Source organism: Polypterus senegalus, chromosome 7, assembly GCF_016835505.1.
Source record: "Polypterus senegalus isolate Bchr_013 chromosome 7, ASM1683550v1, whole genome shotgun sequence".
NCBI lineage: Eukaryota > Metazoa > Chordata > Cladistia > Polypteriformes > Polypteridae > Polypterus > Polypterus senegalus.
Window position 1 is genome coordinate 68,023,815 of NC_053160.1, and position 1,134,632 is coordinate 69,158,446.

Consider the following 1,134,632-nt stretch of genomic DNA (forward strand, 5'->3'; position numbering starts at 1 on the left):
ATATATATATATATATATATATATATATAAAATTTGTATATTGTGCGGTGGTCTGGCGCCCTGCCCAGGGTTTGTTTCCTGCCCTCAGTTGGCTGGGATTGGCTCCAGCAGACCCCCGTGAACCTGTAGTTAGGATATAGCGGTTTGGATAATGGATGGAAGGATTATATATATTGGGTAACAAGTTATTTAGTTATATCTAGTATTTTGTTGATCTATCTGTAGGGATGACAAATATGTTTTAGAATCTGAACATACACAGTGATTACCTTTGGGGTTTACAACCCTGTACATTGTAATCCAGATAAAACCGGTATAAATTGAAGTTATGTCTGTGATACAAATCTTCAATTCAGGTTTACATTTTAGAATCATCTGTAAATACAGAATCTATCCTGTAGTCCTCAAATAACTTCCCACAGGACAGCTAATCTCTATATGACCTGCTGTCCCCCTAAATGTGCTCAGTGTTAAGGATATCATATTCATGAAACAAGCAATCCTTAATTTAATTTAAAAGATGACAGTAGGAGGATTTAGACAAGCGAATACTTAAAACCAGAATTTGGGTAGATATATTGCAGCTGATTTGTCCATTTCTTACTCCCTCATCTGTTTGTTTCCCAGATCTGCTGCACAGTACCATAATAAATGTTCATTAATGGTGTGACAAAAGAACTCAGGAGCCAGCAGTCTTCCTTTCATCCCTTCAAGCCTGAATAATTTCTGTTGTGCCTTTTGAAAAAGTTCCTGAAGCCTTGCACAAAACCTCTTTGCAGGTTGTATTCTGCTCTTTAGGTGTAACCTTAGGCCTGGAAACACCTCAGTAGAGTCATGGTAAAATTGCAATTACTGACTGCTAATGCTACAATACTCTCTTTTTATTGAAAGTTACATGACAAGTGTATTTGACTGCAGTACTCATATATAACTTTGAATGTGATGTGGAACTTTGCAGAGAAGCATTTTATAGAGGCATTAAAAAATGTTAAGCTCCTAGAAGAGTTAAATAGTGCATAGAAATTAAGAACTATAAAAACAGTCTTGAAAAAATGAGCAAAACAATAATTCCTCCCTATCTAATTAAGTAATTATGCAAATATATTATGTTTGAGGTAATGAAATGCCACATGTTTGTAATGGAAAAACAACTAACGCTAGACAGCCAGTCTCATTATAGCTTCTGCTGGTCCTGCTACTTAGAGGTAATGTACAATAAATACAAAATCCTGTCCCCAAATCAAATATGTTCCATAGCAGAATGTTTTCTCCATTTTTCCACACAGAGAACCGTTAATATATATTAAGTTATGGCACTTTTTGGTATCTGAGGGGATGAAGGGTGTGAAAATCTATGCAGTCAAAGGTTTTTGCTCCTTATATCATTATTTTCTTGCTAAATATACCAATAATTACTTTTTTCTTTTGACACTGTGGTATATGTTCTAAAACAAAGTCTCACCATCAGTACTTTTCTGTTGTGCAGTACAACTTTAACTATTATATAGTCAGTCAGTCATCTTCCAACCTGCTATATCCTAACACAGGCTCACAGGGGTCTGCTGGAGCCAATCCCAGCCAGCACAGGGCACAAGGCAGGAACAAATCCCTGAGCAGGACGCCAGCCCATCACAGGGTACACCCTCTAGGGACAATTTAGGATCACCAATGCACCTAATCTGCATGTCTTTGGACTGTGGGAAGAAACCAGAGGAAACCCACACAGACACGGGGAGAACATGCAAACTCCACGCAGGAAGGACCCGGGAAGCGAACCCAGGTCTCATTACTGCGAGGCAGTAGCGCAACCACTGCGCCACCGTGGGCAGCTTTAACTATTATATAAATCTTTTATATCTTGTTTTCTATTATGCAGTATCTTCATATCTTTATCAAGCTATCTATCACAGTGGAACCTCTCTCTCTATCATAAAATGCTTATCATTTCAATGTGAAAATCATACACTGTAGAAGATTCCACATGTGTTTTTTTGACTGTTGATGGTGGTTGTGGGGTGTTGGAGGATATTCAGTAAACCAGCATACCCAGTCTATTGCTAAATCCATCCCAGAGTTTGAGTCATTGAATACTTAACAATCAATAACTGTTCCACAAATCACTGTCAGAAGCCGTAGGCAGTTAAAAGAGATGTCTCATCCTTGGATATACAGGCTGTTAATTTAGTACTTGTAACAAAATAAATGTTTTTAACATTCTTTGGGGTAATACCTCCAGTGTCTTTGTCCCTGGTTACCAGAGATAGGGCCCATCCAGCTCAACTTTGGTTGTGGTAGAAAAATATTCTTATCTTGCTGACTGGAAGTGAACAGACCTTTTTAGTCTTGTCCCAGTTTTATACTGTCCTCTCTACTTGCAAAAGAAGTGGTGCTGCACTTGTTGTGGACTTTATGGGGCATGGTCCACTCCCTTGTACCTCCATGGACATTAGTGGGCATGTCTTTCTTCAGAGACTTTCAGACCTCCTAAAAACAAAGAGAAGGACATGCTTTGAAGCACCCTGAGCTTTAAACTCACAAGGGAGTTTTCCTGTCCTCCAGACTCAAACATAATGGAAAGGTACAGCTGACTGTGACACTGTATGCTATATCTGTCTATCAAAGTGTCTTTCATTTTTATATCATATAATGTCCATCCTTTATTCATAAAATACATTTTATACCTGCCTTGTTATTTTTCATGCTTTTTTATCTTTTATGTAAGACCTTTAACATTCATCTGTCATGTCACAGACATTATACTTCTCTTGTGTCATTCCTATCTATATATTATTCATACACTTCCTATCTATATATTATTCATATAAGATTAATATTTTTAATTACAATATGAAAATATTTATTTATATGCAGGTGACTCATCATGAGCAAGACTGTCATATTGTGCCTTTCCCCTCTTATCTAATTTGTAAATCATTTTAAACTTCCCCTATCTATCTATCTATCAAAATGTGCTTTGCACTTTAGGTTCATATCATATGGTCTTTTATATCTGTCTGATTGCCTACCATATAGTGTCATTTACTTTGTATTTACCAACCATTACTCCTTTCTGGGTACTGTATTCTACCTGTTATATAGGACATTTCTGTCTTTCATGTCATACCAGCGTATCATTTGAGTCCTTCCACGTCTAATTTAATGCGCCTTGCAAGTTTCTGTTGTATAGCGCCTTTCATTTCTTATCTGTGGATCATTCATATAATTTTTTTTCAACCATGTGTCAGTCTAACATATCTTTGTTTTCACTTTTAACTTGATCAAAGTACACGATATATTGTAAATTTAGGAGTGAGTAGATAGAAATGAATCCGGAACGAGGAAGGCATCTGATCGATGTAACCTTTTGCTCCGTACACCGCAGGTACGAGTTCGCCTCTCTCACATTCCCAGTGCGGTTCCAAATCGGGCGGCGTGCGTCAGTCGCACACAATGGTCTTCCTGCTTACTGGCCGACTGCACCGCTGGTCCCCTTGCTGACAGCATTTGATTATCTAGAACAAGTGTCGGCGCGCACACAAAGCGTCCGGTTACCTCTGGCACAAGACAATTCTTCCCCTTTATCCGCTGGGCTATTTTTGGTTGTCGCTGCTGCAGCTGATTGCAAACGTTTTATGGCCCTCCCTGAATTTTTGGCAAGCTCGTTCTCTTGTTCGAAGCTTCTCACTTGAGAGAAGGCAGTGGAAAAGCTGCTATCTGACCAGCGCCGAGTATAAGCAACGCTTTCCAAGGCACCCTCCCTTCGTCCCACGCGACGTCGGATACGACAGTGGATTGCCGGAGAAGTCGCGTCGCTAATCAAGATAGTTCGCCGTTTCGCTTCCAGAGAGGACTAGCTTACTCGCTTGTTTGCAGGTCCGCTTGAGGGATCCAGAGGGGCGTGTGCGCTCAGCTTGTCAAAAAGCTCAGGACGCAGCGGCAGTGGTGCCGAGAAGTAGAACATCTGAAAGGACGCTTTTCTTTTAAGAGTCAACATGGATATCACCCCCATCCCAGTGGTCACGGTGCAGACATCTCCGTATGACGACCAAAGACCAGGGACCAGCGGTCTTAGGAGACGAACGGTGGTCTTTGAGAGTAAAAGGAATTATTTGCAGAATTTCGTCCAGAGTGTCCTTTCATCCATAGACCTGAGAGATAGACAGGGCTGCACGATGGTGGTGGGAAGTGACGGTAGATACTTTAGCCGGACAGCAATTGAAGTAATCGTCCAAATGGCAGCAGCAAACGGGGTAAGATGTCCAAATTCGAGTTTCTTTTGAAGAGGCTTACTGTTTTTTCAGTACGTAAAGGGGCGATCCAAAGTAGTAGCATGGGTGTAACATTTGTAGGCTGCGCCAATTTGTTTGTATCCGCTTTTTTGACATTAGTGTGTGTAACTTCAAATAAGTCTGACTTGATTATCCGTATGGTCATTTTAACACAAATCACAATACTGTATGGTTTTGCGATCCGAGATTTAAATCCTGGGTCCCATCGTCGGATGTAAGGATTTTGCACGTTTTTCCCAGTGTTTTTCTCGTTTTCTCCCTAGTTCCAGAGGCTTACACTTTAGCATATTTGGCGATTTTGAACTGGCCACGGGTGAGTGTGAGTGGATGCGATGATAGAGTGGCATCTCCGACCGGGATTGGTTCTTACCTGGTTTCTTATGCTGCCAGGATAGGCTCCACTCCCTTCCGCACTTGAGGAAACCGTTTTGATAACACCCATTCGCGTTTGTGTATGGAGTTTGTGTGTTTTACTGTAACGTGTGTGTCTGAGTGGATGTTTAGATCATGTCTAGAGTATGTATGGGCATTTGTGTCGGAGTGTTTGCAAATGTATGAGTATTTTCCTCTGTGTGTGTGTGTTTTTTGTGAGTTATTATATTGATTAAAGTTTACATTTGTCCTGAATTGTAGTTTTAGTGTGGTACTAGTAGCAGCACCTGGCACAGGTAATAATTTTAAGGTGAAAATATCTAACATTTATTTTGTGGCTGGAGACATTAAATTAGTTTATTTCAATTCATTTAATTTATTTTTGGCTCAAATATGGGAAAACACACTGTAGTGAAAAGGAACCCCACTCCAAAGTACCCCCAGGGTCAACATTTTAAGTTCCAATGTCTCTTCCTTACAAAGTGGGATATGTGTGAAAAATTCTGTTGAGATTGGACCGAAGGGATGGAATTGTATAAGGAACAAACAGACACACCCACATTGAGCTTTATATATAAATACATGTGTATTTTTTGTGTGCCAGTGACCATGTATCAATCAATGTATGTTTTCAACTGCAGTTGCAACTTGAGTGTGGTTTGCTTATCTTGGCAATTCCAGGTCCAAGCAAGTAGCCAAACCCATACAGGATACCCATGCACTGTGGTGGGTTTTTGTAACTGGATTATCGGCTTTGTGAATGCATCCGCATGTCTGTATGATCTTTAAATAAGAGGGTGTGTTAGTGTATTTTTGTGACAGTGTGTCAGTCTGCTCTTTGTTTTCATGAACAGTACAAGCGTGGGTAGTTGTGTATTTTAAGTATGTCATTGCGTATTTGTGGGTGGGTGGCTGGGTGTTCAAATGACAGAGTAACTTATAGTGTAATGTGTACACTTCATACAGTGTGTTGCTGCACATTGTTTCTCACCATTTCTATCTCTAACTGTGCAGCTATCACAGGATTTTTGTTGCAGTATGTGTCTGTGTAGATTTGTCTGTGTGGGTGAGTGTATGTGTTAGAGGGCAAGAGGCTATGAGTAGATCCTAAAATGGATGCACATATTTTATTAGCTGGGCAAAATCGGTCCATACAAGTGCAATACTGCAAAAGTAACTGCTCTTTCTAAAGAAGCCAAAAGTCCAAACATGTTTCAGAAGTTGTCCAGGATTGATGACAGAAGCTTCTTGTGTTGCTGGTTTTTGGTTGTGCATGATTGCAGGGGGAAGATGACCAACAGTGACTATATGATTAGGAATGTCCTTTGAGGTCCTTGCATGTGTTTCTATATCACTCTGGAGATAAGTGTGGAGAAAATGTTCTCCCAGGGTGACTTAAAATACACATATGTTTAGTTGTTTGCCAGCTCTTTTCATTTTTGAGTTTTGTTTGGGGTGGAGCTAAAAGTCATAAACAAAAGATGAAACCGGAGTCTGTGAAGAGTCTTTTGTGAAGTGTATGCCACTTTACAAGCTACAACAGATACAAAAGTGCTGAGATGGTGTAATCTGGCTTGGCACAGTGATAACCACCAGTACCTTGCAGGAGCCTGGGTTTAATCCAAGCAAGTAGCCAAACCCATACAGGATACCCATGCACTGTGGTGGGTTTTTGTAACTGGATTATCGGCTTTGTGAATGCATCCGCATGTCTGTATGATCTTTAAATAAGAGGGTGTGTTAGTGTATTTTTGTGACAGTGTGTCAGTCTGCTTGTCAGTCAGTGTGTCAGGTGGCTTCTGTCTTAGTGGAGCTTGCATGTTCTCCTAGTATTCATATGGGCTTTCCTTGTGGGTGCTTTTGCTTTCCTCCCATATTTCTAAAGGTATGTGTTTCTGCATAACTGACACTGTATAAGAGAATGTGGGTGTGCTCTTTAATAGAATGACACCCCATCCTGGGTAGGGGCTTAGAATGGACTCTGGTTATCTATGAACCAAAAATGGAATAAGTGGGTTTACAAAATGTAAGGATGGATGGAAGTGTCATCTGTTCATTTGAATTACAATTTAGCCTGTGATAGTGTGCTGAGAAGTACCAATAGATTGAAATATTCAACTCCTAAAGTTTTAGATCTATCCATCCATTATCCAGCCTGTTCAATCAGACACTTCACTTTCACTTTGTTTATGCTGATGTGCAGAGCTGGCTTTACTAGGTGATTTCCTAGGTCAAAGTTTTCATGTGGAGGCATGTTAAGTTAAATAGACATAGCTGTTGGTGTTGGGAGGAGGTAGCTTTGAATGATCTTTGGTGCTGCTCAGCTCCTGATTTTCCCACTGTCTTCGTATGACTTATATGAATTTCTAAGGGGGATACTGCCAGTCCTCTCCCCTACCTAGTCTTCGATATGACATTTGTGAACAACTCACATGAATCTACAAGAGCCCGCTCATCTCTTCGTTAAAACTTCTGTGTACGACTTTCAGAAATCTAACTCTTTAATAGAACATTCAGGTGCAACCCCATTCGGCCTTCAAGGGAGGAAGTCTCACTATTAGATCCAACATATGAGTGTGACTCACAGGTAACACCAAATAGGAAACGGCTCAATGATATATAGGGTTTGAGTGTATTATTTTCAGTTTGCCTAGGTCTGTAAAAAAGTTAGAACCGTCCCGGCTGGTGAGAGACACAGTGGAAGCTTGTCGTGTTGGACAGGTCCACCCTGTCATCAGCATTCTCCTTTAGCTGCTAAAGACTACTTCCTAGAGAGAGAGAGAGAGAGAGAGAGAAACCCTCTAAGATGTCCTAGTTCTTCTCCCAGTGGGCCATGCCCTGAATACCTCTGATTAGAAGTGCCAAGGAAGCCTTCTAAGTACATTCTCAAACCACACCAACTCACTGTTTTAAATCCAGACAAAAAATGGCTGTACTCCAAAGTCCTTTTGTATTTCTGATCTCCTGACCCTATCAAGAAGTGTGAGCCAACAACCCTGCGCTGGAACCTTAATTTCAGCCACTCATGCTCACAATCTCATTTTTAGATCACTACTCACAGTTCATGACCATAAATGAGAATACTGTGTTTATCTTGATAATGATTTATAAAGAGGTACATCCAACTGTCAAAGGAAGCCTAATGCTCTTAATTGCAAAGTGGGATATTGATGCCTATTTTTAGGCTTTTTTTTAATTTTTATTATTTTCTAGGTCAGTATCAGTGTAATAAGTCAGACTTCCTTATCTCTTACATTTCATGGTTTGCTTTTGTAGTTGTATTGACCACAATATTAAAAAGGAACTTAAACCCCTCTTTGAAAATCCATACTTTGTAAGTGGTGCTCACCCAAGGTCATGTAATGAGGAATGTTATACAGAACATGAATTGCCATAAATTTAATAATGATGGTGAGGCAACACCATTCTACGCCAGAGATGCAGTTTGACTAATCAGCTGCCAAGGTGTGAATTAACATCCTGAACTCTGAGCACTTCTTTTACTGGGTCTTTCTTTCTCTCTCTCTTTCTTTCCTTGTCTAACTACTGTCACAGGGAATTTAAACAAAGCGGCACAGTAATGAACAGGAGGGCAGCTTATCTCAGGGTACACTAACTTTCAGCTCATATCAAACCAGTATACTAAACCTACAGATTTGAGATGATGGAGGAAACTAAATTGCTCACTGAAAAAAATACAATGTTGACAGAACTGGCGATTGAGCTTGGATTTCTGGAGACGTTAGGCAGTAGCACTAACCATGGTGCCTTTATTCCTCCTTGAATAGATAATATTCTTGCAGTGTAGACTTTGAGGTAGTTGCCTTTTTTAAATAAATGATTTTCACTAACCCACTTAATCTAGTTTAGGGGTTTTGGATGCCCAAACTTTCCCCAACACCTTTGAGCACAAGGTAGGAAACACCTCTGGATAGAGCGCTAGTCATAGACTTTTTAAAAATAATTTCAGAACATATTTGTTAGTAATGAGCTGACTGGAATGGACACAGTGAGTATAACTCTGAAAGGATGCAGCATGATGACCCAGTAGTTAGTGCTAATGCTTCCTGAATCCAGCTTACTATTGTGTGCTACAAGTTTCCTGTGGATTTTTCATATTTTCTTTGTGCCTATATGTGTTTTCCTCTGAATATTTCAGTTTTCCTTCCTCATTCTAATGAAAATGTAGATTTGGTTGATTGGTGATTCCAAATTGGCCCTGTGCTGTGTGGGTGTATGTGTGAGCATTGCTTATAGGGTCTGGCCCTCGGTGCCCTAGATTTGGATTAAGCAGGTTTGAAAATGAATATATGTAACACAGAAGGAAGTCGGATGAAATACCGCAAAGTTAGTGATATTGGACAGCCCCAAGCATGGCAGAGTAAATCTTCACAACATCTCCCCTTTCTACCAAAGGAGGCTGTCATGTTAGTGTTGTTCAGAGGGTTATGTTTAGTGACCCTGGCCTGCCATCCTATTTGAAGATTTTGTAATAGGAAGAGCCCTCAAGGCAGCCACCCTCCAGTATAAAGGATAAGAAGTTTTGTTTTGTTTTGATTAATGTCTGCTGTTGTCATTTTGTTTTTATTATCAGGATCTTATTAGTGACCTAATTGTGTTACCTGGATACAGTTTTATAGGAAGCTGGAATGTTTGAATTGAAACAGGTAATCTGTTGGAATAATAGGAGTTTTGGATATAAATATAACTTCTCCTGTAGGACATTCTGTAAAAATAGTAGCTTCAAATAAATTTGAGTGTAATGCTTTGATTTGTAATTTTGTACTGTTAGAGTTTTAGAGGGTTTAGATAAAAAGCAGTATTGAATTCAGTAGTTTAATTCAGCAGTTTAATTCATTGAAAGTGGTGTGGGAACCAGCCTCAACACAGACAGACACCACGACAGCTTTTATCCAAAACGCACACATTTTTATTATCTTTAACAAGTACAGTGCACTAGGCGCTCACTGTCCTTCCTTCTCTTAGTCTTTTATGGCCGCCTCCACTCCTCTCTCATAAGCTTCGTCACGCTCCCTCCCAACTCCGGCTCCTCCTTTTATACAGTACCCGGATGTGCACCAGGTGCTTCGTGACAATCTTCCTGCAGCACTTCCGGGTGTGGCAGAAGTGCTGCATGAGCACCCGGAAGCACACTGGGTGTATTGGCCTCCTGGTCTTGCAGCACTTCCTGTTGTGGCAGAAGTGCTGGAGTCCACGTCTCCTGGAATGTCCGGGTAGACCCTGGTGGTGGCCACGTGCCTCAACTGGGTGGAGCTTCTCAGCTCCGAACGTGTGGCCCACCAGCAAAACAAGGAGGTTGCCCTCTCGTTTCCCAGGGGAGGTATTAGTCCCCTCCCAGTCCTTCCACCTTCCAGGCCTCCCAGCTGTGCAGATGCCCCAGCCGTCTGTCACAGTGGTGAAATAAAAATTGCAACCTATAACAACTGAAAAAAACTCTAAATAAGCATAAAAATCGCTAAAATTGAAAATGATGCAAAGTCAAATAACATACAGCAAACTGGAAATATAACCTTGCAATGCCCATTGGTTATGTAGAAAGCCAACTGAACTAAAATCAGCTTTAGATGTGGGTTTTTACTGTGTTCACTCAAGAACTTTTTTTTTTTGTGTTTCAGTAGTTGCATGTCCACCCGGGGTGTAGGGGATGCAGTACTACAGTATAATATTATGATTATTAGATGGTTACAATTTTCATTTATTTATGTTGTTCACTCATGAATTTGTTTTTTTTCTTGTATCTGGAAGCATCTGTTTGTTTTAATTTTATTTGTGTGGTTTAACCCCGAAAACCATAGCCAGATACTGAAGATCTAACACTGTATTGTGTTTTACTTTAGCTTATTTCAAGCAGCAATGACATTTATTGACTGCAGATTTATATGGCCCATGCAATGAATTGAATGTTTTTATTTTGGGGTTGCTTTGTCTCTGTAAATGTATTGTAGTTATCTCTTTGCAACACCTACACACACAGCCACAGCAGTTGTCACCTGGACTCGAGCATTATAGCACGTCTTACTTGAGCTTCATTAAAACTTTCCTCTGCCTACTCTCAACTCCATATATCATGACATGTCCTTTTATTTCTTCACTTTTCCTTCCACCCTATTGGTCAGTGCCACTTTTTGTGTGCACCTCTTATCCCTTGTATTGGCGGTCTTTATTTTCTTAAACTGGAAAGCCACAAACAGCAGTGTGACACTGTTTCTGTCACAGCTTTGTCTCAGCACTTAAAAAAAATGATGCAGTGCTTTAGTACACTGTGCTCAATACAGTATTATTAATGACAAATAAAAAAATATGTCAACTAATTTTCTTTCTTCTCTAATGTCAATCAAATCAGTCAATTTTTTTTTTAGGTTTTGGGATATTTTAGTTTTTATATCATTGGGGTTGTTTTTAACCCTTAAATAGTGATGTATCAGAATGTCCCTTTTTTACCTGATTCCTACTGCCCTAGATGTGCCATCCAGCTAAATTTCAGCTTTTTATCTAAACAGTAAATAATGTTTTTATTGATGATTGTGTGAGTCAAGTTTGCTTTTTATATTTATAGATGTTTGTATATTTATATACTATGTATGTGTGTGTATATATACAGTACAGTTAGGTCCATAAATATTTGGACAGAGAAAACTTTTTTATTCAGTGGGTTGAACAAAAAGATTGCATAAAAATGTGAGGCAACTAAAGTATTTTTTAACACAATCCCTTTATTTCAGGGGCTCAAAAGTAATTGGACAAATCAAATAACTGGAAACAAAATACTTGGTTGAAACCCTTTGCTGGCAATGACAGCCTAAAGTCTTGAACTCCTGGACCACCAGATGCTGGGTTTCCTCTTTTTTAATGCTCTGCCAGGCCTTTGCTGCAGTGGCTTTCAGTTGCTGTATGTTTGTGGGGCTTTCTGTCCTAAGTTTAGTCTTCAACAAGTGAAATGCATGCTCAATTGGGTTAAGATAAGGTGACTGACTTGGCCATTCAATAATTTTCCACTTCTTTGCTTTAATAAACTCCTGGGTTGCTTTGGCTGTATGTTTTGGGTCATTGCCCATCTGTATCATGAAATGGCGCCCAATCAATTTGATTGCATTTAGCTGAATTTGAGCAGACAGTATGTCTCTGAACACCTCAGAATTCATTCGGCTGCTTCTGTCCTGTGTCACATCATCAATAAACACTAGTGTCCCAGTGCCATTGGCAGCCATGCACGCCCAAGCCATCACACTGCCTCCACCGTGTTTTATAGATGATGTGGTATGCTTTGGATAATGAGCTGTTCCACGCCTTCTCCATACTTTTTTTCTTACCATCATTCTGGTAGAGGTCGATCTTGGTTTCATCTGTCTAAAGAATGTTTTTCCAGAACTGTGCTGGCTTTTTTACAGCAGATGTTCTTTACCAAAGTCCAATTTAGCCTTTCTATCCTTGAGGCTTATGAGTGGCTTGCACCTTGCAGTGCACCCTCTGTATTTACTTTCATGCAGTCTTCTCTTTATGGTAGACTTGGATATCGATACGCCTACCCCCTGGAGAGTGCTGTTTACTTGGTTGGGTGTTGTGAAGGGGTTTCTCTTCACCATGGAAATGACTCTGCGATCATCCACCGCTGTTGGACTTCCGTGGACATCCAGGTCCTGGCTGAGTTCACCAGTGCTTGCTTTCTTTCTCAGGATGTACCAAACTGTAGATTTTGCCACTCGTAATATTGTAGCAATTTCTCAGATGGGTTTTTTCTGTTTTCGCAGCTTAAGGATGGCTTCTTTCACCTGCATTGAGAGCTCCTTTGACCGCATGTTATCTGTTCACAGCAAAATCTTCCACATGCAAGCACCACACTTCAAATCAACTCCAGGCCTTTTATCTGCTTAATTGATAATGACATAACGACGGACTTGCCCACACCTGCCCATGAAATAGCCTTTGAGTCAATTGTCCAATTACTTTTGAGCCCCTGAAATGAAGGGATTGTGTTAAAAAATACTGTTGCCTCACATTTTTATGCAATCTTTTTGTTCAACTCACTGAATTAAAGCTGAAAATCTGCACTTCACCTGCATCTGAGTTGTTTCATTTAAAATTCATTGTGGTAATGTACAGAACCAAAATTAGAAAAAAGTTTTTTCTGTCCAAATATTTATGGACCTAACTGTATATATACACACACATACATAGTATATAAATATACAAACATCTATAAATATAAAAAGCAAACTTGACTCACACAATCATCAATAAAAACATTATTTACTGTTTAGATAAAAAGCTGAAATTTAGCAGGATGGCACATCTTGGGGAGTAGGAATCAGGTAAAAAAGGGACATTCTGATACATAACTATCTAAAATTAATTTTAAAATTAATTTAAAATTCATTGTGGTAATGTACAGAACCAAAATTAGAAAAAAGTTGTCTCTGTCCAAATATTCATGGACCTACTGTATTTATATATATATATATATATATATATATATATATATATATATATATATATATATATATATATATATATATATGTGTACAGTTTGAAAGTTTGTGAACCCTTTAGAATTTTCTATATTTCTGCATAAATATGACCTAAAACATCATCAGATTTTCACTCAAGTCCTAAAAGTAGATAAAGAGAAACCAGTTAAAGAAATGAGACAAAAATGTTATACTTGGTCATTTATTTATTGAGGAAAATGATTGAATATTACGTATTTATGAGTGGCAAAAGTATGTGAACCTCTAGGATTACCAGTTAGTTTGAAGGTGAAATTCAAGTCAGGTGTTTTCAATCAATGGGATGACAATCAGGTGTGAGTGGGCACCCTGTGTTATTTAAAGAACAGGGATCTATCAAAGTCTGCTCTTCACAACACACATGTTTGTAGAAGTGTATCATGGAACGAACAAAGGAGATTTCTGAGGACCTCAGAAAAAGAGTTGTTGATGCTCATCAATATACAATACAATACAGTTTATTTTTGTATAGCCCAAAATCACACAGGAAGCGTCGCAATGGGCTTTAACAGGCCCTGCCTTTTGACAGCCCCCCAGCCTTGACTCTCTGAGAAGACAAGGAAAAACTCCCAATAAAAACCTTGTAGGGAAAATGGAAGAAACCTCGGAAAGGCAGTTCAAAGAGAGACCCCTTTCCAGGTAGGTTGGGCGTTCAGTGGGTGTCAAAAGTAGGGGGTCAATACAATACAATACACAGAACAGAACAATTCCTTAAGACAGCATAATAATACAAATTTTAGAAGTACGGTTTAACAGTAGATGATATGACATAATTAGGTAATTTTTAGAGTCCTGGAGACCTCATCCATCTAGCTGCCTCCCCATTTGGCCATGCCACGGCTGAAACGTTGTTCGATGAAAGGACCCTTTTTCCCATGATTCCTGTGATCCTCCATCAGGGATGACTTTACCATAGGCAGGCAAACAACTTGGCAGGTGGGCCGTGGCACCATTTGCCACATTTGGGTACCAAGAAAAGAAACAGAATAGGTGAGGGTTAGTATTCAAATATAATTATCATGTTACTTATGTTATAGTGCTAATGACTAACAACAGAGATGCAGTATGTACAGTTAATCAGCAGCTCTAGTCAGTATATGCTAAACTGAAGTAGTGAGTCTTCAGCTGGGATTTAAAGGCTGAGACTGAAGGGGTATCTCTTATGGAAGCAGGAAGACCATTCCACAGTTTAGGGGCCCTGTAACTAAAAGCTTGACCTCCCACTGTTATTTTATTAATCCTATGAATCCTAAGCAGACCGGCATCTTGAGATCTTAATGTGCGCTCAGGTTTGTAAGTCATGATAAGTTCAGACAAGTAAGCCGGACCTTGGCCATTTAATGCTTTATATGTTAAAAGGAGGATTTTGAAATCTGCTCTAAACTTAACTGGGAGCCAGTGTAAAGATTTAAGAACTGGAGTTATGTGTTCATATTTTCTTGTTCTTGTAATAATTCTTGCAGCAGCATTTTGGATTAACTGGAGGCTGTATAGAGAACAGTTTGAACAGCCAGTGAACACCGCATTGCAGTAGTCAATCCTACTAGAGATAAATGCATGAATTAATTTCTCACAATCCTGTTTATTTAGAAAGCGCCTTAATTTCCTAACATTTTTAAGATGGAAAAAACATGTTTTGGACGACTTTGTAATATGCGCTTTAAATGACATGCTAGAGATCTGGGATCTTATATTTTTAATTTTCTCATTGAAGAAGTTCATAAAGTCTGTACTGCTAATATCTGATGGTATTTTGCACTGTTGATCTGAATTGCCATTTGTTAATTTAGCCACTGCTCTAAACAGTACCCGAGGATTTTTATTATTGCTATCTATTAATGTAGAATAGTATTCTGAGCGAGCTTTAAAGAGGGCTTTTTTATATTTATTTACACTCTCTGTCCATGCAATTTGAAAGACATGTAGCTTTGTTTTTCTCCATCTGCGCTCCAGTTTTCGACACTCTAATTTAAGAGCTCGAGTGTTTTCATTAAACCAGGGAGAGTTTCTATGTGCTTTGATCACTTTTGTTTTTAGGGGAGCCACTGTGTCCAGAGCATCCCTCAAGGTCACATTATAATGTGATATTAGCTGATCTAAATTGTTTTCCATGTTTACATCTGATGTTAACTGATCTAAATGGTTTTCCATAATTACACTCGACTTACTCAAGGTATCTAAAAATTTTGAAGCAGAATTACAATCTAGATGTCGCACTGTCTTTGTTTTAATCTGCGAGTGCGTTGGCATGGGCAGAACTAAATCAAATGTAATTAAGAAGTGATCTGAAATAACTACGTTTAATGGAGTAATATTTAAATTTTGAATTTCAACTTTGTAAGTTATAATTAAATCTAATGTATGGTTATAATTATGAGTTGGACCTTTGACAATCTGACAAAATCCTACTGAATTTAACAAATAAGGAAAACATTTGCTAAAAGTGTCAGTTTCCACATCAATGTGTACATTAAAATCCCCCATCAAAACTACGTGATCATAATTTATAGCCAAATCAGACAGAAGGTTGCTAAATTCAGTCATGAACAATGAATATGGCCCTGGTGGTCTGTAGACTAGCACTATAATTGTGTTGGAATCTGTTTTAATATTTAAAATGAATGCCTCAAAGGATGTAAAGTTGCCTAAATTTTTAGGAGTGATTCATCAGGCTGGAAAAGGTTATAAAACCATCTCTAAAGAGTTTGGACTCCAACAATCCACAGTCAGACAGATTGTGTAGAAATGGAGGAAATTCAAGACCATTGTTACCCTCCCCAGGAGTGGTCGACCAACAAAGATCACTCCAAGAGCAAGGTATGTAATAGTCGGCGAGGTCACAAAGGACCCCAGGGTAACTTCTAAGCAACTGAAGGCCTCTCTCACATTGGCTAATGTTCATGTTCATGAGTCCACCATCAGGAGAACACTGAGCAACAATGGTGTGCATGGCAGGGTTGCAAGGAAGAAGCCACTGCTATCCAAAAAAACATTGCTGCTCATCTGCAGTTTGGTAAAGATCACGTGGACAAACCAGAAGGCTATTGGAAGAATGTTTTGTGGACGGATGAGACCAAAATAGAACTTTTTGGTTTAAATGAAAAGCGTTATGTTTGAAGAAAGGAAAACACTGCATTCCAGCATAAGAACCTTATCCAATCTGGGAAACATGGTGGTGGTAGTATAATGGTTTGGGCCTGTTTTGCTGCATCTGGGCCAAGACGGCTTGCCTTCATTGATGGAACAATGAATTCTGAATTATATCAGAGAATTCTAAAGGACATCTGTCCATGAACTGAATCTCAAGAGAAGGTGGGTTCATGCAGCAAGATAACAACCCTAAGCACACAAGTCGTCCTACCAAAGAATGGTGAAAGAAGAATAAAATTAATGTTTTGGAATGGCCAAGTCAAAGTCCTGACCTTAATCCAATCGACATGTTGTGGAAGGATCTGAAGCGAGCAGTTAATGTGAGGAAACCCACCAACATTCCAGAGCTAAAGCTGTTCTGTACGGAGGAATGGGCTAAAATTCCTCCAAGCTGGTGTGTAGGAATGATCAAAAGTTACCAGAAATATTTAGTTGCAGTTATTGCTGCAAGGGGGGTCACACCAGATACTGAAAGCAAAGGTTCACATACGTTTGGCACTCACAAATATGTAATACTAGCAAAATACCCGCGCTTCGCAGGGGAGAAGTAGTGTGTTAAAGAAGCAATGAAAAAGAAAAGGAAACATTTTGAAAATAACGTAACATGATTGTCAATGTAATTGCTTTGTCACTGTTGTGAGTGATGAGTGTTGCTGTCATATATATATATATATATATATATATATATATATATATATATATATATATACATATACATATATATTTACACACACAGCTATCAGTGCAATACGCTGCTTGTTAAAACGGATGACTCCAGCTCTTACGCAAGTCTGCGTGGATATTATGAACTATCATATTTTTTCAAGTTCTATTTAAATTTTAAATAGAAGGAATTTTTATTTAGTCGACAGAAATATCTTTGGTAGGAATGGTAAAACAGACAGGAATATTATTCTGAATAAATCAACTCAAACCTTAAACAACTTATAATATTTTGCTCTCCATAAAAATATATCCTGTCTAAATTATACAAGTTAGAAATAAAGTAAACATTAAAAGAACAAACATTCAAATTTCTTTACTCTTATGTAATTTTATATAAAAATAAACTTAGATTTTAAATATCCCAAAAGATTTTGCTCTCCATAAAAATATATCCTGTCAAAATTATACAAATTCAAATATGAACATGCTGCATAACAAAACCTGGAAATATAAATAAAATGTGTTCCTTTCAGCAATAACAAATCAAATCATTCAGTTGTCTTTGCTCATATGTCATTTTAGAGCTGGACGCCTGGCATCTTTTTTTGGCAACAAGTTCGTTTCTGTTTGGTGTGAGGTTCTGTGTTGTGGAGATTCTCAGGATGGATTGCAGGTGCTCATCAGTGAGGCGACTCCTGTGTGCTGTTTTGTTAGTCTTTATCACTGAGAAGAGCTTCTCACACAGATATGTGCTACCAAACATGCACAAGGTTCGAGCCGCATGTAGACGGACTTTTTGTTCTTCAAAGTCACCAAAGCGCCGTGCAAACTCAGTGCGCTCAGTTTATCAGCAAAGTGCGATTTGGGAACACCGTAGTGACGACTTGGTTTAACATTACTTGGCAACAGGGAAAGTGGGGCAAGTTGCACTGGTGCATTTGTGTCTCCCATAAAAGCAGCTTTACTTGAAATCACTTTGTGATTGTGCACGGGTAAAAACGTCCGCTGAAGTGTCAGATTCTTATTTAATTCTTCTGCTTTCTGTATCTTCTGCATTGCATTCAGGTCTTTCAGGTTACCCTGATGTTTTGTCTCATAGTGCCGTCTTAGATTAAATTCTGTAATTACAGCCACATTAGCTCCACAAATGAGACACACGGGTTCAGTAAACATATACTCAGCCTCCCATCGGTTTTAAAGGCTCTATTTTCAGAATCAACTTTTCTCTTCAGCATCGTGTGAGCTAGCTTCGCAATAACTTGCAGCATCATAAGCTAGACTTGATTAACGCGGTAAGTGTTCGGCAAGGCAGCTGAAGCGCTGCATTATGGGATCTGTAGTTTATTGTGTTACCGGCGCTTCATATACCCGGGCCATTAATAACAATAATACAGTATATAAAATGATCTCGCGGGCGGATATAATTACACGGGCGGATGTGGCCCGCGCCCTTGAGTTTGACACATATGGACTAAATAGAACTTGAAAAGATATATTTTTTCAAATGTGATCGCGCAATTCAGATAGAGTTGACGCATACTACAGCCTGCATGCCTCAATAAGTCATCCTCCCTCGCTCTTACTTTTTACCGTTCATCTAATGAATACACTGAGTATGGCTTTACCAAAACAATCATTGATGGCGAATAAAGTATCCATTATTCGAGTATGTAGATCGGGATATATATATATATATACATATATATATACCCGTGTATCGCAGCGGAGAAGTAGTGTGTTAAAAAGCTAGAAAAAGAAAAGGGAACATTTTAAAAATAACGTAACATGACTGTCAATATACAGTATTTGTTTTGTGAGTGTTACTGAGTGTTGCTGTCATCAAGGATTTGATTATCATTATTTCTTTCAATCAGGTTCGTATTTATAGGATGTGTTGTGTTCAAGTTACATTCCGTGTTTGTCAATCGTTGAATCAATAAACAGCTCGTCTTCTTCTTTATCTGAGACCTGACACACTGCATGCACGTTTTTTTTTTACACTGTCTTCCTTTAGCGGGACATTGACTTTTTCCACCGTGTGCTTTGTTTCCGCAGTAGCTGGATTTATGAATATGCTTGTATGTATCAGACGCTTCATATTTTTTGCTGCCTTTTCAATTGTGTAATTCGGTTTTGTTCAGCTCTTTGGAACTGTTGCTTTTATCTGTGCACTGTGTCAGTTCACGTGAGCCGCTCGGTGTACATGCATCGAAGGTTCCCAGCTGTGCTGGTGCCATCTCGTACTATGTCCATGGCTGTATTTAATGTTACCTTAGTCCTGGCACTTAAAACTTTCTCTCGCAGTTTTGCTGAGTTTGTGCCAAACACCACCCTAACCTCATCTTCCTCTGCATATTTAGTGGGAGTTTGCTATTCGATTGCCGCTGACGGACGGCCTTATATGGGCAGGCACTAAATTACAAACGCCAGCGGCAGCCTGTCTATGAACTTAATTTAAAGTGTAGGTTTACATCGTGCTTTGTTTCCGAAGTAGCAGAACTCATGAATATGGTTGTATATGTCACTCGCGTGCTTCTTATTTTTTCGCTGCCTTCTCAATTATATAATGCATGTTTTCTTCAGCGGTTTTTGGAGGTCTTCCTGGTTTTCTATGTACTGCGTGATTACGTGGGAGGCGTGATGATGTCACACGAAACTCCGCCCCCACGGCGTTCAAGCTCATCTCCATTACAGTAAATGGAGAAAAACAGCTTCCAGTTATGACCATTACGCGTAGAATTTCTAAATGAAACCTGCCCAACTTTTGTAAGGAAGCTGTAAGGAATGAACCTGCCAAAATGTCAGCCTTCCACCCACACGGGAAGTTGGAGAATTAGTGATGAGTGAGTGAGTGAGTGAGGGCTTTGCCTTTTATTAGTATAGATTTGATCATTTTCCTTAACAAATAAATGACCAAGTATAATATTTTTGTCTCATTTGTTTAACTGGTTTATCTTTATCTACTTTTAGGACTTGAGTGAAAATCTGATGATGGTTATGTCATATTTATGCAGAAATATAGAAAATTCTAAAGGGTTCACAAACTTTCAAGCACAACTGTATATGTACAGTATATGTGTATATATTTACAGTATATATGTATATACGAGGTGCGATCCAAAAGTTCCCGGAATGAATTTATTTAAAAGTATACACACCAAATAACAATTAATGGTGAGCAGTTCCTTCAAAATAGTCACCCTCTGAGTTGATACACCAATCCCAGCGAGATTTCAACCTTTCGAAGCACCTCTGGAAGTCGTTTTTTGTCAGTGTGTTCAAGACGTCGGTTGTTACCGCTTGGATGTCCTCCACCGTCTCAAATCTTCGTCCCTTGAGTCTCATCTTCATCTTAGGAAATAAAAAAAAAATCAGACGGCGCTGAATCAGGGGAGTACGGAGGGTGGGGAATGGCAGTAAACTTTGTAGAAGCCAATAATTCGCGCACAATCAGAGATGTGTGAGCTGGTGCATTGTCGTGATGCAGAAGAAATGACTTGTCAGCCCACATCTGAGGACGTGTTCAGCGAATTCGATTTCGCAAAAGCCTGTAGAATGCTCCATTCACCATCTGTCCTTGTGGCACAAATTCCTTGTGGATGACACCCTTCACATCAAAGAAGCAAATGAGCATTGACTTGGTGTTGCTGTGAACTTGTTGAGCCTTTTTGGGTCTTTCAAATCACTCATTTTCACAAACAATCCTTCACAGACACAACCGAAGCTTAAACGAGAACTGCGGCTTGAAAAACAACTGCGCTGACGTTATAACGCGTGATAACAGCTCTCAAGGACAACTTGAACTGCTATCTAGTGGCTATTGATATAACCAAACCCTTCTGGCTGCAGAATAAATGCATTCTGGGAACTTTTGGATTGCACCTCGCATGTGTATATGTATGTATATGTTTATATATGTATATATTTGTATATGTATGTATATATTTATATATGTGTGTATATTTATATATGTATATTTATACTAAGAAAAGGCAAAGCCCTGACTGACTGACTGACTGACTGACTCACTCACTCACTCACTCACTCACTCATCACTAATTCTCCAACTTCCCGTGTAGGTAGAAGGCTGAAATTTGGCAGGCTCATTCCTTACAGCTTACTTACAAAAGTTAAGCAGGTTTCATTTCGAAATTCTACGTGTAACAGTCATAACTGAATCCTACTTACGTACATATATATGGTCATAGCCTGCAGCTCTGTCACCGAGTTGTGTCCCCCATCACCATGCCTCCCACGTAGTTGGCTGCCTGCCTATATTGCATCCCCTATACCCACACCTCGCATGTACTTAAGTGCCTGCCCATATAAGGCCGTCCATCAGCAGCAATCCAATAGACACGCTGCCGCTAAATATTTGCAGGTACATCAAAAAGTTAATACCGGGAATGCCTGTTAAACATTTTAGATTCACGAGTAGCGATTTGGGTGGTGAGATGTCTATCGAGGTGATCACTGTAATATTTATATGTCATTGAAATGTATTATTATCAGGCATGGTTTAGGCACCTATGTCATCAGGAAGGCACCAGAAAAAGGGACCTCAAGGTTACTATTATGGAAGTTAATTTAGAGCACGGATGCCGTGAATATAAGAGCTGTAATAAATAAAGTTCCCTTGCTTACTTTAAAAGAAAGTCTCGCCATCATTTAATTTTTCACAATTTGTGAAAACAAGACATGGTGTCCAGAATAGAGGGCAGTCATGGATTTTGTTGGAGTTCCTTCACCACGAATTGACTAGGATTCTCTTAACCTGCCGGGAGAATGGAAAAAGTTCCAACAGCACGTGGAGCTGATGTTTTCTGGCCCGCTAAAATCAAAGACGAGAGTGAGAAATGCAGCTACCTGCTCCTGTGAACTGGTTTAGTAACAACTACACTTTGAATTTGACTACAAATGTTGAATTACATTTAGGTTATAGTGAAAGCATTTTTGGACTAATGTGTATCTGACCTCTGCCTGTTGAAAGATATTCTTTTCAATTCACCCCAAAAAAATACACTTTTTGTCTTTACTCATATCATCAAAACGTCCATCTGGAACAACACTTAATACATGAAAGACGTAAATACAGGGAGAACACCACTGTGCCTATCAAGTAAAAAACAGGAAAGTGTTGACTCTATTGCTGCTCTGGGCTTACATCTGCAGTTGTTTATCTTGTCAATCTGTGGGGTGGCATCATCCATTTGCTCACTTTCCAAGTACAGCAAAGTATGTTTTTCTCTTCCTGATCATTTTCTGTGTGAAGGTTTCACATTTTCAGAGTGTCTTTATTTTGTAGTCCCACATTTTTCTGTGAGATCACAAGGATGTGCAGCTTAGGTTAGGTTAATTTGAAAACATTGTAAATGTGTGTATCATCAAGTGTTGGCTCTTACCATTCTTATTGGGTAAACTTCATCTCTCTGTGACCCCTTAATTGACCAGGCAAGCTCAGAAAATGAATTGAATGATGGTGAGAGAAGTAAAATTTGAAACTGTTCCAGACCATTTTACATCACTGGAACAAAATACAGTATAAAGATCATTTTCATATTTCACCTTTTCTTGCAATAATAATAATGTGAGAAACAGGATATTGTGCGCTCCAGTAAATTGTCATTTTTCTGCCAAGTTTTGTCCCTTTCCAGTTGGCTAACAGCATCTTTCATGTCCGATAAATCTAATCTTCAGCCAACTTACTTAACCGTCTCAGCAGTTATTTTATTTGTGGCTGGTTTGCTAGCTCATATGCTGAACTGCTGTAAAAGTCTTGATACCTTTTAATGAAACTAGGTCTGGCTAAAAGATGAAATGAAAAAAGAAGTGTACAGGAAATTATGCTTACTTTCAATTTCAGATGAAAAGAAAAGAAATACCTTCAAAAAAGCTTTACAGGGCTGAGCTTCCTAGGTTGTCTTGCTTTGTATAAAATCTTATCTTCCTTGTAGTATTGACAGGGAGAGGACAGAACAGGTCAAGTAAAATCTAAGGATGCTTAGACTATTTACTCAGTGTGCAAAATGTTGAAGGGCTATACAGTACACTGATAACTGTAAGCATCAGGCTGAATCCTCCAAAGTGCTATATGGACATCAGCAGAGTGGCACTGAGTTTTATCATGGGAAGGCTTCTGGGGACGTCTCGCCTCTACCTGTACAGAATCTTTTTGATGTGGACTCAAAGTGTAATATCTAACATCTGTCTCTACTTTAGTTTGTCTATTCTTACACTTACCAACCATTGGTGATATACATTTCTCAATTGTTGTACAGTTTCACCCAGGACTATAATCATCTACCTTTTGTCAGCAGCTCCTTCAGACTTCACCTAGGTGCGACTGTCATTGTGGTCTACTGTTGGTAGCATTGTCCCTCACCCATGAATGACCTTGCTAAACACGAAACTTAGGTCCCAGGCCACATTGATAGAATAGAGAAAATCTGTATTCAGTAAGTAGGCACTGTAAGCTTTAATCTTTAAGCATTTTTAAAATAGCTAGTGCTATAAATTGAAGCAACAGTCTGGAAATTCATACAGTGCATTCAGGATTGTGGTGTAGTTCTGTGAGCAGATGAAGATGAGCTATTATCATTATTATTATTATTATTATTATTATTATTATCTAATATTTTTGCTGGTATCCAATGGTGCTTATCTCATTGCTTGAAGTCTCAGCAATACCTTTAAATATTTTTCAGTATGGCTCTGATCAGCTAATTTGTCTGGTCTTATATAACTACGGTATACTTAGTGTGGTGCTGTCTCTAAGGCAACTTTGACTTTACCTGGAGCTCATAAAGCTAAAGTCCTGTTCTAAAAATTAGTCTGTTTTTGAAGTCCACGCTTCTAGGACACTGTGTGGCATGCCTGTGTAACTTGGAAACAGCTTTTGAAGCCATAAACAATGTATATGCTTTGTGGTAACTGTTTTTATCTCTTATCATCAAAAATGTTCACAGCCAAGTAACATCCTTACATAGCAACATTCCTAAAACAGTAGACTTTAATACTTTTCACTGAATGTAGTTAAGTAAATATGAAGGTAATTCTTATCTGAATTTAAACCAACAAAGTACAGTTTTCATATAAACTAACAGAGTGTTTTAACAAAGAAAAGGAATAATGTAAAAAAAAAGTGCCATTTAAATGTTACAAGAAAAGTTATACCCCTTTTTCAAAAGGTTTTGCTCCTTGCTCATACAAGCACACACAGGCAAACTTTCATCATTCATTGATAATATGACTCAGATTGAAGAATGCTTTCTGGTTTAAGAGTTGGACAGGAAAATTAAATCAATAATAAATATCACACAACAAATAAGCTGTCATGACGTGAAATAAACTGAAAAGGTCTTAGATTAAATTTTGATTGGATCTGTATTTTAGCAAGAGATTAAAGTTACTAAACTCTAGGTATGCTTGATGTTGTATACCTCATTAGGGTCATTACAAGACTTTGCGTTAGTTAAAGTTGTCAAATTTGAGGTGGAATAAAAGCCCATATCATTTTCTAAATAAACGTCTTGTTCTGGATTTATATTTATCTTAGGTGATCTTTACACAATGAGTTCATCTTGTCATGTCAACATTGTGACATAAAACCTCATATGACTATCCCACACGTCATGGTGGCCATCTTTTATATGTTGGTGTGCAATTATATACATAGCAGCAGCATGACTGACAAGAACATTATTAAATAACCAGCAATGACACATACAGTACAAAATGAAACAAAAAAGACAAACGAAATACATTTTTTTGACAGCAGAAAAATATTGAAATAGAACTTATTTTGGATTCAAGAGTCTCATTCTTATTGTTGGCCTAGTGTTTCTATAATGTTTTCAGTATATATTTGTGTCAGCAAGGTTGTGATATCAAACATCCTACGTATAAGAGCAGTTGCATTAGCGTCTGACACAGTTTGGGCTGGGAAATTAGGTCCTGCCCTTTGATCTGTTCCAGAACTTGCTGGTATAAGTGAAGAGGACTTATTCTACTATTATTCAAAATCCTTTATTCACACTTACCTTTACTGATAAGAAAATTAAGGAATATTTAAATTATTCCCGTGATCTCAAAAGGGATTAAACAAATTAAAAAAATGGATGAATTTAGTGAATTGTCTCAACTATAAATTCTTTATTTACATGAAATTTAATTTTCCTCCCATTTTAATTGTGAAAATATTTAGTTTATTTTTGCGTCTTAGTCAAACTTGCAAGGAAATTTCTACCTTAAAGGAGTACTACACGTAAAAATGATTTTTTATGCTATTTTCTCTATGTACTTTGTAATGGTGGCCGGTGAGAAATGCTCAAAGCATGCAAAACATATGTTTTTTTTGCTAAAATATTGTTAAATAGTTACATTCTGGAATGATCAGTGCAAATCATAAACAGGAAAGTAAAGCCTTCTAGAAACTTCTTGAAGACCCACCTCCCTCTTTTATTTGCAGATTGAGGGTCCAATTGTCACATACTGTACATAAGGTACCCTCAGTGTTCAAGCGTGTTTTGTCCAAGAAAGCATCATTACTCTGCAGTTTGTGGAAGGTTTTTAGTTTAGCCAGATATTTGGGATGTACAATGTATGGGCTTTGCACATTTTAGTCCCAGTAAGGGATTCATGGAGCATTCCTACAATGAATTTGAGTCCACATTCCCATCCTGATGTATGGTCACAAATGTCTTTGGAGTGATGGAAAGAATGACTCTGTAATTATAAGTGACCACAATGAGACTCCTGCACAGTGCTGCTGCTGTTCATTATCTGCGATAGGGTGAGGACCTCTGAAATACACAATGACCTCTGTAGAACCATTGCATTTCCAGATTAAAAAGAATTGGTTGAGATACTTTGGTAATGTTACTAGGATGTATGACCCACTGGGAGAAAATCAAGGACATGGTGGAGGGGTTCATATCTCTTGATTGGTCCAGAAGCATCAGATAATTCCTTTTCAGGAGCTAGAAGCTGGCCTGGTCTATTCGGTTTAACAAACTGCTACCATGCCTCTCTCTGGTTAGGAAAAAAACACAAAAACATCAAAAAGTGAATGAGGAAGAGAAGGATTACAAGTAGTTACAAGTGTTTTGTCGCTATTTACGGGCATTATGAATTCTATTAAATAAACACTATAGAGTGGTAGGGGAAGAGTGTTGCATTTTAAAGAAACATCCCATGGGGTGACACTTGGGGCAAATAGCAATGTGGAAGAATGCAAATACTATTAATAGTCTATATATTTCACAGTGCCTACATCAATAACAACATTCATTAAGTAAATGTCCACAAAAAAGGATGAATATCATCTACACACTGTGACTCAAATTCTTCTCGTTAGATGCCCAGTCTCTAATGTGGTAGTTGATCGAAGGCTTTCTGAAAATCAAGATAAATAATATTGTATGCACCTCTTTGATCATAAACTTTTGTTGCTTCCTCACAGAGTTCCAGCAAATTAGTGAAATGATTACCCTTGTCTGAACGTGGTGTCTGTTCATTAATACACCTATTCTTGTCATGTGATGCTGGATCTTTTCTTTAATTGAGTCCATTAATTTACAAGTAATATATGTTAAGCACCCTGGTCTATAGTTACTTGGATCAAGCTGATCACCCTTTTTATACTTATATAATGGGATAATATTTACTAGCTTTGACTCCTGAGGAATTTCTCCAGTTTGTTTTGATTTTCAAAATATATGTGTGCATCAAGGGTTTATACATGCAATCATTAACTTCCTTAAACAATCTAGAATAGACATTATTTGGTCCTGTCAATTTGTTTTGAGTTTAGCTTTTTTAACCCAAGGGGCATTTTCCTTGTACAATTTCCAAAAATCACTTAGTACCTCCTTCCCAGTCCCTGTTACTAACAGGAGGTTATCGACTTCTCCTAATGTACACTTCAGGAAAACTGTAAATTTAGATCATTGTCTCTTACACTGTATATTTTAATTTGTCTGTAGTGTTCCGGATATACTTCAAATTCTCCTTGACCATTCTTTTATTGCTACAATTCTTAAAGAATCTCTTTGGTTCATCTTTCACTTTTTCTGAAATATTTCCAACTGCATTTTGTCTTTTTTTAATATCCTTTTTAACCATTGCTGTCATGCTTCAAACACTGTAGGGTCAATACTTTAGTTATTTGTATCTTTTTTACTTCCTCATTTATTTGCAGCAGTTTTCTTTAACTTCTTACTGCTTCTAAATGTTAGGATGAACTTGCCCTACATTATCTGTAATACATTTTTAGATATACTTCTTTTGTCCTCAACTGTTTCCACACTTGAAAGTTTTTTCCTAGTTTATTTCTTTTAGGCTTTGCTTGAATTTTTTCCTAACTAAAGCTAAATTTAACTTGCTTTAACTTTGCATATGCTAGAACACTGTAAAATGTATCATACTATGGTCAATAGATCCTAATGGTTCAATCACATCTAGCTCTGAATTCTAGCCTTATTATTGCACAGTACTAAACCTAGACAGTCTTCCCTGCTCCTTGGTTTTTGACATACTGTGTTAAAAACCAGTTACTGATTACCTTCTAAAATTCTTCTGTTGTGCTCAACTATTTATAGAGTTAGCCCAGTTAATATCTGGGTAATTTGAATTCCATCATGACCATAGCATTACCTTCAAACTTGCTTTTTAAAGATTATTAAAAAGACTAGCAAAATACCCGCGCTTCGCAGCAGCGAAGTACTGCCTTAAAATTTTTATTAAGAAGAAAATTAAACCTTTTTAAACTGAGGGAAAATATGCCAATAATTATTTAAGGATCTCTTTGTATACCACATTGTGAGTTCAGCCCTCCGGTTGTAATATGACCAAGCTGTGCGCTGAGCTTACTCTTGAGCATGCAACATACAGTTGGCCATGTGAGCAGTAATCTTGTTTCAAATCTCACAGCTTGGATTGCTGCTGTCATAATCGGCTTGAGTTTCATGGTTTGCTTCAATTACGACAGTATTTGCAGGACTTGTGTTAAAGTGACATTCGGCAACTGTCAAGTGTTGTAAGCATACAACCAGTTTCATCGATAACTTCACATCCAGCTTTTGAGAGTTTAAACATCCATAAACATCAAAGTGTCCACTTCTGAAATCGTCACCTGTGAATCTAAGATGTTTAAGAGGCATTGGCGGTTGTTGAAAGGTGTAAAATATTTGGCCATTTCGGTACACTTGAAAGCGACAACCGAACAATTCAGCGGAAGCCATGAACTCGCATGCAGAACCATAGGTGAAGGACTTAAGCATTTCACTCTTATAGTGCTGCTGTGTAGTATAATTATCTCTTGTACCATCATCAGTCCACACCTTGAACCTGTCCCAGTCATTCAATACATAAGACACAATGTTCCTCCGGATATCAAGAGTGAGCCTGATATGGCCGTGCAATATGTAACACAGAGAATGGAAAATGTAGGTGCCATCTCCGGCCATGGAAACCACTCGGTAAGTGACAGTTCTTTGATCGATGGTGATCACCTCTATAGACATGTTAATGGGGGTACGGTTGAAACGATAAAGGAAATGGGTACCTGAACAATGTAAAGTAAGTCTAAAATACCTACACAATAACTATCATTGTAATAAAGGAACAATAAAACAGCGGAGAAGCCGTGGATTAAATAAAAAGGCTGTAGTTATCAGCAGAGAGACGAATCCCGTGGCTAAGCAAGGAAGGGAATATAGAGACCGGAGCGACGGGCAGCCTTATATAGGCAGGCAGCCAACAACGTGGGAGGCGTTGGGATGGGGACCCAACGCCGCCACACACGGCGACCGAGCTGCAGGCTATGGACGTATATATGTACGTAAGTAGTATTCAGTTAGCGTTGGGAACCGGCGTACCAAATTTCTTGAAGATAGGCCCATAAGTAACAAAGACCGTTGGAAAGTTCAATATGGTGGCCGACAGTGGCGTCATACCACCGAAATAAGTACGTACATTGGTTTCGGTTAGCGCAGGGAAGCCGCCTACCAAATTTTGTGAAGTTGGGGCCATAAATAAAAAAGTTCAATGTGGCGGACGTTGTTGACTGTTATGACCATTACGCGTAGAATTTCGAAATGAAACCTGCTTAACTTTTGTAAGTAAGCTAGAAGGAATGAGCCTGCCAAATTTCAGCCTTCTACCTACACGGGAAGTTGGAGAATTAGTGACATTGGAAAGTTCAATATGACGGCCGACAGTGGCATCATACCACTGAAATAAGTACGTACATCGGTTTTGGTTAGAATAGGGAAGCCACCTACCAAATTTTGTGAAGATGGGGCCATAAATAAGAAAGTTCAACATGGCGGACGTTGTTGACCGTTATGACCGTCACGCATATAATTTCAAAATGAAACCTGCTTAACTTTTGTAAGTAAGCTGTAAGGAATGAGCCTGCCAAATTTCAGCCTTCTACCTACACGGGAAGTTGGAGAATTAGTGACGTTGGAAAGTTCAATATGGCGGCCGACAGTGACATCATACCACCGAAATAAGTACGTACATCGGTTTCGGTTAGCGCAGGGAAGCCACTTACCTAATTTCGTGAAGATGGGGTCAGCCTTCTGCCTACACGGGAAGTTGGAGAATTAGTGACGTTGGAAAGTTCAATATGGCGGCCGACAGTGGCGTCATACCATCGAAACAAGTATGTACATCGGTTTCGGTTAGCACAGGTAAGCCGCCTACCAAATTTCATGAAGTTGGGGCCATAAATAAGAAAGTTCAACTTGGCGGATGTTCTCGACCGTTATCGACTGTTTTGACTGTTACGTGTAGAATTTTGAAATGAAACCTGCTTAACTTTTGTAAGTAAGCTGTAAGGAGCAGTCTTCTACCTACACTGGAAGTTGGAGAATTAGTGATGAGTGAGTGAGTGAGTGAGTGAGTGAGTGAGTCAGTCAGTCAGTCAGTCAGTCAGTCAGTGAGGGCTTTGCCTTTTATTAGTATAGATGCATATTGGTGCTGTTGTCTGCCCTGAGGAGTCTATTAAACACCCCCAATTACAGGCTCAAGTGCTTTCTAGTCAAATCTAGATGTCCTCACTAAGATGTGGTTTATCCTCCAAGTAAAGAAGACTTGTATTCAAATTCTCTTTGACATAAATAGAACCTTCCTCCGCAGACTTTTTGCTTTCCCTATCTTTCCTAAAACGTGTGTATTCATTTATATTATAATCATTCTGATTGTTGTTATTTCACCAGGCTTCTGCTATGGATATAATATTATAATTACTGTATGTTCAGTTACATATCACTCATATAACAGTTTTATTTTTGTTTTGAAATCTGAAAAAGGACCTACCACCTTGTTTTACGCACAACGCAAAATTTTCATGTACAGTAGGTCTTTTCCAGAGTAGATAGTGACTAAAACTATAATAAATTTGATTTAATATTTGGAAAATTCCTTGACCCATGGAAAGAGTAATACCATTCTCTGGACTGCAGTCTGAACCTAATCCATACCACCAGGACCACCATGTATGTGTAAAGTTGTTATTTAACTTGTGTTTCAAATTCATGGGGCCACAGTGACCTGAATTAACTTTTATTCTTCTTAAAATAATTAAGCTTTTAACCTTTATTCTTGTGTGCTATTTTGGCAACATCTGTTGCCGACGGTAATGTGACTCTCCCTCCCCTGTATGTTTAAGAGAAAGTTCTGTTATGACTTCAAAATAATCTCTACTTACTTTACTTTTAATCATTCATAAATTATTTTATTGAATGTTTTCTCCTGCTTATTATTTGGGAGTAAAAGAGCCCAGGCTTGAGAAGAGCGAGAGACGAAAATGAAGGGAGTTCTCTGGTATTACTTTGAGGTGGAAAAGTGACACTCCATCAAAGCAGACCCATTGAAAATGCAGCATATGGTGTTTAGATTTGTCAACTGTTTATATGTATATACATACAGTATATATTAAAAAGATGCATATTGGTGCTGTATATATACAGATGTCTTTCATTACAGCACTTTTTTAAGTAAGATGTACTGTATCTAACTTCATTATGTAGAACACTCTGCAGGCATAAACTACAGTAATTTTAGCTGTGATCAGCCCTTTGTCGTCAGGCGCAGTCTGTGTTTTATGTCTCCGCTTAGCATCTGGTGGTGTTTCTTAAGTAGCCGGATGGGAGTGATGAACTGTGTTCAGTGTGGAATGCTCCATGACGAATACTAGAATGGAATCTAGCACCCAAATAGGGTGCCTTGCTGACTCAATATGTCAAGCCTTGGCTCCAACCCCTCCTTCCTGAGACAAATGCACAAATTCTTATTTGGTTAATCTTGCCCTGTAGCTTACCTTATGGCTACTGCGAAAGAAGTTTATGTAATATATAAAAGTCCAAATTGATAATAAGAAAGGTCTTTGACAACTCTAAGCCTTGAATGTCTCCTGAGATGTGCTTTAGATTGTTGATAATAAAGATGGCATGTGCTCATGTTGATGCTTACAGAGGCAGGATCAGTGAACAATGGCACAGGGGGGAGGAATGGAGCCACTGCAGTCCTTTGGCTCAGATGAGGAAAGATGAAGTCAGACACTTGCTAATATTAGAAAGACATGGAGCACACCAAATTTTATGAGTCATGGAGCTGAAACAAGCAATGCTTTGCAATGTAGCTAAGAATCTTGCACATTCCTTATAAATGAGCATCACTTGACTGTAAAGGGGAAAAAAATGCAAACTAAGCAGGCTTGTTGTGATGATGGTGATGATATTGCTGAGGGCAGAGAGAGACAGAAGTGTCATAATAAATTTTACCGAATCTTCCTGGAGAGCCTTGTTTTTAATTAATTTGTTTATTTACCACATTCAGTGTTTTATCTTGTTTGGGAATTTTGTGTCAGCTCCAAAGAAATCCATATAGTCTAATTTTATGGAAGTCTTTCCAATCTTCTTAAAGTTGGCATGAGGAAGAGCATGGTGCAGAAATGTTTAGGCATAGAAACTGGCAGCTGAAAGAGTGTAGGACTGACATTTTATTACAACAAAATGAGAACAATTAAAAAAAAAATTGGTATTAAGTAATTTGTGGTCTTCACACAATGAGGCAAAGCACAGACTAGGCAATAACACTCTCTAGAACTGCTTTGCTTATAATATAAATCAGGCACTACTGTGTAATTCCCAATAAGAGGCCTCAGATGGACGTGAGGTAGTATATGCATATCAATGCCAAAGTTCAGCATCTGCCCTTTAAGTATTTGAATAACAGCACGTAACTGTGAAACTAAAGCCATGTGTTACCACTGTGGTTTTAATTGTCCTCCATTCAAACAGTGCTGAAGATCACGGTCAAATGAGCTAGGGACAAGTTCAAAGTGCTTAATTTTAGTTTAACTTTTTCATACGGTAAAAGATATTGCATTATTTGGAGATCAATTAGCTGAAAAGAAAGAAAGTGCTTTGAGAAAGAAGGTGCAGTTAATCTGTTTTGGGTTCATGCCTAGAATCAATTGACCTTTTCAAAGAGTAATATGATTTTGACACACTATCTGACTGAAACTCCTCAAAAAAGAATTGAGGCTGAAACATTAGTAGACAATAGGATAAGCCTGGGAAGAATACCTTTCCATCCACCTGATTCCTGATTCTACTTTCCAGTGGCATCAACAATAGAGAATAATGCACTGTGAAAATGGAGAAATTATATGAAATCAAACTCTATCATAGTAGATTATGGCAGTATCCATTCTAAAGATATAGACAGTAAAATTAAGTCTTGACTGCAGCAGCATTGCGAGACTCAAAATTCATGTGTCTTTCAAATCTATCACTAAGGCTTTTTACCAACCATGACCCAAAATTCAATGACTTGAGTCAGACTTGAAGAGAAACATCTGTCTTGTTCAGAGAGTTTGTATTCCATGCACCAAGGCAGGTAGTGAGGTCCTTATACATAGAGTATCTGGCAGATGTGCACCAAGAGCGATATTCGAGTAAAGTTGAAAGTCATCAGTATATGATGATACCATGAGCCAGTGTTGACCTACAAAGTATTCTTATGGAACTATGCCAAAACTTTGGTGCAGCAGCCCAGACATCCAGTCTTCACTTTTAGGGAAGCAGGCTGTCTCTTTTAATCAACCTCTGTGCCTAATAAAGTGACCATATATAAAAGAATATTTATATACATTCAGCTGAAATATATAATTAACTAGATGAATATGTTTAACTGCAAAAAATGCAAATTATGATTATTTGTTAATTTTGTTTCCTTTTACCTTAGATTGGTCGTCTGGTTATTGGCCACAATGGACTTCTATCAACCCCAGCTGTTTCATGTATTATTAGGAAAATAAAAGCCATTGGAGGAATAATTCTTACAGCCAGCCATAATCCAGGTGGACCAGGAGGTGATTTTGGGATAAAATTCAATGTAGCAAATGGTGGTAAGTGATAATGTGATAGCATATAAATTGGGTTTGAAGCTTAAAATGATAAAGTTATTTATTCATTTTATAGATTTTTATTTTTTTTGTGTATTTATATTTAATATTTTTTTATTATGTACAATGGATTTGACTTTGCCGTAGCTGAAATCAAACAAAACAGATAGAAGAACACTGTTGTCTTTCTGTTCCTGCATATAAATTCAGCAGACCTTTGTGGTATTGCAGAAAGTGGACCATTTTTAAACTGCCCAAATTTAAATTCATGAGTGTTACACACAATAAATGAGAAATGGAGAATGAAAAAATTGTTACCAAGGCTGCACTTATTACGTCTCATTGTAGTTGTGTTAATTGAACATATTTCTCATTCTTCTCTGGATTAGGCTTTTTTTTAAGCATTTTCTATTTAAATAAACTACATAATATTTTAATGTCTTAGCGGTTCACACCTGACCACTGAAAGAATGACATTAAATCAATTTAGAAGATAAGTTTTATTAAAAATATCGTACTTTGGTATAAATGTCCAAACTTTGAAAGAGTGACTGTTTTACTCTTCTAGGTTATTATATGGAAGAATGAAAGTGTGTGCTTCTGTTTTATGCAAGCATTTACAGTAGCTGTACATCAAAGGTTGCATATTCAGCCCATGATTCCTATGATTTTGACTTGTTCTGTCACCCTGAGCAAGTCACTTAATCTGCCAGTGCTACAGTTGTTAGAAATACAGACAATTGCATGATATTTCTCTGGTAGTTTAGTGTACCAATCAAAGGAAACCATTTACCCATACAATACCTCCCTCTTTCCTAAAACTTGCTTCATTAGGAATCCTGCAAAAGTAAAATGATTGTGTGAACGTTATTTGTCCTTGATAATGACAACGTCTTTGCCATCATTGATGTCCTAGGGATTGTAGGCTGCTCTTCAGATACTAAAAAATTTCTATAATCCACCACTTACAGAAATTATCATCACCTGGTTTGGAAACGGCACACAGCAGGACAGTAAGGTTCTGATCAGTGGTATGGTTAGGCTGAATGCATCATTGAGTGTACGCTCTCTAACTTCCAAGACATCTATACCAAACAATGTCATACCAGAGCAAAGAAAATTATCAGAAGATACCAACTATCCCAACAATGTCCTCTTCTCTGTGCTGCATTCAGGGAAATGTTACCGCCGTTTGAACCAGTCCAGAGAAACTGAGGAGAAACTTCTTTTGACAGTCCATCCGCATCCAAAACAAGGACAGTACCTAGAGCTACATGATGCCCTATTGTTAATTTTACTGTATTTATTAAATTACTTACATATTATACTGTATACTTTTATAATCTAATGTGATACTGTCAGCCTATATATTAATATTTATAGAGCTAAGTATTTAACATTTTTTTGTCTTTTTTAAATTCTTTAAAGTCTTGGAGTTTAGCATCTAAGCATTTCACTACATATTGTACTGTGGAAGTGAAGGTCTGTGATACAGTTTGCATAGCTGTAACTAGTAATCCACAAAGGGGGAAAATTAATCTCCTATCTTAAAATAGTTTTTTTATTCCTAAGCTTTCAACAGCCTACCAGGTGTCTTCATCATCAGAGGAAAATGATTAGACATACAGGAATCAAAGGCAATATATAGCAAATAAGGTGGATGCTATGGGAGGGGGATTAATGAGGTGGGATTCAGAGAGTGTTCGTCATAAAGGTCTTTTTTATTATTTTAAGAGTCTTTCTTTTTAAGCTTGCACATGTTGGGTTCATGTCCAAATGTCTGTTAATGGCATTTTCATTTAAGTGCTATGATTCAGTGACAGGTAAATTTGATTTGATTTGGTATGATTTAAAAACAGCTGTGGATGACATACTACACATATGCCCACTGGACCAGTTTAGAGTCAGAAATTAACCTAACTTGCATGTGTTTGATATTGTGCCTGCTTTTTAAATTGTTTCATAAAATGAATACTCCATAATGTCAAATAACAATATAAAACCATAATATATAGATTTCAAGTACTGTACAGTGTACAAAACAAACACAGTTTTTTCTCAGTCTTGTCCTTGATGTATATAAATGCCATTTGGGGTGCAGGAAGTGTATAGGAGAGCGGGAGAGCTGCTTTTCATATCTGTCAGTTACTTTCAGGTGCTCACTTACTGAGCTCCTCCAGTTCAAGTGTATAATGGAGCATGCCTTCCAGTGTGCTGTCAGTACCAAATCATGTACAGTATATGCCTAAAGCTTGTACACAGTATTTGTTAACCTTTACTGTAATTTTGTATGGTTGCCCTGAGTCATGTTCTTGTATTGGCACATCCAAAAATAACATGTTTAATTAAACTAGGAGTCTAATTACAGGCAGGAATTGGCCTCGGATTGATACATTTTCTGTATGGAGCAGCTGGTACTTCAATAGCTTGATATCTGATATTCATATGCTGTCCCAGCATTGGTCAATAAAGAAAATTGCTTGCAAATTGGTCTCTGAATGCAGTTTTCACTCTACATCACAGCATGCATCAGCACATATTGTGCTTGAGACAGAGAGAGTCAATTGTTTTCTGTGCTGTACTTTTCGCTGCTGCTTTGGCTCCCAGTTAGAGGTCTGCAGTCCTACTGAAATCCGGCAGGTACTGACTGAAGTATTAAGAGTCGTGAGCGGAGGCAAGTGATCAAACTTTATTCCTTTGGTTTGCACCGGGAGGTCAGAGTGCACATAAACCTCTAAGAATATTCCTCAAAAATATTTAAACTACATATACTGTATATTACTTGTTTTACTATTACATATTATCCTCAATGTTATCAATACTGTTTCACTGTAAAAGTGCATACAGTCAGGAAAGAAGAATATGGAAGTGTTTCCTTTTTAAAGAGTTTTCAAAGAATCATTTTAAGCATTGTGGTGCCTTCTAATTAAGCAACTGGTTTGGAACAAAAACCTGCAGCGACTGTAGCACTCCATGGTCGGAGTTGGCCACCCTTGAGTTCTATCTATTATTTTTTGAAAACAATATCAACAGATCAGGTCAGACTGTACTAAGAAAAAGAGAAAAACAATGTCATCAGCAGATCTAGTCTCATCTGTCATTCTCCCCTTATAGATTCTGCTGTTGTAAAAATTCACTTAGGCTATCTGCCCAATTCAACAGCCTTTTAAAGGAAACAGTAGGAATGTGACCAGGAGTAGAATAGAACCTTTAGTCGGTGCGGGAGAAAGTAGGTGGAAATGATACAGAGTTTCTTTAGAAGCAGCTGGGAAAGAAATGAATAAAATAAAATGAAAAATAGGTATCGTGCAGACTTCTATTCCCAGTGACCCAAAAACAAAAATGGCAAATATAGAAAAAGGATGGATGGATAGGTTTTATTTCTAACATTTAGGCTAATGAAGTGTTTAACTTAAAAAAGCTGCTTGTGTTTGCCTTTCTTTTGACAATCAGTGACAAACCAGAAGCTAATCCACAAAGGTCTACATACTTACCAGAATATAATTAGTTATTATAGATAGAATTTATAGTTGCATCTAAAGTGATAGCAACAATTAAAAAGAAGCTGAATGATTACTCACTAAATTTGGTATTACATTACATGATTAACATATAGTTTATGAAAGTTTTACAATCTTCCTAAAATACAGGAAGAGAATGCAAAATGAACAGTTTTTTGTAATTTATTGCGGATCATTAAAATACAAATACAATGTGTCACATAGTGAAATATACTAATAATAATTCCATCCATCCATCCATTTTCCAACCCGCTGAATCTGAACACAGGGTCACGGGGGTTTGCTGGAGCCAATCCCAGCCAACACAGGGCACAAGGCAGGAACCAATCCCGGGCAGGGTGCCAACCCACCGCAGTACTAATAATAATTATTTACTTGAAATATTTGTTTATTTTTAATTTTTAATTTTTTTTAATTGGTCCATTTCATTAAGTTCTGTGTGGTCCATGGTTAAATTTTTCTTTTTCATCAATGTTTCTCATCATTCACATCATTGTTTTGCTGGAGCTGCGCCTCTGGCTTCACCTTGTTTTCCTTTTTTTCTTAATAATTTAATGAACAGGTTTCTTTTTAGTTATTTTTTTCCTCCTTCCAATTAAGAATGATGCACCATTATGCTCCAATTCTGACTCATTGTCAGATGACATTCATAATTTAGCACAGTCACCTGTCAACAGAGCATGGATTTTACCCACAGTTCTTTGCTATGTTATTGGCTTGTACTCATTTTAGGTGTAAGGCTCATTGTTTTGTTGTTTGTGTTTTCTGGACTTGGGTTTGGATATTGTTAATCAGGTTTAGACATTGGTGGTTTAGATTGTTTGTTTTTGCTCTTTGGGTTCTCTGAGTTTATTCTTAGAGTTTCTGTCTTGGAGTTTTCTTAATTTTAATTTTTTATTGCTTTCCTTGTTCTTACTTTATTACAATTTTTAATTCTTCCCTTCTCTCCCAATCTTTATTTTCTTCCTATTTTTTTCTAGATTTAGTTGTGTTTATTGTACATTTTAACTAATTTCTGGATTTATTGTTTTAGTTTTTCTTTTTTATCTGTTTCCTTTTTTGTTTCGTGTGATGTAATTCTTATTCCAATACATGATTCATTTTCTTACTGCTTACTTCAGGTATGATTAATTTAGGGATAAAAGGGTTTTTGGGGTTGGTAAAACATTCATAACCGCACTGGTCATATAATGTAATAGAAATTGATTTTCAGGTTATCAAGATAAGAAACTGAAATCTTCCTACTTCCAGCACTCCCATTTTTCACAAGGAAGAGCACTGGCAAATTTTGTTTAAAGGCCTATAATATATTTTGCTAATGTCTTGTCATTTGAGTATTAGCTACGGTTTGTGAAGTGGCTATGATAAGGTTTAGCATCTCCAAGTCTGTTCTGTCTCTAAAAGGAGTTGATTGTTCACTCCAGGTGACAGGAGAATAACTTTCCTTAGCAGAGGAGTTAATTGTCTCAGGATCTTTTTTTACTTGTGACAGAAAAAGCGAGCATGCGATCGACAAGTGGTCTGGATTGGTGATAGTTGTTCTGTGGACGCTCTACCAGTCTATGGTATTGAAGCAGGAGCTTAGTCTAAAGACAAAACTCTTGGTTTACAGGTTGATCTACATCTCTGTCCTCCTATGGTCATGAGCTGCAAAATTTTTTTCACGACGGTGACCTGGTTCAATGAACAATTTCTTGGAAGTCTGCTTTTCCCAGTGCCCCATGATGCTTTGTGAGAGCAACAGCACAGAGCTGTAGCATTCATGCACTGAACTTTCATGCATGCATACTATAAGTTCATTGCAAGCTTCTCTCAGGATTCATGATGCCACCACCTGATCATTACTCCAGCCTTCCAATGCTTTGGAAAAATAAAGTTCAGTATTTTTATTTAAGGGGAACATTAGTTGACCATAATGAAAATTTTGTGAATACTGTCACCAGATATATAACACTGATCCCTGTGTGCTAGCCATGCAGCATGACATGGCTAATTTGTATTCATAATTAACCATGTCCAGGAGCTATGATTAAACAAGCCTCCCCGACCCCGAGAATGAAAACACATATGACACTGTGAAATAATAGTAATAAAGAAAGATTTAATACTGTTTACAAAGCGTTCATGGAAGAAAACAGTGTAAATGATCTGCACAGAGAACGGAAACAAAACAGAAATGCAGTTGTACCTAGTGTTGCAGCTTCAAACAATGAAACAAGCCAGCCTCATGGGGCAGCTTTGTCGCCCATGTAATGCATTGGTTCTTGGAAAGAACAAGGATATTTATTCCTTGAATCTTCCCCCTGGGAGGCCAGTTTAATGGAAGGACAGTTGGTGACCAATTGTACAGACAAATTGCCTCCTCAGAACAATAGGTTGCAGTCCTCCTGGACTGCGTTGCCTGCATGGATATCTGCGGGACTTGAACCCTCAGATCAAACTCCAGACACCGGGTAAAAGTCCAATAAGTTGACTTTTTATTATTCAACAGTGTATACAAAGCACCCTCCTCTCCACAATACTCATTAAATATAATCACTAATCAATAATAAACTCTCCACCACTCCCAGACACGTTACCACCCTCACACCCAGCTCAGCTGTCGTCTGGGAGTTCCCACAGTCCTTTTATAGTTCCTGACCCGGAAGTGTTTCCCAACCCTCAGTCCATGATTCCTTATCACTTCCGGGTCAGATAAAAAGTCCTTTTCTTCACCCCGGAAGCATGTCATTCCTCCTGTCCATGTGACTCGGATGTACTTCTGGGGCGTAAGGAAAATATTCTTTTCTCCTCCCTGCAGCATCCTCTAGCGGTCCCCATGGTATCCAGCAGGGCTGTGGATAAAAACTCCATTGTCCAGGATTCCCTGCTGGACTTTGGGGCACCTCCATGCTGCAGGGAGGGCTCCATCTGGCAGCCTGGAGGTATTGGCCGGGATGAATGGCCGGCCATGGACCACAATATATACAGGTCAAATCTTGTTATAGTGAATACTGAAGTAATGACATTTTCAGAATAACAAGTATTTTTTGTTGACCCAAACAAACGTTCATACAACTTCATGTTTAATGAATTTTGTTTTATTGAAGTGTAAATTTCAGTGTAACGAATGTTTGTTTTTTCAAACAAAAATGACCACCGAAGATAATAATGCAATGCAAAAAATACTTAATACCGCACCTACACTCAGGAAACTTGCAATAAGCTGTTTCTTTCTTTTTAGACCAAAACAAAGAGACAGTCTGTTGTGAGAGTCTAGGACATTCTTCACAAGAGTGTAGGCGTGACATCATATAGGTATAGCTGAATTCTGAGTCAATGCTCACCGAGTGTCCGTGTAGGTAGTTGTGTCATGTGCGGATACAAAAAAACTTCTTGTGTTCATTCTACATTCATACCTGTATTCCTATTAAAAAAAAAGTTGTATGTAATGTTTCATTTTGAAATAAAATATTTTTTGAAGTTTAAGAAGCACGTTTTTTTTATACAGGTATTTTCAAGCTTGGGTCACAGTTGCAGGAGAGATAGGATGGTGAGTCCTAGTTTTCAAGGAAAATAAAGTTACTTTATTACTGTATAGAGAATGCAGTACAGTCTGAAGACTTTATTCAAAATAGAAGCTGTTACTTCTACACTTGAGCACATGAGATAGGAGCCATGACATGGTAATTTTCCTGTTTTAGCTCCCATCTCCAGATTAAAAGAACACCAACAGTTCAGAATCAGCACTGTGGCAGAGAAGAGAGATCAGGAGAGTGTGAGGAAGCGCAGGTCAAAGCCTGGTGTTAAATGTTCTAAACATTGTACGACATGCATGTTATGTGGTAAGCCTGATTCTGCAGAGGACAACCAATTGCTTTTTTCATTTTTTACTGTTTACCAGACACAACAGAGCAGCTCTGGAGCTGTCCTTGCGCTGCTGCCATTAGAGATGGTGAACTGCTGGCAACCCCAGTCACAATACAGGTATACAGTACATATTTTCCCCATATTCAATATAATGAAATTTCAGCATAATTAAATATTTTTATGGTTGCATATAAAATACATACACATGTTTTTTTTGTGCTTGCTTCTAGTTTATGGCCATTTTTCATATTTTGTTTGTGGTTATCGTTCCTTCTGTGTCTTGTGTTGTTTGAGGTGTAATGGCACAATGGTTAACATTGCAGCCTCACAGCTAAGATCATATTTTTAGTCACAATAATCAGTCCAGCAAGGTTAGCAGATGCTTTCCAACCCCTTAGGGACAATTAAAACACCATTGTACTATTATAAGCCACTCACTAGTTCAGCTCTTCCATCCCCATTGACTTCAATGAATTTTGTGGTGTTTGGCAAGAGTTGCTATTAATGGCAGGCAGTGTGTTGTAGGGACTAAATCCTGCTACTGACACTGTGTGACCATGAGCAAGTCACTTCACCTGATTGTGCTCTAATTTGGAAAAGCATTAAAAATGTAACCAATTGCATCTTAAATGCTGTGTCTTAAATATTGTAGATCACCTTGGATAAAGACATATTTCAAATAAAAAGTACCAACATTATTACATCACTGGAGCTTCTTATACTTGAACATGCTATACACAATTGATGATGAGTAAAACATTCCTGCATTAGGTAAATTCCTGATTTTTTCTGCTTTTTCTAGTGACTTTGCTTTTGTTGATGGTCATTGCAAACCCAATTTTACAGGAACAGGAACGTATATTCTTTTGAACTCAAACAAGTAATTAGCTATGGTCCCTTTAAGCTGTGGCCGAACACATTTTTTCTGGGTTCCTTGCAGCATTTCTGAACTGCCAAACAGCTGTTATCATGCCACTCACTCCCTGTCCTGCATAGCAGCTGTTATCGCACCTTCCACCCTTTGGTAATGCACCCATGGCTCCTAAACTCCACAGGTAAACCCCTATACCCCAACCCGTTGTCTTTTATGTTTTGATGCTTCAAAATGGTCAATATCCCAAATCCTTCATGGCACTTTGACACTTCATGGGGCTCTGCTTCTTGTTGTTCATGTAAGAATGCTTTAGTGCTCGATACTTCACACTCGGAAGTTGATGGAGTGGCATGGATAACCAAAATGAGAACCAGTATGCATCTAAGAGTGCTAGTAGTCTGCAAAAACAGTGCTTGCTAGTCCTGTTCTCAGTCACCCATCCACCCTCATGGTGACTGGTCTTATTCACATGGTCCATTAATCACTACTGCTGCATCCTTAATTTGTATAAAGCACACTCTTAGTGCAGCGCTGAGCATGTAAGCTAGCATACTATTAATAAATATCACCAAATTTCAATCAAATTTGCAAATTGGAGTATTTTGTTTTTCTATTGTGCAGAGTTTTCCCCCTAAAAGTTTATATATTAAATTGTCCTTTCTTAGCGGGCACTGACTCACTCGGATGTATCATCTTGCCAAATTTCATCTTTTTAACTAAACAGTTAAACATTTTGCACGCAGTTTGTGTGAGGAAGTTATGGACTTGGGTGCGACTGCCCATCCTAATGTGATGTGGGAGACCTTCCATGACAAGACCCTGAAGGTTGCTGAGGGTTGTGTTACCAGTGTTCCCAGTAGGAGGTGTTTCATCTCGCTGGGCACTCTGGATATCAACGACAGGAGTTGCAGTGCAAGGCTTGATGGCAACTCTGGTCTGTACCGGGAACTGAGAAGGACGGCTGTAAGGGCTCTGACTGCATATAAGGAGGTGTTTATTAGAGGAAGTGACACACCATCTGTGGTCTAGTGACTAACGTCATGCTTACAGAGGAATCAAACCATTATGCACATCTGAATCTGTTTCTGAGAGTCACAGTTAGGGCGCCTGATGGATGGATGGATTACACTGCAGTTGTGACCTGCTAGACTGGCTACTGTGAGAAGCTGTTTAAAACTAATCCTCCGGCCAGGATACTGAATATCTTTGGGTCCATGGTTCTTGAGATTGATTCTCCAATTAGCTGTGCGCCACCCAATCTCACTGAGATTGCACATGTGGTGAACCAGCTGAGGGTAGGGAAGGCTACAGGGATCTGTGGTATCTGGGGTGAACTTCTCCAGGCTGGTGGTAAGGCTGTCTTCATGGCATTGCAAGCAATCTTTGCTTCCATTTTGGAGACTGGCGTCACCCCAGCTGACTGGAAAACGGGACTTGTCGTCCTTATCTGGAAAGGGAAGGGTGATCGCCTGGATTGCAGCAACTACCGGGGGATAACACTGCTCTCAGTGCTGGGTAAAGTCCTTGCTAGGGTCATCCTCAATAGGATCAGTGATCACTTGCTCATCTACCAGCAACCGGAGTAGTCTGGTTTTACACCCAAGAAGTCTACCATTGACCGCATCCTGGCACTGAGGGTTCTCATAAAGCGCAAATGCGAATATAGGCAGAGTTTCTTTGCAGCCTTTATTGATTTTTGTAAAGCGTTTCACTCAGTTGATCAAGGTGCCTTGTGGGAAATCCTGAGACTTTGCAGGATCCCCTTTGCTGGATATCATGGCCGGCCTGTACACTGGTACTGTATCTATGCAAAAGGACGAAGGTCCAAGTTTTTAGAGTCCTGGTACTTCCTGTCTTGCTATACGGTTATAAGACATTGACACTATTCAGCGACCTGAGTTGAAGACTAGATTCCTTTGGTACTGTGTCTCTTAGGATAATGCTTGGGTACCGCTGGTTTGACTTTGTGTTGAATAGGTGGTTGCTCACAGAGTCTTGAATGAGGCAAATTACCTGCTTTGTGAGGGAGCGTCAGTTACGGCACTACAGCCATGTGGTGCGATTCCACAAGGGTAATACGGTTCACAGGATCCTCATTGTTGAGGACCCGAATGGCTGGACCTGGCCAAGGTCATGCCCACGTAATGCCTGGCTGTGCCAAATAGAGGTTAATTTCCAGAGGGTGGGACTGGACCGCGTGTCTGCTTGGGGGGTTGCCAACCAGGATCCCGAGCTGTTTCGTTGTGTGGTGGGTGAGGTGCTGCACCAGTGCACACTCCCTAACCTGACTTGACCTGACTTAACTAAACAGAAAATAGTATTTTTGTTGATGAGTAGTGAGTACAGTACTGTAAGTGATTGAGAGTGAGTGACTGAGTAAACTGGGTAAACAGCCAACTTTGCATTATATATACTACTAGCAAAATACCCGCGCTACGCAGCGGAGAAGTAGTGTGTTAAAGAAGTTATGAAAAAGAAGAGGAAACATTTTAAAAATAACATAACCAGCGGTAAAGCAAGGAAGACTCGATAATAAGGGCAGTTGGGTGCACGTAAAAGAGGTACCTGCTAACCTAAAAGGAATATTCGGAGCTCACGTCTTTACTTGCATGTTGTGGAGGGGGCGTTGGCCATGGATGGACGCCAACAGCGAGTCACTCGGGTGAGACGGACTTCATTCTTCAATAAAGGAACTGTCGCCGAGCCTGTGAGATCACTTCTTTACATGTAAATTAAGTAAACCTGTCCGCGGTGCACATCAGGATTGGTCGCTGGATTCACTGCAGACTTCCTAGGCCGTGTGATTATAAACTTTTAAAAGAAAGTTCAGATAAAGGACTGGGGAACATGTGGAGATTGTGTGTCTGGGTGTCTAATTTATATGTGTATTTAGCAATATAGGTTTTTTACATGTGAATATATTTGCAACATTTATAAATAAGATATTCTTTCAGTTTCTTTACCTTGCTTTATTTCTTTCCTGCTTTCTTGCATTGTTTCATTTTTGGCAGCGTCTCTATGAAGTTGTGGATTTGTCTGCGAGTATTTAATGACAGCGTGTCTATTAACCTGTGGATTTTTCTGGGAGTATTTAGCGACAGCGTCACAAAGTTGTTTCCGTCTAGCTGCATCAGAAAATGTACCACAACGTCTGACGCGCCTCCTTTTTACTTCCAGTTTCTTTACCTTGCTTTCTTTCTTTCCTGCTTTCTTGCATTCTTTCGTTTTCGGCAGCATCTGTATGAAGTTGTGGATTTGCCTGCGAGTATTTAGTGACAGCGTGTCTATTAACATGTGGATTTTTCTGCGAGTATTTAGCGACAGCGTCACAAAGTTGTTTCCGTCTAGCTGCATCAGAAATTGTACCACGACGTCTGAAACGCCTCCTTTTTACTGTTTCCTCACAGTTTGGATTGCTGCTGATGGATGGCCTTATATGGGCAGGCAGTCAATTACGTGGGAGGCTTGGGGATGGAGGACGTAATATAGGCAGGCAGCCAACTACGTGGGAAGTGTGGTGAGGGGGGACGCAACTCTGTCTTACATGGCGACCGAGCTGCAGGCTATGGCCATATATATGTACGTAAGTAGGAATTAGTTATGACCATTACGCGTAGAATTTTGAAATGAAACCTGCTTAACTTTTGTAAGTAAGCTGTAAGGAATGAGCCTGCCAAATTTCAGCCTTCTACCTACACGGGAAGTTGGAGAATTAGTGATGAGTGAGTGAGTGAGTCAGTGAGGGCTTTGCCTTTTATTAGTATAGATTTAAATTTAAAATCATGACCTTTGCAATGATTTTCACTCTTCTGCTGAGAATACTTGTAATTTCATTACCAGTTATTCTATGGTATGGAGAGCAAGAATTGTCCGGGTCATGTCTAAGCAGCTCAGTCTGTAAAAGTCTTAACAGAGTTAGAGACTCATATGTCTACAATTATGAGTCATTTCTGTTATTGTGAGTGGAAAGGCAAAATAGTATTGAGTTCTGTTCACTCTCAGCACCAAGAGATTGAATCTGAATAACACCCTGGCACTGTCTGTGTGGTGCTGGCATATTCTCCCCATGTTTAGATGCAGATTTAGTGTAAATATACCTAGTGCAAATATGTTTGCCATGTGTATAAGTGTGCTTTTCCATGGACTGGTGCCTTATTGGGGGTTGGTTTCTGCTTTAATAATGTTTTACCAAGAACCAAGAATTACCTTAAGTTGGTATACCAAATGGATAAATAGATTTTCTTTTTAGAAATACTACCCTAGTACTTGAGTATTTGTGGTTTATTTGGCTCATTCAACATATCTAAAACCTGTTCTGTTTCCAGAAGGCCTTTTCCCATCAGAATATGTATTGTTTTCCATGCGTGTTTAAATAGGGCTGGAATCTCATTGTGTGGCATGAAATCCTTTGTCTCAAAGAGAACTTGAAGACAATGTTCCTTCTGTAAAAACAATTTGCTAACATAAAATTTTATGCTGTTTTGAAAATAATTAAAGAATTGCTTTATTGGTCCCGGTCTGGGCTACATGTGAAAGTAATAGTAGAAGTAACAATATTGTCACTTGTACAACATAGAGTCAAATTCTTACATGTTTGCCTACCCAACATGCAACACATCACAACTTTTCTATGCCATAATAAGTCAGAGGAAGATTAATACTGAATTAAGAGAAAGACAATGTGGATGTGGAAGTCACCATTATTTTTCCCGAATCATTCTTTATCTCATCATTATGCAACTTTTACAGTGATTTTTAGTCATAACCTTCATTTAAATAATCTTAGCAAGTTGGAGGCAGGGGAAATGTGCTCCTGTGATCCAATCGCATAATATGAAATGCCCAGTGACTCACTCCAACTAGCCCATGACTCGCTCTGACAAAATCAAATTTGTTTGATTTTGTCTTTAGTTGTAGGTGCAGGTTTGTGTGCATGAGAGCTGACAACCAAAGAATGGTCATTTGGAATTGCAATGCATTTAATGTAGTTACAAGGATCAAGGATAAGAGGTGACTGACTATTCTGTCCTACCAGATGGTGCTGTTGTGCAGATTTTAATGGTGTGCAGATAAATAACATATGCCAAGATTTCACTGTTACTTTCAACAACAACAACCATCAACATTTATTTATATAGCACATTTTTATACAAAAAGTAGCTCAAAGTGCTTTACATAATGAAGAAAACAACAACATTAGTTAACATAGAAAAGGAGTAAGGTCCGATGGCCAGGGTGGACAGAAAAAACAAAAAAAAAAAAAACTCCAGATGGCTGGAGAAAAAAAATAAAATGTGCAGGGGCTCCAGGCCACGGGACCGCCGAGTCTCCTCTGGGCATTCTACCTAACATAAATGAAATAGTCCTCTTTGTAGTTAGGGTTCTGATGGAGTCACTTGATGTTGAAGGTCATACAGACTTCTGGCTTTTAATCCATTCATCATTGTTGGAACATCACAGTGTTTTGAGTAGATGCGCCACCACCAAAAGGATACCGGAAAAGGAAACAGAAGAGAGAGTAGGGATTAGTACAGATTTTAGAGCCACCATGAATAGTCATTATAATGAGTTGGATATACAGAGTATCAGGATTTTAATTACAGTGAAGTTATGATAAGGCCATGTTAAAGTAATGTGTTTTCAGCAGTTTTTTAAAGTGCGCCACTGTATTAGCCTGGCGAATTTTAGGTGCATAACAGCAGAACGCCGCCTCACCACTTCTTTTAAGTTTTGTTCTTGGAATTCTAAGGAGATACTCATTTGAGGATCTGAGGTTACGATTTGGGATATAGGGTGTCAGACATTCCGATATATAAGATGGGGCAAGATTATTTAAGGCTTTATAAATCATAAGCAGAATTTTAAAGTCAATCCTGAATGACACAGGTAACCAGTGTAGTGACACCAAAACTGGAGATATGTGCTCAGATTTTCTTTTTCTAGTTAGGATTCTAGCAGCTGCATTCTGCACTCGCTGCAAACCATTTATGTCTTTTTTGGGTAGTCCTGAGAGGAGTGCGTTACAGTAATCTGGTCGACTGAAAACAAACGCGTGAACTAATTTCTCAGCATCTTTCAGTGATATAAGAGGTCTAACTTTAGCAATGTTTCTTAAGTGAAAAAATGCTGTCCTAGTGATCTGATTAATATGCGATTTAAAATTTAGATTACAATTACCCCTAAGCTTTTTACCTCTGTCTTGACTTTTAATCCTAATGTATCCAGTTTATTTCTAATAGACTCATTGTATCCATTATTGCCAATCACTAAGATTTCAGTTTTCTCTTTATTTAACTTGAGAAAGTTACTATTCATCCATTCTGAGATACAAGTCAGACATTGTGTTAGTGAATCAAGAGAATCAGGGTCATCAGGTGCTATTGATAAATACAGCTGCGTGTCATCAGCATAGCTGTGGTAGCTCACGTTGTGCCCTGAGATAATCTGACCTAACGGAAGCATATAGATTGAGAATAACAGCGGACCCAGGATAGAGCCTTGTGGAACACCATATAGGATATCATGTGTCTTTGAGTTGTAATTACCACAACTAACAAAGAATTTTCTCCCTGCCAGCTAGGATTCAAACCAATTTAAGACACTGCCAGAGAGGCCCACCCATTGACTAAGGCGATTTCTAAGAATATTGTGATCAATGGTGTCAAATGCGGCACTCAGATCTAAGAGGATGAGAACAGATTAATGGCCTCTGTCTGCATTTACCCGCAAGTCATTTACTACTTTAACGAGTGCAGTTTCTGTGCTGTGATTTGTTCTAAAACCCGACTGAAATTTATCAAGAATAGCATGTTTATTGAGGTGGTCATTTAACTGCATAATGACTGCCTTCTCCAGAATTTTACTTAAGAAAGGCAGTTTAGAGATGGGCTTAAAATTTTCAAGAGCCGAGGAGTCGAGATTATTTTTCTTAATTAGGGGTTTAACTACAGCAGTCTTAAGACAGTCTGGGAAGACCCCCGTATCTAATGACAAATTTATTATGTCAAGAACATTATCAATTAGCACGCCCGATACCTCTTTGAAAAAATTTGTTGGTATTGGGTCAAGGATGCAGGTGGAGGGTTTCAGCTGAGAAATTATTTTATGTAAATCAGGTAAATCTATCCTAGTGAAAGAGTTTAATTTGTTTATAACAGAATGCTGGGGTTTAGGAGGGTGGGTTTAGCAGACGATCAATCGTAGAGAATAAGACTCTGGGATACTAGCATTGTTATTTATAATCTTAGAGAAATAGCAGTGCCTCTCAAGACGGACTGTGTTATTGTATTCTGTTATTTTAACTTTTAATATTTCATAGTGGATAGTTAGTTTAGTCTTCCTCCATTTACACTCAGCTCTACGGCATGTTCTCTTTAAATCAGACACTCTTTGGGTCTTCCATGTTATAACAATGCTAGAAGATTTTTTAACTGTCTTTTCAGGTGCAACTATGTCAACAGCAGCTCTCACTTTAGTATTAAATCTTTCCACCTTACTATTTACATTATCCTCGCTATTATAGTTGGCACTATATACGGACTGATTGCTTAGAATGTTTGTAAGTTTTAAAGCTGCTGATGAGTCAAAGAAGTGTTTTTTAACAATATGCTTCTCATGGGTGTTTTCTATCATTATTTTAATATTAAAAAGTAGAATAAAAAGGTCTGATAGACCAATATCAATGATCTGCTTTACATCAACTTTTAGTCCTTTAGTAATCACTAAGTCTAACGTATGACTGATTAACGAGCTGTCTCAAATTAAAAGAGCCCAGGAGGTTCATAAATTCTTTTACTTTTTGGTCACACTGATTATCTATATGAAAATTAAAGTCACCGATTATTAAGAGTGTGTCATAGTTCGTAATTAAAATTGACATTAAGTCAGAGAATTCCTCAAAAAAAGACGCGTTGAATTTTGGAGGTCTATACATGGATAATACTAGAACTTGAGAATCTCCATGGATAAAACGGCGAGATACTCAAAGGACTTGAACTTACCAAAACTGACATCTTTACATTTTAACCGGCTCGAGTAAATGTTTGCCAAGCCACCACCTCTTTTTCCTTTGGCGATCTGCACGAGTAAAATTGTAATCCGGAGGTGAAGATTCAATTAAAACAGCCGCGCGGTCTGAGTTATGCCACGTTTCACTTAGTGCAATAAAATCTATTTTTTTTATCACTAATAAGATTGTTGATAAAAAAAGTCGTATTAGTTAAAGCTCTAACATTTAATAGTGCCATATTTAATGTTTCGGAGGGGCAGAGATGAATACTATGTGCGTTATTGATATTTGGAACAGGAACTAAGTTATTTTTATTAGCGTATAGCTGTGTATTTTTTGTTTAATCTGTAATCTGTTTTTATAGTTTTAATACATTGTTCCTCTAAAGTAGTAATTTTAATAAAATTTTCGGTGTTTATGCCGTATTACCTAGATTTTCTACGTGCATTGAGATTGGTTATTACAGTATTAATGCTGTGCACTTTTACGGAAGATTTTATTAAACAATTAACATGTCCTAGCACAGCAGTAGCATTTCGGAAGGGGTTAACAGCAGAGATAGATGGTCAAGATAAATGAATTACCTTAGATATGTTTTCGGAGAGGACCCGGGCGCCGAAACTGTTCGGATGCAGGCCATCTCGCTTGAAGAAACGCGGTCTTTCCCAAAAGAGGTTCCAGTTGTTGATGAACCCGATGTCGTGCTTCTTGCAGAAACCCTGCAGCCAGTTGTTTAATTCTAGCAGACAGTAGTACTCGTTTGATCGTCTGACGAGAGGTAGTGGACCCGAAATGAAGATCTTCACCGATGGGGTCCTCTCCTTCATGTCTTTAATTAATGCTGCAAAGTCAGCCTTGAGGATTTCCGATTGTCCGTGCCTTATATCGTTTACGCCGGCATACAAAACAATTGCTCCAACTGCCCTGTTCTTCTACTTCCCGTGGATTGCCGGCGCACATCTCATCACATCTCAGACACGAGCACCGGTAAAACAAAAAACAAATGATTTTCCATTAGGGCATGCGATATTGAGGTTTCTAACAATAGAATCACCTACCACTATTACATCACCAGGGGCTGAAGGCGAACTGGGGACGCGCAGATGGTCAAACAGGTTCTGAGTTAAGATGCTCGCCTGTGCCGATGGAGGTGCTCTGGCCTTGAACCCAAGCCAAGCCCCTCCCCCCCGCATAGCTGAAATCCACCAAGGTCATCAGCGGTGACGCTTATACGAGACGCAGGGGGTGAGGTTCACTTGAGCGGCACAACACAGGATTGATGTTATGCCGATTATAGATGGCAAGGACGGTTTATCCAGTAGCTGGGCCTTCAGATCTCTAAGGTATCTTCGTCGGAACAGGAGTTTCTGAATCTGTTCGTCGAGTGCCTGGAGTTCTTCTACTATGACTGCAACGTGATTCACCTCACTGTCGGCCATTGTCTGCTCCTGCTTCCACTTCTGCTTCGTGCCCTAGGAAGAATGAGAGAGAGAGAGATTGGTTAGATTGATTAACTACAACAGAGCACTTGATTATCAAGTATTCACTGTCTCAGTAGATGATTGCTGTGATCATTAGCCTCAAAAGAGAAGTGTGATACATCAACTAATTTAACGCCAATGTATGGAATGCCAGTCCTGATTGCTCAAGCACAACGCCAGTCTAGATAAAGTTGGAAATGACAGACAACATAATGGGCACCTTCAGCAGAGTTCCATCTTACAACAATGGAACAAACCCGAGACAGATGTTTAAGGTCTATGGGTCATTATCTGTCATGCTCAGCCCTTAGTCCCTTCTTTTTCCTGCATTTTGTCCATTGCCCCTCCTGTCAGTGACTTTCAGTCACGCAATGGGAGGCATAGTGGAAATTAAAGATTGAGTCTAACTAGATATCTTTGCTCCTGTCCACATGAAACCCTCTAGTTAAGTGCTGTTAAGTTTGGTGTTTTAGTATTTTGCTTTTTATGACTGTGTGTTTGTTCTGGGACCGTGTATTTTGTTTTGAGCTTTTCATATTTATTGCCTGTTTTTTTTCTTGTATGACTTCTTGAACTTTAAAGAGTTCCTATTTTTCAACATAACTTTTGAATTGTGGACTTTGATAAAATATCTTGTGTTTTTACCTACTTGCCATGACTTCAGTCATACTTACTTGTGACACACCCCAGTCCAGCCTTGTGCTTCCACTAGTTCCTAACATGAGACTTTATTTGTTCCCACTAAATTTCAAGTTTGGCTAGATTTTATTGGTTTTTGTTTGAGTGTTCACTGGGGACCACATACAAATTAATTCTTTTAAGAGACAAAACATTTGGAGAAGTAGGATATACTGTACTCTAAAATGCCCATGCATCCCATCCATTGTAGCCTCCAGCAATGAGCCTGAAGCTGTTAGTATAGGTTTTGGTCCCCACCACCCTAAAGTTAAATCATGCAGGTGTAGAAAATTGGATTTAGCTGGTGTTTTACTTTTTATCTAAACCCAACTTATCACAACCTAAGGTTCTGCCACACACAGCAGTTTGGACCATTTAAACCCAACGCCCTCAACTGAGACACATCAGCAGTAACTCAAATCCATTTAGACTTCTAATTCTTATTAATAGTAGTGAGCCTGTGCAAATTTTAGCCTCAGTTGCCTGTTCTTAGCTGACAGGTGTGGAACCTGGAGTGGTCTTCTGCTGCTGTAGCCCATCTGCTTCAAGGTTTGTTGTGTTGTGAAATCAGAGATACTCTTCTACATACCTCAATTATAATGAGCCTTTCTATCAGCTCAAACCAGTCTGGCCATTCTCCCCAGACCTCTGGCATCAACACTCACTGGATATTTTCCCTGTTTCAGACCATTTTCTGTAAACCCTAGAGATGGTTGTGCATGAAAATCCCAATTAGTCATCAGTTTCTGAAATACTCAGACCAGCCCATCTGGCACCAACAACCATGCCACGTTCAGAGTCACTTCAATCACATTTTTTCCTGATTCTGATGCTCAGTTTGAACTTCAGTAGATCGTCTTGACAAAGTCTACATACCTAAATGCATTGAGTTGCTGTCATGTGATTGGCTGATTAGATGTTTGTGTTAGCAAGCAGTTAAACAGGTGTATCTAATAAAGTGGGTGTTGAGAGTATATTACATATATGGATATGTTATTATTATATGCTGCGGTGGGCTGGTGCCCTGCCCGGGGTTTGTTTCCCGCCTTGCTCCCTGTGTTGGCTGGGATTGGCTGCAGCAGACCCCCGTGACCTTGTAGTTAGGATATAGCGGGTTGGATAATGGGTGGATGGATGGATATTATTATATGTTATATATATGAATGTTTTAGTTAACAATGGACAAGTGCCAAAATAAATTAACCAAACAATTTCTAGAATTAGAATAAACACTTACAAATAGGATTATTGGACGGTAGAGAAAAAAAAAAACAGAAGAGCGAAGCATAGCTTTAAAACCTCTTAATTGAAAGTGAAGATCTTAACGAAGGAGACAGAAACAAAAATTAAAAGCAGCCAGACTCGTATCTAGCAGCTGAGCTCTGACGTAAGAGCTCCCCAAGGCACACTCAAAACCTGAACTAAGATTCCTCCTGTGGCTTGCGCAAGTGCTAGCAACTCTGCAGAACAAGACATTAACTTAGACATGAAATTAGAACTGTCAGCTAACAGGGGGATACAAGATAACAATGCTTGAAAAATACTATACTTTATAGCATAAGTCCCTACCTACAGTATTATGTAACTGGTACATAGCCAGATCAGACTCCGACACAGGCTCAGGGCAGGAAGCCTGAGAGCCACCCTTAAAATGGTTAAATGCCATTGCTATAAAAAGCAAATTGGCAGAATTGCCTGAGCCCAATTTGTTTTTTAGGCAATAGAAGCTGGGGTCATGACAGACAGAAGTTAACAAGGAGACATACGATAGTACAGTACAGTACAGTACATGCCATCTATCCATCCGTCAATGTATTCTGTGGGCCAGTCTTTTTGCATGACAGGGCTCCAGCCTGATGGAGTTTATACCAGAAGCATAGTGTGCAGGGTGGGAATCGAATTAATGGAATATTACTCAATCACAGGACACACTAAATCACTTAGCAACAATGCGTCACAATGAGGCACTTTATAATAATCAGTCACTTGTATGTTTTGGGGAATGTTGCTAAAAGTAATTGAACTTTGGGGAAAAAAAACAGATGGTTTTTAAAAGCACACACCATGACCAGCTGGAAATACAGCTAAAAGCCTAAGAGTAGGCAGTTTCTTTTCTGCAGTAGCAGAGATAGTAGCGTTGGACCAGAGAGACCCAACCTGGCTTGGTACATAATTTTAATAACTGTGGGTGGGAAAAGGTGATTAAAGAATGAGATACATATTAAATTAGAGTCTTTAAAAACATTTCTTTCAGTTTTTAGAATACATCTGAATTATTGTTTTTAAGTTAATCGTTGCTGCTTTAGGCAATCTGTGCCAACTCAGTACACAATTCTCAAAAAATCCAAAAACGTTTTAAGAGTCAAGATTCAAACACAGCAAGATCAAGAAGAGCACAAGAAAGTAGCTGTTGCAAAGCCAAGAATGGAAATGGCAGAGTGAAGCCCACATCCTAGACTCCAGTGTCGATGTTCCTAGACCCTCCATCATGTGACTGCATCACATATTCCCTAGCAATGGACTCAAATAGGAAAGACCTTGGAGGATATAGCAGATAAATGGAAGGGTTGAGGCAGAGCATTTGAGCTCATTCCTGATGTACTGTAGCTTAAAATGACCTGTACTGGCCATCAGCTGTTACTTTTTCTGTGACTTCTGTGGTTAATGTTTGTATTTATCAACATCTTCTATCTTGCTGCACACCTAAATTTTCTATACAGTACAACTAATTAATATTGTACATTATTTGTCCTCTAAAAGTTATTTTTTTACATTTTTGCCTGGCAAAAAAGTAATATGAAGTTATGAAACCAGTTAATTCAATTCTGGATCATGAGGGCTAGAGCAAACTTATTGAAAGTTTTCTTATTTTATTAGTGTTAGGAAGGTAATAGAGCCCTGGAAAAGAGACTTGTGGTCTCAAAATATACTGTCATATTTCTTTTAGTATCACTTAGTCTTCCATTGTAGTTTCACTATGAGAGTCTGAGATTATTTGGCCATTTGTTATCTTTTTTTATACATTGTAAAGGCGAGCCCTGACACAGACAGACGTGGGACACAAGTTCAAAGCACACAGGGCTTTTATTTTCTTTTTTCCTCTCTTGTGGAAACATCTTCCCCATTCCCTCAAGCACAACAATACAGTCCCAACACCAAAACACAATTCTCTTCTTTTTCTTTCTCCTCCAGCACTCCTCCTGGCAAGCTTTGTCTCCCTCCTCCCGACTCTGGCTCTGGATTAGTATCTGCTGGCTCATTTTATAAGCCACCCGGAAGTGCTTCAGGTGTTTGATTACTCGTTTCCGGTTGCACTTCCAGGTGTGGCAGAAGAACCACCCACACAGGTCAGGAGCCACCGCAGCACCCCCTTGTTGCACCCCCGGACCCCAACAGGGGAACTCCATCTCCCATGGGGAGCAGCGGGTATCCGAGGCACCACTGCCATTCAAGGGGGCTGCCATCTAGCGTCCCGGGGAAGGTATTGTACAGCCCATGCTTATTCCTCCAGACTATATGCAGAAGAGGGGCCCCCGGCCGTTCACCACAACATACACTTCAAATATTTGAATTTCTTAGTTGAATATAGCAGCGTGATTTGAAATTTTATACTGTAACTCTTATAAGCTAGTAAAAATATTTTACAATTGATATGTGTTAATTGTCTTAATATTTTCTGTGGTCAGTACGTAGATTTTTAATTAGTGTTTTTTTTGTATTACACAAGACTTTAGCTGCTACTTGATTAGAATTTACAGAGCCTCGTTTGATTTATTTATTCATTTTTTTCTGGCTGTTCCACCTTAATAAAAGAACACGTATCTGTTTGTCCGTGTATCTGTATGTCTGTCAGTTTGCTACGTCACAGTGTCTGACTCAAAGAGTGCAGCATGCTTGGTAAATTAATAATAATTTACAATACATTTTTTCTTGTACAATTTAAAGTATGACATGAAGCCAACTCATTTCATTGAAAACAGCCTTGACAAAAGTGAGAGAGAGGGTTGTGATGGGGGGTTGGATTTTGCGATGCTGCAATTTACTTGAAGAGGTGACGGAATTCTTAGCCTATATGGAGGAAGCAGAATATTTTTCCTGTTTCTTTTGGCAAGACCTAATCTCAGGAAAAGGCAAAGTCAGCACCTTGTCATTTTGAGTCTGTTTATAATTGCTGCTGCTGGTTTAATGTAAAAATTATGAGTCAACTCCTGTTATTTGGTGTCATAAAAAGCAATGCTTCAATGTGTTATTTTATATTAAAAATCTTTATAAGTGATCTGAAAAAGCATGTGGCAATAATCAAGAACAAGGGTGTGGAAGCAAAAGTATCTGAAACATTTACAGTAAAGATACAGGCACAAGCCTATCAGACTCGGCATCACTCTGTACCTTTTCCATCCATCCATTTTCTAACCCGCTGAATCCGAATACAGGGTCACGGGGGTCTGCTGGAGCCAATCCCAGCCAACACAGGGCACAAGGCAGGAACCATTTCTGTACCTTTTATTAGATGTAAATCATGGATGTCTGTGGTTTATAGAAATGATAATATGAAGGTACAAGATATCCTCAATGTGACAGAATTGGTTCACAAGTAAGAGCTTTCTGCTCAATAAAATGCTGATGTTTCTAATGACAGATGCAAAGTAGCGTGAATAAAATGTCTAAACAGGGTTGTAGGAGACTAGTCTGGAGCATTTCGGAATTGCCTTTTATTTTATGAATGTGCAAATGTTCTCTAAACCAGTTTTATGGGTGTACTGACTTGAAGTTGTAAAGGTGGAGAGAATGTGAAGGAATAGTGGAGAGAATCTCCACTATTTATCCAAAATTATTTATCTCCAAGTGAGGGTTATGTGCCTTGAACCAAGTATGTTTTACTCCTGGCTCTGTTTCATATTAAACAATTAATTTCTGATTAATAATGCAATTTAAGCTTAATCAGAAAAAAACGTCTATTTGGGCTGCACAAAGGAGATTTCAGGATCCTGCTGGTTAACCAGTTCTGACTAGTTCCTTCTTTTGCTGCAACTTGTTTATAAAAAAGTATATAATACCTTTAAATCTGTGATAACTACTGATAAGAAGGTGACCGCAAAATTAATCCGTTTTCTGGTCCTTGCCAGGTCCTGCTCCAGATGTAGTCACTGACAAGATTCATCAGATTAGCAGGACCCTGGAGGAGTATGCTATCTGTCCTGACCTCAGAATTGACCTTTCCAGGCTTGGAAGGCAAGACTTCGACTTGGAGAATAAATTTAAGCCATTCAGAGGTACTGTATGCTGCATCTGTGAAATAGTTTTTTTTTGGTTTGGTTTTGTTAAACATTCTCAAAAATGTTAATAATATACACCTTGTATAACAAGGAGTGGCAAAAGATTCCTTTAGTCAGAAGTGATCTGCAGAGGTTTATTGTAGGACCTTGCTTGAAAAAGTGAAAAGAAACCTAACCTATTCACTCCTGAAGTTGTATTTAATGGGAATGTCCTTTGTATTAGGGCAAATTTAGGTGTCCCGACTAAAAACAATATTTAGTTAACACCTATTTTAGTCATGAGTAATTTCTGTATGCAGTAACTTTTGAGCCATTTCACTGTATCTAATATTGTACTCAGCTCCTGGCTAGATATATAATTGGGTTATATCATTTCTGTTCAATAAAAGACAAAATTTGATTAGTGTGATGTCTTGTGACTGTGCAGCTTGTATGTTGGGAGCTGTGTTAGTCAATACACACAGTACCTACAAAGCTTATTTTAGCCATATATGCACTCTGCAAAAGAAAAACACAGTCATTGCAAAGAGAATAACTTGATTTAAACTTCTTAATCTTTAAGTTACAACAGCATCTGAAACAAATCCCAGCCACACTGAGTGTAGGAAGAAAACAACTGTGGGTAGAGCACCAGTCCTTCATAGGACCCACTCACACATACATCCGCACAGGGTCAATTTAAAATTTAACATGCACAGATTTGGGATGATGGAGAAAAACAATGAGTACCTTGAAGAAAACCTACATAAACGTGGGGAAAAGTATACAAACTAATCCACAGAGACAATGAGACGGATCTGAACACAGTGACACTGTAGGTGGCATTACATGTGAGCAGTGTTAATTTTCTCAAAACATATTGTTTTGCATTTTTAATTTCAGTAATATGAAAATTGTACTAGAAGATATAATTACATTTATGAATTATTATGAAGCACCCAATCAATCCTCCACCAATACTTTACAATCTCCCCCATTCCAAATTGGTGTTGGGACAATCTAGTTACAATCATTACTGTCATTTAATACAGCAAAGTAAATGTTTCTCATTGTTTAAAAATATAGTTAAAAATATAATTTTATGTTCTATAGATTTCCTTTCCTTAACAGTATTATCAGTATTAATACACTGTAGATTATGTGAGAACCTGAAGACAGATAAAGACAACAGGGTGGGTAACGAGCCAGGTCAGGATTGGCAGCTGAAAGACTTCCTAGGAGGCATAATGCCAGATTGAAACACAGCACACCTCAGTTATATGTCTGTCAATAATATTCTTTCTCCACATGTCTCTCTGTCAAGTGAAGTCTATTCCACCTACCCCTCAGATGTTCCTCAGATGTTTTTTAATCAGAAGACCTTTATAACTAGGTGTAGGAGAGACAAGTCTAAAAGATTGGGTCCTTTGTTTTATTTCCAGTTTATGTTAGTAGTAGACTTTAATTAGACTTGCAAAGTTGTCAATACTTTTGGCAGCTTTTGAAAAGGGATCTTTCAATCACAACTTCAAATAAAGAATAAAGATTCAGTAATGACTAATTTGGATTGGATTAGATTTGAAAGATATTTGAAAGACCAGAGAAATTATAAGGAGTCTATTGGTTATGGCATTATAGAATGGGATACTATGAGGTTTATACTCCTACCACTTTTTACTTAATGCTTCCAAACAAACAGTTTTTTTGGGGTTCCTTTAGATATAAATCTGTAATCCAGTGGTAAACTTGGATTAAATAAAATAAAATCCTACTAGAACCAGTGTTTTAAAGCCTGTCTGCAAAATGTAATTAACTGTCATTTCTCAGTCAGCATTTAGTCAACATATACTGTATTAACATTACTGTAAAAACAAGAAAACAATTGATAAATATTAGCAACTTTTAATCAATATAATTGAATCAGTACCTGCTAATTCTTTGTCAAGGTCATGTCTATATTAATAGTAGTTTCTGTACAATATTCCCATCAGAAAATACCATGAAGAAAATGTGACAAAGGGATTAATTCACCTGTCAACCCCATGAGTCAAAATTGTTTCCCATATCAAATTTATCTGTTCAGCCCTCTGGTTGTAATATTACCAAGCTGTGTGCTGAGCTTACTCTTGAGCATGCAACATACAGTTGGCCATGTGAAAAGCAATCTTGCCTCATATCTCACAGCTTGGATTGCTGCTATCATAATCGGTTTGAGTTTTATGGTTTGTTTTAATTACATTAGTATTTGCAGGACTTGTTGTGTTGAAGTAACATTCGGCATCTATCAAGCGTAAGCATACAACCGGTTTCATTGATAACTTCGCATCCAGCTTTTGAGAGTTTAAACATTCATAAACATCAAAGTGTCCACAACTCAAATCGTCACCTGTGAATCTAAGAGGTTTAAGAGGCATTGGCATTTGTCCAAAGGTGTAAAATATTTGGCCATTTCGGTACACAAAGTGACAGCCGAACAATTCAGCGGCAGCCATCAACTCACATGCAGATCCATAGCGAAGGGCTTAAGCATTTCACTCTTATAGTGCTCCTGTGTAGTATAATTATTTCCTGTACCGTCATCAGTCCACACCTTGAACCTGTCCCAGTCATTCAATACATAAGACACAATGTTCCTCCGGATATCAAAAGTGAGCCTGATATGGCCGTGCAATTTGTAACACAGAGAATGGAAAAGACAGGCACCATCTCTGGGCATGGAAACCACTCAGTAAGTGAGAGTTCTTTGATCGATGGTGATCACCTCGATAGACATGTTAATGGGGGTACGGTTGGAACGATAAATGAAATGGGTACCTGAACAATGTAAAGTAAGTCTAAAATACCTACACAATAACTATAATCGTAATAAACGAACAATAAAACAGCGGAGAAGCCGTGGATTAAATAAAAAGGCTGCAGTTATCAGCAGGGAGACGTGAATACCGTGGCGAAGTAATGAAGGGAATGAAGAGACCGGAACGACAGATGGCCTTATATAGGCAGGCAGGCAGCCAACAACGTGGGAGGAGTGGGGATGGGGGACCCAACACCGCCTCACATGGCGACCGAGCTGCAGGCTATGGACGTATATATGTACGTAAGTAGGATTCAGTTAGCGTTGGGAACCCGCGTACCAAATTTCTTGAAGATGGGCCCATAGGTAACAAAGACCGTTGGAAAGTTCAATATGGTGGCCGACAGTGGCGTCATACCACCGAAATAAGTACGTACATCGGTTTCGGTTAGCGCAGGGAAGCCGCCTACCAAATTTCATGATAATGGGGCCTTAAATAAGAAAATTTAACATGGCGGACGTTGTCGACCGTTATGACCGTTACACTTAGAATTTCTAAATGAAACCTGCTTAACTCTTGTAAGTAAGCTGTAAGGAATGAGCCTGCCAAATTTCAGCCTTCTACCTACAAGGGAAGTTGGAGAATTAGTGATGAGTGAGTCAGTCAGTCAGTGAGTCAGTGAGGGCTTTGCCTTTTATTAGTGTATATATATATATATATATATATATATATATATATATATATATATATATATATATATATAATATACTGTATATGCAGTAATGTGAGGCAGCCATCAGGTGGGTAGGATATGAAAACTGGAGAAAAAGAATGCTATAGTTACTCATTTGGACCACAGCTCACTTTAAAATCATAGGCAATGCAATAGTCCAGGGCTGAGGAGAAGCTTTTGGACTCTGTGTTACCACCCATCATTTCACATCATTTCATCAGTTTTTTCTATTAATTTTACATATTATGTTCCAATCTCCCTTTCCCTATTACCCACTATTATAAACTCAAACTTTGTATCTACAGTATCTTTAGGCATCTAATGCTACTGAATAATGTTTATGGTCAAATAACCTGTAACATTCAAAAACAAAAAGAGGCCAATGTTGTAAGTAAAAAATACAAAACCGTATGTTTTCTGAGGTTACCAATCCCTTGAATTATTTTCCCATTTTTAAAGTTATATTTTAAAGATGGACAAGGAACTAGAAATGGACATGATTGTTTAACTAGATAAGGATAAATTGTTAACGAAGTATAAAAATGAAGTAAAATAAATGTAATTTTGAATATGAAAGTGGGGTCTGAAGGTACGTCTTGAACAGATATCTGGTGAAAGGTTGAGTGAGGCTAGTTATAATACATAACTTATTATGTATATATTTCTAGAATCCTTCATTGAATAATAAAGCAAAAACAATAATTTCTGATTTATGTTCTGTTTCAGTTGAAATAGTTGACTCAGTGGATGTTTACCTCAGCATGCTTCGCAGTATTTTTGATTTCAGCAGTATCAAGGGACTCCTGACTGGGCCAGAACAGCTTAAGATAAGAATAGATGCAATGAATGGAGGTATGTGAATCAATCTTTTGTTATGTATCAGAACAAAAAATGGAAGCAGTGTGGGTATGGTTTGGGGTATTCTGGGTTAGCTCCTACAGTAGCCGCACTCTAAGGGATTATGGAGTAAAAAAATCATACTGAAGACAGAAGCATGATAAAATGTCACAAATGTGTTTATTACAAAGTATAAGACATATATTTGGATTCAAGGAAATCCAGGAGCCTTTGCATTACTATCCCAACACACAGAACAGAGTATACGGTGGCAATATAACTGAATATGTGGTAGAACATGAACACTTGGATGTTTGCCCCATGTACTGGTTGAAAATCCAGTAACAAGTGCCAGTCTTTGTTACACTTTTGTGATATTAGTCAAAAGTGTTTTTAAGAGCTGTCAGTGTGATGTAAGTCGGAGAGTATTGTGTTGGTGTTTTTGGACAACAAACAAGCAGCCACCCTTGGAGTAATATAGGGATACTGTAATTTAAAGTTTGTTTCATAAAGAGCAGCATTATTGTGTTTTTATTGTTCATATACCCTGCTCTTGTATATGAGAAAAACTGAGAACAATAATCTGTTTACTTTATGCATATATAATACAATTTCAATCAGTATCTTAATATTTACAGTTGAATGCTTGAATGCTGTATTATAATAATAATAAGGTATATACTGTACTGAACAGTTTAACAATTTCTATTATAATATGTATGAATTTATGTGTGTGTATGGATATGTTTTCTCGCTTCTTACTTAGGATATACTGTATAAAGGAAGGTACAATCTACCAGCATGATTACAAGAACAATCTGATACATATAGAACATATGTTGAAACCACCAGAAAAAAACTCAATTTCCATCTGTTTATTCTGGGTTCAACTCTAAAATTTCTTAATATTTTCAACCTTCACATAAGAAAAGCATTGCAAATGATATGAAAATGTGGTACTTTTTAAACTATTGTAGATATTTCCATGAAGCCTTCTCATAATAGGTATGCCATTTAGATAACTTTATTGTGGTAGTAATGGTCACATGGGTTCTCTGGCTTTGATGCTATATACAAATGTAGACACTTTAGAAAACCATAACATATAAGTGGAAGACCTCCATTCAACTATGTTGATTTATTACATGAGTACTCTGTACCAATGTAAATTTTCATCAATGTCAGATGTGCAAGTATTGTGGGTTAATTTCTTTAAAATTCATAAAGCTGGCATTGGAAATATTAAAACAAGAATGGTAGTATTAATATCCTGGCCTCAGATGATGCTCAAAAGTATTAACTGTAATCAAATAAATTTTAATGCTTGCAGGATGTAAATGACTACCAATTAGTGTAATATATATATATATATATATATATATATATATATATATATATATATATATATATATATATATATATATATATATATAAAATGAAAAACATATAAGCTTTTTATTTTTGTTACAATTGTTGTATATGTGCAATATACAACATTTAAGTATGTACAGCAACTTGAAAAATCTAGTTTCCAAGAAAACCTGCAACAGAAAAAGTGAGTTTTGAATGTGGATGAATGGGTGAAACAGTGCAACTGTCAGTATTTTGTAAAGTTTTTAGCAAAGGTTAATTGACATTCAGTAAGTCCAGTTGCATACACATGTTTCTGTTTTCTGTAGTGATGGGTCCTTATGTGAGAAGAATTCTGTGTGATGAACTGGGAGCACCAGCAAATTCAGCTGTAAACTGTGTACCCTTGGAGGACTTTGGAGGACAGCACCCTGATCCTAACCTGACCTACGCTTCTTCTCTTGTTGAAGCCATGAAGGGTGGCGAGTATGGTTTCGGAGCTGCCTTTGATGGAGATGGGGTATGTTTAAATGGTGTCATTTTACATACTGTATGAGATTGGTATGAGACTGTATGTATAAAGTCCATCTACTGTATTTATTCCTCCATTCAGCTAACGTCTGCCTCTGTTGCACTGGTTGCAGCAAGTTCATCCCATGTTGCACACATACCTACACTGACTTATACAATACCAGTTTAAGGTCTCCATTTAAATTAACAAGCATGTTTAGTAACATGGGAGGGAAAGCAGGTTATTTAGAAGAAAACCCATTGTGACAGAGGCCTGTTATGAATCAACAATAGCAACCATTTACACATTAATTCCTGCAGTAAATTTATAAATTACTAGCAGAATACCCGCGCTTCGCAGCAGAGAAGTAGTGTGTTAAAGAAGTTATGAAAAAGAAAAGGAAACATTTTAAAAATAACGTAAGATGATTGTTAATGTAATTGTTTTGTCATTGATATGAGTGTTGTTGTCATATCTATCTATATATATATATCTATTGTGGTCCCAGGAGGACTGGAGGAGGGCCTGTACCTCCACCAGACCATGAGGGGGTGTCCGCCCTGGTTATGTTGGTGGCCTCGGGTAAGGGGCATGGAAGCCCAGCCCTGTAGGGGTCCGTGGCCACCGCCAGGCGGCGCCCCACTGCCTGAACAACCCTGGAGCCTAGCACTTCCGCCACACCAGGAAGTGCTGGGGGGAAGACGACAGGGGACACCCGGACGGCTTCCGGGTGCGCAGCCGGCACTTCCACCACACAAGGGCGTGTCTGCGGAGGAGTGCCGGGAAGCAGCTGGAGCCCATCCGGGTTCCCATAAAAGGGTCCGCCTCCCAGCAGTCGTAGCGAGAGTCAGGAGGAAGCAAGACGGAGCTGGAGTGAGGACTGGTGGCAGCCAGGAGAGAAAGACAAAAGGACTGTGTGGCCTGGACTTTGGGGGATCGGTGCAGGAGGCACTGGGGTTGGTAGTGCACGAAAACTGTAAATATTGTATATAATAAAGGGTGTGTGGTGAAACTATGTTGTCCATCTGCCTGTGTCCGGGCCAGCGTTCACACTATTTATATAAATATATATATAGCAAAATACCCGCGCTTGGCAACGGAGAAGTAAAAAGAAAAGGAAACATTTTAATAATAACGTAACATGATTGACAATGTAATTGTTTTGTCATTGTCATGAGTGTTTGAGTGTTGCTGGCATATATATATATATATATATATATATATATATATATATATATATATATATATACACACAGACACACACACACATATATATAAACACATATATACACATCATATATATATATATATATATATATATATATATATACATATACACTCGTACATATATACATATACGCATATACAAATATAGACATATATATATCTATACTAATAAAAGGCAAAGCCCTCACTGACTGACTGACTCTCTCACTGACTGACTCACTCACTGACTCATCACTAATTCTCCAAGTTCCCGTGTGGATAGAAGGCTGAAATTTGGCAGGCTCATTCCTTACAGCTTACTTACAAAAGTTGGGCAGGTTTCATTTCGAAATTCTATGCGTAATGGTCATAACCGGAAGGTATTTTTCTCCATTTACTGTAATGGAGTTGAGCTTGAAAGCAGTGGGGGGCGGAGTTTCATGTGACATCATCACGCCTCCCACGTAATCACATGAACTGACTGTCAACGCAGTGCATAGAAAACCAGGAAGACCTCCAAAAAGCGCTGAAGAAAACATGCATTATATAATTGAGAAGGCAGCAAACAATAAGAAGCGGCGAGTGACATATACTACCATATTCATGAGTGCTGCTACTGCGGAAAGAAAGCAAGGTGTAAACCTAAACTTTAAATTAAGTTCATAGACAGGCTGCCGCTGGCGTTTCTCATGCCCACGGGTAATGCGGGATACAAGTTTAATGAGAGGACGCAGGATATAAACGAGAATTTTGATCACTTTGTAACTAAGTGCAGGTGAAGGGGTGTGCTTATGCAAATTCCGAGAGACTGTGTTTGTGAGGGATTGACAGTTAAGGCGGGTGGGGGAGTCACGTCATCATCTCTTATCCCATTTACCTCATTTCGCTCTGAGCTGAGCTTTGCGGCTAACGCCGTCTTTCAAAGCAACTTCGTCACACTGCCACCAAATACTCACAGAAAAATCCACAAGTTAATACACACGCTATCTCTAGAGTTTCTCCACACTGAATCCTCCAGGCACTACTTACAAAAGGTTACATTGACAATCGTGTTACGTTATTTTTAAAATCTTTCCTTTTCTTAGCACAAGCACAGCTGAGAAGCTTCATGCATGTGCTCCATAACGCTAAAAATAATGCATTTAATCACACTTTGCATTACAAGCAAAGGGGAACTTTTGTCAATGCATGATTTCCTGGTACAACGATTACTTTGATCAGCGCATCCCTATTCATTTTACCCTCACACCACCTTGGTTTGAGAAGAAGTATGAAAAAATATGAGGTTAACACAGAAAAACAGATCACCAATTCAAGCTTTATGAATAATCGATTCGCCATTAATAATTGTTTTAGTAAAGCCATACTCAGTGTAATCCTCCTTCCATTTTATAATTTTTCCACCACTAGCCATGATTAAATGAACGGTAAAAAAGTAAGAGCGAAGCGAGGGTGAGTTATTTAGGCAGGCATATATATGACAGCAACACTCATGACAATGTCAATCATGTTACTTTATTATTAAAATGTTTTCTTTTCTTTTTCATTACTTCTTTAACACACTACTTCTCCGCTGCGAGGCGCGGGTATTTTGCTATATACATATACATATACATATATATATATATATATGCAAAAACTGGGGTCTCCTGTCCAGAAAAAGTCGAGCAGCTGGCGCGCGAGCATAGCTGTGCCGGCCTTTGAGATGCTGACTGCGCTTCTGCCTTAAGTCAAAGTGAGCACTTTTAATTTTTTTCATCCTTCCCCTGAGCTATAGCCCAGACAAGTTCAAACACGGGATCCCTTTTCTACACCGCGGCAAACTAATATTAAGGCGATTCGCAGTTTCTTTTGCACGTATACGGTTATGAGGTCGTCAGCTCGGATTATGAAGACGCACACACGAGTGGAGGACTGACAGTGCCATCACAGCCGATTAATGGCAGGGACGTCTCACCAGTCTACATAAGACCCACCGCGACTGTCCGCAAAAGGCGCTCATATCGTCAGTGAAGACATCTCTCTACCCTATATAAAAGAAAAAGGCAACTTTCCTTTCTTTACACCTTTTTTCCTTTTATCCCAAACCAAAGCCTTTCTCTCTTAACACTGCAGAGGACACAAAACTAATTTTCTTTAAATGCCGGTAAGGCACATTACCAGAGGCAGAAATTTGGACATTCACATAGAAAATGTAATTTCTATACCACAGCCGTCGTGTAGCGCCTTTCAAAAGGGATCAACTACCGAGAGATGATCCATATACATTTTAGCTGCTGTTAGTACTACTTATCTGTTCTGTTACACCGTCTTTAAAATGTAGTTTACCCACAACCACTCCAGTAGTGCTCAATGTAGCTTTACTTCTTAAAACTTTAATGTTTTACTGTTTAATTACTTATAGACTACATTTTATTATTTTTCCCTTGCACTAAGTGACCAAAGCTATACACAGACATATAGACACATACATATATATACACATATATATACCTGTGTGTATGTTTGTATGTATGTGTATATATATATATACACACACACACCTATCTACATTATATATATATATATATATATATATATATATATACACACACACACACACACATACATACATACATACATACATACATACATACACACACACACATATATATAATTTGTGTGTGTGTATGTATGTATGTGTGTGTATATATGATGTAGATAGGTATGTATATATATATATATATATATATTGTGAGCTGGAGGGCTGATCGCACCCCAAATAGAGACAGACGCCCCTGGGAAAACCACAAACCCTGAAACACTGACTACACATTGCTCCTTATCCTTGCACTATAACGCGTAATACAAGCCTCGCGGTACTCCGCCGACTTATAAGCCTTGCAGCGCCTGTCAGTTTGGGAATTGATTGTTTGCTTTTATCTCTCTCTGCTCCTAGCGGAACTGTTATATCTGACTTGTCATGGAGCACGTTTAAGCTCATGTGTTTGCGGTGTCTGAATAAAAATCCTTCTTTTTCTACGACCTTCTGTGTCTCTGTGCAAATCTGTGACCCAAGCGTGACAAGTGGTACCAGGAGTGGTTGCACAGATGGATGCCAAGACTTATTTCAGAAGTCTAAAACATTTGCACTTAAAGACTGGAAACTAAACATGGATGACCCAATCCGCGCAAATTCAAGATTTGATACATAAAGTGCACTGTTGGTTTGAAGGAGACGTGATGGAAACAGTTGTCGTGAATATATTACTGGCGGCATACCTGAAGTTCTTCGAGATGAATTTCTACGCCATGATATTAAATCATTAACGATTATGTCCAGACGATTAGAGGGTTCACAGTCCACTTGGAGAAAGAGCGGTGGATTTCGTGCTGCGCAACCTGTGAACGAACGCCCAGGACATTCTCGCCGCCGATCGACAAGCTGCAGGACCTGAAAATCTAATGGGGTCAGGTAGGACCCCGGGAAATCCAGTCGTAGATGGGACGCCTGTTTCTGGGGAGACAGCGGCAACAGCGGTCGACAGACCGTGGAGGCTACAGAGCACGCCGACGTGGGCGCCGCAGAGGATATTTCGAAACGGAGCCGACCGTAGATGTTTCCGATGTGATCAGCTCGGCCATTTGGCAAGAGATTGTCGCTTGTCTCCAGCTCATTCAATGGGATTGGACTGGCGAGATTTGTTGCTCAACTATTACATATCCGGATGGAAAAGATGGCTTGTTGATCCCGGTGAAATTGGGGACAGAGAAATCTCAGCATTGTTAGATTCGGGAAGTGACCTTTGTATTGTGAGACGAGACTGTCTTAATGAACAATGCCTTAGAGACTGTGAGACTGTAAAAATACGCTGTGTACATGGTGATGTTAAAGATTATCAGACTTTACTTCTTCCTTTAACTTATAGGGGGCGCCACTTTAAGGTTTGGTCTGCCGTTTCGACTCGTGCCCTTGGCCATTACTCATAGGACGGAGAAATGCCCTTTTTCCGAAACTGATTAATAAATGTAAGGGACCAGTAGTCCAGTCCACTAATGAACTTGGTGGGGGGGGAGAAGAAGAAGAAATCCAAGACGAAGAACTGGTAGCGGCCGGGAAAATCTAGAGCCCAACTTAGATATTGAACCCGATCTCTCCAGCGAGACGGAGGAGGTCACCCCCGACAATCTTCCAGAATGGGCTGCTCCTTCTACATCTTCCCAGATTGCAAACGCCCAACACAAACCGAGTGTTAACGAACAATCAGATTTTGTGCGTTTGCAGCATACTGATAGCTCATTAGAATATGCATTTAAACAGGCTCGCCCTGCTAATGACTCTTATTACCAAGAGCGTAATTCCGGGGGTGTGAAAACCCCACACTTTATAGAAAAGGACGGTTGCCTTTTCAGAGTGATCTCAGATCATTTGGAGGGGGAATTTATTGAACAACTGGTGGTACCTGAAGCACATAGGGAAACTGTTTTGCATCTGGCACATTCACACATCTTGGGGCACCTCGGTGCCGACAAAACTAGAGACCGGTTATCAAAACGATTTTATTGGCTTAATATGGGAAAAGATGTTGAACGATTTTGTACTTCATGTCCAGACTGCCAGATCGTCTCTGCTTATAAGCCTCCTCGGGCTCCCCTTTGTCCTATGCCCATATTGGAAGTTCCCTTTCAGCGTGTGGGATTAGATATTGTGGGACCATTACCTAAGACTAAGGATGGGTACCAATATTTGCTGGTGTTGGTTGATTATGCGACACGATATCCAGAAATGATCGCTGAAAAGGCCAACTCTTCGGCTGTAGCCAAAGCACTATGTGAAACTTTTACTCGTATTGGTATCCCTAGAGAAATCTTAACTGATCAGGCACACCTTTCACTTCTCGTGATGAAACAATTGTGTGACAGCTTTGCTATTAAGAAATTGAGTACTACTGTTTACCATCCTCAAACGAATGGTTTAACCGAGCGATTTAACAAAACATTGAAACAGATGATCAGGCGAGTTGCTCATAATGATCCCACAACATGGAACACTGTCCTACCGTTTGTTTTGTATGCGTGCGAGAATCACCACAGGCGTCCACTGGCTTGAGTCCCTTCGAGTTGTTATTCGGCAGGCGGCCGCGAGGCATCCTGGATGTGGTACGTGAGGAATGGATAGGAAACGAGAGAGCAGCTCAAGGTCGAAGCTTTGCAGATCGACTAATTTCGTTGCAAGACAGAATTTCTATGCTTTCCTCTATTGCTGTGGAACACCAACAACGAGAACAGGAAACTCAGAAGCGTCTTTACGATAGGCGCAGCAAGCTCCGTGAGTTCAAACCTGGCGATCGTGTTTTGGTACTGGTTCCCTCGGATCCACACAAATTCTTAGCTAAATGGCAGGGCCCGCCATTATTGAGGAGCGTATGAGTCCGTAAATTACAAGGTTAGAATACCGGCGGCGCAAACCATTCCAGATTTTACACATTAACCTCTTGAAGGAATGGCACGACCGACAAGAGGTTAACACTTCCTTGGCTGCTGTTTCTCAGTCCGATGTTACCATTGGTAACGATCTTACTGACACGCAAAAGACAGAACTGTTATCTTTGATAGAACGGAACACTGATGTCTTTTCAGATTTACCAGGCAAGACTAACATTACAAAACATAAAATTACCACTGACCTGATGTTCGCGACAGATGCGCCGCTCGGATACCGAAGCGCGAAATATTGTGGCGAAGAGGTAAAAAAGATGCTGACACTGGGTGTAATTCGTGAAAGTAAAAGTGACTGGTGCAGCCCAGTCGTATTAGTCCCAAAGCAAGACGGTTCGGTTCGGTTCTGTATCGATTTCAGACGCTTGAATAAGGTCTCTAAATTGATGCTTATCCCATGCCCCGTGTCGATGAACTGTTGGAAAAACTGGGTCAGGCGAGCTATATCTCCACGCTAGATCTCACGAAAGGCTATTGGCAGGTGCCTTTAGAGGCTAGCAGTTGTGAGAAAACGGCATTTGCGACTCCTGACGGACTCTATGAATTTACAAGACTCCGTTTGGTCTTCACGGGCACCTCTAACTTTTCAGCGTATGATGGATCAGATCCTACGTCCTCACTCTGAATATGCTGGGGCATACCTTGACGATGTCGTGATTTTTAGCAATGATTGGAAAACACACTTAGAGGGCTTCAAGCCGTTCTTGAAAGCTTGAGACAGGCTGGCCTTACTGCTAACCCTAAGAAATGTAAACTAGGCATGTCCGAGACTCATTACTTAGGCTATTCTATGGGCAAGGGTTTACTTAGGCCACAATTAAGGAAAATAGAAGAAATGCTTGTTTACCCGAGACCTGAGACACAGAAACAAGTACGCCTTTCTGGGACTCGCTGGTTACTACAGAAAATTCATTCCAAATTTTGCACATAGAGCTGCTCCTCTTACAGAACTTACTAGAGGCAGAAAAACCGACCTGTCCTGTGGACAGAAAATTGCAACGTTCTTTCAACGATTTAAAAAGCATTGTCTTCTTACCCGGTTCTAAGGAACCCGGATTTCACAAAAGATTTTATCTTGCAAACAGACGCAAGTGCATTTGGTGTGGGCAGTCCTGTCACAAATTTTTGATGGAGAAGAACATCCAATCACATATTTGAGTAGGAAATTACTTCCTAGGGAACGCAATTATTCTACAATTGAGAAAGAATGCTTGGCAATTAGTGGGCTGTGGAAGCGCTTCGCTATTACTTGTGGGGACGAAACTTCACTTTGGTAACTGATCATGCTCCACTCCAGTGGTTGTACCGACAGAAAGATACAAACTCGCGTCTAATGAGATGGTTTCTGGGTTTACAACCTTACAGTTTCACAGTAAAGCACCGACCAGGTTCTGAACACGCCAACGCAGACGTATTATCACGACTAAATGAACCTAGTACAGAGAGTCGCTTGATTCACAGGAATGTGAATAAAGCTGAGGGGGAGGGTGTGAGCTGGAGGGCTGATCGCACCCCAAATAGAGACAGACGCCCTGGGAAAACCACAAACCCTGAAACACTGACTACACATTGCTCCTTATCCTTGCACTATAACGCGTAATACAAGCCTCGCGGTACTCCGCCAACTTATAAGCCTTGCAGCCCTGTCAGTTTGGGAATTGATTGTTTGCTTTTATCTCTCTGCTCCTAGGAACTGTTATATCTGACTTGTCATGGAGCACGTTTAAGCTCATGTGTTTGCGGTGTCTGAATAAAAATCCTTCTTTTTCTACGACCTTCTGTGTCTCTGTGCAAATCTGTGACCCAAGCGTGACAATATATATATATATATATATATGTGTGTGTATATGTAGATATGTATATATGTATATAGATATGAAGATATGTATGTGTGTATATATATGTATATATGTATATATATATATATATATATATTTATACATACTGTATATGTAGACTCAAACCCATTATGACAGCAGCAATCCAAGCTGTGAGAAAACAGTAAAAAGGAGGCGTGTCAGACGTCGTGGTACATTTTCTGATGCAGCTAGACAAAAACAACTTCGTGACGCTGCCAAATACACAAAACAATTACTTTGACAATCATGTTACATTATTTTTAAAATGTTTCCTTTTCTTTTTCATAACTTCTTTAACACACGACATTGCTGCGAAGCGCAGGTATTTTGCTATGTATATATATATATCACAGCGACACTCATAACCGTGACAAAACAATTACATTGACAATCATATTACGTTATTTTCAAAATGTTTCCTTTCGTTTCTCTTTCCTTCTTTAACACACTACTTCTCCGCTGCCAAACGCTGGTATTTTGCTATAGATATATATATATATATATATATATATATATATATATATATATATATATATATATATATATATATATATATATATAGATATGAGAACAACACTCATATCAATGACAAAACAATTACATTAACAATCATGTTACGTTATTTTTAAAATTTTTCCTTTTTTTTTCATACCTTCTTTAACACACTACTTCTCCGCTGCGAAGCGCGGGTATTCTGCTACATATACATATATACATACATATATATATATATATATACACAGTTATATATAAACTGCTCAAAAAAATTAAAGGAACACTTTGAAAAGACATCAGATTTAAATAGGAAAAAGAAATCCTCCTGGATATCTATACTGATATAGACTGGGTAATGTGTTAGGAACGAAAGGATGCCACATCGTTTGTTGGAAATGAAAATAATCAACCTACAGAGTCCTGAATTCAAAGACGCCCCAAAAATCAGAGTGAAAAAATTATGTGGCAGGCTAGTCCATTTTGCCAAAATTTAATTGCAGCAACTCAAAATTGTACGCAGCACTTTGTATGGCCCCTGTGTTCTTGTATACATGCCTGACAACATCGGTGCATGCTTCTAATGAGATGACAGATGGTGTTGTGGGGGATCTCCTCCCAGAACTGGACCAGGGCATCACTGAGCTCCTGGACAGTCTGAGGTGCAACCTGGTGGCATTGGATGGCTCAAAACATAATGTCCCAGAGGTGTTCTATTGGATTTAGGTCAGGAAAGTGTGGTGGCCAGTCAATGGTATCAATTCCTTCATCCTCCCGGAACTGCCTGCATACTCTCACCACATGAGGCCAGGAATTGTCGCGGCACCAGGAGCCACTGTACCAGCATAGCGTCTGACAATGGGTCCAAGGATTTCATCCTGATACCTAATGGCAACCAAGGTGCCTTTGTCAAGCCTGTAGCGGTCTGTGTGACCCTCCATGGATATGCCTCCCCAGACAATCATTAACCTACCACCAAACTGCTCATGCTGAATGATGTTACAGGCAGCATAATGTTCTCCATGGCTTCTCCAGACCCTTTCACTTCTGTCACGTGCTCAGGGTGAACCTGCTCTCATCTGTAAAGCACAGGGCACCAGTGGTGCATCTGCCAATTCTGGTATTCTATGGCGAATGCCAATCGAGCTGCATGCTGCTGGGCAGTGAGCTCATGACCCATTAGAGGACATGGGGCCCTTGGGTCACCCTCATGAAGTCTTTCTGGTTGTTTGGTCAGAGACATTCACACCAGTGGCCTGCTGGAGGTCATTTTGTAGGGCTCTGGCAGTGCTCATCCTGTTCCTTCTTGCCCAAAGGAGCAGATACTGGTCCTGCTGATGGGTTATGGACCTTCTATGGCCCTCTCCAGCTCTCCTAGAGTAACTGCTTGTCTCCATTGAATCTCCTCCATGCCCTTGAGACTGTGCAGGGAGACACAGCAAACCTTCTGGCAATGACACGTATTGATGTGCCACCCTGGAGAAGTTGGACTACCTGTGCAACCTCTGAAGGGTCCAGGTATCGCCTCATGCTACCAGTAGTGACACTGACTGTAGCCAAATGCAAAACTAGTGAAGAAACAGTCAGAAAAGACGAGGAGGGAAAAATGTCAGTGGCCTCCACCTGTTAAACCATTCCTGTTTTGGGGTCATCTCATTGTTGCCCTCTAGTGCATCTGTTGTTAATTTCATTAACACCACAGCAGCTGAAACTGATTAACAACCCCTCTGCTACTTAACTGACCAGATTAATATCCCATAAGTTTCATTGACTTTATGCTATACTCTGATTAAAAAGTGTTCCTTTAATTCTTTTGAGCAGTATATATATATACATATATATATATATATATATATATATATATATATATATATATATATATATATACACGTATACATATATATATACATATACATATACAGTATATACATATAAATATATATATACATACAGTATATACACATATTGTGGCCCAGGAGGACCAGAGGAGGGCTTGTACCTCCTCCAGACCGCGAGGGGGTGTCCGTCCTGGTTACGCTGGTGGGCTCAGGTAGAGGGCATGGAAGCCCAGCCCTGTAGGGGCCCGTGGTCACCGCCAGGTGGCGCCCCGCTGCCTGAACAGCCCTGGAGCCCAGCACTTCCGCCACACCAGGAAGTGCTGGGGGAAGACGACAGGGGACACCCGGACGGCTTCCGGGCGCAGCCGCACTTCCGCCACACAAGGGCGTGTCTGCGGAGGAGTACCGGGAAGCAGCTGGAGCCCATCCCGGGTTCCCATAAAAGGGGCCGCCTCCCTCCAGTCATGGGCGAGAGTTGGGAGAAAGCAAGACGGAGCTGGAGTGAGGACTGGAGGCGGCCAGGAGAGAAAGGCAAAAGGACTGGGTGGCCTGGACTTTGGGGGATCGGTGCTGGAGGCACTGGGGTGTGATTGCACGGTAAACTTGTAAATATTAGTGTTAATAAACGGTGTGTGGTGAAATTATGATGTCCGTCTGTCTATGTCCGGGCCAGCGTCCACAATATATATACACACACATATATATACATATATATACACATATACATATCTACATATATACTGTATATACACATATATATATACAAATCTACATATATATATCTACATATATATATTAGGGGTGGGACTCGATTAAAAAAATTAATCCAATTAATTAGAGGCTGTGTAAGAATTAATCTCGATTAATCGTATGTAATCGCACACGTAAATTTGCCCCAAATCGCAAATGTTTTTTTTAATTTAAAAGGGTTTTAGTGGGCGACAGAATCAAATAATAGACATGGACATGAATATTGTAAACTCAAGCTGTTTTCATTTCTGAAAAAATGCTTTTAAACTGCATTTGAATTCAAAACAGAAACGAAAATATCATCCCTAGTTAAAATTGGGCAGACTTAAAAATAAAGTGGTAGTTTAAGTACTTTAAGTACATTTTCAGAATGGTATTGTCTTTAAATAATAATAGCAAAAATTTCAACATAAAGTGCAGTTTTTCTTCTTAAAAAAATAAGTCAGAAACATAAAAGGTAATTTGACCAACTTAATCTTTAAACTCTGAGTAACTTTAGCCAAAATTATTTTGTACATTAGGCTAAAACAGTGTGATCATTGAACATTTTGTAATTAGATGTAATTAGAATTACTAACGGTCACGGAAGTCCAATGATCCCCAGTAAGAGCCACAAAGTCCGCTTTCTGTAATGCATCTAATTTTGCTTGCTTCTCAGTGTACACAAAACCATGCTTTTATCAAGGCTTCGCTCGGATAGTCTTTTGAAATGAAATTTTCCTCCGAAAAGTCGTAGGAATGCGCTTTATTCCGACTCTAACATTTTTGTAGCTGTGATGTGTGCATCAGTGTAATCGATTTACCAGGAAATCATACATTGACAAAAGTTCCCCTTTGCTTGGAATTGAAAGTGTGATTAAATGCGTTATTTTTTATCGCGTATGGAGTACATGCATCGAAGCTTCTCAGCTGTGCTTGTGCTAAGAAAAGGAAACATTTTGAAAATAACGTAACATGATTCTGTGTCAACCGCATATGTTTTCATACGTTCCAAACCAAGGAGATGCGAAGGTAAATGAATCAGGAAGCGCGCGTACATACTCAGTGCATCCCCTCTCGGGAATCGAACCTCGGATGTTGGCCTCTACAATTGCGCCACGGGGTGTGGCTTGTCTATTTGAGGGTATGTAGATCGGGGTATATATATATACATATATATATATACCCGCGTATCGCAGCGGAGAAGTAGTGTGTTAAAGAAGTTATGAAAAAGAAAAGGGAACATTTTAAAAATAACGTAACATGATTGTCAATATACAGTAATTGTTTTGTGAGTGTTATTGAGTGTTGCTGTCATCAAGGATTTGATTATCATTATTTCTTTCAATCAGGGTCGTATTTGTACGATGTGTTGTGTTCAAGTAACATTCCGTGTTTGTCAATCGTTGTAAAGATAAGAGGTTTCATTTATCGATTCGTTTCTTACTGCATCAATAAACAGCTCGTCTTCCTCTTTATCTGAGATGTGACACACTGCTTGCACGGGTTTTTTTTTACACTGTCTTCCTTTAGTGGGACATTGACTTTTTCCACCGTGTGCTTTGTTTCCGCAGTAGCTGCACTTATGAATATGCTTGTATGTATCAGACACTTCATATTTTTTTGCTGCCTTCTTAATTGTGTAATTCGGTTTTTGTTCAGCACTCTTTGGAACTGTTGCTTTTTGTCTGTGCACTGCGTAATTTCATGTGAGCCGCTTGGTGTACATGCATCGAAGTTTCCCAGCTGTGCTGGTGCCATCTCATGTGATGTCCACAGCTGTATGTAATGTTAGCTAAGACCCGGCACTTAAAAGTTTCTCTCGCAGTTTCGCTGAGTTTGTGCCAAACACCACCCTGACCGTGTCATCTTCCTCTGCATAAGCACAGTCCTTCACCCGTGAATATTTATAGGCAATGTTTCTATTGGATTGCCGCTGACGGACGGCCTTATATGGGCAGGCACTAAATTACAAACGCCAGTGGCAGCCTGTCTATGAACTTAATTTAAACTTTAGGTTTACACCGTGCTTTGTTTCCGAAGTAGCAGCACTCATGAATATGGTTGTATATGTCAGTCGCTTGCTTCTTATTGTTTCGCTGCCTTCTCAATTATATAATGCATGTTTTCTTTAGCGCTTTTTTGAGCTCTTCCTGGTTTTCTACGTACAGCGTTGATAGTCAGTTCACAAGATTACGTGGGAGGCGTGATGATGTCACATGAAACTCCGCCCCCCACGGCCATCCAGCTCAACTCCATTACAGTATATGGAGATGAATAGCTTCCAGTTATGACCGTTACACTTAGAATTTCGAAATGAAACATGCCCAACTTTTGTAAGTAAGCTGTAAGGAATGAGCCTGCCAAATTTCAGCCTTCTACCTACACGGGAAGTTGGAGAATTAGTGATGAGTCAGTGAGTGAGTGAGTGAGTCAGTCAGTGAGTGAGTGAGGGCTTTGCCTTTTATTAGTATAGATTCATTATATTCAGTATAGTATACAGTGGTGTGAAAAACTATTTGCCCCCTTCCTGATTTCTTATTCTTTTGCATGTTTGTCGCACAAAATGTTTCTGATCATCAAACACATTTAACCATTAGTCAAATATAACACAAGTAAACACAAAATGCAGTTTTTAAATGATGGTTTTATTATTTAGGAGAAAAAATCCAAACCTACATGGCCCTGTGTGAAAAAGTAATTGCCCCCTTGTAAAAAATAACCTAACTGTGGTGTATCACACCTGAGTTCAATTTCCGTAGCCACCCCCAGGCCTGATTACTGCTACACCTGTTTCAATCAAGAAATCACTTAAATAGGAGCTGCCTGACACAGAGAAGTAGACCAAAAGCACCTCAAAAGCTAGACATCATGCCAAGATCCAAAGAAATTCAGGAACAAATGAGAACAGAAATAATTGAGATCTATCAGTCTGGTAAAGGTTATAAAGCCATTTCTAAAGCTTTGGGACTCCAGCGAACCACAGTGAGAGCTATTATCCACAAATGGCAAAAACATGGAACAATGGTGAACCTTCCCAGGAGTGGCCGGCCGACCAAAATTACCCCAAGAGCGCAGAGACGACTCATCCGAGAGGTCACAAAAGACCCCAGGACAACATCTAAAGAACTGCAGGCCTCACTTGCCTCAGTTAAGGTCAGTGTTCACGACTCCACCATAGAAAGAGACTGGGCAAAAACGGCCTGCATGGCAGATTTCCAAGACGCAAACCACTGTTAAGCAAAAAGAACATTAGGGCTCATCTCAATTTTGCTAAGAAACATCTCAATGATTGCCAAGGCTTTTGGGAAAATACCTTGTGGACTGATGAGACAAAAGTTGAACTTTTTGGAAGGCAAATGTCCCGCTACATCTGGCGTAAAAGGAACACAGCATTTCAGAAATAGAACATCATACCAACAGTAAAATATGGTGGTGGTAGTGTGATGGTCTGGGGTTGTTTTGCTGCTTCAGGACCTGGAAGGCTTGCTGTGATAGATGGAACCATGAATTCTACTGTCTACCAAAAAATCCTGAAGGAGAATGTCCGGCCATCTGTTCGTCAACTCAAGCTGAAGCGATCTTGGGTGCTGCAACAGGACAATGACCCAAAACACACCAGCAAATCCACCTCTAAATGGCTGAAGAAAAACAAAATGAAGACTTTGGAGTGGCCTAGTCAAAGTCATGACCTGAATCTAATTGAGATGCTTTGGCATGACCTTAAAAAGGCGGTTCATGCTAGAAAACCCTCAAATAAAGCTGAATTACAACAATTCTGCAAAGATGAGTGGGCCAAAATTCCTCCAGAGCTGTAAAGACTCATTGCAAGTTATCACAAACGCTTGATTGCAGTTATTGCTGCTAAGGGTGGCCCAACTAGTTATTAGGTTCAGGGGGCAATTACTTTTTCACACAGGGCCATGTAGGTTTGGATTTTTTTTCTCCCTAAATAATAAAAACCATCATTTAAAAACTGCATTTTGTGTTTACTTGTGTTATATTTGACTAATGGTTAAATGTGTTTGATGATCAGAAACATTTTGTGTGACAAACATGCAAAAGAATAAGAAATCAGGAAGGGGGCAAATAGTTTTTCACACCACTGTACACATAAAGATACATATAGTATTTGTTTAAAATACAGTGAAACAAAGCATTTCCAAACTGAGTACCATAAAAGGAACCTTGCAATATATGTCCATTAACAATGGACAAGAGTTTAAAAAAAATGAAAACAATCAAATGTCAGTCGCATCCCTGGAAAAAATAAACCTCTGGGCGTGTCCATATTGATTACAGTCAAAGTCAAAGACAGACACAGAGTCCAGGAGATCTAGGCAAACTAGCTGTTCACCCTCTCCTGATCGTTCTATAGTAGAGTCTGTGTGGGCTGTTAAATGTGATGACAGAATCTTTCCATCCATTGATTCCAATGCTCCCAGTATTTCAGATGCCTGGGCAGGAAAAAGCCTAGAAGTAGAGCAGTAGCACCAAGTGCTACAGCAGGACACTGAGAAGAGACACAGAACTGGAGAGGGTTAATAACAGTTCATAATTATCTTATTACTTATATTTTTGTACAAATGTCTACCGAACAGAAATGCAATGTGCAGAGCTACTCAGCAGTTGTAGTAAAGGTATGCTAAATTAAAGTAGTGAGCCTTCAGCTTGGATTTAAAAGCTAAGGCAAAGGGGCATGTTTTATATAAATAGACTGATTGTTCCACAGATTTCTGGCCCTATAGCTACATAAAATCTTGACCACCCACAGTTATTGTCTTAATCCTTGGACTCTACGAGCCGAGCCTGTTGTGATCCTAATGTGTGCTCTGGTTTGTAAGAAATTGCAATTTCTGACAGGGAAGCACAGACTTCAGTGCAAAGCCTTACAAACTGAACTCATGTGGTTGCACTTTTTAATTCTCGTAATGATTTTTAAAGCAGCATTTTGAAATATCTGGCACCTGCAAACAGAACAGATTGAGCAGGTTGTGAAAAACACATTTTGATATACTGTCCTACTAGAAATAAATGTTTGATTAATTTTTAGTATCCTCCTTATTTAGTAACTGTAGCTCTGTTTTGACAAAATGACCAAAGTTCAGCAGCTCTAGCATAAAAATGGGATTCAACAAAAGCCTGACACGCTGAAATGGTTCCACAGACAAAATATCTTCATTTTTAAAAGTTTTAGTTAAAATTCAAAATAAAATAGTTTATACAAAAAAGAAAAAAATAAAATAGCAAAAAAAGAAAGGTTCTTATTAATAAAAGTTCTCTTCAAAGCTTAAATCTTGTTACATTTCAAATCGTTACAAATCACTTTAAAACATTTCTGAACCATTTCAAAACTGTCAGAAAACTGTATGCCTGTCCCATTTCTAAGCTGAAAATGGATATTTTAAGTCCCTGTTTACTGGGACCTGTTCTAAACAACAACTGACACAATTAACACACTGTATCTCAGTTATAGCAAGAAAGTTCTATCTCTTATAACTTATAGGGGGAAAAGACTATACCATTGTCTATGACTAGGAAAGAAATTTATATTCTATTGAAATTAAGCAAACACTAATATGAGTTTAACTCAAAGCTTTAACTTGCTAAGATTGACTCTTACAGTAACCATCTTATTTTTCTGAGAGAAAACAGGTTTTGGATTTTTAATGTGTGTTTTAAAAGCATACTGGTGTCGAAGACAGATAGATCTTTATTGTCTTTGTCACTTTTACAAAGGAATAATGCTTAAGTTGCATGCTGATTCAGTAAAACTAATGTTTAGAACAACTGAGTTAAAAATGACACAATATTGTTACAGTTCTGAATTGTCCCCCCACCAATAAATAACAATTATGTTTTTTGAATTCAGAGACAAGTAGTTATCCTTCTACTCTTTATATTCACTGACACAATAAATTAAGACACTATAGGAGAAACATCTTTTGGACTAATAGAAAAGTATAGCTGAATATCACCTGCAAATGAGTGAAAATGAATGTAATTTTTTAAAATTATACCTCCCAATGAAAACATGTACAGTATAATGCAAACAGTAAAAGTCAGAGTACTGAGCTCTACAGGATTTACAGGATTTTTCTACAGGATTTCTATATTTAGCTTCTTAGTATAATGAATGATTACTGTCAACACTTTTAAGTACAGACTAAAATCAATTTGATAACTATGAACTATGTTATGCATGAATGGGGAAACCCCAACATAATTTTCCATCCTATGGAATAGAACTGAGGCATCAATGGTGTCAAAGGATGTACTTAAATCTAAAAACATAATTACATTGGAATTTCCTTCATCAGAAGATAATAGAATGCCGTTTACAATACGGGTTGGTGTTGAAGACAGTACCTTGTCGGTAGCTGCACTGATTATTAAGGAAGTACCTAAAGATTTTGAGATAGCAGACAGAGAAATGCTGAAAAGAATGAAATGAAATAAATTGCAAAAACCAAATAATATTTATGCTAAACTGCGGTGGGTTGGCACCCTGCCCAGGATTGGTTCCTGCCTTGTGCCCTGTGTTGGCTGGGATTGGCTCCAGCAGACCCCCGTGACCCTGTATTCGGATTCAGCGGGTTAGAAAATGGATGGATGGATGGATATTTATGCTAAAGTAGAATAAAAGCATTTGGTCAGAATGTGCATACAGTAACATTTGTCTTAATTTTCAGAAAGCTGTTGATATGATAATACATAAGAAATTAGGGGTGTCTGTCAGGAATCAGTATTATGACCACAGCTTTTTTTAAGATCTATAAATGATTTTGCAAAAACCATAAGTAACAGGCTGTTTACATTTGCTGATGACAGTGAAGTATGGAAAATACTCTAGAGTCAGCAGAATTAGTACAGGTGGACCAGGACAAAATTCAGACAGGAGAAGATATATGACATGTGAGGTTAGTGTAAATTAACTTTGAAAGTAAAAATATAAGACTGAATACACAATTGCTGCTACTACTACATAGTCTGTTCTTCAGGGTACAAGTTGATAGAAGTTATACATTACACAGGATTACTATGTACAGTTTTTGTCTTCACATTACAAAAAGAACATAGCGGCATGGGGGAAAATCCAGAGAAGTGTGACTAGGCTGATTCTGAGACTAGTATGTGTGAGCTATGAGGAAATATTAAAAGAGTTGCCTTTTTTAATTCATTTGAGCACAGGTTAATTTGAGACATTTTCAGTATTTAAAAATTTGATTGGAATTAGTATATTGGATACCAGATGATACTTTAAAATTTGCTTTACAGCTAGAACCTGAGGCACAGATGGAGATGTGTTAGTGAAATTATATACACATGTTAGAATTTTCTTAATTATATAGAGAACCACAAACAAATGGAATAAGCTACCAGTTTATGTGGTGGATAGTAGTAATTTGGGGATATTTAAAAGTCAACTGGACAGTATTTTCCAAATAGTAGGTGAATTGAGATGTTGGACAGAATGTTCTGTTCTCGCCAAAATTGTTCTTCTGTTCCTTTGTAAATATCTTTTTAAAATACTTTGCCTTAAATTGAACGTGCATCCTGGTTCTTAAATTTAAACGTGTGTGTGATGACTTCATTTTTTCTTTTGTCTACTTAAGTTTCTTCTCTGTGTTCTGGTTTTCTCCTACATCTATAATCATGCATACTATATTAATGTGGTGCCTCTGAATTAGCTTGGTTTGAACTCTTATGGGTGTGTATACTTAAATGTATCTTGCATTGCATCCCGGTTCTAAGCATTGTAAGTGACATCATCTTCCCTGGATATTTCTTTAGATCAACATATTAGAATCTTACTGTTGTGAGTATTTGGGAAGACTGGATGGTGTAAGGTTGTGAGCTTGTTTGTCATTGGGTACAAACTGTTGGCATATTTTAGAAGAATCTTTGAATTATGTATTCCTGCCTTAATAGTTGTGTGACCCTTTCAACTTTAAGGAGAGTATAGAGAACGTGTTCTAGAAACTAATATCGTATTAGAACTGTGAATTTGGCAGTTGCGAGTACTTCAGCTGACAAAATTAATACATCCACAAAATTCCCAAGAGATATAACTCTTCATTAAGTCTATATAAAATCCTGTGTTGTTATAGGTTAAAAAGGTCTGTGGAAACAATTACTTTGGTCTTTTTTTTCTCTTTAGGATCGCTATATGATTCTTGGTCAGAATGGATTTTTTGTGAACCCTTCAGACTCTCTGGCTGTTATTGCAGCAAATGTATCATGCATTCCCTACTTCAAGCAGATGGGTGTCAGGGGATTTGCTCGAAGTATGCCAACCAGCACTGCTTTGGACAAGTAAGCTTTTCTGACTTTTTATACAAAGTTCTCTTTTTGTTGATAACCTCAGCTGAGATGCAGAAACTATAGCTTTTATTTTAAAAATAATTTGGGGAAAGCAGTCTTTAAAAGAGGACAAACAGCAATTATAACTTTTTTATCAAGATTCCTAGGCTACCCTTATTGTAAGTGAAATCCTGTAACACTCGCTGCATTGTTTTTCTGGGTGCCTTTTCTGCTAAGCAGAACATTGGGGCATGTTTGGGGCTGGTAGGTGGTACCACTGTATAACTGCTTTAAGGTCTGCTTTGCCTTGTACAAGTATATGACAATTTGTGAGCCACTAAATTAATGGGTCAAGACATGATTTAGGACAAGGACTTATAGGTAGCAATAAAGTGACCAGAACAAAAGAAAAAATAAGAGTATTATGATGGAGGATGAGTGTTCAAGGCAATCACTATGACTTTATTAAGACAATTCAAGTGAGGTGGGAAAATAGTTCTCATTTCTCATTTAATTTAAGGATTATGCTACTCCCTTGTGTTCATCTGAATATGCTATGGAGAATTCTGACTCTTCACTGGCTTTCTACCATTTTTTCTAAAGGGTGTAATGACTGTCAGGTGGCAATAAGTGTCCATCATATAATACAGTATACTGCTGTATTTGTATATCGTGGTGTTCCACAAAAGATTTGTTTTTTCACACATCTGTTATGACAGGTTCATTTGTACAAACATCAACATTTTTTACATAAAGATACCATGCTGTTTTGTGTGTCTGCCCCTTAACCTTTCCATATCTTTATTCACACATGTAAGGAATACTAATAAAAGGAATTCAGCTAGTTGTTGACCTGGAAAAGTGACGGGTCAATTTTGTTTGGATATGTGATGAGGTTTTATTAGCAGATATCCTTGACTTGGCAATTTACCAGTAAATTCTTGGAGCAGTTTGCATATGTGAAATTAGCTAATGGTGCTAATGTCATGGGCAATGAAATTAAAAATAATAATGCATCACAGAATTTACAGTGAAATTCTTTTTTTCTTTTGGATTTGTTTATTGTTTTATTATAAACACACTGTTGCCTATTCTGCAAGATTCTAAGTGAACATATTCCATTCAGCTATTTTTGTGACTTGCTCAGTAGAACTCTCTTTTAAGTCCAGTGTAACATTGCATTTGAATGCACATCTCAGAAGTCCAGTGTAGCTACAAGGATGCAATTCTTTACAGGACTACCACTACAGTACTTTAAAATTAGTTTCTTTTGATCAAAAATATTTACTTCATTTTATTTTTGTCGTTTGGATGACTCCTTTGAGTTTTTAGGAAACTTGCTATCTGCTCTTTGTGTTTGCAAGGAGCAGTTATGAAGAGGATCAAGAAGGAAGGAAGAGGAATAAATGGAAGTACAAGCAGTACACATGAATGAAACTGTGATTGAAACACCAAATTCACTCCCTTCTGGTTACCTTAGATGCCAATTTATTGCCAGTACCTGAACAGTGTGTTTCAGAGTCGGCTTAACTCATATTTGTTTTACAAGATGTACCAGACAGGCATACAGTAGGTGCCATTTATTAGGGCGACATTGGTCAATTGAAACCCAGTAGCAAAGCTGGGGAAGAGGGCAATGCTAGAGAAGAGTCTCACTGGTAACACTGAGTTGATAACTCCATACCAAAATACTAAATACTAAATATTGCTACATGCTGGTTCTGCTTCAGCCTCACTACAAACCAAGATTGAGGGAGCTACCTACAACCACACGCTCATTCAGGAAGTGGTCCCCTGAGGCAGAGCAGGCTCTGAGAGACTGTTTTGGAACTACAGACTGGGATATCCTGCAGGAGTCACATAGTGAGAACATTGAAGAGGTTGTTGACTGCACTACTGACTACATCAACTTCTGTATGGACATTGTAGTTCCAGTAGGAACAGTATGCTGCTATGCTAACAACAAGCCATGGATTACAAGTGACATCAAGGGCCTTTTGAACCAGAAGAAAAGGGCTTTTAAAGGCGGTGATCAGCATGAGCTCAAGTGCGTGCAGAAGGAACTCCCAAGTCCAGCTCAGGGCGGCGAAGGAGCAGTACAGGAGAAAGCTGGAGCAGAAGTTGCAGTATAACAGCATGAAAGAAGTGTGGGATGGGATGAAGATCATCACTGGCTGCAGCTCGAAGCGGGATGTCACCATCGAGAGAGACGTGGAGAGAGCAAACCTGATGAACAACTTCTTTAACAGGTTTGACCACCCTAACCCACTCTCACCTCAGAGTACTGCATCCTCCAACCATCCTTCTGCTGATATTAGCATAGGAGAGAGTTTCCTCCCACCCACAATTACAGCAGCCCAGGTAAGCAGAGAGCTGAGGAGACTTCGTGCCAGCAAAGCAGTGGGTCCAGATGGAGTATCACCACGACTGCTGAAGGCCTGTGCGTTGGAGCTGGGGAGTCCTCTACAGTGCATCTTCAACCTGAGCCTGGAACAGGGGAGAGTCCTGAGGCTTTGGAAAACATCTTGCATCACCCCAGTCCCAAAGGTATCATGTCCCGGTGAGCTGAATGACTTCCGACCTGTCGCTCTGACATCACATGTGATGAAGACCATGGAGCGGCTGCTACTTCACCACCTGAGGCCACAGGTCCGCCATGCCCTAGACCCTCTGCAGTTCGCATAGCAGGAGAAAGTGGGAGCGGAGAATGCCATCATCTATATGCTACACCGATCCCTCTCCCACTTGGACAGAGGCAGTGGTGCTGTAAGAATTACGTTTCTGGACTTCTCTAGCGCCTTCAACACCATTCAACCTTTGCTCCTTAAGGACAAGCTGACTGAGATGGGAGTAGACTTACACCTGGTGGCATGGAATGTGGACTATCTTACAGATAGACCTCAGTATGTGTGTCTCGGGAACGGCAGGTCTGACATTGTGGTCAGCAGCACAGGAGCGCCGCAGGGGACTGTGATTTCTCCGATCCTGTTCAGCTTATATACATAGGACTTCCAATACAATTCAGAGTCCTGCCACGTACTAAAGTTCGCTGACAACACTGCTATTGTGGGCAGGAGGAGGAGTATAGGAACCTAATCAAGGACTTTGTTAAATGGAGAGGCACAAACCACCTACACCTGAACACCAGCAATACCAAGGAACTGGTGGTGGATTTTAGTAGGCCCAGGCCTCTCCCGGACCCTGTGATTATAAGAGGTGACTCTGTGCAGAGGGTATAGACCTATACATAAATGGGAGTGCAGCTGAATGATAAATTGGACTGGACTGCCAATGCTGATGCTCTGTGCAAGAGAGGACAGAGCCGAAAATACTTCCTTAGAAGGCTGGCATCCTTCAACATCTGCAATAGGATGCTGCAGATGTTCTATCAGATGGTTGTGGTGAGCACTGTCTTCTACGCGGTGGTGTGCTGGGGATGCAGCATAAAAAAGAGGAATACCTCATGCCTGGACAAACTGGTGAGGAAGGCAGGCTCTGTTGTAGGCACAGAGCTGAACAGTTTGACATTTGTGGCAGAGCGATGGGCGCTGAGCAGGCTCCTGTTATGAAGAATCCAATGCATCCACTGAACAGTATCATCACCAGACAGAGGAGCAGCTTCAGCAACAGATTGCTGTCACTGTCCTGTTCCACTGACAGACTGAGGAGATCGTTCCTGCCCTACACTATACGACTCTTCAATTCCACCCCAAACATTAACACTACACAAAATTATAGACTGTTATACCTGCCTCACACTCTTCCCCCTTGCATTTTTTTTAACTTGCACTGCACTTTTATTGCTCTTTAATTAATATTGTTTTTATCAGTATGCTGCTGCTGGAGTATGTGAATTTCCCCTTGGGGATTAATACAGTATCTATCTATCTATCTATCTATCTATCTATCTATCTATCTATCTATCTATCTATCTATCTATCTATCTATCTATCTATCTATCTATCTATCTATGCTACTTGTTAAGGCAGATCTGTACTTGATCCGGTAGCTGAAGTTAAAAGCAAATTCATCATCTTGCCAAAAGCAGCCCCTTAAAGTGTAAATATACATGACTCAAAAAAATTAAGGGTATACTTAAACATCTCAGTCTAACACCAAGTCAGTTAAGTTGCAGAGATATCACTCTGTCCCATTAGGAAGCATAAGTGATTGTGAATCAAGTTTACCTGCTTTGGTACAAATGAAAGTGACAACAGGTGCACTGGAGAGCCAACAGCAAGACAACCCCAAAAGTTGAAGATTTTTACAGGTGGTTGCCACAGGCAATTGCTCTCTCCGTATCCATACGGACTGATTATTCTCTAGTTTTGCAGTTTTCTAGTGTCCTTGTCAGTACTGGTAGCATGAGGCAGTACCTACAGCCAATTCAGGTTTTACAGGTAGTCCAGCAGGATGGCACATCCATAAGTGCCATTGCAAGATGGTTTGATGTGTTTCCCAGCGCAATCTCAAGAGCTTGGAAGAGATACCAGGAGATGGACCAAGTCAGAGTTTGACAGGGCCATAGAAGGGCATCAGCCCAACAGCACAACCAGGAAGGAGGAACAGCAGGAGCATTGCCTGAACCCTACAAAATGACCACCAGCTGGCTACTGTTGTTCACGTTTCTGACGAAAGTGTCAGAAACAGACTCCATGAATCGTGGCAGGAGGACCCGATGTCTTCTAGTGGGACCTGTGCTCACAGCCCATCACCTTGCAGCATTTGTCAGAGAATACCACAGTTGGCAGCTCCTCCAGTGGTACCACGTTATTCCACAAGCAAGAGCAGATCATTGAGCACATATGATGGATGTGAAAGAGTCTGGAGACCCCATGGTGAATGTTATGTGGCCTGCGACATCATCCAGCATAACCAGTTTGGCAGTGGGTCAGTGATGGTCTGTGGAGGCATACCCTTGGTGGGTCACACAGACCTCCATGTGCTAGGCAACAGTCAGCCATTATCAGACCTCACTCTGGTGCAGTGGGTCCTGGGTTCCTCCTGGTGTAGGTCAATGCCTAGCCAAAGTGTGTTTTAAATTCCTGTATGACAAAGCCATTTATGACAATGACTGGCTTGCATGTTCCCTGGACCTAAATCCAATTGAGAACCTCTGGAATGTTATGTATCAGTGCATTCAATACAGCTAAGTACCACCACAGACTGTCCAGGAGCTCAATGTTGCCCTGATCCAGGTCTGGGAGAGGATCCCTTAGGACACTATCTTATCAGGAGCTTCCCAGATGTTGTCAAGAGTGCATACAGGCAAATGGGGGTCATGCACACTACTGAGTCACATAATGAGTTGCTGTGATGAAATTCACGCTAGTTGGATCAGCCTGTGATGTCAGTTTTTGACTCTGATTTTCAATGTGATGATGAACCCAGCCTTCAATGGGTTGGTGATTTTGGTTTCCAATGACTGTTGTTATAGCAGTTTGCTGTAAATGAATTACATAGCATTAGTAAAGATTTTCCACTTTTTGAGCAGTGTATATTATAACACATCATGGTATGGACAAATATAATCCACACGTAGTCTAAGCAAGGTGCATTTAAAAAACAAATCATAAATTATAACTATATATTTAAGAAACCTTAATGCCCTTAGAGGTCCTTTCCTGTTTTTAATAGCAACAGGAAATACATCATAAAAAAGATACTACTGGGAACTAGGCACAGCTACTCTTGAAGACAATGCTGGTCATGAAACACTGCCAGTATCTCTAATTGTCTTCCCTCTGTTGTGGTTTCTCTCTGCAATCCACCAAATAATATGTTCTATCTTCTGCATGTGGCTAGCATTTCTGCCTGGCGTTATTCTTCAGAATCACCTTTACTTGTAGAATGCAGCACAAATCATCTTGACACTTTTGTAATGCTGTATTTCCAATCCTTGTGGACCAGGTTGCTTTTCCCTCAGGCATCCTGTCCACCCATGTTCAGGGCAGTCTTCTCGCTAATATTTAATTTCCATCCCCGAAATGAACGGATTAATCCATTATTGTGTAATCAAAAAATCTGATGCAATTGAAATTTAGTAATCATCTTTAAACATTGACCCATGTTTCCTCCTTACTGTGTCCATTAAATGCATGATGTCAGAGACTCTGACTATAGCAAACTTTGTAGGGAACAAGAAGCAAATGTGAACAGTGTCATCAATGAATTCACAGATGATAGTGGATAATGGAGGCTTTCCACATTTCAATGCAGGCTTTAAAAGTAAACCTTTTTGGTAGACTTTTATATTAGGAATGAACTCAAAACATAGTGTTATAGTTATGTTGTCATGTTGATAGTTTTTTTGTGTGTTTCTGTTTCCTGTGATATTCCATGAAGCTTGTTTATGAAATTGAGACCTGGCTCAGTAAACCTCGCTTGAATAAGCCTTGTTTTTCAGTCGAGGCTTAAGTTGGTTCCATGAACGCAAAGTGTTTCTCATTACTTCGAGATGGACTTGGTTAATCCACGATTATGTATACTATCATGAGATTTCAGCAGCCCCAAAAATAGATTTTTCATAACATCTGTCATTTTTTGGTAATCATAGAGGAGAGTGCAAAATCTTAAGACTGAGTACCTGTGACTTTAATCATTAACTTGATGGGATGCATGATGTATAATGGGACAGCTTGGAAAAGTTTAGAATTTTAATTGTCAAAAAACAGAAGAACGTGTAACAGGGAGAATTAAGTCTTTTTAACAGTTGATCAAGAAATATTAGTTGATCTATAATATCTCAGAAAAGATTTGTGTTCACTTTTTCACTGACAGAGGCAGTGTGGCAATACAGTACATAGCAGACCCATTTCGAAGAATATTATGGTTTTGAATTTCTGTATCGAATAATTAAATATTAATGTTATTTAATTTTTTTCAGCTTCTTTTGAAATGCCCAGTTTTATTGTAAACATACTTGTTTGTGATCAGCATACTTCAAACACTTAAAACAAGTTAAGTATTCAATAGCAATAAGAAGTGCATTAAACAGCAATTGAAAATTACAGTATATACAAGAACATAAGTTATTTCAGAATTGCTAGAACAGTACATTTAATTTATGCAAATGTACAATGCACATTTAGCAACCAAAAAGAAAGCTGCAGCTTCTCCTCCAATGTCACTTCTGCTAATGGAATTTGCCCTCATCAAAGTGTCTAATTGCACAGCACTCCTGGGCAGTGTCGTTTAAAAGTACTGGCCTGTGCATATGAATGATTTGCATTTTACAACGTTGTACATATGCCGACTCTAATGAGCTTGGCTCTGTTGTTATTCACACGTGAGTGTAGTCTATTGTATCCATAATGTTTGGGAATCCTAAATAACATTATTTAGTGTCTCTGATATAACATTGGATTAAACCATATTACAGAGATTTACTTACCACACTTCACATTTTATGCTTTGAATGAATCCACAAACTTCTGTATGAAAATCATCATCACGAGTACCAGACAAGAGCTGACAGTTTTTATAATGAGTTTTTCTCATTTTTTGGCATATTGCAAAATATTTTGTATTTTTGATATCTTACTTATGAAAAAAAGATGATATCTTGACAGAAGAGGTCAATTTCATTTAATTATTGAAATGTGCAATTGAATCTATAACATAATTAATATATGCTATTTTTTATTATTTTACATTGTACATACAAATACTGTCATTACATATCAAAAATGACAGGGGGCTTCCTTTCTGGCTGGTGGCTGATAAGTTCTTTGTTGTATGAGAGGACAAGTGCATACCAGTGTTGATCCTAGAAGGTCTTGAAGTGTGGCGTTTTCTTGTCCATTTCATTACTAGAAGTGTCATTGCACTACTTTATTGTTGGAGGTTTACTAACTTAGAATTGGTGTTTATTTTATAACAGATGATTTTAAACTTAGAAAACGCCACCTTTTCAACTTTTTTTTTTAAATTATTGTATATTTGCTGAAAAAAGGGCAATTGTGAAGAATGGGATAATAATTTAAACATGATATATTGTTAATTCTTGTCATTTTTCAATAAATGGGTTTACCATCATGCAATGAATATCAGATTCATTTAAACAACTAAGGCTGTAACAACATTCAATATACTACAAAATCTTGTCATGGACAAAATTAATGGTAATGAATTACATAATTTAATTGCCATTTATTTTAAATTGATAGTTTATGGTTATAATGCTTCACCAATTTGTAATGAACATATAAGTTTAGTTTAAATGAGAATTCAGCCATGTTATATAGACTAAAAAAATTCCCCAAACCTTTCTCTGAGGTTTTGTTTCTAATCGAGTGGGAATATCATGAGTTCTCAATCCACAACGCTCCACTAAGCTTCATCAGGGTAAGACATGATGCTCAGTTGCCTCAGTTACCAAGTGCGACTTGCCTTAGTTCTCTGTAGTGGAACTGAAACTGTCTCAGGAAAGCCCGGCATATCGATTTAAGTGAGGCTTACTCGCAAATTGCACTTTGTAGAATACCCTCTACAGTATTTCTTTTGCAGAATTACTAATATTATTTTTTGTGTTTATTGTTTTTGTTTCGTAAAACATGAAGCACTAAAAATACAGGCAATGATTTGCACCTATCTTGCTTTTGTTTCCAATAGCAAAAATGTTTTGTATAATTCAAGAAAATTCACAATAGCCTAAAATCCCTTTCAACAAGTATTTAAACATACATTATGCTTTGTCGAGTACTGAAGACCAGGCTTCTCAAGCATGGCAGAGTGTTTAATGTTTTGTTTAAGTAAAAGCTTTACTGTGGTCTACTGCTGCTGAATGACAAATGAAGAATCTGTAAACACAAGTAATATGTGCTGTCAGTGGTAGGTTATTAAATTCACTCATTTATTATTGCTGTAGCCTAAAATTTCCCCACTCCAACTTCCAATGTTTTTTGTATGTTAATGCCAATTTCACACAAGTATGGAAAACCATTCATAAATAGTAAATCTGGCTGTGGAAAAAGAAACACGGCAAAAATTAAAAAAGACATGAGTGAACCAATTCGTTAAACTGGATAGTTAACTACTCTGTTATATGTGAGAGTGGTGGTTGCAATCAGTACATGAAGAATTAATTAAGATTCCCAAGCAATGAGAACAATGAAGAAAAGCCATTGCATTAAGAAAACGTACTAATTGGACGGACTGGAATCTTCATAGGGTGTATGGTACTCATGTTCTTCTTAAGACAAAGGGAGTTCTGTGATGAGCAAATAAACAAAGGGAAAGTTATTGAGACAGGAAATTAGCTAGCAAGACAAACATTTCCCTTAGTCATTAACATACAGTTTTCCTCTTTGCTTTCTGGGCCATGTGTAAAAATACTCCACCTGCAACTGGCCCTTGTGTTTGAAAAAGAAATGAGAGTTTAGAATAATGTGGTTTAATTAAAAGGTGAATATTTTTTTGGTAGATTTTATTTAAAGGAATTAACATTCCATATAATCAAGACTTAATTTAACAACATAGAAAGTAACATTGCATACAATCAAGTCAAACTTAATAAACCTAAAATCAAACCTTGCCAGAGAGAAAGAAAGGAGAGCCAAAGACAAGAGCAATCCTTTTTAAAAAAAAAAAAAAAAAAAAAATTTAAGAAAATTTTTGAACAAATCCTCTAAGTGAGAATTTATTTTTTTCCAACTTCAAATTGTTTAGAATATTAGATACCTACTGACTTTTAACATACAGGCTGGGATTCTTTCAGTTGAGCAAGATAAGCCTGCATGGAAATAATGTGGTGTAGGCGATTGCAATCAATTTGTTCTTCTCCACTTTGGTGTCCTCGCGGATGGGCTTAAACATAGCTGTTAATGGGTTAGAAATGATTGTGACACTAAGGCTGTCTGATAAGCATTCAAAGACTTTTGTCTAGAATGATGTTACTTTTGTGCACACCTAATACATGTGGCGCAGTGAGGCTGGAGTTAGATTACAATGCTCGCAAGTTGGATCTTGACCTAGATACATTTTGGACAATTTTAAATGAGATAAATGTGCTCGATAAACGATGTTGAGTTGAATGATGGAATGCTTTGTACATATGGAGCTAGAGTGTATACATGGCTGTCTTCCATTCCTAAGTGAAAGATCCTTTCCCATTTGTACCCTGGGATTTTTAAAAGGAAGGGACTTTAAAATATATTTATATATTATTGAGATGCTGTCTGAGTCTTCAAGTCTGATCGATATTTCTTCTGGAAAAGAATTGGGTTGTAGGTAAAGAAAATTAGGCAGGTTCCTTTTAACAAAGTTTCTGATTTGAAATATTGGACAAATTGTGTTGATAGGAAGTTAAATTTGAAGCATAATTGTTCATAAGATGCAAAGACATTATCTTTATACAAGTCTCTAAGTATTTTAATCCCAAACGATTTGCAAAGGTTAAAAACTGTTTAGATTTGAGAGGGTAGAAAAAGGTGATTATCATGTAAAGGTGCAACATAAAAGCTTCTCTGTCTTAAAGTGCTTCTTGAATTGGTACCATATTGAGTGATTGATGGGCAATTGGATTATTAGTATATTAACGATAATTTGTGTTTACTGGGGCAAAGAGCAAGTCATTTAAAGAATTTTATTTGTATTGCAGACCAGGCTTGGGTATGATCATCCATCACCATGACATTTCGCCATGCAGGATCAAATACTGTGCCTGATGCTACAAAAGAGATTGTTTTATGTATTAAGACACCTCTAGTTTTCTTTCTGTAGCTGTGAAAAATTTGGCCAGTCCGATCTTTTTGCAACTGGAATTGGTCCTTACTTGTTAAGCGAGTCTACTGTAAAAAAAAAAATCTTGGCATTTATGGCTGATAGCTGAGAGAATACTTTTTTCTCTCTTTAGATCTTGATTGAGACCTTTGACATTCCAGCTAACAAAGTTCGCTGCTTTGTAAGAGAGACACTTCATTCTGAACTTTTGAGGACATTTTGTAATTTTATGTAAAGGTAGTACATTGTTTCATACAATAGCTGTGATCTTAATTTCATATTATTGCCAAGTATTATGGCTAAGGAGCCTATGATGTCGACACTTACAGTTGTTTAGGTAAAAATGATAGATAAGAATTAACTTGTTCTCCTTCTCTCCACTACCCCCTCAGGCCTACCCTAAATTGCCTCCTCAACTGAGGGCAGACCACGCTTCACGAAGTCCCAGTCCTTTGACATGCTAAGAGACAAAGCACGTCCAAAACAAACCATGAGCAACATTGTAGAAAGGTTTAAAATTAAAACTCAGATATCATATGGTAGTACAGTCCAAATCCAATAAACCCAGGATACAATGTTAAACAGTCTCCTTTAGGATAAGGAAAAAAAATGAGATGTCTTATAGTTGCAAAGTCAAACGCTGAGCCTGGAGTATGATGATAAACAGTCCCCTTAGGGAAGATAAAAAAAAATATTGAGAGGTCTTATGATAGTGCAGTCCAGAAGCAAAAAACTACAGTATAAAATTAAATAACCCCTTAAGAAATAAGGAAAAGTAAAAAAAATCTTAATGGTTACCATAGTATACATATATTTAATAGAATTATTTTCAATATGGCAACTGAAAAAGAAAAAAAAAAAAGTGGCCAAAAAAGGAATAGAAAGGAATGGAAATAGCATGTACAATTACAACAAATGTTGCATTTCAGATAGACCAAGTAGTGAGCAGAATCTTCTTTGCATGACCAGGACACAACCTGACTCTTTCACATTACAGGCAATGTTGGGGTCAGACTTTTAGCTCTTTTTCTTCTTCTTCTGGAGAACTATAACTGTAGAATTGGCCATCAGAAAAAACTTTCAATCTGTTTGGAAATGAGGCTGTATCTGATTTCATCTTTGCATACACGCTGTTTGATGCTATACAATGCAGCTTGTTTAGCAACTACTGAAGGGGAAACGTCTGGGAATATATGAATGTTGTTATTTCAAATATAATCTCCTCCTTCTGTCTGAGAATTGACATCAAATTTTCTTTGACATGTAGTTTGTCGAATTGGACAATCAAGCTTCTCGGTTTTGAGGCATTCAAACCATTTATGTGATAAGCTGCAGCAATCTAAGAATCAAATTTAAAGTCTTCTCCAATTATTTTAGAAAGTCATTTAGCTATGAATTTCACTGGGTTTGGAGTTTCATGGTTTTCTGGGAGACCCTTGATTCTGATGTTGTTCCAACTGAGCTAATTTATCATCAAGCACTTTGCATTTGAATTCTGCAGCAGTTGCTTTTTTGTCAACAAAAGTTGACAACTGTTCAACTATTTCTATATGAGTTGTAAATGTTTAACTCATTCCAGGTGATCGATGACTTTTCTTATCTTATTCTCAATTTTGCTCATATTTTCCTGTATTTTATCATCAGTTCTTGCTTAGAATTTTATTAAGTTATTCATCAGATTTATTGTTTAAATATACCTCCTGACCTTTTATTTCCTGAAGCAGCTTGTCCATTCTGCTGTTGATTCTGCTGTCTATTCTAATAGCAGTTCTGTCTGTTCTCTTGTGTATATCATCTATTTTCCCACAAATATGGTAATCATAGCCTTCAGCTCAAATAGCTTGTTTTGAAGTTCTCTGTGCTCCATGAGCTGATGTATGTAACCTGTTGGAGTTGATTCCGCTGGGGTTCTGGAAATAGTTGACAACAAGATTAAAGAGGCCTTACTTGGTTTCAATATCCCGCCTGAGATCAGTGAATTCTTGTTGCCTGCCTCACTTGCTGTTTTGCTTCCACAGTTATTATCGACTAGAGCAGATGCTACAGCGTGAGGTCCTGGCTAACCCATTCCTTCACCTGTCTCTTCCAACTCGGCTTCTGACAGGCTGTATCTTGAACTTGAGTCTGGCTTAGACTTTGATGAGACTTTAACTACTTTTTTTCTTCTTTTTTTGACCCCTTGGTTTTCGCTCATGTTTTTTAATACACTTGTAGTTCAATCCATCTGGGTCGACTAAATATGGGATATCTCAGATATATAGTAAAAAAAAGCCAGATAACACCACTGCCAACGGATGAGACCAACTCCTAATGGTGAATAATTTTCCACGGTGAAAATTGTGTATCTATAGAGACATTAAGTAAAGCTGTTAACTTAAGCTACGGGTTTTGAGTCTGTGGAAATGTATACTGTTTGTATACATTTTCTATCTCGTTTTCATTCCAATTTCCTTCAAGCATGTAAAGAACTGTAAAACTTTCAGTTGGCTATAAAATTTCCAGTTGAATTTTTCAATTAATTTTTCTACACCACATTGGATATCATTAATAGACAACAAATGGAAAATTGCATAGTGGTCTCAACCATTTATGAATCATCACACTTTTTAAGCAATTCCATTATGCATTTGATTTTCTGTTTCTATCTGTTGTCTTCTTAGTTAGTAGAGTTTCACTTATACTTAGGAAAAAGACTATTGTTTTATGTAGTCTGGTACTAACAGGCTTCTTCTTTTGCTGATCAGAATTTAGGGGTAAATGTTTGAAAATTATTATTATACTTTGATTTCATTGAATTTTCTGAATATATATGGCTTGTCATTTTATTTCAGGGAACTTAATTTAATATATATGTGTATGGTCACTACATGGTAGATTGTAATTGTGTTGTCACTATATCTGTGATATACCTTACCATGTGGTTCTTCGCTCGTGTCCACAGGTTTTTACAGGCAGAGCTGTCACTTATAATTCTGCTCAAGGCAACTCTGAGACTAGCAAATTTGCAGACATTGTACACTGTAAATAATTTGCAGTCTACATTTTAAAAAATACTTAGCCTGGTCCTTTGTTGTACAGTATAATGGAGGTGAAGGGTACAGGATCCTAACATAAAGGCAAAAGCGTTAAAATATGCAAAATATGTCCATTATTCAATCCAAAAGTGTTATCAAGATTTAATCTGTGTCTTGAGATTGCACACTTTTTGCAAAACAATGTATCCATACTGTTTTAGAAAGTAAAAAAGCAAAAAGCAAACCATTGTTGTGAGATTCGGCCGTTTTAAAAGGAGTGTTAGCTTCACTTTGCTGCTTGTTTTTCCTCTACTTTTAGCCCCGGGGCCACAGTTTCTTCCAGTATCCATTTCACCTTGAAAGTTGATTTTTAAGCACTGTTATTGACATTACTGAATGCTGATATCCAAATATGAATTGTTGTATCTGTTCAGTAGACAACTAGAAAATAACAACTGAGTAGAGTGACACCAATGATCTCTCACTGTCTTTCCATACATAGAAGCTTATTTTGTTATTTAACAAAGATATTGTCTACTGCTTCTTAGTATTATCATGTATGCTTGTGCTTCGGCGGTCTAGCAAGAGAAAGATTGAGCACATGTGTAGCATGCAATCAAGTGAGAAGAACAAAATAAGCATTGTAGTCGTACATTCTCTGTATGTTTGAGATATCTCACCAAAAAATCAGACTTTGCAGACAAATTCCCTTGTAGAATAAGTGTGTGAAATGTTAACAGAATTGGTCCATTGGGAGTCAATTTACAATATGCGGACATATAGACATGACAATGACAATAGATGCTTTTCGAATTGTATGTAAATGCACCTTAAAAAGAAAAGCAGCTATGCAAGTGAACAACATTTATACTTCAAATTGTATGTTGCATAATGTATTGTCTTTTGTACAAATGTTCTTTTGATTTTGATTAGGTATAAACAAATCACGTGAATTTCCTTTTCTTATTGTCTCTCCTAAGAGCTGTCTGCCCATTTACCAGGGATAACACCTTATCTGTGTGGCTTCTCCACACCCCCATAAACTAAGCATTCCCACAGACACTCCTCTCAGACATCCTAGCCTGAATCACTGTATGCTTACTTCTCTCACAGTACGCAGAATAGAGCGATGACAGGCAAGCGCCTAAATATCGCTTAACTTATTTATGGCCTTATGTGTTTAGTATCAAGTAATATAGATCTGACACAATTCAACAGAGCTCTAAACGTAACCAGCAACAACAGTTATATGTTTAAGGATACCTTCCAAAAGGATATACAATAGTCATGGGAGAAACAGGACCCCAGCATCACCAAGCGGTGTAGCCCTTTAGAGCTATTTTGCATTTCTCTTGAATGCAGTAGATTTTGGCTGGTGATTCCCAAACATCACCAAGATGCTGTATTGTTAACTAGATGAGTCTTGGTCATCTCTCTCTCTCTCTCTCTCTCTTTCTTCTGCTATAGCAAAGTCCACGCAGTTGGTGCCGTGAGTCAGCCCTTTATACAACATATTTTCATTATGCTAAAACATACCGGTTTACATTAATTATTATTGGTTACAATATGTTTATGTTAGTTTTTCCATTATCTATTATGTGCCATCTGGTCTTTTTGCTGACAGAGGGTGATAAAGGAACTGACGTTTATCAAGTAATCAAGCTTTATCCTCTTACCACTTTCTGCTCGGATTGCAATTTTTTCTTTTTGGCTGTCATCTAGCAAAACAAACAAGACCAGTCTGGACTTTCTTGGCTTTCATGTCAGCACACATTGGCAGCAACTATTGACTTGTAATAAAGAAATTAAACCAGAATAAGATGTAGCAGCCACTGTAGCCTACTAGGACTGAGGATCCCATCCTATGATCAATATTTAGTATCTTTCTACTGTGACAGATAGGGGGACGCTCTCGCTCCCTTTAACCCCTGTCCACGACTCCAAACACCAGGTAAAAGTCCTCAAATTGACTTTATTAAACTTCCGCAGTGCACAAAGCACCCTCTCCTCCACAATACTCATAAACACACAATACTACAATAATACACAATCCTCCAGCTCCCAGACATGTTGCCACCCTTCCACCCAGCTCAGCTCGCCGTCTGGGAGCTCCCACAGTCATTTTATATCTCCTGACCCGGAAGTGTTCCTAATCCCTAGTCCATGCGACTCTCAATCACTTCCAGGTCAGGTACAAGTTCTTTTCTTCACCCCGGAAGCACATCATTCCTCTTGTCCCCATGTGCTTCCGGGGTGTAGGGAAAATATCCATTATTCCTCCCTGCTGCGCCCACTAGTGGCCCCCATGGCATCCAGCAGGGCTGTGCATAAAAACTACATTGTCCATGATGCCCTGCTGGTCTTCTGAGGACCTCCATACTGCAAGGAGGGCTCCACCTGGCGGCTTGGGGGTATTGGCTGGGATAAACGGCCGGCCATCCATCACACTACATATGACTTATGCAGATTCTCAATGTAATGTCTTGTTTTCAAGTTTGACTACTGTAGAAATTTGATTCTGTGGGGTGGGGTGGCTTTATTGTGCCAAGTTTGTCAATGCTCTCTCCCAACTTAATGTACTGAAATTCATTTTATTACCTTAGTATCTGTGTGTGGAGATATTTTTTATCAAACATCATTTTTTAAAAGGTTTCTTTAAAGAAGAAAAATAATAATATAGAGATGCATCAGAATGCAATTGAGAAAGGAAACCAACAGAAGGAGAAAGGTAGCTCTCTGCTGAAAAAATAAAAAAGTACAAACATGACTTTTCAGCTGTTGGCAGGTGTGGGACTGACTTAGTAACATTCAGTAATTTTCATCCGTCTGTTTTCTTGAGCACTTTTTCCTCACACAGAATCATAGAGAACCATACATTTTTCAGCTTGAATCTGCTGCAAAGCAGGAACTGACTCTGGAGGGGATGCAGTTCTGCCTCCCCACCCAAACTTACTCAGGTAGTGCTAACATGAAGTCACTTTTGAAGCCACTGTAGAGAAATTTGTAGTAGGGAGTGCAAAGTTTTGGTAAAATTGGCATTAAGAACTTGTTTAAGGTCCTTATGAGTTATTCTGCTGTATTTTGTCTTTTGCTGTGTTGGTGTCATTATCTTCATAGTTATTTAATTTTATTGTTGTTTTTAATGTCATCCTGGTTCCATGTTGAGATTAATTTGCCTTGTATGTTCTACGCTTTTCTGTTGGTTTCATATGTGCGGCTATATTGTTGGCAGTGGTGTACACTGTCAGCATCTGTACACATTACCGCATACTACAATGATAAAAGATGGCAAGACACTCAGACTAGTGCCCAAGCTTTGAATCTTTCAGGTAAAAACAAACTAATTCTAGTGTAGTGGAGGAAATGGATAAGAAATTAGTAATAGGACTTTTGATTGTGCTTCTTTTTGATTAGTTTTGATATTGTTAATCAGATGCTTTGGCTGTTGACTATTCTTTTGGTTTCCCCCCTATGAAAGTCCATCGTTTTCCAAAGTTCTTAAAATTAAAGTCCTTTGGATTTGCCATTTTCCAACTTGGTCACAGCAGTGAGGATAAAATGTTAGTACCATAAAGACAAAGATGAGGTAGAGATTATTTCCTGATCCAAGGAATACTGTGACTGAAGCTAGTCAGTTAGTTTTCTATCCTTTGGTAACATCATTAGGTTATTTTTAGTCTTATTAGTTTTCTTTTCTTTAACTTGCTTGTCAGTTTTCTAGAATTTTTGTTAGTGCTGCGTATCTATACTTGATTTGAAGGATTAAGTTCAAGGAAAAGCTAAAGAAGCCACAAACAAAGAGTCAACATTGCCAAGTTTTTGAAACTTTGAAAATTGATATATATATATATATATATCTCAATGATCCATATAATATTTGGTGGATCCAATGCTCTTAATGCACGGTCAAAGTAAAGAAAATGAAACATTTGACAAAACAGAGTAGTTTCTCTGTGCTTTTATGGATATATGGCAGGAAATTCAAATGACAAGGAGGAAATGAAACCAAAGGCGGATGTGATGTTAATTGAAGAAGCCGGAGATGATGTCATAACGGAGGGATGGATATGAAGTCATTAAGATGAGACAAGTAAGTAAGTGAGGTAATTCATGGGAGCCATAACTGAAGTCATCTGTGGCAACTGAAATGAACGTGCACACGTGGGCGTTACGTAAGGTAGGACCATTTTAGTCTTTCATCTTTCTGTTGAGGAAGGGAAAGAAGGGTGTTAATACTCCTTTCAGATCCCTACCTTCCATTATTTTGTGTCCTATCAAGCCCTTTGGCTGTCCCGTATTTGTGCATTTGTGACAACGCCCTTCCCTGGTGGCCCAAACTAAGAGGTCGAAAACATGGGAAAGGGCAGCGTATTAGCCTGTAGAGTACCTTGGCGATAAACCACCTTGAACCTATATGGCTGCAAGTCGAAATACCATCTGGTGACCAGAGGGTTCAATCCCTTGTGCACAGCCATCCACTGAAGAGCCGTGTGATCCATATCCAAAGTGAACTCTAGGCCCCAAAGATAGTACCACAGTTAGGTCATGGCCCATTTGATCGCCAAGGCTTCCCATTGTACCACCGCATACCTGGTCTACCAGTCCAGCAGTTTCCGGCTCAGGTACATCACAGGGTGTTCAGAACTGTCGATACTTTTGCTCAGCATGGCACCAAGACCTGTGCCCGAAGCATCGGTCTGGAGAATAAAGGGAGAAGAGAAATCAGGAGTTCTCAATATAGGTGCTGAAGTAAGGGCCTCTTTTAAGGCACAAAATGCAAGTTCAGCTTCCTTATGCCATACCACATTAAAAGTAGCCCTCTTCCTTATAAGATTAGTTAAGGGCACAGCTGTTTCTGAGAACCGAGTTACAAACTTGTGGTAGTAGCTCACTAATCCCAAAAAAGCTTGTATCTTCTGCTTTGTGATCAGATCTGGCCAGTTTAGAAACACTGTGATCTAACAGTTCCCCTACCCACCAGATAGCCTAAATATCTGGCTTCATTCAATACGCTCTAGCTAGTGTCAGAAAAATCTAAAAATATAGACCCACATGTGCTTCCCATGTGACAGAATAAATGACAACTTCATCCAAGTAGGCGGCACTATATGAACTGTAGGGTTTTAGCACTCTGTCTACCAGATGTTGATAGGTTGCTGGAGCCCCGTGTAATCCAAATGGGAGTACCTTGTATTGCCAGTGTCCATTAGGGGTGCTAAAGCAGTTTTTTTCCCTTTGTGGACTCTGTTAAGGGAATTTGCCAGTATCCCTTTGTTATATCAATAGTAGTTATATATTGTGCATTCCCTCCGGGCACTGGGTATACATCAAATTTAGAGACCTGATTGAGTTGTCGGAAATCATTACAGAACCTCTAACTCCCATCAGGTGTAGTAACCAAGACAATAGAAATGGACCAAGGGCTGTGGCTTTCTTCAATCACATCTAGGTCCAGCATTCATCTGATCTGTAATTCTACCTCATTTAATTTTGCCTCCGGGAGGCGATAGGGGTGTTCCCTGACGATCACCCTGGGATCAGTGACAATGTCGTACTGAATGAGTGAAGTCTGGTCAGCAACTGACTAACCACTTCTGGGACAGACAGGATAGCTGATTCGAGCTCCTATTTTTGTTGATGGGGTCAAACTTGGACCGAGATTAAGAGATGGTTTTGATGAGAAAAGGGAGCTGGGTTGACTGGAGGGGAGGTCCACTTCCCTGTCCTTCCATAGTTTCAAGAAGTTGATGTGATAAATACGTTCACTCAACCAACAATTTGGCTGTTTAACCAACTAATCAACGAGAACTTTTCTGTCTTTAATCTCATATGGGCATTGCCAATGAGCCAACAATTTTGAATGAGAAGTGGGTACAAGTACCATCACCCGATCCCCCAGAAGGAACTCCAGTAGGGCAGTGTTTTTATTATAATTCCCGGCTTTCACTGATTGAGCTTTATCCATATGTTCTTTTAAAATTGGTCAGATCTTTTCTAATCTACTGTGTAACTGCGTGATATACGCCAATATTTTAGTAGATGGGAGAGCCTCTCCTTCCTATCCCTCATTTAGAACATCCAAAATGCCTCTGGGTTGTCGCCTGTTTGATAATTCAAAAGAGAAAAACCCTGTCAAGGCTTGTGGTACCTTCCGGTATGCAAAAAGGAAGAAGGGAAGTAACTGATACCAGTTCCTCTCATTCTCGCTAACTACCTTGCGGAGCATCTGTTTAAGAGTCTGATTGAACCTCTCTACTAATTTGTGGGTTTGAGGGTGATAAACAGATGTTTTAAAATGCTTAATGCGGAGTAACTTGGCAACCTTCCTGAATGTCTCTGAGGTGAAAGGAGTCCACTGGTCTGAAAGGACTTCTTTTAGGATTCCTACTCTTGAAAAGACCCCTACAAGTTCCTGTGCAATATTTCTTGAATTAGCAGTGCACAGGGGAACGGCCACTGGGTACCGAGTAGCGTAATCTACCATGACGAGTATATACTTATGACATTTAGCTGAGGGTTCCAGGGGACCAACAAGATCAATGCCGATTTGTTGGAAGGGGACATCTATTAAGGGAAGGGGAATAAGAGGAGCACAGTCCCTACGGGGAATCTAACAAAGTTGACACTCTGGGCAGGAGGAACAAAATTGTTGGACCTCCTCAATTATTCCTGGCCAAAAGAATCGGAGCTTAATTCTCTCCAGTGTTTTATCGGTCCCTAAATGGGGGCCTAGAAGTTGGGTGTACACTAGTTCACAAACCTCCCGCCGGTAGACTCGGGGTACTAGCAGTAGTGACCTCATCTCCGCCTTGCGTACCACTACTCAAATCAACAGACTATTTTTTTAACACAGAGTGAGGCCCTTGTAGAATGGGATTCTGTGTTGGTTGCCCATCAACTGACACTATCACATTTCTAGCAAATTTGAGGGAATCGTCATTCCACTGTTCTCGTTTAAAAGATGGGGACAGCCAAGTCTTGGGAATCCCCATCCATTATAAGACCCAATTTCTCATGAAGAGTGGTTATTTCCATACCACGTTTATTATTAGACGTCCCATCCCAAAATCACTGGGAAAGGAGAGTTAGGCAATACAGTGACCAACAGGTTTTTTGGCGTGCCTTCCCAGGTTATGACACACTTGGCAGATCTGCAATATCTAGTCTCCTCATGTATACATGTTAAACTAGTCTTCGTTCTTTTAAATTGTCGCTGTAGGATAAGACGGCAAGCAACAACAGACATGTTACTCCCGGAGTCTAACATAGCAATGCCCATTTACGAGCACCACTCCTGTATTTGGAACAGACAGAGGATTGGACAGAGAACAATACCTTTCCCTCTTTGCCCAGGAACAGTCCATTGGCTCGGTAGAGAGTGAACATGAAGTTATTATGTGTCCCAGTTCCCCACACTTAAAACAGCAGGGAAGACCGGGTACTTTTCTTTCAGTTTAGCTGGAGGCTCAGTTCTGCATCAGGTGGGGGGCTTAGCGCTAGAGTCACGCACCCATTGGACTAAGCAAATGGACCGTTCCGATATCTTCCTTAGAAGCTGCCCAATGGCGCTTGATTACCTCATTAAGGGTGTCATGCTCCTGTGAGGTTCCCTTTGGACCTGATGGGTGAGGTAGTCTGGCAGTGCATTAGCTAGAGCTTCGCAAGAAATCAGCTCCATGACTTGCCCGGCATTATTCATGTCAGGCTGTAGCCATCACCCCATTTTTCCCCAGATCTCAAACGCTTGGGCGAATTGTGAATTTGTCTGGGTCATACTTTCACTGCCTCCATTCCCTCTTCTGCCGGTCTGAGGTAACGCTGTAGCATTTATAGATCTCTCCCTTAAGGATGTCATAATTGGCAGCCTACTCCTCGTAAAGATCACAGTAAGCCCACTGTGTGTCGCCTTTCAGGTACAGTGCGAGTATGTTCACTCACTTTGACCTCAGCCAAAGATTGCACAAAGCAGTTTGCTCAGATATTAATAAATAAGACTTGATGCTGTCTCCTTCCAGTAGTACAACTAACGGAGGAGGAGGAGATTGAGCAGCCTTCAGCTTTACTGCTTCTGCGGCGGCACATTGAGCTTCTGTTTCTGCCAGTTGCGTCTGGGTCTCTGCCAGCTGTAATTTGACAGTCTGCAGCTCTGTCAAAATGGTCCCTGGCACGATGTTGAGATCTTGTTCTTCGGTCATCTTTTAAACAATCAATCCTGCTGACTATGCCAATCTGTGACAAAATAAGAACACAAACAGAAGGTCAAGAGTTGGGGAAATGCCCCGTATAATGTTTAGTTGTTCCGTTACTCTTAAATCACGGTTAAAGTAATGAAAATTAAACATTTGATAGAACAGAGTAGGTTTTTGGTGCTTTTATGGACACATGGCAGGAAATTCAAATGACAAAGAGAAAATGAAATGAAAGGCAGATGTGATGTTAATTGAAGGAGCCGGAGATGACATCATAATCGGAGAAATGGAAGTTAAGTCATCAAGATAAGACCGAAAATGAGGTAATTCAGGGAAGCTGAAGTCATCTGTGAATGGATGTGCACACACATGAGTATTACGTAAGGTAAGACCGTTTTAGCCTTCCATCTTTTTGTTGAGGAAGGGAAAGAAGGACGTTGATACTCTGTTCCAATCCCCTACCTTCTGTTCTTTCGCACCCTATCAAGCCCTTTGGCTGTCCCTTATTCATGACTCTCTCTCTCTCTTTTATATATATAAATAAACACAGTGCCCATAACATCTATATCTATTGCATTGCCTCTTGCACCCCTTACATCTACAGTATACATTATATACGAAATGAACAGTTTCCATTTAAAGTCCTCCAACTATTTAAGCTTCCCCATTCTGAGAAAGTGTACCTCTTGGCCCTGCTACTTAGAAACTGTTGTTGGCACTTGCAGTTTCTCCTGTATTGCCATTTGTTTTACATTATGGTTCAGCTTCAAACCCATACTTGGACAACAGTGTCCCGTTGTGGAAACAGCTCCATCTGCCAGACCACCCAAGAACTTTTATTTTTTATTAAATCTGTTAAAATATGCCTTTAGTAACTGGGTATTGTGGTCAAGAATCTGGACTCAAAATCACAAGGCCACACATTTAAGTACCATTATTGGTGATTCACTAATCAATATTTTATTGCAATTGTATGGATGTCCTTTTAATTGGCTTGCTATGTAGCATGCTATGGATCTTGGCTTATTAGGAAGTGTGCTGTGTAAATGATTGCATGTTTTTATATATTTTATATTACAGATTATAGATTTATCTTTTTGTAATGTATTGTTCCATTTGCTTGTAAATCAGTTCATTTATTGACAATTTACATTATACAGCAAATAGGCTAAATCAGTTTTGTCTGTTTTTCTTTAATGAAATAAAAATGATAATGCTAGAAGTAAAGGTTAACTCCCTTGCAATTCTGAATAAACTGTTCATCCACCATCTAGCTCAGGTTAAAGTAGAATATCTAACAAAGAAAAAAGGCCTTTTTTAGTTAGTTTCTTTATTTCCATCTGTCACAAAAACAATTAAATTCTTTTTTTTATTGTTTTCAGTAAAACCACCAAGCATGCAGTATCATCCACAACACAGATTTCTTCCCCCCCAAAAAACTCAGCAGCATAATGAATGAAATGTACTTGATTCAGCAGTCTTTTAGGACTGACTGTAATGTTTCTGCTTGGCAAGGCCCAGAAGCAGAGCACAGAGTATCATGCAACAGTGTTGGTTATTGGAGCTTGTCTAACCAGGGATTTATGGATCGGCCATTTGTTTTTGACAGTGAAGGTTGGCTTATTATTCATTCAAATTTGGGAGAAATTACACCCCAGTTTTTATGCCAACTACCAAAATGACAAGACAGAGACAGACATGTGCTGCAGATTAGATGATTCACAGGCAGAGCAGTGCATGTTAAAAGTCAGTAGAGGAAAGTGCCACCTGCCAAGGGCTCCATGTGACTTGTTTCTGTTTAGAGACATTTCCAAAAAAAGTATTTTGTTTCTTATTTATGTTGCATTTCTCTCTATCTCACTTTCCCTTTCTTCTCCCTCAGTGTCTGCAATAAGCCCTTTCTTTGTTGATATTCTGAGTCAAACTGGGTGAGGCATAGACACTCCCAATTAGATAAAAGCAAGTGGAGGATCACTTTCCACTTTCTGCAAGCCATAACCAAGTCAAGGAGAGCTAATTGCAGTCATTGTCTCAGAGATTGCTGAGCAGCATATAAAATTGGTACCTTTTTGCAAAAAATACCTAAATGCAAATACCTACTGTATTATAAGACATAGACCTATTATGATTTTGAGTTTTTATCCTACATTTTTTTTTATTTCTAGAAATTTATTTGTACAGTTTTGGCACATAGTGATTTTACTTTTCTTGATTTTCATTTTTTTTTTGTTTTGATTGTGCTATCACTGCATCACTGTTTTGGGTTCTTTTTGTCTGATGTGAGTTTGGATCCAATTAGAAGAAGGTTTTCCTTATTTCTTGGTTATGACTACCATTTAAAAAAGAGAATTATCCTCGTACAGTATCAAATTTCAGAAATGCAGCCAAAAGCAGGGGGCACAAAGGTTGTCCTCCTTCTTTATTGGATCACATATTGGATCACAGTGCAGACCACTGTGTTAACTGACACACAAAATCTTTACACAGCAGCCTAATGTACCATATTATTTCACATGCAGAACACTTCAAAATAAAAATTTTATTTACATAGCATTTCATAATAATACTTTCCACTTGTAATTCATTATAGTTTGTAGGGTTTATCAAACTTCACCAGATTAAAATATTGATGCCTTTATCATAGTCTGTGATTAGTACAGGGAGTCTTCGGGTTACAATGTCTCGACATACAACATTTTGAGTTTACAATGCTCACTCCAATAAAAACTGTGTTTCGGCTTATGCCATTAGCGTTGTACTTACAGACTACGTGGGCGAACTAGTTTGGTTGTGTGCAGCGGAAGAATACGCAGTAACGGAGCGTATGAGTAAGGGAGTTGGCGAACTAGTTTGGTTGTGCTGTTTGTGTGGCTTTGTTTGGCAACTTTGTGGCCCTTATCATGGCTCCAAATTGAAAGTTAGAGTCTTCAGATGGTAGTGCTTCGAAGAAGAGGAAAGCCATCATAATGGAAGTGAGATTAGACATTGTAAAGAGATCAGAAGGAATAAAGGTAAGGATTTTTTTACACTAATTTTTTGTCATTTTTCTGTTACTACAGTACAATGTACAATACAGCATATTAAATGTCCTTTTCCTTTTTCTGTGGCTTAGTTGTGTTTTTACGTTCTAGATTATGAGTTTGCAAATGTGTTAGGATAGGTAGCTGACTTAGGTTAGGGTGTGTTTCAACTTACACCTAAATTCGGGTTACATCACTGTTGGAGGAACGGAATTGTGTCGTAACCCAAGGACCCCCTGTATATAGTAAAGATGATTATAATTTATTTATAGGTAGTATAAAACTGTGGTTAACTTATATTGGTAAGGAAAGAAAACCCTCTTTTTAGATAAGCTGCTTAAAGTATACATTTTATTATTCAAATCACGACCCTCTCTTAGCATAAGACGCATTAAGTATAAAAGCAAACTGGTCTTAATACATATTGAATGTGCCAAAAGACTACTGGCCAGACACACATTACATTTTTTTTACAAATAATTTTATCAATTCATACATCTATTACCAAATCCTTTTAATCCGTTTCAGAATTGTGGGGCTAAGTGTATTTTGTCAGCATGAGGCTTAAGGTTAGAATTCTCCCTATACTAGATGCTGAAAATCGCAAGGTCATCACCATTCATTAAAATTTAGCCACAGTGTCAGACTGAACACTATCACATAATCTAATATGGGTAAAATTCTAGCACATCTATGACTTTCCAAAGACATTTCAAGTTGGATGTCAACATCATTTTATTTTTGCTGCTGTTCTAAATACTTTTTCATAATAATGGCAAGGACTTTTTTTGGCATGTGTAATGTTCCAAAACTGGTAAATACTATACAACCCATAGTTTTACAGTGTCACATACTTCTATAAGGAAGATATTATGTTTCCAGAATATGTTCTTGTTGAAATATTCCGCACTAATATGTCCAAGAAAGTATTTATACAATGGTTTTTATACATCGGATATTTATTTTTATGCAATCCTGTAGTAGAGTTGCACCTTTAAGTGAATTCTCTCTTTGACAAACAAGACATCATACATCATTAACTCGTGTAAGATCTGTAAACACATGGTGCAGTATATAAGTAACATATGGTATGATGAAGTATATTTCTTTTGTTCATTTGTTTTTTAGGAAGCACCTCCTCATTAAAACACCTTGGTGCCCCTTCCAATTTGATTTGGACTACTGCCCATCATAAGCATACTGTATAATTTCATGTGGGGCAAATAAAATAGATTTAGGGAATAAGTATAGCTGACCTATTACGGAGTTGATGCTAATTTTCCTGCTGGATAGAACATGTAGTCCAAATAACCTGGACTTTTAGCTAAGAAGATTTGACACTTAACAGCTGTGTGCTGCAGGTCTAGCAGTGTCCATGATGAGTGTGGCAGTGGTTTGTATGATTTTTTTGGCAAGCAGACTTGCTCAAAATCAAATATTGGACTATTCAGCTTTATGGTACTAAATCCAAATAAATATCTCTATATCTTAAGGTGACATGAGTGCAACTTTTGAAAATAATTTTTAACTTTAAAGTACAAACTCTTAATTAGACCCAGCATGCAGGATTTTAAATTTGTTGCTAGGCTCTGGCTAAGATATATTTTATGTACAGTAAAAAACAGTACGCCAGTTTGTAGGACTGCAAAGTAACTAATATTACCTCATTTCTTTTAGGGCTGGCAGGGAATTAGGAAATGATCTAATGCCTCTCTTTAAAGTCAGGCTTCTTTGTCATTACCATGCCTGACGTAGGGTATTATCAATTTGTACTGTTCTTCTGCATGTTGAACATGTTGTAGTACAATGGTATGTCAATATAACTTTTGTGTTAAAAACATTCATTTTCCTAAAATGTTAACTGAACTGTACTCCCCATAGCCAGTAATATAGGGTGCTACTATGGTACCCCATCCAGTGTTGGTTCAAGCCTTGTGTCTGATAATGCTAGGATTGGCATCTGCCACTGTGACCCTAAGCCAGACTAAGAAAAGTTTATTAATGGAAAGGATGGAAGAGAATAACAAACACTGATTTACACTCAGTTCAGTGTAGTTTATTAATAGATTGTATCCAATACAAAAGTCAGATATGAAGCTCTTGCTTTGATTGCTTTAATTACCAAGTTTAAATAAACACTTACATACTTCGCCTTTAAATATTGGAGTTTTTAAAAAGCCGAGTGCCATTGAATTAAGTAAAAAGTAAGCAAAACTAAGAGCAGTGGGACACAAGGTGCTGGCAACTCAGTTGTTGACAGACCCGTTTGATAGTGCACAGCCACATACAGTTTCTTTTTTTTCTGTATTTCTAGCAGCATTCTGGAAGTGGGGCTACAACAGTTGGACACTGTTATTTAAAGTAGGAATTAGAGATTCCATTATGTGCCACTAAGGGTGGTTGTCTTTTCCACTTGGTAGACATCGACAATGGAAATCATGATAGGCAAGTAGTATAGGAGCAGTACTGATTGCCTAGCTTTGTAAGGAGATGCTTGGAAATAAGACTGCAGTATGTCTAGACACCACCCAAGGGCACCATGACTAGGTGAAACTCAGGCCAGCGCAGAACGTTATAATCCCAGGTATCCTAATGAGACTCCAGTTTAACTAAATCACAGCATGAGGACAATCATGGTTAAAAAACAAACCTTGGAATCACAAGCATCATTCATGCAATAAGCAGGCTGTTTTTCTGCACACTCCTTGCAGCTATGCAATGCCTTATATTATGTTACACAGACCTTTTTCCTCTAATTAGCTGGAAATATGCAAATATCAAACCAAAATCCATTTACAGGAGTAACATCATACTTAGTGGAAAAGATGAATCTTCCTCATTTTTGAATCTGATTTAAAATAAAGACAATTTTTCTCCCCTTAAAGTTCTTTTCTATTCTCTCTAATATAAAAAAAACATCTTGGAAGGCTTGGAAGGAGACAATACATGATTTTCTTGGAGATACTTTAACGTCCCACAAGACAAGGCTGTGAGACAAAAGGACAGCTGCTGTACAGGCTTTTAAATGATTGATGCACAGCGCGACAAGCAGCAGCAACACGCAGCTCGGCAGCAGCAGCAAGCCAGCAGCTGATCTGACCGCAACTCCTTAGCGTGCGTTCAGCCCCGTCCCCCCTTCACGACGTGTGGCAGAGACGCAAACTGGCTGGTGTGTACCGTGCCCTGGGGAATGGGTGGGCGAGCAAAGCAAGCAGGCCCCCTAGTTTGCTAAATATTCATCTCCTGTAGCTTTTGAATCCTGTCTAGATTTGAAGGAGATCATAACCTATATAGGCAGTCTCCGGTGCAAGCAGTATGTCAGGTCACCTCAGGGTATGTTCTGATACACACTCACACTCACTCGTATTGTGACACCTGACCTGCATGTCTCTGAGATATGAATTCCCCCATTAAAAAACTCACATGGAAACTGAGAGAATGCAGATAGTACCCAGGTCAACAATCAACCCCAGATCTCTTGAGCTAAATGACAGTATTGTTAATGAGTGCACTGCTTTAGCACCTACCTGCGGCACATCTATATATATAATTCACTAAGGCAAGACTCCCATGGAAAGCACGCCGGAAGGGGCGTGGATTTACTAAGCCGCTGACAAGTACGACACCTATGGCGCACGCAGGAAGGAGCCACGCCCACCAACTCCAAGACCATTGGATACGACGACAACTCGCAGAGCCACGCCCACCAACTCGGACACGACGACACAGAAAAAACAGCGTCATTTATATTCGTCTGTTATAGAGGCCGCATGCACCTCCGAGCCACGTTGACTGTTAATAGAGGCATGTTTCTCGTGGAGATGAATCGACATATGTAGCGTGTAAAACGGCTTGCGAAGGGTATTCCATGGGATCCTTAAAACAATCCTTTACAACTGAGGTTAAAACACAATGAAGTAAGCAGTCTTTAAAAACCGAGTTTTCGGTTACAACGCACAACCGCGTGCACCATAGCAAACTGTTTTACACGCTACATACAGCAATTCACGCTACTACCGTGGTCGGGTATCTTGGTGGATTATATATAGAAAAGCAGCCAAAACCGCACAGAGCAATGAAAAGTCACAGGTGCGTGTGGACTGTGCAAAGGCGATAACGACTCAAGTGACGAGTTGGAGGTGGGCACATGAGCAGGCAGGGCGCGATGGTGGCCCGCCAGTTTTCAGTCACGGACGATTGTGTGGTGGTTCATTCCATACATTGTTACAATGTTGCTTTTCTTGCTGATTTATTACATTACCGATTTTTCAAATGTTATTTTTCTCCCCGTGCTTAAAAATCATTAAAAAACCAGCCTGATTATGTGGCGTATGGTATGCGGTTGGCTAGTATCTTTTAATTTGCAAATTATATTAATTTATGACCTGTCAGTACGTGCATTTAAGAATCATGCATTGCAGGAAATATCTTATGAATAACAGGGATTTAATTATTAGGATGCTGGGAGATGCACTTAAAGGCACTACTGTGGTCACAGCTACAGTATGGGGAAGAGTTTGGGTAATAGTTGTATTGGCCACATAGTAATGCCTGGAATATACACACTCTTCATATTTAATTTTTAACATGACCCTGTGAATGTCTATGGAGAATACAGTGCTTTTGTGTTTGCCATTTTAGCTCTTTCTGTTGGAAATCAGTTTTTTTGTGTTTCATAGCACTATTCTTTGTCGGTGTAACATCACCCTACACATTACATAAAGTCATTTTTCTATTATGGTTTATCAGAACAGCTGATGATAAAAAATGAAGAGTAGAAAAGATTGCAGCTAAATATTGTGGCTTACTTTAGGGAAAACGTTTAAAAATCCAGAGCTAAAGGATCACCTCTCTTCTATGGTGAGTCCAACATGTTCTTAAACCTGTCCAGTGTGAATTAGTTATGTATATTTTAAGGGTGCACTCCAGTGGTTTGTAACTTTTAGTCTCAAGAAGATATGCTGACATTTTGCCCTCTAGCACTTGTGATATATACCTGTCTGGTGTATCCCTCACAGCTCTTTTATCTTTTTATCCTTCTAACATGTCAAGCCACCAATGAAATCATCCCACACCTTCTATGATACTGTGTTAAATAAATCTGTTTTTTAGCATCACGTATGACAAGAGACAGAAATCAGAACACTTCCAGAGCATTAATCGTCCCTTTCACTGATGCATGACCTCTCGCACTGTTATATTTTAACCTGTCTCCTCACTTATCATTCTAGCAGTGTATACTGTAGCAGTTTAAACTGGATTTGCACATTTTATGTTTATTTGCTAAGTTCCTAGTTTAAACACATGGCTATCACATGTGCTTTTGATTATGTTAGTACTGCATACGGGGCAAACATAAATTGCGTCCTTTGAAAATCTGGGCTTGCTCCCAAATAAAAAAGTTAGAGACAGAAATGTACTTGTAGCAAATCTGGCATGGGATATTCTGGAGCTACAAGAGTGTTGTTATTTTTTAGTACAATTTCATTAGCTGCAGAGTTCGTACATCATATAGTATATCCATATGCTGTACATTGTATTGTATGTGTAGTCAAATTGTGACATGGCCAAGAAGTATAATTATAATTATGGAGTCAAAATGAGGAAAAGACTACACAAAATCAGAGGAAAGAGACAGAGCACAGTCCAAATATGTAATATCATTGAACCAAAGACGCTGTCAGGGAAATGCACTCCTTGTTGGTGTATATTAGCTTAGCGAAGGTTGACCCTTATTATTTGCCCTGAATGGACTGCCACAAAACCTCCTAACTTAGACAATATGTTAGGAATCTCTCGAAAGGCTAGGTTTCATCCACCAAGTCTTTAAGTGAAAGGAGGGAGCTAATGATGCATGGCTATTTATTTGTAATTATAGGTTTAAGAACTCCAAGAGAAGTACTAGTTTCTTTGGCTTTTATGCATGCACTTGTACTTAGGGGTTAGTTGACAACACTCAGTGATTGATTTTGAATGGATGCTTGAGTGGAGACCGGATTGGTTTCTGCCTTGTGTCCGTTGATGCTAGGCTCTGGCTCCATATGACCTTAACTTTCAACTAAGTGATGTCAGCATATGGATGATTAGAATTATAGATACATAGATACTACTTAATCTGTCACCAAGGGGAACTTAACATTTTACAGAAGCTCCAAAATAAAATAAGATAAAAACAAATAGCAACTTTCCCTAATCACACATAAAACATCTGGATTACATACAGCTGCTACTGTCAATAACAGGCTTGTAGGTGACAGTAACATTAGGTCAGACTTGCTTGGATTATGCTACAGGTTTAAATTTGAAGGCATTAATATTTGGATAACGCAGTGTCCATGAAAGAAACATGATTCATTATAAATACATTGGTACAGAGTGAATCATTTCAACTAGTCAACTAGGATGATGTAACTTACTTTCCAGTGACATGGACCAATTCAGTTCGCAATCACACATTTAGTATACAGTGGAACCTTGGTTTGCGAGCATAATTCATTCCAGAAACGTGCTTGTAATCCAAAGCACTCGTATATAAAATCGAATTTCCCCATAAGAAATAATGGAAACTCAAATAATTCATTTCACAACCCACAAATATTTATATAAAAATGGTTAATACAAAATGTCCACTCTACCGTAAATAACAGAATCCCTGCTATCTGTTGGCTCACTGGAATCTTTTTCCTTTTTTTGTGACTTTAACAAGGAAACCTATCCAATGACAGTTGCTTTTGCCTGAAGAGTTAATACACTTGGGCATTAAATAAAAAAAAATGCTTTACGCACAGTAAGGTTTCTAAACTCTTTTGGGATTCCTCCCCCCCTTCCCCAATGGGACAACACGCAAAAGAGAATCCCAAAGCAAGCAACCACAGGCTCCCAGCACTGTAGCAGTTCGCCGTAAAAGAGAATCAGAAAAGATTGTAGTCAAGCTATAAGCGCCTGCCGTTGATAGGTGATGCAAGGAACATTATAAATGTGCAGGGCACAGGATTACTTAGCCACTAACCTGGTAACGACCCTGCCTGATTGCTGTGTCTCTGTATAGGAGAGCGGTAGATCCTGCTACAATAAATAACCGTGCTGTTTCTGTTTCACGTTGAATAAAGCTGGTTGTGCTAAAGTACTGAGACTCAGCCTCGGAATGCATGACAAGGACTCTCACATTACAGCACACACACATGGTCGCCATGCTATAGTAAACAGTATACTCTCGTATGGATGTTGACTATATGAGTGAGGCAAGCCAAATGAAAACAAGCATGGGAGACGATTACCCACAATCCCCAAGTGACGCTCGGCGGGCAAAGCATATATGTACTACTCATATTGCAAGACCTCAATTGTTTATCAAGTTAAAATTAATAAAAAATTTTAGCTCGTCTTGCAAAACACTCACAGACCAAGGTACTCGCAATCCAAAGTTTCACTGTACTGTGTTCCCTTTGTCATCACTGCACTTTCACAAACATTTTCCAGTCTTCCTCCTTTTTTCACTCAGTTTGATGAAACCCATTCAGCATTAGAGTATTGTCTGAAATATGAGGTGTAAGCCAGTTCTCTGCAGTACCCAAATACCACAGTACCTGTACTTGTCATAACTCAGTATGGGATATAACAGTGCAAACAACTTACCAGTATATTAAAGCATTTAAACATTTCTCAATTAGTGTAGAACTTTCAAAATGTTATAGAGGAGCAGTCTAGTAAATTAAAGAATACAAAATTTATTCCACAAATTAGACATAGTAAGAAAATAACATTAGGAGCAGCATTCTTTACTGTTTTTTTATTATAGGCATGATAAATTATTAAATTCACTCAATTCAAAAACCTGCTTATTCTAAAACAGGATCATGTGTCTAAACACAATCTGAGGTGCTGGATAGAACAATGGAAGTGCTAAAAATCAACAGATAAAATTATTTTTAAAAATGGAAAAAATTAAAATCAAAATGGTTAGAGGACAGTTTTCCTGCTTTAGATTGATTATTAACATAAGATCTTTATTTTTTTTCCTTGATGAGGATCATTTGAAATTCAATTTGTTTTAGGAAAGAAATTAGATATCATAAGATCATTTCTTCAAATGTTGTTGTTAACACATAAATTAATCTGCCTGAAAATATAGTCTCATTGTTGGATTTTTATATGGTCATAAGAGAGTTGTATGCCTTAGAGCAATGTTTTTGAAGCCTTGTGCTCCTTTAGTGGAGTTAACCTTACAAATAAAATTTAGAGGATTAAATATGCCCAAAATAATACAAAACCCAAATTGTCATGGTGGCTGAAATGAGAAAAAGAACCAGAAAGAGGAATACCAGATAGCAACACTAATGTCAGAACTGCATGCCTTTCCGTTTCTACAGTATATTTGGAGAGCAAGAGCTATATTCACTTTCTTGGTGTTAAGTCATAGGTTTTTAAAACAAGTGTAGAACTCAGAAAGGGTGAGCCCGGTTTTCACTCCTAATCAAATTGCAGTTCAGGCTTGCAGAACATCAAGTTTGGAAATCAGGGGTTTGCTGTTTGGCTGATTGATGATGATGAATCCCAACTGGACTCATGTGGATAGAATCTGCAGTAGATGGATGCAGTTCTAGCATTCCTACAGGTGTTGTAACAAAGCATGGTGGTGAAAGGGGAGCAAAGTTCTTGAATAATGCTTCTGATTTACTAGCAAGTCTTGGGTTGTCTCCCAAATTGTGATATTGCAGAAATAAAACAGGTTTCTATACAGGTTTCTTGGCTCACTCTATCTGTCTTGCCAATAGTTAGTAGATCAAGTAAAATTGATGCCCATAATGCACCTCTCATAACAGATGTATTGGGCATGACCACTGAGTGTATTCCTAAGACACACTGTTGTACTGGTTTTATATCCATCTTCATGACTGGAAATACAAAGGATAACATACAATCAAATGGAGAGTGTGGAAATAGGGACCCCCTGGTCTTCCTTGATTTGGGTTGTGCTACCCCAGTGTTTGGCAGAAAGAAGTAGTTTTAAAAGATGAACACATTTATATTTTGATTATGAAGTTTTTGCCCTTGCTATACAAATTATGCAGTAGATTTCCTAAATGCCTTCAGTCTACTGATTGAAAAGCAATCTGTCAATGAATGGAGCTTCCTTGCAACATACACGTCTTAGGACTAGTAACTCAACTGGTAAATTACCTGAGCATTTGATAGAGAACCATTATAATGAAATCATTTGGTAAACTGGTCAACTGAAAACTAAATAGGATGAGAAATGGTAAAACATTGAAGCACATAAAATGTAATCCACAAGGCTACTGGTTTAAGTCAGCTTCCTTGTTGTGTAACCCTGAGCAAGTCTCCTTATCCTTCCTCTCTCCAGCTGCAGACAAAAATATTGTTTAAACAGTTACAGTTTTGGGATTTACACAATGTTAGCTAAATAAATGTAAATGTCCATTTGTTAGAGTTGCCATTATTGGTGCCTTCAAATAAAATAAATATTAATGCAAAAAAAATCTTGTGGTGTTCTGCCCTGCAAAATTAAGAAATACTGCAATTCTCATTGTGCTCCTTTCTAGATGATAGGTAGAGAGCCACTGTAAATACTAGGTTTACATTAGGTGTGGTTTTCATTTTCAGTTTTTGACTATTCTGATTAAAGCATTGTTTTTTAACATTTTTATATTTATATTGTGGTGCTCTTAGGAACCAAGTAAGATGCTTTGGGTCATTGTTTGATCACTCAATTTTCTACTTTGGAAAAGGACATGGAAAGAAACTTGAGCTTTTAAATTCCTCTGCTTAAGTATAGGAAAAACTCACTGCTGTTGTTCATATAAAGTAGAACAATATGGGGGAAATATTTTGACAAGTTCTGAATTACAAGTGAATGGTTACAGTGTACGTGTTTGTGCCGACCTATATTAAGATCTGCACTTTGGGAGAAATTAATTCAACTCAAGAGGAAACATCTGCTTCAGGAAGCCTAAGAACTTGAATCTTGTTTATAAACCAGCAGGCTCACACTAGATATTTTTGTGCAAAAATTATTTGCAAGTTTTGTGTTTTTTACTTTGCAGCATATTGCATTTTAGCACAAAAATATCTTGAATGAACATTTATGTTTTATAACAACTTACTAGTACTAAGGTTAACTTGATATATTCTGTTATAATGCATACCTAGGTCAACATTAATTTTCTTCATATTTTTGTTCTGCATATACAGATTCTTTAACTTATTTTTCACACCAGGTAATTTCATACGCCTTTTTTTTTTTCAAAGAAAAACAGTACAGTTAGAACGGCTAAGTGTTGCAAACACTGCTCGTGATATTTATGACATATGACGTTCACAGAAGGGAAACCCAATAACGCACAAATAATGATTAACTGCAAATATTTTTTTCTTAATTTATTAAAAGCAACTAACATTCCATACAAACAAGTCAAACTTAACAAAGCTAAATTCAATGTACTCTTTTATTTAACTTATATTTCATATAAAACTGGTGTTTAATGATCACATGCATGTTTATTACTATACCAAGGGTGACCACACATTTCCCATATTTCTGGGAAAAATCCCACGTATCATGTCCAGTTTGAATATCCCTTATTTGTTGTTAACTAATTGATTGATTGATTAGTCAATTGATTCATTAATTAATTTTATTTATTTATTTATTTTAATATTTTATTTGTTGATGTTTCTAATCTCTCATTGTGAAAAATTATTTAACTTATGCATGTTTTTGCACATTACCAGTTGTATATAAGTAACATTACATTTTATCACCATTTATACCAGTTCTATTCAAACCAGACAAGATCAGACCAACTTGATATTCTACAGTATAATTGCATGTATGTAAGCCTGTGTGCTAATGGGTTCATACCCTTTGAAATATAATTCCCAGAGTCTGTGGTCAGGGGTTTGCACCCTTTTTCTTTTTTGTTATCATTTTTAGTTTGACATGTTTAAAACGTTTTGTGCAGTGTACCAGTAACATATACTATGTGATCAGAGGCACTGTGTAGGGACTCCTTCTAGCTTTGTTCTATGTGTAAGTAGTGTTATATTGCAAGAAAAATATGCACTCTAATGCTGACATTATAGTAGTCAGTTATAAAATATGAACGAGATGTAATTAAACCGATTGTGCCTACCTGGTGAAGAGGTTGAAGCCCTACAGACCCCTTACTTCTGGCATCAAGCACTTACCCAGGCGCAACCCACTCTAGAGACTGTGTCTAATAGTAATTTTCACAGAGGTTGTACATCTGTGGCATAGCATAGATGAGGGTATAATATTTATAGTGATCAGATTAACCAAAATTTTGCTATCTCAGCCTTGACTTAAACCAAATGCTGTGGACACATTACCCCATTGTTGGCTCATCTGCTCTATTTTCCTGTCAAAAATCAAATCATCTTCAAAAAATCTTCCAAGACTCTTGAAAACATTTTTAGGAACCCTGAAAAAAATTTAGTGTATCTGCATTTGACATAGGTGTCCATTTCATATTTGTTGTCTGGTAAACATAATGCAGAGACTGTACAGCATGGACATGTTTAATTCTGTTTGTCAGATTAAAAGCACAGCCACATTTCAATATAAATTATTTGCCAACACACTAATTAAAAGTAGATAAAATTAATTAGTGTTGACAGCTGTTATTTGAATCATACTTATTACACTTAAGTTTGTAGCTCCAGAGAGGTAAGTATTAATTGGGAGCACTCACCCAGGTGTGATCTCCTGTTGTTGGTCATTAATATACTATGGTCAAATGTATCTGTGACCATCGCATTTACATTGTATATTAGGTGTCAGATGTCGCAAGACTAAACTGAAATCTTATTCTATAAAAACAAGGGTCAAATGGTTATTAAACTTTTAATTCATTAAATGATGAACCATAAATTGTTACTCAAGAGTTTTTAGTTGAAAACAAAAACTTCTAAACACTAGTTCTTAAATAAGCCATATTTTATATGTCATCATTTTATGTTTTCCCAGCAACTTGAAGCTAATCAAAAATGTCCATGTGTTATGATGTCTTGTACAAAGAACTTTATAAAGGGTTTAATATCACTAGTCAGACCTTAAAAATCAAGGAGGACATAGAAGGACAATACAGGATTGGCTGTGAAATTCAAAGCAGGTCTTGAACTGCACCCTCAAATGACTAAACCTCTAAAACGGAGAGGGGAACCATTATAACCTCTGGCCAAAATTGAAAAAAAAAAAATACAATACAGTAAATAGTTAATATCTGATGTACTAAATCAAACAAGGAAATTTTCAAAATAAGCCAAGAATTTAACAAGCCAGCAAAAAAGAAAAATTCAAAAACTATACAAAACCTAATAAACAATTGTATTAAAAAATTAAACAAATGACTGAGACAATCAAGTAGCATATTGTATAGGGTAGGACTGGTCTCACCTAAAAGCCCTCAACACATAATTAACAGGACATGGGCCATGGGAAAAATAAGACAGAAATGTGAATAATGTGAATAAAAAGAAATAGAGTTGTGGGGAAAAATGTAAGGTTACAATTCCGACACAATGTAGGTGACCTATGATGTGAAACATAGAAAAATGAAGATAGTAACAATAAAAGAAAATAACCAACATTTAAAATGAATGCTCAAAGTACATTCAACACCATCAATTAATCTACCAACTTAAAACCTTTATTTTGATTTGGCTTTTAAGTAATGGGTATGGCAGATTGTGCCATTAATGCAACAACATTAAATGGATGTTATGTACTGTAAATTATTCACAATTAAAGTGAAAACTTTCAGGAACATTACCATGCTAAATTAAATGCATATCTACACGGTCTCACAGCTTATTGCGCTTTGTGATTCATAAATATAACACACAAATGCTGTAATAATTTATGGCACTCTGTAGGACAATAATGGATAAAACACATTTCGGATAGAACATTAGAACACTCTAGACGAGAACAGGCCATTCAGCCCAACAAAGCTCGCCAGTCCTATCCACTTATTTCTTCCAAAAAAACATTGAGTCGTGTTTTGAAAGTCCCTAACGTCTTACTGTCTACCACACTACTTGATAGCTTATTCCAAGTGTCTATCGTTTTTTGTGTAAAGAAAAACTTCCTAATGTTTGTGCAAAATTTATCTTTAACAAGTTTCTAACTGTGTCCCTGTGTTCTTGATGAACTCATTTTAAAATACAAGTCTCGATCCACTGGACTAATTCCCTTCATAATTTTAAACACTTCAATCATGTCACCTCTTAATCTTCTTTTGCTTAAACTGTAAAGGCTCAGCTCTTTTAATCTTTCCTCATAATTCAACCCCTGTAGCTCTGGAATTAGCCTAGTCGCTCCTTTCTGGACCCTTTCTAGCGCTGCTATGTCCTTTTTTGTAGCCTGGAGATCAAAACTGCACACAGTACTCAGGATGAGGCCTCACCAGTGCATTACAATGGTTTAGCATAACCTCCTTGGACTTGTACTCCACACATCGTGCTATATAACCTAACATTCTGCTAGCCTTCTTAATGGCAACTGAACACTGTTGGGACGTTGATAGCTTAGAGTCCACTGTGACTCCTAAATCCTTCTCATAAGGTGTACTCTCGACACCCATTGTGTATTCAAACCTAATATTTTTACTTCCTATGTGTAATACTTTACATTTACTGACATTAAATTTCATCTGCCACAAATCTGCCCAAGCCTGTATGCTATCCAAGTCCTTCTGTAATGATATAACGGATTCCAAATTATCTGCTGATCCGCCTATCTTGGTATCATCTGCAAACTTAACCAGCTTGTTACTTATATTCCTGTTTAAATCATTTATATATATTAAAAATAGCAGCGGCCCTAGCACTGACCCCTGTGGAACACCACTCTTAACATCGGCCAGTTCTGATGAGGTTTCTCGCACCATCACCCTCTGCTTCCTGTGTCTGAGCCAATTCTGCACCCATCTAAAAACATCACCCTGAACTCCCACGTCTTTTAATCTGATCCCCAGCCTCTCATGTGGCACCTTATGAAATGCTTTCTGAAAGTCAAGATAAATAATATCATAAGCTCCACTTTGATTGTATCCTTTTGTTGCCTCCTCATAGAATTCCAGCATGTTAGTAAAACACGACCTCCCTCTTCTGAACCCATGCTGACTGTTCAGAATGACTCCTGTCCTTTCCATGTGTTGCTCAATCTTATCCTTAATAATTCCTTCCATTAATTTTCCTTTGATGCATGTTAAGCTTACTGGCCTATAGTTGGTTGGATCTGCCCTGTCACCTTTTTTATATAATGGGATGATATTTGCCATTTTTCAGTCCTCTAGAATCTCTCCAGTGTGCAGTGACTTCCTAAAAATGTGTCAAGTGTTTATATATGTACTCACTAGCCTCCTTAAGAACATGAGGATAAATATTATCTGGTCCTGGTCATTTGTTTGATTTCAGCTTATTTAATCTGAGCAGCACTTCTCCCTCTACAATTTCCAAATCCCTCAGTACCTCCTTAGTAGTCGTGTTTACCTCTGGGAGGTTATCCACTTGCTCACTTGTAAACACCACAGAAAAATGTAAGTTTAGGGAATCTGCTATTTCACTGTCTATCTTTTAATTCCTTTACTATTTCTGATGCACTTGACCTCCCCCTTGACTTTTCTTTTACTGCTAAAATACTGAAAGAATCTCTTAGGGTCTTCTTTCGCCTTATTTACTATATTCCTCTCCAACTGTCTTTTAGCCTCCCTGATATCCTTCTTAATGGTTGCCCTCATGTTCTCATATGCTCTACGATTAACTTTGCAGTCATTAGTCTTATATGCCTTATAAAGCAGTTTTTTTACTTTGCAACTTCTTTTTTAAAGACAATTGGCTTTGAAGAGAGGTGTAGAGGCCATTGTTAAGGGGCCAGATCTGCGACACCCACTGTTAGCTACTTACAATGATGCTATTGCAACCTTACCCCCTCAGTTTTACCCCAGTTCATGTGCTTAGTCAAGTAGCAAGTCTCACATGATTGCTGTGTGATCTCATTGAGACACTGGTGTTCAGTTACACAGAGAGATTAAAATACTGGTAAATTTCCCACTGTTCAATTTTTTCGATCTTTAGATGAGAGGCAGAGTTTTCAAGATTACATTATAATTCCACTTACCTTTGACTTACAAGATATCTAATGATCCTGATGAATGAAAATCCTTGCAGACATAAAACAGAAATGTTTATTTAAGAATATGATGGGTGATATGACATGTTCATTTAAAGTTCATGAAAAGATGTTTGTGTCTTCTACCAGGTGACTTTTTTTTCTGTGCTTGGAAATGTGAAAGACAATATTGTACTGTAAAATAACATTACCAATCATGGAATAATTCTGCTTTTGATGTGTGTTCTGAACTCTGCTGGATGTCAGATTAGTTAGCCGTTGCTTGTTCTGGCTTGCAATCAGCAAACATTAGCAAAATGTTTAAGGTCACAATTTCCATTTTATTGCTAGTGTGCCAAGATTCAAGAGCATTGCAGCTAGTGAAGGGTAACAGCCAAATATTCTTATTTGGTAAGGCACCTAAAATAAACAACTTCATAATTTAGCTCTCATAGTGAAACTGGGATAGCAACAAATCCATACTCCCCCCAGTTTTCAAGGATATTGCTCAAGGCCTGCATAACATGACTCCGGCTTTCTGTCAGATCTACAACAATCACAGTTTTTGTGTTTTAGTGTTATTATTAGTAAATCTTTTTCAGATTATGATAAGCAGGGCTTCAGGCATGCAGTGCATGTTTCTGATCTGGTAATGTTTTGAAGTAAGCTTCAAAATCAAAATGAAAAACTACCCATTCCTTTACACCATAGGGATCTCAGACCTATTGCTGTTTTGTGATATCTGTTTTTTTTTATGCTCCATAGAGAATATAATAAAACAGACCTTACTAGGGAGTGGCATCTTCTTAGGTTTCCATTCAGAGGCTGGTTGTGTTCCTGGGTGGTGACCAACTCTTTTTAATTATTCATTGTGCCTAACAGCTGTTTCCATGATGGGGTGGGAACAGGTTGGACCAAGGCAGGGCATTTTGATGAGCCATGGGGTTAGTGGCTATGAGTACTCTTGTATTTGTCTTTGAGCCTTAGACATTTTACTTAAGGAGAGAGTCCTTTCTCCTGTCTTCTTAGGGTGAGCAAGATTTCATTCACTTTCCATCTACAGTACATGTCCACCTGAGGTTTGGGATGCTAACAGTCTGAAAAGATCAGTCTAGACCTCCTAATGCCAAGCAGTAATTTCCAGTTCCATAAAATAATATTCTCAAAGCAGCTTAATTCAGTTCAGGGTTTCACCTTTTGAGGAAGTTCTCAGACACCCAGGCCAAGTATGAAACATGAACCCTCCAGTGTTTGCTGAAGCATGTTAAGCATGTAACACTGTACTGTGATCTCAAACCAGTACAAGTACAATGCATTGCCACACATGAAGTAAGCACGCCACTTGGGAGGTTGGACCATAGCATGTGCAAGGACAGAAAAAGAAATATTACCAATCAGCATGGTTAATGGCAAAGCCTTTCGACAGCTCATCAGTTACCCTGAGCTTGAGTAGTGCATTCCTTTTAGATGAACTGTCAACTGTCGTATGGAAAAATATTTTACTGGAAAGATTCGAGGTGAATACCCAGCCAGCCACAGCTAGTAAGTTCACACTGTCACAACGTAGACGCTTGGTTTCGCTGTTGCTCAGCTTTACCCCAACAGACAAACACTAGACACAGGTTAAAAGTGCTAAGAATATTTTTTACTTTCTTCTCAATAGTTCACCTCCACCACAACAAACAGGCAATAACTATAATAATACAATAATTAAACAATTCTCTCCTCCCAGCAGCTCCGTTACACTCTCTTCCAACTCCAGCTCTCTTGCTGGGTCTCCACTAGTCCTTTGTGTAGTCCTTGACCAGGAAGTGCTTCTGTCCTTCCGTCCATGTGATTCACCAGCACTTCCGGGTCAGATGGAGACTTGTATTTTCTTCAGCCCGGAAGTACTTCTGTCCTTCTGTCCCCATGACTTGGGAGTACTTCCGGGCTATATTGGAAACAGAAGTCCCTATGTCTCCCTGCAGCATCCCCTGGCGTCACCCATTGTACCCAGCAGGGCTGTGAAGATGAACTCCATCTCCTATAGTGCCCTGCGGGAATCTGGGGCACCACTAAGCTGCAGGGAAGATGCCATCTAGCGTCCTGGGAGTTTTGGCCAGGTTGAGCTGCCAGCCGCCCATCACAACACTTAGAACTGACTTCTGGACTGCACTAAGAACTGAGAATTGTATCACAATAATGTGCCATTATTTAAATGAAGAATGATAGATGAAATCAGTGCTGCTACACACACTAAATGTTCCAGCCAGACATAAAGCTGAAAGCCATGTAGAAACAAAGAAATGGAGATGGAGACATGCAGGTGAAATGTTGTTTTTTTATGTTCATGATAACAGACAAAACATTATGGCTTCTGAGTTATATAACCCAATGAACTGAGCCACGGCAGCACATTTTGCTCATACATTGAAACTCACTGTCACTCACAGATTTAACTTTATCTTAAATGTGGGCAGAGACTGCCAAGGCATACCTGCAACATCAGTGATATATAATAGGTGTTCTTGGATGCCAACCTGACAGTTAACAAGGCACATAATAATCCCCCCAAGAATGTCGGTATTCCTAAACAAAAATGCTTAAAAAAATTTTGGCAAGGCAAATAGACAGCTTGTAATGCATTATAACATTAAAAGAAATTCTTATACACATAATACAGAAATTAAATCTTTTCTATTATTTTGTCCCTGAATTATTCTCTATGTTAATAAGCAAAGAGTCATTTTTAATGATTGACAATTAATAATTGGTCAAAGATGTTGGATATTGATTGTGTAACATGATCAGAATTTGCATATCTATGCCCAACTATCACTATGTAGTTGTTTCAGCATACCTTATAAGGTGAATTATTTAGTTTGAATTTATTTGCCAGTTACGTCCTGAATCGTATTTAGATATTTATTATCTCAGTTTATGTTAAACATAGCTTTTACCCACAGTATCAAGATAAATTACTTGATATTGGCAGATATTTTGTGGATGCATTACACTGTATATATTTTACTATGGTAACTAAGACAAAATTTTTTTTTTGAAATTATTCTCATTTTATATTCTCATTTACTCTGGTGAAGGTTCCAATGACCACTGGATAGGTTTATTTGACCTCACTAACCCCCAGCAACTGTCTCTAGCTTCTTCTGGGACATTTCCAGATGCTGTCAGACCAGCTGTGAACAATAATCTCTTCAGTGTGTCCAGAATTTTTCCCTAGGTCTCCTTCATCTATGCTATGCCTAATACACTTCCTGAGAGATGTGTCTGGGGGTAAACCCAAAAAATTTTCAAACCACCACCACTGGCTGCTGTCAATCCAGCAGTTCTGTTCTAGTGTCCACCTGTATATTTGAGCTCCTCATTACATATCATAGAGAGTGAGCCTCTTGTGATGGCAGTCTTTTGATCACTAACAACAGCTCAAGACAATAAGTGAGAATGGGGATGGATATTAAGGACTTCACTCCTGCTTGGTTATTCTGTTCAAGTAAAACCCCGAGAGTACTGTGGCTGCAGAATGTGTTGATCAGTCTCATGATTACCACTGACTCCTATGTGAGTAAGAATTGAAGATACTTTCTCCACTTCATCTGGTGCAGTTGCTCTCCCTTCACCTGAAAAGAGAAAACCACTACTGCTGGAGAGGAGTACAACCTCAAATGTGGGGCTGTTGGCTGTCATTACATCTGCATCATTTACACTTGTCTAATATCCCAGGTACACATTAGAGATTGTAGTCAGATGAACAACATCATCTTTAAAAGGCAAAAAGTACAATTCTGAGGTGCCAATTCCAAACATTGGCTATGCATTGATATCTTGTCCATGAAAATTACAAACATGAGAGTAGGCAGGACACATTATTTGACAGAATTCCATATTAACTTTCAACAGATTTGACTTAATGCCATATATGTCAACTCATCTTTTCACTTTTCAAATATTTTGACAGAATAGATTAAAGCAGATACCCTAGATCCTTATAATCTTGCATCACTTCTCACATGATAACATGTGGTATGGAGTCATAATTATCTGGGTTCCCTTAATCACATATAGATAAGATCTTTCTTCTTCTCCCAGTCCAAAAAGACTAAAAATAGACGAGATTTGTAAACATCTCTCAAATATCATTGCAATGACAAAGAAATTGTTCCCTGTTTCCTGGCCCAGGGCAAAATCCCCATTATTCCTTCTGTATCTGTGATTCAATTATTAGTCTCTGCTCGAACACCTCAGTATAATAAGAAGCACATCTCCCTAGACAAACACTGCTGATGGCTGTGCCTAAGAGGTCATTAAAGGCCTGGATCTTGGTTTTTATCCAGGACACTTGCAAGCCCAGACACTCTGACTCCTGGCTCAGTCTCTCGAGAGCCCCTATCAGAGCCTCCATTGGCACCGCAAAGATCACAGCATCATCATAGAGTAAAGATCAGTGAATCTTTCTTCACCAACAGATGCAATGCAGCCGCTGGACCCAATAACCCTGCCCAACACCCAGTCAATGCAAGCATTGAACAAGGAAGGAGCAAAAACACCCCCCTGATGAACCCAAGAATCAATTGGGAATAACCCAGAGGTTCTGCCTCCACTCTGCACATTACTCACAGTGCCAATGTACAGGCTGGCCATGATATCCAGCAACTTCAGGGGGATCCTGCAATGTCTCAACAACAACAACATTTATTTGTATAGAATGTTTTCATACAAATGATGTGGCTCAAAGTGCTTTACAGATGTAGAAAGAAAAAAGAAAAGAAGAAAAATTGGGCAATACTAATGAACAAGGAATAAAGTAAGGTCTTTTTCTCCAGAGGCCTGGAGAAAAAAACTAAATCTTCAGGGGTTCCAAGGCTATGAGACCGCCTAATTCTCGCCCCATTCTACCTAACACAAATTACCTCAATCAATCCTCATGGTTTTCAGGGTTCACGTGGAAGAATTAGACAATAATGGTCATGTGAACCTCTGGCCTTCAGTCTAGCAATGTAGGGACTGTACAGTGTTTTGATCAAGTGGTGATGGCACAGATCACCATCACAGAAAACCAGAAAAAGAACAGCAGAGAAAGTAGGGGTTAGCACGGATTTTGGACCCATGGGAATAAAAAAAGGCAGCTTGATCAACTGAATCAAATACTTTACGAAAATCCACAAAGTTTGCAAAGAAACTCTGAAACGCTGATATTCTTACCCTTGTAATATTCCATATATATTCTTGCTATATTCTCTACTGTTGCCAAGGCTGTCACATTTTGGACTTTTGGTACTTCTTGTCAAAAAGCTTTTTTTTTTTTTTTTAAGTTGGAATCTTTCTGCATGAATGGTTTTCCACCAGTGGATCCTACAATTATCACCATTAAAGATACCATTACAAAAATCTTTGCATTTGCCTCCAGAGTAAGAAAAGCTCTTCTTTCAGTTCAACTCAATGCAGTTTATTTTTGTATAGCGCTAGTAACTGAGTGTAGCTGCAGAGTGCTGTCACATGTTCTCAGGTAAAATGCAAGTATACATTTTTCAAATTGCTAAATACAGAATTATTACACATAAAAGCACATATTGGTTTAAATACACAGGAAAACAAAGTAGTTTTAATACATTTATTAACACTAATGTAGACCAGCAATGTCTGTCCATTATTTAACTGTTTTGTACCCAGTTGAGATGCAAATTAAACTTATCCTGATCAGAGGCAATTTGCAGGATACCTGTACTATATTTTTGAGTCTTCTAGATCAGATCATTTGGTAGCTTAGTGCTTTTCCCTATCTGAGCATTAAGAGCATGTAGCCCATGATCAGTTGATCACTGAACTTAGCCTCCAAGTACTCTTACATATACCAAGTGTTTTGTAAGGAATATGTTGCCCAAACAGTGTTCAATGTGTCAATCCTGAACTGGCACAGAAATCCAATCACAGATCAACACTTCAGACTCGTTTACAGTCATACTTCCACCCTCAACCCCCCCAGTATCTTCCATAAGTAAGGACTAAAATTTCCCTGCAGGTCTACAGAGTCAGTAGGAACTACTGTACCATTTTGAGCTCTGACTCAGTTGGCTCTAAAGAAGCTGACTGCTAAGAATACTTCGGTGTATACGCACTAACAGTTTTCCGCAGTGAATCCTGCAAACGCATTAATGCCAAACCTCTCATTCATTATGAAAAAAAGCTAAAAAAAAAAATTACATTAAATGTTTCAGAACTCGGCTGAGGGCCTCTGAGCATCCCCCAGCCTGCCGGGCTCTCTCCTGTGGTGATTTGGGACAGTAGAGAGACCATCTTCAAGTGAGAAATCTTGATCCAGAGACAAAGTTTTTAAATAAAGATGAAAAATAGTTTGCCTATTTCTGGCTTGTATTTTTTATCTTCTTACATAAGCTCTGGTTGCTTCTTTACTACTGAAACTACATTCTCTGTCTTGAGCCAATTTCCACTTATAAATCCTAGTATTTTTGGATGTGTCCAATCCTTAATTCTCATATTATCATCATTACTTCTGAAGTTCATCCTTCATGGTGTGTTTATTAAATTCATATGGTGGGTACATGTGACTGCTTTCCACTTACCCTCTTTAGGCTACATAGGTCTCATGCTCTTGCTAACAGACAGTATGCACAGGTCTGGCTCCTGTAGTGGGTCTTGATTTCCTGTTTCAGGTGAGTTTTGACTACATTTATTTAGAGCCCTCATAGGAGCCTTATTTTCCCTTTACCTAGCCCATCCACCTAGACCAATGGGAAACCCTACCATGTGCAAAAGTTTCCCAAGAAGAATCATAATTCTTAAAATTAGTCATCATTCTCCATGGAATTAAAAAAAATGTTATCCATCATGGTGAGTAATTACATGCAAATTGTATAGTATACTAATGACAGGCCAATTAATTCAACCTTTTGATTTTGCTTCCTGTATGTGGAATCTAGCTTAATTTGAAAAATGCAGTCTTTGAAATAAAACAAATTTTCCACTTTACCAAAGTCATATGTTCCCACAGTCTCCATGTTAATCATTTATAGTCGTACAGGTACATCTAAAATACATACTACATATATTTCAGTCATGCCTAGGGACTAACAGGTTGAAATTGGAGCAATTTAGACATACAGTTGACAATTTTTCTGAATCAAGGGTACAAATTTATTCCTGCTGTACTTAATTTTAAAAATTGTTGTTAGTTTTTGCTTAGAGGCTGGAGTATTATCCACTCATTAAAAATATGTAAAATATTTCTTCAGGCTAGCTGCTTGTCCCTTTGCTGCTAGTTGTACATCTGCCTTATTAATAGGTATATTTGCTATGACATCTACAGTATTTGTTTTATGCATAGAACAAACCATTCCAATGCAGATATAGCTCTTTAGATATTTTTTTACATTTAAAACACTGGCAGGTCAAGGGTCTTGCTCAGGATAACACAGTAGAGCAGAAGTGGGAAATTAGCCAGCAGTTTTGTCATTTAGAGTCTGGTTCCATATCTTACACCACACTCGCAACCTTGTGCCCCTGGTAATCGCTTCAATTTTCATTTTGCACAACATAAGACTCCTCAAATCTGTCTTCAGAGGAAGGTCTTCTTTGGATTGTTTAGTGTAATTTAAAATTGTATGCAAGCAGTCAGTGGTGCAGTAGTTAATACTGTTACCTCCTAGATCTAAAGTCCTGGGTTTGAATCCTGCATCTAGTCATTGTCTGTGCTTATGAAAAAGGATGGACGACTGTCTCGATAAATCATAAAGTATTGCTTCTGAACTCCAAAGGTGATTTTTCCATCCATCCATTTTATAACTTGCTTAGTTCAAATTCAAGGTCATGAGTGGTTGAAAACTATCCTGGTAGCACTTACATACACACCCAACATGGCCAGTTTAAAACACAGTTAACCATACACAGGCACCCAAACACTCATGTGTTTGGGATCTGTGAGGAGAAATGGAGGACCCAAATAAAAACTCACAAGGATCTAGTAAAAAAATGGAAACTCCATAGAATCAGTGCCTAGTTTAGGATTCAAACCACTGACTCTGGACTGGAATCACTGGAAGGTAGAACAGACATCATATTTAAATGTAAATCTCAAGTGTAGTGATTAATAAAATATGATTTTATATTTAATCATACTTCCTGCAGTTCTTTCTCCTTTTTTCAACCCAATAATGAACAGTGCAAGACAGAATCAAGAAATTTAACTTAGAGGCTATATGGTAACAGGCATTTATTTTGTTAAACTGACTACATTGAAGGGAATCCAGTAAACAAGCACAGACAAATGTATAATTCTTTTATTTATTTTATTTTTCACATGCCATGGAGAACATTAACTGTGCGCTCTGAATTTCCATTAGTGGCAAAATGTGTTTGAGTATGTGAGGAAATGTTCAATCATTAGGGAGGAAAATGATTGTTTGGGCATTTTTCCTACCATCAGCCCTAAATCACTTATATGTAGAAAAGAAAACAATGTGCATTCCAAGAAATCATCAGCTGATGACCATTTGTATGGAATGTTCCTTAGTAAATGCAATTATGTCAGATTAATTCAGTGTAATCTGTTTTGCTTTCCATGTACTACATTGTATTTTTTATTTGGTTGTTCTTTTGGTTTATCCTTACTGATAAAACAGTTTTTTTGTCATTCCATAAGGCTCCTATAGAAGCCCTTATTTTAAACTTTCATATAACAGGAAACTGGAGTCTATTCCAGCTGCATTACCCACAAGGCAGTAATCAACTACCAGAGATCGCTCTCCTGTCCCGATGCTCAGTATAATTTGTGTGTGTTATACGGATGATGTTATTTGCTAGGCTATCTTTTAGTACTGAATCTAGTATTTTACTCTGGTTTATTGTCTTTTATTCTGTTTAATGCCTTTGTTTATCCTGTATCTATCTGTTTTAATGTTCTACTCAGGAAGCATCTGTATCCAATGTCACATATACCTGCTGTTTCTTTATGAGACTCTGTGAAGTGCCTTGAGCATGGGAAAGGTGCCTTATAAATACAATTTATTATTATTATTATTAAATTTATTTATTTATTATTCCTTCACTCTGGGCCATTTTGGAACCAACATGTAACCCTCTAATGCGCATATCTTTGGGATGCAAGTAGAAGCTGGTGCTAGTTGAAAGACCCCAAAGGGAATGTGCAAACTCCATACACACAGTGACAAGTCTGGCTACTGAACTCTGCATCATTAGAATGCAAAGGGGATTTATAAACTACTGTATCACACTGAGTTCAGCCAACCCAAATACAAACTTAACGTTTAACATGTTTTTATTGTTAGGTATTATTTTCAAGGGTTATTCAAGAAATGCACATACTTTATATACCAAAAACACTTTATATAATTTAGTCAAACTAACAGTAAATATCTGCAACTTATTCAGTGGTTAAGTGAAAGGTCCCACTTGCTACTACAGGGCCACAGAACAATCTATTTTCTGGAGCAGTTAGCCATCAAAATGACATTGTGCTCTGATGACTTATGCATATAGAATATTTAGGAGAATTATGGTTAGTCTCAGCTTATGTCTTCTACAGACCTACGGACATTAAACTGGTAGACATCCAGCTCAGAGCTTATTAAAAACACCGTGGGGAATTTGAACAGTCAGGAATTTCAAAATGACACAATCATTGGGCAGCTACACCCATCACTGCACCTCGATTCTAGTTTGTATTTCATGGCCATTTTGCTGACTTATTTTCATCAGGTCCCCTAATCCTCTGCTGCGCTCTAGGTGTGTTTCTTCTGGCTCACAAGAAGGAAGCTGAGGGTTGAAAATGGAGATTTCATATAACAGGACATCTTTGTAATGCTTACCTGAATGTATGTTTAACATATAAACCTTTGCTCTTTTTTGTTATAAAATCTGTGTTGTAAAACATTTCCCGGAGTGTTTTTTAAGGGACGCCATGGTGACCCACCTGGACACTATGACACCACCTCGATGTAATTGCCTTACCTGTAAGCACTGGCTAGTTTTAAATACATCAGTTGTTTAATGCTTGTTACTCTGCCATGTACCATCATTCATTTAAGAAAACACAATGACATGTAAATAATGTGTAATAAACAAGGTAATAATTGAGATTACATAATATATATAACCAACATTCTAAACATTACCCTTTTCCCTGTAGCCTTAATTGCTACAGGAATAATAAATTATGCAAGGCTGTAACTCAGCTTCCATACTAAGGATAACATTGCTTTAGAAATGTGTGAACTAAAGGCATATCATAAGTGTTTGTTATAAACTCCTAACAATAAAAAACAATATGGTCATGGTAAAAAAAAATATGCCTTTTCATGAGATACAATAAAATAAATAGGAACCTTTACAGCAATCTCAGGTATAGTTCCTGTAATGTGTAAATAAATGAAAGTACATCTCTAACATTTTATGGCATAATATCTTTAAATGTGTCTGAACTTACATTTACATTTATTTGCTCGGCAGATGCTTTTATCCAAAGTGACCTACAAAAGAGAGAAACATAATCAAGTAACATAAGCTTAGGGCCTGTTTGATCGGCAAGCGTAATAGGACAAGTAGCAAACATTGATTGCCACAAGTGAAAAGATGTAATAAGTAATAATTTACAATCATAGACTACAATCAATACAGCAATTAAGCTTAAACAATAAATTAGCCAACAGTATAAAATAGCACAGAGCATTTATTAGAGTTTTATTCTCTCAGTTCGACAGATATTAACTGAACAGATGGGTCTTCAATTGCTTCTTAAATACAATGATGGAGTCAGCAGTATGGATGGAGGTGGCAGCCCGTTCCACCAACTAGGAACTACACAGAAAAAGAGGCTGGATTGAGAGTTGCTGCCACGTAGAGGTGGCATCACCGGTAGACCTGAGTGGGCGAGCAGGCGTATAGCACCTAACCAGTGTCTCCATATACTTGGATGCTGACCCACTGATCACTCTGTAGGCCAGCATCAGGGATTTGAAGTTAATGTATGCTGCTACAGGGAGACAATGTCGTGACCTGAAGAGAGGAGTGACATGTGCCTGTCTTGGCTGGTTATAAATACAAGATGGGCTGCAGCATTCTGTATCATTTGCAGCAGCTAAATAAAATAATAAAAACACTAAAATAAAGACTACAGGAAATCAAACTTAAGCTCCCGAAGCAATAGCAGTGTGCCCCCTTCCAGTAGTGAGAGTTTACCACATCACTTAATGAATAGACTGGCAGCTAGTGATTACAGGGCAGGACCCTAAGGTCGTAGTCCATCTTGGCACAGTAACATTGGAAACAAAAGTACATATGCCTTGCAAAAGAAATTAGAAAACTAAATCAATTATTTTTTCTGAAGCTCTTCCAGCCTCTAGGAAAAAACTACCTCATCAGAAATTAATGTTCAGTCTTAATGTATGGCTGAAGGCATGAGCTGAAGAAGAGGGCTTTATTTTTTTCAGCCACTGGAAAGTCTTACACCTAAAACACTTCCTTTCACAGGAGACAGGCTAGAAAAAGGACAAGTCTTATAACAATTATCAATTATCATTATCTAGATGATGTGGGGTCAGAAAAAAGAAGATATACAGGATCAGTCAGCCGAATAAAAATATTTAGTCAGAAGTAATGTTTGCTCTTTTCAAATTCTTACTCCTTAATGTAAGGAGCTTCAGATCTGGAGGCAAAGTGTTGACTTATCATTATGATATTGTCAGAATTACCAAATTATGGCTAAATGAAAGCGGTGGACATTAATAGCATATAAGTGGTATTCGTTATTCAAATAAGGAAAGAAGGAGGTATAGCATTATGCTGTATATCGAAAATAATATACCTGTAAAGGCTCAAAAGTTTGATATCAAAGAAGGGAACGTCAGAATTATGGAGGGTCAAAAATTAAGAAAAAGAGTCAGAGAAATGATGGATTGGAGTTTTTCAGGCCACCAATTTTTTTTTATTTCACATTACTTAACCAAATAAAACATATGTGTGATAAAGAGTCCTCTTAAAAATAAAAAAAGGAACCTGAAATGGTACTGATAATGACAAATTACTCTTTCCTTACTTAGTTTGTCTCCAGCCCAGCAAAGGGTAATGTGTCCTACTTTTTCTGTGCTTCCGATCACCAATCAGGGTGATTCACACAGCAGTATGGGTAAAATTCTTAAAGGTGTATGCTCACTTGTTAAGCATAGGTCAGATCCAAGCACAAAGACTTTACATTTAAGACACTTCTACACTGAAAATCGTATTTCCGATTTTCTTTTGCATGTACATATTTTCACATTTTTGTGCTTTTATTTAGCAAATGTGCTTGATGGGGGTAGTGGAGGTGCTGAAGAGAGAAAAAGAAAAAGACAGAGAGCCACATGTGCTTTATTACTGTGGTTGTGGAGTGGGAAACACTTGCAATTAAAGAGTATCCAACAAATAAATCCCCATGTTTACTGGACTTGTGTCTAAGCCTGTTTATGTGGGGTGTTTGGGGGGGCTGGAGTGCTGCCTGGTGGCCACAGTTGATATAGGCCAAAGTCAGTACTATTGCTTACATCCAATTATTTGTCCTCTAGTTAGGACCTCATTTCTTTGCAGCATTTCAGGTCAGGCTTAACACTTGCCTTTTTTTCTGGATTTCTTATCACTAATATGTAACATTTTGTCTTATCCATTCTTCTTTGATGGACTCCATTTTGTTAACTTGATTCCATGCTTTTATGTACATTCTGTGATTTTTTATTTCGGGATGTTAGATTTCTGTAAAATCTTATCACACAGAGAGCTTAATCTAGCAGTTTTATAATTATTTAAACATATAGGTACAATACTTAACAGTAGCTAGAATGAAAAATAATATTTTTGTTGAGTGCCATTTCTTAAGTTGGTTTAATATTTTCTTTTGTATTTTTATCTAGAAGATGATGGAGTGATTTGCACTTCTGCCTCATAGTGCAAGGAGCTTGGATTTATATTACAACTTTTTTCCTGTGTTCATCTGGGCTTTCTCAGGGTACTTTGGTTTTCTAATTCCATATCCCAAAGGCATGCAGGTTCAGTCGACTGGCTTTCCCTCACTGGTGCTGTCATTGTGGGTTGGTGCAGAAGTATGACTTAGGATGAAATGAAACTCAGTACAAGGTTGTTTTGTTCATTATAGTTTTATAGATTTACTTTGTCATTATTGTCACAAGTACATTGACACTTTATTGTTTGTGCCAATTGACACGTGACAGGAAACAATCCCTGTAGAGCATACCTAATGATGCCATAACCTTACCAGCTAAATGAAAACTTTTCATTTTTGAGGGGACATTCAGGCCCTATGTTTTTTGCAGCAGGATATAAGTAGACCAGCTTCCTCTTAAGGCTAACTGTAGTGCTCGAAATTGGAACCAGCCACTGGTACTTTTCCACTTGTTGGCCAAGGACATAAAGGTCTGCAGGCGGAAATTCAAGCCTCTTAAATAACAATATGTCATATCAGAATAACAACCTGACTTAAACAGCCATGCTGATTCAAACCTTTAAGCAGGATACAGGAGGTTAACATTTAATTTTTTTTCCTTGAAGCAAGGTTATATGTCAGATTCTGACAACTGCATACACATTGTCTCTAAGCAAAAGACACATTTCATGACCCTTCTGGAAAAGCTCTTTAAAACTGATTGCATAAGGAGTGACTATCACATGTCTTAGCCTTTCAGCCACCTACTGATATACTGAAGAACCTAATTTTATGTGAGGGATATGTCTCAGAGCATTGGTGAAATAGTGGAATGACCTTAGACAACCCCTATATTGCACCTAAAATAAAGCTTTAAAACCAACAACGAGAAATTATATATACTGGCTGTTGTTATACTGGTAAGAATACGAAAATTAAGATCAAAAAGAGCATTTACTATATCCTAAACTTGAAATCCAAAATCTAAGACTGAGAACCGAATAACACAAACTGGTGTTTATGTCTTAGCTTTTCATAGAGTCCAATGTTTGGGGTCCCACCCCATTAGGTTAAAAATACAGTAAACAAAGAAAGTCCCTAGTAGAATCAAAATGTGACAATAGTACAACATAATTAATTAACAAGAAAATGCTAACTAAAAAATATATAAAAAGCAAGAAAACAAAAACTATCTCAACAAATGTAAATATTAATATATGAACAAAAACTCAAAATAAATTAATGCAAAATGGCCAAAACACAGCATGCATCAAGTAAATTGAGTTTGCCTAAATAGAGTTCTACTGTATACATCAAATTAAGTTGTTATGATTTGTTTCCTTTTTCTGATTTTAGTTACCTCATCAGTTCCTATGATTTGACACTCATTTTGGGTGGTTTTGAGTCACTGAATTTAATTCTGACATCTTATTGTGGCAATTCTTCATTCTGCTGGCTATATTTTTTTGGGCCATTCCACACTTTATTTTGAAGTTTCTCATGGAAAAAATTAAACAAGAAGTGACTAGATGGTCAACCTTCCACATTACGTTAGCAGGCAGAATCAAAATTGTTAAGATGACCATATTTCCCATTTGCATTAACAAATATTTTTTTAGAAATTAGGCTCATTCATAACTTCATTTATTTGGAATTCGAAACATCCACGCATTCAAAGGGTGACTCTACAAAAACCAAAACAGAAAGGGGCATGGCACTACCCAATTTTATTACTGGGCAGTAAATATATAGGCCATAAAGACCTGGACATCAAATTAATGAATATCCACAAGCCTGGTCTGCCACAGAAATAAAATCTTGTAGTAATTCTTTATATTCCCTGTTCTGTGCCCCAGTTAATACAAACTACCGTCATTACACTAAAAATCCAATTACCCTTCATTCTCTTCAGAATATGGAACCAATGCAGGAAGCACTTTAACACTAGAATTACCAGAGCCTATGAAAAAACCCGTAGATTCATCCCACCTTAAAACGTTTCGCACCTTTCCGTCAGCGTCTTTTGTCCTTTAAATGTGTTGATAAGCAGTAAAGCAGTCTGCTATCACATCCCCCACCCCGCACAGTCTTCTCAGCTCAAGTCTGTTTACCTGTGTGTCAGTTGCTGTATAGAGTTGTATAGAGTGAGAAGTCAAGCAAAATGACACATTTTATAAATACTGTATCATTTTTTAAAACATTTGCATTTCATGTGTGTTCCGTGTTTACAACGATCTATGCACAGTAAACACATCGTTAAAACAGAAACGTTTTTCATGTTTTTAGTAATAATTCACAAAATGTAGACATGAAGTGTATAATGTGTGAAACGTGAATTCCAAATATCAAAGAAACACTTTCACAAAAGATACAAGTATAACAGAACAAATGCGCTATTTTCCAAGATTATAACCGAAGACAAAGAAATCAGGTTAGTGTTGCTTGTTGTCCTGACGTCTCGGGTAGTGTACTGGTTAGAGCTCCTGACTCCAATTCAGAAGGTTCTGGGTTCGAGTCTTAACATCTCCCTAAATAACAACAAAAAAAATGTAGTGAGCTGCTCTTATTGTTAATATTCCCCATGGGGCAATGCTGATAACTGCTGATTATTGTTAATATTATACAATAAAAACACACATTTGATTTGCATCTGTAACAGCCGCTATAAATTTACTTTTCAAAGTTAGCGTCTTTTTTTAGTTTTATTCTCACTCACGTTCATGCTCCCACAACACCTCCCTAAAAATCCCTGATCTGAAGCTGTTTTACAGGGAATTCTCAAATGTCATTATACCTAAGTATAATATATTTTTTTTGTCAGCGTGGCTTTGACATCATGGATCAGAAGGCGCATACTAATTCATCATGAGCAGAAACACTCAAGAATAAAACTGAATAAAAAAAATTCACATCCACAGTCATTCTCAGTCACGCACAACACTCACATCTACGTCCACAGTTTTCCCAGTCTCGTTCGCACACAAGATCTGACACGGTTTTCAAATAAAGACGGGGTGTAACAAAAAAAGTTTGTACCACATCTTTATTTGAAAATGGCGTCAGATTGGAAGGAGGGATATGTGTCTGGAAGCTTGAATGTGAATCAGACAAAACTGGGGGGCTGCACTGAATAAGCTCCAGTTTTATTCTCTCAATGATGATCAAGCTTTAACACCACCCCACCTCACCTGATCTGACTCTAAGTAACAGTGCCAGCAAAAATTCACACCCGATCTGACACTATTCGTTTTCAAATAATATTGCAGTAGTGCAATGATGTTTTCTGATTAATTTTATACCCAATATCTCATATATTTGTACACGATCTGACACTGCTGTTTTCAAATAAAGACGCGCTTTAACAGAGGTGAACACAGATCGGAGAAAACAGAAGCCCTCCCCTCAAGAAACGTTCACTCACATATAAGAACAACGCAGCTGCACCAGGCGTAAAGGCAAAAGTCTGGCGTCATCCTGCCAATCACCTGTCCTTCAAAGAAACAGCACGGCTTACTGAGCTCACCAACACTACACCGTCCAGATCTAAACACTAGCATGGTGTATGTGCCCAAAAAAAGTCTAACTGCATTCTCGTACCATTGCTCGTGTACTAAAGTGTCAGCAGATATTTTTCGTGGCGTTACACGTGTAATTTGTGAGCATGCCCTTGACGATCAAACAGAGGAAGCTCTGCAGTATACTTGTGACTTTATGCTGTAGGAAGATAAGTAAATAAAGTAAAACTAAAAAATAGACTCTCACCTTGACATCTACTATACATTTACAGCGGCTGTTACAGATGCAAATCAAATGTATGGTTTTATTGTATAATATTAACAATAAGAACAGTTCACTACTCAAAACGTTTATTTTGGGAAATGTTAAGACTCAAACCCAGAACCTTCTGAATTGGAGTCAGCAGCTCTCACCAGTACACTACCCGACAAGTCAGGACAACAAGCAACACTAACCTGATTTCTTTTTCTTGGTTATAATCTTGAAAGAAGCTCATTTGTTCTGTTATACTTGTATCTTTTGTGAAAGTGTTTCTTTGATATTTGGAATTCAGGCTTCACACATTATACACTTCATGTCTACATTTTGTGAATTATTACTAAAACATGAAAAATGTTTCTGTTTTAACGATGTGTTTACTGTGCATAGATCGTTGTAGACACACATGAAATGCAAGTGTTCCAAATAACAATATAGTATTTATAAAATGTGTCTTTTTGCTTGACTTCTCACTCTATACAACTCTAAGCAACTGACAACGCAGGTAAACAGACTTGAGCTGAGAAGACTGTGCGGAGAGGGGGATGTGATAGCAGACTGCTTGCTGTTTGCTGCTTATCAACATATTTAAAGGACAAAAGACGCTGACGGAGAGGTGCAAAAGGCGTTTTAAGGTGGGACTGATCTACGGATTTTTTTTTGTAGGCTCTGGTAATTCTAGCGTTAAGACAGAAAAGCTTTTATCTACTGCACCTCTACATAAGAACCAACTTTTTCCTACCTCTCAAACATATGCACTATTCAATGTCTGGAAAGTATCCAGGATTAAAAGACTTAGACTTGTACATAGATAATGTCTGTGCAACTTATGAACAATTACGCTTCAAATACAACTTGTCATCAACACAATTTCTCCACCACTTTCAAACTAGAAACTTTGCCAAATAGAAAATGGATTTCATCACCATCTGCCTTGTTCTATTCCAGAAGAATTATGGTTCAGTCTTGAACACTCAGATAGAATCTCTATAAAAAAAATTTAAATTGTCTTCCTTTCAAAGACCCCAGAGTACAGTACATTGGGTAAAGGATCTGTCACTCAATATTTCAGAAAAGCAGTGGAAGATAGCAATGCACAGAATACACTCAAGCTCTATAAATGCAAAGCATTCAGTCATTAAACTTAAAATCTTTTATTAAGCTCGTTTATCTTGATTAAAATTGTCCAAAATGTTTTCAGGGCAAGATTCAACCTGTGAACGTTGCAATCTAGCTCGAGCCTCACTGGGCCACATGTTCTGGGCTTGCATGCCTGTCAGACATCCTTGGTGTCACAATCACTCCCAACCTATTAACAGCTGTGTTTGGTGTACTCCTAGACGGCCTTAAAGTAGAGGAGGACAAACAAACTGTAATTTCCTTTACTACACTACTAGTATGTAGACTAATCTTGCTAACTTGGAAGAATCTCACCCCACCACTCTTAAGTCAATGGGTAACCGATGTTCTTCAAAACTTCAAATTGGAAAAAAATCTAATTCTCACTTAGAGTATCTGTTCAAAACATTTTTAACATATGGCAGGATCTAATCATTAACATTTTAGAATAAGCTTCCATTTTCCTTTTATAGAGTAGCTTTGGTTATTGGCTCCTCTCTCTTCTCTTGGGTGGGGGTTGAGTTTTGCTTTGATTTGCTAAATTAGACTTGACTGTATGGAATGTTATCTGTTTCTAATTAAAGTCAGTATTAAAAAAAATGTTGCTGTTGCCATACCTTTTCTGTAATATCTTCTGTTGGTCATTTTGTAGAATAACCTGGGCAGCTGTTTCACAGTTTGTAGAATTATAGCTGATGACAATGCCCTTAGTGCCCACAGTTGTGCCCACCTTCACTTGCTCCCTGGAGAGGCTAGAAAAGTGGTGTCTGGAATATTAGCTTCACTCAAGCATTTGTAGTCTTGCCCTGGTGACTGCCAATTCCTACAGCACTTCTTGATTTTCGATGTTTTACAGAGTTAATGCGTAACACAGTGGTCAACTCTGTTAATCTTGTCAGTGGAGGAGCTGGTACACTCTGGCCACACTGTGTATGCTTGAGTATGCTGACTGACTTGTATACCTGACAGAAGCTTGAGGATGCATTATGCACCAGTCTTTTTATCTTGCGCCTGCTGCATAACAAAATGTTGCCTTATAACAGATTTGGGTTAGAAATAAAGGGAAGAGCTGTGGGATGGAGCTTGTTTAGCAGTCCATTACCTTATTGTGTCATTACGACTTGGGGTTCTATTTGTGCCTTCATTTTAATATTTTTACTGTAGTTTTGTGCTCTTTGTCATTTCATTTTGCTTACTTGCAGGTTTTGGAGGGCGGTGATTAATTTCAGGTACTATAGGCCGGGTTAAGTGAAGCCAGCTCTAGTGAGCTCATTTATAGTGGACAGACTAGGTTGTTGTTACTTTTAGAGCCCAGTTAGTATAGAACACCATTATTAGTTTTTTTTGTGATCGAGTGGTTTTCCTCAGACATCCCAAAATTATTCCATTTTTCTTCACTATACAGTGTGATCTTCACTCAGTGTGGGGCTGTGACATATGCCTGATTTTTATATTTTTTAATTTGATGCTGAATCATATTTACTTTATGCTGCACTATTTGTTAAATTATTACACATGTATTGCTGTAGCTTGTTATGTTTATTGATGTGGCTACTACACTATGTTGCTGTACCACATATAATATACCTACGCCTGTGGTGCCTGTAACAAATATATTTCATTGTACCGTAAAACATAATGACATGAACCTGAATTTGATGGAAGAAGGGATCTAACCATGGGGTGGTGCCAGTCTGTTACAGGACATCATCAGTCACCCATCCACATCTGCTCACAACAGGGTAATTACCATAAAATGTATGCTTTTGGTAAGTTGGATCAAACTTCATGCAGAAACAGGGAGACCACATTGACAATGATTGGGGTGGAACTCAAACTGTGGAGCTGTAGGACAGCAGTCCTCACCACTGCCTGTCCATGCTGTACATATAATATATGGTTTTATGGATTGCTTTTTTAGCTGTTTGTGTAAGTCTCCATACTAAATAAAGACGATAAATACTGATATAAATACAGTATGTGAGGCTCTCTCTGCTTTTCATGAAATAAACTACTAAAAATATTTGTTTTAGTCCTCTTTCTGAATAGGCAAACTGGCCAAATGAAACAAGGTGTGTCCTTCTAAATGAACTAGCCATTATCTGATACTCTCCTTTGATTGTCTTCCACAGGGCACAGTCATGCACATACTCACAAAAAGCCCATTTAGAATCATCAGTTAACATAACAAGTTGGGATGTAGAATGAAAACCCAAGTAAAAATGGACATGATGCACGCACATAGTGCCTGAGCTAAGATTCAAACTTGATTTCATGAGGATGTGAAACAGCAGCACTAACATACTCTGCTGTTGTGCTGCTTTTACCTGATACCTCCTTTTTTTTTATAAACCTTTCAAGTAAGTCTGCCTTTGCAGTACTTGCTAGTAGAGGAGAGTATGTGGGGATGTTTGATTTATCATCTTGTCCTTGTTCCCAATTTATGATCTGATTGTACACAAGCTCTGCATGAAGATCACTCCCAGCTGTAGAGCAGCTATAAAAATCGCACCCCTTATTCCCAGCCGGCAGCTACACCTCCAAGACCTGTGGCCTGGATAATTGACTGAGAAACCTTTCCTGTCAAGCCGTACTCCTACACAGATAAACTTTCCCCACAATCGACGGTTTGAAATGCAAAGACAATACGCAGAATGTAAAATTAAACAGGAATAAATGTATTAAATGGGACAAGACACGCCACAAGACAAATGTACACCCAAATATTCCTCCACCCCAACAATCCCAAAGCAAAACGGACAATATATATATATATATACACAAATCCCCTCCCTTGTCCACGTAACATATAACACACACCACACAAACGACAAATGACTGGCAAACAGAATGATCATGAACTTTAGTCCGATACGTGAATAAATGTCCTGAATACGGGTGCTGATTAGTGGCGATTGTAATGGTTGTATTTCCCGGCGTTTGGAACAACCTCACCGTGATTCCTCGGCGTGCGGCGAATGATGATTCGACCCCGGGGTCTTCAGCGGCAAGCAGGTTGACAGGCAGTCCGGATTAATGAAAAAAAAACTGGATGAAAGCGCAATGAAATGAAACGGCAGGCAGGTTGTAATCGTGAATGCGATATTGGTTGTTCTCCTTCTCTCTCCCTCGTGCTGGTCTCTCCCCTTTCGTCTCCTCCTCTGCTCCTTAAATAGTCAGTGACGGCAGTAATTGATTAATTGATATACAGGTGTTTTCCAGATTAGTGGTTGTGAACTCCTCCCATCATCCGTCCTCCTTTACGGGGACAACATTAACTGATACACATACACGCAGTCAATGGGACAATGAAAACGAGACACACACAGCACTGACATTTAAACACTATGTGGCACCGCTACAGTATGCCAACCTCCTACAGCTAAATACTAAAAAATCTGAAATGTTTTTGATTTTCCTCACAACACAGAAACTTTAAATACTTAAATACAAAATCTCACATTTATCTTCTGTCATCCACCAAGGGACCATGATCAACAGTGCTATGAAATTTTAGTTCTTTATTCTATTACATACAAAATATTGCCAAAGTGCAACTTTATCTGACTATTTTGAAATTAGAAGATTCTTAATTAGATTAACTTACCCAGCATTCTGGACATCAACTTGTTCACTTACACTAGCTTCCTTTCCAATATTGAATCATCTTAAATATTTTGCTACAAATGCGCACATTTGAACTCCCCACAATACCTGTCATCGCTACTTTGCTCATTTGAGCCTGTCAGATACCTGAGATTCTCTGGCTCTGGGTTTGTCAACCTCATGCACTGCTCTTTACAAACACTTAATTTACTTTTTATCTCCTACTCAGTAAAACATTCTGCCTGCATTGATGTGTGAGGCCCCATGTATTAGAACATTTTACATTGTATTTAAGATCTTCCATTTCTGTTTTTACTACCACACCTCTTGTTTGATTCTTGTGGGCATTCGGCTCATTGATTTATGATCCCAGACTCTTTTCTGTGACATTTCATTTAATTTCTGTTAACTAAAGGTTCTTAAGTGCAAAATATTTAAGCATGTCTACAGGGGGTGGGAGGCAGGAGCTGTCAAAACCTCATCTAGCTACCGATAGGACAAACTTTGACTCTTTATAAAGAAAAAGTTTATTTTTTACAACAAATGCTGTGTGGCACACCATAAGACCAGGGGAGCACAACAGGCCAAAGGTGCTGCCAAAAAAGGCAAACCAGGTGTCAAAACACAAATCCATAGAGTAGTCAAAAACAGAGCACAGAGGTAAAAAAAAAAAACAGTAACTTAAAAAAAATCCATCCATCCATTTTCTAACCCGCTGAATCCGAATACAAGGTCACGGGGGTCTGCTGGAGCCAATCCCAGCCAACACAGGGCACAAGGCAGGAACCAATCCTGGGCAGGGTGCCAACCCACCGCAGGACACACACAAACACACCCACACACCAAGCACACACTAGGGCCAATTTAGAATCGCCAATCCACCTAACCTGCATGTCTTTGGATTGTGGGAGGAAACCGGAGCGCCCGGAGGAAACCCACGCAGACACGGGGAGAACATGCAAACTCCACGCAGGGAGGACACGGGAAGCGAACCCGGGTCTCCTAACTGCGAGGCAGCAGCGCTACCACTGCGCCACCGTGCCGCCCTCTTAAAAAAAATGATAATCAAAAATCCAGCAAAACTCACCAATGCAAACTCATTAAATGAATCGCAAGGGACTAAGGGTTTTCCTCAGCCCTTTATAGGACTTATGACAGTCCTTTGACAGTGATGAACAGGTGCCCTCTTCTCTTGGGGAACTACCACATAACACATGGTACATTAACAAAGATACTTAACCAGATAATCAACAATGCTGACGTAAAAAATGAGCATCAGAGACACAAAAAAGACATTTGAACCTCAGTTGGGATTTGGGGGGAGAGAAAGAAAGCAGTCCTTGTAATATGATTAATATGAGATTTGAAAGTTAATTCTGAATCTGTTTAAATACCTAGGTTTTTATTTCTGACTTAATATTTAAGCCCAAGTGAAAAGTTAATTTCTAAAGTCCTCACTTTTGTATTTGCTGCCAACAATTAAAACTTGTTTTTTTCCTCATTTAACTTAGGAAAGATGAATCCCAACCATTTAGCCACTATTCAGTGATGTTAGCAAAACAATGGTTAAGATGGCTAAGACCCTGTGTTCCATCTGGTACTATAAAAAATAAAGCTGTGTATCATCAGCATTACTGTAATAATTCACAATATGTTTTGAAATAATATGAACTAAGGGGCACGTGTAAAGTGAAAATAACTGTAGGCAAAGAATGGGCCCTATGTGTTATACCATATTCAATATCATGGGCCACTAACATAGCTCTATCACATACAATATATACAGTATACGATTTAAACCAACGTGACACATTATCAGAAAGGCCAACCCACATTCTAAGGCGATTAATTAGAATACCATGGTGTATGGTGTCAAAAACTGCACTCAGAAGAACAGAGATATTGTTGGCATCTGCATTACTGTGTAGATCATTAACTATTTTGATTAAGGGAGTTTTAATACTATGATTGGTTCTAAAACCTGATTGAAACTTAACAAGGATAGAGTTTTGGTATAAGTGGTCACTTAGATGCTAAAAGCAGCCTTTTCTATAATTTTGCTCAAAAAAGTTAGGTTGGAGATGAGTCTGAAATTGTTCATATCACGGCAGTCTAAGCTGTTCTTTTTAAGCAAAGGTTTAACTAATGTAGTCTTTAAAGAAGCTGGAAACATACCAGCATCTAATGTGCAGTTAACAATATTTAGTACCCTGTCAATCAATACTTCTGAGACTTCTTTAAAGAATCTTGTTGGAGTTGGATCATGCGTTGCATGTAGATGACTTAAGCTGTGTTATTACTTTCTGCAATTTAGACAAATTTATTAAAACAAAGATGTTTAACTGACTACATTTCAAACAGGGCTGTTTCTGGGCTTAGGCTGAAATTCCTGTAAAGTTTGCACTGAAGTGTGATGTGATGGAAACATTCTAAATATATTTTTTATTGTGTTAATGAATGCAAATAAAATAAATATTCATAATCAAAACTGTTTCTTATGAGTTTAATTTTGCAGACCTGTGTTGTGTAGCAGCACTAAAAATAATTTTAGTCTACAACAGTTACTGATTAAATGAATAATTTGAAACAAATGATTTGAACAATAATTTACAATTTATTCCTTGTTTTGTTTTGATAGCTAGCTTATTAGTTTGGCAGGAAAGCACCCTTTACTTGCCCTTTAATTGAAACTCCACTGCATAATTTCTAATTTATTTATATTTATTTATACATACACATACAAAATATGCTGAAGATATATTTTCAGAATTCACTGTTATATTCAAGTTTGACTATAAATTTAAGTGTCACTTTATATATTCAGATGCTGACTTTATATATATTCAGAATTTGATTTTATCTATATGCCAAATTTGACTCTGCATAATTCAGGTCATGAATTTACATATTCAGAATTCACTCCATACATAATTAACTTCACTTGACATACTTTATTCATATTTGACTTTATACAGTATATTCAGATGCTGAATTTATATAATTGACTTTATTTATACTAAATTTGACTTTATATATTATGATAATAAATGAGTCCAGTCATTATAAAAAGGTTTGGGGCAGCCACCCGTATAATATCCCTGGCTGCAAAAGGCTTTTTAGTAACGGAGATGTTCACCAGACTGAGTCCAAAACAGAACTGATTACATGTAGCAAAGATGGCAGCTTTAAAAGCCCATATAGAAAGTGACATCATCAAAGGGGGACGTCTTCGGAGGTGCCAGAACTTTGCAGGATTTCCTGGGAAAGGTCTGCAGGGAACTGAGAAAGACAATCAGTGCACCCCACCGCCCCCATGTCGGATGTTTTATTACAATTATGTAAGCCCTTTAGCTGCCTCCTACACGCATGTGTGTGACAATACAGAATGGACATTCTGCACAGCATTCAGATGCTCACTTTATATATTCAAAATTTAACACCAGACAGTGAAATTGTATGTTTAACTCTGACTATATATTCAGACACCAATTAATTTTCATCCTTCAGATGCGTCACTACCATAATTTAATTCTACATTACTCGGACTTGCGGTGGAACATATAAAATAATGAAAAAAGAGTGACGAAATTAATTGCACAACCTGGATGTTTTTATATGGGGGGGTTTGTTAATTTTTATACTGTACTGTAAAGTAAAAGTTTCCGCACATTCAGCTTCACAAACTGGTGATGGTAACGTAAGAAAATTGAAGATTGGGCAAGAGCAGTGAGCAACGAGTAGCATCCGGGCCGTTTTTCCTTCATATTGTGAGGTTTCTGAACTCTTTTGAGACCCCTCCCCCACTCCCCACCCAACGGGAACGACACACTGAAGTGTGTCCCGAAGCACAATTGCAGCATCTGTGGAAGACTGTTTGTCTGTTGCTGGGACAGGGCAACATCAGGCTCATAGCGCTGCAGTGAAGCGACACAGAAGCAAATCATAAAAGATCAGGGTCGCGCTATAAGTCCCTGTCTTGCACCCCAAAACACGAGACTTAGTCTCAGTACTTTAGCAAAACCAGCTTTATTCAGCTTGAAACAAGAAAGGCACACGTATTTATTATAGCGTGATCTGCCACTCTGCTATACACAGACACAGCAGTCAGGCAGGGTCGTGGCCAGATCAGTGACCAAGTAAACCTGTTGTCTGCATTTACAATGTACCTTACATTACTCAGCGATACCTTTTTTGTTTGCTTTGGCGGAGAGACACACCATAGCTGAGAGATGCAGCATAGCTTTGAGCCTGCTGTTACCCCGGCAACAGATAAACAGTCTTCCATAGACATGTGGGAGGTTCCAAGAGAGTTTACAAACCTCACATTTTCTTGAGTGAGTGTCGCATTAATAGGAATGTTAGAAATTGATGCCTGCAACACACTCCAAAAAAGTTGGGACAGAGGCAAAGTAAAACTGTAAAAGTTATACAAGTAACATTCTGTAAGGTTAGTCAAGCAGTAGGTTAACTGGTAACAGGGGGTATCAAGTTTGGATATAAAAGGAGCATCCACCAAAGGCTTAGTATTTGCAAGCAAAAATGGGTCATGGCTCACCACTTTTAGCTGAACTTTGTGAGAGAATTATCTGTTAATTTAAAAAAAATATTTCTCAGCACAGGATAGCAAAGAATTCAGGTCTGTCACCATTTACAGTTAATAACATTGTGAAAAGATTCAGGGAGTCAAGAGAAGACTGACATTGGCTCAGGAGTACTTTGGGAAATCCTTGTTGTTTAACACATTGCACTGCGGCATCAAGAAATGCTCCCTAAAACTGTATTATGTAAAGAAAAAGCCATACATCAATTTTGTCCAGAAACGTTGGTGAGTTCTGTGGGCCTAAGTTTATCCAAGATGGACCAAAAGACAATAGAAACATGTAATGTGGTCAGGTGAGTCCATGTTTCAGCTTGTTTTGGGGAAAAATGGATATCGGATTCTATATGCTAAAGATGAAAAAGACCTTCCAGACTGTTAGCAACAAAAAGGGGCAAAAACAACACCAGTGATGGTATGGGGGTGGATCAGTGCCCATGGCATGGGGGATCTAAATATATGCGAAAGCACCAATGATGCAGAGTTTTACACTGGAATTTTAGAGAGACATATGCTCCTGTGAAGACAATGCCTTTTCCTAGGAACTACATATATATTTCAGTAGGACACTACCAGCCCTCATTCTGCACAAATTACAAAAGTGTGGCTTTGTAGACATAGAGCCCTGTATGCTTGACTGGCCTTCCTGCAGTCCAGATCTGTCGTGCGCATCATGAAGAGAAGAATCAGACAATGGCATCCACGGACTGTTCAGCAGCTCAAGTCTTGTATACAGCAGGAATGGGCAACAATTGGTTTCTTCCGTTCCCAAAAGAGTAAGAAGTGTAATTACAGGAAAAGGGGACATGACCCAGTGGTAAACTTGCCACTGTTCCAATTTCTAAATTTGTTTATTTTTAACAAATTGAATTATTTTTTTGGTGAAAACACCGGAAATCTTTTCTTTATCCTTTTGCATGTTAAATAAAGGTTCAAGTGATTTGCCAAATTACAGATTTTAGTTTTTATTTTTAGAAAGTGTCCCAACTTTTTTGGAAGTGGGGTTTGTAAATAAGTTATTAACCTGTGTTAGTAGCATATTGTGTGTGTGTCTGTGTATGGTGATGTGAATGGGGGTGTGGGGACAGATTTTCTTGCCTGCGACACCATATAGTTCAGAAATATATATAGTTCAGAAATTTCCCTGAATACAAAGACCATGGTCCTGCATGGTTTATTTTCTTCTCTTTGCATTATTGCTATTATTATTAATACTTCTTCTTGTTTTTTTTTTTTCCTGTGATGCAGAAACATCACAATTAACTTTTGATGTCTGTAAAGTGATTTCCAATGTGGGAAATGGGTTTAACAAATAATTATTATTTAAGGATAATACTGTTTTATTAATGAGTTTAGAAAAATAGCATTGTCTTTCATGCTGTGCAGTAGTGCTTAAATATTTAGCTATATTATCGTTCAAAATTTTATAGTGTAAGGTAAATTCATTCTTCCTTCATTTTCTCCCAGCTTGATGGCATTGCCTTTTAAGCTTGCAAGCTGTTGGAGTTTTCCTTCAGGATCTTCTCCATTCATCTATCCAGTCAACATTTTAATTACTTTAGTTTTTGACTTATGGGCCAGAAAAAAAACAAAAAATGGGCTGAAACTCAAAAATGTGATAATCTTTATAATACAATTAATTGAACAAGAATAATGGGTGAGAGGAAAACTGATATATATATATATATATATATATATATATATATATATATATATATATATATATATATATATATATATATATATATAAGTGAAGGTCTGTGATACGGTTTGCATATTTGTAGTTGGAGATCCACAAAGTGAGAGAATGAATCACGTATCATAAAGTAGTTTTTATTTATGACCAACACCCTCCTAACCACACCTAATTATTCCCCGACCTAATTTTCCTATATATTGCCTTTGATTCTTGTATGTCTAATCATTATCCTCTATTGACAGTTGTAACAAAAATGTCAATTTAATGCAATTCTTTATTTGTTACTATAGTGCTTTCTTTAACTTGCGTCCAGGCGTTTGCAATTATTTCAATATTTTTTTTCATGTTAATTTTAATCTCCTCCTGCCTACAAGTTATGCTGATGAGATTTTTTCTCAGCATTTCCTTGCAATAATACACTTTCAGGGTGCAAATGATGCCCAAATCCAATGGCTGAAGCAACTGCTGTGCAATTGGGTGGAAGGAATTCAACGCAAACATTATCTAAATGTAGAACCATGTTGTGGGCAGCACAGTTATTCATATTGTGAGGTTTCTGAACTCTTTTGAGACCCCCACTCCCCACCCAACGGGAACGACACGCTGAAGTGCGTCCCGAAGCACGATTGCAGCATCTGTGGAAGACTGTTTGTCTGTTGCTGGGACAGGGCAACATCAGGCTCATAGCGCTTCAGTGAAGCGTCACAGAAGCAAATCATAAAAGATCAGGGTCACGCTATAAGTCCCTGTCTTGCACCCCAAAACACGAGACTTAGTCTCAGTACTTTAGCAAAACCAGCTTTATTCTGCTTGAAACAGGAAAGGCACACTTATTTATTGTAGTGTGATCTGCCACTCTGCTATACACAAACACAGCTGTCAGGCAGGGTCGTGGCCAGATCAGTGACCAAGTAAACCTGTTATCTGCATTTACAATGTACCTTACATTACCCACCGATATCTTTTCTGTTTGCTTTGGCGGAGAGACACACCATAGCTGAGAGATGCAGCATAGCTTTGAGCCTGCTGTTGCTCTGGCAACAGATAAACAGTCTTCCATAGACAGTTGGGCGGTCCCAAGAGAGTTTACAAACCTCACATTTTCTTGAGTGAGTGCCGCATTAATAGGAATGTTACTTGAACGAGCATCAATGAACCACATAAAAACTGTTTTTTCAACGTCTTCAAATGCAGCAGTTTACATACATTTGCAACCCAAGATTTTTCTTCATTTTTTGTTCGGTCTTTCAAGAAAGTTGACAGCGTCGATGGCGAAATTTCAAATTCACTGACAACATCTTTTTTGTTTTTGCTGCAATCGAGAGCTGCAAAAATGTAATGTAAAGTTTTTTTTCTAATATGAGTTGTTATTGTTTTTTCGTGTCTGCTGTTTCTATAGGAGGGTTACAATGAGTTAAATTTCAATGGATGTTTTTCAAATGTTGATGAGCAATAAGCAAAAGGTATCGTTGAAAACCACCGAAAACAAACACGGCAAAAAAAAAAAAAACAGTACGAGGAAAGTTCGAAGAAAGAAAGAAAAAAAAAAAAATTTCAATGTTTCTATTTGGGGGATCTTTGTGCACAACTGAGCTGCGGCCACAGAACTAACTGCTCTGTGGATGATTCATTCAGGCATTTCAAGGTTTTTTGGGCACTTCATTGTAATGAAAGTATCTGCTGAATGTACTTCATAGTAATAAGATTTCCATAGACTCGCATCAAATGGGGAAACTGTCGGGACCATAAAAATACTTCATTGCAATGAAAATTTGCAAAGATATTCGTTGTAACAGAATTTTACCTGTACAGTATATATATATATATATATATATATATATATATATATATATATATATATATATATATATATATATATATATATATATATATATATATATATATATACTGCTCAAAAGAATTAAAGGAACACTTTTTAATCAGAGTATAGCATAAAGTCAATGAAACTTATGGGATATTAATCTGGTCAGTTAAGCAGAAGAGGGGGTTGTTAATCAGTTTCAGCTGCTGTGGTGTTAATGAAATTAACAACAGATGCACTAGAGGGGCAACAATGAGATGACCCCAAAACAGGAATGGTTTAACAGGTGGAGGCCACTGACATTTTTCCCTCCTTATCTTTTCTGACTGTTTCTTCACTAGTTTTGCATTTGGCTACAGTCAGTGTCACTACTGGTAGCATGAGGCGATATCTGGACTCTACAGAGGTTGCACAGGTAGTCCAACTTCTCCAGGATGGCACATCAATACGTGTCATTGTCAGAAGGTTTGCTGTGTATCCCTGCACAGTCTCAAGGGCATGGAGGAGATTCTAGGAGACAAGCAGTTACTCTAGGAGAGCTAGAGAGGTCCATAACCCATCAGCAGGACCAGTATCTGCTCCTTTGGGCAAGAAGGAACAGGATGAGCACTGCCAGAGCCCTACAAAATGACCTCCAGCAGGCCACTGGTGTGAATGTCTCTGACCAAACAACCAGAAAGACTTCATGAGGGTGACCCAAGGGCCCCATGTCCTCTAATGGGCCCTGAGCTCACTGCCCAGCAGCATGCAGCTCGATTGGCATTCGCCATAGAATACCAGAATTGGCAGATGCACCACTGGTGCCCTGTGCTTTTTACAGATGAGAGCAGGTTCACCCTGAACACGTGACAGAAGTGAAAGGGTCTGGAGAAGCCATGGAGAACATTATGCTGCCTGTAACATCATTCAGCATGAGCAGTTTGGTGGTGGGTTAATGATTGTCTGGGGAGGCATATCCATTTAGGGTCACACAGACCGCTACAGGCTTGACAAAGGCACCTTGGCTGCCATTAGGTATCAGGATGAAATCCTTGGACCCATTGTCAGACCCTATGCTGGTACAGTGGCTCCTGGTGCACGACAATTCCTGGCCTCATGTGGTGAGAGTATGCAGGCAGTTCCTGGAGGATGAAGGAATTGATACCATTGACTGGCCATCACACTTTCCTGACCTAAATCCAATAGAACACCTCTGGGACATTAAGTTTTGGTCCATCCAATGCCACCAGGTTGCACCTCAGACTGTCCAGGAGCTCAGTGATGCCCTGGTCCAGATCTGGGAGGAGATCCCCCACAACACCATCTGTCATCTCATTAGAAACATGCACCGATGTTGTCAGGCATGTATACAAGAACACAGGGGCCATACAAAGTGCTGCGTACAATTTTGAGTTGCTGCAATTAAATTTTGGCAAAATGGACTAGCCTGCCACATAATTTTTTCACTCTGATTTTTGGGGCGTCTTTGAATTCGGGCTCTGTAGGTTGATCATTTTCATTTCCATCAAACGATGTGGCATCCTTTCATTCCTAACACATTACCCAGTCTATATCAGTATAGATATCCAGGAGGATTTCTTTTTCCCATTGAGATCTGATTTGTTTTCAAAGTGTTCCTTTAATTTTTTTAATATATACATATATATATCAATATATATATATATTGTAGCCAAGGCCCGTCTTCATACCAAAGGGCACAAAGCAGGAATCAATTCCAAATACAATGCTAGCACATCATATCACAGACCCAAGTTCGCAGCCACCAATTTATACTGTAGACTGGAGTAGGCTACTCTGGTCCACTACATTAACTTCTTCATGCTATCATTTTTGCCTTCAGATGCTCAATAATTTTTATGCCACAATAGGGACACGAAAGAGTGCTGCTTCATATCTTTATGGACATTTGTTTACATAGCTGTCCTTACGTCACTATGGATTTTGCATGTCATCCTGGATTTTCTCCGGGTTCTGAATTTTGTTTTTACATCACAAAGACATGTTTGTTTGGTTTGTTGCTATCTTTAAATTGGCTCAATGTGATTGAATGTGGGTTTGTTATTTGTGCATCCCATGATGAACTGATATCTCATACTAGGTTGATTCCCACCTTGTGCCTGATGCTGCAAAGGTAAAGCCTAGCCCCTTTGACCATGTAAAGGAATCGACAGAAATGAAAAATCAATTATTGAAGAATTGGACTGATGATATTGAATATGAAGTAAAGTGCTAAAAATTCAGGAGTATCTAAACAATGGAATAAAGCACAACACAGTTAAAACTGTATCATTTCTTGCCAAATGATTTTTGTTCCTTCATTAGAATGAATAATGTTCAGTTTTTATTTTTCAGACATATCTTTTACATTGTATGTGTGATTTCTACAGTTATTCTGTGGGAGCCACCGGGTTGTGTTCAGTGCTGGAATGCACTTATTACAGGGTCTGGCCTTTCAAGATCCAGCCTGTAATCTTTTGTGTAGAAAGTTTTTATCTCTGCTGTGAACTGTAACCAGCTTCTGCCTCACCTCTTGGTCAGGAGTCAAGAAGTGTAAATTTTGCTTTGGGTTTAAGCAGATTAATTGATTGAAATGCATTCCAGACTGAGAAGTAAGACCTTGAAAGTCAGTGGCACACTTTTAGATTCATTAATGGTTCAGTAATATTGTCTGCTTAATAATGCATATGTTGCTCTTGTGATTTTGGCTGTAATTTCTTTGTCTGTGAAAGGAAACAAAAAAGTAATAATATTATAGGTGGATTGTATGCAAGACGTTTCACTAAACCAGAAGAGTTCAATTAGACATTGCAACTACAAAATACCTTGGTTGTACTGCATACCTTGGCTTTCACGTTAAAAAAAAAATCTTTACACTTCATTTGTCACTGCAGATTTTCATTCTAAAAAAGTTCTGCATTTCACTGGTCTTCTGCTTTAATTAAGCATTCTGACACTTCTCAGTTTCTACTTTGTTTTAAACCCAGAAATGACAAACTGAGCCTAATGTTAAAAAATAGGCCTAATGAGCCTAGTGTAGCAAACATTTATGTGTTATTTAAGAATCCATTATGTTAATTTATCTTATGTTAAAGATAAGAGACTTAAAACCAGCAAAGAGTTGGGCTCCCAGGTAGGAAAATCTCTATGTAATGGCAAGTAAAGAGAGGTTTCAGCATTTGAATAGCATCAGGACAACAACACTGCAGCCTTCAGCATTTGTCTTCTCAAAAGAAATCTTTGTAAGGTCTTCTTGCTCCTGGACTGAGAGCCCTTTGGTGGAAGGATTAATGGAATGTAGGCACAGTTACAGGTTTTTGTCCGGGTCACTGCAGAGAGGAAAAGGGCATGTGAATCTGTTTTTCATCTTAAATAATAGTCTTTTATCAAAGGAAGACATGACATGATATAGGAGGGGAATTTACTCTATGGCGTAAAAGTTTTTCAGCCAACAAAAGTAGTCCATAGTCAACTGCCTGTTTATAAGCAACAGAGATTGTGTAAACAAGTTTACAGTGGTGCTTGAAAGTTTGTGAACCCTTTAGAATTTTCTATATTTCTGCATACATATGACCTAAAACATCATCAGATTTTCACTCAAGTCCTAAAAGTAGATAAAGAGAAACCAGTTAAACAAATGAGACAAAAATATTATATTTGGTCATTTATTTATTAAGGAAAATGATTGAATATTACATATTTGTGAGTGGAAAAGGTATGTGAACATTTGCTTTCAGTATCTGGTGTGACCCCCCTTTGCAGCAATAACTGCAACTAAACGTTTCCGGTAACTTTTGATCATTCCTGCACACCAGCTTGGAGGAATTTTAGCCCATTCCTCCGTACAGAACAGCTTCAACTCTAGGATGTTGGTTGTGTGAACTGGGACCCGGACACAGGCAGATGGACAACATAGTTCCACCACACACTTTTTATTTACACTATTTACACAAGTTCACGTGTACCACAAACCCCAGTGCTTCTTGCACCGATTCCCCAAAGTCCAGGCCTCACAGTTCCAATACCTTTCTCCTGGCCGCCTCCAGTCCTCTCTCCAGCTCTGTCCACTTCCACCCGATATCCACTAATGACTGGAGGGAGGCGGCCCATTATATGGGCTTCCTGGCTTTCCCTCTTGGACACACCCCTGTGTGGCGGAAGTGCCAGCTGTACACCCGGAAGCCGTCCGGGTGTCTCCTGTCTTCTTCCCCCCAGCACTTCCTGGTGTGGCGGAAGTGCTGGGCTCCAGGGTTCCTCAGGCACCTGGGCGCCGCCTGGCGGTGGCCACGGGCCCCTACAGGGTTGGGCTTCCAAGCCGTCTACCCATGGCCCCCAATACAACCAGGGCGATCGCCCCCTCGCGGTCTGGAGGAGGCACAAGCCCTCCTCTGGTCCTCCTGGGTATCCACACGGGATATTCTGGCACCGGGGCTGGCCACGGGTCCCTACAGGGCTGGGCTTCCAAGCCTTGTACCCGAGGCCCCCAACATAGCCTGGACGGACGCCCCCTCGCGGTCAGGAGGAGGCACAAGCCCTCCTCTGGTCCTCCTGGGAGCCCGGCCGGGGACCACAGTTGGTTTCCTCACATTAACTGCTCGCTTCAGGTCCTACCACATAAGGTCAGGACTTTGACTTGGCCATTCCAAAACATTAACTTTATTCTTCTTTAACCATTCTTTGGTAGAACGAGTTGTGTGCTTAGGGTCGTTGTCTTGCTGCATGACCCACCTTCTCTTGAGATTCAGTTCATGGACAGATGTCCTGACATTTTCCTTTAGAATTCTCTGATATAATTCAGAATTCATTGTTCCATCAATGAAGGCAAGCCGTCTTGGCCCAGATGCAGCAAAACAGGCCCAAACCATGATACTACCACCACCATGTTTCACAGATGGGATAAGGTTCTTATGCTGGAATGCAGTTTTTTCCTTTCTCCAAACATAACGCTTTTCTTTTAAACCAAAAAGTTCTATTTTGGTCTCATCTGTCCACAAAACATTCTTCCAATAGCCTTCTGGTTTGTCCACGTGATCTTTAGCAAACTGCAGATGAGCAGCAATTTTTTTTGGAGAGCAGTGGCTTTCTCCTTGCAAGCCTGCCATGCACACCATTGTTGTTCAGTGTTCTCCTGATGGTGGACTCATGAACATGAACATTAGCCAATGTGAGAGAGGCCTTCAGTTGCTTTGAAGTTACCCTGGGGTCCTTTGTGACCACGCTGACTATTACACGCCTTGCTCTTGGAGTGATCTTTGTTGGTCGACCACTCCTGGGGAGGGTAACAGTGGTCTTGAATTTCCTCCATTTGTACACAATCTGTATGACTGTGGATTGGTGGAGTCCAAACTCTTTAGAGATGGTTTTGTAACCTTTCCCAGCCTGATGAGCATCAACAACTCTTTTTCTGAGGTCCTCAGAAATCTCCTTTGTTCGTGCCATGATACACTTCAATAAACATGTGTTATGAAGAGCAGACTTTGATAGATCCTTGTTCTTTAAATAACACAGGGTGCCCACTCACACCTGACTGTCATCCCATTGATTGAAAACAGCTGACTCGAATTTCACCTTCAAACTAACTGCTAATCCTAGAGGTTCACATACTTTTGCCACTCACAAATATGTAATATTCAATCATTTTCCTCAATAAATAAATGACCAAGTATAATATTTTTGTCTCATTTGTTTAACTGGTTTCTCTTTATCTACTTTTAGGACTTGAGTGAAAATCTGATGATGTTTTAGGTCATATTTATGCAGAAATATAGAAAATTCTAAAGGGTTCACAAACTTTCAAGCACCACTGTAACTATTGCCTCAGAGAATCAGTATTATGACATCCCCGGAATACAGAGGCCAGTGAAGCGCAAAGCTGCCTAGGAATAAAACATGAAACCTTCTACTAAAAAGAACATTAGCGATCTCACTATGGTATTATGCTGTTTTATAGGTTACCATCATTTGAGTTTGTTTTCAAAAGTAAGCTATCATTACGGTATTTAGACTATTAAGCCATTTAGAGCCATATTTTGCCTTAATGTGTCCAGTGTAGTCACTAGCGGGAAAGATTTAACAATTTCAGAAAAGCTGCAATTTGTACAGAGCACATTACAGAAAGCATGTGCCCCCTCCAGATACTTGTGCAGCTGCGTTTGTCCCAAATTACCAAACTTCTGCAGCTTATAGTTTGCTTCATAGGACAGCTCAGGGAATAGTGTGACGCTTGTTCAAATAATTCCACAAACCAAATATCTTTGTTTTAAAAGTTTTAATAAACATTCAAAGCAAACCAGTTCACACAATAATACACTGTAGAGAAAACATTGAAAGAAAGAAAGGAAAAGTTGTTGTTTAAAGAAAGTTCTGTTTAAGGCTTGTTTATCTTGTTTCGTTTCTCTCTAAGTTTGGTCATATGGTTATACTTTGAAAATGTTCATATCAAAAACGTTATGCACGGACAGAAAACTGTATGGCAATCTTCTATTTGCAAACTTAATTAACAGTCCATACTAGCAGTGAGACTGTTTCCTAGCTGGCTTAATTAACACTCAGTTTTACAGATACAGCAAAGAAAGTTCTATTTCATACTAACTTACAAGGGGTAAAAGACTATACCATATTCTAAGCTGCTATGAGAAACTGATATTCTTTTGAAATTAAGCAAACACTTAAGTGAATTTAACATTAACGTTGACTTTCTAAGATTGGCCCTTGTGTTATACTGTATGTAATTTTCATGCCTGCGTGCTGCAGTCATTGTTTTTGGGGCTGGAGGTTTAAAGAGAACAGTATTTAAATCATCAGCTTGTGTGGATTTTTTAACGCAATAAAGATATAAAGTGTGAAATAATACAATATATTTTGTATATTATAAACAGAAGTCTATTTAAAAACAGGAATTGGCTTGAATGAACACCTACAGCCACAGTGTCCTACAAGGACTGGAAATGACCCTCTCTTTACTAAAGAGAGCACTTTGAGCTACTTTAAACACTTTGAGCTACTTTTTTGTATGAAAATGTGCTATATAAATAAATGTTGTTGGAAAATATATGCTAGCAAATTTGTGTTTGAATCTGTCTGTCCAATTTCCAAGGAAAGTGCAGCAATATTTCATATAGACCAGTGACACAGTTGACTTCCAGATGAACTAGAACTCCAGGTTTAGAGATATACTGTACATATAGATATAAATAAGTGTACTGTGTGGTAAAAATCAGGCCTTCACGCAATAAAGAGGTTTTGGGAGCTTCCCGTATAATTGAGAATTGGCTGCTGATGCAAAAAAAAGTTTAATGCAATGGTCTTTATAGACAAGAGTCCACAACACAACTAAATAGTTTAGGAAACATGGTTGATATATAGTTGAGAACCAGGATGAGGAGGGATCTTGTGACCGAAACTGGAAATTAGATCTTCGGTCTGCAACTTCTTGGGATGTGGAAATTACGTTATTAGGAGATGGGCTCTTCTGCTGCTCTGGAAGTGATGTCTTCTGAGGCCGAACCGGAAGTGACGTCATGGGAGCCAGATGGAAATTCCCACATTTGGTCTGCAGGGAGATAAAAGAAAGGATTAGTGTACTCTGCCACCCCCTGGTCTGACCGGGAATTACCTTCTCTTGAGCCCTTTTGCTTACCATTGGAGTGTGGTCCTCCTTGCTAACACAAATGTTAACATGCATACCCATTGGTGAATCAAGCACAAACATCAGTGTGTCAAGCACAGTCGTCGAAGGTTGCAGCACACTTCATGACACACTTCAAAAATGTAATTTTCCATTTGTTTATTTTACTATGCAACTTTCACATTGTGGTTGGTTATTTAAAATAAACATACAGTAATCCCTCCTCGATTGCGGGGGTTGCATTCCAGACCCCCCGCGATAGGTAAAAATACGTGAAGTAGAAACCATATGTTTGTATGGTTATTTTTATATATTTTAAGCCCTTATAAACTCTCCCACACTGTTTATAAATATTCCCCGCAGAGTTATACAGCATAATCCCTTTGTATTGTCTTAGATATTAGGTAAGATTCATTGAAATTATGTATATAAACACACTGTTTATATACAGTAAAACCTAAATATTATTTTAAAGATATCGAGTGTCTCCGATATCACATGTTACAGCCATTATGATAGACAGGCCACCAGCAATAAATACGTACAATGCAAGAAAAATTGTATACAGTAAATGTGTGTACAGTGACACTAAACGTATGTACATGTACTAAGTACTGTAAGTAGAAAATTAATTATGGTTACTCACCAACAATGACGCGATGACTTGTCTGATAGCAATGAGTTTAATTTTACTGCACAACAAAGGAGAGCGTTACAGTTCTTCCAAAGTAGCCACTTCAGGCGATTGTGTAGCACTGCCGTTGTTCTTCTTCTGGCAGTCTTCAATCCAAATCCCTAAAGCAGATTCCATCCACACTACTGCCTTATTACATCCACTTACAACTCGTTTTGCACCGTGGTTAAAAGGACACTGCGGCAGAGATCTTATATTCCTTTCCTACTTTTTAAATAAAAAGAATCGTAGCCTCATTGATGCTGTAATGGCGTCCTACAGCGGTGTAGCTTTTCCCTTCCTTCAATAAATGCAAAATGTTTACCTTTTCGGCAATCGTTAACATCTTCCATTGGCGCTTGGGCACGGCCCCTGAAGCAGTAGCAGGAGCAGATCGTTTTGGAGCCATAATGAAGGGCTTGACTATGCACAAAGATAAACACAAAAGAGCACAAAAGTTAACTCTTTACACAGCGAAACATGTTGATGCTGCTTGAGCGAGACGAGACTTCCTGGTTAACACTGCATTCAGCACAGGAACTTAACTGCGTGCTCTGATTGGTTAGCTTCTCAGTCAGGAGAACTTAACCGCGTGCTCTGATTGGTTAGCTTCTCAGTCATCCTCCAATAGCGTCCCTTGTATGAAATCAACTGGGCAAACCAACTGAGGAAGCATGTACAGGAAGTAAAAAGACACATTGTCCGCAGAACCCACGAAGCAGCGAAAAATCCGCGTTATATATTTAGTTATGCTTACATATAAAATCCGCGATAGAGTGAAGCCGTGAGAGTCGAAGCGCGATATAGCGAGGGATTACTATAATGAATGCACCAACTGTATATATGAGATCTTTGCTGTTGCATTTTAACCTTTTTCAATCACTTTTTTATGTAATTCTTTAAATTTTTCAATTCAATTGATAAAAAAATAAATATGTATATTGCAAGATTTAATTAACTACCATATCATTATAGTTAATCAACACTGCTGCAGCACAACTTTCTCCTAAATAGATCTGTACACAAAAATATGGCATTACATTGGAAATGGAAATGCTAATGAAAGGTGGCCATATATACTGTACAATGCAAGTTCAGTCCTGTGGCCTTATGTATAAACGGTGCGTACGCACAAAAATATTGCATAAAAACGTTTCCACATTCAAATCGCGATGTATAAAACCTAAACTTGGCGTGTACATTTCCACGGCAGCTCATGCCCTGTCGTACGCAAGTTCTGCGCTCGGTTTTGCAGACTGGCGGCACCAAGCATTAAAACAGTGCTACTGTTCCTGTGTGGTTACCCTTTCTTTTTTCAGATTCACATCTCTGACGCGGCTTTATAAATACACTGAAATTAACTGTATATTGTTTATTAGTTTAATGCATCTGATTGTAATTAACCTGTAACAATATAATGGTCCACAGAATGGTCAAAGTATTCTAAATACAATAGCTGCTTTAGCGTTGTTACTCTCACTGCACCTTCTTCTTCTTCTTCTTTCAGCTGCTCCTGTTAGGTGTTGCCACAGCGGATCATCTTTTTCCATATTACTCTCACTGCACCACTCGAAGTATTTATATCACAGCTGTACAGCAGCTGATCAGAAAGAGAATTATTGGTATACAGCATCAAGCACATGCTGCCTCAGCCATGCTGTCTGTTGAACTGCTCTCACACAGCAAATGCTTCAGAGCCTTTCCTGTACTGACCTCACGGTTCAGAAACAGTTTCATCCCAAGAACTCTAAATGCACTCAATCACTCCATCAAGTGCTCCTTGTAGAATGCTTTGCACTTATAAGTACAATTACCTCACTGTAAACTTGCAATACAATTATAATATTGCATAACCTGAGTCACTTTATAAAGCGAGTCTTTACATACATCATTTAAATAATCTATATTGTTAATAATTAAACATGTGAGGACACGGTGCCGCAGCGCTAGCAAGTCACTGGTGCTTCGTTCACGGATTGTTCCTGCCTCTCGCTGTATTCTTGCTGGGGCTGGTGCAACACTGGAAGGATAGATGGATAGAATAATTTAATATGTACTATGAAGATATTGCAGTATTCCTTAAAAGTTTTGAAGAATCTGCGTTTTAAGCTTACAGATGGCTTAACGTCTATTACAGAGCTGATTGTGTGGCAATTGGGTATTTGGAGAAAGAAAAGTAAGGACAGGAATTGGGGGATAGTATGTTTGAAAGAGTCAGTACTGCTACAATAAAGTATTTCATCGAAGGTTGCGCATGGTGCAGCAAGCATCTTGCGTGAGACATAAACAATCACTGCGCCACCGTTTTCCCATGTTTAATAACATGCTTTAACTCCTATCATCATGATAATTATATCACTTATACATCTCAGTATTTTAATTATTCAGAGAGCTGTAATATCACGAATGTAATTGATTCTGTGTCCTGTCGGAGGAAGAAAAAGCCCGGAAGTACGTAGTGATTCACACACATAGAGCACATATGCAAAACAAAGCATTTAACGTGCTACTTTAGTTACAATAGGATTTGAGAAACTAGGAAATTAAACGATTTTAAGATGAAGTTTATGATGTTCTACTTTAATGACAAAATAAACTACGTGATTAAAGTTAAAATTTAGAGATTAAAGTTGACATTTTGTGGTTTTTTCAGACTGTGTGGCTTTTTTTTCTCTGTACCCTAATAAGCTTTCATATGACACTCAGACAGTGGGCTTTTTCACGGCAACTTTGATATGTGACAACTTCTTTTTTATTTCGGGTACTATGCGACTTTGTGAACTTGAGCTTTCAAGTTTCTCTGACACTTTATGTCACTGGATCAACTTCCTTTTGTTGTTTATACCACTGTTTAAACCAACAAATAGTACGTTTTTCCTTGCCTCCACTCGGTATTCGCTGAAATTCTTCTATTTTCCCTCCAGCTTTTGTCATTGCCTTTTCACAGGAGGCTGAACTTAAGGGCTATTTATATTGATGTGCATATTCAAAGGAGGAGTATGGGAGGGGACAGCAGGCACGTGCACGTGCGTTACTTTTCACGCTGACTGGGATTTATGTAGAGGAAGAACGTGGAAGTTGTCGAACACACATATTTATGCATCTGGATTTTTTTGTGCATAAGCACATTTCCGCTTTTGTCCACATGCCATGTTATAGTGTGAATTCTATGCACGGCGTTATGCATGAGGCCCCTGGTGATCTCTGTGGATACAGATTTTTATTCCAGTTTATCCTACTTTTTAAATAGATTTTACATTTATTGTATCAGTCCAAAAGTTCTTAACATGATTTGATCACCTTATTATGTGTGCCTTTTACAAATATGGATGTAAAGGGCACTTTGATCTTGCTTTTTAAAATGTTGCTCTGTGTTTTGTTAATTGTTACCATGTTAATGAATATTATGGAAGGAAATGTCACACAAAAAATTAATTTGGGAGAGGAAAATCAAAAAGAAATTTATGAGTATTAAAAGATATTACAAAAAATACCAACTTTTTTAAACTTGGTGCCAAATTAAAATACCACATTGCAGTCTATTTTTGAATACTACCATAGTAGAGTAGAAAAAAGAAGTCAGCTAATTCAATTAGCAATTTAACCTAACAGAGGAAAGAGTGACAATTATAAAATAGTTAGAACCTGAGTTTGTCTTAGTGTGTTACATAGAATAAACATGACATGAAGTGAACAGGTGGAACTGGGTAATTTTGCAGTGTGTATTATGTTAACCTGGAATAAGACCCAGGAAGTTATTCCTACAAAATAAATTACAGAAAATTCTTCCTCACAAATTAGGCTTAGAAAGAGGGTGCGACTTGTGTTCCTGGTTGCTTACAGATCTTTAATTTTCCTAAGGGTGGCAAAGGCAATGAAGGTGGCACTCTACGAAACACCTACAGGCTGGAAGTTTTTTGGCAATCTAATGGATTCTGGTAGATGTTCACTCTGCGGAGAAGAAAGCTTTGGTACTGGTGAGTATTATCCATTTTGATATTATGCGACTCTCCCACCCTGAATTGGATTAATAGGCAGGTGGATGGGTTATGAATACCTCTGTTTTGACAACTTCACTTTCCAAGTTTGTCAAATGTATTTGATGCAGCAAAATACCGTTGGATGACATTAATATTGTATAGATATTTCCTTAATTAAGAATTGCTTATCATGAGCTGCTTATTTTTGTAATGTTGTTATGTATTGGTTGAGTTTTTTAAAAATACTAAATTTTAAGACTATATTATTATAAAGTCCGTGTGACTTTTACTTGTGCTTTATGGTGGCAGGGGTTAACTATGAATGTGTATGATTGTTGTGTTTTCTAATATAAGAAAATCATTTATAGCTGGATGGTCCCCCACTGTCCAAGAATAAAAAAAAGACATAAAATTGTCTTTATGTAACATTTGTGTATTCTAGACATTTCAAATGTTCAGTATACAGTCTGAGCCTTAAGCATGATTTAAAAAACTTGAAGCACTGCTTTTTGTAGCTTATTACCATCATACTATGCTATTTCTTTTTCTCAAAGTCAGTTTTTATTTTAAATATGGTTTGGTATTCTGCTCAAAGTACTGTATTTTCTTTTACAAACTGAAATGTGATATATTTGTTTTACCAGGTAATGAAAAAAACAATCAATCAATCAATCAATCAACATTTATTTATATAGCACATATTCATACAAAAAAATGTAGCTCAAAGTGCTTTACAAAATGAATAGAGAAATAGAAGACACAATAAAAGATAAACATAAGTCAACATTAATTAACATAGAATAAGAGTAAGGTCCGATGGCCAGGGTGGACAGAAAAAACAAAAAAAAAACTCCAAAGGCTGGAGAAAAAAATAATTAATTCTTAATAATTAAATTAATTAAATCAACATTAAGTCTTATCATGCTTTTCCTGTCTTTTTTCATTCACTAGCCAATTTACACTTTTTCTATATTGTTTAGCTTTCTATGATAAACACCATTAAAGTTTTAAGATGGTTTCTATAATAGAAATGGAAAAGAATTTCAAAATGTGTTTTTATTCACAATGTGCCATGCCAAATTTTATGTGAGCTTTGCTTTGGATGCCGAAAGTAAAACTGTGTACTGTCACAAGAATGAGACATTGACAGATAAAGAGTTGGGGCAGCCACCCGTATATTGTGGTATCCTGGCTGCAAAAGTCGTTTTCTTTTAACAAAATACAGAGCACTGAAGTGCACACAACCGAGTCCAAAACAAGACTGAAGAAACAAAGGAAAAGGGGCAGGTTTTAAAGGGGAGACAGGAAGTGAGGTCGTATGGATCCGGCACGTGGTCTTCCACCATTGGCTCAGAGCGGAGGTGACATCAGAGGGACTGGAGCTGGTGTGGCCGACTTCCATTGGCTCAGTCCCGGAAGTGATGTCAGGTGATCCAGGTGAAATCCCCCGGGGATGGTCTACAGGCAAGGGAGAAAAAGAGTCAGTGCACTCTGCCACACCCCGGCATGCCTCGAACTGCCTTCACTCAAGCCCTTTAGCTGCCTCCCATGCGCACGTGTGTGACAAGGCCCCCTTAGCCCAGACCCGACGGGTCGGGCGACCCTAACCGAGAGGTCGTGAACCCGAGAAAGCGCATCAGCGTTGGCGTGGAGAGCGCCCCGACGATGAACGAGCGAAAACTTTTACGGCTGCAGGTCAAGAAACCACCGGGTGACCCGCGGATTCGACTCCTTGTGGAGGGCCATCCACTGTAGGGGTGCATGGTCCGTGACAAGGGTGAATTCCCGGCCCAACAGGTAGTACCTCAGCTGAGTAATCGCCCATTTAATCGCCAGAGCCTCCCTCTCCACCGCAGCATACCTGGTCTCCCGGTCCAACAGTTTCCGCTCAGGAACATGATGGGGTGCTCCACACCATCGACGCTTTGGCTCAGCACGGCGCCCAGGCCTGTGTCCGGCGTCCGCCTGGAGGATGAAAGGCAAAGAAAAGTTAGGTGCCATCAAAACAGGTGTGGACGTAAGGGCCTGCTTTAAGTCACCAAATGCAGCGCTGTTTTTCAGTCCATACCACAATGTTCGGGCCCTCTTCTTTGTTAAATCAGTCAAGGCGCCGCTCTCTCCAAAACCGGGTACAAACCGGCGGTAGTACCCGCTAACCCGAAAGGCTTGGACTTGCCGCTTGGTTCATGGACGGGCCATTTCAGAATGGCATCAATTTTGGAGCACTGTGGCCTTACGGTACCCGACCCACCAGGTAGCCTAAATATTTGGCTCGCTTAATCCAAGAAGCATTTCTTGGGATTAATCCGAGCCCGCCTCACCAAGTGTCCGTAATACCGCTTGGACATGCTGTAGGTGTTCCTTCCATGTGCTGGAATAGATGACCACGCCATCCAGGTAGGCAGCACTGTATGAGTTATGAGGCGAAGCACTTTGTCCACCAGACGCTGAAAGGTTGCTGGAGCCCGTGTAACCCAAATGGAAGGACACGATACTGCCAGTGTCCGCTAGGGGTACTAAACGCGTTTTTCCTTCGGAGTCCGTTAAAGGAACCTGCCAGTACCCTTTCGTCATGTCAAGTGTGGTCAGGTATTGAGCCTGTCCAAGCCTCTCGAGGAGGTCGCCCACGCGTGGCATTGGATAAGCATCAAATTGGGAGACTTGATTGCCGACGGAAGTCATTGCAGAACCTCCAACTTCCGCCAGGCTTACCGACGAGCACAATGGGGCTGGACCAGGGACTATAACTTTCCTCAATCACACCTAGCTCCAGCATGCGCTTGATCTCAAGCTCCACTTCAGCCTTTTTTGCCTCGGGAAGACGATACGGGCGTTCTCGGACAACAACCCTGGGCTCTGTCACGATGTTGTGCTCAATCAGAGAGGTCCTTCCAGGGTTCTCACTGACTACCTCCCGACGGTCCGGATAACTGTTTCCAGCTCCTGCCGCTGTCTGGGACTTAAGTCCGTGCGAAGTTAAGGTCGTGTGTGTGGCGAAGAGTGAGCGGGCTGGCCGGAGGAGGGATCGGGTCCCTGTCCTTCCACGGTTTCAGCAGGTTCACATGATAAACCCGCTCCTTTGGCCGACGCATTGGGTTGACTCACCAAATAGTCGACCAGTCCCTTCCTCTCCTTAACTTCAGGGGCCCTGCCAGTGGGCAAGCAATTTAGAGTGGGAGGTAGGCACTAGGACCATGACCCGATCTCCGGGCGGAACTCCCAAGAGACGTGCGCGGTTGTAGTACCGGCCTGTGCTGCTTGAGCCTCCTCCATGTGACTTTTAAGGACAGGCGAATTTTTCCAAATCTATCGCGTAACTGCGCGATATATTCCAGTATGTTTGTGGAGGGAAGAGCCTCTTCTTCCCAGCCTTCTTTCAAAATATCTTATATGCCCGAGGTTGTCGCCCGTATAGTAGTTCAAAGGGGAGAACCCGTGGAGGCTTGTGGGACTTCCGATAGGCAAAAGGACGAGGGGGAGGAGCTGATCCCAGTTCCTTCCATCCTCGCTGACCACCTTACGCAGCATTTGCTTGAGAGTTTGATTAAACCTCTCTACTAATCCGTCGGTTTGAGGATGATACACCGAGGTCTTTAAATGCTTTATTTTCAGTAATCTGGCAGTCTCCTTGAACGTTTCCGAGGTGAAGGGGTCCCCTGGTCTGTCAAGACTTCTTTGGGGATCCCCACGCCAATACCCCTAGTAATTCCCGTGCGATGGCTTTAGAGGTAGCTGAGCTCAACGGAACAGCTTCGGGGTATCGTGTAGCGTAATCCACGAGGACTAAAATGTACTTGTGTCCTCGGGCTGAGGGCTCCAGGGTCCCACCAGGTCGACCCGATTCTGTGGAAGGGAACGCCAATCAGTGGAATAGGAATGAGAGGAGCACGGTCCCTCCTAGGAATTTGTCGCAGTTGACACTCCGGGCAGGAAGCGCAAAAGCGACGAACCTCCTCATTAATTCCTGGCCAGTAGAAACGGAGCTTGATCCGCTCCAGAGTTTTTTCGGTGCCCAGGTGGCCACCTAGGAGGTGGGCGGTGCTAGCTCACAGACCTGCCGCCGGAAGGTACGCTGCACTAGCAGCAGCCTCGTCTCCTGCCCGCCATGCATTGCTACACGGTAAAGGAGGTCATTATCTAGCACAAAGTAGGGGCCCTGTGGCATCGACTGATTAGTGCGCTGGCCATTGACAAGGACCACTGCATTTTTTACAAACTTCAGGGAGTCATCATTCCATTGCTCCCTTCTAAAAGAAGCCGGCGTTTTTAAATTGGAACCGCAACACGGAGAGAGGGTCAGCGTCGACCTCAATGGGCGTGGTTTCCTCCGCTCCGCCCGGCGTTGGTGGATGACGTGTTAGCCCGCGACGCCCGGAGTTGCCACGCCAGTCAGGGCGACTGCTCTCTCTCTGCCGGCTGATTACACGGCGTGGAGGCAGCTTGAGACGGGTTATCTCCGTCCATAACGAGGCCCAAATTAACCCCGGGAGTGGTATGTGTCTCACCGCTTTTGATTTTAGACCAGTCCGCCCTAGTATCACCGGGTGTGGAGGATCAGGTAGGACGGCTACGGTGAGCTTACGAACTGACCCTCCGTAACTGATGACACAGCGGCGGACCTGTACCAGCGGATGTCTCCGTGGACACAGGTTATACCGGTCTTAAAATTTAGCCACTGTTGCGGTTGCACAAAGCGGCGGGCAACAATTGAAATGTTGCTGCCGGAGTCGAACAAACCTGTGGTCTTGTGTCCGTGGCGATCACCACGCCAGTATGTGGGACCGCCAACGGATTAGCCAGAGCACACCAACCCCTCCTCACCCTCCACCTGCATTCCTCCTTGCCTCCAAGCGGTTTGCGCGCCCGCGGCCCCGCGGACGCCAATACGGGCTCCGGATTGTACAGGGTGGGGCTAGGTCTTGGAACGTACCCCGGCTGAGTTTGACATGAGGACGGTTCTGCTCCCCTGAGTGTGAGGCCCCCCTCTGCGTCTCCATAAGCTCTATGAGCTCAGCCATGTTCTTGAACCGCCGCCCCAAACCGGCTGGGTGAAGCCACGGGAAGCGCTTCCAGGAGCAGATAGCAAGCTACCTGCTCTATTATTTGGTAGGGCGTGTTTTCAAATGGCCGTAGCCAATGCCCTACCATTGCCCATAAGGACCAGGCTTGTTTGTTGGTTGGCCGTTCAGGGTCCAACCTCCATGTTTTTATTTTATTCACCTGCCAGTCTGGGGCACCCCTAGGTGGTAAATGGGGCTTTGGTTTCGCAGGGAGGCAGGCACTCTCCCCCAAGAGAGCATAACGAGACATTGACAGATAAAGAGTTGGGGCAGCCACCCGTATATTGTGGTATCCTGGCTGCAAAAGTCGTTTTCTTTTAACAAAATACAGAGCACTGAAGTGCACACAACCGAGTCCAAAACAAGACTGAAGAAACAAAGGAAAAGGGGCAGGTTTTAAAGGGGGAGACAGGAAGTGAGGTCGTATGGATCCGGCACGTGGTCTTCCACCATTGGCTCGTAGCCGGAGGTGACATCAGAGGGACTGGAGCTGGTGTGGCCGACTTCCATTGGCTCAGTCCCGGAAGTGATGTCAGGTGATCCAGGTGAAATCCCCCGGGGATGGTCTACAGGCAAGGGAGAAAAAGAGTCAGTGCACTCTGCCACACCCCGGCATGCCTCCGAACTGCCTTCACTCAAGCCCTTTAGCTGCCTCCCATGCGCACGTGTGTGACAGTACATTAAGTTCTCTTTTTATTACAGCATGGTACATAACGGCATAAAAGTTTCTTTCTGGAATGCCCCTTTTAAACCATTTCAGGCTTTATGACTTTCAGCATCTACAATCAAAATCATTTCTAAGGTGTATAATATTTTAGGATGTGGTCTGCACTTTGTCAGATTTAGTGAAGTTATGCATATACTTTATTTTCCCCCTGAAGCTGTGTGTTATTGTAACAAATCCTGGCATTACACCATACAATATGTTTTTTGCAGAACCTTCCTTTGTAAAAGGGCCTACCCTGACAGAATCAAGTACAAGGCAGGAATCAGGTAAAGAAGGAGTATTGGCACATCACAGGACATTTTCAAGCTTACTGTACACAGCCTCACACACACACACACACACACACATATATATTAGTGCTAGACAGAGATTAAAATTTTTAATTGTGATTAATCATGATTACAATTACATTGTTATGTGCAAAATTCAATAATGAACTCAAAAGTAGTGTATTGCGTGTATTTGGTTTACAAACACTAAACAAATAAGGTGCTTTTTAACAACAGTATTCCCTTTACATAGTAGCAGTTAAAATATTTCTTGTAAATCTCAACTTAAACATTAATGTAATTAAATCAAATATAAAACCAAAGCTATTTGCCACTGCCAGGGCATTAATGTTTTATCTAGTTTGTTATACAAAAACAAGTTACCCTCAGAGTCCAGAGCCACGATCATAACATTATAACGGGCACCTTCCGAGCAACAGCAAGTTAACATTTATAAATCTGTTTTCTTTTTTATCAGAACAGATACCAGCAGAAACATTTTCTTTTATCAGGGAGCAGCATAAATAGTCTGTGCTCAGTAGAAACTCTTTGAGGGATAATATTTTTTCTGAAAAGTGCACAAAGCAATGGTTTCACACATAAATCAACATAAAACGTCTCTTTGCACGGTGGGTGGCTGCCTGGCTGTCTTTGTGAGACAGGTGCGCTGGGGTGGCAGTTGCAGTGAGACGCAATATGGTTTGTACCTCCTGTCATCGTAAGTGTCTGTCCTCCCAGGTGAAAAAAGCCATAGCTGCATCAGCTACACGAATGTGTTCAGCACCACGATCAGCTGGTGACCGATCTACTGATGCTGGTACCTCACTTTTTTTTCAATCTACATCTCCCGATCACTTGCGTCAAAATCAGAGTCCGAAAAATCAGAGTCTGATTCAGCGATAATACAAAAACAGTCATACCAAAATGGGTAATGCCAATCTGTTCTAAAGCACAGAGGTTAGATTTTACTGGGCCTATGGGACATGAGATCAATTCATTAATGAAAAACTTTTGAGTCAAAAGGAATTTATGGAACACAAGGACATTTTCATAGCAGATACAGGTGACTAGTTTTGTAAAATAAAATTTAGGTTTTGCAGTCTTTTAGATTAAAATCCAGCAATTGGCAGTTGCACACTAACTTGAGATGCTTCTACAAGTGCAAACATGCTGGGGAACTGTGGTGCACTGCTCCATTCAGTAAAGTGTGGCTGACTATATGCACTATTTGTATTTGTGCAGATCATGTAGTCCATAGAAGGAGTATATATCCATCCATCATCCAACCCGCTATATCCTAACTACAGGGTTACGGGGGTCTGCTGGAGCCAATCCCAGCCAACACAGGGCACAAGGCAGGAAACAAACCCCGAACAGGGCGCCAGGCCCAACTCAGGGCACATACACACACACACCAAGCACACACTAGTAGAATCGCCAATGCACCTAACCTGCATGTCTTTGGACTATGGGAGGAAACCGGAGCACCCGGAGGAAACCCACGCAGACACGGGGAGAACATGCAAACTCCACACAGGGAGGACCCGGGAAGCGAACCCGGGTCAACCTAACTGTTAGTAAAAAATAATGAATGTTTATTTAAACAAGTTCATAATCCACATAGCAAAATCAAATAGATATATATAATGAACAAATCACAAAAGATCAAAAGAGGGAAAATAAGAGGAAGGCCAAGAATAGGAAATCCAAAAGGTAACAAAATTATTTGACAATGTTCACAAAATCCATAAACAAAACCAAAGTTCAAACCACTAAAGTCAAGAAAACCTCCAGAAAAAAGTAAATGCAAACTGATAAACAATGGCGTTCAGACATGCTGTTGTAGAGGTATGAAATTGAATGCATCCATGTTCCCCTTTTTATGTTGTGTTCTCCTAGAAAGCAGATGCCTTCTATGTATTTCTCAATGATGTGGATTTTTTTGCATGCTTAATGAGTGTGTTGCTAGTCTCCATCCTAGTACCTAGTATAGAACACGTAATAGAAAAATCAGCCAAATGGCAAAGTTTTTTCACCCTTACTCTAGTTATGGAATGCTGGCATGTATCCGAAAAAGCAATATATTGCATATGTGAAATAAAATGCAATGTATTGCATATGTATATATTGTATAAGAATTAAAGCCTACAGGATAAACTCTTGGGCTATACAACATAAAAATAAAGAAACAGGCATAATCCTGTCTCACACTGCGACTTTGAACAAGTTGTTCCATTGTTTGTGGAAATATTAAACCTGTGCCTGTAAATTTATTTAAGGTGTTATTGAATATGAAAAGATTCTATATAGAGTATTTTGCCGGTAAATAGTTGTATATGTCAAATAAAGCTGAATGTATATGTAGGTATTTGTATAAAATAAAAAAAGAAATAACATCATAGAGATTAGATGTATTAGTGTGCAATAAAATGGGAAATAATGTATCTGACAACAAAAAATGCAATTTCATGTCATGAGTTCCTCAACCCTGTGTCATGGTAAAAGGTGAGGGGGCAAAGTCTATCCAGTTAGCATGGGGTTACAAACCAACCGGGATGTCAATTCATCAAAGGGACAGTTCAGTTCCAGTCATTTACAAATTGAAACAAAACTATTAAAATGATATTACATTGAAACAAGCAAACAGAATACTGTGTTAAAAGATGCTGGTGTTTTGAACAGATTTGCTTGAAAATCATTAACTGATAAACTGATCTTGGCAGGTCAGGTAACATGTTTATTGTAAGGCATTACATTTTCTAAAAGAGAAGTGTTTGTTTAGATGTTTCCACTGACAGAGTACTGTCTTCATAAAGATCTACTTACCAAACAACAATTATTTTCTAGTGGAAAACTGAATTTTCTTTCTCATTAGAAAAATCATTTTAGGAATTAAATTATGTGCCAGCAAAATTCTATTAAGCGTTTTTTTTTCCTACTTGATTAATTATTTGCGCAATATTGTATAATTAATCTAATTCGTTTGTCAGCATTCATACCCAACCCCTGCCCCCAAAAACCTATTTCTGCTGTGAACAAACGTTGTTACCTTCTTCTATGAATCATTTATCATGACTTACTGGATCTCCCTTCTCTAAATAAAAATCATTCTTCTGCTATAAAAGGATGAAAACTTGTAAGCAATCTCTTTAAGGCATCTACTTTACAGGCCGCCTTCTTGGCAGGTGGTCAAGAAAGGGAAACTGCCACACACTAGCAATTCATTGAAATACTTGATAGGGAGTTGCAGGCAGAAGAATTTCATGAGAAATGTCATCCCCATAAAGCACAGCCCTTTTACGGTGAGTGAAAGTAACTAACTGCAACACAAATTCCTTGATGCATAGCTACATAGTTTATTTCATAGAAACCAACTTTCCATCCAATTTTTTTTCACATTCCAAGTGCTCTAAATCTGAAGGAAGTGGGGATTAGGAAATAACAAAGAACACAAAGCTTTTTTCACATAGAATAAATAGGAAATATTGCCTGTGCTGGAAATTTAGAAAACATTCAAATCTATAGTAACAAACAAATCAGTTAAGTCTCTCCTGATAATTCTGAATAAATCTCTACCAGAGCCTTGTTCCTAGAACACGCTACTAGAGCCAGGCCTAGTTCAGTTGGGCTGAGAACAAAGAAACCACATCAACCTCCCATGAGGGTTCAGTTCTTCTTGGGAATGGGCACCAGTCAAGTGACAGGCATAGGTGGGATAGATCTAGACACTCTAGATTATGACAGTAGAATCAGACTCTTGACGTGTGGAATGCAATTTATTTCAATCTTTTAGGAAACCGAGCAATAATAGAGACCAAGAATTTGTCGTTGAAAGTGCATAGCCTGCTGATGCTGTAGGATTACTAGGAGATTTCCTAATTCATGTTGAATCAATTGTGATACATGAAGGAGTGTGACTGAGCAAAAACATACATCATATAAATCCAAATAATAAAAGCACATAGTATGTGCCTTGACACAAATTGCTAAACCTGCAATTCCTGTAGCTGTGAGGTGCCAGTTCCAACTCTTGTGTCATTATGCAGCTATGCAGCTCTGAATTGCTGCAGTCAAAATTAAATATATATAAATACTAGGGGACTTCGCCCACTGCTTGCTTCATTCGCCAAACCCCCGGTCTGCGCTACGCGCCAGCCACTTCACATCTCTGCCGCTCTCGTATGTGGAGTTCACTTTCAACAAACAACAAATCTTTTAATTCTCGCGGATACACCTTTTCATTGGGAAGAAACACTACTTTTCCCTGATGGCAACACGAATTAGACGATATACAAGTCTCCGACTTATACTTTAAATCCGAACAATATATTCAATCTCTTTTCGCTATTCTGTTATTCCACCGAGTAATAATTTCCATTTGTTAGCGCTTATGTGATCATTACTCTTATTTTGAGACTTTCGAATTTTAGTACTTTCATTATCTCTAACCTGCTCTGTATGTGTATCACACCAATATTTTTGAATTCTTTATGACGTTCTACTTTGTCATCTACTCTTTTATTTCCTGCCTTGGGCATGGATAATTCTCTTGACACAAAGTCTCGTCTTACGGGACATAAAAGTATCTCTCTGAAAAAGTCATGTCTCGTCCCTGGTTAAAAACTTTTGTTTCGTCCAAGGATTTTTTTATTATAATAGAGAGGTATAAACACAAACATTGTGTGTATATATATATATATATATATGATATGTATATATATATATATATATATATATATATATATATATATATATATATATATATATATATATATATATATATATATATATATATATATATATATATGCATATATATAGCTAAAGAGGTGGTGAGATTTGTAAACTAATTAAAGGGTCAGCTGTCCCACTTACACTTTAGCTCTGCCATGACAAACTTCCTCCTCCATGTCTACTTTGACATACTTTTTATTTGGTCTGTCATTTGCAATCTCCCAAAACAGTCCCTGAAATCTACCTCAAACCACTTTGTAGTGTCCTTTTGGTGTTCAGATATTATGCCAAAATATTGCAGCCTGTATGAGATTGTGCCTTCTGGTGGCTCCTGGGGTACTACACCCCATGTTCCCATCTAGCCTTGTTTAAATGCTTGGGCAAGTAGACCTCTTTTTGGATTGCTTGCCCACTTTCCAGCTGCACAAGAACCTTGTACTTTAGGTAGATAGAGCAGAGCAAGGTCTGCTTGTGCTGTTTTGAAAAGCCACCCATTACTCTTTCTGCATGTGTAGCTTTAAACATCGATTGAAATCACCATATAAGGGTGTTAAAGTAAATATTAACAAAAAAGATTACAGCTGTTAACTTTGCAGGACATTTTGAATAAAAAATACATAAAAAATATATCAGGATCTGGACATTGATGTATATTGCTTATTTTAACAGCAATATGGCAATATAATTGGGTCTTCGTTTTCATTAACATATACTATTCTAAAAGCATGCTTGATTCAGTCAGGTCACTGGGGGCCAGGGCCTGTATTGGCGGTATCAGGCACAAAACAGTAAGGAGCTTTCAGTGGAGTCCGCTGCAGATTCCACTCACACATATCCACATGTACATATACTTTTAACAAACTATAGCATGTCTGTATTTTGAGACACCTCCTTTAGAGTATATAAGTACAAAATATAAGCATTTCATGCACTGATTTAGAAAGTTGTTAGTGAGGGCTGCTGTTGTATAGCTGCAGATGACAGCAGGCACTCATCACCCATCAGCACAGCACAGTTATCTCCGCCCGCCTCCTATCACAAGACAAATATAGCAGTGAATATTTTTGTGCCAGCACATTTTAGAGCTTAAAGTCATAGAGCATAAAGAAATAACTGAGAAGTGAGAATTTTAAACATATATAGATCTTTGTGTGGCCTTTATTTGTTTTCTTAAATTTGGTTGGATAGACAAAAAGAAGGAAAGCACAATTATACTGCATATTTAAAGGTTTTTTTATATAAGATACTTGTACTAATTGGTAACATAACAGGTTGCACAATAGCCAGCTTTCTGATAAAATTCAATACATGAACCAGATATTTAAAGGAGTAACAGACACAAAATCTCTACAGTCACTACACAGCTGTTTTATGCTTACCATCAATAATATATTGAAACGTGAAAGCACCCAGAAATTACAACATGAGAGGTGAAATGGAAGATAATGACTTTGCCATAATGATGAAATTGGAATATGAGAACAAAGCATCAATTAAAAATGGGTAAAAGATATTGCATTTAAGGAGTGGATGGATGGTATTTTGTGACCGGTTAGCTAACCGAACAAACATGAGGGACTGAAAAATGTCTTGTGTCATTGTGCAATGTCTTTACAGTGAAACTCGTAGTGCCCAAGAAATCAAAATGAACACCTAGGAATGAATAAGTTAACATTTGGACACAAGTCAATTTTAGGATCTCGGAGGGCTGGAGCCTGTCTCAGCAGCATTGGCCCAGAGCTATTTTTCTTGTCCGCTCTTTATGTCTCACTCTCTGCTAGTGTGGAGTACCCACAGGTGATCTGACCATACAACGTTTTGGCTGGGTAGTGGTTGGTAAACATTTTTTTCAGTGTGCAAGAGTGGCTCAGAGTTTTTGCTGATGATATCTAGAGCAAATACTTCTTAACTCTACTTTGCTGAAATCTATCTTCAGGAGTACAGGTAAAAACGGAAAAAAACATGTTCAAATGACAACTCATGTTCAAATTGCATGGCGTTTTCAAATAGTGACATTTTCATGTATAAATGTATGTGTGCATGTGCGAGAGAGGCAGAGAGATTCAGTCTCATTCAAGTAGTTACTGAAATATAAAATAAACACTTTCACAAAGGTATAACGAAACAAGTGTCCTTTGATTCAAGAATAAAACTGAATAACAAAAAATTCAAGTGACAACAAGATACCAAGAAAACATGACTCACCAGCATTTGTGTGTCTAATTATATCCCTTCAGCAATATCTTTTACAGGTAGTAAAACTTTACACCAGCTGTTACAGACTGAAATCAAAGCCTTCTTTTTGGGCGCATACATCGTCAGCATGCCGCTGCCAGATCTAAACACTAGCATGGAGAGTTGCTTGTGTACTAAAGTACTATAGCTGCAGGTGGAAGTCCTATTTTACTTATGGTGCCAAGCAGAGTTGTGTCATTGTGCAGCAGTCTATTAACCAGCGAAAGCACTGTGAAGAAGCTATCTGTTGTTACGGTTCTGCCTTTGTTCAGAAACAGCTCCATAAGCTTTATGACTACAGACTCGGAAAGTCTTTGCCCTGGGTTGTAACTCAAAAAACAGATCTCAACAAAACGTTGCCAGATGTCCGAGATCGCAGCAAATGTGTCGTTTTTCACATATTCTGCACTGGTGTCTTTGTTGTCAATGCTGCGTGATAGTCTGATAGTGGTCATGGGACATTGTATCTTTGATTGCCGGTACAACAAATAGTACTGAGCAGACATCAATTACCGCACCAACTGTGGAAATCACTGCTCTTGTGAAAAGAATGGAGATAAACGCCATCAACTTATAGAAGAAGAGGCAAGTACGTTATACCACATGAACATCACTGAATAATAAAAACAAGCGCTAACTTTTACAAGTAGCCAAAATGTACATGGAACACACATGAAATGCATGTATTCCAAATTACAATATATTATTTACCCTTTACAACTCCAAGCACCTCACTCCCAGATAAAGAGACCTGAACTCTGAGAATTTTGCGACTGACTTCAGCTCTGACCATCGGGGTTGGGAGAGATGAGATAACAGGCTGCTTGCTACTTGTGCTGATCAACACATTTGCAAAACAAAAGACGCTGATGGAGAGGTGCGAAGGAATTTAAGGTGGCCCGGGATTTATGAGTTTTTTTGTAGGCTTCAGGAAATTTATTGTTAATACTCCAGATCAGTTGAATTGTCTGTACACGACTTGCTTTTACCTGATAATTATGTCTGGTCCATATGGCGGACAGAAAAACTATCTAGGTGGATGGCAGTATCTGGTGTTTGAAGGTTTGTCCTTGTTTCTGAGAAAATGAGAACAGCTTCTGATGTTTTCATTGAATCCAGTCCTTTCCAAATATTATCTAGTTTGTTATCCAATAACTAAACGTTAGCTTGAAAAATTGCATGTTTTTTACTCACCTGGATACCACCCAGACAACGCAAGAAAAAAAAATGTTTTGACTAATGGATCATACTCCAACTCTTTATGCTTGCTGTCTCTCTATTTTACTATATATACAGTGGTGTGAAAAACTATTTGCCCCCTTCCTGATTTCTTATTCTTTTGCATGTTTGTCACACAAAATGTTTCTGATCATCAAACACATTTAACCATTAGTCAAATATAACACAAGCAAACACAAAATGCAGTTTTTAAATGATGGTTTTTATTATTTAAGGAGAAAAAAAAATCCAAACCTACATGGCCCTGTGTGAAAAAGTAATTGCCCCCTGAACCTAATCACTGGTTGGGCCACCCTTAGCAGCAATAACTACAATCAAGCGCTTATGCGATAACTTGCAATGAGTCTTTTACAGCGCTCTGGAGGAATTTTGGCCCACTCATCTTTGCAGAATTGTTGTAATTCAGCTTTATTTGAGGGTTTTCTAGCATGAACCGCCTTTTTAAGGTCATGCCTGCCATAGCATCTCAATTGGATTCAGGTCAGGACTTTGACTAGGCCACTCCAAAGTCTTCATTTTGTTTTTCTTCAGCCATTCAGAGGTGGATTTGCTGGTGTGTTTTGGGTCATTGTCCTATTGCAGCACCCAAGATCGCTTCAGCTTGAGTTGACGAACAGATGGCCGGACATTCTCCTTCAGGATTTTTTGGTAGACAGTAGAATTCATGGTTCCATCTATCACAGCAAGCCTTCCAGGTCCTGAAGCAGCAAAACAACCCCAGACCATCACACTACCACCACCATATTTTACTGTTGGTATGATGTTCTTTTCTGAAATGCTGTATTCCTTTTACGCCAGATGTAACGGGACATTTGCCTTCCAAAAAGTTCAACTTTTGTCTCATCAGTCCACAAGGTATTTTCCCAAAAGTCTTGGCAATCATTGAGATGTTTCTTAGCAAAATTGAGACGAGCCCTAATGTTCTTTTTGCTTAACAGTGGTTTGCGTCTTGGAAATCTGCCATGCAGGCCGTTTTTGCCCAATCTCTATCTTATGGTGGAGTCATGAACACTGACCTTAACTGAGGCAAGTGAGGCCTGCAGTTCTTTAGATGTTGTCCTGGGGTCTTTGTGACCTCTCGGATGAGTCGCCTCTGCGCCTTGGGGTAATTTTGGTCGGCCGCCCACTCCTGGGAAGGTTCACAACTGTTCCATGTTTTTGTCATTTGTGGATAATGGCTCTCACTGTGGTTCGCTGGAGTCCCAAAGCTTTAGAAATGGCTTTATAACCTTTACCAGACTGATAGATCTCAATTACTTCTGTTCTCATTTGTTCCTGAATTTCTTTAGATCCTGGCATGATGTCTAGCTTTTGAGGTGCTTTTGGTCTACTTCTCTGTGTCAGGCAGCTCCTATTTATTTTCTTGATTGAAACAGGTGTGGCAGTAATCAGGCCTGGGGGTGGCTACGGAAATTGAACTCAGGTGTGATACACCACAGTTAGGTTATTTTTTAACAAGGGGGCAATTACTTTTTCACACATTGCCATGTAGGTTTGGATTTTTTTTCTCCCTAAATAATAAAAACCATCATTTAAAAACTGCATTTTGTGTTTACTTGTGTTATATTTGACTAATGGTTAAATGTGTTTGATGATCAGAAACGTTTTGTGTGACAAACATGCAAAAGAATAAGAAATCAGGAAGGGGGCAAATAGTTTTTCACACCACTGTAAACATAAAGAGTTGGGGTTTCCACCCCATATACTTGTTAAAAAAAAATAAACAATATGTTCTTTACAGACTTGTGCCGAAAACAGAACTGCAAGATAACAAGAACATAGCTGTTATATATTTGGTAGGCAGGTAGAGGAGGGACCATAAGCGGACCGTAAGGGAAAGTGATGTCTCTAGGAAGGAGGTTCAGGGAGTTGAACATTATCCCAACATTATCCTAACATTATCCCAACAGCAACCAGCCTAGATTGGGGCAGCATTCTTTCACAGGGAAACATGATTTAAAACATGTTTAAGTGATTTTGATAAATGTTATGTTATGTTATGTTAAAAGCAGTGGTCACTTGAAAGAACTTATTACAGTATAAATGTATTTTATGGTATGAGGAGTGAAGAAGTTTGAAGTTCTGCTGATTGTTATTCTGAAATTGATTTGATTATTTTTTCCATTGCTAAAAATATTTCTACCATATTGCAAATAATTTTATTCCCAACATATTTCTTTAAGGTAGCAGCACTGCAGAAGGTTAGTTAAAATAATTGTGTAGACCATTCATTTCAATTTAGAAGTCTTCAGGGTATTATTTTAGTAAGTGGCAGAGATAGTTTTTAAAGACATTTGAAACATCAATTGAGTTCACTTCCGTTATTTTTAGTTAACTCTCCCATGCTTGTGCATTGATGAGCACAACACTGGCTAATATAACTAAACATATCCCTCACAAAGCACTGTTTAGTGTAACAGACTATGAAATTAAATACATGCCATCAGCCAGGATCTATTTATCTATCTCTATCTATCTATCTATCTATCTATCTATCTATCTATCTATCTATCTATCTATCTATCTATCTATCTATCTATCTATCTATCTATCTATCTTTCTATGGAAATTACTGTTACAAAGGTTATGCAAAAACAATTGCTAAAGCAACCCTGTAAGAGGGGGATACCATACCCTTTTTAATTTGCATCATGTGACTGCTACATGAGAGGTGTTGCCAGGCAACACAATAAAATGACCATGTTTAAGGGCCAGCAAAACATAAAAGGAGGAGTTAATAACAAAACCCAAGCTCTTGCCAACTGCTTTCTGATGGGCCATTTTGTCTAACAAGGCAGTGGAGTACAAACTTTACGTAGGGACTTTAACATCTGGATGTTGTTAAAGAAGTACCATCTAAAGAAACATGTGTTTTAGACTAAAGCAGTTGGTCAAAGCTTTCCTGAGTAATTGTAAGATCAAGCTTTGTTCTGATTTTAATTTTACTTTATGCAAGAAACAAAACATAATAACAAAGCACAACTCAATCAAGTGAAAAAAGCAAGTACAACAATATGTTTCAAAGACACTCCATGAAAATCAGCAATCAAAACCCACCAAACAAATAAAGCCATTATGATTACAGATCCCCATCTAAAATACCTTTATATTGAATACAATAACAAAGATAAAGAAGACTGAGTATAAGCCCAGCATGTTTACTTTAGAATTAGATTAATGTGTTCTTGCCAAGTTCTGGAAAAAATCTGAATGAATCCTTGTAGTGAACATTTGATTTCTTCTAATTTGAGATAATACAAAACATTGCTTTTGCATTGTAATTTTTTTCTTGGTATTACTCCAAACATTGATGTTATTGTGTTAGGCGTTATTTGAAATCCAAGGCTATCTGATATATGCAATGAAAAAAATAGTATTGACCCAAATAGTTCAGGTGTAGGATTTTCAAAGAAAATGTGGAGTAACAAGGTACTTGATAAACATTACTCACAGGTTGGATCTGTGAATTCATTTTAGACAAAACATATGTGAACTATACATAATTTATAACTTATGTATGTTGTACTTGTCAAATATTGAACTAGAATGTTTTTTTGGTCCAAATACTATTCTCTTTCTATTTTCATGCAGGTTAAAATCCAATTGTTCCTACTAAGCATTTGCTGTAGTTTTTTCTTTCATTCGTCCCACCATCTGTGCAACTGTATGTTGTGAATGGCTTACAGTAATTCCATTCTTTTTCTGACATTTTAATTGAGAGATCCCTTTCCAATCATTCCCTTAGATCATTAAAGGTGTAAGGTCTATAAGGTTGTTTTTAATATAGCCTAGAGATGCTGTCTGTATCCACATTCATGGGAACCAGTATCACCTCAGAAATGGATATAATTCAAAGTTAATTAAAGTTGGGTAAGTAGCTTGTAGTAAATTTTCAAATTTAAAAAAAGATATAGTATGTTCCAGAAGATTACATTTAGAGTGTAATAGTTCAAAAGAGGCAAATACATTATCAATATGCAGAGTTCTAAATGTCACAATCTGTAACGATTAGGCTGATTATCATATATTGAGGCAATAGATAAGAGATTCTATGCCTTAAAATGTGTACTACATTGGTTCCATGTCATTAGGGAATGTTGAACCATTGAGTTTCTGAAAAATTGATCATAATATGTGGTGCCTGAGTCAGAAAGCAAAGCATGCAAAGAATCCTTAAACCAAAAAATAATTTCTATACCTAAGTATGTGTAATTTCATGGAGTTCATAATATATATATATATATTATATATGTATGTATGTGTGTGTGTGTATATATATATATATATATATATGTATATATATATATATATATATATATATATGTATATTTCAAGTTTTGTGATAACTGAATGAAGTAAATAAAAACATGTCAAATGTTTCAGATTTTAACTTATTCGCCCAATGCATCAGGTATGATACGGCAAGCAACTGCTATTTTTAAATAAGACTTATTGTTACAAAAATATCTAATAAATAAACATGCGATAACTGACTCTAGGAAAAAGTAAATAAAAAAATGTGAAATGTTCAGCTTTTAACCTGGTCGCCAAATGCATCAGAAATGACGTGGCAAGCATACATCTTCTATCTTGTTTATTAATGGCCGGTGCTCCCATTCCACATATGATCGAAGAAGAATTGAACAACTCTCTGATCTAGACTTTGTGCATCTCACTTATTTTAATAGCTACCATACAACTACAACTAAAGTACAAATTGTTTGTAATTAAGCACCAACATCCAGGGGTCGCTTGACGTTTAGAAGAATTCTCGTCCCACCAGAAAGTTTTTTCCTGAATTGTGGCCCCACTCTATTTCAAGTTTTGTTTATCTATTACAACTGTGCGTGTTCCATGAATGTGGGTTTCATTTACTGGCAACTTGATAATGTTCCATGTTTAAAGTAATTTAATAACATAACAGAATGCAATGCCTAGTTTTTTTATTGAAACTCTTCACTTTGAGGATGTATTTGTAATTTGTTTCTGGATACAACAGCATGCAGTTTACACTGATATACTGTATTGTCATTTTCATCAACATAATTTTTCATGGTCATAGTGCGTTTTGGCAATAAATATTAATGAATACAGAAAATTCAAATAAATGATAAGTGCCACTTTATTTAAATTTCTTTTTTTAATTAATAAAGTGAATAGACAGTGCAATGCAAAAGACTGGAAAAGCAAGTTAAAAATGGATGGATGAATGCAGTAAGGTGAAAGCTGCTAGTTTGCTGCTTCTGATTATTGTTTTAGTAAGTGTTATTTTATGTTTTTTATATTAATTCAAAGTATTGTAGATATAATCTAATTCATGAATTAAATAATTCAGTTATGCCAGTTTATATAAAGTATGCAGTTTTTAATTCAAAGGTTCCTGTAATTAAAGTAAAAACATATTTTTCTTGCAGGAGGGTTATGACAAGGTCCATATGTACTGTATCAGTGTATATTTGCTGTCTGTCTGCAGTGGTCACCAGTATGACATGATCAAGACAATGCAAATCTTATTTGATTTGAGTGTTTGTTTTTTGTGAAGTGTTACCAGGAACTTGATAAGTAATAAAAATATTAACTTCCTTACAAAGTGATGTAGAAGGTACACTGACCTTCAAGAGGGTCACATCCTGTAGTCTTCAGAAAATTGTTTATAGAAGACTTTGCCCAGAGGTTCCCATGATCAGCATGGTATTCTTTGACCTTTGGAGCAGTTTGATGGCTTTTTCCTCATCTTGAGCAAATGATGCATCCCCAAGAGTGCTTTTTCTCTTTATCTCCTGTTGTCATCTGGTATTTTCTCATTAATTATATTTTTAGGTTACCACAAATTACACAGCTGGAAATATTTTTCTTGGTGCCAGAATTAGGCCCCAGAGTCTCTTACAGCTTAACACTATGCTTAAAAGACAGACAATATCAGAAACTGTGTGGAAATAGCAACAGTGGTAAATTCTTCCAGAATCCGTGACTGTCTTAAGTGTTGTTTTATGGGTGTTGTCAATAGCAGTTGTGAATAATCATTTTTAATGCATCAAGAGTTTCTGATTGCGGGGTGGCAACACTTTGACCAGATTGTAGCCTGGAGTAAAAAGGGAACCAGGGGAGATGCCAGAGTGGAACATCAGTTCAGGAAGAAACTGGTGGGATGAGAACTCTTCTAAATGTCAAGTGGGTGTGGGAGCTTAATTACAAAAAATTTCCTTCTTTCATATGTGGCATAGGAACACCTACCATTAATAAACAAGTTAGAAGATGTATGCTTGCCGCGTCATTTCTGATGCATTTGGCGACTATAGGTTAAAAGCTGAACATTTCACATTTTTTAATTTACTTTTTCCAAGAGTCAGTTATCACATTTTTATTTATTAGATATTTTTGTAACAATAAGTCATATTTAAAAAATAGCAGTTATAATAAAATTTAATTACATGTGTTAGCAGACTTAAATAAATATGTGCTTTTTAACAGCAACTTACAATGAAGTTAAAAATATAAAGCCTAAATAGGCTTGTGGTGGCCCAACAGATTTGATAACACAGCAGGTTCCAATTCAAGTGATGTAAAAATGGCATCAATTGATGGATGTTAGAGGTGGAGGGTCTGTGACTAAGTGTTGTTCAGTTTTCTTAAACATAACATTTTTTAAAGCACACACAATAAAGGAGTAACCAGTAATTACCAAAAGTAAAAAATATTAATGCAAAATAACCAATACTAGCATAAAATCATTTTCGGTATCAGCTTATGAAAGGATAAAAGCTGCTGAAATAAATTGCCTATTTAGCTGTCAATATTTGTTATAACACAGACAGCCATTAAAATAATGTATAGCATATACTCACGTAATAGTCAGGTCTTGAAACCTGAAAAATCGATCATAAAGTCAGACCCCGACTTAAACGCCTGTTCAGAAATGCGACACTTAATTTTTTTTTTTTTACATCTTCTTGTCTCCTCCAAGTTTCGCATCACTTTCTCAGTTGCATCGAATTTTGTTGCAGCAGTGCAGTTACCAATTTCTTTCACTACTTCAATGACGTTTAATTTAAAACCAGCTTCATATTTTCCTTTGATCAAATGCTCCATCATAGATAAGGGATGCTCTTACGATAAAGGTGTATGAGGGTGTGAGATACAAAAAACACAAATCAGTGCAAACGTTGCTTCGGTATAGTTTGGGTATTACCATGTGGTCACGTAGGCACAATAGAGAGAGAGAGAGAGAGGTTAGGAGCACACGCTGATACAGTGCATTGCTGCACCCACATAGAAAAGAAAGCAGTGTGCTCCATGGTTACTCTCTCAGGTGGGCATTAGCATATCATAATCTCTTGGATCAATAGCGTGAGTTTTCTAAATTTGAATTATATGACCGACATTATAAAATACCAAAAAATATACAGTGAAATCAAGTCCCAACTTATCCGCAGGAGAACTTATCCGTGAGTATATATGGTAAATATCTAAGAATTTAGTAAGTAAATGATTTATTTTATATCAGGAATACTAACAATACAATACACAAATCAAAAGCAGCTGTTCAGTCACAGATAATCTGTAATACATGCTTAATCTGTTGTATATTATAATGCTAAGTATCTATTTCATTGTGTGAAAACTGTAATCCTGCCCATCCTTGATATTTGCAGCACTATCAGCCTTTTTGTGCACCATAGAAACTGTGCACCACAGTATAGTTCTTGTTGACAGTTCACAGATCACCTGCAGTTCCCTTTCTAAACCCTTTCTATGTTTATATCACTTAGGGGAGCTTCACTTTTCCAGTGTAATTAATTAGTTCAAATGCTGTTCAGCTACAGGTTGATAACATTGTTTTTTTATAATATTAATCTGCTGAAAAAAAACAAGGCTACCCTAGACATTTCAGTTTTTTTTACAAACAAGCCATTCTGGATACTGTACATTTCTTTTAATGAGAAAGAAGATGTTTTCTCTCTTAAATTAAAACAGGGAATTGTGTATGTTTTTGTGAGTTTTAAGCTGTTTGGTTTAAGATGAGTGACAGTCCTAGAACAAAAACTCTGATGTTGTTCTAGGATCAACCGAAACGGAGGATATTGGAGCATCCATGAACGAAAGTGTTTTTACATGACCAGGTTATTATTAATTCAGACGATGCTTATTCATACATTTTGAAAGCCACAGTGTTGCATGTGAGTCATATAGTGGTGAGAGTCGGATTTGTGACTTCAGTAATCTGAATTCACCTGTTTAGCAGCTAAACAGCATTGCTTGTCCTTTGTACTGCAGTATGCACTATACTAATTAAAGAAAATTTGTCCACAACAAGAAGACAACAGGAAATTCGTGGTACTATCAATGCTTTGTTGGCTAAAATAAATTATATCTGTTATAATAAAAGTGTTATAACAAATCAATCAGACATAAAATGCTATAAAAGTACAGTATATGAACTACAGTCCAGCCAGCATTAAAATCAATTCAACATTTCAAAGAGAAAAATAAGGCACATTTAATCATAAAATCCCACTCTGCCAGGTTCAAAAGTTACTTATTTTTTAAGTGAAATTTATAGAAAGAACTCACACCTATTGTTTTCAAGCATCCACTTTTTTAGTATAAAGAGACACTGTATGTGACAGCTAGGGAACTGAACTTGAAAGAGCAAGGATGTATTTTGAACTCATGATAACTGTGACACACTGTGTGGAACCTGAACATAACACCCAGAATGCTGCATAGTAAGCTACTGGGTCATAAACATCTGAGGACTTACATGTTCATGTTATAGGCATATACATATTGTCATATGTACAGAGTAGAGTGAAATTCTAACTTCAACATGCTAATCAACATTCAACATATTGTCACTTTCTGGCACCATGATTAATTAGCATACGAACCTTGCCTCAAAAAATAGTATTTTCCTTAGTTGTTTCTACTCCTATAGGCATTCATATTGTATTGTCAGTCTTACTAATACATTTATCATGGTCACGTGCCATCCTAGGAAATAGCCACAACCCAGTTTGAACGCAGCTGTTGTGTACTGGCCACAAGCCTCTGAAATAAAGTAATGTGTTTGCGATGGATCAAAACAGAAACAATCAAATTGGTTTATAGGGTAATACATAACAAATATGGTATCTTATATGTAACCTTAACAATGTCATACAGATTCCTAATTTTAAAATGTATGCCTAAATTATTTATGCACCAGTCACAATTATATTTATTTGTTCCATTAGGAAGTTGTGATTTAATGCATATAATGTAAATTGTGAAAAAGGCTGACTGGTCCGCATCAAAATGAATTGTCTGGATAATGTGAATGGTACTGCCAAATCATATTTATATTAGTGTTCAAGTCAGTATATTGTAGCTATATATTTATAAACCTTTAAATAGATTTATTTCACTTCCATTTATAATTACTGCTAATTGCTTCTAAGGAGACAGATCCCCACTGTATATCAACATTCAACACATTATCTTACCATTATCAGAGAGGTACATTAGTATGTTTACTCTGCAATTGCCCCAAGGGAAATATTTGTTAAAGCTTGTATTGCACTATAAGTAACTTTGATTCACCGGTTTCAGGCTCTGACCATATCCGAGAGAAAGATGGACTGTGGGCCGTGCTTGTCTGGTTGTCTATAATGGCTGCTCGAAAGCAAGGTGTGGAAGAAATTGTAAGGGATCACTGGGCCAGACTGGGACGCAACTATTACTGCAGGTAAATGTTCAATTCACTTATCCTGTGTGTTTAGTAATGTATACCACTTACAGCATCACTTCTGGTCATCCTTTGGTGCCATGAATATTCCAGGAACATCCATGCCTCTTTTTATCGACCCAGCCATCCATTTTCTGTCGCTTTTCCAGGTCTAGGCCACTGGGGAAGAAATCTAAACAAAGATGTCCAGACATTTATTTTTATCTGCCCCTTCCTTCAACTTGTCCTGGGGGATAACAAGGTGTTCCAAGGCAAGCCAAGAGATGAATAGTAATCTCTCCAATGTGTCCTGGATCTGCCTTGAGGTCTCCTTCTGTTTGGACATGCCATCCCAGGGAGGTGTCCAGAAGGTATCCTAATTAAATGCCTGAACCACTTCAACTGGCTCATTTCAATGCAGAGGAGCAATGACTCTACTTTGAGCTCCTCCCAAATGTCTGAACGTACCATGCTGTCTCCAAGGCTATGCTTAGACAGCCCTGCAGAGGAAACACATTTCTTCCACTTGTATGCACAATCTAGTTCTTTCAGTCACTAGTCAGAGTTCATGAACATAGATGAAGATAGGAATGTAGATCTACCAGTAAATTTAGAGTTTAGCCTTTTAGGTCTTCTCCCTCTTCTCCTTGACTCACCGGTACAATGTCACCATGACTATGAACACTGCTCCAATCTGCCTGTCGATCTTCCATTCCCTTTTTCCCCCACTCGTGAACAAGATCCCAAGATACTTAAACTTCTCTGCTTCATGCAGCAATCTCATCTTCAACCCAGAGAGGGCACTCCACACTTTTTCTGGATGATAACCATCTTTATCTATGTTCATAATGATGGTGGAATTAGAGGCATTGATCCTCATCCTAGCCACTTCACACTCGGCTGCAAAGGTTACAGCTCGATGAAGCCAGTGAGACCACATCATCCACAAAAAGTGGACATGTGATCCTGAGGCCACTAAACGTGACACCCTCTACTCCTTGGAAGCACCTAACATTTCTGTCCATAAAAATTATGACCAGAACCAGTGACAAAGGGCAGCCCTGGTAGAGTCCCACAACATCTGGGAATGAGTCTTACTTACTGTCAGTAATGAGAAGCAAACTTTCACTCCAGTTGCACAGGGACCAAATAGCCCACAACAGCTGGCCCAGTACCTCATACTCCAAAAGCACCCCCCACAGGAAACCCCATGGGACATGCTCGTATGCCTTTTCCAAATTCACAAAACACATATAAACTGGCTGGTTATAGCACATGAACCCTACAGTATCCTTATGAGGGTAAAAAGCTGGTCCAGTATTCCACACCCGGAATGAAATCTGCATTGTTCTTTCTGAATCTGTGGATTGACCAACAGCAGGATCATCCTATCCAGTACCCTGGCATAGGTCTTCCCATGGAGGCTGAGGAGTGTGATGCCCCTAAAGTTGGAACACATGCTCCGTCCACCGCCCAACTATATCCCCAGGTGAGGTCAGCAGCACTCCATCCTGGCTATAAACTGCAAAGGTGGAGCGCTGTTTCTTTCCTCTGAATTGCCTGACAGTTTGCCAGAATTGCTTCAAGGCTGACCGAAAGTTATTTTCCATGGCTTCATCGAACTTCTCCCATATCTGAGTTTTTGCTTCCGCCACTGCCATTGTCACAATCTGCTCGGCCTGTCGGTACCCGTCAGATGCCTTTGGTGTCTAACTAGCTAACCAAGTACAAAAGTACTCCTTCTTCAGTCCAATGACTCCCTTTACCACTGACTTATACCACCACTTTCAGAGATTACTGCCACAACCAGCAGCAGTGACCTTATGTCCACAGCTCTGTGCAGCAGCCTCAACAATGAAGTCTCAGAAAATGGTCTATTTGGGTTCAATGTCCCCAGCCTCCCTTGGAATGCAAGAGAAATTCATCCAGAGGTGTCAGTTAAAGATCTCCTGAAGAGAGGCATCTGCCAAATGTTCCCAGCAAACTTGTATATGTTTATGTCTCCCTAGGCTGTCTGACATCTTCCTCCGCTATACATCATCGACGTATGACCTAGGGCACACAGGTGCCAAGTGCACTAATGAACACCCTTATGTTGGAACATAGTGTTCATTATGGGCAATAGCAAAACAATAGCAAAACATCACTTGGGTTCAGATCACACCCTTCAGGTTTTACTGTCGTTACCCATATGTGTATTAAATTCTCCAGTGGGAACATGTTCCAGCATTCCCCACAAGGTCTTCAAAAAGGCAGAATACTCTGACAAGAGTCAGAGTCCCCTACCAACTCAAAGTCACAGGGAGGCGACCCTCATGTCCACCTGGGTAACGTCCCAATGTACAGTCATTGAACCGGGGGCCATAAGTAAGACCACACTTGCAAGAAGCCTCTCATCCTGGACAACCCCAGAGTGGAATAGAGTCCAGCCATTCTCAAGGAGTTTGGTTTCAGAACCTGTTCTGTGCATTGATGTGAGCCCGACTATATCTAAGCATAACCACTCTACCTCCCACACTAGCTTCTTCCTTGTCACACAGATCACATTCCATGTACCAAGAGTCAGTTTTGGTAGCCAGGGATCAGTCTACCAAGGCATCTGCTTTCAACTGTCACCCAAGCCACAAGCCCCTCTGTGAATGACATCCATATTTTGTTGGAGTGGTTTATGTGTCCCAATGATCCAAGGAGCTGATGTATGTTGTCTCAGGCAATTCACCAAAGGCAAATTGGTCATAGGTGAGAGGCCAGCTTAAGTGTAATTTACATTGACCCCTGGAGCCAGGCCTGGTCATATATAAGTACATCTGAAAACCAAAAAAGCCACATTCACAATACAGAAAACTCTCTTTGTCTGACTAATAAACTTCAAATATTGGTAACATTTTTATCATTCTACCCAAGAGAGTTGCAGAATGCTAACAGCTGGCCATCCTTTTGGGAAAAAGTGACCATATTCAAGTATCAAATTGGTCTTCACATGACATTTAGACATGTTCTAAAGTGTCCCAATTCATTCCTTTTCACAAAGCAGGCCTCATTATTGGTGACAGATTTTTGTTTGAATTAGGTGCTACATTATTCTGTACTATCTTCAACTACAATTTCATCATTTGTAACTAAAAATATGAGTACAAAAATACTTTTATTATACCCAGAAGTTTACTTAATTTACCAAGTACAATCTGCGAAAAAATGATTCAGCCTTTACAACTGGCCAACACATCTGATTCCTCCACAGCCAGACCAAACAGCATCTTGTAAAATTGACCACAGAACGGCTTGTCTCTCGAGCCATATTGGAACTCTTCCACTTTGAAGATTTGTTCATAGATGCTCCATAGTGCAGGCATCTATGAAACTAAACAATTAATAAGGGTTTTTATTGTGACACAAAGAAGAGTAGTTAAAAAGCATATTATTATGACTATTGTACATTTTAGAGAGAAAGAGAGAGTAGCTGGGAGAGGGGATTAAATAATTTGCTCAGGAGATCGTAGCTGTGCCTGTTTGAGACTAATTTCAAATCTGCAGGCTTTGTGAAATAATAAAAAGATATAATAATAAAAGCGGCTAACATTTTGTTAAATTTCATGATGCAATGCTTAAAAATGGAACTATCCCAGAAATGGGATGTCTGGTCAGCCTAGGTATAATTCATACCAGTAATAATGAAAACATTTCATAGCTGATTTTATGTAAATATTTCCTCTGTCTTGCTGTATCAATCTGATGTTTGAACCAGATTCAAGTTTCTTGAAGTCCTTATTTAAAGCCCAGAATGTTTAATTTCGCTAGATATATCTGTTGTCACATCTTAGTGCTTTCTTTGTCCAGCTAAGCCTTTATAAGATGATAATCTCCTATGCACTTGTGACAGTTTACTATTTTTTTAAAGCAAACACATAATGGGATATGTTATGAAAAAACTTAGGTCATTGGAGCCAGGCTGGTGACTTGTCACAGTTGTTCCTACTTTAGATACTGGTTTAACTGCAGTTTCTATTGACAGATGGCCAGAGTCTAAGCAAACATCAGGCTGGTCCTGAGAAAACAGCTCCATTGCTGCTTTTAGTCACTGTGAACATGCAAAAGAAAGTGTTGTAAGATGGAATGATGTTGGAAAATGCATCACCAGTAACCAACTTCAAAATGAACAGAAACCACTGTATACACTCAACAAAACATCTGCACTACTTGAGGTGTTCAATTTAAAAAAAATACATTTTCAGCTAATAAACAAAAAGCATGATACAATGTTAAATGTGGTGTGGACGCTAGCTGTCGCTGTTGCCCTGCTGAACCCGCCAGACAGATGTCCAAGACACACTTGTAAAAGCACCAGAAGAATAATCTTTAATAATTCTTGAATAAAGTGCAAAAAGCACCACACCCTCCACAATTCTTCAATAAATAATCAATAATCACAAATAACAACAATACAGTCCTCCACTCCCAGCAGCTTAGTCACCCAACCTCCCAACTCCGGCTCTCTTTGCTGGGTTTCCCAAAGTCCTTTAAATAGTCTATAACCCAGAAGTATTCCATCTTCTCTTCCGGGTTAATGCCACATCGTCATCTTTATGCAGTCCAGAAGTACTGCAGGCTTCCATCCTTGTGATTCCAAAGTACTTCTGGGTTATCGTAATAATAGGAGTCCCCAGGTCCTTTGTGAGCTCCCCCTGGTGGCACCCACAGCACCCAACAGGGCTGAAGAAATGAACTACATATCCCAGGATGCTTTAATGGGATCCTGGGAACCATTGCTGTCCAGGGGAGCTGCCATCTAGCGTCATGGGGGATGCAGTGCCCTGAAAACCCTGTTCTTCCTCCTTCTTTGCTTTCAGGGACATCCTGGCCATACTAAACCTCTGTGCAACCTTGACAATGGTAATTCTCGAATTGTGATTTTCATGTAATAAAATTCTTTGGTATCTTTTCCCTTCATTCACCTCTTTGATGACTCTTAAGCACATATCTCAATCTTGTTCAAGGACATTCTAATCCTGTCCCCAATTCTTTCCAATGGAAGCAAAGCTTACACTATTATGCAGTGATATATGTGGTCTTAAAATATACAAATTTAACTTTAGGTGAATTTCACAAAAATCAAGGATTCTTCACAGGAGATCAGACTTTTGTACCAATAAAATGTTTTAGAGTTGCAGAGAACTGTAATCATTACACCCATTCCACTATTTTCACATCTTACATATCAATATCAAAATTATTCTTGCATTTTGTTTTCACTTTATGTCATTCTTACCAGCATAAATTGTAATCCAATTACAATGTTCACAGAAGTTAACTAGTTAATCAGACTGAATGATTAATCTTTAAATTATGTTTTTGGTTTTTTTTAACTTTTTATGGTTATGCTGTTCAGTGGGGTACGGATCTTATGACTGAGATTGCACACTCAGTCTTTCTCTTTTATGTTTTTGACTCTGGGAACTTTTTCCCAATACACCAAAAATATGAATGTTAAGTTAATTGGTGTATCCGAATTGGCTTGTTGTGCATGAGTGTGGGTGTGTGCATATGTGAGTAGCACTAGCAATGATGTTGGCTCCTAGGGGCCTTCAGCTGGACAAGAAGTTACAAATAAATGGGGTAATGATATGAAAATTACACAGCATTTAACTTTTCACACAATTCATGTTTATCATTTAGTCTATTTGTGTCTTGTTGTCATTCATAGGTTTGATTATGAGGGAGTGGACCCCAGGGCTGCGTTTTTCATGATGAGAGACCTGGAAGCAGTCATTACTGACAAATCTTTCATAGGACAACAGTTTGCTGTTGGAAACCATGTATACAGTGTGGAAAAAACAGAAAATTATGAGTATATAGACCCTGTGGATGGCAGTGTTGCCAAAAACCAGGTCAGAAATTTAACATATCTTACTCCAATTCGCAAGGGTCTCTGAGAGAGGGTGTAGTGTGTGGAGTCAATGTCCTTTTAAATCTCAAGAAGACTATATAAACTTGATGTCTGAAAAGAGAAAATACAAAACAAAGCCAAACAAACTATTTTTTTCCTTTCACATTGGATTATATAGCCTTAGTATTACATGCCTACTTCTGTGCATAATTTTCATTTACATTTCTTCAAATACATCTTTTCTCTTATACTCCAAATGTTATATCACTTGCTTTCAGACTTAGATTTTATTAGGTAGTAATTTTTTCTCACTCCTGATAGATCTTCAGATTTAAGAATAGGACAATAATTATCCAGAGTGACAAAGAAGCTAAACTAAGGTAAATGAATCACATTGCTATGCAAGTACTCCATGACAGCTTTGTAAAATGGTCAGAAAAAAAACATTTTAAGTTTGTTTTTATTTCAGAAGAAAACTGAAATGTTCTTTGTGTTTTTCTGTATTTGTCATTTTAAAAGTAATGATATTGATGAGGTTATAAATTTAACAACAGTCAACAACACAGATCGTCTTTTTTAGTAGGACAGTTTTTTGAGGATTGTAAAAGGTCATCAACATCAAATTTAATCCAAAAGATAATCCTTCTTGATTTTTTTTTCTAGTCTTTATGTAAATTGCATAATGTAAAGATCCATCATCACAACATTACTGTAAAAGTTTAAGTGTAATTCATCCCAAACACACAAGTCTTGTACTGAGACACACACCTTTAAGTGCCATCCAAATTCTTCAACCTGACAATTTCCCTAGAGGAGTTTTAACTAAAGTTAAATACAAAGTAATGTTAATATTCAACTGCATTGAAATGAACAGGCATCATTTATGTAAAGGCAGAAACCATCTGTGAAAAGTTAAGACTCGGCACTCCGTCCTGATTTCTAATCTTTCTGTAGTGTAAAAGTGCCCAGCCAGGTTGCAGGTAGGTTGATCTGGGTTAGAGGCTAATCACTTCACATGTGTTTGTGTTAATCTGAGATGGTGACATGAACTCCAGGATTTTGAAATTTCACATATGTTGTTTTTGTGGTGCATTTCTATTATTTCAAATGTCAATACGATATTTATTGTAAATAATGTTGATTACATGCGTTAAACTACAGAGAATAATTTGCAACTGTCACCTACTCCTCCTAATTTGTGGAGTAACCAGCCAGCCTGGGTGAACCCAAACAATGTGTGATAAAGTGACAGAAGGGAGGGTGAGAGGGAGACAGAGTAAGAGATGCAAGGAAATAAATGATGCAGTCCAGAATCTGGATTTTATTTAACATAATCATGTGACAACTACGTGAACCTCCAGCATGTTAAAACAATCTGTTCAGATAAAAAATATAGACAAATAGAAAAATGCCTGATTAATGGGTTCATTACACTATTGATATGTGGTTTGATTTCTTAAATATGGAGTAAAGCTGTGTAACTAAGACAATGTGCTAGTGTGAAGATGAGTGAACTCAGCAGACATTTACTTGCTGTTTTTCTGTAATAGCAACATTTGCCATTAATTTATTTCAAAGTTGCTGCAGCTTTACTGTACATCTTCTACTCAATTAGCCCAAAGGTAAGCTTCATGACATTAAGAAGCATTTAATTTTACTGACATCATAAATTAAGGTCTAGTTTTTAGTAACTAATTTATGTTCACTGTAATGGTTTTCAAGAGATGTAAACCGTTGTTACTGGTAAGAAGATGTCAACAGCCCCATTGGTCCAAGTATGGTGATGTCAGTACTTTGTGAGTAATTCCATGGTTGGAATGAAATTACTGAAGGAGTCCTTGTTGTGGAGCTTCTATAGGTGTGTTGTACCAAAGGAGTGGAAAGAGTACACATTAAGAATAAGTGTTTCAAAAACACTTTGCAACAAGTGGCCCTTCATTATGATATCCTAAGAATATCCAAAAACATCCCTTTAATTTTTTTGAAAAGAGATGGGGGCCTTTTTCAATGTATGCAATGGTTGCAGCCATTCTTCTACCTATAAGAGCTGAAAGCAGAGACACAATGCTTTTGTCTTCCAAAGTAAAGAATTCAGGTATATATATCCAGTCAATTTTAAATATCATTAGTTTTATATATTACTAGCTGAAATGAAAAACCTGGAGTTGCCCGGGAGGAAAATAAAGTGTTTTTTTTAATTGTTTGAAGAAAACATAATTAAAAAAACAACTTTAAAAATAAATTAACAAATAATGAAGACTCACCAGTTTTGCATGTCTTGTGGTCTTGTATGTATATATTCATCCAGCTGATGCTCAGAACTGGCCAACTCTATTTAATTTCAAAAGTAACAAAGGCATGGTAGTGCTCAAACATAAAGAATGCTGGCAGTCACCTCCAGTTCACCCTCTGGTGGTCATTCCGAATGTCAACTGGATGATAACAACTATACAAGACTGCAACATCACCCCCCACCCTACCCAGAATGGGATGGGTTATAGTTAATGTCACTCTAGAGTACTTTTAGTTGATCAGTGAGAAACATGTGTACCAAGTTTCATGAAAATCGCTCCAGCATTTCAAAAGTGATGCTGGAACATACATACACACACACACATATTTTGACTTTTATGTATATATATATAACTGGTCAAAAAATTAAAGGAACACTTTGAAAACACATCAGATCTCAATGGGAAAAAGAAATCCTCCTGGATATCTATACTGATATAGACTGGGTAATGTGTTAGGAACGAAAGGATGCCACATCGTTTGATGGAAATGAAAATGATCAACCTACAGAGCCCTGAATTCAAAGACACCCCAAAAATCAGAGTGAAAAAATTATGTGGCAGGCTAGTCCATTTTGCCAAAATTTAATTGCAGCAACTCAAAATTGTACGCAGCACTTTGTATGGCCCCTGTGTTTTTGTATACATGCCTGACAACATCGGTGCATGCTTCTAATGAGATGACAGATGGTGTTGTGGGGGATCTCCTCCCAGATCTGGACCAGGGCATCACTGAGCTCCTGGCAAGTCTGAGGTGCAACCTGGTGGCATTGGATGGACCAAAACATAATGTCCCAGAGGTGTTCTATTGGATTTAGGTCAGGAAAGTGTGGTGGCCAGTCAATGGTATCAATTCCTTCATCCTCCAGGAACTACCAGCATACTCTCACCACATGAGGCCAGGAATTGTCGTGCACCAGGAGCCACTGTACCAGCATAGGGTCTGACAATGGGTCCAAGGATTTCATCCTGATACCTAATGGCAGCCAAGGTGCCTTTGTCAAGCCTGTAGCGGTCTGTGTGACCCTCCATGGATATGCCTCCCCAGACAATCATTAACCCACCACCAAACTGCTCATGCTGAATGATGTTACAGGCAGCATAATGTTCTCCATGGCTTCTCCAGACCCTTTCACTTCTGTCACGTGTTCAGGGTGAACCTGCTCTCATCTGTAAAAAGCACAGGGCACCAGTGGTGCATCTGCCAATTCTGGTATTCTATGGCGAATGCCAATCAAGCTGCATGCTGCTGGGCAGTGAGCTCAGGGCCCATTAGAGGACATGGGGCCCTTGGGTCACCCTCATGAAGTCTTTCTGGTTGTTTGGTCAGAGACATTCACACCAGTGGCCTGCTGGAGGTCATTTTGTAGGGCTCTGGCAGTGCTCATCCTGTTCCTCCTTGGTCCTGCTGATGGGTTATGGACCTTCTATGGCCCTCTCCAGCTCTCCTAGAGTAACTGCTTGTCTAGTAGAATCTCCTCCATGCCCTTGAGACTGTGCAGGGAGACACAGCAAACCTTCTGGCAATGACATGTATTGATGTGCCATCCTGGAGAAGTTGGACTACCTGTGCAACCTCTGTAGGGTCCAGGTATTGCCTCATGCTACCAGTAGTGACACTGACTGTAGCCAAATGCAAATCTAGTGAAGAAACAGTCAGAAAAGATGAGGAGGGAAAAATGTCAGTGGCCTCCACCTGTTAAACCATTCCTGTTTTGGGGGTCATCTCATTGTTGCCCCTCTAGTGCATCTGTTGTTAATTTCATTAACACCACAGCAGCTGAAACTGATTAACAACCCCCTCTGCTACTTAACTGACCAGATTAATATCCCATAAGTTTCATTGACTTTATGCTATACTCTGATTAAAAAGTGTTCCTTTAATTCTTTTGAGCAGTATATATATATATATATATACCGTATTTACTTGTGTACCATGCGCCCTCGTGTAAGACACACACCCTAATTTTTACAAAGAAAATCGCAAAAAAAGCTTTGCCCCGTGTATGACGCGCATTGTGATTGTATAGGAAGCATTTAGAGAGAGAGCGCTGTCAAGTGAGAGCGCAAGTGAGCGAGCAAGCGAGCGAGAGAGCGCGAGTGAGCGAGCGAGAAAGAGCGCAAGTAAGCAAGCGAGCGAGAGAGAGAGAGAGAGCGCGCGAGTGGGCAAGTGAGAGAGAGAGTGAGCGAGTGAGCCCACACAGAAGAAATACACATTACAAAATTACATTTCCTCGTGTATGACGCACACCTGATTTTCTAATGCTAATTTTTGGGAAAAAATGTGTGCGTGGTACACGCTTAAATACGGGACGCCTTGATGGACTGGGAGGTGGCATGTATGTCCTCTGGGCCATGAGGGGGCAACCGCCCTGGATCAGAAGAGGAGCACGGGAGAAGAGCAAGGAGGCTCAAACCCATTGGGGCCCGTGGCCACCGCCAGGGGGTGCCCCGAGTCTCATAGGGCCCGGGAATTGTCTACTTCCGCCACACCCAGAAAGATGGAGGAGGATCCCTCCAGGGACGCCCGGAGTGCTTCCAAGTGCTCTCCTGACACTTCCACCACACCAGGAAGTGTCGTCAAAGGGAGCATCTAGAGCATATCCGGGTGAGAATAAAAGGGCCCGCCTTCTTACAGTCTGGAAGTTAGAGTCGGGAGTGGGAGCAGGACGAGGTTTCCGTGGAGAGAGGAAAGGCGGCCCACAGACATTCGGAGAGAGGCCCGGATTGAGGATGATTAGCACAGGGAGCACTGTGTGCTGTGCGGGACTGTTCAATTTAACTGTGAATAAACGTGCGGTTTATAAAGATGTGGTCTCAGTCTGATGGTGTCCGGGCTTGTCTCACTATATATATATATATATATATATATATATATATATATATATATATATATATATATATATATATATACACACTGTATATATATATATAGATAGATAGATAGAATATATCCTTCTGTTGACTGAATCCTTGATCTCTGTTTTTCCAGAGCTAGGGTGAATTAAACATCATAAGACAGAGCCAATCTTATACAGTTCATGTAAAATGGCATTATCTTAAAATAATATAAAATTAAACAAAAATTATTTCATATATTAATATTTTATATGAAAACCAATCCCCCAGTAAATGTCAAATTTTTGCAGTGGTCTTCATTGTTATCATCATGGGTCAAAAGCTCAAGTGGCTGCTTTTGCAGATATGTTGCTATATGTAATTTAAGTGACTACTCTTCTACATTTGAGCAGATGTTTTTCTCCTTGGCCTGATCTTGTGCCATCCTATTCATTTTAGTGATTTTGTTTGGTTCTTCCTTTTACTGTATATATATTTTAAAGATGAGCTTTCAATGCCCACACTTTTGTTTGCCAAGTCCCTCTTCTGCTTGATATTGAGCATACTTTCTAAGAATGTTTCCTTGCAGCATATGGTCAGTCCAGGTGAGCTGTCTAATGTTTTGAAGAGCACCTCCCAATCTCCATTTTTTTTAGATCCCTACATTTGTTACATGATGATTCACTTTAATCCAAGTATAATTTATTCATGGTTGCAAAACTAACAAAGCCCTTCCTCTAGATAGCTGAGATGACTGACTGCCATAAAGAAGTACAATAAGGTAGGAGTCCTTAAATATTCAAGTGTCATGTTCAATTTAGATGTTGTTGGAGCTCCAGATCTTCTCAGATTTCCAGAAGGCATCCCAAGCCTGTCCTAGGTGGATTCTGATGATGGCATTAGTGAACTGAAATATTTAAAATCTTTAAATCTTTTGATTTTACTGCTGCCACTATGGTCTTAAGTCAAGGTTATTTCTTATTTATAAAGGTTTATATACTAAGCTTGGCCAGTAAGCAGGAAACATCTTCCAAATCTCAATCATAATAATATTGAATATATAGGGAGGGGAGGGAAGTGCTCATGTATCATTTGAAATTCAACCAGGAAAATTTTACATGCAAGACATTTGAGATAGTGCACATGGCCCGATGATTCAGTATGTGGACATTTTGCCATCAAATAAATGCCACTGAACTCATTTGTCAGATATTACAAAGCTACCCTACTTTAATCAGAAATATGCAATCTGGATCAGATTATGGAAAGCTATTAAGTTGTTCTGATAATTTCAAGTTAATTAAGTAATTATTCTAATTAAAAATGATATAAAATGCCTTTGTGAATTTTGCACATGTAGTATGTACTCTTCTGTTCAATTTTGATTTAGTGTTTTAGATTTATTCTTGTCATTGGATGAAAGTTCTCTATGAAACCTTTTTCACACTGTGTACTTGAGCTAACAGGTTGCATTCTCTTAAATTTTAATACATAATTTCAAAATGACCAAAAGTTTTTATTTTTAAATTTTATCATTGTCTACAGAGCTGTGATCCCTGGTTTAATTTCTAGACAGTGACACCCTGTTTGTGAGGTCTGTAAATTCTCATATTTGACCAATTTCTGCCTCACACTTTACAGCTGCTTTTCTTTCACAGTCCAGCACACTTTGTCAGGTGAATACGCAGATGAAAAGTTCTTGTCCTGTGAGACTGTGTGTGATCATGCACTCTCATAGCATTCTAATACCATCTTTGCATCTGTGGCCACTACTGCTGTGTTTGATCACTTTTTTTTAGGGGAAAAGTAAATATACTGTATATACAAATTTTGTTATCATTATAATTTCACTTTTTGGTTATTGCTGGTTCGCTTCCCGGGTCCTCCCTGCGTGGAGTTTGCATGTTCTCCCCGTGTCTGCGTGGGTTTCCTCCGGGCGCTCCGGTTTCCTCCCACAATCCAAAGACATGCAGGTTAGGTGGATTGGCGGTTCTAAATTGGCCCTAGTGTGTGCTTGGTGTGTTTGTGTGTGTCCTGCAGTGGGTTGGCACCCTGCCCAGGATTGGTTCCTGCCTTGTGCCCTGTGTTGGCTGGGATTGGCTCCGGCAGACCCCCGTGCCCCTGTATTCGGATTCAGCGGGTTAGAAAATGGATGGATGGATGGTTATTGCTGTACTTTTCTATTTTCAGTTTGATCAATTTTCTCTTATATAGCAACTAGGAAAGAGCACTCACCAATGTAAATTTGTCCTGCAAAGTTGTATATTAGGTAACTAAATATTTTGAAATGCTGAACAATGATAAAACTGTTTTATGTTGGATAATTATGTTTTAATTAATTACGGTAATTTTTGCTAACTTCACAGTTATAACATTGTAATATAATGACATTCACTAATTTAATATTATGAATTTCACCGAGGCATAGTGATTAAGTTGATTATCTTATGTTAATTTTGCATTTTGTACATGTGCCTACATACATTTTAAACCTTGTTTGGGTGGTCCAGTTCTCACTGACATCCCAAAGACATGTAAGTCAGGTGTGTCCAATAACATACTGGCGTCATATGTACAATTAATTCCTGCCTTAACCTTCTAAAGTAGGCATATCCAAGGTTGTTTCTCGCCTTGTGTCCAGCGCTGTCAAAATGGACTTCATCCCCAAATTACCCTGAAATTGGATTAAGATTATGTTAGATTATCTTCAAGAAAAATTGAGAAAGAGTACAGAGAGTTACAGAGAAAAAGTGTCAATAAGAACCCCATGCAGCCATTAGTTCTTACATTGGTCAGTTGGTTCATGGCACACAATTGCCTTAATCTACTGTACATGATGAAATAGCCATTTTAGCATTGCACACAATGTCTAAGTGCATATGTCTCATGAAAAATGACTTGGAACCTTTGTGAGTTTTTGTTATTGCTTGTTTACCATGGTGACAGAGAAGTTTACCTTGAGAACACAAGTTTTGAAGGCACACTCATCTTGTTTAAAGAAATTAATAAAAGGAGCAGGTAGAGTATAGTAAATGCTTTGTTAAAACATCTGAAAGGAAGTGCATCTTCCTTGTGCTGACACCTTTAGCTCCTTGAAATGTCAGCTGTGCTACAACACTTTGAAATTCCAGACAGCAGAGAATGTGTCAGCTGTTGGTCCTTCTCTGAAGTGCCTGTTTGCTGGTCACCAGCTGTCCCTGACAGAGGGCTGTAAGATCCAAGGGAACACATGCCTTCAGAAGGCACAGCTAGATATTCTCTGTGTGGCATGGTGCTATTTTATGAGTGGTAAATACCACAAGATCAAAAGATTGTGGAAATACTGTATGTCTCTTAAGTAAGTTTTGATTCATCTGGGTCAATTCAAACAATATAATACATGTTTGATTAGTATGATAACTGTTACACTTGACTCCCAAATCATAAATTAAAAAGTGTCTATGGTAAATATTCCTAACTTTCATTACATTTTCTTCCTTTAACATAGTGCTATTTCATTAATGGTTAGGTCCTTCACATGAAGCTTTGGCACCATCTACTGGTAACAGTGAACAGTTTTGTTTTGCCGGGAATAAATTACACTGTCAATGGAAAATAGGTTTTAGGATTTTTGGAATTTTTCTTAGTATAGCTATTTTGAAATAATCTGTGTATGATTTATCCAGTAATTATTAGCCTTGTTGCATATTCTTATATTGTTGCTGTCCACTATTTTTTCACTTAAACCATCATTGGATACACCTGATAGTTTGTTTTTCTTATGTATATGTTGTAACATTATGTGAAACAGCGTTTGTGGTCCTAAATTTCTCGTTGCGTAGAGATCTATAAGAAACCTCTTTTGTTGCATCTCATCATGTTACTGATTAATAGAGACTTGGAACAGAAAGAGTAGACTGCATTTGTGAATTCATTTTTATATCATTAGATAATTGCTCATAAATGATCAGAAGCGTCTCTTGTCTCTGCCTTTGTATGTTAATTTGCAAAAGTAATGAGTCGACCTATAACCATTTATCTTGGAGCAGAAAAGTAGGATCAGGGAAAGGTGGAACTTCTGACTGTTTATCAGATGTTTCCTCTGAAGAGCAGAAAAACATGGGGGCACAAGGGAAGGTTCTAGGGGAATAACTCTGAGAGTACCACAGGGCAGTTCTGAATCCTGGAGGTATTTCCCAACATGCTCTCTGTCAGTAGTTCCTGGCTGGGGTGTAAAAATCACATTTTGTCCTGGCTATCATTGAAGGTGGAAGCAGAAATTGAGCAGGACAAGATTTCAGCTGGTGGAAGGACAAGAGACCTGAGAGTTGAAAAATGATTTGACAAAGGAAGAGAGCTGGTATGGTACCGCGGTGAGAGCTGGACTGGCAACCCATGTGAGAGATTTAGGTTTAACGTATAGCATACAGACCCTGAGGAGTGATAGGATTTGTGTGTTTGGGTACTGACTCTTACTTCTTTAGTTTAACACTTACTTTTTGTAACTAAGTTGGTCTTCTTATTGATATTCTTAGAATGTAACAGTTCAAGAGTGCCCCATCTAGTACTACGCCCAATGAATAATTAGAATTTTTCTTGTACTTTAATAAACTATTTGATTTTTTAATTAGTAGTCACACTAGTGATGTTTCCTATTCTCCTTTATGTATAATGATATTTTTATTTGAATATATTTTCTCTAATGATTTAATTTATAACTATTGTATTTCTATATGTAAACTAATATCCTCTCATTTCCCTCGTGTTTTGTGGGTGCTACTCAAAGAGGTGGCCATCCCCAAACCCAACATCACCACTCCAGATACTCCCCTCATGCTATTTAAGCCAGTAAGAAGGATCATGTTTCTTTGGTTGGAATTATTGACTTTCAACTTTTTCTGTTCTGGGCTTCAGATTCTATTTATGAATTGTGTTTTTAGGACTGTTCACTTTAGAATTGCCTTGGCGTCAATTCGTTTTGCTCTTTGAGCACTTTTGCTATGTTTTTTCATTGTTGATAAATCTTTTAATTTATAACTTTATTTTGTATATGGTTTCTCAAGCCAAATGGGTGCTGGTATGGTACCATTGTGGGATCTGGACTGGCAACCCACTTTGTAATATTATAGATATGGGTACTTTCTGTATTCTTCTGAGTAAAGCTTTTGTCAGAATCATAACATAATTGTTCAGTAGGGAGACTGATCTAATAGATGTTTATTCTTTGTTGTAAAAACAGCAATTGATGTACAGCATAATGTCTCTGGTAGTATATTAGCTTACCTTGCTTCTTTAAAAATAGCTGGCATTCACATACAGTAGACAGCTTTTCTTAGAAATCTGGACATCTACCTGGGTGCTGAGTGTTTCCCAAAGTATTCCCCTGAATAATTATTGAGAAATTTTAGTTTGTATGACAATATTAAATTGTCTGAAATTAATTTATTAAAACCTTTTTTTTCTTTGGTCTTGTCCATTTTGGGAGATGGAGATCTGAGACTGAACTCTGTTAACAGCAGTGTTATTTTACCTTTTTTTTTTATAATCCTGAGGTATCCTGTATTTATTCAACCCACTGGGCTTTAATTACAGTATAGGCAAGTATATACACGCATGAACAGCAGCAAAAAAGGATCAGAAGGAAATGGAAAAGACAGCTAAAGCTTAATCTAATTCTAAACGGGCCTCAAGTTCATGTTCAAAGTACGGCCTGCCAGAGACTGACCTGGACCAGATAGGCAAAAGAACAGATCTCCGGGGACCTGACGGTGCAGCATCAACTCCAGCCGAAAGAGAAAGTGGGAGGGAAACAGCAAGTGAGTTGGGCCAGGAGAACTATTTGATTTTAGAAGGTGCGTTGGAACTGAGCATGAGCTTTACTCTCTGTGCTGTCAACAACCCCCTGCAAGTCAGTGGCACCGACTCCAACCGGACTTGCTACTCCACCCGTGGAGCACAGAGAAGACTGAAACGAACAGTCCAAGCTGAAGGTAATGATCACCACAATGATTGCCGCGGTAGCTGCCTCTCTCGGTGGGGACATGAAGGAGCTAAAAGAGTAATATAAAGAAGGTTGCAAGTGAGACAAACGATATAAGGAAAGATATAAAGGACTGTGGTGGGCAACCGGGTCCCATGCCCAGCCAGGACGCCCCTTCTGCATATGTTCCAGGGGAGCAGCCATGGGCTCCTCAGCACCTCCCCAGGATGCTTAGTGGCAACCTCCCTGGCTGACGTGGATGCCTCAGTATCCCACAGGGCTCAATGGGAGATGGAGTTCTCCACAACCCTGTGGGGATCTGGGGTGGCCACCAGGTGGTGCTGCTTGGATCCCAGAGCCCATGTGGACACCTCTACAGCCCCGTCCGGAAGTGCAACTAGCCACAGGTGATCAAGCACCTGGAGCACTTCCGGATGGGCTATAAAAAGGGCCAGCATCCACCACTAAGGAGCCAGAATCAGGAAGAAGAGGACAAGGTTACCTGGGAGGAGTGGTGGTGGTGCCAAGGTGAAGAGAAAAGTCTCTGTGAGCTGCCTAAGTGCGACACGGGGAAGACGTGCTCCACGGCTGAAGAGCGAAATAAAAGCCTGTTGATTTTACACGTGCCTCAGTGTGAATCTGTGCCGGGTCGGGCACCTATATAGCACCTTTCTCACAGGACATAAATATGACAAATGAAAAGCTGCTTCAGCATATTAATTATAAGTAATTGCTTTGAGACAACCTTTAAAGGTATACTAGGACAAATTGAGGAAAAATACAGGAAAATGCAAGTAAGTTTGAGAATAAATTTAGAGCACTTGGTGCTCAGTTTGAAGACATTAAGCAAACGTTCATGACTCATATTGAAATAGTTGAACAATTGGCATCCACCACTGACGAAAAAGCAATGGCTACAAAATCTGAAAGCACAGTGCTTGGAAACAGACTAACTGAGCTGGAAGGTGGATATAGAAGAAATGATATAAGAATTGAACGTCCAAACCTAGTGAAATTCATAGTTGAACTATTCTCTAAAATAATTGGAGAGAACTTTAAATTAGACACTGAGATATCAGCAGCTTACCGTGTACGTGGCTCACATGCCTGAATACCTGAAAACCTTATTGTTCATTTTGACAAATTACAATCTAAAGTAAATTTGATGTCAGTTCTCAGACTGAAGCAAGAGATTATATTTGAAAATAACCACATTCATATTTTCCCTGATTTCTCACCTTCAATAGTTGCATTTTAACTGCATTAAACAGTGCTTTCACAAAACCAAAATCAGATATGGCCTCTTGTATCTTGCTAAATTGAGAGAGGAGATTCAAGGCAAGTTCATCATTTTTAGTACTCCACACGAAGCAGAAAAAGAGCTAAAAAAATTCATCCTGGCACTTTTTGAAATTTTATCGAGTCACATCGTGTCCTGGCAAGGCAAAGAAGATTTTACCTGCAATTTGGTCCATTCGCCACAAGACTTTTGACATAATTATACACTCTATTACCTTCTTGGCTACTTTTATGTTTTTTTCCCCCAAAGGGGATTGTTTAACATCATACCCTTGGTTTACTGCATTAGGATTGTACTATCATACATTATCTGCTTCTCCATGGGTACTGTTTAAAATCATTCCCTGGGTTTATTCTTTCAGGACTGTTTAATATTATATTCTGAGTTTATAGTATTTGGACTGTATTGCCAATAAATATATATCTACTTTAACCTTTCTACATCGCTGCTGGGGGGCTTGTTTTGTTTGGGCATGTTCTGTCTCTAGGCATGTCAGAGGTCTGGGACTTTGTGAAGTGTAGTCTTGCCTCACGTGGGGAGGCAAAAAATCTTGGTCGGGAAGAAAGAGAGAAAGCTATTTCTAATCTATCCTTTTTACCCCATTGTAAGTGCCAACACAGCAATAGGCTTCATAGCCCTAACTCCTGGCAAAACTGGAAATTAAGGTTAAAGATAGATAGATGGAGAAGCTATCTTATGTAATAATGTACTACCCTATTTATGTCCAGATCTTGCAAGTACGACACTATTGTTATCTCTGACCATCCCCCTCTGATTATAAAACTCAAATCACTACACCCCAGCATCACTACGCCCCATCATCTCACAGATGCCATCTCAACCCCCTGTTATTAGTAGACCAGAACTGTACAGAATTTATATCCAAGCAAACTAGTTGAATGGGACTACCTATTCACTACATTGCACAAATTTGGGTTTGGCCTGAACATATGTGCATGGATCAAACTACAACATACCAGTCCAGAAGCTTCAGTTTATATTAACAACATTATTTCAGAGTACTTCAAACTAGAACGTGGTACAAGACAAGCTTAAATAAACAGTTGCCCAGTGCACTATGCATCCTTATAGCTTGGATGGAGAATTTCGCTGTAGCATAAGTGATTTATGTATTTGCTTAGAATGTGACATGACAGAGGTGATCAAAAGAAGTGTTTTTTTTTAAATTAAATATTGAGAGAGGACTTCCCACCTCCACTCTCCCCAACTGTAACCCATAAGGCTAATGTCATGAGGATGTACGTTGGGATGTGCTGTCCTTGTTTCACATATCACCTTAATGAAGTCATTACTTCTACAACAGCATATGTTCTATAGCTTAATAGAGAAAAACTGAAGGTACCCCTGCTGCCTGCAAAAAAGGTTGCGAAAAGATGAGCGATCACTGTCTCTCCCTGTACCTGGTTTTAACATTTCAGTTGCGATTAAATTGAACAATCATTGTGTTATGCTAGATTCCATACGTTCCTTTAAATTGTATGTCAAATTGTACTGTATGTCATGCATTATGTAGTTGTGTTATATCAAACTATTACTAAATCAGCTTTGTTTTACCTGATAAATGGATCCAGGCTCCACCATTTTCTGATGCATAGTCCTGTTGAGATCCTCGTCTATGCCTTTGTTACATTAGAATTGGATTATGTTAATCAAATTGGTGTTTCAACAAGGAAATTTAGAATATTTACATACTAAGCCGTGCTACCCATCTATGATGGGTTGAAACCAACGTTTGTGGTGTACTATCTGTTGAAATGTACTTTGTAATAAATGTAATGAAATCATTAAATTTTTCATTCCAACAGATAACGTGTCACAAACATTAGCTCAACTTTTATGAATCCCGTACCAAATGGCATATAACAGAGAGACAGATTTTGTGTTGTTAGAATTCATTACAGGATCTTCATCCAACAGTATTGTCCCTCCATGCTGCACATATAATTAAATATTCTACACTATGCTGTTCTGAGTCAAAACTTTTTTTTTCTTTAAGAAGGAACAAAATATTGACTTGGAAACTGTCTTCATGTTGTTGTAAAGATTTACGCAAGAACTGTGTGGAAAGCAGTTTTCAAATTTACACTTAAGGCAGTATGCAGAAAAGCTTGTTGTTCAATGTTTTATCTGTTTTCTTCTAGGGATTAAGAATTTTGTTTACTGATGGATCCAGAATTATATTCCGGTTAAGTGGTACAGGCAGCACAGGTGCCACTATCAGAATCTATGCTGAAAGCTACGAACGAGACCCAGAAAAACACAGTAAAGAAAACCAGGTAAGGAAGAATTACTGTCTGTTTGTTGTTTTGCATCACTAAAATTTAGTCCTTCTCAGTGACCAAGGGGATTCTTACTTAGTCTTATAATCCCCATCGAAATATATGCCAGCCTCTGCTATAATCAACAATTTACATGACTGCTGGCTGGAAAAAGGTTTAGGGATAGCCAACCCATATTCTGAAAAAAATCACCAAAATAAAAGTAGCACGTCTTTACAGCTCAGCATTCTCAACTGAACTGAACTAATAGAGTGAGTCTGTTCTATAAGTATGGTGAATAAAAGGAAGAGGTGGAGTCAGGATGGACTGAACTGGAACTGATGTGGCAGGAAGGTGAATTGTGGAAATGATGTCATCAGTATTGGTGAGGTCTCTGAGAGGCTGGGCCTTCGGCTGAACTGCAGAGGAACAAGAGGAGAGAGAATCAGGTGAGCATGCCAACCCCCAGTCTGGCTGCTGAATAGCACTATTTGACTCTGTAAACTGTCCCACGTGCGCAAGTGTGTGACACGGCCCCCTCTTAGCTCAGTCTTGTCGAGTTGTGTGGCCTGAACAGAGAGGTCATGAATTCGAAAAAGAGCATCAGTGTTGGCTAGAAGAGAGCCCCGGTGATAAAGGACAGAAAACTTGTAAAGCTGGAGGTCTAAAAAACAACAAGTGACACATGGTTTAGACTCCAGAGCGGCATGTTCAGTGACCAGAGTAAACTCACGGCAAAAGAGCTAGTACCTCAGCTGTGTTACTACCCATTTGATCGCCAAGGCCGCCTGTTTCACTGCTACATACCTGGTTTCCCTGGCCAACAGTTTCCAGCTCAGGAACATGATGGGGTGTTTGACACCATCAACTCTTTGACTCGACACAACACCAAGTCCTGGGTCCAAAGCATCAGTCTGGAGTATAAAAGGCAGAGAAAAGTTAGGAGCCATTAGAACAGGTGCCGATATATGGGCCTGCTTTGTGAAATAAAGCAGCAGCTTTACTATCACATACGACAATGTTAGGGGCCCGTTTCTTCATTAAATCTGTCAAGGGTGCCGCTTGCTCTGAGAACCAGGGTACAAACTGGCGGTATTACCCGACCAAACCAAGAAAGGCCACTTGGTTTTTGGATGGGGCCACTTCAATATGGCATCTACTTAGGAACACTGTGGTTTGACTGTACCACCACCCACCAGGTAGCCTAAACATTTAGCCTCACACCATCCAAAGAAACATTTCTTAGGATTGATACTAAGTCCAGCTTTTCCAAGTGTCTGGAGCACAGCCTGAACCTGCTCTAGGTGTTTCTTCCATGTGTCAGAATAGATAACCGTGTCATCCAAGTAGGCAGCACTATAGAAATTCTGGGGCCATAGCACTTTAGGCACCAGAGTTTGGAAGGTGGCAGATGCCCTGTGCGATCCAAATGGAAGAACCTGATATTGCTAGTGTCCACTAGGGATGCTAAACACTGTCTTGACCTTTGTAGGATCTGGACTGACCTCAGTGGGCGAAGCATCTGTCTGCAACAATAACAGCCCTGATATCAGGGGATCGGGTGTCCTCACTGCAACTTCCATTGCATCACATTGGGTAGCCATGTGACTCTTTTTTGCCAGCTGTGTACACGGTGTGGGAACAGTTTGGGACAGATTCTCACCATCCATTTCCAGGCCCAATGGCTTGAATGGAGGGTTTTTATGATACCGCTTTTACTCTCTGACTACTCTCTGCCCAGAATCATGGGAAAAGGTGGATTTTGAATTACTGCCACCTGTAAAGCCCTTTTAGAGCTGTCAAAGCTGATGATGCAGATGGCGGAAAAATACCACCAAGTCTCCCCATGAATACAGATTAAACTGATCTTCCCTTTAAGCCATATATATATATATATATATATATATATATATATATATATATATATATATATATATATATATATACTGTATATATATATATATAGGTGTTAATGAGGAAAATGACCTTCACATGTAAACCTAACTTAGCCAATCTCTCCATAAACCACTCTGGAGCCTCAAAGCTTTACCATTGCACACAGCTCCACACATGCAGCCTAAAGGCACTTGTTTTATTAAAAATGTATTCACTGCTATGGACCCCTAATGCCCAGCACCACAAATAGACCCATCCATTGCTGTCTACTAGCATATCTCAGTCCATCCCTAATCCTCCTCACCACCCCTCTTACCCAGCTTCCCAAGGTGCTCTTCTTTCTTTTGCACCCATTACACAAACATGTACTACTGGCTTTTTTCAGTACCAGTTTTACTACATGGATTTTGTGATGGATTCTTTAATCAACAGCATAGTCACTCCTCCTTCACCCTGACATGTTTTCTACCCCATCCTGCATTTTCAAGTATTTCAGTCTGTCAAATTTAGGTGTTAAAAAAGGGCTATGTTAGAGAAGGAAAAATAAAGAAATAACTAGTTAAAGCAAAACTAAGTAGCAGAGGAAGGTGATTGACAAATGGCACCTGTCAGACCAGTGTGGTGTGGCTAGTAACACCAAGACGCACACAAATAAAGACGGTAGACTGAACTGGCATTAATTAGCTCTAGTTGCTGCTTTCCATGCATGACTATTAGGATAATCAAATTCAGCTCAGATGAGATTGAGTCCTGACAGTCCCATTGACACCACTCGTTTTTTTTTTTTTAATTCCTCAGTGGTCTTAGCATACATAAACATACATCAGTAACATCAAAAATGACCCCATTAGGCCTAGCTACATAAGGTGTCTTAAGGGCTTGCTTGCTCTTATGTTCACTAATATGCTCTTGAACCCAGCAAGTGCATAAAACTTTCGGAGATGATTTGACTAGCAGTGATTAGGTTGGGAAACTATAGAAAGAGTTGCACTTTGGATAAGAAATTACATTTTCTGTTTCTAGTAGGTTCAAAGTTGCATACTAAAGATTACTTTATATACAAACTCTTACAGACAAAATGAGCTGCCACTGACTGGCATGTTTCGTTAATCTTTTTTGACTTTGAAAATGTGTATCTTCACACAGAAGGTTTAAATAAATTCATTTCATTTTCATTAGGGCCAGCAGAGGTGGACACAGGTTGACAAGGCAATTGTCTGAGAATTGTTTTGTGTTTCTGCATCCCAAGAGGCACACTCTCATCCTGGAAGCAGCTGTCTCCATCTAGCCACAGTGGAAGTGCTTAATCAAAACGAATGCCAATCAGACTGTTGGCATTTAATGTTTCTACAGACACTCAGGGCTTTGTGGCACATTTAGAAACATAGGCCAGGACAGCTGGGACCACACAAGAGGACAGCAAATGCTTTATTTCCCTTTCTTTGAACCTGTTGCTTCATATCCCGCTTGTCCATTTGACAACTTTTTTTAGTCTACAGTAAAGTTATAAATCTTAGAACTTCTTCTTTTTGTTTTTTTGTTTTTTTTTACCTTCATTAGCTTCAGCTGGTGTGATTCATCTTGCCTATAGCTCAACTTGACCTCTAAAGGTAAATCATGGGAGCAACATTTTAAACGAGAATTGGAAGGACCAGTAAGAAATATATACAGCAGTCAATTTTTATTTCATAAAACACTTTTCGTAGTGAATGCCACATCAATGGGCAGCCCAGTATTTATTACAGACACATACATCCTCAAATCTGCTTACTCCAATTCAGGACTTATCCTTATCCAGGCAGCACAGAGTGTCAGGACCCACTGAAGCACACATTCAGGTGGCCGATTTACAACTGCCAATAAACGTGACCTGTGCATTTTTGGGGTTAAAAAGAAAAAAAATACATGCATAGAGAACATATAAATTCCACACAGATGAAGACTGGGTGCATGATTCAAACCCAGAACACTGTGCTAGCCTCAAAAGTCATCAGGAATATGCACAAATAGAATCTGAGTAAAATAAGATAAGATAAATAATCAATTCCTGAGTCAATGATGGGTGTTCAAGTTTTTGCTGTGTGGATTCCACTTATTTCAGTACTACACTCGTACAAAAATGTCATATGTGGCCATGGTGAAAATGGACATTGGGGAATTTTGTTTGCACACAGAGGAATACTGTTTTTGTTTGTAGCTTAAAAGTATTATAAACTTTCCCAAGAGAATTTTTGCTAATCTGACTTTATACATGATACTCTGGCAGGGGTAAAGGACATTATTCTTATGAATATGCATGGAAGAGCCTCTACCGCAAAATACGGTGTGGTTGATGCACAGTAGTTTCCCCAAGTAAAAAGAGTTTGTGTTTGAGGATTTGTTTGCAGTGCAAGTGGTTGGCCTTATTCTGATATGAACATAAGAAATTTGACAAACGAAAATACGATTCAGTCCATCAAGTTTGTTGGTTTAGCTAATAGCTTTACTGTCCCAATATCTCATCCAGATGCTTCTTAAAGGTTGTCGAGATGTCTACTTCAACTAAATGTCCCAGCAATTTCTTTCAGATTCCCAGATCTCCCTAAGTAAAGAAGTGCTTCCTGGCTTCAGTCCTAATTGCCGTTCACTTTAATTTCTACTGGTGTCCTCTAGTGTGTGATTCTCAGTTGAACGAATTCTGCTGGGTCTACTTTATCAGTGCCTTGAAAGGCTTAAGAAGACCTGGATTAGGTCCCCACGTAGTCTCACCTGCTCGAGACAACAGGTTTAATTCTCTGAGTCTGCTAGAATAAGACAGATCTATAAATTGGAAATCATTTAGTTGCTCTCCTCTGCACAGCTTCAAATGCTGCTATGTCTTTCTGTAGCATGGTGACCACAATTAAACACAATGTTCCAGATGGGGTCTCACTGGTGTATCATACAATCAATGGCCTGTAGCGTCAAATCCCCTGCACAGGTAGCCTTTAGAGCTAAAAGCATGTTTGTAGCATTGTAGGGTCATTACTGTCACATGTAAAGCATACTTGCATGTTCTATTCAACATTTCGCCACTCTCTGGCGCCTTAATTAGCGAGCGTAACTACCTTACCCTGAAACTTCAAATCACACATTTGAACAGAACACATTTGTCATTACCAATGCAAATTAAAACAAACAAGACAAGAAAACACCAGTATAAAGTACATTTTTGAACAGATATACATTATTAACCAGGAATTTAAAATTATCCCCCAAGTACATAAGTATGCCATTAGTACTATGTTACGTGTACTGTACATGAATAATCATGACATATATGCTGTCAATGTTTAAAACGAGAAACACGTATGTACTTGCAGTATGAGCTGCTGTTGAGCAGCCATTTTACCTGCCATGTAAACTGTCTATTTATCTTGTGGTTGCAGCTTCAAATGGATGTCACCATCTCCATACTTAAGGAGATTAATCATCTTTTACTGGAAGAAATATTCTTTTTATTCAGCAGGCTGACTGGCTTTTTTCCAATTTGTAGGTAATATTTGTCAGTGTCATATCATAAATTCAGGACCCAGATGACACTAACCTGCCTTCAGCAGTTGATAGTTCTTCCCATGGATGGTGAATTTAGGGAGATATTCTAGCAGAGTTAAAGAGTGAGCCTGTTACAGTGGTGGTACCGTGACTTAGCTGTATTGAAGAGCAGATATCAGCTCATTTGCTTTTATATGCCCGTGTCAATTTTGATGTCTAATGGAAGAAATCAAACTGTTCAAACATGTATTCTACACTCTAGGGTTGCATCACTGCTTTTTATATGTTTCACCATTTGGTTAATTTTCCTTATAGAAGCCTATTGCCATGAAATTCTGACTTTTAAGTTCTTTTCTGGTACAGTATAGGAAAATTTCATTTTCTGAGCTGGTGTTATATGTATTCAGGGGATGAATACATTTCAACAGGTTAATGAAAAAAAAATTACAGCAACAACTGCAGAGAGACTGTCCACTAAATAGTACAAGAAACCATTCTGTTTAAACTTAAACATTCTTTCAAACCAAACTCAGGCAAGAGATGAAAGAGGCAAATATTAGTAGCTTCCTGAAGTAGGGTAATGAATGGTAAATAATTATGGGCCAAAATAGGGTAAAAATGGAAGAAGCTGGACTTTCAGGGATTGAGAATTAAGAGTTACACTTAAGTCATTGGTTCAGAATCCTGTTCATTTAACGCAAAAATATTTTCCATCTGACAGACAAGAGACACCAAGAAATATTCTGTGTCAGATTTTACAATAACATAATAGATTAAGACTCCTTTATCGATTTATTCATTCATATGTTTGTACAAATACACATACTGCAATAAAGAAACATTATTTGTACAAAGTGTTGAAGATCTCCTCAGACCTTAGCAGTTTAATACATGAATGCAGGAGTGTCCGCTGCACTGCCAGAGAAAATAGCAACAAGCTGGATGATTAGAAAACAAAAATAAATGCTGATTATGTGATTCCTTTTTGAGTTGGACACCTCAGTTCATTCTCCTAGGGGGCTTGTTTCACACCATTGTAGTAACAGAAAGCAGTTGCAGGTTTTGTTGGGAAGCACATAGTTAATTCCTGCTTCTGGTTTTTGCATTATTGCTCAGACTCATCTTATAATTGGCTCTTGTCTTTACAGGCAGTGCTGGGGCCTCTGATTGCCATCGCATTGAAGATTTCAGAGATTCATGAGCGGACAGGGCGTAAAGGACCTACAGTCATCACTTGAACCCAGACACATCAACTCAAAAGGGGCCAAAGACATACTGTGCTTCCATTTGACCATTGCTGCCAAAATATTAATCACCGTTGTGCCTTTTACAAGAGTTTTGAAATTCCATGTTCTGTTTTACAAGTCCTGTTTTTCAAGCCACAGTAGCCTCCTTAGCAGTATAACGTTTATACAGAGCAGTAATACTGAATGGGAACCATAGGCTCTGGTTGTTGTGGAAGTAATGTAGCCAAGACTTCAATTACTAAAGGGTTACCATACCTTAAACAATAGATCAAAATTTTGCAAAATTAACATCTATGTCTGTCATACCCTATTTTATACTAATTAGATTCATTATTATGGAACATCACCTTGAATCTGAAAACACAACACAACACTACACTTTGCTCAAGCACTCTGTTCTATTGTAATTACTTATTTGAAGTATGTATTTTTGTGAGTGACAACATTTTAACACCTTAATCCAAGACAATGCAGATTTTAGTTCTGAAAAAGCTAATGTTGATGAAACTACATACCGCTGCAAAAATAAAAAATCTTTATAAAAATTCAGCAGGTTTTCTATCAGAGTTAAATTATGCATAGCTTTATACTTTCTGCATTTACTTTATGAAGCGTCTGGACCTCCACTACTGCTATCACTTGCAAGTCGCTTTCCAGACATTTTGTTTTAAGGGTTACACATTTAAACCTCCAGAAAAGTAAATTTTGAATCCAGTAGCTCTTTCTTTTCACAATTGTCTTTCTTTTATTGAAAAGTGTTTATGCACATGTGTCAACTATGTAACCACTTCTAATCACTTCTCACGCTTTGTCCACTGTACGACACACTGTCTAGGCATAAACTTGTATGGTCTGAAATAAACAGCACAAAAATCATGCACTTACTGTACTGTACATATATATTTATTCTAATTTCTTCCAAAATGTATTAAGCATTAATTTTATGCACATTATTTGAATGGCAGAATTTATTACAGACATTAAAGTTATTTTTGTGAAAATCTTATAATTGATTTTCCACTTATCAAGCAATATAATATAAATACAATTCCTATTACAGGACTGACACCAGAGCTGCTTTTTAACCACCATGCATTTTTCCTCAGGCACTTATTCATATTTACGTTTGCTTTAAAAGCACGTACATCTTCAAAAACCTCTGAAGATATATACACACACACATCATTTACTGTAACAGAAAAAAATAAGATCACTTGGCAGCTAAAACTAAAAGAATTGCTTTTGAAGGATGGAAGACACTCTGGCTAAATGAGAGGCAGTGATACTTATGACACTTTACCAAATGGTCCTCCAAGATCTTTTTGACAAAACACAGTCTTAAATAAAATAAGGCTGTGTGTAACTACTTTAACATCAAGTTGATGTATACATTTTAATGCCTCTTTTCATAAAGCTGGTGTGATAAAGATCACTTTTACGTGCTGTGCTCCATTAGAGGTTTTTTTGTCCTGTTCAGAATGTGCTACAGATGGTAATGCAGATAACTTGGTCACCCTAAAGTGAGGCACCTCTGTTTAAAATATTTTTGCCCTGTAACGACACATTAAGTAAAAGAAAAAAATTGGTGATATACAGTACAATTATTTGGTTCACTTTTGTTGGCTGCCACTGTATTTGGAAAAAAGGCAGTTAAGGTCTATAGTAAACATAAAAAGAGTATTTGATACACAATATTTATTTTATTATAGCCTATGTTCTTTAAAAAAGTGAAAGTGAAAACACAAGATTATGTTATTCAAAAAGTGACATAACAGTGTAATCAGGATATTAAAATTAAATCCCAGAAAATCAAATATGGAAAAAAATAACCAGAATGAATACAACTAAATTTTATATGCAAAGGATCATGACGATATTCATATATAATCTAGAACTCGGTCAAAGTAATCTACATCCACATGAGATCATTAATCTAACTTGTTACAGTGGTGCAGTGCTGCTAAAAGTACCAAAGTAACACTTTCAGACTCTGTTAACTCATTTTTATATGTAGAATAAAATATTTTTGGTCAGCTACTTTATTTCATATTCCTACCCATGCATTACCTGAAAAGCTTAAAGACATAAGGGATCACTTTTGGTTCTGAAAGTGTTACTTGAGTCCATAATGTTTTATCAAGAAAATACAACATACAGTGGCAACAGCGTTTCAGTGCTGACAATATAAACAATATGACATCCGGAAAAACCCTTAGAAATATTTCCAAAATAACCTACTGCACATAGCACACAGTAATATATTCCAATGAATTCTCCATATGTGCGTAAAAACCCTTAGATAACTCTGAAAATAAAGAACGTAGAAAAGATAATAACAAATGAAACAAAATTTAATCATAACACCTTTACATGATCAGCTGCAGCTGATCAGAAATGAACAACATAGTGCTGACAATTACGTACTGTAAAGTAAAAAACACGTACAAAAGCACAATAACAAAATATCCTGTGCGCAAGCAATGCACAGAACGCACAAAGAAAGCTAAAAATGCCTTGGTATTTCTAAATCCCTTTTATGAAGGACATGGCCAGTGCATGCACATTGCACTCCAGTTCTGCACACACGCAGGCACTTGAGCCTCACAATGTGCCCAAGATCACTACAATGGTGTCATTCTATTATAGTCACATTTTAATCCTGCAACAAAAGAAAACAACAGCACATCAAAAACACAAGAGCTTTCTTAACAATTTACATCACATTGCTTACATTTGTAAGTTGCAAGTCCTTTCCTCCTGTGTTTCATTTTGTTTTTGTTTGCTCATTAGTTCAAACCATATAGCCCACAATGTAAAGCAGTCCCATCCACCATCACACTTCCCATTCAAACTTTGTCTGGAAATCACATAACCATTGTCATGCAGAAATGTAGATTGTTAAAATTTTTCACTTTTCAATTTCTACACCACTTTTCCCTTATAGTCTAAAGCAGGGGTGTCCATCTCCAGTCCTGAAGGGCCGCAGTTGCTAAAGGTTTTCATTCTAACCATCTTCTTAATTAGTGCCCAGTTTTTGCTGCTAATTAACTTCTTTTGCCTTAGTTTAATTAATTTCACTCAGACTGCTAAGTTGTTTCTTTTCCATTAATTAGCAGCCAAACCATAATGAGACACAAAACAAGCCTCCACATCAGCTCACCTGTGGCCATCATGCAATATCTGAAAAATAAGAAAAGGTGAAGGTCTCAGTAAGTCTGATCTGCTCAGATAACCAAAACACTTTGACGGTGTTGATAGAAAAAACAGAAAATCGACAGTTTTGGAAATGTCTGCTGTGGCAGAATGAGAGTGGCAGCAAGCCATGGAATAAAATGACGGGTTTAATTAGCAAAAAGAATTGGCCACTCATTAAGTAATTACTCGTTGTTTGTGCCCTGCCTTAGCTAGTCACCTGTTGGCTCCCTGGCCTCACATTAATGAAGAAGAGAATCAATTCAGAGGACTGAATCTTAAAAACAAAGCTATTAAAATGAAGGGGAAAGGAGTTCATTAGCAGTAAAAACTGGTCACTGATTAGGAAGATGGTTAGAATGAAAACCTGCCACCCTCCAGGATCAGAGTTGGACAGCCCTGGTCTAAAGTGACTCTTGATGTAACGATTTTCAGCAAAGGAGAGAAATTAACAAACAGGGAAATGAAGGTGCCAAATGGGATAAAGCAAAAGAGTAGACAAAATGTCAGACAGGAGTTGTAAACGTGTCAGAAAGAGACTATGCACCAAAATCAAATGTTAAACAAAATTGAAAGTCAAGAAGGAAATTAGTCAAAGTTGAAGAATTTTATGCGATAGGCTTTTCTTGGAAGTGCTTTTTAGTTTTTGTTGCTCTACAGGTAGTCTTTCTTTCTTTTAATGAAAAAAATGTTCAGATACACTATATTTTATAAGTCGATGGCATCAATTGTGGCAACACTAATAAAACAAAATGTCACAAGAATAACAAATGAATAATAGTAAAGGTAATAATGAGTTCCTAAAACTTGATTTCTGTAGACATTGTGTTGCAACATAAAGTGAACTAAACAGGTAATATTTTTAATTGTCCCCTAAACTGAAAACAAATTTAAGTAGGCCTCTAAAGTAAAGTGTTCCTGGTGGATGTGTGACATATTTTCCCATTTTTACCAGCAGACTACTGGAATTAATTCAAGAACATTAAACCAAAAAAAAATTCTGCAATAATGTATTAGTACATTTAGTAATGGCTTTGTAGTCTGTGCCAGTGGTGACACCCTTATTGCATGCATTGTGCAAAAACCAGTCAGAGATAGGTTACGTTGCTTATCCAATTATGTGTATGGTTTCTGTTGAAAAGATATTATTATGAATTCTTCTTATGCATTTTTCTTAATTTGTTTAAACTTGCCTTCTTCTTTTCTTTATTCTGAACTTAAATGTGTTTTTTTTAATTACGTCTAGATTAATTAACACAGTCTTATTCAGAAAAGGTCTAAAACATTCTGCTTGATATAATTGTTTTATTACCAGTATGTTATTCACAGTAAAAGTAATAAAGTAAAACATTGTTTGCATGAATTAGATTAAATGACACATTTCTGAACCCATGATTTTTTTAGTAGCTGTTTTGACTTATGTTTTTTGTGATTTTTAACTAAATAAATACTTGTATTTTTTTGCATTGTTTGTTGCATGGGCAGCAAAATAAATAAATATGAAGTGTGCAACACACATTACTGTGCTTGGGATGAGTGTCAAGCAGTGGTTCAAAATAACCCAAGAATGGAACATTAACCTGCTACCACTGGCAGACATTTGATCAGACTCTTCATATCTTTGCCACTTAACATCACCACTATGTCTAAAATCCAATTTAGTACGTCTGTTAATCCCTCTTCATTGCAATTGGATTGTTTATCTAATGATTGTGCTTTTCATTTGAATGCTGTTTGGAAAGAAGAAGCCTGTTACCTGCAAGAAAAACAATTTGATGGGAGATGGTAAGTTAAAAAAAAAAACGTCAGTGGTGTCTTCAGTACAAAAGTAAAGTGAAGAGAAGCCTTACTGCTCCCTCTTTGAGTGTTCACTCCCACCCTGGAAAACCGTTCTTTTATCACCTGACGGCTGGTTGCTGACCCACACATGTACCACTTACACAAAACGTTTGAACATTAGAAAAAAATAACGCTTAGCTTGACATTTAATGACCATTTAACTCTTTGAAACAAACAGCTATGAAGTCTTAGGAAAGCCAGCACATCACAGTAATAGTCTCTAGTCCAGCAGTGACAACATGAACATAGTCAAGCTTCTTGTAAGTGGCTGAATTATTGGCTTTTCAGCTGTACCCAGGTGGCTTTATTTAAAGAAAAGGTCCCAAAGCGGGATGGTTTAACACTAGAATTACCAAAGCCTATGAAAAAACTCGTAGTCCCAGCCTACCTTAAATCCCTTCGCACCTTTCCATCAGCATCTTTTGTCTTGTAAATGTGTTGATCAACACAAGCAGCCTGCTATCCCATCCCCTCACTAACCGCCATAGCTCAATTTGCAAAGAAGGTTCTCAGTGCTCAGTGTTTATCTTGGAGTAAAGTGCTGGAGTTGTAGAGGGTAAATAATATATCGTTATTTGGAAGGCATACATTTCATGTGTGTTCTGTGTCTACAACAATCCATGTAAACACGTTTTTCATGTTTTAGTAATAAATGCCAAAATGTAGACATAAAATATATAATGTGTGAAATCTGAACTCCAAATATCAAATATACACTTTCACAAAAGGCGCAAGTGTAATACGACAGCTTCCCTGGTGCAGCGGTAAGAACTGCTATCTTGTAATAAAGAGGCCACTAGATTGATCCTGGCTACCTCCCAAATTTACCATTTTGAGTTGCTCTTCTTGTTAATATTATACAATAAACACACACATTTGATTTGTGTCTGTAACAGCTGGTGTAAATGCATAGCTCTTGTAAAAGTTAGGTTTTTTTTTTTTACTTTTATTCTCTCAGTTACAATCACGTTACAACACCCAGCCACCACCACCCCGGATCTGACGCTGTTAGTTTTTATTTGAAACTGGGAATAACTATAGATGTGAGTGGTGTTTTCAGACAATGGAACTGGAAATTCTCCGATTTGGGGGCATGAAAGCTGACACACAAACACATCTCACCGTCACTTGAATTTTTTTATTCAGTTTTATTGAGTGTTCCTACTCATGCTGAATTAGTATGCACCTTATGGTCCATGATATCAAAGCCACAGAGACATAGGTACAGTATATATGATATTTGGAATAACTCTTTTTATGACCTGTATAGTACATTTCGGAAAACATTGTGGCACTGATACAACATTAATCATATTATTCATATTCATTCGCATGCCTTTTTGCACTGTAATGAGTGACCGCATTTTTTTGGGTTACTTTTTTTTAGATCTTACCCATTCTCTATATTTTGGTGCCATGGTGGTGTTTCTTTGTACTCCAGGACATGCAGAGGAAAGAATAGTACAGAGAGGTCAGTCCCGCGCTATATGCAATCATCAAATTCAAATGTTAACAGTTCACACACACACAAGGACCATCCTTCCTACATTTACGACATGTGTACCTGTTGCAATGTACACACTTCTCTCTGTGGTGTGGATCCTAGTACACTGAAGGGGCATCTGACACTGACTGAGTTTGCTTTCCTGGGGGAAGCGGCGGTCTTGGAACAGAAGCTTCTCGATGTTGCATCCTCTTTTTCTTTTTCCATTGCCTTTTCTTGTAAGAAGCGACAACAAAGTTCCTCTGCAAAGTGAGCCAAGAACGCTCTTCTTTTCTCAGTGGACCCCGTGCATGCCTTGCACAGTACATCTGCGTTGATCGCCGCCAGGTCAAACTTGTTGTAGCACACAGCAACCGGCCATCTGCATGCACCTGCTCACACTGAATAAGGTCACTCCTTCCGGTTCATGATGTCAACGCAGCACCGGTAAAAAAAGAAAGAGGCAAATATATGTGACCTTTTGAAGAAATAATTTTATGACCTGAATAGTACCAATCAGAAAACATTGTCACACTAATGCAATATTACTTGAAAACAAACAGCGTCAGATTGGGTGTAAATTTATGGTACTTGTAAAAGTTAGCTTATTTCAGTGTTATTCTCTCGGTCATGTTCACGCTCTCCCCTCCCTATCCCCCCGGATCTGACACTAACTATCAGCGCCAGCATAAATTTACACCCGATCTGACGCTGTTTGTTTTCAAATAATATTGCATTAGTGCGATAATGTTTTCTAATTGCACAGATTTCAATCACTAAGTACAAAGTATGATGAACTCTCGTATCACCTTTTCTTAATGCTATGTTAGATAACATCTACATTTGGAAATCCGCATCATAGCACAGAGCTCCACAGAACAAACACTGCAGAGCTTTTCTACACACTTCTCTACCAGTGCCATTCAATGTGATAATGACATCATATTTACAGTGAGAAGCATTAGACTGAAAAAAAATACATAAAGGTGGGAACAGACCAACATTCCCACAATGTACATGGCCAAATATGTACAATAATGTGAACACAAAGCTACCACTGCTGCACTATACATAACCGATAGTTCCTTCTGAGCATGTATATACACTACTGCCCATGTAATATTGTCCAAGCAGAACATCAGAAGGTGTAATAATGCAGTCTGTTCCAACTCTGCTTTAAGAGAGACAGAAGTTTTTGAAGTAATCAACAGAAGTTGAAACATCTGTGCAAATTGTTTGCTTCAGTTTGAATGGCTTAATTTACTTTAATTGCTGCAGAACATCTTTACAACAACAACATTTATTTATATAGCACATTTTCATAGAAACAGTAGCTCAAAGTGCTTTACATAATAAAGAATAGAAAAATAAAAGACACAATAAGAAAACAAAATAAACCAACATTAAGTAACATCGAATACGAGTAAGGTTCAATGGCCAGAGGGGACAGAAAAAACAAAAACTCCAGACGGCTGGAGAAAAACTAAAATCTGTAGGGATTCCAGACCATGAGACCGCCCAGTCCCCTCTGGGCATTCTACCTAACATAAATGAAACAGTCCTCTTTGGATTTAGGGTTCTCACGGAAGGGCTTGATGAATGATGGTCACGTAGACTTCTGCCTTTTAATCCGTCCATCATTGTTGGAGCATCATGAAGCTTTGAGTAGGTGGAGGTGGCGCAGGCCACCACCACAAAGAAACCGGAAAAAGAAACAGAAAAGAGTAGGGGTCAGTACGGATTTTAGAGCCACCATGAATAGTTATTATGAGGAATTGAACATATAGAGTGTCAGGATTAAGTTAAATTAAGTTAAATTGAAGTTATAAAAGGCCATGTTAAAGTAATGTGTTTTCAGCAGTGTTTTAAAGTGCTCTACTGTATCAGCCTGGTGAATTCCTATTGGCAGGCTATTCCAGATTTTAGGTGCATAGCAGCAGAAGGCCGCCTCACCACTTCTTTTAAGTTTTGTTCTTGGAATTCTAAGGAGACACTCATTTGAGGATCTGAGGTTACGATTTGGAATATAAGGTGTCAGACATTCCGATATATAAGATGGGGCGAGATTATTTAAGGCTTTATAAACCATCAGCAGTATTTTAAAGTCAATCTGAATGACACAGGTAACCAGTGTAGTGACATTAAAACTGGAGAAATGTGTTCGGATTTTCTTTTCCTAGTTAGGATTCTAGCAGCTGCATTCTGCACTAGTTGCAAACGATTTATGTCTTTTTTGGGTAGTCCTGAGAGGAGTGCGTTACAGTAATCTAGTCGACTGAAAACAAACGCGTGAACTAATTTCTCAGCATCTTTCAGTGATATAAGAGGTCTAACTTTACTTATGTTTCTTAAGTGAAAAATGCTGTCCTAATGATCTGATTAATATGCATTTAAAATTCAGATTACAGTCAACAATTACCCTAAGCTTTTTACCTCCGTCTTGACTTTTAATCCTAATGTATCCAGTTTATTTCTAATAGCCTCATTGTATCCATTATTGCAATCACTAAGATTTCAGTTTTCTCTTTATTTAACTTGAGAAAGTTACTATTCATCCATTCTGAGATACAAGTCAGACATTCTGTTAGTGAATCAATAGAATCGGGTCATCAGGTGCTATTGATAAGTACAGCTGTGTGTCATCAGCATAGCTGTGGTAGCTCACGTTGTGCCCTGAGATAATCTGACCTAACGGAAGCATGTAGATTGAGAATAACAGCGGACCCAGGATAGAGCCTTGTGGAACACCATATTGGATATCATGTGTCTTCAGTTGTAATTCCCACAACTAACAAAAATTTTCTCCCTGTCAGGTAGGATTCAAACCAATTTAAGACACTGCCAGAGAGGCCCACCCATTGACTAAGGCGATTTCTAAGAATATTATGATCAATGGTGTCAAATGCAGCACTCAGATCTAAGAGGATGAGAACAGATAAATGGCCTCTGTCTGCATTTACCAAAATCATTTACTACTTTACGAGTGCAGTTTCTGTGCTGTGATTTGTTCTAAAACCGACTGAAATTTATCAAGAATAGCATGTTTATTGAGGTGGTCATTTAACTGCATAATGACTGCCTTCTCCAGAACTTTACTTAAGAAAGGCAGGTTAGAGATGGGTCTAAAATTTTCAAGAGCGAGGGTCAAGATTATGTTTCTTAAGAAGGGGTTTAACTACAGCAGTCTTAAGACAGTCTGGGAAGACCCCCATATCTAATGACGAATTTACTATGTCCAGAACATTATCAATTAGCACGCCTGATACTTCTTTGAAAAACCTTGTTGGTATTGGGTCAAGGACGCAGGTGGAGGTTTTAATTGAGAGATTATTTTTGTAAATCAGGTAAATCTATCCTAGTGAAAGAGTTTAATTTGTTTATAACAGGATGCTGGGGTTTAGGAGGATCCTTAGTGTTGGAGGGATATACTATGTTATTTCTAATATCATTAATTTTTTGATTGAAAAATACAGCGATAGCCTCACAGGTTTTACTGGAAGAACTTTGGAGGCATTCCTTTGAGTTACCTGGGTTTAGTAGGCAATCAATTGTAGAAAATAAGACTCTGGGATTACTAGCATTGTTATTTATAATCTTGAAGAAATAACAGCGTCTCTCAAGACGGACAGTGTGATTGTATTCTGTTATTTTAACTTTTAATATTTCATGGTGGATAGTAAGTTTAGTCTTCCTCCATTTACGCTCAGCTCTGCGGCATGTTCTCTTTAAATCAGACACTCTTTGGGTCTTCCATGGTATAACAATGCTAGAAGATTTTTTCACTGTCTTTTCAGGTGCAACTATGTCAACAGCAGCTCTCACTTTAGTATTAAATCTTTCCACCTTACTATTTACATTATCCTCGCTATTATATTTGGCACTATAAACGGACTGATTGCTTAGAATGTTTGTAAGTTTTAAAGCTGCTGATGAGTCAAAGAAGTGTTTTTTAACAATATGCTTCTCATGGGTGTTTTTTATCATTATTTCTATATTAAAAAGTAGAAGAAAATGGTCTGAAGGCAGAGACACAGAGCAAGAGGAATGTCTCGTTGAAGGACACAAAGGGTCTCAAATGAGATGCAGGCAACACTAGTTGACCATGGCATCAACCATGGCTTGAACATGAGAGAAGCAAGTCAACATGTGTGCATGTGTGGGCAAATGTGTTGCATTTTACCGTGGCTGGCATAATGTAATAATTTGGAAATGAAGATGGGTATAGTAACTGTGGCCTCTGCAGTGCAATACTTATAGAACCTGTAGATTTAGATATGATACATGTGACGATGCCAGTCCCCCTACAGACTCCCTCTTCCCACAAGGGAGTCTGTTGAACCAACACCATCGATATTTATGACCGAGATGAGCTGACAAATGAGGACAAATCTCATTGAAGCCAGGGGATGGTGTAAAATGCTCAGGTGCTTTTATTAAAAGAAACAATCTAAAACAAAAGTAAAACCAAAAATGTCCATTGTGCAGTGTTAAAAAAAACATATCCATAGAATCAGTGAAATGTGGAGATAAAATCCATAATAAAAAAATCTGTTAAAATAGAGGTTAAAATGCAGTCTCTCTTCACCCAATCGCAGCCCACCACCTTCTGTCACGCCGGCTCACACATCACAGACATTGCCGGCGGAGCCTCTGCAGCACAAACTCCTTTCTGTTGATCCCAATCTTGGCTGCCACCAGACTGTGCAGCCAGACCATCTGAGGTCGGTACACCTCCTGTCTTCCTTCACGCTCACGCAGTCGCTCCTTGGATCCACTGGGAGGTTTTACGTCTCGCCCGCCCCACTCTACACGCTTAGTCAGTGGGGAAAACCAGCCCCTAGAGCACTTCAGCCTGTGCCCCCTTCCGGAGCCCCCGCTCGAGCTGCCTTCTCCATACAGGTGGCCTGATCGTCTCTCTCTGACTGCCTTTCACCATCTATTAACCTCCATCATCCGTCCCGTTCTCTCCCCTCTGTTTTTTTTACATCTTTTATCTCTCTCTCTCCCCTTGTGCCGGCCCGTATGTATACACCCATCTTCCTCTCTGGTTTCCTCTCACAGTCCACAGATAAGCATGTTACTTGGATTGTTGATGCTAAATTGTCCCTTGATGTGTGTGTGGCTGGTGCCCTTTCCAGGGATTGTTTCTTGTGCCCAAGACTTTCTGGAATAGACTCCAGTTTTTCTGCATTTCTATTCTGGATAAGCAGGGTTAAGGATTGATTTCAGGAAACACTTGTAAATTAATGACTTACCTAAAGATTACATTTATGAGGTATGGATGGTGGCCTAAGAAGTGTACTGGTGCCAATTTTTAAGAATAAGGGGGATGTGCAGAGCTGTGGTAACTACAGGGGGGATAAAATTGATGAGCCATGGGATGAAGTTATGGGAAAGAGTAGTATAAAATAGGTTAAGATGGGTGGTGATGATCAGTGAGCAGCAGTATGGTTTCATGCCAGGAAAGAGCAACACAGATGCGATGTTTGCTCTGAGGGTATTGATGGAGAAGTTTAGAGAAAGCCAGAAGGAGCTGCATTGCGTTTTTGTGGACCATGAGAAAGCATATGACAGGGTGCCTCGAGAGGAGTTATGGTATTGTATGAGGAAGTCGGGAGTGGCAGAGAAGTACGTAAGAGTTGTACAGGATATGTACGAGAGAAGTGTGACAGTGGTGAAGTCTGCAGTAGGAGTGACAGCTGCATTCAGCGTGGAGGTGGGATTACATCAGGGATCGGCTCTGAGCCCTTTCTTATTTGCAATTGTGATGGACAGGTTGACAGACGAGATTAGACAGGATTAGACAGGAGTCCCTATGGACTATGATGTTTGCTGATGACATTGTGATCTTTAACGATAGTAGGGAGCAGGTTGAGGAGACCCCAGAGAGGTGAAGATATCCTCTAGAGGGGATAGGAATGATGGTCAGTAGGAACAAGACAGAATACATGTGTGTAAATGAGAGGGAGGTCAGTGGAATGGTGAGGATGCAGGGAGTAGAGCTGGTGAAGGTGGATAAGTTTAAATACTTGGGATCAACAGTACAGAGTAATGGGGATTGTGGAAGAGAGGTGAAAAAGAGAGTGCAGACAGGGTGGAATGGGTGGAGAAGAGTGTCAGGAGTGATTTGTGACAAATGAGTATCAGCAAGATTGAAAGGGAAGGTCTACAGGAGGGTAGTGAGACCAGCTATGTTATATGGGTTGGAGACGGTGGCACTGACCGAAAAACAGGAGACAGCTGGAGGTAGCAGAGTTAAAGATGCCAAGATTTGCATTGGGTGTGACGAGGATGGACAAGATTAGAAATTAGAGGGTCAGCTCAGGCTGGGAGGTTGGGAGACAAAATCAGAGAGGCGAGATTGCACTGGTTTAGACATGTGCAGAGGAGAGGTACTGGGTGTATTGGGAAAAGGATGCTAAGGATGGAGCAACTAGGCAAGAGGAAAAGAGGAAGGCCTAAGAGAAGATTTATGGATGTGGTGAGAGAGGACATGCAGGTGATGGTATAACAGAGCAAATGCAGAAGACAGGACGATATGAAAAATGATGATCCACTGTTGCAACCCCTAACGGGAGCAGCCGAAAGAAGAAGAAGAAATTATGGATGGTGACAGAGCATGGGGTCATCCAACAGGAGACAGACTGTACAGTTGTAGAAGTGACCAGAGAGAAGAATGCATGAGATGAAAGGCCAAAAAAGAGCAACACGTTGTGAAATTGTATTCTCTTTTGAATTTGGAGGAAAATCTTACTTTATTACAATCTTAATAAGAAAAACGAAAAGCTACTGTGTTTGTCAAATATTCATGTAGCATACAAGAACTGAACCCTGGCCCCCAAATTAACAACTGTGCTCCCTTTCCACTATGCCATTCAAACTGGCATGTTTGTGAACATGGAGTTGTGAAAGTAATCACTGAAGAAGTCAAAATCATGCAGAGGAGGATGGAAGAATGTTATAAGAATACTATTTCTTGATCAACTGCTTAAATATTGTCTTCTAATATATGACAATTAAATAAAGCTGTAATGTTTACCAAGATGTACTGTAATACAATATGGATTCCCGCAGCTTGACACTTAAAGTCTCAGGTATTTAATCTGAACATATTGCACTTTGCTGTGCTTTTCAAACTATGAGAGATATTGGTAATGATTTGTTCTTGTGGCTTATCAATATGAATATCAGGAGTGTACACATAAATGTGGATTGGTGAAGCCTTTAATGAGGTAATGAAGAACATATTTTGTGTGCGGAATTGACTAAGCCTTGACTGGAAAACAAAACTTAATCAAAAGAGACAAAGAAAACCTAAAAAAAGGAGTGTCATGGAGAAATGACAAATATGGATGAGGTATTTTTTTTTATTTTAAGTATAGACAAAGTTGTCAGTTATCTGTGGGAATCGAACTCAGAGATGTTGGTTCATAGACATGTATCCCATCCACTATGCTGCCGTTAAAACTGATCAGCAGCTCTTTCTAAGTTGATACTGTACATTATACTGTATAATTAGAACAAAGAGCATTACACCGAGATGGAAGGTAATAATGTACTGTTACCTTATATATATATATATATATATATATATATATATATATATATATATATATATATATATATATATATACAGTATATATATAATAAGTTGTAAAAGTCACTTTTCATTAATTTTTGGGAGCAGGTGGAGGGCACCATGTGATTGTCAAGAAATAGTAAAGTTTCATCTGTACCAATAATTCACCAACAATTTGTGGTGTAGTGGTTGGCATATCCTTCCTTAAATGTAAAGCTATGTGGTCAAATCCTGCCCACAAAGGATTTTTATTTCAAAATCTGTCATTGGTTGTTTTGTATGTGGGTGGGGTCATAGTTTCTCAGGCATTACCTAAAGTTGCTTGGGAAGCAGGTACAAGGTGGCAGTATGAAAAAATGGCTTTTTGCACTCATGAATTATGAGAGATATAAGCTGACAAGCAGTGGCAAGCAATAATGACAGGTATATGGAAATAAATTAAAGGAAAAAGTATAGGTGATAAATGGGAATTGAACTAATGTAACCTATTGATTGAGAGGCATGCATGCTAACCGCTACACCTCCAGTAAGCCCGGTCTACAGCTCTTTCTCAATTAATACTGTATATCAGACTGTATTATCTGAACAAAGAGCAAGAGATAGAGGTGAAAGGAAATAATGGAACTGTGCCTCATATATGGATTGAGTTTTAAAATTCACTTTTACTCTGTTTTGGAGGCAAGAGGAGGACATTGTTTCACTTAGAATAATTAGAAAGGTGTGAAGTCTCTCTGAAAAAACTGTGGTGTAGTGGTTAGCATTAGTGCCCTGAGAAGAAAAGTTTTGGGTTCAAATTCTGGCCATGATGTGTTCATTTTTATCATTATGAAATATTTCCTAATGTATAGTTGCATAATTATATTTCCTCAGGTATTGCCCATTGTTATTTAGGGAACAGCTTACAAGGTGTCAACATGAAAACATTTCAATATCCTGGTGACAAGGAGTATTGTGTTGAAATCTTGATTTTCAACATGTAGTTGTGATTCTGGGCCTTAAAAATTGGAAATTTTGAAATTGGTATGTGTTCATTGATCTATGGTGTGTTTCTGTGAAAATAACAAGGAACTGTAGCTGTGGGAGAAATACAGAAAATTCAATTGGTGCTGCCACACTCGGACAGATGGTGTAGTGGTTAGTGGTAGTTGTGTGTTAATAATTTCTGTGATGTCACCCTGCGGGTTCCTGAGTCATGGAGGAGCAGTAAATTGAGGTAACCACACATATCAAATGCTTCTTCGTGAGAGTCCAAAAAGGATCATTTTATGCATTCCTCCGACATCACTAGACTCGTATGCTATGCAATTAAACTCAACAGCATGGAAAAAAATAAAAATCTTTTTTTTTTTTCTGCATAGGTAAAATGTTCCACCTTGTTATGAAACCTGCAATTTTTTTGCATTGCCTGTGTGGTAATAAATTGTCAGTGCAAGTGCTTGGGTGACTAGTATTACTGTTTGTGATCACTGGTGTTGATCGGACAAATTCTTCAAAGTGTTTCTCACAGCAAATATGCCATGTTTGCTGGTGACTTTGTTTGCAGAGTAATTTCCTGAAAATTCATTGTGAGGCCAGCTTAGACTCATTATTATCTCCTAATACCCCATTGTGATATAACAGAGCTTTAACAGCCAATGTTGATGTTGGATGGGACAGCCCATTTAGTATCCTGATAATTGAGTAAATATAGGGTAAATATAGTGTAAAAATAGTACATTAATTTGAGAATCCTGAGAGTACACTAAAAATTTGCAAAACATATAAACATAAAACCTGCAATCACAGGGCAACTGGAAATGTGTCGGTGTGTTTGCGTCTTAAAGGTTGTGTCTTTTTGTATGGACTTGTATGTGAGCTGTGTTGAATATGCATGCCTACCCGTTTAATAGTATTACCCAGAGTGCTGTTCAGTTGATCAAACAGGAAGAAGTGAAATTTCCACATGCTTTAGTGTTGTGCCTATTTGGTAGCAGCAGCAGTGAGCGAGCAAATCTATAAGGGAAAACCAAACAAACTGAATGTTTGAGTTTGAGAGAGGTGAGTACCTGCTAACAAATCTGTCAAGGGTATAACTTAGTGAATTCATTCTTCCTGCCCTCATGAACTTTTCCTCTTCTGAAATTAAATTCTATCAATTTTATCTCTAGGGGTGCCTGGTGGCACAGTAGTTGGCACTGCAGCCTCACAAGTCAGGTCACATTTTTGGACACAATTTCTGGTCCAGAATAATTTGCAAACACTTCTCTAGACTTTAGAAACTCTTTCAAGATTATTGCACCTTCATAATCCACTCAAGTTCAATTTCTTCTTGCCCATTGAATTCTGCAAAGTTCCCGAACATTTCCCCAATTTCACCGAACTTAAGAAAAAACCAATTCAGCCAGGCTTGCTCATCACTAGTGAGCACAAACAACACATTGCTGATGCCAAACAAGCAGAATAAGTACAAACATATTGTACTAAAAATGCAATATGAGATGTATATAAGAAGGATTTGGCTCCTAGAACAGCTTAGTAAAGAAACTAAGCTAATAATTTTCTTGAGACTCCTTTTGAGGAACAATCGGCATAATGATATCACACTTTTCATACCCATTTATCCAGATGGCATGTCCGGTCATGGTCATTGGAGCCTGGAAGATAATAGGAGATCCCCAGACAGACAGAAAAATGTGAAAAACAATGGTAATCAATGACAACATTTTGTAAATTTGAACTCAATTGTTTTTAGAACTAGATTATTTTCAAAGCAGAGAAAACTAGGACTCAATTTTGTGCCAGAAGTAAGGTGTCTATAAGTTTGATTTTTTAATTTAGCATGGATGTGGAGGTCCCACTTGGAGTGTAGAGCATCGTGATATTCTTACATTAAATTGGGGTGGAGGTTTCTCTCCCTTAAAGTTTCAAGCACAAACATATATGAGTGCTTCATGTATGGTATTGTATTTTGTATCGGCTTTGACTCTGTGTTTAGGTTTGTGCGTCCTGCTTGTCCTGCTTTGTGCTGCTTGCTTTCTGCGACAGGCTGCAGCTGCCCCGTGACCCTGCCCTGGAAAAGCTTAGGAAGCTTAGGTTTGGCAGAGGAATGGATGGATAAATGGAGGGATGGATGTTTTGGTAAAACTAGATCCCACTCACATAGCAACTATGATCTCTTAACCTATGAACAAAGTAGACAAAAACTTCAGTTAACAGAAGTGACCAGAATTCATGGAGAAAAAAAACCTATTGGGATTCCATGATTGGTTATGTTAGGAGAAATGCTCCGTAAATAAAGAATAGTCATGAGCTGCTGTTAAACATGAATCTAAAGATGAATGTTCTTGTGTTACTTTAAAAAATGGTGCCACTTTGTGGTCTTGTTTAGTGCAGCATGGCAGACTCACTTGTCTTAACAGAGCAGCCTCTTTTACAAGTTGGGTTCATTTACATTGCACAGCTATAAATCATTTTCATTACACTAATCAAAGAACAGATAAATGGTATGGTCTTCAAACAGACCTATCTCTTGAATATTATCTCAAAGTTACAAATAGTTATACAGAATAAAACTCTGGTAAATATATGGTTCAAAGAATAAGGCTTCTAGCTATTATTTGCTTATTTGTAAACTATTTTGTAGCTTTGCCTGGGATGTTTGATAAGAGAGTGGGTGTTAGTTGTAGTGCTGTTTAGCAGATATATCAGAATTGCTGTGTAAGTAAGAACTTTTCTTTATGCAATGTTTGTAGATTTTGTTTTTTATTTTTACCATTAGGCAAGCATTATTGCTTCTGCGTCTACTTTTCTCTTCCTCCCTTTTTTGCTTCTAGTGAAAAAATGTCTACACTCACAACCACAGCACCTGGCACCATCACTGGAGCTTTACAGTGAGTACTAACCTTTGAGCTTTGTGTCTTCCTTGAGCTTCCCTGATTTTTGTCCTTCTATTTCACACCTCACTGCACATGCCAATCATGATCCTGTCTCTTTATTCCTGTCCGGAGCACTGCCCCCTTCTTAGTTTTCATTTCAAACAATTGGTTAGTGGTGCTATTTAAGTGGCCTATCCTTCCCTTCATTTGTATGGATAGGCCCATTCTAAATTTGGTACACGGGTTCCCAACGCTAACTGAATCCTACTTACGTACATATATACGTCCATAGCCTGCAGCTCGGTCCCAACGCCTCCCATGTTGTTGGCTGCCTGCCTATATAAGACCGTCCGTCGCTCCGGTCTCTACATTCCCTTCCTTGCTTCGCCACGGGATTCACGTCTCCCTACTGATAACTACAGCCTTTTTGTTTAATCCACAGCTTCTCCGCTGTTTTATTGTTTGTTTATTACAATTATAGTTATTGTGTAGGTATTTTACACTTACTTTAAATTGCTCAGGTACCCATTTACTTTATCATTCCAACCCCCATTACCATGTCTATCGAGTTGATCAGATTGCACGGCCATATCAGGCTCACTCTTGATATCCGGAGGAACATTGTGTCTTATGTATTGAATGACTGGGACAGGTTCAAGGTGTGGACTGATGACGGTACAGGAGATAATTATACTACACAGAAGCACTAGAAGAGTGAAATGCTTAAGCCCTTCACCTATGGTTCTGCATGTGAGTTGATGGCTGCCACTGAATTGTTCGGTTGTTGCTTTCAAGTGTACCGAAATGGCCAAATATTTTACACCTTTCGACATCCGCCAATGCCTCTTAAACATCTTAGATTCACAGGTGATGATTTCAGTAGTGGACACTTTGATGTTTATGAATGTTTAAACTCTCTCGGTTCACATGGCCAACTGTACGTTGCATCCTTAAGAGTAAGCTCAGCGCACAGCTTGGTCATGTTACAGCCGGAGGGCCGAACTGACAACATGGTATACAAAGAGATCTTTAACAAATAATTACTGGCATATTTTCCCTCAGTTTAAAAAGGTTTAATTTTCATCCATCCATCCATCCATTTTCTAACCCGCTGAATCCGAATACAGGGTCACGGGGGTCTGCTGGAGCCAATCCCAGCCAACACAGGGCACAAGGCAGGAACCAATCCTGGACAGGGTGCCAACCCACCGCAGGACACACACAAACACACCCACACACCAAGCACACACTAGGGCCAATTTAGAATCGCCAATCCACCTAACCTGCATGTCTTTGGATTGTGGGAGGAAACCGAGCGCCCGGAGGAAACCCACGCAGACACGGGGAGAACATGCAAACTCCACGCAGGGAGGACCCGGGAAGCGAACCCGGTTTAATTTTCTTCTTAATAAAAATTTTAATGCAGTACTTCGCCGCTGCGAAGCGTGGGTATTTTGCTAGTATTAAAATAAAAATGACATTAAAGTTTAAGAGGTGGACTCTGCATGTTCACCCTTAGTGTTCATTAGTGACATTTAGAAAAGCATTTTTCACATGAATATGCAGCATTTTACGGAGACCTTGTTCATTAAATATATTCCTGGAAATGCATTGTGTGGCCGGTGTATTCAAACATTTTTTTCCAAGCGTTCTTGGTGTAGTTGATGGCAGTTGTGTTATGAGGATGCCTCAATGATGGGCCATTAATGAGAACAGATGCCACTTGCTGTTGGTTTGGCAGTTATTGTACTGGAGAATTGCGTGGTGGTTCTAGTGGAAAAGAGGGAAAATTGCACACCTCAATAATGAAATGCATTCAAGCTCATTATTATTTTAATAATAGTACATATAGCTTTCTTTTGTCAGTAAATATGATCTATTTTGTAATTGAGGATTTGCCTGTAAAACTGAAGATCTCATTCCAAAATAGGGAAGTGTGGTCTGGTACTGGCAGAGATGACTTTCATACAGATGGCTCTGTTTACATAAAATGCATAGCAAATCACATTGATGTTGAGAGCCCTGTAGGATTGTGCATGGTCTGCACCATTTCTTGAAAATCCTTGAGGAATCTTAGACTGTCCTTAAGAAATATTGTTACAGTCATGGAAAATCCCAGAAGAAGTGGCGTGGAGTAATGAGAAGTATATGTAAGGTGATTTTTTATTTATGAAAAGTTTATCAGTCGTGGATGGGAATTGAAGTTATACTTCCTGGTTGAGAGACGTGTATCCTATCCACTACACTACCATACCTGGCCTGGATTCCTGTCTCAGTTGATCCTGTTGTATTTGAACAAAGAACAAGAAGAGATTGAGGTGAATGCTAATTGGTGAACTTTACCTCATATTTGTGTTAAGTTCTTACTCAACTGTCTTTAAGTCTGTCTGAGATAGACAAATAGAAATGTGTTCATACAGCTTAAAACCTTCACATCCCAACCCACCACTGTTTCTTCTGGTGTGCCCCAAGGCTCTGTCCTGAGGCCTCTTCTTTTTATTATTTACCTTCTTCCCCTTGGCAATATTTTTCGCAAATATAACATTAATTTTCACTGTTATGCTGATGACACCCAGCTCTACCTTGCTGGTAAACCCACCTCCTCTTTTCCATCACCCTCGCTTATTGACTGCATTTCTGAAATTAAATCCTGGTTCTCTAAAAATTTTCTTAAATTAAACAGTGTTAAAACTGAGGTTCTCCTCATTGGTTCAAAATCATCATTATCCAAAACCAATAATTTTTCTTTTATTATTGATAACTCTATTGTTTCCCCATCATCTCAGGTCAAGAGTCTGGGTGTAATCCTTGACAGTACTCTATCTTCCAATGTCACATTAATAACATCACCCGGTCTGCTTACTTCCACTTACGTAATATTAATCGCATTCGCCCCTCCCTCACTCCTCATACTACTGCCATTCTTGTTCATAGTCTTGTCACTTCTCGGCTGGACTACTGCAATTCACTCCTCTTTGGTCTCCCTAATAAATCTCTTCATAAGCTTCAGTTAGTCCAGAATTCTGCAACACGTATCATCACTGGAATCCCATCTTTTCACCATATTACTCCGGTCTTGCAGCAGCTTCATTGGCTCCCGATCAAGTTTCGTATTGATTTTAAGATTCTGCTACTAACATTTAAGGCCATCCATAACCTCACACCTCCATATCTGTCTGACCTTCTACATGTTGCCATTCCCTCCCGTAACCTTAGATCCTCTTCCTCCACCCATCTGACCGTTCCTCCCGCCCGTCTAACCACCATGGGGAGCAGAGCTTTCAGCCGTTCTGCTCCCAAGCACTGGAACTCATTACCTGCGGATCTCCGAAATATCAAATCATATTCATCTTTCAAATGTAAACTTAAAACACATTTGTTTAAAACGGCTTTTTCTTCTTCCTCCTGATTATAGTGGTTTTGTTTGGTTTTAATTTTTAGATTTTCTGATGTTTTAAGTTGTTTATAATTGTGTCTTTTATTTATTTATTTATTTATTGTTTGTTCGGTGTCCTTGAGTTCTCTGAAAAGCGCCTTGTATAAATAAAATGTATTATTAGATGTATTAAATATCCCAACCCAAACCTCAATTGAGATGTGGTGTAGTGGGTAGAATTCCTGCCTTTAAAGTAGTGGCAATGAGGTTGATTCCCAGCCATGATGTTAAAACTTGTTTTGTTTAAGACGTTTTCACGATTGTCTGTATTATAAGTGAGTAAGGCCATGTTCTATCAGGAATTACATATCGTTATTTGTGGAGCAGGTATGACATTTCTTCATATCATTGTAATCCTTTGGATACTAGGCAACTAAAGACTAAATTTGTATCACTTGGATTTTCAATGGAATCTCTGTGATCCTGGACTATTATCAAAATGTGACATGAAAACTGTGACATGTGCTGTGTGCTTTAATGTTTGGTGTGCTTCTCTTCAAATTACATTAAATATACTTAATAGATATGGGAAATAGTGAAAAATCATGGTGTCCAGGTCAGGTGGTGTACAGGGAAGTGGTCGGTGATTCTCAGTGATTCATGCAATCTCATCCCACAGGTTCAAGTCCAGGAGGTGTGATTCCTGGAGGCCTGGAAGAGCAGAGGAGGGTAAGCAGAGACAAAAGACTCACTCCACAGTTGTGTTTGACAATGAAAGTTTTTTGTAATAGGTTGTACCATCAGAGTATGCATACACATATATATATATATATATATATATATATATATATATATATATATATATACTATATATATATATACTGTATATATGGGGCAAAGCCACATAATGGATGAAGTAAACATGCTTGTCAATGTAAGTTTTCATGGGACTAATTCTGCGGCCAAACAGGCACTAAAAGCTGCATAACATTTAACTTAAAATGTGTTTCCTGTTGATGTAAACTGTACATATATTTTTCCTTTATTTGCTGGATGTCTCTGCATGGCTGTAGCTGTTTCCTGAACGGTTTGTTTGGATGTTGCAGTTGTTCTTCTTTGCACACTCACTGGTCCTGCATATTGGCACTCAATTGTCAATAGTTAGAGCTCAGTGGTCTGTTTCCTAAGCCAGTGGCACAAAACCCTTAATGCACATCCAGCAGTTTGCACTTCCTGTGCAACACATCACGCAGTGTTTAATTTCTAAGCACAAATTTCATGATCAACTCTCATATTATATTTTCATAATGCTAAGTTAGATAATGCTAACATTTGGAAATCAACAAACTTAACACAGAGCTCCACTGAGCAAACACTGCAGATCTTTTCTCCACACTTCTCTACCAATGCTATCCAATGTGAAAATTGTATCATATTTACAGTTAGAGGCATGAGACTGAATTAAAAAAAAATATATGTTAAGGTGACGAGAGGAGGGACTGAACCCATGACCTCCAGGCTTACAATGTACCCATCCAAATATTGACAGTGATGTGACTGCTAAGCTACCCCTAGAGCACTGCATACTATAGATTGTACTGTCAGAGTATACATACATATATATAAGGAATGGATGAATTAGTCATGCCTTTCAATGTAACTTTTCATGGGGCGGCAGACGTTGAGGTTTGGTTTCTGGAACACCCAACCTTCTCTGTTGTAGCCGTTCCACCATATTCTCCCTTTCTGAACCTCACTGAGGAGATATTTTCCTGATATCAATCAAATACAGTAAGGGGCATTAGAATCAAGTAAAAAGAATTGACCATAAAGTGTCAGAAGATGGGATTGAACTCATGACTTCCAGGGTCACAATGTACATGGCCAACCATTCTTAAAGTATGCTGACTACTAGGCTACAGGAACTGCTGCTACAAGCCCTCTATCATAACAGAGTGTATCTTTGGAGTGTATATATACAGTATAAGGGGAAATGGCACACAATGGATGAATTAGACACGCTTGTCAGATAGGGTTCAACCAATGTGTTTCCACATTGTTACTACACTTGAGCATTCAACTGAATATAAAAGAAACTTTTTTTTACAGTATTTAGTTGACTGCTACACAATGGAGCACCATTGAGGCAACCAATGGTGTCGGCGAGGAAGGGGAGAGAGAAAAAGGATGGATGGATGGATGGAAATCCATTCAGTGGTAAGATTCAAATAGTGATTGTGCCCTTTGTGAAGTTTGCATGTTTTCCCTGTGTCGGTTTTCTCCAGATTCTCTGGTTTCTTCTCACAGTCCATAGACATGCAGGCTCGTTGAACTGTTGATGCTAAATTGTTCTTTGATGTGTGTGTCCTCACTGCAAAGCAGTGTGTAACTCTGAAAAAATATAAAGGTGTGATATATATTTCAAAAGAAATATCAAGAAGTGGTGGTGTAGTAGTTAGCATAAATGCCCTTAAAGGAGATGTTGTGGGTTCAGTTCCTGGGCATGATGTATGTATATTCTATTTTGTTTTTGAAGTATATCAATTTCTATAGTAAATTTGTATTGCTCTTTGTTATCAGGCATTGCCTATTATTCTAGCGTGAGCATCTAAAAGGTGTTTGGAATGCCAAGAGACAAAGTAAAATATTGAGGTAAATATTAACATTTGGAATGTAATCAGGGTTATAAAAAAATGGAATGTGTCCATTGATGTACAGTGTACTTGTACTGAAATTTACAGTACAGTACAGTGAGTGATCTGTAGAAAAAGTGAAATATCATTTGGGTTTGCAACACCAACTCAGATGTTGTAGAGGTAAGTGCAAGGTGAGTCTCAATAAATCATGTAATCTCATTGTACAGGTTCAAATCCAGGAGGAGGATATTCCTGAAACATGGAAGAGAGAAGGACTTAGTTCCTGAGGAACAAGAAAGATGGAGGAGGAGAAAGTAAAACTGCAATAACAAAGAGTGGTAAGTAAGAGTAGTGAGTATAAATGAAAGAGACTAACGGCCTTACACATTCTCTTTAGCCCATTAATCTCTTCTGAATCGGTTTGTTGTTTGTTTAAATCCAGTCTTCCCAGTTTCTCTCTCAAAACTAATGACTTACTGTGTAAGCAGTATGTTCTCCATTTTCATGCCTTTTAGTCCACTTAATGTTTGCATTGTGCTGGACACTTGCCCTGCAAAGCAGAAGCCTAATCTAGATGGGGTGCACACACACTGTCTTAATCATACTGGTCCAGTTTGTTACCTAATTCTGATTATCTTTGGGATGTGAAAGGACCCACAAGCTTCATTGATTTGTCTTTTTAAGCACACATACTTTCAGCAAAGTTTTGAAAAAAGACCCTCAAAAGAAATTCATGCATGTGATGCCTATCACAAAGTAATCAGAGTCACCAGGTTTCATCACAACAAGTGACCATGCATAAACATTTTAAAGGCCCAGAGACATATATGATTATCATGTGGGCAGCTGTTAAGAGCATCTCTGCCTTAAAGTTTGTCCTAAATTTTTTAAATGGATGGTAGACCATTGGGTTGCTGGTAAACTGATGGCAATTTGTATTAAATGGAGCTCATAGGAAAGCATGCAAAGAGGATTTAAAAAAAAAAAGTTCTTTCTGTTCGCTAGCCAAGCTGGTGAGCTTTTGTGCCCCCTTCCAGACTCTGCAGCCTACTAATAGAACTGAAAGTTAGGTAGTGCCGTCCCATCCTCTGCTTGAGGTCTCTTAATTTGCTGTAATTTTGAATTCAGATAAACAAGGTAACCACTGGGATTTTTTTTTTACTAAATCCACAATCTTGGGTTTTAGAACTACAGTAGTGCATTACCATCTTAAATACCTTAAAGATCTCACGCAATGCCACTTCTTGTTATGTGGTAGCAACTGAGTTCTACTGTCCCAAACAACAATATGGATGTCACTGTCAAAAGGTGGTAGTGTGAAACTTAATAAACATAACAATAAAAATTAATAATAAGAATAAAATGGACAATTAATTACAAAAGGTTCACAAAAATGACATTCAAAACTCCACAAACATAATAGATAGATAGATAGATAGATAGATTGATAGTGTGACAGTAGGGGGCGCTATCGCTCCCTTGAACCCTCAGGTACCACGCCAGACACCAGGTAAAAGTGCAATAATTCTTTGTTTTATTATAATAATTATGTGCACCAAGCACCCTCCACTCCACACTACTCATAAACCAAATACACACAATAATAAATCAATAATCAACAATCCTCCACTCCCAGACGTGTTGCCCTCCTACCACCCAGCTCAGCTCATTGTCTGGCAGTTACCGTAGTACTTTTATACTCCCTGACCCGGAGGTGTTCCTGCCCAACAGTCCACAAGTCCTTATTCCTTCCGGGTCAGGGTAAATAGTCCTTATCTTCACCCCGGAAGCACGTCGTTTCTTCCTGTCACGGAATTATGATGTACTTCCGGGTTATAGGGCATACACGAGTCCATGAGCCTCCCTACAGTGACTCCTTGTGGTCCCCAAGGTATCCAGCAGGGCTGGGTATAAAAACTACAGAGTCCATGATGGAACTCGGGACACGTCTATGCTGTCGGGAGAGCTCCTCCTGGCGGCCTGGGGGTGAAGGCCGGAATATGAAGCCGGCCATCCACCACAATAGATAGATAACTGATCAAGAAGATTTCTTGTACCTCAAACAATGGCATTAAATGAAAACCTCAAAAGCGTGTAACTCAGACTGTTGCATCTCAGGGGATACCTGCACTAAGAAAAGCCAGAAGAGACACTTATGAGATCTGCAGCTGAGTTCGCAGTGAGATGAAGCAAAGCAAATGTCTTTGTTAAGCTGCTGTTTTCTCATTTTCTCTTACAAAGCTACAAATTCCACAGGAGTGTTTTTGCATTTTTATAATTTTGTTTCCAAAAAGTATTTGGCCAAGTAAGTATACATGCTTGAAATTATTAATATTAATTATACTAATATCCGTACACATTTACATTGTTAATAATATTGTATAGCCTTTCTATTTAATAGAAGCATAGAACCAAGAATGAATTTGTATTTAGTACCATGCAGTACTTCATCATTATCTTACCTTGACTTCCTTAATAAACCTTGAGCAGCTGAGTGGTGTATTATATTTCAGAGAAAGTAAGAATAAGAAAATACACAAAAGAAAGACACAGATTGTAGCTGTAAACTGACTCAGTTATAGTAATCTTCTGTTTGGAAACATGAAAGCCTCTGTCATTACCTTTTAACAGCCTCACTGACATCTAAGTAAGACAAAATGACACTCTGTACAATAATTTTCTTTAGCTGGAGGTTTTACTTGTTGACATGAAACACAATCACCTGCTGTACATTTTGTGCTAAAGCAAGTTTCCTGGGGACAAACAAAAACCTTTTTAAAAATGCAAAGGAATTCAACACAAACTGTTAGTAGTATGGTGTGATTAACAACTACATTAACAAGTTCCAGAATGTTAACCCTGTAACAGCACAAAAAGAAAATGAAATAATAGCTAGGTACCTAAACTATTTAATAATTTGAACATCAAAAGAAGAGATTCAATAAAACCTCCGGATTACTAAAACAAATTACACAGAAACATCAACTAAAAGATAGTTTTAAGGAAGGTAATGGTAGAGGACAAGGGTATACATGGAGTGGCAGTAAAGGGAAAAGAGAGTCACATATACCGTATATCTTCCAATAGTAGCCCCGGCATTTAAAAGAGACCAGCGGTTGTTGGGGACCGGCTATTATTCACCTCGCAGACGGAATGGTGATGGGTAAACGGGGTTCATTTGGCAGTAAAATACAGTATGGTACCGTATTTACGGTCACAAAATGTAGGCAACAACACCAGATAAACATTTCAGGATTTAATGAAAGTATCAGTACAGCAGTACGGTCTTATTAAAGCAGTATACAGTACGGTACTACCGTAAGCAAGAAAAACAGGTACGGTAGACGTCAACTTTCTTGCCAATGATGCCACCAGCACTGGCCTGCACCAGTCCGAATTTCGCACGCGCGCTCATCAGCCCGACAAGTTCCCTGCGGAACATATGGAAATGCAATAAGCTCCAAACTCACACATATACGTATACATTATGACATGAGACTGGATAAGATACAATAAAGTACAGTACTTACCATCTACTCGTCGTCTGAATAGGTAATGATTGCTTTGTTATTTGCAAGTTCTTCTTCATCTTCCTCTTCTTGTGATGGCAATACAGGGTACTCCCATTGCTTGTTGTCGCGCAGTAATCAGTTTTATCAGGATTAACGTGTCAAAGATGGCATTTTCATGTTCTTCCCACCACCTCTGCCCTCCCTGTGGGGTTATGATTGACGTGGAGACGAAAGGGAAAAATGTACACAAAGAAATCTCTTTTTGACTTTCTCGCTTCCTCGATAGCATCCAACGACAAAACATTTTTGACACGAAAAGGTACTTACCGTATGATTCACTGCAGGAGGGCGGTAGTGCAGGTGGTACATAAAGAGGATCAGTGTACGAAAAGGCGGTGGGTCATTGGAGATCGGCGTTTACTACAGACCGGCGCTTAAAGGAGACTGGCTACTATTAGAGACCGGCGTCTATTTGTCACGACATCTCTTCAAACCCGGCGTTTATTGGAAACGGGAGTCAATAAGAAGCCGGCCACTACTAGAAGATATATGGTAGATTACATTCTGTTTACCAAAGAATTTTAATTAAACTGATTTTTTCAAAACAGATTGCTACAAAGCATATAGTGAATGGTGGTACTTAACAAAGGTAAAAATTAGAACCTTTTCCCAGAAAAAATTAAGTTAAACAAGAAAAGAACAACAAGAAATGATGGTCAAATTACAGGATGAACTAGAAGGTTTGTGTGAGCAAAGGGGTAAGGAAGAAGAAATATAAAAGATCAAGGTTATCTATAGACCAGTGTTTCCCAACCGTTGTGGTGTCATGACCCAGTTTTTCACATACCAGAGTGTGTGTGACCCACCTTGACTGAGGCTGATGTTCCCCTCAGTGATTTTCACATGATCGTCTTAGTGGGTGTGTGTGGGGACTCACATGATCATCAGAGTGTCAGAGCATTAGATGAATCAAGTGTGATTGTCAATGCTTTTTCTCCTTGGTGAATCAAACCCAATCGTCAGACCGGGAATTAGGGTGGTCATCCAGGATCAGCCGTGATCCACCTGCAAGGCTACTGGGAACTGCAATCCCAATAGTCAGAATGATTAGGAGGATAGGGGCTGGGAAACATTGCTATAGACAGAAAGAAGAACAGGTAAAATTTCAACCTAGACTCCAGGAGAATGAAGGGAATGAAAAGTACACACATTTCTTCTTTACAAATTTGAAAGATCAACAGAAAAAAGTTATAATGAGGTGTTAAGGGATGTAGGAGATAAAGAAAAAGGAGAAAAGAAGGGAATAATCAAGTCCTTTTACAATAAACTTTATGGGAAAGGAACCAAGAAGTAGGAAACATTTTTTGAAAGAAAAGGGAGGAGAAAGTAAGGAAGTGCATGGAGAAGAAAAGGAAGAAGGAATAGGTTTGAAATAAGTAGAGAGGCTCTAAAGCAAAGCCCATAAAACAAAACACCTAGGATATATGGGCTCCCAGTGTAATTCTACGCCACCTTTTGGGAGCAAATACAATTAGACCTCTTAGAAGCCTTTAAGGAAGTAAGTAGAAAGGAAAAAAAAGCCTAGAGACATGGAAGAAAGGGTTGATATCTCTGTTCCTGAAAAAGGAGACCTAAAGGAAATAAAAAAAAAACTGGAGGCCAATCACCCTCCTGTGTATGGACTGTAACTTTGTAGTAGAATACTGGCAAGAAGATAATAATAACAATAACAATAATAGTAAATGGAAATCGCTCTAAAGAAATCCAAATTAAAAGAGCAGTGAGTCAAGGCTGTCTGATGTCTGGCAGCCTTTTTGTTCTGTCATAGAACCATTGCTGCAACTAATTAGACAGGAAAGTTAAACAGAAGGTTTTAAAATGCCAGGAAGACAAGAAAAAGAAGCAAAAGTTATAGGCTATATGGATGACATAAGCTTTATGTAAATAAGTAAGGTTTATTTATAAAGCGCCTTTCACAGACAAGAATTCACAAAGCGCTATACAATAAAAGAAAGAAAAAAGAAAACGAAATAGGCAAGACACATTAAGATAAACAGTAGAGTAAAACTAACAAATGCATTAAGTAAATTAAAATAAAAATAAAATTAATGACAATAGGACTCTAAGCAAAAGTCCAGCTAAACAAGAAAAGTTTTAACTATTTTTTAAAAGAGTCTACAGAGTCAGCCATACAAATATTGCTCCAAATCTTCGGTGCACATGATTGAAAGGCTAAATCTCCCTTTGTTTTTAATGTCATACATAGAACAACAAACAGATTTTGAACCTAAGATCTAAGTGTGCGAGAGGCAGTAAGTTTGAGAAGGAAATTGAATAAATAGACTGGATCTTGTCCATTCAATGCTCTATAAACAAGTACTAGAATTTTAAAATGAATCCTAAAATCCAATGTAGAGAGTATTAAACAGGTGTAATATGATCTCTCTTTCTGTTAGCAAGCTGGCCTCTGCATTTTGTATAACCTGAAGACACGAAAGGGATGATTTGTCCAAGCCAGTAAACAACGCATGTGAAGGTCAAGGGGCATCAGTGAGCCCCAAACACGAACACATAGCCACAATGATTTAATACTATGTTTCTATGTTTCTGTTCTTTCTTTCTCCATCTCTCTCCACCTCAGTGCTATCTCTCCAGTTGAGTGCTGCCTATCTCTGCTCCGAGCTCCGACTCAACCAGACAAGGCAATGTGTCTGAATGGGTATTATCCAGGGTCGCTGCCATCCAGTGTATGATGGGGAGACAACAGGCAGAAATTACTGCTGTCCCTTGTCCTTCCACATTATGGGCATCAAATCTAGGTACAGATCCCAAACCAACTCCGACTTCCGATGGTCCATCAATTGTTTTATACTGGCTGATCAAAGAGGCTTCTTTCTGTCTCACCAGCCAATACAACATTTGTTCTGTACTGACCTCCTGTCCGGGTAGTAAACTAACCCTTTGCCCAGCCAGGATGTCTGTCTTTCTCCTACATGGCTTCCCCCTCAGGGGTGCCCTGCAGTATTCAGTATCCAGCCCCACAAGGGTCACATCATTATTCCAGGGTGTTTGGTTCCACAGGGGTAAGTAGCAATGGGTCTGTTCGTGCCTCTTACCTATAAAAGAAAAGTGAAAGTCATTCGGAGAGTCATTGTTCCTTCATATTTGCCCACTTTTTCCCAAAATTGTATAAGGGCATTCTTAGCAACGCAACTTTACGTTTGGCACATTTGTCTTGCGGGCATCGAAACATGAAGGAAGTATCAGTCCTTCTTCCTGGTTCATGGTGTCTGACTCATCACTCTGAACCCCTGGGGTCAAGCCAAATGGGGCACATGATTCTATGGGTTTCCAAGCAGTACTGTCAGGAGGCATGGACTTTTTCAAAATCTTCTTCTTTAATCTGGTGAAGTAAGATAGGATGTGTTACACTGCTAGATAAGGAAACAACCTATGTAGTCTGAATCCCCTTATCTTTGCATTTATCCATCATTTGTTTTGTAGGTGGTTGAGCAGTTTGGATGTTGGCATGAGTAGCCGGTCCATCATATCCCATCCCCAATTTTCGTCTCTGCCTTGAGTTTCTGTGTCTGGGTATGGGCTTCTTTGAAGGAAGGCTTACAGACTGGGAGGCCAGTTATTAATTTTTTATGAGTGGTAGGAACAGCAACTACAGGATTCATTTTCTTTGACGTACATCCAGAATCCTTTTCTTCATCATTCTTGTTTCTTTTCCCAGCATGACCGCTACAGTCTGTGTAGAAGCCTGTAAGACTTGTGGTTCAGGCAGGGGAAACTTTTCTAACATGTACATTGTATTTTTTTGAGCAAGTGTTACTCAGTTACTTCCTGTCACTTTAAGTTATCATTTCACACTTCATTCCCTTATGCTGTGCCATACCAGAAATGCTTACCTGTATGGCCAAATCAAAGCCAGCCAGAGTTCCAAAGCTCAGATGTCGAAGATATTCATGCACAGCATCTAGTGGAATTCTTGCCAAGGTCTTCATCTCTTTAAAGGTATATTTCATTGAGGTAAGGACCGATTGAAGCGTCCTCACTGGCTGCAGTAACTCTTCAAGCTTCTCCAGGTCAATTGGCTGGTCTGGCTTTTCCGTTGGTTGTTGGTGGGGAATTTGGGTATTTCCATCGACAACTCCTGTGTCATACAGTACATCACCTTCTGCCTGAGGCTCCGTCAATGACTGTGGTGAGATCTCAGAGGGTAGTGGCTTCTGACAATTTCAGACAGGACTGCTTTGTCTTGGCAATAGGAATTTGTTGCCAGGATCAGAACATTCGTCCTGCCTCATCCAATCGACCTTAGGAGAAACCGAAGAGACTGTTGCCCATTTTTCCCCCTTTGTCGCTTACGACCTTCAAACAGGGCCTGATAGTTCAATAGCCCAGTTGCCATCTTGGTTTACCCAAGGATCCTCAGAATTGTCCAGATAACTATCTTCGTTGAATAGGAACCCAAGATTTACTATATACAGTAGCTAAATTGGCTGGACCACTCACCATTGCCATCTTGTCCAGGTAGGCCATTACATAATGTGCTAACAAACACGTTTTCAGTGCTGAAGAGGTAGGAATCTGAAAAATAATTAATATGATTCCTTAGCATGCCAAATGCAGTAGTGGCACATACCTCTGAATCTGAGCTTTCGTCATATTTCTTATAGAGGTTGTCCTTTGTGTGTCTTTTCCATCGGCAGTTCTGTCTTTGATGAGGTTGTAGTTCTACATGTAGCATCGCTTCACTGCCCTCTTTGCTTCCCACCAGATAGCTCCACTGATGAACAACGCTTAACAATTTCTGGCTTCTTCCGGGTTTCCCGTTTTTTCTTTCTGAATTTACTCCCCATTGTAGCAATTATGACAATCACAGTAAACAATGCAAAAATTGTGTTAGTGTGTCCTTCCACAATTAAATTTTATAAAATAGGTTTCTGCCACACAGATGGCCAGTAATCCTGCCAACTACGCCAATTGTGAAGGCCAGGAGTGCCAGTGAGCCCCAAACACACAATCTTGGGTTCAAATCAAAGGGGTTTTTATTACACAAGTACAGTGTACAATGATTAAATACTAAGTTTCTCTCTCTCTCTCTCTCCACCGAACAGCTACTCCTTCAGTAGAGTGTTGCCTTTCTCCGTTCCCAGCTCTTATTCGCCTCGACAAGGCAGTGTGGTTCTTTTTATATAAAACTCGGAAGTACATCCGGTGTCAGGGATTCGGGTATCGATACGCAGAATTGCTGCCATCTAGTTTATGGGGGGAAACAATAGGCAGAAATTACTGCTCTCCCTTGTCCTTCCACATTATGGGTGTCCCATCCAGGTGCAGACCTCAAACCAACTCCAACTTCCAGATGGTCCTTAAATTATTTTATACTGGCAGGTCACAGAGGTTTCTTTTCATCCCACCAGCCAATTCAACGTTTGTTCCATCCTGACCTCCTGTCCAGGTAGTAAACCAATCCTTTCCCAGCAGGGGTGTCCATCTGTCTCCTAAAGCATTTCAATCAAAGCATGAGGAAACAAATGCATGAACAATTTATACCAGATTTGATGACGAAAATATAGATCACACTTTTGAAGTGTTCTTTAAATGAAAGTAAGAGGAACGAGAAATAGATTTACAGTAACATGCAAATGAAAATTCAGAGAGGAATCAAATATAACTCCACAGTTTCAAACAGTGAACTTAGCAGTCATGCAGAAAGATGCAAGTGCCAGATCAATTGTAGGATAAGTGTCTATGGAAGCCATAATCATGGTTTCTAAGTACCCGTTAGAGTGGCACTCATTTACCTGTGAAACACAATCAAATAAGGTGGACAGGTTATTGATTTGGCATGGTTTAAAAGAAATATACAGCTGAATATCATCAGCATAAAAAAAGCAAAAACGCTATAGTAGCAATAGTTTTTTTATCCACTTTTGAAATAAAAAAATAAACATTTTGCTCTTACATCTGACCCAGGCATACTTCAAAATGCATTAAATCAAAAAACATTTGTTTCCCTTTTGAAATATGAGATCCTCCCCCAATTTAAAGAGGTGCTCATGACAAGCAAGGGATTTTACTTTTTTATAGAACTTAAACTATTTCATTCACATGCTTTTAGTTACTCACATGACAGAGGTGGAATTTGTGCTCCACAACAAAGCCTTTCCCGTGGAACTGAAAAAAACTACCTGAGTAAATGTTTAAGAGGAAGGCTGTACGTGTGGCGTGAAAGTGGATTGGTTCATTTATTTTAATGATTTGCCTACTATTATCCTAGCATTTCCACCCATCTGTTATCTTGGGCGTGGCCGGTCGGGTTGGTGCCGACCCGTGTCCTAAATCAGCCTCCCTCAACCCTCAAACATTTTTTTATCATCCAGTTTGTTTCCTTACCTCTTGGTTACCTTGTTAGGCTTCCTTATCCATGAAAAGATTTTAAAATTTGGTTTTAAAATTTTTGGTGTGGCCCTCTGAAGATGAGACGTATGATGTCAATAAAATGGCCCAGTCCAAAAAAATTGGTAAAATAAACCTCAGGAGAATTATACAAATAAATCAAAGGTTTATATGTTACCTGACTATTACTGAGGGGTATTAGAACACAACTGTAAAAAAAAAAAAATTACAATTTTTTATTTTAATAATATTACTATCAATATCAATATTATTAATATTAGTAACATCTGTGGTGTTAGGGTCAGTTTTGACCCATATATATTTACTTCAAGAAGAAGGCAAAAGTTGAACTTTAATTCAATCACAAAGACAAAGCCAAACAAGTAAGACAAAATAAAATACAAAATAAATTACAAAATGTAGATCAAACAAACAATCAAACCAATAGAATTAGTAGTACGGTGGTAGGGTGGTAGCTCTCCAGGAGCAGGATTGCTACTGTATGTTTACACTATGTGCAAGTAGGACAGTAAGTGACATTTTTAGTGTGCTCCTTGCAAATATATTTCTTGCATTTGGCACACATGGAATTGGTTTTCTGTCCTTGCTGCTTGGGCAGACCTGACAGCGCTTTCTTTTGGAATCCGGCAGCCTCTCTGGGCCTGGGTCTGTGGCTGTGGCAGGGCTGGCTAAAGGGAAGAATGCTGGTGCTGAAGCTCTTCGTCTTCCTGCTGACGTGGACGGAGTGCTTGCCGTGGTCTGCAGCTCTCTGACCACAGCTGCAGCAGCTGGGTCTCGGGGGACCCGTTCCCTTTTTTGAATGTGTCCCTTTATAAGAGAATCCCCTAGTTCTTGGAGAAACATTCTTCGCCTTTGATTCTTCCCTGCATTCCACCCTTGGTGGATTTGGGTCCACAACACAAATCCGTTGTAGGCTGACACATCCAGCATATTGTAGAACAATACCACTGGCCATCTCCTGGTCATGCGCTGGCATGTATAGGTGGCAGTCAGCTTGTCCAGGTTGTCCACCCCTCCTTTGTTTTTATTGTAATCCAAAATAATGATGGGCTTTTTCTCTTTTGCTGATGACACAGCAGTGTCCTTGTGGAGTGTGGACATGAGTATCACACTCCGGTTTTTGGACAATATGACACAATAGTGGTTGTGTCTGTAAAGGCAAATTTTGAAGACAGTGGTGCCCTGTTCTTCAAATTCACAATTTCAGCGGGCAGCTCAGGTTTATTTTTTTTGATAGTGCCCACCATGGTGAGCTTTCGCCTCAGAGGTTCCTGTCCAAGATCAAAACTTGTAAAAAAATTGTCACATGTAATATTGTGTCCGCACAGTCCAGTTGTCAAGTCAAGGACTACACGTCTTCCCTGGTTCCTCTCAGGGATGCCACTTTCAGGTTTTCCTGTGTAAATTTGCATGTTCCAAGCATAGCTTGTTCTTGCATCACAGGCTGCCCAGATTTTTATCCCGTATTTGGCTGGCTTATTGGGCATGTATTGCCGGAAAGGGCATCTTCCCCGGAAAGGCACAAGACGCTCGTCTAACCTCTGGCCCTGGATTGAACATCAAAGGCAGGTGCTGCGCCCATCTCTCCCAGACATCCCTTATGGGAGCAAGCTTGTCACGTCTTGCTCTCATGTCTCGGTTGTCAAACCTGAGGACTCTCGAGATCATGTGGAAGCTCTTCAGTGACATCGTGGCCCGAAAAATATTTCTGCCTGTTGCTGTGTCCCAGAGACTGGCTGTGGCCTCATTGCTGGATCGGTATACTCCAGCAAGAAGAAGAATTCCAATATAAGCATCCAGGAATTCTTCATCAAAGTCAATCCATGTGTCTCCGTAGACTTTTTGTCCTTCTAGGTTTGTCATGTCAAGTATTATTTTTTTCAGCGATGATGGCATGAACTGTTCAAAACTTGTTTTGATGTCACTTATCCTTGTTATGGCAAACCTTGTGACCCCAGGAGTCATTCTGATGATATTTTCAGCAGCTGCCCTGCCAGTTGTCCTGCAAGTCTCGTCAGGTGGTACTAACCTCCAGGAGATGCTGCCATTCTTGGACTGTAGTACTTCAGCTGGTGGGGAAACTGCTTCAGAGGTGATCTCCTCCTCAGACTCTGTGTCTGTGTCTTCTGACTGACACTCCACAATGTCTTCCTCCTCTGAGTCCACCTCATCAGTGTCGCTGTGCCACTCTGGAACTTGTCCTTCAGCTAGGATATGATCCAGAGCTTGGAGTGCTGTGAATCTGGCCATTTTTACCTCTGCAAATTAGATGCTTTCTCTCCAGTCACAATCACCAAACTGAACTGGTCTGGGTCTGTTTTGTCTGGGCTGTCTCTGTTTTTTTACTCGGGGGAGGTGTGAAGAGATAAGCCCCTGACTACAGCTAGGGGGATGGGAGAGGCCTGCTACCTGACAGAGTTGTGTGGGGTGTGGGGCCAGAGTGAGCTGAGAGTGTGTTTATACTGTAACTTAAGTTTGGCCAGTATTTATTGTTTTATGATCTCTTATTGTACCCTGGGCGTGGCCGACCCGGTAAGACCACAGGCAGTGAATTTCTGATTAGAGAAATAATTTACCTTTTTTTTTTTTTTTGTTTAAATGGAAGTTTCAGAAAAATGGAAAAAGCCTTGATGCAGTAAACAAAATGTATGTGGTACTTTTATGCATTTAAAACTTGAAAACGGGTCGGTACCGACCCTAGGGTAATAGTAGGGTTAATTAAAATGTCTTTGTACAGTTCTTGGATGTCAAGTAATGAATTATTAATTATAATTATTACTATTATTATTTTTTACTAAATCTTATTTTCCATGTTTCTTTGTTGACGAGCTCCCGTTGAAGAATTTATTGGCAACAGAAAATATCCTGCGCATACCAAAACAAGTGAATTAACAACTAACAAAGTGACATTTTTGATACCATTTTAACAACGTTTATTGTCCGCCATCAATCACTGAGCAGTCTAGTGAAACGACAATAATACACCTGCAACCTTAAAACACAGACGTCATCATTAAATTCCAGTACGTGATTTAACAGCGGGCAGGCAGTCACTCGTACATATTTACTGCTGGCATTTTGCATGGAGTATGCGACAAATCAAAAGAGAAACGGCATGCAAAGATGCACAAACACAAGGAGATCGGTGACAATCACACCTTAGTGTTTCTGTGTGAAATCAGAAGGGACAACTGAATTCCACTGGGCACAGGTATCTGCATAACAGGGAACCTATATGATGGGCAGAGGAATTTCAAATGCATTGCATGCCTACCTTTTGTTTTGATGACTGGTTGTGTCATATTCAGCCCCTCGTTCATTACTCTGGCACAAGCGTAACCAGCCTCTCTTTGAAATTCACGGTTCTGTACTTTTTCCAAGTCTGATGTCATTTTCTCCTCGACCCCCTCGCACCCAGCGTGAAGTATAAAACAGCCTTTATGCGGCTCAGTAATTTGCAGAGGGGAGCCCGTACCCACACATCCACTCAACAATAAAAAATGGCCTTTTGCATCTGTTACAATATAAAAGTTTAAAGTTTCAATGATTTCATTCGCCACTGATTGCTCCTCTTTCTGCACTTTTAAATCTCAACTGAAAACTTTCCTCTTCTACAAACTTTTGTCTTCTGTGTAAATTATTTTTTTAATTTACTCTGTATGTAAGGCGACCTTAGGTTTGTGAAAGGCACTCTATAAATGTAACTTATTATTATTAAAGGTTTACAAGTTTACTAAAAATCAAACACTGAAATCTGTCATTCATATACGTATTCAGACCCTTAAGTCAATGATTAGTAGTAGCCCCTCTGGCAGCAATTACAGCGTCAAGTCTTCTTGGATATGTCTCTACAAGCACACCTGGATTTAGGCAGTTAATCTCATTATTTCTGGCAGCATTTGGATTAGGTGGAAAACATCTGTAAACTGCCATGGTAAGGTCTCTCCACTGATATTCTAAGGGGTTTAAGTCTGAGCTTTGATTGCACCACTCAAGGAGTGTCAGACACTTGTCCTGAAGTCACTCTAGCTTTGGATTTGGGTCTTTGCCATACTGAAATGTGAACCTTTGCCCCAGTCTGAAGTTGCATGTTCTCTGAAGCAGGTTTTATTCAAGGAATTTGACTGCATTCATCCGTCCCACAACTCTGACCAGTCTCCCTGTCACTCCTGCTGAGAAATGCCTTATAGCATGTCACTGCCACCCCCATGCTACATTGTATAGATGGTATTAGGCAGGTGATGAGCAATGGTTGGTCTTCGCCAGACATAGTTCTTGAAGTTCTGTCCAAAGTGTTTAGTTTTTGGCTCATTACACCAGAGCAAACTCCAAGCCGGCTCTCACATGCTTTGCATTTCATATCCCATTTAGGGTAGAAAGATAATGTATGGACTGATGAGACATTCTATCAAGAGCAATTCTTTTCTCAATACGAGATGTGGCAGTGCTCCCCTGGCTTGGTCCCAGTTTTGACACCCACAGGGTTGCTTGGAACTTGTAATGCAAAAGTGCAGCACTGTTGGGGTCCTAGAGTGCCGCCACTGGGCGCCGTGAGGAGAGGACCTCCCAGTTCTCTGCAGTTTCCATATTACCCAGAAATATTTCCCTCATGTGGTTCTATGGCACCGGAAGTACTACCGTGTCTGGCATAAAAGTAGCTTCCGAGGAGTCCGAGTCAGGAGGCAACAGACAATGCTTATGTGGAGGAGTGGAAGGAGAAAATAAAATTATCTGTGGTGCCTATACTTTGGCTGTGGTTTTCCAATCTTGAAGGTATTGTGTAAAATGAACAACCTTTATATGAACATTTTAATTGTGTCTGGGGGGGGGGTTTGGGTGGCTCAGTGGCTCCCCCTACTGGTTACAATGGACAAACAGATGGATGAAATGGAAGGAAAAACAGCAAAATTTGTGGATGGACAAACAAAAGGATAGATGGATAGATGAACTGAATGACAGATCTGTGGCCTACTATTTCCATCAGGCTTCTCCTCTGTGACCTAGTCTGTTTCATGATTCATATTTTCTATTCTTTCATTTGATAAAAATCTGACTATGCCACATTTTGTATCCATCCACTGGAAACACTATATAAAATATATATTATTGGAGCATTCTTTTTGTGAAGTTTAATGGTGATTTTAAATAAGGTCATACAGTTGTTTGTATCATGTGAGCCACATAAAGGAAACACCAGCCTGTGACAGGTCAGATGTCTGTCATTCACACACAAACCATCAGGTTTTCAGGCTGAGAGTGGACTTTTCATTTTAGATTTTATTTATAATGTCTCTTGTTAATTTTCTTTATTGTTATGGAAGCTTATGGGTGGCTTTGTATTACACCCTTGTTTGCTGAATAAGGCAGTTTGTGGTGATGGTCATCAAAGACGTTAGAAAAGCAGTTGAGACTGTTGTGTTCAGTAGTTTGCATGTAGCATTAAAGTATTGAACTAAATGATCTTTTCCTGTCATAAGTCTGGAAAACATGACAGTGGGCAAAATGGAGATTTGATTCTTTGACTGCATGCAGTGGAACCACACACTAGTTACCTCTGAATTACACCGGTCTCTGTGTTACACTTTTAGTTTATTTAAATAAGTTACTCCTAAAATGCTTAAAAAAAACACCAATCAATTCCATAAAAGTTTGTATTATTATTATAAAACACTGCTCCACAAGATTGCCTATAACAAATGATAACAAACAAAAGAAATTGAAGCCCACCAGACTAAATTGGTTTCTGCAGCTTCATTTTGGTAAATTTTTGTGTCATTACTGTAATACTGTAATGAAGTTAGATTTAAAATATCTGAAAAATAAATAAAAGCAAAAAAACCTCAGTTTTCAAGAAAATTAAAAAAATTCTGCTTAAGTTTTGTTTTCGCCATGACCTAGCAATCAACATGTTTTTCAGTACCAGCAGAAACATCGCCTACTTGTGCCTCTCACAATATTTTCATTAGATGACAGAGCCTAAACATGTGAAATACAGTGACATGGAGGGCTGCCCTATTAATTGATAAAATACGATCTGTAGAGACAGCCTTAGCTTGTTATAAAAAGCCACTCTGCTGCTTTGATCCTGTTGGCTTATGAGGCAGGCTTGATCAGTCCACAGTCCATGGCCTTGCCGAGGCAGCTGCGGGCGACATCAATCGCCTCCTGTTTATGAGGATCGTCCTCCAGTTTAGCAAGGACAGTAAGAATCTCCAACATCTCGCTTTCAATTAACTTTCTGGCCAGCTCGTTGTCTGCGTTGATCATGTTGAAAACAATCACAACACCTCGATGCTGGACCTCTGGCTTTTCATGAAGACAAAGTCTCTGAAGAATCTCCAGCCATTGTGTAGTCTGCAATGATACCAAATTTTTTTTTTAAATACCTCAGAATCATCATTGGAATACAGTGTTCAACTACTGAAAAATCTGCTTGAACAAAATGATTAAATTTTTTTTTTTGTGGAACACAATTATCCATCAGGACTACTCAACTACAGAACTAGACTACTGCCTCCCATTGAACTTGTTGATACTTAGATACCTCATTTCCCAGTTTTTGAAAGAGCTTTGCTGAAGTGCTTACGGTTTTTTAATGTTATTTACAACATTTAATAAACTATAGCTGTGATCAAGAATCTCTTCCCTCAACTTAGAGATTCCACAAGGTGTGCCAGATAGGGACTGTACGTTAAAAACAGTGGTTTTCAACTCCTGTATCCAAACATGAATGCACATAAATAATGCAGAAATGAGCTACTAATTCATTGTTGCTGTGTAGGGTCCTTCAAATCTTGACTTAGTATTTTTTTTTGGATAATCTAGCTGTATAGCATAGATGAGCTTATTGGGCTAAATAGCCTATTCCTGTCACAATTTTTCTAATGTTCTAAAAAATGAAGTTGGTGCCTGATCACATGAGAATTATATGTCAGTATTTTCAAAAAGCTCTATTTTCCTCATCCACACTGCTATACTAGATCCACTGTTTTCAAGTGTACATTCTTCTAAAATTACTTTCGAATCAATACACTTTTGGTGGCTGAAAACACAGTTTCAGTAAACAGATTCCCAAAATGAATAAAAAAAGATGTAAATTCCACATCAAAGATTAATTTTGAATTGTATAACTAAAGAACTACGTAAGTTACAATTTAGGGTCCTATTTTTAATAGTTCACAATAGGCACAGCACACTCTTTGATAATGACTAAATCCATATACGGTGTAAGTAAACTTAAGCTTAGCAGAAAATAAGACTTTAAGTAGACTTTGTCCAGAGTAGCAATTTGAATCAGTCAGAATTGGTTTGATCATGATTTCTCCAAAAGGGTCATAACTTTATACTGGGAGCCTTAAATGAATGAAGAATCATTAAAATCAAAAGCTGTTGATGATTGTCTACCTAGGGCTATGCTCCTATCTCTCCAAAATCTCAAAAAGGGTTGCAGGTCTCAAAATTCACAAAACACCACACCGGTGCGCTGTACAGTCATGTGACCCAGGCAAATTATAACAGTCAAGAATTCCCAGTTATGATTTGATTTTGGTTTATCTTTTATTTTTGAAAACTTTAGTCACCGTTTTGTTTTCCTGTTCCTTCGGCACCACCATTTTGTTTTACTGTCAAGGTAATAAACACTAATCACATGATCAATGACACGTGTGACATCATCACCACACACTAATAAACATGGTGGTGTGGTAAACACAGTATCCAAGTATTGGGATAATGCTGAACGACTTCTAACTGCATTTATTTTATAACTTTGTTTAGCAGATTTTTAAATCTTACTTTCACTTGTTTGAGTTTTGTTCAACAATTTAATTTTGTTTTTCTTGATTGTTGTTTTCTGTTTTCTCTGAGGCTAGGGATCTGCACTGGCAATCAGATGGTTGCCGGTTCGAATCCCGTAAATGCCAAAAGGGACTCTGCTCTGTTGGGCCCTTGAACAAGGCCCTTAACCTGCAATTGCTGAGTGCTTTGAGTAGTGAGGAAAGCGCTATACAAATGCAAAGAATTATTATTACTATTATTTTCCTGGTTACTAACTTATCACCTGCTTTTTTGACAACTCTTTTGTCTTTTCCTTCATCTCCTGGTTGCCTTTCCTTTTAAGACAAAGTATAATTTTCAGCACAAAAAAACGGGCTCTCTGTTCTCTGTGTTGCTGTGTGTCTTTGGCTTTTGATTTATTTTTGAAATTCCACAACATTTTCATTTACTCGTTTACTCAGTAAGAGACAGATGATTGTAGGCAGGTGCTCATTTCTGTGCAAATAGAGAAAAGTGAACAAAGCAAATTCTTCAATAAAGTCCTCATTTCTTTTGTGGGCTCAAACTTTTAGGGTTTTACAGTTCATACTGTTTTCTTTTTTGTTTCTCTGTTGCTGCATTAGAACTCAGTGGTTTAGCGGTAAACTAAAAATCACAGATATGTGCTACATCAGATGTCTTCTTTGTTATATCTCATAGCTACTCAATATTGCATAACTTTATATTCATTTGTTTATCTAATAAATTCATCCAAAGCATTTTAAAAATCAAGTACAGGTATTTTTAGATTTTTACGAGAGTGATGAGGGCTGAACTGGCAAAGTGAAATAACTAAATCAGCTCGTGTCACTTCACACTTGAAAACAGAATGACCATTGCAAGTTTGAATTGCAGCATAAGGATATGAAAGTTTTAGAGCCACTTGGTTTTAGTGGGAAGGTTCATGATGTACTTACCACTTCCGTAACCTTAGTACATAACGTCTTTTGTGCAGCTGTTAGCATTGCCAGGGCCCCTGCTGCTGCTCTCTGAACTTTAAAGTCGTCTTCTCCACATAACAAAACCAGGAGTTTGAGGCGATCGTTGCCCTCAGCCATGAACCTTTCTTGCACCTGTAAAATGTGTTCCCATCACCATCATTCAGATATCATTTTCTTCCTTAGCTCTAAACCCCCAATGCCCTTGTAGATTTTTAAGGTACATTGTTTGTAAAATCATTTTTCAATAAATACATGCAACCATGTTAATGTAACATAAGCTATTTAAAGTGCCATTTCCTTTAAAATAAGTCCATCCCATTGAAAATTTCAAAACTCAGGCAGGAAGACCTTTAAAACAGCTATGCCCCCACCTCTTAATTTTTTCAAAGAAAAATGTTTCCCCTGTCTCAGAGTCTCTCATGTGCCTTCCCAGTAAACTGAACTCAAGATCTGATAAGGACTTTGTTCTAACAGCTTCCATTTTGCCACTCTTCTATGAAGCCCAGATTTCTTAAAGGAGAACTACACCCAAAAATAATACTTTTTATATGGTACTTCCCTCAAGGTTTGTAGTGATGGCTAAGAAAAGTTTTTAACCTAACATTTTCATACAGAATGGAGGTAACAACAGTTCTGATAGAAAACATGTCAATGGTCAGTAACACCGGACTACTTTAATTTTCCGTAGGGAGGTGGAGAGCAGCATGGTGGACCGTCTGTCTGACTGACACTGGGTTTAAGAAAAGCTATGGTCCCTTGAACGGGTGAGATAAAAAGAAGGGCGGGAGGATTCCTGAAGGATTTGACTTCAGCAAGAGAAGGTGGAAGGTGAGGGGAATTGTAGTGGAATGGAAGCCAGGTGTGTGAGAGAAAGTTCTAAATAGTTGTAGGGCATCTCTCATGGCCATAACAATGAGTGGTTCATATCCATCCATTTTCCAACCCGCTGAATATGAACACTGGGTCACGAGAATCTGCTGGAGCCAATCCCAGGGCACAAGGCAGGAACCAATCCCGGCCAGGGTGCCAACCCACCACAAGACACACACACCAAGCACACACTAGGGCCAATTTAGAATCGACAATCCACCTAACCTGCATGTCTTTGGACAGTTGGAGGAAACCCACGCAGACACAGGGAGAACATGCAAACTCCATGCAGGGAGGACCTGGGAAGCGAACCCGGGTCTCCTAACTGCAAGGCACCAGCGTTACCACTGCGCCAGCGTGCCACCCTGAGTGGTTTATTGTTAGGAGTAAATAGTTCCTGAGTAATTTCCTTTATAGTTGCTTTGCATTTGCTATTTTTGAATAAACTGTTTCTTGCAACCATTTTCCAAACCTAGTATGTGGGGTCGCTACAATATCCATCCATCCATCCATCCATTATCCAACCAACTATATCCTAACACATTGGTCACGGGGGTCTGCTGGAGCCAATCCCAGCCAACACAGGATGCAAAGCAGGAAACAAACCCCAGGCAGGGCGCGCACACACCCACACCCACACACCAAGCACACACTAGGGACAATTTAGAATCGCCAATACACCTAACCTGCATGTCTTCGGACTGTGGGAGGAAACTGGAGTACCCGGAGGAAACCCACGTAGACACAGGGAGAACATGCAAACTCCATGCTGGGAGGACCCTCGCTACAATATTTTAGCCAAAAATGCATTGGCTCCTATTCTATCTAAAACATTGTTACCTCCATTGTGAATGAAAACATGACATAAAAAATGTTTCTTGGTCATCACTACAAACCGCACAAGGTCAGTAAACATTTAAAAAAAATAAATTCTTGTTGTGATGTTTTTTTAAACAGCTGAAAAAATGTACAGGCCATCAGGATTTGGATGAAATGTGGATTAATTACACACTCTCACTGTCATTTTTTTAAAAAGCTATTATTATGAAATTATCATTGTATAGTTTATTTTTGCTTTTTTGTGGTTATTTAAAGACACTTTCAGCCTTTATCAGTTCCAGACATCATTGGCTAGAATGCCACATTGTTTCTGCAAGAAAGAATGAAGAATATTGGGCTATCTGCCACTGGTCACCTGTTTTTGTACTGAAAGTCATATATAAATTAAATAAGGCCAAAACTCAGAAAAAAGAAGAGAGTAGGACAGAAAAATGACTACTGTCTTCTGCCTGACCCACTCAAGTATGCAGTACCTTTACCAACACCTAATTACTTTGCCTATTCCAAGCAAGTCCTCAAAGGGATGCCAAGCAATCACAGGCCATACTGACACTTGCACATCAGCCCAGGACCAATTTACAACCATCATGCACATCTTTAGGTTATAGGAGGAAACCACAAGATTCCAGGGAGGATATATCTACTCCACACAGACAAGGACAGACTGGGATTAAAACCCAGGTCTCATTAAGTTTCTGCAACTCAATCCCACCCACTAGATGTTCAGACATTTTTGAGACATTTCATATAGAGGACTTATAGGTCTCACCACATAACTGTGTCTGCATTGTATGACTTAACTGCAAAAGGAAAACAACAAGGCATACAGTATTGGCGTAAAGGGTTATTATGGGCATATCTGTATTTACAGAGTACAGTCATGTGTTGATTTACAGCTCCCTATATCAGTTTGGCCATATGTCAGTCACAAAGTATGTAGACCATTGAAATTTCAATGGAGGTCTTGTGGAGGTTACTGGTAGGCATATTTTAACTGCTGGTACAGAATCGTACAAACTGATCTATCTGTTTCTCAACTACTGGATGGAGCCACTGGTAGGTCACGGGGCTCACACTGGGTCACCTAAGCCAGTGTTTCTCAACCAATGGGTAGCAACCATAGTTGCTGTTGTTGATTCATTAGTGGGTAGCGGTGGGTCTCCTAAGCAATCTGCAGCGCTGGATGATATGTTTCCCTGTTTTTAAGTGAGGGGATGGTTTGCAGTAGCTGCTAGTGGGTCTTCAATGAATGTAAAATGGCAAAACTGGTGTTCGGGACCACATAGGTTGAGAAACACTGGTGTAAGGAAGGCAGTACAGGCTGAATATATAAAAAATAGCCACAAAGAGCAGCACTGATCAAAACAAACGTTAAAGGGCCCAAAAAGAGTCAATTATAATATGGGACCTTGTGAAATAACGCTAATAATAATGTAAGATTAATTACTGCAGCTAGCTTTGTCAATTTCTAGAACATTATTGCCATATTGTTTTCCTAAGGCCCTCACCATAAATTCAAATCGCCTCAACTCGGTCAGCTGTAAATTGATGAGTGACTGCAGAGTTAAACTCTTACTTGCATGTGTTAATCAACATATAACATGTTGCTACTCCCTGGTTCCATAATTAGTGAGCATAACTATCCATCCATTTTCCAACCTGCTGAATCCGAACACAGGGGTCTGCTGGAGCCAATCCCAGCCAGCACAGGGCAGGAACCAATCCAGGGCAGGGTGCCAACCCACCACAGGACACACACAAACACCAAGCACACACTAGGACCAATTTAGAATTGCCAATCCACCTAACCTGCATGTCTTTGGACTGTGGGAGGAAACTGGAGAACCCAGAGGAGTCCCACACAGACACGGGGAGAACATGCAAACTCCACGCAGGGAGGACCCGGGAAGCGAACCCAGGTCTCGTAACTGCGAGGCAGCAGTGCTACCACTGCGCCACCATGCCACCCAGTGAGCATAACTACCTTACCTCAAAACCTATGTCTGTCTTAACTGAAAAATCTCAGGCAAGATTACATTTCGCCCGTAGAAGGGGCCTGAGTTGCCTCGAAAGCTTGCATATTGTAATCTTTTTAGTTAGCCAATAAAAGGGGTCATTTTGCTTGGCTTTTCTCTGAAAAATCTCAGAACACAGTTGATAACACTGTGTTTTATTAGGAGACATATCCCCAAGTGGCATGGCAGCAGAGTGTTTATCACTGCTGTGTCTGGGTTCCAGTTATCCTTATCCCGTGTGTCTATGTGAGTTTCTCCAGCTAGTCTGATATTCCAGCCACATCCACAAAACATTCAGATTACGTTATTTGGCGTCTCTAAGAGTAGGGGTGCAGTTTTGTGTGTGTAAGTATGTGTATGTTTGTCAGTGGGCCATGCTATGGGGTTGGCTCTAGCATTGCACCCAATTCTGTCTCCAGTCTTTCTGAGTCTAAATTGGTTGAATATGCAAGTTTGAAAATGTTATTGTCTTTATACCTGAAGTAAGCTACTTGTATTAATGTGCCTAATCTTTGGTATTACCTTTTTTCCAGCTTTCATTTGCTGACTGATAGCCTGTGGCTGTTCTTCTCTTTTTCTAAAAACAGTATGGCTTTGACAGTAACAAGTTTAGTAATGTAAGTCTCATGCATGTAAAATTGACATGTAATGATATGCTGTCAATTAACAGTCCTATTTTTAAGTGGAAATTATCAATTAGGACTGTAGACAACACCTACTTTTATTATTACTTAACTGTCACGTGAAACCCAGCCCACCAAAGCCCCTGTGGTCATATAGCACTTTAATCTGTAATCATCAGGTGCTGCGTGTAACACCATTCATATACTGACCTCTTTGCAAACAGTGAGATTGCACATACACTCTGTGGCTGCCTGCCGGATCTGGTCATGCTCCTCAAACATGTAATTTTCAATATCCGCCAGAGCGTTCTCTTTAATGATCTTCTTCCTATAATTTAAAATGTTTGGCATAAATTAAAAGATTTTATAGTAATACAGCTTACAACTTGCCCAAAAAAACTATAAAAAGGCAATTTGTACCAGGTAGGTATGTGGCAGCCTACTGGCGATACTCCCAACTCACAAACTAACAACATACAACATAAAAACAGCTACAAATGTATTCAATATTACGGAAATGTATTAAACACATCTAGTGTGAAATTCCACAAATTAAACAACTTAAAACTTACTACTATAGGTGTTTAAAGTATTTAATTTTATATATACACGTAAGTTGGAATTTGCTCTGAGAATATTAAGATAACTATAGCAGGCGCGCAGTGGTTAGCATCATGGGTGAAAATCTGTGTGGATTCTGTGTGTTTTCGTGGTGTCATGCAGGTTTTTCTTCCAATGGTCTTGGTCACAAATCTGACTTCTGCCTTCTGCTGTACAGCAAAATTTATTTTCCTGTAAGTCACACTTTGACAACTCTTATTATGCAGGGTGAGCCAAAATTAAGTATCACATTTCTCAAGGTCATTGCTTGAGGTAGAGGCAGCCAAGTGGGTTGGGGTGGGGGTCCTTTGATAAGCGATCCCTTGTAGTTTTCAGTCGGCAACATGCTTTGGTCCGGTGTGCACCATGCTTTCACTATCAAATCGTTCTTCAAAAACCACAAATCTATCATCACTACACAACATGCCTTCTGAACACACTTCAGAATTTCTCCTAACGGTGACGTCCCAAATGGGAAAAAAATTCTTCAGTGGTTGGCTAAATTTAGACAGATGGGTACAACATTGAACAGAAAATCTCCAGGTCGTCCTTGGACCGTACAAATGCCTGAAAACATCCAAGCTGTAAGGGCATCAATTTTGCAGTCTCCAAGAAATGCTTCTGCCTTAGGCATTTTCAACATATCTTTAAAGAGGATTTTGCATGAGGACCTTAATTTCCATCCATGATGGTAGTGCAGGAACTCATTAAGGGCGACTGGGACATTCTGCAAAACATTCACCAAGGTGCCATCATCATGCAGCAACAAGGCACAATTCCATTTGAATGGTTAAGTAAATAAGCAAAACTTTTGCTATTGGACTGAAACCAGCCCTTGTGAACTTCATCAGAGACACCTGCACAGTAAGCGTGTTACAGTTTGGTGAGCCGTTGCAGAATTTGGCATTGTATGCCCTTACTTTTTTGAGGAGGGGGGAGCAATGGTCATCATCGCTTCAGAACGTTACAATGAAATGCTAGAGGATTTTTTTGCGGCCCCAACTGGAAGAAATAGATATGGTGGATGCCAGCTCATACGGTGTGGAGATCCATGCAGGTTTTGCAGGAGATGTTTCCAGGGAAGCTAATCTTCCTGCACTGTGATGTCAGGTGGCCTTCACGTTCACCTGATCCCACTCCATGCGATTTCTTCTTGAGGGGCTATCTCAAGTTGAAGGTATACATACACCGACCTCACAACTTTGAAGCCCTCAAGGATGCTATTTGATACAAAATCACCGCTATTACCCTTGAAATGACAGAATGAGTCATGCAAGCTTTCAGAAATTGTCTCAAAGAGTGTATCGCTTATGATGGCCACCACCTTGAAGACATCATTTTTACAACACATTGAAAAAAAATCCATTTTGTATACCCTTTCTTGTGTTGTAATGAAATTTATTTTATCTTGTAGCATTTTTGTAGAATAAACATTTGAAATATGGTATTTCTTTTTGGCTCACCCTGTACAAACAGTATATTATTCAGTAAGTTAAAAATGCTCACATTTCTACATTCAATGTTCTTTTAAAGGCTAAGCATTTTTAATTTCAACCAAAGAGTGTGCATATTATGTACATTAAAGCTTAATTATAAAATTACAGTAAATTCTGGTTTGGTAAAGAATAATAAACAATTCACTAGGTACTGTATTTATCATCCGTGAGTCACTCCTTAAACTGTATTTCATTTTTTTTTTAGCCGATTAGATTTTAGCTGATTTGTGTTGTGTGCACAAACAGACACGTTTTGATAACTCACCTGAGTTTTTCACTCATTCCTGAGAGATTTGTAAGTGACAAAAGTGCCTCGTAGTTTTGCAGACCATCTTTCTCTGTGTTCAGAAGGCTAACCAAAGGTCGCACGACTTCATAAATCTTGAGAAAAGACACATATATACAATCATTAAAGATTTTTAGACCTGAATTTTGTAAAGAAAATTCCTTATAGTTTATGGGATTTTTTAATCCTTAAACTGTTAGCTGATTAACAGAAGTGACAATAATATGATCCTTAGAGTGTATACAATCTGACACCATGGGGACCAGCCCTTCTGCTTTACTTTATTCTCCTTTGTGTACTTTATTTTCACTAAATGTTTTCTTTTTATATTGGCATCATTTTGTGAGCTGGGGGTCTCTATAAGGCCACGCTGACTAAGAAAATAACATGCTCACATGTTCTTAATAGAGAGGCAACATTACACAGTTCTTTATAACTATTTTTTCTGTTAAACCAGTTTATGAATGAAGATTAATATTATTGCCTATTATTATTAATTCCTGGCATTAACAGAGAGCTCCTAAAAACACACAAGCTCATTTTCTGAGGCACTGAGCCTTTACACATTGAAATGTGCTGCACTTTTAGCTGATGCATGCATTCTGAAGTGCTCAACCTGAATTTGCTATAGCATGATTTGACATAATGTGGGCAATGGAGCCTTGAATGGGCTTGTGGAACTGAACATGACAGTCCAGTGAATATGTGACTAATCTGCAAAGCAATCTTCCTCCCCAATTTCTAAAGAAAGAAACTCCATTACTTTAAAAAGAAATTGAGAATAACATCAATTTACATAATTTAATTACAGCATTTCTTTTATGCAAGAAGCTAAGAAGATGAAACACACATCCCTGTGTAACACCAGAGTTCATTTATATGAACTTCACTTCACTTTCAATAAGGAGGAAGTGATTCATTCATTAACACTTTCAGTTATGGTAACTAGCAATCATCGTTATTTAATGCCTAATAACTAGCTATCAGACTTTTTAGTGCAGTGTGCCTTTATACATTACCACATACATGTGAAGATGAAGAAAAGGTCCTTTCATGTGATATAAAAAAGAACTGAAATGCACTTAAAGATGAAATCCTAGCCAAACAGGTTATTAACATTTGAAAATGTGTGTTAGAAGAAGGGACAAAGCTCCACAGAATAAGTTAAAAATCATTTTCTTTTTGCACTTATGTTTCTCAGTACTTTGATCTAAAGATATAATAATATTCCATATCTATCAGCTGCAATTTGGTGGTTATTAATTTTTTGTCTTCTTTGTGAATCCAATCTATCTTACATTTAGTGTTCTCATTACTTCTACTTTTCATTTCAGGTGTAACTGCCACTGCAGATTACAGAAACGCCATGTCTTAATATGAGATGTAAACGTACTGCACACATGAGTAGAAGTTACTCTTTGAAACGTTCAGTTTTGCATATGGCGTGACTGTGCATTGAACTGCATTCTGTCCTGATTTGGAGGCAAGTGATTAAAAACGATTCCCCTCACTTCCATGCAAATGACTTCCATTAACATTGCCAATTGATGGTATCATGTAGGTACATCCCTCTGGAGTTCCATTTTGGTTTCCTTTTCTAAAGCCAGACCCCTCACTTTATGATATAACTATTTAAACAATTTAAGTCAAATGGAACAGCGTCATTGGGTGTGCAGGTGTGTGCATGAATGGGCACTATGATGGACTGCTGTACCCTCCAGGGCTGGCTCCTGCATTTCGCCTGATGCTTCTGTGATAAACTCTGGACTCCCATAAACCTCAGTGGATTAAACAGATTTGAGATTCTTATGTTTTGCAACATCTATTGAAATGTTGTGCATAATGTACAGTATACTGAGTAAAAATGCAAATAACAAACATTCATACTGTTTCTGCATGAGAGATGCTACAAATAGTATGTTAGGATAGTTCAATATTAGAGTGACCAAAGTAATAAATAAATGAAGTAATATTGGAGCCATATAATAATACTCAAAATATTTTAATGATACTGATAAAACTATTATCTATAATGTTGATAAAGTATGCAGCCCTAATTGCAATAGTCCCTACTTAAAAAAATTGAACAAACTCAATTAAAACCTTGTCATGAACAGATTAAATATATGTGTATATGATCATATATTGCAGATCATTTCCGCCACTTCATATACCCTTGATGTTCCCCTCTAATAATCCCAAATTGATCAAAGCTGTAATTCTCAGTATCTGGAATCAGTTTCCTCAATGCTTATTAGATTTCATAATTTTAAAATCCTCTTTCCTTCATGTTAATATTCATTTTCATGGACCAGGCTCAAAAGAGAACATAACCTCAGATGGCATGGCAGTCAAGAATACACACAACAGGTAAATCAGGCTATCTTTAGCATGAGCGATGAAACCAGAGACTCCAGGTAAAGGCCACACAAGCATAGTATGCGACTAAGTGGCAATTCAAACCTGAATCTGTGAGGTAGCAGTGCTAATGACTGTGCTACCAAGACTCCTTACTTATAAATTGTTCATATAAAATAAATTTGTCTTAGTAACATTTTTTAAAGATATCAGTTACTCTATGCACAGGAACCCCTCCCATGACATTAAATAGCACAGGGACTATCTATTGATAATCTGTTGAACAATTAGTAACATCCTGCATTATTATAATAATTTACAACAAACCACTTCTTGACAGAAACAATTTGGAAAGATGCGTGCATTCTTTGGGACCACAATACATGATTAAAATGTGCCTACTCTCTCTCCAGGGAAGGCAGTTTCAGGATTTGAAGATGCAGCAATCTTTGCCAGAGCATGAGATGCCTTTCCCTTGCCAAGTTCTGTGCCCTCCAGGGCCAAAGGAATCAGCGCCTGAATAAAACAAACACAAAGCTCTTTAGTTTCTGCCTGTGTTTACAGCAGAGAAACTCTTTTAACATTTGTATATGCTGGCTGAGCACACAACACAAGCAAAGAAGAGTCTGCCCTAGAGGGGAGCACACATCTGCAGCTAACAGGATTATAAAACAAAAAGAGAAATGCTGTCTATGTTGCTTCTACACTCAACAGATTAATAAACATGCCTAGTATCTTAAATATATTTTTAAAGATATATGACTCTAAAGGGAATCTCTTTTTTGCATAAATATTTTCCCAAAGTCAAGAAATACTTGTTGTATTTGTTGTGACAAAAACCTTGCTTATCCCACTTAGGGTAAATTCTAGTTTTTGTAGATTTCACAAATTATAAGCCCCTGATTGTCATTTCTGCTTAGAAATTGATTAACATGTGTCATCCCTGGTGCTACAGAAATATTGATGTCTTAAGCAGGACATATTATACATGAAAAATTAGATAAGCAAAACCAGTCACATTAAACTGAAGATGCTCTTGAGTGAAAAATGATGACTTTCAAGGGTAAGTCAAACTACTGCAAATATTTTACATTTTTTTATACAATTGGCTGTGCATATGTGTGTAAGTTTTCTTTACGTAATATGCTCTGTTACTGGTCCAGTTAACTGTTGTCATGATATACCATTGTTAACATGGCTGCCTTCACCCATTCACACTACGCTGTTGTTTTTGCCTTTATTCCATACTTCCCAAAAAATGGTGACTTTTGAAAACACTCTCCAGTTATATACTTTTAAAAATATAGTCTCATCACTGCAGTGTGGACAGGTGAAAATGCAGATTTCTGAAAATACAGATTCAAATCACTCTCTGATTGGTCTGTGCTTTTATGTGGCCTTTCCCTGATTGGATCCTGCTCATTACGATGTCTTATTACCTGATTGGTCACCCTTCATGGAAGAAAACCACACTCCTACACAGCGGACATAGAGGAGTTGGTTTCAGTGGTGCTTGCTGTGATGCTTACCTGTATGCATGTAAATTGTATTATGTACAGTTTGAATGCTGCAACCATGCTAAAAATGTATATAATTTATCGGTCGCTACAGTTTTACAATAAATCCCGTGGACCATGGTATTATCGCCCCTTCAAGATTTTCTCTGCTGTTCCGTGCCGGCTCAGTGTATGCAAATGGCTACTGTCACGTCTCTGCCTGGATTCCCTGGCTGGGATTCAAATTCATGTTTTATTTCTCCTTTGTTCATTTCTGATTTTTTTGATTTATGATGATTATGTTACGATTACTTTTTTGATTACATACACTATTCTTTTTTTTTTATTTTGTTTATGTATATAAAATGCCTATGTTATGTTCCATGTGTTTTTTGGGTGGTCCTTCACATGGCAGGCCCACCAGCCCGTCATCACCAGGAACTACCCTCTGGACATCTCGCAGTCCCTCAAGCTCATTCCCTTAAAGCCTGCTTATTTCTGAGACATCTTGCACACCTTGTGTCCATTTTTATGCTTCCAGTCTTTGAAGGCAACCCTCTCACCATGCCCCCTACTCCTTCATTCCTACTTGTGCGTCACATACTTGCATTTCCTCTTTCAATCGCATCACCAAAGCCAAATTGACCAACCAGATTGCTCTGTAGGACTGCACATATAGTAGATTATTACTGTCTGTGAATTAAAGTTCATTGCATCTGGCTACAGTAGCTTTTGCTTTTGTTTACATTTTGCATATCAATTTCTTTCACGTGTTGATTGACATCCCTATTCAAGTTAAATATCCAACAACAAGTACAGTTTAATGAAAATAAATATGCAGTTTTACAAATAAGAATATAAAATATTAGGTATTGTAATTGCATAATGGCTGATTAAGACTTAAAGACATGTTTTATGAGGAAGCATCACAAGGTTTATTACACTCATTTACTTCTGCAACCAGAGAGTGCACAGGAGTGATTTAGAAGGCAGATGTTAGGATTTTTAGTTATATAGCATGCTGTGCGAAGTTCAAGTTAAAGGGGGTAATTCTTAAGGTGTGTATTGCATTTCTGGGGCCTCATCCACCTGGAACAAGTTTTGAGTATTGCTGTCCATATTTCATAAAAGTGTAGTAAAGAAAGTACAGAGATTATATATCTGTTTTATATCTTGGCAGGGCACACCCTTATGTGAAAAACATCTCTGGGAGAATCTGGAGAAAAACCCATGCCCTGCATGGAATGATTTGGGTAGCTAGGATATAAAAGTTTTTTAACATTTTTAATAGAAAATTAAATATACTTTATATGTTGTTTTTACAATTGCATTTAATAGATTCTTATTTATTATGGCACCAAAGGGTGGTGACATGTTACATGACTGAACATGCATAAGAATTTCACTGTATTAATTAAAATATGACAAAACTACTGTTTCAGAACCACAGCAAATGTGTGAGAAAAGAATGAAGACGCTGAGCATTTTTTGAAAAATTCCAAGGGATACGTTTGGCATTTTTGCCATAAATATTTTTTCATAATTATGCGATTCACTCATTTGACTTAGGACTTGCACAGTCCACTTCTATTTTTCAAGAAAGTAGGAATGAGCAACAAACATTGGGCTGAATGACCGGTCCTCATCAACAAAAACACTGTCTTTAAAGAAATTGAAAACTTTAGGCACTGCATCTCACAAAATTAAGTTAGAACTATTAAAAAACTTTGATTTGATTGTTGTGTCAATCTTATCTTTTATTTGCTTCTTGGATTTTCATATTAGAAATATATTGTTGAAGTCTGCATTAATGGACCTCTAGTTTTGAAGTTTTTACTGTTTGGGTACATGAATTTGGTATGGACATAATTTATAGTGTTTTAGTGTTATACTAATACTGTAACTTCATCATGGCAACATTTTGAAATGTGTTCCTGTTAGCACCACTGTTTTGTATTTTATTCTGAAGGCTGCACAAAGGTTGTTTATAAAAATGAAATCCGCTGAAAATCATTTAAAGAGACAGCCTAGTGACGTCATCTGACAACCTCTATTTAAGGACAACAGTATAAATGATCTCCATATGTTGGATTGAAATATGAAAAACAAACCTTATGTTCTATGTTGCTTAGGGGCAAAGCCAATAGCTGCTTACGATCTTTAATTTGACCCAAAATCTGATTCTGTGTTTAGACTTTGATGCTCATTTCTTTCCCAACTCTTGCCTGTGTCTTAAACCTTGATTCTGTCTACTTCTTTCTGGTACTTCCACTGCAGTTGATCCCTGTTGTATCTGACAGCAGACATGTTCTCTTTCTTGATCTCTTTTAGTACAGATGAAGGCATTTGACACTTCATGAAGATTTCAGCTCAGGGCTGTCCTTTTTGTCTTTATCCTATGTCCCAGTTGCTACATTCGTCTTAGTGTTTCTGACAGATTCAGTAAGTATTTAGCCAGGCCCTTCTGACTTCTAATAAAATGAGACTTCACAATCTATCACTGTACTCTAAATTAGTAAATAAAATTATATAAACATAGAAATTTTCTAAAATGTACTATGAAGTGTCTGTCAAAGTTCAGAGAGTAAGTCTCATTTCAATTTTCATAGTAAAAAGATTTTCATTACCTTTCCCCCTCCTTGAGCCACAATAAAGCCACGGTCTTTGGGATTCTCACTCAGAGCAAGGAAAACCCTAAATTCAAATACAGAAAAACATTTCAAAGAGTGAGAATTGCATCTTCCTGTTTTGTCCAACTATGATCAAATAGTGCTTTACTTTGCACGTTTTGCTGCCTTTTTAAAATGTATTCACCTAATAAGACATTAATCCTCCTTTAACTCATGAGCTTTATAAAGAATGTTATTCTGACACAACCAATTAAACCTTCTCCTTATCTGTGACAATGTCCTTGTTATTATGAGGTTTCACAAAAGAAATTGATCATCAAAATTCAAAAGAAAGATATATTCAACAAATTATTCAAAATTAAAACCATTACGGAATCACATAAAAATTCTTACCTAATTCACAGTTCTTTTATAACCAGTTGTCATGGTCAGCTGTGGGTCTTTGTTTTTTGCTTTCTGTGAATTTGTTTTTATGTTCTTTGCCTGTTCTGTTTTAGCTTTCTTTCAGTTAAGTATTTTTGTAATTGTTAATTCTCTTTGGGTTCTTTTTTTAGTTCAACTGTTCTTCTCTTTGTTGTTCTTTTATAATTGTTTTTGATAGATGAGTGCAATTCCTGGTTAAGCAACTGGCCCAGTTGCATTAATGAATTTCACTACAGCACCTGACTCTGTAAGGTTCTTCCATTTACTGCAGAATTGCAGCGGCATTTGTTAGGGTCCCTAGTATGTTCTCCAGAAACCTTTTCTTTTGTGAATTTATTGTGGTTTAGTGTGGTTATTTTACATTCAGGTTTGGCTTTTTGTCCATTGAAATGTTAGCACTATTTGTGCAATTTGTATTTTTTCATTTTGATTTTTTGATCTTAAACTTATTTTCTTTTTGTCATGAATAAGGAGGCACAAAATATGCAACTCCCAAATTCACTTCTAAAAATGACTACTAGGGGGAGTTTCCCATCAATCCCCAGCTAGATATTGGGGCAAGCGCAGAATCTTTACTAAATAAAAATATTTATTTTTCATAAAACTTGCTCTGTAATACTCTGAAGCTCAAGAGCACATTCACAATGAATCGCCATGAACTGTGAGAGACTGAATTTATAGGGTGGAGGGCAGTCGCTGGTGGTGTTTGGCAGGTGATCCCACCTCTTGGGTGCGTGGGAGTGATGAGTTTACTTGTGCTTTATTGTACCTTTTGTGATTTACAGATTTTTTGATTTCCAGCTCTTTTCCTCTTGATTATGTCTTTTGATTCTGTATTGGGAATTTGTTTGCTGAGATTGCTTTGTGTTTCGGGCCATTCCTTTTTATCTTTTGTGTTCCACAGAGTTTCATAGAGATTGGAATAAATTGTTTCAAAGAATATATCTTTTATTTTATAAAGATACAATACTTGACCTTATTACTAGCTAGGGTTTGATGATGATACTTCCCTCTGGTGGGCATTTTTGGAAGTGCTTTTAAAAGTTATCAGGATTTTTCTGCTTTGAAACAGCTAGTCGAAAGCAAGCTATAAAGACTTCTGTAGTTGACCTTATTGCTGCTTGTTACTGGCATATTCTGGTTTAGTACTCCATTGTGTCTGTGCATGACCTACTCTTCTGTCCAGCTCTGTGATGTGTGTGCTCTTTGGGACCACAATAAATGATGATTTACTTGCTCACAGGAGCTAGTTATTGGGGCTAGGAACCTACTTAGGTGAATCAGTCGTATAAGCTCCTCTGATGGATTCAGATGAGGTTCTTTTTTGGGATTTAATATTTTATCTGACATCTCTTGATGTGGTAGATTCCCTCACTCCCCTCCCAACAATTCTGCCACCCTTGTACACTAATAGGGTATTGGGCAGAATAGTCAGTCAGTCATTCTCCAACCTGCTATATCCGAACACAGGGTCACAGGGGTCTGCTGGAGCCAATCCCAGCCAACACAGGGTGCAAGGCAGGAACAAATCACTGGGCAGGGCGCCAGCCCACCGCAGGGCACACATACACACACACCAAGCACACACTAGGGACAATTTAGGATCGCCAATGCACCTAACCCGCATGTCTTTGGACTGTGGGAGGAAACTGGAGCACCCGGAGGAAACCCACGCAGACACGGGAAGAACATGCAAACTCCACGCAGGGAGAACCCAGGAAGCCTTCCTCTACAACACTGGGTGCATTATGGGAAGAGATCTTGGACTGAGTACCTAATTATCACATTGCACATTTAGTCCAATACCCACACAAACACACAGAGATATGTTCATTCACTAATATAGATCCAAACCAGTCAGTAAGGCTGATATTGTGCATTTATTTGCTGTGTGGACTGAAACCAAGAATACCCCAAAAAAATATTCACTGCAACAAGGGGAAGTGCAAACTCCACACAAGACAGTGATCAGGGCCATCATCCTGTTCTAGGCCTTCACCATCGCTTGTGTATCCATACTTGCTCTGCTGCTAAACTATCTGGGTTAAGTGAAAACAGAGGACTTGTGAGAGGACTAAGAGATGAATGCCACAGGTGACACTCATTAATGATACTGTACTTTCAGTTTTGCAAGAGGCATAGTTGGATGAAGCAGAGAAACAACTGAGCAAGCAGAAAGTCAGTAGAGCAGACAAGTGAGAAAAACAGAAAAAACACAAAAAAATGACTGATTAACATTTGAAAAGGGTTGCAAAGTATAAATGTAAATCCTGCCTTCACACTAATTTTCAGTCCAGCCTTATAACATTCCTGTCATTATAGATTTTATTATTCTTCTGCCTACCGTGCTAAAAGCTCCTTTGTCTGATCAGTCAGAATTGTGCTGTCGGCTTTTACCATGCAAGCCAGTGCTGATGTAACCCCAGCTTTCAGTAGACGTTTTACACGTTTCTCCACAAAATCCTTTTTGTCCTAGAATTGAAAGTGGAGTTCTAGTTAATATTTGTTTTTCAATGAATAACATCAGCCTGTCAAAATGATGATTGAACCATTTCTGATTATTTCCTTATGTTCTTGTCATAATGCATTCCATGTTGCACTGAATTTAAGGACTCAGCTCTCTGTGGAAAGGCCAGACAGAACCAGAGAGACCAGACAGGCCAATTTAAGTTTAAAAATAAATGTGCTGCTGGCTGAATCCAAGCCAGTGATTAAATTTCCTAACTCCTTACCTTGGGGTGCTGCTCAGGCACATGCTGCTTGGAAAACTTTGCCAGCTGTACCAACTCAGGAATGATCTCCTTCTTCTCATAACTGTTAGTGCAATTCACCAATGTGGAAGCCACTGCATACAGAATGGTCTTGTCTTGAGACTGAAAAGAAAATAATTGATGCACAGTTATTACAATCAGCCTGACTTAAAACTCTAATTTCCTAACTTCCCTAAAGATTAACAGAACATCCTAACCATGTAGGGCTAAATTTCTAGGGCGGGCTAAAGAAATTAAATCTATGCAGCTTGGAAAAGAGTCCATAATGTGGGTGTTAGTAGAACCTATAAGCATGATAAAGCTAGGAGCCACAAGAGGAGATACTAGACACAGTTATGGAAAGGCAGGTTTAGAATGGGGCATGGAAGAAAGTGTTGTTAACAATAAGAATTTACTATTGAAATAAGTTCTGATCAGATTAGGAAGAGGCTGGATTTATCATTTATACCAAGCAATGAATTGAGGTAGCCAAGTTGATTCTTGGATTACAGACTTTGGAGTAAGGCTGATTTTGCTTTCTGTGCCTCATCTTAGAGTCCTAATATTTGAGTAAAAACGAATTTTGATTTTCATCAACCCCGACAGACTGTAACAATGTAGTATTCTGTGTAAGCTTGAAATGTTTTTAGTAGAAACAGCTAAGCATTTTTGCATTTGTGGGTTTGTGGAAGTATGGAAATAGTTTGATAAACTGAAAAGAGAGTTAATCACTAAGAGTTTTGCAAGAGTCTTTTTTTGTCAGCTCTAACAGCTTCAACATCATCCATATTTGTGATATCCTTGGTTTAAATTGCCTTTCTGTCTATAGATATGGTAAGATGCTTTTTGATTTTTCTTTTTCTTCTAATGCATCATATCCACAAAGTACCTTACAGAGCTCAAACATTGCCCTCATTGCAAGTTCATCTTCAACAAAGTCATCCTTCACGTCTGCATCCATTGTCAAATAAGCTAACCCTTCCACAGCCCACTTTCTGGTGCGTACATCAATATTTGGATTACATAACCACCTAAAAAAAGAAAACAGAGTTAGCATCCTGTTTAAATAGCACATTTCATAACATCATGACTGCCTGGGTGTTTCTTTGGGTTCTGTGGTTTTTCTCTTATACTTCATAGACATGCATGGTAGGTTAATTGGTGCTACTGGTAGTGAGTGATGGTATGTGTGTGTTTATATCTTGCAATGGCCTGGCTCCATACCCCAGGTTGATTGTTGCCTTGCACACAATACTATCACATAATGGAGAAACACATCAATTAATTGACTATACTGTTCTGTGAAGACGTTTATGCCAGATGCCATCTACCTAGAACATCAATGAATGTGTAATCAAGAATACATTTGTATCTGGACCTTTTCTTATATCACAAGGTGTTCTTTATTTGCCTCATATATAGCATAGTACTTTAGAGAATCTAAGTCTATTGTTTGTTATGGGCCTCGTGTTGAAATTATCTTTTGCAAAGTCACAAGTACAACAAATATTCATTGCAAGCAGTCCTTAAATAATGATTATTCTGTTACTTATTGAACTCTTCGTTTAAATACACTTCCTGTTTTCTATGGAAGGTGCAATGGTTCAGAGTCCTGGGTTGGCTTCTAAGGCCCAGTCACTATCTCTATGAAGTCTGACTGTCGTCCCCATTTCTACATGGATGTATATGTTAGATTAATTGGTGGCTCAAAATCTGACCAGTTTGGATGTACAGTATATGTGAGTGCTCCTTGTGAAGGACTAGTGTGCCATCCAGGGTGGGTGTCTCTTATGCTCCGTATGCTATTGTGGTACGAACTGGCCCCTGTTATTATGACCTGAATTATGTAGTTTTGATGTTGGACAGAACACTGCCCATAAGACATGAAACAAACCTGTACAGGAAAATGTTCCACTCAAGTGTAGACCCCTACACACTCACACTGGAGCCATCTTGGAGTCACCAGCTGGTACTTTAGTGAGCTTATGGCACAATGTCAATCACTATGCCACCATTCTGCTCTTTTGGTAAGATTGTTCTAAGTCTAAGTTATGCAGCTCACTGAGACACCAATGCAAATAACAAAATATGTAGAACAACCATCCCTTTGTCTATCTGTTATTAGGAGGTTAATATCAACAACTCCATTTCCAACAATTCTTATAATCTCTGAATCTACACATATTATCACTTTTTTAAAAGACTAAATAAAAGCTTGGTTAAAAACTGACTGCGGACAACTTCACAACACTGGCCCTTGCTTTACTAAATCTGGTAAATTAATTCTGAGTTCCTCGATTGAGAACAAAAACAAGGAAACTTAAGTAAAGACTTAAGTTACAACACGGACAGACAGACAAACTTGGTTTAATGCAATACTGTAATAAATAAAATGTTAAGAAATGGTAAACTGTGTTTTGTCTCTTAAAATACCTATACCATAATATGTTTTATTAATATAACAATAAACTCACTTGCGACACTGTTTTGCAAGCTTTTCAGTGGAGCCTTCTGCAAACTGCCGTAGGCTATAGTCATCCCCACCAGCAGACCCTAGTTTACAAAGACCCTGTAAAGGATAAAAAAGTAATTATTGCCCCATATACATAATAATCACATTCGTGTTTATAGAAGTGTTCATGTTTTTTCTGAGTTTTATAAGACAGCCATTATCTTCCATATTATGTCACCCATAGACAGGACTGTCAGTTGCAATATTGATGCTTGGTGGTGATTTCATGTAACGGGAATTCTTTAAACATCTTCAGTATTTGTACATTTGTTTTTTTATGTATTTATGTACTGAGAAAGAATCATCCTTGTTGAGTCTAATATTCTGCCTGTGCTGACATGTGTTACACATCTATGTAAATCAGTGACACTGTACAATAAGCAATTTATGATCCAGTGACCCAAAAATTCCCAGAATTGGTTAACAGCACAGGAGTAGGGTGTAGTTATCGAATATGCTGGAAGGTATTGTATGCCTACAGTCTGGTCGATCAGTCTGCTGAGTGGTATTAAGTCAACCAAGTGCAGATTTCTGGCATTTACTCTATATTTGTATAGGTGACTTGGGCAATTTTCTTTTCTTCAAGACACCATGACAGATTTTCAAAAGACCATGATGATAATTTTTTTCAACACTGAAAAACTTGGTTATAAAGAGTTTATTCTCCATTAACAGCCTGTTAATCAGTGACATTACATTGAACTGCCTAGCAGAGCCATACAACACAGCTTGGCAGTTAGAAAACCTTACATAAGAACAACAGTCATGCCTGCTTACCAGGCTGTGCTCTGAATGAGCATTCATTGGTTTTCAGCTCTCATACACAAAGAACTAGCTCCTGAGACTAAAGACATAATCAAACCTGTTTGATTTTATCAGAGCAAGTTGCAGACAAGTTGGACTGAGTTACTGGGTGTCTCAAATAACATAACTGGCCTTCATGGAAGCTCTCTGCCAACTGCTAAGATTATGTCAATGAAGGCTAAGACTGAAAATCGCTGGAAAAGTCATCTGTGATGGCATCGCTTTAATAAGACTGTTATCAGTCACATGATATGAAAGTCAAGTGACCTATTATATCATCATATCCTACAGATTCCAGATGGTGATCTGCGCATTTGCTTTGGATCAAAGACCTCTTAACTACAAAAAGGCACTTCTTAGAAGACTTTAATGTTACTTTAGTTTGTTGACTGGAATTTAATTCTCATTTTGCACTTTGATTTAGTTGCTTTCTCTTTTTCCTCCCTGTGTTATGACACTTAGATTTTGCTTTATCCCTCACTATGTGTTTATCTCCCCATCTTTACTACTTCTCAGTGCACCCCCTTTCTTCAAAGTGTCCAAAACAATGGTAGTGATAGAAAGACAGAAGATGTCTGGTCAGAGTAGACTTTTTTATCAAGTATGAGTTTCAGCCCCTCTCTGAAAAATGCTTGATTTGTGAAATCTGAATGTAAATCTGAATGTGAGTTTGCCTGGGATTAAGTACTTAAATCTGTGCCACCCAAATTAAACAAAATAAAGAGATATAACAATCAAAAAAATAATTATGCCTTTTTGGTGTTGCAACCTACTTTTTGCCATGTAAGTGTCTTCTCGACCCACCGAGGGGAAGTTGGGTTTGCCTCTTGGTGAATTGAGTGCAATCGTCAGGGTGACTACATGCAGCAATCAATCCGTAATCCATCACAACCCACTACCATTTAAACAACAGTGGTTGAGAAACACTGACTAGAGGGTCATTATTGTCATGCGTACAGAGTAAAGAAAGATTTTAACTTCTATGGGCTTATCAAAATATAACCGGTAAAATCACAAAACATATTGTACTTTACAGGAGACAGTTTATCTGTGTACTTCTGCTCCCTTTTGTGCTTTTGCTCTTACTATACTATGCTAAGATTTTATGTTCTTTTGAATATTGTCATTTTGGCTTTCTCTCTAGTTGTTGCCAACTTGTTTTGGTTATTTTTGGATTGCCTTTTTCTTTTTGTTTAGTATTTAGTATTTAGTTTTGCCATTTTTGAAAATGTAATCTTTGTTTAGGGAATTCTTGTTTTTTATTTTGAAGTATTAAACATTTTTGTTGAATTTTTCTTTATTTTATTTAATATCTGAAACTAAATAGTAAAGTCATATGTATTTGCACCAGGGTTTTTGCTGTTTCCCCTTCCTGATTTGGTCTTTTGGTTTTTTGAGTTTTAGAACTTTGGTCTCGTTTGACCCATGAGACGTAAATCACAAAACACCTTTGTTTCCATCTTTAGCCCCATTTGAAGAGTACCGCACAGTGTTGGTAAATTTTACCATGGATTACCACTACAGCGATAGACATGCCCTTCTATCGGTACACAATGCTGTGAGGTCAAAACAGCCACACTTGTTGTAATTTTGTAACTATTCCTCCTCCCCATAGCAAGCTCTAGTGTCCAGAAACACATCTACTTGGCTGATGTAGGGACAAGTTTTCCAACCACCTAAATTTATTCTGCCAAAAACCTCTAATATCCCAGGGGAAAGGCCATTTTCACAGGAAGTGACATAATTTTACTGTAATGCTGATTTGCTCAGGACTATTGAAACTATTTTTTATAAACTTTTTATAGATGGTAAAATACTCCATAATCTTTACTAAGATGTAAAAGTGCATTTTTTAAAAAATAACATAAATGATTCAGACAGAGATAAAATTAGAGAGTAATTACTTTACCCCTTCTCCTGATGCAAACCTAATCCGTCTAAATATGACTTTTATCTACAAAGCCACATGGCAAGGTTACTTGTAGTTTGTGGAGACAGATGATGTTTTTTCTTTTGCTTTTTCATTGTTTGCTCAATGTTTTAATGTTTTATTCTCAGCAATAGTGAGGTCAGATTCATGTTCAATTCATACATAAGAGGCACCTGTGAAGATTCTGTTTATGATCTCTCTGACCATCCTGCAAGTGACTTCTGCTTTCTTTGCCTTGTACTAAAATGCATGTCTTCAGTAAATCAACAAATTGGACAGAGGGACTGCTCTTTAGCTTCCTACATAAACCTTTTGTTTAGGCATTGACTTTGATTATTATTTAGTAAATTACTCTTTATTATTAAGTAAATGATATATAATTTATGAAATTAATTTGAAAACTCTTTGGTTTTCCTAAGAACAGACTTTTTAACATGTAAAGTACAAAACATGTACATATTACTGTATGACGAGAACTTACTACTAAAGCTCGGATTTTGATCTTCTCATCCTTTGTCTTCTTGTATATGTCCTTTAGTAGCGATACTCCATTAGTAATAATGAAGGAAGCTCTACTCATTTTGGTGGATGCGTGAATTAGAGCTTCAACTGCCACTAGTTGATCAACCTCTCGCTCTGAGCCACATAAGGCCACCATCATTTCCATCACACCTTGCTTTCCGACGATCTTGTTGCCAACGTCAAAAGGACCTTGAAGCAAACCAGATACAGTCTGGATGGCATGTAGATTCTTATCCATATCTTTTGGATCAAATTTGCCCCTTAAGTCAATAAAGACATAAGTAAAATCATATTAGACATGTGCTAGTGAAGAAAGGAGTTTAGGGAAATACATGAGCATCATTTCCACATTGGTGAGTACTTAAATATCTGGTTATAATAATAGAGTTTTGAGATGAGTGCTTTTTGCCTTTTTCTAGCTATAACACTTATTCATCTTCCTAAACTATAAATATACAGTAAATCCACAGTTACAGAACAATATAGTTTACAGGTGCTATAGTCCAGTTGCTGGTGCTATGTTATTTTACACCCTAGGCCAAGCTTATTAGTGCACTAACTAACTCTTTGGTAGCTATGCCACCTCATGATCTGCACCATAGGTGAATGCCTAATTCACCTTAATGGTGGCGCCGGCCCTATTTTAAGGATAGGACAGAACAAGGTCTTATACATGAAAATAAAAAGTCATGAATGAATTACGATAATCAATGACTGGATTTATTTAGAAGACTTTGATTGACTGTGAAGATTATGAAAAGTACACAGAAACATAGAATATGAATATGAGTGTATATAAGCCAAGGCTGGCTCACTAAGGAGAACAGATCTTCATTGCTTTTAGCCATGATGGCGTTTACCTACAGAGTATGTAGACAAACAGATGGATAATGTACTGTATAATAACACATAAACAATGTATATTAAACATAATTGGCATATTTAATATATCTTTATAGAATATAGTTGTTAGTACTAAAAATACATACTATATGTATGAAGCAGTTCAACTGATTTGAATGTCAGACTTTTGTTCCCTCAGTAAACAGACAACACTTACAGTATGTACTCTTCACAGATCTTGAAATAATTTTCTCTTTCTGGATCACAGCGGAGATCATCATAGAGCTTATTAAGAAGAATGCATGCTATCATCTGAGTGTTTTCAGATAGAGGCAAATGTTTGGGTAGATCTGGAACTTGCCCGACCACTTTCAAGATTTTTTTCAGTCCTGATGGAGTTAATCATACACAATAGTCATTTTTTTTACAAACAGCAATAATGACTCAGCAAGACACATCCATTCCTACATATTCATCTTTATAACTAGTACTTTTTGGATAGACATTCACTACCCACCAAGTTGAACTGGATAACAACTGGTTTACAAAATGGATGGCAATGTTATTGTAAGAAAAAGTAATAATAAGAAAAAACATATACAGCATGAAAGTATTCCCTATAGAAAATTAAATTCTATTAATTTAATTTTTCTATGGTGCTCATCACGAAGTGCAGGAACAGAGCACTGTAATAAGTTAACAGGTAAAATACAATTATAAACTTTAAATTACTAATTACATACTGAATACACATAAAGGTACAAATACGCTTAAACACGCAGTATACACAATATATAAATTGATCCAACAGACATCACATTGTTGAATTTGCTTAGTCCATTAAAAGGTCACAAAGTCTAGGAGGCTATAGCAGTAGTGACAGATGTAAGGCCAGAACAAGGCATTGCAGGGCACACGTGATGTGATACATCCAAAGCAAACATACTGATGTTTCCAATATGCACCTCTGTGGGATACTTAAGAGCAAAGTAGAGCGCTCAGGAAAATAAAATATCACTAGTAAGTGCAGTGGCACAGGCAGGATTTTGAACCCTGGTCTCTGAATTGCTGAGGTAGTAGCCATTATTATAATAATAGTGCTTTGCTTTTCGTTCATAGATCCTAGTAATATAAATTTGGTGCCATTATATACTGATACCAAGCCTCCATTGTATGTACTTCTTTTTATAACATAAATTCAACTGATTTAACAATTATTTCTGGCATCACTTTAAAAGATATGACATATTATTGAATTTTTATCAAGATATTATAACGTGTTATTCTTGTAAACTAAGAGTTTGAATTCATATACAGTATATTCTGAATACTTTGCTATGGAATACAATAGACTATTCTGTTGAAGAAGTCATTTCTTTGCTGACTTTGAAAAATTTAAATATAGCTTGTTCAGTCCTCTTTTTGTCTATTTTTTTCCATTATTTAGACTTATCAAAATTATACTTTGCTGCCACCTTTATCTAATTCTAATGCAACATACAAGATTAGGGGCTTGTTTAAATAGATTTTTTACATTTTGAGTCAAGGCTGGCTAAGTGACATGATCAGGGTGGCACAGTGAGGTCAGAGCCAGGAACTGAAATAACAACCTTGAGTTTTAAAGTCCAGTGCCTTGGCAACTACACCCAAGTGTATATACTTTATAATAATAAAATGTTATCATGTCATTTACTAACTCACTTAGGGACACGGGTGGTACTGGAGCCTATCCCGGTATCACAGTGTGCAAGTTGGAACAAACCCTGGAAAGGGCTTCTGTCCATCACAGGTGAAAACACACACACACACACCAAACACACACTAAGGCCAATTTAGAGTCATCAGTTCCCCTAACCTACATGTCTTTGGACAGTGGAAAGAAACCAAAGAAGCCGGAGGAAACCAACACAGACAAGGAGGAGAACATGCAAACTCCATACAGGGAAGACCTGGGAAACAAACCATGCTCTCCTTATTGTGAGGCAGCAGTACCACCACTGCGTCACCATCCTGCTTACAATAATAAAATTTTGTTTCCCTTTTTATTTTTTTTTTAATGTATAGTATGCACTGTGTGTATCCTGCATGCAAAGTTTATAATTAAACATGCAATGATGTGAAAAGTAATAAGTGCACAATTTATCCTCTTTGGAAACTGGTTAAGGAGTCAAATGACACAGCTAGTAATTTTCAATGCATCATTGTGTGTAATATACAATAAAAACAGAATACAGACTTTTATTTTTTAAACTTTGCATTTAGATTCCCCTGGGACAGAACACTCCTAGAGAGTGTCTCCTCCGGGTGGCAGATGGAGGAGGTCCTGGAAGTGGGACTGCTGTGAATATTTATAATAAGCAGCCATGGACCAAAGCTCACTTGCCCCGAACTAAGGGGACCCTTTTCTTTGAGCTAATCACTCACACATGATAAGAGTGATTCAAAGACATCAAAAATGAATGGTCTAAATGGTTAAGAACTGTGGCAAAGAAAATTTTAAGAACTGGAATATGAAATATAACATTGTTAACTGGTAAATGAAAGAGCGATAGAAGAAAAAAACAGAAAGGTGCAAGAACCAAATACTATGAATATCTGAAATAAAAAAGAAGGGTCGTAGAATAATAAATCCAAAGGATAAACCTTCTTTTTGGGATCTCCAATTGAAAGCAGTGCATGAGTTGAGACAATTATAAGCAGTGAGATAGAAAAGATGATAACAAGATGGGAACCTATATATCCAAGACTAATGACAATGAACTATAAACTACAGGAGAAATTAAGACTGATACAAATGTTTTCACTAACAGAAAACAGTATAGCAGGTGAAAAGAATGCATTTAATGGAGATCAACAGCAGGCTTTAGAGAAACTGCAATCCAATGTCCAGCTCATAAAAGTACAGGGTAACTGGCAGCCAGAAAGAATAGGGACATGGAACAATGGGAGAACATGGCTTGGAAGGAGAGGTGAATGAGAATGGGTGGTGAATGCTAGATTGGTGTAAAACTAATCAGATGCTAATTGGAAACATCACAAAAAAGTTCAATCACAAAATAATTTACAAAATTGCTTATGAAGCAGAAGAACTGGATCATAAAAGCATGAATAACAACATTACCTATGCAAGAGGCATGCAGTGCATGATGTCAAAGCAATCAGGGGAGCAGGTCTGCATACCAAACATAGATTTGTCATAACAGATTTGAAAACCAGTTAAAGATGGAGGAAGAAAATACTTAAGAACTAAATTGGAATCATTAGAGAAAAAAAAAACAACAAAAAACAGGAATATGCAAATAGACCTACAAAAGACAAGAATATGCAAATAGGCCTACAGAAAAATTAGAAGCTGCAGAGGAAAATTAAAATGATAGCAAAAAAAAGTGGACCATAAATACAATGTGGGTAAAATTTAGGAAAACATTATTACAAACAGCTAACAGACAACTACTGAGCTAAACTAGGACCTTGTGCAAAAAAAAAAAAACAAAAACAAAATGGTGGGATAATGAAGTGAAGACCAAGATGGAGGAGAAAAAAGAGACATAGGGAAAATATTTAAAAACAAAAATTGAGGAAGACAGGACAATACACAAAATAAAGTTAGAACAGACTAAACTGTTTGTGAAATCAGAAAAGAAAAAAGAGCCAAGGAAATTTAGTAAGAAAATAGAGGAGAATTATATTGAAAACTAGCAGAATACCCGCGCTTCGCAGCGGAGAAGTAGTGTGTTAAAGAAGTTATGAAAAAGAAAAGCAAACATTTTAAAAATAACGTAAGATGATTGTTAATGTAATTGTTTTGTCATTGATATGAGTGTTGTTGTCATATCTATCTATTTATATTATATATATATATATATATATATATATATATATATATATATATATATATATATATAGCAAAATACCTGCGATTGGCAGCGAGAAGTAAAAAGAAAAGGAAACATTTTAATAATAACATAACATGATTGACAATGTAATTGTTTTGTCATTGTCATGAGTGTTGCTGGCATATATATATATATATACACACACAGACACATATATAAACATATATATACATATAAACATATATATAAATATATATATATATATACATCTATACACATATATACAGTTATATATATATACATATACACACATACATATATATACATATACAGTGGTGTGAAAAATATTTGCCCCCTTCCTGATTTCTTATTCTTTTGCATGTTTGTCACACAAAATGTTTCTGATCATCAAACACATTTAACCATTAGTCAAATATAACACGGGTAAACACAAAATGCAGTTTTTAAATGATGGTTTTTAATATTTAGGGAGAAAAAATCCAAACCTACATGGCCCTGTGTGAAAAAGTAATTGCCCCGAACCTAATAACTGGTTGGGCCACACTTAGCAGCAATAACTGCAATCAAGCGTTTGTGATAACTTGCAATGAGTCTTTTACAGCTCTGGAGGAATTTTGGCCCACTCATCTTTGCAGAATTGTTGTAATTCAGCTTTATTTGAGGGTTTTCTAGCATGAACCGCCTTTTTAAGGTCATGCCATAGCATCTCAATTGGATTCAGGTCAGGACTTTGACTAGGCCACTCCAAAGTCTTCATTTTGGTTTTCTTCAGCCATTCAGAAGTGGATTTGCTGGTGTGTTTTGGGTCATTGTCCTGTTGCAGCACCCAAGATCACTTCAGCTTGAGTTGACGAACAGATGGCGGACATTCTCCTTCAGGATTTTTTGGTAGACAGTAGAATTCATGGTTCCATCTATCACAGCAAGCCTTCCAGGTCCTGAAGCAGCAAAACAACCCCAGACCATCACACTACCACCACCATATTTTACTGTTGGTATGATGTTCTTTTCTGAAATGCTGTGTTCCTTTTACATCAGATGTAACGGGACATTTGCCTTCCAAAAAGTTCAACTTTTGTCTCATCAGTCCACAAGGTATTCTCCCAAAAGTCTTGGCAATCATTGAGATGTTTCTTAGCAAAATTGAGACGAGCCCTAATGTTATTTTTGCTTAACAGTGGTTTGCGTCTTGGAAATCTGCCATGCAGGCCGTTTTTGCCCAGTCTCTTTCTTATGGTGGAGTCGTGAACACTGACCTTAATTGAGGCAAGTGAGGCCTGCAGTTCTTTAGACTTGTCCTGGGGTCTTTTGTGACCTCTCGGATGAGTCGTCTCTGCGCTCTTGGGGTAATTTTGGTCGGCCGGCCACTCCTGGGAAGGTTCACCACTGTTCCATGTTTTTGCCATTTGTGGATAATGGCTCTCACTGTGGTTCGCTGGAGTCCCAAAGCTTTAGAAATGGCTTTATAACCTTTACCAGACTGATAGATCTCAATTACTTCTGTTCTCATTTGTTCTTGAATTTCTTTGGATCTTGGCATGATGTCTAGCTTTTGAGGTGCTTTTGGTCTACTTCTCTGTGTCAGGCAGCTCCTATTGAAGTGATTTCTTGATTGAAACAGGTGTGGCAGTAATCAGGCCTGGGGTGGCTACGGAAATTGAACTCGGTGTGATACACCACAGTTAGGTTATTTTTAACAAGGGGGCAATTACTTTTCACACAGGGCCATGTAGGTTTGGATTTTTTTCTCCCCAAATAATAAAACCATCATTTAAAAACTGCATTTTGTGTTTACTTGTGTTATATTTGACTAATGGTTAAATGTGTTTGATGATCATAAACATTTTCTGTGACAAACATGCAAAAGAATAAGAAATCAGGAAGGGGGCAAATAGTTTTTCACACCACTGTACATATATATACACATACTGTATATATAACACACACATATATACATACTGTATATACAACATATACATATCTACATATATACTGTATATACACATATATATACAAATCTACATATATATATCTACATATATATATATTAGGGTGGGACTCGATTAAAAAATTAATCCAATTAATTAGAGGCTGTGTAAGAATTAATCTTGATTAATCGTATGTAATCACGTAAATTTGCCCCAAATCGCAAATGTTTTTTTTTAATTTAAAACGGTTTTAGTGGGCGACAGAATCAAATAATAGACATGGACATGAATATTGTAAACTGAAGCTGTTTTAATTTCTGAAAAAAAGCTTTTAAACTGCATTTGAATTCAAAACAGAAACAAAAATATCATCCCTGGTTAAAATTGGGCAGACTTAAAAATAAAGTGGTAGTTTAAGTACTTTAAGTACATTTTTTTCAGAATAGTATTGTCTTTAAATAATAATAACCAAAATTTCACCATAAAGTGCAGTTTTCTTCTTAAAAAATAAGTCAGAAACATAAAAGGTAATTTGACCAGCTTACTCTTTAAACTCTGAGTAACATTAGCCAAAATTATTTTGTACATTAGGCTAAAACAGTGTGATCATTGAACATTTTGTAATTAGATGTATTTAGAATTACTAACGGTCACGGAAGTCCAATGATCCCCAGTAAGAGCCACAAAGTCCGCTTTCTGTAATGCATCTAATTTTGCTTGCTTTTCAGTGTGCACAAAACCATGCTTTTATCAAGGCTTCGCTCGGGTAGTCGAAATGATCAGTCGTAGGAGCGCTTTATTCCGACTCTAACATTTTTGTAGCTGTGATGTGTGCATCAGTGTAATGGATGTACCAGGAAATCATGCATTGACAAAAGTTCCGTTTGCTTGGAATTGAAAGTGTGATTAAATGCGTTATTTTTAACGTTATGGAGTACATGCATCGAAGCTTCTCAGCTGTGCTTGTGCTAAGAAAGGGAAAATTTTAAAAATAACGTAACATGATTCTGCGTTAACCTAATATTTTTCATACGTCCCAAACCAAGGAGATCGAAGGTAAAATGAAGCGGTAGCGCGTACATAGTCAGTACATCCCTCTCGGAATCGAACCTCGAATGTCGGCGTTAGAGCGAAGACTCTACAATTGCCACAGCGTGTGGCTTGTCTATGCTAAAGTATGTATTGTAGATCGGGTATATATATACATTTATATATATACCCGTGTACCAGTGGAGAAGTAGAAGTTATGAAAAGAAAAGGGAACATTTTAAAAATAACGTAACATGATTGTCAATATACAGTAATTGTTTTGTGAGTGTTATTGAATGTTGCTGTCATCAAGGATTTGATTATCATTATTTCTTTCAATCAGGCTCGTATTTGTAGGATGTGTTCAAGTTACATTCCGTGTTTGTCAATCGTTGTAAAGATAAGAGGTTTCATTCATCGATTAGTTCCTTACTGCATCAATAAACAGCTCGTCTTCCTTTTATCTGTGATGTGACAAACTGCATGCACGGGTTTTTTTACACTGTCTTCCTTTAGCAGGACATTCACTTTTTCCACCGTGTGCTTTGTTTCCGCAGTAGCTGCACTTATGAATATGATTGTATGTATAAGACGCTTCATATTTTTTTGCTGCCTTCTCAATTGTGTAATTCGGTTTTTGTTCAGCACTCTTTGGAACTGTTGCTTTTGTCTGTGCACTCGTCAGTTCACGTGAGCCGCTTGGTGTTCTTGCATCGAAGGTTCCCAGCTGTACTGGTGCCATCTCGTGTAATGTCAGCTAAGACCCGGCACTTAAAAGTTTCTCTCGCAGTTTCAATGAGTTTGTGCCAAACACCACCCTGACCATCTCATCTTCCTCTGCATAAGCACAGTCCTTCACCCGTGAACATTTACCGGCAGTGTTTGTATTGGATTGCGCTGATGGGCGGCCTTATATGGGCAGGCACTAAATTACAAGCGCTAGTGGTAGCCTATGAACTTAATTTAATATAAACTTACGGTTCACGCCGTGCTTTGTTTCCGCAGTAGCTGTACTTATGAATATGCTTGTATGCATCATTTGCTTCATAATGTTTTTCTGCCTTCTCAATTGTGAAATGGCGTTTTGTGCTCCATCGCTGTTTGGAGTTCTTCCTTGTTCTCTACGTACTTACGTAGGAGGCGTGATGCTGTCACACGAAACTCCGCCCCCCACGGCCATCTCCAACTCAAGACTCCATTACATTATATGGGGAAAAATAGCTTCCAGTTATGACCCTTATGCGTAGAATTTCGAAATGAAACCTGCCCATCTTTTGTAAGTAAGCTGTAAGGAATAAGTCTGCCAAATTTTAGCCTTCTACCTACACGGGAAGTTGGAGAATTAGTGATGAGTCAGTGAGTGAGTGAGTGAGTGAGTGAGTGAGTGAGTGAGTGAGGGCTTTGCCTTTTATTAGTATAGATCAAAAGCAGTTCTGTAGAGGTCAAAAGGTTTAAGGAAAATTGAACACGAAAATCAGAAGCACAAAAAACTCAAAAGGAGAACTGCAGACAGAGGTAGCTGGGATTTTTAAAGAATGAAGAGCCCTCTATGCAAAACAATTTGAGGAAGAAATAATGAAGGGGGAAGAACAACATGAAAAGCCACTAGAGGAGAGAGAGATGAATGAAGATGAAGCAGAAGAGCAGGGAGGAATTACAGAAGAAGAAATAACAAATGCCCTAATAAAATAAAAAATGTCAATGCGGCTGGGGCAAATGAGATAACAGCTGAAATGTTAAAGTATGGAAGAGCAACAGTAGTTAAATAGCTCAAGAAAATCTTCTGGCAGGAATGGAACACAGAGGGAATACCAGAGGAATGGGAAAGAAATATAATTGTACCACTGTATAAAAAGATCATTTGATCATTTTAGAGCAATATGTTTGTTATCAGTCATATTAAAAAATACACTATATTCATGAATGAAAGAAAGAAGGTTGAGAACAACAATTGAGAATAAACTACAAGAAGCACAATCAGCATATAGACCAGGAAGACAAACACAAGATCATATCATTTAAAAGCAGCATCTGATGCAGTACCATGAAGATATATATGGGAAGCATTAGACGCCATGGAAGTGTGTAATCATAGTGAAGATAAAAAGATAGGTGAAGAAATCATAAACAGAATAAACAAGGCAAATAGAGTGTACTATCAAATTAACAACATCTTAATAGGAAAGAAGTATAAAGACGAATATGCATCTATATAAAATCATGTATGTATCAACAATATTATACTCTACTAAATCTTGTACAATACTGGATAAACAAAAATCTAAAATACCATGTTAGGTAAAACAAAAAGAGACAGAATAAGAAAAAAAGAATTAATAAAAAGCTGGAAAATGCAGTAAATCATGGAAAACATAGAAATAAAACAGCTAAATCGGTATGAACATATAATAAGGACGAGTAAAATAAGGTATCCCAAAAAAGGAAATGAAAGGTGAAAAAAAAAAGACAGAGGAGAAGACCTAGAAGGGTATGGGAAGAAAATGTCAAGAAGTAGCCAGAAAGAGAAGGAAGACTATGGAACAAGTGAAGATCCTGGCAAAGACAGAAAAAAATATAATCAATAGCTCAACAACCCAACACAGTAAGGTATACATTTGAGAAGATAAAGTAACTAAGCATTCAGATTAAGAGAGAAAGCTTCAGGGTAGCAGGGGGCTGCCCCAGTACCCTCAAGCGCAGTGTTGGGACCATGGGGCAAAACTCTGTGTTTGTCCCATGGTTAATTCATATGGGGCACGTTTAGAATCACTAGTTAACCTAAGCCATCCATTTGGCATATGGGAGGAAAACCAGGGCTCCTGGAGAAAAATCCAAAAAGAAACCAGACACGCAGTTCAGATCCAGGACACAGCACTTACAATGACACACATTTTAGAGACATGATTAACAACTTGTAATAATAAGGCATTTATAATTATGTTTGCAGGTGATTAAAATCAAAACCATTTGTTTAATTTTAATGTTTGATTACATGTATTAAATCTTGCATCACATGAAGCCTTTAGAAGCGTACTCCTCATATTTTTCCGCAATACATAGTCAACCTTTAATTAAGTATTCTGACACAGCTCGCTGGCAGTTTTTAAATATTGGCATTATTGCTTTTAATTCACTTACCGTGGTCAATGGTGAAGATGGTTTTGGAATGGTCAGGGTCCTTTAAATTTTTTCTGGGCACATTCTTGCTGAGAAGGTTTAGAGCTTGGTCACGTCCATATCCTGATATCCTGTCGCTTGTTAACATTTCCAACAGAGTTAAGAGAATTGACTTCAGGGGCTGCGTTGTATCTGCACAAATCACATAAAAGAATCAGCATCTCACAAACTCACAAAATTAACCAGCGTGACAAAGCAAATTCAAATAGGCATGGGCCATAGTGTTGATACAGTGAATATCAAAAACAGACAACTTATGGTAAATAAATGATGAATATGCAGTCTTGTGAATGGAGGAATAGATGAATAGCATACAGTTTAAAAAGTGCACATGCCTCTCGACCAGATTTATTAATTTAAGAAATTTATGTAATGCTCAATATCGAATAAACCATGGAAATAAATTAATTGTCCCCATGGATTCAATTTACTAATAACACAGACTTTAGCTGCTACCAGACCATTCCAAAACTCTACATCTTCTTTTCTTCAATTATTCTAAGTGTTATGGATTAATGTTGTTATTTCCACTTCAAACAGAGCAGGATTCACAGTTTCTTCAGTAATAGCAAGTCCTTCACATGCTGATGTAGCAAAGCTTCCCCGGAGCACAATAACAACACCACTACCATAACTGAGTGTTGATATTAAGTTTTGACAGCAGAATGCTCTTCAGACATAATAGGGCCTAAATCAGACAAAATTAACAAATTCAGACACATCTCTTCATAGCATAGTTACTCAGAAAGTCTGAGTGTCATCGAGATGCATTTTGGCAAAACACAAGGTGAGCCTTTCTGTTTTTATTAATGAGTGTCATAGTTCAACCAGAGTTTTATCCCTTGTTCAGGTGTGCTTTTTATTTATTTATATTTATTTATTGTCGTCTTCTACGTAATATTTTGTGAATGTTATTGATTTTGACCATGTTTCCTTTTTTATGTTGCATGATTTGATTAATAACGTAGTGTCTTGACTGTGTAATGATTCGTCTTTAAGTGTAAGTGACCGACACAGCATTTGCTTTTGGCATTTGGCAGTTCAGAGATTATCAGCCTGCAGCCTATGCTGCTTAAAGGAAGTGTGTAGTTCCATGCAACCAATGAGGTTCACAGGAGATGCACCGTGTGGCTATCTTTGCAAAGAGACAAAAGGTTCAAAAAAAGTAGCCAAGCACGTGGAGCTTGAAACAAACAGGATAGAAAAGGTGAAAAGTGTAAAAGTCATGGTGATTAAATGGCATGCTTCAAATTCTACTGACATTTCTGAATAGTCCTGTGCAGAGATTCCAACTGACTGCATGACAAAAAAAGTTTATTATTATTTAGATCAGTAAGACTGAGGTTGACTTGCTTGCCAATTCATTTATTATACAAACTGCAGTAAGTCAGCTTGAAGACAGAGCATCAAAGACTAAGAGCAATATAGTTGTCCTGATATTGTGTAGAAAGCTGCATATTACATGAAAGGGATATATCAATGACTAAGGAGGGAGAATAAAAAAAACTATAATAAATTCAATTATCGACACAAACGTGTAATTTTACAATCAACTTGATCACAACAAAGATATAGAATAAAAATGTAAAATTGATTATTAATAACCTGGGTTACTCTATATAATCAATGTCTTGTTATTTTGGTTAATGGGCACTAAAAAGCACACAGACAATGAATTTACTTTTAATGTAAGGTTCAGTGGATTGGTAGCTTTGATGACCTTCTGAGGTGTAAGACTCTCACCAATAGCAAGCCTGTAAATCATGGATGTACTATAGACAGTATACATTTTTGTTCTTCTCAAACCTTTTGCCATTAAACAAGACGCACTTTGAAAATAAAACACTTGATTTATTGATACTAGGTGCCAGTACTTTTGACTGTAGCCTTTCCCCATTAAGTTTTGATAGCAATGGAATGGCATTCAGCTGCAAGATTCTGAACTTTCCCTGACCACTTCAAAATGACAAAAATACAGGATGATCAAAAAGACAAAATTCTTTCCTCACCAAGAACGAGAGCGCCTTCTTTCCCATAGTCTCTCTTATCTTCCCCAGACAATGAGTCATAGATATTCTGTAACAAATTACTAGTCGCCAGTGCTATTTCTTCATGGTCAGTGCCCATGATGGTGCAAATTTTTTCAGGTCCAAGCAAATGAAGGATGGCTGTTGCCTATGAAACAAAACAGCTGTATCTCAGGAGACATCCTCTTTCATTGAATTAAACTGTATAATAGTTTTCAATCAGAAGCTTTTATTAATATTGTGAAATCAGGGCAAAGAAACTCTGCAGACCAGTACCACACAGAAAAAAATATAAAAAACAGATATGAAGATCTTGTTAGAAGAAATGAGACCCCTAGCCTGGGGTGCCTTTTGGAACTGACATGTAAATAAATCAATAACCAATACATTGCTGTACAGTAATTATGAACCTAAATGCTGTTCATATATGGATTTACATAAATATACAGTACTAGAAATTAAGCCCGTTACAATAACGAGCTCTAGAACAGTAGTGCATAAACATTAGTAGGAACAGTCTATATTAAATGTCAAGGGACCTTGTATGTGGCTGTAATATGGGTCACTGTATTGTGTGCCTTTAATTTTCTCGCCTGTGTGTGTGTGTGTGTGTGTGTGTGTGTCTGTCTGTCTGTCTCGCGCGCGCCTGTGTGTGTGTGTGTCTTTCAGAAAAAGAAAGAAACTTTTAATTTCCAAAACATAGAAGTTTACAAGTTTTCCAGCATGTGAGTAGTTTCTCATGGTGCAGGACTGTGAAATAAAAGGTAGACCATTCATCTCTCTGCTCAACAGAAAAAACCCACAGAAAAATATATGATTAGTTAAAAATGTATTCTTCCATGATTATGTGGACATTGGATAATACAGAACTGTGTAAATTATTCTAAAACAGGCATCACATCCTAGAAAACTGGGGCTTCTGCCATATTTGTGAAGAATACTTTTTGCTTTATTTAACAGAACAGAGACAACTGTAAGGGAAACCACTACTATGATGCTGAACTGTTCTATGAGCTTTTAGGGTTTAAGCTAGCATTACAATAATAAGCTGCTTTTTTATTGTTATATTTCTTTCTCCACCATGGGAAAATATATTGCCTTTAACATAGGCTTCAGTCCTATAAAAACACATTCCATATGATGCTTGCAACAAAAATCATCCAACATTAGACTTGTCTGTTTTGTCGTTTTATTCTTCATTAGGTAGCTCATAATTGCATAATCATAATTAACAATTATAATTAATTATATATCACAACAAATGTTTCAGAAGTTTTTAGATACAGTGGTGTGAAAAACTATTTGCCCCCTTCCTGATTTCTTATTCTTTTGCATGTTTGTCACACAAAATGTTTCTGATCATCAAACACATGTAACCATTAGTCAAATATAACACAAGTAAACACAAAATGCAGTTTTTTAAATGATGGTTTTTATTATTTAAGGAGAAAAAAAATCCAAACCTACATGGCCCTGTGTGAAAAAGTAATTGCTGCCTTGTTAAAAAATAACCTAACTGTGGTGTATCACACCTGAGTTCAATTTCCGTAGCCACCCCCAGGCCTGATTACTGCCACACTTGTTTCAGTTAAGAAATCACTTAAATAGGAGCTGCCTGACACAGAGAAGTAGACCAAAAGCACCTCAAAAGCTAGACATCATGCCAAGATCCAAAGAAATTCAGGAACAAATGAGAACAGAAGTAATTGAGGTCTATCAGTCTGGTAAAGGTTATAAAGCCATTTCTAAAGCTTTGGGACTCCAGCGAACCACAGTGAGAGCCATTATCCACAAATGGCAAAAACATGGAACAGTGGTGAACCTTCCCAGGAGTGGCCGGCCGACCAAAATTACACCAAGAGCGCAGAGACGACTCATCCAAAAGGTCACAAAAGACCCCAGGACAACGTCTAAAGAACTGCAGGCCTCACTTGCCTCAATTAAGGTCAGTGTTCACGACTCCACCATAAGAAAGAGACTGGGCAAAAATGGCCTGCACGGCAGATTTCCAAGACGCAAACCACTGTTAAGCAAAAAGAACATTAGGGCTCGTTTTAATTTTGCTAAGAAACATCTCAATGATTGCCAAGACTTTTGGGAAAATACCTTGTGGACTGATGAGACAAAAGTTGAACTTTTTGGAAGGCAAATGTCCCGTTACATCTGGCGTAAAAGGAACACAGCATTTCAGAAAAGAACATCATACCAACAGTAAAATATGGTGGTGGTAGTGTGATGGTCTGGGGTTGTTTTGCTGCTTCAGGACCTGGGAGGCTTGCTGTGATAGATGGAACCATGAATTCTACTGTCTACCAAAAAATCCTGAAGGAGAATGTCCGGCCATCTGTTCGTCAACTCAAGCTGAAGTGATCTTGGGTGCTGCAACAGGACAATGACCCAAAACACACCAGCAAATCCACCTCTGAATGGCTGAAGAAAAACAAAATGAAGATTTTGGAGTGGCCTAGTCAAAGTCCTGACTTGAATCCAATTGAGATGCTATGGCATGGCCTTAAAAAGGCGGTTCATGCTAGAAAACCCTCAAATAAAGCTGAATTACAACAATTCTGCAAAGATGAGTGGGCCAAAATTCCTCCAGAGCTGTAAAGACTCATTGCAAGTTATCGCAAACGCTTGATTGCAGTTATTGCTGCTAAGGGTGGCCCAACCAGTTATTAGGTTCAGGGGGCAATTAATTTTTCACACAGGGCCATGTAGGGTTGGATTTTTTTTTCTCCCTAAATAATAAAAACCATCATTTAAAAACTGCATTTTGTGTTTACTTGTGTTATATTTGAGTAATAGTTAAATGTGTTTGATGATCAGAAACATTATGTGTGACAAACATGCAAAAGAATAAGAAATCAGGAAGGGGGCAAATAGTTTTTCACACCACTGTAGATAGTGGATAACCACTTTAGCCACCAGCAATGTGTTGCCTCCACCTGGATGTTGCAACCACAGCCATTTTGCACCAGTACATTCACATCTACAGAAGCACAGGATAAGTGCCCTCTGGTGACCTCACCAACACCTCATCCAGCAGCAACCCAAGCTCCCATACAAGTACTGACCTGACCTAAACATGCATAGCTTCAGGTATTGTGATTCTTGAGAGCTCCCAAGCACAAAGTCCCAAAAACTTTATCAACTATTTTAAAAAAAATATCAACTAGTGGGAGAAACCTTCAAAGCCAGCTAGGAACAAGGGTAGGATCATGATCTTTATAAAATAAAAGAGTTATTTTTCCAAAAAAATGCCCTGTGGCAAAGAAGCTCTGTGGAACAAAGGAGTTGCCTAAGCAATAAGGGAATCCAATAGTGAACAAGTCCCAATACAGAATTCAAGCGGTGAAGTCAAAAACAAAGCACAGGTTCTAATATCCAGAAAAATCACATAATCACAAGAGTAAACACAAGAGAACTAATACACCATGAGTGTCTTGAGAATGAACCACAAGAATCTGCACCTTTTTAGGGCTGAGGGCACTCTTGGGAAACCACTCACAAAACACAAGGAACATAACACATGCATCGGGAATAAAGCAACTAATTAACAAAAGTAACATTAACATAAATTAATAAACTCAAAAATACAGTAAACAAAAAGTATGTTTATCATCATTTGATTGAAAAATGAAATCATGCTTACCCTTGCTTTGTGACCAGTGCACATGCCTGAGAAGGTCCTCACTGCTGCAAGGATCATTTCTGGGTCTTTAGTCTCAATCAACTGATAGAGCAAAGTCACTCCGTTGTTCTGGTAAATTTTGTCCGCTCCTGCATCTTCTCTTGCAAGAACAATTAAATTGTTTACAGCCTTTAAAAAGAAAATGTTACAAAAGAAATGTTCATATTTCAATTAAGACAGGCTGTGCTCTACTTGTAACATATTTCAGGAAAATAAAGGACATTGCAGGGTATTTGAGGGCACCTTTACTGTAAGTGAATACATTATTTCTTTATGTTTAAATTAATATGCAAACTGAAAAAGTATTCTGTCCCATTTATATAGTCAATGAATTACAAGAACACAATGATTCCTAGCCAACACTTCTGTATAAGAAATAAAATGAGTTAGCGTCTCATTCAGGGAGAAACTGCTGTTACAGCCTGTCTCCAAGTCATCTTTTGTGAGGGGATGTCTGAGTGTGTTTGTAGTTAATCTTGACCTGGGCAAATAAGGCAAGTGGAAATAAAGAAAAAGACACTTGTGTAAACCTTTACACTATGTCCATCAAGGCTGCACTCCAATTTCTATTGCAGTATCTTTTCTATAAGAAAACTGGGCCATAGGCATGGAGATTATGGAGCTGAGCATGAAACCATAAGATTCCAAGTTAGAATGCAACTCCTAAATCCCAGTTTAACTTCTGAACTTTACTAGTTTTATATAAGGTTTCCTTTTCTTAACTGTTGGTTCTGGTTCTTATTAATCCTGACTGCTGTCTCATTTCGGCAGTACAACAATAACTCCTAATAGGTTGATAGGAGGAAAAAAACTTCTAACTGCTTCAAATAGATGTCTTGGTGAATCAAAAGTGCAGCCAAAACATGGGGCCAAATGAGGCTAGTGCCTTGTAACACCACATGAAGGTGGAATCTAATTTGATTTCATATTGTAAATATATATTTTGTAGATGTATAAAAGAGAAAATGGCAAATGCACATTGGAGCAAGGATAAGAGGACAGGGTTGAGAGAGAGTAAGTGTTAATGTAAGCGCTTGACATTGCCCAAGAGTTGGATTAATTGAGGAGACACACCACCAAACAAGATGTGATATCTATATTATGAATTAGGTACTAGGTGTGTTCATTTTTACTTATTGTAATAATTGTTTTCTTTATGGGATATTTCTTAGCTGATTAATTTTAATTTCATTTTATGGGTTATTTCTAAAATGTGCACATTTTGATTGTTTATTATTGTATGTTTTCCCACAATGACATTTTGTTTTTGGCATGGAAATGGCAATTTTGCACTGCCATTATTAAGACATGATGATGCCTTGCTAGGGGGTGGTTATTAGGAGCCGTGTTGACTGGCATCATCACTGCAGTGGCATTTACACTGCCATCACACTGAAATTTTGAATTGTAAAACAATTAATTTTGTGGCAATTTTCTGTTTATCTTGCATTTACTATAAAAAAAATAGGTAAGGCATTTTTAACTTTCATTAATTGAAATCATTTTGGCTTGGTTTCTCTTCTTCCTGCTTTCAGCTTGTGTCTGGCTCTGATGCTTATTGTTGGTTGGCTCATCATCTGGTTTTTCCTTTTTTATCATCTCTAATTCAGTTCGTACAACCTATATAGGAAGGCTCACATATGCAAAACGTCTTCTTAATTTGCCTTGGCCTTTTCTCAAATTCCTAGGATTTACTAAAAAATCAAAGTACCAAAAGAAAGCCAACGTGGACTCAAGGAGACAGCATAAACTCTAAACAAAAAGTGACCAGCCAGATATTCTGTCAAAAATTGACTGAGGGTCTTCCTTCAGTCCCTCCTTTACTCGCTGTTCGCCTTTCTGTGTCTTTTGCTATACTACATTTATTAAATAGATGTGAGATGATGAGAGGGTAAGGAAAAATAAAAAGGGGAGCCTTAGATGGTGGCATTGCTCAGACATTGTCTACCTTTGTGCCACTGCAACAGCCACCAATCTAAGATCCTCTGTGTTCTTGTCTTTTAGTGTTCTAGATTCTTATGGTTTGTTTTACTTATTCACCATGTCCCCTTTGTGTTATAATAACATATAATTTTTTATGTATATAATTTGTTTTGTTTATTATTTATGCACCATAATTAATGAGTCATGTGACTGTTATTTTTCATGTTGATAATGTTATTGGAAGTGCTAGAATATATAGGAAGTTTCCTACAGTTGGATAAAGAACAAACCTCTTGTCATCAGTTCATTTTTTTTCAAGCAGGCCAATTTCATTTTAGGTTTTCTGATTCTTTTTTTCAATTTCACTTGGATATTTGCCCTATTGCTTTATTTACTCAATTTATTTTGATCTCCTAGTCTGGACCTTTTGCTTGGCACAGACTACAGTTCGGTTTAAAGTTATTATCTTCTGTTTTTTTCAGTCACTCATAATAACACCAGAGACCCTATCTTATATCACATTGAAGTTTGCTCATCTCTGTCTGCACACCATACTTTATAATGCAGTATGCCATGCTGTAGTCTTTCCTCATGAGGCTGCACTTCTTTTGCTCCTCCTTCTGTGGATGCTTCTGGTCAGCATACACTTCACAGAGTCAAACTAAGGTCCCAGAGGATATAAAAAACTATTTACCACTGTGCCAACCCGTGACAGAATTATACACAGTGATTATTACTAATGTCCTGGTAATTATGTTGGGTACATAGATGAAGTCATTGCTGGATTTTTTTGCTTTGTTGCATTAAGCTGACCAAAGTCTAAAATTTTTTAAAGAACCGCAGACATACTGTACAACTACAAACCTTCTCTTTTCTTTCTTTATCTGCATTTTCATCAAGAAGAATTTCAAACATTTTCTGAACTCTGCAATCAGTAGAGAACTGAATCTTCAGCTGTAAAACAAAGGATAATAAATTTAGAGAACTCAAAACAAAAGAGCAAGAAAACGTATTGAAAAAAAAAAGAAAGAAATGCCAGGCATTGTTCTTGGGCTTTCTTTTCCTTACCATTTGTATCTGTCATCATTATACACCATTATAGGTCGTCTTATTTTATATTGTTCGTTGTTATATTCCTCTGACTTTGCTAAGTGATGCACCTTTGAGTGAAAAACTCCTACTTTCAAGTTTTCTCCTGCCTTCTATTTCACCACCTGCACAATTACTTTTTATATTATTCAAAACTGACATTTATGTGTGGGTTGATGGGTGCTTTGCCTGCTAATTTCATAGAAATAATCTATGCTTTGTCACACAAGGGGGGGTCACCTTCTCCTGAATATCTGAACCAAGTCGACGTAGAGTTTCAAGGAACGACTTATTTCTTGGTTCAATGGTCGCACATCTCTGGACATCCTTAAATGCTTGATCCAACTTCCCCAGTTTTTCAAGAGCTTGGCATCGTCGGTAGAGTGCTTTGACATCTGCTGCATCAACATCAATGGCTATGTGGAAAAGTAAAATTTAGCAGTTATATAAAAATATATAAAAAGCCAGCAAAAATATATATGCATATACTGCACGTAATAGTGTCATGCCATGGCCTACCCAAACCCAAAGTATCATTACATTAAAAGCTCAAGCCTTTAATTTGCAACAGTAAATCTCCTTCTTTGGTCATTTTTCTTCCGCTCTTAGCTCATCAACAAATGGCTAGCCATGTCTCCTTCCCTTATGCTGAGTTCCTAAATCCTTCTCTTTTTTATACGTTCGCTTATAATGCACTAGGCAATTATTGCGAAAGCCCGTGTTCGTCTGTCTGCCTGTCCGCATGAAACAACTCAGCCACCCATGGACCCGTTGTGTTGAAATGTGGCACACTTATTCTTCAAGGAAACTGGCTTAGGCGGTTTAAATTTTGTTCAGATATCCTGAACAAAACACGCAGTACACAGTTTTAAATTTTCAAAGTCTCCCATTGAAAAGCATTGGAGAATTTACAAACTCATCCGTCTTAAAATGAAGAAACAATCTGTGTGACTTCAACTTCAAATGAGTTTAGTGTTTGATTTTTACCTTGGCAGCGGTAACCCTAACTTTTATGTTTGTATAGTTTCCTCTTTTTCACACCCGATATCAGGAAACTGCGAGCGCAGGTATGAAGTTGGTGTCACAGGCTGTTTGCGCATTTGCCGTTGCAATCGACAAGATGAGATGGGCGGTTGCGGGAAAACAACTACATCAGCACGTTGTTTCTGCTTTATGAAGTCTGCCCAAGGCTTGAGCGCAAACAGAAGAGGGGAAATGCATCAAATCTCACTCCTCTGCATGCCTTAAGTCGTAGCAGGTATGTTAAACGATTTTCCTTACCGTAAAAGTGTAAAATGCAAGCACGGAAGACAAAAAGCATCTACATATGAATGTTCGACCCAGTGGCGTGCACGCCGCGGTGCACACAGCAGATAAACGTTTAGTCATTATTTACCTTGCGAAACCAACCCAACAGCTCCAGTATCTGCAGTTTATAACGTTTAACGATTTTACTGACTCTGTAATTTACGAGGTTGTCCAGACGTCCCGGTGAAAGCGACAGTCCTGATTTCAAGCTATGCGTCCCAATAAATAACTAAAGAATATCAAAATGTTACGGCTTTAACAAACTGTCCATCTAATAATACATTGCTCTCCCAACACACGCATCTACACAATACATGTCTAATATATTTACGAAAGTTTCCAAGAGAGTGAATGAAGTCAGAGGTGCAACGTTTTAAATTGCTGGCATCGTGAGTCCAAAACAGATCCGTTTTTTGCTGTTTGCGGACTACGCAGATGCATAGGGCCCCCGGAGCCACTAGGGGCCATCGAGCTGCAAGATCTGCAATAATATATTTGGGGACTTTTAAAATGACCTGTCTGTTTGTAGCCAGCTAAGCCCCATCATGTGTTTAATGAGTGCTTAAATGTTTAATGTAGAATATAAGCAAAACTAAGTTGCAGTGGAGAAGCTTTGGCTTGCGTTTATGGGATAATCAATTAAATTCAATGATTATCACTAGGCTGTCGTGTCGTGTAATGAGAGACGTCTGCCGACAGGTATGATGGGATGTCTCACTGACAGCCGCACATCACGTCAGGAGAGAAAGACAGACATGTTTTCCAGCATGTGAGTAGTGACTGTAAAATAAAAGGTAGACAATTCATCTCTCTGCTCAACAGAAAAAACCCACAGAAAAATATATGAATAGTGAAAAATGTATTCTTCCATGAGTATGTGGACATTGGATAATATAGAACTGTGTCAATTTTTCTTAAACAGTCATCACATCCTAGAAAACTGGAGCTTCTGCCATATTTGAGAAGAATACTTTTTGCTTTATTTAATAGAACTGAGACAACTGTAAGGGAAACCACTACTATGATGCTGAACTTGTCTGTGAGCTTCTAGAATCGAAGCTAGCATTACAATAATAAGCTGCTCTTTTATTGTTATATTTCTTTCTCAACCATGGGAAAATACATTGACTTTAACATAGGCTTCAGTCCTATAAAATCACATTCCATATGATGCTTGTAACAAAAATCATCTAACATTAGACTTGTCTGTTTTGTCACTTTATTCTTTATTTGGTAGCTCATAATTGTGTAATCATAATGAATAATTATAATTAATAATATAGCACAACAAAGGTTTCAGACTTTTTAGATATATAGCGGGTAACCACTTCAGCCACCAGCAATGTGTTGTCTCCACCTGGATGTTGCAGCCATAGCCATTTTGCACCAGTACAATCACCATACATTACCTATCAGATGGTGAAGGGGTGAGAGGGATAGATAGCCAATTAGAGACAGGGGATGATGAGGGGCCAAAATGGATGAAACTGTGATGGGCAATCTTTTCAAAAGATGCCTAAAGATCTTTATGACCAGAGAGCGTCAGGACATTGGTCTTACATCTCATCCAAAAGACAGCCCCATTTTTACAGCACAGTGTACCGTCATTACACCGGGGTGATGGAATCTACATACAGAAGCACAGGGTAAGTGCCCTCTGCTGACCTCACTAACACCTCGTCCAGCAGTGACCCAAGCTCCCATACAAGTACTGGCCTGACCTAAACATGCTTAGCTTCAGGTATTGTGATTCTTGAGCGCTCCCAAGCACAAAGTCTCAAAAACCTTCAAAACCAGCTAGAAACAAGGGTAGCCTCCTGATCTTTATAAAATAAAAGAATTATTTTTCCAAAAAAAAAATGTCCTGTGGAGCAAAGAATTTGCCTAAGCAATAAGGGAATCCAATAGTGAACAACGGTAACGAATTAACAGTAGCGAAAGCCATAATGATACCTAAGATGTCATCAAAAAGACATTATCCATCTGGTGCTGAAAAATGTAAAAAGCAGAAAAATGAATAAAGGTAAAGCATTTGTTGCAATTGATCAGAGGTCGGAAGCAACAAATTAAAATAACTTTGTTGCTGCTCTTAAGTAGAATTTTCATGTAGGCTATCTGTATCTTTACCTGAGTATTTTGTTTGAGACTTTTTACTTTAACTCACTACATTTTAAAGGAAAATAATATATACTCCCTACAATAAAAATATCTGTTACTATCTTGCCAACAAGTTTCTCCATATGAAAAACATGGGAAACTAGGTCAGATAATTTTATTAAATTATTTGCATATGTATGGCAAATTAAGGAACTATCCTGTTATATATTTATTTGCACATTTTACATTTTTGATTTCTTCGTATACAAAACATTAAGCGTGCAGGAGAGAAGCAAAAAGAGCAGCACAGGCAGGAACTACGGTGATTTAAACAGTGAAGATATGGGCAAACCAATGTCAAGCAATGCTGGACATATTAATTAAATCGATAATACAAATAGGTCACAAAATATGCCCCATTTACGTGGTTGGCACAAAAACAAGCCTTGGCCTTTTGTGCCAGCCATAAAAATACGAGGGGATAGCTTTCAAAATTCACTTTCCGATCTTAAAAACATACAGAGATAAGAGTGCTCACATGAATTTTTGTTTGACTTGCCGTTTCAATATATTTATTATTAAAACAATAACTAAAAATCAATTTAAATAAACTATGAATATTAGAGAAAATGAATTTTCAATGACATTAGGATAGGCTACTAAGTTAAGCTAAACATGGTGAGCGTGTAAGCATGCAAAACAGATTTTTAGTTACAGACACACACACAGGATAATATTAATAATGATATTAAATGGCAGAAATAATTGCCTGGAATGGAATTCTAAGAATAAGATAAATTCAAGCCCAATTAATTTTAATATTAAAATTAAGTTTAATAGTAATTAATTCAAGATTAGTTATCAGATTTATAAGTAATTTATAAGACTTCTTGACAGATTTTTGTGACTAAAGCAATTAATGCATATTTGTTTTCATTGTATTCCTCATGTGGGTGGCACGGTGGCGCAGTGGTAGCGTGGTTCGCTTCCCGGGTTCACCCTGCGTGGAGTTTGCATGTTCTCCCGGTGTCTGCGTGGTTTTCCTCCCACAGTCCAAAGACATGCAGGTTAGGTGCATTGGTGATCCTAAATTGTCCCTAGTGTGTGCCCTGTGTTGGGCTGACGCACTGCCCGGGGATTTGTTCCTGCTTTGCGCCCTGTGTTGGCTGGGATTGGCTCCAGCAGACCCCCGTGACCCTGTGTTATGATATAGCAGGTTGGACAATGATTGATGACTGTCTGTATTTCTTATTATGACTCTTCACATTTACCACTTGAAATAAATAATTGTTTATTAAATACTAGCCATGTGCGCCCAACTACGTTGTGCGTGTTAAAGTTGTCTGTGAAGGGCTCCCTGTTTAAACGCGGCTGCCAGTCGTGAACTGGGCCCTTCGTCGCACAGCATTATGATTTTTTATAAGGGAAACAAAATTACAAAAGAAAACCCTTGGACATTGATTCGATAGGAACGGCCTACTCGGAATCACTGTCTGAATCGTAATTATGTGGTGGTGTAGGAGCATTTCTGCTTCTGTCCATTCACAGTCCGTCTCATTTTCACTACGCTGTCATTTCTTCTCATGATCTCTACTCAACCTTTCTCCAATCTCGCAGGTTGCTTGGTGGCAATCCAAAGAGTAAGGCAATATACACGGAGCAATGGTTATAAAAGGGGGACACATAGGTATCCAGGCTCTTTAAAGCATAAATAGGGATCACTTCACTGACATGTGAGCAAGCCACGGTACAACTGTGAGACGCGCAGCACTCGCCGGCAACAACGTAACAATAATAATTTCCGGAACGTGCTGTTACGTTGTCATTCATTTTACCCACTGTCTTAAATTCATTCATATGTTACATAGGCACGTACCTTTTATCTTTGGCAACCTCATTCTCTAACCAGGCCTCAGAAGCTAACCAGCGTAACACTGTCCACCACCCCTTTCCTTATTCCGGCACATTGTTGACATCCGTGAGTAACGACAACGTACTAAACTGGAAGGTGGTCTACGCATGCGTGGAATTCGCGGACAAACAAAGATCAAGATCTAAATGAAGATCTCTTTAGTTAATTTAAAGCACAACAATTTGTTTAGTTTGAATGTCTGTGTTTTGAGGTGTGATTGGAGTACTACAGTCTTCAGTAGTATAAGCCTGGAGGAGATTCTTAATGCAATGCCTATGTTTTAGCTGTCTCTCTACTGCCATCTAGTGCTTCTTCTTCTAATTTATTCGCGGACAAACAAAGATCAAGATCCAAATGAAGATTATATATAGAGATCATTCTTATACCTGATTTTTTAATCAGAGCAATTTTTAACTAAAATAAATTTTTACTTTTATACTCAAAGTAAATTTAAGAACATGTACTTTTCTACTTTTATTTGAGTAGACTTTTGACATTTACCAGAGTGTTTTTATAGATGAGGACTTGTACTTCTGTACTTCTGCTACCTCTGCAATGGGTAAATCATTAAATTGTAAGCTGTGCATTGCCTTGATACTCACTTGTATGTCTATCTGTCCTTCTCAATCTCTCTCTCTCTCTCTCTGATTGCTGATTGCTGCCATCATAATGATTCTCTCCCTCTATATTTCTCTGTATCATTAATTTACTCTTATTTTCATTACTTTAAAGAGATAAAAGAAATCTGAATGTAACAACTTTGAAATTGCATGAATGCTTTAAAAGGACACTGTATATTGTAATGTTTAGTTATATTTATTATTGTTTATACAGAATCTTGCATGGGGCCCCCAACAAAAGCTAGAAAAGGCCCTGCTCCAAAAGCATTTTCATGTATTCTATGAAGTTTTTTTTTTGACTGCTGGCTAGTATTTGTTTCACTTCTTGGTCAGCATTTTGAACTTTGATAAAAGTAGGACTGATTCTCTGGTATCGACCCTTTCTTTTGATTTGTACTGTATATATCCTCTGGCCGCTAAACAGCATATTACCTGCCTTTCTCCTTATAGTAGTATAGCAATCATAAGACAGATTTAAAACCTCATCCACAGTTGATCTCTGTCTTTTTCTCAAGTTCTGTTGGCCCATGACTTTTGCTAGCAGATAGCAGATATAGAAAATTGATGATTGTTTGTTTGAAATGTGTTCTATCAAGGTTGATAATTCAGACTTTATTCATTTGCGGAACTTTATTTGTAACAATATGTGTGGTACCTCCTTATTCATATAGTATTAAGAAGGATTATGTATGATGAAGACAGTTTTTTGAAAATAATATGTACACCAACAGGGATGGGCTTTGATAATAAACAATTTATGCAGAAGCAGTGCACAGTTTTTTCTTAAGTCAATTTGAATCTTGGAATATTTGTAGATGTTTTCTAAAGAGCCTAACAGTTTTGCAGAGGAAATGTGTAATGCTATCCACAATTAAAAAGATGAAAAGAGTAACATAAAATAGTTTGCTTATGCTGCTTTAGTTTCCAGCTTGGTCTGGTTTTACTCAGACACCAAATTGTTTATTTATAATAAGATATTTATAATAGGACTACAACAAAGATTGCTATAATGGAAAATATGGTTTATAAACAGCTAACACAGTGGAAGAGCAGTACTTAAAGTCGGTTCTGCAAAAAGGTAAACTGAGGCCTGTGACTGATGGCAAAATAGTGCTGAGCAGAACAAAGATCCCATAATAAACTTGAAAACTTAGAAAATAAAGCCCTGTATCAGCACTTGAGCGCTTCAAAATGGACATATTTCAGGTCAGATTCTTTGCCATTCCATATGTACTGCATTTTGAAGTGAGTACATATCAGTTGTCATACAGAATGGGCAGTGATGTGAGGAAATCAGGAAGCAAACAATATTAACACAAAATGCTATGCTCATTTTAATGGTTGCAACATGAGTACAGAAGGAATTTGTGTTGGCTAGGGATGTTATGAAAAAATGTGTTTCATTAGAGATTAGCCAGTAGTTTTCATAATGAAATTAAACTTGAAGAGTGATACAAAATTTGGTACATGACGACTTTAGAAAGAGTCGAATAGCACTGGTTCCATACCTGCATGGAGGTTGTGTAAAGTAGATCATGCATTATCTGTTTGTTATAAGCTATAATTTGTACAAAATCATCTACCAATTTCTGCAGTTAAAATAATTCAGTACTCACTGGATTTTTGGCGAAAATGAAGGAACTATTTAAGAGGATCCCTTACCCAGTCGGGATGCCATAACGGAGGGATAGAAAAAGTAGGGGCAATACCCGGCCGGGACTCTTTACTATTCCTGTCCTGATCAGGATGCCCAAAGACTATAGAAATGGACAGGGAACAGTCCATCTCCCACCATTCTAAGTGGCAGTATCCCTCATATAGAATCCCAGTCTGGACACCCATAGGGAGTTAGAGTCCAGGAGTGCAGCCCTGTAGGGATCCTGGGAGACAATAAAGGGAATTGCCGGTGGGGGGGACCTCCCTGGCTTGTGTATAACCCAAAACTACTTCCAACAGGCCACGTCACATTACTGGAAGTGCTCCCGGATCTTTTAAAGGGCCATGTGCTGCTGTAGCTGGAGGAGTTGGAGTCGGGAGGCAGCAGGTGAAACTCAGCAGAGGTGAAAAAGGAGGAAGAATTGTGGAGTAGTAAATGTTTATTGTATAATGGCTTGTTGTTGGGAGTGGAGTGGTGAAAAAGTGCCTGGAAGGAAAATAAAAATCTATTATATCATTCTATTAATGTGCCCTCTATTACTTGTTCTGTGGTTTGGGGCTCTCTGGCACCCTTGTGTGGTCACTATATATATGATATTTAACATGTGCTGGTGTTTAGTGGGAAAAGATTAAGAGGAAGAAGAATATGCGCTGAACTTAAGGCATTGAGAAATTCAAAGACTTTAATATTTATAAACGTACTTAACTCCACGCTGCCAGTTTATATTTGTAGAGTTGATTCAGGAAAGAAGGCAAAGGTTTATGTGTTTTTAAATGTGACCCGGATGTTACTGTTTGGTATTCCATCTGTTACTATTAGGTATCCCATCGATCATCCACACTGCCTTTCTATCAATGCTTCTTCTCTTGTGAGTTGAGAATTTGTTCTTTTCGGGTCCAATTGGATTCCAGAATTGCTGTAACTCCTTGCTGAGTTGTAACCATGAACGCTGCCATGTCTGACTTATCCTCTTAATTCAAGTTGTACAATTCATAGTGTTTAAATTATGAAGAAAAGCCAACAAATTAAGAGTTAAACATCAATCCTTTCATTCCCCTTTGTGCTGTACTGCACTTTTATTCTTGGTCAAGCCTCACCCAACACCTCCTTGAAAAAGCACGAAATACGCATATTTATATTACAGTAGGTAGAAGAAGCACACGTTGTTACCCGGGTAAGTAATGTTAAGCACCGGTCATTTTGTTTGCTAGTCAGACTTCAGTCTGTTTGGATGCTTCACTTGCTCGGAGCCAGCAAGTGGCATGGGTGTGCAAACTATACACACAAGGAAAAAAAAACACTGGATACCCAGAGGGTCAAATCTTGGGCTATAAAGTAATCAGCATTATCTGTATGTTCCTAGAGAGTAACCATGCAAAGATTGGTCCAAATCAGTCAAAGGGTGTAAGATTTTGTAGGAAGCACACAGGCAGACATTGTATTTTATATATACTGTATACTGTATAGATTTGCTTCTTTTGAACAACTTTGACACATATTAAATTTATCACAAAATACTTCTTTCATTATATTAGAGTCTAAAACAGCTTTACTGACTCTCCTTGTCTCCCTACCTTATCCACTGGAAAACTTAAAAAGAAGGAATCTATATCAGTGCTTCCTCAATTAGAAATCTGCATATATTATGAAACAACACTAGAAGTAGGACATTACAGTACAGTTAAATTTTCAGATGGGAGTTTAAGTCAAAATACATATTTCCTCCATCTGTGTGAAATTCAGTCTATGATGTGCACTTCACATGCTTTTCTCCTGACTTAGACTGGCTTAAATATACCCTGGACCAGATCTGACTCATCAGCAATGCTTTCAAGCACACTGCTCTCTTGGCCACATGTTTTGGCTTTGTCTTCAATTTAAATGTTAATGAATTATAATTTTTACCTACTCACTGAAAAATCTTGAGACCAGCGTAAAACCTCATTATTTAATTGATATTTTTGGGTTAACAGTGAATAAAACACATTTAGGTAATGACGACTCATGATACCTTCCTACACTGCTCGTCATCACATTTCATTCAGATAAAAAAGGCTAACCCATTTAATATAGTGCAACATGTTATATTACTTAACAGTCAAGAAAATAAAATGTATGAGTGAAGAATTTAAAAATATCACTATAGCCAAGACCCTCATTAACACTTCCTTAGTTCTTCTAACTGACTACCATTTATTGGATTCTTACACTTTCTTGCTTGGTGCAGAAAGGGGTTTTGAAGATGACTTTTGGATTGAGCACTTATAACTGTATCTGACTTTCTGATGTATTAGTATGAATTATTATAAGTGTGTATTAGATTGATATTTTATAACAAAAAAGGGTGTGTGCGTGTCAATTCCAAGTATGTATAAAGTGATGTGATTGAAGAATTATCTAAGAAGTGAGAAGGCTTAGAAAAATAATTTCATCTTCTTTATGATTTGTGTATGTATTCATTGTGAGTCTGAGCTTTGGAATTGACCATCTTTGTTTCATACTATATTTAAGTTTATTTTACATTGTGCACAATTTTTTTATGTGCATTTACCATGTGGTTGTTTTATGTCAGATTTCAAATAGCAGCTTTTAACCTGAGATTTGATTAGAAGCTAAAGATCTGCTCTGTAAAGGATATACTTTGTTGATAGTAAAAGCATCTTTACAGAACATCATTGTCCATATGTAATATTTATTGTAATATTTATTGAAATCATGAATGTCACGTAAACTTTCAGCACAGTTTTAATTACGTGTATTTATTAAAATTTCCTATGAGAAAGAAGTAAAAAAATGGCAACCTGCCATTGTTGAGAAAAAAATGTTCCACTGATCCATGGCTGCCTGAATTAGAACCATTACAGTCACTTATTTTAACCTTCATGTTCTTTTATGTGTTTTAATTACTATATTTTCATTTTACAGAGGTCTTTATAGCAATACCGCCAAATAACTAGCTGCCATGGGTTGCCACTAAAATATTACAACATAAATAAAAGATAATAGAATAACTGCAAGAACCTTAAACAGTAAAGCAAGGTGATTTTATATATTTAATATAAGCAACTGTTGGTAATTTCCTGTAATATTCAACAATTGGAAAAACAGAGATTCATGGAATTAACTAATTGAGTCATTCTGCTTAAATATACAAATTTTGTGAAGACATTACCTCTGGATGCATCAGATGCCGCCTGCACATAGTTTTCCTGAAAAATACAAAATAGTTTGTGTCATACAAAAACAATAATATTTTTAAACCATCTATCATGGGTGGGTTCTTTGGTAACAATGTGCTTTCTCTGTTATTTTCCAGGTAAATGATTTTCAGCAGGGCAGCACAGTGGCACAGTGGGAGAGCTCTGGTCTCTATAAGGAGACCCCATTTGGAGTCCTAGGTCCTTCCTGTGTGGAGTTTGCACATTCTCCCCATGTTTGTGTGGGTTTCCTCTGGGAGCTCTGGTTACCTTCCACAGTCCAAAGACATGCAGGTTAGGTGGATTGGCAATGCAAAATTGAGCCTAGTGTGTGGTTGGGGTGTGTGTGTGCGATGAGCTGGTTCCCTGTCCAAGGTTTGTTCCTGCCTTGCGTCCTATGCTAGCTGGGATAGGCTGCAGCCCTATTCAAGATTAAGTCGGTTAGAAAATTACTAATTGACTGGTTTTCAGCACTCTGAAGTCCGTAGTGACAGCTCTGTGCAGGTTCTCACCCTGCCCTGGGTGAGATGTTAGTGAATTGCATAGCTGAACCAGACATGCTGGCCCCATAAATGTGCTGATCAGCATGTTGGCGTGTTATTCCTCTGTGGGATAAACCAAATGAAAATAGAGAGAATATGAAGAAGTCGGGAGTCGAGCCAGTGCTCAAGTGTTGTGTGGCACAGATGCCATGCTCTGTATTAATAGGTCCTGCATTTGGAAATAAAACCAAATAGGTATTTTCATTAAATTAACTTTTAAAGTACAATTTGAAATATATTGCCCCTTATTTACAAAATGATTTTGCAAACAAAAAATTACTATTGAACAAAGCAAATGTTTAGTTGCATTTTTCAGCATTTAGTAATTCTTTCGCTCTCCTATTGGGATTACCGTTACTGGGACTTTCAGATTTCAGTATCAAAGGAAATCAGTGAGTGGTGGGAACTGCCTTCACGTGACCTTTGCTTCTGGTGTTTGACTTTCCCTACTGAAGGTTTCTTGACCTACTGTCCATTTTTGGACTGCTCTTAAAACCTTTCCTTACTAGTCTGTGCATTGCATTTTGCTTTATATCATTATGTTAGTGTCCACAATAACATCTCTGAAGTCCATTTCATTTCTTTGGAGTCCTGCTGACACTAGTGTGCTGGACACATGAAGACTATGGTATGTCCAGGAAGTAATCATAACAGAGCTCAAATCAGATTGAGAATCATTCTTGCTAGTGGTCAGATGATCCAATGTTTAGCAGGGTAATACAACTACAGCTTGTCAGGTTGGATATGTTACAGGCACAAAAGTAATACTGAGTCCTATTTTGTATTAGAGGTGTAGACAATATTGTAGTAACACCTGCTTACAGGAATTTTTGCTGTCCCAAAATATCAAGCTTAAAAAATACTGTATATTCAGGAAAAAAAGTTAAAACAACAAAAAAGAGAAAGTATATAATTGGCAATAGGAATCTGTTAGTTATTGAAAAGCACACAGTAGTCTGCAGTCTGTCTTAGTGCTGCTAAGTCATATAGCATACCCTTGTGTTATTAGTGAGTAAATGAGGAAATGAACAGGGGAATACACTCAGATCCTGATGGAAACAGCCGGGGAACTTTTTTGTTTTTCTGCTTTGGCAAAATGTTTTATGAAAAAAGCAATAAAGATTCTCTATGAAGCATACACTATATGGAACATGATGCAAAAGGCCATAAATATGTCAGAGATTAGTCAATTGTTACTATTTAGCTGTGTGTTGGGCATTTCAGCTAGCTTTTGAAGTACCCACATTCAGTTCAAAATAATCGTTTTAAATAACATATTACTTAACTTCCTCACAACACTGCCCACAATTAAGCGGATTTACATTTGAATTACGATTTTTCCTTTTCTCTATGTAAAAGATACATACATAATCAAACCCTCCTGATTCAGCACTTAATGTAAAGCAGGAATGAACCATGGACAGACTGCAAGTCTGTTCCAAGGCCAGCTCAGGTGCACACTCACTCTCACAACATAGCATTTAGAGTTGCCAGCTCCTTTAACATGCTCATCTCTTGGGGACATAAGAGGAAAACCAGTGTACGCAAAGGAAAACACAAACAGACATTGTGATACCATAAACACTCAGCATAAAAAATGACTGGGCATGGGATTGAAACCCAGGGTGCTGGGAGCAGCACTTATCACTGTTCCATTGTGCTGCCCTAAACCAATTCTTCCTCAGATATTTTGTTCTAATGTCAAGTTCTTTTTTCATAACATATGTGGACATATACAGTGTGTTTTCTTGCTTTTTTTCTTTGTTGCTGAATCAACTAACGGACCTTCAGCTTCCCCAAGAGGACTCACCACTTACTCCTTTGTCCTTGCTCTTCACCCTCTCAACCCCATCATCTCATGCTTTCTCCAGGTTAGTTCTCCAGAGCCGTCCTTGGCTCCATCAAAAATATTCCTACCATTTGGGGTTGTTCATTTTTAAAGTTGGCATTATATTTCACTCATTATGAAGCTCCTTTAGTTTTTGATTACCCTTACCATACCCCTCAATGTTCTTAACATTTTTTCTCAATGCATCTTTTAATTATGGTCTTTTTTAGGGTGAAATTGGCAATAGACCAGCACAGTAGCAGGCACTGGTCATTACCACTTACTGTAGATCCTGGGTGTTATTTTTTTTCCAGCATTTTTCAACTGGTATTGTTCTTCGAAAGAGAAGTCCGAGCTATTGATCACTAATTACTTGGACATTACAGTAATGAGGCATGGAACTGACACCAACTACCTGAGGCTGGATATGACATCATTGTTCAGAAAACAAAAAAATGTCATCTTATAAAAGGCATGTGTTAGGGAGGCATGGTAGCAAAGTGATGAGTGTTACCCACTTCACAGGATCCTAGTCCCAGTCTGGTTGCTGTATATGTAGAGTTTACAAGTCATTTTTTTCTCAGGGTTCTCAAATCTTTCTCCCTAATCCCAAAGATATTGGTGTTCATTTACTTTGTGATTCTAAGCAGATCCAGTGTGCTCTTCAAGTGATGTCTGTTATCTGCTTCCCAGTTCTGTTACAATCAAATGACCCTATAGGTGGAAACAATGTGTGTGTACATGTGTGTGTGTGAATAAGTTTGTTCTTTTTCAGACAAAGGGAGCTAAAGTGTTTCCAGCCAGGTGTGAGGTGTGAATGAACTTGGATAGAAACCAATAAAGTGCACAGCAGACTCTTGGACTCTCCCACACCCATGCTTATTCACACCTGGCTAATTTAGAGTAACCTGTCAATTTTGTGCTTATTTCCCTGGAATATAAGTAGCAGCCTGATCACTCACATTGAAACAAGGAGAACATACAGATATCATAGTGATAAGACTTCAACTCAGTATGCTGAAACCAAAGGTAAGCACTACACTAGCCATTTTTCTTGTGTGATCTGTGATTTAACATAGTATAACATAACATTTTCAAAGTCTTCTTTTGATGCTCTTGTAGTAATGTAAGCTTTGTTCTGAGATTTTTCAGGTAAGGAAGAGAAGTTTCACAGTAAGGTAGTTCTACTCACTAATGACTGCATTGGTGAGTGGACACATTCTGCATTAGCTTGTGCAAATAAGAATTTCACTGTACATCTATAAACCAAGACCCACTTAATCCAATTTGGGTCTGGCAGCATTGGGAGTAAATTATAAGGCAGATCTGTATGAGGTGCCAGGTTATCACAGAGGACACTCATGTTGGGCCAGTTTGCAGTCACCCAAGAACATAATTCACGTGCTTTCCATAATGCGGGAGGAAAACTAGAGTAATTGGAGGGAAAAAGCATGTGATGTATGTGTAACGTCAACACACAGACAGTGACCGGAAGTGGGCATCAACAGTACTGAACACTGTGACACTGTGCTGTCGTTAACAATTGTCTGTAACAATAATAGTAGGTTTAAATGATGAAAATCACTCAAATTAAGAACCATACCTGCTTCAAGTGGCATGCAGCCCTGTTGCGGTAGAGTACAGCCCCAACCTTCTTGTCTTTGCAGAGCTGGAGAGCCTTGGTATAGGACTGAATAGCATTGGTATAGTCATTAGCCTGGAAGTATTTGTTGCCTTCATCTTTGAGTTGGATTGGATCTTCCATCTAAATTCAGTAAGGTCATGAACATGTTAGATTATTGCCAATACACAGACATTATATTTTCAAATATGAAACTGCATTCTGAACACCTTTACAAGGCCTTATTAACATCTACAGTATTATCATAGCTGAACTTTGTTTCCTTATAAAGACTCTGTTTGTCAATGTATTAATAATCACCTTTCAGTAGACATAGACTGTTGACAGAGTACACTTTAATGAAAAAGGTGAGGTCTATTTTGTAACAATGAACTCAGTGATTCAAGGGCCAGAAGGCCTTGCAGACAGTCAGAAAGCACTGCCCTGTGAAAATCATACTGTATTATAAAACAAGCAGCCGTAAAACTTAGTTTCAAAGAGTGTTGATAAAGTCACCAAAGGTCATCCATCACTAATTCAATTGGATTCTGTAAGATTTGGTTTAAATCTTTTTGCATGCACAAGTATACAATAATGAAGAAAGCTAAACATTTCATGATTTCTTACCTTTCTTTTTCAGTCTGGTGAAATGACTCTGGTCTCCTGCAGAGAGCTGGGTAAAACTGCTCAAGCACATGTTATCTCACACTTTACTTTAAATGCTATGTGTCATACCTTATTTGGGCAGTGCTGGAGTGCCAACTGTGTCCTATCACTGATAGACGGACAGCCAGGAAGCTTGGTGGAGGCCAGCTGTTCGACTTCATCTGATATGCAATTTCTGCATTACATACACACTTTATACAATTACAAGCAGATACAAAAATCTGTATACTTACTTTGTAAATAAAAAGAATTTCCTCTAGGTTATTTGAATCAGTGTGCCAATGCTGCTTAACAGAGGAAACCAAAACAGTGTCGGGGTCTAAGATTTGTCCCCAGGGGCTGTCCTGCACCATATATATCTCAATGAAGTGAGCAGCAGTTAAGGAGTGGGCTGGTCCAAAAGAGTACGGGGGGATTTGAATCAGCATAACACAAAAGTATACATTTGTAATCCTTATACATGATAAAATATGGAAAAGGCTGCATATAATAAAATGTAGTTTAATCAGTGCACCCTGTATATTCAATAGTTTGAGGACATAATAAATGCATCTTAAATATTGCTATGAGTAAGCACCCCTGTATAAACTGGTGAACCCCCATTCTGACGGTTAAGGACTAGTCTTGACAGCTGAGAATCTGACAACAAATGTTTTGGCCACCATTTGGGGAGCAAGTACTGCCAGCAGTGCTAGTAACTTCTAGAAAGTAGCTTCCTGCTGGCTGTCCATTAGCATATTCAGGTCTCAAGCATTTGTTTGCTTAGGTATTTCTAGAACATTTGTTGCTGATTGCCTCACTCAAGATGGTACATTCTATGCTTGGTTTTAATGTGGATCTAAGAAATGGAAGATTTTGCAATGTGAATTTCAAACAAGTGATATGTTACATCTCTTTAGGTATAATTTAGGTATTTTCCAAAATAGCAATCGATTCAAATCCACAAAAGAGGAAAAATTAAGTAATAAAAATGCAGATAAAAGAGTAATGGAAAACCAAAGAAAAAGTCAATCTATCAATGCAAATTAATAATGTTCAGTGTGTCACTATGGGCTGTATATTTAATATTTGACATATATCGACAAGTACATATACAGATGTCTGTGATAAGTTTGCATATTTGTAGCTGGAAATCCACAAAGAGAGCAAATGAATCTTTTATCTTAAAATAATTTTTATTCGTAAGCTTTCAATTCCTACCAGGAATAGACATCAGAGGAAAATGATTCATTTGTTCCCTTTCCAGCTACAAATATAATTTTTTTTCCCCATAGGTCAAATGATGAGTCAAGGTGAATCTAAGAGCAAATGGAGTGCCAACTGGGCAAAACTCTGTTTAATTATAACAAAAAAGAAAAAATTCAAACAAAACACACGCTTGATGGTGCCACAATGACAGGCTACTTGCCTTTTAATTGACGTTTAATTTTCACAGATTCCCTCTCCAGCAAGGTCAAGTCCAGATAAGACACCACCTTCTAGGAGCATCTCCCATTTATATGCATGCGTGGCAGAAGATCGTCTTCTAGACTTACCTAAGGTTTATGGTACCACCCAGGGACGAGAAGGCAGGCTGTCACTAACAGTCTTATCTCCTTTTTCCCTCAAAGCCTTGAGAAACCAACCCATGAGGGCAACAGAGCCAAAGAAGCCCTTCTTCATAATATCTGAGAATGTTATGTGACGTTACAATGAATGTGGTTTTAGACTTAAATGTAGTCTTAAATCTTGTGGTTCAAAGTAGAACCATAATTTGATTACCGTATCACCTCAGCTGACAGCCCCCACACCTTAGCTCCTTAGGCTTGAAAATGAAGCGTGGTGCTCAGATGCTTTATCAGCACGCCAACCAAAGGTTAAGCATTACTTGCTGTTCTTTATCAATTTTCATAAACACCATTTCCACTGCAATGTTACAGGCAGCCACAGTTGTCTTGCCTGCTAGACAGAAACCAGCCTTGGTACAGACCTACTATGACACCATTTAAACAGAAAGTGCACCTACATCCACTCATAGTGGGTCAATCTGGAACTAACAAATGAGCTGACAATACATATTTTAAAGGGGTCAGTGACCACATTGTCTATAAAATACATATCAAGAGAACATGCATACTCCAGACAGCCAGTAACTAGAATGAGAAATGAGCGCAAGTTGTTGGACCCATGAAACAGAATGTTTCGTCTCAGTATCTACAATTATGTAAATTCTCTTCAGCATCTGAAACATATTTAAGTCTCTATGTGTTTTTTAGAAATAAATAGTTCTTTTCACCTCCTAAATTGTAATAAACGGGTTCAGGAAGTAGACAGAGGCATGTGTGGACATACTGTACTATAAGTAGCCATCTAAACACTGTGGAATTAAACACCTTTTAACTTAATCTCAACATCTGACATTGTTAATCACTTTATAAATCTCACTGAGAATTGCAAGCTAAATTTGCATTTTCACACATTAAATGGTATTATAGAGACAGGCTAAGATCTTGGACTGTAAACAGCATGACTATCAGTTCAATTCAGTAACCAATTTAAAACCGGGTGGAAAGAAGAAGAGTTGTACTGCCTTTAACACAATGTTTCTGCTCCTGTTCCCTGGGACAAATACCTCCCCTCTGATAACCAGTGTTATTGCATCTATTCCACCCTGTCTCTACCCCTTTCCATAAATGAAGTCAGCATCAGTTGACCTATTAGAATGAATCTTATCTATCTATCTATCTATCTATCTATCTATCTATCTATCTATCTATCTATCTATCTATCTATCATTTCCTATTGAAATGTGGTTAAATCCCTGACATATTTACCCATCACACTCAGTAATCTCTTTTCCAGGCTTGGCACTGGTCTCCCTGTTTAGCCTTGCCCTTGTCTGCTGGCTTATTTAGGAGTGGCAGTCCAATATTGATGTTCACTGAGACCTACAATACTCTGTACACCTTTTGATGCTGAAACTTATTGTCCTAAACTGAACACAGAGTGTCTTTCTTATATATTTCTTTAAAATGCAATTCTTGATTTCTTCTTAAACATTTGGTGTAAGTCGAAACACACTCTAGCCTAAGTCACTTACCAATCCTAAAACATTTGCAAAATCATAATCTAGAACATAAAAACACAAAATCTGAGCCACAGAAAAAGGAAAAGGACATAAATATACTGTACTATACACTGTACCGTGGTAACAGAAAAATTGAGTGTAAAAAAAAAATCCTTACCTTTATTCCTTCTCATGTCTCAATTTTGTGAGCATTGTAAACTCGAAACGTTGTATGTCGAGACGTTGTAACCCCCTGTAAACAGATGTATTGCTAATGAAAGGATCTGAACCACTGCTGTCATGCAGAGATGCTACATTACATTGGACTTTTCCAAGTAATTCTGCTAATTGGAAGTTTATATTACCATATATTTACATATTCCCTTTTTTAAATTTACAGTTAGTTTTTGTTGAATTCTGCCATATGTTTCATAAAACAATAAGTGGCTTAGGATTTTACTATTAAATATATTTTAAAATTTATTTGTTATATAGAAGTTCCATATTACAAAAAGACTTATTAACTGCTAAAGATATTATAATAAACTTGAATGTTTTGAGAATTTTCCCCAAAAATGGGGGGAACATACAAATAGTGTGGAACTTGCATGTTCTCTCATAGGTACTTCTGAAGAATTCAGTTATCTTCTGATGTCTAAGAATATGCTATGAGTGAAGTAGACTGGTGACTGTAATTTGCCCTGTTATAATTTTGTTGGTCTCCGTATTGGTGTGTGCCCTATGGTGGACAGGTATCCCATCCAGAGTCATATCCTGTCTCATATCCTTTTCATGACAGCATAAGGGTGAATTGTAGGATGTTGATACTGTAAATGCAAGTATCTTAGGTCCACTTTCTATACACATCTGGTTGTTGTAGTATTAGTATTCACCTCATGGAGTAATCGTCCTGTCAACCTGTATTGTACATGGTGCCTTCCAACAACAAAAACAACATTTATTTATATAGCACATTTTCATACAAACAGTAGCTCAAAGTGCTTTACATATTAAAGAATAGAAAAATGAAAGACACAATTATAAAACAAAATAAATCAACATTAACATCGAATAAGAGTAAGGTTCAATGGCCAGGGGGGACAGAAAAAACAAAAAAACTCCAGACGGCTGGAGAAAAAATAAAATCTGTAGGGATTCCAGACCATGAGACCGCCCAGCCCTCTCTGAGCATTCTAGCTAACATAAATGAAAACAGTCCTCTTTGGATTTAGGGTTCTCACGGAAACCCAATAATGGGTTATATTCCAAGGTGCTTAACAAGCTATAGAATAATAGTATTCATAAATGTATTACATATAGTGGGAGCACACATAGGTTAAGTGGCCCTTTCAGGCTCATACAGCAAACAGCAGGTCTGAACTGAATAGACAGTCTTGTGATTACAGTACATTTCCTCAACTACTGGGCCGCACTGCCTCTGACATTTGTACAAGATCTGTAAGACTAAAAAACTAGTGAAAACGCAATATATCTGTAGCACAGAATGGATAGTGGCAAGCGGTAGCACGTTAGGGCTTCTGTGCTGAGTTAGCCTATGGAACAGTAAACTGAAAGTGACTACTCAGTCCATCACTCTCACGTCCTTCATCTGCCTGTTTGGTCAAATTTGTTGTGCTTGTTGTTGTTTTAAAACGTTAATAGTCTGAAAACATCAGTTGCATTTATTGTATTTGGTCAGCAAAAACAGTACCAGATTGTAAATGAAGCTTAAAGCATTTTATCAAGATCATGTACAATAAACAGCAATATCTCGCAAAAATAAATAAAGCACAAAACACTTATTTGCAATTAGTCGAGAGTACAAATTCACTCTGTAATCATACAGTTTCATGTTCAGATCCTTAGCCACTAGGCTACACTGTTTTACATGATTAAGAAGTATAATAAAAATAGTCTCCAGAGGTTTCACTTTGATGGTGGGGTACAGCAGTTGAACTGGCAGTAGTAAAGATTTAACATACCTACAAATGGCAGGTCAAACTCTTTAAATCCTATATGTGCTGACATAAATTCACCAAAATGAATGATTGAACAGTATTGCACAGTATACAGGTATTTAATTTGTGATTATGTGTGAGGCTGTATTCCATTATGTATGTTCCATCCATCCAGCCAGCCAGCCATTTCATAAACCAGCTTTATCCAGAGCAGGGTGACAGCCCAACCCAGCAAGCGCAGGGCAGGAGCAACCCTTGGACAAGGAGTCAGTCCAGCACAGGACAAGCACACACTCACACACTAGAGCCAATTTCACATCAACAGTTCACCTAACCTTCATGTCTTTGGACTGTGAGAGGAAACCGGAGCACCAGGTGGAAACAGATGTGGACAAGGTGAGAACATTCAAACACTCTGATCTACTTACTGCAATGGCAGTAGTGCTGCAATGACTTTTCCTTTGAAGCATTTAGAACAAATTAAGTAAAAGACTCAGAAGGTCTAATTTGCTTTGGTCCATGAAACACCTTTAACATCCTCAGAAAAGCAATGTCTTAAAAAGTCATAAATTCCTGACAAGACAAGCTAGGAGCATTAAGGAGGCACAGAATTTAAAAAAAAACTAATTAACAACAGAAACTGGTTACTAATGTGGTGATTGGTTGTAGTGAAAATTGGAACCAATGCAGCTTTTCAAGGCCAAGGAGTCTCCTGGTCCAAAGTTTTTGAGTGCATTTTTTTTGCTTTATATGCAGTAACATATGGGCCATAATAAGATGTAGTTCTGGGCAATGGAGAGTAGAGCTGACAAGAGCAGGAATGCATTTTACTTAATGAGGCATGATGAAAACTGAAAATGATGTACACATTGACAAATATTTTATCATAGTTAAAGCAAATGAGTTTGTGTAGAAGACACTGAAACTCAGTGATACTCTGGGAAAATAAGCTGATATTACAGAAGGGGTTGAGTCCAGCATGAATGTAAGGAGTCCCACTACCAAAAAAGGCAAGTTTTAGTTGATTAAATGAGTTTCCATAATTACCATTTGATGTAACTCAGATGAACTGCTCAGTATGCTACATATTTTGCTCTTCTCTTTATGAATATAGGAAACCACAATGGTGACTGGACCCAAATGGGTAAAATAAGATGGCATATATAGTATGTGATTAAGTGGTGGCCTCATTTATCAAGCTTGTGTATTCACAAAAAGAGGCTCAAAATGTATATTTACCCAAACTCTGACCCATGCGTACACAACATTTCAGAGAAACCGGGAAATGATGGCATCATTGATCAAGCACAGAAATGCAAGCAGACAAGCTAAATGTTGACTCGCACGCATAATAATTAATTTTACTGAATCATTATTATTATGTGTGTTGATGTAACAAACATATTACACCTCAAAAGTGATGAATATGAGGCACTAAATGTATTTTAGCTTCCAATCAGGATCAGGAATATCTCTGTCAAGCTTCAGTCCATCATGCCTGCTGTACAGGAAGCCAACTGGTGAGGCACTACATCCAGTTTTCATATGGTGTGGGTGCACATACATAAAACATAACATGTTTATGCCAACAAAAAAGTCACCTTGCAGCAATGTCTAGTTCTCCTAACGTATTCAGAGCACTGTACTGCAGTCATATTGCAATAATGGCACCTAGTGAGAATGAAGTGGCTCTTGTTAACCATAAGTAGTTATGCTGTTTTAATGCACAAGTTATCCAAGATGTAAGTGTCAGACATTATGGCTCAGTGGCCTGAGTCTGCCCGTGGTTCATTTATTTTGAGGCAAAGTAGCTTTGACAGATGTGACGGTACTGAAGGTTGTGGATGGTTGTTGGTAATGTAACTGACACCTTACACCTTTCCAGGACCCCCAGAGAAAAGAGAAGAGGAACTATAGTGCCACGCATGATTTTGTACTCTCAGTAGTAGAGTACAGTCTGATACTCTTGAATGTAGGTGAGGGGGTCTGTATGTGTCAGGTGGGAAGTTGGTCTACCAGGCAGTGAAGTTCTGCAGCGTGCATATGTATGAGGGTGATTAGCAGGCGCCATATATGGATGTTTCAGGGTGGTGTGTGAGGCGTACGCATATATACATATTTACAAGGTGATTGTGATTTATAAGTGATGAATTGCATATACAGTAAGTTTGGTCTTTATAAATCTGATTTTTTTTGGTGTACTCATTTCCTTGTTTTTTTGGCGTGCACGTATTTTCATGCTTCAATCCCCACAGTTTTATAAATGAGGCCCTAGATGTCACAGAGTACTGGTAGAAGGCCAGAAGAACTAACCAGAAATAGCTGTTATAGAATGCAGCCTGGTAGTTACTTAGGTTTTTAGGCCCTTTAACTAAAAATTAGGGTTCAGGCATATTGGGGTACCTGGGACCACCAAGGAAAGATCAAGAGAAAGAGAATGCCTCTTAACATCTGAAGGGATTTCATGGCACTAGTAGATATTTTGGTTGTGCATTTATACAGGCCAGTGGCTAACCAATCTTGATGTCAGAAGGTAAGTTATATAGTCTGGTCTAGGAGGGCCCATAGGGCTTGTTTAGTGTTGTACATTATTAATACTTTTTGTTCTTCTTGTACTCCTCCCTTTGTTTATTTCTGGTTTAATAAACCTGAATCACAATGTTTGCAACTGTATGTTCTCAAAAAGATGAGCCAATTCTTGCTGCAAACTATAAAAATGAGTAGGTACGTCTACTATTCATAGATTTTGCAGTTGATCGTTTAATAGGTATCAACAACCCCAAGGTCTTCAAGCTGTGGCAAATCATATCTAGCAGAGGAGGTGGACCTCATGCTGTGAAGACTGCACTTGGATGGATGGTCGATGGGTGGACCGTATATTGTAAGGAAATAGAAGACTTTGCAAAGCACAATAGTAAGCTGCCTCAGCATTACATCAATCATTTGTCAATAACAGAAATACTGTAGAAGAAATGTTGCACCAGCAGTACATTTTAGACTTTCCAGAATGCAGCTGTAAAGAGAAAGAAGAAATGTCACAGGAGAACATCAACTTCATTCACATAGCCTCAGAATCTGCAAGACTGATAGGTGGCCACTATTGTTTAAATATGCATTTAAAAGATTGCCAAACAATCGCTGTATTGCAGAACAGCATGCTATTGGGCTCAAAAGAGAACTAAGCAAAAATTGAGGTTTCCACAAAGATTATAAATATAGATACATTCCACATCACAGTGTGAATAGTCCAAAGAAAAATAAGATTCAAGTGGTCTTTGATTGTACAGCCACCTACCATGGAACATCACTTAACCAACAATTACAGAAAGGCCCTGACTTAACTAACACATTCATTGGTGTCCTTACAAGATTTAGAGAGCAGCCAGTGGCATTAACCTCAGACATTACATCAATGTTCTACCAAGTAAATGTTCCAGATAAAGATATGGTTTTTGTGGTGGTCTGAAGGTAATCTAAGAAAAGACTTGTAAGAATTTAAAATAACAGTACATCTTTTTGGTGCTAATTCTTCATCCAGCTGTGCCTCTTTTGCTTTGTGTAGAACAGCTGAAGATGCAAGAGAAAAATTTCCTGAGGAATCCGTTAACACTTTGCTCCATAATTTCTACATAGATGACTGCTTAAAGTCAGTGGCGACAGAAGAGAAGCCATAAGGCTGGCGAAGGATCTCCAAGCTCTATGCTTCAGAGGGGGGATTCCACTTGACCAAGTGGGTGAGTAACGCAGAGCAGTTTCATTGTCTATTCCTGAAGATGACAGAGCTCTTGAACAAAAGGATTTACACTTGGAGCCACAAATTGATCCCAACAGAACATGCCCTGGGTGTCCAGTGGTGCATTGAAATTTGCAGTTTCAAATTTCAGATAAAGTTGCAAGACAAGCCTGCTACAAGGTGTGGTATTCTATCTGTTGTTCAGTTTATGATGCTTTCAGATTTGTAGCACCCACTATGCTGCCAGCAAAGCTTACCTTGAGAGACTTGTGCAAATTAGAAATATAGGTGGGATGAAAAATTGAAACATATTCAAAATGGAAAAAATGAATAGATGACTTACAGCTACTAGCAAACTACAATGTGCATAGATGCATCAAACCTGCATGGTTTGGAACCATAAAGTCAGCACAATTGCACCATTTTGCAGATGCCAGTGAAGATATGGTACTGTCACATACCTCCTTTTGAACAATGAAGAAGGCAAAAGGCATTGCTCATTCTTAATGGAGAAATCAAGAGGTGCACTGGTGAGGCATGTCAGACTTCCAAGACTGGAGCTAACATCAGCCGTAGTAGCAGTCAAAAAGGATAAGATAAGATGCTAAAAGGTGAACTTCAAATACCACTACAGGAATCTGTATTTTTGACTGACGGCACCACGGTGCTCAAGTACAAACATTCCATTCAAGACCTTTGTTGCCAACAGAATCACAGTGATCAGGGATCATTCATGACCTTCGCAATGAAAATACGTCACATCTGCCCTGAATCCAGCAGTCCAATCATCAAGACTGAATGAAGACTTTGCTGAGCAGTTCAATAGACTTTCACAAAGTACCACCTCTCCAAAAGCATGAAAGTAGTATAAAAGACCTATAATAACACTCCAAATGCCCAGTAGGGAAGTGCTAAAATGCTGCCTTGCTCATGCAAAACCAGTTAAAATAAACAAATATACCACAGAGATGTCATAGTCAGGACATTATTTTCTGAAAACCCTGAAGAGCAATTTCACAGTTCTCTGTGAAGAAGTGAATGCAGCACTTTGGAGGCTCATAAACAGTTACATGAGTGTACTGGGAAGATACTTTTGTTAAGATAACATTTATTAATACTTGCCTCAAGCCAAAACAACAATCCACCATCACCATACAGTATGTAGATTTTAAATATTCTACTAAGAATGCTGTTTCCTAAGTATGTATTTGCATAGGAGGTTGGGCCGCTCTCCCTTTAGTTCTCCCCATCTGTATTGCTGTCCTTTCTGGTTGTTTTCACCATTGGCTAACTCGTCTGCAGAGAAAGCTGCCTGAAATTTCTGAATAATTCATTTTAGATTGATAGAAGACAGCATGACTACATTAGTGATTTTAGGAGCACATGTCCCTACGCTTTTTTCTGTCATCAGCATGTAAACTAATACACAAGCAATCAGGCTCTATACTATAGTTCTTTTAGTACAGGGGTCAGTTTAATGAGAATTCTTTTAATTTTTTTTTTTTTGGTAATTTTATCCTATTCACTTATGTTGGTCAAAATATCTCTGCCCTTTCAGTGTATGCTGCAATCACTGAGCAGACATGCTTAATATTTCTTTCTGCTCCATATTTCATCTAATATACAAATGCTCTTCCATTGTTAACTTATACAGTACTATCACAAATACTGTCACAAGTCCAAATTGCATTAGGAATGCTTCTTTAAATTTTCAAGGCAAGTGTGGCTGTTAGTAACTTTCAGATGCTATAAAATGTGCCCCCTAGGTGATTATGCTGACATCCGTAATATTGCTGTGAATGAGTTTTTTGAGTGTAGATGCTTTTCTAATTATATACATTTGTGAAGATTTTTGAAATGAAACGTTGTCACTGTGCAATTGTCATACTGCCCACTTAGTCAAGCAGCTAAGGTTTGCTATTCATGATATGTTCCACCACCACCCACCCTGTTTGTGGGAAAATGTTTTAAGGCCTCACTTACAAATTCTCTGTAAAGTCCAAAATGCATGGGATTGTAGTTTAAGCGAACAACAGCATTAACCTGCATTCTTTATCACAAAGGGCTTTTGTGTTTTGGCACCTGAAATGTGAGTACCACTCTTACAAGATATTCTTGGCCTAGTATGCTGGACATCTTGTAAAATGTAAAATGACCCTCAAGCACTTTGTAGAAAAATATGACTTTCTGGAATTGTTTTCTTACAGATTTATTTCAGGGAGTGTCCTCAGCATTTCACATAACAATCTTAAACCCAGCCACATAATCCAATGCAGAGTTTGTGTCTGGGGAATCAATCCCAGGAGCATCAGGCTCGAGAAAGGAGTCAACACTGAGTGTGGTACCAATCGATTACAGGGCACACCCATCCCTGAATTCATGGGCCCAACATTGTTCCATACATTTTTTAAGACAGTAACAACTAATGTACATGGCTGGTGTCTGTCCTGTCTGCAATCATACAGAACAATGAAAATGCACATTAATACCTCAAATGAATTACTGAATATCAGTCAAACGCAAAACTAGTTACTGCTATGACTGCATTTTTTATAAGCAAGGGATCTCCAAGTTTATTTTTAACTAGCCAACCCACGGCGTACCATACGCCGCATAATCAGGCCGGTTTTTTAATGATTTTTAAGCACAGGGAGAAAATTAACATTTGAAAAATCGGTAATGTAATAAATCGGCAAGAAAAGCAACATTGTAACAATGCACGGAACAAACCAACACACAATCGTCCGTGACTGAAAACTGGCGGACCGCCATCGCTCATGTGCCCACCTCCAACTCGTCACTTGAAACATTGTCGTCTTTGCACAGTCCAGATGCACCTGTGACTCACGTAGACTTTCCGTATTCCTGCAGGGGCATCTAAGAAGACGCATGTTTGTCGTGGATGCGAATTGCCGTATGTAGTGTGTAAAACAATTTGCTATGGTGCATGCGGTCGTGTGTTGTAACCCAAAACTCGGTTTTTAAAGACTGCTTACTTCATTGTGTTTTAACCTCAGTTGTAAAGGATTGTTTTAAGGATCCCATGGAATACCACTCGCAAACCGTTTTACACGCTGCATATGGCTCTTTCCTTCGTGCGCCATAGGTGTCTTACTTGTCGGCGGCTTAGTGAATCCACGCCCCTTCCGGCGCGCTTTCCATGGGTGTCTTGCCTTAGTGAATTATATATATAGATAATATAGGAAAGAATTGTGTCCATTTAATAATTCAGCATTTGCTAGTATCTTGTGTTAAATTATAAGAGTACTAATTGTGCTACTTGTCTAAGATAGATTGAAAGCTAAGTATTCAGTGAGTGTCGACCTTAGTGTATTGAGCTTTAGTGTTTGCAGTGAACCATCTATTGGAATATATTTTGTAATGCATATAGTAATAAAATATAATGCATTTTTCATTCCAACAGATGGTGCATCACAAGCATTAGCACTGTTTCACAAATCACAATGGCATACCAAATGGCATTTAACAGAGACATAACAACCAGGCAGACACATAGATATATATATATATATATATATATATATATATATATATATATATATATATATATATATATATATATATACTGCTCAAAAGAATTAAAGGAACACTTTTTAATCAGAGTATAGCATAAAGTCAATGAAACTTATGGGATATTATTCTGGTCAGTTAAGTAGCAGAAGGGGTTGTTAATCAGTTTCAGCTGCTGTGGTGTTAATGAAATTAACAACAGATACACTAGAGGGGCAACAATGAGATGACCCCCAAAACAGGAATGGTTTAACAGGTGGAGGCCACTGACATTTTTCCTCCTCATCTTTTCTGACTGTTTCTTCACTAGTTTTGCATTTGGCTACAGTCAGTGTCACTACTGGTAGCATGAGGCGATATCTGGACCCTACAGAGGTTGCACAGGTAGTCCAACTTCTCCAGGATGGCACATCAATACGTGTCATTGCCAGAAGGTTTGCTGTGTTTCCCTGCACAGTCTCAAGGGCATGGAGGAGATTCTAGGAGACAAGCAGTTACTCTAGGAGAGCTGGAGAGGGCCAGAGAAGGTCCATAACCCATCAGCAGGACCAGTATCTGCTCCTTTGGGCAAGGAGGAACAGGATGAGCACTGCCAGAGCCCTACAAAATGACCTCCAGCAGGCCACTGTGACTGTGAATGTCTCTGACCAAACAACCAGAAAGACTTCATGAGGGTGACCCAAGGGCCCCATATCCTCTAATGGGTCCTGAGCTCACTGCCCAGCAGCATGCAGCTCGATTGGCATTCGCCATAGAATTCCAGATGCTATTTACAGATGAGAGCAGGTTCACCCTGAGCACGTGACAGAAGTGAAAGGGTCTGGAGAAGCCATGGAGAACATTATGCTGCCTGTAACATCATTCAGCATGAGCAGTTTGGTGGTGGGTTAATGATTGTCTGGGGAGGCATATCCATGGAGGGTCACACAGACCGCTACAGGCTTGACAAAGGCACCTTGGCTGCCATTAGGTATCAGGATGAAATCCTTGGACCCATTGTCAGACCCTATGCTGGTACAGTGGCTCCTGGTGCACGACAATTCCTGGCCTCATGTGGTGAGAGTATGCAGGCAGTTCCTGGAGGATGAAGGAATTGATACCATTGACTGGCCACCACACTTTCCTGACCTAAATCCAATAGAACACCTCTGGGACATTATGTTTTGGTCCATCCAATGCCACCAGGTTGCACCTCAGACTGTCCAGGAGCTCAGTGATGCCCTGGTCCAGATCTGGGAGGAGATCCCCCACAACACCATCTGTCATCTCATTAGAAGCATGCACCGATGTTGTCAGGCATGTATACAAGAACACAGGGGCCATACAAAGTGCTGCGTACAATTTTGAGTTGCTGCAATTAAATTTTGGCAAAATGGACTAGCCTGCCACATAATTTTTTCACTCTGATTTTTGGGGCGTCTTTGAATTCAGGGCTCTGTAGGTTGATCATTTTCATTTCCATCAAACAATGTGGCATCCTTTCGTTCCTAAAACATAACCCAGTCTATATCAGTATAGATATCCAGGAGGATTTCTTTTTCCCATTGAGATCTGATGTGTTTTCAAAGTGTTCCTTTAATTTTTTTGAGCAGTTTATATATAAAGGGGGTCCTCAGGTTACAACACAGTTCCGTTCCTACAACAGTGATGTAAACCCGAATTTTGGTGTAAGTCGAAACACACTCAAGCCTAAGTAACTTACCTATCTTAACACATTTGCAAAATCATAATCTAGAACATAAAAACACAAAATCTAAAACTCAGAAAAAGGAAAAGGACATAAATATACTGTACTGTACACTGTACTGTAGTAACAGAAAAAATGAGTTTAAAAAAATCCTTACCTTGATTCCTTCTCATGTCTCAATTTTTTTAAGTTTTTATGGGAGGGAGAGTTGTAAACTCGAAACGTTGTATGTCGAAACGTTGTAACCCGAGGACCCCCTGTATATACACACACAGACACTTTTCCTTGGATAACAAACCCCTGCAGCATCTGTCAGGGTTAGGAGATATTTAGGGGTATGTAAGTATATAACATACAGTTAGTCTATTTAGCATATATATATAAATGTTAAGTGGACTAACTGACTGACTGTCTCATTTATTTGCTCATCAACAAAAACTTTATTTCCTGTTTAGGTAAAATCTGAAATTTGCCAGGAAGTTACATGTACATTAGTAGGTATTTGCTAATAAATTAAATTCTCAGATGATTCTGCACTTATTGGGGTGTATTGACACAGGGATGAGAACATTGTTTTTGGCGTAAAAACAATTTTCTCCAACTTAACATCAGCAAAACCAAGAAACTGTTTATTGATGCTCGCTATGCCAAAGAGCCTCTATGTCTAGTCACTAGTCAAGGTGTGGATGTTGAGATGGTCCACTCCTACAAGTACCTGGGAGTCCACATTAATGACAGGTTGGTCTGGTCTCGAAACACAGAGGGCAAAGCAGGCTCTTTTGCCTTAGAAACAGTGGTGTAGCTAGGGACAGGCGGAGGGGGTGGTCTGACCCGGGCAGCACATTTCTGGGGGCGGCATTATTGGCCAAAAGGCTCAGTACAATTTGTGTGTAAGCAGCAGGGTTCGGAAAAATATCACTCATGAAAAAAGTTAAATTCCCTGATTTTTATCCATAGTTCTAGGGTGTTGTACCATGTTAGCCATTATGAATGTAGTGAGAAGTCAAGCAAAATGACACCTTTTAATGGCTAAGTAAAAACATTACAATATGCAAGCTTTTGAGGCAACTCTGGCCCCTATCCACAAATGCTTCAAAAATAATTTTCAGACTGTCCTGTGATGGCAATATCAAAAATAAACATAAACATTACACCGATAATAATTAATAGGAAGATAAACAACTAATTTAGTATTTAGAATTTTGTTTCATTATCAATCCAAATGCATTCTTGGTCTGTGGAGAAAACATTCCCACCTATCACATTTCACAAAATGTATCTTAAGTTTTCTCTATACATCATTTTAATTTTCTGTTTTAATAGGTTAACATATTCAGGTATGTTGCAGGGCGGCAAATTGAAGCAACGCCCCATCCCGCGCGGCATGAACTCTAGCTACACTACTACTTAGAAAACTGTGTGTTGTTTTAATGTGGGTAGTGACATATTTCACATCTTCTATAACTCTATGATGGTCAGTGCAATTTTCTATTATGTAGTGTGCTGGACTGGTCACATCACTTCAAGAGAGGACCATTAAATCAACAAGCTAATTAAAGTGGCAATTTCAATTAGAGGATGCTTTTAATACAAAACTGAGTGTCATTATGAACAATGCTACACATCCTCTCTTTGACACACTAATACTGGAGACTTGCAGCCAACTAATTATTAGGCAGAAGTGTGTCAAGAAATGCAGCTGGATTCCTTTATGTCAACAGCAATACGTCTGCACAATGCCTCACTGTGACTGTGACAGACGTGTATTTTAAATTTTCTTACTTGACAGATGACCCGCTGTGGCAACCCCTGACGGGAGCAGCCAAATGAAGAAGATAGTCATTGTGGTGTGTGTTCAGACTATAGACTATATTGACTCTATCTATCTATCTATCTATCTATCTATCTATCTATCTATCTATCTATCTATCTAAGAAATTACATTTTGATATATTAATATTTAGGGGTAATCCTGGACAAGAAAAAAGATATGATCAAGTTGTGAATGGAAAGAGAAAGTTCAGTGAAGCTGAAGAAAGATGCAAAGCTCAGTGGTTATCAAGCACAGTTTCTTTCTTTTGACTACCAGCATTTTCATTTTAGTTATCTGTATCAGTATAATACCACCTTTTTCTACTGCATCGACCTTCTGGTATGAGGTATGGAGCACTGAAAAGCACTAACCCATAAATTATAACTGGGGTTAGGGTTGAACCATGAGGTTTCATTGGGGCTTTACCCAAGGTTGAAAGGCACAATAATACACATTTCTTCCAAATTATGTGGAACGGGAATAAGTGGTGCAGTAACAGCGACGTACTCGTGCAGCTTAGAGTGACCATAGCTGATTACCATTTTCAGTTCAAAAGAATACACTTTCCTGTAAGGTGTTCTTTTGTGATGACCATCGACAAAAGCCAAGTCACCAGGGGAAGCAGCAGGAATCGATCTATGGCAGGAATGTTTTACTCTTGGACAATTGTGTACAGCATGTTCAAGAGTAAGCAGCTCCAGTTACGTATTAATGTTATTACTATTTATTATTTGACTGATGACTTTAGGCAAGGCAACTTGTAACATTTGAGATACTATTAATTACATTTCTTTCGTATGTCTATTTGGAGTTCAGGCAGGTGAAGTGACCCATACTCACACAGTGTCACTAGAAGGATTTGGGCCCCCAATCTCAGGGTTTGAAGTCCTAGGAACAAAGCCTTAACCACTTTGCCACACTGCCTTCCAATAATAGTAACCCTTGGTTAAAAACAAAATCATAATATGTATTGTGTACAGAAAAGCACTTAGGTACATAGTACTTCTGATACACCCAATTAACTGACGGCACGATAATTAACACCCATTGTCTTAGGAAATCTCCCTAGTAACACATTTAGTGTGATGATACATCAGACGTTTATCGATTGCAAAAGTCAACAACATTAGCAGTGCTAATGTGAGCTGACACCATTTCATAGATAGAATAGATTGTGATTATAGTATAGAAACACAAGCAGCAAAGAAATTGAAAAGCAGGGAAAAAGTAAAGCATTTAAAATTTTAACTTAATGCTTGTTAATTTCTTCACATTAAAGTACACCATGGTTACCCACAGGGAGATGTTAATTATCGAGAAATTCTCCCCATGTGGAATATCCTCAAAAGCTCTTCATGCTGACAATAAGTGGTCAACCTACATAGTATTTGCACCAATTACAAATGAACTACTTTGACTTTCAATGTAAGGTTTTGTGGATATTGGTAACAGCCTGAATCATTCACTCCCTGGCAAACTAGAAGTCCACCATCAATTCCTTGTTTTGGCAATATTCAATTCCAGGTAATTCTTCCTACACCACATAACAATCCATCACATTTCCGCCATTCCAGATTTCCTCCATTTATGACATAGTCAGCAACATAGGAGTCCTCTAGGAGCCTTTGTAGAGTACTTAGCAATACTTAGAGTTGTTTGTGTAGAGGGTGAAAGGAAAGGGAGACAGAACAGCTCCCTGGGGTCCCACCCGTGTTGCTAACTCCTCCATAATAACTTTATTATGAAAAATGTTATTAGACAAGACCATGGAGACTTCTGTTTAGCTGCTTGCAGCTGTATTTATTTTGTGTTTTTCCATTCTAATTAAGTATTAAAAGAAGAATGCTGTTATATTTTAAATAGAAACTAAAATCTTATTTTACAATGCCACTAAACAAAAAGTCTAAAACATACAGCTGTTTATTAAGAAAACACCAAATGAAAATTTTAAAATAGTTCAAAAGGACATTCAAACACATTGCATATCATTCAGTACCAACTTAAACTGCCTCAAACTTTGTAACTGACAGAACAAGTGTACTTTCTAATTAAGGATCAAATTACCATTCAGTTGCAGCCAAGTTAATGTTATACAAAAGAAAATAATACATACTTACACCGGCATGGATATGGTTTCCATTTAGCAGACAAGGTGGCTGCATTGTAAAATGAAGTTTAATTGATTTGTGTTCTTATTCCTGGCCAAAACAGAAGGTTTTTTTGGAATACTTCCTTCTAACCAAATGCCATTGCATAATGTAAAAAAGAAAAAGAAGATTGCCTTGGAATTTAAAGAAAGAAGGAAAATAGAAAAGAAAAGAAAGAAAGAACATCCAAACAGAAGACAGTTCTAACTACTTGTTAAAACTACTTAAAACATTACTTAATTTTTTAAAAGCACTGTATGCAGCATATTTTTGTTTCTTGAACATTAGATTAGATAAATAATTGTTACAGTCTTCTTATTGTGTTTACTTAATAATATTGCTGGACAAGGCTAATGTTATAGTCATTCTTACCCAAAATACAGTGTTTCGTGCTTTAAAAGGACATGACTTGTTAAACCTTCTGTTATATGAAAGCTACTCCTCTGATCACTCTAGCACCATGCTAATGCTTACCTTCACATTACTTTAACAGTACTAGCCTTCAAAATATGGTTATGTAGTCATCAGATGGCAACAAAGAAGTCATTCATTTGTTTTGATAAATTCTATTGGCAATTTATCAACACAGAGCAAGTCAAAGTTGGTAGCAGACAGAATATGAACTGAGCTCATGAACTGGTCATTCCTGAAGTCTACAGACGTAACAACTAATGAAGAGTGTACATGCCTAATACAAAAATCAAATATTGTATGTTGTAAAGCATATATCAGGGTGGCTGGTGTGCTCCACAAGGCAGGATACTTCACTTTGGGAAGAAGTTAAAGAGATATAAAGCTGTTACAGCATTGATACTGTGACATCTTGAATACTTCCTGGAATAAAGGTTTGAAAGTCCCCAAAGTCCTACTGTCTATCACACTATGTGGTAACGTCTTCCATGTGTCTGTGGCTCTTTATGTGAAGAAAAACTTTCAAATGTTTGTGTCATATTTACTCTTAGCGAGTTTTTGTCTGTATCCCCATGTTCTTGTTGAAGTACTTAGACAACTATGTTAATATTCGTTCTTCCATTACACTATGATATATAATTCTAAAGTGTGCATGTTTAAAGCTTTTGCAGAAGACGTATCAGTCACTTGTCATACATAATAAGCTACACTTTGAATATTAAGTTATTGTGCTTTAATTGATGAGTCTCAGCAGTGCGCCAGCTATCCCATGGTGTTTGGTTTGGTTTACAGGACAGGATACACGACAGATTACCTGCTGTTTACAGTAGCTGTATCATTCAGATAATATGTAGTTTGTTATTTATGTCTGGGAAAATGTTTTCATTACATTAGCCAGTATGACTCAAGGAAATAACTCCCTAAAATGTACTCTGCCTGAGTTAGTATCAGCAGTGAGCTGTTCACACCATGGCAACAAATATCAATGGATGTTATTTTTTGTACATACAGTATATTGCATATTTATCTGTCTATTTTTCTATCCAGCTAATCCAAATGAAGGGCCTACTGGACCAGATAAGGGAAAAAAATGGACATAAGGTACACTGATGGGCAATTCTGTTAATCTCATGCTGCAAAACACTTTTGATTTATTATTTAATAATATTTAATAGGGCCATACAGAAAAAGCTAAATCAAAATGTCATAATAAAATACATAATGATCACAAGGGGGTGCCCCAGAGCCATAAACAACAGCCCCAACTCAGCCAAACACAATTTCATGGATAAATAAATTATATTTATTTTGCAATAATCCCTTCCCAAGGTTTAAGTCTTTCCAGCACAGTATTCATCCCCTACCACTATTCTTCTACAAGCTTTGTCCACCTTCTCCTGACTCTGACTTGTGCTGTAGCTGAGGTGCCTTCTGTTGATGGTGGACCCAGGAGAGCTTTTAATGTTACGGCATTTCATGATGGAAGCCCTTCCATGTCACACAGAAGTTCCCTTAAAGTAGAAAGGTCCACTACTCACAACCCTAGTGGCACTCAGAAACCTTGACAGGGATGCCCTTCCACACTGCAAGTACCTGGCAACACTACATGTGTCCAAATTGGGACCCAGTAATATAGCAGCTGCCACATCTCGTGTTGGGGGTCAAATTGTTCATCGAATCCAGTTGTTCCTTGTCCATCCATTATTTGTTCTTTCTGACTGGGGTAGAAACCGAGGATCCATTATGGCCTCCCAGTTGACAAAGGGCCATTATCCTCAACCTGAAGTGGGATGCTAGTCCACCAGCTCTGGCATCTAAAGTATTACTTCTCTGGATTTTTCATTTTTCACTTTTTTTTTTGATGTATTTTGATGTCATCATGTAATGTTGAGTAACACTAATTTCTTCCCTTTAAACAGTGCTGTGTTAAGAGCATCCTCTAATCATTTTCTTAATGGATGCCGGATTATTTAAATTCAAGGAACTGTGGAGTCTCCTTTGTTGGAACATTGCTTTAAAAACTAAAGACTCTGCAGGAAGTAACAAGGGTTGGTTCCTGCCTTGCACCGATGCTGCTGGGATAGTCTAGAGGCTGTTGTAACACAGAACTAGATTATGTGGGTTTAAGGCTGTTATGTGTTTTGGACCTTTTTTCATTAAAACTTGAGGCGGTTAAATGTTCACTAAGATAACAATTAAGTTTTCTAACTGATATACCTGAAACTTCATTTTTTCTTATATAGTTTTCAGTATTCCTTTATCTTTTATTCCTCCTTGTATATATCAAGAGTTTCCAGATAAAAGTAAATCAGATATGGGCCTTATGCTGTAGATACTGTAAAGAAAAAATCAGTAAAATACAGAACTGCTGTATTTTTTGCCATGTCATTTAATCAACTCACCATCTGTGAAAATGTAGAAGCAATGCATTTAATTTGTACTTGCATAGGAAAATGCATTGTTTGTACACTGACATAGATTTCACACTGATAATGTTTACCCTGCTGTAGCAAAAATGTCTGCTGAAGTCCCTCATCATATTTGGCTGTTTTGCTCACATGTGCTTTTTGGGAACTTTGTCACACTTTATTATCCCATCTGCTAACCTTAAAATGGTTTTAACAGCAGTCATATTCCACTCTTTAAGGGAGTTACAGTATATGGTCCATATTGTCACATGTACTGAGTACAGTGAATTTCCTGCTGGAATTTGCTAATTGACATGTACCGTTGCCACTCCAGTACTGTGATTAGTGAATAGAACTTTTTTATCTTGAAGTCTCCATCTCCTTTACCTGAGAAATCTTAGAACATAATTATTATACCTTTGCAACCAGAATACTAATGATAAGACTGTGCACCTGAAAGTTCTCTAAAAATTACAAAATCTAAAATAGGCTGTAAATAAATAACAAATAAACAGTATACATTGTAACAGAGGACAGAGACAAAGATTTGGAATGATACTCCAACCCCACTTATTGTAGGCAAAAATAGTAAAGATTTTCAGCAAAAGGGATGTCTGTGAGGACATGGGTCTCAAATTAGATTATACAAGATGGTGACATGTCTGGTTAAACACAGGCCAGGTAGGAAGAGGTGGGTCCACATCCATTCTGCAGAGGAAGGAAGAGAAGAGGCATTAGAATACAGCGCCACCTTGTGTATCAATGAGGAATTACCACCACCAGAGCCATTTAGCTGTCCCCAAGGTGCACAAGTATGACAGCATCCATCAATTCCCTAAATCATTATGTTACTAGCAGGAAACTCAGATAATTAAGAAGAAACAAATACAAGGTATATAATGAATTACAATTCATCTTCATTTCATTTAATTTGTTTTAAATTCACCATTACATTGAAGTGCAGTGGTGTTTAGCACTGCTGTGCACAACTTGTGCCTTCTCCCTGTGTATACATTGGTTTTCTTCCAAGCACTCTGGCATTCACTTCAATTCAATTCAGTTTTACTTTTGTAGATTCACTGAGTGTAGGCTCAGAGCAGTGTAACACATTCAGATGTACATGCAATTGCAAACTTTACAAATCAATTATTACAAAATGAGTACACATACAGATACAGATTTGTTTAAATAAACCTTAAATAAAGGAGTTTCAAATTGACAAACATAAACAGAACCTAATCAAATCCGTATTAGTTAATCATTGAACTGTGGCCAGTTCCTCCCTCATTCAAGATAGCTGCAGGTTAAGCTAATCAACTATTCTTCATTAGCCCAGTATAAGTGTTCCTGTGGCTGTGCACACAAGTAGGCTTCATGATGGATTGGCACCACTTCCAGGTTTGGTTCTTGCCCTGTGCCTGTTGCTGTCGCTATAGCCACTGGATGCCCACAATTCTGAATTAGAAGTGAGTTACATCAAGTTATATTACTTACTATAAATAAGCCCAAAGTGTTGTGTGTTGTGTCTATGAAGTACACAGTTTCACATTTGCCAGAACGCACTTTACTTTACAGTCTCAAAATCACAACAACCAGAAAGCATAAAGCATAAAAACATATCTCACACATGCGCAAACACATATGCACTCACTTTCCATGTGCATATGCAATTATTATTACAAACATTATACTATCCAACATTGTTTACATTTACAAATGCAGTTAAAGGAAACCTACAGTAACATTCAAGACAACACAAAATGCCATGCAACCATGCACATACAGTATATGTATAGACATTAATTTGTGTATGTGATCTTTTAATAGTTGTTAGTAATTTTTAGAATAAATGGAGAAATATAACTGTATTAAGTTAAGATTGGCTGGTAATGGTGGGAGGGAAACATAACACCACAGTCTGCATTGTCACACCTGTGTGTCAGAAGGGTGCCTTCTGGGCTCACCAGTGGTAAGCACTACCGCCCTGGGACATGATGGAGCGCTGTCGCTAACTGTCTTGTCTGTTTTCCCCACCCACAGCTCAGAGTAGACGTCTAGCAAGGGCAACTGACTCCACTTATTCCAATCCAAAAACTATGAGAGGAGGAATGTTCCGGATAGAGGCGTCTCATTTGGGAACAAGCAACCCGCTGGACTGAGCTCCATCCTGAAGCCTAACCATTCTTCAGAGCCTTATCTCTTCAGCTAAAAGCAGGCACTATTTTTGTTCTGTTTTGTGTCATCGTTTGTCTGAGATTTTGTTTTAACTTATTATTTCACTGAACAGGGTGACCCGGTTAGCACTCCAACATTTTCTTTGAACTTGTGTATTTCTCTCGGTCTATGACAGCATATAATTTAGGAAAAATCAGTATGGAAGGGTCCATACATTACTAAAGAAGCTGTACAGATCAAGCATATTTATAGAATACAAGTACAAAAAAGTACAAAGTAATCGAACAGAATAAACTGCTATTTCTATCAATGATGCACATACATACAGAACCTAGAAATCATAGTCATCATAGTATTAATGCACACAGCACTTGAATACAAACATTAGTTGGTTCACATTATTTTATAGATCCAGTCCTGGATATGATGTCAGTCCATCCCAGATCACAATTGCATACAGACATACTGGAAGCAGTAGCATCACTGAGGAGAGTGTGGACTACATCGGGTGACGCCATCGGAGGGAGTAACACTCAGATGATTGTCTATAAAATTTTTGTATAGTGTTTTAGGCTGAAATCATTAAGGACCACATCCCAATGCTTGATGAAATCATCAAGTATCAGTGTGCTGAAATCATCATGGGGACCCCACCGCCATTTTAACGGTTGAGTTTCTGCACACCATTAATAGTAGGAATTACAGTGCTGCATTATAAATGGCTGAGTGTGTGCTTGCAGTATTGTTTAAAGTTTGATCAACACTCTGTTAAAGAGCTCTATTCATCAAGTTACCCAGGGGCATTGGTTACCACACTGAATGACACCAACCCTAGTTACACCATTGGCTGGAAGGCAACTGGACTACCTGGAGAAACCCCACACAATACTGTTTACAGACAGCAGACAGGCTGGTCACTTGTACCAACTGTTCTGATACAGACGTTTCTAAACATTCAGAGTAGCATATTTTTGTGCTCATATAAAAACATGTCTAGATTGTTTCCTTACAGATTTTACTGTTCCCTTTTAGGGAATGATCAAAGGAAAGAAGATTACATTTTATAAGTTTAGACATAGCTGCTTAAACCTGGTATGGTTCCCACCCTAGCCCCTTAGATTTCTCACATCCTCCCTTTGTTTGCTGCCTCTGTAGACTATCTATGGACAATGGGGTCAAATAGCCTTGCACTACATCCAGGCAGTCTCCCACCCAGGGTTATTCATTGAAATCACAAGGGAACACTACTGCTTTTTGTCATTATGTATTTAGCCTTTATTTATACTCTTCAAAAATGTATCTAGTCAACTAGTGTAGGTTTCTGGGTTTACCCACAACAAATCAAGCTAGCATACAGTGGCATTTTAACCACATACAGTGGTATTTTAGCAAGGAAATTTCGATGGAGCCATACCAGAATTTCTTATATGTGTACAGACTTCTCAAACTTAACTATTAATGTGTGTCCCTCTTTTCCTTATGACTAGTGAAAAATGCATGTTCATGCACCTTTTGCATCACCAAAAATAACCTTCTAGCAATGGAATGCTAGTACATGGTCTATCTCAATTGGCATCATATCACTGTGATAACCTCTGACATTGTCATCACCTGGCAAAATGAAACCATATAGATTTAAACTCTAAGTAAAATGGAAGCCTTGCAAACACTTGATGCAGAAATTGAAACCTAATTTGAAAAAGCTGTGTTAAGAAGACTAAGAAATACTGGAAGTGCAAATGTGCAGTTCAAAAACAACAGGTCATCCTCATTTTAATAAATGTGGGGAGTGATCTAAACTGAAAGTTCAGGTTGCATGTATACACACACAAGGGTACAGAGACCACTGCAGGGTCAATTGGCCACATCCCTCAATTGGAAACAGGTTTGCAGCTAAATATAAATAGTTACATTGAGTATATTATAGAAAATTGGGAAAAATTTGCTTAAGTAGACAAAGCTAAGGGTTTTTATAAACATTTACTATAAAGTTAAACTACTGAGGGAAGTGAATTACCTATTTTTCAGAACATCTGGCAGGGTGCTGCCCCACTAGCTCTTAATGCAGAAATGCCATTGTATATTCTTTTTTACACTAGGCAACCTTACATATTTTTAAATAAAATACCTTGTCCTCTGTATTAGTGTGATGAATGTCCAGTTCTCCCAGCTAACAGCACCCAACACACACTCCTTTATTTACTTCAAAGCTGGACATCGGCTTTCAGTCATTCTGTTTTTATGTCTCATGCTGATTCTAATACACTGAAAAGTACTACATCTACCACCACCATGACCAAATAGTGTCTGCTCAGGAACTCTGAAAAAAAGAGAGACCTCCTTTTTTATTTCAAAACATACCAATATACATTAATAAATCGTTCTTTAAGCAATTAGATTCAACAATAACCTCATTTATTTGGAATTCTAAACATCCACGCATCAAAAGAGCGACCGTACAAAGACAAAAGGCAGAAGGCAGCATGGCTCTACCTAACTTCCAGTTTTATTACTGGGTGGCAAATATACAGTCGATAAGAACCTGGACACAAATAGAAGAACATGCACAGGCTTGGACCGCAATAGAAGTAAAATCCTGCAGTACTTCTTTGTATTCCCTGCTCTGTGCTCCAATAAACGCACGCTATCGGCAATATACAAATAACCCAATTGTGCTCCACTCACTTAGAATCTGGAACCAATGTAGAAAGCATTTTAAGACGGAGAAGCTTCTATCTGTGGCACCCCTGCAAGAGAACCACCTCTTTCAACCTTCACAAACATATGCAGTTTTAATATCTGGAAAAATTTGGAATTAACTTGCTTAGAGATCTTTATATAGACAACGTCTTTGCATCCTATGAACAATTACATTCCAAATTTAACATTCCAGCTACAAATTTCTTTCACTATCTTCAAATCAGGAACTTTGTTAAACAGAACCTTCCAGATTTTCCTCATCTTGCACCCTCATCCACGCTGGAAAAAATATTGCTCAATTTTGAGGAATTAGACTCCATCTCTACAATATATAAAATCATTTTACAATCCCTTCCTTTCAAAGATCAAAGAGGACACTGGGAAAATGACCTCTCAATTAATATACTGTATCAGAAGAGGAGTGGAAAGTAGCAATGCAGAGAATTCACTCAAGCTCCATATGCGCAAAGCATACAATTATACAACTTAAAATTATATATCGAGCACATCTGTCTCGACTAAAACTCTCCAAAATGTTTCCAGGGCATGATCCAACCTGCGAACGTTGCAACCAAGCCCCAGCCTCACTAGGTCACATGTTCTGGGCCTGCACCAAATTAACATTATTCTGGACAAAAATTTTTAATTACCTCTCAGACAGCCTTGGACTCACAATCCCTCCTAACCCATTAACAGCTGTGTTTGGGGTTCTTCCAGAGGGTCTTAAAGTGGAGAAAGACAAACAAACTGTGATTGCATTCACTACACTGTTGGCACGCAGACTTATTCTGATAAACTGGAAGAACCCAAACTCTCCTCTTTTAAGTCAGTGGGAAACTGATGTGTTATATTATTTAAAATTGGAAAAAATCAAATACTCAGTTAGAGGATCTGTACAGACTTTTTCAAAACATGGCAGGATCTAATCAGTAATATTTTAAAATAAGTTTATAAAGCACAGAGAATTTATTAATTTAGGTATTTTTACAAGCCTTAAATTTTACACCGTTTGGCTTGCTCTCTCTCTCAAGGGTGGGGATCGATCTGTTCTTAACATAATTCTTTTTTTTTGTAAAAACTTGATTGCTATGTATTGATTGTAATAAAATTAATAAATAAAAATTAAAAAAAAAAAGAGAGACAACACAGTGAAAGCAATAAAGAAAAGTAACACTTGGGGCATCTGAGTGAGATTTTCTGAGAAGAAAAAGATTTATTTTTACTGTATTAATACATTCGTTTCCATGTGTCTATATAAAATTTTTGAACCATTTAATTCAATTAGGCAAAGTGGTGGCTCTGAGGTTAGAGATCTGGAAGTGCCATTAGCAAGGAAATTAACCTGTAATTACTCAGTCCCATATGTTGTTAACCTGCATCTAGCTAGGCGAGCATATCCACCAACTTGCAGGGATAACCAGGGTTGCCACTCCAGCCACTATAAAAAACCTCACACTGTTCCACTCCATTCAGACTAGTGTGGTACGGAGGTGTCACTTGTTGCACGGCTGGTCTCAGGCCATAATTTGGGATCCTGAGGTAGTTTGTCATGTGGTGAGTGCAGCAACGTGCTGTGTTAGTACATGGTCCCAACCTCTCTATTAATCCAGTAAAAAGCTGTGGGGATGTATGGAAGTGGAAAAGCTGCAAGGATGATAGATGCTGCCACTTCTTCGTGGCTTAAGAGGTTTCAGCATTGCTTTGCAAGTACAGTGCATCCGGAAAGTATTCACAGCACATCACTTCTGTTATGTTACAGCCTTATTCCAAAATGGATTAAATTCATTTTTTCCCTCAGAATTCTACACACAACACCCCATAATGGCAACGTGAAAAAAGTTTACTTGAGGTTTTTGCAAATTTATTAAAAATAAAATAATTGAGAAAGCAACATGTACATAAGTATTCACAGCCTTTGCCATGAAGCTCAAAATTGAGCTCAGGTGCATCCTGTTTCCCCTGATCATCCTTGAGATGTTTCTGCAGCTTAATTGGAGTCCACCTGTGGTAAATTTAGTTGATTGGACATGATTTGGAAAGGCACACACCTGTCTATATAAGGTCCCAAAGTTGACAGTTCATGTCAGAGCACAAACCAAGCTTGAAGTCAAAGGAATTGTCTGTAGACCTCCGAGACAGGATTGTCTCGAGGCACAAATCTGGGGAAGGTTACAGAAAAATTTTTGCTGCTTTGAAGGTCCCAATGAGCACAGTGGCTTCAATTATCTGTAAGTGGAAGAAGTTCGAAACCACCAGGACTCTTAGACTCTAGAGCTGGCCGGCCATCTAAACTGAGCGAATGGGAGAGAAGGGCCTTAGTCAGGGAGGTGACCAAGAACCTGATTGTCACTCTGTCAGAGCTCCAGAAGTCCTCTGTGGAGTGAGGAGAACCTTTCAGAAAGACAACCATCTCTGCAGCAATCCACCAATCAGGCCTGTATGGTACAGTGGCCAGACGGAAGCCACTCCTTAGTAAAAGGCACATGGCAGCCCGCCTGGAGTTTGCCAGAAGGCACCTGAAGGACTCTCAGACCATGAGAAACAAAATTCTCTGGTCTGATGAGACAAAGATTGAGCTGTTTGGTGTGAATGCCAGGCATCACATTTGGAGGAAACCAGGCACCGCTCATCACCAGGCCATTACCATCCCTACAGTGAAGCATGGTGGTGGCAGCATCATGCTGTGGGGATGTTTTTCAGCGGCAGGAACTGGGAGACTAGTCAGGATAAAGGGAAAGATGACTGCAGCAATGTACAGAGACATCCTGGATGAAAACCTGCTCCAGAGCACTCTTGACCTCAGACTGGGGTGACAGTTCATCTTTCAGCAGGACAACGACCCTAAGCACACAGCCAAGATATCAAAGGAGTGGGTTCAGGACAACTCTGTGAATGTCCTTGAGTGGCCCAGCCAGAGCCCAGACTTGAATCCAATTGAACATCTCTGGAGAGATCTTAAAATGTCTGTGTACCGATGCTTCCCATCCAACCTGATGGAGCTTGAGAGGTGTTGCAAAGAGGAATGGGTGAAACTGGCCAAGGATAGGTGTGCCAAGCTTGTGACATCATATTCAAAAAGACTTGAGGCTGTAATTGCTGCCAAAGGTACATCGACAAAGTATTGAGCAAAGGCTGTGAATGCTTATGTACATGTGCTTTCTCAATTTTTTTTATTTTTAATAAATTTGCAAAAATCTCAAGTAACCATTTTTCACGTTGTCATTATGGGGTGTTGTGTGTAGAATTCTGAGGAAAAAAATGAATTTAATCCATTTTGGAATAAGGCTGTAACATAACAAAGTGTGGAAAAAGTGATGCACTGTGAATACTTTCTAGATGCACTGTATTTACTGTAAGTAATGGTTTGTATTTGTAATTTTCTCATCTGTAGTACATCCAGATGTTGCGCACTGCATGGACAGGCCTTTCTGACCTTTACTGATAAGGATATACTTTAGAGTTTGAATAAAGAGATCCCAATACTCCTGGCCATGCTTAATCAATTTTCAGTTAGGAAACAAACATCCAGCCCGTTAGAATTTAAATAAATTAATGCTTTAATTGGTTTTAATGCTTTGTTAATAATTCTGTCTGTCCCAGCAAAATGGATTGAAGTGTAAGAGATTTTAGCACTTGGTTCCCATGACAGTGGTATGCTTACCCACAGAAGACCCGAATGACATGCACACCCTGTGGTATTGTGCCTGTAGCAAAAAATAGGACAGTTATAAAAGCCAAAGAACCATGACCATCACCTCTTGCTATGAGATGCCCACAGTTGCTGCTACTTGCTCCATATCTATTAGCGTTGTGTCCTTTATTAAAATCTATTGGGAGTGGGCTTTGATTGGGGTTAACTCAGACACATATCTCATCTTAGGAATGAAAAGATTATCCCACATGAAATGGGGTACAAACTAAACAAGTGACCATTGATGTTAGGAACCAACCAGTGGGGTGGCAGTCTATCATTGGGCATACAAACATCAAGGCAATTTTAGCAATAGATCAGGCACAGCGTTCAAAAATGTGGTGTCACTCAGGAATCTTCATGTTTTTAATATAAATTGAAACCCTTTTATGCAGACACCATTAAATTGATTTATAAAATATGGCCAAGACATTACTAATTTTTCTACTGATTATTACTGCTTGAAATATCTGATTTATAATTAATTATTTGCATCTGACTGCAAAGTCCCATTTTCAACACCAGTTCCTTCAGTGTCCTAATTGTAAACACACTTGACTTATCCTTAATTAATCATATTACAAGTGAATTGTTTATTAGATAAACCTTTGTAGGTGGATTATCATTGCTGAAATATGTTATTATGTTCAATAAAGCAATTAAATCAACTTTCCTTGGGTTGCAAGGTACTAGAATCAATGTCAGCTCTAGCATTTCTAGTAGCCTAGTCGTAGTTGTAAATGACACCCGCAACCTTTAAATGTACAGTGTTGTGGAGTTTTGAGGGCATTGTTATTTGTTTACTGTATTGATGACTGGGTAGGTAGGGGACCCTTGGTATTTTGATCATGGTGAGAGACTTTTCTACATTAGGTCTGTAATGTTTAAAAAAAAAAAAATAAGTTGTCTCCACAAACTTGTGCTGCCCTATAGGTGGCCACCTAAATGGTAGAACTGATCCTAACTGTCATTCTTAAATGGTTGAAAAATGGCCATAACAAAACAGCTTTCTCAATAAATATGTCAGTCTATTGTTTTTATGCAGAATAAAGGTAATTCTAAGTAACACATTGCCATGGAACTAAAGATTTCATACAAAGGTGCCTATTACTATCTTGAGAGAAAACGGCATCTTGGATCTATGCAGGATAGAAAAGGATGGAGAAGAAGCATAAGAAGATAATCTGCATAAGAAGATAAGTACATCAGAGTCTGTAGTTTGAGAAACAAACATCTTGTTGGGCCTCAGTTTGCTTTTTTAAATGCATACCAAATACCACTGTCATCTGCAACAGATAAAAGATGACTCCAGGATGGTGGCCTTAATTTGCTTTTCCAGTCACCTTCCATCTAATGTTTGTGTTATTTTGCCTATTTTAACCTTTTGTTTCAATTTGCCAGTTTTATGGCATTTATAGCTTTTTAAAACCTGGATTCGTCTTTTCTCTTGTTTTTCAAAAAAGAAAGCTACACATAGGAAAAACTGTAGGACCCGATGGAGTCAGTCCTCAGATTCTTAAGGTCTGCGCTGACCAACTTTGTGGTGTCCTCTGTCACATGTTCAGTCCTAATCTAAGGCTCCAAAAAGTGCTGCTGCTATGAAAAACTTCCTACATTTTTCCTCTTCTGAAGAAGGCAGGAAGGCACTTAATGATTACAGACCAATGTGCGCTTACATCTCATATCATGAGATCATTGAGAGGCTGGTCCTGGACTATATGAGTTCTCTTGTGGTAGACCACATGGACCCACTGCAGGTTGCTTATTGAACAAAGACTGGAGTGAAGGATGTCATTAACTATTCACACCATGAGGCCTATTCTCACCTGGTCAAAGCTTGCAGCACTGTGAGGATTATGTTTTTTCGATTTCTCCCATGCTTCCAGTATTATCCAACCATCCCTGGTAAGTGATAAGTTCAGAGATATGCAGATGGATGAGCCTATGGTGTCCTGGATAATGGACTATCTTTTGGGAGACTGCAGTTTGTGGGACTTAAGAACTGTGTTTTTGATATGGATGTGGATACACTGGAGCACCACAAGGAACAGTTCTGTCTATAAATATAACAACAGGTTGTGTCAGTTGCAGAAACTCTCAGATGATTCTGCACTTACGGGGTTTATTGATGAAGAGGATGAGACAGAGTATAGGAGTCAGGTGGTTTTTTTCTTGATGCAAAGAGAATTGTCTGCATCTTAACATCAGCAAATCCATGGAACTGGTTATTGACTTTTGCAGCACCAAACAGCCTCTATGTCCAGTCACTATTCAAGGAATGGATATAATGGTAGTGCACTCCTACAAGTACTTGGGGGTCCACATTAATGACAGGTTGGACTGGTCTTGGAACACAGATGAACTATGGGGGCTACTTTATACCAGCAGCAATACACCTACATAATGCATTACTGTGACTGTAACTGCCAAATCGGAAGTTTGTTTCTTCTTGAATCTATTTCCTTTTTAGTCAAGCCAAACCTGGAGAGGACAAATTACAGTATCTATCTACAGTGGTGTGAAAAACTATTTGCCCCCTTCCTGATTTCTTATTCTTTTGCATGTTTGTCAAACAAAATGTTTCTGATCATCAAACACATTTAACCATTAGTCAAATATAACACAAGTAAACACAAAATGCAGTTTTTAAATGATGGTTTTTATTATTTAGGGAGAAAGAAAATCCAAACCTGAATGGTCCTGTGTGAAAAAGTAATTGCCCCCTTGTTAAAAAATAACCTAACTGTGGTGTATCACACCTGAGTTCAATTTCCGTAGCCACCCCCAGGCCTGATTACTGCCACACCTGTTTCAATCAAGAAATCACTTAAATAGGAGCTGCCTGACACAGAGAAGTAGACCAAAAGCACCTCAAAAGTTAAACATCATGCCAAGATCCAAAGAGATTCAGGAACAAATGAGAACAGAAGTAACTGAGATCTATCAGTCTGGTAAAGGTTATAAAGCCATTTCTAAAGCTTTGGGACTCCAGCGAACCACAGTGAGAGCCATTATCCACAAATGGCAAAACATGGAACAGTGGTGAACCTTCCCAGGAGTGGCTGGCCGACCAAAATTACCCCAAGAGCGCAGAGACTACTCATCCGAGAGGTCACAAAAGACCCCAGGACAACGTCTAAAGAACTGCAGGCCTCACTTGCCTCAATTAAGGTCAGTGTTCACGACTCCACCATAAGAAAGAGACTGGGCAAAACGGCCTGCATGGCAGATTTCCAAGACGCAAACCACTGTTAAGCAAAAAGAACATTAGGGCTCATCTCAATTTTGCTAAGAAACATCTCAATGATTGCCAAGACTTTTGGGAAAACACCTTGTGGACTGATGAGACAAAAGTTGAACTTTTTGGAAGGCAAATGTCCCGTTACATCTGGCGTAAAAGGAACACAGCATTTCAGAAAAGAACATCATACCAACAGTAAAATATGGTGGTGGTAGTGTGATGGTCTGGGGTTGTTTTGCTGCTTCAGGACCTGGAAGGCTTGCTGTGATAGATGGAACCATGAATTCTACTGTCTACCAAAAAATCCTGAAGGAGAATGTCCGGCCATCTGTTTGTCAACTCAAGCTGAAGCGATCTTGGGTGCTGCAACAGGACAATGACCCAAAACACACCAGCAAATCCACCTCTGAATGGCTGAAGAAAAACAAAATGAAGACTTTGGAGTGGCCTAGTAAAAGACTCATTGCAAGTTATCGCAAACGCTTGATTGCAGTTATTGTTGCTAAGGGTGGCCCAACCCGTTATTAGGTTCAGGGGCAATTACTTTTTCACACAGGGCCATGTAGGTTTGGATTTTTTTTTCTCTCTAAATAATAAAAACCATCATTTAAAAACTGCATTTTGTGTTTACTTGTGTTAGATTTGACTAATGGTTAAATGTGTTTGATGATCAGAAACATTTTGTGTGACAAACATGCAAAAGAATAAGAAATCAGGAAGGGGGCAAATAGTTTTTCACACGACTCTATCTATCTATCTATCTATCTATCTATCTATCTATCTATCTATCTATCTGCCTGCCTGCCTGCTCTGATGTCCTTATCCTGTTATGCAGTTGCCCATCTGGGCCTTCCCCATCTTTTTCTAACCTGATTAGATCCATTGTGCCCTCTTCTCCAATAACTTGCAAACTAAGGAAAGTCAACTTACTTGCTTTATTGAAAAAATATCAGGTTTCAGTGGTGCTAATATGTGGTTCAGTGGTGCTGTATTTTTAAATCCATTTAATGGTATCTTGTTAAAAAATGTATTCATTTCTATCAAACACTTGAAAATTTCTTGTTTCCAAAGTTTCTAACGCAAGTGTTTGTCTTTGAAGTGTAGGAGGTAAATTAGAAATGAAAGAAGAAAGAAAATGTGGATAACGCTCAAAATCCATATAGCCATACTGGTCTAGAATTCAAACTCTGCCTCCTGCATCAGTGGGACATACATGCTAGTCACTGTAACGCCATGCAGCCCACTAATCACACTGCTGGCTGCAGTTAATAAATGCCTAACCAAGATGTGGTCTCTGGATGTTTTTCTCTACCATTAATTCCAAATACACAGTAACTATAGAAAAGCAGTAGAACTCGAACGAATGAAGGGTTAACACCGTTAACAAGACCAATAGCGGGCTCTATAGCGGAGAAATATTTGACGCATGCGCTTTCTTGGCGGAGCGCTTAGCGCGGTGACTGAGAGAAAAGAGGTGGGGGCGGAGCAGCACTGTCAGGGTGTTAGCCACCTTACTACTGGTATAGGATGCTAGGCGTAGTGACTACGCATTGGCACAAGACGAGTACAGGCACACTGCACGACAGCGTCTGAACAGCACCACAGAGGTGGACGTAAGGTTGGAAAGAGTACTTGGAACAAAGTTGGAAAAGTTCTGTGACAGTGCGCTTGTAACCTCCTAATCACGGAATCCTGAGGCAGCCACTGGGGAGAGCGCTCGCCCTTTCTTTCGGTGCACTGGATTGAAGAAAAGCTGCCTATTGTAATGGTAAAATGTACTCAGAGGAGGAGAAAGACTGATAATCAATCAAAAACGAAGCCGTCCTCATCATACCCCCTTCTTGGCGAATACGCTTTTGAAGACTTATGCTACTTGGGAAGGGGTGAATGAAGCGGTTGTGGGTTTGCATTTTGTAATTTTACTGTCGGCTACCTTAGTTTTTGAATATTGGCTGACAAGTTTAGAACTTTCTTACTTTTTTTTAAGCAAAGCATGTGTCTCCGGGGTACACTCACTCCCTTCTTGATCATTTTGGAAACTGGGTGCCAGGCTTTTATGGCAAAGAAAGAAGTTTAAAAAAATCACAGCACCCCCGCTCACACCAGCCAGCCATTCACGTTGCTTTTTCCGGGTTACTTTAGCAGCTTCTGCAGTAAGCATTTTTGCCATGGTGTACCTAGTGGAGCTCTACAGGGAGCGCCAATCTAAAACGGACATTGCCCTTTAATTTGTGGCGATCTGAACAGGCAAGCGGAGGGCAAGAATGGAACGTCGCTTGGGCACCCCGGCAAAACAAGTGTATGTGGAAATATTTCTGCAGGGAGGCGCACCCTGGGGATTCACATTGAAAGGTGGGGTCGAACACGGTGCCCCGCTCGTTATCTCCAAGGTAAGATTCGGCAATAGAACGTGGAGCTAACTCTATCTATCTATCTATCTATCTATCTATCGCGGCGTACTTTATAATGTGTATATTTGAAGCACTTTAGGAGCTTATACAGTTCACCCTTTATAATGTGTACTGTATATTTGAAGAACTTTGGGAGCTTATAAAGTTCACACACACATAGATAGATTGATAGATAGGTAGAAGACTAAGTAGAAAGGTAAGTAGATAGATGGAGTGTTTTTTTTTTTTGCTAATGTTTAGTAAAAATGTAAATTGAGAAAGACGTGAAACAGAAAATAGATAAAGCGAGCAATTTGTATTGGCAAGTACTTGCTTCAAAGTACAGAAGCCATTAATTGGGCATAAACTTAATTTTTTTTAATAATAATTATCAATGGGGAATTTTAGAAGCAAAATCATAAATGTGTTTAACCAGTCGGTATTATCCTCCGGGTAGTCTGCACAAATACTTAACATGGTGAACACAACAGTAGACTTTATTGTGCAAACCTATAATGCAAGTAAAAGGAGATTATGCTCAAATTGAACAAACACGAGTGAGACAATCTTTGAAGTATTGCATGCACTGTAATTCTCATTATGCTACTGAAAGAAAAATTGTGGTTGCGTTAGAGGCTGTGAAGACAAGAACAACTGGATATGTCCTCAGGCTAAATAGGTATGTTCTCAAGTGTCAAACAAATGAAACTCAGTCTCTTTATTTTTTTTTTAGCAGATGGTTTTTTGTGGTAATTGTAATTAAGTTTTGAAAATCTTTTAAAGTTACTAACATAAGGAATTAAGCAGATTTATTTTGATGGAATGGTGAGACAACACACTCAAAGACAATTGTGGTACATAAAGAAATGTGCTTTTAGACTAAGAAGGACTTCTTACACAGAAGTGTGTTGGAGTCAACAGCATACTGACCGGTTCTGTTTTTAAAGTATATATTGTTCCATATTTTAAAAATCTGACCAGCTCAGTAAGCATGACTAATGGGTAATGATAGCTTATGACTTCAAATTTCAATTTTACCTGTATAGGATTTAAATTGGAATCGTTTGAAAGAGTGTACATGCAAAGCTGAGTGTATTCTACAGCATATTAGCATCCCATCCTCAGTCGGTTTATAGCTTGCACTGGATGCTGTCAGGGTAGGATTAGCTCCCTCCAACCACATAAACTGAATTTAGTCAGTTCATAAAGTTAATGGATAGATGGGTCACATGAAGTTGAGTCAATTTCAACAGGGATCAGCCCTGGAAGAACTGCCAGTCAATCAAATTTATACTTGTGCTCAATCCTAGCAAATACTGCATATACAATATTCTTTTTATGCATATTGTTTGTATTGAGCACCTTTTCTGAGGATTAGGAACTGATAATTTGTATAACGTAATGGAAAAAATTTGGGAACCAGTACATAATTGTGCAATGACCCATATCAGGTGTTTCTACTTCATAAGAGTGACACATTTTTCCATGTGAATAAGGCAATAAGTATTTATAAGATGTGATGTGACTGTTTCAATTGGCCCGATGCCACATGTATAAAAAGTATATAAAACCATTAAATATGTGATAAGCTATTACCTGGACTGAGAATGCCAAAATTAATAATTGAATTGATGAGTCTCTGTTGCGGCATGTTTTGTAGTTTTCATGTGCTTCCTTTTGAGTAGGTCCATGGAATAAATTAAATAACTAAAGTTTCAGAGTTACTTTGGTAGCATGGTTAGTGTTTATATTTTTTCTTATGGGTGTGTATTTGTGTGCGTTTTTGCAATGTGTAGCTCCTTCTGTTCACTTTCTGCAATGGTTTTGGACATACCACACATACTTTCTAAGACATAGACAAATCAGGCCAGACACATTCTCCAAAATAAGTCTCCCTTTCTTAATATAATCTATGTGCATGCCTTTTCAGACTTTCACTCTAATTTTTAAATTATGTACATCCATGAACTGTTTGCTTACTTTTGTAGAAGTAGGAATGTTATTGTTTTAGTCATATGTAAATTTAACGTCTTCCTTTAAGAAAAAAATATTTCAACCAATCCAAACATTTTCTGACTTTTTTGCCTTATTTGAATAGGTATATTGCCAATGAGACCCTCATAAAATACCATCTTTGACAAAAGTAAATTAAAAGTAATATAGTCCTCATATCACTTACAGTTATACTATAAGGTGAAACCAAAATGAAAATCTAAGATTTTGTCAACCATTCATTGACTGTGCTTGTAATTAGTTTATTATTTATAATAAACATCTTCTCTAATTATAATTATTATTATATTGGAAAGCAGCCATTTAAGTATCATATTTCACATTAAAGGCTGGAAGACACAGTGGCATTTTGGTTAGTGCTTCTGCCTCAACTCCAGGGTTTGATGTCTAGCCTGGTCACTTTCTTTGTGGAGTTTGTACTTTCTCCCTGGGTGTCCTTGGTGGGGTGGCTCAGAGCAGGTTCATTGGTGTCTCTAACTTGTCCCTGTCTGAACAAGTCTATAGGTGTGAGTTTGCCCCGTAATGGGATGATTCCTTCTTTCAACGCAGTGCTGCCAGAATAGGATCCTTTTCACCATGGTTACATGGTTATGTATTGGACTAAGCACTTTTGTGAAAGTAGATAGATGGATTACTATTCATAACTTTGTGTTGATCCTCCACTCATTTTTGAACCCACTTAATTTTACTATAGAGTTACTGAGGCCAGAATCTCTCTTAGGTCTTACCTGGAAAAACATGTTTTAATCTAAACAGCCCTAATTAAATATTTAACAACTTTGCAAATTATAAAAAGTAGATTTTAGCAATACAACAAAAACACAAAATTACAATAGTTGAACATTGACTAGGTGAATTAATGTTGACATATTTATTCATTGTTCACATGTTCCTGTTTGATTTATTTTCTTCCACCACTATATTTAAAATAGCAGGTAAGAAAGAAGGATATGTAGTAATTGGAATTTCACATAGTTATTTCAAGAAGGCTAACAGAATCATTGAAAGATAAATAATCTGAACCCAAAAGGTTTCTGTCCAGCTCCCTACTACAGCTCAGTTCAGCAGATAGATTTTAAAAGCAGTGTACCACAGTGGTTAAGACTTTGGAATTCAAACCCTGAGGTTTTGTGACCCTGTGCAAGTCACTTTACCTGCCTGTGGTTCAATTGGAATAGCAAAAGAAATGTAACCAATTGTATATCAAATGTTGTAAGTCACTTTGGATAAAAGCGTAAACAAATGTAAAAAGCTGAGGTGGGCTGGTGCCATGCCCAGGGTTTGTTTCCTGCCTTGCGCCCTGTGTTGGCTGGGATTGGCTCCAGCGGACCCCCGTGACCCTGTAGTTGGGATATAGCGGGTTGGATAATAGATGGATGGATGGATAAATGTAAAATGATACAACATCCTGTTTTGCATTGTGCTTATATGTTCTGCATATTATCTCTCTCTGTTGCTGGATTCTGTTATAGTGGATAGTATGTTCTCCATGGCACAAAGAATTCATTCATCTTACTGCTTTGAAAGCTAATGAATAACTGTGTGGGCTATATTATAATGCTTTAGTGTACTTTATATTGTCATACAAAAATAGTGCATACCATAGATTCATTAGTACTAGGGTATTGTACCGTGTTAGCCATTATGAATGTAGAGAAAAGTCAAGCAAAATGACACCTTTTATTGGCTAGCTAAAAAGATTACAATATGCAAGCTTTTGTGGCAACTCCGGACCCTTCTTCAGTCAAGATGTAATATAGAAACTGGAGTTCCCTGTGTTTATATACACACTAGGACAAGAAACAACATGATTTACCAATGTGACAGAGATTAGCATCCAGACGGACACATAGACAGACAAACTGTCACTTGTCCTTTTATTAAAGTTGATAAGGGCACATTTATAGCTTCTTTTGCCTTTTCTATGGCAATAAATGTTTAAAAATGAACATGGTTTAACATACTGTAACTTTGAAAACAATAGGATACATTGAATCTCTATTAAAAGATAAATACACCTGCAGTTAGGTGTATTTTATTACTGTTGCACCTACTTATTTCTTAGAATTCTTTTTGCATTGCCTTTAAGAATAAAAGAAATCCAATTTACAAGAGGTGAATTTCTATGATATTTTAAGTCACTTTTCAGTGAGGTTTAATGATCCAAGTAAAGGTTTCCACTTCATTCGAAATCCATAATTATGCATTCCAGGTACAGAGCAGATCTACACTGACCTGAGTAGAATTTGTTGTTAACTCAGTTACATGCTCCAGCATTGCTACAGTTTTGGGTTTTGCATCTTTGCTAGCTGTTTGAGAACGAAAGCATATCTAAAAAAGAATAGTTCTTAGATCACATGGATGGAAGTACAGACAAAGTAAAGATTTGGTTATTTTTGAAGGTTTCTCTTCCTCTAGCTGTGCACTCAGTTACAGTAGAACTATAATAGGATTCTTGTATAAATGTGCATGTTTTACAGACTGTATGTGTCTTGCCAAAACTGCTTTCTAATTTGTAAATGAAATTCTTCCCTTAAGCTATAATCATGAAAATTTTGAATTTGTTACCAATGTTAATTGACATGAAGTGGTAACATACAGACCTTATTGATTAAAGTATGCCAAATTTTAGTTCATTGTTGTTTTTATGTATTCCGTGTATATTAGACTGATTTTCTGTGTCCATCTCTATCCTTGTAGTGAGCACCTGCAGTGCCTACTCTCTAAACTTCTTTTAGTGCTTAAGACACACAACAAGAATTTGGACATAATTTTAATGATCAATTGTTTTTTAGTCATTTGGGAAAAATCAAGACTTTCCACTGAATGTTAGGTTATTCATATTAAGAGTATCATTTTATTGTGTAAATCCATTGCCTTCATATCAAATACATTAGTTTACTTTTCTGTGTGTGTTTGGTATTATTTTAATAAATTTACGTGATGTTTTATTTTTAAGTATAATAAATGAAGAGTTAAATCTTACTACTCTTTTTATTAAATGAATTAGGAGTGTAGAAAATTTCTAACAAAATGTGTACAGTATAATGAATTCATTATATTCTATCGAAATAGCATAAGAGGCATTCTCACTAGTAGCTGAACCAAGCTCTCTGCAGCTCTGAGCTGGCAGTGCTAAACCAGTATGTCACCAAGCTGCACAACCTGTTCTGTTAATTTACATATTCACAGAAGGTAAAGCACTCTTCTTGAAAATACACTTCAGTGTATTGTGATTTAAGCTATTTTGTATTGATTTTAAGGGGGGTTGTACACTTTTTGTGCAAGCATGATTTTAATATTTTGTTTTCTCCTGTTTATCAATGCAGTGTGTTTATTCCTGTTTAGCTATGCCAGTAATACTTGGTAGTTACTGTATGGTTTACACTGTATTTTATACTGTTTATCAAATTAAACGTCAAAGGAAGTTGGTAGGAAAACATTTTATATAGTTAAAAGTTTTGGAAATTTCAATTAGATAACACAGCATTATAATGTACTCTGCTCAATATTGAAATTGCTGCATGACAATTTCACACCTGATTAACCAGGTTCTGCACTGGGGTCCTGAGCCTGTTGTAGTAGCACTGAGGCCTGCCCTTTGTAGGACCCACTCATGTATAATTTTTAATAAATTTGCAAAAATCTCAAGTGAACTTTTTTCATGTTGTCATTATGGGGTGTTGTGTGTAGAATTCTGAGGAAAAAAATGAATTTAATCCATTTTGGAATAAATAAGGCTGTAGCATAACAAAATGTGGAAAAAGTGATGCGCTGTGAATACTTTCCAGATGCACTGTATCTATGGATCCAATCTCTTTGTGTGTTAAGCTTACAGGCTTGGATTATTGGTGGGTACTGTTTATCTAACATTTGCTGTCCTTTCACTTGCTTGTTGTGCATGTCCATCTAGTCATTATCCGAATTTGTCTGTTCTTATATTTGGGGTATATCCTCGCAATGTGTGCAATACGTGTTGTCGCTCCATTGAAGGTACAATCACACTTACACTATATCTTATTCATATAGGGCTGATTCATATCTTACTGTAGCTCCTGGAACTATAAGACATTAGTACTAAACACCACATTCTTGTGCCATCCTGTTATGTGTCGTATCTCTTCCAAATATCCATTCATCTAGATTCTGGACACTTTAAAGAACAGCTTTCTGTAAATTTGCAGTTTACTCAAATATACAGTATGTTTTTTTCTATTCACCTAATGTTTCCAGCATCTTGACCAGCCAAAATTTAACGTATCTACTAAGCTGCTGCTACACTGCTTGGTAACTTTTTTCATTTACTGTATTCTCAGTATGTGAATAATTCTTTCCTCATTCTTCATTTCTTCATTCACACATTTTATCTTTATCCAGCTTCCATAACTGCCCCTTAGGGCAAGAATTAAGTAAGTTATTTGTTGGGCAGAACTGAAATAAATAATTACAAATTAGTATGTTAGTTTTCTGCTCACCTCTCTTCAAGGAAGTAGTTTTTCTGTTTTTCAATTTCTCAATCATGTCCTTATTCTTGCAATCACTATAAACAAGAGGGTTAATGAAATCTTAGAAACTGCAGATATATTTATGTAATCACATTCTAAATATGCATCTTAATGTTTTGGCTTCCTTCACTTGTCACTGTTAAAGTATAATCTGAGATGCTTTCAAAACTCGAGTGCAATTAAGTGACTTGCACGCATTTAGTACGTTAATATGTACAATTCAGATCCAATACTTGGAAGTGTTATGGGCAGCTCTATTGTTAGTTAAATATGGGCATGAATATGGATAGAGTGCTTAAACAATAGGAAAAAAAACTTCTTGATCTGAGGAGATAATTTGAATGGGGCTGAGGCTGCTAGTTAAAAAGACTGTTACTATGATAAGTGTTAGTCCTTTCTGTTGAATCTATGCTGAAATGATCATATTAATGAAGTTAAGAAACTAAACTTGGGAATTAAAAAAATAAAATAAAAAAACAAACTCAAAACCACATTTAAAATTTTTTTTTTGTTGTTGACATAAATCTTTAACTGAAATTGTGTTGTTTAATTAAGATTTGCATAACCCATTCCTCCTGTGCTCTTAATAACTAACACAATGTAAAATTTCTGAAATTTTGGTTTTGACATGGAATTAATTGATGCTACTTACCTCCCCAAATCAGATATTTAACAAGTTAAACGGAAGTCGTTTTATAAAATTTTTCAATAAATGTACAGTGCAGAAGTATTTTTTTAATTTGTCAATATTATTTAGACCTAGTATGTTTTAAATCAGTTGTTTAAATGTACCATTTTTACTTTCTTCTGTATGTTTGACTTTTAACATGACACAGACAGTCATTTTTCAATAGTGAATGGCTTTCTCAGGTAAGTAAGAATTACATATTAAGAATATTTTTTATCACTTTGTGTTTTTAAGTGCTAATCATTAATAATGAGATATTACTGTTTACATTGCTAAAGTAATAATGTAAAATAAGGTTATGACCGTTAGCCTAAATAAAGGTTTTATTTCAAGAATGGTCTTCATAAATACGTGCATATGGCCTTTTCAAAAATCATTTAATTAATGGTGTGCCGAATAATAGTGTTACCTAAGCAGGTTAACAGTTGTTGAATTAGAAAAATGAAAGCTGTCTCTTTTAGTTTGTTAATTTACAGCCAGAATAAAAAGTCAATCAAATGTAACATTTAAAAACATTGTGTTTTTGTGTTCTGAACTCCCAGTTGACAGAACTAAATTTTAATTACTGATACTTGCTAAAAGGAGAGACATATGTGTAGATCGACTCTGTCATCTGAATTTCATTGTGTGAGGTGAATGGGGGTGTTGAATATTTCACTGTACAGAAGCAGCTTTTACCTATACTTATTAGAAGTACATGACGTGTATACATCAATCACTTCAAATGCATTAGGAATGCACCGATCTGGTTTTTTAGGGCTGATACCGATCACCGATCTCATGTTACTGGATTGGCAGATTCTGATATCAATTCTGATTTGTTTTTTTTCTTTTATCTCTTTAAAAACATTTTTCACTAAGCTCCTGCATAACCAGATGCGGAAAAGGCTTATGTTATATATTAAAGTGTTAATTTTGGTATTTTTATAATTAAACTATAGACTTGTTCATTTTTTATTAACAAAATGAAACTGTAGGCTTATTGTTCAGTGACCATAAAAATACTAAAATAAATACAATTCCCTTAAAATGCATACTAATTAAACTAATAAAATATGTACATAAAATATTTATTCATAATATATTGCATTAAAAAAAATAGTTGTTAATAAAGGGCGGCACGGTGGCGCAGTGGTAGCGCTGCTGCCTCGCATTTAGGAGACCCGGGTTCGCTTCCCGGGTCCTCCCTGCGTGGAGTTTGCATGTTCTGTCTGTGTGGGTTTCCTCCGGGTGCTCCGGTTTCCTCCCACAGTCCAAAGACATGCAGGTTAGGTGGATTGGCGATTCTAAATTGGCCCTAGTGTGTGCTGGGTGTGTTTGTGTGTGTCCTGCGGTGGGTTGGCACCCTGCCCAGGATTGGTTCCTGCCTTGTGCCCTGTGTTGGCTGGGATTGGCTCCAGCAGACCCCTGTGACCCTGTATTCGGGTTCAGCGGGTTAGCTAATGGATGGATGGATGGATTTTTAATAAATAATTATAAGTGATTATATTGTGTAATTTCTTCTGTAATGTACTTACCTGAAACAAAGCTTTTTAAAAAAAAAAATAGTTTTCAGCTTGTGTCTAAGAAAAAAAAATATTCTCACACATTGATTCAGTTCGTGGATACTGGTGTTTAAATACTGCTTAAGTGTAAATATACATGCACTAATAGGTTTTAATCATTTTTAGTCATTAATTGTACTAATTGCTATTAAAATATACATTTACTATATTTATACAGTTTTTTGTTTGTTTTTTTTCCCAGTGTATCATCTAGATATTACTAATTCTTGAGGTGTAATTATAAATATGGATTGCCATTTTAATTATGTTGTACTTGTTTCTCAGTAAAACTCACATAGTATGACAAACACAAATAATAAACACAGTGCAAATCTACAAAAAGCAGCAAATCCATCAACTCTTCATAAGATGTTTATCAAGCATATAGCAGGCTAACATACTTAACAAGTTTACAAGTAAAACAGACAAATTTTGCTGCTGAGGTAATAAGCCTATTGTTTACTAAGCAGCAATTTCAAATTCTTCTTTATCCCTTTATTCTAATTAAAAGCTGGCGTACTAAACACAAACTTGCTCAATGTGCAAACTCAGACTGAATTCTTTAAAATAGCTTTTAGTGCTGTTTGTCTAATTGCACAAAATGACTCCTCCAAATTCTTTTTCTTAGTTTATCACTCCACTTTCTTCAATGTAAAGGCTAATACTCCAGTCTACTCTCTCAAGTAAAGTCTGACTTACTGCTCTCTGTTTACGGAAGTTCACGGCAAAAAAAGACTGCACTAGCTCAACTACCACAGTAAAATATCGTAACTTGTGTATAAGAGTACAATAACTAAATTACCGTAAAGCTGAAAAAAGTAGGTGCTGAAACAGTCTTTTTTTTTGATTGGCCAGTTTACAAATTACTGATTAAGTCTTTTGTAGTGAAAATTGGACCATTTAAATTGGCAGCAGATTGATCTGGGCATCACTAACAAATATAAATCAACAGCTTTAAATGCAACATACTTGTGTACATCCATTTTCCAACCCGCTGAATCCGAACACAGGGTCACGGGGGTCTGCTGGAGCCAATCCCAGCCAACAAAGGGCACAAGGCAGGAACCAGTCCTGGGCAGGGTGCCAACCCACCATAGGACACATACAAACACACCAAAGCCAATTTTTTTAGAATCGCCAATCCACCTAAACTTCTTGTCTTTGGACTGTGGGAGGAAACCAAAGCGCCTGGAGGAAACCCATGCAGACACGGGGAGAACATGCAAACTCCACAGAGGGAGGACCCGGGAAGCGAACCCGGGTCTCTTAACTGCGAGGCAGCAGCGCTACCACTGCGCAACCGTGCCACCCTACTTGTGTACAGTAATGTTATTTTGTGGATGACTCAGGTTCTGCAGTAGAGTCCACAGCAATATATCTACAGTATAGGGAGAGATAAATCATAGCAGTGTTTCACAAAGACCATAGTTATCCAGGTGAGTATTTCTCAAGACAAGATACGCATGGCATGTGAGATGAGCTAAGGTGCAGAAGGGGCGAATCTTACTGCTTCTTGAACTGCTGCATGCTCACAGTGAGTGAAAAAGATTAAGATTACAGGAGTCCCTTCTTGTGCTATTGAAAAAAATGAAATCATGCTGATTTAAACGTTTGTATTCTTTTTTGTGTTTTAACATGAGTTCTGCAAAGTTGAATAGGTTGGGGTTATTGTATATGGTTATTAACATCAGGCCTTTCCAATTGTGACTTTTATACTTCTCAGATTTGCTTTTAATGTGTTTTATGCTAAATTATACTGAAAGAAAACTACTCACTGATAAGCTTTGTTTGCTGTGGCCTTCACAATTTGGCATTACTATCACCCACTGTATGATACTGTAATAACTAATGGCAGTCTAACATCTCTGCTGTTTATCTTCAGCTATGCCATTCAGATTTGCCATTAGCCATGTTCCTTATTTGTTGTGAAGGTTTTATCACTGTGGACCATAAACAAAATAAAAAGAGATGCCCTTTCTGTAATTATTATAAAGCTGTGGTCTTTTCAATTTGTGGCACAAGAGTCTTTCACTTCATCTGTTTCAGCTAAAATATACAACAACAACAACATTTATTTATATAGCACATTTTCATACAAACAGTAGCTCAAAGTGCTTTACATATTAAAGAATAGAAAAATGAAAGACATAATTATAAAACAAAATAAATCAACATTAACATCGAATAAGAGTAAGGTTCAATGGCCAGGGGGGACAGAAAATATATTGGGAAATAAATTCCACACTTTAAAATATTATGATATGTCCCATTTTATTTATTCAAAAAAAATGTTGAAGTAAAAATGATATATTATATTATTTTTTCAGTTGTCTTGTGCTGTACATTAACCAAGCCCTTGGTGTTATTATGTACACAATGGTATCTGTTTTTCATTTAAATGATTAGTAAATTTCATATTAAATGTACGTTACACCTTGCAAGACAGCACATGGTATACATAATTTGCCTAAGAAAACAGATAAGCTTCAGAGCTTCATACAGTTTGTAAGGTACATACTGTATATCATGTTGCAAACTGCACGCTAATAGGGTCTGAAAACCCCAATGACTTCACACATTATTCTTGTGATGTTACTCAGGTGAATTTATGACATTCTAGCCATCTTGTATACTGGAAATAATGAGAGCATTCCAATAAATAAAACAAAAGACAAACAAAAATAAATATTCATTAAACAGAATGACAAAAAAAAGATAATACATATTTGCAGTGCCATAAAAAAGTATTTGATCTGTTCCTGATTTCTTCTGTTTTTGTAGATTTTTGACATGGAAAGTTTGAGAACTTTAACCAAAATTTAATGATAGGTAAACAGGGCCTGGGTACTAGGATGAAATCTGTACAATAGTATTCACATGATCAAATATAAGGGTTTGCTCTGTGTATTCACCATACAACAGAATTTAAAAAGAAATGCATGGCCAGTATAACAACCAAAACAGAAAACTAATTAAGATCATTTTTAGGCTCTTATTTTAAATAGTAATTTTAAAGGAAATACCTAAAAATGTTTTGAATATATTAATGCTGCTGGTGAAGAAGGGTAAAAAGAAAAAAATCACAAAAATTCTATTTCAGCTTGTAAAGCCATAAAGTGTTCTTGAATTTTACTCTTCAGAACAGCAGTTTAATAATTTGAATCCAATTCAGGGTTGCAGTGGGGTAGGAATACATCTTAGCAGCACTGGGTGCAAGACAGAGAATTGTCCTGGACAGCAGGGCCCACTCACACATGCACAGCGTATACAGGTAGCTAACTTATTCTGATTATAAATAGATGAAGTACATACAATCTTCATGCATATATTATGGACAGTTGATTAGTTGAGACTGGATTGGAAAGATGTGGTACAGAGGTGGCACAGACTGGAGGAAGAGTCAAAAAGACAGACAGATGGAGAGAGAAAAATGCCCACACTCTTAGTGGATAAATAGATGTCTGCCTGTGAGGGAAGGTAACCCTGGAGGTGCATTGGAAGCTGTTGAGATCAATTACACATGGCTCTAGGATCATGAAATGCCAGCGGCTACCATGGTCAGTTCCAGTTCGTGTTACTATAAAAAAGAAGCACTGTATCCTTATATTGAAGGTGATTCTGGGGCATGGCTGTTTAAACCACTCCATGTCTGGTGGGAAACAGGCTGGGTTGTGATGGACAGAGAGGGAGAGAGAGATGGGATGTGAGATGGGTGTGTTTGGTATGGTATGGCAAGTATGATGTGGGAAAGTAAAGAAGCCATCTCACCAAGAAGAAAATAAATATGAAGATCCTCTGGCTTGGCTACCTGTTCAATATTATTATCTTGTATGACTGTTTTCACTTTTTGTATTTAAAGGAATTCAGAATCTAAGCAAGAGTCAATAATTAAAATATTGGGGGTTTTATCATTCAGAGATGCTGTGTAATTTGTATTATGTTGATTCCTACTACTAAGTTATTATGTAAGCTTTAGTGCCTTGATTAAGATATGACATTAAAATATTTGTAACATGGTTTCAGTACTATTTAAAAAAAAAAAAAACATGTAGTTCACGATAAGGATTTACGTTTTTATAAATGTTTAATAATTCTGAAGGCTATATCTACGTGGAGCAACAAAAAGTAAATTTTCCTGTAATTTTGTTTCCTGTAATTTTAATTATTTTTTTCTTCTTTGTCTGTGGTATTCATGTGATAAAAACTAAATTATGTTTAGACTCATACTCAGAGACAGCATGACATTTGTCTCAAGAGGATCTCTTCATTTTTTGCTATCTTATCCCAGTCAGAAGTACTGTGTGAATGCTGCAACACTCCCAGGGTATGATTTGGAGAGCCATAGAATGGTACTTATCGTTATATTCATTTTTTAAAAATATTCACCTTTGTTTTGTATTTTGAACAGGCATCAGTCATAGTACCGTCTTGCACTTAAGACCAAGTTACAGGTCGTTATTAAAAAAAGTAAATAGACAATTAGATATTTTGTTCCACCTATTTTATGTAATTAGTGGGACTTTGGTGACGGGTTTACACAGTGTTGGTTGTGTGCCAGTGGAGCACATTTCTCAGATTGGCAGCTCTAAGGATCTTTCCAAGATACAGCAAGAGGGAGACATTCAATCTGACTGCCTTTTTTGTAAAAACTGTGTCTCATAGAACCTGGGAAGTGAAATCACAAAATGTGGGCCAACATCTTGGCACTGTTCCATCTGGCAAAGAGTGCCACAAAGGGTGTAAAGAAAAGCAATCCTGCATATATAAATACTGTAGTAATTGCTTGTAACTTGATGTTGATATTTAATTATTTTCCTTCTTCCCTGATTCTTATTGTTTTCTTTAACAAAAAAGTGCCGTTTATTTTTTCATTGGATATTATATGTTTTAGTGCATGTGATCACTGACATGAACAATACAGTAGCAGCAGCAGCAAAGGTTAAGAGAATTAGCTATGTAGTTCTGTTCTCTATTAATAGCTGCATTGTGAACCTCTTGGCACCATGTCCACAATTAAAGACCATGTTGGCTTTCTTTCTGCACTTGGTTAAGTAAACCTCAGTTCAAGAATTCCTTTTAAACAGATGAAAGTACATAAAGGCAGCATAAAAAAACAAACCTTCCTTTCCTAATCATTCATGTAGATGGGAGGTTCTCCATGCAGGGACATATGTAGACAGGGTAGTGCACAGCAACAGGCCTGTATCAAAGGATAAAATTTCACCTTCAACCATTTAATAAAAAGAAACATTTAGAAAGGCAAAATAAATTGTGGCATTATAAAGTATTTATATTTATTTTAGACAATAAGACCATATAATGGCAATATGGTTTGGCAGTACAGTAAAATGTTTGATTATGTTTTAGTATTATGCAGAGTATTCTTTAACATTACAATTCTTAAACATGACTTGGTTAAAACTATATGAAGATGTATCTTTTACTTACTGTTTCTACTGCCCTCAGGAGTGACTTACTGTGAAATTATGTAGATTATTTATAATAAAATAGCTGTCTAAATGAATGTCTTAACATTAAGGCCAAGTTTGTTTAATTAGCAGCTGCAATTGCTTAATAATTAGGAAAGTAGCTGGAATGAAAACCACTGCAGCCCCTCAGGATCTGAATGTTACACCCCTGCTTTAGAACAAAATGTCTTTTAAAATTATGACATTTTTTCAATCAGGGTTATCCAGTCTTTTGACAGGTACTGTATACTGTATATACAGAATTTATTATAGAAAATAACGAATTCTTGAGCAGTATTATTATAAGCAAACCAATTTAGAATAAACAAAAGGGGTAACAGAAAATACCAAAATAACCCTAAAACAACAATCAGTTTACAAGATATTTCCCTGACTGTCATGCAGGGAGCCGTGTGTACTGTAATAGGATTCCATACCTCCACGAACAGACAGACTTAATATTAAATTATTCAAAGTTCCCCATTGGCTTTTTCTTTCTTCTTGGCTGTTAGCGTGTTATTACTTCTAGTACTCATCCTATGAACATACACTCAACCGCCTGCTGCAAAAGTTCATTTATCATTCTGCTGCTTTGTTACCTGGCATGCTAGTCCTAACATTTGATCCCTTTACAATAAATATATATGTACATAATCAATACTGGACGCAGGTGGTGCGGTAATTAGTGTTGCCACTTCATGGATCAAGTGTCCAGAGTTTGAATCCCCCTTCCAAATGTTGTCTATATAGAATTTACATAGTCTTCTTGTATATGTGTTAGTTTATTCCAGTAGTTCAATTTTCCTTGCATATCCCTAAAGATGTACTGGTTAGGTTAACTGGTGACTCTAAATTGGCCCCTGTGTTAGTGGCAGTGTGGATATGTGTGTCGAAAAGGGCCCTGCAGTGGATTAGGGCCTTACTGAATGTTTTGTGCCGAGTGCTACACGGATTGACTCCTCCCCACTTTGACCGCAAATTGAATAAAGTGGGTTTGAGAATGATTTGATGTATGATAGCTTTATAAAAACATTAAATAAGTTAGCTCCACTATTATTAGCAACATTTATATAAGCCAAAGATGACAAAATTCTACCTCAAACTCTACACATTAATAACCATCTTTCCTAAAAAAAAATAAGGACTTACTATAATTCCCTTCTACCCCAATAACCATAAGTGCCAACATAATAATAGGCACCACAGCCATAACACCTGGCAATAATATAAAATCTATGTCAAAGCTATCATATGTAACAATGTACTACCTTAACATAACACTACAAAATGTCAACAACATTTCAGAAGCAATATTTCTATGACCAAATAATGAACTTTGTGAGCTGGAATTTCAAGGGTCAAAATCATGAATTAAAAAGAAAGAAAGTATTCCCACACTTAATAAGTCTAAATGTCAAAATTGTGTTTTCACAGTAGACTTTTGGCTGCAAAGAGAGTGGACTGGCCAAATTTTTCACTCTAGCTATACAAAGAAAACCAGGGGTGTGGGAATTGTAATACACTGAACTATTCCATTTGTATTGTTTGATGTAATATTTGATTCTGGAAGGTGATATGTCATGATGACAGGTAGTTTATCTAATAATTAAAAGATTTTGATTAATATCTAGGCACCTAACGTGTATGATAGAACTTACTTCCAAAATTTAATCGCATCCATCCCTAATGTGAACACTCACAAAATTATAATGGTCGGACACTTTAATTGTGTTTTAAATTCAGACCTGGTTAGACACTCAGCTACAACAGTAATAACATCTAATACTACAAAGATGGTTACACAGTTTATAATGGATCATAATTTATCAGACCACTGGAAGTTTTTAAATCTTTACTTAATAATATACTCCTCCTTCAAACCTGTACATCATTGTTATTCAAGAATTGATATTTTCCTCATCAACAATAATTTTTGCCCACTATCAAATCTTATGAATAGGACACTATTGTTGTCTCTGACCATGCCACTCTGATCATGGAGCTTAAATTACTGTGTCCTACACAGTCATCTCGTAGCTGATATCTTAACCCCCTGTCATTAGCTAATAAGAACTGTACAGAATTCATATACATGCAAATGTATTATTTTCTTGAGACAAGTGCATCCTCAGATTTCTCAGCAGGTATACTTTTTCTTACAAAAGAAGTCATCTGACTTGATCAGTGAAATTACCGGAACAGATCTAGAACAGTACTTCCCAAACTCAGTTCTGGGGACCCACTGTGGCTGCAGGTTTTTGTTCCAACCAGCTTCTGTTTGTAATTGGACTCCTGGGCTAATTAAGTGAACTGTTATTTCCCCAAGTTCTGTGTTTTGAGAACAATATAATAAGTTTGGTTAAACAAAAATTAAAATGTACCAGTCAGTTATATGGGAATAATGTTTTTTTTTTCTTTTTAACAATATTTTCATCTTGATTTTCATTTTACGTTTCCAGGTGTTGTTTAATTGTTTAATTAATCCATTATTTACTAATTAGTGGGTCTGACTCTAAAGTAGTTGCATCCTTTGATTATTCAGTGTTGTTTGCCTGGGTGCTTGCGCTGCTTGTTTTTAATTGTCATTAATAAGATGCAACAAAGGGGGAAAACTGCACAAAGAAAGGGCAAAATATAATGAAATCAACAAAAGAGAGTCAAGCATTTAAATCTGTAGCAAAATCAGAAATATTTCTAAATGTCTGATAAATGTAAAACTCATGCTGCTATGCTTTTCTGAATGTAAAAGAAGAGAAAAAAATTAGGTAATTAAATGAGACCAGTGTTTTCAGGTGTTGTCACTGATTATGCAGCCTGCAGCCACAGTGGGTCATCAGGACCTAGTTTGAGAACCCCTGTTCTAGAATATGCCAGGTTTCCAAATGAGGCACTTTTTAGGAAAAGACTGGTTTTGCAATCACAATTTAACCTCTTGACTCCTAAAGAAATGGAACAATTTATCCTTAAATCGCAACATCATTATTATGAACATGGAAAGAAGGCGAAAAAGAAGGAAGCAGGAAGCTTCCAAAAGCAGGAAGTCCGTAATACAGTAACAGCAATTAACAACACAAATTGAGATAAAGATATTGACCATAAAAATAACTTACACATTTATAAAGTACTATAAGTCTTTATATTCTACTCCTTTTAAAGAAGACACAATCTAACAAGTTTATTGGTTCATTACAACTAGATACTATTAGTGCTGTGGAACTGGATAAACCTCTGACACTTTTAATAATAAAAAAACAATAGATGCTGTAAACTCACTTCAAAGTGGGAAAGCAGCAGGCCCTCATGGCTACCCAGTGGAATTTTATAAAACAGTTTCAAGTAAGTTAGGTCCACTGTTATTAGCAATGTTTATAGAAACTAGAGAAAACAAAATTCTACGTCAAACTCTTTGCCAAGCATTAATTACCATCTTTCCTGATGTATGATAGCTAGGATAAGCAAAGTAGTAAATGTTAATAACATTGTAATATTTAGAATAATGCTATAAAAAGTAATTATACATTTATTCCACAAATTGCAATCTGAGTTGTATGTATTTATTATATATTTTTATCCTGTATAGTCCCTGTTTAAAGATACTTGCAGCTTTTAATTTACGGTGTTTTATGCATGTATTTACATGCTACAGACAAATAATCATTACCCTTGTAGTGTGCCTTCCCCTCACATAGATATTTTAAAAGCCCTTAGATATGTATATGAAGCTTATTTTCATGAATATACAAATTGTTATAGCAGTAAAGCCAGTTATTTAAAAGACAGTTTCACTTATTGTTTGGCTCAACTGTGTCTGGACAAAGCTCAATGTTTAAGTCTATGTAATGCTGTCAGTACAGTGGTGTGAAAAACTATTTGCCCCCTTCCTGATTTCTTATTCTTTTGCATGTTTGTCACACAAAATGTTTCTGATCATCAAACACATTTAACCATTAGTCAAATATAACACAAGTAAACACAAAATGCAGTTTTTAAATGATGGTTTTATTATTTAGGGAGAAAAAATCCAAACCTACATGGCCCTGTGTGAAAAAGTAATTGCCCCCTGAACCTAATAACTGGTTGGGCCACCCTTAGCAGCAATAACTGCAATCAAGCGTTTGCGTTAACTTGCAATGAGTCTTTTACAGTGCTCTGGAGGAATTTTGGCCCACTCATCTTTGCAGAATTGTTGTAATTCAGCTTTATTTGAGGGTTTTCTAGCATGAATCGCCTTTTTAAGGTCATGCCATAGCATCTCAATTGGATTCAGGTCAGGACTTTGACTAGGCCACTCCAAAGTCTTCATTTTGTTTTTCTTCAGCCATTCAGAGGTGGATTTGCTGGTGTGTTTTGGGTCATTGTCCTGTTGCAGCACCCAAGATCGCTTCAGCTTGAGTTGACGAACAGATGGCGGACATTCTCCTTCAGGATTTTTTGGTAGACAGTAGAATTCATGGTTCCATCTATCATAGCAAGCCTTCCAGGTCCTGAAGCAGCAAAACAACCCCAGACCATCACACTACCACCACCATATTTTACTGTTGTTATGATGTTCTTTTTCTGAAATGCTGTGTTCCTTTTACACCAGATGTAACGGACATTTGCCTTCCAAAAGTTCAACTTTTGTCTCATCAGTCCACAAGGTATTTTCCCAAAAGTCTTGGCAATCATTGAGATGTTTCTTAGCAAAATTGAGACGAGCCCTAATGTTCTTTTGCTTAACAGTGGTTTGCGTCTTGGAAATCTGCCATGCAGGCCGTTTTGCCCAGTCTCTTTCTTATGGTGGAGTCGTGAACACTGACCTTAATTGAGGCAAGTGCGGCCTGCAGTTCTTTAGACGTTGTCCTGGGGTCTTTTGTGACCTATCGGATGAGTCGTCTCTGCGCTCTTGGGGTAATTTTGGTCGGCCGCCCACTCCTGGGAAGGTTCACCACTGTTCCATGTTTTTGAAATTTGTGGATAATGGCTCTCACTGTGGTTTGCTGGAGTTCCAAAGCTTTAGAAATGGCTTTATAACCTTTACCAGACTGATAGATCTCAATTACTTCTGTTCTCATTTGTTCCTGAATTTCTTTGGATCTTGGCATGATGTCTAGCTTTGGAGGTGCTTTTGGTCTACTTCTCTGTGTCAGGCAGCTCCTATTTAAGTGATTTCTTGATTGAAACAGGTGTGGCAGTAATCAGGCCTGGGGGTGGCTACGGAAATTGAACTCAGGTGTGATACACCACAGTTAGGTTATCTTTTAACAAGGGGGCAATTACTTTTTCACACAGGGCCATGTAGGTTTGGATTTTTTCTCCTTAAATAATAAAACCATCATTTAAAACTGCATTTTGTGTTTACTTGTGTTATATTTGACTAATGGTTAAATGTGTTTGATGATCAGAAACATTTTGTGTGACAAACATGCAAAAGAATAAGAAATCAGGAAGGGGGCAAATAGTTTTTCACACCACTGTATCTCAGATGTAATTCTGAACAGCCATAAGCATGATGCAAAGCTTCCATATTTACAGACCAAGATAGGCTGCTACTAAAATAGAAATGTCTGCTCAGATGCCGCTCTAGTCGACGGTTCTACAAATGTTCTGAGTCAACACCAAATACTTGAGAAGGTGCTTGATGCAGTTGTAATAGTTGAAGTCATATCTGCACGTATCTTCCACTTATCCCAGTTTGACAGCTTTGGATGAAGGCAGAAGAGGGACAGAAATTGAGAGGTGACAAATGTAGCACTAAATGCTTTCTTTTTATTTATTTTTTAAGTATGTTTACATTTGAAGGACACTGAAACTTACTTTGTGAGCTGTAGGGTTAAGCCGTTCAGAATGGGCTGCTTAATGCGGTAAATAATTTGTTTATCACTGTAAAATTCAATTTTTACTGATACTTTAAATGGACTTTGCAAAAGAATGATAAGAATGTTCAGCTTCAAAATAGAAACACTGTGTGACAGATAATAAGACTGCCTGCCACATTCTAGCCTGAATAACAGTCAGTTGCAGAAGTGTTCCAAGAACCTGTAGTTACTAGACAACATTTTTCATGTTGTGGATTAAAAATAGCTATATCTGCAGATCTTACTGCCCTTTTCAGATATTCATATTTTTTTCTGAACACATTCTGATTTTATTTAAGGTTATGAGTAGCCAGAGACAATCCTGGTTTAACTGAGCACAGAAGTAATTCTGGACAGTCCATTAGAGGACATATTAAGGCATGCAAATATACTCATTCTGAGCCAGTTATGCATGTCCATTAACCTTGCAATCTCATGTGTTTGGGATATGGAAGAAACATTGGAGTACCTACTGAAAACCTACTGGAGACACAGGGAGAACTACAAACTCCACATCAGCAGCCACTGAGCCTGGATTCAAACCCGTCTCGTGGAGCTATTTGGCAACATCGACATACTTCTGAGACTTTACTGTGAAATTAATTCTTAAATTGCAACTTTTCAAAGTGATGCAAATTTAGAGAAGAGAGCATTTTAAAATATTTTAATTCAATTTAGCATGTCAATGTCAATTTATTTATATAGCACATTTAAAACAACATAGTAATGCTGCGGCCAAAGTGCTTTACAATAATAGAATAAAAGAAAAAACAAAAACAATAAACAATAAAATATAAATAGTAATAAAATATATGAACATAAAATAAGATAGATAATAAAAAGAGATAATGTTATATGATCACAAAGAGGAAACCATCAGTATTACTGAAGGTCACTGAATGCAAGTGAAAAGAAGAGAGATTTTTTAATCTTGTTTTGAACAGTTCAAGTGTAGATGACTCCTTAATACGTATGATGAGGTAGAGAGTTCCACAGGCGAGGGCAGCAGCTGTAAAAGCCCTGTCCCCCTTGGTTTTACATTTGGTACGAGGGACAACAAGAGACAACTGACCAGAAGATCTAAACACTCTGGATGGCTGGTGTAAAACACACAATTCAGATAAATAGGCAGGAGCAAGTCCAAGTAAAGATTCTCACTAAATCACTGGGGATCACAGCCTATCCTGCAGCATTAAGTGGATAGCAGTAAACATTTTTGGACAGAGTGCTTAGTCTTATCACAGGGCCTGGTAAAGTACACTTCCACATGCATACTCAGACTAGAACCAGTCCAGAGTCACAAGTTAACCTACCACACACCTTTGTGGATGTGGGCGATAAACTGGAGTAATCGGAGGAGAATCGACACAGAAATAGGTAGAAAATCCATACAAACTGTGACTAGGTGCAGAATTAGAGCACAGGTTGCTGTATTCATGAAGAAGCAGCATTAATCATTATGCAGTTATGCAGGAGTAAATATGCATTTCTCTAATGCTTCATCTTTGTTTAAATGTGGAATTTTAACAATTACACATGTCTATATTTAACATTTTTTAAAATGAAACAAAAAGAGCTGATTGATTTTCTTGTCACCATTTGTTGGGTTATCGTAATAATAAGCATTTCTCTATAATCAATAATTAAAGCTTGTTCTATTATTATCAAAATGTGAATGATATCAAACCTAAGATGCTTGATGTGTGAGGCAGCAACACTAACTAACCTCCACATTACCATATTTACCATTTTTGAAATAAGCATAAATATCATGATTTTATGAACGAGAAGCTGTGATGTCTGATGTAAACTTTTTTAGTAGTTCCAGTTAAACTACCCAAAGATCAAAAACTGTCTTTCACTAACAACAAAAGGTGAAATTGAAATTCATGAAAACTTTATGCTTTTTGTAGTCCATCTAATATAGGCAGAGGTGGAAAAAAATGAATATTTCAACTATGATTGAGTTTCCTTTATCATTCAGTGTACTGTATATGTAAACTTAGCGTAAAAAGGGTGAACAGCCTCTGGAAAGCATCAAGTTAGACAAACAGTGTATCATCTTCTGTATTTAATGATTGCAATGGCCAAAAATGTTGAATGGGCTTTTAAGCACAAATAATGCAGTTGTTAGCTTTGCCACTCCTTGGAAATGAGCCTGAAGGAGTTGTAAAGGATGAAATATGATTACCAAAATTACTATTACGCTGTCAGAGAAGGAATGATTGAACACCAGTTTATACATGTCCTCAGGGCTGATCTAAAGTAGCGAGTCAGTCTAGGCTTATGCTGCTACATTCAGAGTGCATGCATTTAAACAGACATACATGCAGCCAATTTTCTACTTCATATACAATATTGCATGTTTAATTGTATCCGTTTTAGTTATAATAGGTTTATGAGCTAGTAAAGATAAGCATACTTTATAATTTTTAAAACAGGATAAACTGTTACAAATATATATGACAATGTTATGCTGCTGTAATTTACAAATGAAATGACCTGAGTATATGACAAAACCAAGGACAAAAGATAAAGATCAATTTGCTGGTTGGTATTTATCTCAATCATGAAAGCATCAGTACAAGGTCTAATTTGATGCAGAAGTACAGATCCTAAAAAATGAACATGAATGACCTTAACCAAATCAGTCATTATTATCTTTTTTTTTTTTCAAAATAATTATTATTTGATGATTTATTTTATGAGTTCCTGGCAAAAAGCAAATAACTAATGTATTTCATGATTACTTCATTGGAATTTGTTTAAGTGATTATCAAAGTCTTTGCCTAATTCATATTTTAGAGAGCAGTTTATTATTTCTATTTCTATTCTATTTACTGCCATTCTTGTTCATAGTCTTGTCACTTCTCGGCTGGACCACTGCAATTCACTCCTCTTTGGTCTCCCTAATAAATCTCTTCATAAGCTTCAGTTAGTCCAGAATTCTGCAACACGTATCATCACTGGAATCCCATCTTTTCACCATATTACTCCGGTCTTGCAGCAGCTTCATTGGCTCCCGATCAAGTTTCGTATTGATTTTAAGATTCTGCTACTAACTTTTAAGGCCATCCATAACCTCGCACCTCCATATCTGTCTGACCTTCTACATGTTGCCATTCCATCCCGTAACCTTAGATCCTCTTCCTCCACCCATCTGACCGTTCCTCCCTTCCGTCTAACCACCATGGGGAGCAGAGCTTTCAGCCGTTCTGCTCCCATGCACTGGAACTCATTACCTGCGGATCTCCGAAATATCAAATCATATTCATCTTTCAAATGTAAACTTAAAACACATTTGTTTAAAACGGCTTTTTCTTCTTCCTCCTTATTATAGTGGTTTTGTTTGGTTTTAATTTTTAGATTTTCTGATGTTTTAAGTTGTTTATAATTGTGTTTTGTATTTATTTATTTATTTGTTTGTTTGTTCGGTGTCCTTGAGTTCTCTGAAAGGCGCCTTGTATAAATAAAAGGTATTATTATTATTTCAGCATCATTAGAATGCACTGAAAAATCAAAAATTGTAACTCGATATTTTTGAGAAATAGAATGAAGTTGGACATTATGACCAAACCAAAATCAGAGTGTTTATTCAAAGAGAACACGTCAATGATATAATTATGTATCATATTCTGACTAGTAGTCATGGGGCTTGAGAAAAAATATTGTTATAAATAAAGTATAATTTGCAATAGTACAATATGCACAATAAAAAAATAATAAAGAAAATTGTTACTGTAAACAATTTTGCAACACACCCCAAATATAAAAGATTTTGTTCAAACTGTTGCCCTATTATGAATGCAATGAATGCTCCATGCAAAACTGTGGTGAACATTCTGCACTGACTGAGTTTCTACAACATTTTAAATGCACTTAAAACTCACTGGACTTGTGAAACCATTTTGTTCTCTACTGTATGGAAATAATGCAGTAAATTCAAAACTGTATAAGTAAAAAGCATTAAGGAAATCTTCCTGAATAATTTAATTTCCTTTCCAGGAAAAGTACAAAGGACTGTTAGTGAAGGAGACATTGAACTCTTTCTAAAGTATTGATTTAATGCAGTATGTTATTTCCTCTCTAAACATAGTGCTGAAATTGTCTATTTTAGAATCTTGCACTGAATCTCATTGTAGAACTGGAAGGTATAATATTATAGAAACAAACAGAGTTACTGAAAAAAGAAAAGAACACTCATTTAAAATACATGAAAAACTGAAAGCATGCAATTCTGCTATACCTGTATCAGAATTAATGTAACTTGGGTAAAATGTTGATATTTTCTGTAGGAAATAAACCTATGGACCAGGGACTCTTCTCTGGTAGACTTCTAAAACAGTGGTTCCCAAACTTTGTTCCATAAAAGGATCTTAAGTATTCTGTGAAAAGTCTCAAATATTAAATTTAAAATGAATTTTTAAATAACACTGCACAAGGCCAACTATTTGAGTGTCTAGTTGTTGTCTAAGTAGCAAACAAGGAAATTCATCACATCATTTGGTTCCTAGAAGTCTGTGAAGGTAGGAGGAGCATGAGTTATCTCTGAACACCCGTTCGACAACGGGTGTCTGCCCAGTGTCTCAGACCTGCGTGACCTGTCCAGGGAAAGAGCATGGCAGTTCTGAGAAAGTTCCTTGTGCATACACTACAGTGCACTTGGCTTTTGTAGCATCACCCAGAAGGTTCTTTGTCTTATAAATACTAGTGTACCGCTACTCCCTTCATTCAGTTCATTTCTACTAGCACAACAGATTCTTGGCTCAAGACGGATAGGATTTCAGCTGGCATAAATATAGCATGTGAAACTTCTAGTTCTAGCTTTACTGAGACACTGCCATCTGTACCTTTAGAGATTCAAGAAGGTGCTCTTCATTAAAGTTTGATAAGTAAAAATACAAGGATATCAGAATTATTTTATTAATTTTAAGGCACAACTGTGATGAAAGATGGCACTTGTACTAATGGTCAAGAAGCAAACATACTGACTAAGTAACAGGATTGAAAGTGAAGGTTTAAAATCTTTAAAAAAAAAGGAAATATGATGAATCTTATTTACGTTTAGGTTTTATTCCTAGTGGAATTGACACAGGCAATGCATCATTTGCAACAAAATTCTCCTTAACAATTCCTCAGCATCCACTAAACTGAAATGGCATCTGGAAACAAACTACCTGAATCTAAAGGGAAAAGATGTCAGTTTTTGTTTTTAAAACCACAAGGAAGTCCAAGATGCCACTGTGGCTGGTTTACAGAAATATGCAAAGACCAATGATGAAAACACAAATGAAGCTTTGTTTCTCTTAAGTTACAGGACTACCTGTGGCATACCACATATAATTGCAGACGATCTCATCAAGCCAAGTGTGAAAGAAACAGTCATTTGTGTGCTTGGAGAGGAAGCACAAAAGTTTCAGCAGTTCAGTTTCTAACAATATTTTGTCCGTTTATATTCGTAAAATCTCAGACTGTATCGAAGATGAATTAATTCAGAGACTGAAAAATTGTAAAGCCCTTTCAATGCAACTGGACGAGAGTACAAATGTCGCTGGACTTACGATGTTGTTTGTTTTTGTGAGGTACTCATTTGAAGAATCAGTTGAAGGAGATTTGTTTCAATGCGCACCTTTAGACACCAATGCAACTGGGGAAGAAATTTTTAAAATCATCAGTTGTTACATGTATTAATGTACACAGCAATGGGGCTGCAGCAATGGTGTGAAAATTGAAAGGAATGGTATCAAGAATAAAAAACGTAGCGCCACATTGTATCAGTAGTTATTGCGACTTGAATCAGCATGTACTTGGGGTGAAGAACATTACATCTGACTTAAAGGATGTTCTTAATGAGGCTATAAAAATTTTCAATTATGTAAAGTCTCCCCACGTCAGTCAAGACTTTTTGCAAAGCTTGTGAAGAAATGGGAAGTCAACATTGATCTCTTCTAATTCACACAGAAGTTAGATGGCTTTCAAGAGGCAAAGTCCTGACCAGGCTTTTTGATCTGCGCACAAGCTTCTGGTGTTCTTCACAGGGGAGGACCTTTCCGTGCCTAGCAAACATGATGAATTTTTATGCAACGAGAAGTGGCTCATGCAATGTGCTTACCTCGCAGGCATATTCAGGGAACTTATTGAAGTTACTACGTCTTTGCAGCGGAAAAATACAACCACTTTCACAGTTAGAGACCTAATAACATCATTAAAAACCAGATTAAAACTTATGGATCTAATGTGGAAAGAAGAAAACATTGAATGCTTTCCTCTCCTAGCCCAGTTTCTCAGCAAAAATTAGTTGGAACTCGAAGCTGATGTGCATAAAAACATTTGTATGCATTTAATGAACCTCATGAAATCCATGTCAGAGTGCTTCCCAGACACCAAAAGGGACATTGAGTGGGAGCAAAACCCATTTGTCAACCGGAATAAACCTCATATGTTGTCCATACCAGAGTATGAAGATCTTATTGAAATTCAATGAACGAAATTTGAATCTGTGCCACTGAATGAGTTTTGGGTACTACTGATAGACATATACTCGTCAGTATCCAAAAAGGCTATCTGAGTTCAGCTCTCCTTTGTATCCACCTATTGATGTGAATCAGGCTTTTCAGCTTATACTTACACCAAAAAAAATGTAGGAGCAAGTTGGATGTAGCTGCATATTTACTTTATTCAGCTGTTGGACATAAAGCTAAATTTCAAAACTATTTTAAGTACTAAAATTAACAATTTCACTCATCATATCAGGTGTAAATCCAAAATTTTCCTGTACCAAAATAAATGTTTGTAGTTATATTTATTACTTCATCACAGACAATATTCAATACAGTTATTTGGTGTCAAGAGAGTTACAAATCAAAGTGTTTATTAGATAATAAAAAATAAATCTAAAACAAGCTGCTAAACTGGAGTGCAACACAGAAAACCAACTCAAAAAGTGGTTCATAACTTTAAATTGCATATTAATGTGTCACATTGGTTTTAGACTCCCTTCCAGTACATGTGCAGTATGTGCAACCAAGGTGCATGGATTACAGAATAATTGATTAAAGGTTTCTGCTTTAGATTTAAAGTTTTAAAAAAAGCAGTACAAAATATTTTAAAAGACACACAAAACGTGGATATGCTTTTTTTTTGGGACAAACTGCATCTGCACTTTATATGTTCAAGATGCTGGGCATTTATTTTTTGACTACCAGATTCCTTTTCAATGCAAAATTTTGACAAAGGACTTCAGTAGATTGTGCATAAATGATTTTTCTTTTGCTTGCAGGAAATTAATAAAAAAAAAAAGCAGAAATATTACATATGCATATTTCACCTCTTTGCAAACTCATAACCTGTGGTTATAATATCTTTCTGTTCTGGGAGTTTGTAGGACATATGTTGGAGAGGATATTATATTAGAACAGTTTTGATCACATTTGGTATGGCTACAAATCCAAACGCCAATAATTTTGGTTGTACGATAGTACAATATGATGTTATTTATGTCTCAATACAGTAGTATTGTGATTCGGTTTGTATTTGGCTGATGTTAAAATTGAATTTATATCTGTAGGCATATATATGTCAATGTGTTACACCCTTATAACCCTTAACTCTGTTCCAGTAGATGCCAATCATTTTAAACTGTGTATTCTTAAAACCTACAGTACATTTGTTGCTGTCATTCATCCCAATTCTTGAGAGCCCAACACCGTCTTACTGATTCTGCATATGCTGCATACTGATTTTATTTGTTCCTCCTAAGAGAAGGATTGGGAGCAGGAGCATTATCATATACAGTAAATTATAAGTGTGTGCTGGTGTACTCTGAGCAGTTTACCTTGTAATAATAATACTAATTATTACATTATTATTATCTAATAATCTTGTATATGTGTCCCTGGTGAAACTTGGACACTTGCTGCACAATCTGGGATTTGGGGTATCCAGTGAAGCATCAAGCAGCACAAGGAAATAACACATGATCAGCAATCGAGTGGTTTGAGGGATTGGAGACCCCCATGAAGCAACCAGTGCCGGCGCAACACTACGCAGAGAAACACATTCGACAAGCTTTGTCCCCCAGTAACACCTGCACTGCAGTTCAAAAACAGATGCTCCACACTGTTAAAATTGCTGCACCAGGACCTCCAACAGGAGAGATGGGCAGAGTATAATAAGCAGATGTTGCATTCAATTCAGTCCCGTTTGCCCCCCATGGTAAAAATGTCAATCAAACCTTGAAATCAGTGATGTTTCACTATTAGCCCTTGAATAGAAATCAATACTAGACCTTGCCCTTCTCTACAGATTATTGGAAGGTCCAAATTCCTTTCCAAATGCTTCACCAGCAGCAAAGAACTCAGCTCATTGACAGGTGACAATTGCGCATGCAATACTTGATTCTATTTATATTATAGAACAGGAGCACTAACTAATAAATGACCTAAAAATGATGGCACACTGCAAAACACTGATTGCACCACGATAAAGTCAGAAAATGCACCTCATTCGGTTTGGGTGAATCATGACACAGCCTTGCTCTTTGTCACAAGCCCTGAAATGCCATCTTAGATCCCCTGAGGGTGAGGGCACCCCAGGTCGGGAACTCCTGTTTTAGTATTTATAGCTCCAGTGGGCTACAGTGTGGTCGCTGGTGGTGTATATCTCTTACAATAATTGTGCACCTAAAATGGCAAGATGACATAATGTTCGTCTCCAATTGTTCATTTAAATTACTGAACTTCAAAAGAAAATAAAGAGAAATCCTGTGAAAAAGTATGAATTCAGACAAAGAAATCCTGTGGGAAAGGTAGAGCTGGTATCAGACATTCTTGGTTGTCTCTGATTCTAATAATTGTTAGTTATGTGTCTGATTCTCTGTGCCATCACACAGTATCCAACACTTTACCTCAGCTTTTAAGTGAGATGCTAAAATCATCTGACTTTGTCTCTATTTTTATTATTTTGAATATTTTGAAATTTTATTTTAAAGGATTATTAAAAGAACAATGAATACTTTAAATACCAAGTCCCATGTTCAATACTCCACTCCAGCAGTCAATGTTTAGTGCTTGCATGAAATCTGCTATGCTGTGCACTAGTAAAGTTTTTTTCCATGCATTAACTTTCAGCATAGAATAGCTACCAAGAATAAGGATGATTTACTCCCTGTAATCCTGGACTGGAGGTTAGAAAAAAGGAACAAGTTAAAAGGACATGGATGGATGGACATTTTACTGCAAACATTTAAATTAAAAATGTAACTTCATTTTCAAATTAAAGGTTGGGACAGTGAAGAGCACTCAAGCCCCAAAGCTTAAGACAGGGGCACATTATATATTTCAGAGCCATAACTGTTCTAATAGGCCCTGTTAAAACTCACAACCATTTACTAAAACTTTGTCTTGCCGAACATTATCAATATGTATTTTCTGGTATTTCAAGCCAAATGCAAAACATTACCAAACGTTTTTTTTGTAATATAGCAAGCCAAATGTAAGATATTACCAGTACATATTCTATAAACTTGGCAAAACAAAAACAATAAAATAACATATGCGGACAGATGATCCGCTGTGGCAACCCCTAACGGGAGCAGCCAAAATAAAGAGAAGAAGATTCTTTTAACATAATGTAAAGCAAATACAATAAATAGCAGGTCCAATGTTACTCCACTAATTTCTACAGAATCCACCTCCATAGCTTTGGCATTCAAAATGTTACATCTCCTATATATTTAATTAATCTCAAACTAAATATGTTTGTTAAATACAAAAGCTAACAACAGAGTTCATAAATACTGGAATGGCTCAATAATAATGTTGATTTTGCTAAAGTTTGGAAATGTAGGGAATTTTTCCCACTGCTCCAATTACTTATTTTACTTCTAAAGTGGTACAATAGCTGGTTACAGCTTTTCACTTCAGTGATAATAATTTTCCTCGAACTTCTAGTCTATGATATTATGATGTTATTCTAAGCTACAGTCAAGTCAATGCAAAGAAAATAAATGAAAACCTGAACAGTGATTTTACTTCAGTATCATTAGGCCACATCAGTGCTGGCTTTTGGTGGATATATTTTAATTTCCTTTATGTAATATTTTTATCAGTAGCTGCTTTTCTGGGAATACTGTAACTAGATATTATTTCAAAATGTTGCTGTGTACTTTACACTAATCTGAACAAAAAATATACGCTTGGCCATGGAAGAAGCAGTGCAACTGAGATGTATGGCTGCAAAATAAAGATTCATAGGGAACTGTTTGAAATGGAAAAGGTAATGTGATGGGATGAGAGGAGTCTGCAGTATAAAGTAAGAACAGATTCTCCTTTATCACATCCTGTTAAGTCATTGTGGTCCTTAGAGGTGGATAGGAAGGGAATGTAAGTGGTCAAAACTATATGTCAGGAACCTGGCTTATGGTGAAAAGTACTGTGTCTGTGCACCAAACTACAAGTCTGTGGCTTATAAAGAAAAGCTGTTCAGCAGGAACAAACAAACCAAAATTGTGCTTATATAGATGTAGAGATAACATCAGCATTTGGCAAGACAGCCTGGTTATTTAGCTACACTATGTACACCTACTACTTTATCAGCTTGACTAAATACTTACTCCTGACAAAAAAAAAAGTTACTTATTCAAGTAAAAATCAATCTCTTGCTTATTTCAGAGTTAGGGTTGCTGGGAGCCAAAGCCATTTTCTGTGCAGTTGGGTACAAGATAGGGACTATATCAGGGCAGAGCACCAGTCTGTGGCAGGGCACACTCACTTGCAATGCGTATGTCAACACTGGGATAATATCTTTCTAAATGTATTTTTCCTGCATACAGTCATAATACTATTATTATGAATAAGGAGCAAACATTTATTTATTGTATTTTCTTCACATGATCCTGGAAAACTGCACTTAAAAAACAATAACTGTTTGTTTTTTATCTTCCATAGAGGATTTTGTCTTGTCACATCTGAGCTACAGCCATTAGCTATTACCTCATACAATTAAAAAAAAAACAAATTCACAGCATCTTTGATATATTGTGATCTTGTGCTAACATGTCAATTAATTTATCAATGATTATGCAACTTCTGCTTGTACTAGTCCTATACAAATAGTGCTGTATGTATTTCTAAATTGGGAATTGGGGGCCCTCAGTGAATAGTGTTAGAATTGATGCATGCATTCCAAGCACAATAAACTCATTTTAATTTCTAAATTAAATAATTCATTAATAATTTACATAAAATATAATTTATTGCAAGAGGTACAGAAATATACTAAACATTGTCTGATGAAACATTTGGTTGTTATGTTCTTTATTAAAACCTAAACAGTACAGATTCTTTGTATCACTAATCATTTTATAGCCAGTCTTAGATTAAATGTTTTGTGATTTTTTTTTTTGTTTGTATGCCAGTGTCAGATTAGCTGAAAAAATAATAAAAAAAGCCTATAAAAGACACTTTATTCAGTGCCTGCCATTCCACAGTTTTGTCCTATTATTGGAATTTGGCTGTGTCTTGTGAAAGAGGAAGAAAGTGTGCAATTAACCCTGTTAAAATCCTGAATGAATTTGAAAGCTTGTATTAAATCCAATCTAATCTTCTCTGGTGATTACAAAGGTTTAATTTTACATGTCACTCCAATGCCCTCCAGTAACTGTACTACGGGTTTTAATATAATTTATCTTTGCACTGCTAATGTTTTAATATCTCATTAGAATTTATATAGGTTGAGTGACATTAATTCGCTGAGTTGAGTGACATGTATTATTTAGAGGTGGCATTGCATGAGATGATTTTAATAAGCTTTTTATGGTTTCTAATGAACAGTGCTTTGAAATAATGTTTGCAGAAGCAGAGTTCTAAAGATGACCAGCAGAAGATAAAATAATCACTATGTGAGTAAACTTAGATAAATGCATCAACCAGGGAAATTTAATTGCAAAACTGAAACCCATTTGAAAATGCAAAGTAATTGGTAAAGGTTCATTGAAACTAGTGAATGTGTGTAAAAGTGAAGTGGTTAGAAAGTAACTTTGTCATTCAGTTTATTTAATTAAAGACACTCATATTTGACACGTTTACAAAATGTCATCAAACACACCAAGGACAGTATTAATTTAGGATTAATAAAATATAAGTTCCAAAGACATTTAGAAGCCATATTTGGAAACACTGTGCACTAGATATAGTAAAGGCAAAACCAGGTTCAAATGAATAAAGGAAGAAGTTAAACAATTAAAATAATTAAATAAAAATCATGTGACAAAAAGCTGGCATTATCAATAGTTTAATGTTTGGGATTAAACAAGTTTTTGTTTTAAATGCTGAAACTATAGTAATATTTAGGTCATAATACAATAATATTACTTTTTTCCCCAATATAATAAGCATTATGATTTGATCCTTAAATATATTTATTTCATTGTTTCATTTACTTCATTCAAATTAAAAGGTAAAATTGGGCAAATATATCTCAATCTATTATGTTTGCAAAAAAAAAAAAAGAAAAAAACGATCAATACATCTTCAGTAAGACTAGGAATATTCAGTTATGGTACATAACACATGCATTGGTACAACATCTGATTATTTATAAAATTAAATCTATTAAATTACAAAAGCTTTTATTTTTTTGATTTTATTTAGATTATATTAATTGGCATTTGTATTTGTCACTGTGTGTGAATATTTGTGTGTGTAAGTGAGAGTGATCCCTGTGATGGACTAGAACCCTGTCCAGGCCTGTTTTTGGCCATTTGCCCGGTCCTCGTGGGACAGCTCCATTTTCTAACTTTTTCTTTATTTAATGGTATAAAATTTGCTACCTTCCAATTGTTAGGAATTCATCCAGTGTTAGGTGATTTTTGAAAAAATTGTGTTAAGGTTTTAGACATATTATGTATTTACTAACCTCCTTAAGCACTTAACCATAAATGCTATCTGATCCTGGAGATATGCTTAATTTCAGCCTTCATATTCTTCTAAGCAACAGTTCTCAATCTGTAATTTTCAAATCACAAAGACCTACCCTATAGCTTCTGTAACTGCTTGGAGGTTGTCAGCTTCTTCACATGTGAAAACTTCAAAAAATGCAAATATAGAACATCTTCTATTTCATTGTCTGCATAGTTTAATTCTCCTTCCTTCTTGACTGTTCTTTTACTACTAAAAAATACTGAAAATATTTTTTTTTCATCTTTCACAATATATATGCAATATTTCTCTCATTAATTGCCTTTTAGCATTCTTAATATGCTTTTTAAGTGATACTTTCATAAGCTTTATGGACAGTGTTGGTATTATTTGCCTTGGATACATCATACAACTGTTTTTAACTTTTCCATTTCTTTGTTCACCACTTATGCATCCATTCTTTATTCTTCTTAACTATTTATAGTTATTTTTATTTTATTTCTTTTGCTCACAGAGCTTTATCACAGTTCAGACCAGATTTATAATTCACACAAAGGCAAACCTTGGCTAGTAAATTCGGGGGGACAGGGTTATAAAGCCTCTGCACCCAGATGATGTGTGTGGAAACTGCATCTGAATATTAAAGGAAGATTTCACTTGGGATTTCTAAAGCACAAAACTCTTGTAGCTTCACTATGAGCAACATATGAAAATAAACCCATTGCACCAAGTGTATGCTTCTCTGTTTCATTTGAGTAACACCAGTCTCTTCATTATAGTATCTGAAATGTACCTGATTTGCCTGACTGATAATAGTCTTCAAGTGGCTCTCTCACCTGTAGTGGGGAAAGAGATTTCTCATCTGTGTCTTGTTTTTTGAAAGGTGCGTGCTAGAGCAACGCTATTATAAGGCTTCCCCAGCCCACCATCTGAAAATGAAAAGGCTGATCTTTTTTACTTGGACAGAAGGCTGTGTGATTCATTGATGACTACAGAATAGAAATCATTCAACCAAAAATATGAACAGGCTGTACCTATATGTGCAAAGACAAAAAATACATTCTAAAAAATTCTGAAATGTTACAACCATACTTCTGGTTGTAAAGTGATGCTGACAGGAAATATTTGATATTACCAATTTAATATGGAATATTCAAATTCTAGTATACATTTGGTTAACACTTTAGATGCTACAAAAATGCATCTATTACTCATTTACTATTATGTAACGATACCTTAACAAACACTTTGTTGGGTATTCATAATACTTACAAAGCATCAGTAAAATGTTTATCCAACTCTGCAATGTGACCTACTAGCAAAACTTCACTTTGGAGGGTTCTAATGTGGCTTAACTGAGACACTCATTTCTTTTGATATTATATATTTAGTTTAAGACCTGTGAATCCTTCATATTAGCAAATCATATCAACATCATGTCAATATGCCACACTGCACAGAGGTGAATAACCTATCAACTGATGTTTTATAAGTGTTATGAAGACCAAAAGAAGCCTTTATTCAGGTCTTGTTATATTAGAGTAAGTGAGGAATAGACACAGTTTTGTAGTACCTAAACTAAAGTGTTACCTGCATTTGAATATACTGTATAAGAAATTTAATTATGAATGGGCAGTCTTAAACTTTAGGTAGCTAGACTAGTTGATTTTTTACATGACAATACAAGTAGGTTACATGTTTCATATCAAGGATTTTCTGTTCTGCAACACTGTGGAAAATGACATGTCTGCCTTAAAGATAGAGTACTGTATTTTGTATTCAAATTTCTGCAGCAATGTTAATGTTTGCCGTTGTTATCACTCCTCGTGTACAAATTAATCCAAATTGTTTACAGGCTGTTTTCATTTTCATAAGAGAGGGGAGATCAGTCCTTTAGAATATTAGAAGCCATGCATTTTTTATTGCAATGGCAAAATATATAGAATACAAACAAATCCTTCAAACTATTGGTCAGTGTGTAATGTGGATTGTTGTATTACAATTTATTTTTTTTATTGTTATTTAACGTTTGTGAACCAATTTTAAAAGTCCTTGCTGGAAAGCATTGTTCAAGGTTTTATAAAATGACAAGATACATAGTGATTTGTTCTTTTTATTTCCTGCTAAGATTTTCATTTCAGACATGCAAAGCTCCTAAAAACGTACTGCTATAACTATGAAGACTATGAAGTTTCTGTCAATAAAATTGCTTATGTCTTACTAAGCAATTAACCATTGTCTCTCAAAATGGCGCTGCCTTTATGTATTTTTTATGATGTATAGCAAAGGGACATCTGCTTATGTAATCAAGATTTATAAGTGTTTCATTTCTATGCTTTTCTCAGCAGGGAGATAGCATTATGTCATCCTCTAAACCCACACAATAGGACAGTGTGAATAGATGCTATGTTCATTTGAAATGAACATTGTAATTATGATTTTAATAATAGCACTGTATTTGGAATGTCGGATGGTAAATTTATTTTATAGCCATGCTAATTATTAGATGTAAAGGGGGATGACAGTTTAAAATCAGTTGTCATTATGTATGCTGGCATAATATACACGGAATATTACTGATATAACACAGAGAAGTGTACACTTGATGTAGCTGCTGTACTAGCATTTAAATTCACCTAAATTGTTTAACCATTTATCATCTTTTTTGGTACTTTTTTGTGAAAAAAGCATATGCCGCCCACTTGTTCTGCTATACTGCAAATCTTTCACAGTGAACATAGCCAGGTGTTTTCATAGGTTGTTTCAGCATAAAGAAGATAGCATTAAGAATGTATTTCTTCATTTATTTGAAGTGAGTGAAAAATGCATACCCACTCACCCCCACAAATACACAAAACAGTTGGAACAGCAATAGGAATAGTTTAATTCATTATCAGGCCAGCCCTGTCTAATATGTACTGTAACAAACCAAGTTTAGCACCTTTCTGTCAGAGGGCAGTTGGCTTCTAAAGGCCCAATATATCATGATGAAACTTTGGAGGAAAAATAGTTGAAATCTGTCAGTTTGGAAATTGTTATAAATCAAACCAGAATCTTTGTGGTAGTGTCAAAATGGAGAAGGTTTCAGTTATTATTAGTATCTCCTTTCACAATTTCTTCAGGAGTAACAGATCACATTTTCACAAAGAAAAATTGTATTTACGTCAAGAGAACTGCAGGCCTCTTTTGCTTCAGTTAAGGACTGTGTTTATGACTGTACAATCAGAAATAGGTTCTAGAAGTGTAGCACTGGTCCAAAGTTTATAAAAATGTGCTTGAGTGATTCTTAGGTAATGTTCTATGGGCAGCCTCAAAAAAGAGAAACTACATTTTACGATAAGGAATCCTGTTCTGTGTCAGAGGAGTCTTTAGGAAAGTGTATAGCAAATCTCTCTTTGAGGTGAATCATCTGGGTAAAGCATCTAAAGCAAGATGATGATCCAAAAACATGAAACCTACCCTAATCATTATCTGTGATTACAAAAACATAGTTTTGAAAGGTTCTAGTCAAAGTTCTGACATAAACCCCACTCAGGTAGTGATGATAGGACATGAAACACATGGAACAAGTAGTAGGAAGCACCTGCCTGCAATATTTCTTGTTAAAAGTGAGGTGACCAGTAATCTATCCATTGAGATACTTTTTGGTAATGCATTACTTTATTTAATAATTAAGTTAAACATGTTTAACATTCTGTGTAATTTAATCATCATATATTTTGCTTAATATGACACTTTGATTGACGACCTAATAACAATTACTGTGGAAAATGTGCAATAATGTAGAAAATGGGGCAAGTATAAGATCAATAAAGTATTCTGGACATTAGTGCTGGGCGATATGGAAAAATCATATATCATGATATGGATTATTTTATATCACAATAACAATATATATCACGATATACCACCCACAATAAAGTACGTTTCCAGTTATTCTCTGAAAAGTTTGACAAAAATATCATTGCATACTTTTTTTTGCAACTTTATTTTGAAGTGACATTTAACTGAACTGTCACAAAACCACAAGATGGAGTTTCTTTGCGAAAAAGTTCATTTTTATTCTTGATTATCACTTATATAAAGGGTAGAGTATGCATTGCATAGCGACAAGACATTATTATTCATTTGTCATAGCCTATTTAATGCAATATTTTCTTTAGTAATTGATAAAATTAGGTTAGAAACGATAGAAACGATAGAAGAGAAATAGAACGATAGACACTTTTCTATCGTCCCCACGATATATATCGTCATATCGCCCAGCACCACTGGACATATTAAGAAATACAAGACAAAGTTAAAAAAAAAACAAAAAAAACAAAAGCAAAGCAAAATATGAGGGGTAGTCATTCTCCTTGGCTCTGTAATCAAATTGTTTGTCATTGCTATTCCTCCTTTAAGCTCAGGATCAATTGAATTTGAAATTGCCTCTTAGGTTTTTCGGGATTTCTCATAATTTCTGTGATTTAGATTAATAAAATTATGAAGCAAAATCATTGTTGTTGTCAGTTTACCAATCCTAATAACTTTCTTTTCTGAGGTATACAAAGCAATTGACTTTTTTGCATAGTATACTATTATTTGCTTTTATTGTAAGTGGGATTCTGTCTCAAAATATACAAATAAAAACAGACTTTTAGTTTCATTGTTCAATAAACCTTTCATGATTTTAATCTATGCACCCATCTATGTTCTGTCATGCTTACCCAGTCATACGGTGTTCTGGTATCATTGGATACAAAGATGAAACCAGCCCTGGATTGGGTTCCAACAGATGTGCTACCACAATAATTCAGTATATACCAACAGCATAAACATAGATTCCAGAATATTAGATAATAATTCAGTTTATGCTTAAGTGTCCTGCTTCAGCAGGAAAAAGAAAGAATTTGGGCATAGGGTTTTAAGTAGAAATGTTGAGACAGACAATCATAATGTAAGGAAAACAGCTTACACTCCACTCATTCACTGAATCTGGGAATGGATTTGTGGTGCCAGGTATATAGTAATGTAATTTTCTTTAACAAGTACATATTATTAAAAATGTACTCACAGCAAGAGAAAACTACCCCACCTGTTTACGTTTATTGGAATTCTAAAATATGAATAACTTGTCTGATGAAAAAAATGCCCCCAATATTTTCTAGTGAGAAGGCTTTGACCCAAGATTGAACATCTTTCTTTCCTTAAATAATTATGTCTTACTGTAAGTGTTGTCTTAATTTGGTATAATTAGTTCAATGTATTTTGTTACTGTAAGATTCAGTGGTTAATCAGCAGAAGATAGTTTGTTTGAAGATGATAATTTTAGAGGTTAATTTTTACTTTCATGTAAATTGATGTTTTATTACTGTGGTCAAAAATTTACTAGCAAGTTAAGTTCAGATTTTAATTTTATGAAGTTTAAAACATCAAGAAAAATAGATATTACCATTGTGTCTGACGAAACCTATGTATAGCAGTAACTTCTCAAAAAACTAACGTATCTTTTTGCAAATAAGTTGCATTGTGTTTGTCTTTTTAGATGCTCCAGGCGTTTTGTTTTTGTTCCAGCTTGGTCCAGTACTTATCTACATATCCTTCAAAAAACGGTTTGACCTATGTCCAAAGATAACTGACGTTGAACCTGTTTAATTGATTTGGGACTTTTGCATTCGGCTCTCTTTAGTCGTTTGACCAGGCCTCTAGAGTTTGAGATTATTATTATTCATTTAAATATACATGTTCTTACACATGGAGGCACATGCAAGCATGTGTATGTGTGCATGCGTGAACTTGTGCTTAAACACTATAAGTGAAGATAGCTAACAGTTTGTTTGCCCTACCAGAGAACATGCTGAATGTTGAAGGGCACAAAATGAACACACACTTACACCAATCCACACACACACACATTTACACCCATATCTGTAAAGGTCGACATACACAAAGGCATTAAGTGACACCTGTACCAATATATGTGGGCAGCTTGTTTAAATCACATGTCCCAATGTGTTTAGTTTCAAATTAAATATTACTTAACTCATTCCCATTATTCAATTTCCTGTTCAATTCTTTCTCCATTTATATATGCACATAATAAATATAAGTTAATTTTATTTTGTTGTATGGTGCAATTGATTGTATTATATTGTAAAATCTTTGTTGAGTGATTTCCTGTGGTATCATTAAAGTGAAATTTACATGGCAGTACAATATGGATCATTCCGTACTGAATTTTAAAATTTCAAATATACAAATAGTTCTACAAAGTGTACTTTTAGGATCCTTTTTGTAAAATCAGTGCAAAGTTTCTGAAACTCCTCCAGTAGCTTATCATAGTATGAAACAATATTCAGAGACTATTGATATGCTAAGTAAAAGATGTCAGATCATTTTGAGCAGACAGCAACATGTTTAACTTGTGTTTGGTTAAATGCAACAAAGATGATAAACAACAATTTAAAAATTCATATAATAATGGTAAGACTTTTTTGCAGAAATCTTGCGTTTTCCAAGTGAAGGCATGAGCTACTAAATTCCTGGCAACAAAAACTTAAAGCAACCCAAGCCTAAAAAATAGGGTTTCACAACATTTGCTTTTTTAGATAAATCACATTTGCATAGTGTGTTATAAGGAACTGAATTATTTGAGAGGTGATGCTCCAGGATGTATTTAAACTTCATGAGAAAACATTCATTTATTTCAAACAGGTCGTTTAGTCTGTACAGCCCGTAGTATAATCAAACAAGTAGTATTCACTAATTACTGAATGTTAATTATATCACCTTATCAGGTATGGTGTTGTTACTGACATTGTGGAATTGTGGTGCTGCCTCATTGCACATAGACCCTTTATTTATGTCTGACCGCAATACGTTTGTTGACCTTTCTTCCTGTTTCAATCTGGAAGACCTACTGTTAGGTTGATTGCTGATTCTAATGTGACTCAGTATGAGAAAGCATTTTTTAATGATGAATAGCTGGTTCCTTTCTTCAGCCTTATCATTCACAAATTGAGAGTAGCTCCCCATGACCCTACACTTTGAATGAAAAAGTTTGGAATAGCAATGGATGAATAGCTATGATTTGCATTTTGATTTTTTCTTTAATGTTACATACAGCAAGTAATTTTTTTCACTTATTGAAGTAATGGACACACAGATATGTTTAATTATTGTACAGTACATGCATCTTGAACATTTCCTTTAACCTATATCATTATGAAATTAACTGAGTAAAAGATGTTTTGACGACTGTATGTACTCACAAGCTATAGTTATTGAAGATGAATGGTGCTAAACAGATGCTTGTTTAGTCTGGATTGAGAACCTGCCAAAATTCTGCTTCACTCTCATATTAAATATGATAACAACTCACCATCGGCTCTGGCTTTTTATTGTTTTAGCACTAACAAACTATTGCATTTTAGTTAATGATGTGTATACTTTTTAATGACAGGGTTGTTAGTTGCGTATGTATGATTTACAGTAAACATCAAACGTAACATCGGCTCAGTGTTTTTAAATATACGGGGTGGGCAAAAGTAGGTTTACAATTGTGACTATGTGAAACTTGTATACTTGTAAAACGTCTTGTATTATTATTTATTTATTAATTATTGCATTATGCATTTGTAGTATTTGTCTTCTTAACTGTCTTCTTCTTATTATTATTATTATTAAAGTATGCTTGACTGTAGCAGTCATAACCTGCTTGTCTTTTTGCATATAGACAACTGTAAACATACTTTTGCCCATCCCTGTATTGTTACATTAACTGGGGCTAACACTGTATTTGAACATTTTGAAAAAAATATATAAATGAAGAAGTAAATTTAGTTTCCACTAACTGGTACTTTGGATGATACATTAACCCAAAATGCTTTCTTTTATTAACAAAATGTGAAGAACATGTTAATTAAAGGGTGGCCCGGTGGCGCAGTGGTAGCGCTGCTGCCTCACAGTAGGGAGACCTGGGTTCGATTCCCAGGTCCTACCTGCGTGGAGTTTGCATGTTCTCTCTGTGTCTGTGTGGGTTTCCTTCGGGTGCTCTGGTTTCCTCCAACAGTCCAAAGACATGCAGGTTAGGTGCATTGCCGATCCTAAATTGTCCCTAGTGTGTGTGTGCCCTGCAGTGGGCTGGCACCCTGCCCTGTGGTGGCAGGGATTGGCTCCTGTGACCCTGTGTTAGGATATAGCGGGTTGGAAAATGACTGACTGACTAATGTTAATTAAAAAGACTTGATTAAAAAAATCACTTCAGGTTTATTGTGTTATTAAAAATATTGTTACTAATGTAAAGGTCTTTACTAAAAGTACACATAAAACCAGCAGTATAACAGGAAAACTTAATGCACTGATTCAAAAAAAAGTTCAATCCAAACAATATTAATTATTCCCAATAAGTCAATATTCCTGTAAATAGGTTTAGTTTAGCATTGAAAACATTTTCTTTTGCAAAACTTTTTCATTTTCATCTGAAATATTTATGACTTCATGTTAGTTTTAAGATGCTGCTGCCAGAGTCCAAACAGAAACCAAAAATGGCAATCACATTACTCCTCAAGTAATGCTGTACTGAGTTTTTTTTAAACAATCATTTTAATAAATTGATTTATTATTGTCTAAAATCTGCTGTAGTTATACATGTAGTTTATTGTTACTTTAACAGTAATATAATTTGATAAAATAACAGAAAAATAGACAGTACCACCTAATAACTCCAGGATCCTGACCTAGAAGTTGCGTACTGTACAGTCATTGTCTGTGTGGAGGTTGCATGTTTTCCCCGTGTTTGCATGGGTTATTTTTGTAGGTGCCCTGATTTTCCTCTAACTCGTCCCAAAGACATGAGTAGTAGATTTAGTTGGTGATTCAAAAATGGTGGTCATATGGGTGACTGTGCCCTGCACTAGTTTCTCACCCTCATCCAGGATTGGTTCTCATCTTTTGACTTGTTGCAAATGTCTGTGGCTACTGTGTGCCTGAAATGGTTATTCAGATTAGAAAATGGGTGTATGAATGAATTTGAATACATGTATATCTTGGAGCTAGAGAACTGCACAAGCTACTAAAATGTCTACTTTGTGTGTAAAAAGATAAGGAAGCATTCACCTTAGGATTACAAAAAAGCAATCTTACATTGAATAAAAAGATGCAGGATAAGTAAAACACAGGCTGTGTTTCAGGTAACAGTGGATTACATTCTGGACTGGCACTTTTTTTCATCAATCATTTTTCACACTAAATGTTATTTAAATAAGAGTGTTGTTTAAATGAACATCTCGAGCCACTGTACATGCAAATAGTTAAATTAATGATGATGAAGCCAAATGGTGCAGCCTTCATAACATGGCCTGGGAACCAGGGCTAGATAGGAATAGTCTGCATTCCAAAGGGCTGGTGCGGCATTTAATTAAGAGTCTTCTGTACTGCGCTTTCCATGCCGTTCTGAGTGACTAGCCTGTCTGTACTGTGAGCTGGTGCCTAACGTAGTATCAGCAGGAGGCATTTTTTAAATCTACTGTATTGCAATAGATTAAAAAATTGCATTGTTTCAGTTCCAATTAGTCCTGCTAATACTAACTAAACCTAACCATAGTGAAAATGCACTGGCATTTACAGCTTATTGTGCTCATAGTAATTACGTATCAAGAGTGTATTAATTAAGCAGGATGATGATGCTAATGTTCCTCTCCAAAGAAATAATCTGTCCCTGCTCATTCATACTCCTGCTGTGAGGTAATGATGTCTGAAGTGATAATAATGAGAAAGAGTAGCTTTTAGCTGTTTTGACATTAAAAGAAAAGTTGATGTTAGTCTTAATAATTAAAGCTAAAGCTTAGCTCTGAATAAAAAAATATTGTCAGATTTTTTTTTTTTAATTTGGTAAAAAAAAAACTTTTTAAGCAACATTGGCACACATGCAGATTTTCTCTGACTACACAATGTTTTGGAAGCCAGTTTGTTCTGTGCATAATGTGTAAATAAAATACAATTTCACACTGCACATTGATTCTTCAAAATACTGTTGATTTCACTACCATGGTACACTGTGGATGAGGGTCTTGCTTGCTCCACCGAGTGTTTACTGATATTTGTTATGCTTTCAAGCTCAAACCTAAATAATCCAATTCAATATTGTGGAGAAGTGGAGTAAAATCCAGTACTGGAACAAAGATAAAAAGCAATGGTAGAATGCAAAACATGCATGTATTTGGGAATGTTGAAGGAAATCTGGAGTACTTACACAGATCTACGTACAGTGCCCTCCAAAATGTTTGGGACAAATACACATTGTTCCTTGATATGCCCCTCTGCTCCACAGTTTAAAGTTACAAATCACATCATTCAGGCATGATTAACATACATATTGCAGGCTTTAATTTAAGGGGACCATGTAGCAGTCTTGTCATTTCTACATGGTGTGACTGAAATGTATACAAATACCCTTAAATTAAAGTCTGTAATGTCCATTTGAATTACGTCTGAATTGTTTGATTTGTAATTTTAAACTGTGGAGCAGAGGGGTATATCAAGGAATAATGTGTCTTTGTCCCAAACATTATGGAAGGCACTGTAAACATGCAAACATCTCGTAGACAGTCCATACAGCTTCTAAAATTTTTGGGGCTGACCTTCAAAGGCCTCTTACTTACCCTTTAGTCCACCAGATGTTTTGAGGAAAGCTGAATCCATCATTTGTGATGATTGCCATCTAGCTTATCCCTTGTTTTCACTTCTACCTTCTAGTAAATGCTACCGGAGCCTCGCCACACTCTCCACCTGCTTCAGGGAGAGCTTCTTCCCGTAAGGTCACTTATCTCTTGTTAACCTAATCTTCCACCTTACTTACCCTGTACTATACTCACCTTCTGGTTTATGTGTAATTCTACTGTACATGTATACTACTATTTACATTTTTTGGTACTGTTTAATATAATATATTTGTCTGTGCAGTTCTGTTTTGCTCTATGTAAATTGAGCAGTTCTTCTGATACTCTTATTTATTGTATTTGTTTATGTATGGATGATTATCTCATTGTCTAATTGTCTGTATATATTACTCTTCCCAAACCCTCTCCCCACAATTATGGTACAAGAATTTCACTGTGCTCTCGCAGTGTATATGTAAATAAGGATCTTTTAATAAAAGTTACCTACCTAATCTAATCTAATATAATCCAAACAACAAGTAGACAAGGAACTCAGACTCATTATGTGGGATCCATGAGGCAGCAACACTAGCTAGTGGATAATAATTGAATTTTGCTTTTGACTGTGAACTGGCCCTATTTGATCAAAATAATTATAAACAACTGCATATTTAGTGATGTATAACTTTTTTGGTACAGTGTGGAAAGGATGCAAAATTTTAGATAGGGTTGGCCCATGTAGCTTTGCCTAATTCTATCTTTTATGGATGGCTATGTGTTTGCTTTATACACTGTGAGGAAACTAAACCAATACACACAAGGACAAGTAACTACTAAATAAGGCAATGTCATATAAATATTTATGAATCTACAAAATTGACAAAACAGTTTTTTTGATAATTCTAGATATTTGTTTGGATTGCCTGGCAAGCTCAGCTTTCCTAAGCTTGTTGTTACTATGACCATCATCAAAATATGTACAGTAAAAATTATGATATTAATAAGTTACATTTTGATTTACAACTCTCTCATTCTTACAAGTAATGCCTAGTTTGCTTAAAACTAAAATCATACTCATTCTTGGAAATTTAGTATTTAGTATTTTGCCTATCTGCACTACACTTTTTAAATATTTTGTTTACACAACTTTAGAATGTTTGCAATGCAATGCACACTTGTGAAGCTTTTCATCTGTGATGTGTAGAATGTAAAATGTTTAGTGCTGCTCCCAGTTCCAACTTACATATATATATATAGTAACAGATCACCCGGCCACAGACAGACACAGCACCAATGTCCAAAACACACGGGTTTATTTTACACTATTTACAATTGGTTCCACCCACTAACACACTACAGTATTCCTCATTTTTTTTCTCTCATTCTCTGCACCACCACTCCTCCCAGGCAACCTTGTCCTCGTCCATCCGACTCTGGCCGCTGAGTGGAGGTTAGTGGCTTCTTTTATTGGGCACCCGGAAGTGCTCCAGGTGCTTGATTGCCGACATCCGGCTGCACTTTCAGGTGTGGCGAAACCAGTGCCCAGAAGGGTCCTGCAGCTCCTGCTGCAGCACCCCCTGGTGGCGCCTGCGGAACCCAACAGGGCTGCACAACACTCTAACCCCCATGAAGCCCTGGGGGAGTCCGCTGCCACCCAGGGAGACTGCAATCTAGTGTCCAGGAGGAGATGTTGTGTTTACCATGCTTATATATATATTGTGGACAACCAGCTCCAGACACAGACAGGCAGACACCGATAGTCAAAAGCACCCACTTTTATTTACAATTAAAAGGGTTCATAAAGTCCCGCACAGCACACAGTGTCCCTGCACTAACCACCCTCTGGGCCTTCCAATGCACCTTCCTCTTCTCACTGCCTCCACTCCTCTCCTCCGAGCTTCGTCCTCTTCCTCCCGACTCCATCTCCTTGAGTGGTGGCTGCAGGCTCCTCTTATAGCCCACCTGGAAGTGGTGGTAATTAGCCTAATTAGGCTGCACTTCTGAGTGTGGCTGTATCACAGCCCAGATGAGTTCATTAAGTCGTTCAGCTCCTCTTCTGCAGAGCAAAATTGCGGAGCTGCCCAGGCGCCCCCTGGCAGTGGCCATGTTGCTCCATAGGGTTGGGCTCCCCAGGTCTGTGGCCCCAACACAATCCAGGGTGGCTGCCCTCTTCCATTTCAGGGGAAACACTGCCTTTCTCTTGGTCCTTCTCTCTCTTCTTTTATCTATTATAAAAAAATCTTGGAGAGAAACAGAAGGGCGACGATACGTGATCTTCATGGAAGACACTTAGAAGACCCGCGATAAGGAAAGTAATTATCAGCCCGGAATAAGTGGAATTGTAAAAAAAGCATGTCCAATCCAGACGTTGGCGCTATACACAGGCAGAGCAGGTTAGAGATTATGAAAGCAGTGGAATTCAAAAGGCTCAAAAAGAAATAGTTGGCCCAATACACATGTGGAGAAAGTTAAAATTAGAAAGTATAAAAAAAAGAAATTAAAGATCGCAGGAGCGCAAACAAATGGAAATTATTACTCGAAAAAGGGAAAATAATCACCATGGACCAAGTGTCATTAAAAAAAAGCAGGATAAAGCGACGTCAGAAATAAAAGACGTAAAACGTCATAAAAAGGTTAAAAAACAAGGGGGCCAAATACATGCAGAGCAGGTTAGAGATAATGATAAATGGAATTCTAAAGATTAAAAAAAACGTAGGCGCGAAACACATGCAGAGCAAGATACAGAATATGAAAGCAGAAAAAAATGACAGTGTCAAAAAAAAGAAAGTAAATATCGCATTAGCGCAAAGAAAGAGAAATTATTACTCGGAGAAATAATGAAAAGGCGAATACAGATCGAATATATGGACATAGGTGATATGTCGGAAGTATGTAAATATTGTAAGGCTTTGAAGTTTAAGTCAAGAGAATTTCAAAAATGGGGTTCACATGCTTTTATTGGTTACTTTGCAAAACAATTATGAACTGCTGATGATATAGATCGTTTTGTCCATCCATCCATTTTGTAACCCGCTGAATCCGAAGACAGGGTCACGGGGGTCTGCTGGAGCCAATCCCAGCCAACACAGGGCACAAGGCAGGAACCAATCCTGGGCAGGGTGCCAACCCACCGCAGGACACACACAAACACACCCACACACCAAGCACACACTAGGGCCAATTTAGAATCGCCAATCCACCTAACCTGCATTTCTTTGGATTGTGGGAGGAAACCGGAGCTAGATCGTTTTGTGTGTGCTGAAATTCCAAACAGAGACACCTGTCCTGAATTATGGTACAAAGTCATTAAACACACGTCTCACTGACCTCATTAAAATGATTCAGCACGTTGGGACTCGAAAGATTCCAAATATTGTTTTTACAGAAGTTCTGAAATAAAAGTGAAACTAATGAAATAGCAACAATTCAAAGAAAAAAAAAATCTTAAAAGTGTGTATCCAGAAAAACAAAAACGGGGATTGGCGAGTGAAGTGGGCAGTGGGTGAAGCCCCCTAGTATGTATATATATATATATATATATGTGTGACAGCTTGATTTTATATTACACATGTAAATAAGAATCTTACGTTTTTCTTTAGTTTATGCAAAGAAAATAATAGTAATCAGTATAGTTAAAGAAACTGGAAATCATCTCAACTGATGACAGACATCTATTACATGTAGAGCTAAAGTTCAGTAAATCAGGAAGGATAGTCACTTTGAAAACCCACACAAATTGCTCCACAAACGCCTTTCTTCCTAGTGCCATACAACTTTTCAATAAGAAATATCGGAGATAATGATTAAGGTTTTGATATATATCCTGTAACCTTTTTTTGTGTAATTATGGATTATCTAACTGCCTTACCTTAACCTGTCTTGTTTCTATATATCTGTTTTATCTCATTCTGTCTGTTATTAGATGCAACTGAGAAGGCAAATTTCATGTTTTCTTGTGTAAACATGACTAAATAAAGAAACCTTAAACCTTTTAGAGCAGATACTTAAAATGCAGAGTCTAAATTGAGTTTGGGTTTCATTATTTGGTGTGAAGTACTTTTAAAAATGATCTAAGTTTTTGGTTTTGGACAAAAATTAAGAAGTCTGATTTTCTTGGTAGTTAGTAAGAAGTATAAATATCATTAATGCAAATCGTAATTGTATTTATAACATATTCACAAAAGTAAAAAGCTGAGACATTTCTAATCTTAACACAGAAATCTTAATTTTGATGTAAATTTGTGAATGAAGGTGTATGGAGTAGAATGATCTGCAGTGTATTGTTTAATTAGACATTAATCTGGATGAGGAGAGGTGAATGTTAGATGTGACTGACACGTCTTTTAAACATGTTGATCTAGAATGTTGGGAGATATTTGACTAAGAGTGAAATGTTCTCTGGAGGATGCATGTGTTTGATAATGGCCTCTGAAACTGGAAGTGACAGCATACTGGGATTGTAATGCTCTCACATCCACTATTCTAGGAGTTCAGAGTTGTAAGTCAAGACAGTGTCTTTCTTGTAATGTCCAGATGTATGGCCATATAGACAAGATAAGATGTGTCTTTATTAAGGTTATAGGGAACCAGAGCAAAATCTGGAAGGTCTCCACTTGGTTAAAGGCAGAATCCTTATAGAAAGGACCAATAGTGTTTTTATTTACTTTTTTCACTCTAAATCTTCAGTTTTGCTTTCTGTAAACAGAGCCTTTTGTTTTAAAAATCCTAGGGTGTCCATTTGATTTGATTTGTTTAGCTATTTTTTATCATTTACAGTATTGTTTATTGCTAGGATTGACTCTTGCCAGCCTGAAAAGAACAGAAGAAGTTGAACAGATATGGTAGAGATATTTGTGAAGTAACCTGTATTTTTTGCCTAACCATAGTTCTCTGAAACTATTGGAAATTGCAAAGAAAAGTTAATCTCTAGGGTAACACTGCCTGTTTGATTAGCACACTAATGGCATTCTAGATAGCGGGTGAAAACCTTGCACTTTGCAAGAGAGTGTGTTGCAGTTGCTTAGTGAGCTCTTATCAGGTTGATTCCATACTTTAATTAACGGTTTTATACTTTATGCCTACATTGTACAGCACCCTGTAACCTTCAGCCTTATTTGAATGTTTTGATGTTATTAGAAGAATTATCAGGTATTCTGCAATCACATAATAATTAAAATGTATGTAAGTCAGTGATGAGGAGTGATTCTGTAACCTGCATATATTGAAACTGTTTAAGTAATGCGCCAGAATAGCATTATCATTACACCCTTTCTTAATTTAGTTGTATGTCATGAATGTAAAGAGATCTCTGTTTAAGTTGTTACAATTAACAAAGATGTTGTCAAACAATCCATAAGGTTTTTTGCTTGTTTCGTTTTCCTATGTAGTACACATGCACAAATATTCACATAGCTTGAGTTCATCTTTTTGAAAAGATCCTCACTGTTATAATAACCCAGGCTGGAATGGTAACATGAAGGGATCTATATTAAGTCCATTGACCATCATTTTTTATAGTTTTCACCTCTCGCATAAGAAAAATAATCCTAGAGTTCTAATTTTTTCAGGTGTGTTACTTTTGTGTTTTGAATTGCATTTGGCTGGAGAAATATCTATTAATCTTTGTTTCAACAGCATGCTTCATAATCTGCCTTGGCATCTATAAAAGGAAAAGTGTAATGTACTGCTAATTCTATCGATCCATCAGTCCATCCTTTTACTGAGTCTACTTATTCTAGTTAAGACCCACAATAATATGAAGCCTACACTGGAGTCACTCGTGCGAGGAAAGAACCAGTACCAGACCATTGCAATACGCATGTAGGACTTATCTAATCAGCCTAACATTAAGTCTTTTCCTTATGATACTGTTTACCTCCACAACTGTGTCTTTTTCTAATAATTGAATACTTCCATCAGACCAGTCCTCCTCATACAGTATCTGCATATAGAGTGATGAAATTCTCTTTTTTATTTGTTTTTGATAGTTTATGTTCATAGTTAACGCTAGCATGTTTGTCAATAAAACTGCAAGGTTGACTGAGCGTTAATCACAAACATGGCTGCCAGTCTCAAGGCACTAGTTACCAAGGGGAACAATAAATAGTACACTCCCCAAACTGTTTAAATACCCAACACACTAGTCAAGCACACTACTAATCCAACTAATCATTTCAAAACAGTACCACCTGATGTTTCCTTTTTTAAAATCTAATTAATTTTGTGATGATTGTGCCAAGTGATGAACATACCATTAAGTGAAATGAATAATTAAAGTGAAAGGCTACAGATCTAACAGTTTCATGAATAATGAAAACCCCTCTTTGGCCCTGAGGCAAAAAAAATATATACAGGTATATATAAAAAGCATTTCTACACTGCAGTGCTGCTTCCACCATGTTTCACAGTAGAAATGCTGTTCTTAGGATCATGTATAGTTTGGCATTTGGTGTTTTTCTCATCTGTAGCACTTTATGTTCAGACTAATCTTAGCAGCCCAATGGAATCTCCCATTTGTATTCTGGCAAATTGTGGTAAAAGATTAAAGTGAGCTTTTTTCCAACAGTAACTTTCATTTTACCACTCTCAAATGTAGCACCTTTTCTTCCGTAATGGGGAAGAATCTAATACAGGGACTATAAGTGCCCTTTCCACCTAGTTGTTCAGTTTTGAGAAATGCTCTGTTCCAACCATATTCAAAGTTGCACCCTATTTTTTCCATTTGTTTATCACATAGATTACTTTGCAAAAATATTTTTTAACATCTTGACATGATTATTATTTATATACTTTTAGTGTTTTTGTCTTCATAAAGCAATTTCTGTCTTTAGGAGTTGATGTTACCAAAATGTAAGAAATGTTTTTGGGTGACTCTAAATTGTGAGTAAGTGTGTGTGCATTTATCTGTGCTCTGTGATAGAATGGCGCCTTGTCCTAGATGGTTCCTGTTATGTTGCCAATGTTACTAAGATGGTATATACTGTAGCTGCAATACCCAATTAATCCGATTCAGCATGCCTACAACATCAGAAACAAAACAGGAACTAAGTGTCATTCCATCATGCACCCACCCATGCGTACTCTCACACAGAGCCAAGTTATAGTCATCAGTTAAACTAACAGACATGTGTTTGGGATGTGCCTGGATAGAAAGATGTGTAAAATTTTCTTTTCACTTGGACATTTTAGAGCATTGCCTGTTAATAAAGTTCCAAAAATTCCACTGAAGTCATCAATACTGAGCATTGTAACAAAATAAAATATCAAAAGCCCATGGGGCTGAATACTGTGTGGACAATTTTTTGCACATCTTGTATTTAAAAGTCCATGTATATCCCTCCCAACTCCCCCTCACACATCCCAACTGTGAAAAGAGCAGCTTACTTTATTTTTCTAACTGAAACAATGCAGGGGAACAAATGTCAGAAGGTCAGCATGCTCTATCAGGGCTTTGAATTAGATAAAGACTTTTGTCACAGGGGTGTTGCTGATGTTCACCCTGGCTTACTTATTCTTTGTCGCTTCCCACTAAAATGTCCTGGAGGAGGGCAGAAATTTGAATGTTTTGTTAATGCTGAATGTCAGCTCTTTCCTGAATGTTGGCATTGATCTGTTATGTTTTTGCTTGAGCAAGTTTCCCTCAGTGTAAACCTGAGCCCCAGCCTCCCACGTCCTCCTTCTCTGCTCTCCACATCACCAGTTGCCACCAGCTTTTATTCCAGGGCTGTTTTGTAAAGTGAAGGAAAAACAGTGAATGACAAATGATATCATGAGACTGAGAACTGACATTAGGAGGCTGACATTCCAAGTTTCAGCATTGTTTCAGAAGCCCCACACTGAGTTAAATAGGATGACATGCTGTCTTTCCTCCATCTATCACAAAGTGGTGATCTGCATGTTGTAATAAATGTGTTCTAGTGACACATTAATAGACAGCTAAATACATAAACACCACATTGTATGTATGCATTTCCAGATTTAACACAGACAATATACGAAAGTCTATTTCCTCCTTCTAGTAGTTTTAACTAGTTAATGGTAAAGTTCACTAACTGTTGTTACTTCTTAAGTAAGTGTGTAAAGTTCTCCAGATCAGTTCAGTTATGTTTTAAGTAAGTGTGAAGAATTCACTTCAGCCACATGTTGAAGGTATTTGCCTCACATTTCTACTACCTTCTGGGTTGCTAACTTTTAAAAAGAAACGAAATGGGTAGGAATTGACTTTGATTCAGACATGAAATATTTCAAACATGCGTAGGAATTAACTTTGATTCAGATAACTAATTATTTCAAGTTAGCCAGTCATGACTTGAGTATACCAGAAAGCACTATGGTTTCTTAGATTAGATGTATTTTATTTGTCCCAAAGTTAAATTAAAACTTTACATAATGGGAACTTTACATATACTTTAAACAGTATATCATTTTTATCTTCTCTTAAATAGTATATAATAGGCAAGTATATATAAAACCAAACAATACCCCCTCCCAATCACACATAAGAACCTCTGGCTTGGATAATGAAGAGCTGATTCTGTTAATAACAGGCGTGTAGGTGGCGGTAAGACGATGAGGCATGTCCACATGTACCATAGGTTTAAATTTAAGGACATTAACATTTGAAAACAGCAGGTCAAGCTTACTGTGTCTGTTTCAAACAAAGTTGCCTGGTTGAAGACACCAGGGTTTAAGAGTGACTCATCTTTGAAAGTGTGGGTTTTCTAAAACAGTTAATGGTATGTTTGTTGTTACACTGTTACATTGTTGTTACATTTTTTATATCTGCTGCTTGAATTTTTAAGAATTTGTGAATTTCCTACAAAGTGCTATTTGTCAAATTATCCTAAAATGTTCTAAAATATTAATTTACTATGCAATCTGTAGACATATTGAATTAAATTTTCAATGAGAGTTTCAAAGTAGATACAGTATCGTACAAAATGCCAACTGTCCAATCAACCTAAAATGGTCTAAAATGTAATTGATTTACCATAGTAATAGTAGCAGTTTTTCCGTGAAAAGTAGTTTACAGCCTTCAATGACTTCCGTAACCATTAAGGTTCATATTCATGGGAGGCTGAGTGAAGTTGCTTTTTTAAATATTGTTATTCCCAAATAGCATATCCACATTGGAAGTTATATTTTGTATTTCAAATACCGTGAAGCAGGGCATTTTACTAAAGTAAACGACTGTGCTAGGGTTATGAGGAGCGAAATGTGTTTTGAAATGGTTGGGGGCTTTCAGCAATGCAACAGATAATACTCTGTGTCACATTTTTAACTCTGGCCATGCCGAGCATGATGTTTAGTAGTTTAAAGGTTTAAAATAAAAATAATCGGTTAACCTTGAACTTTCCCCAGTTAGCAGTGTGGGAATCTTACATCAATAGTGGACCTCCTGTCTGTTCTCTTCCTTGTTATGGTCATAGACAAACTGAACTGCTCCCTTTCTGGTCCCATTTACATCCTTTGTGGCACTTATTTTACCAGAAGTGGTAATCTTCTTACTTTCCTTCTGACTACCTGGACTGGCTCAGTTCCCTGGAAGTTTCAGTGGACCTTCAATGAAGTATCCTGTCCATTGCTTTTCTGGCTCTTTCCTAAAGTAGAAATCGCCACTCTCTGGGAGTGGGGGATAGCAAATGGTAAAAAAAATATATATTTATGAGGCATAGATACTTTGCCTTTTCTTCATGGTTTTCTACCTATGTATGTCAGCTGTTCAACATTTTATTGGCATCTTGCCACTTTCCTTCACACATTAGAGAATTACTAAGGGCCATCAGAAAGCTGAGGCTCATTCTATGGTAGCAATGAATGAGAAGCCACATGCAATCTCCATTATTTATAATTAGTGATAAAAAGAGATTTTAATTGTGCTTGTGGTAAACTGTTAACCTTTGGATGACACAGTTCACCCTTGGCTACATTTTTCTTCATTTTGTACAGACATGGATGTTAAGGGTGTTATTTTAAAATCAGTCCAACAAGAATACGGGGACACAGTTGGAAACATGTTAAGGGTAAATTCTGCACAAACATTAGGAGGTTTTTCTTCACACAGAAAGGCACATGGAATATGTTACCAAGTTGTGTGGCAGACAGTAGGACTTTAGCGACCTTCAGAAGTTGACTAGAAGTTGTTTCGGAGGAATAAAGTGAATAGGACTGGCGAGCTTTGTTGGGGTAAATGTCCTGTTCTCGTCTAAATATTTCTAGTCATTTAATGTGTTCATCATGAACACGATCTTACTGCATGGGACATAGTTTCTGTATCAAGCGCAAGTGGAATCGTCTTTGATGTAAACAAAGATGTGTGTTCATTTCAAAGCCATATAACATTATATTAACTTTAATTTTGCAATGGTTTATTATCTGTTAACAGATTTTAAAATGCTGTGCAGTGGATGGGAGCAGTTAAGAGTGTTTGTGGGAACCGGATTAAAAAAAACAGTACTGCACACAAATGTAATGTATATGTACATCCTGGAGATTCACCAGAACTCTTGTGCTTTATAATTGAATGTTTAGTTTTGTTTATGGCTGCTCCAATTTTGTGGGTCATGTCGTTAGGATGCTGCTGCCTGTTGCCTGGGAACATGGTCTTGAATATAACAGTGTCTGTAACATTTAGCATGCCACCCTAAAAGCCTGCCACCATATGTATCCTGATTGGAGCAAAATTAATGATTTTTAATAAGTGCAATTAATTTTTCTAAAGATAAAGATAATATAATTTAAATTGTGACATCAATACTATGAACATGGAGAGAAGGCTAATAAGATCTTATCTCAACAAATCCACAAGCAGGATCTTTGCAACGCAATAACAGAAATTACCAGCACAGATGGAGATAACATTTTTGACCATAAAAATATAACCCAGACATTTAGAGAGTACTATAAGTCCTTATGTTCTACTGAGTTTAAAGAAAATAAGACACAATCTAATGAGTTTTTTGATGCATTGCATATATCACAGCTAGATGATCTTAGTGCAGAGGAACTGGACAAATCTGTGGCACTCTCAGACTTATAGGACACTATAAAATCACTCCAAAGTGGGAAAGCAGCAGGCCCTGTTGGTCGCCTAGTGGAATTGTATAAAAATATTAAAATAATTTGCCTCCATTGTTATTAGCAACATTTATAGAAGCTAGAGACAACAAAATTCTACCTCAAACTTTTCACAAGCATTAATTACCATCTTTCCAAACAAAAATAAGGACTTATTACAATGTGCATTATATAGGTCAATTTCACTTCTGAATAAGTATGTTAAGATACTCTCCAAAGTTCTAGCTAGAAGGAATGAGAAAGTGCTTCCTTCTGTAAATTTTACAAAAACCAAACCAGATTTATTAAAGGCAGACACTTAGCTTCTAATCCTCAATGTTTGCCTAATATACAGTAATATACTCACCCATAAAATCTAACACACCAGATTTCTTATTATTTTTGGACACAGAAAAAGCATTTGACATGGTTGAATGGGACTATCTATTCACCACATTGCACAAATTTGGATTTCACGCAAACATATGTGCATGGCTTAAACTACTTTATACCAGTCCAGAAGATTCTGCTTGTATTAACAACATTATTTTAAACTACTCAAAACTAGAACGTGGTACTCAACAAAGATGCCCCCAATCACCATTACTCATTGCAATTACCATTGAGCCATTGCCCATTCATTTTTGAAATGCATCAGAGATAAAGATTACAAAAGAAGGATTTGAACAGAAAATATCACTATATGCAGATGATATAGCACTGTACCTATCAGACCTAGAGATCTCTGTAATAGTAGTCCTTAATGCACTAGCAGAATTTCCAAAGATATCTGGACTCAAAATTAATTTGAATAAAAGTGCTTTTTCAAGTAATCTCTCTAACACACAATATTAGACTGGACTCCTTCCCATTTATTTTAGCATATCATTTTAAATAAACATCAGAAGTAAATATATAGATATTTTGTATTTTAAGGCATCCCCATACACACTGGCAAATCATTCTTTAAGAAATTAGACTCAATTATAACATCATTTATTTGGAATTAAAAACACCCATGCATCCAAAGAGCTACCCTACAATGACCTAAAGCAGAAGGAGGCATGACACTACCTAAGTTTCAATTTTATTACTGGCTGGCAATTATACAAGCTACAAAGACCTAGACAATTATACAAATTGATGAATATGCACAGGCCTGGTGTGCAGTAGAAATAAAATCTTGTTGTACTTCCTTATATGCCCTGCTTTGTGCCCCAGTAAATACAAATTATTGTTACTATACAAATAATCCAATTGTCAATCAATCGCTCAGAATATGGAAGCAATACAGAAAGCACTTTAAGACAGAGAAGCTTTTATCTGTTGCACCTCTTCTTGATAATCACCTTTTTCTAACCCCTCAAACCTTCACACTATTTAATGTTTGAAAAACATCCAGGAAACACTTAGAAAATTGTATATACATAATGTCTTTGTGTCTTATGAACAATTATGCTTCAAATTTAACTTCCAGTCAACACAATATTTCCACTACTTGCAAATCAGAAACTTTGCTAAAAGGAACCTGCCCAATTTTCATTACCTCCCACCTATTTCTATTCTAGAAGAAATATTGATTAGTCTTGAAGACTCAGACAACATCTCATTTTAAAATCCCTTTCTTTCAGATGACCATGCAAGGCTTTAAAAATAAACAAGATTTTAAAATCAATGTGACACCTCACCAGTAGCCAGTGGAGAGAGGCTAAAATGGGGGAGATGTGATCCTTTTTCTCGACCCAATCAAAAATCTAGCTGCTGCAATTTGAACCAACTGAAGGTGCGACAGGGCAGATTTTTGCAGACCCACATATAAGGAAATTAATTAATATAATTTTGGGAAATTGGAAAAAATTAAATTCTCACTTAGACGATCTATTCAAACCTTTTTAAAAATAAGGCGAGATCTAATTAATAAAATTTTAGAATAAGCATTTATATCAGGTAAAAGGGTATTCACACTTTGCTGTTTTTAAAGGTTTGCTCTTCTTGTTGGCTTTCCTATCTTTCTTTTGAGCGAGGGTTAAATTCTGGTTTGTAAAGTTTGACTTGATTGTATAGAATGTTATTTTCTTCCAATAAAATCAATTAATAAAAAACACCTCTAAGGAATAAATGTTGTGATGACTAGAATCATATCTGGCTTATATTTCAAAAGAGTGATTATGTATGCTGCTTTAGCTTTTTTGGTGGTGTATGTTTGGCACTGTAACTTGAAAACTAGCCAGCACTAATTTAAAAACCCTACTTTTACTTTGAACACCTAAGAACCAAGATGAGTGAGAAATTTGCAGCTCCTTTGTGTTGTGAAATGGAGTCACAGATACGGTTAAATGGTGAGAGAGGCCTACGAAAAGTCCCAGAAAGCAGGTCAGTGTTATGGTAGATCACTAGTAAAAGATTTTAAGGCAGTACTGGGAGAAAAGTAGTAGTCTAAAGCAAAATTTAAAGTTCAAAACCAAGAGATCAGTCACACCAAATGCCAAAATAAATCAAGAGTCAAAAATCGAAGTTAAAAATACAGGCATGAGTCAAAACCAAAATGCACTTTTGAAAAAGAAATGAAGAGCAAAGGTTTTAAATTCACAAACTCGAATAGGTTAGTGACCTCAAGGATGACCTTTTAAACCTGTAATGGCATTAGTCAAAGTTTTCAATTTTTCCGGGTACACCCCTAACAGCAAGCCACCTACCCTACCAATGGGAAGGCAAAATGGTAGGGATCAGGAACACAAGAAATGGTAGCAGAAATGGACCAAAATATTTTACAAACGATAAAGTTAGCATTAAATTAAAAAACTATGAAAGAACCAAATTCTAGGGCATATGAAACATTCAATTAGTGAGAGATCTTGGTAAAATAAATATATTCAATATAGCCAGACCTTCACTGACCTTCACAGCCATCCTAAAGTATTACTGGCAGTCTTTTGGCCCAGAAGGCCCTGAAATGGGAAGCTGGCTATGAAATTTCAAAATACTTCAAATAGTTCCAAAATATACAAAATGCCTTCCAAGACAGGGGATTACCAGTAGCCTCTGACCTAAACAGACAAGTCCAAAACAAGACTCTTTATAAATTAAGAGCTTATTACAAGGAAAAAACAAGTGAAAACAGGGCAAAGGGGTTTGCCTAAACAGGTAACCTGCTACCAACAAGTCCGATCCATGATCCAGTACCTGAAATCCAAAAACAAAGCAAGAAATCCACAAAGCCACAAAATTACATAAAAGTAATGCTTACAACAATGAACACTTTCAACTTTCAATGATAACCTGAGAGAAGCCATCTGATCCACCTGAAAATAAAGATATACTGTAATTTACTTCAGATGCTACAACGTTTGAGACTATGATTTGGATTTAATGTATGCTTTAACAGCGAACATGTAATAAGCCACAGAGGAGTTTTTATTGCCTTTGAAACTGCATTTTGCACACGCCACTAGCATGGTCAGGTCAGGTCAGGTTTGGGAGCATGCACTGGTACAGTGCATTGCCGCACCCACCACACAAAGAAACAGCTCAGGATCCTGGTTGGCAAACCACCAGGCAGACACGCAGTCCAGTCCCACCCTCCAGAAATGACCCTCTATCTGCCACAGCCAGGTGTTATGAGAGCGTCCCCTTGGCCTGGTCCAGCCACTCGAGTCCTCAACAATGATGATCCTGTGAGCCGGATCACCCTCGGGGAATCGTATCACATGACCGTAGTGCTGTAACTGATGCTCCCTCACAATGCAGGCAATGTGCCTCATTCAGGACTCCATGAGCAACACAAAATTAAACCAGCGGTACCCAAGGATTCTCTGAAGAGACACAGTAACAAAGTAGTCCAGTCTTCGTCTCAGGTCACTGGATAGCGTCCATGTCTCACAACCATATAGCAAGACAGGAAGCATCAAGACTCTAATGACTTGGCCCTTCATCCTTTTGCATAGACATTGGGAGCACCACACACCCCTTTCCAGTGACCTCATGACCCCCCATGCACTACCCATCCATCTACTGATTTCATATGAAGAATCTCCAAAGATGTGAATGTTGCTGCCGAGGTAAGTAAACCACTCAACAAGGTTGACACTCTCTCTGCAAACAGACACACTGCTGATGGCTGTGCATAAGAGGTCATTAAAGGCCTGGATTTTGGTTTTTATCCAGGACACTCGCAAGCCCAGACACTCAGACTCCTCACTCAGTCTCTCGAGAGCCCCAATCAGAGCCTTCATTGACTCTACTATTATCGTAGCATTGTCGGCAAAGTCAAGATCAGTGAAACTTTCTTGCCAACAGAGGCTGTGGGGCATCTGGGGCACTAGCATGGCATTATATATATACTCCCACCCATTTCACTTGTCCTTCATAACACCCTTAAAAGTTATCACATTCTTTTCCCTCATCTGTTATTTTCATTTTTACATTTCAATCTAGCACCACAGTCTCTTCACCTCACAAACCTTTCTATCAGTTCCTTCTCTGTGTCCTTGTCTTATAGGTGTCTTTGCTCTCTGTTTTATCAGACTGACTGTTTAATAGCTTGTGAGGTAGGACTTAAAGAAAAGTAATATTCTCATGCCACAGTACTGAAAGCACTCTCTGATTCATAAAAATGACATTTCACATGCTGCTGCATTAGAAAGTACTATAAATAAGGATGAGCTAATCACTTGGCACAGAACTCACACTTGGGCAAACTTTTGTAACTTTACTACACAATCATGTGGTGACCCATCTTAAACATTGTTTAAGAAACACTGCTCTAGTGTGTTGAAAGGGGCAAGGAAGGGTTTGTCCAGTCTACAGTGCATCAGAGAGCAGAAGAACAAATAGCTGAGTACAAGGTCTTTCAAAGCAACTGTTTACTAATGTAACCAAAACTCCTGAAATGCTGGTACCATATCAATTTAAAAAAGATTTTTCATTAAACACCATTATACCACACAACCATAATTGGCCTCATCCTCCCTGCCTTTTCTCCTCTCCAGGCTCCAAGTTCCCTGACTGAGAAAACTGATCCCAGCAGAACTTCTGGTGCAAGGTCAAGCCTACCAAGAAATATATCTGGACCACTTGTAGTCCTAAGGAGCCTTCAGTTCCCCGGAGCATCTGTGGGAGCCTAAAACATTGCAGTGTGATAATCTTGCAGTATATGAGCACTTTGGGGAATTATTATTCTTGTTGCATTCATTCACAGGTGATGACCTGTTGGTGTTGTATCCTGGGAAACTAATAGTATCTTATCTGGGATGTCTACTTTTTCACAGTTCCTTCTGCCATTTGGCACTCTAGTACACAAGTTAATGGTCTACATGTAGGTCCTGGCAGTATACATGTTTGTAGCCTCAATACTTTTAAATTCACATTTATACATATTCAAACAATATTTTAAGCATGAAAAAGTCTGTCAGTTTTTGGCTGACTACTAAATATATAAGGAAATAAGTAGAATGGATTAAGTAGAAGGTTTCTCTGATTAAGAAAAACAGATTGGCATTTTTACATTTAGAGTTTATCATTTTAACTTCGGTCAATTTAAAAAAGGAAGAAATTGTGATAGTTGCAGAATCTAATTGCATATTTAATTCTTATTAAACTGCAATACATAAAAATGAATTCAGATGTCATGATCCGAGTATCGAGATTATATTATAAAGTATTAGCAGATCTCATACTTAGTCATAACCCATAGCTGATCTTAGTTATTTCCACTGTGAAATGTAATCTTGTCAGGATGTCTACATGTGCCATATTTACAATATTTGTGATGAATATGTTCCTGTGACTAAATAAAAAGGTAAAAATATAAAATGATACTTGCTTAATCCAGCTCAAGGATGCATGGGGCTAGAACCTATCTCAGATCACCTTAGTCCAAATCAGAGTTGCAGGAGGATGGAGGCTATCCTGGCAGTACTAAAATCAAGAGCAACATATGGTCTCACACAGAGCTTATTTAGAATCACCAGTCAATCTAACACAGAGATCTTTGGGATGTGGCAGGAACATCAGAATATCGTAGGAAAACACGTATAAAATATGAATCCTCCGTGCATACAGTTGCTGAGCTGTGATGTATACACTCCACCACTCTTATTACAATTAAACAGTATTAATATTAAGATATTAGGTAATGATGACTATGCAAAAAATAAAAACCCAAGTTCCTGACCAAACTAAGGCCTTGTTCACACGGGCGTTAAGTTTTTGGATTAACGAACTTGCTCTGAACGTCCTAGACGTTTATGTTGCATTTTGTGGTGGCAATCGATTGACTTCTACACCGGCGTTCGCTTGTCTCTGTCTAACGCCAGCCTGCAGCCCAAATTGTAGTTTGTGTGTTAACCTGTGGAGGCAGTGTCGGGAACTGGATATAAAAGCCCTTGTTTTATTTGATGTGCCTCCTTTCAATATGGACCATTTTGCTATGTTAGATATTAATCTTCTTGTTTTAAAAATACTCGTAATACGGCGACGTAGGGAGAGAAAAATCGCCGCTACTGGGTTCATCCTCTGACTGCACAACGTCGGGTTAAAGGAAGTTTTTTGTGCTTTATGAAGAAATGCGAAAATTTCCGCGCAAGTTTTTTAATTACTGTCGGATGTCGGTTTCCACTTTTGATTGTCTGCTGCAGCTGGTGCAATGCCACATTGCACGCCGATCAACCAATATGCGACTTGGTGTTAGCCCCGAAGAGAGACTACTTGTCACTTTGAGGTAAGGAAACAGTAGTCGAGTGTGCGCTTACACCGGTGTTATGCACTGAAATGCCCCCCCCGCTCCTCTGAAGCGTAAAATAAACGCGCAGAAAACGAACTAGAAGCAGTTTCCTTGCGTTCGTTGGGTTTTGAACGCCAAGAAAAAGCTGCATGCAACGTTTTTGATGCCGTATAAGCGCGCGGACAAACGCCGTCACCAAAGCCCATGTGAACACTCTCATTGACTCCTACGTGTAGAAAACACTCGGCGCTTGATCCGCGCTCACTGGACGCTACGGACGCAAAAACGCTCGATTTTAACGCCCGTGTGAACAAGGCCTAAGTGAGTTTCAGAACACAAATAGACGAGTTAAAGAAAAGTGAAATGCTGAGGGAAAGTAGCAAGAGTACTGGCTTGAAAAAAAACATACAAATAACTTATTAAGCAATACAGTACACAGTGAAATCCTACTACTACTCAAAACAGGTATCACCGTAGATGATTGTTTCTTCATTGTTAAATGGTGTGTAACCTCCACTAAATCAAGCTAACGTGGCTGTTTCACATTCATTAACTGAGAAGATTATAATCACTAGAGGTAGGATTAGGAAAAAATCTTTATACTTTTTGGAGTGGAGAAGTGGAGAAGAATGTTTTTTGAACAATTCAGTCATGCATACAGAAACCTTTTACAGTATATATGCTGGCTTTAACTTAGTTTGTCTGTAAGCTTTGTGTTATGTGTGTGAAGCTAATCTTGGTTCAGTGCAGATATTCTGGATGAATATTAGTGTTAGGGGAAATGGGGTTGCAGACATGTCAACTGTGTTTATGGTGGGTGGAGTCTGCCTTTTTTCTCTGCTAAGATACACTAGTGCGAAAAGAAAAAACATGCTGCAGTTTTGGGTCAAATGTTTCTGTTGTAGGTTTTCTTTGGGGATTTACACCACCTTTTCCTTTTCCCTTTCCTGCTTTTCAACTAGTGCAAATGCAGACTTGTAACAGTTTTCTTTTTTTAAGGACAGATCTAAAAATGTGTTTGCAAAAAGAGCCAATGCAAGGCTTTAATGCCTGAATGGTAAGAAGGGAATCTGAATTGTAGCACTCTATTCAGAAATGATTACGCTTGAGTTGTTGTCCAAGTGCAGATGGTTACTTGTGAGCCTTAGTAGGGAGTTTATTTCTTGGATATTTAATGAAATCAGTTTTGAGAAAAGCGTATTCTAATTGTGTGACTTCAACTGGTGGGGGACCAGGGCCCATGCTAGCAGCATCATAGGCAAGGCAGAAACACTCCCTAAATATGATGCCAGTAGAAACATGACACTGTACAGCAAAATACAAAACACCATGCAACCTACTGTACTGTATTCTGCTTTACTGTATGAATACACTACCAGCTAAAAGAAATATTCATGTTTTTGATAGATATTGATACTTTTTTTATCAGGATACCGTTAAATTGATTTTAAAATATAGTCAAGGTATTATTAGTGTTTTTACTGGTTATTACTGCTTGAAATGCCTGATTTTTTATTGTTTTATTCATATTGGATTGCAAGCTCCACATTCAGCAGCTGCTCCTTCAGTGCCCTAATGGTGAACTCTCTAAGTTTATCCTTAATTACTCATGTTTAAATGCTAATTGGTTATTAGAGAAACATTTCTAATTGCATTAGCACTGCTGAAACCTGTTATTGTTACTTAGGTTACAAGGTACTGGCATTCCTAGAGTTCAGTTCTGGATTCAAAAATGCCTAAATGAAACAGCATTCTCCTGTCAGTCTATTGTCTTTTTACAGAATGAAGGTTATTCCATACAGCAGGATGGTGTCTATTACTGTCTTTAGAGACAAGGGCAAACTGAATCTAACCAGGAGAGAAGAAGAGAGAAGGCCCAGATGAACAACTGCATAAAAGGGTTTAATACATCAGAGTCTACAGTTTGAGCAACAAACTCCTTACATGTCCTCAATTGGTTTCTTTTTTAAATACAAACCACATATCAGTGTCATCTTCAACAGTGAAAAGATGATTCCGGGATGCTGGATTTAGGGGCAGAATTTTAAAGAAAAAGTAATTCCTGAAACTGGAAAATAAAAAGAATAGGTACAAATGGGCAAAACAACATAGACCATGGATGGATGAAAGACAACTGGAAAAGCGTAGTATGGTCAGCATCCTGGAATCGTCTTTTCTCCGATGCAGAATACATATTTGGTATGTATTTAAGGAAGAAGCCAACTGAGGACGTGTAAGGTGTTTGTTAACCACACTACACACTCTGATGCCCTTATCCTCTTATGCAGTTGTTCATCTGGGCCTTCCTCTTCTTTTTTTGTCTTGGTTAGAGCCAATACAGTAATAGACACCTTTGTATAAAATCTTTTGTTTCTGGGAAATCTGCTACATAGAATGACCTTCATTCTGCAAAAAACTATAGACTGACATGTTCCTTGAGAACGTTGTTTCATACTGTATGTATAAATATGTATACTGCAGCAAGACTTTCTACTTAAAGTGAGGAACGCATTTCACAGTTACGACGTTACAAGTTTATGCCGCTAGCTTTTACTACTGTATGAAAATAATACCCTGAAACAAAAGTGCTGGAATGAAGCCAGAACACTCAGAAACTTCATTCTATGAGTAAAAATGATGCAGGATACTCTCCTCAGGTAATACTTATCTTAATTCATTCATTAATTTTCAAAAGTCTCATATTTTGATGCATATTTACTAGAAGCCGCAAATAACCATAGCACCATTAGGTGGAAGACAAGAGCCTGGATGTGGTGCCAGTCCATCACAAGTTAACCCATGCTCTCTCATACAAGATCTGTTTAAAAATGATAGGCAAACTAATCTGCCTAACTTGAGGAAGTTCCAGTTCCAGGGTTCCTGGACAAAGCCCACTGTAGCATAGAGAGAAAATGCTGATTTACTGCAGACTGTGTTACCAAGCTAGAAATTGAACCCAGGTCTTTGGAGCTCTTACGCAGAAGTATTAGTCACCACAGCAGCAAGCCTCGTTTAATAAATGCTTTAAAACATTTTTAACTTTACAGAGTGGATGGCATTGGAACTGGGGTTATTTTGAAAGATGGTAAAGACTTAAACATGAATCTCTGATTAAAAGTGTTTAAATTAAATTAGATTTGAATTGAAGTGCCCAGCTTGTGACATGGCAGAACAGAACTAGAATCAGGTTTCGTTATTCTATTTTAGGCAGCTTCACTTTTACGTTTGCGCATATTCAGTAGCAGGGACATGCAGAGGCAGGCAGTGTGAGTTGCTTGGCGACAGCCTTGTGACAAGGATGGTATGAAGTTAACGTCGTGATTAAATGTGCACATATTAACTGCAGAACTGGTAACTGTGTTACAATTTGTTTCATCAGGATGTGTAACTATATTCTAGACAGGTCTTGTTTTAACCTTAGGACAGATGTTTATCAAATTGTTTGTTACTCTCTTCACTATTTATGTGGAAGTCATTTATTCTTTGTGTGTATAATTTGCAGTTAATGGTATTTTTACAGTCTTAGCTAAGTAACAATACTGAATGAATAACTAGTCTTTATTGAAATGACAATCCATTGTACTTCAATAAGCTTGAGCTTTTATTCTAAATACGTCCTGTAGTTGCTTTTAGTACTAATTCTTGAAGATCATATTACTCTTAAGTATTATGTCAGTGAAAACAATATAATAACATAGACATTTAACAAAGAGGAAAAAGGAGAACAAACTTGTTTAGAGTGGTTTTAATTCTTTAGTCAGATGGTAGAAGTGCATACTTGCAAGGTGGCCTCAGTACATCTTTGTGGCAATGCCCTTTCTGAACTACACTAATCAAATCACAAGTGCTTCCCACCACACGTAATCTTCTTTTTCCAAGAATCTGGACCATTCATTATAGTTCCCTAGAGTGTAAGTTCAGCCAGCATTTGTCTGGCTGGGTGTAACCAAAATGGATAATGAATGAGGAAATAGACTGGAAAGAGCCATTTCCCTTCTTGGTATCATTTTCTTTCAATTATGCCTTCATTTGTTTTTTCATTGCAATGACCTACATAGTAACATGTGAGAAAAATATGAAATGTTTTATATGTTACTCACCCTGCTTTACCTGCATGTTCAAGTGTGGGTGATCTGGTCAAACTCTCTTTTTGGCCTGGTCAAGTAAAGACAAAAAGAGACTGAAATGTACTGCTTGCCAACTTGGATTCAGTGCCTCTTCATCTATACTGCATGGGTGTGTATTGAGAGACAGAGACAGTTTAGGGTATTTATTTTATCTAAAAGGGAATTCCAAAAGGGCAGTTTTTTTAAACTAAGAGACTGTGACAGGGATTTAGTGAGGCTGCCAATCACTAAAGTTTTCTTTGTGTTAGGCAATCATTTATGCAACTTATGGCTACTAGTTTTCAACTTTATCAGTGTCTCACTCAGACTATTCATTAATTCCCAGTTTTTAAATTTAAATTTGTTTAATTACAGTACCTTAGGTTTTTCGTCCTATACTCTGTGCTTACTTGGAGAAACACTGTTTGGGGTGTGCCCTTCTAACATGTTTTGCAAACGTTGGCACCTGTGTCTTTAGCTTTGTAAAGGAAATAGATCATATATGTTTTATATACTGGAAGGTATTTATGTCTCTAAATTTACAATTTTCCCAGTATTTCTTTCAAAATATCTTTAGAATGAACTAACGGTAATCCTCTTTGTGCCATCATAGCTTCATCATAACCTCTAAAGGTAATCCCCTTTGTGAATCTATATGGTATTAAGTTGGTTTGATAATGAATGAATGGAGAAATCATTTTGAATGCACTTTAAAATGAGAATGGATTAAATCCACCATTATTGGATACATCTCTGAAAGCATCTACAGGTTTCTAATAAAACTAAACCAGTCATGGGCACATGCCCCAAGGTTTCCTGATTAAAAACTGCAAAACGCATCTGAAATAACTAACAACTGTTTTTTGAAGGTATAAGTTGAGAAGCTGAGAATGACAGATGAGAAATTTTGTTGTAAATTTTTTATAAGGATAGATATGCTTTTTTCTCCGATCTGTTTATACATCAGTGGCTTAAAAGACTATGTTGAAAGTCGCAATGGGAATTCTATTCATGTTGCACACTATTTGATTTCATTCTTGGAAAAAAATGGTGTTATACACTTTTCTTTAATTTCAAATTTCTTCATTAAGGGTTGTAAGATGCATAACAGCTTTCAGTTAGAGAAAAGAGAAACACCTTAAAAGTATATTTTTTTGCTAATTAACTTGATGACATGTCAGTTCTTTAAGGGCTGATAAATTAGATTGCTCATATCATAGCACATATATTCTTGAAGTTCAGAGTGTCACTGTCGGTGAGGTGCTCGTGTGTTCTCCCCATTGCCATACGCTTTTTCTCAGTGCTCTCCCCATTTTTCCCACATTATCCAAAACCTTTGGTTTAGATCGATTGGCTCTATATAATCTATCATGGATAGACAGTCTGTGCAAACACGATTAATTGAGTTGGAACATAGGTGGATGGAGGAAATACTGATTTATTTCCTTAGCAAACTTAGAGGCACATAAGCCAACATAGGTTTTATCCTACCCTCATTAAAGGAGGACACAGGGGGATTTTGTCTTCTCCCAATACAATCTCCAGTCTATAAGCTTGTATACTGAGTAGTACCTTCTTAACCTTTCCTACTACTTCTGTATCCTTGCAAGACAACTAATTCAGTTCATTTTATTTTTGTATAGTGTTCTTCAGAGCATTGTAACAAGTTCACAAGTAAAATACAATTATAAACTTTACAAAGTACTAATTACATAGTTCATAGACATAAAGGTACAGGTTAGTTTAAACATACGGTACAGCAAATCCGAGAGTAGCTTTAAAACAATAAACACTAAATCCGCATTTAAAATAATACAAATATACTGTATATTGTGAAACTGAATGCGAAATGACTCTCAGCTTATTGCTCCTCCTGCGTGCTTCTCTAGACTGTTTCAAACTTTGGCTTGCAAGCTGAAAGGCGCCTTACCATTTTAACTAAACACACATGGTGCGAACTTCAAAATGCCTTTTATCAAATATTGTGACTGACAGCTTAAGCAGATTCCAAAAAATTAAGAACATTTTATAAAATGGCATAATCAGTATATATGCAGTAAAATATGATTGGGTGCCAATCTGTCTTAAACACTGGGGGTAGGGGGGTAAAAAATGATAGGCTACAACATCAGACATGCAGTATATAAACGAAAGACCTGTGTGTGTGTGTGTATGGAGCAGTCCACTCTGTTCACACTCAACCACAGCCTCTAAATGGTGCATACATGCACTTTTACATTTCTTCACTGCTTGCTATGAAAGACCTTTATGCAGCAAATGCTGCCATGCAACGACATTGTGTTAAAGATATAGATGAAGAGACGCAATGTCGAAATGAAGCAATCACTGTGGCTTAACAATATTTAACTGAAACACCTCAGCAACGGAGGGCAATGCTTGAGGTTTTTATTAAAAACATTGTCTATCTGGAGGTATTTTCTCGAGACAAAGATTAATGCAACTCATATGCTAGCGATACAGATAAGATATGGTATTGCCGGTGTCTTCTTATAAAAGCCAGTGAAGCAGAAAGCACAAGGTGGGTGCAGGTCCTCTGCACTGGGTAATTCTTAAGTGTTAGCTGATGCTTCTCCAAGTTCATGAATATGGTAAAACTGCTAGAGTGTCTTCAGGTTGTTTCCTGTCCCGAAGACCACACACAGCTAGCAAATAATATTACAGAAAAAAAAAAAATCTCAAACTGGCACAGCATAAGAGACACAGACATGACAAAGTAAAATTAAATGATCATCTATAACTGTAGACTTTGAATGCATTGCTAAACACTCATTTGATTCAATGTATAAACATATGTCAAATAGCCTTACCTTAAAACTTTCGTTAAAACGGCACAAATTCTTTCTTCTGTTGTTCACCACCATCAGTGACTTCTTCCTTATACTCTTCACTCCTGATCTTGGCACACTAAAAAAGTTCTCTATAGCTGGAAAAACTGATTAAATGGTGATATTGCATTATTTGCAACATTGTCATGCTAATGAAACAGATGAGAATACGGTAAATGGGAAGCATGTAAATATTTACAGATAATTGAATTTTGCTTTTATATTAGCCTAGTTAGTTTACTCAAGAGCCTATATATAATCTCTACGGTTATAGTTTATGGGGCTGCATATTAAAGTTAAAATTGTCTCGTCACTGTGAGTTACCTAGCAATCTGACAGTTTAAATAGAGAGCTCCTCAAGCTATTCAATAAAATATATTTTTTATAGTGGCATTCAAAGATATCATGTAGTTTTAACCCATGATGAAATGATAAAAAAGCCTGTGAATAATGCCCATTTACTATGTGTTTTTTGTAAAGTCACGTCTCAAACATCTTTTCGAGAGAGTCTTGTAGACACATTCAGCAGTGATTATTCAACTCAAAACATCTTTTGAGCATGTGCCATTGTGAACTGACCCGATTTACAGATTTGAAGCCTGTATTCACGTTTGTCTATTATGTTGAGTCTGTGTTATGAGTTAATATTTAATAACCAGTAACGACACGTGCAGTGAATACACTTGACTTGAGAATTCTTAGTTTTCATACTCTTTCTCTGTACGTTTATCATTCGTTTGCTCAGAGGTTGATGTGCTTGCTGTTTCCTGAGTAGCTCTCTTCTTTTCTCCACCCTAGCGGCCCGCTTCTTCTCTTCTTTTGTTGGCATCTTTTCATATTAAAACTGATTGTCAGTGTTTGTGTTGCAATTACTTAGTACGTTTTCTTTAATTTTTCAGTTAAGCTGGCACATTAGTCTTCAATCTGCCTCAAAAATGATTTAAGATATGAAGAGGTAGGGAAAGTGATGCCAAAAGTGGTAGAGATGAGAATGGCACCCATACACATGCGCTGCACGGCCAAGTTCATATGTTAAAATAAAACTTAGTGATTTGTGAACGAACTAAAACGAGAACAAAAACTGAGTAAAAATGAAAAAAACAGCAATGGCATTTTTGTTCATTCCAGTTCAGTCGTGAAGAAGGGTTGTTTGTAGGTTGGCGTGAGCTTTCACTTGTCTTACATTGCTCTGTTCACTATGCGGTGATCTTGTAACTTGGGCTTACTACTGTATAGTCACGTGGCGCAACTTCCATAAAGGACCATTGTTTGTTTGTTGAGCACATTTGGATCCTCGGGTTGAAGTAGTAAGCGCTTGTGGTTGACAATAGCGCGTCTTGGATGGATGTTTGCAGGTAAAAACAAGAAAGTAACGTGTGCAAATACTTTAATTACAGCTCAGATGATAATAAAAGCAAATGTACCATGCAAGAAGAAGAAAAGAGTCTCAGAGTTTCAGTGCAGGGCCAGCAGGATCAGTGCTTAGTGGAAGTCCAGCACTTCCGTGGCACCATGACTGCACTTCATACAGGAACATGCAGTCTCACCTGTCATCATAAAAAGTAAAAAAAAAATAATGATAACATAAAATACATTTGTCCACTGGTTTGTTCTGTAAATTTGTATTCTCTATGATTCCAATAATTCTGATAATTTTTATAGTCAAAATTGCTGAATTTGCGCATTTCATGTTCATATACAGGGGAGAAACGTGAGGTGCGATGAGAGGAGCCCAAACATTAAACTGAGCTGTCCCTCACACACGGGGTTGATGCATGCAATTGGCACGTGCCTGTTGCTGTCACTCTGTTGCCAATAAAATGTTTGCAAACGTGTTTATTATACAACCTGACTTTCCACAGTCTGGATAATATATTTAATAAATGTGTGCGACATATCCAGTCTTGCTGATCGGTCTTATAAAACCGCAGTGAAAAGGCACAAGGTTGTGAGCCCAACAGGTGCTCATTGCTGCTGTTCTTCTATGCAGAGGCTCAAGGCGCTAATAAGTTAGCGATATCAGAAAGTCAAGTGCTTGATTTTTATTATTTGTTCCGACTGACTACCAATAATGGAAGATTAAGAGTTTTTAAACTAAAGGAAAATAAGGAGAACTTTTACAAGAAAGTGACCAAGATTTTCATGGAGAAAGATAGGCGCATGGACTTCATTTACAAATAAAGGTAAGGCCATAACTGTTTTTTAATTTTATAAAAATTGGATCAGACTAAGAAAAAAATCCAATATTTAAAAACTAAATTTTGACCTTAAACCTTTGACCTGTATTAAAATTGATTGAAGCATCAGCATTAAAAGCTTTTAAAAACAACTAAATATTTCCATTAAGGTCAAAATTTAAATCTGTTTTTTTTTGTACACTACTCTATACTTTCATTTGTATTGAATGAGTATGAATTGTGAAATTGCAAAAGCAAATTTAGAACACATGGAGGGTGCAGAGCAAATGAGCTCTCTCCGCGCTCTCTCGCCACTATAAATGTAACGTTCCTTCTTAGCCAAATATGTACCTTACCTATCTGTGTGTAAAGAATGTTGATGAGATATGAAACATAACCAGTAGTCAATGTGCATGCTGCCAATTGAACAGTGAATATGCTACCCATTTGGGTTCATATGTTTGTAAATCTGACTCTGAAGGAGTCAGTGCCTCACCAGCCATGAACCTCACTGCACATCACTGCTTCAGTACTGGCACCAGAAATTGTCAACGTTACAGCGCCGAGGATCTCGTCTGTGCACCTGTGCGGCTGTGGACTTCATTGCAACAGGAACAAATCTCTTGAAATGCGTGCTTGTTTAAAGCTTAACAGCAACGTGCATGCACAGCCTGGTTTCTTGGGTTGAAACACTTGATCCTGGTGACTATACTCATTAGGCCATTTAATCTGTTTGATCATTGATAGTCAAGCTCTGTTTAATGCATTATGAACTGTAAGCGTATTTTGTTGACTGAAACATAACTTGCATTGAAGTATGTGTAGGCCAGCATTTGTGGTCTTGCAACAGAGAAAAACTAAAATTGTACTAATATTATGTAAAAAAGCCAGAACTAAATAAAATAAAAACTAAACATTTAAACACAGAACTAAAGAAAAATAAAAAAGTTGACTCCACTGAAAACTAGAACTAAATAAAAATAAAAAAATATTTTATAAAATAAAATTAAAACTAAAACTACAATTAATATCAGAACTGAAATATCACTGGTGACAATTCTGGTTCTATTGCACTATTCAATTATCATCAATCAGATGGGCTACTAGAAAAACAAATATCAATTTGTTGAACAAAACGTGAAATATTTCTAAAGCAAACTGAACAAACTGAAGTAAAATGCAAAGCTTGCAAAAAGACAATAGAAGTTAAAAGCGGCAGCACATCCAGTTTATTTCAGCACTTAAAAGAGAAACAGGAAAATGGAAACAATGTAAGAAAGCACAGGACAAAGATAAAGCCTGTCCTCAACCAACAGCTCCTAAATATTCTTCGCCATGCGTGGGCATGGACTACACAAGGCTCACTCCCTTTTATATATTCTGTAACAAAAACATGATTACATTAGGAGCGGAGCACGCCTTGTCTGGGGCTGGGAATCATGACTTCATAGCCTGCGGCTGTGACTAGGTTACGGTGGGGAGAAGAGCGAGCAGGCTGTCTATAATGGGCAATCAAAGAGCTGGTATAACAGAATGATAAAGTGACAAGTACTGCTGTGCTATAAATCCAGGAACCTAGGTGCAATGCTGAGCATGGTCATTACCTGTGTCGAGCTTTCACATTCTCTGTAGTTTCTTCCTATGTTCCTAACTTTAGGACTGCCGATACTGAATTGGACTAAAGTGAATGTGAGTGTACGTGATGGATTGATGTCCAGTCCACAGTTAGATTCTTCCTACTGGCTATTGTGGGTTTAGATTCAGACTCAAGCTCTGGCTTCCCACGACCACGCGCTGATTAACTGTGTTTAGAAAACTGAAGAATGGATCTTTAAGTGTGCTGCCATTTAAAAGAGAAAATTCTTAAAAAGATAGCTGACAAATCAATCAACTACATTCAGACAAATATAAAAGAATTATTCCATAGTCACATTTTACAAATATTTTTTTCTGAGCAGCTATCAGTCAAACCTGAGAAGAAATGGTAAAAATGTAAGCATTACCCATAACAACAGGAAATGTAAGCATTTGGGAAATGCACAACTTGGCTTCATCATGTTTCCAACAAAAGAATATAATCAGCAGTTCAAAACATGAAAAGTTATAGACTTGTCAGTACTGACCTCCTATCTTATTTACAGGAAAAAAAATTGGACCACTATTATTGTTGATAAACATATTGAAATTTGTTTTGTCTGTTTAAAAATTATTTGCATGTATCAGTGTCCCATACAAATTGGTACTTTTATAAATGTAATTATTTTCTTGCTCAGAATAAGTATACAAATGCTGGATCTGTGCAAACATTTAGCTTAACAAATGTATCCATCTACCAATTATCTGAACCTGCTAATCCACAGCATGGTCATGGGGCAGCTGACAGCAGACAGGAACAGTCCCTTGATAGGGAGCCAGTCCATTGCAGGATGAACAAACACACATATCAGAGGATAATTTAGCAACATCAATCTGCTTAACCTGCATGTCTTTGGACTGTGGGAGGAAAATGAAGCACATGGAGGAAACCCACATGAAAAGGGGGAGAACATACAAACCTCACACAGGAACTTGAACCTCGGTCTCCTTATTGCACTGCAGCAGCACTACCACTTTGCCACCATGGCACCCTATCAAATGTGTCCCAAAATGTTAAATGCATAAATAATTTTGGATGAATTGCCTACATAAGTGGTTTCCAGTTTCAGTCCTGGGGGACACCCTGTGGCTTTTTATTCCATCCAATTTCACAATCAGCGCATTGTTTTTACTTATAACTGATCACATTGTGTAGTGAGCTATCCTTTTTATTGGCTTATTCTAAGAAGTTCTGAAATATTTGTATATTTGGCAAAACCTGAAATGCTTAAGTTTCTTTTACCATTTCCTTTACATTTACCTTCGTCTTTAGAGTTTGCTCCTTTAATTGTATCTAAATGCTGACAGCACTGATTGCTGAAGGGAGCAATTAGGTCAGTACCACTTTTACTTGTCTGCTTACCTGAAAGAAACATTTTATAATGAACAGACAAGTGAAAATGATAGAGAAGCAGCTGCTTACCTTTGGCATTCAATGTAGTCAGTATTTGGATACAATACATGGAGCCATCTCTACCAAAAAGGGTACACTTAAAAAATTGGTAAAAGAAATTTGACAATTTAAATCTATGGCAAAAAATAATACTTATGAATTTATTTGAAGTATTTGTGGCCCAAGTAACTAAACAGCTAGATGAATTTACAGTACAGTCAGAATGGCACATTGATTGTAAAATTGGTTAAAATGAGTACCAGCAGTCATGGGGATCTCATGGGAATATTGAACTTGAAAACTGATAACCTTATGAAGAATTTTAATTATGATAGATTTCGTCATATTTTCCTGTTAGCAATGTTCAGTGCTGTAGATAATTAAAGCTACATTTAAATGCTGGACTAGTACCTATTTCACAGCGTTTCCTCTGTGACAAGACTCACTAATGCATTTTCAATATAATGCATAATTTTGTAGCTTATGTTTCAAAACCTCTAAATACATTTTAAAAAGTAATAATTAGTATTCATTGTTTTAGGATTGTGGGAAGGCAGAAGCCAGACTGAGATGAGTTGCCAGTCTATCACAAAGAACACCTACTCACACTGGGAATATTCAGAGTTGCAACCTAATGTGCATTTCTTTGGGATGTGGGTGCAAAACCAGAGGTCCCATTGAAAAAAGCTCATTTGATAAAAGTGGAAATTGTACAAACTGTACAAAGACACTAGCCTAGCACCATAAATCAGCAAAAGTCCTGCCCAGATATTGGGTATATAAGGTGCCCAGCTAAACTTACTGACAAAATGGAATTTCTGTTCATTGTAATGGAGGCCAAATGTCAGATGAGCTTTATTGTCTATGTTTATTTACCATTAACTCATTCGGACACTTTAAATTCCCTTGAAAAGACTTAAGATAATTGTTTAATAGGTTTATAGGATTTTACTGTAATGAATGTTGCATTAATTTATGTGAAAGCACTATGAAGTCCCTGTACTTAAACTTCTTTATAATAGAAAATTATAGCAGTTATGGGTGATCCTGAATAGATAAATTACTTTTGACTTGGATGAGAAAATTCGTAACTTTTAAAGGAGCCAAGCAGAGTGATGTCTTAATGTGCTGGTATTCAGTAGTATGAGGTCTACTTTATTTACCTCCATCAGACTGTTTTTAATTAATTTCTAGAGCTATGTGTTAATTATCATCATTTATGTGTTAAGTACTCTTAATGTAATTATGCAGAGCTTTACTAACAGACCTCTGTGAAATGAGTGGGTATCAAATGTAAACAGATGGTTTTCATCCACTTACTGGGTTAGTCGTCCTTAGAATTGATGCTAACCTGGGTCATCTAACTTGTAGTATGTATTAGCAGCTTCAAGCTGTCCTTATACAAGTGAAGACAAACTAGAATTGGAGGACTAGAGTGGCAAGGGTGTCAATTAATTACACAAAATCACTGTAAGAAACGCTTATAAGTAGTCATCATGACTTTTCTTCTTTCATCTTTTCTGGGTGTGTTTGTTTTCCTGTTGTCTGTTATATTTAATGCTGTGAAGGATGGCCGGCCATTTATCCCGGCCAATACCCCCAAGCCGCCAGGTGGAGCCCTCCTTGCAGCATGGAGGTCCCCAGAAGACCAGCAGGGCATCATGGACAATGGAGTTTTTATGCAAAGCCCTGCTGGATGCCGTGGGGGCCACAGGAGGGAGCTGCAGGGAGGACCGAAGGCTTCTTCGTGCCCTGTGACCCGGAGGTTTGTCATAGGAAGAACGACGGACTCCTGGGTTGAAGAAAAGGACTATTTACCCTGAGCCGGAAGGAATAAGGACTTGTGGACTGTTGGGCAGAAACACCTCCGGGTGAGGGATTATAAAAGGACTATGGGAACTCACAGACAATGAGCTGAGCTGGGTGGAAGGGTGGCAACGCGTCTGGGAGCTGGAGGATTGGTTATTTGTGATTAGTATTAGTGATTTATATGAGTATTGTGGAGGAGAGTGTGCTTTGTACACTGTGGAAACAAAATAAAGTCGATTTGAGGACTTTTACCTGGTGTCTGGAGTCGTGGACAGGGGTTCAAGGGAGCGAGAGCACCCCCTATCGTTCACAATGCGTTACTTTGTAATGAAACATGTAAACTAGTGAATATGTGAGGTCTTTCATGCCTTTGGCCTACTTAAACTGCATTCCCATAAATGAAAATTAGGTTAGAAAAATAAAAGGATTAAAATCGAAGGCAGTAAATGAATATTGCACTGGTAATTCTGTCCTAATGTTGTAAGCCATAAAGCTTCTGTTTGCCCAAAACATAAAACTATAAATGATTTATTTTATAATCTAAATATTGCCTTCATAAGCCAACATTAAAATAAGTGATCCCAGTATACATGTGGTGATAGTAATTTTCCTAATAAATTACTAAGATTTCCTTAGAATTTGCATTTCAGTTCCCTAAATGTATACACTGGTGCAACAGCATTTTATAACAAATATACTATAAAATGTTTCACTACCTTTATGTGCCTTTCATGATCACAAAGCTCCTGTTTACTGCTTTATTTCATGTCCTTTTAAAGACATACTGTATTGATTTGTACTCCTGTGCCTTGCATTTGGCAGAGTTTTTCGCGAGGTCAGGTAGTAATCTTAGTAGAGTGAGACCTGCCCATAGTCTTTTTATCAGCTTTGTGTTTCTGTAGTTCTAGTATGATATCCTCCTCCATGTACACACCGTTTTTCTCACAACTAATTTCAAAATGCTGGTTTATTTTTCTTTCAAATGTTCTGAGTCACAGTTAGATCAGAGATACTGTATTTATTTGCAAGTTTCCGTTTTTCACTTAAAACGTGATATGATGATTGTTTGCTATTTGTATTTATTTACCCTTCACTGCACACTAATACTCTTTCCATCTTCATTTCAAATGAAGATAATGATCTTGATGGCATGTAAGGCTCTTTTCTTGTAAACTTTATGAAAAATATCCTGAAGCTGCATACATATAATTAGCTCACTCAGTTTAAACCAACAGATGTTAAATGGAATTAGACTGGATTCAAATAAAAATTTAAATAAAGTAGTCTTAAAGAAATCCTATTATGCAACACAACTAAATATACCTGAATCCTGCAAACAAAATAATTTCATTTTTGCAAGAAAGACATTTTTGAAGAAGCCTAAGGTAATACTTTCAGAGTCTCTTCATCTGTATAAGTTAATAAAATATCTGAAGAGATACAAAAAGAATTTTCTTCCTGGTGTCACGTGCAGTAGGTGGTGTTACCGGTGTGGTTTGGTCACACTGATCCTTTCACACATGCTGGCTACCAATGAAATATACAGTTGTACTTGAATAAAGCTGATGTGAAGAATCACAGGAAAGTATACCCAGCAGTTTCCAATTCAGGATCTAGTAATATTCCAAGGAATTTCCTGCTTTAGTGCAAGTGTAAACAAAGCCAAATTATTGCAGTTAAATATGTGAAAACTGTCTGAAAATTGATTAGATTCTGAAATAAGAACACATTTCTCCAAGGATGACCTTGTCAAGTTTTGTTCCCATGAAACATAACCCTGTACCTTCTACACCAGAACTAAGTAGCTGATGTCTTTTACCAGTAAAGGGTATGATAAACTCCAGTTAAAGCAAAGTGAGGAGGAGAATATTATTCCTTAAATGGAGGTTTTGCAGATTTTTGGAATGGTATAAGTAGCGAAGCATGCATCTTCAGATCCTTGCTTATTCGGTTTTGCTTCTGCTGTTTTTCAGTTTTGCATTCATAGTACTGTTTATGCCTCATTGCATCTTTGTAATTACAGCACATTGTGCAAAATAATAATTATATAAGACTTAAATAATATTTGCACACTGCTGTTTTTTTTTGTTTTTTGAACAAAAAAAAGTGTCGTTAGTGGTCGGTGACCTTTTGTAGACATTTAAGAATTCTCACTGTCTTACTGGGATTTCACTTCTTTTTATGAACCATATCAACACAGGAAATTGCTAAGTTGCTCTAACATCCATGAGTTAATGAATAGGTTGTATGTGTGAAAGGTGTTAATTTATTTGATATATTACCAAACTATTCCATTATCCAACCCTGAACTCATATTCAATATTACCCTGAGCTTTAGACTTTGCAATCTGGCTGCAATCCAAAGTTCATTCTGATTTCAGTAGTTCCTTAGTCTCTCTGGTGCAGAAATGCTAGTCACTCCTTCATTACTCCACATCAAAGCTAAATAGCTGCTGTTCTTTTCTTTAAGGTCATTGTTAGTTTTAACAGATTTCAGTAAATTTAACAAACTGTTGCCAGAGTCCTAGCATTGATGAAATGCAACAGCAGTATAACATAAATACTATGAGACAATAGCCACCCAGCAGTCTCAATGATATTTTAAGGAATGCACATTCACTTACAGTACAGTATATGGCTACTACTCTGGGGATCATTTTTGGCCCCTCTATGATGCTGTTGATGAAAGTTTTCATATCAGACATGAATATCTACCTTTTACTATGATTTTAGTCCTGCTATTTCCATATTTTATTTCTTAGCTGACTCTTTTTTACCAACTTTGCCTGTAGGCACCTTTTGTTCATGATTGTATATTCTAGTTTGAAGCTGTTCTGATGAAAAATGATAGAATGGGAAAGTGGACCAGGAGACACGACACAAAAAACCCCAGTCAAACAGGAAGAAAATGTCAAAACAGAAAGTACACCACACTTTTATTAACCTAGCCAAATGACAGAAACAAAATCTCAAAATAAAAAAACAAAGATCTAAAGTTCTGAGTAAAACAAAAGGAACATTGCTCCATGCAAGGGTTTCTTATTGCAGCCAAGAATCTTGGGCACTTTCTGAAGGGCAATGCCAGCTTAAATACTGTCAAACTGATGACATCATGTGACTCAACCTCTTAGACCATACCCAATAGCATCTGGCCTTTGCATCACTGCAACAAGGCTTAAAATGGTGGAGCCCATTAGGAGAATAAAATGGCATCAAACAAATGCCATAAACAGTCATTTTTATTCCAAAAACAAAATGCACAAAATGAAAGTGGAAGAACTTATAAAGCTTAGAAAAAAATTTAAAAAGGTAAAGCTCAAAAATATCCATTCATGACAGATGCCACAACAGTGAATGTCTTTTTAATTTTTCACTTCTCATCTATTGATTTCCTAAACCTATGTAGTGTAATGCAGTGCCTCGCAGACAGACAGTCTATCCTGGACCCCTTTAGGTGGTATTGTGCTTGTCTGACATGTTCCTATACAGGGTTGTCCTCGGGTTACGACACAGTTTCCTTCCTACAACAGTGATGTAACCCGAAGTTTGGTGTAAGTCGAAACACACCCTAGTCTAAGTCACCAACCTATCCTAACACATTTGCAAAATCATAATCTAGAACATAAAAACACAACTAAGCCACAGGAAAAGGACATAAATATACTGTACATTGTACTTTAGTAACAGAAAAAATGAGTGTATAAAAAATCCTTACCTTTATTCCTTGTCACGTCTCAATTTTTTGAAGTTTTTATGGGAGTGAGCGTTGTAAACTTGAAACGTTGTATGTCGAGACGTTGTAACCCAAGGACCCCCTGTACTTTATGATGGTGTTTATTTTGCAAGGTACTGTATTAAAATGGATTAATCTAATAGTAGTTCATTAACTGAAAATCAAAAAATTGCAGACTCGCATCACTTTTGTATGCCACTATGTGATGGACCATTACACATAACTTGCCTCTATACTATTTTTAAGAACAAGTAACTCTGCATTCCATGGTATGCTATTGTTACTGTTGCATGTTTAAGGTGACACATTATTATTATACATATTTTTTATTATTTAAATGTGTTGTTAAGGTCACTCAATGAGTCAGAAGGAAGAATTGCAGTTGTAACTGTGTGGTTTAAAATGCAGAGCTTTATCCATTTTGAAAAGAACTGCCTACCTTTTGAGGTGTCCTTTAGAATAGTGCACATCATCAAAGGTTTTATGTGAAATAAAAAGGGATTGATGAAGAACATAGATACTTCAGTGTACAGTGTTGCGCAAGGTTTCTTGTAAAAGAGCTTATTTTAATAGCCAGTGTTTCCTGATTTGTTTCTCAGTTTGGCTTTTATTGATTTATAAAATCTAACATATTAGCTGTCTAACTTGTTAACATTCCTGTCAATAGCATTATTTCTATTCTGTCATTTCTATATTGTCTGACATGATGTTCCCAAGCCTATTCACTTTACCAGCTGATGTTCATGATAATGATGTCCAGTTTCTAAGAAAGACTGCCTTTTAATAAACCTTTGCCATTGCGAGCTTGTAGCCTGCATCACTGACATCAGTGTCAGGGTGTCAACAAACCTCCTTCTGTAATTGTTTGTTTTTATCTGTGTTGTTTTTTTTTTCTGATTAATCTTGGACATACACTTGAAAAGTGTGTTTGCAATATGAAGGTTGCATATTTGGTTGGTCTCCAAAGTCTCAGATTCCAAAGTAGTTATCTGTAAAGGTCAGTTTCATTCTCACTTTGTTCTCCTGCAATTTGCTTTTTTAGGGTTTATCTGTTTCTTATAAAAAGAGTGATATAGTCAGCTATGCTGCATAGAGATTTTTGTTAACTCAGTTTGATGAGTTGCTCCTCACTGTTTATCTACGAATTGAATAACATTTTCACTGAGTTTGAGTTAAGATTTTCCATTTTATTTATGCTAAGGTATTGAGAAAACATTATCTGGAAAGTGAAAATAGACAAATTGTTTTTGTACTTTCCTGGACCTGCATAATTCAGTTTTTTTGGATATGTGGAGCTAGAATGGACAGGGTACCAGTTATTTAGGCACAACAGGTCGTTTTACATTTTTTTTTATATAATAAATGTTGTATCGAGCAGAATGGCAGGACACTCAATGACACTGCCCATCAGATTCAATGTCCAGCAACTTGTCTCTGGTCTTTGTGCAGTTTACATGTTCTCACGCAGATGTCTGTGGGTTTTTTTTCAGGTACTCAATTTTCCTTCCACGTCCCAAGATGTTAGGTTAACGAGGCTGGCATTGCGAGGAAGTGGTGCCCAACCACATTGCCAGTTCACTCACAGTCCTGACCTGAGTTAAGCAAGTTTGAGGATGTTATTGTATTATGGCTTTAATTATAATTATTATTTTCTGATTATTTAGGCTGCATGGCGGTGCAGTGGTAGTAATGTTACCTTCTAGTAAGGAAACCAGGGTCCAGGTCCTCCCAGCGTGGAGCCTGCATGTCCTCCCCATGTCTGCAATGATTTTCTCCACATGCTCTAGTTTCATCCCACAGTCCAGAGACATGCAGATTACGTGAATTGGTGACACTAAATTGGCCCAATTGTGTGTGAGTGTGTTCACCTTGTGATGTGCGCCCTGTTCACAGGATTGGTTCTGCCTTGCAACCAAAGCTTACTGAGATAGACTCCAATCCGCCACAACCCTGCTTAGGATTAAGCATGCATAGAAAATGGCATGGTATGGTATTTTCAGGTAATGTAATGTTATTATTGCATCAGCAAGTCAAAAATAAACAAATGAGCCATGACAAATTTCTTAAATCTCCACCTTTTATTGTAATTTGATTTTCGTGAGAGATGGCTGTTTGCACAAACGTACTGCATTCTGTAAAAATAAATGCTAAAATTAAATGAACAATGCAAATTCATGATGCAAGACTTGGTCTTGTACAGCATTAGGTTACTATCTTTCTAACCAAATATTAAAATTCCACGTATCTTGCTCCTACAAATTCTAGCCATAGCATCTCCATGACACTGCTGTTGTTTTCCTCCCAGCTATAGTATAATAATGGTGTGTGTGATCATTTTTATAATTTTACTCTGAATTACTAGTTTGTGCATCACAGGATGAATGGGAGGATTTTTATAATAAAAAATAAACTCCAAAACACTTTGCAGTGCTGCTTCTTAATGGATTTGTCACTAACAAATGCAATGAACATACTTTATTTAAATGTCTTGGATCTTTTCTCCATTTCCAGAGACTAGAAATCTTACCTGTACATGTTTGTGGCTCAATTAGTTGCAGTATTTTTTCCATCTGATGGTGATTTGCAAACTCTACTTATTTCTTCATTTTGTCACATTTTTATTGATTTATTGAGAGCTATAACTAGTTTGTAGGTTACTAACTAGGATACCATTTGAAATCTTAGTAATCAGAACTCATGGTTACTGTTTGCAATGCACCATACATTGCATATGTCTCAGTGCCATTATATGCCATTTGTTAAGGGATTCGTAAAAACAGTGTAAATGTCTGTGAAGCACCATCTATTGGAATAACAAATGCAATGCATTTTATTGCTAAAATTGTCTGTGATACTCCATTTTTTGGAATGACAGGCATTACTTTCATTATGTGGAAAGCACTGGGGGTTTTTGTCTTACAGATCCAAAGTCTTGGGTTCAGGCCAAAGTTTGTGTGAAGTTTTCATGTTTTCATCATGTCTGTATGAGTTTTCTCCAAGTAGTCCAGTTTTCTACCATAACCCAGATGTGTACAATTTAGGCGATGGGCAGCTTTGCGACAGAGTGAAGTTTATGTTCATGAAGTTGCCTTTTGATGAATGGATACCAAATCTAGGGTTAATTCCTGCCTTGCACCCAGTGATCCTGGGAAAGGTTCTGGCTCCATGTGAGCCTGTAGTGGAAAATGGAGCTTCAGAATCCTGATTGATGGGTAAAGGTATTGTGAATTTTAGAAAATTTACATTGCCAAGTCTCATTTTTATTTCACGCTTTTGAAAGAAACATTTGCCGGATGAAAAATTACACAAAGAATTGTTTTTAAAAAAGTTTCACAATCTGATTAAAATGCTGTTAAGTGCCTTTTATTTGCTATTTCTAAATTCTCATACAAATTGAAGTTCTATTTTTTGAGGCAAAGAGGCATTCAGTACTCATTTAAGCCATTAGGGGGCATCAGAACCCTGCATGAACTGTAACTTTAGAATGAGTTGGTGCATCTCAACAGCTGATAAAATTCAAAGCACAAAATTTGCTTCCTCTTTTTAAAAAGTTGCAATTTGTAAATATCAGTTTACAGAAATAGTTCTCAACTGAAGCTGTTTCAATAACATTTAATGTTTTACAGGCAAAACCTCAATATAGGCTGAATGACAATTCAAAATTCTGTTGTTATACAATAGGTGAAAAACAACTGATTGTAATTCTGGCTAATAGAAAAAGAGACTGGCAAGGCTTCTTTCGATGTTTAGTTTCTCTTTGGCACAGAGTGGATTTGCTTGTGGAAGTTTTTACTTTTGTCTGTAATGACTAAAAGACAGCAAAAATGCATCTGAATTGTATCATATGTTTGTAAAAATAATGTCAGTCGTCATTCATTTGGTAAAGCTTTTCACATTTTTATTTTTTAAATTAATTTATTTATAAATCCATACATTTAACTTGTCAGAATCAGAATATTACAGAACAAAAAAGGGGTATGTGATTTCAAAAGTTGGCTGTGATATTTTTTGTGAGTTGTTAGAGCTGTTCATTAGTTGGGCAGTATCCTGGCATAAGTGACCTTTTAGCCCAGTGGGCAATGGTGGTGGGCCATTCCACAAGGTGATATAGACAGTGTTTCAACATAAGTGCATCATGTTGCTAATGTATAGTGGCAAGAAAGGCAGAACACCCAGGCACGTGTACAGCTTATACTATTTGTCTGAGAGGAACTGGGCCAATGTTGTCTGTATTTTCATATTTACACTTACATTTATTTGTTTAGCTGACACTTTTATTTTTTGACACAAAACGACTTAGAAATGTCTGAGAAGAACTGTTGTCTGTAGTTTAATGTATAAAGCGAGAGAGGTATCCTGCATATCCTCATGACAGTAGCCAAAAACTAACTAGGCCTACAAACCTTAAAAAATGACATTTGTCAATATAAACCTTTTGTGAGAAAGTATAACATTAGGATGTAACAATAACGCTATAAACAATAAATGAGACATTAAAATGAAATTATTTTGACTGTTTACCAAATCTAGCTTGCTTTTGCATAACTCCATTCAGTTCAACCATTGCTATTAAAATATATTTTTTTATTAGCAATTTTAAATAAAAACAATCATCACAGTGGAAAAATAATGTAAATTCAAACCTGTTATCTAGGACAATTAAAATCCCAGGAATCTGGTGAACATTTTGAATAAACAATCAGAATTTAGACATTTATATGTAATTCAGAACTGAGTATCAGATTACAGCAACTCAAAGCTGGCAAAATTATTTTTCATTGTATTTTTAAATTTTTTTGCTGAGTAAAGTGCACTCTGCATTTGGAATGTCTGCTAGCATGACAGGGAGGCTCCTCCAGTTATTCAATTTGTTAAGCATATTTGTCATTCCAATGCTAATTGTCATTAAAAAGATATAAATAGTCTGCAAAACTGAACTTTGGTCTTTTATTAAGGGAATGAAAGCACACAGCCTCATTAAAAGTATATACTCAAAGGTTGGGGCAGCGTAAGCAAGCAAACCATCTGCAAAAACGTGAGGTGTTAAACCAAACTCACGAAAGAAAACAGCATGCTTAATATGCTGTTCCTTCAATCACTAAGCCCCCATCCACAGCAAAGCCATTTTCTTTAGTAACATAATTTTTTTCTCATCGATATTATTCTGAACTGCAAATCAAAGTTTCCTATTCCAACCCCATGCATAATTTGGGAAGGTACAAAAATTATTCTTTCAGCAAAAGCTCCTTTCCTGTGCACACCACTAAAATGCTTTTAAAACAAATGTGATGCAGACATTTTAACTGTGTTTAAAGTAAGTCACTGGAACATGAAAATTTGCATTCAAATTACTATCTAAAAGAAAATTAAAATACAGAATTAACACAAAAGCAGTCACAGTCTCCTGGATGGTTGAAACAGGCGAGTTGCAACCTCTGTCATTGCTCCAGAAGAAACAAAGAAAAGGGAAATTGTAAGAGCACAAATGCATGCAATATTTTAAAAACTTTAAAAATTTTTGGTAGGTTCTAACTGATTCTTTCCTAAACAGCTTTTATATTCAAATTTGGTGAACATTTAAATAATGTTTGTAAAATCAGTAATGATTTTCAAATCTACATTCATCCATTATCCAACCCGCTATATCCTAACTACAGGGTCACAGGAGCCAATCCCAGCCAACACAGGGCGCAAGGCAGGAAACAAACCCCAGGCAGGGCACACACCCACGCCAACACACCAAGCACAATTTAGAAATACCAATGCACCTAACTTACATGCCTTTGGACTGTGGGAGGAAACCGGAGTACCCAGAAGAAACCCACGCAGACACGGGGAGAACATGCAAACTCCACGCAGCGAGGACCTGGGAAGCGAACCCGGGTCTCCTTACTGCAAGGCAGCAGTGCTACCCACTGCGCCACCGTGCTGTCCCAAATCTACATGGTTTCACTATTATATGTCTGTAGCAGACATGTTAGGTATTATTGTATTGAACCAAATTACTATAAAGAGTTAAATATGTTCCAGTGAAACATGGGGAGTAGAGAAAGTCAAAAAGAAGAAAGATGAGTAAGAATGGATTTCAAGCAGCATTCTCGTTCTTATTAACAAAAGTTGTTTAAAGTTGTTTTTATTTTTTTGGTTTTTTTTTTCATGTTGTATGTTATGTTGCTGGTGGGAAGGGATGTGGGAATCAAAAGTAAATATATCATGTAGGACACAAAAAAGGATAGAAATGGCCCTAATGTTAGGCACCCTTCTTCCGTCAAGTTCCTTTTGTTAACAGCAAAGAAATATGGTTATATTATTTATATTAGGTAATAGATAAAATAAAGGGTATTCATACCAGTTAGTTGGAGAGCTGTAAATCAGCATATACCAACATACCTGTACTTGGTGTGCACCATCTTTAACTGCCAGGCCTTGGGAGCGTAATCAGTCAGTGTGCTTAAAGATATGGTGAGAAACCCAGTTAAGGCAGAAACTTGGTTTCTTAAAGACCTCTGTTTACATGCGCAAGTACATTTCAGGAGTTCTCCTTTGGGAAAACGTTCTGACGTCATTAAACTGTGCGAAAGGTTTAAATGTCATCATTGGCTGCTATTTATCCAGAAAGAAGCATGAAACCTCTGATAATATTCTTGTGTTTTATAAATACATTTAGTCCTTCATGTACTGTGAAGTAAATAACATCCATCCCCTTTTTACATCCTTTACCTGAGCCACTAATGATTTTTGGAATAAACACTGGCCATTGCATCACCAAATAATACCGTTTCAACATATCTATAGCAAATACCTGGATAAAAATTAAACTGATATATTATTTATAGGTCTATTTTATTGGATTGAATGCAGCACACTCTTTTCTGCTTGGCTATATGATTGAGCCCTGCAAAGAACCAGAATACTAGTGTGCTTCTTGCCTGTTGCCTTACACCCACTTCTGCTGTGATAATAGTAACACAGGTATTTTTAATTCAGTAAGATAAGTATTGCATTAGTTTACAGGTTACCTTAAAAAGTAAACACACACATTACTTTTATCATGTTACCCTGCTGCTTACGAGACTGTGCTGCTGAGCCTAGCCCTGCATATTCAGCTCATCAACATAAATTTAGTAATTGCAGAAATATTAAGACAGATTATTTCAGCCAGGAGAAGGAATAATTTATCTTGTGGAAGGTTCCACCATTTTCTGTGTGTTGTTGCTGAAAGTGTGTGTGAAGCTTACAGATGTGCAGACCAACAGAGTGCAACAAACATGCCCAGATTTCAAAGTCCTTAAGTGTAACCTAGTTAAAGGTTTTTATGGCCAAATAACTGGATGTGACCACCAGGGTACACCATCAACCCCCCTAAACCCCAGACACAATCATTCCAAGACAGTCTCAGGTGCAAATAAGCATTTTTTTTATTTACAAATACCTTTTTCAAAGTCCATACCCCACTCTTCAATCGCACTAGTTCCTTCTACTCCTCCAGGTGAGCTTTGCCCTCAGCCTCTCTGGATATGTCAGCACAAAACAAATTAGTATTGATGGCCAGTGCATTCGGAGCACCCATAAGACTGAAAGCATCTAACTAAACATTGCAGTAGTGTGATCGGAGCTTATGGGAACTCTGCCTTTCTCCTAAACCTAACCCTAACCCTAACTCATTTGGATAAAGCTGGATGGCTTTCTTTTATGATAGACCCGGGAATACTTCCTTTGCCAGGGCATAGCCTGATGGAAGCATGTCTGGATCAAGTGAAAGCCCCCCGAAACAGAAAGTCTCAGGAGTGCTATATGACAGCACCCAAGGACCCTAACAGGGCTGTCCCTCAGGACTACGTATTCCATGAATCCCTGAGGGTGTCCATACTGGGTCCATGCCACAGGAGCTCTGCCATATATTGTAATGGGGTAGGAACTGCCCTTGACAAACAATCTCCTTCAGTCTATCCATTAATCTTTCTCCCTGACTGGGATAATAATCCAGCCCCATCCCAGCAGGGTTATACCTCCTATCATGTTGTCCTTCCATTGTGGTTTTCCAGCTGGGCAAGGATCACAGTTGGAATGGTACTCCATCTGCCACAGCAGTTACATGGGTTAGTTGCAGAGAAATCTGCACGTTAGACTGGTTTCTCAGAGACCAATAACACAGTTTCTCTAATCACAGTAAGGATTTTTTGAAACCAAGTTTCTATGAACAACTGGGTTATTAAAGCATAAGTAAACGCACTGACCGTTTCTTTATTCTGTTAAAGCTACTTTTCTCTTTTTATTGTATTTTTGTAATGCTTTTTACTTTATGTTCAGAATGCATTGCTTTTCATTGACTTTCTTACATATTTTGACTTTTAAAATGCATGCTGAGTCTTAAGATTCTTGACATATTCAGGACAATGGAAGATACTGACAGCTAAATAGCAATAGACTTAAATCTAGAAGTTGATTTTAGATTGCTAACATTTTAAAGATACACAAGCTGTGTGGTTTTACTTTGGCAAAGACATGATTCTAATTATTGTACTGTATGTCCTGTACTTTTCTAAACATGATATCAATTATAATTGCTAAAAATATGTCCTTTATAAAATATATCTCCTTTATTCTTTTCCTTTTACTATGTGCTCTCATAAATGTATTTTATTAAAAAACGATTACATGACATACAGTATGTTTGTACATTTTATGAACCATTTATCCATTACAGAGCAGCTGGGAGATTGGAGTTTGTGCCAGCAGTACCGGGCACATGTCAGGAAGCGACTCTGGAAAGCATGTCCTTACAAATCAACATGCACATTTTCTCTGTTTGTACATTGTGTATATAAAATGATAGAAATTGGATAATTTAATATTATTTAAGCATTTAAAGTAAACTGGTGATTCAGAACTGGCAAAGTGTCAGTGTAGGTGGGTGTGTGAACGGGCCCTTTGATGGACGGGCACTCTGTCAAGGGCCATTACCTGTCTTATACCTAATGCTGGTGAAATGGGCTTGTGCTCGCTTTGATACTGAAATGAATTAAGTGGAATTAAGAATATTATTTTATGCTATTTAATACTGATCACCAAACAAGAAACTTGGCTGATTCAGCCAAAATAACTTTACTGTACTCCAGGAATCAACTGCCTTGATTCTTTGATGCAGAACACATTGCGTACCTCAATATAACAGCTTTATTACAAGTAAGTTGTTATTCATTTTGAATTTTCCAAAGTTGACTTAAAAGGTGCGTATACTTTATAACCAAGTACAGATACTGAATTTTCTTTAATACATTCAGGGTTAAGTGATTTGCTCAATAAGGCAACTTTGTAGAACGCTGTATTATATTAGATTGGATAAACTTTAATAATCCATTAATAATCAGTCAGTCAGTCATTTTCCAACCCACTATATCTTCACAGGGTCACGGGGGTCTGCTGTAGGCAATCCCAGCCAGCACAGAGCGCAAGGCAGGAACAAATCCGTTAGTAATCCACTTGGGAAATTCATATACACACACACACACTAAAGGTTACTTGATGACTTGGTGAGTGGAATTTCCATTCCGAGTTTGTTTCTTGTTTGTTACTACATCCTGCCAGCCCAGCTCAATTTTCTTTTACCCTTGAAATGGAAAAAAGTGAAATATTTTCAATTTAAGAGTGGTGCACACATTTATAAATTCAGGATGATATAATTTATTTACTCCATACATGAGTAATGTCTCCTGGGTTTACTTGGTGTTCAGGTCTTTCGACTTCAGATGCACTTGTCTAAGCATCCCACCAGCAGTTTATAAAACCCCTTCAGATCCACAGCTATCTTGAGATCTGTCTGTAGCCTCTGTGATAAATCTGACGGCTTTCCTCATGTGGGTATTTATGATGCCCAAGTGATTTAAAAAGATGGCGATTTGCATCCTTTGCTGCCCACCTCAGTATGTAAACACTCATCCAGCCACACGTTTCTACAGCATTTGAGCACCAAGCCCTCACTTCTTGACTTATTTCCTTCATTGCTGTCTTCCTGTATTCATTTTGCCGAAGGTGCAGTCAGCTCAAGCATAACCTCTTGACACGATGTTTCAGACAGCTTCACTCTGCTAGGTCTAAGTATTGTTACAATAATATCAAGTGGAAATTTAAGTGGTCCGTCTTTGCCACATGTAACATTTTAATGTTATGTTATAAATGTTTAAATTGTCTGCGGCGGGCTGGCGCCCCGCCCGTGGTTTGTTTCCTGCCCTGCACCCTGTGTTGGCTGGGATTGGCTCCAGCAGACCCCCGTGACCCTGTAGTTAGGATATAGCGGGTTGGGTGATGGATGGATGGATGTTTAAATTGTAAATATAAGCAAAATAACAACCAAATAAAAATGAACCCTAATTAAGCTAGATTCAATGTTTAGATCTGTCCTTAATAGTAGTAGTAATAAGTAATATTAGTAGTATATTTTCATATGCAGAGTACAGTACTGTGAAATTCTTACTTACAAGTCTGACCAACATGTAAAATATCATCATTTTCTGCTTACTTTAGATGAAAATGTTTGTTACATATAAAGTTCCATTGTTGCATTGTTTTTATATGCATTAAGCACACATCTGACATCTTTTTCTCATTGTACATTCAGTAAAACGATAACTTCATGTGAGTATAGACGGCACAATTCACATACAGTATTGGCTTACGAGACTTTACAATTTTGAAGGCTAATTCATTCCAGTCCTCTGTTTTCTTCAGGCATGTTTCTGATGTGCGATGGACTGGTGCTCTGTCCAGGGTTTGCTCCCACCTTGTGGATAATGGCTTGCTGGGATTGGTTACAAGTTCCTCGTGACCATGCTCTGGATAAGGATGTTTAGAAAATGGATGGAGTGAGACTTTTCATGTACAGAATTAAATTGGCTTCTTTATAAGTTCAAGCTTACATACATACACATTCAGTGGACTGGGGTCTAGTCCATATAATATCAAGCACGCAACTGCATTTTTTTAAATGTATTTATACTTACGATGACTTTACTTGAGAGTCTCTCATAAAAGTAGTTTGTGATAATGGTGTAGACGGAGCAGATTTTAAATACAGGGAGAGAGTGAGATATTTATTAGCATGAAAATTTTCATGTTTGATTTGATATCTTGTTATAGCTTGTCTTGGTTTTGTGGGTTTAAGACTTAAAACCCAGGGCTATTCAATTAGAAATTCATTTGGACCAGATTGTCATAGCAAGAAATTTAGCTGGGCCAGACATTTCCAGCGGCTGGTAAGCAGCAGGTACTGACAAATTTTAAATCAACACAAATGAATGTATTTAAAAACAAGTAATGTTTATTCATTGTTTCCCTTTTAAATTTGGTCACATCTGACACAGGAACATCAAAAAATGTATTAAAAAAAGCTATAACTGAACAGAATCTGAGCTAGTAGCAATTAGTTTTTTTCCACTTTTGAAATTAAAAAATAAATATTTTGCTCACATCTGACCAAGGCACATCTCAAAGTGCACAAAAATCAAAAAAGTGCACAGTATTAGCAATAACAATTGTTCCCATTTGAAATATTAGATCCTCCCCCAATTTAAAGGGGTGGTCATGACAGGCAAGGACTTTCTTTTCATAGAACATAGAACGGTTTTAATCAGCTCATATGACAGAAAGCTTACATTTGAGTTCCACAACAAAGCTTTTCCCGTGGATTTTTATTTTCCCCAGAAAAAAACTACCTGAGTAAATGTTTAAGAGCAAGGCTGTACATATGGTGTAAAAGTGGATTAGTTCATTTATTTTTAAATGTCTTTGTACAGAGTTCTTGGGTGTCAAGTAATGAATCATTAATTATATTTATAATCTATACTTTTTACTAAATCTTATTTTCCATGTTTCTTTGTTGATGAGCTGCTATTGACGAATTTATTGGTAACAGAACATATAGTGAGCACGCCAAAACGACTGAAGTAGCAACTAATGAAGTGTCATTTTTCGATACCATTTTAACAAAGTTTACTGTCTTCCATCAATCACAGAGCAGCCCAGTAAAGCAACAATAATACACCTGCAACCTTAAAACACAGACTTCATCACATCGCTGTGCATGACGAAACAGTCGGTAGGTGACTTCTCATACATGTTTACCTTTCAGACAGGCCAGCATTTTGCATGGAGTATGCGTTAAATCAAAAGATGCATGAACACAATGAGATCTGTGACAGTCACACCTGAGTGTGCCCGAGCAAAATCAGAAGGGACAACTGAATTCCACAGGACACAGGTATCTTCATAACTGGACCTATATGATTGGCAGAGGAATTTTAAATACGGCTCAGGGATATGCAAGGGGAGCCTGTACCAACACATACTGTATGTTAATGGCACATACTTTCAACAATAAAAAAATGGCCTTTTGCGTCTGTTACAATATAATAGTTTTAAGTTTCAATGATTTCATTCTTCACTGGCGACCTAAGTAGAAATTGTTATCACCAGACCTAATTTTGGTCGCATTTGCAGTCATTTTAGTTTCTGTCTGGGGCTCTGGTGGGACCACAGGCTGGGCCACTGGTTGCTTTTAGGCTGGGCCGGCATGTGAATAGGCCTGGTTTAAGTTATAGGTGGTTGAATTATTAAATAATGCAGTTATAGTTTTGGTGAAAAGATATTGCAAGTGTACAAATAAGTGTAAAATAACTGATTCAGATCCTAAAACACAGACTCTCCCACAAACTTGACTAAACACCTCTCCAAAAGTGTTCAATTTGTATATAGGGTGTCAATATATCCATACCTCCATTTTCAAACCTGCTTGTCCTGAGCATGGATGTAGGTAAGATGGAAACAGTCCCAGCAAGCATTGCAAATAAGGCAAGAACAATCCCTGGACAAGGCACCAGTCCATTTCTGGGAGACTGTACTCACACACTAACACAGAGTAGTGCCAATTTTGCAAAGCCAGCTTGGATACCCTGCATGTCTTTGAACTATGGTACGCAGCCTAACTTGCAAACTCCATACAGGGAGCATGTGGGAAGTGAACCTCAGTCTCCTTGTTGCCAAATAGCAGTGCCACACATGGGTGGGCACAGTCAACACAGTGACTTCATGGACCCGGTATTCTCAGTTTGAATTCCTCGCCTACTAATTGGCCATATGAAGTTTGCAGATTCTTCACGTTTTCTGTAGGTACTTGAGTTTTCCTCCCATGTCCACATAAAGGTTAGGATATTTGAAGGTTCTAAACTGGCCTAGTGTGAGGGGGCCCTCTGCTTTACTGGCATCTTTTCCATGGCTGGTTGCATCTTTGCACCCATTTCTGCCAGGATTGACTCATGTTCTTGACACCCTCAATTGGATTTGATGGTTTTAAGAATATTTTGTTTTATATACAGTGGTGTGAAAAACTATTTGCCCCCTTCCTGATTTCTTATTCTTTTGCATGTTTGTCACACAAAATGTTTCTGATTATCAAACACATTTAACCATTAGTCAAACATAACACAAGTAAACACAAAATGCAGTTTTTAAATGATGGTTTTTATCATTTAGGGAGAAAAAAAAAATCCAAACCTACATGGCCCTGTGTGAAAAAGTAAATACCCCCTGAACCTAATAACTGGTTGGGCCACCCTTAGCAGCAATAACTGCAATCAAGCGTTTGCGATAACTTGCAATGAGTCTTTTACAGCGCTCTGGAGGAATTTTGGCCCACTCATCTTTGCAGAATTGTTGTAATTCAGCTTTATTTGAGGGTTTTCTAGCATGAACCGCCTTTTTAAGGTCATGGCATAGCATCTCAATTGGATTCAGGTCAGGACTTTGACTAAGCCACTCCAAAGTCTTCATTTTGTTTTTCTTCAGCCATTCAGAGGTGGATTTGCTGGTGTGTTTTGGGTCATTGTCCTGTTGCAGCACCCAAGATCGCTTCAGCTTGAGTTGACTAATAGATGGCCGGACATTCTCCTTCAGGATTTTTTGGTAGACAGTAGAATTCATGGTTCCATCTATCACAGCAAGCCTTCCAGGTCCTGAAGCAGCAAAACAACCCCAGACCATCACACTACCACCACCATATTTTACTGTTGGTATGATGTTCTTTTTCTGAAATGCTGTGTTCCTTTTACGCCAGATGTAACGGGACATTTGCCTTCCAAAAAGTTCAACTTTTGTCTCATCAGTCCACAAGGTATTTTCCCAAATGTCTTGGCCATCATTGAGATGTTTCTTAACAAAATTGAGACGAGCCCTAATGTTCTTTTTGCTTAACAGTGGTTTGCGTCTTGAAATCTGCCATGCAGGCCATTTTTGCCCAGTCTCTTTCTTATGGTGGAGTCGTGAACACTGACCTTAATTGAGGCAAGTGAGGCCTGCAGTTCTTTAGACGTTGTCCTGGGGTCTTTTGTGACCTCTCGGATGAGTCGTCTCTGCGCTCTTGGGGTAATTTTGGCGGCCGGCCACTCCTGGGAAGGTTCACCACTGTTCCATGTTTTTGCCATTTGTGGATAATGGCTCTCACTGATAGATCTCAATTACTTCTGTTCTCATTTGATCCTGAATTTCTTTGGAACTTGGCATGATGTCTAGCTTTTGAGGTGCTTTTGGTCTACTTCTCTGTGTCAGGCAGCTCCTATTTAAGTGATTTCTTGATTGAAACAGGTGTGGCAGTAATCAGGCCTGGGGGTGGCTACGGAAATTGAACTCAGGTGTGATACACCACAGTTAGGTTATTTTTTAACAAGGGGGCAATTACTTTTTCACACAGGGCCATGTAGGTTTGGATTTTTTTTTCTCCCTAAATAATAAAAACCATCATTTAAAAACTGCATTTTGTGTTTACTTGTGTTAGATTTGACTAATGGTTAAATGTGTTTGATGATCAGAAACATTTTGTGTGACAAACATGCAAAAGAATAAGAAATCAGGAATGGGGCAAATAGTTTTTCACACCACTGTAATATACCATAGTGCATGCTTACATAGTAGAGTGATTTTGTTCAAAATCAGTAGGCTTCTAATACTGTAGATTTTGATTAACTGTACCAAGTTTCCTTCAGGTTGAGTGATTTGTTTTTGAATTATCAGATTTACATCCCCACACACACAAACACACAGGCCTCACTCCAAAAGTGGCCGAATTATGCTTGTGGATCCCTTAAATGTGTAAATCTGTTGAAAATGTGAAGTTGAAATTCAGCCTGCCACAATTCTTTTCCTATGCTGTATGTAGTGAAAGTTAACATAAACTGCTGGACAGCCATATGAAATCATTTGGGAGCAAAGAGATGATTAATGCTTGTTTGTAGTGAACTCACTTAAAAATAAAAACATACAAATGTTTACATTTCATATCCACCTCTTTACCTAATTTCTGAGTTGATCAGATCTTGCTATTAAACATAATTTACCACTCAGCAATTTTCAAAAACACCACTTTGACCTACTCAATAAAGAAACATTACTAGGAAGGCGGATTTGCATTGTTTGTTTTTAGCAGAATTAGTCATTGTCTTTTTTGAAGGTAGAAAATGACATCATTTTGAATTCACTTGTACTTTAAAAAAGGGCAATGTCTCACTTAATGATCAAGACAAAAGCCTTTCACAAACGGCTCTGGGCACACTGCTCTGGTAAAGCCCTTTTGTGAACTGGCACGGCACCTATATCTTTATCTCATAAATGGGTTTGACGCTGGCTTAACTGCTTATGTTTTGTTTCCTGGTTTCTTATCAGAGTTTTCTTTATGCTGCTTATCTGAATAGTCTTTGGTCTTTGCTTTTGCTTTTTTTTTTTTTTTTTGCTGTTTCTTTCTTTCCCTGCTTTACTTCCGTGAAGTAATTTAGTTCTTTTTTACTCATAATATACATATTAAATCTGCATTTCTTCTGTGTATTTTACTAATGCATTTACTGCCCAAGACCCTTGCTACAACACAAGTGACTGACTATGGAGCACCCAGACTTCTGGAGAATGTAAGACTTTTGTGTTGAATGCAAGAAAAAATGTGGAGGATCTAATGTCACCATTAGAGAGCATATGGAGAAGTATTTTTCGTAGATCTTGGGAACTTACTTGGTACACACCTGAATGATTGTCTCCCCTTTTGCATATTTCTGCAGGACATTGTGCATAACTGATGTTAAACAAGCAACGTTAAATTACAGAGATGAAATAAACAAGATTTTGTTTTTAGTTTGGACAGAGATGTCTAGGTAAATATTTACAAATCAAAAAACAGAATTTGGATCAAAAGTTAAGAACTGAAAAATAAACATTGTTTTCTAAATTATATTTTGACTAGAGTTGAGTACTCATTTATGGGGTTATACCTAATAAATTCTTGTGGCATCCAAACTGATCAAAATTTCTGATGGCTTGGGTTGCGTGGTAAGGTGATGGAAAGGTGGCAATTTCACTCTTTTGATGGTATTTGTAGTGAGTTATGTTGGCAGCTCAGATTCTTTTTATCATGTGAGAATCCAAACAGAATATCTTCTCATATTTCACAGCAATGGTAGCATAATATTAGGGTAGGAGTGGTGGCTCTGAGGCTAAGGATCTGTGCTGGTATCCAGAAGGTTGCCGGTTCGAATCCCCGTCACTGCCAACTCTGCTGGGCCCGTGAGCAAGACCCTTAACCTGTAATTGCTCCAGGGGCGCTGTACAATGGCTGACCCTGTGCTCTGACCCCAAGGGGTATGTGAAAACTAAGAAATTCCTAATACAAGAAATTGTATAAGGCGAAATAAATAATAATAATAAAAAAAACATACTTTCCATTACCAAACGCATATCAGAACATTCACTTGCTTTGCATGGGCCTAATTACAGACAATTACAAATATTAATAAAATCCAGGTTTGGTGAAATATACAGTATATATAGAAAATGAATTTTAATTTGTCAGGTTAATTCTAAACTGGCCCTCTGTGAGTGGATACACCGGTGAATACATGCTGGGTTGGTTCTTGATGCTGAGAGGAAAGGCTATACTTCTGTGCAAACCTGAAATAAATTGGGAACATTTGAAAGTTATAAATATAAAGTAAAAATCTTAAATATGCTTATAAGAAGATGAGTCTGGAACTTGAAAATATATCTTCTGAAAAAAAGTCTAAGGAATCCTACTGGACTCTTGATCAACCGCAATCAAAGACTACATAGAATGAATTAAAAGGCTGAGAGGATTTTACATTATATAGCATTCTGTGTCTTGTGCAAGGGATAATATCTAAGATATTAGCTGCACTGCGGTGGGCTGGTGCCCTACCCAGGGTTTGTTTCCTGCCTTGCGCCCTGTGTTGGCTGGGATTGGCTCCAGCAGACCCCCGTGACCCTGTAATTAGGATATAGTGGGTTGGATAATGGATGGATGGATGGATATTAGCTGCATTTGAAAGATCACCACTGAAATATTTTAGGTAATTTTGTTCTCTAAATTAAAACAGCAAAAGAAATAATACAGAGAGCAACTATTACAGTATTTTACACCTGTGTGGTAGTATATCTACACTACTTTAGTCTTCCAATTGTTTCCAATAGTGGTGGCTTTATTTGTTTAATTGGTTGTGAATTAAGAGCTGCAGTGTTTTAAAGAAAATGTATTGAGAATCTTCTGTCCTTTTACTAATATAAGCTGATTTCTTAATTACACTTTATCAGCATCATTTAGTTGTCTTTTAATTTAAATGGAAGACAAGTAAAGCAACAATTAGAATATCTATCTCAAGGGCACAATTTGGCTGAGATGTTGATTTTCACAAGACTCAGTTTTTAAAGCATTATTTTAAATTTAACTGAGGTAAGGTCCTTGCCAAGCATTATTTCCAAAGGTACATCAAACATGGTCTTAATGGTTTTTTATTAGTAAAATAGATTGGCTCCCCCTTCTCATCAGAGGTGGCAACTCAGTTAGTTTCCATTCCTTTTAGTTGTTTTCCCTTTCACTATTAAGGTTAGTCACACAGTAACACACAGTTTAATCATAGGTCAAAAAATAAATAATGCTGATGCCACTATATTTTATATATCTAAAATATATGTTTTGTCATACTTAATATACAGGATTTATCACATGGTTATTTTGAACACCCTTACACTTGTTATACTATTCACAAAACATTCCTATGTAACTCAAATAAAACACCTTGTATTGCTCATCTAACCACTTCTGTGTAGCTGAATTGACATCTCCATCATTTCCACAACTTGTCCAGCACAGGTTGCTCTTCAGACAGGTGAACAGGCTGTGGTCACTCAGTGTCAGGTTTGGAGATCAAAGTGGGCAAGGCATCTCTTCAGATCTACAGTTTCACAATGCACCTTCACAACCCATGCAGTGCTACTGGAGACATTCTTGTGAAACATGAGAGGATTCCACACAGAATGCTGCTAATGCAAAACTAAAATCAGTGTAGTGTTTATTAGTTGTACAGGCATTTTAAGACATGTAATGCATAAGAACTACACCTTCAAAATTATTAAAACTTGTTCATATGATCTTGCCAACACTGACTTGTACCTTGAATTTCTTTGTTGTTGGGCAATCACCATACGTTGCTTGTTTTAGTTGCTGTCCGTTCACTTGGTCATAGTGATGTATCATCAAGTTTCATCCCCACTTATGAATTTTTTCTTAAATTTCTTCTAATTCAGATTCAATAGTTTGAGATTCTTTTTAGAGCATTGGATGTGGTGATGATTAATTTTAAGAGTCAATATTCTGCTTACTCACCAAGCACATACAGTACCATGCTCTTGTGTCATTGTTAATGAAGAATGAATTTGGCTGATCCATAACTAATACCTGTAGTGTCTGCTTTCACTCTGTCGTTGTCTATCACAATTTTCTTCATGGCGGACAACATTCTATCACCTTACTCAAAAGCTGGCCAGACCTCGTGTCATATTTGAGAGACAAGAATGCCACAGTGGGCTTCTCATCCTACCTCTTGACCTTGCAGTAGTTATTTGATTGGTCCTGGAACACATTGACAAGGCAAGAATGAATCTCTGATATGTACCCGTTCATCCAAAGTACATTACTGAAATATATTTCAGTAATACAAATTCATCCTAACATGAGGTTTTTAATTCTTTATAACCAGGTCGAGTGTGAGGTACAAAATGGGAGCCTACCCTGAATACAGTTCTAATACATTACAGAATGCACCAAAAATCACATACATTCACCAAGCCAGAGGAAAACTTCAGACTTCATGGGATCCCACATGAACACGAAGAAAACATGCAAAACTCCATAGAAGATTCAGTCTTATCCAGAATTGAGCCATAGTCTGTGCCAGTCACCTGTGAGTTGATGATTTTACCTGCTGTGTCACCGTCTCAGTATATCATCGCAGGTAGTCTTAATATTCTGACAGTTACCCACTCAGCCTACAGCTTTTCCTGAAATTGGCAGGAAGTGCGGAACAAGGTACTGTATTAAAAAATGGATATTAAAATTGCACATAAAGTGAATTTTATTTTCACTTTAAACTGACGGTATTTATTATTGTTATTAAATTATAACCAAAGGTCTGCTGGTACTCGGTGTGTATTTGTGAACAAAATATTTGATAGAAAATTTTCTCGTGGTACTCCGGTTTTCCGTCCACATTCCACAAAAACATACAAGTTAGGTCAGCTGGCAATTCTAAATGTTGATGTAATAATAGTAGAAGCAGCAGTAGTGAGTGTTTGTAATGGACTGGCTCCTCTTCCAGAGCTGTTTCCTGTCTTGCACCCACTACCCAGTGCTACCAAGATAGGCTTCATCCTAGCCTGAATTGGACAAAGTGGGCTTGAAAATGTATGTCTGTTTGTCTACGTGTGCAATAAGATATTTGCTCTTTGGCAAGTGGTTAAAGTCGAAAGTTAAGTATAATGTTTGGGAGAGAAAATGAAGCCAACAATGCAAAGTATGCTTTGCTTTAAATTACAATTTATTGTCTTCTGTGATGTCTACTACTTTGGAATAATGTTGCTACAATTGACTGAAGTAATGCATACCTCAAACCAGAAATGCAAGGCGATAGATAATATTCACATTTGTTCATAGCCAGTGTTAAGGAGTTTCCTGTGTTCCCTTTATTTGTAGACAATTTCATCTTGTAATTTCTACTTTCTTTGTATTTGCTGTTTATGGATCTTCCAGCATGAGCACTTTTTGATCTTTTTGCTGCTAACGTGAAGGTCACTCTGTGCATAGAATCCAAACTGGTCATATGATGAAAACTATTATATTGTCAGTGTACTGGATTATGTAAACGTGGTTTAACAGAAAAAGAACATCCAATGTAAGGTAAATTAAATTCAATTCCTGCACCATTATATCATTTTACAGATATCTGTGGGATTAGATGTTTAATGAAATAAAAGTCTATAGTTCCGTATATAAATTATAATAAGGTAACTCAAAAAAATAAGCTGTAATAAAAAAGAATTAGAAGGAAATATTACATTCATAATTTCTCCATGCCTGGAGTATTTTAATTAATTCTCTGTGCAAAAATATTACATTTTGGCTTTTTCAATAAACAGAAGTTAAGCTTCAGACAACCCAGTTGGAAGATGATCATCTCATACTGATTGTACAGTCTTTATCTGACTTGGATTTTCTTGTTTGTAGCTCTCCTTATTAAAATCTTTTTAAGCTTATGCTATTTATAATTGAAATTTCATTTTGTAAATTGTTGAATCCATAAAGGCTATTTGCTGTCTCATAAATAGTTTATCCCTCAACCAGACAGAACTTGGATAACTGTAACAAGTCTAAACACATTCTGGTCACATGTGAAAATGTGTGGTATGTCTAAAGAAGCAAGCTGCTGGCCAAAATAAACACTTGGATTTGAGGTCAGAAAACACAGTTGTACCTCCAGCAGCATGTCTGGTGTGTGGGTGAATCTGAGGCCGTGGGAATCACAAACTGGAAAGTACACCCCAGTTATAGTACAGTACACTACAAGACAGGCAGAGGAAGGCCTGTATTTTACATCACATTCAGCACACTCATTAGTTACAGAGCTTCAGGAGACTAGGCTTGAATCGTGGTCTGGGGGAATGACTGTGTGGAGTTTACATCTTTGTGAATTTTACTCCATGTAATACCATTTCTTCTGCAATTCTAAAGCCAAGTTAGGGTCCTACCATGGATTAGACTGATGATTTATTTCTGGATGGTTCCTTCTTTACATCCAATAAGATCAAGATACAGCTTTTTGGACAAACTTCAAAGAGATATGCGGGGCACAAATGTGGCACTGCTGCTCATTAAAAACACCATATTTATAGTGAAGCAGGATGGTGGTAAATCTTTGCTGTGGGACTGCTTTTGCTCAGCTGGGTCTCTGCATCTGGTTAAAACAGAAAGAAGTGTTAATGGTGGAAAACACAAGCAAATTCTGCAAGCAAATCAGTTTCACTCTACTAAAAAACTGAAACGTGTTGTGACAGATTGAGGCTCTATCGCTCCCTTGAACCCCTGTCCAAGACTCCAGACACCAGATGAAAGTCCAATAGTATACTTTATTTATATGCGACAGTGCACAAAGCACCCTCTCCTCCACAATACTCATTAATTCACTAATCACAATAGCAATAAACAATCCTCCACTCCCAGACGTGTTGCCACCCTTCCACCCAGCTCAGCTCGCCGTCTGGGAGCTCCCACAGTCCTTTTATACTCCCTGACCCGGAAGTGTTCCCAATCCCCAGTCCATGTGATTCTTTATCATTTCCGGGTCAGGTACCAGTCCTTTTCTTCACCCCTGAAGTACGCCACTTCTGTCGTCGCTCTTCCTATGACGCACTTCCGGATTATAGGGCACATATGACTCTTCGGTCCTCCCTGCACCTCCCTCTTGCGGCCCCTGTGGTATCCAGCAGGGGTGTGTATAAAAACTACATTGTCCATGATTCTCTGCTGGTCTTCGGGGCACGTCCATACTGCAGGGAGGGCTCCATCTGGCGTCCGGGGGGTATTGGCCGGGATGACAAGCCAGCCAAAGACCACAGTGTGAAAGATCATCTTTGAACAAGACAGTGACCCTGTAAGGCAAAAAAGGCGAATACTCTACAGTGGCCTTGTTAGAGCCCCAATTTTAATCTGACTGAGAATCTTGTTTTAAAATTGTGTTGCTCAAGTGCCATCTGACAAACCTGGACAATCTTGAATGAAATTAGCCTAAAAGAGTGGACCATAATCACTCCTGAACAGTCTATAAAGCTGGGGCATACTTCCCCAGAAGACTTGGAGCTGTTATTCAAAAGGTGGCTTTACTTTACAAAATATTAAATTCTAATAAACTGAATAATAAAACAGCATATTTCCTATTTCCCTAGTAAGATTTTTTGGGTAACGTAAAATATTTTTGAACTTAGGGGCTAGTGAGTTGGTCAAGGGACTGAGTACTTCTCCTAGAAACTGTATGTACATAACAAACAACATTCTGTAAACCACTTAATTGAATGCAGGGCCGTGAGATGCTGGAGCCTATCCCAGCAGCATTTGGTGCAGACCAGGAAGCAACCCTGGAGAGGTGCAAAGGGGACTGTTTTAATCATACAACTTTAAAGTAATTAGTTTGAATACTCCTTGTTTCCTTCATTATACTTAACATTAGTTTAGCTAAAAACTTAGATGGACTCTGCTGTTTACTGGATGACACATTATATTTATTATCTGAACTTATTATATTATACTGGGTTCTTTTTTGTAACTAATAATGACGCCCTTCTGGCTTTTAAACAAAACAAAAAATGTATGCATGTGTTCATCCTGAAATTACAATGCTAGCGTTTGTGTTTATTTCCCAGCACTGTTTACCTGGGTGCTAGTCAGGTTTCTTTGAGCTGTGTGACAGGATAATATTATGTGTAATAAAATCAATATAAATACCTTTGCTAGTATGCACAGTATAGGCTTTGCGTGTAACTGACTGACCTGTTTCATACCTTACTAAGCCTGGTTGTTTTCCAAGAGTCATATGACGCTGCAGCTGAGAACCTTTGTGTACAGCAAAAATGCTGTGTAATGTTTGTACTGATATTCATTTGAATTCTCCAGATACCTGATGTGAATCATACTTCTTTGTTTGTAACATTATATTACATTTGGATAAGGTATAATGACACGTTGTGCCAAGTGCTTCAGAGTTCACTCACATGAAATGTACCGTTTGGAATTTTCAAAGACGTCTAACACAAATATTTTCCTGTCTTAGCAGAATTCATACAACACCTTCAAAGCACACTGTTTCCATTTTTTGTACATGTAGTATAACAGAAATTGGTGCCTGGAAACTGCTTTTGTAACAAAGAGATCAAACAGATTTCTTTAGTATGCTATTCAGCAAAAGCCGAGAGAGTGCCTCAAGCATAACCACTCCTCTTATCAACAGCTTAGGGGCACTACCTGATATTTTGTTTTTTTATATACATTATAGATTCATTTGTTCATTTGCTCATTTTATGAGGTTCGGAGCTTACTGAATCTCAGCGTCATCAAAGCAAGACAGGAGCCCAACATGAGCCAGGTCTTTGAAGAACACAATCACTCACACTTCCATTCACTCATAAAAGGCCAATCTACAGTCAACAGTCAATCTGTTTTTGGGTGTGGGGAGAGTATGAATAATCACAGCTGTATTGGGTCTTTGAATTTTTAGATGATTTTAAAACATAACAACATCAAATTCTACAAATGAGATAAGGCCATTCAGTGTATCAAGCTTGTAATGGTAGCTAATGGTTAGTTGTCCCTGTATCACATCCAGAAACTTTTTCAAGTTAAGGTTACTGCTTCAGCTACATAACTTGATAGTTTTTAAAGATTCCCATGATCCTCTGTTTGAGGATGTTTGCTTCTGGTTACTGCCGTTAATGTAGATCTCCTTAATTAACAATAATGTGCATACTGTACATTTAGATTTATTTGGTTAGCAGACTCTTCTATCCAAAGAGACTTACATAAGAGGTCAATATAATCGAGTAAACATCAGTCTGTGGGAATTGTTTGTAACAAATGTTACAGGGCAAGGTTACAAAATTGATCACCACAATTGAAGAGCTTTAAACCAAACAGAGCACAAAACTAGTTCAACTTTCTTATCTTAAAAGAACCTATCAAAGCTTATCATTTAAGACCAGTGGTCTCAAACTCTGGTCCTGGAGGGCCACAGTGGCCACAGGTTTTAATGCTAACCCTTTTCTTAATTGGTGACTAGTTTTTGCTGCTAATTAATTCCTTTTCCTTTCATTTTAATTGACTTGTTTTTTAAGATTTGTTCCCCTGGATTTCTTCATTGTTCCTCTGAAGTTTTTCATTTCTTTCCTTAAATGGCACCCAAAAAGAAATGAAACATGAAGTGAGTGAGCCAACAGAAGACCAACTAGGTCAGTGTCTCAAACTCCAACCAGTTGCTTAATTAGGAGCTGATTCTTGTTGTTAACTCTTTGAGGGCTGAACATTTTTTTCCAAAGAACATAGTTTCTGAAAAGCAATGGTTTCACACAGAAATCAACATAAAACATCTGTTGCTGCATGCTGTGGCTGCCAGTTTGCCAAGAATGTGCAGCAGGCTTGCTGCCAGGCTGTCTTCGTGTGACTGAGGCAGCAGCAGCAGCGGTCGCAGTGCATTGCAATTTGGTTATCATTTCTAAGTGACACTCCTCCCTGGTGAACATTGCCGTAGGCGTATCAGCTACATGAACCGGTTCAGCACCATGATTAGCTGGGGACCAGTCAGCCGAAGCTCGAACCTCACATTCGTTGTCGATTCCTTGTGTCAAAATCGGAGCCCGACAACTCATAGTCCAGTTCAGAGATAATAGGCAAAACGTCATCGATGCTGTATTTTGCTTTACCCGTTTGCTTTGATCTCTCACCATTATGTCAGTGCCATTTTTGCGCCTTACTACTCACACAAGCGCCGGAAATCTCGGTCAAACCAATGAAGCTAACTTTCCTTCTAGCAACGAGAGTCCAACTAAAACATAACGGTTGGTTTTGTCACCTTTACAGTTGATTGCCACTCTCAACTCCTCCTTTTGATAAAAGTCGACATCAGCCCTAAAAGAGTTAATTAAACCGGTTCTTTAATGCCATGGCTTGTTGCTGCTCTCATTGTGCAATGGCATACACTTCCAAAATGATTGATTTTCTCTTTTCTAATTACACTGTTAAAATGTTTTGGGGACCTAAGCAGATTAGCATTTCTGAGACCTTCATCTTTTTTTTATTTTCAGATATTGTGTGATGGACACAGTTTGCTGGTCATGTTGTGGCTCAATTTATATCTCATTATTGTTTGACTGCTAATTAAAGAAAAAGAAACAATTGAGAGGTCTTAATCTTCAAGAACAAGTCAATTAAAATTAATTCAAAGGAAGTTAATTAGCAGAAAAAACTGGTCAATACTTAAAAAAATGGTTAGAATGAAAACCTGCAGCCACTGCGGCCCTCCAGGACCCGAGATTGAGACCACTGAATTAGACAGAGTCACAGAACAAGAAAGTATATCTGTGTGTCAGTGTGAATGACAATTAGATGACTCGGTCATCTTTGATAATGAATTTTGAAAATTTGGATTATTTTCTCTGTAGCCTTCTGTGTTCAAGCCTAAAAGGGGTTTAATTCCCCCAGCATGTCACAGTAGGCCATGTGCCTTTACTCTATGATGTATCAGCTGCCCGCTTTCTGGAGATCCTGCATCTTTTTGTTGTGACCAGAAATTCACACAGCACTCCAGTTGTTGTCTCACTGGCGAAAAAAACTTTCAGCGTGATAACCATTCATTTATATTGAGAAGTTTTTACATTACAGTATATTCACATTTGTCATTTGCCTTGAGAATGAGATTGATTTGTTAACAAGCCTTGTTAGAATTTTGCTTCCTATATATCAGTGCCTCCAATCTTGTATTTATAGTCTCTCTGTTGCTTGCATCCAGCACTTGTCTCTTCTTTGTATTTAGCTACATTTTCTAGATATTTAACTAGGTTTGAAGATTGTCAAGGTTGTTGCTTATGTTATAATATATTATTTGCAAAGCCTGCCATTTTCAATTTTCACAAGGTTATTGGCTTTATCAGAATTTGCTAGGATAGGCGCCAGCTGCGCTGCGACCCTGCCCTGTATAAGCAGGTTAGGAAAATGGATGGATGGAGATTAGCGGCCCAGGCACTGATCACTTAGGAAGCAACTGTTGACCAATGTGTACTCTTTTCTGTTAACCAGCTTGAAATTCACTTGATGCTAATTTCTCAGAGCCTTTGAATTATTCTTTGGTAAGGAACAGTGTTAAAAGCTTTTGGAACATAGGTGTAAATTGCATTGTATTCTTTTCTTTTGTCTTCTAATTGGCTTTTCAAAAAAGTGTAATAGATTAGTTTGACATAATTTTGTGCTCATGAACCTGTGTTGGGTGTTAATTACAGTCCGTTTTTGTTTTTTTTGCAAGTAGTCTATTCTCTAAGAAATCTTACATACATTTGCTAATCAGCATACAACACAGCACCACTCTCCTACACCATGATTACTGAATATAACAACTTGACTTTGAAATGTCTGTCTTTCTTACCTGAAAACCCTCAGAATGCGCCTGTAGTAACCTAGCCATTTAACACAGTATGTAAGAGTGTGGCCCAGCGAACAAGAAACATTTTATTATGATTCTGGCTTGGCCAAACTCACCGTTGCATCTATCATTGAACCTGTGTAATTCATATTGTGGTCACTGGTACAGCAGCCTACTCATACTCATATTGCATTGTCTGACTATATATAGAGGCATATGTTTTGAATATCCAACATTGCTGTATTAAGAATCAGGTGGTATAACTTAAAAAAAAACCACAAAAGTACAAACATGGCAAATCTGTATTCTGGCTTCCTCACACAGTTTAAATACACACACCTTAGGTAGACTGGTAGCTTGAAGGTGGCCTGAATTGTGGGTGTAGGTGTGAGCCCAACAAGAGTTGGTCCTTTCCTTGTGCCTAGTGCCACCAAGACTGTTCCTTATGACCGCATAATGCCAAAAGTGGGTTCTGAAAATAAATGGATGTACTAAAGCATGGCAAGAACAGAAGCAATTCTGAATATAATGCAGTCAGCTAAATTCAGAGTTATGGTGCTGCTGTGAAATATTCTGCTCTATAAGATATGCATGCAAGAAATAATTTCAAGTCACCTTCGCCATAATTCAAAACAGCCAATTGTGTCAGCACTCCCAGGTGTATAGTTTTCATGTAACTCACAATTGGCAGTTTCCAAAGTCATCTTTGATAGATGGGCACTCATGATATACTTAATTGCTATTTCTACAATAAAAAACACACTTATAAACTTTGTTGGATGGAATTGGTGTCTTTTCCTTTTAATACAGTAAGCACAGACAGAAAGGTGACAGGATGTGACAAAAAACTGGCCTTGGTTAGTCAGGGCATGGGAACTGCTTAGCTTCAAATTCTAAAAGTAAAATAGAAGTTGCTGATTCACAGACTAGCCTTGTAGTTAATTTTTGTTTTGTAATGTATAAATGATTCAGTTTATCAATATCCTGCATCTTATTGTCTAGGGAAACTTTTTTCCTTTTTTTACAAATAATAGTTTCTAATAAAGTATTGCTCAATGTTTTGCAAGTACCATCTGTGTTTTAGTTCAATTTATACTTCACTGACTATTAATCAGGTATACAACTTAAGTCCCTACTGCTTTTAGAAATGGCTCTACACATTACCAACAAATGGAACACCCAACAACAAAAATGTAGCTCAATGTGCTTTACAAGATGACAAAGAGAAAGTTACAAAAAAGAGAAGCAATTAAGATAAGGCAATAATATTAAAGAATAAATAATAACAAAACAAAGTAAGATCAAATGGCCGGGAAAACAGAATAAATGAAAATAAAATCTTCAGTTAGGCTGGAGAAAAAAAAACAAAATCTGCAAGGGTTCCAAAGGCCAAAAAGACGGCCAAGCCCCCACTAGGCATTCTACCTAACATAAATGTTCTTAAATCAGTCCACTGTCTTGGTAGGATTTGGTGAAGTTGGTCTTGTGGACAGATGAGACACTCGCCTTTATTCCATCATCTCAGGGGGATGCATAGTGCCTTGATCAGGGGGTGGTGGAGCAGATCACCACCACAGAAGAACCAGAAAAGACAGCAGAGAATACTGGAGATTAGTACAGACAAGACACCAGACCATTTATAAAGTGAAGACAACCTGCTCTACTCTGATCTGCACCAGTCAGCTGCTATGGGGGGCCAGTGACCAGTGTAAAAAAAATCAGACAATCCTGGCAGCAGCACTTAGAAGAGGAAACAATGAGTGTGACTTGCATTGGCTGATATGTCTGTTGATTAGTGCAAGATAGACACACATAACCTTCTAGCTTGTAAATATTCCCCTGTCTAGGATTTTGTAGTTATTAAAGAAGTATTTCCACCTACTTATGAACTTGAGTGGTCATTTTAAACTCCTAGCTAAATAATTGTACAGGAGTTTTTCTTTGTGTAGGAGTGCATAGACGTCATCCACAGCCTTCAATATGTTTAATTGCTCAGAGCAATTGTACATGTTTACTTAACAATAACTTTAAAGTTACAAATAACATTCACAATAACTAGCGAAGCTATGTGTAATATTCTACAACATCAAAATTTGCAATTTGGTGTATTGAAAAATTGTCCACTGGCAAGCCATTACTTTTGGAAAACATTGCAAGTGTCAGGGATGCCAGGGGCCATGACGCCATGAGGGACCGGATGTGGGTCTGCGCCCACCCTGGATCACGTGGGGGTCGCCTTCCTGGTTGTTCTGGGGGCCACGGATACAGGTCCTGGAAGCTCCACCGCCAGGAGGCGCCCCAATGCCTTGGGGACCTGTTAGCTGGGGGGAAGACTTTGGAGGATACCCGGAGAGCTGCCGGGAGAACTGCCCACCACGCTGGGGCATGGCCAATGGGGGAGCGTCGGAAGCACCTGGAGCTCATCCGGGTCATGTATAAAAGGGGCCGTCTCCCTTCATTCGGGGTTGGAGTCGGGTGGAAGCAGGACGAGGCACGAGGAGAGTGTGGAGGCGGCCCGAAGAGAAGGCATATTGTGGCCAGGATTGTGACTTTGGGGTATTGTGAACGAACTGGGTCTGAGTGACTATTTATTATTATTGTAAATAGTTGTAAATAAACGTGTGGTGGTTGAAAAACAACATGTCCGCCTGTCTGTATCCGGGTCAACTTCCACACAAGATAAACCACAAAAATGTTTCTGCATTATTATTTGTTCAAGATACACTAACTTGTCTTTTGCTCATTTTGAACTTGAAGTAAAGCAGTCAGTCTGGATGATTAATTTTAAAGATTGAAATGAATAGTATTTATGTCAGTCAATGAAACCATATGTGGCCATGTGCCTTGTAATCCATGCTTTGGCGTAACATATTTATCTGACTTTAACACAGTCTTTTCATACCTTTGTGTTTAGTACAAATATATCTGTACTAATGAACAACTCTGCTGCTGCCCAGGCCATGCTGACCAGTTATAGTGCTTGGCCAGGTGTCGAAGTTAATTTGTTTTGTAATCAATAATACAAAGAAGTGAAACATGATGCAAAAAATGTATGTGCAGTTTGGAGTAGCAATGCTGAAAAAGTCTACCTTTGAACTTAGCACTTCCTGTCACTTATTAGACTGAAAATGATAATATTATCAATCAACTTTAGAATATGGAGGGAATGGGCGGAGAAAGTGGACGTGTTAGAAAGTAATTTTTTAGTTGATCAAGGAAACCTCTAAAGTAAGCATTAAACAACTGTTCAGCTGATTTCGATATAGATATCTAAAGCCAATGTCACATTATGTAACTTTTTATTATGAGGCATGTCAGATTCGCTGATCACACAGTCGTTGATCTTGTTGCTTCACCATGTCACACTACATGACTGAAAAAAATGCAACCCATGTCACATTTACCAACTGATCACTGATCTTCCTGCAGAGTCATGGTTACTCCTTCTTCTGACAGCCAATAACGAATTGCCTGACGGAGTAGTGCTTTATGCAGGGTTAACAGCTGCACCAAATTCCACAACAATCTCTTCCTTTTAATTGTTTTTGAATTCTGTTATAGTATATCAAATACAAGACATCAGACAGATGAGCATCATTATAAACTCATGTGTTCCTTACCTTGTCATTGCGTTTGGTTGTCAGCTCTCCTATGTATATAGCCTGGCCCCTAGAAAATGAGAACATTTTATTCTATCCAGTCAGAGACTTATTGATCTCAGTAGTTACGTGTGTCACATTATGTGATCGGCTTCACTTGACCTTGCCACCAACTGCCTCCGACAGACTAAAATGATGTAAATGAAGGCAACGACTGAAAATCACGGGAAAAGTGACTTGGGCTTAAGAAGTGCACTGTGGCGTGGTTGTTGCATTGAGTGTTCAGATCTTGGTTTGATCCTGAGTTGAGATGCTTTCTGTGTGGTATTTGCATGCTCTGCCTTTGTTCTTATGGTTGTCTATAAATGTGAGGTCTCTAAGGCTACATCCATGTCACTACTTTTTCACTTAAAAACGGTGTCTCTGTCCACAGAGTTTTCACATCACTTGCAAAAGTATTTCCATACAATTTAATTGAAAATCATTATGACTAAGATGTTTACCTACACTGGGCATGCATGTATTGATGGAAAAATACTTGAACAGATGGTAATGCCGCTGGCAAGTAATTTGTTGGAGCAGTTTATTAGTTCCACTGTTCTTGAAGTAAAGCAATTTATAAAGATACCTTGTAGAGCCCAGCTAAAGAGATTGAGGCTTATACCTGTTTAAAGCCTGATTTTAAGGCCTGTGATCTGTGTTTATAGAGGCATTTAGTCTACAGTTTGTGCCATTTACAACTAACAAGTGGACTAATTTCAGCCGAAGCATTATTTATTGTTGTTATCACCCCCTTCATCCATTCGCTAAACCTGTTTTTAAAATTAAGAGATGTGAGGAGCATGCACCACTGCCATGCCCGTTCACACAGTGACGATTTAGAGCTGCCAATTAAACTAAGTCCCTGGTGGAAAACCTGTTTGAACTGAAGGCAAAGCTACCGGTGAGTCCCAGTCAGACTGGGCCCACCTAAAGTGAGTCCTGTACCACCCAGTATAATAATAGATTCATCTCATATATGTATTTTCATTTATTGTATAGTTTTTGGGCTTATACATTCTGTTATTATGGTCTAAGTTCTATTTAGATTTAGTTTGAAAAAGTTTAACTTTGCTACTATTTTTTTTGTCTATTGTCTTACGTAACGTGACCTCACCATTGCATTTGTGACATCATGCTTGATAAGTTATAAATACAATAAGTGACAGTGTCGATCTGCATGATCCCACTGAGGATAAATAATGTGTGTTTTCTGTAGCATAGTTAGATTATTTTTGAAGTAGGCCATAGTGCTCGCTTTGATTTGGCTTTTTGACTCTCGTTTTTGCCCACAACCTCATTGATTCTTTGTTGCCTGGTTATTTTTTGATTTCCAGGTTTTGATGCTTTCATGTCTCTGAATTCATTACCTTCTCTGTGTCTTTTTTTGTCTCTTAATAATCCTCAGACACATACATGTCTCTTAACATAAATTCACAAAGGATTATTTTACAGTGCTTTATACAGTATGTTAATTAAACTTTGACATTCTTGTTGAGAGAAGTCTGATTGTTGTTATTGAATATTTTTAAACAGTCACTCAATTTAACAATTTATTGTCTGTTGAGAGCTCTCTCACTAATGTTGTTCCTTGACATTTTGGGGGGGTTGTTTATTTTGAGGTGACTTAGATGCACATATAGTAGATTCAAAGCTATAGTGGATCTAAGGTCAGTTTGCAAATATTTCAGCAAGAAACTCCTATTCAGAAAAAGAAGCCCTAACATTTCTAATGAGCACAAAGGAAGTGAATCAAAATTAATTGTTATTGACGACTGAAAAATTACAGCCACAGACATACTGCACAAAAATGAAGAAGAGATAGATTTAACCCCACTGTTGGATCTATTTTTTTAGAACATTAGAACAGTCTTGATGAGAACGGGCCATTCAGCCTAACAAAGTTTGCCAGTCCTGTCCACTTAATTCTTCTAAAAAGCATCAAGTCTAATTTTAAACTTCCCTAAAATCCTACTGTCTACCATACTACTTGGTAGCTTATTCCAAGTGTCTATCGTTCTTTGTGTAAAGAAAAACTTCCTAATGTTTGTGCGAAATTCACCCTTAACAAGTTTCCAACTGTGTCCCTGTGTTCTTGATGAACTCATTTTAAAGCCGCAGTCTCAATCCACTGTACTAATTCCCTTCATAATTTTAAACACTACAATCATTTCACCTCTTAATCTTCTTTTGCTTAAACTGTAAAGGCTCAGCTCTTTTAATCTTTCCTCATAATTCAACCCCTGTAGTCCTGGAATCAGCCTAGTCGCTCTTCTCTGGACCTTTTCTAGCTCTGCCATGTCCTTTTTGTAGCCTGAAGACCAAAACTGCACACAGTACTCAAGATGAGGCCTCACCAGTGTGTTATAAAGGTTGAGTATAACCTCCTTGGACTTGCACTCTGCACTTTGTATTTTTAGCGATTAAGCAAACCATAGATGATATGTAAAATAAGGAAGTGATTTTTCCCTACTCCTTTCTATGAAATAGAGCTAATTTAAATGCAACCTGGCAAGAGAATAAAAAACTGCCATACCAAACAAACCTCTGAAGAAACCACATTGATACAAACTTAAGCTGAGAGTCACTTTACTATCATATAAAGTTCCTCACAGTTTTCAACAGAAGCTCCTTCATCTCAAACTCATTAGGTCAGACTTTATTTAATGGTATTCCTGAACATTTTGTTGTCTTCAGCTAGTTTAGCTAATGTCTCTCTATTAAAAAAGAAAATCTTGAGACAACACTATTGCTAAGAGATTTTTTCAAGTCCCATCCTCCTCTCAAGCATTGTTCAACCACGCACACGGTACTATCACCTCTCATTCATGTAAATGCTTTTGTCAGACACAGTTCCTGCGCTCTCAACTCTTATAAATTTTTACATTTTCCTCACTTTAAGTAAAAGAAGACTTATTAAGTCCTATCTTATTGAAGAATTTCATCCCAAAGGGTTATCAACAGAAGAAATGAGTACACGGGCAATCCTAGCACCGAGAAACAATGAACTCAAACAAATTAACGCGAAAACTGTCAATCCGTTACACGGCAATGACGTAAAATTTTAACATGCGACAAGAAAGGTAATGTAGTACATCTGCGGAAAACATTAGACACCAAAGGAGGTCTTGATATGCCATTCGTATTAAAATGTTTACAGTTTCCTGTTAGAATAGCTTTTGCTATAAAAATGAACAAATCACAGGGACAAGCATTCGAAAAATTTAGTTTATTTATTAGAGAGAAAGAAACGATATTTCCTCATGGGCAGTTATTCGTTGCGTTGTCACGATATAACTCCAAACACAGAATCAAAATTCAATGCGATATTGACAAAAAGTTGATTCCAAATATTGTTTTTACTGAAGTTTTACAGTAAAAGTGTAAGTTTTAAAAAAGTATTTGTGTGTTAATTTCAAAGCCAAACAGAACAAAAACGTACAATGCAACGAATACCTCTAACGCAACATGAAACAATTTTCTTTCAATTTATTACGTTTTACTATTTTTAACTATGGTTAATTACTTGCTGTAATGTAAAATAGTTAGTTCTGTTATGCATATGTAACAATTCCCACGAAAATAACAATTTATTTAAACGGTACATCCACTTCCACATACGCGAGCAGCAGATCCGCTAAGTGGCTAGCACGTAATGCCCACCCCGTGGTTGCCGTGCAAAGCGAGCAGGGGGCAAAGCCCCCTAGTTTACCAAAAATGTCCCAGGACCAGTATCAAGAGTTGATTGTGTTTAAGTCATATGACAGAAAACAGGGTTCCATTGACCTTCGTTTGCCAATTTTGTAGTTACACTTTCTGTTCTTTTTTCACTTCAGGTTTGTTTTTCACTTTTCATATTGTCTAAATGTGCTTTTTTATCATTTACAAGAAGATCAATCTAAGATCAGTTTCTCAGCTCCAACAAGTAGAAGTCACCCAAGAAACAAGTCCTTGCAGCTTTCCTTTAGGCTAACATTCACCAGTCTCAGGTGGCACACCAATAAACTACCTCACTCCCAGTACTCTTAAAGTGAAAGTGATGAGAATCCATTACTTTATTTCTTTTCTACTGAGTTCACCAGTCTGCAAAGATATTTGTGCATGTTTCAAATGTAACTCCTCAGTTTTGCTCTGGTGCCTCTGAAAAAAAACTATTGGGTTACACACCTTCTCAGAGGTTATTATGAGAGTAATTAAATTATCAGCAAAGAAAGAAGAAATTAGCTAAATAATGTGCCTTATACAGTAAACAAAAGTGTTTTACAAGAATATTTGGAAGGCACACAGCATTTCTACACCATTTATGAACAAATATTTGGGTCTGATATTTGACTAATGGAGGTGCACTCACGTCTGGCATTTTTATTGTTGGATTTTGCAGGGTTATTGATTCAAACAGAAAACTGAACATTGGTCATTTTAGTAACAAACGTAATCTTTCTCAATCCTTTTGGTTCTGGTATTGCCCTTTGTTCAGACCTCCTTTTTTACTTTTTTAAAAATGGTTGTGTTGTGACAAGGCAACTCATTTTTGCTAAAAGACATCTGCATTTATTTTTTTTGCTTAGTCTGTAACAAGGCCATAGGGTATCTGGGGACTTTCCTGATAATACTAGTCCACTCATACGCACTTAGCCAAATTAGCGTCACTAAATATCCTGAAATGGACACTTATGAAATGTGGGCAGAAGATGGGATACCCATAAAAAAGTAGGCAAGCTCAGGAAGAGCACAAACTTAGTAGCCTGGATTTGAACCTAGATCAATGGATATGTGAAGTAGGAACACAACCCATTGTATGATCCTGCCCCCAATAAACAAGAAGACAGGTGAAAATTGTTCTTCTCAATGCATAAGTTAGCTATTTAAATTCAATAATCTATAATCATGGGACGAGACATACAAAGGAGTTTAACATCTGCATAAGAAGGTCCAGGGAAAAAGCTGAGTTTTTATTTTTTTTTTTTCACTGTGTTTATTTGTACTTGTTTTCACCCTGTTCTATCCATTAAGATTGTCCAGGACAGACTTTGACTAGAAAGGCATATATGTATTTTTTAAGGACAAACAAAAGACAATTGTAAAGTGTAACAGAGAATCATTCCTGAGAGCATATCAGCAAACAGATGTAAAGGTGCAAATCAATCTTTTGACCTTTAAAGAGATAAGAAATAAAACCGTGAAAAATAGAAGAGAAATGTTCATGAGCCCTCGCACACACATAACTGAGAAAAGCACTACCAAGTCAAAAGACAGACAATAATAAAAATGTCAGTAATTTCATTGCATTCCTTGTGTTTACTCCATTTGTGATTTGTTAATTAGACATAGCATTATAGTATACTTTGGCTTCCGTATCATCTTACTGGGTTTGAGAAATGCTATAAACACCTAGTGTTTACAGCATACTAAATAAACTCTGTATACATCTTTCTGTTTGTCTTTCCATCCATTATACTGATTTGGGTGGGGTCTGGGATTAAGACGATTGTGTGTCTTTGTGTAACATTTTTTTTTTATTTCCCAAAGTGTGAATATGTGTTTATTATGATTTAAAAAATTTTAATGGTTGAACTCCTTCATATGACTGTAAATCTATAATAAAATGATCTTAGAGCCTCCTATAAATACACACATACTTTTTCTTGATATTATAGGAGATGCTGCATGAAAAGAGATCTTTGCTCTACTGTGCAACACTGAAAAGGATTATGCAGTGTGAAGAATGAGTGATGAATGAACGAATGAATGAATGAATGAGTGAATGGGTACAGACAATGGATGAGTGAAAAATTGTGAGGACTTATTGAACATATTTACAACAAAATATGTATTTGTAGTCAAATGAATCCTGAGGCACTCTGTCCTTCAAAATTCCATTTTACAAAATGTCATTTTTTTCTTCCAAATATGCTGTAAACAAGGCGCTTTATAGCGCCCGACCCGGCACAGAATACGCAGAGGCACGTGTTCACACTCAAGGTCTTTTATTTTTTCCTCTTCAGCCGTGGGCACACGTCTTCCCCGTGTCCCACCGGCCCAACACAGTCCAAAGCACAAACACACAAAGAAACCAACACAAACCCACACTTTCCTGCTCCACCACTCCTCCCAGGCAACCTCGTCCTCTTCCTCCCGATTCTGGCCTCGATTGCTGGGAGGCAGGCCCTTTTATACCCCACCCGGAAGTGATCCAGGTGCCTGACCAGCTGGTCTTAATTGCACCTCCGGGTGGGGCTGATAAACCGTCCAGTGTGGTGGCTGGCTCTCTGCAGCACCCCCTAGCGGCCACCCCATCTCCCAACCGGGCTGCTGTGGTGGACTCCATGTCCCATGGAGCCACAGGGGAGATTGAGGAGGAATTCATTGCCAGGGAGAGTGCCCCCAAGCGCCCCGGGGGAGGTATTGCAAAGTCCATGATGGCTCCCCCGGGACGTATGCATCAGTGGCGTCCCGGCCGGGCATGGGACCCGGCTGTCCGTCACAATGCCTATCATCAGCATATTCAGTTCAAATTTGAAAAATGTTTTAGTTTACACTGAGTAATCATTAATGGTTCTTTGCTATACATACTGTATTTTCTCACTGGCTTCCTGACTCTCTTTCTTGTCCTATCAATCTTTCTCTCTCTTTGTCTCCCTATATATTACTGCACCTATACATTTATGTTTATAATCTTGTTAATTTTCAGCTTCTGGATTAGCACTGGCCCTTTACTGAAATATCCCCAAATGTCTTGAGACATTTTTTTTCCAGCTTGGTTCGTCTTATACAGCTTAGTGGGTCCTCCAGCACCAGTATTAAAAACGAGTACAGTGGAACCTCGGGTCATGACCGTAATTTGTCATGACCCGAAGTAATTTCCCCCATAGGACTGTATGTAAATACAATTAATCCATTCCAGACCATACCAACTGTATGTAAATATATTTTTTTAAAGATTTGTAAGCACAAGTATAGTTAATTATACCATAGAATGTACAGTGTAATAGTAAACTAAATGTAAAAACATTGAATAACACTGAGAAAACCTTGAACAGAGAAAACTAATATTGCAGGAGTTCACGCTACAGCCTTTTTTAAATAAACAACCAAGAAAACTAACCTTGCACGAGTCGAGTTCTGGCATGAAGGAAGTGAGCAGGAGCTGGGTGGAGAGGAGGTTACAGGTTTGAGGTTGATTCCCTCTGCGTGATGCACGTCTGACCAAGAACAATGTACTACAGGGAGAAACTGAATACGTGCGGAAATCATCGGCGCATACGAACCGTAAGGGAAACAGAATAGCGCACAAAGAGTTCACAGCGAAAGCACACATGTCTGACCGAGAACAATGCAACACATGCGGAAATAATTGGCTCGTACAAACCGAAAGTGGAAACTGGCTTGTTCGTCAACCAAGTGTGTGGTCGTGAACAGATGCAAAAGTTTGGCTAACTTTTTGGTCGTAACTCGATTTGTACGTGTTCAAAGATGTTCGTGAACCGAGGTTCCACAGTATCAGCCACTGATACATTTTTAATCAGGGTAGGCAATGTCTGGTGATATGGAAATTTGAGTTGCTTTTTTTATTCTTCCCTTTAAACCTTTATTTATAACTTTGATATTGGGCTGTTGTCCACTTTCTTGGATCACTAGGTACTCTATTTATTTATTCTCTTTTTTAACATTTTTTCTTACTTGGTTGTGGAATAGAGGAGTCCTTTATTTTTCTTATTGTTCCCACAAAGTCAGTTGTAATAGTTTATTTTTCTTCTGTATTTGTTTAACTCAAAAAATTAATTTGATGACAAATAAGATTCATGGAAATTATAATTAGGTTAACTTGCATATTGCATGGTTGTGTTGTATTGTCATAAGCATAGTACAGAGAACAATCTGAGCGGCTCGTTTGTATTTATGAAAAAAACTGCGTAGTTTCCCTCTTTTTTATCTGAGTTGTTTTTAGTTTAACAAAGAAAATGTAAAATTGTTGTTGAGGAAATAATATTTTTGGTCTTTTAATCAGAAACATTTCAAAACCAACAAGGTTGCCTAATTTTACTTCCTCTGATTAGCTGGAACTTCCTTCTAAGCAGTATTTTAATAATTTTAAGAACATCTAGAGACCACAGTTTGACCAAAGCTTATTACTTTATCATGTTTATTATTTAACAATTACCATGATTATGTCAGTGAAGGAGTTGTGTTCCATCCTGAGAAAACAAAAACAATTATCAGTTTACACTATGAAGCATGAAAACATCACATTGGTAACAATAAGGGTACAAAAATACACATGGCTCTATGGAATAAACTGATAGGTAAATGATTGTATATGAATATAAACTAGCAGATTCAAAACAACCTAAATTCCCACCACATATCTGACATGTACAGAAGGATATTGGAGCTATAAATATACTTTTTACATTACATTCATTTTTGTGCTTAGTTCAGATCCCAGCCCATATGCATATGAGGTGAACTGGCAAAGCAAAATTGGCTTGGTGTGTGTGAACGGGCTCTGCATTGAACTTGTGTCCCATCAATGGTAGGGTTGATATATGTGTGTGTGTGTGTGTGTGTGTGTGTATAGAAAATGCCCAGTGGGGGCATCTGACCTCACCCATGAAACCCAGAAAAGGCCCCATCCCTTCGGGTCAGTGCTCTATAAAAAAAAATGATCTCATTTGGACCTGGGCCTTATACAAGACGGAGCTCCTGTGTGACCTCAACAGAAATCCAGGCAGGCAGTGGATAACTTCCAGGCTGTTAGAACCAGCAACGTTCATTGTGTCCTTGTGTACTTGATTAAGAGTGATTCCCCATGGAGTTCTTCAGCATTTTTTGGGCAGTTACTACATATATATATATACTGCAGATTCAGAAAGTATTTAGACCTCTTTACTTTTTTCACATTTTGCTACGTTGAAGCCTTGTGCTAAACTTATTTAAATTTATTCAAAGTTCCACCAAAAGGAGAAAGCAAAACCAGGATTTTAAAAAGATTTGCTAATTTATTAAAAATAAAAAATTTGTAATATCCCACTGACACAAGTATTTCACCCTTGCTATGGCACTTGAAATGTGGCTGAGGTGCATCCCATTCTATTGGTCATTATTGAGAGAGAGAGTATAAAATTTATCAACAGTTACTTAATTGTTGTCATTTATTAACTTTCTAAATCTGATTGTTTTCAGTATCTACATAGCACACAGCAGAAATCATCCATGGACAGGATACCACAGGGCACACTCACGCCTTACACCACTCATGGCCAAAATTGAGTCACATGTCAATATTTGACTTTCTTTTTATTGCACATCCTAATTACTAATAAATTGCACAATACTAATTTAATTCTGATAACTAAATCTAATTTAATCTAATCATTTTCTATATCCTCTTATGTCATATTTTGAGCTTCCATGATTTCAGGACAGTAAACAATGCAAGGCAGTTGACACCAGGGAAAAAACTCATTCTCAAAGTTCATAGATTTAAAATATACAGTACATGCAATTGTTCTAGGAATGTCATGAGAGAATGATGAGAACACGTCAATTCATCACATTGCCCTTTCCCTCTGTGTATATTTGTCAACTATTTCTGTACTAGAACTGTTTATTTGCATCTCTTTTGAAGCCTTAACAAATGTTTTGCCTCTCTTCTTAATAACTGATTTTTAATCATGATGTCCTTTATTTAAAAACAAGCCATAGCTTACTGTTACTAAGTTGTGATATGTACTGTCATAGGGAATCTTGCCTTGGTTCTCCCTAATAATTTTTATGTGTTTTCTTACACTCTCAGGTTGAAGAAGGAGGCAAGGCAGCTCTGCTGAAAAACAGACTACAAGTAGGAGATGAGGTGGTGAGCATCAATGAGGTGGAGTTGAGTGGTTCAAGACAGGAAGCCATCTCCTTGGTGAAAGGGTCCTACAAAACCTTGAAGCTCATTGTTCTCAGGTACACTAATATATCTCTTACAGTAGCTACCATGAAAAAGAGCATAGTGTTTAATAGACAAAAATTAAAAGTCTAATACCTTTATGTGCAAGTTTGGTACTCGACTTGATTTGAATAATACTGGACTGTTTAGTTCTGAAAAGATATTAGAGGTGTTTTCATTGCCTGTGTACTTACATGACACATTCAAGTGTTTAATTTGTTCATTTTTGCTTTGCACAGCTGAGTTGACGCTGCAGTACTAGTGCCAATAATAGTAGGAGTAGCAATAGCAGTATTAGTAGTTTTTTTAATGTGTACAATACAACGATATTGTTACTTGCATTGATGAAGCATTCTATTGGTGTAAGTAAACAAACTTTGGATCACATATTATTATTTTCAGTTTTTCATAATGTGCAATAGATAGGATATTGCAGCTGACCGCCCAACCAAGTTTAGGTTTTGTCAGCGCAAAAACAAGAAGGTGATGCTTTTCAATTAACAAGGAAATAATAAGAAGTCAAGCAAAATGACACCTTTTATTGGCTAACTAAAAAGATTACAATATGCAAGCTTTCGAGGCAGCTCAGACCCCTTTTTCAGTCAAAATGAGTTAATTAATTAATTAGGAAATACATTCTTTGGACACTGGAGGACTGGAAAAGTGTCACTTGGTCTGATGAGTCATGGCTTTGACTAGTCAAGTTTATTTCTAGAGCACATTTAAAAAACACCAGATGTTTACAAACATTCTATACAATAAAAGTAAATCTGGAATAATAGAAAGTTACCTTTTAAAGTTAAATTCAAAATAATACACTAAAACATTCATTAAATCCAGGAAAAGAGTCAATAAAACACAAATTTCCAGGCTTAAAAGGACTAATAACCCTGGGAAAAAAGATGGGTTTTTAAGTGTAATTTAAAAGTTTCAAAAAAAGTGGAAGATCTTATAGAAAGGGGTAAATCATTCCACTGCCTACTAACAACAATGGGAAAAAACACAATCAGAAATTACAACAGTAACTGATTAGAAAGGCACAGGAGATCTAAGATAGCATATGGGGCCAGCCCATGTAATGCTTTAAAAACAAACAGACTAACAAGTGAAGAAAGGCCAATATGGTTCAAATACTGCCTCTCTTCTTGGAGCCAGTCAAATGTTTAGCAGGTGCATTTTGAACAAATTTTAGGTAAGACATACAATAAGAAAGAGGATGTAATCAGATCATGCAAAACAATCTCAAGGTCCTTAAAAGAAAGAGCTGATTTCAATTTAATTTGGCAATCACCCTAGAGTACAATGATCTGAAAAAATCATACAATTAATAGAATCTATACTAATAAAAGGCAAAGCCCTCACTGACTGACTCACTCACTCACGCACTCATCACTAATTCTCGAACTTTCCACGTAGGTAGAAGGCTGAAATTTGGCAGGCTCATTCCTTACAGCTTACTTACAAAAGTTAAGCAGGTTTCATTTCGAAATTCTACGCGTAATGGTAATAACTGGAACCTACTTACATACATATATACGGCAATAGCCTGCAGCTCGGTCGATGTGTGAGGTGGAGTTGTGTCCCCCATCATCACGCCTCCTACGTAATTGAGTGCCTGCCCTTATAGGGCAACCGTCAAAAGCAATCCAATAGACACACTGCTGCTAAATATTCGTGGGTGAAGGACTGTGCTTATGCAAACGAAGATGAGATGGTCAGGGATAGACTAGTGTTTGGTACAAACTCAGCGAAAGTGCGAGAGAAACTTTTAAGTGCCGGGTCTTAGCTAACATTAAATAAAGCCGTGGACATTGCAAGATCGCACGAGATAGCACAAGCACAGCTGAGAACCTTCGAGCAAGTACTCCGAGCGGCTCACGTGAACTGACTGTGAACGCAGTACACAGACAACAAGCAAGAGCTCCAAAGAGTGCTGAACAAATAATGCATTACACAATTGAGAAGGCAGCAAAAGAATATGAAGCGAGTGACACATACAAGCATATTCATAAGTGCAGCTACTGCGGAAACAAAGCACGGTGTAAACCTTAAGTTTAAATTAATTTCATAGACACGCTGCCGCTGGCGTTTGTCATGCCTACGACGAATACGATATTCTCAAGAGCTCCAAAGAGCACTGAACAAAAAACGCATTACGCAATTGAGATGGCAGCAAAAGAATATGAAACAAGTGACGCATACAACCATATTCATAAGTGCAGCTACTGCGGAAAGAAAGCACACGGTGGAAAAAAATCAATGTCCAGCTTAAGGAAGACAGTGTAAAAAATGTGGTAAATTGAACCACTTCGCTAAAGTTTGCAGGACTGGGAAAGGTAAAGCCGTGCATGCAGTGTTTGAGGTCTCAGATAAAGAGGAAGACGAGCTGTTTATTGATGCAGTAAGAAATGAACAACCGTCTGAAGCTGAACAAGCCTTTGTAGACTTATCAATAGGAAAGCAAGGTGTAAAGCTTAAGTTTAAATTACATTCATAGACACGCTGCCGCTAAATATTCGCAGGCAAATCCACGACTTAATACCGGGAATGCCTGTTAAACATCTTAGATTCACGAGTACCGATTTGGGTAGTGATTACTTCGATGAATGAAACCTGTTATCTTTACAACGGTTGACAACAAAGATGAGATGGTCAGGGATAGACTAGACAAACACAGAATGTAACTTGAACACAACACATCCTCCAAATACGAACCTGATTGAAAGCAATAATGATAATCAAATCCTTGATGACAGCCACACTTATAACAGTCACAAAACAATTACATTGACAATCATGTTACGTTATTTTTAAAATGTTTCCTTTTCTTTTTCATAACTTCTTTAACACACTACTTCTCTGCTGCGAAGCGTGGGTATTTTGCTAGTCATCAGATATGTGCTGACGGCAGGACTAGGATATGGCAAAGACTGATAATGAATAATAATAAATCCAGAACTTAGTTGACAAATAAATATAGTACTTAACTAAAAAGTGACATAAAGTAAAGGTGGCAGAAATATAAGCCAGGTCCTTAAAAGTAACTCATTTTTCCAGTCCAGGGACCTCATGCATAACGGTGTGTGTAGAATTCACACAAAAACATGGCGTATGGACAAAAGTGGAAATGTGCTAACGCACAAAAAAATTCATATGCACAAAACTCTCCATATGCCAACTTTCATGCACTTCTGCTACATAAATTCCACTCAGCGTGAAAAGTAACGCCCGTGCACGCGCCTGCCGCCCCACGCCAACTCCTCCCAGAAATTTGCATATATCTGTATAATGTAATATACATACTTTACTGCATTTCATCTTAAAAATGATATCAAGAGCTCCAAGAAGAAGCCAGTCATCATCATCTGTAAATACACACTCTCTTCTATTGAATTGAATTGAATTCCTTTATTGTTATTGTATGATACAATGAGATTCAATATGCAAATCCTCCATAAACTTATTTTCCTATAAAATGATAAAATAACAATAATAATAATAATAAAAAATGAAAAATATACAATACGTAACCATAAGTGGCTCAGGCTGTGCAATATTACAACTGTAGTGCAAGTTTAAAGTGTAATTGTACTTATAAGTACACACAGTTCTGCCAGGAGCACTTGATGGGCTGATAGAGCGTGTTTAGAGCTTGAGGAAACTGTTTCTGAACCGTCAGGTCCTGACAGGAAAGTCTCTGAAGCGTTTGCCTTATAGGAGCAGTTCAAATAGACTGTGTGCATGGCTGAGGCAGTGTGTGCCAGATGCTATATCCCGATAATCCTCTTTCCGATGAGCTGCTGTAGAGCTGTGATTCCACACTCAGATATAGAGGGTTAAAATACTCTGAGTGATTAACAATGCTAAAGCAGCTATATTATTTGGAATAGTTTGGCAATTCCGTGCAACATTATATTGTTGATATAATATATATAAGGTTGATTACAATCAGATGCCTTAAACTAATAACGATATGCAGTTAATTTCAGTGTATTTAATAAAGCTGTGTCAGGGATGTGAATCTGAAAAAGAAAGGGAAACCACACAGGAACAGTAGCACTGCTTTGACATTGGGTGGTGCCAGTTTGCGAAACCAAGCAAAAAATTTGCGTACACACAGGTTAAGGCTGGCGTGAGAATATGCGTGGCCTTACGCCAAGTTGTTTTTATACATCACTATGTGATGTGCATACGCACCATTTATACATTAGACCCCATGTGATTCAACATGATAAATAAGGAGGTAAAGGAAAAACTGCACAGCTCATAGAAAACTTCTTGTGCAGTTTCCGCGGAAGTAGAAATAAATTATTTAAAAATATTTTTTTTTTATGCCAATGTTTTTCAAGTCAGTGGCTCAAACAAATCTAACAACACCTAGAACCATTATTAAGTCAAACTTAATCAGAATTTTTTAAGCATACATGATTACAGGTAGATCACAAAATATGTAGAAGGAGAAAACAAAATTGAATCAACAACAATTATAGTAATATTACTAAAGAAAGTGAAAACAAATAGTAAAAAGAACTGGTTTTCCCTAAAAGGTCAGCAGATAAAGAATCTGTATGAAATTCTGTAAACCTGATCCATTAATACCATATTAAATGAGTTTTATTAAAGGATTTTGTGGTACTTGCAAAAACAGTGAGTGTAAAGCTTTCTTAGTCATGCCTAAGGCCTAGACCAACAGGTATGGTCACAAGGTCAGAGGCAATAGAACTAACCTTGGTTACATTTAAAGAAAGCGGCTTAGATTGTTAACTTCATTCTGGCCACTAGAAGTACAAATCTGCCAACTGTAAATTCAGAAAGGCTCCTTGCCAAATAGCCACTTGTTAAAATCCCTATCGAGGGGTTTTGCGTTTTTCAAGAGTAAACTGTTTGTCATTACAAGAGTGATTCTTCTGAATAAATTATTGAGTCATTTTTTTATACTTTATAGCATTTATGTTTTTTTTTTATTTTTTATGCTAACTGAATTGATTTCTTATATTTTTGATATCTAACCATGGCTGCAAATGGATTACCTTTTTTTAGCACTAGATGTTTTTTACGTTTAAGACTTTGTTTTGGTTGTGTATTATTATGGGCTGTTTCTTTCATCTTGTTATTGCTGGCTTTGTGGCTCTTTATTAACATAACAAGAAAGTCCGGTTTTACTGGCAGGATGAGAGGAGTTAATTAAATATTCTTCAGATTCACTCAGTTGTCTCAGTTTTCAGCTTTTTCCTTTGCCCTCAAACTGTTAATGCAGTAATCTAAGCAGTACTCTCATCTAGAACAATGGTAAAATAATCACATTCAGTGAATTTTGTTGTTTTGGAGTTGTTCTTAACTCCGCATAATGAAAGGTGATATTGGCAAATCTCAAACAGTCTTTTTGTAGTAGGAATTAATCATCGATTGCATAATCTAGTGTACATGCTTAAATCATATGCAAGGACCTATTTTAAAATAACTCTTTTAGTAGCAAGCAAATCAGGTTATGACTATTTATAGAGATAGTTTGATTGGACATTTAAAGAGTCAGAAATTAATTTTGAACATAGTTTTCCGGGTTATGCCTTGTGACCAGTTAAGGACATTACTGTAGAAACACCAAGCTGCACTCTTACTGTTGATTTGACATAATAAACGAAACATACTGTACATTAGTTCAAGGATGTCAGTTGGTGAGTCATCACCTTATGCTTTTGGGAGAACGGTTGCTAAGAACAGCTATGAGATTACCGTATTATTATGAGATTACTGTGCTCCATTGCACTGAGCCAAGAAAACTGAGTAGCATGGAGATTAGAAGGCCCTTTTTGGTTTTCCTTACTGGACATAAAAATTGAAATGAACGGTCTTCAAAATGCAGTAAATAGACAACCTCAGGGGTTCTTCCTGTGTATAAAATCAGTTTGTCCTTCTCTGATTCTCTCTGTAACCCCCACCAGTACCTTTGCATTTGAGGATGTACACATCTAAAGCATGAAAGTTCTAGATGTACAAGTAATAGTTATTATATCTTATCATTTATGATTTTATTATATGTATCATACATTTTTGAGCCCCAAACATAATTTGCTCACAGGTACAATATGACAGCTGTTCTTATACTGTACATTACTTTATTTAATACTGAACGCACAGGATATTTATATACAATGGATAAAAGATAAGGTTATGCTAGTGGCCATCTGTTAAGTAAGTAATAAAGTTCCAAAGACTTTGCCAATATCTAGCATTTTGTGAATAGCATTTTTAAAATTTACAGGGCACTTTAATTCTTCTGTAAATCTCAAAGGCTGGCCACTGGTTGATGAGCTGCTGTATCAGATGTGTTATTTGTTAATACGCCCATAGCAGCCTTTGGCAGAGCTTGTGGGTCAGTTCAGTTTACAGTACTAAAGTACAACTTGTACGTGTATATGACTCCGAAATCTGATTCGTAGCAAAGCAAACCTAATGAGAAAATCAAACATTAAAAGAAAAGATGTAATATTGCTCAACCTGGCAAACACATTAGGTGTAGCCCTAATAAAGTAAATCTGAAATCTGTTGGTAGTTATTTACATTGTGTGAAAGGAAAAAATATAGTTTATCATGGCATCCTGCTAGCTGGTAAAATACCACATGCAGGCAGCACAGTGAAATGTGACCTTGAGGAGGCTGGCAGGGTTCTTGTTCTTGTTAGTCTGCATCTTTCTTCATCTTCATTTAACATGTTGTAGTCTCCTCACTGCCTACGTTTTTATACACAATAATTCAGTCATTTATTTTGGTGCCTTCTATTCTGAATTGGAGGTTCAGACTTGATTATGTTGTAGCCGGATTTCTCATCTTGCTTTTGTTTGTACTTCATTGTTAAGTGCTTGGTTAAACCCCATCATGACGTTGCTCTGTGGTGAAGATTATATAAAATCACAATTACTTAGAATTTTTTTTAATGCAGCTGAAATCTAAAATGGTCGACTTACTGTAATAGTAATTTTAAAAGTACTTTGAAGGAAATTTAAGGTTATAAATAGAGAATAAACACCTTTTGAAAGAATTGTAAATCAGCACAAGCCCCAAAATGGTGTTTTGTTAGAAATAAAAATCACTGCAGGAACTGAAAAGGAACAATAAGATACACTAAGTAGCCAGTCCTCATCAAAACATACAGTATTCTCTGATTCTTGTATCAGCATTTAGTAATATAAACTCGAAATATCATATCAGTAGATGAAAGTCACACATTATTTTTTAAATAAGTCAATGTAATAACAACACATTGCAATGATAAAAAAAACATAGTAGAAAGTTCAATAAAGACACTCAGAAAAGCAGATATTAATGATGTCAAAAGCATAGAGGAGAATCTGTATAAATTCAATTTGTCACAATTACAGGAAGCCCTCAATAGGTTGATGTAGAATGCTGCACCTTCAGACTACAATTATGTAATATTTTAACCTCATTTTGTTTGTAGTATGTCTATCACAAATAATACTAACTTAATATCAATGTTGTAATGCATTAAGTTAGTTACAATTACATTTCATCCTATGCATTTATCTACTAGATTACTAGAGTTTTGACAATTACAAATACATAAACATGACAGACCTTTATTATCACTTGACCAATAATTATTACTACTATTAACAAAAATAATCAAAGAAGTACTTTGTGAGAGAATTTAGAAAAAAAGAAATCCATATAATCTATTTTAATAGTCCTTTACTAACTTTCTAACAAAATAACAGACAACTTATTTTACATTCAGCATATTTTAGTGTCATGAATTTATATTATATACTATAACACTATATATATATCATACATATATATATATCATATACTGTAAACTATGTATATAAGTGAAAAAGTAAAATAATACATATGAAAGATGGAAAAAACAAGTACAGTTCAAGAGCAATGCATAAAGTATGTAGACGTAATCAATGCATGTAGATAAAAGCATAAAATTTAGTGTTACAATAATGTAGAAGTCAAGTTTGTACATGTACATTATATATATATATATATATACATAAGAGTGGTAAAACAAACGCAACTTAAAAAAGAACTATGTGAAAAAACAAAACAAACAGTAAATAACAATTAGGATGAAAACAGTACACAGCCTAAATTGTTCAAATGAACTGAATATGTTCTAGCAATAAAACAAATTAAACATGGATGTATACATATAAAATGAAAAAGCAAGAAAATGAAAGCTAAAAATCACGGAGAAGAAAGAAGCCATAATTAAGGATAAACAGTAAAAACATCCTCTCCAAGTAAAGCAAATGAAATAGAAGCATCCACTGACACAATATTTTACTTGAGGTAGTTTTGTAAAGATCATTTATTAGAGTCACCAGACTTCAAAAAACTCAGAAATGGGGCCAATGTGTCTTCAGGCAATGCAAAAACAGCTTTCTAAGAGAATACAATTACAAAGTAAGAATATATATATAATATGATTGGAAAAGGAGAACAAAAATGGACAGGAGAAAGAAAATTTGAAACTAAACACTTATTTGTAAGGGATCAATAGCATAACCAGTATAGTATGCATTATATATTTTGATGACTGGAAAGAAAAAACAATACTAAACAGGAAGAAGGAAAAATAATAGTAATTAGGATGAGAGACACATAAACAACACAAAAAGTGACGATTAATAGAAAATGATAAAAAGTGAAAAGTAGTAAGTTTCACCTCTATATTTCAGTCTTTAACTCAAGGCAGAAATAAATTCTCTAATCAGTAGTGAAACTACAGAACTGCAGGACATAAAAGCGAAAACTAATAAATTAGATGAATACGGATGTAATAGTATGTGGCAACAGGGTGAAAATGAAAATGGCTGACATCTTACTAAAACGAGTCCCTGTAGATAAGAAATCCATAAACCATTCTTTCTGTCTCAGGGGATGTGCTTGGAGGTTATCAGAGAGGTTACATTAACTGGAGACTTCAATTTGGTTGTGTGTGCTCTCTCCACATTTGGTTCACACTTTATGTTCACTGCTGCTATGATAGCTGCCAGCTCCCTAAAACCCTGACTTATGTCAGCAGTTGTGAGGCCATTGTTATTTTTAAAAAGGGCAGAGTTTGAGGGTCACTTTTACTGTTTAAAAAAATGAAAAAGATAGTGCTGATATAAGGAAAAATCAAAAACATTCTACTTTACCTTTAGCAACACATGACCATTTTATTGAAAAATCTATATATATAATTGACCATGGGGTACGCACGACAGAGACCATGGGATATGCATGACAGAGCCACGCCTGCCAACTCACAGAGCCCCGCCCACCAACTCTAAGACCATGGGATACGCACGACATAGCCCCACCCGCCCACTCTAACCCTCCTCCTGCGTCATGGGGAACCCACAACAGAGCCCTGCCCGCCAACTCTAACCCTCCTCCCGCGTCCACCCTCGCTCTCGAGGACTAATCCCTCCCGACGAAGTAACTTTCACCAGCGTTGACTCCATCCTCACAGACTATCCTGCAGATCAACTTGCATTCCCCAAAGAATTTCTTAACAGTCTTACTCCCACTGGCATGCCTCCGCATAAACTCAAAATTAAAATTGGTTCAGTCATCATGCTTCTCAGGAACCTCATGCCAGCAAAAGGTCTCTGTAATGGCACTAGACTTTCTGTTACTAGCATTCACCGCAATGTACTGGAGTGTAAGACTATCACATCTGCTTCCTCACAAACTGTCCTTATTCCCCGGATTTCCCTGACCCCATCAGATTCAAATTTGCCTTTTACTTTTACACGCAGACAATTTCCTGTTAGATTGGCCTTTGCAGTGACAATTAATAAGGCACAGGGCCAAACTTTCAAAAAGATATGCCTGTATCTGCCAAAACCAGTTTTCAGTCACAGACAATTGTATGTTGCTCTCTCCAGAGTTCCATCTTTTCATTCACTGACAGTTGTATCCTCAAACCCTCCCCATTTAGACAACTGTGTCTTTCAGGAAGTGTTCACCCATCAATAAATAATTATGTGGCATATACTACACCGCGGGTTGGCAAGTTCACTATATCTATGATGCTCTCTTTTCCCCAAAGAGAATATGTTATGACCACCAATTTACCAAGCTATTCACCAAGCAATAATAATTTAAATTTAAATTAATCCATTTTACGGTATAGTGAGTTTTCATTAGTGTGACGTATAGTTTAAATGAGATTGTACTATGCCTCATTGTAAGGTGTAATGTGGCACTGTTTTATAGCCTCCAATCACTGACCATAAGCAAATAAGCTCAGCTCCAGATCCTTTTGAGATGGCCCTATTTTATTGTTCTGTTTCATTCATTCATTGTATATATTGATGGTTGTGGTGACAGTAAAAGCAGCGTCTTACTTACATGGTTGACGACATGCACCATAATAAACAAGAATGTGTTGAAAGATATAACTTAATTTTATTTAATAGAAAATACTATTTAGCTTACCTGATGTACCCCTTACTTTTACTCTTGTCCTTTGTCATTTCTAAGATGCATTACATTTTTGTAAAATGTAATATTCTTTTGTTATATGTCACTTCAGTCTCACCACCATCAATATATTGTTTAATGAGCTTTTCTGAATATTCCCCTCTCTGCCTTTGGCCCACTAGCTTTATGGAATCTTTTATCAAATGACTCTGTAAATCCTCAATTTCTGTAAAAATGTTTTTCACATTCAACGCCTAACTAGTGAGTGAATTTGCTTCCATTTGAACACTTTAAGCTTACAATGTAATAAAGATCAACTGGCAGATCTAAGCTTTATTGACATTTTAGCTGTCCTAATATAAAACAAAATGGATCAGAAAGAGGTAGAATACATCTGAAAAGGAGTATCAACTGATTGAACATTTTATATGGTTTAAAATAAATAGCTGGGCAGTTCCTTAAAATTATATTGAACTATACTGAATGTAATAGTGTAGTGTTCTACTATACAGTATGGACCTAAACCTGTTTTCTGTGCATTTATGATGGGAGGCTGTGAGAAATACATGCATTAATTCACAAAAACACAAAGTGCAAACAAAATGAGTAGACCTACATGTGTAATATATATGAAGACACTTTGAGGGATTTACAGAAGCCAGAGTACCGCTATTTGTATCCTTGGGGCAGAGTTCAGTACGAGGAGTAATTGGTGTCATAAAACAATAAAAGAACAAGGAAAAGAGCCCCTAAAGAAATGCTAGAACAGTTTTCAGAAAGCCGACACACTGCTATTTCAGACTAATCTTTGTTTGCATTTTTTTTCTTCTGTTAGTCTGTTTAAGTGGATATTCTGCATCAATAAATATTTAGTTGTCTGCCTCAATTGAAGTTACCTATGTATTTTGCATTGCAAGTCTTTTTTTTATACATTCGCTTAAGCAAACAGAAGGCCATCTTTGCAGGCAGGTTTTTTTTGTCTGTAATTCAAACGTCACTCTTCATGTCACAAAAGCCTCCTGGCCCTCCCACTTCTTTCCAAAGTACACTGTAATACAAGTTTATAGACAACCACCACCCCCCATCCCCACACCTCAGCTTTTGCAGAAATCAAATGACTGACTTTCACTGAGTCCACTGAAACAAACAGAAGTTTAAATATTGGAGCTTTGTTTTTTTGGATCATGAATCCCATTGTCTCTGTAGTTTCTTTTATTTTGCTAAACTGGCCAATGCACCTAATTATTTTATATTATACAGAATAAAAATGTATAATGGGTGCTGATCTATTATATCAATGGAATATTAGAAGAGACATCTTAAGAATAATCACATTCAGACAAATAAAGTGATTAACCTTTCCAGATATGGATGAGAATCTGGATTCCTACAAGAACATGGAAAGGTAAGTCACCTTTTAATTACTGTAAAAGTGGAAGCGTGTCCTCTTAAAAAATTAATCATATCTGATATTTTGTTACTGTGCATTTTTTTAGTTAGCTGCATTGAGGTGCAACATGAAAAATGCTATAGCTTTAAAGATTTTGTTCACACTCAGATTGATAACATTTCAATAGTCAATGCAACAAAAGTATATTTTGTTTCCGTACATTGTATAGAAATGCAAAACAACGAAATTAACTGTAAGGTAGTAAAACAGATCAGTTGTCGGAATATTGTTTGTTTTTCATTTTTTGATTTTATATTTATTTTTGTGATTGATATTGTTATGGTTTCAAATAGCAGCAACCCAAAATGTGTAATTATTTAAATCTTGGGAAATATATTTGATTAAAAATGTCTTATGACAGCACCTTTGGGTTTGATGCTGGTCCATGGCGGGAAATAAGAAGACACTGAGAAAAAAGTTGAATGAGGTAGTTTAAAATACAAAATGATTTACTTGTACAGCGTGTTTCTCAAAATAAGAAACCAGCGTTATAAGTGTGAGTGTATGAAACTGTGCTTTGCAGACACCTTTTAATATTGACATTTACATCCTGTAGTATTAAACTTTGAAAAAAAGACAACCTCCCAGCCATTTCTAAAATTGTAAATGGGCGTTGAAAAGTTATTTTGATAGTTATGTAGTTGCATGCGTTTGTTTTATGCTGACATACCAGGATCATCTCTCATAGATGAACCCTTCACCTTAAATTTCTCTTTCTGGTCACTGAGCATTACTTTCTACAAAGTCTGCAAAATAAACTGTGATCAGTTTCAGCTAAAAGAAGAACTCCATTAGCCGAAGATGCCTTTAGGGTTTTTGACTGCAGGTTCTGTGACATCCCTTGCAGCAGGCTTATTCAGCTGAGCCCAGAGTGTAGAAATTTTTAACGTAAAGTTAATTTTTAAAGTACAGTATACTGACCTGTTAATAATGAGTTAAACCCAGAGTGTGGCCATGTTTCCCAGAGTTTTTTTTCTTTTCATGTGATCATTAGGCAGTTGTTTACAAATGACAGCTTCTTTATTACAACTTTTCCAATATGTCAGATGATGGATACACTGAAGGTTCAAACTCTTTATTAGTTCTGTAGTGGTTTCAATTTTTTCACCTTTTTCTTTTTTCTGAGTAGTTTAAAAGTCAACTGTGTCAAGTCAGTTGCACCCATTGCTTTTAAACGGCTGTTAAGCATGAGCCAGTAGCATAATATTAAAACCACTATATCGTTTTATTTGGGGTTTGCAATAACTTACTGTTCTTTGCAGTGTTTATCATTTAATTCAGATACGTGAAACAAATATTTATTTCATCCTTTAGATGGCTACTGTCTTCATGGAAATTACAACTTATTTTTTTGTTTGCTTTTAATTGCTTCATATACAGTATGTGTGAATAAAGGTTGCTGTGTTAAACTGGGGCCAAGCAAGATGGATATGTGAAGTACAGGTCTACAGAAGGCCGACATTGAGTGGTGCCTGTAATCCAGATTACGTTATTGAAGCAGAAACAACAGGCATACCCCTCATCTGTTTATATTCTGAGATCCTGGTTCTTCTTTAATTCCTTCAGTGGCTGTTTTTACAATAAGGATGTGATAATGCTGTTACCTCTGTTCCGGCGTGTTCATTAGTAAATACAGGCCTCATGTATTAAGTTATAAAATGTTCTCATGACATTTGAAAACTATTAATAAAAAGGTAGTTTCAATCCATTCATGCCAGTGGTGTAAAGTAACAAAATACAGTACTTTTTTTTGTTACTGTACTTGAGCAGATTATGTAGGAAATTATACTTTTTAAAATATTTTTCAATGCAAATAAATTTACTCTTTATAAAGTATTACTATTAGTAACAATTCTACGTCATTATTTATTCAAAGCAGGTCATTGCAAAATACAACTGATAACTTATGTTCATTTGAAGTTTACAACAGACATTTAAAACAAGACTGCATTCAAATATTTTTGAAATTGAGAGTGTTATAATAAATGACATAATGGCAGTGTAGTTCTCTCCGGCTGCATAGGTGGTGTATCTTAGTGTATTGTGGTACAAGGACCCAGTTTACTGGCCAAGAACTGAGTGTACATTCTAAACGTTCCCACCTTAAATCTAATGTGCAGTGGCTTTATGTTTCTCAGATACCTGTGGAATGGACGACTCGGTGAGAGCTCTCAGTATACTGGCAGAAAAAGCAGCACTCTTTATGAAGTAGTGACTTTGTATTCATATGTTTTTACATTGTCAATATTTCTTGTTTGTTTTCATGAGTAATTACAGGGCATTTACCAGAATTGTTTTGGTACATGCTTATGATGGCATGCCTCATAATGTTTAGATGCTGGAGCGGTTATAGGTGATTTTATTTTTTATGCTCTGTCAATCCTGTAATCGATTCATAAATTGCTATTCTAACTCTAAGTTGTTGTTGATTATTGTAAGTTAACTGTGAAATTTAAAAACACATATATCTATACTAATAAAAGGCAAAGCCCTCACTGACTGACTGACTCACTGACTGACTGACTGACTCATTCACTCATCAATAATTCTCCAACTTCCCGTGTAGGTAGAAGGCTGAAATTTGGCAGACTCATTCCTAACAGCTTACTTACAAAAGTTAAGCAGGTTTCATTTCAAAATTCTACGCGTAATGGTCATAACTGGAAGGTATTTTTCTCCATTTACTGTAATGGAGTTGAGCTCGAAAGCCGTGGGGGGCGGAGTTTCGTGTGACATCATCACACCTCCCACATAATCACGTGAACTGACTGTCAAGCAGTGCGTAGAAAACCAGGAAGACCTCCAAAAAGCGCTGAAGAAAACATGCATTATATAATTGAGAAGGCAGCGAAACAATAAGAAGAGAGTGACATATACTACCATATTCATGAGTGCTGCTACTTCGGAAAGAAAGCAAAGTGTAAACCTAAACTTTAAATTAAGTTCACAGACAGGCTGCCGCTGGCGTTTCTCATGCCCACGGGTAATGCGGGATACAAGTTTAATGAGCGGACGCAGGATATAAACGAGAGTTTTGATCACTTTGTAACTAAGTTAAAATTGCAGGTGAAGGGGTGTGCTTATGCAAATTCCGAGAGACTGTGTTTGTGAGGGATTGACAGTTAAGGCGGGTGGGGGAGTCACGTCATCATCTCCCCTCCCATTCATCTCATTTCGCTCTGAGCTGAGCTCCGTGGCTAACGCCGTCTTTCAAAGCAACTTCGTCAGACTGCCACCAAATACTCACAGAAAAATCCACAAGTTAATACACACGCTGTCTCTAGAGATTCTCCACACTGAATCCTCCAGGCACTACTTACAAAAGGTTACATTGACAATCGTGTTATTTTTAAAATAGTTCCTTTTCTTAGCACAAGCACAGCTGAGAAGCTTCGATGCATGTGCTCCATAACGCGTTAAAAATCACGCATTTAATCACAAGCAAAGGGGAACGTCTGTCAATCAATGCATGATTTCCTGGTACTGTACACCGATTACATGGATCAGCGCTTCCTGATTCATTTTACCCTCGCACCACCTTAGTTTGAGAAGAAGTATGAAAAAATATGAGGTTAACACAGAAAAACAGATCACCAATTGAAGCTTTATGAATAATCGATTCGCCATCAATAATTGTTTTTGGTAAAGCCATACTCAGTGCAATCCTCCTTCCATTTTATAATTTTTCCGCCACTAGCCATGATTAAATGAACAGTAAAAAAGTAAGAACGAAGTGAGGGTGACTTATTCAGGCAGGCAGGCGACAGCTCAATAGCTCAAATTTGGATATAAGTAGGTTCTATTTAGTTGCCAGAAATATCTTTGTTAGGAATGGAAGTTGAATTTAGTCTTTAAATTTCTATGGTAAAGAAAAAGTTATGCAATGATGACTACATTTAACTATATAAAGTCAAAACTTGTATATATAAAGTCATTTGCGAATATATAAAGTCAAAACTTGATTATATAAAGTCACTGTCGGAATAAATAAAGTCAAAACTTTAATATATAAAGTCAGCGTCGGTATATATAAAGTCAATATTTGTTTCTGAATATATAAAGTCAAAACTTCAATATACAAAGTCAGCGCTGGAATATCCACCCATTTCCCAACACGTTGAATCTGACCACAGGGTCACGGGGGTCTGCTGGAGCCAATCCCAGCCAATACTGGGCGCAAGGCAGGAACCAGTCCTGGGCAGGGCACATGCATCATTTTCAAAACATTAACCGAACAGTGTTTTTTTTTATTTATTTTTCTGAATACGTTTTTGTTAACTTAGTTCAGCTCAGAGTCGTTTCAATCAATAGATTTTGACTTTCACTTTATGTATTTTGTTGACTTGACTTTATATAATCAGGAATGACTTTATATATTCTGACGCTGACTTTATATATTCAAGTTTTGACTTTATATACTCTAGCGCTGACTTTATATATTCAAGTTTTGACTTTATATATTCGGGAATGACTTTATATATTCAAGTTTTGACTTTATATATTCTGACACTGACTTTATATATTCACAAAATCAATTTATTTGCCTGTTTGGCACCCCATAGTATATATGTGTGTGTATATATGTACACATGTATGTATGTATATATATATATGCCAGCAACACTCATGACAATGACAAAACAATTACATTGTCAATCATGTTACGTTATTATTAAAATGTTTCCTTTTCGTTTTACTTCTCCGCTGCCAAGCGCAGGTATTTTGCTATATATATATATATACTGTATATATATATATATATATACAGTAGATATAGATATAGATATAGATATAGATATATATAGATATATAGATATGACAACAACACTCATATCAAACACAAAACAATTACATTAACAATCATGTTACGTTATTTTTTAAAATTTTTCCTTATCTTTTTCATAACTTCTTTAACACACTACTTCTCCACTGCGAAGCGCGGGTATTCTGCTAGTATATATATTGTCAGGGATGCCAGGGGCAACGACCCGGCCGGGATGCCGTGAGGGACCGGATGTGGGTCTGCACCCACCCTGGATCACGTGGGGGCCGCCATCCTGGTTGCTTTGGCCATGGGTTGAGGGCATGGAAGCCCTCCCGGGGGAGTGTCGGAAATACCTGGAGCTCATCCGGGAGCATATAAAAGGGGCCGTCTCCCTTCATTCAAGGCTGGAGTCGGGTGGAAGCAGGACGAGGCAGAAGAGAGTGTGGAGGCGGCCCGAAGAAAGGCATTGTGTGGCCACGACTGTGTGTGTTGAGGTTGGATTGTGCACGGAGTTACGTAATAATTGTAAATAGTATTGTAAATAAAACGTGTGGTGGTGATTAACAACATGTCCGCCTGTCTGTCTCCGGGGCAGCTCCACAATATATATATATTATATATATATATTTATTACAATAGCTTTATTAACTTTATTAACTCAAAAGAATGTCACAATGGTACATATAAATAATACAATAATTAATAAATAAATAATAATACAAGAATAAACTATGTTTTGCATAATCACAACTGTAAACCTACTTTTGACCAACCTTTATATATACAGTACATATATATACAGTATACACATTTTAATGCAACTGTATTAAGTTTGAAATATAATCAGAAATTGTATTTGTGTTATCTGTTTTCATATAAATTATTTTTACACATATGAAATTCATTTATTAATAAGGTAATCATTAGTCATGAGCAAACAGTGCTGAATTTGTTTTGCCGAACTCAGTGAATTACATTGAAGTTAATATGAAAGATGTAATAAAGAGGCACTATTGATTATAACCCCATATATTCAAATATATAGTGTGTTGAAAAGGAAACAGAAATGCTATGATAACGTGAGTCTCCAGGTTAGACTGACTAAGATTGCATTGCTTCTGGTGGTAAAGGTTTTTGGCAGGAAGAGGTAGGTCCAGGCAGGTGGAAAGTGGAAGTGACTTCAGAGGTGTCATGGTTGTAAGTCTTCTGGGCTGCAGAGAGAGGAAGAGAAAAGGCATTAATGTACAGCGTCCTCTGGCTTTCCATTGGAAAATTACAATTATCTGAGTCCTTAAACTGTCCCCTATGTGCACATGTGTGAAAAAGGATAGACAAAACTAGTTTTGAGTGGATTATAAAATGTTCCTGACGGCTAGTGAAACATCTGCCAACTATGCTGGACTGATTATTATTGGCCAAACAAATGACCCAAGCTGTGAGGCATCACTGCTAACCACTACGCCATCATGCCTCCCTGACGTAAAGTTAATAGGATTAAATATCAGAACAGTAAAATGTCTTGTAGAGAGTGGCAGACAGGAGGCTTGAATTCACTAAGGCTTATCCTGCACAGATTCGATAACGGGTACTCGCCTTTCTCTATACGAAAAGTACAGTTTGTTTGTCTTTTTCCTGACACTTTTTTTATTCACTTCTTCTGCTACCAAATAAGGTCAGGTCAGTAAACACTAAAGCACATGGATTGTTCACTCCTTTCTGTTTACATCAATTGCAAAGCAGTCTGGGTAATATTATTGAAAGGGTAGGCTTAAATATTACAATCCATAGAAAATATGTTGCCTATAAGACACGAATGCACTGACACATTTCCAGTTTCCTTCTTGTGTTTAAATGTAATCTCAAAGTTTTCTGAGATCTGCATTATATATTCAGGGTACTCTGCGATATCACGCTGGCCTTGCAAAGCATTTTGCTGCGTTGGGAAAAATAAAGTTCCTCTAAGCTGGCTGCACAGTGACATTCCAAGAAAATTTTCATAGAACAAGGTCACTGGTGAACACAGAATATTCGCTGTAATAAATGCTTTGACAAATTTCATCCAAACAGTACTATTAATTATGATTTCTTCAAGCTTTCTTCAAACTGATCTTCAGTCAAACTTACTTTTAACTTTCAGATAAAAGGTAATATGCTGTATGTAACTGCAGATACATTTTCAACATACTTGTATTAGAGCAAGTATGGTTTTGGTCCCCATTCAGTCACAAGTATTAGGTTTTTTGGTAAAGAGTCTAAATATGGTGCAAGACTTCACAATTACATTTTCTTCGCATTCCTTATTTTGACATTAGAATGATTATGGATAATATGTTTATTGCATAATTTAAATATGTCACCTAGAACTTCATGTTTTATACCAAGTTTACATAATATAAAAATGGTAACAGCTCAGGGCCCTGGATGACTTTATTATATCATTTGGAGTCAGATAACGCTTCTTGGATAACTACTGTGCCTTTACTATACATTTGTTTTTAATCATATCTGACTAAAGTGTAAATAATTTATTGGTTTGAGAGATTGATACATTCTTTTTAATATTCTCCAAGGTCTGAACAGCCAAACTGAAAGATTTTTGATTTCAGTGCTATGTGGAAGCTGTTTTCTAGTGTGTCAAGAGCCTTTTTTCACTCTCAAGCCAAGCTGTCCCTGTACCCTTTGATGGAGTATGGTTCAGTTGCAGCTGACAAAAGCTGTGTGTTCCTTTTACTGTTATAACACTGATGATAAATCCAGTGTATAGAACAATGGCGTACATAAACCATGGGGAGTATGACAATAGAATAATAAACTGGAAAAAACAGACTGATGTTCAGTACTTAACTGTTAAATCATCTGCTCTATAAGATCATACAGTACATCTGGAAAGTATTCACAGCGCATCACTTTTTCCACATTTTGTTATGTTACAGTCTTATTCCAAAATGGATTAAATTCATTTTTTTCCTCAGAATTCTACACACAACACCCCATAATGACAACGTGAAAAAAGTTGACTTGAGATTTTTGCAAATTTATTAAAAACAAAAAAATTGAGAAAGCACATGGAAGTATTCACAGCATTCCTGTTTTTCCCTTGATCATCCTCAAGATGTTTCTGCAGCTTAATTGGAGTCCACCTGTGGTAAATTCAGTTGATTGGACATGATTTGGAAAGGCACACACCTGTCTGTATAAGGTCCCACAGTTGACAGTTCATGTCAGACCACAAGCCAAGCATGAAGTCAAAGGAATTGTCTGTAGACCTCCGAGACAGGATTGTCTCGAGGCACAAATCTGGGGAAGGTTACAGAAAAATGTCTGCTGCTTTGAAGGTCCCAATGAGCACAGTGGCCTCTATCATCTGTAAGTGGAAGAAGTTCGAAACCACCGGCACTCTTCCTAGAGCTGGTCGGCCATCTAAACTGAGCGATTCGGGGGAGAAGGGCCTTAGTCAGGGAGGTGACCAAGAACCAGATGATCACTCTGTCAGAGCTCCAGAAGTCCTCTGTGGAGAGAGGAGAACCTTCCAGAAGGACAACCATCTCTGCAGCAATCCACCAAACAGGCCTGTATGGTAGAGTGGCCAGACGGAAGCCACTCCTTAGTAAAAGGCACATGGCAGCCCACCTGGAGTTTGTCAAAAGGCACCTGAAGGACTCTCAGACCATGAGAAACAAAATTCTCTGGTCTGATGAGACAAAGATTGAACTCTTTGGTGTGAATGCCAGGCGTCACGTTTGGAGGAAACCAGGCACCGCTCATCACCAGACCAATACCATCCCTACAGTGAAGCATGGAGATGGCAGCATCATGCTGTGGGGATGTTTTTCAGCGGCAGGAACTGGGAGACTAGTCAGGATAAAGGGAAAGATGACTGCAGCAATGTACAGAGACATCCTGGATGAAAACCTGCTCCAGAGCTCTCTTGACCTCAGACTGGGGTGACGGTTCATCTTTCAGCAGGACAACAACCCTAAGCACACAGCCAAGATATCAAAGGAGTGGCTTCAGGACAACTCTGTGAATGTCCTTGAGTGGCCCAGCCAGAGCCCAGACTTGAATCTGATTGAACATCTCTGGAGAGATCTTAAAATGGCTGTGCACCAACGCTTCCCATCCAACCTAATGAAGCTTGAGAGGTGCTGCAAAGAGGAATGGGCGAAACTGGCCAAGGGTAGGTGTGCCAAGCTTGTGGCATCATATTCAAAAAGACTTGAGGCTGTAATTGCTGCCAAAGGTGCATTGACAAAGTATTGAGCAAAGGCTGTAAATACTTATGTACATGTAATTTCTCAGTTTTTTATTTTTAATAAATTTGCAAAAACCTCAAGTAAACTTTTTTCACGTTGTCATTATGGGGTGTTGTGTGTAGAATTCTGAGGAAAAAAATGAATTTAATCCATTTTGGAACAAGGCTGTAACATAACAAAGTGTGGAAAAAGTGATGCGCTGTGAATACTTCCTGGATGCACTGTAAATTCACAATTTTGCTTGCATGTCTGAGTTTGTCAAGACAGTGGGAGGAAACTTGCACTGTCCTTTTGTTTCCATTAAGAAATAGGTGCCTGGTGGTTTAGCTACTGTTCACTGTGTGTGTCTAAACCCACTTAGTTAAAAATGATTATGTATGGGTAATCATGGAGTATAAACCTTGAAAATTTTTATTTGATCAGTGATTATTTGATCTAAATGTGCTGTCTACAAAATTTATAAACAAGAAATCTAAGTTAATTTCGGCAAACTGCAGATTTACATTCAAACTGTTTCTGCATCCCGTAGTGAGGCAGAAGCATAAGAATGAACTAACACAGCTTAAATAGTAAGAGTCAGCAGCTAGGAAATATGTATCCATGTCTGTATGTCACAATTAGAGTGGTAGACAGAGCGTGCATCCTGCATCCATGATGGAGCTACAGAATTAAATCAATCTGGAAGAGTTACATGATCAAAACCTGAAGAAATGCAATGCCAAATACTAAAAATAAGTTTTATTTTTATTGCACTGATTCTTGAGCATATCATTGGAAATGTATTCATTGTATTATTCAGTTTAGTACTCTTATATTGTTAGATCCTACAATGACAACTGTAATCATTTGAATTGTATAGCTTTCATACTGCTTTTCTGTATGACTCCTTCTGTTTTATTTTTGCATCTGGCAAACAGTTTTTATAGTTAAAGAAAATAAAAGAGAAAAGACGAGGTTTTTTCTATCAAATGGCGCTCTCTTCATTCAGCATTCATAGAGCAGCTTTGCTCACCATTTTGTTCAAAAGAATGAAGTGAACAAAAGAACAGTTATTAAAGGAGGTTACTTCTGCCCCAGTGAAACGCAAGAAACAGAATCCTCTGTTACATGGCCACAAGTACAGAGCTGCCCAAATTTAATTGGGTTAATTGAGCTGAAAGAGCTTTTGCATCTCTTCACTACAAGAGGGTGAAGTTGTTTATTTATTTACCATGTACTTCATTACAGAGTTTTTTTGCAAGAGCCCCCTTTTTACATCTCTGTTGAAAGTCACTGGATCACATGTATACTGGCAGCAAATCTAGCAGCATTTTACTCCTGTAATTGTAACTGAGTTATGAAGCGTGTCACGATAAAATGCAAAGATTTCATTTATGCCCTTTTTCTTCAAGCTGTTTGTTCAATAACTTTTTGATATGAAGTCAAATAAATTTTGATTTTCTACCCATTTCATCCCTATTTCTAAAAGAATTGTTTATATGTACCATGTCTTTCATCATCCACATAATGAAAGTGATCAGTAAACAGTGTGGTGATCTAGAAGGAGAGCATATATAGCTAGGATTCTTTCAAATGACAGGACTTCACTTAAAATCACACATTATTATCTCTCCTGTTTGACAGCTTATTAGAAGTATTATGTATTATGTAAGATATTTAGCATTTAGTGTTTCATAGCAGCTATCACCTAACCAGATAGCGTTGTCATGTGTACAGAGAGTACAATGAAATTCTTAATTGCATGTTCGACCATCATACATGTCGTCACATTGTAGTGCCATAATAAACAAGAATGTATCAATTTCAGTTTAGAAAAATACAAATAATTATGAACAAATTGAAAAAATCTTTGTACGTGTATACATGTGTATATACAGTATGTTGGGTTATATTATAAGTGTCACAAACATAAAAAGCCAGTCTGGCCATTCTCCTCTGAACTCAGACTTCAAAAGGGATTTTCATCCAGAAAGCTGCTGCTCACTGGAACTTTTCTTTTTTTGAGACCACTCTCTGTAAACCCTAAAGATGGTTGTGTGTGAAAATCCCAATAGATCAGCAGTTTCTGAAATACTCAGACCAGCCGGTCTGGCACCAACAATAATGCTGTGTTCAAAGTCACTTAAATCACATTTCTTCTCCATTCTGATGATCAGTTTGAACTTCAGCAGGTTGTCTTGACAATGTCTACCTACCTAAATGCAATGAGCCGCTGCCATGTGATTGGCTGATTAGATACTTGTGTTAACAAGCAGTTGATAAATAAAAATGGGCCAATAAAATGGCCGGTGAGTATAACACATGCTTTATGCTTTTTACTTCCATAAAAATGAGGTCATCTTTAATTTTGTTACCTGTGGATCACGCAGCAGATCAACAGTAACCTTAGGTTTCTCCCAAATTAGCTGAAAGGAAATCCTGTGCTCAGTAAAGTTGGAAATTACAATGTACTAAATGGTAACTCCAAATTTATCCACAGCATGTAAACAGAACATTAAGCTCAGATTGCCTATAGTCATGGCTTTTTCGCAGCACCAGTGGACTAGCTTATTGATCCAAATAATTTTTTCCATTATTAAGAGGCAATGCCGGGTGTTGTATTTTTTTAATACTCTTATTATGTAGAATATACATTGAGTTATATACTAGGTTTTTACTTTACTGAGGAAGTACTGATTGTTTTTAATATAATGTTAGGGAGCGTAAGACATGTGGACACAAGTAGCAATATTTAGCCACACTCTGCATGATTTTTTTTTTCTGGAAACCTTGATTATAGTGTGAAATAATTATGCCAAGATTCTTTGATCCTTGATATTGCCTCATGCAATTTTGAGATTTGGTTATGCTACACTATATACAGCAGTCTTTCAGTCAGATTATAATTTAGAGATGCCAATCTATATAAGAAAGACCACAAATTAATCAGATTTTCCACTTTCAGCATCAAAGAGTACTTTTAACTAATTGATTGTATTTTAGAGTTTACTGCATAGTGGTTAATCATACAATCTTTTATTATGAATTTCAACAAAATCACATTAAGCACATACATTCACCTTCCCTACTTTACAGATTTAACAGAGCAGTGTCTCTCCTGAGAAAATAAATAGGAATAGAAGCAGGAATAAATAATAAAAGCAACAGGTTTCCAACAGCTACAGTGTAATGCTTCACTCCTTCATAGTGTGTACTTTTGAATCATATTTTTCCCTACCACAAGTGGCAAAGGATAGCTATAAGTTCTTAATTTTCCTTTGTTTTATGTATATCACTTCTGCCACTGTGATAAAATGAGTAAAATATTGAAGGCGACCAAAGAAACCATTAATGGAATAGTTGCAAATGGTGTGAAGGATTCTCATCTTACTCTGTGGCTCACCACTAAATACTAGATAGAGGAGCAGAAATACAGTGAGTGAATTTATTGCTATTATACACTAAACATGGGTATGAAAGATTCTATTAAAATGTTGCTATTATATTGAACCTGGATGTGGCACCTTAGTGATGCTGCCTCACAGCTCAGTTTTTTGGGTGTCAAGCTCTGGTGGTGTATCTGCTTATAATCTTCTCCCATTTTATAAAAGAGGTTCATTTTACGTCAATTGGACATTTTTAAGTAGTCGTACTATGAGTGTGACGGGCTGATAACCCATCTAAGTTTGGTTCTTGTGTTTCTCCTGATAATGCAGCATCCCTTGCACTCCTGACCTTTATTGAACAACGTTCAATATCAGATGGATGAATGGATTATAATGTATTTGTAATTTTTATTTTTGTGCTAAATATCTTATTTGATATTGTTTGGTTTATATACTAGTGCATTTGTAATATTACACAAATACAGGTTTGTTGTTTCGGATGACCATTTTCTCAAACAGACCGTACATCAGCCACCAAATCTTGAATAAACTCAGGACCGAATACAGAGCTTTGATTTTCCTTTGCACATTTCTCTGGACATCTACTTTAAATCCAGAGCCATTCATTATTATAGTTGCAGTATTAATCATGTTAATTTTAGTGTTCTTTTTTCTCTAGGGCAGCTTTTCATCACCTACCTGAATATTGCTTTTATCAGACACATGACTTGTACTTATTCAGTGTTGTGAGGAAAGATGAAACTTATACTGCTAAAGACATTTAAGCCTTTGAAAAGCATCCCAGGCCTGCATGATAGTGAAAAAGCTGGTGTGAGTTGCTTATGCTTCACAAACATAACACTTTTTTCAAATTTTGCTTGAATTCAGCATGTATCCAACCTTTTGTTTGCTAATCTGTCCTTTCATTATGGTCATGAATTGCTTTCATTACAGTTTTTATCTCTTACGACAGCACCATACCCCCACACTTTCCCAGTACTGCAAAAGTAAAGAGTACATAAAAAGATGAATTGCTTTTTTCATGGACGCAGAGAAAGTGTTGTTGTTATGGCAGTGTAAAGCAATTCATTTGTAGATGTCTGTAGATGCCTGGTGCAAAAAGACCACACACATTAAATGGCCTTTATGCGCCTCCCAAAAGCAGAGCTCTCTGACCACATTGAAGCTGACAGTGCTGTCTGAAAGGTTAACGTGAACAGCATTTGTAAAGCCAAGCTGGTTTCCCTACCTGCTGAAGGGAAGGACAGGATTGCTATTAGGTGGTTTATATTTTCTGACAAATTAATGCATTTATTATTAATCACATTTATTTCTCTTAGAGAAATTGCTTATCTTGGGTAAAAATGCGGACACAGACAGGCGGACAACGGTTTTGCACCCAACACACTCATTTTATTTACAGAATATTTACAGTTTTTGTTCAGTGCACAACCCAGTGCCTCCAGCACCGATCCCCCAAAGTCCAGGCCTCACAGTCTTTTGTGCCTTCCTTCTGTCCGTCTCCACTCCTCTCTACAGCTCCGTCCTCTTCCACCCGACTCTCGTTCCTGAATGAAGGGAGGCGGCCCCTTATATACAAGCCCGGATGGGCTCCAGCTGCTTCCCGGCAATCCTCCGCGGACACACCCCTGTGTAGCGGAAGTGCCGGCTGTGCACCCGGAAGCCCTCCGGGTGTCCACCGGCCTTCTTCCCCCCAGCACTTCCTGGTGTGGAGGAAGTGCTGAGGTCCAGGGTTCTTCAGGCACCGGGGCATCCCCTGGCAGTGGCCACGGGCCCCTACAGGGCTGGGCTTCCAAGCCCTCTACCTGTGGCCCCCAACACAAACAGGGCAGTCGCCCCCTCATGGTCTGGAGGAGGCACAAGCCCTCCTCTAGTCCTCCTGGGCGCCCTGGCTGGGTACCACCCCCAGCCGCCCGCCACAATGTTAAAAATGTATCTTTGACATATGGTAGTGCAACATTTCATATTTTAAGGGTTTACATTGATTAAAACCAGAATGTATTATAGGTGTCATTTATAAGCTGGTTTGCACCATACAAAATTATTTCTTATGCTTGTGTTTAGGGTTGCATGAGGCTGGTGGTTTCCCAGCAACACTGAGCAACAAGGGAGAAGCCAGCCCTAGATGTGGTGCCAGTCCATCGCAAGGCCCACTCATGCACACACCCACCAACTCAATCACTAGTTAACATCTCTGGAGATGAAAGGAAAGCAGAGAGCAGAACCTATGCAGTCATGGAGAGAACTTGCAAACACCATGTACAGTATCTCATGGTTGAGCAAGGCATTTGAAAGCAGTATGCTGCCCAAAAATTGTATTACCGTAGTAAGAGTTCAATGATTCCTTGAACTGAACAGATACTCTAGTGTATTTTCAGAGGTCAACAACATTCAGTGTTTTTTAGTACAATGTGTTGCATTTAAAGGCATCTTTCAGGCATTGTTTATGTATAGTGCTTCTGTACTATTGTACTGTGATAGGAATGGTATTAGTATTGTTTAAAAGAAAATGTTCTCAGTTGCTGCAGTTATCATTAGAATCATTTCTTTTTAAGAACGTTGTTAAAATGTTTACATTTTTGCATTACAAGTGTCATGGGCTAGTGACGTCATTGTAGTGACTTAGGCCAGGTTTATACTTCACGTGACGCGACAAATGCTCCAGCAGGCACTACTGCTACACAAGTGTTGTACTGTTTATACTTGTGCGCGTACTTTACGTAAATGTGGCAGATTCCACCAGGTGGCAGTGCAAGATATCATCACTGTGAGAAAACATTCGGCTTCACTGTGTTTGTTGTGAATTGCCTGAAACACCCATTCAATTCTGAGGACACCTTGCCACAATATCTCTGAATAGGATGGATGTTTAATGATCAAACCCATCAATCCAGGAATGCGCCCATTCCAGCGAGCATTGGGCATAAGGCTGAAACAATCCCTGGAGAAGGCATCAGTTCATTGCAAGGTGAATACAACCAGTCACATACCCTAGCGTCATTTTAGCATCACCAAATCCCCAAACCTGCATATCTTTGGAAGGAAAACGGACCACACTGTGGAAACCCACCAGGAAAACAGCAAACTTGACTCCCTGCGAGGCAGCAGCACTACCGCTCTGCCACCGTGCAACCCCCACATATGAATTATTAACAGTATTCATTATTTAAATGAAGTTAATGATTTATGTGTAAAATATAATATACATAGTTTAATGTATTTATCATAAAAGTGATATCAGTTATAAATCTAAGGATTCTAAATGTGGAGAGAGCTGGAATATTATAAATTTAATGTGTTTTGTTAGGCGATAGCTGCTTGCCACTGCTGTCAATGCAATGCCCAGAAGCACATAGCGATTAACAACTGGGTCAGTTTTAAGATGACGTTTACAATGGTATACTTCAATGATAAAATAAACAACGAGATTAAAAGACAGCACAGAAGATGGCATTGTGAGACCTTTAAAATGTATCGTGTCATTACAATGGGGAATATGAAAGGCTTGAATATAAAAGCACCACAAATGCATTTGTATGTCTGCATTTGGCTTCACCACATCGAACCACTCATCAAACATCGAAGCGCGCACATCGATCCTGTAGGATCCGCATATCGGCTTTCTCACATGTAGATAGTAAACAGAGACTTTGACGACATGTTTCGACTTTATCACACTAAGTTCCCTGACATTTTGCTGGTATTGCAACTCATGTAAGTGTCATGTTAATTTCTGAGGACGTGCAAAGAGGACGTGTCAAATGAATGCTGGGAATGCGTGGCAACCATGATGTGTACGTGTTCTGAGCATGAAGTATAAACAAGCCCTTATAGTGGCTCACACATGACTTTGTTTTATATAAGTGCAAATCTCAGGTGGCATCTTTGTCTGTCAGACTGAATTGAAAAATTACTTTTTACTTTGTTTTCTACTCTTTGTCTTTTATTTCTGACCTCGCTTTGTCCTGCTTTTTTTTCAATGACACCTGGTCCATGGTGATTATTTTCCCTTTTTTGAGTAATAATATCCGTTTGTTTGTGCTACTGCGATCTTTACTTTCTTTTTTTATACTTTCTAATTTTCCTACTTTCATATTCTTTAACAGTAGAATTACCAGAGCCTACGAAAAAACTCGTAAATCCGTCCCACCTTAAATCGCTTGTTAAAATCATTTACAGCTCTCCACCAGCATCTTTTGTCATCTAAATGTGCTGATAAAATCAGGCTGCAAGATGCCGGCTATTCCATCACCCCACCGACTTAGAACGTGCACGAACCTCTCTCAGCTCATGCCTTGATTGATTTTCTGGGAGTGAAGTGTAGTTTAAGGCCGGAGTTATACTTCACGCGACGCATGCTGCAGCGGACGCTCCTGCTACGCAAGCTTTGCATATTTGCGCGCATACTTTACGTAAATCTGGAGGAATCCACCAGGTGGCAGTGCGAGATATTATCATGGTGAGAACATGTTCGGCTTCTCTGTGTTGTGAATTGCCTAGAACACCTATTAAATTCTGATGACACCATACCGTAATATCTCTGAAAAGGATGTTTATTGATTAAATCCATCAATCCAGGGATGTGTCCATTCCAGGAAGCATTGGGCACGAGTGAGAAACAGTCCCTTGACGAGGCCTCAGCTCATCGCAAGGTGAATACAAGCACACACATACACTAGCGTCATTTTAGCGGCACCAGATCCCCAAATCTGCATATCTTTGGAAGGAAACCGGAGCACAGTGTGCAATACAAGTGGGAAATACCAGCAACATAACTCCCTGCGAGACAGCAGTGCTATCGCTCCGCCACCGTGACACCCCCATGTGTGTAATTATTCCCCCATGTGTGTATTTATTAACAGTATTCATTATTTAAACGAAATTATATGTAAAATGTAACATACACACTTTAATGCATTTCATCATGAAAGTGATATCAAGTATAAATCTAAAGATTCTAAATATGCAGAGAGTTGGAATATCATACATTTAATTTGTTCTGTGTGGCGATCTATTGCTGCTTTCCGCTGCTGAAGCAAAATGCCGACATACAGATGCATTTGTGGTGCTTTTATATTCAAGCGTCGCATATTCCCGATTGTAATGACACGATACATTTTAAAAGTCTCACATACAATCTTTTGTGCAGTCTATTTTTTATTTTTTTACTTTACCTGCTGTCAGGTCCAAGAAGCTCGTAGCGATTAAAAACTGGGATGACGTTTACGACGGTCTGCTTTAATAATAAAGTAAACTACGAGGTTAAAGTGGACATTTCGAGATTAAAGCCAAAATTTCCACTTTAATCACAAAATACACGTTTTCACCGTGTCCTTTATTTTTTTCTCAGTGGCTCAAATATAACGCTATACATTATGTTGCTGCTGTTAAGTTGCAAAAATGAAAAAATAAAAAAGACATATATAAATGACACGATACATTTTAAAAGTCTCACATACCATCTTTGGTGCCGTCTATTTTTTTTTTTTTTTACACTGGCTGTTACAGACTGAAATCAAATGTATGTTTTTATTCTAAAATAGTAAGACTAAGAGCAGTTTACTTCTCAAAACGGAGTGGTGCAGGATCGAACTCGCGAGCTTTTGATTTCCAGTCGGCAGCTGATTCTATTGCACCACGGAGTCAGTCATAATAAATAAGTGTCAATGTCGCATGTTAAGGCGGCTTTTGTTTCTGCAGTTATATTTTTGAATAAAAGCACAATTGTTGTGTTAGATTTGTACCTTTTGTGAAAGTATTTGTTTGATACTTCAGGCTTCATACATTATATAGTTTATGCCTACATTTTGTCATCTACTAGTAGAATATAAAAAACGTTTCTGTTTTAACAATGTGTTTACACAGATTACTGTAGAAACGGAACAGACATGAAATGCATGTGTTCCAAACAACGATCTATTATTTCCACTCTAAAACTCCACTTCACTCCCAGAAAATCAATCAAGGCATGAGCTGGGAGAAGTTTGTGCACGTTCTAAGTCGGTGGGGGATGAAATAGCCGGCTACTTGCAGCCTGATTTTATCAGCACATTTAGATGACAAAAGACGCTGGTGGAGAGTTGTGAACGATTTTAAGAAGCGATTTAAGGTGGGACGGATTTACGAGTTTTTTCGTAGGCTCTGGTAATTCTAGTGTTAACTTTCTCCACATGTGTATCGCACCAGCATTTTTTTTTTGAGCCTTTTGAATTCCATTGGTTTCACAATCTCTAACCTGCACTGCATGTGTATAGCGCCAGCATTTATGAACATCTTTATGAAGTTCTAATTTGTCTTTTAATTCTGAGCCAGATTGCTTTTATTCAATTCCACTTGTTCCGGGCTGATAATTACTTTCCTTATTTTCTGAATTTGCACCTAGATAATTCTTTTTCTTTTTTGCTCTTTTTTCTGTCCAACGCTTTTGAGTCTCTTTTCTACATCGACGTTTCATTTATAACGTGTTGTCCTTATACTGTACGCTTTATATGCGCTGAGAGCCCTGGATCTGTGTGTGCTCAAATCCTTCACACGACTGAATGTTTCGCTGCCCGTGGTCTTATTTGATATTGGTTGTAAGTAGTGTGTGTCTTGCAAGAATCTCATGTTCCACATCATCGCGAGACAGCCCTGGGTCAATCTCTTGGCACAAAATCTCATGTTTAAGGTCCCCGCGAGACGCTCCGTGGCCAATCTCTCTAGTCTTGCAGGTCTTTTAAGTGTCTTCCGTGATCTTAACGTGAAGATCACGTCTCGTCTCCCGCCTTTCTCTCCCAGGATTTTTTTTTATAATAGAGATTTTAAAGTTTGTTATTGCCTCTTTAGACATAAAAAGCATTAATCCAAAAAGAGGTAGTAAAAGCATGGCTGAGCAGCTGTAAGTAGACCCATATCTAGTGCTTGACCCTTTAGTCACTGTAGATTGTGAAAACCTTTTCATAGCTGCTTTGCTAAACCATGAAGTAAAGCTAATGCAGTATTTATTTTCTGACTTCTTTGAAAGTCAATGTGAAAACTGTTTATGGGTACTTTGTGTTATTTAGATGACAATGTGGACTTTGCCATTAAATTATAATTTAACAGCTTGGAAATGTTGGCATTTTTCAAACAGGTATTATTATCTGTACTGGTTTTCACCAGTTATAAAAATAAAACTCAAATGTCACATTCCTTTTTGACTTGAAGGAACATACATAGTTTAGGAACTCAATTTCTAATTAATTAAAATCTTGTAATGAAAGTAGGTACTCTTTTCAAGAAGTCCATTTCTTCATTTTATTTAGCATTTGATTTTATTTATGAGAGAAACAAAATCCTTTTAGTGGACCAGTAAAACAAGATAAAATTTTAAGGATTTTCAGATAAGAAATAAGAGAGAGTGTTCAATTAATTTACTCATTCAGCTTTAATGACAAAGTATCTCTTTTGTTCATTTGATTCTGTGTTCTCATATTGTACAGTGTGGCCTTTAATTATGAAAAAACTGTATATTTAAATATACACAAAAGCAGAAAATAGCCTCTCGGACAAATGATATTTTCATTTTTTTCTGAAGGTATATTTTACAATTAGGTTTGCTTGTACATCTTCTTCTTCTTCCTCTTCATCCCTGATCATAGGCAATGTGTGCATTCAGTTTTTGAACAAGTAATTAATAGATGCACTCCTAGGATCTGATATATTATATTACTAGATCACTGTTTCAATCTTCTTCTTTCTTTGGCTTTTGATTTTGTTTTTATATACTGTACATAAGGAATCATACTGGGCCTTTTTTGGTTACACACTATAGATATTTTATGTAGGTAGAGGAAAGAGGTAGGTGTGTTTTCTTTTATTATTTGATTTTATGATTTTATGTGCGTGTGTGTTTGCACATTATAAGTATGACACTAAATTATTTATGGCCGTGAATCTTTGACTAAATTCTGTGTTACTAACTATATGTGTTTTGTTCTCTTAAATTAAAAAAATAAAAAATGCTAATTCTTCAAGAAGATTTTTGGCTTGCCACTAACAAACACATTGTGGCATTATGCTATCAAATCTCCTATAACATGTAATGTATTACAGTACTGACTTAAACTCTACTTTGGCACATCCACATGACTAATAATACAAAGAATTAAGTTTGCAGTTTTAAATAGAACACCTGGACAAATAAAAGTTATTTGGTGAGGTACCTCAATTTCACATAAATGTCTTGAGGTAGTAGTTTGTTACCATATAGGGTACTAGGTACACACATTCTTCAAAATCTCTTTCGACCAAGTTCATTTTCACGTTTTTACAATAACATTTTCCTGGGTTTGTTGGATCAACTTTCTATGAGAGTCAATTACAATAATGTTTAAAGCCTAGTTTGAATATAATATACTGCATAAGTTTTAATTTAAAATGCAATTTGTTTATCTTGCTTCAACAAGAGTATTTTTCTTCTCGTTGTAAAGGAATCTTTGAGAATTTCATATAGGAATTGAATTCGATTTTTGCTTTGCTTTTCCGTCTTCAAGCTGGTGTTTCAAGCAACTGCATTAATGCATTGAATTCCTTTCCTCTATCCATTATCAGACTATCTTAGTTCAGTTTAGGATGGTGGGTACTGGAGTTTATCCCAACAGCATCAGGCTGAGAGAGCAACTAACCCAATACAAATTCACATACCTACTAATGCAGGCTTGGCTGGCTCTTCCATTTAGTTGAACATTTAGGCTATACCTTTGAGCAGACTATACTTTCTGAGAAGGTTGGAATCCTTCTACCAGACAGTTGTGGCGAGTACCCTCTTCTACGCGGTGGTGTGCTGGGGTGGCAGCATAAAGATGAAAGATGCCTCACGCCTGGACAAACTTGTAGGATTAAAGTTGGACAGTTTAACATCTGTGGCAGAGCGACGGGCATTAAGCAAATTCCTGTCAATCATGAATAATCCACTGCATCCACTGAACAGTGTCATCTCCAGGCAGAGGAGCAGTTTCAGTGACAGACTTTTGTCACTGTCCTGCTCCACTGACAGACTGAGGAGATCGTTCCTCCCCCACACTATGCGACTCTTCAGTTCCACCCGGGGGAGTAAATGCTAACATTAATTTTATTTTAATTTTTTTCATTTTTATTACTATTTAATTTAATATTGTTTCTTTGTATCAGTATACTGCTGCTGGATTATGTGAATTTCCCCTTGGGATTAATAAAGTATCTATCTATCTATCTATCTATCTATCTATCTATCTATCTATCTATCTATCTATCTATCTATCTATCTATCTATCTATCTATCTATCTATCTATCTAGCCTGTAATGATATGCCAGTGATTCCAGCATAACTGAGTCCACCAAAAAACGTAACCATTTTGCTTTGCAATAATAATCCTAAAGTATTTTGTTTCTCAACTAGTCAAATTCACACTATTGATCCAGCAGTAAATGTCTTTAGTGTTTTTAACTTCGTCCCCACCTCCATATATTCATCTCTTCTCCAACTTTGCGGCAATCCCAATGCAAAGACTACAGTTTCCATCACAATCTGTGGCGGACAATTTGATCAACACCTGCACAGTTTCTATAGGAGCATTAGCAAAAGTGGGATGTCACCAAAGATAGCAGCTCCTACATTTTTTTTTCCTCACCATTTTGTCATTACCTTGCTGTATTACAGTACGCCTTTTTCTCTCATCGTCAGTGGTGTTTAGCCAAATTGCATTTTACAAAAGACACTGACACATTTTCTGAGAAATATATGAGTCTGAAACTGGCTTATGTAGTGTTGCCAGTCACTACCTATTAAGATTTTATATTTGACATCATCTATGCAGTGATATTCAGCCTACTGTCTTAACACTTGCTCAAACATGTACTTCGTTTTACTGTGCACACCAAACCTGACAATAAATCTGAAATGTACAGCCTTACATTTTTGAAAAAACTGACAGTGTTGTCCTCCGGCAAATCTTTAACTTGCCATAGTGAATCAATAACCAACATTAACTGCTTTTTGAAGTAAGCAAAATACAGAGTTTATTACAAAAAGAAAAAAGCACTGTAGGTTACATGATCATGCTAAACTCTCTATTGCTCATGGACATGCTCATTTTTTAGAAATTAACAGAACCAGACCAACAGAAGACACCACTTTTCAGTGAGTGTAAGCACTTACTAATTTTTCTTTTTTTTATTCAAACCTACTACATAATAACTGTCTGCTAATTTTTGTCTTTCATGTCAACTTTTTTTGCCAGTTTTTTACTTTCAATGAATCAACTTATAACCTTTATACTGTAATATTACTAAATGCTACTATTGGTGATGTCCTATATTACCCCCTTTTAAATAAGACCACACAATGTTATAACACGTAGTACCTCGGATTTTGCTTTAATGTTTCATCACACTCTTGTATTGCCTTTTCTTTGTGTTATCCATGCTCTTTTATTATTTTCAATAACACTTTTCTTTCATTTTGGACTTCCACAATACACCACTTCTAAGTATGTTTTCCTTTCCTTTTTATTTGGGGACTACATAAAAACACATGCAGTATGAACAGCTCCTTATCTTTGCCAATCATAAGAGGTTCTATTGATGCTTCATCCAGGACATGATGCCTACTTGTTCAAGTATCATATTAATCATGGTCTACACCTCTTTCATTTCTGTTTTATTTGAGGACCGAAGGTCTATGTGTTCCACTATGACTATGTATATTATGCCTGGTTTATATTACTATAATATTTTTATTGTTGTTAATATTATGTATTAGCATTAATGTGAATAATTGGCAAAATCAGTGAAAATTATAGAAAAACTGTCATACCACGTATGCAACCTAATCAATGGAACTTGAATAAGCCCAGAAAATGGATCTTAAGTAAATTATTTCTATGTTCGCAGAGGTGTTATAAAAAAAAAAAAAACAGCTTTCAATTCCAGTGATTTGCATTTTCATAGCTGTAAATTACTTTAATTAAACATATTATTGTTTATTCTAGTTTTAACTCTTATGTCATTCAAAGGGTCACATGATTGGTTGGGAGTGCTCGCCATTTACAGCTTCGCTTAGGACAGCAAAAATGCTTGAGCCTGCCCTGCATGTGGGACCAATTTAGAGTCATTGTCACTGTTAATGGGCAATGCTTCAAATGCAGCAGACCAGTTTCTCAGTACAAATATGTTTCTGTGCTCTCATTTTACCCTCATTTGGTCAAAGTGTTTGTCATTTCCTGAAGGTTCAGAGGGTTTGTTTAAGCAGTCATAGAGAAGTTTTCTTGCCAAGATCGGGTTTATTGTCATGTGTGCATTGTATGATGCAGTTCTGAAATATACTGTACATACAGTATATACTCGTGTGTGTGTGTATTGTCATAGAAGACACGGGTTGACAGGCACACACCAACCTCAGTGGATGGTTCCTTACCTGGCCAGGATGCCATGATAAAGGAAGGACATGAATTTACAGGAATCCTGACTGGGTTGGTTAGTGATACCTTTCACTGTCAGGAGGCCATTATGAGATATGGAAGGACACACATCCCTGCCGGGTTGGTTGCTGGTGCCTTTCCCAGCTAGGAGACCATAATGGAATGGCTGACAGAGACTGCTTCTTGGGGCAATATATTCCCCCTATACACAGGGTGGCAGAATTTCTCTGGTGAAACTCCCATTTTTACACCCACATGGCATATTGGGAGCTGTAGTCCTGAAGGGCAGTCCTGTTGGGATACTTGGATGCTGCCAGGGGAACACCCCGGCTACTTTGTGGGGCTTCTGCCTGGCACAGAGGTGCTTCCAACATGCAATGCTGTGGAAGTACTCCCAGGTCCAGCATAAAAGAAGCTGCCTTATCTACATCAAGGGGTCACTGTCCGGAGGAGGTGGACAAGGCTTGTTTGGAGGAGAGTAGATTTCAAAAAGAAAACAAAATGGAACTGAACTGAACTAATTTATCTATACTAATAAAAGGCAAAGCCCTGACTGATTGACTCACTCATTACTAATTCTCCAACTTCCCGTGTAGGTAGAAGGCTGAAATTTGGCAGGCTTATTCCTTATAGCTTACTTACAAAAGTTAAGCAGGTTTCATTTCGACACGTAACGGTCATAACGGTCGACAACGTCCGCCATGTTGAACTTTCTTCTTTATTTTTCACGAAATTTGGTAGGCAGCTTCCCTGCACTAACTGAAACCGATGTACGTACTTATTTTGGTGGTATGATGCCACTGTCGGCCGCCATATTGAACTTTCCAATGGTCTTTGTTACTTATGGGCCCATCTTCAAGAAATTTGGTACACGGGTTCCCAACGCTAACTGAATCCTACTTACGTACATATATACGTCCATAGCCTGCAGCTCGGTCACCGTGTGAGGCGGCATTAGGTTCGCCATCCCAACGCCTCCCACATTGTTGGCTGCCTGCCTATATAAGGCCGTCCGTCGCTCCGGTCTCTACATTCCCTTCCTTGCTTCACCACGGGATTCACGTCTCCCTACTGATAACTACAGCCTTTTTATTTAATCCATGGCTTCTCCGCTGTTTTATTGTTCGTTTATTACGATTATAGTTATTATGTAGGTATTTTACACTTACTTTACATTGTTCAGGTACCCATTTCCTTTATCGTTCCAACCATACCCCCATTAACATGTCTATCGAGGTGATTACAATCGATCAAAGAACTGTCACATACCGAGTGGTTTCCATGCCTGGGGATGGCACCTACCATTTCCACTCTCTTTGTTACATATTGCATGACAATTTCAGTAGTGGACACTTTGATGTTTATGAATGTTTAAACTCTCAAAAGCTGAATGCGAAGTTATCAATGAAACCGGTTGTATGCTTACAACGCTTGACAGATGCCGAATGTCACTTCAACACAACAAGTCCTGCAAATACTGTTGTAATTGAAACAAATCATGAAACTCAAACCGATTATGACAGCAGCAATCCAAGCTGTGAGATCTGAAACAAGATTACTGTTCACATGGCCAACTGTACGTTGCATGCTTAAGAATAAGCTCAGCACACATCTTGGTCATATTACAACTGGAGGGCCGAACTCACAATGTGGTATACAAAGAGATCCTTAACAAATAATTATTGGTATATTTTCCCTCAGTTTAAAAAGGTTTAATTTTCTTCTTAATAAAAATTTTAAGGCAGTACTTCGCTGCTGCAAAGTGCAGGTATTTTGCTAGTCTAGTAATAAATTAGAAGGTGGAAGGTATTGTTTAAATTAAAAACTTCTTTCCTTGAACCCATGACTGTGTGCTTTGGTTGTGTTTGGGGTGCTAGTATGCCCCCTAAAGGTCAATATAGATATATAAGGATGCATCATTCATTTGTCACTATGAATAAAGGTTCAGTAAAATTATCACGGGGCGGCATGGTGGCGCAGTGCTAGTGGGTAGCGCTGCTGCTTCGCAGTAAGGAGACTTGGGTTCGCTTCCCGGGTCCTCCCTGCGTGGAGTTTGCATGTTCTCCCCGTGTCTGCATGGGTTTCCGCCGGGTGCTCCGGTTTCCTCTCACAGTCCAAAGACATGCTGGTTAGGTGCATTGTCGATCTTAAATTGTCTCTAATGTGTGCTTGGTGTGTGTGTGTGTGTCCTGCGGTGGGTTGGTGGCATGCCGGGGGTTTGTTCCTGCCTTGCGCCCTGTGCTGGCTGGGATTGGCTCCAGTAGATCCCCGTGACCCTGTATTAGGATATAGCGGGTTGGGTAATGACTGACTGACTAACATTATCACAGGTGGATAAAACTATCCCTGAATCTAGAGCAAGTCTTGATGGTCCTCTACTATTTGCCAGAATGGAGGAGGGAGCATAATGACTGTGGTGGATGATTGAGATCTTTGCCTGTTTGCCTTTCTAAGGCAGCATTTGTTTTATATGTCCTGGTCATAGGATGAGATAAAATGGGTGAGTTTAAGAGGGATTGAATGTTGTGAAATGGATTGCTGGTGCACAGAAAAACATGGCTGTATGAAGATAGATTAATATTTTGAATTGAATTGTTGCTAATCTTTGTGAAAGGATTAGTAAAAGAGAAGTTTGGACATTAGTAAAAAGTCTAAAACACAATGACAAGCCGGAAGCAAAAATGACAAATGAACAAAAAAGTACATAAGCACAAGAGTTATAATAAACAATAGGAACTGAATTAACAACAAAGTACCTGTTGACTCTTAAATCCTTATGAGTACTTAAGTAAATTATATGCAAAATAACCTATAGGTGGCAGAAGTGTAATTTCCAGCATTTGGCAATAGTCAAAAGAAAGGCACTGAAATATTCACACAACTCTCAGGAAAATAAATGGTATAAGCACCCCTTTACCCTAGGTTGTTACTATTAGACATGTCAAAACCACTTGCTAAGGCACAAATGATAGTAAGAATGCCAAAGACAAGAAAAGTACAAGTAACCTCAAAAAGATGAAGACAACAAAAGAAGAATGACTCATGAACACAGGACAGAAAAGTAACGAGGGAAAAAGGATTTTGACCAAATGTGGAACTGAAATGGTTAAGGGTATTGCATTTGTGGCCTGAACAGAAACTTTTCTTTTTTGCATCTCAAAAAGCAGCTGTTTGGGATGTGGTAGAACAAAACGAAATACCAGAAAAATCACACACAAGCATAAGGAAGAAAGTGCAAACTGTATGCAGACATTGGGATTGAAGCCCAAGGATCAGGGATAAGTGGTGACAGCATTAACCACCACACTACTACACTCTTAATAAAATTAAAAATCTTCTAAAATGCCTTGAACATGACAAGCGTTCAATTATGAGAACCACAAATTCTTTGAGGTATTGGTAAAAACGTCAGCTAAAATATCATAGACTTTCATTAACCTTTTTAATTTCCTTTGACAAATATTGATCAGCCAATCAATGCATCCTTTCTTCTAACAAGTGTCACAGACGGCTGGGGTTCTTACCCAGCCGGGACACATAGAAGGTCCGGAAGGTGGCAGTAAAAGCTTCCGGGTCAGGAGGACACAACCGTCCTGGAGCAGGAGAGGACCACGGGAGAGGAGGAGAGACTTTCCTACTCGTTGGGACCCGTGGCCACCGCCAGGGGACGCTTTAAGCCTCCTGGGACCCGGGAGAACATTACTTCCGCCACACTTGGCAAGATGGCGGAGGAACCTGCCAGGGGCGCCGGAGTGCTTCCAGGGCAAGGGCAGCACTTCCGCCACACCAGGAAGTGCTGCCGGAAGTTCGTTCCCAGCCACCTGGAATGCATCCGGGCGGGAATAAAAGGACCCGCCTCCTAACAGTCAGGGAGCTAGAGTCGGGAGAGGGAGCAGGACGAAGCTCCCAGGAGGAGATTGGCGGCCAAGGACTGAGAGAAAGAAAGTTCATTTTGGGTGATTATTGCTTTGTGCATTGTGTGGTGTTTGGGACTGTGTTTATTAATGGAAAATAAACGTGTGATTTTTATAAAGATGTGGTCTCCGACTGGTGGTGTCCGGGCAAGTCTCACAATGGCGCCCGAACAGGGACCTTCTGCCTGTTCCAAGGCAGGGGACCCCAAAAATAAATTTTTTGTGAGCTGCCCGGTACCCCAGTCGACCACACACACGTCCTGCAGGGAGGCGGTCCACACACGCACCGCGGACGTCCTGCGAATCGCCCAGTGGTCGTCGGAGATTCTCCAGAGGGCTGTCTTCCACCCGAGGGGACTGAAGAATGCCAGCCAAGGCAAAGGAGAAGGGATTTCCCCAGCGTTTGTCGTCACCGGAGGGACTGCAGTAGCAACACCCACTGACGGGTCCAGAGGAGATTGCCTGGAATTGCGTCACTGGTTGGGGTGTGCATATCTGGTCCGCGAAGCCGGGACGGCATCGCTAGAGGAAGGGGAGGATCCACCACGTCTCCAGCAGCCGAGGCAGAGGGACGGCAGTGAGAGTTGCAGTTCCCTTGGGAGAGGCAAGATGGCTGAAGACCGGAAGTTCCGCCCCGTGACAGGCAAGGGATTGGACGGTGTGTGCCGTGTTCCCGTCAGTGATTGGTTAAAGACGGGACCGACGAACATCCATCCTGAGCAAGGGGAGGGTCCGGTGGAACCCGGAAGAAAGCTCCAGTGTGTACAGCCGGTGAGTAGGACCGATTTAAAGGTAAGGTACCTGTAAGATGAGCTGTTTCAATGACATCATGCTGTATATTTCTTAGACCGTCAAATAGTAAAGATGTTTGTTGCCTCCAGCCTTCATTTTCAAAACACCACCTACTGAAATTTATCATTTTAACATGGTGAGCAAAAAGGAACTTCCATGAGAGTAATATTTTGATGAAAAAGGAACCTCTGCTGCCAAGTAGATGAATGGAAGAGGAAAGGACTCTTCTAGTCAAACAGGCCCAGGACAGGAGACCCACTTTTCCCTTCCTGCCTAAGTATTAGGTGATGGTCTTGAAAGCGAGTGGGCAACTGACATCTGTGGGACAGAACAAGCCTGTCTATTCATACTTACCTGCACAGAAAGTAGCCTGCTCTGAATTTCCTGTCAGGGCAATGCTGTCATCAGGTGCTTTCGATCAATGAATAAAGGTTTTCTTCATGTGACAAACTACTTCCTGAATGGGACACGCAATGTGAGACACCCCTAAATTCCAATTTACTGCTCTGAGGGACAAGTGGATAGCAGACAATTGTCAGCACTCTGCATTCTTTACTCTCAGCCTCCTTCTCTGATTGGGTTTCCCAATACTGGGTATTAATTTACCAGTCTGTTATGTTTGCCAAGAGGGCAAATACATCATCATTCTCTGAAAATATGCTTTTTACATAGTAGCATATGAAGTGACCTGTCATTTCCAAAGTAATGGCTGCAGGGTAGGTATATATACCTTTTTGTGTTTAAAGTCAGCTCTTTATCCTTGTCATTTTTGATCTCTAAGTTCATTTTTCTGTTTTTCAAAAATGACTTTAGAGACTTTATCTCATTTCTTACCATATTGTTTTGTAGAAGGCACATACTGGTGACAGGTGCAAATTACAATGACTGCATTGACCCAGTATAGAGTGTGTCAGTGGTTTCTCTTTCATCTCCTGGTTGTTTTTTTTAGCTTCTGAAAAGACTTTAGTAAGCATCCAAATGGATCTTAACAGGATAATAAAATGAAGCATACATTTTAAACATTATTAGAAAAGTACAGCCAGATCAGCTGCAGTGAAAAAAGATCGCTTTTATTTCATGTTCTGTATTTCCGTTTGGACGGAAAACCCTCTACAAAAAAAAAATGTAAAGGAAGTTGGTTCAGTCAGTCATTCTCCAACCCGCTATATACCTAACACAGGGTCACGGGGGTCTGCTGGACCTAATCCCAGCCAGCACAGAGCGCAAGGCAAGAACAAATCCCGAGCAGGGTGCCAGCCCACCGTAGGGCACACACATACATCAAGCACATGCCAGGGACAATTTAGGATCGCCAATGCACGTAACCTACATGTCTTTGGACCACAGGAGGAAACCCTCGCAGTCAAGGGGAGAACATGCAAACTCCACACAGGGAGGACCCGGGAAGTGAACCCAGGTGTACCACTACCACTGTGCCACCATTGATTCAACATTGCAATATTAATATTAATCCTGTTGATTGTGTGTGTATATATAACATGAGCAGATGTAATTGGAACAACCATCATCTAGACAGTAAATCCCTGAAAGCTGGACATGATAAGAATGGGAGAAAATATTAGTGACAGATAGTAAATAAGCTGTATTTAACATAACTTGGCATAAGACGGTCAAACCCGGTTCAATATCATGGAATGGCAGAGCCCATCCTGGCAGTACCAGAAAAAGGCAGAAACCAATCCTGGACAGGGCCACCACAGACAAATGGCTTATGTTGAAATTATTTATTGTACTGCTTCACTGTTTCAGGTGTTGTAACAGTTTTTTTTTCCTTATCATTTTCTGTACTGATGGAGTGGGCTCCATATGTTGGCCACTAATGCTACTCCTTGGCTGCCACTGTTGCGCTGTACACAGATACTCAGTATTTTGTAGATGTAGCACAGTTCATTGTGGTTTGTGTGGCCAATATTGTGATACAGTTACATTAAGCATTTGTTCCCATCCTATTAATTTGCAAGCAGTCCCTTCCCCACCTGACATATCCATCATTTCACAAGGAAATTGCCAAGAAGTAAATCATGTTAGTTAAACCATTTCAAACATCAGCTTATCCATCTATCTGTCCATCTGTTTTTGAAATCTTTCCATAGAGAGAAGCTTAGAGCCACAGCCTGAATGAAAGGAAGGGACTAGCCTTTAATGAAACCCATATACTGTATATCTTGCTGTATAAGTATGCTCAGCCTTGTCAGTGCCATTGCTCTGTAATTGTACATGCATCCATCCATTACCAAAACTTCATAAGCCATTGCAGGTCTGTAAGGGGATTAAGCACAGAGCCTACCCTGGTGATAACGGGCACAAAGGTAGAAACAACCCTGGATAGGGTGCGACTCCATCACAGAGCACGTTTACACTCAACAATGCGAGACCATGTGTAGCCAGGTAGCATACTGTATGTAACCTACAAGTGTGGGAGGAAAACTGAAATGCACATTTAAAAACTCCACACAGATCAGGAACATTGAACTAGTCACTGCTGTACAAACCTTCATTATTTATGGCAGCGTAAAAAAACAAATCCCAGACTCTGGAACATGCATGTACAATTACAGTTATTGTACTTGGCCTGTATAAAAAGTAATTGTCATTAAATATGTCAAACTGAATTCCTTTAAAATGCATTTTGAAAAATGTGTGTACCTGGAACCCTTTACAGCAACATGCTATCATGTCAAGACATTTATGTGAAGTCGAGGTACATCACCAAGGAGATTCTATCTATGACTTTCATTGATGCATTTGAACTGTTTGAAACTGCAAACTTGATTTCATTGATATTATTAACGAACTGGTTATGGCAAAGTAAAGAGCTGGAGTCAGCAGTACATTACACGTTATTGAAGATGTGAAAGCATCGTTATTTATGATATTATTTCTTTATGAAAAAAGATGCAGTCCCATTGATTGGAAACTTAAAAAAATGAAACAAAAGCTAGGGTCATCGAAACAGAGCAACAAGGAAATGACAGAGCTTTCTGCAGAGCGCAACTCATTTAATTGACGCTTGAGTGAAGACAAACAAATAGTCTTTGTGTTTGGTATCACCCAGACACAATTCAATAAATGTTTTTCGAAAGCTAAAATATTTCAGAAAATACCTCGGAGTCAATGAGGAGAAAATGGTACAATTAAGAAAATAATATAAATAATAATTCAGAACAATTGGTAAAATTAATTTAGTTCTTTCGACAAATTCTGTCTGTTGTCCTAATGACATCTACCAGAAGACTGGGATTTTAAGCCAGTCAGCTGCTTTCATTGCATCTCTTGCTTTGCATGTTAAAATGAAATGCCTTATGATTAAAGTCTTTACCTATTTCACTATCAGATGCTTTTGAGAATGTTTCCCTTGCTTTGCTATGAGAAATTATTGCTTACCATACTATGTTTGGTGAATGATTTTGAAAACTGTTTTATGGAGTAGCCACATTTTCTGACTCTCTTCCAAAATACTGTATTAACCATTTATATTTTCTTGCATTTTATTTCACTTTTACCTTATTGATATTTTTTTGTTTTCTATGGTATTGTCTAATCTCATAAAGAAGCCCAATTTTTGCTGGTTGGTTTGTAGAAATTGTTCTCGTATGAGTGATTGTGGGCAGTATGTAAATATATCATTTGATGAACAGACATCTTGTCCATCACTTTGGTGTGCAATACACAATTTAAAAAAATGAATGGATATTTTCTATGGCTTTGACTATCATAGTCATCAAACCAAAATCTACTGACTTTGCAACAACATTAAAAGTGTTTCTTCTATACTGTATCCTCACATGTAACCCAAAGGGTAGATTAAACAGGTTAGGCCATAAACATAAGTAATCAAAAAAAGGAAACACATGGATATTGTGAAATTCTTCCAGTGATACATTTCATCATTCCAATATGAGTGCCATTTGTTAGTGTCAGGTGCAAATGAGAGAGAGGAGAACCAAAGAAATGTTGGGTTGCCAACCGGGGCTCCCCATTTACTGCCAGAACAATGAACAAAAATGAGCGTGTGGTGGCGCAACAACAATAATAATAATAGATGCTACCATCAGCTTTCTTTAGCAGGTTTGGGTTGGGGAGCTTCATCATGCAAGGTTGTGATCCTCAGACTGAGACACCAACTTCCGGGAACCCTTAAATTTATGTGGTTTGTTGAATTGGGGCTGAGCTACAGATGAGAAAAGAGACAGCATTGTTAGTGTTGGTGCCTCGTCTTTCCCCAGCAGGGAATTGCGTACCTTGTCTGAGCCTGGAAAGTGATCAACAGGTGCCCATGCATGACACTAGCTAAAAAGAATAAACAGGGCTGCTCTTCCTTTCAATTCTTGTTCAGATCATAGTTGTCATTCATTCCACCTGTTTGCCTCTACGCTTCATTTCCAAGCTCAAAGTCATGGTGTCATTCAAGTGGAAGGTGGCTTTTTGACTTTTTAGTATCATTACCTTCTGGCTGTTCAAGCTCAGTGAGTACTTGTCCATCAGTGCCCATGGCAAGCTTGGTGTGGTACCATGAAAACAGTGAGCCAAATGGCTCGTTATTCACTGTCAGCTCCTCAGTCAGCACACTCATTGACTTGTGTGATTTTGTTATAGTCGTTGTGAATTTTATTGTGATTGAAAGCTCTTCATTTGCCTATTGGGGGCCAGTATTATTCACATTTGCCGTCATATGTTTTACAAGTTTCTCATCTTGATGTTGGCACTAACCCAACAGAATATGTGTGCACTTCAGACTCTTTTCATCTGTATTTCAACAAAACAATGTTAACAGTGTTTAAACCAAAACAAAGTATAGAGAAAGTTCATTTAGAGTCCAACGTTTTTAGTGTTTCTTGAACTGTAGAGCTGCTTTCAGATCACAAAGTTAAAAAATGTTTGTATTGCTTTCATAGGACCCTGGGGCATTCTGGAAAACTCTTAAAAGACTGTCGAACTGCCTGTGGGGATTTAGTGAGTCTTAGGCCCTCTACCTTTATTTAAAATGTGAAAGCTTTGATGTGGTATCTTCACAGAAAGGGGTTGTTAACCTCTACAGTTTACTGCACCGCCATGCTTTGGAAATGGAAACAACAGGCATGTTTAAAAAGGGTCTAAATTTGTTGTGGTCAATATGCTGGTGTCATGGTTAGTATTGTTGCCATCCACACGTCAAGAATATTAGGTTCAAAGCCCAGCCCAGTCACTGTTTATGTGAAACAGGCATGTTTTTTGCCATGTTCTTTTATCCTTTTAAAGGCTCAATATGAGGGTGGTTGTGTAACATTGAGTATTAGTCCATCAAGAGCCCATCCTTGGTGAGGTGCTGGCTCATAAAGCAGCTATAAAAATTATACAAATGCATTAGAGATTGATATGTATCTGTTGGCCAGGGACTTCCAAAGATGTTTTCTTCTCAATGTATTAGGCACACAATAAACATTCTACTGGTGGCCTCAAGCATATCAGAATATAGCATGAACCAGTCAAATGGCCTGCTTTAGCTTTAATTCTCTCTTCTTATCATAGTAATCACTATTTTTATTTATTTCTTTTTTAGCATTTTTATGTCCCTAGGAATGAAAACATCCTTTGGATCATTAGATCATTCTTATCAATCTCTTATGGCTAATTGTGACATTTACCTTAGACATTTTTTTCCCTTTAAACAGTGCAGTGTGCAGCGCTTTTGTGTGCAAGGAATAGACATATCTCACAAAAGGATGATGGGAGAATGGAGATCCCATTGCTGTTCCCTTTTCATGTCTTTCAGGCTGTTGTATTTTATTATCTTGACCCCTTCCATAGTTCACCACCTGCTAGCATTTGCTACCATACACCTAATCTAATAATTACATGGCGAACTCTTAAGTTACACAAGGAGTGGGGAATCAGTGGTAAACAAGCGGAAGGTATGCAGTGCTGATTGAGTGGCTGGGAAAGAAGTGAGGTGGCAAACTAAAGCAACGTGATATGAGAGGAACCTCTCTCTCTCTCTCTCTCTCTCTCTCTCTGCATGTGGCAGCCCACTCTCTGACATCAGCCTTTATCCTCTTATGTGATTGGCTCAGAGGAAGTCAGTAATTTGAACTCATCTTTTCCCTTTGCTTTGTTTCATCAAGGCTTTTGCTGTAGCTAGCCGCTTCAGTGAAGGAAAAGTGTCTGTGAAGAAAGGAAGGTACAGGTGTCTGCTAGACTGCTGAGACTCAGACTCTTGTTTGGACCTGTTTTTGATCTAAGGGGGGCATACCATGTGTTTTTTGTTTTGGGGAGGTGAATAGCATAACACATGTTTGTCATCTACCAAGACTTAACAATTGACACCTAGAGAACTTTGCTATCGGTACATGTAAGGTAAGAATCATGCTTTATATTTGTTTATATATCACCCATATGTGACATCTGAAATGCAGCAGACAGCAGAGCACTTACAAAATTATTTTGAGTTTTGGTAATTGCTGTATTAGAAATATAATTTTGCTATAGATATTTAGAATATATATACACTGTATTTGTGCAGAGTGTGAAACATGTATGCCATGCTTAGTTCAATAATCAGTAGCTAGTCATATATTGTTAGATAAAACCAAATTTAAAGTGTGTCCATTTAAATGTTAGTGTCTCATGGACCTCTTTCTTTCCATTTGTGAGTGTGTATTGGTTTCATCTCGCGATTTGATTTACAGTAATACTGTATATAACTAGTATTTATTTTTTTCAGAGGTGTATTTCAGATTAGTATAATTTAAAAATATGTTGACATTTGGTATGTGTAGAGTTTAACATTTTTAAATAACAGCATATAAATTTTATTTTGCTAAATGTGTATTTGTTTTTTAAGACAACATGCAAGACCAATACCTACGGAATACTTTGATCTTCTGTATGAAAGTGTTTTTAAGCCAGAAGATTAAGGGTGATGATGTTTGAAGTGGCAATGTTCCACCTTTGATTGTAGTCTTGATTTTCTGTATAATGTAGATTGTGTGGCCTTTCACTTCATAATTTACTCCTCACAAAGGCATAGTGTACTCAGCACACAGGCTTACTGTAACTTCTTGAGTGGATCAATGAAGCAAAAACAAGCTGTGCTATCTGACAGATGCAACTAACCTGTCCGGGAGCTGTTTCCTGCTGTACATCCATTCATTCATGTAATAGTTATAAAAGTAAGGAATTTGTGTTTCATTGTTTTGTTGTTGTTTTTTTTTTTTGTAATACTGCATAAACATCAAAAAATGAAAATGGGAAAATCCATCAATATTAATTAGAACTCTTCAATTCTCTGACAAGCTAGGTCATGTTGCTTATTTTAGATTACATCTGTTATTCAGAAGGCCTAATGTTTCTGCTTTGTTTAAACAAAGTGATATGTGTGTGCCTCTTGGAATACACCAAGAGGTGCAACTGAAATCCCAGTGGCTGGCCCAGTTTAAAAAATGTAAACACTGGTGGTCGCCTTAGTAGTCACCCTGTTGCGTTATTGTTGCCTTTGAAGTGAATCTGGTTTAAAATCAATGACTGCAACAGCTGTTAAAAGGCTAAATCTTAGTCATCAAAGCAGCTGAAAGTTTGTTTATTTGGGAGGACTTTTGTCCTCCATGGATTCACTCATATTGGTTAAGTTAGACTGCAACTTGAAGTTCACTTCTTTGTGTTCATGGGTGTGGGGTTGTGATTTATGGCCAGGGTAAGTAATGGCCACCTTGGTTGGTGATGTCTACGGTTACATTAACCCTGTCTGTTAATTTGCACTTCAAGAGTTCATTGCTATCAGCATCCACAGTATTAATGGTGCTTGCTTGGCCATTCGGAATTTAATCAAAGCCAATATATTTTTTTAGACCTTTGTAGAATGTTGTCATGAAGTCAAAGCGCTAACAATGAGTGTACTGTATATTGTTCATGATTTGGAGCTGTTTTTCATTTGTTTAATGATAATCAATTTGCAAATATCTGTATGCAAAAATCCCTGACAACTACTTTGCTGTACCAGGTGTACACAAAATATATAATGTATGATTTATGCACCCCTTGATATAATAATGAATTATGAACACATAGTTTAAATATGCAGTGACCTCATCTGCACTTTCTTTATCTGCACGTAGTTTAAATACATTGTTTATTTACTGTACAGTCAGATATGCACACCACTAGAATTGTTTCCCTTGTTACAAGTTAATACTTTTGAAAAGCTACAAAGGAGTCCAAATTATTATGCATGTCTGTGCATGAAGTAATTCAGGCTGACTCTTTCTAATCTGTTCCCTGAAACTAACAAACATACCTCAAAGGTACTGTACTCTTGATTTAATTGCAAGCAAATTGTTATGGTCTTTCAGATTAACCCAGGCACACAATAGAATACACAAAAGAGTATCATACTTCACATTTGAGGTAGGCAACATTTTTACCTGTTCCTTCTGGCAAGTTCTGATTTGGCTGCCCATACCTCTGTGAGGCATTCAGTTTCAGTTCTATCTTCAGTGGTGAATACAAAGTGATGAAAAAGGTCTGACGCTTGATTTAATAGTCCAATGTTTTTAACCTTTGCATTACAATAATTTTTGGGGAAAACTAATTCCATATCTGCTCCCCTCAGTGATATAGTTGCATCTCAAATTGTATGCTTTTATTTATTTTACTGTCGTGTTGTTTAACCAATACATTGCAAGCAGAAATGTACTTTTTTACAGTTTTGATATCGTGTCATTGCCCATATCAAACAGAATTCAAAAGGACCCAAAATGAACATAATAACTAATCCAATCATCCATATTTTACCCGTTTATCTAGGTTATAGACGTAGGGTGCCAGTGCCTATCCAGGTAGACCTAGACAACAGGAACAAACCTGGAGCACCAGTATATTATGGGGCCCACTGATGCACAAGCTCAAACTTACTCTTTCAGGGTTAATTTAGAGTTGCCAGTTAACGTAATCTGCTCAATCGGCTCCAAGAACAGTGAACTCGGGTCCTTACGTCACCTTAAAAGATCATTAGCTCAACTGACTTTTTCTGACTCCATCTAACTTTCCATAGTTAGCTGTTCCCACTTGAGCTCTTCAAGATGACAAAGAAAAACTAAGAAAAACTTACATGGACTACTAGGAAGCGTGTTTGCAAATTACATGTTCTGGTCAAATCATTGAAACACCAGTCTTAAATCGGGGGGTTTGGTTTTCTTTCAAAGCAAGAGAAAAATAATAAACTGTCATTGTATATGTTGTCTCTCTATTATAATAAAAAAAAAAACGAGACAAGACTTTTTAGCCTGGAACGAGACATGACTTTTTCAGAGAGATACTTTCACGTCCTGCGAGATGAGACTTTGTGCCAAGAGATTTAACCATGCCTGAGGCTGGAAATAAAAGACAAAGAGTTGATGAAAAAGTAGAACGTCGTAAAGAATTCAAAAACGTTGGCACGATACACATGCAGAGCAGGCTGAAGATAATGAAAGTACTAAAATTCGAAAGTCTCAAAAAAATGATAGTAAAGATTGCATTAGTCCAAACAAACAGAAATTATGACTCTGTGAAATAACGGAACAGTAAAAAGAGATTGAATATATTGTTCAGATTTAAAATTTCAGTTGGAGACTTGTAGATCATCTAATTCATGTTGCCATCAGGGAAAAGTAGTGTTTCTTCCCAATGAAGAGGCGTATCCGTGGGAATTAAAAGATCTGTTGTTTGGTGAAAGTGAAATCCACATACGCGGCAGAGACGCGAAGTGGCTGGCACTTGGTGAAGGCCGGGGGGGTTGGTGAGCGAAGCGAGTACTGTTATATGACTGTTATAGTACTGTTATATGACTGTTATATGACTATATGACTGTTATAGTACTGTTATATGAAACTCTTTGATACATAAAAATCCATGATTGATGTTACTCTCATTTTTCCATTATATTATTCTGTAACATTAAAAAAACAGTTTACATTGCATCATTGAGTTTTCAATGTGAGGGATAGAATGCTATGCATAATCTGCTTATACCAGAATTGATTTTTTTGATAACCTAAGGGGTCGCACAATCAAAAATCTGTGTTAAAAAGGATGAGTAGCACACAAAGGGCACATTTTAAATCTGACAGAAGTCACAGGCTTCCTTGTCTGTTGTGTTGCAAACAAATATAGGCAGTTGAGTAATAAAACTGCCAATGGTCAAAAGTTCCTTATACCCAGCAAATCAAGTTTAATTTCTTTGCACTTTACGTAACTGACAAAAAATGGCAGTCAATGAAAAACAGCAAGATATGTAGAGTAAATAAGCATTGTAGCTGTGGCAACCCCTAATGGGAGCAGCTGAAAGAAGAAGAAGTGGTTCAGTTCAAGTTCGACAACTATATGCCCTCAAGTGTTGTCAACAATTTTAATTCTCTTTGCTGTCCTCAGTGGTTCAACATGTAAATTGCTGTTTTGTTTACTGTTCATCTTGCATCAAGATAATAGATCAAACAGAACTGTAACCCAGAGGAAAGAGTGAATCAGTACATACTAGGGTGAATTAAGTGCCTTCACTAAAACCCCTTGCCCAAGACAAAATCACAGTGTACAAGTAAATGTTAAAACTTTTAAGGCAAAAATAAAAGTATGCAATTCCACAATCTTATGAAGTCCCTGGAAGAAATCTGAAACAGCTTTCTACTAATGCATAACAAAAGTATTTAAATAGCTGTAGTTTTAAAGGTAAATGCATAGTTTTCCACCATTTATGTACTAAGACCATACCAAACGAATACATGTGTAAAATTTGGTTATTTGCAAAAATGTACCTTTTCATACACAATGCTATTAAAATGAAACTGAACATTTATACATTCACACATTTGAACATTTAAAGTTTTTAATTTTTCTTGATCCATTAAACAGCAAAATGTGTAGTGTTTTTGTAAGACATATATGTACTGTATATTTCTAAAGTACTTTACATGCTGTGTTTTAGGCAAATTATTTTTAACTACTTCACAACTGCAGTGGTCATTAGTGATGCCCACACTAATAGGCTCAATACGGTCAGCAATTCCATGTTGAATTCTGTGTGATCAACTATACAGCACAAGTGATTCTACCGATACCATATTAGAGATTCCCTGGCCAGTTACAGTGGTGTGAAAAACTATTTGCCCCTTTCATGATTTCTTATTCTTTTGCATGTTTGTCACACAAAATGTTTCTGATCATCAAACACATTTAACCATTAGTCAAATATAACACAAGTAAACACAAAATGCAGTTTTTAAATGATGGTTTTTATTATTTAGAGAGAAAAAAAATCCAAACCTACATGGCCCTGTGTGAAAAGTAATTGCCCCTTGTTAAAAATAACCTAACTGTGGTGTATCACACCTGAGTTCAATTTCCGTAGCCACCCCCAGGCCTGATTACTGCCACACCTGTTTCAATCAAGAAATCACTTAAATAGGAGCTGCCTGACATAGAGAAGTAGACCAAAAGCACCTCAAAAGCTAGACATCATGCCAAGATCCAAAGAAATTCAGGAACAAATCAGAACAGAAGTAATTGAGATCTATCAGTCTGGTAAAGGTTATAAAGCCATTTCTAAAGCTTTGGGACTCCAGTGAACCACAGTGAGAGCCATTATCCACAAATGGCAAAAACATGAAACAGTGGTGAACCTTCCCAGGATTGGCCGGCCGACCAAAATTACCCCAAGAGCGCAGAGACGACTCATCCGAGAAGTCACAAAAGACCCCAGGACAACGTCTAAAGAACTGCAGGCCTCACTTGCCTCAATTAAGGTCAGTGTTCACGACTCCACCATAAGAAAGAGACTGGGCAAAACGGCCTGCATGGCAGATTTCCAAGACGCAAACCACTGTTAAGCAAAAAGAACATTAGGGCTCGTCTCAGATTTGCTAAGAAACATCTCAATGATTGCCAAGACTTTTGGGAAAAGACCTTGTGGACTGATGAGATAAAAAAGTTGAACTTTTTGGAAGGCAAATGTCCTGTTACATCTGGCGTAAAAGGAACACAGCATTTCAGAAAAAGAACATTATACCAACAGTAAAATATGGTGGTGGTAGTGTGATGGTCTGGGGTTGTTTTGCTGCTTCAGGACCTGGAAGGCTTGCTGTGATAGATGGAACCATGAATTCTACTGTCTACCAAAAAATCCTGAAGGAGAATGTCCGGCCATCTGTTCGTCAACTCAAGCTGAAGCGATCTTGGGTGCTGCAACAGGACAATGACCCAAAACACACCGGCAAATCCACCTCTGAATGGCTGAAGAAAAACAAAATGAAGACTTTGGAGTGGCCTAGTCAAAGTCCTGACCTGAATCCAATTGAGATGCTATGGCATGACCTTAAAAAGGCGGTTCATGCCAGAAAACCCTCAAATAAAGCTGAATTACAACAATTCTGCAAAGATGAGTGGGCCAAAATTCCTCCAGAGCGCTGTAAAAGACTCATTGCAAGTTAACGCAAACGCTTGATTGCAGTTATTGCTGCTAAAGGGTGGCCCAACCAGTTATTAGGTTCAGGGGGCAATTACTTTTTCACACAGGGCCATGTAGGTTTGGATTTTTTTTCTCTCTAAATAATAAAAACCATCATTTAAAAACTGCATTTTGTGTTTACTTGTGTTATATTTGACTAATGGTTAAATGTGTTTGATGATCAGAAACATTTTGTGTGACAAACAGGCAAAAGAATAAGAAATCAGGAAGGGGGCAAATAGTTTTTCACACCACTGTATTTGTGTTCTCTCCATGGCCAAACAATTATACCTCATGATAATTTATTATGTTTGATCTGTTAATTCCAAAAATGATTCTTTTGTTCTTCACTCTGCTTTAAACATAATGAAAACCATTACTGTACATAATATAGTACTAGGTTGTTGTACCTTGTTAGCCATTATGAATGTAGAGAAAAGCCAAGCAAAATGACACCTTTTATTGGCTAACTAAAAAGATTACAATATGCAAGTTGAGGCAACTCAGGCCCCTTCTTCATCTTGCCTGAAGAAGGGGCCTGAGTTGCCTCGAAAGCTTGCGTACATAATATAATAAACTAAAAGTGTGATATACCGGTACTCAAATAATGCCTGCCTTGTATGTAACATGCCATAGTATGAGTTGGTTAATAAAATAAATGAACAAAACAATGTGCAAATTGAATAAATGTAGTAGATAATATTATTGGAATTACAATGATAATATAAAGTGCCAATGACAGTGTTTTTATAAATCTATCTATCTATAGAATACACATTAACTCTTAATATAAAAGATTTAAGGCAATATATTGCACTTTGTTTGCATTTTGCTCTGACTTTCTGTAAGTTTTTCTTTTATTTTCCTGATTACAAAATTAAGATGAACAAATTTATTTTCAGAGTGCTACAATTCAGTAATACACATAAAATAAAAAGTAAATAAAAGTTTAACTTCATACTATTTGTGTATTTTGTGTGAATGAGCAAGTACATAGTTATGAAATGTTTTTAACAGTGGATTAGATTGTACGCTACACAATAGATTCTCAAAAATGACGATTTAGGCGTCCGTTAAAATGTGCACATGTAGGCTACAGCAAAATAAATACAACTGATACGTTATGGCTGTACAATGCAAGCTTTCTTCACTGGCAGTTTACTTGATATGTTGTCTCAGCATTTTGTGGACTTTCAGACATAAATGCTATTGTATTCATTTTGTCAGTTGCTGTCGACAGAGTATAGTATTCCCCTGCTACTGTGTTAGTGGGTTCTTTTCTTTTTTTGCAACTTTGATTGGCAGAACCCTAGTGGCCTAGTGTCAGTAAAGGGATTTCAAAATTAACATAAGTAAGCAATGAGTGGACATCTGAAGGTAGTTAGACAGCCATGAAGATTCATTAGACTTTACATTTGATTATTTAGACAGTTGGCTACTGTGATCCCCATAAGTTTCATAAGCAGTCAAATAATTTTTTAGAAACATAACTGAAATGTATCTATAATTTGTGGATTCTTTCATGAAATAATAAACAGCTACTGTACATTATACTTACGCCCCCTGTATAATCTACTTTGAGATAACAGCTGCAGGAGAAAAAGTGGCTAGCAAAAACATGTAAATTTTGCAACCTGTCTTGCTGCAGATGCTGCTGGGATAGGTTACTCACGATCCTGAATCAGATAAGCAGGTTACAGAATAATATTTCATATAAGCATATCACAAATTCAAAATCTGAGAAAAAATTAACAACACCCCACTTATTAAAAAAGTATAATTTCAAAGTTCATGTTATTTTCTTCTTAACTAATCCTTATTTTAAGACGTCTCAGAGTGTAAAGAATTACCTGCATTTTTCTCTGAAAATTCACAATGTTGTTGATCCAAACTTGATCATGGAGAACTGTAACCCAAGAACTGTAAAGTGGCTAATGGCTTTCATGAAGATTCGGTACATGTAGACCGTGGTGTGACACTTTATCCATCTCGTTAAATACACAAAGAGTTGTGTCTTAGTGACATGTATGGTTTGTATGCTGTTGTGACGGCACCGTTACTCAGAGCCTTGTCACCTCATCCCTGTTTATATTGGTACTACGATTGTGATCAGTTACTGCGATATAACCAGAACATTTAATGATATTCTTGTTATTGTGTTTGGCTGTACAGGTGAGAAGAGCACAGTCTGCAAAAATCATTCATGGGGTAACTGAGGAAATGCTCTGATGCACAACATTAATAGAGTTATAAATATCAAAGTGTATGGCGTCCATGCAAACAATAGATCTTTGCCCCTTGGTCCAATATAAAGAAATTGAGAGTATAAGTCAGAAGGTACTCAATTTTTCTCTGTTTTCTTTGTTTTTTATTAAAGAAGAGCATGCAAAATATAAGTGAACTTAAACCTTTCCAGCACAGTACTGTATATATGAAGCATCCTCCACAGTAAGAGCAGGGTTTTTCCTGTCGTTCATAGTTATTTGTTGTTTGATTGTTATTTTTAATTATTATTTTTCATGTTTTATGTTAATTCTGTTGGGTTTGTGAATTATTTATTTATTATGTACTGTTTCTTTAATTGCGGTTTCATTCCTTGTCTTCTATGGGTAGTATCCCAAAAAAGGTGAGCTCAGCCTGCTGCCCAGACCTCCGTCTAGCTGTATGTTGAGCTAGGCAAGAGGATCTCAACAGTGGTGCTTTAAGGATGTATTGGAATTAAGAAAGTGTTGTTTTTCTTTAAATTTACTAGTTCTTGGATTCTTCCAGTTCTTTTTGTATCTCCAATTAATAAATTTGCTTTTGGGGTTTGCTTGAGGTGGATTGCCATTTTTTGCTAATATTTTCCCTAATTTTGCTCTTTGGAGCATTTTGTTTCAATTTTTTGGATACTAAACCCTAACTTATATTTTTCTGTTGCTGTTTTGCCTTCAAGACAGACATTTACAGTTACTCTGTCTATTGTGGGACATTTTGATACATTTTAGGACTTTTCTTGCAATTTCATACTCAGAAACCATGGCTAATTTTCCTAACTTGCACCTAGTCAGACAAAAGTGGAGAAAGCTGGATTGGGTGAGCCTGTTCTAAGGTGGCCAGTGAAAGTCCTGGCTTGCCATTGTGGCCTTTTAGAGGCCTTAGCCTCTTTTTGCCATGTTCCAAGTTTCCTTCTCAAAATAAAGGAGACTTAAATCCGTACCTATATTTGTTGATATTTACTCTATTTCCATCTGTATTTGTGTCTAATCAAAAAAGCACCAACATAATGAATACATAATTAAATATTATGTATTCGACTAGTGAAAAGTATTTGTTGTTTGAAATAATGACTTTTTGAAAAAAGGCAGTAATTAATTTGATAATGGTTAGGACAAAGAAGACCATGACTAAATATCAAGTCTTCTTCTTCCAGCAGCTCCCATTTAAGATTTGCCAAAATGGATCACCCGTCTCCATCTATCTCTGTCTTTTACATCATTTTCTGCCACACCAACTGCCTTCGTGTCATTTCTTCACCACCTCCGTAAACCTCCTCTTTGGCCTTTCTCTTTTCCTCTTGCCTGACGGTTTCATCTTCCACATTCTTTTCCCGATGTATCCCTCATCTTTCCTCTACACATGCCCAAACCATCTTAATCTTGCCTCTCTCACTTGGTCACCAAACTGTCGTACCTGTGTTGTCCCTCTAATATACTCATTCTTAATCCTGTCTACCTTCAATACTCGGAGCAAAAGTCGTACTCGTTCATGACTAAAGACTAAGTACAGAAGGTAAAAAAGCTGAACACACCATAGGGTAATAGCTTGTTAATCCCTGTTCATCAGAGTTCCCCAAAAGCTTGGCATTTTCATGCCCTTTTGATTTGCAATATGCACTCTAGCATTTATCATTTATAGATTTGATTATCCCAACCAGTACATTCCCAATTGGTGTGCCATTGATTTCTGTTCTTCTGTTTTTTTCTTCCACAGTCTTTAAACAATTTTAACCAGTTGGTTTCAAGAGATGTACTTAATTAGAGCCAGTTGCAGATTATTTAAATGCTGCAGATCTTTCTGCTTGATCATCACACTTGCATTTTTATTCTCATGTGAATTAAACATATGGATTTATAAAGGGACAAGCTCATTGTTTTCTTTTGACCATTTAAATAAGTATTTTAGTCATTTTAGTTTTTCTATAGTTGCCAGCTCAGAATTACATTTTTTATTTTGAGTTCAATTAGCAAAAACAACAATTAACCATCGCAGAAAAAAAATTAGTGATAGCAGACAACAACACCTTCCCCCTCACCAAACCCCCATCTTTTCAAAAAACACCCTGTTAAAGAGGTCCCTATAGGATTAAACGTTAACGGATGCTTGTGTAGACAGGTGAAAGAGGCCTAACAGACACTATGAGCCCTAGAGGAGAGAGAAGATTTGAAATAGGGAAGAATTAGTAATTACGATTAGTCACACAACGTGGACAACCAGCTCCCCAGCAAATGCTCAGAAGCTTGCCACTTCTCTGTTTTGGAGCCAAGTGATGCCTTGATCTGCAACACCGAAAGTTAAAGATTAAATTAAAGAAAGAGGATTTCCAGAAGTTTGTAGGGTTGGTACCCAGACATAATAGTCTTTGCTGGATAGAAGTGAGGGTTTTTAAAAGTGGTCCAGGATAAGAAATGTATGAAGCAAAAGGTGAATATTAATAGATGACAGGCGATTACAAACACCAGTCCTGAAAACTAGAAGAAAAGTTTGAGGGACATTTAAGGGGCACAAATGCCAGAAGTAATCAATGACCACATGCATAACAGAGAGTTTATGGTGGGTGAGGTGCAAGCAGTGGAGTTTTTAGAGGATTAGCAAATAACTTTAAGTGTTGCTTTCCTTCTAGTGGGACAAGAAGGAAGGTCGTGCTCCCAGACTGAAAAAGGAAAGTTTGAGAACTATTAGATGCTTTACACAGACTTCTCTATAGGGATGCCACTGGCTTACGCTTACAGTATTTATGGGCCAATTATTTTTTAATTGATTTTGGTGTATTCATAAAAAAATGTAATGTATATTTTTTATAAACTAATAAACTATATTATATTAAGGATTTATTTGTAGATAAAAGAATAATAAAATAGATTTAAATTAAAGAGTCTAGTGTTTGGTCAAGCAGGCTGTGGAGTATAGCATAATGTAGAACATTGGTGCTGTGCATGAAACTGTGTGTTAAGAAAAAGAGGAAAAAAGCATATCAATTATTTCACAATGTTTTTTGATTTCTTAAAATAAAATTCAAGTTCCAGGTTTTTTCACATGTGAGGTAAAATTCAAATGACCAAATGACAGGCAACGCTTTTCATTTTTCTATAAGTGATAAATATCCTGGTTTTTTACTTTTTGATTTTTCTAAAACAACAGTACAGTAAGCTTTTTCAGTAAGTTGTGATGGACTGAACAGCTTATCCCCTGATGAAATATAATTTAAATGAATGGGCACTTAGTAAAAAAATGTATTTTATTTTTGAATGAATTACACCCTTGATTTTTTTTTTTTTTGTTTGTTTTTTTACTTTTCCTGTAGCATTTACCATTTAATGCAAAAGTTTGGACATCCATGGCCAAATGACATACTTTATGACACTTGGACTAAAAAATAGTAGATAAATGTGGCATTTGCAAAAGCTTGAGCACCCTTTCATTTTTAAGGTTTCAGAACTCATTAGGCCGTTGGGCTGGTTCAGCATAGTTTATTAGGTGTTAGTCTCGTCATGAATTTTTTTTTTTTCGCAATTGTCTAGGTACTCCAGTTTTCCTGCCATATCCCTGAAGATGGATGGGTCGCAGGCCACTCATTTCTTCTCTATGTTGGACTCTGCTGGTTATGTTGCATCTGTTCAGGTTTTATTAAGCTTAGCAGAAGCAATATTCATAAACTTGTCAGTGATTTATTTACCTGTACAAGTAATCAGATTGACTTTCCTTAAATTACACAGCACTGTTAGCTACATGCACCATGCCAGGGTGCCTTAACAGTCAAACACATTTGCTACAGATGCAACAGATTCGGGTTTAAAAATTGATTTGGCAGATAGTAGAGCACAGTAAATTTTGTAAATATGCATAAGCAGGAAAACATTCAAGGAAAAATTTGCTGAGAAGACAGTTCCATTTACATATTTCTTTTTTTGCTGTTGCAACACTGTTAGCTCATAAAACAATAATTGATAACACTGACACACTGTATATCAGTTTTACATTCTGTCATACTTTGTCTTTATAGAAAAACGTGCACCCCCTGGGCTTGAATAGTATTATTCTTTGTGTGTCACATAATAGCTATGTGCTATGTTTGAAGCGATTTGCTTCAAAATGTTTATTAGAATATGTTCATATCAGCACTTTTATCTAAATGATCAGGATTATCATTTCAGTTACTAAGCAATTTCCTAACAGGTATCTATGCACTTTGGACCAGTTGAGAGTGTCTCGACAATGTGTGCAGTAGGACGATGTAAGGCACCTTGCTGGAGTTTCAGTAGGGGTGCTGGGTTGAAGTCACCGTGGTTACCGCTTGCGTCGGTCTGAAGCATGGAGCCTGAGGCATCTGAGGAATGTTGATAGCATGCTTGAGTGGAGAGCTTCAGAGCGGACTTTGCAGTACAGATCCTGCTGCCATCTGTTGGGATCTGGAGAGTTTCGTAGCAACAGCTTCTCAGGAATGATATTTTATTAAAAAAAAAAAAAAAGAATAAAATAACAAATGCTCTCTTGAGAAAACAGGATACAGCCCTGGATGTTTTTACACAGCAATGAACATTAAAAGACAGGTGACGCCTTTTTAATATAGGGTCTGTTTTACAACTATATTCCTAGCAAATTAGAGCGCTGCAGTACAATGGATGATTAGAGGATCTCGGATAGTAGCAAGAGTTTCTTACTGAATGTTGTATTTAACAAAGAAAATAAACATTTATTCAACATCTTTCTGTAAGTTGTGTGTGCAAATTAATTGAAAGTGTAGTCTTGGCTAAGTGGAGCAGCATAATTGTTTAATGTATAATCTGTTAGGTAGGTTGACTTTTCTAGTCATATTGACCTCAGTCTTACTCCATGACTTTGGCCTAACATTTTATAGCAATATTGCTTATTTGTGCTTTCTTCACAACCTGAGTGAATCTAAACTGAGAACCACAAGGGCCCATGTAGGAGGTCAACAGGCTTGCCACTAACCAATGTTACACAGCAGTCTTCAGCGAAGGAGACAAGAAATTGGGAAAGTGAATGAAGGTTCAATGGACTGAGAATCTTCTTCTTCTTTCGGCTGCTCCCGTTAGGGGTCGCCACAGTGGATCATCTTCTTCCATATCTTTCTGTCCTCTGCATCTTGTTCTGTTACACCCATCACCTGCATGTCCTCCTCACCACATCCATAAACCTTCACTTAGGCCTTCCTATTTTTCTCTTCCCTGGCAGCTCTATCCTTAGCATCCTCCTCCCAACATACCCAGCATCTCTCCTCTGCACATGTCCAAACCAGCTCAATCTCGCCTCTCTGACTTTGTCTCCCAACTGTCCAACTTGAGCTGACCCTCTAATGTCAGCTGACTCATTTCTAATCCTATCTGTCCTCGTCACACCCAGTGCAAATCTTAGCATCTTTAACTCTGCTACCTCCAGCTCTGTCTCCTGTTTTCTGGTCAGTGCCACCGTCTCCAACACATATAACATAGCTGGTCTCACTACCATCCTGTAGACCTTCCCTTTCACTCTTGCTGATACCCGTCTGTCACAAATTACTTCTGACACTCTTCTCCACCCATTCCACCCTGCTTGCACTCTCTTTTTCACCTCTCTTCCACAATCCACATTGCTCTTTACTGTTGATCCCAAGTATTTAAACTCATCCACCTTCGCCAACTCTACTCCCTGCATCCTCACCATTCCACTGACCTCCCTCACATTTACAAACATGTATTATCTCTTGTTCCTACTGACCTTCATTCCTTTCCTCTCTAGAGCATATCTCCACCTCTCCAGGGTCTCCTCAACCTGCTCCCTACTATTGCTACAGATCACAATGTCATCAGTAAACATCATAGTCCATGGGGACTCCTGTCTAATCTCGTCTGCCAACCTGTCCATCACCACTGCAAATAAGAAGGGGCTCAGAGCCGATCCCTGATGTAATCCCACCTCCATGTTGAATGCATCCGCCGCTCCTACCACAGACCTCACCACTGTCACACTTCCCTCATACATATCCTGTACAACTCTTACGTACTTCTCTGCCACTCCTAACTTCCTCATACAATAAATACCACAGCTCCTCTCGAGGCACCCTGTCATATGATTTCCCCAGGTCCACAAAGATGCAATGCAACTCCTTCTGGCCTTCTCTAAACTACTCCATTAACCTCCTCAGAGCAAACATTGCATCTGTGGTGCTCTTTCTTGGCATGAAACCATACTGCTGCTCACTAATCATCACCTCACTTCTTAACCTAACCTCGCTTCCACTACTCTTTCCCATAACTTCTTGCTGTGACTCATCAATTTTATTCCCCTGTAGTTACTGCAGTCCTGCACATCCCCCTTATTCTTAAATATCAGCACCAGTACACTTCTTCTCCACTCCACAGGCATCCTCTCACTTTCCAAGATTCCATTAAACAATATGGTTAAAATCTCCACTGCCATCTCTCCTAAATACCTCCATGCTTCCACAGGTGTGTCATCTGGACCAAAGGCCTTTCCATTTTTCATCCTCTTCATAGCTATCCTTACTTCCTCCTTGCTAATCCGTTGAACTTCCTGATTCACTATCTCCACATCATCCAACCATTCTCGTTCTTTTCATTCATCAGCCTTTCAAAGTACTCTTTCCATCTGCTCAACACACTCTCCTTGCTTGTTTGTACGTTTCCATCTTTATCCTTTATCACCCTAACCTGCTGCATATCTTTCCCAGCTCGGTCCCTCTGTCTAGCCAATCGGTACAGGTCCTTTTCTCCCTCCTTAGTGACCAACCTCTCATTCAACTCATCATACGCGTTTTCTTTAGCCTTCACCACCTACCTCTCTCTTCAACTTGCACCTTATCTCCTTGTAACCTTATCTACTTTCTGCATCTCTCTGACTATCCCACTTCTTCTTTGCTATCCTCTTCCTCTGTATACTCTCCTGTATTTCCTCATTCCTCCACCAGGTTTCCTTTTCCTCCTTCCTCTTTCATCACCTCGTCATCTCCACTGTTCCCTTCACCAACATGCCCATTGAAATCCTGTCCAATCCGCTCCAATCTTACCTTTCTGTCCCTTGGGTACACTGTTCATCACTTCATCCAACTCACTCCAAAAATCTTCTTTCTCACCCATTGCACACCCAACTTGGAGTGCATATGCACTAACAACATTCATCATCACACCTCCAATTTCCAGCTTCGTAATCATTACTCTGCCTGACACTCTTTTTACCTCCAAAACACTCTTGACATACTGTTCCTTCAGAATAACTCCTACCCCATTTCTCCTCCCATCCATACCATGATAGAACAATTTGAATCCACCTCCAATCCACTTGGCCTTACTCCCCTTCCATTTAGTCTCTTGCATGCACAATATATCAACCTTCCTTCTCTCCATCATATCCGCTGTCTCCCCTTACCAGTCATACTGCCAGCATTCAAAGTTCCTACCCTCAGTTCTAGTCTCTTTACTTTCCTCCTCTTCCCTTGTCTCCGGACACGTCTCCCCCCTCTTCTTCTCCTTCTTCGGCCAACAGTAGCCCAATTTCCGCCAGAATCCTGTTGGCCAACAGTACTGGTGGAAGTTGTTGTTAACCCGGGGCTCGACCAATCCAGTATGGAAATTTGTATTGCGGAATATTTTACAGAGTATTTCTTTACAAGCCTGAGTGACTACTTTATTGAGAGCCACTATGGCTGCCATAGAAGCTGTAGATTTACCCATTTTCATTATACAGTGGACTTTAGAGAAGATGATATAGATTTGAAAATTGAATATGGTTACTGGTCTGATATAGCAGTTCATGCTTTATATGATTTATTTTGATTCTAGGTTTTGTGCTAATTTAATTTGTGAATGTTTTTTATCATATGTAAAATTGGCACTCTTGGGGCAGTGCTCGAGATCCTGTAAATGGCATGTCCTAAATCAATATTTTTTAGCAAAACAAGATCTGTTTATAATTGACAAGGGAGAGTTTACAGAAAGTGTTTGTCCATTACTACCGTAAATGGTGTCAAATTGACAAACTAGCAGCAGGGGCAGCTACCCTGCTTTCCACTCCCGTAATTAATTTTTGTCACCATCACTCATCTGCCTATCTTCTTCTGCAAGTCCTTGGGAAGCCATTTATATCTCAGTGAGGTGTCATCAGGATTTGTCCTAAAAGCTTTGTGGCAAACATACAGTCCTACCTTCAGCAGCCTATAGTCACTGTCACTTATCCCTATTAAATGAGGACACATAGTTCAAATGACTGCCCTACTGTGGTCATTAAATGAAAGCTACTCCTCTTTTGTCTGAGCCACACAACCATAATGAAAGTGTACCTTCTGTTAAGATTCACTGATATGGGCCAGTTAAGAGGGATTCGCTTTCCCTAGCTACATAGCTTTTTCTTACTATCTATACTAATTCCTCATCTCAAAACAGAAATGTGCTCTTTAGATTCCAGTAACACCACATCTTAAATAACTCCAAGTGATACAAATTACAGTTCCCAAATGATCTGTTTGTCAGGAATCAGAGAGTTAGAATATACCCTCGACCTGTTATTGGACATATTTAATCCGATTTAGGGATGTGGGTTGCTGGAACCTCACAATAAATGGCAGAGCATACTCTCACATACATTCATACTCATTTACAAGAAAAAAGTTATGAGATGAGTACATATATTTATACTAATGTAGAGGCAAATGGTCATGGAGGACGAGGAAATTCAGAATGTTGATGTTCAGGCAGTTATGAAATTTGAATTAAGCTAATTGGAAAATGAATTTTGATATACAGTACTAAACCATCAGGAAGCAATGAGGTTTGCTTTTTGTGGGGAGTGTGAATTGTATTACTGGAAAGATAACGTCTGTCTGACTATTGTAAAGTGGATTGATTTTATAAAGTGCTAGTAAAATGACCGTCACTCAATAATGAGGCAAAAAAGTACATTTGCTGGATTTTTAAAGTGAATTAAATGTTGTGGACATGGATGGTTTCATGGTTTCTGTCTGCCATGAGAGTAACTTTCGCCATGCTGGCAATCATGGTCTTTACAGCAGTAACTTATTCAGGTGTTTGACCAACTTAGAAGGATTGGCAAAGCACCCTCATTCATTTTGACAATCACACTCTTCAGCTTTTTTGCTGTATTATTTGTTCATCTGAATTGGCACATTTTTCTCATTATCAGACCTTTAGACTTCCAAGATGATGGTCAAGGACGTCCATGTGTACTCATTTTCACCAATCATAATGCTCAAGTGCAGTAAGGGATTCCTTTTGACTTAATGGAAATCCATTATTTTTCTCCATTCGGTGACATCTGCCTGAAATAGGACATTTGGGTAAAGCATAGACATAATGAAGCAAATTACAAAAGCTGATAATGAGTTACATTTTAGAATGTAGAAGCAGCCAAAAAAATCAAGCATCACATAACCTCACATCAATAAAAAGCCTTTTGTCAAATTAGAAAGAGCATTTTGAGTCAAGAAAGAAAGAGCATTTTGACTTCAGGCAACCACTAAATGCAGAGTGGCACTAATTACAAGTTATGGTTCAATGACTCTCTTTTACCTGGTGAGAGATGACCAAATGGCTAAGAAACACAGAGTAACACACTCAGGAATAGTACTAAGACATTGTTCTCTTCAGGAAAACTCACCTTTGTAGGAAACAGCTATTAAAAAGTATATCGCTACTCCAAAGAAGCCTTGCTGTTAAACAAACCCATACCAATCACACAGAGAAAAGACAACAAGGTGAATCATTTATGCTTCATTCTAAAAAACTGAATGTGCACTTAAAACTAAGCAGCATTTCTGTGCGGGGTGAGGAAAGCAGTCAGAGGAGTCCGCTGATTCAGCCAACATCTACATATTTTTAATTAAAAATGCAGACATTACTCTCTGTTTTCACCTTTTATCCAACAAGGATGTTTTTAACACCCCAAAACAGTCTTTTAAAAATGCTCTCCAGAGCTGTGTATTTCTGAAAAGGTTGCAGCATAAATGGGTAGAAGTGTAGAGTTTAGAAAGTGCAGACTAAAATCGTACTCTTGATTGGTTCATGCTTATCGTATTACATGGCCCAACACTGATTGGCTCCTGCTCATTACAATGTCTCATGCGTTGTCTACCTGGAGTTTGTAGCATTCTTCACAGAAATGTGTTTATTTTCTTTGGAATGTGTAAGGAAAATCAGAGTGCCCAGGTTTGCAGATTAGATTAATTGGTGATTCTACAAGGTCTCTGTATAACTGAGAGTGGGCATAGGTGTACACTGTGATAGACCAGTGCTTTGTTCAGGTTCAGTCCCTGCTTTGAGCCCAATACCCCAGCCTCCAACAACTCAGAACTGGAAGAAGCAGGTTTGAAAATAGAGTTTCAGCATGAGCATGACTTTCATTATTTAGCTTAATCTTTTGTTACAACATATCATTCTCAAAACTAGAACCAATGTCTAACCCAGCAGGCCTGGGTGCAAGACAAGAAACAGCCCTGTGCAGGACACTCATAGATTCTGCTTACTCATATAGGATCAATTTAGAATTCCCCATTAAACTGATGTGCTTCAGCAGGCATATACAAAATAAACTCATAGTGCAAAAACAGTAAAATCTACATGCAAACCAACACACAAAATTAAATATGTAATATGTCACAGCCTCAACTAATGTAACAGATCCAAATAAATATTGTCTTTATGCCAGTGTGCCACTGTATTATAACTGGTAGGGTGAAGTTAGGCACACTAGCATAAGACATTGTAATATCTGATTAATGACAGCAATAAAGAGCCCCAGTAGCATCTGTCAGCACATGATTGGCTAAAGGGGACCTAGTGAGTCAAAGGGCGGCCTGTAATGCAAGTGGCCCAACTGATCAGGTGTCTCACATCAATTCAGCAGGTGTCACTTTCTAGTAGAGTCCACTTGTCACTGTGGGCAGGTAGAATATGAGATTTCTCAAAAAGAAGATCTGCTTTTGATACACAGTCTGTGTTGTCCGGACGGCTACAATCCTGTCATATTTTTCAATAAAGCAATGTGGCAAAGACAAAATATGTTTTGTGCCATATGCGGTGGCAGCATTTTGACAGGTGCATCCATTTGCAGATCCCTGTAATATCTTTTAGGTCATGGTGTTGGACGAAACAGTGGTCAAAGAAAAGGCATGGATTGATTCATTCATTCCATTAAGGAAAATATTTTACGAAGAAAATTTGTTTTGATTAACTAACATAACATTCAAGTAAGGATGAACCAGTGGTGTACACTGGCTTCATAGGTCAACTTCCAGCCCAGTTTGGGTCTATATGAAGTTTACACATTCTTCTTGTGTTCACATGGATTTTTTTCTAGCTAGATATGAGTCCTGGAACATCTGAAAAAGCGCGTGTTAATTGGCAACTCAAAAGTGTAAGGTTTTGTTTAATATCCAGGGTTTGCCCTGCAGCTACCTTGACAAGCCCATGAAAAAGTGTATTCAGAAAATGGATGGATGGAAGTTTAAACAATCTCCTTTGAATCATTTGGCTCAAATCCCAGGCCAGGAGAAAAAAAACAATTGTATGTGGTCAACTTGCCATTTGAATGCTTGCCAACAGACATGTAATCATAACTAATGACAGTTTTCTGTCCCTTTAAAATAAGAAAGCAGTAAGCATATCTAGAAGCAATTATTAATCAAGAACTCTTTATCAATTCCATACTTTGGCTGCAGTTTGATTTCAGCACCATGGCAGCCGATTTGAAAAGGAATGGGAATATGTGAGCTTTGAGGGTCACCGTGCCTATAGTATTTCTTGAAAGCTAAATGTTTAGACAGTGTGTGGACCAAACATGCTAATGAACTACTTACCTGCTCCTTTTTAGATTGTTATCTATTTTTTTCTTTAAAGAGTATTAATCTTGTTTTAATCTAAAATTTCTTGCGGGTATAGTGTGATAGGAAATTGCATTTCTGGCAACCCTTCATTCTCAGAATAACACACAAAGCAACAACTCATCAGTCTGAATGGTTGTTCACTCCCGTTTCTCAGGAGTGGTAGCTCGTCCACTTGTCTACTGAAGCTGCACCAAGCATCACTCTTCTCAACTCTCGAATCTCTCTCTTTCTGTCCCTCTAAGAAGCCCTCTAAGTTTCTAAGGTATCTGTATCCATGAGGTGACTCTGCTTAGGGTCACTGCCAGCCAAGTCCCTGGATCCACTTCTGTATGTTTGTTACAGGGACACCAGGCTAGAATTGCAGTAGACTTAAATGTTTCTGCAGCCCTGACCCCGACCCTAATGGCCATGAAAACAATTGTGACAAGAATAGTCCATTTCATCTTAAGTTTTCTGAAATTACATCAAGTCAGTTGCCTTAAAAGGGCCTGGTTTCTTCTTTCAGGAATCAAGTGGAATCCTCAGTTTAAGAAGTACAACCCCTTACTGCTGTGTGTTGGCCTTAATGTCTTATGGCATATTTTCTGTCTTCCCTGGTCTTAATGGTTTCTGCAGTCACAATAGGTAATACTGTGATTCCCTAGAAAAATAACACTTGTATTGCTTAATGTTAATTGTAAAGTCAATTTAATTAAGCCTGCTGATTATTTACATTACAAATAATCCAAGAAATAATGAACCCCTTCCTAGGATATTAGTTGTAGCCATCCTAGAACCTAAATAGCCCCTCTCCATAAATGTGGAAGTAAGATACTGTTTCTCTAACAGGACCTCAGAAACAAGTGTATAACTAATATAAGTTAAAATATATTTTCATGAAAATTAGTTCCATTTTTAAATGTTGTGCTTGTACTTTTCATAAAACACAAACCAGTTTCAGGAAAAAAGAAAAGCAGGTTGTACAAGTAGTAGTATTGGCACCTTAAAACAAACATATTTTTCATTGCTGAGGATCATATCCAATATAACATAACATTTCTGTAGAATTTCTACATATCTTGAATGAAAAGAGCAAAGTACAACATCATTACCACAGTTTTGGCATCACTGTTTTCCATGTCGCATATTAATGGCCGTGGATCTTTTGTTTTCAGGTTTATTGTTTATTAACCACAGAAGGCGGTTTATGAATTTTTATTTCTTAAAGCAAAGGTATAGCAGATGTCTTTGAATTAAAGCATGGAAGTATATAGTATTTGAAATGCTCTGCACACGGTGTACTTTAAAGAGAATATTCCGCCCAAGTTTATGGATGTGGTAATCTAAGATAATTGCCCAGAGCAGAATTACTCATTACAGTAGATAAAAAGCAAGAAGCAGGTGCACAGGTTTAAACACTCTGGCACACTCTGTGTGTGTGTGTGTGTGAATGTGAGAAAGGGTCTGCAAATGCAGAGGCAGAAAGTGAAGTCGATTTCAGATATTAAGGAGGAGTTTTACCTGGGGAAGTATATGAAGTTTGTAGGAATACAAGACTAAAAGTGAGCTACAAATGTAACAGCTTACGTCTGTTAAAGAAAGAACTTTTGTATGCAGTGACTACATTCATCAGTTTGCTGTTGTTCTGATATAGTATCTCCCTAATGCAGTTTAAGTAGGTATCTGATTTATGTATTTGTGCTAACGAAAACCATAACCATACAAAAAAATGAAATAAATAACAGACCAGAGGTGCAGGCTAGGTTAACTTGTGGCTTTAAATTGTCCAGTAGATGTGAGTGGATCCTGTGATGGACTGGTTCCCCATTCAATGCTGTATCCTGCCCTCCCTCTTGATGCTATTAGATATATGAGCCTGTATTTCAACACAGTAAGCATGTTTAAGAAATAGATGTAATTTTGTAACATACAGAGAGAAGTGTGCACATTACAACAGGTATGCATGTCGTAAATGTAGAAAGGACGGTCCTTACGTGTGTGTGAACTGTTAACATTTGAATTTGATGATTGCATATAGCGTTGAACTGACCTCTCTATACTATTCTTTTCTCTGCATGTCCTGGAGTACAAAAGAAACAGCCCCATATACCAACATGTGGGGACTGGCAAGATCGGGGAAAAAAAAACAAACACACGGTCACCGATTACAAGATGTTATGCGAATGAATATGAATAATATGAATAATGTTGCATCCGTGCCACAATGTTTTCTGAAATGTACTATACAGGTCATAAAATGAATAATTCCAAATATTGTATATACCTATGTCTCTGCTTTTTTTTTTTTTGTTTTGTTTTTTAACATCATAGACCATAAGGTGCAAACTAATTCAGTGTGAACAGGAACACTCAATAAAACTGAATAAAAAAAAATCAAGTGATGGTGAGAAACGAAGAAGGCAGATTCACCAGCGTTTGTGTGTCAGCTTTTATCCACCCAGATCAGAGAATGTCCAGTTCCATTGCCTCAAAACACCACTCACATCTACAGTTACTCCCAGTTTCAAATAAAAACTAACAGTGTCAGATCACTAGGGCGGCAGTATGTATCGTGATCGTGACTGAGAGAATAAAAATGAAAAAAAACAGTAACTTTTACAAGTCCTATAAATGTACACCGTCTGTTACAGATGCAAACCAAATGTATGTGTGTACTGTATAATATTAACAACTAGCAAAATACCCGCACTTCGCAGCGGAGAAGTAATGTATCAAGGAAGTAATGAAAAAGAAAACATTTTGAAAATAACGTAACATGATTGTCAATGTAATTGTTTTGTCACTGTTATCAGTTTTGCTGTCATTATATATACATATATATATATACACACACACACACACACACACATATAAACATATATATACATACTGTATACACATATACATATATACATATACACATATATATATATACATACATATTGTCACAGACGACTGGGGTTCTGACCCGGCAGGGACGCCTAAATGGACCAGAAGGTCATAAGAATAGCTTCCGGGTCACAAGGGGGCAACTGCCCTGGAGCAGGAGAGGACCACGGGAAAGGAGAAAAAGAGTTCTGGACTGTTTGGACCCGTGGCCTCCGCCAGGGGGCATCTTAAGCCTCCTAGAACCTGGGAGAACATTACTTCCGCCACACTTGGTAAAATGGTGGAGGAACCTGCCAGGGACGCCCGGAGTGCTTCCGAGGCAAAGGGCAGCACTTCCGCCACACCAGGAAGTGCTGCCGAAAGATCGTCATCAGCCACCTGGAGCACATCCGGGCGGGAATAAAAGGCGCCACCTCCCAGCAATCTGGGAGCTAGAGTCGGGAGTGGGAGAAGGACGAAGCTCCCAGGAGGAGATTGGCGGCGAAGGACTGAGTTATTGAAGAGTTCATTGTGGGTGATTATTGCGTTGTGCTTTGTGTCGTGTTTGGGACTGTGTTTATTAATGTTTAATAAACGTGTGAACTTTATAAAGATGTGGTCTCCGACTGGTGGTGTCCGGGCAAGTCTCACAATATCTATATATATATTGGGGTGTGAGCAGCTGTTGCTAGGGGTGCCAGAATCCATCGAGGAAAAAAAATGAAAAACATTATTTGTACAAAATCTTAATTTATCTATCCATTCCTAAATAATTAAATGGGCAGGCTATTTTGTATCAGTGCAATACGCTGCTTGTTAAAATGGATGACTCCCGCTCTTACGTGCACTTAGTGCTGCGTGGGTATTATGAACTATCGAATCCGTTCAAGTTCTATTTAAATTTTAAATATAAGTAATTTTTATGTAGTTGACAGAAATATGTTTGGTAGGAATGTAAGTTAAATTTAGTCATCATTGCATAAATTTTTCTTCACCATAGAAATTTAAAGACTAAATTCAACTTACATTCCTACCAAAGATATTTCTATCATCTAAATAGAACCTAATTATATCCAAATAGAACTCGAAAAGATATATTTTTTCGAATTTGATTGCGCATTTTAGATCAACTTGATGTGCACTACATCGAGCCCGTGTGCTATTGTGCTCACGCCTGCCTGCCTCAATAAGTCACTGTCGCTTCGCTCTTACTTTTTTACCGTTCACTTAATCATGGCTAGTCGCGAAAAAATTTGAAAATGGAAGGAGGATTACACTGAGTATGGCTTTACCAAAACAATTATTGATGGCGAATAAAGTATCCATCTATACTAATAAAAGGCAAAGCCCTCCCTCACTCACTCACTCACTCACTCATCACTAATTCTCCAACTTCCCGTGTAGGAAGAAGGCTGAAATTTGGCAGGCTTATTCCTTACAGCTTACTTACAAAAGTTAAGCAGGTTTCATTTCGAAATTCTACACGTAACGGTCGATAACGGTCGACAACGTCCGCCATGTTGAACTTTCTTATTTATGGCCCCATCTTCACGAAATTTGGTAGGCGGCTTCCTTGCTAACCAAAACTGATGTACGTACTTATTTCAATGGTATGATGCCACTGTCGGCCGCCATATTGAAGTTTCCAATGTCACTAATTCTCCAACTTCCCGTGTCTGAAATTTGGCAGGCTCATTCCTTACAGCTTACTTACAAAAGTTAAGCAGGTTTCATTACGAAATTCTACGCGTAACGGTCAACAACGTCCGCCATGTTGAACTTTCTTATTCATGGCCCCATCTTCACGAAATTTGGTTGCCGGGTTCCCTGCACTAACTGAAACCAACGTACGTACTTATTTCGGTGGTATGACGCCATTGTCAGCCGCCATATTGAACTTTCCAACGTCACTAATTCTCCAACTTCCCGTGTAGGTAGAAGACTGAAATTTGGTACTTATTTCGGTGGTATGATGCCACTGTCAGCCGCCATATTGAACTTTTCAACGGTCTTTGTTACTTATGGGCCAATCTTCAAGAAATTTGGTACGCAGATTCCCAACGCTAACTGAATCCTACTTACTTACATATATACGTCCATAGCTTGCAGCTCGGTCACCGTGTGAGGCGGCGGGTCCCCATCCCAACGCCTCCCACGTTGTTGGCTGCCTACCTATATAAGGCCGTCCATCGCTCCAGTCTCTACATTCCCTTCCTTGCTTCGCCACGGGATTCACGTCTCCCTGCTGATAACTACAGCCTTTTTATTTAATCTACAGCTTCTCCGCTGTTTTATTGTTCATTTATTACGATTATAGTTATTGTTCAGGTATTTTAGACTTACTTTACATTGTTCAGGTACCCATTTCCTTTATCATTCCAACCGTACCCTATCTATCGAGGTGATCACCATCGATCAAAGCACTGTCACTTACCGAGTGGTTTCCATGCCCAGAGATGGCACATGCCTTTTCCATTCTCTTTGTTACATATTGCACGGCCATATCAGGCTCACTCTTGATATCCAGAGGAACATTGTGTCTTATGTATTGAATGACTGGGACAGGTTCAAGGTGTGGACTGATGACGGTACAGGAGATAATTATACTACACAGGAGCACTATAAGAGTGAAATGCTTAAGCCCTTCACCTATGCATCTGCATGTGAGTTAATGAATTGTTCAGTTGTCGCTTTCAAGTGTACCGAAATGGCCAAATATTTTACACCTTTTGACAACTGCCAATGCCTCTTAAACATCTTAGATTGACAGGTGACGATTTCAGTAATGGACACTTTGATGTTTATGAATGTTTAAACTCTCAAAAGCTGGATGTGAAGTTATCAATGAAAGTGGTTGTGTACTTACAACGCTTGACAGATGCCGAATGTCTCTTCAACACAAGTCCTACAAATACTGTCGTAATTGAAACAAACCATGAAACTCAAACCGATTATGACAGCAGCAATCCAAGCAGTGAGATTTGAAACAAGATTACTGTTCACATGGCCATCTGTACATTGCATGCTCAAGAGTAAGCTCAGCGCACAGCTTGGTCATATTACAACCGGAGGGCCGAACTCACAATGTGGTATACAAAGAGATCCTTAACAAATAAGTATTGGTATATTTTCCCTCAGTTTAAAAAGGTTTAATTTTCTCCTTAATAAAAAATTTAAGGCAGTACTTCGCCGCTGCGAAGCGTGGGTATTTTACTAGTTATTCATAAAGCTTCAGTTGGTGATCTGTTTTTCTGCGTTAACCTCATATTTTTTCATACTTCTTCTCAAACCAAGGGGGTGCGAAATCGGGATCGTCCGTCACAGTGGGTGCGAGTGTAAAATGAATCGGGAAGTGCTGATATATATGTATGTGTGTGTGTATATATAATATATGTGTGTATATGTATATATATATTGTCAGGGATGCCAGGGGCAACGACCCGGCCGGGACGCTATGAGGGACCGGATGTGGGTCTGCGCCCACCCTGGATCACGTGGGGGCCGCCTTCCTGGTTGCTTTGGGGGCCACGGGTTAAGGGCATGGAAGCCCCACCCTGCAGGGGCCCGTGGTCACCGCCAGGAGGCGCCCCAATTCCTTGGGGACCTGTTCCCTCAGCACTTCCGCCACACCAGGAAGTGCTGGGGGAAGAGTAGGAAGGCTGGAGTCGGGTGGAAGAAGGACAAGGCACGAGAGAGGTGTGGAGGCGGCCCGAAGAAAGGTGTTTGTGAGGCCAGGACTGTGTGTTTGGGGTTGTTTTGTGCACGTAACTGGGTCTGAGTGACCATAATATTGTAAATAGTTTAAATAATAAACGTGTGGTGGTTGAAGAACAACATCTCCACCTGTCTGTATCCGGGTCGGCTCCACAATAAATATATATATATATATATATATAAATAGAGTTACTGTCAAATTATGCAAAGAGTACGCAGCATATGTTTCACCTTAATTCTGGACTCATCGTGTGTACACACTCTCTGCACCCTCTCTCAGGAATCGAACCTCGGACGTCAGCGCTAGAGGCTAAGCCTCTTGTGTTGCACCACGGTGTGTGGTTCGTTTATTTGACAGTATGTAGATCGAGGTATATATAACTCCCGTAGCCACAATAAATGCCTTTATTGAATAGACAAACCAGGGGTGAGCAAGTTCCTTTCTACTACAGCCACAGCCACGACACACATAAAAAATATCAATAATAACTCATAAACTTGCAATATTATTTAGGAAAATCGCAACATTTTACTCACCAAAAATTCGGATTATTTGTAAACAAAATCCATCCTCCTCTCTTTCCTCAAAAACTGTTCAATTACTCTGTCGTATGGATCATCTGTGCGCTTCAGTTCCATCAAAAAATCCGTTTCTATCGCCATCGAAGCTAATGCTGAAAGTCGAACCTGCCCTGTTGTATTTCTGGCATAAGTTTTAATTCGCTTTAGGGCTGAAAATTTCCACTCCACAGAAGCAGTGTACACAGGAATGGTCATCGCCAAATATACCAATGTGTACAGCTGCCCCATGCTCTCATTCAGATTTTTCTGATGAAGGAAGTCAAGGAGATCAGTGGGAGATTTTCCTGCAAAATCATCCATGGCATACATTACAGTCAGTTCTGTTTTTAGCCGAGACAAATCAAAAACCGCTCCGTGGCTCTTGTGTTAAACTGGAGAAGTCTGCAAGCGGGAAATTTTTCTTGTATTCCCAAAACTTCTGGGGCTCGAGGAGCGTGACAAACATCAGGTTTTCATGGTCTTGAAATCTGGTCTGTGTCTGGCAAATCATGTCCAGAATCCTGCCATGGAGTTGGCCGTAGTGCACGCGAGGATCTTTCGCTCTGAGCGCTGGCGGTGCGTTCAGTGGCTTTGTAGAGTTCCTCATATCAGCTTCTATCCAATCAATGGGTCTGAATACGGTGATGTTGCCGTTCGCCTGCTAGAGGGCCCTACTGACACCAACTCAAAATCTGATTGGTTGAAGCAACAGGTTAATCGACTTTTATTCTGTGTTAGAGTGCCTGCACAATGGATTGTGAAGGCCTCTCTGCCTGGCAACAAATGATGGCTGAAATGTGATTGTTAAATGCTTTAATACGAAAATACATGCCTGGAAGCAGCACAACCATCGGAAAAGCTATGAAAGGAAACTGACAGACTATTTAGAATTATTTAATAAGTATTCATGGAAAAAATATAATTAAAATCAGTTTGTGATTCAGATATTTTTACCTATGAATATGCTAAGCACAGTCCTTCACCCGTGAATATTTACCTTATATGGGCAGGCACTCAATTACGTGGGAGGCGTGATGAAACGAGATGCAACACCGCCTCCCACGGCCATCGAGCTGCAGTCTATTACAGTATATGGACAAAAATAGGTTCCAGTTATGACCATTACGCGTAGAATTTCGAAATGAAACCTGTCCAACTTTTGTAAGTAAGCTGTAAGGAATGAGCCTGCCAAATTTCAGCCTTCTACCTACACGGGAAGTTGGAGAATTAGTGATGAGTGAGTGAGTGAGTGAGTGAGACAGTCAGTCAGTCAGTCAGTGAGGGATTTGCCTTTTATTAGTATAGATAAGAGCAGCTCACTACTGAAAATGGCAAATATAGGAGGCAGTCGGGATCGAAACGGGGACTCTTGATTACAAGTCAGCAAATCTTACCACCACGCCACAGAAGTTGTTGTATCATTCTTGAACCTTTTGTGACAGTGTTTGATTTTTGGACATCAGGCTTCTCACATTATATAATTTATGCCAACATTTTGTCATTTACTACGAAAATATGAAAAATGTTTCTGTTTTAACAATGTGTTTACACAGATTATTGTAGAAACAGGACACACATGAAATGGAAGTGTTTCAAATAACGATCTATTATTTCCATTATAAAACTCCAGCACTTCACTCCCAGATGATTAATCAAGGCATGAGCTTGCAGAACATTGTGCATGTTCTGCGGCGGTGGGGGGATGGGATACCAGGCTGCTTGCTGCTTGTCTTTATCGGCCATTTACAGGACAAAAGACACTGGTGGAGAGATGCAAACAGATTTAAGGTGGGCCGGATCTACGAGTTTTTTCGTAGGCTCTGGTAATTCTAGTGTTAATTAAAAATGCAGGCAAGGAAAACAACTAACACCAGTCTTTGTATAAGATAACATCCATTACTTAGGAATCAATGCATGCATGACTACCCAAGGAATGTGTGACAAAATACACTCATATGAAAAAGTTTGGGAACCCCTCTTAAATCTTTGGATTTTTGTTTATCATTGGCTGAACTTTCAAAGTAGCAACTTCCTTTTAATATATGACATGCCTTATGAAAACAGTAGTATTTCAGCAGTGACATTAAGTTTATTTGATTAACTGAAAATAAGCAATATGCATTATAACAAAATTAGACAGGTGCATAAATTTGGGCACCCCAACAGAGATATTACATCAATACTTAGTTGAGCTTCCTTTTGCAAATATAATAGCGTCTAGACGTCTCCTATAGCCTTTGATGAGTGTCAGGATTCAGGATGGAGGTATTTTTGACCATTCCTCCATACAAAATCTCTCCAGTTCAGTTAAATTTGATGGCTGCTGAGTATGGACAGCCTGCTTCAAATCATCCCATAGATTTTCGATGATATTCAAGTCAAGGGACTGTGACGGCCATTCCAGAACATTGTACTTCTCCCTCTGCATGAATGCCTTTGTAAATTTCAAACTGCGTAACCAACTTTCTGACTGATGCTTGAAAATCATCCTGAAAAATTTGTTGATATTGGGTTGCATTCATCCGACCCTCAACTTTAACAAGGGCCCCAGTCTCTGAACTAGCCACACAGCCCCCACACCATGATGGAACCTCCACCAAATTTGACAGTAGGTAACAGGAGTTTTTCTTGGAATGAGGTGTTCTTCTTCCACCATGCAAAGCGCTTTTTGTTATGACCAAATAACTCAATTTTTGTCTCATCAATCCAAAGCACTGTGTTCCAAAATTAATCTGGCTTGTCTAAATCAGTGTTTACATACAACAAGCGACTCTGTTTGTGGCGTGAATGCAGAAAGGGCTTCTTTCTCATCACCCTGCTATACAGATATTCTTTGTGCAAATTGTGCTGAATTGTAGAAGGATGCACAGCTACACCATCTGCAGCAAATGTTCTTGCACGTCTTTGGAGGTGATCTGTGGGTTGCCTGTAACCATTCTCACAATCCTGCACATATGCCGCTCCTGTATTTTTCTTGGCCTGCCAGACCTGGGTTTGACAGCAACTGTGCCTGTGGCCTGCCATTTCCTGATTACATTCCTTACAGTTGAAACTGACAGTTTAAACCTCTGAGATAGCTTTTTGTAGCCTTCTCTAAACCATGATACTAAACAATCTTTGTTTTTGATTTTTTGAGAGTTGCTTTGAGGATCCCATGCTGTCACTCTTCAGAGGAGAGTCAAAGAGAAGCACAACTTGCAATTGACCACCTTAAATACCTTTTCTCATGATTGGACACACCTGTCTATGAAGTTCAAGGCTTAACGAGCTAATCCAACCAATTTGGTGTTGCAAGGATTCAATATTGAGTAGTTACATGCATTCAAATCAGCAAAATTACAAAGGGACCCAAATTTTTACACAGCCAGTGTTTCACATTTGATTTAATTTCTTACAACTAAATACTGCTTCAAATTTTTTCTTCGGAAAACACCCCAGTACTCAGATGTTCCTAGGAAATGAAAGACATACCACTGTTACCTTTTTTGTTGAAAGTTGAGTACCGGTAATTTATTATGCAGGCTGAGAGGGGTTCCCAAACTTTTTCATATGACTTTAGATACAAGGTTAAAAAAGAAGCAAATTAATATTTAAGAACCAAATAATAAAAGGTTGCAAAACATCAGTAAAGCTATAGTGAGAGGGGTCTAAAGTGTTGTGATTCCTGACAATCAGATATAGCAAAAAGGGGTACAGGCCTTAGGAAACGACCAAAAGCCAGACCTGCCCTCTGCACAGGTCTGGGCCTACTGAATAGATCTCACTCCAGGCAGGCTATCCCAAAACTCCAATGGCAGGCTTCTGGCTTGCATATGTCCAAAAATGAGGTACAGGTTTTTAATTTCAGAGTCTTCAAATATCCTGACTGGAGAGGCAGTAAACCATAAAACCTGTGTTGCAGGATAATCAAAGCAATAGAAAAATAGAATATTTTTTAAAAATGCAGGGAGACTGAGAAAAAGCCAAATGTAGGTAAGGAAAAACTCAAACAAATCCAAAACAGCAACCAAAAACAGTACCTTAATCAATTGTAGGAGTCCTAACTAGTAAATCCAAAGATTAATTAAAAATCACAAAACAGGTATCCAAACCAATAAACACAGTGCAAAAGCTGCTAGCTAATTCATTAGTAGCTTCATTTAAATACTTCTGAGGCTAGTGTCCTAGCTACATAATTAGGTAGTTCTGCCTCCTTGGCCTCCTCATACAGGATACATTGCAAAGAAAAAGAAAACTGATACATACAACCTTAACATAATGCAACACTGAAAAATAATATAAAATAATATGAAAAACATTCAAGAAACAGTACAAAAAATAAATAAACAGGAAAAAGACTCTGGCTGATAAAGGAAATGCTGAAAGGTAGATTAAATTTTCTCAGGCTACTAGGAGGAAGCACCGAGTTAATTTGTAGGACTGTAAGGGTCAAGCTGCCCTTGTAGAGAGGGTAGACAGGATTAGAGACAGGACAGTTATCTGAGGTGCTCCAGTCTATGAAGCTGCTGTTAATTGGTCAGGAGATTGTGGGGGTATGAATATGCCACCCTTGAGCTTTTTTCCCCAGATGATCAAGCAGAATGGTGTTAAGGCCCAAAACTCAAAAGATCATTATCCTGACTGTGATGCCACCTTTGTCCACGTGGGAGTGGACTCTGTGGAGGATGTAGATCAGAGCATCCTCCACACCTGTATGGTGTGTCTGACAGGCAAACTACAGAGGATCAAATGTTTTTATACCAGGGGTTGTAGCTGCACCAGCTTGTATGCTTGTATGAACCAGCATCTCAAAGGTCTTCATGATGTATGAAGTAAGAGCAACTGGTCTGAAGTCTTTAGGAATCACAGGAATGCCCTTTCTTTGGCATCGGGACCACACAGGATGTTTTCCACAGCTGAGGAACCTTCTAGTAATTCAGGGAAAGGGAGAACAGGTGTTGAAGGACCCCATCGTGCTGGCTGGCACATGTTTTTGGCACCCTGGGGGTGATTACATCAATCCTAACCTATGTGTTTGGTGCAATAAATACATCATTTGTGCAAATTGTGGCCTCCTTTGGATTTAGGGTTGCAAAAGGAGCGCTCTTGTTTGATCTATAAAAGGCTGTTATATGTACCATTTATTATTTATTTATTATAATATTATTTAAATTTTGTAGGTGGTAGGTCTGCCTTTTCCTTAGATCTTAAATATAGGTTGTAGATTCTTTAGGCAGCAGTGTGTATATTTTGAGCTGACAATTATCTAGATTTGAAATTTATTATTTATAATTATATTATTAATATTTCACAAAAACAGACTTACATTATTTTTTGTACCTTTGTAAACATTACTTAGGTTAAAATGTTTATTTTAACTAAAAAGTCAGAGAGTAATATACAGTAAACTTTAAATGTTTTAAAGCACAGCTGTTAATACTGACCTCTATAATCATCACATAAAGGTGTGTGTGTGTCAGCTGTTAGAATCTTACAAATACATAAGCACTGAATCCTGAAAATTCTCAAACTTTTGGCTACTATCTGCCTACAAGTGCACTTGCGTTTCTTTGTGCATATGTTTGTGAGTGCAGGGATGTATATTCTGGGGGGCTTGAAGTGCTTTTGCCACAGAGCATGTCGACAAACAGAGCCTTGTCTTGCTCCATGTTTCATTTCACCCCTCCTCAGCCTTGGTCTCTGACACAGAGCCGCCCTTGTCAGCACAATATGGTTGTGCTTTGTCTCGGGGCTCACCCCTCTGCTGACTGACACAAACTCATTCCTGGATGTTTCTCCCGTCTCCTGGGAAACCGATGCTAAGCGGAATTGTCTTCTGGATTCCTAACATTTACATAATGGCACTAGTTTTGAAGGTGGATTACAAGTAGTATTTTCAAGTTCATTGTCACATATTTTTGTTTTCTGTCTTGCACAAAATACTAATAATAATTTGAATTGAGGAAAATCTATGTTTTTGAACAACAATTAGCATTTTGCAATGTCAGTTTGTGATTCCATGAATGCATGAAAAGAACAAAATATTTGTATACAACATACGGGAGGCTCACTTCTAATTGATTTTGCAAATTTTATTTCACAAATATTTTGCCTAAATTGCCTTGTTGCTTATTTCTTCTGCATTTTAACTACAAAAAGTTTTTTTACAAGGCTAAACTGACTGAAAGCATGATGCTGCAGAAGACCTGAAATTACTATGGAATCAAATTACTATTAGAATAAATAGAGGAAATGCACTTCTGATTGCTCTGCAGAACACATTTTGATATAAATCATTGATTAATAAAATAAGCACCAATTTTTTCCAGTTTTTTATTCTGCAAAAACTCTTTTAAGAGTATTGCATTCTAAACTTAAGTCAGAACTCAGTGGATGAAGTTCATCTACAGTGTTATTTAGTGTTCATAACATAATATAAACTTACCATGACATTCATAATCTAGCCTTGTCACTTCAGCGAAGCAGGTACGGACCCTAAATGGGATGCCTGTTCATTGAGGGCCTGTTCATACACACCTATACTGCAAGGCAGGAGCCAATCCTGAACAGGATGCCAATCCATCACACGTTCTTCTCATGTACTCTCATACACACTCATAGTCACACAGTTTATTTAGAGTTATCAGTTAACCTTACAAAGATCATCTTAAAAGGATAAAGTCCATTAGAATGTAAGTATTTATTGCAATTAGAGTAGATGCCACAAATTAGCAGTCATCATCTACAGGGAACAAATTTGCATGTATGTAATATATGCAGTTCGAAAAAAACGTATTTTCAATATGCTGAAGTGGGTATTTATTCTGTTGTTGCAGAGAATTGTACAAAGTGCTACAGAAGAACAAATGTGTCATAGTTAATGTAGTGTTATGAGATCATATTTAAATCCCAACATACAGTACAGTACATTCTAATATGAAGCACCATCCATTTCTATAGACTTCATTCTAGGGAAGGACAGAAACCAACATTGGACTGGTTGCCATTCTTGTGCTGGGCCGGTTCAGAATTAATAACTCATTTCTTCTTCTTTCTTCTGCTCCTGTTAGGGGTCGCCACAGTGGATCATCTGTTTCCATATCTTCCTGTCCTCTGTATCGTGCTCTGTCACACTCACCGTCTGCATGCCCTCTCACACCACATCCATAAACCTCCACTTAGGCCTTCCACTTTTCCTCTTGTAATAACATTACTAATATAATTAAAGAACACAAGCGATGCATTTTAGTTGGCTTAATACTTGATTCATTAAAACCTTGCAATATGTAGTGAGTTTATGCTTTTCAAGTAGCAACTCCCTTAACGCACAACAACAAATAAAACAAAGTTATATTGCACCTATTCTTGTAGCCTTATTAGAAACTGCCAGATTTTTCAAATACTAAACTTGCAAACGTTTGGTTAGACTGCTGATTTCAAGGAAGGATCCCTTATTTTCTGTTTAGATTAACTTTACGTGTCACAGGTTTTCATCACAACTTATTTCTACATCAAACGGCTAAATCTTCTGATTCCTCTTCATTGAAGTGCTCTTTTAGTTTACCTGCTGATGTACATTGGTGTGTTTGTTTAAAATTTCCTGATAATATGAACTGTATTAAAGAATGTCATGTCTTCATTCCATTAGATATGTTTCTGAAAATTACTTTCTGTATCTGTGTATGTATGTCAATAAATGATATCTTTGAAATGCTGAGCATTCACAGATGTAAATCACAGAAGTCTTCTTGTACAATATCCTGAAAGAAGTACATTAATTAGAGCACAACCTAAATTTATTGCTTGATTTTTCATATTTAATTTGATGCCAGTTTTGTGCCAGATTGCCTACAAATAAATCAGACAGCAGAGGTGCTAATATAGGTTATTAATTTAGACCTGGCTTGTCCAGTGTGAATCTGATTGAGTTATACTGTCAGAATAAAGATTTTATAAAGCAAATCATTTTACATTTAAAAGTAATTTAAAAATTCCAAATGAAAAAAGGTTGCTAATGACTCTTGGTTTAGAAAGAGTTGCAAGGCCAAGTTCTAAAAACTCAGAGGTGTCTTCTGCCTAAACTCAGTATTCACAACTCCATCTTCAGAAGGACAATCTGCAAAAATGTGACCAGTAATGCGGCGGGGCACAAAACCACCGCTGATAGTTAAGTGCTCACCTAATGCTTGCTACAATGCAACTCAAGGTTCCCCAAGACTCTTCAAGGTTTTTGGAACAATTTTCAGCAGACAAGCAAGTTTAAAATGGACCTGACATGGCACTGTACTATATATAACTAGATAAAAGATAAACATGTATTAAATAAAAGACAGGCATGGCACTGACAGAGTCATGGTTTGGGGATGCTTGATTGCATCAGGTCTTGCACACTTTGCCATCTGCACTATTTCAGGCTATTCCTCACACTTAAAAAAAGATACATAGGTCTGTCTCACAGTGGAATAAAAAAATGAGATGTTTAGTTTTGAATTGACCTAGTCATGGTCCAGAACAAAACTTCATTATCACATTATAAGAGGGTCTTAAATAATCAGTTATTTTTAAAAACCCACAAATGCCAAACTTCTTCAGCACTTTTAGAGATTAATGAAAAGTAACAAGTTGCATCAGGGTGCAGTTATTGCTGTTAAAGTAAAGTTTTAAACAAAAGACCTGGGGCCTCATGTATAAACTGTGCGTACGCACAGCAATGTTGCGTAAGAACTTTTCCACATTTAAATCGCGATATATAAAACCTAAACTTGGTGTAAAGCCACGCACATTTTCACGGTACCTCATACCCTGTTGTACTTAAGTTCTCCGCTCGGTTTTGCAGACTGGCGGCACCCAGCGTCAAAGAAGTGCTACTGTTCCTGTGTGGTTACCCTTTCTTTTGTTAGATGCACATTCCTGACGCAGCTTTATAAATACACTGAAACCAATTGCATATTGTTTATTAGTGTAATGCATCTAATTGTAATTAACCTGTAACAATATAATGGTCCAGGGAACAGCCATAGTATTCCAAATACCATAACTGCTTTAGCGTTGTTACTCTCACTGCACCTTCTTTTTCTGCTTTCAGCTGCTCCTGTTAGGAGTTGCCACAGCGGATCATCTTTTTTTCATATTACTCTCACTGCACCACTTGGAGTATTTATATTACTGTATCTGAGTGGGGAATCACAGCAGCAGCTGATCAGAAATAGAATTATCAGGATACAGCATCAAGCATATGGACCTCGCGGTTCAGAAACAGTTTCATCCCAAGAACTTTAAACACAGTCAATCAGTCCATCAAGTGCTCCTTGTAGAACTGTTTGTACTTATAAGTACAATCACCTCATTGTAAACTTGCACTACATTTATAATATTGCACAACCTTCTCCACTATATAAACCGTGTATTTACATATGATGACGATTACCCCCCTGTAAACATTCACTACAGTTATAATATTGTACAACCTGCGTCACTTTATAAAGTGTGTATTTACATATGATGACAATATAATTTTTAAGATGAAATGCAGCAAAATATGTTGATTATATTATACAGCTATAACTAACTTCATTTAAATAGTCTGTATTGTTAATAATGAAACATGTGATGACACGGTGCCGCAGCACTTGCTAGTTCACAGATTGATCCTGATTGATTTGTGTATGCTGGAAGGATAGATGGATAGAATAATTAAACACGTACTACGAAGATATTTCAATGTTCCTTAGAAGTTTTGAAGAATCGTCGTTGTAAGCTTACAGATGGCTTAACGTCTATTACAGAGCTGATTGTGTGGCGATTGGATATTTAGAGAAAGAAAAGTAAGGACAGGAATTGGGGGTTAGTACGTTTGAAAGAGACAGTACCGCCACCGTGTTCCTATGTTTAATAACATGCTTTCATTCCTATCATCATGAAAAAGATATAAGTATATATCTCAGTATATTAATTATTCAGACAGCTGTAATATCACAAATGTAATGGATTCTGTGTCCTGTCGGAGGAAGAGAAAGCCGGTTTAAGAATCACATAGTGATTCACACACAGAGCACAAAGAAGATCAAATACAAAACAAAGCATTTAACGTGTTACTTTAGTTACGATGGGATTTGAGAAACTAGTAAATTAATCAATTTTAAGATGAAGTTTATGATGTTCTACTTTAATGACAAAATAAACTACGTGATTAAAATGGAAATTTCGAGATTAAAGTTGACATTTCCTGCTTTTTCCCCCGCTGTGTGCCTATTTTTTTTTCTCTGTACCCTAATAAGCTTTCATACGACACTCAGACATTGGGCTATGACTCGCCTTTTCATGGCGACTTGGATATGTGACACTCTGTCACTCGATCGACTTCCTTTTGTTGTTTGTACCACTGTTTAAAACAACAAATAGTAACTTTTTCCTTGCCTCCACTTGGTATTTGCTGAAATTCTTATGTTTTCCCCCATGCTTTTCCCTTTGTATTTTCACAGAAGGCTGAGCTTAAGGGCTATTTATATTGATTTGCATATTCATAGAGGCGTAATTCTGGGAGGAGTTGGGGTGGGACAGAAGGTGCGTGTACGAGCGTTACTTTTCATGCTGACCAGGATTTATGTAGCGGAAGAACGTGGAAGTTGGAGTACGCACAGATTCTTGCATCTAGATTGTTCTATGCGTAAGCACATTTCGGCTTTTGTGCTTACGTCATGTTATAGTGCGAATTCTACGCACAGCATTATGCATGAGGCCCCTGATGATTACAAGATGCAAAAAAAGGGTGCAGCCCTCCCCTTTTGCCTATTGCTGATTTGTCAGAACACATGTAAATTTGTTTTACTTAATTGACAGTATATGTACATCCTGTCATTGTTATCTGTTAGGGCTATGAAGAGGTGTAAAATATCACAGCAGTAGTAGGCACAAGGCGGGATCCAACATGGACATGCCACTTTTGCTGCACCTTTTTTAAACAGAGAGAATAAAATTGTAAAATAATTATCTACATAATATATATAAGCAACAGTGAAAACACACAGCATACAAGGTGGCAGTTATGATCCTGTGTGTGTGTGTGTGTGTGTGTGTGTGTATATAATATATATATACCTGTTCAACTGCTTGTTAAATTTATACTCAGCCAATCACATGGCAGCAACTCAATGCATTTAGACATGTAGACATTGTCGAGATGACCTGCTGAAGTGCAAAACGAGCATCAGAATGGGGAAGAAAGGTGATTTAAGTGACTTTGAATGTGGCATAGTTGTTGATGCCAAATGGGCTGGTCTGAGTTTTTCAGAACCTACTGATCTACTGGGATTTTCACACACACAACCATCTCTAGGGTTTACAGAGAATGGTCCAAAAAAAGGATTTACTGATTTGCACTTCTCTGAGCAAAAATGCCTTCTTGATGCTAGAGGTCAGGGGAGAATGGGCAGACTGGTTCGAGCTGAAAGAAAGGCAACAACTACTTGTTACAACCAAAGTATGCAGATGAGTGTGTATGTATGTATGTATATATATATATATATATATATATATATATATATATATATATATATATATATATATATATATATATAAACCCACACTCACTCTTTTGCACTTACAGATATATGTATGTGCATGTCAGCATGTACCTCTGTATATTACCCTGAATACATGTTGTGACAGATTTTACAAAATAGACATTGGATCGGAGTGATGTCATATTGTATGATAATTATAATATATATGAAAACATACAGCAAAAGCCTAGGGCCATTTTGAAATAAGATCAGCTAATTGGAAACCATGCTTTGTCTCATAATTTGAACACTTTATAATAATTGCTGTGGAGATGTTGCATTGCTTGAACAAAGTAATAAGATGCAGAAAACAGCTTTAATTTTTTTAATTTCTGTTATATTTAAAAAATATATTCATCCTAAAATATAGGTATGCTGCTACATATTAAATATGTGATAGAACTACAAAAGCAAGGTATACTTGAATATAATTATGAATTTTATTTGAAATTAGAAGAATTGTCAAGTCATGTCATTTTATAACCTGCTTAATCCAGACCAGAGTTGCATGCCTTTGGACAGTGGGAGGAAACTGGAGCATTCAGAGGAAATCATGTAGACACTGGGAGGACATGTAAACTCCACGCTGGGAGGACGTTGGACGCAAACCCTAGTCTCCTTACCGAGATGCAGCAGTGCTACCACTGCACCACCCCTAAAAGAACTGTAAAGTTTTTATATTCCACCTAATTAAGGCAGCCTGTCAAATAATAAATGTGTAAAATGATTTACCAAAAATCAATTTTGGCAATTCATGTGTAGAACATTTAATTAAATTACTTTTTTGTTCTTTTTTGAAGCATTGCAGAACTCTTTGAAATAATATGTAATACAGGAAATGAAAAGATTACCTTGCCGTCAGTGAAACATTCCCACTTAATAATCTTTGACTGTCACAGACTGTGAGCTTTTCACACTCATTAAAGTGATAGTATTTATGTTGCCTGTTTCACACATGCATGGTTTCATATGTAATTGTGAAAAAAGGAAATGTCACTGATTTTGAACCTCGTTGCTAACTACAAATGTTTCTTGATATTTACTTTTGTTCCTTAGTACTAGGGTGTTGTACTGTGTTAGCCATTATGAATGTAGAGAAAAGCCAAGTAAAATGACACCTTTTATTGGCTAACTAAAAAGATTACAATATGTAAGCTTTCGAGGCAACACAGGCCCCTTCTTCTGTTTACATCTTGCCTGAGGATGGGGCCTGAGTTACCTCGAAAGCTTACATATTGTAATCTTTTTAGTTAGCCAATAAAAGGTGTCATTTTGCTTGGCTCTTTTTTTCCTTGAAATGCATCTGTTGAAAGATTAGACAGAACCTGTTGAGATGATAAGTTCGTTTATAAAATAAGATAATTCACTTCCTGATTTACTAAGCTGTTCATTATTGCCTCTAAAACCAGTGGAGAAGTAACAAAAATATTCCAAACAGTGTGTGTAAATTGTGTTTGTGTCTAAAAGCTGTCCACTTGAATTAATTAATATAGTTTATTAATCCACTTAACCCTGGCAGCATCATATACAAGGCAAGAAACAGCCTGGATGAAGTTCGGATCCATCACAGGACACTAACAAACACACACACACTCATTCTGACATCCATCCATCCATTATCCAACCCGCTATATCCTAACTACAGGCTCACGGGGGTCTGCTGGAGCCAATCCCAGCCAACACAGGGCGCAAGGCAGGGAACAAATCCCGGGCAGGGCGCCAGCCCACCACAGGACACACACAAACACCCCCAGCACACACCCGGGACAATTTAGAATGGCCAATCCACCTAACCTGCATGTCTTTGGACTGTGGGAGGAAACCGGAGTACCCGGAGGAAACCCACGCAAACACGGGGAGAACATGCAAAATCCCACTGCGCCACCGTGACGCCCTTCTGTCATTCAAATTAGTTTAAATTCAGTAATTGCCTAAAGCCATTAGGCTAGTAAAGCTTAATTAGCAGGTGGGCCAGCAAGTAAACCTGTAACACTGAATTTTTAAAAGTTGTTTTTGTATTTTTTATTTATTATACTTTTGTAATAACCAAATTAGTTTTGTTCAAAGGAATTAACATTTTTGTGTAACATGATGGCACAGTTGGTGGTGCTATTGCTGCCTGGGTATGTGTTTGAATCCTTTACCCTGAGTTTATATTCTCTTCATCTTTGGTGTTCAATTTCCTCTCAGTACACTTCATTTCCTCTCATACCCCCCAAAGATGTGCTGGTTAGGTTAAGTAGCAGTCCCAAATTGGCCCTGTGTGATAGAATGGGTAGTGTGCATAGAGCTATTTCATGCCCTTTACCCAGTGCTGCCAAGATAGGCTGTGGCTCTCTGCAGTCCAGAATTGGATTAAATATGCGCTGATAGCACATTGCTGCACCCACCACACGGCGGACCACCTGGATTGGAACCCAAGTGGAAGCTTCAGCACAATCTAATGTACAAGTCACAAAATGCCTACATTTCAAACTTAGCCATATAATGTACTGTTAATGCACATGCACAGTCAAATAGAATGCAAAGTTAAAAGATCATTTTTATTTGTGTTGGTTGCTTTGATCTGTCAGTTACACTAGAGTAACATTACTATAAGACAATGATAAAAAACTTTTAGTTGCACTCTCCTATTTTTATATTTATATTATATAATGGGTTACAATGCAGAAAGGCTGGGATAGGACAGTGACAGGGTCCAGCAAAGATGTAAAAGAAAAAGTAAAGTAATACGACCTATAAGAAACTGAGTGATGTTTCTTTCCTCTGGAGACTATTGACCCAGCAACCATCAGGGATTCCTGATTCACTTAAGGTGAGAAAAATACTATTGAGGGTTTTTTTGCTGTGACACTTAAAGGTGAGGTGAAGAGGAATGAAAGAGTGGATAGATCAGTATTTGAAACCAAAGTCAATAATACAAAGAGTTGTTTAAAGTGGAAATCAAACCCATCTCTTGTCAGAGACAAAACATGTATCAAAATATCAAAGTAAAAAAAAGAGGTGCTAAAGGTCATCGGCCAGAAAAGCTGAATTAAACAATGCACTAGACTTTTAAAATATATCAACAAACTTGAACAACGAGTACCATGAGATGCCGGCTAAAATATGATTTCACTAATTGGTGTGACTTTCTGATAACAAGCCCACTAACAATCCATTGCTGTGTCTTAGGAACAGTCTCTCAATATGGCATCACAAAAAAGAATAAAAACAAGTGTGTAAATAATTCCAACAACATGAAAACATAGTTTTATAAACAAAATAATTATTTCCAGAGTTCTTGATATTCAAACAAAAATCATTTTTACATGTAGAAAATATTTAAGAAAAAGCAGAAATCACAACAGCTTGTAAGAGGTCAATATACCATCTGAATTCCAGTGTTATATTATATCCAGTAATATTTAAAGGTAAAGTCTTTAAAGGCTGGCCTAGGCACCAGTTATTATCTTTCATACCATTAAATGGGAACACATTAAGTGAAAGGAGTGAGACAATATGGCCCTATCAGGTAAGAGAGTTCAAAGGCTGCCCAAGTGTTCCTAACTCTCTTAATTAAGGGCCACCTAAGGCTCAGGGATGCAGTGTGTTACCTGAGGTAACTGTGGATTGGTGGCTTCATTGAACTACTCCAATCCCTGAAGGAATTCATTCCTATGAGGGTTTTTTTTTTTAAATGCATCCTGGCAGAAAGCCATTCAAGCTTAGGTTCAATAAGTGACTTGAGATTTTTCATATGATTTTTCCTAGTGTTCTGGTTATTTAGCCCATTATTTACTACTGTTTACTACTGGGCTGACTATTGTGTAATAAACTGAACTAGCTACAGTCTTTTAGTATTCTGTGTTATTTGCCACCATGTCTGCTTCACATACTGTTGTTATTAGGATGAATAAGGAGTAATCTTCACAGAAAAGGGAATATTAATAGGAAAGCAACAAAAGACAATAAGAAATTAAAAGTGTGGCAACAATTTGAATATTTCTAAATTGCATATAACTGTAAATCTCAAATGACTGCTATTTTCTAAATGTAGAATAAGACTGAATAATTAAACAATAGATTTAATTTCAGTTAAATGACTCACTGATTGTTGAACTGGTTGGAACAGAAACCAGCAGCCACAGTGGAGCCCCTGGAAAAAGCCTGGGAACCACAGAAGTACAGAGACATTTAAAGGGAGGAGGTATCCAAAAATTTGTTACATTTACATGTATATGTTAGGTAAACATGTTTTTCTTTTTTTTCCACTATGGACAAAAAGCCTTTGAACTAATATATTAATGCCAGTTAGTACAAGCCAAGTGGAAGACTGGCCCTCTCTCTATTGAGTGTCATTTCATTTGCTGTCTTTCTCTTTTACTGCCACCATATTCTCAGACACCCTACTTCCCTGATCAGAAACAGAAGTTCATGAATATACTGTAGATGGATTGTTAGATGTGGTGGGCTTGCTCCCTGCCCAGGGATTTGTTCCTGCCTTGTGCCCTGTGCTGTCTGGGATTGGCTCCAGCAGACCCCCGTGACCCTGTGCTAGGATATAGCGGGTTGACTGGCTGGATTGTTAGATGTGTATACTATATAGAAGAAATTACTTACTTGGCCTCAGGTGCTGCAGATTTTCCAATCATCTTGTTTTCAGTTTGATGCCAGTTTTTTTAAATTTATAATTAAGATTATTGTTTTCATGCTGGTATTAGACATGAATTTATTTCTGGTTTTGCTTTATTATAATTCTATTACTTGTTAATATTTTACATTCTTAGTTATATTTATATAAGAAAACAATTATCAGTGAAGAACAAATAACAAGATAAACAACAGCCAACTTTGTACTAGTTGTATTTTTATATGTATTAATTGATATACAATATAGAGAAATTCTATTCCATTTTTATATATAATATTTACTTCAATTATATACTTTAATATATACGTCAAAAGAAATTAATGAAAAATAAATTGCTGTAGACGAAAGCCACGTCCAGGAACAATTCCTTCCCTCTGTGTGCCTGCCCCTTGAGATTAAGTGGAGATAAATAATACTAATAATGATAATACATTTTATTTATATAGCCCCTTTCCCATGCTCATGTTCAGTGTTTGTGGTGTTCTAATCTGTTCTGTTCTGCAAAAACGTTTGTTTTCCAAAACATGAAATAAACACTGGAAGGGATTAATTAAATGGTATGTTAGAGTCTAATGAGAAATTGGTTGGAGCAAAAGTCTTCATCTGTTGTGGCCTACCAGGAGGACCAGGACTGGAAAGCCTTGGAATGTTGTAATGTTTACTATGATCATTTTTAAGGAATTACTATCAATATAATAACAATACTATATTTCATAGATATTCAGTCTTTCTGAAATGGACAAAAGTCATTTAGGTAAAATCACCTATTAGGTGCAGTCTTTTTTGTATGAGCAAAGTTATCTTTCTATAGACATAGCCTCAATTTACTTTTGTTTAATTATACTAATGAGCTTGTCACCTTTCCTTCAAACAAAGCCCTTCTTTCTAGCAATACAGCGTGCAACACGTATGTTGGCAGTATAGCAAACAAATGGTACAAACTTACTATTTTTCCATTCAGTGCTCATGAGCACAACAAGCTGCTTGTATCATTTGAACCTGTGGCTTAATAGTTTCCATTCTAACACTTAAGCAATTAGGCTCACAATGCCTGCATCGTGTTTAATTCTTAAATTGTCAAACCAAATGGAAATACTGTTGGATTTGAAAATACTTTACAAATGTTTCTTTGTAATTATCTTAGTTTAGGCAATCTGAATATGGTGTCTTAACAAGAAAGCCAATCTATTAACATTGTATTGATATTGCTGAGGTAACAATTTTTCAACAGAATTACTTTTATGGCTTTACCTGAGGGAGAATACAAAATGTAATGCAACTAGTTTAATTTGTTTAAGCTCAAAAGTATCTGTAGAAAAGCAGTCAAACAAGTCTGACTGTTTTTAATGAAGAACAAGGAAATACACAGGTGTACTGTCAAAATCATTCTCTTCCCTACCACAGAAATGCTTGCGAGCGATAATCTGGTGAGAACCAGACACACACCAAAGCAAACACTGGCACCAGCAATTAGTAAGAAAGTGAAAGCCCAGCTGTGAGTGTAGTATAAAAATACATTGCGTGAAGTAAATTTGGTTTAAAGTTTTCATTTTTTTCTTAAAATTTGATGTGCTCCATTTAGTTTACTTTTACATTGAGGTGCCCACAATAACAATTTTGAAACAGCTATTTATATATTCAGCAAGTTACTTGAAAGCATACAAGTTTGCCCCAACAAAATAACCTGTAAAAAAAATGAAGTTAGCAATGGCACACAGTATTGCTGGGATAGACTATTCTAACCCTAAGACTAGATTTAGTGGGTTCAGAAAATGCAATGTTGGATAGACATTTTGTGTGGACCTGTTTCAGAACTTATAAAAGAAAAATCTTGTTCACTACTTTTATTGGTGCCAACCTGCATATACATATGTCCACAGACTCCATACTTCTACTTCTCTCCAGAACTTTTCTAAACGCCGTTTGGATTAGCCAGGTCATGTACAAGATTTCCTTCAAACTTCAATTAAAATCAGATTTTAGAAACAGCAGCTTGGGTGTATTGTACTGTGCATATATGTTTTTGATGTGTGTAGAATAAAAATTGCAACAACTATTCTTTGTCAATAATCTAAACCATCTTGGGGAAAAATGTTGTATTGTGTGAGGAGTTCAAGACAGGGCACTGCAGCTTTGAAATATTTATGTAAGAATGGAGAAAACTGTGCAAAGTTAACACAGCCTTTGGCAAGACTGAACAGTTGAGTACAGTCAGCAGATACTATTAAAATGAGTAAGCAGGCCTGCTTGCTGACAATGTAATTACCCAGGATGACTAGAACTGTTTATGAAAGCTGTGAAAAGTTTAATATATGTATAGTGTGTATTTGGAAATAGTGACCAGTATTGCCAGTATGAGGTATTATTTTCACAAGTCTGTTTTAATCTTTGCTGAAATTGCTGGATCAGTTTTGTATTGTTACTAGGTCTGTAGTCACTCATGGCATTTTTCTGTAGTTTTGTTTTGCATTTCATTTATTTCATCATTAATGCTGATTGACAGCTGCCAAATTAAAGCCTTCTTAAATATGAGGCAAAATATATTCTGCTCTGTGAGAATATATACGAACAGATGGCCGGACATTCTCCTTCAGGATTTTTTGGTAGACAGTAGAATTCATGTTTCCATCTATCACAGCAAGCCTTCCAGGTCCTGAAGCAGCAAAACAACCCCAGACCATCACACTACCACCACCATATTTTACTGTTGGTATGATGTTCTTTTTCTGAAATGCTGTGTTCCTTTTACGCCAGATGTAACGGGACATTTGCCTTCCAAAAAGTTCAACTTTTGTCTCATCAGTCCACAAGGTATTTTCCCAAAAGTCTTGGCAATCATTGAGATGTTTCTTAGCAAAATTGAGACGAGCCCTAATGTTCTTTTTGCTTAACAGTGGTTTGCGTCTTGGAAATCTGCCATGCAGGCCGTTTTTGCCCAGTCTCTTTCTTATGGTGGAGTCGTGAACACTGACCTTAATTGAGGCAAGTGAGGCCTGCAGTTCTTTAGACGTTGTCCTGGGGTCTTTTGTGACCTCTCGGATGAGTCGTCTCTGCGCTCTTGGGTAATTTTGGTCGGCCGGCCGGCCACTCCTGGGAAGGTTCACCACTGTTCCATGTTTTTGCCATTTGTGGATAATGGCTCTCACTGTGGTTCGCTGGAGTCCCAAAGCTTTAGAAATGGCTTTATAACCTTTACCAGACTGATAGATCTCAATGACTTCTGTTCTCATTTGTTTCTGAATTTCTTTGGATCTTGGCATGATGTCTAGCTTTTGAGGTGCTTTTGGTCTACTTCTCTGTGACAGGCAGCTCCTATTGAAGTGATTTCTGGATTGAAACAGGTGTGGCAGTAATCAGGAAAATGAACTCAGGTGTGATACACCACAGTTAGGCTATTTTTGAACAAGGGGGCAATTACTTTTTCACACAGGGCCATGTAGGTTTGGATTTTTTCTCCCTAAATAATCAAACCCATCATTTAAAAACTGCATTTTGTGTTTACTTGTGTTATATTTGACTAATGGTGAAATGTGTTTGATGATGAGAAACATTTTGTGTGAGAAACCTGCAAAAGAATAAGAAATCAGGAAGGGGGCAAATACTTTTTCACACCACTGTATGTTTGTGAGAAATGGAAACTGTCAACAACAACAACAACATTTATTTATATAGCACATTTTCATACAAACAGTAGCTCAAAGTGCTTTACATATTTAAAGAATAGAAAAATGAAAGACATAATTATAAAACAAAATAAATCAACATTAACATCGAATAAGAGTAAGGTTCAATGGCCAGGGGGGACAGAAAAAAAAAAAAACTCCAGACGGCTGGAGAAAAAATAAAATCTGTAGGGATTCCAGACCATGAGACCGCCCAGTCCCCTCTGGGCATTCTACCTAACATAAATGAAACAGTCCTCTTTGGATTTAGGATTCTCACGGAAGGGCTTGATGATGATGATGGTCACGTAGAATTCTTCCTTTTAATCCGTCCATCATTGTTGGAGCATCATGATGCTTTGAGTAGGTGGAGGTGGCGCAGGCCACCACCACAAAGAAACCGGAAAAAGAAACAGAAAAGAGAGTAGGGGTCAGTACCGATTTTAGAACCACCATGAATAGTTATTATGATGAATTGAACATATAGAGTATCAGGATTAAGTTAAATTACGATTAAAATGAAGTTATAAAAAGGCCATGTTAAAGTAATGTGTTTTCAGCAGTGTTTTAAAGTGCTCTACTGTATCAGCCTGGCGAATTCCTATTGGCAGGCTATTCCAGATTTTAGGTGCATAACAGCAGAAGGCCGCCTCACCACTTCTTTTAAGTTTTGTTCTTGGAATTCTAAGGAGACACTCATTTGAGGATCTGAGGTTACGATTTGGAATATAAGGTGTCAGACATTCCGATATATAAGATGGGGCGAGATTATTTAAGGCTTTATAAACCATAAGCAGAATTTTAAAGTCAGTTCTGAATGACACAGGTAACCAGTGTAGTGACGCTAAGACTGGTGTGATGTGTTCGGATTTTCTTTTCCTAGTTAGGATTCTAGCAGCTGCATTCTGCACTAGTTGCAAACGATTTATGTCTTTTTTGGGTAGTCCAGAGAGGAGTGCATTACAGTAATCTAGTCGACTGAAAACAAACGCGTGAACTAATTTCTCAGCATCTTTCAGTGATATAAGAGGTCTAACTTTACTTATGTTTCTTAAGTGAAAAAATGCTGTCCTAATGATCTGATTAATATGTGATTTAAAATTCAGATTACAGTCAACAATCACCCCTAAGCTTTTTACCTCCGTCTTGACTTTTAATTATAATGTATCCAGTTTATTTCTAATAGCCTCATTGTATCCATTATTGCTGATCACTAAAATTTCAGTTTTCTCTTTATTTAACTTGAGAAAATTACTATTCATCCATTCTGAGATACTAGTCAGACATTCTGTTAGTGAATCAATAGAATCGGGGTCATCAGGTCCAGTGGACTCAAGTCCAGTGACTTGAGATGAAGACTGGACTCCTTCAGTACTGTGTCTGTTTGGAGAATCCTTGGGTATTGCTGGTTTGATTTTGTGTCGAATGAGCGGTTGCTCACAGAGTCTCAAATGAGGCACATCACTTGCACTGTGAGGGAGCATCAGTTACAACACTACGGTCATGTGGAGTAATTCCCAGAGGGTGATCCCACTTACAGGATCCTCATTGTTGAGGACCTAAGCGGCTATACCAGCCCAAGGGGACACCCATGTAACACTTGGCAGCGGCAGATAGATGGACATTTCTGGAGGGTGGAACTGGACCTCGTGTCTGCCTTTGGGGTTGCCAGATAAGAACCTGAGTAGTTTTGTCTAGTAGTGGGTGCAGTAATGCACTGTACCAGTGCATGCTCCCCAACTTGACCTGACCTGACCTGTGATCAGGACACATGACAGATTGTTTGTCCACTCTATTGGTTAGGGCTGCTGTTCATGTGGCCTGTCAATCTCTTCTACTGTGTACTTTATTTTCATAAAGCCCCCTCTTAGTGCAGCACAGAACAGAGTATGTATATAAGTATAATATTAATAAATGTTGATTGACAATTAAAAAAAAATACCAAAAAATTAAGAAAATGGGTCCACGAGCTTTTTTCTATAAAGTCACCAAATTTCAATTAAATCAAACTATTTTGAAAATTTTTAGGTATTTAGTTTTTCCTGTGGTAGGGTTTTTTATTTAACCCTAAATATTAATAATTAGAAATATCCTTGCATAGCAGATAGCTACTTCCCTAGATGTACAGTTCTGCCAAAGTTTAGCTTTTTAACTAAATAGGAAATAAGAAAATTTGACAGATGGGTATCAGCAAGAGTGAAATGGAAGGTCTACAGGATGGTAGTGAGACCAGCTATGTTATATGGGTTGGAGACAGTGGCACTGACCAGAAAGTAGGGAAAAGAGCTGGAGGTGGCAGAGTTAAAGATGCTAAGATTTGCATTGGGTGTGACGATGATGGATAGGATTAGAAATTAAGACATTAGAGTGTCAGCTGAAGTTGGACGCTTGGGAGACAAAGTCAAAGAGGCGAGATTGTGTTGGTTTGGACATGTGCAGAGGAGAGATGCTGGGTATATTGGGAGAAGGATGGTAAGGATAGAGCTGCCAGGGAAGAGGAAAAGAGGAAGGCCTTAGCGAAGATTTATGGATGTGGTGAGAGAGGACATGCAGGTGATGGGTGTGACAGAACAAGATGCAGAGGACAGAAAGATATGGAAGAAGATGATCCACTGTGGCAGCCCCTAACGGGAGCAGCTGAAAGAGTTAGTCAGTGAGGCAGTCAACTTTGCATTATATATGCACTAGCGACTGGGAGCCCGATCAAATCGGGCTACAAATTCTACGTTTGTGAAATCCATACTTTCTCTGCAAAGAATTATTTGTTTTTTTAAGTCCTTGAAATTATTTTGTCATCATGGCACTGATTTGTGCTTAAAATAGACCTTTTCGGCTGATGTAATGAAGAGCTTCCTGTTTAAATGAGGCTGCAAGATGTGAACTCAGCTCTTCGGCGCACCTCATTTGATTTTTTCTGGCGAATACATTTTCAAAACAAATCTTATTTTACGACTCTAATCAGAGTCGGAGTAATAATTATGTTGCCGTGGTCATTTTAGATCTGAGATCAGCTAAAATTTAAACAATGACCGTTGTTAATACCCAGCCATCATTACTCAGTTTGCCAATAGATGTCAGAAGGACAGATGCCAAAACCGAACTGCCCAAAGACAGATTTCGATGTACCAAGCAAATGGTGATACGTTCTAAATTACTTACAGTTCCGGAGCTGTCAAAGGGTTTAAGTCAGTCGACGATGTTAGTCCTGGAAAGTACGCCCCACCAAACCAACGTTCAAAAAACCAACCGAACTTATTGTTATCTGTTTGAACCAATATCGACTTACTATACTCGGCCGTCCAGCGGCATCACTGAAGCATTCGAACATTCTTAGCCAATCATGCAATACTGCGCCCGCGTGTGCTACGTTATGATCTAACTACAGAGGCAGAGTCCCATTGCATGGTTCTAACTTGTATTGAGTCGAGGTACTGACACGAACACCATACCTACGGGGTATTGATGCAAACACCACACATACGGATAGTATCAAATTATATATAAGGATATATATAGAGAGAGAGATTTAGCTTAAAATAACTTCAGGTTGGCTGAAGGAAAATCCAAGGGAACCTATCAGTTGTCCAGTTTTGACTGATATAACTTACTAAAAATAGATATTAACCCAGAGTATAAAAGAAAGCACCTCTTTTGGCGTTGCACACACTCTATACAGGTTTTGAGAAAGGCAAATGTGAGGCAGATGACATATGGTTTTTAAAATGGAGAGATAACATACAGCTTTAATATGAGAATGCAGCTTTGAGAGAGAGGGTATAATTAGTTCTGAAGCTGAACTGATCCACAATGCTGTCCAAGGACAAAAGTGCAGCAGCATCACCTCTAATACACACCAGTAAAGCAGAAAAGGACAAATTCTGCGCCATGAAGGCAGCACATAACCTTTAAAGAATGCCTCAGTTGGAATAAAAAGAGTGGACTCATTAAATTACACAAACATCTCTCTCTCTTTAGTTATACTAAAGCAAAGCTTGCTTTTACTGATAATGATTTCAATTGTTCAGGTTCTATATTTTGTTCTACTTTTGATGCCTGGTTTCTCTACAAATAAACATATGTAATAATTAAAGTTTGAATATTATCTCACAGAAATTTGACTTGGTTATTGATTTCATCTGCCTAGAGTAAAGAATGTAAACAGTGAGCTATAATTGAGTGGACCTTTTCAAAGGAAACAATCAAAGAGACAAAGAATGTAGGTTTTGAAGCTGAGGTAGCCAGCCTCAGCCATATTGCTAATGAGTTTGACTTGTCTAGCTCTTTCAAAGATAATGATTCTGAGAGCAGACAGCCACAACCTTGCATCCCCGCAGGAGTGCTGCTCTTGATGTGGCTCTTGGCCTCTGTGAATGTAATATCTCTTTCAGGTGTAGTGATCTGAGTGTCCCGACAGGAGCGTTGCTTGTGAGCAGAGTGATGTCTGATCCTTGCTAAGGTATTGACAATGAGGCAGCCAGCCTCGGCCATTGCTAAGATACTGAAGCTGAGGTAGCCTAGTTTGGCCATTACCATCAGTGATGAGTGAATCTTAAAGAACTCAGTATTGCGGCATTCACATGTAATTAAAGAATAATAATTAAAATTTGCAGCTAATAATTACATTTTCCAGTGTTAACCTGTCCACCAATATAACAAGAACCTTAGAAGTTAAAGTTCCTTCGTGGACACTTTTACATGATTAAGCAAAAATGCAGTCCAATTAAATTCTCAGTCATATACAATACACAGTACACATTTCTATAAGCTCTACCAAACTTTCTTATTATTTGACATACAATAAACCAGTGTCAAAAGGATTTGGTATGAGCACACTAAGTTGTTCATTTTGCAACTGGTTACTAAACATGAACGTTTTCTAATTGAGACAACTTACATAAAGTTGAAATGTAAAGAGCAAGATTTTGTCCAAGAAGAGGAGAAGAACATAGGGAGTGTCTGTTGAAAAGGTTTCACTGATCTCAGCATGACATTCAGTACATTCTATCAATGCTCTTTAAATTACTTATTGCACATGCATTTTTATTATTTATTAAGGAATGTTAAATGATTTTCTTAGGGTTATAGAGTAAGTTGGAATCAGGAAGGCCTTAAAGTCTAGCGTCTAATCCACTACAGCCCACTGCCTCCCTGTATGTAAAATGTGTTTAGTAGATAAAGTAAAACGTAAAAATGTATTAAACTCTATTCTTTAAACAAAAATTAGGGCACTTGACCTGGGCTGCTGTTACAGAGCAGCTTCCACTTAATTCCCCCATGATTATTACAAACACAAAGAAAGATAACCTTTTGATCATTCTCTTTATGCTGATTTCAGTGTAATGTAAGACACTTCATTATATCTCAAGGTTTACTTCTTATAAAAATTAAAATGTTACTGATAATGGGCCTTGATTAAGACAACTTATTAAAACCTGGGATTTAGGTGCCAAACACATAGATTTAAAAATAATAGTTTCTGATTTCTATATGTTTAGTCATCTGAATGTAAAAGTCAGTCTCCGTTACCATTTATTGTCTTTCATTACAAGTTTCACACTAATTCTCACTCCACCCCCTCCTTGACTCCTAGACCACTTAGCAAAAACATAGTTCATTATTCATGTCTGCTTATATAAATGATGTTTGATTTATTTCAGAAAGCGTTTATACTAGAGAATAAACATAGTCATATTTAGTCAAAATATCTTTCTTAGATGAGAATGGAATCCTGTTTCTATGGTATAACTTGAAAACAAAGTACCTTTTGAAATCTTTGTTTTGATTATTGTTTCCTGTAAAAGCTTGTTTGGCTGGGGCATATTTCCAAAAGTGGCTATAAAGGTATTAACATGAAGTAGCTGACTCTCCTTAAAAGAAGGCATACCACATTATGTCCAAGACCTAGGATGTCTGATGTTAATCTGTGATGATGAATCTGGAACGTTTGTCTAGCATCATAGAAAAATATTTCTATCAAAGACGATGTCTGAACATAAATTAATGGTAGTAGGTGATAAGTTTCTGAATAAAAAACCTTTACAGCATTCACAACTTCAGGTATTCTAAATTCAGAAGTAATATAGTAGGTACTGACCACTTGACTCTGTAACAGTAACACAGCTGTCATTAGCCAGACACAAAGAGTGGCTGAATCAGTTTTGGTGAACGAGAGTGTGATGGGCAGGGGTGAAATGGATGTTACCTTAACAATTCCCTAATACTCCTGACTAAGAGATAAATAGAACAAAACTATACTGATGAGCCCACAAGGGACTGCTTTACTCAATCAACCCTACAAGCAAGCAAATTACATCCACACGAGATGGTGGTATAAACGTAAGACAAAAACAGACCAAATATACATGTTAGGAGAAGGATGGAAAATAAACTCTGACCTTGTGGAAAAGGTTAATTCTAGTTTATTCTGCTAGGCATAAATCCTAACAACTTAACACTTTACATTCTCTTCAATTTATTCAAAAACTGGAGTGGACCTAATCAGTAACTCACAGCATGACTCATGAAATGCCTCATAAAATACATCCAAATCCAAAATAAAATAGTAAAGAATAGGTTTATAGGGTCATTATTGTCACATGTATAGAGTACAATGATATAATTACTTTAATGTGATAATTAGCATGCAACACATTTTCCCACTTCGGTGCTACAATTAGTGAATCGAATTCCCTTATCTCAAAAATAATGGCCCCAGTACCTGAAAAAAATCTTTAAATATAATTTGCAACACTCTTAGACACCAGATTGTAAGTTCTATACTTTTTGATCAATAATTTAAACTTTTTTACTTTGATCAATGATACAATGATGTTTTTTTTATTATATTAATTCTTTCAGGACTGATGTTGACTTCAGAGGTAGAGGATAGTAATCAGCTGTAAAATGCGACAAAACTCACCCTTACATTTTAGTTCGACTCTCTTTGCTAGAAGGAAAGTTACATAGCTTTGTTGATGTAACCTCATTTCCCTACACGTGCATGAGTAGCAAAGAGCAAACAACCTCTAAAATGGCATCGACATCTGGTGAGAGACCAAAGCGAATGTACAAAGCAAAATACTCCATGGATGTTTTAATAATTTCGTTGAATAGGACTCTGACTTGTCGGACTCCGAGTTTGATGCAAGTAATCTGGAGATGGATATTAAAAATGAAAGTGAGATATCAGCATCATCTGATCGGTCCCCAGCTGATTAGGGTGCTGAACACTTTCGTGCAGCTGATGCGCCTACAGCAGCGTTCGCCTGGGAGGACCACCACTTACAATGACAAGAGGTACAAACCATATTGCGTCACATTGCGACCGCCATCGCCGCCCACCTGCTGTGTGAAGACTGCCAGGCAGCCGGCTCACTGTGCATTCCTGCTGACCATCGAGGTGCTCCCGTGCAGCCACTGCCATAAGAGATGCCAAACATATGCCAACAGCAGCCATAGCACATAGCAACAGATGTTTTATGTTGATTTATGTGTGAAACCATTGCTTTGTGTGCTTTTCAGAAAACTGAGTTTTTTTGGAAAAATATTCAGTCCTCAAAGAATTAAAACTATCAGGTTTGGAAAGTGGAAAGAAGTTTGACCCCTCAAGTAAGAATATATACTGTTCAGACTATCGGAACATAACATTAAAAAAACAATCCAATGAAACACAACAATAAAGATTCTTGGCTGAACTGCCAAACAGTTTAACCACCCCTATTGTAAAATACTGAAAGACAAACATTTATAATATTTCACTGAGGGCACAACTAACAAGTAAAAATGCAGACAGAACAGTACATTCTTAAGCTTAGTCTCATTAAAGGGACACAGAGTGCCAGATACAAGGCAGGACCTATACAGTAGCCCTGGACAGAGACCAGAGTGAATAACTAACTAACAATCAGCTAACAATTTTTATTGACTCTACCAATCTATGACACAATCTGTATCTCCAGAAGCCCACTGTGTCTTCTCTTGTCTTGCTGAAGTTCAAGGCCAGGTTGTTGTTGTGAAACCATTTGTTGGATCAACATCTTGTTTTCTTTGTCTCGTTACTTTTGCTCCTAATCAGTTCAGCTACTTTGAGTATCAAATTTGGTGATGTGCTTTAACACTATTATGTTGGATTGCTGAAAATTAAGTATATTCTAGAACTGATGAAGCAACTTAAAACTGAAGTGTTCACAGAATGTTTCTCTATGCGGATAAGGTGTTGTTACCTTTCTTTTTCACTAGTGGTCCAAAACTGAGGAAATTCAGTATCTAATTTTAGATGAGAGATGTAATAATCTTTACATTATGATTCAATCAGTTAATATTCTTCTTGAAAAAGTAAAAGTAATTCTCACTTTGTTGCCATTAAAATACTGATATAGAGTAGCACTAAAAAAATACCACATGATCAAATGAATTGATTAGAAAAGAATTTATTGGTATTTTGTTTTGGTTTTGGCATATTCCTGAGCTTTTTGGGAAGTTCATTTTTATCTATGAATATAAAGTGAATTTACTTGTGATCTTTATTTCCTTTTACCAAATTTTGGCAGCATTTGAGCATCCGGAGTGAAGCTGGCAGCAACTTAGGTCAACTCAACCTTAGAGATAGCATGTAGAGAATGATAGCATTTTCTCATCTGTTCTTTTTGCACATTTTATTTGAATCATTTGCTTTTTTTAACAAAGCATTTTCTGGACAGTGCTTTGCATCACATCATTTCTGGAAGACCAACAATACAGCAGGCAAATAATACATCTTATTATGGTTGGCAAACCACTTATTTAATTAGTGGGAGGTGAAGGTGGGAGCCTGTGGTAGACTTTTCTTTTCCTGATATAATCCATAACAGAACTTTTCTTCAGTCTTTCAAATCCTCCAAAAAGAAGTTTCAGACTTTTATTGAATAAATGTGATTTAGTACTTCTTAACTTCTGTAAGATCTGACGTTTATAAAACATACTCTTTTAAGTTCAATATGCAAGGTTTAAGTGTTTATTCTGTTGATTAATAGTTGTGTTTCTTCATCATGCATTACAAATCCCATCTGTCTTTCCTGTGTGTCAATAATTCTGTTGATCAGTTACATGTTAGATAGGCACAGAGAATACAGCAACCCTGTTACTCACAATTGACTCATGCCAGTATTCAATGGCAGCCTCAGCTGACAATATCATATTTTTTCTTGACCAGAAATTACATTGGTTTTATCTATCTGTTCAACTATCTGTCAATTTTCTGGGGCCATGTTTTCCTTCATAGTGACATAGGTAGCCAGAATCAGTCCCAACAGCATTCATTTCAAGGCAGGAACCATCCGGACAAAAGATATCATAATGTAACATAGTGAAAGGATAACCCACACCTGGATAGTCCCCTAACATGTACACCTTTTGGATGTGACAGAAACCAGAAGCACCTGTAGAAAACCCACATCAACACGGAAAGAAATGAAAACTCAACATAAACAACATCTAGACAATGAACTGAAAACCTCTACCTTAAACTGTATGGCAGTCCTGACCAGTGCACAACTGAGCTGCCCTACTTCACTTGAAACACCCTGTAATTCACATAATACTTTCCCTGCAATGCCAACCCTGTGTCTTCTCCTGGACTTACAGTAGTAGTTTGCTTGACTGAACCACTCAAACATTTGAAACTGGGACTGCCTGTCATGACAGCAGCTTAGGAGCAGTCATAAATATAAACCATAGCCTCTCTCCTACTCACATGCCTGCTTCATTTTAGTTCTGAAGTACAATGTATCCAATTTCTAAGTTTTGGTCTATGATAAAAGAAATCTGTAAACTATAATCATTATATGCTTTCAAGTGCAAGTTTCTTTGAATGTAGAAAGAAGATGTGGAGAGATGAGCAGGTAAACTAATTAACAACTGAAAAACACTTCTGAAAGATTTTTGTACTGATTCAAAAACAGATAACATATTTTAATGAAAAGAGTCAGGAGATGAGATGTTGTCAAAAATTCAAGCCAGTGTCTAACCAATCTGTTGCCAAGTTGTAAATGTTCATCAAAAGTCAAAGATTTTAATACCAAAAGCAAGTTTGTTAACCCAGAAAGATTTTGTTGCAAGAATCACAGTCCAATACTGATTGATCGTAATCACGGGTACCCTGAAAATGCAACCGCCAGCCTTTATACCATCGTACTGATGATGTCGCACATCGCACTTTCTTGGAGCATTCTGTGAAGATTGCCATAGCAGCTGTAATGTTAACGTCTCGAAATAGAGGTGCCAGTAACTAAACAAAATGCCATTGCGTTACAACAGTAAAATTATTTAACTTTTTTGCAAAACAATGACCAGAAGGTAATAAAACAACAACAACAACAACATTTATTTATATAGCACATTTTCATACAAAAAAATGTAGCTCAAAGTGCTGTACAAAATGAAGAATAGAAAAATAGAAGACACAATAAAAAATAAAAATACTCCAAAGTATACACCTATTTTGTTCAAAACACTTAAGGAAATCTCATAAAAATTTAATGAAAATATCTACTATATATATATATATATATATATATATATATATATATATATATATATATATATATATATATATACAGTATATATATATATAAAAAGCTAAGCAACGATTTTATGTGACATTTGTATGTCACTTTTTGTCACGCTTTAACAACATCAGGCTTATTTTAAAACCTACATATATATGTTTCGTATCATTCTTTTCAGAATTTATCGAACTTTAATGTGATGTTGTTAGATTTTCAGATTCTTATTCCATTTTTAAATTATAAACTAAAAAATATCAAGAGCTCACGTACCGCGAGATGAGACTTTGTGCCAAGAGATTTAACCACACCCGGGGCTGGAAATGACAGAGAGTAGGACAGCTGCTGTACAGGCTTTTAAATATTCAAAGCGCTGAGTGAGATGCAGATCACGCGGCACGACAGAAGCAGCAACCCCCCTAGTTAATAAATATTTTCATGTTCCATAGGTTTTGTGCTTATACGCAGTTTATGAAAGGTATATGACATGCAACACATTATGTAGTGTACAGTATGTAACTCAAAACTCATTTCATAATGAAGCATCCACTTCAGCAGCAAGCATCATGCACTAGTCTGTTAAAATTCTTTTTCAGTCTCTTTGTTTGCAGCAATTCCGAAGTTAAAGTATTAGTTTCCTGTGTTTTCCTTCCTCTTCTGTACATACATTCATTAACATTTTTGTCTGGCTTTTTTGTCAGACATACTGTACCTTCCTCCATTTTAGTGCCTCAGTGGTTATACAGTGGGATTAACTTGCAACCAGTATTTAGAGCAGAGTCTGCCACAAATAGTATGGTGTCCTGTCAAGAAGCAGCTCTCCAATTGTCATTTAGCTTGTTGGTTATTGATTTCTTGCTATTGTTTTTTTTGTTATTGATTGTAAAAGATTTTATACAAATAAGACTTGAGGAGCATTCAATAAGTGACGCAATGGAACGTGATATTCTGAGTTTAACGTGAATTCTATATGGATATTAGCTATATTCATCCATCCATCCATTATCCAATCCGCTATATCCTAACTACAGGGACACGGGGACTGCTGGAGCCAATCCCAGCCAACACAGGGCGCAAGGCAGGAAATAAACCCCGGGCAGGGCACCAGTCCACAGCAGTAGCTATGTTCAGCTAAAATGTTATTTGCATTCCTTAATTCCTTAATGTTTTAACAGTGCCAGTTCAGTGGAACATTGGCACCTACTGAGAAAAGAAGCTATCTGCAGTTATTTCTTTAAAACAGTATAGCTTTTGTGGAAAAATGCAGCTTACTGTACTTCCTCAGTTGATCTTTTGAGCCATGCATGTCATTTCAGCTTATTCAAAGGTACATTAAAAATCAGAAAGCAAGTATTGTAATTGTTAACTGTATATAGTATAGCAGAAAGAGAGGCCAGCACAAGAAGAACAAAGTCTAGCTAACACAGAAATAGCCTGAGAGCAGGACATGCTTGTGCAAATTTCTGTGTTGAGTTTCTGTAGGCAAGAATGAGAAGGGTGTGTCTTGTCACTTGCACAGGTTTTGAGCAGCTCTTTAATGTTCACATTTTCCCATGACTAAATCAAGGAAATGAATGCAAAATAAATAAGGTGTAGGTGGCTTTGGTTCTTTTTATTATTTTCTTACAATTACGTTATACTTTGGCATTTCAACAGAACTGGCAGCAAAGCTGGAAATAATTACTTTCGTCACGTTTTATGTCAAGCACTTTTAATTTATTGAATGTGTCATGAAGTTAATGGTTTCATTACTGTATCTCTATAAAAATCATTTGTGAATAGTACACAATTCACCTTGACTTGGGAATAACTTTATGTGTCATTACATTTGTCTAGAATTTTCTGAAGAAGTAGGGCTATACAACTACAAACTTTTCTTTGAGCCCCTTTGAGCACCGTGTTTCCTAATTTGGCATGATAGTGCTTTACCGGTCTCATGGGAGTAATAAAAAGTCTTTTTTTATGAGTACAATCTAGGCTGTTAACGCTTCTAGTCTTTTGGCATAAGCAGATTTTCATGGCAGATGTAGCTTCTTGTGTTTAGTTTATTAAAAATTTGGGCACTCATTGCCGTATGTGTAATATAGAAAAGGGACTGTGAATCGTGCAGTTTCCACAATTTACATTACTTCAGTGCCCACTGTCTTGTTCTATGTTATATAATATTTAAGATTGCACATGTGTGCTTCAAGTCAGTAGATAGATTAATGCATAGTAACACAAAGAAGCATTTTTTTTCTTGCTGTCTTGGGAAACACAAGTTGCTGCTGTTATTTTCTTTTCATTACAATTTTGTTTGTATCCATTCATTTACTGAACCCATTTAATTGAGCCAAACCCTGAAGATATGAGCGGAAGACAGCAATCTTCAGTCCAGCTCAGGGCACAATTATTCACTCCTGCCTTTAAAAAAGCTTGGATTAAACAGCTTCTTCCTCTGCTCAGCCTTTAAAATCAAACATATTGCTGGGCTCATGTGCTGTGGGGATGACAGCACAGCCCACTACATTACTGTGCTACTGTGACTTATATGTTTCAAAAATTAAATTCTCCTGAAGACTGAATTTGTGACAGATAAGTATCAGATTGAAAGGGAAAGTCTGCTGGACGATAGTGAGACCAGCTATGTTATATGGGTTGGAGACAGTGGCACTGACCAGAAAGCAGGAAACAGCTGGAGGTAGCAGAGTTAAAGATGCTAAGATTTGCATTGGGTGTGACGAGGATGATTAGGATTAGAAATGAGTATATTAAAGAGTCGGCTGTGGTTGGATAGTTTGGAGGCAAAGTCAGAGAGGTGAGATTGTGTTGGTTTGGACATGTGCAGAGGAGAGATGCTGGGTATATTGGGAGAAGGGTGCTAAGGATAGAGCTGCAAGGGAAGAGGAAAAGAGGAATACCTAAGAAAAGGTTTATGGATGTGATGAGAGAGGACATGCAGGTGATGGGTGTGACAAAGCAAGATGTAGAGGACAGGAAGATATGGAATAAGATGATCTGCTCTGGCAACTCCTAACAGGAGCAGCCGAAAGAAAAAGAAAAAGATGAAGTCTGAATCGTAACAATTCTTAATTATACAGACATTTCCAGTATTATATACAGTGTTACCAATATTAAACAGCCATTCAAGAATGTGGAAGAGTGCCACTGTATACCATTTTGGCAATTGTTTTATTATATTGCTGCTGGAAGATTTAAAGCAGTACTATTTTTACTTACCAGGATTTAAATGGCTTTTGCACAGCTTTGATTATATAATATCTTGAAGTCTTTTTGAAGCGAAAAATACTGCATATTCAGGCTGTTTGCTTAGTTCAGTGTTGAAGGGGAAGTTAAGCTAGTAGTTGCTTAGTCACACTGTTAAAAGATTTAGGCAGCTTTGCTTTATTTGTGTATGAGGTGGTTCATTGCCCTGCCTTTGAGAATGTACACGCCGTGTACAAACAGTAGTCAGTATTATACGTTTTGCCGCTAAAATTTGAGATTTGATATCTTTCCTATTCTGTACAGCACTTCTCCTGGAAAACACTACTGACTCTAGGGAAGAATGTCACCTGTTTTAATGTCACACTCAGTGGTGTAGCACAACCTTTGTGTCCCCAACAATAAAAGAAATAGGGGCATCTCCCTGAAAAAAAAGTATTTACAATGAATCCCCAAATTAACATCCCCATATTTAATGTCTTCACACACATAACATTTTTTGGATGATGTTGTTGTACTTAAAAAAAACTATTGTCTAAAGAAGTGCAAGTCTTTTAAGGCTACATTCCCAATTCAGGTAAAAGTGACTGTATCTGTTTTGGGGTTTTTTTTGACTGTGTGGCAAGTAAGGGGTGATGCAGCACCCCAAATTCCGGACACAAGTCCTGGGTTTAAATAAAAGGTTCATTTGCACCAATACCTTACAAAGGGCTTCTCTGTAAACACAAAAGCAATTCTCTCTTCTCTCTCTTTCTTTCTTTTCAATCACACCTCCCAGACAAGCTTTGTCAGTCCTCCCCAGACCCAACTCCAACTGACCTGGATGAGGTCAAGCAGCTTCTTTTATGTTGAACCCAGGATTACTTCCAGTGTCACAGCACTGAGTAGTGAAAACACTTCCAGGTCACACGGCGGAAAGCCTCACGAAACAGGGAGTTCTTTTCCCTAAATCATTCTCTGTCTGCACCCAAGGACCATGACAGAATTGTCCCTAATGACTATGAATCACATGGGTTCCTTTGGATGTCCATACTGGAGCAATGCCAGAGAAGCACTTTATATTGTAAAGCCATTATATTGTACTGGGGAAGGAACTGCTCTTGACAGATAACCTCCCCCAGTCTGTCCATTCATTTTCCACCCGTCAGAGTGCCAATACATCCTTTGGGGTTCTTGCAACTTTTCAAGTATTTTACAAGGGATCCAAATCTGATATGAGTACAGATGAACATGCCCCTTATGTGCAAAATTTTAAAAAATTTGTCATACAGATGACGGTTTCTGCGCTACTTCACACTGTTTTAGTGCAGAACATCTGTGAATTTGTAAGCTTGTGGCTGAAAGGAAGAGAAACGGGAAACAAAGAGCTGTGATTTGTGTGCATTTATTACTGCCAATGTTTTGTACAGAGAAACAAGTGATCCAAAGGACTGGTGAGCGAGTGATGGGACAGGTTCAGATGTAAAACAGTCATTACGACAACAGTGTAAGTCCTTTCTGAAAAGTTTTGGTTCCATATATTTTTTTGCTAATCACACTTCTTCAAAATATCAGATGCAAATGGTTGTACATGGTGGTTTAATAACAGTGCAGTTGCTATGAACAAAATACAATACAATTTATTTTTGTATAGCCGAAAATCACACAAGAAGTGCCGAAATGGGCTTTAACAGGCCCTTCCTCTTAACAGCCCCCCAAGCCTTGACTCTCTAAGAAGACAAGAAAAAACTCCCAAAAGAAAACCCTTGTAGGGAAAAAAATGGAAGAAACCTTGGGAAAGGAAGTTCAAAGAGAGACCCCTTTCCAGGTAGGTTGGGCATGCAGTGGGTGTCAAAAAGAAGGGGGTCAATACAATACAGTGCAATACACAGTATGGGGACTGACTGTAAATCTTTCTCTCTGCACAGTGATGTTCCGCTTAGATTGGGTTTCCATATTGGAGGGGAATGTACTGTATGAAAAACAAAGTACCTTGTACTTACTGTACGTTCGACATAAAGGTACACAACAATGTTCAGCTGGAGAGCTATCTGTACACTAAAATTTAAACTTATATTTCTCAACAATTCGCGGCACTAAACAAAAATCACAACCGCAGAGTGGAAAATGGAAGTGACTGTGCTGGCTGAGATTTCACTGGAAGTACGTCAACTCCACTATGTGCCTGTTAACACTGTCAGCACTGTCCTTTTCTGCACATTTTCACAGGAAGACAGAGAACCAGGGTTTATCTAAGCAACATCAGACACAAAGCAAAAGCTCACCACAGATGAGTTGTCACTCAGTTACAGGAAATACTTGCTTATTCACCCTTACACACTTATAGCAGGTGAATTCTGAGTTGCGTTTCAGCCTATTCTTGCACGCCTTTAGGACAAGGATGGAAACCAGACTACCCTGAGAAAATATATGTGGACATATGAAGAGCATGCAAAATTCTGTGAAGATGATAGATTCACAGCTATCCATATAGTAAATCTGAGTAACCAATACAGTATAAACAATTACTGAAGTATGGCACAAGTAAGAATATTAATCTGGCACAGCATTACATTAAGGAATTGATTTCTTAAATCAAGATGACAGTCTAAGTAAGACCAAAATGTGCATAAAGGAAATCAAATGAAGGTGCTCCACATTTATAAATCCACTATAAAATAACTATTCATTCATCAGTTTGTTTTCTGTACCTGGGTAATCTAATTCATGGACAAAGGCAGTTGAAGTGTACTCAGTTTAAACACAGACAGGGTAACACACATGTTTAGTGAACAAGGATTTGGATTTCATCCTATCATTTTTGATGTGTTTTCATGCCATCTTATCTTGTGATGTTTAAACAACATAATCTCAGAACAAATGTAGAATTCTGTATTTGCCTGCAGACATAGCTCAAAATACCATTTCCAATCTACATACTGCACAATTCTGTAAAATGACAGTTGCAGTTCACTGATCCTGTTGTAGTGGTATAGAATTTCAGACTTGCTATAGGAAACCTATTCCACAAAATGAAACTTGGCCTTGACAGGAAGTGAAGCTTGGTGTAGTAAAAACACTTCGGCACAGTAAATACAACTTTGGTATCATCATTGAAAAAAAACAGAATTGGAGTTTTTCAGAACTATTGATTAATCAATTATGCTGAGATAGATTACAATGCTTTGGACACTGTTTAAATTGAGGTAATTAAGGAGGAAAACTGACAAAAGATAAATTCTAACAAAATAATACCAGATGTAAACAAAAAAAAACTTTATTGGTATTTTTATTATTCAGGTTTTCAAGTTAATGGACTTAGTTGTTTCTGAATTTTTACCAGAGTGGAATTTTTCAAGCAGCTAGAAGGTTGCTAAAGCAGCCATTGTCTCTCAGTCAAAGCTTTTATAATGGCTACACCAAAAATGCCACCAACATTTAAATTAAATTTATTAGGCAGAGATCGGAATTTCCACAACATTTTGTTTTCCTAAAGGTCAAATGTGGTGATACAATATTTTTTCACAGTCTTGCTTCCATTAATCTTTTCGCCTTTCTTGTATCTAGCTCAGTGCAGTGACGTATGATCACTGTGAATTCTGGCTTCTAAAGTCAGTCGTCTTTTAATTTATTTGCCCTCATTTAAAATGCAGGCATTGAGTTCTGTCAAAGACTTGAAAGTGCATCCTGAATGTGCTGTTAAAAAAAACAGGATGGTCTTCTAGTCTTGGTCATTCTCTGATACTGTATATAACATGTCCTATTTCTCAAAATAAAATAAAAGAATGGAAAAGCATTAAACATGTTGCATATAGATGGAAAAATGCTTAAAAGTTGTGGGCTGGTCAACAATAGATGTCAAATGAAATATAAAAAATAGTAAGTATTCTGTTAAAATTAATTTCTTTTTTTTTTAATTAATCCTTTCATTTTTGTAATTCCTAAACATTAGTGAAGCATGGACATCCTTTTATTCTTTTCTTAATTATGACAATCAGCTCAGTAGACTGGTTTGACTAAAATTTCATCAATCAGAACCTCAGGTTGATTGTGAGAAACAGTTTCACAGTTGGCACTGTGGCATTAATATCACTTAGGCTTAAGTAACTCTTGAAGATTAAATGTAAGTTTTATTTTTGTCCTTACCTAATGCATTATTTAAAGTTGGTTGTGATTATTTAGTTCAATGTATGCACTTCTATAATAAGAATACTATAATTGGGCACTAAAAAAGTTCCACCATGTTGAGAATGTGCCTTTGATTGTTTTGCTGCGTTTTTCCATTTATGCAGGCAGGGATGAGTGGAATGTTTGCAGACACACAACATACAATGTATGCTGCACCTTCCCTGCAGCAGTTTCTGATTCACGCTGCCTGTCCCTAAGTAATAGTACACCCTGTATGTATTATACAGTATAATAGTTGAAAAAATATTTTTTCAACTATATTTTTATTATGTAAATGTCCAGAAATGTTTTTAAGATCAAAAATTATAATCCACGAGCTTCTTGTTAGTGAATGGTTTGGCGAGGATAGTTATAGCAAACTATCAGCTAATCTCTATTATTTCTTCCTAATTGTCACAAAAAACCTGAGCACTAATAGCAGATTTATTACCATGATACAGTATAGTTAGTGTAGTTTAAGGATTTGACTCTTCACATCATTTCTGAAGTTATTGAAGACATTTGGGCATTACATCCATATCTGAAATTCAGACAGCAAGATAAGATTATGGCAATATAAGTGTTTTTTTATATACAGTATGTAATGTATTTTTTTATCTCATCTTCCCATTTGCTTTTCCTGTTGAGGTTCACGGCATATTTAATATATTTACAGTGACTACTTTGTAATGGCTGAATATTGTCATTGGCTAGAATGTCATCCCTTGATAAAATATAAACAGCAGGTTTGACTATTCAATTTCAATGTAAATGGAAAACAAAACTGATACAGTTATGTTTTAAAGGTTTAGTAAATTGATCAAATAAAATATTCACATTTTCTCTCATTCGGTACCTGTACTGTTAAATCTCACCTGGTATACACCTTCAGTTTTTCCAATTCATAAAATTGTAATGTGACTCAGAAGTTTTTTTTTCTGAACGTATCTGTCTGAAGGCACCAGATGACTAAGCAGGTGATGTGTATGCAGTTTTGTTTCAAGTGAACTGCGAGTCCTAATCTGACTCCAGGCTAATATCTGGGCTGGGCACTGCATGTTTCACATTGTTCAGCTAATGACAAAAATATTATATAATTGTCTTGGTTTAAATGACAAGAGTATATTTTATTTTAGACTGTAAGGCTGAAATAAAAATTACTTAATTCAGTGAAAAACTGGCACACAGTTTAGCATTAGTTAGTGCCAGTATGGGTCCTAGTGACAACAAACAAGGCCAGTAGAGATAGAAAAAATTCTTTCCTTCCATCCATCCATTTTCTTATCAGTTTAGGAAATGCCAATCTACCTAACCTGCATGCATTTGGACTGTGGGAGGAAGCACACACAGATATGTGAAGAACATGCAAATTCCACAAAGGAAGGATCTGGGACACGAACCCTGATTACCATACTGTGAGGCAGCAGCACTACCACTGTGCCTACTATCTTTTTATTAATATGTTAATTTTGGTGTACATGATAGCATTTCATATGTGAGTGTAGACAAACAAAACAAAATAGATTGTTATGGAATCATGTTGTCAAAAACTCAAATAATTATTTATGTTGCTCATTCCTGCAGTTATGCTAAAAACCAACAAAATACATTATCCAATTTGTAGGTAATAATGTGTGTTCTGCAATGGATTTTAAAAATGACTGGTTGGACAGATTTATATTTATTTTTTAGCAACATTTCATTATGATATACTGCATGCAGGCTAAAAAATGCAACTCTTGCAAAAACTTGAAAAACAGACTTTATAGGAGTAAATGGAACAAACTACAGTACTATGTATACATAACAGATGAAAGCAATAGGGTGTATATTAGATTTCTTCATAAACCAGATGTTTTAATCAGATAATCACATATGAGACACATTCATAGTTTAACATAAAAAACCTGAAGTTGAAAATGTATCCATAAAAATTGGCTGCATAACATGAACCCAAAAACATGAGCATTTAAAATTAAACAAAACTGAAAATGCAGTTTTTATTTTCTAGTGTTATTTACACTATGTTTTACTGTGTGAGGCTATTTCTGTTTTAATCTTTTTTTTATTGCCAGTGAAACTGAGAGCGCAAATTACCTTCCTACAAGATACATATTTAGGCAATACCAGTCTGATCAGATAGCCTTTGGGGTTTTTTCCTTCTAAAGCATAAGAGAAAAACACTGTACATTAAACAGACAAGAAAACACAAATTTTGGGTGATGTCAGTTTTCCAGGTGACTTCCTCTTTAAGCATTCGCCTGTTTGACTGGGGTCTAAAGCCAAGACAGTTTCCTTCAGGTGTTTTTTTCACTTATTTTAACAATTTGTCCAATATCAGGGAGTCTGGACTGTAAATGAGCAAACATAAAAGTGCCTGATCCTCAGCTAAAACTGCCAAAAGTCAGTTATTGGCTACATGAGTAGAGTAAGATAAGTTGCCAGTTTCATCATAAACTAAATTTAACACCAATACATTTTCCACTTACATCATACAGATGCCTTCTTTGCAAAGCAAATGAGTTTTCTTGTAAGGGCAACAGTCTAAAGGTGATCATTTTTTCTGTACAAGTAGTGATCCACTAACAATTACATAAATCCATTCATTTTGGTGCAAATACCACCAGGAAGAGCTGTAAAGAAATGTGTTCATTCATCATCAGTATATGTCTCTCTCTCTCTTAGAAAACAGTTTATGTTTTGGAACATTTACGCTACAGTTTCCTTTATTTCAAGTCACACAACACCAGAACATACCTTCTTAGCGCTTTTATGGTTATGTGTTACTAGCTTTTGATTTTGTGACCTCTGCCTCTTGACAACCCTCTACTTAGGATTTTTTCTGCAGCCTTTATTTTACCATAAGGATTAATGTGACAGAGTAATATGTGAGTTATGCTGCTATTTAAAATGGGCGAAAGTATTCACTGCAGAGATGTGATGATCTATCATCTGGCTTTCAACAGAGTTGTTAATGAAAGGGATAAAGTATTAATGCTCCATCTATGAGGTCCTGCCAGAACAAGTGTCTTTTGTGTGTATGTCAGTAAATTACTAATAATAGCCAATGACGTGCTGCTGGAACTTAAGTTTGTTATTTCTGTTAATCTTGTATTCACCTATTTCACTAAGGTAAAGTGGCTCCCTGCTCTCATATGTAATTCCTTGTAGGGTATTGTATTCACAGATGGATATGCACAGCACAAAGTGCATTTATTGTTGCATGGTAGCCAGTCTACAACAGCTAAGTCAGGTAACAACAAGCAAGGCACTTGTTCTATAACTATGTGCAGCATACACAATATTAAAAACAAACCATCCAAACTTACAAGGATGGCCTAATTATGTGGGCTTCCTGTCCTTAGTAGGCTCTAACATCTGCATTGTTTCTTTGAGAAGTAATCAGCCCTACTTAAAAGGCTCTTTCAAGATCCAGTAAGGCATTGTTGGGCCAGGGTGCTTCTCCTTCCTAAGTGACACCACCAAAGTAACTGCTTTTACTGCTGAGGAAACAATTGATTTTTCATGTGTCTCTTGTTCATGTCAATTTAAAAAAGAGATAATAATAACCAGATTTCATGTATTTTTTTCTTTGTATACTTAAGTAGACACCTTTTTTAGCCCGACTGTATTTTGCTTAATTTTTGTTCCTCTTTTCAGTTATCCCACAGTGAGACAAGGGGCAGTAACATGGAATTATTGTTGACTCTCAGAAACTTGTCCTCTGAATCTGTTGTTGGCTTTGGGTCTGGCACACTTGTTCCCACCAGTGTTTCTTTCAGTCTCCAAGTTCCTTTTGCTGGTGTAGGAAACTGTACTCACTGACACCTTTGCTTTATTTACTATTTCTCGAAAGGAAAGACCTACACTTATAATAGTTTTTTGTGAATTCCCTTTTTCTAGCCATTATGATAGCAACATACAGTTCAATATTGTCCAAATAACACATCAGATGATGTAGCAATACAGTTTGTTCCAACACAACTTTTATACAGAGATTAATCATTAAAAGCAGGGATACCTGTAGAAATTGTTTACATCAACTTTCAGGACTTAATTAACTTCCAAGGTTGCAGAAAGCTATACATTGTTAATCAATTATTTGTTTCATGAAAAAATGTCCACCTGATGTTCTTTTTGTATAACCGAAAATTACATTATTTTTCAGGTTTTGGTAACCTAAACTTTTTAACCTTTAACCTTTAAAAGTCAATAAAAACTGGAAAAATGTTAGTGTCATAAAACTTTTGAGTGGGAGTAGATACTGTATACCTGTAGAATTGAATACAAGACCTAGTGTATTACCTCAGTAACTGGCATATTGATAGCCCCCTGATTGACAACATTCCTAATACATTTCATTTAAAATATTCAGTAGATGATTTTATACAAAGCATCCTTTTAAGTAAAAAAATAGCATGACAGTAAATGAAGGGTAATCGTACAAACAGTAAACAACATTAAAAGCACTGCATGTGTCCAGTTAGTTTATTGCTCTGTGACTTGTCATACTTGGACTGTGACTTTGTCTGTTTAAAACTACACCAAAGAAATCCCATATTGTAGATTCTAAAGGAATGCTATTGACTGGTCTTTTTATTTTCCTCTCCTCTTTTGTTAACTGCCATATCTCAGTTCTAATAATGGACTTATATGTAATGATCTTATGTTCATCACATTTATATTAGCCCTGTTCAACTGTGTGTTTATCCTGTTTTCTGTGTTCATGTATGTAAATTGTGTATGGTTTAATTATTTCTTTCATTGCATTATAGCTGGAAACGTGTTCAATTGCTCTGAGCCTGTACTCAGTGAAGAGTGCTATACAAAAATAAATTTAACTGAATCAAAGCAAGCTAGGTACTCCAGAAATAAATCATTATATTTAAAGCCAAATTTTTAAATCCACATGTGCAATGGTAAAGGTCAGTATATTACAAGTAATTACATTTCAGTATTAGGTAAATCATGCAGTTCAGCATTAGAAGTGTATGGTTGGCAGGCTGAAGGGTTTCAGTCCCTTTGGAAAGCTATGTGGTTTTGACAATGCTAACCAGTACACAGAGGGTTATATCACTAGTAAGGGGCAAGGGCAAAAAAAGCAGCATTCTTTTTAAAGACTTGTAGATAATAACAACATGAAAAGCAAAGAATGACTTAGGGCTTGATATTTATTTTCACAATTAGGCTCTTAAGACTAATAATGAAGTAAGTACCTTGCAATGTTTAAGTACTGTACAATTAGATATATAGTATATATACCTGTTAGCAACGAAGTCTGTACATTACTCAGAAATAATAAACCTGTAGGGCTTGCAGCCATTAGGAAATGGTCAATCAAAGCCAATCAGACCTACAGTAGGTCAAATGACCTCCCATTGCCTCCCTGACCATTGTACAATACAGTGCTGCAGGTTGATGTAAAATATGTGATATAATGCATGATTCTGTCACTTTTGCAATATACTAAATATGTCAATGAATGCGGTGTATGCAACTTTATACCTTCACACATGTAAAAGTACAGGCCATGCAAAGCAGAAGTTGCTGCAGACAGGGTAGGCAGTTGCTGCCTGAGAATATTGCAGCTTGTGGATGATCTTCCATTTCCAAGAGCCATGGGCAGAGGTTATTCATAAGAAATTGGCCTTCTTCAGTATTGTTATATCATAAATTGCATGATTGACGGGTATACTGGAATAAGCATTAGACAGATGATATTCTGTAAATCTTGCAACATTTACTTAATATATAAACTGACGAATTTGAATGGAATATGCCAAAAGACGGTTATATTTTTTAAGCAGAAGTCTGAGAAAACCAAAGTAATGAGCAAGACACGATTCAGATTTGATTGCCAACTAGCACCTCAGCAATAGCAGCTTTTAACATACTGTAAGGTAGCCTGATTTCATCATAAGTATCTTGAATCTCAGTAGCAAATATTGCATAATGGGTGTCCAACACTTCTATACGCCTGACAAAGAACATTCTGTATACAGCAATTTAGTATCAAAAGCTGTTATTTCAGGATGGCAAAATTAAATATGTTCAATTGAACCGATAAAATCCTAAAATAAAATATTTGAATTTAAAAAGTGGACATTTTTCAATGGTTAGTTTAATTTTTAAGTATATCAAAACTCTGTGCAGTCTACAAGCTGAAGCGATATTTGATTACAGTAATTAGACTAATTGGTCAGGCTGGAACGAAAATAGTTGTTATGCAGCATTGCCTGCCTGGTATGTTTAGTGGCTAAGGCATTGGACTTTAACCCATAAGGCTGCTGCTTCAGTCCACGTGTGTGACACTGAGCAAGTCATATCATCTTCCCTTGCTCAAAATACATGTAAACAACTGTACTATAACTCTGCACTTGTCAAGTGGCTTGGAGTGGTTCAAAACAGAAAGCACTATAAAAAAAGATTGATGGACAAGGATGAAATGCCCAGCCTGTGTATCTGGCACTGTATGCTTAGAGTTTGCGTGTTCTCTGTGTGATTGTGTTTTTTTCTCCAGCTGATCCAGTTTTCTTCCAAAAAACAACATGCATCTGAGGTTAACTGGTGATTCCAGTGTAACCCTGCCTCGCACAGTATGTGCGTATTTTTACTTTTCTGTGAATTTGCGTCCTGTCCATTCGAGAGTTAAATTACTTCTAGTGCGGGATGCTGCGGGTACAGTCTCTGGTTAAAAATGAAACTTAAAATAAGGTGCATTTAGGCTAAGCTTGTACTGAATGTGAAATTTAGGAGCGATGCATGCACAATCTTTATATTTAGTAGCAACCGCTTTTTAGTTAAAGCAGTAGCGGCTTTATACAGCTGAGCGAACGTAGGGAAATACCCTTAACCCGCAGTGTTCACAATTTACAATTCAGGAGCGTATAGATCAGACAGACCGTTTGCTGTCATCACTACTCTTATTGCCCTTTCTACGGATGTTGTTAATTTAAGTTTGCACAAATTATATGGCGACAAGTCAGAAGAAACCGAACAGATAAGTCCAGGAGCGAGAGCCCACACCAAGAGCGCTACGCGCTGCTGTCTGTTCTCCTGTAGTTGTTAGTACAGTTCAGCAAAATGGGCGTGGCGCCTTTCATCCCGCCCGACACTCCTTCACCAAAAGTGGGAGGCGGAGATGGGAGTGGGACGCTTTCGATTTCGCTCGAGGCCATCTGCGCGAGCAGCAGTGGAGGACGGTCGCGTCTGAGGCGCTGTCTTGCAGGTAAGGACCGACCTACGCATAGCAGAACTAACCGCAAGGTTTCAAGTTTTAAAAGGACCCGGCTCGTTTTTGTCGCCTCATCTCTTATTGAGCAAATCGGCGATCGGCGCCGTGCTTTGTCATAATTCTATTGGTAACGACAACCAAAAATAGTGTCGCGTTCCTTGTGCATTTGGTTTACACATTTCTTGTACTCCCATGTATCGTCCAACAGAATTGCTGCCAATTGTGTTTTAATTTCTGACTGTCTGCTTCTGACAAAAACCCGTCGGTGCCTAGTTGGAGAGTCATGCGCCCTCCTTATTTTTTAGGTCTGTGAAGAACGTCTTTTGGTATATGTTGTATAGTTCTCCAGCAGGTGGATTCCACCTTACTAACAGGACACATAAATTCTAAAAGAATTATTAATTTTTGGGCATATTTACAAATCATCACATTTGTATTTTCCAAAATCTATATAAAGATAAACTTAATTTACAGTGGCAAAATTGCATCCACCTAATTTAGGGCAGGTGTCTACCAGCACAACATCAGGTGCAAAGTAGGAAGTAACCCTGAAGGAGGTGCCAGTCTATTAAACTAGCTACTTAGGTGTCATATATAGTATGTGCGGATCAAGTGGATTCACAAAATTCATTTTCCAGTCTCACTTCTTCCATTAGTGTCTTGTCCAAGGGCCTTTTCCTGCTGCTGGGAAAGACTCCAGCCAACCCAGACCTTGAATCACATTAAGTTGATTGGAGAATATCAAGTTACTTATTCCAGTACAGAATCTTGTAAAAGACCAGAGCCTATATCCGCAGCACCAACCAGAAGGTAGGAAGCAAACCTGGACAATGTGCCATTTTATTGCAGGGCAAATTAGCTAACCATGTATCTTACTGTATAATATATACATAAGTGACTGAGTTCATTCATTCATTGTTTTCCAGCATTGTTTATTCTGATTATTGGGTGAAAAGGACCAGAGACTAATAAAAGCAGGGTCAAACTTAAGGCAGGAATCAGTCCTTAACAGGTCACAAGTTCATCAAAAAATATATTAGTAGTTTTGGCAACTTGTCATAAGATCTGGGAAATTCATTTAATCATATTTCTTTTCCAGATCCTGTTGTTCTGATTCATTATCATAGGATAAATTAACATATATCGGCTACATCAGTTTAAGGCAAAAAACAGTCTTAGATGGGATTCCTGATAATCGAAGTGCACACTCATTCACACACCCACACTCATTTTTGCCAATCAAAGAGTCAGCAGTCAAACAAGCACCTTTTAGGAGGAAAGTGCAATAGCCAGAGGGAAAATAAAAAAAAAAAAACAAAACATTACAAACTTTTCAAAGACAGTGACCAAGCTGAGAACTGTGCCTAGGTCCCTGGAGCTGAGAACCAGCACAGCTAACCTCTGTCTTATGGGCTGATCAAAGACAATCACATTCAAAATATGGTTAAAAATGCTTTTGAAAATGATAAGTTGTTAAATTACATACTTGTACTTTCCAGTTCAAAAACCTCATTATTGCTCACTTTAGTAACTTTATGCTACACAGGGCTAGTCTTTCCAGCACTGGAGGGAAATGCAAACTCAGCACAGACAATCACCAGGCCTGATCATAAATTGTTGTCACCAAGCACATCCTCAAATGAAAATGCTTTGATGAATCAACTTCAAGATATTGCAGACCATTGATTAAATGAGGAAGGCTCAATTTTTTGCCTTTATTTATCCCAGTGCATTGCACATGAATATATATTGTATTTACATTGTTCATGAATACTGTGAATTGTTCAGTCTTTATGTATGCAAATAATAATTTACAGTATATGCAAGGTGGTACAGTAGTTAGTAATGTTGCATTACAGATTCAGTGTCCTGTTAAAACAAAGTAAAAATTAATTGTCTGTGTGGATTTTGCTTGTTCTTCCCTTCCTCTTTATGTGTTTTTCTCTGCTACTTGATTTTTTTTCTCTCATCCTCAAATACATACTTTGGTGGTTCCAAAATGGCCCAGTGTAGGTCTAAGTGTGAATGGGCCCTAGTATCGACTAGAGCCTTATCCAGGGTTAATTCCTGCCTTGTACCCAATGCTGCTTGGAAATGCTGCAGCCCCCAGACACCCCAAATTGGATTAAGAGGGTTTGAAAATATATCGGTATGGCATTTTTAGATTTATCTATTCAGTGTATACAAATGTGAAAGCAGTGTTTCCCAACCTCGGTCCAACCAGATTCCTAATCAGTGACAACACCTGATAGCACTGATCTCATTTAATTAGCTGTCTTTTTTCTCATATTCTTCATTCAGAGAAGCACAGCAGCATGATTTTTACATTTATAAGACATTTAGAAATATTTCTGCCTTTGCTATAGATTTAAATGTTTAACCCTCTTTTGTTGATTTCATTATATTTTGACCTTTATCTGTGCAGTTTTTTCCCTTTGTTGTATCTTATTAATGACAATTAAAAATGAGCAGAGCAGACACGCTGGGAAACAACACTGAATATTCAAAGGCTGCAACTACTTTGGTACATTTTAATATATATATATATATATATATATATATATATATATATATATATATATATATATATATATATATATTGTGGAGAACTGCCGGCTTCGTGTTCCGGCCCTCACCCCCAGGCTGCCAGCAGGAGCTCTCCTGACAGCAGGATCATGCCCCAAGTTCCAGCAGGGCCTCATGGACTATGTAGTGTTTATACTCAGCTCTGCTGGATACCTTGGGGGCCACCGGGAGTCGCTGTAGGGGGGCTCGTGGGCTCTTATGTGCCCTATAACCCGGGAGTACGTCACGGTCATGTGACAGGAAGGAACGACGTGCTCCCGGGTTGAAGAAAAGGACTGTTTACCCTGACCCGGAAGGAATAAGGAACTGTGGACTGATTGGGCAGGAACACCTACGGGTCAGGGTGTATAAAAGGGCTGTGGGGAAGCCCTGACACTGAACTGAGCTGGGAGGTAGAGGGGCGAAGTGTCTGGGCGAGGAGGAGAGATTATTATTGTTGTGATTATTGAATTTATGATTAGTGTGGCGGGTGCTTTGTGCACATTATTGTTAATTAATAAAAAGTCTGGGACTTTTATCCAGTGTCTGGAGTCATACCTGAGGGTTGGGGAGGTGGAGAAGAGCCTCACTGTCACAATATATATATATATATATATATATATATATATATATATATATATATTTATTTACCAAACTTAGTTTTCTAATTTCTATATTGTTCCCAAAACACAGAACTTGGGAAATAACACATCACTTAATTAGCCCAGGAGTCCAATTAAAAACATAAGCTGGTTGGAACAAAAACCTGCAGCCACAGTGTGCACCCAGGACCGAGGTTGGGAAACACGTATGTTAAAGGATAACTCTCTGAAATATTTTCTTTGTATTTTTTTACCCTTGTAGTTATACATTTTTGGCAAAATAGGAGTTGTGTTATTTTATTCCTCTTGTAATTATTAATCAGCCTTTGTTTTATATAACACTATTAAGAGCAGATGCCATTACAAAGGTCTTTACTAAGTTAACAAAATTAAAATACAGTTTCAGACTGACAAACTATGTATAATAAAATGAAATATTGACATACAAGGAGGAGTATCAAAAGAGCCTGATATCAAGTACATAGAGGCAGATAAATCATTTGAAATGAAGACATACATAGAATACAATAAAGCACGATTAGAAATAATTTTAGGCACTTTAGTTAAAGCATGAGGAATAGATGTAAAAAGCGGGCATGAAAAAGTTGATCTGTAAATGATAGAACTTCAAAAAAGACCTGTTTAAAGAGTTCAAATTAGAAGGATTCACACAATTTAACGAATTATAGTTAATAATTGTACAGTCAGAATTTTGAATAAACAGTGTAGACCGATACTACATTCAGGGTTGTGGATATTGAGCTTTCCAAAGTAACTTTGTCAAATTTTGTGGAAAATTCTGCATTACACAGGAGTAAGTGTAGCAAAGCCTGTATGATCATTGCATTAGTTACAATTATGGATTCTAGTGGCTGCATTTTGAACTGTTTGTATAAATATGGGCCCTTGCAAAAATGGTGGCGTTTAGTGTGTGTGAGTGTATGTATAAGGAATATATGCAAAGGAACATAGAATATTCATCTTCAGTATTTATATCCCAACATCTGTTTGGTTCTGGCATTATTTATATTTTTCTTCTTCTTTTGTGTTTGAGTTTTGGCAGAATTATAGGATTCTGTTTGATTGTGTATACAATTTATATAAATGCTGTACATTGAGTTATGTCTAAGTGGCATGGTGCTAGCATTGCCCACTCATGCATCCAGCGGTCCTGGTTTCAGTCCCATGCAAGGTAATTGTCACTATGCATTTTGAATCCCATGTCTGTATGAGTTTTAATCCATGTGACCCAGTGCTTCAGTTTTTCTCCAACATTCCCAAAGATGTGTAGGTTAAGGTAATTGGCAACCATAAATAAGCTCTGGTGTAAGTGTGGGCATGTGTGCGTGGGCTATGTTCTGGACTAGCTTATGCCCAGTGCCTGTTAAGATTGACTCTGCCCACTGTTGCCCTGAATTGGATGAAATGGATATGGGAATATTATTTTAGATACATTTATGTAGATGCAGATGTGCAGTTAATAGGTGTGTATTTGAACTTTTCAAAGTCTTTAATGCACATAATGATGCTATTTGTGTTTACATTTTTTATAGTTAAGTTCATATCCATTAATTTGTATGACTTCCAGGAACCAGTTTGTTGTTCAGAAGACAACTTGGTTAACCGTTTAAAATTTCCAAATGGACAATTATTTTATTTATGAAACTTTAAACTGTAGCAAAGGCAGTCTTGTTATGTTCTGAAGAGGTTAGGATGCTGAAAATATTGTTTGGTTAGTCCTTTTCAATTGGACCAATTTATAGATTGTGCAAGTTCTTGTAAAAGTTGCTATTTATACTTGTAGTCAGTTATCTATTTACTTTAGATTATCTTAATGTTTTAGTGAGAATTTGTGCAAAAATTGTATTGCTTTACTCTGAACAATATTTAAGGCTACCTACTTCACAATATTACAAACTGTAAAACATTTTACTTTGATGTTTTCAGTATACCTTCCATTTTTGTATGTGTACCTTTTAGCATTCCTGACAGATCTGACACTAGTATTCCAATGTAAATGCATGTGAACAATTGGCTGAAATCAGGCAACAAAGGAAATGTCTCGGCATTTATCATTTACTTGTGACACATTCTGTTTACTCAACTGAAGCAAAGGAGATTTTCCAAAAACATAGCTGAATATTTTAGTATTTCTTTTTTTCATTGTGACAATGTCATTGCTGCTCGGTGTAGATGTGATTTAATTACCATCCAGTTGTCATCATTTTGAGCACTTAGCACCTGCAAGAGCTGACAGCAATTGATTTAGCTTCAGAAAGTTGCTACTCAGCAAAGTGTTTCTGTAATCCCTCTATTGTTAAGTATGAAAATGTGCTTTAAGCAACACCTACAAACACTGGTAAATGTATACATAGTTTCCTGTCTTTCTTGTGTTGGGAAATTTCATTGGATGCAACAATTAAACATGCAAAATAAATATCAAGATACTGCAAACAATCAACTGTTAATCCTGCCCATTGCCATCACTTGGTTGGGGTTGTCACATGCTCCACCAATGAACTGCATTACAAAGTGACTTTGAAAGATCATTTAATTTTGGTTTAAACTCAAGAGCAGCAATTATATTTTTTATCATAAAATTAGGAAAACCATACATGTGGTAATAATATTTTCTAAATTAGTACAAATTGGTAATTAAATATTGGACTATGTCTGTAAACCGGATGAGAACATTTCTAGAGACTATTGGTCTCCTAAAAGTGTTTTTGCATTTAGTGCTGATGTTTTTCTGTTAAATTGTAAATGATTGTCTCTTGCCCTGACTCTAAACTTACTATTTTCTGGTGATTTTATTTTTATAGAGACTCACGGGATTAACTGTACCGCAGACAGGATATATTTATAGAAGGTAGTCTCAATGTAACATTGAATCGGCAGCAACTTTTTAGGCCTCTCTAAATTTTTCACTTGACTTTTTTTTTTGCCTGCTTAGCCAGACTTTACATTCTGACAATATGGACGCAAGGCAGGAGCTCACCTAACTGGAAAACCAGTCCACCACAAGAGTACATGCAAACACACCCTAGCACATGCTAAATTTACAGATGCCAGTGTGCCTAACAGCCCTTTTTTAGGTGAAACAAGTCTGTAGAAGAATACAAAAATGGGTAGAAATAAACCCACTTTCAACAGAAAGTTTTATAGAAGCAGGCACTAAACATAACAAGGCAGCAGTGATAGCCGCTATGACACGACAATTTACAATCTTTTTTAATATCATTTTTCAAGGCTTTTATTCTAGCCTTTGAAAACTGCAGAAAGAAAATGCATTTGATGCATGTCCTTTCTCTTTAAAATAAAGAGCACAATGAAGGATATTGTTTTCTGTCTTTAACTTTTTCATTGCACAATACTTAATCAGAGCTATAAAGATTACAGGAGTCTTTGTTATTTGCAAATAGATCCTTAGAAAATGTTTATAGCTTCCTGTCCTGCTGATTATTCTGTCACTCTTTTCTCAGTTCAGGCAGTTGAATCATTTTTCATGTGGCTGACACACTTTATTAAAGAACGTGCCATTGATTTGCTGTGTGGAAATCTTGGTAATGATTACTACTAATAGGATCTGGCAGCCGTTTCTTAGCGGTACAGTTTGACTTTCACTGTGCCACTGTTTGTGAAAGGAAGTCTTCAGACATGTGGCTTTTTTGGAGCATTGTACATAGACTTTTATTAAAATCTGAAAATTTTATCTAAGCAAATTTTGATCCATATTTACATCAACGTTTCAGATCATTAAAGCATTTACACATTTTTAAGACTTTCTGTAAGAGCTGCAGAAGGACAGGGAATTCCAAACATTAACTACACTAATAGTTATGTTATTTCATTGTGAGGTGTCAAGTACTTGTTGGTTGCATTAGTTGTTACATTTTAAAAATATTGTGCAGTAATTAGGTAGGAGCTGCCTGCCATTAACCCACCCACACTCAATCCGATAGTACTTAATGTGCAGTATGTATTCATTTTTCACTTTTATGGACACACTGTTATGTAGACTTGTTTTCAGTGGGTAACACTGCTGTATGTTGCATATTATTTTCACACAGTGCATCAACTAATATATGTGTCTTTTCTGACTCTTACATTTTTTGTTCAGTAGTTCCTTTTTTGCATGGGTTGTTTTATAAAACTGTTTTTATTAAACAAACACAGTACAGTAAACCTGATAGGTTATGCAAGTTTTTTTCTCATTTTCTGCATAAAGATCCCTGTGCAATTTTGCATAGACAGGTTCTTTGTTTTTTTTATTAGATTGTACTTGTTGAACATCTATTTTGGTTTGTTATTCCTTTTTGGTATTATGCTTCTTCCTTTGGACGATACTGCAAAGACGATTTGATGAGTGCTAATGCTACATCCATATATATTAACTGTGTTGTGATATTATTCTTACAGATATGCAGAATCTTTCCCCTCAGTGTCTTTATGCAAGTTTCCAACATGACAAGACAATTGTTACATGATTGGGAATATGCTGCATTATATAGTCACTCACTCCTGGAACTTTGATTCCTTTTCTGAAATATGGATATTCCATTAAATGATGACACATGCTGCAGGGTGATGTAGTGTTTTCAACCGTAACATTGGCTGAAATCAGGCAACAAAGGAAATGTCTCGGCATTTATCATTTACTTGTGACACATTCTGTTTACTCAACTGAAGCAAAGGAGATTTTCCAAAAACATAGCTGAATATTTTAGTATTTCTTTTTTTCATTGTGACAATGTCATTGCTGCTCGGTGTAGATGTGATTTAATTACCATCCAGTTGTCATCATTTTGAGCACTTAGCACCTGCAAGAGCTGACAGCAATTGATTTAGCTTCAGAAAGTTGCTACTCAGCAAAGTGTTTCTGTAATCCCTCTATTGTTAAGTATGAAAATGTGCTTTAAGCAACACCTACAAACACTGGTAAATGTATACATAGTTTCCTGTCTTTCTTGTGTTGGGAAATTTCATTGGATGCAACAATTAAACATGCAAAATAAATATCAAGATACTGCAAACAATCAACTGTTAATCCTGCCCATTGCCATCACTTGGTTGGGGTTGTCACATGCTCCACCAATGAACTGCATTACAAAGTGACTTTGAAAGATCATTTAATTTTGGTTTAAACTCAAGAGCAGCAATTATATTTTTTATCATAAAATTAGGAAAACCATACATGTGGTAATAATATTTTCTAAATTAGTACAAATTGGTAATTAAATATTGGACTATGTCTGTAAACCGGATGAGAACATTTCTAGAGACTATTGGTCTCCTAAAAGTGTTTTTGCATTTAGTGCTGATGTTTTTCTGTTAAATTGTAAATGATTGTCTCTTGCCCTGACTCTAAACTTACTATTTTCTGGTGATTTTATTTTTATAGAGACTCACGGGATTAACTGTACCGCAGACAGGATATATTTATAGAAGGTAGTCTCAATGTAACATTGAATCGGCAGCAACTTTTTAGGCCTCTCTAAATTTTTCACTTGACTTTTTTTTTTGCCTGCTTAGCCAGACTTTACATTCTGACAATATGGACGCAAGGCAGGAGCTCACCTAACTGGAAAACCAGTCCACCACAAGAGTACATGCAAACACACCCTAGCACATGCTAAATTTACAGATGCCAGTGTGCCTAACAGCCCTTTTTTAGGTGAAACAAGTCTGTAGAAGAATACAAAAATGGGTAGAAATAAACCCACTTTCAACAGAAAGTTTTATAGAAGCAGGCACTAAACATAACAAGGCAGCAGTGATAGCCGCTATGACACGACAATTTACAATCTTTTTTAATATCATTTTTCAAGGCTTTTTATTCTAGCCTTTGAAAACTGCAGAAAGAAAATGCATTTGATGCATGTCCTTTCTCTTTAAAATAAAGAGCACAATGAAGGATATTGTTTTCTGTCTTTAACTTTTTCATTGCACAATACTTAATCAGAGCTATAAAGATTACAGGAGTCTTTGTTATTTGCAAATAGATCCTTAGAAAATGTTTATAGCTTCCTGTCCTGCTGATTATTCTGTCACTCTTTTCTCAGTTCAGGCAGTTGAATCATTTTTCATGTGGCTGACACACTTTATTAAAGAACGTGCCATTGATTTGCTGTGTGGAAATCTTGGTAATGATTACTACTAATAGGATCTGGCAGCCGTTTCTTAGCGGTACAGTTTGACTTTCACTGTGCCACTGTTTGTGAAAGGAAGTCTTCAGACATGTGGCTTTTTTGGAGCATTGTACATAGACTTTTATTAAAATCTGAAAATTTTATCTAAGCAAATTTTGATCCATATTTACATCAACGTTTCAGATCATTAAAGCATTTACACATTTTTAAGACTTTCTGTAAGAGCTGCAGAAGGACAGGGAATTCCAAACATTAACTACACTAATAGTTATGTTATTTCATTGTGAGGTGTCAAGTACTTGTTGGTTGCATTAGTTGTTACATTTTAAAAATATTGTGCAGTAATTAGGTAGGAGCTGCCTGCCATTAACCCACCCACACTCAATCCGATAGTACTTAATGTGCAGTATGTATTCATTTTTCACTTTTATGGACACACTGTTATGTAGACTTGTTTTCAGTGGGTAACACTGCTGTATGTTGCATATTATTTTCACACAGTGCATCAACTAATATATGTGTCTTTTCTGACTCTTACATTTTTTGTTCAGTAGTTCCTTTTTTGCATGGGTTGTTTTATAAAACTGTTTTTATTAAACAAACACAGTACAGTAAACCTGATAGGTTATGCAAGTTTTTTTCTCATTTTCTGCATAAAGATCCCTGTGCAATTTTGCATAGACAGGTTCTTTGTTTTTTTTATTAGATTGTACTTGTTGAACATCTATTTTGGTTTGTTATTCCTTTTTGGTATTATGCTTCTTCCTTTGGACGATACTGCAAAGACGATTTGATGAGTGCTAATGCTACATCCATATATATTAACTGTGTTGTGATATTATTCTTACAGATATGCAGAATCTTTCCCCTCAGTGTCTTTATGCAAGTTTCCAACATGACAAGACAATTGTTACATGATTGGGAATATGCTGCATTATATAGTCACTCACTCCTGGAACTTTGATTCCTTTTCTGAAATATGGATATTCCATTAAATGATGACACATGCTGCAGGGTGATGTAGTGTGTAAAATATTTTCATGACCGTGAAAGAATCCAGGTTTACATGTTTGCCTTGCATGATACATTCTCTAAAGATGGTTATGAACAAAGTATTTTTTTTTCTTGGTAGTACTTCTGATACAGTGGCTATTGGAGAGGAATATTTATAGAAATCCCCCTCTTTGTATGTTACATTTCATGGACTATATCAAAGCAGCTAAGAATATAGGAAAGTACTGCTAGAAAAGATATACTTAAACTGGAGAATAGCATCTTGTTTATGAAAGATTTATTAGAACAGCAATGTGCATTAAGGATATTAACTCTCAGTGCAAATAGCGGGCACTAGTTCAGAATGTGTAAAAAAACCTTATATATACAGAATTAAAACAAACTAAAAGTAAGCTAGTGGATACATAAGTCAGAACACAGGGTAAAAGCCACCCCACATGAATCGAGGACCTACAGATTGTTATTTTGACTTAAATGCAACATGACTGGTCCTTGAATTATGACATATGCAGGAGCAATCTGTGGCAATGGCACAGTACGCAACACAGCCACAGTTAACAGATTACTCACAAGAGGATAAAGAATGACCATGCAATAATGAGAAAACTTCAGTGTTTAGTATTATCAGCAAAATGCTGCTGAAGAATGCATCAGTGTAACAATGTATTTCCACACAACAGATGTATAGGTGATACTATAGTATACCACTGTTTACTTAGAAAACACATGAATGGTATTCTGAACAAGGCTGTGCTTTTCTGTGTCATTAGCAAATACAGTATAAGAACATTGTTGTTGTTTGTATTTAAACAAAATGTGGAAAATGACAATTTAATTTGTATTGGCAAATACAATAAATACAATTTTGACTATTTGTGTCACTCCAAGATTTAAAATCCATCCCAGCCTTTAACTCTGCATTTGGTATGTTGTTCTTTATCTGTATTTTTGACTATTTACAATCATATTGTATTCAGAGTAAAAATATTGACATGTATCTTCAAATTCAATGAAGAGAAAGATTTTCTGTTCTACTTCTTCTGTCAGTGGGAAGCTTTTACTTTCCATCTTTTTTACTTGTTCCTATAGACAGTCAGTTGTTGATTACCTTATATATAGTGCCTTTCATGGAGAACACCTTCCCACACCAAACAGAATTTGTATGTCTATAATGTTTTCAAGCAAGATGTTTGAATGGAAAGATGTATGATTTGATAGATATCTGAATTGCTGTTGTATCTTCTGAGTTTCAATTCATTCTTTTTAAAATCAAGATTTGACAAAGACATGCAGCTTGCATTAATTATCCATTTGAAAGTGCACTCGATCTTAATATCCACACTACAGTACTGTTGATGTATCTCCTTCAGGACTATAGGTAAATGACATACCATTGCACTATACAATATGTATATTTGAAAGCAATACCTTATTAGACAGGAATAATACAGAATAATTATTAGCACTGATTTTAGAGCATTTCAACAATTTTTGCCCTTATTCAAATAGTGTATCATGATATGCTTCTCGCAACTGAGAGGACATGGTGGATGTTTGCCAACTGGTAGACCAGCCACAAGCGTTATCTGGTAGGTAACCACTCAAATAATCAGACTGCGGTTCAGATACAGATTCAAGTTTTAGAACAACTCAGCTTTTCTTCAGATTTAATCAGTGGAAATGAATGGCCCAGAATGGTGAAAAGGTAAGCAGTAAACTGGCAGAGGTTTCAATTTAAAGTTTAGGTTACAAAAACAGAAAAATTTCAGAATATTACAAATGCGACTTCTTCAGAGAACAACTATAAGGTTATACCTACAGATGTTCTGCAGCAATTAAAGAAAATTAAGCCTTGCAAGTTGAAGCAAACAATTAGCACAGGTGTGCCAGGTTCCATTGATTACTTAAAAACCATCTTTCTTAAAGCAGAGTTGGAGCAGAATGGGTTACTACGCTCTCTGAAGGTGTAGTATTGTCCACTACTTGGACAATATTACACTGACATACGGTACATAAAAAAATAAGTCAAGGAATCATTAAGTGTACAAAATTGTGTTCAAATTTTTGATTCAAGTCTGTAGATGTGAATGTACTGTACATTACAGTGGAGTATCTTGTGTTTGACCCTTTAACTTTAAACTGATGCCATTGATTCAGGTGCATTTTTAGGATTTGCAGATATCACTGGTTTAACCCACTCTGTGATTGTCATGCTCAGTGTTATATGTATGTAAAACCGTAGTGTGAGATTGTCCCTTTTGTATGTGAGGGACAAGAAAATCAGGGGCTTACTGCTGTTGATCATGTATAAAACTGAGATCAGGAGCTTAAGCCTTTAAAGCTCCTAACCCCCCTATCACTAATTCCACCGCATCAGACCAGGCTTGTTTTGGACCTGAGGACACCTCTACTTCTCTCTCCCCAACTGGCGCTTTATAGTGTGCTTGCTCACCATTGAGCTTCACAGTTTCCTTGCGCTCCACTAAACTTTCTCCTTTCACGTGATACTGTACATGTTGCCAAACATGATCATGTGTCTTTTCCCTCTCCAGGACACTGCTCATTCCACAGTTGTCTGTCCTTCCTTTTGGTTAGTGGTGCTATTTGGCTCATCAGTCATCTCTGTTCCATCCTTAGTTTGCATGAAGCATGCTGACAGCGCAGAAAAGCACATGTACATTAGCATAATATTAATAAATATTAACAATTTAACTAATTTTCCTGTATCTATTAAGTCACCAAATTTCAGTCAAATGAGTGAAAGCATCATTGATTTCATTTTTTTTGTTTGTGTATATTACCCCCGAGTACTGATATACTGAAATGCCCGTTCCTAGCAGATACCTACTGACCTAGATGTACCATCCTGCCAAATTTCAGCTTATTAATAAATGTGATATAGTACTTTTGTTTGTGAGTGAATGAGTCAGTTAGTCAAATTTGTATCATATATATATAGATAAAGAAATTTTATCTACATACTGTATCGTCATTTTTGTTTTACTTACTATATTATAGTTTGTATAAATACCAGAGAGTGTCATTGTATTAATACCTCATTGCTTAGTATGAATACAAATATGAAGATGAACAGCGCTATAATTAACTTGGTCACCATGGAAGCTTTTGTAAATAAAATGTGTGTAATGTACAAAAATATTTTTCCTAATTAAGTAAAAAAAGCACTCAGACATATAAGCACTGTATACGTAAACATTTAGGGATTTTTTAAAAATATTTTTAGCACTATACATGTAGATAATAGAAAAAAATATATAAGTTTATACTCTGGACTAAGTTATTTAATATACAGTAATTACAAAGCCAAAAGCAGAGCAATAGGAAAAAGCAAAGATAGTTTATCAGAAATAAATAAAACTCCAAAGCATGACATTTGAAATATTTGAATTTCACAGATGTTGTGAAGGCTTTTCTGTGTGAAAATAGTTTTTGTTTTATTATTTTTTCTTATCCTTGAGAGTAGGGGGTGATGAAGTGGTTTTCATTCCTCTATAGATGACTGATAAGAGGTGACACAGTAACTGCCAAATTGTTTGCTTGCTTCTACGTATGGTAACTTCACAGTAAATCCTAGAGAATGAAAGCTAACTGCTTACAGCACTATTCGCCAGTCCCAAATATTGCAATATTCCACTTGTATCAATTTCGTCCTCGCTTCTGCTTGAAGCACCAAAGAAACAATGAGAGTGCAGAGTAGAGCATAATTTCTCTGTGCCAACTTCACATGCTTACTGATTGAAATTTTTTCACATAACACTTTCATTGCCTTTAAATTAGAATACCATAGATGGAAAAACAGAAAAATATAACTGAATGTAAAATGTAAAATGTACATCGGTACAACATTACATACAGTACAATAGCTGGAAACCATAATACTTTGCATAAAGCAATTTGATAATACAGAGAATTGCCCTCCTACAATATGCCTTTAAAAGTAAGAATAATTTAAGGTTGGATATAGGTGTTTGGAGATCTTGGAAGAAAAGGATGAATCACGTTATTGACTGGAGTGACTACAAAGGAAAGAAAGCTATTTGTATGTGGAGTAGTCTTGCTCTTAGTAACATTTTTGTGATGGAAAAAATTGAAGTAGATGGCAGTTCAGGTGAGTGCAGTCTTTATGTATGGCATGTTTGCTTCCTGATTCAATATGTATATGTAGTAGGTCCTGAACAGAGTCCAGTTTTAAGTCTACATTACTTTTTGCTTTCTAAATAGCACACTGCAGTTTGTTTTGAATCAGAAGGCGCCCAATTATTCCAGACTGTTATGGTGGAAGTGTGGATGTTTTCAAGCAGGTTAAACTTTCTTCACTGAGAGAAAACGCGGCCACTGAGCTTCTTTGATAAAAGATGTTATACTTCAATGGTAGATTAGAGAGTAATTTTGGTTTGAAGACATTTAAATGATTTTCTTCTCTTTGATGGTGACACTATTTATAACCAATGTAACAAAAGTGCTCTCTGGGAGCCCAACCTGACACGGAGGCACACATAAAATAAAACACACATTTATTTTTCTTCAGCTTCCCCATGTCCCCCAGCCGCAGCACAGTCCCAAAACACCAACACAACACAAAAGAAATATCCTCCATTCCTCCCAGTCAGCTTCGTCCTCCTACTCCCGACTCTGGTGCCCTCGGGTGTTCTTCAGGATTGGGATGGAGGTTCGTCACCCCCGCCTATATTCGTTTATCGACGGGGAGCCGACACACACCCTCCACCCCCTTACCTGCCATGGGGGGACCTCAGGAAAACCCGCACCGGGGAGGTCATCCGGGCTCTCATTGCCTGACTGATGTCCGCGGTTGAACAGGGGCCCCAGGTCGGAGTTGCTCCCATCGGAGCTCGCTGTGCCATCACGGCACAGACAGGCGTCTCCAGGCCACCAATTGGGATCCGGCCCCTTGGCACCTAGGAGGTAGGCAGACGCAAAAATAGAACAATTCTCCCAGGGCTGAACATCCCTGGGTCCATTACCTACCTCCTTGTGGATCCTGAGGTCCTGGTCGCCGTGTCGCCGGCCTATGAGCCCTCCTGGACTTTCTTCTCCCCATTGGGTGCGGTGTTCCTTGCTGCTTTTCCTTATTTTTTTTCGGTGTTGTCGCAGGGTGCACTCACGCAAATTTACCCAGGATCCTGCCCCACAGACGAGCAGGAATCCTGCTGAGTACGCCACTGTCACAATCTCCACAAAGAGCTATAGCAAGGTTTGGGGCAGACACCCGTATATCTGGTTTCCTGGCTGCAAATTGCAAGTAAATGATAGCACTGATGTGCACAAACTGGAGTCCAAAACAGAACTGAGGGAAAAAGGTAAAGGTTGAGGCTTTTAAAGGACAGTGCAGGAAGTGATGTCAAAGGGGCCGGGATTGGAAAGGTCTTCAGCCATAGGTTCGAGCCTGGACACGACATCAAGGGGACTGGAGCCAGCAAGGCCTTCCTCTCCTCTATAGGTCTGGACCCGGAAGTGACGTCAGGTGGAACTTCCCGTGAATGGTCTGCAGGAAAGCGAGAAAATGAGTCAGTGCACTTTGCCACATCCCGGTCAGATTCGGAATTGCCATCAACTCAAGCCCTTTAGTTGCCTCCCATGCACACATGTGTGACACCAGGTATGTCAAAAGCATAGGGGGATGTTTGTAATGTCATAAAATCCATAAATGTTTCAACCATTACTGGCATAGTCAGATCTGAATTGTTGAGGACACGTAACCAGCTGGTCCATCTCAAATCCAATGTGGCACCTCATCCCCATCCATGATAAGGGTGATCGTGATAATGTCATTGACAAACTTCATCAGTTTTACCAACGGTTCAGTGGAGGTGCAGAGGTAGAAGAGGACAGGAGACAAAACAGATCCTGAAAGCACAGTGAAGCTGAGCTCAGGAACTGTGTCGGTTATTCAATCAGTATCACTGTCTGACATCTGTTTCTCAGAGAGCTGGAGATCCAGAGGCATGTAGAATAGTTCATGTTCATACTATGGGATTTGCTGTAGAGAAGCGTAGATATGATTATTATAAAAGCTGAAATAAAATCCACAAATAGAATCCTGAAATAAGTATCCGGGGATTAAATGTTGCAAATTATAGTAGAGTGACTTGTAAATTACATCTTTAAATTTTCTTTTGGCATATTAGTAAACTGAAAGGGGTCAAGTAAAGAATCCTTGATAGACTTGAAATACTGAAAAATTGTTGGCTGAAATGTAATCTATATTACTAATGTCCGTGCCACTGCTCTATGATCATTAAGGCAAGAAATGATTTGCTTTTTGGACACAGAGATAATTGTGGATACTTTGAAACAGTTTGGAGTTTCACATTTCAGCTAAAAACTGGTTTCAAATGTCTGTAAACAGTAAACACTTGTGCTACCTCATCAGGACAGTGTTTTAATGTAGAAGAAGAAACAACATCTGGGCTAGTTGCTTTCCATCTCAGTGATGGGAGATGGAACAAGTAGATTGAAAATGAGATAAGTCAGGTAGTGCAGAGGGATAAGCAGGGTCCTTTGTGGTGGAGGAGTGCCTCTCACACTGTTGTAAAAGTGGTTGAGCTGGTTGTGTAGACAGGTGTCCGTTTTCATTTTTAATAAGTAAATTGTTGTTGTCTTGTCAAAACAGAAAAAAAATCATTGGTGAAAGAATGCTCTTCGGTCTTGTTCATGTTTTTCTGTATTTGCAGTGCTTATATGCACTTTTAGCATTTTGCTTTTGTTTATGCAGTCTAAATTTGAATTTTGTATGCTTCCTCTTTATATGTGCATAATTTTTAGTTCTTTTGAAAACATATGCCTTGTATTATTATTATTATTATTATTATTATTATTACAATATTGTTTTTCTGGCAGAAACTGGTAAGATTAAACTGTATCCATAAATATAATTTCTTTTATTCTGCTGAGGCACTGTAGAATATTTGAAAAATCTTTTCTAAATGGGTTCACAGCTTTTTTTTCCTGGTGTAGTTTTTAAAAAGGCCTCCATAGTTTGGGGGGTGCACATGTACCTAAATACAACAATAGACAGCTTGACAATTAAAGGCTGCTTCTCTTTGAAAGCTTTTAATAATTTGGATTCCCACAGCGAAGTGTGTGTGGGGTTTCTTTGCTAGGTGTCTCAGTATCAAACAGGCTGTGACACTTGATGTCACTCTCAGTGTAAACTCATCGAAACTTCTCTTGTTAAAAGAGCTTGATTCAAAGTTGTTTCTTTGTTCCCTAATCCTTTGAGCCCCCTAGCGTCTCTATGGGAGGCATTAAATCATGCTTGGTAGTTTATAACTTTATGTAGAAGTAGCAGAACATACTGCCTTCTGTTAGTGAGGGGAGGTGGTGTGGGAGTTAAACTATCACAATGGCAACTTTTAAAAAAAATCTGGCAAGTTGAGTTTATTTTGCTACAGCTAATTGTATCTCTTTGAAGGGTTTGCTAACTCTGAACATATAAATATTTTCTGATTTCATACGTTTTCCTTTGAATCTGCTTATTGTATAAGTGAAATGTTTTTGTCTGATATATATAAAATACAATATTTTTCTAAAATGTGTTAAAAGAAAACTACAGTATTTATAGAATATAGTTAAATCATTACAGTGCTATACTTAATCAATCATAATTGAGTTGGACCATTTTTATTCAGCCTTGCTTCTCCCATCATTATTAAGAAGGGAGGGTGTTTTTGTAAGTTTTACTTTGGTTGTATCAAAATGAAAACATAAAATCTTAGCTGAAAAAGAATGCTGCACAAACTAAATGTGTCTCCCAAAGCAAATACTTAATGACTACTGTATTTCAAAAGTGTTTTACAATCAGTTCTTAAACATGCATTTCTTTGAAATTCTTACTCTTTTAAAAGTGTTTGATGACATTTCAGCTCCTTTAATTCTTGCATTTCTGATCTCTACTTGAGATAGCTTCTGGCAGTCCCCCTAATAAAAACAGAAGATATATGTATTAACACAAAACAGATTTTGCAAATGTGTAGACAGTTACATTTTTTCCTTTTATATATATATATATATATATATATATAAGGAGAGAGATTTGATTTTTTTTAGAAATTAAGTACTGCAAATATGTGGTTTTATCATTAAAAATATACATAACCAGACTAAAGAGAAAACCTAATTATCATTTGATGTCACAATTATTCTCTCACCCTGTGTGGTCCTTTAGAATAACAAAATTAACATGAAACTAGAAGAGTCTTGGTTCAAATGAAGGTCAGTCCTTAAATTTCATGACCTTAAGTACATATGTCACTAAAGCATTTTTTACAGCATTATATATATTGTGTATATATTAAGAAAGATATTTAGATTTTTACAGAACTCAACAAATAAATATATGTTGTAACAAACAATAAGAACAACCCCACCCAAATACACAGCAATCTAAAAAGAAAGAAAACTTCTGACTAAAGATAAAGCATCAGTTACAGTCACAAAGGTGTATTGCTGTAGGTATAAAGGAGTTCCTGTAGCATTTCTCTTGAACAATTCGCTGCCTGAATGCATTTAATGATTGAAGATGTGCAACATTGCTCATAATGGCCATCAATTGGCCATCAGTTTAATGTATATAAAAATTAGGAAGGCTAAAATGGGTTGTGTGATCAAGTCATACTGAATACTGGCTGAAAAGATGAATCACGGTTGAACAAAAAAAATGGTTATATTGTTTTAAAATGTCCACTAATAAATCTACCACTGTACAAAAAAAAAGAATCGCCTTACTGTGATTCCACTTTGCACTATTATGTTCGCCTAAAGTGTTTCTACTTTAAACTTAGTATGGGATCTCTTTTCTTTTACCACCTAAATAGACATTAAACTCTTAAGAGTCAGCAAAGGTATGTATAGTTAGCAATACAATCACTAAAAATTCCTTCCATTGTCTATTGTGTGTTTCAAAGGATATATGGGTTTTTTAGCTTTTAAAATGTTTTCCCATACAAAAACTAGTTCATTTAAAAATGTGTTCTGTTTCAGTTTTTCTGCACCATTTTACAAAGTGATAAGCTTTAGTTATTTCCTTTGTCATATGCTTTGTTTTGTGGGTCCTGATGGCAGTATAGAATCAGCTGATAATAAATAAGAAAGGCACCTAATTCCAGCTGTTCCAAAGATCTGAAGTTTTATTCCAAAGCCTGGTCTCAAGCCAACACCTCGCTAACTCCTGGTCAATGCTTGGCCAATTCCTGAACACTTTTTGTAGTGTGACAGGGAGCATTTTCCATTTGAAAGAGGCGACTTAAATCAACAGATATCGACGTAATGAAAGGGCGTGCATGGTCTGTAACAATCTTTAGGTAGGTAGCACATGTTAAGTAACATCCACATGAATGACAGGACCTAAGGTTTCCCAACAGAACATTGGCCAAAGCATTACACTGACTTCACTGGCTTGCTTTCTTCCATACTGCATCCTGTTAAAATCTTTGTCCCAGGAAAATGATGCATATGCACCTGGCCATCTACATGATCTAAAAAAAAAGGTAATTCATCAAACCAGGCCATCTTCTTCCATTGACACTCAGGTGCCCATTTTAAGCACTTTCATCAGTGGACCAGGGTCAGCCCAAACACTATGCACCCGTACAGCTGTATTGTGGGATCAGACCAGGTGGGCTAGCCATTAAACCCCACGCCCTAGTTCACTGATTGTCCTTTGTTTACTTTTGGTAGTTACTAATCACTGCATTGTGGGAATACCCCACAGGACCTGCCATTTTGGAGATGCTCTGACTCTGCTGTCTGGCAATTGCAGTTTGGCCCTTTTCAAAGGTACTCAGATTCTTGCGCTTGCCCATTTTTCCTGCTTCTGACACATCATCTTCAAAAATTGGCTGTTCACTTGCTGCCTGATATATCCCACCCCTTGACAGGTGCCATTGTAACAAGATAATGTTATTCACTTCACTTGTCAGTAGTTTTAATGTTGTGGCTGATCAATATATATTACAAGTTTTATAGCTTCCTCCCACATTCTAATGATGTTCATGTTAGATTGAATGTGAACTTTCAATTAACTTGGTATGAGTCAGATTGGAAGTTTGCATGTGTATGTCCTATAATGAACTGTCAACCTGCCCAGGATGTAAGCATCCTGGCTGAAATGCTATTAGGATATACTAAGGCTGACAGAGAGAGTATAACAGAACTAATGTGCTTAGAAAATTGATGAATGACTGGAAATTTGACCTCTTAAATAATTATTAACTGTTGGAAAGGAGGGACTGTAGAGATGTCATAGTTGCATTCTAGTTGATCATGGTGACAATGTATTGCATGTCGGTTAGACATGCAAGTAAGAATTACACTGTACTCTGTGTACACATGATAATACTACTACAATACCCCTATACTAAAACTGACCATAGCATGTCATTAAGCAAGATAATCCATGTAGTATTCAATAATATGCAGGTACCTTGCGAGTTACATCTTGCCACCATGACAGTTGTACATACTCTAATGTTTCTCTCAGCTTGTTACATTTAACAAAATGTGTACTATTATTATCTCCTCACTTAATGCTCTTTCAGTAATATTTTTACAAAGCCCTCATGAATTTGCTTTTACAGTAAATACATTGAAAAAAATATTTCTTACTAAAAATATAAATGAGTGTATTAGGTGCTGCAGCGGACTGGTGCCCTGTGCGGGTGCTGTTCCTGCTTTTCTCCTGATGATGGTTGGAAAAGGCTCCAGCAGCTCTGCGGCCCTTCCCTGGACAAGCAGGTTAGGAAAATAGATAGATTAGATATACAGTAGATGGATGCATTAGGTGTACTGTATGTTTTTAAAACTGAGTTGAGCGTTATCTGGTGCTAAAATAAAATACATGGATAATTATACAAATCATAATGAAATAAAATTAATTCTGCCAGCTCCTGTTAGACATGAGGTTTGTTCTCAACTCTGCCACAGTACTACATGTATGTAGTACTGTGTATTTTATAAAATGTGATATTCTATAAGAAAGTGTTATCTGTATATTTAGGAGTTCAGTAATTTGCTTCCAGAATGGTAAGAATTTAATGTTGGAATTCTTGAAAAACTGGACAGATAACAAATACTATCTTAGTTTACATCTAACAGTTTATTAGATTATTTATAGTTATTTCTATAAGTGGAATGACTGCATTGTGAGCCTTTTGCCTATTCTGGTATCTGAGTTGCATATACTGAAGCTGTATTCAAAAATTGGTTGTGGTTGGTTGTATTGAAAACAAGAAGACTGAATAAAGTTACATGGTGCGAAACAACAGCATTATTTCCTATAAATATGAACTAATATTTTGAAATGGAATGTTTTGATTATATTCAATTAGTACTTTGTTCTTTATAATATTTATATTATGTACTCTAAAGTAAATTAAGAAGTCTCTGTTATGTTTACAAATTATTAGCGGTTTTTCATGATTCACATATAAAATGCTTTTCTGTGTCGTATCTAATTGTTCAAGTAATTTCTTCATTCATATAAAATAAATGTTTTTATGGTGTCTGATAGTAAGCATATTAGCATATCCTAAAAATTAAGCTAAAAACACAAAGTAATAAATATCCACCCACAAATTGGCCAACCTAAAAAAATACCTTATAATAATAAAGTAGAGTCACTACTCTTAAACCTAGGTTCAACATTCTGACAAAATTCATTCTGGCCCACCAGGCTATTTTCAGAGTAAACAGTATTGAACATACACAATATATTTAATTTCATTCATTTCATGGATTGTACTGTTTATAGATGGTGCATGATCTACAGTCATTCCTGTAGAAAGAATATCCACTAGGTTTCAGTGTGGACTTTTTTAGCAACGGTTACAGATTTTAGGCTTTTTGTATTATTGGACATACACATATGCTTAGCCTATTCTGTGCAGTGGCTGAAACTACACAGTGACAAATGTGTGCAGGAAAAATATGAGCAGTGACAAAAGCACTCACATTCAAGGTATCACTTTGTCTTTTCTGCCAGGTATTCTCAATTCACATAGGACAAAAATAATGAAAAGGTTTTCCTGCATAGTAAAATATTATTAGGGCAGGATCATACTATGTGGTGGGCTGGCGCCCTGCCTGGGGTTTGTTTCCTGCCTTGCGCCCTGTGTTGGCTGGGATTGGCTCAAGCAGACCCCCGTGACCCTGTAGTTAGGATATAGCGTGTTGAATAATGGATGGATCATACTGAGTTTTAAATTCACAGGCACCAGACAGGAAAAACTTGACTCATCCAGAGGCATGCAAATCAGCGTATGACCAGGTTAACTGCTAACCTGCAACTGTTAATGCCAACATTTGGATGAGCACTGCTTTTAGACTTTTTACAAAGGAATTGCACATAAAGTGCTGCTATAAATTGAACATTAACTTTTTGAGTTACATTTTTAGGTCTGCGTCAATTGCTTAGAAGGTGACAGTTGCCATGGTTGTTGAGTGTTGCACAATGTTTGAAGAGTCAAAGAATTTATTAGGTTTTGGAACTGTCATCAGCATTAATGCCCAATGACAATTATTGACCAGACTAGCAACTATCAAGCTAAATCAGACGAGACTAATGAAGACATGGGTTCTAAGACCTTACAGCTGAAAGGGTGCCCAATATTTTGCACATACAACATTTACTCTCTTTTTTTTTATAATCTTTCAGTTTATCAAATAAAGTGTAATTACTGTTTATATTAATATTTTCATTAAAAAGCCATTGCTTTTGTTTATTTCTCATCAAAGTTGTAGCTACAATTTTTACTTCAAATATTATCAATATGTAAAATTGTAATTTGTCGGAGCTTTTGCATGGAACGGTATACTGGAAATTATATTTATATTTGCACTGTATTTGTAATGCAAAAATTTTTATAAAGGTGGGCTTACCTCCAATATTTTTTATTACCAAGAAGAGTTTACCTTGAGATTACTGAATGCATTTGTCAATGCACACATTTTTCTGGGGGAATTTTTGTCTGCACCCTGAGCTGTCATTAATGTCAATAAATCTTCCATCATACAAATAATGTATTTAACTCAATTCATTTTAATGGTCTAACATTGTATGTAATAATTACTAAAACAGAATGACTCAAGAAGCAACATGCACACATATAGAAAAAATCAAGAAACGGACAAGGAACCATCATATAATATATACAAAGAAATAAATATATATTCTGAAATATATTAATTTGCAGACAAACAATGATAACATTGTTATCATTAACACAAGTCATTTAAAATAGTTTTTTACAGTAGCTATTTTTAGTTTTACCTGTTTACCATAAAACATCATTTGGAGGTAGTCTTTGAATTGGACATTCATTCAACATGGCATGTACACGTCATGTTTACAGCATTTTGATGATTTTCTTGTTTATTTTATGGATAGGTGTCCAGACAAAAGTGATCCAGAAGCATCCTTAACATTTAATGCTACATTCAGTGTTCCTGACACTGAATACAGCCAGTCACCATGGTCTGGAGGAGTAAAGCTGAGGCCCAAAAAAAGGTAGGATACATAGAGTGAAAGTCAAAAAAGGTGACAATAAAATGTGAATCTTGTATATCTTCCATTGTTTTGCATGTGGCACCGTCTGGAAAAAACATTTTAGCCATTTTAAGACTTTAAGAAGAGATTTTAGTTAATTTAACAAAGTCACTCACACACACCTCAAACAACAAACGATTATAGAAGTAAAATGTGTTGCCTTTCATCATTAAATATTTTACGTAATCCAGTTCTTGTATGCAGCATTCTCTAATATAGGTTTTCTGATAGAAGAAACTTCAAAAATTCATGACATTTTTTCAATATAGAAAGTTTACATAGTTTGTAAAAACTGAAAAAATATTTTTGCTGTATTGAAGATTAACACTCCAATGTTTTTCCTGCCAGTATGTTTATATAATATTGGATATCAACCATCAGTAAAAGTGATCACACTTAGATATGCTGCAGTAATGATGTAACCTGTATAAATTCTACAGTCAAGACATAATTTTATTTAATATTTACTCAGCTGCTTTTTCTGTGTATTACTAATAATTAATTCTGTAAACTGTGGGGTGCAATCTTCAAGGACATGACAATAACCACACAAAACGCAAGTGAAGCCTTCATAAGTCCATCATAATAGCTAAGGCACACTGAAATTGCTAGAAATTTACTTTGTTCCATACAGTTTAAATTCTTGCATCATCAACAAGGAATGGATTCAATGCATCCTGAGCTGGCATTTATTATTCCAACTAGCAGCTTCAGCGCCAGCTGCAGGGGAACCTATAAAAAGGGCACCATGCCACAGTCACACTGTCACAATTCTAGGGTAGCTTAAGTAATCAGTCCTTTTAAGGATAGTGAACTAACCAAAAGAGTGGGAGAAGTGAACAAAAATCCATTGGGTCAGTACTGGAAGGACTACACAGCGCTACAGTATTCAAAATTTTAAAATTAGAAAATGTAAACATTAGTTTTATTGAAATAGTAATATACTTAAACAAAATTTCATTTTTTTATATTTCATAATATGAACAAAGAGCAACAAGATCTGACAAAATATCTTTCTAACCTGTCATGCATTTTCCTAACCCACTTATACAGGACAGGGCCACAGGGCAGCTGGACCCTGTACCAGGAAGCATAAGATGCAAGGCAGGAATGACAGCAACACCTGGACAAAAACATACAAAAATGAGTATTGTGCAATTTTGCAGTTGAGTGTTGGGTGAGGCTTGATTGATTGTGGAAGTGCAGCACAACACAAAGGAGAATCAAAGGGGTTGTTGTTTAACTCTTGCTTTGTTGAATTTTCTTCAATATTTAAGCACTACAAACCAGAGCTGGTGTGATGGACAGCCAGGTCCCATGCCTGGCCGGGACGCCCCTGCTGCATATGTTCTGGGGGAGCCACCATGGACAGGGACGCCTTCCCTGGAACGCTCCAACGGCACCTGGCCGATGTTGATTCCTCAGTCTCCCGCGTGGCTTCATGGGACATGGAGTCCTCCACAGTCTGGTTGGGAGCTGGGGTGACCGCTAGGGAGTGCTGCCGAGACTCAAGAACCCGGCTGGACGAGTCATCAGCCCCACCCGGAGGTGCAATTGGGACCAGGTGGTCAAGCACCTGGAACACTTCCGGGTGAGCTATAAAACAGGCCAGCCTCCACCACTAAAAGGCCGGAATCGGGAGGAAGAGGACAAGGTTGCCCGGGAGGAGTGGTGGTGCCAGAGAAAGGGTTGTTTGCGCTCTGTTTAAAGTGCTTTGGGACTGTGTTGGGCCTGTGGGACACGGGGAAGTCATGCCTGTTGTACAAATACTGTATACCCTGGCAAAGCGGCATACTTTGGATAGTTATACTGTATATATTTAAACAAAAATATATGATATAGATACAAAACAAAGTCAAATTTAAATGCATAAATACAGTATATGCACTATCTACAATTTATTTGCAAATAAGCCTAAGTACCTATTGCTACCTGTTAAGTTTGTATAATGAAATTATTTTTATATTTGATCTACTTTTATGTATTTCTGTTTTCATTTTCTTTGTATGTATAGTTTTATGATGATGTTAAAATTGGGAAGCGGGTTTATTGTGACTTCATATTTCTCATGTACATGATGTAGGATGATTTATTTTTTGTTCTTCACTTTCTGTTGGGTTTTGTGTGTGTTTTTATTGTTTTTTATTAAAGTGTTCCATTTGTTGATGGACGACATTAATCTAATTGTTGGTGTCATGTTTTCCGGTAGAAATTCAGTGGTATTAGGGCCTGTGGATAGCAACATTTTTTCTTCATGAAATTGTGTAGCATCCATGCAAAGGGATGATGATTTACTGCTTGTTAACGTATCATGTTGACACACTTCATAGTTGTATTTTAATAGTTTGTATGGAATTTGAGTGGTCTATAGATAACAAATGTATCTATCTTTTGAACATACCTTTAAAAAAAGAAAAGAGTATTAATCTTGATGAAAACATTTAATTTTCATTAAAAGTAACAAATACTATTGATTTATGATCAATGAAGTAGGAGGCTGTAGTGAACTAAAATGTGCATTATCATCATGGAAATATTTATGCAATTGGCAATATTTATGTAAGTATCGATTGCACATTACATTTTGTAGTTAGTAATGGATAATTAAAAATAAAAACTAATTAGTTGCAGTATTATTTCAATTGTAAACAAGCAAATAATGGGTTATTTTATCACTGAATTAGGTAAACATGCAAATAATGGGTTATTTTATCACTGCATTATGTCTGGAAGTACTGCTACATCAAGGTGGAAATTGCCTCCTTTGTTCTTAACTTAAAAAATGCTCCATTATGTAGCATTATGTAGGGAGGGGCAGGGGAACAAAACTGTTTTCTGCAATTATCAGTTGTCAATGGAAGATGTCTTACCCTGATTTTCATTGGCAGTGTCAGCCAAAACATAATATTTCTCAGAATATGTTCCCCTGACTTTAGGGTAACCTTTCCATCGAGAGCAGCTCATTTTTTGTAAGATTATTCCGTCTTTTAACAAACAGTATGCTGAACTGAATTCTCCAGTGACTAAAATCAGCCTGACCACAGGACACAAGCAAATCACTGCAGGAGCTGTGCCCCTCTCGTGTTTGCGCACAAAGATGCTTTGCAGTTAAGTTATAGGATAGGGGGTGGTCAGAGTGCTGAGATGCATGCTTAACTGTGGGAGGTTGTGTAATTTGCAGTTGTGCCATGAGAATTATATAAATTCAACTATTGCTACTAAATCATTTAATGTAAAACTGCAAATTTAGCTTCATTATTAGCTTTTTGTATGTACAATGTATGTAAATTAAAATAATAGGAAATTAACCCTTGTTTAGTCTTGTTAGTTTCTGTACTTAAATCTGTACTCTGAATTTGTGCCTCTTCTAATCAGAAGACTAGAATTTCATGGGGTGTATCTTACCAAAGATCATTTTTTTAAAGTGAAAGTTTTTTTAAATAATACAGCAAGAAGAATTCAGTAACGTTCTGAACAACACTTTAGTCAATTCATCTCTTTTTTAATTAAGAAAATAAATTTTAAATATGCTACATCTTTTACACCTGTAAAGTTAAAAAAGATTATTTGCAGTACATAACACACAGCTTGGTACATCATCTAACTTTACTCTAGGTGTGCCTTATAAGAGGAGTCCTTAGTTATCTTACTTATTATGTAATTGAGATCAGAAAGACCCTTGTTTAAATGATTTAATTTGTTTTAATATTAGCTTTTAGGTTTAGGTTTGTTCTCATGTGGAGCAAGTCGCTGAGAGAACATTAATGTGATTTTTTTCACAATAAATGAATAAACTTTCATACTTTTGTTCAGTCACGGCACTGATGTTAAACACACAAAACATGTTGAACATGTTTTGGTTCTTGAATACCAATAAATGATTTATGTTAATTAATCATCAAAAAATAAACCTGAAATTTTCTCCTTTCCTTTCTGCATATGAAGCTGTCTTGCAGATGAGGCCAGATCTACTTCACGTTTGCCTTTACGTGGAGGTGGACTTTGGTTGACTAGGACCAGAGCAAATCAATAGGATGTGAATATGAATGCTACAACATCTGGACTGATTACATTTACATGCTTGGCTGATGCTTTTATCCAAGGCAACTTACAACATTTATGATAAAACCAGTTACATTTCTTTTGGTTTTCCAATTGGAGCACAGGCAGATCAACCGACTTGCTCATGATCACACAGTGTCAGTAGTAGGATTTGAACCCATAATCTTAGGGTTTGAAGGCCAAAGCCTTAACCACTACACCACTCTGTCTATCTCCTGAAATTTCTTTCTATAAAATTCTCATAGTCTCATTGTATAAGAACATAAAAACAAATCCATTACGTGAAGTGCATATTTCTCCATTTTCTGTTCCTGTTAATGGTAGTGAATAAAATCACCCCTCCTTACTCTTCTGGTAAAAAGTAAGAGTACAGCCAAGCCATAGTGGAAATGAAAAGGTATTTTTTTTATTGAATGGAAGCTGTTCATTTAAATAAAGGCAGTAGAATAAAAAATAACAGATAAGCAGTTCCTTGAGATGATGTCCAAGGACAAGCTGGAAAGCTGCACAGTGTTCATAGTAATGTGACACTCCTTGGAGACATTACAGATGTTTTTGTTTAATTCTGAATTAAAAATGTAATACATATTCATATATAATAGGAATGTGACAGCTCTAGTTTGTAGTATGCTAGAGTAAATTATTTCGTTACTAGGCCTAAAGTCCCAACCAGGCCACAACTCTGTTGAGCTTTAAGTTAGGAGAGTATATGTTGACAGCAAACAAATGAGCAGGAGGAAGAGGAGCCAGTGGTGGTAAAAAGAGATGAGAGAAATGATTAGAGGAGTGTTTGAACCATACATTGGCAGGCAAGAGCTCTAGGGAAACCAAGCGTTGGTCAGAAGCAAGTCCTGTCTATGCATGGTCATATACAGGCAAGTTATATATTTTACAGTGTTAGTTTTGTATTGTGTTTATTACTTACAAACCGGATTCCAAAAAAGTTGGGACACTATACATATCGTGAATAAAAACTGAATGCAATGATGTGGAGGTGCCAACTTCTAATATTTTATTCAGAATAGAACATAAATCACGGACAAAAGTTTAAACTGAGAAAATGTTTCATTTTAAGGGAAAAATATGTTGATTCAGAATTTCATGGTGTCAACAAATCCCAAAAAAGTTGGGACAAGGCCATTTTCACCACTGTGTGGCATCTCCCCTTCTTCTTACAACACTCAACAGATGTCTGGGGACCGAGGAGACCAGTTTCTCAAGTTTAGAAATAGGAATGCTCTCCCATTCTTGTCTAATACAGGCCTCTAACTGTTCAATCGTCTTGGGCCTTCTTTGTCGCACCTTCCTCTTTATGATGCGCCAAATGTTCTCTATAGGTGAAAGATCTGGACTGCAGACTGGCCATTTCAGTACCCGGATCCTTCTCCTACGCAGCCATGATGTTGTGATTGATGCAGAATGTGGTCTGGCATTATCTTGTTGAAAAATGCAGGGTCTTCCCTGAAAGAGATGACGTCTGGATGGAAGCATATGTTGTCCTAGAACCTGAATATATTTTTCTGCATTGGTGGTGCCTTTCCAGACATGCAAGCTGCCCATGCCACACGCACTCATGCAACCCCATACCATCAGAGATGCAGGCTTCTGAACTGAGCTTTGATAACAACTTGGGTTGTCCTTGTCCTCTTTGGTCCGGATGACATGGCGTCCCAGATTTCTAAAAGAACTTGAATCGTGACTCGCCTGACCACAGAACAGTCTTCCATTTTGCCACACTCCATTTTAAATGATCCCTGGCCCAGTGAAACGCCTGAGCTTGTGGATCTTGCTTAGAAATGGCTTCTTCTTTGCACTGTAGAGTTTCAGCTGGCAACGGCGGATGACACGGTGGATTGTGTTCACTGACGATGGTTTCTGGAAGTATTCCTGAGCCCATTCTGTGATTTCCTTTACAGTAGCATTCCTGTTTGTGGTGCAGTATCATTTAAGGGCCCGGAGATCATGGGCATCCAGTATAGTTTCACGGCCTTGACCCTTACGCACAGAGATTGTTCCAGATTCTCTGAATCTTCGGATGATTTTATGCACAGTTGATGATGATAGATGCAAAGTCTTTGCAATTTTTCGCTGGGTAACACCTTTCTGATATTGCTCCACTATCTTTCTGCGCAACATTGTGGGAATTGGTGATCCTCTACCCATCTTGGCTTCTGAGAGACACTGCTACTCTGAGAAGCTCTTTTTATACCCAATCATGTTGCCAATTGACCTAATTAGTGTTAATTGGTCTTTCAGCTCTTCGTTATGCTCAAATTTACTTTTTCCAGCCTCTTATTGCTACTTGTCCCAACTTTTTTGGGATTTGTTGACACCGTGAAATTTTGAATCAACATATTTTTCCTTTAAAATGATACATTTACTCGGATTAAATGTTTGATTTGTCATCTACGTTCTATTACAAATAAAATATTGACATTTGCCATCTCCACATCATTGCATTCAGTTTTTATTCACAATTTGTTTAGTGTCCCAACTTTTTTGGAATCAGGTTTGTATTTACAAACCTAAATTGTGTGCTTTGTTTTTGTAATAAGTCTATCTGTTTTTGTATATTTTCGTCTCTTTTTTAGGTCTCTTTTTTGATTTTTAGGACAGCTAGAGAGCACATATTTTGTTCAAAATGGACAGAGCATTTTGTCTCAGTCTCTGTAGTCATTCTAACATTAGTGGTTTCAGTAGGTTCTCTTACAGAAGGAAAATGTCTGTTCTCACTAGAGAGAAGACTGAATTTGATGGGTCATCTGTGAAAAGAAGGACTTTGATCAACAAGAAAAAAAACATTTTAAGTGCTTAGAAAATCAGATGCTTTTTAGTGCTATATGACAATGAAGAGTATTAAAATAAAACACTGCTGAGATTTTTGTCAACACGTAATCTGAACAGTAATGCAGAAGTCACCAAAGAATTATTGCATAATAGCTTACTGACTTAAAACTCTATGCCTGCTAAAGAAAGAAAAGACAATGCGTTTGTCAGAACAGTTAAATTCCATTCACACCAAACCCAGTCGTAATTACTGCATGGACCTGAAACTTAACATCTGTGGTAATTGAGCTCCATCAAAGTTAATCCTTAAAATTCTATCAATTTAGTTACATTAGATGGGAGGACAGAACCAGTAATCAGAAAAATAACTAATTCATGGTTCATTCAATTACAGAAAATAATACACATCCCAAGGCAGCAAAGTACCCTTAAACTACCACCATGTTTTATTTTTGGTATAATATTTTGACTGTAAATTGCAGTGTTTCCTTTAAACAGGTCACAGTTTGACCCATGTTATCCGAAAAGTTCCACTTTTGTCACATTTGTCCACAAAGCATTCTCCCAAAATTCATCAAAAGTCATCAAGATGATTCTTAGCAAATATGAGATGAGCAGTTATGCAATTTGTTAAATGTGTTTTTTGCTTTGTTACTCTCTGTTGAAGTCCATTTTCACCTAACGTTGTGTTTTTGCTGTAAACAATCCCAGCCGTGTCCACTTAGCTGACTCTAATTATCCTTGAATTGCTCTGATTTAACTAGGGGGCATTAACTTTTTCACACAGTTCCAGTTAATTTGTTAATGTTCTAAAAAGTTTTTTGTTTTTTTTTAAGTATTTGCATCCACTATAATATTAATCCTCGTATAAACTCTCGATTATTTCTGTTTGGAATAATGACTCTCCCATTATGAAACAGCCATATGTTGGGACAATGTATTTCTTAATGAATGTTCTTCTCCTCTGGTAAGCCTTACAAAAGCATGTATCTCCAGACAACAGGGTTCTGAGGATCATTGCAGCACAATAATGGGAGTGGCCACCCATGCAGCAGGCCATTAATGAACCTCACCTCAGGGTCAGTTATGTCAAAAAGAACCTTGCCTGAAACATGAATTGCTTTGACCCCATTCTTGGAGCAAGTTTTGGAAGGATTTTTGTCTGTGGGGTCTGGGTAGCCCACATAGTCCAGTTATGCTCAGGTTGATAAAACCATATGGAGGATCAGGGCCAGGTGCAATCCTGAGGCAAGGGTATGACACATTCCCCCTGGGGACAATTAAAGAACTGTCTGTCTGTCCATCCATCCATTCAAGCACACTAGATGTTGATAATTGAAACAGGCTTTTGTGACATAGAATATAATTTATCTAGTGGGAAAGGAGGTTTTGAAGGAGGTTGTAAAATACACAATACATATAGTTGGACACACCTCCATACATAGCAATTGCACTGGATGGGTTGGATTCATGTCTGTGGCTGAGGTCATTGCAGCAATTAAAAAACTCTGAAGACAAGATCTGACACGAAACATTGAAAGAACTGGATATTTTGGGTGTATGTTTATTTGTTAGGCTGAATTTATGGCCCCCATTTTTAAAAAAGCAAAAAAAAAAAAGAGGTTGTGTTCCATTTACTCCCTGAAAGCCAGCACCGAGTTGTGTTTACAGTCTTGACATGAAGTGTAGCCCATTCAATGTGTGAATTGGGTACATTTTGTTTCCTCTCTCGATTATTATTATTATGGACAGTATATATATGTATGTGCAGCCGAGAGGTGGAGTGTGTTCAGTTTGGCAATCTCAGAATTTCATTTGTGTTGTTTGCAGATGGTGGTCTTCTTTATACCTTGTGAACATGCCAAAACAGTTTACAGATGAATGTGATGCTGTTTGTATATGAATTAGCACTGCCAAATGTGTTGTCATGGCTCTTTTCTAGGACAGAAAGGCCAGTTCCTTTCATTTAAGAGATAAACATCGGCTTAAAGTGGAGGATTTCATGTGCTTCGAGGACTTTTTCGCAAGTGAAAAAAAAGGGATCATAACTTGGACCAATGAATTGGTGCAATAGCATTTTTGTGGATATTGTACCAGATTGTGGTGAGGAAACAGTACCAAAGTCCTCAAAGCTTCCAATTTGTCAGTCTATATAGACTTCCTCCACTGACCTAAAGAATACAATTACAAATAAAAGCATTCAAAATTAGCCTACTGAACAAGAATGCATTCTGTGTAAACAAGAGATTGACCAATGACTTAGGGTGTTACATAGATAACTCTTTAAGTTTAGGCAAATAATTAAATAAACTGGTCAAAGTTCCCTTATATGGCTATTTCTTACAACTGAAAAACTGTACTGTACAAATATGTCTGAAAATGATTGTCTTTAATTTTCAAAAGAAAGACGTCAGAGATTAGAAGTCAGGAAATGCCTATGCTTCAGACCTCTGGGACTGGGTGTCACAGTTTTTGTCATTGCATGAATCTAGTACTATTTAGTGTGGATCACACTTATATAGCACCAAGTTATGCTTTACACCTTCTTTCCTACCTATTGTCAACTTTTAAAATATTCAAGGTTTTAACAGTTATAGTTGGCATTGATAACTTTCCTAACATATTTTTTAGATAGAGTTAATGAATGAATCAAAATAAAAACAGGAGATACTGAAACTGTGTTATAGGGCTAAGCCTATACTTTACTATGTATGCATTTCTGCATCTATTCAGCTATATTATGAAATCTATTTAATCCAGACAGAGGCTTCAATAGATTTTTCAGTAGCAGCATCAGGCCCTCATCACAGATAAAGCAACACACATTGTTAGACAGGTTTCTCTGCCGAGCTTAGAGCACAGAGAACTTTTGAGAAATTCTTTATCAAATACAGGTTGGGGCATAAAGATCTCCCACATTTTGTGGGAGAACTGCGAGGGCTGTAGTGGGGGTAGAGAGGTGTGGTAGGTCTCATTCAGTAGGTTAGACTCTACCGTTCTCAGTACCCATCATGAGTTGGACTGGTGAACATCTGGGCTTTGTTGTTCAAGCATATTATGAGAACAACCATTCTGTGATAGTGATGCAGAGAGCGTTAAGTACACACTTCGCACTCGGTCAAAATGGATCTGTACCAGATTGGAAAACGATTTTGCTATGGATTTCTATGCTTCAGGCAACTGGGTTCTCACTGAAAAGAAAATCACCTGGCAGACCTAGGACCATTAGAATGCTAAAAATGTGGAAGCAGTACAAGCATCATTTCAGCAATCGCCAAGCCGTTCCACTCAGAAGCATGCCATGGCACTGGGGATATCAAGTCGGAGTTTGAGGAGGATTCTGCATGCCAATTTAAAACTACATCCTTAAAAAATGGTTGGGTCAGAAATTAAGTGCGGAAATTCCCGCTGCAGCTGTTCTTCTGAATAGCAATGAGGCTCACTTGCATATCAATGGAGCAGTAAACAAGCAAAAGTTTTGCTACTGGGCTGAACATAATCCTCATGAACTCCACGAATGACCGCTCCACTCTCCTCGTGTAACTGTTTGGTGTGCAGTTGCCGACTTTGTTAAGATTGGCCTGTAATTTTTTGAGGAAGGTGTTGCAACAATAACTGTAACCTCCAACCGGTATGTTGAAATGTTGGAGACCTTTCTGTGCCCCAAACTGGGCGATGTGGATACAGAACATGTGTGGTTTCAACAGGACAGGGCCACAGCTCACATAGTACGGCGTTCGCTCGGAGTGTTGAGGGAAATGTTCCCTGGGCATTTGATCTCTTTAAGGGGAGACATAGGGTGGTCGGCACGATCACCAGATTTAAGCCCATGTGATTTTTTCTTTTGGGTATACCTAAAGGAAAAGGTCTTCAAACATCATCCTCGATCTCTTGACGATTTGAAGGAAAGGATCAGATAGGAAATCGACACCATTCCGCCAGAGATGACCTGGAGAGTGATGGAGAACTTCTAGGAACATCTTCAGCAATGTATTGCCAACAACAGCTGCCATATGATATGATTTTTAAAACCCATTAAAACAAAGCTGTTTTTATGTTCTTTCCCAGAAATATGTAAAAAAAAAATTAGATAGCTTCATTCATTTTTTATACCACTGAAAATGTGGGAGATCTTTATGCCCCACCCTGTACATCCAGAAATATGACCCTGATTCTGCCAGTTACTAACACTTCATCAGACCCTTCAGCAGGAAAGGGTTAGCTAGTCTACAACGTCTGATGCAGAGGGTCACTAGCCATATTTTCCAGAGGTGTCAGGCAATGGTGGCTGCAGGAGGTAGTAATACATGATATACTGAATGACTGCAAGAGAACTGTTGTTAATGTTAACGGGTTGTTGGTATTTTCCTGTTAATATTTGTTTAATTTTTATATTCTTATTTGTTTATTATTTCCACAATGAAGGATGAAATTTCAGTCAAACAGCAATTATCTATCAGAATATAGACATTTGGGAAGTGCTTTATAATAGTCATGAATTAGTATAAAAAGTTTCAGGTTGTAACATTCTTATTCTGTAGTCCATTTTTGTTATTTATTGGAAAGGCAAGCAAATGCCAAACTGCAAATTAAAAAAAAATATATTTATTTATAGCATTGTCATATGTAATGAAAGTACATCTCAAAGTAATTGTATTGACATAGAGAGTAAAACGGGTGTAGAATGGGCTTTTTGTCTTATAAGTGAAATTTGACAAAAAAATGACAGATGAAGACAAAATGGGTGCTGAATAAGCATTTTCTACAAAATTATTTTTTACTTTCTCAACAAAAGCATGTTTAGTCAAATAATTCATTACCTTTTATGTACTACTTAGTTTATTCCTTTATTAATATTCTCTAAAATGTTAAACATGTTCAAAGCAAATAGTGCAACTTTACTTTAGAAATCCATATGTGAAAACTCAGGTTACAACATAAAAATGATTTTCAGAAAAAAATCACATGATACCTTATAGGCAATATTTTTCATATAAGAGTGTTTGATTTACTTATTTTACTGCAATTAATGCAGAAAAGTGACTTAAGCAGTTAACTAGGTATAGGTAAATAGACTTTAATTGGTTGCTTGTTCAAATATAGCTTATTTAATTGAGAATTTTTTTTAATTAATAAACAATTTTTTTTTTTAATACTAACATTATCTCTACTTTTTAATTATGGTAATTCGGAATCCTAGGGACTGGAGCCAATTCCAGCAGCCTTGAATCATTTTACTATTCCACAGAAAGACTTGCATAATATTAAGTGTATCAGTAACATTACCAAACAAGCATGTAGGCCAAACTTGCTGTAAAAGGGTAAAACTGTATTCCCACTGCAACTCCTTAAAAACCTCATTTTAATTTTCCCACTTGTTACAGATTACTTTTCTGCATCTCCAAAAAAACTTTACCACACAAAACTAGCTCTTTTATATAAATAAGAGTGCTAGGCTGAAGAACGTTTGTTAACCTGTTTCAAAGAAAGTCCTTCAGTTGAAAATAGGCTATACGTTACATTTATGCCTTGAGTGAGCTCAGTATTCTTACATTATAACTGTTTTGTAACTGTTCTTGAAAGATTTTAGAATATAGTATTTTTTTTTTAGCAAACTCTGTATGTAGTACTATAAACGATAAAAGAAAGTAGTGGGAAATATTGTTTGGAGCTTCTTAACTCATTACAGGATGTTTACTTCATGCATTCTCTTATTCTCTTGATCCTAACTGATAGCTGATTACTTACTCTTGTGAGAGTCGCTTTTTCATGCCTGCTTGCTGCTACTGCATTTCAGCCAGATTGCTCTAAAAGTTACATTCAGTAAAATGGAGCTGCTAGGAGCATTCTACCGCAGCACTTTGCAGAAGAAGAAGAAGAGGGAGATGATTAAAAAAAAACTGGTGAAATCACCATCAGCAAATAATGTTGATAGCATTGGCTTTATTTCCAGGGTGCTGCGACTTGCATCCAGGTAATTTTATTTATTTGTTTATTTTTATGTAAGACATTTAAGTGGCTACTATTGGCAGGCTTTTTTGTAACATATATTACAGGTTGATATGCAACACTGAATGCAATTTTAGTTTAAAAAGCCCTATACTGTATTGTTGCTGTGATGAAAATCACTGTAAAAAGTGCTGGAATTTGTTTTAGTAGGCCTATTATTATTGTGATAATAAAACAATACTTTATTACAAAATGTGCCAAAATTGTTTTATGTTGAAGGTTCTTCTCTTATCTGATTTTAGTACTGTAACTTGCTATTAAAAGAGATTTATCATGATAGATATACAATTGTACATTCATAATGTACAATATTTATGGCATGTTCTGTAGAAAGAGAAGGAAAACTTTTTATATTCATAAACTGTCTTCCATTAAGAATGCATCATTAACTGCTGAAATACTGAATCATCTTAAAAATCTTTTCAGTGCTTATCACAATAAGAACCCCAAAGAATGCTGCAATAGAACGTACCCCCAGATCTATTAGACAATATTTCAGCGGCTTCCCTGGCAAAAACAGGGACAACTATGTGGTTCAAATGTATATAAAGACACAAAAAATGTGTTTTTATATATATTAGGTGCATTGGCGATTCTATATTGTGCTTGGTGTGTGTGTGTGTGCGCGCCCTGTGGTGGGCTGGCGCCCTGCCCGGGGTTTGTTTCATGCCTTGTGCCCTGTGTTAGCTGGGATTGGCTCCAGCAGACCCCTGTGACCCTGTAGTTAGAATATAGCGGGTTGGATAATGGATGGATGGATGTTTGTACCCAATGTCAATTCTACTTTTTTCCCCAATTTTGGTAACAAGTGAAAAAAGAAAAAAAAGATGCAATAATCTTAACTGTCCATCGATATAATGGCATAACGTTTAGAGTAATAAAAGTAGAATTTTATAGTGTTTGAGCTATACTATTTAAATGTATACAGCACATAATGACACACAGTACATTTATTTACAGCAGCCTACACTTAGCATGATCTCAGGTTATCAGACGACTGGGTCCCTTGGTGTGGGTTTCTGTGCAGAACTTGCCAAGATTAAAGACCACAGTGTGGCTTGCAACTGTTGATGTGCATCTTAATTGTTGTGTGGATTTTAAGAGGCAAGCAAAGGAAAAATAATAAAAAAAAACAGTTGTCATTTATGAGTCATCTGTGAAACAGGTCAAATCTGGAGTAGGGAATAGTATCAGAAAAAGTACAAGACAAGAATGAATCCAAAAAATAGGCCTGAATCAAAAATCGTCAAAATCACAAGGAAGTTTACCAAAAGGTTACAAAGACTGAAAGAAACACAGAGCAGCTGCAGATTCTCCATCAATCTTTAATTTCCCTAGTGTTCCCTTCATGCAACTGCCACATGATTAATGTTGCACTGGAGCAGAGACTGGCAGTAGTGTTCAGGGGAAAATTAACGGAACAAGGAATGATTTGAAACTTTTGCTCATATTCTAGTAAATATCTTGAGCTCATTTAGCAGCACCAATTTGCATAAGCATACTGAGTTTCATGGAGTAAATAATGAAAGCCCAATTTTTGTGTTGCCACTATTTAACATTAGGTTTCATAATGATAGGTTATAAGCGGTTATACAGTAAAATAGGATTACATAAAGGGAATAATCTTAATTTGAACCTTTATCGATGTTAATGCATTTAGCAGTTTTTCTTCACTGAGAATTGAAACATTAAAACATGGGATAGCAGAAAGAAAAAAAAAATAAGAGAAAGCCAACACATTACATTTTAACTTTTTTTTTTGCTTCCTGATAATTAACTGGCAGGATATATATTGCACTGTTCCAGCCCTACTTGACTCTACAGTTGAATCAACAAGGCTCTGAAAGATTGTTGATGGATGGATGGCTATTTTATTAGACACCTTCTTTTCTGTTGACTGTGTTTATCTTTTTTGCCTCATAACTGCAAGGATCTTTGTAAAAGTATGAAGAATACATAGCACTTGTTCTTAGTTTTAAGAGATTCAAATTGAAATATACTTAAAGGAATACTTCACCCAAAAATTATAATTTTGTGATCCATTACTTACACCATATTGTTTATAGTAATGTTCTAGAAAAAAAATGCAATCTCGTTTTTATGGAGGGCAGAGACAACAAAGTTCTTGACACAATGCTGAACAACTGCAAAATCTGAATTTACCTGTGTTGCACAATCTGAGAGTTAGATATCCACTTGTATGTTCACATCCCAAATCCATGTGTTTTGGCTAGAATATTGTTAAATCAGTTCTGGATAGTGTAAAATGACGAGACAAAAGAGATTATAAAGGTTTGGGGAATCCATCTGCATATACTGTGAAGTTCTCTCTCTAGGCAAATGCGGTCAGACAACCAAAACAATGACAGACAATTTATGGTGTGGGAACGGACGTAGATATGGAACGCTGGGAAGGAGCCACTGTGGTAGGTGGGTAATGGTGACGTCATCAGATGGGGACCAGTGGGAAGGAAGGAATGAACCCAGAAGTGGCTTGTGTTGTTGTTTACCATGTTCGGGTGAACTCACGGCGGTGTATTTTCGTCTTTCCTGAAGGAACAAAGAGAGAAAGGTTAGTACACTGACGTTGACTGCTGACATGAGATTTTGCATTGCTTTTCGGGTCTTTAAGCTGCTCCCTGTGCACTTGTGCGTGATAATAGTCATGTCATGAATTCCTAGAGAGCATGTTCAAATGGAATTAAGCTTTTTGTTTAAAGACTGGCCACTCTCCTCATTCGTTGGTCATTGGTAAGCTACAATGCTGTATTTCTGTAGTTTTCAGCTGCCGTGCATTTTCACTCACTTTTCTTTGCTAATTTTTCACCCCTCTCTGTCTCTAATCTGTAGTGTTGATGTGATGTGAAGCACCATGCCAGCCAAAGAATGAGCTCTTGCTGTGCAGGACTCCTGACCAATGAATGAGACAGGAGGCAAATCTTCAATTCAAATGCTTTACGTTTGAGCACAGTACTCCACTATTCAAGAGATGATTTTCAGGAAGTTGTTTATTTAACAGTATTTAGGCCAAAATATAGTATATACAGCATGTTTAGGATATTGTGAGCATACAACTGGATATCTGACATATGGATTATGTGATGCGAGTAACTGAGATTTTATTTTCATGGATGTTTTAATATAGTTTGTTGTTTCTTCAGCGTGTATCCCTATAGAAGCCTAGTTTATCAGGAATTTTTCTCGGCCATTACTACAAACAACACAGGGTAACTAACACATAGAAAAAGTATCATTTTTGGGTGGAGTATTCCTCTAAATAAGTTAAGAACATACTTCATGGTTATGACTCTGACAGGATGAAACTATGTCAATGGTACCTCAAATTGAGATCTGGTATCCCTTCATGCCTTTGCTAATGTAACAGCTGCTAACTAATTTTATAAGAAAAAAAAATAATAGTTTAATTCAGTGTAAAGTACAACACAAAGCATGATTACTTTTGAATCATCATCCCCTTTTGAACATTATGTCACCTTTTGCAAATATTTCTTTATGGCAGTAATGTTCTTTCTATGTTCTCATATGTAAAGTCATAATTATTCCTTTGGTGAGTGTGTCTGCTGTCATATAAGCCTTTTATTTTTAAAACTGCTTCACAAATTACCTTTTGTAACTCTCAGCAAAATCACTAGTATTTGTGTAACATTAATGTACTCTGTATTTTGGTATAGTCAGTAGATGTCTACACTTAAAGCACAGATATTAGTTTAACATTTGGAATTTAAACATTTAGATGTAAAAAAAGTCTTTGTGATTTGCATATTATACGGTATGTACTGTACACTGTACATTGTAACAGAAAAAATAGTTTGAAAAGAGTAGTATTATGTAAGGTTGGTATTAATAATTACATAGAATGAGTAAAATCTTAAATCTCTCATGTTTTATATCTGGCACATTGTATGATGCAATATTGTATGTGCAAAATTAAAATAAATTTCTTTTCAAAAAGATAATAAAATAGCATTTTGAAGATTTTATGAGCTTGATCTTAAAAGTGTTAACTTTTTAATACATTACTCTTTTTCATTCCTTTATTTCCAATAATATTTTTTATGTTTTGTCAATAAATGAACTCCAGGAAGCTCAAATTATATTCTGTTTTTCATTTGCTGCAGAATTATGCCGCCAATTTTCCAAGCCTAATAACTTTCCTTACTATACACAGGCAAAGTGAACCAGGATGTCGACCTCACTCCTGGCACTCAACCAAATTAGGGGAAAATCAGCAGGATCCCAGCATGATGCAAATATCTCAGGGCACCATCAGCACTCCTTGGCACCAAACGTACCACTCAAGGTCAGTTGGCTTGTCTGCGTACATTATGACCAAAGAACTGTCAATTAATGATGTCTTCCAAGAACATACAGAACTGTATTCGAAACTTGCAAGCAGCAATATTTAATTGCAATTATAAGACATTTAATTGTGAGCTAAATAAACATATGCTTAATCTGTGTAATGGCTTGAATTTAAAACAGATTTTTTAATTAATTAATTAATGTAATTTATTCAAGAGCAAGTTATTAAAAATGCAAGATTATCTTACTACTAGTACATAGTAAATCAATTGTTTCAATGATGTTCTTCATTTCTATATTTTGCATCATTAAGCTGACTATAATGAACTGCTTATTGTAAATCTGTGGAAGAAGTATGACAGATATATTTGTTTATGTTCCTATAATGATTGTTTGAGGAATCTGAACACACATTTTGATTTAATGGAGAATGTTGATTTACTCTTAAAGAGTGCTTTATCAGGTTTAAATATTGATTGATAAGAACTTACAATAGGGAAAATATAATTTAAGTCAGACTGGATTCATTTCAGGTTTTCAAAAGTAATAAAACAGTAATAGATGTTTTATTGAAATTAATAGTAAATTGAAATGACAATAAAAATTGTATTTTTTAGGACAGAATGTCTACAAAGTTAGAACATGTGATTCAGTGCAACTTTAACTTTGTGCTCTTGTTCAACAACAAAGGCAGGTTGCATTAATAAATACAAATAAATACAGCATGATTTTAATTTTTTGTCGTATGTAACCACTTTTCTACGTTTTTACCTGATTTTCTGGTAACAAAAAGAGAAGCACACTAAATTAATAATTACAAACATACGTACATTGCCATAGAGTACAGAAATATACAATATAGAGCAAAATATTTTTCAGTGTTTATGAATTGCATTTAGATAATCAATTGAAAACTGTTTTGAAATCTGCTTGTCTGAGCATTCATTTTGTGGAACTTTTTTCTTAAAGCATAACTTTAACCCTCTGAAGCTGCCAAATTAACAGCATTTGATTGTATTATAAAAAATTTAAGATAATCAGATATTAGAAGGCAGTTTTATCGAAGTATGTTTCATGTTACATCTATATAACATTCAAGATCATAGTGTATTTTTACTTATTTTGTTTTATATAGTCTATTTGTTTCTGATTATTATTTACAAGATAGTATTACAGTTGAAAAATGTTTTACATACAGTATCAGCAAAAGGTGACCATTAATAAAAGGCATGTGTGCATTCCCTCCGTTATTTCCGCAGCTGCATAATACAGGTAATCGATAGCACAAACTGTATTACACTCAATTACATTCTGTTTGTATTACCACGGAATAGTGTAGTGCATTTAAAAAAAAAAAAAAAGTGACATTGTCTGTTTTGCTCATGTAGACACATGAAAATGCACCATTGAGCATATTAGTATGTTTAACTGCTGGACAATTCATGACACATGAAGGTGGATCCTTGCCATTAATTAACAACCAGGCCTTTCCCATCCTCACAAATGACACTGAGCACATGCACCCACAAGGTGATGTGGAGGGATGTTCCCAATATCGTCACAGTTTCTGATGCATCTTTTATGACTGCAACCACCTTGATTGCCAACGTAATTAGCGAAACGGGCATCATACGACCAAATTTCCACATTATATGGATCATCAAAATGTCTGCACATGAGAGGTAATGACTCCAGCCAGTGTGTTTTTTTCTTTCGCAACAGTAAAAAATCACATACATGAAGAAAACATATAAGCTCGTGTATGATGGTACCTTTTTTAAAACTCATGAAAAACACACCTGTGTTTATGTGTCTGTCTGCATATGCATAGGCGTGTAAAAAGTACAGTTTAGCCATCTAAAAAATACATTGATACTGTTTTTTTTTTTTCTGAAGTGGTATTTCACTCTAAACTCCTGATGGCCTTTTTATGACAATTCAAAACTTTATAATGGACATTCTCAAACAAAACTTTGCTTTTTTGCTGTAAGATAAAACAATTTGTACATGTTACTGATGTTGCAGCTACTTTTATGATTTATCTGTTTCTGGACCTTTAAAAATGACAGTACTTTACAACATGAAAGGGAAGTGTCTGTGAGTGCTTGTTTGTTTTGGGAGAAATGATCTGCTTCACTTTTAAGAAAATGTTTAGATTAGTGCCGAATAATTTGTTCTTGAATAGGACCACAGTTAGGATCACCTTGCAAATAGCATTGTTTGCTTTTTAACCCATTGCTTACTTCTGAATCTCTCTGCTGTTTTAGGCTTCCATAAATAGCACTTGTACTCTTGTAATCTTTCCCGATTCATCCTTTCGGAAACTCCAATGAGGCGCACTATTTCTTGGAGCAGATACACCTTTGTCACTTCTATGACAACATTCAGCCATGGCTGACCTGGTGTTGTATGGGCTGCCTTGCAACATCAATTACCTCCATGTTAGTGAAAGCCTTGACATCTCTAAGCCTGTCTAAAATCACTTTGCACCAAAGTAATATAAAATTCCAATAACTCTTTCACTGTTTCTTAAATGCTACTTTTCATCTTAGTAGAAGCTGCTAGTACCTTCCAGAAACGCGTCAGTCACATATTGAAGGCATGACCATTGACCCGCGCTAATTAAAATATATTCGCATATTGAAAACTGGAAAATGAAAATGCAGAGGTGGTGCCAGTGCCTGTTTGTGTTTGGCTTTTCATTTTTGCAGCATTATTGCTGTTTAGGTTGAAAATGAATATCCAAACATTGACTTTGCGATTGATCTATCCATTTTTTGTTAAAATTTTGTTACATATGTATTGCAAACTTAGTGGAAAAGAAATTATGAAGGTAATATTAAATTTTCATTTTAATTTAATCTAAATTTGCTAAATTTTCATTTTAAAAGTTCATTTTAATTATGACACTGACAAACTAGACACACTAAGACAGTTATGGAAAATAAAAAGTCAAAATGGAAAATGAAATGACAAAAGGGTGATTTAATTTTATTTTTAAAAAATTTAAACAAATGACTGTTATGTATGTAGAAGATAAAATTGCAAATGTTATTTTTCATTTTTGCAGCATCATTGCACTTAGACTTTGAAAAATAAATGGCAAAAGGGAGATTGCATCTTCATTTTATAATTTTAATATTTATTTCCTTTTTTGCAGAAAATACCTCCTATACTCTAGTAACCAATTAGAAATTAAATCTGATTTATTAAGGAGGAGTTAGGAGAATTTACCATTAGGATATGGGGGTAGGGGCGCAGTGGTAGCACTGCTGCCTCACAGTTAGGAGATCTGGGTTCAATTCTTGGGTCCTCTCTGCATAGAGTTTGCATGTTCTCCCCATGTCTGTGTGGGTTTCCTCTGGGTGCTCCGGTTTCCTCCCACAGTCCAAAGACATGCAGGTTTGGTGGATTGGTGATTATAATTTGCCAATAGTGTGTGCTTGGTGTTGTGTGTATGTGTGTATGTGTGTGTGTGTGTGTGTGTGTGCCCTGCGGTGGGCTGGCACCCTGCCCAGGGTTTTTTTCCTGCCTTGCACCCTGCATTGGCTGGGATTGGCTCCAGCAGACCCCCGTGACCCTGTAGTTAGGATATAGTGGGTTGGATAATGGATGGATGGATGGATGAAAATTAGGCTTTGTAGTCATACGTGAATAATACATTATTAATAATAATTAATAATAAATTATTAATCAGTCATTTCAAATAATAATTGGCAGTATTAGTAACGTCTTGGCTACATTTTAAAATCAATTTTATAGTGCACTATTAAAAGAAAGTATCAGTTTCTATCAAAGATACAAACATTTCTGGGTGATTTCAAAGATATGAATGTTAGCGGATAAGCTGGGATATATTCATTATTAAGTTCTGCTAAGACAAGAAGACCACAGTAACGTCAGTCTTAATATTAGTTGTCATGGAGTGCTAACGCCATCAAACCATTGTGCTTATCACTTATACAGTACTTTGCCATTGGACATTTAGTTCTGTACCATGACTCTGTCCAAGGCACTGTTGTGTATATCATTTGAATTAATGGTTCAGTTTTCATGAGTCACAAAGATTAATAAGGCTTTTTTGTGATACTTTAGGGTTTTTTGCATTGTTTTTTAAGTTAAAAGATATTTACAGTGTCACACTGGTGTATTAGGTGATGCATTTTTATCATTTAGCAGTGGCTATACATTAACATTTATGTTGTTTCCCTCTCTACTTTTTAAGCACCTTAAAGACTATTTCTAAAGTAAGTAATTAAATATGTTTGTTTGTTTCCAAGTTAAGTATGTATATGCAGTATGTATAAATAAGCTCATTAATCTTCTTCTCTCTACTAATGTAGATTTTTCGCTTCCTAACAGTTCCTCAACCAGTGACCTCTCAGGTTATGATCATGGATTACTGAGGAAGAGCCCAGACCAGTATAGCTCTAGGGGAAGTATGGAGAGCCTGAATCATGGTCACCTTGCCTACAGCTCGTGCCACCAGTTGTCCCCTGCCAAATCAACTAACAGCATTGACCAGTTCCCCCACCTTCACAGCAAGAGAGATTCTGCCTACAGCTCTTTCTCCACAAGCTCTAGCATTCCAGATTACCAATCGCAGTCTTTTAGCAAGGAACGCTCATATTCAATGGACAACATGCATTTGCAGAGAGGCTTGGAGAGCATTAAACAAACTGATATACGATATGTTCGGACAGTATATGATCCTCATCGTGGAATATCAGAAGAGCAAGAAGTTAGTTCTTCAGTGTTGCTCCGTAATAAAGATGGGAAAATCCAGACTGACACTAAAGGGTGCCATAATTGCTCCAGCAACAGTCACAATACTAACAGACATAGTATTGGCTCAGTGTGGGGAAACTCTGGGAGTAATAATCCTTCAGAAAGTGATAATACAGGACCACCAGCTCCACCCTTGTGTAGGGATAGTTATGCTGCTACTAAACACCATGAAAGGCCAAGTTCCTGGTCAAGTTTGGAACAGGCCAGATTTGCTCGGATGCAACAGAAAGGCTCCTGGTCTCAATCTGGAAGCTCAGGTAGTTCAGGAAAATCGTCTTTTTCTACAGAGAGCCAGTTGCATACAGTTGTAGAAAAAAGCCCAGAAAGCAGCCCTACGGTCAAACCAAAACAGACTTTTGCTCAGTCACCTGCACCTGGGAGGCCAATGCTTCCCACTGGGGTATATCCTGTACCTCAACCTGAACCACACTATGCACAGGTCCCCTCAAGCTGTCCCAGTTCAGTCACTGTACTTTATCCAGCATTAGCTAAGGAAAGTGGCTACATTTCACAAAAAGCTCAGGCTACTGCTAGTCCTGGGGTGACATTAGAAAAAGAGAACTTACACCAAAGTAATAGCACCACCAATTTCTCCATTACTCATCAAGCAAAACAGTACACAGAAAACAAGTATGAAAATACAGATTCTAAAATGGGGCTTTATTGGCCTCATTTTGTGTCCATGACTGAAATTAACACTGACAGCCATGCTCAGAATGAAACAGATAGAGATTCATGTTTTGTTACACACCAGTCTGCCACAGGGAACTGTTCCCATCAGTATCCCAATGCTGTTTCTTCAAAACCAGAACAGAAAGAAAAGAAACAGATCCGACAGGAAGAGAGTAAATCAGAAATAGAAATGATTAAATTCAAAGGAGAGCAAGATGAAAGCAAAGTAGAAAGGCAGTATGTTAAGTCAGTAGCACATCCCTGGGGGAATTACTTGGAGAAAACTGTGTATCCCAATGGGCAGTTCAATGCAGATAGAAATCAAAGGTCTTATGGAAGCTGCAGTGACATATTACTTTCGGATATGAATGATGAGTTTAAAAATCAAGCTTTACACAGGCACTCAGGTGAGCCATCTGGGTATCAGCTGCACGTACCGTGTTCACCAAGGTATAATGATTTCTCCCCTCAACCCCAGCCATCTAAGAACTTAGACCATTGCAGACCCCGATATAATACCAGTAGTGTCCAGAACTGTCAGGCTAGAAAGAGTGATGTAACCAAATTGCGTTGCTCTGTGTTAGAGAAAGTTAATCAAATAGAACTGAGGGAGCAGGAAAAACAAAGGGCCCAAAGCACTAGCAGTATTGGTTGCAATAATTTTGTTTATGGGCGACTAAGTCAGGCATCAAGTGGCAGGAGCTCATACACAAGCATTGAAGATATTCGAAGTCGTCTAAACTTTCCTGATGGGCCAAACATGGGCAGACTGCACTCAAGTCAGACAGGCTCCCAAAACTGTAACAGGGACCTAAAGGGCTCAAGTGTAGGAGATGACTTAAAACAAGAACAGGAAAATGAGTTTATTGGCCACAGGCGAAGAAAGAGTGAGCATGGACCATTGAATGATGCACCAAGTAAACCGGCTCACTTACAGAGGAGCAAGAGCACCTTTCAGCTGAGCACAGAGGAGGAAGTTAAGGAAAACAAATGGAAGAGTGAGTTTCAGGATATTACAAGTGGTTTTGTTGACAACACGTTTAATAGGACCTATAGGAACAGTATTAAAGATGCACAAAGTAAAGTTCTTAGGGCCACGTCCTTTAAGCGAAAAGACCTTGAAATAAGCCCACCAAATCTCAACAAACCAAAGTTATCTCAAGAGAAGCCATACTTAGGTAATTCCGCTTGGAGTGCTGTTCGAATTAATAATGGGTCACGTCATGCCCCTAAAGAAAGGCAGACAGTTGCTCCTGAAGAAGTTAGCTCCATTCTGTCACCTCAGCCTCTCAATAATCTACCTGCACCTTATTCTGTTTCCCGAATTGGTGGTCGGAAACGCCTTACTGCTGAACAGAAAAAGCGCTCCTACTCTGAGCCTGACAAAATGAATGAGGTAGGTGTGTGTGACAGTGAGCCTTTGCCTGTCTCCATGCAAAAGAAGACTCAACACTTCCTCCATCCAGAGACCAGTGTTGCAGACCGGAGAAGAATGTTTGAAAATGAGGGACGATCTTGTACTACTTCTCTGAACACCACTACCAATCTTTCACGCCCTGAGCTGAAGCAGCTGCAACAGAATGCCATAGCTGATTATATTGAACGGAAAACAGGGAGACGGCCTTCCAGGGATCATTCTCTGAGCTCATTTGTAGGAATTAATTATTCAGAGCCCCAAAGTTTATCTTCTGCTTGTAGTCTGAACTCACTACAGGATCAGACACTTTATAAATACAAGCAAACGAACAGGAACTCACAGTCCACAAAAGGATCCTCCACTCTTCCTCCTGGACTTCAAGTTTGCTTTGATTTGGAAGAGAAACAATCAAGACTGTTGTCCAGTCATTACTCTCTCTCAGCTTGGCCTAGCAGTGAACTGCGTCAAAGATGCCACAGCTCAGAAATGGAACTGAGTCAAGGGTTCACTGTTCAGCAAGCACAAGCGAAGGCCAGTAGTCATCTGCACCACAGAAAAGAACAGTTGGTTTCGGGAAAGTCAGCCTCTGCTGAAGACCTATTAGAACATTCAGAAAACCATCCTGTTGCTGTCCATGTTCGGTCAAGATCATCACCTTCAGCACATAAGGTAAGATATATATGCTTATAAATGGAAAGGATTAATAGAAAACATGTTAATGAGTTATGTACGTGTTTTAAGAGCACATAATTAATGATGAATGGATGTCCCTATTGTGTATGTTTATTTTATCATATAGTAAACTGTACATTTGGGTAAAATAGATTTCCTTTTGTGTTGATGACTTTGTTTTGTTCAAATTCTTTTCCCTCCTTATTTGTGTTTTCTGTATATGTCAGGTCTTTTTTTTCTCATTCAATAAATTACAAATACGTCGGCTCATTTAATAGATGGACTGAGGTATCATGGCTGTTTTAAATGTAACATTTTGTCAACTAATTGATTCTATTTTGTCTGTTATCCTTGAGTGCCTTGGCCTCACATTTTGCTGCCATTGTGCTAAAATGATGCAGCAATGAAGTTCTCATCTAAGGCTTCATTCACTTCACTGCAGTCTTATTCTGTAAAGCTTTATTCTTATTTTGTACCACTTTATCCTGGTGAGGGTTGCGCTGGTAAGTGACTGAAGAAGGCAACCAACATTTCTCAGCCAGTCTGCATCTCTCCCTGAAAAATTCTCAGGTGTATTTAGGCCAGCTAGGGACTTCTATAGGTCACTTCCATCTCCTATATTAATTTACATTCACTACAAAAAGCTTGTTTGGACAGGAAGGTGGATTGACCATTAAACTGAGATTTTTGTCTCTAAAGACTTAATGTCCTTCTTCATAAACACTATCTACTATGGAATCCATAGTAATGCTACAAGAGTTCAAATACAGTAGTCAATCTCAGTGTCCCTCCCTTTCCCTCCTCTGTGAATTAGACAAGTACTTGAACTCCTTCACTTGGGAGAAAAGCCATTAGCCCGGGGATCCTTATATTTGAAGACTCATCATGCCTGGCTATGCACCGAATACTGTCCAAGCATTGGCTGTCCCATCCAATAAAAATTACAAACAGGTCTTGACACACCCTTGGTGGATTCTGACACTCGCCTTAAGTGAATCTGACTTCATGCCATAGCTTGGACTCCGGAATTACAGAAACTGAATTGCATGCAATAGTTCCCAAGTGCTGATTTGCCAATTCTTTTCTTTTTTCCTTTTTGGTAGTTTTTACAGTTTCCATTTGGTTCCCCCTAAAGGCAGTACACAAAACCTGGGATAATATTTTCAGAAATCAGAATCTTATCTGAATCTCAAGTTCTAATTTTATTTGGATACAATAGTAGTTTGCTTTTGTAAAATTTCTTTACCAGCTAAACAAATTCACTTTTTTGAGGTTCATTATTTTCCCAAGCTGCAAATTGATTGATTTCTTTAAATGGGCTCAATGCAAATGCCGTCAGTGGGCAGTGTGTCCCATCTTGGTTTGGTCCCTGTCTTGTGTATACATTGTGGTAATATACTCCAGCTTCACGTGGTACTAACCAGGAAACATAGCAGATCAAGTTAATTTATGATTATATGATAATATAATGTTGTAATTTCCATCATTTTCATTTTCCAAGTATTGTGTATATATTTACAGTTTAACAGGATTTATTTATATTTTATTGGGATATACTAATAGAAAGGGCAGAACATTTTCTGTATTTTAACTTTTAAAGGATGTATACATGTTAGCATTTGGAAAATCAATATTGTTATAGAAGGACCAGAAGGAATTCATAAAAGGGTGGCGGAGGACAGGCTGAGAGTTAGTACAGGCCGGCTTTACTGACACAAATTGTCATTTACAGTATGCATGGAAGAAAAGGTACCATTGGAAAGCAGTAAAGTCCTGTGTATCTCTTGGATGCCCCAGAAATGCTAAAGACAGGAGAACTTGGAAGGAACGAGTAAAGTGTTCCTCAAGAGTACTACAGAGTTGCCATCCAAGCAAGTTCAGAGGGTGCCTTACCCTGGTTGTGGGTGAAAGACCTCTTGTTGGAGAGAGGGCAGTATGCATTGTGTCTCAGTGGCAAAAGTAGGACATCCCTTGAACTACCAAGAGATTTTTGGGGTTGTCCAGAAGCTTCATCAGGAAGGAGATGAAAGCCATTTTGAGCCATGATGAGGCCATTTGGTTCTTGAATCAGGAGGTGAGTTAGAGCAATTACCTCCTGTGTGGAAGAAGCAGAGTAAGGAAAAAGTAGTGACTTACAGAGAAGGAAGTTAGCCAGGATTCAAAAGCCATGTACAAAGGGCCCAGGGAGGCAGTAGGATTTTGTGTTCTCCTTTTGTTCATTCATCTCATTTATACCCCAATTTGTGTTTTACCTCCTTAAAGAGTGTCATTGTAAGCGCCACTTTTTGTTGCTGTAGATTAAAGTGATCTCAAGAAACAATAATGAAAGATTTGGATTTTCTATTTTTTTTTTGTCAAACAGAAAGAGTTTACCAGAAGTTCCACCACTTTGACAAATAAATTGGGCTTCTTATAATTGTTTAATCATAGTTTATTAAAATCTTGGCCACCTTCACCTATGTGATGTTTGAGGACTATCTTACAACTACAGACAACATCACGTAAAATGCCTACAATAGCATTTTAGCAGGATTAAGATGTGGACTTTTGATTTCATTATTCCAAAGCTCCTGCTCCTTGAGGTTATTCTTTTGTGATTGGGATCTCAAGAGTTTTGGAAAGTTACTCTCTTTAAAAGTCAAACACAATAAGGAGTGTCCAGTTTGGTTGGTTCCTGTGGTGGGTTGGCACCCTGCCCGGGATTGGTTCCTGCCTTGTGCCCTGTGTTGGCTGGGATTGGCTCCAGCAGACCCCCGTGACCCTGTGTTCGGATTCAGCAGGTTGGAAAATGGATGGATGGACAGTTTGGTTGGTTCATAAAATAAAATAAAAAAGGAGGCTATTTCATGTGTGATGTTTCTTTCATGTATTGTTCTCCAAATTCTTCTGTACTTGTTGAGGTCTAGTCCAGAACAACAAGGTCTCCCTGGGTCAGGTGGTTTAAGTAAGGAGGTGGAAGCAGAAGAGGCCGAGTACCTGTTGCTCCGAGTGGAAGTGACTTAATTGGTCCTCCTGCTAGTTCTCTTCCATTCTAAATCAAACGGAAACCATCTTTTGTTGGTGTTATAGTCAAATCCTTCCCTGTAATATCAGTCAGCCCCATACTCGTATGACAAACCCTAGGCATGTGTCTCTAACTCCTGTTAAAAGATCTATTTGTGGTTCAACCATTTTTCTAAAGTCTTCACACTTTGTTAGCCTTTTCTTTTTAAATGCATTGTGGAATTTATGGTTTGCTTAGTGACTTCAATCTGTCCAAGCCTTAAAGCTGCAAAGTAGCTCCACACCATAATTTTTCAATCTCCATGTTGTATATAGGAATTACATTCTTGTAGTCACAGATATTGTTTGGTTTTCACATTGCAATAAAATACATTCATTGTGACTGTTCTGTCCAGCACACATTGTTTAATAAGTCTTGTGCTGCAGCTAAATGGTTTGTTTGTCTTGGACCTCACGTGTAGAGCAGATTTGGGCCGTCTGTTTCTGGCAGTTGACCCATACATCTTAAGATTGAAAACGCCCTCAAATCTTTTATTAACCTTCAGTTTTCAGGGACTTTGCATTTGCTATTTAGCACATGGACTGAAATTCATGGAATGGATTGCTCCTGGTAGATTGTAAGAGATCCATTTTCTGTTGAAATTGTCGTATACTGGAATTACAGGTTTTTGATTATTCTGAAATTGTTTTATAATCCCCATTGGCTACACAAATATCAACAGTTTTCCTTTTGAGAACTAATATAAGCTCTCTTGATCTCGGCATATTGTGTAACCATCAAGTACGGTTAAAATGAGATTTTAAAGCTGGCCCTTCAGACAATTCTCTGATTCTGTTAATCATTTGCACATTGCCTGTTGCACTTGATGTTAACTGTACTCAGATTAGGACATGCTTAAAGCAGAAGTTTATTACATTTTTTTGACCCGTAAATTTTCATTTTTTCCATGCAAAAACCTTTTTTCAAGTCACCTCAATCTGTCGATAACCGTGGAAATGTTACAGACATCCAGTGTGGCTAAAGGTGCATTGGTGTTGGAGTCTTAATTTCTTTTTCACGGCGCTGTATTTTTCTTCAAAAGAGGAATAATATATTATTTAAAAAATTACCTCTTTCTACTGAAATTTAACGTTGTGGTCAGATAAGTTCTAATATATGTTACTGGTGGGTTCAAGACATTTACTTGCCTTCACGTTTTCACTAAGTAAGTAATCAGCAATTGTTTTGGTTTGTTTTCATATTCTAATCAAAGTTATTTTTTTTATAATATTGAACAAGCCTTACTGTCTTCAATATGTTCTCATAAACACTGCATACTAAAAAGACTCCACTCTTGTGTGTGCCATTTTTTCTGTATAGCTTTCTAGAATTTATACTTCCCTTATTTGTACTGCGATTTTATTTTTTGATGCTTGATTAGTTATGTATTGTTAGACTTCCTTTAAATTTAACAAATCATGTTTATCAAAATATTGTAATGAATAAGTTAAACCTTACGTCTATTATGTGACCAGCTTAATCCATTTGACAGTTAAAGTGGCCAGACAGAGTCTGAACCAGAAAATATACTTTAGTCATGGCCCTGGTCCATCACAGGGCTCACTTGTGCTTACATCCATAGGGGCTGGGACAGTTCAGACTCCCCCAATGAGGGACATGGAAGGAGTTAGAATTCCTGGTAAAAAATGTTCAGTAATGCAAAATGATGGTCTAGCAGTAACATGCTTCACTGCATTAATTCAGCAAATTAAAATTGTGGTAGTAAGAGACAGAATAAAATGCATACCCTCACCTGAGTGCGTTCTCACAGTGGAAGGCAGAAAGATTTCAGTGTAGTTCCGTTCATTGTTGCACTGAACTACTCCTGTGTAGTCATATATTGCTTTTAAAGGCTATTTTGTAGTGCATTACACATTTAGGCTTATTGATGGTTGATTTGAAAAATTATGGACACTTTAACAGTCTCTCATTTCAGTATTTATGAATAACAAAATTGCATGCAGTGATGGGGCCTTTTTTCTTACACATATTTTAGAATAGTTTCTTCCTTTTAAGTATTTCAGTAGAAACCCTTTGCTCATAAGTACATCCAACACTTTAGTTCACATATAGTTGATACCAAAAGACTGCACATTTTTATTAAAACTTCACCATTACATAATGTGAAGGCACAAACCCAAGCAAAATTGGTTGGCCGTGTTTTTTGTGTTTTTTTTTTATACGATAATCTTGTAACTCATACTCATACATGAGAAAAAACAACAAATCTTTTTAAGATCATATGTAGCAGAGTCATTTTTTTAATTGCACTGATTGTTTTATCAGTTTTACTTATAGTATTTTATCTGTGTTTATATCTTAAAACTATGTGCATTAATTCAAGACACATGATCCATCTGACAAAATTCTGCCAAAGGGAAGAATGTATTGGAGTCAACCAGACAACAATACAGGAAATGCATACTGCCTCTAGTTTTCCTGTATGGAAGCAATTAGCCATTTTTCTATTCCTTTCTTAAAATGTCCTAATTGTAGGTTAAATCATGATAAAGTGACTGCTGACCTCAAAAGGGAATGGGGCTCTCTTTCATACCTAAGGTCTGTTATACAGGAAGTGGGTAAAGATAAAAGATTTGAACTGTCCAGTTTAACCGTCTGCATTCTTACTTCACCATCATGAATATACTAAGTGCACACTGGCTTCTAAGTAAGCATTTACTGTTTGCGCTGCTTATATTTTTCACATTATGTAGCACTTCTTTTTTCCCCTGAAAAATAAGTCTGAAATAAGTGGTTCTGAAAAATACATACAGAGCATGGTATACAAGTAAGAGATAGTCTTTAGTCCATTTGCCTTGTTTAATTAGACAAAACATGATTACTGCAAATCTTTAATATTTAAGGATTCACTTGGAAACATGTATAATAATAATAAACCTTTTTAATAATAAAATGTGGGCTGCAAAGCTTAGACATGAATAGCATACCTGGGGGTTGTTGCTGTACCTTTATATTTTGTAGATGCCAGGAAAAAAATCTTCATAAATTTACTGTGAGTTCCTTATGCCCAGAGACAGATTAAATATTTTATATATAAGCCCAAAGACTTACTCAATAAATCTTGATGTAACAGATCTTTACAATTAGTGGGACTAGCTAAACTCCAAACCAAATGCTAATTTTTCCTACATAAATATTTTGACGTGTCATCAAGTCTTTTGATTCTTCTAGCTAAGACATCATCCTGTTTCACTAACCTCTTCTCTTGTAAGCCATTACAGTGGCACCTAGGTTTGCGAGCATAATTCGTTCCGGAAACATGCTCGCAATCCAAAGCACTCGTATATCAAAGTGAATTTCCTCATAAGAAATAATGGAAACTCAGATGATTCGTTCCACAACCCAAAACTATTCATATAAAAATGATTAATGCAAAACATAAAGTTAAAATACATAAAACAAATTAACCTGTACTTTACCTTTAAAGAGAATCATGGCTGGTGTGAGTGAGTTTCTAAACTCATGTGGGATTCCACCCAACGGGACGACACGCGAAAGAGTGTCCCAAAGCAATCGCAGTCTCCTAGCGCTGTAGCAGTTCGCCGTATAAGCGTATCCAAAAAGATTGCAGACATGCTATAAGCGCCTACCGTCGATGGGTGATACAAGGAACATTATAAAGATCCCGCTACAATAAATAACAGTTTCAAGCTGAATAAAGCTGGTGTTGTTAAGGTACTGAGACTCAGCTTTGTGTTTTGGGGCGCAAGATGGGGACTCGCACTTCACAGCACACACGTGCGTGCGCGCGCGCACACACAGTCACAATGCTGTAGTAAACCGTATAGGCTCGTACGGATGTTGACTATATGAGTGAGGCACACAGACTCAGACGGAGAATAGGAGACGATTGCCCTCAAGAGAAGAGAAAAGAGAGAGAGAGAGAGACGTGAGCGAGCGAGATAAGGAGAATGAAAGAGAGACGCACATGCGAGAGAGAGAAGAACCATCAGCTCAGGTGTGATCACATGATGCTCAGTAGACAAAGTGTATCCGTACTACTCGTATTGCAAGACATCGCTCGTTTATCAAGTCAAAATTTATTTAAAAATTTAGCTCGTCTTGCAAAACATTCGTAAACCAAGTTACTTGTAAACCGATGTTTCACTGTATACTGTATGACTTTGGAAATACAGTTCAGTCAGCTCTAATGGGATGAAACTTCCTCAGTACCAATTGCTGTCCATCCGTCCTTTTTCCCCCCTGCTTCGTTCAAAATGTTATTGCAGGGGATGACAGGATAGCCTATCCAGGCATTATCTACCTGAATGATACTGGACCCTAAACAAGCATACTCTTTTTTTGGGGGGAGTTGGGGCAGAATTTCACTACTGTGAATTCTACCTGTAAGGTTTGTGTTGTTCTCATTGAAAAAGATTAGCCATTACGCTGCTCTTTCACAGTTTATGCATGTGTACATTCCAGCTCACAGCATACTTTTAAAAAAAATATCTGGAACACTTATTTTTATCTCACTTTGTGTTAAAAATACTGTATTGTCTTTCTCATTGTAAGTAATAACCCCCCTTTCCTTTTATTAAATGGTGTATTTCATGTCTGTATTTTGCAGCATGGTAATGCTATGAATGAATAGGGCTTGTCTCTGTATGGATCAAGCATCCTGGGTTTAAATCCTATACCAGACATTTTCTATGGAGAATTTGCACGTTCTTCCCGTTTCTGCTTGGTGTTTCTTTGAGGGCTCTGGTTTTCCTCTCACGTCCCCATAGTATGGCTGATTAGGTTAACTGCCAATTCCATATTGGCCCTTGTGTGTGTGAGTGTGTGTGTGTGTGAATAAGCTGTGAGATCTATTGGCTCTGTCCAAGACTGTCTCACCTTATACCTGCAGTGACAGGATAAGCTCTGGCCCTGTTGGGAACCCTTAATTAGATGAAATGACTTTAATAATGTTATGTTATGTTTGTATTTTTCCTTGTTAGTTGTACCCTCAGTAAAATGTGCAAATTATTCTCTTTCAGGATTTTGCAGTAGCAGTGAGTAAGTTGTTTGACGACTCAGCTAAGAATCTTGATTCTTCTGCTGATACCCAGAGCAGGTACAGTGAATATTATGAAGGTGAAAGTGATTCTCACTGTTAATTCACTTTTTACTGTTCTCTCCCAGGGAAAAAAATCAACAACTCAAATAATGTGCATTTAGATTGACAAAAACAATTCAAGGGCTCTGTTTAATTCGGTAGTTTTTATGATTTGTGCTTATTATCTGATCATTCTCTATTATTACCTAAGGAGAATGTACAATGCAGGAACTAACTACCAGATATATTCAGTGGTGGCAGGTGAAACAAAAGCTTTTTGGGGTGGGGGATTTGAGTCAAACTAAAGCAACACATATCTATTATATAGTGCCATTCACATCTATTTATTATATAGCACCTTTGAAATTTATCAGGTCATTCCACAAAAATGGAGCCCTCATTAAAGTGGTCCTCATCATAGTGTCATTGCACATATTGGCCTGTCCAGTACCAGACCCATAGGACAAATCCAGGCTAAAATGAATTATACCCTCTCCTTGATGTTGCCCAATCTGATGCCAACTTTCCCATTTTTACTGTGCTCCAAAACTTCAGGCTGTGACATCCGCAGTCCCCTTGTTCTTCCCATAACTTGCCCTATAGATGTGGAAAGGAACAGGTGCACCTGCCATCCAAATTTTATACTATACCTGTCTCTAAATTGCCAAAATCCTCTGCCAACTTGCCCAGTTCCCCATTCTGCCAAAACCCACACCATAATGTCTGCACCCCCACCTCGGTAATCTCCATGGACGTCTGTCTATCGTATAACACATATATAGCATAAGTCTAATCCAATTTTGCTTCTGCTAATAGAGTGCCAGTCGTTGCCCATTTCCATTGTATTCCATAAATCCACATCATACAGTCACTAGTCCTCTGATTTTTCACAAGTTTTGCATCCCAGTTTATCATTTACCTCACCCACATAGTCATTCCTCACTAATTTTACTCTACACTTTCTGCCAGTCTGCTCAGTCCTATGCAAGTCTGCCAGGCTTACCTCACTTAGGCACAAATTCACATTGTAAGATCCATAGACCCCCATATCTTAAAACATAACAACTCCCAAACCTGTCTTGTACTACACCCAAAGGACAAGTCCAGCCTAAATCTTACTCTGTCTTTACGATCAGGATACATATATTTCCTCCTTTCCTAAGGCCTGAAAATTTTTCAAATACTTTATGATTTTACTAAGCCTGACAAAAAATGAGCCACATACCTGTACTGTTGTCTAGAGCAGTGCTTACCAACCTTTTTTTCTGTAGTGGCTTGCTCTTTGTAACCAAAATGATCCCAAGGCACACTATTATTCTACTAACCACAAACACATATATACTGTATCTCATCTATTCCTCTGGACAGGATGTGCCAATTTTTGGTCACAGTTGTGCCTTCTAATTCCAATCCCATAGCCTTCATCTAGCTGTTCAGCAACACTAAGCCGGCCAAAGAAAATTTTGCCTCATGCTACTGTCTAGATGACTACTGCTACTTTCATGCCACTTGCATTTCTCAGAAAGATGTTTTAGATCTCATACCCCCATCATTATCCAAAACGTTTTAGTACCAACACAGGGAAAGCAAAAAAAGGCATTACTTAAATTATACTCAGTTAGTCAACTCCATTTATCATAATAAGGGCTGGAAAAACCGTATGTAAGCACATCCTTGAATTCTTGTGTTAGTTCAGTCCGATCCAAACTCCTTTATCTTCTTTTCTTCAAGTGAACAAATTATGAAGGGGCGATTCTTTAAAGAAATAACTACATTTTCTTTCATTTCTGAAGTTCCACATGAAGTTGCCATCAAAGTTGCGCTCACTTATCTGTAGTTGCTTAACATTAATAACAGTTGTGAACTGTGAACCATTGACATCAATATGACATAGTGTATCAATGATTGTCCAATCACATTAGATTAAAAAACATAAAACAATACTAATTTTCTGCAAATAAAGGTGGGAGTGTCCTGGCCGCAGAGAGCTGTGTCCCTGAAAAAATTTGAAAGCAACCAATTAAAGGGCAGCCACAGGTCACCTGCTTGCCATAAGATCAAGGACTTACATAGACAGAAATTAAACAAATACAAGTCCGAACCAGTTTTTAATGAATGTTGACATGTGCTGACACCAGGCACATTGTGCAAACAGACAAATTTATTTCATGATTATTTCAAATTACCTAATTAATTTAAGTAGACAGTCTTTTTTTTTTTTTAATTTATGGGGGGATGGCGCCTGAGTGCCCTACATTACAAACCGCCACTGGATATAACAGAATTAGTCAGATTCTTAAAGTGTTTTTAACATCTTCTGAGGAACCCACCTTTTTCCACCTTTCCAAACCTAAATTATTAAAAAAACATGTTACCAATAGCCAAAGCAAAAAAAAAAAAAAATTGTTGTTATACTAGTTAACTAACTATCATTACTTTGGCTTCAGAAACCAACTTTATGACAAAGTTACTGATTACTGATTCTTTTGAGGCAATGAAATGTGGTTTTAGTAGACCCACTAACTTCACATTTCCACAATTAGGCACTTTCCATGTGATTATATCATTAGATTTGCTTCATTCCTCAATTATGAGCTGACCCACCCCTTGCCACGACTTTGCTGGATATGTGTGAATCTGGTGATAACAGCTGGGATTCAGACTCAAGGTCATGTTAGTTCCAATTCAGCTGAGGAACTTAAATTGGAAATAAAAGAAAAAAACTACAGTAATGAGAATATGAACTGAATTGGTATTTAAGGAAGTTAAACTTTAATCAATAAAATTGCATGCAATTCTGTGTTTTCTTGTTTTTTCTTACCACATATCTGAGATTATATGCAGTGATATGCATTTCCAATACTATAAGTTATAAGATGTTACGGAGTACCTTTCATGTGGTATTTGATGTATGAAGAATAGCTGATGTAGAATGCTTACAATAATAACAATATTTAAAGTCTGACCAGGTAGGAACAAGGCACATACAGTATAAGGAGTCCTTTGTAACAGATGATTTTGGAGGAAAAAAGAGTGAGAGAGGGTGGACCATATTATTAGTATCTCCTTGATGTTGTGTCTTTCTCTGCTTGAAGATATAGGACTAGTATTGAAATGTAGAATACTCAGTTTAGTTTTATCCATAGCACTCAAGGCATGGTATAAACTGCTTCAATATTAATCAACCCTTTTGTATTTATGCTGTAGTATGCCTAACCCATGTCTTTTTTTTTAGATACCTAGAAAATGAAGACAAGTACAGAAATACACCAAAAACATCTACAGTTTTCTGTCAAGCAGGGAGCACTAAAATGCAGCATAATTCTCAGTCTCCGAGCAATACATTGACATGCAAAGGAGAATTTTCCCTTGGATTCAATAATATTTCAAGCATGAAGCCTGATACTGTCACCTTAGAACATAATGCTAAATCAGATCTGGCAGAATGTGGAATGTTAGATGGAAGTTCCAATTCCAGCCTTTTATCAAGCCACAATCAAATCTTCAGTAATAAACCCTCCAAAATGCAGATTTCTGCCCCTTTACCTTCAAATATAATTGAGAGATATGATGGTAACTGTCAAGATGTAAGCACTTTTCAAGTCAACTTGACACCAGAAGACAACTTAAATAAAAATAAACTTCCCAAGAGACCCCCACTTCCCAAATTTAAATGGATCAATTCATCTCAGGATGATCTCCTCTCTGTACAAAACAGTCCTCTTCAAAATACACACCAAGCAAAAGAAACCTACAGTTCATCCTCTGAGACAGAGACAGAAACAAGCAGCCCCACATCCCCTCGATCAAACACACTCTGCTCTTTGAGAATTTCGGAGTCACAGCTACAGTTTGTTTCTTCCCCCTCCTCTGTTCAGGATGATGATGATGTGTTTATTCCTGACACCTCAGCGCAGTCAAACAATGTGTTGGATCTTCCCAGTGAAATTTACAGTGAAATCCCTTTGCACAGTAACGGTTTGAAAGAACCATCCACACCTACTGCACATAAGCAAACAGACAGAGCATTCTACTCCTCTCCTCAGGAAAACCAAAGTCAGAGGTATTTTATACTTACTTATTTTTTGTGACAATGTGCAAGATGAGTAATTAGTATAAAATAAAAATGATGATAAGAAAGATAACAGGGAATTAATAAATACTGCTATCTATCCCCTTGAAAAGATATTATACTTTACTTTAGAGGGGAAAGTGTTAGATTGATGGTTTTCAGTTTGAACTGTGTCATAGTTTAGCATTGCATATGTGATATTTCACAAAAGAAATCACTAAAATCTCTTTCAATTCAGTATTTCAGTAACACTTTAGTTTACTTTAGGTACTGCAAAAATGCATCTGTTAATGCTGCGTAACAAGACCTTAACAAAGGCTTCTTTTGGTGTTAATGACACTTAGAAAAGTATCAGTAGAGAGGTTACTTATCACTGTGTTGTGTGCCATGTGATAAGCTGGTAAAATTATATATGAATATGAGAGATTCACAGGCCAAACACTGAAGGATACAATTTCAAAAGACATACTTCATATTTCACTTCAGACATTTCTGACTGTTCCAATGTGAAATTATTTTAGTAGGCCACACTGCACAGATGATTAACCACTTTACTGATGCTTTGTAAGTGTCACCAGAAGAAGCCTTTGTTATATAAGAGTAAATGAATAATAGACGCATTTGTGCATTACCTAAACTAAAAAGGGTTACTAATGTTTCAACTGCTCCCTAAATCTAAACTATTTAGTTAGGTGGTAAAGCATAATGGTTCCAAGAGGCCTGAAATAGACTAAAAAATTATGTTTCTGCTAAAACGTTGCCTCTGATCATTGGTACTTGCTGCATTGTTTTTTGTACTATAAAACAGGATATGTTGTGTATCTACAATTTTTACTGTAATTCTAATGAGGAAAATAAACAAAAAGACATGGAAAAATGAAATCCAAAATGTATTTCATATAAAATGTACTTAAAGTTATTTTGGTATCTTAAACATAACAATATGTAATTGCCATTATTTCTTAATGTTAGGGTTTTTGTGGATGACAAGAAGAAGGAAGAGCTGAGGGCATCACCTACAGACATTGACAGACCATTTCAAAGGAAACATGTAGATTTAGTGCTTGAATTCTCGGTTGTAAATGATGCAGACCCCACCGATATCACATCCTCCTGCACGGAAGGCCATCAGTCACTCCTAAACAATAGCAAGCAGAATATAACTGAGTCTTTAACAAGAGATAACAGGCCTTTAGTTGAATCTGACGACTCAGTAAAGAGTGTGCAGCCTAAGAGTCAGCTGTCAGTAATAAAGGAGAAGTCAGCAGAAGATATTAGGTCTGAAGAACTTGCCAAGGAGATTATTACTAAAGACAAGTCTCTTGCACACATCCTTGATCCAGACACTACCCTGAAAACAACAATGGATCTTATGGAGGGAATTTTTCCCAAAGACAGTGAAGCGCTCAGACAAAGCCAACTCTGGAGGAATCGAAAAAAGAGACTAATATTCCAAACTTCGCAAGAAGATAAGTAAGTAAATGAGCATATCAAATTGATTCTTAGAAATGTTCCATTTAAAAAGACAAGTGAAGTCTGTCATCTATACTAATAAAAGGCAAAGCCCTCACTGACTCACTCACTCACTCACTCACTCACTGACTCACTCATCACTAATTCTCCAACTTCCCGTGTGGGTAGAAGGCTGAAATTTGGCAGGCTCATTCCTTACAGCTTACTTACAAAAGTTGGGCAGGTTTCATTTCGAAATTCTATGCATAATGGTCATAACTAGAAGCTATTTTTCTCCATTTACTGTAATGGAGATCAGCTCGAAAGCCGTGAGGGGCGGAGTTTCGTGTGACATCATCACGCCTCTCACGTAATCACGCATTACGTAGAAAACCAGGAAGAGCTACAAAACGCGCTGAAGAAAACATGCATTATATAATTAAGAAGGCAGCGAAACAATTAGAAGCGAGCGAGTGACATATAAAACCATATTTAGCTGCTCACGTGAACTGACGCAGTGCGCAGACAAAAAGCAACAGTTCCAAAGAGTGCTGAACAAAAACCGAATTACACTGCTACGCTCAAATAGACAAACCACACGCCGTGGCGCAATAGTAGAGCCTTCGCCTGTAGCGCTGACATACGAGGTTCGATTCCCGAGAGGGGATGCACTAAGTATGTATGCGCGCTTCTCGATTCATTTTAACCTCGCATCCCCTTAGTTTGAGACGTATGAAAACACATGCGGTTTACGCATAAAGACAGATTGCCTATTGAAACTTCATGAATAATGGATACTTTATTCGCGATCAGTGATTGTTTTGGTAAAGCCATACTCAGTGTATTCATTAGATGAACGGTAAAAAAGTATAAGCGAGGGGACGGTAACTTACTGAGGCACACAAGCAAAACCACAATAGCACGCGGGCTCAATGTACTGTAGTGTGCGTCAACTCGATCTGACTTGCGCGATCACATTCCAAAAAATATTTCTTTTCAAGTTCTATTTAGTCCATATGTGTCAAACTCAAGGCCCACGGGCCACATCCGGCCCGGCGTGTAATTATGTCCGGCCCGCAAGATCATTTTACTGTATATACTGCATTATTGCTATTAATGGCCCGGGGGTATGAAGCGCTGGTAACACAATAAACTACAGATCCCATAATCCAGCGCTTCAGCTGCCTTGTCGAACACTTACCACGTTAATCAAGTCTAGCTTATGATGCTACAAGTTATTGCCAAGCTAGCCCACACGATGCCAAAGAGAAAAGGTGATTCTGAACATAGAGCCTTTAAAAACCGATGGGAGGCTGAGTATATGTTTACTGACATTGCCGGTAAACCCGTGTGTCTCATTTGTGGAACGTGTGTACAAAAACTGGGGTCTCCTACCCAGCAAAAGTCGAGCAGCCGGCGCGTGCATAGCTGTGCCGGCCTTCGAGACGCTGACTGCGCTTCTGCCTTAAGTCAAAGTGAGCACTTTTAATTTTTTTCATCCTCCACCTGCGCTATAGCCCAGACAAGTGCAAACACGGGACCCCTTTTCTACACCACGGCAAAATAATATTAAGGTGATTCACACTTTCTTTTGCATGTATACGATTATCAGGTCCTCAGCTCGGATTATGAAGACACGCACACGAGTGGAGGACTGACATTGCCATCACAGCCGATTAATGGCAGGGACGTCTCACCAGTCTACACAAGACCCACCGCGACTGTCCCCAAAAGGCAATCATAACATCAGCGAACACATCTCTCTATACTATATAAAAGAAAAAGGCAACTTTCCTTTCTTTACACCTTTTTTCCTTTTATCCCAAACCAAACACTGCAGAGGACACAAAAAAATTTTCTTTAAATTTCTGGTAATACCGGTAAGGCACATTACCAGAGGCAGAAATTTGAACGTTCACATAGAAAATGTAATTTCTATACCACAGCCGTCGTGTAGCGCCTTTCAAAATGGATCTACTACTGAGAGATGATCCATATACATTTTAGCTGCTGTTAGTACTACTTACCTGTTCTGTTATACCGTTTTTTAAAATGTAGTTTACCCGCAACCACTCCAGTAGTGCTCAATGTACCTGTACTTCTTAAAACGTTAATGTTTTACTGTTTAATAACTTACACTATATTTTATTAATTTTTCCCTTGCACTCAGTGACCAAAGCTATACACACACATATAGACACATACATATATATACACATATATATACCTGTGTGTATGTTTGTATGTATGTGTATATATATACACACACACACACACACACACACACACACACACATATACATACATACACACACACACATATATATAATTTGTGTGTGTGTGTGTATTTATGTATGTGTGTGTATATATGATGTAGATAGGTATGTATATATATATGTGTATATGTAGATATCTACTGTATATAGATATGTATATATGTGTGTATGTATATATATATATATATATATATATATATATATATATATATAGACTCAAACCCATTATGACAGCAGCAATCCAAGCTGTGAGAAAACAGTAAAAAGGAGGCGGTCAGATGTCATGGTACATTTTCTAATGCAGCTAGACGAAAACAACTTTGTGACGCTGCCGCCAAATACACAAAACAATTACTTTCACAATCATGTTACATTATTTTTCAAATGTTTCCTTTTCTTTTTCATAATTTCTTTAACACACAACATCGCTGCGAAGCGTGGGTATTTTGCTATATATATATCACAGCGACACTCATAACAGTGACAAAACAATTACAATGACAATCATGTTACGTTATTTTTTACATTTTTCCTTTTCTTTTTCATACCTTCTTTAACACACTACTTCTCCGCTGCGAAGCGCGAGTATTCTGCAAGTTTCTCAATAAAAGGCATTTCTTTGTGAGAAGTTATGATTAATGCTGTTACTATGCAAATATATTTTTTCCATGGGGATAGTAAACATGAAAGATCTGGGAATTTACAGAGCATGCTTGGGCATAATTGACTAGAATGTTTAGTCTGCATTCTGAGATAGGTCAATTGCTGTCACATCAGAAGAATGTTATGTGAAGACCCGAGTGGGTTACAGCTGCTCTAAAATCTTTTAAGCCCAGGTTGTCAATAGTCATGTCTGAGGATGAGCATGTCATGGGCAATGAGGACACAGAATGGCAAGAGTAGGTGCAAATGTGCTCAGTGCACATCACAAATTTTTCCAAAAATCAAATAAAAGTGCAGTGCATATGTCTTCCAGTAAGTCAATATATAATTCTTGATCAAAACAGTGATAGTTTAACAGTTGATGTTAAAATATGAATAAATGAATCCAAACATGTTAAAATATGAGGTTAAAACCAATACAAGCCTCTTGTGCCTCCTTTCAAAACTGACATCTCCTCTATTCTGTGCTTACGCAGTAATTTCTTAAACCTGTTCTTGTCCTTCACTGCCATGCCTCAGCCTTTAACGAGGACCCAGCAAGCCCAGCAACATTTTCTCGGTAGCCTACTTGGAGCAGTTGATTGCTCCTGCTCTTTGAGTGCTCACCAGGAGTGGCCCTGCAATTCAATTGCCCTCCATTCGTTCCTCTCAGGAACATTGCTGACCGGCTCTCTCCATGGCATCATTGAGGTGACTGACTGAACCAGCTGCCTCTGCATGTGGATGTGGTGCGGTCAGACAGTTCCCCGATTAACCACGGAGCAAAACAAACTGACACACACCCGATTTAAGCCTGCACATTCAGGGCACGATTATCTATTTAAAAATCTGACACTTTTTTCTGAGTTGTGGACCCACTATACCACACTTCCTCTAACTTGCCCAAGCTACCTTTTATCCTTATGGGACCAGTATGCATAGCATTAACTGCTGTGGCGAGTTTAGCAGCAATCTCTGCCCTTTATTTCTCCTTTTCCACCTGGTATGGTATATAAAATATTAGACATAAAACAAACAAGCTTCTGTTGTGCTTGTGAGGTTCAAATAAGTATTTTCCTTATTCCTAGTTGCTAAATTCTGTGTATTGTACTTTCTGATGAGCATTCATTGGTTCATTGGCTGTCAGCTCTCCTGCATATACAGCCTGCCCCTCCATCTAACAAGAAAATCAAACCTAGTTTCATTTTAACCTAGCCAGTCACAGTCTAGTTGGTCTCAGCCATAGGTAATGTCACATTAGAGGATTGAGTGGATGGCAGTGCACCTCTGACTGGCTAAGATTATGTAAATGAAAATCCCAGGAAAAGTCATCTAAATTTGACACAGACTTTAGTGGGCTCTGCTGGGAACTAACATTCTGCCCAGCATTGTTTCCTTACTTGGTCCAGATTTTCAGAGGAGAGGTTCCAGAACTGTTGATGCTGAACTGGATAAAGCAAGTTTGAGGATTTGTTATGTTGTGATCTTTCAACAGTCAGTCATTTTCCAACCCGCTATATCCTAACACAGGGTCACGGGGGTCCGCTGGAGCCAATCCCAGCAAACACAGGGCGCAAGGCAGGAACAAACCCCAGGCAGGGTGCCAGTCCACCACAGGGCACACATACCAAGCACACACTAGGGACAATTTAGGTTTGCCAATACAGCTAACCTGCATGTCTTTGAACTGTGGGAGGAATCCCACACAGACACGAGGAGAACATGCAAAATCCATGCAGGTAGGACCTGCGCCACCATGGATATTTCAACAATTATATTAAAATGTTTACCATATATTGTTAAGAATCTTTTAAGGTACTAGATTCATTTTTATTCCAGTATTGCAGTATTTAAGGTGTTAGCTCTCCATATCCTGGATAGGAATCAATATTATTAGTAGTTTTCTTTTAAAAAAAGTGAGTTATTTAAATATATTCTGTTTGTTTGCTTGTTAGGTTGTTTTTATTTTTTAAATATAAAACTTACATTGAAAATGACATTTGTATCCTTAAATACTGTATTTTAGGAAATGTTTTTTAAAGATTATTGCTTTGCCCTTTGTTTTTAAACTTAGTTAAATTAATTTCTGTTTTTCACTATTTTAAGAATCAAAATGAAACACTGTGTATTGATAGATTTTAGAAACCGTAAAATGTGTAATATTAATTTTCATAGCATTGTTGTTTCCATGTTATTTTAATACTATAATTTATGTGTTTAGGAAGTTGGATAAAGATAATTCCATGTTATTTTAATACTATCATTTATGTGTTTAGGAAGTTGGATAAATATAATTCAGCATGTCCTTCCAGTGACACCCTCAGTCCTAAAGCGAAGATACTACATGAAAGGCAGGACTTGCAGGCTGTGATTGAGGTGAAGAAGGATGAGGAAGTCATTTCCTTGGCAATGAATGAGAAAAAGGTATTTTTGCAAGCAGTTTATGTATTTCCTAAAGGTTGTGTGCTTAGTATTAATGAGCAACTATTTACATCTTCTGTATAGAAAAAACATTGCAAATTCTGTGTTTCTGACATTTTTTATTCTGCCACTGAGCTGCAGCTAAAAGTCTTAAAAGGCCTGCTTTTATAAGCTAACTGCCAAAAAATAAAAAGGACTAAACAGTTTGAATTAAATATTTACCCTTTGGACATTGACCAACTGCTGCAGTGTAATGGGTTTACGAACAATAAAACACTTGTAGACTGCAGTTTGTTCATTGCTTAACATGCTAACAAGGGATAAACACAATAATGGAAATATTCTAAAATCTAGAACATGTATGGTGTAGGTATGGGCAAACCTGAACAGAATGCCTAACACAACATTATCGATAATGTAAACATATGCTAAAATAAGTAAACGTCTCCTTTATGTGTATAGGTTGCCTAAACCAGATTGTCAGAAGGTGGTGTATTCTTCTTGCTGGCAGGGCCTAGTTAGGTGATTGTTGAGCTCATTTTAAGGAACTGAAATATATGTGTATTATACTCTACATATGAAATCATTGAATATAAATGTGTGGCAATGCTTTAATGTTTGTAATTTGTATAAATTAATATGCTATAACAACAGAGTTAAATACAGATAAAGAGGTAACATTTAAAAGAAAATAATATGTACATGAGCAGAAACCTCAACTCAAAATTTCCAGACCATACATTTTCTGTGGATGCCTTTTAACAATTTAATTATTTTAGTGCTGCTACAACATTTGAGTTTGATATGTTAATGCTCATGCAAATAAAGAAGTCAGTACAAGCATACAATGTGAGAGGAAATGTACGCCGTAAGTGGTAGTCACTCCCTGAAAGTTTACATTACTGTAGATTATCTCTGTTTATATCATGGTTAAAATGCCCTTCTAAATTGTGTTTTATTTCACTTGTGTTTGATTTAGAGTGTTTAATTGGCTGTTTTCTCATTTTTGGCAGATGGAACTAGTGAACAGAATTTCCAGCAAGTTGGAGGTTCTAAGAAGTGCTAGAAAGAGCCTTTCTTCTGACATTTTACAAAACATGTCACTGGGTGAAGAAATGGAAACACTTATTAAGAATCTTTGTAAGCCCAATGAATTTGACAAGTACAAGATGTTCATTGGTGATCTAGAAAAAATTGTAAATTTGCTTCTGTCACTGTCTGGACGCCTGGCTCGAGTAGAAAATGTGTTGAACAAACTGGACAAAAATGCCAGTGCTGAGGAATGGGTATGTACTATATTAAATGAAATTTAATTAGGTAGAAATAGGACAATAGATTTTAAAAATATACTGTACATGATTCGCAAAATTTCAGATTCTTTTAATGTAAAGCTTGATAGTGCATGTTATACTTTGTATCTTTTTTGTGGCCAGCAATATTTAAGTGAAATCCAGGAGAATTATTTAAAAGAAAATAATTAAAAATAAAAATTTTCTTTTCCTAGTTAAGATTCTAGCAGCTGCATTCTGCATTAGGTGCAGTCGATTTATGTATTTTTTGGGTAGTCCTGAGAGGAGTGTATTACAGTAATCTAGTCGACTGAAAACAAAGTCATGAACTAATTTCTCAGCATCTTGCAATGTTGAGAGGTCTAACTTTTGCTATATTTCTTAAGTGAAAAAATGCTGTCTGGTCCGCCACGCCCTCGACCCTCTGCAGTTCGCATACCAGGAGAAGGTGGGAGCGGAGGATGCCCTCTCCCACTTGGACAGAGGCAGTGGTGCTGTAAGAATTATGTTTCTGGACTTCTCTAGTGCCTTCACTACCATCCAACCTCTGCTCCTTAGTGACAAGCTGACAGAAATGGGAGTAGATTCATACCTGGTGGCATGGATCGTGGACTGTCTTATAGACAGACCTCAGTATGTGCATCTCTGAAACTATAGGTCTGACATTGTGGTCAGCAATACAGGAGCGCCGCAGGGGTCTGTACTTTGTCCAGTCCTGTTCAGCCGATATACATCACACTTTCAATACAACTCTGAGTCCTGCCACGTGCAAAAGTTCGCTGACGACAGTGCAATCGTGGCCTGCATTAGGAATGGGCAGGAGGAGGAGTATAGAAACCTAATCAAGGACTTTGTTAAATACTGCGACTCAAACCACCTACAACTGAACACCAGCAAAACCAAGGAGCTGGTGGTGGATTTTAGGAGGCCCGGGCCCCTCATGGATCCCGTGATCATCAGAGGCAACTGTGTGCAGAGGGTGCAGACCTAGAAATACCTGGGAGGGCAGCTGGATGATAAATTGGACTGGATTGCCAATACTGATGCTCTGTGCAAGAGAGGACAGAGCCGATTGTATTAGCTTCAGTTCTACCCGGAGTTGGGGGGATGTTAACATTACACAAAGTTATTATCTGATATACCTGCATTTTTATCAATCTTTAGTTTAATATTGTTTTTTATCAGTATGCTGCTGCTGGAGTAAGTGAATTTGCCCTTGGGATTAATAAAGTATCTATTTATCTATCTAATCTGATTAATATGTGATTTAAAATTCAGGTCAGAGTCAATAGTTACCCCTAAATTCTTTACCTCCGTCTTGACTTTAAATCCTAATGCATCAAGTTTATTTCTAATAACCTCATTATATCCATTATTTCCAATCACTAAAATTTTGTTTTTCTCCTTATTTAGTTTGAGAAAATTACTACTCATCAATTCAGAAATACAAGTGAGACATTGTGTCAGTGAATCAAGAGAGTTGGGGTCATCAGTTGCTATTGATAAATACAGTTCTGTGTCATCAGAATAGCTGTGGTAGCTCACATTATGCCCCAAGATAATCTGACCTAACAGAAGAATGTAAATCGAAAAGAGCAGTGAAGCCAAGATTAGAGCCTTGTGGAACACCATATAGAATATCATGTGTCTTTGAAGTATAATTACCACAACTAACAAAGAATTTTCTACCTGCCAGGTAGGATTCAAACCAATTTAAGACACTGCCAGAGAGGCCCGCCTATTGACTAAGGCTATTTCTAAGGTTATTGTGATCAGTGGTATCAAATGCGACACTCAGATCTAAGAGGATGAGAACAGGTAAACGGTGTCTGTCTGCATTTACCCGCAAGTCATTTACTACTTTAACGAGTGCAGTTTCTGTACTGTGATTTGTTCTGAAACTAATCAAGAATAGTATATTTATTGAGGTACTCATTTAGCTGCATAATGACTGTCTTCTCTAGAATTTTACTTAAGAATGCAATCACCTAATGTGATTTAAAGTTATTACATTAACAAATTTAAATCAACATTTCCTGAATTTTTTTCAGAAGGTTGAAGATTAAATATGGTCTACATGCAGCTAACAGTGGCATATAAAAGAACTTGCAATACATAACACATTTGACAATAAAACCATTGTTTATATGTGTGGAAATATAGCAACAGAATGGCATGGCAAGATCAGGATGTTCCTCCAAAACTGATGACTACACAAGGCTACCAAAGCATAAACATACAATAAAAGCATGTTTTATACAAACTCAGTAGAGCTTATCAATATTCAAACTCAAGTATACTAGAGGCAGCATCTTGGTTTTGAGTCAAAAGGCTAAGGCTCTGAGTCTTTGGTGAAAATAAAAGAGAAAATGAACAGCTCTATACCAGAATAACTTTTAAAGATATTTATAAATTAATTTCTCAGCAGCTCAGCTTTCCAGATATAGATAGATAAAACAAATGTACTTTATTTGTATCCCGGAGAAATTTGGCATTTTAACAGAAGCTTAGTAAATAATTACATATTTTTATAAGACAAACAGCCCCTTTCAAATATACACCAGAATTACTAAAAAGAAAGAAAAATTTGCAGTCACAGTGAATCCAGAGTGCCCTTTTAATTAGTTTGTTGATTTGGTGAGCCTCTCTTGAGGTGATGTTACCAGCCCAGTACACCACAGCACAGAAAATCACACATGTCATCACAGTTGTACTTGTAGAATATGAAAGATGTCACTACCCACATGAAATGAACACAGTCTCCTAAGAGAAAAGAATCTGCTCTTTTAATTAAAGGAACACTTTTTTTTTTTATTATTATTAATTTTATTACATTCCGTACAAAGCAATCAAGTTTTTACAAAAAGAAAAATAGAGTTAAGAACAGATCGATCCCCACCCTTGAGAGAGAGAGCAAGCCAAACGGCATAAAATTTACAGCTTTTAAACATACCTAAATTAATAAATTCTCTATGCTTCATGAACTTATTTTAAAATATTACTGATTAGATCCTGCCATGTTTTGAAAAACGTCTGTACGGATCCTCTAACTGAGTATTTGATTTTTCCAATTTCAAATAATTATAACACATCAGTTTCCCACTGACTTAAAAGAGGAGAGTTTGGGTTCTTCCAGTTTATCAGAATAAGTCTGCGTGCCAAAAGTGTAGTAAATGCAATCACAATTAGTTTGTCTTTCTCCACTTTAAGCCCCTCTTGAAGAACCCCAAACACAGCTGTTAATGGGTTAGGAGGGATTGTGAGTCCAAGGCTGTCTGAGAGGTAATTAAAAATTTTTGTCCAGAATAATGTTAATTTGGTGCAGGCCCAGAACATGTGACCTAGTGAGGCTGGAACTAATTTGCAGCGTTCACAGGTTGGATCATGCCCTGGAAACATTTTGGAGAGTTTTAGTCGAGACAGATGTGCTCGATATATAATTTTAAGTTGTATAATTGTATGCTTTGCGCATATGGAGCTCGAGTGAATTCTCTGCATTGCTACTTTCCACTCCTTTTCTGATATATTAATTGAGAGATCTTTTTCCCAGTGTCCTCTTGGATCTTTGAAAGGAGGGATTGTAAAATGATTTTATATATTGTAGAGATGGAGTCTAAGTCCTTGAGATTGAGCAATATTTTTCCAGCATGGATGAGGGTGCAAGATGAGGAAAATCTGGAAGGTTCTGTTTAACAAAGTTCCTGATTTGAAGATAGTGAAAGAAATGTGTAGCTGGAATGTTAAATTTGGAATGTAATTGTTCATAGGATGCAAAGACGTTGTCTATATAAAGATCTCTAAGCAAGTTAATTCCAAATTTTTCCAGATATTAAAACTGCATATGTTTGTGAAGGTTGAAAGAGATGGTTCTCTTGCAGAGGTGCCACAGATAGAAGCTTCTCCGTCTTAAAATGCTTTCTACATTGGTTCCAGATTCTAAGTGAGTGGAGCACAATTGGGTTATTTGTATATTGCCGATAGCGTGTGTTTATTGGAGCACATAGCAGGGAATACAAAGAAGTACTGCAGGATTTTACTTCTATTGTGGTCCAAGCCTGTGTATGTTCTTCTATTTGTGTCCAGGTTCTTATCGCCTGTATATTTGCTGCCCAGTAATAAAACTGGAAGTTAGGTAGAGCCATGCCACCTTCTGCCTTTTGTCTTTGTAGGGTCGCTCTTTTGATGCGTGGATGTTTTGAATTCCAAATAAATGAGGTTATTGTTGAATCTAATTGCCTAAAGAATGATTTATTAATGTATATTGGGATGTTTTGAAATAAAAAAAGGAGTTTAGGAAGAATATTCATCTTAACAGTGTTAATTCTTCCAGCTAGTGTGAGATGAAGGGTTGACCATCTATGCAAGTCTTGTTTAATTTTTTCCATGCAGGCGCGAAATTTTGTTGATAAAGAGCTTTATGTTTACTTGTGATGTTTACCCGAGGTATTTAAACTGTTCTGCAATGATAAAAGGTAGGGTGTCTAATCTAATATTATATGCTTGAGAATTCACTGGAAAGAGTACACTTTTATTCAGATTAATTCTGAGACCAGAGATCTTTTGAAATTCTGTGAGTGCTGCTAAGACTGCAGGCACAGAATTTTCTGGGTCTGATATATACAGTACCATGTCATCTGCATATAATGAGATTTTCTGTTCCAGTCCTTCTCTGCTAATCCCCTTTATCTGATCAGTATTTCGACAATGTATTGCCAGTGGTTCAATGGCAATTGCAAACAGCAGCGTGACAAGGGCATCCTTGTCTAGTGCCACGTTCTAGTTTAAAGTAGTCTGAGCAAATGTTATTGATGCAAACTGAAGCTTCTGGGTTAGTATACAGTAATTTAATCCATGCACAAATGTTTGGGCCAAACCCAAACTTCTCCAATGTAGTAAAAGGTATTTCCATTCAATCATGTCGAATGCTTTTCTGCATCCAATGATAATAATATTTCTGGGGTGTTTGATTTAGTTGGTGAGTATATTACATTAAACAGGCGAAGATTTGAAGATAAGTGCGGCCCCTAATAAATCCAGTTTGGTCTTGTGATATTACCGAGGGGAGCACTTTCTCCATCCTTCTGGTTAAGATTTTAGAGAGTATTTTAACGTCGTTATTCAGAAGTGAAATTGTAGATTAGTTGTTCCGTTTCTTTAGTTGTCAAGAGGTTTAATTCTGAATGTAGAGCCTGCCTCCTCCTATGTAGAGTCTCGCTTGGTAGTCTGGCGTGTTCTTCATCTATTTTAGTAATTTCGCTTTTTATTCCACTTCGGAACAAAATAATTTCTCTTAAAACTTAAGATTTAGATATTCCCGGCTCGTGGGAAAAAGATTGATTTTTAAAAGATTCCACAAACTGCATCTCTGGGGTTATATCCATTATTTCCAATCACTAAAATTTTGTTTTCTCCTTATTTAGTTTGAGAAAATTACTACTCATCAATTCAGAAATACAAGTGAGACATTGTGTCAGTGAATCAAGAGAGTTGGGGTCATCAGTTGCTATTGATAAATACAGTTCTGTGTCATCAGAATAGCTGTGGTAGCTCACATTATGCCCCAAGATAATCTGACCTAACAGAAGAATGTAAATCGAAAAGAGCAGTGAAGCCAAGATTAGAGCCTTGTGGAACACCATATAGAATATCATGTGTCTTTGAAGTATAATTACCACAACTAACAAAGAATTTTCTACCTGCCAGGTAGGATTCAAACCAATTTAAGACACTGCCAGAGAGGCCCGCCTATTGACTAAGGCTATTTCTAAGGTTATTGTGATCAGTGGTATCAAATGCTTACACTCAGATCTAAGAGGATGAGAACAGGTAAACGGTGTCTGTCTGCATTTACCCGCAAGTCATTTACTACTTTAACGAGTGCAGTTTCTGTACTGTGATTTGTTCTGAAACTAATCAAGAATAGTATATTTATTGAGGTACTCATTTAGCTGCATAATGACTGTCTTCTCTAGAATTTTACTTAAGAATGCAATCACCTAATGTGATTTAAAGTTATTACATTAACAAATTTAAATCAACATTTCCTGAATTTTTTTCAGAAGGTTGAAGATTAAATATGGTCTACATGCAGCTAACAGTGGCATATAAAAGAACTTGCAATACATAACACATTTGACAATAAAACCATTGTTTATATGTGTGGAAATATAGCAACAGAATGGCATGGCAAGATCAGGATGTTCCTCCAAAACTGATGACTACACAAGGCTACCAAAGCATAAACATACAATAAAAGCATGTTTTATACAAACTCAGTAGAGCTTATCAATATTCAAACTCAAGTATACTAGAGGCAGCATCTTGGTTTTGAGTCAAAAGGCTAAGGCTCTGAGTCTTTGGTGAAAATAAAAGAGAAAATGAACAGCTCTATACCAGAATAACTTTTAAAGATATTTATAAATTAATTTCTCAGCAGCTCAGCTTTCCAGATATAGATAGATAAAACAAATGTACTTTATTTGTATCCCGGAGAAATTTGGCATTTTAACAGAAGCTTAGTAAATAATTACATATTTTTATAAGACAAACAGCCCCTTTCAAATATACACCAGAATTACTAAAAGAAAGAAAAATTTGCAGTCACAGTGAATCCAGAGTGCCCTTTTAATTAGTTTGTTGATTTGGTGAGCCTCTCTTGAGGTGATGTTACCAGCCCAGTACACCACAGCACAGAAAATCACACATGTCATCACAGTTGTACTTGTAGAATATGAAAGATGTCACTACCCACATGAAATGAACACAGTCTCCTAAGAGAAAAGAATCTGCTCTTTTAATTAAAGGAACACTTTTTTTTATTATTATTAATTTTATTACATTCCGTACAAAGCAATCAAGTTTTTACAAAAAGAAAAATAGAGTTAAGAACAGATCGATCCCCACCCTTGAGAGAGAGAGCAAGCCAAACGGCATAAAATTTACAGCTTTTAAACATACCTAAATTAATAAATTCTCTATGCTTCATGAACTTATTTTAAAATATTACTGATTAGATCCTGCCATGTTTTGAAAAAGTCTGTACGGATCCTCTAACTGAGTATTTGATTTTTCCAATTTCAAAAATTATAACACATCAGTTTCCCACTGACTTAAAAGAGGAGAGTTTGGGTTCTTCCAGTTTATCAGAATAAGTCTGCGTGCCAAAGTGTAGTGAATGCAATCACAATTTGTTTGTCTTTCTCCACTTTAAGCCCTCTGGAAGAACCCCAAACACAGCTGTTAATGGGTTAGGAGGGATTGTGAGTCCAAGGCTGTCTGAGAGGTAATTAAAAATTTTTGTCCAGAATAATGTTAATTTGGTGCAGGCCCAGAACATGTGACCTAGTGAGGCTGGAACTTGATTGCAGCGTTCACAGGTTGGATCATGCCCTGGAAACATTTTGAGAGTTTTAGTCGAGACAGATGTGCTCGATATATAATTTTAAGTTGTATAATTGTATGCTTTGCGCATATGGAGCTCGAGTGAATTCTCTGCATTGCTACTTTCCACTCCTTTCTGATATATTAATTGAGAGATCTTTTTCCCAGTGTCCTCTTGGATCTTTGAAAGGAGGGATTGTAAAATGATTTTATATATTGTAGAGATGGAGTCTAAGTCCTTGAGATTGAGCAATATTTTTCCAGCATGGATGAGGGTGCAAGATGAGGAAAATCTGGAAGGTTCTGTTTAACAAAGTTCCTGATTTGAAGATAGTGAAAGAAATGTGTAGCTGGAATGTTAAATTTGGAATGTAATTGTTCATAGGATGCAAAGACGTTGTCTATATAAAGATCTCTAAGCAAGTTAATTCCAAATTTTTCCAGATATTAAAACTGCATATGTTTGTGAAGGTTGAAAGAGATGGTTCTCTTGCAGAGGTGCCACAGATAGAAGCTTCTCCGTCTTAAAATGCTTTCTACATTGGTTCCAGATTCTAAGTGAGTGGAGCACAATTGGGTTATTTGTATATTGCCGATAGCGTGTTTATTGGAGCGCATAGCAGGAATACAAAGAAGTACTGCAGGATTTTACTTCTATTGTGGTCCAAGCCTGTGTATGTTCTTCTATTTGTGTCCAGGTTCTTATCGCCTGTATATTTGCTGCCCAGTAATAAAACTGGAAGTTAGGTAGAGCCATGCCACCTTCTGCCTTTTGTCTTTGTAGGGTCGCTCTTTTGATGCGTGGATGTTTTGAATTCCAAATAAATGAGGTTATTGTTGAATCTAATTGCCTAAAGAATGATTTATTAATGTATATTGGGATGTTTTGAAATAAAAAAAGGAGTTTAGGAAGAATATTCATCTTAACAGTGTTAATTCTTCCAGCTAGTGTGAGATGAAGGGTTGACCATCTATGCAAGTCTTGTTTAATTTTTTCCATGCAGGCGCTAAATTTTGTTGATAAAGAGCTTTATGTTTACTTGTGATGTTTACCCCGAGGTATTTAAACTGTTCTGCAATGATAAAAGGTAGGGTGTCTAATCTAATATTATATGCTTGAGAATTCACTGGAAAGAGTACACTTTTATTCAGATTAATTCTGAGACCAGAGATCTTTTGAAATTCTGTGAGTGCTGCTAAGACTGCAGGCACAGAATTTTCTGGGTCTGATATATACAGTACCATGTCATCTGCATATAATGAGATTTTCTGTTCCAGTCCTTCTCTGCTAATCCCCTTTATCTGATCAGTATTTCGACAATGTTTTGCCAGTGGTTCAATGGCAATTGCAAACAGCAGCAGTGACAAGGGGCATCCTTGTCTAGTGCCACGTTCTAGTTTAAAGTAGTCTGAGCAAATGTTATTGATGCAAACTGAAGCTTCTGGGTTAGTATACAGTAATTTAATCCATGCACAAATGTTTGGGCCAAACCCAAACTTCTCCAATGTAGTAAAAAGGTATTTCCATTCAATCATGTCGAATGCTTTTTCTGCATCCAATGATAATAATATTTCTGGGGTGTTTGATTTAGTTGGTGAGTATATTACATTAAACAGGCGTCGAAGATTTGAAGATAAGTGCCGGCCCCTAATAAATCCAGTTTGGTCTTGTGATATTACCGAGGGAGCACTTTCTCCATCCTTCTGGTTAAGATTTTAGAGAGTATTTTAACGTCGTTATTCAGAAGTGAAATTGTAGATTAGTTGTTCCGTTTCTTTAGTTGTCAAGAGGTTTAATTCTGAATGTAGAGCCTGCCTCCTCCTATGTAGAGTCTCGCTTGGTAGTCTGGCGTGTTCTTCATCTATTTTAGTAATTTCGCTTTTTATCTCTGCTACTTTCTTGGCTTCGGATTTATTTCTGTGGGAAAGATATGAGATAATCTGACCTCTTAAGAAGGCCTTAAGAGTTTCCCAGAGTATTCCTGCAGAGATCTCAGGTGATGTATTTGTCTCTAAGAAGAATTTGATTTGTTTGGATATAAATTCCGTACAATTCTCGTCAGCTAATAGAAGCGGGTTGAGGCGCCATCTGCGGGGTGAGTGTATGGGGCTTAGTAATTTTAGCTCCAAGATCATAGGTGCATGGTCAGAAATAACAATAGCATCGTATTCACAAGATTTAATCATAGGCAAGAAGTTATTGTCTATAAAGAAGTAATCAATCCTTGAGTAACAATGATGCACTGGTGAGTAGAAAGAATATGTTCTTGAATTTGGGTTTAAAAACCTCCAGGGTCTGATAAGTTGTGATCAGTTATAAACTTTGTAATTATCTTTGCGGTGTTAGATGTCGTTCCCCCTGTGGAGGAAGTCCTATCTAAAAGTGGATTTAGAACACAATTGAAGTCCCCCGCCATTATAACTTTATGAGAGTTCAGATTGGGAATGGATGCAAATAAATTTTGTATAAATTCCTTATCATCAACATTAGGTGCATAAACATTTATCAAAATCATTTTACAGTTAGATAAGTCTCCCATGACCATTGCATATCTCCCTTCAGGATCCAAAATTACATCTGATGCTACAAATGGTACTGTTCTATGTATAAGAATTCCCACACCTCTAGTTTTCTTTGTAAAACTAGAATGGAACATTTGGCCAGTCCAGTCTTTTTCCAGCCGGAACTGATCCTTGCTTAGTAAGTGGGTCTCCTGTAAAAATACTATTTTAGCGTTTAGACCTGTTAGGTGAGAGAGTACTTTCTTTCTCTTTAATTCGTGATTCAGGCCTTTAACATTCCAACTTACGAAGTTAACTGTCCCGTGATGGAGACATTGATTCTGAGTTTTTGATGTCATTTTATAGTCTTAACTGGAAGTGAGACAGCTTCGGCCTTAATTTCCTATTTCCCCTAGAGTTGTTGCCATGCAGCTTATTATTACGTTGGAAGTTATAATTATTAAGATTAATAGGATAGATTAGGTATAGATCAAGCCTGCTTGAAAGGAACACTTTTTAATCAGAATAAAGCATCAAGTCAGTGAAACGTCTGGGATATTGATGTGGTCAGTTGAGTAGCAGAGAGGATTGTTAATCAGTTTCAGTTGCTTTGGTGTTAATGAAATTAACAACAGGTGCACTAGAGGGGCAACAATGAGACAACCCCCAAAACAGAAATGATTTATGATAAGGTGGAGGGAGGCCAGTGACATTTTTCACTCCTCATCTTTTCTGACTGTTTATTTCATTAGTTTTGCATTTGCCTACGGTCAGTGTCACTACTGGTAGCATGAGGTGATGCCTGGATCCTACAGAGGTTGCACAGGTAGTCCAACAACTCCAGGATTGTACAGTAAGTACATCAAGGCCACTGATGTGAATATCTCTGACCAAACAATCAGAAACAGACTTCATAAGGGTGGCCTCAGGGCCCGACGTCCTCTAGTGGGCCCTGTGCTCACTACCCGGCACCATGGAGCTCGATTGGCATTTGCCATAGAATACCAGAATTGGCAGGTCCACCACTGGCACACTGTGCTTTTCATAGATGAGAGCAGGTTCACACAGAGCACATGTGACAGACGTGAAAGGGTCTGGAGAATCCGTGGAGAATGTTATGCTGCCTGTAACATCGTTCAGCATGACTGGTTTGGTGGAGAGTCAGTGATGGTCTAGGGAGGCATGTCCATAGAGGGATGCAAACACCTCTACAGGCTAGACAACGGCACCTCTACCGCCATTAGGTATCGGGATGAAATCCTTGGACCCATTGTCCTACCCTATGCTGGTGCACGACAATGCCCAGCCTCACATATATACATATGCATATCTATATATATATATCTATATATCTATATATATATCTATATATATATCTATATATCTATATATCTATATATATATATATATATATAGATATATATAGAGAGAGAGAGAGAGAGAGAGAGACACATACATACAGTGGTGTGAAAAACTATTTGCCCCCTTCCTGATTTCTTATTCTTTTGCATGTTTGTCACACAAAATGTTTCTGATCATCAAACACATTTAACCATTAGTCAAATATAACACAAGTAAACACAAAATGCAGTTTTTAAATGATGGTTTTATTATTTAGAGAGAGAAAAAATCCAAACCTACATGGCCCTGTGTGAAAAAGTAATTGCCTTTGTTAAAAATAACCTAACTGTGGTGTATCACACCTGAGTTCAATTTCCGTAGCCACCCCCAGGCCTGATTACTGCCACACCTGTTTCAATCAAGAAATCACTTAAATAGGAGCTGCCTGACACAGAGAAGTAGACCAAAAGCACATCAAAAGTTAGACATCATGCCAAGATTCAAAGAGATTCAGGAACAAATGAGAACAGAAGTAATTGAGATCTATCAGTCTGGTGAAGGTTATAAAGCCATTTCTAAAGCTTTGGGACTCCAGCAAACCACAGTGAGAGCCATTATCCACAAATGGCAAAAACATGGAACAGTGGTGAACCTTCCCAGGAGTGGCCGGCCACCAAAATTACCCCAAGAACGCAGAGCGACTCATCCGAGAGGTCACAAAAGACCCCAGGACAATGTCTAAAGAACTGCAGGCCTCACTTGCCTCAATTAAGGTCAGTGTTCACGACTCCACTATAAGAAAGAGACTGGGCAAAAACGGCCTGCATGGCAGATTTTCAAGACGCAAACCACTGTTAAGCAAAAAGAACATTAGAGCTCATCTCAATTTTGCTAAGAAACATCTCAATGATTGCCAAGACTTTTGGGAAAATACCTTGTGGACTGATGAGACAAAAGTTGAACTTTTTGGAAGGCAAATGTCCCGTTACATCTGGCGAAAAGGAACACAGCATTTCAGAAAAAGAACATCATACCAACAGTAAAATATGGTGGTGGTAGTGTGATGGTCTGGGGTTGTTTTGCTGCTTCAGGACCTGGAAGGCTTGCTGTGATAGATGGAACCATGAATTCTACTGTCTACCAAAAATCCTGAAGGAGAATGTCCGCCATCTGTTCACAACTCAAGCTGAAGCGATCTTGGGTGCTGCAACAGGACAATGACCCAAAACACACCAGCAAATCCACCTCTGAATGGCTGAAGAAAACAAAATGAAGACTTTGGAGTGGCCTAGTCAAAGTCCTGACCTGAATCCAATTGAGATGCTATGGCATGACCTTAAAAAGGCGGTTCATGCTAGAAAACCCTCAAATAAAGCTGAATTACAACAATTCTGCAAAGATGAGTGGGCCAAAATTCCTCCAGAGCGCTGTAAAAGACTTATTGCATGTTATCGCAAACACTTGATTGCAGTTATTGCTGCTAAGGGTGGCCCAACCAGTTATTAGGTTCAGGGGCAATTACTTTTCACACAGGGCCATGTAGGTTTGGATTTTTTTTTCTCCCTAAATAATAAAAACCATCACTTAAAACTGCATTTTGTGTTTACTTGTGTTATATTTGACTAATGGTTAAATGTGTTTGATGATCAGAAACATTTTGTGTGACAAAGAATAAGAAATCAGGAAGGGGCAAATAGTTTTTCACACCACTGTATATTATATATATATATATATATATATATATAAAAATATACAGATCTACATATATATATATATATATATATATATATACACATATCAACATATATATACACACATACATATACATACATACACACACAGACACATATATATATACATATATATATACAGATCTACTGTACATATATATATATATATATATATATATATATATATATACTGTATATAGCAAAATCCCAAGACTTCACAGCTTATAAGAACTGGTATTAAATTTTTATTAAGAAGAAAAGAAAACCTTTTTAAACTGAGGGAAAATATACCAATAACTATCTGTTAAGGATCTCTTTGTATACCACGTTGTCAGTTCAGCACTCCGGTTGTAATATGACCAAGCTGTGCACTGAGATTACTTTTGAGAATGCAACGTACAGTTGTCCAGGAGAAAAGCAATGTTTCCTCAAATCAATGGCAACCTTTTGTAGGGTGTGTCCCTGAGACTTATTAATTGTCATCGCGAAGCAGAGCCTTACTGGAAATTTGAGGCATTTGAATTGAAATGGGAGATCAGAGGGTATAACGGTGATGCAAGGAATACATTCAGAGTGTGGCGCTCTGCTGTTTTTTTGTGTAGCTGCCTTCACACAGCTTCTCCGTTGCTTTATAAACTAACGCCGTATAAGGCCGTCGTTTCTCCTTGCTTCGCGGTTCTGTACTGTTTTATTGTTTGTTTATTACGATTGTTATAGTTATTGTGTAGCTATTCGAGACTTACTTTACTGTTCAGGTACCCATTTCCTTTATTTATTAATCCGCGGCTTGTACGCTATTTTTTGTTCATTTATTACGATTATAGATATTTATTGATTCCCTTCTTTAGCTGACTGCCTGCTCATATAATGCGCTCCGCTGGTTTTTTGTGAAGCAGCCTTTACACAGCTTCTCCGCTGTTTTATAAACGAATGACATATAAGGCCATCCTTTTTCCTTGCTTTGCCAAGGAAGCTGCCTTTTTATTTAATCCACGGGTTCTCTGCTGTTTTATTGTTCGTTTATTACGATTGTTATAGTTCTCTTTATATAGCACGTTGTCAGTTCAGCACTCTGGTTGTAATATGACGAAGCTGCGCGAGCTCACTCATGAGAATGCAACGTATAGTTGTCCAGGAGATAAGCAATCTTACCTGAAATCAATGGCAACCTTTTGTAGGGTCTGTCCCTGAGACTTACTACTTGTCATCGCGAAGCAGAGCCTTACTGGAAATTGGAGGCATCTGAATTGAAATGAGAGATCAGAGGGTATAACGGGGATGCAAGGAATACATTGAGTGTGGAGAAACTCTAGAGACAGCGTGTGTATTAACTTGTGGATTTTTCTGTGAGTATTTGATGGCAGCGTGACGAAGTTGCTTCCGCAAGACCGCGTTAGCTGTGGAGCTCAGCTCGGAGCCTATTCTTTTCCTACCTTGTCAATTGTGTAATGCGTTTTTTGAACAGGTTTGATTCATGGAAGTGATCACTCGTACTGTGTTCAGTTAGTTCACGTGAGCTGCTCTCTTGTGTGATGTTGCGATGTCCACGGCTTTATTTAATGTTAGCTAAGACCTGGCACTTAAAAGTTTCTCACTACAGCAATTTTAACTCTGTTACAAAGTGATCCAAAGTCTCGTTTATACCTCGTGTGTTCTCATTAAACTTGTATCTCGCGAATAAAATATTCGACGAAGGCATGACAAACGGCAGCGTGAGCGTGTCCATAAACTTAATTTAAACTTACGGTTTACACCGTGCTTTGTTTCCGCAGTAGCTACACTTATGAATAAGCTTTATATATTCAAGTTTTGACGTTATTTATTCTGACAGTGACTTTATATAATCAAGTTTTGACTTTATATATTCGGGAATGACTTTATATATACAAGTTTTGACTTTATAAAGTTAAATTTAGTCATCATTGCATAAATTTTTCTTCACCATAGAAATTTAAAGACTAAATTCAACTTCCATTCCTACCAAAGATATTTCTGTTGACTAAATAGAACCTACTTATATCCAAATTTGAGCTGTTGAGCTGTCGCCTGCCTGCCTGAATAAGTCACCCTCGCTTCGCTCTTACTTTTTTACTGTTCATTTAATCATGGCTAGTGGCGGAAAAATTATAAAATGGAAGGAGGATTACACCGAGTATGGCTTTACCAAAACAATTATTGATGGCGAATTATCGATTATTCATAAAGCTTCAATTGGTGATTTGTTTTTCTGTGTTAACCTCATATTTTTTCATACTTCTTCTCAAACCAAGGGGGTGCGAGGGTAAAATGAATCAGGAAGCGCTGATCAATGTAATTGGTGTACCAGGAAATCCTGCATTGACAGAAGTTCCCCTTTGCTTGGAATGCAAAGTGTGATTAAATGCATTATTTTTTAACGCATTATGGAGCACATGCATCGAAGCTTCTCAGCTGTGCTTGTGCTAAGAAAAGGAAACATTTTAAAAATAAAGTACGCGATTGTCAATGTAACCTTTTGTAAGTAGTGCCTGGAGGATTCAGTGTGGAGAAACTCTAGAGACAGTGTGTGCATTAACTTGTGGATTTTTCTGTGAGTATTTGTTGGCAGCGTCACAAATTCGCTTCCGTAAGACTGCGTTAGCTGCGGAGCTCAGCTCATAGCGAAATGAGGTGAATGGGAGGGGAGATGATGACGTGACTCCCCCCCCGCCTTAACTGTCATTCCCCCACAAACACAGTCTCTCGGAATTTGCATAAGCACAGCCCTTCACCTGCAATTTTAACTTAGTTACAAAGTGATCAAAACTCTCGTTTATATCCTGCATCCTCTCATTAAACTTGTATCCCGCATTACCCGTGGGCATGACAAACGCCAGCAGCAGCCTGTCTATGAACTTAATTTAAACTTTAGGTTTACACCGTGCTTTGTTTCCGAAGTAGCAGCACTCATGAATATGGTTGTATACAGTATGTCACTCGCTTCTTGTTTCGCTACCTTCTCAATTATATAATGCATGTTTTCTTCAGCACTTTTTGGAGCTCTTCCTTGTTTTCTACGTACTGCGTTGACAGATTAAGTGAGTCAGTGAGGGCTTTATTAGTATAGATTACAATTACACACATATGTGTGGAAGAAATTGAAGTAGTTCTTTCTTTTTTTTTTTTTACTATTCTAAAGGAGACTGTTTAACATCATACCCTTGGTTTATTGTTATTGTTATTATTGCATTAGGGTTTACTATGCTTATTCAGGGCCACTTTTTAACACCATTCCTTGGGTTTACTGTCTTAATATTTCAAGACTGTTGATGATTATATTTTATGCTTATAGTATTTAGACTTTATCAGCAATAGATATCTCTACTTTTTAATCCTCAAATGCTGCTGCTAGGGGGCTTGTTTTGTTTTGGACGTGCTCTGTCTCTAGGTATGTCAGAGGACTGGGACTTAGTGAAGTGGGGTCCAGCCTCATGTGGGGAGGTAAAATGGGGGGATAAGAGGGGAGAGAAAGAGAGCAAGCTATATCTAATCTATCCTTTCAATCCTTATAATTATAACTTCCAACGTAACAATAGTCTGCATGGCAATAACTTGTGGGAAAATTAGAAATTAAGGTTAAATCTGTCTCACTTCCAGTTAAGACTACAAAATGACATCAAAAATCAGAATCAATGTCTCCATGATGGGACAGTTAACTTTGTGAGCTAGAATGTTAAAGGCCTGAATTACGAATTAAAGAGAAAGAAATTATTCTCTCACCTAACAGGTCTAAACACTATAACAGTATTTTTACAGAAGACCCACTTATTAAGCAAAGATCAGTTCCGGCTGAAAAAAGACTGGACTGGCCAAATGTTCCATTCCAGCTTTACAAAGAAAACTATCCATCCATCCATCCATTTTCTAACCCGCTGAATCCGAATACAGGGTCACGGGGGTCTGCTGGAGCCAATCCCAGCCAACACAGGGCACAAGGCAGGAACCAATCCTGGGCAGGGTGCCAACCCACCACAGGACACACACAAACACACCCACACACCAAGCACACACTAGGGCCAATTTAGAATCGCCAATCCACCTAACCTGCTTGTCTTTGGATTGTGGGAGGAAACTGGAGCGCCCGGAGGAAACCCACGCAGACACGGGGAGAACATGCAAACTCCACGCAGGGAGGACCCGGGGTCTCCTAACTGCGATGCAGCAGCGCTACCACTGCGCCACCGTGCCGCCCCAAAGAAAACTAGAGGTGTGGAAATTCTCATACATAGAACAGTCTCATTTGTAACATGAGATGTAGTATCTAATCCAGAAGGGAGATATGTGATTGTCATGGGCAACTTATTTAACTGTAAAATTATTTTGATAAATGTTTATGCACCTAATGTCGATGATAGGGAAGTCATGCAAAATGTATTTGCATCTATTCCCAATGTGATCACTCATAAAATTATAATGGCTAGGGACTTTAATTGTGTTTTAAATCCACTCTTAGATAGGTCTCCTGTCACAGGGGGGTGACTTCTAACACTGCAAAGACAATTACACAGTTTTTAACTGACCACAACTTATCAGACCCCTGGAGGTTTCTAAACCCAAACTCAAGAACATGTTCCTTCTCTTCACCAGTGCATCATTGCTACTCAAGAATTGATTATTTCTTTATATATAATAATTTCTGGCCTGCAATTAAATTTTGCGAGTACGAAGCTATTGTAATTTCTGACCATGCCCTCTGATCTTGGAGCTGAAATCATTATGCCCCACATACTCATCTCGCAGATGGTGTCTTAACCCACTTCTATTAGCAGATGAGAACTGTACAGAATTTATATTAAAACAAATCAGTTTATTCCTAGAGACAAATACATCCTCAGAGGTCTCTAAAGGCATTCTTAAGAGGGCAGATTATTTCATATCTTTCATATATTTCCCACAGAAATAAATTAGAAACCAAGAAGGTATCAGAGCTAACCAGCGAAATTACTAGAATAGATCAAGAACATGCCAGGTGTCCAAGTGAAGCTCTTCATTGGAAAAGATAGGCTCTGCATTTAGAGCTCAACCTCTTAACAACCAAAGAAACTGAACAACTCATTTTTAAATCAAGACATCATTACTATGAACACAAATCCACAAGCAAGAAGTTCACAATACAATTCCAGCAATCACCAACACGAACGGAGATAAAATCATTGACCATAAAAATATAATGCACACATTTAGAGACTACTATAAATCCTTATATTCTACTGAGTTTAAATAAGACAACACACAATCTAATGTATTTCTGGATACATTACAGATACGACAAGTAGATACTTTTATTGCAGAGGAATTGGATAAACCTCTGGTGCTATCAGAATTACTAGATGCTATAAAGTCACTTCAGAGCAGGAAAGCTGCAGGCCCTGATGGCTACCCTGTTGAATTTTGTAAGAAATTCTCCACTCAGCTAGCTCCCCTCTTATTAGCAACATTTACAGAAGCTAGAGGCAATCAAATTCTACCCCAAGCTCTTCGCCAAGCATTAATCACTGTCTTTCCTAAACAAAACAAGGACTTATTACAATGTGCATCATATAGACCAACTTCACTTCTGAATAATGATGTTAAGATACTCTCCAAAGTCCTAGCCAGAAGGATGGAGAAAGTGCTGCCTTCGGTAATATCACAAGATCAAACTGAATTTATTAAAGGTCGACACTTAGCTTCCAGTCTCCGATGCCTGTTTAATGTAATATATTCACCTGCAAAGTCAAACGCCCCAGAGTTGTTATTATCGTTGGATGCAGAAAAAGCATTTGATATGACTGAATGGAACTACCTTTTCACTACATTAGAGAAATTTGGTTTTGGCCCGAACATTTGTGCATGGATCAAACTACTGTATACCAATCCAGAAGCTACAGTTTGTATTAACAACATTTGCTCAGACTACTTTAAACTAGAACATGGTACCAGACAAGGATGCCCCTTGTCACCACTACTATTTACAATCACCATTGAACTACTGGCAGTTAACTGTCGAAATGCTTATCAGATAAAGGGGATTCCCAAACATATGCAGTTTTTAATATTTGGAAAACATTTGGGATTAAATTGCTTACAGATCTTTATACAGATAACATCTTTGGATCCTATGAACAATTACATTCCAAATTAAATTTTCCAGCAACGCATTTCTTTCACTATCTTCAAATCAGAAATCTTGTCAAACAGAACCCACCCGATTTTCCCCATCTCCCACCTTCCTCTATGCTGGAAAACATTTTGCTCAGTCTTGAGGGCTCAGACAGTATTTCTGCAATATATAAAAATATTTTACAGACCCTCCCTTTCAAAGATCCAAGAGGACAATGGGAAAGGGATCTCTCACTCAACAAATCAGAAAAAGGAGTGGAAGTTAGCAATGCAGAAAATTCATTCAAGCTCCATATGCGCAAAGCACACAATTATTCAACTCAAAATTATATATCGAGCACATCTGTCTCGCTTGAAATTCTCAAAAAAATTTCCAGGGCAAGATCCAACTTGTGAACGGTGCAATCAAGCTCTAGCCTCACTGGGTCACATGTTTTGGTACCGCACCAATTTAACATGGTTCTGGACAAAAAATTTTAAGTCCCTTTCAGACAGCCTTGGTGTCACAATCCCTCCTAATCCACTAACAGCTGTGTTTGGTGTTCTTCCAGATGGCCTTAAAGTGAAGAAGGACAAACAAACTGTGATTGCCTTCACTACACTATTGGCACACAGACTTATCTTGCTAAACTGGAAGAATCCTAACTCTCCTCTAAGTCAGTGGGTAACTGATGTTTTATATTATTTGAAATTGGAAAAATGTAATTCTCACTTAAAAGATCTGTGCAGAACTTTTTCAAAACCTGGCAGGATCTAATCAATAATATTTTAGAATAAGCTCTTAAAGCACTGAGGAAGCAGATTCTCTCCCCATTTCTTTTTCTTCTCCATTTATCTGTATGCGCCTAATAAACTCAGCAATTTATTCATTTTTACTTTTTTAAGTTTTACTCCATTGGCCATCCTCCCTTTCAGGGGTGGGGGTTGGTTTGTTTTCAATCCTATTTTTTTTTATAAAAAATGATCTATTTGTATTGAATGATTACAATAAAATAAATAAAATAAAAAAAAAGAAAATGATGATGCTGTGTATTGTGAGGATGGAAGAGGGAAAAATAAAGATTTCTTTTTATGTATGTTTGTTTACATGAAATATATCAGTCTTCCACTTGCTGAAGATTGAATACAAACAGGGTCAAACTTAGCTGCATGCCTACATAATCTCAGCTATTTTAGGAATGCTTCTCTGTGACCTGGCAGAACCTCCTGCTATAGTGTTTCTCACTTTGATAGTAAAAACATATTACACTGTATTTTCTTCTCTTTAACACTGACAGTACGTATTCTACAAGAGCATAACGGTCTCTTTCAAAGCACTTTGAGCTACATTGTTTGTATGAAAATGTGCTATATAAATAAATGCTGTTGTAAGCTCTCTGTTTTATTGCTATTGTTGTTTCTACTGTCCTTGGACTTATTTTTTTCACATTTTTGTAATTGCTATTCTGGCAACGTCACTTTGTTTCTTGTTTTAGTTTGGTCAATATCATTTTGTGTTGATTTTACATACAGTAGCTGTGGCCATATGGTCTATGATTGTTGCATCTGTAGCCTATATGATGTTTCATGTCAGCTTGCCTCACTAACATGAGCAATGGATCTCCGTCTTTTTAATATGAGAAAAAGCTTTAAAGCGGTTCAAAGTTGAGGAGATGTTGGTGTTATGGTTTCTTTTGTGAATATTCAGAAGTCTTCTCACTTTTCAACCTTTTAGCTTGTCTCAGACATCACTTCTACTTCGGCAATCTAGTATGTTCATCATGCAGGCTGTCTAACAATATTACAATACCTCTGGTGAAACGGAGTGAATATATACTGGCAAAATCAAAAAAATGCCTGAAGATATGAAAAAAATATTAATACAGTAGCCTAATGCAAAATTCAACCATTGGTGATTTCCTGATTTGACAAAATTATATTTTAAAAATTGCAGAAGAATAAGAAGAAAGGGAAAAACAGGACAAAACTCCACAAAAGCAAAATATTAAGCTTCCAAATACAGGTCTTAGATATTACTAGAAAGCTGAAGATTTAGAAGATGGTTTTAATTTTAAATATATTCTTTATAATGTTTTTGATGTAAACATTTACACATACAGTATCTCTTCTCGATACCGCATGTGCTAGGAAATGGAATTCTGACATCTGCACTGTGCAAATGATTATCTTGTAGCTGCAGTTGTTCTGTGAGGTTGTTTTATTAGTTAAACTCATGTATTGGTAATTGATCCATTCTTGCTGCCCTCGTAGTGTATCTTAAATATTTTCCTCCCATTGTCTTAAAGAGGATAGTCTCAGTACTCCTTGGTAGACTGTGCTAAGGGAAAACAAGTTCCTGCTTTTGTAAAGTATGTTACTTTTGTAAAAGATTCCCAATTTCAAAGTTATATGTATTTTTCTAATCTTTGATGAAATCCCTTCAAACATAAAACAAATACATCATTCCATAAATATTTAAATAAAGTAAAATTAAGAGATCAAATTGTGGAAGAATATGTTTCTGTTTGTTATGTTGGTAACTAATAATCCAGGTATTTATTGTGTTTTTACAGAATTCCCTAAATCAGAAGCGAAAAATACTTTGTGGACAACATGAAGATGCACGTGAGTTGAAAGAAAATTTGGACCGCCGTGAACAGGTTGTGTTGGATATTTTGGGCAACTATCTGACCTCAGACCAGCTGCAGGAATATCAGCACTTTGTGAAAATGAAGTCAGCCCTCATCATAGAGCAAAGAGAGCTGGATGAAAAGATCAAGCTGGGAGAGGATCAGCTAAAGCATCTCTTGGACAGTTTGCCACCTAGTTTTATTGCAACTACAGATATGTCCACTTCTTCTAGCAGCACCCACAAGGATAGCACATCCACTGCCATTCCCACTGTAAGGGCATGGAGACCTTCACCTTTACCACCCCCGCTGACCACGTCATTGTAAAGCAAGTTAAATTCTATTGTACTTGATATTTTACATCATTTTTGGTGATGCATTTTACTTTAAAATATCAAGATTACATATATGAAAAATGTATTTTGTTTTTATATTATTAGCAGTAACATCCATTTGATATACTGAGCAAAGAACCCTTTAAATCAAAACACTGGTGCTATGCTGACATAAATTTATATTCAACTTGTCTTCATCCACTGCTTGCTAGTTTCTTTTGTTTATGTTATATATATATATGTTATTTTTAATGTATTGAAGGAAAAATATTCATTCCTAAATTTTGAATATTTTATTTTACATGGAGACTTGAAAAAAAACTTTAGGTATCTTCAAAAACAATGTAAATAATTTGCACTGCAGTTACAGGAGACTTTCTTTAACTATTTGAAAATTTTAAGTTGCTGTCACAATGCCATGAGACCATTTCATTAACTATTTATGTATTTTAATGAAAGTGCTGTATATATGCTAACCTTTCATGATTCTACTTTGCAGGGAAAGTTTTTTGTACCATGAAATATGGAAAAAGGCCTAAATGCTTATTATGATAGTCATACTGTCAGGTGTAAAGAAGCTCTCTTAGGAGAATTTCTGTTACTTGTCTTCCATTGTCCACAACTGAAAAGATTTGAAAGCCTTCCTTGAATTTCATATTGTGAGTCTGCAGAATACCACAAAAATACAGTAGTAACATCTGCTGTGTTTGTTATAGAAGTAATCCATACCTTACTAATATAGAATATTGTAAAAGACTGAACAGTCTTTCAGTAAGCGCAACGTCTTCACAGCAGATGTCAGCTGCTACTATAAAGTAGCTACAAAGTGAGTTAATGTTACAGAAAATAATGCTTTGATTTTGCATTTCTAGGTCCTGACCCCATTTAAGGAATTTGCATCAAGAGTTTAAACCATGGTTTTAGTTGCAGTAAGATGGGGGTGGATCACTTTTGAGAAAAAGAGAAATACAACTTTTATGTTTACTCAGATTTTGGCTTCAGTTTAATTCCCCCAGTCTCCTTCAGACTTCTCAAGTACTTGGCCAACTTGAGATATAAGAAGTAGTCTCAATCACAACACATATAAATGTACATAGAGCTTTGCAAAAATGTCTGACACGTTTCACTAGTTTTTTTCTTTTATATATAGGTAGTAGTCGTTGGTTGTTGACAACAGGTGTTCAAATGTAAAGAACATTTTTTATTTCATGCTACCTAAAATACAGTCCAGGTTTTTGTTTTTTTTTTCCCTCCAGCTTTTTTTTTGACAGATTTTTTGATAGGATCTTAATCTAAATTGCTAATTTACACTTTTATTTAAATTATTTTATCATTGTTTGAAATGATGACACCGATTATATAGCAGCAATAAAAAATCAGTTTAATATCTGAAAAGAATTGGTCCATCCATTCATTTCCAAACTGCCACAATCCAGCTCAGGGTCTCGGGGATTTGGAGCCTGTTCTTGCAACACTTGGTACAAAAGAGGAACCAACCCTCCTAGTTCAGCTCCATGGAATGTAACTTAGAGACCTCAGCATTTGTGACTATTTTATTCACCAAAGGAGAACTGTGTGCTAAAGGTAGTGAGGAGACTTGGTGAAACTGCCTGTATAATATCTTGAAAACGTATTGGTACTCTCATATATAAAAATTAATAGCCAAAAAAGCATCTTCAGTTTGTTTAAACCTACGGTTTCTGTGATTTGTTCAGTCAGTGACCACAACATATTGAGTAGTGTACTTAATAAGAATATTTTTTGGCTTTAAAAATATATACTTGTAGCTATGATATTCTGTAAGCATCACTGAATGCCAGGAGTACATGCCTTTATTTTACCTAATTAAACAGTCACAAAGTAATCCAGTATTACGGTTTTTCATCTGACCATTTTGGAGGTATATTTTCCAGAACATTGTCAAAATGTTGTTTTATATTTTATGAAATATGTGTATTTCTAATGGAGACTATATTTGCTGCTTGTTGATAATATAACAAGATTTTCTTTAGAAAAAAAAATTACATACGCAGTGCCATGTCATGAATTTTAAGTTCTTTTACAAATGAGTAGGTCTGACTGAAAATACTGTTTACATTTTGTGATTACTGGCAAGTTTTTCACCCTTTATTATCAAGTATGAGGAAAATTGCTTTTTTTCCTATTTTTCCTTTACAGTATTTTAATAATAAATTATCAGAGCATAATATGTATATTCACCCAACATTCTTCTAAAAGCAGTTTCATAACATCCTTGACACATCTAAAACATTTTCATATTATCCGTGCTTTTCTAGATGTATAGACACTCTTAAGTCACCACAGTTGATATGGTAACACACACAGTTGATTCCAAATGAACTGAGTTTACAGAGGAGAAAATACAGTAGAAATTGATAATAAAAAAATAGTATCTTAAAGCACAATAGTTCTCATTCAAAGAAACCTTTTTTAGTGTCCAGTTATTGCATTTTTCTCTCATGTAGAGAAGAACATTTAAAAAACAGAACTAAAATTGTCTAACTTTCACCGTTGATTACCTCCAACTGTGCCTTAATAACGTTAATCATAATGCCAATCCTGCAGGCGGGATTTGTGAAAGAGAATTAAATTTAATATTTGCTTTTCTTTGTCCTTTCTTTTCATTTTACAATAATTCATCGTTTTAGAGTAAGAGGGTGTAGGGAATGGGGTGCTGATGGAGAGAAAGTAAACAAACTGGGCTGTATTTGTAGAATGAATGTAATTGTGTATAAAGGACTGCATTACTGAATCCTATTTAATATTACATTTATCTGTAACAATTAACTCAGCAACATATCTTTCAGCTGCCAGTTTCAACTCAATCTAACTGTATCATTTCATTTGGAATCTGCTAATCAAAACGTTTTCTATATTTGTAAAAGTATAATTTTGTGTTAATGCTGTGACTTCACATTTTTGTACATTTGCTTGGGACACCATTGCTTCTAAATAAAGTTTCATGTTATGTAGTGTGTTTTGAACACACACCAGTATGCTGAATTAAGATAGAGTTTGATTCAACAGTACAGGTTTTAGGTCGGTACTTAGCTTGCAGTCCCAATCTACTTTCAGCACTCTCTGACTGGTGGACTTCATTTTGTCATTGACTATTTTTTCTGAAATGTGAATGAGCATAGATTAATAGTCATTTTTACAGTAGTTTATAAAGGCTTAAAATGTTATTTGACATATTAATGCAAAAAGGTTGTATGAAATGCATACAATAAAATAACTTTGTGGCTATCAGCATCGTGTCTCAGGTGATTTGTCCCATATTACCACTCAAAATTGTCCCAGTGTGTGTATGACATACAAAGACTGGCATCCCATCCATGACTGGGTCATACTATAAATACATTGCAGACTCCCTATAACAGTGATCAGGAAAAAGCAGGTATAGAAAATCAGTCAAATGTAGCAAAATATTATCTAAAGAATGTAAAATTTACATTAACTATGTTTTTTATTGTCTGTTTCTGTCAGGATATAGTCTTTAGCTATAGTTTGTGTGCACCCTCTACCTTCCATAATGTTGTGCTGAAGGGGAAGAAAATTGGTATGTACACAAACATGACATTTATTTTTGATAATAGTTTGTGTATATTTTAACTGTCTGCTATGAGAGTGCATTCAGGTCCCTTAAATATATGGACTGCAGTGTTTTAGTGGCCTGCTTTAATGAACTCCTGTCTTACATTGTTATTTTGTACCTTCAGAGATTCCTACATAGGTTTTCTGATTTGTTCAAATTTTAGCTGTTAGTTGCTAATGTGTTCAGCGATGGGAAATAATGCTAAAGTTGCTACTCCCCTTTAGTAGTTCTAGTCATTTGCATCAGTATCTGTTCACGCTAATGTCATGTTATGCAAATTCTAGTTGTGGTGTATGTCTGATTTGCCAACTGCAGTTGCTGGTCTCGTTACCGCAACATGTCAGTTTGTTGAAAATAGCTAGAAATGTCATAATGTCACAACTGCATGACAGCATTGAGCAAAGTCAACTTGATTTCGGATTCAGCCAGTGCAATACAAAGGGTTAACAGAAGAAGTCTCATAATTTGACATGGCCATTAGCTGTTTGTTGAATCTGTTACAGTTGAAGGTCATGTCACATTGTGCAGCTTTTCCAGTGATTTTTAGTCAGCCTTCTTTTACATAATCTTGGGGTGTCAGAGGCAGTCAGTGACATGCTCCTGTGAAGCTAGTCACATAATGTGACATGTCCAGAAACTCACTCCAACAGAATCAAATCTCTTTGAAGAATTTGTAGTCGTGCATGAGAATTGACAAGTAATGAATGCTAATTTGCAATTACAATGCACAGAATGTAGCAAATAGGAATAAGAAACACGACCTCACAAACAGAGGACAAGCTTGTCTGTCTGATTTTTCATGTTTTACATACCATGACAGAATGATGGGAAAAAAAAAAACAGAAAAATGGGTCAGAAATTGAATCTGAAGTTGCTTTACAGCACAAACTCCCATCAGGCAGCACATTATTGGTAGTCACAAAAAGTGGTGAGCACAACTGTGCTGGAAGGTCAGCAAACAGTCAGTAAATATGACATGTTCAGTGATTTTCACTTGTGTAAACTGACATGGTCCAGCAACAAGATCAACAACTGCAGTTGGCAAATCCCATATACTATACCCCACAACTTGAAGTCATACAATGTGGCATCCAGCGTAAGAGAGAAAAGTCAACAGGATACAGCAAGTGTTATAAAGATGAAATAAAAACAACAGATTAAGTATTGTAAACAATGAAAGAATTTAAAAGTCTTCATATATTCCTTACAAACTTCATTTGTACACTGCAGTGACGTTCAGACTATAGAGTGAGAACAAAGACAGACTTAAGTAATAAAAAAAGGAGTTTAATTAAATGTATGAATATGAGATTGATCAGAATGAAAATGCTACAGCCAGGAGAAAACCATAGGGGGCCTCTTGGACCAAGTTTGAAGACCCCTGTAGTTTATTTTCACTTCAGTTTCAGGCTGTCAAAAGTGGTATAACTTCTAATAAAAAATATATGAAAATCACAATTGGGGGGAGCAAACTTGTTTGAGATCATCTTCAATATATTCTGCTGCAACAGTGCAGTGTGCTGGAGAAGAGCAACATCGGTGTCCATTTTATTTCTTAAATGTACAGCATATTAATTTATGTAAGTTCAGTATGCCTTCCACTCTGTAGACTTAACAGGTAGGCTGCGTTGTGTATATTGTGGCAATTTTTGCTTCCATTGCAAATTAGATTAACATTCAACACTGAAAGGAAGTTAAGACTAATTTTCATGTCTAATTGGGAAAATTGATATTAAAATTCAGAGTTCAATAGAAAATATAACATTTGGAACAGTCTCTCGCTACACTGATGAGGATTTGGGGTCCATCCCAACAGCATAAGAAAAGGACAGGAGTCAAGTACAGGCCACATCACATGCATGCACATATGCACATTCTCTCCAGTTTAGAGTCCCAATTTACCCAGAACTGCTATGGGGTAATATTTCTGACTATGGTATCACCCTAAGTTTAGATCAATAAAGGAATTGTGTTATTGGGACAGGATAAGGTCGGTGCTTGTTGGTGTATATGAGGAGGACCACCACAGATTTTAGTATCACATGCAGACATTCTAGACCAAAGCCCATTTATTGCCTATGAATAAGAATGTAAAAAAGAAACTGGTTTGCAATAAATACGTACAATCTTGTGACAGAATAGTGCTTGAATTTAAAATTGTAGCTGGTGATCAAGAAATGGCATTTATTACGCTTGGCATGGCAAATGTGTGTTTGTATGCAAAATAAGCTATTACTTTTGGCCAGGCATTGTGTCTGTTCATCAAGCTAATTAAAATAATTTAATTTGTACATCGTGTGTAGCATATTTTCACAAACAATTGACATCATAAATTGCAAAACATTATTAAACACATTAAATATAACAATTGGCAAGTACCATGAAAAGGCCTGCCAGTGTGACTCTCAGCTGCAGATGGCCTCTCCAGATACAGGTCTACTGTAGATCCTCATGGAGATAATTGTTAAAAAAAGTGGAAGAGAAAAGTTTCAGGCTGTGTCAGGTCATGTTATGTAGCACGCTGGTTTTCCACATGGACATCTGATTAAACGTGCACTTCAACTTGCCTTCATTTCCGTACAGTCTTATCTGCAGCCGCATGTCGCCAGTAAGGTCATCAGTGAATGTTTCACATGCCAGTCTTGTTTATAGAAATGACTAACATGTGCCTGACAAGTATACAAAGAATTTCCTTTCTCAAACTTCAGCATTTCTCGGCTCTTCCCATTACAGCTTTTAGATAAATGAAGAAGCTGAAGACTGAAATGTTTTTTTTTTTTGTTTTTGACAGTTGTTATAAGACTGCATTTTTCCTTCAGGATAGTGATGCTGCATATTGCATTTTAATTGTTTTAAAGTTATTGTTCACCAATGAACCATTAATATTTTGGGACAGCTACAACAGTGATCATTCCAAAACAAACATGATGGCAATACAAGGATATCAGAATAACATTTGTCAAGAAACAGGCATTTGAATCATATAAAGGAAGTTGCTTCTTTCTATTCCATTGGTTTCTTATACAGCTTTTTCATAGTTGTCATTCATCCATCCATTATCCAACCCTCTATATCCTAACTACAGTGACCTGACCAACTTTCATTTTACTGAGGAAGTCCATTTAAACTAACAGCTGGCAACTGCTAAATTAATTCTTTTAATAATTTTGAGTATTTTGATCAAATTATTTCTTAAGCCGCTCCGCTAAACTAATAAAAATTCAACTTCTGTAGTCTTTCTTCATAGCTCGCACCTCACGGTCCTGAAAGCATTCTAGTGGCTCGTCATTGGAATTTCTCCTTTGAAAATGGAACCAGCACACAGTATTCCCAGTGTGTTACTTAATACACCTTGAATGTAGCCTCTTGTACACCATATAGGGATGCTGAAATTAATTCACGCTTTTGTTTTCAGTAGACTAGATTACTGTAACGCACTCCTCTCAGGACTACCCAAAAAAGACATCAATCACTTGCAACGAGTGCAGAATGCAGCTGCTAGAATCCTAACTGGGAAAAAAAAATCCGAACACATTTCTCCAGTTTTGATGTCACTACACTGGTTGCCTGTGTCTTTCAGGATTGACTTTAAAATTCTGCTTATGGTTTATAAAGCCTTAAATAATCTCGCTCCATCTTATATATCGGAATGCCTGACACGTTATATTCGAAATCGTAGCCTTAGATCTTCAAATGAGTGTCTCCTTATAATTCCAAAAGCTAAACTTAAAAGAAGTGGTGAGGCGGCCTTCTGCTGTTATGCACCTAAAATCTGGAATAGCCTGCCAATAGGAATTCGCCAGGCAAATACAGTACTTTAAAACACTGCTGAAAACACATTACTTTAACATGGCCTTTTTATAACTTCACTTTAACTTAATCCTGATACTCTGTATGTTCAATTCTTCATAATAACTATTCACAGTGGCTCCAAAATCCATACTGACCCCTACTCTCTCTTCTGTTTCTTTTTCCGGTTTCTTTGTGGTGGCGGCCTGCCACCTCCACCTACTCAAAGCATCATGATGCACCAACATTGATGGACTGAAAGCCAGAAGTCTACGTGACCATCATCATCAGGTCCTTCCATGAAAACCCTAAATACAAAGAGGACTGTTTGACTAATGTTAGGTAGATTGCCCAGAGGGGACTGGGCGGTCTCGTGGTCTGGAACCCCTACAGATTTTATTTTTTTCTCCAGCCTTTGGGGTTTTTTTTTGTTTTTTCTGTCCACCCTGGCCATAGGACCTTACTCTTATTCTATGTTAATTAATGTCATCCATCCATCCATCCTCTTCCGCTTATCCAAGGTCGGGTCGCGGGGGTAGCAGCTTAAGCAGAGAGCCCCAGACTTCCCTCTCCCTGGCCACTTCTTCCAGCTCTTCTGGGAGAATCCCAAAGCGTTCCCAGGCCAGCCGGAGACATAGTCCCTCCAGCGTGTCCTGGGTCTTCCCGGGGCCTCCTCCCGGTTGGGCGTGCCGGAACACCTCACCAGGGAGGCGTCCAGGAGGCATCCTGATCAGATGCCCGAGCCACCTCATCTGACTCCTCTCGATGCGGAGGAGCAGCGGCTCTACTCTGAGCCCCTCCCGGATGACTGAGCTTCTCACCCTATCTTTAAGGGAAAGCCCAGACACCCTGCGGAGGAAACTCATTTCAGCCGCTTGTATTCGCGATCTCGTTCTTTGGTCACTACCCATAGCTCATGACCATAGGTGAGGGTAGGAGCGTAGATCGACTGGTAAATTGAGAGCTTTGCCTTACGGCTCAGCTCCTTTTTCACCACGACAGACCGATGCAGAGCCCGCATCACTGCGGATGCCGCACCGATCCGCCTGTCGATCTCACGCTCCATTCTTCCCTCACTCGTGAACAAGACCCCGAGATACTTGAACTCCTCCACTTGGGGCAGGATCTCTCCCCAACCCTGAGAGGGCACTCCACCCTTTTCCGGCTGAGGACCATGCTCTCGGATTTGGAGGTGCTGATTCTCATCCCAGCCGCTTCACACTCAGCTGCGAACCGATCCAGAGAGCTGAGGATCACGGCCTGATGAAGCAAACAGGACAACATCATCTGCAAAAAGCAGTGACCCAATCCTGAGTCCACCAAACCGGACCCCTTCAACACCCTGGCTGCGCCTAGAAATTCTGTCCATAAAAGTTATGAACAGAATCGGTGACAAAGGGCAGCCCTGGCGGAGTCCAACTCTCACTGGAAGCGGGCTCGACTTACTGCGGCAATGCGGACCAAGCTCTGACACGGTTGTACAGAGACCGAACAGCTCTTATCAGGGGTCCGTACCCCATACTCCCGAGCACCCCCACAGGATTCCCGAGGGACACGGTCAATGCCTTTTCCAAGTCCACAAAACACATGTAGACCGGTCGGGCAAACTCCCATGCACCCTCCAGGGTGAAGAGCTGGTCCACTGTTCCGACCAGGGCTAAAACCACACTGTTCCTCCTGAATCCGAGGTTCACTATCCGACGGACCCTCCTCTCCAGAACCCCGAATAGACTTTTCCAGGGAGGCTGAGGAGTGTGATCCCTCTATAGTTGGAACACACCCTCCGTCCCCTTTTAAAGAGGGGACCACCACCCCGGTCTGCCAATCCAGAGGCACTGTCCCGATGTCCATGCGATGTTGCAGAGGCGTGTCAACCAAGACAGTCCTACAACATCCAGAGCCTTAAGGAACTCGGCGTATCTCATCCACCCGGGGCCCTGCCACCAAGGAGTTTTTTGACCACCTCGGTGACTTCAGTCCCAGAGATGGGAGAGCCCACCTCAGAGTCCCCAGGCTCTGCTTCCTCATTGGAAGGCATGTTAGTGGGATTGAGGAGGTCTTGAAGTACTCCTCCCACCGACCCATAACGTCCGAGTGAGGTCAGCAGCGCACCATCCCCACCATATACGGTGTTGACACTGCACTGCTTCCCCTCCTGAGGCCGGACGGTGGACCAGAATCTCCTCGAAGCCGTCCAAAGTCGTTCTCCATGGCCTCTCCAAACTCCTCCCATGCCCGAGTTTTGCCTCAGCAACAACCGGCCGCGTTCGCTTGGCCTGCGGTACCTATCAGCTGCCTCCAGAGACCCACAGGACAAAAAGTCCTATAGGACTCCTTCTTCAGCTTGACGGCATCCCTCACGCGGTGTCCACCAGCGGGTTCGGGATTGCCGCCACGACAGGCACCGACCACCTTGCGGCCACAGCTCCGGTCAGCCGCCTCAACAATAGAGGCACGGAACATGGCCCATTCGACTCAATGTCCCCACCTCCCTCGGGGCGTGGTTGAAGTTCTGCGGAGGTGGGAGTTGAAGCTACTTCTGACAGGGGACTCTGCCAGCCGTTCCCAGCAGACCCTCACAACACGTTTGGGCCTACCAGGTCTGACCGGCATCTTCCCCCACCATCGAAGCCAACTCACCACCAGGTGGTGATCAGTTGACAGCTCCGCCCCTCTCTTCACCCGAGTGTCCAAGACATATGGCGCAAGTCCGACACGACCACAAAGTCGATCATCGACCTGAGGCCTAGGGTGTCCTGGTGCCAAGTGCACATATGAACACCCTTATGCTTGAACATGGTGTTCGTTATGGACAATCCATGACGAGCACAGAAGTCCAATAACAAAACACCGCTCGGGTTCAGATCGGGGGGGCCATTCCTCCCAATCACGCCCTTCCAGGTCTCACTGTCATTGCCCACGTGAGCATTGAAGTCTCCCAGCAAAACGAGGGAATCCCCAGAAGGTATGCCCTCTAGCAACCCTCTCCAGAGACTCCAAAAAGGGTGGATACTCCAAACTGCTGTTGGCGCATACGCACAAACAACAGTCAGGACCCTTCCCCACCCGAAGGAGGAGGCCACCCTCTCGCCCACGGGGTAAACCCCAATGCACAGGCTCCAGTGGGGGCAATAAGTATGCCCACACCTGCTCGGCCTCTCACCGGGGCAACTCCAGAGTGGTAGAGAGTCCAGCCTCTCTCAAGAAGATTGGTTCCAGAGTCCAAGCTGTGCGTCGAGGTGAGTCCGACTATATCTAGCCGAACCTCTCGACCTGCGCACTAGCTCAGGCTCCTTCCCTTCAGAGAGGTGACATTCCACGCCCCAAGAGCCAGTTTCTGTAGCCGAGGATCAGACCGCCAAGGTCCCGCCTCGCCACCACCCAACTCACACTGCACCCAACCTCCTTGGCCCCTCCCATAGGTGGTGAGCCCATGGGGAGGAGGACCCACGTTACCTCTTCGGGCTGTGCCCGGCCGAGCCCATGGGTGCAGGCCCGGCCACCAGGCGCCGCCATCGAGCCCCACCTCCAGGCCTGGCTCCAGAGGGGGCCCGGTGACCAGCGTCGGCAAGGGAAAACGTCGTCCAAAGTTTTTCATCATTGGAGGTTTGTTGAACCGCTCTTTGTCTCATCCCTCACCTAGGACCAGTTTGCCTTGGGTGGCCATACCAGGGGCATAAAGCCCCGGACAACATAGCTCCTAGGATCATTGGGACACGCAAACCCCTCCACCACGATAAGGTGACGGTTCAAGGAGGAGTAATTAATGTTGACTTATGTTTATTTTTTATTGTGTCTTCTATTTTTCTATTCATTTTGTAAAGCACTTTGAGCTACATTTTTTTTGTATGAATATGTGCTATATAAATAAATGTTGATTGATTGATTGCTGTATGTAAATTGCAGATAGTCACTTTAAACCTTTTTTCTTTTCTGTTTGGTAATGACAGTGAGGTCATGAGGTGTTTATTCCAGCTAAAAACCCCAGAGTTGCTGCGCCTTGGTAGCTTCTTTCCACACATAGAATCATGCTAAGAAAGTCAGAGACATTATAATGGTGGGTGTTTTCTCAAAATAAATTAAAGAGATGATGCCAAAACATAGCCCCAGCTGGTTCACTGAACCCCACAACTTTCAGCATTTTATATCATGTGGAATTATTCTATTCCATAAGATTATGTTTTGTTTTTGCCTTGATATCTTTCACCCTTTGTGTGTTTCCCTCATGTACACCATGTGGTTTGGTTGATGTGACTTTTAGGCATGTAACACACAGGTCATGTGAGCCACGACTTAATGGCAGCCATGCTATACAAGATGGCACACTGTTTCTAAGCTTTGGATTAAATGCTAAATTATTTTCCTGCAGACTTGTGAATTTGTTGGGAAAAGTAATATTTAGTTACAGTTAATGCTTTTGTTTTTTGACTGTGACTTATTTCCTCAAGTTTTAGTTTTGTTAGCTGTTATCTTTGACTTTTGATATGATCATGCATTTATTTTTTTTTTCTGGACACCCTTTTTTTAAGCCATGTATGCGCTGCCTTCTCCTGGTCACAAGTTGTTTTGACCTTTCCTGGTTTAGCCAAATGTCACGTTCATTATAAAAGGCTGGGGAACCTGCCAACTTGGCCACATTTCCAATACCATCAACCATTTTCTTTATCACCTCCTGTCATAGTCCCTATTCTGTCTTTATTTTTTTTTTGTAGCAAATGTGCTTTCACCCCAGTTTTCCTTCCACTTTCATTTTCAGTTGTTTTTAGTGATTATGTCAAATAATGACTGGAAATAATGAAAATAATAGCAAAATACAACCATTAGAGGCCATAGAGGTAAAACATGACCCTAATCCTCAAGGTCTTTCTCACCTCCATACTATCTATCCACTCACAACCGAATCACACCTCATCCCAATATGAGCTAAAGAGGGGCCAGACTATAGGATAGCTAAACAAGATCGTTCAAAACAATACTGAATAAAGCTGCATCAAGGTTTGAACAACTGAGCTGGAGGAAGCTGTAGAAAGAGCATTGCTAGTTGTGTCATATAATGGCAGAAATATAGAGGCTTAGCTGTCAGGGTATTGAGACTGTGAAGCTTCCACCAGTGAGAAGTAACAAAGACAGGTCCGTGTAAATTACAGTTTGATTTAGTTAAGAAATATAGAGGGGAAAAGAAGGTAAAGAGCAGCATACACACCAGAAGACAGGCACGTGAACTTGGAGAGGTACATCAAGGGGACACAGTATTAGATAAGCGCCATCTAGACATGTTCACAGAAATGGAAGCTCCTGTAGTGTAGCTTCTAAGTATCGGCTACAGTGGAGCTAAAGCTGAGCTGTCTAGCTGTATCTTGGCTTGTTCTACTGTGAAGCATGAGCAGCTTCACACACCCAGAGTGGAATACAGATCAGGGTGAGCCAACAATAACACAGAAAAGATGAAATGTAAGACAAAATTTGGTTTATTATATAAGTCAATAACCCAAAAAAAGCAATTGTAAAAAAAAAAAAAAATCAGTAAAATGAGGAAAAAATTTTGGCAAAATGTGCAAGACCATATATTAAAATTAAGAGAGGTAAGTGAATGTAAAAAACAAAACACTTTAAATCATAAAACTTAGGAGCACTAGACTAGAGGCCTCAAGAACTGTGTGCGTAATGCTGGAGCAAAGACCTCTAATTTTAAGCTCCAACTTTTATTACCATAGCCCCCCAAGCCCCCCATCACATGTCCGCAGCATGATTATTATTACATAGCAACACACCCAGTTCATCTCCTTCTGTGACAGAAATCTAGGTAAAAGGATGGGTTAAGGATGGAGCTTGAACCTATCATATTGGTGGCAATGTGCATTTTGAGTGAGACCCATTAGACGGTACTTGGTTCTGAGCAATACACCAGGGTTACACATAGAAGAAAGAACTTGCACTAGGAAAACTGAAACAGGCCTTTAACGCATGGAAGATCATGTGTCTGGAACAATCAAACAGTTGGCCAAGCAAGCTAATCCCCAAATGCTTTCAGGTGCCAAATAGGGAACACAAGGAAAGCCTCTAATGGATGGGGCAGTATTACAAAAGATAGGCATAGGAGTTTGACATTTTCCAGAGAGTACCAAGAGCTACTCTACCCAGTACCAAACACTAACAGCATAAAAACGTAAGACATTTGACAAATAAGAGAAGACCATTCAGTCCATCAAGCTTGCTTAGATAGCTTATAGTTTATCTGTTTCAATATATTAGATACTTTTTAAAGGTTGTCAAGGTTTCTGTTTCAACCACATGTCTTGGTAGTTTGTTCCAGGTTCTCACATGTGAAGAAGTGCTTCCTGGCTTCAGTCTTACAGTAAATGCATGTTTCTTTAATTTCCACTAGTCTCCTCAAATACCTGATTTACAATTTAGTCGACCTGGATTAGGTCACACATTCTCCTCTGCTCAAGACAAACAGGTTTAATTCTGTCAATATTATGAACTAGAGAGTCCAAAGCATGACAGTCCCAAGAGTTTCCAAAATGCCCACTAGAATGGGGTTGACAGGCAAACTCCAGCTTCTAACAATAAGGTGAAACATTGAAATTCAAAACAAAAGGGTTTGTTTTAACAAAGGACACACAAGGGAACACACAAAGTCTAAGAATGAATTGCCCAAAACAGGCAATCCCGAATCACAAATGTCCCAATACACAAATCCAGTAGGCAAAACATGTCAAAAATAGAGAAAATACACAAAAAAAACAATAATCAAAAACTGAAATCTCATAAACTTGCCAGTGCTAGCACATTCAATGAACCATAAGGGATTGTGGGTTTTCCGCAACCTTTATCGGGCTGAGGGCAGTCCCCTGCAGTGATGGGCAGGTGGCCCCACATCTTGGGGAGAACACCCACAAAACAAAAAAATATATAGTAGAACATGCTTTGACAACAAGAAATTAAACATACAACGAAGTTAATGTAAAAAATGAACATAATAAACGTAGATGTTTGAACACCAGCCAAGTGGGAACCCTGGCTGAAACACAACAGTCATAGTAGGACAAGTCCTGGGACGCACCTGGTTGCTCTCCTCTGCACAGCTTCAAGTGCTGCTATGTCTTTTTTGTAATTTGGTTACCAGAAGTGCACACAGTACTCCAGATGGGGTCTCGCTAGTGAATTATATAGTCTGAGTTTAACATCCCACAATTTATATTCAACAGTTTTCACGATATAACCTAATATTGTACTTGCCTTAATTGCTTCTGCACATTACTTAGATGATGAGAACAATGTGTCAATGTAAACCCCTAAATCCTTTTCAGAGATTTCTTCCTGTAGGACAGTGTCTCCCATCTTGTATTTGTAAATTACGTTCTTTTTCCCCCACAGCACAAACTGTTTCTTTCCCTTCTGTGCTCCTTCTCGGTTTTCTTCCAGCAGAGAGTGACTGACAGCTTCATAGCCTTTTGAAGATAAAGTGCAGAAAGCAATGGACAAAAAAACTTTGCGGCTGCAAGCAGCCTTATCTTGTGAACTCAAAATAAACTTAGGAAAAGAGAAGAAAGTCATTCTTTTTAAAAGGCACTTGGCAACATTTGCAGTCAATATAATATGTTGAAATATCTTTAATAACGTTTGGAATGTAATAAAGTGGGTCCTTGAGGGAGCCTGCAGAATTCCGGTTTATTAAGGTAGACTGAATACTTGGGACTGAATGAGAAAATGCATGGGAAATTCTATGAGGAGTTAGGTAAGAGGGCTGAAAAGGGACATGGCCACGACCAAGTGTGTCAAAACATCCATCCATCCATCCATTATCCAACCCGCTTATCCTAACTACAGGGTCACGGGGGTCTGCTGGAGCCAATCCCAGCCAACACAGGGCACAAAGCAGGAAACAAACCCCGGACGGGGCGCCAGCCCACCACAGGGTGTGTCAAAACATTGAAAGGCCAATGGTAGAAGTCAAAATTTGGACATGGCACAACAACATTATTTGTAATTGGTTATTACTTATTTATAATTGATCTCACTGTTTAGTTGTCTGGCCTACAGATATTTCAATGAAATTAATAAATATTTCTACTCTTTGCAATAACTTTGAAAGCTTCCAGTTGTCTTGTAGTTTTCTTTTTAGTGCCGAGTTTTCTTCCTCAGTTGTACCCAAATGTTGATGATTAGCAATCAGCAGTGCAGATGACTTTGAATGGCAAGCAGGAGCAGCTATTACACTTCACTGCCATTTTCATGTTTCTGCTCATTAAAAAACTTTTCTTACAAATGAGCAGACAAGCAAAGGCGGCACTGAAGGAATTGCTCTTCTTTAATATTCACTGTCAGCATTTAGGTACAATAAAGGAACAACCTTGAAAGAAAATGGTAATTTTAAACGAAAACGTCAGAGGAAATGCAAGTAGCTAAAGTTTTGCCAAAAGAACAAATATTTCAAAGGTTCTTAGAATAAATAAAGGCATTTAGGTCAATAAAAATTAAGAATGATGCACTGATGGTAAATTAAAGACTGAACTTGAGGACCACTGCTTTTCAGTAAAGACGCCTCTATTCATTTATGGTATGTTGTTTTGGAAATCAGCCACCAGGGAGCAGCCTAAGCCAACTCATTGGAATGAGATAGCGGTGTGCCAGGACCCTGACGGTGCCGAGTGTGTTTTATGTTTTGTCTGTGAATTACTCGCTGGCCAAGAGCCTGCCGTGTGGAAGTAACTTTGTTCGTTTTGAAAGGAGGCGCCACTGCAGGGGAGAAGATGAGTGCCAAAACAAATTCATATGACATTTTACATCCAAATGGAGAATGTGTATTCAAAATGATGTGACTTTACTTGGTCTGCTCTGCCTACAGATAATTCAAAAGTAAAGTTTAAACAACTTAAATCCTGAGAAGAGAAATCTGACAAGCCATTTGACGGCCAATCGCCTTTGCAACTCTATTTAAGTGGCGTCTCCGACATTGTGGTTTGACCGTTTCAAACTCCAGCTTTGAAATACCGTATCCTTTGCCAATCAGGCCGACAAGAGGCACGCAAGCTCTACACCAGGGGTTCTCAATGTCGATCCTGGGGACCCCCCGTGGCTGCAGGTTTTTGTTCCAACCGGATTCCTAATCAGTGACAACATCTTATAGCACTGATCTCATTTAATTAGCTGGTATTTTTTTTTCTTTTATTCGACATTCAGAAAAGCATAGTAGCATGATTTTTACATTTATAAGACATGTATAAATATTCTGCTTTTGCTGTTGATTTAAATGCTTTAACTCTCTTTTGTTGATTTTATTATACTTTGCCCTTTCTCTGTGCAGTTTTTTCCCCTTCATTGTATCTTAATAATGACAACTTAAAACGAGCAGAGCAGACACCCAGGCAAACAATAGTGAATAATCAAAGGCTGCAGCTACTTTAGAGTCAGACCCACTAATTAGTAAATAATGGATTAATTAAACAATTAGAACACCTAGGAAAGTAGAATGAAAATCAAGATGAAAATACTGTTAAAAAGAAAAAAAACATTCCTATATAACTGCTTGGTACATTTTATTTATTTTAAGCAAACTTAGTTTTCTAATTCATATATTGTTCCTTAAACACTGAACTTGGGAAATATCAGTTCACTTAATTAGCCCAGGAGTTAATTTAAAAACAGAAGCTGGTTGGAACAAAAACCTGCAGCGACAGGTGGTCCCCAGGACCGACGTTGAGAACCCCTGATCTACACTGTCATGAGATTGGCGCTACGAAGGATGATGGCAATGAAATGAGGCATTCAATAAGATACAGCATCTCGTCCTGCGCTTTTGTACACTCCGCCGTTTCCAATGCCTCTTATCTACCCTATCTAGGGCCTTTCTTCTTAAACCAGTAATAAAAAACGTAGAGAAATAAAGTTATGATGACATCACTGCAACCTCCAAATGCGTTTGGATGGACGTAGTTGGTTGGGGTGGTACACAAACAAACCTAAATGTCCATGGAGCAGAATTCTTCAAAATGAGCAAGTTTATTACCGAAAAACAGCTACAAAGGCATGAAAGGTGAGATGGGAAAGAAAAAAACTAAAGGAGGGTTTGTTGAACATATATAAAAAATCAAACGAAAAACTTACATGTAAAGCCCGTTTGTACTTGACAAGTCCGCGAGAGCCGCTATTGGGCGCGTGACGTAAACTTCGTTTCGGTGACTGCGTGCCTCCAGAATTTTGTAACTACGCGGCACTGAATGTGTTGACTGCGCATGCGTTAGACAAGAAAGCTGGCGCTCATTGGAGGAATAGTTGTGTGAAGTATCGCTACCTGCACCCACACCATCCAACATTATAGGCACCCAGTAATATCCAACTGCGACTGCAGACCCAGAGCACTATACGTCACCGCAGGTCTACGCTCTCAGTGTTAATGTACACAGCCATAGATAAATATCCTCTGAGTCAAGGCGAGAAAATGTGCAGACACAGGGCAAATGTGAAAGTTTGTGCAGGATGTGTTAACATAAGAAAGAAACTTCGAGGTAAAGCTGGGGGGTTCTGCAAATGTTAATTGTTGAAAAGCGCCGCGCACCGAACGTTTGAACTACAGACACACTTTACACGAGCGCGTATGCAGCTGCCTGTCATTGAGTATAAACGGGCTTTGCTTTAAAAATCAGGCAAGTAAAGGTTGTAATTCTAAAGACTGGCCAACAGAGGGCAACCTGACACTGTTAAATACTGAGTTTCTTGGCGAATCAGACCGGAAATTTGTCGAGAAGTGCCGTCCGAGAGTCGCTGAGTTTAAATCAACTCAACGCAGTAGCGCTACAGGGATGATAAGTCTGTCAATAAAAATTATGAAAAGATCGTTCGGGTACAGCAGTGCAGTACGTGTCTAAGAGTCACCTCAGGATGGCCTAGTGTATCTGAGAATATCAAAAGTGTATAAGGCCAAGGCTAGTTCATGGCTTTCTGAAAAGGGGCCAGTTGTTATTACTAGATCTATCCATCCCTGGTTGGAGGGCCACACAGCGACATGCAAAGTGAAGGGACAATGCTGCACTCACTGCTCCAGCACTGACGTGTCCTAGGTACACTGTGGTCATCAGGTGTATGGAATTTATCTGGAGCACTGCAATGCCATTCTTTTAAGAGAAAGTCGATTAGTTCTTGTTGTGTTGGAGGTGAAAAAAACATCAGGAGTCTGTTAAGAGAAAAATCCATGAAAGTTCAGTGAGGCTCAGAATGTGTAAGCGAGAAGTACACAACATATTGAAGTGAAGGCAAATGCTCAGTGGATTAGAATATTCTCACACCAGAAGATACCTGTCCCAGCAGCAAAGAAAGGTCAGTTGGAACCAAAGAAGTAATTGTCTGTGGAGCTGGGGGTAATGCGTAAAGTAAGATGACACTACAATTATATTTCATTGTAATTAAGTAGTTTAATGGGTCAAATTCTTGTAAGGACATTTCAGTTTCTAATACTCCAAAAAATATTTAATGTCATATTCAATGGAGAACGGAAATAACAAAGTTCCTGATACAATGGGGATCAATTGGGGCCAATGCTTAATAACAGCAAACAACATCAATATGTCTGTGACCAAAATCTCAAAATACCTGTGTGTCATGAGTAACAAAATTCTAATTAAAGGAGTACTTCATCCAAAAGTGATCTTTTTTCTTTTAATTTGCTACATTCTCCTTGTGGATTGAAGTGAGGGTTGATAAAAAATGTTTAATCTCTTGTTTTAATGGAGAACAGAAATAACAAAAATCTGTACAAAAGCTCATTCTTGTTTGAATGTTCTTGACTTTTCTTCACAAGAGGATTCCAAAATGTTCTTTATTTAACAGTATGTTAACAAAAATACATTTGTATGGAGATTTGTAGGCATAGGTTTGAATGCCTGACATACAATGTGAGGAACTTGAGATTTTTTTGTTTCCTGTTATTTAGCGTCAGCCTCTGTTGAAGTCCACTGTATCGCAAATTTTCGGATTTCTGTTTTCCACAATAACATGAGATTAAAGGTTTTTTTGGCCATACCTGAAAACAATGCAAGGAAAGTAACAGATTAAAAAATGTACATTTTTTGTGTGGAGAATTCATATTCCAAGAATTATGTTACTTGCATTACATATTTCAAAGAAATGTTTTGAAGGGTAGGCATTCCATTGCATATTAGAAAGAATAAAAGAAAAGGTGGAAGTCGATTTAGAAAGAGGAATTGACATTGGAAAGTACAGATGATATTGAAATGCTAGCACAAATGAATTGGATCTTCAAGAGCAACTGTATTAGATGACAGTGGAAAAGACTACATTTTTTTTGGAAGGCGAATATAAATTTGGATGAAGAGAAACTAGAATATGTAGACCAGTTTGCCTATGTAGCCTGTCAGTGAGCAACAATGAATGCTCAAAGGAAATCAATAGAACTGCCATTACTCAGAGTTCTTTTGCTGCACTGAATGAAATCTGGAAAAGTTGAAATACCTCAGCGAAAGTCCAAATAACGGTACTGGTACTGTTTGTGTTCTCTACATTACTTTATACCAGTAAAACATGGACATTGGGAAAGCATGACATTTTTATATTAGATTAGATTAGACTTGATGTACTTTATTAATTGTTAAAATTGACTGTGTTTGAAATGAGCTGTTACAGGAAGATTCTGAAAATTGAATGGTGACTAACGGTGACAAATGAAAGAATTTAAACATATCGTTTGAAGTTATTAAGGAATGGAATTTGGGTCTTTTTGGGCTTTTAAGCAGGATGGCAGGGGAGAGGAGAGGCTAATCAGAATGATAACAGAGAGAAAAAGAAACTGGAAATAGCAAATAGGAAAGCCAGAAAGGAGATTGATTGATGACATTAAAGAATGGCTAGAAGTAGGAGAATGGACAGCAATAAGGTTGGCTAAGGAAAGAATAGGATTCTGGAAACCATTTGGAAAAGAATGAAAAGCACCACTGGCCTCTACAACAACAACATTTATTTATATAGCACATTTTCATACAAAAGTAGCTCAAAGTGCTTTAGATAATGAAGAATAGAAAAATAGAAGACACAGTAAGAAAATAAAATAAGTCAACATTAATTAACATAGAATAAGAGTAAGGTCAGGACGGCTGGAGAAAAAAATAAAATCTGCAGGGGTTCCAGACCATGAGACTGCCCAGTCCCCTCTGGGCATCTATAGTCACATTAGATGGATGTTTTTTCATGTATTTACATTAGCAAGACTAACTTTAGGGGTTTGTGTGCAATGGCTCAATATTGCTGTCAACAAAACAATGAAAGATAGAGCCATCCATAAAATAAAATAAGTAAATAAATAATATAGTAATGTAGAAAGGTATCAACAAAATAACGAAAAAAATAAAGCAAAAGTTCAAAATCAGAATCAGAATTGACTTTACTGGCCAGGTACACTAATGTGTGCTAGAGATTTGTCTTGATTGTATTGGTGCAATATAAAAGGACAACAAAAAAATAAATATAAGAAAATAAAATATAAAATGATAAAATATGATGCAGCATACAAGGGCAATACAGAAAAATAAAGAGATGGTAGGATTGAAATGTCCAGGCAGTCTAGTGTGCAGGCATGCATAGACACTGAGTAGAAGCTCAGACCTGATTAGCCAGAATAACTGCACATGGAAAACAACTGTTTAGGCGACGTGTTGTTTTAGCTCTCACTGCTCAAAGACGTTTGCCGGAGGAAGTTTTTGGAACAGGTGATGCCCTTGGTGAGTCGCATTAGCAGTGACCTTTGTAGCCCTCTTTCTTACTCTGGACTCATATAGGACTTCAATGTGCAGTAAGTTACGCCCTCTGATCTTTTCACAGACTCTGATGACGAGCTGCAGATTGGCCTTAGCCTGAACTGAGGTAACACTAATCCAGACAGCAATAGAGGAGGTCAGAATGGACTCGATGATGGCTGTGTAGAATTAGACCAATATTGCTTGAGGGAGATTGAACTTCCTCAGCTGATGCAAAAAGAACGTTCTCTGATGGGCTTTCTTAATAATGCATGTGATGTTATTGTCCCACTTAAGATTTTGTGAAACCACAGTGCCCAGAAAGGTAAATGATTCTGTTATCCCAACAGAGCCATTTATAGCAAGTGATAGGTTAGCAGGGGACTGTTCCTTGAAATCTATGATTATCTTGAATGTTAAGGTTCAAATTATTACGGCTGTACCACAATGTCAGATTTTCCACCTCTTGTCTGTATATGGACTCATCATTGTTTGAAATGAAGCCTATTAGTGTTATGTCACCTGCAAATTTAAGAGGTTTGACAGACATCACCAGAGGTATAGTCATTTCTATAAAGTGTGAAGAGTAGTGGGGAAAGGACAAATCAGTGCTAAGGAATAATGGGTCAGATGTGTGTGCCCAACAACATGTACTGTTTTCTATATGTAAGTAAGTTTGTGATCCAATGGCAGGTTGAACTGGGGGAGTTTCTAATTTAGGAGCTCTGGGTGATTGTATTGAAAGCAGAGTTGAAGTCCACAAACAAGATCCTCATATATGCCCCTGGCTTATCAAGGTGCTGGTAAATAAAGCCCAGGCCTAAATTCACTGCATCGTCCACAGTTGGCTCAATATGCAAACTGCAACAGCTCCAGGAAGTCTTTTGTAGCCATCTTGAGATAATTCTGAAAGAGGTGTTCAAAGGTCTTCGTTACCACAGAAGTTAAATCTACTGGTTTCTAGTCATTTAGGCCTGTGAGCTTTGATTTTATTTTTTGCTACTGGAATGATGTTTGAGATCCTGAAGTAGGCAGGAACAGTGCACAGATCCAGAGATTGGTTGAAAATGTCTCCAAATACTGTAGACAACTGGTTTGCAAAGTCAAAGCGACTATAAACTGATGTAACTGATTACTGTAGTCAGACTGGGATCACCAGAACTGTTTGAATGATCAAAATTATTACAAGGTGCAGAGACATCTTAACCACATAAAAAATATCATATTTCATAGAAGAAGAAGATGGCAGCACCCCCTCTTTTCCAGGATGTTGAAGATGAACTTGGTGTAAAAGTGAGGAGCATTAATACCACTATAGGAAGCCCAAAAGTGGTCCTCCAGACCATAACCATATCAACAAACAAGATGAAAGGCTTTAGGACCTCAGAAACAAGAATCAAGAATCCCAAAGACTTCATATTTCAGTTTTCTATCTGCTTCATTGGCTGGTGGTGGAGTAATTGTCCTACTCCTCTGAACAGGTTTTTAAAAGGGAGACATGGAAATGAGAAGTGAATCCTACAATTACGTCAGCTTCTTTGTCACTGGCCCAGTACATTTTGGAACAGAATAGGACCACTGGATCTTGAAACTTTTTTTTTGGGACGGGTCCCTTCAGGTGAATGCCTTGCATAGCAAGCTGTACTTCCTGCACCACTCTGAGCTCAGGTAGAATTATAAAGGACATTTTGTACAAATTCTGTTAGCTGTAAAACTGATTTTATATCAATCAGTTTGAATTGAATTCACTGTACATCTTAAGAATTGTTCCAAATGTCTATTGAACCATTCTATTTGCTTAATAGTCTCTGGATGATATCTGAAGGACAAATTAAGCTTGCAGCCCATCTTAGTGTAAAAGAAGTGTTGCCAAAATGAGGAGACATAGTGTCAGCAGCAGGATTTGAATCAGGGTTTGAGGTCCAAAGCCTTAACCACTACACCATACTGCCAGTCACTTTCTCAAACCAGTTTAATCCATTTCTGGTGGATGGGGGGCCAGAGCCTATTTTGTACAGTACTGGGTGCAAGGCAGGAAACAGCCTTGGACCTAGCGCCAATCCATTGTATGGCCCACCCATGCAGGGGCCGATTTGGAATCTCCAATTTGCCTAATGTGCACATCTTCAGGTATGTAGAGCACAGGGAACACATGCAGAATTCACATAGACAATATCCAGGTGATAGATTTGAACCCAGGACCCTGGATCCATGGTGCAGCATTGCTACCCCCTGAACTGATTTACTTCTACACCATTTACTGTGCCATTTTCTAAGCCTAAATCCTGAAACGGGATCCTTGGGGGGCTGGAGCTATCCCAGCTAGCTTAGGGAGCAAGGCAGGAACAGTCCCTGGACAGGGCACCGGTCCATCACAGGGACACACACATGCACACCATACACCCACTAGGAATGAATTAAAAAAACACCAATCCACCTAACTTGAATGTTTAACTAGTATTTTTGAAATTTGCTTTTAATTGGGCTCAAGCACAAGTGACAGTGTGGCTCTTCTGCAGGGTTGGCATTGCCACACGGGTACTCCACTCACTTTAAGATTATTTTGGCACAGAACACAGTAGATTAGAGCTTCATAAAGTACCATAGATGAGTAGAGCTCAAGTTGCACAAAATGTCATAAAAAAAAAAGAAACAAATGATCAGAACAGAAGCAGATAGATAGTCTAACTAGACAATGAGGCCAAAGGGCACACATTTGCTTTCTATTGACCACCAGAGTTTAAGAGATTTCATGTTTTTCTTTATCTTCAATTTCATTTCTATGGACATACAGATCCAGTGGCTTGGCTTGCTTCCTAGCTTAGTCACTGACCATATAGGGTCTGTTTGTGTGGGCTTTCTTTCAGTGTTTGGATCTTCTCTCATATCTTACAAACTACAAGAACGGCTGACTCTACCATACAGGCACGTGACCTCTTAAGGACTAGCATCTCACCCCAAGATGGCTCCAGTCTTTTGTTTGATGCTGTATGGGTTGGCTTCTTGCAAGGGATGAAATAGGTTCAGAAAACAGATGGATATTTGATAAAAGAGACTAGTTGAAGAGGCCAGGGTTCAGGAATACAAACACCACAAGCCCCTCAGCCAGCAGCTTTAACATTTAAATGAAATGTTTTTAACCTTTCACACCCATGGATTGTTGTTTGTCAAACTCGGCTTTTATAAGTTCAGACAATTCAAAGGAATGTCCCATTCTGTATAAAATTTGATAAGGGTCATTAACAGCTACTGAAAACAGCTAACTGTAATTCCTAAAATCAGAGTCTGAACAACTGGATACAACACACAAACAGCAGCCAAGTACACAATGCTGACCATCCGAATTTCACTCAGCCAAGTAGAAATCAGAGCACCAGGCCGCTGTTGACATTCTTTTGTTATGTGCTTAGTGTTTTAAAAAAAGCAACAAGAGATGACGTAAGGTGTTAAAAAACAAGAAGTACATGATATGAATCACTGATTATATAACACAAAAACAATCCTGCATTGAAACACTGCTGAGCAACTCAAATGATGATGGAGACACTTAGCTGAAGCAAAACGTGTGATATTTTAAAAAGTGCAATGTGGTGCAAATTATAATTAAAATAAAATTTTTAAAAACTACTTCAGCTCATTTTCACCTCACCTCCTTTAACTCATTATATGAGGGACAGACATTATTACACCATATTTAACCGCCTTTACTCTATAGGGTGGACTCTAATTATGCAATTTTCATTACGCCATAACTTATTAAGTTTATCACATAGAAAACTACCCGAAAAATCCTGGACCATCGAGAAGTGACGACATGAAGAATCGTCTTCGCACCGAACTGGAATCATAAATCAAAGTCATCCAGACGATCTGAATCTGCATAATTAGATATGGACCACCCTGTACATCATCCTGTCCACAGGGATGATGTCCAAACCTGAAGGAACAAAGGGACCTGAGTGAAATGCTTGGAGATGCCCTTGGATAGTGCCACCAGGGGGCACACTCCTATATACAGATCCTGTAAGAAACAGTCTCATTTAATTGACATACAACATTGAATGACAGTAGATTTAGCTTGGCTTTTTTAACACTAATCAACAGAAAATGATTCCTTAATGTCAAAGTCATAACAAATCTCTGCAAATTGGTCTAAATCGATTAGAAATGGAAAAAATAAAATGATTGATCACATAAGTGTTCACTCACTTTACATCAGCATTTAGTAGCACTTTTGGCAGCCATGACAGCCTCAGTTCTGGGTGCACAGGTCTCCAGCAGCTTTGCAGTTCTGGACACTGCAGTTTATCTCCATTCTTCTTTGCAAAACTGCTCAAGCACTGTCAGTTTGCATGTTGATCATGAATGAGCAGCCTTTTTCAAGTCCAGTGACAAACTCTCAGTTGAATTGAGAATTGGACTGTGACTCAGCCTCGTCTGCACATTAACTTTGTTCAGTTTCAAAGCCATTCCTACGTAGCTTTGGCTTTCTGCTTGGGCCTGTTGTCTTGCTGTAAAACACATTTTCTCCCAAGGTACAGATTTCTTGTGGAGTGCATTAAGCTTCCATGTATTCGTTTGGCCCTCTTCAAGGCTTCTTGAATCTGCTGTTGAGAAGTATCGTCACAGCGTGATGCTGCCACCACCATGTTTTACACTGGGGAAGGTGGATCTTTGAAAATATGCAGTGTTGCAAAACATGGTGTTTAGTCTGATTGCCAAAAAGCTTGGTTTTGGTTTCATCAATCCATAGGACCTTCTTCTAGCTGAATCACCCATGTATCTTCTGATAAACTGTCTTTGCATTTTTAACTGTGGTTTTCTCTTTGCCACTCTTCTAATATGACCAGTGAAGCTGTGACCCGGGTAACAGTCGTCATCTGCACAGGCTCGCCAATCTCAATCACTGTAGCTTATTAACTCCTTTAGAGTTCTCTTTGGTCTTTTGGTGGCCTTCCTCACTAGACTTCTCCTTGTATGATCGCTCAGTTTTTGTGGCCAGCCTGCTGTGTCTTACTCTTTCCATTTTTTTAATGAGTGGCCTAATTAGATATTTATTGACTTCGATATTTTCCTTTCTCTGTCCCTTGACTTGTATTTATCTTTGTAGTGTCCTTTTGTCTTTTAGGCCACCATAGTGACTCACCCTATGTCGGACCGTCCACATACAAATGTGTTTATATTACAATCAGTTGAAACCCTGGTGAGGTGAATTCAATGAACTAATTAGGAAAACCAACCTGACTATCCCAGTAATGATTTAGGGGTATCATATAAAAAGGTGAATACTAATGCAATCAATTATTTTGTGTTTTTGATTTGTGCATTGGTTTGGACATGTGCAGAGGAGAGATGCTGAGTATATTGAGAAAAGGATGATAAGGATAGAGCTGCCAGACAAGAGGAAAAGAGAAAGAACTAAGCGAAGGTTTATGGATGTGGTGAGAGAGGACATGCAGGTGATGGGTGTGACAGAATAAGATGCAGAGGACAGAAAGATATGGAAGAACATGATCCACTGTGGCAACCCCTAACGGGAGCAGCCGAAAGAAGAAGTAGTATACCACTTTGCTGAGATCTGTTGGCACTTTGACAAGGAAGACTCATTTTCTGCTGATCAATGTCAAATTATCCCCCTGTGATTCAATGTTGTATACCAATAAAGTGTGAAAACTTCCAAGGGAGTGAACACTTTTCATAGGCAATCCACTGTGTGTCATACTGAGGACATGTGGCTTATCCCAGGGGTGAAGGTCAGGGGTTGTTTAGCCAAAATATGGGGTTCGAAACAGGCCGCCAGATCTGCTGTCCCCTTGACCAGACAGGAAGACTTCCTTAGAGAAGTCGAGGCACCCGCTCAGTGAACTGAAGTAGGATGTCAGTAAGTTCAGCAGTGGTTTTTAAGGACAGCCCAAAATCCAAATATGAAAATCAATCTAAAGTGCTAGAAAGACAGCAAAGATAAGAAACAAAGTCTTCACACCACTATTGGAATTTCAGCATGTCTTGATGTAAAGATTGAAATCAACCCAAATTACATCGAGACCTTTTTACTGTTGAAGACTGTAAATGGAAACCCAGAGTGCAGACAAAGTGAAAAGCTAATAGTAAGAAGGCCACCAACAGCACAGAGAGACAAACACAATGAATGTTGTGCTCTTCCTGGATAAAGAAAGAACAACCAAAGGCTATTTTGTTGACTCATGTCTTTTGATTTGCTTGAATTGTGTTAATAAAGCCCTGACATTTCTGTTTTGTGGCTTTATTCGTATTGTACAACAGGAGCTCGGGGAGGTGATTTAGCATCCAGCAAGGCATACAATAAAGACAGCATTTCACAATTACTGGTGTCTCTTCAGCAGTCTTTCTTGCCATCGGGTCTTTACAATATTTAAGACACAAAAACAAGATACCTGTCTCTTTGATGAAAAAAAAAAAATACAAATGCTCCGACTTCAATAGAGTAAACACAATCCCCTTATGTCCCTGAAAGATGCACCATTTGTACATTTTCCAACTTGTTAAAAAATGGCAAAGTGCTTATTTTGGCACATTTACAGTAAGTAAACAAACTAAAAAGAAACACGTCTTCTGCCATTTAAATATCGTTAGTGGAACTTGTGTACTTTTTCATAATTTGGAAGTTTTAAATTTGCTAATGTGAGATTTACTATATATTCTAAACAATTTCTGATATGTGACTTGGGATATGATGTAAATATGCAGCAGTACAGTTGTGGCTCTAAAAGACCATGTGTACTCCCTGCATTTGAGAAGATACCTTGGCTTCTCAAAGGTCCAGTTGTTTGGTAGTGTAGGTGTGTGAGTCAGAATGACCTGCAATGGATTCAGATTACTGCCTTTCCAGGCTTTGTCTTCTGTGACCAGAAATACAAGTTCTATAAATTCATGATTAGTTATACGATTATGTACAGTAAGGGGAGGTGAAATAATCAGCTAGGTGACCATATGGTTCAAATAAACTAATAAACAGTCCAGCTAAACTTTACTGTTTCCATGCCTGGTAGCATATCCATTATTGTGTTATTGTTAAAAAGTTTCGTTTGTGTCATGAGGCTCTGCTTCTGTTTATATATGTCTATTTTTGCTATGCTGTTGCGATGTTAGCAATATATCTGACAAGTTGTATTTGTCATTGGTGTGACAGGAAATAATAACTGGTGGATGGTAGTGGCTTTCTTGGGTAATTACCACACGTCAATAAGATCAAGCCTTTTCTGAATTTAGCTGCTGTCACACACGTGTGCCTTGGGGACAGCCTAAAGGCTTTGGTGGTTGTAAGTCCCCGCTGATCTACAGGGTGATGCTGTATTCTAACACCTCTTTCTCTTCCTCCCTCTACAGGCTGGATGATTGACAACCTTACCACCTCTGAAGTCACTTTCTGGTATCCGGCCACCTGGGCCTTCCTCTTCTGTGGGGATTTACCACTACCAGAGCCTTTACACTGTCCCCAAGGTACCCATGTGTGACTCTGCATGAATGAGATCAGTGACTATAGGCAGTCATGGTTGTAGTCCATGTTCTAGTCTCCTGTTTACAGGTTGAGTGCCGTGGCAGTGCTTACTTAATGCCTCACAAGTCAGAGCTCATCCTGGCCACCACTGCTTGGAACTCTGTCCTCCAGCAGCTCAGTCATGAAGGTTTTCTTTACTCTGGCCTCAGATTTGGCTTGCGTCAAGTGTGCAGTGCACCCGTCCTAGGACAGGGGTCCTGGCCTTTAGCCTAATGCTGCTGGGATAGGCTCCACACTGGAAGAGCCCTAAATAAGCTAGGAATGGATAACATGAAATAAATGTGCTATTTTTCCTAAATAGTGAGAAATGCAATGAACAATTCTAATTCTCAATGTTATTTTATATTTCCTAACAATCAAACACAAATGGCTGTTCTTGTTGCATAATAAAAGCATTTTGTCTGCTTTTTTGCTGTGATGTGTACAGCTGACATGGTGTGTCTGTTTTAGGTAAATTTAATATCTTTATAAAATGAATATTACATGTCACGAAATGCAAAATGGTGCTCTTAAATTTTGTTTTATTATTAAAATGTATAACTATTTTGTCTTAACCTATTAAAAACAATTCGATTGTATTAAATACATGCCAGTATATCACTGAACTGTCTATTTTAGAATTTTACTTCAGGAGCTTTTTTAATGCAGTAAAAATGTTATGTACAACCAGGAATACAAATGCCTTGTTCTTTGTATCTGCCTAAAAAAGATCTTTAACTGCTCACTGAATTCACCTGAGCAAACATAATGCAGCACAAGCCCAGAATGTCATTGTGTCATTCGGTGAGATTGGTGTCTTCTGCAAGGAGGGGCTTTTTTATTTGTTCCATCCAGCCCCAGCTTTTCTTCAATATCTGCAAATATTGAGCTGCGCGGTTAACTTATAGAAGGCAGATGTACATGTCTGATTTGACACTTCACATAAAGAAGCCGGCGTAACCAGTCAGCAGAGTATTCCATTCAGTAAGGCAGCTGCATAAAAGACTAGCAGACGCTAAGGAAGATTTGCATGAATCACTGCCACTTTAATTATATATTGTACCACTTCTTTCTATTCTGCACAGAAAAACAACATCATGACTATTTCAAAATAACTCAAAACAGCAGGAATGAAAGAAAAATATACAATGGGAAGAAGAAATATTAACTTTAAATGCCACAAGCATCCACTTTATCAGGGATGTCTGTTCTTTCCATGTATTTGGAAGGCATGTATGAAGTGCAGAAGGAGGAGGTCAAAAATCAGACTTGAGGGGCTTTCACTGTAGTTTGCTAGGGAGTGTCACATACTTGGGCATGAATTTTTAGGTTGTCATGCACTGACACATTATGGATGACAGAAGAAGCCACTGCTGCCCAGAGACTTCCAAATGGAAGAAATTCTGTAGTCAAAAACAGCCTGCTTTTGAATTGGGTGGAAGAGCTTAGAATAGGCATGTCAAACTCAGATCTTGGAGGGCTGCAGGTCTTACTTAGTACTGCCATCTGACCACAATGATTTTTCTTTCATTTTTTGTGTAAGACTAAGAATCTTCAATTGTTTTTTTCCTTAACTGGCAGCCAAACAATAATGAGATTAAGATGGAGTCAATGGATAACCAGCTAACTCAGGGTTTTCAAATAAAGTTCTTGGAAGATCATCATGTTGTCTCTAACCAATTCCTTAATTAGAAGTCAATTCCAGTTTCTAATGAAATGTGTTTAATTCAATGGCCTGATAGTGGTGTCATTCTGCCACAAAAGACAATTACAAAATTGGGGATTTACCATTTAAATGTTTTGTGGACCAGAGCTGATCAATATTTTTTTAGACCCTCAATCTTTTCCTTTTCAATTATTTTATTGTATTAAATATTGTATGATGGACACAAAGGGCCAAATGCTGTCAAGTTAGCTGGTTATCTGTTGGCCCATTTTGCATCTCATTATTTTTTGGCTGCTGGATAGACAACATGGAAATAATCGAGGGTTCTGAAATTTAAAGTAAGTCAAATATAAGCGTGTTCCATTAAAAGCTGTAATTATTTACTAAGTAAGAAGTTGTCTGACACCCGTGGTTTAGAATTCTCACACAAACACAGTGCTGATCTACTGTGGGCACAGTTTAGAACCAATAATTAAGTGAACCCTTATGCCATTGAGATAGGGGAGAAGTCACAACGATGCAGGAAAAATGTGAAAAATATACACAGGCAGTGGCCAGGCTGGGATTCAACCCCAAAGCATCAGCACTACACTACAGTGGCATGGGCCCCAGTGATGACATCAGCAAAGCAACGCCAAAGAATGCACCATATGAACAAGGATACATTTCAAAAAACAGTTAGAAAAAAAGAAATACTGTAATCCAAAACTCAAGAAAAAGTACAAAATGAATAGAGATCATGGTTACCCCAGGTACGAGAGTGTGCATGCGTTCACTTGCACTCCACCTTGGACTGTCTGGGCAGGCTTTGAGGATTAAGCAGTTCAGAGTATACAGTAGCTGTCTGTGTGATATCTGCATTCCATTAGTTCTGTAACACTTGTAACTGTAAACTCCAAGAGCATTTCAGTGTATCCAGTGTTTGTTCAAATCAGAGACTTGTCCAACACCTTTTACATAATTTTGTTTTTTAGTTTTGATTCTGCCATTTTTGAATATTTGCCAAAATATGCGTGTGTGTTTCAAATGAGTTTGATAAAAGTAAGGTTCCTCGCTGACCTCTACTCATTTTGCTCTGATGTGGTTGGTCATGCTTTTTTATAGGAGAATGAACAACAGAGTATCCTGCTGAGATGAAATGGTATTTATGGTTAATAAGATAGTATAAGCTTAAAATGCTTTGATCAATCCACTCGCTCTTACTCTGCATCTGCAGTAGAGATGAGGAGTCATTTCTTTTCTTTCTTCCTCCTTTTCCGTTCACGTATCTGTCACAACACGCATAGCTGAAAAGACCAAGCAACAATATCCACAGCAATTGTATTTAGCTCCTCTGTGGGGCCTCTCAAGGTGCTCCTAAAACCGGCGAGAGACAAACTCTCTATAGTATATCCTTGATTCATCGTGGTTCTTCTCGTAGTGGGCTGTGCCCGGTATGTCGTCACAACTTGCCAAGAACCCTTCAAAATGGTTCCTGTCAATCCAAAGATGCAGCGTTTCTACTCTTGCTCTCCTGTACTGCTGAGTTTCCATCTTGAAGAGTGAACCAAGCAACACGGTGCAAGAACCTCATTTTGGTCACTTGTACCCACTGTGTCATTCTTTTGGTCACTGCACAGAGCTTATGGCAATAGGAGAGGATAGGGATGAAGTTTGGCAAGCAAATGAAAAGCTTCTTTTGAGCGCTCAAGTAGTAATTGTACACAACAGATAAATCAATAATACTGTAAAAAAGGTAAAAGCTGTACCTCATGTGAATTAATTTCAGATAATTTAAGTAGTGCTAAAATGTTATATTCAGAAAATGTGAACTGGATATATTATAAAATATCAACCAAATGATAAATTGCACCATCATTTTAAAAAAAAAAAACTATATGAAACAGTGAGAAACACGTTTTACAATAAAAACAGCTTTCCATTATTAGCATACAATCATTTTAAAACATTAAATCTAACTTAACAGTTTTAACAGTGCTATTCTGAACACTGAACTTCAAATAACTTAGCAGCTTTGCATGGTTAGCATAGTTTAGCTCAGCATAAATATGACAAAAGGTTCTTTATAACGAAACATAAAATCTGCATTGTCTTTAAGCAAAATTAAGGTTCTGTCATTACAGCTGATTCCTCATACTATGTGATCTGTAATTAAAATGGGATTTAAGGATTTTCCATATCACTATTTCACTATTTATTACAAACAGAAGATGACAGGAATTTATAAATGTTGTTAGTATGTGAATAAGCATTTACATATAACAGAATTCTCTGCTTGTAACTGTACTCACTAAAACACTTTGTATTTTACATTTATTCATTTGCTAAACTGATGCTTTTATTCAAACCAACTTACAAATGGCAATCCACCTCCTTTAAACCAACCAACCATTCTGGCCTCAATTCATTCTGAATTAGGAAAAAAAGTAAAGGTTAATTTCACACTTTAAAAAGAAAAGAAGGTTAGAAATGGCTGTGTAGCCTTCACCACGTGTTATGCAACACACCTGAGGAACGCTAAACAGCCAAAACACTGGGTCCCTGACCTTCTTTTTTCACCTTAAAAAAACCTTTATCTTTTTTATCTTTTCTAAATGAAGCAACCTATCACCAACTCCATTAAGCGTTACATCTACACGGGCTGGAATTTGCTCTGGTAAATGTTTCTACTTCCTCTTTGGCAAGCTTTGTGTTTGTAATAAACAGTTAAAACCACTTTGAAAACCTTGAGGGAGTGGCAGCAACTTGACTGAAGATAATATATTTGTAGTGTTTTGAGTATTTATTTCCTGTTAAGTTCAGTTTAAATTTTTTTTTAAATCATTGTATATTTTCATTATTTAATGCACGTATTGTTAAAACATCTTCTGGCGGAGTGCTATTTTGGAATTTTTGGTTGGATCACTATTCATCAATACTGAGCATATTCACATATCAAATAATATACAAAGAGAATGGCTTTAATTTACACAAAATGTTTTCTCCTGTTTCTTAGCATGCTCAGCTTTTAGCACTAACTAAACTGAACTAACCAATAAATGAACAGAAAAAGTCCTCATTCAAACCAGCTATATGTGCAACTTATACCCTTCATTACCAAATATTTTGGAACTGACTGAAAATGTGTGATGTAAAAGAGATTTTTAACCTGTTCAAAAGAAGATATGTACTTCTAATTAATATACTTCAAGATACAGATTTTACATAGTTCATTTAATTAGGTTTATGTAATGTCTTTTCCCAATAAGATCTTGCTAAAATTATCTTTTTTTTTACATCCTTGTAGCTCTATCTACTATGGAATTTGCTGTGATTAATAAATAAAATCATTTGCGTCTGCAGAGGTGGCACTGTGGTGTCATTGCCACGTTAGCCTCAGGTCTTGTTCAAGATCGTGTAGCCTTTTGATTGGAATTTGCACACACTACTCATGACAGCAGGGGCTTCCTTCAGCGTTCCAAACACAAGATGTCACAACTGTGAGTGTTGATGCTATGGTGTAAGTGTGTATAAGCTTATTTGTTTGTGTGTTAACACCTGAGCTTGAAATACACTGGTGTTTCTTGTGTATCTAGCTACTGTTTTGCACAAAATATAGATTCTTGGTTCTCATGGGTTCAACAAAATGGATGGAGGGTGGAAATTCAGGTTCTTATTAACTTTTAAATTTCATTGCAATGCCACTTTATTCATGGTCCAAAAGTAAAGTTCTCTGTAGAGTCTAAACATCTTAAAATGTTTTTTATCCAACCCTTTAAAAATCCACATTATAAAAATAAACTGTGTACTTCAGACATCACTAAATATATAAAATGAGCAATCAACCAAATTTAAATAAATATACAATAGGCCTGAAATACCACAAATCCACTGTATGCTCCCATAAGCTGGAGAACATTAAAGTTTAGGTGCAGGTTGGTATGTAAGCCTATGATTGCTGATGTTCTAAAGAGGCAAAAATATAACTTTTAGTGATTTTCTTATTATTTTTCTCAGCTAACATTAAATCATTGCCCAAAAGTACAATGTGATAATGAAACACTACACATTTTTAAGTGTACTTTCTATGTATAATAATATATATTGATTTACTCTGATCATAACATCTTAATAAATATAAGCTTTGATGAGACTTTGGTGCAAGAAGAAATTTTAAGGATCATGAAATTATGAATATATCATGTGAAATAAAATGTGAAAAGTCTTTATTGTGGTTGTTTGTGCTGCTGTCTTACATGTCCTCGGACCTGGACTAGGTTCCCATCCTGTGTATAACCTGCCCCCTTTTGTTAATGACTACTCTTTTTTCCTTTAAAATGTTACACATTAAACTATGTTAAACTAACTGTTGTCTCAAAACTGACATGTTGTAAATGAGTGCGGGTGTTTTCTGCTCTGTGAAGGAATGGCATTGGGATCAGTATTAATTACTGCCATGTGAAAGTTGCTGTAGGGGATGGCTCCAGCTTCTCTTAACCCTATACCAGACAATTTGGTTGTGGAAATGTTTTTCTTTCTTTCTTTAAAAACCTTTTTTGTTGAAATTAGTACAACATTAAAGAAAAGCCAATATGAAACATGAAGGTTTTAGTCATGCAACTGTGATACGCACTAATGACCTATCTTTGAAAGGACTATTTTTAAGATAAATCATATCTCTTTGGCTGGCAGTTCATTAGCATGCAATGTTCCTATTTAGCCAATGCAACATCTGGTGTACTGTATATCTAGTTTTATTGCACTCAAGATACACATGAAAATAACTCCAATACTCAAACTCTATTTCCAAAGAATAAAGTGCATGTTGTAAATCATTTCTTTCGCTTTCAGAATTAACTATTAAAGTACACTTTACAAATTTTTTTCAACTGCTGAAATGGAAGTCTGGCTGTTCTTAAACTTTTCCATCATTCCCAAACAATTAGAAACCTGTTATAAACTCGCTAAACGAAAACTAGTAAGTGACTAATGTGTTGGAATTTACCCCATTGTATCATTCGGCTATACTAAATGGGCTGGGTTTGCCAGATAATTAGCAGTGAGGCACACCTATTGTTTGTCACAATGCCCCATTACAAAATATGTTAAAAAAAACGATTGACTGACTGACTCCGTAAGACAAAGGCTCTGTGCATAGATTTTTAAAGAAAACAACAAACATTGACATAGCAATCATGATTCTGTCTTAGAATGCTGTAAATACATGATTACGTAAAAAACAAAAAAGGATATTTTACAACTCATACGAGTCAGACATTGAACTGGCAATTTTCCATAAATAAGGTGGTTTTAAAAAACTTGCTAATAAAGAGTTTTTTGTTAATGCAGGAGTAAAAGACTCCTTGGTTAACAAAGTAGATTTGTCTGTAGATGACTGTCGAGACACAGTGTCATTTTTAAGCTTACCCAGAGGTGCCCCTAGTAAATAGCGCAAGTCTAATGAACCAGTCTTTTCCAAGTATTGCCATGGTTTTCTGCCACTGTTGTCTCTAAGATTAACATTAGCTTTGTAGCTCTGGACCAGCATTTTAATAGTTTTCTTCCTTTTGTACATAACAGCAAGATGCAGGGGTGTGTACCCACCAGTAGTTCTAACATTCACATCAATTGGCAACTTAGCTTTGCCTGCTCCATAACAAAGAGTGTTGAGCACACGGTGGTCACCATGCATAGCTAACCAGTGCAGTACTGTATAGCCAGAAATGAAATCCTTCTTTAAAATAAGACTGGGCTCCTCTTTGAATAAGCCATAGATCTCATTCCAATTACCAACTGCTGCTTTTACTAGCCATTCATGTTCTCTTGTATCCAGTGGCACCGTATTGTTTTTGAGCAATGACAAAGCTTCATTAGAAGACTGGAAAGAATTCTTGCAAGTGGCATTTACTGCTAAATCAGTATTACTGGTATTTATCTTGTTGTGGGTGTAAACACATGCAGCTTTTGGCTCATTTGGTTTCTTGAGTGCACATTCTTGCAACAGAACACTCCCCATTTCTAATGCTATGCCTTGATGCCTTCTGATATTCTGTCCAGGAATTATAGTTTCATCCTTACCATAGGCTGCCCTCTGCATAGAGTCTATATTACTGCTGTTTTTCGTCTTGTGGTTATGACTAAGAGTAGCTTTCAAATTTGGCTCTGGCAGTTTCTTGGATGTACATTCCTGTAGTGATACACATTCCACCTCCATGGCCAAGCTATGACACTTTTTCATATTCTGTCCAAGATTTAAAGTTTCATTCTTATTGAAAGCAACTGTCTGCACATTGTCTGTATAACTGGTGTTTTTCCTCGTGTGGTAATATGTATGCATAGGCTTTGGTTCAGGTGATTTTATATATGCACATTCCTCATGTGGAGCACACTCCAGCTCCACTGCCATGCTATGGTACTTTCTGACGTTCTGTCCAGGAGCTAAAGTTTCATTTTCACAGAAATCTGGTAGCAACCTGTCAGCTGCCTGCACATGGTTTATATAACTGGTGGTTTTTTTCTTGTCGTTAACAGTATGAGTAGCCTTCATATTCATCTCTGGTAGTTCCTTGGATGCACAGTGCTGTCGTGGCACATACTCAGACTCCACTGCCATGCTATAGTATTTTCTGGCATTCTGTCCAGAAGTGAAAGATTCATTTTCATTGAAAGCCAGTATTAGTTTGTCAAGACTCTGTGCATGATGTTTGGTGTTCAGTTTATGGATATCTGTCACAGAGGAGCACCTAGCACTCTGGGCCAGGGCCAGGTTTTCTGTCTTCATCACCTGGCTTGTGAAATCAGTCCTCAGTTGGTGTTTATTTTTACCCAAATCTTCGGCTTTATTCCCCAACCTCGCATTTTGTACTTGGAGTGGGCTTTCGGGTGGACTACAAGACTGAAACATCAAGCGCCTAGCAATTTCACTGGTCTTGCTTTTATGCCTTTCATCTTTGGATTTACTGATATCCAATTGTCTTTCTTTTGAGGTGTCTGCTATTGGGGGATCTAAAGCTGTCAGAGAATTTTGTTTCCAGTTCAGTGCTTGCTCTACACTTAAGTGAGACGCAAGGAGAGGACAGATATTCTCAGATTCGTCATGTGGTACCTTAAGGCTCTGCTGATTGGAAAGGTGCATAGCGCTGTTTTCCAATTGATGATCCGGGCCATGACTCATCCATTGGTCAACTGCAAAGTTCTGCTCAATTGTATCCAAGATATTGTGCTGCAACAACACAGTAGTGGGCTGCTGTGCTGTCCTATTGCTATCAATGTCACTGCACTCTGCGTAGTTTAGCCTTCCCAATGGCCTCTGTAGGTTCATTAAGTTCATGTCATTTTGACAATCTGTTAATGGCTCTAAACGGGCTGTCCTGCACCCATCTTCTTTGTACTCCCACAGTGGTCGAGCGTTTCCACCCACCGTGGGGCATTCCCAGTCTGAACTACACTCATCCTCGGGTTCAGTTTGGAGGTCGCACTCTTCTCCCACCAGCTCCCTGTATCGTCTCTTCAGCACCACGAAGGCCACCCCAGCGGCGTCCCTTTCCACAAAAGCCACAGAGTTGACGAACCTCTTGAAGAGCTGACGGTGACTCTCGCGCACCTGGACGTCGACATCCCCTCGTAGGAATCCTCTGAAGCGCGCCAGGAGCTCGGCATTGGTCACGCGACCTCCGCGCGCGCACAGGAAGTCAAGCAGCACGTCCTGCGTGCAGTGGCAATCGGAGGCCATCGCCGCTGACAGACAGACGTCTCCCTCTCACGCAGGTGAGTCGCTGACTGAGGAGAAGCGCTCACCTGCGGACGTTCAGGGAACTCCTCCTCCTTACTGTCGTCCCCGACTCCGCCTTCTTCTGTAAAGGTACGCTAAAGAATGAAAAGAAAGAAAAGTGTACAAGACGATTGGATTTGCTAATACGAACTGTTATTTTATTTGTATAATCACAACGCGGACCTCATCATGCAGAAAACAAGATCACACAAAGTAAAACAGCAAAAGAAAGCAGTTATGGAATCTGAGGTAAGAGTGACAGTTTTCTGTATACAGCGGCGATTTTCCTTTTTAGTCGATTTTTATTAAAAGAGTGATAATAAGAAGTGAAAATATTGTAATGTCTTAATTTAACTTCACGTTGTTGTTAAGGGTCTATTCATTGTCCATCTCTGAACCATTTAGTCCAGGTAGCCTGAGTTTATCCTGGATTATTGGTTCTCAGATTCCGTTCTGCACTACCACTGTGTCCTTTTTTTACTCCAATACAAGAGTCCCTTTTATATCTAACTTATCTAATTTTTCATTAGTTGGCCTTTTCTAATCTTATTTTGAATTCAGAAAAATATGCCAGTATGGTATTAAAATTTTTCCATCCAGTCATGTATTTCCTAAACCTGCTTCATCCTGAGTAGGATCATGGTGAAGCTGTAGCCCATCCCAGCAAGAACTGGGTGTAAGGCAGGAACAATCCCTGGACAGGGTGCCAGTGCATTGCAGGGTGAACACTCACATCACACATGGGCCAATTTTGCATCCATCTACCCTGCATGTCTTTGAACTGTGGGAGGAAACAAAGAGCACTTGGAGCTCTGGTTTCGCCCACGGCCACATGTTTGCCTGGCTTCCATACTGTGAGGCAGCAGCACTACCATTATGCCACCATGCCTCCCATGGTATTAACATTTAAGAAGAAATTCAGAAAATTGTATTTTCTGGGATAACTATAAACACTTTTTCTTATTTGTTATTTTTTGGGATAACTTTAAACACTTTTTTCTTAATTGTATCTGAGTTCTGAAAGGGACTGAGAAACAGCTGAAACACAGGTGCAAATGACACTGAATATTAAAAGGGAGTAACTACCTCAACTGGACTCCTGCCTTCATTAAGCAAGCTGTTACTTGCCAATTTGTGCCTTTTTTGTCAGCCGAGTAATTACAAAATGAGTCAGCATTTATGTGTGTTATTCTGATGGGAACATTTTTTTTTCATTATTGCTTGCATATTTGGGTGACACCTTTATCTAAGGTGACTTACAACATATGAGATACAATTATTTACATTTCTTTTGTTTTTCTAATTGGAGCACAGGCAGGCAAAGTGACTTTGCTCATGGTTACACAGTATCAGTAGCAGGATTTTAACCCCTATCCTCAGGGTTTCATGTCCAAAGCCTTAAATATTATGCCACAGTGCCTGCAGTGATTATCCAGGCCTTTTCTTAAGTCTTTTGCTAGTAATTAGCATAAAAGTGAATATTACAGAGAAGGCACATTGCCTCAAAACAATGAGGCCAGAGTTCATGTCCTGCATGGAGCTTGCATGTTCTTCCTGTGCTCCCACAGTCAAAATACATAGACGTTAGATGGACTGATAATGCTAAATTGACCCCTTATGTGTGTGTGACTTATGCCTGATTCCCAGGTTTCCCATAATCAGGTTCCAGATAGGCGGATTTAAAAAACTGATGGATGAATGTCAGCTCTTCTTCTCACTAATTGTTAGTACCGGTATTTGCATTCAACAGTAGGGAGCAAATTAAACTGGATGTGCCAGAAGAAAGTTAAGTGTTTAATATTTTGGCATTAGAGATTTCTGAATTTCTTTTGCATGTGATTTATCACACTAGTACATTTTTCTGAATGCAGAATAGGAAAGGAAAAATGATAGCTAAATTAACAGTTAGGTCAAGTTATTAGATCAAGCTGAAAAAAGACCCGTCTCCTCTCCGTCTCCACCAATTCACTGTCAAGCTTCGTCTCTGTCTCCCTTCCAACTCTTGCTCCCAAAGTAGTGGCAGGTGGCTCCTTTTAGAGGGTACCCAGAAGTACTCCAGGTGTCCAGTGATCTTTTTCCGGCAGCACTTCTGGGTCTGGCAGAAGCACAATGTAGTAGGGCTGTGCAGGCTCTGCAGCACTTCCTGGCAGCACCAACAGAACCCAACAGTGCTGTAGCAAACTCCAGCTCTCAACATACCCTGCAGGAATCCGTGGTGCAGTGGCAACCCATGGGGGCTGCCCTCTGTCCTCCTGGGGGAGATAAAGCCCTGAAGACACTCTCTCCTCCAGTCCATCCATTATACAGTCCGTCCACCTCAGTGGTTAGAATAAAAATCTGCAGCCACAGTGGTACCACTGGACTGAATTTTAGAACCCTTGTTCCTGTAGGGCCTAGCTTATTTGTAAGAGAATTTGCCCTGGTTTGTGTGGCAATTAATCACAGTCATACTGGCCAAGTGTTGAGGTGGTAGTAATTCTAACATGTAGATCCTTTGGAAAAGGCTGAATATACAACGGAAAAAAATAAGTAGACATGGGAAAGACGTGCAGACTCAGTACAAACAGTTGCAGGCATCAGGATTTGTGCCTAGGATTGTGAAGCTTTGTGTCAATAGCACTATTCACTCTGCCACCATTTCTGAAGAAGCAAAGTCCTAAATTTGTTTTTAACTACTTGATTGAGTTTTAGATTCTTATTCTTCCTTAACCATCCAACTGTTTTTGAACCTTTCAAAATCCATTTGCAGGATTACAGTGGACTGTGACCTGTCCCTGTAGTATTTAGAGCAAGCCAAGAATGATCTGGTTCATTGCAAAAAACACACTCAACTATTAGTCAATAACAAAAACAAATCCATTATTTTGATCTGTGTTTTTGCTCTTCATAAATAAAGTATTAGTTTAGAAAATATTTGGAAAGAAATAAAGAGAAAAACTGAAGACCTGGAAGTACTGATTTAAGAAGTATCTGACTATTTTTGCAAAAAATAAAAATCCTCTGGTATAGTAAATTTATGTGATTGAAGAATAAGGGTATGTATTACCAGCTGTATGGGACCATTAAAAACATGTTTTTTAACAGCACATATTATCTTCTAATTTGGTAATTGGTTGTACAAGTCAGCTTTAATACCCCACAATAGAGGCAGGTATTGTAATTTGTCAGACCCAGATCCAGTATTGATTAATTTATTTCTTCATTAAATTTCTGCTTACTTTTTAAAAATGAAAATAAGTTTTCATAGTAAATACTTGATAACATCTGTATTATTTAAAAGTTTTTTTAAAATAATTGTTTACTTAAATTACAAATGGTCCTTCTTTAGAGCTGTATAGACAATAGTAAGAGAACTGTTTGTAGGGATGAGCCACAAAAGATAATGCCACCTTTTATTGGCTAACTAAAAAGATTATAATATGCAAGCTTTCGAGGCAACAGGCCCCTTCTTCAGGCAAGATAGTCTAAATGTACACTCTTATTATATTTCAGTTTCCCTTCAAAAGAAGCTCATACAGCCATCTAGTGTCTCACAACTGTCAATACATTTCATCCTAAATAAAAAAGAGTAATAATCATACTCTTAATGACTGTTGTATATAAAGGTAGTTTACAGTATCTGTTGTAAACTTAATGTTATATCTCATTGTATTGCTACAATTAAATAATTAGCTTGGAAGAATAAAACATTTTATAACAAAAGACAATCTCAGTATTGTTTAAAACTAATTTTGCCTTTTTAGTGGGCATGTGATGATCTTAATAAAAATGTAAATTTGGATTTTAAAACGAGTATGTTGAAAAATAAGAATAATGGCAAAAGAGTAAAGCATTAATTGAGCATGGATAGCAATAATAAACTACCTGTGAAAAACTGAGAAATAAAGTATTTTAATGTACTTGCCTACATCTGTATTAAGCTGGTTAGATGATGGATGGATGGTATTGCCCTATTTTTACCTTTGAATTTGAATTTTGAGACTGAAAAAATATGTGAACATTGTGGAAGTATACCCAGCCTTGGGGTGTTGGTACTGTATGTAGTTCAGACTGTGTTGAAAACAGCTCCTGGTTTGGATGTAGCAGTGTAGTCTAATTATCACCATTTCAGGATATTAAAATAGTAAAAGGAAAGTGCGACACAGACCCTCCAACAAATACATGGCAGTGGGAAATCGGGAATGTTTCATGTGCCACCCTCACAACCCAGTATAATGAGAAAGTGTTATGGTTGTCTATCATTTTAAGCAATACTTTAAGGCATGAGAGTGCAGGGCTACCTGGGTACTGAGAGGGTGTTATATAGGGATGGTCCCTTAGATTCAACAGAGCACACAAGAGCATGGAAGTGATTTCTACAGTTAACTTAGAACTGATCACAAACATAGAGTATAAAACAGACCTACTCCCAGCAGACATTTGAAATTGGAGATGATTTAGAAGTGGCATTTAACTGATGAGAGAATGGAAAACCTTGTTCTTTAGAAAAGATATAGAAAGTAAAGATGGAAATGTTATTGGTGCTGTTTGTGGACAGGCAGGAGCACAAGGTTCTCTACCAAACTGACAGGGCTGCAAGTCCTGTATAGTTAAGCCCAGTAAAGCAGCTAGAATTGTTATTCTGTTTTATTTACTTTGTTAATCCTCATTTTATCCTCTCTTTCTGTTTTTGCAAAACAGAATATCTCTTTTTTAAAACATGTTGGCTTCCTTCAGATTTTTTCTGGGATTGACTCTGGAGCGCCACATATCAAGAACATGAAGAAGTACTGAAGAAGTGATGTGAAATATAAAAATAGCTAGCTGGCTGGCTGGCTTCAAAGGATTAGAATATGTGTATGGGTCTGAGAAGGATAACTTGGCATTTCCATGCCAAATGTGTCATTTTAACAACAACAGATGTTACCTTAATTTTGACAAGCAGCCATTTTAACATAGACATTTCTTGTTCAAATTTCAAACTATTTATGCAGACCTTTGCAAATAGGAATATGATTTAAAGGTATATTTGTGATGTCAAAGTAGTGTGCACATCTATTCAACAGTTGATATAGTTCCATCAAAAGTCATAGGAAAGTCTATAGTTAGTTTGACATGTCCTGCTTGCTACTACAGTGCTATCTAACAAGCTGTTTCCTAGCACATTTGGCCCTAAGAATGGCACTGTGTGGTTATGTGCATTATAAACAATGGTCTGTTACTGATTTTCTTATGACAGAAAAGGTGGAATCCTGTTATTCTCCATCCACTGTACAGTCCATATCACCTTCTCTCAGATGTCCAAATCTTTTTGGCCCTTCAAGATGCCATCAGCAAGAAAATGGTTCTGGAGTGACACCAATGTTATTGAAGTAGTGGCTATTATTCCCATTTGTATATGAAGAGGATACATGCTATTTTTTCTCAGCCTGGTTCAAAGCTATTAAAGATGATATAAATTATGGAGAAAAATGAGGAAGAGTAGCAAATATGTCTAATTATACTGTAAGCATGTTGAAACAATTCTATAATAAATTACTGGCAATATTGAGAGTTTATTGCAAGAGTTCTTAGCCCAATGTCTTACTAGAAGGTGTTGGGCACTGGTCCATTTTGTTAGGGATTTTGTGACTCAAACAGAAAGCCAGCTGCCCCTTCCCTGTACTGCTAGAGATGGGGAGCTAGCAGCTTTAGAAAGGTATTGGACTAGGAGGTTAAATAGAGTCAAAAACAAAGTAAAGTCGTGACAGAGTACATAAAGATACTGTTGTCATAACTAAAATGTGAATCGAAAATCAGTCAAAACTTCAGAGCCAAAAGATCAGGAACCAAGGAAACTGTTAAATAGGGAGTCACTGACAAACAATAGCTTTTTTCCACAAAGCTCAGATAGAAAATGGATGCCAAACCTGACCTTTTAAGTTGTTGCTTAAACAATGTCAGAAGAATCTATGTAAGATAAATTAGAACTTTAAGTAGCTGTTATGCCCAACACAAAGGAAAGGCAATATAATATAGAAGTGACCAAGAGAAGAAACGTAAAACTAGTTTGAACTTCAGTAATTTTGTTTTATTTTTTACCAAACCCAGAAACAGGATTTTACCAGAAGCCTAAAGTCTAAATACCATGAAATAAAGCAACACCCTTAAAACCACACACTTTAAAGATGTTTTAATCTGTAACCTCAAATGACAAGGAAGTGCACAATGACAACTTTATACCATTGTGAAGTGCACTTCTGGTTGACTGTCCTGACAACACTGCAGCAACTGCCTCTCAAAATGGCTGCACCCTATGTTAAACAAGATGGCATTGGGAAAGACACAATGTATTTTTACCATTTTAAAAAAGCATCCTAACATGAAAATAACACGAGTTGAATTGTACGACATGAACAAAATGTCATAAGATGTTAGGATTTCACAAAAAATAAACTAAAGAAAATATATAAAAATGTAAAATAAACTAAATGCTTAATTCTAGCTAGGAAATATTTCAACAAACACCTGCTTAGCTGTTACTATGTAGCAAATCCAGGTATATCTGTGTAAGGTAGTGTTCTGGCTGTTACAATCTTTTGACTAGATGTTTTTGTTTTGCAGACAACATCTTTAAATTGTAGCATAACTTAAGTCCTCTCTGACCCACGGCTGTGTGTTTGAGCAAGAATTGGATGAAAGTGATATCAATGCAAAAATTTTAAATGAGAAACTTAAATGCAAAAGCTTGTTAAATAAGGAAACTCTAAGGAAAGTCTACATAAACAAATTGCAGCCTCTGCTGTGTTATATGTTTGCCTGTCTAATTTGTATTGCTTCTCTTCTTTTACAGCATGTTAATATATAAGAAATATTATAATATTATTATTTCTATAATCATTGTATTTATCAATAATTTGTACAATTCTTTTTTTTAAGTGAGCATGGTTCAGGTACCTTTATATAAGAGTAATATCCAGGAACCCTCATCTACAGAGGAAGGTAATGTGGAAGCTTTACCAAAATGTCAATGTTAATTACGGACTTTACCATAAGTAAAGGTGACGATTAATTAGTTGAATAAAACGCAGCAATTTCTCTCACCTACATCATGAAAATTGATTCAAAATATTTGTAAAATGTTCATTTGTAGTTCTCTTTTAACTTGTGTTGTATAATACAGCATGTTTTTCCTTTAATTAAAATGGCAGCTAAAATATGTAAGTTATAACTACTAGTACATTTCTAATTAAATTGTAAATTGAGTAAGTTCAGTAGAGTTTTCTTGATGTCAAGTTAATACAATAAAATACTTTATCAAGAACAAAAACATGTTTTATATGTTCTTTCGAAAACATTGAACTCTAAACAAACAAATAACAAAGATTGTTTTAAAAATAGGAACCATCCTAATCAACTAATTTGGAAGCGCATTATCCTGACTTTGGCAGGTGCTTTAGTTATCTATAGGCATTGGTTGCTATGATCCATGTGTATGCGTCATTCTTTTTAAAGTGATTATGGTGACTCATCCAGCAAAACACATTAAAAAAAACATTGTAAAGTCTGTTGATGAAACATACACAGTCCTGTTTTATTGTTTGTTTTGAAATAGTTAACCACAAGAACCCAGATACTGTACATGGATATAACTGAGCAGTACATGTAAGATGACTAAATATCACAGTAGAATTAAAACTATTTGTAACTTACAAAAAGACTGAAGCAATATATGCATATAGTAGAAACATTTGATCTTAATGTTATGTGCTTATAAACCAGCATCTGTTGCTTTTATGTACATATTCTTTTTACAGATCCCCCATTCTAATGCACTCAAGTATTTTTTCATGTGTTATTTTTTCATTAATATAAAAATAATACTGGGTTGTCTTCTTATGAAGAACTGTAATTTTAGAATTAGTGAAATTTATTTTCTATCCCTAAAACATACCACATGCAGGCTTTTAACATTCTAGTTGTTGTTCATGAATGGAGCCTGAAGTATAAGTCATGGTGAACTTTAGAAGAAATTTCTTTTCACTGCCAATTGTAGCTGTCAAAACATGATGAGTAATGGCTGTTTCTGTTTGATACAGTCTGTAGAACTTTGTACAGGCATAAAATAAACCAGATGTCTGTAAAGAACTGCATTAAAGGTCTGATCAGCTAAGTTACTACTTTGACTATTGAGTTCTGTGCATTTTTATATTGCTTTAATTCTTATGAAGTATAGAATAAAGGGAGTAGTCTCTGAAAACTGTCAGTGAGAATGATCACAGACATACAACAGAAATACTTGAGTAATAAGAAAAAACATTGTTAACTAGATATGTTATATTTTCTAAGATAATGGGTCTAATTTATAGTGCTCTCAGTTAACTGGCTGTATCAGAACTTTTATGTAACTAAGTATACAATATTAGTATGTTTTTTTTCTTTTACAAGGGGCTAATTTTGTTAGTTCACTTGAGCTGCTTATTGTTGAACACACTTCATCCAATTGCCCATTTCTACCATAGATCAATTTCTGCTTTTCCTACTGAATGATTTTGGCTTTTGTTTATGGTCATTGTGAAACAGAATTTTACAATAAACTTTATTCTTTTGAATTGAAATGAGTAATCAGTAGGAATAATATCAACTTAGAAAATATATTATTGTTGTTCACTCAAGCATTTCTTTACACGTTTTCTGTCAGTTGTATGTTCAAGCATCATTATATTTTTTGCTTATACCATTGGTCATGTTGGTGTGAAAGAGACTACAGCAGAACTCCATAGTAAAGGACATGACCAAAAGTGGTATTCGGTAATGTTACAAAGGTGATTAAAAGTTGAATCATTCAAAGTTAAAAAATTTCAAAAGAATCTTGACTCTCCATTAGCATGAAAGCCTAAAATGAATACTGCTTCATTATTGAATAAATGTGTACCAACTAAAAAACAAAAGTCACTAATTACTTTTATTTACTCAAAAGCACCCTCCTATTCTCTTCTTGTCACATTCTGAAAACCAATGTCTCCATCATTCTGTTCAATTGTGGCTTGGATCCACTGGTTAATTTGTGGTGTTTTTTTTTTTTTTTGTTTTGTTTTCTTTGTTTTATTTTTAACTTCAAAAAGTGCTTAACATTGGTTGTTGATTGGTAATGCGAACCTAATTACGATATGCAGGTGGACAACAGGGCTAGGTTTTTCAAAAACACCAAGACTATGCACTGATAAAAAAGGAGTGTAATTGTATTGGTGACATACAGCTTTTGTCAATATTTTTCATTTAAACTTTGTGAGCATTGATGAATTCATCTGGAGCAGAGCACTGGCTGATAGGAATAGTAGTACCTACAGCGGCATTTGCCAAAAGGTTGGAGAGTATATATTAAATACCTTTGTTACTAGATCAGTTGTACAAAATTGACTATGCTCACAGCCACAGCACCTGGCAAGCACTTGAGCTTTATAGCACCCTTGCTTAATACAGCTGCTTTGAGCTTTGCTTTTTCAGACGGCCTTCATTTGCATAAACTGGCATGCCCCATTTCTCCGTGTGGTTGCTGCCAGTGCTGTGGAAAAAGGGGACTACAGCATTGTCAACAGCAAAGATCCAACAAATAAAAAAAACACGGGTTTGCTAATTTTCTTTTTGCTACTACTTAACCAAACTTCAGCTTGAGATTATGGGGTATGGGGTTTTTCTGTTAGGGGTGGTTTTTCCCTAAATATTGATATATTGAAATGTCCTTCCTTATTAGATATTGTGGAAGAAAAGTAAGCCACAATATTTAATTTAACAAAAGGAGGTATTTATTAGCATTAATGCTGATCAAGAACTTTAACATTAAAGTGCTGAATATCCAATTAACAGAGCGTGCACTCTATATTGCTTGAAAATCATCTCCCTTCTCTTAACCACCACATAAATCAATCCCATACTGCTTAGTTTATAGAAAACATGTGTTAGGTCATTTCTGGTGACTTTTTGGTGACCCTTAGTTAGAAAACATGTTAATAAACAATATATTTATCTAGTGATAGGATTTTAAGTTGATAGAGCAGAATACAAACCCAGAAAAGAGACATATATCCACATAAATACATTACAAATTGAGCAAATATTCTTCCACTATACCTACAACTCTAGATGTACCAACCTGCCAAATTTCAGCATTTTTGCTTAATGGGAAATATTGCTGGGTGGCACGGTGGCTCAGTGGATAACGCTGCTGCCTTGCAGTCAGGAGACCTGGGTTCGCATGTTCTCCCCGTGTCTGTGTGGGTTTCCTCCGGGTGCTCCTGTTTCCTCCCATAGTCCAAAGACCTGCAGGTTAGGTGCATTGGCGATCCTAAATTGTCCCTGGTGTGTGTGTGTGCGTGCGCACACACCCTGCAGTGGGCTGGCACCCTGCCCGGGGTTTGTTTCCTGCCTTGTGCCCTGTGTTGGCGGGGATTGGCTATAGCAGACCCCCGTGACCCTGTAGTTAGGACATAGCGGGTTGGATAATGGATGGATGCCTTTGGGTCTCTATTCTCCGTATTGTCCTTATACGCTTTATATGTGCTGAGAGCACAGGATCTGTGTTTTTTTTGATGGGTGTGCTCTTATATGATATCTTTTGTAAGTAGGGCGTGTCTTGCAAGACTCTCATGTTCCACATCCCCGCGAGATGGCCCTGGGACAATCTCTTGGCACCAAGTCTCATGTTTACAGTCCCTGCAAGATGCTCTGTTGCCAGTCTCTTTCGTCTCGTTGTCTTTTAAATTTCTTCTGAGAACTTTCGAGGAGATCACGTCTCGTTGCCCTGCTTTTCCTTTCCAGGATTTTATTTATAATAGAGATATATATACAGTATTACAAAGAGTATTTTTAATAAAGAGAGCTTAATATATGAAGACTGGAGCCATGAGACACAGCAGTAAGGACCATACCATTCTCTCATCTTTTGTATCAATTTCAACATATTCTCTGTGTGGAAGTACAGAGAGTTGGTGGAATATTAATATTTGCAGCTTTAGATACAACTCTATCTAAAACTAAAAACACAAATATTTAGGCAAGTTACATACCATTTGAATTTTGGAATATATTCACTAAGCCGGAGAGACATATTTGTAGAGTGTTAGGTCTGAGCTAATGCTATATCAAGCATTAGCTGTTGCAATGAATCACAAAATATCCCTGATTTGCCTTAGAATAGTAGCTAAGAAACATGCGTAAATAAACTCTCTACATAAACAGTTGGCAATCTACAAAAAATTCAACTGAATTACCATAGAAAGACTTGCATTTGATAGCACAGGTGGAGGTGGGGAGAGCAGGAATTAAAACCAGACGGATGCTGCCTTCTGCTTCACTCACCTGTAGTGTCAGCAGAGGACTTGAAAAAGGGATGAAAAGTGTGAAAAGGCCTTCTGGAGCCTGAAAGGAGTTTGAGTAGGAGGGCAATGGACCAACAAATGTAGAAAGGGATACTGCAACATAACTGACAGCAAAGAGAGAGACAAGCAAAATGCAAGGATGCAAACACAAATAGTGAAAATTGGTAGAGAGACAGATATTGGCATCATACTATTCTGTTATTGGTGCATTGTTCCAGAGACCCTGACACTGGAGAGACAGCAGCGTCTACAGTGACAGTGGAAAAACATCAATTCAGTGCAGTGTACTAGACCAGCTAACAAAGGTGATAGTACCTGAACTGAGGATGTTTTTGAGTCTATACTATATAATATGAAACATACTCTTGTAACAAATGGCCACATGGCAAACAAAGGAAATTAGTACAAAGGATGAAGCTGCTATGGAAGAAATGAACATGACTACCAACCATTAAAAGACAAACTTTTTGCAAAGGTGTGTTATTTTATCTGAGAACTAAAGCATATACCATAAAAGAAAGTGAAATAGCAAATTAAAGTCTTTTTTTCATATACATTGTCACTGAAAGAGAGAAGAGAGAAATGACATAACATTCTCAAACCTAATCTATTTTAGGATTGCTTGTTGACATATCTTATTCTGGTAGCATTGGCAGTAGAAACCAAACCTGGATGAGGGTCCCCACACTCGCATGAGGCTAATTTGGAATCACCAATCAACCTTACATTCAAGTTTTTGGGATGCATGAGGGAAACCCACAGAATACCCACATAAACACAGGAGAATGTACAAAACTTGCAGAACTGGACACCTTTTCTCAAGTCATTATACGATAGATTAAAAAATGAAATTGCAATATGGTCATCATATCATAAAGGGCCAATTTACAGTGATATTTTGTTTAATTATAAAGATGCATGCATATTACAGTATCAGCACAACATGTTTGTAGACTTCTGTGTTACAGATATTTGTAGGTTCAACATATACTGTCATATACTTTGCTAGACTAGTGTTATTCATAAGGTAAGTAAAGCCAAATATAGAAGAGTTTGCAAAGGTTTTTATAAGAAACAGACTATATTCCAGTCAGCTGATGATCCAGAGTCTATGACTTACCTGTGTACATACTGTGTGTGCTCTATAATCAAATGAAAAGAGCTGTCAAGTACAGAGTTAAATAGATGAATAATTAAAAATATGTTTTGTATTTCTCAAGTCAAACTTATTTCTTCACAATAATGGTATATATTATTTGCACCTAGAAAATCTGATTTAAACCACAAAAAAGCATTTAAAAAATGTAAAAAATGCATTACTTTAGAGTACAGTTTTCTTGTACAAAATTAAATATACAGTATTATGATTGTGAACAAACAACTTCAACTTGAAACATACCAAACATATTATATTTAAGGTCAGTTAACTATTGTGGTGAGGAAGGTGAACACTCAGAATACGTGTCTACATGATAAAAGTATCAAATGCATTGTCCTTTAACAATAGTAGTGAACATAAACCTAACTGTAGCATGTTACCTAATTGCCAAGAGCAGTATTGCTATTATGCCTTCAGTCACATAAATATGGAAAAGTGGAAATATACACTGCACAAAAAATTAAGGTAGCACTAAATCATCACAGTCTAACAGCAAGTCAGATAAGTTTCAGGGATATCAATCTGTCCAGTTAGGTAGCATAAGCGATTGTGAATCAACTTCACTTGCTTTGGAGCAAATGAAAGTGAGAACAGGTGCACTGGAGAGCCAACAGCAAGACAACCCCAAAAAGAGAATGGTTTTACAGGTGGTTGCTACAGACAAATGATCTCCTTATCTTTCATAACTGATTCTTCTCTAGTTTTGCATTTTGCTAGGGTCCTCGTCACTGCTGATAGCACGGTCCAGCTCCTCCAGGATGGCACATCCATATGTGCCATGGCAAGAAGGTTGGCTGTGTCTCCCAGCACAGTCTCAAGAGCATGGAGGAGATACCAGGAGACCGGCTGTTACATGAGGAGAGCTGGACAGAGCTGTAGAAGGGTATCAACCCAGTAGCAGGACTGATATCTGCTCTTTAGTGCAAGGAGGAACAAGAGGAGCACTGCCAGAGCCATATGTTTAGCTGGCCTTTGGTGTGCATGTTTCTGACCAGACTGCCAGAAACAGTTTTCATGAGGGTGGCTCAGAGCTCATCACTGTGTTGCTTGATTGGCATTCAGCAGAGAATACCACAATTTGGTGGTGGGTCAGTGATGGTCTGGGGAGGCATATCCTTGGAGAGTCACACAGACCTCAATGTGTTATGCAACAGTACCCCTAAACTGCTGTTAGGTACTGAAATTCTCAGATCCATTGTCAGACCTTACACTGGTGCAGTGGCTCCTTCTGATGTAGGACAATGCTCGGCCTCATGTGGTCAGAGTGTGTAGGCAGTTCCTGGATGATGAAGGCATTGATGCCATTCACTGCCCTGCACATTTCCCAGAAGTTAATCGAATTGAGAACATCTATGACATTATGTATTGGTACATCCAACACTGCCAAGTAGCGAAAAAGACTGTCCAGGAGCTCACTGATGCCCTGACCCAGGTCTGGGAGGAGATCCCCAAGGACACTATCCTCCATCTCATCAGGACCTGCCCAGACATTGTCAGTAGTGCATACAGGCATGTGGGGGCCATACACACTACTGAGTCACATTATGAGTTACCGTGAAGAAATTCACACAAGTTGGGTCAGCTTGTGATTTCAATTTTTGATTTTATTTTCAGTATGATGTTGAATCCAACCCTCAATATGATGGTGATTTCGGTGTCCATTGACTGTTGTTACATCATTTTGTTCTCAATGAATTACACAGTATTACTCAGTTAAATTGTTCCACTTCAATATTTTGTTTATTGATATCCGATGTGTGGTTTAAGTGTTTCCTTAATTTTTTTGAGCAGTGTATTACACTATGATTTAAGAGCATTCTATTTTTCTTGAACAATTCTCCTCAAACATTGATAGGCCACAAAATCCCAGAGAGGACATAGTAGGTTATAGAGACAGCTCTCATAAAGTGGAACAATTCAGCCCACTTCCTCATCATAAACAATACTACAGCAGGTATTTTCAGCTCAGCAAGCTCTGCAGTCCACAAAGTGAAAACACGGTAAATGCCCCTTTGTAAGACTGTGATATTATAGTGTTTAATTTCAGACAACAGCTCCAGATAAGCATTTTGATTTTTGACATTGAGAGTATATTCAAAGTAAAGGTCTCACTGAGGAATACATGTGGATTGCAAAGTCCTTGATGAAAAAGGTAGGAACAGGCCATAGCAGCTTTACAGTACCTCTATAAGGTCACCAGGGGAGCAAACAACCCGACACACACGCTCAGGTATAAGTTGCACTGAACACAAGGCTTTTCATTTGTTGCAAACTCTTCACTAACAAGCATTTCCCACACAATGATTACAGCCACAAGTTCATTTTCCATACACAGTACTTTCTGTTGTCTGTCTTCCTTCTCTGCTCCTCTCTCAGCATACTTTATCCATCTCCTCCTGACTCTGTCTTCCATAGTTGAAGCAGGCATCTCCTTTTATGTAATCTCCGGAAGTACTTTTGGTGTCCCAAAACTGTGGCTCGGAAGCACTTCTGGGCAATTTTGGAGCCTGACCAAGTAGGGCTCGCCAGTCCATTCAACACCCCCTAGTTGCACTCACCGAGCGCAACAGTGATGAGTTGTCAGACTCCAATTCCCACGATGCCCTGTGGGAATCCATGGCAATGCTGCAGGACAGGGGTGCTGCCATCTAGCCCTCTGTGGGAGACAAACCCTTCTGTAAGCTATCAGGGTTTTAGGCTGTGGGAATCCTGGCTGGGTAGGTTTCCTGGGTAGCGTCCTTCACAGCTAGTTAAGGGGGGTGGTGTGGTACAGAATGTCTCATGGGGGTATAAGTCACATGGACTCACTTTTGACTCCAGTGATACTCTATATATACCTGTTTGCAAGAAAAAGTATGTATTGTTAATAAGGTTTGAAGCTTTTGGTATGTAACCTGCATAAACCCCATTTCTGTGTAAGTAATTAATATAAAAAGTAAAAAAATATAAAAAAGTAGCATGTAAGTGGTTAAACAACACATACTAATCTTTAGCTTTATTATTACCCTTTGTAATTATGTGCTCTGTGGCAGCTTTCCTACATTAATCATTTTAATATGCTTTCATTGGATTATATTAATGTTGGCCTGCATGCCAGCTTTAATACATATCTATTTGTGGTTTCATTGTAGTTGATATTAACATCCTATCCAGTTAGGAAATTATGGCTTTAAAACTGATTTGTAACTGGCATTTTGTCTGTGGACAGGCATACGTTTTGCCAGGATTAATATAATCTAGAAAGAAGGTTTTAAATAAAACATAGACAAAGCAAGAGAAATGAGAACAAAGAGGGCAAGCGAGTTAGTCCAGTTTTATCAAGCTAAAGTTCTAGGAATAGCCTGTTTTTACATTAAAGTCTGGGAGAATATTAAAAAAGTAGTGCTGGGAACTGCTTAGATATGAAAGGGCAGTGACCTTGAATTCAAAGAAAATCATTGCATTTTTACAGGTACTGTATGTCACAAAGCCCACTTTTTCTTGGCAGCAAGTGAGATGAAATTTAACAAGATTGAATAGTGACATAAAATGCAAAGATTTGCATATTTTAAATGGATTTTCTAAGTCACTGATTGTACACTACAGTGGCGTAGCTAGAAATTGCAAAGTAGGAGGACATAGAAGCAATTGGGTGGACAGGCCATAAGCCATTTTTACAACCACAAGAGTTTCATGTACAGCTGGTGAGTTCTGGGAGGGGTGTCCCATTGGAGGTTAGAGCGGCTCAATTCAATACACAAAAAACAGTATTCAAAAAACAGTAAGGGTCCACCTGGAAGTTTACAGTGGCTCTGTTCTTTGACAATGGATCTAAGGATGTAACTGAACAGCTCAATTGATTAATGATTGATCAAATTCCAGGGCTAGGGGGTTCCCTTCGGATTTACATAGATCATATGGAAGTGTTTTGGAGGCCTGGCTTCTGTCTGGTCTGAACATAGTTTGGCCCCAGTATATTACAGTATATCATAATTTAGTATGGAAATATGTATAAAGCGTGGCACAAAACTGAACAATAGTAAACACAATATAGAATTTATGTTTGGATGCCACACAGTATAATGTACAGTGTTAACTTGTATAATGTTAAAGTACCACTAAACATTGTTTCTGTATATACTGTGATGGACGGCCTGCAGCTCAATCTGGCCAGGACGCCCCTGGAATGGAAGAATGGGGGAAGGCAGCTACTTGCCAACACTGCCTCCTCCAAAACACTAGATGGCAGCTCCCCTGGAGTGTAGCAGTGCCCTAGATTCCCACAGGACATCCTGGGACTTGGAGTTTGGTTTCTCAGCCCTGTTTAGTGCTGTGGGTGCCGCCAGGGAGAGCTGTTGAAGAACCTGGGAACTCATACTTTCCTTATAGCCCGGAAGTATGAGATAGTCACAAGGACGGAAACCCTGAAGTACTTCCGGGCTGAAGAAAATGTGAGTTCTTTATTAGACCCGGAAGAGCCAGCCTGGAGAGAAGCACCTCCGGGTCAAGGACTATTTAAAGGACTGATGGGAACCCAGCAAGCGAGCTGAAGTTGAGAGGTAAAGGACAGAGCTTGCTGGGAGGTGTGGAGGAGAGAATTGTGATTTACTTGTGTTGAATATTGTATTTATTTGCCTGTTTATTGGTGACATTGGTGCTTGAGGAGCATAGTACAAGAAGAAGAAAATAAAAAAAACTACTTGGTGCTTTTAACCTGTGTTGTCAATGGCTGTGTGTTGCGTTAAGCAATGGTATAGCACCATCTAGTGTTACAGTACACTTTAACAATTAAATATGGTGATTTTCAGTGTATAGCAGAGCTTAATATAAATCTCTTAAATTTGTACCTTGGACAATGAAATTCATACAGGTATGTCCAGCCAGCATGCAACATGTTAACCTTAATCCAGCACTATTAGTACTCTGTTTCCTCAAGCAGAAAAAAACAGGATTTGGAAATAAATGCATGGATGATTATGCCAAAAGAGCATGTTTGGTTGTGTGCTGTTTTTCTTTACATAAAACATATTTTTTATACTTTTGCAATTTAGCCCCTATGAACCAATTATTCAGTCTACATAGTATAATGAACCCTTCATAAAAAGTAGTATTTCTAAACTAAAATAATTCAATAGTATTAAAAATACAAAGGAATAAAAGAGATTCCATTAAACAACAACAGAGTGCACCTCCAGTTAGACACACAATCAAATATCTCCAAGTAGCAGCAAACTAGATATACACTGTGTGCACAATTATTAGGCAAGTGAGTATTTTGACCATATCATCATTTTTAATGCGTATATTCCAACTCCAAGCTGTATTAACTTGAATGCTTATTGGATTTAAGCACGTCAGGTGATGTGTATTTGTGTAATGAGGCCTAAGGAGATCAACACCCTATATCAAGGTGTGCAGAATTATTAGGCAGCTAGTTTTCCTCAGGCAAAATGGGCCAAAAAACAGATTTAACTGACTCTGAAAAGTCAAAAATTGTAAAAGGTCTTTCAGAGGGATGCAGCACTTTTGGAATTGCTAAGATATTGGTGTGTGATCACAGAACCATCAAACATTTTGTTGCAAATAGTCAACAGGGTCGCAAGAAACGTGTTGAGAACAAAAGACGCAAATTAGCTGCCAAAGATTTGAGAAGAATCAAACGTGAAGCTACCAGGAACGCATTATCCTCCAGTACTTTCATATTCCAGAGCTGCAACCTACCTGGAGTGCCCAGAAGTACAAGGTGTTCAGTGCTCAAAGACATGGCCAAGGTAAGGAGGGCTGAAACCCAACCACCACTGAACAAGAAACATAAGTTGAAACGTCAAAACTGGGCCAAGAAATATCTGAAGACAGATTTTTTTCAAAGGTTTTATGGACCAATGAGATGAGAGTGACTCTTGATGGACCAGATGGATGGACCTGTGGATCAGTAATGGGCACAGAGCTCCACTCCAACGTGGAGGTGGGGTACTGGTATGAGCTGGTATTTTTAAAGATGAGCTAGTTGGACCTTTTGCATTGAAGATGAACTCAAAATCAACTCCCAAACCTACTGCCAGTTTTTCGAAGACACTTTCTTCAAACAGTGATACAGGAAGAAGACCATGATTTTTATGCAGGCCAATGCTCCATCACTTGCATCGAAGTTCTCCACTGCGTGGCCAGCCAGTAAAGGCCTTAAAGATGAAGGAATAATGACATGGCCCCCCTTCCTCATCTGACCTAAACCCTATCGAGAACTTGTGGGCACTTCTTAAACGCTAGATTTATGGGGGAGAAAAACAATACACCTCTCTGAAGAGTGTCTGGGAGGCTGTAGTCACTGCTCCACAAAAAGCCGATCGTCAACAGATCAAGAAACTGACAGACTCCATGAATGGAAAGGCTTATGACTGTTATTGGAAAGAAGGGTGGCTATATTGGTCATTGATTGATTGATTTATTTTTTTTGAAATGTCAGAGATGTTTATTTGTAAATTTTGAGGTGTTTCTTTATTATTCTCACTATAACAGATGAAAATAAACAAGTAAGATGGGAAAATTTTCATTTTCCCTTTAGTTGCATAATAAATCTGCACACTAATAGTTGCCTAATAATTGTGCGCACATATGTATTCCCCTGATGATGTTCACACTCACATTTCCGTTGTGAAACATTCAGGTTTCAGGTTTATTAACATTTTGGATTGACTGATAGCACTGTGTTTGTTCCATATTAAAATTAATCCTCAAAAATACAACTTGCCTAATAATTGTGCACACAGTGTATACAGTATATGAGTATTTTGTTAATACAGTACATTGTTAGATTACATATCTAAAAACAAAACTATAGAGCAGAGTACTTCTTGACCACTTGAGGGTGCAACATGATTAGGTCATTAATATACTTGTGCTTTAGCTTCTGTACTTTGTGTGCTATATGGAAATGTCCATTGTGATTAGCCTTTAGACTTTAGTTTCCTTAGGTATGGATAATAGGTTTTAAGAAATCTTTGTACAGAGATATGAATTGATGTTTTGGCATGTAATTGATACTTGATGAATCCTTGATATTTTGTTTTAACTTTTTTGTGAATAAAAAAGTAAGTAAAATACTGTGGAATTTCTCCGTTATGTTTTCGGACAGACTTGAGGAAAATAAATAAATTTACAAAGGCAATTGTTCACAAACTCTCTCTTGAAAGACCAATGCAGCTTTTGGATTTCCAATTTCTAATTTAGAAGTCAATTCCATCCATCCATCCATCCATTATCCAACCTGCTATATCCTAACTACAGGGTCACGGGGGTCTACTGGAGAGAATCCCAGCCAACATAGGGCGCAAGGAAGGAAACAAACCCCGGGCAGGGCACCAGCCCACCACAGTAGAAGTCAATTCATTTTTTAAATTATTTGCTTTAATTAATTAGATAGGCTTCAGTTCTGATTTAATTCTCTTCAGTTAGAAGCAGGTTCTAAGCGTGATTAACTAGTGCAAGGCAATTTGAATGCTGCTGCTCCAAATAGAATGAGCAGGTACAGCAAAAATGCAGACAAACACACATTTTGTAGTGTTTGTTCTTTTTTATTTTGAAGATAGTTATTCTTCTTAACAGTTTAGTCCCTTATTTGTTTAAAATGCATTAAAAATAACAATTGATTGGCAACAATTAAAATAAAAATGCTAATTCAGTTCTCTTTGCACCTGTAGAGTTGTAACATAACATTTATGGTAATAACACTTTCAACGTGCTTAATAAAACTTAGGGTGCCAATGAGGTGGCGGGTGTTGACTGTTATGGCTGGAGCCTTTCCGGGCAGCACTGGAGGAAAGGCATGAAATAACTGTTGCAGGGCTTACAATCACGGTAAATGCTTTATTAATAGACTTTTGGCAAGAAATAAGAGAATAAAATCATTGGAATATTAATCAGTTTCCTTAGTAAGACATGCCAACCTTTGCAAATTCCTTATAATTGTAAAACCAAATTCTGATTTCTGTACTGACGTTTGAAATGTAAAGGGAGAAAATGTTAGTATGTACAATACAGCTATGAGTCAGAAAATGGCACGTATTAATATTTTTTTTACATTGGCAGGCACTTTGATTTATCTGAATTCTATATGAGAAATTCTGTAGCAAAACTAGCAAAATCTTCTTCCTCTTTTGGCTGCTCCCATTAGGGGTCGCCACAGTGGATCATCTGTTTCCACATCTTCCTGTCCTCTGCATCTTGTTCTGTTACACCCATCACCAGCATGTCCTCTCTCACCACATCCATAAACCTTCTCTTAGGCCTTCCTCTTTTCCTCATACCTGGCAGATGTCCTTAGCATCCTTCTCCCGAAACACCTAGCATATCTCCTTTGCACATGTCCAAACCAACGCAATCTCGTCTCTCTGGCTTTGACTCCTAACCGTCCAACCCTCTAATGTACTCATTTCTAATATTATCCATCCTCATCATACCCAATGCAAATCTTAACATGTTTAACTCTCCTACCTCCAGCTGTTTTTTCTGTCTTTTTGTCTTTACCACTCTCTCTAACCCATGCAACATACTTGGTCTCACTACCATCCTGTAGACTTTGCCTTTCACTCTTACTGGTAACCGTCTATCAGAAATCCCTCTTCTCCACCCACTCCAACCTGTCTGCACTCTCTTCTTCACCTCTCTTCCACACTTCCCATTACTCTGTACTGTTGATCCTAAGTATTTAAACTCATCCACCTTCGCCAACTCAACTCCCTGCATCTGCACCATTCCTCTGACCTCCCTCTCATTAACACAACGTATTCTGACTTGGTACTACTGACCTTCATTCCTGTCCTCTCTAGAGCATATCTCCACCTCTCCAGGGCCTCCTCAACCTGCTCCCTATTATCAATTCAGATCACAATGTCATCAGCAAACAACATAGTCCAAGGGGACTCCTGTCTGATCTCGTCTGTCAACCTGTCTAGCTTCCACTATTCTTTCCCATAACTTCATGCTGTGGCTCATTCATTTTATCCCTCTGTAATTACCATAGTTCTGCACATCACCATTATTCTTAAAAATTGGTACCAGTACACTTCTTGTCCACTCCTCAGGCATCCTCTCACTTTACAATATTTCATTAAACAATTAATTTAAAATTCCACTGCCATCTCCCCTAATCATCGCCATGGTTCAATAGGTTTCTCATCTAGACCAACAGCCTTTCCATACTTCATCCTCTTCATAGCTATCCATTCTTCCTCCGTGCTAATCCGTTACACTTCCTGGTTCACTATCTCCACATCATCTAACCTTCTCTTTCTCTCATTCTCCTCATTCATCAACCTCTTAAGGTATGCTTTCCATCTGGTCAACACATTCTCCTCACTTGTGAGTATGTTTCCATCTTTATCCTTTATCACCCTAACCTGCTGCTCATCTTTCCCAGCTTGGTCTTTCTGCCTAGCAAATTGGTACAGGTCCGTCTCTCCCTCCTTAGTGTCCAACCTCTCTTACAACTCATCATACACCTTATTTGTAGCCTTTGCCACCTCTCTTTTCACCTTCCAACTTATCTCCTCGTACCCCTGTGTACCATCTTCATCTCTGACTATCGCACTTCTTCTTTGCCAACCTCTTCCTCTGTATACTCTCCTGTACTTCCCCATTCCACTACAAGGTTTCTTTGTCCTCCTTCCTCTGTCCAGATGTCACACCAAGCACCCTTCTAGCTGTCACCCTTATTACTTCTGCTGTAGTTGCCCAACTATCTGGTAACTCTTCACTGCCACCCAGTGCCTGTCTTACCTGTACCCTAAACTTAACATTACAGTCTTCCTTGTTCAACTTCCACCATTTGATATTTGATTCTGTCCTCACTCTTCTCCTCTTATTGATTTCCAATGATATCCTACCATCATCCTATGCTGCCTAACTATGCTTTACCCTGCCACCTCTTTGCATTCTCTAATCTCCTTAAGACTGACCCTCCTGCATAGGATATAATCCACCTGTGTGCATCTTCCTACATTCTTGTGCATCACCCTGTGTTCCTCCCTCATTTTAAAATACGTATTTACCACAACCATGTCCATCCTTTTCGCAAAATCCACTACTATCTGACCTTTGTCATTCCTTTCTTTGGCACCTCACCTACCCATCACCTCACCCCCCTCTATGCCCTTCAACAACATGTCCATTGAAATCCACTCCAATCACTACTGTCCCTCTCTTGGATACAGTCTCCACCACTTCATCCAACTCATGCAAGAAATGCTTTCTCATCCATCACACACCCAACTTGTGGGGCATGTGCACTAATAATATTTATCATCACACCTTCAATTTTCAGCTTCATAATCAGCACTCTGACACTCTTCTCACCTCCAAAACACTCTTAACATACTGTTACTTCAAGATAACCCTTACCCCATTTCTCCTCCAATCCACACCATTGTAGAACAATTTGCACACACCCTTGATACGCCTGGACTCACTCCCCTTCCATCTGGCCACTTGAACAAACAATATATCAGCCTTCCTCCTCTTCATCATATCAGCTAACTTTCTCCCTTTACCAGTCATACTGCCAACACTTCAAGTTCCTAACATCACTTCCACTCTCCTAACCTTCCTCTTCTCCTCCTGCTTTCAGACACACCTTCTTCTTTTAGCCAAATTTCCTCCAGCACCATGTTGGTTAGCTGTACTTATGGCGGCTGTTGTTAACCTGGGCCTCGACCGATCTGGTATGGAAATCTTTTCTTTTGTTCACATATTGATCTGGCAAAATTTTACACCAGATGCCCTTCTTGACATAACCCTCCCCATTTATCCGGGCTTGGGACCGGCACGAAGAAAACACTGGTTTGTGCATCCCCCGTGGCTGGGTTAGCAAAACTAGGAAAATGTTGCTATTTAAATATGACAGAAATTAAATTGTCATATTTATTTATATTAGCATATTAAGCTCCAGCCCCCAGCAGCCAATTTAAGTAGTTTCAATAATGATGGATGAATATACCCCTAGGAGATGACCCAAAGTCCTTCAGCCTGCTATATAATGTAGTCAAGCTGATTTGTGTTTTTCAGTCAATCTGGTTGTTTGAATTGCATTATTTAGTTGATCAATGCAGTTATATGAGCTTCTCATAAGAAGCACTTCCACCAAACGTTTAGATAACCTACAGTATGCAACTAGTAGTTGACTTGTACACAATTTTATCTGGGAATGTGTTGCAAAGGGAGAAATATCTACTAAAAATGATCCGGGAGTGCTTTTCTTAGAGCCCTGAGGGGGATACATGAGCAGCAGTGGCCCTGCAATCATGTGGCCTGGAAAGACACAATTGGCTTTCAATAATCCCCCTCAAAGCTGTGGATAGCCCAGAGATTATTGAGATTGATTATGACAAAAGGCAGATTTTATAAAGGACCCATTGTTTAAGAATAGAGCATATTCTCTTACAAAAAAGATCATATGCATCTACTCCCAATGAATCAATTATTTAGAAAAAGAAGACTGTGGATATTTCAGCACTGCAGAAGAAATCATTCACAATGTCTGTTTGACTGTTTTTATTATATAATGGGTAGTAAATGTAATAGATCAGGTTGTGTGTTTCTCAGGGTTTGCGCTTTAAATACATGACTAAGTAGTTTGTTCCAGAGTTCCACAACATTTTTTGAAAAGAAATACATAATTACTGTCTGGTCTCCATTTCAAATGCTCTTCCTTTTAATTTCCAGAGGTATCCAGAAGTTGTTACTATTTAAGCTAAATAGATCTCTTGGATCCTCTTTATCAATGTTAATTTAGTGTTTTGCTGATAATATTCACGTGTAGATGTCTGCCTTCCTTGAAATTGTTGCCTAATCTTCACAAAGTTGCCCAAACACGCTCAAGTAGGAGGAGGCCATTAGTGCACACCACCTTTCAACCCATTCAAAATATACTTTATTGGCCTAGGATCTGGACTTTGACTGGCTTGCTCCAGTGTGGTTTTGCCATTTCTTTTGGGTTTATATGCTGCTGAATAATAATTTCTTCCAAGTCCCAGTTGCTCTGCAGACTTCATCAGGTTTTCTTTCAAGATAATTTTGTACTTTATTGCATGCACTTTTCTCTTTACCTTCACAATATCTCATGCACAGAAATATTTCTACTGTATAATGTCTCCACCACCATCTTTTTTTGATATTGATAGTTTTTTTAAGGAGCGCTTCACTGCTTTGTTCTTTTGCTTTTTTCAACTTGGTCGTTGTTCATTGTGTTTTGAAAAGATGCATAATTTTTTTGTTACATTGTTGGTTGTCCGTCTTGTGGTTTCTTAGGTGAGGTTTGTAGTGCAGGGCAGGAGTGTTCTGCATTGCTGAGTACAAGACACAATCTAATGCATTTCTGGATGCATTAGAGATACCACAAATAGATACTCTTAGTGCAGAGGAATTAAATAAACCATTGGCATTATTAGAATTATTAGATGCCATAAAGTCACTTTAGAGTGGGAAAGCATCAGGCCCTAATGGCTACCCTGCCGAATTTTATAAGAAGTTCTCCACTCAGCTAGCTCCCCTCCTATTAGTAACATTCACAGAAGCTAGAAACAATAAAATTCTACCTCAAACTTTTTGTCAAGCATTAATCACCGTCTTTCCTAAACAAAATAAGGACGTATTACAATGTGCATCATACAGACCAATTTCACTTCTGAATAATGATGTTAAAATACTGTCCAAAGTCCTAGCCAGAAGGATGGAGAAAGTGCTGCCTTCAGTAATATTACAAAATCAAACTGGATTTATTAAAGGTCGACACTTAGCGTCAAATCTTCGATATCTGTTTAATCTATACTAATAAAAAGAAAAGCCCTCACTGACTCACTCACTCACAGACTCACCCACTGACTCACTCACTCACTCACTCATCACTAATTCTCCAACTTCCCGTGTAGGTAGAAGGCTGAAATTTGGCAGGCTCATTCCTTACAGCTTACTTACAAAAGTTGGGCAGGTTTCATTCTACGTGTAATGGTCATAACTGGAACCTATTTTTCTCCATATACTGTAATGGACGTTAGGTCGATGGCCGTGGGGGGGCGGAGCTGCGTGTGACATCATCACGCCTCCCACGTAATTATGTGAACTGTGACCGCAATACGTAGAAAAGAAGGAAGAGCTCCCAAAGAGCACTGAAGAAAAACGCTGAATACTTTATTCGCGAGAAATGCCTCAAATTTCCAGTAAGGCTCTGCTTCGCGATGACAATTAATAAGTCTCAGGGACACACCCTACAAAAGGTTGCTGTTGATTTGAGGCAACATTGCTTTCCTCCTGGACAAAACTATACATTGCATTCTCAAAAGTAATCTCAGTGCACAGCTTGGTCATATTACAACCGGACTGCTGAACTGATAACGTGGTATACAAAGAGATCCTTAACAGATAGTTATTGGTATATTTTCCCTCAGTTTAAAAAGGTTTTCTTTTCTTCTTAATAAAAATATAAAAGCAGTTCTTCGTCGCTGCAAAGCGCGGGGATTTTGTTATATACAGTATATATATATGTATGTATGTATGTTTATATATATATGTAGTTATGTATATACTGTATATGTGTATATATATGTGGATATGTATGTATGTATGTATGTGTGTGTGTGTATGTATGTATGTATATGTATGTGTGTATATATGTTGATGTGTATATATGTATATATATGTAGATGTGTATATGTATATGTATATAGATATGTGTATGTGTAGATATGTGTATATTTAGATATGTTTATATGTATATATGTATATGTATATATGTTTATATGTGTGTGTGTCTGTGTGTGTGTGTGTGTGTGTATATATATATACAGTATATATATATATGACAGCAACACTCATAACAGTGACAAAACAATTACATTGACAATCATGTTACATTATTTTTAAAATGTTTCCTTTTCTTTTTCATAACTTCTTTAACACACTACTTCTCCACTGCGAAGCGTGGGTATTTTGCTAGTGTAATATACTCACCTGCAAAGTCAAACATCCCAGAAATTTTATTATCCTTGGATGCAGAAAAAGCATTTGATATGATTGAAAAATAGATAGATAGATAGATACTTTATTAATCCCAAGGGGAAATTCACATAATCCAGCAGCAGTATACTGATACAAAGAAACAATATTAAATTAAATAGTAATAAAATGAAAAATGAAAAAATAAAAATAAAAAAGCAGACAATAACTGAGTAATGTTAGCATTTACTCCCCCGGGTGGAACTGAAGAGTCGCATAGTGTGGGGGAAGAACGATCTCCTCAGTCTGTCAGTGGAGCAGGACAGTGACAAAAGTCTGTCACTGAAGCTACTCCTCTGCCTGGAGATGATACTGTTCAGTGGATGCAGTGGATTATTCATGATTGACAGGAGTTTGCTTAATGTTGCTCTGCCACAGATGTTAAACTGTCCAACTTTACTCCTACAATAGCGCCTGCCTTCTTAACAAGTTTGTCCAGCACACCACCGCGTAGAAGAGGGCACTCGCCACAACCATCTGGTAGAACATCTGCAGCATCTTACTGCAGATGTTGAAGGATGCCAACTACTACGAATGGAACTACCTTTTCACTACATTGGGGAAATTTGGGTTTGGCCCAAACATTTGTGCATGGATCAAATTACTGTATACCAATCCAGAAGCTTCAGTTAGTATTAACAACATTAATTCAGACTACTTTAAACTAGAACGTGGTGCCAGACAAGGATGCCCCTTGTCACCACTACTTTTTGCAATCACCATTCAGCCACTGGCAGTTCACTGTTGAAATCCTTATGAGATAAAGGGGATTATCAGAGATGGACTTGAACAGAAAATTTCTCTATATGCAGATGATATGGTACTGTATATATCAGACCCACAAAATACTGTGCCCGAAGTCTTAACAGCACTAACAGAATTTCAAAAGATTTCTGGTCTCAGAATTAATTTGACTAAAAGTGTGCTCTTTCCAGTGAATTCTCAAGCACACAATTTTAATTTGGACACCTTCCTTTTATCGTTGCAGATCAGTTTAAATATCTAGGGGTAAACATCAAAAGTAAACAAAAAAGCTCTTTATTATCTTTAAAATTCGCTGTCTGTATGGAAAAAAATCAAGCAAGACTTGCATAGATGGTCAACCCTTCATCTCACTTTAGCTGGAAGAATTAACATTGTTAAGAAGAATATCCTCCCTAACCTTCTGTTTTTATTTCAAAATATTCCAATATACATCAATAAATCGTTCTTTAAGAAATTAGATTCAACCATAACCACATTTATTTGGAACTAGCAAAATACCCGTGCTTCGCAGCGGAGAAGAAGTGTGTTAAAGAAGTAATGAAAAAGAAAAGGAAACATTTTAAAAATCGATTTGTTCATAACTCAATTTTACTTTTTGTAAAAAATTGATTGATTTGTATGGATTGCAATAAAATTAATAAAACTTCAAAAAAAAGAAGTAATAAAAAGAAAAGGAAACATTTTAAAAATAACATAACATGATTGTCAATGTAATTGTTTTGCCACTGTTATGAGTGTTGCTGTCATATATATATATATATATATATATATATATATATATATATATATATATATATATATATATATATATATACTAGCAAAATACCCGCGCTTTGCAGCGGTGAAATACTGTCTGAATATTTTTATTAATAAAAAAGTAAACATTTTAGACTGAACGAAAATATGTCAAAAATTAATTGTTAAGGATCTCTCTGTATACCACGTTGTCAGTTCGGCCCTCTGGTTGTAATATGACTAAGCTGTGTGCTGAGCTCACTCTTGAGCATGCAACATACAGTTGGCCATGTGAAAAGCAATCCGCCTCAAATAAATGCCAACCTTTTGTAGTGTTTGTCCCTGAGACTTATTAATTGTCATTGCGAAGCAGAGCCTTACTGGAAATTGAACGCTTTGAATTAAAATGGGAGATTAGATGGTATAACGGGGATGCGAGAAATAAAAACTGTGTCACTGAGGCACTGCCAGTAAATATAGTTGCTTCAATTAGGTTGTTTTATAGAGATGTGACCTGAAGTCTTGTGCCATTACAAAGTTTCGGTGGTTGTAAGTTTCTGCTTCCTTGGCGAAGGTCGTAAACAAAAGAAGACACCGCAGTGACACACAGAAGAGAACCCGTGGATTAAATAAAACCTACACAATAACTGTAACAATCGTAACAAATGAACAATAAAATAGAAGAGAACCCGTGAATTAAATAAAAAGGTTGCTTCGTTGGTGAAGCAAGGAAAAAGCACTTTCTTATATGTCGTTCGTTTTTAAAACAGTGCAGAAGCTGAGAAGCTGCTTCCTTGGCAAGCTCGTAAACGAAAGAAGACACCGCAGTGAACACAGAAGAGAACCCGTGGATTAAATAAAACCTACACAATAACTATAAAAATCGTAATAAATGAACAATGAAACAGCGGAGAACCCGTGGATTAAATAAAAGGCTGCTTCACATGCAAGCAAGGAAAAAGGACTTTCTTATATATCGCTCGCTTATAAAACAGTGCAGAAGCTCTGAAAAGCTGCTTCCTTCGCAAAGTAAGGAAACGACTGAAGAGACGGCGGTGACGCGGTAAGTGTTTTCGGCAAGGCTGCTGAAGCCCTGCATTATGGGATCTGTAGTTTATTGTGTTACCAGTGCTTCATATCCCCGGGCCATTAATAACAATAATACAGTATATAAAATGATCTCGGGCGGATATAATTACACGCCGGGCCAGATGTTGCCTGCGGGCCTTGAGTTTGACACATATGGAGTAAATAGAACTTGAAAAGATGTATTTTTTCGTACATCGAGCCCGCGTGCTATTGTGGTTTTGCTTGCATGCCTCAATAAGTCATCCTCCCCTCGCTCTTACTTTTTTACCGTTCATCTAATAAATACACTGAGTATGGCTTTACCAAAACAATCATTGATGGTGAATAAAGTATCCATTATTCGAGTATGTAGATTGGGATATATATATACATATATATATACCCGCGTATCGCAGCGGAGAAGTAGTGTGTTTAAAAAGCTAGAAAAAGAAAAGGGAACATTTTAAAATAACGTAACATGACTGTCAATATACAGTATTTGTTTTGTGAGTGTTACTGAGTGTTGCTGTCATCAAGGATTTGATTATCATTATTTCTTTCAATCAGGTTCGTATTTGTAGGATGTGTTGTGTTCAAGTTACATTCCGTGTTTGTCAATCGCTGTAAAGATGACAGGTTTCTTTCATTGATTCGGTTCTTACTGCATCAATAAACAGCTCGTCTTCTTCTTTATCTGAGACCTGACACACTGCATGCACGGCTTTTTTTAACACTGTCTTCCTTTAGCGGACATTGACTTTTTCCACCGTGTGCTTTGTTTCCGCAGTAGCTGGATTTATGAATATGCTTATCAGACGCTTCATATTTTTTGCTGCCTTTTCAATTGTGTAATTCGGTTTTTGTTCAGCGCTGTTTGGAACTGTTGCTTTTTATCTGTGCACTGCATCAGTTCATGTGAGCCACTCGGTGTACATGCATCGAAGGTTCCCAGCTGTGCTGGTGCCATCTTGCGCTATGTCCATGGCTGTATTTAATGTTACCTTAGTCCTGGCACTTAAAACTTTCTCTTGCAGTTTCGCTGAGTTTGTGTCAAACACCACCCTGACCATCTCATCTTCCTCTCCATAAGCACAGTCCTTCACCCGTGAATATTTACCCGTGGCAGTTTGCTATTGGATTGCCGCTGACGGACGGCCTTATATGGGCATACACTAAATTACAAACGCCAGCGGCAGCCTGTCTATGAACTTAATTTAAAGTGTAGGTTTACATCGTACTTTGGTTCCGAAGTAGCAGAACTCATGAATATGGTTGTATATGTCACTCGCTTGCTTCTTATTGTTTCGCTGCCTTCTCAATTATATAATGCATGTTTTCTTCAGCGCTTTTTTGAGCTCTTCCTGGTTTTCTATGTACTGCGTGATTACGTGGGAGGCGTGATGATGTCACATGAAACTCCGCCCCCACGGCGTTGAAGCTCATCTCCATTACAGTAAATGGAGAAAAACAGCTTCCAGTTATGACCATTACGCGTAGAATTTCGATATAAAACCTGCTCAACTTTTGTAAGGAAGCTGTAAGGAATGAACCTGCCAAATTTCAGCCTTCCACCCACACGGAAGTTGGAGAATTAGTGATGAGTCAGTCAGTGAGTGAGTGAGGGCTTTGCCTTTTATTAGTATAGATATATATATATATATATATATATATACACACACACACACACATAAACATATATATACATATACACATATACATATACATACATATCTACATATATATATACACATACATATATACATATATACATATCTACATACAGTATATACGCATATACATATACATACATATCTATATATATATATATATACACATACATATATACATATATATACACATACATACATCCATATATATATATATATTGAAATAGTTTTACTGTCAAATAATGCAAAGAGTATGCAAAAAGTGTTTCACCCTAATTCTGGGCTCATCAGGCATACACACTCACTGCAACCCCTCTCGGGAATCGAACCTCGGACGTCAGCGCTAGAGTCTAAGTCTCTTGCTTTGCGCCACGGCATGTGGTTCGTTTATTTGACAGTATGTAGATCGGGGTAATTACATTCAAGGCATTCGTAGTCTGAATCACAATCTGACTGTATGGGTGGTTACCTACCAGGTAACACTTGTGGTTGGTCAGCAAGTCGGCTAACATCCGCCACGGTGCCCTCTTTCAGTTGCGAGAAGCAGATCATAGAATGGTTGAAATAGTTTTACTGTCAAATAATGCAAAGAGTACACAACACGTGTTTCGCCCTAATTCTGGGCTCATCAGGCATACACACTCACTGCACCCCCTCTCAGGAATCGAACCTCGGACATCAATGCTAGAGGCGAAGCATCTTGCGTTGCACCACAGCGTGTGATTCGTTTATTTGACAGTATGTAGATTGGGGTAGCGCAGCGGAGAAGTAGTGTGTTAAAGAAGTTATTAAAAAGAAAAGGGAACATTTTAAAAATAATGTAACATTATCGTCAATGTAATTGTTTTGTGACTTTTATGAGTGTTGCTGTCATCAAGGATTTCATTATCATTATTTCTTTCAATCAGGTTCGTATTTGGAGGATGTGTTGTGTTCAAGTTACATTCCTTGTTTGTCAACCGTTGTAAAGATAACAGGTTTCATTCATCGATTCCTTTCTTACTGCACCAATAAACAACTTGTCTCTTTATTTGAGACATCACACACTGCATGCACGGGTTTTTTTTACACTGTCTTCCTTTAGCTGGTCATTGAGTTTTTCCACCATGTGCTTTGTTTCCGCAGTAGCTGCACTTATGAATATGCTTGTATGCGTCACTCACTTCATATTCTTTTGCTGCCTTCTCAATTGTGTAATGCGTTTTTTGTTCAGTGCTCTTTGGAGCTGTTGCTTTTTGTCTGCGTACTGCGTTCACAGTCAGTTCACATGAGCCGCTCAGAGTACATGCATCGAAGGTTCTCAGCTATGCTTGTGCTATCTCGTGTGATGTCCACGGCTTTATTTAATGTTAGCTAAGACCCGGCACTTAAAAGTTTCTCTCGCAGTTTTGCTGAGTTTGTGCCAAACATCACCCTGACCATCTCATCTTCGCCTGCATAAGCACAGTCCTTCACCCGCAAATATCTAGCGGCAGAGTGTTTCTATTGGATTGCCGCTGATAGACGGCCTTATATAGGCAGGCACTCAATTACGTGGGAGGCGTGATGATGAGGGACGCAACTCCGCCTCACACGGCGACCAAGCTGCATGCTATGGCTGGTATATATGTACATAAGAAGGTTCCAGTTATGACCGTTACGCGTAGAATTTTTCGAAATTACCTGCCTAACTTTTGTAAGTATGCTGTAAGAATGAGCCTGCCAAATTTCAGCCTTCTACCTACATGGGAAGTTGGAGAATTAGTGATGAGTGAGTGAGTGAGTGAGTGAGTGAGTCAGTCAGTCAGTCAGTCAGTGAGTGAGGGCTTTGCCTTTTATTAGTATAAATTCAAAACATCCACGTATCCAAAGAGCAACCCTACAAAGGCCAAAGGCAGCAGGTGGCATGGCTCTTCCTTACTTTCAATTTTACTACTGGGCAGCAAACATACAACATATACAAACCTGAACATTGACACAAATGGATGAACATATACAGGCTTGGTCTGCAATAGAAATATAATCCTGCAGTTCCTCTTTATATTCCTTGCTTTGCACCCCAATAAATGCAAATCATCGGCAATATACTAATAACCCAATAGTGCTTCAATCACTCAGAATATGGAACCAATGTAGGAAGCATTTTAAGGTAGAGCATTTTTTATCGTTGGCACCTCTGCACGAGAACCACCCTTTTCAACCCTCGCAAACATATGCAGTTTTTAATGTCTGGAAAACATTTGGGATTAAATCACTTAGAGATCTGTACATAGTGTCACACATGTGCGATTAGGAGGCAGTCAAAGAGCCTAAAGGTGAGTGAAACATTGCGAGATAGAGGGTTATCACGTGGTACTTACCCAAATCTCTTTTGGTCAACAGAACACCTGAAGAAAAATAGTTCCTCCACTTCCAGTTTCCAAAATGGCCGCGACGACGCCACTTCCGGCCAACCATAATGACATCACTTCTGGTTCCATCAATCCACCTCACTTCCGTCCAATCATGATGACGTTGTTTCCGGTTCCTGTTTCCAACGTCACTTCCTGCCAACCATTTCCTGTACCATAATCCTGTTCTGTATAAAGCCGCCATTTTTGTCAAAGAAAGTTGTTCACTGTTTTACTTTTGGAAACTCTGAATCATTTACATTCTTTATTGTAAATGTTACAATGTTAATTAATGTTGACTTATGTTTATTTTTTATTGTGTCTTCTATTTTTCTATTCATTTTGTAAAGCACTTTGAGCTACATTTTTTTTGTATGAATATGTGCTATACAAATAAATGTTGATTGATTTATTAATTTATTGTCTGGACTACAATATATGGGGACGGTCCCCAAAACTTTGTTTTTGTTTGTGCTGTCTTCTTTGGGGAAGAATAAACACCACAATAGACAACGTCTTTGCATCCTACGAACAATTACATTCCAAATTTATCTTTCCAGCAACACATTTCTTTCACTATCTTCAAATTAGAAACTTTGTTAAACAGAACCTGCCCAATTTTCCTCACCTCCCACCTCCCTCTATGCCGGAAAATATATTGATCAGTTTCAAGGATTTAGACAGCATCTCTGCAATATATAAAACCATTTTACAGTCCCTCCCTTTCAAAAATCCAAGAGAACAATAGGAAAAGGATCTCTCCCTCAACATATCAGACAAGGAGTGGAAGGTAGCAATGTAGAGATTTCACTCGAACTTCATATGCGCAAAGCATACAATTATTCAACTCAAAATTATATATCGAGCACATATGTCTCGCTTAAAATTGTCCAAAATGTTTTCAGGGCACGATCCAACCTGCGAATGCTGCAATCAAGTTCCAGCCTCACTGGGTCACATATTTTGGGCCTGCACCAAATTAACATCATTCTGTACAAAACTTTTTAAATGCCTTTCAGACAGCCTTGGTGTCACAATCACTCCTAACCCACTAACAGCTGTGTTTGGTGTACTTCCAGAAGGGCTTAAAGTGGAGAAGTACAAACAAACTGTATTTGCCTTTACTACACTATTGGCACACAGACTTATCTTGCTCAACTGGAAGAATCACAGCTTTCCCCTTTTAAGTCAGTGGGTAAGTGATGTTATATGTTATGTGAAATTGGAAAAAATAAAATTCTCACTTAGAGGATCTGTGCATAAATTTTTCAAAACCTGGCAGGATCTAATCAATAACATTTTAGAATAAGCTTTTAAAGCACTGAGGAAGCAGATTCTCTCCTTATTCTTTTTTTTCTTTTTCTTCTCCAATTATCTATATTCACTTATTAATTTATCTATTTACTTATTTTTACTAGGTTTAAGTTTTATTCTGCTGCCCATGCTCTCTTTCTCAGGGGTGGGGATTGATTTGTTTCCAATCCTATCTCTCTATTATAAAAAGAAATCCTGGAAAGCAAAACAAACAAATCAACCCCATACCGTAAACATGAGACTTGGTGCCAAGAGACTGTGCCAGGGCTATCTCGCGGGGATGTGGAACATGAGAGTCTTGCAAGACACGATCTACTTACAAAAGATATCATATAAGCGCAAATCCATCAAAAAACAGTCATTTGTGTAAAAGCACGTAGTTCACACAGATCCTATGCTCTCAACACATATAAAGCGTATAAGGACAATACGGAGAATTGAGACCCAAAGGCGTTGGAGAGAAAAAAAGGCAGATAAGAGATTATGAAACCAGTAAAATTCAAAAGTAGTGCAGCGTCCCAGCCAGGTTGCGGCCTTTTTGGTTTTAAGTGACTATTCGGTCCAATTGAGGGAGGGCGGAGTACAGCACGGAAGACTGATAGCGGGGTATTGATTGATGCGGTAAGTGGGGTGCAAGACGCGGGGGATGAGGGTTTGGAAAAGGTGTTAGAAAGTTGTGTTTGGGCGATTGTTCAAGTAAAACTTTTGTGACACTTTATCATGTCAGTCACTACAGTATCAAAGAAAAGATAGAAAAGATTGCATTACCGCAAAACAAATGGTGATTAATCATCAGAACCAGGTGTAACTGAAAAAAGAGCAGCACAAATTGAGGTCAGAAATAAAAGGCAAAGAGTAGACAACAAAGTATTTTCGCATTTGCATCATTCAATGCACAAAACGTGGATTTACACAATAATAGACCATACGCTATGAGAATCTGTGGTCCCAGAACAGTTAAAGCAATGACAAGTTGAATTTCAAAGAATACATAATTCGGTCAGGTGTTTATTTATGATCACGGAGAAGCAATGCAAATTTTAACAGGCAAAAAGAAAGCTAAAGTATATATTCCGCGAATAACATTACACACCAAAGGAAATCGTGATATGCCATTCGTATTAAAATGTTTACAGTTTACTGTGAGAATAGCTTTTGCTATGATTATTTATTAGAGAAACAGAAACAATATTCACTCACAGCCATTTATACGTTGTGTTGTCACAATGTTTCTCCAAAAAATATTGTTTTTAATGAAGCTTTAAAGTAAAAGTGCAAATAATGAAATTGAAACAATTCCAAAAAAAAAAAAAATTTTAATTGTATATCCGATGAACCAAACACAGGGGTTGGCGAGCGAAGTGAGCAGGGGGCAAAGCCCCCTAGTTCTTGTAAAATTGATGTATTTTTGACTGACATTCAACTAATCATCCATCCACTTACTGTGTGAATCTGTTCTTTCTAATTCAAAGTAATGGAAGCTTTTATAGAATCTGGCACAAAGTAATAAACATGCTTAGAAGGGATTTCTGTGTGTCGCAGGATGCACTCATACAATAGATCAGTCTTAAAGGGCCAAGGTAACATGCCATGATTCTGATTACGGAGGAAACCATTTTTGTCATTGGAAAGACAAGAGGAGAACATGCACACTATTGAAAGACAGTGACATAGCCTGAGAATTTAACAACCCTGATACTTATAGCTGTGAGGCAACAGTGCTAACAACTGCATCATTGTGTTGCTCTTAACTAACTATATCAGCTGACATATTTTTTACAATTTTATATTTTTACTTTAAACTTGTGTCTAAAGTACCAAATTTACTGAGTCATGTTGTTTTGCTCAAAATAACAGTTTGTAATAAAAAACATATGATCACAGACACTGAAATAATACTGCTGACCTTGATATTCAAAAAAACCTTTAAATAACTACATCATAAAAGACAAAACAATAAGATCAAGTAAACTCAATTTTAAACTTCAAATTAAACTAAAGGAACTCTTAATTTAAAGTTTAATATGCAAATTGGAGATACTAGAGTGTACTGTATGTAGACATGCCATTATAAAACATTTGAATAGTTAAGGAATCAATCATTTCGTAATGTGTTAAAAATATTATTAATTCAAAAGGATCTATACAAAATAATTTTCACTTTGACATTATAAGTGTAATGGTAAAAAATTAAATTTATATAGATGAATATTCCATATTATACCACAACATTAAGTTTAAAAGTTCAACCAACATGGACAGTTGTAGTCACCCACCTCTTATTGTGTGGAAATGTGGTTTCTGTAAATAGAAGTGTGGCCAGAAATCTAAGGGCAGTGTTTTATCAGAGCACCCTTCTCAGCTTGTCTTTTCTTTTTCAGTTAACGTTTCCAAAATATTGTCAAGGCAAGTCTTGAAGGTCCTCTAGGTGCTACGAGCAGCTGCAATACTTGCTTAATTTGTTCCATGTACAGTTCTGTCTTCAAAAAATTACTTCCTAAAAATTGTGTAAAATGAATCTTTAATATCCAGTTGTGCTCTTGCACAGCCTGTATTTTTTGACTAGGACTCATTTAATATTAAATTTCACCCTAATAATTCCAAACATAATTGTAAACACTTTTATTGTAATACCTCTTAATCTGCTTTTATTAAATGAAAAGTTACAACTCTTGCAGCTTCTACTTTCCACAGCTCTGGAATCAGTGTAACGGCTTGACTCTTGACTTCCTCTAAGATCGTTACTTCCTTCTTCTATTAAGAATTTTGTACCTGCAAAATTCCAGAAATGGCGTTATATACAGTATATTTCCTTTAATTTGAATTGCTCTACTATTTGTGAAAGCTCTGGAATCTTATTTGAAGTATAGGTATTGGATACCATACAGCATTTTCTTTTAAAAGATACAATATTTTCTTTAAATCACATGTTTCTGTGTTATTCTTTGTAGTATAGAAATAAACTATATATTTTGGACTAAATCAAATTAAAAAACATTTTTTATGTTTATTTTGAATTGAGGCCATATGGGTTGGTTCATAATTGACTGAATTCAATTACAATTGTCCCGCAATATTCTTACTGCCTCAGTTAAAAATGTAGGCCTCTGAAAGTTTCCCAACATTAAGTGAGTATTCTTTGGTACAATACTGATTTGTGCGGTGTGGGAGGCTCCTAAAATGCCATAGATAAATGTGTAATCCATTGTAAAAGCAAACAGTTATAATGCTGAAAGTTCATTTTGATTTGTCAGAGATGTAGAAGTTAGCTTGAGTGAAAAAATGCTCAATTGAATGTAAAAAAAGTGTTTAATTTTGTAGCAATAATACTTTTCTATTTAGTAAACTAATTCAGAATCATTGTAACCTGAAGAATATTTTAATAGCTTTAAGATCTCTAGTTACTGGTTGATCACTAAACCTCTTTGCCCACTTGTATGTTTTTTGTATTTAAACATACAGTACAAGTAAATGCTTAAGCATATTCATGGTGGCACATGGTAGCACAACCCTTCAGAGTAGCTAGGCCCTTGCAAGCTAATGTGGCTTTTCTTTTGAATCTGAATGTGTTCCAGCAAGTTCCCTCAAGAGATACGTGATTTACTTCCACATACTGTTAATGGAAATCGCATGTTGTGTGTGTGTCCCTTCCACGCTATCTGTGTGCACCATATAATGGGCTGTTGAGTCATCCAGTATGGTTTATATCCATGTGAAAGCTTGCTTCAGGCAATGCCCACCTTCTTGTCAGAGCCACCCACAGTAAGCCCCATACCAACTGGTCAAATCATTCATTATCTCTCTAACTACTTCCCACGGTCAAATCAGAATTTTAAATGAACATGTAAACTATTTTAAATAAAAGCTGCAGATATGTGAGCTTATTTTCTGTTTTAAACTTGTGTGCCTACAGCAGGAATAACGGGATATTTTTAAACCTAGAATACGCCTCTGTTGTGCGGACATCACAGCCTGTTGTATGAGTCATCTGGCAAAACGTATCTACTTCAAGTATTCAGTGTGGCCCAGAGTATATTTAGAAAGGGTGTATACTGTAGCATTAAAGTCTTTCAGTATGAAATCTAGAATTACATTTTTACCTACATTTTACAGGGGAACCAGTTTAGATAAATCATTGCACAGCTAAGCTGCTAGATCAGTAAGGAGTGCTTTCTGTGAAATGTACACTATTGTATGATGTTCCTTTAGCTAAATAATATTGATTAAGGTAATGCAGCCTCACTGAGGTTGGTGAACATGATTGACATAAAAGGAGACACCACCGATAGTATTGCTATCTCACATACCTATTTAGAACTTAGGTTTTATATTAAGTTTGCATTCGCTCCCATTTATATCAACACTTACTCTGCCACAGCTAATGACTTGCTTTTGTTTTGGCTGATGTGACTAAATTAGAAAATTAGGACACAAGTAGGTGTTGCTGGCTTGTGGGCACTACTATGGAGGCTTCATGTCCCTCTACCATTTTACTAAACAAAGCAGATTCAGAGAGGATTTATAAGTGAAAGAGTTATAAGTTAAATAAGTTAATAGTTATGAAACATCTTAATCATTCATTTTGAAATTGTTTTATGATAATACAGAGTTAATGTTTGAACTTGACAGAAAAAAAGATAAAAGCAGAAATTCACCTTTAATGGAATGCCAGCCTATTACACGTCACGTACAAATATAACTGCACACATGGTGGTAAATTAAAAATCCATGTCTCTGGACTGTTTCAGTAAATGTAACACGTGTGAATATATGGAGAACATTCTTTTTTGCTCCATTAATAGTGTGCATTGCCATGACATAATTCACAGTAAAGGTTCACCTTTGAGGAATAAAAAATAAACCATTTACTGGACATTTATGAACATTTTTAAATGCAGTGTTATAAAAAGCTTACTAAGTCATAGAGAGCTTAGGACAGTGTGGAGAAATGGCTAAGGCACTGGACCTTAAATCTCAAGGTTGTTGGTTTAGTTTTCACCTTTGCCTCCAGCAAATAAGAGTAAATAGTTGTGTGCTGATAGTAAACGACTTTGGATAAAGGCATCAGTCAAATACACTATAATAGTAACACTGACAATAAATCAAGAAACTGCCCTTGAGTGACACTGATTGCGCAAGATTAAAATATATAGAAAAACCTAGTAATTAAATAAAAAAACTGACTAAAATGGCACTTAAAGCAAAGGAGATTACTGGCAATATAATCATTTAAATGAGTTTGTGGATAACTAAATCAAAGGGAGAACAGGAATAAAGTAAATCTTATATTCATCTTTTCCCTCAAAAGTTCAGAAGGGTGCTAATCTAGAGAAAGAAAAATATGACCACAACCAAACTCTGTCTATCTGTCTACTTTCTTTCACTTCCTTCAAACCGCCACTGTAAAGACCCAAGCTGGTTGTGTGTATTTTTGTACATCAGAGTCCAATACACATGGCTGGTAGTGTTCTAACCCATATATCCCAACTACATACACTTCTCAATCATAAACAGAGTTTATCCAAGTTTAGGACCCCAACACTTCATCATGCTTTATTTTTGTAAGATATATATCAATTTATTTTCTATTTTCAAAATATAAATACTGCCAGAAAAAGAAGGAACCTAAGTGTAATATGTGTCTCAACATTGCAGTGAAAATGTTGATTTAATTCTAGCAAACTTTATTACTTGTCAAATTATGTTATTCATAGCAAATATTTGACACCATTTAAGTCCAACAAAATGCTTGACTGAAAATGTGTGATATTTATGAACAATTGAGTATGGGTTTTGCTTCTTTAAAATTAATCACCTTGGGAAAAAGTTAAAATAGTTTTAAAATAAACCATTTAAACATCGTCTCACCTACTAAAGTTATAATTTCATTAATTCATTGCTATTATTTGTTGGCTTATTATGCTTAATGATTAACATAGATAGATAGATAGATAGATAGATAGATAGGTAGATAGAGAGATAGATAGATAGATAGATAGATAGATAGATAGATAGATAGATAGATAGATAGATAGATAGATAGATAGATAGATAGATAGATAGATAGATAGATAGATACTTTATTAATCCCAAGGGGAAATTCACATACTCCAGCAACAGCATACTGATAAAAAGCAATATTAAAGAGTTATAAAAATGCAGGTATAACAGACAATAATTTTGTATAATTAGGTTTTATTACAGCATATTGCAAGTAAGCATTAAACCAGTATTTAAGAATTGCCTATTAAGAGTTTGGAAATTATCCCCGTGTCTGTGTGGATTTACTCCTACACCACAAAAATGTTCACATAAGGTTAACTGATGGCATGTAGTCAACTCTTCCAGGATTGGTTCCTGTCCTAAGTTGTTGGATTAGGTCCTCTACGAGACTGAACGTGCTTGTTATAAATTTGAAGTAAATGGATGGATGGATTGATAAATTGATGGCTACATGCATGCATGCATCACCTAATATAAAGTGCAGCAGCTTTCGAAGATTTTTAAGTTCGTAGCTAGCATGATGCAAGGTTTTTTGTTTTTTTTTAAACTGAGTATGGATCCAAGTTTGTTTAAATCAAACCAATCTGATACCTTCTCTGAGTTTGTATGGAAATGAAATATGATTCATTATCTTCATCTGTGAAGCAAAAGGAAATACTTTTTAAATGTGAAGGCAAATTATCAACATTTTTTTCCATTGAAAGAATTTGGCAAGAATTTATTAACCCTAAAACACAGACATTTGGCTGCTGTTAAGCTTTTTGATACACACCATCTATGAGGGACTACTTCGTACTGGATTCTCTTATCACAGCTGTCTGGACTGGTTTGGTGCAGAGACCAATGTGATCATAAATCTATGGGATATAATATTGATTGTACTGATTTATTCAATGTTATTTACAAAACCAATAAAATGAAAATTAAAAAAGTAACTAGGATGGTTTGAAATATTAGAAAAAAACAAGTTTAAAATTATATTTTATACCTTTTAAGGTGTCTTTTCTTGTGACAAATAAAATTATACTTTAGAGGACTGCACATTCAAATCAAGTTCATTATAGGGTGAGAGATTAGACATGCCTGTATTGTGTTTTTAATGGAAAGAAATTGACCTTTTGATCCACAAGGAAAATTAATTTTGTTCCTTTCTTGGACATCCCTCTACCTTTACATTAAGCATATTTGGTTAATTGGCCATTTGGCTCATGAAAACCGTTTTTATTTCCTGATCCCCTTTCCTTCTGCACAATTTGAAATGGGCCGCATTCTTGGAGACAGTTCATGTAATTGTTAGTTTTTATTCTTGAATCCTGAAGATGATTATTCTTTCCTGGTTTATTTGTCATTATTTGAACTATGTCTGGGGCCAACATATTTAGTCTCCATTAACAAGCAAAAATAAATACATTTATAAGATTTATGACCAATCATGCCCTATAACCCAGCCACAGGGGATGCAAAACCATTGAGTTTCTTTGTGCTGGTCCCAGGCCCATATAGATGGGGAGGGTTACATCAGGAAGGGCATTCGGTGTAAAATTTTACTAGATCAATAGGCAGACGACAATACAGATTTTCATAATGGATCAGTCAAGGCCCAGGTTAACAAGGCCACCACCAGTACTGTTAGCCAACAGGGTGCTGGCGTAAAGGAGGAGGGAGGAGATGTGTCCAGAAGCAGGAGAAGAGGATGAAGATAAGGAGAGAGAAACTGAGGGTAGGAACGTTGAATGTTGACATTATGACTGGTAAAGGAGAGAGAGATAGCTGATGTGATGGGAGAGAAAGAAGTTTGATATATTGTTCATGCAAGAGACTAAATGGAAGAGGAGTAAGGCCATGTGGACCGGAGGTGGATTCAAATTGTTCTATCATGGCATAGATGGGAGGAGAAATGGTTTAGGGATTATTCTGAAGGAACAGTATGTCAAGAGTGTTTTGGAGGTGAAAAGAGTGTCAGACAGAGTAATGATTATGAAACTGGAAATTGAAGGTGTGATGATGAATGTTGTTAATGCATATGCCCTCCAAGTTGGGTCTGTGATGGATGAGAAAGAAGATGTCTGGAGTGAGGTGGATGAAGTGATGGGCAGTGTACCCAAGGGAGAGAGAGTGGTGATTGGAGCGGATTTCAACGGACATGTTGGTGAAGGGAACAGAGGAGATGAGGAGATGATGGGTAGGTATGGTGTCAAGGAGAGGAATGAAGAATGTCAGATAATAGTAGATTTTGTGAAAAGAATGGACATAGTTGAGGTGAACATGAATTTTAAGAAGAGGTTGGAACATGGAGTGACGTACAACAGTGGGTGAAGATACACACAGGTAGATTATATCCTTTGCAGGAGGGTCAATCTGAAGGAAATTGAAGACTGGTGGAATGGGGAAGCACAGGAGAGTATACAGAGGAAGAGGATGGTGAAGAAGAAGTGGGATAGTCAGAGAGATGCAGAAAGCAGACAAGAGTACAAGGAGATAAGGCATAAGGTGAAGGGAGAGGTGGCGAAGGCTAAAGAAAAGGCGTATGATGAGTTGTATGAGATGTTGGGCACTAAGGAGGGAGAAAAGGACCTGTACCAATTGGCTAGACAGAGAGACCGAGCTGGGAAAGATGTGCAGCAGGTTAGGGTGATAAAGGATAAAGATGGAAACATACTCACAAGTGAGGAGGGTGTTTTGAGCAGATGGAAAGAGTACTTTGAGAGGCTGATGAATGAAGAGAATAAGAGAGAGAAGGTTGGATGATGTGATGATAGTGAATCAGGAAGTGCAATAGATTAGCAAGGAGGAAGTAAGGACAGCTATGAAGAGAATGATGAATGGAACGGCTGTTGGTCCAGATGACATACCTGTGGAAGCATGGTGGTGTTTAGGAGAGATGGCAGTGGAGTTTTTAACCAGACTGTTTAATTGAATCTTGGAAAGTGAGAGGATGCCTGAGGAGTGGGCAAGAAGTGTACTGGTACAGATTTTTAAGAATAAGGGGGATTTGAAGAGCTGTAGTTACTACAGGGGGATAAAATTGATGAGCCACTGCATAAAGTTATGGGAAAGAGTAGTTAAAGTTAGGTTAAGAACGGAGATGATGATTAGTGAGCAGCAGTATGGTTTCATGCCAGGAAAGAGCACCACTGATGCAATGTTTGATTTGAGAATGTTGATCGATAAGTATAAAGAAGGCCAGGAGGAGCTGCATTGCATTTTTGTGGACCAGGAGAAAGCATATGACAGGGTGCCTTGAGAGGAGTTGTGGTATTGTATGAGGAAGTCGGGAGTGGCAGAGAAGTATGTAAGAGTTGTACAGGATTTGTACGAGGTGTGACAGTGGTGAGGTCTGTGGCAGGAGTGACAGATGCATTCAACGTGGAGGGACAGGAGTCCCTGTGGACTATGATGTTTACTGATGACATTGTGATCGGTAGCAAGAGTAGAGAGCAGGTTGAGGAGACCCTGGAAAGGTGGAGATATGCTCTAGACAGGAGTGGAATGAAGGTCAGTAGGAACAAGACAGAATACATATGCGTAAATGAGAGGGAGGTCAGTGAAATGGTGAGGATGCAGGGAGTAGTAAAGTTGGCGACTTTGGATGACTTTACATATTTGGGACTAACAGTACAGAGTAACAGGGATTGTGGAAGAGAGAGGTTAAAACGAGAGTGCAGACAGGGTGGAATGAGTGGAGAAGAGTGTCAGGAGTAATTTGTGACAGATGGGTATCAGCAAGAGGTCTCCAAGACAGTAGTGAGACCAGCTATGTTATATGGGTTGGAGACTGTGGCACTGACCAAAAAATATGAGACAGAGCTGGAGGTGGCAGAGTTAAAGAAGCTAAGATTTACATTGGATGTCTAGGATTAGGAACAAGTACATTAGAGGGTCAGCTCTGGTTGGACGGTTTGGAGAAAAAGTCAGAGAGGCAATATTGCGTTGGTTTGGACATGTGCAGGGGAGAGATGCTGGGTGTATTGGGAAAAGGATGCTAAGGATGGAGCAGCCAGGCAAGACGAAAAGAGGAAGTCCTAAGAGAAGGTTTATGGATGTGGTAAGAGAGGACATGCAGGTGATGGGTGTGACAGAGCAAAATGCAGAGGACAGGAAGATATGGAATAAGATGATTTGCTGTGGCAACCCCTAACGGGAGCAGCCAAAAGAAGAAGATGTCCAATCATGCCCTCTACATTCAATAAATATTTTATTGTGCCTGGCATAATATCATAGCACATGGGGTTTTGTTAAGCTGCTTTCTATGAGGGCATTGAATGTTTTTTTTTTTCCCTGTGTAAGCATGACCTTCATCTCACAGAATAACAACAAGTTATTAGGTAGATTGTCAACTTTCGGTTGACTCAGTTCTAGTGATTGTGCATGTATGTCTGTGTGTAGCTTTCAAAAGACTGGTCTCCCATTTTGGGTTGGCTTCTTACTTATGCTGTTTGTTGCTTGGATAGACTCCTCACAAACCTGTATCGAGGTAAATTATTCGAAATTAAGGAGTATCAGTCATTCTAAGTCTCTGAAAATGCCTTACCATCCAGTGTAAAACAGTAAATATGTCTAATATACAATCACTAAAACTTATAAAGCTATTCTGTATTTGATAACCTAATTTGTTTAAGGAATTTAAAAAGATGGTGATTGTAAGTAAGTTTGTTATTTTATGATTATGATCCTCCCTGGCAATCAGCATTTGACAGAAAAAAACGGTGGTATAGAAAATGGATTAATAGTTTAGGCTTGTATACTGTACAGGTGCTTTGACTTGTTTAGACTTGTGACGTGTCATACCATAAACACATGTTTAGGGATGTAGGCAGTCAAAATGAGAATAAAGTCTTAAAGCTATGCAGTGCCACGGCATCATGTCTTTTCACTCTGTGAAGGTACATTGCCTTTTAAAAGTGTTTCCTTTTGGTTTGTGTGTGTGTGTGTGTATTAATTAGTGAGCCTTGTGATTAACTGGCTTCACATGCATCAATGGTTATTGTCTAGAACATGATGCTATTGAAATACAGCACCTTGACATCATCGCATAGTGGAAAAAGCAGACCCAGAAAATCGATAATCTGATGATGCTCTCGGGCTGATAGCTATTATCATTTCGTATGAGGAATACATCTTGAAAAACTATTGGATGTCATCCCTAAATAGGGGTTTAGATGCTGTGAAACTATTATAGGAAGTATCTACTGTAGAACATAAAGAAAGCACAATTTATGACACATTGAAAAAATAGTACATTTGTCAACTGATACTTACCTCTTACTTTAGATGACGAGCAACCCGCTTGTGGTTATTATGTGTATACTATTATAACATGAGTAACACGTCTCTCGTCCAGTTTTGAGTTCTTAAATTACTAGCTGTAGCGCGCCTATTTAATATAAGACACAGGGATCGCACACAAAAGAAGGAAAGGGGGTGATGTATTACCAATGAGCAGTTGTTTCAATCAGCTATGCCAATATCAAATATAATTTAGGATAAGAATTGTGTTTTTGAGAAAAGTCGTAAATTTGAGGGTAGGAAGACCGTGACGTGTAGGACTGCAACGTAAGGGGTTGTTCACAATGAGCCAACCTCCCCCCAACTGGGAGGGGACAATAGCTCGTGCCGTTCAGAGGCCATATTGATAGCGAAGAGAGAGCGCATTCGGTTATTGAGCGGCACATTAGAGAGCAGGCTGTGTGCTGGAGTCAAGCTTGCTGGACCGTTTGTTGTTTCTGAAACAGTTTACTGTTTTACAGCTAAAAAAAGGAAATGGCAGTAGCTGTTGGCAGAAAAGCTGTAAGTACCTGACACGAATATCATGTTCGTTATTTTTTAACCCATCCTCCGTAAGCGCACCTTTGCATCGCATCAGCATTTCATCCCCGGAAAGGAAAAGATGCGTTCACGCCGCCTACTTTGTGACTTGTTATATTGTTGAGTAGGGTGTGTCATCGAGTGCTACTGTAGTGGGCAGGTCGCCTCGCTGTTTTTGTGTGCTCTGTTGTATTATTATAATCAAATACAGGTAGATGTAGCCATATCTTCGTGTACGCAGTGTGTCGCGCCCATACCTGTTATAGCATCTTGTTGTCTGCATTGTTTAAACGAGGTATGCTGCTTCGTCGCGCTCGTTTTATGTTTTGTTGAAAAGTGCCTCAAATTGAGTGCTGCGTACATAAGAGTCAGACCGCTACAGAATGCATTCTGGCAGTTCTTTCCGGAGGAATAATTCACACCGTCAGTTATCTTTATCGCCACGTAATCATAAATACACGTAGTAGTGTCACTTAAAATTGGATTGATCGCAGATATCAGGTTGGGTGCGACTTTGTTGCGAAGTCTTTTTGGGTGATTGACAGAGCATCGCTGTTAGTTGACACCACAGTGATATCCCCTAGTTATTACAAAATGCTTATGCACAGAGCCCGAAAAGTCCAAAACTCGTGGCAAGTATTTACAATAAACATGAATCCAATTCCAGTCATAGTTTTGGCAACCGTTCCAGGATGTGTTCACGTTTCCCGCTGCAAGGATGAATGAATCAATGAGCACTTTATTATTTTTATAATAATTTGAGTTCCTAACTTGGGCAAGAAGCCTAATTGTAAAGTGCATTGTTCTTTACAAACTTGAAAATATCGTTTTCAGTTAGACGGTAAACTGTGCATTCCCCGATTGATCTTAAATGTTTTGTGATGTCCAGCACTGCTAGGATGTAGGCCAGTGTCACTGAAATGAGGTTCAGCATCTGCACTTCAATACATTTTACTTTGGGGAAAAGACTTAACTTTATAAAGAAATTATGAGGTGCTGTGAGTTTGGTTTCAAACATATAATGCTTAGTAATAGTGCATACATTTTGTATCCCTACTAAGCCACCTTGTTGTAGTAAAATGATTACTGTTTTTATATGAAGTTATCAGTATTTTGGGATAGTGACAGACAACTTGCATTAGAATAATTTGATAACAAAAACTTTACAGTTTAGGGCCAGAATTAAACTTTGTTAAACAACATACCAATAATAATAGGAGAATAATAAATAAGAGTATTTCGAAAAGCTGACTATTTCACCTAGTACATCTTAGGTGCACATGAATATTTGTATATTATATCTCCATCCATTAATTTTCTGAGCCCACTTTTTGTGTTTTTGGAGCCTGTGAAAACTACGGGAGCAAACTATGGATATGACCCCTCCTTATTATAGCGCACATTACACACGTATTCACACTTGCACATGCCAAACCCATTTTCAATACCTAGTTAATTAATATCAGTTTATTCCTTTGAAGTCCAGATATTTTATACTTTTAGATTAAATGCACAATCCCATGTTATCATAAACTAGAAACCAAAGAGTAACACACAAATTCACTATTAAATTTGATTTGTTTATGCCAGCAGATTTTTTTTCTTTCTAAATGAATTTCTTAAAACATGTAATTGACAGTGGATCATCAAACCAAAATATTTGTTCCAGATTAAAATAGTTCAAGATCATACAGCCTCCCTGGGACACAGTTGAAATTCTTCAGAACACTACAATGCATGCAAGCATTCGTGATAACATAAAAATATGATAAAAAGTTTTTCATCTTTGGTGATTCGCTGTGAGATGTCAGAAGTGTAATTTGATCAACGTAGAAGCAGCCAAAAACTGCCACAACTGTTAAAAAGGAAGGTGAACAGCGTTAGCAGCAGTCCTAAGAAGTGAACACTGTGCAATGTGTATTCCGTAACAATTAAATATTATTTGAGAACCGATGTAAACTCAATAATACTGGCAAATAAAACAATGTGGAGCATTTAGGCACCCGATAGCCTTATATTCAGACATCTCATGTCTCCCTAAATGTCCTTCAGTCTCCTAGAAATCAGCATACCTTCTCTGACTCCTTAAGTGATTTATAATTTTCCAGAAATCACTATTTGCTGCCGTTTCTGTGTTGATGAGGCCCTGGTCCATGAAGACATTGAATTATTTAGTTTAGTTTAGGTTCTTAGAGAAGGCATTTGTCACTAAAAATCACTTTTGCAAATTTGGGATGTCCACTTAATTGTCATTTGAGATTGCAGAGCGTGTACTGGAGTGTAGGCATTAAAGTGAGGCACTAAACCATTGAGAGTTTATATGTTTGAATGACACAGAGAGTAATACAGTGTTGTGAAAAACTATTTGCTCCCTTCCTGATTTCTTATTCTTTTGCATGCTTGTCACACAAAATGTTTCTGATCATCAAACACATTTAACCATTAGTCAAATATAACACAAGTAAACACAAAATGCAGTTTTTAAGTGATGGTTTTATTATTTAGGGAGAAAAAATCCAAACCTACATGGCCCTGTGTGAAAAAGTAATTGCCCCCTGAACCTAATAACTGGTTGGGCCACCCTTAGCAGCAATAACTGCAATCAAGCGTTTGCGATAACTTGCAATGAGTCTTTTACAGCGCTCTGGAGGAATTTTGGCCCACTCATCTTTGCAGAATTGTTGTAATTCAGCTTTATTTGAGGGTTTTCTAGCATGAATCGCCTTTTTATGGTCATGCCATAGCATCTCAATTGGATTCAGGTCAGGACTTTGACTAGGCCACTCCAAAGTCTTCATTTTGTATTTCTTCAGCCATTCAGAGGTGGATTTGCTGGTGTGTTTTGGGTCATTGTCCTGTTGCAGCACCCAAGATCGCTTCAGCTTGAGTTGACGAACAGATGGCCGGACATTCTCCTTCAGGATTTTTTGGTAGACAGTAAAATTCATGGTTCCATCTATCACAGCAAGCCTTCCAGGTCCTGAAGCAGCAAAACAACCCCAGACCATCACACTACCACCACCATATTTTACTGTTGGTATGATGTTCTTTTCTGAAATGCTGTGTTCCTTTTACGCCAGATGTAACGGACATTTGCCTTCCAAAAGTTCAACTTTTGTCTCATCAGTCCACAAGGTATTTTCCCAAAAGTCTTGGCAATCATTGAGATGTTTCTTAGCAAAATTGAGACGAGCCCTAATGTTCTTTTTGCTTAACAGTGGTTTGCGTCTTGAAAATCTGCCATGTAGGCCGTTTTTGCCCAGTTTCTTTCTTATGGTGGATTCGTGAACACTGACCTTAATTGAGGCAAGTGAGGCCTGCAGTTCTTTAGATGTTGTCCTGGGGTCTTTTGTGACCTCTCAGATGAGTCGTCTCTGCACTGTTGGGGTAATTTTGGTCGGCCGGCCACTCCTGGGAAGGTTCACCACTGTTCCATGTTTTTGCCATTTGTGGATAATGGCTCTCACTGTGGTTCGTTGGAGTCCCAAAGCTTTAGAAATGGCTTTATAACCTTTACCAGACTGATAGATCTCAATTACTTCTGTTCTCATTTGTTCCTGAATCTCTTTGGATCTTGGCATGATGTCTAGCTTTTGAGGTGCTTTTGGTCTACTTCTCTGTGTCAGGCAGCTCCTATTTAAGTGATTTCTTGATTGAAACAGGTGTGGCAGTAATCAGGCCTGGGGGTGGCTACGGAAATTGAACTCAGGTGTGATACACCACAGTTAGGTTATTTTTAACAAGGGGGCAATTACTTTTTCACACAGGGCCATGTAGGTTTGGATTTTTTTTCTCCCTAAATAATAAAAACCATCATTTAAAAACTGCATTTTGTGTTTACTTGTGTTATGTTTGACTAATGGTTAAATGTGTTTGATGATCAGAAACGTTTTGTGTGACAAACATGCAAAAGAATAAGAAATCAGGAAGGGGGCAAATAGTTTTTCACACCACTGTAGGTGTACAGTTTTTTTTTTAATAATTTTAAAAACAGCCAGATAGTAAACTTATATTTGTCTTTCCTGCTTATTGCCTGTAAATGCTGCTCGCATTGTGAAGGGGGCGGCTGAACGCATGCTAAGGAGATGCTGTCCGATCATCTGCTGTCTTTCTGCTGCTGGCGAGCTGCCTGTTCTGCTTGTCGCATGTCGTTGTTGTAAGAGCTGTGAGCACATGATGTGTGTCTGCCAAAAGCAATCCAACAACTGCTAGGTTAGATGTCCAAGGGCACTTGTATTAAATGATGGCTCACTGCCCTGTCTCGCGTGACGTTGTAAAAACAATACTTGTCCTTTATTTCTGGCCCCGGGCGAGGTTAAATGTCTTTCTCGCAGGACCTATAACGCTGCTCACGTTGTGTGTGGGGGGCAGCGTCGATCATTTTAAAGCCTGTACAGCCACTGTCCTTTTTGCCACTTCGTGTGTCTGCTGTTCACGTTATGATCGCTGCTCTGTGATCATAAATAGACACCTGACCAAATTGTTTTTTCTTTGAAATTAAACTTGTCGTTGCTTTAACTGTTGCGGACTACAGATTCTCATAGCGAATGGTCCATTATTGTGTAAATCTACGTTTTGTGCACGGAATGATGCGAAGGCGAAAAGACTTTGTTTTCTGCTCTTTGCCTTTTATTTCTGACCTCGCTTTGTCCTGCTATTTTTTCAATTACACCTGGTCCTGATGATTAATTTCCTTTTGTTTGTGGTAATGCGATCTTTACTGTCTTTCTTTTTTTTGATACTGTAGCAACTGATGTAATAAAGTGTCACAAAAGTTTTACTTTAGCAATCGCTGACTTCGTAACCCCATACACAACTTTCTAGCACCCTCTCCAACCCCTCATCCCCTGGGTCTCGCCCACACCTTACCGCATCAATCAATACCCCGCTATCAGTCTACCGTGCTGTACTCTGCCATCCCTCAATCCGACCTAACAGTCACTTAAAACAAAAAAGGCTTCAGCCTGGCTGGGATGCTACAATACTTTAGAATTTTACTGCTTTCATATTCTTTACCTTTCTCTGTATCGCCCATCGTTTGTTTGAGCCTTTCGAATTCCAATGCTTTCATAATCTCTTTTCTGCCATTTAGGTCTCTTTTCTCTTATCCATTTGTAATCTTGAAACCCACAAAATACATACTTTTGTTTTTTAAAATAATATTAATATTACCATCTGTAATAGTCAATGTAAAAGATCAACGGGAAAGGCACATTCCCATAATGCTGTGAGTTTTATTTGAAGACAGGATTCCTGACTAGTAAATAAAAGGGGGAAGCAGAGCTTTAATTCAAAATGTTGCTCCTCTAAGGCTTTAAATTTACTGTTCAAGTACATGCTGATGATTCCAGAAATAAATATCTAACATTATTTTAGAAAAAAAAACCAGTGACTGGATAACAGACCCATGGATTATATGAGATGAGTAATCTCTCATGAAACGTGGGATTGCATTTTATTTCTTTTTCCCCAGCACTACAAAGTATGATATTTAGGTGAAGTATTTGTTTAACAAGTGTCCAATCGTGTCCTTGTGCTCTTGTTGCAGAGTTCGAACATTTTAAAATTATGAAAGGAATTAGTTTATCATGCCATTTTTTAATCTGTGTTTGCTTAAACTAAAAAGATTCTACTTAATCAGTTGCTCTTCTTAGCTCATTTCTTTTTGTCCTGGAACAACTTATTCGCTCATCTCCTTAATATTGTTTCTTTTTGTAAATAAGATGTGATGGAAATGTTATGGTAAAACATATTAGCCTTCTAATCCATGTAGTAATATTTGAATTATTGTTTTATATATGAGCACTTTATCAATTTACGTAATATTTCTATTTTTGTATCTACTTGGGTAAGTTTAGATGCTATTTTTTGCTTAATTTTCCCCTTTTTTTGTATACAAATATTCTCTTTCTTGTTGATAACAAAAACACTCTCATTGTTTACTTATTCTACTATAGTCATTACTAATATTTAAACATTACAGCATATATCTGTTATAAATTGTCCATATATGACTTCTACATAGCAAACTAGCATCTCACATTGAATTTTTTGATTTTGACTAAAAAACTCTAGAGAAAAATAATAATGATAAAAAAATGACAGTCTAATCCACAATGTGATTTTAATTTCTTTTACAGTGGTATTAAGTGGTTAAATAACACATTCCTATAAAACCACATGAATTGCAGTCAGTTTTACCACAGAATGACACATGGGTGTTGATAAACGCAGCCCTGGGATTGTTCTCTCTCTCCCTGAAAAGACAGACATTAAACATTTGACTGTCACATTCTTGCCAGGGATCTGTTTTGTTTATTGTAGACCCTGCTTAGTCAAAAGTGCTTTGTAGTTGGAGTAACATATTGAGAATTATCTCCTTTATTCTTTTGGTGGAGGGGGTAGGCAAAGTGGAAAAGCAGTCAAAGTATTTTACAAATAAATAGTTTGTAAAATAGCCCTATCCCACTGACCTCAAACATTCATCAGTAATCAAACAGGAGGGGAGTTCTATAGGTAAGAATATACAGTAGGTATACACCAGTTTAAAGAGCAGCAAACAACAAGCATTTCATTGACTGCATGAAGTCCTGTTTTCTGCAGTCTGGGTGTATCAATTAATTTATGCGCTCTAATACCTTTTTTTTTATTAAGCCTGCTAGGTAAATGTATTTTCTGTGTGGAGGCCCTGCCTTATTCAAAATTGTATATATCAATTATACATCTAAGAGGAAAGTACAGGGTGGTCCAGATCTAAACACATCGCACCCACTGTTCAACTGACAACCGTCTCCCCGCCATTTTGGAATGCAGGGCAGGCGCTGCCATCTATCGGCAACAAAAATAATTTTTTGTGAATTATCATCTGTGTAATAAACTTAAGTTATAGCGTAATGAAAATTGCACAATTACATCTGGACCACCCTATATTGTTTGGGGGGGTGGGGTTTATCATTCCTGTATAACTCATTTGAGATTTTATTCTTTCCACAATGCAAAAATGAACATGAATACTGTTAGGAGATGAACACATTTGCGAGTAGTAGGAGTTCATTTGACTAGGAAAGACATCCTTTTATTAATATGTATTAATGAGTTAAAAGTCTGAAATCTGACATCTAATCTATATCAGGTCACAGTATATCATTGAATTAACATGTTTTCATATCGCATGGTAGTGTGTATTTCACAGTTGTAGATTATTGCTTGGACTGCTTTTCTCTTCAGTGTAAAACCATATAGATTATGCATAGCATCTGGAAATTTTTAATATGGCTTGAATTACCATGTGAGAAAAGACACACAGTCCCCCATGCTCTAACTTAGGAACCTGGAAACATTGTCTTTAATTACTAGCATTTAGTATTCTCTTAATTAAGCAATTTGCAGAATTATTAACATTCGTCTGCCATACTCCTGCACTGAGAATGCTGAAAAATTATATGTATAAAAAGTTAGCTGTCTTGTGTACATATCTGTGGGTTTTAAGAAGTGATTTGAAGTACTTTTAATCACGTGAAAATTAGGAGTGTTCCAATATTAAATATTTTTAAATACTAGGGGGCTTCGCCACCTGCTCGCTTCGCTTGCCAACCAACCCAGCCTGTGCTACACGCCAGCCATTTCTTGTCTCTGCCGCTCGTGTATGTGGATTTTAATCTCACCAAACAACATCTTTTAATTCTCGTGGATATGCCTCTTCATTGGGAAGAAACACTACTTTTTCCCTAATGGGAATCCCAGGTCTAACTCATGTTGCAAACTCCAGTCCTGGAGGGCCCCAGTAGCTGGGTCTAATTCTTTGAGAGCAAATTGATTAAAATGAATTCAAAATAAGTTAGTTATGAGGTCACTAGTTAAGAAAAAGGGTTAGAATGAAAACATGCATCCACTGGGGCCCTCCAGGACTGGAGTTGGGGACCCCTGAGTTAGACGATCTACAAGTCTCCGACTTAAAGTTTAAATCTAAACAATATATTCGATCTCTTTTTGCTGTTCCGTTATTTGACCGATTAATAATTTCCGTTTGTTTGCGCTAATGCGATTTTTACTATAATTTTTTTGAGATTTTCCAGTTTTAGTGCTTTCGTTATCTCTGACCTGCTCTGCATGTGTATCGCGCCAACGTTTTTGAATTCTTTACGACGTTCTACTTTGTCATCTACTCTTTTTGTCTTTTATTTCCGGCCCCAGGCGTGGTTAAATCTCTTGGCACAAAGTCTCGTCTCGCGGGACATGAAAGTGTCTCTCTGAAAAAATCACTTCTCATCCCAGGCTAAAAAGTCTTGTCTTGTCCCAGGATTTTTTATTATTATAATAGAGAGATGTAACTGAAATTAGAATGCCGTATTTGTAATATTTTTTTCAGGGACAAACTCAGTCTTGCATTTATTCGCACTATACCTTGACTATCACCTTTCCTATTCCTATATCTCACTATTTTAATCCTAGTACTTGTAATTTAATTTTACTTATTTCTTTTTGTTTAAGTTCTCTTATAATGCTAAATTGTAAGATTTTATAATGTTCATGCAGCTTTTTTTTTTACTTCATAAGTGAACAGAGATCATCTGTGCTACCTTTCTTCCTTTGCAAAAAAGACACAAAAAGAAGGTGATAGTGGACATTTCAACAGTTGTTTACTTACTGTAAATAAACAAGGCTTTATATACAGTAGAGGTGACTCCTCTTGTAGGTACAGGTTAGATGTCTTATTTATTAATATAGTAAAGGACACTCTAGGAAAATTATAGGTGTTAGTGCCTGCCTGTCGTACTTTATATGTGTGGATGTTAGATGTATTATGAGTGTTGTAAGTTTCTGTGTTGCTTTAATGGTTTTAAACATGTGACTCGCTCCAGAGCATCGGTTTCTTAGGCAAAGAAAATGTGCAGTAGAATTCAGTCTCTTTGTCCTCCCAAGTTTTATTCCCTTGGAATGACTTGCCCATGAACAGCTTCTCCAAATGGGTTATTTAAAGTAATGTTGGGCAGTTCTCATCCTAGGATTTTCTGGGAATTTCTAGATTTACTCAACTGTTTCATTTAGCAGAGTTTTTAGGAGCTTCTGTCTTGTATGGGAATATAAATTTCAGGTCTGTGCTAACTGGAGTTGCATTAACTGGATTGTTACAAACTTGAGAGCAGAAGATGTGAGGTGACTGTTCATCGCTGCGTTTTGTAAACTGAAGCACTCTTGTGAGACTTTTCTTGTCACAGAAATTAAGTAACTGAATGTACTTCATTCAGTTTGCATTGTAATAAGCTTAAAGTAGTTGATTCTGGTTATAATTATTGTAATTTTTATTTAGCCAACACTTCACATCAACTAAAAAATTGCATAAATATAGAGTTTGAGTGTTTACCAGGGAATTACTAAGTTAACAAATGAAAAAGAACAACATTTTAAAACAAATCAGAAGAGGTGTAAGATATATTTGGTTAAGTAAATAATCCAGATGGAGCAAAGCAGAGTATGCAAATCTAACTTGATAGTCTATTACATGAGATGTCAGTTCAATGCTACAGGTGGGAACTAGCCATCAAGGTATAACAGACAGGATTAAACTGAATAGATTTTTTTTTTCCAAAGACAGACCAAAAATACAGTAAATGTGATCAGAATATTTTTAATTATACCTCATTCTACTCTTGGAAAGGCAGTAGCCATGTAGGATGGTAATTGATTGTGTGGCATGTTGAATGAGGTACCTAAATGTGCTTTGACACTGAGAAGGTGCTTTAAATTGGAAATTTTAAAGCATTACAATAATAACAGGAAAACTCAGAATTAGGACAGTTAAGAGCATTACATAGCTGTTTGGAGTAACATGATGCTGAAATTGGTGCAATGTAAAACAAACATCCATTATTTTACAGTTTGTGTGCCTTTTGAATAAAACCTTCTTCAGGTAAATTTGTTTTTACAATCGAACAGTGACATTTGATCTGGCAGCTCTTAATATGAGTGCTTCCTGTGACTGTCTGGTGTCTAGCACCTTCCTCCTTCTCAAAGTTCTTAAAAATAACTGTGTTTATAGTTCAGTCCTATTGTAGACCTTTTGTGTTTTAAAAAAACAATAGAGAACACTGATTGGTTTTGTGCATACACAAAATTGGGATAAGGTGAGTAATCAGATTAAGGCAATGTGCAAGTCTACATATGGAATTCTCCTCTGGGAAAATGCTCTGATGTCATAAAAATGTGGAAGTAAAAAATATCTGCATCATCAGCTGCTATGAGTTAGAAAACAAGCATTGAGCCTGTGTCTCCTGAGCAGTTGGCGAATGTTACATTTAAAAGTAACTTGGTTACATTACTTGGTACTTACAAAAAAGTAGTCTAGTGGGGCTAGACGTGATTCTTAAATGAGAATACATGTCAGTGTGTAGTGAATATTGGTGAAATTCTGTGCTGCAAAGGCTGCACCTACAGGGCTTCTTCCTAAAACATCCCCCCCACCCCCCCCTTTATAGTCTGTATTTTTTTTTTTTAAACTGTGGCCAGGGCATCCGAAAGAGCAAAAGATACTAAACAAAAGGCTTGACTCTGAGAGAGAACAAAAAAAGTTAAAATTGCTGTTTTCCATTCAAGATCTCAGTAGCACAAGGTAAATGAAGTTTAATATTTAACTAGCAAAATACTCGCAGCGGAGAAGTAGTGTGTTAAAGAAGTTATGAAAAAGAAAAGGAAACATTTTAAAAATAACATAACATGATTGTCAATGTAATTGTTTTGTCACTGTTATGAGTGTTGCTGTCATATTCATATATATATATATATATATATATATGAGTACAGGCCAAAAGTTTGGACACACCTCCTCATTCAATGTGTTTTCTTTATTTTCATGACCATTTACATTGGTAGATTCTCACTGAAGGCATCAAAACTATGAATGAACACATGTGGAGTTATGTACTTAACAAAAAAAGGTGAAATAACTGAAAACATGTTTTATATTCTAGTTTCTTCAAAATAACCACTCTTTGCTCTGATTACTGCTTTGCACACTCTTGGCATTCTCTCGATGAGCTTCAATAGGTAGTCACCTGAAATGGTTTTCACTTCACAGGTGTGCCTTATCAGGATTATTTAGTGGAATTTCTTGCTTTATCAATGGGGATTGGGACCAGCAGTTGTGTTGTGCAGAAGTCAGGTTAGTTGGACGATCATTTATTTTTCAACAGGATAATGACCCCAAACACACCTCCAGGCTGTGTAAGGGCTATTTGACCAAGAAGGAGAGTGATGGAGTGCTGTAAATAGTCATGAAAATAAAGAAAACACATTGAATATTATCTATCTATCTATCTATCTGTCTATCTATCTATCTGTCTATCTATCTCTATATATATCTATATATATATATATAATATACACATACATACACACACACACATATATACATATATACATACATACAGATAAATATACATATATATACACATACACATATATATATATATATATATATATATATATATATATATATATATACTCACATACATACACACACACACATATATACATATCCATATACATCTCTACATATATATATATATATACACTGCTCAAAAGAATTAAAGGAATACTTTTTAATCAGAGTATAGCATAAAGTCAATGAAACTTATGGGATATTGATCTGGTCAGTTAAGTAGCAGAGGGGGTTGTTAATCAGTTTTAGCTGCTGTGGTGTTAATGAAATTAACAACAGATGCACTAGAGGGGCAACAATGAGATGACCCCCAAAACAGGAATGGTTTAACAGGTGGAGGCCACTGACATTTTTCCCTCCTCATCTTTTCTGACTGTTTCTTCACTAGTTTTGCATTTGGCTACAGTCAGTGTCACTACTGGTAGCATGAGGCGATACCTGGACCCTACAGGGGTTGCACAGGTAGTCCAACTTCTCCAGGATGGCACATCAATACGTGTCATTGCCAGAAGGTTTGCTGTGTCTCCCTGCACAGTTTCAAGGGCATGGAGGAGATTCTAGGAGACAAGCAGTTACTCTAGGAGAGCTGGAGACGACCATCGAAGGTCCATAACCCATCAGCAGGACCAGTATCTGCTCCTTTGGGCAAGGAGGAACAGGATGAGCACTGCCAGAGCCCTACAAAATGACCTCCAGCAGGCCACTGTGACTGTGAATGTCTCTGACCAAACAACCAGAAAGACTTCATGAGGGTGACCCAAGGGCCCCATGTCCTCTAATGGGCCCTGAGCTCACTGCCCAGCAGCATGCAGCTCGATTGGCATATGCCATAGAATACCAGAATGGGCAGATGCACCACTGGTGCCCTGTGCTTTTTACAGATGAGAGCAGGTTCACCCTGAACACGTGACAGAAGCGAAAGGGTCTGGAGAAGCCATGGAGAACATTATGCTGCCTGTAACATCATTCAGCATGAGCAGTTTGGTGGTGGGTTAATGATTGTCTGGGGAGGCATATCCATGGAGGGTCACACAGACTGCTACAGGCTTGACAAAGGCACCTTGGCTGCCATTAGGTATCAGGATGAAATCCTTGGACCCATTGTCAGACCCTATGCTGGTACAGTGGCTCCTGGTGCACGACAATTCCTGGCCTCCTGTGGTGAGACTATGCAGGCATTTCCTGGAGGATGAAGGAATTGATACCATTGACTGGCCACCTCACTTTCCTGACCTAAATCCAATAGAACACCTCTGGGACATTATGTTTTGGTCCATCCAATGCCACCAGGTTGCACCTCAGACTGTCCAGGAGCTCAGTGATGCCCTGGTCCAGATCTGGGAGGAGATCCCCCACAACACCATCTGTCATCTCATTAGAAGCATGCACCGGTGTTGTCAGGCATGTATACAAGAACACAGGGGCCATACAAAGTGCTGCGTACAATTTTGAGTTGCTGCAATTAAATTTTGGCAAAATGCACTAGCCTGCCACATAATTTTTTCACTCTGATTTTTGGGCGTCTTTGAATTCAGGGCTCTGTAGGTTGATCATTTTCATTTCCATCAAACGATGTGGCATCCTTTCGTTCCTAACACATTACCCAGTCTATATCAGTATAGATATCCAGGAGGATTTCTTTTTCCCATTGAGATCTGATGTGTTTTCAAAGTGTTCCTTTAATTTTTTTGAGCAGTTATATATATATATATATTATAGCAAAATCCCCGCGCTTCGCAGCGACGAAGAACCTATATCTATATTTCCTTTATTTAATCCGCGGCTTGTACGCTATTTTTTGTTCATTTATTACGATTGTAGATATTTATCGATTCCCTTCTTTAGCTGACTGCCTGCTCATATAAGGCGCTCCGCTGGTTTTTTGTGAAGCAGCCTTTACATAGCTTCTCCACTGTTTTATAAATGAACGACATATAAAGCCATCCTTTTTCCTAGCTTTACCAAGGATGCTGCCTTTTTATTTAATCCACGGGTTTTCCGCTGTTTTATTGTTCATTTATTACGATTATTGTCGTTCTCTTTATATATCATGTTGTCAGCTCAGCACTCTGGTTGTAATATGACGAAGCTGTGCGAGCTCACTCTTGAGAATGCTCCACCCTCCACGGCCATCGAGCTAACGCCCATTACAGTATATGGAGAAAAATAGGTTCCAGTTATGACCATTACGCGTAGAATTTCGAAATGAAACCTGCCCAACTTTTGTAAGTAAGCTATAAGGAGCCTGCCAAATTTCAGCCTTCTACCTATCTACAGTTGGAGAATTAGTGATGAGTGAGTGAGTGAGTGAGTCAGTCAGTGAGGGCTTCGCCTTTTATTAGTATAGATTTGCACCTTGTAATGAGCGCTGCAACAGCAGAGACAGACAAACGGACAGACACGTACATTGATCATCACAGCTACTAGGCTCCACATGTTTGAGAACTGCATCTGTCTGCTATATTAACTGTTGCATCACTATGTGACATCATAACAGCAAACAGTGTAGATAAGCATTGTGGTCTATGGATGTACGGTGTTCTAAAATGCTGCAGCTATTTGGTCATGGCATGTTTGCATTTCCAATTAGATAGTAATGTTCGGTTTCTTTAGTTATTTGTGTACATGTGCAGTTGGAAGATGGATGATGTGCAGCCTTCTCCCTGATTTTGCTGGTGATGTTAGGCAGATTTGTTGATTTGGGTATTTTAAGCACTGAAATCTGCCTCATTTGTGGCTCTTCGTTATCAGCTCTCTTAACAGCAGTCCTTTCGACTGGGGTGTGACATGCCATTTACTTCAAATGCATATTTTCAGTTTATAGTTTCATAAGCATAGCAGCCAATTCTTTCAAGCATACATCGACTTCTACACTATTGTCGTAATGCTAAACAATGAAGAGCACACACAGCACCTGTGATGATGTATCGTTCACATTTACCACTTGTCCATTGATGCAGTCAAATACCAATGTATAATCTGAGGGATATAGAAAGGATTTTCCCTTGCTTTTGGATCTGTTTATTTTTAGAACAGATTTTGTTTATTGTTAAAATGTGCAATGTGCTCTCTGGACACAACACACATTTATATGTCTAATGTGGTTTTTTAGGAGACTTCTTGACTTTAGCTGGTTCAACGTATACCAAAGTTTGCTGTCTGTTGAACCAGGTTAACAAAAACACCACTGATCTTTGCAATTCAAAATTGTCACCCCTTATTTGAGTATTGCTGCAAACAGTACATTATGTTTTGTGTTACTTTTTTCCTTTGTTTGAAAAACTGCACATTTGATTGTCAAGTATTTGTTACTAAATCCTAAGCCCGTATATGTACCTTCATAAAACTGACCAGAAATGCAACCAAACTTGATGCTTTCCTTGAGTTTTATAAAATTGTTTAGTTGTTCATGTGCTGTGTGCTGAATAACATCCATCAATATTACACCACAGAGCTGAGCCTGCAAAGATTTGACAAACGTACACTGGCCACTGCACCAGCCGCTCACACTGTTTCAAGAAATGTATAGCACATAGCTGGATTAAGACTAAAATGACACTTATAGGTTTCTTTTACTGGATTACACACCGTACACAAATTTCTGTCGGCTGTACTATTGAGCCCTGCAAAGGAGCAGCGTTACAAGTATGTGTGCTTCTTGTCTATCACCCAGTACTTCTGGGATAATAATAACACAGGTATTATTATTACTTCCCTAAAGCAAGTACTGAATAAGGTTACTCCTTACTTTAAATAGTAATCAAATTACATTACTTTTAACTCTTTAAACCCCCATGCTCCCCATTCTTGAGATGTTTGTTCAGCTCATCAACATAAATTTAGGGATTTCTGAAAAGCTGAGACATATTGTTTCAGCCAAGAGTTGTATTTTCCTCAGAAATATATTGTTGTGAATGCTGGATGCATGTGTGAAGCAAAATACAAAATCCTTAACTGTACTCGGTTAAGAGTTTACATGACCAAATATCCAGGTTACTCGCGGGGAAATCTATATGTGTTAACCTGGTTTCTCTAACTAGAATATGTGTTTGCATGGCGTTTTGGAAGCTGGGTTTCTGTGAATAGCCAAATTTTTCAAGCTCATGTAAACACACTGATTAAGTAGGACAGGACACATGTTGTTATGAGTTTTTGAGGCAAATTGTTTAAGTGGTATAGTTAATATAGTAGTAATGGTTAAGTTTGTTTAATAAATGTTTGTAGCCTTTAAATTGATTATGAAAATTACACCTTACTACTTTGTTTGTGCAGAATAGTTATGTACCCGTTTTCAGCAATTTTTTTTTTTTTAATGGAAACCTTGCTGTACAACCTAATTAGTCGATATATGATGATGGACCAATTGATAAATGAATTTCAGACTTGAAAAATAATTACACACTATTTCATAATTTATAGGCTGAGATCATAATTTGTTGTACATGTCAAACACTTTCTTTCAGTTCTGAAGCAGCACAGGCTATTGTGTGACATCTGGTAAGGGAATGACTGGTGCCTGCCCAGCAAGGCACATTAGTATTGGTGACCTTATTGTGGTCTCTTCAGTCACAATTGTGTTAGTTTACTATAACAATGCTTGTTGAATCTTAAAAAGTGTGTTAGATGTATGTGTTATTAACCACTTAAATGAAAGCCTTACACAACCTAAGTTGAAATTATAGCAAGGTAATGTGGGTAAAAGTGGTATGTTGTGGCTGTCAATAACACTTTGAGCATCTTTAATATATTGGGACAAAATAGTTTGTACTGTAATAAACAGCTGTCTTATTTAAAATAATTGCATCCTTCAGAAGGAAAAAATATTTTCAGGTATGTTAAGTTTTCAAAGCAACTTTCATTTTGTATGGCAACTCTAAGTAGAATGTTATTTTCAGCAACCATAGTTCAACGTGCAGGGTAGTTCAAAATGTACTTGTTGGTTAAAATCATTTATCTACTTATTGACCTGTGAGTATATCTGTACCATACAACATTCATGTTACAATTTATTGTATTATCAGTGTTTATTTGTATTAATTCCAGGGCTCAGTAGCAATGTCCTGAGCAGATAAACATTTACTACTCAGATAACTAACATTAAAAGTAATTTTCTTTACAATGTGTTGTCTAAATTCCTGGTATAATTTGTTTCTTTATCTTGGTGCTCATTGAGAAGCGTGCAGTATAAAATAATGTATTCGATTATTTGTTTTCTAAATCTCCATTTTCTAACTCATTTATCCAGTTCAGGGTTGTGGGGAGACAGTGGCTATTCGAATAGCATTGAGTGCAAGGCAGAAACCAAATTTGGAAATCTGATGGCATACCTGGGCATGTGCTTAAAGCCTATTGCTGGGCATCTGTCTGAGGTCTTCAGTAACCTCTTCAATCTCTCTCTCTCTCTCTCTCTCTCTGGCCCAGGCTATCGTCCCTGCATGCCTTAAGTCCACAAGGATTTGTACTGTTGCCCAAACTATCCTCTACAGGGAGCATAAATGACTACCGCCCAGTTGCACTTACCCCCATCATTACCAAGTGCTTTGAGAAACTGGTTCTGGCTCGCCTCAAATCCAGTCTACCTCCTGAACTAGATTCCTACCAGTTTGCCTATCATCCCAATAGGTCAGTGGAGGATGTCATAATCTCGGTTCTTCACTCTGCCCTGACACACAAGAATAACAGCAACTGCTATGCCATGGTGTTTGTTGATTGTGTGTGTTTTTTTTTACCTCTGCATTTAACACCATCATCCTCTCCAACCTGATAAGTAAAATCAGCAACCACAACATCAGCACGTCTCTTTGTAATTGTTCACTGGACTTTCTAACCACCAAAACCCTTTCTATTAGGTTAAACAACCACACACCCTCTATCCTGATCCTGAATTCTGGTGAACCACAGGGCTGTGTACTCAGCCCACTCCTCTACTCCCTCTTCACCCATGACTGTGTCCATTGGTATGGCTTCAGGTCCATCATAACACAATTATTGCGCACTTTCTGTAAATCCAATAAACTTCATTTCACTTCTCAAATATCACTGTGTGTGTCTCCTATATGATATATTTAACTGACATTTTTTATCGTAACAACCAACGATTTATACAGGAAAATAATGACTATTAACAAGGTTGCCCAAACTTTTGCATCCCACTGTAGGTGCAGGGGTGTGAGAGGATGTGGAGTTTATGGCAATACTAAATAAACAGTGAAGGTAAAAAAATTTTGTATGTTGTGTTTCTGTAAAAAAAATTGAATCACTGACATATCACATCACGTTTTCTTTGAGTGGCACTGAAACCAAAGTATGTCTTTAGTACCTCTGTATTTAACTTGCCAGTTTGCCAGATAGCTTACAGTGCTGACTGCCCTAATGTAATAACAAATTCTTTGACATAGAAGTGTAGTGATTATCCCTACACATTGTTCCAGTTTGCTAGTTTATCCAAAGAATACAACATAACCTCCCAAGTAGTGCACAGTGTCAGTTTTTTCCAACTGTTCTTCTGTGGTGGCACATGTTTTGTAACTCAAAACATCCCAAGGCACAGCACGGTTCTACCAACTACAAAAGCATTAATTCTGTACACTTGCTAAAGTGTCCGAAGGGGCAGGACTATCAGAGGTGCCAGCCAAAGAAAAGCAACTTGAAGGTTGGCATTTGCAGACACGGCACTTAGTGAGTATTTTCCCAGGTGCTTCATCCTTTTGCCTGCTCATAGAGGCGGTCCTATATGGCGCATCAGGGTAGCTCTCATTGTGCATCAATTGAAACACACTTGTTTAGACTGTAATTATAAAGCTGTTGATGGTGATGAATTTTTAACATGTGCCCATTTATGAGATGCTTATTTCAGTTAAGTCAGTCTTTAGAAGTGCAGTGAAAGTCTACAGTCATTTTGATAGTTTAATTTTCCTTTGACACATCTGTATCACATTATGCCATACCAATCTTTTTCCTTTTTTTTTTTTTTTTGGTCTAATTTCCCAACTTGTCTTTTGGGAAGGCATTCAAATTCAGGTTGTACTTGCTCATGTAGTATTTTTAAGGTCAGGTTTCAGGTCATTGTTTAAATTTAAACTATACCATTAAATTTTTAAACATTCTTTTGTGTTGATTCTACATTCATTTTGTAATTCAGTGTATGTTTCTTTCATGGTTTATGTATTTATTTTATGATTGCATGTTTTAATGTTAGATGTGATTAATTGCAATTAATTCCATACAATTACGCAAGTTTTTTTAATCAATTCCCAGCTCTACTATATATTCCTCCTTGCATATACTACTGCCTGTAAAATGAAATCTCATATAGATATTTATTCCCATTTGTATGTTTCCTTATTGCACCTTACTGTGTATTCTACTTTATTGTACTATTTGTATCTACTGTCTTTTGCACCTTACTTTACTACTGCTTGCACTTTCTAGATAGATGCTATCTGCATTTAGTTGTACTTGCACAATGACAATAAAGCTGAATCTAATCTAATCTAAAATGGGTACCTTCTTGCACACACACTCACACTCCAGCCATTTTAGACTCTGCTCAAACACACTTGTGAGATATGGGAGGGAAAAGTTGTAAAGACATGGGGAGAAAGTGTAAACACCACAAAGGTATTGTTCAGGCTGGTGTTGAAGCCCAGGACCCTAGCACAGAATGGAACCGGTTCTGTCTTGTAAAGAAGTAACACATGTATCACAAAGCTAAGCATATTAAGTAATTCCTTTAAGTGCAGGACTCAAGATAAAAAATGCATTTCAGGTCATTCGGGTTTTATACTTTCATTGGAAAGAAGAAGGATTAAGGTGGCTTTGCTGAGCCTTCAGTAGAGAAGGATTCATGATTAAGACTAGACAGCATTGAAGTTCCATCTTTAGTGATGGCACAGAGTACTATAATCCAAAGACATTAGTTTTATTTCTGGTTTCTTAATGTGTATTTAAGATTAAAATTAAAGGTTTCAAAATACAGGGATGCAGGATTTTAAATTTGGTGCTTTCTGACTCGGTAGGCTTACTGATTAATTTTTTAAATATTTTACTTACCAAACAATAGTTATTTTATCCAGCTGTATGGCTTTTAGTTTATATGGCATAGAACTAAAATAGCATCATCCTGATCTGTGACTTATTAAAAATGTCTGTCATTTGCATCATTGGCTAATTTTTTTGTTTTATTTTGTATGTATCTGACTGCTACAAGTAGTTGTATATGTGCGAAGCATGTTGCTGTATTAAAACAAATACATTTTCCGAAGTGTAATGTCATTTTTAAAAGTGTTACTATTAGTGCTGTGTAGTCATGCATTTACACAGAGAATCTTAACAATTTTCTGAAAACTTGTCTTTCTACAGCAAAAGTTTGGTACCGTAGCCTAGTGACTGCTAGATAGGTGGTAGTTTATTACAGGACCCACTTACATGTCCACTGTGCCAATTCAGAATTGAGAATGCGTGGAAGTAAAACTGGAAGGCCCACAGAAAAACTGGAGCATATACCAATAGATGACCCAGGAGTGGGATTTATACCTAGGATACTGTATCTGTGGGACAATAACGCTAACCACTCTGCTGCTGCGTGCTGAAATTTGGTTCATGTGAAGACAAAGATTGTTTTATCAATAAACATTTTCTCCCTACACAATATCATTATCGTGTACAAGAATCTGTTTTAAAAGCTTATTAGACATCTGTTTTGAATGAGAATCTCATTCACACATGGACAAATAGTTTTGGCACCAATATGAAATGCTTTTCGGGTAAAGGCTGGATCAGGTTTTGCAGAGCTCTTGATATGTTCATCGACATATAACCGCTGTAAGCATAGCTCAAGCTAAATTGAATAGATTCCAGTCAAATTGGTTTGCTGCAGGTAGCATGTCCACAACTGTGTGTAAAAAAAATTACGGCTAATTAAAAAAATCTTTAATGGGAATTTGCTTTTTAATTTTAATATTCAATTTTTATGCAAAAGAAAAATCTGTATAACTGCACAACAGTGAATGTTGCAATCATGAAAGTCCTCTTCATCCCCTCCAGGAGGTGCTTTCTTGGGGCACTTGTAGCCACAGGCTCATTCCCCCACAGTGTCCTAAGAAGCATCTTGGAGGATCTTTTCTGCCCGCTGCTATAAGGGAATCGGTACTTCCTCCAAATTTACCAGACCAAATTGTTATATTCTAAGCTCACTTGCATACTTTTTGCTATTTCTCCACTCTGTCTGTCTGTCTGTCTCTCTCTTTGTTTTAGTTTTTGTTGCTGTATGCATTTAAATTTCTTCGGACTAATAAGGGTTACCTAATCTAATTTAATGTTTAGTGAGAAGTGAAACATAGTCAGAATTTTTATCAACTACATGAGAGTTGAGTAATTGAACAAAATCGTGTAAATACTACTGGAGAATAAGAGTTGCTTCTAGGTTTTTATAACTCTCATTTGAGAATGTTATGTAATATATTTCTTATAAATCAATTAAATTGAAGTGGGCCATAAAATTGAAGGGCTGGACATTGACTTATTTGCCTTTAATCTCCTAAACCAATTTCTGGTGTGTATCTACAGTGGTGTGAAAAACTATTTGCCCCCTTCCTGATTTCTTATTCTTTTGCATGTTTGTCACACAAAATGTTTCTGATCATCAAAGACATTTAACCATTAGTCAAACATAACACAAGTAAACACAAAATGGCCCTGTGTGAAAAATTGCCCCCTTGTTAAAAAATAACCTAACTGTTGTGTATCACACCTGAGTTCAATTTCCGTAGCCACCCCCAGGCCTGATTACTGCCACACCTGTTTCAATCAAGAAATCACTTAAATAGGAGCTGCCTGACACAGAGAAGTAGACCAAAAGCACCTCAAAAGTTAGACAACATGCCAAGATTCAAAGAGATTCAGGAACAAATGAGAACAGAAGTAATTGAGATCTATCAGTCTGGTAAAGGTTATAAAGCCATTTCTAAAGCTTTGGGACTCCAGCGAACCACAGTGAGAGCCATTATCCACAAATGACAAAAACATGGAACAGTGGTGAACTTTCCCAGGAGTGGCCGGCCGACCAAAATTACCCCAAGAGCGCAGAGACGACTCATCTGAGAGGTCACAAAAGACCCCAGGACAACGTCTAAAGAACTGCAGGCCTCACTTGCCTCAATTAAGGTCAGTGTTCACGACTCCACCATAGAAAGAGACTGGGCAAAAACGGCCTGCATGGCAGATTTCCAAGACGCAAACCACTGTTAAGCAAAAGAACATTAGGGCTCATCTCAATTTTGCTAAGAAACATCTCAATGATTGCCAAGACTTTTGGGAAAATACCTTGTGGACTGATGAGACAAAAGTTGAGCTTTTTGGAAGGCAAATGTCCCGTTACATCTGGCGTAAAAGGAACACAGCATTTCAGAAAAAGAACATCATACCAACAGTAAAATATGGTGGTGGTAGTGTGATGGTCTGGGGTTGTTTTGCTGCTTCAGGACCTGGAAGGCTTGCTGTGATAGATGGAACCATGAATTCTACTGTCTAGCAAAAAATCCTGAAGGAGAATGTCCGGCCATCTGTTCGTCAACTCAAGCTGAAGCGATCTTGGGTGCTGCAACAGGACAATGACCCAAAACACACCAGCAAATCCACCTCTGAATGGCTGAAGAAATACAAAATGAAGACTTTGGAGTGGCCTAGTCAAAGTCCTGACCTGAATCCAATTGAGATGCAATGGCATGACCTTAAAAAGGCGGTTCATGCTAGAAAACCCTCAAATAAAGCTGAATTACAACAATTCTGCAAAGATGAGTGGGCCAAAATTCCTCCAGAGCGCTGTAAAAGACTCATTGCAAGTTCTCGCAAACGCTTGATTGCAGTTATTGCTGCTAAGGGTGGCCCAACCAGTTATTAGGTTCAGGGGGCAATTACTTTTTCACACAGGGCCATGTAGGTTTGGATTTTCTTTTCCCTCTAAATGATAAAAACCATCATTTAAAAACTGCATTTTGTGTTTACTTGTGTTATATTTGACTAATGGTTAAATGTGTTTGATGATCAGAAACATTTTGTGTGACAAACATGCAAAAGAATAAGAAATCAGGAAGGGGGCAAATAGTTTTTCACACCACTGTATATATGTGTGTGTGTGAGTGTGTGCATATATGTCCGATTGATATACCAGTTACATTAGTTTTCTCACAGACAGTTTTCTGTAACTTATTTACGTTATGCATAATTATGCATAATTTCAGCAAGCTATTAATGGTGACATTGTTCAGTTAATGTGATTAATCTATCAATATCCTTAGTTACTCCAGTCCCAGTAAAATAAGTTGGGTTGTAATAGGGGTTTTAGTTGGATGTTTCTTGATGTACTGGCTAAATTGTCCACCATAACCTTATCCATTTTGGCCCCTGATCGTGCCCTGCCCCTTATTGACTGTCTCTCACCCCTTCCCCAACTATTAACTAATGTGTGGTCAGCTGGGCACCTCTACAAGAATGACTGCTATCATATCATGCAAATTGGTGCTACACATTGGTGGTGATTGAAGTAGTTTCCCGCTGTATATATAAAGAGCTTTGTGTAGGCTAGAAAAGCACTATATAATTGTAATTAAGTAATTTATTATTATTTACATTAATTCTAACTATGCCTCACACTCCCAAGGAAATTAACAGAAAAAAATATTTAAAGCAGAGCTGTCTGAAGGAGTGAAATGAGGCCTGGGGTAAGGCCAGCTATAGAGCTAATAGATTTATGGTGGCAAAGGAGTATGCTGGGTTCATGTCCAAGCGTCTGTGTGTTAACGTTTGATAGCCATGATTCAGCTAGCTCTCTGCCACTTTTAGCATTAGCCCTAAATTCTCTTGCACAGTGTCCCAGTTAAAACGTGTTTCTTGTTGAACTTATGTGCATATATCTGAGAACACAGGTCCAGCCTTCTGACAGCATTGCAGTGTTCTTGTATACATATTGTGAGTGTTTTTTTGTTTTTTTAAAAAAATAAAACAACTTGAAACTCATCTGTTCAGGATGCATTTAACTTAACCTAACATTCTGACAATTCTTTCAGTTTACCTCTCTGTCCAGATGTTCAGGACAATTTGTGTGTGTGTGTTATATCACAAATTATGCTATTTGTTCAGAATTTTCCTTTTAGTATTGAATTTAGTATTTTATTCTGATTATTTATTTTTTCTCTATATTCTATTTAATGCTTTGTATATCCTGTATTTATCTGTTCTAGTGTTCTATGCTGAAAATATTTGTATCTAATATTACATATACCCTGCTGTTCTTTCTGTGATTCTATGAAGCGCCTTGAGCATGGGAAAGGTGCTGTATAAATTATTATATTTTTATCATGGTAAAAAATGACAAGCAACACTGGTTTAAGAGGACAGGGAGGGGGTGGCCAGTGCCTCCCCTTCACCCTGGTTCCTCTGATAAAGAGTGTGGTATCCTCATCAAACCCTCCTTGTTCAGGCCTCTTCCTAATATTATGTAAAACCAATAGTTATAAATAACCAATGATAAAGCAGGCAAGTTTTAACCAGATACAAAATATGCAAAAAATACACATTGATTGCGGAAACTACTGCAAAAGAAAATTAAATAAGCAAATAAATGTATACAAATAGAATATGAATACCTACAAAAGTGCATACTTATAGTATATACACCTCTGGGTCCTTGTGAGATTGAAATGATTTAGTTTGTTTATCGGAATGAATAAAACACTAGCATTGCAAATACAAGTAAACACATTGAAAGACAATGGATTATGAGGGACAAGCTAAAATTCTATAAAGTCTGTTTTGTTCAGGATAATATCTTTACGCAGTCTTCAAGCTCGCTCTGAGAAATATTGGTTATTTTTCTGTTTTATGAGGCTGCATTCTTTTCAGCATTCATATTTGAAGTAAATAGGGGACCTAATCCAGGTTTTCAAAATTATTTAAAGCATTGGTAAAAATAAAAACTGTTTCTTTGAACTTCTTCAAGCTGAATCGTAAGCCATGTACTTCACTATACTAGTGCAAATTAAATGGAAGTATGTTTAAAACTGAAGTCGGTTAAGAACTTCTTCATGCAAAGGGCCATGGAGTCTCAAACAAATTGCCAGTGTATGTAAGTGGAAACCTTGACCACCTTTAAAAGGTCTATGGGTACTTTGATGTTTAATCTGTTGACCAAACCTACAGGATGGTCACATCTCGTTTGTGGATTTCCTAAAGTTTTGTTGAAAGAAAACAAAAACTAATATATTTGTTTTAATTTTCACCCATGCTCTAACAAGTCACCCTAATTATGTACTAATACTAGTTGTACTGTATCAACTAACAGTATTTACGTATATATACTGTATTTGTTTCATTATAATTGGTGATGTCATAGAAACATTTTTTCTTTATTATGTGTGTACTTTCAAAATATGTGGGATATTTGTATCTAGAATTTTTGGGGTTATGAATGGTTAATGCTAGTTGTGTTTTTTGGGTTTGTGTTAATCCTACATGGGGTATTTTAGTCCGAAATGTATCGTGAAAGTGGTAATTGAACTCGGATATTAACAAAGTTATTGAATAATCCCGTTAATATGAGGCGCTACAATGTTAATACAATGAAAAGTACTTTGAACCTGCTGTGTTTGTGTCAGAACTGTGTGTGGACTTAATGAACAAGTCTGAGCTGTCTCGGTTTTGTGGCCAAATGTTAAAGTGCTATTTTGTAACCAAATCAGGATTACTTTTGTAATAATAGTCTTATTGTCTGTATAAGAAAGAAATTTAGCCCTTCCAAATGCTTTACTACATTTTGCAAAACTATTACCACGCACAGCAGTCTCCTTTTGCTTTTATGTTCTTTTTATTTTGTGTTTCTTCTTTTTTCTGCAATACTGAATTTGGGACTTTAGTTAGTTGTCTGTTATCATCAAAATTAAAAGAAATAAACATTTGAAATACATCAGTCTGTGTGTAATGAATGAATCTAATATACAAGTTTCACTTTTTGAATGGAATTACTGAAATAAATCAACTTTGTCATGATATTCTAATTTTATGACCAGCACCTGTAGTGCACTGCTATTCCCAAGTCAGGTCCTATGTACACTTTTATAAATATTTTCCCTTGAGCCCCCATGGGATAGCTATAGGCTGTTTGTAATACCACAGTGTGTAATTAGATCCAGTTGGATAATTCCTTGCGCTTCTGTATTTATGATGAAAAAGAATGAGGGGATTAGGGAATGTGAACATGATTCATTTAGGTCATGAAAATGTGTAGCACGGATCTAATGACTGAAGAAGTAGAGTCCAAAGAATTCTTCATATAACCTGGACGCTTGCCCCCTCATAGTTGGTGAGGTGCCCGTTTGCATTATGAAAATAAAAGTGCAGTGCTCTTTCTGTCTTTGTGGAATTTATACATAGCTGACAAGTGTTGCTTGGTGTATTTTTTGCTTATTGCACAAACTTTACACACCGTCTACCTAAATGACTGGTGGCGGAATGGTGGCTCTGAGGCTTGCCGGTTCGAATCCCGTAAATGCCAATGGGGACTCTGCTCTGTTGGGCCCTTGAGCAAGGCCCTTAACCTATAATTGATGAGCGCTTTGAGTAGTGAGAAAAAGCGCTATATAAATGCAAAGAATTATTATTAGATATCAAATTTATACTTCTATATGAGAAATGTACTGTAAATGCATTTAATTAGGCTATATACCACAGTAACTGTGATTCTTTTATACCTTGGAGCCAGTGGTTCTTAATCTTCATTATGATCTGGTTTTGCGTTTGTAAAATCTTTGTCTTGCAAGTTAGCAGAAGTTGTGAGTACAACAACCTTTATGTGCCATGCTTTTTAACAAAGGATAATGTCAGTGCTTGTCTGTTCACACCCACCCCTATCTACGTGCCAAATAGCATCTTGCCAGACAAAGTACAAGTTTGTTTCCAAGATCAGCTTTTGTAAAGATGCAAATTTTGCATTTTCTGAGTTTGACACAGAGCCTTTGTTATCATTATTTACCCAAAGTGAGACACTGAAATGCAATTGTGCCTATATATCTTGCTAAAAATTATTGTTCTTGGACCTACTTAATTTAGTTTAGACATCCAGTGGTGTAGGGCATATTCCAGTAGCAAAGGGTGCAAGTTGACCAAACCACTCTGGACAAGGCACCAGTCTATCACAGAGGTCCCACATTCACACAGGGCAGATTTGGAATTGCCTGTTAAAATGACTATTTTAAAAAAGGGTGGCACGTTGGTGTAGTGAGTAGCACATGCTTCTTCAGAGTTCTTGGGTCTTTGATTTAAAATCCTCCACCTAGTTGTTGTTGTTTTGTGGAGTTTGTGTGTCCTGTGAGTGCTCAGATTTTCCTTCTACATTCTCCAAGATGTATGTGTTATGTGAATTACTGATTATACAGGGCATATCTATCTACTGTTCCCTGCCTTGTGCCCAGTATTTTCATTGACCTAGAATATTATTGGGCTTGGAATGTCACTTTAACACTCGATCAGCACAACCAGCAAGCAGCCTGCTATCCCATCCCCCCCCAAACACTACCATAGCTCAAGTCAGTCAAAAAGTTGATCAAGAGTGAGCCTGATATGGCCGTGCAATATGTAACAAAGAGAATGGAAAAGGTAGGTGCCATCTCCGGGCATGGAAACCACTTGGTAAGTGACAGTTCTTTGATCAATGGTGATCACCTCGATAGACATGTTAATGGGGGTACGGTTGGAATGGTAAAGGAAATGGGTACCTGAACAATGTAAAGTAAGTCTAAAATACCTACACAATAACTATAATCGTAATAAATGAACAATAAAACAGCGAGGAGCCGTGGATTAAATAAAAAGGCTGTAGTTTTTAGCAGGGAGATGTGAATCCCGTGGCGAAGCAAGGAAGGGATTTTAGAGACTGGAGCGACGGACAGCCTTATATAGACAGGCAGCTAACAACGTGGAAGGCGTTGGGATGGGGGACCCAATGGCACCTCACATGGTGACCGAGCTGCAGGCTATGGACGTATATATGTACGTAAGTAGGATTCAGTTAGCGTTGGGAACCCGCATCAAATTTCTTGAAGATGGGCCCATAAGTAACAAAGACCGTTGAAAAGTTCAATATGGCGGCCGACAGTGGCATCATACCACCGAAATAAGTACATAGATTGGTTTCGGTTTGCGCAGGGAAGCCGCCTACCAAATTTGGTGATGATGGGGTCATGAAGAAGAAAGTTCAACATGGCGGATGTTGTTGACCGTTATGACCATTACGCGTAGAATTTCGAAATGAAACCTGCTTAACTTTTGTAAGTAAGCTGTAAGGAATGAGCCTGCCAAATTTCAGCCTTCTACCTACATGGGAAGTTGGAGAATTAGTGACATTGGAAACTTCAATATGGCGGCTGACAGTGCCATCATACCACTGAAATAAGTACGTACATCGGTTTTGGTTAGCACAGGGAAGCCACCTACTAAATTTCAAAAAAGGTACAAGTAAAACATAACAAGTGCGCTTTTATTCAAGAATATAACTGAAGAAAAAGAAATTAGGTTAGGATATGATGCTGACACGACCTCTTGGCTGGTGCAGAGGTAAAAAAATGTTGACTCATAATCAAGAGGTTGCGGGTTGGATTACAGGTCCTTTCTAGATATGCCGTTTTGGGTAGTGAGTTGCTGCTGTTGTTGCCATTATAGAATAAAAACATACATTTGGTTATAATCTATAACAGCCAGTGTAAATTTATGGTACTTGTAAAAGTTAGCGTTTTTTTGTTTTTCTTCATATATTCTCTCAGTCATGTTCATGCTCCTCCTGATCTGACACTGCTGTTTTCAAACAAAGACATGCTATAACAGAGGTGAACTCAGATGAGGATGAGGGTTCTACATCCGAGAAAGGGAACAGAAACCCTCCCCGCAAGAAGTGTTCAATCACACATAAGAACAATATAGCCACACCAGGCATAATGGCAAAAGATGGCACCGTTTGGATGTAGCAGCAGATTTGGCGTCATCCTGCTAGTGAGTCTGTCCCACACGTCCTTCAACGAAACAGCAGAGCTTACTGAGCTCGTCAGGGTATCATGCAAAGTCCTGTTTAAGATTGTTTTTCGATGGTCTTTATATGAAAAACATTCATATGTTACTTATACAGGTGCCAATCATAAAATTAGAATATCATGACAAAGTTAATTTATTTCAGTAATTCCATTCAAAAAGTGAAACTTGTATATTAGATTCATTCATTACACACAGACTGATGTATTTCAAATGTTTATTTCTTTTAATTTTGATGATTATAACTGACAACTAATGAAAGTCCCAAATTCAGTATCTTGGAAAATTAGAATATCAATTAAGACCAGTGCAAAAAAAGGATTTTTAGAAATGTTGGCCAACTAAAAGGTATGAACATGAAAAGTATGAGCATGTACAGCACTCAGTATTTAGTTGGGGCTCCTTTGGCCTGGATTACTGCAGCAATGCGGCGTGGCATGGAGTTGATCAGTCTGTGGCACTGCTCAGGTGTTATGAGAGCCCATGTTGCTCTGATAGTGGCCTTCAGCTCTTCTGAATTGTTGGGTCTGGCGTATTGCACCTTCCTCTTCACAATACCCCATAGATTTTCTATGGGGTTAAGGTCAGGCGAGTTTGCTGGCCAATCAAGAACAGTGATACCATGGTCCTTAAACCAGGTACTGGTAGCTTTGGCACGGTGTGCAGGTGCCAGGTCCTGTTGGAAAATGAAATCTGCATCTTCATAAAGTTCATCAGCAGCAGGAAGCACGAAGTGCTCTAAAACTTCCTGGTAGACGGCTGCGTTGACCTTGGACTTCAGAAAACACAATGGACCAACACCAGCAAATGACCGTGGAATGACTGTGGAAACTTTACACTGGACCTCAAGCAACGTGGATTCTGTGCCTCTCCTCTCTTCCTCCAGACTCTGGGACCTTGATTCCTAAAGGAAATGCAAAATTTACTTCAATCAGAGAGCATAACTTTGGACCACTCAGCAGCAGTTTTGTCTTTAGCCCAGGCGAATCGCTTCTGACGCTGTCTCTTGTTCAAGAGTGGCTTGACACAAGGAATGCGACGGCTGAAACCCATGTCTTACACACGTCTGTGCGTGGCGGTTCTTGAAGAACTGACTCCAGCTGCAGTCCACTCTTTGTGAATCTCCCCCACAGTTTTGAATGGGTTTTGTTTCACAATCCTCCCCAGGGTGCGGTCATCCCTATTGCCTGTACACTATTTTTCTACCACATCTTGTCCTTCCCTTCGCCTCTCTATTAATGTGCTTGGACACAGAGCTCTGTGAACAGTCAGCATCTTTAGCAATGACATTTTGTGCTGGGTGTCAATGGTCGTCTTTTGGACAACTGTCAAGTCAGCAGTCTTCCCCATGATTGTGTAGCCTACAGAACTAGACTGAGAGACCATTTAAAGGCTTTTGCAGGTGTTTTGAGTTAATTAGCTGATTAGATTGTGGCACCAGGTGTCTTCAATATTGAACCTTTTCACAATTTTCTTTTTCCAAGATGCTGAATTTGTGACTTTCATTAGTTGTCAGTTATAATCATCAAAATTAAAAGAAATAAACGTTTGAAATACATTAGTCTGTGTGTAATGAATGAATCTAATATACAACTTTCATTCTTTGAATGGAATTACTGAAATAAATCAACTTTGTCATGATATTCTAATTTTATGACCGACACCTATAAAAACACTACATTGAATGTTGTTTACCTATATTTATTTACGTCCTACAGCGCAAAGTCAAAGTAGACTGAAGAGCTTCCTGTGTCTGATCGACATAGGCATGCTGACAAAGTACTTGTGCAATGCTACTCCTTGTTTTGGAAAAGATAAGTTAGTTAAAGTGTGACAGGAGCTTCCATCTGCAGCAACAGACATGTCTGTACTATCATCTTGTCTGAAGAATTTTGGCAAATCTTCATGACGGCAGCAAAATACTGAAATTTTTGTACCTGATGACAACCGATTCCATCCTTGCAAACGTGATCCAAGTGGTTCTCCAGGACTCTTTGATAAATCCAAATCTCAGACAAGATTGTTGAGCTCTGCCAGAGAAATTTAAATGAGAATCACTGGATGTTAATGGCTCGAAATCAAAACACAGTGAGATTGTTCCATTTTTCCGGGAGATTCAAACACATTCTTTGTTGATCAGTCATCTGTATTTAGGACAGTAATATACCCGGACTCAAGTTCACGATCATTGTCATTTCAGTATACATTCATTAATGTTATTTGGGTTTTGTGTTTGTAATACATTACAGGGGCTAGGGAGGGTTTGTTATTGTATATATGGTGTTTTCATGTTGCTGGTTTGGTGGAGGGATACGCACGCATACACACACACACACACACACACACACACACACACACACACACACACACACACACACACACACACACATATATACATATATATATATTATTGTCAGGGATGCCATGGGCGATGTCCTGGCCGGGACGCCTTGAGGGACTGGAAGAGGGCGTGCGTCCACTATAACGTAGGGGCCCGTGGTCACCGCCAGGGGGCGCCCCGATGCCTTGGGAGCCCTGGACCTCAGCGCTTCCGCCACACCAGGAAGTGCTGGGGAGAAGAGAAGCAGGGACACCCGGAGTGCTTCCGGGAAGACAGCCGGCACTTCCGCCACACTGGGGCGTGTCGGTGGGTGATTGCCGGGGAGCACCTGGAGCACATTCGGGTGTGGATAAAAGGGGCTGCCTCCCTTCATTCGAGGCTGGAGTCGAGTGGAAGCAGGACAAAGCAGAGGAGAGTGTGGAGGCGGCCCAAAGAAGAAGGCATTGTGTGGCCAGGACTTTGTGGGGGTTTGTGTGCACTTGTAAATATTGTAAATAGTAACTGTAAATAAACGTGTGGTGGTGGAAAAACTATATATATATATATATATATTATTTTCTACATGTGGATTTTGCATTTTTTGTTATTGTGTTTCATTTAATATATTTATACACCTATTTTACATATATATATTTATTTAATATGGATGGATTGCCATGGAAACAAGCCTTCGCTCCTTAAGGTGCGCTTGGGCATGGCTGAGCGCACAAAAGTAAAAATGATCAGACAGATTTTCTTGCAGTAATTTAGCTAAGCAAGTCTCTAGTATAAATTGTGGTTTTGGCTGTAAAATATAATGATTTTGACCTAAGAAGATCATGAGCTACTCCAGGCAGCTAAACTTGAGCACCGATGACTATGTAAAACACAGTAATTTGAAAATTTGTTAATTTATATTACAAAATTAGCAGTCTCCTTGCATGGTGGGAGAATTTTAAAGGTTTTTCTGTGATCAGCATCGCAATCTATCTGGCACATAAAATTATTAGGGAAATGAAAACTTGTGAATCAGTCTTAGGACTACGACTCAGATAATAATAAAAATGGTCATCTGTTGGCTTATTTCACATCTCATTTCTGTTTGGCTGCCATTTATGAAGAAACTGATCAATTCAGAGGACTGAATCCTTAAAAGCAGGACTATTAAAATGAAGGGAAAAGGAGTTAATTAGCAGTGAAAACTGATTAGGAAAAGGGTTAGAATGAAAACCTGCAGCTACTGTGGCCCACCAGGACCAGAATTGGACAAGCCTGCCTTAAAGATTTCATTCAAGTATCAACTCTGCATTGGGGGGAAAAAAGTAGTTTTCTAGGCAGTTTTTATGTAGGAAGGGTGTTTTTTACATTTTAAAAACCAGCAACTCCAATCCTATGGTTACAGGAATAGAAAAAAAAAGTGAATATCTGGAAAAATACTTTGGGGTTTTAGATGAGCCACGTAAACATAGTAACACTGATTTAAAACTCTGTAGTGAGGCTTAACAGTTTCATTGTTTTTCCCAAATTGAACAACTGCAGACTCTTTTGGGGGGAAAAAAGTACCATTTTGATTTTCTTCATATTGTAGTGCAAGTATTTATGGTGACAAAGCAGAATTGCTGAAGATTTATAGAGATGATGACGGTTGTCCTGTTTGTGTTGCCGTTTCCTGTAGGGTGGTTATAGTGTGGATAAAAAATTACCACATTTCAGTACAAAATGTGGCTGTGCTTTCAGTGTGTTGGCACATTAGGAAGGTCAGTTTTATACGGCTGCTAAGATGTAAAAACACCATGTAGCAAAATATATATTTGTAGTTAAAATTTCACACTATGGTTTTAGCTAATATCTGTTTTGAAAGTGTTTAGAAACTATACATATGTAGTTAATAATCAGTGTGGGTTTGTATTTCAGATATGCCAGTGTTATATATTTGGATTTCTTGGATTTTGCTGTCATCACTAAACTAGCTAGAAAATCTAGCCTGTAAACATTAAAAGGAAGAAGAATGATTTTCATTCAGTATGTCATTAAGATTGGCTGCAGTTCCCTCCTTTAAAAATGGATGTTGTTGCAGTAGAGAGATGGAAAAAGTAAGCATTTGATTACTAGTTTGAGTAATCAATACAGAAACTAGGATCTCTAGTTTTAACTAAACACGTAATTTATATGTTTACAGTATCTCATTGATAAAATTGTGTCTGATAAACCATCACCATTTCTGTCCTGTACTTGATTTAGCTTTCACACCACCTGTCCACTGTTGGAAGTTTTATGAAAAAGATTTTCGAGTATGAGGTGGTTCAGTGTTAAAATTACATAGAGGTATTATGCCTTGTAGAGCACCCCAAAATACCTTTCAGCAGGGAAACAACAAAAGATTTGGAAGTGTGAGAGATTGGGTTGGGATGGGGAGAATTACAGGGAGTGTAGCCGAAAGCCCACAAGAATTCATAGGCTGACATGTAGCAGCATTGGGCCCCTAGCGTTTGAAGATCGGCATTATTTGTTCTGCTTGGTGTACTCACACTAGTCACGTTTTGTTTTGTACCATGCTCAAGTGCAATTGTCCCCCAACCCCAAATACCCTGCTGGCCTGCACTCACACTGTGCTTAACATTCTGGGGCCAGGCACGCATTTGTCATGACCATGACACTTTGTGTAAAGCTTTGTGTAAAGGGCGTGGTGGCTCTGAGGCTAAGGATCTGCGCTGGTATCCTGAAGGTTGCTGGTTCGAATCCTCGTCGCTGCCGAAAGAGATCCTACTCTGCTGGGCCCTTGAGCAAGGCCCTTAACCTTCAATTGTTCCAGGGGCGCTGTACAATAACAGATTTATTGAGTGTGCAGTGGAGGATTTTGCTGTTAATCATGCTGCATGTATGAGAAGATTTTTACAGAGACAAATGATGTTAAGGGAGGAAATTGTAACTTTTTTTACCAGTTACAATGCATGTTCATCAGTAAGGTGAGAATAAAAGCTGTGGTATCAAATGAAATGAGAATTCCACTATCTGACTTTTGCATCATTGTTTGCATCATCCTTGTTTGGGCATGTTGAGGGATCACTCTGTTCCCTAATCCTACTGAACCTGGTCAGGCATACCTCTTCCAAGCCAGGGCATGGTATGATTGGCCCTGAATGGAGTGATCACACTAGTCAAATGAACTAGCCTTTGGGGGGGTTACAAGCGGGCAAATGTTCTCGGGCACAGAACAAACTGGTAGTGCGAGTACACTATAAACATGAGTGAAGTGGACTAACAGCAGGCAGTATTCTTCCACTCATTGTACTAGGAGGCTGCCTAAGAATTTATGTCCTTTATAGATAAGAAGGTTCAGGGTACATGAACACCAGAAAATGTTAGGTGGAATTATAAGCTACTTTACTGAAGAAAAGATAGAACCTCGCTAATCCTTTAAGTGATTCGGTAACTTTAAAAGCTACCTCATAGTCAGAGGTATTTAATGGTCCTGTTACAAAAAGAGTTGGGGAAGAAGGTTTAGCTAGCCAGAGGATCAAGAGAAAGACAAATGCTCAGAAATGTAGTGTTTTTTGGTATGTGGTTTTCAAAATGGTGCTATACTAGAGCATACTATACTAGAGTTGTGCTACTATAGCACCTTGCATTCTGCAATATACCGCCCCCCCAAAACCACTCTTCAAAGCAATTTTTGTATATTAATGTGCTTGAAACGCCAAGGGGTACCCTGTGATCTTTGAAGTAATATATGGCACCCTTGATTCTCCGTACTTCTAAGTTTGTCCCAATGTGTTAAGATCAGGTCACAGCTCAACCTTGTGGCTTCTGCTTTTCCAGCAACTCAACAGTAGTTTATCTGTAATATATAGAAGTGTTAACATACAGGGTAGGATTCAAAAGTAATGAGCCTCATTTTGTTCTGACGCGAACGTACCTCGCCACGCGCCCCACTTGCCAGTGACGGCGACGGTGGGTGTTGGCTTTACAATGCAACGGAGCTCTCGGAACGGTAGGATCGGCCTTGATGGGAACCCCTGTGCGGTGGTGCGTTACACGGCGGAATGGAAAGTTCGTTAGAGCAACGGTACGCAATCAAGTTCTTTGGAGTGAAGGGGATCATCCACTACGAGTTTGTCCTGCAAGGACAGACCGTGAATGCTGCTTACTACTTGGAAGTCCTGAAAAGGCTGAAAAGAAGCGTCGCGCGCAAGCGAAGGGACATCAAGGACAGCTGGAAGTTTCATCACAATAACGCCTTCATCGTGAGCGCCTACCTGGCCCGGGTGAACGTTCCGGTGGTCCCCCAGCCTCCCTACAGTCCGGACGTGTCGCCTTCTGACTTCTTCTTATTTCCGCGCTTAAAATCAGTGCTGAAGGGAAAACGCTTCGACTCGATCGAGGACATCCAAGCAAATGTCAAGGCAGCCCTTGGAACCATCCCGGAACAGGCCTACATGGACGCCTTCGAGTCATGGAAAAGCCACCTACAAAAGTGTATTGATGCAGGAGGTGCCTATTTTGAAGACTATTAATTAATTGTACCGATTTGCTCAATGAATTTGTCTTTTTGAACAAAGGATCATTACTTTTGAATCCTAGTACATAATATATGGCTTCCTGCTAGGGCTAGGTTCTAAATCACAAATAGATGATAGAGGATGGGTAGCTCAAGTCCTTTGGTGTGGATAGTAAAATTAATGATGTTCTGTTAGGTTGTAGTTGCTAGTATTCTGTGTTCAGTGGTATTTTGGGGAATTAAATCAGGAAATGCCAATGGCCCTAATAAACCTGGACTTTGTGGAGTAATGGAGAGAATTATGTTGGCTAAGCTGCTGGTTAACGTGGAAAGGCTAGTTTTACCTTGGTGCTCCAGGAAGTACTATCGAAGTCTTTTCAACTATCTGCCATTAAACTTTACAACAGATCCTACTAATAAATATACTGTATTTTTGTCCGCCAATTTTAATGTGTTAATTTAAATAGATAATAAGTATTCATAATTTTATTTGCTGTTTTGACCCAGATGCAACTTCTGTTAAGATATATATGACTGCTAAAGCACTGCAATTTCGCCTTGGGTTAATAAGACAGTAGTAAAAAAAACATTGCATTTCATTGCAAGAACAGTTCTCCAAGTGTACTGCATATTGGGGATTGGCATATATAGTATGTACTGGTTTACAGGTTGCAAACATTGCCAGGTCTCAAGCACATTTCTAAACAATAACAGACTGTTTGCGTCCCTTGCTGGCCTTGGGTAAGGCTGCCTCCTCAGTATTTGGGAAGGCCCCATGGTTGGTCATTATAGCCAGCTGTTCTACTTAAGTGTATGAATTCAGGGTCATTGGAGCTAATTTGACTGTTTAGGTTGTCTGGGATAGGAAATGCTTTTATCTTGGTACTCACTGCTGCTGGAACCTTTTTTCTTGACTTAATTTTGTGAGCAACTAGTCTTAAGTTTCTAACTGTACACACCAATTTTATAAAACTACTTTTTTCATGCCTAATGCGGACTGTGACAAATTTGAGAGTCATTATTCCCACACACAGCTCGCTCTTATTTTAGAAATTCAAAATTGCCTTTAAACACATCTTTTCTTTGGACCCAATAAAGCTAAGCATAAGAAGAAAGTTTCTTTATATTTTCTCTTTGCTGTAACTGCATAGCTTGTTTTAATATGTAACATCTGAGCTGTGTAGGCAGAGGCCTTGTGAGTGTGGCTGTCCAGGACGCGTGGTGTACATTTGCTCTGAAAATATTTGAGTTTTTTCCAGGTCTGGTGAATCTTGAGGAAGTCCCATTTTGAGTCCTTCTGTTTTGTTATCCACATTCCTGCCAAGTTTGTAAGCATACATATTTACACAGGATGAGATGTGAGTTGTTAAAGTGGAGTTCAAAACAGCTGTACAAACACAGCACCTCTTCAGAGATGGCTAAGTTGAGAGTTTTGTCCAAACGTATATGGCTACCATTGCCAAAATCTATTGGCATGTGTCTTCTAACCCAAGTGTAAAGAAATACATTTGGAATGTAAACTGGGACCAAAAACCTTAGTTTTAAATTCTTTACAATTTATACTATATAAGGCTGTGTCTGTGTGCCTTGAATTTAACAGGGAAAGAAAATTGATATTTTTATTAAAAAAAAAAGAAAGGTTGAAACAACAAAAAATCATTTTGTAAGATATCTAATCCTTTTAGAGTTGTACTCATTTGCTGTTGATGCTTGACTTGTGGTTTACTGCCCACACACCTTTTCACATATATACATCCTGCATGATTTGAACCAGGGTGTGAATCTTGGTGGTGTTCTATGCTATTTAAAATGGTCTTCTCATGATGTACTGATTTGCTATTGTCTTAAATGTCTTTTTGTGTTTGTAAGGGGGGGGTGGGGTGATATGTAGGCCAAATAAGGCAAATTTACGGCAAATGAATAAAGCCTCATGTATTTTATGAAGCAAGAATATGAAAAAGTTTTAAATACTACTGATTGGGGCTTGTATAAAACATGCTTTATTTCACTAAGTCAGAACTAGATATGTAAACCTCTCGTGTGGGGGCCAAGTAAATAACACATTGCCAAGGTTACTCTTTTCCTAGTGCTTGAAAGTAGTAATGGTAGATTTGTCTGCCCTTGCTGAATAAAAGTCAGTGTGGATGATGTTATAATGGTGTTAAACAGTGAGGTCTACTGTTTCAGGAGATTCCCATCTGGAAATCAGTTGCAGCTTTTATCTGTATGGGGTTTTCTCTGGGTACTGTGGTTTTCCTTCCACATTTAAAGAAAGTGTTGTACTATTTCTAGGTGGGGGAAAAAAGTATGTATATGATTACCAGAAGTAAGTGCTTCTGTTGAGTCTGCCTGGTTTTCCTCCAGGAACTCTAATCTTGCTTCTATATTTCTAAAGATGTGATGATTTTGTAAACAGGGTGTGTGTGTTTGTGAGAGAACTCTGTGATGGACTGTCAACCCATCATGGCTTGTTTCTTGCCTTGCACCCAGTGCTTCCAGGATAAGCTTTGACCTCCTGCAAAACTGAATTGGATAAAGTTAGTTTGAGAATTTACAGAGTAGAAAAAACATAAAATCCTCAAGCCCACTTAATCCAGTGTAGGAAATCCTTTCCCAGCAGCATCAGGTGCAGGGCACCTCCTCACACCAGCTATATATATATATATATATATATATATATTGTGGACGTTACCTGGGCACAGACAGGCAGACATGTTGCAGAGTCACCACCACACGTTTATTTTACAATATTTACAAAAGTCAAATGCACACAAACCCCCCAAAGTCCTGGCCACACAACACCTTTCTTCGGGCCGCCTCCACACTCTCCTCTGCTTTGTCCTGCTTCCACCCGACTCCAGCCTCGAATGAAGGGCCCCTTTTATCCGCACCTGGATGTGCTCCAGGTGCTCCCCGGCAATCTCCCGCTGACATGCCCCAGTGTGGCGGAAGTGCCAGCTGTTCTCCCGGAAGCTCTCCGGGTGTCACTGCTTCTCTTCCAAAACACCCCTACCCAGCACTTCCTGGTGTGGCGGAAGTGCTGAGGTCCAGGGTTCCCAAGGCATTGGGGCGCCCCCTGGCGGTGACCACGGGACCCTACAGGGTTGGGCTTCCAAGCCTTCTACCCGTGGCGGCCCCCACATGATCCATTTTAAAAATAACGTAACATGATTGTCGGTGTAATTGTTTTGTGACTGTTATGAGTATTGCTGTCATCAAGGATTTGATTATCATTATTTCTTTCAATCAGGTTCGTATTTGGAGGACGTGTTGTGTTCAAGTTACATTCCGTGTTTGTTAACCGTTGTAAAGATAACAGGTTTCATTCATCGAAGTGTTCACTACCCAGATTGCTACTTGTGAATCTAAGATGTTTAACAGGCATTCCCGGTATTAACTTGTGAATTTGCCTGCGAATATTTAGCGGCAGCTTAATTTAAACTTAAGCTTTACACCTTGCTTTCCTATTGATATGTCTACAAAGGCTTGTTCAGATTCAGAGGGTTGTTCCTTTCTTACTGCATCAATAAACAGCTTGTCTTCCTCTTTATCTGAGACATCACACACTGCATGCACGGGTTTACCTTTCCCAGTCCTGCAAACTTTAGCGAAGTGGTTCAATTTACCACATTTTTACACTGTCTTCCTTTAGCTGGACATTGACTTTTTCCACTGTGTGCTTTGTTTCTGCAGTAGCTGCACTTATGAATATGCTTGTATGTGTCACTCGCTTCATATTCTTTTGCTGCCTTCTCAATTGTGTAATGCATTTTTTGTTCAGCGCTCTTTGTAGCTCTTGCTTGTTGTCTGCATACTGCGTTCACAGTCAGTTCATGTGAACCACTCAGAGTACATGCATCGAAGGTTCTCAGCTGTGCTTGTGCTATCTCGTGCGATCTTGCGATGTCCACGGCTTTATTTAATGTTAGCTCAGACCTGGCACTTAAAATTTTCTGTCGCATTTTCGCTGAGTTTGTGCCAAACACTGTTCTATCCCTGACCATCTCATCTTCATTTGCATAAGCACAGTCCTTCACCAGCAATTTTAACTCCGTTACAAAGTGATCAAAAGCCTCGTTTATACCCTGCGTCTTCTCATTAAACTTATCTCGCGAATATCGTATTCGTCTTAGGCATGACAAACGCCTCAAAACGGTCATAATTTTTCAGTACCTTGGCTTCCTCCTGGGTGAGAGTCAATGTGTTAAAAATGTCTCTTCCTTTTTCCCCAGTCCACAAGAGCAGGTAGCTGCATTTCTCATTCTCGTCTTTGCCTTTTAGCGGGCCAGAAAACATCAGCTCCACGTGCTGTCAGAACTTTTTCCATTCTCCCGGCGGGTTAAGGGAATCCCAGTCAATTCGTGATGATGGAACTCCAACAAAATCCATGACTGTCCTCTATTCTGACACCATGTCTTGTTTTCACAAATTGTGAAAAATGAAATAATGGTGAGACTTTCTTTTAAAGTATTCAGGGGAACTTTATTTATTACAGCTCTTACATTCACAGCATCCGTGCTCTAAATTAACTCCCATAATAGTAACCTTGAGGTCCCTTTTTCTGGTGCATTCCTGATGACATAGGTGCCTAAACCATGCCTGATAATAATAAATTTCAATGACATATAAATATTACAGTGATCACCTCGATAAACATCTTAGATTCACAAGTAGTGATTTGGGTGGTGAGATGTCTAACAGGCATTCCCGGCATTAAATTTTTGATTTGCCTGGGAATATTTAGTGGCAGCGTGTCTATTGGATTGCTGCTGACGGACGGCCTTATATGGGCAGGCACTCAGTTACATGGGAGGCGTGGGTATGGGGGACGCAATATAGGCAGGCAGCCAACTATGTGGGAGGCGTGGTGATGGGGGACGCAACGCCGCCTCACACGGCGAACGAGCTGCAGGCTATGGCCGTATATATGTACGTAAGTAAGATTCAGTTATGACCGTTACACACAGAATTTCGAAATGAAACCTGTTTAACTTTTGTAAGTAAGCTGTAAGGAATGAGCGTGCCAAATTTCAGCCTTCTACCTATATGGGAAGTTGGAGAATTATTGATGAGTGAGTCATTCAGTCAGTGAGGGCTTTGCCTTTTATTAGTATAGATGTATGTATGTATGTATATTTTGGTCGAGACTTGATCATATTGGGGAGACATTTTGAAGTCCTTTGAGACTACTTGCATGTCACACTCTCTCGGAGACACTTTAACATCCCAGGAGACAAGGAAGTGAGACAAAAGGACAGCTGCTGTACAAGCTTTTAAATGATCACAGCGCAACATGCAGAACACGCAGCTCGGTAGCAGCAGCTGCTGTACAGGCTTTTAAATGATCGTCGCACAGCGCAACATGTAGATCACGCAGCTCGGTAGCAGCAACTGCAAGCCAACAGCTGATTCATCCGCATCTCCTTAGCGTGCGTTCAGCCCCCCCACCCCTTCACAACGTGAATGGCAGAGACTCGAAGTGGTGAGCATAAAGCGTGCACCCAGAGAGGGGGGTTGGGGGATGGGCGAGTGAAGCCCCCCAACCAATCCCCCTAGGGGGTGCGCTTCACGCTGTCCTTTAAGCCAACTGCTGCTTGTGCCTTGCTGCGTCATCTGCATGTTGCGCTGCACGTCATCATTTAAAAGCCTGTACAGCAGCTGTTCTTTTGTCTCATTTCCTTGTCTCGCTTTTACAGCTGCTGCTCCTTGCCTGTGGAACTCTTTACCTCTTTACATAAAAGAGTCGTCTACAATTGAACTGTTCAAAACAAGATTAAAGACTCATTTCTTGCCTTGCGTGACCTTCAGTAATACTGATGGCTTCCTCATTGTGATTATGTAATCTCACTTCTATTTATTATTTACAGTATTTTATTTATGTTCATTTGTTTTGTTTCTGTTTGTTATTTATGTTTATTGTATGTTTTTTTTTCTTCTTTTATTGTAAAGCACTTTGGTCACAGCATTCCTATGTTGTCTTAAATGTTCTATATAAATAAATTGACATTGACGTTCAGCGTCTCTGAGAAATTGTTTGTAAGTAGGGCGTGACGTGCAAGTAGGCTCGCGGGACTTCAAAGTGTCTCTCAGAGATGATCACGTCTCGACCCAAGGTTTTATATATATATATATATATATATATATATATATATATATATATATATATATATATATATATATATATAATTATACTCTGATATGTTAAATAAACTTTTTTTCCCCCCATTCTTAGATTTATTGGCATCCTAGTTGTTTTTAAGCATATAGTAGCTACACAGTACTTTTGAAATAAATAGTGGCTTTCTCAAAAAAAAAAAAACGGAAAATTGTTAGTGTTTTTGTTAAGAAAATTAACAGGGCTTGAACAAAATCATTAGCACCCTTCAAAAGCACTCGCCTCGTTTTGGTTCAAAGGAGCTTATTCTCACTTCCTGTGTGCATTATCTGAGCTATATTAATCTGCAGCTCATTTTAAAGTAGCCTTCCAAATGTTTGAACTTCTGATGTAGGGCAAGCCAAATTAAATTTAGATGTGTCACAAAATTAGTTTCCGAATTTTTTTTTTTTAAAATGCAGTTTAACGTTTCAGATATGTGAAACTCATTTCAGAATATCTTGCTGACATTTTCAGATATCTTAAATTAACATCCTATTCATTTTAAGACATCTCCAAAATACGTTTTAAATATGTCAATATGGACAGCAAGCTAGATTGAGATATGTGGGAACACAGTTTAGGTATTAATTATATTTTGCATATTGCATATTGGTTATCTTGAAATACCGTCTTTCTTTAAAAAGTTATTTTAAATGGAGGAGAAACACGGTCTAATACCACAGACAATGAATATAAGATATCTAAAACTGTGTTTTAGATATCTCAAATATGAGTTAGTGTAAAGATATCTAGAAAGCCTTTTAAGGCATAGTAAGGAACATTTCATAGTATCTTGAAATATCCATACCAATAATACCATACTGATATTTTTTAAATGAATTTCAGAATATTTTAAAATGACAGGAACTCCTTTTGAAAATACAGATTTTTTTTTTTTGGCAGTACACTGTATTTCAATTTAATGTATCCTGAACCATAGACATTTTAAAATTAACTGGGAAGTTGTTTTAATATACCTGAAACCTCACTTGAGATATCTTAATATTAATTTCCGGTACCATGAAATAAACATATCAGAAATTTATAATTAATTTTAAGAGATGTTAAAAAGGGATTTGGGAAATAAAATCATTATTAACCGTAAGACTACAATTCCATTCCTCACATTGCTAACAGAATTTCTCAGTCCCTGCAACTGTATTAAGCTTTCTATGGTGTGAGTGTAAGAGGTGTGCTTTGTTTTGTCATGAAATTTCATTAAGCAGTTTAAAAGCTGACTTGAAGGGACTGGTAATGGTTTTAGCCCACACTGACATTAAACGGAGAATTGTTATATGGGCAGGGGGACCTGACTGTTAGGAGTGACACAAAAGAATCAAAGTAAGCTTTGCAAAAACTTTCCTAAACATGCATCATTTTTCTTTTTTTTTTTTGACAAATGCTCTGTGAAAATAAAGTTAATGCTATTTATAACTAAAATAAAGTTAGCCCCTAATTTACATACAGAAAAGAACTATCAAATATGGAGGCTTCAAAAAGTGCCCTAATTTTAATTCTGCTTATGGTACTAGAGACCTTTGACATTTTTCCATTTTGAAATCTAAACACTATGAGACATTTCGGTGCTGGGACTGTGTCAATAACCTGATTTTAAATTAAATAAAAATTCTTTGACAAGACTTTCTTGTCCAGGTAGTGGATCCTGCCTTAAACCTGACTCCTCTAGGACATGCTCGACAAACATCCCCGAATTGGATATGGTATGTTCATGTGTTTCAGCATTCATACTATTATCCAGGAATGCAGGTATCTCATATATGAAATGTGTTATAATTTCTGAGTCTGACAAGCCATGGAAGGTTATGGGATTGATACATTATGACATGCTAACTTCTTAATCATTTTAATTGTGGTGCTATTCTCAGCTGAATTCCATGCATGTGAAAGGCTAGCATTAATAGTGATTTGTGAATGAAAAGAAATTGTTTAAGTGAAGGTTTTTGTGCTTTACGCATAATCAGTATGGTGAAACATTTATTTGAATTGCTAATAAATTTTCCAAATCCTTACTTTTTTCCTTTCCCATTTATTTGTTTCTATTTAAAGTATTTTTAGATTTAGTTAGCACCCCTCCATTTTTAAAATATCAATAGCTTCTGTTTGTGAATATATACTAAAAATTATACCATCTGAAATTAGAGAATCATTTATTCCTTAACACATTACAAATGTGATAATAGTTAGCTAGAATGGCAGACTATTTAGAATTATAATGGTTTCATATGAGAATTAAAGTTGAAATCCTTTTCATAAAGCTGGGATGCAGTTTATGAATGTTTAGACAAGTGTTGTAACTTTTAATCAAGACTTCTTTTGAACCCGCTGACCTCTCGTTGTAATTTAGGATTAAGTTTGTTTTACATATGGTAGAACATGAAGTCTGCAGGAAAACTGATCTTCCTTCCACTCAAAAAATATCCACCTAGGGTGCATGAGAACTTTAAGCTACTCCAAGAAGCACTAGACCCATATTTATGCTACTTGTTTGAGTTTACAAAGCTTCGAGGAATGCACACATGGAACATGTCATGTTTTGAGCTGCTTGTTAATAGCAGTTAGCTGTTTTAATGATACTCTGCTGATTACAATTTCTTGCTATTTATATTATCTTTGTACTGTCAGTCTTGTTTCTTTCAGTCTCAGTGCTGATGTTTTCCAGATGTCTTCTGTATTTTAAGAGTCTCATCCCTTTTTGAGTTGTTTGCTGTGTTAGCATGTTTTGCTGTAAAATAATTTAATTTGTTTCCACTATTAACTGTATTACTTTAAAGAGATTGCTTGTAGTCTTACTCATGTAATTACAGTATTAATAATAAATCATTAGTTATTCTTTTCCAATTAAATATTCTTTTTATTAGCTGATGATGAATTGATGTCCGGGTCCTGCCTCATGCCTGTAACATGGAATTAAATCAAGATAGTTTGATAATATGCAGTATCCTATAATGTTTGATACCAGGACAAATTTTTCCTTGATTTGCTTCCACAGTTTTAAATTTGTAATCAAACAATTCATATGTGATTAACGTGCACATTCTCAGATTTTGTTAAAGGGTATTTTTATACATTTTGTTTTGTACATGTAGAAATTAAAGCACTTTCTGTACATAGTGTTTGGAACATTTGGCTTCACAAGTGTTTGTGATGTCACAGATTTCATTAGTGCAGGTATAAGAGAGCTTTCAGCATCTAGATAGATAGATACTTTATTAATCCCAAGGGGAAATTCACATAATCCAGCAGCAGTATACTGATACAAAAACAATATTAAACTAAAGAGTAATAAAAATTCATGTAGAAATAGACAATAACTTTGTATAATGTTATCATTTACTCCCTCGGGTGGAATTGAAGAGTCGCATAATGTAGGGGAGTAACGATCTCCTCAGTCTGTCAGTGGAGCAAGACGGTGACAAAATTCTGTCACTGAAGCTACTCCTCTGCCTGGAGATGACACTCTTCAGTGGATGCAGTGGATTCTTCATGATTGACAGGAGTTTGCTTAGTGCCCGTCGCTCTGCTACAGATGTTAAACCATCCAGCTTTATTCCTACTATAGAGCCTGCCTTCCTAACAAGTTTGTCCAGGCGTGAGCCGTCCTTCTTCTTTTATGCTGCCTCCCTAGCACACCACCGTGTAGAAGAGGGCACTCGCCACAACCATCTGGTAGAACATCTGCAGCATCTTATTGCAGGACGCCAACCTTATAAGGAAGTATAGTCTGCTCTGACCTTTCTTACACGGAGCATCAGCATTGGCACACCAGTCCAATTTGTCATCCATCTGCATTCCCAGGTATTTATAGGTCTGTACCCTCTGCACACAGTCTCCTCTGATGATCACGGGGTCCATGAGGGGCCTGGGCCTCCTAAAATCCACCTCTAGTTCTTTGGTCTAGCTGGTGTTCAGGTGTAAGTGGTTTGAGTCACACCATTTAACAAAGTCTTTGATTAGCTTCCTGTACTCCTCCTCCTGCCCACTCCTGATGCAGCCCATAATAGCAGTGTCATCAGCGAACTTTTGCACGTGGCAGGGCTCCGAATTGTATTGGAAGTCTGATGTATATTGGCTGAACAGGACCGGAGAAAGTACAGTCCCCTGCGGCGCCCCTGTATTGCTGAACACAATGTCAGACCTGCAGTTCCCGAGACGCACATACTGAGGTCTGTCTTTAAGATAGTCCACGTTCCATGCCACCAGGTGTGAGTCTACTCCCATCTCGGTCAGCTTGTCCTTAAGGAGCAGAGGTTGGATGGTGTTGAAGGCGCTAGAGAAGTCCAAAAACATAATTCTTACAGCAGCACTGCCTCTGTCCAAGTGGGAGAGGGCATCCTCCGCTCCCACCTTCTCCTGGTATGTGAACTGCAGAGGGTCGAGGGCATGGCGGACCTGTGGCCTCAGGTGGTGAAGCAGCCGCTCCATGGTCTTCATCACATGTGACATCAGGGCGACAGGCTGGAAGTCATTCAGCTCACGAGGACGTGATACCTTTGGGACTTGGGTGATACAAGATGTTTTCGAAAGCCTCTGGACTCTCCCCTGTTCCAGGCTCAGGTTGAAGATGCGCTGTAGAGGACTCCCCAGCTCCAATGCACAGGCCTTCAGCAGTCGTGGCGATACTCCATCTGGACCCGCTGCTTTGCTGGCACGAAGTCTCCTCAGCTCTCTGCTCACCTGTGCTGCTGTAATTTTGGGTGGGGATGTCTCACCTATGCTGGTATCAGCAGAAGGATGGTTGGAGGATGCAGTACTCCAAGGTGAGAGTGGGTTAGGGTGGTCAAACCTGTTAAAGAAGTTGTTCATTTGGTTTGCTCTCTCCACGTCTCTTTCGATGGTGGCACCCCGCTTCCAGCTGCAGCCATTGATGATCTTCATCCCATCACACTTCCTTCTTGCTGTTATTCTGCAACTTCTGCTCCAGCTTTCTCCTGTACTGCTCCTTCGCTGCTCTGAGCTGGACTCAGAGTTCCTTCTGCACGCACTTGAGCTAATGCTGATCACCGCTTTTAAAAGCCCTTTTCTTCTGGTTCAAAAGGCCCTTGATGTCACTTGTAACCCATGGCTTGTTGTTAGCATAGCAGCATACTGTTCTTACTGGAACTGCAATGTCTTGCTTTTAAACTTGTGACAACCTTTGTAGTCTGTTGCCATTTTTCAACATGAGGACCACTTGTGCTATTGTGCCAATGAAAGGGAAGCTGGTAAACAAAAAGTGCACTCCAAGAAACTTAAGCCAAATCTCATGATTACTAAAGTAAATTATGTAGAACATTATTAAGAAAGAATATACTGTTGAGCTTAGTAATTGCAGGACTAGTAGGCCAAAGAAGACCTCCACTACTGATGACAGAAGAATTGTCACTATAATGAAGAAATATCCCCAAACGCCTGTCCGATGGATCAAAAACACTCTTCAGGAGACAGGTGTGGATTTGTTGATGACTACCATCCGCCGAAGACCTTATGAACAGACCACTAGTTAGCCGCAGATACACAATGGCCATATTACAGTTTGCCAAGAAGTACTTAAAAGAGCTTTGAGACTGCTCGAAAAAAGTCTTATGGACTGATGAGACCAAGATTAATCCGAATTGGGGTGATACCAAGAGGAAGATCCAAGACATACTGCCACATCTGTGAAATACGGTAGTGAAGGTGTTATAGCCTGGGAATGTACACAGCCACAGGTGCTGTCTGTCTTATCTTCATTGATGATCTAATTGCTGATGGTAGTAGTAAAATAAGTTAATTGTATAGAAACATCTTAATCTGCTCAAGTTCAAGCAAATGATTGTTACTGTACCCTCTGAAGTACTACATGGACAATATACCAGTGATAATGGCAAGAAAACTGCAAATAACAAATGAAATGAGAAGTGTAGGTTTTTCGTTTCGAGAAATTGCAAAAAAAAAATTCAAAGTGTCCTTGAGTACAATGTCCTACACAACCCAAAGACAATTGGAAGAAACTCTGGGAGACCCAATCAATAAACCCCTCATGTTTATGAGGGTTACCAGCTTGTGTGATAGGCGTCTCACTGCACAACAGCTTCAAGTACATCTTAACAGTCTCAGTTTCTGCTGTGAAGACGAGACTTTCTGCTGCAGGTTTCACAGGGTGAGTGGCAATAAGAAAGCCATTCCTTAAAGGACAAAATTAGGTTTTGAAATGCTGACTATGGACTACTGCAGATTGGAAGAAACTCTTACATACCAGTGAATCAACTTTGGTTGTTTGTACGCCATTGACTTGGTGCAAGGCACCTTAAGGGAGGGGCAGCAGGGAACTTTTTTTTTATTTTTTTATTTTTTATTTTTTGATGTTTAGAAGCACCATCATTTTGGGGTCCACAGTGATGATACAACTGTTGGAATATGCAACTTGCCTTTAGAAAATAAAACGAAGCATATAATAGATTGATCAGATAAATTGTAGACCGGTTTATGTGAGCATTCTTCCTAAAATCCCAATGTTTTTCTCCCTCTCTTTCCACAACAACAACAGAGTTTAAAATGTTAGGTATCCTGCTGAAAATTTTTTAGAGAGACATTATTCCTGACTTTTTGACTGCTGGGTACTGCCACTGATGATGATAGCTTGAAGAGCTTTGTTGGAAACAAGTAATTTTCCTGTGTGTGTGTGTGTTAAATATTGAATATTGCAATTTAATAATTAGATGTAATGAGTAAGGTAAGCCTTTCATCTATTTACAAACCTTTTTAATTGATGTCAGGTGAAGAATCTTATCTTAATAGTGCTCAAGGCAATTGAGGAGCCAACCATGGTTGGAGTGTCATCAAAGTCATACACCCTAAACATCAGGCCAATTTATCGTGCCCAGTTTACCTAATATTCATCGCTTTGGTATATGGAAAGAAATTGACCTAGGGAAAAAGCTAAGCAAGACAGTATAGAGTAAGTGTAGCCTAAACACTTACAATTGGAGCTTGATGTTCATACATGTGCTCTATGCTGGGGAAAAACAAAATGTAACTTTTGTGAAGACTGGGGGCACACCTGCTGCCCCAACCTGACACAAACAGGCAATGACACCAGTTCACTCCATCAAAAAGCCTTTTATTCAGGGAAAGGCATCCCCAACCATTAGCAGTATCCCAGGATTGATACCAGCAGTCACAAGCACATTAACTGTCCCTTTTCTCCAGAGCCTTAAGCCTCCTCCTTATTTCTCCACACAAGTGGTGTTCTCCTACTCTGGCTTGTCTCTGAGAGGCAGCTGGCTCTTTTTTAAGACATAGCCAGGAACACTCCAGGTGGTTCATTAGGAAGGTCTGGAATTGCCCCCAGGTGTGGCTGAAGCCCAAAATAGGGCTCTGTGGCTAACTCTGGAAGCAGAATCCAACAGGGCTGTGCTGGCAAATAGTAATTCCTATACAGCCCTGTAGGAATCAGTGGTGCCATTGCAACCCAGGGGAGTTTGGGGGAGACAACACCCTTTGGAAGTCCTCTCCCCTGTCCTTACATTTTGGAGGCTTCCCTGCAGGGTAATGGCACCGGCTGCCATCAGTCACACTTGGAATGATGCTGTATAAATGTGATATAAACAAACTATATTCATTTGAACATTTTTCCTTCACTTTCCAAATTTGTTCTTTGTTGCTAGGTGATCTAGACACTCAGAAAAACGATAATAAATGGAACTAAGCCTTTTGTATATGTGATGCACACTCTGTCAGCTATCAAGCATCCCCTAAACATGTTTTTAATGAAGTATTCAGTAACCCTTGATAATTACCAGAGCATTCTCACTCTTCCATATATATATATATATATATATATATTTTTTTACACTTGCAAAGGCTCCGTTAACTTGAGTCCCTGGATCTCTGCCCAAGCTGTGCTTCAGTTGGCAAAGGGCCTTCTGCACCTGCCAGAAAGCTATCTCACATAAAAAAAGGCAATTGGGTGACACACTTGTCCAAATGCAGGGCCCATGTCGATAATTTTAAGATGGTGAACTTGAGAAACAAATGTCTTAAACCATTTTTTGATTAGTAATTTATAAAGAAGTTTCCTTGCCTCATTATTAAATCTATCCTGACAGGCAGGTTGCCAGTAGCCTCTTTATGTCATAGTTAACCCACAACCTGTTTTGTTTCTGTATGGAAAGCAGCTGTCCTTTACGGCCTTTTTGCACCCTGAATTGCTTGCATTTGTAACTTTTCATCAATGGTAAACATTTATTCTTTTCTGCTAGGGCACATTAACGCAGATGATAATCATCAAAGCTGCAGAGGGGCTATTGAACTCAATAAGCAAAGCGTGTGGCCTTTTACTTACAGTTATGGTCATTCTGACAATTTATTTTTGAATACCATCATTGTTTGGAATTTGTTTCTTTTAAAGGACAGTTTTGCGGGAAAACAGTCTTTGTTATGTCCATATTTATTTGTTAATCATTCTGCACTGTCAGAAAAAGTATTTTATTTTTTGAAATCCTAGTAATGATTTTATATAAACATGTTTACTTTATGCTTAAAGTAACTCTAAGTAATCTTCCATGTTGTAAGTGGTTCAGAACATTATTTCATAGTGGTTAAAACTTCACTTTTTTATTATAAATATCTTAAAATGAATGATGTAAGATAATGGAGACTTTTTTTTTGAAAAGTGTGAATAGATATTGTGACACTTTTTTTAGTGTAACTAGCTATCAACAAAGTAAGTTAAAAATTCTAGCAATCATTCATTTATTCATCATTTAAATTTGAAATTACTTGTCATAAAATCTGTTTTTTTTTATACATTTTAAATCTGATGTTTATATGAAGAAAAGAAATGAAGTGATGTTTGCTGTTTGTGAGGTGTTTAGAAGGAAGGTAACTACAGTAGTGGCGTCGCCATTGATTATATTGTTAATAACATACAGATTGTTTTCATAATTAATTGGGTGCTTCTCACCTCGCACACTAAACCCATCCCTACGACTTAAGACAGAATCAACTCTGTTTGATTTTGTTGTGGAACGTCTCAATCTGGTTGGACTATGTTGTACCATATGACAGACTATGCAGTTGACTGTCGTGGGATTGTGCTGCTACTGCTTCCAACTTGCTTTGATTATGTAGTTGAAGTCTGAGCCTGAAAATAGCAAGAAAAGTTGAGTATTGTGAGAAGCCTTTATACTAGAGAATTTACAGTTAAATTCCTAGGTTAGCCTGCATATTAAAGGAGCTTATATACCTGTTAATATTCATTAGTTCACTACAGGAGTAATAAAACTTTGCATACACAATTAATGAAAAAAGGAAACTTATGGAAAGCCTGAATAAAGCAATCTATCTGTCAATCTGGAAAATTGAGTACAGAAATAAGAATATATAAAATGTGTGCATAGTTTATTTTGAAAAGCACAATATTTTTGCTTTGTAAAAGAAATTGTGTTTCTTCATTTTTATGTTCCATCAGAATAGTGTAGGCTGAAGTATTAATATGCCCAAAACAATTTATGTTTATGATTTATTTATAGTTCTGCAAGCATATCTGGAACACTTTCTTGCTGTCTGTCATTCAAATCATTACAGTTTTTGCTCAAAAAAAAGCCTGGATTTTGGTACAGTGTAAATCTAAGTAAGAAAAGTAAGTGGTTCTTTTAAGTATGTAAATTAAGAGAAGGTACACTCTAGACAGAAAAGGGAATGACTTTTTCTCACAAAGGGTTTCTCCTAAAATTATTAATTGAGGTTGTACCTTTTTTGACTGAATATGAGCACACACTAGTGTGAATGACCTAGGGATCAGTGATTTCTCCGAGGATGCATTGTTTGACCTTTCGTTTGTCCAATATTCATTAGCTTCTGCTTTGAAACAGCTAAGAGGCAAAATCTGATATTTTTCACTGTAGGTGATTCAAAAGAAATTAAAAGTTAGTCTCACTTCAGAACTGAACGTAAATGGCAGGTAAATTAATAAACTTTCACAGACATTCCTATGCTCTTCTAACCTCACAAAATCTACTAGCAAGATTAACCCATGTAATTAAAGAAGGAGCTCAATTAACTTGTTGTAGTGGGTTGCATGTGGGTCATCAATGATTTTTAAATGGGCAAAACTAGCTAACGGTACCATAACGGTTGAGAAAACACTGGTGTAAGAGAAGGCAGTGTGAACTGAATTCACAAGAATTGGCCGCGTAGATCAGCACCTATCAATACAAACTTTAAAAGTCCCTCCAAGAGTCAGAAATAATGAGACCCTGTGAAATAATAGTTTATAAGGCATTTCTATGTTATTGATGGAAGAAAAAGTGCAAACGTTCTGTAAAGAACAGAAACAAAAAAGACATACCAGCATTCTGAAGCATGATTACAAAAAAAATTGTACATGGCATGGCCCTTCAGTGCCGAAGATTGGAAGTCTGTAAACACAATGAGACAATTATAGGATGTCTCACAGCATAGAGACTGCTACCTTCAAACTCCATCAGTGCTTCTCTCTCTCTCTCTCTCTCTCTCTCTCTCTCTCTCTCTCTCTCTCTCTCTCTCTCTCTCTCTCTATATATATATATATATATATATATATATATATATATATATATATATATATATATATATACATATATATATATATATATATATATATACATATACATATATATATACATATATATACATATACATATACAGAGTGTATCATTCTGTGGCATGCAGCACTGCCGCAAGTACATGACAAACTAAAGGCATGTGGCCTTTGCAGCTTCTAGCAGTTGTTTTTGGCATTTTGTAGAACATGATTAGATTAGTTTAGACAAACTTTATTACACTGTTGTTTTTTATGGTTCTTGGTCACAAGTACAAATGGACTCATCTGAGCTATCCATATATCATTATAGTTTGCTTCACCTATCCGTATATATAGTTTGCTTCACCTATCCGTATGTAATCTTTCTTTTTTTTTTTTTTTTTTTTTTTGCCAGTGGAGATATATTTTTATTTCATTCTCAAAGTAAGTTCACACATGCAAATCTAAACTTAAAGATGTTTACATCAGGGAAACTTAGTAGGATAATTTCATTCAGCTGTTCAAATCCCTAGTTCTCCTCCACCACTGAATTGTACATTTTTATATCAAAACTTCCAGGTTATAGTTTTAGTGCCACTCTGTCTTTTGATATAATAGCCATATGTCTTTGAAACCAATCCACATCATAAGTACAGTGCATCCAGAAAGTATTCACAGCGCATCACTTTTTCCACATTTTGTTTTGTTTACAGCCTTATTCCAAAATGGATTAAATTAATTTTTTTCCTCAATTCTACACACAACACCCCATAATGACGTGAAAAAAGTTTACTTGAGATTTCTGCAAATGTATTAAAAATAAAAAAATTGAGAAAGCACATGTACATAAGTATTCACAGCCTTTGCCATGAAGCTCAAAATCGAGCTCAGGTGCATCCTGTTTCCCCTGATCATCCTTGAGATGTTTCTGCAGCTTAATTGGAGTCCACCTGTGGTAAAGTCAGTTGATTGGACATGATTTGGAAAGGCACACACCTGTCTATATAAGGTCCTACAGTTGACAGTTCATGTCAGAGCACAAACCAAGCATGAAGTCCAAGGAATTGTCTGTAGACCTCCAAGACAGGATTGTCTCGAGGCACAAATCTGGGGAAGGTTACAGAAAAATTTCTGCTGCTTTGGAGGCACATGGCAGCCCGCCTGGAGTTTGCCAAAAGGCACCTGAAGGACTCTCAGACCATGAGAAACAAAATTCTCTTGTCTGATGAGACAAAGATTAAACTCTTTGGTGTGAATGCCAGGCGTCACGTTTGGAGGAAACCAGGCAACGCTCATCACCAGGCCAATACCATCCTTACAGTGAAGCATGGTGGTGGCAGCATCATGCTGTAGGGATGTTTTTCAGCGGCAGGAACTGGGAGACTAGTCAGGATAAAGGGAAAGATGACTGCAGCAATGTACAGAGACATCCTAGATGAAAACCTGTTCCAGAGTGCTCTTGACCTCAGACCGGGGCGACGGTTCATCTTTCAGCAGGACAACGACCCTAAGCACACAGCCAAGATATCAAAGGAGTGGCTTCAGGACAACTCTGTGAATGTCCTTCAGTGGCCCAGCCAGAGCCCAGACTTGAATCCGATTGAACATCTCTGGAGAGATCTTAAAGTGGATGTGCACCGACGCTTCCCATCCAACCTGAAGGAGATTGAGAGGTGCTGCAAAGAGGAATGGGCGAAACTGGCCAAGGGGTAGGTGTGCCAAGCTTGTGGCATCATATTCAAAAAGACTTAAGGCTGTAATTGCTGCCAAAGGTGCATCGGCAAAGTATTGAGCAAAGGCCGTGAATACTTATGTACATGTGCTTTCTCAATTTTTTTACTTTTAATAAATTTGCAAAAATCCCAAGTAAACTTTTTTCACGTTGTCATTATGGGGTGTTGTGTGTAGAATTCTGAGGAAAAAAATAAATTTAATCCATTTTGGAATAAGGCTGTGACATAGTAAAATGTGGAAAAAGTGATGCGCTGTGAATACTTTCCGGATGCACTGTATATGGAAATATTTTGAGTACCCCTAATTCTTGCACGTTCTACTGAATCTCTTAAGAGAAAAGAAATTATTATAACCTCTGCAGATTACAGTTTTAAATATAGCATATTTCTGAGCATTTGAATTAAAAAGTACAGTTTTTTCAAAAGATGAACGTAGCGTGTGTAAGTATTGGTACTTCTCTGGATTATTCATTTACACTTTTTTCTCTTTTTGTTAAGGGCTCAAAGTTTGGTTGACTTATTATGTGCTAAATTAAGCCAAGTTAAGTTTACTTCAGAGTTGAACAAATTCTCAAGTTGCAGCCAACTGTGGAAATCAAAATACAGTAATGATACTTAAGTCTTGCAAAGCAGAGTAAGATTACCATGAGATGTCTAAATTCTTTAGGAGGCTATTTGAAGAAATTCATATTATGGGCAAGGAAAGGCAAGATCTAGAAGACTCGGAAAAACTATTGCAAGACCTTCTTATTAACTGGACATATATGCAAGCAGACATATTGGTGATAAGATTCAACTGACAGTAGAAAATAAGTTCAGAGTAAAGAGTTGTTAGAAGGAAATCTTGCCAACAACCTCTTTACAAAGTTATTGTCTCAAATATTAGAAAATAAAACTTTTTTGCAACAAAATGTAAGAAGTATAGGAATTACTAAAAAGAAAAAGGTTTTTGATCATTATTGTAAAAGATAACATTTTGAGAAAAATAAAGAATTCTTTAAGTTTGTATGCTGTAGAGGTTGTGTCAACATCTTTTAATTTAGAAATTCAGTGAAACTTGCAATTTGGCCTCTGGTGCCCAAACAGTTGCATAATATTTTCTATTATGATTGTTGAATACTAAAGTTTTATTGATTATTGGAAGAGTGGGGCGTGGAGGATGAGTACAAAAGTATAAAAAGGAGTATAAAAGAAGCAGCTATCTCAGCTGTATTTCAAGAAATTATAACTAATATACACAGGTGGTACTATTGCACATCTCAGAGGACCTCTGCTTTGGATAACTAAAGAACATTATTGTTATGCATTGTTTGAAATGCTGTTCTTCCTTCTTGCTATAAAAATATGTAGATGTCACTGTCCATTTTACATGCAAGCATAATTCTACTTTGGTGAAACATGAAAAGTGTTATTTTGAGTACTGTCGGCCAAAAGTTTTGAGAATGACACAAATATTAATTTTCACAAAGTTTGCTGCCTCAGTTTCCAGAATGTTATGAAGAGTGTTCAGATGAATTGCAAATAATTGCAAAGTCCCCCTTTGCCATTCAAAATGAACTTATCTCAAAAAAAAAACATTTTCACTGTTGTTGCGAAGAATGCTTCAGGGCAACCAAGAAAGTCCAGCAAGTTTTCTAGCATGATGGAACACCGTGGCATAAGGCAAAAAGTGATAACTAAGTGTCTCGGGGAACTAAACATCAAAATTTTGGGTCCATGGCAAGGAAACTCCCCAGACCTTAACCACATTGAGATCTTGTGGTTAATCCTTAAGAGTTGGGTGGACAAGCAAAAACCCACAAATTCTGACAAAGCATTGATTATGCAAGAATGGGCTGTCATCAATCAGGATTTGGCCCAGAAGTTGATTAACCACATGCTAGGGCAAATTGCAGAGGTCTTGAAAAACAAGGGCCAACACTTCAAAAATAACTCTTTGCATAAACCTAATGTACTTGTCAATAAAATCCTTTGAAGCTTATTAAATACTTGTAATTCGATACACTGATGCAGCAAACTTTGTGAAAGCCAATACTTGTGTCCTTCTCAAAACATTTGTTTCTTTATTTGTTAGCAGTGAATCATGGAGCAATTTCTGTGATTAAGGTACCTATGATTTTAATCACACTTAGTGTTGTTAAAAAAAAAAAAAGGTATGAACTGTCACTCCTGAAACATAAATAAAAAATGTATCATTTAGGGAGTAGAAGGAACTTGCTGACTTTTAAGATCATGTTAGATCTCTTGTGATACTTAGTGATTTTTTTCAAAACTCACGATTCGACCCTTGCATGTGTTAAATTTAAGTGAACTTTGACCATCTGTCCGGTTATTTCGTATCGCACACTTTCTTGACAAAGCTTAATAGTAAGCAAATCATTTCTTGTGAATTATGACTTTAAAGTACTGTGCAGCAGTTCCAACTGTGTTACCTTGAGGTTCAGATAACAATATTTATTTTATGTATAATATTATATCTTGTTTATGGGCTGCTCCCGTTAGGGGTCGCTACAATGGATCATCTTCTTTCATATCTTTCTGTCCTCTGCATCTTGTTCTGTTACACCCTTCACCTTCATGTCCTTTCTCACCACATCCATAAACCTTCACTTAGGCTTTCCTCTTTTCCTCTTCCCTGGCAGCTCTATCCTTAGCATCCTTCTCTCAATATACCCAGCACCTCTCCTCTGTACATGTCCAAACCAATGCAATCTTGCCTCTCTGACTTTGTCTCCCAACCATCCAACTTGAGCTGACCCTCTAATGTACTCATTTCTAATCCTGTTCATCCTCGTCACGCCCAATGCAAATCTTAGCATCTTTAACTCTGCCACCTCCAGCTCTGTCTCCTGCTTTCTGGTCAGTGCTATCGTCTCCAACCCATATAACAAAGTCGGTCTCATTACCGTCCTGTAGACTTCCCCTTTCACTCTTGCTAATACCCATCTGTCACAAATTACTCCTGACACTCTTCTCCACCCATTCCATCCTGCCTGCATTCTCTTTTTCACCTCTCTTCCACAATCCCCATTACTCTGTACTGTTGATCCCAAGTATTTAAACTCCTCCACCTTCGCCAACTGTACTTCCTGCATCCTCACCATTCCACTGACCTCCCTCTCATTTACACACATGTATTTTGTCTTGTTCCTACTGACCTTCATTCCTGTCCTCTCTAGAGCATATCTCCACCTCTCCAGGGTCTCCTCAACCTGCTCCCTACTATCGCTACAGATCACAATGTCATCAGCAAACATCATAGTCCACGGGGTCTCCTGTTTTATCTCATCTGTCAACCTGTCCCTCACCATTGCAAATAAGAAAGGGCTCGGAGCCGATCCCTGATGTAATCCCACCTCCAACTTAAATGCATCCGTCACTTCTGCCGCAGACCTCACCACTGTCACACTTCCCTCCTACATATCCTGTAAAACTGTTTCATACTTCTCTTCCACTCCTGACTTCCTCATACAATACCACAGCTCCTCTCGAGGGATCCTGTCATATGCTTTCTCCAGGTCCACAAAGACACAATGCAACTCCTTTTGGCCTTCTCTAAACTACTCCATCAACATCCTTAGAGCAAACATTGCATCTGTGGTGCTCTTTCTTAGCATGAAACCATAATGCTGCTCACTAATCATCACCTCACTTCTTAGCCTAGCTTCCACTACTCTTTCCCATAACTTCATGCTGTGGCTCATCAAATGTATTGCCCTGTAGTTACTGCAGTCCTGCACATCTCCCTTATTCTTAAATATCAGCACCAGTACACTTCTTCTCCACTCCTCGGACATCCTCCACTACTCTTTCCCATAACTTCATGCTGTGGCTCATCAAATGTATTGCCCTGTAGTTACTGCAGTCCTGCACATCTCCCTTATTCTTAAATATCGGCACCAGTACACTTCTTCTCCACTCCTCGGGCATCCTCTCACTTTCCAAGATTCCATTAAACAATCTGGTTAAAAACTCCACTGCCATCTCTCCTAAATACCTCCATGCTTCCATGTCCACATTCAACATCTCTCTGACTATCCCACTTCTTCTTTGCAATCCTCTTCCTCTGTATACTCTCCTGTATTTCCTCATTCCACCACCAGGTTTCCTTTTCCTCCTTCCTCTTTCCAGATGTCACGGCAAGCACCCTTCTTGCTGTCACCCTTACTACAGCTGTAGTTTCCCAGCTGTCTGGTAACTCTTCACTGCCACCCAGTACCTGTCTCACCTCCTCCCTAAACTCAACCTTGCAGTCTTCCTTTTTCAGCTTCCACCATTTGATCCTTGGCTCTGCCCTCACTCTCTTCCTCTTCTTGATCTTCCACGTCATCTTACAGATCACCATCCTATGCTGCTTAACTACACTTTCCCCTGCCACCACTTTGCATTCTTCAATCTCCTTCAGATCAATTCTTCTCCATAGGATGTAATCTACCTGTGTGCATCTTCCTCCACTTTTGTACGTAACCCTATGTTCCTCCCTCTTATTAAAATATGTATTCACCACAGCCATGCCCATCCAAGAGGTACAAAATCCACTATCCTGTGACCTTCTTCATTCCTCTCCTTGGCACCATACCTACCCATCACCTCCTTGTCTCCACTGTTCCCTTCACCAGCATGCCCTTTGAAATCCACTCCAATCACCACCTTCTGTCCCTTGGGTACACTGTTCATCTCTTTATCCAACTCACTCCAAAAATCTTCTTTCTCACCCATTGCACCCCCAACTTGCGGTCTGACACTCTTTTCACCTCCAAAACACTCTTGACGTACATTTCCTTCAGAATAACCCCATTTCTCCTCTCATCCACACCATGATAGAACAAATTGAATGCACCTCCAATCCACCTGGTCTTACTCCCCTTCGCTAGTCTCTTGCATGCACAATATATCAACCTTCCTTCTCTCCATCATATCTGGTAACTCTCTCCCCTTACCAGTCATACTGCCAACCTTCAAAGTTCCCACCCTCAATTCCACTCTCTCTACTTTCCTCCCCTGCTTCCAGACACATCTCCCCCCTCTTCTTCTTCTTCAGCCAACAGTAGCCCAATTTCCGCCAGCACCCTGTTGGCTAACAGTACTGGTAACAGTTGTTGGAAATTTGTATTGTCCGCATATTGATTTGGCAAAATTTTACACTGGATGCCCTTCCTGACGTAACCCTCCCCATTTATCCGGACTTGGGACCGGCACAAAGAAATGGTTGCCTCGGCGATGGATAAGCACCCTTCAACAGAAGCGTCAAATCGCATTTTGGCGTGGAGCACTGTTGGCGAGGGTCACAAAAGAGCTCAAAATAGTCATAAGAGAGTACAAATTTACCAAATATAGCATCCAAGAAGAACTCATAGTTACTTTTATTAGAGGCAAGTAAAGGCAATAGGGTGACATTGACAATTCTGTAAGGTGCCAAGCATGTTACAGGACCTCATTAACATATTGTCACATAGTCAGTCTGCCACTGAAAAACATCAGAGGCATTTGGCTGTTGTAGGCTCCATACATCATGACACTCAGTGTTCTGGTAGTTAACATTTTGAGAGATAAATTTTTAAATGAACTGTTGCTATCGAAGAGAGCAAGGGAAATAATGTATTACAGAAGTTATAACTACTTATTTATTTATTTTCATGATGGTTTTTTTATTTTTAGACTGAACCCATATTGGTACAAAAATATCAAATCCTATTATTCACTCAGTGACTCCCAGTACAGTACTCTAGAGCCAGAATCTGTTTGATATTAGAATTAGAATTTTTTTTTGTTATTTTAATTATGTTGGCTTGTGTAGTTAAAACTGTATATTGTCTACAATTAAAAACATTCTGCAGTACCCTTAATATTTTTAATAGAATCCAGTATAAATAGTTTCTGACCTAGAACCATTTTTTAGTAGTCTACTTAAAAAGTATGTGAGAAATGTGTGTGTTCCATGAGAAAATATGCAGTAAAGGGATGCAGCTGAAGTCCAGCCAAGCAAAGCATCATTTTATGAATGGGTTAACATTTTTGATTTTTCTGGTTTTGTGATATATTTTTTCTTTGCTGACTTTTGGCAGTTTTAAGCTTATGGAGCTAAAGATTAACAGCTGTACCCCAGCCCCCACTGTCGTTGGTCATGCTAGCTATTTTTTTTTTTTAAGGCAACAAATGCATGAAATATATACTAAATTCTTGTAACCCAAAAGGGATTTATAAATTCCGTTGGTTTTAAAAATAATAAACTATATTCCATTTCTTAATTCAAAATCCAGTGCAAATTAAATCTTTTGCTAGTTTTAGTTTTTATAATTATTCTTTTTAGCATTGGTTGTTAGGTTACTTACATAAGGGCAAAATGTTTGTTATTACAAAATTTAAATATGTGCTGTTGAAGCATAACACCAGGGACCTGACTTTAAATCCCATTGTCATGTGGTGTTTATAGGTTTAATTTAGGGCATTCATTAAGTTTAAGCTTGAAAGAGATGAAGCTGAGAATACTCTCTATTTCACTGTTAAGCACTAGTGTTGATCAGCGAATGTTGCCAAAGCATTATTTGCAGTGAATTTGCGGAGTTCACACTCAGCCTTGTTTGTCAAATTGTTTACTGATAATTCAGCCAGTTTAGGAGAATTTTTTTTTTTAATGCGAGCGCCTCATAATGCTTTGCGAGGCCACTGCCATATTCTCCAAAGCTGTAACAGCCAACTTTGCTAGAACTGCCCCTCCCCCTAGGTATTTAATGCTGAGCACATGCCCTGTGCATGCATAATAATTACCCACATGGCACAGCAAAAGTGAAAAGAAACCTTGAAGGAGCCTGACGGAGACTCAATGAAATAATAATAATTACTAAAGATTTATTACTGCTTACAAGAGGTTTCTATCTTGTTGATAGACTTGTTAAGGAGTGCAAAGCATCAGCACAGACAGTTTGGAGAGCCTTCAGCGCAACTTCAACAAATAGAGCAAGCCAGCGAATTCTCTGCCTTTTAAAAGACCTGCATATTTTTTCTGACTTTTGACTACGATTTCGGCATTTCTGTTTTTTTTTTTTTTTTTTTGACAAAATCTGATTGTGTGTCTCTGAGTGCATACTTTGTTCTTTGATATCACGGAGGCACAGTGATGCAGTGGTTGGCACTGCTGCCGCCGAGCTCAGGTCACCTTTTGGCCACAATAATTAGTCCAGTATAGTTGGCAGACATTTCCCTAGCCCTCAGGGACACTTTAAACACGACTACATCATTATAATTCAGTGAAATCTAGTTCAGTTAGTCCTTCCCCACTGACTTTAATGCAGTTTGCCAAATTCTGTCTATCGCAAACATTTGTGATTTCTGGGAACTCACGGCGAAGCAAACTCGGCAATGTTCGCTCATCGCTATTAAGCACACTCTTTAACAATTGTTTTATCTGTTGAGGGTAGTCCGCTCCCTGCTTTCCACACTTGCTTTCTCTTCAAAATGTTGATAGCAAAGTATTCCAAGGAATTTTCATTTAAGGTTGACTATCAATTATAAATGCTGAATGATTATAAGTGAATATGGGTATATGTGCAATTGAATCCTGCAAGGGGCTTGTATTTTATCTTCAGTTTTCTCCTGTCTTGTATCCATTACAACCAGAATCATCTGTGTCATCATCAAATGTGTGCCTTTTCTTACGAGCAGGACTGTTTTCCCTTAAAAAAAATTATTCAAAACATTCAAAAACTGCTATAAAAATGTATTTTAGTAAACAAATGTATAACTTTATATACATTGTAGTTGTGACCTGTTAAAGCATTATGTGCAAAAAAATTATCAGTGACTTTTATAGATAACAATATAATAACAGACTTTTTAAATGTTATATAATTGCTAGTTTGTTTTTATTGTTTCTGTTTTGTAAGCAAAACACAATTCTATTTTTTGTAGTAGGTTCAAGTATAAGATCAAATAACAATGAAAATGTGGAAAGCAGCTAGTGAGCACAAACAGACCAGGGGCTGATTTTTGTGGTAGTACAGAATAGCAGTCATGCTTGTGGAAAGAAGAGGAAAAACCTGATTCTTGGCACAAGAAAACAAAATGTGTATATACAACCAAAAGTTAAGGATTTTGTCAGTACAAGATAGGGAAAAGAACTTAAGAAGGCCTGCTAGGTGGAAAGACCCATCTCCTTACTAGTTGCATGGTTTAGTAGTTTTATTTAGTAATAGCAGCTCCACTTAAAAACTGTCAGTTAGTGTTAGGTTATAGTCATCTGCTTTTAAAAATAACATTCTCAAACAAACTCCTACTTAATCCAGTTCAGGGTCAGAGGGCGAGAGTGTCATGGCAGCACTAGATACAAGACAGGAACCAAATATGGACTGGGTGCCACTCCTTTGCAGGGCCCTTTATCGCTCACAAACACACATAACCGGGCCAATTTGGAGACTACAGTCAATCCCAGTTTATATTTTTTGCATTTTGTTATGTTGTAGCCATGTGCTAAAATCATTTAAATTAATTATTTCTACACATCATGCAACTCTCAGTACCCCAGAATGACAAAGTAAATGCATGATTTTAGAAACTTTTACAAAATGCATTTAAAATAAAAAACTAAACAATATTACATTGACAAAGGTATTCAGAGCCTTTACTCAGTACTTCATTGAAGTACCTTTACCAGAGATTCCAGCCTGGAATCTTCTTGGGTATGACATGACAATCCCATTCTATTGAACATCATTGCAATGCTTGTACACCTAGCCTAAAGTCCACCTGTGGTCAGTTAAATTGAATGGACATGTTCAGGAAAGGCACACACCCCTCTATTTTAGGGCCCAATGTTGACAATCTGTATAAAAGCAAAAAACGGACCATGAGGTTGAAGGTATTGCCTGCAGAGCTTAGGGATAGGATTCTGTTGAGGTAAAAATCTGGAGAAAGCTACACAAAATAACTGCAGCAGTTAAGGTTTCTAAGAATGTAGTTGCATTTATAGTTCTGAATTGGAAACATGTTGTAACTGTGGCTCTTTCTACAGCCACCTGGCCAACCCGAGCAATTGTGGGTGAAGAACCATAGTAAGAGAAGTGACTAGATAGCTTTATGACCAGAGTGTCCAGGTGGAAGCCTCTCCTCAGTAAAAGACACATAAAAACCTTCTTGGAATTGGTAAAAGGGCACCTCAAGGACTATCATACTGTAAAAAAAAAAAAAAACCTGATCCTCAGGTCTGATGAAACCAAGATTGTCATCAAGTCTGCAGCAAATCAGGCAACACTCATCATCTGTACAACTCTACAATACCATTCCAACTGTGATGCATGATGGTGGCAGCATTATGCTGTGGGATTGTTTTTTGCAGCAGGGACTCAAACTAGACAGGGGAATGCTGAAGAGGGCCAAGTACAGATATGCCCTTAACAAGAACTTGCTCTGTGCATCTCTGACTGGGCTGAAGGGTCAACTTCCAACAGGACAATCGCCCTAAGCACAAAGCAAAGGCAGTGCAGCTTAGAGATCTCTCTGGGAATGTCATTGAGTATCCCATCCAGAGCCTGGACTTGAACCCAATCCAACATCTTTGGAGAGAACTGAAAATTGCTGTCCACCGACAGTCACTATCCAACTTGACATAGCTTAAGTAAATCTGCCGAGAAGAATGACAGAAAATCCCCAAATCTAGGTGTGCAAACCTTGTTATATCCTACCCTGTAAGACTCCAGAATGGACTCACTGCTAAAGGTGCTTCAACAAAGTACCGAGTAAAGGCTCTGATTAGTTGTGTCAATGTAATTTTGTTCAGTTTTTTTATTTTAAATAAATTGTACCAAAATTTCTAATTTCTTGCATTGATTTTGTCATTCTGGGGTATTGAGTACTTTTTATTGTGAGGAAGAAATTAATTTAAATGATTTTAGCACATGGCTACACCAGCAAAATGTAAAAAAAAATACTTAATACTTTTTGAATCCATAGTTTTTGATTCTGATATTTACATTGATTGCATCAGCTTTTAAAGAAGGTATTTACTTCCTTCTTATTATCTTTTTTTTTTTTTCTCTTTGTAGAGTAGTGTACCCATTACCTTAAATGTGGTCTCACTGTAGCATGTATATGAGATGTTACGGCTTACAGTAGCATCTGCAGTCTTTGTGTATGTAAGCATTTTATTAACCTTTTTAAATGGCTTTTGCACATTTCCTGGACGATGAGAAAGACAAATTGCACTCTGTACTTTTTTTTTGTAAATATATTACTTCTGGTTCAATCTGTTGTCTTCAATTAAATTGATTGGTTATTTTCTTCTTTTTTTACTGACGATGTAGCATGATTTTCCAATACCAACATACACCACTTAATATTTATGCAAAATTATGAATGTTTGTACTTTGGGTCCATTTTCGCTGTTTTTAAAGTTTCTGTGCCTGGGGTCCAGCTGGGGTCATGCCGGACATGCCAGATGCTACAGTCATGTGAAGACGTGCAAGCTGCTTGCAGATACACATAGGAAACAGATGTATGGCTAAGATTTTAAAAGCCCCTCACATCTGCAGTGATTGTCATAACAGTGCCGTCCTTTGCCTTAGAGCATTGTGTATTACACTGAAATGTGTGTTTTATACGTTTTTAAGATTGTTTACAAAGCAAACAGGTTTTGTCATCTGAAACTTATTCAGATGCTGCTTTTTGCCACATCAGCAGTTTTCACGGCCATTTGAGTATCGCATTCAAATTTTGGCTTTTAATTTAGAAGAAAATTGTTTGTGAAATCGATTTTATCTATCCAATCTATTGACCTAATAAAACTGTTACAATTTAAAGGGAAAAGTGTTTAAAACTTTTTGAAAACTACTAATTAAAAATATTAATTGTTTCTACACTCGTACGTTTAAGTAAGAAGGCTGAAGAAAACAGCTGTCTTCTGTAGATTCTGATGTACCAAGAATGCATATCTTATTTATTGCTTGGGGTGATCCTTTTTATAAAGGGATTTCAATAAATTTTAAGATTTCCTGTTTCCCAGGCCTCTAACATTTTCAGTATAACCTCCCCCACATCCATCCTAAAATATACCACACTGATTGTACAAGAAGCGGTAGCATGGGAGCAGCTCCAGGCCAAATACTACAGATATTCCATGAACTCTTTTAGAGCTTTGATGTGTTAGGCTTGCTTAATGAGGTGGTGAGAGCTTCCCTAGAGATGCTTAATAATCTTTACAATAATTAGTTGCTGATAATAAGAACAAGACTACCAAGAGTGACACCAGAGCTTTCTGTGGGTTGTGAAGGCATTTGTGGCTTAAATCTAGAGGAGCACAACTTGATATGTTTCATTATCAGGTTTGTAGCTTTGTATATGGGCATTTTGCCATTTTATTAAAATGAAAAGTCTTTGAGAGTTTAGATTAGAGCTGCTGAAATTGTGGCACTCAGGCTAAAAGTACCATCTTGTAAAGGTGCATGCATTTTGTGGAAAAACAGCCTTGTTGTCGAAAGCCCAAGTTTTCCTTTCATGCTTGGCCCTAATTGTCATAATCCCACACCCATGCCCATTGCATCCCTGATTGGTATTTAAAAATATGGTCTCCCTAGTATAAGCCAATTAATATCTAAACACTAGTACAAATTTGTACTCTCTGTGCATATACAGTACATAGTGTGTATCTGTCAATTTTTCCATGTGCTGTAGATTTGACAGCTTTACAAATAATTTTGTTAATTAAATACATGTAAAATTTGTTTGTTATACTTTTTAAGATCGTGTTATACAAAAGCTTTGAAATTTAGGAAGGTAAACTAATTATCATATCCTCCATATATACATCATGTGGTGTGTGTTGTCACAAAAACCAGAAGGTGTGGGGCAGCCACCCGTATATTGGTATCCAGGCTGCAAAGTTGCAAAATGTATAACAGCACTGATGTGCACAAAACAGAACTGGGGGAATAGGAAAAAGGTGGAGGCTTTTAAAGGTGAAGACAGGAAGTGAGATCATAGGGGTCTTTAGCCATAGGCTTGAGCCCGGACGTGACATCACAGGAGCCGGAGCCGGCAAGGTCGTCTTCCATAGGCTCGGACGTGGAAGTGACATCAAGAGGGCCAGGTGGAATCTCGCCTGTGAATTGTCTGCAGGAAAGGGAGAAAAAGAGTCGGTGCACTCTGCCACATCCCGGTCTGATTCGGCATTGCCCTTACTCAAGCCCTTTAGCTGTCTCCAATGCACACGTGTGTGACAGTGTATATATAATATACACCAGTAGCCACTTTATTAGGTAACAGAATTATCAGATCAAATTCCACTCTTTGAATATACGGTAATTTACATATATTTAAAAAAAGTTATCTCAAGACAAAAATGTATATTTGTATGTAAAAACAGTTGTATGATTCTAATTTAACACTTTTGCTACTCCAGATACATTAAGCATATTGTGGTGGTCTCTTACAGATATGTTTTTGCACAACACTCTCAAGTAAGCCTATACATATTTTTGAATGGATAGCTTGTATTGTCATTATTAAAAAAACACAGCCTTGTAATTCTTAAACATGCCCCTTCAAAACACATTCTGGAACAGATTTTTCTATCCCAGTTGTACTGTAAATAGATTTTTAAATAATTCATTAGCACCAAAAATATTGTTCTGATCCTAATCCCATTCTAGTTCGCTCTTAAAACTGAGATTCCTGATGGGCTGCTCTTGTATGCCTAAAATGGTAAGCTTCCATCACGGAAAGAAAAACATTATTTTCCACAGAACTGAATTACAAACCAACTGCCATAATTTCAATTTTAGTCTTGGTTTTTTAATACCTTTTAAAGCAACTATTTAAAAGAGCCTTTTCAATATTACCAATGCTTATTTTAGCTACCTCAGTCAACAAACTTTTTTTTCAAACCTCTTTATGATGGCTGCTGACTTGAGTTTAGTCCCATAGGTTATCTCTTGACTGTTTTGCATTGCTTTTTTTAGGTCAAGCAGTACAGTAACTATTACATTTGGCAAAGTAGTCACGTTTCTGTTACCCAGGTCTCATCTGAAAAAAGATAACGCAGTCGGTTAATTCCATTCACTTCAAGCCACTGCAGTGAACACTTTAGACTGCTTAATCTTTTATTTTTTTTTACTTTGCTGTGCAAGGTCAACTTCAATAAATGTTTACTTTGCTTTGTTTGCCTGATTAAGGTCTGATCACTTTCTCAGCACCACAGAACCCATGTTTACTTCCCCTGCCATATAATGTATTACTCAATATACATACAAAGTTTGAAAGTAAGGAGAAACATACAAAACTGAAATACCTTCAGTATTTTGACAGAAATTACTGTCAAACAATTAAAGGCAAATAATGGTATTAGTGAATATCTAAAAATGTTAAATATCTTTTAAAGAATAAACAAATAATTTAGTCAAGTCAAACTTTTTTGTCATCTGCAACTGTGTATATGTCATGTGCGGCTGTAATATGAAACAGCATTACTCCGTGACCGTGGTGCATCATACAGCAACATGCAACGTACAGAGAATAATTTGCAATGAAGTCACACTAAGTATAATGCAAAACAAAAAGATACGATTATGCAAACACACAAACAAAGTGTACAGTGTATTTAAAATCACAAAAGATGTTAGCTCACCTAACCTGGGCTAGACATTTGTATGTATTAAGAATTCTGACAGCTTTCTGTATAAAGCTATTACATAGCCTGGTAGAACGTGGGTAGATGCTTTGATACTGTTTGCCAGATGGTAGAAGAGCCATGTAACAGTTGAGAATGGCCTTTCACAGTGCTGAAGGCACATGATTGCAGCATTTGTGGAAGGTAACTTCACTGTATGCTACAGAATACTGCAGTCAGGGACAGTGCAGTTTCTCGAACCATACAGTAATGCATTTAGACAGCACACGCTCAGTAGTGACCCTAGGAAGTAGTGAGGATGAGGTGGGGGGGAGACTAGCTCTCTTTAGTCTCTTGTCACTGTGGGATTAGTTTTATCTCTTAAATGAAAAACACATTTTTTGTTGAAGTTGCAGAAATGCTGTCTAAAACCCAAAAAATTGTGAAGTATGCAGATTGAATAAGCAATAGAATTGCTTGCACTTTTTTTTAACAGGAATAATCCATTCTGTCCTGCATTGCTTTAATGGTTTTTGTTCACTTATTTTGTCCACTTGAAAAATTTGATTTGAAGTTGCCCAAGATACAACTGAAATATTAGGTTATTTGTTCAGTGTATGAACGAATATTTATACTTTTATCCATCTTTCTTCTGTGTTCCTTTTTCAATGTTGGAGAGCTTGCTTTAAAATAACAGATGCCATCCATCTTATTTATTTTCTATTTAGTTTAAAAAAGTATATCCTCTCTCCTCTTGGACCTTTCATTGTAAACAAAACTTAACTCCCTCTTCCTTTTCTCATAGCTACAGTTCCAATTGCCCTTCTATGGGCCTTGTTTCTTTGGCATTGTGAAGTCTTTTGCAATTCTGAAGCAAATGCTATATACATTGTCTTCACTTCACATATGTCTTTATACTACTTAAGCATGCTGTGAACTCTCTTCACTTACAATCTAATCAGCACCCATTATAAGCTGCCATCCTGATAGTCTTTTTGGTCACTTAAGTACAGTGTCTGGTTGTGGAGAAATGCTGTGGAATTTCCATGTTATTCATCTGATATACCTTCTATTTCTAGTCTTTCATTCCATTATGTAATTAAATATACTGTATTTGCTTTCTCTCAGTTTGTTTATGATTAATAATGTACTGTATCATTTAAACTTCATGAATAAATTGTACAGTATTAAACATAATTTGCTGTGGTTTTTTTTCTAATATGAACTGTTATCGTTTTTTTGTGTCATTTCTATTGGAGGGTGACAATGAGTTAAATTCCAATGGATATTTTTTAAATGTTGACGAGCAATAAGCAAAAAGGTATCACTGAAAATCGCAGGAAACAAAAAGGGCAAAAAAAAAACAGTACAAGGAAAGTTCGAAGAAAGAAAAAAAAATGACAGTGTTTCTGTTTGGGGATCATTGTGCACAACTGAGCTGCGGCCTCAGAACTAGCTGCTCAGCGGATGATTCATTTGGGCACTTTGTTATAATGAAAGTATCTGCTGAATGTATTTTGTAGTAACAAGATTTTTATAGCTTCATGTCATATGGGGAAACTGTTGGGACCATAAAAATACTTCGTTGTAATAAAAATTTTGTTGTAAAGATATGCGTTATAATGGAATTTTACCTGTATTCTTTTAAAAGCATTCTGACTACTTTGATTTCACTAGTTCAGAAAAGGATCTTGCTTTAATAAATGTTTTCTTCCAAATATAATCCAAATTTGTACCTGTCTACCATTGGCGGTGTACATCTTCAATTCGTATAAGTTAATCATTTATTTGTCATGAGGTAAAATTCAAAAGCTTTTTATCAGATTCAGAGTAAAAATAATGTGTGCCGACCACTCTCTCAAATGTTTTTTTAGCTAAGACTAAGAATAAAAAAAACCGTGACACTTTTTTTTTTACCCTATCTTTTAAACTTTCTTGTTAAATTTCCTGTATAACAAATTAAGCTACCTCAGTGCTGATTTTCTACTATGACAAATATATTGGATAGCTGTTCTGTGACGTATGGTTAACCGGTATGGTTAGTGCAGCCAAAATCACGGTTCTTTTTCCATTCTGTCTGTGCTTATATGAATTGTATTTGCAGATGAGCATTCATTGGTTGTCATCTAAAATGCACACAGAGCCCTGAGAGTTGTAGAGTAGTTCAAATGAGTCACTGGGCATTTCAGGTAATGCGACTGGCTTCACAGCCACGCACAGCCAGCTTCATCTGACTCACTGACATTATGTAGATGTCGGATGTGACTGAAAATATTGGAAAAATTGTTTAATTTGACATAGTCTTAAATATCCATCCATCCATTTTCTAACCCGCTGAATCCGAATACAGGGTCACGGGGGTCTGCTGGAGCCAATCCCAGCCAACACAGGGCACAAGGCAGGAACCAATCCTGGGCAGGGTGCCAACCCACCACAGGACACACACAAACACACGCACACACTAGGGCCAATTTAGAACCGCCAATCCACCTAACCTGCACGTCTTTGGATTGTGGGAGGAAACCGGAGCGCCCGGAGGAAACCCACGCAGACACGGGGAGAACATGCAAACTCCACGCAGGGAGGACCAGTCTTAAATATTCTATAGATAAATATAAATAAGAGAGTTGTATATTTATCATTATGAGCCAACATTTGGTAATTTCCACTTTTGGACAAAATATGATTTATAATGATTTCTATGATCACTATTAAATACTTTACTGATTTATGTATTAACCTCTTTGAGGACTATTAGGATGTATCTCTCAATAATTTAACATAATCATAAACTTTCTGGTCTCTGTTGACATGTTACTGTCCAGTTCATAGTTGAAACTTATGACAAATATGAATTAAGTCTATTTACAATATGTCTACCTGGAATATTTTGACTTTGGATGTATTACATATTAAATGGTGTCAGTATTTTAAGAAAATTATTGAGAATCCGTTAAGAAAAATAAGTCAACTTTTTCTCGTTTGCTCCCCCTTAAAGTCCAGCAGCTTCTAAGTCATTTGGTAATATATTATATTATGTAAAGTGTTCTGGGTCTTTCAAAATAAGCCAGGAATTGAAATTCAGTAGGTTAGAAATTGTAATATTCTAATTTGACAATCATTTTGTTAATAGAAAAGCACAATTTTATGGGGTCAATACAGTCTTCAGTATTGTTTTCAATAAACTCAATACCAATTTTCTCAACAAGAAAAAGGAGTTTTGCTTTTTCACGACCATTTTTAAAAGAGAATACAGTAATCCCTCCTCAATCGCGGGGGTTGCGTTCCAAAACCCCGTGCGATAGGTGAAAATCCGTGAAGTAGAAACCATATGTTTGTATGGTTATTTTTATATATTTTAAGCCCTTTATAAACTCTCCCACACTGTTTATAAATATTCTCCGCACAGTTAAACAGTAAACCCTCGTTTATAGCGGTTAATCCATTCCAGACTTTACCGCGATAAATGAATTTCCATGAAGTAGGATTCTTTATTTATAAATCTAATATTAGCACAGTTACAGCATAGAAAACCTGTTTAAGACCTTCTAAATATGTTTTTTAACATTATTAGAGCCCTCTAGACATGATATAATACCCTTTAGTCAAAAGTTTAAACTGTGCTCCATGACAAGACAGAGATGACAGTTCTTTCTCACAGTAAAAGAATGCAAACATATCTTCCTCTTCAAAGGAGCGCGCGTCAGGAGCAGAGAATGTCCGAGAGAGAGAGAGAGAAAAGCAATCAAAAATCAATACGTGCTGTTAGAGCTTTTAAGTGTGCGAAGCACCGCGCGGGAAGCATATCGTATATCAGGCATGTCAAACTCACTACCATTGGTGGGCCGCTTCGACTGCCATACGTGCGTGAGCGGGCCGCACTGTTACAAATACTATTATACTATTATACAAAGTTACTGTTGCTTTCTTTTTAATACAGAAAACTTTAAAAAATGTAACGCTTAAAGTTTAAAGAAAAGCTATTTATTTCCATACACTCTCCGTACAACAGCGTACAGTTAGAGTCTTAGCCTCTTAGCTAGGTCCTTATATTATTATATTATATTCATTATATTCATTGCTTATATAGGAGTCTTACAGTGTGAGATCTATCTCTCTTTTGTCCTGACACTTGGCATCTCTTGTTAGTAACCAGTTCGTCAATATCAGGCTTGAAATCTTGTGCAGCTGCAACATTTATGAGGGATGAAAGGTGCTCAACAGTAAGTCTTGAGCGATGTGGGGTTTTGGTAGCTTTCATTAACGAAAACAATTGCTCATAAAGGTAAGTGCTTCTGAACATAGACAGTACTCTCGATGCCAACTTATGGATCTGCACATATGAGGGTAGCAAGTAAGCATACAAGCCTGGCACACCAACTTCTTTGTGTTTTGTCTTCAGAATAGAATCTGACTACAGTTCAATCAATTCCATTTAGATATTCTCGGGCACCTTATCAACGTAAGAGAACAGTGCAAAGTCCACTTCAGATCTTCAGCTGTAGTCTGCACTAACTGTTTGTTACAATACTAGCACAAACTTACATAAAACTAGTGCAACAAAATGTCAAAATATGCGAGCTGTTACTACTCGTGATGGTCAGTTATGCCCAGTGGCCAGTCTGAGCAGCCCAGCCAGTAGTATAACCTAGCAGGGGCGGCTCTAGGCTCGTGGCGGCCCTGGGCAGAGAAGGATTCGGTGGCCCCTTTCACCCGCCAATGTCAATATGGTATCTTATGCACAGTGGATGGCCACGTCTGTTGCAGCCACTGCATAGCCGCCTCGTGCTCATGACGCGCTTCTATATGCGCGTGTCAGTAACTTGAAAACCAATTGGCGGCCTATGATATTCTCATTACGGCAGAACGTTATAATACTACATATAGCTTACTGCTCCGACTCTAGTGACATTAGTAAATACAGCGTACTAATTAACAAGAAACACAATGTTTTTCGGCCACATTGCAGTCAGCTGTGTGGTTATTTTCTCTTTCTGTTTTATATTCAATATACAGTGCTTTCAGAAAGTATTCATAGCGCATCACTTTTTCCACATTTTGTTATGGTACAGCCTTATTCCAAAATGGATTAAATTATTTTTTTTCCTCAGAATTCTACACACAACACCCCAAAATGATAACATGAAAAAAGTTTACTTGAGGTTTTTGCAAATTTATTATAAATAAAAAAATTGAGAAATAACATGTACCAACATATTCACAGCCTTTGCCATGAAGCTCAAAATTGAGCTCAGGTGCATCCTGTTTCCCCTGATCATCCTTGAGATGTTTCTGCAGCTTAATTAGAGTCCACCTGTGGTAAAGTCATTTGATTGGACATGATTTGGAAAGGCACACACCTGTCTATATAAGGTCCTACAGTTGACAGTTCGTGTCAGAGCACAAACCAAGCATGAAGTCAAAGGAATTGTCTGTAGACCTCTGAGACAGGATTGTCTCGAGGCACAAATCTGGGGAAGGTTACAGAAAAATTTCTGCTGCTTTTAAGGTCCCAATGAGCACAGTGGCCTCCATCATCTGTAAGTGGAAGAAGTTCGAAACCACCTGGATTCTTCCTAGAGCCTGCCGGCTATCAAAATTGAGCGATTGGGGGAGAAGGGCCTTAGTCAGGGAGGTGACCAAGAACCCGATGGTCACTCTGTCAGAGCTCCAGAGGTCCTCTGTGGAGAAAGGAGAACCTTCCAGAAGGACAACCATCTCTGCAGCAATCCACCAATCAGGCCTGTATGGTAGAGTGGCCAGACGGAAGCCACTCCTTAGTAAAAGACACATGGCAGCCCGCCTGGAGTTTGCCAAAAGGCACCTGAAGGACTCTCAGACCATGAGAAACAAAATTCTCTGGTCTGATGAGACAAAGATTTGAACTAAAGATTGATGCCAAAGGTGCATCGACAAAGTATTGAGCAATGGCTGTGAATACTTATGTGCATGTGATTTCTCAGTTTTTTTTATTTTTAATAAATTTGGAAAAACCTCAAACTTTTTTCACATTCTCATTTTTGGGTGGTGTTTGTAGAATTCTGAGGAAAAAAATGAATTTAATCCATTTTGAAATAAGGCTGTAACATAACAAAATGTGGAAAAAGTGATGCCTTGTGAATACTTTGCGGATGCACTGTATACTGGCGTGGCGGCCCTTTGCTGGTGCACAGTTTGCACATGCCTAAAGCCGCCCCTGCTGCTGCAGCCTAGCACTTTAGTTATGACATTGGGGCTCATTAACTTTGGTCAAGGCTTATGGCTATACTAGCAGATGACGTTTCCGATACCGTAATGCCATGGGAAAGTGCACTTTTGTCAGAAGGCATAAGTAAGAAAAGTCAATAAGTAATGCCAAAGATGCAGAATGATTCAATCACAAATGATAGTAATCAGTTTGTACAAGTTCAGTGCTAACTAGGATCTGACATGAGGGCCGCACAAATTTCTGTTGCGGGCCGCATGCCGCCCAGGGGCCGCGTGTTTGACATGCCTGCCGTATATCATTGAGGAGTTTTATTTAATACCTAATACGTACTCTGATTGGATAGCTTCTCAGCCATCCGCCAATAGCGCCCCTTATATGAAATCAACTGGGCAAACAAACTGAGGAAGTGTGTACCATAAATTAAAAGACCCATTGCCCGCAGAAATTCCTGAACCAGCGAAAAATCCGTGATTATATATTTAGATATACTTATATTTAAAATCCACGATGGAGTGAAACCGCGAAAGTCGAAGCGCGATATAGCGAGGGATCACTGTATTTACTGACTTTGTTTATAGGAAGTCTTTGTGGTGTCTCTACAGTATAAGATGCTTTATAGGCATATTTAAACAGACAAATCTGATGTTGGGTTATGTAAATTGGTGTGTGAGGTACCATGTCAGACCATAGTTAAGATTTATTTTCCTGAGGCTACTTCTGCAATACTGGATACAGTTAAAGTCTCTTGTATTAACAAGAAGGCTGTAGCAATGTTAGAAAAAGTACAGACAAGAGCTGTCAGACTGATTCCAGGACTGCATATCTGAATGTAATTTATGAGGGAAAAACTAAAGAAGCAAAATCATTTAAGTTTTTAAGCAAATTGGTAGGCTCCAGCTAAACTGGAATAAGTTAGTTTGATAATAGGAAGACAAATTTTAGGAGGTATTAATTACTGGGGAATTTTAAGAGGCATTATAAGAGAAGTAAGAAAGTAAGTTGCCAGTTTTACCCTTGAAATATATTTTATAACAAGAACTTGGTGGGAGAGATGAAGGGTTCAGTAGTAGAATAATAGTAGAATTACTTAATCACAAATAAAACTGAATGTACAGTACATTGAACAGCTTACTTAGTAATCTAGAAAAACGTGGCACCATGACAATGTCTTTAGAAATGTCGCATGGATCGGAAATGATAACATAAGTTTGTCTGAAAGAACTATTCTTGACAAAAATCGCCTTGTGTTTTAAACCTTCCGTGAAAGACAAGTTTAGCAGTGGCACCACAGGGAATAGCTTGTAAATGAATACTGCAGTTTGCTTCCTGAAAAACTATAGACTAGGAAAAAGGTTGAATGCTGAGTCACTGATGCTATTCTTTCACTGCCAGAATCTCCCCTTAATTTTTGCCTAAGTCACACAAATGCGTTATGAATTAAAGAGGAAATACTGTAATTTAGTTCATTGTTCTATGCAATTTAATTTATTTTTGTAAATCACACTTAGCTTAAAACTCAACATTAAATTCAACAAAAACAAAGTTGTGAGCACCAAAAATCATGCAGTATATACAGTACATGTACTGTACTTCTGCATTTGAAGTACTAATTGGGTTCTTAAAACACCCATGTAACATCACATAACATTCTCATTTCCAACATTCTCTGAAATTGTACTTTTATAACTACATTAATATTTTTGAGAGAACTCCTAAAGATAGAATGAGAGTAGTAGAGTTTTATGGATAATTCAGGGCATACCCCGACAGATAATTCATATCGTTAATGATTATTAGGAGTTTATACTTTAAGATTAATTAAGTTAATGTGCTTAGACTTAGAACTACTGAATGATAATAAGAAACTATTCATTTCAGTTTGCAAACTATCAGATAGAAATAGGCCATTTTATTTTATACATTGGCAATGTGTGCTATTAAGAGAAGACATTTCAATGACTACCAGTAATGCTCATGAAGAAACTTTGTAGGTTTCTTTATAAAAACGTTCTTCATGGACAGCTGAAAGTAGCATTTTTTAAGAGATTATCTGCAAAATGTTATATAATTGTCAACAAAAAAAATTTAAAAGGTTTCTACTATAATGGAAGTCATGTGTTTTTATTTTTTGAAATGTAATGAAAGGAGGAGGTTAGGAGCACACGCAGATACAGGTTGCTGTTCATTAAAATATGAAACTAATTTGAATTCTGAATTCTAGGTAAAAATATTACAGTATAAAGACAAAATTAAGCATTTTTCTTTTTAAGGCAGTCGACAAGTCGCTCTTCTACACCCACTCGCACATCAACCTGTCCTGGCAGTTAGTACTGCATATAACATAATCAGGTCAAAGCAAGAATAGATAGGAGTCCATGCATTGTTTAAACACATTATTTTTATTACTGCTGATTTGCAAGAACAAAGACAACTCTTCAGTATTCAATATAGCCACAAACTGTTGCATTAACTTGAGTAGGCAATCTGGGTGATGGGAACAACGCTGTACACAAATGCAGTATATTAGCAGACCTCTGTCAACATCTTGAAATACACTTAAATTGCTGTACCACACATATATGTTAATTATTATTATTAAAAATACATAATTAAATTAGAAATCAAAAGTCCAGATGGTCAGTTTATTGTATTTTCCTGATCTTGGTATCCTGACATCGCACCTTTCCATATGTCCAGTGTGCACCACCAGAGTGGTGTGGCTGACTTCCTCTTCATTATGTCCATTAGGTAAAAAAGTGTGCCCTTTAATCACCTCTTGGGGTCTACAGTCTCCCTTAGGTGCCTTTCTTCTTATTTCTTATGTCACTGATGCCTTTTGAGCTCTTCACTTGTGATGACCAATTTTAGACTCTCTTCTCCTGTGACTCTTGTTTTAGAACAATCTTCCTGAATGATGTTTTCTCAATTATGCTGACCTCTTTTGCATGTCACTTTAGATAAAAAAAATATCTACAAAGTTAATAAATTTTACATGTAATTCAAAGCAACAAATTTAGAGTGCTTTCATGGTACTGCTTATGATAACCTGTAACTGTTAAATGTTGAAAATCTGTTAATGCATCTGTGACATCTAGGGCCTTTTGAACCAGAAGAAAAGGGCTTTTAAAGGCGACGATCAGCATGAGCTCAAGCACGGGCAGAAAGAACTCCAAGTCCAGGTCAGGGCAGCGAAGGAGCAGTACAGGAGAAAGCTGGAGCAAAAGTTGCAGAATAACAGCATGAAGGAAGTGTGGGATGGGATGAAGATCATCAGTAGCTGCAGCTTGAAGCGGGGTGCCACCATCGAGAGATGTGGAGAGAGAGCAAACCAGATAATAACTTCTTCAACAGGTTTGACCACCCTAACCCACTCTCACCTCAGAGTACTGCTTCCTCCACACATCCTTCTGCTGATACCAGCATAGGAGAGAGTTTCCCCCAATCCACAATTACAGCAGCCCAGGTAAGCAGAGAGCTGAGGACACTTTGTGCCAGCAAAGCAGCGGGTCCAGACGGAGTATTGTCATAACTGCTGAAGGCCTGTGTGTTGGAGCTGGGGAGTCCTCTACAGCGCATCTTCAACCTGAGCCTGGAACAGGGGAGAGTCCCGAGGCTTTGGAAAACATCTTGCATCACCCCAGTTCCAAAAGTATCACATCCTAGTGAGCTGAATGACTTCCGGCCTGTCGCTGTAACATCACATGTGATGAAGACCATGGAGCGGCTGCTTCACCACCTGAGGCCACAGGTCCGCCAAACCCTCGACCCTCTGCAGTTTGCATACCAGGAGAAGGTGGGAGTGGAGGATGCCATCATCTATATGCTACACCGATCCCTCTCCCACTTGGACAGAGGCAGTGGTGCTGTAAGAATTTTTTCTGGACTTCTCTAGCGCCTTCAACACCATCCAACCTCTGCTCCTTAAGGACAAGCTGACAGAGATGGGAGTAGACTCGCACCTGGTGAAATGGATCATGGACTATCTTACAAACAGAACTCAGTATGTGCGTATCGGGAACTGCAGGTCTGACATTGTGGTCCACAACACAGGAGCGCCGCAGGGGACTGTACTTTCTCCGGTCCTGTTCAGCCTATATACATCAGACTTCCAATACAACTTGGAGTCCTGCCACGTGCAAAAGTTCACTGACGACACTTCTATCGTGGGCTGCATCAGGAGAGGGCAGGAGGAGGAGTATAGGAACCTAATCAAGGACTTTGTTAAATGGTGTGACACAAACCACCTACAACTGAACACCAGCAAAATCAAGGAGCTGGTGGTGAATTTTAGGAGGCCCAGGCCCCTCATGGACACCATGATCATCAGCGGTGACTGTGTGCAGAGGGTGCAGACTTAGAAATAATCGGGAGTACAGCTGGATGATGAATTGGACTGGACTGCCAATACTGATGCTCTGTGTAAGAAAGGACAGAGCCGACTATACTTCCTTAGAAGGCTGGCGTCCTTCAACATCTGCAATAAGATGCTGCAGATGTTCTATCAGACGGTTGTGGCGAGCACCCTCTTCTACGTGGTGGTGTGCTGGGGAGGCAGCATAAAGAGGGATGCCTCACGTCTGGACAAACTGGTGAGGAAGGCAGGCTCTGTTGTAGGCACAGAGCTGGACATTTTAATATCCGTGGCAGAGCGACGGATGCTGAGCAGGCTCCTGTCAATAATGGAGAATCCACTGCATCCACTGAACAGTATCATCTCTAAACAGAGGAGCAGCTTAAGCGACAGACCGCTGTCACTGTCCTGCTCCACTGACAGACGGAGGAGATCGTTCCTCCCCCACATTATGCGACTCTTCAGTTCCACCCGGGGAGGTAAACGTTTACAATATACAGTTATTGTCTGTCTGTTATACCTGCATTGTTATCACTCTTTGATATTGTTTTTTTATCAGTATGCTGCTGCTGGAGTATGTGAATTTCCCCTTGGGATTAATAAAGTGTATCTGTCTGTCTGTCTGAATACTCAACAGCTGTAAAGAAACTGGAATAAGTGTTTAGCTGAAAACATTATAGTTCATTTTTACTCTTCAGCACTTCAGTCTGTCTAAATTTCTGTTCTGTGTTTTTCAGTCCCAGAGTGAAGATCTACGGAATTTGAATTTGTCTGGCCATGTTGGCTTTGATAGTCTTCCGGATCAGCTGGTTAATAAGTCCACAACCCAGGGCTTCTGCTTTAACATTCTTTGTGTGGGTAAGTGTTACTAAGAGACTTGAACTTTTTTTTTCTTCTTTAAAAGCAGAGCTAACATTCTGGGAGGCAGTCATTTGATGCCAGGTGTTTATGTGTATGTGTGGAATGCCTTTTAAGTTTTCTGTTGTAATGATAAAACTGAAAAGCCTGACTGCAAGTCTTTGCTGTACTTATGTAAGTAACTTGGAATATAAAAGGCTTCATAGACTGTTAAGGATCAGTCACATTCAGATCTCATGATGCTGCATAACAGGCATGAAATATGGTTAGTCCTAATCTCTTTCCAAGACCTGGTGCATTTTGTTATAATTTTGTGTGTTGTGAAGTTTTTAAATGGCTTGGATATTTTCTTGGTTCAGTCTACTAGTTATTGCTTTTCATTTGTAACCTTGTCTTTAATTTTCATTGAAACATCCTTTGTGTACATTTTGTTTTGTCTAGTGTAGTATACACAGTGAGTGGGGAGCCACTTCAACCACCAGTAATGTGCAGCATCCACCTGAATGATGCAATGGCAGTCAATTTGTGCCAGTATGCTCAACACACATTAGTTGTTAGGTGGTGAAGGGGTGAGAGATAGTTAGCCAATCAGAGACAGGGGGTGATTAGGGGGCCAGAATGACCAGCCTGTGGTGGACAATTTAGCCAGGCCATCAGGATACAGGCCCAGGGATCTTTAATGAGTCAGGACCTCTGTTTACATCTCATCTGAAGGACTACGCTATTTTTACAGCACAGTGTCCCTGTCACTGGACTGGGGCATTGGGATCTACATTCACAACACAGTGTAGGTGTCTTCTGCTGGCCTCACAAACACCTCTTCCAGGAGCAACCCAAGCTTTTTCCTGGTTGGTCTCCCATCCAAGTACAGGCCAGGTCTAAACATGCTTAGTTTCAGGTGGATGACCTGTTCTGAAGTGCATGTGGTATGAGCTTCAAAATACTAAACAATTTTTCAAAACTAGGTGCATTTAACCTTAATTTGCGTTAAATTTCTGAGCTACATAGGGGTGTATTCCATTCTCCAAATTATGTGACTTGTAAATGTATTTGTCTTCCAAGGTCTATTTTAGGTTTGTCCTAAAAATGATAGTACATTTAAAGAATCTCATTTTATGTTTTATTTAAAGATACATAAAATGTTATTTTGTAGTTTTTGTTATTATCTAATTACAGTAGACAATCCTAACTTAAAAATTTATAGTGACTTGTTGGGGAATACCTTTTAATACATCACCTAATTCCACATTTAAATATCTGTATATTCCTACAAAAGTGGCTTAGTCTGTTTGAGCTTCAGGTAGTCAGCTGGTTGCCTCTTGATGCAATTAATTAAATCAGAGATATTATTTTATTAAATTATTTTACAAGTGTAGATCCAGTAAAAAAAAAAAAGCTGTATACATTGACTGTAATTAGTATCCCTACACTTCCTATAATCATCTAGGTTAGTTATAAAATTATCTGCTAATCTAGTTCTAATAGTTTGTTTAATATAAGACTGTAAAATGAGCTGTCTTAAATTAGATATATTAAAATATTTTTCATTTTAACCTGATTTAGTTTCATGCTTTAAATAGCATCCTTTTTAGAGTTACATAACTAAGGTACATCATAACTGTACAACGGAATGGTTCTTTTCTGTAATAACCCCAACATTGCTTTGCTGAATGTAGTGTACTGACTATTTAATAGCAGGATTCTGGAAGTGTTAATATAGTAAAATCCTGTATGGAAGAGTTACCAAATTATAATATAGCAGCATTTGGGCTTCTTAGTTGGACAAAAGACAGCCCGGAGAGGGCTAAGCAAAGAAACATTTTATTCTGGCAGTTAAAGGAACAGTATTGGAGCACTATTCATGTCATATGTCAGCCAGGGATCCTCCACTGACTGGGATTCAAATTATTTCTCTATGTCTCTTTTGTTCCTACTTTTATTTATGTTGATTATGTACATCATTCTTTATTTTAGATTTTTTTCTGTGTATGTAAAGCTACCTTTTCTTTTGTGGTGGTCCCCCAAGAGGCGGAGCCGCTGCCAATCACCACCAGGAACTGCAATCCATCATGTAAATTTGGTGGGTCTTCCATAGTTCCTGGCAGTTCATTTTGAATGTACTATGGAGTGATGAGTCTTATGCTTTGTGGTCTACTGTACTTCTTGATTGTCTGGAGTTTCTGAATGTTTTTTGGCTTACTGTATTGGTATTTATGATATTAAACTTATATACTATAAAGATTCTGTGAGACCCTTTTTGTGTGTAGCTTGGGTTTTTGACAAAATTTCACCCTCTAGTGGGGTTTTTTTAAAGTACAGTTTGGGATGTGCATGCATTGGGACTCCCAGTCAGAACAATTCAGTATTGGAGGTTTATTCAAACAAACTGCAAACTTGACAACTCCTTAGTTGTTTTACTCCAGTGGTAGTTCCTTCGTATTAAAAGAAGTTTCCCTTTATGAATGAGGAACAACTAACTGCTCTATAAAGCCGACAGCTGCTTAATCAGAAACCCTTTTAATTAAAAAGTGTAGAGATTTTAAACTGAGCACCTCTTGCTGCCTATCATTCGACAGGCAAGCCTGCTTGAATGTGAACTCCAAGCCTGTGTCTATTATTTGCAACCTTACAAATTCAGACTGTGCATTACCCAATGTACCCTGAGTCTTTAACTCCTCATCATTAGCAGAGTAGGTCAAAGGCACAAGGCCGAGAGCCTCAGCTGGCCGCTCCTAAGACCCCAGTAAAGGCTTCTCTAAATCCACTGAAGAAGTCCTCTCTCCTTCCTTACTAGTCATATCTAGTTCAATTTCCAAGCCAGCCTCCAGGCCAACTTTACCATCGACAAGCCTTTCCCGATCTTCAGTAGACACAGTCTTTAAGGGAAAAATACGCACTCTGTCACCCTTTTGGATCTGCAGGAAAAAGTCATTTCACTCCCCTGTTAACACATGTCCGAAACTGCTGCCCAAACTCAGTATGTCATACCCCAATATAGTCTGATGCTTTAACTTCGCCAGGAACATAATAAGCATCGCCACATCTGTGGAAGACAGTTTCAGTTGCCGGGGCATCCACAGGCTCCCAACACTGCAGCGGCTCACAGCTAAAGCAGATCCAAGTCGATCATGGTCGTGCTGTAAGTGGTTGCTGTCAATGGGTGATGCAGGGAACAGTATTACTTGGCCACTAACCTGACTGATTGCTGTGTCTGTGTATAGGAGAATGGTAGATCCCGCTACAATAAATAACCATATTATTCCTGTTTCAAGCTGAATAAAGTTGGTTTTGCTAAGGTACAGAGACTCGGCCTCGTGTTTTGGGGTACAAGACCGAGACTCGCACATCACATCACGAACAGGAGACTCAGAAACATAATTATGACAAGAAAATAAAGCTCCGTGAGTTTAAGAAGGGGGATCAGGTACTGGTGTTGATCCCTTTGGACCCACATAAATTTCGGGCAAAGTGGCACAGCCCAGCAGTAGTAGAAGAGCACATTAGTCCTGTGAATTCTAAAGTGAGAATTTCGGGTTGGCGGAGGCCCGTGCAGGTTTGGCATATTTAATCTTTTGAAAGAGTGGCAAGACCTGCATGAGGCCGTGTTCACGTAGCAGTTGTTGCTCTAACTGGAGTCGCTATTGGTGATGATTTGATGGATGCCCAGAAGGAGATCATAACTGCACCTGGTGTTACTGTACACATGTGCCCCCATATTGCCTGAGAGGACATGCAAGGAGGTGAAATTTCACCATATGCTCAAATTGGGGGTTATCTGTGAAAGCAAAAGCAAGTGGCAGAGCCCAATCATTCTGGTCACAAACCCGGACAGCTCAAGTTGATTTTCCTGAAATTCTTAGACTCCGCTTTGTCTTTTGGGTGCAAGGCTGCAGCTCACGCGTCAAATGTATAACTGTGATAACAAATTGAAGGTTCCATTTCAAGCAGTGCTTGTGAGCAAATTGGAATTTAATTCCACTGTGTACACCAGAAAATAAATTCTAAATAAACTGATTACACTATATATCAGGTCAGTGCTATACATTTTTTTTTTAATTCAAATCCATTTTATGAGACATACAGTGCATCTGGAAAGTATTCATAGTGCATCACTTTTTCCACAATTTGTTATGTTATAGCCTTATTCCAAAATGGATTAAATTCATTTTTTTCCTCAGAATTCTACACACAACACCCCATAATGACAATGTGAAAAAAGCTTACTTGAGGTTTTTGCAAATTTGATTAAAAATAAAAAAAAACTGAGAAATCACATGTACATAAGTATTCACAGCCTTTGCTCAATAGTTTGACGATGCATGTTTGGCAGCAATTACAGCCTCAAGTCTTTTTGAATATGATGCCACAAGCTTGGCACACCTATCCTTGGCCAGTTTCGCCCATTCCTCTTTGCAGCAGCTCTCAGGCTCCATCAGGTTGGATGGGAAGTGTCGGTGCACAGCCGTTTTAAGATATCTCCAGAGATGTTCAATCGGATTCAAGTCTGGGCTCTGGCTGGGCCACTCAAGGACATTCACAGAGTTGTCCTGAAGCCACTCCTTTGATATCTTGGCTGTGTGCTTAGGGTTGTTGTCCTGCTGAAAGATGAACCGTCACCCCAGTCTGAGGTCAAGAGCGCTCTGGAGCAGGTTTTCATCCAGGATGTCTCTGTACATTGCTGCAGTCATCTTTCCCTTTATCCTGACTAGTCTCCCAGTTCCTGCTGCTGAAAACATCCCCACAGCATGATGCTGCCACCACCATGCTTCACTGTAAGGATGGTATTGGCCTGGTGACGAGCGGTGCCTGGTTTCCTCCAAATGTAACGCCTGGCATTCACACCAAACAGCTCAATCTTTGCCTCATCAGACCAGAGAATTTTGTTTCTCATGGTCTGAGAGACCTTCAGGTGCCTTTTGACAAACTCCAGGCGGGCTGCCATGTGCCTTTTACTAAGGAGTGGCTTCCGTCTGGCCACTCTACCATACAGGCCTGATTGGTGGATTGCTGCAGAGATGGTTCTCCATCTGGAAGGTTCTCCTCTCTCCACAGAGGACCTCTGGAACTCTGACAGAGTGACCATCGGGTTCTTGGTCACCTCCCTGACTAAGGCCCTTCTGACCCGATCGCTCAGTTTAAATGTCCGGCAGGCTCTAGGAAGAGTCCTGGTGGTTTCGAATTTCTTCCACTTACGGATGATGGAGGCCACTGTGCTCATTGGGACCTTCAAAGCAGCAGAAATTTTTCTGTAACCTTCCCCAGATTTGTGCCTCGAGACAATCCTGTCTCAGAGGTCTACAGACAATTCCTTTGACTTCATGCTTGGCTTGTGCTCTGACATGAACTGTCAACGGTGGGACCTTATATAGACAGGTGTGTGCCTTTCCAAATCATCTCCAATCAACTGAATTTACCACAGGTGGACTCCAATTAAGCTGCAGAAACATCTCAAGGATGATCTGGGGAAACAGGATGCACCTGAGCTCAATTTTGAGCTTCGTGGCAAAGGCTGCGAATAATTATGTACATGTGCTTTCTCAATTTTTTTTATTTTTAATAAATTTGCAAAAATCTCAAGTAAAATTTTTTCACGTTGTCATTATGGGGTGTTGTGTGTAGAATTCTGATGAAAAAAATGAATTTAATCCATTTTGGAATAAGGCTGTAACATAACAAAATGTGGAAAAAGTGATGTGCTGTGAATCCTATTTTGGAGTTTTATGTTAATACAGGATCATGATTTTTAGCAATTTTTAAATGAACTTGGAATGAATCACCTTTGAATCATCGTAATAAAATTACCAAATGCCTCTACGTGTGCGGAGTTGCCGTCATCTCATGAGACAACAAAATTAACTCCTGTGTCCTGAGCTCAAATACCCATGCACCAAGACCCCACCACCTATAGACACAAATCCCTAAGCCTCTCTTCATCTTTCCAACCACACACCCCCAAATCCTCAATGATATTGACCTTTGTAGATATTTTGAAATGACAATGTGACAATTTAAACTTTAAAGACTTTGTACAGTCCTAATGTAGACTGGTGTGATCAGTTTCTTTATCTTCATCTCTCCTAGTCATTCATAGATTATCTCACTCCTACTTTTATGGGACTAGTTTTCACTCCTTAAAACATAATGTCGTAATATTTATCTTTCCATCATAAAATGTGTAGGTGGTATGGAATCTGTTTTAAGTCACCTACTAGAATCATGTATTTCAGTCATTAATATTTTTATACAGATATATTTACAGAAGCACTTTCTGAAACACTCAAAGTACTGTGTAACTGGGGGAAAAGTCAAGTCAAAGTGAACTTTATTGTCATCTCAGGCATATACACGTATACTTCATATATTTCACTCAAACTACAAACTAGAAATATATCAGAACTAACCACTGAGACTGACCAATAAAAAAATAAACATAAAAATAAAATTTATCCTGTGATATTCTTTACAAATGTTGCAATTGCAAACTTTTGGATACAATTGGAAAAGATGAAGCAATTTTTAGTCACACCAGTCTTCTAAGTAGAGAAGAGCAAAGGAAGTATAGGAAGTACGTGGAAATCCTATATGTTTGTTTAGACAGGCTTGCCTAAATCCATTGTGCATTTGGAGAGATCTATATGTAGCGCGTGTGTTGTCAGCACAGGCATTAAACACAAAGTCATATTTGCATTTCAGAAAGCCCAGAGGCAGTAGGTAGATATTCTGTAGAAGCAGACCAAGTACAGGACTTAAGGACCACCACAAGAGACCGAATCTACACAAAACCTTGCATGTGTCCAAATGAGTGAGAGCATATCTATAAAGTGTATGTACTAATAAGTCCAGTATGGTTTTTAAAGTGGTATGTTAGAATGTGGTGGTTAATAGTATGACAGATCAGTGGTGAGGCTAAGAAGAAGCTTAAAGGTAGATCCAGCATTAGTAAGAAGGTGGTCATTCAAAATGCATACAATAACCACTTTGGTGCCATTATGATACTTAAAATGTGTCTGGAAGGATTTAAACAGAATTCTGAAGATTCAAATAGAAGAATCAGGCAGTAGTTGGTCAAAGCAGACTAGTTAAGGGATGGTTTATGTTAAACAGGAGGACCTTTTGCAAGCTTCAGTAATGCAATGAAAGAGTCGGACTGAAGGGACAGGTGGTTAGTGTCTAACGGAAAGAGAAGCACAGGAATTGAACATAATAGGACACAGCGTCCAGAGATCGGGAGGTAGATCTGGAACAAAAGAGGTAGTCAGAGATGATAAACATTATAAAAGGGCCTGGAGGTAGCAAATGGTGGGAGAGAAGCAGATGGAGCAATCATATGGGCAAGATTGGGAGAAGGTATGCAGTGGTCAGAGAAGTGTGGGTCTTACCATCTAACATGTAAGTAAATGCAGTGTGACAAAGTAAGATTTTCTGCTATCTTTCTGTCTTTCTATGACAATATGTATTCAAAGTTGCTGTCCCGTTGATACTCACAGCTAGCCTCAGATACGGTATATTGCCTTAGCAAGTTGATGTTTTTTCTTCCCCATTTCACTGTATCTTAATAAATATGGATGCAGAGGCAGAATTAATTTCTTAGTCTATTGTTATTCCTATACTAAACCTGTTTTTGTAAGATTAATTATTCATGTTTACTTTTTTTTTCTTTTTTGATCAGGAACTGATTGTTTCTAGAATATGTAAAAATATCCCTCAAATCAAATGGTAAAACACGCTTGAAACAAAATAGTATATTGCTTTGCTATAGTAAAGTAAACTAGCTTTTCATATCCAGCATTCTTTGTTCTTCCTGCCCACCTGTTTCATACATATACAAATATATTCTAAAGCCTGCTAAATCAAGAACACATTGGGCAAGCATACATATGCACCAGTTACTTTCCACTTACACCAAGCTAAAATAGAATCACCAGTTTACCTAAAACACACATTATTTGTTGATGTAGGCGAAAAGCTGGGGTATCAAAGAAAACTCAGTGACACGCTGTTAAAAATGCAAACTGTGAGACAAGTGCTAACCCCTGAACCAGTGGGTTACCAATTTACATTTACTGTATACAAATTCACCAAAACAGCAGTGGAATAAAAACACAGTTGATCATCATGGTTGAGTTAACATTTATTTCAGATTCTAATTGTTTTAATCAATTAATTATGCCTGGATTAATTCATTTTGGTGTAATCTGCCCCCATCCAACCCCCAAAAAGCTTTCCGGTTTTCCATGAGCTCAGCTGAGTCATACAGTATCTCTTTCACATTGTTTCTGAATATGCACCTTTCATCTTTAAAGCTGTGTTTCTTAATAGCTTTGTAATTCACTGCTGAATCCCAGGAGGACAGCTAGTATAATGTAGTACATTGACTTCATCTGTAATAAGCTTAAGTCTAAGGAGTGATACGGAGTAAGGATCTAGATAGATTTTTATGTAACCTTCCCCAGATTTGTGCCTCGAGACAATCCTGTTTCGGAGGTCTACAGACAATTCCTTTGACTTCATGCTTGGTTTGTGCTCTGACGTGAACTGTCAACTGTGGGATCTTATATAGACAGGTGTGTGCCTTTCCAAATCATGTCCAATCAACTGAATTTACCACAGGTGGACTCCAATTAAGCTGCAGAACCATCTCAAGGATGATCAGGGGAAACAGGATGCACCTGAGCTCAATTTTGAGCTTCATGGCAAAGGCTGTGAATACTTATGTACATGTGATTTCTCAGTTTTTTTATTTTTAATAAATTTGCAAAAACCTCAAGTAAACTTTTTTCACATTGTCATTATGGGGTGTTGTGTGTAGAATTCTGAAGAAAAAAATGAATTTAATCCATTTTGGAATAAGGCTGTAACATAACAAAATGTGGAAAAAGTGATGCGCTGTGAATACTTCCTGGATGCACTGTATATATGTATATGTATGTGTGTATATATATATATATATATATATATATAATATATATATATATATATTGTGATGGATGGCCAGCTTCATATTCCGCCCTCACCCCCAGGCCGCCAGGAGGAGCTCTCCCGAGAGCATGGACGGGTCCTGAATTCCAGCAGGGCCTCATGGACTATGTAGTTTTTATGCGCAGCCCTGCTGGATACCTAGGAGACCACTGGGAGTCGCTGTCGGGTGGCCAGTAGACTCATTTATGCCCTATGACCCGTAAGTTCGTCACAGGAGGAGCGACGAGCTTACGGGGTGAAAAAAAATACTATTTACCCTGACCCGGAAGGAATAAGGACTTGTGGACTGTTGGGCAGGAACACCTACGGGTCAGGGAGTATAAAAGGACTGTGGGAGCTCTCAGATGACGAGCTGAGCTGGGTGGTAGGAGGGCAACGCGTCTGGGAGTGGAGGATTGTTGATTTATTATTGTAGTTATTGTGTTTATTTGCGAGTATAGTGTGGAGTGGAGAGTGCTTAGTGCACATAATTATTATAGTAAAAGAATTATTACACTTTTACCTAGTGTTTTGGCATATATATATATATATATATATATATATGCAAAATAGTTGTCCTGTTCTCAGTTCCAATAAAGTCAGTAAGCTGCAAGCTTGCATTAGATTTTTTAAGAACTTTCATCTACAAATCTTGTCAGCTTCATAACTTTTTTTTTTATGTGATGCCTTATTACAAATGTCTGAATAAAGCATTTATTTCTGATTTTGTCTAATTCAGTACTTTTACATTTTACACCTTGCATATATTAAGTCTTGGAGGTCAGACCACTTTATATGAATAAGATAATGATAGTTTAATTTTTTTAAAGTTTCTCCACTTTAAAATATCTTGTCTATTTTGCTTGCTTTGCAAACAGGAGAAACTGGCGTTGGCAAATCCACTTTAATGGACACATTATTCAACACCAAGTTTGAAGGTGACCCAGCCACGCACAATGAACCCGGTGTTCGATTAAAAGCACGAAGCTATGAACTTCAGGAGAGTAATGTACGATTAAAGCTGACCATTGTTGATACTGTTGGGTTTGGCGATCAGATTAACAAAGATGAAAGGTAAAGAAATTTGAATAATGTACAATATTTTGTTAAATACACACAACATTTAAATAAGCAGTTCATTCTATTTTTTGTCTCAAATTTTATGTTCCCCCTAGGTCCCAATACTAAGCTTTAAACCTTTCTTTTTATGATCCTTCAGAAATGATCTAGTTAGTTTAAAGTTTAACGTTCTGTCAAAAACATTGCAACAATTTCTTAACTTTAATACCACTCAACCCTGATATACAACAATAATACAAACTGAAAGATGTAACTCCTAGTAACGCAACATATACAGTAGCAGGGCTATTTCTCCTTTAAGCAATAATAGAAAACGGGTGTCCTGAATGTAGGTAGTTTTTCCCCTAAATATCAAATTCAAAATGAGTGAAGATTTGCAAAACATCAATAAAGTTTCAGTTTAAACATTTGATATCTTGTCTTCATAGTGTATTCAATTGAATATAGGTTGAAAAGGATTTGTAAATCATTGTATTCTGTTTTTATTTACGTTTTACACAACGTCCCAACTTCATTGGAATTGGGGTTGTAGTAAAATGTACAGTATGTTGTAGTATATTAATACTAGATATTTAGATGTACTGTAAAAATCTGTATCTTTATTTTATCTAATGCATTTAACAACAAAAGGAAGTTTACATTTTGCATTACATTATTTGGTAATTTTTAATGTCATCATCCGGTTAGCATTTTAAGAGATTATTAATAGCTGAGCCTGATTTCTGTCACTTGTAGCTCTCAGGTTATGCTGGATTGTGAGAGAATATTGACCAAACTTTCAGAATAATTTAAAAGTTATACTTTTCAGTTAATCTCTGCAGACAATTTACTTTTCCTGATCTGTTGTTGCTATTCTTGGAACAATCTGTTGCCATTTATTGTTAGACAAATTTCTTCCCTTGCCAAATGCAATATTTGCAAGCTTGCAGCTTTTAAGGATGTTGCTCTGCTGTCTAGGATGACACTTTTTTATTTTAAATGCTATGTAGTTTTCCAGAAAGCATCAAGTGCTTACTCTAAACTCTTAGCTTTGATTTAGATTATTTCACATAATGAGGTTTTGCCTGGATTTTCTTATTTAGTGAAATGAAAAGCATAAAACCTGAAAAATATATAGTCCAGTGTTGTGAATCTTATTTACTCATCAGAACATTGATCTTCTCAAATGCAAAGTTAAATAAAGATTTGCAAGTGTCAAAAATCTAACTTTGACTGTTTTGTTATTCCAGTTACAAACCAATTGTTGAATACATTGATGCCCAATTTGAAGCATATCTGCAAGAAGAGCTGAAGATAAAACGTTCTCTGTTTAATTATCATGACACACGGATCCATGCTTGTCTGTATTTCATAGCACCTACTGGACATTCTCTAAAGTCTCTTGACCTTGTCACAATGAAAAAACTTGACAGCAAGGTATAAATGTCTTTTATAATTATAGCCAGCCTGGATTTCATTTATTGCAGCACAGTCTACCTAATATATTCTTTGTTTGTGGGGAGAAAATTTGTAGTCTGAAGTTGAGATAGGTTTAATTGTGACTTTAAACAAATGTCAGTCACATAATTTCAGTATAATGGTGGACTGTCTGTCACTTTTGTGACATGAAAACCTCCATACATCTTCATGTAAACAGCTCCAGTTTACTAGATTGAGATCCTCTTATCATGAGACCATGAGCCAGCAAGTCTGTATTTGCATTACTGTGCCAGGAACCATTCTCTGGGCATGCTGAAATTGATGCAACAGAAAGTTAAGTCTTGATCAGTCTTGTATTAGACTCCCAGTGAAAAGCAATCCTTTGGTGGCAGTGTGGTCAGTGATCAAGGTAAGTCTCTGCTGAAGCAGATAGTATTGGTATTGATGATGCTTATTTCACAATGAGAACTTTATTATTTGCAGTGTTATATGCTACATATGTGTCAGCAGTTACTGTAAAGATTCCTAAAAGGTTATTCTGTTTTGTATTAGTCTGTTTGGAAAGTGAGAGGAAAAATGAGAAGTAACTAATGACATAGCTTTACACAAGGACATCATAAGGGCTTGAAATGATCTTTTTACTTCTAGGACATGTTTTATTTATTTATTTATTGCTTCGTATCAAGATGGTAAGAAAACTTTTTTTTAAATGTATTTTACTTTATTTGTGAGTATTTCCATGTTAGCATATGCTCTGCAAAGAACTGATGTTTTTTTTTTTTTTTACAATCTTTTATACAAAGAATGGATAACTTGATCTTTTACTTCCGTTTTTTTTCCTACAGTAACCTCTGTATTTACAGTGCTGTTAAATATGCATGTATTCGGATTCAGCGGGTTAGAAAATGGATGGATGGATGGATGGATGTTAAAAAAAAAAAAAAAACAAAGTAGAAGTTATATTCGGCATTTGAGTCCTTATTGCTGCTTTTCTAACCTTTCTAGTTTCAAATATTAGTCACCATTTTTATCAGGGATCTCTTAAATAAATTTAAAACCTTTGGTCCTGTCTTATTTTGATTTTTTCCCAGTACAGTTATGTTTCCTCACATTTTAAAAGTGTAATTTTTGTCAGTTTCACAAAATTGTTTCAGTAATATCTCTTTGCATTTTAGATTTATATAATTTGTGAATGCTGTTTTAACCTTTCACTGTTTGAGCATAGGGAGGCTAACTGATTTCCTGAGGGGTTGGTGTAGTTATGACACAATTTTCATTCAGTTAATTTGGAATCTTGTTCAACTTTGTTTTGCTTATCTATTCCCAATGGTATACAAGATGGATTTATATATTTTTATAACCTGGGTTCAGTTACTAGTTCAGACTATTTATTGGAGTGCTTACCTTTTTGTGTATTTACTGTATGGTGCTTGGTTTTGTTTTATTACCTTCATTTAAAAAAGCACAGCATTTCAATTTTGCTTTTATTCACGCGTGTGTGTGTGTGCGCATTTTTACTTTTATATTATAAATATGGATGGATCTTTCATTTTTAATATATAAAGTCTATAATGCTGTATATTGCATTTGAATTATTTCCCCTCTATCCAAACAGAGCCTCTGTCCCTGCTGAATAACACAATGATGCCAGTAGTATGCATGCAGATAGACAGTGACTTTTTTGGAACCACAAAGCATTTTGTGATTAGATGCCAAAAAGTTAAATATTTGAAATTTTCCACATGGTTTTGGAAGAATTAGTATGCATTATTACAAAATTTACTTAGGCAAATGTGTTGTTTTAATCAGAAAAGGCCTATTAGTTCCTTTCAGTTTTCCCATGGCCTCTTGGTTAGCCTTTCTGATTTGCTTTCCCCATTCATGGTCATCAATTTTGCAGGGTCTTCAAAATATTTGCAGTGTCCCAGTGGTGCCATATTTCTTCTATTTCTTAATGATAGGCTTCACAGTATTACTGTATACAGTATATTAGTAGGTTTGATGCTTTTCAGATATTATTTGTATTTGTACTGTTAAACAGCTGCTGATTTACAAACATTGTTAAAATTTCATTTTTAAACTATAACAAATCTCATTTACATGTACTGTACATACTGTTCATGTAATATATATCATTTTTTGGATTAGAAGTCCTTTCTCTTATAGTTCGAAAGTAAATGATCTAAATGCCTATCTTTCCGTGATGGTACATACTTATTATTCATATGTTACATTATTTTCTTTGGTCCTTTTCAAGGTTTGCCTTAAAGATTCCCATTCAAGAAAAGCAAACAATACAAAACATACTTGAAGTGAATCCTGTCTGACTAAGCTAAATGCTTATAGCTACAATACATGAATTTAAAATGCTTTAATCTTCAACAGGTCAATATTATCCCAATCATTGCCAAAGCAGACACCATTGCCAAAAATGAACTACATAAGTTCAAGAGTAAAATCATGAGTGAACTGGTCAGCAATGGTGTTCAAATCTATCAGTTTCCAACGGATGAGGAGACTGTTGCAGAGATCAATGCCACCATGAGTGTGAGTAAAACATTTCCTTTGATTTGGTTAGTTTAACAATGAAAAATGTCATTTTCAGATGTTTGTACTGTGATGTACTGTAGAGATAATGTTTACAGAACAGATGTATATTTTTGGTCTGCAGCTGGTTCTGATTGTCACCCATTTCAGCCAGGCTAGGCTTTTTTTTTATATACACAATCCTGACTAGGTAAGGGTATAACTTTACTAGATACACAATACAACATATTTTTGTACAACGTTCTTCATTTAGTGCAGGTGCAGAGTTCTATAAACAATTTTCAGTTAAAATTTAAATATAGATTATACGAATTACAGAATTAGTACGTATAAAAATGCATATTTGTTAAAATACACTGAGAACAAGGTACAAACTAAATAAATGAAACAATCAAAAACAAAGTCAGACACAGCCACAGTCGTAGAGACCTTGGCTCACTATCCACCTACCCCCTCTGCATGGCATTCTGTTGTGGAGTCATAGTTAAATGAAATAGCACATGTGTTTGTATCAAAGATTATAATTTTAACCTGCTTCATAATATATCTATTTTTTCTAATTTTAGCAAGGGGCCTGGCTCGGTTAAATCTTAATATATTTTTCCCCGTGGTCCTCATTGTTATGAAACTCCTGTCTAGGTATTCAAATGTTATCATTAATACAGATATGCAGCAACAAAGTGAACTCTCCCATTCAGCCTTCGCATTGGGCACCCTGGCTTCCTGGAGATTCCTATGAAATTTTAAATTCGTTTCTCTAATGTGTGTATACTGCATTTTCTGTTAACTCCAAGTTTACTGAACAATATTCACAAATAGAGTTATCTGTATTTTGGACAGAAAAAGCTGACAGCTTCTTTCTTGTAGACATAGGAAATGCATCTTTATGTGCATTATTATATAGACTCTTGTATATTTCATATTGAGTGCATTTACTGGGATAAGGTGAATAACCTGGTTAAGGCAGAAACCTGCTTTCTTAAAAACCTGCACATATATGGAGAAGTAATCTTCTGGAGTTCTTTTTTGTCAAAATGCTGTGATGTTATTAAACCACACACAAAAATCTTAAACATCATTAGCCATGTTGAATCTGAAAATAAAAATGATGCCTTTGATCATTTTTTTGTGTTTTATAACTGTTTAGTCAAACTGACACTTTTTAGTGTGTACTACTAGATTGCATGCAGCACACTTTGTTCTGCTTGGCTCTGTGATTGAGCCCTGCAAATGACCTGGTACTCCTTGCCTTATACCCAGTGCTTCTAGAGTAATAATAACTCAAATAATAACACAGGATTTTTACTTCAATAAGATAAATAGTGCATTAGCTTACGCGTTACTTTAAAAAGTAATCAGACCATGTAATGCATGTTACTTTTAAAATGTTACCCAGCTGCTCTCTAGATTGCGTTGCTGAGTTTAGCACTATATTTTCAGCTTATTATCATCATACTTAATAGCAATTTCTGAAATATTGAGACAGATTATTTCAGCCAGGAGAAGGAATAATGCGATTGCCCCAACGTTTGCCACTGGGAATTTATTTCGTGGGCACTTCTCCCTGTGGCTGCAGAAGACATGTGCAAAGCATATACATGTGCATACAACATAACCCGTAAGAGTAACTCAGTTAATGGTTTACATGACCACATAATCAGATTATTCACAGAGAAAGGAGAAAGGTAAAATTGATGTTTGTCAGGGCATTTTCATCCAAGTTAAATGAGCATGACCTTGTTTCTCTTTGAAGGAGCCATTCTGCACACCATTTAGCGTCGTTTAGTTTTCTGAACATCTGTGAATTGTTTTTCAGTTAAGCTTGGAATGATTTGGGCAGTTAAGCATTTGGTGGTGTTAGTGCAGAATTTTATTCACTTTAGGAAAGATTATTTAACAATAGAAGTGGCCAACATGTGGCGATTTTGTCAGACTCGCCACTTCAACCTCTTTGGTGATTACGGTAATTGGGGGTGGAAGTTGCTTTTAAACTCTTAATTCTTGCAGAAAGATGTTTACAGACTAGGGCTGCAACTAATGATTATTTTGGTAGTCGACTAATCATTCAATTTATTTTTCGATTAGTGATGATTATTTCATGCCTGACTATATTGATGCCTGCAACCTGTGGTTGCACATCCTGTTCTGGGCTCCAGTGCATGTCTTACCTCATCTGCTCACGTCTGTCAACCTATGAAAGTCATCCTGATGTCTCTGCATTAACACGATTAAAATTAATAATAATCAAATTAAAATAACAACCAGTGAAACATATGAATTTGAAAATAATCAGTTGTTTTTATATTAGTGTGACCATCACAATAAAAAAAGAAATACATTAAACAATACAAACTAAAGTGCACATAGTCTTTAAACAAAAAAAGTGCATTTAACTTAACCAAAAAATACATTGTTAAAACTGAAATGTTTTCATATTTTAGTAATAAATGACAAAATGTAGACATAAACTATATAATGGGTAAAGCCTGAAGTGCAAAGATCAAATAAACACTTTCACAAAAGGTTTAAGGACGATACAATAGCTTGTGTGGTGCAGCGGTAGGAATTGCTGACTTATAATCAAGAGTCCCCGATTCGATCCTGACTGCCTCGTATTTTTACCGTTTTGAGTAGTGAGTGGCTCTTATTGTTAATATTATACAGTAAACACATACATTTGATTTGCATCTGTAACAGCCACTGTAAATGTATAGTACTTGTAAAAGTTAACTTTTTTTTTCACTTCTATTGAAGGTTCTGTTTGACACGTAGACAATAAAAAAAATCTGCGTTGCCGATTTTTTGTAGTCGACGTCGTTGATTACGTCGACTAATCATTGCAGCACTATTACAAACAAAATTTATAGTCAGTAAATGTATTTTTTTAATAGAATACGCATTTGCCATTTTCTGCAACTATACAGCTTGCATTTGTATAGGTCGATAGAGCAGAATTCAGTCCTAGAAAGGGATGTCATGTTATCAAACATCACACTCAACCATGCATCCAAACTGCTTCACACTTTTTAGGGCAGTTTCCTTTGTGGTTAAAAAAAATATTGTCAAACAGTGGAAGAATATACAAAACATAAGACAGTGGCAGGTTTGAGAGTCGTACATGGGCCACATAAACTGAGTGTGGTGTTAATGATGTTTTATACTCAGTTTCAATCACTGTTGATTACCTAATACAACACCAGTTTTGGAGCTTGTGATAGAAGGAGATGGGGCCATTTATGCTTATCTATTTTTTGCTTAGAAATGTCCAAGGGCATCCCTAAGGCAGAATTACTTAGGCCCTGACTTCACTGCATGCTTCTATGGGATTCACATGCTAGCTGAAGCAAAAGATGTTGGTGTTTTTCTATACATAGGTGTTTCTGAATAATTTTATCTTGGTTAAAAGTACACAGCAGGTTGTAGTTTAGTGTGATCCTGCAGTCTGATAAGTGATATCTGAAATAAATGATGATTAAGATATGAATGGTTTCAAACATCTATGTGAGTAAAGCAGTACAAGATCAAAATTCAAAGCCATCTATTACTGAATGTAGCAGGGAACATCAAGTTTAAAGTTCCAAAGCCCTTTGGCAATCCATGATAGTGAAATTATAGTTAAAATGTGACACTCTTTGACTTTATTCATTTAAATGTGGTGCATTTCTAAAGCTTTTTAATGGCTTACGTTTACAAAGTGACCCCAAATGATGAAGGGGAAAAAATAATAATTGATAGGGATAAAGTACCGGGCAGGTCTGAGAAGCAGTGATTAGCATGCTGTGTTACACCTCCAGGGCAAGAGTGGAATACCTGGCTTAGTCACTGTCTGTGTGAAGTCGGAGAATACTCTCTGTGCTCATGTGAAATTTATATGGGTTCTACAATTTCTTCCCATATCTCAAAAATGTGCAACTTATGTTAATCTGCAGCACTAATTTCATCTCATGTAAATAAGTGTGGGTGGCTGCATGAGTGTGAAATAGCCCACACACGTCTGGTCTCTGCCTTTTATTCAATGTTATCAGTGTAGGCTAAGGCTCTCAATAGACTACCCTATTGAGAAAGCAAATGGATGTCAAATAATGTTTGTCTGTTGTCATTTTTTGCTAAATTTTAGACAAAATGTTTAAGTTAAAAGAGTAAAAATCAAAGTTCCAAGGTTTAGTAATGTTATAATCTGGGGCACTAGATTAGGGTAGGTTCTGCCTCTTAGAATGAAAATTAATAAAGCAGGATTATTTGTTTTCCTGTACCTTTTGGCATAGCGACCAATAAATTATGACATGCATTATAAGATGTAGATTAAAAATTGCTAAATAATAATAATGCTATATTTATGGAATGGGATTCTAAGATTTTTTACCATATATTGTAGGATATATAGCTATCTTTACTGTTGCTAACATCTGAAGATCTCCCCCCCATGTATATAGTATCTTTATATGTATATCTTTCAAGTTCCATTCAGCTCCACACTAAAATCTTTATATTTTAAGTAGCATTTTCTTTGCCTTAGAATAACTGGCAGCTTTAACTAAAGTTAGAACGTTCGTTCTAGGGAGGGTCAGGCAGACGTGGTTTGGCTGTTGAGATTGCTTGTGGTCAGCTATGTTGAAATAGATTTAATATACTTGGTGGTGTCACGAAAATCTTCCAGGAGGGATTATAATTGGGAGATATTGCATTCTTTTTGTGTCAGCAAAGTGGCTTATTTTAAAATTTTAACCCTCAAACTTTCCTTAAGAATATTTAATAATGACTCTCCTAAAATTGTGACTGTGAAGCGATAAAAGGTTTTGCATGTTTTAGGAATACATTGAGCTATGTAGTTAGGAATTTTTGCACCTTGTAGGCTTGCTATTGATAAATTGGGCTAAGGATTAGTGCCACACATATAACAGCTGATTGTCAAACAAGAACAAAGTGAGCTTCACCTGGAACAGAAAAGTTAGAATTTAAGGAGGCAGTTTTTGGTGTCAAGAGCAACTCCAATGACCAGGTCATAACTCAAGGAAACCAAATAAAGCTGCCATTCACACTCACCTACTGAAATGCCAGGAAAGTGTAGGAATCAGATTTAACAAATTGGTTGGTGAACACAAGTGAGAATCTTGTTGGACTTTACGTTGGTAATGGAAACTAGCACTTTAAATTCAAAAATGTTGTTAATAGAGGTTTGGGAGTTTGTGAAGTTCTGGGTATGTACGGTATTTCTGAGGTTACGTTAACAAAAATAGGTTGCTATAGACCTCAGACAATTCTTTAATTGTGTTTTACATCTGACTTTGATTAAATATGGTTCATGTTTGTTCATAAGTTTAAAACATGCACCTCTGTCTTTAGGTTCATCTTCCTTTTGCTGTGGTGGGAAGCACTGAAGAAGTTAAAATTGGAAATAAAATGGCTAAAGCTAGGCAGTATCCCTGGGGTATCGTGCAAGGTATGCATCTCTGAAAGCTACATACTGAAGAGAACATAAGCTGATTTCCTTATTAACTGTAATGATTTTCAGTTCACTTCATCATAATGGAGCACACCTTTCATCATCATATTTTTAAAATTTCTCCTCCATTTTTTTTTAAACTTGTAAGTAATTTGTGTAAATTAGGACATATTAGGTTATATTTAAGTGGCTGTTCATTTCGTTGGCTGGATTTATTTTATTTGACTAAAAATAATTAAAGCATGACTTTTATATGTAAACATGTAGCAAATTTAAGCAATTTAAAGTAGCTGTCCGGATTTCTTAGCACATTGTTGCCTTTTCTAAACACTTGCTATTTTTTAACAGTCCTAAATCTGCTGGAGCTTGCTAGCAGCTGTTTTTTTGATTGAACTACCTAACATGACTGTTAAATTAAAAACAGTTGTTTACATTTTGGTGCATTTGTTAACATCTTACAGCTTCAGGATACTCGGCTGAAATTCCAGTCCCGTCAGTGTTGGTGTGGTACTTACACATTGTGTCTGTTTGTGTGGATATTTCTCAGGTTTGCCTTTCCATATCCCAAAGACATACTTTTGGGATTTATTGACAAACCTGAATTGATTGACTATTTATGTCAGTTGGTCCCCTGTGAAAGACTGACAGGTTTCTGCTCCTCATGACTGTTACTTGAAGTAAGCAGTTTAAAGAAACACATGAATCAATCACCAGCAACCTAAGTCGCATGTTCTTCTTTTATGTGTGTTTTTCCCCTTAAACATTAAACTTCAGTGCCATAAATACCATTTCTAATGTCCAAGGATTCTTCTTCAAAAATTAAAAAAAAAAAAAAACACACATGATTACATTCATCTTGTAGTGTACTGATTAATCCTGATATTGATCTAGTTTTCTGAGATGATGATGCTTGATCCATAAAGTACAAGTAAACCGTGAATAACCTGAAAAAATCATAGTGCTGTAAAGAATATATGTTGTTCTTTCTGATAATATCACAAACACTGGGAATTTACAGTCACAAAATAAAGCACAGCAAATAATGGAGTTTGTAATGGAAGAATAGTGTTGACATTCTATCTGCATTCATAGAATCTATGCTAAGGTGCATCACCGTCATTTTGAATTCTTATGGTGGCCCAGCATCCTATTATGAAAGTTTATACAGGTGTTCCGTTTACAGCTTCCTGCATACATTTTATGTATTTTTAGCTCAGACAAACAGGATATGGGTCAGTGTGAAAAATACAGCTATTTTGAAACATATGTAAGGCTGTATTTTACATACTTTTATAGGGAGATATGATTTTTCAAAATATGAAATATCTGACTTTTCCTAACACTGCAGTGGAGAATGAAAATCACTGTGATTTTGTGAAATTGAGAGAGATGCTGATCAGAGTTAATATGGAAGATCTGCGTGAACAAACCCATTCTCGGCACTATGAACTATACCGACGCTGCAAATTGGAGGAGATGGGCTTCAAGGACACTGATCCAGACAGTAAACCTTTCAGGTATGGCCAGTCAAAGTAAACTGAGTACACTGAGTTTTTGTTAATGAATTTGTGTATTTGTTTTTGGTGTCACACCAAAGTAAAAGTTAAAACACTTAGCCAATGAAGCGGCAAAGTTTGTCAGCACTACATAGCCCTAAACACACCATTATTTCATATACAGTAAGTTGTATGGATTTTCTGATTATGTCAGGGGAAAAAATGTTTTCTGTAAATCAAGGATCAATAAGTTAGAATAATCAAAGGACAATAATCAAGTATATATTATTTTAAGGAAACCTTCAGATACACATTATTGTACAATAGATGTCTTATTTTTGATTTACATTCCTTTATCATTGTATCCATTTTGGAAAACCTGCTCAGTTCTAATTGTTGCTGTTAATGTATGTCTGCTTAGTGGTGCAAACATAAAACAACCGTAAAAGTGGAAGATGAAAATGATTAGCCTTTCACTACATTCTGCGTGGGAATCAAATCATTTTGGCACTGCAATTGAAATACAAGTATTTTAGATATGCTGAGTTTTTTCATGCGTGTAGAGTGGTATTGCAAGACTAAAGAAATGAATTATAATTTATTAAATTATGCTTTGCTGGAATATTCATGAAGCACTGACTCTTATTTTAACCAGTGTTCGTTATTTGTGCATGTGACATGTTCGGTGCCCCTAAATACTTTTGTCTTAGCCTTCTTTAAATTAATCTAAACACATTCCTATCACAAGAATTAATTGCCTCTTTTGGATACCATCAAAAATTTTTACTATATGCAACAAAGCTTGGCTAGAATATTTTAATGGATTTGTCTGCTCATTCTTTCTTCCTCCAGTCTGCAGGAGACATATGAAGCCAAGAGGAATGAATTCTTGGGTGAGCTCCAAAAGAAAGAAGAGGAGATGAGGCAGATGTTTGTAATGAGGGTAAAAGAAAAAGAAACTGAGCTGAAAGAAGCAGAAAAAGAGGTAAGAGAAACAAATGAAAAGAACATGAAAATCTTCATACAGTATGCATTTGTAGAACGCACTGTTTATTATTTTCTCATCATTTTCAGTATGTATACAATAGTAATTAATTCCTCAGCTACTAGATAGCAGTATAAAATGGGTCTTGTTGGGTTCATCACTAAGCCACTGTTAACGCTTGGTCATATAATGAATGGCATATAGAAAAGTAGAATGCCCCACAATTTGTTGATTTCCTTAAAACTTTTATACCTTTTTATCTTTCATCTTGACTAATGTAATCCAGTCTTCATAATATTCCAAGTAACCTATAAGAAGTTCTAAATGTAGCTTTTAGGGTCCTGACTTGCCAAATGCAGCAATCAATGTACATTATACAATTGATAGTACTGTCATCACTGACTTCCTGCTGTTATCTAAATAATTTCTAAAAGTTATCGACTAATATTTGACATTACAGTATGTATTTTATTACATTCTTGTGTATCTTGCCAGAGGTGAATGCCAATATGTTGTGTGTTGTTCACACTTGCAAGTAAGAATTTCATTGTACTATGTTAACATCACAATATTGATACTACGGCTGCTTGAAATATTGCCAAAATGCATATCTGATTATACTTGATCCCAGGCTGTTTGCTGTCTACCGAAAAAGGTCAAATCATCCTCAGTATTTACTTCCCCCAATGCTTCACTATGTGCTGGCTTATTTCATTTTGAATGATTTCTCCAATCTTATGATGCAGAGTTGGTTTTCTTTTTTTTCTTTTTTTTTGTTGTGAGGTTCTTTGGAAGCTTCTTCTTGCCAAAGTTCACTCTTGTTTCTATTTTTTTGCATACCCATGAATTTTTAGGTTTAGTGCTGTTTCATAGTACTGTGTTTTGTTAAGCTTCTTGTGGTGCCAAATACTGGTAACCTCCTTAGCATTATGTTTACCCCCAGAGAAGCGATCTAAAACAGTTGAATCTTTGTTTCAACAACAAAAGACATAACTGATGCATGTAAATACTCAAATGTCAACAATATTCACTCCTGTACTGATGCAGGTTTAGCTCAAATGCTTCATGTGATGTTTTAAAACAGTCACCAACACACTGTTCCAGCAGATGTCAAAAGATTTATTTTTGTTGCTTGCACATGGCAGGTTAGAATTCCAATGACATGAACATTGACAGTGGGTGCATTGTGAACAGTGCTTAGGAAGCAGACGCCGGTCTTATCCTTCCACTTGATCACAGTCGTTTGGCCTTTCTGTCGCACAGCTACTGCACCATGCAGGCAGAGACACCAGGCATATCCTGGCGATTCAGTCGTGCAATGCTATATTATTTATTTATTTTATTTTTTTAAATAAAATCTTATGCAGTTGAGGCAAGATATAGAAACTGTCCATCCTTGGTCAAGCAAAGACACCGCCAGAGACAATGTAGCAATGCACTGTTGACTGTAATTTTCGTCCCACTTAATCACTTTACTGGTTTAAAGTATTGAGTTCCAGATATACCCAGAGCTTGCTTTGCTTTGCCCGTTGGCTTCAATGAACTGAACAGCATAAACCTTCTGCATATTTTGATAATCACCTGATACACATCCCACAGTTTGTACAGTTTTGTTATTGGGTGATTGGCTTCATCATAGCCATCATTATCAGTGAAGGTATTTCATGAGTGAAAAACAACACTAACTCATAACTTAGCCAAAAATGGGCACCTGTAACAACCAGTTTGTGGACCAGTACCATCTCTGGATTGGTTCATCCACTATGCTCTGCAGTATCCGGAGACTAAACACCTACATGTCATCAGGCTGACAGCAATTGGGACAAGTAAATGGTTTGCTGCGACTTTTCCGACACTGCTTAGTATAGCTGTTTGTTTCTGCAACTGTTTTCTCCACTAGACTTTCATCAACAAAGTATAAATAGTTCAGATAATCAGGATCAACAAACATCTTTTGTTTATGGGGTTTACCGATAAATGGGCGACGAGGAGGTGCAGGATTGTCAGCAATAGTATCAAACACAAACCTTACTGAAATTTGACAGGTCAGAATCTACCGATCAAGTGTCACTTTCACTGGCTATGTCAGCCTCTGATGACCAAGTCACATTGTCATCATGATCTCTTGATACAGACAGTGGGACTCCCCCAACCACCCTCCTGCTCTGACAGAATAAATCCGTTTTGAATCTGCTCATATGTTGTTCACATCCACTTTTTGGCATATGCATATTTTCACATTCTTGAATTCAAGCAGTTTTATAAAAGAAACTCCAGTGTGAAATTTTGAACTTGATGTGGTGTTTTGTTGACGCTCAAAATTTTGGATTTTGGAGCATTTCAAATTGTTGGAATTTCGGATTAGGGTACTCAACCTGTAATATCTGTGAATTAACAAACATTGTGTTATAAACTTGACCTCCATGTTAGATTTCTTCCTACATCTGTGTTTGTCTTTTCCTTCTTGTATTTCAGATTTTGTCCCATATCCCAAAGATCCAAAGATGTGTGTTTATAAATTGGCTACGTTTAGTGGTTAGTGTCAATGTTAGCAATGGTTGCCTAACCTGAAGTAATTAGTTTATTGTGTGTTACTAACTTATTCCATATATTGAGTCTGCAGACCTTTATGGAAGTTCCTCATTTTCTCTTCTTCTTTTTTTATGTAGTGCATTTTTTTTTTTAATAATAGATCAAATCTCTACCACAAAGGAATGCTGTAATGTGTTGGTGTAAGACTGTTTCCAAAAGCTTTTGCTCTGGAAAAGGAGGATTAAAAGTGGGTTATGTTAGAGCTTTTTGTTCCTAGCCACTGACATAAACAAAAGAGAGGACTGACAGGAAGAAGCAAAATTGGCAGGAGTGTTAGCACCTTGTGCTAACTGCTGTTGGAGCCTGAGAGCGCAGTGAACTTGAGCGCCTGAATTGTGTTGATGGGGCATAAAGAGCACTCTTGTAAAAGACAATCCACCTCTCTGTGGTCCCTTTTACATTTTTTTTTTTTGAAAATTACTTCCTCAGCTACATGAGAAGTTTGATCGACTAAAAAAAACTCACCAAGATGAGAAGAAGAAATTAGAAGAAAAGAAAAAGGAGATTGAGGAGGAAATTTCTGCTTTCAATAAGAAAAAAGCACTTCTTCAGTCACAGGCTCAGCAAGCTGGATCACAGCCTACTAAGAAGGACAAAGACAAGAAGAAGTGAGTATTTGTTTTACATGACAGTTTTTCTGTTTCCAGATATCACATGATTTTACCTTTCCTTTCTACCATTATGTTTGCTGCTTTCCTTTGATGGGAATAAGCATTTGGTTTGTTTTAAATTATACGCTTGTATTTGGTAATTATGCATTTATGTATTACAGGTGTCTGACAAATAGTTTTCAAAAGTAGAAGAGTTCAGCGGGTTTGTTTATGTAGGAATAATTGTGAGTAATTAGGTTTGTATTAAAAGGAGTACAGTAAAAAACAGAAGGCAGGGGTTGTTCTCCCCATATGTTCTTTTTTTGTATTTTTAGGAAATTTCCCATCATATAAAGCATTAGAGGCCTTAACAGTTCAACATTTCCTTATTAATTTGTCAGCTGTTGGAGATCTTTAAGCACTGTATACACGTCTCTTTATTCCATTCACAAGCTGTCACATACATTTTTTTCCAATCCAAGGGCTGGAAATTCTTTTTTGAGTGGCAAATTATTGAACCTTTTCGTCTAGTGAAGATGTAATTAATGCTATCAAGAAGTGTTCTTATGTATTGAAAACAAATCCTTATAATGACATATAGCATTTGGCATGAATTCATTTTATAAAATAGGAGATTAAAGTAAAATGACATCCTTAAGTATAATCCATTACTTAGGCCTATTTGTTTTGTCATTATACACTTGTGGGGGGGCATTATTTTATTGAGAAAGGTCAAAGGAAAATTGCCAGATTTGTTCAAACCAACAGAAATGCCACAAATACTGAAATAGCAGCAGTGCTGTGTCGAAATGTATTCTTGAACATAAAAGGTTTGGGACTTTAAAGCAGGGAGTATACAACAGCAGAAAACCACTCCAGGTAACACTTCTCTTAGCTAAGAATAGGAACAAATCATCACCAAAACAGGATGATTGAAAACTGGAAAAAATGCTACCTGATCAGGCAAATCTTGACTTCCATTGTAAAATGAAGATGGTTGGATTAGAATTTGGTCTAAACACTATGAATCCATGGATCCATCCTGTGTTGTATCAATGATACAGTCATAGTGTGAAGATGTTGGGAACGGTTCCTTGGCTTATGTTTTAATACCAGTTGAGCATCTTTAAATGCCACTATGTACATTTTGCATTTTTGCATTTTTGCTGGCCTTGTGCATACATTTATGGCCATAGTCTTCTTTTCTAAAGGATACTTAGACCAGATTAATGTGCCATGTCACTAAGAACTCCCAAACTGTTTCCATCAAAAGGACAGTGACTTCATTTTGCTCCAGTCTCCTGACCCCATATCTAAAACCAGCAGGGCACATACATATGGAATTAGGTGAAACCAGAGTTTTGTAGAATGAATGAATGAATGTATGGCATAAACATGCTGTGTAAGTGTGTAATAATTGTGTAATGGTATGACTTCAGCAAGGACCTAAATCTGTAAGCAGTGTTTTCAGCACCTTGTTGAATCCAATATTGAAAGGTTATTTTAATATATTTATATTAAGGGGTAAAAGCTCTACCCCACAACAGGCAAACTAAATACCCCAAAAAATCTCAAAAGTGCCTTAATGGATTTGATTGAAATTTAGTGATGTTTTAGAAAAAAGAAAATTATTTGGTGTTTTTTTTCCCCTCAGTCTTTGCCAATAGCAAAGCTGTAACAAGTTGGTTATTCTTAGGCAGATTGTCCTTCTTTGCATCAGCTGTGATTACATGGAGAAAATGGGGCATACACACAGTACTCCATGTTCTGTTGGCTTCTTCTTTCTCCTCACAGTGCAGTACAAAATACACTCAAACTAAAGCCAGATTGGAATTTTCAGTACTCTTATATAAATAAACTTCAAAATAGGGGGTGGGGAGGGGTAGCTGGATGGTAAAATACATGTAATGTTGCATAGAACTGGGGTGTCCACTTTGAGGTTGGACCAGAATGTGCCACTGTGCTCCTGTTTACAAAGCACAAACAAGAGTATTGCCAGTATAGTGCACCAGCCCTATGTAAAACAGAAGCTGGGAGCAACACCATGTCTTTTTCAGTTTAGATGCTTGCACAGCCCTGTAAAGGGGTCCACCGTATACAGAACACAGAGGAAGTGAACATTGTACATAGATCACAGTATTACTTTGTTTCATCTGTTCTTATCTGTACAATGCTTAAAACATTTAAATTCTTTCCATGGAACACAAAAATGTGCAGACTGTAAACGTCACTGCTATTTGTAATTAGTTGACAAGCGACAAGCAAAACATGCACCTCGCCAGCAGATGATCCGACCGCTTCTCCTTACCGTGCGTTCAGCCGGCCCCCTTCCCCTTTCACAACGCGAGCGGCAGAGATGCGAAGTGGCAAAAGGACAGGTGCTGTACATGCTTTTAAATGATCGACGTGCAGCGCAACAAAAAACGCGCAGCTCGCCAGCGGCAGCAGCAGAAACACAGCAGGTGATCCGACAGCATCTCCTTAGCGTGTGTTCAGCCCCCTCTTCACAACACGAGCAGCGTTGTTCATCCTGCGAGAAAGATTTAACCACGCCCGAGGCCAGAAATAAAGGACAAGTATTGTTTTTACAAAAGTTTTAAAGTAAAAGTGAAAATAGTGCATATGTAACAATTCCCATGAAAATAACTCTCTTTAAATTGTACTGTATATCTGGTAAACCAAACCCGGGGGTGGGCAAGTGAAGCGAGCAGGGGGTGGAGCCCCCTAGTCTCTTTAAATATTAAGTGTAAATACGTTCATCAGTATATAAATGAAATATATTATGTTTTCAATTTTTAAATATTAATGGCAAGATAGACCAAGGAGATGAAATTGTCCCTATAGTGAGTGACATATCTAACTACAGACAATAAGGTCATTATGTTTACTATACATACTGAAAGCAATCTTATAAGTAAACCACATTCTTAAGCCTGAATAATTAAATGATGTGGTCAAAAAAAGAAGTAAAAAAGCTGTGCATAAATCTAAAAGTATTATTATTAGAGCATCCTTTCAGAATTATTCAGGGTTTCTTCTAAAAGGCCAGCATGAGATTTGTCATATGGAGTGTGCTTTTTATAGTACAATTAAAGTTGCAACTTTCTTGAATACATCAGAAAGAAGAATACCTCCTACAGTAAGCCTGGCCCACTAACAGAAGACCCAGCACAGGCATAGGATAGTAGTAGTGGTGGGGAGTATACAGTACTTCTCACCCTGCCTGGTGGTGACACCTAGGAATTCTCATGGATAAGCTGGAAACTGTTATGACCATAAGGTGCTCCTGCTCTGTCTAGATTGGTATGTTGCCTCTGTCATTGTCAGGAAAAGCAGATTAAATGTGAATTGTGATGTTGCAAAAGAATTGTCAGTTTTAAATTGATAAATAACTTACATTACAAGTTAGTCTTGCTTCTGAGTTAGTATGGCTAAATTTCAATCCATTAATCTTTTTATTAGCCTTTCTGGTAGTAATGGACTATAGAGAGGAGCCTGAGGTACAGTGGTGCTTGAAAGTTTGTGAACCCTGTAGAATTTTCTATATTTCTGCATACATATGACGTTAAACATCATCAGATTTTCTCTCAAGTCCTAAAAGTAGATAAAGAGAAACCAGTTAAACAAATGAGACAAAAATATTAAGGAAAATGATCGAATATTACATATTTGTGAGTGGCAAAAGTATGTGAACCTTTGCTTTCTAACTAAACGTTTTCGGTAACGTTTGATCATTCCTGCATACCGGCTTGGAGGAATTTTAGCCCATTCCTCCGTACAGAACAGCTTCAACTCTGGGATGTTGGTGGGTTTCCTCACATTAACTGCTCGCTTCAGGTCCTTTCACAAAATTTCGATTGGATTAAGGTCAGGACTTTGACTTGGCCATTCCAAAACATTAACTTTATTCTTCTTTCACCATTCTTTGGTAGAATGACTTGTGTGCTTAGGGTCGTTGTCTTGCTGCATGACCCACCTTCTCTTGAGATTCACTTCATAGACAGATGTCCTGACATTTTCCTTTAGAATTCTCTGATATAATTCAGAATTCATTGTTCCATCAATGAAGGCAAGCCGTCCTGGCCCAGATGCAGCAAAACAGGCCCAAACCATGATACTACCACCACCATGTTTCACAGATGGGATAAGGTTCTTCTGCTGGAATGCAGCGTTTTCCTTTCTCCAAACATAACGCTTTTCATTTAAACCAAAAAGTTCTATTTTGGTCTCATCCGTCCACAAAACATTCTTCCAATAGCCTTCTGGTTTGTCCACGTGATCTTTAGCAAACTGCAGACAAGCAGCAATGTTTTTTGGAGAGCAGTGGCTTTCTCCTTGCAACCCTGCCATGCACATCATTGTTGTTCAGTGTTCTCCTGATGGTGGACTCATGAACATGAACATTAGCCAATGTGAGAGAGGCCTTCAGTTGCTTAGAAGTTACCCTGGGGTCCTTTGTGACCTCGGTGACTATTACATGCCTTGCTCTTGGAGTGATCTTTGTTGGTCGACCACTCCTGGGGAGGGTAACAATGGTCTTGAACTTCCTCCATTTGTACACAATCTGTCTGACTGTGGATTGGTGGAGTCCAAACTCTTTAGAGATGGTTTTGTAACCTTTTCCAGCCTGATGAGCATCAACAACTCTTTTTCTGAGGTCCTCAGAAATCTCCTTTGTTTGTGCCATGATACACTTCCACAAACATGTGTGTTGTGAAGAGCAGACTTTGATAGATCCTTGTTCTTTAAATAACACAGGGTGCCCACTCACACCTGATTGTCATCCCATTGATTGAAAACACCTGACTCGAATTTCACCTTCAAACTAACTGCTAATCCTAGAGGTTCACATACTTTTGCCACTCACAAATATGTAATATTCAATCATTTTCCTCAATAAATAAATGACCAAGTATAATATTTTTGTCTCATTTGTTTAACTGGTTTCTCTTTATCTACTTTTAGGACTTGAGTGAAAATCTGGTGATGTTTTAGGTCATATTTATGCAGAAATATAGAAAATTCTAAAGGGTTCACAAACTTTCAAGCACAACTGTACATACGAAGACTGGACCCATTTAGTTTGGTCAGTTCAAGCAACAGCATGTTTGGAAGAAAATCATATTCCCATCATGGAGGTGACTCCGGAGAGGAATCGGAACAGCCTGTAAGGATGTGTGAGCTATTACCATGACATCCTCCTGTCCTTCCAAACAATATAAAAAAAATGTGCTCTTCTTTTTACTGATTCTGTATATTCCAATTCTGAATTTGCTTCAGAATTTTATTAAAGCATAATGTTGATCCTAAAATATGATTTCCCTTTAGTTTAAAATTGTATACCTATAAAAGTGCTTGTTGCTGTCTTTCAACTTTTTCCTTCCATGAGGGTCTAGTCCAGATTCGCTGGAACATCACAAGTCCTCCTATTATTCTAACAGTTTGCTTTTATTTTTTTATTTATTTACTTATAATATTATTTCACTTACAGAAAAATATGTCTCTAGTTTACATTGCTGAATTATTGCCAGATACTTTCCAGTTTAAAAAGATTTTCTCTTAATGATCAACAAATGTGATACTAGGATGTTTTTGAGCTCTACAGTGACTGTGCTGTTCTTGGAGGGGACATCCAGCACTCTCACTCTGTGCCTGAGAATCCTGCTTGGCTATATTTGCTACTGGTGGTAAACAAAGTGTTGTACAGGAAGAAACACAATCTGGAGTCCAAACCAGTAGTCCCTAGCATGCATTTGTTTAATGTTTTGTGGAATTCAAACAAATTAACAGTGTAGATCACATATTAATAATCATATTCTTTCTTAGATTGTACTTTTTATCACGTGAAGTTAAGGTTGTGGCATGTCTGCGGTTTTCATTGTTTCAAATCAAAGGGTCAATTGCAACAACCTTCTAGAGTTAGTCCATCGGCATTCTGGTCAGTTTTCTCCAAGCTCAAAAAATGTGTAAAATCAAAATTGTGCTTAGTCCAGTTTCCAGGACTCCTTTTGTTTTTAATGTTAGTCCAGGCAAACAAGTGAACATGCTATAATTACAAAATCAGTACCAAAGACACCAATTAATGGCCAGTAAAGATCACATTTTATTTCTAGAAAAGCAGGAAGTTAAAGTTGTGAAGTAAGGAAATAGAATTATTGTTCCCCCTAATTTCAAAGCTCTTCTGTTTTGTTAAAGTAGTACATTTGAAGCACAACGTATTTTAAACAAACACAAAGAGAAAATTAAAATTCTCCAAGGTAATGTTGTCTCTCTCCCCCTCTCTTTTCTGCTTCTGTGCCAGCACAAGTTTCATGTTTAATTCAAACCATTTTTTCTTAAGTTTCAGCATATTCACTTAAAACTGGTGAAGAGCTTGCTGGTGCATTGCTGTGCTATGTCGTGCAAGCTGTTCTACTGCTGCTTGTTTTGCCTCATTGTCGAGATTCTCTCTGCCACAACCAGAGCAGTGGCGCCTGCACTATTTGAGTCAGTCTGTATGTTAATGGACATGGGACTTTTGGGATGTGCTCTGTATTCAACCCCATGTCTCTTAGAGTACCCAATACTATTGATTTATTATTATTCAGTTGCAAGTCAGTTAATGTGAATTTTTGCAGCTAGATGAGTGGTATCCACAATGAACACAACTAAGAAATTAACCTTAAAACATCTTGGTTCTCCAAAGAAACCAACATAGTATTTATTTAAACAAATGCATAGTCTTATATTGTGTATTTATTCCAGTGCTGCCAAGAAACAAATGAAGAATTGAGAGAAATTGCAGTACTGCATAACAGGTTTTCTGGTCACTTACTGTAAAAGACTTTCTTGACCCAGCTGCAGTGCTGCTGCAGTCATTCCATCTCAGTGTATAACCACCATAACTATGCCAAACAAAGGTGAGCAGTAGGCTGTTTGAATTTTTGACAGCAGTCAACTGAAATCCAATCTTGAAGAAGCATTGCATTATGGAGTTTTCATCAGTGAGCATGCTGATTCTTCACAATGGTATAATCTGGCACATAATCCTGTAGTGTGTGGGTGGGGGGGAAGCAAAAAGTGGCACTGAATGAGCTTTTGGAATTTCAAAACAACGCTATGCCTGCCAGCGTCAGTTATTTGGTCCATCAGCAGTGATCACCATTATTGTTAACGTGTGCAGTGAAACCCAACCTTGTGATTGATTTGGACGACACACCTCTTCCAAGGCCTTCTGGTTGTTTGTAACACAGTCTAATCAGACCACAGAACAGAGAAGTGACAGTATTCCAAAGTACAGTCATAAATAATCACTTTTAAGAGGTTAAAGTTTTTTTTTTGTTTTTTTTTTATTATAGAAAGTTGCATTTTATTCTTTTTACCCTCTGCTTTCCCCATTTATCGCAATACATCTCTTTTAATTTGTCTCCCGGATAATACAGAATACCTTAAAACCTCACAGTAGTACATGGCAATCTCGTTTAGCTCTCCTCTCTCCTCTCTTATAATCCAGAGCTAAGAGATAAACTTCCATTACTAAAAATCACACTTCAGTTTATACATGTGTATTAACAAAACTTGAAAATTAATACATTTTGTATTGTTGTTCCACTTTTTTTTTTTTTTTTAAATGCTTGTCCGGGACTTTGGCTACCTCTGGAGGGCAGCAGCTGTTGCTTAGGGTCCATTGCAGATGCACTTTATAACCATTCTAGTGCAGTGCTACAGACAGAGATCAGCACCATAATGTATTGCTGTTGGGCTCCTCTTAGTGCGCTCTTTTCAGTTTGTTGCAGTTGACCCAAGCTGTCTGGTACATTGTGTATCCATTTCATTTTAATTTAGCATCTCCTTTAAAACTTTATTTGATATATCCATGTGATGTCTTTTATGTCATTTTTTTTGGTTTTTTTTTTTTTGTAATTTTTTCCTTTGTTTTTGTTTTTCCATTCCATTTGCAGTTCAAGCTTCACATAAGCAGGGTGCCTGACCATGGACATCTTTCACATTCACCAGCTCATTGTTCTGCAGTAGCAGGAAGGCAACTGACTGCTGCTTGGTAGTGGGATGCTCAAATGCAATTTTAGTTCTGAAAATGTTCAAGTATGAAGTGTTATATGCAGTGTATTTGTCTATTTTGTGTTGCTTTTTTAAAGCATTTGTTTAAATAGTACATGTATGTTTATATAAGAGTGTGTGGATGATACGTAATACTCTCTATACAAACACACATAAGTGTCAAATAATATGTGTAAATTTAGCCTTTAATTGTGACTTTTCTGTAGTCATATTAAATATTTGAAAATTAACATGCATGCGCACTTCAAAGCTCATTTTTTTTTTACTGTATAATAAAATTATGTACATGCTCACTATTTTGGTTTATATAGTTTATGCAGTGATATACTGCCAACTGTGACTGGTTTTCTCATTTAAAGAAGACATATCATTGCTGGAATTATTGAATATTTCTGTTTCGTACTGTATTATCAGTATGGAAACCTGGAGAGAGTAAGAGTGGCTTCAGCCTCTGCTTCCTTAAAATGTCTGTTCTGAATTAATTCTGTCTTGTTAAATTTGACTTTAGCAGAATGCACCACTGAGGTTAAGATTGGTAGCATGGAAAGCTAGAAAAGTGCTACATAACCTAATCTTCTCTCTTGTGATTTTCATTACATTTTAATTCTAGACAAAACATTTGTTTGCTCACTGAATACCCCAAAGCCTCGGAGTCTGAATAAAGCAGTGATTTGTGTAGGCAGTGCCATCCCTCCAGAGAGGCTGGAGGTTCAGTATCTTTTTGATGACCATTACTCCATTGTGTCATCTGTTTCTTTTCTAAAGACATTCTTAAGTCACAAATTACAAGAGTAGCCATAAATAGTTTTCAGTGAATTACTGATTGGTCAGAAACATATTTATATTTATAATGAACTTTTAAATCTTTGACGTTAGAAAATTAATTTTCTGTCACTTAAAGTAAAATGCACTGCTCCTGTTGTGTATAAGTGTATTAGTATACAATAGGACATTGTGGACGTCATGACCACCTTAGATGGACAGCAAGTCATTCCTGGCAAAAGCATTGCTGCTACAGCGTGTTACATTAAAATACTTGAAGTAATGTCTGCATAGACATGTTAGGATAAAGACCTGTTTAAAGAGGTTTGCATGTATTCTAGCAGTGTGTGTGCAAAAGTTGTATCCCATTAGATTTTGTTTAGCTCCATATAATAATATAATATAATATGTATGTGTGTGTGTATCTGAATGTTTAAATATATTAAATGTTTTTATTGTAAAATTTGTTCTTTGCTTCTATGTATCTTTTACACTAATTCTTGTTCAGTATTTGGAAATGTATTTAGCAGATCATAATATGTATGTGTACTTTTTTATCTTAACATTATATTGCATTCCTTTTCTGGGCAGATTTCTTCCGTTTCTGAAATTTTCCAAGACATGGCGACCATTGCTGACCCTCTGAATTCTTGGGATGTTGTTTTTGATCTGATTTCTTTTTCTTCCAGGCTAGGTAGTCACCCTTTGTTTGTCTGTCTGTCTGTCCCTTTTTTAAATCAGAAACACTGTTTCATTCAACACTAGTCATTTCTAGCTCCACTTCTGTCCAGTAAAAGATTTTCATTTGCCTCATTTAAATAAACAAATAAATAAGTAACGTGGCACAAGGAGAAAGTGAATCCAGGTGTAATTCAAGTTTGAGAAAGACTTTTAGGTAAATCGAGTGCATGTGTCTTTAAGTAGAGTTTCCTCATAAAACATTGCTAATCATGCAATGTTAAAAAATCATATTTTACACAATTCCATGTATTTTATTATTAACAATTTTGATGTTTTTTTTAAATAGGAATAATGAGAGACTAAAGCCACAAGACATTTTTGTTTGTTATAGTATATAGCTGCACACCTGTTACTTATTCAGTTAGTTTTTTGCCAATCTGCATATCTCCTGCGTCTTTAGACTAAATAGTTGTGACTATACAAGTCCCTTGTGCCACGTTTAATTCCTGCTTTCTAGTAGCCGTCCAAATTCTTTCTCTTTCTCCTACTTTGTTTCTCTACAGTAACCCCTGGCTCTGCACGGAATAGCTAATCCCCTCAGTACCTTTTATGGATAAGTTTTTTCTTCCATGCATGTAAGTATGGCAGTTGGAAGTGTTCTCAGTTAGAAGCTCTTCTGTCTTCCCCCTGTGATCTTCCCATTAACTTAAATAATGTCATGTTAAGTGAAGATCCTGGTATGATGTGAAGATGAGTCACCTTCTGATGTTATGTGGTGTGCAGGGTTTGCCCTCCTTAACTTTTAATGTGACCACATCTGTCTGAACAAGAGACCAGTTGATGATCTGTTCAGTGTTCCTCTAACTCGAGGCTATGTCTGGGGAGACTAGACTGCACTTTAGTACATACATCATACCACCTGGCTGCTCAAGTGCCCTTAGCATTTGTTAGAAAACCCAAAGAACATTCTCAAATATAGTGCCTTATAGCTCTCTGAATTCAGTGTTATTCTAAAATGGAAATAATTTATAATTGGTGAATCTTCTTCCGTGTGCATTTCACAGTACACCATTGAGATAATTGTTAAACAGACGCATCTGCAGAAACAGAACAGATCCCCTCCCAGCTTTGGCTTAAGTGAAAATCAGGAGATGCTGATCAAGTGAAATTTGATACTCCAAATTTGTTATTTGATGTTGTTTCAATAAAAAGAGTTGTGTCCTTTAGCTGATTTAATCCATAGAGTTGGTAATTCCTTTTTTCTCAACTACCTATGGTGGTCTTCTACCTATTGGTTAAGTTCCCTTCATTAAAAAGAAGTGGTAGGAAGACTAGGGTGAACTATAAGGTCTATTTTAGAATTTCTTACCTTTTTTTTTTAATTTTAATTTTGGAAGAGGTGTATTTAAGTCGCAGCTAACCACATGCCATTAGGGTGTCTGCTCAAGTTGACACCCTCAGATGGCATATCTTGCACAGGCTCATCTCTCCAACGGCCATCTGTTGAAATTTGCAAAAGTGGTCTGAAGGCACTGGTGAATTTACTCCATGTCCAACATTCACAAGTGAGCAGCTGTTACTTCTTCCCCTTTCTTGATGATGCATATACCAGATAATGAGAGTTTATCTTCCCGACTGCCTCTTACACTCTTTCCTTTTTGTTTCTACTACTTCCTGTGCTGTGACTCTTTACATGCTGGAGTAAAAGATCAGACAGTATAGCAGGCCATTGTGGACCTTCACAATTGACTTGCACATGGTTGATGTTTGCCTTCCATCCTCTAAAGGTTCTGCCATGGCAGCTCTAATATTTTACTAAACTAACATGTAAACAGTCCAGATGTCATCATGTGCTCAGTAGCATTGCATTGTTTCCAGTCATTATTTTTTTTTTATTAAAAAGAACTTAAGAAAACGTCCAATACTCTCTCTTAAGCAGTCTGTGCTGAATATCTTAATTGTTTTTGACTATACTGAATTTATAAGCCTTTTTTGTGTGTTTGTTATTTGATGTCTCACTGCCATGATCCAAGATGTTGCCATTTTTTTAATACATGTGTAATATTCTGTGTTTCCTTTTTCAAATTATTGTATTTGGTTTTTGTAACATTTTTAAAGTGCAATAAGCACAATTTCACCAAAGTTTTAATGAACCTCAGTAAGGAGGAAAAACAAAGGAAGAAAAAAAAATGTAAAGTTATATGTGCCGATGGATTTGTTCGGCTAGTTTAGTATCTTTGTAATAAATGAACCACACAGTTTGTAAGCCTGATATATTTTTACATCCTTTTTTTGGCATTTAGTGTACTAAAACTAAAATGTTGTACATGTGATGTATTACAGCTGTGCCAAGTATAACATTTGTTGCCTGGTATGTCTTTGTTCTGTTGTGCTTCCACTTCATTTTAATGCATGGGTATTCAGAAACAAATAAATAAATAAGACGTGAATCATGCATGTTGACATGAAGCTTTGTTAACATGTCCAGAATGCATTATGCATCAAATTAAAAATCCTTCTGCTCAGCTCATTTGTCTTTCTCTTGATTTATTGTTTTTATACTGTGGCTTATGTCTTGCTTTCTTCGGACTCCTTTTTGGCCACCTCTGTTGTTTCCAATAACTGTCTCCTGTGCTCTTTCCTTAGCAGCTTTGTTTCTGTTATGTTCCTGCCAGCCGGTCACAACGTGTGGACAGGTGTAGAAGGTGACAGCAGAATGACAGTTCAGCACAGAGGATTATCCTTTGCTGCGAGGCCTGTTTGCTTCTACACACAGTCTATGATGGTGATTTAGTGTTTGCTATTTTCATTGAATCTTTTACATCCCTGGACATCAAAAGTATTTTGTAACGATTTGATGTTTTTGATGTCTTTTTATGACTTGTGTGAGGCTATAAAATTGCCTAATCACATCCATCAGAATTGTGTGGTTGATCTTGGTGGAGAGTTTGGACTGAACAAGACAGTCAACTGAGATTCCTCTCGGACTGACTTGTTTGCACTCAGACACTGTTTCTGTGTTAGGTACAAAAATATTTAGAAATCCTAGAGAGATTAACATCAGGTTAAATACAAGAACAAGACAAGGAAAAAAGAGCAAACTGAGCTCAGAAAAAAGAAAAAAAAAACACTTTTCGATTAAACTTTTGCAGTCAAAGGTTTGTGTGTGGTAACCTGAATTATGCCCGAGTGTTTGTAATTCCGGCCTTTTGTCATAAACAGCATTTTAAGAACTCTTGAAACAAACTGTTTCTGGAATGCCACTGCAAGCACATGTTTGATTTTCTTTTTTTGGAAACTGCTACTTCTAAAAATAAAATTTTCAAACGTCATTTTGTATTACACTACAGCAGCCTTTTTTGTCCATTAATTCAGCACAACTGAAACTTCTGCCTACATTTGTTTACCTGTAATGCAATTTTTATCACTAAACTTGAAATATTTTTTGTTGATATTCAAAATGTAGTTTAAAGCTCACTCAGAGTGCATGATTATTTTTTTTTATTTATTACCAATGGCCAGTTTTACCAGATTTTACCAACACTTGTGCATCATCATAAGTGTTGTTAAAACCTTGTATCCCATAAGGAAATTTTGGGTCAGTTGTAATGTACCAGAGATTTTTATAGTCCTAGCTGTAGAAAAAGACCAGACTACGTAGTATGGTACTAAGAGGAGACAATCCTCAGGTCTACATGCTGTCTCAGTGGACAGTAGAACAAGATCAATCCCAGATTTAACTAACCCTTAGCTAGGCTTGCTTTGGTCTTGTGTTTCTTCTCGGTTTGTTCAGCCATTCATATGATTGCCCTTTAGGGGAAAATAATTAAGATGAGAGAGGCACGTTAATAGTATTTTATCTGAAGCATAATTGTCTCTCTGTAACTCAATTCCCAATTGTGTAGATAGTAATACAAAAGAATTAACACATATTCGTTATGCACCCAGATTTTCCTAATTACTGAATAATCCAAAAATCACCGAACTGTAGAAAATACCTAGCCATAGGACAATATTCTTAAATTTCTCATCGCAGCACAAGCTTTACGTGGTACTTATTGTGAGAGATCACATATCAAATCTGGAGGACACCCCCAAGGTTAACTCCATGATACACTGAAGGAGTACAGAAACTGGCAGCATCTTTCTTTAATTAGGGACACAAACTCTGTGCTTTTATAATGCAGATTAATGGTTTAAATGTACATTGATCCATATTTTTTTTAATTAACCAAAATAAATATTTTCGAGCATTGCTTGTCTTCTTCTATGACATTGAGTTCAATATATTTGATTCCGTATCCTGCTATGCTTCACTTCAGTAGTGTAAGTGCTTTTCCATGTCTATAACAGTACATTATTATGTTATTTCTTTTGTGGAAATGGCCCGGACACAGACAGGCAGACATGTTGCAAAGTCACCACCACACGTTTATTTACAGTATGTACAAAAGTCAGGTGCACACAAACCCCCAAAGTCCAGGCCTCTCTCACACTCTGCCTTTCCACTTCTTCAGACCGCCTCCACTCTCGTCTCCTGCTTAGTCCTCTCCTCACCCGACTCCAGCCTCGAATGAAGGGAGGCGGCCCCTTTTATTAGCACCCAGATGTGCTCCAGGTGGTTTCCGGCAATCACCCGCCGACACGCCCCAGTGTGGCGGAAGTGCCGGCTGTACTCCAGGAAGCTCTCCGAGTGTCCCTACTTCTCTTCCCCCCAGCACTTCCTGGTGTGGCGGAAGGGCTGAGGTCCAGGGTTCCCAAGGCATTGGGGCATCCCCTGGCGGTGACCACGGGCCCCTACAGGGTTGGGCTTCCAAGCCCTCTACCCATGGCCCCCAAAGCAACCAGGGTGGCAGCCCCCACGTGGTCCAAGGCGGGCGTAGACCCTCTTCCGGTCCCTCACGGCGTCCCAACCGGGTCGTCGCCCCTGGCATCCCTGACACTTTGTATGGCACACTTCACTGAGTGCAGGTGCAGAACACTGTGAACAATTCTCAGTACAGGGTAAAAATGTAAATTGAAACCAACAGCACATTAATTGATTGATTGATTAATTTAATTAATTTGATTGATTGATGAACTATGGTCAGTTGACAACAATGGAGATTAAATTGTAAAAGAGAAACTCAAAAATAAAGTCACATTTCTGGATACCTTGGCCAAGTAGCTGCTTACCCACCCCTAGATTTTCTATAGTGGAGTCTGTGCTGGCCATCCAGTCTGATGAAAGAATCTTTCCATCCGATGATTACAATGCTCCTTTGTCAAAGATGACTTTCCCACATGCAGGAGAGCAGCCTGGCAGTAGAGCAGTGGCACCAAGTGCCATATCCAAATACCAAGAATAGTCAGTAATTATCTGTGTGGAATTCATTTTGTAACATTGTCTGATGTACTAAGTTCATTCAATCTGTTCACAAGATGATCTTAGTACACAACTGTGTTCCTCTTCATCTTGGTGAACTCCTGGTCTGCAGCTCTGGGGCACACTGCCACAGCACTAAACCCAAATGCTAGTCTTGTTACTGTAAATATTTACTAAGACCAGATCAACACAGATTCATTCAGAGCTGATAGCCCACTGCTACTTGCCGTGTATTTGCTTTTACAGATTTGTTATTTCAGAGCTATCATCAGTCAAGATCTTATAACAGTTTTTGATTGGTTTACATTTAAGTGTAGCTTTATTAAAGAGTAAATTTGTCTTTTTTTGGAAACCAATGGATTCTCAAGTAGGTGTGTTAACTTACACTTGTAAGGTAAGTTTTGGGGTGATTTTTCATCACAATTTGGGTGTAAAATTAGCATTTTTTTCATGAAACAATAAGAAAACTGTAATAAAGAGGCCACCTTCAGGGAGGGAACAGCAAATAGTTATTGCTTTTGTTGAGCAGTTTGTTCAGGTATTTAAAAGTATTAAAATGTTGAATGGTTAAGGACTGATATTTAAAGGATACTCAGGTTCAGGTTATTTTATCTCATGGGCGAATACTACCTGGACAAACCTCTTGAAACAAGAGGAATGGAACAAAACATTCAAGCATTACCAAAGAGCAGCCACTTGGCATGAGTTTTGATGCTGATTTATCGTTTTGAAGCAAACTGCTGTAAAGACACCACATCAGCAACATCAAGCAAGAGTCTGTGGTACGTCCGGAACACAGGCAACCTTCACGTCTAAAGCTCATGTCTTGTTTGTCCAACTGTGTCTAGGTGACTTTGTGACTCAAGGGCTTATTGTCAAAACACACAGTACATAAAGGCGACATCTTCTCAGATTCTAAGGTCCGCTGGGTGCTTGGCCACATTGTTCATGCACAAATATTTCCCTGCATTCACAGCTGGGTTTGCCAGTTGCAAAAGCAGAGACAGAAACCGAAACCCCTGCTCGAGAGTGGTCAAACTTTAATCACAAGCTGTTGTCTGAAGCACTTTTAAAATCTAGCACCCCCCTCAATACCTCAACAATTTGAATAATTTTTAACACATGCACATACTTTCAAACATGAAAGATCTTTGTTCATTTTTATGGTGCTTTGCTTGCACTCGATATATAATGAGAGAGGTGCTTATTTTCAAAATGAGCCATTATTTGCTTTGCAATGTTCGTTGTACTCACGGCAGGTTGCGTCTGTTTTAAATGAGCACTGTGTTCTTCTTGTCCCTGACTACAGAGGTTCAACTAACACAAAACAGTCAGGAAACAATCTAGCCAAAGAACTCAATGAACATGTGAAATTCCACAAACACTTCTCATTGTTATTTCCTAAACAAATTGGGTAAACAAACCAGCCCAAGAAATCCATCAACGCAAAGTTGGCCACTCTGGAGTCTTACTGATACTCTAAACATCAACTTTTAGTGCTGCTTTCCTAAACAAAAGGATCAGCAAATTGGCTATGATTCCAGCGACTCCAACAATTATATTTTTCATGGTGCAGACACTCCCAGAAAAATGTTCTTTTATCTTGTGGTCTAATGCCACCCCAGAAACACACTTAAAAGTACATATATTATGTTAAAAGATGGAAGATTACACAAACTTGAATTCTCTATAGTAAGTACTTTTTAACTTCGATTGCTGTGAAGGCACCACTTCAGCATCATCATCACCAGGAAGTTTCTTGTCTGCGGTTTGGCTTTTGCCTCTCCGGCTGTATACAGGTAGCTTGGTTTCGAGAAAAGGATCAGCGACTTTTCTGCAACATGGCACCATTATGACAAGTGGACTTCATCAGCAGAGTGTGGTAGCTGAGCTCTTTAGTTTTATAATAAATGCCCATACAGTCACTTTCTGTTTGAGTGCATCCTTCCCAATTTTTCCCTCTTCAATAGGAAATCCTGGCACTTTCTCGGCCTGCAGTCAGAGCGTCACTTCCCAGTATCCCTTTGGATGTTCAGCATGTGTGGTGTTACATATTCAAAATTCAAGCTAAGGTACTTTAAATTGGTTCTAAATTCCTGCAAGTTTTTTGGGAGTTTTTCTTGTGAAGATTGGGGTCTGACAAAAAACAGGGCCTGTTAATGTCCATCGAGGCATTTGTTGTGTGATTTTGGGCCGTGCAAGAAATAAGTTGTTGTAAATGCAAGTGCAATCTATCTGTAAAATATGCAAATAAGCCAAAAATCACTTTGTGTGTGTCGGTATAATGCTTTATATAATTGCATTAATATACAAATTATTCTGCTTCCCACAAACGGGGTTTCCTTGTATTGAAAACAAAATCAACAGATGAAGACAGAATATTGTAAAATGTGAAATCGAAGAGTGAAGTGGATGTTCTTATAACTGCTGTTTTGTATTATGGCATAATTTTAAGCCTATTATAAAGTAAAATCTGGGTATGTGTGATCACTAAGTAGAGAGTGATATATATTTTGTCAATTTTTTATTAAATAAAAATGCAAATACAAATTACTTCAGATGAAACACAACCATGAAAACATCAATATGTCAGAAAACAACCAACCTATGACCCCCAAATGGCAGCAGTTAATCTCAGAAGAAAGAAGACACAGCTGGTCAAAAAAAAAAAATGAAATTACTTGGCCATCAGGTCGCTGCTCCCATCCGAGTGAGTCCACACAAATGGTACCCAGGATTGCCAATTAGAAACACGGGAGCTGTTATCGGCACCATTCATTCTAGCAGCAGACCGTTCAAGAAGTGCAAGGTGGTAGAAAGGCTAGAGAGTCTGGAGATATTAGCACGTCAAAGACAGTCAGGGCTCACGTTACAACAACAGCACAGCCTGCTGGAAAGATTGAAGAGAAGGAAAAGGGATATTACAGGAGAGGACGGCAGAAAGACCGCAGTGCAGTAAGAAAGTAACCAGGGGCTCATTAGAAAGGTCCCTAGTAAAGTGTGCTCCTGCTGTACACAATGGGCGAGTGCCAAGGGCGTACCCAGGTGGGGTCCATGCCTTGGAGAAGGGGGCCTAGACTTGTGTTCACAGATGCACGTCTCTAAATATGGACCATATAGAGAATTATTACAAACAATTCAGAGGGCTTACACGTTTTAAATAATGTGTATTATTAATACAAGAAACGTGAATATATGGGGTTGGTTTAAGGCTCAGAGTAAAAATTTTCCACAAGTGAAAATGGTGGAGATTTAAGTTGCAATTACGATTGCGTATTGCAGTTCATTTTTACAATTTGGTTAAAATGAAAGGCAGGAGCCACTGGGGTGACCTGGGAGGGAAGTTGGCTTTTCTGGCTATTGGTTAGTAACACCAGTAAGAAAGCAAGCAAAGTAATTTGAATTTCTAAATGTGTGCAGCTTTGAAATGATGGACAGTTGTTGTCAAAAATATGTTCATTTCATTTAATTTGAAGAATGCTAATTCTGTAAGTACTGTTATTTTCTAAGTAAAACCCAACAAAAGGTACAAACGTGAATGTGCAAAATGATCACAGATTTCCTTCTCCGTTTTTTTCCAATGCTGAGTGCGGCTGCCAATTGTTAGAATTTATCCCAATGAGGATAAATCTGACATTTCTGCAGTTCTGGTTTCATTGTGGAATCATTCAAAACTACATTGACTGATGGAATAAAGTGCCTTTATTGCTGGAGGCGGGAAAACGAGCACCTTGAACCTGCCAGCATACAAATAATAAAACTGACGTGATTGCTGTGATGACACGGCGGGTCCAGAATGAAAGATTTGATGTGCCAGCTGAAGCTCAGTCCTTCATTGATACCAGGGCTGTCACACTCAGATCCTGAAGGGCAGCAGTGGCTGACGCTTTGTAGTTATGCTGTGCCCATCAAAGCATTTCACTCATTCAGCACCATCTCATGTGTTGATGGTGGAATGAGATGTGTAAACCAGAACTGCTCAGAGCAAAGATGTCTCCATCAAATAGATGACTTAAGATTAAAAACCCCTGGCCTCCCTAGTTGGAGTGCAATAGCAGGTGCCCTGATGCATACATAGAGGTGGCTCGGATGCTGATCTGTCCTCCTCTAATTCCTCAGTTCTCTCATGTGCCTCTTTAGAATTTATCATTTTCATGTCCAGTCTCTGGCCTTTCTTTCTCTCAGTGAGCCGTTGTCCACTTCTCTTGAACACTTAGCTCCGCACACCCTGGAAAGTGCAAACATTTGTTCTTCTCTTACCACCCTGCCCCATTTCCAAACGCTCCGGTATGGTGAGAGCTTTCCTGAATGGCAGTGTCTGACGCCGACTCTCATTCCTGGGCCCTTGCGATTGCACAGCCTGGTGCAGGTAAACCTCTCATCCACCGATACGTACACTCCAGCCTGGCAGGGTGACACGGGCGCTCTTCTAAATCACAAGTCCCCTGAGAATGCTCAGAGACTCGCAGCATATAGCATGTTCCTTGGTGACATACCTTTATTTGGGCTCCTTCATATTCCTTGGTCTCTTAGTCCTCTTGATTTGGATTTTTTTTCTCCTCAGCTGTCCATGTTGTTAGTAAATGATCCTTTAAACAAACTGACCGGCATGTTTATGAGGAGTGAAAATCCATATCATGGTCAAATGAAAACACCTGACCCTTTCAACAGATACTGGTGTGATGCTCTTGTATTTATTTTTCAACAAGTAATGAGTGTATTACTGATGCCATTTCCCACTAACGCTGTGCTACTCGAATGGTCTTGATGGTAACTGTTCATCTCTCATGAGCCCGGCTGGTTTGCTGTTTTCTGTTTGCATCGACTTACCAATCAGGCTGAAGTGAGCATCACTCCGGGTGTCATACTGAAAGTGATGGTCCCACTTGCGACACACACGAGTCCATCCCTTTAACACACTAATACACCAACAGAAACTCACATTTCTCATTTTGCTTTGCACAGGATTGACATGTTTTATGATATCTTTCATGTTTAAATGTGTTCCTTTTTTTTAAATTAATTTTTAGCATACCAGTAAAACTTTTTTCCCCCAAATCCAATCTGCAAGAAGAATTGTATCCAGTATAGAGGGTCAGCCAGTTTATCACACACTCCTAGTTCCACCTCAGTATCTCCTCACAGCAGAAGGCAGGCTGCGAGTTCTCGGCTGAACTATAAAGCAGAGCTACGTGGTGACGCCCCAACCCCGCTTCAGGATCTCCTGAACATCTTTGAGAAGACCATGAAGGCTGCCAGCCAGAAGCTCGAAAGCACCTGAGCAGCACTACAAACTCCAGACGGGACGTCAACCCATCATTGTTGGGCCAATTTAGTGTTGGTAGGTTTGGCCCGGAGGAGGAGTGAAACGCATTTGCACGTGGAGGACTCGTCAAGCCCTTAAAGGCCTGGATGTGGAGGTGGCAGTCGATTGCAGTTGTTCCACCTCAGTGTTGGCACATTTAAGGTACTTTAGAAGTCTTCAGTTTGAGCATTTTAATTTTGAATAAAAGTTAAGTTTGAATGCAGAGCTTTCTAAATTTATTTAGTGGGATATCAGCTTGAAAATCATGAAGGTCTTTGCAATTCAGCTGCCATTTTCTCTTCTTCTGCCATCACAAGAAAATCTTCCTTTGCTTTGCGTTAAGAGTGGGCCAAAAATGAAGAATTGTGCTCGAGTGCTGTGTGGTTGTGAGTTGTTAGTTTTCGTTGGAGCCGATGATGACGTTCACTGCTTTGCTGTTGATTCCCCAGATGTTCAGGCTTCATGTTGGCCCACCGAGCTCTGTGAGCTGCTTATTGATGTAAGCCCGGAGCCTCGAGGGTGCCATCAAACTTTAATGCTCAGCTAATGTATAATTGACACGGCTTCCTTTCCAGCCTCTGTTAAAATCCCAGGAGGGAATTGCAGCAGCTGCAGTCCGGCTCCTCTTCCTGTGAACTCCTCCATAGCGCCCCTAAATGTGCGCGTTTTATCACTGTTTTATAGCACCATTTTTTAACTCTTTGTTAACAACCACCATCTTTGTGTTGTGTTATTTATACCAGAACTTTTCAATGAGACTCGCGATGCCTACACTTTTTTTTGTACTTGTACTAAGCCGACTGCAAATCTGTGCAGAAGACAATGGAACGACTTGACGAGGCAGAATCGGTCACAATGCGGCCAGCTCATAACAGCTGCTGCATGGCCTCCACTCGGTGACGCCACCAAAGAAATGCAGTGCTGTGCAGGAGACCAGTAAGCCTCGACGTGGCTGCCACCGGTGATGCAGTAATTCACCATCAGTGCCTGAGTGCTGAGTATTATAAGCAAAGAAACAACTTAACAGTGTTAAATTATTCATTTTGGAATTAATGAATGAGAGATGCAAAACTATTGAACCCTCAGCTTCTGGTTATGTGATTGTAGTTTGCTGCGTAATTGAGGAGCTGGGGTGTCGGAGCGTTTGCCCCTCAGGGGGAGAGCTGAGCAGATAGTTAACCAGGAAAATTCGGATTCAGACATTCCTGCTAACATTTCTGAACTGTTTATTTCACCGTTATATTGTGTTCTGATTATTATTTATTCTTAAGAGTTTTGCGGGTTAAGTTGTCTGATGCCATTTTGTATTGATAATGTCTAATAAAAGGGAACAGCAAGCAATGTATCTTAATATTAATAAACAGAAGTGAAGTGTTTCTGTAAGATGGATATTTCATAAGCAAGCTACATATTATTAAAAACACTGACTATCAATTGAACTTCACCGCTGCCTACAATGATTCAAAAATGAATCCCTCAGTCCAAAGGTAGTTCGCACTCCTCGGCAGAACAGGCAAAGTCTACGCAAGGGGGTCTGGAGGGAGAACTCCGTCTGATTGTTGATCCTAAGATTCAAGAGGAGCCCTGGCTATGGGACAGCAGAGCAGCTCTCCTCCGTGGCGCAGTCGCTGGTCTACAAGTGTTCTGTAGAATTGGAGGGGCATATGACTGTGTCCCTCACTCCGCAGGTGTTCTGGGAAATACTTGGGTAACATGGCTGCCCTCGTGTGCCACTTGTTTCCTATATCATTGCAGTAAGTGCTGTGCACGAATACCAGCCGTTACAGTAAGTCGTGTTTATTCACTGTGGGTGTCGGACTCCGTCATGGCCGTCTCCGTCTGCGTCTTGTCACCTCTCCTGTTTTTGAATTTCATGGACAGGCAAGGGTGTGAGGATGTCCAGAGGGGGGTTATGGATAGCATTATTTCTTTAAGCAGATGATGTTGTAGCAGGTGCCACATGTACTAGTGGCTTTGTGTTAGTTGGCCTCTATGCCAGAAAAAATTAATTGCTGTGGGTTTGCCCCATTATGGGGGTCTGCGTCTTTAAGGAGGAGGTACAGCGTGGATGGGATTGATTGCCTGGAAAGGATTTAACCCAGAAGAGGAGGAGGAGAGAGAGCGCCATTGGGTGGTGAAGTGAGGAGCCACACTGTGTTGGCACTGAACATCTGCAGTGTGTGCCACCTGCTGGAAGATTGGATTTTTGTCTTCAGGATACAAGAGAGACAGGCACGTCTCATAAGATGAACTTTTTTTGTATCTATTCTGGAATAACCAGTGTGTTGACCTGTAGGACAGAATGTTGTTATTGCTGGCATCAGCTGACCACGTATTCCGTTTTATCTCCAGCACATCGTCGTCCTCTGACATCTATAAGGACAGTAAAAGCAGACTGGAAGATTTCTGTGAAACGGCTAATTTACAGAGATTGCATCTCACCCTAATTTACTCATTTCTGACTTTATGTTAGTGACGTAGGTGTTGTTTAGTGGGTTATGTCAAAATGTTTGTTGTTTGCAAATGTAGTTACTGCTTTTCATTGAGTGCTGATCTTAGGCATGTGGTGAGCGGGTCAAACTGGACGAGTGTTGGTCACGGAACCCAGAAATACTTTAGTTACGTATTGTAAGTATTACTGAAGATAGCCGTGTTCTGGTCGTGCAGCTCTTAGTTAGTCTCCCGGGGTTGAGGTACAATGTTGTCCACTTCGTCTCATCTGTCTGTGACCTTCAGCACGCACTGCTGAGCATGAAGTGGTTGGGATGAAGGGGGCTTGTGGTCCGGGTTTGTGGTGCACTTTTTGTCTTTTTTTGTATATACAGTACACTCGTTTCTTCTTCTTGTAAGTAAGTTTGGGATTTGTTGGACTTTGTTTTGTATAGTTTCTTCCTGATCACATTTTTATTTAGGAAGACTACCGCTTTTGTGTACATACATATTTTTCTTTGATTATTTTCATTATAGGACCGGCAAAAACCACTGTAAATATGATTCACTATTTTTGATTGGAACCTTGCTTTTTGTGTTTTTGTACACCAGTAAAGTTAAACCCACTGTTTTTCTTGGAAATACCATCTGTTTGTGTCTTTGTCTCCATGTCTGATGTCCCTCAAGTCTGATCCCCGGAATGGAGTCTGCTGCCAACCTTTCCACTACACGGGGTGTCACAGGTTCTCTTTCTCAGGGAAAAGAGTGAACTGCTCTCTCGAGCTGAGTGAGGAACGCTGGCCCTTAGTAGATTAACAAGTGTGGGAAAAAGAAACACAAACTTGACAACTGCATGGGAAAGAAGCTGGAGCAATCTGTGGTGATGAAGAAGGCAAAACTCTCCACCAGTATGTGGTCAATGACTAAAAGGATGATTCAGCAAGTACAAGCATCAGAAATGAGGTTTCTTCACAAGGCCGCTGGACCAACACTTTGTGATACGGTGAGAAGCTCAGCAATTTGGGAGAGCATCTCAGTTGAAACCAGCTGAGGTGGTTTGGGCATATTGTGAGGATGCCACCCATGGATGGCTCCCCCTGAAGCTGCTCCAGACATGTCCCACCAGTTGGAAACCAGGCAGCAGACTCTGGACACACTGGAGGGACTGTATCTCTCGGCTGACTTAGGGAGGAATTCCCCAGGAAGAGCTGGAATCTGAAGTTGTAGACAGGGAAGTCTGAGCTGACCTGTTTGGCCTACTGCCACTGCTGCCTTTACCAGGGAAACCATTTTCAGAAGAGGAGTTGAGATGGATATAGTTTATTTTATTTTGCTTCAACTGCAGCACAATTGAAGAATGACATTAATATAAATGTTTTCATCAAGATCTGATTTTTCCATTTCATTTACATAATAAGGTACAGTATTGGCTTGCTGTCGTTTACTGTTGAAGTCACACTTTATGCCTTGAGCTCAAGTGCTAAAACATCTCATTTCTCTTTACTTCACCTCGGCCTAAAACTCACAGCATCACTGCCAAACTAGAGGGAATTGTGTGTGGTCCTCCTCCACAGAAGGGGCAGGATGCTCGCCCATTACTTGTCCAACGTTTGTGGACATGAGTCTCACAAGGTTCACTGATTGTCTCCACTCTCCATTTAAACTAACCGCCTCAGAGGAAGATGACATGGCAGTCAAGTGTGAAGATGGCACCACAAACACTGGGAACTCTGACTGTCATGTTCATTTTGAGGTACAGACTGAGAGGAGCATAAGGGTCAAATGTGACGAAACAGCCAGCAGATCATTCACACAAGGAGGAGTGACGAGAAACCTGAGCTCAATAAACACATCTACAGCAAGCACCTCCGGTCTAGCCGTCTGATTAGAAGACACAGAGTCACCCGAAGTGTCACACAGAGAACATGCTGACCATCACAATGCTGGGGCTCTGCACATGGTGGAATCTGAAAGGCTGCTGTCTGGGAGAACAAGATGTACACCTGTACAGTTCTGAATAGCTTCATGTGAGCTGTCATCAAGCAGTCGTGCCTTTCAAGTGACTACACTAGGCTTAGTTTGTCCTTAACGCCCAGTCATCTCTCTGTCTATTCTGTATTGTTACAGTTTCCATCCTTATTGGGGGCTTCTCTGAGTCCTTGCACTCCACAGATGTCTGTAGCTGTCATGGGGCTCCAGCTTTTTAGCAGTATCCATAGAGAACATGCAGCCATGTCACATCAACCTAACAGAGTAGCCACCATCAGCATAGTAGAGAGTGATGAAGATCTTTCAAAGCTCTGTTACAGGCCAGAATTCTCCACGCTGCTATGATTCAGAAAGTCTCTTGTGTATCTGGTTGAGGTCTTCCATCCTGGCATTTACTTGTAGTTCCAAAAATTCTAAAGCAGACTGGACCAGTTACAATGAAATCTGTTTTCTATTGAAAGCCCGTCGTTTCAAATCCGTATTCTCGTCTGACTTCTACTCTCCTTCAGCTACTTCACATGGGAAGCTGGAATATGAGAGTCAGGAAAGTTCGATTCTCGATTCTCTGTGTGTTCAGTTTTGAGTACATTGCCTTGGTTATGGAGCTGAGGAACGTTCTTGGGTGCCAGTGAGAGTTGTTCACACTCATATAAGTTAATGTGTTCATTTAATTTAAGAAACTCTCCATGAATTCAAACAATCAGGATTGTGCAAAGAACGTTTCATTTTTGCTTTATTACTTATTATTTTTAGTGTTCTTTTGTTGTTTCTTGTTTTGATGTTGATCTGGTTTTCAAGTATAAGTTTAGTTTGAGCCTCAGAACTCTGGTATTCCAGGAAAATGAAGGAATAATTTGCTCAAAAGATTGTGTTGAGGAATGGACTGGGAGAATTGAAGTTTCACAGGCTAAATAAAAGGATTGTTAGCCAAAAAGTCAAGAGACACCTAATAACCAACCCCAAAGCGTCAAACAAAAGTCGAAGTCCGAAAAATATATGGTCGTTCCCTAACATGATTTATTTTCTGCAGATTTCAGTTTGCACGTTAATTTCAATTCGAAAACTTGGATGTGAAGTGCTGTGCTCCACCATCTTAAATACCGTCAGCAACATGACGCTGCGAGTCACGTCATCACCGGTCATATGACGAGCGCCCAGCTGTAGAGGCAAGAAACAAGTCGTCCACCGTCGTGAGAACACAAAAGGGCGATGACAGTGAAAAAGGTGGTAAACACAATAAAGTCACAAAATAACGCTCATAATAATTAAACATTATACAAACAAAATGACCTCCGCCAGTCCTTGGTTTGCCCTTAAGTACAGGCCTCTGCCCCTCACTGGACTTCTGTGACAGTACAGTGCCCAAGGCTTGGGGGCACAGAGAGCCCAGGTAGGGGCTGCTCGAGGGATGTCAGACTGGGACACACAATGGGTTTGGGAAACTGAGGGAAACCCGCTAAGGTAAGTCAACAGAGAGCACCAGCCCAGAAGGGTTGTTTTCTTCGCTTATTTCTCATTGGCAGTTACATTGTTAGTACATTTTCTTTGAAATGTTGTGTTCATGCCCGTGCCCTTCATTAAAAATAAATACGTCATCACAATCCGGGGATTCCGGAATCGAAAATCACGGCTTCATCAGGATATTCAGATACTTTATGCTTTTTTAACATTTATTTTTTGCATTTCCTGTTTTATAAAATACTAGGCAACCGTACCATACGGCGCATAATCAGGCCGTTTTTTTAATGATTTTTAAGCACAGGGAGAAAATTAACATTTGAAAAATCGGAAATGTAATAAATGAGCAAGAAAAGCAACATTGTAACAATGCACGGAACGAACCAACACACAATCGTCTGTGCGGCGCTCAGGCGCGGAGGGTGGAATGGGCGGAGAGGAGAAGGACGTCCACTCGCTCCCTCCATCATGCTAGTCTGCTGATTTCTCATCCAGTATGCACTGCTTGCTCATGTGCTCACCTCTAATTCGTCACTCGAGTTGTTGTCGTCTGTGCGCAGTCCAGATGCAGCTGTGACTCACGTAGACTTTTCATTACTCTGTGCGGTTTTGGCTGCCTTTCTATATATAATCAACCAAGACACCCGACCACGGTGGTAGCCAGGTGGGAGGGCGGTGTGTACAAAGTGCAGGAGCATCTAAGAAGACGCATGTTTGTCGCGGATGCGAATTACTGTATGTAGCGTGTAAAACAGTTTGCTATGGTGCACGCGTCGCGTCGTAACCGAAAACTTCGGTTTTTAAAGACTGCTTACTTCATTGTGTATACGACTGTAGGTGAATGAAAAGATGTAACTCTGGACAGGGCAACATACAATACAGCGTTTTACACGCTGCATACAGCGATTTACATCCGCAACAAACATCTTCAATCGTCTTAGATGGTGCTGTCGCGTCCACCCACGCTCTCAAAGCACATACACTGCCTGGTCATGTGACCGCTCGTAAGAGCAACTAACAGAGACTCGCCCACCAACTGTAAGACTATGGGATACCCCTCGCAAACTGCTCTACACGCCACATACAGCGATTCACAGCCACGACATGATTTTTCTTAGATGGTCCTGTCGCGTCCACCCTCGCACTTGAAGCATACACACTGCCTGGTCATGTGCCCGGTCGCAAGAGCAACTGACAGAGACCTGGCCACCGAGTCTAAGACCATGGGAAACCCCTCGGAAACTGTTTTTTCACGCTTCATACAACGATTCACATCCGCGACAAACAAACTGTTTTACACGGCGCATACAGCGATTTACATCCGTGACAAACATGCCTCCTCCTAGATAGTCCTGCCGCGTCGTGTGGTGCCTCTGTGTGAACCGGTCAGGCACAGAGAAGGTCGGCTGCTGACAGAGCATCTCGACTGTTGCAGGGCCTGCATTGGTGAAGCAGGTGAGACGGTAATGAAACAGAGGCACAGGGCTTATTGGTTTTTAAAGACTGCTTCCTTCATTGTGCTTTAACCTCAGTTTTAAAGGATTGTTTTAAGGATCCCATGGGATACCCCTTTGCAAACTGTTTTACACGCTGCATATAGCGATTCACTTCCGCGAGAAACATGCCTCTATGAACAGTCTACGTGGCTCAGAGGTGCATGTGGACTCTACGACAGACGAACATAAATGACGCCATTTTTCCTGTGTTGCCGGCCGAGTTGGTGGGCGTGGTTCTGTGAGTTGTCGTATCCAATGGTCTTAGAGTTGATGGGCGTGGCTCCTTCCTGCGTGCGCCATGGGCGTCTTACTTGTCAGCGGCTTAGTGAATTCACGCCCCTTCCGACGTGCTTTCCATGGTTGTCTTGCTTTCCGAATTTAAAGTCATGTTTTGCACGTTTCCATACTGTCCTCTCATTTGTACTTCTTGAGTATGGGTGCTGCCTACAGAAGGCAACCAAGTTTGTAGATTTCACACATCTTCCTCGGTAAGTAGTGTTGGAACTCGGGCCATTTTGGTTGTTTTTTCACCTGCTTTTTGGTTTACTGATTGGGATTTAGCATTTTGATTCCAACGATCGTCTGCTTTTGACCCACGTTATGTTACAATGTTAATTCTCCATTCACCTTGTGGTCCGGCTCCATTTAGAAATGCATTTTCTGACACTTCAGAACATCTTTAATGGTGGCAGCATGACAGGGAACTGGTGACAGGAGTCCCACAGCACCTAAAATGGCCTTTACTCTGACAGAGTCGTCAATCTGTGGACAGCTCAGAGTTGTAAGAAAAGCACGATGGGGAAAAAAAAATTGGAAACAGCAGCGAGTGTTCTGATTGGTCGGTCTGTCAGACATTTTCTAAGCTTAGTCCTGACCAGGGTCATGGGGGTGCTGAAGCCTGTCCCAGCTAGCATAGGGCTCAAGGCAGGATAAGCCCTGGACAGGATGCCAGTCCAGTACCAAGGCGAACACACACACACACACACACACTAGGGCCAAATTAGAGTCAACAGTCCATGTAACATGCGTGTCTTTGGACTGTGGGAGGAAACAGGAGCACCCGGAGAAAACTCACACCGACACGGGGAGAACATACAAACTCCACACAGGGAGGACCTGAGACTCTTCACGTTCTTTCGTTTGAACAGACGTTAGAGAATTTAGGTCTATTGAAAAGACCAGTCCTGGAGTCTTACATTTAGTGGTTTAACAAACAAACCAAATACTTGAAATTCTCAGATGATTGGGGTCAGTCATCGTTTCACTATTTGCAAAAAAAAAAAAACAAATCACTGATTTATCAGAAATTATTGGTCATTTAGCATAATTCATCTTATGTGCCAATAAATGACAAGATCAACAGCAGAACTCCTCAGTCAGCATGTGCTTAATCTAAAGATGTACAGAACGAGTCGAAGAGTTCTGTGGGAAAGAATGGGTTAAAAGACGCCCAGAGAGGACTTGGGACTCTCAGTGAACTTGTGAGCCTGGCTGGCTGTAGTGGGCTTTTGTTCATTTATTACTTATTTACCCGTCAAGGCAAGCGGCTTTATTGTCATACCATCCATACGGTGTATTGCAGCATACAGTGGCACAAAATAAAAGGACTGCAGTGCAACACACAGGAACACAAGGCAAGTGCAAGAGGCGTAAAGAACTGAGCTGTACTGTACTAGAAATAGACAAATACATAGAAGGTAACGAATAAGTGGAGACGCATAGTAATAATAAATAATAACAACAAATGTACTGCATATAAATAAAGTATATGAGGCAGATCTGAGGGCAGGGGGGCAGTACAGAGTTCAGAGTCCTTGGGTAGAAGCTGTTGTGGACCCTGCAGTACCTTCTGCAAGATGGAAGTGGGATAAAGAAACTGTAGGAGAGGTGGGTGCAGGCCTCCGCCATGCTACGGGCTTTGCAGATACAATGCTTTATTAAGGTGTCCTTAATGGAGGGTTGAGACGTCCCAGTGATCTTTACTGACAGTGTGCATATTCGGTGGTAGGACTGTACGGCCAGAGCCATCGCAGTTCCCAACCCAGACAAGTGCTGATGCTGGTCAGAACGTTCTTCATGGTGTGGTGGCAGAATGGGGTGAGAATGAGGCAGGTAGGCTTGAGTTCTTCAGGCAGTGTGGCGTAGTGGCTAAGGCTTTGGACTTCAAACCCTGAGGTTGTGGGTTCAAATCCCGTTACTAACACTGTGTGACTATGAGCCATCACCTGAGCTGCCGGTGGTCCAATTGGAAAACCAAAAGAAATGCAATGCATTATATCATAAACGTTGGCGCCAGCCAAACAAATACATGTAACATTTCTTCGGCCGACTGTGGAAGACATGGAGGTGGTGTTAGTTGACCAAGTAAGGTCAGGTGCACATCAAGGACTGTGGTGCAGTTGGCAGTGGGGTGTGGGGGGGGCATGGGCATTTCTAAAGTCAACAATCATCTTTTTGCTCCGTTTAATGTTAAAGAGGTTGCACTTGCACCTGTCCGCCAATTGTCACATCGCCATTCTGTAAGTTGACTCATCCCACCACCATTGTGTCATCTGCAAACGTCATGAATGTGTTAGCGCTGCACGCACCCGTACTGTTGTGAGTCCGCAGAGTGAAGAGAAGTGGGCTGAGTAAACAGCTCTGGGGGGCACCAGTGCTCAGTGTGATGCTGCTGGAGATGGCATTTCTGGGGTCTCACTGTTAGAAAGTCTGGGACCCAGTTGCAGAGGGAAGTGTTGTAGCCTAGCAGACTCGACCTCCCTATGGGCTTCTGAGAGATGAAGGAGATGAAGTCCATGAAACGCATTCTAGCAGAGAGCAAGTAGGGGGGACATGGCCAGATGAAGAGCAGATGGTATGGCAGCTCCAGTGCAGTGGTTTGGGCGAGAGGCAGACTGGAGAGGGTCATGTGATGCAGTGAGTCCAGCTTTCAGGGGACCCAAAACAAACCTCTCGAAGCACCTTATGATGACACGTGGGAGTGTGACAGTATAACAGTCATGGAGTCAACAGGCAGAGGACTTCTCTTTACACAAAACAAGAGGCAGCATTCACAGCAGCAACCTGGCAGCCATGATTGAAGAGGCCGTGTCACCGGCGGGCTCATCTGTCTGTCTGCCATCTGGCCAGTCCTCCTCGTCTAACCAGAGCAGGCACTGGGAATGAGGGCGGATAGGCAGCCACAAGGTGAGCACTTCTTTTTTAAATTCATTTATTTCATTAACAGGCTGATTTGCATTGTTACAAAATACTGAAACTGGCCAAACCAGTCATGGCGGCTGCTGCTGCTGCTGAGATCTCAGAGGCCGACATGTTTCTGCCTCTTTGTGAACGATGACAGCTTAACTGAATCTTGACGAGCTGCACCTTATTCTTATGTCTCCAATTCCATGTTGTGTTTTTAAAGTGGGTTATGCGGAAAATGCAAGGCACGACCCGTGTGGACTTTTTTTCTAATTTCCTTAAAAAATAAACGACAGAATGACTTGCCATGTCAGTTTACACACAGAATCGTCTAATAAGCCATGGCCCCTCACTGGAAGCAGAGGTACCCTCTGAAACCCCAATGCTCACCCAGGACCTCAAGGTTCAAAGCGCTAAGCCCCCCCGCCACTAACAGTTCTTATAATCAATTTATTCTGATAAGCCTCATAGTTTTATTTATTTTTATGCAGTGCCTGCACATTTGAGTCTCTCCACCAGGGGGAGACCACATCCACATTTCTGCTAAAGTTAACTGTGAGGCCTCAGCCTTCTTTTGACTTGAATGTGTTTTTCATTTGAAATTCAGCTTTTTGTGTCAAATTGGGGGCAAACAGATTAAAGTGAACTGTTGAGGCATTTTAATACAAGCCGTGTCAGACATTGGCAACCATGCTGCGAAATGCCAACAACCAGGAATCCAAAAGCAGATGCGGCTACCGAGGGTCCTCAGGCCCAGTCAGGGAGCACCGACTCAGCTGCGTGTTCACAGGGTCCGTGAAGGCTTCATGTCCATCTTTAATTGAGCATTTCGTGAACAAGGCATGGAAAAAGTGTGGCGTGCAGACCGTAAGAAAATGTCAAGTGAGAAGGATAAAGTGGTGTGAAGGAGGAAACACATTTGTAGGCGAGAGCTGCACTGCACTGTGCGTGACCTCCACGTCATGTTTATTATGGCCCTTTAAGAAGGATCTGCCAAGTGGTCTCCTGAATCCTGAGCCTCAAGTTTAAAATGTTTGATGGCTGATGAAGACCAAAGGGCGATCCTCGAGAAGCTTCAGGACCTGAGAGAGCAGCTGAGCGAGACCACCAGTTAATGGGGGCGCACATGATGGCAATATCAACAAATGATGGGGGTCTTATCAAGCTTATTTTAGTGTAACTTTTTAAAATTATTTCTATTTTATTTTCATAATTCTTTTCAGTTTCACATTCATTTTGAAGAATAACAACTTTGTTTCATTTTTCCATTATTAAAGAAATAATTAGTTTCACTTTAATTTTGCTTTCAGTTGTAAATGCATTTCAAACAGCTCCTGAACTAAGGGGCTTCTTAAAAGCCGGGCATGGAGGTCTTCTGTCCACTTTTTAAACGCATTAGACTGAGATGGTCACATTTTCATTTTTTCTTTCTTTCATAATATACCCTAAGGAAGCCCTGGATGACGAGGGAGGTCCAGTGTCTGTTGAAAGCCAGGAATACTGCATTCAGGTCTGGGGATGGGGCTCTTTACAGTGTAGCCAGAGCGAGCCTGAAGAGAGACATCCGAGAGGAGGATAGAGGACCATATGAGGAGCAACACCAATTAGGTATGGCAGGGTGTCCAGCACATCACCGGCTACAAATCCAGCAACTCCTCGGCTGCTGAGGGAGACGATTCTCTGGAATCTTTTTTGCTTGCTTTGAGGCGACACCAACACCAGCTCCATCACAGCCACCAGTTCACAACAGCAACATACTTACTCATGGTGGAAGAGTGTGAGGTGAGGCGAGTGATGAAGGTGAACCCGGGGCTGCAGGACCCAACGGTGTGGCTTGATGGGTGCTGAAAGACTGTGCAGATCAACTGGCCGGAATCTTCATTAGGATTTTCAACCAGTCCCTGTCCCAGGCCAAGGGCCCCATCCTGCCTCAGGTCCTCCATCATCGTTCTGCTGCCATCACGAACAGCCTGAATGATTTCTGCCCAGTGGCACTCACATCTGTCATCATGAAGTGCTTCGAGAAACTGTTGCGGAGTCATATCATCGCCTGCCTGCCAGCTGACCTGGACCCATTTCAATTTACTTACAAAGCAAATAGACCCACAGAGGACGCTGAAGCCACAGCCCTTCATGCTGCCCTGACCCACCTGGAGCAGCAGGGGAGTTACGCCAGACTGCTGTTTGTGGACTTCAGCTTGGCGTTTAACACCATCATCCCACAACGACTGGTGTCCAAACTGGCAGATCTGGGACTTCCATCACTCACCTGCAGCTGGATACTGGACTTCCCTTCTGAGTGCTCCCAGAGGGTCAGGCTGGGTCTCCACACCTCCACTGCTCTCAGCCTCAACACCGGGACGCCACAGGGTTGTGTGCTCAACCCGCTCCTCTACACCCTCTACCCCCACTCACCGTAGCAACAAGATCATAAAGTTCGTGGGTGACATGACGGTGGTCGGACTCATCTCGGGCAAGGAGGGTGAGCTGGCATACAAGGACGAGGAGAAGCGGCTGTCAGAGTGGTGCTCAGTCAATAACCTGCTCCTCAACATCACAAAAACGAAGACACTTGTTATTGACTTTAAAAAAAAACAAAACTGACATCCAGCCACTCACCATTGGCAGGGCCCGTGTGGAGAGGGTACTGGTGTTCAAGTTTCTGGGCATTGAGCTGGAGGATGACCTGACCTGGAGCTCCAACACCAAGGAGCTGCTGAAGAAGACGCAGCAGAGACTGTATTTTCTCTGGAAAAAACCATCTCCCGAAAAATCTGTTCCTTGCCTTTTATCACTGTTTCATCGAGAGTGTGCTCGCATACGGACTGCGTGTGTGGTACAGCAGCTGCACTTCCTCAGAAAGGAAAGCGCTCCACAGGGCTGTCAGGACAGCGGAGAGAACAATTGGCTGTACCCTCCCCACTCTGGAAGAAATCTACACCTCCCAATGCCGCAAAAAAGCAATAGACATTTCGCAGGATTTATCACATCCCGGTCATTGCCTCTTCCAGCTTTTGCCATCGGGCATGAGATACAGAGCAATGACAACCAGGAGAAACCACCTTAAAAATCCAAAAGCAATCATGGCTCTGAACTCAGAATAAAACTGCTATCATTCTCCCGATGTGCAATATAGGCATTAAGTGAACCGGTGCAATTTGTGTATTTTGTAAAATACTTTTATTACTATTCGTTCTGTTACTATTTTCTCTCTTCTTGTCTTTTTAACTCTTATGCCTTAGAGTCGACTGCACCATCAATTTCATTGTTCCTTTGTAAAAGTGACAATGACAATAAAGATCAATCGATCGATCTGTCTAAATCAGGGGGTCACAAGCCCCTATTGTTTCTAATGGTAGAGGGTCTTGAAGTTGGTCGCCATCTCCACTTCCAGCTGTGATGTGACACAGAATTCACTAAAGGGACCCCCCTCGATTTACCCAGGACCACCACCCCAGTGGGTCACAAAGACAGTTGAATGTGAACAAGGTTGAGAAACATCACCCTAACTCAGGGGTCCTCAATTTCAGTAGATGAGGCCTGGAGACGATGAAGATTTATTTATTCTTCCCACTTAATCACTCAATTAGAGGCAGGCTGCTCAGTGGACATTGTTGTCATTGTCAAGTCCTTAAGGCCCCGTCACACTACAGCACGTCTCTAGAGGGTCTAGTCGTGTAATCGGACGTCCTCAGGTGAAAAGTTTAGCAACTGCACTCTTAAAAGTCTGACTAGACCGCCGGCTGGAAGTGTACTTGTGGTTATTATTATCTTGAAGTGAAATTTGTGGGCCTTGCCAAAAAGATAAAAAATATTAAAAACACAAACACACACCCATATATACACTAAAGAAATAAAATAAACATTGAACAGTCATACACATACACTCAATCACCTGTTAGGCACTTTTGGCATTGGAATCCAAATGCCTGTCTCATGGCACAAGTCACCAGGTCCACTATGGCTCAATTACATTATTACACACTGGCGGCATTCACAGGTATATCTGTATGATGTAAATCTTAAAACTTGATTTGGATGGAATTGTGGAGTGTTTCAATAATAGCTATACCGGAGTCTGGACGCACAGACTTTAACGGCCCAATAGCACCTCCCAGAGGGCAGCAGGGCAAGCAAGTGATGACTGGCAACCCTACAGCAGCAAGTGGTATGGAAAACTTCCTTCAAGGAGGGCATCTGGGAGCTGACGATCTTCTGAGCCATGTTCAAAATTAGTTCTGGGTTTTCCACGATTCTGATCCTGAAGCCACTGAGGGAATTCGATGACTAAACTGGGGACCTTTTACAGGTCACTGTTGGGTAGGAAAGAGCACATCATGGTCGGTGTGACCCTCTGGTTAAAATGCATGCGGTCGGGCAGTGCGTCCTTATGGTGAAAGTGTGTTGGACTGTACAGCTCACGTTCACCTCCTCTCAGGAGTATAAAAACATGCGACCCTTTAAACGCTGCTGCAATGTGATGTTGGTAGAGTTTACACACAGATATTTATTTTAGCCAAACTGATTAAGTGGACATAAATAAGACAATCACTGCATGGAATGAAAGATCAAACTCTGGGAAGGAAAAAAGAAACCAAACTGACCAAAAGGCAATGCAAAGACCCCAGGTTTTATTGCTACCGGATTGTTCAATGACACAGCGACTCTTACTCCGACTCAGAGACAGGCTGATGAATGAGCTTGTTGCCGACAGTCTAATAATGAATACAGAGTTTGTGAAATTCAGATTCCTTTTCTCCTTTAAAGCGTTCACAAAGGACTTTGCAAACAAACACCACTGCAGCACAATATTACATACAGATGTTACAATGTTGCTACCCCTTAAAAACCACAAACATTAAAGGAAGTTTACTGCTAAGGAACAAAACATTCCATATTAGGCTGCTTACTGGGGAACGGAGTTTGTCAAAGATCTGAGATCAGAGCTACAGCAGAGACCCTGGCTGAAATCCTACAAAACAGAGGAGGCCATTTTGGAAATATCTGACAGCAACATTTTCTCAGTAATTCAGCCGTCTTTACTCCCCTCACATTATGTACGCAGTGCGGCTGAGTACTCATCTGCTGCAATGACAGTTTGATGCTCTTACAACTTTTGGATTTTATACTTAGTTGGGCATCGTGAAAGTAGCAGCTTGAAACAAGCGAAAGGGAAGGATGCTATAGCTAACAGCAAAGAGAGGAGACTCAACAAGCCTGAAGAGCAAAGCAATAGATGCAGATGGGCATTGAAGACTATGCGGACACAAGTTATTTTTATTCTTTTTCCTTAAGTCCATCGTTTTTAATTTTTTTTGTATCTTTTAGTATATTTTTTTTGCTGAAAAATGAGTACTATATGATCAGCTCTAAAATCATTTCTCTTGGCTCATTTCACGACAGCCTGGTAAGAATACTTAGAGCCAGTGCACTCGCTGTACTCCCCGAGTCTTGCAAAGAAAGAAAAAAAAAAAAAAGGTTACATGACGCTAACAGACTGCAGGGGGGGGCAGGGGGAGAGGCTGCTTTCCTGGCGCACCAAAGTGACCCCACAGGTCTCCGCTGCTGCTCCCTCCTGAGCGCTGTCTTCATTGTATAGCCGCTTGATTCCGTCGTAGAATTCATCAACTTCCATTTCTTCCACCTTGCGTTTGGTGGAGGCTTGCTTATATCTAAATGGGGCCAAGTGATGGCAAGAAGCAGCAAGCCCACTAGGGTGCCCACTGCTTCTGATCGCCATCTCAAGCCCCGTTTCTGGAATGGTGGAGATAGGTGGGTCTTGAATTGCAGCCCTGTCATGAGGGATCAGGCTCTGTTTGAGGGGCTGGTAGATGTACACAGTGTTGGGTGGCAAGGGAACGTCACGTGAGGATAAGGAACGTGCCACCAGCTCTCTGCATCGAACAAGCTGGGAGCTGTCAATCTACAAAAAAGCAAAAAGGACACGTGACACTTCATTTACTTGATTCATCGTGGCGCATTTACAGTTGCACAAGCAGTTTCATTTGATTGTCATGATTTCCAATTTCAATTATAATTTAGATTTACAGATAGTGTAAAAACTGAACAGTAAAAGGGTGCCCTTGAGTGTTTGGTAGCAACTTTTAAATCTGGAACTTCATGGAGATTTCTGACTTAAGTTTCAATGTTGAAGCTCATGTAAATAAACTGGACCAGTCGGGCTTTTAACACCTGAGGAGCACGGCAAAGACCAGAACCTCTGTAACACCTGAAGACGCTAGAAGGGTCATTCGTGCCTCTGTCACATCTCGTCTTGAGCACTGCAATGCTTTGTTTGCCACACTGAACTGTTCTCCTCTTGCCTGGCTGGTGCCGAATGCTGAAGCTATGTAAACTTACAGAATTGAAACTTCACGATCTCAATTATGGCTTCCGGTCCAATTTAGAATCCATTTTAAAAGTGGAAAGTTCATCCAGTTTAGGGTTATGGGGTCCCAGTGGGTAAACAGTAAGAACCAGTCATGGTCAGAAAATATACAAATTACATACTGGCAACTTTTAAGACCGTGCGTGAGTTTTATCCTGTATATGTTCTGAATTGCTAAAAACAGAGAGAGCACGGAGATCATCTAGTTAAGAGTCAAGTCCAGATTAGGGGGCAAAGGTGATGGCAGCGTCTTCTGTGACGGCACCTGACTTTGGAGTAGCTGGCGGTAAAATCAGCTGATTCAGTAGCAGCTTTGAAATCTTTATTTAAAGTCTCATTTTCATCCTTTAGCCTTGTTATTAGTTCTTAACTGTAAATTTATTTTAAGCAGTGTGTAAAATCTCTGATTTCATATGGACTTGTTACTGGTATGTATTTCAAAAAGAAGCACTTTGTGCCATTTGGCTTGAAAAATTCTATATAAATAAAAGTTGTTAAAGAAGGAAGACTTGTAGACACCATGGAGTTTTAACAACAAAAATGAAAACATGAACGTCTAGTTAATTATTTTAAGACTTGCATGTCCTTAAGGACTGCAACTAACAATTAATCGATAATCTTTTAATTACTTTTTCAGTTAATTGATTAATCTAACAATTATTTTGCCAAGTTAATTAAATACAAAGTTTAATTATCAAAAACACAAAATGGACAACTGTTTCAACTGTGCTTGCAGGGGGTCTCAATCCACGTGGCAGTGTGCCTTCCTCCTGGAACCACCACATGTGACTGAAGCGACAGACGCTGTCAGATTGCAAGACCACCCTCTCTTATGGACGACAACAATAAGAAACGGGGGGAAATGGGGGCCACTTTAGTGAAGCCTTCTTATCATGGCAACAATTATTCATTCCACGGAGGACTTTGAAATGTTTTTACATATACTTCTAAGTATATGTTACCTTTCATTTGTTGGGTTCTGTTTATTGTTTATGCTAATAAAGGCAGAAATATTGGAAACCTAACACTAAGTGAAATCCCTGGCCCGAAATAAAAATCTATGCAGTTTTAAAAACTCCCGATGGATCCTCGGCCAATCTTTTTTTAAACTGACTGCTGTGGAAAAGCAGACTAAGCTGAGTATTCATCGTACAGGAGAGCGGGACAGCGATACGAGTTCCATCCATGACGAACAAAACGTCTTTAAAGTTCAGTACACCTGATGAATTGACTAACACTATGCTATGCAAGTGAAACGTACAATTGGCTGCACAGTATAATTAAATACTTCCGAGGTGGCGGACCATTTATTCTCAGAGCCACGTGAATGTCCTCCGTGAAGCAGGATATACATATTTTCATCTGTGTTTGTATAAGATACAAAATGAAATGAATAAAGAACATTTTGAAGAGTTCCACTTTCACTAACCATGACCAACTACCACATATTCCTCACACAGTTTGCATAAACCTTACCTTTCAATGTCATATTTAGAAGTCCACATGCAGGACAGCTCCTGGAATTTCCTCCACGCACCTGCCAGCCTTCCTGTCACTGCTGTGCCCGCTTCTCCATCTGCACTAAACATGTCACCTAAGTAGCAGGACCTCCCTAATCTCTCCATTCGCCAATATCTAGGTTTACATTTATCATGTCATCATTCTGCATCCCCTCACACACCTTCTACAAGCACAGGTTGCACTTTCCACCTGCAGACTACCCTTCACACCACACATCTATGCAGCCATCACTTTCTTCAATAGGAGATTAAAGGGTTAAAAAACAAACCAAAATGTGCACCCAGATTGAAATCCTCCGGAGACCCATTACTAGGTCTCCCGATTCCAAATCCTAAGATGTGACCATACTGGGTGAAATGATTTGAACAGGTTATACCTGGCATACTTTCAGCATGTTGACGATGACGCTTAGCCAATCAGGACGGCACTTCTCCAGCTCCAGAGTGATAATGGCCAGTGCCAGCATGGAGCCTCTGAACTGCAGCAGCTGGTGAGCAGATAAGCACTGCTGAAGCTGCTTAGTGAGCATAGATACATGCTGGGACGGGCTGACCTTCGGCCGAGTGCACAACAGCTGGGGCCAGCTGGACAGCAACATCGCATGGAACTGGAAATGGGACAAAAGAGACAGCAGTCAGTGAGCGCTCACGTGAAACACAATATCATCTATCCATCCATCATTCAACCCGCTATATCCTAACTACAGGGTCACGGGGGTCTGCTGGAGCCAATCCCAGCCAACACAGGGCGCAAAGCAGGAAACAAACCCCGGGCAGGGCGCCAGCCCACCGCAACACAATATCACCTCTGCCTTAATATTCTCTAACCTTCATTGTTAGTAAAATATTTGTTTCAAAAAAACAGATCAGTGCGTCATGCTGGGGACTGGGAAGTCTGGTCTGGTCTGCTCTGCTAGGACTGTTTGCAGATTTTAGGGAAAGCAGATGGGAAGTTAAATGGGAGCACTGCATTCATGAAAATCATGTCAAAAATATGTCATATTATGCTATACTATTCCAGGACTATTGTTCTTTTTAAAGAGTAAAACCGTTTGTTTCTTATTTGGAAAAAAAAAAAAGTAACTGATAACATAAAAAGCACTTGATCCAGTTTAGGGTTATGGGGTGCCAGTGAGTAAACAGTAAGAACCAGTCATGGACAGAAAATATATTTTCCCAAAATTACATACTGGCAAATTCTGTTATGAGAAATTGTGTTGCAGTCTGCTCTGAAAACTATTATTTGTGTAAAACTCCACTTTCATACTTTAAGCACTGCAGAAGCGGCCTCTTGGTACAATGACAGCGCGGTGAAGCATGTAGGCCACTCACAATTTGAAGGAAATCCAGGGGTGTTGCTGTGAGCAGGTCCCAGCTGAGTTTATCCAGAATTATTCTTTCCATTCTAAGTATTTCTGATGGAGAACAACCACAGCCACTGTCTTTTGCTAACTTATGCAATGCTGGAATTCGCTGTGAAATAAATTGTTGATAAATTAGGTTATTAAAGAAAAGGAAAAAAAAACAACACACCACAGTATCAGTAGTAGATACAATATAATAAACACAAATATTCTATGGCAAACACTTTAACAACAGGATCTGTAAATGTGATTATTCAATCACTAGAAATCTTTAAAGTACGTCTAATAATGGAAGTATGTTAGTTTTCAACCATTTCACAACATATGCTTTGGCATCAATAAACAAGAGCACAAAATTATTTTTAAGAAATACTAATGTTAGTTACATTAAGTTTTTAAAGATTATCGTATTATCAATATTATTTTACCCTTTTCAGGCTGGTCTTTTGCCAAATGTACTTGTATTTGAGTAGACAAATTGCCTTTCATTCTCTAAAATGAAGTTAAAACATACAAACTGAGAGCTATACATGAAATATCAAACATTTGACCTTATTTATGGAAAGGACCCTTCCACACCTCCCCATATAAGTATTTATTTGAAAAACAGGTACTGAAAGTAGATGAGCAACAGTGTTCCAGTTTTTTAAAGAATGATTATTTAGACCATAGTCCTAAAAGGGCGTTAGAAACAAAGATGAGAAAAAGGTAACTCCCTCGACACACTCAATCTTTTCCTTTACTTACATAATCTTAACAAATAATGGACAGTCAGGCACAGACATGTGGCGGTCAGCTGTATATTGTGACATCCCCAGATGCAGTCAAAACTGTATGCGACTAGCCACGACAACCTGAACTGTCACAAGATGTGTGTGTAAGTGCGTGAGAGCTGACAATCAATAAGTGCTCATATTAAAGCAAAATGTATCCACAAACGAAAAGAGACAAGGGCAATGGCAGCCTCAGTGAATGAAGGAAAACAGGTTTTCTGGACAGTAAAAACCAACAAACAAGCACAAGGAAATATGGAGGCAGCACATACGTCATTTCGACATTGTGTCTTTGTCATGCTACGACAGAATGCTCCACGTTGATTCGCTGCCAATATGTGTCGTGTAATCCGACATCCTCATGGCAATGTGATCCAGCAACTGCCGTCTTTAAGTGCAACATTTTCTGTGACTCACAGCTGTGTAGTGCGACACCATCTTTATGTTTTTTTGTTAATGTCTGGGGTGATTTGAAGGAAGAAAGTGGCCAATGAAATGAATTACTGCTTGAGCTTCCCTATTAAAAAATCTCGAGAGTGAGATAATTCTTGCATTTTGTGTTGTGTTACTTGAAACATTCTGTTTAAGAAGAACGTAAGAAATCTCTCTATTATATTAAGAAGAACGTAAGAAATCTATTATAATAAAAATATCCTGGGACGAGACAAGACTTTTTCAGAGAGATACTTTCACGTCCCGTGAGACGAGACTTTGTGCCAAGAGATTTAACCATACCTGGCGCCAGAAATTAAAAGACAAAGAGTAGATGACAAAGTAGAACGTCGTAAAGAATTCAAAACGTTGGCGAGATACACATGGCGAGCAGGTTAGAGATAATGAAAGTATTAAAATTTGAAAGTCTCAAAAAAAATGAGAGTAAAGATCGGATTAGCGCAAACAAATGGAAATTATTACTCAGTGAAATAACGGAACAGCGAGAAGAGATCGAAGATATTGTTTGGATTTAAACTTTAAGTCGGAGACTTGCAGATCGTCTAATTCGTGTTGCCATCAGGGAAAAGTAGTGTTTCTTCTCAATTAAGAGGCGTATCTTTTAATTCTTGCAGATTTGTTGTTTGGTGAAAGTGAAATCCACTTATGCAAGTGGCAGAGACGTGATGTGGCTGGCGCGTAGGGCAGGCCGGAGGGGGGCGTTGGTTAACAAAGCGAGCAGGGAGCAAAGCAAACGTAGTTAGTAATACATGATTTTAACGGATATGGTAAAAAAAAAAAAAAAAAATGTGACAGTACTCATTAGAAAAGAGTATGTGTCACAATATCAACTTGCAGTATACCATTCAGAAGAAAGACAAAAACTATGAGGATATACACTACCAGTCGGACGTTTTAGAACAAATCAGTTTTTCCAGTTTTTCTTCAAATGTAATCAGTTTAAATGCAATGAATGACCTAAAATGGTAAAAAAAAAAAAAAAGTAAGCGGTAAACTGCCAGAGGTTTAAATTTAAAGTTTAGGTTAGCAAAAACTGATAAAAAGGAAATTTCAGAATACAGTATTACAAATGGGACATCTTCAGGGAACAACTAATAGGTTACAACCTACAGATGTTCTGCAGCAGTAAAAAGTAAATTAAGTCTTGGAAGGTGAAGAAAACAATTTGCACAGGTGTCCCAAGTCCCACTGATTACTTAAACCCCCCTGTCTGTCCTAAAGCAGAGTGGGAACTGAATGTGTTGCTACACCCTCTGAAGTACTACTTGGACAATATTCCAGTGATAATGGCAAGGAAAGGACAATTCACAAATGAAATGACACAGAACATTATTAGCATTTGAAGTGTAGGCCTTCCATTTAGAGAAATTGCAAAAAAAATAAAAATAGAAGTGTCCGTATGGTGTCCTACACATTCCGAACTGGCAGAAACTCAAATAGAAAGAGATCTAGCTGACCCAAAGTCACAACCCAATCACAAGACAAGGTCCTGGGAGTCTCCAGCATCCATGATGGGTGCCTCATGGCATAACAGCTTCAAACAGAGCTTAACGGTGGTTGTAAAAAGTAAGTCTCTGTTTGTACTATGAAGAGGAGACTTTGTGCTGCAGGTTTGACAGAGTGAGTTGCAGAAAGAAAGCCATTCCTTAAAAAGCACAAAACAGGGCCTTGAAATACCAGCTGTGGACTACTGCAGACTGAAGAAAGTCTTAAGGACCAATGAATCAAAATTTGAACTCTTTGGTTCAATACACAGGGTGTCTGTGCGCCATTGAGTTGGTGAAAGGATGGATCCTCAGTGTGGGACACCAGCTGTCAAACATGGAGGAGGAAGTGTGATGGTCTGGTGTTCTTCTGCTAGAGGCAGAGTTGGTGACTGGCACTGTGAATCAAAAGGGATACCATAGTCTGGCTGTTATATCAGCAAATGGTGGCTACTTTGATGAATCAAAAATTTAAAAACAAACTTTGTACACTTAATGACTCCTTATTTGTTATATGCCCTTGTTTATTTGTTCTATGCCTTGATTTCATGAAACCTTCAGACATTAAACTGTGTGCATTTCCATAAAAAGTGAAAAGAATGAGGTGTTCTAAAACCTTTGACTGGTAGTGTACATATGAAGGATAAAGATCTGGAGGATAAACACGTCAGAAATAAATATGCTGGTACACTGGTAGTAACAATGAAAGAGACTTCAGAAGTTAGAAATGGAAATTCTGTATAAAATGTAGCGTAATGAATGTTGAAAAGCTGAAACCGAAGGCAACAAGCAAACAAAATTCTAAAGAAGCAAGTCAAAGAGCAAAAGGAATCTGCAGGGAGGAGTTATAAAGTCAAAGCCAGGTCAAAATGATGTTTGTGGCATTAACTGCTTTAAAAAATGTAAAATATTTAAACAAATCATCACAAAACAAGAACTATGCAAGTCAGAGTTGAAGGAACAGAAAAGAAACAAGAAAGGGATTGATTGATTGTAAAGAAGAGGGAAGGACGCTCTACGATGAATTTGTAAATTCCGAGTAGGCTACCATGAGATGTAGCAATGCCAGCCTTAAGAACCTAAGATGTGGGTAAATGGTTACAGTACGTTTTTGCATATGGGAGGCAGATTTAGTCAATGAAGGTGGATTATAAAGCAAGACTGGAAATGAATAAGATGAGGACGCAGAGGAAGAAAGAGTACACATGAAAAGTTGAGTGTGGTGACAATAAAACCTGGCGTGGCAAAAACAGGCCCAGGGGTTTAACTACAGTATGTGGAGCAAAAGAGGAAGCACGACTTAGTGAAGGCCTTCAGTGAGACAGTGGCATACGACTAAGAGAAAAACTGCGAGAAATGACAAGAAACAACAGCTTAAGGATGGCAACAAGTACCAATTAAAACAGCTATGCCAGATGACAAACGCTGAAAGCAATAAAACAAGTCTTTAAATAAACTAAAAAGGCTCCAAAAACACTTTAAACTGGCCAACCCAACATGAAAAATGTATACAATATTGTAGCACACAGAATAAGAAAAGAAAAAAAAAAAAAAACCGAAATTAGTATTACTAGTTTGAAACTTACAACGGTGCCCACGCTCTTATGATGCATCTTTACATTCATAGTATAACACCGAGAACGCTTCAGGCAAGAATTTAGTAAATTCAAATTGTAAATTGATTGTACATTGATGGAAACACAGACCAGCAATCTTAAATACAGCTTTGGCATTTATTGTAGCCTGTATGTGTGGTTTGTTACCAAATTATAATAGTGGTCCTGTAAGCATATACTGTACCGGACTTTAAAGAAGAGAGGGAAGGGAACTAAAAGAGCTGGAGTAAAACACTGATATAAATAAAATAAACAGGACATAATTTCTTGGAAGGCGGCTAGGATTGTTGACCACGAATCAGTCACATATAAAAGATTCACTCAAATTACTCTCCTTCCAGACTAGGATACCTCGGACAAGGAAAGTACTTGAGGAAGAGATCTCCTTGAAGCACCAGAGTGTCATAAAGATTATAGCATAACATCACATGACATTCTCAATCGGGGAACGGGAGCATGGCTGAACATAACCCAGGACAGGGGCTTCAGCCCATCACAGGACCCATTCACATATAAAACTACACTCACACTCACATAAGACAAACACGGAACTGGCAAATTAACCTCTGCCTCGTAGTAAGGAGACCTGGGTTCGCTTCCCGGGTCCTCCCTGTGTGGAGTTTGCATGTTCTCCCCGTGTCTGTATGGGTTTCCTGCCACAGTGCAAATACATGCAGGTTAAGTGAATTGGCGATCCTAAATTGTCCTTAGTGTGTATAGCGGGTTGGACAATGACTGACTGACCTCATTTGTTCTGTTCCCTAGAATTACGCTAATGCGCTGCAGAGTCTGAAGAGGTTGCTTCCTAACACGTTGCTTATTTTCCACAGAGCTCGTGTCTTCAAACGTCTTCATTAACTTTTGCTTCACACATTCAACACTCCAAACTGTACATACATTTTTTTTTTTTTTTTAATTAGACTGCTGTCCTTGTTTAGTTCTACATTACAGTCTATTTAAGAATGTTCTTTATTAACACTAATTATTTGTATTCTTCCCTCGTGTTATTAACAGACAGCAGAGATACAGGCTACTTTCAGGCCAAGCAAAGTTAAGACCCGAGTGTCCAACATACAAAATATGTTAAGCGCCGTTAAGTGCTCAACAATTTAAAGCTTGAATACACTTTTACAAGGGCACGTTCAAAACTTAACAACCTAAAAGCTTCTCCTAAGGGAAGTAATTTAATTTTCTTCCCAGTATAAAGATGCTGATAATGTAAGTGAAGGTAAATTTAATACTTTGTGAAATGTTGCTTTGATAAGTGATAAGCAGAATAAAGGTAGCAGCCTTAGAATCGCATTTTAGGGCATGAATTGCTACACATTTTAGGTGTGTGTTTATACATTCTGAGAAAGGCAAACTGAAAGTAAATGCCTTTATAAATGCATAGCATAGTTAAATGTCCTATGTTGCTTTTGGCTAGAAATAGACCATGAACTCACAAGAAAAGTATGATGATTCTCATCGGACCATGTCAGCCTTTCTTCAAATTATTCCAACAACATTTAACTAACAGAAACTCAAAATCTCAGGTCCTCCATGTTCATGCTGTCCAAACCTCAGCTATACCTTGCTGCCCTGTTCTTGGCAATGAAGACTAGTGAAGCAGGCAAGATAGGTCCTTGGCAGAGTCCTAAATCTTCTTTAAAGACATTCAACTGAATCTGAATTAGGCAAACATAACTCCCAGCATTCCAAGAATCACAGATTACTGCAGCATCTCCTATCCTCCATACTGCAATTCATCCTTTGCATCCGAGTTTTTTTAATTTCTTTCTTTATCAAACATCCTTGTAAAGTGCCCAGGCCTGATCTTGCTTAGCTTGATTTGATTGGTTCACTCTCTTACTGAAGTTGTTATCTACAGTACAAACTGGATTGTTCTCTTGTCCCTGGTAACACTTCCATATCCCACCTAACAATTTTCTCATTTCAACTGATCTTTGTAGGACATCTCACTTCCACCATACTTGTGCTACCATAATCCACTTCTCCAAGAACCTCCCCTGTGCAGCATGTTTTGTCACCTCATACAGCCATTTCCTTTTGTCTCCTGGTTACAAGTCCCATTGTATGGTCACTCTGACAAAATTCATTGATTTAACTACTAAGCCACAAACTAGGCTACATCCAAGTAACCACAGGCATCCAGAGTATAATGAGAAGCTACATAGGTTTGACATTTTTGGTCAAATACAGTAATGCACATGCAGATCACTTGATCTCTTACTTGCTATGAGAAATTGCCCTTCTCACCACCTACCCTTATATTCAGTGGCTTGCTGCCAGCATTAAAGTACTCCTTTGTGGTAATACATGAGGGCTAAAGCAGCTCTAGAGTCTTAGTTGCCCCGGTAAAAAGCCTAACTCTTACTATGAAACTTCATTCAGTGTGCTTTTAATACACCATGCTTCTCCATTTACATGGAATTGCTTCTTCCAAATCTGACTTATCTTCATGCTCTCCCAACTTCTTACTCTATTCTTCTAGCTTCTCACCTGTCTACTGAATTACAGATTATAGACAATATTTTGTTGTTTATTAATAAAATGGTTACTACATGGATAAATCCTTTGGAACTTGGACTTTTTTCCAGGGATTTGTCCATAAGATTTCAGGAACTGAGAACGAAACTGAAAAAGAGTATATCAGGTAAGCTGATATGTGCTTTCAGTTGAATGAGACAAAGTTAATGCATGTTAATACGTTAAACAGAAAATATTACACTGAAACTTGCAAAACTGGATCCACACCAGAAGAATTCAACCAATCAAATCTGACAGCACTGAAAACCAGACAGTGTGCCTTGGTATCACCTATGAAGCACTGCTACTGAACTTTCTCTACTCTGTCAAACCTTTGCCACATCTTAATTTGACTACTGAAATTTTGGAAAACAGTATAAATGACAAATGCACCTCAGATGGATCAACTACACTGGCTATAGTTATGACAGGAAATCTCTGCTACTCATTTGAAAAGCTGTTAACTCTAACACTTTGGCTACCTGTCATAATTGCCTGCCTTGTGTTTACCTGCCTGACTCTCTCCCTGGGCCTGTCTAGGAAGTTCAGTTAACACTAACTTCATATCATGCTTGAAAATCTGCCTTGGACAAAAAAGACGAGGCAGGGTCTAAGGATTTCAGGAAAAATCAGCTTTATTCAACTTGAAACAGGAACAGCAAGGTTATTTACTGCAGCAGGAGCTACCACTCTACTACACACATACACAGCAAACGTGCAGGGCAGGGCCAGGGCCAGGTCACTGGCCAAGTTATAATGTTTCCTGTATCACCCAGCGGGTGACAAACGTGTTGCACGAAGAGGCGGTGAGCCTGCCATTGTCTCTGTGGTGGTGCGAGCCTACGAGGCACTGTGAACCTGCAGTTACCTCAGCAATGGACAAGCAGCCCACGAAAGAAATGTCAATCGCGTTTCGGCGTGTTGCCCCATTGGGGAGGGTTTCAAAAGAGTTAAAAATTATCACATTCTATTTAGCATTTTAATCAGCTATTCCTCTATATACCATACAGTGGTGTGAAAAACTATTTGCCCCCTTCCTGATTTCTCATTCTTTTCCATGTTTGTCACACAAAATGTTTCTGATCATCAAACACATTTAACCATTAGTCAAATATAACACAAGTAAACACAAAATGCAGTTTTTAAATGATGGTTTTTATTATTTAGAGAGAAAAAAAAATCCAAACCTACATGGCCCTGTGTGAAAAAGTAATTGCCCCCTTGTTAAAAAATAACCTAACTGTGGTTTATCACACCTGAGTTCAATTTCCGTAGCCACCCCCAGGCCTGATTACTGCCACACCTGTTTCAATCAAGAAATCACTTAAATAGGAGCTGCCTGACACAGAGAAGTAGACCAAAAAAAGCTAGACATCATGCCAAGATCCAAAGAAATTCAGGAACAAATGAGAACAGAAGTAATTGAGATCTATCAGTCTGGTAAAGGTTATAAAGCCATTTCTAAAGCTTTGGGACTCCAGCAAACCACAGTGAGAGCCATTATCCACAAATGGCAAAAACATGGAACAGTGGTGAACCTTCCCAGGAGTGGCGGCCGACCAAAATTACCCCAAGAGCGCAGAGACGACTCATCCGAGAGGTCACAAAAGACCCCAGGACAACGTCTAAAGAACTGCAGGCCTCACTTGCCTCAATTAAGGTCAGTGTTCACGACTCCACCATAAGAAAGAGACTGGGCAAAAACAGCCTGCATGACAGATTTCCAAGATGCAAACCACTGTTAAGCAAAAAGAACATTAGGGCTCGTCTCAATTTTGCTAAGAAACATCTCAATGATTGCCAAGACTTTTGGGAAAATACCTTGTGGACTGATGAGACAAAAGTTGAACTTTTGGAAGGCAAATGTCCGTTACATCTGGCGTAAAAGGAACACAGCATTTCAGAAAAAGAACATCATACCAACAGTAAAATATGGTGGTGGTAGTGTGATGGTCTGGGGTTGTTTTGCTGCTTCAGGACCTGGAAGGCTTGCTGTGATAGATGGAACCATGAATTCTACTGTCTACCAAAAATCCTGAAGGAGAATGTCCGCCATCTGTTCGTCAACTCAAGCTGAAGCGATCTTGGGTGCTGCAACAGGACAATGACCCAAAACACACCAGCAAATCCACCTCTGAATGGCTGAAGAAAAACAAAATGAAGACTTTGGAGTGGCCTAGTCAAAGTCCTGACCTGAATCCAATTGAGATGCTATGGCATGACCTTAAAAAGGCGGTGCATGCTAGAAAACCCTCAAATAAAGCTGAATTACAACAATTCTGCAAAGATGAGTGGGCCAAAATTCCTCCAGAGCGCTGTAAAAGAGTCATTGCAAGTTATCGCAAACGCTTGATTGCAGTTATTGCTGCTAAGGGTGGCCCAACCAGTTATTAGGTTCAGGGGGCAATTACTTTTTCACACAGGGCCATGTAGGTTTGGATTTTTTTTTCTCCCTAAATAATTTTAAAATTATTTAAAAACTGCATTTTGTGTTTACTTGTGTTATATTTGACTAATGGTTAAATGTGTTTGATGATCAGAAACATTTTGTGTGACAAACATGCAAAAGAATAAGAAATCAGGAAGGAGGCAAATAGTTTTTCACACCACTGTATATGTAGTATTAATGCCTCAGTTCACAATTACTTTTATGGATGGTTCGGATTGTCTTCTTGCAAATTACCAAGGTGTGAATCACACTGGACTGCACATTTTCTTAATTTGATTTCTACTCCACCTCTCCTTATTCTGATATACATGATGATAAATGTGAAAATTTTATTGTACTGGTAAACTTTATAGAGTCTTTTACCTTTATGTATCATTCTGTTTCACTGGCAACAATATAAACTCTCTCTGATCAATATTTTTTGTTTTAGTTATTCACAAATCACATATTCTCTCCAGTGTGGTAACTGAAATCAAAATTAGACTAATTTTATATAAAATGAAACAACTAGAGTCTTTATAAAGAGTTACACTTTATAAAGAGGTACATTTACTTAATAACCTGCTCAAAAAAAATTAAAGGAATACTTTGAAAACACTTCAGATCTCAATGGGAAAAAAAAATCCTGCTGGATGTCTATACTGATATGGACTGGGTAATGTGTTAGGAACAAAAGGACGCCATATCATTAATGGAAATGAAAATTATCAACCTACAGAGGGCTGAATTCAAAAGACACCCCGAAAATCAAAGTGAAAAAATGATACGGCAGGCTAGTCCATTTTGCTGTACAGCAATTCAAAATCATACTCAGTAGTTTGTATAGCACCCAAAATGCTTGCATGCTTGCCTGATCAACGTCGGGGCCTACTCCTAATGAGACTGACGGATGGTGTTCTGGGGGATCTCCTCCCAGATCTGGACCAGGGCATCACGGAGCTCCTGGACAGTGTGAGGTGCAACCGGGCAGCATCAGATGGACTGTAACATAATGTCCCAGAGATGTTCTATTGGATTTAGGTCAGGCGAGCATGGGGGCTAGTCAATGGTATCAATTCCTTCATCCTCCAGGAACTGCCTGCATATTCTTGCCACATGAGGCCGGGCATTGTTGTGCACCAGGAGGAACCCAGAACCAACTGCACCAGCACAGGGTCTGACAATGAGCCCAAGGACTTCATCCCTATACGTAATGGCAGTCAAGGTGCCATTGTCTAGCCTGTAGAGGTCTGTGCACCCCTCCATGGATATGCCTCTCCAGACCATCACTGACCCACCACCAGGCAGCATAACGTTCTCCATGGCTTCTCCAGACCCTTTCATGTCTGTCACATGTGCTCAGGGTGTACCTGGTCTCATCTGTGAAAAGCACAGGGCACCAGCGGTGGACCTGCCAATTCTGGTATTCTATGGCAAATGCCAATGGAGCTCCACAGTGCCGGGAAGTGAGTACAGGGCCCTCTAGAGGATATCGGGTCCTCAGGCCGCCCTCATGAAGTCTCTTTCTGATTGTTTGGTCAGAGACATTCACACCAGTTGCAGCAGTGCTCATCAAATGAACAGAAATCTACTGTAACTGTTTGTTGTCCAACTCTGTTCATCAGAACCAAAGCTTCTTTTACACAAATTTCCCCAGGACATTTCACCACTACTGCCAGATGCATGAATTTTCTGTAAACATATATCTAACTTTATTACAATAAGGCCATCAAAGTCATAAACACATTCCGCTACACTGGGTAAACTGGGAATCAACCCCATTATTCCCTACTGATCATTAATTCCACCTCTCCAGGTTGAAATGATTGCGCCTAATTCATCCTATTTTCTTTCAGCTCTCATTGTTTAAGAAAGACAGCAGAGACTGACACAGTATGAGATTTAAAATGTATACTGTATGTACACAGGCTATTGGCAACTTTTTAAAAGCTTTGCATACACTAAGGCTTTCAAACAGTCTTGTCAGTGTGTTTGGCATCACAATTCCTTTATGAGAATAAATCTTCTACACTTACAGTGATTACAATCAAAGTAAACATATAGACTTTCTGCTGAGGACAATGTAAGGTTTACATTTCACCCAAGACACTCTCCTTCAATATGCAAGGCAGCACACCTCACAGTGAACCAGAACTATAAGCAGGCTAATCTGCCCAGGTGTACTGGTTTCTTTATTTAAATATTCCTTTGCCACATTACTCACCTTTTCAAATAGGTAATTCAGTTAGCGCTGTTAAGCATATAGACAGCTAAAATGCAGCATATAGTAATTGAAGCACAATAATGTATAAAACACTAATAAATGATCAATTAATGGAATACATTTATGCTATAAACAAAATTTACAGCCTCTTTAGTTTTAACACAGTGAAGTAAAATTCAACAGAACCGAATGATATTATTTTGTTTTCTGTGTACTCACCTCATCCTCCTCATTAGTCTTAGCACCGAGGAAGAAACAGCTAATAGCAATGCAGCGAAGGTACTTTGGACGGGCCTAAAGAGAAAAGCAAAAAATTAATATAGCATTGCTGGCCATTTCATATATGCATTACTATAGCATGAAGATCTGAGAATAAATCTAAAATTTAACATATTCATAAGTAAACAAAGAAATAACTGCTGAGTGCTAATGTTGAGCTGTACAACATTTGGAATTGTCAAACAATTTTTCTGTAATAAAGCATGTTGTGAACACAACTATATGTACAACAAAATATTTGCTGGCATCAAACTATGAACATCAAATACTAATTTAAAAAAATTACCATTAAACAAAAACAATTTTCCATTGATTCATTATCTTATCTTTCTAATTTCTACTTGTAGTCTGTTTATCCAGTTCCATGTTGCAAAGAGCCGATGCCTGTGCTAACAGCATTGGGTACAAGGAGAGAACCAACCTTAAACAATGGAGTACCAGTTCATGAAAAGACACACTTACATATATACACACACATTCAATCCGACTGGGCCCATGAAGAGTTACCAATAAACCTAATATGCACAACTTAGGACTGAGGAAGAAAAAAGACATTTCAGGAAAACCCACACAAACACAAGAGAATGCTTGCAGACTCCACAGAATAGGACCTGGACCCTGGATTCAAATCCAAGGGTCATGGAGCCATGAAGTGCCAGTCCTAACCAATGCACCCATACTGCCCTGATATACTGCCACTAAAATATTATGTTGCTCTTACAGCACTTGCTTTTCTTCTTATAACTTGTATCATTTGACTTTATTAGTATAACAATTATGGTAAATTCTTAATTTAAAGAATCTAAAACATAAAATAAAAAGCTGCATTACCTTTACTACGGCTAAAAACCTATCCAAAATACTGATGGCAAGTGCAAGCGTCTCTGGATAAAGATGGAATTTGCTGGTAAGAGAACACATCCATCGAACAACCTCATCACGCTGAACTGGAGAAATATCTGTATCCTTCAAAAACACAAAGTAAACAGACAAACAAAAAAGTTAATAAAACAAGTCAAAATATATCAAACACTAGGCTCATACATTAAAAAAATACAAAGAATCAGACCAGGGAAATTATATCTGAATTGAAGACTGGTATGAAGAATGTATCTTCATACCATGTAATTTATCTTGAATGGGCTACAATGGCCAAAGACCATGGCAGGTGCAGATATTGTCAGGGAAACACAATAAAGTGTGTTTGTAGATTGGACGTGTACATGAAATGTGTGTAATAAGCGAGTCCACCCCTTTACGGATATTACAGAGAGTGCTGTGCAATTTGAATCAGGAAGAGGGAAAAAAAAAAAAACAACTGCCATGGAATTCCTTTTGATTAGCAGAGCATTCCCATACATGTTGATTCACGAATATATGTACTGTTCGTTTAAAAAAAAAACATATTTCAGCCGGAAAGTAATACATTAGACAGATTTTTTGGCCATAACACTCACCATCCATCCATTATTCAACCTGCTACATCCTAACTACAGGGTCACGGGGGTCTGCTGGAGCCAATCCCAGGCAACACAGGGCGCAAGGCAGGGAACAAATCCCGGGCAGGGCGCCAGCCTACCACAGGACACACACACCAAGCACACACTAGGGACAATTTAGGATTGCCAATGCACCGAACCTGCATGTCTTTGGACTGTGGGAGGAAACCAAACACCCAGAGGAAACCCACGCAGACACGGGGAGAACATGCAAACTCCACGCAGGGAGGACCATAACACACTCCCCTATGTCCAAATTAAGATATGCACAGCCTAATCACGAACTGTAACAGTTTATACTGACACTAGCTGTGCTGCCCACCTGAGACAGGTTAAAATCTAAATAATCAACGCAGATCTCAGTGTTAAGGTTTGCAATGCACCATGCAAAACATATGTCTCTGTTACATGCCATTTGGTACAGGATTCATAAAACCAGCGTTAATGTTTGTGATGTGCCATGTGTTGGAATGACAAAGATACAGAAACTGGATGGGCACAAAGACAGACACTGAACCTTTTAGTAAGGTGGGTATAGATGCTTGTTGTGAAGGACTACACAGTATTATACCCTTAATTACATGGGTTTGTTGTCCATCTTCATTTGTGTGATGTGTTTCTAGTGTTTCTCTGCACAGTATATGTTTTCTAATGCTAAATATACATTTAGTTTATATCATTAAGAAAATATATTTCCAGTTAAAACAAAAAAAAAAAAACTTAACTCCATGGCACGTGTGTTACTAGCTGCCCTCACTTGTCACTGCACACATTTTTCCTGCATGCATTTTTTTGGCACGCATTTGTCCCGAATGCTTTTGTAGTACCACAACATGAGAATTCTGTAGCTTATTGTTATTTATACCATTGACATGAACACACTCCAAGAACACATTTAACTTGTGAGATAAATGTCTGTGGGGTTTATTCTACATAAAAAATGTGGAAATACATTTATTTGAAAATGTTTTTAGGGTGACACTTACCTGACTCGTTGGATTTTTGGGCACGTACACTTTCCACATTTGAGCTTCCCTAGAAACTGCCGTTTCCAAAAGGAAAGACAGTTTCTGGCTCTCCAAGGGACCTGATAACTTCATTATAGCCCCTGGATACACCTGCCACCCCACTGGATACAGCTACCTGAAAGGCACAAACCACAAGGACAGACTTGTTATAGGGCAGTACTTTCAAACACAGCTACCGTACACTAAGACACTATAAATCATTTCAGAAGTAATTTAAAATGGGGCTTGTAGGCTCTAAACACTTTCATTAATATTAGCTCACTTTGTACAACTTTACTTTTTTCGCCAATTAGCAAGGACAAAAAATTCACTGTTAATTTCTTGTGTTACAAAAGCCTAAATCATTATAATCATTTCAAAGGAGAGGACATTAAGTGATTCTGAAAGTAAAACCAAATATCAAGATTTCAAGGGGTATTATACATATATCGTGTACTCAATAGATAATTACTGGTTGATAAAACACTAAATAAAGGTTTCACACTTATTATCAAATCTTCACTAAATATAAGTCTTATTCAAATGTAAGAGCAGCAGCTTTTTAAACCCAAGACAGGCTATAACACAAACAATTAATGACCCATTAAGCAGATTTTACATGATAATCTGGTGAGGAACACTACCATTAGGGTAAGAGACAGTTGTATGAGAAGATGTAGCGGTGCCAACGTCAAACACGTTGTATCATCTACAGTAACTTACTACACTCTATGTATCATCAACCAATGCATCATATGAGGGGCTAAAGGCCTGCAAAGGACAGACCCCATTCAAGGCATTCATCACAGCTTCTCTTTTAACTTCTTGTACGTTTTCTGCTCTCTGTCATTAACGCTGAAGATAGCTAAGCTTGCTGCTTCCACTGCCTCTTGCTTTTGCAATTCTCATAAATAAATGTACAGGTATTAACAAAGTATCTTTTTTTTAAGTTTAAGTACAGGTGCCGCCTTCTAACCTTCAAATATTTTTGAAAAGCACTGGCTTGAACTTGTGGCACTAAAAGACAGCAGGGTGCTATCCGGTACAATCAATAGGACAGAATGTTCATCTTACTGCATATAACACTCTAAATGTCACTATGCTGCTTTTCTGTGGTAACCCTGTTATTATTTAAACGTTTTTCTTTTTTCACAGGGCCAGTGGATCGAGCTGCCCTGTGGGACATCCTGAGGGTTCGCGGGATCCCCTCAAGGTTGCTGGATATCATGGCTGGCCTGTACACTGGTGCTGTGCAGAGTGGAGGCAGGACCTCTGTGTTTTTCCCAGTTGATTCTGGGGTTCGTCAGGGGTGTGTTCTTGCTCCTACTCTGTTCAATGCTTGTATGGACTGGGAGTTGGGCAAGGTTGTGTGGTCCAGCAGCTGTGGGGCATCTGTTGGTGAAGAAAGATTCACGGATCTTGACTTTGCTGACGATGCTGTGATCTTCATGGAGTCAATGGATGCTCTGATCGGGGCTCTCAAGAGACTGAGTGAGGAGTCTGAGTGTCTGGGCTTGCGAGTGTCCTGGATAAAAACCAAGATCCAGGCCTTTAATGACCTCTTATGCACAGCCATCAGCAGTGTGTCTGTTTCCAGAGAGAGTGTCAACCTTGTGGAGAGGTTTACTTACATTGGCAGTGACATTCATGTCTCTGGTGACTCTTCCTATGAAGTCAGTAGATGGATTGGGAGAGCATAACACCTGGCTGTGGCAGATAGAGGGTCATTTTTTGGAGGGTGGGACTGGAACGTGCGTCTGCCTGGGGGATTGCAAACTGGGATCCCGAGTTGTTTCACTGTGTAGTGGGTACGGCAACACACTGTACCAGTGCATGCTTCCCAACTTGACTTGACATGTTAGTACTCTTATTTGTACAGAGTACAGTGAAATTCTTAATTACAGTTCCTTTTGGCCTGCAAAATGTGGACAACACACTAAAATGGAGGTTAACATTGTCCCTTCAAAGCAACTATGTGCAGGTTCAACTCTTGAACGCAGTTTGAAGTAGCTGTGAGGCTATAGTGCTAACCACAGTGCCACCATACCTGCCAACAAACAGTACATCTGTTCAGAAATTCTAAAACAGCAATTGGTGTCGTCTTAGGATGCCCTGTCCCTTACAGAATCCCATTATGCCCTGGCACCTGTTTATCTATGGTTAAGCCGTATTCACAGATTTAACTGAACAGGATGAAAGTCACATGAATGCTATAATGATGAGGAAAGCCTCAGGTTAACAGACGGTTGACTGAAAAATGTAACTAGTAGGGAGAATTTCACAAGGGCGCCTTCAGTCAGTAATGACTATGAATAACCGCAGCCAGCTGGTAATTTACATTCATGCACCACTGACTCTTGACTGTGTGGCATCACAAGGGTAGGATCTTTGTGTTACATTACAGAAATCAAAACCAAATAAAGACAGCTGACCATGTTGCAGATGGTGTGGGGATGTACCAGCCTCACTCCAGTCAGACAAATGATGGAATGAGCGGTGCAAGTCTGAAAACGGCTGATGCAATAATGCAATTTTTATTTGAAGATGCTTATTGATGTCTGGCATCAACATAAAAAGATCAATTACAAACAAAACTCTGCCCACAGACAAAATCCGACTGGGCATTTGCTAGTATTTCTTTTGCTCTGGATCATGTTTCAATTTGTAGGAAGAAATGGAATACTGGTATTTGGTACACTGTATTAATCCTCAAGGTAATGCCATTTTTACAAAGAATAAAATGCTGTAAACATCTTGACAGCCATTGCATTTGTGTTGTTTCACTTCTGACTACTAAGAATTACAACTCGAAATGCAGCCACACTCTTCAAATTGTCAATAGCTGGGGAGATGCCAACCGGGAATGTCCACTGGCGATTCCACAGTAAACACAGCTAGTGTGTAAGTCGACAGACATCTAAAATGTTTTACTATTACCTTGCCCTCAAATGCATGAGATTACAACTACAGTAGAACCTAAATTTTAGCAAATTCAACTCTAAACAAATTTCTGATGGAAAAAAAAAATACATAAATAAAAAATATTCAGAAATTAAAACTGGCACCGCCTTTTTATGAAATATGGGCCTCTAGTACTCCCACTCACTTTGGAGCAAAAATGAACAAAACCTATGCCTCCAGTACTCTAACCATCCCATGTTCACTATTGCTTGAGAGGCTGTTGCTCTTTTACAGTCAACACTGGACATGAGGGCACCAGAAAAAGTCAAGATGCACACTTCATATATTCTCACTTTCTCACGCTCGTCAGTCCTCAAGGTGGCACAGCAAAATGCAAGAAAACAAACACTCCTCTCATCCAGCACAATACGAGAAGAAGCGAGAGGTGTGCCTTTATACTCTTGCCCTGTCTTATTCACTTACAGTAGCATTGTTTCCCACAAATTAGAGTTCACTTGGTAAGATTATCATGATTATTATTTATTTATTTAGCACATTTAAAACAAGAGAGACTGACCAAAGTGCTGGGTCTGCCTCAAATGCTGCCTTGTGTGAGGAACCTGAGTGACCCTCAAGTATCTGTAACACTGTACTCTACGGTACTGATATACACTGTATAGGTATAGGCCTGCCACACTGTATTACTGAGAAATGGCAAATCCACATTAGGAACAAGCGTTAAGGAGCTATCTATGAACATTATACTTCACATGGGGCCTAAGAATGTATCTCTCATGCAAGACATGACTGCACTAGCCAAATGTGTATTTGAAAGCATTTGTTTTATATTTACAGAAGGCAATATGGAATAACCACAGCCTTAGCCATGACAATTTTTTCAAAGGATATTGTGGGACAGAGGGCGCATTTTTCCAATACAAAATGTGTTTATGCAATCAAATGCAAGGTAAATGCAAAACATTCATCCTTAATTTTTCATTAATTTGCTACTCACTAATTGTTATCAGGAGTGCAGAAAACTAAGCAGTTCTCTCTGTCGTGCATCTGTATCATGCAGAAACAGTACAGTAACATGAAGCTTTTTTCAGATTTTCATCAGCTGAAATACTACAACCATCATTGTAGGCCTAATCCTGCAATTCTTATCATCATCTTATAATTTATCTGTAAGTTATTAATGATACTTTATAGAAACTGACAAATACTTCAAAATAATTAGAACAGATGCCCTAAATTATTGTACAGTAATTCAAATTAAACATTTTGTTTTATATTTAACAAGTCAATGCAATGCTGACCTCAAGTTCAAACACAGTACTGGACTAGCAATATGGTGCTGTGGTTAGAGCATTCAAATGGTAACCAGAAGCCTGCCGCCGACTCACTGTGTGACCCTGAGCAAATCAAATAACTTTCTGTGCTCCAAATGTAAATTATACATATGCAAACAACTGTAAACAGCCTGACAATAGTGTTGTCTTTTTAAAAAGCAGAAAAGGTAAGTGAAAAATGGCTAGTAGTAATGGGACATCTAAAAAATTAAAAGGCCACAACTTTTAAACCTATCCTGCGCACACACCTCTTATCTGGCCCTCTCTCGATGAGATATGGCTTGTAAAATTGCTAATTCATTGTAATTAAATAACTTGTTTAACATCTACACCACAAACAAGGTTTGATTTACTTGTGATGTTTTGACTTTTGGATATTGACCTAAAAAACACAATACATCACTCAAAGCATAAATTTCTTATTAGATGTTGTGTTACATTAAAAAGTCAACATACTTTCATTGCTTACGTAAATCATATTTTAAATTTCTCAAAATTAAGGATGTGAAGCCTCTCACTTACACTTTCACAAAAACAACTGCAGAATAGGTGTCAGAAAACTAGCAACCTAGCTGTGAAAAAATGGGATCATGGATCATTTTTATCAAATTAATTTTGCAATCTGCAGAAACATATTCTAGTCAGCCTGGAGGCTGGAGCAGAGAAAAAAAAATAGGCAAAACGATAACAATTGTGGCCATCAACAACGCTTCACAACCTCTCACTGACACAGAGGGCCTTTCAGCCCGTGAATTATTCATCAGAAGTGTGTCAAGAAATGTGGCCAACAACAATGCGTTTGCATAACACCTAACTGGGACTGCTCCTGTTATCTTTAGCCAAGTTTTTTTAGTTTTTTAGTGATCCTTGTGTGTATTTGTTTATTATAATATTTATGTATTTATTGAGTTTCTGTCAAAAGCAAAAATTTCCCCCAAGTTCTCTTAATCAAAATATTAAGCTATTCCAAATAGCAAGTAATATGGTAACATAATGGATATCAATTATTTTGGTACATCTTTCTGCAGTGTAGCTAAAAGCAGAATCCACCAGTTACCCCCCTCAATATTCTATTTTCATATATTACATTTCAATATTCTGCTATAGACTTTAAGATTAAAAATAGTACAAAAACAGAACTGTGTTTAACACTACACAGAATTGGGGACTAAATGTTCAATATAGTACAGTGCATTTAATAAAATTAAAAAGGTAAGACTGTCATTCAGCAAGACAGCAAAAGTCTGTTTAATTTTCCTCAAGTACTCTTGCACATTCATACGATATGGACTGCTCAATGCTGAGGGAGCCTCAGTAAAACCACGTTACTTGCATGAAGATAAAAAAAAACACTACTCTGCTATTTCAAAAGTCCCTAGTGAAACAAAACTAATTCCACACAATATGCAAAGGTGACTTAAATTGTGACATAATCATATGCAACACGGGGTGGCGCTGCTGCCTTGCAGTAAGGAGACCTGGGTTCTCTTCCCTGCGTAGAGTTTGCATGTTCTCCCCGTGTCTGCATGGGTTTCCTCTTGGTACTCCAGTTTCCTCCCTTAGTCCAAAGACATGCAGGATAGGTGCATTGGTGATCCTAAATTGTACTGTGTGTGTGTGTGTGTGTGTGTGTGTGTGTGTGCACCCTGCGGTGGGCTGAGCACCCTGCCCGGGGTTTGTTCCTGCCTTGCACCCTGTGTTGGCTGGTATCGGCTCCAGCAGACCCCCGTGACCCTGTAGTTAGGATATAGTGTGTTGGACAATGACTGACTGACTGACTAATGTGCAAAACTACTGCCATAATATTTAAATTATATAATTTTAGAATGTAGTATGAAACACAATTATTACAATGGGAATGTTTATACTGTTCTCAATGACACAAATTAATGGTCTAGAAAAAGAATTAAAAATGTCAAAAAAGAGATGTCTATTCAGTCAACTGAACAATTTTTATTTTCTTAGTAGCTAAGCTCCAGCTTTAGATGTATTCCCTTCCTCTTCATGACAAGACACTTTACTTCAGGTTGTCCTGTCTTTTTTTTTTTAATTCTTAAAAAAAAAAAATTACAATATTATATCAGCAACAAGACAAGCAAATTTACAGTGCATCTGGAAAGTATTCACAGTGCATCACTTTTTGTGATTTTATGTTACAGCCTTATTCCAAAATGGATTAAATTCATTTTTTTCCTCAGAATTCTACACACAACACCCCATACTGACAAAATGAAAAAAAGTTTACTTGAGATTTTTGCAAATTTAATAAAAATAAAAACATTGAGAAAGCACATGTACATAAGTATTCACAGCCTTTGCCAAGAAGCTCAAAATTGAGCTCAGGTGCATCCTGTTTCCCCTGATCATCCTTGAGATGTTTCTGCAGCTTAATTGGAGTCCACCTGTGGTAAATTCAGTTGATTGGACATGATTTGGAAAGGCACACACCTGTCTATAGAAGGTCCTACAGTTGACAGTTCATGTCAGAGCACAAACCAAGCATGAAGTCAAAGGAATTGTCTGTAGACCTCCGAGACAGGATTGTCTCGAGGCACAAATCTGGGGAAGGTTACAGAAAAATTTCTGCTGCTTTGAAGGTCCCAATGAGCACAGTGGCCTCCATCATCCGTAAGTGGAAGAAGTTCGAAACCACCAGGACTCTTCCTAGAGCTGGCTGGCCATCTAAACTGAGTGATTGGGGGAGAAGGGCCTTAGTCAGGGAGGTGACCAAGAACCCGATGGTCACTCTGTCAGAGCTCCAGAGGTCCTCTGTGGAGAGAGGAGAACCTTCCAGAAGGACAACCATCTCTGCAGCAATCCACCAATCAGGCCTGTATGGTAGAGTGGCCAGACAGAAGCCACTCCTTAGTAAAAGGCACATGGCAGCCCACCTGGAGTTTGCCAAAAGGCACCTGAAGGACACTCAGACCATGAGAAACAAAATTCTCTGGTCTGATGAGACAAAGATTGAACTCTCTGGTGTGAATGCCAGGCGTCACCTTTGGAGGAAACCAGGCACTGCTCATCTCCAGGCCAATACCATCCCTACAGTGAAGCATGGTGGTGGCAGCATCATGCTGTGGGGATGTTTTTCAGCGGCAGGAAGTGGGAGACTAGTCAGGATAAAGGGAAAGATGACTGCAGCAATGTACAGAGACATCCTGGATGAAGACCTGCTCCAGAGCGCTCTTGACCTCAGACTGGGGCGACGGTTCATCTTTCAGCAGGACAATGACCCTAAGCACACAGCCAATGTATCAAAGGAATGGCTTCAGGACAACTCTGTGAATGTCCTGAGTGGCCCAGCCAGAGCCCAGACTTGAATTCGATTGAACATCTCTGGAGAGATCTTAAAATGGCTGTGCACCGACGCTTCCCATCCAACCTGATGGAGCTTGAGAGGTGCTGCAAAAAGGAATGGGCGAAACTGGCCAAGGATAGGTGTGCCAAGCTTGTGGCATCATATTCAAAAAGACTTGAGACTGTAATTGCTGCCAAAGGTGCATCGACAAAGTATTGAGCAAAGGCTGTGAATACTTATGTACATGTGATTTCTCAGTTTTTTAAATTTTAATAAATTTGCAAAACCCTCAAGTAAACTTTTTTCACATTGTCATTATGGAGTGTTGTGTGTAGAATTCTGAGAAAAAAAATGAATTTAATCCATTTTGGAATAAGGCTGTAACATAACAAAATGTGGAAAAAGTGATGCGCTGTGAATACTTTCCGGATGCACTGTATTTTTTGCATTTCAAGATGGACAATTCTCAGCCTCCTTTACTGTACTAGGTGAAATTCTAAAAAAAAAAAAAACTGAGGACAAACTGAGGACACTGAGGTGGTCATTTACTGCTAAGGAGCTGGACAGACTGTTCAAGTATATTTTTTCCAGTTTCAAATAATATGACAGTTCACTTAACTATTTTTGGGCGTATGCAGGCCTTTCAATTATTCAACATTAGCCAGTAGGGTGTTGTGCTGCGTTAGCCATTATGGATGCAGTGAGAAGTCAAGTCAAGTTAGTATTACAACCTGTCTCAAGAAAGGGGCCTCAGTTGCCTTGAAAGCTTACACATTGTGAATCGGTTCAGTTAGCCAATAAAGGGTGTCATTTTTCTTGATTTCTCACTGCATCAAGATTAGCCAGGCAGCTAGCAAACGGACAAAAGCCGTTACTTTAGAGTAGCCTTTGGAGGTGGAGACTTCACCCAGGATGACTCCAAAAAGGTCATTCAATGAGAGTACACGGAGATGCCAAAGGCTTTTAACAGCTTAGACTCAATATACAGTATGTCCAGTCAAGTGTGATGTAGGGCAAGTACAAAGCATGTAGAAATACAATCTGTGGCACTTCTCATAGGTGGGATCCAAACATAAAGAGAGTCTGGGGTTATAAATGGTGTACAAGTTTGAACTGTATCTGCCTGTGGCTGACAAAAACATCTTTGAAGAGTGGCTTTCCAATTAATGTCTATGATTTTAAAGCTTTTATTTCTATACTGAATTAAATTCAGTTTATTTTTGTATTGCGCTCCTCACTGAGTGCAGGCACAGAATAACATAAAGAGTACATGTATAGATTTATTTAAAAAAGACAGGAAAACAAAGTTAATTTGAAACTGATTAACATAGCAGAAACCAAACAATATCTATCCATTAACTGTTAAATGTTGAACTACGGCCCATATCCATTTTTACGCAATTTGGAGATTACCTGTAGAATTGTTTAGTAGCAATTACTGTAAGGCAGTTAAAGGGGATAATTTGGAAAATTAATACAATAAATAAAATCTGTGATTTGCAAGAAATATAGTAAACATTTTTAAGACTTCTTGCATTTGTCACAGAGTTGTTAAAATTGAGGAAAGACTACTCTACCAGTATGTTTCTAAGGGTTAAAATCTATGGCTCACGCAAAATTTGATTATAAGGGTGCAAGCAAGAGTAATGACACGGAGGCCACCGATTTCCAGTAGGTGCCTTTCCACAGTAACTCATGTTGATACGAAGTGAGAGAAGTGCACTTCATAAAAAATACAAAGACACAAGTAGGCTGAAAATGTAATTATGGAGGCTAACTGACAGCACACATATACATACAGTACATACTTGATGAAAATGAACATACTTGCTGTGTTTAGTGAAGATATACAGTCTGCAAAAAAAGCATAATTTTAAAATAATAAGGAAACCCTTATTATTAACATAATAATATAGAAGTATATTTTAGTATCTCTGCATTTGATCTTAAAAACATTAATATCTAATTATAGTGAGGAAATGGGGAGAGGCCTGATCACCTTGACTAGAATTACATTGAATGGACTTCAAATAAAGTTACTTTGGAATGGTTACTATACGTTGTAAGAAAAGGATTTGGAAAAATAACTTACTGAATTCTTTGAATTTTTTGAGCAATCCAACTCATATTTCAGGATTGCAATTGCCCAAATACAGAAAATGAGACCACCATTTTTTGCAACTAAACTCTCAGTCAGAGGCTAATTGGTGTCTTCTTAAAAACAACTGTTAAAATTGACTTAATTTTCCTTTCTGCACATAAAGGCTGCCCAGTCAAAATAATATGGCCAAATATGCCCTACTTTTATAATAAATTAATATTCATTAATAGTGATATTTTACACAACGTGTTCGCTTAGGCTGTTGCAACACTGTTGCTGATCACACTGCTGTTGGCCATGTCCATTTAGACAACTGAAAATCACTGGACATGTCACATTTAGTGACTGTACCCCGACCTTCTAGCAGCCCTGCTCAATATTATGCTGCCCGACAGTGTCTGCACCATACGAAAGGTTAACAGGTTCGGCAAGTTCAATCACAACCAGAGTCTCTCTTTTCCTTTTTTTTTTAATTAACATTTTATTAGAATCAAACAACAATCCATACAAGCAAGTTAAGTTTAACAAAACTATATTCAAAACAAATCAACCCCCACCCATGAGAAAGAGAGCCAAGCCAGCAGAGCAAAACTGTAACAGTAAAAATATGTAAATAAATAAATGAATAAAAATAAATAGAATAAAAAAGAGGAGAGAGAGAATCAACTTCCTCAATTTAAGGGCTTATTCCAAAATGTTACTGATTAGATTCTGTCAAGTTTTGAAAACGTTTTGCACAGATCCTCTAAGTGCGAATTTGATTTTTTCCAATTTCGGATAATATGTGACATCAGTTACCCACTGACTTAGAAGAGGAGAGTTAGGATTCTTTCAAATGAGCAAAATAAGCCTACATGCCAATAGTGAAGAAAAAGCAGAAGGGTTAGGAGGGATTGGGACACCAAGGCTGTCTGAAAGGCATTTAAAGATTTTTGTCCAAAATGATGTTCATTTTCCTTTTTTTTATTCTACGGTGGTATGTAAAACATGAGACATCAGGCAAATGAGTCTCTGTTCTGTCTGCGAGGTTCAAAACACCCACATTCCTTATTCCTCATTGCTGCATTATATGAATTGTACTTCTGGGTGAGCACTCATTGGTTGTGAGCACTCATGGACACACAGCCTGCCTCTCCAACTATACACAAAATCAAACCTTTTTGATTTCATCAGAGAATGTCACAGACAAGTTGGAGTGAGTCTCTGGGATTGACACATTACATAACCGATAGCATCGCCAACTGCCTATGACGAAGTTAAGATTATGTAAAAGATGGCTATGACTGAAAACCAAAGGAAAAGTCATTTAATGGCATGGCCAGGGATGTTTATCCCATATACTTAAAAGAAAGGTGTATATTTGACTGTAATAGTAGGGGAAATCCTCAAAACTGGATGGATGAGCACAGAAAGAACACTAAACTACAAGAGAAAATATGTGCTGGCACCATCCTGCTGGTGGGCCTACCTGGACATTATAAAGATTTTGAATCCTGTCTAAAACTTGTAGTAGCTCCCCACTACCTCAAATGAAGACTCTCTTTATCTCCTCCCATTTCTCATACATTCTCTACTTTAGCCTTCCATCAGTGAGCTCTTATCCAACTCACATTCCAACTACGGTCTACTGGTAGCAGCATGTATACCTCTACCAGGTATTACATCCAAGGAGGTTGTCAGTGTCAGCCACAGAACGTCTTTGAACATTCTCTCCAAACTTCCCTCTGGCAGTCTCAGGTATCCTTGCATTCTGGACAGACATGCTAATAATAAACAGTGCTCCTTGGGGGTTGGAGGCATGATTGGCACTCCTCACATTGTTCCAGTGTGGTGCTGAGGTGTCACCCGCTGCACTTAGGTCCCAATCCAAGTGGTTTGTGATGCGCGGGTTGCAGCAACACACTATCAGCGCGTGCTCACAACCTTCTCCATTATTGTAGCCAAGCTATTGAAATAAGCTTCTGTGACCATCTTAATGGCTCCCTTTCTCTCTGACGATTCTCCATAACCGTAAGATAAGAATATAGGAGACAGGTGGATAAATGTGCTTATTGCTGTTAAGAGAACTGTCAACTTAACACGAGCAAAATTAAGGAACTGGTTATTCACTTACGCCACTCCAGGAGCCTCTATGGCTGGTCACTATTTAATGAGTGGATGAGGTCCACTGGTCCATATCACTAACAGGCTAGACTGGTCTTGTATCTAGAGTAAGAGCCGAGCCGGCTCTCTTTTTCTAATTAACTGTCTTCCTTTAATGAAGGTAGTGACATCCTTTTCATGTCCTACAACTCTGTGACAGTCAATCTACTGAAGTTCAGGCGACTCTTGAAGGCACACATCTTTACAGAATTTCTAGGTTCTGCTTAGGTGTTTTAGCCCTTTCTTCTCCTACTGTATATCTGATGTGCATAATGATCTGTTTTTGTACAGAGTATTTAGTAGTTTTAAAATAAAGAATGATTAATAATACCCTCATTCCCCTGAATTATATTAAGCGAGTTTAAGAATGTTGTAATAACTGAGGCTTTACTGTTTATGACACTGACATATTTTGACCAGTGTTTAAAACTACAATACTAAAAAAGAGACCGTAACAAACTAGAAAGCGTCTGGAGAAGGAAAACAACCCATGACCTTAGGCATAATGTGAATAATGCATCGATTTCGTAAGTATCAAGTACTGTAATTAAAAAGGAAACGTCTGATGGCAGAGCCTGGTTTCCAGTTAAAGGCTGACGATCCAGGGTAACGATCTTTAACTTTACGTTGTACTCAGATGGATTTTTGTATAGTTGAAGGTTTTTTTTTTTTTTTTATGATGCCTCTGAACAGTCGCGTACACCGTTCTGAAGTCCTGAAAGCTAATCGGCTGACCTTCCAGGTCTGTTCAATCTTCCGATGCCAGTCAAGGATTTCGGCTAAGCCACCAAAACACAAATATGCAGGACCCAGCTGCCATAGTTTACAACTTGGAACAGTTGTTATCTGCTTAACGGGGCGAGCAGCACTGTCTTCTAACCGTCATGTTAAGCACCAGGTACTAGACGCTACCAGTTAAAGGGCAGCTCCAGCACGCCTTTCTAGTTGAACACCTCATTCGGTGCCACCCCTCACTCCCACTCCCAATCCCTAAACTCCACTCCCCATTCATATCGCCACCGCCCCCGACCTTCTAATTTTCTTTTTTCAATCCGAATAAAAACCGTCTTACCTCCCCTGCAAAGCCACGGGATTCACTGCCTGACCTGGCGATCATCCGCTCCATTAAAGTGAGGCAAAACAAAACAAAAAATGTTGCAGTTTAAACCTTTCTTATTTTAGTCTTCCATTATGACTGATACTGTTTTTTTCTTTAGGATGCAACCAAATTATATAAATCTAAAAAGCGTATTTCTGAAGTCCAACAATAAAAAAAAATAAATACGAAAAAAATCAGAAAGGAATATACACAGCCTACTACGTCGGAAGGAGGGGGCTAAAAGGAAGAAGGAGACGACCCACTAGCGGATGAATACTCAGAGGCTCTGATGACCACTCCGCCTTTGCTCATGCCCGCGCCCACTCACATACAAACATGTGTTTAAAGCACCGTTGCCATGACCACTGTGTCCCTGGGGCACTGGTCAATAGACAAATAGCGAGGTGTATATCACTTGTGTTCGACGAGATTTAGCTAGGGACTATTTTCTTATGCGCCTGTCGCTGTGTTGCTAAGTGATGCGGTGCACGACACGCTCCCTCTAAACACCGTCCTCTTGTAAACAAGGAAGAGAAGCGTCTTGACTGTTGACAGGACAAGTGGGAATTCTGTTGTGGAGCGTACAGTTATAGGATATTTTAATGATAGATAGTTGTATGTGTATTCCCCTTTATTATAAAAGTTCTTATCAAATAATGCATTTCTTCAATGAGCGCTTTACGTGGTTGAGTAATGTTTTGAGATTTCAGTATACGCTACCAGTTAAAAGTTTTAGAACCCCTCAGTTTTTGTGTGAAGAGGAGACTTTGCCAGGATGAATGGCGTTAAAAAAGCCATTCCTTAAAGGACAAAATAGGGCCTTGAAGTAACAGCTGTGGACTGCTGCAGACTGAACAAATTCTGCTCTTCACACAACAACTAAGGGCTTCTAAAACCGGTAGCGTATACTGAGACTTGCTTTTTTTGACCACTTTTAAGCTGTGCTTGAAGCTGTTGTTCAGTGAGGCGCCTATCACGTAATCTGGTGAACCCCAGGACCTTGTCTTCTGATTGGGTTGTGACTTTGGGTCTGCCAGACCTCTTCCTGTTAGAGTTTCTTCCAGTTTCCAATTGCCTTTGGATTGTTTAGTGCACTGTGATCACTGCTACTTTGATGTTTTTGCAATTTCTCTAAATGGAAGGCCTACACTTCTAAGGGTAATAATGCTCTATCTCGTTTCATTTAATTTCCGTTTTCTTGCCATTATCACTGGAAAATTGTCCAAGTAGTACATCAGAGAGTGTAGTAACACAGTCTGCTCTAACTCTGCTTTAAGAAAGACTGGGGTTTTAAATAATCAACAGAACTAGAAAGGCTTAATTTTTAACTGCTTCAAAACATCTATAGGTTGCACCTATTATTGCACCCTTAAGAAGGCCCATTTGTATTATTCTGATATTTTTTTTTTTGCTAACCTAAACTTTAAACATCTCGCAGTTTACTGCTTACCGCTTAACTTTTCACCATTTTAGGTCATTAATTGTATTTCAACTGAATAAATGTGAAGAAAAACTGGAAAAACTAAGGTGTACTAAAACTTTCGCCTGATAGTGTTATTTCCTACTGTACTTTTGTTCTTCCACCATTTTCTCGGTTAATAACACCTCCCAGTTTCCTGTTGCATTATATCTTGTGTTTTACCAACAAACTAATCATAAAGCGACACACTAAGTCTGCTGTTGACTTTGCATTTGGTTTATTATAACAGTCTAATGTTTTCCTAAGATACGTCACACAGTAATCTATGGTATACTGTGAATGGCATTATAAATGAAGTGTCATAAGTGTATGGATGTTTGCCTATGATTATATGCATTAACTGAATAACTCAAGGAGATGTGTTATTTACTGTATAAATAAGCATATTATAAAGTCAGATCTCGCCACTGTATTTATTTACAGTGGCTTTAAATATCACTTAGTGACCAATATCAACAGACATATAATTTGTTTTTCATTTTTGCATCTTTTTTTTCCATCTACTGGTTTTTAAGCATTCTGAACAAAAATGTGAACTTGTGAGTTTACAATAAATATACAGATTGGGGCTAGATATGTAAGTGTCATTGTAAACGTTTTTTAAAAGAATTTGAATGCTTTTACAAGGTAGTGCATATGCTAGTTTTATCTGTACTGTATTAAGCGGCAGATAGTGACACTAATTTAAGTATTATGTGCAGGGCTGTCCCTTTATAAAACATGCTATCCATCCATCCATTATCCAACCCACTATATCCTAACACAGGGTCATGGGGGTCTGCTGGAGCCAATCCCAGCCAGCACAGGGCACAAGGCAGGAACAAACCCCGGGCAGGGCACACACACTCACACACCAACCACACACTAGGGACAATTTAGAATTGGCAATGGAAAAATGTGCTAACACATGGAAACTATTCAGTGCATGTGTGAAATTAATTTTTATTAAAGTGCTAGTTTCTAGTTCAATTTATATTTTCAGGAGTTTGTCTTTTTTTGCATTGAGCTAAATCCACTTTATGCACTGTAAGTTTATGTCGTGTTACAAACTCAAATCATTACTGTGCTAAAAGAGTTTCATTTCAGTAGACATTTAAAAATGTGTCTAGGGCAGTACATAATGAGAAGACCTGAGGTACAAAGAACATTCAAAAGCGATTTATGCCAAATAACAAATTATTTTACCAAAGACATATTACAGCAACAACAAATACAACACGACAAATTAAATAGATGTAAAGAGGTACATTTTAAATACATTTAATATATCTTATGTGTCAATTAACAGTAAATGGCTGTAGTGATCACAGCTGTCTAATACATGTTGGCAGTTAGACTGAGTCCTCCACAGTGAATTATCTTACATAGGTGGTCTTTTAGGGTGGTCTCAGGCTCCCTGGGTTTGAACCTGGCCTGGACACTAACTGTGTGTAGTTTGCATGTCCTGCCAATATTTGTGTAGGTTTTTCTTAAGGAACCCTGGCTTTTATCCCACATAGCAAAGGTGTGCAGGTTAGATAGACTGGCGACTCAACTCAACACATTGTGCAAATGTTAAAACTGCTGTTTTTAAAGAGACATTAATATTAGTTAAGTGGTGTCATTCAATGTTACATGTAAAAAGCTTTAAGGTGTAAAACACAAAATAAAATAAAAAAGACCTGAAAGTTAAATTTGAAAAAATGCACACTTCAACATGATATTAATCAAACAAATAGCCCAAAATAAATGTAAAGTAACACGTTTTGAATTTGTCCGTGCAGAAGCAAAGTCTTTGTAGCCATTTATGAAGCCAATTCATTGTTTAAAATAAGAGTACAAACATCTATTATTTTATATAATGCCAGTCCTGCAGTGAACATTATTGTAAGGCACATAAAAAGTATAAAGATCCCTAAAACAGTTTAAATATAATCCTTACAAAAGTAATACAGGGTAGCTAAGTAATAGCTTTTGAGGAGCAATAACATGAACAACGTCACAACCAAACTAATAATGTGTTTGCTTTATTCAAGTTATTAAATATTTGATTGTAACAGATGTCAGGAATATTTTAAAATAATTAGAAGGTTTTTTTTTCAATTAATCCGTTAATAAAGTTTCAATTAAGATAAGTGATAAGAAATCTGATGTGGTGTGTACTGTATCTGGTTTGTTTTGACTTTGCTTGTTCTGTTTTACTATCCATTGTTTTGCTATTTTGTAGATCAATTGCCATCTTGTTTTTTCACCCCTTTGTTGGTGGTTACCTCAAATTATAAGTGTTGGTGTGTAATGGCAGGGCTTGACTACCTGATGCATATCAATCACAACAAGATCTTAAAGACAGAAACAAAAGGGGGGCCTCGGGCCATTTAAGGAATTGTTCTCCTACATAATGTCTATCTAATGTATAGGTGGGAAGAGCCAGAAAAACACTTTGGTTTCTAAGAGTGAGTCAGTTGTTAATGGATAAGTTGGCTTAAGTGATGGAAGTGTGGTAACAATCTATTTTAACAGACACATCTGTCCAGAATTGTGGACCTTTTTTAGACCTATTTATCCATAGTCTGCAATATTTACATTTAACTTTTAAACATGGAGTAACTACACCATATTAATATGTACACATAACTTACACCCTAGGTGTCAAAAACAATAAGCATCTTAAAAATATATTCACTACTACAAATGTTAATGCACACAGTCAGACCAAAGAAGGAGTTTACTTTAGTGTCATTAAGATGTTTTACTGCCATATGTTTATTTCTTTTTTCATATTTAACCTCAGCAAACCAAGCAAAATGATATGTATAATAAATAATAATGTTGTAAAACATCAGCAACATATTTTAAATTTCACATGAAAAAACATAAATGATTTAGCACAATCATTAATAAAACAAATGTTAGTCAGCAGTCATTAAGCTTCACATTTTGAAACAGCCAAATCCATTCAATGGCACAGTGTTAATCGTTTTTATAACATTCAGCAGTATATTTTTTGTGGAATGTAATTTATGGTTTAATTTATATGATATTAACATATTATTTTTATGTTGTTTATATCACAAAACAAGGTGTGTAGCTAATAATGTGGTTATATTGTGTGAATATTCCATAAATATTCTTAAATATGCAATAATGGCATTCATTATATATTCTGACTATGATTCTTCGCATTCTGTTTTATGTGCGTGCTTGTGTCCACTGCGTCTGTGTGCTCCTAGAACTAGGGAGCGATGCTGAGAGATCTACAGGTTGTTCACTTCAAGGTTGCCCAAGATTATGGATTCTAACACTTTTGCTTAGCCAGGTAGTACATGTGTTTCTAGTGTTTATGTGATGAGTTTATGCAACCAATTATGAATTTTATTTTTGGTTTAATTTTGAACTTTGACAAAAGCATTATGGTCACCCAGGAAATCAGACAGGAGGACTGTAGTTGAAGATCATGAATTATCTAAGGACAAACAATGGCGAATTTAAAGAAATACTGTATTGTTTAAGATTTTCAAGTCAGGGGAGTGTACCATGTGGCCACTGTGCCGTGTGTTGATGCATCACCAGTATACTGAGATGAGTATACTATACTAGAGTATACTATAGACTAAAGAGCTAATAATAAGAAGAATAATTTACATTTATATAGTGCTTTTGTCACCACTCAAAGTGCTTCCATGCAGGAAAGAGTCAGAACGCGAATCCATGATCTCCTTACTGTGAGGCAGTAGAGCTACCACTGCGGTGTTAGAAGGAAAAAAATACAACTATTTGCCATTTGTTTAAATAATCATACTTAACCAAAATTTAGAAAAATACCAAAACATAAACCATAAACTTCAGGATAGTCCAAAAACTAAGAACTTTGGACCCAAATCAATGCAAAATCTACAAAATCTATGAGAACTGAAATTTGAATAAAAGGGACTGAAAGAACAGCTATTGTGACTGCGAGTAGGTTGTTAAAAAAAACAAAAAAAACAAAACACAAATAAGATAAATATTCCAAAATTTTCAGGTAGTCTCTGTATTATTTTAACTGTGGTGATGGACACCTTTGTTAACAGGAGCAAGTAGAAACATAGATGTCAGGCAGTAACCTGTCTGTGAACCAACTCACAACTTTATTTCCTTAAGGGGAAAACCAACCTCATAAGTCAAAAAAACCTAGCACTAGTTCTAAAGCCATTTATATCCCCTTTCTTTCTCAATTTCCCTTCACAGGATTATCCCTTCCTAATTAATTCATTGTGGCTCCTTTCTCCCCTATTTATTTAAAGCATTTTGTCCACGACTAGGATGGTGCAGCAGTGGAGATCTCCATTTATTAAATGTGTTGGCAGATGTCAGACATCACACTTCCACCAGCAATTAATGCTGCTGTTGTTATAAAAACATGTCCAATAAAAGATGTTTAAACGGACTTGGAAATAAAAATACCATGCAAGTTAGAATCCAGTCGCTTGACTCTAGCACATTACACACAAGATTCTGAAAACAACAAGCAAATGCAAAGAGCTGTAGCAGATAGGATCCTTTTTTTCCCCCTAATTCTGCTACAAGCCCCATCCTTTTTGGCTCTTGGTAATTGCAAACCAACACCAATTAATTAGTGGCGGGAGTGAGGAATCATAAAAACTATAAAAACGGTACAGCAAGAAGTGAGGCACAGGCACAAACCTAATAAAGGGCACCTGTACAGGCTTCAAAAATAAATAAATAAATCAGAATATGCCAAACCTGACATCAACATTGTACTGTATTTTATGTAACAACAGATTACAGGTGCCAGTCATAAAATTAGAATATCATGACAAAGTTGATTTATTTCAGTAATTCCATTCAAAAAGTGAAACTTGTATATTAGATTCATTCATTAAACACAGACGGATATATTTCAAAAGTTTATTTCTTTTAATTTTGATGATTATAACTGACAACTAATGAAAGTCCCAAATTCAGTATCTCGGAAAATTAGAATATTGTGAAAAAGTTCAATATTGAAGACACCTGGTGCCACAATCTAATCAGCTAATTAACTCAAAACACCTGCAAAAGCCTTTAAATGGTCTCTCAGTCTAGTTCTGTAGGCTACAAGGACAAGATGTGGTAGAAAAAAAAGTATACAAGCAATAGGGATAACTGCACCCTGGGGAGGATTGTGAAACAAAACCCATTCAAAACTGTGGGGGAGATTCACAAAGAGTGGACTGCAGCTGGAGTCAGTGCTTCAAGAACCGCCACGCACAGACGTATGCAAGACATTTTTAAATTCAAAGGAACAGTTTGAAAAAATGGAAATCAAAATATTGATCATGACAACTAGCTCATTGGGTCAGCTGAAGACATCTAAATGTTCCACCTGATTGACCCAATTCTTTGCTGATACATGAGCCTCGCCAATGCCTGTCTTATCTCTTCGGCTCCCTTCCCTCTGTCTGGCTTGTGCTTTTGTTTCATTTTTCTGGTTTCCATTGTTCCAACCTTAAAAATGAAGGATTCATTAAAACACCCAAGAGTTCCCAAGCATAAAGTCCTGAAATATGACAAAAATGCCCACTACAATGCGATATTACTATCAAGCCCCAACCAATTTAAGGGCAAAAACAGGATCATTATTGATAAAAAATATTTATTATTTAAAAATTCTGTTGAATAAAATAAGCTCCATGAAGCACAAAAGGCAATAAGTAGTTGCCAGCAAATGCAATCCAAGGCGAACAATGTCCCAATACGAAATCCAAGAGGCGAACTCACTAAAACAGAGCACAAAAAAATCAAGAGCATAGAAAATCACAGTATAAACACTCACCAACTCCCAAATGCATTCGAATGAGTCGCCATGAACTGTGGGCAGTCTGTTGAAGTGATAGGCAGGTAGTCCCACCTCTTGGGGACCATTCACAAAACCCAAGAAAAGATGCATAAAAAAACTAAATAATCAACAATGTAAACATCAACAGTATAGAAAACCGACATAATAATGGCATTTGATCCCCAGCTGGGGGAGGACCCGTAGTTGAAATGTAGCATAAGCCCCTCTTCAAGTGGAGGCTTCCAGACACACTATCCCCTTCCATTGAGTTAAAAAAAACTGCACCATTCCCTTATGGGAATACAAAGAAGAGCACGGCGGAGAAGGTGAGAACACTTAAGACCAGCACAGCAGATGGGAAAGATGTTCACTTCCTGGTGGTCCTCACAGGACAAGCAAAACAAGCAATTGGGCACCACCTCCAGGCAGCAACCCGGATGACTTTGGGAGCTCAAGCATGTTCTCAGCAGATTTCACTGTCATGTCCATGCTGTGGGCAGTGCTGCGGTCATTCTGCCTAATTTTCTTTTGAGGTAATCTGGAATTCTTTTTTATTTTTCTGAATTTAGTTTTATGATTTTTACATTTTGACTTCTAATACTGAATATTGAATACTGGTCTTTTGAATTTCTGGAAGTTTTTTTTTTTACCTTTTCTTTGTATTTATAAAATGTGCAATAGGTTACATTCAAGTAATAGAGGTTTACTTTATTAGGGCCAGGGGTTTCATTCTCCCTTATTTGAGAATTTAGGCTTTAGGCCTTTTTAGAGTGTAGTCCTTAGGCCTCTTTTGAAGTTTTATTTTTTTACAGCTGAATCACAACACAGTCTAACTCAAAAAGTAAAATATAAGGCATCATGGTGTTTTTAAATGTAGAAATGAATGAAACTGTGATGGATTGGCAACCACTAGCATTCTATCCATGGCCATTTCCTGCCCTTGCTAAAGGCTGTTGGTCTCTTTCATGTCAACCCCTAACCTTGAGCAGGATTAAGCAGTTTTGACAATGTCACAGTGTAAAAAGTGGTCTCTGTTAAGAATGTCAAGCGTACATTAGCTGCTCATAAATAAACTGATCACAATGAAATGTGCCATTAATACAGGCCTTTAAGCTGTTGACTAGGGCTTGACTCTGTTGTGAACTAGGGACTTCCTTAGCACAGAAGCCCTACATCTGGACGGACCCATCAACTTTTTGCTTGCATGACAAAGGGCAAACAAAAACTCTTTATCAAATAAAAAGATTTAATTTAAAAATACTCTGTAACAAAATAAGTGCCAAAGAGCACAAAAGGTTCAAAGGAGTTGCCTTTTAAAATAGGCAGTACAGTAGCAAACAAGACCCAATACACAAATCCAGAGAAATATCAAAAAGAGAGAAGTAGTGGACAAAATCTAATCAATCTAAAAGGCACAGCACAAATCACAGAGAACTCACCAACACCTAACACATGCAATGTACCACAAGGTACTGTGTGCTTTCTTAGCCATTAAAGCGCTAAGGGCAGCCCCTCAATGGAGATAGACAGGTGGGGAACCATACACAACAATACAAAAGACATGCTAACAAAAGCATGGACATATAGAAGCCAAACAATATACAAAACCACAGAATAATGCAAATAATTTGCATAAATAACAATATTAAAAGAAGCAAATGAATCAAACATGAGCAAAAAAGACATAAAATAGGAATCTGAAGGCCATTCAGGGGAGGAAACCACACTGAAATATAACAAGCTCCAATGACACCTCACATGTAATTATGTAATTTTCATTATGCTATAACTTATTAAGTTTATTACATAGAAAATCACCCGAAAAATCCCAGACCATCGAGAAGTGTGCGAACTGAAGACATGAAGAATCGTCTTTGCACCGAACTGGAATCGTCCCTGCATAAATCAAAGTCATCCAGACGATCTGGATCTGCATAAGTAGATCTGGACCACCCTGTATTGGTGGACCTCCGACACACATCTATATATGTATATCTATTTAGATGTAGATATACATACATATATACACACGCACACATACACACAATAATAATATTATTATTATTAATAATAATAATAAGAAGAAGAAGAATATGGGAAAGGTGCTATATAAATAAAATGTACTACTATTATTATTATTGTTACACTTTACATGTATAGGGTCTCTTTAGAGAACAGCAAACCATCAAGATGGTTAGAAATAGATTTCCTGTGTATGTCATGTTATGTCCTGGGCATCTTCAAGAACGGCTCTTTTCAGAAGTGAACTTACTCAAGCTGTTTCATTCTGTCACTGGCAGAGAAAGGAATAGAACGAAGGCTTGGTATTCATTTAAACTGCAAAGCGAATTTGTGCTTGTATACCAAATGAACGGAATAACAAAAAAAGTAGCAAAAGTAGGTGGCCTACTTGACATTTACTTGCTGTTTCTTACTGTTTATCCATATTTTCTTCAAGACAAGCTTTTTATATTTTAATTCAAATCTGTGGTTTGTGAGTATTTTATCTAATATGCCTAAGCTGTGCTTGTGTCTAACAACCAAGCCATTTTAAATGCTAATCCTAGCTTGTTTGTCTTCAGTTTGTGCCTGTAATGAAAGCTGACATTGTTTTTTGCAGTGTTCAAAGGTTAGGATTTTAAATTATCCAACTACATTTGACAATACAGAACACATTGTGATTATTTCAGCCTAATCGTTTCTGCTGTGTAAAGAGACCAAGTCACTGTGGCTGCACTACATGTCATAGCTTTACTTTTGGCCCACATTGTGACTCGCTTGGCACAAGCTGCCCAGGAAAGCACTGCAACCAACTGTGCCAACCACAAGTCCACTCAAGCATCCCTTGATTATATGTTGTGGTACAAAAATGTACTCTAGATATAAAGAGCTTTGTTTTGGTGTTTGTTATAAAAGATGCTATTTGTTACCACTTGTGCTACAGTTATTGTGCTCATGGCTTTGTCAGTTTAATAACATGTTTTGTTTATGACCAAAGATATTGCTTACCAATCTTTCATTTCCAAACCTTCTCGAGGGGACAAAGTCCATCCGGGCACAACACTGGAAGCCTTAAGTGAGCGTGACTACAATGAACTGGAGCAAAGTCGAGGGTTGGTTCCTGCCTTGAGTCTGACATTGCCAGGAATAGCTTCCAGTTTCCCTGTGAAACAGCAATCAGACATACGAGTTTGGATGGTTAAGAGGTTTATAGGTTCATAACTGTCAGATTACAGAGTAATTCCTACTTGAATGTGCTAATATACAAAATAAAAAGTTATGGATTAGCACAAGTAAATGGTAAACTTAATATGAACTTTTATAAGCATTAGACTTAGTGAGAGCTTTTACACAAATCAAGTATGCCAAGTAAATAGTTAAATAAAGGTGTATGCTATATTTAGATAGATAGATAGATAGATAGATAGATAGATAGATAGATAGATAGATAGATAGATAGATAGATAGATACTAATTGAGCTCAAAGAGAAACAACCAATATTTAATAATCCAAGAGGACAGAGAAGGGGGAGAATGGTGAATGGAGACAACCCGAGGTCAGACAAGGGGGAGCACCTGCTGTTTGAGGGCCAGTTAGGAAATAAGGGAAGCGAAAAGTAATTAGTGGTTTTAACAAGGGTCTGCAAAGGTGAGCTCGAGTAAGGAGTCACAATAAGCAGCGAATGAGCTGTTGCTAGCAAGGTCACAATGATAAGAAATGATTATATAAACTGTTAACTTTTGGCTTGTTTGGGGCTCAGCTCAATTTGGCCTAACTGGGTTAGATTCAGTGTGATTGTTTATTGCAATAAAATGAATTACCCTGTTTGCCTATCCTTCAACTCCTAGAGCCTTCTTTCAAAGTGAGAATCTTCAGCGTATTTTATACTTCCACACTAATCAACATAAAGCACATCTCCAGTCTCTGGTGCCATGATTAGTGACTGTGAAACTTTTGTCATACTTACTCAAACACACTTTACAACACTGACATTAGGAGACATATTCAATCCACGGGTTCTGGAAAGTGATTGCACCATGCCATAATGCGGCTGAAAAATTGGACTTTTACATTATGCTAAGTATGACTCATAATATTTAACATGTGTGTTTAATTTCAGTCTGCTTTTACTTTGGATTTATTTTGATAATGATTCTTAACTTGTGGGCTCAGAGCTCATGAGAGGAATGTTCTGTACTGAAGTATCAAGGAAGTACAAATGACCTCATTAAATTATTATTAATATTCATGAGGTAGTTTTCCAAGACTGTCAAATTTTGAATTAGATACAATTCTAGGGTACATGCAAAATAGACGTAGATAGGAATTCCGGGAAAATAAGCATAAAATTGTTAACAGAGCGGCATTGTTTATTAGAATGTATATGTTTAAGCTTAGATCAAATGACCAGTGTGTGTATGCTTGAAAAGAATGGCTTAAGACTCTAAACTGTTTAAAAATATAACTTCATTAACAATCAACCATACCATGGGAACATATCAGTTATCCCTGTTTTCTAACTGATGCAATATGTAGCATTAGCCAGGCAGCTTGATACTATAAATTTAAAGGATTTGTGAGGATTTGCCACCTTCAGACTGCCGCTCCGCTCTCAAACATCACACCTGGCTGAAGAAAACAAAGACTTCAACAACTAAACCTAGAGCCACCTGACACGAAGCTTGCTGATTTGAACTGCTCAGGTTGTATGCTTTCATACCTAATATTTACGCCTTGTTTCTCCTTCAAATAAACACAAGGTTGGGAGCACGCACTGACAAGCTCGTTGCCGCACCCACCACACGACAAACCACCTGAATTGGGACCCGAGTGCAGCGGGCGACACCTCAGCACCACACTGGAACAATAAACACAAGAAATGATAGAAATAGTCTAAGTATTGCTCTGCTGAAGGTTCCCTGTTGTTTACTGACAATGACTAATGATTGTTGATGAAACAAACTGTGTCCATTTAGGTTACGTACTGTTAGCAGTAGAGATTAGCCCTAGGCTTCTGTTATATTGTATAACCCTTTTAAAGACAGAAATCAACAGGACCAGTGGTTTCTGGCGTTTGCTAGATGATTCTGAAGTGCAGCCCCTTCAGGGGAAGTAATCTGAAGATGGATCACATGTAAGCAAATTCTGGCAGAGGTGCCTCGTTTTACTAGTAAAGTATGGAAGTTGAGACAGCTAGCCCAGGCAGTTTTGAGATATTCTTGCTTTGTATTTGAGCTTATGTGTACTGAGTGAATATTCAGTATGTCGGTTTTGAAGAATGCATGTGTAAATCAAAGCTGCAAATGTCCATTAATATATAAAAAGAACCCATCCATCCATCCCACTATATCCTAACTACAGGGTCACAGGGGTCTGCTGGAGCCAATCCCAGCCAACTCAGGGCACAAGGCAGGAAACAAACCCCAGGCAGGGCGCGCACGCACACACCCACACACCAAGCACAATTTAGAATCACCAATGCACCTAACCAGCATGTCTTTGGACTGTGGGAGGAAACCAACGCAGACACGGGGAGAACATGCAAACACCACGCAGGGAGGACCCAAGAAGTGAACCCAGGTCTCCTAACTGCGAGGCGGCAGTGCTACCCACTGTGCCACCGTGCCACCTATAAAAGAACCTTAGAGGTTAAAGTCCCTTTCATGGACACCAGCATGTAAAGTAAATAAATGTGAGGGCCGCACAGTGGCACAGTGGTTGGCACCATGGACACATACCATAGTTCACAGATTAGGAAACTGAGCCCTGCTCAGATCAGAAACAGTTGGCTGCAGGGATGAATGATTGATCTCTAATTTTAAATACAGCCTTGGGTAAGAATACAAAGGCTGGGTTTGCTTTGTAGTTTGTACAAGAAAATATATGCAGTTTTGTTAATAAACAACACAAAGTGTATATGCTTTTTTATCTATAGGGTGGTCCAGATCTAATTATGCAATTTTCATTACGCTATAACTTATTAATAACAACAACATTTATTTATATAGCTCATTTTCATACAAATAATGCAGCTCAAAGTGCTTTACATGATGAAAAAAGACAAAGTAAGAATTAAAATCAGAGAACACTAATTAACATAGAATAAAAGTAAGGTCCGATGGCCAGGGAGGACAGAAAAAACAAAAAAAAAAACTCTAGAAGGCTGGAGAAAAAAATAAAATCTGCAGGGGTTCCAAACCATGAGACCACCCAGCCCCCTCTGGGCATTCTACCTAACGTAAATGATCAGTCCTCATTGTACTCAGGGTTCTCATGAAAGGACTTGATGATGATGGTCATATGGACTTATGGCCTTTAATCCATCAAACATCAAGGTGCTTTGATTATGTGGTGGTGGCGCAGGTCGCCACTACAGAAAACCAGAAAAAGAACAGAAGAGAGAGTGGGGGTTAGTACAGATTTTGGAGCCACCATGAATAGTAATGATAATTAATTGAATATGCAGAGCATCAGGATTAAACTAAAATGAATTAATGAGAAAGCCATGTTAAAGCTATGTGTTTTCAGCAGTGTTTTAAAGTGCTCCACTGTATTAGCCTGGCGAATTCCTATTGGCAGGCTATTCCAGATTTTAGGTGCATAACAGCAGAAGGCCGCCTCACCACTTCTTGTAAGTTTTGTTCTTGGAATTCTAAGCAGACACTCATTTGAGGATCTGAGGTTACGATTTGGGATATAACGTGTCAGGCATACCGATATATAAGATGGAGCGAGATTATTTAAGGCTTTATAAACCATAAGCAGAATTTTAAAGTCAATCCTGAATGACACAGGTAACCAGTGTAGTGACATCAAAAATGGAGATTTTCTTTTCCTAGTTAGGATTCTAGCAGCTGCATTCTGCACTCGTTACAAACGATTGATGTCTTTTTTTGGTAGTCCTGAGAGGAGTGCGTTACAGTAATCTAGTCGACTGAAAACAAAAGCGTGAACTAATTTCTCAGCATCTTTCAATGATATTAGGGGTCTAACTTTTGCTATATTTCTTAAGGTAAAAAATGCTGTCCTAGTGATCTGATGAATATGCAATTTAAAATTCAGGTCACAGTCAACAGTTACCCCTAAATTCTTTACCTCCGTTTTGACTTTTAATCCTAATGCATCAAGTTTACTTCTAATAACCTCACTAGATCCATTATTGCCAATCACTAAAATTTCAGTTTTCTCTTTATCTAGCTTGAGAAAATTACTATTCATCCATTTAGAAACACACGTAAGACATTGTGTTAGTGAATCAACAGAGTCGGGATCATAAGGTACTATTGATAAATACAGCTGTATGTCATCAGCATAGCTGTGTAATCAAGTTTATTACATACAAAATAACCCGAAAAATTTCAGACCATCGAGAAGTGTGCGAACTGACGACATGAAGAATTGTCTTCGCACTGAACTGGAATTGTCCCTGCATAAATCAAAGTCATCCAGACGATCTAAATCTGCATAATTAGATCTGGACCACCCTGTAGTGTTCTGATTTGTGCTTGATTTTAATTGTATTTATTAGTATTGATACCACAGAAATACTAATTTAATAATCTCATTCTAAGACAGTGACATGGTGCAGTGCGTTCTCCTTCCATGCCCTCCCATTATCAGTGTGGAGTTTGGATGACCTCCCTGTGTCTGTCTGGGTTTTTCTCCTTCATTCTCAAAGATGTGTATCTTAACTGGAAATTACAAATTAGCCCAATGTGAATGTGAGCTCTGCAATCGTCTACCTTCCTGTTACGGTCAGTTCCAGCCTTGTACCCAAAGCTTGATTGCTGGATTAAACAGGCTTGTGAATGTTGCTATTACGACATACTCCTGTTCAGCCCTGCAGTGTACTTGCTACGGTGATTTGCCACGCTTAGTCTCCTGGTTCAAATTTGAGCTGGAGTGACTTTGTTTTTCTCTTGCAATTCAGACAGCAACCTGCTGAGTAGACTGGTATCTTTGATTAAATGATCAAAAAAACAAGCAAACCAAAGGACAACAGTGAGCTCAGACACATGAGGCAGTTCATAATAATAAAACCTTAATTGCACTGGCATTCAGTGACCTTTGCTGAAAGTCTTTGGAAGTTCATGGTGAAGGCCTGTCATACCAAGCCTGCTTGTTATTTTTAGCTTAAAGGCAGTAGGCTGTGTAAAAGTTATGCAACACATCCTAACCCAGGAAAAGGGAACACAAACAATCAGGCTAACATTATTTCAGCAACAGGAAAGGACAACTGAGAGTGAAATTTGTAAGCTTTCCTTTTGCTAAGTGTCCACAGCTACTTTTCAATTACAGTAATTGCCCATGCACACTACTGCTCCCTATTACTCTTTTTATTAACATTTATTTGACATTTTTAACACAATCCCTTTTAGCATTAACAAGCTGTATTTTGGGGCGGCATGGTGATGCAGTGGTAGCATTGCTGCCTCGCAGTTAGGAAACCCAGGTTCACTTCCCGGGTCCTCCCTGCGTGGAGTTTGCATGTTCTCCCCGTGTCTACGTGGGTTTCCTCCGGGCGCTCCAGTTTCCTCCCACAGTCCAAAGACATGCAGGTTAGGTGCAATGGCGATCCTAAATTGTCCCTAGTGTGTGCTTGGTGTGTGGGTGTGTATGTGTGTGCCCTGCAGTGGGCTGGCGCCATGCCTGGGGTTTGTTTCCTGTCTTGCACCCTGTGTTGGCTGGGATTGGCTCCAGCAGACCCCCGTGACCCTATAGTTAGGATATAGTGGGTTGGATAATGGATGGATGGAAGCTTTATTTTGAACTAGCTGAAATACCCAGCGTTGCCCAGGAGGAAAATAAAGTGTTTTTTCATATATGTCTCTATTATAAAAAAAAATCCTGGGAGGGAGACTAGGGAGACGAGACGTGATCTTCTTGCAAGACAATTTCACGTCTGCGCGAGACACACTTTAACGTCACGCAAAGACAATTTGACGTCCCGCAAGAGACACTTTAACGTCACGCGAGACAAGGCAGTGAGACAACATTTAAAACAAGTTCAAGGACATCTAACCAAGTAGTTGCTGGAATGCCTTTGACAGACAAACATCATGTGCTCCCAGCTCTTAAAACAACGACAAGCAGAACATTAAGCTTGCCAGCAGCAGCAGCAGCAGGAAGCCAGCAGATGATCCAACTTCTTTTCCTTAGCGTACGTTCAGCACTCTCCCCCCTTTCACAACGTAAGTGGCAGAGACGTGAAGTGGCAAAAGGACAGCTGCAGTACAGGCTTTTGAAAGATCGACGTGCAGCGCGACAAAAAGAACACGCAGCTCGCCAGCAGCAGCAGCAGAAAGACAGCAGATTATCCAACGCCATCTCCTTAGCGTGCGTTCAGCCGCCCCCTCTTCACAACGCAAGCAGCGTTATATGTCCTGTGAGAAAGATTTAACCACCCCCGGGGCCGGAAATAAAGGACAAGTATTGTTTTTGCAAAAGTTTTAAGATAAAAGTGAAAATAATGCATGTGTAACAATTCCCATGAAAACAGCAATCTCTTTAAATTGTATATTTGGTAAACCAAACCCGGGGGTGGGCGAGCGAAGCAAGCAGTGAGCTGAGCCCCCAAGTATAACAATATAATTAAAAAAAAAACACAACTTTAAAAATTAAAGTGAATGAACAAACAATGAAGACTCACTGATGTGTGTGCCTTGCGGTCTTGTATGTATGTTATCATCCAGTTGACGCTCGGAACTGGCCAACTCTATTTAATTTCAAAAGCAACAGGGGCACGGTGGGCTCAAATATAAAGAATGCTGGCAGTCACCTCCAGTTCGCTCTCTGGTGGTCGTGTCAACGATAACATGTAAGACCGCAAGATCACCCCCCCCATCCTACCCAGAAGAGAATGGGTTAGGGTTGATTTCATCCTACAGTATTTTTAGTTGTCCAATGAGAAACATGTGATAACATTGACTGAAGTGTGGATATACAAGATGTCCATTAAACAGTGGAACCATCTCAATTTATTATAGTCCGATAAAGATAGGAAACAACATAATTTTGGCATAACAATATAGAGAAAAGATCGGACTTTTTCCCCCCATCCAAAGTGTTGATGTGAGCACCACTAGTAATTCAGGTTGATATTTATTTCGGTCTTTGCCTTGATGACCATATCCGCTTGAGCTGACTCACAAATGGATCATGTCCTACTGTGTATTGTATGTTTTTCAGAGTGGCAATATGCTGGCTATGAACCTGTGGGGTGAAGAAGTTCATAAGTTTGCCTTACTCTGGTTCAGCAGCTGGCTGCACAGAGGCGTTGGGGACATCTTTTGATTTCCATCTTTCCTGTCCAATTTCCATGCAAACAAAGTTGCTCTATCAAGTATTTTCCAAACAGTGCTTGAAGGGATAGGTTCCTGCGTTCCCTGTGACCCTGCTCAGGGTAAACAAGTTTGGAAATTGAATGAATTTTTGAATGAACTACAACAGTTCCTTTCTTTTATAGGCATTTGGATATGAGCAGAAGAAACAAGCTGAGATGAGATACAATTCCCATAACTTGGATTTACTTCACAGCCATGGTAGCAGTGATTGTGGAGTTTTCAGGTTGAGGATCTCTCCTGATGTAAGTGAGCTAGGCATCTGTTTCGAGTTCCTGTGGCCATGAGGAGTCCCCACCTGGACTGCTTTGGATTTACATTTATATTGTCACAGTTTGCACCATGATATTGTTGGTAAATGGACAAGTGGGTTCTGCAAAACTGGTATACCACATAGAAAAAAAGAGAAACGGTTCAGTTCAGTCTACACACAAACCACACATTCCACTTGGATCTTCTAATGGGACTCAAATGCATGTTTATATTGGACAGTTAAATAGTGAACATCATTGCACTGAGAGTTCTAGTACAGTTTTTCTCTGTTGTAAAATTTGACTGTGTAAGGGCAGGCAGCCAACCAAAGCACAAACTTTCTAAATCATGTCTGCATTCCACACATTGGAAGATGCCTGGACTGAAGGCATTAAAGAAGAATAAAAATGTTATATGTGTCCAAAGTTTCAGTTTTATATTCTTGTTTCCTTGTTTGCCCACTAAGCAGAATTAGCCACCTCACCTCTTATCTGTGCCGCAATAATTGATGCATCTTTTCTCTCTTAAGCTCTTTGGCTTTTTTGTAGGTTCCCTCCTTTATAGCATCCGCAATTGAACTGACCTTCTTGTCTCCTGTTCCTCTTTTACAATGTTGCTTGATCAAAACACAATTAGCAGTTTTCTAGAAGGTGAAATATTTCCATTCATTTCTGGAATAGATAGAGAAGAACAGCCTCCAAAGCATTTGGAGTTCCTCATTATTTCCCTCACAGATCCCCTTTGGTCCTTGTAGAGAGGTGTAGAGAAGTTATGTTCATTGATGTTTGATATGAGTGAGCTTCTAAATCAATCCTCTGATTGACTGGTGGATCAAATTACTGACCTATTAGAATGTCAGGACACTACTGAGTTGACGTCATTTACTGTAGTTTTGTGGTTAAGGCAGTGGACTTTATACCCCAAGGTCACTAATTCAGTTCTTACTTATGATCTTGAACGAATTATTTTACTGATCTGTACTCCATTTACATTAATACCTCCTAATAACTGTATATCTCTGTAATGTCCACTATAGGTACTACATAAAATAAAGAATAAATAAAAGCCAATAGTTAGAATTTGGTGAGGTATCTGAGTTGTATTTTAAAGAAGGAGTCTGAAGCAAAGATGGCACTTTACAGCAAGAAGGAGGCAAGCACCTCTTTATTAATGTTGCCGCAGTGAACACCTTTGATGAACATGTGCTGTCCTTCTACATTTATTTATTTCATCTTTCTCACTTGCAGAAAATAAAATAGAGAATTGGCTTGCTTGATTTCATTTATACTAAGAAACAGGCACTTACTCATTGTTTCAATCTGCTATAAAAGGCACTCTTGATAACAGATCTGTACAAGACCAGTAACTGGCATAATAGCAGGCACCCCACATTAGGCTCGTCCATCCATCTATTTACTGTAAACAAGGAACTGTTCAGGACTGGGCCTGCAGGCAATTTAATGTTGCTAAGGACAGGAGGCATTACATAAGATGCCCTGTCAGAGAGTCTCTTAACACTGGTAACCATAGTGGAAGAACCAGTGGAACTGAGCTGACACCGCCGAGGGGTGTTGTTCTTCGTATTTGTGTAGGATACCACCTAGAGTGTTCTTTGTTCCTTCTGGTTCCTAGAGAGTGGCCCTATTCTTTAATAGAGTTGGCTTAAACTTCATCAGTTGGTAGTTTACTTCCAGAACCTTGTAGGAATAATACTAAGCCTACATACTTCCAGGTTAAGTTAAAATGGAAGGATGCTTGGAAGATGTAAACAAGAAGGGCAAAAGTTCCTCCAGTCCAACAAGTCCAGCAAGTAGCAGTCAATACACGGTCTCTTGTTACTAATTCATATTTAAAGGTGATCACACATTAGGTTAGTGTGGATCAGAATTTCCAAGACACCTGGGACCACTGGTGGACTTCATAGAAGGACACCCCTGAGAGTTCAGAAAAGCATACCACTGGTTTTTCCAAGAATATCTTCCATGCATAGGCTTAGGGCCCCATTTGATGCTGAGAACCGAGGTTGGAGTTGGAGGGTTTCTTTGTGACAAGAAATGAATGTAAGGAGGAATAGAGGCCTGAGGTTATGTTAGAAGGTATGTGAAGTAAAAGAAGTGATTAGTGTAACTTCAGCAGGTAAATGGTCTAGGCACCGCACCAGTGAGGCACTGGCAAGTGCAGCTTAGCAAAGCCCACTGCAGCAGTGGTTTGTTTTCCTCCCTTTTTTGCACACAGTCTCACTCTTGTGTTATGTATATTTTTGTAATAAATATACCCTTTTTTACTTTAGCTGATATGATGGAAAGAAGGATGGTTGATATATTGTGCCTGCAAGTGACCAGATGAAAGGGGAATAAGGCCGGGTGTATCAGAAGCAGTTTCAAATTGTTCAACCATGGTGTGGATGTGAGGGGAAATGGTGTAGGGGTTATCCTGAAGAAACAGTATGTCTAGTGTTTTGAGGGCGAAAAGAGTGTCGGACAGAGAGATGATTCTAAAAATTCAAGGTATGATGATGAATGTTGTTAGCGCCTATGCCCTACAAGTTGGGTGTGCAACAGATGAGAAAGATGATTACTGGAGTGAGTTGGATGAACTGGTGGAGAGTGTACACAAGGGAGTGAGAGAGAGTGGTGATTAAAGCCGATTTCAATCGACATGTTGGTGAAGGGAACAAAGGAGATGAGGAGGTGATGCATAGGTATGGTGTCAAGGAGAGACATGCCGCAAGTCAAATGGTAGCAGATTTTGTGAAAAGGATGGACATGGCTGTGGTGAATACGTATTTTAAAAAGAGTGAGGAGCATAGGGTTACGTACAAGAGTGGAGTAAGATGCACACAGGTGGATTATATCCTATGCAGAAGGATCAGTCTGAAGGAGATTAGAGACTGCAAAGTGGTGGCATGGGAAAGTGTAGGCAGGATAGTAAGGGGGTCTGTATGTCGGATGACGTTAGATATCAAGAAGTGGAGGAGAGTGAGGACAGAGTCAAGGATCAAATGGTGGAAGATGAAAAAGTAAGACTGAAAGGTTGAGTTCAGGGAGGAGGTAAGATATGCACTGGGTGGCAATGAAGAGTTACCAGATAGCTGGGCAACTACAGTAGAAGTGTTAAGGGTGACAGCAAGAAGGGTGCTTGGCGTGACATCTGGACAGAGGAAGTAGGAAAAGGAAACCTGTTGGTGGAATGGGGAAGCACAGGAGAGTATACAGAGGAAGAGGTTGTCAAAGAAAAAGTGGGATAATCAGAGATGAAGAAGGTACACAGGAGTACAAGGAGATGAGGCGTAAGGTGAAGAGACAGGTTGTGAAGACTAAAGAGAAGGCATTTGATGAGTTGTATGAGAGGCTAAACACTAAGGAGGGAGAACGGGACCTGCACTGATGGGCTATTCAGAAGGTCCGAGCTGGGAAACTATGTGCGGCAGGTTAGGGTGAGAAAGGATAAAGATGGAGAACACATCCTGGCTGTAACATACCAATAGTGAGTTCTTGGAAGGGGTGAAAGCAAAACTCTGAGTAGCTTAATGGGCTAAAGGTCAAAACTGGATATTCTTTTTAGATTAAATTGTTAACGAAACATTTCCTTTTGTACGAGCATTCCTTTTTTTTTTAAACAAAGTTTAGACTTTCCTCCAAAGATTGTGAATTGTTTTCAGATATAATGGCCATAGTGACATCACATTCCAGGCTTGCAACTACAAGAGACCATAGCAATGGCTGAAATGAACAAAGAAGTCAGTGTGATCAAAAACAGGTGCTGTGCGACAAGAAAAATATAAATTAGAAACAAATAAAAATACAATATATTTCTACAAAACAATTATAAAGAAGTCCAAGAAAAACACATACAAAATAGCTTTAATTAATTTAGGATCCTGACAGTCATGGCTAAAAATGCATCATCTTATTGATTTGACAGTTAGCTTTATAGTATTCCAGTTATCCATGTTTCACGCCACAGTGTTGAGAATGGGAGATAAACTGTTTAGACATAGTCAAGGCCTGCATGGGGACTGTGACGCAAATGTTCCATTGATAACAGTATCTAGGAACTTACAGAATATTACTGAATTGTGCATGTACAGTATATCTAGTATTTTTGAAGAGTTGGGAGGAAATCTGTTCTTTTCCAAAGAGTGATAGTAGCAGTATTGTTGCGTATGCAGAGTACATGTGAAATTAATACCCATGTCTAACCAAAAGGGAATACGTTGCTACTCAAGGCAGCACTACAATTTGTAACTTAAGTTTAGTAAATACAAAACAGAAGTCAGCTTACCTGATGTATTCCTGTTCAGGTATACTTTGAAGCCTTGTTGAAAAAAATGGAGGAATACTCCAATAAAGGTTTTATTTGCAATTCTCCATTATATTAAAAAAACAGTATTGTCCAATAAGTATGTATACAGTAATTCAGAGAGAAATTCCAGTCACTTCTTGCTCAGAGGTTGGCACATAGAAGTCTGCTAAGCTTTCCTTTATTTTACATTAATCACCTGCTAAGATTTTAACCCCCTCTTCGTATTTCTCAAATGACATGCAGACAGTGGTGCAATTTCAATCAGTTCATGATCTGAAAACAGTTGATGCCCTTTCCCAGGGCGTTTTCTATTGAAATGTCACCTATTACCATGAGACCAAGTTAAGAATGGCTGCAGTTTCAGTCACTGTACTGACCTGGATGCTGGTTTGACCTGCCACTCCTGATGCCCCTGAGTCTCGTCACATTCACTACTAGTATTATATGACGCCCATTAGTTGTCAAGAATTTGTGTGGTTTCCTCTTGAAACCACCTTAAAATATTTTTGTACACATTACTGTTGCTACTTTTGTTCTTGTTTATTCATATTGTTATTTTTGTGTCGCTGTCTCCTCACTAATTTGTTTTCTATTTTTCTATAATTGCAACCATTTTTTCACTTGCATCAAAGTAAATGATATATTACACAAGGAAACAAAAAATGTTCCTGGCAAGACAATGTTATTTTCGTGTTGCTTGGGTCAAAAGCAACTAGTAACAATCATCCATTGAGTCAAAACATTGGTTTTGTCACTTCTGTCCAACATTTTGTATACAGTCATGGCCATAAGTTTAGCATCACTGCAGCAAAACCTTGTTTGAGTCACCGCTAATAATTCTGTCGTTCAATGGCATTAAATTATGGTGCTAAGCTGTTGTATACAGTATATAAAGTCTAAACATACACCAATGTAATTGCTGTAACATCAGATGGATATATCGCTAGATGTCGTTGACATGGCTGCCAGATGGCAGCACCTGTATAGCAGCAGCAATTTGCTGTTTACCAAACTCGAAGTATGTAACACCTTACAGAGACTGCTGCTGCGGCGCGTTGATTCCTGACATGATGTGACAGGTCTATTTGATGCAACTGGGATATCATGTAACCCACAGGATTGGCGCCTCTTTATCGACAGTTATTCCAGGAGCCTAAAAGCAGTTCTTCTCCACAATGGGAATCAGCTACCATCTACCCCAGTGGCTCACTCAGCACAGCTTAAGAAGGAATACAATAGCGTCAAACTGCTGCTGCAGGCTTTGAACTATGAACAGTATGGTTGGGAGGTCATTGGTGATTTTAAAATGGTAGCTTTCTTAATGGATCTTCAGGGTGGTTTCACAAAGTTTCCATGCTACCTTTGTCTTTGGAACAGCAGAGACACCAAAGAACACTACCATCGTCGAGATTGGCAAGAGAGGAGCAACTTCACTGTTGGAATTAACAACGTCAAATGGGAGCCTCTGGTGGATCCTAAGAAGGTTCTTATGCCGCCCTTGCACATCAAGTTGGGGCTAATGAAACAATTTGTCACAGCTCTCGGTAAAGAGTCTGCAGCCATGAAATACCTAGAAGAATTCTTTCCCAAGCTGTCTGAGGCTAAAGTAAAAGCTGGTATCTTTGTTGGACCACAAATAAAAAAAAATCATGGAGTGTCAGAAATTTCCCAGCACTCTCACAGAGGTCCAAAAGGCAGCTTGGAGTAGTATGGGAATTCCTCGGAAATCATAAGGCCGAGAATTATGTGAATCTGGTAGAGACACTAGTATGAAACTATCAGGCTATGGCGTGTAGGATGTCGCTAAAGGTGCACATCCTGGATACTCATCTACAAAATTTTAAGGAGAACATGGGAGTGTACTCAGAGGAACAAGGAGAAAGATTCCACCAAGATCTCAAGGAATTCGAGTGTCGATACCAAGGACAATACAACGAGAATATGATGGGTGACTACATCTGGGGTCTTGTTCGTGACAGTAACTTAGTTTACAATCATCAGTCTAAAAGGACATGTAATTTTTCAGTTTAATTGGACTATATGGACACACTGCGGTGGGTTGGCACCCTGCCTAGGATTGGTTCCTGCCTTGTGCCCTGTGTTGGCTGGGATTGGCTCCAGCAGACCCCCATGGCCCTGTGTTCAGATTCAGTGGGTTAAGTAATGGATGGATGGATATGGACACAAGTCAGAAGATTTTGTAAAAACTTTGAAGTCTCTTGCAAAGGCTGTTAATGTTATCTAATGCGTGTTCTGAACTATTGATGTCCTGACCACAAAATCAAAGTTATTTTGAAATGAAAGTTATTTTCTATCATTTGGATATATAAGCTAACAGGAACTAATAGTTATTTCACAGACACAAAAACTGTTACATGGTGTTATTTGTGGCAATGACCCCCACTTGTGACCAATGCGTCATCACACTTCCCCTAGAAAAGACAGCAACACACTCAGTTAATTGTCTTGTTTTTGAATAGAAAACCTAAAACAAAAAAGTACTAGCGCTACTGAGAAAAAGAGTAGACAGTTAGGGTTTTGTCCTTTTGACTTTGGATTGTTGCTGATGTGGAGTTTCCCTTACATGATTTCTCTGATGCCTTTAATGTGCTCATATCCCCACTTGACTGTCAACTATTTACTTTTTTGCTTCTCTGAAAGCCCACCATGTCCTGGTTCGTAGTTTTACATTTGTCCTTGTAGACTTCCAAAAAGAAAATCATTGCAGCAGTGACAGTATTGCATATTGTAAACACATAGTTGTTTTTCTGTCTGAGAGTAGGACAGTATAGTTTTACTGAAAAGGACTAGGAGATAAACGTAGTCAGAGCAAGTCAAGGTCAAAGACAAAAGTCAACCTGATCAGAAATCAAAACTGAAAACTGAAATCACCAACCTTAACTCGCAGACGAAAAACAGAAGCTAGAATCTGAGCACCAGGAAGACAACAAGTAAAAGTTTCTAACACGTGTTATTCATTAGTCTCAGAAACTGAGGAAGCGCTTGTTGTGAGCTTTATTCTCATGACCTGTGATGTCCATACTGGTCACTAGCAGGTTGTTTGTCTAGGAACATGGCAGAAACTGCTCCACAAAATTGTGGTGCCTGTGAAAAACAACATGGCAACACAGAAAAGATTCACCCTGAAAAAGGAAACTTGTGTTATTTTCAGAACCCTTCAACTTAAAAAATCCAAATATACTTTATGTATGTTCAATGGGACACCCCAAAAATCATGAAAAATCACATTTGTGTGGCGTACTAGCATCTTGGATAAAGTTTTTTTTGTGGATGCTCAGGATGATATGGTAATGCCCATCTGTGCCCATAGTATTGAGAAATGTAGAACATTTGAATTTATATAATATTAGATTACATATTATAAAAGAGATTTTATTTGTGTTTCCCTTACTGACAGCCGCTTAAACACAAGACAGATACATTTACTGAATAAAACACATAAACTGGGTTTTCTTCAAGTCATGACTAAAAATAATTTCACAGGGGCTTAAACTAAAGTCTCCCACGCAGGTTGAGTCACTGCTCAGTATCTATCACTGAAAATTTAATTTTCATAAGGCTTATTTCTTCAAGGGAATCAGTTAATAACCATACTGGGCTGTTTAATACTGTTCTGTTTGAGAAGTGATTGAGATATTGGCTTTTTCTTTTGTTTTGGGTACAGCATACCAAGACCAAATTTAGCCAGTATCCTGTCACAATTCTCTATTAATCATCGAATAATCCTACTCTTCCATTTTCACTACAATTCCCCATTTTCTGATTGACAACCTCGTTCCACCTTATTAACCTCAATAGCAATGTAAATCAAGATGGTCCGCTGTGGTGCCCCCTAACGGGCGCAGCCAAAAGAAGAAGAAGAAGAAGAAGGAGTCTGGAGAAGAGTGACCAAGTGCTTCCCATCACAAGATTCAGAAATCTTGTGCTGTTTATTTTAAATAGGTTTAGTCCAGAACCAGTGAAAAGATTAAAAGAGCAAATTTATTTAAGACAAATACTAAGCATCAAACTCAAGGACACTAGTGGGAAACAATTGACTTCAAGATGGAAATCAAGATCTATATTTTTCATGCAGGTAATATGGGAGGTCTAAGATAAAGCACCCCCTGGTTTAGCTGAAGCAGATACCACACCATCCTTCAAAACTGAGTCACAGGAAATTTCATTCCCATTCAGATAGCAAGAAGCAGGATATTTCCAATTGGTCTGTTGTATGCATCATGTGGGTGGGAAAAAATAACACAATTAAAATGAACATTTCCCAGAGTTCTTATATCAATTTAAATGTATCCTAAAGTATATAGATAAGCCCATATTTTAAGTTACTTATAGAGTTACAAAGCCATTTACATAGAATAAAAAACACCATTGTAGGCAACAGCTGCTCTAGAGATCTACAATGAGCTTATGGCTCATCATTAACAGACAAACTAAAGTTTCTTAGACAGTCAAAGATTTATTACATATGTCTATTTTAAGTAATCTGAAAAATAAACTAAAAAGTGTACTAATTTTGAGCTATATAAGAAAACATATTATATCCCACTTGACTGCCAGTTATAAGGTTATTTCTTGGGAAGCTCTTCCCGAGATCACTGAAGGAAGGATTTGGGAGTGTCACAGGGACTTACCTGTCTTCCTTTTCGCTCTTAGCCAGGCAGACAAGAATCCGAAAGAGGACCAGAGACCCTGCCTCCAACTCCTGCCCTTCCAGCCCATCAAGCCTGAAACAACCATTGAACAAGAAATAATTATTTGAAGAACTACTGAGATACATAGGCAAGAAGGACTTCTCCTCTATGCTAGACTGCCATCTTTTATCCAGCTGGTTAATCAGTTTGATTCTCTAAACCTTTCTGACTCTCCTGTGTTTTATTTTTACAATGCATACAATCTCAAACTCACTTAATTTAATGGAAGATCACCTAATGTTAGAAACCATTCAAACAGAACTAGGCTCAAGGTGTGGATCAGCCCAGAACAGGGCAGCAGTTCATCATGAGTTCACTATGACACACATAAACAAACACATACATTGTCGGAGATGGCTGGGGTGGCGACCCGGCCAGGTAGCCTAGGAAGACCGGAGGAGGGCTTATGCCTTCCCCAGACCATGTGGGGGCGACCGCCCTGGTTCTTTTGGGGGCCACGGGTACAGAGCTTTGAAGCTCCACCCTGTAGGGGCCCGTGGTCACCGCCAGGGGGCACACCCATGCCTTTAGAGCCCTGGACCTTAACACTTCCGACACACCCGTTAGTGCAGGGGGGAAGAAGAGAGGGGACACCTGGAGTGCTTCCAGGGATGCAGCCGGCACTTCCGCCACATGGGGGCGTGTCCGTGGAAGATTGAAGGGAACCCACCTGGAGCGCATCCGGGTGCTATATAAGGGGCCGCCTCCCTTCAGACAATGGCGAGAGTCGGGAGCGGAGTGGACTGAGCTGCAGAGGAGAGAAGGAGACGGTCTGATGCAAGGCATTGTTGTGGCCAGGACTTTGGGGACTTGTGGGGTTTGTGGTGCACTTGAACTTTGTACATAGTGTATAATAAACGTGTTGCGGGTGACATGAACTTGTCTGCCTGTCTGTGTCCGGGCCAGCGGCCACAACATCTCATTCACAAGGGTCCAATCTGAAATTGACAATTAGCCTAATATTGGAGATATTGGAGAAAAACGTACGTAAGACACAGGAACAATGTGCACAGTGTAAACAGACAGTGTCCAGGTGCAGGATTCAAGTCCAGGACCCTGAATAAGTGAGGCAGTTGGGTCACCATGCTGTCCATTTAGGTAAAATATCAACTTTAAATTGGCCTAATGTAAATGAATGTGTTTGTCTTCTGATGGACTGATACCCCATCTCTCGCTAGTTTCTATCTTGCAGCCAGTGCTGACATGATCGGCACTTTCTCCCTACAACTCAATACTCAATAAGTAGGTTCAAATTTGGATGGGTGTACAGATGAGCATGACATTGATACCTATAGGGGGGTGTAGATAGAGGACACTTCCAAGCCAGTCAAACAGTTCGAGGAAAATGCAACTTGCTGAAGAAATGTTCCTTGTAACATACCTCATTTTTGGTACATTCTCATATAATCCAAATAGTACCTGTTGTTGTTGGCATGTCTGTCTGTCTTGTTTGTCTGTTGAAAATAATTCAGTTCCCAGTGGACCAATTTTGGCACAATTATTCTTCAAAGAAATTTGGCAGGAAAGTTCAAATTTGTTGAAATATCTGTACAAAGTGTTGAACATTTCAACAAAACAATTGGTGAATCATCAAACTCCTATGGTGTAAAACACAGAATTATTCTGTATGACTTCAAGTATGCATTAGTTTATTTAGTTTCGGATTTCTCTTTAGAGATGTTACTTCATCCTTAATATTTTTAGTATTTTCACCTTTTACTCATTCAACTCGTCCTGATAACAAAACCGAGACATTCCTGCAGAGTTGTGCGTGCTGCGTGATATTGTGACCACCAGGGGGCATAGCAGCACCCCAAATTTCCACATACTGTACAACTACACAACACAGTCCCGGGTTCAAACACAAGATTTTCTTTATTTACTATACCTCCATTGATCTCCAAATTCTCTTACGCAGTAATGCAACATGACAATAGTTTTTTTTCCTCCTCACATACCTCCCTTAAAGCCTCGACTCTGACTGCCCTTCTAGGAAACGTCCGGTGCCACATTGTTGGAAATTGGAAGCACTTCCTGGTCAGGCAGAAATCCTTTAAAGAGATTCAAATGATCCCCTGGCTGCACCCAAGAAGCCCAACAGGGCTGTCCCATTGGACTGCAATACCCAGCCTGCCCTGTAGATATTTTTATGGGTGTCCCACCAGTGGGATGCTATCTCTGTGTGTACAGGGGGATGATATGCCTTTGGGAAGCAGACACCCTCTGCCCTTCCATCTTGACCTCCCTGCCTATCCAGAAACCAAATTCCATCCTAGCTGGGACGTCCCGCTAACACAGGATTTACAATATGCTGCCTATAGAAGTGGCTCCTGCAACTGCATAGCAGCTTATATGAACTCCAGTCATAGCAGTTCACTCCTGCTGCTCCTTGAAATTGTAGAGGGTAAGTTACGTGATGTTTGTGAGCATCAAAAGTACAATCTGCAAGTAGATTAACTTGCTGTGTGCAAAAATTAATGAAAGAGGAAACAAACTGCCTACCTGTGGCTCAGTAACATGTCATGCATACGGTGAATAACATATTCTCAGGGTATCTTCACAGCTGCATTATCTGCACATTAAACTGATTTTGAAATTTCTCTGTGACTATTTTTTTTTTGGCTATTGCAACATTCAGCTGCTATCCATTAAGGTCAGATACGGCCAATAATTTTAATCTAAGACTTCAACAAAGATTTTAAATCTCCATTAGAAATACTTACATGTAAAAAATCTGAACTACAGTCTGTAATAGACCCTCCATAACCATCAAATGATGTAATGTTTTTCATCACTTGAGTTGGAGTCTGGTATGAGTGAAAGCTATTTCAGCCCCACAAGCCTGCTTGGACTTCTTACATGAATGATATTGTGAAGTGCAATTAATAAACATGCCTGGTATGTTCTCTGTTATTGCATGTAATTACAGGGTTGTAAGGTCCAATATAGACACATGTTACAAAGTACAGTGAAACTCGTGCACAACTCTACCTCAAAAACTTCTGAAATATCTACCTTACCGCAAAATTAGAATTACAAAGTTAAACCTAGTCTTCCACATGAATCCACTTTATTTTGAACTCCATGTAACTCACTAAAAGTCATACAAATACATTATGTTATCACTGTTATCTTTAGATATGCCTTGATGTAAAAATGACATTTTTATAAACATATTGTGATAATTGACTCTTTGATTAAGTTATGAGTACATTTAAAAATGCTGCAACTTTCAAAATAGTTAATTACTGTAAGTATCTGAATCCACCTGAATGTTAACACAATGCATTATTTTCTTACTTGTCTTTTCCTGAATTACCCCCTTAACTGAAGTGCAGACATTTTTGCTGAAACACTCAAGGGACAATTGCCAAATAAAATTAAAATTACACGGTGAAAAGCAAGACACTTTTCATTGATTATGTTCTTTTCTTTCTCCTAGACAAAGACAAATAAACTTCAAATTTGTGCGAAACATAAACCTCTCCAAATCTTAGACCTCGGGATGAAACTCCACCAAGCACTAGCTTCCCATGGCCATATGTTTTTGTGTTGACCTCACATCAGACATTATTGGTAAGCTATTTTTTCACAGCATGGTAAGTTCTCTATGTTCCAAAATATCTGCAAACATTAAGTACTCTTTTTAAATTTTTTTAAAAAATATTCCTGGATAGAAAACCTATCTATGACATGGTGGCAAAGTGATAGCACTGCTGCTTTACAACTAGGAGACCAGGATTCATGTTTTGGGTGATTGCTGCACGGAAATTGCATGTCCTCTCCCCATCTATGTGGGCTTCCTGTTCAGTATTCTCCTAAAGTCCAAAAACATGCAGGTTAGATGGATTGACCCTGTCCAGGGATTGTTCCTGCCTTGCAACCAATTCTTGCTGGGACAGGTTTCATCTTCCCCATGACCATGCTCTGTATAGGTGGGTTTACAAGGTGGATGGATGGCAAATCCATCCTCAGAGACTTTTCATAATGTCTTTGTTCCAATTTGTCCAACTGCTGATAGAACTTTCTCAGCTGAAAAAAATCCCTCGCCACATTCCATTTTGCTATGGCTAGAAGGAATAATTGAAACATACAATATATATGAGATATACTGTATATTCAATCAGTCGAACATGAAACAATAGCCAGATATCTGTGGACTGGTTAGCTTCAGAGGCAACATGGTGGGCAGTGATTAAAGATGCTGCCTCACAGGCTACTCCAGAGTCCTGCGCTTAAAATCCAGCCTTACCTGAGCTTGCACATTTTTCCTATATCTGAGTACGTTTTTCATCCACATCCAGAAGACGTACATGTTAAATTAATTACCAGCTCTGAACTGACCACATGTGAGTGTGTGATGCAGGTAAGGGCTGATTCCACATCTTGTGCCCATTACTGCCAGGTCAGTTGCCTTCTACGTGTAATTCTGAATAGGTTGGTTAGATGGTTTTATGATTAGCTTTGTGGTTTTTCACACACCGTAAAAATGTCACCATCGTGTAACAACAAAGACAGATTTTACAATAATAACTCTCATAATGTCCTATGCATTAAAGTTTAAATATTTCCAGTGGTCAGCAGAGTGTGATGTGGGAAATTGAACCCTACTGGTGAGAAAAGAGTTTTTGTTTCAGCAATCAGATGTACAGTATATATGTGTATGTTATATGTAAAATGTTTTGCATATTGCCGATTTATTTCCCTGATAGTACATTTGCAAAACAAAAACATTTTGTCCCTTAAAAAGCACCTCACAGTGTTTTGCATGATCTGACCAATTGATATTAACATTGAAACTAGTTTAAATGAGATCTATAAATGGATAGAATGATGGATTTCTGACTAAATAAAAGTAATGAAAGTATGCTAGTAGATTCAATGACCTAAGTATTGTAACATTCTGATAGCAAAAATGACATCTATATAATACATGACAGTATCCAAAGCTTTTACTGCTTCAATACCTGCCACACATCAGTGGGTGAAATGTTGGTGTAAAATTTGCCCAATGTGACGCACAGTGTATATTGGAATATTGTACTGTACATCTGTAGTAGTTTGATGCATTTCTATTCTCTTCCTCTGCCATTATATTATAGCCTTTGCCATGAAGGTCAAAATTGAGCTCAGGTGCATCCTGTTTCCCCTGATCATCCTTGAGATGTTTCTGCAGCTTAATTGGAGTCCACCTGTGGTAAAGTCAGTTGATTGGACATGATTTGGAAAGGCACACGCCTGTCTATAGAAGGTCCCACAATTGACAGTCCATGTCAGAGCAAAAACCAAGCATGAAGTCAAAGGAATTGTCTGTAGATCTCTGAGACAGGATTGTCTCGAGGCACAAATCTAGGGAAGGTTACAGAAAAATTTCTGCTGCTTTGAAGGTCCCAAAGAGCACAGTGGCCTCCATCATCCGTAAGTGGAAGAAGTTCGAAACCACCTGGACTCTTCCTAGAGCTGGCTGCCCATCTAAACTGAGCGGCTGGAACTGGGAGAATAGTCAGGATAAAGGGAAAGATGACTGCAGCAATGTACAGAGAAATCCTGGATGAAGACCTACTCCAGAGCACTCTTGACCTCAGACTGGGGCTACGGTTCATCATTCAGCAGGACAACGACCCTAAGCACACAGACAAGATATCAAAGGAGTGACTTCAGGACAACTTTGTGAATGTCCTTGAGTGGCCCAGCCAGAGCCCAGACTTGAATCCAATTGAACATCTCTGGAGAGATCTTAAAATGGCTGTGCACCGACATTTCCCTTCCCTGCCGAAACTGGCCAAGGATAGGTGTGCCACTCTTGTGGCATCATTTTCACAATGACTTGAGGCTGTAATTGCTGCCAAAGGTGCATCGACAAAGTATTGAGCAAATGCTGTGAATACTTATGTACTGTACATGTGATTTCTCAGTTTATTTACTTTTAATAAATTTGCAAAAACCTCAAGTAAACTTTTTTCACGTTGTCATTATGGGGTGTTGTGTGTAGAATTCTGAGGAAAAAAATGAATTGAATCAATTTTGGAATAAGGCTGTAACATAACAAAATGTGGAAAAAGTGATGCGCTGTGAATACTTTCCGGATGCACAGTATATATATACTGTATATATATATATATATATATATATATATATATATATATATATATATATCCTTCTATATAAAAGCGGTCGGGATTGTCCTTCCGTCCTGTGGTGCTACGGTGACCCGCGGATTCGACTCTTTGTGCAGGCGCTGAGTTTCACACGGCGCCTTTTCTCTCCTTAACCTCGTAAGGCCCTTGCCAGTGGCGAGCAGCTTGAGTGGGAGGTGGGGCGAGCACCATAACTTCGGTCCCAGGCGGAACTCCCTGAGGGCGGAGTTGCGGTTGTAACACCGCCCATTTTGCAATGCACGATGGGATTTGTAGTTTCGCTTTTCCAGGTAAAAGATGATTTTCTACTCCAGACTCTGCGATATCTTCTTCTTCTTTCTTACTATATAAAAGTGGTCGGATTGTCCTTCCGTCCGTGAGTGGAAAGCGAGCGGTATTCCGCTTATCACAGACTTACTACTTGCAGCTTGCGTGCCTGGCGACATGATGTGAGCAGAGTTCTGGTGCTCCCATCTTTCCCTTGCTTTTGTGCCGTCCTGTGGTGCTACGCGAGCGCTGAGTTTCACACCGCCCGTCCATTTTGCAATGCACGATGGGATTTGTAGTTTCGTTTTTCCAGATGCGCTGGAAAAATAGACAAAATTATGTCTCTGGAAATAATTAATGTTGATGGAGTACAAATGCCTCACCGCGTAGTAAATATCAGGGGGGTTCAAAAGGGCGACCTCAATATAGAAAAAAAGTTTAAATTTCATCACAAAAATAACAGAAACTACGAGTATTAAAGTAATACCGCTCAAATGCAATATAACCAAATTAATGAGTTTGTATAAAATATCAAATTGAGCTACATATTGAATTGCCTTAAGAAGTGGTCAACTTAAAAGTCGGTCGCCTTAAAAGGCCGGTCAGCCTAATATATATATATTTCCCTACCCTAATACAGTATAACACCAGGGACAACTCATAGGTAGAGGAAAGGCTTCTTTTCAACTTTTGTCAACATTTTTTATAGACATATGGTAGCCTTTGTCTTTGACCACCATACCTTGAGCTGTTATAACACAAGTTCCATCATGCTTTTCCTTCCACACTTTCACAAGCCATTAAAGATTTACAACTTAGCCTGTTGAGATAAATGTATCTCCTCCATGCTTGAAGTTACACTACTTACTGAAAAACTGCAACTTGTTGCTTTCCAGAACATTTCACACATGCAAAAAGTAATGATATTATGGTGGCATGCATTACTCCAGAGGATACCTTTAAAGCAGGACACACTTTTGTCAGACAGCTGAAATACATTGCACTGCACTGCAGCCTTACATACTTTAAGCTGATAGCTGTTGACATAAAAATTCACAAATAACACGCTTGACATCACTGCTTCTAAAAAACCTTTTATAAATGCAGCTATTTAATGCATTGTTGTTCATCACGGTGCCAGAGAGTGGTAATATGTTTCATAAATAAAATGTATCATTGATATTATCGTTAATATTTGTTGAACTTGCAAATAAGAATTTCGCTATACTCTGTACACATGACATATACTTCTACTACTACAACCTTAAAACAATAGGAATACTTTGCCATACTGTTTGCTTATATACATTGTGATGTGTTGCCAATCCCACAAAAAAGTTGTTTTTATTATTTAATTAATTGTGATCATTTCTGCTATCAAAATCAATCATTAATATGATTTTTAGTAAAGTTCCCAACGTCCTTTTCTTTACAAGTGTGTGGATTTAGGTTCCATCTGTTAGCCTACAATCAAGGTGCTGTAACTAAGCCATACTCATTTTAAGAAACAATAATAAAATATATTTTAATGTGAGGGTGACAATGACAATTGCTTAGTCCTGGCCTGCTGGTACAATGGCTTATGCTACTACTATACAGCTAGAAAACAGGTTGGAAACCGGTCCTGATCACTATCTGTGTATACTGTACTTTGCATGTTCTTCCAGTTTCTGATTATGTTTGAATCTGAGCACAATTTTTTTCCACATCCCAAACACAATCACATTAGATTACTTGGTGATTCTTGATTAGTAATGTATGACTGAGTGTCGGAGTTTGTGAATGTGTCCTGTAAGTGATGTGTTAGTACCTTATCCAAGATCATTTCCTATTTTTTTCAACAGCTATCAGGATGAGATTGACCAAGTAGTCTTAATAATGGATAGATGAATGTCTTTTATAACAGTTTAATTTACATCAAAGTGGCAAATCATTCTTTAATTCTTGAAACCTACTGCAGCCCATTTTCCTTTTTGGCATTTCTTGTGATAAGGAAATATGTCAAGTTTTCAATAGTTGGTTTGGAAAGGCAGTGAAAGTCAGAAGATGACAAAAATGTCTGAGACTCCACCTCTCAGGATGTACCTGAGTCGTTCTTTATTTTATATACTGCATTGCACAGAAATCTCTGTCAGGAGGCGATGAATATATTTATATATATTCACATATTTATAAACATTTGTTTATTGAATGTACTTAATTCAATTAAGTAGAGTCTATTTTTGTAGCCTCAACTCCAAGACAGGAACAAACCTTGAGTGCCAGGGCACATTCAGGAACAAACGCACCCTCAGTCACTCTAAACCACGTAACCTAAAATGCATGTCTTTGGGGGATGGAAGTTAAAACCCGCATGAACATGGGAAGAATTTACAAACTCCACAAGTAAAATGACTGGCTCAAGATTTCAATCTCTTTTGTATAACCAGAATAGAATAAACAAAAAGAATGGACATAGATGAATAGAATTAAAACCTTGTGGTACTTTGAGGGAACTTTGTTCACACATCACAAATTCATAAAAAAACAACAGAGGTGCAACTTTTAATAAAATAACAATGCTTATTCATTCTTTTTTATTTCTGTGTTACAAAGAAATTACGTTTTCCCTAGTAGGACAGAGTACCCCTGCATGGGATGCCAATTTACCGCTGCACACTCTGCACTCTCTACCAATGTCTGTGTAGTTTTTCTTTTACTGCTATGTTTTCTTCTGATTTGGGCTAATTGAAGACTGCAAGTTGGCCCTGTTTGTGTGATCGTGTGTATCAGGGTGTACTTTTAATAGAGTGATGTTTTATCCAGAGTGAAATTCTAAGTTGTATGTGCACATCAACATGCAACACGTGATCACTCTCAGGCACCATGCTTAACAATCTTACTTTGAATCTTCTGTCTTCCTTAACTGAAAAATTTCAGAACACGTGCCTTTAAGTGAACTGTGTCTTATGTGAATGAAACACAGTGTACACTTTATACACATAAGCTTGTATACTGTTACAAATGAGTCCTGTTTAGTGTGTTAGCTCTGCTTACGTCAGGCCAAATGCAGGAATGAAAAGTATTTATTTTCAAAGCTTGAATGTGCCCACGTCATGAGTGGAGCTCTAGATACACATACATAAGATGGGAAAGGAACTAAAAACAACACTGAAGAGAAATCTATTAGTTTACACTGTTCAGAAATGTGGAGCATAGAAAGCAGAAATCTACACCGTGCAACCCTATTGAATTCATAACATTTTTCATTTACTTAGCATCATGTTCAGACAAAATTAAGCAGATAATGAAAAAATAAACTAACACTAAGTCACAGTTTCTCCCCAAATCAGTTTTTTATAAAGAAGAAGCAGATGATCACAGACATTGCTTTATAGTATTATTTTGAAGTGTTTCTTTAAGAATATGAGTTCATTAATTATTCTGTCTCCACCGCACAACTGCAAGTGTATTACCCACATCAGGAATCAATGCAATTTATGTTTGCAGGACAGCAAGAACATACTGTTCACATCATTCTTTTTTAAAGCTGCCCAATTCCACTGGAAGTGGGTACGAGGTCAGAGGTAACCCAACCCTAAATAAGGTGCCAGTATCTTAAAAGACACCCTGACCAACATACCTACACATACAAGGTCTCCATTTAACACCAGCTTCTTACCTTTTGGTTATAATAGGAAAACATAACACTAAGAGGAAAACTACACGCGCAAGGGGAAAGAGTGTGCAACTGCCTAGTGGGAAATTGGCATCCCATTTAGAGTGGCACCCAATTTCTTTTAGGAATAACTTTAGATCTATGCAACTATGAAAAAGAAAGGAATCAAATATGATTATAATTTAATTGCATATTGCATCTTTATTGTTTTTGTTACGAACATTTAATGTGTGAACAAAGTCCCCTATGAGCCAAAACATTTTCATTCATTAATTTTCATTCTATTCTGATAATACTGTTATCTATGACACCAAACACAATGTGTTAGATTAAGTGGTCTGTCTTGTACCTGAGGCTATTGGCTCTGAACAGGCAATCCTGATATTGGACTAAGTGCATTCAATAAACAAATATATGTAAAGACAGTGTGCTGTTTCATTTTATAGTGTTCATCACTGTACTAGTTGCTAAATAAAACAAATAAAGACTTGGGTACACCAAGAGTAGTAATACTGACTTCTGATTAGCACCACTATAGGCTTTACTTTATGTAAAAGCTAAAGGCTTTCATTAAAACTGAGGTGTGCTTTTAACCAGACGCTGGCCCAATTGTTTTCTTATTACCCACAATCCTTGTTGCATTCAGTTGAAAAAGTAATCTTCTATGTGGCATTTTCTTAGAAGTCTTTCTGAAAATTAAGGTTAATAATACATTGTGCCCAGCATCATCATCTTAAAGCAGCTGGTCCGTTTGACAGGATTCTTTTATAATGATATCTAGGTAAACTCAAAGCACATTGTTCACTAGATATTCTTCAAAAGAATTTTTCTAATTTCTTTATTAAAGTAACCAGCTACTGGCTGGTTGTACCTGTTAGCTACTAAAAAAAATATGAATACTATTTCTGATTTTCCATTATGTCCCTATTTCAGTTGTGATGTTACATACCTGTTTCTTTCATCCATCCATTTATTTTTCTTGTCCAGAAATGCAAACTCCGACTCTGAAGATCCACATCGGCTGCAGGTTTTCGTCCCAGCCCCCTTTGTTTATTAGCATCCAATTACTGAGGCTAATGGAACATACTATGTTGCATTAATTTTAATTGACTAGAATTTTGTTTAATTCTTATTTAACCAGCAGTCAAACAATAATGAGATGCAAAGCTAGCCAATAGATGACCAGCTAACTTGGTCCCACAAGCTCATATGTGATCATCATATATGTCTCAACAAAACAGCTGAAAAGAAAAAAAGGCAAAATACTGAGAAAATATTGCTCTGTTCTGGTACACGTATGGATGGGGATCTCAGAAAAATCCAAATCAACAGTTTTAAAAATCTTTGTTGTGGAACAAAGAGCACTAACAAGCCATGTCTGAGACCCCTGTTAACTTTAAGATGTTAACTTTGCAGTTCATTATTTTTTGACTGCTGGTTAAGGAAAACAGAAACAAAGATTCTCAGTCTTAAAAAGCAAATCATTTATCATTAAAGCAAGAGAAGTCTGTTCCATTAGCAGTAGTAATTATTTACTAATTAACAATGTTACTGGAATGAAAACCTGCAGCCACTATAGCTCCCGTGATCTAGTGTATATGGGAAAAAGCAAAAATCCCACTTGTGTTGTTTTTTTTCAAAAATGAGATATAGTAATGTTCAAAAAAATAAAAAGGGATATTGTAACCCCTGATACATCAATTTTATGTGCTTTTATTAGTCATTGCTGGATTACTGAACTTAATTTGAGTCAGGATTTGTTCAGCAAGGCTGCTGAATTTTCTTGTAGAACTGTCACTGGATTGTCTGGATTGCAAATTCCAGACAAAATAATATTATCTGTAGTTTAGGGATTGCTTTATTTTTTCTTCTCATTTGCACATCTTTCATTATATTTGTACTAGCCAACCCGTGGCTTACCATACGCCACATAATTAGGCCGTTTTTTTAATGATTTTTAAGCACAGGGAGAAAATTAACATTTGAAAAATCGGTAATGTAATATATCAGCAAGAAAAGCAACATTGTAACAATGCACGGAACAAATCAACACACAATCGTTACATGTCAAGAATGGTCAAGTATAGTGCTTTAACACGTGGCATTGGATAAGCAGCAAATTGGGAGACTTGATTAAGTTGACAGAAGTCACTGCTGAAGCACCAAGTAAACTAGACCAGGGACTAAAACTTTCCTCTATCACCCCAAAGTTCAGCATTCATTTGATCTCAGACTACACTTCTGTACATTTTGCTTCCGGGAGGCGGTATGGCATTCTCAGGTGACTGTAATGATGTCATGAGCAATCTGAGAGGTCCTTCTGGGTTTCTTATCTACTACTTCCGGGACAGACAAGATGGCTGCTTCAAGCTCTTGTCATTATTTAGATGTCAAATTGGCTCTGAAATTACAGAGCATTTTTATCACAAAGAAAGAATGAGGTTGTCTGGAGTAGGGATCGGGTTCCCTATTCTTCAAGAGACTGACATGGTAAACTCATTCGGGAGGTCGTTGATTTGGTTGTTTCACCAAATAATCGATCAGTCATTTCTTTTCTTAATTTCGTAGGGGCCCTTTTTAATAGAGGCCAAATCTTAGTAAATCCATTTCATATCCACACAATACAGGTATATTCAAGAATATTTGTGTAAGGGAATGTCTCATCTTCCCAACCTTCTTTCAGAATATCAAATAATTCCCTGGGTTGTGGTCCATATAGCAACTCAAAAGGGGAGAACCCCATAGAGGCTTGTGGGACCTCCCAGAAAACAACCAGAATGATGGGGAGTATCTGATCCCAGTTCTTCCCATCCTTGCTGTTCACCTTGCGTAGCATGATTGAAAAGCGTTACTAGACCGTCAGTTTGAGGATGATACACTGAGGTCTTCAGGTACTTAAACTTTGAGTAATTTGGCCTCCTCTATGAACGTTTCCGAGGTGATGGGTGCTCCCTGGTCTGTCTGTCTGATCTGATGACTGATCATTTATGTTAGGAAGAATGCCTAGAGGGGGCTGGGCGGTCTCATGGCCTGGAACCCCTGCAGATTTTATTTTTTCTTCAGCCGTCTGGAGTTTTTTTTTCTGTCCTCCCTGGCCATTGGACCTTACTTTTATTCTATGTTAATTAGTGTTCTCTGATTTTAATTATTACTTTGTGTTTTTTTCTCTTTTCTTCATCATGTAAAGCACTTTGAGCTACATTATTTGTATGAAAATGTGCTATATAAATAAATGTTGTTGTTGTTACGACTTCATTAAGGATGTTGATACACACAAAGACTCTTACCAGTTCCCATGTGATATTTTTGAAATTGGCAGCTTTCAAGGGGATCGGCTCATGGTATCATGTTGCATAATCCACCACCATGAGTATATATTTATGGCCAGGGGCTGAGGGTAGTAAGGGGTCCTACAATATCAATCCCAATACGCTAAAAGGGAATATCAATGAGCAACACAGGAATCAGAGGATCACGACCCTTCCAAGGAATCTGCCGCAATTAACATTCTGGACAGGATACACAAAAGGGGCAGACCGTTCTAGTGTCTTCTCAGCCCCAAAATGGGCGTTTAGGAGGTTGGTGTGAACCAGCTCACAGACCTGTCACTGGTAGGTGTTGGGAACTAGCAGCAGCGTCCTCACCTCACCATCATGTTCTGCTGCAAGACACAATAAATAATTTAATACAAAGTGTGGGTCAGGTGACATAGGATGAGATGTGTGTTGGCTATCAACCAGAACAAATGCATCCTTTACAGACTTTAGGGAATCATTATTACACTACTCTCTTTTAAAGAAAGCCAGAGTTTGCTGAAATTGAAAATGTAAATTAGACAGAGGATCATTGGTCGCCTCAAATGGGATGGTGTCAGGCAGGGACAACTCAACTTTTGTCTCCATAGAGGCGTCAGAAAAAGTCAACACCACACCACCTATGGCATATGATTAGCCACATCTTCTTGTGTAATTTGTTGGGTTTACGATGTGGAGACAGTTTGAGACAGAATTTTCCCCATCTATAATAAGGCCTAGTTTTTTTTTTTCTGGAGAGGTTTGTGCTCTTCTGCTTTTACTTTGCGTCCGGTCTCACCCCAGTATTACAGGGTAGGGTGGACTGTTACCCCCTGATAGATGATTATACAAGAGGTGGACCTGTACCAATGAGTTTCCCCATGAATGCAGGTTTGACTGGTTGTACCTGTTTCCCACTGCTGTGGGAACACAAAATGGTGAGCAACAATAAAAATGTTACTGCCGGAATCTATCATTGTCATGACTTTATTTCCATTAATAACAACCACCCCAGTGTAGGGAAGGGGCAAGGGATTGATGGTGTGGTGTGGTGTGGCTCACCTTCCCCCACTTGTAACAGTGGAGGAGGGATGTGGGCTTCTCCTTGGGTCCATCTGTTGGTTCCATCTTGGGTAGGTATGGAGACACACCCCATCCAGAGCTGGTGGCATTTAGCAAGACGTTCCAAGTGCTCAACTTATGAAGCCGCTCGGTGTTGCTCTAGGGCTTGCTATGAGGCTGTCCAAAATTTTGACATCAAGTCACCAGACCAGTAGGGCAAGGGAGTCAGGGAGAGCATTTAAGAGAAAGCCACAAGCCACAACCTCGATTTTGTTTTTCCCCAGCTTTAACCAACGCCCAACTCTGCCCTATAAATTGAAAGCCTGGAAGCAGGTTGGCCACTCTGGATCAGATTTCCACTCCATACAAGCCCTTGCCCGCTCGTCCGGACTTATCCCATACTTCAGCAGCATCTCGGTTGTAAGTTGGGTATAGTCCACAGTTCCCCTCGGTTCCAGTGATGATGGGTAGCGGTACACTCAAATATAAGGAAATAAGTCGCAACATCAACAACAAGACGTAAAGGCAACAATACTTGGGATGGTTCCATCTGCTTTTCCTGCTCGATGGCCCTATTTGCCAGGTTATGCACTTCCAACCTTCACAAGATGAGAGTACATTGCTCCCCTACCTGGATTCAGAGCACCTGTAACTCCGCTGCCAATGCCTGTACAGCTGTTGCAACATCTTAAAACTGGCTCATCTTGAGAATATTTGTTGATCCTGCCGATTACACCACTGTAAAATTGCACAAGAAAAAGATTAAGAAAATAATAATGCAGCTTTTCAACAAAAAACATTCCTGAGGATGTGAGTCTCAGATTAGACTTTCTAAGATGGTGACACTTTCAGTTAAATTCCTGCCAGGCAGGAAGACGCAGGTCCAGGTGGACAGACGCCACAATTGTCAGAGGTAATGAGCTTGTCAATCATCAAGTCTGTAGAGTGACAAAGAGGCATTAGAATACAGCACGAGCCTGTGGAATGGCGATGAATTACCACCACCAGAGCCTTTAAGCTGTCCACAAGGCACACATGTGTGACATAGGATATGCACTGGCTCCCTGTAACCCTGAACTGGATAATTGGGTTAGAAAATTATGGAAGGGTGTTTTCCTATATATCATCCCAAAGATGAGCGACTGCAAAATGAGTGAATATAGATATGTGTGCATGTGTGTCCAATCCATGGGTCTTTCACACTTTGTGCTCAAAGTTGCCAAGACAGTGTCCAGCTACATCCAACACTGTAATAGAAAAACAGGTTTAGAAAATGCGCAAATAGATAGCCCAATAAAGTTTAAAATAATTGCTCACTCTCCCAGAAGACAATAATTTTACAGTCCAAGTACCTGGAAATGCTTTTCAACTTTGGGAGGTGTTACCACCTGACTGCACTTCCCCATGCATTACTTTGACTCATGATGACACACACTTTTGTCTGTGTCAAGATGGGTTGTGCCTGATATGTTGAGTAAGTTCTTTTCACCGTGACTTTTTTTTTTTTTGGCTAGGCCAACTTATCTTCACTTGATGTCTGCTTAGACCTTTAGCTAGCTGTGCCACACTATTATATGTGGCTATGTTGTGGCTTGCTTTGCCTGTCACTTATGGAACCAATGTGACAATTTAACATTGGAAGTCCCTGTACACCCACTAGGCCAAACAGCTATTTTGATTCAGTATTCTGGGTGTTAACTATAGGAATATTCCATTATTATAGATTTAAACAAGTCGGCCCACTGTTACTAAAACCTTCCACCTGGAACCACAAAAGAGGAACAGGCCATCAAAAACTCACACAAAATGCCAGACCTCCCCTATTTTCAGGTCCGGGCCCATTAGATTGGCCTCATACCAGGATGCCTGACCCCAAACTCCAAAACCAGGTTTTCCAGGATGTGCAGGCCCAAAAACTGAAGCTCAGACTTCCAACTAACAAATGCTCACATTTTTTCATAAAAATGAAGAACAGGTAAGCAGCAAAAACCTCTGAACATAAAACAAGTTTCTTAGATCTAAACATTTATTAAAAAGAATTTCAAAAACAGAACAAGAAAAAGGCTATAATAAAATGGAGAAAAATATAGATTTAGTCTAAGAGGCAAAACCTAGAGCAACCAAACCTAAATCCATTAAGCAGAAGCTGTACCTTAAAGTGAAATGCAGCAGTCAAAAAATCAGTGAATCCATAAATAAACAAAGAACAACACAAAGCAAAAACAACCTACAATTATAACTTTTTTTTATTTCTTTATGCCAAATCTGTTGAAGCATTCAAAAGCTTTGACTTAAGTACTTCTGGGTCCAGAACCAAAGCTCCATAATTAGGTGGCTCCACCTCCTTCGGCTTAACATACAGGAGGCAGGAAAGATCACACACACACTTAACTCTACCATAATACAGCAATAGAAAAACTACATAAACAAAAAATAAACATAAGCCATTGCAATAAGCCTGTCTCAAACATAACATCCACATTTTGAAGGCTGTGCTGGACACTTATTTCTTGTTCATTTAAAAGACCTGATTACATTATGCACAAATAAACAAACCTCGTAATGTATGTTGCAGAAACTGACGATAAAAAATGAGGGAACTCCAAGCTAACCCAAACTCACATACCCAATAATAAAATGTACAAGGGACAGTAGACATTTCATAATTATGTAGATGCTTGAACTCTGTCAATATAATTAAAATCATAGTATAGCCAGTGTTGAAGAGTTTCTGGTGAGGATGTAGCAGGGACCAGTAGTCTGCTGTCTTCTTAATTTGGATTTGTAGCCAAACTAATTGGTTTACAATGTTAAAAAAACTGCTATGTCTTGGAAGCTGATTGAGCTTTTATGTGGAAAATTTCTCCATTAATATCAATATTGTGCCTCCATTTTCTGACAGTTGTTGTTTTTTCATTGCTGAGAAGGTTTGGCTGTCCAGAACTGGACACTATGTCAACACACATGAGAAAAAATGCTAGTCCTTTGAAATTCACATTTGCTAATATCTTGGGCTAATTTAAAGCCAACAACTAAGTAATACAGGAAAGCCTAGTGGCTAACTACCCCATAAAATTCAAGATTCAATTCTTTACTGTCATGTGTACAAGTACAGGTACCATGTATGAAATGCTTACTTGCATGTGCCTCCACAGACAGAAAACAAACACCAGAGACAAAATAAATATAGGATAAATACAAATGCATGTGCAAGATAACAGTAGTAGTAGCAGTGGTGTGATGACAAGATTACTAATCATTCATGAGCCTAATTGCAGTTGATTAAAAACTGTTCCTGAATATGGAGGTGCATGTTCAGATGGACTTTAGACACTTCCCAGATGGGAAGACGGTGAAAGGTTGCAGTGCAGGATGGGTGGAGTTCTGCCTGGTACTGTTTACCATCCTAAGGGAGCGTGTGGGGTGGATGTCATGGATCACAGGGAGCTGAATGCATGTGATCTGCTGTGCTATTTTCACCACATGTTGCAAAGCTCTGAGATTCTGAACTGAGCAGCTGCTGTACCAGGATGTAATGCATCCTGTGAGGATGGATTCCATAGCACACCTGTAGAATCTGCACAGGGTTGTAGGTGACATCTGGGCCTTCTTCAGTTTCCTGAGAAAGTACTGTAGAGGCATTGTTGGGCTTTCTTAACTATTACTGCAATGTGACTTGACCATTTAAGGTCATCAGTAAGGGTCACCCCGAGGAAATTGAAGCTGCAAATCTGCTCCACAGGCTTCCCTCTGATGTAAATGGGATGATGCTTTCTCACTTGCTTGCAGAAATCCACTATCAGTTGCTTAGTTTGGCTAACATTGAAGATGAGGTTGTTGTCCTGGCACCATTCTGCCAGGAGTCTGACCTCCTCTTTGTAAGCCGTCTCATCGTCCTTGCTGATTAGATGATTACGGTGGTGACATCAGCAAACTTAAGGATGGTATTAGAGTTGTACTTAGCCATGCCATCATAGGTAAAGAGAGAGTAAAGTAGGGGACTCAGCATGCTGCCGTGCAAAGTGCCAGTGTTGATGATGATGGTGGATGAGGTTTTTCCACCAATACACACATGCTGAGCTCTGCCAGTGATGAAGTCCAGGACCCAGTTACACAGTGAAGAACTAAGCTCTAGATGCAGGACTTTAACAATGACCTGGGATGGGATGAAAGTGTTAAATGCAGATTTGTAGTCCATGAACAGCAGCCTGACATAACAGTTCTAGTTCATTAGGTGAAACAGAATAGTATAAAGTGCTATCGAAATGGCATCCTCAGTAGACCTGTTGCAATGGTACGTACACTGAAGGGGATCCAAGCTGTCAGGTATGATGTCCATAATTTGTTCCAGCAGTAGCCTCTCAAAACTCTTCATGGCTATGCGAGTAAATGCTACTGGGTAGTAATCATTAAGGCAGTCCACTTTATGTTTCTTTGGTACAGGAATGATGTACCAACTAATAATCTCATTGTGTGACCTTAAGCAAGTCACTTAACTTGCCAGTGTTCAAAAGCACACAGGAAAAAATCGAAAACATCTGGGATAATGTCCACTATTATAAAATACGTTTGCAATATTTATATATCTTTCAAATATGGAAGGCAATTTGCAAAAATTCAAGTGGAAATGGAAAGAACTTACAAATTCTACACAAACAATGGCCAGGCTAGGATCTGAATCCAGATCCCAAAGTCTTTGTCTTTGTCTTGCCATTATGCCTCCTTTATTACTTCCACTGTATACCAGTGACTTACAACAGAACAATGACTAGTATTTTACAAGTCAGCAGACACTATGTGTTGTGCATGCAAAAGGCACGTGTGTTTTTATTAAGTGACCTTAACAAAAGAAGTAGCCAAAGGACAGAAAAGAGGTCAGAAATGAGAAAAACAAAAAGCACAGCAAACAAAACCAAATGTGAGACAACAAACGGAGCTGGAGATTCAAGACAATCGGAGAAAGAGATGAGGTAATCAGAAAAGGTCTTTCCTGTATGCTTTATGAATGAGACAAAATGATGGCCTTTTACCCCATCACATAATTGCCATTATGTCACAGCCTCCAAGAGCACACCCCTGAGAAACATACATACTTTTGCATTGCCTCGTAATAAACAATATGACGGTTGTGGTCTTTGGCCGGCTTGTCATCCCTGCCAATACCCCCAGGCCGTCAGATGGAGCCCTTCCTGCAGTGTGGAGGTGCCCCGAAGACCAGCAGGGCATCATGGAAAATGTAGTATTTATCTGCAGCCCTGCTGGATACCACAGGGGCCGCAAGAGGGAGCTGCAGGGGGGAGCAAAGAGTCATATGTTCTTTATAACCCGGAAGAGCGACGACAGAAGTGACGTACTTCCAGGGTGAAGAAAAGGACTGGTACCTGACCCGGAAGTGATAAAGAATCACATGGACTGAGGATTGGGAACACTTCCGGGTCAGGGAGTATAAAAGGACTGTGGGAGCTCCCAGACGGCGAGCTGAGCTGGGTGGAAGGGTGGCAACGCGTCTGGGAGTGTGGAGGATTGTTTATTAGTGATTATTGATTTGTATATGAGTATAGTGGAGGAGAGGGTGCTTTGTGCACTGTGGCATTTAAATAAAGTCAACATTTGGACTTTTTCCTGGTGTCTGGAGTCTTGGACAGGGGTTCAAGGGAGTGATAGCGCCACCTACCTGTCACACAGTGAAAATGGACAAAAACAAATGATTGCATTGAATAGCATAGAGTAATGTAATGAAGAAACTGATATAAAAAATAGATTCCATCAGTCAAGAAAACCCTAGAATGACTGCCATGATGTGAAAAACAGAACTTGGGAAGGCACACAAAATTCTAAAATATTCCCAATATTATAGTGATGGGATACATATCTGCAGAGGATGGAAGTCATTCTGATGTTAAGGGGACTGTTTAGTACATTACTGCAATAATAATTATATTTCAATAAATGGTAAAAAAACTAAAGGAACTGGTATTTGTCTCTTGCAGGTGGGAGTCTTTATATTCTCATAGCTCTGGGAGATATTTCATAAATAATGATTGAATATAATTATTTAGGACCTTACTAATCAAAAGTGGAATATAATACACAAAATGTTTATTCTAAATGAAATTGGTGCTTATTCTTCCTTTGTAAACTCATATCTTGAAAGTGGATAACGGCCTAATTAGGAATGAGCTATATGGCCAAAAATATTACAGTATAATCAAAAATGCTGACAGTTTTGACAGATACCAGTATAATGTATATGTACATCTAGAAGAAGAAGAATTGGAATGATCCACTATTTAATCTTTCTCAACATTATTGTCTGCTTTAATAATCCGGTGAATCAAATTTAAAGAAAAATTACAAGACTTTCAGCCAAAATTATTGGTGCTAATGTGATTGTCTTGATTTGTGTCAGAGAGTGATAATGAAGAAACTGGAAATCTCCTTTGCTGGGGACAGTCACCGGTTACATCCAGCACTTAAACATTCACATAAACAACCCCTTTCATTTGTTTTTCCTAACTGCCATATGGCTTTTAAACAAAAACAAAGCACACTATTACAGTTATATGTGTCTTTAAATGTATGATGAATATGTAGCTATTAAAAGATTGTTTTAATTATTTAAATGTGCCTGAATTTTGTTAAAATTGAATCAACTAGTTCTACATTTCTGCCTCAGTGGGTGGAACTGAAAAGACAAATTTCATATTTTACTGTGCAAACATGACTACATAAAAAAGTAAAACCTTCTACTATATTTGTATTCATTTCGTTGAGGCAGCACTCATATAAATGTCCAATTTCAAATAAACACTGAGTTAAGACACAAGCCTACACTTGATTACAACTTTTTTAATAAACATGTGGAATGGTGGGTAGATCTCTACTGAAAAATAAAAGGCCACATTTATACCACCTCTCTGATGTGACCCAATTCTGATTTTTCCATATATCTAACACAAATGTGATTTTGGTATCAATATCCAAAAACCACATGGTATCTCATTTTTTGAGACTGGATACAGACCGCTTTCATATTTGTGGTGCTGAATTCCATTTCAGTTCCAGTTACCCATATCTGATCTGAGTTTAAACAGACAAATCAGACTTTCGCTCAGTGGTGTGCCTTGATTATGTAACTTTTTTTGCAACATATGGCATGTTAAAAGGGGAGACATGGCTGCTTAGGTATTCAAATGTTATTCATCTCATTCAAAGGTTATTTAGAAAACATGATCTACTTCAAATAAGTAGGAAATTGTGGAGAATCTTCAAAACAGAAATGTCACAATCTTTGTGCCTTAGCTGCAACATCACAATGCATGCCTAAGCTGAGCTGCTATGTGAACGCTCAAGCTACATCTAGACTGTGTGAACACCACAGACATTGGATCTGGTTTCTTCATTTCAAATTTTTGTTTCCAGACCTGGGGTCTCATGTATAATGTCAAGCGCAGCATTTGCATTACAACATGACATCTTGACAAAACAAAAATGTGCATAGGCACAAAAAAATTGAGATGAGTAAAACTGCACCTAAGAAAAGTTCTACAGACTTTCCCTTTATAAATCCCAATCAATGTGAATTTTAACATACATGAACTCGCCTACATCCCCACATCCTCCCAGAATTTCACCTATTTGAATATGCAAAGCAGTATAAATAGCCCCTTCCATTGAGTGTTTTGTTAAAAGACAATGGCAAATGCACCCGTATAAAATAAGAATTTCAATGAATGAGAAATGGAGGTACTGCTCAGTGAAGTGGAGGCAAGGACAAACATACTATTTGTTGGCTTAAACAGTGGTATAAGCAACAAAAGGAAACTGATGGAGTGGCAGAGCATTGCAGGGGTACTCAAAAGTTCAAGTTCAGAAAGTCACACGGTGTCCAAAATAAAAGACAAGTGGTCAGATATCAAAGTGAGAAGGTAGCGAAATTCTGGGTTACACACCATTTGAGCAGTAAGCTGCTGTAATTATTGCGGAGACACTTACAGTATAACTGGCATTTTACCACCACCTGAGCCGGAAGATATTATAATGTTGCTCTTATTCAGTCAGTGGGTTGGTGAGCGGGATGAGAGACCATGTTTTCAGCAGGTACCTGCTGTCACCTAAGTAGTCATTTTATATGGTTACATCATACAGATAACTTACAATTTTGACCAAAGAAGTAATAATAAATGTCTTATCTTACCAAGAAGCCACTCATCACACACAACACCATTTTCAAGCTTGTTCCCAAACCTACTGTTTGTCAGAATGAATAAATCATGAGTTGAGCCAGGCCATCTCGCCACAACATTAATGAGATGCACATTAATAGAGTAGAAATGCTTTCTATTTACATAAGCAAAATCATTCTTTGAAGGCGCCTTTATAGCAATGTGCGCGCAGTCAACCGCTCTGATTACATTTGGAAAACCAGATGTCGCTGCAACTTGCTCTTTGATGTTTGCCTGTTCAACCACAGTGTAAGGAAATGTTATATATCGGGATGACAAGTGGATAATGCGACTCAGTGATGATTGTGAAATGCCCGATTAGTCGGCCAGTTCATGCTGAAAAGCTTCTGTGGCTAAAAACCTGAGGGTTGACAGAGCCAGTTCAGCACACAGCTCAAAGAGGTTAGCTCTTGGAAATCTAAATAGACTCAGAAGTCAGTCATCATCATGGGACAGGAAATCAGTATGATCTCGAAATATGGGATCTCTTCTAATTCTTCCATTTGTAATGTCTTCTAACAATGCAAAAGCAGCCCTGCTAGTTGGAATAGTTTGGCCGTTTGATGTACCATTATATTGTTACAGATTGTGATTATAATCAAGTGCCTTAAATTTGTAAACAATATGCAATTAATTTTGGTATATCTGATAAAGCCAGTATCACACAAATTTAAAAAAAGAATGGAAATTCACACAGAAACAGTAGCACTGCTTTGATGCTGGGTGCTGCCCATTTACAAAACTGAGCAGAAACGTGCTTACGCATGATCAGAGACTGCCATGAAAATGTGCGTAGCTTTATGGCAAGTTCAGTTTTTATAAATCTCGATGTGAGTGTGTATGCAACATTTTTGTGTGTGTGCACCAATTTATACATGGTGGGGGCCCCTGGTAAATTTAAATAAGGCCTAAGTATCTTAGTACTGGTAAAGTTACAGCTATTTGTGTACATTATAGGATTTTTAACTCACAAGGGACTTAAAGGGACTGACGATCTATCTTTTTTTGGCTATCACAGTTGCATCAATTATGGCTCTTGAATGGTTGATAAAAGCTGAGCCTCTTTTTTATTAGATGCCAGTATCTTTACTACATTAAAGGTTTTATCACCAGGTTGTTTTAATTGCAGGCAGCTCTTGCAGTTGACTCCAGGTCAATAGGAATTATGGTTTATGAACTTAGAGACTGGGGCAAAGACTACATTATAAGTAAATTATCTTGGATGATCAACTGGAAAGATGTGTGACAAAAAAACAGTCCAATTGTAAGTAATGACTTCTAGTTCCAATTAGGTCATTACTCTTATCACATGGATAACTAAAAAAAATAATTTATATAGTATGGTCATGTGATGTTAGGGGAATATTGAACTCCTAGAGCAGGTACTCTATAACATACAGTACCATGTCATAAACCAAATGTACAAGTCTAAAAAACATACTTTAAAGAAACTTTTGAGTGTACTGTAAACTGAACAGGATTAAGGAAGTTCCACAACATTTTGCTCTTTTGAAAGCAGCAGGTTTGTTTTATTTTAAAGAAATTATTAATTTGTGATTTGTACATATAAAGTACAACATTTAAGAAGACAAATGAGAGCATGAAAGTCTATAAAGCCTCCTGAGCACTCAAGTTGGTGGATGGTGCAGTCAATCTGGGTCTGCATTACATCCTTCAACATCTTGACCACCCAGGGACCTATACAAGTATTATGTCTGAGGACTTCAGCTCAGCATTTAACACAGTCATCCCCAAACTCCTCCACACTAAACCCACCTGGCTTTCTTGTCCCTGCCTCTACCTGTCTGTGGATTTCCAGTTTCATACAAATAGGAAACAGCAGGTGAAACTCATTTCAAGTTCCTATACAATCAGCACTGGTGCCCACATGAATGTGTGGTTTTCTCCCTCTATGCTAATGAATGTACCTATAAGGACCCCTCTGTCAAACTCCTCAGATATGTGGGAGATGCAACTATCATTGGACTCATCAGAAATGGTGACGAGTCTGCATACAGAAGGGAGTTTCGGCAGCTGGCCCTTTGGTGTAGTCAGAACAATCTGGAGCTAAACACACTCAAAACTCTACGGATGACAGTGGACTTCAGCAGGGCATCCCAATATTATCTCCACTCTCCATACTTCGTAATAATGTGTCAGTTGAGGAAACCTTTACTTTTTTAGGATCTAAAATCACCTGGTACTTAACATGGAAGAAAAATATGCAGTACATACCATCATGAAAAAGGCACAGCACTGGATCGATCAATCAATCAATCAATCAATCAACTTTAATATTTAATATGCAGAATCACCATGAAGCATGGTCTAAATACACTGTACAAATTAGAATACATGAGATAGGATAAAATAAACAAATACAACTTAAATTAAAATAAAACAATATCATTGTTAAAGGAATAATAACTAATAGAATTGGAATAAAATAACATTAAAACATTAAAAGTTAATGTATGTCAGCAAAGGAATAATATATTAAGGAATATTTCAAGGATGATAGACCTATCTGAATTATAAAGGACATTGTAATAAAGGGAGTAAAGGTAGGTTTTAAGTCTTGATTTAAAAGTCTCAATTGAGTGTGCTTCTCTTACACATAGTAGGCCATTCCAAAGATAAGGTGCAAGATAGGCAAATGCTCTTTGACCAACTGATTTTCTCTTAACTGAGGGAATGACCAAAAAACCAGCATTAAGAGAGCGAAGAGGACGTACCAGTGAGTATGGTGTAATTAGCTCCTCTAAGTAAGGATGTGCAACTGGATGTACTTCCTGAGGTAGCAGAGATCCACGGCCTCACACCTAGGACACCACCTCTTTTAACATCTCCCAACCAGCTGGAGTTATTGACTGAATAACACCCAAACATAAAAAATACATTAAAATTGTCTTTCCACATGTCAACATGCTCATATATATATATATAAAGGTATAATTCACCTTTCCTCAATATCTTGCAGTTTTCTTACTTAGGGCTAGCACTTAATTAAGTATTTATTTCAGTAATTTTTGCACTTAGTATGCATTTTTACATATTTGTCCTGTATTTATCTCAGATGTGTACATGCCACTTGAATGTATCTCATGTAATTATACTTGGAGAATCATCAAAATAAAATTCCTTGTATGCAAACATACTTAGCCAATAAATGTGATTTTCTGATTGCAAATGATCAAGGTCAACCTACAAATTTCAACGTCAACAAACAGAAAAGTGGAAACGTTTGACCATTTCCACAAAAATGTACACAACCAATAATACATACTAATTATTCGATCAAAATAAGTAGTTTTGTAAAGCTCTATAATTGCAAAACATCCAAAACAATCCTTCACAATGGTTATTTCGTGTATTTAAGTTCGTAAAATCACATAAAATATAAAGTTTTTAATTTTTTTAATTTACAAACTGTAGTCAAGCCTGCAATTCGCAAAACCTCGATTCGACAGCTCTGTGATTAGCCAGATCTCATGGTGGACCAGGACGGACTGATCCACCAGTGTGCAGAAACAAGCCGACAGAGTCTCTTCCGTGCTCTATTAAGACTCGACAAGCCGAGGCAGTAAATTTTAGAAATCTGTCCAGATACAATTCAAACAGACAGAGCTTCGGCGGCCAATCAGAGCCACGCAATCCAGACAGAATCATCCAATCACGAAACTGGTCTCGTTACGAGCTCTGCAAATCACATCTTGGTATTTTGGGCGGACTTTTCAAATGCGCAAAACAAACCAGGACCTTTAAAAGTCGTGATTCGGTCGCCCAAGAGGAAGATACTTCCGCGGTACGGAGACAGATTTGCAGAAAAAGCAGGAAATGTCCGAATACTGCAATTTTCATGCAGTATTGAAATATATACATCTTCTTTAAACGCCTAGACTAATTTTAGTGTGAATATTTTCAAATACTTTTACGTTTGTGTGGGGAAATTGACAGGGACTAGTTTTTTTGGTGTATTTGGCACTATGTTATGGTCACGGGTCATCCGCAGTCTTAATGACGTGATTCGCTGGGCGTAGAGAATAGCAGAACAACAACAAAACTGGAAGGTTTGGGCTGAGACAGAAGATTTCTTCTTTCGTTAAAAGATGTTTTAATTTTTCTATTCTTCTTGATCCTGCAACAAACGACAATGGACGCTTAAAAGGAACGGTGTCTTTTTGCACCTCCAAAACACCAATTTGGCTTTTCTTTTATGTTTTTTTTCATTTACTTTTGAAAAGCAGGAAATTAATTTCCCGTCAAAGGTAATTTAACCTTTTTAAAATGTAATATCTATAATATTTACGAACGCTTGGATGATTGTTTATAAACGTGTTACCAAAAATGTTAATTAATTGTACTTTTCCACGGGTGACATTATAAATATTGTTTGAGCCTAATTTTGTGATCGTTCCTTGTGGTAAACATTTTTCAGCTGATGTTTTGTGTCTATTGTACCTACATTAATGTCCAGTCTTGACCACATCAGTACCGCTTGATCGGAACCTATCTGGCTGTTCTGTCCATTCCATCTATTGTGATTCCAGTTTTGTTTATTTTGCCATCGCAGTTAGTGTTTGTTTTGTTTACGGGATAGGCACTTTGAAAATATGATTGCTGTAACCTGTTTTAAATTGTATGACCTATTTTATCATGTGTTTTTTTATTTTTATTTTTTATTAAAACATTTTTTCACGGTCTGCTTTATGATTGGTATCGATTACGTGCAATGACCGTAGTGTCAGTTTAAGATCGGTACAGGAATGTTCGTAGTGCGTCGCTAAAGAGAAAAAATAACTGACGTTCTTAAGATGTTATTAGTAAAATTGATAACATTTGCACAGAAAAGCAAGTTACAACTCCGAATAATGCAGAAGAGTAACGACCTATCCCCCTTTGTAAGCCCTGGATAACGAAGAACTGGGGGGCGTATCCGACTGCCAAGCAGTTTATTGTTTTGTTGCCTTTTCTCGAGTTTATAGGCGCAACGATCAAACCTATGTCAGTTTAAAAATGCTACATCTTGTGTTAGAATGATGCAGAAATTGTAATGCTGTACACAAAAATCGATTGTTTTGATGATTAATTTACAATTCGCAAATAAAAGGAAATGTGCCCCGTCTTTTTTATTTTGGCGTCTGTCTGGTATGTTCGCGATGGTCGTTTGCGTTTCTTTTGATTATGATTCTCACTGTGTACGTTTGTTAGATGTATTTATTAGTGACAGCTGCCCTTTGTTATATTTTTCAGAGGTGTTTTGTTGTGTTTTTCTTTTTTCTCCTCGCCCCACCCCCCCTTGCTGGAGTACGTGATCGCAGACACCACCCGACTGTCTTGCAGACGTCAGGACGTTTAGGGAGGTGTCACGTTTATTGGTCCTGCCCCTTAGAAGGGGGTTGGAGGGATGGTCGGTTAAAGGCTCGGTACCAGTTATTAGCATTTTTTATTAATTTGTTGTAATTAGAAAGGGGTTCTGCGCTGGTTTTTTTTTTAAACATACAATCCAATACAATTAATCCTAATTGTTTGCAGTTTAGACATGAAATGTTGGTGTACAAATAAAACAGAAACTAGACTCGTACGTTACTGGACACTCGGCTAATGAAAATGTACGGACTCAACGTTTCACACTTGTCCTTACTCTGCGATCTATGTCCACTAATTAACGTAGCTGCTGCTGAATAAGAATCGAACACAGTTCAAAGCAAATAAGTGCCTCTCCATGAAGTCCTGTAAGTGGGGCGCATAGTACAGATCTGTAAGTCCTCTCTTAAGATTCATTTTTTGGATTACAATCAGCATTCATCGGTTTAAACTTGGTAACTACATTGGTATGCCAAATCAAGGTGTTGTTTCATTTTACCTTTGTCCCTGAGACGTTTGCATAAACGATAGATGGAAAAAGACATACCGGTACATATTATCTTTCAGTAATACAGTATTTCATACTTTTTTTTTCTTTCTTTTTATTTTTAAGATGAAAGATTTGTGTGGCCAGGAGCTAAATAATGAAGTATTCAGACTCCTGAAGCAGCTAAATCTGCATCTGGAACAGGAAGTGAATTTTCTGCCAAAAGAAGCCGGACTGAACCTGCTTGAAGCTGCACCCGAGGTGGGTATTAACGCTGTGCAAATGTGCAGTAAAACATTCAGAGCGTATTTGTGAAATAATCATTTAGTGAACGAAGTCAGATTTTATTTTTTTGTTTGTTTTTACTGGGGTTTCAAAATCCCATTTCCCAAATCCCAAAATTGTAGAGGGCATCAATACATTTTATTGTAACTTTGTGTCTTTAACTTTTCTATCTGTCAATCCAAGAAATTCCACTATTTGGTTTCTATTGTATGTTCTTCTAGAATGATAAGAGCATGTCGGCCAAGCAAAGAGATGCTCAGGTTGAAGATCTCTGGAGCCTGACTAAATTCTTTGGTTTCAATACCGAGACATTTGTCCTGGCTGTTAACCTGCTTGATCGCTTTTTGGCAAAGATGAAGGTAAATCCTTTTTTTTTTTTTTTTTTAAACCTATCTTGAAGTGATCACATATACAGTATTTGGTATTTTTCTGTGTAAACAGAAGCCTTCATAGTTTTATTTATGTTGAATTCCAGAGTTAAGAGGGGTTTGGGACTGTCTTGTGAATGAATTTAATCTATAACATGTAGAAGCACTTATAGGCTCTTAACTACTCTCATTTAGAACTCTGTTAAATTCTGGCGGGGGGGACCTGCTTGTCATGGTGAATGCAGTAACTGCCAAGCCAAACTCCTATGTTATATAAGTTTACAAAACCTTAATGTAACTGATACATCTAACTTGATGTGTGGTTTTTTTTTTTGTGTGTGTGTGCGTTTATTTGAAAAAAGAACATCTTTATTTTGCAAAACCTTCTGGTTCTTCAATTTCATTTTGATTGAATGAAGGTTTCAATTTTTTATTTTTTTTTGTAAACTGTTGATAACATTATGTGGCTTAGAGTACCAAGCATATTACAAAACAAAAAAATCAACATATTGCACAAAAAAAGTAAAATACAGAAAGTGGGCACACACACCAGCATAAAACATCACGAGAATCATGTTCTCTTACCTACCCAGACATTACAATAATAAATTGAATAAAACTGCCCAAATACTTGCCCTGAAAGTTGACTTGACTGCTTATACTGGTACCTGCTTCTGTTCCACATAAATTGGACTTAAAAAATTTTAAATAAAGAACTTGGCCTTGTGTGGAATAAGCTAAAATATTTATTTAAAACATTAAGGATTTAAAAGTTGAGGGAGAATATAAAATGGGCAACATACCACCAAACTGAATCTCTGGTATTGCATGGTATTTTTTGAAAGTAATATTTTTGTGATAGGGGTTATTTTATCTGTTGTTCCTCTAGTAAAATAAAACATTGAAATTTTGAAGTTAACGACATTCTGCTAAAAATCATGTGGTCAAAATCAAATATAGAAATATATGTGTATTTTGGTATTTAAAAATGCAAATGTAAGCATATTGGAGTTTCATTTTATTTTTTCTTCTCTCCTTCTGTAGGTGCAGCCTAAACATCTGTCCTGCATTGGCATCTGTTGCTTCAACATCGCAGCAAGAGTGGTTGAGAAGGAATGCAATATTCCATCTACACATGACATCATTCGCATAAGCCAATGCAAATGCACTATTTCTGACCTCACACGAATGGAGAAGATCATTTCAGAAAAACTGATGTTTCAGTTTAAAGCTATAACTGCCTTAACATTTTTGCACTTGTACCATGCTGTTGCACTTTCACATACCTCAGAAAGGTACATTGAAGCCTAAGCTTTTTTTTTTTTTTTTTTTTAAACCTTGTTTAGGATATGCATATTTTCCTGAAGAGATTAATAATAATCCATTCATATATCTTTTTACAGATTATATTAAAAAAAATAAAACCCTTGGTTATTGTACCATGTTACTATTTGCATTTTGCTTCATTCTTTTTTTTTTTTTTCACCCAGAAAAGAGATTCTGAATCTTGAGAAACTTGAAGCCCAGCTAAAAGCCTGCCATTGCCGACTTGTGTTTTCTAAAGCAAAAGTAAGTTTTATTTCTTAAGCATTTTACTGCTGTTTACGATGTAATAATGATGCTGTTCATGCTTCCTTTCAAAACAATACTTACTATTCTTCATTGTTTGTTTTTCAGCCTTCAGTATTAGCCCTTTCTCTCCTCACCCTTGAAATAGAATCCTTAAAATCACTCGATCTTTTTGAGATTGCACAACGTGTACAGCAATATTCAAAGGTAAACTTTGAAATCTCAAACTTAAACAATGCTGATGTGTTTGTAGGATAGTAAATCATGTTTCTTTTTTTCCCTTGATAATTTAAAACACAAACAATTGATATTTGTTTTATATTTAGAATGTGCAAATAAGTTGGGTAGAGCTGAGATTTGCAGGCAAGGTGGATCGCCTGTGCTTCCAACAAATTGGAACAAACTGAAGTGGTTAAGGGCGGCGCAGTGGGTAGCACTGCTGCCTCGCAGTTAGGAGACCCGGGTTCTCTTCTCGGGATCTCCCTGTGTGGAGTTTGCATGTTCTCCCTGTGTCTGCGTGGGTTTCCTCCGGGTGCTCTGGTTTCCTCCCACAGTCCAAAGACATACAGGTTAGGTGCATTGGCAATTCTAAATTGGCCCTAGTGTGTGTTTGTGTGTGTCCTGCAGTGGGTTGGCACCCTGCCCGGGATTGGTTCCTGCCTTGTGCACTGTGTTGGCTGGGATTGGCTCCAGCAGACCCCCGTGACCCTGTGTTCAGATTCAGCGGGTTGGAAAATGGATGGATGAATGAAGTGGTTAAATGTAAACTCGGTAAAATTAATTTATTCTCTGTATTTTTTTCCCCCCTTTTTAGATTGATGATAAAGAATTGTTTTACTGGAGAGAACTGGTATCTAAGTGTCTGGCAGACTATTCCTCACCCGAATGTTGCAAACCCAACCTCAAAAAGCTTGTCTGGATTGTTTCCCGGAGGACTGCTCAGAATCTTCATAGCAGCTACTATAGCGTCCCAGAGCTTCCCACTATTCCAGAGGGAGCCTGGGATGAAAGTGAAAGGTAATTTTAATTGACTAGATGTCACTTACTTTGTGCTCCTGAGACTGAGCTGAGTATTGTTTCTGTTTAAAATATTATCCAGTATATAAACCTGTGTGGAAAGAAATAAAGGCACATCCTGTGTTTCCTAATTATGTTTTAAATGAAGCACTCCTGGATTTTAAATGCACCATTTAAAAAGAAATGTTAACTACATGATTTTTATTATACAATACCCTAAGTAGTAAACTAACTAGTATATGTACAAAAACATAGAAAATATCCTTCTACAAATATATAAAAGTGCAAAAGATTTAATATGGTAATGCACAGTGTGTACCCTGTAGGTTCTGAGACCTTGTGAAGCCTTAATTTCAACTCCTCAGAACATTGTGATTTGAAGATTTTTTTTTTTTTTTCTCTTATTACATTAGTTGTTAGATGCTAATCTAATTAACTTACACTGTTTGTTTTCTTTCCTCCTTTTCTCAGTGAGGATTCTTGCGAGGATATGAGCTGTGAAGAATCTGAGTAGTCCTTTTGTCAGCCTTGGAAAGACTTTTTTTTTCTAGATGTCCCAAACAACTGTTTGTAAATCTGCGCAAATCTTTCAGGATCTTCTTGCTTCAGGGCTCAGAACAGAAGTCGCACATAAAGCATACGTTCTTTTTCCTAAGCTACCTGCCAGCACTTAATTTTGGGCTGAAAGTGCCTGTTTTTACTTTTTTTTTTCTCCCTCTCTCTCTTTTTAAATGATATCTCAAGATGAAATTGTTGGCAGCTGACTATAATTCTAGTTATGTCTTGTTTTAAGAGAGTGTTTCTTACTGAGGCAATACTTTTTTAATAGATAAGTAGAACTTCTTATACTTTTAAATGGAGATGTAGTAACAGTGTGTATTTTACAAGAATATGTAAAACAATCAATGTACTTTCACATTCCTAAAGGTGAACAAGGCACACCGCTGCAGTAGCAATAGTTGTTAGGTTGCTAAAAATGAACTTCTTGAAAACCTCTTTTTTACTACCAGTCACAATGCCAAAATGGTTTCTTTGCACATTACATTTAACTTTCAGGGTGATGGTTTTCATTTACAGAACCTGAAACTGTGCCTACTCCTTTATGATGTAAGTTTTAGGGACCATTCTATTGTAAAATAGTACACCGCTAGTAAAGCTGTGTATGTTGTAAACCGGGGGGAGAAGCGTAACACCAGTTGGCTTCCAAGAAGTTTACTGTGTATGGTGCTGAAATGATTGCTTGTTTGTGTCACTGCAGAATGAATTGTCGGTTTTGTTTAGATTTAAAACTTGTTTTATTAGTAATTTTTGCATGATTATAAAAATACTGTGTATGATATCTTAATGTGAAGAAGTGAGTAAACGGTTGGGGATTCTCACATAGGAGAGGCAAGATGTGGGTTTGTTTTTTTTTTTTTAATTTTATTTTAATATAAAGTGTTTTTGGCATGTATGAAACGTGACATGTAAAGGTTCTGGGAGTGTTTTTAGTTTTTTTTTTTCTCCAAAACAAAAAAATACAAAATATATTTTAAAAATGTTAAAATGCCACAAAATGTAAATTAAAAAAGTGTTAAAATGTATATAAAAAGCACACGGATGTATACAATGGTTTTTATTTAAATGTAATCGTCCTGTAGCATTATGTATAGTTGCCTGTAGATATTAACTTATTGTATATTGTTCATAGTTATAAATATTGTAATTTTTAGTTTCTCATGATGTACATAAAACTGCAGAGTCTTTATTCAAATTAAACTAATTTTATATTTAAATGTTTGGAGTTTTCCTTTATAGGCTACTTTTGGTTTCCATCCATCTAGGAGCATATAACAGTGTACACCATGATGTCTTGTTATGAAATTTCAATTGGATTTGATTCAGTCCCCTAGTTCATAGTCTTCAGGTGTCATGCTATACAACTCTGCGTACTTTCTTTTTCAGCGATTGGTCTTCACGCAACATCCTCATTGTCTAGGCAAAATGGAGAAGCACTTTAAAGGGCTAATACAGTGTTAGTGTGTGTAGCTTTGGTCGCTACACTACAAACATGACACCGCAACACTACAAGCTGTACAGAGAATAGTGGGCAAGAGCATCTATGGATTAATGGGCATGTGCTTCTGTGAGAGGCTTGGAGAATTAAACCTTTTTAGACTTCAACAGAGGAGGCTGCACAGGGCTTAAATTCATATCTTCAAAATTTTCAAGGACATCAGTAGAATTTATTTTTCAGTTTAACAGTGAATAATGTGATGAAGGATACAGAAGCTGGGAAGCATTTCATTATAAAAAAAGACACTTGGGAATGTGGGACATACTCTGCCATCATGTATTTGAATTGGAATCCTTGACAATTTTAAAGTATCCAGATGAGATACTAAATAACTTGGCAAACTTGGAGAAGCTGATTATGTGAATGCTCTGCTCTCATATGTTAGACTTTGGTCCTGTACTATGTGATTTCTGGTTTTTATCTGTTCAGTACAAAATGAATGTAAAGTACCGAGGCTATGATTTTGAGAAGTTTGTTACTGCAATTTGCTTAATCCCATTCTATATGCTTATTTACCCTGGTAAACTATCATAATTATTTGAAAGCCTTAGAAATTTGGAAACCCCAAAGTACTGATGTAATGAATTTGTCCAATCAACTGTGACACCGTCATGTGAGGATCTGATGCATCATTTTAGGGGCTCAAAGTCGGAGCTTTAACAATACCTCAGAGCAGAATTGCTGCTCCTCTGGTTTGCAAGACAGTTAACGTAGTTTGAGCATCTAGTAATGATGCCCGCTGGATGTTTTCCATGGGAGGAATAATTGGGGCTGCTTACTGAGAATGAATTCAGAAACAAATCTAGAATGTTACAGGAAAACTGTCTTGTTAGTTGACTTAAGAGTGCCAAGGGCTATGGAAGAAGAAGCAAAAGCCTCCTGGGAGGCTGGAGTCCATGCTGGCAAAACTGAGCACAAGGCAGGAAACAGCCCTTGACCAGGCACCAGAACATCACAGGGCACACCTACACACATAAACCTACAGAAACTATTGGGAATTTCTAATGAACATAACCTGCATGTCTTTGGGGATGTGGGTGGAGAACTGGAGTTTCCAGAGAAATCGCATGTAGACTTCCTGCAGCTAAGAACAACACTGGATCTATGAAATGGATGTGCTGACCAATGTGTTACTATCGCATCCATTGACAAGAATAGATAAACTGAAAAGGTAATCATCCTCATTTTTATTTTCCTCACAGTCGCCTACAGAAACATTCTGAATGTTTGCATGAGCATGTTCTACAATAGATGGGTGTCCTATTCAGAGCTGGCTTGTGCTTTTTATCCAGTGCTATCAGAATATTTGTGATGCTTACGATTTTGACTTAGGAAAAGCAGAGTTTATAATGAATGGCTTAAATAAATGTAGTCTCAAGCCAGCAAGGATCATCACAGGGTGAAGCATACACTAAGCAACACCACTGCAGTACAGCATGTACAGTGCTTAAGAAAATGTTTTCTCAACTGAAGCCAAACTTTTGACATAATATACTGTATATTTTCACACTGCTACTTTTACATGTTTCCCTTTGGTTAGCACTTGTGTGGTTGGCTGCCAATATTTTTTGCACTTCTAATTTGTAAATCACACAAGGGTATCTGGAGCAGGAGATATTTAAATTCAGGAATCCTTTATTACTTGCTTCAATCCTCTCCATATTTGGTTCACAGCTTGTATTTCTTATCATACTCCTCTTTTATTTAATTCTTGCTTCAGTACAGCAGAGGTTCTTTACTTGGACACTACTGCTTCTAAATTAGCATTGGTCTCTTAAATGGAAAGTCCCCAACTCTCTTTCTGCCAATCTCTGGAAGTCTTATTTTTTTCTTACAAAACGGTACTTCCCAAGTTTTCAGTTTCTTAGATTAGAGGGACATCTGCACTAATATTAGGAAATGGGTACCTGCCATTCAGCTTTGGTGACTGAAGTTGATGACATGGAGATCCTGATCTCTCTTTTAGTCCAATCCTTCAATCTTTTACTTTTGGCCCAGTGATTCACCAGCTGTCTGGACTCTGTAATTCTTTTATGTCTCTTCACAGGGCTGGGTGCAGATTCAGTCTTACCTTTAATTGTCACAGGCTTAGTAAGTTCTGGAAAGTCACAGAGTGTCTCAGTCATATAGTCTGTGATCCTCAGCGACTCAATCATAGAGTAATGATTTTGTCAAACTCGTATGGGTGGGCTTCTGTGTGTGTGAAAGCTGACAGCTAATGAGTGCTGAACCCGAAGTACAATGCATGCAATGTGGTTGGAAAGTAAGAAGAAAAGTGTGTGCTTTAGACCTCACAAACAAACTAGTGGCTTTTCTGTCTAATGTCTCATATTTACCATACCTAAAAAGTAATAAGATCGTCTGAGAATGTGGCTGAACTCACCATACCTCAAAAACTGTTGTACAGCCGCTGGTGCTGTCAGGCTGTACATTAAATAGCTGTCAAATAACTTTTTAGTTTGCAATAGTTTGGGAAATATGTTTCTGAGAAGTCATGAAAGAGTCGTGTAATCAAATATCCCCTGCGATCCCAAGTAAAGCAATCTGACACCCTCAAGACAATGAGATCCAACCACTACAGATGTTAGTTGTCGTGTTACAACCAGGATTTTGCCATATTTTCTGTTTAATTGTTGTTTTTGCTACTTTTTAAATGATTACATTTTATGTTGATATGCTATATCTGTTGGTTTTGTTTAGAATTGTTAATGACGTATTCTCCCATTAATTGTGCAGCTATCCCATGCAAATGTGGGTGAAGTTCCCTGATGTCATTGCTGCTGAGTCCTCCCTCTGGCTTGATAAGTAGCCCAGAAGAAAAGATTCAGCAGTGGTTCATTGCAGTTGCTGGAGTCTTTTGTGAGTATTATTGTTTTTTTTGGAATTACTAGGAGGCAAAGCCCCCTGCTTGCCAATGACACCCTCACAGTCCAGGCACTAGGAACTTTATAAACAGCTAAAGTCCTTATCCATATTGGCCACATGAATTAAAAGATCAGAATTCATAGGTTATACAGTGCATCCGGAAAGTATTCACAGCGCATCACTTTTTCCACGCTTTATTATGTTACAGCCTTATTCCAAAATGGATTCAATTCATTTTTTTCCTCAGAATTCTACACACAACACCCCATAATGACAACGTGAAAAAAGTTTACTTGAGGTATTTGCAAATTTTATTAAAAATAAAAAAAATGAGAAATCACATGTACATAAGTATTCACATCCTTTGCTCAGTACTTTGTTGATGCACCTTTGGCAGCAATTACAGCCTCAAGTCATTTTGAATATGATGCCATAAGCTTAGCACACCTATCCTTGGCCAGTTTCGCCCATTCCTCTTTGCAGCACCTCTCAAGCTCCATCGGGTTGGATGGGAAGCGTCGGTGCACAGCCATTTTAAGATTTCTCCAGAGATGTTCAATTGGATTCAAATCTGGGCTTTGGCTGGGCCACTCAAGGACATTCGCAGTGTTGTCCTGAAGCCACTCCTTTGATATCTTGGCTGTGTGCTTAGGGTCGTTGTCCTGCTGAAAGATGAACTGTCACCCCAGTCTGAGGTCAAGAGCGCTCTGGAGTAGGTTTTCATCCAGGATGTCTCTGTACATTGCTGCAGTCATCTTTCCCTTTATCCTGACTAGTCTCCCAGTTCCTGCTGCTGAAAAACATCCCACAGCATGATGCTGCCACAACCATGCTTCACTGTAGGGATGGTATTGGCCTGGTGATAAGCGGTGCCTGGTTTCTTCCAAACGTGACCCCTGGCATTCACACCTGTCCTTGCCGGTGGCTCTGCACGAGCCGGAGGAGTGCCTTCGGCCCGTAGAGCCACCTTTGTTGCAGGTGCTACGTGCTCTCTACGCGGAGCTGCAGAAGCTGAAGGGGAAGGCGGTTGCGTCATCTGAGATGCCGCTTGCTGCGGAGGAACAGCGCGATGCTGGAGCCTTTGGCCGGAGGAGTACGGCAAGGAAGGTGAGTACAACCCTCCCCGTACAGCATAAAGGAGAATCCGCCGAAATTGGCCGTGATGTCAACGAACGGTATCAAGTAAGCTGTTCTCTGACAGCAGACGCGGCGGTGCAGGCTGTGCGCGGAGTGAGGTGAGCGAGATCGCAGGGGCTGGCAGGACAAGGGCTGATGAGTGCCCTGGGTCCTAGTGCCCTGCGCTCCAAGCCCGCGGCAGTCTCCTGTCGCTCTGCAGGCACACAGACGGGGTTGGATTTGAGTGTTCGCCATGCTCAGACCTAGACCGTCAGAGCGTCCAAGAGGAAAAGGAGGAATCGACGGGTGAATGCCGGTTCCTCTGATAGGAAGGGGCATGCTGCTGGGTGCGCACATCCAGCGAAGGGCCGCCCTATGTGCAAAGCCCCACAGCCAGCTGAGGTGACGGGGGCATGTGTGGTCCCGTCCGATGTCCCAGCACGGGGGGCACGGAGGTCTCGGAGGGGAGGTCTCGGACGCAGGCACCAAGGTGCTGGTCAGAGGGGGGAGCATTGCCCCTGTTCGAGGCAGAGAGGCGCCAAGTGGCAGCATCAGGGCAACGTCTTGTTCTGTTCTTTATCTGCAGGACCGGGCCCTGGACTGGAGCGTGTCGGCTTTCCACCGAGGAGGACTTGCCCTCGCGGGACGGGCCGCTGGCCCCTAGAGGTCTCAGCTTGTGGTGGGGAACTGTGGCGGGCGGCTGGGGGTGCCCCCAGCCGGGATGCCCAGGAGGACCGGAGGAGGGGTTGTGCCTCCTCCAGACCACAAGGGGGCAACCGCCCTAGTTGTGTTGGGGGCCACAGGTAGAGGGCTTGGAAGCTAAACCCTGTAGGGGCCTGTGGCCACCGCCACGGGGCGCCCCGGTGCCTGAAGATCCCTGGATCTGGATCCGCCACACCAGGAAGTGCTGGGGGGAAGAAGACTGGGGACACCCAGAGGGCTTCCGGGTGTGCAGCCGGCACTTCCGCCACACGGGGGTGTGTCCGCGGAGGATTGCCAGGAAGCAGCTGGAGCCCATCTGGGCTGTTATATAAGGGGCTGCCTTCTCCATTCGGGAGCAAAAGTCGGGTAGAAGAGGACGGAGCTGAAAGAGAGGAGTGGAGGCGGCCAGAAGAGGAAGGCACTGGAGACTATGAGGCCTGGACTTTGGGGGATCGGTGCCGGAGGCACTGGGTTGTGCACTAACTTTACTGTAAATATTATTGTAATTAAACATATGTGTTGGGTGCTAAACGATGTCCGTCTGTCTGTGTCCGGGTCCCGTTCCACAATATAGATAGATAGATAGATAGATAGATAGATAGATAGATACCTATTTATATAATTTTATGCAGTATATCCATCTTCTTATATTACAATTAAATTGTATTATTCGGTTAATTGAGGCAAGCATGTCTAGGCTGTTGGTTGAAAATAGTCTTTCGCCACATGCAGATCAAATCAGAGAACATGAAAGTTATTTAAGGTAGACTTTCACTGATTTATAAACCTTGCTCATAAATTATACGGATCTCTTCATATGTCTGGTATCCCTGACAAGGAGAAAGTAGAAACAGAGATCTCTCATATTTCCTATAACATGGAGACGTAGATAGAAACTTAATAAGGGCCATTTTCACACAAACATAACTGTTGTTTATTTGTACAGAGAATGGTAGACACATGCAGTAAATTACCAAACTATCAGTATAATACCAGCTCTTGCCACCTACAGAAACTGTCAGATGACTCCTCCATCATAGGCTGCATTAGTTGGAGTACAGGAGGCTTGTGGAGGACTTCAGCTTATGGTGCAGGAAGAACCACCTGCAACTTAAGATAAGCAAAACAAACAAGTTGATGGTAGACATTCAATATGCCAAAGAGCCTCTGAGACCCATTACCATTCAAGGGGAGGATGTGGAAATGGTCCAGAACTACGAGTACCAGGGAGTTCATATAAACACCCAACTGGACTTATCTGACAACACAGTGGTGTTGTATTAGAAAGGCCAGAGCAGAATGTACATCCTAAGGAGACTCAAGACTTTTGACGTATACAGTAAATTGCTGGAAATGTTCTATCAATCTATAGTAGCCAGTGTGTTGTTCTACACTGTGGTCTCCTGGGGAAATAACTTGATCTCAAAGTATGCACAATGCCTAAACAAACGTATTGGGAAAGCCCTGCTCAATCACAATGCTAACCCTGGGCACACTGGAAGCTGTTGTGGAAAATAGAATGGCTGCAAAATTAGATGCCATCATGAAAGGTTCCCTCCATTTCTTCTAGAAGGTGCTCTCTTGGATCACTTTTGGCCACTTCTCATTTCTCTGTGGTGTACTACGAAGCACTTCTGGGGATCTTTTCTGCCCATTGCTATCAGGAAATCAATGCTATCAATGCTTCCTCCCAATGTCCAAAACTAAATGCTTACATTCTTTAAGTTCATTTTGCAATTTCTGCAAAATATGTATTTATCTGTTCATTGGTTGTAATATTTGTCCTATAAGTCTGTATCTTTGGTTTTTATGTTTCTGCTGCTGCCTGCATCTAAATTTACCTTTGGGATTAATAAAGTTTAATGTAATTTAATCTAATTAGAGATTTCCAAACACTTGACATTATTTTGGAGAAATTAGGCAAATAGGATTGGTGAGTTTTGTTATGCAAAATTCTTTTAAACATTTTTTTAATGTTCTAAAAAAGGCACAAGCTAAATACAGCAACAGTCCATTACAGGACCAACAGCTAAACTCACTCACACTGTATCAATTAAGTAAAAACAATCTTTTGGATGTGAATGATAAGTTATATGTATTTGAGCGGAATATTCAAACTTCATCCGGACCATGAATTGTACCCAGGCTCCTGGAGCTGTGAGTCTACATTACTACCCACTGTGCTCCTGTACCACTTTTAAAAACATACATACCATACATCTCTCATCCTAAAAATGCAGCCATGCTGCAAATCTTTTTGTTCTGTTAATCATTCTTGAACTGATTAAAGTCCAGTTTTTTAAACAATGAAGAGCGTCAACGAAAGGTAAGTTTGCATGGGCTGATTGATCATTAACTTTTCTCTCAAGACAAAACAAACTCTTTAGTGGTCTGGCCAAGAATGGTTAAAATGTTAAATCTGTTAAAGGGGAACAAAACTGTATCTAAAAACATGAAGGGGTCTTTTGTCAGGTGACACAGTGTCACTGCCTGTGGAACTAAGGTTCCATTGTGCAGTTGTCCTTAACTGTTTAGTTCTTTCCATTTAAGAAAAAGAGCCAACAGAGAGGCTTTAACTTTAGATTACTTTTAGAGGGTGAAAAGACTTGTAAAGAAGTCAATGGGAATATGAGTTGGTATACTATAATGAGAGGCATGTGTGTCTGTATTAAATATGGAATTCAACCTCAAAGTCACATAAACTGAACAAAAGATCAAAATGAGAAATTAGTTTAAATACAAGTGCAGAGATATTTTTTTGCTAACAAGTCTTTTTTTATTATTTTATTGGAGAAAAGTCCACATAGTCTTTTAAACTTGCAAATTGGTCTTATGAAGATGGACCCTGTGACATTACACATGGTCTCATATGTACGTATGCATTTAGAAATGACAGCATCATGGCAATTTTAAAACTGAACAGACTTGCGACATTAAAATCAAACAACATTAAACTACTGTTTTGCAAAAGATGTAAGCTGGCAGACCACAAAGGCAAAAGTACTGTATATAGAGGACCAGAAGATGAAATCTTTATGTTAAGACAATTTGGGTTCAAAGCTAGGAATCAAACTGTAACAAAGTTGAATATGTATACCAAAATCAGAGTGTTAGGGAGCCTTGCCAACAATCTGTCAAACCAGAAAGAGACAAAAAAAAAAGCATTTCAAAAAGCTTTTAAACATCGTCCACAAAGTTAGACACGGAGTCCCACGTGTTTCAGAGATAAACTGTTCATTTACTCAATTAGAGTACAAGTTAGTAACAGTGGTGTAGTGAGTCAGAAGTGGGATCTGTGACTGTAACCGTGTAGATTAGGGTTCTCAAACTCGGGTCCTGGAGGGCTGCAGTGGCTGCAGGTTTTCATTCTAAATTTGTTCCTAATTATTGACCTGTTTTTGCTGCTAATGAACATTTTCTGAATTAATTGCAATTGACTTGCTCTTGAAGATTCAGACCCCTTAATTGTTTCTTTTTCCTTAATTTGCTGCCAAACAATAGTGAGATATAAAATGAGCCAAAACATGACCAGCAAACTGTGTCCATCACACAATATCTGAAAGTAAAAAAAGATGAAGGTCTCAGGAATGTTGATCTGCTCGGGTCCACAAATCATTTTAACAGTGCTCTTGGAAAAGAGAAAATCAACAATTTCATAAATGCATGCTATTGCACAATGAGAGCAGCAACAAGCCATGGAATTAAAGAATGGGTTTAATTAACAACAAGAATCAGCTCCTAATTAAGGAACTGCTTGGAGTGGAATTGGTTGGAGTTTGAGGCCCTGACTTAGTTGGTCTTCTGTTGGCTCACTCACTTCTCATTTCATTTCTGTTTGGGTGCCATTTAAGGAAACAAGTGAAGCAATTCAGAGGAATGATGAGGAAATTCAGGGGAACAAATCTTAAAAAACAAGTCAATTAAAATGAACTCAAAAGAAGTTAATTAGCAGCAAAAACAGGCCACTTATTAAGAAAAGGGTTAGAATGAAAACCTGCAGCCACTGCGGACCTCCAGGACCCGAGTTTGAGAACCCCGATGTGGATATTGGTCCAACTCTTCTGTCTGTAGAAATTAAACAACATGTCAGAGGCCATCGCAAATCGGCCAAGCAAGGACTTTAATTGTAGACTGATATGCTTGAACTGTTTTAATACTAGTACACTTCCTTGTTGAGAGTCTCCTTTTTTATCAGTGCATATTTATTTTTACATCCATGGAGAGCAAACTGTCAGTGTTTACACTGATATGTTTATTTCTAATATGCTTTCAGATTCATGTGACTCTGTCAATATTAGCCTAACAACTCTGAGTTTCACTGTTTAAAACTGAATTTTAAACAAATTCCTTTTTGTCTTAATTTATGTTTGCTATTGAACTGAATAATGTGGCAATTGATTGAATGCTGACCAAAGATGAATTAGTCTATGCAACTAACTATAATTAATCAATATAATATAAAGCATTACACTTTAAAATGCAAATGTATTGCTATTCATACCCACACATTCTTAAACCTGTATATTCTAATTCAGGAGCACAAAAAGGTTCAGAGCTTATCCCATTAGTGTTAGGAGCAAGACAGCAACTAACCCTGGATATAACCCAGGTCCATTGCAGTACACTTTCACATACCTCTTAAGCTCTCAGTGGGCTACTTTAGAAGCACAATGCAACCTAACAAACATGTATTTAGGATAGAGGAGAGCAAAACTGGAGAACATTGAAAAAACCCACACAGCTACAGGGAGAACATGTAAACCACATAGACAGCAACTGGCCCTAGTATTCTAACACAGGACATTGGTTCCATAAAGTAAGTGCTCTAACTATGCTAACCATTAGTAACTTGTAATGTCATTGCACTACCCCAATAATAGATGGAAGCAGCCATCAACATTTAACAGTACTTAAGGAACTGACCAAGGCATATCTTGACTCTGTGTTCATATTTTTGACTTGGGTTAGTGACCCTTTAATCTTGTTCGCATCTCCACTGCCAACAATCAAAACCCTAACAGAAAGTATCTCCAATGTAGGAATTCTGGTCTTAATCTTTCTTTTATTTTAACTACAATACCACCCAATCAGGTAAGAAGCCAGCTTCCCCGTATTTTACATTTACTTATTTGGCTGACACCTTTATCCAAGGAGACTTACAACATTTATGCTACAATTGGTTAAATTTCTTTTCATTATTCAATTGGAGAACAGGCAGGTCAAGTGACTTGCTCATGGTCACACAATGTCAATAGTGGGATTTGAACCCACAACCTTAGGGGTTGAATTCTAAAGCCTTAACCACTACACCAAACTGCCTGCTATCATAATGCAACTGTCCATCCATCCATTATCCAACCCGCTATATCCTAACTGCAGAGTCACAGGGGTCTGCTGGAGCCAATCCTAGCCAACACAGGGCGCAAGGCAGGAAACAAACCCTGGGCAGGGCACCATCCCACCGCAGACATAATGCAACTGTTTGTTTGAAATTTGATTACTTGAACTGGTGTTTGAAAGTTTTCAGTTTTGACCTCATTTGAGGATACTTGGCTGCTTGCCTTCTTATCACATAACAAGTTTTTCCTGTTCTTCTATCCACTGTGCTGAATGGATCACAATGATTGTTGTCATGGTCCAGCGTCGTCTGTCAGAAACCCCCTTGGCTAGAGCCTGCCAGCTGGAGGCCACTTGAGCTATAGATATTCTGATGCTCTCTATGTGGGCCTCTCAGGCCCAGTGGGAGGAATCTGTGCCTAGTTCCTCCTCCTGTTTCTTGTGCACTGTGTTATATATGCCCCCTGTAAGCATTTTAACCTGGCCTGGTGGGTTCTTGTAAACATTAACACACACACACACAGAGTACACTACTTGTAAAAGTCATTATTCTTTAAACTTCTTTTAGACATTCCTCAGAAATAAAAAACTGCACTGTCCCCGGAATCTTTTTTGTCTACTAACATATTTAATTGTTTTAAGTTTTCATTTTAATTTGAATACATTTAATTTATAGCTTTATTTTATACAATTTCATTCATAGCAGGACAGCATGATGATACAGTAAGCAGTGTTGCCATCTCACTGAAGCAGTGTCTTGAATTTGAATTCCATTCCTAGATGTTGACCTTCTTCAGTTTGAACTTTGTCCCCATATCTGAGCGTTTATCATTTTCTAACACAATATAAAGAAAGCTATAAAGTTAAGAAATGGCTCTACATTGTACTAACAGCAATTCCCCAAGCTTTACTCTGTGTATGTACAGTTAGTGTCTGATGTATGGGGTTCTTATTATGCACAACAGAATACTAATGCATATTTATCAAATGAGGTAGCACCTTTATAAACATGTGTGTCTTTATGCAATACTCTGCTCTGTAAGAAAAGCTGAAATGCAACTAGATTACAGTAAAACCACATCCAGTGGAAAAAAATACACTAAAACCATATCCAAATCTATACAATAGCTACAACTGCAGTAAGTGTGAGACAGTAGCAGGATTTATGTGCAGTGTTGAGCCTTGGATGAAATTTGCCTACAGCTAAGCAGTCATGAAAACTATAGCAAATACTGTGAAACTGGTAAAAAAAACTGCATCTACGTAGTCCTTGGGAATGTACTAAAACATACAATACCATTCCCAAATCCACTTCTGTGAATCTGTGATCTAGCAATGCTAACCACTGTGTTACCATACCGCATTGCTAGTAAATGTCTAAAGCAATATTCATGACTAGGCAAAATCTATAACTGCCTGTATTCCTAGGCTGTAAAACTGCACTCAACCCTAGGTAATGGGCAAAACTACATACTGTAAATATTTTTTCAATGAAAGAAAATGCATGGACTAATAAGTGAAAAGACATTAACACTTACAAAACGTCAGACAGTCCTTGCAGTGGCATAAACTTCCTCCTGACATTTGTAATCATATTCACTTCTTGTAAATGACTAGAACCACTTCCAGTTCTCCAGATGAAGTAAAGCTACTGTCGTCACAAGGGTATCCTGGATGTGATTCCCTTCCTGAGAGCTGATAAAGTACCACTGACTATATAGTGCATACCCTGTACAGAATTAACTACAGTATATTGACTATATATATATATATATACTGTATATATATATATATATATATATATTTGCAGCTGGAGATCCACAAAGGGAAAAAAATGAATCATGTATCATAAAGTAGTTTTTATTCCTGAGCTTTCAACCCCTACCAGAGGTCTTCATCAGAGGATAACGCTTAGACTTACAAGAATCAAAGGCAATATATAGCAATAACTTACGGGGGTGTGGGGGGGGGGTTTGCATAGGGGTGGCTAGGTCCGGGTGGGGGTTATTGGGTGTAAAGTCTTGTTTATTATGAATAAGTTCTTAAGTTTGCATATGATAAACAAGACTTTACACCCAATAACCCCCCCCACACGGACCTAGCCACCCCTATGCACCCCCCACGTATATTATTGCTATATATTAACTTTGATTTTTGTAAATCTAAGCATTATCCTCTGATGAAGACCCCTGGTAGGGGTTGAAAGCTCATATGCAAGCTTAAGAACTTATTCATAATAAACAAGACTTTAAACCCAATAACCCCCCCACACACGGACCTAGCCCCCCCTATGCAAACCCCACACCCCCCCCCCATAAGTTATTGCTATATATTGCCTTTGATTCTTGTAAGTCTAAGCATTATCCTCTGATGAAGACCCCTAGTAGGGGTTGAAAGCTCAGGAATAAAAATTACTTTATGATACGTAATTTGTGGATCTCCAGCTGCAAATATGCAAACCGTATGACAGACCTTCTCTTCCATATACTGTATACAGTATATATATATATATGTTGTCTATGCATACTGGGTACATACTGTATATATAATCTGTATAGTACTGAGCATACTATACATATTTTGTAAAAGACTACACAATCATAATAAACTTTCAGGAGTGTTACCTGTCCCAAAACTATCATGTTTTTATTTTGGCAGCCTGTGATATAATCATGGGTGAAGAAAGGAGTAACAGCAAACAATATTAAAACGTCCAGGAACTAAATCTTAAATTACTTGTGTCATATTATCTGCATGTTGACTGTTCAGACTAACACATGCATGCATTGTCATGAGATCTACCGCTCATCCCCCATTTCATCCACAAGAATCTTGTCTTTGATTCAGAACTTCAGTCTCTCTTGAACATTCTGCACTACTCTGATTTTCAATGAGTATTTATTTAAAAATATTGTTGTGAGTACAAGACTGGCTAACTGACATAAGGATTATGAGACACAAGTAATTTGAGATATTTTTCATGGATGTTTTAATTCTCTTTGGTGTTCAGTGTTGAACCAAGTTGTATCATAAAATTTGTGATCTCTTCTCACCAAGAAAAAGTGTGGAAAAAAAATCATACACAACCATCACTACAAACAACAAAGGATAAGAAACAGAAAAAAAACATTTTTGATTGGAGTATTCCTTTAATAGGTATTTTTTAAAGAAATAAAGATGTTTCAATACAAGTGTTATGTAAGGGTCTATATTTAGGGGTCTGATAACCCCAAAATGCTGCATGAAAGCTCCCAGGAAGTGTCCACTACTTTGTTAACTGTCAAGGTCCACCAATGCACAAGAGGTTAGAATAAACTTTAAAATCTCACCTCTTACTGTAGCAGGAGTTGTCTTGCTTGTTGCGAAGCTTCCTTTTTGGGAGGTGTCCTGTTTGCTGCCCCACTAGGACTGTCTGCTGACCTCATTGGCCCAACCGGGTCAAAGTCTCCATAACTAGCTGTCCCGACCAAACAGTGAACTTTTTTTTTTATGGACTCTTTGTGCTTATTGTGAGAGTTGTGTTTTTGTCTGTGTTGCTTGAAACTATGGTGAAACTATGTTATGTAAAGGACTTTATTAATTTGTGTTTTGTTTTATTGTCATATTTTTATGTTTTTTTCTGTTATGTTCTTAATTGTTTATGGTCCCTTTAATTACGCTACCACTCCTTCTGTGTTATGTGTGGAGCCCCAGCTTTCACTATTTAATCTCCCTTGTAAGATGTTTTTGTATATTTAAGTCTTTGTGAACTTTCATAGCCAGCTTCCCATTTTACAGCCCACTCAGACTGTAGCCTGCAGGTAGATGACTGGGTCAATCTGTTCTGAGGTGTGTCTCATGAAAGAGCCCTGTGATTAATTGCTGCCTCATCCAGTGCTGGCTCCTGTCTCATGCCTGATGCTGCCTGAATAGATTCTGGCACACCATAGCACAGCCCTAAACTGGACTAAGTGGGTTTGAGAATGTTATTTTATGTTATGCTATGTTATAAATCCCGCAGGCACCTTCTGTACAATATTTTTAAACCTCTCCTGCTTTGCTGCAAAATATTCCAAGTATACACATGGGCAACGTGAAACCTTGAACTTTGTTATGCTGTTTAGACAATAACTGGATTGACACACCAGCATGAGAGCATTAGAAGCTCTGCCCCTCTCCCTACCCTACCTGTTCATTAACAGTGAACAGAGAACTGTTCAACTGTGGCATACAATTCAGAACTAGAGTAAAACAATAAATGATTTAACTAATTTGGTCTGCTAACAAGAGCCAAACACTACCACCATGGTCTAGAAGAACATTCAAGTGTTATTGTAAGAGCATGTCAGTAAAATGCTGCCCTCCAAATTTATCAAAATTGAATTTCCAAGAGAGTGTACAAGTTCAAGAGAGTCACTTACACCACTGTGCCATGGGTAGAACGTTAATACAACCAACATAACATTGAAAAATTTTTCTATGTCATGTTGAAATATATTCTATTAAGATCAATATGACATTAATTAGATCTGCAAAGAATGTCTGTGGCCTAGAGACATACAATGCCTAGAGGGAAAGTGTAGTTAGACTGGATAGTTTTCAATACATTTTTAAACATGTTGATTCAAAAGCCAATCCCAGCCAACACAGGGCGCAATGCAGGAAACAAACCCCGGGCTGGTCGCCAGCCCACTGCAGTGAAGCACTTCTGGGTGGGCTATATAAGAAGCCAACAGCCACCACTCCAGAAGCCAGAGTCGGGAGGAGGAGGACAACGCATCCTGGGAGGAATGGTGGTGAAGAGTGTGTCTTGTCTTGGAGCTTTGCTTTATTTTGTTTAGTGTGCTTTTGGGACTGTGTACTGCCTGTGGGACACGGTGACGACGTGCCCCACAGGTGAAGAAAAAGAAATCTTTTTGTTTAGTTTTGACGTGCCTCCGTTGTCAGTCTGTGTTGGGTCGGGAGGCTATATAGTGCCTTTCACTCAGGTTACACTCATGCATACCCTCCTACACCAATCTTAAAGGGATAATATTCAATATTCAAATAACCTAACACACACATCTTTAGAGGTGAAGAGAAAATCAGAGTAATTAGGGAATACCCTATGAAGAACTTGAAGAAGGTGAACATACCGCACAGACACTGACCAGACCAGAATTTGAGCCCAGTCTCTTGAACCTGTGAAGAATTACCAACGGCACCACTCTTTAGCAATATGTTTTAGATAAGTAAAGTAAAAGTGATATGATAGATGGGTTATTGAACAAAGGAAAATTATTGTATGAGCTTCTGGAAGATCACAAAGGGGATTTCACTTCTGCATTGCTGGAAACTAAAGTGACTTTCTAGCTGGTCGTATTACAAATCGTTCTCTACACAATGTTGGGCCTGTTCAGCCTTGCCACTGAATACTGTATTCTTAGTGCCACACAAAAAAGCATGTGATCTCCTCTTTCTACTTATAGTATACAGTATTCCTTACAGAGTTAAAGAAAATTAGAAGTCAAAATGTATTTACACATGACTATGTCACAAATAAGACTGTGGTTCTCTCACCAATGCTGTAGCTCTTTTGGTTTCATTTCACATCATCATCACACTGTATTCTGCATGTCAGTTCTCATAAGTGAAATTATGCTGTGGAATTTGCTGGACTTTTTCATTTATTATATCTTAAGGTAACACCTAATTTCAGGAACAATAAAAAATGGTGAATGTATGACCTTTTATCTTAAATGAACCCTATGAAAATAAAGCCAAGCTTTCAAAATATGCTTTAAAGAATTGTGCTTATGGTTTCATTTTACCTATTATATTAAAAATACTTTCTGGAGAATTATGGCAAATAAAGAAATTATTTTGTGGTTTCATTTTATTTCTTGAACATTTTGTTATTTCAGATATTACAAGTCTAATAATACTGAATGCGTACTGTAGGCACTGAGGGGCTCTGATTTGGTATCTCAAGGGGTGCATGCTCAAAACACCAAGGGGGCTCACTGAGTCCCCATCAGGCCTCCATATGGGCTTTGACTGGCACTGCAGTCACAACTAAGCAGATGCACAGAGTAAGATAAAATAAGGTGTACAAAACATGCTACTAAGTTACACCTTTCAGCAGCAATATGGTAACAAAATAGGGAAAATGGCATATGGCATAAAAATGCTTAACAGACCTTATTATTAGCTGAAAGACAGAATGCTAAACAGCAGCACTATATAGTCCCTCAAAGAGTTAAGTTTGTGTTGTCAAAGTGGGTGCCTGCCTATTTTCATTATTTTCTAAAGCAGTAATAAATCAACATATTAATTTAAAACACCCACAGCCACAAGCAAACAGGAGTGCAAATAAAAAAAAAATATTTTCAAGGAAAATAATGTGCAAAATGCATGGCCAAAAATTCAAGAAATGTAATAGAAAAAAAAGGTTCTAGCAGTTCCAAAAATGTTTAAAACTGATGATCAGATTGTGGCTTTATAGAGTCCTTCCAACACAACATGACCATGCCTTCTGAAATTACTTAATAATCACACATCATAACCCTGCCTCATACAGTAACATTATGACATAATGGCCAATTTAGATTTCTAAAATGAATAGAAAATCACCAGTAAATATAATAAAAATAAAAATAACTGAATAAAATACAGAGTAAAATAATGTTAAAAAAAACTGAAAAAAATGCTGTCAATTCACAGACACATGCATAGAAAAAGACAATTGAACAAAGCTTAGTGAAATGAAATTGGCAAATGTCAAAATACAAATCAAGCATGAACAACAAAACAAAGGGTGGAGGTATATGACAGTCAAAAACCCAAACACGAAGGGCAGAAACCCAAGAATAGAGAGAACCAGGAAAGTGCTAAATTGGGAACAGGGAATTTTAAAAAATGTAAAATAGCAGGTTTACCTTATTAAATGTCAACAGATTTTGTGTGTGGATAACAAGCATACTACACAAAAACATTAATAACATGTATGGTATTGAAACAGCAGAACTGCTGTTGGCTTGCATCTTTATGGACAGTAACAAAATTAAGCCTGCAAATGAGTCTTCTGCATTTTGTGGGCTTCTTTCTTTAGTGTGATTTTTATCAGTCATTTAAAAATATTTTTGCCTCTAGCCTGACTATGCATTTAAACATTATTCCTGCAGGTGGTTTCATCCGTCATTGCCCAACAACAGCAATTACACCATGTTCACCTGAAGCTGTTTAGAGATCAATACAGTGCATTCACAGGGTCTTCCAGTAGACTAGATGCTCATTTGTTAACTCAGTCCTTAATTTTTGGGTATGTTCCTGGACATTATTTATTTTTGACCTGTGATCCAACCTTTTCACCAAAACCTACACACATTCTTGCCTACTACCTTTTGCTCCTGTCCCCATCCAATAAATACTTAACCTCTTTCTTACAATACAATACAGTTTTTTTTGTATAGCCCAAAGTCATGCAAGAAGTGCCACAATGGGCTTTAACAGGCCCTGCCTCTTAAAAGCCCCCCTGCCTTGACTCTCTAAGAAGAAAAGGAAAAACTCCCAAAAAAACCCTTGTAGGGAAAAAATGGAAGAAACCTTGGGAAAGGCAGTTCAAAGAGAGACCCCTGTCCAGATAGGTTGGGCATGCAGTGGGTGTCAAAAAGAAGGGGATCAATACAATACAATACAATACACAGAACAGAACAAATCCTCAATACAGTATACAAATAAAAATTTTAGAAGTATGGAGCAGAATTTAACAGTAGATTATATCACATAATATGATTTGGATTTGTTTAGAGTTCTGGAGACCTCATCCATCAAGCTGCCTACCCCATTTGGCCATTCCACAGCTGAAACAGCACTGGGCCAGCCAATCCAATGAAAGGACCCCTCTACCCCACGATTCCTGCGATCCTCCATCAGGGATGACTTTAACCTTAGGCAGGCAAAACAACTTGGCAGGTGGGCCGTGGCACCAAGTGCCACATTTGAGTACTGAGAAGAGAAACAAAATAGGTGAGGGTTAGTATCCAATTATAACTAGCATGTTACTTATGTTTTAGTGCTAATGACTGACAACAGAGATGCAGTCTGTACAGTTAATCAGCAGCTCTAGTCAGGATATGCTAAACTGAAGTAGTGAGTCTTCAGCCGGTATTTAAAAGCTGACACCGAACGGGCATCTTTTATAGTAGCAGGCAGACCATTCCACAGTTTTGGGGTCCTGTAACTAAAAGCTTGACCTCCCACTGTTATTTTATTAATCCCTGGAATCATAAGCATCTGGATATCTTAATGTGCACTCTGGTTTATAAGTCATGATAAGTTCAGACAAGTAAGCCAGACCTTGGCCATTTAATGCTTTATATGTTAAAAGGAGAATTTTGAAATCTGCCCTAAATTCAACTGGGAACCAGTGTAAGGATTTAAGAACTGGAGTTATGTGTTCATATTTTCTTGTTCTTGTAATAATTCTTGCAGCAGCATTTTGGACTAACTGGAGGTTGTATAAAGAACAGTTTGAACATCCAGTGAACACCGCATTGCAGTAGTCAATCCTACCAGAAATAAATGCATGAATTAATTTCTCAGAATCCTGTTTATTTAGAAAGCACGTTAATTTCCCAACATTTTTAACATGGAAGAAACATGATTTGGACAACTTTGTAATATGCGCTTTAAATGACATGCTAGAGTCAAAGATGACTATTAGATTGCGGGCTGATTCAGTAAAATTAATGGTGATTCCAACTGAGTTAAATGATGACAAAATATTGTTGTGATCAACGTCATTCCCTCCAAAAATTAACATCTCTGTTTTATCTGTGTTTAAAGACAAGTAGTTCTCATCCATCCACTCCTTTAATTCACTAACACAACTAATTAAAGACAATATCTGAGAAACTTCATTTGATCTAAATGAAAGGTATAACTGGGTGTCATCTACATACGAGTGAAAATTAACATGATGCTTCCTAATGATAGATCCAAGTGGAAGCATGTAAAGTGAAAACAGTAAAGGTCCCAGTACTGAGCCCTGAGAGACACCATATTGAACTTCTGTGTATAATGATGGAGTACTGTCAGCACATTTCTGTACATATTGGAATTGATTTGACAAATAAGAACTAAACCAAGCGAGCACAGTGCCTATAAGCCCAACATCATTTTCTAGCCTGTGCAGTAAAATAGAATGGTCAATGGTGTCAAATGCTGCACTTAACATAATTACAGTGGAGTTTCCTTCATCAGAAGATACCAGAATGTCATTTACAACCCACGTTAGTGCCGTATCTGTACTATGACCAGTGCGGAAACCAGACTGGAATTTCTCAAATAAATTGTAGTGCATAAGGTGTGACTGAAGCTGATTGGAGACTACTTTTTCTTGTATTTTAGACAGAAAGGATAAATTTGAAATATGCCTATAATCGTTTAGTATGTGTGGGTCTAGGTCTGACTTTTTAAGTAATGGTTTAATGACTGATACTTTTAGTGCATCAGGTACTGTGCCATGCAATAATAAACTATTCATAATGCTTAGAATAGGCGCTGCAAGAACATCCATTGCACTTTTTACTAGTTTTGTTGACATTGGATCTAGAGAACAAGTAGTAGGCCTCATTTTAGAAATTAAAGTTAAGACCTCCTGCTCTGTTGCAGGATTAAAATTACTAAAGTTCTGAATGCAATGTGAGACAGGGTCTGCTAAGCTAGTATCTGGTTTGTACTGTGATGCTGAGATCTGGGATCTTATACAGTCAACCCTCGTTTATCAGCTATAAGGAAGGCAGCAATGTGAAGGTATTCTTTCAGCATTTTTTAGAGAAGCGTCCGTATCCTCTAGGCAAACAGCCTCTGTGTAAACAGCCCCTCTGCTCACACCCCCTCTGTCAGGAGCAGAGAATGTCAGAGAGAGAGAGAGAGAGAGGCAGAGACAAGCAAACAATCAAAAATCAATATGTGCTGTTTGGGCTTTCAAGTATGCGAAGCGCCGCATGGGAAGCATATCGTATATCATTGAGGAGTTTTATTTAATATGTAATACGTGCTCTGATTGGGTAGCTTCTCAGCCATCTTGCAATAGCGTCCCTTGTATGAAATCAACCGGGCAAAGCAACTGAGGAAGCATGTACCATAAATTAAAAGACCCATTGTCCGCAGAAATCCACGAACCAGCAAAAAATCCGTGATATATATTTAGATATGCTTACATTTAAAATCCGCAATAGAGTGAAGCCACGAAAGTCGAAGCGCGATATAGCAAGGGATCACTGTATTTTTAATTTTCTCATTGAAGAAGTTCATAAAGTCTGTACTGCTAATATCTGTTGGTATTTTGCATTGTAGATCTGAATTCCCATTTGTTAATTTAGCCACTATTCTAAACAGTACCTGAGGATTTTTATTATTGCTATCTATTATTGTAGAATAGTATTCTGAGCGAGCCTTAAAAAGAACTTTTTTATTTTTTAACACTCTCTGTCCATGCAATTTGAAAGACATGTAGCTTTGTTGTTCTCCATCTGTGCTCCAGTTTTCGACACTCTAATTTAAGAGCTCAAATGTTCTCATTAAACCAGGGAGAGTTTCTATGTGCTTTGATCACTTTTGTTTTAAGGTGAGCCCCTGCGTCCAGAGCATCTCTCAAGGTCACATTATAATGTGATGTTAGCTGATCTAAATTGTTTTCCACGTTTACATTTCATGTTAACTGATTTAAATGGTTTTCCACAATTACACTCGACTTACTCAAAGTATCTTTAAATTTTGAAGCAGAATTACAATATAGATGTTGCACTGTCTTTGTTTTAATCTGTGAGTGCATTGGCAAGGGCAGGACTAAATCAAATGTAATTAAGTAGTGATCGGAAATAACTTCATTTAATGGAGTGATATTTAAATTTTGAATTTCAACTTTGTAAGTTATAATTAAATCTAATGTGTGGCTATGATTATGAGTCGGACCTTTGACAATCTCACAAAATCCTACTGAATTTAACAAATAAGTAAAACATTTGCTAAAAGTGTCAGTTTCCACATCAATGTGTACATTAAAATCCCCCATCAGTACTACGTGATCAGAATTTATAGCCAAATCAGATAAAAGGTTGCTAAATTCTGTCATGAACAATAAATATGGCCCGGTGGTCTGTAGACTAGCACTATAGTTGTGTTGGCATTTGTTTTAATATTTAAAATGAATGCCTAAAAGTCAAAAACAGTTAAACAACATCATTTTAGAAATACTAAAGAACCAGTTCAAGAAAAAATAAGAGTATTGTAGACTGAATCCTCTCAGGTAACTGTGGCCTAAATGGTCCCATGACCTTAAAGTCTAATTTGGCTGAAGAAAACTAAACAAAATGAAGATAGGACAAGGCACCAATACAGTTATAGAAGCAGGTATACAAAACTCCAGAAAATGGTCCAATTATGTCTGTGCAGTTATGGTCAAAAGTCTGGTGTGGGGTGGTGTTTCCTTTGGCTGTTTACTCTGTGGTGACCTTTTTCCACATTATCATGGGTGTCTGGGATATCAGGACAGGTATGAATTTGATGCCTGAAACCAATGCCTATTTTGCCACCTCATTTTGCACCATTACTTTCTACATGAACTTTAAGAATTTTTTTTTATTTGTGTGTGTACCAAATTTTTATTGAAGGTTACAATGTAATCTTTGCTTCTGAAATATTTCTGACTTTCTATTTAGTTTTCCCAAATAATGTTAATATTGGTGAGTTTGTGACACTAACACAGAGCAATCACATCAATAAGGTAGCTCAGGAAAAGGAATATTTCTTTTTGTGAAGCTCACATATGATTAAATCAGTCTACTTTCACGAATGTAGCAGACATGGCCTCAGGGGCCCTATAATATTAACAGAAATTTTCTCTGGTCAAGATCACTGGTCTGTCGTATCTTCTTCAGTTTCATTCACACCATTTATTCACATAAAGCTGCCAATTTTAGCTAAACAGATATGCATATTAATTGTTACTTCAGATTTGCAATGTGCTGTCTCATCTAAAAAGATATGTCTTTAGCCAAAAAGATGAAACTGCTCACACTAAGCATTATTCATAGTGAAAAAAGAACATTACAAACTTGCTGAATTCTGTTAAATTTAACCACATCCCAAATCCATTTTTTTCATTCAAGGGATCTTTTAACCCAAGCCTGTTCTTACAGTAATAGGATAAAAGCAGGAAATCAGTCTTAAAGGGATGCCAGCTCACTTTTTTGTAATTTTCATAAATAGGTGAATAATCAGTAAAGTGGTCCCAGAACAAGTTAAAGTAGCTACTGACTATCAGGTTTAGTTTTAATTAAGACCTGCTTCTTCATCCCTCCAGAATCAAGCTCACCTATTGCCAATATACAGCTATCTAGGTTATGCAGTGTTTTCTAACCAGAACATTATAAAAGGTATAAGTATTTATTGATCGACTGATTGAGCCACCTCTCTGCCTTTGACTTTTAAAACATATTCCTCTCCTCCATCTTCTGTTAATCAATTCAGATGGTTTGTGTTATTTTGGCATTTAATCCATGCAATGTCATTTTGGTCAATTCTTTCTCCTTGTGTAGCTAATTGAAAAAGTAGCATGTATCACATTATAATATATTGCATTACTTATTTATGCATTTTCCAAACCTGCTTATTTTAATAAATGGTTGTAAGGAGGCAGTTCCTTTTCTATCAGATGCACCTGCAAGGCAGAACTCCAGGGAATAGAACTCTGGGGCTGTGAGACAGAAGCAATAACTACTGGGCCACCAGACTGCCTTTTCATTATATTATATTATATTATATTATATTATTATATTATATTATATTATATTACTAGGAGGCTTCACCCCCTGCTTGCTTCACTTGCCAACCCCCCGCCCAGCACTACGCGCCATCCACTTTGCGTCTCTGCCTCTCGCATATGTGGATTTCACTTTCACCAAACAACACATCTTTTAATTCTCACGGATACACCTCTTCATTGGGAAGAAACACTACTTTTCCCTGATAGCAACACGAATTAGACAATCTACAAGTCTCCTACTTAAAGTTTAAATCTGAACAATATATTCGGTCTCTTTTCACTGTTCCGTTATTTCATTGAGTAATAACTTCCATTTGTTTGCACTAATGCAATCTTTACTATCATTTTTTTGAGATTTTCGAATTTTAGTACTTTCATCATCTCTAACCTGCTCTGCATGTGTATCGTGGCAATGTTTTTGAACCTCTTTACAATGTTCTACTTTGTCATCTACTCTTTGTGTTTTATTTCCGGCCCCGGGTGTGGTTAAATCTCTTTGCAAAAAATCTCATCTCATGGGACTTGAAAGTATCTCTCTGATAAAGTCACGTCTCATCCCAGGATTTTTTTATATAACAGAGAGATATTATATTATATTATAGTGTGGTACAGTGCTCTCTCGTAGATCTAGATTCAAATATTGAGCCCATTTCTTATATAAGTGAAATTTGCAAATTCTTTTCATGTCTGCATGAGTTTTCTTCCAAATACTCCAATTTTTCTCCCACATCATCCAAAGAGTTCTACTTTTGGTTCATCTGTCCATAGAACATTATTTCAAAATACCTGGGATCACCCAGGTGTTTCTTTGCAAATGTGAAGTGAGCATTGATACTACTCTTGGAGAGCAGAGGTTTCCAACTTGTTTCTCTCACTTGAATCCAATTTTTCCACTGTCGCTTTCTTATTGTGGAGTTATGAACAGTGACCTATCCTGAAACCACAGAGATCTGCAATATTTGCATTTTCTTGGGGCTTCTCAGGTTGTTCATTGTGTTGAGTGTGCAGGGGCAGAGGATATTGGTAGGGGGGAGTTTGCTTTTTCACAGCACGGTATATTGTTCAAATTGAAAAACTTCCATTAGATCACAAGTAGACCGAGAACGTACGGTTTACTGTTGGACTCTTTCATTCTGGCAGAGGTCATTGTTCATACCCACACTATCAACAGAAAACTGGGCACAAATGTGATCTGTGATAGTGTTTCTAATATTTTGGCCTGCTTGGCATCATTATGGGCACAGGTGGAGCATTTACAGCACTTAAAGCCGCATTGTAATGGTTAGTGAGTAATTCACCTTTATTATTATTATTGTTTACTTGAAAGTCTCTTTTATTCAATAATCAGTGCAGGCTTTTCAGCTTTGTGAAGCTAATCCTTTCCTGCATGAAAGCCCCTTTAAGGTGAATTTTCTTAACAAACATGCACAATTATCATAAATTTAATTGGAAAAAGTTCTTAAGGGTTCCATGGCCCCAAGATTTACCCAATTTAATTTAATTTTTACTTAAAACAAACTCCAACAGGACTGTCAAACACAACATGTTTCCATGCTATAAAAATAAAATGTGGAAATATCAAATAGGGACCTGAATACTTTCACCTTAACATTATATTCTATTAGGATTCTAACTTTGAGGTAAGATTGTTATGTCAGATAATGAAGATAGAAATTTCCAGATAAAATAGTAATACTCACTGATTATAGTGCCGGTTAGTGTTGATGTGTTATATGTTGATTTGCATGTGTAAGAAGGAATTTCACTGTACATTCTCAAATCCATTTAATTAAAAGTGAGGGTTCTGGGGAGTAAGGGTATATATTAAATGAAATTATAATATATTATATTCATCCGTTTTGTGTACCTGATGAACAAATACAGAGTCTCAGAGGCCAGAGACTATCCAACAGAATTGGGTGAAAGGACACATAGCAGCCAAGGACTGGGGGAAAGGAATAACATTTAACATCTATTATTGCTTTTTAATGTTGGAAGAAACACATCGCTGGTGACAGCATTTCTAATCTGGCTGAAGAAATTATTTTGGTATACTCTGTTCCTGCTAATTCTATCAGTATGGCAGTGCATGACATGATTTCTGTCGTTTAATTGCATGAATAGTTATGTCAATTTAAAACTAGGTCTGTCACAACTATCATCTTTAACTAATTTTTTCACACTTATCAGTTTTGTTTTAATAAAACTAAGATATGGAAAAGGAAGGTTAAAAGTTGTGTGTCATGAAAAGAAATGCTGATGGCCTCTGGATTGGTCACCTAAAAGAAGGAAAGTCTATTGTGGTATTGTACTGTATAACTTTGATCAGTTTATTAATAATAGGCTTTTCAATCTATGAGATGTGGTTGTGTCATATCAACATGCCTGGATGCAAGTGCTACAAGGCTGGAAGCAAATCTTGTATTATTTTTATAAGATTTGATTACATTTCAAATTGTTCAAGGTTCATCCTGTACAGAGTTTGCCTTATGCTAGATTAAGCGTCTTAAAAACTTACAAGGATCTATTTGTTATATCTAGATCAGTGTAAACTCTGCATGTTACCTTAGTGACGAGACAAATTATTCAAAGCAAATAACTCACTCAACCAGTGACTTAAACATACAGCTAATTCAGACGTATACAAAATGAGTAATTACTAGGAGCACCGTATCAGGGTCTTTATTTTGGCAGACTGTGATCCGCCTTGTGTGACAAATAGAGGAGTGCACAAAAGTCTAAACGTGCAATATGTGAGCAAAATTTAACAATACAAGAAAATGAGGCCAGAAATGTATATTGAACAGCATAGGTAGCTTTCAAGGCAGGGTGTTTTCCTATGACTTCTCTTGCCATGGAGTATGTCGGAAATTCTACCAGCATTTTTTATCTTTTATCTTTTCAGCTTTCAGCTTTTCAGGAAATATTAACATTTAATCCATCCATTTTCTGAACATTTTATGGCAACTGCAGAATCATTGAGTAGGACCTGAACTAACACAAGAAAAATTAGGAACAAGGCAGGAAAGAATCCAGGAATGGTTGTCCAGGATTACATTTAATGTATGTCAGTTATTTGTAATGTTAGAATAAATATTCTTATAGTTCAGATAATATCAGCTATAGCCACTTTTAGGCAGCAGTTAATAAAACCTCCGCAGATCTTGTTAAGTAAACTCCATTCTTTATCTAAACAATTTATTCAATTTAGAGATACAGGAATATATTTGCCCTTGTATCACTAAGCACAAGGCAGGAACCAACCCAAATAAATCACAGCACAATCTGAGCCAGTTTACAGTTGCCAGTTAAGTCAGCTTGTTCATGTTTGGGATGTGGAAACTGTCACACCCTATTTGAAACAAAGTCATGATTTAACAGCAGTCCTGATTAGACAGGCTTGTCAGAGAAGCTATAGCTGTCACAGCACGTAGACTGGTGGTGGGCTTTTTTGTGTGCTTTTGTTGCTGTTACTTGGGGCTCATTCCCTGTCTACTTACAGACTGCTATAGATTTAACTGTATTTTGTGTAATCAAGTTTGTTCAAGAGTGAATGTAATCAATGGGGCTGTACTGTATGAATTACATCAAATCACTCAACTCAAAGTAGAATTGAGATTTTTTTTCAGGGTTTAGGTTTCATAACATATAATCAGTCCAACTGATTAATTTAAATACTGATTTGATTGGTTGATTCCCATATTAACTAACATGATTGAGGCAGACTTGGAAATAGGATAGATAGATCTCTGAAAAATGAATGGCATGTGTTAAATGGGATTCTGATCCACATAAGAAAGTTAATAAACAGAGGCACAGCAAGCCTAAAAGCATACTCATCTTAATACTCTTTAACTGAGAAGGCCATTCTTCCTTAATTGATTTAGTTGTGTTACCAGCACATCCCAATCAGCAAGCAATATAGCATCTTGTTGTGGGCTAGACTATTCCTGTGTGTTGCTCTAATATAACATCCATGTGAGCACAGTGGGTATCATACAACAAAAAAAATTAATAACAAAATAGCCTGAATTACTCTAAGCAGTCTTAATTCAGGGTGTTCATAAGAAATGTAATGATTTACTTCATGAGAGAGAAGGACATAATAAACAAATAGAGTTGCATTAGATATTTGAAATATTACCATATGTGGTTCAGTTTTAATATCTGAAGTTTAAATATTCCAGATTGTAATAGAAATATGTCATTTTTCACCCTCTGATATAGATCCATAGACGATCAAAAATCAAAAATAACATTAACTGACCTTGAAATAGTGTAAAATAATACCCCATGTGCTAATGTCTGAAATTTGTTATTTTTAACATTCTGGGAGTGGCTCTTGCAGGGTAGGACCACCAGCAAAGAATAGAATATGAAAAAAAATACCTGACAAGTGAGAATCTTACATAATGAGGTTTTTTGCTAATTGTGCTAACTAATCCAGTCCCAAATCTCTGGCCTTCAATGGTACCAAAAATGTACAGATTACCCGCTGTGGGCCACAAAGGTTCAGTCTGTTTTCCTGGACCACTCTCCGTTCTCATTAAACAAATACAGTAATTAAATTTGTGATTTTTCTCCCTACTATTTTAGTTTTCCATTTTCTTTCTTGTATATTACAACCTAACTGATGTGCTGGCTTCTAGTGGTATTTCATGGTTTGGGAGTTACAATCTGAAGTCATAATACTGTATATTACATTTAAATGCTATTACAAACTCCTTTGGACAACACTGAACAAATCACATTTAAATATGAACATTAATTTATATTTGATGGTTATATTGCACATTTATAGTATCTGCATTGGTGTATACCATACAAATTCATATTATGTATATGACAAATTTGAATTGATTGAAGAAACTACTGATTTTCAATATAAGACAGCTTACATTGAAATTGAAGCATATGTGACAATACAGCATACTATAGAATCCTTTATGAAAATGAGGTTGATACCAGTTAAATACCTTCCAATGTCTATTCATTTCTTAGCAGTTTAGGCTTGCTTAAGGTCTGTTTCATATCATATACTAAACATTTTCAAAGCCTCTTGTTTGATTCAGGTTAAACACTCTGACCTCAGGCCCACAGGGTATGAAGAACAGTGAACTTTGCATTGCCGTCAGTCATGCTGAGGGATTTCTCAGCAATGCAGTCGATTTGCATTCCACCGATATTAGTGTCAGGAAGTAGGCCAGTGTTTATGTACTGTTGCATCTAATATCAGCTGTTACCAAGCTGAGTAATCAGGATGATGCAAGGTGTAATGACAGGACATGAAACAGAAACAGTTGCACTCCTGATGTAACTATTGCAATGAATTGCTGTAGTAATGAAGCCTAAACTTCCATCCATTCATTTTCCAACCCGCTGAATCCAAACACAGGGTCACGGGGGTCTGCTGGAGCCAATCCCAGCCAACACAGGGCACAAGGCAGGAACCAATCCTGGGCAGGGTGCCAACCCATCGCAGGACACACACAAACACCAAGCACACACTAGGGCCAATTTAGAATCGCCAAACCACCTAACCGGCATGTCTTTGGACTATGGGAGGAAACCGGAGCGCCCGGAGGAAACCCACGCAGACACGGGGAGAACATGCAAACTCCATGCAGGGAGGACCCGGGAAGCGAACCCAGGTCTCCTAACTGCGAGGCAGCAGCGCTACCACTGCGCCACCGTGCCGCCCAGCCTAAACTTTGACTTAAAAAATATCAGTCCTCGCAAAAGTAGCTGTTTGTCAATTCTTACAATAATTAATACTACTGGAAACTTGGTCTTAAAATTATAAAACTACAGTACTAACAGCATCATTTCCAAATCACTGCTGTGACAATAATTAAATACTCCTTCAGAAAAAGACAATTACATTTATACAGATATTACAATAACAATAATAATTAGAATGGTTTTCAATTAAAAGGAAGTACCTTCACTAACCATGTTGCAAAATAAATGGATATCAAATCTGTCTGGAAAGATTAGATATGCTACTATTTAATATCATTAACACTGGTAGTACTACCTTTCCTACCACTAGCAATATGTCTACATATAAATATGTAGGGGGCTACTTGGTCAAGCCTGGAAATTAAGGATGAAGGAGCTGCCACAAGACAGGTTCAGGACTTAATGAAGTTCTGACAACAAAAGAAACATGGGCTCTGCTATTACTGATGTTTATTATCATACCAGACAAGGATGTATTATCATTGGGTGGTTGTAGTCCTTATATTATTGAGTGTTCTGGTACTACTTACTTCAGGGGAGAACTACTGGAGAATGGAAGTGAGGAAAAATAACATAGTCATTGTGTTTGTTAGAAACAAAGGATGCTGCTACAATATATGGGGACTCCTACTGTATGTAGGGATCACAGGCTACCTGGATGTTGCCTGTCTGTTAAGGAAGAATTAGGACTAATGTTATCAGAAGCACATGAGACCTCTAGAGGGAGTTCTAGAAGGATGGCTCCAGGACTTCCAGAGGACAAATGCTGAAGAAGAAGTTCTTGCAGTGTTTGTTCCATTTGTGACTCAGAGATGGAGCTTAAAGTCATGTTAAATGTAGAGGCTTGTTGAGTTTGAAATGGTGTGGTGAATCAAGGCAAGGGCTCAAATGATAGGAAGAATGAAATTAGATTTAAAGAAAATGATGAAAGGTGAGAATAGAGTACTTGTATCGTGACCAGCCATCTCTCCTGTTAAACAGAAGTTTGCACACATTTAGTTAAGGCTTACAGAGGCTGTTTTACTTTTTGTCTGTTATATTTCAAGTACAGTACTTCCTTTGTATTTTTGTTACCCATGTGCTATTTCTGGTAACAATACACTTTTCTTTAAACTACTGGTCTAACTTTGGACTTATTTTGTGTTTTGAGACGGTACTCTATTGACCGCAAGTGGTCACAATGGATGAACAAATGGTATGGGCAGATAATAATAAAAATAAGAATTATGTAATGTCACCCAATCCAATATAGAGGCACAGGAATCTAGAGCCAATTGCAACAACATCAAAAAGATGCCTGCCCACTAAAGACTCCAAGGGTTAATAAAAAAACAGTAGGAGGTCAAGCTTTTAGCTATAGGACACCAAAAATTTGGAACGATCTGCTTAACTAAAAGAGGCCCATTTGGTTTCATCTTTTAAATCCAGGCTGAAGATTAACTACTTTAGTCTACCATACCCTGCCTGATTAAAGCTGCTGATTAGCTGTGCACCTTGCATCTCTTTTTGTTAGTCATTTGTACAAAAATATAAGTAATACAATAATTATGAACTGTTACTAACCCTTCCCTATTTTATTTTTCTTCACAGTATCCTGCTGGGGCACTTGGTGCCATTGCTCTACTCCAAGCTGTTTTCTTGCCAATGAAAGACATTTGAGATACTGGGAGTGCTGGAGTCAATGGATGGAATGATTCTATTATCATATTAGACAGCTTGGACTCTACTGTAGAATGCCCAGGAGGTGGAGGGCAGCCAATTTGCCCCACTTTGCCTACTTCTCCATTGTACTGCTAGAGAAGAAAAAAATCTAACAACAAGTAGAGAAAAAGAGTCAGGATAAACTAAGATGAAAAAACCAAAACTCATAATCAAAAAGCATGCTAGAAATGAATTAACCAGAAGAACAAAGATATTTGAGTTTTTTTACTTCATAACATTAGAGTATTTGGACTTATAAACAGTCTTGGATAAAGACAGGACATCAGTGACAACCTTTTATCCTGTCAATTCAATCATGTCACACACTGCACAGTTCATATCAACAAATAGCAGTAGCCATTAAGGAATCAAAATGATGATGATATGGCATAATGTTATTTTATAATGATGAATCAATATCAAAGCAAGAAACCAATACAACACTCATACAATCTTAACCAAATGAGAAAAATCTAAGAAAAATTTGAAAAATCATAAAAAAGGAAATACGATATATCGCAACCTCCAGAACTGTGTCTGTGTCTGTCTTTTGTCTTTGTCTCTTATAACTGACCGTTGACCTCCCTCACATACTTATCTTCTCCAGGGTCACTGCTGCCTGGAGTTTGTTTTCCTCTCCTACATTGGTTAACTGGCCATAGTTGAAAAATTAATTAATGGACAGATATATTGTTAAGTACTATTTAATAATAATAATAATAATAATAATAATAATATCTATTGATATTGAATGCTGTTAACAAATGAAATCTGTTCCTAAAGCATATTCCTTTTCTTATAATACATAAAGTTTTCACATGTGCGCTTTTGTCTTATTCTTTAATTTTCTACCTGGAAATTTATCTGAATATTTCAATTTAATTGTGTGATCTTTTTGAACTCAGAAAGTATGTCCCACATGACTGTCACTTTACTAGAACATGTTCAGACCCTTTCTCAGGTATTTTGCAATATTCTTAAGGTGATTATTATGATTTGTGTCTTTGCGCATTTATAAAGCACTTTGAGCTACAACAGCTGCACAAAAATTGTTCTATAAATAAGTGAATTATTAAATCCATGAAAAGAGAGGTATGGATGTATTTTTATGTGTGAAACATAAATAAGATCAAGAGAATGAAAAAAATGGACATAGGCAACACTCAAAACATGATCCTGTTGACTTGCAGTCTGACATGTTATTATTATAACATTATTATTATAACTTCCTGTGTCCGCATGGGATCTCCTCCAAGTACTCTGGTTTTCCTCTAACATACAAAAATGTGCATTGGTTTAACTGGTGTCTGTAAATTGTTCCAGAGTGGTTGTAAGCATGTGTTATTGTAAGGGGACCCTGCGATGGATTGGTGTGATGTCCTCCACACTGCCGGTATAGGCTCTGGTCAACCAGAATCCAGAGAATCAGGTTTAAGAATGTTAAATTATATTTTGTAAAAGATTTTAAAACCTTATTTGTATTAACTTAGAACAAAACAATGTATCTCTTATTGATAACGGTGTTAGCATTATGGTAATGACAACTTTATAGGGTACGTCAGAGACTGATCTCTACTTGAGATACCACTGACATGGGTCCACAGCCAGTAAATTAACCTGGTTTTGTTGTTGAACTCCAACATTTGTTTTCTGTTTTTACCCCAGTAATGAAAGACTTTTATGGATGTTTACATTCTAGTTGAGACTGACTAGACCTCTTACTCTAGCACACTTGTTTTCAGGCTTATAAGCCCTAAAGCCTCAAGCATGTGCACTTGAAAAGAAGCAGCAGGGTAAATTTTAACCTTTACATTCTTGCCCTTTAACAAATAGAAACCTAAGAAAGAAAAAGAGGCCTACAGCATTCCAGGATCACAGCAGAAACAGCAGCTGCTAAAATGTGGCACTGGACATACTGTACATGGGCTAACTTTTCACAACCTTATTTTCAGAAAGCATTTTTTAAGCATATTTACTTAAAACTAAAAAGGGAAGTTTATCTGATTGTTATATCCATTTGGCTGTCAGTACAGTCAATATTTCAGGTGGCAATGTGTTCAACAGTCAAACATGCAAGTAAGAATTTAACTGTTGTCTATAAGTGAAAATACTAATACTACCACTACTACAATACAATACAATACAATTTATTTTTGTATAGCCCAAAATCATACAAGGAGTGCCTCAATGGGCTTTAACAGGCCCTGCCTCTTGACAGCCCCCCAGTCTTGACTCTCTAAGAAGACAAGGAAAAACCCTTGTAGGGAAAAAATGGAAGAAACCTCGGGAAAGGCAGTTCAAAGAAAGAACCTTTTCCCGATAGGATGGGCGTGTAGTGGGTGTCAAAAAGAAGGGGGTCAATACAATACAATACAATACACAGAACAGAACAAATCCTCAATACAGTATAAAAATAAAAATTTTAGACGTACGTAGCAGAATTTAACAGTGGATGACATCACATAATATGATTTGGATTTGTTTAGAGTCCTGGAGACCTCATCCATCAAGCTGCCTCCCCCATTTGGCCATTCCGTACCTGAAACAGTGCTGGGCCAGCCAATCCAATGAAAGGACCCCTCTTTCCCATGATTCCAGCGATCCTCCATCATGGATGACTTTACCATAGGCAGGCAAAACAACTTGGAAGGTGGGCCATGGCACCAAGTGCCACATTTGAGTACCGAGAAGAGAAACAGAATAGGTGAGGGTTAGTATCAAATTATAACTATCATGTTACTTATGTTTTAGTGCTAATGACTGACAACAGAGATGCAGTCTGTACAGTTAATCAGCAGCTCTAGTCAGGATATGCTAAACTGAAGTAATGAGTCTTCAGCCGGTATTTAAAAGCTGAGACCAAAGGGGCATCTCTTATAAAAGCAGGAAGACCATTCCACAGTTTAGGGGCCCTGTAACTAAAAGCTCTACCTTCCACTGTTATTTTATTAATCCTTGGAATCATAAGCAGACCGGCATCTTGAGATCTTAATGTGCGCTCAGGTTTGTAAATCATGATAAGTTCAGACAAGTAAGCCGGACCTTGGTCATTTAATGCTTTATATGTTAAAAGGAGGATTTTGATATCTGTCCTAAACTTAATCTGGGAGCGAGTGTAAGGATTTAAGAACTGGAGTTATGTGTTCATATTTTTTTGTTCTTGTGATAATTCTTGCAGCAGCATTTTGGATTAACTGGAGGCTGTATAAAGAACAGTTTGAACATCCAGTGAACATAGCATTGCAGTAGTCAGTCCTACTAGAAATAAATGCATAAATTAATTTCTCAGATCCTGTTTATTTAGAAAGCCCTTTAATTTTGTAACATTTTTTAGATGGAAGATGTAAAATACTATTGAAACAGTAGTCAGATAGAAGGGCTTAGTTTTAAACTTTTTGTATTGGAATAAAATTACATTTTTAAAGGTGAGCAATATAGTGGAACAGTGGTTAATGCTGTTGTCTCAAGGACTGCCTGGGTTCAAGGCCTCAATCCTGTTATCATCTATATGGAGTTTTTATATTCTCCTTATAGTTCTGTAAATTTCTTCTGTAGTCAGAATTGGAGTAAGTGAGTTTGAGAATTTCATGTTATGGGTAGGAGCTTCATTGTGGTGCAGTGACAGCTGTACTGTTTCAGAACAAGGAGGGCTAGGGTTCATGTCCCAGGTTCTACTTGCATGGAATTCCCCATGCATGTTTTCCCCATGTCTGTGTTTCCTCCCACAGTTCAAAGACATGCTGGTTAGGTGGACTGGCGATGCTAGATTGGCTGTAGTGAATGTACTCAGTTCAATTTTATTGTCCCAAGAGGGAAATGTGGTTTGACAGCAGGGTTTACACAGAAACCATAATGTAACATTAAAACACATAAAAAAAACACAACCATCAAACACAAAATTAGTACACATACTGCATAATAACTGTTGACTTAAGCCTGTGGATGTTGATTTAGGATATAGTGTGCATGTGCTTACTCTGCAATGGACTGGTACCCTGTCTAGGGATTATTCCTGTGTTTCTGCTTTGTGCCCTATACTTGCTGGGATAGACTTCATTGTTCCCGTGATCCTACAGAGGATGAAGCAGGTTTGGAAGATAAATGGATGGATTTTATGGGTAGCACAGTGGTTAGTGGTATGATTTTCCAGCTTGGGTTCAAACAATGACCCAGGCATGGACTGTGAGGAGTTGCACTGTGTGCACTCATGGATATTTATCTAAATAATCCAAATTTGATATCCCAAAGAAGTGCTTATAAGGTTAATTGGCTATTTCAAATTGATCCATGTGATTAAGGGTGCCCTGCAATCAACTAGCATGGTTCTTGTTCAGTTTTGCGAGGACAGATATTTGTGCTTTATGACCTTGAACTAATAAACAGGTAAGAAAGTGAATGAATACATCTTATACATTTGTAATGTCAGATAGACATTCATATTCTTCACTTCAAAATTTTCACAGGAGTTCTCTGCTCCCTCATTTCTTTTCCTTAGCCAGAAAACCATCATTGTAGCATGATGTTGATTTTGTTGAAGGTTAACTTTAAAAGTACTTGGGTCAAAGTAAGGATGGGTACCATCATTATTCTGAAGATGGGCTTGACTATGTCCTAAAAGGTAGTTTCTTATCATGCTCTGTCATCATCAGTCTACAAGCATGTTTTCTTTTTTTTCTTTTATTTCTATATTGAATTATGGCCCTCAGACGCTGCAGCGCTTAGGGCTGCTGTCACCTTAGGGAAATATGTAGGACTCATGTTTGCCATTGGTTTTTGCAGTAGCATTAGTTAGCTTCAGCTCGATTTGCTCATGTCCTCCCTCAAACAGCTTGTGTCCCTTTAGACTTTTTGTATTGTTTAGTTATTCAGATTTTTAACTTCACTTCTGTTTCACTTTAATGTCTGTAATTCCATTTTGGTGTTGGTATTGCATTGTTATTTGATTATAGTTGGATTTTAACACTATCTTCTTGATTCTGAACTTTGGCTTTGTTTAACATTTCAGAAGTGTTAAAGAGAGTTTCCTTATTAGTTCATTTCAGCTTTTCCCTATATAACTTGTTTTTGCATATGTATTGTTTTCAGGTAAGTTTTTGTCATTTGTTTCCATTTGGTTTTTATCTGAACTTGTTTCATGTTCTTTAAATAGTATGTTATTAATTTCTTATTTTATATAATTGTAATTAATCTCAATCACCATAAATTATCATTATTTCAAATTTTATTTTTTATTGATTATTGGCAGTTATTGTTCAGTTTATTTACAATACCTAGAAAATTAAACAGATCATTGGTTTAATTTATTTAATAAATAAACTTAAATTGTTTAAATAAGATTTAGTTTTAACAATATTTATATTTGGCTTTTCATTTGTGGAAGGAAATCACAAAAAACAGCAGACAAACAACACTGACACTATTTTACATAAACTACTGTTACCTTAATGACATTAGATCTGGAAAAGGAGTAATACCTATAATGATTCCTTATTCCCAGAGGAAAGACAAACAAAGCCAGTGCATGACTAGCATTAGCGATCCTGGGAAAAAGCAACTTGTCTTCTGAGAACATATATTTTTTAAACCCCCTTACACTAAAACTGCCATTTTTCCTTTTTATATACTGTATGTGTCATTTGTGTCTTATCAGTTGACTCGCTTTCACTCAGATGTAGTGGCTACGCAGAAATGACTATTATGCCTAATGGCCAAGTGGTTAAGACACGTAGTAAATAGAGGTTTTCCGGCAGGTAGAGTGACCTGGGCTAGTTCTTAAATCATTCAAATTACAATGCTGCCTGTTCAATGCTCACTATTCCTCACCATGTGATTAATTCACTTAACCTGCCAGGGTTAGAAAAAATATACAGTACATGTGCATTATGACACTACAGTTTAGAATGTGTAAACCAGCTTGGGACATTTCCAGGATGGCAGCTTCCACTACTCTCTATTACTTAAAGGGAAACAATTCACACTAATTAAACTAAATAATTATGATACAGGGCAGCACTGTGGTGCACTGTTTAGAACTACTGCTTCACTGATATAGTGTTCTTAGTTAAAATTTTGATCTGCTCACTATGTAGAATTCTCCCATTCTTCCATGTCTGGGCAAGTTTCCTAAGGCTCTCCTTTTTTCCACCCATAATTCCAAACATGTGCAGCTGAGCCCCACTGTGGACTCATATCCTACTCAACGTTTTTTTTGCCATGTTGGATTGGATTAAATACTATTTGGTTTAATACTATTTGTAAGTAGTTATGTTAGTATCTGATATATCTTCACCTGGTAAATTTACAGTACATCAGCTTTTTGTCAATATGTGTCAGTTCAAGTCACTTAAATTTATGTGTAACATTAGGTCTTTATGCCTAAGCACCAGAATTATGAAAATTAAAATCTTTTGTGAATGGGCATGAATGAGCTTTACAATCGACTGGTATCCCATCCCAATGATGCCAGGATAGGCACTAGCTCCCCCCACTGGTTCTAAATGTAGAATTAATGGGTTTAGTAGATGGACGGATGAATGCACATATAGGACAGGATGATACTGTTAAGTATAAATAAAAAAAAAACTGACAGCTCCTTCCACTTGCTTCTAATTTTATATTAAAAGCAGATTGTTATTATTACATTCAGGAGAAATATATTGCTTTTTACTACATTGGAGAAATTTGGGTTTGGCCCGAACATTTGTGCATGGATCTAATTACTGTATACCAATCCAGAAGGTTCAGTTTGTATTAACAATATTTGTTCAGACTACTTTAAACTAGAACATGGTACCAGACAAGGATGGCCCTTGTCACCACTACTGTTTGCAATCGCCATTGAACCACTGGCAATACATTGTCGAAATACTGATCAGATAAAAGTCATTATCAGAGAAGGACTGGAACAGAAAATTTCTCTATATGCAGATGATATGGTACTGTATATATCAGACCCACAAAATTCTGTGCCAGCAGTCTTAACAGCACTCACAGAATTTCAAAAGATCTCCGGCCTCAGAATTAATCTGAATAAAAGTGTACTCTTTCCAGTGAATTCTCAAGCATATAATATTAGATTAGATACCCTACCTTTTATCATTGCAGAACAGTTTACATACCTAGGGGTAAAAATCACAAGGAAACATAAAGCTCTTTATTAACAAAATTTCGCCGTCTGCATGGAAAAAATTAAGCAAGACTTGCATAGATGGTCAACCCTTCATCTCACACTAGCTGGAAGAATTAACACTATTAAGATGAATATTCTTCCTAAGCTCCTTTTTTTATTTCAGAAATATATTGCTATGCTCAAACCTAAAAATATACCCTAATCCAAGCTAAGCTAATACAGTAATTGGCTTTCCCAATGTAAAAAAAAAACTAAACAAGCAATACTCACATTATTGTGTTAATAAGGAAAATAAGAGGTAAAACTAAAATACAGATAAACAGCGAGAAAAGCAGCAAACAGTAAGTAAATGTGTGCAGTAAATCATATCAGTTAAGGGTTAGTTTCAAAATAGGGATGAAGGTTTCTATTTCAGGGTCAGCGAGTTTAACAGAAGCAGCAGTTACTATATATAGGAGGATATCCATCGTTTATAGCCACTTTAAAACTCAGTAAACAAATAAGGTAGAAAATGGTACAGTCAAGTTGATTAAAGTAATAGGAAAGACATTACAAATGTAATTTCATGAAAAAAATAATTTAATCACATCAGCGAAAAATTAAGTCATTATATTGAAATATTTTGCCCTGAATGGAAAAATTAGGGGAAAAGCAGCATTCATTGACTATTGACATTTCCTGCAGCATTTGCACAAAGCTCTATTGAGTGGTGGCTCCTGAAATCTGAAAGCACCTGCTTCCCTGTCGCTGTCTATTATTCATCCATTTTCTAAGCATAGTTTAAGTTTACTGCAGTATGATGGCACCTAAAGAAAAAACATAAGGAATTGCCCCCAGAATAGAGAAATAAAAGAAATGTAGTACATTGCTATGAATTAAAGTTGCCAGAACCTCAATTTTATTCCCAGTAATTCAAAACATCCACTTTTCTCTATTCTGTATGCTCTTAAGGTAGTAGATGTAATGTTTATATTGACAGTGGGAGAAAGTGGATTTAGCCTCAGATGCATTCCTCGATTATTAAATAACACCCATCTGCATTTAACTTTGTTGGGCCAATTTTAGAACCCCTAACAGCTCATTTTTGGGATGTGGGAGGAAATGAGAATTCAAAGATGAAAAACACAACACTGTACACAGAACAAACTCCATTCCGTAAATGAACTCATGGCCCAAATGCTATTACAGAGCAGCACTAGCAGTGACTCAAAATACCATCTGGTATCATGTTAATACTATCCATTTTAATTTCCACCCATATTTTTACTGTCACTAAAAACAATGCTATGATGCTATGACCACATATGCTATTATTGTAAATAAAGATTTAATGGATCTTTTCTTAAAGGATAAGCTTGGTATTTATCAAATCAAAGTTATTTATTCATCGTATATATTAATTTGCCATATAATGTTGTATTCTAAAAAAACATTTTTATAAATTGTAAAAAATACCTAGCCCGCTTTCTGGATAACACACATTATAATCCTAGGTTAGAATGACCAGTCAGATACTAAAACTCAAAATAAGTCAAAGAACAGGTGAGATGTGTCCATCCCTTGGGATATGGATACAGTAAAGACAAACAATCTTGACAAGATAAAGTGTTTTGAACATACTTTTACGATAAAGCTTACAGTCACTTCCATCATCAGAGTGACCAGTCAACTATCTATGGGTAGCATCAAAGGGTACATAACCCCACGTGGTTAACATGGCATAAACCACAGATCACCCAAAGAAAAGAAGAAACGCATCCATCTGGACAATAACTATGCCATTCATGCATCAGCCTGACCTCTGAATCAAGACAAGACCCCTGAAAACACACTCTCTCTCTTTCTCTCCCTCGCACAGATGCATTATTTATGAGTTCATGATGCATCCTACTCAGCAGCTTTCATATTCTTACTGAGAGAATAATTTTTTATTTGATTGATGTGAAGCCTCTTGACTAGTACATTTTTATTAGGGCTTTATATCCAGACTCTGTTATTATTAATTTATTTAGCTGTTATTATTTATTTTATTTGCCAATACTGCTTTGTATGAAACTCATACTTTTGTCTGCATGTCTTGGGTGATCAAGGAAATAAAGTACATACAGGACACATGTGGTGTGATTAGATTGGCACTTCTCTCCTACAGAGTTAGAAGGCTGATGAGCAGCACTGGAAGGAGTAATACACAGTTGGTATGTGACAATAAGGGAAAATGTACACTAGTTTCCACTGTCTCGGGGACATCCATTTGTTCTGCTCTAGCCTAAGCTAATGAGTCCCTAATAAAAACATTACAAGAGTGGCAGGATCTGCAGGAACCATTCATAGTTAGTGCTTTAATGTTTGTGTGTGTTAAGCTTGGGGTGTATGGAGTAGGCTAATCAATAACAAATCTCAAGCACCCCATGGTAATACATGCTAAGTTTTTGTAATATATTAATACCTGACTAATGCACATCATTCTATAGTGTTACCAAATTTTCTTTAAGTGATGTACTTTATTTTTAGAAAAACATTTTGCAATTCAGTGAGCCTCATTGTCCCTTAAAGCCACTGCTTTATCTGGTCTGACTGACATGTAGGTTTCATATTATATGCCGGAAAATAATATTTATAACTTTGAAAAAGCAGTTTTTATAATGTGGGATTTTATTCCATCTCCATTGTGTTGGATCTCACTGATGGGGTACCAACTATGACATAATAGAGGAAAGACTAAGATTTTTTCAAGCCATCATTCAAAATATAAATTTTGTTTTTTCATTGTTCTTTGTGAAAATATATTCTAAAATATGAATTTGGACAATGCAATATCTCTCTGTATTTCATACATTCTCTGAAACATAAGCCTGATCAGCTATAGTCAGGGTCATCTCTGGGTGTGTTCTGTGTCATTTCCTTCATTTGAACAACATGAGTACCAAAACCTATTTGTAACATTTATTAACCACAACAATCTTACCAGCCTAATTAAAGAAGAAAAGTGTCATATCAGAGGGTGTATTGCTATGCAACTTCATGTTTAATTTTAAGATTATTGTCACTTGCCTTGCAAACAACAGGAGCTGAAAGATGTGTCACAATGTATTTAATAATAATTTCTGAAGACACTTCCCAACCATCATTTCAACCTTTTTTTGAGGAAAGTTATTTGATTACTGGGTGATCAAAGCTGGAGCCTATCCTAGCAGCTTCAGGAACAAGACAGAAAAAACCATGGAGAGGTTATCTGTCCATTTCTGATCACATATGCATACCCTCTATGGTCTTGCCAGGTCAATTCAGCATCACTAATTAACCTAATTTAATTTATATGTCCTTGTGATGTGAGAGGATACCTTACAGTAAAAAAAAACAAACATATGGCCACTGGGAGAATGTGTAATTTCTACACAGACTATGATTAAATGAACATCTTTGGTAGGAAAAAAATCACTTCACTAGAAAAAAAAAAAAAGAATGTTTTACCTTAGTCAATTTCAAAGGTTGTTATTCAGGAGTCTTTTTGCATAGAGCCACTATTAAAAGCACCCTTACATGCCCCATAGCGGTTTGCTTTGGCGCCTTTAGCCACCAAAAATACTAAATGCATGGTAGTTCATAAAGCAGAAACGATTGTGGTCTTGAAAGTAGATTTCATGTGGCAGTTTCTGTACTGCTTTCTAAGTTATATCCTATTCCTACGTGTTTTCTGAGTCAGTTTCTTTTACTACATGGAATACCAAGCCACACATCCCTTTCTGACATAATGCCATTATAGGAAAGTGTGTAACAATTTGTCAACACACCAACCTAAGCTTTGGCTCCCAATTAATGTATGTGGTGCTGTTTCTTGATTGTTAGATTTGACCTATTGGTTATCCGCATGTTAACTTATTATAAGCGTTGTGAACGTGGCCCGGACACAGACAGGCAGACATGTTGTTTTTCCACCACCACACGTTTATTTACAATATTTACAAAGTCCAAAGTCAGTGCAAACACAAACCCCACAAAGTCTTGGCCACTCAATGCCTTCTTCTTCGGGCTGCCTCCACACTCTCTTCTGCTTTGTCTTTAGCCTCAAATGAAGGGAGGCGGCCCCTTTTATTAGCACCCAGATGTGCTCCAGGTGGGTTCCGGCAATCACCCACCGACACGCCCCTGTGTGGTGGAAGTGCCGGCTGTACTCCCGGAAGCTCTCCGGGTGTCCCTGCTTCTCTTCCCCCCAGCACTTCCTGGTGTGGCGGAAGTGCTGAGGTCCAGGGTTCCCAAGGCATTGGGGAGCCCTATGGCGGTGACCACGGGCCCCTACAGGGTTGGGCTTCCAAGCCCTCTACCCGTGGCCCCCAAAGCAACCAGGGTGGCAGCCCCTACGTGATCCAAGGCGGGCGCACACCCTCCTTCGGTTCTTCATGGCATCCCGGCCGGGTCGTTGCCCCTGGCATCCCTGACAGCGTTCATTTTTGTTTTACTTCCAGCTTTGTGTGATCCTGACTTCTTCTTTTCTACAAACAACATAGGATTATTATTCTACTTAGTTTAATTTAGTTGCATTTGTGGTTCAGCCAAGATTATTGATTTATATCTTGTGTTGTTTTATATTATTGTTGTTTCATAAGTTTCATAACTTAATCTTTTGTTAATTACTAGGGGGCTTCGCTCGCCAACCCCCGCTCGCCAACCCCCAGGTTTGGTTTTCCAGATACACACTTTAAGATTTTTTTTTTAATTGTTGCTATTTCATTAGTTTCACTTTTATTTCAGAACTTCTGTAAAAACAATATGTGGAATCTTTCGAGTCCCAATCTTTTAAATGAGGTCAGTGAGACATGTGTTTAATGATTTTGTACCATAATTCAGGATAGGTTTCTCTGTTTGGAATTTCAGCACAGACAAAACGATCTACAGCATCAGCAGTTAATATTTTTTTTTTGTAAAGTAACCAATAAATGCATGTGAGGTAAACCACGTTTTTGAAATTCTCTGACTTAAACTTCAAAGCCTTACAATATTTATACTGTATTTCTGACATATCACCTATGTCCATATATTCGATCTCTATTCGCCTTTTCATTATTTTTCCGAGTAATAATTTCTCTCTTTTTGTGCTAATGCGATCTTTACTTTCTTTGCTTTGACACTGTCGTTTTTTTCTGCTTTCATATTCTGTATCTTGCTCTGCATGTGTTTCATGCCTATGTTTTTTTTTGAGACTGTTGAATTCCAGTTTTCATTATCTCTAACCTGCTTTGCATGTGTTTGTCCCCCTCATTTTTTAACCTCTTTATGATGTTTTACTTTGTTTTCTACTCTGTCTTTTATTTCTGACCTCACTTTGTCCTGCTTTTTTTCCAATGACACCTGGTCCGTGGTGATTATTTTCCCATTTTCGAGTAATAATTTCCGTTTGTTTGTGCTACTGTGATCTTTACTTTCTTTTTTTTTTATACTTTCTAATTTTCCTACTTTCATATTCTTTAACTTTCTCCACATGTACAGTGTATTGCATCTTTTTTTTTTTTTGAGCCTTCAAATTCCACTGCTTTCATAATCTCTAACCTGCTCTGCATGTGTATAGCGTCAACGTTTGTGAACATCTTTATAAAGTTCTATTTTGTCTTTTACTCTCTGTCTTTTAATTAGGAGCCTGATTGGAAGGGCTTTTTTCAATTCCACTTGTTCCGGGCTGATAATTACTTTCCTTATTTTTTGAATTTGCACCTAGATTATTCTTTTTCTTATTTGCTCTTTTTTCTTTCCAACGCTTTTGAGTCTCTTTTTTCCGCGCTGCTTTCTCCTTCACTTAGTCATCGACGTTTCATTTATAACATATTGTCCTTATACGCTTTATATGCGCTGAGAGCCCAGGATCTGTGTGTGCTCAAAGACTTTACACAAGTGTTTTGCTGCCGTGGTCTTAATTGATATTGGTTGTAAGTAGAGCGTGTCTTGCAAGAATCTCATGTTCTACGTCATCGCGAGACAGTCCTGGGTCAATCTCTTGGAACAAAGTCTCATGATTAAGGTCCCCGCAAGACGCTCCGTGGCCAATCTCTTTCGTCTTGCGGGTCTTTTAAGTGTCTTCCGTGATCTTTCCGTGAAGATCAGGTCTTGTCTCCCATCTTCCTCTTCCTGGATTTTTTTATTTAATAGAGATATTTATTTGGTTTGCCTTCATGCTAAATGTTTTTGCTTAAAAATGGTTTATTTAACTGCTTAATTCGTAAGTATTGTGTTTTTATGATTTTTGCATTGTTGTTGGTAAAACCCCAAAGGCAGGGTCACCATGGTGTCACTTTCAAAGGACTATCTTCAGCCTTTATACTCCAGACTGAGGAATGGGCCCTTAGTGGTTGCTTCTCTGTCAACGAATACATTTCTCTGTAAATATTGGCTTTTTCTGCTTTCTGGATTTTCTATCCTCTGTCTTTAGATTTGATTTTGGGATAGCAAATTAGGAATTCTTAGTTGTGGATTGCTTTGATAGGCAAATTCTTTTGACTCATTTTTGTGCTTTCTTTTGATAAAAAAATCGCTGAATTTATAAAGATTATTTGTTTGGACCCATTTCTCAAGCCAAAGGTTCAACAGTTCCCCTTCCCTTAATGAACATCTGTTGACTTAATCTTACTTGCAAGCGACAGAAATGGAAATGGAAAGGATCAGGGGATATGCATTTGTCAAAAAAACAAAACAAAAACAAACCAATGTCAAATCTGTAAATCCAAGTGAGCTTTCATCTGAGTCAAAAAGAAAACTAAAATTCAGAAGTCATGAACCAGAGTAAAAAATATGTTAATGGGAAGTTAGTAAGTAAAATACTGTTAAGAAGGGCAGATTTTTCATCCACAAACTCAAATAGGAAATGGCCATTCTTTTACCTCCTTCACACAACTGACCCCCAATGTTGTGACCCTTGTGACCACACCCTTGGCAACCACAACCCTTATTATGACAATATGATCTAAAAATGGCAGCAACCATAGAAAATAGAGATGGTATTGCAGCAAAAAAATATAAACAAATAAATTTGCCAACTTACATTGCATGTAAAACCTAACATTATATTCATAATCCTTGGATTCCAAAACTAGGATTAAAAAAAAATATAAAAAAGTATCGTAACATTCCTATTTTGGTTATGTGCAGGCCAAAGACTGCCTGTGGGTTTAAAATCAGGCTGCAAGGAAAGGTCCAGGCGTGGACTGTGGATCTTTTCACCCTTTTCCACTGTGTTTGCCTCATCACAATTGTTATTCACAATCAATTCCCTGATTACAGTCACATCTTTATAAATGCAGCACTGGCGAGCGTGTGGGCATTAGTTGCACTAGTGACCCTATGCCAAAGAAAATAATGATCAGAATTAAGTGAAATGCACCAACCTGCATCAGGACCAGTCCCCTTCAAATGCCACTGTCAAGAGATAGGCTGCAGAATACCATCATGATAAAAAATGTATTTGATGCAGAGTGAATTGTCATTGTAACTCAAAGAGTGATCATGCAGGAGATAGCGAACACTACAGGGATAAATTATAAGACAGTTAAATTCATTGTTCGTCAAAAAGTTAAAGAATGTGCATGTTGGTTATGCACAATGTTGACCTCTGAGGTGAAGCCTCCAAATTTACCAAGGAGGGACTTGAGGTAATGAATTCAGAATAAGAAAAAATTTAAGAAGCTTTCTATAACCAATTCTAAACAGTTGAAACATCAGGTCCAAGGCTTTACTGGAAAGATCATGTGTACAATTTGTATACCTTTGTGGATCTAGTGCATATTGAATTGTCCATATAACCAGTTAACTTTCTATTGATCGTCAGCACTCAGAGAAAAGCAGCAAGGAGAACTGTTAGCCATCCCCCTAATAGTTTATGATAATGCTTCCACTCAGACTATACAGTTTAAAAAGCCTGCTCTGCAAAACTCTGAATACAAAGATATGTCTCACCTACCCTATACTCCGGGCCTGACCTTGTGTGACTACCAACGGTTCCCAATAAGGCACGCTATGCCAACAAAGGAGACATCAGTTTATTTATAGAACAGTGGTTGCACAAGAAAGATAGAATGTTTTATCTGAGTGACACAGAAAAGCTTTTTGAACATTATGTTAATTTCTATTGTTTTACTGATGTTTCTTTTCTTAACACTTTAGGCTCAAAACATTTTGATCTTCTCTTATACATACCTCAAGTAGGATGCTGAACCTTTGAGCAGTGATTCATAAGAAGTTATTAGAAGTAAAGGAAATCTTTTAAAATAAGTTGTTTGATTATTTAGACATTGAAACTAACATCAGGAAAATAAAGCTGGACAGGAAGATGTCAGCAAATGGAACTTATGGATAGAACAAGGAGTAGAAAAAGTAAATTGAAAGCAACAGCTCTACCAATTCTTTCTTTCTCTAACTTGCAAGTTTTTTTCAGTCTCAAAGTAGTGTTTAAGGATTGTGACAACTCCTTTTATACGCAAAAGAGAGCAAATTTTCTATCATTCAGAAACAAAAGAAAGGATCTGACAATATAAACTACACTCTCACTCAGCCAAGTAACAATGTGCCTCTATCATTACCATCAGCCAAATGTTACATTTTACTCAAAAAAGTTCCACTTGCTTTATCAATATTTTTTTTCCTTTAAGTTAGTAACTCAGGTGGACCAAAATATTTCATACCACCCTGTCCCCAAAATGACTGCATAATTCCTTCCCTCACATTTAACCTCAAGGATTTAGTTTGTGATACTGGAAGTGGGTTATAGATTTGATAGGTATATGTTTATAAGGTCATTATTGTCACAAGTACATAGAAATTCTTACTTGCATGTACTGATCAACATGCTAGTCTATAGTCATATATATATATATATATATATATATATATATATATATATATAGTCTAATTTTTACAGTGTTGGCCATTACATTTTTTTTTATTTTGCTATTGTTATTTATGTCTATCACAAGTATGACCAAACCTAAACTGCAATATATGATTTTGCAAAATTGAAAGGTGTATAGATAATTTATGTTTGCAAATTGAAATTCTGTTTGTTTTATTACAAAGATCTCTGTAGAAATTTCACTAAGAGGGGCAGTACATCCAGTCATCTATTCATCTATCTTCTTAATGCAATTTTTCCTATTACAGGGTAGTAAAGAGGTGCAACCTACTTCTGAACAATCAGGCGAGGGGAGAGATCAGCATTGGAGAGAACACCAGTCCACTTCAGGGCACACACTGATACCATGTCAGCTTAGATTTGGCAATTAATCTAGCATGCATGTCTTTAGCATATACAGTAGGAGGAAACTGGAGTACTTAAAGAAAAATCCACAAAAACAAGGGAGGAATGTAGTGAATTGTATTTAGTGTAGCCAATCCACAAACTGAATGTTGGTTCTGGAGCTTTTGCACAACAGCACTAAGAACTGCTCACTTATGCTGCCTCAAAATAAATGTAATTACTGTAGTATTACTTTGAACAGTGCATCTTTAGAACACTCATTTATTTTTTTGGAAAAAATTCTTCAAGGAGGCTGTAGGAAGCCAGGAACTCTGCTGGATATGAAATGAGACCAAGACACTTTGTTTGTCTTAGAGATCCCATTAGGCCAGCACCAGCTGAGCTCATGTAGCCTAACTGAGATTAATTATTTCACTAATATAACTAACCAAAGTTCTTCTCATTTTAACATTCACTTTCCTTGAACCCAGAATAGTGTTTCATTTCACAATGCATTTTATTTAAGTACATTTTGGCTCTTGCATAGGTACACTTTATAGGGTCATTATTCTTACATGTACACGATAGTGTAGTTCTTACCTGTGGGCCTTGATGTGTGGACGTGAGTGTGCTCTGCAATATACTGAAGTCATATCCAGTGCTTTCTCCTGCAAACTGCCTGATGCTACTGTGATAGGCAACTGCTCCTTATTATCCTGAAATTAAAAATTTAGACTTGGAAAAAGAATATCTTAAATTATAAGAACACACTTTGCAGCTTCAAATGTCTCTATAAAGTGTGCAACACACACTTTATAATTAAACACATACGAATTTGAACAGACTACAAGAGACTATTCAATTCATAAAGCTTGTTTGTTTAGCTAATAGCTGAGCTGTTCCAATATCTCAATTAGATAATTCTTTAAGGTTGTCAACATTCCTCCTTAAACTATATAAATTAGTAGTTTGTTCTACATTCCCACAGCTCTTCACATAAAGATGTGCCTGCTGGCTTTAGTGTTAAATGAATTTCCCTTAATTTCCATTAGAGTCCTTGAATATGGGTTTTATCATTTAGCTGAACAAATTCTGCTAGATCTACTTAATCCATGTTGTTGAGAATTTTGAAGAACTGGATTAGGTCCGCATGTAGTCCCCTCTGCACAAGACTAAACATTTAGTTTATTTCTCTGAGACTGTCAAAGTAGGACGTGTCTTTAAGTCCTAGGATGTACCTGGTTACTGGGCTCTGCACAGATTAAAGTGCTGCTATGTCTTTTTAGCAGCGTGGTGAACAAAACTCCAATATTTCAGTATTATATAGTCTAAGCATAACACTCCTCAGTTTGTGTTTTTACAATGTAATAATAATTTATTTGCCTTTTAATTGATTCTAATACAAATCTAATACATTGATTTCTAAGGATCTTCCTCTCATAAATCCACACTGGCTTTTATTTATTGTTTTTTTTTTCATAAAGGTACTTTTCTAGTTTATTTCTTATTATGGTTTTCATAGTTTTGCATGATATAGAAGTAAGGCCTATTGGACTGCAATTACCAGGATCCATTTTGTCTTGTAGATTGGAGTGACATTTGCAATGTTTCATTCATTTAGCACTTTAGGTATCTGAAGTGACTGCTCATTTATGCCTAGTACATGTTTATAAAAGAAGTCTTTCATTTTTTGAGTACAAGCAGTACAATTTGAAATTAACACTCACTTATTTTATCCCACATTTAAAATATCTGTGTTCTTTCAGTTTCCATAACTGTTATTTCATTATTTGTACATTAAGCCACACAATAAATGTAAACAGATATCTGTTTATATAGAAAAAATAATCACTAATCAAATGCAGCACTGGCTCATGATCTCCCTTGTGTGCACCAACATTGTATTTTGTCATCATTGACCCAAATGATCCCATTTTAATGGACATAACACAGGAGCAAACACTGTCTGGGCATCAACCTTTAGCAAACTCATATGGGGCAAGGTTAGAGTTACTAGGGGCATAAATACTGGGAGACTGATCAAACTCCACACCAACAATGACTAGACCAGATTTCAGAAGTCAGACTTCAAGACTGCACTGAAAAATGTTTTATAAAGCACATCATTTTAACAATATATGTTAGAATGAGAGAGGCAATAAAATTTTTTGGAAAAGGATTTACTTTAGGACAGAAAATTTTTAATTGCTCAGGCCCAATCAAGCAACAATCTTGACCCCCTGAAGGATGTTGCAAGGAGAGAATGAAAATATTATGAATAATCCCACACATCAACTCTCTGATACACTAAAACTGAGTACTTTTAGCTTTCTTTCTTTCTTTCTTTCTTAGTTTCTTTCTTTCTTTTTCTTTCTTTCTTTCATAAACATGCTCAGTCTGTCACAATATAACATTACCTGTATAACTCTAACTAACTATAATGATTTACAGCACCACACTGAAAGAATCATTCATGAGTAAGAAGAGAAAATAATGTAACATGCACTTAGTATGGAATACTGATGGTGCTTCTTTACACGTTGAAGTTTGGGACAATTGCCTAATGATAGTGTTGAAGTAGCTAACTGTTCACATTAACAAACAACTGAAAGATGCTGAGGCAAAGTTGCTGTTCTGTGTACAACAAACCAGATGGACGGAACACACTTTTTTCATATGTAAAGCTACTGTAGCTACGGGCTTAACAGCTCTTAAGTAACATTCACTTTAACCTGACATCAAACAAAGTAAATAATAAAAGTTACAAATAAGCTGCACTCTAATGTAAAAGACAAATAAAAGTGTTAAGACATTACAAAATACTGCAGAACAAGTACTGCGGTGGGCTGGTGCCCTGCCCAGGGTTTGTTTCCTGCCTTGCGCCCTGTATTGGCTCCAGCAGACTCCCGTGACCCTGTAGTTAGGATATGGCAGGTTGGTTAATGAATGGATGGATGCAGAAGAACAAGTAATAGAATGCATTCTGCTTGATTTGTAATTAAAAGGTGATGCCTAAAGTGAAATATGACACCATATACACTTGGGTCCTCACACTACTAACCTTTGCCCCCAATAAATCTAATTCTGAAAGAGCCTTTTCCATGGACCAAAATAACACAGCAGCCAAGTTATTGATAGACCTGCCGTCTGGGATGTCTCCCATAAGGATCATTAGAATCTGTATCATAGGGAACCTGTTGACGGATCTCACCATTGGACTCACTCTTGGCCACACCCATCACATGAAGTTCATTGCATTGGCAGTCACCTGATGCCTTCGTGCCCTAATTTCCCGTATATTTCAACAGACTGCTGACTCCTTTCTTTGTCCATTCACTGACTCTCCCAAGTCTATAATGCTTTTTTTAATCTTTGATTATGGATAACATTTTTGCTTAGCAATTATGTATTCATTTATTTTTTGTATTATTTTTTACAATCTCTTTGCATATTTCTTGTTACTTGTTCATCGTTCAGATCACAGCTGATATACATTAATATTGGTATGTATAATAAAGGGGGAAGCATTCAGTATATAATGTATTTTTAGATGGAGAAGGATGTAAGAATGAAGATCCATGTTACAGCTTTCCTGTAAAATTAAGATATTAAGCAAGACAAGCTATGAATTCACATTAATACAACAGTGAGAATGAAATCCTGGAAAATAGCACACAGAAAGAGAATTAAATAAAGATGTCAGTAAGGCTGGTTTCTCTTACTACTTAAGCCATTTGTCTGTTTTACGTTGTTTTCTCTAGTACTATACTGATCCAGGAAGCAAGAAACAGCTGGGATTTTATGATTCTGTAGAACTCCACACTTATTCACTCAGGCCTATTTAGCAGGCAAATCAGCCTAGCAGTATATCTATGCATTGTATAGTCAGGGGATACTAGAGTCTATGTACACAAACTCCATGCAGAAGGTGTTCCTACTGAGAACTGAGTCTGTACTCAATCTCTGTGAGGTGACAGAATAGCTGCTATATCACCACAGAAGCCTGAATGTAGGACACAGATGGATAATCATCAACACTGTTTACTCCTTGCAGTAAAAAGGGAGAAAACTGACTTTTTTGCATTTTACTTACTTCATTGTTCTGTAAGTCTGAAGTTGTCATTCAAGAATTTGTATTTTGTATTACATAAAAAAATACATAAACAGGTGCACAACTATAGTGTGTTAGCGTTAATCATATAATTATTAGTGTATAGGCTCCACCTAACAAATACACTATATATAAATAATTAAAAATAAATAAATGAATTGGTGACTCCGCATTGGCTAGGCATAAGTGAGTATGCATTCTTGGTATCTCCTCCAGTGTTGGTACCAGTGCACACTACAATTACCCACCACTCTCAATTGAGCTAGACAGACTCAGAAGATTGATGGGTAGATGAAATTGGGTGGTCAGATAACACCTATTCCAGTGTTTCTAAGATGCTGCAAACACAAATACCACTTCCCTTGAACCTCAGAAGCAGTCCAAATCCATCCATGTACAAGGTGAGCTCAGTAAAACAGGCATCAAGACACAAGGGAATTGGAGAGGACACAATGTCTCTATGAATTAAGTTTATTTGGATTTATTCTGAATATTTTTGTTCACTTGCTTTTCTATACAGCTTTTTGTTTATTATTTATGTTCTTGGTCGCCATTTTGCTAAAACTGTCATTGCCTGTTTGCAGGATGCCAGTTTATATATAATTTGATGACATGTTAATGACATTTTATTTAAGAACTAGGCGTTGTAGTGACCTCTTGTAGATTCTTTACATACAAAATCAAAGAAAGGCTCTAATAATTATTAAAAGGGTAATTTGGTGAGATATTCCTGCAATACATGCTCACTTCCTCAGCTCTGATTTTGAGTTTTGCAGTTTAAGAAATTTCAATCAATTGACTGAGTCTTGCACATCCCACACAGTGTTTTGAGCTTTAACATCTGCTACTTGTAAAAATCAAATAAACCATCAGCAACACAGTTCTTATTTTTGTAAAGGTAGTCATACTGATTATGCAGTGGTATTTGATGAAGTTAAATGGTTTAGAGGGCAAAAGTAAATAATTACAACATAGTATAGTGGGTAAACCGGGCAAAAGGTCATCATTCCACACCCAGAGCAGAGAGCAACTACAGGAGTGTCCCCCCAACTCCCACTGCCAAAGACTCATTAAAATACTGCAAAAGCTAGACAATTATCTGTATCCAAGTCAATCCCTACCAAGAACTTCTTTTGGTTGCAGCTGGACAGCACTATGAGCACAATCTGAAATGTGGTCAGCAACACTACACACTCTTGAAATAGTGGTGTGTCACCAGCTCATTTTATATCTTATTAATGTGTTGGTTGTATGCCTCAGTAATTACAGTATTGCACTTTCACCCAAAAGGGTTCAGTTCAATTTCTGCTGCTCCGAGCAAGTCACTTCACCTGCCTATGCTGTGATTATAACAAATAAACAAACATAAATAAATTACACAGCATATTTTGCTTGTTTTCACTATAGAAAAGTTCTGTATAAAATAAGTATTTAATCTTTCAGTCAGCTTTTTGAAAATATCATACTAATAGCCCAGTTTGCTCTTGCATAATCAAATCAACCAATTACAGTACAGTATGTTAGCTAGGGCAGTCCACCAGAGGGAAATCTCACTCAGACAGCCACTTTTTTGTTGTAAACACAACAATATATTCCAAGGAAAATCCTTCAAACTTAACCCTATATGAATTAGAGAGTCATGCAATAAGAAATCTCCACCTAAACTGGATCTTTATATAAAATAAAACGGTAAATAAAATACAGCCTTACTTTAGTATTATACTCATGAATTCTTTTCAAACTCTGAACAGATCTTCACATAGACAAAAAAAAATTCCAAATTCAAATACTGCAAAACACCGTGCTACAGAAATTGGATTAGGATATTTCAGCTAGGGTGAAATAAGTCTTCTATAAGCAGTATAGTATAGGATATCATCAGAGGTTTTTCATAGCACACTGTTATCCCAGCTGGTATTACCACAAATAACACTGTTGAGGCATTAAGAATGACTTTAGATGCAAGACTATCTGATATAGAAATATTTTTGCTCAAAATGGTTTGAGTGAAGACCATTCTATACACTAAACCTGGTCCTCAGAGCTCTTTGGGAGTTGTGCTAACCAAGGTTGCACCCTTTATTTATTTATGTATCTACTGTATTTATGTATTTATATTTAACTTGTGGAGAATTGTTGGATTAACTTTGCTAGTACCTGAAAGATTTCACATTTTTTTAATAAATGACTCATGTGAAAGGGTACAGTGAGACACACAGATCCAGTGTCCTAGAATAACTCCCCATACCTAGTCATTGTCTTTGTGGAGTTTACATGTTTACAAGTGTTCATGTGGAGGTTTCTCCAAGTTACTCTTTTTGAGAGCATCCCCAAAGATATTCATGCTAGGGTATTTAGGAGTTACAGTTTGCACCTGTTTTTGTGTTTTTGTGACTGTGTCCTGTGTTAGCATATTATACACATTAAAACACTTTATGACAATTATGTCTACATTAAATAGTTAGCTAGTTGTCTTTCAGATTCTCCCTTTAGGTTATGGATGATAGGTTTGTAAGGACAGTTGAACTTTCTCATATTAGTGAGGTTCTGTGGGACAGTAACAATGGCAGTAGACTATATAAACCTTAAAGCTGCCAGATCAGGTTCTGTCTATGTAATACAAGTCATTTCACCTGCCTGCACTACTATTGCAAAGCCACATGTAAAACAGTTACTTATAAAGTGTCTGGAGATGGTGTTTCATGTAGAAAAACTCTATATGATATAAAGGTTGGTTGTGTATTTGGATTAGTTTCTTTTAGCTACACAAAGAAGAATGGCGACCATATTCTACTCTCAGGTCACAGGGTGAAGAAAAAATAATACAGACCAAGAAAAAATGTCCTTAAAGAGATAACTGTGGCATTAAGAAAGCTTGGAACTGATTAGGCTGAAAACTCTCACTTGAAAGAGGCATTTCCCCATCTTACAGAAAACGGTTTGTATAAGTACAAAGAAATATTGGAATTCTCCATAAACAGGTTAGACGTCTCTGTAGCCTATCCTGTAATTAGTGAACTCAATGGCATTTAATTTTTTTTCGACTTTTATGTTTTTACAGTTCCATGCAGAAGCATGTTTTACCCCCATGGAGAAAGTAAATATGAAAAAACATACATTAAGAGTAACATGTTCTAGCAGGACTAACAATGCTTAAAATATTCCATATTACAACTTCTTGCTACTGGTCACAGCACACTGTTTCTTATGGTTTTCATTTCCACTGTTAATCAATGAAACTTATAACAGTAATTTCTTTAAAACATTTCACCAACAATTCTGTATGTAATGTCCCATCTGTATGCTGTATGTTATAGCAGCTAATACCGAATAAGATGACCATATGAACATGAAAGCATGGTAAGAGCCATGAAGGGCTGAATGCAAGTTAAACTGAAGTAAGATTGCTCATTTTAAATTGAATATCAGTGGCACTTTAGCTAATCAATGTGGACTCATCCCTGTGGTCTTATGCAAGGTTGTTCTGTGAATTGCTCTCCACAGTAATGCTGTGCAATGTGGACTTAATTGACTGACACACTGTGCAGACTGACTTCATAATTTGAAATTCCAAAAAGCACCATATGTTTTCTATACCTGCTTATTCAATTCAGAGTCACAGAGTACTTATTATTTCAGTTGCAAGATAAATGCCACTTTGTCAATGTAATGGATGGGATTTTTCAGTGATTACAAGACAAGCTGCACAGACCTTTAAAATAATAGGCTGGGTTAAAATAGGAATTGGCTATTTATTGCATGATTTAAGGAAGGGTGAAGAACATTTTGATGGTTACAATGGTAACTTTAAAAGTTGGTTGCCTTTGAACTAAACCTTTTCCTGTTATTACTGAAAAAATGGTCTGTATGGCAAGACTGATAGTGTGGTTTGTCTGTGCATGTAGTTCCCTACTATGACTGTTAAAGTGAAGCTAAGGCACTTTGTCTTCTCACAATAAGTGAAGACCAGAAGACACAGTATACGTTAAAGATGTTAAGAACTTATGATCAAAAACATGGGTTGACAAATATTTTATAGAAACCATTCACTGATATAAACAGATTTTTAAAAGACATTGAAGGGATGAGGTAGCTGTCTTTATGACATTTATTAATGGAATACCCCTATTGTTTTCTAGTTTTAGATGCCTAAAATGTAGCTATTAGTGCACTGAATCAAAGCCTATTGTGCGTATGGACTCTTGGCAATTCATGAACGTGATATAATCTCTTCATCAAGTCAATCAATCAATTTTCTTTATCTGCTTTCCTCACTACAAGGTTGCATAGGGCTAAGCTTCAGCTGAAATGATCAGACTATCATCTTCAGTTCAAAAACTGTATAGTCAATGAACATTACATCTCTACTCTTCAATGTGTCAGCAGCCTGTATGAGCTTGTCCACTGCCTTTGCTGTCCATTACTACAATTAAAGTTGCTTATCATCTTGGGTCTTCTGTTTCTTGAGAAAGGAGCACATTTAGTCACAGCCAAGTGATAATCTGTAACAGTGGACATAATAAGCTTTCGCGTTTACGGTCCTTGATTTAAGAAATCAGAAGCTAACATTAATGCTTAGTGGGATTTAAAGTTTAGCTAAAAGTGAATGACTGTCCTGAAATATCAACAGAAATGCTCTCAAATTAACTAGAGTTTTTCTTCAGTGAGGATAAAACAAAACAAGTAATATAATAAAGACACTCAAAGCCTCCTGAAATGCATCTTCCTCAATTAGAAGTTAAAGCTTTCTGTTTACTGCACACTTCAAGATCAGATTTTTCACAAGTTTTTGGTTTTTTTTTTTGCTCTCAAATCCTGGAATAAAACATTTCTTAGTGTAAAGCAGAACAAGCTGATCATTTTGGATCATGCAGATGACGTTATGTAAGCGAGAAGTGAACAGAGGGTTTTCAATGTTCCTTTTTTGTTATGGCGTATTTTTATTGAAAAACACACAGCAACTGAAAATCCCCTAGAGCAGAGTAAAGTCCATTATACAGAATTACATATTCGAGAATAACTGTGAATCTGTGAAGAAGTGAAAGTACATAGATGTAGATCAGCAGTGAATCATTACACATATGCACAGCTGAAGAGTCCAAAAGTAACATATAGCACAGTGATTAGCAAATGTAACTTTGTACTGATCTGGACATTATTTAATTTGAGTAGGATTATTTTGTCCCAATGGAAGCTACTACTTCAAAGGACGTTTATGTAAAATTTCCCACTGGGAAATTTATATTTCCTGTCCATTCCATAATAGGTAAACACAGCATTACACAATAGATTCCATTCTCCTGCTCTTTTATGTTTTTGACAATTCTTAATATCTGGATGATTCTGTTTTATGTTGGTAAACTGTCACCACATCAACATTGACCTCATAGCTCAGAAAGTAATGGCAATTTAAAACCATCTTGGTGAAACGTCAACTTTGTTGTTTACTTAAAAAGTGTAATATACTGTACATTGCTTTCCAATTTTTTTTTAGACCTGCTGTGGTGACAAGAATGTGATGCTGCCACCTTGTGGAATTATTTGTTGCTACACCTTAAATATCAACTATCAGGAAACACCTCTATAGCCTAGGTTATAGAATTCCCCAAAAATAAAGAGGAACTAAAAGTGTGCTCACACACTCTTTCTATGTGTTTCTGTTTTCCAAAAATAAACATCTGATTTAAGCAGGGTGTCAGTCTTATCAGCTGCTTTGTTTATATTTTTATTTTGTCTAAACAGAATACATAGCTTAGTACCTAAGGTGCTGGCATGCAAATACCATATCTGTGCAATCCCAACCACTTACAGATTTTGTGAAAATTATTTAAGATGCCATTATTGTAAAAATAGAAATATGGAAATAAACATATTGTGCAGATTTTGTAACTCACTTTTTTCTGACACAAGCTTCTGAAATATTTCATTTTCAAAATCTGACGGTTCTTTTTGCCCTTAACAATTCTTCACAGCATATTAAGTAAAACCCGGGCATGGTTTCAGTGATGGACCCTTCATCAGCAAGATGAGGACGTAGATGTACACCCTGTAACGTTGGAGCTCTGCAGCTGCAAGGGCCATTCCCCAAAGTGGTCTACAGGTGATATTAAATACAAAATAAATTGTTTTTTTATATCTAGTCACTTATCTGTTTTTTATGTTTATTTCTATATTATGAAGGCACTGCAGCACAGTAATTAACACTTCTGTTTAACAAACCCAGACATCTGGCTTCAATTGAGTGTTTGTCTGTGTGTTTCTACGTTGTCCCTGTGTGTGCATGGCTATTTCAGTTGGAATTCTAGTTTTCCTCCTCCTCCATCCTAGAGTCATGCATTTTGGTTTAGCTGGAAATTCTTAATTGGCCCAGAATTAACATGATTGTGGGATTGTTTGCAAGTTAGCCCAGCACTAGGCAGATACTAGCACATACTTGGCCGTGTGCTCAAGGAATGCACCAGTCAACTGCCTGGTGTCCTCACAGATATCTTCAACACATCTCTGAGCTAGTCATCAGTCCCAGCATGCTTCAAGTCGACCACCATCATACCAGTGCCGAAGTCATCAGTGACATGCTTGAATGACTACCAACCAGTTGCACTCACACCAATCATCATGAAGTGCTTCGAAAGGTTAGTCATGTCACACATAAAGACTAATCTCTCTGCCTCCCTTGACCCTCTTCAGTTTGCATACCGCTCAAACAGGTCAACTGAGGATGCCATATGCTCTGCCCTTCACCTCTCCCTGACACATATGGATAAAAAAGACATATATGTCAGGATGTTATTCATAAACTTTAGCTCCACCTTCAACACAATCATCCCTCAACAGTTGGTTATAAAACTGAGCAGGTTGGGCCTCAACACAACCCTCTGCACTTGGATCCTGGACTTCTTGATAGAAAGGCCCCAGTCAGTTCGGAGGGGCTGCAACACTTCCAGCAACATCACACTGAGCACTGAAGTGCCACAAGGCTGCATACTTAGTCCACTGCTCTTCACCCTGCTGACTCATGACTGCACAGCCAAACACAACACCAACCACATCATCAAGTTTGTGGATGATAAAACGGTGCTGGGACTGATAAACAGGGATGATGAAACAGCATACAGAGATGAGGTGGAACGGCTGACCGTATGGTGTGAAGACAACAATCTATCTTTCAATATCAACAAGACAAAAGAGATAATTGTGGACTTCAGAAAATCACACCCTGCCCACATCCTACTCAGCATCAACAGTTTAGATGTGGAGAATATTAAGGAGTACCAAGTTCTTCGGTGTGCACACAACTGAGGAGCTTATGTGGACACATAACACCTCATCATTAATCAAGAAAGCCCAGCAGAGACTACACTTCCTGAGGCGGCTGAAGCGAGCAAGTCTTCCCCCTTCCATCCTCACCATGTTCTACAGAGGCACCATTGAGAGTGTTCTGACCAGCTACATCACTGTCTTGTATGCCAACTGCAACATATCCGACCACAAGTGCCTGCAAAGGATAGTGAAGACAACAGAAAACATTATTGGCACTGACTGGTGTGGCCGGCCATCTGCTCGTCTCGCTAATCTATGTTTTAACTTCGTTTTTATGTATTAGTTTATCTCAGCGGCCACTGTCCTATGATCGTGATTCTTTATTTAACATATTTTCTTGCTTGCTTTCCTCTCCATTTTCATCTCCTGATGGGGTATTATGTGAACCTCCACCTTTGTTTTATTCATCTCCTAACTTTTTCACCTCGATGCCGGTGTTCACCTGTATCAGAGAGCTGAATGCCTCTTGGAGCAAACGCACCTGCCGCTGCCGTGGAAGAAGAGCCAGTTTTGCTGTTAAACAATGCCAACTCAAGTACCAGAGCTTGGATTCCCAATGCCTGCGAGTTGTCTATGACCCATCTTCTCCTGCACAGGACTCTCTGGTCCATAGGCACTAGATACCGGATTTAATTTCTCCATCTCAAGGTGGCATCACTCTTCCTTGGTGTGCTCTCAAGAAATAAACGCTGCTAATCTTCGCACGCTCACCCATGCTCGTCCCGCAGCATACTCTTCTACTTCTATCAAGGCTACTCTTTTGAACATGAGATCAGTGTCTAATTCTGCAAGACGTCATTATCTCAAATAAACTAGATTTCTTTTTCATCACTGAAACCTGGGTTGTAAATGGTGACTCTTCATGTTTTACTGACTTGGTACCATCAGGTTATTCATTTTTAAAGTCTCTTTGGCTGACTCGTCGTGGTGGGGGTATTGCCACTGTTTTTAAAAGTATGTTCTTGTGTCGGAGGCTAACAAGGGGTCCGTTTAGTAGCTTTGAACTGCAACATTTTGAAGTATGCAGCTCCAGTTCTTCATTGTTTGCTGTGGTTTATAGACCTCCTGTAAATAATGATATCTTCATTTCTGAATTCTCTGATCTCCTGGCTGATATTACCCTCTCCCATAACAAAGTATTTATCGTTGATGATTTTAACATACACGTTTGTTGTCAATCGAAACCTTTGGTTAATGACTTTTTATCACTATTGGACTCATTTGATTTTATCTAGCATATTAATACGTCAACTCACTCTACCGGTCACACCCTTGATCTCACACTTACATGTGATATTTCAGTTAATAATATTGATTTATGTGATGTTTCTTTTACTGATCACTTTTTTATAATGATGGATTTGAATATTACTGTTGATGTTCCTACTACTAGTTGTGCTTCACGCTCTTCTCGCTTTTAAAATTCTTCTATTACATCCGACTTTAAAACCATATTCTCAAGTCTTAATGTACATGTTCAATATGATGGTATCAATGATTCTGTTTTAGAATTTAATTCTTCTTGTAAAACGGTTTTAGACTCAATTGCTCTGCTCAAGATACACTGTAATATGGGAAGACCTGCTCCCTGGCTAAATAAAACTACACGACCGCTACGCCACACCTGTCGAACTCCGGAACGGCGTTGGAAAAAAGATGAACTGATTGTTTCTAAACAGGTTTTTCGTTCTTCTCTATTCAACTTCCAGGTTGCAGTTAAGAAAGCTAAACATGATTTTTTCGCTGATTTAATATCCCGTCATTCTAAGAATTCTAGGGTCTTATTTAATTCAATTAATGCGGCCATTCACCCTCATTCTGCGACAGGATTAAATAGTACTGTTCTTTCATGTGAGCAGTTTCTTTCATTTTTTGTTAGTAAAACTGATACAATTCACTGTGGTATTGTTCCAACTGGCTATGAACTTCCTAATGTTAATCATGGCATTGTCTTGGAATCTTTTTTTGCTTGTCTCACTTTCACAGTTAAAAAGTACCATTGACACCCTTAAACCCAAACTCAGTCCTCTTGATATTGTACCACCATGCCTCTTAGTGGAAGCCTTTGATGTTCTTGGTCCATCTTTACTAGCCAATATCAATGGTTCTATTAGTGAGGGTTTTGTGCCCTCATTTTTTAAACATGCTGTGGTGTGTCCCTATCTAAAAAAGGCAGAAAAAGATCCTGGAGTTTATCCAATTTTTACCCGATTTCCCAATTGCCATTTCTGGCTAAAATATTAGAAAGAATTATTTATAATCAATTGGTCTTTCTCCTTAACTCCAATAATTTATTTGAGCTCTACAAATCTGGCTTTAGGCGTTATTATGGTGTTGAGATGGCCCTCCTGAAAGTATTCAATGACATCTCTATTATTACTGACTCAGGTGGTGCTGCAGTCCTTGTCCTCCTTGGCCTGTCTGCTGCCTTTGACACTATTGACCATGAGATATTGCTGTTGTGGCTTGAACATCTTGTTGGGCTTGAAAGGGCTGCTCTTTACTGGTTCATATCTAACTGGTAGACACTTTTCAGTGACTTTAAATTCCTTTTTTTCGTTTACTGCTCCTCTTAAATGTGGTGTTCCTCAGGGATCCATTTTGGGTCCTATTTTATTCTCTATATACCTTCACCCAATTGGAGCTATTTTTAGGAAATGTAACATTTCTTTTCACTGCTATGCTGATGATACACAGGTTTATATTCCCGTCTGCAATTCTGCAATGAATCAACTTCACAACTGTCTTTTTGAACTAAGATCCTGGATGGCTAATAATTTTCTTGATCTGAATCAAAATAAAATGGAGGTACTTATAGTAGGTCCATCAGCTAAAGCCCAAATTGGTCTTGGACTTCTCGGCTCTTTCTCTGTCTTTTGCAAACCTCAAGTCTGCAATCTTGGTGTTATTTTTGACAGTAACCTCTCTTTTGAGAAACAGATTAATTCTGTAGTTAAGAGTTGCTTTTTCCAGCTTCTTCTTTTAGGTAAGATCAAACGTTTTTTATCTTCTAGGGATCTTCAGAAAGCTACTCATGCTTTTATCGCCTTGATTACTACAACTCGCTGTATTCTGGGATTAGCAAATCCCTGATACGCAGGTTACAGTTGGTCCAGAATGCTGCCGCTCGCTTTCTGGTTGGGGCAAGAAAGTCTGATTCTGTTTCTCCAATATTAGCTTCTTTACATTGGCTGCCTGTCAGTTTTCGAATTTATTTTAAAATCTTATTGCTAGTTTTTAAATCTTTACATGAGCTTGCTCCTGCCTATTTATCTGCATTGTGTGCTTTACACCAGCCGTCTAGAGTGCTTAGATCTTCTGGTCAGTTGTCTCTTGTTGTCCCTCGTACCAAATGTAAAACTAAGGGGGACAGGGCTTTTACAGCTGCTGCTCCTCGTCTGTGGAACTCTTTACCTCATCATATAAAGGAGTCATCTACAATTGAACTGCTCAAAACAAGATTAAAGACTCATTTCTATTCACTTGCTTTCCGTTACCTTCAGTAATACTGATGGTTTCCTCATTGTGATTATGTAATCTTACTTCTATTTATTATTTACAATATTTTATTTGTGTTCTTTTATTTTATTTCTATTTATGTTATTTATGTTAATTGTATGTTTTTTTCTTTTTTTATTGTAAAGCACTTTGGCCACAGCATTCCTATGTTGTTTTAAATGTGCTATATAAATAAATTGACATTGACATTCACTACAGGACATATTTTACAAACGCAGTGTCCGCAAAGACCCCTTACACCCCTCACATGGACTTTTCACACTTCTGCCATCCAAGAGAAGATACTGCAGCATCAGTGCCAGATCTGACAGGCGGCAGCTTAGTTTTTACCCCCAAGCTGTCAGACTCCTTAACACCATGCTGCCCCCTGGGATCTTCCACACTGCCTCAACCACCACTAAAAACAGAACTTTTATACATGAAAAGCACTGTCCTGAAAAGATGAGTGTGCATGTAGAAAAGAACTGAAAATCTCATACTGACCTTTAAGTATTTTGCACACTGCACTTTGACATTCTTTGACACATTCTGGCCTGTCATTGTTTAAACATGTCTTAAACAACTATTATCATACACTGATAATTTCTGTATCTATATCTTTATTATATTACATATTTATTGACCATATTTATGTACAGTGGTGTGAAAAACTATTTGCCCCCTTCCTGATTTCTTATTCTTTTGCATGTTTGTCACACAAAATGTTTCTGATCATCAAACACATTTAACCATTAGTCAAATATAACACAAGTAAACACAAAATGCAGTTTTTAAATGATGGTTTTTATTATTTAGGGAGAAAAAAAAATCCAAACCTACATGGCCCTGTGTGAAAAAGTAATTGCCCCCTGAACCTAATAACTGGTTGGGCCACCCTTAGCAGCAATAACTGCAATCAAGCGTTTGCGATAACTTGCAATGAGTCTTTTACAGCGCTCTGGAGGAATTTTGGCCCACTCATCTTTGCAGAATTGTTGTAATTCAGCTTTATTTGAGGGTTTTCTAGCATGAACCACCTTTTTAAGGTCATGCCATAGCATCTCAATTGGATTCAGGTCAGGACTTTGACTAGGCCACTCCAAAGTCTTCATTTTTTTTCTTCAGCCATTCAGAGGTGGATTTGCTGGTGTGTTTTGGGTCATTGTCCTGTTGCAGCACCCAAGATCGCTTCAGCTTGAGTTGACGAACAGATGGCTGGACATTCTCCTTCAGGATTTTTTGGTAGACAATAGAATTCATGGTTCCATCTATCACAGCAAGTCTTCCAGGTCCTGAAGCAGCAAAACAACCCCAGACCATCACACTACCACCACCATATTTTACTGTTGGTATGATGTTCTTTTTCTGAAATGCTGTGTTCCTTTTACGCCAGATGTAACGGGACATTTGCCTTCCAAAAAGTTCAACTTTTGTCTTATCAGTCCACAAGGTATTTTCCCAAAAGTCTTGGCAATCATTGATATGTTTCTTAGCAAAATTGAGGCGAGCCCTAATATTCTTTTTGCTTAACAGTGGTTTGCATCTTGGAAATCTGCCATGCAGGCCGTTTTTGCCCAGTCTCTTTCTTATGGTGGAGTCGTGAACACTGACCTTAATTGAGGCAAGTGAGGCCTGCAGTTCTTTAGACGTTGTCCTGGGGTCTTTTGTGACCTCTCGGATGAGTCATCTCTGCGTTCTTGGGGTAATTTTGGTCGGCCGGCCACTCCTGGGAAGGTTCACCACTGTTCCATGTTTTTGCCATTTGTGGATAATGGCTCTCACTGTGGTTCGCTGGAGTCCCAAAGCTTTAGAAATGGCTTTATAACCTTTACCAGACTGATAGATCTCAATTACTTCTGTTCTCATTTGTTCCTGAATTTCTTTGGATCTTGGCATGATGTCTAGCTTTGGAGGTGTTTTGGTCTACTTGTCTGTGTCAGGCAGCTCCTATTTAAGTGATTTCTTGATTAAAACAGGTGTGGCAGTAATCAGGCTTGGGGGTGGCTACGGAAATTGAACTCAGGTGTGATACACCACAGTTAGGTTACAAGGGGGCAATTACTTTTTCACACAGGGCCATGTAGGTTTGGATTTTTTTTCTCCCTAAATAATAAAAACCATCATTTAAAAACTGCATTTTGTGTTTACTTGTGTTATATTTGACTAATGGTTAAATGTGTTTGATGATCAGAAACATTTTGTGTGACAAACATGCAAAAGAATAAGAAATCAGGAAGAGGGCAAATAGTTTTTCACACCACTGTATGTAGATTACATAATACCTTACATTGCATCAATTTTGTCTTTGCACAATGTCTTGTCTTGTTTGTGTTTTAATTTTAATTTTAAATTTAAACTTTAATTTTAATTATATTTTTAATTTCATTTTAATTTTTTATTTGCACTTCATGTTGTTACACCATGGACCCTGAGCTTCGCAATTTCGTCTATCTGTATACTTGTACAGTATATGGTTGAGATGACAATAATGTTTGCTTTGACTTAGAAGCACATAGTCCAGGGTTGTTTATTGCTTTGTGTTTGAAAATAGTATGTTAAGATTTATATACTAACTAATTAGGTATGATGCTACAGTGGCTAAGGCACTGGGTGATAAACTCCAAGGCTGCCGGTTCAGTTTCTTCTTATCACTTACAGTGTACGCAACCGTAATCATTAATCTGCCTATTCTCCAAATGTCAAAAAAGTACTGTAAACAGGTTAATGTAATCTGACCATGTACGTTGTCCTGGATAACACCATCACCCAAATATAAAATAATTATTATAAACCTCCAGGATCAGCTTACAACTGTGTAAATGATCATGATTTCATAGTGCCCTCTTACATGCAAGTTAAAAATGTGGGTTTTTTTTACTTTCTTTGAAGGGAAATTATTTCATGAAATAATGCCCACATTAAAATTGGTCATTGACAGCACTCCCCAAACTTTTTTGTATGCAACATATTAAGGGCACTATACATCCATTAAATGGCCATTCAAGTTAAATGCTGAACTAAGTGATGTACCTCTTTGCTGGGATGAGCTTACTTGGAAAGTTTTTGTGACAGAGTAACCACCTATCATATGAAAAAGTAGAATTTAATCAAGAGCCAGTTAATTGACAAGTATCTCACTAGTGACAAAGCTCTACTGAAATGAAGGAGATGCCTCAGAAAACCCAGTTTTGCTTTATATTTTCCTCAAGAATCAGATATGATAGCCATACTGAGCTTAATCTTACATAGACAACTGTTAAACTTTACTAGCTCTGCAGCAATACAGTGACATTTTGGGAAAGGTCAACATTTTTTTTTCTATAAATTGACTATGTCTGTGACCAAACATAATTCTCTGAAAACGTACATTTGTGAATCTTTTTATACTGTTGACTTTTAATATGCACAGATCTTCATTCTGGGGTGAGAAATGTATAAAGGAAGATTGAATTAACAAAGACACAATGTGGTACATTATTCTATTCCTGGAAATGTAAGGTGAAACCAACAAGCAATGCACCAAATTGAAAATCTAAAAATGTCCCTAATTGCATCAATGGAGATGGATATCTGTGGCTATTTAGACAGCAGGACTGAATTGATTAAACCCTCTCATTAACCTACCATTCTGTTTTCCTACTGAAGTTAATTCAACCTATCTCAGATATCTTTCTGAAATTCAACACATCACTGACAATAAAATTGTGCTCCAGTGACCAGAAACACAGCTCTATCTTCTATAATGATGCTCTCCATATTGGTAGCAACCTAATCTTCTTTAATGTCAGGACAGTTAAAGGTATTAAAACACCTGGTGGCAGATGTGATTCCAATGACTGACATCCAGGTTTTCTGTTCTTCCTTCTTTCTTTTTGCATCCACAACTTTGTAGAAAATAAGGCAATTGGAAAACATCTGCCAGATCTATACCTTTATTTTCTGTATGGTAATATGACCACCTTTGCTGCCAGTACCCCATATCTCTTGGAAAACAATCCTTATTAACATCTCTGGATCCTTAAAAAATTCAGATTTTCAGCATGTTCAGTTTCATAAATTCCTTATACCAGATTCCTCACAAACTTTATGCTATACACTTGGTCTATATCCTTTTTGTTCCTTAAATACATCTGGCATATTTCTTCCTTTGTTTTGGGATTGTCTCCCATTTTCTACCTTTTCATCTGCCATCTTTGTCAGCCTGGTTTCTGTTACCTCAGTTAATATTCCATTTCTGCTCTTCCCTTTGCATTTATCTAGCAGAGGCAATATTCTCTGGGAATGACTACTGCAGAACTAGTTCTAGCCTCTTGATGAAAAGCCTGATTCTCTTCATTTAAGCTCACTTGAACTTTCAGTCGAACAGATCAAAAGTTCATTTGGCTCCAATGTACAGAAATGGCAGGCTGCTGGAAGTTTGGTCAGTAGCTGGCTGGCCGATGATTGGTGTTGTGTTTCCATTTTTGATTCTTAAATAATTTGTTTGTTATACTCCTTTGTTGCTCTAGGAACTCCTCAGTCTGCCCTGACTGACTTCCTCGTTTGCACACACATTAAAGACTTTGATCCTCCAGGGCCCTCTGGGTGGTTTGGGTAATATGGGTGGAATGGATGGAGGGAAGATACCATGAGAAAGGGGTTGTTTTCACTTATCTATTTTCTTACTATTTTTGATGTTGATGTATACTTTTGATTTATTCATGATTGATTATTCTTATTTAAATTTAATAAAAATTTGATCATAAAAAATAGTAACATTTAACTCAGCTAACCATGTGTTCTGTAGTTTTAACCCATACGGAGTCTCATCATCACAGTGCACGTTGCAGTGTGGAGATTCTAGAGGCACATCATGCCACAATGAAAAGATATTCCTGAAAAGCCCTAAGAAAAAAGTTTTCGATGTGTTTGTATCACTAAATCACTACTAAGTTCTAAGTTATCCACAGGCATTGACACTGTCCTGTAAGGAAACAGACAGTGAATCATTCCAAGAATTGTTATCCTAGAAAAATCATTCTAAAATCCTTCCTTCCATTATCCAACCCGCTATATCCTAACTACAGGGTCACAGGGGTCTGCTGGAGCCAATCCCAGCCAACACAGGGCGCAAGGCAGGAAACAAGCCCTAGGCAGGATGCCAGCCCACCGCAGGGTACGCAGACACACACACATCCACACACCAAGCACACACTAGGGACAACCTGCATGTCTTTGGACTGTGGGAGGAAACCGGAGTACCCGGAGGAAACCCACGCAGACACGGGGAGAGCATGCAAACTCCACGCAGGGAGGACCCGGGAAGCGAACCCGGGTCTCCTAACTGTGAGGCAGCAGCGCCACCATTCCACCCACATTCAAAAATCAAATCATAAAATCATTTAGGATATCACAGTGAATTTCAGCATAACAACACCAATGGCTCTGCATTTCTTGGTTTGTCTTGGTGCCAATGGCCAAAAACAGAATTCATTGGAAAGAAGAAAGGTGGAAACACTTGATAACTAAATAGAACACTGATGACCTTCTCAAATTTGCAAAAAAGACTGGGATGATTTTCAAACACAGCACTGCAGTCTAACACATCAACTTCATAATAACAGCCATGCATGGTAGTGATACCATTACTTTGAGGTATTTGGCAGTACTTTACTACTCTTGACAGCTAGTGTCTATGCTATCTCTTAAAAAAATCAAACTGTTGTGTAATGCCAACTCTGGTGGGTTTGGTTATCTACTATGTCCTAGGAAAGTTTAACCATTTCTGAGGCTGGGTATCTATAAAATCCCCTGTGTTGTATTTAAAAATGTATATACTGTAGATAAAAGGACCCAAATGCATCTTGCTTTGGTGACCCTGCTATATGTAGTAGTAGATGTATGAAGGCTACCTCATACAAAGGTACAAAGACAGCCTAATCCCTCTCGTCTTGTACCCAGTACAATTCTCCACTAGCTCCTCTTTCTTGCCACTGGCCCTCCTCTCATCACTGTGGGTCCATAGTCACACGCATCTTAACACTGTTCCAGTCTCTTCATGATATTATATCTCCCTGAGACAGGACTCACATGACTAAGCATTATTTTGTCATTATCAAAACCACAGAAAATCTAAAATTAGAATTTGTAAGGCTTTTTCATTATCACTAATGTAGTTATAAGTCAAGCAAAATGACACCATTTATTGGGCCTGAATTGCCTTGAAAGCTTGCATACTGCAGTCTTTTTAGTTAGCCAATAAAAGGTGTCATTTTTCTTGACTTCTCACTACACATTCATAATGGCTAAGACAGTACAACACCATAGTATCACTATCACTACTAAACAAGCACTGGTACAAGTTTTGTTTTAATCTTTAACCAAAGGGCTGAATTTTTACTAAAGTCATACCACCTTATTTTCTTAATGGTAAATGGTAGGTTAGGACCCTGTTTTGCACCAGATGCTGTTAGGATACACACAGAGATCCTGAACTGTACAAATAAGCTAGAATATGGATGGATAGGTTAAAAAAAAAGAAAACCTTTGCTTTTGTCTCAGACTTGATTGCAGTATATTATATACACATGATTTTAATCTAATGGCTACGAATGTCAAGGAATTTTGAAAAGCCTTCATAATTAAAAAAAAATGGTGTTTTTGTCTGGTACAGACTTTATGCACTGTGCCTTTTCAAGAATGCACCCTAAAGAAAATTCAACTGGCCAATGGATATACAGAGAGACCAACAGGTGGCATCCTTCAATTCAAAACACTGTGTACATTACTAAATGGCTGCTTTGAAATCACTTCAGTTTTTTTTTTTATGTGTGGTGCCTCCCTACTCTCCTGTACAAGAAAACCCCCACAGATTACATACTGTTTGACTCATCTTAATGTCTAGTGATGTTGAGTTTTTTGGGGTTCCTTGTATTTTTAGCCCTAAAGACAAGAAAACCCCTCATTTGTAGACTACTTTAGACCATATATTCTGCTGGAAATTGTGCCCTTATGATAAAGAGAAAACCAATAGATGTCTTCAGCAAAAATGATCAGAAGAACTTAAAGTTGTGCATTTCTCATCAACCTGGGGCTATTAATGGGATACAAGGGGTCAAAATTACTCCTTTCCAAAGAACTTCAAAAAAAATTGAGATCAATAGTATACTGTAGGTATGTGGAGTGCCATTTGTTGCTATTTCAAGGTTGCTGATAATGAATATGATGGTATTTGTGATACAGTATTTGACTATTTACTGGTAGTTCTAGCCCTCTAAGAGCCACTCACAGAAAATTAAAAATGATCAGTTTCAAAAATAAGCATGTGGGATATCATTTTAGACTATTTCAAGGTTAGTAGTTTGTAATATGATGTTATTTTTGATTTTTTATAATTATATAATAATATAACTTTAAACAATTCAATTGAAACCTACATTTTAATATTTCAAATATCTAAATATTCTTGTTTATATTGTACTTCTACCTCATGAAATAAATCTGTATATTTCTTATGAACACCCTGAATTAAGCCGGCTAATTCAAACTTTTTAAACTGTTGCTGAATGTCTAAGGGGGCAGCAAGGTGGTTAACACTGCTACCACACACCTTCAAAGATAAAAGGTTCAACCCTCAGCCTGATCACTGTCTATGTGGAATTACGTACAGGTGCTCCAATTTTTCTCTTATAACTTAAATGCAAATATTTGATTAACTGATGACTTGTAGTCCTAGGTGTAAAATAACAAAGTACAACTGCTTTGTTACTTTACTTAAGTACATTTTTAAGCTACTATTTCACTACTATTAATTTCATTCATGGCTTTCACTTTTTCCCCCACCACATTCCTAGGTTAAATAGAATACCTTTTACTTCATTACATTTTCCAGCAAGTCCTTATTATTTATTTCACACAACAAACTACTATAAATTCATAAAACAGACATAACAGGTATGTTGTCAGTGTTGCTCAGACACAGGCAAAAGAATGGCATCTATTATTTAAAAATAAATGTGCAATAGCGTACCTTCCAGCACTCATTTAGTAAGTCGTTCCAATGCTTCCCGCTCACTGCTGAAACACTGAAACTGAATTTGCACTTTCCCCATGGTGGTACTTGAAAACAGCCCCTAAAAAGTCTAGTTTCAAAAATTTGCCTTCAAATTGAAACAAACATGTTGGGGTAAGCTTTTTTTACCCTCTCCTTAAGCTATTTTATATGGAGTCTTTTTAATCTTTAATCTTTTAAGATTACAAATTATATATTTTCCCAACAATATCTATATATTGTATGCATAAGATATTGCTGCATATTCTTACAAGCCCAATTATTGAAACACTAATTGTGTAATAACCAAAGCCGTTATTCGTTAAGCGTTCAGAAAATAACTACGTAAAAAAACTGTTTGAAGGAATGAGCAGTGGCTCTCACTTGTTTGTAGGAACGAAAACGTTTCTCCAGCGCATCCGGAGGGACACGTAGAGGCTGAGCAACGAGCAAAGCAGGAAGTTGCTCGATGCCTGTAAGTCCGCTTGTTCAAATATTTCAATTTTACATTAAATGATTTCATAAGACAAAGGAATGGACTTTAAACGTGTTACATACAAGCGAGATTCGGTACGGGTGACCTTTGTTTTAAGTGTTGTCATCTCATTCTACTTTGCATGTTTACCCACAAGCTGTATTTTATTCTAAATCGGGCATTCTTAGTTCGGTTAATTTAAGGTCGTGTTGCACGCACGTAAACAGTATTTTTATTAGCGGCTCATTCCTAGTTATACACTAGTTAATGACTTTGAGAAAGCTCTTACTTTATAAAATGTAACTGTGGTATGAACCTTAATAAAGCCTCGTTAATACGGTGACGTTGGTCCAGCAGGTCTATTCAATTCATAGTTAGCTCATTAGTGTTTTCATGGTTTGATACAAAGGTTGGAGAAGTTTGACGTTAACAGATCAAAGCGAGCTCAGTAAATCTTTTGCTAGACCCATTCTTCACACTTAAGCTATTAAAAATGAAAAACTGATTTTTAGAAAGTCGAGTTGCATTTGTACAGAATTAAGATGGTTTTTAAAACTTAAAGAATTTAATGAGTACAGAGTGGTCCTCCGTTGATTTAAGTTCAGTAACCATTTTCTTGCTGTTGATATGGTCAGTCGCAGTACAGCTCAGTTGAAACGTCCATTGCAAGTGTAACTTTAGTAGCATCGTTACACGGTGGCCAGTGCTGCGGACTCACAAAGGAGCCTTTTATCATCTGTACAGAGTTTGCAGGCAACATCTACTGTATGTTGTTTATATTGTTTGTTTAGTTCTACCTGTTTTCTTTTATTGTTATATATGTGATAAGGCACTGACCGGAGACATCTTTTTAATTACGTTGTACTTGTGACAGTGACAATAAAGGATCATTCATTCATTCATTCCCCCATGATGGTCCAGTTCTCCTCCAACACCCTCAGATACTTCCAGGTTATCTTAATTGGTGATTCAAATTTGGCCGACCGGGGATGCCAGAAATTGCAAGTGGCTTTGGGGGGTGGTATTGGCTGAGCAAGATGTAAGATTACTCCATGGAAAATGTAATCATTTTGTAGAGCTTTTAAAAAGTTTACTATAAATGCCTCAAACCATTGCTTATCATTTAGTATGAACAATCTGACAAAAACTTAATTAAAATTAGCTTTAGGAATTTGTCAACACAATTTTATACAATTGGAAATCTCCAGCAACATATTTATATGTTTGCAAATATTATAGAGACAGTCAAGTGTTAACTATCAGGGTACAGTAATTTCCATTAAGTAATAGAAACCGCTTCCAAAAACAGCATAATTGTAGCATACATCACTCACTATAGTAGTCCTGCATTCCACCTTTATGCCCCAACATTACTTAAGCTCCAGCAAAACTAAATGCTGTGCACAGTGAAGAGTCCAGATTTAGTGGCCCTAACACTTCAAGGATTTTGTCAATAGTACTTTTAGCTGTATATTGTGTGAGTGTATGCAAACTCAGTAATTTTCTGTAATTTTCTCCTTAATGCAAATGCACAGTCATAAGCTCACTTTTTTTAAACATCTTTACATTCATCATCAATAAGTGCATATTAAGATGTAGGTTGTGCATGGGAAACTTTTTTTATTTTTCATAGGAGTAGGGAAGCAACAGACTCAAACAAATCATTTTATATATATATATGCTCATAATCTTTGTTTTTTGGCAATTTGTCAAGATGATTCATAATTTCAGAATTATAGTTAGCAATTTAAACAATTCCAAAAAAAATACCCTGGTTTTGTCTTTCTTTTTGCCCATGCAGTGGGATATCTTGTTTGGAACAGAACCTTACAAAGTCAAGGACTGCCTTAATAAGCTTGAATATACATTTGCGTTATCTCTGTTTAGTTGATACAAACCTGTGCTTTTTCCATGATTGTTATTCATCTGCCTGTGTGCTTCAAATCTTACTTGTGCATTTATGTGCGGTTTACTAACTAGGAGTCAGATTTGTAAAACTTGTGCTGGCACAAAAAGATACCATAAATGTGCATACATAGGATTTATAAAAGAAAACTTGATGGGAGAATGTGCGTATATTTACGATAACTCCGGCCCATCTGTATTTAACATTTCGGAGTAACTTGGAAGTGATGTCACCTTTGATCAAATGCAGCTACACCAGCTAAATGACGACTCACACGTATAATAATTCATATTACCGTGCAGTTATTATAATGTGCGTTGATGTGTCAAACATTAAATCACAAATGTGATGAATATGATGTACAGACGCTTTTTTAGTTCATTTTAAAGAGGGCCAGTGCTGTGTATTTACACTGAAAAAAATTTTCAGTGGCAGTTTCAGAATGTGGGAGCCAATAATGGAAATGATCAGGCCATTTGGCCTAAAAAGCTCCTCAATCCTGTTCAGTAAAATATTCAGTCCAGTTTTGAAGAACCCCAAATTACAACTGTCTACCTCCCTACTTAGTATATTATTCCACAAAACTCTGGTTTGTTTAATTGAGGCAGGCATTATTTAGTGTTTCTGCTCTTGTCTTGTTTATTTTTGTAGTCTACTGTGCAATGTTTAGCACATAACCCTTGGCACTTCACAGTTCCCAGCTGCGGTGCCACCTGCCTGAAGTAGGCATGTTATGTAGATTTCCCCTTAATGTTTGTGTTAGCATGATCTGTGATGGCCTACTGTCCCTCATAAAATTGTTGCTGCCTTGCACCCATTGCCTACCCTATAGCGCTGATTCCCCAAAAACCTGTGCTACTTGAAACAGATGTAAAACTTGATGGATACCTACATATACCTGCTGTACCCTGAAAACCCCACACACATGCATATCTCAAATTCACTCATACCAGGGCAATTTACAGCTACCAATCAAACTGGCACACATGTCTTTGGGATATGGGAGGAAAACAACTACCAATACAGACAGTGTAAGAATGTGCAAGCGCCACACACACCCTAACAGAGCCAGGATTTAAGCTCAGTCCTCTAGAGCTGTAAGGCAGAAACACCACTGCTCGACCTTAATTAGCATTCTTTAAATTGCCATGTCTGATTTTTATTCATGTATTTATTTATTTGTACTTAAGAATCAAAAGGTGATGATGTTTGGAATTACCATGCCATAGTAAATACAGTTCTTGAGGGCTTGTTATGCTGGACCATATTTGCCATATGCTTTCAGTCCTATTCATCCATCCATTCATTTTCTGAACAGACATAATCCAATTTTTATCTCAATCAGTCTTTATTTTAAATAGTTGCCTTCTGTTTTTCTGTGGGGTCTGCTTCACTCTCTCTAATTTCTTTCCTCGTTTATCTGTATATCTAATTTATCTGTAGCTTCTTAAAATACCTGGAACCTTGAGTTGAACTTTAAACAATCAATCACCCTTGCTTATTTACACTGTAAAAGATAGAAGATCATGTTCCTCCAGGAAAACCTTGAAACCAAGTTGCTGGTTAAAGACACACCTTGTGTGGTCAATAATTAGTTGCTGCCTCCTTCTCTGTTGTTCATTGACAAAACCTTGATAATAAAATTCTAAAATTAGGCTCAGACAATTCTGGTAGGTTTGCTAGTAGATGGACTGGAGAGGAGAGATTTGTGCTTTATTCTGTTTACTCTCCTACCCTCTATAAACTGTTCTTTTTACTTCTTTGAATTTACTTTCTGTTATATTTCTGTGGCTTTGAAATTATTCTTTGTACAGCTGCAAATCTGTGCTTGAACCTTTTAAGTGACAGACTCCATCTATCTTTGCATCATCCCTTCCTTCATTTTACCATTGCACACAGTAAATTCTTGTCCAGATGTTGAATGTTTTGTTAAAGAATTCCCATTTTATTCAGCTAGATGCTGTTCTCATTGCAGACTTGCTTGTTTTTTGTTTCTTGATTGTTTGTATCCTCTCTCCCAAATGCTTTAGGTGCTATAGTCGCCCTCTGCGATCATAAATGTGTTCTCTCAGTTTTATTTTTTCTGACTACCATCATGTGTTGCTCCCTGCAGGTTTCATTCATGTTTTTATGTATTTTCCAGAAACTTATCAACATCTATGGAGCATTTGGTTGATATTAAGTCCAAGTCTGTGGAGGAACCCATGTACTGTATGTCCTGGGCTGTCAAGAACATGCTTTGCCATTTCTCAGTCAGCTATGCCTCCAGGCTGGCATATTCTTGGAGGCATAAGAGGTGTATTTACAACTCACCACTCAGGAAGGTCCCTGTCTTCATATGGTGAATCCTGATTATGAGCTTTTGATCACCACCATGCGAACTAAATTAAACTCACTACTTTTCTCGTAAAGTAGAATGTGTGGCTTATCACACATGGCCCAATTTTAAGTCACTAGAGAAATCTCATTAAAATAACTAGGGTTGAGGTTGCAAAGATATGATATTTTTGCTTCTGTTTCAGCTATTCAAAATAAAGCAGGGTTCTTCTTCAATAACCCAAGGGAGATCAATAAACAGTTTTTGGATTTATACTTAGATTTTTTTTTTTTAAAGTCTTACTTGGCTTTTTCTGAAACTGATTCCTTCTCAACAAACCTGTCCCTTACAACATTCATTAGTACACTAATACTTTGACAGATCTCAAGGAGTTTATGGATTTTTGGCATGCTGGTATGTCCCTATTTTCTGCACTTTCTGGAAACAATTACCTACCCCCTTTCCTCATTTCTTGCACACTGTGATTTCTTGCACTAGAATGAACCTGTTAAGTAATACAACCATGGTAACTTTCTTTGTAAAACAAGAAGCTTGTTGAAACTGTTGTCCAGTTTCCTTAACAAATTCTCGTTTAAAGTTGTACCTGAAACATCTTACTCAGCATGTGCTGCTGGTCATTCCTAAATAAATACATACAGATCTCTTTCATTCTTGTCAACTGCCAGATAATGTGCAGTAGCTCATGTACACTATAGAACTTGCACCTATCCTTCCATGGTCACCTGCCCTTCTGTTGTTAGTTAGATGTGGAGAAGGCATTTGACTACACAAATTGAAACTTCTTTTGGCAAGTCTTGTGCCAGATAGGATCCAGGGAAGGATACACTGTATTCATCCATTTACACTATAATTCTTATTAACTCAGTGACATCAGAACACTTCCAGATTTTCAAATGTGTCAGCCAGTAGCATCTGTTCATGAAGTCTGTTTAATATGCTGATGATATTTTTTTTTTCTGCAGGATGCCCTGTCAGAACCAACCTAAATGTATATATAGCCTGTTTAGTTTGTATGAGGCTCTGTCTGAATATTAATTAATTGCCCTTCTTCCATTCTGTCATCAGTCTGTTCCCTCTCTGTGTAATACCATTGTCAGACACAAATATCTATATCAACATCTGCTGTGTTTTATAAATCAGGCCTGTATTAAATTGCCTCTGTATTTTTAAGAGTGTAAAGGAATGTCTTGTTTTCTTTTTTTTTATTTTCCTTATTTTACACTCCAGGCTGTGGGAAAGAGTAGTGGAACCTAGGTTAAGAAGGGAGGTGATAATTAGTGAGCAGAAGTATGGTTTCATGCCAGGAAAGAGCACCACAGATGCGATGTTTGCTCTGAAGGTGTTGATGGAGAAGTATAGAGAAACCCAGAAGGAGTTGCATTGCGTCTTTGTGGACCTGGAGAAAGCGTATGACAGGGTGCCTCGAGAGGAGCTGTGGTATTGTACGAGGAAGTCAGAAGTAGCAGAGAAGTATGTAAGAGTTGTACAGGATATGTATGAAGGAAGTGTGACCATGGTGAGGTCTGCAATAGGAGTGACAGATGCATTCAGTGTGGAGGTGGGATTACAACAGGGATCAGCTCTGAGCCCTTTCTTATTTGCAGTAGTAATAGACAGGTTGACAGACGAGATTAGACAGGAGTCCCCTTGGACTATGATGTTTGCTGATGATATTGTGATCTGTGGTGAGAGTAGGGAGCAGGTTGAGGAGGCTCTGGAGAGGTGGAGATATGCTCTAGAGAGGAGAGGAATGAAGGTCAGTAGGAATAAGACGGAGTACATGTGTGTAAATGACAGGGAGGTCAGTGGAATGGTGAGGATGCAAGGAGTAGAGTTGGCGAAGGTGAATGAGTTTAAATACTTGGGATCAACAGTACAGAGTAATGGGGATTGTGGAAGAGAGATGAAAAAGAGAGTGCAGACAGGGTGGAATGGGTGGAGAAGAGTGTCAGGAGTGATTTGTGACAAACGGGTATCAGCAAGAGTGAAAGGGAAGGTCTACAGGATGGTAATGAGACCAGCTATGTTACATGGGTTGGAGACGGTGGCACTGACCATAAAGCAGGAGACAGAGCTGGAGGTGGCAGAGAGTGTGACAAGGATGGATAGGATTAGGAACAAGTACATTAGAGGGTCGGCTCAGATTGGAAGGTTTGGAGACAAAGTCAGAGAGGCAAGATTGCGTTGGTATGGACATGTGCAAAGGAGAGATGCTGGGTATACTGGGAAAAGGATGCTAAGGATGGAGCTTCCAGGTGATAGGAAAATAGGAAGGCCTAAGCGAAGGTTTATGGATGTGGTGAAAGAGGACATGCAGGTGATGGGTGTAACAGAACAAGATGCAGAAGACAGGAAGATATGGAAAAAGATGATCCGCTGTGACAACCTCTAACGGGAGCAGCTGAAAGAAGAAGATAAAGAGGCTGTCTGTTATATATTATATATTAGGTTGAAGGTAGATCGCTCTTGTCCAAATTTCACAGTAACAGCAAAAAACTTAAAATATCAACTCTGATCTGCACAAGGTTGGATTTGGAGGGTGTCTTTACCTGATCTGGAAATGTACCGGTGGTTGTTAACTCTTTAATTTACCTGAAGCTGATTGGACCCTTTGGACAGTCCTTTACCCTGTTTTAATTTACAAATACCTTTCTTTCCCACTGACCGAAATGTACCTACCCTTCCCTGTCTGTGGTCAAAAGAGAGCGGCCCTATTTCTTTCCCCAACTGGAAGAAACATGCTGTCCCAGCATTCAATGATATTTAGTTTTTAGTTTTTGATGTTGGTCCCCTATGCTTCTCAGATTCTTTATATGCACTTCTTCATATTCTACTGCCTCTGTCATTTTAGATGGCTGTAACCAACCCTTTCTCCTTAGATATTCCTTTTGTTCCTCATACTTCCTTCAGGAACTCTCAGGTATCTCTTTCTCAGTCTTTTCTCTGCAAAGCCTCCAACAATCAACCAACAATGTCCATCTCTCTTGTATACTTCAAGCAGTTTCTATTATTTTTGGTGCATATACAGTATGGTGCCATGCCATTAGGTCATTTGCCGTCAGTAACAAGGAAAAACTGTAAATATTGTGCAAGAGGAAGCTTGACATTCTGTAGGGTCTGAAAATGTATTGAAGATGAGATCATTTTTTCTAGTATTTCCATTATTCAGTACTTTATATCAAAACTGTATCCACATTTAGTTACACTCATCATAATACTACACAAACATGATTGGTGTTCACTTTTTTGCTGGTCAATATTAATTGATGTGCTGACTAAAATTTTTTAATTATATTTTTTAGAGTGTTTTTTTTCTGTCTCTAATTCTTGATCAGGGTCTACCTTTTTAGAAGCCTCACTATGTTTCTAACGAAGTGCAAAATATTACAGATGAATCGAATTTCATCTATATGGACTTCTCACTGCATTTCATGTACACCCAGTTACTATACGCTGAAAAGGAAGGATCATGGTTACTTTTATTGCAGTGCAAGGACAGCATCTTTTAAAACAGTCTTTCAAAAGGAAAAGCAGCAAAAAAGGAGCCCCTTGTATCAAACAACAGCAGAAGAAGTACTAGTTAGTACAAGGAGGACAATAAGTTTCTCTGCACCTGGGATTGTCAATGCCGCACCACAATCTGTCCAGCCTTACCTCAGGCTTATGAGGTTGGACAAGCCCATTGGTAAGAACTTATAATTTTCTATTACATATCAGAGTTTAATCTGACAGGAAAGAAAGCAAGTTTGAAAAACTTTGGAGTTAAATGCCTTTTTTCTGTGGAACTTCGGTTTTGTTTTGTATTCCACAACATTCTGCCATCTTGTATTAGAAATTACAATGAAAATGTTCATACAGTATACTGTAGCTATTAGTCTGCAGACAACTGTATCTCAAAAATGCATATACTAAAAAAAAAACATGGTTAAAATGATGCTTAAGTTCCAAGATGCTGTTTGTAGCAGTGGGTCACAGTTTTAATGGTCAAGAATATCTCATTTTATAATTTAATGTCCAAAAGAGAAACAGCTATAATTTTGAAGACAATTGAGAGTGAAGGCACAGTGATTCTGCATCCCAAAGCAGAAGAAGATCTTCTTGGAAGAGCTTTTTCTGCTTTAACTGCACGCCAGGCTGGGTGTAACCGGATATGATTGCAATATATACATTATTTTCTAGTGTACTTATCCAATTCAGGTTTAGAAGAAGCTGATGCCTATTCCAGCAACATTGGACACATAGTGGGGTACAGTTTTGAACAGGATCTCTGCTCATCAGTTACAGTAGCACACACACAATAATCATACAGCTTCACCACGGGGCCAGCTTAGAGTCAACAGTTAACCAACTGTATCCTATAAATCTTTGGGATGAAAAAGGGAAAACTTGAATTCCTAAGGGACAAATTCACTCAGAGATAGGAGGAACTGTAAACTGCACACAGACAGTTCCAAGGCCAGGATGTGATTCCAGGATTCTGGAGATGTGAAGCAAAGCACGAATCAGAATGTCAATCTGCTACCCTTATTGTGATGTAATGAAATCAGTTTTTACCTAAATGTTTCTCACATGTAGAAAAGTTAATTATACTTAGCAGAACTAGAGAAATGCACACGACATTTGAAAAACTGTAGCCATGTTATCTGCACTTACTTTAGGCTTTGCTTTAAATTATTTAAATTATTAGCTTATACATTATTTTCATAAGGGTATCATGAGGCAATTTTAAATCATTACATCACACTTGCTGTATTCTGTCCAGGTTTTGGTATAGCGTTTGACTTAATGCTATCTGAGAAGGCCCATTGTTAAGGTAAGAGGGCTAAAAAAAGAATAGTTTGACATCTCTGCCACTACAGGATTGGTTGTGTTGGGGTTTTTTGATCTAATTAATCAATGTGCCACTGTTTCGTATTTCTAAATGTGTAGCATTATGAAATATTGAAGAAACTGATTTAACAATAGCCTGAATTTGAGTCTTTAAAGATCATGTCATATCTTTTAGTGGGTTCTTGCAGTATATGAACATTTCATATTTTTGTTTGAAGACCAGTGTGAAAAGAGAAAAGTTAACTTTATCAGCCAGTCTTGACAATCATACAGTCTTGAAATTGTAATATGCTTTGAAGAAATAATGGTTGCATAACAAAAATCTAATGATGAAGCTGTTTAAAAGGAACTACTTAAGCTCCTAAGGTGGCATCGTGGCTGTTGTTGTTGCTGCTTCAGAGCTTCATACAAAAGCCACCTTCTCAGTGTCTGTGGAAATTGCACATTCTCTCTGTTCCAACAAAAATTTCTCCCAGTATTCTTTGTTTTTCCAGATTATAAAAACTTACAGTTTCGGTTGATTTGACACAGAGTCAATGTGCCCTATAATGGAATGGTTGATTCCTACTTTATTTTGCTAGGATAGTCTCCAGTTCCTTGTCATCCTGTATTGCAGTAAAGACATTTTTAAAGATGAATGAAAATACATGAATTAATGAAAGTAAAATTGGTATTTTATAGTATCTTGGAAGATCAGGAAGCAAGGCAAGAGCCAACGTAGCGCAAAGGCCAGCTTTGAATTTGCACATCTTTAAGATGTAGAAGGAAACCAATGAAGAAAAAAAAAACAGACATGAGCACAATACAGAAATGACAAATATAGTTATTTGGCTGGAAAACAAAACCCAGGTCCTTGGAACTGTACAGAAGTAGTGTTGTTGGCATTTTAATATAATAAAACAGAGGTCCTGGGGATTAGAGTACTGAATAGTCTTCACTATCGTATTTCAAAATATCTTAGCTTCAGGTTTTAAGTGGGTGCTATTTACTCCGGACCAAAGTTATAAAGAACTGTATCACTGTGTACAAAAGCTACACGTGAATGACCCTTAAATTTGGAGATCACTTTGGTAAGTAGTGTAGTCTTTTAAATTTGTAACTAGTTTTTTTCCCCCACATACTCTATTTATGCTGAAGGACAAATTTGAATTTTTATGACATATTTGCAAAGTAAACTGAAATGAATTTATGTCTGTGCTATAGGAACATGGCTGCTGTATTTGCCCTGCACATGGAGCATTGCATTAGCTGCAGAGCCAGGCTGCCTACCAGACTTTCACATGCTGGCACTGTTTGGAGTAGGGGCTGTTCTAATGAGGGGAGCTGGATGTACAATCAATGACATGTGGGATCGTGACTTTGACAAAAAGGTACATACCTGCCATTAATAAGAGTAAATGTATTGAGAAAAGCAAGAACGATATATACTGTTCTTTATTTGCAAGACTGGCGTGCAGCCATTTTTACATTGTTCTCTTTTCCATTTTTCCTTTTATCATTTCACATGTAAATGAGAATGGAATAAAATTTTACTCAAAGTACTAGAGATATATTAAAACATTTTGTGCAGTATTTTTTCCTTTGAATGTTGTAGCAAGAGTCATTTCCCAGTAATGATTAGATTAGATTATAGTAGATAAACTTTATTATTCCCGTGGGAAAATTCAGAAATACAGTAATTTTGATCAAAATCCAGCAAAAATAAATAAAATGCATTAAAAACACATTTTTGGGCAAGGAACTTGCTTCTTGTAGTTTACTGTCCAAAAGCTTAGCCCAAGAGGGTACACTTCCTAAGGCACCATAACACACAGTTTCAGAATGTTGGATACATTCAAATGTAATATAGTGCTTATGTGTCTCTTTGCTTTTAATCTATTGATCTGATACTTTTTACGTTGTATCTTACAGGTCTCCAGAACAGCAAGTCGTCCAATAGCAGCAGGAGAAATTACTCGTTTTCAAGCACTGGTTTTTCTTGGAGGGCAGTTGACCTTAGCCCTTGGTGTACTTCTAAGTTTAAATTTATACAGGTATGTGGATATATTTTTTACATTTCCTTTTTAATAATGAAGTGGTACATCCTTCTAAATTACTTTTATATCTTGACCCCTCTTCTTAAGAAAGGTAGAACTATCTATTCTATATATATAAAATCCTGAGCCTAAAAGTGCAATGATTTTATGTGACTTTTTTGTCACACTTTAAATAAGGCTTATTTGAAAACCTACATATATATGTTTGGTATCATTCTTTTCAGAATTTATCAAAGTTTAATGTGATTTGTTAGATTTTTAGATTCTTACTTCGTTTTTAAATTATAAACTAAAATATCAAGAAAGCCGTGGTTTTTATTTTTGATCGAGTAAACTTTCTTTCACAGGAACAAACTATTAAAAAAAAATTCTGTTAATAACAACAGTGTTTGTATTTAGATGACTTAGTTAGCTGAAGGTTGAGTTACAATGACCCATTGCATACCACTTTAGTTTTCACATGATTTTTCCTGTTATTTAAATGAGTAATGTTTTTAAAAAAAGTTTTTTCATCTATAAGAATGTCAGTTAAAACGAATGGATCATTTTTTAGTCTCTTATAAATACTCTTCGAGCATAGTGTACCTCAGTTTAATGGGAATACTCCAATCAGTAAGAGAGTAAATATTTTATTCTAATTTCAAGATTTTTACTCCATTAAATAATAATTAATTTTTCTTTTACATATTTATAGCAATTCATGATTTTTGATTCCAATATATAATTATTTTTCTTTTGTACATTTACAGATTTTACTAATATTCTGGCTGCAACTGGGGGTTGGGGGCCAAAGGCACCAGGGGTGCTTGCCCTCCTAGTAAACTATAAAAGTCTACATTGTACATTTAAGTCCTATGCACCTTAGTATAATTATCTACCACATCAGGGTATTAAATTGCCTGCCTAACTAAAGTTCATGGTGCAAGATCATTTTATTGTGATGGTTATAAAATTTGAGATTGTAGAAATTGCATACTTTAAATAGTAATCTTTTCATTGGTTAGAGTAAATTGTCATTTAATTTCAATTTGTATGGAATTGTAATTATGGGATTTCAGTTTCATTAAATTATACTTCTCACTTTTGTTAGACGGAATGTCTGATGTAACTACTGCATTGTTAATCTCAAAATTTAACCTGTCAAATTTGAACTCTGAAAATGGCAGTCAATATAAACATTAAGTACAAATTCATTATTACTTGATCTTCATTACTATGGGCATTATATTGATTGACTCAAAGAAATCAAAGATAATTAATTGACAGAAATTGCAGATTTCCAGCAGCAGATTCTGTATGAGATTAAAAAGATTGTGGCAGTAATTGAAGAATAGTTTAGTCTTTTTGAGGAGAAGGAATCTGGAACATTTACAGTCCCCTGGGGATACCCTTCTGCTGTGTTCCTTTATTAAAGAAGGTAGCTATATTTTCATTTTACTTACTTTAAGCTCTGTGAAAATGAGCAACTATGAAAGTGACTGAAAGTTCACTGTCCCATAATTTCACAAAGACAGTATTGGCATAGCAAAAACAGAAGTATCTGATTCCTTTTAAATAAATATTATACCTAATATAATACCAAATCGTGTAAAATTTGGCCAATTTGTCAGTAACTAATTTCTTATCACAAAAGCATATTTGCAACATATTTGCAGTAAGATGTTTCCATGACACTTACCAGATTGATCCAAAGCAAACAAGTGCTGAGAGACACTGTGGGGTCTTTTACCTGTATCAGACAGTGTGGCCTGTCTCCTGCTAGATCCTTCAAAGGTATATAGGCAGCTTAGTGACTGATTTTAAAACAAAGTAATACTATCCCATTATAATGTATTTCCACAAGCACTGTCTTTTTTCATACGGTGCAGGTATGAATGGTTTGGTCCAGGGTCCAGTGCTGAGAAGAACGAATCCAAGGACAGAGACAATGGGTACTAGACCTACACATGCATAATGCAAAGTGTTACTCCAGTTCTTCTAAATTTGTGAGCAGGAGAATACTCCAGGGTTTTGGAAGAATGCTTAGAACAAATACTTAAAGTAAACTTCTGCTTCAAAGATAAAGACGTAATAAAGGACTAATGGAAAGGAGTACTAAAGAAAAGTGGACCATCAAAATGATTATCTTGCAAATTTAGGTACAGAGCCAATACATGACTTCAACAGTATATACCATGCTGTTCGGGCAGGTGCCTCAGGTGTGTGTCTTTGTTGGAGGTAGACTGATACAGTATCAGTCTAAATCCAATTTACTGGTTAAATATTAATGTTTCTGGATATACCGGTGTATTATCGTGGTATTTCCCTCTACTTGCCCTTTACCTGTTTCCTCAAGGGTAAGTGTTCTCGTCAAGTTCGTTATCGGGTTGGTCTACTGTTGCACTTTAAGATGAACACACACACACATAGATAAACACACACACAGACCCTAACCACAACAGTGCTCCATGAATAACACACACACGCTGATTAACCCTTAGCACTTTAAACCACACAAGTGCTATAGGAATAACACAGCCTGTCATTCAGCACTTCAAGAGACTTACTTATTTTCGGCACGAACAACAATACGAACAACCTAAATATTACGATGTTTTAGTGATATCTCAGACCTAAATATTACTTTTGGTCTACAAGAATACATTTAAACATACAAAGACTCAGCACTTTTGACTATAGGCCATTCATCAGCCAAGAATACCTTCTTTATCGTTGATCTGTCCCTTCTATTGAGTATAGCCAGATGTCCATCCACTCTCAGCCATATAAACCTTAGCACTAAGCACAGAAATAATGGCAAAATCCAAAATGTACTGTCACCAGGTGCTCAAAGAAATCTAACTTATTACTTCAATCACTCTAGACATTAAGACAAAGCATTGAAAGTTAAAAGCAGCATGGTATTTATTACAAGAATAATAATAATACCACAAGAACAAAGAATACTAGAAAATAGGTAGTGATAGGAAAGTCTGAATATATAGTCTTTAGAAAATGTCCATAATTTTCCATTTAAAATGTCTTTTACTTTTTTTTTACTTTTTTAGAAAATCATTCCATAGTTTATTTTAAAATTATTTATAATGTATATTGAGAATATTTTCTAGTATTTGTCCATAACCCAATTACAAAATCATTACCAGCTTCCACAGAAGAGTTACTGATGTAGCTTGCCATGATATATTTAATGCTAATTTTTTAAATTGCTCTTCAACATTTTCAAACAGAAAGTTGTCATAGGTTGTACTAGTAAGTGTTTCAGACAGATTTTTATAAGTGGAGGAAGTGTATGCTATAATGGTTGGGATAGCTGTGATGATGTTAGGTACTTTTGGACACTGCTCAGTACACTTAACTGCAGAAGCTCTGTTCTGTTTAATGTATAGTACAAGATGTAGAAACATGACCCACATTTTCAGAAACCTTTCTGAAGAAAGCAGAGACAGTGATGGGCAGTTTTCTCTAACTCCTGTCTCTTTCTAAAGTCAATGACTGCAAACAGTGCACCACTAGGTGTCCTTACACATATTTTCTATGAACTTTTACAACTTACTGTATATTGGTTACTTTATGCAATGATATTCATTTATAACCCCTCCTACAAAGTAAATATACAGTAAAACTTTTTATCTAATATAAATTCTACAGAGGTTCCTGTAATTAGCAAAGAGGCCTAAATTGCAATTTTATTAGGGAGTCATAGATTACTATCTTGAATTATATGTACTCAGTGTTGTAGACAGTGACACAATAATTTCCAGGTATTAGAGTACACTTTCTTGTCATTTTCACAGTAAAGAAGGTATATTCTCCTTGAACAACAGTACATACAGTATGGTAATAAAAACTAGACGGTCACTTCTGTTTGAACAAGATGTACAAAGGAGAAATGCACATCATGAATAAAAAGGCAAAACTTTTCAAAATGTACAGGTTAAGAGTCAGGATATAGTTTACCTGATAAATACATTTTATTTTTAAAGTCAACTTTACTGTATAGTAATATGCAGTAATAAATCTAGAGTATAATTCAGACCTGGAATATTTTTGTGAAGGCCAGCATGGTAGTGTGACTGGTGCTTTAAATTTCAGTGCTAAGCTAAGGTCATTTGCATGTGAAGCATTTTCACCAAGTGTTTATGTGGGTTTCCTTCTTACCTTTGAAAGATATGTAGTTAGTATGATTGGACAGTCTACATTGTTATGCTAAAGGTATATTTGGATTTTGTTAGGTGACAGATATCACCTCACTTTATGGAAATGCTGGTTCTGCTTTGGCTAGGCTACCCAATAAAACAGTTCTGGGGAGAGTAAAACTCTTTTATCAGTCAACAATTCCTTAGCTAAGCTTCACTCTACTTTGGTTCTGCATCTGGGATTATACCTCAAGATAAAATGGAACCTACTAAACACATCAGTGCCTCTCCATAGAAATCAAATGACCAAGGAACCACCCATGTTTCAACTTTGCAGGCACTAAAAGCATAATTTGCTCCATGAAATACCACAAGTTTTTCTCTGGCTGCAGAAAGTACAGTCTTATGCAATAGAAAGATAATTACCTTGAAGTTCCATGCATGAAAATAGGCAACAGAGAAAAAAATAATTCAGACAGTGAAGGAAGCATTCCTGGACTTATCTTAATTGATATTGCCTTACCCTGAATGGAAATGACTAAACAACTCTTTTACCACAAAGGGAAACTTGTCAAACATTTTGCTGAACAGTTTGTGTAAAACAAACTAGATTTTAGGAGCCATTGCTCAAGCACTAAACCAGGACATTTGGGAAAAAGGTTAAACTTTTTAAGCTGACAGAGAAATAACAATGTTGCTGAGATTTTTTCATCAGAGAAGTTATATTTTCATCCCATTTCAGACTGTGAATGATAGAGATGCCAAGACATTTAAAATGATTCCACCCTGTTGATAGTGACACCATTTATATGAAATGCAGTCACACAGAGCACACCTTGAGTGGACCCTGTGCTCAGGATCGTGGGTCCTGACTGATGTTTGCCTAGCTTTGTTGTTTGATGTTGTTTCTTAGAATGTCAGAGATTCAGAGGCATGTGACAGAGTCCAAGTTTGTATAGAGAGATTTGCCATGGAGAACCTCTGGAATGATTTTGTTAAATGCAGAAAAAAACAATATCATGGCATAAATAACTGAGGTGTCTAAATGCTGTAAAATGTAGTGGAAAGAAATAAATTTTTACTGCATCCTCAACTGACTTGTTTGCACACCACACTAACTGTAGTGGGTCAAGGAGAGACTCTGTGACAGACTGGATTTGTTGAAGAAGTATAAGTTAAATGTATAATATATAGTAAAATAATACAGAGTTTGATAAAACATAGTGCACCAGAAATAAATCAATCAGTGTAAAAGTAACAATAAATGAGTAAAACATATACATACACAGTAATGTCATATTAAACATATATGGTAATACCATGCAATAAGCTTTAGACAAGTAATTGAGTTTCAGAATGATCAGTGACAGCAAATAAGCACTTACTTTACGTAATGGTGTTTCAGACACATATCAGGTTAAGAACAGGACTGCACATATTTAATGACTTAAAAATATAAAGAAATAAAGATGGTTTATACGTCTGATGGTATGACATCAGTCCCATTTGTTGGATGGCCAGAGAGCAAACCAGTTTGTTGTTGGAATATGTGGTGTTTTTTGTCATTAACATTCTCAGCAGATGAGAACATGGCCACATGTTGCTAACATTAATTTTATTTTAATTTTTTTCATTTTTATTACTATTTAATTTAATATTGTTTCTTTGTATCAGTATACTGCTGCTGGATTATGTGAATTTCCCCTAGGGATTAATAACGTATCTATCTATCTATCTATCTATCTATCTATCTATCTATCTATCTATCTATCTATCTATCTATCTATCTATCTATCTATCTATCTATCTATCTATCTATCTATCTATCTATCTATCTATCTATCTATCTATCTATCTATCTATCTATCTATCTATCTATCTATCTATCTATCTATCTATCTATCTATCTATCTATCATGGTTTAACTGTGTCATTTTAACTACCCACTGCAGGGCCTACTGGTCTATCATAGTGCAGATGCCATGCCAAACTGTGATGCTGCTAGTCAGTATGCTCTCCTCTGTACATCTGTGGATGTTTTCCAGGATCTGGAGATGGCATAATCAAAAGTGAATATGCTGTTGTATATTTTAATGAGGTTGTGTTAAAGGATAATGACAGATCAATAGTGACACAGAATACTAATAACATACAAGTACTCACTCTGTTCACAGTAGCCCCTCTGATCTCAATTAGATCCTTTGTTTTACAGACACCAAAGACCACGTTGTTGTTTTTGTATCTTACCAGAAGGAGTTTAAGTTCCCTTTAGGCTGTTTCGTCATCGTGATCAATCAGTCCCCCATGTGTTATGTCATAATTTAATGGTGTAGATTATGGATATGTGATATAAATAATAATAGCTAGACGTAGGCATCTTACATAGTTATAAAAATTAAAAGGAGCTAAAGTCACTATGTTTTATTATTAATCTCATCAGTTACTGATTTACAAAGTGAATCCAAAATCTATAAAGTAAGATGAAGGCATTGTAGTTTCATTTTTCAAATAATTTTACTCCATTTAAAGTTTAGAGAAGCTGGAGTTTAATACAGCAGCCCTGGGCTAATTTGAGGAAACAAACCTCAATAAGTTTATTAATAGTCTTTACAGAACAAACAAAAGGATGTGCACAAACATTCAACAATGATGATTTAGAGTTACCAGTTGGATTAAACAGCTGGTCTTTGAGGCGTTAAAGGAAAGATGAAGAAAAACAAGCTGACACAAGGATACATATATATTTTCCACAACAGACAGTGACTCACCCAGGACTGGAACCCAGTCTGTTTGGGCATATGACAGCACTGCTAACCAGATTGCCACCATAATGCCCACATACACATTACATTTAGAATTAAATCCTGCCCTCAAAATTTCTACAGGGTTACATTTCATTAGGGCCACTCAGTGGTTAGTGCTTCTTCTTCATAGATACAAAATCCCAGGTTCATATCCTGCACCTAGCCATTATCTATATGGAGTTTGAATAGGATTAAGTGTGTTATGTTAAATATCATTGAGAACAGAATTTCAGTTTGTTCTTGCTGGAACTAATTTATCACCTGGTATAGAAGCCTAGCTTACATACCCATATTTATGACTTCATACAGATGAGGTAAATGAGTGGGCAGCCATTTTAAGAACTTTTGTGTCTAGTCCAAGGCAGATTTCATGTTAGATAAAGGTTTTTCGCCACTTATTTACTTTGTAGGGGTTGTTATAACTGTATCCCTGTGCAGAAAAGAAGTAATATACTGTAGCTTTCAATGGTCCACAAAAAATATGTGTAAGAAAATCTTAAAGTGAGATCCTAAAGTTTTCTAATTGTCTTCTTTGTATTATAGCATTATCCTTGGGGCTGCTTCTTTATCTCTGGTGGTGACATATCCTCTAATGAAGAGAGTTACATATTGGCCACAGCTGGTTTTAGGTAACTTGAACTGTAATTACATAAAATATTGTGTTTCCTTGCATACTTTTAAAGCATACTAGAATTATTTTTTGACTATTTGTAGAGCTTATTTCAGAACTGCATTGAGGAATTTATGGTGAAAATATTGTTGTTTATTAAAGGAATACTCGGCTCAAAAATGATATTTTTGTTTATAAACTATATTACTCCATGTGGTTTGTAGTGATGGCCAAGCAATATTTTTAATCTCATGTTTTTATGCAGAACTGTGTTAGCAAAGTTTCTAATATAGATGCATCTATGGTGATCAGCGTTGGAAAAAGACACCCACTATAAAAAATATCCATTTGTGTTACATAATCCACAAGTCAAGCTTTTCAGCCATATGCTCATAATGTCCCAAACATGTATTTTTGACTAAAATATATTTAAATAAACTACCTATGAAAATGCTGTTATGAATGAAAACAGAGTTTGCTCAGAAATTAATGAGCATTTGAATGATAGACCTTCCTCACGTTGTTAAAGTTATATTCATACCAACAACTGGAGTACCTCCGGATTATTCAGTGGCGGGCTGTGAAACTACACAGGTGAACTGACCTTCTGCTTAGTGAAGCATCTCAGATACACACTCTTCCTGATAATGTGTTCACTCTCTTTAACTTTTAATCTTTAGTTTTATATGTCTCTTAGTACACAATTTTGTATTGATAATCACATGGAGTGCAATGTAAGCCAATACATAATATGTTACCTGGCTGGACTCAATTCAAGTGGTTGGCTACATTTTAGGAAAGTAACACATAAAAATATTTTTGCATTGAGCATTTCTTTAATACTTACAGTAAATTCTTAGTAAATATTCATAGTTGCATCTGTTTTACTGATTTCAGTAATATTATAATATCATAATGTTTGTTTGCAATTGGAGAAAAGGCTTAACTGTGAAGTGTAGACAACATTAAAAACATCAGTAGCTAAGATTTCCAAAGAAGTAGTTTCAGTAGCACCAGAAGAAAAAATAATATATGTAACAGATAGTTTAGCATTTCATTCAGTCTGTTCTTATGCAGCTGTCAGGCTTAGAGCATGTATCCAGTTTACAGCTATAATACTGTAGCAGTAAATTGCATAATATAAAAAACATAACTTACATACATAAACAATAATTCAAAAGTCAATATCCTTGAATAAATGTTAAGTAAATTCATGATATTTTATGTTTCAGCTAGCAAAGAATTCGGACAACCAAAGAGAAGAAAGCAAAAATTCTAATTAACAGCATTCCTGAAGACAATATGCACACTTGGGGGGTGGGAGATTTAGTCTACAGTTTATTTTAGTATGCAAAAAGTTGTGCTGATGTAGGTTAATTGTCCACCCTCATCTGGGCTATCCGCAGCTTCCAAAATAATACTGTATGCTAAGTTTCACAATGGTACAAACTGTATAATTATCCAAATATGACATGCAGACAGTCTGGTGTGAAGGCTATCAAGTTAAACTTTAAACAACAATCATGTACTATAGTTTAAAAACAGCATCAAGTGCCCTGTGTAAACCTAAGGTAGTCACTTACCATGGCTAAGTGCTGGAAGGTTTTTAACTTTGACTGACAGAATTACACAGAAGAGGAAATAGGACAGATTCCCATGGACTGCTGTGTCTAATAAGCAGTGACAAAGTAAATGTAGCCTATATCGTGTGGGATTTTAAGCCTACAAACATTTTCATATATTCTGAATACAGTCATGCTTGTGTTCTAAATCTAGTCATTTTTCTGAGGGCTAAGATATACAACTTAAAAAGGTTTATTTGAGCTGAAAGAGACTTCTTAACAGATAAGTGAAAATGTAAGGAAATTTGCATTTTTGTGTTTTTCACAAAAGTAATCTTACATAAAAATGCATTAATGTTTTGAGTATCAATGCAAAATTTCCTGAGCACTCTTAGCTTGTTAGTTTAGGTGTCAGACGACCTCTACTTCTGCTGTGGAGGTGGCTTTTTGAAATACCGGAAATGTTTATGATTTTGCAAGTTGAGTAGGCGAAAGGGTAATCGCTATCAGAATTACTGTATTTGAGCCACAGATTATGCTTTGAAAGTATGTGATTTTTGGTTAGCATAACATGGCTAAAATCATTGGTAAATCATCTGGTAAAAACAATAAAAATTAACAAAAGTATGAAATACAAGCAGTGTAGCCATAATAGAGGAAATAAAGAAAAGGAATGCTCACAAACCCAGACACTCTGACTCTAGTCTCTCGAGAGCCCCGATCAGAGCCTCCATCAAAGCTGTGAACATCACAGCATCATCAGCAAAGTCAAGATCAGTAAATCTTTCTTCACCCACAGATGCCACACAGCTGTTGGACCCCACAACCTTGCCCAACACCAAGTCCATGCAAGCTTTGAACAGAGTGTATGCAAGAACACACCCCTGACTAACCCCAGAATTAACTAGGAAAAACACAGAGATACTCCCTCCACTCTGCACAGCGCTCACTTTTTCAGTGTACAGGTCGGCCATGATATCCTGCAACTTCTGGGGGATCCCACAAAGTCTCCGGATGTCCCACAGTGTAGCTCAATCAACTGGATCGAACACTTTTAGAAAATCGACAAAGGCTGCAAAGAAACTCGATATGCATGTTTGCTCTCCATGAGAACCCTCAGTGCCAGAATGTGGTTGATGGTAGACTTCTTAGTCATAAAACCAGACTAATTCTGATTTTGCCATGAATTATTTACAATACATTAATTTAAATTTTGCAATTAGGTCTTGCATTTAACTGGGGAGCTCTCCTGGGATGGTCTGCTATCAAAGGATCTTGTGATTGGTCAGTTTGCCTTCCTTTATATTTTTCTGGAATACTGTGGACACTGATATATGACACAATTTATGCACATCAGGTAAGAGAACATGATTTCTATTGATAAATAGCAACAAATAGGATCTAAAATGTGTTGAATATAGATGCAACAACATTTAAAGGTTTAAGGCAAAGGCATTTTTCCAGTAGGATTTTCTTTTTCATTACTTGAAATTGTGTCAGCTTTATAGCCAATAAAGAAACACTTTTTCTACAAAGAATAAACAATGGAAATAATTAAATGAAACCAAGGAGATAGCTCTTTCAAGAATCTAAAATTCTCTTTGGCAATGCTGTATTTACTTGAATAATTAAAGCTATTGCATGCATCCTTCCATTTTCTGAACCTGCTTATTACAGTTCCAGGTTGTAGGCAGCCAGAACCAATGCCTGCAGCATCAGGTACAAGGCAAAAATAAGTACTGAGCAGGGCACCAGTTCATCACAGTAATTGAGGAAATTCTAAAAAGGAAAATATATTTGATTATTTTTGCCCAGTATAAAAATGGTAGCTGATTCTTTCTAAATATATCGTAATGCATGAATTTGTTAAAAGTTTGCAAATTTGCTCAATATGAGGCTCATTAAAATATAAATGAATTACTAACTGGTAAGTGGTTTCTCACATCTAACTTTTGTTATACATATCCTCTTTAATATACTTTAAGTGCAGCTGAGTTGAGATATCCATTAATATCTGCTTAGAGATATTTACAGATAATTAGGTCAATGGAGGATGTCACTTGACATTTGCCTTCTTTGTGGTTTATTCTCTAGGACAAGGTAGATGATTTGCTTGTTGGTGTTAAGTCAACAGCTCTCTTGTTCCAAGATCACACCAAGCCCTGGCTTAGTGGATTCAGTGCAGCCATGTTGTCGGGGCTCATTTTGACTGGTATCATCTCTGACCAAACTCTTCCTTACTATGGAGCGCTGTCAGTGGTTGGGGCACACATTTTCTATCAGGTGAGATTTTTACAATTATACTAACAAAGTTGAGTAATGTATCAACATTCTTCTAGACCACCAAACAATAAATAAGCCATAAGCTGCCATCCTTAGGTGTAACACTTGTCACATAGTTCATGGCAGAAAAGAATAAGAACATAAGAGATCTGATAAATGAGAGAGGCCTTTAAGTCCATCAGGCTCATTTGTTTAGCTAATAGCTCTGCTGTCCAGTTATATCATACAGAAACTTCTTAAAGGTTGTCAAGGTTTCTGCTGCAAATACATGTTTGGTTAGTTTATTCCAGACACCAACGATTCTTTGCATAGAGAAGTGCTTCCTGGCTTTAACACTAGAATCTCTGAAGCTTACGAAAAAAGTTGTAATGCTTGGTCACTTTAAATTCCTTCGCACTTCATCATCAGCATGTTTGTTTGTAAATCGGCACTGGCAGCAAGCAGCCTGCTATCCCAGCCCCAACCAACACAGCTGAAATCAAGTCTCAGATGCAAAATTCTCCCAGCTCAAGTCTCTTTATTTGGGAGTTAGGTGTCTGGAATTGTATAGGGAAAATAATATATCATTATTTGGAATGCGTATATTTAATGTGTGTTCTGTGTCCCCAACGATCTGTGTAAATGTAGGATGACAGGAAATGCAAGACAAAAAATGTTGAACACATAACTAAAACAGAAACTTTTTTTATGTTAATGTAATTGACAAATTGTTGATGTGAAGTATATAATGTGTGACAACTGAAGTCCAAATATTAAATAAACACTTTTGCAAAAGGTATAACAAAACAAGTGTGTTTTTATTCAAGATTATAACCAAAGAAAAAGAAATCATTCAATTTACATATTAATGGCAATGTGTAAAAAGTGAAGCCCAACTCTCAAACGATAGACAATAGACATGTAAGCTTAGCTGGTGCAGCGTTAAGGACTGTTTTCTTATAATCAAGAAGTTGTGGATTTGATCCCAGATTCTTCTTGCATTAACTGTTTTCAGTAGTGAGCTGTTATTATTGTTACTATTATATAATAAAAACATACATTTGATTTGAGTCTGTAACAGCCAATGTAAATGTATGGTACTTGTAAAAGCTAGTGCTGAAGGGATAAAAGGAGACATACAAACGCAGCTCAGTCATTTCTTGTTGGTGTCTTGTTGAGAAAACAGACACCACAGTGACTTTGATGGATGTCACTTTTCCTTGCACACGGACATTCATATCAACATGTCATTTGAATGATTTCTTTATTGAAGAGTCCAAGAATAGAATTGAATAAAAAATTTTTCAAATAAATTTTTATTCAAGATATTAAAAAAAAAGCTATTCAGATGACTTGTTGATACAGATGTCCGTGTGCAAGGAAAAGTAACATCCTTTTGAAGTACCATAAATTTACACGGGATGTTATAAACTTACAACAGATGTATGTTTTTGTTATGTGATAATAATAAGCAGCTCACTACTGAAAGCGCTAAACACGGAGCCTATGCAGGATTCAAAACTGTTACCTAGCCACTGCTAAGCGGTAGCTTGTCCACTATGCCATCTGTGCACACCCATGCCGGAGCAACATTACCACTGTGACAACTGGTTGAAAACAAAATGCGTAAATACATTTATGCAAACGTCTTTTACTTTGTACCGACTGATAGTTGGGGGGGGTGGTTAGCAGGCTGCATTCTGCTAATCCGCACATTTATAAAACAAAACCGGGCTAACCGCGCAGTCATAAGGAACTATGAGCTTCTTGGCGTATGAAAGGAAAATGTAAGGAGGTCAGGAAAACTAAAAAAATCGTAAGCTTCAGAGATTCTAGTGTTAATCCTAAATGTGCTTCCCTTAATTTCCACTGATGTCCTTGAGCATGTGATTAACCATTTAGTCAAAAAAAAAATTCCTGGATCTATTTTATCAATGCCTTTCAGAATTTTAGTCTCCTCTGCTCAAGAACAAAACGGGTTTAATTCTTTGTGTCTATCAGAGTAGGACATGTGTTTAAGTCCTGGGATGCAATGGGTTGCTCTATTGTACAAAGCTTCAGTGCTGCTATGTCATTTTTGTAGTGTGGTGACCAGAATTGCACGCATTGCTCCTTATACAGCATCAGTAGCGCATTATATAGTCTGAGCATAATGTGTCTCAATTTATGAGTTTTTACGATCTATCATTTTATTTGTCATTTTGAAAGCATCTGTGCATTGCTTAGATGCTTAAAATGTTGTCAACATAAACCCCAAAATCTTTTTCAGAGGTTGCTTCTTTTAGGACAGTGTCTCCTATCTTGTGATTTGTATTTGCCCAAATAAATTAGAATAGTCCAGGGGAATAGCTAGGGAGCCAACCGGACCACACCATTTAATCTTTTAGCAAAGAAACACAAGTGCATGATGGCACCGCACAAACAAAATAAAAAGGGCCTCCAGCGGCTGTCTTTCAGTACCTCAGCAGGCTAATCTTTTAAAGGTAGCTTCATTTTATAACATGTTTGGTTGGGAGCTCTGCCCTGTAGCAGGCTTGTGTCCAAATGCGACACTTTCTTCCGGAGACGTCCGTTTTTATAAGACTTACCCTGGGCGGGACTTGGCCTTTTCTGGGTACGTCATGTGCCCTCATTGGGTGTCTTCTCCGAATTGCAAAGGGAACAGATAAGATAGCTACAGGGCCCCCTCTTGTCCAGGACTAGTATTATGTGCCTTGATTGAGCTATGAAGGTGATCCTCAGGCACCCGTTTGTGACAATTTATAATTTGCCCACATGTAGCATTTTGTACTTTTACACATTAAACTGCATTTTCCAAGTGCTCACTCAGTTCTGAAGGCTGTCAAGTCTTTTTTGAATTATGTTTGCAGCCCCCTGTGTTGAAGCCATTCCTCTGTTTTATTATCTGCGAATTTCACAAGTTTACTAACTACACTAGAATCAATGTCATTAATATAAATTTAAAAAGTAATGGTCCCAAAACAGACCCATGCCTGAGGATCTCGACTAATGACCTCATCCCACATGAAGTTTTCTCTGCTTATTTGTTCTCTTTGTCTCCTGCCAGTTAACCAGTTTATGAAGTAATGAAACAAAGCTCCAGTGTAACATCTTTTTGGGAGAAAAACAAATCCCTTGGGATCCACAGTTCTTACATAAGGATAATCTATCAGGCTTAAGTTAGTAGGCAACCCAGTTCTTTCCCGGATATTCTAGAAAAACTGTGCAAGTGCATAAGACAGTGGCATGCCACGTCAATAGGCTGAGGATATTCATCTCTACGTTTAGAGTGTAATAAGTAATTTCCTTGATTTGGTGTTAATCCATCTCTTCAAAGGCTGGATTGAACTTTTAAAAAAATTGTTTGATTTTCATTTTTGTAGCATCTTTCCAACTTAGTAATTTAGCAGCTCAATTGAGAAATATGTTTGCTGTTTTAATCAGATTTTTTTTTTATTATTTATCCTTGTATTGAGTGTAACTGAGTAAGAACCTTTTACCAGGTGGGTCAATACATGCTGTCTTCCACAATCAACATAATTTATGTATACAAAAAGTGAGTTATTACAATAAAATAAAACAGAGAAACTAACACTAGACTAGGCAGAAGTCTATCCTTGAGGACACTCATTTGGTGCCAATTTAAAGTCACAGGCACATCTTTGAGTATGAACTCAGAAATAATTCAAGCCTTTACTAAAGCAAATTATTCAATGAAACAGATCAGAATGTTTATGCAGTCAGATTCCATACCTACAATAGCAAACTGTGAAATCTGTCCATAAAGTACTTTTTGATCATTTTAAATGTGAAAGAGATCCTGTGCAGTTTGAAAGTCAGACATTAGACAAATGTGTAATGCAGTCATGATACTTGAAAATGTTATGATTTTGGCTTCTTTTTTAATTGCAGTATTTTCTGGAGATTTTATTAGTATTTGGATTTTTTTTTTTATAGAGAATTTTTGGTATTCATTTTTGGTTTTTGTGTCATTTTAATATTGTTAATTTTTTATGAACATTATTTTGTCTTTGTTTATGCTGTGCCATCTTGAGTTAACATATGGCCGCTGTCTTTCCATTAATGACATAATGTAAGTTATAGTATCGATATATAAGCGACGGCACACTAAGCTATCCCTCAGTAGATAAAACTTTTGTCTTTGAGATTCTCTGTGCTTTAGCTTAAAATCAAGTAGAAAGGTTCATTTCAGGTGATGATTATTGGGTTCATGTTTTTTGATTCTCCCTCAACTTTCTGGTGCTCGGTTCCCCCGTTCTTTCAACCTGTCTGACTTTGATTTATTTTGCGTTTCATGTATCGTCTTCTCTATTCTCACAACAAGTCATACTTAAAATGTGCTCAGAACAGAAAACCAAGTTTGCAAATTGCAATTGTTCAGTATATTTAACCTTTGCTATGAAGTTGACAAAGTTAGTTGTTAATGTCTGAACTGCTTCACAAGAAACAATATACTTTATTGGTTCACTGACAAAAGCACGATAGACATATGAGCGCCGACAAAACCGCGACGGACAAATGAGTGCCGATAAATTCGCTAACTGGTTTTCGACAAATGCACGCCGACAAAATCGCCACAACAAAATTGCGAGAGAGGCCAAGAGACTGGGACACGTACGTGCGCATTATGTACACATTATGTGCTAGGTTATAACTGTATTCAAAGATGCTAATTGCACTGAGTTTCGTTCCTTCGGAAGATGTTGGGTCCGCTTTCGATGAACTGAGCGAGAATAGACCCGACAATCTCCAGAATGTTTATGATTACTGGGAGGATAATTTCGTTGGTCAATTGAGACGCAATCGACGAGCCAACCTGTTGTTTCCTATCACCATGTGGAACATGCGAGAACATGTTGCTGATGGCATGCCGCGAACAAATAATTCAGTAGAGGGTTAGCATAACGCATCGTATACAAAGTGGAATTACCAGCAGTCAGGCAGCCAGCAAGTCTAAATATGCTCAACTATCAAGACCTCTTGCTGCAATTCTTCCTACATATGCAGGGCGTGATCTTAAGGACTATCTGCGTGCCGTGTCTCATAATATTGACTTCTAAAATAAATATTATATATGCTTTAAACCAGTAATTCATATTTAATGAAAATTTCGCGATTTTGTCAGTGCGAGTTTGACGCCACGTTTTAATGGGCGCTATTTTGTCGGCGCTCATATGTCTATCGTGCAAATGTCGGGTCACTTACTTTATTAATAATGAAATGTTTAATGTGATAGAATTTTAAGAAAAGGTAAGGGGATGCAATGAAGTAAACAAGATTCCAACACCAGCTTATCTGTAGCTTTCACTGGCTAATTTTTTCACTCCCAGTAATGCACCCTTGAGTTACGTTGGCAGTCTGTATTGTAGGAAGACACTTCACAATGGGGTTCATTTTCGAATGAATGCTGTAAAACACACATAAATAGATTGTTTCTTAGTGGAACTGTTGATTATAGTTTTCTGTGGGATGAGTAGATGATTAAGTAAAATTCATTCATGCATTGTCTAACCTGCTTAGCCAGTTAGGGGTAACTGGGAGTCGTGCCTGCCCTAACAGCATTAGGCAAGCAAGGACCAAACCAGGCTACTGATCCATTGTGTTACGTACTCACACACACCTACTCTGTCATGGCCGATTTTGAGTTGACAGTCAACCTAATATCTTTGGGATGTGGGCAGAGTAGAGTGATGTACCATGTTAGCCATTTACGGTTACAATCAGAAGGGAAGCAAAATGACAGCTTTTATTGGCTGAGTAGATTACAATACACAAGCTTTCAAGGCAGCTCAGGCAAGGTGTCATATAAAAAGTGGAGTTACCTGTGTTTATATACCCACCAGGAAAGAAAACACAATTCTAAAACCCTTATGTGAGACATCTATAGTGTCAAATATTAACAGACCTCTTCAAACAGATTCATTTAGCAAGAGAGGACAACAATGTGTAATCATGATCTTCCGATAAGATAAATGTCCAACAAAGACTTTAGATGTTTTTAATGAGTTTTCCCTGCAACATGGATCTGTATTCAAATCTACTGGTACAATCAGTGAAGTAAATAGTCCTCAAATCTCGTGATAAAACTCTTGTTTCTATTCATATCATGTCCTCTATTTAGACCCTTTTGTCTGCTGAATTAATAACGATATCTGCATTTTATCTCAGTGAATGTGTGGATATCTGATCGTAAATATAGAGATATTTTGTACCTCACTTTGCTGTCTGTTTATGATCCCCATTTTGACTTTCTGAACAGTGGAATTTCTGCCGGGTTTTGTTTTCCAAGTGGATTTTTTAGTAGGGTTATTGCAACAGCTTGTTTTTGGTTCTTGTGTGTCACTGTTTTATTTGTCAGGGGAGAATTCTTTATGTCAAGAATAATTTTAATGTCACAGTGTTTATAAACAATTTGAAGGCACAACAGGAGAGAAAGGAATGGGAAGTTAAACTGATGATAAAATTTAACACATTGCAACATGGCCTAAACAGAGACAGAGTTTTATGACCAGATATGAGGACTTTTTACATCTCTGACTAACCTAATAGATTTGATTACAGATTCACCTACGGAAACTCATTAAAACATCAAAAGACTTTGTTGGACAGTTATCTTATCAGAAGATCTTGATTATAAATTATAAGTTGGAGAGGTCTGTTAATATTTGACACTAAAGATGTCTCACATAAAGGTTTTAGAATTGTGTTTCTTTACTTGTAGGGATATAAACACAGATAATTCCACTTTCTGTATTTTACCTTTCCTGAAGGATGTGGAAGGAAAATTGAAGGCACTACAGACTGAGAGTCTGAATTTGTGAGCAGCAGTGTAGTAGTGTGGAGACAGGTGTAAGGAGAACATTAGGTAGGACGGTTTGGGTTTTATATTAGTTAAAATGTATAGTTAAAAAGAGTGGAATAAAGTATATTATTATTATTATTTTAATTTTTGCTTTTTTGTTCCCCCACAGATTTTCACATTAGATATTAACAAACCAGAGGAGTGCTGGAAGAAATTTACTTCAAATCGTACACTGGGGCTTCTAATTTTCATTGGAATTCTTGCAGGAAATTTGTGGAAAAGTAAAAATAAGGATTTTGAAATTAATAAATGTCAAAACTAACATTTCAGTCATATTAAATGTGATGCATTTGTACATTTGTATTTTAAGTTTCCGTCTGCAATCTAGGGACATAAGTACAGCATGCCAGTTTATTCTAGACTTCCATTGCCAAGTTATGTTGCAAAATATTTCCACCTTTGTCCTTCCCAACGTTTTTCTGCTTTTAGATAAGATACTTTTATTGTTTCAAAAATAAGTCTACACCTTTCCCAATGTTGTTATTTTAATGCTGCAAATGCATTTTCGACTGAGTAAGAAAGCGATAACATCTACAATCTTAGTGCATTTTCATGTATGCAGAGTTCACTGAATATATTTTGATAATAAAAATGTGTTTACACAGATAAAGTCAACCGATGTCATGGTGAAAATAGGAAGAACACAGGCCCATCTGGATAGTGAAACTGTACTACCTTACACACTGGATGCCAACTAGAGCTGTAAAAGCCTTGTCAGAAACTTCCCATTTTGCAGCTCATTCACGTGATTGAAGCTTTGCAAATGAGAGAGAACAATTAAAATTATATTACTCTGATGAGAGCCTCCTGCAAAGCTCTGTTTATCTAATGCCCCGGGAGGCTGTGCTTGCCTTCTTGAATCGTGCTGGGCTTGTAAATTGTAGCGTGAATGTTCCAAGTACTGACGAAATGCAGAGCTCAGCGTACCTGAGTGACATTTTGCTGTCATAACCCATTCAGCCCCACATATCTTCAAGGTAATAAATATGCTGACTATACAATACAGTTTGCATCCATGACCACCAGCATGTTGAAACTGTGATGTCGTTTGCAATTCAAATATGCGTGCTCATCTACATTGGGGTCAGTGATCTTTATGTGCATTCTGATTTGCATGAATGCAGCTTGTTGTAACAAAACCTCATGTGAGTGTATTAATCTGTGTGTTCCCTCACGTGTTGTAAGGGCTTTCAACGTTTGATGTAAAATTCAAGAAATGGTTGGTTTTGACATACTTAAATCATAACTTTCCCAGGATGTGCATGTCAATCTCTGCATGAATGCCAACTTCTGGCAGCTTTTACTGAGTTAGGACAGCTCACAAACTCCTAAATCCTGGTGAAGTTAGGAATAGTTTCCTCTTTTTGGAAAATTAATAAAATGCTTTTATTACTAATCCCATAATAGTATGGACACATTATGAGTCACTTTGAGATTGTTGAGCCACTTAGGACTCTTTTCTACTCTAAGACACTTGATAAATACAGGCATAAAGTTGGTTATTTTTTGCTTTTATAAATGAAAAGCAGTCTGGCATGAGGCCTCGTATAAGTATAGTGAGTCATGGAGCATACAAGTACTGTGACTTTTTGTGTACGGAGATCTGATATAGAAACATGATATACCTGACACTGTTTTAATGGTTGACGGATTTCATCTTATTCGAACTGACAGAGACCCATTGTGGTCTGGAAAAAAGACAGGAGGGGGCTCGTCATCTGTGTGAATAAGGAATGAAGTAAATTACAGTTTGTAATGCAGACAATGATATTCTGGCGGTTGGAATGTGTCCACGTTATTTTCCCAGGTAGATAAATTACACTATCCTTATTAATTTTATATTCCTCCCTCCAGGAATAAGGACTCAGCAAAGGTCAATATTCACTCTGTCACCAACACTTTAATGATGACTCACTCTGACCCTCAAGTTATAATAGGTGGTGACTTCTACTTTGTGACTTTGGAAGGAACTATGAAAATTACAATATGCAAACTTTTGAAGCAGCTTGCCTGATGAAGGGGCCTGAGTTGCCTGGAAAGCTTGCATATTGTAGTCTTTTTAGTTGCCATTTTGCTCAACTTTTCACTATATCCAAAATGGCTAACATGATACAACACCTTAGTTCTGAAGGAACTATTACAAATTTCTATCAATGTGTGTATTGTTCCACTTGAGGAAATAACAAGCTGAACCTGCTCTACTCAAATTTTAAAAATGCCTTGAAGTGTAAACCACTGGCACCTTTTGGAAGATCTGCCCACAACCTGATAACTATTATTCCCAGCTACAAGCCTGTTATTAGACAACAACCTGTTACCACCAGAACAGTGAGGAAGTGGAGCCTGGATGCTGAAATAGCTCTGAATGGCTGTTTCCGAATGACAGACTGGGAAATAATACGCAAGTTACACGTGAAGGATGTTGAGGGACTCAGTCACAGTATCAGAGGCTGTATTAACTTTTGTGTCAACACAGTGGTAACCCTCAAAGACAGTGCATTGTTTTCCATACAACAAGCCCTGGATTACTAAGGAACTAAAAGGTTACCTGAATGAGAACCTATTTATTTATTTATTTTGATGTTTTATTAATTTTATTGCAATCATTCCATACAAATCAATCAATTTTTACAAAAAGTAAAATTGAGTTAAGAACAAGTCGACCCCCACCCCTGAGAGAACCAATTTATTACTAGATATTTCCCTCACCTTCCCTACTACATCAAAAACTCCTACAAAATCAAGTGAAATGGCCAATGACAAGTCCACCTCTGACTGCCCAGCTGTCAGTGTGGACTGCCCATAGCTGAAGACCAAGTAAGGAGTCAACTCAGTAAGCTACACACAGGAAAAGACACAGGACCAGATGGAGTCAGTTCTCGAGTTCTTAAGGACTGTGCTGACCAATTTTGTAGTGTCCTCTGTCACCTGTTCAGTTGGTCCCTATGGCTTCAGAAAGTGCCACTGCTGTGGAAAAACATCCTGCATTGTTCCTTTTCCAAAGAAGGCAGGCGTCTCTTTGTCTAATGACTACAGACCAGTGGCACTCACATTGTGAAGGTCTTTGAGAGACTGGTCCTGGATTATATGTGTCCTGTTGCGGTAGACCACTTGGACCCACTACAATTTGCCTATCGGACAAAGATTGGGGTGGAAGATGCCATTTTGTATCTGTTCCACTATGTGTATTCTCACCTGGACAAAGCTGGCAGCACTGTAAGGATTATGTCTTTGATTTCTCCAGGGCTTTCAATACCATCCAGCCATTCTTGTTAAGGAGTAAACTCAAGAGTTATGCAGGTGGATGAGCCTATTGTGTCCTGGATAATGGACCATCTGTCAAGCAGGTCTCAGTTTGTGAAACTTCAAGACTGTGTTTCTGATATGGATGTGGCTACACTGGAGCACCACAAGGAACAGTTCTGTCTATAAATATAACAACAGGTCGTGTCACTTGCAGAAATTCTCAGATGATTCTGCACTCATTGAGTGTATTGATAAAGGTGATGAGACAGAGTACAGGAGTCAAGTAAAGTTTGTTTCTTGGTGCAAGGAGAATTGTCTGCAACTTAACATTAGCAAAACCAAGGAACCTGTTTTTGACTTTTGCCGCACCAAACAGGCTCTATGGCAGTCACTATTCAGGGAGTGAATGTTGAGGTGGTCCACTTCTACAAGTATTTGGGGGTTAAGATTAATGACAGGTTGGACTGGTCTCTGAGCACAAAGGAACTATATAAGAAAGAATTGCACATACTCTTTTCCTTAGAAGACTGTACACCTTTAATGTGGGAAGTGACATCCTTCACATTTTCTACAACACTGTGATGGCCAGTGCAGTTTTCTATGCTGTGAAGTGCTAGGCTGTTAACATCACTTCAAGAGAGACCCACCATATCAGCAAACTAACTAAAATGGCAGGCTGAGTTCTATGACAAACTGTGGACCCTCCGGAGGTCATAGTGAAGGAGAGAATTAAAACAAACCTGAGTGCCATTATGAATGATTCTGCAGATCCTCTCTGTGACACACTAACATTGAGGGACTGTCAGCCAATGAATTGTTCAACATAAATTTGTCAAGAAACACTACTGGGGGTCCTTTATACCAACAACAATACACCTGCATAATGCCTCACTGTGAGTGTGACAGCCAAATCAGAAGTTTTCTTTCTTTTTAAAATGTACTTCCTTCTTAGACATTCTTATGTGTGTTCAGAACATAGTGTGTATTTATATATATATATATATATATATATATATATATATATATATATATATATATATATACTGTATATATTTATTTAAGGAGCTTCCGTAAAAAGCCCAGTCCCCATGGCAACAAATATGGTTTTATTTATGTATCTAATAAAAGGCTTTCTCTTTTCTACTTAGAGAATCTGCAGGTATGCATACCAGTTTCATAGGAAGCCTGTATTCAAAATAAAGAATAATGTCTATTATTTTTATTTTATTGGGTGCTGCCATTTTGTAGGTCAGTCACTTGCAGCTGTGCTTCCAGAAGTTGTGCCAGCAATTGTCATTATTACAATGATTTAAATAGCGGCCATAACTTCTCTCTTGTCCTACTTGTTGGATAACTAAAAGACTTTCTAATGTTTATTTTTTTGGTTTTGACTTAATGTAGTTTTTGACTACAATTTTGCCCTTCCCATGTACTGTTGACATTTTGTTTTTGGTTTTGATTTCGCGTTGACATGTGTAGCATGCCTCACAGTTTTCACCTTTCACCTTCCTTTCACTCCGTTTGTACATCCTAGTACAGACAGAACAGTCTGTGCCATAGGACGTGAACACGGCATTAGTCCTGGCCTAGGACTCCTTCTAGAGAAGTCGGGGGTCATCATATCAAAGTGCCTCCTAGAAGCCCCAGGTGCCCCTGCATTCTTGGACTCCATTTTTTCTAAAAGAGGATCCAGCAACCACCCCACCACAGCTGCCTTCCTGTCATAGTGGGGAACAGTGAGGTATGTATTTGAAAATGTTGCAATTCTTCCTCCCACCTAATGGCATGGAGGTCTTTTCCTGTCTCCCCCTTAAATTTACACTCATTTTGTGGACTTCTTACAGAATAGCAGGTATGACACATACAGTCACTGGTGGCATACATTTTTATAATATGCTGAATTTTTTTCTCAGACATTCTCGCCTCTGATTAAAAATCACAACTGCAGTACAGACAACAGAAGTGACTGAGCAGGCTGAGATTTCACCGAAGTATGGTCATATAGTCAATTGTGGCATGGCCAGCAATTTTCAGTCATTTATAGCGATGAGACCAGCAACTGCGGATGGCAAATATAGGTAAAGTTCCGTTATACAACGAATATCTTTACAACAAAATTTTCATTACAACGAAGTATTTTTATGGCCCCAGCAGCTTCCCCATATGACATGAGTCTATAGAAATCTCGCTACTACGAAGTACATTTCAGCAGATACTTTCATTACAACGAAGTGCCCAAAAGACATTGAAATGCCTGAATGAATCATCCACAGAGCAGTTAGTTCTGTGGCCGCAGCTCAGTTGTGCACAACGATCCCCAAACAGAAACACTGTAATTTTTTTTTCTTTATTTGAACTTTCCTCTTACTGTTTTGTTTTTTTTTTTTTTTTGCCTTTTTTGTTTCCTGTGGTTTTTAATGATACCTTTTGCTTATCACTCATCAACATTTGAAAAACATCTATTGGAATTTAACTCGTTATCCTCCTATAGAAATGGCAGAAATGAAAAAACGATAATAGTTCATATTAGGAAAAAAAAAAACTTTACATTTTTGCAGCTCTCAATTGCGGCAAAAAGAAAAAAGACTGCCAGTGAATTCTGAATTTCGCCATCGACACTGTCAACTTTCTTGAAAGACCAAGCAAAAAAAGAAGAAAAATCTCAGGCTGCAAACATGTGAACTGCTGCATTTGAAGATGTCAAAAAAGCAGTTTTTATGTGGTTCAGTGATGCTCGTTCAAGAAACATTCCTATTAATGCGGCACTCATTCAAGAAAATATGAGGTTTGTAAACTCCCTTGGGACCTCCCCCAACTAGACAGTACGTTGAAGAACGTCCAAAAGTGCGATCTAGGCATCTATACGGGGCAACAGCAGGCTCACAGCTATGCTGCATCTCAACAGCAAAGCAAACAGAAAAGATCTCGATGGGTGATGCAAGGTTAGGAACATGTACATTGTAAATGCAGATAACAGGTTTACTTGGTCACTGATCTGGCCACGACCCTGCCTGACTGCTGTGTCTGTGTATAGCAGAGTGGCAGATCACGCTATAATAAATAAGTATGTTGTTCATGTTTCAAGCTGAATAAAGCTGGTTTTGCTAAAGTACTGAGACTAAGCCTCGTGTTTTGGGGTGCAAGACAGGGACTTATACCGCAACCCCAATCTTTTATGATTTGCTTTTGTGTCGCTTCACTGCAGCGTTATCAGCCTGATGTTGCCCTACCACAGCAACAGACAAACAATCTTCCGCAGATGCTGCAATCGCACTTCGGGACGCACTTCAGCGTGTCGTTCCCATTGTGGGGGTGTCTCAAAAGAGTTCACAATATGAAGAAGAAAAGGATGATTCGGCTCCTGATAGATAACTGTGCTGCCCACAACATGCTTCCACATTTAGATAATGTTCACGTTGAATTCCTCCCACTCAATTGCACAGCAGTGCTTCAGCCATTGGATTTGGGCATCATTCGCACCCTGAAAGTGTATTATGGCAAGGAAATGCTGAGAAAAATTCTTGTCAGCATAACTTGTAGGCAGGAAAAGATTTATGATTGCAAATCCCTGGACGCACGTTAAAGAAAGCACTATAGTAACAAATACAGAATCTCATTACAACAAAATGTTTTTTAGGTCCCTGGGTGTTCGTTGTAATGAAATTTTACCTGTATGCCTACAACCAGAAGGCATTCTTGATGTATCAGAGTTATGCTATGAAGAGCAAATTTCACTTGAATTCAGTCCTATGGGTACAACTTACCAAATAGGTGTTTGTGTGAAATGGCTGCTTCATTGTTTTAATGAGCTGTGCGTAGACACGCAAGGGCTTTAACTTGCCTCGTCAGTTTAGATCCTTTAATATTTCACCTTGTTGCTATTGTCAACTTGTTTTCAACACCTGCTATGTCCCTGTATGTTTATGTATATGGGTAGGCCGTGCTGTCACTGTTTTATGACTTGATACTTTGGTCACTGAAACTAGAATGTCCCATAACTGCGTGAGTCAAAGCAATAAACCTGATTTAGATGCACAGAGTTTGTTCATATTTATATTTAAAATGTGTGGAATTTAGTACTGGTGTTTAATCCTAAGCTAATGTTTGCCCGCTGGAAATCTGCAATGTGTTTATATTATGGTCATGAAAAGAGTAATGCATAGAAAAGACTTAAGTCAACAGCTAAAGAGATGATTCTTTTTAGTTGAGAAACATCTCCATTGGCATCCATCCAGCAGTCCATGAAATAAATAATCTGTTTTTGCTATTCTTTAGCATTATATAACATTAGCTTTTAGTGTTGTTTAATCCTTTTTCTTTTTAGCACAGCAGCATGGAAGGCAACCACCTTTCTGTTCCACTTTCAGATTTTTACCAGATGTACCTGGTATATTCTACGTGTGTTCTCATGGATACTACCTGAGAATCACTCACAGTGTTGGAAATCCCGACTGTATTCCTTACTAGCCGAAGTAATTGCCGTTGCTTGGGTTTATGTCTATAATGGGCAAAGGTAAGAAAGTGCATATTTATGTGTTTTTAAATGTTGCCCCTTTTGGCATCTACACTACCTCTTTATTAATTTCTCTGCTCTCATGAGTCGAAACTTTATTCTTTTTCTATACGATTGGATTCCATAATTGTGGTAACTCCTTGTTGCGTTGGGCTCATGATCGCTACTCCTTGGTTTAGTGTGGCCTCACTTCGTCTGAAATTAATAAACTGGATGGTTTGTTGACTGCAGAAGGTATCTATAGTAGCAGGTCTGGGTGGGGATTGTTGTTTGCAGATATCACTGTGGGTCGATGTATTATTACAGGAGACGTCACCCACGGTGGTGATAGATAATGCAATAAAGATGATCCAAAGTTCATTCATTCAACATTAATTCCACTGCATAAGAAAGTTTTTGCTCTTGAACACTGTTGAGTGTTTCTTTTAGATTTTCACATGAATATCACATCAAAATGTACCCATCATGTACCAGTTTCAGTTTTGTCATGATTTTTTCTTATATTTGTATCCAAACATTTTCTTTTTTTTATTTTTAATAATTTTATTACAATCCATACAAATCAATCAAGTTTTTATAAAAAGAAAAATTGAGTTAAGAACAGATCGATCCCCACCCCTGAGAGAGAGAGCAAGCCGAACGGCGTTAAATTTAAGGCTTGTAAACATACCTACATTAATAAATTCTCTGTGCTTCATGAACTTATTTTAAAATATTACTGATTAGATCCTGCCATGTTTTGAAAAAAGTCTGTACGGATCCTCTAACTGAGTATTTGATTTTTTCCAACTTCAAATTATATAACACATCGGTTTCCCACTGACTTAAAAGAGGAGAGTTTGGGTTCTTCCAGTTTATCAGAATAAGTCTGCGTGCCAAAAGTGTAGTGAATGCAATCACAATTTGTTTATCTTTCTCCACTTTAAGCTCCTCTGGAAGAACCCCAAACACAGCTGTTAATGGGTTGGGAGGTATCCAAACATTTTTGCTCCAATAAGTGACTTATCAACAACAGTTTGTGCAGCCTGGGCATGTCCAGGCATGGAATCAGGCCAGGTTGGAAGCTGTTCTGTGGAAGTTGACATCCTGGGCATGCATGGGCAGGTGTGAATGAGCTTGATGCTGTCTCAGCAAGCTATAAAGGTGGCTTGCATACACCGATCCTGCTCATTTGGCTTATATAGATAGTCAGTATGTACACTGCATCCGGAAAGTATTCACAGCGCATCACTTTTTCCACATTTTGTTATGTTACAGCCTTATTCCAAAATGGATTAAATTCATTTTTTTCCTCAGAATTCTACACACAACACCCCATAATGACAACGTGAAAAATGGTTACTTGAGATTTTTGCAAATTTATTAAAAATAAAAAAATTGAGAAAGCACATGTACATAAGTATTCACAGCCTTTGCCATGAAGCTCAAAATTGAGCTCAGGTGCATCCTGTTTCCCCTGATCATCCTTGAGATGTTTCTGCAGCTTAATTGGAGTCCACCTGTGGTAAATTCAGTTGATTTGGACATGATTTGGAAAGGCACACACCTGTCTATATAAGGTCCTACAGTTGACAGTTCATGTCAGAGCACAAATCAAGCATGAAGTCAAAGGAATTGTCTGTAGACCTCCGAGACAGGATTGTCTCGAGGCACAAATCTGGGGAAGGTTACAGAAAAATTTCTGCTGCTTTGAAGGTTCCAATGAGCACAGTGGCTTCAATCATCTGTAAGTGGAAGAAGTTCGAAACCACCAGGACTCTTCCTAGAGCTGACCGGCCATCTAAACTGAACAATCGGGGGAGAAGGGCCTTAGTCAGGGAGGTGACCAAGAACCCGATGGTCACTCTGTCAGAGCTCCAGAGGTCCTCTGTGGAGAGAGGAGAACCTTCCGGAAGGACACCCATATCTGCAGCAATCCACCAATCAGACCTGTATGGTAGAGTGGCCAGACAGAAGCCACTCCTTAGTAAAAGGCACATGGCAGCCTGCCTGGGGTTTGCCAAAAGGAACCTGAAGGACTCTCAGACCATGAGAAACAAAATTCTCTGGTCTGATGAGACAAAGATTGAACTCTCTGGTGTGAATGCCAGGCGTCATGTTTGGAGGAAACCAGGCACCGCTCATCACCAGGCCAATACCATCCCTACCTACAGTGAAGCATGGTGGTGGCAGCATCATGCTGTGGGGATGTTTTTCAGCTTTAGGAACTGGGAGACTAGTCAGGATAAAGGGAAAGATGACTGCAGCAATGTACAGAGACATCCTGGTTGAAAACCTGCTCCAGAGCGCTCTTGACCTCAGACTGGGGCGACGGTTCATCTTTCAGCAGGACAACGACCCTAAGCACATATCCAAGATATCAAAGGAGTGGCTTCAGGACAACTCTGTGAATGTCCTTGAGTGGCCCAGCCAGAGGCCAGACTTGAATCCGATTGAACATCTCTGGAGAGATCTTAAAATGGCTGTGCACCGACGCTTCCCATCCAACCTGATGGAGCTTGAGAGGTGCTGCAAAGAGGAATGGGCAAAACTGGCCAAGGATAGGTGTGCCAAGCTTGTGGCATCATATTCAAAAAGACTTGAGGCTGTAATTGCTGCCAAAGGTGCATCGACAAAGTATTGAGGAAAGGCTGTGAATACTTATGTATATGTGATTTCTCAATTTTTTTATTTTTAATAAATTTACAAAAACCTCAAGTAAACATTTTTCACTTTGTCATTATGGGGTGTTGTGTGTAGAATTCTGAGGAAAAAAATGAATTTAATCCATTTTGGAATAAGGCTGTAACATAACAAATTGTGGAAAAAGTGATGCGCTGTGAATACTTTTCGGATGCACTGTATAGTATCATTATAGTATCTGTAGCAATATAACAGTAAGTGAGCTTGATGGTATAGATGTTTTGGTGTCAGGCGATATGTCTCGTCAATGTTGTAATAGCCGCGATACATTCTGCTATATCTGCTTCTCAGAGATGTTGAATGACTGCACTTGTAAAGAAAACTTATCATCTGTATTTCGGCTGCAAAATTGGTGACCAAGACAAGGAATGGGCGCCTCACATTTGCTGTGCGACATGTGCTGTCAGTCTGAGAGCCTGGCTCAGAGGCACTCGAAAAGAGATGCCCTTTGCTGTTCCGATGATATGGCGAGAACAGAAAGACCATGTGACGGACTGTTCTTCTGTTTGACTAATGTGTCTAGTTTCTCCAAAAACAAGGAGTCAATTGAATATCCTAATCTGCCTTCAGCAATGAGACCCGTGCCACATGATGACAGTCTTCCAATTCCGAAACCACCAGAAGATTGGACCTTAGATGAACTAGATGAAGAAACCGCAATGAAGGGTACTGACAGTGACATTGACCCGGATTTTGAACCGTGCTCATCTGGTGATCCACATCTGATAACACAGCCCAAATTGAATGATTTGGTCAGAGATTTGGGTCTGTCAAAAGCAAAAGCCGAGCTGCTGGGTTAAAGACTGCAGGAATGGTGTTTGCTGTCACCAGGTACGCAAATTTCTGTGTTTCGAGGCCGACATCATGATATAACCAAATTTTTTACACAAGTCGACAGTCTCAGTTTCTGTTGTGACATTGAAGGATTGTTCTCTGCCTTGGGTTCTGACCACAACCCGGAAGAGTGGCGTCTCTTCATTAATTCGTCAAAGCTGTTCTGCTACACAATGGCAACGTTTATCCTTCAGTACCTGTTGGCTAGGCAGCAGACATGAAAGAAACGTATGAGAATATGGAACTGTTGCTGAAGCATGTCCAGTATAGCAGGTACAACTGGAATATCTGTGAAGATCTTAAAGTCGTTGCTGTGTCACTAGGACTGCAGCTCGGCTATACAAAGTACTGTTGTTTCATCTGTGAATGGAACAGCCATGCCAAAGAGTCACACTATTCTCTACAGTACTGGCCACTCCATAAAAAGTTAGTTCCAGGACAAAAAAATGTGGCACATGAATCGCTTGTCGACCTGGCAAAGATATTTTTGCCTCCTCTTCACATAAATCTGGGACTCATGAAGAATTTCGAGAAAGCACTGAACAAGAAAGGTGAAGGTTTTCGTTATTTATGTTCCCAAGAATAACTGACGCCAAGATCAAAGAGGGCATTTTTGTTGACCCCCGGATCAGACATGTTATGAGTGACAAGTGGTTTGAAGATCTGTTAGTTGGGCCGGAAAAAATTGCCTGGAAAGCCTTCAAAGACATTGTTGACAATTTTCTGGGCAATTACAGAGCCCCAAACTACATTCAGCTGGTAGACAAACTTCTCAAGACATACAAGACAAAGAAGTGCAACATATCACTCAAGATTCATTTACTCCACTCACACTTGGACTTCTTTCACACAAATCTCAGTGCTGTCAGTGACGAACACGGTGAAAGGTTTCACCAGGACATTGCTACGATGGAGAAACGATACCAGGGCAATTGGAATTCGTCAATGCCTGCTGACTACAGCAACATGATGTACCAGACATTGAATACAAAAGAAAATCAGGAGTGATCCTAGCGATCTTGTCTGTCCCAGAGGTGGTCAGTGAAGCACTGGACCGGACATCGCTGATTCAGCAAGACATCATGATGGACCCGGGGGTGGTCATCAGGGAACAACCCTATCGCATCCCGGAGGCAAAACATGCTGAGGTAGAATTAGAAGTCCAATAGATGTTGGACATGGGCATTATTGAGGAGAGCCACAGCCCTTGGTCCAGTCCTATCGTCCTCGTATCTAAGCCAGACGGCTCTTGGAGATTCCGTAAAGACTTCAAACATCTTAATCAGGTCTCTAAATTTGATGCCTATCCCATGCCCTGAGTCGACGAGTTCCTCGAGAGGTTGGGAACGGCCCAGTATTTGACTACCCTTGACATGACGAAGGGTTACTGGCAAATTCCCTTAACGGCATCCGGTAGGGAGAAGACTGCATTCAGCACCCCTAGTGGACACTGGCAGTACAAGGTACTTCCATTTGGGCTGCACGGGGCGCCGGCAACTTTCCAACATCTGGTAGACAGAGTGCTACAGCCCCACCAGTCCTATTGTGCCGCCTACCTTGATGACGTGGTCATCTTTTCCGGCACCTGGGAGGAACATGTATTGCAGGTTTGCGCTGTCCTCCTCACGCTATTGAAAGCCGGGCTACGCATAAACCCCTGGAAGTGCTTCTTTGGGTTGAACAAAGCCTTATATTTGGGGTACCTGGTAGGAGGAGGGATGCTGAAATCACAGTGCTCCGAAATAAAAGACATATAAAAAAGAAAAATAAAAGAAATGGCCCCATCCAATAGTCAAGAAACTGGTGCAAGCTTTCTTAGGGCTAGCGAGTTTCTACTGCCGGTTTGTACCTCGTTTCTCTGAGAGGGCAGCCCCCTTGACAGACTTGACAAAGAAGAGGACCCCTTTGCATGTGGTGTGGAACGAATTAACAGAACAAGCATTCAGTGACTTAAAAATGGCCCTCACAACGGCACCTGTTTTGAGAACACCTCATTTTTCACTTCCTTTTCTCCTCCAGACTGATGATTCGGACACCAGTCTCGGTGTCGTGATGAGCCAAAGCATCGATGGTGTCAAACACCCCGTGATTTACCTGAACCAGAAACTGTTGGACTGGGAGACGAGGTATGTAGCGGTGGAGTGGGAAGCCTTGGCCATCAAGTGGGCGGTAACTCACCTGTGGTACTACCTGCTTGGCCGGGAGTTCACCCTGGTAACAGACCATGCTGCCCTCCAATGGATGGCCCTTCAAAGGGACTTGAATTCTCGGGTTAGCAGGTGGTTTTTGGACCTGCAGCCATATAAGTTCACTGTTACTTATTGATGAGGTAACCTCCAGGCCAACGTTGATGCACTCTCACGGGTTCACGACCACTCGGTTCGGGCCACCCAACCCGATGGGTCTGGGCTGAAGGGGTAGTCATGTCATGCACGAGTGCATGGGGAGCATTTTAAGGACCCGAGACGCACCGCAACAAGTCATGCCAGGGGACAGCGGCTGCGTACTAACCTTTCTCTTCTTATTTTCTCAGCAAGAACGAGGAGCCACCGCCGTAATACCACCCGGATGATCCAAAAAGCCACAACACGTCCAGGTTCGTTTCTTCCCTTTGGTTCCCCCATGGGTTCACTCATCCAGCACCATAATTTTCCCAGCATCCGACGGTTTAATTTCCGGTTCATCCACATAAATTGTCCATCCTCCTATCCTTCTATGTCTTTTTTGAGTTTGTAAAAAACGAATTGACCTGAACTTTTTGTTGCAATATACGGGGGTAAAAACCCCAAACCTTCATCCTGTGTTTGTCTTTCTTCACACAGTATACATATAAATGTCTATTTCTCAGAGTTCCTACGTGATACAGTAACTAAAACTATATTTGTGCGTACCCAGTAGGTACCTGTCACAATCAGCAAAAACTTTTCAGGAAGCAAGACTTTTCAAAAAAATTGTTGTGCAGTGTTATTGCTACAAAACAGTAGTGGCATCAAAGCTAATTACAGTTATAACTGCCTCATCCTAAAATAGATTTTGATAAATGTCTAACATCAAGAAACAGTAAAAGTTACTCTTGACGCTCTCAGTCGTCATATTCTGAACAGCAACTCAATATGTGTTAAAATATTGCATTTTATTCTGCTATATCATTGCTTACTTATATTGTACTTAGTATCAATACACGGGTGTATGATAGTGCTGACTTTTTCAAAAATATAGACTTTTGCATTGATAAAAAAATGTAATGTCAACAGTTAATTGTCAAAGTGACTGTCTCATGTACACAGTGTAATGAAATACAACACAGAGTAGGCTGCCACTGCCCTTTTCTGGCCGTCACTCCATTGGTTATGTGTAATATCTACCCATCCATCCATCCATTCATCCACTTTCTAAACCCACTTTTAACATCATAAAGCAATATGTAGCAGTGAGCAAAACAGCCGTGTATCCTTTCGTATACAGTTTTGTGAAAATGACGTTAAACTTCATTTTGCATGTGATCTCACAACCGAGAAACGCATTAAAAGTGTTTTTTGGGGAGTTCAAAAAAAGGAACACCATACACCATTGTTGGGTCTGTGTATTTTTCTCAGAAAACAGTCCAGATGAAAATATACTTACTGGCCACTTTATTAGGTACACTCGTTCAACTGCTTGTTAACACAAATAGCCAATCACATGGCAGCAACTCAATGCATTTAGGCATGTAGATGTTGTCAAGATAACCTGCTGAAGTTCAAAATGAGCATCACAATGGGGTAAGAAAGGAGATTTAAGTGACTTTGAACATGGCATGGTTGTTGGTGCCAGATGGGCTGGACTGAGTATTTCAGAAACTGCTGACTAATTGGGATTTTCATGCACAACCATCTCTAGGGTTTACAGAGAATGGTCCAGAAAAGGGAAAATATCCAGTGAGTAGCACTGAATCTCGATTTCTGCTGCCACATTCAGATGTTAGGTTCAGAATTTGGTGTCAATAACATGAAAGCATGGATCCATCCTGCCTTGTATCAATAATTCAGGCTGCTGTTGGTGGTGTAATGGTGTGCAGGATATTTTCTTGCCACCCTTTGGGCCCCTTAGTACCAACTGAGCATTGTTTAAATGCAACAGCCTACCTATGTATTGTGGCTGACCACGTCCAACCCTTTATACAAATAGCGTACTCATCTTCTGATGGCCACTTCCAGCAGGATAATGCGAGATAATTGAACTCCTCCACTTGGAGGTGCTGATTCTCATCCCAGCCGCTTCACACTCAGCTGTGAACCGATCCAGAGAGAGCTGAAGATCACGGCCTGATGAAGCAAACAGGACAACATCATCTGCAAAAAGCAGTGACCCAATCCTGAGTCCACCAAACCGGATCCCTTCAACGCCCTGGCTGCGCCTAGAAATTCTGTCCATAAAGGTTATGAACAGAATCGGTGACAAAGGGCAGCCCTGGCAGAGTCCAACTCTCACTGGAAACGGGCTCGACTTACTGCCGGCAATGCGGACCAGGCTCTGACACCGGTTGTACAGGGACCGAACAGCTCTTATCAGGGGGTCCGGTACCCCATACTCCCGGAGCACCCCCCACAGGATTTTCCAGCCTTTTCCAAGTCCACAAAACACATGTAGACCGGTCGGGCAAACTCCCATGCACCCTCCAGGACTCTGCTAAGGGTGAAGAGCTGGTCCACTGTTCCGCGACCAGGACGAAAACCACACTGTTCCTCCTGAATCCGAGGTTCACTATCCGACGGACCCTCCTCTCCAGAACCCCGAATAGACTTTTCCAGGGAGGCTGAGGAGTGTGATCCCTCTATAGTTGGAACACACCCTACGGTCCCCCTTTTTAAAGAGGGGGACCACCACCCCGGTCTGCCAATCCAGAGGCACTGTCCCGATGTCCATGCGATGTTGCAGAGGCGTGTCAACCAAGACAGTCCTACAACATCCAGAGCCTTAAGGAACTCCGGTATCTCATCCACCCCGGGCCCTGCCACCAAGGAGTTTTTTGACCACCTCGGTGACTTCAGTCCCAGAGATGGGAGAGCCCACCTCAGAGTCCCCAGGCTCTGCTTCCTCATTGGAAGGCATGTTAGTGGGATTGAGGAGGTCTTCGAAGTACTCCTCCCACCGACCCACAACGTCCCGAGTGAGGTCAGCAGCGCACCATCCCACCATATACGGTGTTGACACTGCACTGCTTCCCCTCCTGAGGCGCGGACGGTGGACCAGAATCTCCTCGAAGCCGTCCAAAGTCGTTCTCCATGGCCTCTCCAAACTCCTCCCATGCCCGAGTTTTGCCTCAGCAACAACCAAGCCGCGTTCGCTTGGCCTGCGGTACCTATCAGCTGCCTCCAGAGACCCACAGGACAAAACAGTCCTATAGGACTCCTTCTTCAGCTTGACGGCATCCCTCACCGCCGGTGTCCACCAGCGGGTTCGGGGTTGCCGCCACGACAGGCACCGACCACCTTGCGGCCACAGCTCCGGTCAGCCCCCTCAACAATAGAGGCACGGAACATGGCCCATTCGACTCAATGTCCCCACCTCCCTCGGGGCGTGGTTGAAGTTCTGCCGGAGGTGGGAGTTGAAGCTACTTCTGACAGGGGACTCTGCCAGCCGTTCCCAGCAGACCCTCACAACACGTTTGGGCCTACCAGGTCTGACCGGCATCTTCCCCCACCATCGAAGCCAACTCACCACCAGGTGGTGATCAGTTGACAGCTCGCCCCTCTCTTCACCCGAGTGTCCAAGACATATGGCCGCAAGTCCGACGACACGACCACAAAGTCGATCATCGACCTGAGGCCTAGGGTGTCCTGGTGCCAAGTGCACATATGAACACCCTTATGCTTGAACATGGTGTTCGTTATGGACAATCCATGACGAGCACAGAAGTCCAATAACAAAACACCGCTCGGGTTCAGATCGGGGGGCCATTCCTCCCAATCACGCCCTTCCAGGTCTCACTGTCATTGCCCACGTGAGCATTGAAGTCTCCCAGCAAAACGAGGGAATCCCTAGAAGGTATGCCCTCTAGCAACCCCTCCAGAGACTCCAAAAAGGGTGGATACTCCAAACTGCTGTTCGCGCATACGCACAAACAACAGTCAGGACCCTTCCCCACCCGAAGGCGGAGGGAGGCCACCCTCTCGTCCACCGGGGTAAACCCCAATGCACAGGCTCCGAGTCGGGGGCAATAAGTATGCCCACACCTGCTCGGCGCCTCTCACCGGGGCAACTCCAGAGTGGTAGAGAGTCCAGCCCCTCTCAAGGAGATTGGTTCCAGAGTCCAAGCTGTGCGTCGAGGTGAGTCCGACTATATCTAGCCGGAACCTCTCGACCTCGCGCACTAGCTCAGGCTCCTTCCCCTTCAGAGAGGTGACATTCCACGTCCCAAGAGCCAGTTTCTGTAGCCGAGGATCAGACCGCCAAGGTCCCGCCTCGCCACCACCCAACTCACACTGCACCCAACCTCCTTGGCCCCTCCCATAGGTGGTGAGCCCATGGGGAGGAGGACCCACGTACCTCTTCGGGCTGTGCCCGCCGAGCCCATGGGTGCAGGCCCGGCCACCAGGCGCTCGCCATCGAGCCCCACCTCCAGGCCTGGCTCCAGAGGGGGCCCGGTGACCAGCGTCGGGCAAGGGAAAACGTCGTCCAAGGTTTTTATTCTTCATCAGAGGTTTGTTGAACCGCTCTTTGTCTCATCCCTCACCTAGGACCAGTTTGCCTTGGGTGGCCCTACCAGGGGCATAAAGCCCCGGACAACATAGCTCCTAGGATCATTGGGACACGCAAACCCCTCCACCACGATAAGGTGACGGTTCAAGGATAAAGCAAAGCTATCAATTTCTATCAAAAACAAACATTTTTGTTGATTCAAAATCTTTGAACATTAGTGTATTTAAAAATAAAAAAGGAAAATGAAGAAAAAATAGTACAAGAGAAGAATGTTTGACTATTAAAACAGATTTAGAAAAAGCTTAAACGTCATAAAGTTGGTATTATAGGTTTATAGGATTGTAGGTTAATAGGGCCATTATTGTCGCATGGGCAAACTACAGTGAAATTGTTCCTTTCATGACTTCCCAAATCTAAAGTGCATGATGTGATAACAAAGAAAAGGGAAATTAAGGAGATTACAGAACGTGATACCCAACAGACAAAGAGGGCCAGTGTCACGGAACTCTCATGGATAAGGCAGAGTTGAGGACGTATTATTTTATGTCAGTGATGTTTCTAATTTTTTTTGAGTGACCATTCAAAGCCTGTTTTATTTTACACTTACACGCTAAATGGACAATTTACAGAAAATGTCCTGTGCCAAGGCTTTCAGGCCATAAATGTAGTTATCAGTGAAACTGACTGCGAAATGAATGAGCGTGTTCAGCTCATGGAAACGTTCTGAAGCTTTATCTGCCACAAAATGAGGTCTTTATGTAGCTCACTCTTTATGGATTTACAGTTTTAGTTATTTATTAACTATGGGCTATATTTTAGTGGGCAGGGCAGCTTTTATTTTCAAGCAGATAAAACCTGAGAACACAGATAAAAAGCGGAGAAACCGGCTGTTGGCAATTGACACATCTTCTAGAAATCCAGGTAAGTCATTAAATACTCACTTATTGAATGTGAAGAAAGTAGCCTTAACGGAAATGTAGAGACATTTTCACATGCAAGTATGTACATAGAACATGGCAAGTATTTTTCTAAGCTGCTTAGTCCTGAACAGGGAGGCCGGTGTGGTGTTGGAGGCAATCCCAGCTAGAATAGGGTGCAAGGTAGGAACAAACCCTGGACACGGCGCCAGTCCATTGCAGCGTCAACACCTACACGCTAGGGCCAATTTCACATCACCAATGCACCTAAACTGCATGTCTTCAGACAGTGGGAGGAAACCCACGCAGACAAGGAGAGAACATGCAAACTCCATGCAGGAAGGACTCAGGACGTGACCCCTGGTCTTCTTATTATGAGGCAGCAGTGTAACCACTGCACCACCATGCCGCCCATGCACTACTGCACATACATATACATGTATTCATATATCCCTGCATATACAGGTGCTGGTCATAAAATTAGAATATCATGACAAAGTTGATTTATTTCAGTAATTCCCTTCAAAAAGTGAAACTTGTATATTAGATTCATTCATTACACACAGACTGATGTATTTCAAATGTTTATTTCTTTTAATTTTGATGATTATAACTGACAACTAATGAAAGTCCCAAATTCAGTATCTCGGAAAATTAGAATATTGTGAAAAGGTTCAATATTGAAGACACCTGGTGCCACACTCTAATCAGCTAATTAACTCAAAACACCTGCAAAAGCCTTTAAATGGTCTCTCAGTCTAGTTCTGTAGGCTACACAATCATGGGGAAGACTGCTGACTTGACAGTTGTCCAAAAGACGACCATTGACACGTTGAGGGTAAGACACAAAATGTCATTGCTAAAGATGCTGACTGTTCACAGAGCTCTGTGTCCAAGCACATTAATGGAGAGGCGAAGGGAAGGACAAGATGTGGTAGAAAAATAGTGTACAGGCAATAGGGATAACCGCACCCTGGAGAGGATTGTGAAACAAAACCCATTCAAAACTGTGGGGGAGATTCACAAAGAGTGGACTGCAGCTGGAGTCAGTGCTTCAAGAACCGCCACGCACAGACGTGTGTAAGACATGGGTTTCAGCCGTCGCATTCCTTGTGTCAAGCCACTCTTGAACAAGAGACAGCGTCAGAAGCGTCTCGTCTGGGCTAAAGACAAAACTGCTGCTGAGTGGTCCAAAGTTATGTTCTCTGATTGAAGTAAATGTTGCATTTCCTTTGGAAATCAAAATCTCAGAGTCTGGAGGAAGAGAGGAGAGGCACAGAATCCACGTTGCTTCAGGTCCACAGTCAGTGATGGTTTGGGGTGCCATGTCATCTGCTGGTGTTGGTCCATTGTGTTTTCTGAGGTCCGAGGTCAACGCAGCCGTCTACCAGGAACTTTTAGAGCACTTTGTGCTTCCTGCTGCTGACGAACTTTATGGAGATGTAGATTTCATTTTCCAACAGGACCTGGCACCTGCACACCGTGCCAAAGCTACCAGTAACTGGTTTAAGGACCATGGTATCACTGTTCTTGATTGGCCAGCAAACTCGCCTGACCTTAACCCCATAGAAAATCTATGGGGTATTGTGAAGAGGAAGGTGCAATACGCCAGACCCAACAATTCAGAAGAGCTGAAGGCCACTATCAGAGCAACATGGGCTCTCATAACACCTGAGCAGTGCCACAGACTGATCGACTCCATGCCACGCCACATTGCTGCAGTAATCCAGGCCAAAGGAGCCCCAACTAAATATTGAGTGCTGTACATGCTCATACTTTTCATGTTCATACCTTTCAGTTGGCCAACATTTCTCAAAATCCTTTTTTTGCATTGGTCTTAATTGATATTCTAATTTTCCAAGATACTGAATTTGGGACTTTCATTAGTTGTCAGTTATAATCATCAAAATTAAAAGAAATAAGCATTTGAAATACATCAGTCTGTGTGTAATGAATGAATCTAATATACAAGTTTCACTTTTTGAATGGAATTACTGAAATAAATCAACTCTGTCATGATATTCTAATTTTATGACCAGCACCTGCACACATATATATATATATATATATATATATATATATATATATATATATATATATATATATATATATATATATATAAATAATATGTGTATAGCAGTGTATAATATGCACTATATATTATATATATACACACACACATATACATACACATTTATATAGGCTGGGAATCAATTAACTAATTGCATAAATTAATCACAATTAATTGCATCTAACATTAAAAGATGTAACTATAAAATAAATCTATAAATCATGAAGTAAACATATATCCCACCCCCTTCACCTGCCACTGGCTAATCGGTGTGAATATTCGGTATACACATACGACACACACGTTATTTCACTCGGAGTCTGGTTAGAGATGTCAGCTGAGAGGAGATGCCGAGAAGGCATTAGACGCGGTTACCTGGAGTTGTGTGTCAGCACTGCTAATTTACTGGGCCAGACTGGGAAATTTCTGATGCTATTGTAAACTTTTCTAATTTTTTTTTCTAATTTTACTAATGCTATATTGTAAAATAAAACTATTTTCCGGTGTCACAGTAACAATTAAGTCTGCTTTCCAAGACAAGTATCAACTTTTTAGGTACGTTTTATTTCCTTTAGCACAAACCATTTAAGAATGAAAACATAAAACCTTTATGTGCTTTAATATGATGTCACTTTTCCTACTTAAAATGTCTAAACACACATTTAAAACTGCATGTTTTATGAATAAACCTGACACGAGTAAGAAGCCAAATTTGCTTACACATCCTGTTTAAGTGCAGACAGCCAGGCAGTTGTGTGTCGTTCTTTTGCTTTTGTATTTTAACACTAATGGCCAGTTAACATAACATAACATTTTCAAACCCATTTAATTTGATTAAGAAGGCAGAAAGCTACCCCAGTACCACAACGTATTAGACAACCCTGGGTGGGACACATGTGTGGGGATGTGAAGGAAACTCCATACAGATGCGGACACAGAGCTCGAACAGAGCATTGCTGGATATGTGAGGCAGCCATCGTGCCACTCTTAACTCTCACTTGTTCACATGTTTCATTTTTACTTCCTCTTATTTTAAAGCTTATCAGCAGGCAGTACAAAAATACATTTTTTAGTTTCAGATATTTGAAATTGTGTGGAAAAGTTGTGTCCTTTTTCAGAAAAAAATCACCAGTTTGCATCAAGAGACTTCACGGTTAATTCTGTAGACCCAACACGTAAGCTTATTAGTTTCTAACATCCACTAGCTGGGCTCCCCTTCTCAGATGGGCTGAAATCTAATAAGCCGCTTCCTGTTTGTCCAGCAGTCACTCTCTGTTGGACGCATTCAGCATTAACATTTGAGGAGCACCATCTATCGGAATGTGTTTTGTAATGCATGTAGAAATAAAATGCACTGCGTTTTACATTGTAACAGAGGGTGCATCACAAACATCCATCAATCCATTATCCAACCTGCTATATCCTAACTACAGGGTCACGGGGGTCTTCTGGAGCCAATCCCATCCAACACAGGGCGCAAGGCAGGAAACAAACCCCGGGCAGGGCGCAAGCCCCCCACAGGGCACGCACACACATATACACACCAAGCACACACTAGGGACAATTTAGGCTCGCCAATGCACCTAACCTGCATGTCTTTGGACTGTGGGAGGAAACCCACGCAGACACGGGGAGAACATGCAAACTCCATGCAGGGAGGACCCAGGAAGCGAACCCAGGTCTCCTAACTGTGAGGCAGCAGCGCTACCCACCGCAGATCACAAACAAACATTAGCACTGCTTTTACAAATCCCATACCAAATGGCACATAACAGAGATATAGCAACTGGACACACATTTACACTTGTCTATTTACTGGATTAAGATGGATTGCCTGGTACGTCCTATAATGTCATTTTATTTATATTTCTTCTCATTTGTAGAGCTCGTGTCTGCAAACCTCTCAAAATGAACCCGATTTCTTCTCAGCCTGGCTTTGTGCCATCCAGACCGCAATCCAGCGACTTTCAGACTGGAGTTTTTGACTGCTGTTCTGACTGCGGGACGTGTGAGTTGTGCAAGCTTACAAATAACAATCAACAGCATTCGACAAGAGGATTCTTTTTGTAGCTCTTTCCTTTTGCAAATTAATGGTCATGTTTTGGCCAACATGAATAAATGTAGAAAATGGCCTTTAAAATGATGATGAAGATGATGATGAGATTATAGGCTTACAGGTCGTTATTGTCACATGTACAGAGCAGAGTGAAATTCTTCCTTGCATGTGTTAATCAATGTAGAGATTGTCACCACCACCATGACGATTACAAGTCAGGTTTAAGATTCGCCTTTTCAATGATGACTATCCGCAATGAATCAAACGAACACACACACCAGGAATTTCAAAATTGGGTTTGCTACATTTTATTTTATTATCTTTACTTTAAGATTATCATTATGAATTTCATCCTTCTTTCTTTTTCCCTGGTTATTTACGATGTTACTTCCTAATAATCAAGCTAGTTAATCCGATGCTGAAGTACAGTGAAAAGAATCACCCTCTTTGACAATATTCAAATTTTGTTGCTTTACATCCTAAAATGAAAACACACACAAAAATAGTTTCTTCAGCTTTATTTCCTCAATGCAGCCTCTAACATAAGATATACTGTACAAGCAACAATTCAGAAAAATAATTAATTAAAAACTAATAACGTTTGAAATGATAAAGGATCGGTATCAGTACTTTGTGGAACCACCTTTTGCTTTGATTACAGCCATGAGTCTGATGGGATACTTTTCTACGACCTTTACACATCTAGACTGTGTAATATTTGCCCACTCTTCATTACAGAACTGTTCACGCTCAGTCGCACTGGATGGTGTGGTGACTGTTGGTCATTCCATAGATTTCTAATAAGATTGAAGTCTGGGCTCTGACTACGCCAGCCACTGTTTTGTCAGCTCTTCTGTCTGCTTCTGGTTATTGTCATGTTGGAAGGTGAACCTTCTTCCCATTGACACTTTTCTGGCAGAGGGCGGCAGGTTTTTTTCCCCCCAAAGTATTTGACTGGATTTTGCACCATCAAATTTTCCTTCTACCCTGACAAGTCCCCCAGTCGCCACTGCAGAGAAACAACCCATCAACAGGATGGTACCACCGCCATGCTATACTGTAGTTATGGCTTTCTTTAAATGGTAAGCACCATGTTTGGTGTTAAGGCCAAATAGTCTGATTTTGGTCTCATCGGACCATAACAACTGTTATCATTTGACCTCAGAATCTTTAAGGGGCGTTTTGGCCAGGCTCACACGAGATCTAATGTGGCCTTTCTTGATGAGCGGCTTTTTTTTTTTTCTTGCAAGCCTCATTTGTGGAGCGCTTGTGATATTGTTGTCACATACTGTACACACAATGACCACGCTCAGCCATAAAGTCCCGTAACTCCTTCAGAGTTGCCATTGGCCTCTCAGTAGCCACTCTGACCAGCTTCCTGCTTGTTTTCCTATCCAGTTTAGGACGGTCTGATCCAGGGAGGATCCTAGTAGTACCAAACACGTTCCGCTTCTTGATTATGGACTTTACTTGTCTCCCAGAAATTGATAAAGCTTTTTAACTGTTTTTTTTTTTTTATATCCATCTCCTGACTTGTGCCTCTCCACAACTTTATCCCTGAGATCTTCTGACAGTGCTTTGCCACCCATAGTTGATCGTTTGCTTTCAGTTGAAACTTCCAATCAGCAAAACGCTCCAGGAATGGCATGTTTTTACGCTGAACTAATCAGAATGACTACAATTGATCCAAGATGGATGCCAATTATCTTGATGTGCAAGTATTGTTAAGTTGGGGGGTGATCCTTTATCAATCTCAGCGATTCTTGTTTTTTATTCGCTATTTTTCTGACCTGCTGCTATTATATCTTTGGCTCGGATGTTACAGATTGTATTAAGTAAATAAAGCTGAAAAAAAATATTTTTGTGCATTTCCATGTTAGGCTGTAAAGTAACAAACAAAATGTGAATATTTTCAAAGGAGGGAGATTTTTTTTCTATACCCACTGCTTTAGCCTTTCAGCATTTATGTGTCATTTGCTCCCATATCTACTTCAGTGATTGTCAGCTGTCATTATTAGGCCATCATTTTGGTAACAAAATCTCAGGAAAAAGTAAATTAATAGGAAAATGACAAAAGAGAGTTGTGAACACAAAACTATGATAACACTGTGAATATTTCTAAAATTCGTATGAATTTTAATCTTACATTTCTGCACTTTCCTCTATATTCACACTACTACATTTTTGTTTAAAAATGCAGACATTAGTCTCCATTTTCTCCTTTTGTCCACACTACCCTGAAAATGGAGGCTTTGGGAAACTCTCCCCAGAGCTGTCTACTTCTTTGGTGTTGTATTGGGGATGAACGAAAACAACCTTGTTAGAACGCAGACTCTGTTCCTGCTTATTACGTAGCCCAACCCTGATTGGATTCTGCTCTTTATAACATCTCACCATCTTCACAGAAGAAAACCAAATCCTAAGAGAGCGGATATGGAGGAGCTGCAACTCCATGGTGTGTCGCTTACCTGTATGCATCTAAATTGTGTTTTGTACAGTCTGATTGCCTTATACACGCACAAAAGGAAAATAATTCACTGGTCACTACAGTTTTGCGATAAATTACGTGGCCAGCGGTGTAACCAATCCCTTCAAGGAGGACACTGTCTCTTCCTGTTTTCACCATTGCCCAATGTGGGTGAACAGCTACATCATATATGCTACGGTAGTATTCTGTCCCTGCTATTGTAGTTTGCAAAGCTCGACAGATCTCTGAATGAGGTATAAAATGAAGAGTTAAAATGAACAAACATTACTGAAATGAATTGGTTTGTATTAACTCAGAGATATTGTGAAACTGTGAAGACACACATAAAATCAAATGAGCTTGAAATAATATTACAAAAGAAGCAAATTCACTACAGACGAATAAAATGTATGAAATAAAGAGGAATCAATCGCACATCCGTCTCTTTGACCAGTTGCATCATGTAGAAGTATCTAATATAAATAAGCATTAATTTGACGCCGGTACATTAAAACAAAAAAAACATATATATATATTGTGATAAAGGCGCTATATAGCGCCTGACCCGGCACAGACTACGCAGAGGCATGTGTTCACACTCAAAGGGCTTTTTATTGTCTTCACCGTGTCCCACAGGCCCAACACAGTCTAAAGCACAAAATAACCCACACAACCAAACGCTTCCTGGCACCACCACTCCTCCCAGGCAACCTTGTCCTCTTCCTCCCGATTCTGGCCTTGATTGCTGGGAGGCAGGCCCTTTTATACCCCACCCGGAAGTGTTCCAGGTGCCTGACCAGCTGGTCTTTATTGCACCTCCGGGTGGGGCTGATAAAGCGTCCAGCGTGGTGGCTGGTTGTCCGCAGCACCCCCTAGCGGCCACCCCATCTCCCAACCGGGCTGCTGTGGTGGACTCCATGTCCCATGGAGCCACGGGGAAGATTGAGGAGGGATCCACGGCCAGGGAGGCTGCCCCCAAGCGCCCCGGGGAAGGTACTGCAATGTCCATGATGGCTCCCCTGGGACGTATGCAGCAGAGGCGTCCCGGCCGGGCATGGGACCCGGCTGTCCGTCACAATATACACACACACACACACACACACATATATATATATATATATACAGCCTGCCTGTCTCAATATGGCATGGGACAGAGCCATATATTACACTAACCTGGCTTTGTGTGGGAGATCAAACTGGTTTAAGACACATCCCCCCAAATCCTGTCATAAAATTACAAAGAGACAGTCGTAAAAAGGGGGATGGGGGAAGGCAAACATGAATACCTCTCACCACTTGGTTTGCCTAAATTATAAATAAAGACATACAAAACATTTATCAAGTTATATGCAAAATCCTACATCACAACACTCCACCCGATGAATGTTTTGTACAGTGTCTTTATACACAATGTCTTTAAATTGTTTCAAGAGTCTGATGCGTAACTTGTGCATTGATTTGCAGTATTTGCTCTCCCAGTGTTAAAAGTTGTCCGTGACCATTTGTCCATTACATATCTTCTTTATTTCAAAGACAATCTGAAGAACTTGGAAGCGCCCCGATGACTTGTATCTGCTCCAGCTTGCCAACTCTTTCTGCAGTCTCCATATGTCATCAGATCTGGTGGTTCAAAATGAGACAAGTCCACACCTTCCACTAAACTAGCCCACTACAATTGAGTCTATTGTGTGAATTTTTAATCTGTACTTGTTCTCTGTCTAACTGCTAATTAGACCCCTGTCCCAAACTATCTAAGCATATGCAACTGTACAATTAACATCAAAATTTGAAAGGTAACATGCCACAGGTGCCAGTACAACCACTTCTGCCCAAGTGACAGCCATGTGCCACTGCATAAACTGTTCACAAACCAACATTTGTGGCCCCTCTGCACACATTTGGGGTTGACTTAGTTGCCTCTTGTGCTTTCCTACCCATGGTGCAACTCTTGACTGCCATCAGCCTTTACCAGTATAGGCTGGCATCACCACCATGAGACATCAAAGCTTGCAACTCTCATCATTCCCCGTAGCCACCCCTAGAGTTGTTTGCTCACCATATGCATACTCATTGTGCTAAACACCTCGGTTCAGAATTGGCCCACTGGTCCTGTGCCTGCACCATAGCCACAATCTCAGCAGGGCTTCCATATTTTCCCAATTAGACTATACCTAAACATCGGAGCCCATATGTCTTGCAAATGTACCAGCTGCACCTGCTTTCCTGAAAAGTTCACCAATTTTCTTAGTATACATTTTCCTTAATATATTAATTATATTAATTATCCCACTTAATTAATTAATACCCAGAAATACTTTATGAGCCCAAAATGAATCCCCTTATTTTGGCATTCCTAACTGGTTTGTTCAGTTTCCACCCCTTGGAATATAAATTTGCTGCAGTAATGAACAAACCTTTTCTTTTAAACTATAGCTATTGTGACTAGTCCTATTATTATTGCATGACTTGTGGACTTGTTACTCACTTAAACCCCAGTAAGTGTCTTTTCTTGCTGTCTCTTCAGTTCTTCTTCATGTCTTTGTCTTTGTCTTTCTTTGTTTTGTCTTTCTTCATTCTGCTATGTAGGCAGGTCTGCAAAATGGAAGGTGACAAAGCAGTTTCTGTCCATCTCATTTTCTTGGCTGTCGACCTGGTGCCAAAACTCAAACTTTGCTTCCAGGCATTCATTGGAACAGCTTGGCACTAGTGCCACGCCACCCAATGTGCCAATGGTAACCCGATCTCCTGCATGGATTTTACTCTGCTAATTGCCTTCACTATTTATTACCTGCACCAAACCAAAGTCCATAAAAACCTTACAATAGAAGTAGCACTATTGCACAAGGCCAGAAAATTGAAACAGAAATAACTATTTTCCTTTCCTGTCTTCCTGCCTACCCTTCTATTTTTTTCATTGCCTGTGTGTCCTTTTTATTGTATGGTAACTACTACCTGAAAGTGTGGACTGAAGCCTCTCCAAACCCAAGTTCTAAATCCAGCATTTCTGCTAAAACTGACCTGTGTTCTTTACTAAAGACCAGCTCACTTTTCTCCATTTTATTGCATGGAGAGTCATAGGCTGTCTTTTGAACAACTGGTCAGTCAGGTTTCAATTACTGAACCTAAGTGTGTGTTTTTAATTACTGCTGGCCCTAGCACAGCTGTTAGGACCTCACACCCCTGTGCATTCCTGGCTTCCTGCCTGAGCTTGTAAAACTTCCTGCTGCACCATCCCCAATCCTTTGTTCTTTGGCTTGTCCTGATCCATTCAAACCAACTCCTAAACTGGTGCACTTTCTTTCCAACTCAGCCATTCTTGCACTAGCACATTCAGACCTTTCACACACAAGCACTTGAATTCCTTTCATTTCCATTGTTCTTTGTTTTAATTCCACACTTTCTTTACTCAGTATCAATATGCCAATATCCAGTTCATGCCCTCTAGTCAACAATTGCCATTCACACTCACCAGCTCCTCTGCCTTCTATCTGATCTCTTTGTCCTAAATCAAATTTCAATGCAGCACTGGTTACCTTTCCTAACAGTGGTGAAATATCTATCAGTGTAGCATGCTCTTTAAATACTGGACAGACCTCAGAATTACTTGGAGATTGTGGTGCAGTGGAGAATAAAGGAAGAAAACACCCTTGCTGTTTTCCCTTCCTTTCATCTCTCTCCTTTTCCTCACACTCACATTCCCACTCTTTATCTGAGCACACATCTGTCTCATGTAAGTCACCCACCCATGTTTTAGGGTTCCAGTCCGATCTGGTTACTGTTGCCCTAACTTTCACCATGGGGGTTTACATTTCTTTTTCCACTTCTTTCACTGCTTTCTACTTTAGCAGCGGTGTTCTACATGCTAACACTTCACAATTATCACACCAACTGTTACATCTTTCAAAACTCTCACTCAACATTCCATAACTTTCACTTTCATTCACTTTGCTATTTTCTTCCTTATCACCAATAATACAAGCTAGTAAACCTCTTATAACAGCAGCTGTCTTCTTTAAACCTGATCTCTGTTTTCTTGCTTTTAATCCTTCCAGCCCCCTTCCATTTTGTGGCACACTCAGCTCAGCTTCTGCTTTCTCTACCTGAACTACAGGTTTCCTAGCTTTAGCCTGCTTGCCTCTGCCACTCCACTGGAAGATGGCTGACTTTAAAATGAACTTAGGCATTTCTAAGTCTACAATTCTCTCTAATACAATTTGCCAAATTCGTTATGGGTTGGCCTACTTTTGCCCCTGTAAGCAAACATACACATACATACACAAAGATTCTAAACGAATAAGTACCGTATGAATGACGAATGCATGTCCCATCACTCCCTAGCACTTTAACCACTTAAATGCCGTATGAATGACGCATGCATCTTTCACCACTCCCTAGCACTTTAATTAGGGACTCACTACCACCAGTACTAACAAACATGCGGGTGTCCTTGTGACACACATGAAGTCTCTACACTTTGTTGGTTATATTCCATTCAGCATCCAAACAAAGTTTTACTTCCACCGCATTTGTACACTGGGTGCCCTAAAATTCACATACATAAACAAACACATATATCAAAACAGTATTTGCAAACAGGGTGCAAAACTTGGTTACCCCAAAATCCTGCCGGATTACGCCAATTGTTTTATCTTGGTAGAGTAATATATATATATTGCTCTACTGTCCCCTATTGTATTATTAATATGTAGCCTTAGAATGCCTAATCTCACAGACTTCCAGCCCCCTTCCATTTTGTGGCACGCTCAGCTCAGCTTCTGCTTTCTCTACCTGAACTACAGGTTTCCTAGCTTTAGCCTGCTTCCCTCTGCCACTCCACTGGAAGATGGCTGACTTTAAAATGAACTTAGGCATTTCTAAGTCTACAATTTTCTCAAATACAATTTGCCAAATTCGTTATGGGTTGGCCTACTTTTGCCCCTGTAAGCAAACATACACAAAGATCCTAAACGAATAAGTATCGTATGAATAATGAATGCATGTCCCATCACTCCCTAGCACTTTAACCACTTAAATGCGTATGAATGACGCATGCATCTTCCACTACAGCACTTTAATTAGGGACTCACTACCACCAGTACTAACAAACATGCGGGTGTCCTTGTGACACACATGAAGTCTCTACACTTTGTTGGTTATATTCCATTCAGCAACCAAACAATGTTTTACTTTCACCGCATTTGTACACTGGGTGCCCTAAAATTCACATACATAAACAAACACATACATCAAAACAGTATTTGCAAACAGGGTGCAAAACTTGGTTACCCCAAAATCCTGCCGACTACGCCAATTGTTTTATCTTGGTAGAGTAATATATGTATTGCTCTACTTTCCCCTATTGTATTATTATTATGCAGCCTTAGAATGCCTAATCTCACAGACTTACCACTGTTTATAACTTATCCCCACCTTCCATTCTATATCTATAACCTCAGGCAATTAGATGTAGTAAAAGACAAGCAGGAGTTAAGTTACACATAAAATAACGTATTACTGATAATATTCATAAATAATAACAAAATGCAAAGTACATTTGAATATTGGCAACCATACAACCTGATAAAATGGTGATGTGTAATTCAGGTGGCACACAGACTTGTAGTTACTTAAAATGTCTCTAGTTAAGGCATCGTTGGTGCTCAGCTTTCAGCCACATGTCTGTTCAATATGGCTGCTGAGCTGTGCTCTTCATTGTGTTGTCTTCATCATCACAGGTTAGCAAGAGAGATGCTTCTTCATATGTGGGTCAGTCAGAGAGAGATGCTTCTTGATATGTGAGTCAGAGAGAGAGAGAGAGAATGTGGTTGAGCAAGTACATTTATAGATGTTCTCTCCAATTCCTAGAACCAATAGGATATCATGGTACTTGAAGGCCTCTGAGACAAGCCAATTCCAAACAGCCATACCTCAGACCAATGGGTGAAATAGAACATCTTATCTCCTGCCCAACCCCAAGACCATATATTACACTAACCTGGCTTTGTGTGGGAGATCAAACTGGTTTAAGACACATCCCCCCCAAATCCTTTCATAATAGAGAGACAGTTGCGCACTACAGAAATCAGGGAACAACTACTGATAACAGGCTAAACTTTGATCTTAACACAACAAATTTGTAGGAAAGGTCAACTGTTCTAATGTGGACAAAACCATTGCAACACTGTTATTGAACTGAGTTGAGTTTATTGAAATCTGTTGTTACATTTGCATTTATATATGTTGGTTTGGCAACCTCAGCATTAAGAATATGAACCATCTTAATAACATTTTAAAAACTATCTTTAAAATGATTGGCTTGCAGTAGACCTCTGTCACGGAGCCATTTTGAAAACTTGTTCAAAAGAAGGACAACTCAATTCTGTCAGACAGACGCCACCCTCTGTCTCTGAAATTTCAGTTAATGTGTTCGGGCTGCAGATTTGGGTTTCAGAGGGTAAAGAGCAGCAGATTTAAGACCTCTTTTATTCCCAGAGCGATTAGGCATTTTGAATTCTGTTACTTGTAGAGGTGCTGCTAAAAGGTAAATTCTGAATTATTACCATGTGTAGTGTTGAAGGTAATCATTCTGCTTTGTACTAATCTCGAGTGTGAGTATATACGATAACACTGGCTGACAGTTCTTGTATCTTTATATTGTTGAATTTGTGTAATAATGCCTTATGGTTTTGTACTTTTTTGCTACAACCATATTTCCCTTTGGGATAACAAAGTCATCCTGACCTAATCTAACAAATCCTAGACCAATGGGTGCAGACAATTCACTTGGATCATTGGTTTATGTCAGGAAGGGCATCCGGTGTAAAATTTTGCCAAATCGATATGCGGGAGCAGTCGAAAAAGAAGAAGATTGGTAGGCAACATAGCAGGAGGAAGCCACAGTCCAGTTCTTAGTCTGACACTGCTGGTTTGGATGAATAGATAGATAGATAGATAGATAGATAGATAGATAGATACTTTATTAATCCCAAGGGGAAATTCACATAATCCAGCAGCAGTAAACTGATACAAAAAACAATATTAAATTAAATAGTAATAAAAATACATGTAAAAGCAGACAATACCTTTGAGTAATGTTAGCATTTACTGCCCCAGGATGGAACTGAAGAGTCGCATAGTGTGGGGGAGGAACGATCTCCTCAGTCTGTCAGTGGAGCAGGACAGTGAGATAAGTCTGTCACTGAAGCTATTCCTCTGTCTGGAGATGACACTGTTAAGTGGATGCAGTGGATTCTTCATGATTGACAGGAGTTTGCTTAATGCCCGTTGCTCTGCCACAGATGTTAAACTGTCCAACTTTAATCCTACAATAGAGCCTGCCTTCTTAACAAGTTTGTCCAGGCGTGAGGCGTCTTTCATCTTTATGCTGCCTCCCCAGCACACCACCGCGTAGAAGAGGGCACTCGCCACAACCGTCTGGTAGAACATCTGCAGCATCTTATTGTAGATGTTGAAGGACACCAACCTTCTAAGAAAGTATAGTCGGCTCTGACCGATTGTGTGTTCTACTATTTCTTTTGGAGCTCCAGTTTCCTATCACATGCACAAAACTTTGCTTTAATTGGCCCACTGAAGGTTTGTCCCTGCCATGTAATGGAGCCCAACATCTCCATAAAGTAAAATGAACAAACGGTATTAGAGGTTTTCATATAAATGATGACACACTATAGAATGTAATGCTTGATTTGTGCTCTTAACATGTACATCCTGTATGGAAAGCTCTCAGTAAGATTGCACTTATCATCACCTTGCATGTTTATCTGTACTGTTATTGATGTGTGGGGATATCTAAAATAGTAATTATATTGTGCAGTATTGGGATGAACCAGGGTCATGTGTTACCATGACATGACAGTAACAAAATGTTTAGTGTAAACATTTGCTCTGGAAACCATTAATGACATGGCACTGTCACGGCATAAACTAGCCAGTTTTTTTCCAGGGAATATCTGTACTTGAACAGCTGAATCCTACCATTAATATGATGTTGCACTCCTTTTTTTTCTCTCTCTCTCTGTCTCTCTGCCATACCATTCACAGGTTGCTACGGCTTCTGCTGTTTTCCTTGTATGGCCTGTAGTAACGCTGCTGCCATGAATGAATGTTGCTTCTGTGGTTGTTCATTTGCTCTTCGTGGTGTCTACAGGACTAAATACAACATCAAGGCAAGTTTTCAGAATTACTATCGCATTACACAACATATTTTTAGAGTTTATCAAGTACAACATTTTAAGTAATTCAATCAGTCACGCAGTACTATTTAGGATTCATAAATCTAGAACATAAATGTTCATTTATTTCAGTAATTCAATTCAAAAAGTGAAACTCGTATATTATATTAGATTTATTACACACTGAGTGATATACTTCAAGGGTTTATTTCTTTTCATTTTGCTGATTATGGTTTGTAGCTAATGAAAAAGTTCAATATTGTAGACTCCTGGTGTCAGACTCCACTCAGCCAATTAACCGAAAACACCTGCAAAGGGGTCCTGAGTCTTTAAATGGTCTCTCAGTGTGGTTCAGTAGGCCACACGATCATGGGGGAGACTACCGACTTGACAGTTGTCCACAAGACAGTCACTGGCACTCTCCAAAAGGAGGGTGAGCCACAAAAGGCCATTGCTAAAGACGCTGGCTGTTCACAGCGTGCCGTATCCAAGCATATCAGTGGAAAGTTGAGGGGAAGGAAAAATTGGGCAGAAAAAGGTGCACAGGCAACAGGGACAACCACATCCTTGGAGGATTGTGAAGCACAGCCCATTCAAGAATTTGGGGGACATTCACAAGGAGTGGACTGTGGCTTGGGTCAATGCTTCAAGTGCCACCACACACAGACATGGGCTACAACTGTCACATTCCTTGTGTCAAGCCACTTCTGAACCAGAGACAACGTCAGAAGCGTCTAACCGGTTCTAAGGAGAAAATGGATGGACTGTTGCTCAGTGCTCCAAAGTCCTCTTTTCAGATGAAAGTACATTTTGCATTTCCTTTGGAAATCAAGGTCCTAAAGTCTGGAGAGGCACAGAATCCCAAGTTGCTCGAGGTCCAGTGTGAAGTTTCCACATTTGGGGAGCCATGTCATCTGCGGGTGCCGGTCCACTGTGTTTTATCAAGTACAAAGCCAACGCAGCCGTCTACCAGGAAATTATACAGTACCTCATGATTCCCTCTGCTGACAAGTTTTATGGAGATGCTGATTTCATTTTCCAGCAGGACTTGCCACCTGTCCACACTGCCAAAAGTACCAATACTGTACCTGGTTTAATGACCGTGGTATTACTGTGCTTGATTGGCCAGCAAACTCGCCTGACCTAAACCCTATACAGAATCTGTGGGGTATTGTCAAGAGGAAGATGAGAGACACGAGACCCAACAATGCAGACGAGCTGAAGGCCGCTATCAAAGCATCCTGGGCTTCCATAACACCTCAGCAGTGCCACAGGTTGATCGCCTCCATGCCACGCCACATTGATGCAGTAATTTGTGCAAAAGGAGCCCCAACCAAGTATCGAGTACATACATCGACATACTTTCCAGTAGGCCAACAATTCTTTATTAGAAATTATTTTTTTTGTTGGTCTTATGTAATATTCAAATTTTCTGAGATACTGAATTTTGAGTTTTCTTTACCTGTAAGCCATAATTAATAAAATGAAAAGAAATAAACACTTGAAATATATCACTCTATGTGTAATGAATCTATATATGAGTTTCCCTTTTTGAATTGAATTACTGAAATAAATGAACTTTTCGATGATATTCTAATTTATTGAGATGCACCTGTACGTATTATGCTTTTGCAAGTCAGCTAGAAAACGAATGAACAGTAAAATGTTTCTGACTTTAAATGAAGATATTCTGCTCCAGATACACCACGTATCACAATTCATGACATTTCACACTCAGTGGTTTCTAAGACATTATCAAGACTGGTCCAGTAACACAAGAATTTCCAGCCTACAGTCATCCTGTTCGATACGACAGAAATTTAAAAGCTGATAGATGAGCCACAGTTGTGGAAGTGATATTCTGAGAGGAAGAGAAGAACGTCCAGCAAGTCAGACTGGGTCCTGGGTGACAACACAGAGCAGCCAATCATCACTCGGCCAGGGAGCTACTGTTGCTAATAAAAACCATTAGACTGTAGTGAGCACAAGCATATCCACATTTGACCAGAATGAAGTAGCACCATAGCCTGACAAATCTATATTCCAAATCCAAACACCAGGAGCAGGACCAGGCTATGTCAACCACAACATGAGGTGATGGACCAGTCATGTCAGAACTGCAAGTTAGTGGTGGAGATGTGACAGTTGAGGGGTGTTTGCTTATGGACGCCTCTGTGCTACAGCCTACCGGTGTATTTTTCCAGTATGATAATTTCAATGCTACATCGCAAGATAAGGACATCGAGGGAACGGACACCAGAATTCATTTGTAATTTTTTTTTTGCTGGTCTGCTTGTTCACCAGGTCCCAAGTTATCTGAGCATGGAGTAAGATGTTCACTTTCCATTGCATCATTCAAATGCCTTATGTTAGCACTTTATCATCTCCTCATTTAATGAACAATTAAGTAGACTTAACAGAAGTGTACCCAAGTGAGTTTTTCCATTTTGAAGTCATTCTCCAACATTTAATTTGGGAAATCACTAAGTATGGTCCACAAACAGTGACAGATTGCTTGCCAGGCTCGCATGTGAGGTGATGACCTAACGACTGTTGTTCTTTCTTTCCAGGGATCCCTTTTTAAAGATTGTCTATGCATGCAATTCTGCATGTTATGCACTGTCTGCCAGCTTGCGAGGGATATTGAGAGAAGGAAAGAACAGGGCATCTTCTAATGAAGCTAAAGAAGTCTGCAGAGGTGAGCCGATTGTACAGTAGACTGTGGAGGGCGATACATTAAATAGAGAGCTTGGGTGATGGAAATACCCAGATGGAGTATTCTGTATCAACAGCTGGACAACTTGGAACACATGCAGTGCATATAAATGATTCAAAGCTGATGACTACATTTATATCTGATACCTAATGCAGCAAATTACATCTTTTTTTATGCTACCTACACTGCTTTGTGGCTTGTTGCATAAAATTGCTGGTTTCTAATCATAAATCCTACGGGTCAGTAGCAGAGTACCTGAGATAGTACTGCAGTTGACCAAACTATGTACTCCAGTAGTAGCAGAAGATGATCTCTGGCCCTACTGAACAACTGGAGGCGACCAGGACTAAGCTGAACTGATCACCCGGTTGTGGTCCGGGGTTATCATCTGCAGAATCAGCTAAACGGCAAACTGATCGTTCACAGCAGCACACAAGTAATTAATGAACTAAGCGGATGACGCTACATTTTTATCAAAGCAAAACCTTACATTTTTGAAAACACCAGCACTTTCATGCACTTGGCATATTGTTACAACTTTAAGTGTGGTAAGAGATAAGCCTTAACAAAACAGACTCAAATGTGATTATTTTTTTATTAGTACATGCAGAGTCGCTGTTCAGAATGTGGTAGAAAGAGAATGACAGTAGAGTAACTTTTACTGGTTTTTGAGGTTTTTTTGATTGCAAGCATTTATTAAATGATGAGGCACTCAGTTGTAGGCTTTGATGCCAACACATCGTCGTGATTTAAAGAAATTAAAAATCCTGTTGAATTAATCCACTTTAAATAATCTTTATAACATTATGGAATACCAGCACTGGTGCTCTCTTTAAGGTAATAATTCAGAGATCTGCAGCAATGGTTTTGAGCTCCAATGTCCCAGCCCCCTACTGTAGATACTTTCTGCAGTCCACGGATTCAATTATTCAATGAGCCATTTAGTTTATTAATGTGGATTTAAACATCCATTTGTTAAGCCACAGTAAACACGGAAATACAAAGAAGTAGAGTTCATGGGTCAAACCCAACAATTCCTGTTATAGAATCCAATGAGGAACTAATTCTCTACTCATGAGTGCAAATAAATTGATAGAGAAATAGTGCGGATGGCACATGGGAAACTAACATTTCAGCCAGCAATGATAAAAGGGTCAACATTCCAAAAAACACAAATATTTGCTTTCTTACCTTAACCCATTATACAAATATACTTGGCCGATGCCAGATACTTTGGCTAGTGACACTATAAACCTACAGCCCAGATGATGGAAAATAATAAAAGACTTGCTGGACACCCGCAAGGTACTTGCAAAGTAAATAGAAGGAAGACACTCACATCAGTCTTACTAACAGAATTGCCAATATTGAAGAATAAATAACGGTTAGGGTGGCACAGTGGTGCAGTGGGTAGCGCTGTTGCCTCACAGTAAGGAGACCCGAGTTTGCTTCCTGGGTCCTCCCTTTGTGGAGTTTGCATGTTCTCCCAGTGTCTGCGTTGGTTTCCTCCCACAGTCCAAAGACATGCAGGTTAGGTGCACTGGCGATCCTAAATTGTCCCTAGTGTGTGTGCCCTGTCCGGGGTGTGTTTCCTGCCTTGTGCCCTGTGTTGGCTGGGATTGGCTCCAGCAGACCCCCCGTGACCCTGTAGTTAGGATATAGTGGGTTGGATAATGACTGACTGACTTACTGGAATAACGGTTAAATGTATAAGTTGACCTTTTCTTTTTAAATAATGTAATAGGACAATTTGAATTGGTCAATATTAAAACATACATGCCTGCTTATCAATTTTCTATGACAATGAGTACAGTCTTATTGATTCACTACTACACTTGTACTTCAGTCCCAAACAGAACAGATTTTACATACAGATTTTATGATTTATATCTTTTGTAACTGTTCCAAATTATGTATTCATATATATCTTCTGGGGGCAGCATGGTGGCGCAGTGGGTAGCACTGCTGCCTTGCAGTTAGGAGACCTGGGTTCGCTTCCTGGGTTCTCCCCGTGTCTGCGTGGGTTTCATCCCAAAGTCAAAAGACATGCAGGTTAGGTGCACTGGCAATTCTAATTTGTCCCTAGTGTGTGCTTGGTGTGTGTGTGTGTGTGTGTGCCCTGTGGTCGACTGGCGCCCTGCCCTGGGGTTTGTTTCCTGCTTTGCGCCCCGTGTTGGCTGGGATTGGCTCCAGCAGACCCCCGTGACTCTGTAGTTAGGATATAGCAGGTCAGATGATGGATGGATGGATATATCTACTATCCGTAAATCATTATGACACATTTAGGTATCCATTTTTTTTTTTTAAACATTCTCCTCCATGCTAAGTCAGTTAGACTTGCTCACGGGTTGGTTTAAGTTTGTACGCAGCTCTGTTTTTCTTTGCCGGCTCCAAGACGCACACTGCAATGGCAGTTAGCATTAGGGTGCAGCCAGGCTTGTCTGCTGCTAGCATGTTCCTCATGGGCATATTGCAAAAGTATTAAA

General features: G+C 38.1%; 8 protein-coding genes and 1 pseudogene across 18 annotated transcripts; 5 read left to right on the forward strand and 4 right to left on the reverse strand.

The window, feature by feature from the left end:
* Positions 1 to 3,475: 3,475 nt before the first annotated feature.
* Positions 3,476 to 219,122, forward strand: LOC120532632 (phosphoglucomutase-like protein 5). Its single transcript, XM_039758802.1, has 11 exons — positions 3,476 to 4,250; positions 33,260 to 33,422; positions 56,957 to 57,103; positions 61,340 to 61,465; positions 63,130 to 63,320; positions 83,075 to 83,229; positions 165,035 to 165,150; positions 189,004 to 189,139; positions 194,820 to 195,003; positions 209,553 to 209,687; positions 216,227 to 219,122. The coding sequence occupies exons 1-11, from the start codon at positions 3,993 to 3,995 to the stop codon at positions 216,314 to 216,316; spliced, it is 1,701 nt and encodes a 566-aa protein (XP_039614736.1). The 5' UTR covers positions 3,476 to 3,992; the 3' UTR covers positions 216,317 to 219,122.
* Positions 219,123 to 250,744: 31,622 nt separating this feature from the next.
* LOC120532157 lies at positions 250,745 to 252,220 on the reverse strand (annotated as a pseudogene).
* A 3,645-nt stretch (positions 252,221 to 255,865) lies between these two features.
* On the reverse strand, positions 255,866 to 316,509 carry unc45b (unc-45 myosin chaperone B). 3 transcript variants are annotated; one of them, XM_039758803.1, is made up of 20 exons: positions 316,385 to 316,509; positions 315,468 to 315,629; positions 311,470 to 311,506; positions 300,944 to 301,119; positions 300,479 to 300,568; positions 297,653 to 297,820; positions 293,983 to 294,148; positions 291,935 to 292,105; positions 282,200 to 282,371; positions 281,099 to 281,399; positions 277,846 to 277,940; positions 276,261 to 276,402; positions 275,354 to 275,494; positions 274,966 to 275,093; positions 272,196 to 272,262; positions 268,475 to 268,588; positions 265,694 to 265,809; positions 263,543 to 263,660; positions 258,961 to 259,116; positions 255,866 to 256,582 (listed from the first exon to the last, which is right to left on the reverse strand). In XM_039758803.1, the coding sequence occupies exons 1-20, from the start codon at positions 316,502 to 316,504 to the stop codon at positions 256,322 to 256,324; spliced, it is 2,901 nt and encodes a 966-aa protein (XP_039614737.1). In that variant the 5' UTR covers positions 316,505 to 316,509; the 3' UTR covers positions 255,866 to 256,321. The 3 variants fall into 3 exon arrangements, with proteins under 3 accessions (XP_039614737.1, XP_039614739.1, XP_039614738.1); XM_039758805.1 differs by lacking the exon at positions 316,385 to 316,509 and adding an exon at positions 316,221 to 316,330; XM_039758804.1 differs by lacking the exon at positions 316,385 to 316,509 and adding an exon at positions 316,113 to 316,208.
* A 33,752-nt stretch (positions 316,510 to 350,261) lies between these two features.
* On the forward strand, positions 350,262 to 683,703 carry shroom3 (shroom family member 3). 4 transcript variants are annotated; one of them, XM_039758806.1, is made up of 11 exons: positions 350,262 to 351,082; positions 470,159 to 470,313; positions 613,141 to 613,260; positions 630,347 to 630,478; positions 634,843 to 638,026; positions 646,076 to 646,152; positions 649,370 to 650,197; positions 651,179 to 651,679; positions 656,853 to 657,000; positions 658,011 to 658,283; positions 679,912 to 683,703. In XM_039758806.1, the coding sequence occupies exons 1-11, from the start codon at positions 350,957 to 350,959 to the stop codon at positions 680,293 to 680,295; spliced, it is 5,928 nt and encodes a 1,975-aa protein (XP_039614740.1). In that variant the 5' UTR covers positions 350,262 to 350,956; the 3' UTR covers positions 680,296 to 683,703. The 4 variants fall into 4 exon arrangements, with proteins under 4 accessions (XP_039614740.1, XP_039614742.1, XP_039614741.1 ...); XM_039758808.1 differs by lacking the exons at positions 350,262 to 351,082; positions 470,159 to 470,313 and adding an exon at positions 516,860 to 517,074; XM_039758807.1 differs by lacking the exons at positions 350,262 to 351,082; positions 470,159 to 470,313 and adding an exon at positions 589,310 to 589,381.
* A 26,294-nt stretch (positions 683,704 to 709,997) lies between these two features.
* Positions 709,998 to 718,529, reverse strand: LOC120532636. Its single transcript, XM_039758811.1, has one exon. It carries the CDS (start codon positions 718,347 to 718,349, stop codon positions 715,872 to 715,874), a length of 2,478 nt encoding a protein of 825 aa, XP_039614745.1. The 5' UTR covers positions 718,350 to 718,529; the 3' UTR covers positions 709,998 to 715,871.
* Positions 718,530 to 718,610: 81 nt separating this feature from the next.
* LOC120532637 (septin-11) lies at positions 718,611 to 881,346 on the forward strand. 6 transcript variants are annotated; one of them, XM_039758814.1, is made up of 11 exons: positions 718,611 to 718,637; positions 843,283 to 843,403; positions 853,240 to 853,435; positions 854,671 to 854,857; positions 857,246 to 857,407; positions 862,751 to 862,847; positions 864,199 to 864,367; positions 865,199 to 865,331; positions 868,353 to 868,531; positions 878,578 to 878,649; positions 880,661 to 881,346. In XM_039758814.1, the coding sequence occupies exons 1-10, from the start codon at positions 718,626 to 718,628 to the stop codon at positions 878,600 to 878,602; spliced, it is 1,281 nt and encodes a 426-aa protein (XP_039614748.1). In that variant the 5' UTR covers positions 718,611 to 718,625; the 3' UTR covers positions 878,603 to 878,649; positions 880,661 to 881,346. The 6 variants fall into 6 exon arrangements, with proteins under 6 accessions (XP_039614748.1, XP_039614749.1, XP_039614751.1 ...); XM_039758815.1 differs by having other exon boundaries at positions 880,664 to 881,346; XM_039758817.1 differs by lacking the exon at positions 880,661 to 881,346 and having other exon boundaries at positions 876,454 to 880,539.
* Positions 881,347 to 903,849: 22,503 nt separating this feature from the next.
* On the reverse strand, positions 903,850 to 935,942 carry ccni (cyclin I). Its single transcript, XM_039758818.1, has 7 exons — positions 935,674 to 935,942; positions 922,784 to 922,940; positions 921,130 to 921,264; positions 920,239 to 920,313; positions 908,481 to 908,621; positions 907,526 to 907,756; positions 903,850 to 905,163 (listed from the first exon to the last, which is right to left on the reverse strand). The coding sequence occupies exons 2-7, from the start codon at positions 922,895 to 922,897 to the stop codon at positions 904,720 to 904,722; spliced, it is 1,140 nt and encodes a 379-aa protein (XP_039614752.1). The 5' UTR covers positions 922,898 to 922,940; positions 935,674 to 935,942; the 3' UTR covers positions 903,850 to 904,719.
* A 53,319-nt stretch (positions 935,943 to 989,261) lies between these two features.
* ccng2 (cyclin G2) lies at positions 989,262 to 996,097 on the forward strand. The gene is made up of 8 exons (XM_039758819.1): positions 989,262 to 989,497; positions 991,210 to 991,344; positions 991,590 to 991,727; positions 992,781 to 993,031; positions 993,227 to 993,305; positions 993,414 to 993,512; positions 994,120 to 994,322; positions 994,794 to 996,097. The coding sequence occupies exons 2-8, from the start codon at positions 991,210 to 991,212 to the stop codon at positions 994,834 to 994,836; spliced, it is 948 nt and encodes a 315-aa protein (XP_039614753.1). The 5' UTR covers positions 989,262 to 989,497; the 3' UTR covers positions 994,837 to 996,097.
* Positions 996,098 to 1,066,305: 70,208 nt separating this feature from the next.
* coq2 (coenzyme Q2 4-hydroxybenzoate polyprenyltransferase) lies at positions 1,066,306 to 1,118,645 on the forward strand. The gene is made up of 10 exons (XM_039758821.1): positions 1,066,306 to 1,066,407; positions 1,070,457 to 1,070,654; positions 1,073,987 to 1,074,336; positions 1,076,685 to 1,076,851; positions 1,077,393 to 1,077,514; positions 1,085,001 to 1,085,086; positions 1,087,853 to 1,087,986; positions 1,088,724 to 1,088,912; positions 1,095,884 to 1,095,995; positions 1,118,602 to 1,118,645. The coding sequence occupies exons 2-10, from the start codon at positions 1,070,473 to 1,070,475 to the stop codon at positions 1,118,628 to 1,118,630; spliced, it is 1,371 nt and encodes a 456-aa protein (XP_039614755.1). The 5' UTR covers positions 1,066,306 to 1,066,407; positions 1,070,457 to 1,070,472; the 3' UTR covers positions 1,118,631 to 1,118,645.
* Positions 1,118,646 to 1,134,632: the final 15,987 nt, after the last annotated feature.

What these genes read in the sequence shown, in the direction of transcription:
- LOC120532632 (XM_039758802.1), top strand. Translation starts at nt 3,993, where the DNA reads ATGGATATCACCCCCATCCCAGTGGTCACGGTGCAGACATCTCCGTAT. An exon ending in AAATGGCAGCAGCAAACGGG is followed by an intron (nt 4,251 to 33,259) that starts GTAAGATGTCCA and finishes CTTTTACCTTAG; the next exon opens with ATTGGTCGTCTGGTTATTGG. An exon ending in AACACAGTAAAGAAAACCAG is followed by an intron (nt 209,688 to 216,226) that starts GTAAGGAAGAAT and finishes TTGTCTTTACAG; the next exon opens with GCAGTGCTGGGGCCTCTGAT.
- unc45b (XM_039758803.1), bottom strand. Translation starts at nt 316,504, where the DNA reads ATGGTGCAGGACAGCCCCTGGGGACAAATCTTAGACCCCGACACTGTT. An exon ending in ATAAAGAAAGAAAAGAGAAG is followed by an intron (nt 297,821 to 300,478) that starts GTTTGTAGTTGT and finishes TTCTTTTTAAAG; the next exon opens with GCTGTAAACAATTTAATTGT. An exon ending in CATCTTCACCATTGACCACG is followed by an intron (nt 282,372 to 291,934) that starts GTAAGTGAATTA and finishes TAACTCCATCAG; the next exon opens with GACTGAAAAAAATCTTGAAA.
- shroom3 (XM_039758806.1), top strand. Translation starts at nt 350,957, where the DNA reads ATGGAACGTCGCTTGGGCACCCCGGCAAAACAAGTGTATGTGGAAATA. An exon ending in TTGAAGCTCATTGTTCTCAG is followed by an intron (nt 470,314 to 613,140) that starts GTACACTAATAT and finishes TTTTATGGATAG; the next exon opens with GTGTCCAGACAAAAGTGATC. An exon ending in AAGCTGAGGCCCAAAAAAAG is followed by an intron (nt 613,261 to 630,346) that starts GTAGGATACATA and finishes TACTATACACAG; the next exon opens with GCAAAGTGAACCAGGATGTC.
- LOC120532636 (XM_039758811.1), bottom strand. Translation starts at nt 718,349, where the DNA reads ATGGCCTCCGATTGCCACTGCACGCAGGACGTGCTGCTTGACTTCCTG.
- LOC120532637 (XM_039758816.1), top strand. Translation starts at nt 764,587, where the DNA reads ATGGCAGTAGCTGTTGGCAGAAAAGCT. An exon ending in CAGATTAACAAAGATGAAAG is followed by an intron (nt 853,436 to 854,670) that starts GTAAAGAAATTT and finishes TTGTTATTCCAG; the next exon opens with TTACAAACCAATTGTTGAAT. An exon ending in AGATCAATGCCACCATGAGT is followed by an intron (nt 857,408 to 862,750) that starts GTGAGTAAAACA and finishes CTCTGTCTTTAG; the next exon opens with GTTCATCTTCCTTTTGCTGT.
- ccni (XM_039758818.1), bottom strand. Translation starts at nt 922,897, where the DNA reads ATGAAGTTATCAGGTCCCTTGGAGAGCCAGAAACTGTCTTTCCTTTTG. An exon ending in CCCTGGATTTCCTTCAAATT is followed by an intron (nt 907,757 to 908,480) that starts GTGAGTGGCCTA and finishes TCCCATTTCCAG; the next exon opens with TTCCATGCGATGTTGCTGTC. An exon ending in ACATGCTGAAAGTATGCCAG is followed by an intron (nt 905,164 to 907,525) that starts GTATAACCTGTT and finishes GCTTTTTTGTAG; the next exon opens with ATTGACAGCTCCCAGCTTGT.
- ccng2 (XM_039758819.1), top strand. Translation starts at nt 991,210, where the DNA reads ATGAAAGATTTGTGTGGCCAGGAGCTAAATAATGAAGTATTCAGACTC. An exon ending in GCTTTTTGGCAAAGATGAAG is followed by an intron (nt 991,728 to 992,780) that starts GTAAATCCTTTT and finishes CTCCTTCTGTAG; the next exon opens with GTGCAGCCTAAACATCTGTC. An exon ending in TTGTGTTTTCTAAAGCAAAA is followed by an intron (nt 993,306 to 993,413) that starts GTAAGTTTTATT and finishes TTTGTTTTTCAG; the next exon opens with CCTTCAGTATTAGCCCTTTC.
- coq2 (XM_039758821.1), top strand. Translation starts at nt 1,070,473, where the DNA reads ATGGAGCATTTGGTTGATATTAAGTCCAAGTCTGTGGAGGAACCCATG. An exon ending in CTAAGTTTAAATTTATACAG is followed by an intron (nt 1,077,515 to 1,085,000) that starts GTATGTGGATAT and finishes TTTGTATTATAG; the next exon opens with CATTATCCTTGGGGCTGCTT. An exon ending in TGCAGGAAATTTGTGGAAAA is followed by an intron (nt 1,095,996 to 1,118,601) that starts GTAAAAATAAGG and finishes TCTCATTTGTAG; the next exon opens with AGCTCGTGTCTGCAAACCTC.